The sequence below is a fragment of the Armigeres subalbatus genome, chromosome 3, assembly GCF_024139115.2.
Source record: "Armigeres subalbatus isolate Guangzhou_Male chromosome 3, GZ_Asu_2, whole genome shotgun sequence".
NCBI lineage: Eukaryota > Metazoa > Arthropoda > Insecta > Diptera > Culicidae > Armigeres > Armigeres subalbatus.
The window spans coordinates 56,730,920-57,884,352 of NC_085141.1; the positions used below are offsets into that span (position 1 = coordinate 56,730,920).

General features: G+C 40.8%; 10 protein-coding genes and 1 long non-coding RNA gene across 13 annotated transcripts; 5 read left to right on the plus strand and 6 right to left on the minus strand.

Annotated features, from left to right (window-relative positions):
- Positions 1–53,597: 53,597 nt before the first annotated feature.
- On the plus strand, positions 53,598–886,995 carry LOC134220065 (dipeptidase 1). 3 transcript variants are annotated; one of them, XM_062699016.1, is made up of 12 exons: positions 53,598–54,819; positions 179,641–179,792; positions 402,151–402,881; positions 744,408–744,673; positions 842,145–842,602; positions 842,678–842,834; positions 852,002–852,134; positions 852,209–852,606; positions 871,431–871,515; positions 885,349–885,424; positions 885,542–885,680; positions 886,056–886,995. In XM_062699016.1, exons 5-12 carry the CDS (start codon positions 842,448–842,450, stop codon positions 886,161–886,163), a joined length of 1,251 nt encoding a protein of 416 aa, XP_062555000.1. In that variant the 5' UTR covers positions 53,598–54,819; positions 179,641–179,792; positions 402,151–402,881; positions 744,408–744,673; positions 842,145–842,447; the 3' UTR covers positions 886,164–886,995. The 3 variants fall into 3 exon arrangements, with proteins under 3 accessions (XP_062555000.1, XP_062555001.1, XP_062555002.1); XM_062699017.1 differs by lacking the exon at positions 402,151–402,881; XM_062699018.1 differs by lacking the exons at positions 53,598–54,819; positions 179,641–179,792 and adding an exon at positions 180,172–180,604.
- On the minus strand, positions 126,793–130,457 carry LOC134221657 (uncharacterized). Its single transcript, XM_062700846.1, has 3 exons — positions 129,928–130,457; positions 126,915–129,783; positions 126,793–126,855 (listed from the first exon to the last, which is right to left on the minus strand). Exons 1-3 carry the CDS (start codon positions 130,455–130,457, stop codon positions 126,793–126,795), a joined length of 3,462 nt encoding a protein of 1,153 aa, XP_062556830.1.
- LOC134223814 (uncharacterized) lies at positions 253,710–286,329 on the minus strand. Its single transcript, XM_062703022.1, has 7 exons — positions 285,942–286,329; positions 272,451–272,631; positions 256,426–256,532; positions 254,845–254,930; positions 254,280–254,763; positions 254,130–254,219; positions 253,710–253,943 (listed from the first exon to the last, which is right to left on the minus strand). The coding sequence occupies exons 1-7, from the start codon at positions 286,155–286,157 to the stop codon at positions 253,818–253,820; spliced, it is 1,290 nt and encodes a 429-aa protein (XP_062559006.1). The 5' UTR covers positions 286,158–286,329; the 3' UTR covers positions 253,710–253,817.
- On the minus strand, positions 289,838–292,020 carry LOC134221658 (uncharacterized). Its single transcript, XM_062700847.1, has 3 exons — positions 291,953–292,020; positions 291,533–291,824; positions 289,838–291,382 (listed from the first exon to the last, which is right to left on the minus strand). Exons 1-3 carry the CDS (start codon positions 292,018–292,020, stop codon positions 289,838–289,840), a joined length of 1,905 nt encoding a protein of 634 aa, XP_062556831.1.
- LOC134221659 (uncharacterized) lies at positions 371,305–371,784 on the plus strand. The gene has a single exon (XM_062700848.1). The coding sequence runs from the start codon at positions 371,305–371,307 to the stop codon at positions 371,782–371,784; it is 480 nt and encodes a 159-aa protein (XP_062556832.1).
- LOC134226157 (uncharacterized) lies at positions 451,072–451,739 on the minus strand. Its single transcript, XM_062706746.1, has 3 exons — positions 451,604–451,739; positions 451,321–451,554; positions 451,072–451,193 (listed from the first exon to the last, which is right to left on the minus strand). Exons 1-3 carry the CDS (start codon positions 451,622–451,624, stop codon positions 451,134–451,136), a joined length of 315 nt encoding a protein of 104 aa, XP_062562730.1. The 5' UTR covers positions 451,625–451,739; the 3' UTR covers positions 451,072–451,133.
- On the minus strand, positions 772,758–773,295 carry LOC134219443 (telomerase reverse transcriptase-like). Its single transcript, XM_062698172.1, has 2 exons — positions 772,905–773,295; positions 772,758–772,834 (listed from the first exon to the last, which is right to left on the minus strand). Exons 1-2 carry the CDS (start codon positions 773,200–773,202, stop codon positions 772,815–772,817), a joined length of 318 nt encoding a protein of 105 aa, XP_062554156.1. The 5' UTR covers positions 773,203–773,295; the 3' UTR covers positions 772,758–772,814.
- Positions 822,329–823,141, plus strand: LOC134219296 (uncharacterized). The gene is made up of 3 exons (XR_009981529.1): positions 822,329–822,521; positions 822,587–822,669; positions 822,729–823,141. It is a non-coding gene; the product is annotated as an uncharacterized LOC134219296 (long non-coding RNA).
- LOC134221660 (armadillo repeat-containing X-linked protein 4-like) lies at positions 839,558–839,911 on the minus strand. The gene has a single exon (XM_062700849.1). The coding sequence runs from the start codon at positions 839,909–839,911 to the stop codon at positions 839,558–839,560; it is 354 nt and encodes a 117-aa protein (XP_062556833.1).
- A 68,623-nt stretch (positions 886,996–955,618) lies between the features above and the next one.
- LOC134221661 (probable basic-leucine zipper transcription factor Q) lies at positions 955,619–966,530 on the plus strand. Its single transcript, XM_062700850.1, has 4 exons — positions 955,619–955,750; positions 956,074–956,285; positions 956,563–956,758; positions 966,372–966,530. The coding sequence occupies exons 1-4, from the start codon at positions 955,619–955,621 to the stop codon at positions 966,528–966,530; spliced, it is 699 nt and encodes a 232-aa protein (XP_062556834.1).
- A 94,871-nt stretch (positions 966,531–1,061,401) lies between these two features.
- Positions 1,061,402–1,077,423, plus strand: LOC134219681 (zinc transporter ZIP2-like). Its single transcript, XM_062698500.1, has 2 exons — positions 1,061,402–1,061,904; positions 1,076,743–1,077,423. Exons 1-2 carry the CDS (start codon positions 1,061,507–1,061,509, stop codon positions 1,077,293–1,077,295), a joined length of 951 nt encoding a protein of 316 aa, XP_062554484.1. The 5' UTR covers positions 1,061,402–1,061,506; the 3' UTR covers positions 1,077,296–1,077,423.
- The last annotated feature ends 76,010 nt before the right edge of the window (positions 1,077,424–1,153,433 follow it).

Consider the following 1,153,433-nt stretch of genomic DNA (forward strand, 5'->3'; position numbering starts at 1 on the left):
ATCCCGGCAAAACGCGGCAGTCACCCTTCCTAGCAATCTGAAATGAAACCTTGATCCCCTGAAGGTTACTCAAAATCTCATTCCGGAAGCCAAAAAACTCGGCAACAGATACCACAATTGGCGGAATCCTTTGCTTTTTCGCATGAATCGAATCACCTGGGCTAGAGGTATATTCGATTTGCTCAATTTCATCATTAATCAAATCGAACTGATTGCTCAGTTCGATTGGAGAAGAATTATCTCCGATATTAGAGTTAGAAAGAATATCTGAATTCTCCAGCTTCCTTCTATTTTTCCGCGCTTTGGCAGGACGGTCTTGAAACCTTGTTTCTTTGAAGGAAGTGGAGAATTCAGAGACTCCCCCTTCCTCTTGTTTTTATTAATGCTCATGGCTGAGCGTGGAGACGTGACCTTCCAAGAGGTTTTTTTTTTTTTTTTCCAGAACGGTGTCCCTGCAGGATTACCACCGCTTGTCGGAATTTTACTTCCGCAAACGGGTCCAACGTAAAACGAAGGCACGGGTCCTTGCAAAGATCGTAACGGGATCAGTGGGTACAAATAGCGCTAAGAAGCACCGTTGAAATTAAAATAGCTTCGGGTAGTATTAAAAACTTCCTTCCTACTTATGTTTTCTTTATCATGGTCAACTTTATGAGACTGAAAAGTTTGTTTCTCCCCGATTCCCATTTCCAGACATCTCTGAAAAAATATTTAAATTTTTAGCTGTCATTCAAGAGCTATCTGTGTGCAGACTATTAAATAGTATATCGTGGATTATGAATAATTTATGTGAAATTGTATTATACTTAACTTTAAATTGATATATTAAACCTTTTTGCCTTTCTCTTATACTAAGTATAAGTAAAGACTATACTTTTTTTTCCAAAAACGAACTGTTATAGGGTGCCCGAAGACCCATAGTTTTAGATACCAGATGGTATATATTAACGAGTCGTGGCTCGATTTTATTCAAAAAAATATATTTATTTAAACACTTTTATACATCTTAACACTACGCGTACACGAACTGAACTGAATTTAATTAATAATTGTATAGACCTCGAAACCTCACAGCCTATTCTAAATCTGCTGACTCCAAAGGGTCCGAAGTTCGATGGTCGATGGTCATTCGATCCACTTGCTGACGCGGCATCCGTCCACTGGTTGCGTGGTGTAGGTTGTTGTCAAGCTTAAGTTCTGGGTCAGCACATTGGTAATTGGTGCCAACGTAACTCCTCCGGGGGGTGAAAAATTTGTGTCCTCACGCGTCCTGGTTCTGCGTGTTGTTTGTAGGTGATGGCATCTTGGCTTTCTTTTTCCTTGATAGTTTAGATAAGACTTTGAAAAGAGATTTCCTATAATTTAGAAAAGCAAAAATTGATATTGTAATGGTCAGTATCATTGATATGGAGATTCCTCCGAGAAGACTCCAATCCCATAATTTGTTACTGAATTGCATGAGATAGACGTGATCAATTTTCTTCCTGTTAGCTATCGTTAAATTGTTCATTGTTTCCAAGGCATCCTCTTCCGGATGTTGACTTAAGATCAGGTTATGCATAGCTCCTTGTATGATAGTTGTTTCCATCTCTCTGACTAAGCATATGCGGTATTTCGAAAAATTTCGTTTCAGGTGGTTCGAAACGAAATTCCGCGGAATTTCGCGGAATTTGAGCATGGCGAAATCAGATTTATTGATTTCGTTTCGTTTCGTAAAATTACCAAAATTTCGCTTGAAAAAACTAGCTCATAACGAAATTTAACGGAATTCCGCGGAATTTCGAGACAAATTTGGACTTAAACCATACTGTCTCGTAGGTCGTGAATTATCAAAAATTTTGGCTGCGCCGCTGAACAAAATCATAAAGCTGTTTTCAAAACTTAATGTTATACAAATTTTTCCATTAACGCCTACTACAAAATTCTATTCTGAGTCGACAAATACGTATTCAGTTTTCTTCTATAAAACGTCTTCGGTGTTTTGTTAGAAATGTTCATCTTTTTTTTTTCAAAAGGATCTGACTCAATATTCAAGACGTCAGGGTCAGAGTTTAAATGTAATCAGATCAGTACAACTTTGTCAAAGAGGCAAAGTCGTGGCGTGGATTCCCAAGGCCATTGTGAAGTATTTTTAGAGCGCCTCTTTTTTAGTAAAGGCCAACTTCTTCACCTTTTATGCCTCAAACCAGATTTTAGCGCATGACTAAGCACCGCTCAAGGGTTAGGAAGTCCCTAAGGAAAACCTTAAATGAAGCACATGATTTTGTGTTGGATTGATTTGAACCTGGGTGGTGCGAATAGAATCGATTTGGTTGTCAAACTGAAGCCAAAATTTTCTATTGTGCCGGAGCCAAACATTGGAGATTGTCATTAGCTTCGTTTCTGATCTAACGTTGAGAAGTATTGTTATTATTTGGGGAAAAAATAAAAATAAACTTTGTTTGAGTTTTGTATTCTTTGTAACAAACATTTTCACTTTATATTTCGAGTGGAAAATAAGTAGGAATGCAACTAAAAAGCATTCGTCACGAAATTTCACGAGATTCAGCAGCTGATTGGAGCAGGAATGTATGTAAACAATCGTAAAGTCATAGTAGAGTCTAGCGCATTTTTGCGCTCTCATGCAGCATGGAAAGAGAAATTCGAAGAGCGGGAAATGTTTGACAGCCAAGTAACTGCAAAATAATTTTGTTTATAGGAGTGATTTCAAAATAACCCTCTACTCGCTTGAGCGCAGAAAAGCGGCTCTATCCGCAGTGCCCAGATTTGAACCACGATTTTCGGCTTAGTGTTTTCAAAATAACAGTTCGTTTACAATAAATATTTAGTCGCTTATTAAGGTGGCTTCACATAAATTACCTTTTCAACAAACCAAAGATTCCTTTCCCGTGGCACTTACGGAGACACAGAACATTCCTCTTATAATATTATAATAATGAGTATCAAACTAATTCTCTTCTCCTAATCCTAAATTGACTGTAAGGGCGGAACCGGCTCATACTATTCGAGCAGCTGTTTCTTACTCAATTGAAGGGTTTCCGAGCCACTTATGAAAAGGTTGAATTTGGAAGGAAAAAGACAGGAACACCGTCTTCGACCAGAGGTCGTACAGACTGAACACTTAAACACCTAGACAACGGACAGGACACATAACACCCAGTGGACCGATGGAGAATTTTTCGATCATGAAAAGTTTCCTCCTTACCGGGGCGGGAATCGAACCCACACTCCATAGCCCATGCGTCTAAACGATTGACGTCGTAAATTTCTATTACCTGGCAACTGCTGCCGTAAAAACTTTGCGATCACATTTCTGAAATGCAATCTGAAAGACATAGGGTGAGTGCTAGTAATGGACCCCGTGCGTATAATGGACCCCCTGAACAAAAAAACGAGAGTTTACGCATGAATCTACAATTTCCTGCAAACTTCCATAGGATAAAGTTGCTTCACTTATCAGGGTAGTAATTCCATACAATTGTTTTGCACTGGGAGACTGAAATTTAGTTATATTAACTAATTTATTAATGTTAACGCGCTAGAGGGTCCATTACTAGCACAGAAGGGAGTCCATAATAGGCAACAGGAAAATGTGGAAATGGAACATGTAAATCAAATGGGGGACCATAATACGTATGTAAACAAACTCAATGTTGCGTATTATGGACCCGGGGGTGGCCATAATAGGCAACCTGGCTGCATAATTTTAAAATACATATTTTAGTAGTGAAATGAATTTTTTACCATGTGTTATGTACGAAACGCGATGCTGATACCTGTTGCTTGTCATCTAGTGCTGCAGAATGGCAATTTGTCATGAGTCTTACTCTAGCGAAGCGATTGAAGTAAGTTTCCATCGTTAAGGGGTCCATTACTAGCACTCACTCCTGTGCATTTTAAAAATGAGCAGAGGATTCGTGTAGCGAGCAAATGTATGCTATTAACAGTTCTCTATCTGCGCAGACTATAGGGACACGGCTGGTATTTCCGTCCATCGTCGTAGCAGAACGTTTCTCCTGAGCTTACGATTTGGTACGTATTAGTTTTACAAAAAAGCGTCTCTTTTATTGGTTTTCGAGACTATGACGAACAGACGAAAATACTTGCCGTGTCCCTATTCTTATATTCTGGTTTTGATTTAGCTCAATAGCATAAAACCACGCAGATAAATGAATATGAAGTAGGGGAAATGTTCCGATCTCAATCTCACTGTACATATATCCTTCTCATCGCTAAACAAACAAATACGGCACCAAATTCGTCGCTTCTTTTTGTCAACATGCGTGCTCACTGATGGAAAAAATCACAAAAATAATAAACATACCTAATTCCTTTCCATTGCTTTGTTTTCGATGGGATGGAAATAGGAGCTATGAGATGAAGTGGCGAACCGTTCCCCTATGATTCAGCATAATCACATAATTCTTGAATGAAATAAGGTTAAATAGAATTTAAATTAGAAAAAAATCCCACAACTCCTATATTTTTATATACGTACTTACTGATATAAAGCTGAACTGATATTAAATTGATCAGATTCGGGAGCACCCACTCCACCATGAATTCCTTTGAAAGCGGCACAAACGCTGGGGTATTACTTTATCGACAATGGTAAACGGGAAAACGGCATCACAGGCTGCTTCTTCTGTTACTATAATTCAATTGGTCGCAAAGCAGTTATTTGACTTTAAGAAAATGAGAGAATTGCGTACATAATGTAAAATCAATTCAATAAAAATTCCGCGGAAAAAAAATAAAATTTCGTTTCGTTTCGAAAAATTTCGAATTAAATAGATGTTGATTTCGTATCGTTTCGAAGTCTCGAAATAAAAAAAAATATTTCGTTTCGTTTTGTTTCGAAGCAATACAGACATTTTAAATTTCGTTTCGTTTCGTTTCGTTAGGAAAAAGTGTCTTATCGCATACCCTTATCTCTGACATTCGACGAAAATGTTTGGTTTCTCCAGTGGATAGTGCAGTTGAAAAATGTTATTACAATATTTCCAGTTAGGTTACGATCATCTGGACCACAGTCGGAATGTAACAAGTCATTTTTAGCGTTGTTGATGAGTAGCATATTATCCGTTACAAGTTGTATTTTTGGTAAAATAGATGGCTTTGTTGTACACTTGCTTGTTTTTCCTTCTATTAGAGGCTCTACGCAGTCATCTGAGAATGATGTAAGGTACGTGCTTTTTTGGATATATTCATGTGGTTGTGTTGTTGAAGAGGGCTTGGTAGTCATATGGCTACTGCTTCTGCCTCATACGCAGGAGGTCGTGGGTTCAATCCCAGGTCCGTTCCATTCTCCTACTTTGTATCTTTCTCTGTATTTCTCATGTTCTAGCAATCGCTAGAACTGGAAATAGACTTCCATACCGTTTCCATTACTATTCCTATACCTTCAACTTGAGTATTCTAACAGTAATCTGCTAGAATTGGAAATGAACTATGCAGCTCGTTTCCTTCATCCAATTAGAAATTCCATCAGTTACCTTCTCCTATCTATCACATTGGCAGCTCGTTAACCAAGACGGACCTCTGCCTCTCCAACCTAACCCAAAAATTCCAACAAATTCCGCATGAACTCGTGGCAAGTGCAGAGGTATATTCGGCTTGCAGTGGGCGAGTGATTGCATCATCATTTCCTCCCCCTTCCCAACATTGACTTGCATTCTGACGTGGCAGGCGCCAGTATGACCTATCAAATGAGATCACCAGTACTTGCACATTGAAGATGTGTACTAGTCCCAAGCAAACATCTGTTGGTTCCTTGTGCAAGAACAGCTGATCTGGTCATAATGGAGTAGCAACTACGAGCAGTCAATCAAGCTCAAGCAAGCTCAAGCTCAAGCTATATTCATGTGGTTGTGTTGTTGAAAACAGTTTTTTCTCTGATTTTATCAGAAAGTTTGGATATTCCGAAATAATTTGTCCTTTCTTTGATATTGGGATTAGCCGAAGAATTGAGGCTTCCGTTTGTTGCACTTGTGGTACTTTTATGATGTATAGAAGGCTTTTTCCGTTCACTGCTATACTTGGTTTCACTAAGTTGATCATTTCGTCAGGGAGGTCCATGATTATTCCCTGGTCTTCGAGAATGGTTTTGATGACGGATATCTCGTTCGGTGCAAGTATTTTTTTACTCAATAATGACATTTTTGATAGTGTGATAGCTTCTGCAATATGTTCTAGAAGTTTGTTGATAATGTCTATCTTCATGATGGTTGCTATAGTATCCATTTCGTCGAGTAAAATTTTGTTTTTGCTTTTATTTTCTATAATCTCGTTGATGGTTTTCGTGATTGCCTGTAATCGGTTGCCAATTTGCTCATTCACTCTGTATTCTCGGGAACTTTTTCAAATCGGCGTATGTAACATTTTGATCAAGCTGAGAAAATGAGCTTGAAAGTTTTTAGATTTCATTTTTATTCCTATTTAGAAACTAATCATTTTTATTGCAATTGAATACACCTCAACGATACATTATGAAAAGGTTCATCGTCACTGACCTTGAAATCTGCACTGCGTGTGAACATTTCAGTTATTTTGATAAAAATATATGTTACAACGTTCTGCAGCAGATAAATCACATACGTCGTTTTGATACGTCAGTATGACCGAGGTCATGCTACTTTCGTCGAAATGTTACGCTGCTCCGTACGCTGCATTGTTGATACGTCGAAATGTTGCGTCAAGTTGAAACGTTTCACGCACATGCGACAAAAAATTGCAACACTTACAACACGACGTAACAACATTTGCTGCAGTAAAACAACGTAAAATGTTTTTCTCAACGAAAATCAGAATATTCAAGCAATATGCTTAATTTTGAAATCAGTGATGAAAAAGAGCAAGCAGATGCACGTTTTAAACTATTTAGTTGATCGAAAAAACTTTATAAAATACATTTTCTGCCAAGCGGTGTATGTGCAATATTTTCAACAATGATGTTACACCGTATTGCAAAATATTGATTCACATTTTTAAAAACACATTTTCATGTAGCTTTGAAGATATACACATTTTTAGATGAATTTGATGCCATATGCTGTTGAAAACGGGTTTGTTTACAATTTGCGACATACGTCGTTTTGAAAAAGTACCCGAGTATTGTTGGTTATTGTTGATGATTAGCTCGTTCATCGTTTGGTTGATTATTCTGAGGTCGGTGGCGTCCGGGCTACCACCTATCCACTTCCATGCAGTGCCAATCGACTCGATACTTCTTCGTCCACGGTGATCCCTAGGCCTAATTTCTACTAGGTTGGAATAAAGTTCCTTAATTTTGTGTTTTGCAATTTGAGTTAGGTAATTATTAGTTTTTTGGTAAACTACATTAGTCAAAAGATTTACAGTAAGTTCAATATCGGTTATATTGATAGGATGAATTATGGTAATTGTACCTGTTTGTATCCTACATTTTCCTGCTAAAATGGTTAATAATGGTTGATCGTTTAAGTTTGATATTTCCAATTTTTGGCAATGTATATAATTCAATAGGAAGGTTGTTAAGATAATTTTCAAATACATTTTTCTTCTAAAGTTTTGACTTTCAGTTCGTGTTTTTACGAATTATGTTAATAGAATATGAGAATGTGATATGTAGTTCTCCTAATTGGTTTAGCTGGGGATGAAAAGAGCAGAGGGTTTTTGTATTAGAGGATTTTCAAAAAAAAAATTGTTGTTTTTATTATTATTAGTTGATAGGTATCCAAGAGTTTTCCGTGAAAGGGTTTTCCTGAAAAAAGAAAGGTAATAGATTAGTTTGTGCTTCTTATACGTTTCATTTTATTTTTATTTCTTTTAACATTCCTTGGGTTTATAAAAGTTCGTTCCATATTTTTCATACATTTTGTTTCTGAGAATCTCGGATCTAGCTTTTTTCTTGTATTTCGTTTTATGTAAACTTTACTATTTTCGTTCACTTGTGGAGGTTCCTCTTTAGATTGGTTATATTTTTGCATTTTGTTAGCGGCTTTTTGGAGGTTTTTTGACACTTTTTCAAAGATTCGATTTGTAACTACTGCAATTTCATCTGGGTTAATAGAGTTTCTCTGATTGAAGATAACTTCGTTAGGAGTGAAGGTTGTTGCAGAATGTATCGTGTCATTGTAAAGAGAAGTCATTATTTGGACAATTTCTGGGGAGGAAATTTCGTTGAATCTGTGTTTATTTGTATTGTACAATTCAATTATTGTGCTATGCGCTTTCTCTATCTGACCATTTGACTCTGAAGAGGATGCAAATTCGATGTTTGTACCAAAGTTGGCCAAAAAATCTCGAAGTTGGATACTAGTAAACGAAGCTTCATGATCGCAAATAATTTTCTTGGGTGATCTGAACGTTCTGAAATATTGTGAGAGTGCATTTTTAACGTCAGTTAGGTTCCTAGAATCAATTTGTATAAGCTGTAGGTGTTTCGAAAAGGCGCATATAAGAGACAAAAAGTAAAACTTGTTCATACTAAAGATATCCATGTGTACTCTATGGAATGGTCCATTCTCAATCGGACGGGGTGAAATCTTAATGTTATAGGGTTTGCGTTCATACTTATGTTGAGCGCAAATTGGACAAGAATTTATAAATTTTCGAATTTTCATTGCCATTCTGGGGAAAAAATACGAACGTTTAATTTGATTTTCTACTTCAGATATTCCACGATGAGCCTGTTCGTGTTCTATTTTAATGATCATATCTTGTCTTATTTCTAGGGCAACATCCTCTACCAAGTTTTGGGTAATTACGAAGTGACCTGCATCCGAAAAATTTTCTCTATAGACGTCCTGAATTAGTTGTAGCATATTCTCTGGAGCGAGAATTGCTGTCTGTTTTCCATTTGTATATGTTTTTAGGTTATTGGTTATGGATTCGAATGAATGTTGTGGGGAACAAATAGTTATTCTTCGGAAATTTTCGAAAGGGTGTTCGGTAAGAATACTATTAAAATTTGTTGTTCTAAATATAATTTGATTTCTATAATTATTTATCGATCTCTCTGTGAAGTGTATGAAAAAATCATCTGATGATACTGCTGAATGGACAGTATCGTCATCGGATTGATTGTTATCATGGGATGTATTGGCATGTACCTCCAGGTTGTTATCGTTATCTTCGGTTTTTCGACTTAAAGCATCAGCGACAACATTCGCTTTTCCAGGCTTATACGAAATATCGAAGTCGTATGTACCAATTTCGAGGCGCCAGCGAAGTACTTTTGAATTTTTGGTAGCTGTTTGTATAAATGTTAACGGTTTGTGGTCCGTTACCAATTGAAATTTGTTTCCATGTAGATAGGGTTTAAATTTATCCACTGCCCACATGATTGCAAGTGCTTCCTTTTCGGTTGTTGAATAATTTATTTCGGTTTTATTTAACGTCCGACTAGCAAAGGCTATTGGTTTCTCCACTTTGTCCTGTATTTGTGATAATACAGCACCGAGTGCATAGTTGCTTGCGTCTGTGGTGAGGATGAATGGTAATTCGAAATCGGGGTATGTTAAAATTTGATCTGACGCGATAATTTCTTTTAATTTTTTGAATGCGTTTTGATACTCTACATTTTCTATGTCAACCGTGCTTTCTAATTTAAGACACTTAGAAAGAGGTTTTGTTATTTTGGAGTAGTCTTTGATAAATCTCCTATAGTACCCGGTCAGTCCAAGGAACTGTTTGATTTCCTTTTGGTTTCTGGGGATAGGCCATTCCTGGATTTTTTTCACTTTCTCGGGGTTTGGTTTAACTCCCTCAGGTGTGATAATATGCCCAAGGAATTCCGTTTCTCGCTTGAGGAATTCGCACTTATCTAACTGAATCTTCAGATTAAATTCAGAAAGACGAGCTAATATTTTGGATAAATTTTCAAGATGATTTTGAAGATTGTATCCTATGACAATGATATCATCCAGGTATACGTAGCAAATGACTCCGATATAATCAGATAGTACATTGTTCATCACCCGCTGGAAGGTTGCGGGAGCATTCTTAAGGCCAAACGGCATACGGGTAAATTCGAAGTGACCCTGTGCTGTTGAGAATGCTGTTTTTTCCATATGGTCAGGATCCATCTCAATCTGGTGGAAACCTGATTTCAAATCAAGTGTTGTGAAATATGCAGATTTGCCAAGACTGTCCAATATTTCTTCGATTTGGGGAATCGGATACTTGTCGTCTATCGTTTTCTCATTGAGTTTACGATAGTCGATTACCACTCTTACTTTACGTTTTCCTGATGCGTCCATTTTCTTTGGGACAACCCAAACGGGGGAGTATGGACTGATGGAATTTTGAATTATGCCATGATCTAGCATTTCTGCGATCTGTTCTTCTACATCTTTTTTTTAGTGCATGAGGATATCTGTATGACTTTGAATAGACTGGCTGATTGTTATGAGTAAGGATTTTGTGTTTGATTGCTGTTGTAGAAGTAAGTTTTTCATCAGATTTCAACAAGGTCTGTTTGTGTTGTAAGATCAATTGAGTTAGTTGGTCTCTTTCAAACTTGGATAAATGATTGGTTCTAATGAGGTTATTAATGGTATCAACAGAGAGCGCTTCGTGTTTATTTGTAGGGATTGAGCTTAATGTTTCGAAATTGTTCACATGAAGTTTCAAATTCTTGGTTCCAAGGTTAGGAGTTTCGTTACTGTTCGTTGTTACTCGTACAGTAGTTTTATTATCCGAAGCTTTATAGAGACCTGGGCATATTGTGATACTGTCGGACAATTTTGAAAAATTTGGTACGAACCAATCTCCGTTATTTTGAGTGGGTAAGGTTATGACGTGGTAGAAATTTTGTATTTTGTTTGGGTAGTACTTTTTGAATAATGTTTCTATGCCTGAAATAGTTATAGTTCCTTTTTGATAATTTATTTCCGACTTTGTTTTGGCGAGAAATTCAGATCCCAATAATCCATCAAAAAGTCATGGAAATTAAGTTCGTAATAAGTTTGAGCTGGGATACCTAATCCAAGAAGATTGTATTTTCCTTTCTTATTGACTATATGACATCCTGTAACGTTCTTGATTCTTGTTTCAGAAGTTTCTTTGCGGTTTCTAAGAAGTCCTGGTTTGATTAGATTTTTATTAGCTCCCGTATCAATGAGTAGCCGGATTTTTTTCATATTTTCTTTGTTAAAACATTCTAAGTAGGGCAGAAAGTTCAGGTTACTTGTGGTTTTGATGTTACAAGTTGAAAATTTGTATCTATTTCAGATTCTGACTCGGGCTCTGATTCCTGTTGATCGTCTTCTGTATCTGGGTTCTTGTAAGTTTCATTGCTGTGGATTATACGTCTATTCAGAGTTAGTCTTGAGTTAGTTGATTTTGTGTCCATCGGTTCGACAGTATTTTCCGATTTCGGTTGATAGTTCTGATTGTTTTGTTTGTTCGAATAATGGGGTTTTTGTTGGAAGTGTTCATTTTCATGTCCTGTTTTTCGAGAAAAATTTGGTTCTGTTTTGAATTTTGGTTGTGTAGAAGGGTTTTGAGTCAAGCTCCTGTTGGACTCATTTGAGGAGAATTTACATAAGAAAGCGTAAGCGCTTTCTATGTTCTTAGGCTCCGCAGCCTGAACATATCCAAAATACGGTTTCTGTAGGCCGCTGACATAGGCCGCCAAGCAATACTCATCAATAAATTCATTGATGGCATCCCAATGATCATTATATTTAGCTTTTTGTTTGGCCAAGGCTTTTATACTTTGGACTAATTGCTTTGTGCGTTGGTAGTGTTTAGATATACTACCATCCATTTTGTTGTGCCAAAGCTGGCAATTATAAGTGGACAAGTCCTGTTTGTCCCCTAAGGCTGCTATCAATATCTCCTTGATATCTTTAAATGTGCTGGGATTGCCGTTGGTGCATAAAACATCCTTGGCATGTCCTTCAATTTTATTACTAACCGCAGTTAGATAGATTTGAAAAATTTCTGGTGAGACCAGAGGTTGGAAATTGTCAAGTGTTTTTCGGCGGTTTCCAACCACCAATTTAATTGCTTTTTATTACCGTTGAAAGAAGGAAGCATTTTTATGGGGTCAGGGATTCTAAACGGATCGCCTGACGCTGTTCTCGTATTACTAACGTTGGTGCTACGGCTAGTCGATGCACCGTCATTTAAATGTGATTCGTACATGGTTTGTTTTGCGGTGAGGTCCGTTATCGCCTGCATCATCGTTTGCATTTGCTGGGCGCGAATTTCTAAGTGGTTCACCTGTGTTTGATGGTGCTCATTCATGTTGAGGCTTTCGACGTTTAGTGAAAGATTATTAATTGGTACGTGAGAGTACTCGTTGGATAATTCACTATCGTCTGAATCGGAGCTGGATTCGTTCTCCAAACGTCCGAGTAACTTTTGTGTCTTTCTTAAAGCTTTGAATTTTGGCATGAATTTAACCAAATTCGCTTTGACACGACAGAGTATGTGGAATATGAAGATAAACGAACTCTATCTTGTAGTGGTCCGAATAAATTTCTCCGAGAACCGTCTATCTTGTAGTGCGGTGGTCGGTTGCAATGTGACACCTCTTGGATGTTTTTATCACAAACACTACTCGGAAGGTCTATCTAATAGTGCCTCTCGAGGACGTGGGTAAGAAAAAGATATAAAACATAAATTAATTACTCACGGTTTTGTAAGGTTCCTTTCGTCTAGAGTTTTCCAGTGAAGCGGCGGCGGTACCCACAAGTCGATCGGGCGTTGACTGCTTGTCCGATGATGATGTCTTCTAGGAAGCTTTTTCCTTATGAATAATCGGAGTACACTTTTATGGGAATTTTCACTTCTTCCCTGAGCACTGTTTGTTCACTTTAAACTTTTACACTAAACTCCGGACGGCTGCGCCATTAACGAGTCGTGGCTCGATTTAATTCAAAAAAATATATTTATTTAAACACTTTTATACATCTTAACACTACGCGTACACGAACTGAACTGAATTTAATTAATAATTGTATAGACCTCGAAACCTCACAGCCTATTCTAAATCTGCTGACTCCAAAGGGTCCGAAGTTCGATGGTCGATGGTCATTCGATCCACTTGCTGACGCGGCATCCGTCCACTGGTTGCGTGGTGTAGGTTGTTGTCAAGCTTAAGTTCTGGGTCAGCACATTGGTAATTGGTGCCAACGTAACTATATGTCTGTGCGTGTGTATGTGTGTGCGTATGTGCACAAAAAAACTCACTTATGTTTTAGGCACTTATACTTCTAGACCAACATTTGGAAAGGGCGTATCAACCAATATTGATTCCTTCTGATTCTTCGTCTACATATTTAGCTATAAATGTGGACAAAGAATCAGAAGGAATAAATTTTGGCTGTTACGCCAAATGTTGATCTAGACTTTACCGATTTGTTCGGAACAAGTTCGACGTGAAATCATATCCTTTTGTTTTCTAATAAAAATTGGCCAGATCGCACAATGGGCCTAAAAGTTATGGAAAAAATACTATTTTTTCATACGCACTAGAAAGGCATTAACATCGGTAGGTGGATTCATCAGGTGTATTTTCGGTTACTACTTTCGCAATAACATGCATCTTCCCACCACGCATCAAGAATATAAATTGAACGTTGTTTGTTGGATTTTTGCATATAATACGGAAATCGGCTCCGTAAAGTATGATAATGACTGAGCCTACCAAATAATTAAAAAATAGGCTGTTTAACCCGAAAAATACTAAAAGTACACCATTTTACCGAATAATTTGCGTAATTTATATTTATGACCGCCCTTCTATGGGAATGGAACCACTGTGGCGGCGGTTGCTGCAGAAGTCTCGTCGTCGGTGACTGATAGTGATAGCAAAGGCACACTTAGTCGATCCTTCTTCAGGACCATCATTTCATAAAAATTAGGATTTTGTTGCCATATTGGAAATTGTCGCACAAGTGAAATTTTCTCGCAAAATTCTCACATTAGATTTGCTGCTGTTAATGCTTGGAAAGGGGAATTGAGAGGATTTTTTCCCAGTGGCGGCCGTGAACGGGTTGTTGCTGCAGAAAATTATTTACAAATATGCCGTTAATTCCATTATATATTTGAATTCATAAAGATTTGACATTTTTAGGATACTTTAAACAAATTTATAGTTTTTTTTCCATATAAATTCCCATAGAAGCATAAATTGCATTTGCGCCACCCCTAAATAACTCCAAATAACCTTGAAATTTTGCCAGGACTCCTGAATCATCAAAAGAAGTTTATAGACATAAGGAGTACTCTAGACCTTATCAAGCAAGACTCTCATATAATGCATCCATCACGTCAACAGGATTATCGTTCGTTAGCATATAGATGCTTATCAGGCTTTAAATGAAGATTTTGTCATTCATTCATATTCACACTCGCTTCATCTGCTTCCCGAACACCATGAAGCCAACTTCTGCTCCATCACCGTTTTGGATCAGCTTATTTCCTAGATTGCTGCCACGGTCACGCAGACCTTCTGCAATCCACGAACCTGAAGCCTAATATTCATTCAAAGTTCTCACATTCCAATATCCGACATTTCAATCGGTGAACTTTATTCCATCCGGGAATGTTGAATCGTTGCCGTTGAATTCTGTTTGCTCTGCCGCTTGAATTTCTGAAACATATCTATTTTCTATGACACTTTAAAGTTTTCAAGTGTTCTGTTACTACATATAAAGCGAATTAAATTATACGAACTATTTAAAGCTCATAAGTGTAGCGATGTACTTTCAACGCGCTAATTGTTTGCTCTGATCAATTTTCTTGATCCAATAATCATCCACTTAATTATATTCTAATAACTATTAGTCGTCATCACTAAATGCAGCAGAAAATACAATTTTCCGCTCTGAACCTCGATTCCCAAAACCACGATAAACGCATTAACAATGAAGCTCGTAAATTGGTACCATCATATGCTCGAGTCACTTCCATAGCCCGTATCCGATAACCCTGATTCGATACCAATCATGTGGCAGTAAAATAATCACTCGAAATTACAACGCTTGGTTGAGCTTTGCTAATCTGTGGTCAGCCATGTAAATTGCCATCATCGTTCAAATTGTCTCCTACCTTTATATAGTCCCGCATATAATCCCGTTTACATCACACCAGGTCACCAACGATCGTTGATGAATGTCAAAAATAATTCCGGAATTGTTTGAGGTCTGCTTTTACGGTGGGGGGTATCACATCACATGCATTAATCTGAGTGATGAGTTTTGTCTGATGTTTAATTGGTGAGGCTTATGTTGCGCATAGTTGTGACAGTGGGCATTTAAAATGTCGTTTAAGAAACCTTCTATTATTATTGATTTAAAAAAATGGAACTGCTTCAATTGTGGGGCAATACTTTGCATAAAGAGAAGAACGCCGATCCGACAAGTAAGCACCCGGCATCACGCTAATTGGAAATACCTCAAACAGTTAAATTTGCAATCACCATTTGTAATTGCACGATAGCAATCCCAGATGGGCATGGAACTCACCGCACCGCAATTGTACATTGAATCGCAATTTGCTCAAACAATGACATTCAATCAATTTTAATAGCATTTTACAGACAGGTGAATAGAGAAACCAAATCAACACCCCCCCACCCTCCACAAATGGCACTACGGAGAAATTGAACTCACATAACAATGCCGTACGGGTACAAAATCCGTGCACCCAAGCATTTATAGAATGTTATGGCAAATAGAACATTTCCATGAAACTGTACGGTTTACAACAATTTCGTCCATCCATTCAATGTATACAGAACGTTGCCTGAAAGGTGTAAAAACATATATAAAAGGTTGTCGATATGAATGAAATTAGAACAGTGATTCATTTAAATTTAATATTGTAAATTGTTATCAATTTAAACAATTACAAGTGGTGTTGAATACGGACAGATTTAGGTGATTCTGTCCAGCAACTGCAGTTGTAAAACGTAACAATCAAACATTATCATCACCATCATCGTCATCTTTCTTCACCACCATAGAGCAAGGCCATTATAAACACCATTGCAACCGTCCGATCTCCACCTCCTGTTTCCAGCAATCAATGAGGGTGGATGTTCATGCAATAATATCATCGGCACCCTCCAACTACGACCAGCAGAGCAGTTGAACCCGAATCGGTCGGTCGTCGTCGCCTGCCGAGCAAAGGTCGACTGATTAATGAAATGTGATAAGATGATTAGTTTACACCTCTGCCATCGCATGGATATATCATTCTTAGGACTATGAACGAGGACAATTGCAATGTACCGAGAGTCCCGTTTGCCGTCAGCGTAGCTAGAAAAGAAGCTTCGGCCCCTTACATTTATTTGTGAAAGTTACTCCCACATATTTTAATGTGGAGTTGAAAACATAAAAATTGGAATTTGATTAGTTTCTTAAATTTCTTAATTGTTTTGTTTTATAGTTACTGGATTTATAACTATGTGGGTGATGTTTAAACCATGAGTGGAATTAGTAGGAAAGAAGGCAAGAAACATTAAGATTTTCCTCATGGAAAATTAAACAACTTATAGAGTCTTTACAAACATAAATCTGTGATGGTCCACGCACCTCCATATGCCTCCACGTACTGTCCATACCAAAAATAAATATTTTTTATTATGTTTTTAGTAAGGAGACTTTCAGCCCGAGGCTGGCTCGTCTCCAAAAAATAAATATCTTAGACGCGTATAGCATTGTCCCATTGCTACCAGCTTGAAATAGGACATAACTAAATGTTATTGCATTTGGATTGGATTGGATTTGGATTGGATTTGGATCGGATTTGGATTGGATTTGGATTTGATTTGGATTGAATTTGGATTGGATTTGGATTGGATTTGGATTTGGATTGGATTTGGATTGGATTGGGATTGGATTTGGATTTGGACCTGATTGGACTTGATTGATTTGACTGGATTTGGATTGACCTGACTGGATTTGACTGATCGGACTGATTTGACTGATCCTGACTGGATTGACTGGATCTGATTTGATTGATCTGGACTGACCTGGACTGATTTGATTGACTCTGGATTGATCTGGATTGATTTGGATTGACCTGACTGATTTGATCGACTGATTGATCTGGACTGATTTGGATCTTGACTGGATCTGACTGGATTTGGATTGATCTGACTGACGGATTTGGATTGACCTGGATCGATCTGGATCTGGATTGACTGACTGACTTGACTGGATCTTGACCTGACCTGGATTTGGACTGGATTTGGTCTGGGTTTGGACTGGATCTTGACCGATCTTGACTGATCTGACTGGATCTGGATTGATCTGACTGGATTTGACTCGATTCTGGACGATCTGGACCGGACTCGACTGATCTTGACTGACCTGACCTGATCTGACTGGATCTGACTGACCTGGACTGACTGACCTGGACTGACCTGACTGGATCTTGACTGACCTGGACTGGATCTGGACTGATCTGGACTGGATCTGGACTGATCTGACTGACTGGACCGACTCTGGACTGGATCTTGGACTGATCTGGACCTGGATCTGACTGACCTGGACTGGATCTGGACTGGATCTGGACTGGACCTTGGACTGACCTGACTGGATCTGGACTGGATCTGACTGGATCTGGACTGACTTGGACTGACTCTGACTGACCTGGACTGGATCTGGACTGACCTGACTGGATCTGGACTGACCTGACTGGATCTGGATCGATCGACCTGGACCGATCTGGACCTGACTGGATCTGGACTGACTGGATCTGACTGATCTGGACTGACCTGACTGACTGGATCTGACTGGATCTGGACTGGATCTGGACTGGACCTGACTGATCTGGACTGACCTGACTGGATCTTGACCTGATCTGGACTGGATCTGGACCGATCTGGACTGGATCTGGACTGACCTGACTGATCTGGACTGGACCTGGACTGATCTGACTGGATCTGACTGACCTGACTGACTGGACTGATCTGGACTGACCTGGACTGGACCTGGACTGGATCTGGACTGGATCTGGACTGACCTGGACTGGACCTGGACTGACCTGGACTGGATCTGGACCGACTGACTCGACTTGGACTGACCTGGACTGGACTGGACCTGACTGACCTGGACTGGATCTGGACTGACCTGGACTGGACCTGACTGACCTGGACCGACCTGGACTGGATCTGGACTGACCTGACTGGATCTGGACTGGACCTGGACTGGATCTGACCGATCTGACCGATCTGGACTGGACCTGGACTGACCTGGACTGGATCTGACCGACTGACCTGACCTGGACTGGATCTGACTGGATCTGACTGACCTGGACTGGATCTGGACTGGACCTGGACTGACCTGGACTGATCTGACTGGATCTGGACTGGATCTGACTGATCTGACTGGATCTGGACTGGATCTGACTGGACCTGGACTGATCTGACTGGATCTGGACTGGATCTGGACTGACCTGGACTGACCTGGACTGACCTGGACTGGATCTGACTGACCTGGACTGATCTGGACTGGACCTGACTGATCTGGACTGGACTTGACTGACTGGATCTGGACTGATCTGATCTGGACTGGATCTGGACTGATCTGGACTGACCGATCTGGACTGACCTGACTGGATCTGGACTGATCTGGACTGGATCTGGACTGGACTGGACTGATCTGACCGACTGGACTGATCTGACCTGGACTGACTGATCTGGACTGACCTGGACTGACCTGACTCTGATCGATCTGGACCGACTGGACTGGATCTTGACTGGATCTGGACTGACCTGGACTGACCTTGACTGATCTGGACTGATCTGGACTGATTTGACTGGATCTGGACTGACCTGACTGATCTGGACCTGACCTGACCGATCTGACCGGACTGATCTGACTGGATTTGACCGACTGACTGGACTGGATCTGACCTGATCTGGACTGACTGGATCGATTGACTGGACTGGATCGATCTGGACTGACCTGGACTGACCTGGACTGATCTGACTGATCTGGACTGGACCTTGGACTGGATCTGGACTGACCTGGACTGACCGACTTGACTGGATCTGACCGACCTGACTGATCTGGATCTGACTCTGACTGGATCTGACTGACTGGACTGACCTGGATCTGGACCGACCTGATCGACCTGGACTGACTGACCTGGACTGGATCTGGACTGACCGATCTGACTGGATCTGGACTGGATCTGACTGGACCTGGACCGATGACCTGGACTGACCTGACTGGACCTGGACTGACCTGACTGGATCTGGACTGACCTGGACTGACCTTGACTGGATCTGGACTGGACTGGACTGGACCTGACTGGATCTGGACTGGACCTGGACTGGATCTGATCGATTGGACTGGATCTGGACTGGATCTGGACTGGATCTGACTGGATCTGGACTGACCTGACTTGACCTGGACTGACCTGGACTGGACTGGACTGATCTGGATTTGACTGGATCTGGACTGACCTGGACTGATCTGGATCTGACCTGACCTGACTGGATCAATTGACTGACCTGGACTGATCTGGACGATCTGGACTGGATCTGGACCGACCGACTTGGACTGGACCTGACTGACCTGGACTGATCTGGACCGATCTGGACCGATCGACCTGGGATCTGACTGACCTGACCGACTCACCGACTGACTGACCTGGACTGGACCTGGACTGGATCGGACTGACCTGGACTGACCTGACCGATCTGGACTGACCTGGACTGACCTGACTGACTGGACTGGATCTGGACTGGACCTGGACCTGGATCTTGACCGACTGGACTGACCTGGACTGGATCTGGACCGACTCCGACCTGACCTGACTGACCTGACCTGACTGGACCGATCTGACTGGATCTGGACTGGACCTGGACTGACTTGGACTGGACTGACCTGACTGATCTGGACTGATCTGGACTTGACCTGACTGATCTGGACTGGACCTTGACTGACTGGACTTGACTGACCTGGACTGGATCTGGACTGACTTGACCTGACTGGATCGGGACTGGACCGACTGGACTGGACCTGGACCTGACCTTGACTGGACCTGGACTGGATCTGGACTGACTGACCGACTGACTGGACTGACCTGGACCTGGACCTGACCTGGACTGGATCTTGACTGGACTGACTGGATCTGGACTGACCTGACCGATCTGACTGGATCTGGACTGACCTGGACTGACTGACTGACCTGACTGACCTGGACTGGATCTGACTGGATCTGGACTGACTTGGACTGACCTGGACTGACCTGGACTGGACCTGGACTGGACCTGGACTGGATCTGACTGACCTGACTGGACTGACCTGACTGGATCTTGGACTGGATCTTGACTGGATCTGACTGATCTGGACTGACCTTGGACCTGACCTTGACTGGACCTCTGACTGGATCTGACTGGATCTGGACCGACCTGGACTGACTCGATCGGACTGACTTGGACCGACTTGGACTGGATCTGGACCTGACTGACCGACTGACTGGACTGGACCTGACCGATCTGGACTGGATCTGGACTGGACTGACCGGATCTGGACTGACCTGACTGACGACCTGACTGGACTCTGACTGACCTGGACTGGATCTGGACTGATCTGGACTGACCTGACTGGATCTGGACTGATCTGGACTGGATCTGACCGACTGGACTGACCTGGACTGATCTGGACTGGATCTGACCGACTGACTGGATCTGGACTGGATCTGACTGGATCTGGACTGGACCTGACTGGATCTGACTGACTTGACTGGATCTGGACTGATCTGACTGACCTGGACTGGATCTGGACTGATCTGGACTGATCTGGACTGGATCTGGACTGATCTGGACCGATCTGACTGGACTGACTGGATCTGGACTGGATCTGACCTGGATCTGACTGGATCTGGACTGACCTGGACTGACCTGACTGGATCTGGATCTGACTGATCTGGACTGGATCTGACCGATCTGGACTGGATCTGGACTGACCTGGACTGACTGACTGGACCTGACCTGGATCTGGACTGACCTGGACTGGATCTGGACTGACCTGGACTGGACCTGACCGACCTGGACTGACCTGGACTGGATCTGGACTGGATCTGGACTGGATCTGGACCGGATCTGGACTGACCTGGACTGGATCTGGACTGATCTGGACTGACCTGGACTGACCTGGACTGGATCTGGACTGGACCTGACTGGATCTGGACTGGATCTGGACTGACCTGACTGGATCTGGACTGGATCTGGACTGACCTGGACTGGATCTGGACTGGATCTGGACTGACCTGACCGACTTGACCGATCTGGACTGACTGGATCTGACTGGATCTGACCTGGATCGACCTGACTGACCTGACTGGATCTGACCGATCTGGACCTGGATCTGGACTGACCTGACCGATCTGGACTGGATCTGGACCGATCTGGACTGGACTGGACTTGGACTGATTTTGGACTGGATCTGGACTGACCTGACTGACCTGGACTGGATCTGGACTGACCTGACTGGACCTGGACTGGATCTGACTGGATCTGACTGACCTGGACTTGGACTGACCTGACTGGATCTGGACTGGATCTGGACTGACCTGGACTGATCTGGACTGACCTGACTGGATCTGACTGGACTGGACTGACCTGGACTGGATCTGGACCTGGACTGGATCTGGACTGGATCTGGACTGATCTGGACTGGATCTGACTGGACTGACTGGATCTGGACTGATCTGGACTGACTTGGACTGACCTGGACTGGATCTGACTGATCTGACTGGATCTGGACTGGACTGACTGACTGGATCTGGATCTGACTGACTGGACTGGATCTGACCGACTGACCTGACTGGATCTTGGACTGGATCGACTGGATCTGACTGACCTGGACTGGATCTGGACTGGATCTGGACTGACCTGGACTGGATCTGGACCGACCTGACCGACCTGGACTGGATCTGACTGACCTGGACTGATCTGGACTGATCTGGACTGGATCTGGACTGGATCTGACTGGATCTGGACTGGACTCCTGGACTGGACTGACTGACTGGATCTGGACTGACCTGGACTGGATCTGGACTGGATCTGGACTGACCTGGACTGGATCTGGACTGACCTGACTGGATCTGGACTGATCGACTGGACCTGGACTGGATCTGGACTGACTCCTGACTGATCTGGACTGGATCTGGACTGACCTGGACTGACCTGGACTGGATCTGACTGATCTGGACTGGATCTGGACTGGATCTGGACTGACCTGGACTGACCTGGACTGACCTGGACTGGATCTGGACTGGATCTGGACTGATCTGGACTGGATCTGGACTGGATCTGGACTGGATCTGGACTGACCTGACTGGATCTGACTGACCTGGACTGGATCTGGACTGGATCTGACTGACCTGGACTGATCTTGGACTGACCTGGACTGGATCTGGACTGACCTGGATCTGACTGACCTGACCTGACCTGACTGGATCTGGACTGACCTGACTGGATCTGGACTGACCTGGACTGGATCTGGACTGGATCTGACTGACCTGGATCTGACTGACCTGACTGGATCTGGACTGGATCTGGACTGGACTGACTGGACTGACCTGACCTGGATCTGGACTGACTGGATCTGGACTGACTGGACCTGACCGACCTGGACTGGACCTGACTGGATCTGACTGACCTGACCTGATCTGGATCTGACTGGATCTGGACTGGATCTGGACTGGATCTGGACTGACCTGATCTGGACTGGATCTTGGACCTGACTGGATCTGGACTGGACTGACTGATCTGACTGGACCTGGACTGACCTGGACTGGACCTGGACTGACCTGGACTGGATCTGGACTGGACTGACTGGATCTGGACTGACCTGGACCGATCTGGACTGACCTGGACTGACCTGGACTGGATCTTGACTGGATCTGGACTGGATCTGGACTGGACCTGGACTGACTCTGACTGGATCTGACTGACTGGATCTGACTTGACCTGGACTGACTGACTGGATCTGGACTGGATCTGGACTGACCTGGACTGGATCTGACTGACCTGACTGGACTGGACCTGACTGGATCTGACCGACCTGGACTGGACTGGACTGGATCTGGACTGATCTGGACTGATCTGGACTGACCTGGACTTGATCTGGACTGACCTGGACTGACCTGACTGGACCTGACTGATCTGGACTGACCTGACCTGGACTGACTGGATCTGGGACTGGATCTTGGACTGACCTGGACTGACCTGACTGACCTGGACTGGATCTTGGACTGACCTGGACTGGATCTGGACTGACCTGGACTGGATCTGACTGACTCTGACTGGATCTGGACTGGATCTTGACTGATCTGGACTGGATCTGGACTGGATCTGGACTGGATCTGGACTGATCTGGACTGGATCTGGACTGGACCTGGACTGGATCTGGACTGGATCTGGACTGATCTGGACTGACCTGACTGGATCTGGACTGGATCTTGGACTGGATCTGGACTGGATCTGACTGGATCTGGACTGACCTGGACTGATCTGACTGGACCTGGACTGACCTGATCTGACCGATCTGGACTGGATCTGGACTGACCTGGACTGGATCTGGACTGGATCTGACTGATCTTGACTGACCTGGACTGGATCTGACTGGACTGGACTGACTGACCTGACCGGACTGACCTGGACTGGATCTGGACCGGATCTGGACTGACCTGACTGATCTGGACTCGGATCTGGACTGGATCTGACTGGATCTGGACTGATCTGGACTGGACCTGGACTGACCTGGACTGATCTGACTGGATCTGACCTGACCTGACCTGGATCGACTGGACTGACTTGACTGGATCTGACTGACCTGGACTGGATCTGACTGGACCTGGACTGATCTGGACTGACCGACTGGATCTGACTGGATCTGGACTGGACTGACTGGATCTGACTTGACTGCACTGACTGGATCTGACCGACTTGACTGACCTGGACTGATCTGACTGACCTGACTGATCTGACTGGATCTGGACTGACTTGACTGGACCTGGACTGATCTGGATCGGATCTGACCGATCTGGACTGGACCTGACTGGATCTGACCTGACTCTGACTGGATCTGGACTGATCTGGACTGGATCTGGACTGGATCTGGACTGACCTGGACTGGATCTGGACTGGATCTGGACTGATCTGGACTGACTCTGGACTGACCTGGACTGGATCTGACTGACCTGGACTGGACCTGGACTGGATCTGGACTGGATCTGGACTGGATCTGGACTGACCTGGACTGGATCTGGACTGATCTGGACCTGGACTGACTGACTGACCTGACTGGATCTGACTGGACCTTGGACTGATCTGGACTGATCTGGACTGATCTGGATCTGACTTGACTCGACCTGGACTGACTGACTGGATCTGGACTGGATCGACTGATCTGGATCTGACCTGACTGACTGGACTGACCTGGACTGATCTGGACTGGATCTGGACTGACCTGACTGGATCTGACTGACCTGACTGACCTGGACTGGATCTGGACTGACCTGACTGGATCTGGACTGGACCTGACTGATCTGACTGATCTGGACTGACCTGGACTGACCTGACTGACCTGGACTGGATCTGGACTGACCTGGACTGATCTGGACTGGATCTGGACTGGACCTGACTGGACTGACTGACTTGACTGGACCTGGACTGGATCTGGACTGGATCTGACCGACTGACTGGACTGGACTCTGACTGGACTGGACTGACCTGACTTGACCTGATCGACCTGGACTGACCTGACTGGATCTGGACTGACCTGGACTGATCTGGACTGACCTGGACTGACCTGGACTGGATCTGGACTGGATCTGGACTGATCTGGACTGACCTGGACTGACCTGGACTGGATCGACCTGGACTGACTGACTGACTGACCGACTGACTGGACTGGACTGACCTGACCGACCTGGACTGGACCTGGACTGACCTGGACTGGATCTGACTGGATCTGGACTGACCTGGACTGACCTGACTGACTCGACTGGACTGACCTGACTGGATCTGGACTGGATCTGGACTGACCTGGACTGACCTGACTGGACCTGACCTGGATCTGGACTGACCTGGACTGACCTGACTGACTGGATCTGACTGACCTGGACTTGACCTGGACTGACCTGACTTCTGACCTGGACTGGACACTGGATCTGGACTGACCTGGACTGACCTGGACTGGACCTGGACTGGATCTGACTGACCTGGATCGACTGGACTGACCTGACTGACCTGGACTGGACTTGGACTGACTGACTGACTGGACTGGATCTGACTCTGACCTGACTGGATCTGGACTGATCTGACTGGATCTGGACTGATCTTGGACTGACTTGACTGGACCTGACTGACCTGGACCTGATCGACCTGGACTGGATCTGGACTGGATCTTGACTGGATCTGGACTGACTGACTGACTGACTGGATCTGACCTTGACTGGATCTGGACTGACCTGGACTGACCTGGACTGGATCTGACTGACCTGACTGACTCTGACTGGATCTGGACTGGACCTGGACTGACCTGGACTGGATCTGGACTGGATCTGACTGGATCTGGACCTGGATCTGGACTGACCTGACTGGATCTGACCTGGATCTGGACTGGATCTGGACTGGATCTGACTGGATCTGGACTGACCTGACTGGATCTGACTGGATCTGACTGACCGACTCCTGGACTGGATCTGGACTGGATCTGGACTGGACCTGGACTGGACTTGACTGATCTGGACTGACCTGGACTGGATCTGGACTGACCTGACTGACCTGACTGGATCTGGACTGGACTTGACTGACCTGGACTGGATCTGGACTGACCTGGATCGACCTGACTGATCTGGACTGACCTGACTGATCTGGACTGGATCTGGACTGACTTGGACTGGACTTGACTGGATCTGACTGATCTGGACTGGATCTGGACTGACTGACTGGATCTGGACTGGATCTTGACTGACCTGGACTGACCTGACTGGATCTGACTGACTTGGACTGACCTGACTGGATCGACCTGACCTGACCTGGATCTGGAACCGGACCTGGACTGGACCGACCTGACCGACTCTGACCTGACTGGACTGGATCTGGACTGACCTGGACTGATCTGACTGACCTGACTGGATCTGGACCGATCTGGACTGATCTGGACTGGATCTGACTGGATCTGACTGACCGACTGACTGGATCTGGACTGGACCTGGACTGGATCTGGACTGGATCTGGACTGATCTGACCGACCTGGATCTGACTTGACTGGATCTGGACTGGATCTGACTGATCTGGACTGGATCTGACTGACCGGACTTGGATCGACCTGGACTGACCTGGACTGATCTGGACTGGATCTTGGACTGGACCTGGACTGACCTGACTGGATCTGGACTGGATCTGGACTGGATCTGGACTGATCTGGACTGGATCTGACTGACTTGGACTGGATCTGGACTGACTTGGACTGGACTGGACCTGATCTGGATCTGACTCTGACTGACCTGGACTGGATCTGGACTGACCTGGACTGGATCTGGACTGGATCTGGACTGACCTGGACTGGACTTGGACTGACCTGACTGACCTGGACTGGATCTGGACTGGATCTGACTGACCTGGATCTGACTTGACTGGACTCTGGACTGATCTGACTGACCTGACTGGATCTGGACTGATCTGGACTGACCTGACCGATCTGGACTGGATCTGGACTGACCTGGACTGGATCGACTGGATCTGGACTGGATCTGATCGACTGGACTGGACTGGATTGGACTGACTGACTCTGGACTGACTGATCTGACTGGACTGACCTGGATCGATCTGGACTGGACCTGGACTGACCTGGACCGACTCCTGACTGGATCTGGACTGACCTGGACTGGACTGGACTGACCTGGACTGACCTGGATCCGACTGACTGGGACTGGACTTGGGACCTTGACTGGATCTGGACTGACCTGGACTGGATCTGGACTGACTCGACTGACTGACCGATCTGACTGGATCTGGACTGGATCTGGACCGACTGACTGACTTGGATCGATCTGGACTGACCTGACTGATCTGGACTGACTTGACTGGATCTGGACTGGACCTGGACTGACTTGGATCTGACTGACCTGGACTGGACCTGGACTGACTTGACTGACCTGGACTGGACTGATCTGACTGGATCTGGACTGGATCTGGACTGATCTGACTGATCTGGACTGATCTGGACTGGATCTGGACTGACTTGACTGGATCTGGACTGACCTGACTGATCTGGATTGGATTGACTGGATTGATCTTGACTGATTTGATTGATCTGGACTGGATCTGGATCGGGATTTGACTGACCTGGACTGACTTGGATTGATTTGGATCGATCGACTGACCTGGATTGACCTGATTGATTTGGATTGGATTTGGATTGGATTTGGATTGGATTTGGATCGGATTTGGATTGGATTTGGATTGGATTTGGATTGGATTTGGATTGGATTGGATCTGGATTGGATTTGGATTGGATTTTGTTTCTATTTGATTGTCGATAAGATAAGATTAAAATATTGTGATCTGGTTTATAACCAAAATGTATGTTGACGAATGTTTATGAAATTATCGAAACTAACCGTTATTATCTGAGGTTTTCATTTTTCCGATGTTTCTTTTTTACAATTTGTTGGCAATAGTCGTTAAATGTTTAACTAAAACAATGTCTAAGTACTATTTCATCAATATTCGACAAGGTGTTGAATCTGAAAATTAATCTTGAAACTTTCGCCCGAATGATTGTATTTTCCAGGATATTAAATCAAATTTCCACTACAAAAGTCAATTAAGTAGCCGTTTCATAATTGGGATCAGCTCCCGCCATGCGAACGCTTTGATGCTGTGAAAATACTGGCCCTGTTAACCAATTGGATCTGAAATGCTCGAAAACCTCAAAATGCAACGCAAACCCAATGAAGCTTTTTTCAACCTTTCGCTCCAATTTGATGCTCTGATTCCATCGTTGTCGACACATATTCTGCCACGGCAATCGATTGCCAAAAACCGAAGCGTACAATCAGAGAATCACAGATTGCGCTCAATTTACCACCGAACCTATAATTCACCACCGTTGCCATCTGGCCTGATCGACCGAAACGCCACCGCCGATTCAACTGCAACCAGCAGATATAGGTCTCGTCCGCGTCCTGTTCGGTTCGTATGTATCTATTGGCTCAATATCAGTGGTTACTGCTCAAATTCGGATTGATGATAGTATTCTGCCAGCGCGGCGCCGATGCCCTACCGCACCCCCTACCACGACAACCAGCTCAATGCGAATTTCGCATTCCAGACAAATTGTACGTATCCCGTTGAATTGTTGCTTTGGATGACAGTTGCGATGAACGTGGTCGGTGGATGATGTTTCCTTGTTCCAGTGTGTATGCAACTGCAAGCAAACCTGTACGGAATGGACGCCATTGTGCCGGTTTAGCTGCAGTGGCTGCCGAAAATATCTGGAACACATAGGCATAGGTATGTGAAACTTAACGAAAGGATCAACGGAACTCATCGAATCAGGTTCCCAATTTATAGGTCTTACATTTCCTCTTGGTGATTCTCCGTGTCAAGTATGGATGCCTAATGGAAATTCAAAACAAAGATCAAGATATTGGGAGCATAGATCTTCTAGTTGAATTTGTGTCTTAAATATAGATGAAAAAATGTAGAGCTTTGCTTTGCCGAAATATATGACATATACATTTTCAATTCTTGTAACACTAATTGTCCAAAAAACTAAAAGGATTAAAGGCAAAGTATATATTGTTCTACTTTTCTATTCGAAAATGTAACAAATTTGCAATTTACGTCAATTTCAATTCAAACAATCTGAAGTTCATCATACATACATGTAAAAGCTAAACTAACTTCTCACCACTTTCATCTCTTAATATGAAAGATTACCTTCCTTTGATACGGTATCTCATAATAAGATAATGATCATATAATGTGCAGAACACAAAAGTTCGTGTTCCCTGGGATAAGACTTGTTCACCGTATACGGAAAAAAGGATGTATTCAATATAAATAAACATTGCAGATATATTTTGGTGCTAGATATTCAAGCCAGTCATTTAGTGATAACTTTTAGTATGTACATTTGAGAAAACAGAAAGATTAATTTGATTACAGCTACTTGCGGTAATGGCAGCAAGTTGAGATTACTTTTCAGTGGAAAAGCTTTTATCAGCTTTTATTTTCTCATTAATGAATTACTCATCAGTAGCTACCCCATCCATACAAACCATACGGAACTATCAATTTCAAAAAGTCGACTCTTATGAAATGTCCTTCCTTGAACCGGTCTAACGTATGCGAGTATGATATTCTGTGTCTTATATGAATTTTTCATCACTTCCTAAGCTTGCCGTACGCCAGTCGACAGTCGACTTGACTGCAGCAAGTCACTCAGCCAGCTCCTGCATGCATGGCTAGTGAGCAATATTTTTCAATAAGATGAAGTGGGGTAGTTTGCTTTTCGTAACTTTTCGTCGAATGAATGTGTTCTGCTTTTTATCTCGCCGTCGTGCCAGAAGCAAATATGCAAAACATTTATTAATAAGGTGAAGTGCAGGAAAGTTGACAAATAAATACATCAGCTAAATTAATATATGATGGTAGCGGTTTGGGGTCTAACGTTTACTCCGTACGTCAGGAAAATATTTGAATAATTAAAAGCGTTTCTTGAGTAACTTTCGTTCATTTTTTGTTGGCACGTAAACCATGTTTGATTTCGAATTTAAGGAGCCTTTTCTATTTTTCTTATCTTCTTATCTTCTTATCTTCTTATCTTCTTATCTTCTTATCTTCTTATCTTCTTATCTTCTTATCTTCTTATCTTCTTATCTTCTTATCTTCTTATCTTCTTATCTTCTTATCTTCTTATCTTCTTATCTTCTTATCTTCTTATCTTCTTATCTTCTTATCTTCTTATCTTCTTATCTTCTTATCTTCTTATCTTCTTATCTTCTTATCTTCTTATCTTCTTATCTTCTTATCTTCTTATCTTCTTATCTTCTTATCTTCTTATCTTCTTATCTTCTTATCTTCTTATCTTCTTATCTTCTTATCTTCTTATCTTCTTATCTTCTTATCTTCTTATCTTCTTATCTTCTTATCTTCTTATCTTCTTATCTTCTTATCTTCTTATCTTCTTATCTTCTTATCTTCTTATCTTCTTATCTTCTTATCTTCTTATCTTCTTATCTTCTTATCTTCTTATCTTCTTATCTTCTTATCTTCTTATCTTCTTATCTTCTTATCTTCTTATCTTCTTATCTTCTTATCTTCTTATCTTCTTATCTTCTTATCTTCTTATCTTCTTGTACATTATATTTTTTCAACCTTCTGTCGACAATGCAGTACACCTGCATTGAATATCTGCAGTCAGCTTTGCATTCCACAGCAAAACTACCGGTTAAAGGTCATCCATATAGTGTCGTGTTTATCAGTTTCTCATCTACATCCAAATTGCTTCAATGTCACCCAAAGCCATAAAGTCAACGGAATTCGTTGCTGCATGCGGTGATGTCGGTGTTACTGGACAGAAGACCCATCTCTCGAATGCAACCCTCGCGTACCTGTGCTGGTCTCGTGGAGCTTTCGCCCACGGGGAGCTCCCTACGGTCAGTCGGTCGATTATATCCCCGGCGCGAAAAATAGTGATGTTTTGATGCGGATGTGATCATAAAAACCAACCGCCACGTACCAGTCCGAGCTCGGTGAGCCGACCAGTTCGCGAAGAACCACTTTGATATTCTGGTTAGTGAGTCCCATTGCCACTGTGCCACCAGCAGAACGGAACACCGTCAGATCGGTCAGTATGTCGGCTGGTTAGTTGTTTCTATTTTGCGGTGCCATGGAGTTAATTTACTGTCATGTTTCTGCTCGTCACCACCGCACTTGCTCTTATTTTCTCCCGACGGAACGTGGTTTCAGTCACACCGCGTCAAAGTCAAACTATACCTACCAATAGTCACGTGGTTGCTGTCGGTTGCCTTTCGGTGTTGACCGGAAGGAAGTGGATACATGAGCCATACAAAACTCATTTCCGCAAACAAGCAACGACGAATTACAATTCCGCCGACAAGGGTACTGCTCGATGCGGTAACTGAGGTATGTTTTGTTTTCTCCGCCACCTAAGGGTTGTGTTATCTATGGGATGAGAAACGGAATTATAAATTTAAATAAGTCCCAATAAGCTGAACTTGGGGCGGAAGCTTGAATAGTTCATCGCTTTTGTTGTGGTGATATATCGTGGCATTAGATTTGAACAACAAGCAGCCACATATTGGCATATTGGCGAATTCTGTCGTTGCTGGAATCCTTCGAAAGGGAACAGAAACATGATTAATTGCTTTGTGTTTGGTTTAGCAGGAACTATATAAAATTGAACTATATTCTATTTAGAGTGGTATCATAAGCCAACAGAGTGAGTTCAATATAGTTGAGAAAACGAATAAAGCTGTCTCACAACGGAACCATAATGTACTAACATTTGATAATAAAAGTGGGGTGCTGTTTAGAAACGTTCAAACCAGCCCAAACACATTTTCGGATGAGTTCACAAGCAAACCGATGTGACCTTTCGTTTGGCTCTTTATTCACAATATTTGACATTTAACTAGCTGGCACCCAGCTTATAGTTTCTACTTTGGAACTGTTTGGATTTCAGCGAGGCTACCCTGCAAATACTTGAGAAACAGGTCCAAGTTGGCCGTAAACCCTTCGGAACAGTAACACGGTCAAATGCGCCCTAATTAATTTGCATTTCAACCACACAATTATTTTTATACTCCGCGTTTTTCCCGCTCAAGCCACAGTATCAAGCTATAACACGATCGATCGCGCACTAATAATCAAAGCAGATTCTTGTTATTTTTTTACGTGTTAAACTGAATTTCCTACGATTTTGAATTTCCTTAATAATTTTTGTTGCCAGCATCAAATCGTTTCGAAATAAAGACGGTCTTCTTCTATGCCGAATTTACTATGTTGGTTATAGATTCGTATATTTTTAGAGCTTAATGGGTAATGTTGCGGTACGGTTCTTCAATCTTCAAACAGCTTGTGTTCAGCTAAATTACATCCAAATCCCATAAAAATTTCCAAGGGTTTTTAAAATAGAAAATCCATCGTTTGGGCATAAGAGGGCGGAAACGTCTAAATTTGAATCACACTGATGAACATAAGTATTCGACATATTTTCAAAGTGCTGTCTATGAGTACATGACGAATACTTTTGTTTATCAGTGTATGTCATATCAGTGAAAAAGACCTTTTGCGAAAGACCACAGTGAAATATGTTATAACTGAGCAAATGTCGCTGCATTTTTTTTAAATGTTACTATCTTCGTAATTTTTCTTTCTATGCGGTAGTAAACGAACATCTTAAAATGCGGAAAATTTGAAAAACTGAGTACTTCTAAAAAGTATACTCTAGTGATGTTCTGTTGCTTGTTGTCTCCCCGAGCAGCACACATGTTAAAAATTGATCACAGTAACTTATATATGACCAGATCCAGTCACAATTAAGTTGCTGCAACCAAATTCGCTTGACTTGTACTACTTGAGTCATGGAGTGGAGGCAAAACGCTTGTCATAATTTCAATTTTTTAGAACAACGTACTACGCGTCCGCTTTTCTCATGTGAAGTGTATGTCCGAAATGTACGTTCGAAACATTCGTTTTCACAAATGTATTGTCATGTATATATTTGGAGCATGCAAATAAGCGTAAAAATCAATCGATCTTAATGTTTTTTTATATCAAAATAAATTTAAATTGTTCTTGCTTGTAAAATCCAGTCAAACTTAATTAAATATCAAATGCAAATTAACACGTCGTTGAATTTTCAAAACTATTTGCAATGTTCTTCCAAGCAGCTCGGAAGTTTCCTATCAAGATACTCGAAAGCCCTATTTCAAGAGGTTCGAATGACTCCTTTCAGGAGGTTCGGAAGCCTTCTTTCAAGCGGGTTGTAAGCCTTTTACAACAGTTTAAAAATTACTTTTCAAGAGGCTCGGAAGCATTCAATCAAAAGGTTTGGGAGAATCCTTCTAAGATGCCCGGAAGCCTCCTTTCAAGATGCCCGAAAGCCTCCTTTCAAGAGCCCTGGAAGCCTTTTTTCAAGAGGCCCGTGTGGAGTTTGTTCCGTTCATATCCAAGCGGGAGTCTCCAGGAAAACCTTTTGCCTTCGATGGTGTGACACATGTCACTGACATCCACGTGCAACGACTGCTTCGATTATTGTTTATTTGATTGTTGGTATCAGGCCTGCTTCGATGGTTGCCGTTGAATATTTATTTATATAGTAAACGGCAAGTGCAATTTCACTGCCACACATTCCCCCCTTCTCAGGACTTTTAGATTTTTTTTATTATTACACTTGCCAAATATTATGAAAATGGCTTTATTCAAAGATTAATTTCCTTATTACTTGCTTCCCAATAAACATTGGAAGCTGATAGGCCGCTTATTCAACAAAAATTAGTCTTCTTCTGCTTGAAACTAACTTTTTTTTCAGCTTAAGTCGTTTGTTGGATTGCTGAATTTGACAATTATGAGACCATTCATCGAATAGAATCATGGAGCGGAAATGAGCTAAAAACATGCTAGACTAAAGACTGTTCTCCACCTAAAGTTTGGAAGGGAATATTGGTTACTTATGATTTCGAGTACTAAATATCACATTAGTATGCACTTTGCTACACAGCTTTGCTACACTCCATGTCGATTTATATTGTAAATATTGCAATTATATTATCAGATAGATCACTGCTTTTCACATGTTTTCCATTGATTACTTTATGCGAGCACCACTCGCGGTCATTACAAAAATTAGCAACACTAAGTTGAACTGAGCACTTTATGCGAGCACCACTCGCGCTCATTTAAAAAATAGCAACACTGAGCACTTTATGCGAGCACCACTCGCGCTCATTTAAAAATAGCAACACTGAGCACTTTATGCGAGCACCACTCGCGCTCATTTAAAAATTAGCAAAACTGAGCACTTTATGCGAGCACCACTCGCGCTCATTTAAACAAATAGCAAAACTGAGCGCTTTATGCGAGCACCACTCGCGCACATTTAATAGCAACACTGAGCACTTTATGCGAGAACCACTCGCGCTCATTTAAAAATTAGCAAAACTGAGCACTTTATGCGAGCACCACTCGCGCTCATTTCAAAAATAGCAACACTGAGCACTTTATGTGAACACCACTAAAAAATAGCAATAATAAGTTGAATAATGTATTCCACCAATGAAAATAGAGTACGAGACACTGAAGACGGCCTTACTGTTGAGGTCGAAATACGTATCTGTCAAAGGTACAATAAAGTAGTGGAATTGAATGGAATAGTAAAAACTTGTGACAAGAAAATAGATAGTATCTATTTTCATTGGTATTCCACCGATATTTTAGTTTTGGAAAAGTTTTGATTCAGCGGTCGTGATGTCTAGCCGAAATATAGGTCTGAAAATACCACTAAGTGAATGAAGGGTCTCTTCACAAATTAATCAAACCAAAAAGCAAAGCATGGCAAGCGTACGAATATTGCAAGCGCCCTCCGCACGTCAATGCAAGCAGAGAACACAATTGCCAAACTGAAAGGCAATTGTAAAGCTCTCACGGAAATATTTTAACAAATATGTACTCATCATTTATGTATTCTTAAATATACCTATTTCTTCATAACGGGAATTTCCAAAGGTACCTCCAGTCTCCCCCGATAATGATACTTTTTTTTCGAGCACTTCACTTTCACTTTTTTTTATCACCCGCGTAGTATAAAAGGAAGAATGCTACACGATACAATTTGTCCTTGGGCACTCCCGCTTGCTTAAAACCAGATTCTAAATAAATGTATTATTAATAATTTTAATCTGGCAGGATCGCCAAATGTGGAGTTTGTTTCGTTCATATCCAAGCGGGAGTCTCCAGGAAAACCTTTTGCCTTCGATGGTGTGGCACATGTCACTGGCATCCACGTGCAACGACTACTTCGATTATTTTTTATTTGATTGTTGGTATTAGGCCTGCTTCGATGGTTGCCATTGAATATTTATTTATATAGTAAACGGCAAGTGCAATTTCACTGCCACACAGCCCGGAAGCCTCCTTTCAAGAGGCCTGGAAGCCTCCTTTCAAGAGGCCTGGAAGCCTCCTTTCAAGAGGGCTGGAAGCCTCCTTTCAAGAGGGCTGGAAGCCTCCTTTCAAGAGGGCTGGAAGCCTCCTTTCAAGAGGCCTGGAAGCCTCCTTTCAAGAGGGCTGGAAGCCTCCTTTCAAGAGGCCTGGAAGCCTCCTTTCAAGAGGCCTGGAAGCCTCCTTTCAAGAGGCCTGGAAGCCTCCTTTCAAGAGGCCTGGAAGCCTCCTTTCAAGAGGCCTGGAAGCCTCCTTTCAAGAGGCCTGGAAGCCTCCTTTCAAGAGGCCTGGAAGCCTCCTTTCAAGAGGCCTGGAAGCCTCCTTTCAAGAGGCCTGGAAGCCTCCTTTCAAGAGGCCTGGAAGCCTCCTTTCAAGAGGCCTGGAAGCCTCCTTTCAAGAGGCCTGGAAGCCTCCTTTCAAGAGGCCTGGAAGCCTCCTTTCAAGAGGCCTGGAAGCCTCCTTTCAAGAGGCCTGGAAGCCTCCTTTCAAGAGGCCTGGAAGCCTCCTTTCAAGAGGCCTGGAAGCCTCCTTTCAAGAGGCCTGGAAGCCTCCTTTCAAGAGGCCTGGAAGCCTCCTTTCAAGAGGCCTGGAAGCCTCCTTTCAAGAGGCCTGGAAGCCTCCTTTCAAGAGGCCTGGAAGCCTCCTTTCAAGAGGCCTGGAAGCCTCCTTTCAAGAGGGCCTGGAAGCCTCCTTTCAAGAGGCCTGGAAGCCTCCTTTCAAGAGGCCTGGAAGCCTCCTTTCAAGAGGCCTGGAAGCCTCCTTTCAAGAGGCCTGGAAGCCTCCTTTCAAGAGGCCTGGAAGCCTCCTTTCAAGAGGCCTGGAAGCCTCCTTTCAAGAGGCCTGGAAGCCTCCTTTCAAGAGGCCTGGAAGCCTCCTTTCAAGAGGCCTGGAAACCTCCTTTCAAGAGGCCTGGAAGCCTCCTTTCAAGAGGCCTGGAAGCCTCCTTTCAAGAGGCCTGGAAGCCTCCTTTCAAGAGGCCCTGGAAACCTCCTTTCAAGAGGCCTGGAAGCCTCCTTTCAAGAGGCCTGGAAGCCTCCTTTCAAGAGGCCTGGAAGCCTCCTTTCAAGAGGCCTGGAAGCCTCCTTTCAAGAGGCCTGGAAGCCTCCTTTCAAGAGGCCTGGAAGCCTCCTTTCAAGAGGCCTGGAAGCCTCCTTTCAAGAGGCCTGGAAGCCTCCTTTCAAGAGGCCCGGAAACCTCCTTTCCAGAGGCCCGGAAACCTCCTTTCCAGAGGCCTGGAAGCCTCCTTTCAAGAGGCCTGGAAGCCTCCTTTCAAGAGGCCTGGAAGCCTCCTTTCAAGAGGCCTGGAAGCCTCCTTTCAAGAGGCCTGGAAGCCTCCTTTCAAGAGGCCTGGAAGCCTCCTTTCAAGAGGCCTGGAAGCCTCCTTTCAAGAGGCCTGGAAACCTCCTCACAACAGCCCTGGAAGCCTCCTTTCAAGAGGCCTGGAAGCCTCCTTTCAAGAGGCCTGGAAGCCTCCTTTCAAGAGGCCTGGAAGCCTCCTTTCAAGAGGCCTGGAAGCCTCCTTTCAAGAGGCCTGGAAGCCTCCTTTCAAGAGGCCTGGAAGCCTCCTTTCAAGAGGCCTGGAAGCTTCCTTTCAAGAGGCCTGGAAGCCTCCTTTCAAGAGGCCTGGAAGCCTCCTTTCAAGAGGCCTGGAAGCCTCCTTTCAAGAGGCTCGGAAGCATCCTTTCAAGAGGCTCGGAAGCATCCTTTCAAGAGGCCTGGAAGCCTCCTTTCAAGAGGCCTGGAAGCCTCCTTTCAAGAGGCCTGGAAGCCTCCTTTCAAGAGGCCTGGAAGCCTCCTTTCAAGAAGCCTGGAAGCCTCCTTTCAAGAGGCCTGGAAGCCTCCTTTCAAGAGGCCTGGAATCCTCCTTTCAAGAGGCCTGGAAGCCTCCTTCCAAGAGTCACGAAAAGGATTTATTATTAAAATATGAATTCTCAGCATCAGAAAAAAATAATGTTAATTTAAATAACATTTTGAAATCAGGTATTGATTTGTGTTGCTGGCTATTGACTATTTTGAATGTGCTGTTTAATGATCGGCAAACGTAGAATATTGCAATTCAATCCACTTAAGTCGATTTTTATAAGGGGCGATTCCTACCGTGTGAGTCAAAATCGCGTGAATCCAAAAATCCAAGTTTAAATTGTTTTTTTCATCCTTTTCATTAACAGATTGAACGAAAACCTTACAGGTCACAGGTGCTGAAATCGTGTTCTTAGCGGGTTTATTTAGTAGTTCCTTTATTAAACAATTTATTCAGCTTACTGCTCAATCTACTTTTAAGTGAGATGATTTTTTTTTCCACTTTACAACATAGGGTATTTGATCCGATAGTCGTGGTTATTCCTACAGTTGCGGTAGTGCAGTTTTTGCCAAATATACGCAATAAACGCAGCAACCTACATTGCATATCAATTAGTTGACCTGTCATTACACGGAAAAGACGAAAACAATTTGGAATTTCGAGAAAAATCGGTAAAGTATCACTGAAATACTTTAATTTATTCTCTACCTTGTACCAATAGTTGCGGTAGTGTTCCCATAGTTGCGAGTCCCGTATGAAAACAATGGGATTCGCAACTATAGGAACACAAATTAGAAAATATCGCAACTATTGGAACATTGCACCAATAATTGGAGGATTCATTTTAGGTAATAATGACGGGTGCTGATGATATTGGAACACTTTTTACTCAAAATAGAAATGATTAGCTCTCAAATGCACCTTTAAGGTAAGTGAATTGATGTATAGTTTGTGGGCAAGCGAATAAACAGTGGTGGAACGTGCTTAGTTCCTCCACTATTGGATCATTTACCCTATGAGGTTTGATTCTTCATAAAAGTTGTAGCAAAATTTTTACTGAAATATTTTGTGCAAGACACCAAGCTCGTAATTCCGTTTAGATTTTTGACGTTTTATGCTGACAACCCCTTAACAATGTTTTTTTTTTTCATCATTTCTTCTTCATTTTCATTTATACATTTTTTGCATGTTCAAGAAAGCTTAAAATAATAATAAAATTCGCCGTTTGGTGGCTATTGCGACCTAAAAACATGAAAAAAGTTATAGCAGTTTTATTGGATTTCTTAGGCTGTGAACCATTCCACCGATTCGTTTAACTTTTAGTTAAAATTTGATAGTTCGATGGTTATTTCGCCGGGGTTAAAAATAACCCTGCTCCGGAGCATGGTTAGATTTGACAGTTCGATAGTTAAACTTTGTTCGCGAGAAAATTGGCGACAAATCCATTTCGTTTCAAATAACTATAGAGACTATAGATTCCAAGCAATGGAGCGTGTGACGTCAAATTCGCGTGGTACACAGTGAAAAAACCCAGATTAATCCACCTAGCGGTGATGGTGCCTTTCTCGTTTCTTTCGAGTGAGTAATTTCTACGCACTTTTGGTGAAAAAAAAGTATTTTGACCATAACTTCTGAGCCTATAGTCCGATCCGGCCAATTTTCAACAGGAAACAATGGGACCGGATTCTGCATCGAATGCAACTTCTTGCGAGCAAATCGGCTGAGGGTACATATGTGACTAAAATGAGTGAGATTTTGAAAAATGTATTTTGGCCATAACTCCATAGTCCGATTCCGCCAATTTTCAATACGAAACAATGGGACAAGATTCCGCGTCGAATGCAACTTGTTGCGAGAAAATCCGTTAAAGATAAGTGCCTGATAAATGAGTGAGAATTTTGTACGTGTTTCTTATGAAAAAAAAAATTTTGGCCATAACTTCGAAACCCATAGTCCGATTGAGCCAATTTTCAATACGAAACAATTGGGCAAGATTCTACGTCGAATGAAACCTGTTGCGAGTAAATCAGCTAAGAGTAAGTGCCTAAAAAGTGAGTGAGAATTTTTCTTATAAAAAATATATTTTGGCCATAATTCCGAATCCCATAGTTCGATTCCGCCAATTTTCAATACGAAATAATGGGACAAGATTTCGCGTCGAATGCATTTTGTTGCGAGAAAATCAGTTAAAGTTAAGTGCCTGAAAATGAGTGAGAATTTTGTACGTGTTTCTTATGTAAAAAATAATTTTGGCCATAGCTTCGAAACCCATAGTCCGATTGGGCCAATTTTCAATACGAAACAATTGGACAATATTCTACGTCGAATGAAACTTGTTGCGAGTAAATCAGCTAAGAGTAAGTGCCTAAAAAGTGAGTGAGAATTTTTCTTATAAAAAATATATTTTGGCCATAATTCCGAATCCCATGGTTCGATTCCGCCAATTTTCAATACGAAATAATGGGACAAGATTTTGCGTCAAATGCAACTTGTTGCGAGAAAATCAGTAAAAGTTAAGTGCCCGAAAAATGAGTGAGAATTTTGTACGTGTTTCTTATGTAAAAAAAAAAATTTGGCCATAGCTTCGAAACCCATTGTCCGATTGGGCCAATTTTCAATACGAAACAATTGGACAATATTCTACGTCGAATGAAACTTGTTGCGAGTAAATCAGCTAAGAGTAAGTGCCTAAAAAGTGAGCGAGAATTTTTCTTATAAAAAATATATTTTGGCCATAACTCCGAATCCCATAGTCCGATTCCGCCAATTTTCGATAGGAAACAATGGGACAAGATTCTGCGTCGAATGCAACTTGTTGCGAGAAAATCCGTTAAAGATAAGTACCTGAACAATGAGTGAGAATTTTGTACGTGTTCTTATGTACAAAAATGAATTTTGGCCACAACTTCGAAACCCATAGTCCGATCGGGCCAATTTTCAATACGAAACAATTGGGCAAGATTCTACGTCGAATGAAACTTGTTGCGAGAAAGTCAGCTTAGAGTAAGTGCCTAAAAAGTGAGTGAGAATTTTTCTTATACATAAATATATTTTGGCCATAATTCCGAAGCCCATAGTCCGATTGGGCCAATTTTCAATACGAAACAATGGGACAAGATTCTACGTCGAATGCAACTTGTTGCGAGCAAATCGGTTAAGGATAAGTACCTGAAAAATGAGTGAGATTATTTTGCGCACACACATACACACACACATACACACACACATACACACACACATACACACACACATACGCACACACATACACACACACATACACACAGACATCACCTCAATTCGTCGAGCTGAGTCGATCGGTATATAACACTATGGGTCTCCGGGACTCCAATCAAAAGTTCGTTTTTGGAGCGAACATATAGCCTTTACGTATACTTTGTATACGAGAAAGGCAAAACGGAAAAAACACACTAAATCGAAATGACTCAGCCGTGTCTCCGCTCGTCTATGGAACCTAATAATGAACTTTAAGGCTTAAGACTCCATCACAATGTTTTGAAAATTGATGACTGTATCACTTGTTTGTAATAGTGATGCAATTTGTACGGAAAAGTGCAGCAGCAATATATAAAATGTTATGAAAACTCATATGTGAATATGTACGTTATGTGGAAGATATTGATTTGAAAAATGTATTGGAGGTAACCACTTTCCCTTCGATGGGACTCGAACCCATGACCCTACAGTACGCTAGACTGGTGCTTTAACCAACTAAGCTACGAAGGACCTCCGTCGGCCTTCGCAACCTAGGACGTGTACAATACACATGTGGAAGTATTGGCTTGATAAATGGATTGCGAGTGATTTGACTATGCGTCCAATTTGGGAATCTCGAGCTCGTTCAGTAGCCCCTAGGTTGCGAAGGCCGACGGAGGTCCTTCGTAGCTTAGTTGGTTAAAGCACCAGTCTAGCGTACTGTAGGGTCTTGGGTTCGAGTCCCATCGAAGGGAAAGTGGTTACCTCCAATACATTTTCAAATCAATATCTTCCACATAACGTACATATTCACATATGAGTTTTCATAACATTGTAAATTAACGTCCAAGTCGGGTGGTTTAATCCCCGGAAATAGGCAATTACCTTTGATTGAACTGAACTTGAGTTGCGTGCTTTTGCCTACGCAAGGCGGTCGGGTCTGAGCTTGACGACCGACTGGCAAATAGCTTACACAACCTCACTTGATCAGTACCGTTGCTGATGAAGAATGTGTATAGCCGCCAGACATTCTAAATACTCACGCTCCTCTAATGTGGACGTGTACAATACACATGTGGAAGTATTGGCTTGATAAATGGATTGCGAGTGATTTGACTATGCGTCCAATTTGGGAATCTCGAGCTCGTTCAGTAGCCCCTAGGTTGCGAAGGCCGACGGAGGTCCTTCGTAGCTTAGTTGGTTAAAGCACCAGTCTAGCGTACTGTAGGGTCATGGGTTCGAGTCCCATCGAAGGGAAAGTGGTTACCTCCAATACATTTTTCAAATCAATATCTTCCACATAACGTACATATTCACATATGAGTTTTCATAACATTGTAAATTAACGTCCAAGTCGGGTGGTTTAATCCCCGGAAATAGGCAATTACCTTTGATTGAACTATAAAATGTTGTTTACAACTGGGGTGGGTGGAAATGGGGTGGTAAAAATATGTCAGCTGATGCATAATGTTGCCAGACTTGACGAATTGTTTATTTTATATCATAAGACATGTTCATGGTGTATCAAATATATGGGTATTTATCGGTTTAATTTTTTTTATACACCACTTGGAATGTAATAGAAGCTTACGTAACATGTTTAAATATTTATTTTTGGTTTTATTGTTCAATCCGACAAACAGCAATGATTTTTTCCAATAAATAAATCTGGCAACGGCGAAGAGATGATTATTTTCTTGTGTATGCACATCTTTGTTTGCGTGTTGGCTGGCGTATACGTTGTCTTGTTCGAATTGAATGAAGTTGCATCGCATAGATTTTGTACTCACCATTTCACTTATTGCGCTAGTGAATTTGAGTCTTCCGCACTTTATTGCATTCACAATACGGTCGTCAAATTTGTCTCTCACTTCGATTTCTGCAAAGCAGTTTTCAACAGTTTTCGGGCATGAAGTAAATTAATTGGTAGTCAAGGTTGACGAAAAATGTGAAACTCAGTTAGTGAATATGTTTTAGGAGTGATAAAATCAAAGAAACACAGAAACAAATCAAGATCCAGTGAAAAATCAAGTGAGTGTGTATGTGTTCGATCCGAACGTTCTAACGTTAGTATGCGTTCGATGAACAAACGAATATCGACCTACAAAAAAGGCAGTTTTCAGCGTTTTTCCAGCAATTCCTCAGTAATTGCTGGTTTTGATAAGTGAAAAATTAATATGGAAATGCCATGAATATATTATGATAGAGGGTAAGTCCGTAAATAGCCCCAAAATATTGAATTTAGTTCAAAACTTTATTAGTATTAGTGCGGATTTGAATAAAATCATTGTCATTATCGGATTGATTACGGTTTATAGAGCCTTAAATTAATTCTTGCACTGTAGAGTTGAAGGCGAATGTAAGGATTGTTTAAAACCATTTCCTACTATGCAAAACAGAAATCAATCACCCATCACAAGGAGTTGATGAATCAATGCACAATGCGTCTCCATATGCTTGTATGCTTAACGTCGAACATGTTCAAAGCTTGTTGGCATAAAAACCAATAAATCTCAAAAAGAAATGAAATTACGAATATGGTGTCTTTGGCAAAGTTTTTCAGGAGTACTTTTGATACAACTCTCGCGAAGACATATATATGCATGTTTTAAAGTGGAAACAATAAATACGTTTTAACCATTTTAAATGCACGAAAAATGCATCATCACTGCAAGCTGGATTCATCGTGTTATTTTTTTCAATTCGTTGTCATTATGCCCAGGCTCGGTTTATACGTATCGACAGCTTTACACATAGGGCATTCACGGTATACAAATGCATGAAATGGCCCTTGTTTTAAAAACCTCCCCGTTGATAACTATGGAAGTACTACATAGATGATCATTAATCTGCTAGATAAATAATAATTTCATCACGCATTTTGTCGAGCACAACTGATTTGTTCAATGCATATGTCAGTGCTGTGAATGGGGAAGCAATGAGTTGCATTTTACGTTTGCAATGCACCTGGGATGTGCTCATACAATTGGCAACTCGAAAGGGTTTGTGTGAACTTCTCTCTCATCGTGTATGTTCTAACTTCAGAAGTGGTGCAGTTTCATAGAGCTTCGCCAAATAAAAACATTGCACTTCTTTCGATCTACAATGGTGTTCGATTGCCTACCTGCGCTTCTTTTATGCATGCTTTATCGTGTGCCTTGTTCCTCATATATGTACCAACCATTTAAGATAGAAAACTTAACCGACTACTTTTAACTATTTCTAAAGTCCAATCATATTTAAATTACTGCTGAAGTTCGCACATTAAAGTTGTTCCGCATTACCGCCACAGAAACATTGTTTCCTGGAGAAAATTGTACAACGACTAAACAAAAAGCCTCCCGGATAACAAATAGGAGTAGCAACTTTCTGGTCGCAAAGCACTTGCAGCAGGTGGCCGGAATTTCTCTTTTGTGCCACTAAATTCATGTTTCCCCTTGTTCAGCCGGCATTATTTCAGCGTTCCGGGGGAAAACGCATTGTCGTCGTGCTGCCCTACAATTGCCCCCAGGTCACAATCTAATTTGGTTTTCAAAATCCAGAGCAATCTGACCACGGCCTAAATATATTCGCTCGGGGCATAAAGTTGTGTGAACTTTCGGTAGAAGGCTTCCCCCAGCCAATACGGCCGTCCCATTATGTTGATGGTGATTTCCAACTTGCTCCATCAAATCAAGTTGAAGAGGGAGACAAAAACAAACAATATTCATTCATACACGATTTTCCTGCGGGATGGGGCCCCCACTTGGAAAGTGCGCTGGCTGTTTGGACGGAGTACTTCAAACCACATCCAGGATAGCGAACACACCTCAATGTTACCTCAGTCGGATTCGTGATCCCTTCGGACCTCGTGACACGTTCTCCCGTTTTTTTGGTACTCTCTTGTAATATTTCCAGTGAACAACCGATTGGAAACCATCAGCAAACGCTCTCAGAGCCCGAGAAAACTTCTTCCAGTGATGGAGAGTGAGTTCCGGAGAAACGCGATGAGGCGCATGTGCTTCAGCGGGAATTCTCTTGGACGCCGTTAACGATTTCGCTTTTGGTGTGTCTTGCTTCGAAGCGCTTACATCAATGATGCAACTGATGACCTACAAGATTGGCAAAATGTTTTGAATAAATAATAATGGGTAGCATGGGCGCTTTCGAAGAGTGCATTCCGGTAGATTGAGGTAGTACTAACTTGTTGTGGTAGGTATTCTCCAGCTAGAGGATGTGCATTGTGCAAGCATATGTCATTCATTTCATCGTCGTTTGTCTGTGTCTGATGGATCTCTTTATTATTAAAATGCAATCTATGTCGAGTTTTGTGATAATGATAAGATTAACAATGTCTGTATTTCTTTACTATGAAAGAAATGTATTTTCTTTCCAAAACGAAGTTTATTTTAGGTGTTTTTGATTTTTTTACGAGAAATGTTTCATGGATGGATTCAACCACAAGTATCTAGGTAGTTACTAACCTACCACACTTTATGTGTTGGAAAGTGGGACTCCTCTAGTCAGACTACCCACCTTTTTCTATTTAACTTCCATTGGCAACATTCAATGATATTTTTTTGAGATAGTGCCGCCTATTGTACTTTCACAGAAAAAAATCCCTTTCCGAATCTGCAATATTTCACTTCTACGGCCTTCTTCATTTTTGGGCAGTTTGACTCCTTTGTCCCAGTTAGCACCTGCAATTAGGTTGAGTTATTAGCTCCCGGATTGATTGCTGTCTACTCAGATATTCGGCGCCCCGCCATTCTAAATTTGTCACGTCGCTGATCTATAATGTTCCATGCCGATTCAAATTTGAAGAAGTCCGCAGAATTTTCTGTGGAAATTCCGAAGATTCAGTGAAATTTCCGTAGAATTTCCTTATTGATCCCTACAACATCACAATGAACCTCTAGAGGTTTTTTCGTGAGGATATGTACCAATGATTTTTTGTGGAAATTCTATACAATTTCTTATTGCAATTTTTCGAAATTCGTAAAAACTAAGAAAAAACTCGAGTAGGAATTGCGAAGGATTTCCCGTTAAAATTTAAAAAAATAGTTGAAATTGATTTTTTGAACGAAAAGGGGTCGTTCGACAGAAAGCCATTTGGCCGAAGACGACAAGGCTGAAAGTTGCTTTGATCGAATATATCGTTTGACTGAATAGACAAGCGGTTCTCAATCTGGGGTACATGTTCCCCTGGGGGTACCTTCGCTGGCCTCAGGGAGAACCTCGGACAAAAATGCGTGATAGCGGATGTATTACAATTCTAATAAACACTTTTTGGTGATGTATTGATGATTGTGTTATTTTTTATTCGAAAACTTTGTATTGTACATAATGTGCATGGTGATCAGAAAATCAAAACCTATTAAATCCTGCCACTACAGCCAGCACAGTGTATAAAGGGATGTGGGACAAAACGTAGAGTGATTGAAATCTAAAACGTAAAGGCTCGGAGACCTCTATTTGCCTTTTTCCGAGAAGCCAAGTAGCTCCGTTGCAAGAGACTTGGGAGTCTTCTTCCAAGCAGCTCGTAAGCTTCGTTTCAAGAGGCTTCGAAGATTCCTTTCAAGAGGCCCGGAAGCCTCCTTTCCAGAGGCCCGGAAACCTCCTTTCGAGAGGCCCGCAAACTTCCTTTCGAGAGGCCCGCAAACTTCCTTCCAAGAGGCCCGGAAGCCTTCTTTCAAGAGGCCCAAAATCCTCCTTTCAAGAGGCCCAGAAGCCTCCTTTCATAAGGCCCGGAAGCCTCCTTTCAAGAGGCCCGGAAGCCTCCTTTCAAGAGGCCCGGAAGCCTCCTTTCAAGAGGCCTGGAATCCTCCTTTCAAGAGGCCAGAAGCCTCCTTTCAAGAGGCCGGAAGCCTCCTTTCAAGAGGCCGGAAGCCTCCTTTCAAGAGGCCCAGAAGCCTCCTTTCAAGAGGCCCAGAGCCTCCTTTCAAGAGGCCAGAAGCCTCCTTTCAAGAGGCCCAGAAGCCTCCTTTCAAGAGGCCAGAAGCCTCCTTTCAAGAGGCCCAGAAGCCTCCTTTCAAGAGGCCAGGCCTCCTTTCAAGAGGCCAGGAAGCCTCCTTTCAAGAGGCCCGGAAGCCTCCTTTCAAGAGGCCCAGGCCTCCTTTCAAGAGGCCCAGAGCCTCCTTTCAAGAGGCCGGAAGCCTCCTTTCAAGAGGCCCAGAGCCTCCTTTCAAGAGGCCCGGAAGCCTCCTTTCAAGAGGCCCAGAGCCTCCTTTCAAGAGGCCAGAAGCCTCCTTTCAAGAGGCCAGAGCCTCCTTTCAAGAGGCCCGGAAGCCTCCTTTCAAGAGGCCCTGAAGCCTCCTTTCAAGAGGCCCGGAAGCCTCCTTTCAAGAGGCCAGAAGCCTCCTTTCAAGAGGCCCGAAGCCTCCTTTCAAGAGGCCCAGGCCTCCTTTCAAGAGGCCCGGAAGCCTCCTTTCAAGAGGCCAGAAGCCTCCTTTCAAGAGGCCCAGAAGCCTCCTTTCAAGAGGCCCAGAAGCCTCCTTTCAAGAGGCCAGGCCTCCTTTCAAGAGGCCAGGCCTCCTTTCAAGAGGCCCAGAAGCCTCCTTTCAAGAGGCCCAGAAGCCTCCTTTCAAGAGGCCCAGAAGACTCCCTTCAAGAAGCCCAAAAGCCTCCATCCAAGAGGCCCAGGAAGCCTCCTTTCAAGAGGCCAGAAGCCTCCTTTCAAGAGGCCAGAAGCCTCCTTTCAAGAGGCCCGGAAGCCTCCTTTCAAGAGGCCCAGGAAGCCTCCTTTCAAGAGGCCAGGCCTCCTTTCAAGAGGCCCGGAAGCCTCCTTTCAAGAGGCCCAGGCCTCCTTTCAAGAGGCCTGAAGCCTCCTTTCAAGAGGCCTGAAGCCCTCCTTTCAAGAGGCCAGAAGCCTCCTTTCAAGAGGCCAGAGCCTCCTTTCAAGAGGCCCGGAAGCCTCCTTTCAAGAGGCCCAGGCCTCCTTTCAAGAGGCCCAGGCCTCCTTTCAAGAGGCCCGAAGCCTCCTTTCAAGAGGCCCGGAAGCCTCCTTTCAAGAGGCCAGAAGCCTCCTTTCAAGAGGCCCGGAAGCCTCCTTTCAAGAGGCCCGAAGCCTCCTTTCAAGAGGCCCGGAAGCCTCCTTTCAAGAGGCCCGGAAGCCCTCCTTTCAAGAGGCCCAAGCCTCCTTTCAAGAGGCCAGAAGCCTCCTTTCAAGAGGCCAGAAGCCTCCTTTCAAGAGGCCCGGAAGCCTCCTTTCAAGAGGCCCAGGCCTCCTTTCAAGAGGCCAGAAGCCTCCTTTCAAGAGGCCCGGAAGCCTCCTTTCAAGAGGCCAGGAAGCCTCCTTTCAAGAGGCCCAGGCCTCCTTTCAAGAGGCCCAGAAGCCTCCTTTCAAGAGGCCCAGAAGCCTCCTTTCAAGAGGCCCGGAAGCCTCCTTTCAAGAGGCCCGGAAGCCTCCTTTCAAGAGGCCCAGAGCCTCCTTTCAAGAGGCCCAGGAAGCCTCCTTTCAAGAGGCCCGGAAGCCTCCTTTCAAGAGGCCCGAAGCCTCCTTTCAAGAGGCCCGGAAGCCTCCTTTCAAGAGGCCCAGGCCTCCTTTCAGAGGCCCAGGCCTCCTTTCAAGAGGCCCGAAGCCTCCTTTCAAGAGGCCAGAAGCCTCCTTTCAAGAGGCCAGAAGCCTCCTTTCAAGAGGCCCGGAAGCCTCCTTTCAAGAGGCCCAGGCCTCCTTTCAAGAGGCCCGGAAGCCTCCTTTCAAGAGGCCAGAGCCTCCTTTCAAGAGGCCCAGGCCTCCTTTCAAGAGGCCCAGGCCTCCTTTCAAGAGGCCCGGAAGCCTCCTTTCAAGAGGCCCGAAGCCTCCTTTCAAGAGGCCCAGAAGCCTCCTTTCAAGAGGCCCAGGCCTCCTTTCAAGAGGCCCGAAGCCTCCTTTCAAGAGGCCCAGGCCTCCTTTCAAGAGGCCCGGAAGCCTCCTTTCAAGAGGCCCAGAAGCCTCCTTTCAAGAGGCCCAGGCCTCCTTTCAAGAGGCCCGAAGCCTCCTTTCAAGAGGCCCGGAAGCCTCCTTTCAAGAGGCCCAAGCCTCCTTTCAAGAGGCCTGGAAGCCTCCTTTCAAGAGGCCCAGAAGCCTCCTTTCAAGAGGCCCAGAGCCTCCTTTCAAGAGGCCCGGAAGCCTCCTTTCAAGAGGCCCAAGCCTCCTTTCAAGAGGCCAGGCCTCCTTTCAAGAGGCCCGGAAGCCTCCTTTCAAGAGGCCCAGGCCTCCTTTCAAGAGGCCCGGAAGCCTCCTTTCAAGAGGCCCAGGCCTCCTTTCAAGAGGCCAGAAGCCTCCTTTCAAGAGGCCCGGAAGCCTCCTTTCAAGAGGCCCGGAAGCCTCCTTTCAAGAGGCCGGAAGCCTCCTTTCAAGAGGCCCAGGCCTCCTTTCAAGAGGCCCAGGCCTCCTTTCAAGAGGCCTGGAAGCCTCCTTTCAAGAGGCCCAGAAGCCTCCTTTCAAGAGGCCCAGAAGCCTCCTTTCAAGAGGCCCGGAAGCCTCCTTTCAAGAGGCCCAGGCCTCCTTTCAAGAGGCCCAGAAGCCTCCTTTCAAGAGGCCAGAAGCCTCCTTTCAAGAGGCCCGAAGCCTCCTTTCAAGAGGCCCGGAAGCCTCCTTTCAAGAGGCCCAGGCCTCCTTTCAAGAGGCCAGAAGCCTCCTTTCAAGAGGCCCGGAAGCCTCCTTTCAAGAGGCCCGGAAGCCTCCTTTCAAGAGGCCCGGAAGCCTCCTTTCAAGAGGCCCGAAGCCTCCTTTCAAGAGGCCCGGAAGCCTCCTTTCAAGAGGCCCGGAAGCCTCCTTTCAAGAGGCCCAAGCCTCCTTTCAAGAGGCCCGGAAGCCTCCTTTCAAGAGGCCCAGGCCTCCTTTCAAGAGGCCCAGAAGCCTCCTTTCAAGAGGCCCGGAACCCCCCTTTCAAGAGGCCCGGACGCCCCCTTTCAAGAGGCCCAGACGCCCCCTTTCAAGAGCCCCAGACGCCCCCTTTCAAGAGCCCGGAACCCCCCTTTCAAGAGGCCGGAAGCCTCCTTTCAAGAGGCCGGAAGCCTCCTTTCAAGAGGCCCGGAAGCCTACTTTCAAGAGGCCCAGGCCTCCTTTCAAGAGGCCCAGGCCTCCTTTCAAGAGGCCCAGGCCTCCTTTCAAGAGGCCCGGAAGCCTCCTTTCAAGAGGCCCGAAGCCTCCTTTCAAGAGGCCCGGAAGCCTCCTTTCAAGAGGCCAGAAGCCTCCTTTCAAGAGGCCCAGAAGCCTCCTTTCAAGAGGCCCAGGCCTCCTTTCAAGAGGCCCAGGCCTCCTTTCAAGAGGCCCAGAAGCCTCCTTTCAAGAGGCCCGGAAGCCTCCTTTCAAGAGGCCCAGGCCTCCTTTCAAGAGGCCCGGAAGCCTCCTTTCAAGAGGCCCAGAGCCTCCTTTCAAGAGGCCCAGAAGCCTCCTTTCAAGAGGCCCAGAGCCTCCTTTCAAGAGGCCCGGAAGCCTCCTTTCAAGAGGCCCAGAAGCCTCCTTTCAAGAGGCCCGGAAGCCTCCTTTCAAGAGGCCAGGCCTCCTTTCAAGAGGCCCAGAAGCCTCCTTTCAAGAGGCCCAGGCCTCCTTTCAAGAGGCCCGGAAGCCTCCTTTCAAGAGGCCTGGAAGCCTCCTTTCAAGAGGCCCAGGCCTCCTTTCAAGAGGCCCGGAAGCCTCCTTTCAAGAGGCCCAGGCCTCCTTTCAAGAGGCCAGAAGCCTCCTTTCAAGAGGCCCGGAAGCCTCCTTTCAAGAGGCCCAGGCCTCCTTTCAAGAGGCCCGGAAGCCTCCTTTCAAGAGGCCCAGGCCTCCTTTCAAGAGGCCAGGAAGCCTCCTTTCAAGAGGCCCAGGCCTCCTTTCAAGAGGCCCAGGCCTCCTTTCAAGAGGCCCGGAAGCCTCCTTTCAAGAGGCCAGGCCTCCTTTCAAGAGGCCCGGAAGCCTCCTTTCAAGAGGCCCGGAAGCCTCCTTTCAAGAGGCCCAGGCCTCCTTTCAAGAGGCCCAGAAGCCTCCTTTCAAGAGGCCAGGAAGCCTCCTTTCAAGAGGCCCGAAGCCTCCTTTCAAGAGGCCCAGGCCTCCTTTCAAGAGGCCAGGAAGCCTCCTTTCAAGAGGCCCAGGCCTCCTTTCAAGAGGCCCGAAGCCTCCTTTCAAGAGGCCCAAGCCTCCTTTCAAGAGGCCCGAAGCCTCCTTTCAAGAGGCCCGGAAGCCTCCTTTCAAGAGGCCTGAAGCCTCCTTTCAAGAGGCCCAGGCCTCCTTTCAAGAGGCCCAGAAGCCTCCTTTCAAGAGGCCCGGAAGCCTCCTTTCAAGAGGCCCGAAGCCTCCTTTCAAGAGGCCCGGAAGCCTCCTTTCAAGAGGCCAGAAGCCTCCTTTCAAGAGGCCCAAAGCCTCCTTTCAAGAGGCCCAGGCCTCCTTTCAAGAGGCCCGGAAGCCTCCTTTCAAGAGGCCCAGGCCTCCTTTCAAGAGGCCCGGAAGCCTCCTTTCAAGAGGCCAGGCCTCCTTTCAAGAGGCCCAGAAGCCTCCTTTCAAGAGGCCCGGAAGCCTCCTTTCAAGAGGCCCAGGCCTCCTTTCAAGAGGCCCGGAAGCCTCCTTTCAAGAGGCCAGAAGCCTCCTTTCAAGAGGCCAGAAGCCTCCTTTCAAGAGGCCCAGAGCCTCCTTTCAAGAGGCCCAGAAGCCTCCTTTCAAGAGGCCCAGGCCTCCTTTCAAGAGGCCCAGAAGCCTCCTTTCAAGAGGCCCGAAGCCTCCTTTCAAGAGGCCCAGAAGCCTCCTTTCAAGAGGCCCGAAGCCTCCTTTCAAGAGGCCCAGAAGCCTCCTTTCAAGAGGCCCAGAAGCCTCCTTTCAAGAGGCCCAGGCCTCCTTTCAAGAGGCCTGGAAGCCTCCTTCAAGAGGGCCAGAAGCCTCCTTTCAAGAGGCCCAGAGCCTCCTTTCAAGAGGCCCAGAAGCCTCCTTTCAAGAGGCCCGGAAGCCTCCTTTCAAGAGGCCCAGGCCTCCTTCAAGAGGCCCGGAAGCCTCCTTTCAAGAGGCCCAGGCCTCCTTTCAAGAGGCCCGGAAGCCTCCTTTCAAGAGGCCCAGAAGCCTCCTTTCAAGAGGCCCAGGCCTCCTTTCAAGAGGCCCAGAAGCCTCCTTTCAAGAGGCCCAGAAGCCTCCTTTCAAGAGGCCAGGCCTCCTTTCAAGAGGCCCGGAAGCCTCCTTTCAAGAGGCCCGGAAGCCTCCTTTCAAGAGGCCCAAGCCTCCTTTCAAGAGGCCCAGGCCTCCTTTCAAGAGGCCCGGAAGCCTCCTTTCAAGAGGCCCAGAGCCTCCTTTCAAGAGGCCCAGAAGCCTCCTTTCAAGAGGCCCAGAAGCCTCCTTTCAAGAGGCCCAGGCCTCCTTTCAAGAGGCCTGAAGCCTCCTTTCAAGAGGCCCAGGCCTCCTTTCAAGAGGCCCGGAAGCCTCCTTTCAAGAGGCCCAGGCCTCCTTTCAAGAGGCCTGGAAGCCTCCTTTCAAGAGGCCCAGAAGCCTCCTTTCAAGAGGCCCGGAAGCCTCCTTTCAAGAGGCCTGGAAGCCTCCTTTCAAGAGGCCCGGAAGCCTCCTTTCAAGAGGCCAGAAGCCTCCTTTCAAGAGGCCCGGAAGCCTCCTTTCAAGAGGCCCAGAAGCCTCCTTTCAAGAGGCCCGAAGCCTCCTTTCAAGAGGCCAGAAGCCTCCTTTCAAGAGGCCCAGGCCTCCTTTCAAGAGGCCCAGGCCTCCTTTCAAGAGGCCCGGAAGCCTCCTTTCAAGAGGCCCGGAAGCCTCCTTTCAAGAGGCCCAGGCTTCCTTTCAAGAGGCCCAGGCCTCCTTCCAAGAGGCCTGAAGCCTCCTTTCAAGAGGCCTGGAAGCCTCCTTTCAAGAGGCCCGGAAGCCTCCTTTCAAGAGGCCCGGAAGCCTGCTTTCAAGAGGCCCGGAAGCCTGCTTTCAAGAGGCCCGGAAGCCTCCTTTCAGGTCCTTTTTTCACTTTTTCGTTATGCTTATTTTGACTTACAGCGAAAATGATAGGGGTTGTCAGTTGACGTCAGATGCCATAGAAGTGGAGCTGATTGTGCAGCGCAATGCAGCTATCATCGATTCTGACATCATGTCGTCAATTTTTATTCGCACAATCGATTCTTTGGCTTATTCAAGATCAACTTTTCCAATGAACCCATATTTTTTAAGCTTCCAACTATTTTTAAAATCGAAATCAAAAACCGGAAAGTGCTGAACGTGTGAACCGGCATGAAAATGTTACCCGATGTTCGTTCAAAATCGGGTCAAACTAAAATAAAACAGCACTTTTTCGATTTTTGCTTTCGATTTTAAGGATAGTTAGAGACTTAAAAAAATATGGGTTCATTGGGAAAGTTGACCTTAAATGAGCCAGATAATCGACTGAGACAATAAAACGAGATACAATTTTTGACGGGAAAGGTCAATTAATGCAATTTGACTTGCAATTTGATGTTCTCCAAAACCGATATTTCACTAAACATTATATACCCACCGCTTTTGATTTTATTCCGATTGGAAGAGTGCCAAGGTTGGTCCTGAAATTCTGGTTGGAGCATGACGTCTGATTCACAATTCACCTGCTCTGAAATTACCCACAGATCTTCCTGTCTTTCTCCCAATTTGATCACGGTCTATAAAGTTCGAGACAGTGGATCTATCCTATCCTACTCCGACGTGCAGTTCTCCAGAGATGAAAGCAACTAACTGTGTCCACTGCTGAGATTTATCGACAGAGCCTATTTAGTTTGCACTAAATTTTATTATAAATTAATTTATTTTATATTTTTCTCTGCTCCTTCCTGCCTCTCACTACTTTCCCTGCACGACTTTATGTCGGTTGCTGTCGTCTCTACTGACATTTAGCATTTCATTACATTCATTTCGTTATTCGCTTTAATAGACAGATTGCTGGCCGGTAATCTCTCCATCTTCGACTGCCGTCGAACAGATTTTCCGGCTTGGCTGACTTGATTCATAATGATAAAAGTAATGATATTTAAAATGCTCACTCACTCACTGATCCTCAAAGACACATTTCTTTCATTACATTCCTAAAGTGTCAACATTTGCGGTCGCCACTGCTGTCAACGCATTCCTGAACAAACGTGGTGCCGGGAGCGACACTTTCCACATAACGGCTCTCGCACCTCCAAACAATAACAAACAGTAACTCACCGCTTGCAGACACTCTCTGCCTTGCAACTCTCACAACACCCCATCGTCTCCGGAGAAAAATGCTGAAAGCTCTCGCGGCTTTTCCCACCCCACGCCCCCCGACGGCTCCCAGCACGCACATGGTTTTTCGCAAATCACTTCCACAGTGTTTTTGTTATTTTCTCAAACACGACCCATCCCCGCCGTAATCGTCTGCGCGCCTTCGGAATTCCACTTTCCCACGGCCGACACGACGACGATGTACGGAACGGCACTGATGGTGCTCGTCGATCCTGGTGCTGGCGCCTGGAAGTAGGCCACCTCAGTTGCTCTCGAGCGGTGTTCCGAGATAACCGTGCTTTCTGGCGACCTACTGGGGGTACGAGTTGTGCCACAGTGGAAACGAGTATCGGGTGTGTTATTTCAGCTGTGTTGGGACTGTTTTCCACACGTTTAATGTGAGAAAAGGGGTCACACGTACAGCGGCTAATCGGCGGACCGACTGTGAATCCGGCATTTGGGCTTTCAGGGGCGCCTCGAATAATGCTGATGGCTTTGGGATTTTGATCAGATTTGGTCCCGTGTACCGCAGATGGATATTCGCGGTCCTCGCTAGGGTCGTTTGCACTATAAGTCCCGTAACGAGCCCGCGACGATAATCGATTGGCCCACGGTGGGGTCAAGCGGAAACGGAATGCGAAAGTGAAGCCTGACCGAGCGAGTGTCACAAAAGGGAGAGGTGGAGTGTGCGTTTTTTTTGGGGCACGTTGTGTTTTTGGCAAGTGTAGTGCTGGGGGGATGGAAATTGATTATTAATAGAGGGCAAGCTTTTACTGCCGTTCGGTTGCTCGTGAAGAAGAATGTCGGCAGTACGAGTGAAATTGGCAAGTGTGAAGGCTAGAAAAATGCGGTCTTTTTGCGGTAGAGGGTGATTTTTTGCTTGGTCCGAAGGAATGCACTGCGGTTCAGTCTGACGAGAGTATCATCACTAAAAAATATTTGTTTTCCTTGGCGGCGAAAGAAGTCTTTCGACATAAGCCCGATACCGTACGTGATCGGTGTATCTGACGAGCAGAGCGCTGTTGTGGGGAGTTCATATGGCAGCAGGCAGCACCGCACCAGGAGCAAACGAACCCACATATGTAAGGAAAGTTGATTCACAACCCTAAGCCGGTTTCCTTGACGAAATTTTCGACCCGTATCGGAAACGTGAGCGCAAATAAAGAAAATTGACCCGAAAAAATGTGTGATCGATTTTGCTCATCTTAACCGTTCGTGGAAAGAGTGTGTTTGAAATAAGGCAGTGAAAGTTACATGTTCTGTCAACAACACGAAAAAGATAAAAAATAAAGATTTTTTAAGTGACGGTTGTAAGCGTTCGCGAAAAAATTCGAATACAGTTTAAAAAGGTAGAAGTTAGTGTTCATTGAATATTGAGCTTGCAACAAGCAACCGTTATTAGAAGTTACTTTCTGGGATTATAAAGAAGGACTACTCCCAGAAATACACTGCACTGGAAAATTTACCAGGCTGATCATCTCATCTTAATACTGGTGGACTGCTCCAACAAAAGTAAGTCACCCTGCTCCGTCACTAGCGCAATAAGCTTCCTTTTATAAAGTATTTATTTAATATTTATAAACAATAATGCCAAAAATATTGACAACATGCTGAACACAACTTCATTTGGATCCAGCCAGCTGGCATTTTCCCCACCTTAATGTGCATTAAAAACTGTTTTCAGACGTGTCAATCATATGTTAGTTATCTTGTGTGTCATCAAAAACTCTTGGAAGCCTTTTTTGGACGTTATAGTCCTCAAATTGATCGTATGTTAAAATTTCATTCAAAAATCAGCATCTGTGCTTTATATAAGGTAAACGTTAATTGTTAAATTATTTTCACGTTTCAAAAATATAAACAATTAGGTAACCGTTCATAAATCCCGAAGTTTTTCATGATCAGTAATGCTACTTTCAACTTTCTTTTTTTAGAGTTGAGCTCTTATTCCGTTGAGCAATTAATAATGAAAATGCCTAAGGAAGTGAAAGCAGTCTAGTTTCTTTCTTAAATTTTTATTTTTTCAAATACATGTTTACGAAACTAATGTCGAACCATATCAAAAATTGATAGTGTTATAGTTTGCTTTTTTATGCAGGTAGTCCACTCCAAAAACAATATGATTATAGGATTATGATATGGTTTCATAATTACAGGAGAAGCTTGATCATTCGCCCCTGCTCGATGTATCGTCTGTCTGTTTATGTAATTGCGCACAAAAAATAATGTTTTTTAGCTGCATAAGCATAACGAGTTGCATTCAACTAAGAATAATAATCTGCAGTTATTGAGTTTTATCACAATCGAATTATGTGCTCATGAAGATCGGTACATTGAATAAATACGAGAAAATCAATATAGGGATAAATTTGGTTTTTCGAACTTGATTTTGAAAATAAAAAGTAAGTTAAAGTAGATCTTGAAATGAACCATGCGTCCCCATTCGACTGACCCTGTATACAAAACGTTGATGAAGTATACGAGGCACCACCTAGTATTTTGGCAGCACAAAAATTCATTCTCAGAGAATTTCCGAACATTCGGATGTTGCATAAACCTGCCTAGATTGGCTAGAAATGCAGTTGACATATGTGAAAGAACAGTTCCACAAAACATTGTATTGTACTTGAGCTAAAAGCTTAAAATAATTTTTCATATCATTGTATTGTGATTAATTTTTCGGTTGATTTATTAGGGTTGTCTACTTTGAGACTCATTGATTACCAGGAAAACTAGCGCATGTAAAGTGACCGGATCGTATTGGGTTTACTGTGGCTGATGCTCTGGACAAAATTTTATCCAATTCGGGATTCTGGACCAATTTTCGAAAAACATAGAAGGTCAAATACATTTCTTGAGAATCTTCGGAGAAATAATATATTATGGGAATTCATTAAGTAACTTTTGTAGGTATTTCCGAGAGGCTTCTTTGGTTAAATTTTTGTGGATTTCCCGAAGTATTTCTGCAAGAATGACCTTGAGAATTTAAAGAGGAATTTATAAACGAATTTCTAGGCGGATTCTTCTTCTTCATCTTCTTCCTCGTTAGCATTGCATCCTCCACTGAGACATTGATTTGTCGTCTGACATTTTATCTCATTTTGCTATCTTATCAACATTTAATATTTTTGAGCTATTTTCGTCTACTCGGGTACAGTTATTAACTGTGAGGTTTCTAAGCCAACCCGACCAGTTAGTCATAACAAAATTATATCACAATTATATCTATATGTGTTACAAATAACAAAACTTGCAATAATTTTGTTATAAATTCTCTGCCAAAGATGGAGGAAAGAAAGTTTCATGATCGTCATAACATGATTATAACATAATGTGTTATGTTCAGAGGCGACTCGTCCATACGTTCTACCTGTTCATGGAACAGATAACCATTTTTAGGTCAGAAGTAGGAAATTAATGTCTTGACTCTTGGTAATTAATTATTAGGGCAAATAATTTACTCAGTAAATTTTTTAAACAAAGTTTCACGTAATATTTCCAATGATTTTAACATCTAAACATCTAAAAAAAACAAAATATTTCGTAGGCAGATCTAGTTAACGCCACATGCTTGGCATACAGTCAAATTGCAGCTAAATGTGTGTTTCCCCGACACCCCACACCCCATCACAAAGAAAGCTTTTGCCAGTCGTACGATCCATAATGAAGAACCAACAGCAGCGCTGCCAAAAGACAAATTTTATGTTTTGCGCCATGACAAATGATTTGAAATAATTTCCTCCTTGGTATGCTCACTCGTTCTCCGCGCGCAGAGAACCAGCGTGAGCGTTGCCAGCTTTCTCCGTTTCCTTACATCATACTCTTTCGCATGCGAAGCAAGCACGTTTAGATGCAAGTTCTGCTATGCGCGCAGCAGGAATCGAACCCGTTCGACGCGCTGCGAGAACAATCAACGACGCGACGCACCTTCGGTTAGACTCGATCGTAGTGTCGACTGTGCTTGTGCTTTGCCGAAAGGCGCACCGCCGTACGCTTTCGTTCATACTTCGATGATTAGAAAAAGTTTGTTTTTCTTTTTTTCTCCTGATGAATATGCAATGCATCAAGAACAATATTAAATTAATGTTTGCGTTTTCAAAAGAGACATTAAATAATGTTTTTTTAAGAATACTTAAAATCAATCAACATAGAGAAAAAGGTATAGTTTTCACTAAATTTGAAGAATTAAATAACTGGAACACATTTCAGCTTCTAAATTTGACTAATTGGTCGTCACAATCTGGGGTCGCATCAAACAATAATTGTATACTAATTATATACTATAATTATTATACTAATAATGGTTAATAACATTTCTTTTATAGCAACAAAATATGTGAGAGTTTAAATATAAGCGGCGATGGGACCCGTGTACCCCGAATTGTGGAATGAGCCGATTTGAAAGATCTCTATTCTAAGCAATATCCAGTTATTGCCAACTGTTACCAAGTTAGATTTAAGACGATTTGCGAGAGTTTAAAATTTAAAGTGCATCTAAATTTAAAACATTTTTGTAACAAAAGAGATAAATAAGCTATTTATTGTTTTGTAAATCCTTTCTATTTAAATTAATTTTTTTTTTAATATTTGGTTAAGTTGTACAAGAAAAGGTTGTAATATTAGATTAAATGCACAACTTTCATTCGAAACCACTCAGCTTGATGAATATTTTTTATCAGCATGGTAGAACAGGTGTAGCAAAAGTCCACGAGACGCCCCTGGTTATGTTTATTTCTACCAAAAAAAAATTGCTCACATTTTTGGTAGATAGGAATTGGAAAAAAACGAAGGTACCACCTACAGTAGGTATAACTTGAATCTACATTCAAAGTTGAGCCAGCTGTACAAAGTTAATTGCCTACATTATGGATAATCAGAATTTTTTCAAGAACATAATTTGTTATAGTACAAGCTATTTTCACCACTTTTCATGTAACACAACGAGTTATATTTTTGTTAAATTAAAAACATATTCAGTAATGTTTTTGTTAAAACTAGAAGAAATTTTGTTACAAATTTTGTTATTTTAACTACTAATGGTACATGTTTTATAACAACTGCTGTTATGAAAAACTATTGTAACAGAATAATAAGGTCTGATATAAATCTGTTACTATCTATTGGTCGGGAAGTTACCATTTTGCAGAAAATTGCCTAGATCGGTACCGGGAATCGGACCCAGCCACCCTCAGCATGGTCTTGCTTTGTAGCCGCTCATCTTACCACACGGCTAAGGAGGGCTCTTCTGGAGGAATGATAGTACATTTTGAAAAGGAAATCTCTGATGCATTTGAAACGAAATGGTTTGAGCTTTCGACAATAAGCAGCTTAAGCACCACTCTCGTTTTGGAGAGGCTGCTGTTGCTGTTGGAGCACTAGGCTAGACACTCTTCACAAGGCGGATCCTGCAGGCATCCACGGTGGAATTCATGGAGGTATTTCTTGAATGTTTGTTTGTGGAGAACTAATCTGTGGAATTTATGGAAAAGTTTTTGTTGGAATACCGGGGAATGACTCAGAAGTGTAGAAATGTACACAGAATTTTAACGAGAAATTGTTAAAGCAATTCCGGAGAAATCTGTGACATAGCTTCCAAATGAATGTCTGTAGAAACCCATCGGGAAATATTTGAAAGAATTGTTGTAGGAATTCCTGGACCCTTTTCTGGAGGAATATTTTCAACAACAAAACAAAACAACAAAAAATCCTAGAATAATTGCTTCTGAGGTAGCTAGATACCAAATCTTTGAGAGGGAAAATGGCGAAACTACTGACTAGCTCAAAGCTTAATCGGAAACCGATTCCTGAGAAGATCGTTTTACGTTTTTCGGTACGAAAGCCGAATCCAAGATCGCGACCTATCTGAAGAAACTAAAGTTCTAACTCGTTCACTTTGTTTGACTCGTGGAAGAGGTAGGCATGTGAACTTTCGCGGTGTACATTGACCAATAATGGACCCCTAACGGGGAAAGGCCGTTTTGCCGAAAACCATTCGGCCGAATTTAACTGCAACTTGACAACGGGCAAATTATGGCAGTCAATCTCATACGCATAACAAAGTACTTTCGAATGATCGACTGTTTATTGTTACTTTAACTTAAAACGGCTACGCAGTCTTTAAAGATTAAAACAAGATTAAATCTTGTTTAAAGACTGCGTAGCCGTTTTAGGTTAAAATAACAAAGTACAAGTAATGAACTTTAAATTAATACTTGAACTGTAGAGTTTTAAGTAAATGTAAGGAATGTTTCATCAAAAAAACATTTCCTGCTATGCAAAGCAGATATCAATCATCCATCACAGGGAGTTGATCAACCAAAGCACCATGCGTCTCCATATGCTTGTATGTTTATACGTCAAACATGTTAAAAGCTTGTTGGCATAAAAAAACAATAAATCTCCAAAATTAATGAAATTACAGACTTGGTGTATGCGACAAAGTTATGCAGGAGAACTTTTGCTACAACTCTCGCGAAGGCTGAATATCTCAAAAGAAGTGCATCGACTTATTGATAAAATGTCTCAAAGACACGCTAAATCACATAATAAAGGTACTATGAAATAAACGCGCTAAAAACACGATTTTAGCCACCATGCACACCCAAGATTTACCGTACCAATAACGGTTAAGGTTAAGTGCCGGAAAAACAATTGTGATTTTTTGCACACATGCATACACATATAAACACACATACACACTCGCACGGTATGTACACATTTAGTTTTTATTTCTGCAGCTCGGCAAAAATCCGCACAGCCGTGCGCCAGCAAAATTACTGATTAAAAACTGATTTTTCGTCAAAAATTACGTTTGTTAGTTGATTTTCGGCAAAATATTTGCTGATTTTCAGTTATTTTGACAGAAATCTCGGCAAAAAACATGTTTGCTGTGGCACGGCTGTGCGAATCTCGGTAAAAGTTCAGCATTTTGCTGACATCTCGGTAAAAAAAAAATAGGTGTGTATATTATCCGTAGGAAGTTTTAATTTCAAATACTTTATTCAGTTGAATGCTACACGGAGAAACTTTATTTGCCCATTAATGGATACTTTAATATGCTATTTCTTTTTGTCTGCAGACAAATTTACCCATTTCCCATTTTACCCAAGCTCAGCGTCATACATAACTCATTAATGAGTTATGCCGTCGAACTTCACAAAATGGGTAAATTTTTCTGTAGAGAATACGATAGCACATATAAGTGGGTAAACGAAAATCTCTGTGTAGAAGACGTCTCGAGTATCAGGAAAACATTTCAACGCAAGTAAATTGAAGCATTGAATGCATGTGTCATCGGACATTGCGGATTTTTTTTAATCTTAATAAATTCTTTTGTCACATGTACCTTTCTCAGTGATACGCAATAGCTTATATTTATGTCCAGCATATTTTTCAAAGAATAACATATTCAAAATATGTGCAACCGTTATTTATTTTCCTCGTTCACGTTTGCCGAGTGAAAAAAATAAAACGAAGATGAGCTGCGTATTTTCTTTCCAGGTTCCATTCCAGTTGCACATTTTGCGCCCTCGTCAGCTTCCTACAGTTGAAAGTGTTTTCATCATTTAATAGCACAAGTGAACTTAATGATCAATATAATATAATGAACATTACCTACACAGCAAACGTTTGAACCAGAAGCAGCTGTAGGATGATACACATTGTCCATTCGAAACTGATGGCAATGGTCCTAAAATAGAAAATCCTTGGCGAGCTGTTTGGATCTGTATGCTGGATCAGTTTTGCCGAAGGCAAATCGACCGGCATCATACTGGGTGTTGTCGCGTTGGCTGAACCGCCACGCATTATTCCTGTAGAAGGCGAAGATACGCTTGAAGTGCAGAGAAGGAGGGGATAGTCGAATGCGGCATCAGAATCTATGTCAGGCTGCTGAGGGCGATGTGTTCTAGGCGTTGTTCTGTTCAATACCTACATTTCGTCAACAACAAGATCAGCACAAAGTGTTTATAAATATGTATTCATTGCTTATATTGTTTGCAAAATTCCTGGTTTACAATTCGTCTTCAACTAAATGGGTGCTTTGATGAACATTATGCAACACAAATGAGTTGCCTAATAGTAGTTTGGGCAAGAAGTTGCAAAAAGATGATTTTTTAGGGCGAGTTGTACGAGGCTTGCCGAGTTGGATAAATACTACGAGTGCTGAAACATAGAGTTTTGCAATGAAAACGAACTTTTTATATAAGTCTTGGAGACCCATAGTGTTATATACCAGTCGACTCATCTCCACGAGCTTATCAAATGTCTGTCTGTCCGTGTGCGTGTATGTGTGTGCACAAAAGGTAAGAGACAACTTTTCATATAGTAATTCTTAACCAACCGTCAAAGACGAATTAAGTACTCTCCATTTAATTCCACCAGTTAATTTTCGTTATCTTTGCAGATACGTATTTCGACCACAACTGTGTGGTCGTCTTCAGTGTCGAAATACGTATCTGCAAAGATAACGAAAATTAACTGGTGGAATTAAATGGAGAGTACTTAATACGTCTTAGACGGTTGAATACATTCCACTGAAAGAGCTAATATATTTTTCTGAATTCTTAACCGATTTTCTCGCAACAAGCAGACATCATGCACGCGTACAAAAAAGGATGAGATTGAGCAACGACTGCTACGGGCACATAAAATTTAGCGCACGCGAGTCTCATGAAGCTTGTGTACCTCACATTAACATTGGTGAGTCGCATTGAGACATCTCAATGCGATCAGCTCATGCGCTGTTTGCCATGGCAAACCTATGCAAACAACAGCGGAGGTGCGTAAAACAGCTTTGGCGGGAAATTTTCATTCAATAATATCGTCGCCTAAGGGTCTGTCTCATTTGAAGAATTAAACTGAAATTAAACTCAAAAGTGACATTTCAATAATTATCGATTAACCCTGCTGGCAGATCAAGATTACTTTTGACAGATATCGAATCATTTTTCATCGATGTCTTATTGGAATTGCTGGGTAGCACCAACCATTCTTATGGCGGGGTTATTTGTTAATTTTCGAACTGTCACTTTTAAGTTTAATTCTCCAAATGAGACAGACCCTAAGTAACACCAGCTATGCATTTGTAGCGCATGAGATGAGTCTCATGAGACGTACATTGAGACACGCTCACTCAGTTATTTTATGTGCGCGCTTGCTTCTCTCGTCGCACTGAATCCATGTTACGTGAGATTTTGTAGCTCATGGCACACTGTCTCATCCATGTCTTCTTCTTCTTCTTCTTCTTATTGGTATTACATCCCCACATTGGGGGACAGAGCCGCCTCGCAGCTTAGTGTTCATTAAGCACTTCCACAGTTATTAACTGCGAGGTTTCTAAGCCAAGTTACCATAAAGGCATAAAGGACACGTCCAGCGGTTGCATCTTGTTACTGCAATGCGGTGGTAAAACCAAAACGGTGACGAAATTAGCTCTGGCCTTCTCAGTAAATGCTAAGTTCTTCGTGTGGGAAGAATGTCCGTCTATGATGAGCAAGGCCGGTTTATCATCAGATGGCTGCACGTGTTCCAAGAAATGATCAAACCAGTCATTGAAGATGTCCACAGTCATATAACCCGAAGAATTGCATGCAAATTTGCTTCCACACGGTGCACCTTTTTTCAAAGCATCGTGCATCCGCATACGAGCAAAAATTAGAAACGGGGGAAGGTGTTGCCCTGCTGCTGACATGCACATTACTGCCGTTGTTGTTTCTCCACGTTCAGCGGACGTAATTCCACCGACCTGCTTCTTACCTTTTAAAGCTGCAATCTTCCGTTTCTTAGGTGGGACCTGTGAAGAATAGCTAAACTAATAGTTTGTTTTTCACAAAATACAAAATGCAGGTAAAAACGCACAGTACAGACACCTGTCTCATCTGCGTTGAAAATTCGATCCGCCGTGAATTTAGGGTTTGTGAACGCCACTTCCAACAAATCGTAGAATGCAAAAACTGAGACCTTATTGAAACCTCTGGCACGGGCAGCTGAGGTTGCTTCAGACAACTTAGGATTTCGCTTGAGGAAGTTGCTCAACCATGCGACACCAGCAAGTTTGGTGGACTTGTTGAATGGGTGCTGCAAACCATTTTTTTCTGCCAAGTCAAAAACCAGCTTTCGAACATCGATCATCGAAATCCCATAGAACCTCTTTTCTAAATCTAAAAGGTGTCGCACCAATTCCTCTTCTTGTTGTTGATTGAACACAGAAGCAAGAGGTCCAAGTCGTGGTAAGAGATAGGGTTTCGTGAAGTGCCTCATCAACGTCGTTCGAGGAACAGCATAATTTATGGCTACTTTTTTCACCGGTGTTTAATTCCTCACAGATTTCAATGCCTGTTCCATGGCTTCCGGTTGCTTCTGCGAACGTAATTTGTAGGCATCTGTTAACCAAAAATCGATAACATAAGGAAACGGATCAAATCCTCCTGTGTCTGTCTCTCCCTACGACAGAGTGTCCGTCTTTCCCACTTTAGTGCATGATATTTAAACCACCAGAATACAAAAAAAATAATTGCAATAATTACCGATCTTCTACCAGGCTTCTGCTTTGTAATCAAGACAACTCGTTCTCGTAGGAAATCTGCCGGAAATAAAAACACTGCAAGATGTAGAGCTTGATATCCGTAATAGCCAAATTACATCCACTAGCACGCGCACGAAGAAAATTTTTGTTTTGTTGACATAATTGACAGATTGCGTTTGTGATGTCAACAGTGGTTCTCAAATGTTTTGTTACGCGTTCAAATTTGATCCTACATTCTTGGAATATTTCAAAACAACTTTTAACCTTTAAATATGAAAAGTGCCCATCTTTACCACTGTGTCCGTCTTTACCTACTTTCCCCTATAGTAATTTTTAATTCAAACTAACTGAATTATTGAAAAGAGCCCAACATTTTTGGAAACATCACATTTGCTGTACACAACATGGACCAGCGAAATCAAAAAACTAAACTTTAACTGTAACGTATTTTCACAATTAAAGCATACTTGTCTTCAGTGACTTGGCCTTGGCGAAAAATCGGGCTTCAAACTAAAACAGCTCTAACTTGCCTTATAAGCAGCTGACAACATTCTATTAAACAAAACGCTAGATAAATGAAGATGCATATATTTGCTCAGTGAAGGTCGATTTAACGCCTGTACCTTCCTAAAACGCTCAAAGAGTTTCCCGATTGTTATTGGTAGACGCTACTCATTAGTTCTTTGAATTTCTAGTAAGAAAGGAATAGTGAATACATATTGTATTGAGCGGCGCAGCCGTTCTGAAATCTAAAATCTAAAAAAAATGTCTACAAATGGATATCACATTTCTTTGTCTTATTACGGACGCAGAATGCATTTTGAAAATTAAATTATATTTACTATTACATTGAAAACTGCAGCTCGTAACATCTCAGCTCGTAACGAAAGGATAATATTATTCCTACCCAAGTAAAAGCATGCTATCTGCGAAAGAATAATATTACTTTAATTCATACTAGATAGCTGTTTGCTTTTATTGAAGAAATAATATTTACAAATGTGAGGCCCTCCTTAGCCTAGCGGCAAGATGCGCGGCTACAAAGCGAGATCATGCTGAGGGTGGCCGGGTTCGATTTCCGGTGCCGGTCTAGACAATTTTCGGATTGGAAATTGTCTTGACTTCCCTGGGCATAAAAGTATCATAGTGTTAGCCTCATGATATACGAATGCAGAAATGGTAACTTGGCTTAGAAACCTCGCAGTTAATAACTGTGAAAGTGCTTAATGAACACTAAGCTGCGAGGCGGTAATGTCCCAGTGGGGGGTGTAATGCCAATTAAGAAAAAGAAGAAGAAGAATGAACTACAGTCACACGAAATTGTAAATAATGAATTGCAGTTGAATCATCAAGCTATCAAACGGTTGGCTTCTAAATCCCTCCCCGAAAGAAGCCTTTTAAACTTTTTTAACTTTTGAAGAAGGGATCCACCATTGCCTTAATCTGGGTTGGCGTCTACTTTTAATGAGGGAGCACATTCGTGTGCCTTAATCCGGAAACACGATTACTTTTAAGGGTGGCATCATATCGCCAATTGCCTTAATCCGGGCAAGCGCCTGCCTATACTCAGCTTAGGATTACGGATGACGTATTTTTAATTCTACTATTGACCGGTGTTATATTTGCAACTCCGAGTTTTTTTCCGACACCACTTAGTCAAACATACATATTAGGGTGGTTCAAAAAATTGATTTTGCTCCACAGCGCTCATCTGATTCTTTCCCATGTTTTGAGTGTCCTCTGAAAATTTGAGCTCATTTGGATTAAAACTGATTTAGCACAAGCCGTTTCAAGTTTGCATGCAAATTAGTATGGGGAAATTTTTTTTTTCATTATACTGCTAATGACGCTTCCCCATCAAGCGCAGGTTAAAAGAAAACCTACATAGCTAAAAGGAATACTCAACAGCTGTCACTCAGTGAAAACCGCATCTCAATTAATCGTTCCAATAATTAGTAATCGAATTTAATCTATACCGTGGTTTTCTGGAGCTAATTGGATAACTCATCAATAGGCAACATTGCTGCTCGTGACGCGAAAGATAGCACACACAAATTCAGGCTACTATGTTGCACTGCACATTTCAGTTATTGGGGCGATTAATCAACATGCGGTTTTCGTTGGGAGAAAGTATTTCTTTTAGCTATGAAGGTTTTCTTTTAACCTGCGCTCGATGGGGAAGCGTCATTAGCAGTAAAATGAAAAAATAAATTTCCCCATACTAATTTGCATGCAAACTTGAAACGGCTTGTGCTAAATCAGTTTTAATCCAAATGAGCTCAAATTTTCAGAGGACACTCAGAACATGGTAAAGAATCAGATGAGCGCTGTGGAACAAAATCGATTTTTTAACCCTAATACATATATGCCAAATGTATTAGCCTCCCTTTTGGCTCTGTTCATAAATATACTAAATGACCATTTTGCCAAATGACCTTTATGGCAAATGACCTTAAGCCTTATGGCTCCAAAAATAATCATATCCATTTTTCCTATTAAAGGCCTTTGCCCTCTTTAGTACGTGAAAAACCGAAAATGCAAGGAAATAAAAAAGACAAGGCAAAATACTATCTGGCGAATGTCATACAACCGACTAATCGTTTGCTTCCTGTGAAAATCGGATCGTTGCAGCCTGAATGCTTCTCCAATTCTTTTGGTGTACCACAAGGAAGTAATCTGGGACCTCTCTTATGAACAGCATAGAGGACTGTGAAGATCTAAAGCCACGTGTGAATAGAATGGCGAACTGATGTTATTCAAATATATTCGGCACTCAATATTCAAAAATGTAATTTTATTTCCTTTCATCGGAAACACAAGCCGATAGTTTTTGACTATTGTCTCTCTGGTACCATCCTCGGGCGAAGTGAATTGGATTGATGATTTGGAAGTCACAATGGATCAAGACATGACATTCGAACCGCCCTATAACGACATAATCGAAAAAGCTAATCGGCCACTCGGATTCGTTATAAGACCCGAAAAATGTGGCTTTTTTCGTCCCTATTCATATTATTTTGGTAAATTTGTTGATAGGGATTATATCATAACAAAAGATCATGGTAACTTTTGTCACGGGACGGAAATATTTTCGAACATCTTTGAGCAAACTTCCTGCATTTTTATTGAGTTAAGGTACACTGGGGCAATTTGAAACGGTTTTTTCAAAGTTGCAATTCGAAGTGCTGTGAAAATATCACCCTTTGATATATTTTGAATCCGTTTGCGGTGTTTGCTAGTTCAGGTCAAAGATTATATATAAATAAAAAATAAGCAACCTTAACAAACTTTTTTATAAATATTGTGTATACTTAAATTATTTTTTAATATGCATTGTTTCAACTTGCCCCGCGTATCGGGGCAAGTTGAAACACTGCGTTATATTCATACATAAGCTAGTTTTGCCGTAATAACAACAAATTGCATGTACTCAGTGATACTCAAGAAGCACGAGGTTGTAAGGGTGATTTTAATACTGCCAGGATTCGCATAAGAGTCCCATGTAAGTTTTTGACGGTATTGATTTTCTTTCAGAAATTAGTTTAAAATTGTCTCCTGTTTAAGAAAAACTGATGTAATATTAGGTTTTGTTCTAGAAATTTGCAAACAAAACCTCATCTTGATATTTACTTTCATAAAAATCTCAGTCCAGATTTTCATAGGTACTCTTTTATACAAAAAATAAACTTAAGTATGGTCCATTCAATTGTCCCACAGCAATAAATACAGATAAAGTCTATTATGTCAAATTTTTGGAAAGATATATTAGATTGTTTTTTGATTTATTAGATTTTTTTTGTATTTCTCCATGTAAAACAAGGTTGAAAAATTCAACGGCAATCACTCAAGTTGGAGAAAATGACTTGGAACTCTTATGCGAATAAGGACAGTGTACAACAAAGTCACAAGCGTATTTTCAGAGACCAAATTCTGGAGAACGCACTACGTTGAAAATTTATCAAATTGATTTCCTCCTACTGGTGACCACTCGGATTACTATTCAGGATGGTTCATTATTTGGTTCATTTGTATATACACCCGATTCTTTTTTTACACGGATTTTTTTCACACGTATTTTTTTACAAGTTTTTTGCCTTTCTCGTATACTGAGTAAAGGCTATATCAAGACAAAATTTTCAAAACGACTTATCTGCTTTTGTGAACAAAGATTCCAACGACGATTTGACGAATTTGATAGCTCTTCCACGTAAACCAACACCACCCATAGGTAGGTGAAGGTTTCCGCTACCTGTTGATGGTGTTGGTTTGCGTGGGAGAGCTATCAGATTCGTCAAATCGACGTTTGAATCTTTGTTTACAAAAGCAGATAAGTCGTTTTGAAAATTTTGTCTTGATATGATCACTCCAAAACCAAACTTTTGATAGAAGGCTCGGAGACCCATAGTGTTATATACCAATCGACTCAGCTCGACGAATTGAGGTGATGTCTGTTTGTGTGTATGTATGTATGTGTGTGTATGTGTGTATGTGTACAAAATTTTGTAGACACACTTTTTGGAACTTAGCATTGGCCGAATTACTCGCAACAAGTTCCATTCGACTGAAAATCCTGTCCCATTGTTTGCTATTGAAAATTGGCCAAATTGGACTATGGGATCAGAAGTTATGGTCAAAATACTATTTTCTATGCGCAAAACACGCTAAAAAACACTCACTCATATTTTTTAGTTTTTTTTGCACGAGAAAGGCACCAACACCGCTAGGTGGATTAATCAGGGTTTTTTTTTTACACGGTTTCTCCAAATAACACGGATTATTTTTACACGGATTTTTTTCACACGGCACGCAGCCCCCGTGTAAAAAAAGAATCGGGTGTAGTGCACTTGATTAATTCGGTTGTGGCTTCATCATAAATGCACATTAATTAACCAGCCAGCATATCTCTCATAAACTCTTCGATTGGAAAAATAGGCAACTGGGGAAGTGGAAGGTTGAGTTAACAAAATGTTTACATACTCTATGTTTTATTTTTCTGAAAGTCAGTGCTCAGTACATTAATAATCTCAAAACTGCAGTTTAAACATAACCACTTTTCATTCTAGTGGAGATTGTAGGAGGGTTGCATTCATGATGGAATGGGTGGAAATTTGTTAAATTTATTTGTAGAGGTTTGCATGTTTTTATAAATTTATGTTTTTTGAATGTATGTATTTAGGGACCATGTTGAATTATGAAAAAAAAATTACCTTTAATCAAGGATGTTATCGATCATTTAGTAATCGGCGTTCTATCATTTAGTAGTTTGTCAATATATCATTACAGAGGCCTAATTTCAAAATATGTTGTATGGTGGACTTCTAGTGCGAAAGTTCTTCTGCATCTCTGTCTTACAGGTCTATGTTCGAATTCCACTATTCAAGGAGTTAAGGCGCTAGTAGCAGTAACTCATACCAAATGATAACGAAATTTCAATCGTTTAGTATAAGCTACTGCTACTAGCGCAATAGCTCCGTTATTAGTGAAAATTAGGTAACGAACTGTTATGCAGAGTTGTAAATAAACCTTTACATTACAAGTCCAACATACAACACAATTTGAAATTTAGCCTCTGGAATGAGTTATTGACAAACTTCTAAATGATCGAACGCAGATTACTAAATGATCGATAACATCCTTGCCTTTAATTGCGAGGGTGACGTTTTGAATCGTTGTTTCAACCTGCCCCACACCACGCATTTCTATTTGCCCCGATGAGTTGATCATGCGGAGCAATATCAAACAACCAAAATACAAAAATTGAAACGGGTCTTTCATCGATTTTTCATAATCATTATGTTTACTCAGCATTGAATAATTACCTACCGTGAAAATTTGAGGAAAAAACTCTTCCAAACATCGTTTTTAGACCTGTTTCATTGGCATGTCTAATAGTTAGTTTGGATTTTGCGAAGGGCGAAAAATAAACAATGGCAGGGATTGCTTTTGAAAGCCGCAATCTTCCGGGAATGGCTGTCAGAAGCTGCGTTTGGGGGAGTAGTTTGTTGAAAAAATAATCAGAGCATTCGATCATTTCCTATCTAAATTACAGCTTCCGTTTCAACTTACCCCGCATTTCAACTTGCCCCGGTGTACCTTAGTTTTTTTTTAGTTATCATGTAGTGTAAGTTAGCTTTATATTCACAAATTTTCGTGGTTTAGGTAGAAATAAAATTAATAGAATAAGAGAATGGAATAGTAACAAATTTAATAAACAATTTCAACCATGTGCTTTCAGTTGATGTTTACGAATCATTCTAGCGGCCGATGATAGGTACAGATTTCTTAGATGAATAATATAGAGTGCGATGGACACGTGTTCCAAAAAAGGCCAAATGACCCTTTTGGGAACCCACTTCAAAAAGGCCAGTTGAATATTTTATTTTCACTCCATATAAGCAAAATGGATATCAAACTTCAGCATTTGGGGAAACAAAGTGAATCTTGGCTTCAAATCACGAATCTGGCCTTTGCAATATCCAAACTATGGCAATAACCCGTAACGCTATGTAGACTAGACACCTTGACGTGGTGTGTTACAGGGTAAGAAATGGCCAACAGGATAAGTTCAACCACAGTTACATTGCCAGCTACAAGCAAATCCTGACCCAACGAATACCTTTCTCATTTTCCAACTTCGTGGTACTTATGAGGGTGTCGCTAGGTCGGTGGCCTCTCGTTAAGTAAGTACCACATCAACACCAGACCAGGAGTAGTAATCCTCATACTTTTGTTATTTTGTTTAGGACTGGAATCAGGAACCACTCCCCTTCTTGATTTCTGATAGTATTCTAGATAAGGATCTCGAAAGTAAAACATGAGTATCACAAGTGTCTAATCTACGAATTACACCGTAACAATGCTAATGCTAAATGGTAATATCCAAACTATTGCAATAAGGTTATCAAACATCAAACATCAACATTCTGCATGTCAAGACAAATTATGACATCCAGAAATGATTTTGGGGATCAGTTCCGAATTGGCCAATATCCCCAGAATCATGATTAAAAGCCAAAATTCACTATGTTTCCACAAATGCAGAAGATTGATACTCGTATTTCTAACAAGTTGTGAATATATTGAACTGTTCTCTTTGGGACCGGTTCTCAAAGGGTCATTTCGAAGAAACCCTGATCCAATACCTGCCGTTTCTCTATGCTCTATGTGTGCTCTACGATCTACCAACTGTTTTCCACATTTTATACGTTTCTACTTAGGGTCTGTCTCATTTGGAGAATTTAACTCAAAAGTGACAGTTCAAAAATTAAAAATCCACCGGTCATAAGAATGGCTGGTGCTACCCAGCAATTCCAATAAAACATTAATGTAAAATGATTCGATATCTGTCAAAAGTAATCTTGCTCTGCGGGCAAGGTTATTCGATAATTCGATAATGTCACTTTGAAGTTTAATTTCAGTTTAATTCTTCAAATGAGACACACCCTTAGCCTCTGCCTCAATTCCAAAATGCTACCTCAAATCTATCTTAAAAGTGACCGTTCACTAATTTTCAAATAACCCAGAAGTAATCTCTTTTTGTAAATATCAAAAAGCTTTCGACAGATGTTTTTCTAATGTACTGAGTTTGATTTTAGTTCAATTGGGTAAAGAGACAGAGCCTAAAAATTAGAAACCTCCCGTGTCACTCAAAAGCATTTCAACAGATCATCTTCATCATTACAATTCCTCATCAATCTAGCACGTAGTTGAGGTAAATCTTTGACATTTATTCAGCACGGATGTATGAAATATTGTAAGCAAAGATTTAAAGCTCGTTTTCTCAAATCCGATAGCACATCCACGTACACCAACTCCATTAATTACTCTCTGTTGATAAATCGACGTTTGAACCTATCAGAGAAATTTCTGCTGTTGAAGAGTGACTCGTCCAAGAGGCAGTGATTTATCTCAACATATTGTCTTGGGTAACGGAAGGAAGTAGACTCTCATACAACGTTCTAAGCTTAATGTTCATACCAAATCTTTTCTCTACAAATTTTGGATTCAGCAACAAATTTTTCTCGCTCTATCCATGGTGCTAGTACATTTTATCCATCCTATTCTTCGCTTCGGATTTGGTTTTGTTCCGTAAGAATCACGTTCAGTGGCTCGCAGACACCTTCTCCTCGCATAGCGAACCGGGCGGAGCAACCGAGAGCAGCAGCGCAACGGAGGTGGACGATTCCGTTGCGGAAATTACTACCATCTCTGCTTCGCTGTCGCCTGCTTCCGATATCATTTCCATCCGCTACGGGTTACAAGTCCGACCACTACTGCCGTCGTCTGTAAACTGACCCCACCACCACCCCTCACACATCGGATTGGGGAGGGGGGAGGGCTCTGGTTTCAAGGCGCGGCGCCAGCCACTGTGTGTGTGTGAATATGATGGTTTGCTGCTGGAAGCGTTTTTGGATAGGTTCCAAATGGTTTGTTCTATTCTCAGGAAAATGTGCCGTCTTTGGCTATTATTGAATGAAATTGAGCAGTTTTCTTCACTATTAAGTTTTTGTTTGCTGCCTTTCTTGTGTGTATCAAAAGTGTGCCGAAAGTTAATGAATATTGTTTAGATATAAAAGTAATTGGATTGTAACGTTTTAGACAGAAACTTTGCAATCTTCAACAAAAATCAGTCGTCGATAAGTGCATTTATTAGAAACGATTATACGAACTACGAATGCAAAAAGATAAATAATGGAGAACTATTTAATTTAAATTGTTAGATTATTATCAAAAGAAAGAATTGAGCAACAATCTCGCTAGTCGTAAGACGAATTTGCACTGTCCAATTTAATTCCAGCACTCCAGTCCAATGGCAAGTGAAGGCATTCCTCTTAAAAAACATTCAATAATTTTCTTATTAACAATTTCGAAATGCAAATATGTTAGTTGGTGGTGGAAAAAAATAATTGCAAAAAGAAAAAGTTGATTTGCTTTGTCACTAAATCGTGTTAATTCGCAAATAAATATCATCCTGATTTAGATTTAGCAAATTTAGCAAATGGGTAGTCAGTCAATGAAAAATTGAGTTTACTGGGCGTATAAAAATGTGAGGCCATGAATCGAAAGAGGCGTCTACTGGTCCCCACTACCAGCATCCAATTCTTCACGCGGAAAGCACCTAAAAGATAACTACAAACAAAATATATAGCGGAAAGCATGTAACGTGAATTTCGTAAAAAGTACGAACTTTCATTGAAAAAATAGTTATGAGTCAGTTATGAAGGAAGAATGGTGGTACTTTGCTCTCAAATATTTCCCCATACTCATGCTGTGCTTACAGCGTCATGAACCGGAAGATGTCTAGTAGACAATTTGTAAAAACTGAATAAATTGAAGGAAATTATTATTCGATATGTTAGACAAATTGAACGAATTGAATGATTTGGAAAATTGGATAATTGATCAATTTGAATGAAACACAATTCAGCTTTTTGTACCTTGTAACCTTTCCTAGTTCCATGACCGCCTATTGTCGTTGTTTACCTATAGTACATACAGTTCAGTCGAGACTAAAATATATTTTCGAGACCGAATTGCATCAACCTCCTCGGAACATGCAATCTGTATACTTTTTGTTTGGAGAGTGCCCAACATCATCAAACCCGCTTTCTAACCAGTAAAACATGCCAATTGCATAAACATATTTAAACTGTCACGTGCACGATCCCACCATGAAACTAAAGCCGCACAGCAATATGCACAGGTTGCATGCCGACACGGTTCTGACCCGAGTCATCGGATCCTTGCACGCCACTTTCACCGAATCGGCTTGGAAGCCAGCCAGTCCCCGGCAGCTAGTTGATGCCTCTTGTTATCAGTTCGGCGTGCTGAGAAACGTTGAAGTAGGAGGGGGAGGGGAGTACTCCGAACCGACAAGAACTTTCGAAGCGCATCATAGCATCTAGCCAGTTATTATCGTTGACTGGCTGACTGATGCACACCACCACTTGACCCGACGGTAAGCAAGACTTAAACCTGAAGGTTTCCGGGGATTGGAGAAGGCTTCTGAGAAAACTGGAGCCAGAGGGAAGTAGTTTTCTGATGGAGTTATATTCACGAAGGAAGTAATAAAACTGTAATCTTTATATAGACGTGACCGTGAATCCAAACTAATCAAAATCTCGATGCACTAAGAGGCATCAATCTCAACAGAGAAGAGACGATTAACAGTCAATTGTTCGTGTTAACTTTGCTGAAACAAACATGAGCATTGTTCACTGAAAATTAAATGATTTCTTAAAAAATTGTTCGGTTCAAATGCATAACATCAAAACTTTTACTCGAAATTTAATTTGATTTTCTTGGTAGTGCTGATATTTGAATAGTAGGAGCAGTTATATGGATATGAAATATAAAACATTACCTTAATTTATGTGAAAAACTAATGTATGTTTTCTACAAAACCTTCTTGCCAAAATTTTCCGCAATTCGAGCATAGTGAGTTAATCAAACATGAAACGAGCGTTCATTAAGGTCAACATTAACTGTAAGATTCCGAAGCCGCACGGACAGAACTTCCCATTGAAATTAACCGGAACAGCTCCACGTTAACTTCCAGCATAATCATACAAAATTTTCCCACTGTTTCCTCCAAAGTTCTGCGTCTATGATGAAACCTCGTTTGGTACGCACATGGCATGCGGTAACGGTGGTTGTGTTTTGATTTCAGCAAAACTTGTTCAGGGAAAGTTGCGACTTCGCAGTATGCTCTTCCTACTGTGTATGTTGTTAGAGCTTGCAAATGACGAGGATCAAATCTGGGTTATGGAAACCATCAACGTGCAACGAACCTCGCCAGCGCGCAACCAACCAACGGTATGAGTTATTTGGATTGTCGTTCCGGCTTGCAGCAGAATTGAGCACGTGTTGCGGTGGAAACACTTCGTCCAGGCCGCAACAGTCGCTCGGTGCTTCAGATTCGCCCAAGTTGATGGAAAATCAATAATGTGCCATACTGGAAATATGGCACTGCACTGTTTTGTTTTTTAACTTTCTATGTTTTTAACTTTGAGGGTAGGTCAGTGTGGTCCTTTTTTTGCATTTAAAAGAAAACATTAATTTATATACTACAAATAATATGTACTCAAAAAAAATCAGAAGTGTTATGTACAAGACACAACCGCCCAACGTAAACTACGTAAGGCAGTTTTGTTCATTGAGGATTGTAGTGCCATCATGCATGAATATTTTTAGAAAATTCATTTGATTACTTATGTCACTGGTTTCGAACAGCGTATCTTAAGATATGAAAATTGTTGGATACGGCAATTGTTTAAAAAATTTACTATGAAAACCCAAATTTAGTCCTCAGTGGTAATGATGCCTTTCTTGGATCCGAATTGCCTACATTTGGGTTTTGAAGCATTTGATGAAATATTTCAATAGAAGAAGCCCTAGGGAAGCATTCTCTTTTCCGTTTGCAACATTTATTATTCAGAAACATTCCAATCATATGCATATCTTGTTTTTCGTGCATCACTAGAAATCATAAAATGTTAGGGGGCTTGGTAGTCATATGGCTACTGCTTCTGCCTCATACGCAGGAGGTCGTGGGTTCAATCCCAGGTCCGTTCCATTCTCCTACTTTGTATCTTTCTCTGTATTTCTCATGTTCTAGCAATCGCTAGAACTGGAAATGGACTTCCATACCGTTTCCATTACTATTCCTATACCTTCAACTTGAGTATTCTAACAGTAATCTGCTAGAATTGGAAATGAACTATGCAGCTCGTTTCCTACATCCAATTAGAAATTCCATCAGTTACCTTCTCCTATCTATCACATTGGCAGCTCGTTAACCAAGACGGACCTCTGCCTCTCCAACCTAACCCAAAAATTCCAACAAATTCCGCATGAACTCGTGGCAAGTGCAGAGGTATATTCGGCTTGCAGTGGGCGAGTGATTGCATCATCATTTCCTCCCCCTTCCCTACATTGACTTGCATTCTGACGTGGCAGGCGCCAGTATGACCTATCAAATGAGATCACCAGTACTTGCACATTGAAGATGTGTGCTAGTCCCAAGCAAACATCTGTTGGTTCCTTGTGCAAGAACAGCTGATCTGGTCATAATGGAGTAGCAACTACGAGCAGTCAATCAAGCTCAAGTAAGCTCAAGCTCAAGCTCATCACTAGAAATCATAAAATGTCAATCATGTACCAAAACCCAATTAATTTGGTTGTGGTGCGCGCGAGAAATAACGTTGCGGACGGGAAAAGATAGTGTGTGTGTTATTACATTCTAACTCCTACTGTCTGGCAGTGTTGGTAAAATCTCAAAATCTCAAATCTCATCGGCGATTCAAACCATGCGTGAGTCAAATCCCATCAGAATTATGACCGAGAGATTTGCTCATGGTTTGAATCGCAATTTGCACCATTGCATGATATTTACGTGTTCTTCATTGTTGAATGCATTGAATTAACTATTTTTCGTCTAAAACAATGGCTAATAATTATATATAAACAAAACATACGTCTCGTTTGCGTTTTGGCGCTTTTTAGAACGAAATCATTTTTCGGTGAGTGAGCGAAGCGATGCGATTCTGGCCGAGAAACTCAAGCGTGATGCTTCCCCTACAGAATCGCAGGCGAGTTAGCTCGTGCATGAAACCTCGATGATTCAGATTTGAGTATGATTCTACCAACACTGAGTGTCATTATGGATAAAATATTCGTGCAAACATTTTATTAATATCATTGCAAGATTTTTGAATCAGGGAGCAAGAAGGTAATAGCTCTATTGTATCTCATATAGCCTGTTTCAAGAACGTATGCGTTCCGAAGCCTTTGTCGTGTACAATAAGTACCGCATTATTGCACCCACGTATTATAAAAATATCTTAAGTGCATTCACACTTCCTGAATCAAAGTTAAATCCTTCTGATTCAGGCGCGCATTTAATTGGACAAAATATTATTAGGCCGACATAAATATTTTTTTTAAAAATGTCTCACCCACATTGTTATTTTGCTCAAAAATAACAACTTGAGGGGCAACAAAAAAAAATTCCGGTAAATTTTGAGAACTTTCAAAACATTCTTTAACAAATCCGAGGAGTTCTTTTTATTTTATTTTTTTTCCATTTTAATATTTATTTTTTACACGTCGAACTTTGCTTCGCCTAAAATTGATTTATTCTCTGATTAATTCTCGAGTTATGCAGAAATTTTTGGTTCATTTGTATGGGAGCCCCCCTTTCCAAAAGGGGGAGGCGTTGCAAACCACCACAGAAACATGTCTTCTCTTCCAAAACCTCCACACGCCAGATTTGTTTCCATTTGCTTGATCTCGAGTTATGATGAAATTGGTGTTTCATTTGTATATGAGCCAGGTTTCATAGAGGAGAGGGGTCTCTAACCATCTTACGAACCTTCCCCGGCCCCAAAAACCTCTGCATTCAAATTTTCATGCCGCTCGATTCAGTAGAAGAAGAAGAAGATTACCTCCTCCCCCTTGACTTTGCGGAGACCATAATTTTTAATAAATATGTATAACGGCCTTATTAGTTTTCAGTTTGCAAAAAAATGCATTTTCCAAAGTCGTTTTTTAATATAAATTGATTGCATTACTAGCAAGGGCATTGGCATTGATAACAATTGATCGTCTCATGCCTGCACAAACATGCCCCTATCCTGGATCACTTTTTATACACCATGCACTACATTACGCATTTTTGTTACATTTGTTCCGACCGCGGTCACTGGTCCGGCTCCATTGTTCTACTTTTTGTGCGAAACACCGCACAAAAAGGAGAGTCCAAAAGCCAACCGCACTGAACGGCGACGGCCGAAACGAGACTCTTGCGGACAAGAAAAGAGGGTGCTGCCAAAATGATCCGATACCCTATTTTAACATTCATAACCCTAAGTTTCAATATAATTGACAAATTGGTAGAGAATTTCCGAATCGATTGATATATAAATCTCAAAATCCATCGGAAGATAAAGGCGCTATTAAAGTTCAAAATCTTACATGATTTCGTGACGGTCTCGAATTTGGAAATTTTCATTTGTCACCCTGTATCCGAGTCTTCCCTTAGACGTAGTTTACGTCAAAAACAACTTGCCAAAGTTAGTTAGATTGGAAATTGAACTGGCAAGGATTTTTATTAAGTTGTTTTATTGCCTGAACCGAAATTTACAAAGGAGTGGAAACATAGCTTTCAGAAACTTTTGTATCGGTCTAATTGTACCAGTCACCAGTTTTAGTCGCTCAAATAATTTCAACCTTCTCAGAAGAATCAGCGGCAAACGTCAATAACATTAATGATAATGTTTTTTTTTTTTGAAAACAGTAAACACTCTCAGCAGTGCTGTAATATTCATGTAGATGAAAAAATATCGATTGCCTCAATCTCATTTCAAAAACAGAATATAAACAGGATGAATGGGGCCCTATAAGCAAATTGATCGATTTTCATCTGTGCTAAAAAGAAAAATAAGGTATATGGCCTAATATGCTGTAATTGTGCACATTTATCGTTGTAAATCTACATATATTAACCCTTAAATATGTAATGTTGTTTTAAAACAACAAACCGAAACAAACCGTTTACGTTTTTTTAAATACGTTAAAATAATTTCAATGGTTATTTACGTTAAAAATATTTTCAACGATTTCTAAAAAAAATCGACGTGGGCCTTTAAGGGTTTAAGACGGCCTTCTTACTTTTGGTTATTAAGTCCTGTAGTCCAAAACAACAATAATTGTGCATATTCTCTACTTTAAACCATCAAAAGTCTCGAGCGAAATGAACTTTATTTTCACAAACTTTCCTTATCTTTGCTCTGGTGGTGGATAAGCTGCTAAAAAACCGAGTCAAAATGATTATTTACCCAAGTTTATTGCGTTTATTAGTTGAAGAAGTGCATGAATCTAGCGTAATGTAACTAAAATATGCTTGATACAGTTTTTTTTTCAAGAAGCAGTGATAAATATCGCTCCACAGAACGATGTATTATCGCTGAATTATTGATTAATGAGCCAACGTTACATCGTAGGCTAAAATTATCTCACGTGAATCTACTTGAATCTCTATCTGCTAGTTTTGATGCAAGGTTGAATACTTTACAATTTCTGATTTTTGACCAGTTCATCGGTGACTTGGTGGTTTATTTATTTATTACCAGACTAAGGCCGGAGTGGCCAGTGCAATACATAAAAATATTCTCCATTCAGCTCGGTCCATGGCTGCACTTCGCCAACCACGCAGACTGCGGAGGGTCCGCAAATCGTCCTCCATCTGATCGATCCACCTTGCTCGCTGTTGAATAGCAGACACGAAAGACCATCACCTTGCCGTAAACCTTTGCGCGTTTCAAAGAAACTCGAGAATGCCCCTGAAACTCGACATACGCACATCACCCGATCCATCGTCGCTTTGATCAACCGTGTCAGTTTATCCGGAAATCCGTTTTCGTGCATTAGCTGCCATAGCTGGTCCCGATCGATTGTATCATATGCGGCTTTGAAGTTGATGATGTGTGGGCACACTGGGCATACCTGGCGTACGGCGAACACCTGGTCTGTGGTAGAGCGTTCACCCATAAATCCCGCCTGGTACTGCCCCACGAACTCTCTTGAAATTGGTGTTAGTCGGCGGCATAAAATTTGGGAGAGTACCTTGTAGGCGGCGTTCAGCAATGTAATTGCGCGGTAATTGCTACAATCCAGCTTATCGCCCTTTTTGTAGATGGGACACACGACACCTTCCATCCAACCTTGGTAATCACCCAGTGCAGCGCTCTAGCCAGTGCCTCACCACCGTGTTTAAACAGCTTTCCTGGTAGTTGGTCAACTCCAGGGGCTTTGCTGTTCTTCAGCCGGCCGATCTCCTCCTGGATTTCCTGTAAATTTGGAGCCGGAAGTCGCATGTCCTGCGCGTGTGCTCCTAGATTCATTACCATACCGTCACCGTTGTCTGCCATATCGCCATTCAGGTGCTCTTCGTTGTGCTGCCGCCACCTTTAGATCACCTCCCGCTCGTTTGTAAGAAGGTTCCCGTTTATGTCCTTACACATATCGGTCTGTGGCACGTGGCCCTTACGTGAACGGTTCAACTTCTCATAGAACTTGCGTGCGTTATTAGCGCGGTACAGTTCCTCCGTCTCTTCACGGTCTCGATCTTCCTGCTGGCACTTTTTCCTCCAAAAAATCGAGTTTTGTCTGTTCCGCACCCGTTTGTATCGTGCCTCGTTCGACCTCGTGCGGTGTTGCAGCAATCTCGCCCATGCTCTTCTCTTCCACTTACTGCTCACATTCGCCGTCATACCAGTCGTTTCTCTGATCCGGGGCCACCGTGCCTAGTGCAGCGGTTGCGGTGCTTCCAATTGCAGATCGAATATCTCTTCAGCCATCTTCAAGAGATGCTGCGTCTAGCTGCTCTTCCGTTGGGAGTGCCACTTCCAGCTGCTGCGAGTAGTCTTGCGCTAGTCTACCGTCTTGTAGCCGCCCAATGTTCAGCCGCGGCGGATGACGCCCAGACAACCAGAATGCATGCATAATAAAATTGTTTTTCTGCTATGCGATGCCAATGCGCACAAATTTCATCGCATACCAGTCGCGAAAACGCTTTTTACGGACAAAAGTGGAGGCGATATATGTGTACTTCTTATCCGACGTTGCACGGTAGAGTATGCGATATGCACGATTTTTATGCGAGTTCGTTCGTTATACATTGCGATGTAGTTTGTGATAACAAACTCTGTTTGACAGATAAACCGATTTCATTTGTGTTAGTTTGCAGGAATATGCGATGTCAACAAATGAAGCAGAAATAAACTCGTAAAATAGCCTACTGTGCGGGAAAATTTATAAGTAAACTGATGAGCTTTGCACCACAATGCGATTTTGATGAAATTTGGATCGGTAAGCGATTTTATTCGTGCACTCTTATGCGATGTGTGGTTGTCTGGGCGCCGACGCTCGTTGTACACCGTCGAGAGTTTTGAGCGCAGACATACTGCAACGAGGTAGTGGTCGGGTTCAATATTCGCACTGCGGTAAGTGCGTACGTTCGTGATGTCGGAGAAGAATTTCCCGTTGATCAGAACGTGGTCGATTTGGTTTTCCGCTACTTGATTAATTGATTTCCATGTGGCCTTGTGGATATTCTTGCGAAGGAAGAAAGCACTTCGGACTACCATTCCGCGGGAGGCTGCAAAGTTTATGCATCGTTGGCCGTTGTCGTTTGATACGGTATGCCGACTATCCGGTCTGATGACCGGTCTATACATTTCCTCCCTTCCTACCTGAGCGTTCATGTCACCGATGACGATTTTGACGTCCCGCAGTGGGCATCCATCCTATGTCTGCTCCAGCTGTGCATAGAACGCTTCTTTCTCGTCATCGGGTCTCCCTTCGTGTGGGCTATGCACGCGTTGGCGCATCTTTCCCAGCACTATGAAGCCTGTTCCCAGCTTGTTGGTGGCGCCACAGCTTTGGTAGAAGGTAGCCGCTCGATGCCCGCTTTTCCACACTTTCTGTCCTGTCCAGCAGAATTCCTGCAGCGCTACGACGTCGAAGTTGCGGGGATGTAATTCATCGTAGATTATCCTGTCGCAACCTGCGAAGCCTAGTGACTTGCAGTTCCATGTTCCAAGCTTCCAGTCGTCTAGGTCGTTGCCGATTATATCGAGTCGTATTATCTTCTATGTCGTTCGTAATGGTTGTTTTTAAAGGCGGCTTATTGGGCCTGCGCAAACCTCCTGTTTCGTCGAAGGACTGTTTAGCGTCCCACCTAACACCAGGATTTGGACATTCGTTAGGCCGTTACAAATATTTAATTTAAATTATGTCCTAATGGTCTCCGAAAGGTCAAGGGGGGGGGAATAAAAAATAAATATTAATATGGAAAAAATCAATAAAACTCCTCGGATTTGTTATAGAATGTACTGAAAATCCTCAAAATCATCCAAATTTTTTGCTGTTGCCCGCTCTAAATATAATTTTTGGGCAGAAAAATACAGGGGGGGAGACATAATTGTTTTTTAATACATATTTGTATCGGCCTTATCTGAGTCTAGAATAAAGTCAGCATCGCGTTGTTTAATGTCCCCATAGATGTGAACTTTTACCTCCGGTGGATGTTCTGATATTATTTGCTCAGCGCACTCGAAAAAAAGATTCATAGTTGTGCTTGCAAGCATGATTAGGTGGCTATATATGTTTTAACCCAGACATGCTCAAACTCTTTGAGTTTATGTGTTGTGATGATTTCTAAATTAAAGTTTGCTGAAATGGCTATCAGAACACCACCACCGGAATTTTTCTGAGACGTGAGAAAACTCCTGTCATTTCTGAATATTTTATTTTTTATTTTTTTATTAACGTGATTTTTTCATGTATGAAGTTCATCACTTTCATCTCTGAATACATTAAAGTTATTTCCAAAAATTTCTTCACTTTTAACGCTTTCATCCCAGCTTGTTGCAATTGCTTAATGAGCTTAATACATTTTTGAATATACCCTTCATTTTGGCTGGACTTTTCATTCGATTGTAATTCTGACAATAAATTAGAACTTTGGTCGAATATTTCGAAAACCTTCCGCTGTTAGCAATTTCCAACTATTTATAGTAAACCGAAATGTCACGCAGAAATAATTGTGTTAAGTTTTTGTTCACCGAGAAAAATCAACAAAACAACTCCATACTGAGTAACAGTGATTAAACCAATTAAATAATTTATTATTTTCGTTTATATACGAAAATGAATTTCGCGTCGAATCGGTCATTTCAAGTCGAACCCTACGGTCGGGAAGAGTGGTTGGTTTGGAGAGGCCAAAAGTGCAAATATCGGTGCAAATGGTGGTGTGCAAGTGGTGGTTACGGCTGATCCGGAGAATTCTCATCCCGGACGAACATGTCAGGTGTGTCGTGGACTGGATTCGGCCGAAATGGTGCAATGCGACGTGTGTTCCAAATGGCATCACTTCCAGTGTGTAGGAGTCACGCAGTAGATAGAGAATTTTCCCTGGAGTTGTGCCAAATGCGAGTCTGTGAGAAGTGTCCAGGAAACCAGTTCTACTGCGGATTTGCTTCTAGTAAGAGGTGGTCCATTGGGACAGTCATCCAAATCGTACCGGCAGCAGCTACAGCAACAACATCAGCCGCAACGACCCGAGATAACAGCTAATCAACTAGGCTTATCGCTGGCCGCGAACGAGACAAACCAGGAAGGCAGGGAGCAGATCAGGAACCGTTCGTCACTTCGTCTCAATGGATTGCGTCTCCATCTCGAAACGGATCTAAAGCGCCATCGGTGTCTTCATAAGTAAGTAAAGTAAGGTGTTTTCAAGTCGTTCTTCGCAAGCTCTTGCTAGGCTGAAGCTTCAAATGTTGGAGGATTTGCTGAACGCTGAACTGCTGATTTGCTGTGGAGCAGAGCGGCAACAAACAATCGCAGCGGATGAAGCAAAAAAGGAAAGGGCATTTCTGGAGCAGAAATATCAACTGCTGAAGCAAGCTATGAGCGAAAACGGATCGTCTAAGAATGGATCAATGAGCAGAACGCAGAACTGGATTGCATCTTCGAATGCGATCCGTGGTGTGCTCATCACTTCTAATGTCGAGAGCCAGGTCGAATCGACTATGCATGCAGGTAAAATGCAACTGTGGCACAAAGCAGTTGCACGGATTGGTAGCACTCGCTCATCGCTACCAGAGCCTAACCCCCCTGATCCATTCCCAGTAAGGGCCGATGCCCACGTAGCGTTTTTTCAAGCTGCGTGCACGCCGCGTCCACGCAAGGTACCCAGCATCAAATGTAGTCGTGCACACGTTTACGTGTGCATTGCTCCATTTAATGCTGGGTACCTTGCGTGAACGCGGCGTGCACGCAGCGTAAAAACCCGCTACGTGGACATCGGCCCTAAAGGTTCCATCAAACACACGCGACTGGAGACGTCGTAAAATCCCGATTAATCGATGAGTAACTAATCGATTACTCTTGATTCTTGTCGATACTAGAATCGATTAATCGTTGGATAGAAAACGATTCAAAATTAATCGATTATCACAACGATGCATCGATTAATCGAAGTAATCGATTAATTTGCGACATCTCTACACGCGACAAGTCCGTCGCTGAACGGCCGCGGTTCTGTCGTCGTTGGTATGCAAACGTTAACAGAACTTTGCATGCAACGACCCAGAGTCGCGGCGACAGTGGCAGTTGCACAGTTCTAACAAAACCTTTGAATCAACTTTCAAGTATGTCAGGTATGTCTGCAGTGTTTTCTTCCAAGATGTCAGACAACGTAAAATTATAGGCGACTTGCATGAAACGCAATGATGTTTGTTTACATTGATGTTGACAGCCATATTTCTCGTATACCAAAGTTATCGATAAAATCATGTAAAAATAATACATATTGAATTGAAATTAGGAGACTGTTGATCTTAGAAATAATCATCAAATCGTCAGAATAGAAAGATTATTGCTTTATGTGTGTATTGTAATAAAACGTTTCTATAAATAAAATAATTACTACGCCATGTTGAAACTCGTGTAATTCGGTTTATTCCGTGATTGGATATCCTATACTATTATTCTTGGAAGTTGCAACCTAATGTAGTGGTTCGGTCTTGCTCTGCCTTCCCCGCCTGCTCATTACGATTTCGCAGAACATTGCTTGTATCCACCCATTTGTCCTTGAGGCATGGTATGGTGGGCATCGTGAAACCTGATAACGGAATTGTATTCTTCACACCAATCATCACGTAACGTGTCTGCCCGTGTGTGTTTATGCGCACAATTAAGTGGTAACCGAAGCTTTCCGTCACGAGGAAAATAATACTCGACCAGATGCCCATCATTACCACTAATTCATCTTGGTGTCAAAATCCCCGAAGACAATGGCCCAACACAGGCTGCTTCCAGTCGGCAGATGCGGTTGGAAATGAGGATATGGCTATACAGTGCCGTATGTATCTGCTGGTGCCTGTGACAAAGAATTCAATGTTCCTCGCCGAGCCGTGCCCCGAGATGGGTACGGTGATGCTGTTGATGAGGATGATTAAGATTCGAAGACAAGACGGCAAGCAGAGAGCGCTCGGTAAACAGCAGAAGATAAATTAGGACAACGAATAATGGGTGCGAATGCTGGGGGGCTTGCTTAATTCAAGCTTCAGTGTTGGTGGGACATATTTACGAAATATAGCATCCCGAACAGGAAGAAGATGCTGAACGTCTTCGATGTTGGAGAGCAATGCATTTTTAAAACTATGAGTTTTGCCATACATAATTTCAATTCGTTATTTAAATAACAATCACCAATTTGCATGATCAACCACAATTTAAGCAATGTACAGGTATAAAAAATTTAAAATATTCTTTTAAATCCGTCATAAGGGGTTTAAACGATTTACAGTTAGAATTGCCTGTCATAAGACGAGTTTAAACAATCCCATTGAATTCCACCACTTAATTGTATCCTGACAGATACGTATTTCGACCTCAACAGTAAGGCCGTCTTCAGTGTCTTGTACTTGACTCGACTTAGATTAGAATTAGTCCGTTGGTCCGTTTCCAACCTCTATCGTTTTTGCTATAATAGTATTTTTATTATGCACTTCTTTATTTCGTCTTCTGCTCGGGGTATGTTGGCATGGTCATGACCTTCATGCACGATTTCGTTTCGGCTGTCTGATTGATTTCATCGTTATATACAGATAGTAAGCCATCCTTAATGTGATGTACAGAATTCAACAAAATTGACCTTCTATAATATACTCATTTGTACTCTTTAATATCATTAGGTTCATGATGGCGCCTAAAAATCATTCGTTAAACTTCAATGTTTAAATTGCAAAACGCCGAACAGGATACACCAGCTCGGGACAGTCAAACCAAATACCTGCTTGGCATCATGTTTGGGTCTTCAGCTAATGGATGCCGAAGATCAGCTGTACATTTTGGTTGATGAGCAACCTAAGATTTTGTTTGCTGACGGCTGGTTGAAATATTCAAACCGAGATTCGCACATTCGAGATTGGTGGATGAGATTGAGTGTGTAGCCAGCTTTGGAATTTGGTGTTTTTATAAAATGAAATTATCTCCCAACAAACTTATCTCGCTTCTGAGTGGCACTGATCGATTATTTAGATTAATAAATTGAGCTTCAGTTCTTTCTTTTCATACGAACTTTCGAATCTAAATATAATTTATTTCCTATGCCCACGAACCCAACGTAAATCGAAACCCCTTTACAAATGACCGATACAGATTCATCATTATTTCGCGATCAAAATAAAAAGCAAAACAATTTTTTCATTCGTGAAATACCAAAATGTGGAGTCGCTCCCACGGATTACCCTTCAAATTATGCAGAAGCAATCGGGTGAAATCCAGTCGAAATTTGTTTTTCAACACGTGGGAAAAATGGCACATTACTATCAGTCGATAATCGGTGCAATACCATCCAACATAATTGTGTATCTGTTGAACATTCTAAAGTTAACCGATGAAAACTTTTCGATTTGTGGAGTAGGTATGCGTTTAGGGTTGCTGCTGACATTTGATATTATTTCTCTTTCAAGCGCATGGGAGGATATGATGCTCAACATCAGGCCCAGGGTCGCTTTTTATGTAGCGTACACGCACTCAAACACAATGGATCAACATTGACTCCGCCCCAAGAATAGTAAACGAAGATATTTTGAAAGCAAGAAGATGAAAACTGTGTTTCAAATCAATCCAACGCAAGATCAATGTGCTTCGTTTAATAATCTTCTATAACACGATCGATTCCGCACTAAATAATTTTGTGCTCTTCGATGCAAACATTAGTTTTATCACTTCGCGTTCTCCCACACTAGCTGGCGTGATCAGCATCAACACGATCGATTGCACACTGGTTAAACAAATTTCCGCTACGCGAGGTAGATTTTTTTCACTACGCGTTTTCCCGGACTAGCTTGCGTCCCATGACCAGCAGCAACACGATGGATTCCGCATTCATATTGTGCAAATATTAAAAAAAAATATCACAAAATTTCAATCATGGAAACACTGAAGACGTTTTATAGAAGAAAACTGCTTACGTATTTGTCGACTAAGAATGAGGTTATGTAGAAAGCGTTAATATAAAAACCCAGATAAATCCACCTAGCGGTGATGGCGCCTTTCTCGCGTAAAAAGGTAATAAATGTAGTCTTTACGCTTACACCTCGATGATGTACAAGAAAGGCAAAACAGTTACACCGTCTAATGTTATGATAGAAAATTTACACTAGTAGACGACAGATGGCGCTGCCAAAAGTTTCTCGAATTTCCTATGTTCGAATTTTGACTTTCGGCCAATTTCATAGTACTGTGAAACTGAACGAAGAGCATACTTACGCCTAAATGCGTGCAACACGAGCATCTTTATAGTACGATGAAACTCTTAATGGGAGCAAGGCACGGATAAACTTTAAAAATATTCATAGATGCAAGGCATTTTTCATAACACATTACTGTTCTATGTGACTATGTCTCATCACTATTCTAATATTATCTATTTTTTGCAATTTGCAATTATTATGAAATTCAATAGTGATCAACAGCGTTTTAGTCTCTGTCGGATGCAACTTGTTGCAATAAAATCGGTTAAGAGTTTCTATGTGAAAATTTGGCTAATGTATTTTATGGCATTTTGTGCACACACACGCACACACGCACACACGGACAGACAGACATTTGTTCAGATCATCGAGCTGAGTCGAATGGTATATAACACTATGGGTCTCCGGGACTTCTATCAAAAGTTCGAATTTGGAGTGAAATGATAGCCTTTCGGTACAACTTTGTTGTACGAGAAAGGCAAAAATTGTATAACCTAAATTTTGATAGCAACTTAATGACTTTGTTCAATCAAAGTTAATTGCCTATTTCCGGGGAATAAACCACCCGACTTGGACGTTAATTTACGATGTTATGTAAACTCATATGTGAATATGTACGTTCGTCTTAGTTTGTTAAAGCACCAGTCTAGCGTACTGTAGGGTCATGGGTTCGAGTCCCATCGAAGGGAAACTTGTTACCTCCAATACATTTTCCAAATCAACATCTTCCACATAACGTACATATTCTCTTATGAGTTTAAATAACATTGTGAATTAATGATTTTGTTCAGCGGCGCAGCCAAAAATTTTTATAATATAAAGTATGGATTAGTTCAAATTTGTTTCGAAATTCTGCGGAATTCCGTTAAATTTTGTTAAAAGCTAGTTTTTTCTAGCGAAAGTTTTGTAATTTTACGAAACGAAACGAAATCAAGAAAACAGATTTCGCCATGCTTAAATTCCGCGAAATTCCGCGGAATTTCGTTTCGAACCACCTGAAACGATTTTTTTCGAAATACCGCATATGCTTACCGTAAGTCGATACTGAAGTTGAAGGGACTATCGACTCATGGAAATATCGAGATGTGGAATAGAAAATCATTGGAAAGCTGTTTGAAGGGACCATCACAGTAATCCAGAAAATATTTTTTAATATGGCATAATTTGCTTTCATTATTCGATACCGAGTTTGAGAACATAGACTCATGGAGGTTTGACTGTAGTGGAGTAATTTGAGAGTTCGTACCCAGCTGCCAATTTCTCTGTCAATCGAAAATGACCATCAATTCCTCTCATTAGACAGCCACCTTCGCCACGTTTTTCACGTCAGTACCTATTTCCATCGTTTGCGAGAGAGTATAATATGAAGCAGGCGGCTTTTTCACGTAACGTAGCTTTCAAATCTTCTGCGAGAACTTTTGCTCTTCACCGTGTTACGCGCAAACTAATGCTACTGAGGGAGGCTGTATCGTGCTGTATCCTTAAGACAGACGATATCAACAACAACCGAAATGCATTCCTTAACAAATTCTTCGTCCTGGAAAGATTTGTGTTGCCAAAATCTTACTACATAACAGCAAAACTGGCCCGTACTGCATTTTCTGATTTCGTATTTGCTCGGGTGGAGAGAGTTTGTTGCTTCTATAATCCACCAATAATTTGAGAGTTCAGTGCGTGATCTCTCTTGTTTCGGACAGCAGAACGATCGCGTGGTCGGCCGAATTATTGTGTTCTGCATTGCGCGGCCGGTAATAAAAATAATCAGTTCAGTGCGTGATCTCTCATGTTTCGGACAGCAGAACGATCGCGTGGTCGGACGAAATATTGTGTTCTGCATGGCCGGTAATAAAAATAATCAGTTCAGTGCATGATCTCTCTTGTTTCGGACAGCAGAACGATCGCGTGGTCGGACGAAATATTGTGTTCTGCATTACGCGGCCGGTAATAAAAATAATCAGTTCAGTGCGTGATCTCTCATGTTTCGGACAGCAGAACGATCGCGCGGTCGGCCGAATTATTGTGTTCTGCATTGCGCGGCCGGTAATAAAATTAATCAGTTCAGTGCGTGATCTCTCATGTTTCGGACAGCAGAACGATCGCGTGGTCGGACGAAATATTGTGTTCTGCATGGCCGGTAATAAAAATAATCAGTTCAGTGCATGATCTCTCTTGTTTCGGACAGCAGAACGATCGCGCGGTCGGCCGAATTATTGTGTTCTGCATTGCGCGGCCGGTAATAAAATTAATCAGTTCAGTGCGTGATCTCTCATGTTTCGGACAGCAGAAAGATCGCGCGGTCGGCCGAATTATTGTGTTCTGCATTGCGCGGCCGGTAATAAAAATAATCAGTTCAGTGCATGATCTCTCTTGTTTCGGACAGCAGAACGATCGCGTGGTCGGACGAATTATTGTGTTCTGCATGGCCGGTAATAAAAATAATCAGTTCAGTGCATGATCTCTCTTGTTTCGGACAGCAGAACGATCGCGTGGTCGGCCGAATTATTGTGTTCTGCATTGCGCGGCCGGTAATAAAAATAATCAGTTCAGTGCGTGATCTCTCATGTTTCGGACAGCAGAACGATCGCGCGGTCGGCCGAATTATTGTGTTCTGCATTGCGCGGCCGGTTATAAAATTAATCAGTTCAGTGCGTGATCTCTCATGTTTCGGACAGCAGAACGATCGCGCGGTCGGCCGAATTATTGTGTTCTGCATTGCGCGGGCGGTAATAAAAATAATCAGTTCAGTGCATGATCTCTCTTGTTTCGGACAGCAGAACGATCGCGTGGTCGGACGAAATATTGTGTTCTGCATTGCGCGGCCGGTAATAAAAATAATCAGTTCATTGCGTGATCTCTCATGTTTCGGACAGCAGAACGATCGCGCGGTCGACCGAATTATTGTGTTCTGCATTGCGCGGCCGGTAATAAAATTAATCAGTTCAGTGCGTGATCTCTCATGTTTCGGACAGCAGAACGATCGCGTGGTCGGACGAAATATTGTGTTCTGCATGGCCGGTAATAAAAATAATCAGTTCAGTGCATGATCTCTCTTGTTTCGGACAGCAGAACGATCGCGTGGTCGGACGAAATATTGTGTTCTGCATTGCGCGGCCGGTAATAAAATTAATCAGTTCAGTGCGTGGTCTCTCTTGTTTCGAAGCGGGCTTGGTAGTCATATGGCTACTGCTTCTGCCTCATACGCAGGAGGTCGTGAATTCAATCCCAGGTCCGTTCCATTCTCCTCCTACTTTGTATCTTTCTCTTTATTTCTCATGTTCTAGCAATCGCTAGAACTGGAAATGGTCTTCCATACCGTTTTCATTACTATTCCTATACCTTCAATTTGAGTATTCTAACAGTAATCTGCTAGAATTGGAAATGAACTTATTTATAGAGCTCGTTTCCTACATCCAATTAGAAATTCCATCTCCTATCTATCACATTGGCAGCTCGTTAACCAAGACGTACCTCTGCCTCTCCAACCTAACCCAGAAATTCCAACAAATTCCGCATGAACTCGTGGCAAGTGCAGAGGTATATTCGGCTTGCAGTGGGCGAGTGATTGCATCATCATTTCCTCCCCCTTCCCTACATTGACTTGCATTCTGACGTGGCAGGCGCCAGTATGACCTAACAAATGAGATCACCAGTACTTGTACATTGAAGATGTGTGCTAGTCCCAAGCAAACATCTGTTGGTTCCCTGTGCAAGAACAGCTGATCTGGTCATAATGGAGTAGCAACTACGAGCAGTCAATCAAGCTCAAGCTCTATAATCCACCAATAATTTGAATCAATGAGGAGGAGACAACTTTTATTACCTTCTTCTGTCTCCGTTCCCTTCAAAGTTTCGTACACATATTTTATTATTTGAGGGGGGATTCCAAAGTTTTACCTGACAAAGAATAACATATTGAGCTTTCATAGAAAACTCTTTCTGAAAACTAATAGTTTTTCGATTTTTTCAATTAATATTTCCCACTCCCTTTGTGATCGAAAGGCCAATGGGACAAAAGAATAAATAAGTAGGGGAACAGCTCCTGGAATACATCTCATGGCTTCGATCTCCATCCCATTAAAAACGAAGCAATGAAAGACAATTTGATTTGTTTCTTATTATTGTGATTTTTTTTTTCAGCAGTGAGCACGACTGTCGACAAAAAGAAGCGACGAACTTGTTGCTGTATTTCTTTGTTTCGTGATGAGATGAATATATGTTCAGTGAGATGAAGATCAGAACAGTTCCCCTATTTGTTCCGGCCTAAATAGAAATTTAATTCGATTGGGCGCCCTGCTTTTGAAGTACTTACAACCTAGGATAGGATGTGACAAGTAGTCAGTAAAAATCGTACCGATTTCCTGTCACAATCCACTATGGTCCAGGATACAGATTTACGCGGAAAGATGCATTTTACGCCAAAACTATATTTTTTAGAAAAAACTGTTGTTCTACAAAATTGTTCGCAATAGTAAGGCCATCATTATGGTTCTACAAAAAAATAGGGTGGCCCATCATATAAAAAAAATTGAAAAATATTTTTTTTATTTCTCAGAATATTGACATGTTATGTTCTACAAAGTTGTAGCGCAGCTTGTTCCAATAAATTTTGCCAAGAAAACGTTTTTCTGTAGCTCTTAAGTTGGCTGATTAAGAGCAATTTTACCTAATTGTATTAGGGTGTACCTCCAAAAACAGTATTTTTTATCTCCTTTTTTTGTTTTACATTTCTCGAAAAAGTCGTATTCAGGTGACTTTTAGAGCTAAAAAAAATGCAACTTTTGATGGGTAAATACGCTCAATTTTTTTTTTTTCGATCGAAAGTTAAAATCCTTTTCTGTCAAAATTACATTTTTTCCATAAGTTGATATATCCGGTTAGGGCAGACCAAAAAAATATATTCACACGGCATCTGAAAGACAAATTAATATTCTTTATTATGTCAAAAAATTGGGGATATGTTATTTTTTTATCTCAAGTTTTATCAATTTTACTAAAATCATGTTTTTTCAAATAAATTAATATAACTCGACAACGGAAGAAGATACAGACGATATTCTTATAGCAAAACACGCGTTTTAAAAAGCCTCAACAGTTTTCAGAAGCTTTTTTTTTTGGGCTTTTCAAAACGCGTGTTTTGCTATAAGAATATCGTCTGTGTCTTCTACCGTTGTCGAGTTATATTAATTTATTTGAAAAAACATGATTTTAGTAAAATTGATAAAACTTGAGATAAAAAATAACATATCCCCAATTTTTTGACATAATAAATAATATTAATTTTTCTTTCAAATGCCCTGTAAATATATTTTTTTGGTCTGCCCTAACCGGAGATATCAACTTATGAAAAAAATTTAATTTTGACAGAAAAACGATTATAACTTTTGATCGGAAAAAGATATTGAGCATATTTACCCATCAAAAGTTGCATTTTTTTGAGCTCTAAAAGTCACCTGAAGACGACTTTGTCGAGAAATGTAAAACAAAAAAAGTAGATCAAAAATACTTTTTTTTTGAGGTACACCCTAATCTAATTAGGTAAAATTGCTCTAAATCAGCCAACTTAAGAGCTACAGAAAAAGCTTTTTTTTGGCAAAATTGATTGGAATAAGCTACGCTACAACTTTGTAGAACACAATGTGTCAATAATCTGAGAAATAATAAAAACATTTTATTATTTTTTTTATATGATGGGCCACCCTATTTTTTGGTAGAACCATAATGATGGCCTTACTATTTCGAACAATTTTGTAGAACAACAGTTTTTTCTAAAAAATATAGTTTTGGCGTAAAATGCATCTTTCCGCGCAAATCTGTATCCTGGACCATAGTGATCGTACCGGTTGCAGATTGGTTGAAAATGACAATCGATTATTTCGATTGGTGGCGGCTCGTTTTTCGTAGTGCAGCATGTGCACGGAACCGCGAAACAACTCACTTTACGGTTCCTTTCACTCAAATCCGCCCTTGCGTGGAAGAAGCCAAAAATAAGTAAAATGCGAAAAAATCCGGTGAGTACTTTGCCTTTACTCCCGTGCTGAATTTTCACCCACTATGAAGTTTCACCAACTCAAATTTATGTTATTTTCACTCACTCGAGACTATGGTGAAAACAACTCAAATTTGGCTTCTTCCACGGAACAGCACACGTTGAGTCGATGCAGCTCTCTTTGTTTATAATATCATTTATGAGAGGGAGTGAGAAAACTACCTAATATTAAGTTAAAAATTTGAACTTCGTACTCAAAGTTATTATTATTATTATTATTATTTATTTTAACAAAAATTTAGGAAGAGGGAAAAGCCCCTTTGAGTGAATTCCTTTCGAATTCTTTCTCAAAAAGGCACAAAACCTCTTCATCTTTAAAAAAAAAACGTTATAATAATCATTACAATAAATAAAAATATATATATATATATATATATATATATATATATATATATATATATATATATATATATATATATATATATATATATATATATATATATATATATATATATATATATTGTTACAGGCTGGGCTGTTGTAGACAAAATGCAAAACGCAATGAAAACACATTTGCGGGATTTGACTGATGGACCAAAATCTTATAAGGAAACCTCGTCATATCTCGCAATGGGTAACAAATTGGACGTTTCTCTCGGGGCACAGAGAGATCGTCAGTTATTTTAATTTGTTGATTGTAGTGTTAATTATTTATTTTTGTATGTTCGTAAAACTTTTTATTGTAATATGGCTCCCCGACGAAAACCATGTAACTCAGGTGTTGAGGACAAGATTCTTCACTTACCTAGTTGTAAGTTAAGTAATTTTAAGTTCTGTCACCAAGTTTGGTGTTCTCTTCCTGTTTTCTGGCATCAATGTAAGTGATGCGTCAGGAACTATGTTTTGGTTACCGTCTTTTGTTATCGCTACCGTTACCGTTATGTTATCTTTTCTGTAACCTAAAGCAATGCTCGAAGTTCCATCATTGCATGGATTGATCTGTTTGAGATTGCATAGATTAAGTTAGATTAGGAAGTAATCGTCCTCCTCAACACCTTTCCTCCAATCAAATTGACGAAATTTTTGTGGATGTTTCTAGACCATCCACAAAAATTTCGTTCCCGTTGGTTGAAGGTTGTGTTACGGTTCATTTTATCTTTCTTGTAAGTGACAAATGTTTGAATGGATTTGTGTTTGTTCCATTCCTAAATGTTCTGTGTTTGGGCCTGAAGATAGGCAATTAAAATTATAAATAGAGGAATTCCCAGACACAGACTTTATATTGCTGATGCCACATGGCACAAATTAATTCGAGGTGCCCAAATAGGATCTGAATCCTACACCAAAATAGAGCTATGTATACAACGGGCTGTTGTAGACAAAATGCAAAACGCAATGAAAACACGTTTGCGGGATTTGACTGATGGACCAAAATCTTATAAGGAAACCTCGTCATATCTCGCAATGGGTAACAAATTGGACGTTTCTCTCGGGGCACAGAGAGATCGTCGTCGCGGGCAGCAGGGACCATGTCCAAGGGCTTGACGACCCCTCCCCAGCCGTCTGTGAGTCAGGGGGTTCTGCCTAGGAGGTGGTGGGGTTAACAGGGGGCGCTGTTAATTCCCTCCCAAAAACCACATATCCGCAAGCAAACCTTATCAAGCGACCGTGTGCCGCTTAAAGCATACAAGCCCCTAACCCCGAATCCCAAGGTGTCAGGCGACCCGTGCCGAAGGGATGAATGGCCTGGGGGGTGAAACAATTAGCCAGGTCGTTAACGGAGCCTGTGGAGGTTCCACAGAGTGAGGGCTGCTTCGGCGGCAAGCGGGTGGCAGTGGGTGGTACCCACACATCCCCAAGTGGTGCACATGTGGTGCAAGCGAACGGGAGTTGGGGGTATTACTCGTAATACCCCCACAGAGTGAGGGACCGAGTGTATGGGTGAGCACACAAGTAAGTCTCGCATGGTACGCATGGTCGGTAGTGTTAGAATGACTGAAGTCTGGTGAGGCCTGGCAGGAGTGTCGGGGCAGATACCTCTGCGGCACCTCAGAAGTAGGGGACACGAAAGTCTCGCTGCGTCTGGCAGGAGTGTCAGGGGTTGATGCTTCTGCGGCACCTCAGAAATCGGAGACATGTAAGGTAGTGGTGTGACCCCGTCCCAGGATGGGGAGACCACCACATTGGCTGAGGACTACCTGGGCTTCGAAACGTCAATGGGTGGGTGCTACCGGCATAGTACCTTACGGAGTCCTATTGACAGTGTCAAAGCCCGGGTAGGTGAGTGTTAGGCACGCTTGACGTGCCGGGTGTTCCACGCCCAAACGATGCACAGGAGGTGCACAGAGTGGATAAAATGGGAGATGGGGGTATTACAACCCCACTGAGTGAGTGACTGAATGTCAAAGAGAGTGGTGCACAAGTGGTGCAAGCGATTGGGACTGAATGTATGAGCGAGCACACAAGTTAGACTCGCATGGTACGTATGGTCAGAGTGGCTGCTTAGGCAGTAGTGTGATCCGGCTGTCAGGGACGGAATGAGTGAAGTCTCGCTAGGCCTGGCAGGAGTGTCGGGGGCAGATACCTCTGCGGCACCTCAGAAGTAGGGGACACGAAAGTCTCGCTATGACTGGTAGGAGTGTCGGGGGGCTGATGCCTCTGCGGCACCTCAGAAATAGGAGACATGAAAGGGTCTGCCTCGTAGCTGAGGTAGGAGCGGCATAGGAGCCACCAACCTAGGGTCGCCTCCGGCTTGGTAGACAAGTGGTGCCACCCTGTTGCAGGACGGGGTGAACACCACACTGAGTGAGGACTGTCTATGTTGTGAGATGGCGGCATGGGGTACCCCCTGCAGGGTACTTATAAATTGGTCCTTGCAGTCATTCAAGCGGCATAGGCAGGTGAGTGTTGGGGCACATGTGGTGCCAGTGTGTCTTGTGCAAATGTGTTGCATGGGGAGTGTCGAAGAGTTGAGGCGCATACGTGCACTTCTGTACGTCATGGAGGGGGCGCAATGCCCAATAGTCATCCCCCGAAGTATTGCTTAATTGCGGGCCGGGGGAATGACTGGAGAGGAAGGAGTTGGTTTTAGTGGGTCGGGAGTGGTGATCCCATCCCCACACTACCTGGGTTCGCCTCCCCAGGTGTCTGTTTGCAGATTTCCATTACCTTCGTTAAAAAAAAAAAAAAAAAAAAAAAAAAACAGAGAGATCGTCAGTTATTTTAATTTGTTGATTGTAGTGTTAATTATTTATTTTTGTATGTTCGTAAAACTATTTATTGTAATATGGCTCCCCGACGAAAACCTTGTAACTCAGGTGTTGAGGACAAGATTCTTCACTTACCTAGATGTAAGTTAAGTAATTTTAAGCTCTGTCACCTTGAATGGTGTTTTTTCCTGTTTTCTGGCATCTGTAAGTGATGCGTCAGGAACTATGTTTTGGTTACCGTCTTTTGTTATCGCTACCGTTACCGTTATGTTATCTTTTCTGTAACCTAAAGCAATGCTCGAAGTTCCATCATTGCATGGATTGATCTGTTTGAGATTGCATAGATTAAGTTAGATTAGGAAGTAATCGTCCTCCTCAACACCTTTCCTCCAATCAAATTGACGAAATTTTTGTGGATGTTTCTAGACCATCCACAAAAATTTCGTTCCCGTTGGTTGAAGGTTGTGTTACGGTTCATTTTATCTTTCTTGTAAGTGACAAATGTTTGAATGGATTTGTGTTTGTTCCATTCCTAAATGTTCTGTGTTTGGGCCTGAAGATAGGCAATTAAAATTATAAATAGAGGAATTCCCAGACACAGACTCTATATTGCTGGTGCCACATGGCACAAATTAATTCGAGGTGCCCAATTAGGATCTGAATCCTACACCAAAATAGAGCTATGTATACAACGGGCTGTTGTAGACAAAATGCAAAACACAATGAAAACACGTTTGCGGGATTTGACTGATGGACCAAAATCTTATAAGGAAACCTCGTCATATCTCGCAATGGGTAACAAATTGGACGTTTCTCTCGGGGCACAGAGAGCTCGTCAGTTATTTTAATTTGTTGATTGTAGTGTTAATTATTTATTTTTGTATGAACGTAAAACTTTATATTGTAATAATATATATATATACATATATATACATATATATATATATAATGAACGGCTCATCCGGAAGAAATCCATATCGGAGCCAAATCACACCAGGACGAGAAACGAAGGGGGTTCCTTTAGATCAAAAATCTGAAATAAAATAAGAACAAGGGATACAAAAGAGTATCAAATATTATAAAAATATCACTGAAAAAGACTAATATATGTTTCATTATCATTATATTTCTATGAGCAAGGACGTCGCGAATGGAAGTTGGAACAGAATAGCCTAAGTTAGTAATGTTATCAATGAATTTTTCCTAGGTAAAACATATCGGGAACAAACAAGAACTATGTGATCAATGTCTTCATATGCTATTCCACAATCACAAAGATTAGTGTCATTCATATTGATACGAAATACTCAAAGTTGAGTTCTTTAAACTTTTTTTTAGGTTCTTTATTTTTTCTGTGTGGTTAGTTTGGCCGTGTTGCAGGTTTGTAAAGTTGATATTAAGCAAATTACGTAAATGTTTCGAGTTTCAGTTTTTTGGTAAAAAATAAATTTATATTGAACTGCTAACGCTATATAAATTATTCTCAAGGGTTGTAAAGGTTTAAAACTGTCGATTTTAAGCATTATGATTCACCCTTCTGTCATTTTCGATCCCAAAAGTTACATTTACATTAGCGAAAACATCTCTCTGTTAGTCTTTCGCTTCTCTTACATAAATAATGGATGGAACGGAAATAAAAATATCAAGTTTTGATAGAGTTTTTGAAGATTTTGTACCAAATTACTTTGGCTGCACTGGCGACCATCAATTGAGTTGTCAAATCCTATCCTAGCTAACAACTTTTGTTTCCTAGCTTTGCCCTTTCAAATATCATATTTCATAGAATGCTTGGATTCAGATTTTATTCCTATAATATGTTAAAACTTTCCGTACAAATTAAGCAAACGGCCTTGCTTTTTTAACGTGAACATAAACTACTTTGACTAATCTTTATTGAAAACGCGATGTTGTCAATTCACCTTTTGTGGCTTGGGGTCGCTTAATGCAATCATTTCTAATTATATAAAATATTATTTTTTATTTCAAATTCAAATAAATTGCGTTGAAGCAAGAGTTCTGATTTAAAACATACATATTTAATAATGAATAACAAAAACGAACTTCTGGAGCCAGGTAGAAAAGCTGGCGGGCCGATTAAAAGGTTAATTTTCTAACATGCCGCGGACCACAAAAACGAAGCTGAGGGTCGCATCCAGCCCCGCGTGCCGTTCGTTAGGCAGCCTTGCTCTATGGTTCTGAGTGGCACCCCGGTTTTATTCATCTTTGACATTTGTTTGACACACGGTCGAGCATGTTTGACAAACATTGACTCCACCTCCAGGAGTTTGATGTTATGTTTGAGCGTGTCTAGAGCCATTCAGCCGGGTTTGCCAACTTGATTCATTGAGCAGCAGTACACACGGTCAAATGTTGCACCAACTTGTCTATTTTCCTGGGGGCGGAGTCAATGTTTAACGAACATGATTTACCGTGTGTATAGGGGTTATATTGAGCGTGTTGAGTGCAGACGAAGACGACGGTTGTGCAAGAAGGTGTGGCTTATGTCTAAAAGTCTTCAGTTTGCTGGCTCGCGAACTGAACAGATAAGGATCTTCTGCTTAACCTTGCAGACCGAGCCATGCTAACACCAATGTCACGCACAGCTGACTCCAACCCGTAATAACCTAGCTGTGTTGTCTCCTCTGCGTTGCGTGTGGCATTTCTCGACGCCCAGCCTAGTCTACTCCGATCACGAGCATAGAAACACCAATGACTCCCTATCTCAGTTAGGGGTCAGGATTAGCAAACGAGTTTAGCTGCAACACAATCTTATACTGTGTTCATGTGGATTCCTTTGAAGAAGTCGAAGGGAAATTATCTCTAAAAATCGGTTTATTTCAAGGAACTGTAAGGCATTCATCCTGCAACCATGCCACGTTTACTGTTAAGCCCGCCCCTCTTGTCGTACTTATAGGATTCCCGAAGAAAGCTGTTCTGCAACATCTAATGGTACCACTTTCCGCAATTCTCCACTATCCGGAGTTCTGTTGGGACTGATTGCATTTTTACCTCAGGTCTTTTTCGTATCCAACGGTGTGGCGTTTTATTGATTTATTACCAAGAAATAGTGCTCTGAACAGACGATTCGTAGCGCTCAGTACTATCTCCAAATTTAGATTATTTACGTATTAGTATTTTTTTCAACATTTCAAGTTGTGAACTGAATTTGAATTGAGCTCAGGTCCACGGGGGTAATAGCCAGATACGCTTACCACTCAACTACCGGCACCGTCATGATTTTCGAAACATCAAAATGTTATTTTGATTGGCATCTGACTGCATACGTAGTAGGGTCGACTTTTCGAATTTCAAAAACGGGTTGTGCTCAAAAGTTCCACCTACTTGAAAAAAGTCCTTATGCAAAATCTCAGCTCAATCGGATTTCATTGAGTGTTTGTCCAAAGCGGCCAAAGTTTGACTTTTTTGACACCTGAAAAATTTCCCAAAAGAGTGAGTGACATACGGGAAAATTTCGAAATCGATTTTTTTATACCAAATGTCATAGAAATGCATGAAACGTCGAGATCTGGTATTACCTAGAAAAACATTTTTTTTTTGAAAAAAATTGACTTTTTGGGACTTGGAAAATTTTTATTTGAAAAAAGAAATGGATTTTTGGAACTCAGAAATTTTTTCGAAATTTAAAATTTTGTTTTTGATACCTAATGTCTTAGAATTGCATGAAACGTCGAGATCTGGTGTTATATCTAAAACAATTTTTTTGAAAGGCACCTGGCGTAAAAAAATAGATTTTGAAAAATTTTCGTCCCAAAGTCCCAAAAATTCAATTATTTTAAAAACATTTTTTTCGCTATAACACCAGATCTCAACGTTTCATGTATTTTTCAGACATTCGGCATAAAAAATCTAATTCGAAAAAATGTCAAAGTTCCAATAAGTCAATTTCTTTGAATTTTTTTTTTTGAGCTGATCTTGACGTTTTATGCATTTCTAAGTATCAAATGTGGTATCAAATGTGAACTTTTCCCGTACCACTACCCTCCACCCACCCTCTTGAAATTTTTTTCGTGTTTCCAAACAGTGAAACTTTACGCGTTTTGTACTTAGCCACTTCGCTTTCTAGCACTACCAACCAGTCAAGGCGGTATCATCAAAACCAAGGTTCGAAGGAGCTATAGTACAGGCTTTGACGTCGGTGCATTTGACCTTTCTCGTCAAAAATTTCATCTCGTATTATTGTCTTAGTACATTCTTCGAATTTATTAAATTTCTTAAAGAACCCATATTTTTCAAAGTTTCCAACTATCAAAAAATTTAAAACAAAAACTTTTCACAGTGAGAAGTAAGACATGAGAAGTACAAAGTGAGAAGTGAGACGTCTCGAACGACCTTTCCCCGATTGTAATCATCCGAACATTGTATTGTGCTTGACGGCATCCCTACTTTGTACCATTATATATACAAAACGATCCTTTAAAAAATAAAAACCGAAATTAACACCACACTCTTCATTTTGATATTTGTAGTGGGGCGGTTTCTTACATTTGTCGTAAAATCATACTCAAATCTCAATCATTAAGCCTTCATGCGTGAGCCAACACGCTTACGGTTGTGCAAGAAAGCATCGCGCTCAGGCCTTTTTTGTGTGCAAAACCGCATAATTTTTACTTCCACCGATTGGCTGTACCTTTACAGATGCGTATTTCGCATTTCAACCTTGAAAGCAAGGTCGGGCGCGATTCTGTTAACGATGAGGAAATTCGAGTTTTCCCAACAATGCCTATCTTATTTCTGCAATACAAAAATGTCTATCTGCTGCCGAGGATTATGACCGAACTTGAACCTGAAAGCTATAATCGATTCTGACGAATCTTTGGCAATAATCGAACCATACAAGCACGTATAATTTGCATTGGGCATGTTTGACGAGAACATCGATTCCATTGAGTCAATTATTTGGATTATGATTCTGTTTCATCGTAAATTGATTTTTTTCGGTACAGTTGATCAAGTGATTATAACATAACTAACTAACTAAAAAAATTATTTCAATTTATACTTTTTTCATTGATAACATACAATTTTTGCCTTTCTCGTACAACAAAGTTGTACCAGAAAGGCTTTCATTTCACTCCCAAAACGTACTTTTTATAGAGCGCTTGTAGACCCATAGTATTATATACCATTCGATTCAGCTCGACAAACTGAGCAAATGTCTGTCTGTCCGTGTGTGTGTCCGTGTGTGTGTGTGTGCGTATGTGTGTGCACATTGAAACATTAGCCAATTTTTCTAGTACTGAACCTGAATCGATTTTGCTACAACAAGTTGCATTCGATGGGGAATGTTTTCTTCTTGTTCACTATTGAGTTTCATAATGATGGCACTTCTCAAAAATAGTAAATATTCAAAGAGTTATGAGACATCATTATTTCGTAACAAATAAGCTATCGATTTTCTAGGTTATGTTCTCCCAAGACACAATTTATTCGAAACCGGCACACTGACAGCATAGAATACACAGCTTACACGGAAGAAAAAACTTCACAAAGAAACATAGAAACCCATTAATGAGTAAAAAGTACCTATTTTAAGATTTCATGTATACACTGAAAATTCTCGTTTATTTTTTCAAAATGACCTAAGAAACATATTTTCATGAATGAATTTTAATATTGCGATCAACAGACCAATATGATAGCTTTTGATTGCAGTACACAAATTAATTCATGAATAAAAGGTGACATATGTTCTTTTAAAAGTTAAGCGTCATTTCTGCCATTTCTTTCCCCTATGGGCCGATGTGAGCAGTGAGAAGTGAAAAGTGAGACGTGAGAAGTGCGAAGTGAATTCAGGAGTGAAAAGTAAGAAGTAAGAAATGAAAAATGAGAAATGAAAAATCACCAGATGATCCGAAATGAAAACAAAAATGTTTTTCCAAATTTAATCTAGACTATCCTTTGAAAAGAGCTGAAATTTTTTTGCTAATATTTTCAAATGGATATAATAGAAAAACGACGCATCCCACAAAAAAGTGTTGTATGGGTGACCATCGCAAAATCAGTCAAACTTTCTAGTGAAAATATCGGAAACAATTCAAATTGAGCCCTACACTGAAAAAAATCAGTTTAAAAATTTTAAAGTCGATTTGCGAAAAAACGCCCTTTTTTATTTAAATGAAATTTTGTCTCAAGATAGGTGATTATGTTCCCTACCAACCGTCCATACATCGCAAGCTGGGCACTCTTAAGGAAACAAAGTTTTTCTAACAAAAACTTTTTCTTGTCGGAATTATTTTCAGTGTATTTTCATCTGAAATTAAACCAATGAAAGCTTTCGTTATAGAACCCCAAGCAAATCTATTTTTATGATGCATTGTCTAATTTAGTCACTAAATATAGTTTGTTTTAAATTAAGAGTAATATTAAGAAGGGTTTATATCTTCAAAAAATATTATATTCCATTATTAGCTTCTTTAGTTACGACCAGTTACGACCAAAACATTGTACTCTGCCTGACTGTACAGGAATACTTAATATGAGTATATTATGTATACATATGTTAAATCCACCCCTTAAAGACACTGAAAAAATCAATTCCGTCAAGAAAAAGTTATTGTTAGAAAATTTTTTCCCTTCAAAGTGCCCAGCTTGCGATGTATGGACGGCTGGTAGGGAACATAATCACCTATCTTGAGACAAAATTTCGTCCAAATCGAAAGGGGCGTTTTTTTGCAAATCGACTTTTAATTTTTTAAATCAATTTTTTTTAGTGTAGGGTTCAATTTTGAGTTTTTCAAAAAGTTTTATTAGAAAGTTTGACTGATTTTGCGATAGTCACCCATACAACACTTTTTTGTAGGAAGGGTCGTTTTTCGATTATATCCATTTGAAAAAATCAGTAAAAACAAGTTTGACCCTTTTCAAAAGATAGTCTGAATCAAATTTGAATAAACTAAGTATGCACTTTTCTTTTAACTGCACTTCTTAAATATTGACCAATAAATTTACAAAAGTCAACTTAAACAATCAGAACACTTGCAAGTTCCCAAAAGTTCTATTTTGGCTTTACGCATTTTATTACATTTCCTGCATAACTTTTCAAAAGGACCTAAGTAAATTTTTTTCATGAATTCTCGCTTAATTTTTCAAAAGACGTAAGTAACATTTTTTTCATGAATTAATTTGAATACTGCAATCAATATTGTGATTCTCGAGATATTATAGCATTTTGCTCATTCACCTCTGCCTCGCTTAGTTGTGCGCCGCTAAGGTATTGTGTCATATTATGGTACTTTACTCAATTTAAGTGTAGAATATTACATCACAAATTAAACATAATTGCACTACTAATATCCACTTAAACAATATCCCGAACGCAACACAGGCGAAAGAAAAGCAAAAAACTACTAAACCTCGAACAATTTCACTTAAAAATATCTTTTCGTAAAGGGACGACAATATGCTACATACCTTACAAGCGAATGTGGAAAAGCTTACTTAAAGCTCACATCTATTTGACATTGGTTTATTTACTTTTTGCATGGCGCACAACTCGGCGCATGGGACCCGGCGCGTAACTGGTGAGCCAGAATGCTAATTTTAGAAAAGAATCGCAATAGCTTTCATGTTGTTCTGTTGATTGCAGTACTCAAATTAATTCATGAAAAAAATGTTACTTAGGTCCTTTTGATAAATTATGCGAGATCTATAGTACAGCAGATAGTCCATTGCTGATAAACGTTCATTTCGAACAATACACCGCAGATTGCTGGTTAATTTTTTTTTGACATATACTCTGTCTCGCTCAAACCAACAGCGAATAATCTAGCGACTACTTTAACGAACTATTTAAGGAACAGCTACTTTAACCGACCGTGTCCATTTAGCAAGTACGGTGTTGAACATAATCTGGAGATTAAAATAACACTTAATTTTAAAAAAAACTTAGCAAGTAACCGCACAATATTGAGTAAAACAAATTAAGGGTGTAGCATTTCTGCATGCGGTGAACAAATTTCGCACCGTGTATATAACTGACAGCATGAATGTTTGTGTTGCTTCTTTCGTGCTTTATTGATGATGCTAACCTCTCAAGCAAAGTTTTCCAAAGCTTCAAATGTGGAACACGAAAACTAATGGACGAACACACACGCGCTAGAGACCCGAAGCCGATGACTTCAGCCGCTCGCCTCAACACAGCTGTAAAAGTTTCGTCGTCGCGTTTTCATACACCTCCTTATTTCCATATTATGCGGCTTTTTTTTCATTTATATTTATGTGAATTGTTGGTTTCATTTTCACAAATGTACTTGTACAATTATTACACAAAGGGATGCAAAATCAATGTATGACATACAACTATGTAGTATGATTGAACTTTAATATTACATTGGTGAAAAACACTACGTGGGAATCAGGAAAGTTGGAAACATATCGAATTTTAATCCATATGTATTTTTCAAAACGCGCCGTTGCGCTAATCATTGTATTTACTATCGCTAATCATTGTACTACCGCACGATCGCATATTTGTAACATATGCATTTTTTCCTTTCTCGTACAACAATGTTGTACCGAAAGGCTATATGATTGCTAAAAAAATCTTGATAGAAGGCCCGGAGACCCATAGTGTTATATACCGATCGACCCAGCTCGACAAACTGAGGTGACGTCTGTTTTGTGTGTATGTGTGTGTGTATGTGTACAAATTTTGTAGGCACACTTTTTAGAACTTAGAATTATCCGATTTACTCGCAACAAGTTGCATTCGACGGGAATTGTTTGCTATTGGAAATGGGCCCGATCATTGCTTTTCGGAATTATTGAAAAACATTGTTTTTCCCCAAAGGTCCCCTTGAAAATTCAAAGAACAATTTTTTTGAATGGTGGCAAGGCAAAAACATGCAAAATGATCGAGAAAATGTGATCTATACCCCTAAAGAGCCTTTTTGACCTTTCTAATGTGATTTTTTCAATATATTTTATAATGCACGAGAAAAGCATCATCACTGCTAGGTGGATTAATCTGGGTTTTTCTCAATATTTCCAGTTAATGTTTTGCAAAATATATTTTTTATCCTGAACATCAGCATGGCATTAGAGCAAAATGATAGCGCTTCCACGATATTGCTTGCTGCAATTTACTTTCTAATGATTTATACCATCTCTCATTTAAAACTTGTTGACCACATTCGAACGCAAGTTTTCCAATGACAAAATAAAATCGAACAATTCCTTCCGAATTGAATCGATTATCAAAGGATCTACTTTTAGCAAATCGCCCAACGCTTTCGGCACACATGCCGCGATTCGCTTCATCGCAAACCTTTCAAGTCATAATCATCGTTTTCGTCGTCGCATTTCCCTGAAAAGCTTTTTTTTTTCGCTCTCTTAAAAAATCCGTATCCCGGAACTCGTAGGACGGCGAGCACAAAAAGAGAAATCAACCTTTCACTCAAGCTGTCTAACGAAACGCCCATCCATCGACCCTCTTACCCTTGATGTTGTTGCGGATGATGGCTTACTGTTTTTATATCCAGGATTGGCGTGGCGCGGATGGCGTCCTGGCTGGTGCAGTGCCAGTGAGTGAGTGGCGGATGATGACTCGAGTCGCCGAGACTCTTATCTGCCGGCCATCCGTGGGTTTTCAAGGGTTATGTTGTTGGGTTTGGTTTTTCCCGTTTTACACGGGGTACAACATGATGGACGGCTGCACAAAGAGCTGCCATTTTTCGTGCTACATTTCACTTGGAATGGAATAAGGATACGACGCTATGATGGGGATTCTTTTATTTTTTTTTTCATTTTTTTTTTTTGCTAAGCCGATACCCCAAGATTGTTTCGGCTGAGTTTCAAACGACCACACCATCTTCCGCCCCATATCACCGCTTTTGGAGAGGACATGTTTGCTTGAGAGCTGACAGATGGATTAAATTGCCATCGGCCTTTCCGGTTGGACGAGCAGCGACGATGATGGCAGGAGAGCAACTGAGGGCCTTCACAGCTTCGGATGCTGTGCTTTAGCAAATTGTTTTGAGGATCAATCGAACACTCGTTAAGTTCCGGACGTTGAGTGTCAACTAGTGTAGAAAAGCTTTTTTATGTTCTCACAGTCCATTGATTTGACGTTCGTTTTTTTTCCATTTCCAAACCGAGTGAAGTGAATCCTCAAATGATTGTCGCGCGTTCATTCGAAGGGATATAAAGTGGGTGTATGTCTATTGTATTTTATTATTGTTGTTCAAATTGTGCCTGCCGTTGCGAACGAATTTCGTTGAATGTTGGTCGGCTTCAATTGCCCTCTCATATGTTTTGACTTTGTTGCGTTTTGTGTTGTTGAATCCATTTTCGTTTGTAAACTGGGTAGGCACTAAACTAGCTCAGATCTGGTGTGCTTTTTATAGTTATAAGGATCTTTATCTTTTTATGTATATATGTCAGATATTGAATGGAAGCAAATGTACCCATCGGTCTCTTCCTAAGTGAAATTGATTTTTCAAAGAATATACAAACCGCGCTTGATTCCTAACTAACGCATCTGTAGTTAATGAGTCAACATTCAATCATGGGCTTTTTCTTTCGTCCGCGACTAACACAGTCTATTATTGTCAACTGGCCTTGACATGGGCCCGGGGACGATCCCTATTGATATGCTTTGTTTCTTTGTTGAGGATTTGCTGCCACGAGAGTCTGCCTCTGCTGTGATTTCACGTCGGATACCAATCCTGCGCTTGCTTACAGATTTCCTATCCACTATTTCTATAATGTGGGCGACCTAAGTCATGCTTTTGATGTTTGGATTTTTGATTTTCTAAAATAATTAGGCCGTTACAAATATTTAATTAACATTTTGCGCTTATGGTCTCCGAAATGGTAAGGGGAGGGGGGGATAATAAAAAATAAATATTAAAATAAAAAAAATCAAAAAACTCCTCGGATGTGTTAAAAAGTGTTTTGAAAATCCTCAAAATTATCCGAATTTTATTTTGTTTCCCCCTCAAAAAAATAGTTTTTTTTGCCAAAAAATACGAGGGGTGGCTCCCACTCCACCCACATAATAGTTTTTAAATATTTGAATCGGAATCGGAAGAAGAAGAATCGGCCTTAAAAAAACAAATATGAAACAGAAAGTTGCCATACAACTATCAACAAGACACACGAATGGTGATAATGACGATTTGAGAGTAGTTTACGTTATAATTCTTGTTACAAAATGTCCAAAGTAGCTACCGATTTGTCGAAAGAAGACCCGTACGATGGTATTCATCGCTTAATATTTCCAACATACCTCAGTAAAAATAAAAACCCAGATTAATCTACCCAGCGGTGAAGATGCCTTTCTCTCTCATCAAAATTTTTTCGCAAAATGTAAGAGAGGTCAAAACAGCTAATAATTGGGATAGATCTTATTATTTCCATCAATAATACATTTCAGAGGCTAAATTTTAAAATGTTTTGTACGGTGAGCTTTGTAAGACTAAAAACTTGCTAAGGACACCTATTGTCTTGCGAATCAGGGTCGTATTACTATAGAAGGCTCCAGGAAGAATTAGAATTCGTTATTATTGAATGGCGGAAGGACTTCCCTTAAAACATCTTACAAACATTCTTACTTTAAATCATCTTCTTACTTTAATTCAGTTCAGGAGGGATTGAAGGAAAAATGATACATGCTCGTTACACACCTTTACAAATTCCTTAGTCGATCGTGGGCATCTGCATCGAAAGCCATGTTGCCACCGGACCAGCGATGGGAGCGTTCGGTCCTCTGAAAAGCATTCCCGTTCTTCAGATCTTGGTCGTTCTGCTCGGTCTCTGCGATCGTCCGTCTTACTCAGCTGACCCGGTCGGCTGCAGATCGTTCTCCGACTTGAAAGCGCACGAGGAGCGAGGGATGAAGGAGCACTGTTCCCGGGGCTCTTGTCGTCGTCGTATCGGGACTGGGGAGTCACCTCTGGTACCGGATATCGCAGCTGGCTTCTCCCACTTATATTGTTCCTTCCGGCAAGAATGGCGAGATCGGAGCCAGACACTTTCAGGACCACCAATTTCACTTGTCGACCCGTTGATACGATCACTTTTTAACAATGGCATTCACACTGCCAGTAAAAGAAAATAAGGTGAAAGATTAAAACTGCGCGACTTTAGGTGTTCGAAGTGTTCACCTATTAGAGACTGTCCGTCGCGATGACAGCCGCTTATAAAGGGGTTCCTCCTTCTTGGTACAGGAATTTTTGTTGACAATCATAGTCAACAGTGACGTTTGTAGGGAGCACGGGTAAACACTTGATTCCATTTCGAGGTACTGGTTGGAAGTGACATTCTTGTAAGTCAATAATTTCCAAGCCTCCTGAGTTTATTGCTTCTTGTAGTGATCAGCCATTTCCTTTGTAGTACACAAAACTCCACACCGTAACTTTTAAACGTTTTTATTTCTCCAAGCTCTACCAACAAACTGATTTCAAAATTGTTGCTCTGTATGAAGCGCCTACTGCGATCCGCTTTTTCGAATTTCCTTTGAGCGACGCACGTACTTGATTGCGCAATTTGAATTCATCTTACTTATCTATTTCTACTCTACCTCTCTATTTATTATTATTATTATTATTATTTGTTACATATATATATATACATTTTTAATAAGAATAATTAGCACTTCAAATTCATTTAATATTTTTTTTTTTTATAATTTCATTTTATATATATATATATATATATATATATATATAATTTTTTTTAAATTTCATTTTATAATTCTTCATGATCCCTACACTTCTTACAAGTATACTACATCTCTCCTTATCTTTACTTAATCAAATTAAAATATAACAATTATTCATTCGACTAATTGTATTTACGGAATAGGGTAGAATACGGCATTGGCAGGGTGCGACAGTTGTTGGCACCCTTAACAATATTTGCGTTTTTCAGCAAACATACACTATTTATGAACATAATTTTGATTCAATCACACAATTTCAAGTCTAAGCTTTCATTTGAATAAGTTGTTTGTGTAAAAGTAGCAAGATTTGATGTGTTAATCACCGAAACAAATTTGCACCTACGAAATCCTTGCCATTATTGCATTGCCAAAGAAAGCAGCGCACAAAAAGCAAACCGTTACTTACTTTTTTGGATCGCCTGTTTCTCCTCTTTATTGCGTATGACACGACAAATTAAGTACGTAAACTACTTTTTACACTAAATCACCACTTGATTATCACCACAAAGAGCAAATTTAAGTATGCAATATTTGCTCTATGTTTCACTAAATAAAATCGGGACTGTTCGTTTTCTTTGACAGCAGCACACTAGGGCGAGAGAATGTGTTTGTGAGCATATCAAACACACGCTAAAAAGATACCACGAACAATTCTATGTGAGTTGATTTTAGCAAAAATACGAACAAAATATCCGTCGATGGCATTTATTTAAAAAAAAGTGTTAAAATACAAATGCTTCAGATTTTTTACGCAGACCATGAATTATATCAAAAGTGATAGTAACATCGTAGTATTTTAACCCTTATGTGGCTGACAGGACCGCTTTCCTTTTGCAACTTCAATACTTTCCAAGCTCATCAAATAAATCATAACCATTCCACATTCCCGTTCCTACATAGCGCATTTCAACCATAAATAATTGCCTACTTTTAGGGTATTATCTATTATTCAACTGTGAAACGTAGTTTAAGAATGGGGTGGCTCCAACGGCTGGATAGGACAGTGCTGCCCATTATTCAACATATGAAGACTTACGAGGTGGAATATATTGTTAATATACTATACTACCAGAACCGACGAGCTTCGTTTTACCTGAAATTGATTAATTATATATTTTTTACATTATTTAAAAGACGGTTGAATAGACGAAATTTGCAGAATTAGATTCCATTTTTTAGATTAATTTTCGATTAAAGCAGAAATTTGTACTTTATTTGTATGGGAGTCCCCCTCCAGAAGAGGAGGGGTCTAATACCATCATAAGAATCTTTATCGTTCCCAAAAACCTCTACATACAAATGTTCATGCCGTTTCCTAATCTATAAGGGCAGACAGACAAAAATTCTTTCTTATGTGTATAGATTTGGTTTTACGTAGTTTACGTCGAGCGGTCGTGTCTTGTACACAACCACCATGATTTTTTTTGATGAAACAAACATATCATGTAAGGACCGCAAAGAGCAAGTTGTATATTTGAAACTGGTTGATAGATTTTTGCTCACGACTCTTATGGAACGTACACACCGTCAATCAGTTTGACCAACATGACCGCCAACTGTCAAATGGTTGTTCGAACAACTTCACACAAGTTCAAACAAAGCAGCAACCAAAGCGTTTTCCTCCAGGCGGAGTCAATGTTCGTCAAACTGCTTGACTGGTGTGTACGTTGCATAAGGCATTACAAAAGACAAAAGATGTAAATCTTAGCAGCGGACAAAAAGCATATAAGTTCCCTTCTCCAAAATCGCCAACATTATTCAAATAGGATGAAAATGGTAAAAGTTATGAAAATGTCAATATACACACTGAAATGTCAATATACACTAGTACCCTATCTGCCATTCACGTCTGTTTTTTGTTGGCCGCATAAGGGTTAAATTTGTTTTACAATGTGTTTAAATGCTTTTGCCTATCTGTCTACATGACATAAAATTGATGCCAAGGCTAAAAATTGATGGTTTGTTTTAAGGTTCCCCCAAACACACGCGACGCGACAGTCGCGACGCGATTCTATCGCTTGGCGACAGCGATTCTGTCGCCGTTGGTATGGAAGCGTAAATAGAACATTGCCAGCAGCGACCCAACGATAGAATCGCGGCGACTAGTTGTCGCCGCCGCGGCGATGGAATCGCTTAGGTCTGGGGAAGCCTTTAAGCCAGTTTTGATAATTAATAAAATTTGTTCCAAAATTGAGTGACGCGAAATGAGCGTGCGGCCGATTAATATGAATGAATTTTACTACTGGAGGATATAAACAACCAGCATTTGGCACCAATACATTACCAGTTTTCTACTTCCATGTCTAGTTGCTAAAGAGAGCAAACTCATTGCTGATAAAAGAAATTGCTATGCCAATAGAAGAAACGTTGACCTGTTACTTTATATTAAATTTACTGAGTTTGTAGTAAAAGCTGTTATATTTAGTGAACACCAATCATCAAAGAAAGAGCATACAAATGTATACCAGTTAAACTGTACCTGTGTTTTAGTGTAATTATTCATTATTTTTATCATTCAATTTGGCGAATGTCTTAGACTGCCAAGAATAGGTATTTTCCCCTAGTTAATTAAATAACTTGGTGAGCGTTGTTCATGTCTTGAATTTTAAATTGGTCCAAGAGTATCTTATTTCTTTTCTCGCTGAACTTCAAATGTCAAACTAACTTGTTTCAATGTTTTACAATCAGCTCAACTCAGAGCATCTTTGTCAATGACTGTGTCTACTTTAAACCAAAGACCCAATTCATGCTTTCTTGTGTCTCAAATATGTGTCGCTGTTTCATAGTTTTCTAAGCCGTTCATAACACCGAGTAAAGTATACTTCTAACTTCAACTTGTTGCACCTTGATGAATGTGCTGTACTTCCTGTGTTTTCGAAGAAATGGTTGCTAAGGCATTTGAAACTTGTCCTACGTGGCTTTGCTGCACGCTGATTGTTAGTATCCATACTGTTTAAGCCTCCAATCTCGTTGGTTTTCCCACAGCGGAACTGAGCTTTCACTAAATTATTTCAACAAATCACAGTCAAACACAGTTCGCCTCGAAATATTTCACTCGCCACTTGTCGTCGTTTTTTTTTTTTTAGCAGGGAAAACCATTTACATTGGAATTGTTGATGAATGACTACAAACAACAATCTGCATTTAACTATATTTTTACTAAATATTTTTTTCCATCGGTTATACCAGAAAGACATACCAGCTTAAAAGCCGCCTGAAGCGTCAATTGTTATTCGATAGCGATTATCCATTAGGTATTTTACCGTCCGGTAGAGACACATTTATGAGTAATTTTCCGAACATTTAGATCCCAAAGCAGAAACGTTGTTCAATAGATACTCGAAATGCACTATACTGATCTTTCCACATGTGTCATCGTGAGCTTTTCAGACAAACTTCATTTTCAACGAATTCAGTAATTGTTAAATTCAATTGATTTTCAAATATTCGATCCAGACAAAAGTATCTATTTACTTTTAATCCTGAGGCAGACTAGAAATGAATTCCCTTTGCCTACCTGATCAGACTGGATTTCCTCAAATCCCTGTGTATCAGGATTTTCCATGGACAGACTAGAAATTTCTGTTTCTCTTTGTCCTTGATCCTTACTCAGACAGACTAGAACAAACTTCTCTATGTCTGAGATTTTCTGGGCAGACTGGAAATAAATTTCCCTTTACCACAGTCTTACTCTTAGTTCAGCTGTTGGGCATATTTCACTCAACAGAAAAATGAAGGCCATTTCTTTTTTCTTAAAAAAATATTTACCGTAGGTATTTGCGATGTAGACTGGCTTGTTCTTATATACTTCCGAATTTACCGCCGATATCTCTTCGCCAACTTAACCTTATCTCCAAAATGTTTCGACGTTCTTCATCCTCGTCGCCAATTGTAGGGAGGACGGGTAAACACTTGATTCCATTTTGAGGTACTGATTTCAAGTGACATTCTTGTAAGTCAATAATTTCCAAGCCTCCTGAGTTTATTGCTTCTTACAAGTATACTACAACGTTATGGTGTAACGGCTTGTGGTATAGGGGTGTTCAATAGGATTGGGAATGGATTGTTTTCGATATTTTTAATTCATTTTTCCTTTATTTCTATTTCATTATTCTATCATCAGCTCATCGAATTCATAATTTAAATAGTAATAGCCAAAGCATTAATCATAGTAATAATAATAGAGATAATAAAAAGAGTAACAATAATAAATTTAAACAATAATAATAAATTTAACAGAAAAGAATAAACTATGTTCAAAATATTAACAAAATAAATGCAACCGAAATGAGAGGTTACAACTTCTAGTACGAAGGGTTTTCTACAACTCTACAATATTTTATTATCATTTTGTATGAGTTACTGCAATTGGTGCCTTAACTCCGTTAATAGTGGAAATCAAACATCGACCTGTTTGGCAGAGTTGTAAAAACCTTCGCACTAGAAGTTCACCAAAATTTACCCTCTGGAATGAGTTATTGACAAACTACTAAATGATCGAACGCAGATTACTAAATGATCGATTGAATCTGATTTTAAGTATTTTTTTTCGAACAAATAAATAATCAGATTTTTTTCAGTTTTGATAGAAGCCAGAAATAGAGCTTTGTCATTTGATTAAGATACTGCTTTCTTCGTGTCAAAGATCACTTATTATATTATCGTTTCATATTATATCTCGTTATAAAGCTCGTAATCTGAACCATTATTACCATCCACACATTTTTGAAAACTAAGAATGCTTAGATGAAAAGAGACAAGAACAGAACATTTTCTACCAAAAGAACCCCGTTTAATAGCATCAGCGTTGCATGTAAAAGAAATGTTTAAACAAACTACATCTGATTCAATTTTTTTTGACCTTCTGAAAAAAGTAATTGGGCGACTATATACTTTCAATTACCCTGGTTAAAGCAAAACTCGTCACCCTCAACCTCTCACCAAAATTTGTTTCTTGAAGGTCGAATAATAATCGCTTACACTTGCACTTCCAATTATTCAGTGACTGAGTCAAATTGCATTGCCATCTCTTTTATTCCCACGGAAATTTCACTCAGTTTTCGTCAAAAGTGGGACTACTCATAGCTATACGGTTCCATCAACTGAACTACTGAATATCTATGACCTTTATTATACTGTTCGGTGGCTGGTTAAAAAGGGCGAGAACAAGAAATCAATAGGTTCCAGATGCGTATGCAATAATCAAAATCAATAGAAATTGTTACAATAAGAATAACTCCAACGTTTTAGGTATGCCACAGAATTAAAATTCAACAAGAGTTACGGAGGGGCTTAATCAATTATAGTTTTTCGGTAAATTTAGTATACGAGCAGGCCCATAGTGCGATGGGGCCTATTTTTAATAGGACACAATAAGACAGAATTCTCCGTCGAATGCAATTTATCGCAAGCAAATCGGTTAGCTTAAGTGCCCAAAAAGTGAATTATGCGATCGGGCCGATTTTCAATAGGAAACAACGGTACAGATTTCCCCGTCGAATGAAACGTGTCGCGAGCAAATAGGTTAAGGTTAAGTGCCCGAAAAATAAAAACGGGGTTTGCGTGTAAAATATGTATTTTGGCCATAAGTTTTGAGCCCATAGTGCGATCCGACCGATTTTCAATAGAAAACAACGGAACAGGATTCCCCGTCGAATGCAACTTGTTGCGAGCAAATCGGTTAAGGATAAGTGTTCGAAAAACGAGTGAGTTTTTTTGTACATACATTCACACAGACATCACCTCAATCATCAACTGCCCTAGAACGTATTTTTCTAACTTTTTTTTGCGCCCCCGTGGATTTGAAAATATGTCCTCTGCAGGATCTCCCCCTTCTATACGAATTCCTCCATTTTGCGCCCCCGTAGATTTTGAAATATGTCCTCTGCAGGATCTCCGCCCTCCTATAAAAATTCATCCATTTTGCGCCCCGTAGGTTTTGAAATATGTCCTCTGTAGGATCTCCGCCCTCCTATACGTATTCCTTTAACTTTTCTGCGCCCCCTTAGATTTCAAAATATGTCCTCTACGGTATTTCCGCTCCCCTAGAACGTATTTTTCGAACTTTTTTGCGCCCCCGTGGATTTGAAAATATGTCCTCTGCAGGATCTCCCCCCTTCTAAACGAATTCCTCCATTTTGCGCCCCCGTAGATTTTGAAATATGCCCTCTGCAGGATCTCCGCCATCCTATAAAAATTCCTCCATTTTGCGCCCCCGTAGGTTTTGAAATATGTCCTCTGCAGGATCTCCGCCCTCCTATACGTATTCATCTAACTTTTTTGCGCCCCCTTAGATTTCAAAATATGTCCTCTACGGTATTTCCGCTCCCCTAGAACGTATTTTTCGAACTTTTTTTTGCGCCCCCGTAGATTTGAAAATATGTCCTCTGCAGGATCAAAACTCTATGCAGAGTTATCCTAGTCCGGATTCAGGAGAAGATACCGTGCCGGAAGATCCTGTGTGGACCATATTGTCACGCTCCGTATTATTCTGAAGCAGGTCAACGAATTCCAAGAGTCTCTTAACTTGGCATTCATTGACTACGAAAAATCTTTCGACCGTCTCAATCACGTGAATATGTCGGGCGCCTTGAGACGCAAGGGGGTTCCTGAGAAAATCATCGGCCTCATCGAGGCACAGTACGAGTGCTGCACAATGGGGTCTTGTCCGACCCTATCTGGGTCGTAGCTGGTGTGAGGCAAGGATGTATTCTATCACCGTTACTGATCCTCATCGTAATCGACGAGATTCTGGTAGATGCGATTGACCGTGAACCAAACCGCGGGCTGTTATTGCTGCCTATAACCATGGAGCAACTAAACGACTTCGAATTGGCTGATGACGTTGCACTCCTCGCTCAACGGCGCTCTGACATGCAGAGTAAGCTCAATGACTTTGCCGAGCGCTTCTCTTCGGCAGGTTTAGTCATAAACGTCAACAAAACCAAATCGTTAGATGTAAACACGGTGATCCCTTCCAGTTTCATAGTAGTCGGGCAACCAGTGGAGGAATGTTGAAAGCTTCCAATATCTTGATAGCCAAATGGCGTCAGGATCGACATAGTAGCACGGATCAAGAAAGCAAGGGCTGCCTTTGCGAGTTTAAGAAATATCTGGAAAAACAGGCAAATAAGTGAACGCATCAAAATACGAATTTTCAACTCTAACGTGAAATCTGTGCTGTTTTACGCTAGCGAAACATGGTGTGTATCAGTGGAGAACACTCAACGGCTGCAGATGTTCATCAACAGATGCCTACGGTATATAATTCAGGCCTGGTGGCCTCACAACTGGATCTCAAACAACGACTATTTCGGCCAAATGACCTATTCGGGCAAATGTTTTTTCGGCTATACACTAGTCTTTTCCTGTCACACGACCATTTCAGCCGAACGGCATTGTGGAATTTAAGATTTTCTCTACATTTTAAAAAATGCTAGTTTTTTTGTATGAGGAACATTTTGCTTTTGAAAAGTTGGACGTTTTATTCGGTTTTACAACACTTCTAGAACTGATAATTTTATTTTCCTCAAACAACTTTTACTGAAGATACTTTGTTGCTAAAATATCATCTTCGAAGTGAAAATATTTTATTTTTCTCTTGAACTCCCGGCGTGACCATTGTGCATGGTCCGAGCTGAATTTGGAGATGACTGTTATGTACTGCGCAGGCCACTCCAGTCACAGGGCACTGCACGAAAAAATCTCTTTTTCTTTTGTTCTTCACAAATTTTGACATTTTCTTTGCAGCAAAAAAGTAACAAAGCAGTCCGTGCAGTTGAATAAATAAAATAAAAAAAAAAAACATCGGAGATAAGCAGTTTGGTCGAATATACCATTTGGCCGAACAAACCATTATGTTGAATCCTATCTTGTCGAAAGACACTCGGTCGAACTGGTCATTTGGTCTAGAAAGTCGTTTGGCTGTACTGGTCATTTGGCCGAGAATTTCACTGCACAGCTTATTTGTTCGAAAGAGTCTCGCATATTCGGGAGCTTAGTTTTTCTAATTTTGATTCGAAATTTACCGTTGATTATGACAAGCCTTCAATTTTTACCTCTAATTTTCAAGTTTTTACCACAGATCACTGATTACTTACATTTGTTAAAATGGTTTCAAGTCTAAAAATCGTTCCCTGCATTGAAAACCCATGAAATACTTGTTGAGATGGTAAATAAAGTCGAATCACAATTGAAGTGTCCGGCTTTCGAAGCGTCCGGCAATCCGAAGCAAAACGGTCGCACAAGTTTACAATGTCGAAAAAAAACTCGAACAACCAACCACTACAACAAAACAAAGCCAGTGCCAACGACAAGTGAATCAATCAAGGATTTTTAATTAAAATCCGATCCATTCCTTTGTTCTTGGCTCAGGTTTCCCTTGGTGATGCAATTAATCTTCATTATATTGCAACGCACCTCAGTTAATCCGTTTGTTGATAGAATCCAACCGGAACGCGAAAGATAAAAAAGAACTTTCTCAGCCACCATATCCAATTAACGTTACTCAACGGAAACAAATTGAAATACCTGTAAAACGAGTTGCTGAAGCTTTTGCCGCACTTCAAAGAACCGCACAAGGCTTGGCGTAATTCTTTCATCGCCGTCGATTCAAGTTTGGAAGCCGCTCTTCGGAGATTAATATACCGAGATTGCACAACAGAATCACGGTGAAACTTGATCCATTCGGTCAACACGCTTAAAATCAATAACACAGAGATGTGTTTGCATCACACAAAACGGACCTAATGCGGAACATCCCCTAGATGAGCGATAGTTACACAGCCACAAAAATAGCTCGTGTGGTTTTATTGAAGCTTGGATTTCAATATTTTCAACAGTATTTGGTTCCTCATGAAACAAGGAATCTGTACAAACGTTTACATGTTGAAAAGGACCGTTATCACGACCGTACGAGGCATTTTTGTGCCTGTGTAACTGTCGCTCATCTAGGGGATGTTCCACATTAGGTCCGTTTTGTGTGATGCAAACACATCTCTGTGTTATTGATTTTAAGCGTGAAGAACATATGAGAGGGGCGGAGAGAGAGAGTTATTGCCGATATGGGGCATTCCCATCCTCTGATAGCGGTGGTCGTCAGTGAGATGGAAGACGGAAATCAAGAAAGTGCTGAGTCGGGCGGGTTGCTACTCCCGTGACTGGAGAAAAACAACTCGGTGTCCTTTTTTTCGTGTTGCTTTGTGTACCTTATTGCCTGTTGTACTGCGGAAAACTATGTTTATGGAGCACTGCAAGATAGACCTACGTGATGTCTTTTCGCTGTTTTGTTCCCCCCACCGCATATCCCTACGTTTCGGCTGGAGCTTGGTCCGCATGTAAACTTATTTCTCAAACTTAACATAGGCGTCACCTCAGGGAGAACTGTTTCACATAATCTAAGGTTTGAGTCAGATTTGCACTTCTGGACCTATTTTCAGTTTTTAACCAAACTTTTGGTAGAAGGGTCAGAGACTCATAATGTTAAATACCAATCGAGTCAGCTCGACGATTTCAACGGCATCAACTCCGCTAGGTGGATTAACCGGTATCTCTCCTTTAATTTACAGTTCGATAGAAGGAAAAATCGCATGAAAGAAACGAAACCCACGTTTCATCCGCTACGTCAACCTGAAATCCATCGGTATCTGTTTACAAAGACTGTCTTCCCTATGTACACCAGTGCCCGTTCCATTCCATTCAGTGGAAGCATTCTTCTGGTTATTGCAACATTTGTTGACCTATGTACGATGATACTGAAACATATTGGTACTCAACTAAATTGGCGTCGTACCAGTTCTTCCTTTACCGGTTTGATAATCAAGGAAAAAAGTTAGAACGTTTGAAATAAAAATAAATCAGGTGTACTCATGGCTACGGTACTTTGTATTTCTCTTAGATAGAGAGATCATCAAAAACATTTTGTGCCAACCTTTGGTATTTACTTTATTGGTTTGACCTTTTCGGTTTAAAAGGTATTGGCAACGAATGGTATAAGAAATGAAAGTGGCAAATCAAATTCATGTAGAAATTCTTTCAATTCAATTTGCAATTCAATTGCAATGGCAATTCTTTATTCATATAGGAATTGAGTTCTTTTAGTAGTAATCGGTCGTAATTCGCATTGTTTGCTAAATCAGTACATCAAATCAAAATCGAAAGCTTATCTAACATAACTTTAGATACAAATACACAGTACAGTAGGAATTAATTTTCAGAAAAATCAGAAGTACAATGCGCGATTATGGTTAGATTATGTTGTATAGCACCGGCTCCAGGATACTACCATGAGGGGCTCCGGCGGGAATATCTAAACGATCAAACGAAACTCCATGCAGGTGAACTCTAAATGACCTGTCTGAAAGGTAGCTTTGGAGAATTTTTACCAGGTATGGGGTTGTACACTAATTACGTAAGCACTTATGGGGGAGGGGGTCTGCCATTTTCTTACGCTCCATATGAATAAATAAAATGATTTGTATAGGAAGGTACTCTCCCAAATTTTATGCCGTCGACTAGCACCAACTGCAAGGGAGTTCGTGGGGCAGTACCAGGCGGGTTTTATGGGCGAACGCTCCACCACGGACCAGGTGTTCGCCATTCGCCAAGTACTCCAGAAATGCTGCGAATACAACGTGCCCACACATCATCTATTCATCGACTTCAAAGCCGCATATGATACAATCGATCGGGACCAGCTATGGCAGCTAATGCACGAACACGGTTTTCCGGATAAACTGATACGGTTGATCAAGGCGACGATGGATCGGGTGATGTGCGTAGTTCGAGTTTCAGGGGCATTCTCGAGTCCCTTCGAAACCCGCAGAGGGTTACGGCAAGGTGATGGTCTTTCGTGTTTGCTATTCAACATCGCTTTGGAAGGGGTAATACGAAGAGCAGGGATTAACACGAGTGGTACAATTTTCAATAAGTCCGTCCAGCTATTTGGTTTCGCCGACGACATAGATATTATGGCACGTAACTTTGAGAAGATGGAGGAAGCCTACATCAGACTGAAGAGGGAAGCTAAGCGGATCGGACTAGTCATCAACACGTCGAAGACGAAGTACATGATAGGAAGAGGTTCAAGAGAAGACAATGTGAGCCACCCACCGCGAGTTTTCATCGGTGGTGACGAAATCGAGGTGGTAGAAGAATTTGTGTACTTGGGCTCACTGGTGACTGCCGAAAATGACACCAGCAGAGAAATTCGGAGACGCATAGTGGCTGGAAATCGTACGTACTTTGAACTCCGCAACACGCTCCGATCGAATAGAGTTCGCCGCCGTACCAAACTGACAATCTACAAAACGCTCATTAGACCGGTAGTCCTCTACGGACACGAGACCTGGACGATGCTCGTGGAGGACCAACGCGCACTTGGAGTTTTCGAAAGGAAAGTGCTGCGTACCATCTATGGTGGGGTGCAGATGGCGGACATGAATGAGGCGAATGAACCACGAATTGCATCAGCTGTTGGGAGAACCATCCATCGTTCACACCGCGAAAATCGGACGACTGCGATGGGCCGGGCACGTAGCCAGAATGTCGGACAGTAACCCGGTGAAAATGGTTCTCGACAACGATCCGACGGGCACAAGAAGGCGAGGTGCGCAGCGGGCAAGGTGGATCGATCAGGTGGAAGATGACTTGCGGACCCTCCGTAGACTGCGTGGTTGGCGACGTGTAGCCATGGACCGAGCCGAATGGAGGAGACTCTTATATACCGCACAGGCCACTTCGGCCTTAGTCTGAATAAATAATAAATAATAATTGTATAGGAAAAATCTTACATGGGGGGATGGGGGTTGAAAAACCCTGAAAAAAATGCTTACGTAATAAGTGTACTACCCCTATGTTGGAAAATTGTAGCGATAATTGGAACTATTTTTGCCAGCTTCCAGCAGTTAGGATAGTACTGAAGATCCAAACATCTGTTCTGTTCATTTGTTTGAGAAACTACATTTGTGTACGTACTTTGATAGCAATTATGGAGTACTGCTTACAGTTTTCGCACTTTCGCACAGGGTGTTGAGTTTTGCCAAAGTCTATTGATCTGCATCAAAGAAATCGAAAGATTCGGTGCCAATTTGTTCAAAAAGGAAAAAAAAACCTAAGACGCTCGAAAATAATTATTAATTAATTATATAGCTTTGTTAAATTAATGGATTTTTGCCAATAAGAATGAGTGGATTTTTTGCAGTGTAAGAATATACGCAATAAACTTTGACAGAAGACGGAAAGCATGTGAGCTTCCATTTCTAAAACAGCCACTATTATCGATTGAAACTTGTTGAAGTTATCGACATCAATCTTCACCCAGGTTTGAATTTAAGAACATGGAGCAGCCATACTTGCAAAAAATAACCATTGCACTTGGTAAAGTCACAAAACCACACCCTCTTGGGGCAATCGTGATAATGTTCTGAAAGTGGTGATATAGCAATAAAAATTTCCATTCTGTTATTCGTACTTGCTGCCGTGTAGGTACGTCAGGAAAGATGCAAAGATCCACGTTAATAAACAACGTGGACAAGTCACTTGGGTGTAGTTGGAGACAAGTGTGGTGTACAATGAACCATCAAAACGTGAGCCAGAAACATGGTTATTTTTTCTTCTAAAACAAGTGTGGATTTTCTTCTCGTCGGAATCAACGCATTTACTGTATGGTACTGACAGTTATCCGTCGTCGCTGGAATGTTTTGTTAAGACTACATTGGATTCCTGCGGAAAGACAATTTCCCAGAAACACACTGGCAAAGAAGTTGAATTTTTGCACTGGATATTCAAAGCTAAATAATTGATACAGGATCCTCCATAAGTTGATGTTCTATGACTCATATCAAACAAATATTTCCGGGCTACTCACTGCGATTGGCCCTTTCGAACGGGTGTTCAAAGATGTTCTGCTCCTCATCTGGAAATTTGCATGATTCGATTCTCCCTAAATATCGAGTCTCAGCAAAATAGTAGGGGCACTCGTTTTAAATCACCTAATTTGTGTTGGAATCTCAGTACAATTCATTCCAATGGCAGTTGCTTATATTCACTAAATCGTTTACTAAGAATCAATTTTATATATGATGGTAAAGTGCAAAGAAGTACGCTACCAAACTTTGGCTCATATACAAAACGAAAAATGAACGAATCAAAGAAATGTTGAATGAACACATTCCAGAAAATGGTTTTCCGGGAAAGTTCTTTTGGGAAATTGTCACAGAACTTTTGAGTGCCACACAAAGTTTACGCTCATATGGATCAATATGGATCCAGTTTCAGCCTGGATTATTTTCACAAATGCTGTAAATGGTGGGATGAAATTGAATACAGCCTTTAACACATTTGTAAACTTTATTCGTCTCAAAGATGATCAACAAAGTTGGTGGATTTTTATTCATGCTTTTCATTTCGTTAAAATTAATACAGTAGTTTTCTCTTCGCCGTCAGCAAAGTCTCCAGTGAATCTTAATCTCCCCGAATAAACACCATTGCGTGGCAAAAAAAGTATAAACATGTGCAATCTTTTTCTCTAAAGCTCATAACTAGACACCTTTGAATAGTGGAAGAAAATATGATATCAAAACAAAGGAATAAGAACGCCACAACCGGGAGCAGGGAGTCAACATTGGAAACAGACCACTGCCATCAGCACACGACAAATGATGTACTTTTTATCCCGAAAAATAAACTCAATTTTCCAAGAGAACCATTGCCAAACCAGCAACGGTGGCTGTAGAGGGGCAGGTGAATGTACATTGCTACAAGTTTCATCAGCCAAACACTAGATGGGATGCGTCGAGACAAAGATGGCGTGAAGGACCCGGCTCAAGGAGAGAGGAACAACAGACGGCGCACAAAGGTCAGACCCAAATGATGGAACTTGAATACCATTTGGCTTCTGAGTTGGCTCTGTTCCAGTGAAACTTTAATGAGATCATTAAAGTTAGGATTCGGGAGAGCATGTCACACGGGAATATTTTTTCTTGGAAGTATACTTCCAGGGATTTGTTTTGCGAGAGCATACATGATTGAAGGTAAATTGGGATGGGATCCCAGTACTTATGGTGTTTGTTTCTTTGTATTGATTTTTCTCGCGTTTTTGCGTGGAAAACCTCCACTGGATTTTTATTCGAATTGACATAATAGTTGAGTTTTATGATACCAAAAAAGCTAAAGAGCTTAATAAGCAATACATATTATCAAAGCTCGATCAAAGCCACAATTTTTAGTCGTAATGTGGTCAAATGGAATATTTGCATTGCAAAAAGTTTATAACGGTGTAAAATGAGAGCAACATTTTTCTGCTCGGAATTCGTGATGGCCATATTGGAAAAGGAAAAAAAAAATCAAGTTGGTGAAATTTAGCGCTGAAATCCATAAATAAATGATATCTTCATCGCGTAAAACACTTTTCCTGCTAAATGATTGGAGTTGGGTGAAACATCAACAGATTAGGTAGATATTTATGGTGTTGAGTTGACGTATTAATTATTTTTAATTTAAAGCGTTGAACTCCAAAGAAAGTATACTGAAAAACAAACCTGATAAATACTATTTTCAATTTTCATCCTCCTTCCATTTTGTTATTATTTCTCCGCAATATTTTTTTTACCTTTTTAAAGGAAAATTGTTGGCAGTTGCAGCAACTAAATTCCCTTTTTTGCGGGTGGTTCAAAAAGGGCTTTCCAAATACTCTTGTAAGAGGTTAATAGAGAGGGCCAATTGGCCATATTTTACTCTTATAGTGGTCATCAGAAGATGGTCGTGTAGTACTGAGTTGTATTGTTAGTTCTTATGATTTGATCTTGAAAACCATTCCAAGAATGGAATAAAACTTGAATTGTCACTTGGGATCCCTGCTCGGTTGGCCATCATATTTCCGGTTGATTACCGGTGCACTATTCTTGCGCTTGCAGTTGATCGTTTTATAGAATTTTTGGGCGTCGTTTCTGGCACAGGTTCCATCTGTCTCCAAAAATACTTTTTCGTTATACCCCTTTTCTTCCCTGGTATAGTTTTTTTACCGCTTGCTGTTTTGTCGTGTATCTGCTACAACTTACGAGAAAGCGGCTCCTGGTCTGGTTGTTTACCATCTGTCGCCCTTAAGCACTCCACATCAAACCATACAGCCTCTCCCAGAAGCTACTGTAAAAATTTCAGCCAGGTCCGTCAAGTCTAAGTGGATGCTCAACGAGCATGAAGTTTATGTGTGAAAAATTGACCAAATATTTGGGAAAATGCATTCTTTCCAATTTTTTACTTCGATGTGGCGTTGTAGTGATTCAATCTCGCTGATTAGTAACATTTATAATCTTTACATTGTTACGAAGAGGCTCCCGAAAACTCAGAGTGATTTTGACAAAGTTATAGCTTGGCGAAAAAAGTTGATAAAAATAATTTACTCCCCCGAGGTGAAACGCTCCATCCAACAAATTTCCATACAAAGTCGATCGGAGAAGGTAGTAAGCCCAAATATCGTTAAATTCAGTCAATTTCAAAACTATTTTCGAATTTCGAACAAACCAAGTGAATTGAAGCAAATCGATGTGATCGATTTTGCATGTAGAATGACTGAGTGGCGCGTTTTTCCCTAGCTGAAAAAACAACTTTTTGTTATTCTTCACCTTTTGCGTATCTTTCGATTTGTTCGTCTAATTTATGAACGAATTGCTCCGCAATGACTTGGACTTACAGTTTTGTATGTTCAATGGACAGTGGACATGATCGATTTGAGAACACGTATCGCCATTTAGGGGATTCCAGGTGTGCTTTCGAATATTCATGCGTGCAAAATAAATGCTACTGATAGCCATTCCTCTACTGTGGCGAAATTGATTCGCCTCAGTGCGCTGTCGTTGGTAGTTGTGTTGAGGTTCTCGTTTCCAAAGGCCGGGCGAAAGAACATTTCCCTTCTGACCAGTGCATTTGCTTCATCGATGATGAGTTCACGAATTCGTTTGGATTTGTATGAACAGCGGAGCTTCCACCAACAGAATAAGTCTTCGCCAACAGGTCGCCATCTATAGATTCTTTTATTCCACCTGTTAACTTTCGGTGGCGAAGAAAAGTGGTCTTCCGAGATTTACAATATCAGTGTATATTTGTTGATATTTTAATATCGTTTAGTCAAACTTTGTCTTCTATGTCCGTCCTATGTCCAAGTCCCTTTCTGGTAGTTTGAGGTCTGAAGGTCAATTTTTCATGCACTCAGCGATTTAGGTTAGCATTAGGTAGATATATATTGCATGAAATCTTAGTTTAGAATAGTTTAAGCGAATAATATCAATATTTTAATAGGAATAATCAGTATAAAACAATATAATTCACTTTGTACTTCCTCGATGACTACACATGTCCACGTATGTTATTGTTATAATTCATATTGGTTATTAGTTGTCCATCTACCACTACTCGTCTATCATTTCTACGGTATAAGTATGATATACATATACACCCAGGTTTTTTTTTACACGGTTTGGTTTTAGTCGTTTAAGGCCTTCAGCATCAATGAAACAATGAGTTAACTCCACCAAAAAATTCACAAAAAATCAAAGAAAATTCGGGGGGTATTTAAAAAGCTGTGAAAGTTCGGGTTAACCGAGAAATTAATGAATTCCAACCGCGTAAAAAAAAACCTGGGTGTATTTGGATACAACCACGATCATTATAATAGCTAGGAGCGACACAACGCCGAGGGGTTGTAACACTCCCCCCCGGTATGCCAACTCCAAAGCTTGGCTTACATACTTTCGCTCAAATATCAAGAACTGCTAGTTTAACGGCAGGACGCTCATAAACACCTTTGCTAGTCTGTACCGTTGCGCTACGTACTTGCCTCCTTTTTCCACTATAGCTATAACCCGGCCTTTGGGCCAACAGTTTCGGGGCAGCTCTGGATCTACGATAACGACGACGTCGTCAACAGCTATAGGTTTAACCCTTTTGAACCATCTCGTTCTTCTTGTGATTTCAGGTAGATAGCTCCTAAGCCAACGCCTCCAGAACATGTTGGCCATTATCTGCGATGTCTGCCATCCTTTTCGCACCACGTGAACGCTGTCATCACATAGTGTTAGAGGTTTTGTTCCATCCGATGAACCTAATAAAAAATGGTTGGGTGTAAGGGCCACCTCCGATTCCTGATCCACAGGTACTTCAGTCAATGGGCGGCTGTTAAGCGTTGATTCTATCTGTACCAGTGTACTGCGCAATTCCTCGTCAGATGGTCGTTTGGTTTTGAGTACCTCAGTCAAATTTCGCTTGACCGATTGAATGAGCCGCTCCCAGCAACCACCCATGTGCGGACTAGCCGGTGGGTTAAAGTGCCAGGACATAGTAGGCGTCGTAAATTCCTTCGCAATTTCATGCTTATCCAACGCGCGCAGAGCGTCGCGAAGTTCTTTAGATGCACCCACAAAATTGGTCCCTCTATCGCTGTAAAAGCAAGTTGGAGTTTCTCGACGAGCGATAAAGTTGTTCAAAGCCATTATGCACGAGCTAGTGCTGAGGGAGTTGGCGACCTCAATATGAAGAGCCCGGACAGTAAGACACGTCATTAAGACCCCCAACGCTTTTCGACTCTTCGCCCCACTATGACTTCGATGGGTCCAAAATAGTCCACCCCTACATGAGAGAAGGGTCTGGAGAATGCGGCCATTCTTGCCAATGGAAGTTCAGCCATTTCTGGAGGAGCAGGAGTTGCATCACGGTTACGACACCACTGGCAGCTATTCCTGAAACTGCGTAGTGTTCGACGAAGTCTAGGGATGCAATAACGTCGGCGAACCTCGTTTATAACTGTCGCGTAATTTCGGTGGTGATATCTTTGGTGGAAATCAGCAAGAAGAAGACTTGTTACCGGGTGACTATCACGTAATATTACCGGATATTTTTCATCAGGATACAGGAATGTACATTTCGCGGCTCTGCTGTTCATCCTCAATACGTTATCCGCACCCAGAAACGGACTCATCTTATAAATTCTGCTGTTAGTTGATAGTCGTTTTTGGTGTCCATCTCCGTTGGCAACGGCGAGTATCTTCAACTCCTCGTTGTATACATTTTGTTGGGCTTGGCGAAAATGATACAACTGAGCCCACTGTAGTTCAGCTGATACCAAAGGTCCATGTTGCGAAGATTGTTGATGTTGTTTCGCTCGTATGTTGTCCACAAACCGCTTCACATAAGCCGTAACTTTCAGCAATCGTTTCCAATTTGAATATTTAGTTGCAATGACAACCGGTTCTTCAGCTTTGATGTGGGTGTTGACGAGTGCGGTTGATCGAAGTTCTTCGGTTGTTGTTTCTTGGTTAGAATGAATGATGGGCCATTTTGGCTCCGGCTGCTTTAGGAATTCAGGCCCTTTGAACCAGCGATCGCTACATCTCAGCTGTATATGTTTCGTCCATTTAGTGCCGTCATCAGCTACATTCTGCTCCAATTTAATCCAGTTGCAATCGTTGACTTCGGTAATGTCCAGGATTTCGCTCACTCTTGCAGCCACGTATTGGCTGTACCGCCGATGGTCGGAACGTAACCAACACAATACATTGCAGGAGTCACACCAGAAAAAACGTCGTAGTACATGAATGGACAATGATTTGATTATGCTATCGGCCAGCCTGGCACCGATTACGGCAGCTTGAATCTCTGATCGAGGTGTTGACAGATACTTCAGGGGAGCAACACGCGTTTTCGCCGCTACCAAAGCACATTCGATATGCCCGTCCTCCTCGAAACGTAGATATACAACGGCAGCCATTCCGTTTTCTCCTGCATCAACAAATGTGTGCAATTGAACCCGATTACGATCACCTATGGACGTAATTTGACGGTAACATCGGGGAATTTGCAGTTCCTCTAATTTCGGTAAACGTTCTGTCCATGTTTTCCAGCTGTCTAACTGCTTGCTCTCTATCTGATCATCCCACTTCAGTCCTATGCGCCATATATCTTGAAGCGTGACCTTCAGAGCCATCAGGAAATGGGAGATAAGTCCTAACGGGTCAAATATACTCATAAGGATACGGAGCAGCTCTCGTTTTGTTGGAGGTCTGCTTCCATCAAACAGCTTCGCGTCAAATCGAGTCCAGCAGATCTTATAAATGAAGCAATCGGTTGATGTATTCCACCACATCCCTAAAACCTTTTCAGTAGCGTACTCCGCCACTATATTGAGAGCCATCTCATTCATTGGCTTTTCACCTAGGGCTTTCAAAACCTCGGCAGAATTGGACACCCAGTTCCTAATATCAAACCCACCTTGCGCGTGGATGTATTTTACCGACTTTGCTAGTTCAATAGCTTCAGCTTCCGTCTCCGTGCTAGCGAGCATGTCGTCGACATAATGTTTGTTCTCCACGGCCTCAACTGCTAACGGAAACTCTTCACGGAACCTCTGAGCGTTTTTGTTCTTAACGAACTGAGCAGTGGTCGGTGACGAGCATGCTCCGAAGATCATTACGGGGACTATGAATGTGCTTGGCTCGCGTTCGCTGCTATCTTCGTTCCAAAAAAACAGTTGATAAAACTGATCCTCAGGCCGTATACCTATCTGGAGAAACATCTCGCGAATGTCTCCGCAAATACCAACACGATATTCACGAAATTTGTGCAAGACAGCAACCAACGAACTCAGCAAATCCGGACCTGTTAACAGCACCGAGTTCAGACTAACTCCACGTACGGTTGCAGCAGCGTCCCATACAATCCGAATCTTCCCTGGCTTATTGGGATTAATGACCGGAAACGTTGGTAGATACCATACCTGTCCCTTTCTCGCTGCTAGCTCTTCCGGCACTACTTTTTTAATATACCCTTTTTGTTCATATTCGGCTAGTTTTGCATTGTACGCAAGTCTTAAATCGTTGTCTTTTGCTAAACGTCTTTGGAGGCATCTCAGTCGTTGCAAAGCCATCGGTCGGCTGTCGGGTAAACGAATACTATCGAAACGCCAAAGAAGACCGGTCTCGTATTTGTTTTCGACGGTGCGCGTGAGCGAATTTAAAAGCGATAATGCTCGTTCGTCGTCTATAGAAACAGTTGTGTTTGTCGGTTTCATTATCCCCAAACTGTCTAGGCAGAAATACTGCTTGACTTCCTGATGCAGTTGACTTTCGTTTTGTAGACTACACTCGCAGATGTGATAGCTGTAGTTCCCGTCAACTTTCTCTGGATTCGACCGCCATCCGAAGATCGTCCAACCTAGGCGAGTCTTGACGGCGATTGGTTCCCCATCCTTGCCTTCACGACAGCGCCTCACCAACGAGATATTGGCATGTTTTACGCCTATCAAGATCCTCGGCCGTACACGATTGTACGACTTCACCGGAACTCCATCCAGATACGCATATTTCCGCTTCAGCAATTCAACATCCAAGCTCTGGAAAGGCAACTCGCGCGAAGCAACTGTTCGAACTCCATTCAAATCAAATCTTCGCCCGTTCAGACCGGAAATTCCAAGATTTACTTGCCTTGACGTGTCTGCAAAGCGATGAGTTCCTCCTGTCCACCTTAAACACAATGGCGTTGTGTCTCCAACCAGTTCCAGTTCTTTGGAAATCTGCTCGTCTAGTAACGTCAGTTCTGATCCATCATCAAGGAAAGCGAAACAGTCAACCTTCGTGTTAGGTCCGAACAACGTCACGGGTAAATATCGGAATAGCTCAACACCTGCTTCCACTTGATGAGTGTTGATGCTCCGCCCTTCGTTGGCTTTCCTTTGGCTGGAACAAGGAATTGGCTCCTCGGCACTGCAAGATTTTTATGAAGAAGAATTGTGTTTGAATGTGCACCCGTCAACTCCGCACGTTTTGCTGTTGCAGTTTCCTCCATGCTGTCGAAGACATCTACGGCAAATTCTGAATTCGCGAACTGCTGCCCATCTAGCTTCATACGAGAGATCAATGAAACGTTTACACTTCGCAACAGTGCGGCAGTTGCCCTTGCATGTAGGGCATACAGATGATTCACTCGTTGTGTTGCCACTCTCGGAGTATCGCACTCGATTTCCAGTTGTTAAACGTTGGCCAACAGTTTCCGAAGAAGAAGATGCGGCATGCGTGTTTATGAACGCCTTCCCTTGGCGTTTACCACGGTGGTCTTGGTCGAAATTGTAATATTTTCGTGGATTTGCTACGATGCTTGCATCTTCCGCGATAGAGAAGATCCAATCGGAAAATGTCATTAGGGTCACCCTTACAAGACTTTTGCTATGCCTCGCCCAGTCAAGTTTGATGGCAGAGGGAAGTTTACAAACAAGCTCCTGCATTAGCGTTACGTCCCGCATATACTCCTTACGTCCGCAAGCATCGATGACGGAACACAAGTTCTGCACCGCCAGTGCATAGTCTACTAGCTTTTCGATAGAATCAGCTCTTACTGGTGCCATGGAGAGAACTTTCTCCCGCAGAGAACTGATTATCATATGTGGCTGACCGAATCTGAGCTTCAAGACGCTAATCGCCTTTGAGACCATTGACGGATGCATGAGAAAGCTCCGAACGGCGGCAAACGCTTCATCTTTCAAACAATTCCGAAGTCGAATCATGTTCTCATTATCTCTATAACCGCACATCGAGGTTGTGCTTTGAAATGTTGATATGAACATCGGCCAATCTTCGGGATTCCCATTGAACTTTGGGAGGTCACATGGCACTGCTTGACGCGCAGCAATTTGTTCTCGCGAAAGAGTAGTGTTCATCCGCGAATCTCTCTGGTGTTTCGAAGCACCATGAACAGGGGTCGAACGTTCCTCGGAGCAAATTGTCCCTGCTGATCATCAACACTTCTCTCTTCTGTTACGTTATCAGTTGAGTCACTGACATCATCGTCATTACTGAGAGGACTCGTTCCAGAAGAGTCCTGTATGTCGTCTGCCGCATAATCGCAGCTTGAACTGGAGTCATCCTGTTCGCGTCCATCGCCATCATCAGCATCGTCCTCGGATACGCCATCGGATTTCTCCTGCCTTCGTAACCAACCTTTCACTTTAGCCAACGGATCGGTCACTCGGGCCCCAGGTACAGGGCAGCTTCGTACTTCTGCGACTTCCTCCATCAACTCGAATTTCTTCTTCATGAACTCCCTGCGCCGCTTCATCTCCTCCAGCATTAACGTTTCTTCGGCAAGCACCTGCTGCATCTGCAGTTTCAGCGACAGTGCTGATTTGCATGATGCACTTGACACCAACGACTTTGCTTTGACCGTAGCATTCACTTTCTTATCGATTTCCGCCAGCAACATAGCATCCAGATTTCCTAAATTGTCACGATTAGTAGATTCCGGAATTGGTCGCAGGTCCTTGGAGGTAGAACCCTTCACCGATTTAGGTTTCCCAGGGTTAAACTTTGTACTCGTTTTGGTCGGCTTTGTTTTCCCGCGCTGCGCTGTGGATTTTTAGACGTCTTCTGCTTGACCTGGTTTGCCTCCGCGGTTTCGCAATTCAGGCAAGACCATTCACAGTCTTCGATGTCCTCATTTACTCCTGCACAAATAGAATGGCACCAACACTTACAAGTAACACATTTGACCATCCGATTATCACCTACGGCACTGCACATAACACATTTTCTTCCCTTTGTTGAGGCTCGAATCCGGAAAGCTATCGGTGATTTATTATCAACTTCTCGCGATTCCGGCAGTTCACCGGCGACAGAAATCTTACTTTTGGGCTTTGAGTCGATGGGGGGGTCTTTATTGGGCTTATGCTTCTGAGAGGGACGTGTCTTTTCTGGTTTAAGCTTACCTTCAGCACCTCTACTGGTTGTTGGGGTATAATCTTTGTTCGGATTGGACATCTTCCACCTCTTCTAGTAAACGATATTAAAAGTTGTTAACTTTCGGTGGCGAAGAAAAGTGGTCTTCCGAGATTTACAATATCAGTGTATATTTGTTGATATTTTAATATCGTTTAGTCAAACTTTGTCTTCTATGTCCGGCCTATGTCCAAGTCCCTTTCTGGTAGTTTGAGGTCTGAAGGTCAATTTTTCATGCACTCAGCGATTTAGGTTAGCATTAGGTAGATATATATTGCATGAAATCTTAGTTTAGAATAGTTTAAGCGAATAATATCAATATTTTAATAGGAATAATCAGTATAAAACAATATAATTCACTTTGTACTTCCTCGATGACTACACATGTCCACGTATGTTATTGTTATAATTCATATTGGTTATTAGTTGTCCATCTACCACTACTCGTCTATCATTTCTACGGTATAAGTATGATATACATATATTTGGATACAACCACGATCATTATAATAGCTAGGAGCGACACAACGCCGAGGGGTTGTAACAACCTTTTATATTGAACCCTTCAACAATTACACACAGCCCTCGATGATTTTTCGCTAAGCCTCCACCATTTGGAATACATTTCAGCATTACCACTGCTATCCACGCCTTCGTGCTGCTGTGTCTGCTCCGCTGCATCAAACTTTGTCGAACCGCTCTTTGCGAAATCCCGACCAAAATGGATCGCGCGCGTAGTAGTAGTAATAAAATTCTTCTTTATTTAAACATTTTTTGTTCTACAATTATTTTTAACATTTACAGTGATCGGCCGGCTTGGCCCTCCAACTTTGTTTTTAAATTATTATTATTATTTTTATTATTATGTTGTTACTTAATTTTTAAAATATAATGTATCATGATGGCCTTCAAGAGGCGCTAGTGTGTTTTTTTTTTCGCTCGATTGCCTTTGGGCAATTCAATTGAGCGTGTGTGTGTGTGTTGCGACTCTATGGATCGCGCGCGCTAGAAATCAGCTTTCTTGTATTCAATAAATCAAGCCCGTTTGCCCCGCCCCTTTGTAGTAGTAGTAGTAAAATTCTTCTTTATTTAAACATTTTTTGTTCTACAATTATTTTTTAACATGCACAGCTTGGCCCACCAACTTCAATTTTAATTATTGTTATTATTATTATTATCATTATTATGTTTTTACTCAATTTTTAAAATATAATGTATCATGACGGCCTTCAGGAGGCGCTAGTGTGTTTTTTTTTAATTTTTTTTACAATAAAAATTTGATAACCTAGATTGGAACTAGCGCCCCAAGCGCTTCTTGGTCCGAGTGCAAGCAACGGACCCTAAACTTTTCTTTACACTCACCAAAGCGTTCATGTAAGGTTTTTATTCCGGCCAGACGGTGGACCTCGGATGTTCTTGTCCTGGGAGGGGTGTTGAGGATCATCCTCAGCAATTTGTTTTGGACCCGTTGAAGTTTGAGGTGGTGGGTTTTAGCGCAGCTCTCCCAGACCGGCATGCCATATTCGATCACAGGGAGGATGATTTGCTTGTAGACAGCAAGTTTATTTTTCAGGGACAATGACGACCGGCGGTTGATCAAAGGGTACAGTAGTTTCAACAAGACGTTACACTTTGTCACCGTTTTGTCAACCTGCTGCCTGAAAATAAGCTTGCTGTCGAGGGTCAAGCCAAGGTAGTCGGCCTCATTGGCCCATTCCACAGTCGTGCCATTGAGGATGATTTTACAGTCCCCAGGCGGAACAAGTTTAGGGGATTTGGAGCGGGGGAAAATGATGACCTGGGTCTTCGCCGCGTTGATACAGATCTTCCAGCTGGTGAGGTACTCTGTCAGGGCATCCAGGCCTCGTTGGAGTTTTGCCACTAGCGCTCTGATCACTCTACCGTTGTAGACGATGGAGGTGTCATCTGCGAACAGAGACAGAATCCCGCCTTCTGGAGGTTCTGGCATGTCGGAGGTGAACAGATTGAAAAGCAGGTCCCAAGGATACTGCCCTGGGGGACGCCTGCGACGATGTTGTGCGCATTGGAACTCGCTCCACTGATTGAGACCCGGAATGTCCTTGCCGACAGGTAATTGTTGATGATTTTCACCAGATAGCTGGGACGATTGTAGCGTTGTAGTTTGTACACCAGGCCATCATGCCATACATTGTCAGATGCCTTCTCGACATCGAGTAAGGTCATGGCGGATGTTTTTGAGACAAACTTGTTCCGTCTGAGGACGTTGGTAACTCGGGTCAGTTGGTGTACAGTTGACCGACCGCGTCGGAAACCAAACTGTTCCTCGAGCAAGATGTTCGGCAGACTCAAGTAACCGGTGATGAATAGCTTTTTCGAATAGCTTGGATAACCCTGAGAGAAGGCTGATGGGACGATAATTTCTGGGGGAGGAAGGATCCTTCCCAGGCTTCCGGATGGGGATGACTTTCGCTGACTTCCAGGACGATGGGAAGTAGCTGAGCCGGAGACAATGATTAAAGATCAGCGAGAGGTGCTCAAAGAATGGAGCACTCATGTGTTTGAGCTCGAGATTCAGGATGCTATCGAAGCCTGGGGCCTTCATGTTTTTCGATGATTTGATATAGGCCGTCAATTCGCCAGCTGAGATCTCCAACTCCTCCGAGAAGTCGTTGGGAATCAAATGGATGTTGTTAGCATGCTCGTTGACGGCTGCTTCGTGTGGACTGACGATGTTCTGCCCAAGATTGTGTGAGCTGACGAAGTGACGACCTATTTCAGCGACCTTCTCTGCAGGAGTTATCAAGCGATCCTTAGAGCCATTATTGTCTAGTGGGGTCAAAGGTGGAATGGGCCGAGGCTTGGATTTTAGTATTTTGGTAATTTTCCAGAACGGCTTTTCATAGTCTGGGAGATTGCGGATCTTATTTGAGAAATCGTCATTTTTGAGCTCCACCATTCTGGCCTTGATATGTTTTGTGATTCGATTGCAGCGTGCCTTAAGTTCAGGCAGCCCAGTACGCTGGAACTGCCTGCGAATGACATTCCGCAATCGAATCAAATCTTTGGTGAGTGTATCGATGTTTAAGGAGTTGCTTACCTGCCGAGTCGTCGGTACGTGTTGCTCTCGGGCCGCCGTGATCGCCTCCTCGATAGCGCAAAGCTGGCGGTCGATACTTTCCGGCGTCTCCGGACGCACCTCGTAATCGACGGTGTTATCGACGCACTGCTGGAATCGCTGCCAGTTCACTCGGTGGTAGTTTCGCCGTAACTGCTGGTGCCGATTAACCGAGGAGCCCAGTTCCGCCACCACCGGATAGTGATCCGAACTGAGCTCCTGGTAGACGACCGGCTGCGAGACGTGGTCACTCAGGTTTGTTATGTAGAGGTCGAGGGTTGCGTGGACACCGGACCGACTCAGCCGAGTGGGGGCTCCGGGCTCAAGATCGTGTAGTGGCCTTCCTCCATGTCGTTGCTCCAGATGGTGCCGTTTCGATTGCCGCGACTGTTGCCCCAGGCTTGATGTTTGGCATTGAGGTCGCCGGCAATGATAAACTGACCTTGCCTCCGCGTAAGCTTAACGATGTCCTCCGAAGGGCAGCCGATGATCCATCGCCGGCTTTGGCTTGCGTTGGACAGTATGCCGCGATGAGCGCGATTGTGCCGACCGAAGTGGTGATTTCGACACCGATCGCCTCGATGACACTGAGCTGGAAGCTTGGAAGCAGACGACAGTTGATGTTGTAGCGAAGAGCGATGGCCACACCGCCTCCCCTGGTCGGCCGGTCAAGTCGCACGATGCGGAAGTCCGGGATGTTGACGTTTACCTCCGGTTTTAGGTGCGTTTCGGTGATGAACGCCACGTCTATTTCCTTCTTCTCAAGGAAATCCTTCAGCTCAATTATTTTGCTCTTTAGCGAGCAAGCGTTCCAGTTGACCAGGCCCACCCTAGCAGCCATTTTCAATGATGAACATGCCAAGAGTGAAGACCTGGTCGAAGCGGGTTTTGCAGCCGCGCAGCCGAGTGGCGAGCTGCGCGAAGATCGGCATCAGTTGCTCCGGAGTGTACAGCGGGGCAGATTCTTCCGGTGGGACGGCTTCGTTCTCCGACTGCCGACGGAACCCAGGAGGAGGGAGCGGGGGCCATTCGCTTGTGCGGCTGTAGCGGTGGGAGTATTGGAATCACACGATGGGGAGCCGGGATGGCTGGAAAGTTCACCTCGTTGATTACAGGAAAACGGTTCTTCTTCGGAATGGTCCTGGTGGAAGCCTTCTTCTGGATTTCCAGGAATTCGGCTCGCTTTGGGCAGTCCTCTGTGGTGGCCCGATGTTTTTCGCCACGGTTGGCGCACTTGGGATCGGCCACCTCCATTTTGTCGCACTCGTCAGTCGGATGGGGTTCGCCACACTTGTTGCAGTGCGGCTTCATGCGGCAGTTCCTGGTGCCGTGCCCGAAATTGAAGCAGTTGGTGTATTGCGTGACATCGCGGTGCACTAGCCGATATAGCTCCCAGTCAACGACTGTGTAATTTCTAACGCCGACAAGCTTCAGGTCTTTCCAGGTAGTGGAGCTGTGCTCCAGATGGAGCACGTAAAGCTGGCCGCAATATCTCCTCGCCTTGTCGTGACGAGCGATCTTGTGCACGGCTACTGGCTTCAGTCCGCAATTTTCAAGCTCTGCTTGGAGCTCTTCCTCCTTCATGTCGTGAAGTCCTCGCAGCAAAGCCTTGAGCGGCTTCATGCCGGGGTGGTCATGAGTGTAGTACTCATACTTGTGGACCTCAAGGAACTCCACGACGGATTGATGATGGTCCTTGTTTGCCGGCATCACTTTTACGCCCTCGCTGCAGAGCCGAAAAGTACATTTCAGCCCCTTAGCGATCAGCTGGCGAATTTTTGGGCGTAAATCCAGCGGATCGCCCTTCACAAACACGGGCGGGCACTTCTCCTTCCGCTCCGGTTGCACCTGCGGCAGCTGCGATTGCTGCTTCTTCCTCTTTTTCGGCGGATTGCCGGCGTCATTAAGCGGCAACGGCGAGAACACGTTGCTCTGCAAAAGTTGCTTGGAGGGGTTACCCGCGCCTCCAATAGCAGTGCGCTTAGGCACTTTTCCAGCGACCGAATCGGCCACCGAGTCTCCCATGACGGGTCCGGGAGAAAATAACGCCAACGCGACGAAGCGAAAACGTAAACAGCGAACGAACAAGGAAAAACATTTGGAAAAAATGCGCGAGCAAAAAACACGTCCGTACGTGCTGCTGTCTCGAACTGGAATGCGTGTCTGCTAGCGGGATGAGCCAGCGATCGCCCCGATCAATGATGGGGCGGAGCTAATGGAATTACTTCATTAAATATAAGAAAGCTGCTTTTCGGCGCGTGCGAGCGATTTTGATCGTGATTCCGCAAACAACGGACCGTTCGTAAAATGACAAATTCTAAGAATCCTATGAAATTTTCACGCAAGATTCTGAATTTGGTTATCCGATGTTGTTTATCTAAGTTTCTTCATATTACCAAACATTATCTCTTGGCATTTGCCAGACCGAGCGACGTACACCGACCCGGGCAGAAGCCATGAACAGAATAACAAAACATGATATGGACTTGACTGACATAAGAGATAAAAGAACAGGCAACAATATCAAAAATTTGCACCGAAATATCATTTAAATATCAAGAATGCTATGGATAAGAACAAACTAATGGCACTTGATATCGATCACTTATTACAAATAACATATCTTGATATCCTTATGATATTTTAGTGCAAAATTTTGATATTGTCGTCTGATCTTATCCATATCTCATTTTGCTATCTTATCAGCATTTGATATTATTGAGCTATTTTCATCGACTCGGGGATGGGTGGTTGCTGTAAATAGCTTCCACTTAGGTGGCGTCTTCATTGATTTTATACCAAAGCCAACATTTTATACAAAAGAAGGTTGATCCGACTATCCGAAATAATCTTTCGCCAAAGAGCAAAACTCAATTGATTTTCGATGTCTGTGCTAGTGATGCATGCATGTTTACCTATTTCTATTTTTATCAATTATAGATAATAAATGGTTAAAATATAGTATTTACTAATAAATACAAAGAAGCGTTGACTCTTCCTGAATCGAAAGGTCCAAAAAAATTTGAAAATCAATCGAGAAACAGCTGATATATTAAAGTTTAAAGTCTATCATATTTTCGTGACGGTCCCCGATTTTTGCAGAAAAGACAGGCGTAGTCCTATGTCAAAAAAAAACTATTTCAATAAGATGGAGAAGAGAGGGAAACAATGAGAGGAAGCTCAAGTAAATACTTGCGTTCACACTGCTGTGTCGCCGGCTAACAGCTCTGGCAGCAAACACTGGCACTGGCTGGATCGACACTCGAATCACGCTGTTCTCGCTGCAGACAACACTGCAACTGGGTGGATGGATGGTGGCAGGATGGCACCGTATGTGTTGGTGGAGACGCACGATGGATGATGACTGTCGGCGTGGGCCTGCGTTGGCCTACGTCGTCCAGAGCATGATCAACAGATCCTGCATTCACCGAGTTGGTCAACATCTAACCGAGGTTTTTAACATGACTTTTGACGCATGTTCCACAAAGACAAATCATCCGAATTAGAGATGGGCGATCAGATCCGGAACCGTTAAAATGATCCGGATCTTCAATATGAGTGAATGATTCGTAGATCAGTTTTTAAAAGACCCGGTTCACCAGATCAGTAAATTACGTAAGCATTTACAGAGGAATGACAAAATTAAAGGTAAATTTAAGTACTTTTTACATGTTATATAGAGAGGGTAGAAGTATTGTATGATCGTGACAAAAGAGTGAGCCTGAATGACAGGCACTTCGCCATTTTGCATTGTCCTTATGTTTAGTTCAAAAGACCGATCCGGTTCAAAGATCCGGATCATTAAAGTGAATGACCCAGATCTGATCCGTTCAGCGAAGTGATCCGTTTTGCCCATCTCTAATCCGAATGAAGATTTTCAAAGTACAAAAAAATCATCCCCTCGACAGTCCTTGCTGTCGAAATCTGCATGTGTGCATCTTCATTATTGACCCTCCAGAAACTGCTCGACAGGCACTTTTTTAAAGATAAGCCGCGGGACTCCCGTTAATTCGAATTCCAAAATTAATTCCTCACGAATGTATTTGGGTTCAAGAGTTCACCTGATCTTCACATCCAGCGATCTATGCAGAAGTTTTGGGTGACTATAGAATACACGTGTTCATGACGGTACGTTAGTAGCAGGTAACAGTTTGCTCTTCTGTGTATTGTTTCTTTTGCGTATTTGCTGAGGCTTAGAAGGTTATAAGGTTCAAGTAGCCACTCGATTTTGCTAATTAATCCAGCTTTCTGGAAAACATTAGGCACTGTTCTTCTGATTCAAGCTTCAACGACCTTAAGAGTCGTTACCTTTAATCAGTCCAATTAATAATGATTACAATTCGCCGATAGAACAGCAGCCATTGAAGCAATCATCATTTCACCGTCGATGCGTTCCCATGAATAGCCTACCACAATCTTCATAATCCAAACAAAGCTTCACCATCACCATACTCCACTCATGAAACCGATGTCCGTGGTATCTGTTGAACCATCATTGTATCGTCTCCGACTCGAGAATCTCAAGGAGTGAAATTAAATTTACCTTGCAGGGCAACCAACCCCTTACCAACCGACCCGTCGCGTCGTCGTCGACCCCAACAAAGCAAAAATAATGCTTTTCAGCTAATTGCCTCACTGGGAACCGGTCGTCCTGTGCAAGGAAGGGAAAACGGAAAACAAAAACATCGCTAGTGAGCGGACATAGTACGGGCTGGGAGGGTGAGTGTTGATTAGTGATTAATTATGAAAAGCCTCCAAGATGCGGGTTTCTGAATTGGTGTTGTTGTTTTTTTAAGAAGGGGTCAGATGGCTTGAATTTAAACTTTGCGAGTTTCCGTTACAACATCGTTGGAAAGGTGAAAGCTCATTAGGGGAACGGCTCCGAGGCGAGGCGATGTTGGTTGAGTCTTTAAAATTCCCCAGTCATTATGAGACGACTGAGTGTGTCGACTGAAATCGGCAAGGGAGCCAGATACCGAGCGAAGGGGAAGTAATTTTCTGAGTGGAACGAGTTTTTCCCAGTTCTGGTCGATTAAACGATATAATGAAATGGATACCAACCCGAACACTGATTGGACAAGTTTGATAAGCTTTTGTATTTGCACGGATTGATGAGATAGACTACAGATAAACCATTTGTTAAGTTAATGGTTTTGTTGACATAATGTTTTACAATTTCATTGGGTATAAATCTCAAATTAGTTATATGGGGTGATCCATTAGATATGTCTTGCAAAATTTCACCGTGTCCGAATCACCGTGATCTCGTTATCGGTTTTACGTGGAACTTCTGTATTGTTGTTATAGGTTCTGAGTTTGATCCTACGCCATTCTATTTAATTATACTGTTCACATCTGTACAGATATGCTAAATTTCGACCGCATTTTTTTGGCAAACCATCGACCCTTTACATAACTTTTTAATTACTCCAAACTAGAAACATCAAACAAAGCTTCCTAATCTAATTTGATTGGTAAAGTTCACATGACCTAATTAATCAGATGTGAGATTCAGCGTTGAGCCAGTTTCCAATCAGAGTGCGTATCAGATTGTTTGTTTTTCGCAGAAGTCTCAATCGTAGAAAACATCGCCACTTCGGCGAAAGCGTATCTGAAATTTGGAAATCCAATTTCCAAATCAATTACGTGTGGATCAATTTCCTGAAACTTCTGAAGCTTCCGATCGTCTCCCAGCTCGAGGCCACAATCAGTTTGATTACTCGGTTCTAATCTGGAAAACGTGTTTTTTTTGGAGCTCGCTCCCGTGAGCTTTACCAAATGTTACGAGAATGAAATTGCACCCACGCACAGTTTTTCGGGCGTATAGACAAGAACCGACAACAATGGCAGAAAAACATCAACATCGCGACGAGTGAAGTAAAATTTAATCGAGCGTAACGTGTGTTTGCTCCTTGGTACCATGTGTAAGGCCGTCACCTCCCCAAAAAGTCGGAGGGCAGGATGCGTGTAGAAAAGTTCCCGAGTGAAACTTTGCTTTGTCTCATCGAGACGGTCGTGTGATGGTGGTGTTCCAAGGTTTTTGATACGGGAGAAGTAGCATTTCGGAGTTTAATGGAAGGGAGAGCAGCAGATATAGCAATGAGTTGCCGAATCTTTTCGCCCTCGAAGACACTGCAGACCCAGTCACAGAGCCATACGACGACGACAGGTGATATCGCTTAGTATTTGTAAATGCTTTTAGCACGGATACGGTTGGATGCGCGGGATGAAAATTGGTACGATTTCGAAAGTTTTCTTTTTGGCTTCTCCCCACTGACTGGATTAATGGATTGTACGGTAGAAGGTTCATGAATTATGAAACAACGATTAACCTGTCAACTCTTGTTATACCGTGGGACTGGGTGTCCTCCTCGGCACTGAATAAATCCATTTTTATATCGAAATAACAAATGGCGGGCTCAAAGGTATGGTAAAGCAGAAACTGCTTGAGGTCTGACGTTTGAGAAATGCTTGTCTACTGGTGCGTCGCACCTTAAAAATAATTATTGATTGATGAGCGATAGTGCCACCTGACGCCCTCAGGCTGTAGAAAATATCTACCACGTTTCGTGCTAGGTGATTTCGGTTGGAAGTATTTCAATCTTTTGGAAGTTCGTGAAAAATGGTTTTGTGCGCTATGGAAACTGTCTCAAGTGACTCCGAGAACAGCTACAGAATGTTCGACATTAAAATCTCATTTAAATATCTATTGCTGTCACGAGCGGAATCGTTATTGGCCACGACCCATGTCAGGGTCGTACCCTAAACAGCAAGCCATCCGTCAAAATATGATTGATGCCAACATCGCAAAGGTATAGGTTGTACCCGAGGTCCCCACCATCACCCCACGAAATCTAAATGCTTCCTATGCCGACATTATTTTTTGTCGTTACCATCATCCTCGTTGTTGTCGTGACCGTACCCAAATCGTAATTTCAATACCGCAGTGTTTTTTTTTTACGCACGTCGTAAGTAGTTGTTGTTGTTGTGCCTTTTTTCTGTTTCCCCAAGCGGAAAAGGTACCCACGTATCTGACTTCGCAATCCTGGTAGCTTTACATAACGCATCAATAGCTTCTCCGTAAATTTACTACTGCTAAACCATATTGCATGTAAATGTTTCCTGATATGACCTGCGTGACAAAATGGTATTCATTTAATAGGAAATAGAAATGTGTTACGATCATATAGTATTATCCACATTTTAGACCTGTCATAAGACGAGTTTATACAATCCCATTGAATTCCACCACTTAATTGTATCTTGACAGATACGTATTTCGACCTCAAAAGTAAGGCCGTCTTCAGTGTCTCGTACTTGACTCGACTAGTCGAGTGAAAACATTCCACTAAAAAGCTCAAAATAATTTTTTTATCACATTTCAGAATTGCATTCATGGTAACTATATGTGGGGTGAATCCCGTCAGAAACCAATTTCGAAATTACTTCAGGAAATTAGGAGCACAAATCAAAACAACAGCGAAAACATTTTCCATCTTTGAAGCATGCGTAACGCGAAGAACGATCCAGACTGGCCTTTTTTGATTCTGCAGCTTGCGTCCTTCAAACCCAGTGATGGTTATGCAGTTTAGAAAGGATTTCTGGAAACATGAATATTAAGTTATGCAAATAACTATTAATGTTTGTTCTACTCCTATTGAATTTCTCGATCACTATTTGCTCCTATGATTAATCAATTAATGACTATTGCAGGCTTCCGAGCCTCGTGAAAGCAGTTTTCCGAGCCGCTTAAAAGGCAGCTTTCGAGTCTCTAGAAAAGAACCTTCTGAGACTCTTGAAAGTAGGCTTCCGCACCTCTTGAAAAGAGGCTTCGGAGCCTCTTAATAGGAGACTTCGGAGCCTATTCAAGGGAATCCTCCGAGCCTCTTGAAAGGAAGCTTCCGAGCCTCTTGAAAAGAGACTTCCGAGCCTTTTGAAAAGAGCCTTTCGAGCATCTTGAAAGGAGGCTTCCGAACCTCTTGGATGGAGTTCTTCGAGCCTCGTGGAAGGAATCTTGTTTGAAACGTCTTGAAAAGTTTCTTGAATGGAGACTATCCTCTTGAAAAGAGGTTTCCGAGCCTCTTGAAAAAAAGGCTTCTGAGCTGCTTGGAAGGAGGCTTTCGAAAAGCGTAGAAGGATGCTTCCATTAAGCATATGCGGTATTTCGAAAAATTTCGTTTCAGGTGGTTCGAAACGAAATTCCGCGGAATTTCGCGGAATTTGAGCATGGCGAAATCTGATTTCTTGATTTCGTTTCGTTTCGTAAAATTACAAAAATTTCGCTAGAAAAACTAGCTTCTAACGAAATTTAACGGAATTTCGCGGAATTTCGAAACAAATTTAAACTTAAACCATACTTTATATTATCAAAAATTTTGGCTGCGCCGCTGAACAAAATCGTTAAGTTGTTTTCAAAACTTTAGGTTATACAATATTCCTATGAACGCTTACTACATAACCCCATTCTGAATCGACAAATTCGTATATGATACATTCCAGCGTAACGCGACACCGTGAGGAGCCGACTTTCAGCGAGAAATTAGGTCTGCATTCGAAAATTAGTTTCGGGGTCATATGATAAACAGGTGTAAAATTATCCTCACTAAATTTTCTTCCTGATAGAATATTCATTTTGAGATTCTTTTTTCTTTGAATATGATAAATATAACGCGCTGCATATCGTAACGCGACACCATCGCTGAATTGCACTTTTTCGCATTTTGAAATGCAAGTGCGTTTTTAGCTCTGGTATACGGTTTGGAGTCTCAATTTATTCTAAGAATTTCTCGTATACATCAACAAAAATAAGGCTGTGAATTAAAATCGCTGGAAAAAACGGGAAATTACTGAATTGATATCAATACCGCCGCGCTACGCTGATCGACAAACAGTGTTCTGCAAATGGTGTCGCGTTACGCAAACGTGTTTATCGTTGATCGAATACTTAATTTCAGCAAATTTCGATGCGATATGTTGTAGTCAACACAGGATATTGTCACATTATCTATCGTTGAATGTAGTTCGAGTTGGTGGTCACGATCTGGAGTTCCTATCCAATTCCATTCATATCACATATCTAGTTTTTAAAACGAAGTGCACCGGTTTTAGCCAACTTAGTGCCTAATTTGGCCAACCCTGGAAAATACATATTTTTCCAAAATAATCGATCAGTTGAAAGCAGCGTTGAACCCTGGGGGATATATATTTTGTTGGAACTAATAAAACCCTCGCGAATTGCTTTATTTTCGGAGTTATTCGAAAAATTGGCCAAATTAGGAACATGGCCAAAACCGGTACATTTCCCCCCCTAATGGGTTTTCCTATTTTTATATTAGCCGCACCCAAGTATGATTCGGATCGGTTTTTAAGTACGTGGTCAGACGATCGATCCCCCTAGAAGTGAGTTTTTTACACTGAAAAGTCCTATATTGCCTGTTTTCTGTGTTAACCATTTTGGTAGGTGATAATGGCTCAAGAAGCTCAGCATTGTTGAAGAGGAATCTTTCTGTCGTTTTTTACTGCACGTTTTTACTGGAATGTGGTCTGTTTTCAACTTCTTATTTATTCCTTAAGAGATTGATTTACGTCTCATGTCTCAACCAATGCTTATCACCAGAGCGAATACGTCGTGCACTGAGTGCATTACTTATATGGAAAAAATAGTGAAAATCATCAAATAAAATGCAGAATAAAAACACGTGTCTCTCGGCTTGTCGAAGCTAAAAATATGTTTGAGAATCAACATAAAACTTGTATTGAAAAACATGATTGCGGCTCCGTAATGCTTCACGTCAAATAAGCCTTTCAAATAAACGAACGATTGAAAAATAATTATAATGCATCCACAAACAAGTTTTACGATCCGTTACCGTATCCGATCCGTTACGTTTACTCAAATGAGTGCATGGTGATATTGAGCGCTGAGAGATAGGTTTGAAAAAGCCTTACAGTCCATTCGAATAAAAAAAAATAACTCAAGTTTCACGTGACTTATTAATGGATGACCCCAATGAGTACTACGCAACACCAAACATTTGTAATTTCCCACCACTTCGTAACATTTTGGTACGGGAACCCATTATTTGAGACACACTTTTTGGCACTCCGCATAATCCGATTTACTCGCAACAAGTTGCATTCAACGCGGAATTCTTCCTTATTTGAAAATTGGCCCATTCGGCCATTGCGTTCCGGAGAAAAATATTGATTTTTTTTACATTTTTCCCAAAAGTCCCCACCTCGGAAAAAAAAATTAAAATTCGAGTTTTTTTAGAAAGGTGCACAGTATTCTTCTAGTGAGCAAATGTATGCTATATATGTAGACGAAGAATAAGAAGGAATACATTTTGGCTGATACGCTCTTTTCAAATGTTGGTCTAGTAATATCAATTATACGCCTGGCAGATGTCGATACATAATTGAGTATCCCACTAGATACAAAAATAAATCTAAGCATTCATTTTCTAATTTTGTCTAAGTCAGTACTTAGTCCACGCTCACAAGACAATATGAAGTATGCTTCAGCATAATTACATAATTCTGAAGTGAACTAAGGTTTTAAACGAAATTTGAATTCGTATATGAAAAATCCCACAATTTCTTACTGATATAAAACTGATATAAAATTGATCAGATTCGGGAGCACACGTTCCACGATGAATTCCTTTGAAAGCGGCACAAATGCTGGGGTATTGTCTTATAGCCAATGGTATATGCGGCTAGAATGTGGCGATTTATTACAGATTGCCTTTCTGTTATGTAACTCTTTTGGTCGCAAAACACTTATTCGACTTCGAAAAAGTAAAATAAGAATTGCATACGTAATGTAACACCAATTAAATAAAAATTCCGCGGAAAAAAAAAATAAACTTCGTTTCGTTTCGAAAAATTTCGAATTAAATGAACCTTGATTTCGTATCGTTTCGAAGCCTCGAAAGAAATCTTTATTTCGTTTCGTTTCGTTCCGAATCAACATAGACATTTTAAATTTCGTTTCGTTTCGTTTCGTTAGGAAAAAGTGTGTTATCGCATACCCTTAGCTTCCATGTCACTTGCAACGAAGCAACTAAGGTTTTCGTAAAAAGACCTTCATGCCTCTCACATGGAGGCTTTCGAACCTTCGGACTCGAACCTTCGGAGTTTATTGAGAAGCATATTTCTAACATGTTATTCAACTTTTTTTAAATATTGAAATTTTTTTAAACTTGTTCATTAGACGTTTTGTCCTTTTGTACTTTTGTTGCACTGTCCATCATACACTGTGCTGGTTGTGGAGGACAGGATTCATTATGCTTTGATTTACTGATCGCCATGCATATTATCAAAGATTTTAAAGTACAAGATAGTCCACTCTTCAATTTTCCATACATGTCACTGGCGAACAACTTTTTAGTGAGGGCAGCGCCAACTTATGGTGAAAAGTCGGACTATTACAGTGAAAAAGATCAAGTCATCCCTGACATTTTAATGTTATTGAAATGTCATTGAATAAAGCACGCTACAATGTTCTTAGCGGTTGTTTTTTTGTAATGCTCTATTTTACACTTGTCCGAAATATATGAAATATGTCTGAGGTATGAGCTTATTGGTATTACGTCTATACTAGCTGTTGCTACACCACTATAGCAAAATAGTATCATCGATACAATGCCATACAAAAAATGAAGGAGTAGACGTAGTATAGTTTAAAACAGATGATGCGCTACATATAATGTTGGGTATTTTAATGTGTATGAAGAGAAAGAGAACACGATGAGCATTTTATAATCCATTGATTTATCTGCAATCACAGTGTTTGTATTGATATTTTTGGTTTAAATAATGATAGTGTCATTTGTATTTGTGACTCAAGATATACACATAAAAAATTATGATTATTCTAGAATAAAGCACAGTAAGGCGCAATATATTTATTATACTTTTATTTTGGAGGGAGGAATAAGGACCAGGGATCGTACCGTAGCTCCCCTGGCTCATAGGATTTGTGTTTATTGCTGAAGCACTAATTTAAAAGAGCGAATAGCGAACGCTTCCTTATTTACCGCTGCGGCACTAACTACTAATGACCGGTGCTTGATTGCAGAAACAATTTTGAGAAGGAGTTAATCCAACAAATAATTCAAAAAATTATCATTTAATCCAGCCTGCATGACATTTACCTACTGATACCTACTTCGATTTGTTCAGATTGTTATGGAAGTGACGATGCACCTTCACGCAATTCTACGATTGATTTAATCAAAATAACGCGTTTCTGTGATGAAATAGTTCGACCGCCATCCGTCGGAGCGCTGAGGTTGCGTTCGTCTATTTATTGCTAGAGTGGACTATATTGTTAATATATTATATTTGATATTATGTACAAGACAAAGTTTTGAAATAAAAACGTTACACAATTGTCAAAACTTTATCAATAACTTTTCATTGGATTTGTAATACATCCGCCATTACGCATTGTTGTCCGTGGTACCCCTGGGGCCAACGATAGTTTCTCCAGGATGTACATGTACCTCCTGGTATAGAACTGTCGCATCACTATCGATAACCATTATCAACAGGTTATTATCCGACATTCTGGCTATGTCCCCGGTTCACCATAGTCGCCCGATTTTCTAGGCGTGAACGAATGGATGGTTCTTCTAACAGCTGATGCAACTGAAACTCGTGCTTCATTCGCCTTCGCCATGTACCATGTATTTTCCATCTGCATCCCAACTTAAAGGCTCCCCCAAACCTAAGCGATTTGATCGCCGCGACGGCGACAACTAGCCGCCGCGATTCTATCGTTGGGTCGCTGCAGGCAATGTTCTATTTACGCTTCCATACCAATTGCGACAGAATCGCTGTCGCCAAGCGATAGAATCGCGTCGCGACTGTCGCGTCGCGTGTGTTTTGGGGAACCTTAAGGCTCCCCCAGACCAAAGCAATTTCATCGACGCGACGGCGACAACTAGTCGCCGCGATTCTATCGTTGGGTCGCTGCAGCCAATATTGTATTTAATCCATATCAACGGCCCGGCGACTGAATCGCTGTCGCCAAGTGATAGAATCGCGTCGCGTTTGTTTGGGGGATCCTTTAAATTTTACCTAATACTGTTCATTCGTATACTCCAAGTGCGTTGGTCTTTCACTAACATTGTTCGGGTCAATGAGTGGATTGTAGATATTCAGTATGAAACCGCAGTGATCCCTATTCGATCGAAGTGTTTTGCTAAGTCACAAGCTTGTGTATTTTCTTGCCACGATGCGTCACCAAATAGCTCTTCTTGTATAGTTTTCGGTAGTCACCAGTGAGCCCAATTAGAAGTGTGCACCACAGCGCCACGCCACCGCAGCCTGCAGTTTTTGGCATCACACCGCCACCGACAAACGTCGCGCTGCCGTTTTAAATTTGTCACGCCACTGATTCCGACTGAACCTTTCAACCATTTTGAAGTTTTGTTTGGAATCAGGAACACAAAGCTTTTTTCCAGTCATCCGGGAAAGTTTGCTTACCTCATCTTTGGTTGATTATGGTTAGAAATGTTGCTCTCCCCGGGATGGGAAGATGCTTTAACATAGGATATTCCACCTTATCTAGTGATCTAGGGATAGGGGAAGTGCACCGGTTTTGGCCAACTTAGTGCCTATTTTGGCCAACCCTGAAAAATACATATTTTTCCCAAATAATCGATCAGTTAAAAGCAGCGTTGAATCGTGAGGGATATATCTCTTGTTGGAACTAATAAAACCCTCCCGAATTGCTTTATTTTTGGAGTTATTCGCAAAATTGGCCAAATTAGGGGGCGAGTGATTGCATCATCATTTCCTCCCTATTCCCTACATTGACTTGCATTCTGACGTGGCAGGCGCCAGTATGACCTAACAAATGAGATCACCAGTACTTGTACATTGAAGATGCGTGCTAGTCCCAAGCAAACATCTGTTGGTTCCCTGTGCAAGAACAGCTGATCTGGTCATAATGGAGTAGCAACTACGAGCAGTCAATCAAGCTCAAGCTCAAGCTCAAGCTTATTCGCAAAATTGGCCAAATTAGGAACATGGCCAAAACCGGTACAGTTCCCCTATAGGTTTCCTGTGACAATCGACCTACTGAAGATCGGAAAGTAGTCATGTGGAAAAGCGATTCAAGACATTTCCCTAGGGCATCGGCTGTTTCGGGTAGACAGGTCCCATTCCAGGGTTGGGAGTTCAGATCAACTGGCGGCGGTAACATCAATGGATGTAGCTAAATGATCGTTAAAGATGTTAGAGAACCCATTGCAAAGGGTAACAAGCCAGTGGCGTAATCAAGGGGCGGGGTAAGAATTTTTTTTCGAACCCTCTCAAATCAAAAAAATGTTCAGAAAACCACCCTCCCCACCCCCCATTTTTTGGCTACGCCACTGTAATAAGGTATCCGATTTCAAAAGCTTCTTCAAGGACAACGCCGCGCGGCCTATCCGCCCACGCAGGATGAGCCGCGTTCGAATCTCCGAGGAAGAAGAGATAAGTCGAGAGGAACACGCACTGCTCTGATGACCCACCCTAAGCCAATTGAAACAAGCTTTGATACTTCTTACCTTGGCTTGGCGTTGAGCGATGGTCATCTCCCGGAAGGCGTTGCACTTGAAGACTGGATGGACTCCGATTCCGCAGAGCTCGCATGTACGTTCCTTGGTGGTGATATCACAGGTCTTCGATACATTATTTGGTTGTTGTCCGGGGCCCCTTATGGGCAACGATGTCTTCACTGTGGATGCTGGCTTGTGTAACGATTCTTCCCAACGTTCCAAAACTGCGCACCGTTTCCTCAGGAACTCGAATCCTTGTATGTAGGCAACTGCTTGTGGGGAATGGAAGCTCCCTACTGAAGTCACGTGTCCTTGTCAAAAGCAGCCGCTAATAGGTTGACGACGAACCGTTCAGAAAAACCTAACATGTCCTCCTTCATGAGGCTCCACCCATCGACGTGTTGGGTGACCTCGTCGATAAGCTCAACAAACCGTTGATATGGATGTTCACGATCACACGTGAACGCACGTTTGGCTTTGAAGCGTGGCCAGTTTTCGGGTTTTCCGACGAAGGAAGGGATTGGTGCCTTCAACGGTTGCTGCTGGACAATGATCCTTGGAGGATCCGGTTGTGGTTGTGGGGTCACATTTACCGGCGTGTTACTAGGAGCAGTGATAGACTGCATGATGGCTTCCAACAGCACGCAAGTTTCAGTGTGCTGTGCTTCGGCTTTGGCTTCTCGCCTTTCGCTGGTGTATGCTCTAGCGGCATCTTCACTCGCGCGCGATGGACAATAACGGGTACAAAATGTCGGACACACAGAAATTCGACTAAATTTCACTCGCGCACGTTTTACTTTGGTTTGCAGCAATCGGTTCACTCACTTTATCACTTACGCTCAATGGACAGCCAAGAAAACTATTTTAATCAACTCGTCGCTATCGTATCGGAACAGGAACACGACGATCGGCTGATCGTCAGCAGCAAACTAAACCTCGCCTTCTTGCGGGAACGGTGTCGCAATCGTCATATTGGCGACAGGGAACGGTGATGTGGGCTGGCCGCAATCGTCAGATTGACAGCACTCAGCCTGTTGCGGGTGCAACACACAGGATGCGGATCGCTCGTGGATCCGGTTCGATTGGACCAAATTGTCCGGTCACGGACGGTTAGCAGGGAACTGTCGGTATCTTAACCTGGACAGCGGCACCTTCCCTCTGAAGGATCCCTGGAATGAGTCACCCAGTTGGCTCGGTTATAATGTGGACTGTATCAACGCCCTTCGTCTGAAGGGCCTCAAAATCCGTACGATAACGAATAATGAAAATTATCCTTTAACTCTTGAAGCCTTGAGAAAGGCTGTTTGGTTTGGCTTGTCCAGAAATGAGAAAGCGGTTTCAATTTAAACCAATGATGTATTCTACGTGCTAATTCACAACAAACTGAATGCTCTTGATGATGATGATGGTTTGTTTTTGAGGGATATTAACTAAGGCGGTCATTCATCCCTAACGGTTGGTGTTTACAGTTGGTCGATCAAGTTGGTGTCCTTCAGGAATTCGATCAGTTTCTCTTCGTTTGGTGGCGATAAAATCTCCTCAGGCGTGCTATTCAAATTTAAAGCCAAGCGTTGCGTTGCATAAGCGGGTTACATTCTGATAGGATATGGGGGACAGTGAGGGGGATATTGCAAGTGGTACATATTGGGGGTTCGGTTTTATCGAGTATGTATCTATGGGTAAGGCGAGTATGGCCGATTCATTGACGGGAGAGAATGCGACGATATTTCGGGTTTTTGTTATCTGGCCAGGGTAAAGTGGATGGTTTGATTCTTCTCAAAGCAACGTCTCTGTTTGAGAACCATTTGGATTACCAATGTTCTCGAATTGTTCCCTTGACCCATCTTACAGTGTCCATGGAAGGGACAGAGACAGCCTCAGGGCTGGCTTCCCGACCGGCACCAGCCAAACGGTCGGCCTCCTCGTTGCCATGGATACTGGAGTGTCCGGGCAACCAGCAGAACGCGACGTTATTGGCCACAGCCAGTCTTTCTGCCTCCTGAAGCCAGGGATGCTTTGAGGAGGAGGATTTCATCTCTTGGAGACAGCTGGCAGAGTCGCTAAATATGATAGTGGGGGGGTCGGTAATGTGGGTGGTTAGGTTAGAGGCTATCATTAACGCATAAGCTTCAGCACTAAATATGGAACAGAGAGGGGGGAGGGATGAACTTATATTGGGGAGACACGGTATACAGAAAACAAGGTAGGCTCGTTAGCATGTTTTATCGCCACATGTTGGAGTACAAAAGTAAGCATGCTGCGACCGTAGAGCATCGTCTCGGTCCAGCTTGTGCGAAGATAGCAGTGACGTCACATGTTTACATTCAAACTGAATGTTTACATACGTGATGAGACTGCCTTGTTTTTTGTATGCCGTGTTGGGGAGAGTTGTTTTGCTGGAGATTCCATAGCCAACTTTGCCGTTGCACACTGAGCCGTCAGTGTAGATGTATTGGTGGTTGGGATATTTTTCGGTTCGGAGTTTGTGGAAATGCGATTGTATAATGGCAGGGGGGTCACCAGCTTTTACTTGTTTGAGAAGTGAGAGATCGATTTTGGGGGGAGACTGGTTCCATGGTCTATTTTTGGCTCTAGGGAGGATGGCTATTGGTGGGATTTCATTGTTTGTAAGGGATTTAAGTAGGTTATTTGCTCTATTGACTAACGGGATTTCCTGGCGACCACCAAGGCTGAGCCATCTGATGGCCCTCCTCACCACGCTGACCGTCAGGAAGTGCTCGAAAGGAAGTTGACCACATTCACATATAATGGCAGAGGTGGGACTGGTGATGAACACGCCAGAGGCATAGCGGAAGGCTTTGTTGTACAATGGACGAAGTATTTTGGTAATGAGATCACCGCCTCTACTAAAAAGTCCTACACCATAGAACATCTTGGGCAACAACCAGCCATTAATGATCCGAATGATGGTTGTCCTTTGTCCGCTTGGGATTCTATATCCGATCACTTTAATTAATTGCAAGCGCTTTTCGATTGACTTTCTAACGGTATCGGCGTGGTGACCAAAGCTCAGAGTGCGGTCCAGGTGTACACCAAGGATTTTGAGGGATGTTTGGGATTTTATAGGGCAGTTTTTCAGGCTGAGATCGGGTAACTTGCTAACTCCTTTTCTGTTCTTGCTGATGTGGAGCAGTTGGGATTTTTCAGGGGATATTGTGAAACCATGATTATCGGCCCATTCAGAGACAGTGTTGACGGCGGATTGGATTTTCTTTCTGGCCAGTGATTTGAAGTTATTGAAGGAAAGTATTATTATGTCATCTGCGTAAACAAGAATGTAGATATGGGGTGGGATGTTTTTGAATAGGGACTGCATACAGATCAGGAAAAGTGTGGGAGCTATCACCATTTTCCATTTTCTTGATTCCTCACCTCAGAGCGGGTGTTGCCGATCATGACCCTGAAACTCCTGCCATCAAGAAAGCTTTGTACGTAACGACCCATGCGACCTTTTTTTTTTTTTTACTAATTTTATTTGCTAATTATCTAATACATGCATTCATCTCTTAGACTAGGTGTTCCGTGTTTTCTTAACACTATCATCCTTATTTGCTATGTTACGCTTTTAGTTATTATTAATACATTTCAATTGCCTCTGGCAGTTAGAATTTTTCCTCTGGTGGAATTGAACCATGTAGGAATTACAATGTTTTTAACTTGAACTAATCTTAACCTATTTTATACTAAGGGTACAAGAGTTAATCGTTGCAATAGAAGATTGCAACGATTTTTGTCTAAAATTTGAAATTATTTTGTTGGACATTTGTTGCAATGTCTCAATATTAGAAATTCTATGAAGTTCATTGGTACTATACTACGGAGGCAACTTCAGAATCATTTTCAAAATTTTATTTTGAATCCTCTGAAGTGCCTTCTTTCTGGTATTGCAGCAACTAGTCCATATTGGCACAGCATACAACATGGCAGGTCTAAAAATTTGTTTGTAAATCAAAAGTTTGTTCTTAAGACAAAGTTTTGATTTTCTGTTTATAAGTGGATATAGACACTTAATATATTTGTTACATTTGGCTTGAAGGCCTTCAATGTGATTTTTAAAAGTTAATTTTTGATCTAGCAGAAGTCCTAAATATTTGGCTTCGCTAGACCAATTAATTGGAACCCCATTCATAGTTACAATATGTCTGCTAGAAGGTTTCAAATAAGAAGCTCTCGGCTTATGTGGAAAAAATATAAACTGAGTTTTGGAAGCATTCGGGGAATTTTTTCATTTTCGCAAGTAAGTAGAGAAAATATCCAAACTTTTTTGCAATCTACTACAAATGACACGAAGGCTTCGCCCTTTGGCTGAAAGGCCCGTGTCATCTGCAAACAAAGATTTTTGACACCCTGGTGGTAAATCAGGTAAGTCAGAAGTAAAATGTTATACAAAATGGGCCCCAGTATGCTGCTTTAGAACACTAGTTTTACAGGTAATCTATCAGGTTTGGAATTCTGATAGTTTACCTGCAGTGAGCGATCTGATAAATAATTTTGGATCAGTTTAATAATGTACAGAGGAAAATTAAAATTCATCAATTTTACAATCAAACCTTCATGCCAAACACTGTCAAATGCTTTCTCTATATCAAGAAGAGCAACTCCAGTCGAATATCCGTCAGATTTGTTGAGCCGAATTAAGTTCGTAACTCTTAATAACTGATGAGTGGTTGAATGCCCATGGCGAAAACCAAATTGCTCATCAGCAAAAATAGAATTGTCATTAATATGAACCATCATTCTATTTAAAATAATCTTTTCAAACAGTTTGCTTATTGAAGAAAGCAAACTGATTGGGCGATAACTAGAAGCCTCAGCTGGATTTTTGTTCGGCTTCAAAATTGGAACAACTTTGGCGTTTTTCCATTTATCTGGGAAGTATGCCAATTGAAAACATTTGTTAAATAAATTAACCAAAAAGGATAAAGAGCTCTCAGGAAGTTTTTTGATAAGTATGTAGAAAATACATCACCCGGGGCTTTCATATTTTTTAGTTTTATAGTAATAGATCTCACTTCATCCAAATTAGTTCCCAACAAAGGGTCAAAAACATTCTCTTGATTGAGAATGTTATCGAAGCTCCGTGTAACCTGATCCTCAATTGGACTAGTGAGACCTAGACTAAAATTATGGGCACTCTCGAACTGCTGAGCAAGTTTTTGAGCCTTTTCGCCATTTGTTAATAAAATTTTATTTCCCTCTTTAAGCGCTGGAATTGGCTTTTGAGGTTTTTTCAAGAATTTTCGTTAATTTCCAAAAGGGTTTCGAACTGGGATCCAACTTCGAGACATTATTCTCAAAGTTGGTATTTCTCAGAATAGCGAAACGTTTTTTAATTTCATTTTGCAAATCTCGCCAAATAACTTTCAACGCGGGATCGCGAGTTCTTTGGTATTGCCTTCGCCTCACATTTTTAAGACGGATCAGTAGCTGAAGATCGTCGTCAATAATAATGGAGTTGAATTCAATTTCACATTTAGGAATTGCAATGCCTCTGGCTTCGACAATTAAATTTGTCAAAGATACGAGCGCATTGTCAATATCACTTTTGGTATCCAAAGAAATATTAACATCAAAATTCCTATCGATATATAAATCCCAATCAGCTCTATGATTAAAAGTAGAGCTGATTGGATTATAAATGGCTTCTTGCGAGATTTCAAATGTCACAGGAAGGTGATCAGAGTCAAAGTCAGCATGAGTTACCAATTGGCCACACAGCTGACTTGAATCCGTTAAAACTAAATCAATTGTAGAAGGATTTCGACTGGAAGAAAAACAAGTATGGCCATTGGGATATTGAATAGTATAATATCCCGCAGAACAATCTTCAAATAAAATTTTGCCGTTGGAATTGCTTTGAGCATTATTCCATGAACGGTGTTTGGCATTGAAGTCACCAATTACGAAAAATTTTGATTTGTTGCGAGTCAGAATTTGAAGATCAGCTTTCAACAAATTATTTTGCTGCCCATTGCATTGAAAAGGCAAATAGGCTGCAATGAAGGAAAATTGGCCAAAATTTGTTTCAACAGAAACTCCCAAGGTTTCAAAAACTTTGGTTTCAAACGAAGAAAATAATTTATGTTTGATACGTCTATTAATGACAATGGCGACCCCACCACAGGCGCTGTCAAGACGATCATTTCTGTAGATAAAATAATTTGGATCTCTTTTAATGGAGAGTCCTGGTTTTAAATAAGTTTCTGTTATAATGGCAATATGCACATTACGAACTGTTAGGAAGTTGAATAATTCATCTTCCTTACCCTTTAGAGAGCGGGCATTCCAATTTAGAACTTTCACACAATTATTTAGATCCATTGAAACGGAGTCCGATAACATTTTTTTGTGTGTACTTTATACCAACCTGAACAGCTTCAGGAATGGTATTTGCTTTGCACATTGCATCAATCATGTGATGCAATTGTTCAGTTAAAAAATCAAAATCGGGAGCAGTCATGCTACCTGAATCAGCAACATGACCATTATTTTCCGTTGGGACATGGGTATAAACCTCATTTTGAGAAGAGAAATTTTGTCTACCAGCAGCGATGTTTGCATACGTAGGTACATTCGAAAAATTGGAATTTACTGAAGTGCTTGCTACCCGTTGACGAGCGGCAAAATTTGTTTGTGAATTATGGTGGGTATGAATTGCTCGACCGGTAACTGGTTTCGAAATTTGAGCGTTTGAAAAATTTCTACCCGTCGAATCTGGGATCCGATTGGAATTTCCCGTCATCAATTTTGCACGGGAATTCAAAACTTTTTTGCGTGAAGGGCATTCCCAGAAATTGGATTTATGATTGCCCCCACAATTTGCACATTTAAATTTATTGGAATCTTCTCTCACAGGACATGCGTCCTTGGCAAATCATGCATTTGACGAATTTCGCGCCAACTCGGCCAGCGGTTGGCAGCACCATCTCAGAATCGAATGAAACTTGGTGGGCATAAAGATATGGTATTTCTAAGCCACTCTGCATACTTAGTTTTTCAAAAATTGTCAAGAGTAACATTTAATGAGGGCATAATTTTGTTTCATGGATTTTTTATAAATCTATGTAACTCTAAAATGACAAGACCTACAAAAAGTGTTGTATGGCGGACTGTCGTGAAATTTAGAAGTTTTTGGAAAAATATCCAAAAAATAAAATACCGATTTCTACACTGAAAAAAATAGTTTTAAAAATTAAAATCGATATTACAAAAAACCTCATCTCAGAAATCGATGAAATTTTTTCTGCAGATAGGTATTTTAATTATCTAACTTTTCTGGGAATAATGTTCCTGTGACATATTTAAGGAAAAAAAGTTTTTCTAACAAAAACTTTTTTCATGTCCATATTGAGTGAAAATTTATCAGCGTGTTTTATGCCTACAGCGTCAATTATAAGTTCAGCAGCCTATCATCAACCAACGACACATTTTATAAAAAAAAGTATAAAAAAATTTTTAGGAAGCAATTTAGCATAATCTAACATTAATGTGGACCAACATTTGGAAAGAGCGTATATTTTCCTAGATTGCTTATATCAATGTTACACACAAATGACCAGATTTACAAAATTGTGATGTTTGATGGACTATTGTAAATTTGTCTGAACTATGAAGTCTGAAACATAAAAGAGCGTTTCGTTCACCGAGAAAATAAATTAATGAATGTAAAGATTAAAATTGGTTTAGCAAAAATAAAAATTGGAGGTCGATTTTTTTTTATCAAATAAACATTTTGATTCCAAACGATGAAGCTCGGTAGGTAATTTCATTAGGGGGATTTCCGGTGAACGCACATTTAAAGAATAATAAATTTTCCGCATTTTTTAAATTTCTTCTTCAATTTTATCTGTTTAATTTAATTTGTAAACTTAGTCGAACAATTTAAAGGCTTTTGGGTCTTCATCTGAGTTGGAATAATTTTAGCCAGCATTTTATTATGAGCGATTGGTATAAAAGAATGAAGCTTTTGTGTGCCAATTATAGTTTTTGCTTTTTTGAAAAGTTCATCAAACTTTTGTTGAGTACCGTCGTCGGGGGTGAGAATGGGTCACTGTTTCAACTACTTAGAATGCTTGTAGAATGGATGTATCTGAGGACAAGAAGACAAAAATATAAGAGACCTTTTTGAACGATTTTGCTCTACGCCCTCCATGCTCGCGTTGAGAGCGATGACCCATTCTCACCCCAGACTTATTGCCACCCCCGATGGCGGTATTGCTCATTCGTGATATAACAGAAATGTAATATAGTGATATTTTTGTTTGATTGAAAACGTGCCCATTCGCCCATTCGAACAACTCCCAGGGAGTCTTGATAGTATTTCCATAATCTTTGGCAAGAGCTGCTCGTTTTGCCATTCGTTTGAGAGTGCCACCAATAGCTTCGCAAAGGCCTTTTCCGTGCGATGTTGTAAAAAAGTGCCATTCTGCTTCTAAGCCATGTTTTGAATTTAAATTACACAGACTTGCAAAGTTCCTTTTATTTTTATAATGTGCTGCAGCTCACCCAGACACAAAAGTAATTTTTGTAAAATCGATCGACTGTTTCAAAAAGTCAATTAATTTTGAAATGAATAAGTGAACAGCTTTTGTGTCATGGGTCATTACTTCTGATTAATAAAACTAACGTTTTCTAATTAACCGTTTCTTTTGAAGTAAACTTCGAATGGATGTATTGTTGCCTGGGAATTATTCCAGCCTTGAGCAGCATTTTGGATAATGAATGGATAATTTTCAGATAAATCTAACAGTACAAGTGTATTGTTGTTTGCAAATAATGTCATAAGTTATAAGTTTATCAATTTTTTCAATAAAATACGATACAAAATCATCTACTATCATCTACAGGCTTTATAACGGTTTCTAAATTACACCGTTCAGTGGTTAGCCTTTGCTGAAAAACAACATCTTCTTTTCCACTATTACAATTAAATATCACTTCAGTTTTGTTTCGGCAACCCGGTTTTGCCCGTTTCCAAAGTAATTATTTTTTTGTAATTGTTTTTAGGATAATTCGATACAAAAAGTCAAATAAAACATAAACCCTTTTCAAATGTTGGTCCACAATTATGTTAGATTATGCTAAATTGCTTCCTAAAAAAAAATTTATACGTCCAAAATGTGTCGTTGGTTGATGATAGGCTGCTGAACCTATATTTGGCGCTGTAGGCATAAAACACGCTGATAAATTTTCACTCAATATGAACATGAAAAAAGTTTTTGTTAGAAAAACTTTTTTTCCTTAAATATGTCACAGGAACATTATACCCAGAAAAGTTAGATAATTAAAATACCTATCTGCAGAAAAAATTTTATCGATTTCTGAGATGAGGTTTTTTTGTAATATCGATTTTAATTTTTAAAACTAATTTTTTTCAGTGTAGAAATCGGTATTTTATTTTTTGGATATTTTTCCAAAAAACTTCTAGGAATTTCACGACAGTCCGCCATACAACACTTTTTTGTAGGTCTTGTCATTTTAGAGTTACATCGATTTATAAAAAATCCATGAAAAAAAATTAGGCCCTCATCAAATGTTACTCTTGACAATTTTTGAAAAACTAAGTATGCAGAGTGGCTTAGAAATACCATATCTTTATGCCCATAGAAGGGTTGGCGCGAAATTCGTCATTTAGCATCCATGTGACAATGTTTGGTTCCATGACCCCACTTTTGGCACTTACGGCACTGGGTGGGGTTTTGGAAATTTCCCCCAGGCCTGCGGAAATGTTTTCATGTAACACGGACATGGGACATAATACAGGCCTTTTCCAAACTTTTCATATTATTTAGTTCACTTTTGTTAAAATGAACTAAATAAAATTCTTGAGTAATGCCCCTCTGGGAAGTACCAGAGTGGGATTTCTTTTTCATCTTAATTACTTGGACTGGTGAAAATCCAAGTAATTGAGAAATTTCAATTTTAATCTCATCCAGTGATTTATCATCACTGGGGAGACCTTTCAAGACGACTTTGAACAATCGCTCAGTTTTGTCGTCGTATGTGAAGAATTTATGGCGCTTCTCAGTTAAATACTGAAGAAGACGTTTGCGATCGTCAAAGGATCCCGGCAAAACGCGGCAGTCACCCTTCCTAGCAATCTGAAATGAAACCTTGATCCCCTGTAGGTAACTCAAAATCTCATTCCGAAGCCAGAAAACTCGGCAATAGATACCACAATTAGCGGATTCTTTTGCTTTTTCGCATGAATCTAATCACCTGGGCTAGAGGTAAATTCGATTTGCTCAATTTCATCGGAATCAAATCGAACTGATTGCTCAGTTCGATTGGAGAAGAATTATTTCCGATATTAGAGTTAGAAGGAATATCTGAAGTCTCCAGCTTCCTTCTATTTTTTCCGCGCTTGGGCAGGACGGTCTTGAAACCTTGTTTCTTTGAAGGAAGTGGAGAATTCAGAGACTCCTTCTTCCTCTTGTTTTTATTAATGCTCATGGCTGAGCGTGGAGACGTGAGCTTCTAAGAGTTTTTTTTCCCAGAACGGTGTCTCTGCAGGATTACCACCGCTTGTCGGAATTTCACTTCCGCAAACGGGTCCAACGTAAAACAAAGGCACGGGTCCTTGCAAAGATCGTAACGGGATCAGTGGGTACAAATAGCGCTGAGAAGCACTGTTGAAATTAAAATAGCTTCGGGTAGTATTAAAAACTTCCTTTCGCAAAGAGAGAAAGAACCGCACAGCACGAAAGCACTCAAGAGACTTGAGGATGGGAAAACGCCACGCACGGTCGTATGCTTTCGACAGATCAAGAGAGACAACGTCACCGTGACAACCTCTCTCGAGGTTGGTATCAATGATATCCTCCAGCTCAGCAAGATAGTCGTCGGTGCTTTTGTGGGGACGGAAAGCAAACTGTCTGTTGTCCAGAAGTCCCTGCGATTCCAGGAGAGAGATGAGTCGCCTGTTGTCCATCTTTTCAAAAATCTTCCCGATACAGTTCAGCAGGGTTATGGGACGGTAACTATCGGCGCTATGTTTGTTTTTGTCGGGTTTTGGGATCGGGACAACTAAGCCTACTTTCCAGGATGGTGGGATTTCACCCTTGTTCCAAATGGTGTTAAACATGGAAAGGAGAATCGATTTGGCAATGGGTGGAAGATTTTTGAAAAGGGGATAGCCTACGTCGTCTGGGCCAGCAGATGACCCACTGACTCTCTGCCCATTCTAATTCTTCGCGGGAAAATTCGAAGTTGTAATCCGGGTTATTGTCAATATCGAAACAAGGAGGGGTGGATTCTTGGGAGGCTTTTAGGGTCAAAAACTGATTGGAATTGTTGGCTGATGAGGAAGAGAGGGAGAAGTGGTCAGCAAGGTTTTCGGAGATTAGTGATGGGTTATCGGTGATTTGATTATTGATCCGTATTTTGGTGGGTTGTTGTTTTTTATTCCCATTTAATTTATGGACCTTGTCCCACAGTTCCTTTGATGAGCTTTCTGGGTTGATGGAAAAGATGAATTCTCTCGATGCATTCCTGACAACTTGGAATTCCGAGATAGTTGGGAAGCAAGACTTGGGGAGCAAAGGGAGAGATCTAATGCTGATGATGCTCCACCTGGTGGATGAAGGTGTTACTGCCATCATTCAGAAGGTAGGCATTCCACGGGAGCATGTCAGTCGATCCTGAGCGACCATTTCGAAAATATTTGAAACTCTGCACAGTTTTTCAATTTCATCTAAATCGTCATTTTTCGATATCAAATCTTCATATTGAGTCACGACTAACTTTTCAAAAGGGTGTATGTGAAAATGGTTCAAAAATGCACAGCAGCTGCACAGCAAAAACGGAATGTTCGATTGTTATGATTTTTTCAGCAAAGTTAGACAACTAAATGGTGATTCTTAAGAAAATGTGCACAGTAAAAAAAAATTTTTTGCCTTTAAAAATATCATTTTTGTCACAAAAACTCAAATATCTCAAAACCCTATCTTTTTTCGAACGTAATTTTTTTAGGGAAAACGGTCCATTATATTAGCTATCTACCATAAAAATTTGGTGATGGTAAACTAATAAACAAAAAAGTTATGACATTTCAAACATTTCACAATTTTCACATTTAGTAAAAAAAATTTTTTCTGTGTAAGTTATTTCGAGAATTGCAGTTTGATGCAGATTTTATTGTTAAGGGACGTGATTTAAACAAGTTGTTTTCATGATATTTTGATTTAATTATTCATAGCATCTATAAGAAACTTAGACACGATCCAGTGTTGTGATCAAAAGTATTGATAGTGTCATAATTTTCATTGCACGTGACTGGCGAAAAATTCTTTTAATAGTGTTGAAACCTGTTGATAATAACGTTGATAGAAACATATCAGAAATGTTATTTTTAAGACAAAAGCTGCAAAATCAAAGATTTATATACACGTGTACGTCTATAGTTTACCTGCAAAAAATATACCTCTTAGAGAATAGAAACGGAGGAAACGGGTATCTTCAACAACAACAAATGCATGATAGGTACATACCATGACAATGCTCACGAAAAAAGCAAAAAATTACTACTACTAAGGTTGTTAAAGATCTTATAGTAATTTTTTCTTCAGTCAAGCAAATGACACCAAACTAGTCAGTAAAAACTTAAAAGTGATTTTGTTTATTGAAATATTACGAACAACATGAGTAGCCGCTTTCTCAACTGTTGTAGGCCGTTTGATGGAAAAAAGTGTTCAAAAGAGTTACGAAATCTCACCGAAAGCACCATAGATAAACTGAAAGCGACTGGTTATGCTCCAATGTCCACATTGAATACAAATTTACGCATTTGCACGTCCTGCCGTCTAAACGTTGACAAAAGAGCAATCTGTATATCATCGGTTGAGCAGAGCGCAGGAAGTTCGAAAACGACAGCAACTGAGGAATTGCCAGATGTATCGACAACAACTGAGGAATTACCAGAAGTATTAAGTGCTGAGAGCCTTGCCACCGTACCATCAGCGAAATCTGTTTCAACAAATCAATCGGAAGATGAGTGTATCCAAAAGGTCAACATCGAACGCTTTAACGAGGGCATAGCTGGGATAAAAGTGACCTGATTAAATGGAGTAAGATGGACTACGTTTATTACCCGGAGAAAAAATACCGTGAAATAAACGAAGCTGTACGAAGAAACCTCTTCAAATTAGGACCTGATGATGTGGAAAATACAGACTACGATGAGGTAATTATAAATATGAAGGAAAGGTTCTCGAATGCAGCCACGACAAGGAAAGAAAAATTATTGATTTTGTCGATGCTGCCAAGTTCGTGGTCTATTCAGGATGCCATTGATGAGTTCAAAACCAATAGAAATACAGTAAAAGAGGCAAAACAATTGAAGAATAACTGTCTTTCAACCAAAAATACTAGGTCTAGTACTGCATTAACAGATGAGACAAAAGAAATAGTAGTTCAATATTTTGAAGATGATGAAGTAAGTCGAGCTATGCCTGGTCAAAAAGATTATGTATCAGTAAAAAAGATGGAAAGCGTCAAGCAATCCAAAAACGATTAATGATGACGACTTTGAAAGAAGCGTACACACGCTTCAAGGAAATTCACGATAATATTAAAATAGGTTTTTCCTCATTTGCAAGCCTTCGGCCAAGGCAATGTAAGCTTCTTTCCAATTCAGGAACACATAATGTGTGTGTGCACAACCCATGAGAATATTAATCTTATTTTACATAGTTTGAAAAGAATCAATTTAACAAAGGATATTAAAATGTTAACTGGTAGTCTTTTGTGTGAAAATACAACATCAAATTGCTATCTACGATCTTGTTCGGATTGTCCAGATTCTTCATCATTGGAAAATACTTTATTCGCTGAGCTTGAAGAAAAATATATTGATCAGTTATCATTTGAGCAATGGGTGACCACGGATAGGTGTGACATAGAAACTATTGTAAAACCTGTAGATGAGTTTGTGTCATATTTTTGCTTGAAATTAAAAAGTTTAATCCCTCACGATTTCATTAAAACAGAACAATCCAGCTTTTTAAAAAATACGAAAAATACATTACAAAATGGTGAATTTTTAGTCATTTGGGATTTTTCTGAAAATTACAGCTTTGTATTGCAAGATGAAGTGCAGTCCCATCACTGGAACGTACAACAAGCTACAATTCATCCATTCGTTATTTATTTTAATGGAAGTACGCAAATTGAACACTTAAGTTTTATTATAATTTCCGAAGATTTAAGACACGATTCAGTATCCGTAAACTTGTTCATTGAAAAAATGATTAACTTTTGACGCGTTGATAAGCATAAAGAAGTCAAAAAGATATATTTCATGTCTGATGGAGCAGCGTCGCAGTACAAAAATCGTAAGAATTTTTCGAGCCTATGTCAATTTAAATCAATGTACGGAATTGATGCAGAATGGCATTTTTTAGCTACATCACATGGCAAAGGTCCTTGTGATGCTATTGGAGGAACAATAAAGCGCATGGCCACAAGAGCAAGTTTAGCCAAAGAACGTGAGCATCCAATTAAAACTGCGAAAGAACTTTTTGATTGGGCAAATCGTAGAAAAGAAAAAGATTTAACCAAATTATCATTTTGTTTTACTACTACTGAAGAGTACGAAATAAAGGCTTCAGAGCTCAGCGAGCAATTTAATAACGCGAAAACGATCCAAGGAACCCAAAAATTTCACTGTTTCATTCCATTGTCGGAAAATAAAATTAAAGCAAAACTATACTCAAACTGTGCTGATAATAATTCAAAAGTGTTCGATATTTTAAAAAATTTGAATAAAAATAAATAAAAATAAGTATTAATAAACTGTTTTCATGATATCATAACCCATACCAAAATTCAAACCCAAAACTCTTAGAGTTTCTATAACAACATTGTGTAACTGCCACATTTAATTTAATACTTAGGATAATATTAATTCATTTTTATTTATTTATACATATAATATTTATACATATAATATACATAATATCGATGAATACATAAATATGGAATATCATACAAACAACTTGTTTAACTCACGCAAGGCCCTTAACAATAAAATCAGCATCAAACTGCGATTCTTGAAAAAAAAATACACGGAATTTTTTTTTGTTTACTATATGTGAAAATTGTGAAATGTTTGAAATGTCTTAACTTTTTCGTTTATTAGTTTAACATCACCCTACTTTTATGGTAGATCGCTAATATGCTGGACCGTTTTCCTAAAAAAATACGTTCGAAAAAGATAGGGTTTTGAGATATTTGAGTTTTTGTGACAAAATGATATTTTTAAAGGCAAAAAATTTTTTTTTTTTACTGTGCACATTTTCTTAATAATCACCATTTAGTTGTCTAACTTTGCTGAAAAAATCATAACAATCGAACATTCCGTTTTGCTGTGCAGCTTTTTAAATATTTTTGAACCATTTTCACATACACCCTTTTGAAAAGTTAGCCGTGACTCAATATGAAGATTTGATATCGAAAAATGACGATTTAGATGAAATTGAAAAACTGTGCAAAGTTTCAACTTAATAGAAAATCATGAATTAAAAATTTTCTTAAATTTTGATGCTGTTGCTTGGAATCGCTCAAGGGTTAGATCATTTTCATCGATGAAACGCTCGATTTCGATTCCGCGGGCATTATTGGATGGGTTTCCCCATCGTGGAGAGTGTGCGTTAAGATCGACCATCAAAAGAACTGGGGAGGATATTTGGTCTATGATTCGGGAAAGACGGGACTTAATTGCCGGGCTGTGACCAGTCGTTGTTGGACCGATTGGTTGGGCCGTGTTCGCCTTGGCAATGAAGGCAGAAGGGAGTGGCGTTGCATTTGTCGACAAACTCGTGGGTTCCGGAGCAGTTCCTGCATTTAGCGGTGCCCTTGCACCGGAGCTTAGAGTGACCGTACGCGTAACACTTGTAACAGATCAGAGGGTCCGGGATGTACATTCTTGTTCTTACCCGTTGGGGTCCAACCTTGATGTATTCCGGTACCGATGTCCCGTTGAGTGTGATGATAATGGTTGGTGTTTTTACCGGGTGTCCATCTTGCATTCGAGTGATGCGTCTGACGGCAATCACTCCTTCCTTGGCCATTCCTTCTTTGAGCTCATCCTCCGTTTTGTTTAGAATCTCCCGACAGGAGATCACGCACTTCCGCTGGTTCAGAACTGGATGCATTTCATCTTTCACTGCCGTGCCGTCGAACAGAGTGGTCATGTTCAGCAGCTTTCTTGCTTGTCCTTGATCCCGGACCCGAAGAACGTACTTCGACTCCTTGGCTTCCGTCGTTGTGCCTTCAATTCCACCGACCAGTTGTTCCATCGTTTTGCCAACGATGAACGGACACAGCTGCTTTCCTTCCTCAACGGCGTACATCGAAAGGAACTGCAGCTGGCCGATGTGAACGCCACCCATTCATTCCGGCACTGTTAGTTTTCCGTCTACCGCTGTGGGGGGCAACCCAGAGTCCCACCCCGAGCTCGTCGCCATAGTCTCACTATTTCACTGGTACTCACTTCTTCTTCTTCTTCTTCTTCTTGGTTTGCCTTCAACCGAAAGAAAGAATCACTGCACTAGGCAAGTCACTCGCTCGTCGTCGACCGAAAAAACTCGCGTCGTCGTCGTCGTCCGAAAACACGCGCTAGAGAATATTCTCGATTCCACTCGGAAAAAACGTCGTTCGCGTGCCGTCGTTTGCGTTGTCGTGATGAGATGCCGAGATGTCGCGTCGTGATGTCCTGCGATTTTCCCGATTTTTTGAATGCTTTTGAGCGAATGCACATTTCTTTTATACATGATGTTGAATCCTATCTGCCTCCTGATTGGTCGGCCAATCAGCGTGCGTCATGTTGCCAAGTCGTCATTGCTGTCGGTGCTCTCGTCTTAGGCTTCTTCTTCTTCTTCCTTGCTGGTGGCGTCAACTTCATAAAGGAACCTTCTGCTAACGGGACTTGGCAAGCCAAGCATGCAAGCTATCAATTGCCGTTTGGATGAGGAGTGCGTGTTCATTCTCAAAACATGGTTGTTAGTAGGAAGGTGAAAGAAACACCCACGGTTGACTCGGAGTTAGTAGAATGGGATGTGGGATTTCGGGTGATTAACTTTAGGATTGGAAACTTAAGACAAACATTCAATCACGTTCGCTTTAAGCGCGTTTGATCTCCGGCTGTAGAGACAGAGTCGGATATTCGGCTTGGAGTCTGTTTGGTACTCTTAAGAATTGTAGCGAAGCCAGGTCGAATGCCCAATCTGTAATGTCATGCTAGGATGTAGGGAAGAACCCATTGCAGTAGTTAATGTACGTTGGAGGCTCCAGAGGATCTTGGAGAAGCCGATAGGAGTCAGAAACTGCAAGGGGTGTATAACCTGGATGACTTATATGTTCTGGAGGTAGGAAGAACAAACTAATTAGGGATCCCAGAGTGGAATCTCATTTGATTGAATAACGATTTTTTGTTTGTATCTCCAGCTCCCTATTAGAATGTACTAAATGTACACACATTTTCGTCTGCATCGATTTGACTTAAAAATGGATCTCAATATTTTTATCGTAGGTTAAATAAGACAGGATGGTCTTCTACCAAAGGTCACACAGGCTGAAAATGCTCCGTCATGAAGCTCTCAAGTGAAACATTTTTCGAGGAAGGTTCAAATCAGGTAGTCACCAATAAATCTAGAAAACGTATTCATTTTTCATTCTATTTTATTTTATAGAAATTCTTCTTCTTCTTCTTATTGGCATTACATCCCCACACTGGGACATGGCCGCCTCGCAGCTTAGTGTTCATTAAGCACTTCCACAGTTATTAACTGCGAGCTTTCTAAGCCAGGTTACCATTTTTGCATTCGTATATCATGAAAAATTATAGAAATTATTTAAATTAAATAATAGTATGCAAATTCTTCTAAGAAAGCTTTCAATGAATATTTCATTAAATTTTTTGTAGCAATATTTTTTACAATAAAATGAAAAATAAGATCAATTTCTCATGACCACAATTACGGTATGTTTGTTAGGAAGACAACTTGTACTCATAGACAAACATATAGCTTCAATGCTTTAAGGTCACTCCTGACGGAATCCAAGTTTCAAAGTGCTCGCATTTTCGGGGGCACACCACTCGATACGGAAGCAACGCACAACTGTCATTTTTTATTTTTCACGCATGCTGCAACGCAGCAAAACTAAATCCACAAAAATGACAGTTGTGCGTTGCTTCCGAATCGAGTGGTGTGCCCCAGAAAACGCGAGCACTTTGAAACTTGGATTCCGTCAGGAGTGACCTTAAGAACAATGATTGGAAAACCAAAGTAAGTGAATAAAAGAATTCAAATCAACTAAATAAATTTGGCTGTGTATTATTTTCATTCTCTAATACCCTGCTATGCTTGCGACAGGCATGGGATTCCTGTATCATGATTATTTAATTTTTATCGTGCACATTGACAGTAACGAACGGTACCGCGCTACAATAACACTTGTCTGTCCCCACAAAATTACCAAAAAAAACAAAATTCCATTAGGTAGTTTTTTTTCTGATCCCTTACCTGCTCAAGTGAAAAACACTTCATCACTCTTCCTTGAAATGCTTTCAAAGGCCCAGCAGCGCACAACATCAACCAAAACACATCAGCATGCAGAACACGTCCCCCGTCCCGTTTGGTCGTTTTTTGCCTTTCTCGCACAATAGAGTTGTACCGAAAGGCTATTATCTCACTCCAAAAACGAACTTTTCATAGAAGGCTCGGAGACCCATAGTGTTATATACCAATCGACTCAGCTCGACAAACTGAGAAAATGTCTGTCTGTCCGTGTGAATATATGTGTGTGTGCACTCGAGATAAGAAAAACATTTGTCAATTTTTCATATAGTAATCCTTAACCGCAACAAGTTGCATTCGATTGGGGGCAAAACCTATTTTATCACTTTTGAATTTGATGACGACGACAGGTCAATTATTTCAAAAGTTATGGAGAAAATGGTGGAACTTTCACTTAAGCTTCCGGGACTCGCATGGTCATGGATCACTCATGCAGTCTCGTCGCTCTTGTGAACGCCAAGCGTGCTTTTCTCAAAGGTGTTGTACTTTGTACAACGGTGCGAGTTAATTTCATATATAAAGCGTATGTAAACGCCGTAAGGTTTGTAAATATAACGCCAAGCAAAGTGTTATAATTATATCGAGTAAGGCATCATCACTGCTAGGTAGATGATTCTGGGTTTTTTATTTTTATCCTGGGTGTCTTACTCGCCCGATTGACTTGCGTCTGGGAACCGGCTAGCCTTTTTTTCGGGCCGAGATGATGATTTTCTTCGCATAATAATTTACGACCGTAGCGAGTGCCACTTTCGGAAGATGTTCCGCCTGATGTCGCCCCGCGACTGACACTTTTTTTTCTGGATTTCTCCTAGCCAACCACCTTCATCCCTCTGGGGGCGAACAAGAAACTGGACGACCGGCTGGCGTTGATGACGGGGATCAGCGTATCCCTGGGGTTTATTTGGATTGATAGATGGAGAGCATTTTAAGAATGGATTAGAGCTCCTCAAGGATGGTGTCCATTGGTTCGGCAGTAATCTGGTGGAAATTGAGTATCATTTTTAATGACAGCGGGTTCTTATTTTTTTTTGAGCAGGGTGACATTGACTGACCAATTATTTTCAGCCTTTGTTGGTTGAGTTATTTTAATTATAATCGACAGAATTGCTAGTGACGCAGCTGACCGCTCAAACTCATTTTCAATATAAATATAAATATCATTCAACCTATCGTGGTATAGAATCAATTTGCATGTTGAAAATATTGTGTAGTTGATCAATGAATTTGTCACTATTAGTGCCAATCAATCAATTTGCTAGATTGCATGCCACCGACCGTGTATTAAAGTGGTTTCAACATTCACGCCATGTATGAAATTCCTCTTTTTGTACACACACATGCATGTCGTGGCTATTAATCTAAACATGCGGAACTGTTTGATGGTGTTTTTTTTGTGGTTGGAAATTGTGGAAAAATATGAACCGGTTGGGTCGGTGCTATCAGTCTTTGTCACTCGATAGTGATGGTTTATTGTATGGGCTTTTATGTGAGCAGGCAAAAAAATGTGGCTTTGAATTAGAAACTAGAAACCACCGCACATGCCTATGAATTGTCGAGTACCCACGCATACGACATGGGGATATGTTAGGAAATTTATGATTCTAGCGTAATGTAACTAAAACATGCTCGATACGCTTTTTTAAAAAGGCAGTGATAAACATCTCTTTAAAAAGATTAGACTATCGCTGAATTATTCCTTAATTTGGGTGAAGAGCCAACGTTACATCCTAGTTTTATATTGACCCTATTGTTGTCAAATTTTAATGGTTCTGTGTTATGCGTAGATTTTCCAAATAATTTCAAAAATTTACATCTTCACAGCACACAAGTGAACCAAGTTGTTTGAACCCGTAAGATTCCCTTACATTAAACTCCCACTGGAATTTCAATTTCCCAAGTTAGATGCTACGCGCACCTGTAACAAATTGAAAATCTTCAATAACGTGTTGGATGAACCCCGCTACGACGATTACTCCACCAGATGTGCCGTTAATAGCTTCGTTGCAGCCCCGCCCATGCAAATCCAGGTCTAATCCCCGCCCTGCTCTGTCTGACGAGACAATAAATTACCTGCAAACGAGTGGAAGCTCCAGAAAGAAGGTGTAAATGGTGTTGCTCCCGGTGGAATTTTTTTTGCATCACTATGATTCTTCCGATTGCAAATTTGTTCGCCACGGAGAACGGTGGAAAAAATAAGCGCCCGGGAACCGATAATAAAATTCCAACACATTATTGACAAACAGGGTGATAAATTGCCGTTATCAAGCGTTTCCCGAATAGGGTCCCGAGCGGTGAGAAATATAGAAATGCGGATCAGGGGTTTTCGTAAATGGGCAGTCAGTATGTAAATCGCCTATCACACCAGATGAAGGTTTGAATTACATTTTCTCAATACCCTTAGTAAAATATAATAATGTTTCTGAAATTTAATTACGGAGTTTGTTTTTGCGTATCGTTCGGGTGATTTCTCGCTTTCCTTTCATTTTCTCATTGCACGATTGCATTACTGCAGAACGAATATCAATAAATCGAGGAAGAAATTTGCCAAAGAAAATGCTCCGACCCGAGAAATCGAGTGGTTTTGTGAGAAATCGGAAAGGAAAAAAAACTCACCCAGGTGGAAATAAATCATTCGCATCGAGCTGAGTGGAAACAACGCGAAGAAATAAAACAAAGCAACGCGAGCGTGGAGGAATATTTCTTTGCGGGTAGTTTACTTGGTTCGATAAACGATGGGAAAAAAATGCACGTTGAACTTTGCGGCACGTTGGATGGTTCCTGTTCTTTACTTATTTCATCGTTTCAGCTCACTTTTCCACGAAACCTGGAAGCATTAGAGCCAGGATGGATGGATTGCAAAAGTAAACAGAGTTCAATTATGCCCCGACCCGTTGTTGAAGCCGATGGTGAACTTTGCTGTTCAGCTTGTGTTCGAGGGTGTTTGTTGTTCTTCGTCTTAACCCGGAAAATTGGTTTCCACTTGATGGCTTGATGGGGTCAGTTTCGGCTGGAAATTATGCATCTGCATTGTTTTTGCTATCTAGTTGAGTTGGTGGTACAAAAGTGCTGAATATGTATTATTTACTCAACATGTAAATTATTAGAACAAGCTATCGACTCCATTCTTTATCTAAAATTATCGCTAGAATGTATTTGGCCGTACAGACCCATACCATAAACCTTCTTTCCGTAGAAAACATGGCAACCATTCTACTAAATCTATTGTGTATGAAAAACAAATAAGAAAAGAAAGGGGCCTTAAGGCGTCATTGCATCTGTCCCAGCATACAGTATAGATATGGATCTTTAACATTAATCCAGTTGGCGGAATGCAAATCTCAGTTCAAAATCTTTAAAATGATGAGGTTGATAAAGCAACCACTTACGCCACCCTCAAGCAAAGTCAACTCCACAAAGCATTCGTTAGCCAGCTTGTCTCACTGAACCGGAAGATATGCGATGATAAATTGCAACACCGGATAACATTTTATTCAAATGAGAGATGAGCTTTACATGATAAGCTTTTGAAGGTTTGTTGTTAGGGCTATTATCGATTTTAGTTATCCATATCTAATATCCTAAATATAAAAACATATTCGAATAGGAGTTCCTTCTAATGGGGAAGCTAAATTCTTAACGTCTCGCAGTAAATGATTATTTTTAAAGCAAAGCCCACTCATGGGGGACAAAAGCAAGCGTAAAACCATCTTATTAGTTATTCATTGGTCGAATTCCTGCCCAAGCCGAATACCTGTTGCCTTTCTATACTGGGTCTGCCTTTGCGATGTCCAGCGCTTGTTTGCTGATTTCATCTCCGCTCTTTCGTATTCTCTGGGTGACACATTCGGAAAAGCTAGCCACGTTTCTGCACATACTGATCGAATAAACCATTTGGCCGAACAAACCATTATGTCGAAACCCCTCTTTAGCTGAAAATGTCATTTCGCCACAAGCCCGAACATGTCGTTTAGTTAAACTTCTCGTTTGATTGAAGAAGTCGTTTGGCCGAAATGGTCGTTAGACAGAAAAGGCCATTTGGCCAGACAGGTCATTTGGCCGAACACATCATTTGACCGGACCGGTTATTTGGGCGAAAATGTCGTTTGGCCGAAGAAAAGTGAATGTAGAAGTGTGAAATGATCGATCTTAATTGCAAAGTGAGAAGAAGAAAGCAAGAAGTGACAAGAGGTGTGCGCCTCTCATTTAGAGGTGTGCGCCGGTCCGAAATTCGGCGGTGGTGGCGTGATTCGGCATAGCGTTTTTCAAACGTTTCTTCAAGACTTTTTTTGTGTATTTTTTCGGAATAGACATTACCAGAAAAATCTTTTGAATTTCACCAGATAAATCTGATGAACTTCCCCAAAAAATTCTTAAAGTTTTTCCAAAATATTCGGAAAGGTCCTGTTGAGTTGCTGTTGGATACTCTTTGAAAAAGAATATTTCGGCTGGTAGAAGGGATTTTTCAATGGAAAATTGTTAGGGATTTTAAAGGAATTTTCTCCGATTTCTACGGGAAATTGTTTGTCCATAAGAAATTTTCGGGAAACTCCAATGGCCAAAAGCGACATACAGTCGAACTAGTAGTTTGGCCGAAAAAAACGTTTTTTCTAACAGGTCGTTTTCATAATAGGTCATCAACCTGAAAATGCCATTCGGCTGAACTGATAGTTTTACAGAAGTTGCCATTTGGCCCAAAATGTAATGAAGGCCACCGACTTAGCGACACCCTCATAAGTGTGCAATTCGACATCGCACATATGAATCACCCATAATGCTTGCATTGCTTGCACTCGCCACTCACCTCGTGATGAAGGAGGCATTGACTGACTACGAAAGTGTCTCTTGCATGCGATGGCTGCCACGATCTGTCATGTGACTGAAGAACCGTATATTAGACTTGTTAATCGAAGAGCTGTAGCCCATCAAGTATCAAGTAAGTAATGTTTATAGGCCTTTCCAACGCCGCACATCTACCCTCTTCTCTAAAAAAACGGCTGGCATCTATGTTTAAAGAAAAAAACAAATTTACCAACATATTAATAATTCTGGGGTTACTCCCTCATTATGATAAAAAGGCCTCTTGAATCAAACGATTACTTCCGGCGCATCATTGTACAACGAGCGTCTAATATCGTAATCGAAAAACACTATGGATACACCATCATTATGGTTGCCCAACCTATACATGGAAAATCATTTTCAAGACATTCCCATGCAGAGGTAAGTCTCAATACAAACACCATTTTTAATAACCCTCTTTTGCTCCTAGTACAAATCATCAGTACTAATACTACCTTTACTTTCTTTGAGCACACGTCTGTTTCAATGTGTAACTATAAATGTCAAACAACCAGCAACAAAAACTTGAATCCGAACCGGAATAGTATCGAACAACTGTTCTTAACCGTGGGCGGATATCTTTTCTCAATGCAATCAATCGCCACGAACACCTTACGATTCCACGATAAAATCATAATTCTTGTGGGCGTTCTACCATTGTGGAGAAATAAAAATCTTGCCTGCCGACGTTCTCATCATTCCGGTCTGTAGTAATACTATTCTTCTTGCGGGCGTCCCACCAATGCAGAGGAGGAATCTACTGAATGCGGGCGTCCCACCACGCAGAATTGTGATCATTCTGATCCACAATAATAACATACTTCTTGCGGGTGTCCCACCAATGCAGAGGAAGAATCTATTGAATGCGAGCGTCCCACCACGCAGAATTGTGATCATTTCGATCCGCAATAACACTATTCTTCTTGCGGGCGTCCCACCAACGCAGAGGAAGAATCTATTGAATGCGAGCGTCCCACCCCGCAGAATTGTGATCATTCCTACCAATAATAAAACCATTCTTCTTGCGGGCGTCCCACCAACGCAGAGAAAGAATCTATTGAATATATTGTGATCATTCCGATCCGCAATAACACAGAACTTTTGATCCATTCTTAACTAAACCAATAAAACCAATTAAACTCCTCGCAGAACTCGCATCTATAAATTTTTCAACGGAAAGATCAACAACATTCAAAAAGTACTTTTCACGAATTTTTGGCAACACAGGCCATCAACAAAATTCACCCAATCGATATATTGCTACCAGTACAATACATCTAATGCGGTATTGTAGATATTTTCTGGGTAGTGCGAATAGAATCGATCTGGTTGTCAAACAGAAGCCAAACTTTTCTATTGTGCCGGAGCCAAACATTGAAGATTATGGTTATTTTCGTTTCAGATGCTATATTGAGAAGTATTGTTATTATTGGGAAAAAAAATTAAAATAAACTTAGTTTGGGTTTTGTATTCTTTGTACCAAATATTTTCACATTATATTTCGAGCGGAAAATTAGTAGCTCCAACCTCTTTTCGGCTTCCCGTGAAGTTCGTTCAAACTACTAAGCACACATCTATACTCACCGTGATGGGTGATTCCACAAGCAACGCCAGCACTCCTGGCAGGATCGCCAAATTTGCAACTCGACATCGCACATATGAATCACCCATCATGTTTTCATTGCTTGCACTCGCGACTCACCTCGTGATGAAGGAGGAATTGATTGACTGCGAATGTGTCTCTTGCATGCGATGGCCGGCACGATCTGTCATGTGACTGAGGAACAGTATATTAGACTTGTTCATGTTATAGGCCTGTCCAACGCCACACAATAAGTACTACGGAGTTGGATATTTCGGTATTCGTTGGGACAGGATTTTCCTGTAGCTGGCAATGCAACCGTGGCAGATCTTACCCCGTAGCACACCACGTAAAGGTGTCTACCCAACGTTGCGGGTTATACTTTTTAAGTCGATACGATAAGCCAAAAGTTATCTAGCCAAATTTCATTGAGCCAAAATGAACGTTTATCCGAAACTGTTATCAGGTCGAAAATGGTTTGACCATCAATTTGATTTGGCTGAAAATGAAAACAGCCAAAAGGGACATTCGGCCAAACTGGTATTTTGGCATAAAATGCCGTTTGAACGAAATGGATGTTTTGCAGCCAAAACATTTCCGGGCCAAATGGTTCTTTCTGCCAAAAGGTTATGCCTACCAAACGACATTCTCGGTTAAATGATCTATTTATTCAAATGATCTATTCATTCAAATCCAAACGACATTTTAAGCCAAATTAGCTGTTAAGGCAAACAATTTTTCAGCCAAATTACCAGTTCGGCGCAATATCTCTTTCGGCTTATGTCGCTGCCGGCCAAACCAAATTTTCAACCATATAACAGTTTCGGATAAACATTCAAGTCCGCCTAATGAAATTCGGCTAAATGGTTTTTGACAGTATCGACTTAAAAAGTAGAGAGCTTACGTAATTTTGTTCAATGATCATTCGACAATAAGGCTATTTCGCCAAAGAGTGGACATTTTGACCATATTACCTGTTAAGTAATGGACATTTGGCCGTATGACCCGGTGGTCCAAATGACATTTTCGAACGACTATTTCGACTATTAGACGAACTGTTATTACAAATGGCTTTTTCCGGGCAAATTATCTGTTCGGCCGTATTTCGCTTACGGCCAATGGAATTTTCTAAGAATTTATTAAGGACAATTTTAAGAATTTCCTGTAGAAATCCAAATAAATTTTTCAAAAACAATCACAACAATTTTCCATTGAAATCCAAAGAAGTTTTTGTTGAAATCTAACAATCTTCCGCGGAAATTCTGAAGCATTTTCCGTGGAAATTCAGGAGAATTTCTCATGAAACTCCAGTTGGCAGTGATATTAATTTTCAACATATAGCATAATGAATTACTGCAAAAGTTTGACGACAAAAGAGTTATCTCTCATATTCACCCTATCATATGAGTAAAAGACAAATGAACTTGTTTCTCATTTCTGAGAAAGATTCCTGTGTGGCAGTGAAATTGCACTTGGTGTTAATTATGCAAAATCAATATCTAATTGATTTGAAAGCTTCGAAGTAAGCTACATAGGAACATCAACGGAGAGCCACCATAATATCAATCAAAGCAATCGTGGTACTTCGCCAGCAGTCAAAGACATGTGGTCAACCATCACGGACTGGAGTGATAGTTTTCCAGCAGACTTCGCTTGCCTAGCAGCATGATAATCTCCACAATTCCCATCAGCATCCGAGAAGGATTCTCATCAGAATCCGAGAAGAATTCTCATTGGAATCGCTAAAGATTTTTTTCTAGTTAATTGAAGTATTCCAACCGGAATCCAGAAGATTTCACACAGGATTTTTTTCGGTATCGTAGTGGTATTCCCTTGGAAATCTGTGGGGGATATCCTTCATCATCCATGGAGAATTTGCTTCAGAATCTCTCGTTGATTTGTTTCGGAATCGTTCGGAGATTTGCTTCGGAATTCCTTGACAATTTGTTTCAGAATACTTCGACGATTTGCTTCAGGATCCCTTGGATGATTTGCTTCGGAATCCCTAGACGAATTGCTTTGGAATCATTCGACGATCCGCTTCGGAATATATCAATGGTTTGCTTTGAAATTCCTCGAAGATTCAATTCGGACTCCCTCGACGATTTACTTTGGAATCTCTTGACGAATTGCTTTGGAATCCTTCGAAGATTTGCTTCAACATCCCTGAAGGATTCCCTCCAAAATCACTGGAGGATTCTGTTCGGACTTTTCGGACTTTTCGGATTTGCTTCGAGATCCCTCGTTAGATTGTTTCGGATTCCTTCGATGATTTGCCTCTACATTCCTGGGAAATTGCCTACGTTAGAATTCTTGTAGCATTTCCGACAGAAACTCTGGAACATTTCCGTTGAAGCTTCTTGAACATTCCCGTCGGAATTCCTGGAATACTCCTGTCAGAATTCCTGGAGGATTTCATTCGGAATCTCTAGAAAATTCTCATTAGAATCCCTTAAACACTTCCATCGAGCCTCTGGAACATTCTCGTCGGATTTCCAGATGGATTTCCTTCAGAAACCCTGGAGGTTCCCTTCGGTATGCTTGGAGGATTACCGTCGTAATCCCTGGAGGAATAATGCATTTTCTTTTCATTTAAGAATGATACAATATTTATGAAATATGCAAAAATATTCACTGCCTACCGATGGAAACTTGACGGCTAATCGACATATATTGTCCTTTGAGTGTGCGGGATAGAGCTGAGCGTTACCACACTAAGATTCTATAGCCATACGCTATCAATTTGAGTCGTTGTATCAATCATCGGCTGTTAACAGAAAGCACATGCTTGAAAAAAAAAAAAATAAGGATGAGTGTGACTGATCCGCAATTGCCTTAAGTGGTTGGATAGAATTCCAAAAAGAATCAAAATTTCAAAGTGGCTTCCGTGGAAAATTCGATTTTTTTTTTCAAATGAATATTCTTTACTCTCTACAACCCAAATTTTTGTTTTCGCTCAAAATCACTATTTTGCTTTCTTAAATTGATCTTAACACGGTTTCACATTAAAAAAATTATCAGCGATTTTATCAATTTCACACTTTGATTTTATAGAATTTTGTTTTTCAACTTTTTTATCTAATATAATTGTTTCTTGAATCTATTGATCTTTTTTGATTTTTCAACATATTCAGAGTTTGAAAATTTCTAGCCAATGCTGACTTAGGCCGATACAAATATTTTAAAACTATTTTGCCCCCTCCCCCCCTTAGGATTTGCATATAGCTGTGAAGGAAATCAAAACAATTGTACTTAAATCAATGTAGAATGCGGTGGTGCAATATTTGACATTTGAAATGCAAAAGTGCAGATTTCGAGCAACACGGGATCCGGTTTTCTAGTGATTAGTTTCAACTGCGTAGTCCTACGTCATGATGAGTTGGGGTATGTAAGGCTAAAACGGTTCCATCCGGTCGCTAAGGACCTTTTTCTCCAACTTGTCAACTACCTCTGGTAAAACAGCACGTTTCCTAACGTTTGGAGGAAAAGTTTTGAGGTCCCAATCTATAAAAACAAAGCGGCAAATTGGAATGCCACCATGTTTAGACCTCATGTGTCTCGAAAACCGTGGAGTGTGATAGGTTCGGTCAACAACACGCTCTTCGCCCAGGGTATGACTCTAGCACATACTTCGCCAATCTGGGTAGCGTGCTCCAAGAAGCGTTGACATTTGACATTGCCAAAGCATTTAGTATGACATGGACACCTCTGGTCCTTCGTAAACTACAGGAATGGGGCATCACATGCTTGCCTTCATAAAACACTTTCTCACTGGACGACATACTATTAGTCGTGGTCGGCAGTACGCCTGGTCGGTCCGACTTCTTCGGAACTAGAACCCAGATGGTGGTGAGCGCCATTCATCTGTCGGTTTCATTATGAACGCAAGAAAATGTTTCCTTGGACACATCTTTTACAGCCGTCATCAGCTAGCGGCACCTGCTATAAAGCTGGGCACTGAAGCAGTCCCCAATCAAAAAATCCTCGGGGTAAACATAGACTGATAATTGACATTTTTACCACGCTTCCGGTCGGTAAAGGTGGCATGTAAAATCCGTATGATCCCCGTGAGGACCCTCGTGAAGAAGCACCGTACCAACAACAGGAACACCAGACGCATAATCGACCAAGCCATCATCGACAGCCAATTACTCTACGATCTCGAGCTAACCAGCTCCGCCTACCGAGACCTTATCAATGTACTCTCACCCATCCTCAACGGCTGCATCCGCTTAGCCTCCCGCCTGCTTCCAGCCACTCCCGTCGAAGCAGCATGCGTTGAAGCAGGCATCATTCCCTTTGGATATTGTAACACTGACGGTTCCGTATCCAATCCAGTCGAAGTCGAGGGGTCAGCATCGGCCAAAATCTAGGCAGGAATGACAGCCTAGCATCCTAGTGCAACATCTTTTCCGCAGCAGTTTTTGTAGCGGTCACGTTTCCGGCGAACAAACCCATTGTGGTTTTCACGGACTCCACTAGTGTGATTGCTGCCCTATAGAGTGAGGCTCCCAAATACCCCTGATATCGTGAAGAATAATCCGCCAATATTTTTGCACAAAGCAGCCAATATTATGAGACGCATTTAGAATATTCAGAGTTACATGTCTCTGGTCAGCCTTGCGAGCAAAGTATTTTCAACCCAGAGAATGCGAGTTCGATTGATGGTCAAGTTCAGGATGTTTCGGATGAAAACATTCTTGACTCCCTGGGCATAGTGCAGCCATTGTGACTGCCTCACAAGATACACATGCATGGAATGACAGGCATAGAAAGGCTTTCAATTTAATAACTGTGAAAATAATAATTGAACACTTAATCAAGCAAGGTTCCATATGAAATATAGAGGCATCGGAAAAAAGAAGAAAAACTGAGAAGCAAGGTCAAATTTTTATGTTTTTCCTTTCATCATCACCTTCCGGTAAAGCTTTTCAACCATCCGTGAAGCACCCAACAAATTGCACTAATATCGACACAAAACACGAGCGCCCTTAATCTCCGGGAATCCCGTTCGAATCCACCCCTGCCATAAGCCATTCATCAATTCTCACGCCGCGCTCGTCGGGCTGAGGCACCGAATCCGGCACCCCGTCAACCATCACCAGCGATTCATCATAATTTCATTCCCATTTTTTGTTGCCTTTCAACCTCACTCGACCGTTCCCTTTTTCCGTTTTTCTTCGCCAGGTGACTACCCGCCAAAGCACCCGAGGGAAATCGAACACCCGCCAATCGTTCATATACCTTCGTACGGCTGGGCTACGCTCCGGCAGTGGCCATGACTGACTAACTGATGATGCTGTGTGGCTGCAAGCGTGGCTCGTCGTGAGAAAAAAAAGGTAAGTGACTACTCCGGCGTGCTCTGGATTCCCATCATTTGTAGAAGAACTTTTCAGTTCGAAAATCCTACATAATTATTGACCAGTTTTTTTATGCATTCGGTATTGCATTTTGCATGCACATTGGTAAGAACATTAGACTAACATCTGAAAATTATCTTCAATCGAAAGGCATGTTGCTCCTTGATGGTTATGGTGCTTCCAATTGTGTGGCAGATAGTACACATAATTTTCATAATGTAACTAAATTCTTGGAAAATTATAATTAAAAACGTTGTATCAATGTATCTTAGAATATAATACATTTCCTAATTACAAGTGAGGTGGTTTCATGACTGGAGGGTCAATCTGTTATTGAAGTATGTTTAATGTGGCTTTTAAAGCACTCATTCAACAGACAACATGTTGAAAAATATGTCAAAAACTCTATTGGAATCGGAAAAGTCTGCTGGTGCTGCATTTTGCATTGAATCGCAAATACCTGGGGAACAACACCAATTGCTCTGTTCCAAAAAACGATTAAAAATAACAGTGTCGGAGAATAGAATAATAAGAATCTCTAGTGGCGAATGAGACGTAAAATCTGATTTTGTTTTCACAAAAGCTCAAACGAAAGGCCATTCCACATTTTCCAAATTGACTTGTTTTTTTTTCTTTCTTCCTTTTTTTAACGGCTTAACGATTGGGGAAATCAAGCACCCCGGAGCTTAGCATGCCAATCTGCTGCCCACCCCGTAGGTCGGTTGCTTTCTGTCGGTCGTAAACTGATGGGACGGAGAATGAAACGACCTGCTCGGAAAGGCTATAAAAAGGTAAATTTTCCGCTCCGCCCGGTGCTGTGTGGCTAAGCGTGCAAATCAAGCGTGGCTTCTGGGAAGATCGTAAGCCTAGAATGGATTTTTGCTTATTTTTAATGGAGTATTATGAAGAAATGCTAAAGATTGCTATGAATATCTTGGAACAGATCGATAGATAACTGATTTGCTTCTTATTGTAAAGCAAATAATACAACAATAGGTCGAATAAAATGCGAAACTTAGAGTAAACAGATAGAGATTTAAGACGTTTTTCAAAACCATGCTTGAAATGAGCTTGGGATTGACCGGCACCGAGATGAATACACAACAAGTCACTCCATTTGGCGGTTTTCAGGTGCCGGCCAGCCAGCCGACGACGTGGCAGTCTAGCATAAATGAAACGAAGCGCTGGCTGCTCGGGACATTCAGGTGATGCCGAGAATTATGGCCATCAAAACGGCTAGTAGCAGCAAGAAATTATGTGTGCGATGTTCTAACTTCCGGTGATATATTTTATTTTAAGCTGCGATTAAACGAAGAATGGTGGCTTTGTTGGGTGGAAAATTATGGAGAAATATGAAATGCTTTCGGGAAGTGCGCAGCTGTGGCTCAATTCCAGGTGGTCATTGACCCAACATTATTAGGCTGCAAATTGTAGCTTTTTGGTGCGATGATACTTCATTCCCACCTCCCACATTGATTGAACGAAGCAACAAAAAGTACCGAGTAATTGAAATGTATATGAAACTCGGATCTAAACCTCGGGGCTACTAAAAATATTTGAAATACGCTGGCATCATGACGAATTAGTGCCAGTTCCATAACATTTTTTAATCACGTTATCTTCGCGTAAGCTGTAACACGCAGATGATTAATAAATGATACGACTCTCGGCGGGAGCATCCATAATACATGCTGTTTTTGGTTGGTGTTACAGTTCGCGTTTGACGTAATCAATGTAGTAAGGGGTATGAGTTTGGGTATGCAAATGTACTCACGAAAAGCCAATTATTCTAGAAGGTTCACATTCGCTCACAACATATTAACAAAGCACTTTCAGATATATTAAATATATTCTACAATTATTTTATGTAGCTGAAACAGTGACCCCCAAAGCCTGCCTCAAATATAATAATTTCTGCCTCTGCCAGCACATTGATCGATGGTATGTGTTTTAACGAATTAGCACCGCTTAATATGGTGCCCAACCAAAATGGGCGTTATCTGGACTTAGTCTCTGTCAATGAACCTGCTCTCGTTTGTTGTGCAGTACGAGAATCTATCGATCCACTGGTAAATCTTGACGCCGATCACCCAGCGCTTGACTTATTACTGATGCTACCTACGCCAATTGAATATGATGAGTCGGGGTTGCTCCCACATTCAATTTCCGACGATATGACTTTGAAGCACTTTAGGTAGAGCTGTCCCAGATCGACTAGTCACCGATTGAGCATGAGCATGAGCATGATTGACCGCCCACGGTTGCTACTCCGTTATTGCCAGGCCAGCTGTACAATTACACAGAAAACCAATAGATGAAGTTTGGGACTAACATCATCTTCAATGTGTAAGACACTATCAATAGAATTTTTCAAACAAAAATGTGCCTCTGAAACGACCTGCACCTAAACCTCCATGGTCGAATTGTCGTCTACGCAGTCTAAAAAGGCTAAGGGCAGCAGCTTTAATACAATATTCTTATTATCGTAACGCCTACACGAAGCAACATTTCACCAGCTGCAGCAATGACTACCTACTGTACAATCGATTCTTGTACGGCAAATATGTTTTACGAATGCAACGAGACCTACAACAAAATCCGAAACGATTCTGGTCGTTTGTTGACTCGAAGAGGAAGGTCTTCCATCATTGATGCACTTGAAAGGACTTTGGGCTCAGTCATACGAGGATAAATGCGAATTGTTTGCATCTCAATTCAAGCGTTAAACAGCCATGTTGCTACTAATAGTCAAATCAAAAATGCCACCCGACAAACGCCAGAGAACGTTTTCGACTTCGCTGCTTCCGGATTAACGAACAATAAACAATAAACAATAAACAATAAACAATAAACAATAAACAATAAACAATAAACAATAAACAATAAACAATAAACAATAAACAATAAACAATAAACAATAAACAATAAACAATAAACAATAAACATGACAATTAATTGCATATTATTCGGCAACTCGGCCGTACGAAAACTATTTTTTTGTTAAATATCTTGGCTGTGCATATGCACAGCATATGCTTCGAAATGGACAAATTGATATGAAATTTGCGAAAAAGAATCCACGTGTCTTGGAGGGACTCGAACCCTCAACCTCCTACTCTCTAGATAGGCGTGATAACCCCTACACAACAAGACCACTTAAAGGTCACGTTTGCGGAAAAGCCATCAGAATCCGAGTACCAACCTCCACCGCGGCCAGCAAGCCTTTGGCACAGCAGAGTGCGATTGAATTCGCATTCTATACCGTCCCGCCCAGACAGTTCCTGGGGGGCATGGAGTGCGATCCTCTCATTTAATAAACAATGTGCACTCGCTTGGCTGTGGGTATACAATAGTAAAGCACATGTGGAGATTGGACAAATCAAGCATCCGAAAGATATTCAATTTGCAAAAAAGAGAGCTAACCGCGGTGGAGGTTGGTACTCGGATTCTGATGGCTTTTCCGCAAACGTGACCTTTAAGTGGTCTTGTTGTGTAGGGGTTATCACGCCTATCTAGAGAGTAGGAGGTTGAGGGTTCTGAGTCCCTCCAAGACACGTCGACTCTTTTTCGCAAATTTCATATCAATTTGTCCATTTCGAAGCATATGCTGTGCATATGCACAGCCAAGATATTTAACAAAAAATAGTTTTCGTACGGCCGAGTTGCCGAATAATATGCAATTAATTGTAATCAAGTGTCGGTCTTTCACCGTCATTAGTCGTCTGAGTACACGCGACCGCTTACGTTAAGGCAATCAAACTCATCAAATGCTTTAGCCAAGCAAGCCTTTGGCACAGCAGAGTGCGATTGAATTCGCATTCTATACCGTCCCGCCCAGACAGTTCCTGGGGGCATGGAGTGCGATCCTCTCGTTTAATAAACAATGTGCACTCGCTTGGCTGTGGGTATACAATAGTAAAGCACATGTGGAGATTGGACAAATCAAGCATCCGAAAGATATTCAATTTGCAAAAAAGAGAGCTAACCGCGGTGGAGGTTGGTACTCGGATTCTGATGGCTTTTCCGCAAACGTGACCTTTAAGTGGTCTTGTTGTGTAGTGGTTATCACGCCTATCTAGAGAGTAGGAGGTTGAGGGTTCGAGTCCCTCCAAGACACGTGGATTCTTTTTCGCAAATTTCATATCAATTTGTCCATTTCGAAGCATATGCTGTGCATATGCACAGCCAAGATATTTAACAAAAAAAAAAAAAAAAAAAAAACAATAAACAATAAACAATAAACAATAAAAAATAAACAATAAACAATAAACAATAAACAATAAACAATAAACAATAAACAATAAACAATAAACAATAAACAATAAACAATAAACAATAAACAATAAACAATAAACAATAAACAATAAACAATAAACAATAAACAATAAACAATAAACAATAAACAATAAACAATAAACAATAAACAATAAACAATAAACAATAAACAATAAACAATAAACAATAAACAATAAACAATAAACAATAAACAATAAACAATAAACAATAAACAATAAACAATAAACAATAAACAATAAACAATAAACAATAAACAATAAACAATAAACAATAAACAATAAACAATAAACAATAAACAATAAACAATAAACAATAAACAATAAACAATAAACAATAAACAATAAACAATAAACAATAAACAATAAACAATAAACAATAAACAATAAACGATAAACAATAAACAATAAACAATAAACAATAAACAATAAACAATAAACAATAAACAATAAACAATAAACAATAAACAATAAACAATAAACAATAAACAATAAACAATAAACAATAAACAATAAACAATAAACAATAAACAATAAACAATAAACAATTTCCTGTGGAAATTCGAATGAATTTCCTGTGGAAATTCGAATGAATTTCCTGTGGAAATTCGAATGAATTTCCTGTGGAAATTCGAATGAATTTCCTGTGGAAATTCGAATGAATTTCCTGTGGAAATTCGAATGAATGTCCTGTGGAAATTCGAATGAATTTTTGTGGTTATTCGAATGAATGTCATGTGGGAATTCGAATGAATTTCCTGTGGAAATTCCAATGAACTTTCTGTGGAAATTCGAATCAATTTTCTGTGGATATTCGAATGAATTTCCTGTGGTTATTCGAATGAATTTCCTGTGGAAATTCGAATGAATTTCCTGTGGAAATTCGAATGAATTTCCTGTGGAAATTCGAATGAATTTCCTGTGGAAATTCGAATGAATTTCCTGTGGAAATTCGAATGAATTTCCTGTGGAAATTCGAATGAATTTCCTGTGGAAATTCGAATTAATTTCCTGTGGAAATTCGAATTAATTTCCTGTGGAAATTCGAATGAATTTCCTGTGGAAATTCGAATGAATTTCCTGTGGAAATTCGAATGAATTTCCTGTGGAAATTCGAATGAATTTCCTGTGGAAATTCGAATGAATTTCCTGTGGAAATTGGAATGAATTTCCTGTGGAAATTCGAATGAATTTCCTGTGGAAATTCGAATGAATTTCCTGTGGAAATTCGAATGAATTTCCTGTGGAAATTCGAATGAATTTCCTGTGGAAATTCGAATGAATTTCCTGTGGAAATTCGAATGAATTTCCTGTGGAAATTCGAATAAAATTCCTGCGGAACTTCGAATGAAATTCCTGCGGAACTTCGAATGAAATTCCTGCGGAACTTCGAATGAATTTCCTGCGGAACTTCGAATGAATTTCCTGCGGAACTTCGAATGAATTTCCTGCGGAACTTCGAATGAAATTCCTGCGGAACTTCGAATGAAATTCCTGCGGAACTTCGAATGAATTTCCTGCGGAACTTCGAATGAATTTCCTGCGGAACTTCGAATGAATTTCCTGCGGAACTTCGAATGAATTTCCTGCGGAACTTCGAATGAATTTCCTGCGGAAATTCGAATGAATTTCCTGCGGAAATTCGAATGGATTTCCTGCGGAAATTCGAATGGATTTCCTGCGGAAATTCGAATGAATTTCCTGCGGAAATTCGAATGAATTTCCTGCGGAAATTCGAATGAATTTCCTGCGGAAATTCGAATGAATTTCCTGCGGAAATTCGAATGAATTTCCTGCGGAAATTCGAATGAATTTCCTGCGGAAATTCGAATGAATTTCCTGCGGAAATTCGAATGAATTTCCTGCGGAAATTCGAATGAATTTCCTGCGGAAATTCGAATGAATTTCCTGTGGAAATTCGAATGAATTTCCTGTGGAAATTCGAATGAATTTCTGCGAAATTTGAATTCGAATGAATTTCCTGCGGAAATTCGAATGAATTTCCTGTGGAAATTCGAATGAATTTCCTGTGGAAATTCGAATGAATTTCCTGTGGAAATTCGAATGAATTTCCTGTGGAAATTCGAATGAATTTCCTGTGGAAATTCGAATGAATTTCCTGTGGAAATTCGAATGAATTTCCTGTGGAAATTCGAATGAATTTCCTGTGGAAATTCGAATGAATTTCCTGTGGAAATTCAAATGAATTTCCTGTGGAAATTCGAATGAATTTCCTGTGGAAATTCGAATGAATTTCCTGTGGAAATTCGAATGAATTTCCTGTGGAAATTCGAATGAATTTCCTGTGGAAATTCGAATGAATTTCCTGTGGAAATTCGAATGAATTTCCTGTGGAAATTCGAATGAATTTTCTGTGGAAATTCGAATGAATTTTCTGTGGAAATTCGAATGAATTTTCTGTGGAAATTCGAATGAATTTTCTGTGGAAATTCGAATGAATTTTCTGTGGAAATTCGAATGAATTTCCTGTGGAAATTCGAATGAATTTCCTGTGGAAATTCGAATGAATTTCCTGTGGAAATTCGAATGAATTTCCTGTGGAAATTCGAATGAATTTCCTGTGGAAATTCGAATGAATTTCCTGTGGAAATTCGAATGAATTTCCTGTGGAAATTCGAATGAATTTCCTGTGGAAATTCGAATGAATTTCCTGTGGAAATTCGAATGAATTTCCTGTGGAAATTGAATGAATTTCCTGTGGAAATTCGAATGAATTTCCTGTGGAAATAGAATGAATTTCCTTTGGAAATTCGAATGAATCTCCTTTGGAAATTCGAATGAAAATTTCCTTTCGAAATTCGAATGAATTTCCTTTCGAAATTCGGATGAATTTCCTGTGGAAATTCGGATGAATTTCCTGTGGAAATTCGGATGAATTTCCTGTGGAAATTTGGATGAATTTCCTGTGGAAATTCGGATGAATTTCCTGTGGAAATTCGGATGAATTTCCTGTGGAAATTCGGATGAATTTCCTGTGGAAATTCGGATGAATTTCCTGTGGAAATTCGGATGAATTTCCTGTGGAAATTCGGATGAATTTCCTGTGGAAATTCGGATGAATTTCCTGTGGAAATTCGGATGAATTTCCTGTGGACTTTTTATTCGGATGAATTTCCTGTGGAAATTCGGATGAATTTCCTGTGGAAATTCGGATGTATTTCCTGTGGAAATGCGGATGATTTTCCTGTGAAAATTCGGTTGAATTTCCTGTGAAATTCGAATGAATTTTCTGTGGAAATTTGGATGAATTTCCTGTGGAAATTTGGATGAATTTCCTGTGGAAATTTGGATGAATCTCCTGTGGAAATTTGGATGAATCTCCTGTGGAAATTTGGATGAATTTCCAGTGGAAATTCGAATGAATTTCCTGTGGAATTCGGATGAATTTCCTGTGGAAATTCGGATGAATTTCCTGTGGAAATTCGGATGAATTTCCTGTGGAATTCGGATGAATTTCCTGTGGAAATTCGGATGAATTTCCTGTGGAAATTCGGATGAATTTCCTGTGGAAATTCGGATGAATTTCCTGTGGAAATCCGGATGAATTTCCTGTGGAAATTCGGATGAATTTCCTGTGGAATTCGGATGAATTTCCTGTGGAAATCGGATGAATTTCCTGTGGAAATTCGGATGAATTTCCTGTGGAAATTCGGATGAATTTCCTGTGGAAATTCGGATGAATTTCCTGTGGAAATTCGGATGAATTTCCTGTGGAAATTCGGATGAATTTCCTGTGGAAATTCGGATGAATTTCCTGTGGAGATTCGGATGAATTTCCTGTGGAAATTCGGATGAATTTCCTGTGGAAATTCGGATGAATTTCCTATAGAAATTCGGATGAATTTCCTGTGGAAATTCGGATGAATTTCCTGTGGAAATTCGGATGAATTTCCTGTGGAAAATCGGATGAATTTCCTGTGGAAATTCGGATGAATTTCCTGTGGAAATTCGGATGAATTTCCTGTGGAAATTCGGATGAATTTCCTGTGGAAATTCGGATGAATTTCCTGTGGAAATTCGGATGAATTTCCTGTGGAAATTCGGATGAATTTCCTGTGGAATTCGGATGAATTTCCTGTGGAATTTCGGATGAATTTTTTGTGGAAATCGGATGAATTTCCTGTGGAAATTGGATGAATTTCCTGTGGAATTCGGATGAATTTCCTGTGGAATTCGGATGAATTTCCTGTGGAAATCGGATGAATTTCCTGTGGAAATTCGGATGAATTTCCTGTGGAAATTCGGATGAATTTCCTGTGGAATTTGGATGAATTTCCTGAGGAAATTTGAACGAATTTTCTGCGGAAATTCGGATCGATTTCCTGTGGAAATTGGGATAAATTTCCTGTTAAACTCGGATGAATTTCCTGTGGAAATTCGGATGAATTTCCTGTGGTAATTCGGATGAATTTCCTGTGGAAATTCGGAGGAATTTCCTGTGGAAATTCGGAGGAATTTCCTGTGGAAATTCGGAGGAATTTCCTGTGGAAATTCGGAGGAATTTCCTGTGGAAATTCGGAGGAATTTCCTGTGGAAATTCGGATGAATTTCCTGTGGAAATTCGGATGAATTTCCTGTGGAAATTCGGATGAATTTCCTGTGGAATTCGGATGAATTTCCTGTGGAATTCGGATGAATTTCCTGTGGAAATTGGATGAATTTCCTGTGGAAATTCGGGGGAATTTCCTGAGGGAATTCGGAGGAATCTCCTGTGGAAATTCGGAGGAATCTCCTGAGGAAATCGGATGAATTTCCTGTGGAAATTCGATGAATTTCCTGTGGAAATCGGATGAATTTCCTGTGGAAATTCGGATGAATTTCCTGTGGAAATTCGGATGAATTTCCTGTGGAAATTCGGATGAATTTCCTGTGGAAATTCGGATGAATTTCCTGTGGAAATTCGGATGAATTTCCTGTGGAAATTCGGATGAATTTCCTGTGGAAATTCGGATGAATTTCCTGTGGAAATTCGGATGAATTTCCTGTGGAAATTCGGATGAATTTCCTATAAAAGAATTTTCTGTGAAAATTCGAATGAATTTCCTGTGGCAATTCAAATGAATTTTCTGTGGAATTTCGCTTGAATTCTCTGTGGAAATTCGAATTAAGTTCCGGTTGAAATTCGAATGAATTTCTGGTGAAAATTCTGATGAATTTCCGGTGGAAACTTGGATAAATTTCCTCTGGAAATTCGAATAGGTTTATTCAACAATTAATTCGAATTTCCACAGGAAATTCATTCGAAAGAATGTTTCGAGGATTCACCCCAGGGAATACCAAAGCGTTTCCCGAAGAAATTCAATAGTGTTTCCCAACCTAATTCGGAAGAGAATCGGATATATATGTCGTGGATTTTTCCTTCATGTCATTTTGCCACAATTTTCACAGGAAATTCTTTCATATTATCTTGGGGAAATGCTTCCGTACTTCCACGGGCAATGTTTCCGAGTTTCAACTGCAATGTATTTCGAATTACTGATTTTCTCTGCTTTTTTTTCCACAGTTCAACGTGTCAAAGCTTTTCAATACAAAAATTCAAATGCCATAACTTCAACACTGCTTCGTAAAATTTATATTCTACTTCAACAAGTTTGATGAATGCTCATCATTTAGATCTGCGGTTTTATGGCTTAGATAAGCCACCACTTAGTAGTCATCATGACCAACCAGAGCCAACTGTATGCGACCTAGTCTTAATTTCCAGACATGGACGCGCCATGAAAATATAAACTATAGGGTAAGCGTGCTTTTAGTGGAGAAAGTATCAATGGTATAATAAGTGATTTTCAAAACGCGATACTTCTGGTTGGTGAATTACGCATAAATATTAAAACTACTACCCTTTCACTCACAAACTTACTACTCTTGTCCTTGGAATACACTTAGCAAAATTAATAAAACCTATACTTCCACTACTGGCACGTTCAGCCTAGTTTGTCAGGAAAATATTTTGAATCTATCCATCAACACTTATCGCAGCCATCGTGGAATATGAATATTTTTCCCACCGAACGGAAGCAGTGACATCGTTTGCTTGATTGCCCGCCGGTTCTAGCCCCAAACACAAAAGCTCAGGAACCCGATCCGAATCACTTTGTTGGGAGACGAGGAGAGAGAAAAAAATAACCGCATAGATTGATGGGGTTCCATATTCTTCGGGCTACGGGGCCATACATAATGGCAAGGATAAATGGGTTTCTTCAGAAATTTTCCCACTTCGGCGCTTATCCTTGAGGTTTTTCGCTATTAATCTTCATTATTTTTCTGTCGAGTAAAAAAAACTGCTTTAGAATGAATGTTTGTTGAACGTTATCGATGATTTTGCATGAAAACACTTCGGACACCTTTTCATACTCTCGAAACCAGAAATTGACACACGAAAGAGAAAAGACAAATAAAACATCATTAGGGTAAAACGACCTATTATGGAGGGGTTAAGCACCGTGTCAAAACAAAATTGATTACGAAACTTCTTCAAAAATTACCTGTTGGTCGATTTCCACATTGTAGTAGTTGAATAGGATTCTCGTTAACTATAGTTTCGTAAATATTACGTCAATTGTGCTGAACTTATGTTGTTTTGCTTTTATCACAATAAAAACAAACTACCGCAATAATAGGACGCAGTTGCCTATCGTTGCGCTATTTTTTGAAGGTCAGTCCTATTGTTGCGGTATTGCATGTAATTCTTATGGAGAGCGATACCGCAACAATAGGACCTTAGCACTACCGCAATAATAGGCTCAAGGGATTCAAATTTTTAACGAAAAATGTTGATTTTTCATCATTTTGAACGGAATTTTGTCAAACAAAAGCTGTTCTGGTCGTTAATCCGAAGAGTTTTAGCGTACCCACAATTGTTTTCAATGGTATTATATCCAGTATGAACTACTTTAACACTACCGCAACATTAGGGCATACCACAACGATAGGACGTTTTACCCTACTGTACAAATTGTTTTTAGTATTCCCACCTTCCATTTTGAAACAGGCTCTATTAGGAAACCCATTCGAAAAACAGTTTGATGAATACATAAACAGGACGTGGTACTACTGGGGGAAAATGTTGCAATGTTGAGTCTGTTAGGATAGAGTGCCATCTAGTCATAAGTCATGTGAATTGGATGATGCACTATGGGGGATCCCCATACAAGCGAGCGGTCAAAAATAAAATTGGACTTTTCAAGTGATTTTCCACTTTGCTTTAGCTGTGTATGGTCGAAATAGCATGAATATATAATTTCTAACACCCCCTTTAGGGATCGTCTATGAATTACGTAATATTTTTTCATAAATTCGATTAACGTGACAAAGCAATCCAATTTAGGAAGTTTAATTTTATATGTTTTCTTGAGGAGAAGGAAGGGGTTGTACAAAACTAAGTACAGCAATTTATGGACATCATGAACCCTCCCCCTTCTCCATCCTCATTTGTGGACTGTCGTCTATATATTTTTGTATATTTTTTGCGGAAGGTAATCATTTTTTGTGGGAAGAAAGTAACAAAACGCCTCCCCTACCAATAAATCTAATAACTTTTCATTGCTCTAAATCTGAAGTTGGCGGCGAGAGAACCGAATTAATGTTAAAAGACATTAATTTCATGACATTCGGTGATATTTTTTGTTCTTACTCTCATGCCTCACAATTTGTATTTAGAACAATCTGTTTGACAAAGTACTAGGTTCTGAAGGATCCTAAAGCATTAAATGTTAATCAAAGAATCAGAAGTCAAGAACGAGTAAAGTACGAGACACTGAAGACGTCCTAACAGGTCGAAATACGTATATGTAGAACTAATACGAGTTGGTGGAATAAAATGGAATTTTACTAAACTCGTCTTATGACAGTGAAAACATTCCACTAAAAATAGTTAAACAATTTTCTTAAAGAATCAGAATTGGAAATAACTTTTGAAAAAGGGTATTAGCAAATTAGAAATCGCAATCCCATGACATTTGTACAAGTTATTCAAAAATAAATGAGAATAATATATTCTCAAAAATGTGAACATTCATTCATTCCACAATGCTCCATTGTTCCGAAAAGCAAATTTCTTTCAATTTGAATAACAACACTATTTAAATTATTTTGATTTGTTTTCATGATTTCTACAAGTTATATATAGCATCATTCTTTTCTGTGTGAAGGTTTAAATCTTTAATGATATTTTCTTCAATTCCATCAACGATGGAAGATGACATGAATTCATCTAAAGTATCAGAGGATAAAGAACTTTTAAAATCTTCAAATATTACAAAATTACGCATGGCATAAGAATAACTAAGTGAATTTTTTTCCAATGTCTCCTCGTTATCCAAATCGAGCTTAAAATAGATCTGATTCATGTAAGGCACGAAGAAAAATGTCAACATTTGCCTCTCTTGATCATTTTCTTGCATTATGAGTTCTAAATTTCTTCTTTTTTATATTGACTTTCCGCTGGTTGTTCAGCCAGTGAACCTCAAAGTGTAGATGAGTGAATAAATATTTCCCTACCTTTAGCCAGACATTCATGAACACTAGCAAGAATTTCATACTCTCCGTACTAACTAAGATATTGTTCGTCTTTACTTTTGCAATAAACATGTCGGGAATTATTGATTCCATGAGATTTATAAATATTTACATACTATGAAACCTCATATTTAGTTCTCCATCAGTAGCTAATGAATAGCTCAGAAAAATAGGTTTAGGGAAATGACTCAAACCACTCAAGCCCCAAACGCAATTCAGCGGAATGGCGACGGAACCAGTAAAATTTGACAGGAAATATATAAATTCCGTTACCGTTACCGTTGTGCTGCATTGTATTGGGGGTTTTATTCATTCACTCCTTTGAAAAGTTAAAAAATTGTTATAAATAAAGTCGAAGTTATTACCAATACATGTATTTTGACCATACCCTTTGAGCCCATAGTTCAGTCTGGCCCATTTTCAATAGGAAACGATGGGACTAGATTTCCCGTCGAATGAAACTTGTTGCGAGAAAATCGTACACAAATAAGCGTCTAAATGGCGATTTGCGCACATACATACAGACGCGCATGCACACACATACAGACATCACCTCAATTCTTCGAGCTGAGTTAGTTGATATATACCACTACGGATCTCCGGGCCTTCTATCAAACATTCGTTTTTGGAATGAGCATTAACCTTGGAGTACGAGAGGCAAAACACAGTAAAAAATAAATGAAAAAATCAAAGTGATTTAACTCTGTTAATTGCAAATACTGGCAAGAAATTATTTCGGGAAATTTTAGTCGAAGCTTCGTCCTTGATGTGCATCATAAAAGAACCTGGGATTTCTGAGGAAAAAAGTTCTTCACTATCAAAGTTGAAAATAGCGTCGTTTTTGGAAAAAATATTGTTTCCGCATTTTTTTCATTTTTTTTCACAATGTAACCATTAGTTTTGCATACCATTTTAAAGCTTATACAATTACCTTTGTAATGATGTATTAACATTAAAGAAAAACATTAAGAAAATATTTCAATAAATAGTTGAAAGTAAAATATTTTTCAGGAAATTTGTTAACTTTTTTACCCATTTCTGACTTTGACACCTTATATCTTTGGAACTAGTGCACCTAGAGACTTCAAATTCAGAATTTCTCTTAATTAGAGTATTGACAATGGAGAGAAAATATTTTAAAATAATTCGGAAGACATGACATTTTCGATTAATGACCGCCCGAAATCCTATAGTGTGATGGAGCGTTCATGACGAGTACACCATTTCTCGTGTTATTGCGTGCCAGGGTATTCTCAAGATGGAAGCGATGGGATTGATCTCCGACAGATCATTCGTGTGGAAATGTTATCGACATCGCTGTGATAAGGCTGTCAAGGTGTGTTTCCTTCCCCGAGCAGGAGCGACGACCTCGATAACAGAAATTGGTATGATTTAGCCTTGCATAAGAGGTAAAATACCAAAAAATAATACCAAAAATGTATATGCAGAATACGTTAGGCATACATGCTTAGGTATTTCAATACCAAACGAATAATAATTGGTTATGCATTTGGTATTGAAATTCAATGTAATAACTGAGTTTGTTATGGCTTAAGTATTGTACATATTAGTTTTTGGTATTATTCCTTTGGTATTTTACCTCTTATCCAGGGCTAGTTCATAACAGAGTAAGGTATCAATAACATAATTAAGTATTATTTAGCCAATTTCTCCTGCTCGGGTCCCGCCCAGGGCTCGGCTGCACGTCGCCAACCATGCAGCATAAAGGTTCGCAAATAATATTCCACCAGATCGATCGTTTTACAGAGTTATTGTCCTGCCGGTTATTGGCCGTTTTTTGCGATATGGAAGGAGGATGTTTCCCAACAACTGATTCACTTGCTTCTTCCAAGCACCGTCGTCTATCAGCACCCTACCATAGATGGTGCGCAGCACTTTTATTTCAAAAATTTCTAGTGCACGTTGGCCTTCCTTGAGCATTGTCCAGAATCTCGTACCCACAGAGAACTACCGGTCTAATGAGGGTTTTCTAGTATGACGGCGAAAATATTCAACCCATATGTCAAAAATATTTATGATTATGATTTATCATTTTCAATTAGGCCCTTCATATCACACTCTTCGTCTTCGTCGTGTTGACGAGTAGTCCGAGCCATTTAGCTTCCCGTCCCAGACTGATGTAGGCTTCCTCTATCTTCTACGACTGTCACAATGTCCGTCTAGGTACTTGGCTTCGAATTGATGTTAATGGTGCGAGGCGTTGCGAAGAAGTCGCTAAAATCATTTGGATATTATTTTAAAATCACACGTTCAAAGACACAGGTGCGTGAAACTAGAATACTGTTAGTTTACACAAGTGCCAATGCTCTGAACAAACCATGAAGAGAGTCATTATGAGGTATGGCAATCTGGGGTTGGTAGTTTGAAGTATCCTTCCATTGTTTTAATAACAATCACGAACAACACAGCACATTAATCGTGAATAGTAGAAATATTATTGTTCATGCTTTAGAAGGGCAATCTCTATACTCAACATTGACACAGACGGATTGCTCCATTACCAAAATGTCCCCCAATTCGTATATTTATTAATAATCGCGGGGTTTCTAATCATTCCGGTCCAATCTCATTAGCATAGGGGTGCAGAATCGCCTGTCTGTAGGCGTGCCTGTCGAATAAAAGTCTTAAATATTCATGCAAAAATGAACCCCTGTCCCGCAAGACAGCCAGACAAGAAAATAGGAGTGTATGAAACAAAAAAAAACTTTTCCCAGCGACATGACACTCCTAGCACATTAACAAGCACCAGCCAGCGCCATGATACCAACTGGTAGGATGGGGGAGTGTGAATCGAACCAACGACCGGGGGTTCTCCGTTCCATGATAGATGTGGGAAAATGGTCTCGAATAAATTATCCGTTCAGGAAAAGTTTGACGTCAATCAGTGGATCCATTAGTGCGTGCGATTGGTAACGTGGCTAAGCCACTGCGGTTGGCTGCCAAGAAAGCTGTCGGGATGGCTTCGCTGGCGTCGTTACCGGCCACCACGGCCAGGCAGAGGGTAAATGCCTCTGGTTTGCAAATAATTTAGCCGCAGATGTAATTAGCACGGACAGGGTGAGTAATTTGCTGTCGTAAAGATAAGAAGTTGGTTGCGTCACTAGGAAGATAGGTGAACTGGAGGTGGGTGATGTTGCGGTATCGGAAAGTTAGAAGAGAATTTATCATGGAAGAAATGTTCCCTGAATTATGGAGATCGTTTTATGTGGGAAAAATACTAATGCTAATGGTCAAATCTGTGTCGAATGTTATTTTGTTTTTTTAATACTTTATTTATAACACTAATTTACGTATGGTTTTAAGTTCAAGCTAATTGTCGACGTCACAAACATTCCTAACTATTTATCGATGAAACTCTACGAAAGCTATTTATTTTTATGGTTTCAGTTGCAGTTCAACACTTCACTTATGAATAATAAAATAAATTTCTTGCATCCAGCTTTTATCTCATACCATCTTTCCAAGAAAATGCAAAATAAAAGTAATCTGATACGTAATGTAGCTTCGCACAGCGACGGAATCCTTTTAAGAGCTTCTCAGTAGGAGTTTTTCCTGTTTTGCCGAACCGCGCAAAAAGATTGCTCAACAGAGCAGGTTGCAGCAGTCCGCAGTGTACGACAGCCTGCATCGTTTTCTCGGTAGTAGACCATGAGCATGTGCGCTGGTCTACAGACGATACTCTTCAACAACAAGTTGGCGTAATTTTTGGATATTAGGTTAAAACTTTTGGCCTTTCACTCGAGCTGAAACAAAAATTACCCAGCATCAGCATCCAGTACTCAGAATGCACATGTGCTGCCATAACATAGCGGCTGACTGTGGTGGTAACAAATTGGAGCACATAACTGTAGCGAAAAACAAGGTGAATGAGTAGGAAGTAACGCGATAGCTTTCGGCTACGAGTTTGCTGGAGGAAGCTGAATATGGAAATTGAAGAAACAATTTAATCGAGTGAGACCTGAAAACGCGCATCCATACGAGTCTAGCAGACGAGCTCGTACTATTACTTTTAATTTGACTGAGGCTGGGTTAACCACTTGATTGAAAGTCATATTTCGATCTCAATTGTTAGCCTTTATTCTCTTCCCTTTTGAACATTAATTGTTTTTGACAGTTAGCTTATATAGCTTCCAACTTAGTGTGCAAGATTCGCGTTGTAAACAGTTTATTTGTGATGACGTTACACAAAGTAGGGTTTTTTTTCAATATGTTCTATGTGTTGTCATGTAGTTTTAAATGTCCTTCTTAGCTCAATAGAAATAGAAACGGACTTGATGGAAGTAAGTCGTGGATTCAATCGCAGTCCCGTTTCGTTATCCTCCATATCGTTTTCATTTTCTATCTTATACATGGAATTGGACTATTCTATTTAGCAATAATCGTTAGAATTCAAAATGAGCAAAGCTCGTGTCAGCATTAAAATTAAACACCTATCTTCTTTCATTTATATTACATTGGCTACCTGTTACTAAGGCAAACCTCTGCTGTAGAACCTAACGCTCAGATTCCAATAAAATTCCACAAAAACTTGTGGCAGTTGTGGCAAGCGCAGAGGCTTGCAGTGGGCGAGGATTAAGTCCAGAAGGCAAAAAAGATTCCGTTTGGAAATCGAAAAAGATTCATCTCGGAAGCTCAAAAGATCTCTGTTCGAGGGACAAGAAGAAGTCTTTTCATGAGCCCTTTTGGACTTCCGAACGAAATTCTTCTGGGCTTCCTAACGGAATTCTGCTTAGAATCCAAAAGGAATTATTTGGGCTTCCGAACGGATTTTTCGGGACATCCAAACGGAATTATTTGGAGTTTCGAATGGAATTCTTTTTGGCTTCTGGACGGAATCTTTCTGGGCTTTCGAACGGAATTCTTTTCAACTTCCGAAAGGCATTCTTATCGACGGAAATCTTTCAGATTTTCCAACGGTGTCATTTTGGACTTTCGAACGGAATTCTTTTGTGATTTCTGTTTCCGAACATTGATTGTTGTTCAATGACCGACTAATGAGCAAGACAAATGACAAATGGTTTCTAAAACTCACAGTTGCCAATCCTGTGAGGTGGATTAGGTACCATATATTAAGAGATGTGCGAATACTTATCCAGACGATTTAGCAACGCTGTTACTTTCGTAAACAAACGCTGCCAGCACTTGCCGTGGCGCAAAATGTTGGAGCTCGAACATGACTTTGCGTATAATGGCATTCCCAGATTTCGTTATCTAACGTAAAACAGAGCATTATCACTTAAATAAAAGTGCAATACAAATGAACAAAGTACCATGCATGAACTAGACTACTTCAACTTGCCAATGAAAACAAATTGTTTATTCGACAAAACTTTTCGTAAAATCTTTTTCATTACAATCGCAATACCTTTCAATCCGCAACAATAAAAATGTTCTTTTGGCTCAGATTCTGACAGCTTTAAAAGCTCGATTGGCTCAAGATGGCCGCTTTCGCATATCTCTGAATGTAGGATCCCTAATGTGGATGGCATCCATGGTCGCGGCCGGTGTGAGGAGAAAATGTATCAGTGGGGGACGATGTGACGATCATTATTAAGCTTGTCTACTGTTACGGGTAGGAAAGGACCGTTTGGCCGAATACCGTTCGGCCGAAGGCCACTAGGCTGAAAGTTGGTTAATCAAATATACGAAACTATTTGGCCGAAAGGTCATTTTCCAGAATGGGTCTTTTGGTCGAATAGGTAATTTGGCCGAATAGGACTTTTTGCCGAAAAGAACATAACATTGGGCCGAACAGATAATTAAGCTGAATAGGTCGTTTGACCGAACATGTCATTTGGCCGTATAGGTCAGTTGGAAAGTTCTCACTGCTCTTTACTTATTTTCCACTTCTCACTGGGAACAGTGTGTTTTATTAGAAGACCATCCGGAAGCACTAATTTTGTAACCGCTGATGCTTTAGCTGGTGTGTTTTGGTGCAACTCTCCCAAATTGGAATGCCGCATTCTCATTGGTAGCAAGCTTATTAGTAGCATGGTCGACCGTCGGTTGATTAGAAGGTACAGTAACTTTAGTGGGATGGCGACTATTTTGTCCGACTTGTTGTCGAAATATTAACTTTCTGTCTAGCATTGAGGCTAGGTGATTGTCAGTCACAAAATACCGGGTTCTGGTGAGCTATTGTGTCAGAACATCGGGGTCACGGTTGAGCTTTGTAGCGAGCGATTTGACCATACCACACTTTTATATTAACACAGACACAGTACTTCCTTTGGGAAATACTGGTATATCGGAGGTGAAAATATGAAAAAGTAGGAAACAGAAGGTAGCGGTGTTTGATTGCACTGTTAACGCTTCTAGACCAAACCATTATGTCAACCATCGAAGGTCGTTTCGACGTTTATCAGGGCCATGACAAATGTTTTGGAAATTTGTTCGAGGATTTTTGTTACTCCAGTCAGTTGATTCACAGCCACTCGACCTTGTCGGAAATCAAACTATTTTTTGAGAAAAAATATGTATTGCTCGCGTATCTTATTGGCTGGATACCGACTTTTCAAATAGTTTTGATAAATAAGAGAATATACGGATGGATCGATAGCTTCTGGAAGATGGGATGTTCCTCAGGCTTCCGAATGAATATGACTTTAGCTGATTTCCAAGGAGAGGATGAGCAGTTACGTCAGTGGCACTGATTGAAATTGAAAATCTACAATGAACTGGACACTCAATTGCATAAGTTCAAAACCTCTGAGATTGATATAGTTCGAAAGTTCATCAGCCCAATACCTCCGACAATATTGTCTACTGGTCGCTGACAATGTTCTGTTCAGTATTGTTTGGGTTGTAAATTTATCTTGTCAGGTGGTATCAAGCGATCCATAGAGCCTGTTTAGCCGAATCAGCAGTGGGGTGGGTCTTTCCTTCGATTTTGAAATTCTCGTCGTCTTCCAGAATGGTTTAGCACAGTCTGAGGGAGTGCCGATTTTATTTCTGTAATAGTTTTACCCTTCTGGCGTTGATAGTTTGGGTTCTTCGGTTGAATTGTGTTTTAACGCATGCAAACTCATTCGGTAGGGTTTTTGCTCATTTGATTACAAAATGGAACATGTTGCTCCCAAGCAGTGGAGATTGCCTCCTCTACATGGTTAAATCCATCTGCTCATTCTTTCTTTCTTCTTCTTCATTGGCATTACATCCCCACACTGGGACATTGCCGCCTCGCAGCTTAGTGTTCATTAAGCACTTCCACAGTTATTAACTGCGAGGTTTCTAAGCCAGGATACCATTTCTGCATTCGTATATCATGAGGCTAACACGATGATACTTTTATGCCCAGGGTAGTCGAGACAATTTCCAATCCGAAAATTGCCTAGACCGGCACCGGGAATCGAACCCAGCCACCCTCAGCATGGTCTTGCTTTGTAGCCGCGCATCTTACCGCACGGCTAAGGAGGGCCCCCATCTGCTCATAATAAAGTTCAAATAACTCAAAACTAAGTTCAATTAATTTGAATTGGACAGGAAGTGGGAAGCGGGTGTAGACAATTTTGAGTGGGAAAGATTAAGGTTGTTTGCATTTGGTCGCGTATTGATTTTGAACCTAAATTGGCTTCCTCATTGAATTGCTGTCGTTAGATATGTACTTTCCTTTTTCTGTTTTCGATACCGACGGCGGAATAAGATGCCAGATCTATAGGAATAAAACGACTCAAAAATTAGGTTGTTTAATCTACCCATGTACGTAGCTTAGTTAACTCTATCCAGACTGCATGCCAAGACCAAATGATTCCTGATGTATAGCATTAGCAGTTGAATACAAGCTAATTCAACCACCTCCGAGTTGGTTGGTGTGTCTCTGCGAGGACGTTTGATTCTTGAGGATCAAATGGAAGAAACCCAATCTCTGAGTGGGTTGGTGCGTCTCTGAGTAGACGTTCGATCCGAGTGGATCACATGAAACAAAATCCACCCTACGAGTAGGTTGATGCGTCTATGTAAGGACGTTTAACAAGAATGGATTCTATCGAAGCTAGTTAAACCTCCGAGCAACAAAATCAATAAACACTGGTTTGTGTATAGAGTTAGAAAGTGCAAACTGAGTTGAACTGAGAATTTTGTTGATATTTTGATGCAAGATTTATTATCAAGAGCCTGTTAAGCTTTATTCTGGATGGCATGATTATATAGTTACAGTATTGTGTTAATAGTTATAATAGTGTTGAGAACGGATGGGTGTAGAAAGTGAAAAGAAAAATACAAGTTTGAAGAAAACTTCGGTTTCTATTACAATAAAAAAATATATAAAAATAATGTGATATTGAGTTTAGTGTTTTAGAATATATGAAATGAAAACCCGACAATTTGCTTCGTATCGGCTTAACAGAGTTTGATCGTCCGGGCCCAATATAATGCAGTGGCCTTTGTCCAAGTCTTGCTGAAGAATTATTTTGCTTCCGCAGAATCATTCCTTTCCAAAATGTCATGAAACTCGTAAAAAATGCTCCTCGGTTATTGAAAATTGAGTTAGAAGCAAAGGGATGTAAATGACATTTTGATCTGTTGATCACTGTAAAAAATGCTTTGGTTCTAGTGCTTTGTGGAAATATGTTAATAAAATTTGCACGATAGTTATAAAAAATGTGAAAATTCACAGAAAACTATTAACTTTTTGAACTTTCATACAATTTGTATGAAGCGAAAAAATATTGAAAAACTTTGCACCCATTTTTCTCAAAACTAACTTTTTGTCACTTACACCCTTTGCGTTTGATCCCCTCAATTGATGTCAGGGGCTTCAACAATTAAACTTAATAAGCGGTTTGCATAGCAGTCAACACAAAGTCGTATATCATGCAACTTAAGATGCTAAAGTGTAGGCGAAATACGTACATATTGTATGGGGAAGTACCTATATGGCCTCCACTTTAGCATCTTATGTGACATCCTATACGATCTTGTGTTGACTGGGTCACCCCTCAGCCACGTATTATAGCCCCTTTTCGAAATGATGAAGTCACACTATCGATTTTCTAATTAAAAATGGCCATTTTCATTGGCCCAATCTATACCATTTCGTCGAAAGACATTTCGATTGATCATCGTACATTTGGTCGAATGATGTTTGGTCGAAAGGTCAAAAGCGGATTTTCAAATGAATAATCTTGGTACATTTAATCGAATGACTTCTTTCCCCCGATTGGATATTAAAAAGAAAGGAACGTTAGTCCATATTTAATGATTTACTGTGATATTCTAAAAAGTTACAATATTGTCCAAAGAATAATGGGTTCATAAAAAGAATAAATAATAGAAAAACGGTGAATATTCCCGACAGGATGTTGACTTTGGCGAACCTCTCTAATAAACTATGATGAATCTATACCACTTTGTTCAAAAGATATTTGGTCGAATGATGTTTCGTCAAATGACACTTGATCGGAAAGAAATTCGAAGTGAATTTTATACTGAATTAATTATTGTATGAATATTGAGAGGAGAAAGAGTATCAATGAAAAGAATAAGAAATCCATTTCCATTCGACCGAATGTCCTTTCGACGAAAGGACATTTGACTAAATGTCAATCAGCGGAATGTTCTAAAGCCGACTACGAGAAGTATTGGCAAAATAATATTAATATCATTGATCATTGAGGGCCTCCTTAGCCGTGCGGTAAGACGCGCGGCTACAAAGCAAGACCATGCTGAGGATGGCTGGGTTCGATTCCCGGTGCCGGTCTAGGTAATTTTCGGTTTGGAAATTGTTTCGACTTCCCTGGGCATGAAAGTATCATCGTGTTAGCCTCATGATATACGAATGCAAAAATGGTAACTTGGCTTAGAAACCTCGCAGTTAATAACTGTAGAAGTGCTTAATGAACACTAAGCTGCGAGGCGGCTCTGTCCCAGTGTGGGGATGTAATGTCAATAAGAAGAAGAAGAAGATCATTGATTTTTGAGCTTGTGCAGAAAATAGTATAGAGGGTATTTTACCATCAGTACCTATTATTTTGCTATTTTTGTAGGTTCGCAGGTAAAAATCCTCATAAGCTTTCGTATTCGTTTCTTCTGCTGCTGATTGAACTTCCTAACGTCCACTGCATTCCTCTAATCAGTTCCTATTCAAATTAAACCAAAATTTATTGACGAATTATCCATTTAACTAATTTAACTATTATCGACTGAAATTCGCTTTCAACATTCAACTAAATTTCCATTCGGCCAAATGTCTTTTCGACTAAATGTCCATTCGTCTAAATGCCCATTCGACCAAATGTCCCTTCGACCAAATGTCCTTTCGACCAAATGTCCCTTCGACCAAATGTCCTTTCGACTAAATGTCAATCGACTAAACGTCATTCGACGAAATGTCATTCGTCGAACTGTCCCAAAGTCCTGAAGATCGCACTATGGGGGATCCCCATACAAGCGAGCGGTCAAAAATAAAATTGGACTTTTCAAGTGATTTTCCACTTTGCTTTAGCTGTGTATGGTCGAAATAGCATGAATATATAATTTCTAACACCCCCTTTAGGGATCGTCTATGAATTACGTAATATTTTTTTCATAAATTCGATTAACGTGACAAAGCAATCCAATTTAGGAAGTTTAATTTTATATGTTTTCTTGAGGAGAAGGAAGGGGTTGTACAAAAACTAAGTACAGCAATTTATGGACATCATGAACCCTCCCCCTTCTCCATCCTCATTTGTGGACTGTCGTCTATATATTTTTGTATATTTTTGCGGAAGGTAATCATTTTTGTGGGAAGAAAGTAACAAAACGCCTCCCCTACCAATAAATCTAATAACTTTTCATTGCTCTAAATCTGAAGTTGGCGGCAGAGAACCGAATTAATGTTAAAAGACATTAATTTCATGACATTCAGTGATATTTTTTTGTTCTTACTCTCATGCCTCACAATTTGTATTTAGAACAATCTGTTTGACAAAGTACTAGGTTCTGAAGGATCCTAAAGCATTAAATGTTAATCAAAGAATCAGAAGTCAAGAACGAGTAAAGTACGAGACACTGAAGACGTCCTAACAGGTCGAAATACGTATATGTAGAACTAATACGAGTTGGTGGAATAAAATGGAATTTTACTAAACTCGTCTTATGACAGTGAAAACATTCCACTAAAAAATAGTTAAACAATTTTCTTAAAGAATCAGAATTGGAAATAACTTTTGAAAAAGGGTATTAGCAAATTAGAAATCGCAATCCCATGACATTTGTACAAGTTATTCAAAAAATAAATGAGAATAATATATTCTCAAAACATGTGAACATTCATTCATTCCACAATGCTCCATTGTTCCGAAAAGCAAATTTCTTTCAATTTGAATAACAACACTATTTAAATTATTTTTGATTTGTTTTCATGATTTCTACAAGTTATATATAGCATCATTCTTTGTCTGTGTGAAGGTTTAAATCTTTAATGATATTTTCTTCAATTCCATCAACGATGGAAGATGACATGAATTCATCTAAAGTATCAGAGGATAAAGAACTTTTAAAAATCTTCAAATATTACAAAATTACGCATGGCATAAGAATAACTAAGTGAATTTTTTTTCCAATGTCTCCTCGTTATCCAAATCGAGCTTAAAATAGATCTGATTCATGTAAGGCACGAAGAAAAATGTCAACATTTGCCTCTCTTGATCATTTTCTTGCATTATGAGTTCTAAATTTCTTCTTTTTTATATTGACTTTCCGCTGGTTGTTCAGCCAGTGAACCTCAAAGTGTAGATGAGTGAATAAATATTTCCCTACCTTTAGCCAGACATTCATGAACACTAGCAAGAATTTCATACTCTCCGTACTAACTAAGATATTGTTCGTCTTTACTTTTGCAATAAACATGTCGGGAATTATTGATTCCATGAGATTTATAAATATTTACATACTATGAAACCTCATATTTAGTTCTCCATCAGTAGCTAATGAATAGCTCAGAAAAATAGGTTTAGAGAATGACTCAAACCACTCAAGCCCCAAACGCATTTCAGCGGAATGGCGACGGAACCAGTAAAATTTGACAGGAAATATATAAATTCCGTTACCGTTACCGTTGTGCTGCATTGTATTGGGGGTTTTATTCATTCACCCTTTGAAAAGTTAAAAAATTGTTATAAATAAAGTCGAAGTTATTACCAATACATGTATTTTGACCATACCCTTTGAGCCCATAGTTCAGTCTGGCCCATTTTCAATAGGAAACGATGGGACTAGATTTCCCGTCGAATGAAACTTGTTGCGAGAAAATCGTACACAAATAAGCGTCTAAATGGCGATTTGCGCACATACATACAGACGCGCATGCACACACATACAGACATCACCTCAATTCTTCGAGCTGAGTTAGTTGATATATACCACTACGGATCTCCGGGCCTTCTATCAAACATTCGTTTTGGAATGAGCATTAACCTTGGAGTACGAGAGAGGCAAAACACAGTAAAAAATAAATGAAAAAAATCAAAGTGATTTAACTCTGTTAATTGCAAATACTGGCAAGAAATTATTTCGGGAAATTTTAGTCGAAGCTTCGTCCTTGATGTGCATCATAAAAGAACCCGGGGATTTCTGAGGAAAAAAAGTTATCCACTATCAAAGTTGAAATTAGCGTTGTTTTTGAGAAACTATATTGTATCCGTATTTTTTTCATTTTTTTTCACATTGTAACCGTTAGTTTTTGCATACCATTTTAAAGCTTATACAATTACCTTTGTAATGATGTATTAACATTAAAGAAAAACATTAAGAAAATATTTCAATAAATAGTTGAAAGTAAAATATTTTTTCAGGAAATTTGTTAACTTTTTTACCCATTTCTGACTTTGACACCTTATATCTTTGGAACTAGTGCACCTAGAGACTTCAAATTCAGAATTTCTCTTAATTAGAGTATTGACAATGGAGAGAAAATATTTTAAAATAATTCGGAAGACATGACATTTTCGATTAATGACCGCCCGAAATCCTATAGTGGATCGGCTAAACAATAAACAATAACCAATGTAATCGATGCATTCCATTGTTTAACTTACTAATAGCAGTCATTTGGCTGAATAGGTCATTTGACAGAATAATTCATTTGGCCGAATAGGTAATTTGACCGAATAGGTAATTTGATCGAATAGGTCATTTGGCCGAGTAGGTCATTTGGCTGAATATGTAATTTGACGTCTCACTTCTCAATCACCATTTCGCACTGCGAAAATTGAGAAATAATGAACAAGAAGAGAGGCGTCTTTCTTCTTGCTTCGCTCTTCCCATTTTTTACAGTTTACAAACAATTTTCACTGTGAAAAGTGAGAAATGCAAAGCAAGTAGTGAGACGTCTAATTTCTATCAGTGAGAAGTGAGAAATTATTAGTGAAACTTCTCACTACGTAATTTTCAAAAACACAGACAATATATCGTCATCCGAGTCTTCATAAAGTTAAGGCGCCAAGATGGAGCTAACTTTTCATTTGTCAGCAATTTAGACTGTCGATTCATGCCACGAGCATGGAAACGTATGAAACTTTGCAAGGGGGTGGTTTAAAAAAAATGGAGGGGGGGGGGGCGGTCGTTGTGCCACGCTGCATGGTTTTTGATAATTTTCCGACAAGAATGCACCTGAGATACAAGAATAAAAGAAATTTCTTGGATTCTCTTTTGACTGCAAGTCTGGCGATGTGCGACAATGTACCGAAAGGTGAAGGGTCATTTGGCCAAAACTTATTTAGCCGAAAGCCATTTGGCCGAATTCCGAAAATTATACGGCCGAATAGGTCATTTGGACAAGTCTCGCTTAACTTTACAAAAGGACCTAAATAACATTTTTTCCATGATTTAATTTGAGTACTGTAATCAAAAGCTTTCATATTGGTCTGTTGATTGCAATATTCAAATTAAATCATGAAAAAAAATGTTACTTAGGTTCTTTTGAAAAGCTAAGCGAGAAGTCATTCTATTTATTTATTTGTCGTCAATCAAGCTTGTAGACCGTATTGTTACATTGAGAGCATATAATTCCAAACTACATGTTTTAGTTATAGATTGCAATATTGTGTTATATTAGTAATTGAACAATTAGATGTTTCTACTGTCGATGATTACAAAAATACTGTTTTAATTTTGATTTGGACATACTAAAGTCATTAGCATCTAAATGTTTATTATATATAGCCATAATTTGGTTCAAAGGGACAATACTTTGCGTAATTTGTTCGATGATAATCTGTTCAAAATATTTGTTGTTGACGTAACTGCCGCGATGGGGTGTAAAAATTTATTTTTGTGTAACTAAATTAGCATATTCACGCCTATTACATAAAGTTTAGATATTAATAAGCATACATCGAGCTTCGTATGATGGCAAAGGAAAATTAGTCCAACTTAGCTTTCGAAGTCCATATGATAAAAATTGTTTCTGGACTGACTCAATCCGGTTAAAATGTGTAATTAAAAATGGAGATCAAACAATGCTGCCAATGCAGCTGTTTAATGAATGTAAGCATACTATTAGCTCTGTTTATAATAGTGTTGTAATGGTCAACAAAAGTAAGTTTTGAGTCCAAGATTATTCCCAAATCCCTGTCATTTGACGTCTTTTTTCTTAGTTCTTACTTCTCACTTCCCACTATAAAAAGTGACTACAGTCAAACCATCCATGAGTCGATGTTCTATTACTCGGTATGGACTCATGGAAGCAAATTATGCCATATTAAAAAAATATTTCTGGGTTACTGTGATGGTCCCTTCAAACAGCTTTCCAAGGATTTTTTATTCCACTCCTAGATATTTCTATGAGTCGATGGTCCCTTCAATATTGACTCATGAAGGTTTAACTTTAGAGCGAATTAAGAAATGAGACGTCTTACTACTCACTTCGAACTTTTCACTTTTCAGAATGAGAACATACTAACAGCTCTGCATGTACATCATAGAAACTGCCGATGATTTCAAATTGGCGAAGACCAGGCTGGGGTCAATGAGGTATCCAGCTTTTTACGCTAGCCATAAATTTGATGAGGGGTGATTCAGTTATGACAGATGCTGTGTACAAGTTGTAAAGATATATCGAAGTAGCCTTTGCATATATACTTATTTTCTTATCTGTCAATAATTTGTACATGTTTAGGATACTAATTTTCGGTAAATTATTCGTTAAAATATTTTTATATTAATTTTCTACATTTTAGGATGTTCGTAATTCTTTTCATTCAACGCCACTAATAGAAATTCGCCAAACGACACAAGATCTTACGCAGATACACAACTTTTTCTAACGAACCTGGAGACTAGACTGGCCCAGGAAACAAAAAGTTGTCTAATTCCACGGGGCACCCTCCAGGATTATGTCTTTTGGTGAGAAAATCAATCTCTCAAAATTTCAGCTCAATCGCTTGTTGCATAAGCTGGCGCATTTTATTTTTAGTTTGTATTGAGATTTCAGTCACAATATATAAGAAAATACACTTCCGACACTCGTTCGATCAGGAAATTGGTTCTGATTGCTCGATTGAGCTCAGAATTGCAAAATGGGCTGTTGATATGTTACAGAACAATTCCACAAAACATTGTACGTTGATTAAATGTTCTGTAACATACCAACAGCCCATTTTGCAATTCTGAGCTCAATCGAGCAATCAGAACCAATTTCCAGATCGAATAAGTGACGGAAGTGTATTTTCTTATATATTTTGACTGAAATCCCCATACAAACTTCAAATCAAATGCGCCAGCTTATGCAACAAGCGATTGAGCTGAAATTATCAGAGATTGATTTTCTCACCAAAAAACACAATCCTGGAAGGTGCCTCGTAGAATTCGACAATATTTTTTTCTCCCCATACTAAGCTGGGCCAGTCTACTGGAGACTGCTTTCTAAAAGAACGGGTGGAGTAGCCTTGATTCAGACCAATGATAGCTCTTAGCGCGGATATGTATGCGAGACCAAACTAATATTAACCGATGAAATTTTGTTTCCAATAGAATACACTACGATAAGCACTACAAGGGTTTCCAAACTGTATCCAACGGGTGGCACACCAAATGGTGGTTGGCCCTGGGAACTTCGTTGATGGTTTCTCGTAGGACTAAGGACGCCCCTCGTCGTTGATGTCCGTGTCAAAATTGATTGTAATGTACATGGCATTATACTGTTCTGAAATTCCGCCATGAACTTTTCATAGATAGACTCGCAGTTCCATAATATAGATGATAAATCTGGATTTAGAGCCATATGGCTTTGAATTATTTCTATCGACTTAGAAGAGTTAAGCATAATTAATTGAAATTGGTATTGATACCCATCAATCAATGTGGTAAGCCTTGGCTTCGACACATCCAGAAGATTCAGGTTCTGCTTAAAATTGTGTTGTTCAGAATCCTTTGAGTTATTGAATTTTGCATAATTTGGCAGAATATCACAAGAAATTTTAAAAGTTTTAAACTTCCTGAGAATTTCATAACGACCCATAAGGACTATAGTGTTCCAAACAGGTTCCAAATGTCTCCACCAAGATCAATGGCAATGATGTGACAGACGAGCGCCCGCATAAATCCAAGCGATAGCCGAACCATTATTGGAACGGTATACGTTCCAGGTTGAACCATAATGATAATGGTACTGAATACCATAATGATTATGGTACTTAACCATAACCGTACTGTAGTCTGATAACGTTTTGACCATAGTGACTATGGTTTTCGTAGACCGGAATGTATGAGCTACGGGTTGTTAAGAACATTAACCGTAAAGAAAACGATTTTCTTCATACATTTTTGGAGGAAAGATAGTATCAGAACTATATTGATTATGGTTCGTAGACCGGAAACTTTATTTATTAAGGTTGAGATAATTGTTTTACCATAAATATGTATTGTTCGAAGAACTTAATGTTAATGGGTAACGATATCAACTATGTCCATGACATATTTGTAACTGTACGAAGAACGGTAAATTTGTATGCGGGCGTTCAAACATGTACTGCGAGTGCCGGAAGCTTAATAACAGAAAATCCATTTGAATTAGTTTCTTTTCAGTCATCACTTTAGATGCGTGTAACACTACATAACTACATATGTATTCGTTTGATTACCTAAAAATAAAATAAAGAAATACACTTCATTAGGAAATAATTTGTAGGAATATTGAACCATTCGCGAGCAGCAAAATTATGACAGATTTATGTTTTCACAGAAAATGAATCGACTGTTATGAGCGTGCTTACAGCGGCATAGTAAGAGTTAACTTTCTGAGATCAGTATGGCGAAAGGCATCTAAGGCTCGATTTCTAAAAAATTAAGCACTTTAATAGAAAAAATATTTGGTAGGCGTAGTAGCGGACACCATCCCTCATAACCGGTACCAAATAGTTTTTCATGAAAAGTTCCTAATTTTGAGAAAACCAGCGTTAGATGTCTTTCGCCATACAAATTTCTGGCGGTTAACTTTTGCTGGCTATTTTGTGCATATACTATAGCGCCTGGATGTGGCTGCGGTGAGTAGAAAATCAGCCACTGCCAATAATTCATTCTAACCAGTCACAGATTGCTAAGATTGATCCATAAACAAATTAAAGTGGACACAGCATATGTCAAAAGAGGCTATTCAAAGCATTATGGCAGCGTAGCGTAAAAAGCTGGATAAGCTTCATTAGCTTGACTTTAAACAGCAAGCGTATTATGAAGCAACAGGTTCACAAGGTTGTTGCGAAGGTCGTCATTGTTTCTAAAAAAACTAAACATGCTGTCTTCAATCAAGTATTCGACGCTGACCGGGTTAAGGCGTAATGAATCCAGTATTTGATGGTATTGATAAATTCCGCACTGAGACTTCTTGGTTGGATTAAAAAAAAATAACTCACGTTCAGATTGGTGCATTCCGTTGATCCGAACATAGATCCGGTTATATCAAAAACAAAAACTCGGATCGGATTGAAGCGTTCCGAAGTAAACGTTGACCTTCTTGGGGCTTCAAAAATCAAATTTTCATCGAATTAACGATTCCGTAGTGAATATAGATTCAGTTAGACAAAAATAGAACATTATTTAGAGCTTATTGTGAAATGTGGAAGTGGGAGTTTCCCATTAGCCTTGCGAGCAAAGGCGCCAATCTGGAGATGGCTAGTTCGATTCTCGGTCCGGTCTAGGATGTTTTTGAATGAGAAACATTATCGCAACATGGGCGTAGTTTATGCATTGTACTTGCCAGTATGTATCTTACTCATGCAATGGTGGGTATAGAAAAGCTTTCAATTAATAAATGAGGATATGCTAATAGAATACTGGATTGAAAAGCAGGACAAGTTCCAATGGGAATGTAGAGCCATAGCCATTGTCATAAAATGAGTTAGTACTAACTAGCACATGTCCCGGATCTACGATTACAATCGTAGATGCTGTTAAAAATTGAACTCTCGGTTGGTTTGGTTTGTTCCGAAGTAATCGTCGATCCAGTTAAGGCTTCAAAAATTAGAAAGTATTACGAGTTGGCAAATTTATAGTGAATGCTAATCTGGTTGGGGCTTCCAAAACCTAATTTTCAACGGATTCATGCGCTCCGTAGAGAATGTAGATCCTTTGGGTCCAAAATAAAAATCCATTTCTGGAGGTCGGGGCACCAAAAGCCCATGATGAGTTCCGTCGTAAGTTGGATTCAGAAGATTTCGTTCAGGAATCAATCGGTGCAAGACCGAAACTGTACGCAGATGTCCCTCAAAAAAGTGCTTAATTGAGTATTTTCAAATTTGAGCTACTACACGTCCATCCGATTAGAATGTAAAATTATTTAAACAATAGTTCAAACCTGATTTGCCAATATTGAAATATAGTTTGAACTTACATGAACATAAACGATGAGCTTCTTTGAACATTATTATTTATTCAGACTAAGGCCGAAGTGGCCTGTGCGGTATATAAGAGTCTTCTCCATTCGGCTCGGTTCATGGCTACACGTCGCCAGCCACGCAGTCTACGGAGGGTCCGCAAGTCATCTTCCACCTGATCGATCCACCTTGCCCGCTGCGCACCTCGCCTTCTTGTACCCGTCGGATCGTTGTCGAGAACCCTTTTTCACCGGGTTATTGTCCGACATTCTGGCTACGTGCCCGGCCCACCGTAGTCTTCCGATTTTCGCGGTGTGAACGATGGATGGTTCTCCCAACAGCTGATGCAACTCGTGGTTCATTCGCCTCCTCCACGTACCGTCCACCATCTGCACCCCACCATAGATGGTACGCAGTACTTTCCTTTCGAAAACTCCGAATGCACGTTGGTCCTCCACGAGCATCGTCCAGTTCTCGTGTCCGTAGAGAACTACCGGTCTTATATGCGTTTTGTAAATAGTCAGTTTGGTACGGCGGCGAACTCTATTCGATCGGAGCGTCTTACTGAGTCCAAAATACGTACGATTTCCAGCCACTATGCGCCTCCGAATTTCTCTGCTGGTATCATTTTCGGCAGTCACCAGTGAACCCAAGTACCCAAATTCTTCTACCATCTCGATTTCGTCACCACCGATGCATGTACTTCATGTACCTATCATGTACTTCGTCTTCGACGTGTTGAAGACTAGTCCGATCCGCTTGGCTTCCCTCTTCAGTCTGATGTAGGCTTCCTCCATCTTCTCGAAGTTACGTGCCATAATATCTATGTCGTCGGCGAAGCCAAATAGCTGGACGGACTTATTGAAAATTGTACCACTCGTGTTAATCCCTGCTCTTCGTATTACCCCTTCCAAAGCGATGTTGAATAGCAGACACGAAAGACAATCACCTTGCCGTAACCCTCTGCGGGTTTCGAAGGGACTCGAGAATGCCCCTGAAACTCGAACTACGCACATCACCCGATCCATCGTCGCTTTGATCAACCGTGTCAGTTTATCCGGAAAACCGTGTTCGTGCATTAGCTGCCATAGCTGGTCCCGATCGATTGTATCATATGCGGCTTCGAAGTCGATGAATAAATGATGTGTGGGCACGTTGTATTCGCGGCACTTCTGCAGTACTTGGCGAATGGCGAACACCTGGTCCGTGGTGGAGCGTTCGCCCATAAAACCCGCCTGGTACTGCCCCACGAACTCCCTTGCAATTGGTGCTAGTCGACGGCATAAAATTTGGGAGAGTACCTTGTAGGCGGCGTTCAGCAATGTGATTGCGCGGTAGTTGCTACAATCCAGCATATCGCCCTTTTTGTAGATGGGACACGCGACACCTTCCAACCACTCCTGCGGCAAAATTTCCTACTCCCAGATATTGGTAATGACCAAGTGCAGCGCTCTAGCCAGTGCCTCACCACCGTGTTTAAATAGCTTTCCTGGTAGTTGGTCAACCCCAGGGGCTTTGTTGTTCTTCAGCCGGCCAATCTCCTCCTGGATTTCTTGGAGATCCGGAACCGGTAGAATTATGTCCTGCGCGCGTTCCCCCAGGTCCATCACCATACCGCCATCTTCGTCTGCCACATCGCCATTCAGGTGCTCTTAGTAGTGCTGCCGCCACCTTTGGATCACCTCACGCTCGTTCGTGAGAAGGTTCCCGTTTATGTCCTCACACATATCAGGCTGTGGTACGTGGCCCTTACGTGAACGGTTTAACTTCTCATAGAACTTTCGTGTGTTATTAGCGCGGTACAGTTGCTCCGTTTCTTCACGGTCTCGATCTTCCTGCTGACGCTTTTTCCTCCGGAAAATCGAGTTTTGTCTGTTCCGCGCCTGTTTATATCGTGCCTCGTTCGCCCTCGTGCGGTGTTGCAACAATCTCGCCCATGCTGCATTCTTCTCTTCTACTAACTGCTCACATTCGCCGTCATACCAGTCGTTTCTCTGATCCGGGGGCACCGTGCCAAGTGCACGGTTGGTTGCGGTGCTACCAATGGCGGATCGAATATCTCTCCAGCCATCTTCAAGAGACGCTGCGCCTAGCTGCTCTTCCGTTGGGAGTGCCACTTCCAGCTGCTGCGCGTATTCTTGGGCTAGTCTACCGTCTTGTAGCCGCCCAATATTAAGCCGCGGCGTCCGACTTCGGCGCGTGTTGTACACCGTCGAGAGTTTTGAGCGCAGGCATACTGCATCGAGGTAGTGGTCGGATCCAATATTCGCACTGCGGTAAGTGCGTACGTTCGTGATGTCGGAGAAGAATTTACCGTCGATTAGAACGTGGTCGATTTGGTTTTCCGTTACTTGATTAGGTGATTTTAGGTGGCCTTGTGGATATTCTTGCGGGGAAAGAAAGTGTTTCGGACTACCATTCCGCGGGAGGCTGCAAAGTTTATGCATCGTTGGCCGTTGTCGTTCGATACGGTATGCAGACTATCCGGTCCGATGACCGGTCTATACATTTCCTCCCTTCCTACCTGAGCGTTCATGTCACCGATGACGATTTTGACGTCCCGCAGTGGGCATCCATCGTATGTCTGCTCCAGCTGCGCATAGAACGCTTCTTTCTCATCGTCGGGTCTCCCTTCGTGTGGGCAGTGCACGTTGGTGATGCTAAAGTTGAAGAAACGGCCTTTAATCCTCAGCTTGCACATCCTTGCGTTGATTGGCTGCCACCCAATCACGCGTTGGCGCATCTTACCCAGCACTATGAAGCCGGTTCCCAGCTCGTTGGTGGTGCCACAGCTTTGGTAGAAGGTAGCCGCCCGATGCCCGCTTTTCCACACCTTCTGTCCTGTCCAGCAAATCTCCTGCAGCGCCACGACGTCGAAGTTGCGGGGATGTAATTCATCGTAGATCATCCTGTCGCAACCTGCGAAACCTAGCGACTTGCAGTTCCATGTTCCAAGCTTCCAATCGTGATCCTTTATTCGTCGCCTAGGTCTTTGCCGATTATATCGAGTCGCATTATCTCTTATATTGTTCGTAATTATTTGTTTTCCAGGCGGCTTATTGGGCCTGCGCAAACCTCCTGTCTCGCCGGAGGGCCATCGTGTCAGGGCTGTTTAGCGTCCCACCTAACACCAGGACTTGGGCTTGTGCGCTTTGACCGGCACACGGTCGCTTTGGCGGAGCCTACTTGCGGATACATGCAGCTTTTTATAGAGGTTTAACAGGGCCCACTGTCAAACCCCACCACATCCTAGGCAGGCGCCACAACTCGCAGATGGCCTGGGGAGGGATCGTCAAGCCCTTGGACATAGTCCCTGCTGCCCCCCTTCTTTGAACATCTATCATTCGAAATCAAGTTCGCCCCAAATTCCTACGGAGCTTTAAAAACGTTTTGTGATATCACACCAAATTCAGGTGTTCGCCACTTCAATTTAAGTATCAAATTTTCTATTTTTAATAGCAACGTAAAGTCTGATTTGAATGTTACGAATAAATATCGGTATTGCGGGATTCCCTGCGACATATGATTTTTTTCTTTGCTGGGTGTTTTCGCTCAAGTTTTTTTTTTCGAATCCTCTATGTTTTCGATTTTATTTGCATCCTTCAGGCATGCGACTGTTGTGCATAAAAGTTTAAGAACTGTTCAAAAAACACAAAATACTTGCACCAGAACAATTTACATACTTCAACCTGATTCAGATGTTAACAATCATATTCACAAATAATTCGTCTATCGTACAAGGCCACCCAATCGCATAGTCACTGAAAACGGGCAGCGAGCTAAAGGCTCACTGAATAAATATTAATCATAAACATAAAACAAAACTATGTTAATTTCACTCGAGTGAACATCCAGCGTCAAGCACCATCCGAGTAGAGTAAGAGAGTTGAGCCTTTTCGTAGTAGTAGTACACGCTAGGAAATATTTTGCCTCATTATGGTTGGTATGTGCGGAAACGCTCAAGATTCTTACCGTTCCAGCAAAGTAATTTCGATTCTTCGAATTCAAGGCCGCTACGGTAATAGCATCGCCTTGACTTACTCACCGGAAGGCAAATAAATTTTTCTCAGAATCATCGGTCGTGCGAACCCTTTACACCCAACATTAGACAACGGACAGGAAATTTTAAATTTAGGTATATAGAAACAGTACTCTTCATATCCTTTCAATATTACAAGATTCTCCTTTTTCTTCTTCTCCTCTTCGAAAGAATAAAGAATGAACTGCCCATGAGCGAATTCAATGCAAATGATGACTGATTTCTCTCAGTGTACGGCATCCAACAAACGAAACATCTACCAGACGAATACAGAATAAAAGATACGAACTGAGCCAGCGATGATAGCGGATGATAAAACAATAAAACATTGCCCTCCTGGCACCTACCGTCGACGCCGTCTGCCTCTGCCCCAGCGAAGTATTTTAGAAGACCGCACTGATTTTTCTTATAGTTTCGCCCGACGGATGGAATGGTGGGCGGATCGAGTGGGCAGCCAGGCACGGAACGGGGTCTCCAATCCCGACAGTTTCATTGTTCAATTCGAGAAAGCAGAAATACCACCCAGCCTGCCAGAGACCACCGCACCACTACTGGCAAAGAAGGTCGACCCATCACAGTGCGGCAGAGGCTCCGGATAGGATTTTATATTCTGCTCTTCCGAATGAATAAAGCTTTCGAGTGAAGAGGAGAAGTTTCCACATCGAAGCCGGGTAAAAAGAAGGATAATACTGGTTCCGATTTGATAATTCAATCGTAAGCATTTTAGCATTGCTTTTATGTTTCGCCTGAGGATTGATGAAACGGTGGCGTTGGGAGAAGAAATTGGAGGGAGTTGGGCGGTCGGTGTGGGAACAATTATACATTTATAATTAATGGTGCTCAACACGAATGACAGACAGATTAGCAGCTTGCTGAGCTACTGAAATTTTCATTTAGTAAACTGGCGATTCACACTTTATTGCAATCTCTTGTGTATATGAACAAGGATTTCCAGATTGGGGTGATGACGCCAACGTAGAAACTGCTATCTGCTGTCAGGAATGCGAATATCTTAATTCAACTTAACTTTTTGTTGGAGCTTAGCATATTTTTATCTTAATGTAAGCTCAATAAAATTAAAGCTGAAGAACCTCGCGACTATGACAGAAAATAAATATAATGCGGACGGTCGGAATTTTGGAATGTAGCATCCTTGACGATTTCATAAAGCACAAAACGAATTTTATTTAAATATTCAACAGGAATTTCCCTAAGGTACCCAATCTTTATGAATTTAGAAGATAATTTTAAATATCAAAATTGACGATGTTGCAGTTATCCATTCGAACTTATTCGATTCAAAATTTGAAACAAGATTTTTCATTTTTCACTGGTATCTTCACACAAATATCCACGGGAAAATGATTCGTTTTTTTTTCCTTATATCAGTCTTACTGTCAGTGCGTGTCAACACATTCTACAACTGGGACTACGTCACTCTACAGCTAAGTTCTAAGCCAATGTGTTGTTAACAGTTTCAGCTATGTTTAAACATTTTTCGAAGTTTGAATTGAATTTGATGAAAATCCACTATTTGATGCTTTTATGTAAACGCCTTTCTTATTCAATATTTGAGGTAATTATGTTCAAAACCGTTAATATGCAATCATTTCTGACGAAAATCCTGTATTAAATTTCCTAAAATACATCTGAGCGGGAAACCGAGCCCAAGGAACGACCGACGACGTCAAACGGAAATCTTGGTATAGAGTTCACCGCCCATCCATTTCCCGTATAATGCAGACCCTGATTCCACTTCCAGCTGCTTCTTAGCTGGTCGCTCTCGCTTACTTGCCACTCGACTATTCTCGACGGAAATCCAACAGCCCGTAATCAGAGAGTGAAATGCGGCTGCCGGCTGTCATAGGGGTTGATTTAGGCAAGCGACTCCGAGTATTGTAGTGTCAAGAGGACGTACTTGGCTTGGCTCTGCCGCCATGCCGGTACTGCGACGAGTAAGGCCCTCCGGGGCAGCTGCCTGCCGCAACGGATATGCGAATTAAAACACGCCCTTTCCCGTCATACCGAGGCTTCTGGAATAGGGTTAGCCTTTTAGATGTACTTTTTTTCGACATGACAAAGTTTTAAAACATGACTAGGTACTTAAAATTCCGTGATAGTTAAACTACCAATTGCGAGGATAATCGAAACAAAATCAGAGAACTTTTTTTTGTTGCATTCACCACCCTGGAGACCTTTCAGCGACTGAAATAGAAAACGTTGATCCGAAATCTAATAGAAGTGGAGTACGAGCTCTTTTCCTCTTTTCCTGAGGCAAACGTGCGGTATTTGGCCGGAAACCAGCCGAAAGAAGAGTGGGTGGAACGGTGGAAACAAAATCGCGTTGGATCGGCTTCTCTCTGGGGGGAGCTATGAGTTTCGATAAGTTTCCAGGGAATGTCATGATTGTTATTACTTCTTGTCGTAGTGGAATGTGCATAAATCGTGCTGCGGTAGGTATTTCGTTTGAAAATTCTACGAAGCGTTTTGGTTTAAGATTAAAATTTGATGCTCCTAGTTATTAGGATTAGTAGGAATTCTAAATCTTCAGTTGCCTGCGTCGGTGGAATCAAATCCGGTCTCTTGCCTACAGAATTATTCTTTGTGTGCCAGTTTAGACAGTTTCTAGAAGCTCTGCCGCAAACTTCCAGTGGTCAGACTACTACTGATCAAGCTCCATAATAGTGGCTTATTGAAATAGGCTATCAGATTTGATCAAGTTGTGCGTATTTTTAAATATGAGATTTCAGATCAAAATTATGAATGACTTGGAATATACGGGTGAAGCAAATTTATTCGAGTATTTTTTTCACAATTCATCTAAAAAACGCCAAAACTTACAAATCAAACGAATTTCCCATGAGAACTCAGATGAATTTCCTGTGGGAATTTGGATGAATTTCCTGTGAAAACTCTGATGAATATCTTATGGAAATTCGGGTTAATTTCCTATGGAAGTTCGGATGAATTTCCTATGGAAATTCGGATTAAAGTTCAATGGAAATTCGGATGAATTTCCCATGGAAATTCGGATAAACTTTCCCCGGAAATTCGAAAGAATTTCTCCTGGAAACTTCACCTCAATTCGGATGAATTTCCACAGGAGATTCGGATGAATTTCCCCTGGAAATTCGGTCGAATTTCCCTTGGGAATTCGGATGAATTTCTCCTGAAAATTCGGATGATCTGCCCCTGGAAATTCGGATGAATTTCCCCTAGAAAGTCGGATGAATTTCCCCTGGAAATTAGGATGAATTTCCCCTAGAAACTTCCTTTAAAAATTCGTATTCGGATGAATTTCCCCTGGAAATTCGGATGAATTTCCCCTGGAAATTCGGATGAATTTCCCCTGGAAATTCGGATGAATTTCCCCTGGAAATTCGGATGAATTTCCCCTGGAAATTCGGATGAATTTCCTGGAAATTCGGATGAATTTCCTGGAAATCGGATGAATTTCCCTGGAAATTCGGATGAATTTCCCTGAAATTCGGATGAATTTCCTGGAAATTCGGATGAATTTCCTGGAAATCGGATGAATTTCCCTGGAAATTCGGATGAATTTCCTGGAAATCGGATGAATTTCCTGGAAATCGGATGAATTTCCTGGAAATCGGATGAATTTCCTGGAATTCGGATGAATTTCCTGGAAATCGGATGAATTTCCTGGAAATCGGATGAATTTCCCTGGAAATCGGATGAATTTCCCTGAAATCGGATGAATTTCCCTGGAAATTCGGATGAATTTTCCCTGGAAATTCGGATGAATTTCCCTTGGAAATTCAGAAGAATTTCCCCTGGAAATTCGGATGAATTTTCCCTGGAAATTCGGATGAATTTCCCTGAAGTCGGATGAATTTCCTGGAAATTCGGATGAATTTCCCTGGAAATTCGGATGAATTTCCTGAAATCGGATGAATTTCCCTGATAATTCGGATGAATTTCCTGGAAATTTGGATGAATTTCCTGGAAATTCGGATGAATTTCCTGAAATTCGGATGAATTTCCTGGAAATTCGGATGAATTTCCTGAAATTCGGATGAATTTCCTGGAAATTCGGATGAATTTCCCTGGAAATTCGGATGAATTTCCTGGAAATCGGATGAATTTCCCTGAAATCGGATGAATTTCCTGGAAATTCGGATGAATTTCCTGGAAATTCGGATGAATTTCCTGGAAATCGGATGAATTTCCCTGGAATTCGGATGAATTTCCTGGAAATTCGGATGAATTTCCCCTGGAAATTCGGATGAATTTCCTGGAAATTCGGATGAATTTCCCCTGGAAATTCGGATGAATTTCCTGGAAGTCGGATGAATTTCCTGGAAATCGGATGAATTTCCCTGGAAATTCGGATGAATTTCCTGGAAATTCGGATGAATTTCCTGGAAATTCGGATGAATTTTCCTGGAAATCGGATGAATTTCCTGAAATCGGATGAATTTCCTGGAAATTCGGATGAATTTCCTGAATTGGATGAATTTCCTGGAAATTCGGATGAATTTCCCTGGAAATTCGGATGAATTTCCTGAATTGGATGAATTTCCACAAATTCGGATGAATTTCCTGGAAATTCGGATGAATTTCCTGAATTCGGATGAATTTCCTGGAAATCGGATGAATTTCCTGGAAATCGGATGAATTTCCTGGAATTCGGATGAATTTCCTGGAAATCGGATGAATTTCCCTGGAAATTCGGATGAATTTCCCTGGAAATCGGATGAATTTCCTGGAAATCGGATGAATTTCCTGGAAATTCGGATGAATTTCCCTGGAAATCGGATGAATTTCCTGGAAGTCGGATGAATTTCCCTGGAAATCGGATGAATTTCCTGGAAATTCGGATGAATTTCCCTGGAATTCGGATGAATTTCCTGGAAATCGGATGAATTTCCCCTGGAAATCGGATGAATTTCCCTGAATTCGGATGAATTTCCTGGAAATTCGGATGAATTTCCCTGGAAATCGGATGAATTTCCTGGAAATCGGATGAATTTCCTGGAAATTCGGATGAATTTCCCTGGAAATCGGATGAATTTCCCTGAAATCGGATGAATTTCCCTGGAAATCGGATGAATTTCCTGGAAATCGGATGAATTTCCTGGAAATCGGATGAATTTCCTGGAAATCGGATGAATTTCCCTGGAAATCGGATGAATTTCCCTGGAAATCGGATGAATTTCCCTGGAAATTCGGATGAATTTCCTGGAAATCGGATGAATTTCCTGGAAATCGGATGAATTTCCTGGAAATTCGGATGAATTTCCCTGGAAATCGGATGAATTTCCTGGAAATCGGATGAATTTCCTGGAAATCGGATGAATTTCCTGAAATTCGGATGAATTTCCCTGGAAATCGGATGAATTTCCTGGAATTCGGATGAATTTCCTGGAAATCGGATGAATTTCCCTGGAAATTCGGATGAATTTCCTGGAAATCGGATGAATTTCCTGGAAATCGGATGAATTTCCCTGGAATTCGGATGAATTTCCCTGGAAATTCGGATGAATTTCCCTGGAAATTCGGATGAATTTCCCTGGAAATCGGATGAATTTCCCTGGAAATCGGATGAATTTCCTGAAATTCGGATGAATTTCCCTGGAAATCGGATGAATTTCCTGGAAATTCGGATGAATTTCCCTGGAAATTCGGATGAATTTCCCTGAATTCGGATGAATTTCCTGGAAATCGGATGAATTTCCCTGGAAATCGGATGAATTTCCTGGAAATCGGATGAATTTCCTGGAAATTCGGATGAATTTCCCTGGAAATTCGGATGAATTTCCTGGAAATCGGATGAATTTCCCTGGAAATTGGATGAATTTCCCTGGAAATTCGGATGAATTTCCCTGGAAATCGGATGAATTTCCTGGAAATCGGATGAATTTCCCTGGAAATTCGGATGAATTTCCTGGAAATTCGGATGAATTTTCCTGGAAATCGGATGAATTTCCCTGGAAATTGGATGAATTTCCTGGAAATACGGATGAATTTTCCTGGAAAATACGGATGAATTTTCCTGGAAAATACGAATGAATTTTCCTGGAAAATACGAATGAATTTTCCTGGAAAATTCGGATGATTTTTCCTTGGAAATTCGGTTGAATTTCCTTGGAAATTCGGTTGAATTTCCTGGAAATTCGGATGAATTTTCCTGGAAATCGGATGAATTTTCCTGGAAATTCGGATGAATTTTCCCTGGAAATCGGATGAATTTCCCTGGAAATTCGGATGAATTTCCTGGAAATTCGGATGAATTTTCCTGGAAATTCGGATGAATTTCCTGGAAATTCAGATGAATTTCCCTGGAAATCGGATGAATTTTCCTGGAAATTCGGATGAATTTTCCTGGAAATTCGGATGAATTTCCTGGAAATTCGGATGAATTTCCTGGAAATTCGGATGAATTTCCCTGGAAATTCGGATGAATTTCCTGGAAATTCGGATGAATTTCCTGGAAATTCGGATGAATTTCCTGGAAATTCGGATGAATTTCCCTGGAAATTCGGATGAATTTCCTGGAAATCGGATGAATTTTCCTGGAAATTCGGATGAATTTCCCCTGGAAATTCGGATGAATTTCCCCTGGAAATTCGGATGAATTTCCCCTGGAAATTCGGATGAATTTTTCCTGGAAATTCGGATGAATTTTCCCTGGAAATTCGGATGAATTTTTCCTGGAAATTCGGATGAATTTTCCCTGGAAATTCGGATGAATTTTCCCTGGAAATTCGGATGAATTTTCCCTGGAAATTTGGATGAATTTTCCCTGGAAATTCGGATGAATTTTCCCTGGAAATTCGGATGAATTTTCCCTGGAAATTCGGATGAATTTTCCCTGGAAATTCGGATGAATTTTCCCTGGAAATTCGGATGAATTTTCCCTGGAAATTCGGATGAATTTTCCCTGGAAATTCGGATGAATTTTCCCTGGAAATTCGGATGAATTTCCCCTGGAAATTCGGATGAATTTTCCCTGGAAATTCGGATGAATTTCCCTTGGAAATTCGGATGAATTTCCTCTGGAAATTCGGATGAATTTCCTCTGGAAATTCGGATGAATTTCCTCTGGAAATTCGGATGATTTTCCCCTGGAAATTCGGATGAATTTCCGATGGAAATTCGGATGAATTTCCTGGAAATTCGGATGAATTTCCTGGAAATCGGATGAATTTCCTGAAATTCGGATGAATTTCCTGGAAATTCGGATGAATTTCCCTGGAAATTCGGATGAATTTCCTGGAAATTCGGATGAATTTCCTGGAAATCGGATGAATTTCCCTGGAAATTCGGATGAATTTCCTGGAAATTCGGATGAATTTCCCTGGAAATCGGATGAATTTCCTGGAAATTCGGATGAATTTCCCTGGAAATCGGATGAATTTCCTGGAAATCGGATGAATTTCCCTGAAAATTCGGATGAATTTCCTCTGTAAATTCGGATGAATTTCCTCTGGAAATTCGGATGAATTTCCCTGGAAGTTCGGATGAATTTCCCTGGAAATTCGGATGAATTTCCCCAGGAAATTCGGATGAATTTTTTCCTGGAAATTCGGATGAATTTCCCCTGGAAATTCGGATGAATTTCCCCTGGAAATTCGGATGAATTTCCCCTGGAAATTCGGATGAATTTTCCCTGGAAATCGGATGAATTTCCTCTGGAAATCGGATGAATTTCCCTGGAAATTCGGATGAATCTCTTGGAAATTCGGATGAATTTCCTGGAAATCGGATGAATTTCCCTGGAAATTCGGATGAATTTCCTGGAAATCGGATGAATTTCCCTGGAAATCGGATGAATTTCCCTGGAAATTCGGATGAATTTCCCTGGAAATTCGGATGCATTTTCCCTGGAAATTCGGACGAATTTACCCTGGAAATTCGGATGAATTTCCCCTGGAAATTCGGATGAATTTCCCCTGGAAATTCGAATGAATTTCCTCTGGAAATCGGATGAATTTCCCTGGAAATTCGGATGAATTTCCCTGGAAATTCGGATGAATTTCCTGGAAATCGGATGAATTTCCCTGGAAATTCGGATGAATTTCCCTGGAAATTCGGATGAATTTCCTGGAAATCGGATGAATTTCCTGGAAATTCGGATGAATTTCCTCTGGAAATTCGGTTGAATTTCCTCTATAAATTCGGATGAATTTCCTCTGGAAATTCGGATGAATTTTTTTCTGGAAATTCGGATGAATTTCCTCTGAATGAACTTCCTCTGGAAATTCGGATTAATTTCCTCTGGAAATTTGGATGAATTTCCTCTGGAAATTCGGATGAATTTCCTCTGGAAATCTGGATGAATTTCCTCTGGAAATTCGAATGAATTTCCTCTGGAAACTCAGATGAATTTTCGCGGGAAATTCGAATGAATTTTCGCTGGACATTCGAATGAATTTTCTCGGGAAATTTGGATGAATTTCCTCTGTAAATTCGGATGAATTTCCTTTCCAATTCCGGATGAATTTCCTCTGCAAATTCGGATGAATTTCCTGGAAATCGGATGAATTTCCTGGAATTCGGATGAATTTCCTCTGAAATTCGGATGAATTTCCTCTGAAATTCGGATGAATTTCCTGAAATCGGATGAATTTCCTCTGGAAATTCGGATGAATTTCCCTGGAAATTCGGATGAATTTCCTGAATTCGGATGAATTTCCCTGGAAATCGGATGAATTTCCTGGAAATTCGGATGAATTTCCTCTGGAAATTCGGATGAATTTCCCTGGAAATCGGATGAATTTCCTCTGGAAATCGGATGAATTTCCCTGGAAATCGGATGAATTTCCTGGAAATCGGATGAATTTCCTCTGGAAATTCGGATGAATTTCCTCTGGAAATTCGGATGAATTTCCTCTGGAAATTCGGATGAATTTCCTCTGGAAATTCGGATGAATTTCCTCTGGAAATCGGATGAATTTCTCTGGAAATCGGATGAATTTCCTCTGGAAATTCGGATGAATTTCCTCTGGAAATCGGATGAATTTCCTCTGGAAATCGGATGAATTTCCTCTGGAAATTCGGATGAATTTCCTCTGGAAATTCGGATGAATTTCCTCTGGAAATTCGGATGAATTTCCTCTGGAAATTCGGATGAATTTCCTCTGGAAATCGGATGAATTTCCTCTGGAAATTCGGATGAATTTCCTCTGGAAATCGGATGAATTTCCTCTGGAAATTCGGATGAATTTCCTCTGGAAATTCGGATGAATTTCCTCTGGAAATCGGATGAATTTCCTCTGGAAATTCGGATGAATTTCCTCTGGAAATCGGATGAATTTCCTCTGGAAATCGGATGAATTTCCTCTGAAAATTTGGATGAATTTCCTCTGGAAATTCGGATGATTGTTTTCTTGAAATTCGGATGAATTTCCTCTGGAAATTCGGATGAATTTCCTCTGGAAATTCGGATGAATTTCCTCTGGAAATTCGGATGAATTTCCTCTGGAAATTCGGATGAATTTCCTCTGGAAATTCGGATGAATTTCCTCTGGAAATTCGGATGAATTTCCTCTGGAAATTCGGATGAATTTCCTCTGGAAATTCGGATGAATTTCCCCTGGAAATTCGGATGAATTTCCCCTGGAAATTCGGATGAATTTCCCCTGGAAATTCGGATGAATTTCCCCTGGAAATTCGGATGAATTTCCCCTGGAAATTCGGATGAATTTCCCCTGGAAATTCGGATGAATTTCCCCTGGAAATTCGGATGAATTTCCCCTGGAAATTCGGATGAATTTCCCCTGGAAATTCGGATGAATTTCCCCTGGAAATTCGGATGAATTTCCCCTGGAAATTCGGATGAATTTCCCCTGGAAATTCGGATGAATTTCCTCTGGAAATTCGGATGAATTTCCTCTGGAAATCGGATGAATGATGAATTTCCCTGGAATTCGGATGAATTTCCCTGGAAATTCGGATGAATTTCCCTGGAAATTCGGATGAATTTCCCTGGAAATCGGATGAATTTCCTGGAAATCGGATGAATTTCCTGGAAATCGGATGAATTTCCCCTGGAAATTCGGATGAATTTCCTGGAAATCGGATGAATTTCCTCTGGAAATTCGGATGAATTTCCTGAAATCGGATGAATTTCCTCTGGAAATTCGGATGAATTTCCTCTGGAAATTCGGATGAATTTCCTCTGGAAATCGGATGAATTTCCTCTGGAAATTGGATGAATTTCCTCTGGAAATCGGATGAATTTCCTCTGGAATTCGGATGAATTTCCTCTGGAAATCGGATGAATTTCCTCTGAAATCGGATGAATTTCCTCTGGAAATTCGGATGAATTTCCTCTGGAAATTCGGATGAATTTCCTCTGGAAATCGGATGAATTTCCTCTGGAAATTCGGATGAATTTCCTCTGGAAATTCGGATGAATTTCCTCTGGAAATTCGGATGAATTTCCTCTGGAAATTCGGATGAATTTCCTCTGGAAATTCGGATGAATTTCCTCTGGAAATTCGGATAATTTCCTCTTGGAAATCGGATGAATTTCCTCTGGAAATTCGGATGAATTTCCTCTGGAAATTCGGATGAATTTCCTCTGGAAATTCGGATGAATTTCCTCTGGAAATTCGGATGAATTTCCTCTGGAAATTCGGATGAATTTCCTCTGGAAATTCGGATGAATTTCCTCTGGAAATTCGGATGAATTTCCTCTGGAAATTCGGATGAATTTCTCCTGGAAATTCGGATGAATTTCCCCTGGAAATTCGGATGAATTTCCCCTGGAAATTCGGATGAATTTCCCCTGGAAATTCGGATGAATTTCCTCTGGAAATCCGGATGAATTTCCTCTTGCAATTCCGATGAATTTCCTCTGGAAATTCCAATGAATTTCCTTTGGAAACTCGAATGAATTTTCTTCGAAATTCGGATGAATTTCCTGGAAATTCGGATGAATTTCCCCTGAAATTCGGATGAATTTCCCTGGAAATTCGGATGAATTTCCTGGAAATTCGGATGAATTTCCCTGAAATTCGGATGAATTTCCTCTGGAAATCGGATGAATTTCCCCTGGAAATTCGGATGAATTTCCCTGGAAATTCGGATGAATTTCTGGAAATTCGGATGAATTTCCCTGGAAATTCGGATGAATTTCTTATGGAAATTCGGATGAATTTCCCTGGAAATTCGGATGAATTTCCTGGAAATTCGGATGAATTTCCCTGAAATTCGGATGAATTTCCCCTGGAAATCGGATGAATTTCCTGGAAATTCGGATGAATTTCTCCTGGAAATTCGGATGAATTTCCTCCTGGAAATTCAATCGGAATTCTGAAGTCGGATGAATTTCCTGAAATTCGGATGAATTTCCTGGAAATTCGGATGAATTTCCTCTGGAAATTCGGATGAATTTCCTGGAAATCGGATGAATTTCCTGGAAATTCGGATGAATTTCCTGGAACGGATGAATTTCCCTGGAAATTCGGATGAATTTCCTGGAAATTCGGATGAATTTCCCTGGAAATTCGGATGAATTTCCTCTGGAAATTCGGATGAATTTCCTGGAAATCGGATGAATTTCCTCTGGAAATCGGATGAATTTCCCTGGAAATTTGGATTGATTTCCCCTGGAAAATTCGGATGAATTTCCTGAAATTCGGATGAATTTCCTGGAAATTCGGATGAATTTCCTGGAAATTCGGATGAATTTCCTGGAAATCGGATGAATTTCCCTGGAAATTCGGATGAATTTCCTGGAAATTCGGATGAATTTCCCTGGAAATCGGATGAATTTCCCTGGAAATCGGATGAATTTCCTGGAAATCGGATGAATTTCCCTGGAAATCGGATGAATTTCCTGGAAATTCGGATGAATTTCCCTGGAAATTCGGATGAATTTCCTCTGGAAATCGGATGAATTTCCTCTGGAAATTCGGATGAATTTCCCTGGAAATCGGATGAATTTCCTTTGGAAATTCGGATGAATTTCCTCTGGAAATTCGGATGAATTTCCTCTGGAAATTCGGATGAATTTCCCCTGGAAATTCGGATGAATTTCCCCTGGAAATTCGGATGAATTTCCCCTGGAAATTCGGATGAATTTCCCCTGGAAATTCGGATGAATTTCCCCTGGAAATTCGGATGAATTTCCTCTGGAAATTCGGATGAATTTCCTCTGGAAATTCGGATGAATTTCCCCTGGAAATTCGGATGAATTTCCCCTGGAAATTCGGATGAATTTCCCCTGGAAATTCGGATGAATTTCCCCTGGAAATTCGGATGAATTTCCCCTGGAAATTCGGATGAATTTCCCCTGGAAATTCAGATGAATTTCCCCTGGAAATTCGGATGAATTTCCCTGGAAATTCGGATGAATTTCCCTGGAAATTCGGATGAATTTCCCTGGAAATTCGGATGAATTTCCCTGGAAATTCGGATGAATTTCCCTTGGAAATTCGGACGAATTTCCCCTGGAAATTCGGATGAATTTCCTGAAATTCGGATGAATTTCCCAAATTCGGATGAATTTCCTGGAAATTCGGATGAATTTCCTGGAAATTCGGATGAATTTCCCTGGAAATTCGGATGAATTTCCCTGGAAATTCGGATGAATTTCCTGGAAATCGGATGAATTTCCCTGGAAATTCGGATGAATTTCCTGGAATGATGAATTTCCCTGGAAATTCGGATGAATTTCCTGGAAAAATTCGGATGAATTTCCTGGAAATTGGATGAATTTCCTGGAATTCGGATGAATTTCCCTGAATTGGATGAATTTCCCTGGAAATTCGGATGAATTTCCTGGAAAGATGAATTTCCGATGAATCCTGGAAATTCGGATGAATTTCCCTGGAAATTCGGATGAATTTCCTGGAAATTCGGATGAATTTCCTGGAAATCGGATGAATTTCCTGGAAATTCGGATGAATTTCCTGGAAATTCGGATGAATTTCCCTGGAATTCGGATGAATTTCCTGAAATTCGGATGAATTTCCTGGAAATTCGGATGAATTTCCTGGAAATTCGGATGAATTTCCCTGGAAATCGGATGAATTTCCCTGGAAATCGGATGAATTTCCTGGAAATTCGGATGAATTTCCCTGAAATCGGATGAATTTCCTGGAAATTCGGATGAATTTCCTGGAAATTCGGATGAATTTCCTGGAAATCGGATGAATTTCCCTGGAAATCGGATGAATTTCCTCTGGAAATCGGATGAATTTCCCTGGAAATTCGGATGAATTTCCCTGGAAATTCGGATGAATTTCCTGGAAATTCGGATGAATTTCCCTGGAATGGATGAATTTCTGAAATTCGGATGAATTTCCCTGGAAATTCGGATGAATTTCCCTGGAAATCGGATGAATTTCCTGGAAATTCGGATGAATTTCCCAGTTCGATGAATTCCTGGAAATCGAAATTTCCCTGGAAATCGGATGAATTTCCCTGGAAATCGGATGAATTTCCCTGGAAATCGGATGAATTTCCCTGGAAATTCGGATGAATTTCCCTGGAAATTCGGATGAATTTCCTGAATCGGATGAATTTCCCTGAAATTGGATGAATTTCCTGAATCTCCCAGATGAATTTCTGAATGGATGAATTTCCCTGGAAATTCGGATGAATTTCCCCTGAAATCGGATGAATTTCCTGGAAATCGGATGAATTTCCTGGAAATTGGATGAATTTCCTGGAAGTCGGATGAATTTCCTGGAAATTCGGATGAATTTCCTGGAAATTCGGATGAATTTCCCGAAATTCGGATGAATTTCCCTGGAAATTCGGATGAATTTCCCTGGAAATTCGGATGAATTTCCCTGGAAATCGGATGAATTTCCCTGGAAATTCGGATGAATTTCCTGGAAATTCGGATGAATTTCCTGGAAATTCGGATGAATTTCCTCTGGAAATTCGGATGAATTTCCTGGAAATTCGGATGAATTTCCTGAAATTCGGATGAATTTCCCTGGAAATCGGATGAATTTCCTGGAAATCGGATGAATTTCCCTGGAAATTCGGATGAATTTCCCTGGAAATTCGGATGAATTTCCTGGAAATTCGGATGAATTTCCTGGAAATTCGGATGAATTTCCCTGGAAATTGGATGAATTTCCCCTGAATTGGATGAATTTCCTGGAAATTCGGATGACTGAATTTCCCTGAATTCGGATGAATTTCCTGAATTCGGATGAATTTCCCTGAAATCGGATGAATTTCCCTGAAAATGGATGAATTTCTGGATGAATTTCCTGGAAATTCGGATGAATTTCCTGAATTCAAATTCGATGAATTCCTGGATGAATTTCCTGAATTCGGATGAATTTCCCTGAATTGGATGAATTTCCCTGAAATTCGGATGAATTTCCTGGAAATTCGGATGAATTTCCCCTGGAAATCGGATGAATTTCCTGGAAATTCGGATGAATTTCCTGAAATCGGATGAATTTCCTGGAAGTCGGATGAATTTCCTGGAAATTGGATGAATTTCCCTGGAAATTCAGATGAATTCGGATGAATTTCAAATCGGATGAATTTCCTGAAATCAGATGAATTTCCTGGAAATCGGATGAATTTCCCCTGGAAATTCGGATGAATTTCCCCTGGAAATTTGGATGAATTTCCCCTGGAAATTCGGATGAATTTCCCCTGGAAATTCGGATAAATTTCCCCTGGAAATTCGAATGAATTTCCCCTGGAAATTCGGATGAATTTCCCCTGGAAATTCGGATGAATTTCCCCTGGAAATTCGGATGAATTTCCCCTGGAAATTCGGATGGATTTCCCCTGGAAATTCGGATGAATTAAGTTATAGGCGCAAGGCGATTTTTTATAAAATCGTCGGAAATATTTTTAACGTAAATAACCATCGAAATCATTAACATTAAACGTATTTTCAGTTTGTTTTTTTAAAACAACATTGCGCATTTAAGGGTTAAGTTTACCCAACGAAAAAACTCACCAAAAATTAGGTGGCATTTAAAATCTTGTGGACATTGAAATTGATGAAATCCAACCGCTTTAAAGACGACCATAGTGTACAGTTTCTATAAGGTACTTAAGCAGAACTGTATTAAAATCTGCCACCCGCTGGTTGAGTGTACCTGGAAGCTCTTTTCGGATTTTTAGGTTTTTGTTTGTCTTTGTTTGTCCGAATTTGTTTCTGGAAGCTCCACATTGCGCATAATGTTGGGTTAAGGTTTCAAACTCATGCTATGGAGAGTACTTCCAACACTTATGCCATAAATTAACAGTAGCTGGTACCGATGGTATTTTCGCTGTACACATTTCTTCCTTTGATTTGTGCACTGTTTTAGCCGCCTAAGCTTAGCCATCCGTGATGAAGAGCTATCCAAAGTATGATCTTGGGGTAAAGAGATTTATTTTAGATGTTAAATGTCAAATGTCAGAAACTGTATCCGGGGTTTGGTTATGGCATGAATCTTCATTTGTGGTTATTCCGGGCATCTAGAACAAACAAAAAGTAATTTTCTTTTATTATAACTTTCTCGGAACGTCTACTTAGTCCATTGATTTCCTATCTGGTGACGGGAGTTGGACTTTTAAAGTGAATATTAGACCCTTGACATTCTCAATCTAGTAATTAGAAGGAAACAAGTAGCAATTTTCATCGTTGTACTGTGACTACAAATTCTTTCCGAATTCTATCCCACGGCAATAAACTGATACCTTTTTCCAACCAATTTTTCTCTCTATAATCCCTCGCTGTTTCATGCCGTAGAAATTAGCGCAGCTATTCCGACGCATCCGCGTAAAATTCCTACATGAAAGCAACGCCAACGCCCTAAACCGGTATTTTGAGCACATTACCATCACCATTCCGTGATGTCATTGTCGTCATCGCCGTCGTTGAAGATATCGCGTTCCCCAGCTCCTGCGTGTCAACCTCACCAACACTGGCGCTGTCTTCCAGTATGATTTCGGTTTCTTTATTGCCCCCAGAAATTCACCCTGCAACCCACTTGGCTTGGGCCAGACAGCTCGCACGCCATCCCTTTTTAGCCGGCAGACAAACGAAAGTTAAGTCATGTAAAGTTTCCAAACTACTTTCCACCGCTTTTAACGGCTCTTTTCGTCGGTCTTCCATGGAAAACTTACACTTTTTGCCATGACTTCGCACACTCGAACGGAATTCACACACAGTTGCCCCGGCTGGTAGTGTGGTTTGTTGGAGTGGAATTTTGCGGTTCCGACGTGGAACGACGACGACGACGAGGACACAAAGAATGCGAACCACTATGTCTACATATGAAAGCTACGCCTTACATGGGGGAAAATCTGGCTGTTCCGAAAGGGCCCGAAGGAACGTTTGCTGGGGGAAACTTCATAAAATAATTAAAATTATTTGCACTAGTTGAGCGGAAGTTTGTGGTTGGTTGTTATGAACATGGGACGATTTAACCCAAGACTGAAAATCTTCGACAATAAACGGTAAATGATGAGATATGGCGCTGCTTCCGCTTAAAGAATAATCTTCCGGCTGAACAAGACTACATGATAAGACTTTTTAATAGTGCTGACTTGGGGTTCACATTACCATGAATCAAGAATAGATCTTTTTCTATTTGAGTCGGTCAATTAACGGTAGCGGTGTGTTATTTCACTTTTTCAACATTTGCAATATTTTTCATCAACATGTACTAAATTATCTCTGATTCGAATCCCGGGATGCCACTGGCATTTCACCAACATTTCGTACTCAGCATTGCGTGGACTACGATGACAGCGATAAAGCTAACATTTGGGAGATAAAAGATAGGGTGCTTTCTTTGATGGCAGTTTCACAAACAATAGCTGACAGGAAAAAAATGAAAACACTTCCTTAGCATAAATTCTCCAGGTTTAAATCAACTGGAAACACAATTCTGAAAAATAAACAGAGAAAGCAGTTACGACGTATTCAAAATCCTCGATTCTGTTCCATTATTTTGGAAGCTTTCAGAAATCTTCAGTGCGCTTTTATTTTTCCACGAAATCTGTGCCGGCCAAGTCGTTCTAAAACGATAACCCCTCGTCAAGATCAAAACATCCAACCGGAAACGATGCCCACCTTGGTTATGTAACTGGTAATTGAATCGCACCGACCGTAGTTAATTCGCATACTCAGCCCATTTCAATCTCCATTTTTTTGGAAAAAAGAACACCAAGCGATGTGGCATTTATTCGTTATCTTTTTTCCGGTGAAGTGACCTTCCCCTCGGTTCATTCCCTCCTAACTTCATGCAAGGTGGAGCCTTCCTTTTCGTCTTTTTTTCACTCTCTCCATCCGCCCAGTTCGTTTGTTCGCGTTCCGCATCCGCTGGTCGCCAAATTCCGAATTCACTTATTTTATGTAAATTAAATTTCGCTCAAGTGAAACCCCGCACCGCAAATGAAACCATTTCAAATTGGCGTGGATTATGCGGTTTAGAGTGCGGGTGCGCTTTTTTTCACCCTAAGTGCATGCGATTTGATTTTGGGAGTTGCTTTTTTTCTCTTCTGGTACGATATTGCAAACGTGACCCCAAAATCGTGCTCGACGGCAGGAGAAGGATGCGGGATGATTTCCGTGTTGAACGGTGGATGGATGAAAATCAACAGAGGGAGATTTCGAATTAGCAAGTTATTGGAATGTTTTGCTCCAGTGGAAACAGATTCTGATTCAGTACACGTAACACAACGTACCTTGAACATGCGGGATGTAAGCAGAGTACTCTAATCAATTCGGAGCACAATTTTTGAATATTTGCTTTACTTGTTTGAACTTGCTTCTTACAAACATATCTTAACCCAAGGTAAGGTTCCCAATAAAATGGGTTTTAAACATAGATCACGAAAAGGAAATTCTTAAATTGATTAATCCGGAAAATTTTTCTCAGTTTCTTTGGTGTCAAAAACTTGGATCTGTGGGAAACAAAGTTAGTCTGAAAAATCAATTCGAATCCTTTGGTTATATTGTTTCTTTAGGCAGAACATATTTTAATTGTATCATGAGAACACTAGTGAAAAATAAATTAATGATGCATATTTGTTTATGAAACAAAATAGCGAATTTGAAATCCAGCCATTCGGGAAGTCGAAGCTGAAGCGACATCTTGAAAATTACGGAGACGAGCCAGCCTCGGGCTGAAAGTCTCTTTAATAAAGACACAAAAAAAAAAAAAAAATATCTTGAAAAAGTTTAGTGTATTAGTGACGATGATGGAAATTTCACATGGAACATAAAAGAAATAATTTTAAAAATGAATTTCAAAAATGCTTATTTTAGTTATTTTAAATTTACTAAGTAAGAAGCAAACGAAAAATTGTCAAAATTCATTGAGTCAATTTGATGAACCCCTGAACAAGTCTATTGGTCGAAACGTGATTAGGAAGTAAACAAATAGATACCATTCGGTATTCGATTCTTCATGCGTGAACACGCTTTGACATGCTCGACTTCAGACTCTAATGTACCGTGGAAGAGTGAATTAAGTTAGAATTTGTTTAGCACAACAGGATTAAATCCCAATTCGAAAGAAGGAATCCACTTTGAATGAGTTAAACGACTACTGTTGGATTGGGGAAAGTATTTTCACTGAACTTATATTCCAGCAGGCAGCCGAAACCAATAAACCGTCTTCATTGATTATTTTTTGTTGCTAGCTCTGAGAAATCGTTCATCAATTATTGGCTACCAATCAGCAGACGGCCACTTATGATCGAACCAATTTTCTTTACATCCTAGAAAACGAATCTTCTCGAATAGTCCGAACGCACAGAAAGCCATTCAATTTTATCTATCACTCGAATTGAAAGCAGATGGCTTGCTATCACGGGATCGAACCAAACGCCAAATTTTTGGGCGTCTTCTCGCTTCTATGGGACGCTTTTCGTATGGGTTATTTGGGGACTTTTTTTTTCGCTTGAAACGATTGACAACAAAATGCTTGAAATCGTGACGAGCCTAACACACGATTAGGGGAAGCGCGGGAAAAAAACGTTCGTTAATAAGGAATGATTGCAGAGTTGAAAACGTTTGTCATTTTCTGGAGGCCTTGATTATAGAAATAGGAGAGGGCTGAAAGTCACTTAGTCGAAAGCCATTTGGCCGAATTGCACTTGGCAGAATAACACTTTAGATCGTATTCCATTTGGTCGAATCGTTTGGCTGAAACAGTTATTTGGCCGAATCCAGGGGGAGAAGGCGGAGCACTAAATCCCTACCCCAACATGTGCGACATCTGGATTTGGTTCTAAACTGTAAACAACAGTGTTAATTCTCTACCACCTCTTTGTTATGGCGAGGCAATTTTTATGCACACTTTTGTTTTCGATATTTTATTAAAATTAAACACTCAATCATGCAGCAATATAACGATATGGTATGCTTGAGATACCTGCTTGATTATAGGGACTCGAAAAAGAATTTATTTGCAGTAACTAACCGAATATGAAAATGTTCGTATTAACGATTGCGCCCTAACACCGGTTCTAAGCTTCGATGCAGAGTACACGAGCTTTGTTCGCCAGTGACAGGCGTATGAGGCCCTTGGCTGAATCTAGTTAGCGTAATATTTCGACCGGCCTAATTAGACGTTTGTCTCAACAAGTAACTCTACCAAACAAACTTTGTAGCCGTATAAGTCATATGACCTCAAATGTTATTTAATCAAAAGAGACAAACTTCTAAAAATGTCGTTCAGCTGAACTATATCGTTTGGTAGAATAAGTCATTCCTACCGGGTCTTCAGCTTCCCTTCTTGTTCATTAGCTTTACATCCACCACTGGGACATTTTTTTCATGTAATTGGTTTGTTTTTATCTTATCTAGATGTAAACGACCAAATTATTCTTTCGTTTTGCCAAACGACTTTTTTTTGTTCATGCACTTTCGGTAATTGACAATTTCGGCCATATAAGCCCTTCGGCTATGACATGACATTTTCAGTAAGTTGGCCTTTCTGTCAAACGACCACTTCGGTTGCACAACATTTTCTACCAAATGATCTGTTCGACCACAAGCAATACTTTTTGTCATATAAGCAGTTTGGCCCAACGAAGTTTTCGGCCGTATGCCCCTTTCGGCCAAATAATTTTCAGTCAGATGGGTTTCGGCCTAATGGTATGCTCGGCTTCAGTATATATTGAGATATATTGCCGTCAAGTAGGTTTCGGAAAAACGACCCTTCATCTTTTTGAGTATCTTGGTGAATACAGAAGAGCAGGATGTGATTAGAGGTCGTACATTTATTACTTAAGATTTTTTGGGTTTTTCGACCCCCTACACAATGTAAAAAATATTAAAACTACTGGAAAACCATATTTATTGACCAACTTCATCACAATAACTTGCATTTCATCCGGATGGATCCAAGTTTTTGATTCGGTTCCTAGTCAATCCACAGCACGGCTAATTTTTCCAGATCCCGCTGGGGTCAGTTGTCTTTGGAAAAGCAACCATTAACAAGTCAAAATAGGTCATGAGAAATCTCAAACTTCATAATTTCACAAAGCACGATATTTTACGGTTCCCTTGAATCCAATCCGGGCACATCAACCACAGTCCCCAGGCCAACGGAATGACTGGATGGAGGCTCGGAAGCCTCCTTTCAAGAGGCTCGGAAGCCTCCTTTCAAGAGGCTCGGAAGCCTCCTTTCAAGTGGCTCGGAAGCCTCCTTTCAAGTGGCTCAGAAGCCTCCTTTCAAGTGGCTCAGAAGCCTCCTTTCAAGAGGCTCGGAAGCCTCCTTTCAAGAGGCTCGGAAGCCTCCTTTCAAGAGGCTCGGAAGCCTAATTTCAAGAGGCTCGGAAGCCTCCTTTCAAGAGGCTCGGAAGCCTCCTTTCAAGAGGCTCGGAAGCCTCCTTTCAAGAGGCTCGGAAGCCTCCTTTCAAGAGGCTCGGAAGCCTCCTTTCAAGAGGCTCAGAATCCTTTTTTCAAGAGGCTCAGAAGCCTCCTCTCAAGAGGCTCGAAAGTTTTCTTTCAAGAGACTTGTAAGCCTCCTTTCAAGAGGCTTGGAAGGCTCTTTCCAAGAGGCTCAGAAGCCTCCTTTCAAGAGGCTCAGGCCTCCTTTCAAGAGGCTCAGAAGCCTCCTTTCAAGAGGCTCAGGCCTCCTTTCAAGAGGCTCAGAAGCCTCCTTTCAAGAGGCTCAGAAGCCTCCTTTCAAGAGGCTCCAGAGCCTCCTTTCAAGAGGCCTGGAAGCCTCCTTTCAAGAGGCTCAGAAGCCTCCTTTCAAGAGGCTCGGAAGCCTCCTTTCAAGAGGCTCAGTAGCCTCCTTTCAAGAGGCTCAGTAGCCTCCTTTCAAGAGGCTCAGAGCCTCCTCAAGAGGCTCAGAAGCCTCCTTTCAAGAGGCTCAGAAGCCTCCTTCAAGAGGCTCCAGAGCCTCCCTTTCAAGAGGCTCAGAGCCTCCTTTCAAGAGGCCTCAGAAGCCTCCTTTCAAGAGGCTCAGAGCCTCCCTTTCAAGAGGCTCAGAGCCTCCTTTCAAGAGGCTCAAGCCTCCTTCAAGAGGCTCAGAAGCCTCCTTTCAAGAGGCTCAGAAGCCTCCTTTCAAGAGGGCTCAGGAAGCCTCCTTTCAAGAGGCTCAGAAGCCTCCTTTCAAGAGGCTCAAGCCTCCTTTCAAGAGGCTCAGAAGCCTCCTTTCAAGAGGCCCAGAAGCCTCCCTTTCAAGAAGTGGCTCAGAGCCTCCTTTCAAGAGGCTCAGAAGCCTCCTTTCAAGAGGCCTCAGAAGCCTCCTTTCAAGAGGCTCAAGCCTCCTTTCAAGAGGCTCAGAAGCCTCCTTTCAAGAGGCCTCAAGCCTCCCTTTCAAGAGGCTCAGAGCCTCCTTTCAAGAGGCTCAGAAGCCTCCTTTCAAGAGGCTCAGAAGCCTCCTTTCCAAGAGGCTCAGAAGACTCCTTTCAAGAGGCTCAAGCCTCCTTTCAAGAGGCCTCAAGCCTCCCTTTCAAGAGGCTCAGAAGCCTCCTTTCAAGAGGCTCAAGCCTCCTTTCAAGAGGCTCAGAAGCCTCCTTTCAAGAGGCTCAGAAGCCTCCTTTCAAGAGGCTCAAGCCTCCTTTCAAGAGGCCTCAGAAGCCTCCTTTCAAGAGGCTCAGAAGCCTCCTTTCAAGAGGCTCAGCCTCCTTTCAAGAGGCTCAAGCCTCCTTTCAAGAGGCTCAGGAAGCCTCCCTTTCAAGAGCTCAGAGCCTCCTTTCAAGAGGCTCAAGCCTCCTTCAAAGAGGCTCAGAAGCCTCCTTTCCAAGAGGCTCAGCCCCTCCTTTCAAGAGGCTCCAGCCTCCTTTCAAAGAGGCCTCAGCCTCCTTTCAAGAGGCTCAGAAGCCTCCTTTCAAGAGGCCTCAAAGCCTCCTTCAAGAGGGCTCCAGGCCTCCTTTCAAGAGGCTCAGAGCCTCCTTTCAAGAGGCTCAGAAGCCTCCTTTCAAGAGGCTCAGGAAGCCTCCTTTCAGAGAGCTCAGAAGCCTCCTTTCAAGAGGCCTCAGAGCCTCCTTTCAAGAGGCTCAGAAGCCTCCTTTCAAGAGGCTCAGGAAGCCTCCTTTCAAGAGGCTCGGAAGCCTCCTTTCAAGAGGCTCAGGAAGCCTCCTTCAAGAGGCTCAGAAGCCTCCTTCAAGAGGCTCAAGCCTCCTTTCAAGAGGCTCAGAGCCTCCTTTCAAGAGGCTCCAGAAGCCTCCTTTCAAGAGGCTCAGGAAGCCTCCTTTCAAGAGGCTCAGGAAGCCTCCTTTCAAGAGGCTCAGAGCCTCCTTTCAAGAGGCTCAGAAGCCTCCTTTCAAGAGGCTCGAAGCCTCCTTTCAAGAGCTCAGAAGCCTCCTTTCAAGAGGCTCAGAAGCCTCCCTTTCAAGAGGCTCAGGAAGCCTCCTTTCAAGAGGCTCAGGCCTCCTTCAAGAGGCTCCAGCCTCCTTTCAAGAGGCTCAGAAGCCTCCTTTCAAGAGGCTCAGCCTCCTTTCAAGAGGCTCAGAAGCCTCCTTTCAAGAGGCTCAGAGCCTCCTTTCAAGAGGCTCAGAAGCCTCCTTTCAAGAGGCTCAGGAAGCCTCCTTTCAAGAGGCTCAGGAAGCCTCCCTTTCAAGAGGCTCAGGAAGCCTCCTTTCAAGAGGCTCAGAAGCCTCCTTTCAAGAGCTCAGAAGCCTCCTTTCAAGAGGCTCAGAAGCCTCCTTTCAAGAGGCTCAGGAAGCCTCCTTTCAAGAGGCTCCAGAAGCCTCCTTTCAAGAGGCCTCAGAAGCCTCCTTTCAAGAGGCTCAGGCCTCCCTTTCAAGAGGCTCAGAAGCCTCCTTTCAAGAGGCTCAAGCCTCCTTTCAAGAGGCTCAGAAGCCTCCTTTCAAGAGGCTCAGAAGCCTCCTTTCAAGAGGCTCAGAAGCCTCCTTTCAAGAGGCTCAGAGCCTCCCTTTCAAGAGGCTCAGAAGCCTCCTTTCAAGAGGCTCAGAAGCCTCCTTTCAAGAGGCTCAGAAGCCTCCTTTCAAGAGGCTCAGAAGCCTCCTTTCAAGAGGCTCAGGCCTCCTTTCAAGAGGCCTCAGGCCTCCTTTCAAGAGGCTCGAGCCTCCTTTCAAGAGGCTCAGAAGCCTCCTTTCAAGAGCTCAGAAGCCTCCTTTCAAGAGGCTCAGAGCCTCCTTTCAAGAGGCTCAAGCCTCCTTTCAAGAGGCTCAGGCCTCCTTTCAAGAGGCTCCAGCCTCCTTTCAAGAGGCTCAGAAGCCTCCTTTCAAGAGGCTCAGGAAGCCTCCTTTCAAGAGGCTCAGAAGCCTCCTTTCAAGAGGCTCAGAGCCTCCTTTCAAGAGGCTCAGAAGCCTCCTTTCAAGAGCTCAAGCCTCCTTTCAAGAGGCTCAGAGCCTCCTTTCAAGAGGCTCAGAAGCCTCCTTTCAAGAGGCTCGGAAGCCTCCTTCAAGAGGCTCAGAAGCCTCCTTTCAAGAGGCTGGAAGCCTCCTTTCAAGAGGCTCAGAAGCCTCCTTTCAAGAGGCTCAGAAGCCTCCTTTCCAAGAGGCTCAGAGCCTCCTTTCAAGAGGCTCAGGAAGCCTCCTTTCAAGAGGCTCAGAGCCTCCTTTCAAGAGGCTCAGAAGCCTCCTTTCAAGAGGCTCAAGCCTCCTTTCAAGAGGCTCAGAAGCCTCCTTTCAAGAGGCTCAGAGCCTCCTTTCAAGAGGCTCAGAAGCCTCCTTTCAAGAGAGGCTCAGAGCCTCCTTTCAAGAGGCTCAAGCCTCCTTTCAAGAGGCTCAGAAGCCTCCTTTCAAGAGCTCAGAAGCCTCCTTTCAAGAGGCTCAGAAGCCTCCTTTCAAGAGCTCAGAAGCCTCCTTTCAAGAGGCTCAGAAGCCTCCCTTTCAAGAGGCTCAAGCCTCCTTTCCAAGAGGCTCAAGCCTCCTTTCAAGAGGCTCAGAAGCCTCCCTTTCAAGAGAGCTCAGAGCCTCCTTTCAAGAGGCTCAAGCCTCCTTTCAAGAGGCTCAGAAGCCTCCTTTCAAGAGGAGCTCCAGAAGCCTCCTTTCAAGAGGCTCAGAAGCCTCCTTTCAAGAGGCTCAGAAGCCTCCTTTCAAGAGGCCTCAGAGCCTCCTTTCAAGAGCTCAGAAGCCTCCTTTCCAAGAGCTCAGAAGCCTCCTTTCAAGAGGCCAGAAGCCTCCCGTTCAAGAGGCTCAGAAGCCTCCTTTCAAGAGGCTCAGAAGCCTCCTTTCAAGAGGCTCAGAGCCTCCCTTTCAAGAGGCTCAGAAGCCTCCTTTCAAGAGGCTCAGAAGCCTCCTTTCAAGAGGCTCAGAAGCCTCCTTCAAGAGGCTCAGAAGCCTCCTTTCAAGAAGGCTCAGGAAGCCTCCTTTCAAGAGGCTCAGAAGCCTCCCTTCCAAGAGGCCTGGAAGCCTCCTTTCAAGTGGCTCAGGCCTCCTTTCAAGAGGCTCAGAGCCTCCTTTCAAGAGAGCTAGGAAGCCTCCTTTCAAGAGGCTCAGGCCTCCTTTCAAGAGGCTCAGGCCTCCTTTCAAGAGGCTCAGAAGCCTCCTTTCAAGAGGCTCAGGCCTCCTTTCAAGAGGCTCAGAAGCCTCCTTTCAAGAGGCTCAGAGCCTCCCTTTCAAGAGGCTCAGAAGCCTCCTTTCAAGAGGCTCAGAGCCTCCTTTCAAGAGGCTCAGGCCTCCTTTCAAGAGGCTCAGAAGCCTCCTTTCAAGAGGCTCAGAGCCTCCTTTCAAGAGGCTCAAGCCTCCTTTCAAGAGGCTCAGCCTCCTTTCAAGAGGCTCAGAGCCTCCTTTCAAGAGGCTCAGAAGCCTCCTTTCAAGAGGCTCAGGAAGCCTCCTTTCAGAGAGCTCAGAAGCCTCCTTTCAAGAGGCCTCAGAGCCTCCTTTCAAGAGGCCTGAAGCCTCCGTTCAAGAGGCTCAGAAGCCTCCTTTCAAGAGGCTCAGAAGTCTCCGTTCAAGAGGCTCAGAAGCCTCCTTTCAAGAGGCTCAGAAGCCTCCTTTCAAGAGGCTCAGAAGCCTCCTTTCAAGAGGCTCAGAAGCCTCCTTTCAAGAGGCTCAGAAGCCTCCTTTCAAGAGGCTCAGAAGCCTCCTTTCAAGAGGGCCTCAGAAGCCTCCCTTTCAAGAGGCTCAAGCCTCCTTTCAAGAGGCTCAGAGCCTCCCTTTCAAGAGGCTCAGAAGCCTCCTTTCAAGAGGCCTCAGAGCCTCCTTTCAAGAGGCTCAGAAGCCTCCTTTCAAGAGGCTCAGAAGCCTCCCTTTCAAGAGGCCTCAAAGCCTCCTTTCAAGAGGCTCAGAAGCCTCCTTTCAAGAGGCTCAGAAGCCTCCTTTCAAGAGGCTCAGAAGCCTCCTTTCAAGAGGCCTCAGCCTCCTTTCAAGAGGCTCAGAAGCCTCCTTTCAAGAGGCTCAAGCCTCCTTTCAAAGAGGCTCAGAAGCCTCCTTTCAAGAGGCTCAGAAGCCTCCTTTCAAGAGGCTCAGGAAGCCTCCTTCCAAGAGGTTCTGAAGCCTCCTTTCAAGTGGCTCAGAAGCCTCCTTTCAAGAGGCTCGGCAACCTCCTTTCAAGAGGCTCAGGGCCTCCTTCCAAGAGGCTCAGGCCTCCTTCCAAGAGGCTCGGAAGCCTCCTTCCAAGAGGCTCGGAAGCCTCCTTCCAAGAGGCTCGGAAGCCTCCTTCCAAGAGGCTCGGAAGCCTCCTTCCAAGAGGCTCGGAAGCCTCCTTCCAAGAGGCTCGGAAGCCACCTTTCAAGAGGCTCGAAACCCTTTTTCGTAGGATTGCCAAGAGTCTCGCATGCCTCCTTTCAAAGGCTCGGAAGCCTTCTTCCGAAAGGCTCAGAGGTCTTCTTCCAAATGGTCTAGAAGCCTCGAGAGGCTCGGAAGCGTTCTTCAAATTCTTGTAAGAAGCTTTATCAATAATTCTTATTTGAATTTAATACTTTCACGGAATAACGAAATAACGCCTATTTTCTCGGAATAATGATTGTTTTCATTAACGGTGATAAAAATAGGGGCTTCCTCAATGAATGCAAAAGTATGGATGTGTACCTCTCAAGAAAAAGATTAAGAACCGCTGTTCTAAGGAAATTCTTAATATTTTATCAAATTGAAAAATTCTATACGAATCTCTGAAAATTTTGTTGAAGAAATTCTAAAGAACTTCCAGATTAAAATTTCAAGATCTCCCGAGGATTTTTGCCAGAAATTTTTAAGAAAGTTTTTAGAGGTTTTCCGATGATTTTTTTTTTCAGATTCCTCAAATTATATTCAAACAATTTTTTGAGGTCGTTTTAGGAAATCCTACATTTTTTTGTATAAGAATCTAACAATTTCGCATATGCTCATTTCTGATACAGGTTTTGGTTGGTTCTTATACACAATTGTTAGAAAATCTAACAGTCGCTGGTTGGGTGCAGGTATGTAGAACGTGTGTAAGCAGAGCTCGGTCGACAAAAAGCAGAAAAATAACATGCTTTTCTACATTTACTCAGATTAACCCCAGGCTACCCTACAAAGGGAAGGGACAAAATGTTTTCGGTCCGCCCGATTCCAATGATTGAGAAAAAGGCTTCTATAATTGCCATCTATAAATGGAAAGCGTCAGCTGACGACCCCACTGTCCGGTTGAATTGTTCGGGTTTTTGACCGATTTCTCAGCAAAACATTTCAACAGCAATATTGATTTTTCGTGATTACAAAGCTTCGTTGATTAGATTCTTCAACTTTTGAAACTTGGCAAATTCACAAATTAAATATTATCAATTCACATATCAAACCATGAAACCAAGTGGACCGATCTATGTATCTGTCTCTCCTTGAGTTTCTATGATGAAGGGTCACGAGCTTGGGGCGATTTATTTTAGGCTCCTTTCCAATCGAATCTTTTCGATCCTGCTGGAAAATCTGCTACATTATTGGGCCTTGCCGCAAGCGCGTATCCAAGTTTCGTGTTGATTTGAAGTTTAGCAATTCAAACAAGATCAAAGCTTGAAACTTTGCCTCGATACATTTAATAGCCAGATTCAATGATTTCTAACATCTTGCTACCGAAGATTGTGTGCCTTTGTGATTGTTAGTGGTGCGAAGATTGACGATAAGGCAGCGATGTCACATCGCCGGAAGGAAAACAGTCCACCGGCACGTTGCGATGGTGTAGACGTTTTGAGGAGTGGATTAAAATGTCTGTCTATGTTTGATTTGTCTGTCTATGGTCGGCGCAGATTGCGATACGAATCGTTTGCGAAATGTGCGAAGCGTAACAGCTTTTCAATTTAGGTCTAGACAGAAAAAGAAATAAACAGCTACGCTTGTTTACCGGGGTTAGGTGGGAGCTCGCTCGTGGTTTGATTAGGCGTTCGACAGTGGGCGGTTCAATAATAACGTAAGGCTTTTTTGTTGGCTTTTTAAGTATCTTTATTCATGGAATGAATTGTAAATCTTTTTCTTATGAAGCTAGAGAAAATGCGGCATTATTTGCTCTCATTCGGAGCCTTTGCGTAACTCATTGAGGGAGTAAACAGAAGCAAAGGGTATAAGTGTTCATATTTAAATTGAGTTTTTCCATAAAACGAGTCGTGTTTTAAGCAGGGGTAAATCAAAATCATGTAAAAATTCTCGCTCTTTAAATAAAGAGAATTAAAAATTAAGAGATAAACATATTCACGGTCATTATAGATGCTGCCACAATCTACAATTAGGTATAGACGCGATTTTCTGCACACACCTGGCCACGTCCTTTCAAGGGTTTTTATGTTATAATTGTTCTATCATCTGCTTAAGAAAGCGCTGAAAACCGCGTTTGCCACACTATCTGCAATAACGCGTAAAAAACGATCCACGCCAATAAAACCGCGTGACAAGCGACCCCAATGTAAATAATTTGCTTCATTTATGTCCAACATTTTGATCAAGACGGGAAGGGAGTGCGTGATTTCCAGGCATTGCAATATCATCTGAGCACAGGATATCATCTTTGCTTTTGCAAAGATATTATCCCTAATCAAAGAGAACTCTGGAAAGATATTATCATTTGAGCATTTGATGATGATCCTGATTGCCAGCGCAGTTCGGGGTTTGTTCACGTTGCGAGGGCGTTGCGTTGAGCAGTGAAAAAACTTTTCTCCATGGTGAACATTGCACTTTGTTTACTGAGCAGATAGATAACTAAGATCTATATCCCTGCATATCATCAGTATCTTTGCTCAGAAGATCGAATGATGGGATAAATTGCAATGCCTGGATTTCTCTTGTTTCGGACAGCAGAAAGATCGCTCGATCGGCCGAAATATTGTGTTCTGCACTGCGCGGCCGGTAATAAAGCTAATCAGTTCAGTGCGTGATTTATCTTGTTTGTGCTCTGCATTGCGCGGCCGATAATAAGATTAGCCATCGAACAAGTAAGTGCAGTGCGTGTTTTAGTCGTCGGGAAAGAAATAAAATATCTATTTTGTGTTCGGTGGCACCTTCGTTTGTCGCGCGCGGTCGAAAAAAGCGCGTTCTTCAATAGTTTGCTGTAGCCATCGAGCAAGTGAGTACTGAGTGCTACGCTTCCGTGCGGTTGTCCAAAACGCGAATTTCCTCAGTTTTCATATGCCACCGGGCGTGCATGTTTTAACTTTTAACTCGTATAAGTGTTATTTGCTATCCCATAGATCGCATCGCTTACCAAAGTGAATCCAGATAAATTATCCTTTGTAACTAAAACGATATCGATAACGATATTGACTTTAAATATTTGAGCTCCCGAAACGTGTACATTGAGAATGGGTAGCTAATCCCAAGCCCCATTCATTGTGTTCTCTGTACAATTTCGCAAGTTCAGTCAATCACGGAGTAGCAACTACGAATTGTGCGGTCATAATGCTCATGCTCATGCTCAACATTTTGATCAAGACGCGAAGGTTGTTCGGAGCTAGTAGACCCGGTCTACTACAAAGGTCTTCAGCCTTCTTATGAGCTCGCGGGTTGGTAACCAACTAATCATACCCCTTGCATCATATTATTGATTAAAAAGCTGATTAACAAGCCTGGCCACAAAAAGTTGATGCAGTATTGCAGTCTGCGCCAGTTATACCACGATGCGTTATACTATATAATAAGCCGATAATTGGTAATTAGAATTTAGTGATGATGAAGGGACAGTCATCATTTTGTAAAGAAAAAACAATTCATATCCACGGATGGACTACAGCATTCCTGATCTGTGAATAGTTTAAAACCAAAAGGTGGTAGGGAATTTTAAGATTTCCTTTTGGATTGGGGATTTTGTAAATTCTGTTAACGGACCCACCCCTTGCGACCGGCTAATGTGCGTTTTTTGCGCAGAAAGGACGATTATCGATGTCGAACTTCATGCAACCACATTGCATTGTCGACAAAATTGGTGCTTAGGATCTCGGCATTTCTTTGGCATGGTGACTTTACTTTCTGGGCTACTGTGATGGTCCTTTCAACCAGCTTTTCAACGATTTTCTTGACATTTCTCGCTTAACTTTTCAAAAGAGCCTAAGTAACAATTTTTTTCATGATTTAATACTGCAATCAAAAGCTTTTATATTGACGAGCTCGGTGGTCTAGTGGCTACCGCTTCTGCCTTATAAGCAGGAGGTCGTGGGTTCAATTCCAGGCTCGTCCCTTTCCTACTTTGTATTTTTATCTTAGTTCTTCTGTGTTTCACGTTCTACCTAAACGATTCCTACTGTTATAACCTCCCACGCAATCCCAAAACCTCCCGTGGCACCTATGAGAGGTCGTAGAGTTCTCTGCATCTCTCTTAAGTAGGTGTCCAACTAACCATCCTTCCCCTTCCTCAGCATTCGCAAGGACGTGGCCAGGACAGCTCTCGACTATTGGAGAGTGCATTGCTTCCATCTAAGAGATAGTGATTAGTCCCAAATCAATATCTGTGGTAACGGATGAAAGTGATGCTACTCTCATACAATAGTCTTGGCTTGTACCACCTACGAATTTGTGCGAATTGCTCAATGCTAATGCTAATGCTAATGCAATCAAAAGCTTTCATATTGGTCTGTTGATTGCAATATTCAAATTAAATCATGAAAAAAATGTTACTTAGGTCCTTTTGAAAAGTTAAACGACATTTAGTCAAATAACGTTTGGTCGTATGGTCGAAAGGACACTTAGTTGAAGGGACAAAATTTTGGTCAAATAGACATTTAGTCGAAATTAAAGTGTAGCATAGGTTTTTACTATTTTTATTAATACTTTTTCTTTCACTTAATATTCACAGAATAATTAGTTCAGTACAGGGGTCTCGTAGCGTAGTTGACTACATGTGCGCCTTTAAGGCGGATGGTCATGGTTTCGATTCTCCAAAACACGCGTCAGATGCGCAGCACATGCGGTAGTGTATTGAGAGCTTACGGCTGCCTGATAACGACTGACAACTTGCTCTCTCGGGAGCATTCCTCCAACTTTACTCGAATAAATGGCAACCGAACAATGCAACGATCATTGGATGCACGACATAAACAAACGGGCACAATGGAGTTACGATGAGATGGATTGGCAACGACAGCAATAATGGGTAAGGGAAATCTAAAAATAGATTCTGTGTGGATTCTATACAGCAGAATATCACAATAGATCACGGCACAATAGCGGTTAAGTAGCACAGAGCAGGCATTGAAAGCGTGAGTGAGGCGGACGAGCATTGATCTAATTCAATCATAGCATCCTATGCCAATGAGTGAACTGCCTTGCTAAGATGGATACAAAACAACAATTATGAGCGATCGTTGCTGCGTAAACAACGAGCAACAGAGTTCGCCAATCCAAACTTTGTATGGTACCGTTTTGGCTCAAATCCCGAACATGACTCATATTCCGAATACTGGCGCACTAAAACTAAAACTTTCATTGGTTTGGCGCACTGAGGATCAAGATTACAAACGAATTCAATATGAGTCGTGTTCGGAATTTGAGTCAAAACGGTATCCACGGAAGCTGCAACTTGAGCATTTGTTCCACGCTTGCTTTACTAGAATAAATCTAAAACATCGAAACAAATCAGGTGTTCTGATTTATTCACTCTGCTATCAAGTTGTTGGGATGGAGGAAAAAATTTTCTAACAGCGTGTGGTAACAACACTCATTGTTAGGTTACCAAGTGATTTGCTTCACTCACTTGTCTCCCATTGATGAGCGATGAAGATCTTTAAACTTTGAATCAACGAACGCCATATTTCAACGATCTTGAAAGCTTAATCAATATGCCACAGTAGAGCATCAAGTTGACACGAAATTAGCCGATTTTTACTCATGATCTGATTTTTTTTCAATGCCTGGCACAGAGTGTTTGTAAAAAAAAGGAATAAAAAAATTAGCTCAGTATAATCTTCCACTTAGTTTTTATTTATTATTGACTAAAGTTTCTTTCTTTCAAATGTCCATTCAACGAAACGTCATTCGACCAAACGTTCCATGATTATAATGTCGAAAATCTAATAAATGTGGATTAGACGTAATGTCATTTGACCAAATGTTGTACGTCTCCAGTGAAATAAAAAAAATCTGTTGATAAGAAAATTATTTTGAGCTTTTTAGTGGAATGTTTTCACCTGTCATAGGACGAGTTTGAACAATCCCATTGAATTCCACCACTTAATTGTATCCTGACAGATACGTATTTCGACCTCAACAGTAAGGCCGTCTTCAGTGTCTTGTACTTGACTCGACTTCGTCGAGTCAAGTACAAGACACTGAAGACGGCCTTACTGTTGAGGTCGAAATACGTATCTGTCAGGATACAATTAAGTGGTGGAATTCAATGGGATTGTTCAAACTCGTCTTATGACAGGGGGAAAAATCTGTTATTGACTAAATATTCATTGGGCGAAATGAGTTTTCGACCAAATGTCATTCGACGAAATGTCTTGGGACGAAATGGTATAGATTGCAAAGGACAGAACATGAGAAGACAGAACGTGAGAACTTTGAAGGAACCCGCACGTGTTGGGCTTCTGGCTCGTGACCTGCAGAAGGTTGGCGTGAGTGTGAGAGCAATCCAGGAAATATGGTGGCCCAGAACTGGAGAACGTGAATTCCGGGCGGTGGATCAAATCGCGAACACTTCATTCAAGTACCTCATCTACTATAGCGACAGTGATAGAGCAGAACGAGGAGTTGACTTCATTGTGATCGGAAAGTAGATGAAGCGTGTTATCCGGCGGAAGCCGAAAGGCGACCGCATTTGCGTGTTGGGAATGAATGGCAAATTATTCAACTGTAGCCTGATCAGCATCTATGCACCAACGAACGATAAGCCAGATCACGTGAAGGATGCGTTCTATGAGAGCCTTGATAAGGCCTACAGAGAGTGCCCAATACATGATGTAAAGATTGTCATCGGGGATGCAAATGCACAGATCGGAGGATAAAGTTTCTTTGGCCCTTTGGCCCGGAAAACTTTCATTCCGCTACCAACGATAATGGTCTGCAACTTGTAACCTTTGCTGCTGCTAGAGGGATGGCAATCAGCAGTACCTACTTCGCACGTAAGAATATCCGCAAACACACCTGGCAACATCCGAGTGGAGACACTTGCTCACAGATAGACCACGTGCTGGTCGACGGACTACATTTCTCGGATGTCATAGCTGTAAGGTCCCTCAGAGGTTCGAACATTTACTCGGAATACTACTTTGTAGTTGCAAAAATTCGGGCAAGACTCTCCAGCGTCACGAATTCACGAAAGAACAGAACAATGCGTTTCAATATCCAACGCTTGTCAAAACCACCAGAAGCTGGACTAGCGGATAGGAGATGCCACCGGATCTGGTGACGTCAACAGATTGTGGGAAAATATCCACGAAGCTGTGACTACAACAGCGCAGAAAGTGTTGGGCACTGCACAGCGACGCCAACGAAATGGTTGGTTTGATGAGGAGTGCCAGCGAGTGACGGACGAGAAAAATGTTGCTAGGAGTCGAATGCTAGTGGCTCGTATCCGTTCCAACAGAGAGCGGTGCAGTGTAGCAAGGGCAGAAGAGAAACGAATCCACCACAGAAAAAAAGGCAACACGAAGAGAGTGTGATAGCTATATCGCAGGAAAACATGGATAGAAACGATTTGCGGAGGTTTTACGCAACTGTCAATGGCGCGCGACATAAGACTGCGCCAGTGCCTGCCATGTGCAATGACCGAGAGGGGGATTTGCTGACAGACAAGACTATGGAGGCAGCCAGGTGGAAGGAACACTTCGAAGATTTGTTGAACGGTGAAAATGAAGGTGTATTAAGGAGCAGGATAGACATAGTCGGTGACGGTCAAGCTGTGGAACCTCCAACGCTGGACGAGGTGAAGAAGGCGCTAAATGAGCTGACAAACAGTAAAGCTGCTGGGAAGGACGAGATTCCGGTCGAGCTTCTTAAACACGGAAGTGAGCAGCTGCATCAATCAATCCACCACATTATCCAGAAAATATGGGAGGATGAAGAACTACCTGCCGGCTGGTTGGATGGCCTCATATGTCCAATCTATAAGAAAGGGCACAAACTAGAGTGTGCTAATTACAGAGGGATCTCCCTTCGGCGTACAAAATCCTGTCGCGTACCCTGTTTAACTGACTGAGATCGCTTCAGGAGTCTTTCGTCGGCGAATACCAGGCAGATTTTCGTGAGGGCTGATCAATGACGGATCAGACGGATGTTTAGCCTGCGTATGATACTTGATAAATTCCGGGAGTTCAACTTGCACTCTCACCATCTGTTCATTGATTTCAAAGCAGCGTACGATTCAGTGAAAAGAAATGAGAGGAAAACCTAGTGGTGTTGGTGTTAAGGTTGATGGGGATGTGTTGGAAGTTGTTGAAGAATTTGTTTACCTTGGAACGCTTGTGACATGTGACAATGACGTTTCCCTTGAAGTTAAAAGACGTATTGCTGCTGCGAATAGGGCCTTTTAGGATTACGTAACTAGCTTAGGTCCCGCAACATGCAGACGGAAACGAAATTTGCTCTATACAAAACTCTGTTTCTACCAGTGGCCCTTCATAGATATGAAGGATGGACGTTAAAAGAGGTGGATCGGAGAGCTTTCGGGGGTTTTGAGCGAAAAGTGCTGCGTACAATACTCGGATATAAACTAGAAAATGGGGTGTGGTGCAGACGCATGATTCATGAGCTGTATCAAGTATACAAAAGGAAAATATTGTGAATCGTATAAAATACGACAGACTTCAATCACTTAATGAAAATGTCGAAAAAAGAATAGCGAAAACAATATTCAACAGAGAAGCAGATAAGGGTCGGCGACTTCGTGGAAGGCCACGAACACGCTGGCTGCATGCGGTGGAATCGGACATGGGGACCCTGATCGTTCGGGAAAACTGGAGGAACATCGCTTAAGACCGACGATTATGGAGATCTACAATACGCCGGGCATAGGTGTATCGACGCTGTAGCCAACCATGTGTCCAGGTAGATATTCCTCGTCTTAACAACATTTTCGGCCACATAACCCACTCGGGTAATGGCGTTTACGGTCACATGTCCCGTTAGACTAAACGATATTTTTGGCTGTAATACCCGTTCAGCCAAACATTTTCGGCCAAATGGCCCTTTTCGCCATACGCAATTTCGCCCAAATGTGCTATTCGACCGAACAACATTTTTGGCCAAACAACTTTTTATATCAAATGACCCTCTCTGTCAAACGACTATTTTGGCCAAACTGTTTTTTTTTTGCCAAACGATATTTTTGGCGAAATGACCCTTTCTGCGAAACGATTACTTCCATCGTATGTCTCTTTCGACTAAATCACATTATCGGTCAAATAATTTTCGGTCTGATAAGCTTTTCGGCCAAATGGAGTTCTGCTAGGATAAGTTTTGGCCAAGCGACCCTTCCTGACATTACACATCACCGTAGTGATGGATTTTGAACAGCATCTTGCTGATGTAGAAATGTCTGTTACGGCGTGATGCCAAAAACTGCAAGTGGCTGCGTGGAGTGGCATGGCACGACTGCACTAGCCAGTCCTTGTACGGAAGTTGGTGGCGTTTTTCTACTCCTTAGAGACTGCTTGCTTTATAGCTGTTTGTTAGATGTTACACAGAATCTTTGGTTCCAAGAAGAAGAAAAAACGGGGAAAAATATGCCCTGAGTGTCTGGGCTTGATAAGCCAGTACGGATATATTGATTTTAATTTTATACCATTTACGATCTTCAAAGGGCCAGATTAGTAAAAGTACTATGCTAGGACTCTTCGGGAAAGTTGATAGACTGATCACTCTGGGGAATAATTTGTGGTTAACTAGGACACGTTCAGAAAGATTCCATAGAAAAAGTCATGTTAAAGTGATAAACTTACCTCGGGTAGAAAACCAAAAAAAAGTAAACCGAAAAGTGTAATCTTTATCTGTATAAATAATAAATGAGCTTCTTTGGAAATCCATTCAGTTGCAGGATATGATCAGTCGTGATCAATTTTTATATTTCGAAGGTCTTTATCTTGTAAGTTAAATGGGAATATCGGCTTAAGATGTCGTTGTGCTGACCAGATTGGCAATAACTGGGGAATTTACAAATTAAAGCCTACCATTACGACTATTAGTCCAGTGATCAACCGTTCTGACATCCTATGCAATATTTGAAAACTAGTTGCACAACATGTGGATCATTTAATACGAAAAATACATTGGAGGCAATCACCAATCGTGGGTTCGAGATGAGTAAACTTGGGTTTTGCCTTTCTCGTATACAAAGTATACGTAAAGGCTATATGTTCGCTCCAAAAACAAACTTTTTATAGGAGGCTCGGAGACCCATAGTGTTATATACCGATCGACTCAGCTCGACGAATCGAGGTGATGTCTGTGTGTGTGTATGTGTGTGTGTGTGTATGTGTGTGTATGTGCGCAAAAAGTCTAGCCCACTTTTCAGGCACTTAGCCCTAACCGATTTGCTCGCAACAAGTTGCATTCGACGCAGAATCCTGTCCCATTGTTTCCTATTGACAATTGGCCGGATCGGACTATGGGCTCAGAAGTTATGGTCAAAATACTTTTTCCTTCGGCAACAACGAGTGTAAAAGTCTAGCCAACTTTTCAGGCACTTAGCCCTAACCGATTTCATCGCAACAAGTTGCATTTCGCAGAATCCTGTCCCATTGTTTCCTATTGACAATTGGCCGGATCGGACTATGGGCTCAGAAGTTATGGTCAAAATACTTTTTTAGGCAACAACGAGTGGAAAAGTCTAGCCAACTTTTCAGGAGCTTAGCCTTAACCGATTTGCTCGCAATAAGTTGCATTTGACGCAGAATCCTGTCCCATTGTTTCCTATTGACAATTGGCCGGATCGGACTATGAGCTCAGAAGTTATGGTCAAAATACTTTTCTTTAGGCAACAACGAGTGGAAAAGTCTAGCCCACTTTTCAGGCACTTAGCCCTAACCGATTTGATCGTAACAAGTTGCATTCGACGCAGAATCCTGTCCCATTGTTTCCTATTGACAATTGGCCGGATCGGACTATGGGCTCAGAAGTTATGGTCAAAATACTTTTCTTTAGGCAACAACGAGTGGAAAAGTCTACCCAACTTTTCAGGCACTTAGCCCCAACCGATTTGCTCGCAACAAGTTGCATTCGACGCAGAATCCTGTCCCATTGTTTCCTATTGACAATTGGCCAGATCGGACTATGGGCTCAGAAGTTATTGTCAAAATCAGGGTTCGTAATGCTTACCCAAGCAACCAGAAGTTCGGATAAGAAGGGCTATTTTGGCTTAATCAGCTCTAATTTTAAGTAATTTTTTGTATGGTGAGAGCGTAAAAGTAAACTTTAAAGTTCCGTTAAGGATGCTTGGAACTTGATGTGAACCATAGTGAACCAATTAGTTCGGTTAAGAGTAAATTTAAGTAAAATCTGAACTTCTGGTTGCTTGGGTACTCAATCTCAGGAGCACATGATTTTCCCTCACGCAAGTTTTCGGGGAGAAATCGCTTTTCGGGAAAGAAAAACAGCCTGGAAAGTGATAACAATTTTTTGCTCACTTCGATTGCCGCTAAACGTTGGTTTGCTCGTTTTCTTTCATTTTCGAGTCTTTTCGGGGCATCATCAAGGCAAATGGTAGTAGCTTATGTGGAACAAATAACTTAACGCTTTCATACAGATAACGTGGTGATGTGGCTAGAGTAAGCGCATCCCCACAGTTATTATTGTTACTATTCTGGGTTCGAATCCCGGCGCGGCCATACAATTTTATAATTATTCTGCGATAATTCTCGCGAAAAGTGAGCGAGAGGTAAAAGTAATGAAACGAAAAAGGATTTTCAACTAATAGGCAAGATTTTCGTTCATCTTCCAATGCTAATTCTAGAGAAAAGATTGATGGGTGAAAGATGATCCTCAACATAAACAACGAAACAAGAATTTCCCTTGGCCCGAAAAACGCTTGCTTTGGTCTCATTGAAACGAAAAGTCGAAACCCTGGTCAAAATACTTTTTTTAGGCAACAACGAGTGGAAAATTCTAGCCCACTTTTCAGGCACTTAGCCCTAACCGATTTGATCGCAACAAGTTGCATTCGACACAGAATCCTGTCCCATTGTTTCCTATTTACAATTGGCCGGATCGGACTATGGGCTCAGAAGTTATGGTCAAAATACTTTTTCTCATATAAAAGCGCGTAAAAATTTATAGCTCACTTTTTTAGCACTTACCCTCAACCAATTTCCTCGCATCAGGTTGCATTCGACGCAAAAACATGTCCCATTGTTTCCTATTCAAAATTGGCCAGATCGGACTATGGGCTCGATAGATATGCCCAAAATATGTTTTTCTTCATTCCAAAAGTGCGTAGAAATTACTCACTCGAAAAAAAAACGAGAAAGGCACCATCACCGCTAGGTGGATTAATCTGGGTTTTTGATTAAAAAGGTCACAATAAAGGTTTATTCCAAATGTTAACATAGTTTAATTGTAATAACATAATAATATTTGTTTTACCTTCCGTAGCGTATTTCAACATTTGATGTAATTTAGCCATGTAGAAATCATTTCAACCAGATGACGAGTATTGCACCTTGTCGATTCCTTCAGAGCCTATTTCTTCGCCGTTTGTTTGTTCTTCCGAAATTTTGAATTGGATTAGCACAATCAGGTACGTGGTGATTGATGCGGCAATCTGTTTGACGGTGTTAAGAATAAAGACAATAACTTGAATAAAAAGACGATACGAAAACTAGCATTTTTTCGTAGGTAAAAAAATCCTATTAAATTAATTACTTAAAATCATTTCAAAACTCAAGATCAAAAAAAAAATGTAGAAAATTGGGAATTTTATTAATTATGGATGAAATCGTTGACTTACCCCCGATACCACCGACAGATCAATCGGAAACAGTCCGTAAGCGTGAAACTCCAGTGGATTTGCATGCATGAATGAAATCAGATCGTCAGCCTAAAAATTAACCGAACATACATCATTTTCCCACAGCCCTTCCAAATGAAATCTGCTCACCCGGCAGCGAAATTCCTCGTCATTTGATTTGGACTTAATGAAGAATACATAGTTGATCAGATTTTTCCACTTGTATCGCGCATTTTCGCCGCTGGTGAACAGCGCCCAAAACTCCACTCCATGCAGGAAGAGCATACTGCATGCGGCCAGTGCATAAATCTCGGCCTGGCTTTGGCTGAAGCCGGTCTTGATGTGATTCAGCATGTAGTAAAGCTGCACGGTGACGCAGATGAAGGCCGACAGGAGCGAGAAGATGGCCTGCTTGCCGAAGCAGTCGTTAATCTTGGTGGCCAACTCCTGCAGGTACTCGACCACTTCCCGAGTATTCTGGACAGTTTCCGCCGGGCTGACGGGTCGTATCTTGATGTTGCCCACCGTGGTCACCCGGTTCAGCTTCTTGTCGGTCATCGAGCTTTGCTTGCCCAGCCCGACCAGGTTCAGCGGTTTAAACTGCTGCTCCAACCCGAAGCTATTAGGGAAAGTGCTGAAAATGGGATAATGGCAGGAAAGCTTTAATATGGTGGCGGGCAGACGGCGAGTGGGAGATTGGCACAATAACAATTACTTCATTCCCTTCAGCAGCAGAATCGATCGGTCGGACAGGAACATTATGCAACCAGCGAACTGGAAGTTGAACAGCAGCAGACCGAACTATGCGGGTGGGTGTGTATGTGTCCGAGCGAAATGTAAGGGAAAACAGTGATTCGGAAAATTAAACGGTTTTCATTCAGTTCATTTCCCATTTGGTGACCCAGAAGAGTGTATTGTGCTGGCAGTGGGTAGTTGATAAATTTAGTGCAAGTGGGTTTTTTCTCGCTAAATTGAATTAGATATACGAACTCTCATTCGTAGCATGAAAAGGGCCATTAGGATAATCAAACAGCATTTCGAAGAACGTTGCCATTTGTATATTTGGTGTTTTAGATGTGCGATAGCTTCAGCTCTAGTTAACAAGTCCATCTACAAATTACTTGTATAAGGAAGGGGATATTTCGAATGTTTTCTTTGTAGACGGTTTGCAGACGAAATTCCGTGGAACCTATACAAACGAAACATAGTCTATGTAAAATATGTGACATAATATATCACGTGTTAGTTATTTATATTCAGTACTTTTTATTGTCATTTTTGCGCTTCTCCCACTAAATCGTTACGTGTTATAACGCAGCATATTTATGTTTCACCTAACGAATGTCATTCCTACCGTGACTAAAAGAGACAGACACCATTTGCCCAATCTACACAGTTCTGAACAAAAAGACGACTCTTACTTAGAGAGTTTCCGGTGCTCATTAATCATTATCAATCACTCATTCACCCATCACATATGAGCATCCTTTTTTACTGGATTTGTACTTTTTTCATCATGTGCAAACCATTTTTGCCAGCTCGATGATATGTAATGACTAAAAATGTGTCTGCATAGAATCGGGAATCAAAACCATCTTCAGTTGGCTCTGAGGCCGTGCATCCTGACAACTGGCCTATGCAGCCGTAATCTGAAAAAGGGACGTATGCGCCATTTTACAACATACACGTTTTCCATTTTTCTGTTAAAGAGTACGATGAGTACTACTCGTTAACACCATTTTTGAAAAACGGCATATACGTCACTTTGCCAGATTACGGCAGTATGGAAGTTACTGAGGCTTTTGAATTACACCGAGCTTCCACTTTGCGCCTTTAGCCACTTTATGCGTTAGAGGTAGAAGGTCTCTTTGTAAGGTTATATATAAGCGATTTTTTAATATCAAGGTCGATTCAATAAACTAAACCGAAAAAAATCGAATCATTTGACAAAACTGCTCAACCACAGACTTTGTGGTTCAACTCTCAAACGAAGCTTTGGCTGTTTTCAAAATTTCGAAAACCAGCTTGGACGCGTTCACCATATTCAGGTGGTTTCTCTGTTTGCTTTGAAACCGAGCAAAAACTCACATCAACAATTGCGGTACTGCACCACAACAAAAAAAAAAGACTAAAATAAACAAAACGTGTTCGGCATGCGGCTCCAATTGTGGCCATCGATGTGAAAACGTGCAATTTTGAAAACAGTGGGGATTCAAGTGAGCTGCAGAAGTGCAAATTCGGGTGTACTTCAACACATTTACCTAGTCGCAAGCGCACGGAAATAGTCCCAACTTACCTTCGGTACAACGAACGCAAACCAATAGAACAGGGTCCAAATTTTGTTCAAATTTACGCCAATCATGAAATTCAAACCGCCGAGCGTTCCACCGCAGCTCAGCGTGACTGAGAGTTCCGCGCCATCCCGGTTCGGTTGCGTTGCATGCATGCAGAGGATATGGATGAAAAATGATGACCCATTTAGTGTTCAAGTGGAAAATAAACAAGTTGAAGTGTTCTGCTTGGCTGGCTGGCTGGCTGACTGGCTGCCGCCGGGTCCTGTATTATGGTTTCGCGAGGTGGTTCCAACTTGATGGTAAACAAACCCATAAATAACCACAATTCAGGCGGGGACATTTTTCAAGAGCCGATGTCCAACCTAACCGGCTCACTGCCATCACCCATGGCTGGATGGAGTGGTCGCAAATTGAGCGGTGCTTGATGAGAGTGGTATATGTTCCCGTAAAGTTATTTTTATGACGATATTAAGTTTTGCTTTATCATGTGATTTTATAGTATTGGTTTTTTCTTTCAAATACGCAATCTAGATGGTAATCAAACAATGTTAGATTATTCATTAAGAACGTTGGGATCTCAAGAAGTCTTGCGAGTAAAGGCGTAGATGGCGAGTTCGATTCTCGGTCCGTTCAAGGATGTTTTCGAGGATTGATATTATGGCACGTAGCTTTGATAAGAGATGGAACTGAAAAGAAAAGCAAAGCGAGAAGAGGCCAAGTCAACGTCAGACATCTACAATGAGTTTGCATCGATGGCGGCAAAATCGAGGTGGTTGATGAGTTTCTGTACTACAAAAACTATACCGGCAGAGGAATTCCAAGATGGCAGAAACTTGTACGTACTTTGGACTCCGCAAGATATTTCGATCGAATATAATTCGCCGTCATACCAAACTAACTAGCCCCAAATCGTTCATTGCGCACTTGAAGTCCATAGAACAAAGTGCTGCGTTTTGCTGGAGGAGTCGAATGTACGACGAATTTGATAAGCTGTAGGAGGAACCATTTATTGTCCATACCACAAAAGCTGGACGACTATGGTGGGCCGGATACGTAGCCTAAATTTCGGATTATATCACGGTGCAAATGGTTTTTGCTAGCGATTCGACTGGCACAAGAGGCCAAGGTGCGTAGCGAGTAAGGTGGACCGATCAAGTGGAAGACGGTTTGTGGACCGTCATTGATTTTTGTCTGTTTCCAACCATTAAAAAAACATTTTTGTCTGACTTGTTTTAGGAAACATTAGGAAAAACAAGCAACCCAACTACAGGATACCCAATATACAAAAATACATTTTTTTTATTCTACTTGAAATCTTTGCTGTTTATGCTAATGAAATCCTACTTTCCACGCTTGCCGCAATGGCGAACGCAATAACATTTTTGACATTAATTGTTTCCCTGACACCGACACAAATCTGAAAATGTTCGTCTAAGCAAGCATAGCCACCATAAAGTAATGAAAGAAGTGAACAAAATCTAACCAAGCATCAGATTAGGACGGTAGCGCGGGCACTCGCCCAGCAAAGAGATCTTTCGTATGGTATCGACAGGAGACTCGAAATCGATTCATCACATCAGAAAGCTCTTGCTTGAGCTTTTCGTGAATAAGGTCTTTTGATAAACAATCTTTTACGGTTTCTATGCCTCTATCGATCAACCCGTTAGATTGTGGATGGAAAAGCGGAGATTTTGAGACTTTTATTCTATTCACAACGAGATTTTTTTTAAACAACTCCGAATTAATAGGAGAATATACGTCACGACTTCCCCGACGGTTCTGAAGTAGGCAAAGAAGGAAAATTTGCTCAATGACACGTGAATGCTATTGCTTGACTTCAGTAATCGGATGCCACAGAGTTTTGTGGATGATCGACAATGATGGCGGAGAAGGGCCGTTTGGTCGAAAGCCATTTAGCAGAGGACCTCTAGGCCGAGAGTTGTTTGGACGAATATGTCTTTTGGATGAACAAACATTAGCCTTAAACCCATATGAGCGTAAGCCATTTGACCGAAAAGGTGCTTTGGACGAAAAGGTCTTTTGGCCGAAAATGTCATTTGACCGAAAACACCGTTTAGCCTAAAGGGCCGTTTGGCAGAAAGGGCCATTTGAAAAGGGAGAACTTTAGAGATAAAGAGTGAGAAGTGAGACGTCTTACATCTCACTTAGCTCATCTCACTTTTCACAGTGAGGTGTGAGAAATCCGGAGTAAGAAGTTAGAAGAAAGTTATCTCGGTTCTCACTGCGAATAGTAAAAAATGTGAAGTGAAAATAAGAAATGATAGTGAGAATTAAAAATGATACGTCTCACTTCTCGCTTCTTGTTTATCACTTCTTAATTCTCTTTGTAGAAAGTGAAAATAGTGATGTGAGGAGTAAGAAGTCTTAGTTCTCACTCTTCAATTCTTACTTCTCATTTCTCACTTCTCGCAATGAAAAGTGAGATATTTCACTTCTTACTTCTCACTTCTTATTTCTCACACTTCACTGTGAAAAGTAAGCTGAGCGAAGTAAGAAGTGAGTTTTCTCGCCGTTTGGCCTAAACATTCGATCGGCATACACTGTTTAGAACATTCTTTACTTAGTTTAAACTACACACTATGAATTCGTAAATTATCTTTATAATTATATGTACACACCCTGCATAATCGCAACCACACATATCACACAGACTCCATACGCTCTCTATTGCAAACCCAGCAACACAATTCCGACCGATTTGGTTACAGCAACTTCTATATGACTCGAATCGGTTGTATATGAGTTGCAGAAAGTCGTTTATGTCAAATGTGCTGCTCGGAAACCGCTCACACGATCGTCACAGCAGTTAGTTGAATACAGCACTCGAACCAAACCCACGCGTCTTTTGCTGTTATCCCGTCGATCGGTCAATCCAAATAAACCAGTACAATTGGTTTATAACGAGTCGGCCAGTCGCGTTTCCGGTTAATAATTGGGCAGCTTATGCGCCACTCCTGGGAGGAGACCGCCCAACAAGCTTTCGTTGCCCGGTTTGAGACCTCCTTAGGGGAAGGGTCAGTTTTCTTCGAAAGAAAGCTGACTGGCTACTCTAAATACGTCCGACGTACATCTCGTTTCCGAGCGGACGCCTCTAATTCCGAAAGATTTCCCAAATAAATTCTTCTCTTATCCGGCCTGAAACCAAAGTCATTCAGGCGGGGGTTTACCTCATCGGAGCAACCCAAAACTGTTACCCGTTCCACCTCGTCAAAGACTGCAAAGCTACCAAAAGTCAAATCGGGCTAACTACCCAGTAAATACAACAACAAAAAAAAACTAAATTCGAACACGAAACTGTTTAGCACTACTCCGGCCAGAACTCATGCCGACGGACGGCGTATTGCGTCGGTGTTGCTTTGGTCACTCACTCCGGTGCGCGGGCTAACGCATGGGCGCGTTACAAGCGTCCGATCATCCTTCTGGTGGCGCGCAGAAGAAATTTGTTGAGGCGCCGTCGGTAATTTGCTGACGATGAGGACGACAGCAACGGCGATCTGCTGCTATGCGGTTGAAGGACGTAGAAAACGATTGGATGATAGATGATATTTTGCTGTGATTTGGCTTCGCCTGCCAATGGTGCGAAAATGGTGGTACGCAACCTTCTCCGATCAAGTGTATCCCGGGAACCTTTGTAGCTGAGGCAAGGGGTCAAAAGCGATCGAAACGGTTAGGTGTAGTGTGTCGGCTTCGCCAACGCTGCCACCGACCTAATTAACATTTACAATACACAGCAAATAATTTTGAAAATTCAACGACGTGTAAAATTATAGCTAACCTTTTCGAACGAATTAACATTCGATATTCAATTAAATTTTATTGAACTTTACAAGCAAGCACAGTTTAAATTTATTTCGATTTAAAAGAAAAGTGAGATCGATTGAATGTTACGTTTATTTGCATGCTCCAAATATGTGCATGAAAATACATTTAAAATCACAACATATTTCTATCTGTGTAGCACATACGCACTAGATTTGACTCACACATAATTTATTCAAAAGTACACAAATTTACCTTTCTGAACACAAATCTACGCACACTGAATCTCACAGGATTAACGACACTGAGCTTTAACAAACTTATGCTCGACTAAAGGGAAAAAAAATATAGATTAGCTAACACCTAATATGAATCTATGTCACTTTTACCTTCAAAAACACATTACGGCACGGATCAAAATGGATCGCTTTTGCCTCTTCCACGGAACGGAACAATGTGAACGGGCTGGGAAAACCCTCAGATACCGCGAAATTTTAGACATTGTCTCCAGACTTTGCGAAATTCAAAGAAGTTGAAATTTGCGAACCCAAGCATCAAAAGAGTTTATCCACGAAATCCCCCAAAATCGTGCATCCCGATCAAGAATGCATAACAAAATTATAACAAGGGGAGTTATTTTTCAGAAAAATAATGTAACAAAATGTGTTATACAATTGACTGGTTAGTTGTTAAAATAACAAAAATTATATCAAAATTCCCTCTAGCCGTAACATAATTATATCAGAGGTTGTTACCTTCATTTCAACATTATAACAACCGTTGATATGGTTATGAGGTACAAAAATCTACTTTCATGGTAATTGCCTACATCACGTATAAAAATGTGGTACGCTACAACGCCGGATTTCCATCCATAATGTAGGCAATTAACTTTGTACTAGCTATTAACAACGAACATTGATTCAAGTTATACTGGAGGTGATTACCTCCGCTTTTTTCCAATAACAAAAAATGTAGGCAATTATTTTGTGTAAATATACATAACTAATGTTATTATAATTTTGATATGAAATAAAACTGGCCGAAGACACATTTTTATCGAATTATCAAATTATAACACACGTTGTTTTAAATAACAACCATTGATAGAAATGAGTTATAATTTTGTTATGTATTCCTGATCGGGTCTCATTCCCACAGACGATTCAAAATAGCTAGTAAGCTTGCTCGCTATGAATCGTCCCAAGCGTGGAATGCCGGACAAGCCAAAGGTTAACGCAACTTCAAGAGACCGGCGTGTGGGTCGTTGACCGCAAGCCACGCGCTACTTTTGGCGTCATGATGCGCTATATGCTGGCTAAACCGCATGAGTTGCTTTGGTAGCTGACTGTAGGGAACTCATAAGACTCAATTCTTAGCGTAGGTAACTCGATAGCGTACCTCTTCTAGACCATTTTTGCGGTGATCCAACAACGGTGATTTATTTCGAAAGACGCAACTGGACATGCAAAGTTTTATAATTTAAATAAATATAAAATAAATATATTTACCGAGATAAACTAAACATTGAAATAAATAAATAAATAAATATGACGTACTTGCTACAGGTTTTATCCCCGTCATCGTCGTCCTATATCAGTGGCTGTTAGCGCATTTGCTTGCCAATGATTTATGGGCAGTTTTTTTCCCTCGAATAATTTCACCGTGATCATATAACAGACAGTGAAATCAAATTAGTCACGAGTGAATCACTACACGCACTGCATTTTTGGAAAGACACTGTAACTGTAAAAAGTGAGAGATCACTGCGAAAAGTGAAAAATGAAAAATAAGAAATTATTATTGAGAAATAGTCACTGTCCATTTCGCACTTCTCACTTTACCCAAAAAAACCCAGATTAATCCACCTAGCGGTGATGGTGCCTTTCTCGTTGGTTCAAAAGGTTTGGAAAAATTTCAAATAACACCAATATATGGATTGGTCTTATTTTTCATATTTGTTTATATGCATAAAAAAAATTCTCGCCTAAACGCAATTTGTTGCAAACAAATCGGATGAGCATAAGAGCAAAAAATGGCATTTTATTTTGTAGTTTTAAAATTAGTATTTTCGCCATAACTTTTGACCCAATTGTACGATCCGGCCAAGTTTCTATAGGAAACAATGGGACAAGATTCTGCGTCGAATGCAATCTGTTACGACCTGAGAAGCACACATATTGAACATCAATCACAGTACCTTATATATTACCGGATTCAGTCACAATATGGTTACTGCAACCAGATTTGTTGACATTGTGTTGCTTGGGGAATAGATGAAGTCTAAGTGCTAAGAAAGTGAGCTAGACTTTTTTGAACTCTTTTTCATAATAAATAGTAATTTGACCATAACATCTAAGCCCATAGTCCGATCTGGCTAATTTTCAATAAGAAAATATGAGACATTCTGCGTCGAATGCAATTTAATGCGAGCAAATCGGTTGAGGAAAAGTGCCTGAAAAATGAGTGACATTTTTTTTAGCGATTTTTTCATAAAAAAATGGTATAATTTTCGATCCCATAGTCCGATATGGCCAATTTTCAATAGGAAACAACGGGACAGGATTCTACGTCGAATGCAACTTGTTGTGAGCAAATCGGTTGAGGAAAAGTGCCCGGAAAAAGACTGAAATTTTTTACGCAATTTTTCCGTATGAATTTGTATTTTGGCCATAACTTCTGATCCCATAGTTCGATCTGGCCAATTTCAAATAGGAAACAATGGGACAGGATTCTGCATCGAATGCAACTTGTTGCAAGCAAATCGGTTGAGAATAAGTTCCCGAAAAATGAGTGACATTTTTCACGCGATTTTTTCATATGAATTTGTATTTTGGCCATAACTTCTTATCCCATAGTCCGATCTGACCAATTTCAAATAGGAAACAATGGGACAGGATTCTGCGTCGAATGCAACTTGTTGCAAGCAAATCGGTTGAGAATAAGTGCCCGAAAATTGAGTGACATTTTTTACGCGATTTTTTCGAATGAATATGTATTTTGGCAAGAGCAGCTAGGCGCAGCATCTCTTGAAGATGGCTGGAGAGATATTCGATCCGCCATTGGAAGCACCGCAACCGCTGCACTAGGCACGGTGGCTCCGGATCAGAGAAACGACTGGTATGACGGCGAATGTGAGCAGTTAGTTGAGGAGAAGAATGCAGCATGGGCGAGATTGCTGCAACACCGCACGAGGGCGAACGAGGCACGATACAAACGGGCGCGGAACAGACAAAACTCGATTTTCCGGAGGAAAAAGCGCCAGCAGGAAGATCGAGACCGTGAAGAGACGGAGGAACTGTACCGCGCTAATAACGCACGAAAGTTCTATGAGAAGTTGAACCGTTCACGTAAGGGCCACGTGCCACAGCCCGATATGTGTAAGGACATAAACGGGAACCTTCTTACGAACGAGCGTGAGGTGATCCAAAGGTGGCGGCAGCACTACGAAGAGCACCTGAATGGCGATATGGCAGACAACGGTGGCGGTATGGTAATGAACCTAGGAGCACGCGCGCAGGACATGCGACTTCCGGCTCCGAATCTCCAGGAAATCCAGGAGGAGATCGGTCGCCTGAAAACCAACAAAGCCCCTGGAGTTGACCAACCACCAGGAGAGCTGTTTAAACACGGTGGTGAAGCACTGGCTAGAGCGCTGCACTGGGTGATTACCAAGGTTTGGGAGGATGAGGTTCTGCCGCAGGAGTGGATGGAAGGTGTCGTGTGTCCCATCTACCAAAGGGCGATAAGCTGGATTGTAGCAACTACCGCGCAATCACATTGCTGAACGCCGCCTACAAGGTACTCTCCCAAATTTTATGCCGTCGACTAACACCAATTGCAAGAGAGTTCGTGGGGCAGTACCAGGCGGGATTTATGGGTGAACGCTCTACTACAGACCAGGTGTTCGCCATACGTCAGGTATTGCAGAAATGCCGCGAATACAACGTGCCCACACATCATCTATTTATCGACTTCAAAGCCGCATATGATACAATCGATCGGGACCAGCTATGGCAGCTAATGCACGAAAACGGATTTCCGGATAAACTGATACGGTTGATCAAGGCGACGATGGATCGGGTGATGTGCGTAGTTCGAGTTTCAGGGGCATTCTCGAGTCCCTTCGAAACCCGTAGAGGGTTACGGTAAGGGGATGGTCTTTCGTGTCTGCTATTCAACATCGCTTTGGAGGGAGTAATACGAAGGGCAGGGATTGACACGAGTGGTACGATTTTCACGAAGTCCGTCCAGTTATTTGGTTTCGCCGACGACATTGATATCATGGCACGTAACTTTGAGAGGATGGAGGAAGCCTACATCAGACTGAAAAGCGAAGCTAAACGGATTGGACTAGTCATCAACACGTCGAAGACGAAGTACATGATAGGAAGAGGCTCAAGAGAGGTCAATGTGAGCCACCCACCACGAGTTTGTATCGGTGGTGACGAAATCGAGGTGGTTGAAGAATTCGTGTACTTGGGCTCACTGGTGACCGCCGATAACGATACCAGCAGAGAAATTCGGAGACGCATAGTGGCTGGAAATCGTACGTACTTTGGACTCCGCAAGACGCTCCGATCGAATAGAGTTCGCCGCCGTACCAAACTGACTATCTACAAAACGCTTATAAGACCGGTAGTTCTCTACGGACACGAGACCTGGACGATGCTAGTGGAGGACCAACGCGCACTGGGAGTTTTCGAAAGGAAAGTGTTGCGTACCATCTATGGTGGGTTGCAGATGGCGGACGGTACGTGGAGGAGGCGAATGAGCCACGAGTTGCATCAGCTGTTGGGAGAACCATCCATCGTTCACACCGCGAAAATCGGAAGACTGCGGTGGGCCGGGCACGTAGCCAGAATGTCGGACAGTAATCCGGTGAAAATGGTTCTCGACAACGATCCGACGGGAACAAGAAGGCGAGGTGCACAGCGGGCAAGGTGGATCGATCAGGTGGAGGACGACTTGCGGACCCTCCGCAGACTGCGTGGTTGGCGAAGTGTAGCCATGAACCGAGCTGAATGGAGAAGTCTTTTATGTGCAGCACAGGCCACTCCGGCCTTAGTCTGATGATAAATAAATAAAATTGTATTTTGGCCATAACTTCTTATCCCATAGTTCGATCTGACCAATGTCAAATAGGAAACAATGGGACAGGATTCTGCGTCGAATGCAACTTGTTGCAAGCAAATCGGTTGAGGATAAGTGCCCGAAAAATGAGTGACATTTTTTACGCGATTTTTTCGTATGAATTTGTATTTTGGCCATAACTTCTGATTCAAATAGCAAACAATGGGCCAGGGTTCTGCGTCGAATGCAACTTGTTGCGAGCAAATCGGTTGAGGATAAGTGTCCGGAAAATGAGTGACATTTTTTCGTATGATTTTGTATTTTGGCCATTACTTTCGATCCCATAATCCGATCTGGCCAGTTTCAAATAGGAAACAATGGGACAGGATTCTGCGTCGAATGCAACTTGTTGCGAGCAAATCGGTTGAGGATAAGTTCCCGAAAAATGAGTGACATTTTTTACGCGATTTTTTCGTATGATTTTGTATTTTGGCCATTACTTTCGATCCCATAATCCGATCTGGCCAGTTTCGAATAGGAAACAATGGGACAGGATTCTGCGTCAAATGCAACTTGTTGCGAGCAAATCAGTTGAGGATAAATGCCCGAAAAATGAGTGACATTTTTTGCGCGATTTTTTTGTATGAATTTGTATTTTGGCCATAACTTTCGATCCCATAGTCCGATCTAGCCAATTTCAAATAGGAAACAATGGGACAGGATTCTGCGTCGAATGCAACTTGTTGCGAGCAAATCGGTGGAGGATAAGTGCCCGAAAAATGAGTGACATTTTTTACGCGGTTTTTTTGTATGAATTTGTATTTTGGCCATAACTTTCGATCCCATAGTCCGATCTGGCCAATTTTAAATAGGAAACAATGGGACAGGATTCTGCGTCAAATGCAACTTGTTGCGAGCAAATCAGTTGAGGATAAGTGCCCGAAAATGAGTGACATTTTGAGTAGTTTTGCGCACACACACACACACACACACACACACACACACACACACACACACACACACACACACACACACACACACACACACACACACACACACACACACACACACACACACACACACACACACACACACACACACACACACAGACATCACCTCGATTCGTCGAACTGAGTCGATTGGTATATAACACTATGGGTCTCCGGGCCTTCTATAAAAAGTTTGTTTTTGGAGCGATCATATAGCCTTTACCGTATACTTAGTATACGAGAAAGGCAAAAAGTGTGAAATATTGAACGAAAAGTGATATGTTTCACTCCTTATTTTTCACTTCTCAAGTTCCACTGTAAAAATGGAAAGAGCGAAGTTAGAACTCTCAGTTTTCACTCATCATTTTCTTACTTCTCATTTCTCATTTTTTGCATTGAGAAGTGAGATGTCTTACTTCTTACTTCTCACCCTCATATCTCACACCTCACAGTAAAAAGTGAGATCAGCGAAGTGAAAAGTGATACGACTCGCCATTATACCTTGATGTTCGCTTGGCAGAAAATGCAACTGTAAAAAGTGGGAAGTCCGAAATGAGAAGTGAGACGTCACTTCTTTCTTGTCACTCCTCATTTCTTACTTCTCACTTTCCTGTAATTCCTAATTTCCTGTAATGAAAATATTCTTCGTTTTGGACAGTGTAACATATTTTAGATCTCCAAATGTACACATTTTGGACACCCCCAATTTAGTCTCTTCAATGTTGAATTTTTTTATTTACCCTGGTCAATCGAGCCGAAACAAAGTGTTATCTTTCGATTGGCATGCATCAATGAAAAGATTTCTGCGTTTAAAATTAACAATTTCGACAAAAACTTGTTGTGTGACTTCTAAGATTTTCAAGTATACATACATCCTTTAAAGCGTAACGCATTGTAACGCACGCCTTCATGAACAAACTAATTTCTTCGATATTTCACCTAAATATCGCTATTTTTGCACAGGAAACCAATAAAACAGATGCTGAACAATATTATTTTTCCGAAGCCAATGGGGGAATTAGCAGCGGCATTGATTTTAGTTCAGAAATCAAGAGAATGTCGCCTTGTGTAGGAGTCCAAATCAAGTTGGTTAGCCTATTAGGCAAAATGACCAAATGCAGAGCATCTTGTAATGGTCCTTGCTGATCAACTACTGCTGGTCACACAGTCATCTGCAATTTTCCATGAGACTTTCGTTAATGTATCTGACAAAAAAATTAAATAGAAACATGAGCCTTGGGAGCTAATTCGTGAAGTTGTCAAGTCATGATGAGAAAATATCATACGTTTCTCTGACAGCATTTTGTTCAAAATTGACACGAAAATCCATTCGCACGGAGCTTGTCGGACAAAAAAAACGCAAATTTAATTAAAAGCCCCCTTAGTGGTAAAAAATGCAAAGCCCATTTGCTCCTTATGAGAGAAGGTGAGTTGCATTTCTGAAGTAAGAAACGCAAGACAACCGGAAACCAAACCAGACTCAACCCATTTGTTTGAGGAGCATCTTCTCCAACAGCTCTCAAGAACACAATAGCATCGCGAGAGGACGATAGTAAATGCTATCAGAATCGGGCTTTCCAGGTTTTTGAATAAAATCTCGCACCTCTCTCCAAATGTCGGGAATAATATTCATCTCCAAGAATTGATTGAAAATGTTCAATATGCGCCTTTTCGCGACGTTTGGAAAGGTATTCAGTTAATTGAATTTGATTCCTTCCATCCCCTGGGCAGAATTATTACTTGGAAGACGAGCGAGTTAGAGTTCAACCATCGAAAAGGGCCGATCCGTGTCACCACTGCTGTCATCTGGGGTAACCTGAAGCATTCGCTCCACTGAAACGGAATCTGGACAGACTTTCGAATATCCACCGTGGTAAACTTTAACTATCTTCGTTAACCGACGACGCATTCTTCTCCCGACGAACCAAAGTGTCTTCATTGAGGTCTCGCGTGACAAACCCTGGACGAAGTACCTCCAGTAAACGTTTTTCAACCTAAACCAGTTTCTTGAACTGGTCTTCAAAGGCGATATACCGTACCGAAGTACGATGACCGAATGAGGTTCCGAAAATCCTTAAACTCTACGGATTTTTCGCGTAGAGTTGTGTACACTCGCCATTCCTACGAAACGAAACTCCTGGCACCGGTCGGCATATCTGCCCCAGTCAATATGCTTTGTGAGGTCATATGCGAAGTCGACCGGATGAGGCTGGTATATTTACATTGTACAGCCAGACTTATTGCAGCAGTAGGTAGTGAGCGATGTGGCCTAGTTCAGCTCATCGCCTTAGGTACATCCAGCCTAACAGACAGTTGCAGTTTACCCATCTTCACAAAATCAGGCAATGCATATCCAGAAAAGGTCAGGCAGAAAGAGTCAGAAGGCTAGTAGGACATTTGCTCCCTCTTCTGCGAGACCGAATGCATTTGCCTACAATCCAGTATTGGGGCAGGAGGAAGAGAACGGTTTTTGAATTGACTGAACCTATGAAGAATATCTTCGGTGGTTAAACTCCCTTCGGTGACCACGCCGGCGATCTCAATTGCCTGCCGTATTTTCTGCAGCCAAACACTGGTATCTGAAGTATGGCGATTCTTCTGGACTCTGATACCATGACACTTTTCTGACAACGATGACTAAATTTTAGGAACTTTTGATGCATGATCTTCCTTGACAGGGACATGCTTTCGGATTATGATGCCGTTTGCACCAAAAACAGGACTTTCACGATTTATGATGCTGGTGGTTGGGCTTTGACTGGTTACTGGACTTTCGTTTTTGACAATCGGTTGTACTGATCTCAGTCAGGATCCCAGTCAGCGGCTGCTCAGCTCCTGGTGAGTGAGTAAGCACTGCCAAATGTAAGTTATGCTTTTGTCATTAACCGCATCTGAAGACTGATCACGAAGAGCGTCAAGTTGAAAACTTCCGTAATTCCAGGGTTGCACGTTGCCTTTCAATTGATAATGAAATCAGGTTGTAAACTGAGACGAATGCGAACTGAGCTCGCATCTCCGGTACTTATGTCTTTTGCAACTACATTGGTTTTTGATACGAGATGCATTTTGAATAGATGTACCAAGACTTGTGTAACGGTATTTTGGCCTCGGATAGCCCAGTTCTCAAGAACGGAACAAAACGATACAACAAAAGATGCTGAAAACTTCACCAACTGCAATCCTTCAGCTAGAGCAAAAAAAAAATAACGGCCAAACTGAAGTATCCGGGGTCAAACTTGTTACGGTATTGTAACAGAGGAAGGCAGGTAATCTCCCACATCAGACCAAAGCGTACTCAACCAGACTGTACGGCTTACCTGATTTTCTTCCGTTGCGAATCGGCTTCGACCAGAACCCTAAACTGAATGGAAAAATAAATAACAAGTTCGCTTAAGCGCCAACACACTGTGAAGTGTGATGCGAAAATGCCTGTTGAAGCCTTCCCGGTTAGCTCGCTCAGGGCAGGTCTGACGAACGCGATTCACTCTCAAGAACTCTACCAAGGACTCTATGAGGAACTTCGAATAAGAATCAGAAAGACTAAACCAAGCAAATTGATTGACAATGGGATTTAATCTCGAGCATGGTACTAACAAATTTCTAATGTTTGCTACTTTTAGGAACTACTTGTGTGCGCACACTTCTCTACTAGTACTAGTGAATAATAAAAATACGAGATCTCTAACCTTGATGGCGACCTAGGTCACCTTACTGCTGGCTGGCTGATGCGTTCGCTGTAGCTAGCTGGATCGTCGACGCCGGACTGCAGCCATAGCGACGGAAACTGCGGACCATTTCACTGGTCTGACCAACGCCGACGTGGTTGTGCTCAGCTTGAACTCGGCGGATGCCGATTGCTTGCGGGATTGCGATTCTTGCTTGAGCTGTCAGACGAATCGGCTGTTGCCGATGGTGGACGGAAAGCAAACTATAGCAGTAGCTAGCTACGCTGCCGCGGTTTCGCAGGTCTCGGTGATAGACGGCGGCCGGCGGACACTAATAGTGCTTGGCGGTGTATCGACGATTGCCGACGACTGGCGGGCACTACCATTAAGCAATGGTATTTCGGCGGTTGTCAACGACTGGCGGGCAGGCACGTGTTAAGCTCTATTTCGGCGGTTGCCGACGACTGGCGAGCGTGGTGTTAACGGTATTTCGGCGGTTGCCGATGACTGGCGGGCGTGACCGTGCTTGGCGGTTGCCGGCGGCTGGCAGGCGTAACCGTCTCTCGGCGGTGGCCGATTGTTGGCGGAAATGTTTTTGCTGACGATTACCGGGCACTTCACTTGACCGATGGCCAACACACGCTTCACTTGGCTTCACGATGGCCGACAAACTCGAATCTACTGCGCCCCTGGCTTATGCCGACGGTAAGACCGGCTTTGTGCCGGCTGGCGTATCCTGAGGCTAAAACCTCGTCGGCGGCTGAGTGACGGCGTCGATACTCTACGGCAGATTCTTATATTTGGCACAAACGTTTTTTTTCTTGCACAAAAAAGTTGTCTATCAAAACTATCCAACGACTAACTTGCAAATGGCTTGGTCTTTCTATTTTTACTTTTTAAGGTCACTCCTGACAGAATCCAAGTTTCAAAGTGCTCGCGTTTTCGGGGGCACACCACTCAATACGGAAGCAACGCACAACTGTCATTTTTACTTTTTCACGCATGCTGCGACGCAGCACAGCTGAATCAACAAAAATGACAGTTGTCCGCCGCCTCCGTATCGAATGGTGTGCCCCGAAAACGCGAGCACTTTGAAACTTGGATTCTGTCTGGAGTGACCTTAAGAAACCTTCTGTCGAGAAGGCGGCCTTTTGTGGTCTATTGTCAGTCACTGATAAGGTGAATCAGTTGATTTTATGGTAATGAGGCGATGAGAGTTCCTAATTAGAATCAAATATAAACAAACGTTGCGCAAATCTGGTATTTAGCCAAGATTCTGACCAGATGAGCCACAGAGTAACACGTGTAGCTCCTGGCTTCATATTTTTCGATGATGCTGTGAGTTTTGCTGTCAGCATCTTTTTCTATCACAAAGTGTTACACTTGGTAGGACTAAATACGGGGATTCTCTGGTGCACATGGCCAGATGTACCTAACTGTTATACCTTTTGAGTATTAAAAAAAAAATCATCATTGCAACTGCAACGTGTTTAAAATAAATTTCCCCGCATGGTCATAGAACCACTATGGACGTGCATGTTCGTAGTTCACCATCTGGTAGATTGTGCAATTTTGATGTACTAATGCTTTTTTCAAAACGATGGGCCACTATGTGTAACCACTTATATTGTAAAAATATTTGTACAACAAAAACAATTAATAGATAAACATGAATTTGACTCAAAATACAATTTATACTATGCTAATTACATACCAAGTGCCAATGAGAATCAATTTCACTATCTTCTTCTTCTTCTTCTTTTTCTATATAATAAAAATGAAATGGTCTGTGTTCGTATTCGCATAACTCTAAAACGGCTGGATGGATTTGCTCCATTTCTTCGGCAAATATGTCCGTTATCGTTTCCAACGGGTTTATATGAAAAAGTCGAAAATTATTAGTTAAGTTGAGTAAATTGTGAAAAACTATAACTATAATTCGTATGGAAATTTCGCATGGGCAGTTTATAACACGCATTTTCGCCTACTATGCAGGACAACGTCTGCCGGGTCGACTAGTTCTCAATAATTTTGTAATTGGTAATACGAAAAGCTGTCAAAATAGATTTTTTTCGATTTATGATCTCCTTCGTAGTACCTTGTCGGTTAGGAACATGAAACCATTAAGCTAGCATTAAAAGAATTTCGGCACTTCTTCGTGAAAGACGGAATAGGATCAGTCCACTAATCTGTTTCCAAATCGGGGCCATAGAAACATCCCATTCCGTTACCAGTTCCCCCAAAATTCAAAAGATTTCGAATCAATTGCCCATCAGTCAAAGCCCAAAGACGTCACAAGTTAGAATTGGTTTGACGGTCATCTGTCCTTTCTTTTCTGATTCGTTCATCAAAGCCCACCACCGTAGTCGACGGTGTCGGGTCGACGTGATTAATGACCCCGGGTCCAACCCAATCTTCCACCTTTTTTTAAGGACGGACGAATGAACCTTGCCATCCGTTATCTTCGTGATGGCGACATCCAGCCAACGCAACACCCCCATGATAGCTACCAATACTTACCGACGCAGGCCAGCACCGCCACTCGTCTCATCTTGATGTTCGGGATGGTGTAGGAGATGCCGAACATGGAACGCATCTTTTCATCGCACAACGCAAAGGTGGACAGGATATCGCTCATGGCCATCCGGTGACGGATTGCGAAAATCAGCACGAAGATGTAGGCAAACGAGTTCGGGATGAACTGGAAAACGAAAAACGGAAAATGGCAGCGGTGATTTGTTACATTCTGGAAATTTATGGCTGGGTAGAAGTGGTTTTCAGTCAATCAGATTGTGATAAATAAGGGTTATAATAACCCTTCATCACACGACCACAGAAACGATTCGATGGTGTAGAACTGTATTCTACATTTTTTGGAATGACCAAACCTACTATCTTGTAGATGGTGTTTTGTGGTTCACGTCTTAGCCACAGCTTATGTTTCTACATCTACATAAATTCAATAACTGGTTTAATTCAATTAAAACTGCTTCACATTATGACCTCAATAAAGCAGAGTTTGCTTACGACCAAACATGTTCCGTTTCCCTATATCGTTCCAACTGAGCTCACACTGATAGTCGTCATTTTCACACGAAATCAAGAGCAGACCTAAATAAACAAATCAATCAGAAAACTCTTCCTCATAAAACAAACATACCTTCTTCCTGCTTAATAGCTAGTTAACAGATATTTATCTAATTATAGTGCGTCCTCTTGTCGACATGCGGCCCGGTAGTCTAACTATATTATGATTATCAGGATAATTATCATATTCCGCTTCTTCCGACACGCATGACACGACGTCAGAACACCAACAGCCGTAGTTTGACTTTCGACTTTTCACAGCCCACCCATTCTGATTGTTGCTGTAACATTTCCATTGTTTGGGGTTGGATATTTATCCAGCAGACAGTCAAATTGTAATAAGTGAGCAGACCATTTATCAAAATGCTATGAACCTGAAAATGTATTCGCTGTATTGTATTCCGATTTGCGATTCCGATTAGTTCAGTAAATGTTTCAATCAAGGTGAGGGTTTGATCTGCTTCTTGTTTCCTTTCTTGCGTACTTTCTACCATCACATACAAGGCGCTGCCTATTTGCTTAGATCATTCATCTATTTTAGGGCCTTTAGGCGTTAAACAGCCGACATAATGTTGTAATATAACTAGTTTTACAGACGTGCAGACCATTTTGGTTGGCGGTGAAATGAAGGCTTACCATCACTATCTTTTCATCACGCGCTTAACTCTTAAATATAGCTTGAACGTACAATTCACGTATTCATAAAATCACTAAAAAATGATAAATTCTGCACACATAAGACGAGTTTAGCACGTATTTCATCTCATCTGTAAGAGTAAGACCGTCATCAGTGCCTCGTACTTGAGTCGACTTTACTGAGGACGGACTTGCAGTTAAGGTCGAAATACGTATCTGTAAAGATTACAACGTGATAGAATTTAATAGAATAGAATAGACATTCCATTAAAAGAGCCCACCGGAAGAAGTGGTTACCTTCCTGTTCTTGGATACGAAAGGTTCTTGGATACAAAAGTGTCCCGATAGGCTCCGCTCCACTCCATGACAACATTTGAGTAGTGACACGAAGCTGGATCCGACCAGAAAATCGTCCGGCCCTCATGTTGCTTCAACAAAGGGAGCAGACGCTTCTGAGGTAGATCTCCCCGTTTACCTACCTGGATACCTGGTTGTCTACAGCTTCGCAACACCTATGCCTGGCGTATTGTAGAGCTTTCTGCTTTCTTACTTGTGCTGGGCGGCGAAGAACAGTAGCTCTAGAAGCTGCCGAAAGTCTGCCTTGACATATCGAATCTCATTCCATGATGAGACAATGAGGCTTCGTCAGCATCTGGGTGTGCAGTTTTCGGGCCCGTGACTTTGCCACCGTATTTTACCTTCCGTCATGATTTGGGGCCTTCTGCACTTTGCACAAAAACTGACAGTGATAAAAATACAGTGTAAACAATACACAGCAAAAATAGTGTTCCAAGAGGAAATACCCGAAGGATAATTTTTACATCATTCTTTTCGTAGACTGTTTCCACTTGATTTTGCTTGGTAATTGATAGTTGGTGATTTATTAAAAACGATAGCCTGCTAGTACTAGACTTTTGATCAGGTTGACAAGGTTGATCAGGCTTAGTCGACCATTGTGCAATGGGGAGACAGACACACTGTAGTTTTATGAATGAAACACCAAACCAGCGACTGTTAGATTTTCTAACAATTCTGTATAAGAACGTACCAGAACCTGTATAAGAACTGAGCATATGCGAAATTGCTAGAATCTTATACAATACATATTTCACAAACAAATATTTTGAGAAAAGCTTCCAAAATTGTAAGGATTGTAACGGTTTATTCCGGTGGAGTCATCATAAAATATTGAAAAAGAAAAACGAGATCAAATTCCCCCGAAAAATCTGGCTTTAGGGCCAATGTTCAGGAAAGGATTGCCAAGTTTCATTTGTTTGCCCCCTAGCTACTTGGCCACGTCGTCATCCGAAAACCGTTTATGCAGAATCTGTTCTTTTACTTTCAATTTACAAATCGAGCCACAATCACTTTATTTCTTCTTCAAAACTACTCCGATTCAAACTATCTCACAACATTTATTAACCAAATTGAGTCGACTTAGTAGTTCTTAAAAAACCGACCGCATTGCGCCGCGAATCAATAACATTTTTCAGATCGCATTTATATATTTTCACTTTAACTTACGTCGATTCCTGTTGTGCGTATGATACAACTCGCCCCTTTTAGCCACATCACGTGTCACAACCACATAAGATTGCTAATGGCGCTTCAAACCTTGTGATCGACAAGTTTTGTTCAAGACGGTACTTTATGTGTCATAATGTCCACGTCTTTCATCGGCCTCTCCATGGCCGATCGTCCCGACGGCAAACAGCAAGCGATGATGGCTTATACAGGTTTGAGTAGGTGCTTATACAGAATTGTTAGAAAATATAATAATCGCCGGTTGGGTGAATTAATGTTAATTAATTTCATTTTATCATTTTATCATTAGATGATGCCTAAAAGATCCTAAAACTTTGACGAACAGATCATTGTTCTAAATACAAAATATAAGCCATGTCAGCGAAATGAAAAAAATGTCACGGAATGTCATGACATTAATGTCAATTGACACTAATTCGGTCTCACGTCGCCAATATCAGATTTAGATAAATGACCTATTAGAAAAAGTTATAGGGTTCTTTGAGGGCTACATGTTTATATAGAAAACATAATGGTAAATAATGTGTGAAAAAAACATATATAAATTGAATGATTGGTTAGAACAATCATGATCCAAGTATTAGTATTATTGTAATTATTGTTGTTATACAAATGCTATAGCATACGAGTACAATTATTCAACTAACAAATGTGATGGAATTTACACAACATGTTAGTCACAAGAAGTTGTACTTATGCTCAAATATACCAAGCGTCTCCATATGCTTGCATGACGATGAACATATTAATTACATCCGTATCTACCGTACTAATACAATGGGAGGTTCCCTTGAAAAACACTAAAAACTTGGTATTCTTTCTTACCTATATGAGCATAAAACATAAAACATCTGTCCTCTTTGGGCCCTACTGGAACTGGTTCCAGGTTGGCCATCTGAAGGTGACCAAAATCACTTGACAGTATATGGCATTAGTTTAAATCCCCTTTAGGTTTCTGCCGTGATCGGTTCCAGGGTAGCCATCTGAAGGTGGGTGCTTGCCAGTATTCGGCATGAGTTTTGTTCTCTTCAGAAAGGCATATCACAGTATGCTCAATTCCGTTACCGTCCCCATTTGGTCCATACAGGAACCAGTTTCAAGTTGGCCAATTGAAGGTGATCAAAACCACTTGGAGGTGTGCAGTATGAACTTCATTCGACAGTAAATTCAAATAGTTTAGGTTTTCTGACTGCACCTATTTGTCTACTGTTGGAACCGATATCAAGCAGCCATGTGCCGAGAGCCAACAGCTTGGTTCTAAAGATCTCAAGTCATATAGGGGATATGTTCCGATCTCCATCTCACTGAATATACAGGGTCCGGTTATTGAAGTGCTACATTGATCAAATTGATCACAATAAAAATATTTCATATCAATTTCATTCAGTTTCCCAAGAAAACATATCACTTTTTGAAAGCTTACGGGTAAAGCTCATCTTTTTTGTTCTTGTGCTTAACCACTCGTCGCATACGATCGAGGAAGCCATTGTACCAGGCCCGCACGTGCTCTTGTGTTACTTTACCAAAGGACACCAGATGTCGCTTCAGGACTTGCACAAAAAACACAATATTTCAGAGCATACGCGGCCTTCAACATACTCCAGACAGTGAAATTCATAGTGTTCAGGTCCGGCGAACTAGCTGGCCGCTTTTAGCTTGAAATGACCCCTGAAAACCCTTAGTTGGGGTTTCTTCACTTTTTGAGCCGGCGTCTAATTCTGTCGTAAGATCCAACCCTAGTATCAAAATAACGACGTGCCCACTGTTCACGACGTTTTGTAGAACTAATTCCCAATACGTATTTTGTAGTACAGTCGACAGTAGTCGTTTTGTTGCCGTTTTTCATAGCAACGAGCTTTTTTGGATCCAGTATCCATTTAAATTTTCCTTCCATCCTTCAATATCGAGATGTGGAGAGGCGACTGTATATTATGTTTACTCACTTATGTAGCAGTAGCAGGACCCTGTATATTTATCTCATCGCAAAACAAAGAAATACGGCACCAATTTTGTTGCTTCTTTTTGTAAATATGCCTGCTCACTGCTGAAAAAAATAAGAAACAAATCAAGTACCTTTCCGTTCCTTTTTTTTTGATGATATGAATATCGAAGCCATGAGATAAAATCCAGGAGCAGTTCCCCTACATAAAAATGAATTTCTGTCTGTCTGACCCTAATAGACTCGGAAACTACTGGACCAATCGGCGTGAAAATTTGGATACATAGGTTTTTCGGGCTGAGGAAGGAACATAAGATGGTTTGAGAGCAGTCCCCCATTTGGAAAGGGGGGCTCCCGTACAATTGAAATACCAATTTCTTCATAACTCGAGCATTAATCAATCAAATGGTATGAAATCTGGCATGTGGATGTTTCAGAAGGAAAGATATGTTTCTGTGGTGGTTCGAAACCCCTCCCCGTTCTGGAAAGGGGGGCTCCCACGAAATAGAAATTTCTTCATAATTCGAGAACTAATCAAGCAAACCGAACCAAGGTTTTTGAAGACAGGAAAATTGCCAATGTAAAAAAAATCAGAGAATAAATATCCCCTACTATACCTACTAGACACAAGCACGGCGTACCCAGCAGCAGTTGCTTCCAAATGATATTTTTTGTGTAAATAGTAGTTAAGTAATCCAATTTTGAAACACGCCAGCCACGCCAGGAGGGCCAAGTCGGCCGAAAACTTTATATGTAAAAATATGTGTAGTACAAAAAATGATTAAATAAAGAAGAAATTTACTACATCTCGATGTTCTATATATCAGTATGTCATAGTTTTCACGGTCCCTTAAATCCACATACATTTTTGCTTTCTACATCTACCATAATCTCCCTATCTCGGTATCTCTCTATCTCGATGTGTTCTGTTCATACTTTGTTCCGGTGTCTCTCTCATTATGCCGATATATCCAATTTTCTAGGCTACTAGACCATCTTTGGGCAATAACATAGCCAACTAAAACAAGAAGTGACATTTGTTTTGTTGTCGTTTTTCATAGTAACGAGCATTTTTCGATCTAGTACTCATTTCAATGTTTCTTCCATTCTTCGATCTCTCCCTATCTCGATGGTCCCTTCGATATCGAGATGTAGAGAGCTTGGGGCCTCTTCCGAGTTTTCTACGAAATATTATCTTTGCTTAACTTTATTCTGATATACGAACAACACGCCCAGCCCACCGTAGTCTGCCGTGTTGTATAAGCTTAATAATATCCAGCCCTTTATACACCTGGTAAAACTCGTGATTCATGCGACGCCTCCAGAAACCGTTCTCCTGTTTACCGCCGAATATTGTCTGCAGTACCTTAGGTTCAAACACTCCGAAAGCTCTTCGATCAGCCTCCTTTAACGTCCATGTTTCATTGCCGTATAAAGCCACCGGAAGAATCAGAGTAGTATGCAGCGCTAATTTTGTCTTCGTTTGCAGACTACGTTACTTGAGGTCACTCCTGACGGAATCCAAGTTTCAAAGTGTTCGCGTTTTCAGGGGCACATCACTCGATACGGAGGCGGTGCACAACTGTCATTTTTATTGATTTAGCTTTGCTGCGTCGCAGCATGCGTGAAAAAATAAAAATGACAGTTGTACGTTGCTTCTGTGTCGAGTAGTGTGCCCCCGAAAACGCGAGCACTTTGAAACTTGGATTCCGTTGGGAGTGACCTTAAGCTGGTTACTAAGTCCGAAATAAGCCCTATTAGCAGAGGCAATACGCCTTTTCACCTCGCGTATAACATCATTATCGCACGTCACTAATGTTCCAAGATACACAAATTCTTCTACCACTTCAATTGTTTTACCATCCAGCACCATTTCACTACTACCACCACTAATGAACCCACGTTGATTGCCAGCGACCATGTTCTTCGTTTGCTGGTATTGATCGTGAGTCCAATCCTCGCTGTCTCCCTCTTAAAAGGCACAAACGCCTCTACCACGGCACGGCGATCAGTCCCGATAATATCGATATCGTCCGCAAAGCCCAGGATCATATGCGATCTTGTGATAATGGTACCGCTTTTTTACACAAGCTCTCTTAATCGCTCGCTCGAGCGCTATATTGAACAGTAGATTCGAGAGTACATCACCCTGCTTCAATCCATCTAATGTAACAAATGATGAAGATATTTCATCCGCAACCCTTATACTTGATTTCGTTCCGTCCAACGTTATACGAATCAGCCGTATCAGTTTCGCCGGAAAACCATGTTCAAGCATAATTTGCCATAATTCATTCCGTTTCACGTACGCTGCCTTGAAATCATTAAACAGATGATGTGTCTGCAAGTTGTACTTCAGGAATTTATCAAGGATTTGTCACAGGGTAAACCTGCCTGGTATTCACCGACGAAGGACTCTCCAAGCGGTTTCAATCTGTTGACAAGAATACCGCATATGATTTTTTACGCCGAAGTAAGGAGGGTTATTCCTCGGTAATTGGCACACTACAATCTGTGATCTTTCTTGAAGAGAGGGCAAATGTGGCCGTCCAACCAGCTGGCAGGCAGTTCCTCGTCTTCCCATATTCGTCGTCATAATATGGTGCAGAACTTCATAAAGCCATGTTTGAGAAGTTCAGCCGGGAGCTGGTGCTTCCCTGCAGCCTTATTGTTTTTCAGCTCTTTAATAGCTTTTTTAACCTAATCTAGTTAAGTGTAGGCGACTCCACAGCTTGTCCATCATCACTAATATTTATTCTGTTCACCGCAAGGATTGAATCCTAAAGAGAATGAGCAAGTCTCTCACTTATCATCTCTGTATACATATATGATATGTAGCATCCCGCGAAATACTTTTTTCGCAAGTTGTCCTGATGGAGAACTGATTCGGGAGGCTATACCCCTTGAAATTTTTCTTTTATGTCGTTTTCGTTTTTGCGGTGTAGCTGCACCGGGTGTACACTTTCTGCACTGAGATTGTTCGTTTTTGGTTTTCGCTCTACACTCAAACCCCACTTTTTCGTGCACCGTACGGAAAGTGTAGCACGCATAAAATCGAGAGTGTAGCTTGTTCGAATGGTGGTGTTACCAATACAGCCGCATGCCACGTGCTTGTTGCTGTCAAATTCTGTTTTGTTTTGGCTTCGGTTTTGATGTGCCGGGTGCGCGTTAGAGTTAGATTTTTTTTAATAAAGTGGGAATGGTAATTGCGCGTTTTAATTCTATTTATCTAATGCAAAATAAATAAAAATGTAGTTTTATGTATGTCATAAGAGAAGGATAATTAAAAACAGTGAAGAACATTTACTAATCGATTAGTTTATAAAAGTTAGGTGATGAATCAAGGTAAAAGAAATTGCTTACATTCAACCAGTTGTATTGTATACTAATTCATGTTCCTGCTATTAAATTTTATATTTTCGTTACCTTGAACATCGGTTTGAATATATTATTAGTCATGAAATTGTTCTAATAAACAAGTTTTTTTGTGGAACTTGAAAATAGTTCCAAAATTTTGAACCAATATCAGAACTTGCTCTTCGAAGTATCTTTTGAAAAAATCAACTAGCTTGAGGTGAAGAATCATTGCATAAACTCTTTTGAATTCCAAGTTTTTGGTATTTATTTGCAAAGGATTTTTACAACCTTTTCAGATTTTGAATATTCAGCTTTGATCTATTGAGATTTTGTTGATTTTTATTATCTTATAGAATCTAATGACTCAATAGCAATAATTACAGTCTTGCTTTGCTAGCTCACATTTTATTACATGGGCCACCTTTTAGTTGGGCCTTTGCTGGTTAATCCATGGAATTGAAAACGTAGTTGAGCATATTTAGCATAATTGAACATAATTTATGAATTGTAATGTTAAAGTCGCAGTACATATGTTCAAATGGCTGTCAGGTCACCTCTTAAAAATAAAATTCAATAGATGAGGCGATGTGTTATAGCCTATACAGATTACACAATTAATCCTTATAAATATCGTGTACAAGTGGAATTGAAAATTGAATGTATGTGGATGGGCATCAAGTTACTCTTTATCATATTTATTATAATAAATGGCGTAATTTTAAACGGCTATTAGCTCAAACAGCATATCACGAGTGTACATGTATAACAAGATTTGTTTAGAATCGAGTTTAGAATGTATAAACTGATTCGAGCTTTTTTAATTCGTTTAATAAATATCTTTGCAAAGCAATATTTTATAAAACTGGAAAACTTTGGAAACCAATTTCATTAATAACACATTCTACTCACACAAGCACTCACAAATTGAGTGGAAGAAAATGTATGTCTCTTACGAAACGAAGTTCGCCGCATTGTTATATAATAGCAAATTAAGGATTAGTGAAAACGTTTTCCTCAGAATCCAACATTCTTCTCAAAAACCTGAAATGGCCCAAGAATTCCCAATTAAAACCCAAAAATCAATCTACTTGTAGTTTTGTATTGTGATTAATTCAAGCCAAAATTTTCAAAACGACTTATCTGTTTTTGTAAACAAAGATTCAAACGACGATTTAACGAATCTGATTGCACTCCCACGCAAACCAGCACCACCAATAGGTAGATGAAGGTTTCCGCTACCTGTTGATGGTGTTGGTTTGCGCGGGAGAGCTATCAGATTCGTCAAATCGTCGTTTGAATCTTTGTTTACAAAAGCAGATAAGTCGTTTTGAAAATTTTGTCTTGAATTGGAATATGCTTTTGCATATTTAAATACTTCCATCAGAAACATTAAGAAGCTCTTAATGAATTATTGGCCGTGAAATTTTGCAATATTTGATTCGTTTTGAAATATCATGCAGCGTTTTCATGATCTGTCAGACAGTGAGTACTGTGTTCAGCTTTAGATAATCGATGCAATTAAACAGAAAGTAAAAGTAAAATGTCTATAAGAGTGACACTATTCAAACAATTTCAATTTAATCCCAACAAGAATGATTTCATATTTTCATATTTCAAAGCAGGCAGCAAGAACAAAAACAAATATGACAGAAGCATGGAAGATGACCGATGTCACACATACTTTCGCAATCTTATTGGGACTGCACTGAAAATGTTCGTTTATGTGGTGCAAAATTATGCACTTTCCGGTGTAGCTACACCACAAAACGAAAACGACATTAGAAACCTCCAAACGCGTGGAGCACTGGCTCTGATAATGCATTTCTACACAGCTGTGTAGTAACCAATACGAAATAAGCGAAAACAAAGCGAGAATCACCATGTTTCTGTGGGGGCTGCCTATCCGATTCTGTTTTATTGTACAATGTATTATACAAGTTTGATAAATTTGTTATCATGGCTTGTTATGATTCGGAACAGTTTTTGCCTCTCTTTTATTGTTGTTCGTTATCTATTGAGAACGATTTCTGCAAACCCTGGTTCACCATCACTTTCACTATTCAACAAAGTCTCGCAGTCTTGCTTCCACCTGGGAGCCACTTCGGTTTTATGTGTCAGCAAATACCCTTCTTGGTCGTTGCACAGCTACTACTACTATCGAAATGTAATTCAAACCAGCTTAAAAGGACTTATGTTGTTTTTTTTTAATGTTTATCGCATACAAACTTAATTTTTTCACCGATCTCGGCTGTGCAAATTTCGGTTAAAGTTTATTAGCTGAGATATCGGCTGAATCGATGTATGATTACAGCGGCACTCTTGAGTGCCGCAATAAACAAATTACTTTTTCAGCTGAGATATCAGCTAAAAGTCACGAACCGAGCGCTAGGATCTCGGTGAAAGAATCAACAAATGCCAAGCTGAAATAAGTGTGTAGGAACTAGTAACAATTTTATTATGAGGTAGAGAAAATACTAATAAACGTCTTTGTAGTGGCATACATTATAATGGGGCGTTTTGTCCAGGCCTTTGTTGAAGCCAATTTTTCATGACTTTTCATGAAGGCATGATTAAGTGTTTATTGTAATATTTTCATATGATAACTCACGGGTCTTGACGGCGTAACACAAAGTGTGCAGAAATTGTGTTGAAAAGAAATTGATAATTTATACTGGATACTTATACTTGCAAGGCTATTATTTTTGCACTATGAGTTGATCCTGGAACAAGGGAAGTAGTTAATTTAAATCCTCTCTGTCTTCCATGTGTTAACATTGCACTTGAACTTTTTCTAGCATTTACTTCGCCAAGTTTTCAATACATTCTCAATTTCATCAATCTAACGATATTATCATACAGTGTTTAATCATGGCTTCTTCAATTGAAAAATACGAATCTGTTGAGAAGGTTTCGCTCAGAATGTAATGATTGGATCATTAAGAAATTTTAGCACAAAACTTATTGCAGCTTTGTTATGATATTCAATGCAAGAAGTATCAGTTTATAAGAAAATATACATGGCTTCTTGAACTTTACTTCACAAGAAGTTCTTGTATGGATTCGGCATTCCACAGTCACCGTAGTGCTCGGAATACATAGGTAGAATCGGCGGAGCACGTAATATTTGCATGCTCATTGGCAAACAACTAAGCTGCAGCTTGGGTGGCGTTTGAACAGCACCAACAGCTGCAGTAGAAATTACTGTGAACATATGGACTGGACACTAAGATCACCCATGAAACAAACTAACCCGCGAATTAGCTGCGGGGGCTTCTGTATAGTCGTTAGGAGGTTATTTCGGCTCATGCGCGGCAGATGATGCCTGGGCGCACTTCTCCTATGTTAGTTAGCAACGGGTGATTTCGGGGCACCATGTGTTTTTTATGCCTTGTGCCTCTTACAGTATTGCTTTTATTGCGGTTGCAGAAACTGAGTTGTCTTCTCAGGTATCTGGTTGCACATTTAAGTCTGTCTTGCTCCATGAAAAATTACGAGACACTGAGTCACATCAAGTGGCAGCCAATACTCACTATTGGATTTTGAACACCCTTAGGAATACATATGGCCAACGTAGAAGATCTTCATTTTGTGCGACTGCTCGTTCTATCCTAGACTTGTGCTCAGGTCAGATTCCCATCAACTTTGTTTATTTCTTTAGGTTTCGCCCCCACTAGATCCTGGCTCTGTCTCTGCTGCGATGTCTTGCCGCTTGCTTTCAGATTTCGTTTTCGCTCTTTCGTGGTGTGTGACCGGCCCACCTAAATGTGCACTGTCGAGTTTTTGTTGATGTTTGTTTTCGATGGCATAGTCGATGGGGCTCAGCATCCGGGATTCAGTTGTGAGGCCACCGGGCTCGAATTATGAAACGTATAGACGTCAGTTTGAATACTTGCTATTTCTTCGTGATCTCTGCTGATTCACACCAAGCCTCACGGCGAATAACAAAAAAAGATTTCACAATAGTTGATTATTCGAGGTTTGGTGCATTGACTGAACAAGAGCTGAACTATATCGATCTTGGTTCCGTATTTTGACGCTGATTGGCTTCGAAAATGTTGATAGTTTTCGATCTTCTCCATTGCTTGCCCGGCTACCCTGAGCTTGAAGGGGTCGTTCGTGTTGACATCCAACGATTGGTCTTGTTAACATTGATAATAAGGGCGTTCGACCAGGTCACTCGTTTTGCATGGCAGAGCGTTAGTTGAGCAGTATTGTCGGCCAGATCGATGTAGTTCGGTTGCTCCATGGGCTTTCGGAGCGGCCCATGATTTCCTAGATTTCGATGGGGCACAGTAACAAAGATAGAATATATCCATCCTTGCCTCACTCCAGCGGCTACTCGGAAGCACGTGGAAGCTTCGTACTGTGCATTGAGGCCTACGAATTTTTCTGGAACTGCCTTGCATCCGAAAGGCCTTTTTTTTCTTGATCAAGTACCAAATAGATGGTCTCTTGGAATTCGTTGATCTGTGTATATCTTCCCCTTGTATTCGAATTTGCACAGATGTTTGAGAACAATTTACAGTAACATGATGCTCCACTAGTTGTCACACACAGTAAGATTGTCTTTATTGGAACTTTCACCAAGACTTATTGCATCCAACCAGGGGGCCTGGGGGCCTTTTCAAATTTCATGCTGCGGAAGGTTACTTCAAAATTTGAAGAAGTTGTAAAATATTTATGCAGAGAGAGATACAAGGTCATATTTTCATTAAAATGTCTTTTTGTAGCAAATTTGTGGTCTAGAAATGATATTTTCATGCCAAAATAATAAAGAGCGATGCATAATGTTCAAAGCTATTAAAAACAAAAATCGTTCAAAGACTTTTTTCACCTCTTCTATATTCTAAGGGGGGCGGGTCTACATAAAATTTGAACAAATTATTTTTTTTTTATAAATTATTTCTTATTGGGTTCTTATCATTAATACCTACCTTTCTTATTCTATTTATTAGCTCAAACTGTCTTCTTAATTTTTTTACTGTACTATGATCTGCTATAATTCAAACGTTATATTGTATATCGCGTTGATGTGAATCAACTTTATTGATTTATTACAGCGAACTTTGAACACAAGATTAATCACAAACATCTTTTTTTCCATTCCAGGTAAGCCAAACAAGAAGTATGAGCTTTTCGGTACACAGGTAAGGATCCTTGTAAGGATCTAATATTTGTGGGCTTCACGACCGTGTAGTTAGCGGCGTCAGTCGACTGGTCACATTTGCGTGCTGTGAAGTATGGGTTCGATGTGCACCCTAGTAAGAAAAAAACTTTTCGTAAAGTGGAAAATTCTCCACTGGTCCACTGGGTGTTGTGTATATGTCCTGTCCATTGTCCAAGTATTCTGTTTGTGCGACCACTGGTTGAAGACGGTGATCCAGTCTGTTTTTTTTTAATGTCATACATATTGAGAAACATATTTCAACACAAAAAAACTCACTTACTTGAATCCAGTTGGCAGCATTGGAGATGTCCGAGCTGTTTCCAGTTTGCCAGAAGATGCTCACCAGACAGAATGTGTAGAAAAGGAGCGCCAGATAAGTGGGTATCAGCTGTTTGATATGGTTCATGCGCACGTTTCCGGCGGTAATTGCATCCAGCGGAAACGGGCAGAGCCCAAACAGTTTCGAAAAGTAGTAGAACGATTTGATTGGTTGCATTGTAGTGAAGAGTAAAGTTTTTTTTTCGGTGGAATTTTGCCTCGGTCAGCTAACGGTAATTATGCCTCGAACAACAAACCGAAAAAGCGCACAACACAGCTTTGCACCCCCTTTTTACCGATTCACAGCCGTGGTGCCGCCGTTCGTCGGGGTGGAAAACTTTTCCCTGCTGATATTTAACGTATCACCAACTTTGTTGTAGCCGAGTTGCAACCGCACATCACGAGAGCACTGCACGGTGTAGTTGCGAGTGGAGAGCGTTTTCTGATATTTAATTGAAAAACTAGTTAGAATCTGTCCGGAGCAGTTTCGGAAATATCTACCGCGAACAGCATCGACCAGGCTGCGAACGATATGAGAAAACTCCGAGGGCAATCGAGGTAACGCGCACGGTTGACCACCTATACGTTATCGGTGTCCGAGGGCTGCGATGGAATTGATTCAATAATAAAACTTTTGTCCCGGTCCTGGTGGCGACGCTTGGAGTCGATTACCGAAAACGACACAATATGTTGCATAATTGTGCGGAGCGTAGGTGGGGGAAGAAGGGAAAACGAAATCCTTGTTGTTGAAGTCTTTTATGCCGCAGGCGATAACGGGCTATTGTTGCGAAAGTTCTGTGGATGACACAACTATTGACCGGACGTTAGAAACTATGGAAGGATGGCTCAATACGCTTTCTTAAAGCTTATCGAATCATTTCAAGGTGCAAGCCCAAAACTTTCAAGACTATCTACAAGTTATATTGATCCCCAACAGAAAATAAAAAGATTTTGGTGACTTTCTAAGCTGTCGCGCCACCTTGTACCACGGGTGCATTTTAGACCATTCTTCGCTAATGACATTGTTATTGTGCTTGACTAGATTGAGCAACTTGTTGGTTGGTGATTATTGAAGCAGTGTAGAATTAAACGTTTCTGTGAAGATAGTCAAGGACAAAGGACATGACACTATAAACATCAATGTGCATGGCTATGCCTTTCATGTTCAATGGACAACTAAAAGACATTCAAACTAGAATAATTGTTTCTATGTATTGTCAAAAGTGACCTTGTAGGGTAAAGGATGTATTTTGGACCACCCTTACGGAGGCTCTTATTCTGGACCACCAAGAGAAATTTGCACTCAGTGGTCCAAAATATAAGCCGTCGAACTGGTGGTCCAAAATACCTCCCTTACCCTAGTCGTTTTTGAGTTGCAGGCCGTTTTGTTCATAACAACCGCCATCTCTATGGCTGCATAATTGTTGTTAGTATGCAAAATGAGTAGAGTTAGGCTTTTTTACATGCTTGTCGTTAGACATTAGCAACGGAATTTTCCCATCTGATAATGAGTTTATTATTTGCCCGACTTAGCTTAAGTATAATGAGCGCAGCATACTAGGGATTTTAAAACGGTTCCAAAGCTAGATAACGAAATATTTAACAGAAGTAAAAGCTTCTGAGGTAAACTCAACGAAGGAGTAAAAGTGAACGTAGGTGTAACGTTAGTAGGTATCACTATAGCACATGAAAAGTGAACTCAAAACATTCGCGGGCATATGACTAACCACTAATAGCGAGTTAGGCCTTCGTCTGCGGGAAATAGTTTTTTTTTGGAGATTCTAGTTATGTTGAAAGGCTTCATTCCGCGATCAATTATTTTTAATAAAGCGCCATTTCAAACACTAAAGCAAGTGAACAAAATTTTCCACTAAGATGGCCTCTTCATCGATTTGGCTGTCATTATTGCCGGGAAGTGGAATTTTCTGGCAAAATTAATTGGGTTTTTTCCTATTAATTATTGGAAATGAAATCGATTTTTCCGGGCCACCATTTTATACAAAAGAAGGTCAATCGGAGATAAATGTTCTTCAAAGTGCAAAACTTAATCGTTTGGCGACGACATGGTTACCCTTCGGCAGTAGAATCACAAGCACTCCACGCGGAAGGGTCGTTTCGCCGAAACCTATTCGGCCGAAAGCCATTTGGCCGAATGCAACTGAGCCGAACACACCAGGCCGACACCAATGTGGCCGAAAGTCATTTGGTCGAAAGGGTCATTAGGCCGAAAGGGTCGTTTGACCGAAAGCGTCATTTGGCCGAAAAGGTCATAGTTCATTTGAAAAGTGAGAAATTAGGAGTGTGAAGAGATGTGTCTCAACTCTCATTTATCATTTCTTACTTCTTACTGTAAACAGTGAGAAGCGTGAAGTGAGTAGTGAGACGCCTCACTTCTCACTCCTTATTTCTCACTTCATCAACTCTACATCCCTTTTATTTATTTATTTCATCTTTGGTTCAAAACCACACAGACTACAGTATCTTAATCCTATTTTTGAAGACAAGCTTACTAACATTATAATCAAACATATCACATACATCGTTAAACAATCTACAACATCTGTCAAGTGGTTTATTGTAACCGTAAGCAGTGCGGTGCGCCGGGGTCCAAAGCAATTGGGGATTGCGTAATCGGCGGCTAGGTGCGTGGAAATTGATTTCCCGGAGCACGCTACTGCAGTCAATGTTATCACGGATCATGTCAAAAATGTAAAGTCGTTGTAAATACGTTCGGCGTTTGGAGAGTGTTTGCAAGTCAATGAGCGTACATCTGTGCTCATACGGTGGCAGGTTATCGGGATTGGTCAATGGCAGCTGTCGTAATGCGAATCTGACGAAACGTTTCTGGATGCTTTCTATGCGTGATGCATGAATCGCATGGTAAGGAGCCCATATTTGAACTCCGTACTCAAGAATGCTTCGGACCAATGAGCAGTATAATGTTTTCAGAGCATAAACATCATCGAATTGTGCAGAGTTGCGGCGCAGGAAGCCAAGCATAGTGTTGGCTTTGGAGATTGTCTTTGAGATGTGCTCGTTGAACCGAAGCTTACTGTCCAAGGTAAGGCCAAGATCCTTTATGGAGTTAACTCTCATAAGCGGTGACTGGTCCATCGAATAGTCAAATCTGATTGGTGAGTGAACACGGGAAAAAGTAATGATTCTGCATTTGGTGGCGTTGGCTTGCATTCCGTTTATCTGACACCACGATGATAAGCGCACAATGTCGGCTTGAAGTGCAATCTAAAGCTGACTTCACGACTCGGTAAATTTTCAGGTCATCCGCAAAAAGCAGCTTGCACGAGTGTAGCTGATCGCAAACGTCGTTGATAAATAGCGCAAAAATTAAAGGTCCTAGGTGACTCCCTTGTGGAACGCCAGACGGAATCTCGAATTCATCGGAACTGGCGTCACGAACCTTGACGAAGGCTTTTCTTGAAGTCAAGTACGAATGAATCCAGTTGACGATCCACGACGGTAGACCAAGACGGTTCAGTTTCAAAATAGCAAGATCATGCGGAACTTTATCAAATGCTTTCGAAAAGTCAATATACACAGCATCTACTTGTTGCCGCTTCTCGATGCATCCAATAACACTATTGGTGAAGCTCATCAAATTAGAGATCGTCGAACGTTTTTGCATGAATCCATGCTGGAATTCAGATATAACGGATTTAACGGCTGGATAAAGCTTGTCATGCAACAGTCTTTCTAGTACTTTGGCCAAACAGTTCAGGATCGAAATGGGTCGATAATTTTCCACGCTATGTATGTTGCCGGATTTGAAGATCGGTGTAATTGATGCGTGCTTCCAGGCATCAGGGAACACGCCATCCGCGAGTGATCGGTTGAAAATTGTCAGGGCTGGGACAGCCAGCGAGGCTGCACAGTTTTTATGAACGACGGTGGAATCTGATCTGGACCAGGTCCCTTCGAAACGTCAACTGCATTGAGAGCGTCAAAAACCGTTTCAATACTGAGGTTTAGCTGCGGTAGATGGATGTTGAAGCTTTGTAACTCATCCAAATATTGTTGTGGCGGTGAATGGTAGTCTGACTCAAACACACTGTGAAAGAACTCAGCAAACAGATTTGCAGAAGTGTTGTCGGCGGAAGAATTATGATTACCATAGAAGACGTTATTCGGAATACCAGCTGACCTTTTGCGAGTATTCACAAAAGACCAGAACGATGAAGGGTTCTTTTTGAGGTTCCGTTGCATTTGTTCAATATACTCACGGAAACGAACTTCATGCACGCTGTTGTACTCAGCTTCCGCAAGTTGAACAGCATACTTATTCTCAGTTGTCCAGGAACGAAAATAACGTTTACGGGCCTTGCGTAGACGGTTCCGTAGTCTGCGCAGCTGCGGGTTCCACCATGGTTGTTGGCATTTTGTAGACTTTCTTCGGGTTTTCAGCGGGACATTGTCACGAATTACTTGGTAAACATTGTCATAAAAAACAGTCACAGCATCATCCACCGTTTCGAGGTTTGATAAACACGTCCAGTCCAATGCAGCTAATCTAGCGTTGATTACATCAAAGTCACATCGTGCGAAGTTATATTCATTCCGTGCAGCTGAATTCGACTGCGGGAGTTGCAAGTCTTCAGAGGAGCATTCGAGCGTCAAAACAAATGGCTTGTGGTAAGGATCGACTTTCAAAATGGCAGCAGGTGATTCAAACAGTTCAATTCGATCAGAATCACTGACGAAAACTAAATCGAGAAGCCTACCGTTCGCATTAACCAAATCATTGATTTGCTGCAATCCTGTGGGTAGTAAAGACTCAACTACTGCAAGTTCTTGTTCCGACGAGGCGTTGAGAGGCAGAAACCCATGTACTTCATCATCGAATTCCCAGGCCAAATTAGGAAGGTTGTAATCGCCCATGACTATCATGGTATCACGAGGGTCAGCTAACTCGAGGAGACGCACAAGGGATTCACCGTGCTTAGCGTAAATATCGGCGGGACTGCGCGGTCTAATATAGATGCAACACAGACAGATGGACTCATGTGGTAGCATAACTTTCACAATAACTTGCTCAAGATCATCGCTGCCTTCAAGAAATACGGCTTTCGAATTCAGCTGGGCTCTCACTGCGATTAGGACACCTCCTCCACGCTGAAATACACTGGTGCGAGTGTTTCTATCGCATCGGTAGATGGTGTAGTTGCTTGACAGTTCGGAGTTCGAGATGTCGGAATAGAGCCATGTTTCTGTGAATACGATGACATCAAAATCACAGGACAGCAGTGAATTGAGTAGAGTGCTTGTTTTTGTCCTCAATCCACGGACGTTTTGGTAGTAGACGGTGAGCGGAAAACTAGTGGTAGCGGAATGAGGAAGAATAGATACGACAGTAGGAGAGACTTCACGAACGGAGGTAGCTTCTAAATGCTGATAACAGGGCCAGTATCCACGTTATAGACAGACGTTCCACAAAGTCTGAATGCGGGTATTATCGTCAATGAACTCGCGGAATTCGATCCCCTGTGGCCATGACAGAGGATCCATAGCTTTCGATTTCGATGCTAGACTGACTCCTACCTTGAAAGAGATGAATGACATCGTCGACACTTGTTTGCCTCTCGGTATCAGAGATTTCACAGTAGCTTCGTCCACATTCAAGCAATCCTTGGCAAGTTTCTCGACATCGGCTTCCGATACATCAGGTGAAATTTTCGAAAGATAGATCCAGAACTTGTCAGTTGATCGTGCTACAGAAGCTGATGATACGTTGGCGTTTGACGGTCCGGCTCCGCGAAGAATTTTGGCCGGTTGATCAAATGGTGCAGCTTCGTCATCACGGCTTCTTTTCGGCGTAATATTTTTACCGAACCTGAACCGTGGAACGGGAGATAGTACCGCAGGCGAAAGCTTGTTGAAACCTCCTTTGATCTCTTGCCTGATCTCAGCGATGAGGCTGTCCTTAATCTCACTCTTTATTTCTTCGACGATTTTTTATACGTATCCTTCAGTTCAACCGTGGCAGCATTCATAGATGCCAATGCGTTTTTAAATCGAGCATTGCTCATTATGTCGCGACATCCTGTACACATCCAGAAAATAGAAGATGTGCCGCATATTTCCTTGTACAGATCTTCCGAAATGCCCGCGCAGTTGTAATGAAAAGTTGCTTTGCAGAATGAAAATTCATATCACTATGAAAAGTGAGTAGTGCGATAGTGTCAGTGAGAAGTCTTACTTTTCATTGTGAGAATTGAGAAATTCGTAGTGAGAAGTGAGACGTCTCACTAGTCACTTCGCGTTTCTCACCTTTAACTATGTGAAGAGAAAAATGAAGAGTGAGAAGTGTGACGTCTCACTTATCTTTCCTAATTTATTTTTTGTTTGACTATTATCGGCTCTTTCAGTCTTAAGAAGCAGCTAAAACGTTATTGCGTCTATTTTCCGACGTTTCGGTGTATGTTTCACCTTCTTCAGTCGAAACGTCGGAAAATTGACGCAATAACGTTTTAGCTGCTTTTTAAGACTGAAAGAGCCGATAATAGTCAAACAAAATTGAGCACAACAGTCGAAAGCATCCCCTCAAATTTCCTAATTTCTCACTTTTCAAATGACCTATTCTTGACGATTATTGAATCGATTCATCGTTGAGTAATACTCGAATCAAAATTAATCGATTATCATAACGATGAATCGAATAATTGAAGTAATCGACATCTAATAGTTGTAAAATCCCGATTAATGTATTACTCTCGATTCTTGTCGATTATTGAATCGATTAATCGTTGGGAAGTAATCGATTAATCGATTATCACAACAAATAATCGATTAATCGAAGTAATCGATTAATTTGCGACATCTCTACCGATGCTGGGACCGCTCCAGTGGAGATATATCAGCTTCCACACTGATATTCTTCCCTCCCCCTTCATACGGGAGCTTGGCAGAAGGAAGGTCGTGCGATATGTGCCATCACAAATATTGCCCTCCGCTCGCTTTCAAATCGACTTCTATAAAAACATTCTTCATGCCTGCCGTATCCTAACGGAACTATCAATTCTATACTTTCGCCTCTAATGCTATCATGAACATGTACGTCCAAGTTTGGAAGATGATATTAGCATTTCCATATCAAACATCATATAATTGAGCTCAGAATCACGCTAGAATATTTCACTGAAAAATTTTCTAGTTCCTGGCGGTTGCACTATAGACAAATTATTTCAACTTAACCTTCCTCCCAAGCATAATGGTGGTTCTGAAAAGAATTGATTCATTGCCACTTATTTGCCTCACCAACAACAACTACTGGACTGCGCGACAGCCATCTGATGATTCGGCTTTACGCACGCCGTTAATTGGCAGATCCAAAAATGCTGGTTGTAACACGGATGTAAAGATGTATTGCTGTTGCTACGACTGCCACCACCATTGAACGAAAAATTTTCATCCGCACCACCACAGCCGTTGTCGCTGGGACCGCTTCTGGACGCATTGGTCCGCTTTCCGTGAAATCCAGAATGAAAATGACACGCGCATGTGAAACACGGGGCTTTTCATACACAGGAAAAACGAAGCAGTGGATCAAAAGGCCCGTACCTTATGCAATCTGATGTCCGTGTTGGGGATTTATGAACGGGATTGATTATTTCCGAATTTTTCACCCGATTTGAATAGTTTGCCTTTGATAATGAAAAGTTTTAATACAATCAGCAAATTGGTGGAAAGTTTCCGAATCTATTAATAAGAAAATCTCGAATATCCGTCGGAAGATAAAGTCGCCATTACCGTTTTAAATCTTACATGATTTCGTGACGGTCCCGAATTTGGAAATTTTCATTTTGCACCCTGTATCCGAGGCTTCCCCTTAGACGTAGTTTACGTCAAAAACACGTCCCCACGTGCTGCTGTCTTGAACTGGGGGAGCGTGAATACTGCCACGCGCGCCGGGTAGAGCAGTTTTCTTATAACCAATAAAGATGGCTTATTAGTCCCTCCTCTTTGTTGTCCGGTATGACTGCAAATATTGTGTAACCGTCAAACACTCACCAAAGGGGCGTGGCTACAGGTTCAACTTTATTGATTACAAGAAAGCAGCTCTTCCACGCGCGCGCGTGCCATTTCGTTCGAGATGTCGCGGAGACCAGACCATGGTACCACCTTCGGCATCGGCGGAGCTCTTACCGGAAATTTTATTCCCGGCGATGGTGTGGGTCGCGCGGTCGTCGTCGTCAGCATCAACAGCACTCAGATGGAATTTTCTTAGTGTCTACGATGGCGGCTATGGTGGTGTTTATTTCTGCAACGGTTGCGTCTGAAGTGTCATCAGTGAAAGCAGCTCTTTATTTGAGGCGAGACGAATTTTGATCAAAGTTCATATTAATCGCTTGGTGATGGCTGATAGTTTCCGTCGGTGGCGGAATCACGACCGTGCGTTAGGAACGCTACAAAAATTTATTCGCATGAATAGCATCAATACCAGTGAAATTTCCCCTCAAGATTATTATTTTAGTAGATAGACTGCTACTTGTTTCAGGTTTAATTTCCATCCATGCGAATACATTTTTGCAGCTTCTCCTTCTGACGCACGCTCTTCGTTCCCACCGATGGCGTAGGTAGCGCTCGTAACAGGATCGTTGCGACAGAGAATCCAACGATGGCAATCTGTTGCAGTGTAGCGGTAAAACCATAGAGCCAGCATCTGCATTTGAGTGAAATACTCTTGTGATATTCTGACTATCGAATGGTTGCTGTTGTGTTGGTGATTAGGAATCCGCATGATCTGAAATCTGTCCTTTTCAGGGCATTATTGGAGGAATTTGGCTTGACTCATGAGATTGTTGCAATAAATCGGCAGCAAAGTAACGTAAAAATTCATAAGATTCAATCCATCATTCGACTTCTGCAGAGTAAGTGATTAAAAATCCATCGAAAGATAAAGACGCTATTAGCGTTTGAAATCTATCCTAATTTCGCGACGGTCTCGAATTTGGAAATTTCCGTTTTACATCCTGTATCTGAGTCTTCCCCTTAGACGTAGTTTACGTCAAAAAAATATTTCAACTTAACCTTCCTCCCAAACATAATAGTGGTCCTGAAAAGAACCGATTCATTTCCACTAATGTGCCTCATCAACTGCACGACGTTGATTGCCAGATTCAACGATGCTGTTGGGAACACGGATGTAAAGATGTATTGCTGTTGCCACGACCGCCACCACCACCTGATGAAAAATTTCATCCGCATCATCACCCATAAATCCCAATCAACGAGCCCTCCCGTGCGAATGAAATCGTCCGTTCTCCGTGACAACGCGGGGCTTTTTATACACAGGGAAAACGAAGCAGTGGATCAAAAGGCCCGTACGTTACTGCAATCTGTTGTCCGTGTTGGGTCCGTGTCCGTGAACGGAATTGAATTTTTCACCCGGTTTGGAAAGAAATAATATTTTCAATAGTTTAACGTTGATAATCAATAGTATCAATAGAATTGGCAAATTGCTGGAGAATTTCCGTATCGATTAATAAGCAAATGTCGAAAATCCATCGAAAGATAAAGACGCTATTACCGTTTGAAATCTTACATAATTTCGTGACGGTCCCCAATTTGGAAATTTTCATTTTGCACCCTGTAACCGAGGCATCCCCTTAGACGTAGCTTACGTCAAACAGCGCGAGCAAAAAACACGTCCGTACGTGCTGCTGTCTCGAGCTGGAATGCGTGATGAGATCGTGAGCCTCGCGCGCGGGGGAAAGCAGTTTTCTAATAATCAATAAATATGGCTCAATAGTCCCGCTTCTTTGTTGTCCGGTATGTGTGCAAATATTGTGTAACCGTCTCACACTCACCAAAGGGGCGTGGCTACAGATTCAACTTTATTGATTACAAGAAAGCAGGGGTGACATTGCGCATCTCGAATCGAATCACTCGATTCGTACGTTTTTGCATTCGTTTCGTAAAAATTGCGGCATTATGTATTTCGTTCGACTTCATTCAGTCGAAGTACAAGATTTCGAATGGTGTTGTACTAGCTCAATCGAGTATGTTCTGTCAAACGAAATGTAAACAGAGAGAATAAGAGATAGCTGTCTCCGTGTTTATCATGCCGCCCGCTGGAGAGACAACCTTCAGCGCATTGCGAATGTGAGTAAACAAAGAGAATAAGAGTAATTTCATCTGCGTGTAGCATGTTGCCTGTTGGAAAGGCATCCTCCATGGCATGAATTGGCAGATAATTTATAAACAAGCAAATCGTGCTCAGTGACTATAAAAGCAATATTATTTATTGAGCAGGTGAAACCGATTAAAACATTATGCCGATACGACATGTTTAATAAATTGAGATATAGTTACGACACAAATTATAAGTTATAATAAATTATAAGCAATTCTCGGCCGTACGAAAACCATTTTGTTTTTGTTAAATGTCGCTCTAATGTAATCAAGTGTCAGTCTTCCACTGTCATTAGTCGTCTGAGTACATGCGACCGCATGCGTAGAGCAATCAAACTCATCAAATACTTTAGCATTTATTATATTTTTTCGAGTTTATGCCACATATCCAATTTTGAGCTAAATAATTTAAAGCTAAAAAAGGATTCGATAATAAACTGCCCATGATCGCATATTTGTAACACTCGCATTTTTGATCATTTTGTAAAAAGCATGTAAATCGTCCAAAAAAACGCAATTCACTGCATTTTATCCCACAACAGTAAAATAGGCTTTACTATCTTGCTTATCTGTGGTAAGCTGGAAATGATTGAGTTTGTGGGGAGGATTGTCAAACGATGTACAAAATCAACCAAAATGCAAATGTTACAAATATGCGAGCATGGGCAGTAAATTACTTTGATGTTTCCATGTGTTTTAGTTAGATGCACTTGGGTCATCTCTTGCGCGTTTTTTTTTTATTTAACTCAACTATTTTACGTAGATTTTGGAATATATACGTTTTTACGCAGATTTTCCCCATAGATTTTGCACGCGGTTTATCGAAATTTGTTAAGAAATACGTGAAAACTGCAAAAAAAACGATTTAAGTTGAAGTTCTTTTTACGAGGATTTCGGGATAATTAGATATTGCATATTGTCTGGAAACTATAAAAGTAGGTATACTAATGACATTCATTCCTTCATGATACAATAATGAAACATTTATACTCTTCCTGTAGAGAAATAATAACAAATATAATGAAAAACTTTCAGCAAGAAATGACTCTCGAACAACATTCGAAAGCTATAAAGGTGACGAGTGATTTTCATTCGACTTTAGTCGTTTTTCAGTGTGCTATCGAGTCTCCATAATGCCAAAACATCTCGTTATTCTTGTACCTCCTCGAGCATACTCGAACGATGAGTCGTTTTCGAGATCGAATCGAAACCCGTAATGCCAAACATGTTCGACTCGATAGAATTACGTTCGAATCGAGATGCACAATGCCACCCCAGCTCTTCTGCGCGCGCGAGCCATTTCGTTCGAGATGTCGCGAAAAGCAGATTGTGGTCCCACCATCGGCATCGGCGGAGCTCCTACCGGAAATCTTATTCCTACCGATGGCGTGGGTCGTGCGGCCGTCGTCATCAACATCAGCGCTCAAATTAAATTTTCTTGTCTGAAGTACTAACGATCGGCTACCATCAATAAAAGTGGCTCTTGGGAGCGTCCACAAATTACTTAACGCTTAGAGGGGGAAGGGGGGTTGGGCGAGTGTGACGACCCATACATAATTTTTGGATGTTTCATACAAAAAGTGTGACCTAGGGGGAAGCGGGGGTTGAAAATGCCCTATTTTTGCTTTTCATAATTATGGATCTTCCCAAGGTGACTCGGGGAGGCACTACACACCGTGTTATTTTTCCTATCTTTTGTCTCTTTCTAACATTGTCACCTCGTAATTTTGGAGTGGCGTATTTCGGTTTTCAGTAGCTTGATGTAGGGAAACGGTTCGCCACTTCATCTCATAGTTCCTTTTTTTTCATCCCATCAAAAACGAAGCAATGGAAAGGAATTCGGTTTGTTTATTATTTTTTGTGATTTTTTTCAGCAGTGAGCACGCATGTTGACAAAAAGAAGCGACGAATTTGGTGCCGTATTTCTTTGGTTTGCGATGAGATGGATATATGAACAGTGAGGTGGAGATCGGAACAGTTCCCCTAACTGTTCCCCTAAATGTAGATTGCGAGTATTAGCACGCGCCGGTGATACTTTTTGAAAATCATATTTGTTGTACAAAAAAATTAAGCATTAATGATAAGCATTAATGGTAATAGTATCAATAGAATTGGCGAATTGCTGAAGGATTTCCGAATCGATGAATAAGCAAATGTCGAAAATCCATAAAGACGCTATTAGCGTTTGAAATCTTAGACGTAGTTTACGTCCAAAAATCTGTAGCAAACATCAATACTGACGCCATACAATTTTCTTCAGTCATAATGCGAATCAATTGTTTGCATGGCCTCCTTCCGATACTTGCTTGGGATACTGCCACGTTGCGCTTTGAATAAAGTTCTTCCCGGAACCGATTTCTTTTTCATTGATCGGCAGGAAAAATACAAAATTAGAGTCTCGCGGGAAAATTTCATGTTGTGCCGACAACATCCAAATCGTTGCAAACGCCACATTAGTGAATAAATTCCTGTAGCAATCTTCCGATGACAGCCTATGCTCGGACCGGCACTAATGCTATGATTCCGCTACCGATGCCAAACAATTATGGTTTGTTCTATGAAGAAAGTTCGTCTAATATCAACATTCTCAATCACAAAAATCATATAACTCCGAATTACGCTAGAAAATTTCACCGAAATATTTTCCAGTGTCTAACGGTTGCACTTTAGGAAAATTATTTCAACTTAACCTTCCTCCCAAATATAATGATGGTCCTGAAAAGAACCGATTAATTGCCAATGTGCCTTATTAACAGCAGCCACTGGGCTGCGCGACCGCCATCCGATGATTCGGCTCAACGAACGCCGTCGATTGCCAGATCCGTCGAAGATGGGACACGGATGAAAATGGTGTGCTGCTGCTTTCACGACCGCCACCACCACCGACCGAAAAATTTCATCCGCACCACCACCGCTAAGACAGCCGTTGTCACTGGGACTGCTTCTGGACACCCTGGTCCGCTCGCCGTGACATCCAGAATGAAAATGACGCGCGCAAGTAGTAGTAGTAGTAAAATTCTTCTTTATTTAATCATTTTCTGTTCTACAATTATAATTTTTCTACATGTACAGTGCTCGGCCGGCTTGGCCCTCCAACTTCAATTTTAAATTTTTATGTTTACATTGTTATTTAAGTGTTAATATGATATATCATGACGGCCTTTAGGAGGCGCTGGTGTGTTTTTTAAAATTTGATAACCTAACTACTATGTACACTAATATTTACAATGACGCGCGCACGCGAAACACGGGGCTTTTTATACACAGGGAAAACGAAGCAGTGGATCAAAAGGCCCGTACCTTACTGCAATCTGATGTCCGTGTTGGGAATTTATGAACGGAATTGAATTTTTCACCCGGTTTGGAAAGAAATAACATTTTCAATAGTTTAACGTTGATAATCAATAGTATCAATAGAATTGGCAAATTGCTGGAGAGTTTCTGAATCGATTGATGAGCAAATGTCGAAAATCCATCGAAAGATAAAGACGCTATCAGCGTTTGAAATCTATCCTAATTTCGTGACGGTCTCGAATTTGGAAATTTCGGTTTTACACCCTGTATCTGAGTCTTCCCCTTAGACGTAGTTTACGTCAAAAAGATCAGAACGCTGAATATCAAGTTTAGAGCTCTGAAATTGATTAACAGCAGCATATTCGTTCTTGCATTACTGCGGTAAAAAACCAGGGAATTTATAACTATACTGATGAGGCGACAGTAATGGAATTGAGGAAGTGCAAGCCCCCTCCCAGCCAGCTGATCTTGTTGAAATCCGCGGTTTATGTTGCGAGGGACTTAGAACCCGGGTTGAGGTTCCCGGGCAGTCCGGTCACTGGAGGGGTGGGGACTAATAGCCTTGGGGTAATGCCCGGAAGCCTTGTGTTGTGGGAGCTTACTTCCAAGATTGACCTCAGGAAGCCCGTGAAATCGTCAAATTAGCTTGTATAGGCCCTGTGGTATTCTAGAATAATCGTGTAGATTGGGAATCGAGTAGTTTGAGGTAGGCGTGCATGAGAGTGTCAATGTGGAGTGAAATGAAGAGCAGTGTTTTGGTGAATAAATATAGAACCTGTAATTAAGAATGATATTGTGTTGTGTTCAAATATGGAATATCACATTGGCGATCCTAGCCATGAAATAATCAGCTGAAGCAATGGTAATTATGGTTATGCGAGCGGTAAATCGAAGTGTTTTGTTTTTGTCAAACGGTAAGTTTTGTTTTTTTGTCGCGCTGAAGGCATCATGATGCGATGATTGTGAGATTGTGACAGAAGAAAGGAGGCATAGTGAATTATTCTATATGCCCTGTTTGTTTTTGAAAATACACGGTTAAGTAAATCAAACCAAACATAAATATAAATAAAAGTTCGTTTAAGTTGAGAGTAAATATAAAATTACTCATAATGCAATTTGATCATTATACCTTTTGTTTTTTCCGTTGATTCTGTTGATGGGTTGCATTCCTTGCATGATTATTTAAGAAATTGGAAAATCTTTTATATAGAAAGAGCATTTCGCCGCAAAATTTCGCATGATAAGCTTCGATTTGCGAAGCATTATTGTGTATCCGGAATAAATTTATACCGCTTTTTATACCGAAGTTGGGTTTTCTCCAGATACAGGCAACTTTCATAACTTCGGAAGTAGTGCACTGGATTCGCCTAAAGAGGCGCTAAACAACGGATCAATTAATTTGACAAATAAAACTTCGGAAGAAAGTTCGGTTCGGAAGTCCTGACTTCCGAATTCTAACAATTGCTACGCCGACAATACAAACGTATTCAGTATTTCAGTATTTATAATTTGGCATGAAAAGATCTTTTGGGCTCGAAAGTAGCTTTTAAGAAGGATGTATTTGTTTTTGAAACTTCAACTCGGAAACTGTTTGTAAGGTAAATAAGTGACTGAGAAGGAATGGTAAGAAATCAATCTAGTTTTAATTAATAAAAATATAGTAAACAAAGGTTTTTTTTCATTGTGCATATCGCAATGCTCCAAACACTTAACACACATCCTATTGTTTCAAATACGAGGCTTAACATAAATTTCATCTGATTGGAGAGTGGAGAGTGGTTAGGTGTGCTATTATAGATTTTATTAGTTGAACTTATCGATTGTTAAAATGTATTAATTTATTACAGTGAAATGATTTAAATCTGGAAATATCTTTCTTCAAGAATTGATAGATAGCAAAAACTAAAGACGATGTATATTTTTTTTTCAATGATGATTAAATTAATAATTGAAGCTCAATCAACCATTGTATTTCAATGATTTTTTTCAAGTCCTGGTAGAAGGGTTGAGTGTTGTGTTGGGTGTTGTTGGAGATGAGTCGGGTTAGGCCCAAGGCCATCTAGTGTTCGTTGAATAGTTGAAAGAGATGAGTCGGGTTAAGCCCAAGGCCATCTGGTGTCGTTGTGTATATTGAAGAGATGAGTCGGGTTGAGCCCAAGGCCATCTGGTGTCGTTGTATATATTGAAGAGATGAGTCGGGTTGAGCCCAAGGCCATCTGTTATTTGTTTTCACTGCGGAGATAGATGAGTCGGGTTAAGCCCAAGGCCATCTAGTGCTGGTTGAATAGTTGAAAGAGATGAGTCGGGTTAAGCCCAAGGCCATCTGGTGTCGTTATGTATATTGAAAAGATGAGTCGGGTTGAGCCCAAGGCCATCTGGTGTCGTTGTATATATTGAAGAGATGAGTCGGGTTGAGCCCAAGGCCATCTGTTATTTGTTTTCACTGCGGAGATAGACGAGTCGGGTTAAGCCCAAGACCATCTGATGTTCGTTGAATAGTTGGGCTAATCCCAAGGCCATTTGGAGTTTGTTTTCGCGGAGATAGATGAGTCGGGTGAAGCCCAAGACCATGGTGTTAGTTGAACAGTTAAAAGAGATTAGTCGGGTAAAGCCCAAGTAGGTAAACTGGTGTTTGTAAAAAAGGTTGAGCCGAGCAAAGTCCAAAATTTGGAGTTTGTTACATCGTTGTGAGAAACTAAACCCAAGGCCAGTTTATTCCATCGATGGTGAGGACAAAGCCACCTGGTGTCCGTTTTAATGCTATCTTCTAAAATAGTCCTCAATTACTTTTTGGACATGCTATATTGTAAAATAGACGGAATTCTTAATGTGCGTTTAAACTTTGTTCACATCTGTGCGGATAAGGTAAATGGCAAGCGGTATAAAGTATTCATCCTGTCGAGAAAAGTTGTAAGCCGAAAGAGTAAATTGACTCTTACTAATTATAGTTCATTCCAAACAAAACTCAATTTCTTGAGTCATTCCAAATCTATCGAGGATTTCAATAAAAGAAAAGGTATGAATTATTTTACAATTGGCACTTGAATATATGCGAAGCAATCGACAAAATCTTTGAAATAATTAAAAAAAAAAAAGATTGGCGTAATGAAAATTTATTGTGAGAAAATAGTAACGGGTACGTAAAACATTGAGAGAAAATTTGCAGGTTCCAAGTAAAATAGCTTGAAATTTGAATTGTATCGAGTTTTCCGCTCCCTGTATTCGACATTGGAATTTAAAAAAAAAATTAGAGCTTGTTATTTAGCCGAATGAAACCCCTCATTGAAATACAATCATTCAAATAGGAGTATCATGAGATCATATGTAAATTTTAATTTTTGGCTTATAAAAAAAAAACAAAATATATTTAAAGTGTTTGTAATATGAAGCATAACAGAAGTAACATGCCACACACGATGAATATTTAAAACAAACGAATCTGGTTGAACCCAACATTGTCTTATATTTTTTCCGACAAGAGTAATTCAAATTTATGGCCATATGCGTCGCGATTACCTATTCCCCACTTCGAAGCTGGTATGGATGAAACAAAGAGTAAATAGACGTTCTCCACATGAACTTTCCAACTCTGTTTAGTATTGCGCTACAAGATACTTCTAACGCTAGAGTCTCATTTTTCGGAGATAGATTCAATCAAATTGTTGAAAAATATTGGAGAAAAAACTACATACAACTTGCAAAGATTTCTGTTAATCGAAAAAGTTAGTGCCTTGTTAGTGCCTCTGCAGTAGACAAATTATGCTGAAGGCTGTATGGCTTGTTTAGAAAAACGCTCCGAGCTAAAAAAAAACAGTAGGTGTGAGATATGATCTAAGAAACGTTGGGCACTGTTTACTAGTTTTGATAAAACATATTCAAATTCAATTCAGAAAAATATCGAAGCATCAAATAAAATGTTAGTGACCTACTCGTTTATTGAATAAAAAGGTGGAAATATATATGAGAATAAAATTTTTATGTTTAATAAAATCGATACTATTATTTTTTGTGTGAATGATTACTATAATATTTTGTTTATATTGGTATTTTATCATAAATAAAAGGAAACATTAGTGGTATATTCTATTCGCTTTTTAACAAGAATCGCTGTTGTGTTTTTTTGGTTATTGCTCCGGAATGTAATTATCAATCAGGTTGTAATTAGCATCATAATAAAAATGCTATGAGTTTTATACTAGAATAACTTCCTGACGACAAACAGATGTCATCACTCTAGTATATCTACTTATGCTTATAAAAATATTGTACCTTATCCATATATTTGTTTTGTTAATGTTATTTTTCAGCTAAGTTCTATATTCCTCAGCAAATATTTTCTAGGTTAACAGCGATCAATTAAAGTTTTGGTTGATATTCGACTTGGACTTTAAAGCAGCCTGCGACTCAGTGAAATGGAACGAACTGTGGCAGAGAATGCTAGAACATGACTTTCGATCATTGCTGATTAAATTGATTCTTGCGACGCTATATGGGTAAAAATCGAGCTTCGGAACAAACAGTGGAACATTCGATTCATTCATGACATTGGGGGAACTGAATCAGGGCGATACGCAAGTGCTGTTCAACTTAGCCTTTGAAGGTGTTTAGGAACGGAACAAGTTATACACACTAATTTTGGTTTGGCGGATGACATCGATATCATTTGCAGAGTAATGGGAAAAGCAAGTTTGAGCGGAAAAAAAGCGGCGCTCAATACTTGGAGGCGTGGTGCAAAATAAAGAAAGGCGCAGATGTATGAATCATGAGCTGTACTTAGTGAACAAGAATATAGAAATCGACAGGCCCATAAAATATGGCAAATTACAGGGACCTGAACATGTAGTTTTGTTTACCAGAGGAGAGAGCTGAAAATTGGCTGATGATTGGCAACCAAAGAACAAGCAACCTGGGAAATGGATTGTTTGATAAGTGGAAAGCTGCTAAGAATGCAAATGAAAACCAAATGCTGAAGGGCGGAAACCAAGCAGTTTGACAGATTGTGTTGATTTATTTCCATAATTTCAACAAATATAACATAATTATTTCCTTTTTTTCAGTTACTTTTTTCATTGTCACCGGAGGAAGATGAGGTTAAACGACATTACAATTGTATCTATGATAGCATGTCAACCGATAATCGTACTGAATGATTCGACCGGCCACAACACCTACAATGCGTCAACCGTACGGACTTAAGAACGAACTTCGTCTGCTGATTACACTTTTCTGTTACATTAATAATTTGGTACATTCTTATTTCTGTCAGGGGAGGATGTGGTATTCTAGAATAATCGTGTAGATTGGGAATCGAGTAGTTTGAGGTAGGCGTGCATGAGAGTGTCAATGTGGAGTGAAATGAAGAGCAGTGTTTTGGTGAATAAATATAGAACCTGTAATTAAGAATGATATTGTGTTGTGTTCAAATATGGAATATCACAGGCCCCCATCTTTTAAGAAAGAGATGAGGGCGGCGGTGCTGGCAACGTCGTCGGGTAATGCATCCCTGATGCGGAAGTTGCAAGCTATGGACCTGTTTATAGTGGCTGTTGAGGAGTGCCAGCTCCACGCTCCATGCCAGTGGACTCGCGCCGCTGAGGGGGAGACCGACGCCGGCCATCGTGTGCAGAATCCGGTCCCCTTCAGTGAGGAGAGGGATCCTAAACTCTCCGGAAGTGGCTGCGGCGAAAGAGACGACTTTGTGGCAGATGGCCGCCAGCGCACGGTGTCGAAAAGGCAAGATGCCTGCCTCGGTACAGGCAGACTCGGCTGGTGTTAAGGGTAACAGTCCTGAGGCAGCACGAACGTAGGAATTAAAAGTCGATACAGGTCAGTTCCAGGCCATAGAATAGGCGGCTATCATGATAGCCTCCCCGATCTTTAACCGGAGCCTCCTATTGTTGGTTCGATGAGGCTTAGGCACGTTGACTCTGGTCCTACAACTTACTTTGATTTCGTGGAAGTGCGGAAGAAACAAGAGGCTCCGGTCAATGGAGACTCCGATAATAGTCACATTTTTTTTTGTTCGGGATAAGCTGGTCAACCAACTTAAGGCTCGGTCCAGACAACTGATGTCTTCACTTAGAGACGTGTCCTCGCACGCATTTGCTGGCTATCATAGTAAAATCTACCAAGTTGGCCCAACGGAGGACGGCACTGGCAGCAGATTGTGCCTTGATCCCAGTACGCCCGGGCGTATCGCCAACGACAACCGACAGCATATACGTAGATATATATGTTGGCGGGGAGGGAACGAAACACCTCGTTCATAGTCACGAGGAACAACGTGACGGATAGAACGGATCTCTGTGGAACTCCTGTTTCCTCCGTGAAGGTCCTCGAACTTTGATTACCAATCACAACTTGAAAAGAGCGCCCTGTGAGGAAATTCCGAACGAATGCAAGGAGGTTGCAAAGAAACTAGATCCATGTGCTTGCCGTCGTTGTAGGCGTTCTGCAGCACATCTCCCAGGTAAGCAAAATATGCTCCCGTGCCGTAACCCAGGCGGAACGCGTGTTGACGGTAGCCGAACCTACCATCGGCTTCTAATTTGTCCCTCAGCCGACGATTCACTAATCTCTCCACGACCTTAGAGACACAAGAGGTTAGTGAGATAGGCCGGTACTTTGTGACATCTCGGGAGGAAATGTTATTCTTGGGGATGGGTACAACGAGGCTTTTCCGCCACCCGTCAGACCATGCTTGGTTGATCAACTCCAGAAACCGGATTTTGGCGCAGGGACGGAGGTTTTTGGTCATGCGATAACCGATCTCATCGGGACCTGATGATTTTTCGTTACACATTGAGAGGGCAAACGATAGCTCAGGAGTGGAAAACGGCGAATTAAAAGCAGCATTTCGTTAACCCTGTGGGACTCAAACGTTGGAGAGAAACGAAGATTTTTTTTATTCTTTATTAAAGTGATTTTCAAGTGTAGTACAAAGTTCATCACTTAAAAGAGACGAAGATCTGCTGGCAATAGTCGAAGGTCCTTTCTTCTCGCCTTAACCACAAGTCGCGTGTCGTCCGACCACCAACGGAGTGCCTTTCGTCTTGGCCGATTAATAATTTGTGGTATGCCAGCCACAGAGGTATCGAGAACGGTTTTTGTGAAGTCAGGAAGAGTTTGGGCGCATTACGATCAAATTTGCGTCTTGGCCTCTGGGTGATGTCCGGAGGCGAAGCGTGGACTGTGACCGAAATCGGATAGTGGTTGCTCCCGAATAGGTCGGTGGACACTTCCCATTTAAGAGATGGGAGTATGGACCGACTGGCTGCGGTCACGTCGATGGCGGTGGCCGAGTGGCCGTTAAAGAAAGTGGGAGAACCGTTGTTTAGGGTTCCTAAGTCCGCGTTCTCGAAAGAGTCGAAAAGAGCAATATCACGGGGATCAGACCTACGATCACCTCAGGCTGGATGATGCGCGTTCATATCCCCCATGAGGAAGAAAAGGACGGGGGAGCTGGTCATGATGTAGCTACCTTTCTTTCGATGCCCGGTTGAGGGCCACAGGGTAAGTAGAGATTTACCATGGTGACTTGATAACTACCGCGGAGACGGACTCCGACAGCTGGAAGGTCTTCGTCGAGCTGAAGTACATCGAACGGGATATCCCGAAGGAATCTATCTTGATGGTCCACTTGTTCTTCCCTCCAAGGGAACGGTCCATGGAGTCGAGTACGGGTTAGGGACAAAAGGTCGAAAGACATAAGGTCGAAAGGACAAAAAGTCGAAAGACAAAACGTCGAAAGACAAAAGGTCGAAGGGACAAATGGTCGAAAAGGACAGAAGGTCGAAAGGGACAAAATGTCGAAAGACAAAAGGTCGAACGGGACAAAAGGTTGAAAGGGACAAAAGGTCGAAAGGGAAAAAGGTCGAAAGAAACAAAAGATCAATAAGATCAAAATTACACAATTTTTAACAATTAATTAAAATTCATTCAGTGAGTACAACTAATAGATGGATGTTTGGGTTTTTTTAAATATCACATCACATCAATTTAAATATCACATCGATCTGTAAAAATGGCGCACGCCGCACATTAAATACATCAATGCGCGCGCCTGCGGCGTGCCCTATTTTGGCAGATCGAAGTGACAACCTTGATATCCATCTATTATTTGCACTCATTGAATGCATTTATTTAATTGTTAAAAATAGTGAATAATAAAAGGGCATTTTTTTGCCAACTGTATAGGACAACTCTGTCTCGCGCAATACAAGTTTTATTCATTTCCAAAATCAACAATCTGCTTTATTTCTAACAAAACTATCTAGACATTCATAATATTGTTTCATAGCAATTTCTCCTTCTTTAAAAATGGCTCATTCTTCAACTTAGATTATTGAGATGAGTGTGTTATTATTTCTGCTTGAAGTTAAATGCATAGCACAAACACCCAACTTGTTATCAACTTGTTCTTGATCGAAATTTTGTCTTTTGTCTTTTCGACCTTTTGTCCTTTTCGACATTTTGTACCTTTCGACCTTTTGTCCTTTCGACCTTCTGTCCCTTTCGACGTTTTGTCTTTTCGACCTTTTGTGCTTTCGACATTTTGTCTTTTCAACCTTTTGTCTTTCGACCTTTTGTCCTTTCGACCTTATGTCTTTCGACCTTTTGTCATAGATTCGTCGAGTACAACCCGATTGACCTCCTGAAGGCCAAAGATCTACGGCGGGTTGTCGCACGTGAGCAGTTCTAGGTTGGGAAGGTTGTTCCAGAAGCCGTTGATGCTCCACTAGAAACAAAGATTGACCTCCAGCGGAAGAGTGGTGGTCGGCAAGGGAAATGTGCTACCATGGTCCAAACCGGTAGAAGGTATCGGCGAATCGTTCGATGTACTTGTCGAGTTGTGCTGGTCAGAGGGGAGAAACCATGGGATGCGTTAGGTTGCTGTCCCCCGGAAGAAATCGGAGGGGTGCCATAATCAACGGGAGGCTCGTGCATGTTCAGATTTGTATGTTTTCTGGACCCAGGGAGAGGGTCGGAAGAAGGAGCTGGGTCAAACTTCTGGAAGTTCTAGGATTTATAACCCAGGTTGACGCTGGGTCTGTTGGGACTTATTTCCCGGGTTGGTGTCCCCGGGGTGCCCGAAAAGCATCCGAAAAGGATAGGACTTACCACCCAAGCAGCACAATCGAAGTAAATTTATCGAAATCGAAAAATAAAGATGCTTACAAAGATGTGCCTTGGTTATTCCATTTCTATAATCCATTTCTATTTTTATCGTAATATTCATCATTTTTGGGAAATTTCATCTATTGAGCGGTCAACTCATTAGTCCACTCTAATTTTTAAATGAAATTGAGATAATCTAATTTTTTAAAACATCTAAAAACGACGTCATAATAAACGATATCATGATGTAGTTGCAACTTCATAGTATTTACTATATTTTATTACTTAGACGATCTCAGTTAACCTTCGAAGTCAGTCTGAAGCAACAAATTAGCATTTCAGAGTGAACAGTACGTGGTATTTTGCATAGTATAACACGACTGATCCAATTTATTAAAATATTCTCATGAACTAGTGCAATAAGCTCAAGCTTGTCCATGGCATCATATATCACATGCACGGCATAGAATGTTGCTTCAACGTAATTCACATCATGATACAATAATATCTACTGCTCTTTAGGATGCCACTCACACAGTCACCCAGCTGCTTCGACCCCAACACTAATTGCATTCTCCACGACGACACATCGTTAGCGACGACAAGGAACATCACATGCCCAACCTAAACGCGCTCTTCGTCCTTTCAGCGAAACTCCGAAAACCAATAGAAACATGGATTACAGTGTGGGCGCACACAGCACACAAACATCACATCAATCAGTACCAGAGAGCAATTGCGTTCATAGTTCCAGCGTGGGCACCGCAGACATCGACCAACGTACCACTACTACACCTATAGCGACTACAGAGGACCGTTCTTCGAACTGATCCGGCTGGGCAGGATAACAAATTTTCCAGTAATGGGATATCGCGATTATCGAAATGCTATCAGATGCACATGGGTTGCCGTCTGTTCATCATCTGCATATCTGCCGATTTGCTTCTTTGGCGAAATTTGTGTGCAAATTGCAAACACCACGTTCCGAACTACGTCAACTCACAGAACGGCATCAGCCATCAGCGTTCGTTGGACCCGTTCGTATATGAGGGAGGAGTCTGCGAATGATAATCACTCTGATAAGCACTGTGGAACAAGCCAGACAGTCTCGTCAGTCGAGCAAGCTGCCAGTGAAGCATTTGCATCCAATTAAATTGTCCACAAACTTTTCCCTGTCTGCCTTTTAGTTTGTGTGTACGTGGCATAGTAAAGAGAGCACGCACCACTGGTCTCAAAACGAACCGCCCCCTCCCAAAACGGATGCTGAACAGGATAAACTTTCCCCGGAAGCTGGCCGCCGTCGTCGGTCGATGCGTTTTCTCCGGAGGCGCATCAAACTAACAAGTTCAGTTGCAAGTTGCGATGAACTCGTCGGATTCGAATAAACAACCAACGTAAATATTTTTCCAGGGTGGATCCGGCGTACCTATAGGAATGCGATGGATACTTCTGGCTAAAGAAACTGATACCTCAATTTCAATTATGGTCTTCACCTTCCACACGCCGTGCAGTCGAGCATGATGGAGCAGTAATGAAATTGGATGAGTGCCTTATAACTATTTGGATGGATGCTATGCTAATGAAATTTGATAACTAAAAGCTATCGTTTCGAATATTTGGAGCTGTAGCATCAGAAGTAAATTGCATCATATCACATCATCACATTGTATGCCCATACGCAGGAGGTTGTGTGTTCAATCCCAGGCTCGTCCCATTCATCCTACTTTGTATCTTTCCTTCCATTTCCATTTCCTTCCCCTTTCCTACAATGACTTGGAGTTTGACGTGGCAGGCGCCACTGTGGCCTAACAAATAAGATCACCAGTACTTGTACATAGAAGATGAGTGCTAGTCCCAAGCAAACATCTGTTGGTTCTCTGTGCAAGAACAGCTGATCTGATTCAATTAAGAGTTTCTTGAAAAAAAATCTGATTCTGGGGCAACGTCAAGCTATTTTTAAAACCGGTTCACACCCCAGCACACTCCACCCAGGAATAGAGAATAAAATAATGTTTGTTTGTCAAAAATAGAGCATAAAATATTCACCTTCACGAAGCAACTTCGACCCGAATTTTGACAAACGTTGCATGGCTATTCAAAACATAGAATGACATACTCAGTTCTCATCTTCACACATTTATTCCTGATTTATTCATTCGATTAGTACAGAGAATGGTCACTGTGTTCGAAGAAAACATAATTGACCTATAGATTATATTGATTTTTGGCGCTAAAATCGTCGCTCATTTGAATGCCGAGGTCAGATGTTGGTGGACAATTGCTTAAATCATCATATAAGTGTTCATTTTTACAGTAATTTATTAGTTTTCAAAATCTAAATAAATACTCACCGACTGATATTCGATCGTAAATCGTCAGTGTTCAGCCGAATATAAATATTTTACGAAGTGAGGGTGACAAAGAAGGCCGATGGACTTCACCAAATACATTCGATTATTTGAACGCTCAAGTCAAAAATAAAGGTTGTTTGGGGAAGTTGGCCATGATTAAGTCAAATCTATATAATAAAAATGAAATCTCGCTTAACTTTTCAAAAGGACCTAAGTAACATTTTTTTCATGAATTAATTTGAATAGCGCAATCAACAGAACAGCATGAAAGCTTTTGATTGCAATACTCAAATTAAATCATGAAAAAAATGTTACTTAGGTCCTTTTGAAAAGTTAAGCGAGAAATGGTCTGTGTTAGTATCCGCATAACGCGAAACCGGCTGGATGAATTTTCTCCCTTCCTTCAGCAGAAACGTACGTTATAGTTTCCGACGGGTTTATATGATATTTCCTTATTCGAAAATCAGGAGTTAAGTTGAGAAAATCATAAAAAAACTTAAATATAGATTCGTATGGAAATTTCGCATGGGAAGTTTACAGCGCTCTTTTTCGCCTACTATGCAGGACAACGTCTGCCGGGTCGACTAGTCTTCTTCTATCTATCTATATAATAAAAATGAAATGGTCTGTGTTCGTATCCGCATAACTCAAAAACAGCTGAACGGATTTTATTCATTACTTCAGCAGTTATGTTCATTATCGTTTCCGACGGGTTTATATGATATGTCCTAATGTAAAAATCACGAATAAGGTTTAGTAAATCGTGAAAAGCTAGAATTTAGATTTGTATGACAACTTCCCATGGGCAGTTCACAACGCGCATTTTCGCCTACTATGCAGGACAACCTCTTGCCGGGTCGACTAGTAGTCGATAAAACGATAAGATTTTTTGACGGTACAGGTTGATGAAAGTAAAACCTTAAAAATTCGTTAAAAAAATCAAGCATTTGAATAAGTTCAAGAATTGAAGTAAAATAATTATACATAACCAAGCTTATGTATTGTTTATCAGTCCCTGAAAATGTCATATCAATTTCGGACGAGCAGTTCTAGGTGATGCCATTGAACTGTAAACACTAGGGCAGCTCACATTTCAAAAAATTTCGAAAATTACAACACCCATATGTGTATTAGCATCATTTTGATAATTTAGGAGCCCTGGAAAAATTTCAGGCGATTCGGTGGCCATTTAGTCAAGTCATTTAGTTTGGCGCGAAGTCAATTTATGTTTATATGGAAATTTGTATGGGAAAACTTAAAATTTATGCAAATACCCCTACAATTCTTAAATGAATTTAAATAAACATCCCCAACCTCCATTTTTGAAATCTATTTGAGCTCAACCAGTGGGTTACTCATTAATTTTGATTTATATCTACACTGCTAAGTTGAGGCTAATTACACCATTTTAGCCATTTATCCCATATTCACACTGTCAATAGAACCGTTCAATCCACTCATAACAAATGTGTTATCCGGACGTCTCATTTATATAGATTCCAAAAATGGAGGTTGGGGATGTTTATTTGAATTCGTCACGATTTGACAGTTGTAGGGAGACTTGAATAAATTTCAAGTTTCTCCCATACAAATTTCCATATAAACATAAATTGACTTCGCGCCACCCCTAAATGGCCACCGAATTGCCTGAAATTTTGTCAGGGCTCCTATACCGTGCACGCACCCAACTTTGCGCAGCTCCTAACTTTGCGCATATTGCGGTTATTTTTTTAACAGAATGCGTTTAAACTGAATTTCGATATATAATTATAACTTGTCAGCACAATATACATGTTATCATAACAGTGCATGCATTTTTTCGCTGTTAAATGACACATTTTTCATTTTAATACTCGAAACTTGTACTGAAAACAGTGAAAATGACCAAAATGGCGTGTTCTTAGCACGAATGACAAGTGACGGTCTAACCAAAAAAACTGTATTTTTTGTAAATTTTTACATTCGCTGACAACTGATTACACATGGACCCAATAATTATAATATTGTTGAAGCCATCTCATGAGAATGTGGTCTGTTATTTACAATTTTTTGTTAAAATATATGATGCGCAATGTTAGGAACAATTTTTCAATACAGTGTACCTAATTTTGCGCACAACTCGTATTTCTTCGATATTTTCAACATTTATGATATACCTCGTCGGAATAGGGTTTACGCAAAAAAGAACTTTTGTTTGCTGTGGCCAATGTACATAAATGAGGCTGTACATACACCAACAGACGTGAAAACATACTAAGTATGTCGAATCATAAGAAAATAATGCTGGGCATCTCCATATTCTCAAACTTGCTCAAATATGCCTACAAATGGAATGAACATGAATTGTAATAGCTGTATTAGTTGAAAAATAAAATTTGGATGAAAAATTGTATGATAGACGCTTGCTTCGTGTTAGAAATTTTCTAAGTTATGTGCGCAAAGTTAGGCATATAATAAGGGGTCTGCTTTGAAGTTCAATTTACTATTTATTTTAAATTTTTGTACCAAATTTAGTTCTCAAACAATAATATGATAATAATACTACAGCATGAAAACTATTTCAGGCAAATAGCTACTTTCTGTATGTTGTACAAATTGATTCAATTTTGCATTTCCTTAACTGCGCAAAGTATGGTGCGTGCACGGTATTATCAAAATTATGCTAATAGGCATATGGGAGTTGGAATTTTCAAACATTTTTGAAATTTGAACTGCCCTAGTGAACACCCTTTATTTAAACCCACAAATTAAGAAGCCAAACAATCTTCTTCCCAAAAGAACGTATAGTTACAAATATTTTGTCAGCTCTGTCATTTGTTCCATGCTCAAACGTCCATTTTTCGTACGACCCTGACCCTCACCCACATCATTCCATTTCCAACGCCCCATAGACAGCTTATGAGTCAAGATTTTTGTTGTTGCGAAACACCCACCCACCAAAGTCCACTCCAACCGATACCGAATGCCGGTGAAAGCGATTCAGAGCAACCGATATAAAAATGCCGACCTATTTCGTTAATAGAATTCCCGAAAGCCATTCAACTTCCGCAGAAACCTCACCTGAAACAACATCCAAAATTTGCTAGACATGATTCGAAGAAAAATTCAATTCCACCTTTTGGCTCATATTAACCGAACGCCTGGCCTCCACACTCTCGCAGGATTTGCACAGTACCAGGGAACGCAAAAAGCCATTACTTCCACTGAAGCCTTCGTTCTCGATGGTTTCACGAGTGGTTGATTGTGGCGTGACGAAAATGAATTCATTAAGGTAGAAGGTGACGGCGGCGGCCAGCGCGTTCCCCGACAGTGCCCGAAAATGGGGACTATCGGGAGGAAAGAGGTACAAAGCCAAGAAAATTTTATATTTTCGTTTCGGTTTCGGAATTTAAAATTGAACCAATTACCCTTCGCCAAGAATGGCGAATCCAAATTGGAGTAAAGTGCTAAACGAAAAGAAATGTCTCTGCCTGTTGGGTTGGAATGGGATATTGGGACATTGAAGTATTTCTTCTTTTACAACGGTACGAATGGGTCTTTCACTTCGATTGGCATGGCAGGATGTTTTGATTCAATTCGGTATGGGGAAACAGCATGCTTTTTTATATCTTTCAATCGGCGAAGGGATTTTTTATTTCGCTGGAAATGGCATTTACATCTTCGAATGACGCAAACTGGATTTTCTGCTGAAGTGCGGTATTCAAGCTTACGTGGGGACAATTGCTCGCGGAAAGCAATCATCATTGCAAACGTGAACGATCACAGAGATAAATATAGAATGGAAGATTATGTGCAGGGTTGTATGCAAGTAAATGCACGTAACAGGACCTAATAACTTTGTTATAGATTAATATAGTCAACTAGCCATGATATAACCGAAACAATGTTAACTCATTGAAATGATTTTCAAGAAAGTGAATGCATATCACTATGAAGATACACTGGCAGAAATAAGCAGCATTTCATTTTTACAATATTTTCCACATTTATTTTCTAAAAGAATGCATAATCTGTAATCATTTTAATTTATGTCATGAAATGTTAACTGGCGCATTTTATGCCTACCATATCCTAATCTCTGTACCATCAGTACCGCAATAGTACCTTGTATGGAAAATGTGTTGCGCATAAATGATTGCAAGCTACAACTGGGCATCCTGACATGACTAGGTTTCCTATTTGAAAAACACTTATCGCAACTTATCCTTCACTAGAACCATTGTACCGATGATTATGCTGTCGCGCCTCCGAGTCCATCTAATTCGGATTTGTCTTATGTGCACGAGAAAATCGATCGGTGATGCAGACGCGACGAGATCCATCAGCAAAACCAGACAATCCTGTTAGATATGTCATTCGTCAGCCAAACTGTGAAAAAAATAACTATCGGTTGAACCAGCAAGCCAAGTCTCCGTTCAGGCCAAACTACCAAGCCCATCTACTGCCGCTAACCGCAAGTCGAGCACATCTGTATATGGGGCTCCATATACAGATGTGCTCGACTTGCGGTTAGCGGCAGTCTACGTCCAAGGTGGAAAATTCTGTGAGTTTCATCATCAGGCCTCCCGATTGGCTCTTTACTCACGCAATCGAACAGCGATTTGGTTTCGTCTGTCTGCTTTTGTCAGCAAAGATATTTACAGTGTTACTACTCACAGAGCGTCAACTACTGTTGGCTATAAAGCAGTAGTCTGCGGTTTAGAAAGGTTCCTCTTCTAGGTTCTATCGAACATTCTTCGAGGGCATAACAGAAACAATATCAAAATTGAATGTAAGAATTCTTAAGAAGTTCCTTTAGAAATTCCGACGAATTCACCGAGGAAAAACAAAAGAATTTCTTCAGGAAGTTCCGAAGTATTTCCCGAACGAGATCTGCAAAATTTCTTGAAAATATTCCGGTGAATTTCCCGAAGAAGTTTCGAAGAATTTTCCAAGGGATTTGTGTAGCAAATTTGAAAGAGTTTTCCGAGAAAATTCCAAAGAATCTCCCCAAACAAATTCTGAAGCTTGCAGCGAAGAAATTCCAAAAACATTTCCCCAAAAAAATCCAAAGCATTTCCTAAGGAAATTATGGAGAACTACTCGGAGAATCTTGAGGAAATTCCGAATAAAATTCTGAATGAAATAATCGAGTAAAATACGAAGAGTTTTTCGAAGAATTTCTCTAGAATATTTCGAAGAATTTCTCGAGGATATCCCAAAGAATTTTACAAAAAAATACAAAGAATTTCTTGCGGAAATTCCGAAAAAAAGCTAGTTAAGGTACACCGGGGCAATTTGAAACGTTTTTTTCAAAGTTGACATTCGAAGTGCGTAAAAAAAATCTTCCTTTGATATATTTTGAATCCGTTTGCGCTATTTGCTAGTTCTGGCCAGAGATTATACATAAAATATAGGCAACCTTGAAAAAATATTTATAAATATTTAGTATATTTAAATTATTTTTTTATATGCATCGCTTCAATTTGCCCCGCGTATTGGGGCAAGTTGAAACACTGCGTGATATACAGGCATACGCTAATTTTGCCGTAATTAATAACAAAATGTATGTACTTAGTGAGACTCAAGAACCACGAGGTTGTAAAGGTTACTATAATAATGCCAGGATTCACATAAGAGTCCTATGTAAGTTTTTGACGAATTTGATTTTCTTTCAGAAATTAGCATAAAATTGTCTCATGTTTAAGAAAAACTGATAAAACAGTAGGGTTTGTTCTAAAAATTCGAAAACATATCCCGATTTTTTCATTGTCTTTATTTATTAGGCTCAGCTGTTTAATTAAAACTCTACGGAGCCGTGAACAAAACAAATTATATTAATGTTATATTATATAAAACATATATTAAAATATAATTAATAATATGATCTACCACCGCATTACTTCTTCGGGTGTGTTGATGAACCGCTACTTGAACCAGAGCACGTCGCTGCGTCGCTGGTAGATGAGCGAAAGCTTCCTTTATGGCGATTGCCACCTCCTCCAAAGTAACATCGTCTTTCTTCCTTCGATTTTATCCCCGGATGTGTGTTTCCACGAATCACCGACTGCCTCTGGTTTTCTGATTTCGGATTTTCTTCTGGAACTTCGATGAAGTCCTCATCCGAGGTTTCTGACGATTCCTGCTTATTTTCATTCCAAGAAACAACGGCAGCGTATGAAGTACACTGTACTTCTTTTTCGGGCTTCTTCCGCTCTTGCTGAGGACAAGAATCCCTCCGATGACCTACTGCTTGACAAAGGAAGCATGTGTCCTTGAGTCCATCGTAAAATATTCTTCCTTTCAGACCTGCTACATCTATTGACGGCGGAATACTTTTTCCGACTTCCATGTATACACCACGGATTCCTGTGCATAGGTGCCCCAGACCCGATTCCAAGGGGAACTTTTCTACTTTCAACTTTCCTGATCAACTGATCAACTTTCCCAAACAATCCGAGAACCTGGGATAAACTTTCGTCTGTAACTTCCGGCGGCAGATCAAATACACGGACGTACCGCATATTGATTCCTGCGATTTGCATCCGAAGTTCAACCGACGTCCCACTTGAATAGACAAACTTCCTCGGCTCCGTGTTCTTATTCATTGACTCTGTATCCAGCTGCTTCAAAAAGCTGGTGATTTCAGCCTACGATGGCCGGGGACTACCCACTGGGAAATGGAACTGAACAGTATTAATAAACATTTTGTCACCCATTATGTTGATTTAATGCCTGTGCACCACCGACAAGCGAAAAGAATTCGTACGACCTAACAAAGGGAAGCGAACACGTGTGATTCTTTGCTATAATGAAATCCCGCTTTTGTTGTCTCATCTTGATATTTACTCGCATAAAAGTCATATTCCGGATTTCGATACTCTTTAACAAAAAAATAATCTATTCCATTTAATTGTCCCATAGCAGTATATACAGATAAAGAATATTATGTCATTTTTTGGAAAGATTGCAATTTTATTCAATTTATCAGATTTTTTTGGTATTTCTCCATGTAAAAAAAGTTAGAAAAATTCAACGGAAAATTACTCAAGTTGGAGAAAATGACATGGGGCTCTTATGCGAATAAGAGCAGTGTACAACGAAGTCACAAGCGTATTTTCAGAGACCAAATTCTGGAGAACACACTACGCTGAAAATTTATCAAATTGTTTTCCTCCTACTGGTGACCACTCGGATTACTATTCAGGATGGTTCACTATCTGATTCACTTGTATATTGTGCACTTGAATAATTCGATTGTGACTTCTTCATTAATGCACTTTAACTAACCAGCCAGCGTATCTCCCATAAACTCTTTGATTGGAGAATTAGGCAGCTGAAAAAGTGAAAGGTAGACGGTAAACGAAAGGTAACGAAATGTTTACTTACTCAATGTTTTATTTTTCTGAGAGTCAGTGCTCAGTAGATTAAGAATCTTAAAACTTCAGTTTAAACATGACCCTTTTTCATTCTAGTGGAGATTGTAGGAGAATCACATTCATGACGAAATGGGTGAATATTTGCATGTTTTAATAGAGGCATTCCACGGGGGCATGTCAGTCGATCCTGAGCGACCATTTCGAAAATATTTGAAACTCTGCACAGTTTTTCAATTTCATCTAAATCGTCATTTTTCGATATCAAATCTTCATATTGAGTCACGACTAACTTTTCAAAAGGGTGTATGTGAAAATGGTTCAAAAATATTTAAAAAGCTGCACAGCAAAAACGGAATGTTCGATTGTTATGATTTTTCAGCAAAGTTAGACAACTAAATGGTGATTCTTAAGAAAATGTGCACAGTAAAAAAATTTTTTTGCCTTTAAAAATATCATTTTGTCACAAAAACTCAAATATCTCAAAACCCTATCTTTTTTCGAACGTAATTTTTTTAGGGAAAACGGTCCATTATATTAGCTATCTACCATAAAAATTTGGTGATGGTAAACTAATAAACAAAAAAGTTATGATATTTCAAACATTTCACAATTTTCACATTTAGTAAAAAAAAATTTTTTTCTGTGTAAGTTATTTCGAGAATTGCAGTTTGATGCAGATTTTATTGTTAAGGGGCGTGATTTAAACAAGTTGTTTTCATGATATTTTGATTTAATTATTCATAGCATCTATAAGAAACTTAGACACGATCCAGTGTTGTGATCAAAAGTATTGATAGTGTCATAATTTTCATTGCACGTGACTGGCGAAAAATTCTTTTAATAGTGTTGAAACCTGTTGATAATAACGTTGATAGAAACATATCAGAAATGTTATTTTTAAGACAAAAGCTGCAAAATCAAAGATTTATATACACGTGTACGTCTATAGTTTACCTGCAAAAAATATACCTATTAGAGAATAGACTTTATGATCGGGAGGAAACGGGTATCTTCAACAACAACAAATGCATAATAGGTACATACCATGACAATTCTCACGAAAAAGCAAAAAAATTACTACTACTAAGGTTGTTAAAGATCTTATAGTAATTTTTTCTTCAGTCAAGCAAATGACACCAAACTAGTCAGTAAAAACTTAAAAGTGATTTTGTTTATTGAAATATTACGAACAACATGAGTAGCCGCTTTCTCAACTGTTGTAGGCCGTTTGATGGAAAAAAGTGTTCAAAAGAGTTACGAAATCTCACCGAAAGCACCATAGATAAACTGAAAGCGACTGGTTATGCTCCAATGTCCACATTGAATACAAATTTACGCATTTGCACGTCCTGCCGTCTAAACGTTGACAAAAGAGCAATCTGTATATCATCGGTTGAGCAGAGCGCAGGAAGTTCGAAAACGACAGCAACTGAGGAATTGCCAGATGTATCGACAACAACTGAGGAATTACCAGAAGTATTAAGTGCTGAGAGCCTTGCCACCGTACCATCAGCAAAATCTGTTTCAACAAATCAATCGGAAGATGAGTGTATCCAAAAGGTCAACATCGAACGCTTTAACGAGGGCATAGCTGGGATAAAAGTGACTCCGATTAAATGGAGTAAGATGGACTACGTTTATTACCCGGAGAAAAATACCGTGAAATAAACGAAGCTGTACGAAGAAACCTCTTCAAATTAGGGACCTGATGATGTGGAAAATACAGACTACGATGAGGTAATTATAAATATGAAGGAAAGGTTCTCGAATGCAGCCACGACAAGGAAAGAAAAATTATTGATTTTGTCGATGCTGCCAAGTTCGTGGTCTATTCAGGATGCCATTGATGAGTTCAAAACCAATAGAAATACAGTAAAAGAGGCAAAACAATTGAAGAATAACTGTCTTTCAACCAAAAATACTAGGTCTAGTACTGCATTAACAGATGAGACAAAAGAAATAGTAGTTCAATATTTTGAAGATGATGAAGTAAGTCGAGCTATGCCTGGTCAAAAAGATTATGTATCAGCAAAAAAAGATGGAAAGCGTCAAGCAATCAAAAAACGATTAATGATGACGACTTTGAAAGAAGCGTACACACGCTTCAAGGAAATTCACGATAATATTAAAATAGGTTTTTCCTCATTTGCAAGCCTTCGGCCAAGGCAATGTAAGCTTCTTTCCAATTCAGGAACACATAATGTGTGTGTGTGCACAACCCATGAGAATATAAATCTTATTTTACATAGTTTGAAAAGAATCAATTTAACAAAGGATATTAAAATGTTAACTGGTAGTCTTTTGTGTGAAAATACAACATCAAATTGCTATCTACGATCTTGTTCGGATTGTCCAGATTCTTCATCATTGGAAAATACTTTATTCGCTGAGTTTGAAGAAAATATATTGATCAGTTATCATTTGAGCAATGGGTGACCACGGATAGCTGTGACATAGAAACTATTGTAAAACCTGTAGATGAGTTTGTGTCATATTTTGCTTGAAATTAGAAAGTTTAATCCTCACGATTTCATTAAAACAGAACAATCCAGCTTTTTAAAAATACGAAAAATACATTACAAAATGGTGAATTTTTAGTCATTTGTGATTTTTCTGAAAATTACAGCTTTGTATTGCAAGATGAAGTGCAGTCCCATCACTGGAACGTACAACAAGCTACAATTCATCCATTCGTTATTTATTTTAATGGAAGTACGCAAATTGAACACTTAAGTTTTATTATAATTTCCGAAGATTTAAGACACGATTCAGTATCCGTAAACTTGTTCAATGAAAAAATGACGCGTAAAAACGTTGATAAGCATAAAGAAGTCAAAAAGATATATTTCATGTCTGATGGAGCAGCGTCGCAGTACAAAAATCGTAAGAATTTTTCGAGCCTATGTCAATTTAAATCAATGTACGGAATTGATGCAGAATGGCATTTTTTTGCTACATCACATGGCAAAGGTCCTTGTGATGCTATTGGAGGAACAATAAAGCGCATGGCCACAAGAGCAAGTTTAGCCAAAGAACGTGAGCATCCAATTAAAACTGCGAAAGAACTTTTTGATCGGGCAAATCGTAGAAAAGAAAAAATTTAACCAAATTATCATTTTGTTTTACTACTACTGAAGAGTACGAAATAAAGGCTTCAGAGCTCAGCGAGCAATTTAATAACGCGAAAACGATCCAAGGAACCCAAAAATTTCACTGTTTCATTCCATTGTCGGAAAATAAAATTAAAGCAAAACTATACTCAAACTGTGCTGTTAATAATTCAAAAGTGTTCGATATTTTAAAAAAATTGAATAAAAATAAATAAAAAATAAGTATTAATAAACTGTTTTCATGATATCATAACCCATACCAAAATTCAAACCCAAAACTCTTAGAGTTTCTATAACAACATTGTGTAACTGCCACATTTAATTTAATACTTAGGATAATATTAATTCATTTTTATTTATTTATACATATAATATTTATACATATAATATACATAATATCGATGAATACATAAATATGGTTTTTGCTGTGCAGCTTTTTAAATATTTTTGAACCATTTTCACATACACCCTTTTGAAAAGTTAGTCGTGACTCAATATGAAGATTTGATATCGAAAAATGACGATTTAGATGAAATTGAAAAACTGTGCAAAGTTTCAACTCAATAGAAAATCATGAATTAAAAATTTTCTTAAATTTTGATGCTGTTGCTTGGAATCGCTCAATACATTTATGTTTTCCGAATGTATGTATTTACGGACCATGTTGAATTCTGGAAAAAATATTACTTTTATTTACGAGGGTGACGTTTTGAATCGTTGTTTCAACTTGCCCCGCATCACGCATTCCTATTTGTTCCGATGAGTTGAACATGCGGACCAATATCAAACAACCAATATACAAATAACAAATGAGTCTGTCATCGATTTTTCATAATCATTATGCTTATTCCACATTGAACGATTACCTACCGTGAAATTTTGAGAAAAAAAACTCTTCCAAATATCGGTTTGAGACCTGTTTCATCGGTGCGTCAAATAGTTGGTTTGGATTTTGCAAAGGGCGAAAAATAAACAATGGCAGGGATTGCTTTTGAAAGCTGCAATCTTCCGGGAATGGCAGTCAGAAGGTGCGTTTAGGGGAGTACTTTGTTGAAAAAAATAATCAGAGCATTCGGTCATTACCTTTCTAAATTACAGCTTCCGTTTCAACTTACCTCGCATTTGAACTTTCCCCGGTGTACCTTAAAAAAAAATAAAAATATCGCGAAAAAAATTAAAGAAATTCCGAAGATTTTTTTCAATAAATTCCAAAATACTTTCCAAGAAAATTTCAAAGAAGTTAAAAAAATTCGAACCTGGAAGGAACCTGAGGAAATACCGAAGCGTTTTTCGAGGAAATCTCGAAGAATTTCCCAAATTAATTCAAAAGAAAATGTCCGAAGAAAATATGAAAAGTTTTCCGAAGAACTTCTGAACAAAATTACTATTGTGCATATGCACAACATGTGATAGATTTAGTTCGAAAAGGTATTGGTAACCGCTCTGTTCGGTGGGGTTCGATCCCACAAAACCAATACGCTAGACAGGCGCTTTCCCTACTAAGCTACGAAGGATCTCCTTCGTTCTCCGCAGCTTAGCGGGAAACCAAATTCCAAAATAAATTATTGTCTTGCTCTGAAACTGAGCAAATTTCGAAGAATTTGCAAAGTATTTCCTGAGGACCCTAAGCATTTTCTGAGAAAGTTCCGTGAAAATTCTGAAGGAAATTCCAATGCGATTTTCGAAGAATTGCCTGAAAAAGTTACGAAAAACCACCCGAGCGAATTCTGTAGAATTTTCCGAGAAAATTCCGAAGCAGTTTCCTAGCAAAAATCGAAGAAATTTTCGGGGAAGTTCCAAGGATTTCTCCGAAAAATTTCCAGGGGAAAATTCCAAGTATTTCCCCCTGTCATAAGACGAGCTTATACAATCCCATTGAATTCCACCACTTAATTGTATCTTGACAGATACGTATTTCGACCTCAAAAGTAAGGCCGTCTTCAGTGTCTCGTACTTGACTCGACTCGAGTCGACTTGAGTCGAGTCAAGTACGAGACACTGAAGACGGCCTTACTTTTGAGGTCGAAATACGTATCTGTCAAGATACAATTAAGTGGTGGAATTCAATGGGATTGTATAAGCTCGTCTTATGACAGGTGAAAACATTCCACTAAAAAGCTCAAAATAATTTTCTTATCTAAGTATTTGTTCAGGAAGTTCTGAAGATTCTTCCGAGCAAATTTCAAAGAATTTTCTGAGACAACTTCAAAGAATTCTTCAATTCCGAAGAATTTCTTAATGGAATTTCAAAATATTTCCCGAGAAAATTCCAAAGCATTTCCCGATTAAATTTCAGAGAATTTCAGCAATTTTGCAGAATTTCCCGAGTAAATTCTAAGAAATTTTTCCTTAGGAAATTCCTATATTTTTTTCTAGCAAATTACAATGAATTTTCAGAATAAGCTTCGAGACATTTCTCTTGGGAATACCTAACAATTTACCTAACAATGAGTTCCGGAAAAATTTTCGAATAATTTTCCGAGTATTTGACGAGGAAATTTCGAAGATTCTCTTGAAGAAATCCCAAATAATTTTGTGAAATAACTCTGAAGCATTTCCTGAGAAAATACCGGAGCGTTTCCCGAAAAAAATCAGAAAAAAAAACAGTTTCAGGAAATTTTTGAAGCATTTCGAAAAAGGAATGAGGAATTTCCGAAGCATTTCGAAAAAACAAAATCGAAAAATTTCCCGAATAAGTTTCGTAAAAATTGTTGAAGAAAATTTGACGAGTTTTCCGGCGAGAATCCAAAGCATTCCGCGAGGAAATTTAGAAGAATTGTTATTGTTGCGCATCGTTTCGGTCGTCCAAAACACGATTCCATACAGATTGCATATGCCGCCGGGCATGCATGGTGTTGAGTGCGCGTTTGATCGTGTTCATACTCGATGGTAGATAGTTAGTTAGAACTGCCTTGTGCGAGCGATTAATAGTTCGATGTGATAAAAGAGTGCGTGATCAAACATGTTGCGCAATCATGCTTGGTTTTGCTTGTACGGATGAGTAAATTACTTAGACATAATTTCGTACAAATTAACTTAATTTGTTTTACATCGTCATGTAAAAGTGTCCTCTCAATAAACTGAACAGTCCTTATTCCAATAAAATCTGCTAAAAATATTTTCTATCCAAGGATGTTATCGATCATTTAGTAATCTTCGTTCGATCATTTAGTAGTTTGTCAACAACTCATGCCAGATGCTAAATTTCAATATGTGTTGTATGGTGGACTTCTAGTGCAAAGGTTTATCTACAACTCTGCATAACAGTTCGTTGTATGAATATCACTATTAACGGAGTTATAGCTCCAGTAGCAGTGACTTATACTAAATAATTGAAATTTTATTATCGTTTAGTATAAGTTACTGCTACTAGCGCTTTAGCTACGATATAAGTTAAATTCAAACATCGACCTTTTAGGCAGAGTTGTAGAAAACCTTCGCACTGGAAGTCCACCATACAACACATTTTGAAATTTAGCCCCTGGAATGAGTTGTTTGTACTTAGTGATCGCACGTAGGTTACTAAATGATCGACAACATCCTCGTACTGTAGCTCTTCTTTTTCTTCTTCTTATTGGCATTACGTCCCCACAATGGGACAGAGCCGCCTCGCCGCTTAGTGTTCATTAAGCACTTCCACAGTTATTAACTGCGAGGTTTCTAAGCCAGGTTACCATTTTTGCATTCGTATATCATGAGGCTAACACGATGATACTTTTATGCCCAGGGAAGTCGAGACAATTTCCAATCCGAAAATTGCCTAGACCGGCACCGGGAATCGAACCCAGCCACCCTCAGCATGGTCTTGCTTCGTAGCCGCGCGTCTTACCGCACGGCTAAGGAGGGCCCCACTGTAGCTCTTAAGTTGGCTGATTCATAGCTGTTTTTCCTACTTGGATTAGGGTGTCCCAAAAACTAGTATTTTGATCAACTTTTTATGTTTTCGATTTTTCGGAAAAGTCGTCTCAAGTGACTTTCAGAGCTCAAAAAAATGCAACTTTTGATGGGTGAATATGCTCAGTATCTTTTGCCGATCAAAAGTTGTATTCGTTTTCTGCCAAAATTACGTTTTTTACGATTAGGACAGACTAAAAATTGTGTTTACACGGCATTTGAAAGAGCAACTCATATCCTTTATTCTGTAAGCTAAGAGCTACTTGTTGAGTTTTTTTTGGGAATAAACTGCGCTACAACTTTGTAGAACATTACAAATGTCAGTATTCCGAGAAACATAAAAAATATTTTTTGGATAGCACCTATTTTTTGATAGCACCATAATGATGGCCTTACTATGCAGCACAATTTCGTAGATCAACTTTTTTTTTCTAAAAAATACAGATTTCACCCCGTGTGGTGCAAAGGGCCGACTTGAAAAATCTTCATCCTGAGCGATGTCCAGCTATCGCTCAACCTGTTACCAGAATAGATTTTATCGCCATGAGCTTCTGGATCTGTATCTACTGCGATGTCCCGTTGGGTTCCAGTCTAATGCTTATTTACAGATTTCGTCTCCACCCCTACGTAAGCTGTGGCCGACCCAGCCCGAATTTCAGTTGGTCTCTGGTGACAACAACGACGACAAGTTTTTTGTTTGTGATTCAGCTGTGAGGCCATCAGGCACGGATTACGTACCGTAGGCATCTCCACTGACACACCATGTTTCACTGACGTTCACGTATCCGCTTGTTTTGCAGATATTTCTTAAACTCGCAAAGGTGGCCCTTGTTTTCTTGGTTCGTGTGCCAATGTCGATTTTGGGTCCCGCCGTCTGACGCCATATGACTACTAAGATATTAGAAGCTTTCAACACTCTCCGCTGATTGCCCGGATATTCTGAAACTGGAAGTGGTTCACGCGTTTACATCCAACGATTTGATTTTGTTGACGTTGATGAATGAACTTGCCGAAAAGGAGCGCTCGGCAAGTTCGTTCAGCTTACTCTGCATATAAGAGCGCCGTTGAGCGAGGAGTCCAACGTCATCAACCAATGCGAAGTCTCTTAGGTGCTCCATGCCTTAGCAGCCCGCAGTTTGGTTCACGGTCAATCGCACCTACCATAATCTCGTCGATTACAATGAGGAACAATTGCGGTAATAAAATACATCCTAGTCTCACACGGCACGCATAGGGTTGATCAAGACCCCATTTTTTTTTCTTTTTTTTTTTTTTTTTTTTTTTTAACTAATTTTATTTGCCAATTATCTAATACATGCATTCATCTCTTAGACTAGGTGTTCCGTGTTTTCTTAACACTATCATCCTTATTTGCTATGTTACGCTTTTAGTTATTATTAATACATTTCAATTGCCTCTGGCAGTTAGAATTTTTCCTCTGGTTGAATTGAACCATGTAGGAATTACAATGTTTCCAACTTAAACTAAACTTAACCTATTTTATACTAAGGGTACAAGGAGTTAATCGTTGCAATAGAAGATTGCAACGATTTTTGTCTAAAATTGGAAATTATTTTGTTGGACATTTGTTGCAATGTCTCAATATTAGAAATTCTATGAAGTTCATTGGTACTATACCACGGAGGCAACTTCAGAATCATTTTCAAAATTTTATTTTGAATCTTCTGAAGTGCCTTCTTTCTGGTATTGCAGCAACTAGTCCATATTGGCACAGCATACAACATGGCAGGTCTAAAAATTTGTTTGTAAATCAAAAGTTTGTTCTTAAGACAAAGTTTTGATTTTCTGTTTATAAGTGGATATAGACACTTAATATATTTGTTACATTTGGCATGAAGGCCTTCAATGTGATTTTAAAGTTAATTTTGATCTAGCAGAAGTCCTTAATATTTAGCTTCCCTAGACCAATTAACTGGAGCCCCATTCATAGTGACAATATGTCTGCTAGAAGGTTTCAAATAAGAAGCTCTCGGCTTATGTGGGAAAATTATAAGCTGAGTTTTGGAAGCATTCGGGAAATTTTCCATTTTGCAAGTAAGTGGAGAAAATATCCAAACTTTTTGCAATCTACTACAAATGACACGAAGGCTACGCCCTTTGGCTGAGAGACCTGTGTCATCTGCAAACAAAGATTTCTCACCCCCTGGTGGTAAATCAGGTAAGTCAGAAGTATAAATGTTATACAAAATGGGCCCCAGTATGCTGCCTTGGGGAACACCAGCTCTTACAGGTAATCTATCAGATTTAGTATTCTGATAGTTTACCTGTAGTGAGCGATCTGATAAATAATTTTGGATCAGTTTAATGATATACAGAGGAAAATTAAAATTCATCAATTTTACAATCAAACCTTCATGCCAAACACTGTCAAATGCTTTCTCTATATCAAGAAGAGCAACTCCAGTCGAATATCCTTCAGATTTGTTGAGCCGAATTAAGTTCGTAACTCTTAATAACTGATGAGTGGTTGAATGCCCATGGCGAAAACCAAATTGCTCATCAGCAAAAATAGAATTGTCATTAATATGAACCATCATTCTATTTAAAATAATCTTTTCAAACAGTTTGCTTATTGAAGAAAGCAAACTGATTAAGCGATAACTAGAAGCCTCAGCTGGATTTTGTCCGGCTTCAAAATTGGAACAACTTTGGCGTTTTTCCATTTATCTGGAAAGTATGCCAATTGAAAACATTTGTTAAATAAATTAACCAAAAGGATAAAGAGCTCTCAGGAAGTTTTTGATAAGTATGTAGAAAATACCATCATCACCCGGGGCTTTCATATTTTAAATTTTCTAGTAATAGATCTCACTTCATCCAAATTGGTTCCCAACGAAGGGTCAAAACATTATCTTGATTGAGAATGTCTTCGAAGCTTCGTGTAACCTGATCCTCAATTGGACTAGTGAGACCTAGACTAAAATTATGGGCACTCTCGAACTGCTGAGCAAGTTTTGAGCCTTTTCGCCATTTGTTAATAAAATTTTATTTCCCTCTTTAAGCGCTGGAATTGGCTTTTGAGGTTTTTTAAGAATTTTCGTTAATTTCCAAAAGGGTTTCGAACTGGGATCCAACTTCGAGACATTATTCTCAAAGTTGGTATTTCTCAGAATAGCGAAGCGTTTTTTAATTTCATTTTGCAAATCTCGCCAAATAACTTTCAACGCGGGATCGCGAGTTCTTTGGTATTGCCTTCTTCTCACATTTTTAAGACGGATCAGTAGCTGAAGATCGTCGTCAATAATAATGGAGTTGTATTTAATTTCACATTTAGGAATTGCAATGCCTCTGGCTTCGACAATTAAATTTGTCAAAGATACGAGAGCATTATCAATATCACTTTTGGTATCGAGAGGAATATCAACATCAAAATTCCTATCGATATACGTTTTTGAGAAATCCCAATCAGCTCTATGATAATTAAAAGTAGAGCTGATTGGATTATAAATGGCTTCTTGTGAGATTTCAAATGTCACAGGAAGGTGATCAGAGTCAAAGTCAGCATGAGTTACCAATTGGCCACACAGCTGACTTGAATCCGTTAAAACTAAATCAATTGTAGAAGGATTTCGACTGGAAGAAAAACAAGTTGGTCCATTGGGATATTGAATAGTATAATATCCCGCAGAACAATCTTCAAATAAAATTTTACCATTGGAATTGCTTTGAGCATTATTCCATGACCGGTGTTTGGCATTGAAGTCACCAATTACGAAGAATTTTGATTTGCTGCGTGTCAGAATTTGAAGATCAGCTTTCAACAAATTCTTTTGCTGCCCATTGCATTGAAAAGGCAAGTAGGCTGCAATGAAGGAAAATTGTCCAAAATTTGTTTCAACAGAAACTCCCAAGGTTTCAAAAACTTTGGTTTCAAACGAAGAAAATAATTTATGTTTGATACGTCTATTAATGACAATGGCGACCCCACCACAGGCGCTGTCAAGACGATCATTTCTGTAGATAAAATAGTTTGGATCTCTTTTAATGGAGAGTCCTGGTTTTAAATAGGTTTCAGTTATAATGGCAATATGCACATTATGAACTGAAAGGAAGTTGAATAATTCATCTTCCTTACCCTTTAGAGAGCGGGCATTCCAATTTAGAACTTTCACACAATTATTTGGATCCATTGAAACGGAGTCCGATAACAATTTTGTGTGTGCTTTATACCAACCTGAACAGCTTCAGGAATGGTATTTGCTTTGAACATTGCATCAATCATGTGATGCAATTGTTCAGTTAAAAATCAAAATCGAAGCAGTCATGCTACCTGAATCGGCAACATGACCGTTATTTTCCGTTGGGACATGGGTATAAACCTCATTTTGAGAAGAGAAATTTTGTCTACCAGCAGCGATGTTTGCATACGTAGGTACATTGGAAAATTGGAATTTACTGAAGTGCTTGCTACCCGTTGACGAGCGGCAAAATTTGTTTGTGGATTGTGGTGGGTATGAATAGCTCGACCGGTAACCGGTTTCGAAATTTGAGCGTTTGAAAATTTCTACCCGTCGAATCTGGGATCCGATTGGAATTTCCCGTCATCAATTTTGCACGGAATTCAAAACTTTTTGCGTGAAGGGCATTCCCAGAAATTGGATTTATGATTGCCCCCACAGTTTGCGCACTTAAATTTATTGGAATCTTCTCTCACAGGACATGCGTCCTTGGCGTGAGAGGTTCCACCACAAATCATGCATTTAGCATCCATGTGACAATGTTTGGTTCCATGACCCCACTTTTGGCACTTACGGCACTGGGTAGGGTTTTGAAATTTCCCCAGGCCTGCGGAAATGTTCCCATGTGACACAGACATGAGACATAATACAGGCCTTTTCCAAACTTTTCATATTATTTAGTTCACTTTTGTTAAAATGAACTAAATAAAATTCTTGAGAAATGCCCTCTGGGAAGTACCAGAATGGGATTTCTTTTTCATCTTAATTACTTGGACTGGTGAAAATCCAAGTAATTGAGAAATTTCAATTTTAATCTCATCCAGTGATTTGTCATCACTGGGAGACCTTCAAGACGACTTTGAACAATCGCTCAGTTTTGTCGTCGTATGTGAAGAATTTATGGCGCTTCTCAGTTAAATAGTGAAGAAGACGTTTGCGATCGTCAAAGGATCCCGGCAAAACGCGGCAGTCACCCTTCCTAGCAATCTGAAATGAAACCTTGATCCCCTGAAGGTTACTCAAAATCTCATTCCGGAAGCCAGAAAACTCGGCAACAGATACCACAATTGGCGGAATCCTTTGCTTTTCGCATGAATCGAATCACCTGGGCTAGAGGTAGATTCGATTTGCTCAATTTCATCATTAATCAAATCGAACTGATTGCTCAGTTCGATTGGAGAAGAATTATTTCCGATATTAGAGTTAGAAGGAATATCTGAATTCTCCAGCTTCCTTCTATTTTTTCCGCGCTTGGGCAGGACGGTCTTGAAACCTTGTTTCTTTGAAGGAAGTGGAGAATTCAAAGACTCCCCCTTCCTCTTGTTTTTATTAATACTCATTGCTGAGCGTGGAGACGTGACCTTCTAAGAGGCTTTTTCCCAGAACGGTGTCCCTGCAGGATTACCACCGCTTGTCGGAATTTTACTTCCGCAAACGGGTCCAACGTAAAACGAAGGCACGGGTCCTTGCAAAGATCGTAACGGGATCAGTGGGTACAAATAGCGCTAAGAAGCACCGTTGAAATTAAAATAGCTTCGGGTAGTATTAAAAACTTCCTTCCGCAAAGAGAGAAAGAACCGCACAGCACGAAAGCACGATGCGGTCTGGATCAAGACCCCATTGTGCAGCGCTCTACACAATGGGCTATCATCGAGATTTAGACGGTCAAAGGCTTTTTCGTAGTCAATGAATACCAAGTAAAGGGTCTCTTGGAATTTATTGACCTGCTCCAGAATCAAACGGAGCGTGACAATATGGTCCATACAGGGTTTTCCAGTGAGGAATCCAACCTGCTGCCGCTGGAGAGTCGCATCTATCTTCTCCTGAATCCTCGCTAGACTAACTTTGCACAGTACTTCGAGAACAGTACATAGCAACATAATGCCTTGCCAGTTATCGCAACTTCACTAAGATACCTTGCATCCAGTTTACCGGAAAATTTGCGTTGGCCCAGATATCAAATAAATGATGCAGCAGTTGAGCGGATGTCATGGGGTCAGCTTTAAGGCTGGGGCTTTGTTCGATTTCATGCTTTAGATGGCTGTTTAAATCTCTAGCAGTGATAGAGCTTCAGTATTGACGCGTGTTATACGTCGGATCCTATGCAGATCATGCCGAGGTTGTGGTGGCCTTTCTAGCACTTGAAAAAGTTGTTCGATGTGCTCGAGCCATCGTTTCAGCGGGTCAGTTGGGTTGATCAATAACTGATCATTCGCGTCTTTCACAGGCATCGTAGCTTTCATCTCGCCCCGCTTACGCGTCGTGAGATATCTTAAAGGAAGCGAATGTTCCCGGTTGCTACGGCTTTCTATTTTTCGTTGGCCAGAGAGTCCGCCTACGCTTGCTTGTCCCGTCAACATGAGCGTCTCACATCCTTCTTCAGAATCGAGTATCCGTTGACGGGCTAAGACTTGGGCTCCTCTCCCTAGCCGCACATGTCAGACCGATTTGGTTGCAGCAACTCAAATGTAACCAAATTCAATTGTATATAGGTTGCTGAGAACTCTATGCCACATGATGCGTTGATAATTCGAGTTTTCGGATCCGATCTTCGTATTGAAGTCGTCCATACAGATCAGAACTCAATCTACGAATTGAAGATTTTGTCCCGAAGGCATTCAGTGTTTTCCAAAGCTTGGCCAACGAACTTCACTCAGTTCAGAATCTCAAGCTTCATGTGGGGTGCGTCATTGGCATGTTGGCCAATTTACCCTGCTTGACCTGGGGTAAAACGTTCCATGTTCCTACTCGTGTCCGTTCCCGAGCAGGAGAAATTTGCTCAATAATACCTAATTCTGTTATTGATACTATACTCTGTTATGAACTAGCCCTGCATAAGAGGTAAAATACCAAAGGAATAAAACCAAAAACTATAATGCACAATATTTAAGCCATAACAAACTTAGTTATTAAATTGATTTTCAATACCAAATGCATAACCAATTATTATTCGTTTGGTATTGAAATACCTAAGTATTCTGCATATAAGTTGTTTTACCTCTTATGCAAGGCTAAATCATACCAATTTCTGCTATCGAGGTCGTCGCTTCTGCTCGGGTTGTTTCGCACTAAGAGTTGTTGCTGTAAAGCCAATCCATATTTTTTGTCGGATTCTTGAACAAATTGATATTTCGGAAACAGTAGGTTGTTGGCCCTAGGTTTCCTGTACATCGGAAAGGGGCTGCTATGTTAGATATAGCTTCCGTAGAAGGCTAACTGGCGGTCAATAGGCATTGGAAGACCCGTGGAAGCGTGAGTATGCCACTGAGGACCAGAGCTATGTTGGGCGCTCCCGAAATCCAAAACTAAATGCTTTCGCGTTTCAAGGGCACCCCATTCAAAACAGAACCACGGTATACAGAAAACAAGGTAGGCTCGTTAGAAAAATGACACTTCGAATGTGACGCATATTTTATCGCCACATGTTGGAGTACAAAAGTAAGCATGCTGCGACCGTAGAGCATCGTCTTGGCCCAGCTTGTGCGAAGATAGCAGTGACGTCACATGTATACATTCAATCTGAATGTTTACATACGTGATGAGCCTGCCTTGTTTTTTGTATGCCGTGAACGTCTTTTTTATTATTCCGCGCATGCTGCGACGCAGCAAAGCAGGAATACTAAGAATGACAGCTGTCCGTGGCTTTCGTTTTGAATGGAACGCCTCTGAAAACGCGAGTGCCCTTAGTTTTGGATTCCGGGAAGCTTGTTATTAATGAAACTTCAAAGCATGTACAGTAATAATAATTTTCTAATCCCAGAGGTTACTAAATTATTGAGCTGTGCATATTTGTTGTTTTTTGGCCAATCACTTCTAGCAACTACGAAGTGTACAGTCAATCAAGCTAAGCTATTCTTATCGGGTGGCCAATATTCGTAAAATAAGTAAGTTGTTTGAAAATTCTAATTTTAGTAATCTATTTTAACTTGTCTTCAGATTTGACTTTATTTTTATTTTATTTGCTTGACTTAATTTCTTTTATTTTTCTGAATTATAGTTTTGCCAGTTTTGCGACTTGGCTAAATACGGAATAAGTGGTATCGAGGCTGCTAAATTATTCAATTTCGAACGTTAACAATGAAGGAATGTATCCAAATCAAACAAACTCTGCTTGGGTACGGATATATAATTTCACAAATAGCAAAAATGCAAGGGTTTTTATAAATATGCGCCATTGTTTTATCCCCAAATATACTATGGTTGCATGAACAAATATTTTGAATTGGTTCTGAGAAGCAGACCCCCTTGATTTTCAATAAAATACGATTAGCAATATATTTTTGTTCCACAATCACGATCAATTATTCAATTGCAATCCGCTTACATTGTTTGCAGCCAGTATCAAATTTGCGCGAAAAATCATATACATTCTGCAATATGCTTTCTACTGAAGATTAAACCACACGCACAACGGCAAACAGTGAATCTGGAAATTGTGATGTTTACATAAATAATTTAACGCGGATCACTGAACTCATCCACCAGATTGGAAAAATATTAACTTTAAATTCAATATTTTATCGGCACCAGATGGAAAAAAATGCCAATACTCACAACCCATCACAACGTTTTGCTGCTTCATGAAACCAGAAAAAATCTCACCTTTCCTCCCTCCACACTTGACCAAGTGCTGTTAATTGGTTCGATAAAAGGGTTTCTGATTGCGGTCCCCGCGCTGGGAAAAGAAATTTCACTGCCAGAAGAGAGGACTCCAGGCTGGACTGACCGAAAGGGAAAACCTACACTTCCGTGGCTTGCAAAGCTGTCACCCAAGGAATCTTTCATATTTATCGGAAAACTTTTGTCCTTGAACAGAAAAGTGTCACCCGAACATTCTTGTAATCAAGTTGCGGGTCTTCTTGCCGGGGAACGCGCGGGAACATTGTCTCGCAAAAGCTATTACCATAAACGAACAAAGGTCACAATAAGAAATTGGATTTGGCGAATTCGACACTGAGGAAGAGATCAGCAGAGAGAGAGAGAGGGTTTCAAATCTGTAAATTGGTTTACAGGAGCAACAAATTCATCGGCCCAGATGCCGAAGAACTTTATCGACACCGAAAGATGGTGACGGCCATCAAATTAGGGCCCGAGAGGAAATGAGGTGGAAGGACATCACTCGGAGGCAACTGGGCAGAAAGAATGAACAAGTTTTCCCATTAGCATCGAGGAGCAAACTTTCCATTTCAAGCACAGGAAACATTCTTCCGATGGATGTTCGGTTTGGTTGCAAATTAAGAACTTTTCCAGCAGTCTCGTTTGTTTTATGTCGCAATTAGTGAATTCTTCTTGAAAAGTATATCTTAACTTGTCCTTAATGAATAAATTCAAAATGGAATCACAAAATTGACGATTTTTTCTATCTTCAGCTTTGTGAAATTTGATGGATTAAAAGGCAACCCTTCACTGCCAAATAAGTAATAAGTAAAAATATACTGAAACATGAAAAATGTCGAGTGGAAGAATGCTGACTGTGAAATTGTATGTTTTAGAGAATCATGAGATATTTTTCTTCTTGCTTCTTAAAGTTGATTTTCGGTTTCTGCAACCTTTTGACGTAAACTACGTCTAAGGGGAAGACTCGGATACAGGGTGACAAATGAAAATTTCCAAATTTGAGACCGTCAGAAATCATGTAAGATTTGTAACATTAATAAGTTCTTTAACTTTCAATGGATTTTAAACATTTAAATATCAATCGATTCGCAAACTCTCTACCAATTTGCCAGTAGTATTGAAACGTTTGATTATCAATGCTAAACTATTGAAAATTTTAGTTCTTCCATACATCATGCATCCCTTATACAGCATGTTCCAATCCTTGGTAATTGCCTACTGTTAGGGTATTATCAATTATTGAACTGGTGTGTACGAATTTGGTGGCCCAGCTGCTAGTCAGTGGGTCCCTACTCCCTCACAGAGTGGGAGATGCTGCTAAAGCTGGGTAGTGGTTTCGGTGGGATGGTTCCTTCTCTTCTATATAGAGAGGAATAACTGGTTCAGTGTACTATATTTGGTTTTACGTATTTTACGTCGAGCGGTCGTGTCTTGTATACAACCCCAACATTTTTTAGTTTAAATTTGTGGACGAGTTGAAATACACTCTTTTCCATGAAACTTATTGGCCTAAACAAGTTGTAACGGTTAAACATATCAAGTTATTATGTGTAAACTAGTATTTTCTTTCCGGCCACTAATTATCGTTCTTTCGATTACCTCTCCGATAGTCAGCAATTTAAACGCCTCCAACAACTTAGCTGAGATTTATAGAGTGTGCGCAACGAGAATAGAACGCTGGAAATAGCAATGATCAATAATGTTACTGACTGGATTTTCCGTCTCTAATGGTTTCACTCACCCACCCACATGCATTCACAGAAGTGTGATAGAGCTCGTTCTATAGCGACGTCGATAATGATAGTACATACGCCACTTTCCATAACGTCCTTTTTTAAACGTTTTATTAATGTCAGTAATTTTCCTGCCATAAGCACTATCGTTCTTTTGGAATGGGCTCATGACGGTACGTACGGAGACGGAAAATCCAACTACAAGCCAGAAGGGAACCAACGACTGTGCTTACGTATTCATTAAAATTATGATTCTTTTAATTTTCATGGACGATTAGATAGGGAATGGAAACGACGGCACTGTGACTATGACGATCCTAGCGTCCTCGGTGAATTTGGCCTGATGTTGGGTGGCGACAGGCAGTGTAGTTCAACAGTGTTGCTCAATTTGTAGTGCATGTACTTAGGAAAGATACGTCCTCGTTCAATTAGCATGCTCCTATGTATTTTTATTTATTACCAGACTAAGGCCGGAGTGGAGCCCTCCTTAGCCGTGCGGTAAGACGCGCGGCTACAAAGCAAGACCATGTTGAGGGTGGCTGGGTTTGATTCCCGGTGCCGGTCTAGGCAATTTTCGGCTTGGAAATTGTCTCGACTTCCCTAAGCATAAAAGTATCATTGTTAGCCTCATGATATACGAATGCAAAAATGGTAACTTGGCTTAGAAACCTCGCAGTTGATAACTGTGGAAGTGCTTAAGTGAACACTAAGCTGCGAGGCGGCTCTGTCCCAGTGTGGGGATGTAATGCCAATAAGAAGAAAAAGAAGAAGGCCGGAGTGGCCTGTGCTGCACATAAAAGTCTTCTCCATTCAGCTCGGTCCATGGCTGCACTTCGCCAACCACGTAGTCGGCGGAGGGTCCGCAAATCGTCCTCCACCTGATCGATCCACCTTGCCCGCTGTGCACCTCGCCTTCTTGTTCCCGTCGGATCGTTGTCGAGAACCATTTTCACCGGATTACTGTCCGACATTCTGGCTACGTGCCCGGCCCACCGCAGTCTTCTGATTTTCGCGGTGTGAGCGATGGATGGTTCTCCCAACAGCTGATGCAACTCATGGTTCATTCGCCTCCTCCACGTACCGTCCGCCATCTGCACCCCACCATAGATGGTACGCAACACTTTCCTTTCGAAAACTCCCAGTGTGCGTTGGTCCTCCACGAGCATCGTCCAGGTCTCGTGTCCGTAGAGAACTACCGGTCTTATGAGCGTGTTGTAGATAGTCAGTTTGGTACGGCGGCGAACTCTATTAGATCGGAGCGTCTTACGGAGTCCAAAGTACGTACGATTTCCAGCCACTATGCGCCTCCGAATTTCTCTGCTGGTATCGTTATCGGCGGTCACCAGTGAGCCCAAGTACACGATTTCTTCAACCACCTGGATTTCGTCACCACCGATAGAAACTCGTGGTGGGTGGCTTACATTGACCTCTCTTGAGCCTCTTCCTATCATGTACTTCGTCTTCGACGTGTTGATGACTAGTCCAATCCGTTTAGATTCGCTTTTCAGTCTGATGTAGGCTTTCTCCATCCTCTCAAAGTTACGTGCCATGATATCAATGTCGTCGGCGAAACCAAATAACTGGACGGACTTCGTGAAAATCGTACCACTCGTGTCAAACCCTGGCCTTCGTATTACTCCCTCCAAAGCGATGTTGAATAGCAGACACGAAAGACCATCACCTTGCCGTAACTCTCTACGCGTTTCAAAGGGACTCGAGAATGCCCCTGAAACTCGAACTACGCACATCACCCGATCCATCGTCGCCTTGATCAACCGTATCAGTTTATCCGAAAACCCGTTTTCGTGCATTAGCTGCCATAGCTGGTCCCGATCGATTGTATCATATGCGGCTTTGAAGTCGATAAATAGATGATGTGTGGGCACGTTGTATTCGCGGCATTTCTGCAATACCTGACGTATGACGAACACCTGGTCTGTGGTAGAGCGTTCACCCATAAATCCCGCCTGATACTGCCCCACGAACTCTCTTGCAATTGGTGTTAGTCGGTGGCATAAAATTTGGGAGAGTACCTTGTAGGCGGCGTTCAGTAATATGATTTCGCGGTAGTTGCTACAATCCAGCTTATCGCCCTTTTTAAAGATGGGACTTACGACACCTTCCATCCACTCCTGCGGCAGAACCTCATCCTCCCAAACCTTGGTAATCACCCAGTGCAGCGCTCTAGCTAGTGCCTCACCACCGTGTTTAAACAGCTCTCCTGGTAGTTGGTCAACTCCAGGGGCTTTGTTGTTTTTCAGCCGGCCGATCTCCTTCCGGATTTCCTGGAGATTCGGAGCCGGAAGTCGCATGTTCTGCGCGCGTGCTCCTAGGTTCATTACCATACCGCCACCGTTGTCTGCCATATCGCCATTCAGGTGCTCTTTGTAGTGCTGCCGCCACCTTTGGATCACCTCACGCTCGTTTGTAAGAAGGTTCCCGTTTATGTCCTTACACATATCGGGCTGTGGCACGTGGCCCTTACGTGAACGGTTCAACTTCTCATAGAACTTTCGTGCGTTATTAGCGCGGTACAGTTCCTCCGTCTCTTCACGGTCTCGATCTTCCTGCTGGCGGTTTTTCCTCCGGAAAATCGAGTTTTGTCTGTTCCGCGCCCGTTTGTATCGTGCATCGTTCGCCCTCGTGCGGTGTTGCAGCAATCTCGCCCATGCTGCATTCTTCTCCTCAACTAACTGCTTACTTTCGCTGTCATACCAGTCGTTCCTCTGATCCGGAGCCACCGTGCCAAGTGCAGCGGTTGCAGTGCTTCCAATGGCGAATCGAATATCTCTCCAGCCATCTTCAAGAGACGCTGCGCCTAGCTGCTCTTCCGTTGGGAGTGCCACTTCCAGCTGCTGCGCGTAGTCTTGGGCTAGTCTACCGTCTTGTAGCCGCCCAATGTTTAGCCGCGGCGGACGACTCCGACGCGTGTTGATCACCGTCGAGAGTTTTGAGCGCAGGCATACTGCAACGAGGTAGTGGTCGGATTCAATATTCGCACTGCGGTAAGTGCGTATGTTCGTGATGTTGGAAAGGATTTACCGTCGATTAGAACGTGGTCAATTTGGTTTTCCGTTACTTGATTAGGTGATTTCCATGTGGCCTTGTGGATATTCTTGAGTGGGAAGAAAGTGCTTCGAACTACCATTCCGCAGGAGGCTGCAAAGTTTATGCATCGTTGGCCGTTGTCATTCGTTACGGTATGCAGACTATCCGGTCCGATGTGGCCGGTCTATACATTTCCTCCCTTCCTACCTGAGCGTTCATGTCACCGATGACGATTTTGACGTCCCGCAGTGGGCATCCATCTTATGTCTGCTCCTGCTGCGCATGGAACACTTCTTTCTCGTCGTCGGATCTCCCTTCGTGTGGGCAATGCACGTTGATGATGCTATAGTTGAAGAAACGGCCTTTTATCACGCGTTGGCGCATCTTTCCCAGCACTATGAAGCCGGTTCCCAGCTCGTTGGTGGTGCCACAGCTTTAGTAGAAGGTGCCCGCTCGATGCCCGCTTTTCCACACTTTCTGTCCTGTTCAGCAGATTTCCTGCAGCGCTACGACATCGAAGTTGCGGGGATGTAATTCATCGTAGATTATCCTGTCGCAACCTGCGAAGCCTAGCGACTTGCAGTTCCATGTTCCAAGCTTCCAATCGTGATCCTTTATTCGTCGCCTAGGTCGTTGCCGATTGCATCGAGTCGTATTATCTTCTATGTCAGTGGTGCTCAGGTACACGCTTGCTGCGGGCCAAAATGAAATTTTGCTCCAATGCCACGGGCCGCAATGAGGTTTTTAAATTTATATAACAGCTTACGAGAACTCGTTACTAGTAGATGTTCCTGAAATGTTAAGCAATGCTTTTTCTTCCAAAATGAATCAAATATACAAACAACAAAATGTAGATTTATATCACATTAAATGTATTTGAAAATCAATAGACATAAAAACTTGTTGCATTTCAATACATAGTTCACTTACATTTTTCATGAGCAAGCTTATCAAGATCAGCCTTCAGGTTAGAGGTCGAAATACGCAAGGAATTGTCCAAATGTTCATCAGTTATCTTATTTCTAGCTTTTGACTTTACTTGCTTCATTACGGAAAACAGTTGTTCAAAAAAGTACTTGGATCCAAACAAAAAAGCTACGAAAAGAGCATGTTTTCGCAGCTCTGGGAAGCGCTTTTCCGGAATAAATTTGGCATAGAATTGAAGGAGAAGATCATGGCGATCAAATTTTTCTCGCAGTTCCGTATCGCACTGTTATTTGGATATTATCTGGAGCTTACTCGACATCAACACTGAAAGGAGCAGAGAAAAGTTTTAGAATTTTGTCATGCGCTTTGAAATCTCAAAATCTTCGAGCAAAATCATTTTTCATCGTTTGGGGTGCGTCAACGTATTTTTTTTGTTGACGACACGATGCAATTTCCGAGAGTAGGGAAATGGGAAATATTCAGAATTTCCATCTGTTTATCCCACAACAAGATCTTGTTTTCAAACGTACTGATTTTATTAAGCATGCTGTGCACCAATTTACCTTTACCCTGGAGATTTAAATTCAAATCGTTCAAGTCCGTTGTTATGTCAGTGAAGAAAGCCAGATCTGCCATTCACTCCGCATTATTAAAACACTTCGCTGGTTCACCTTTTCTCTCCATGAATTCGACAATTTCTTTCCGAAGATCAAATACGCGTCGTAACACCTTTCCCCTGCTCAGTCAACGTACCTAAATATAATATGGTAGGTCACCATATTCTGCATCCGTGTCTTCTAGAAGTGTCTGAAATTCTCGATGGTTCAATGCGTGTGATCGGATGAAATTAACTATTTTGATAACATCTTTGAATCCCACGTTTGTTTTTGGCGCAGAGGTTCTCCTGGTGCACGATGTAATGGAACTGGGAGAATCGCTCCGACACTTCTGGTAATTTTCAAAAATTGGCAATGGTACCTTCACGTTTTTTAAATAAAATGCTTCCGCGGGCCGCATTTGTCACCCCAGCGGGCCACATGCGGCCCGCGGGCCGCTAGATGAGCACCACTGTTCTATGTCGTTCGTAATAGTTGTTTTTGAAGGCGGCTTATTGGGCCTGCGCAAACCTCCTGTCTCGTCGGAGGGCCGTCGTGTCAGGGCTGTTTAGCGTCCCACCTAACACCAGGACTTGGGCTTGTGCGCTTTGAGCAGCACACGGTCGCTTTGGCGGAGCCTACTTGCGGATTCATGCAGCTTTTTATAGAGGTTTAACAGGGCCCACTGTCAAACCCCACCACATCCTAGGCAGGCGCCACAACTCGCAGATGGCCTGGGGAGGGATCGTCAAGCCCTTGGACATAGTCCCTGCTGCCCCCTATTCTTTTACATGTTAAATTGAATTTCCCACAAAGCAACCAAGCATCAAATACTTTCGTAGCAAGGACGATCTGTTCACTTGCAAAATTTCGTTTGTTGCCAATTACTCATATATTTTTAAAGCGCAATGAGAAACGTTGCGGAACGGTTTTCCACACAAATTACTATTTTCATAGCAATTTTCATACGAACTACCAACTGCTCGTGCTCAGTCAAATTGCTTCAGAATAAGTTAACATTTCAAGAGGATTATTGAAACAACAAATCTCGCTTAACTTTTCAAAAGAACCTAAGCAACATTTTTTTCATGAATTTATTTGAGTACTGCAATCAAAATCTTTCTTGTTGTTCTGTTGATTGCGCTATTCAAAAGTTAATCGAGAAATATCATCGTTTGAGCATATTGGGGCGAAAAAGTCAATATTTGAATCTATCGTATCATGACAAGTCCACTAATTTGCTAGAACTGTGAGATGTTGTACCTAAATTGTAGATTTCCTAAAAATTGTACTACCGTAACTGTAAGAATGTCCACGACTTTTGAACGTTTACCCTAACGTTTTAAATTTTTCTGTATACCTACAGTATTGTAACTTATTACAAACTGTAAAACTCATAATTGATTATATTGGATGGGAATAAAAATTTCCTGATTACCTAGTCGTTTTTCGCAAAATATTTATTGAGAGAGGAAAAGTAATACAACTTGGAATATTTTTTTGCCTTTTTTATTATTGTGATTTTTGGCTTGTTTGTGTAAATTTCGATTTCATTAGTATGTGAGCCCCCCCCCTCCTTGCAAACAGGGGAGGGCTCACGAACTATCACGGAAACATGTCTTGCCTATTATATCCACCACATGCCAAATTTGGTTACATTTTGCTTGATCAGTTTCCGAATTATGCTGACATTTATGTTTCATTTATATGAGAGCCCTCCCTTCCAGAAGGGGGGGATCACGAATCATTGCTTGACTTCAAAAACCTTGACATGCCAACTTTGGTTGCATTTGCTTGATTAGTCCTCGAGTTATGCTGGATTTTTTTTATTTATGTGGAAGCCCCCCCCCCATTCAGAAGGGGGAGGGGTCTCCAAGCATCATAAAAACCTTCTCGACTCCAAAAACCCCTGCATACTAGTTTTCGCGCCGAATGGTTCAGTAGTTTCCGAGTCTATAATGATCAGCCAGACAGACAGATATCCATTTGTATGTATATATTATATACGACTATTTTACCCCATATTCCCCTAAAACTAACATACTCTCCAGATAAAATACCACTGCGCTTACTCAACAATATTCTAATCATTCAGATTCAATCATGAATATGCCGTAAACTGCTTATAACGGCTGCATTCCGTTCATAATACTAAAGTTCTGGGGGAAGTTGGGGAAAAACGTCCAAAAAGTCCTATTAGGAATGGCGTGCTGTATCCGAAATTACCCTTATTCGATTCCTGGGAAAATTTTGTTTAAGAAAAGTTTATGGTCACAATTTTCGTTCAGCGGCCTTTTGAGTTATTGAATTTTGCCCGAAACATGCAACATTTTCCCCATTGTGGCGGTGTATGTATAATTTTATCGTTTTTCACAGTGAATTTAAATGAACTGAGCTATGATGTGAAGCACGCTTATTACGTGTCATGTAATGATGCATGCCAGCGGAAAAAAGTATAGAAAAAAAATTTAGTTTTAAAACAGTTTTAGAAAAAGTTTTGCTAACTTTCTGCAAAGGATTTCTCGAATCCTCATAATTGTTACATACGTCGTTATGAAAAATTATGTTTGAAATCTTAGTTTAACACATTGTATAGGGAAAACCTTTCATCATTGCATGCTCTGCATCCCAACCTCTCCTGCTGTCTTCGATTTTAGCTTAATCTAAACGCACGGACTCACGATTGTAGCCAGCTACCGATGCGTTCCCTCAGAAGCGGGCGACGAGAAGCCGCGACCTCACACAGCCAGCCAAGCCCGATGCGCTTCCGCTGATTTGCGCCACACTGATGACATGATTCGCTTACCCTTGTAAGGCTAGTTGTAAGGGGCTCCTTTATCCTGCTTACGGTGCAGTGATCCAAGTGGGCTTGATTCGTGCGATAGGCCGTTATCGATTCCGTTCGCGTCCTTGTCCCTCGCCATTGCGCACGGGCTGCACCACTGATCGTCAGCACGAATTATGTTTAGGATATCATGGCGCACCCGTTCTTCACTGTCTAGGTCGATCTGTGGTCAATATGGACCTTCTCCCGTTTCTCACAATAGAGGTGCCCGCTGATGCCAGGTGCATGGGTACTTATCCCGACAATGAGTGAACTGAGCAGTCTGAGTTTGAAGGATGGATGTGTAGGACGGGTTAAAAGTTCAACGGTGTTTTGTTTGCTCACCTGTAGGCCCCGTATCCTTCCAAGTATCAGGTTTGTTGGTACCAATTACCGATTTAGGCCACGTTTTTGCAATATAGTCCCCTATTAAACCCGGCATTTTACTTTGGCCACACAATCGTTGCTACGGTTCCGTAAAGCAGGACGCTTATACCTTTTTTGCACAGCTTCAACTATTGCTTGCGAATTAATCAGAGGAGCGACATCCAATTTTTTTACTATGAATTTTGACAGGTTTGTCTGTTCGCTCTTTTTTGGGGGATAAATTTATCCCCCAGTGTCACATGCACCATTGCCAGGCGAGCATCTTATTTTGAAGAAGGGATCACATCGATCATTTTCTTAATCCGGGCAAAGGCCTACTTTTACGGAAGCGATAACATGCATCATTGTCTTATTCGCGCCTAGCTACCATTGCCTTATTCCGAGTAAACGCCTACTTTTAAAGCAGGAATCACATCCACCATTGCATTAACCAGGACTAGCGCCTACTTTTAAAGAAGAGATCTCATCCATCATTGTCTTAACCCGAGCCAGCGCCTATATTTCAAAAAGGGATCACCTTATCCGGGCAAAGGCCTACTTTTAAAGTGTGAATCACATCCGCCGGATGTGGAATCAAATCATTTCGAGCAAACACCTACTTTAAAAGAAGGAATAACATCCGCCTTTGCTTAATTCCGGATAAGCGCCTACTTCGGAAGAAGGGATCACAAACTCTATTGCCTGAAAGCGCCTACTTTTCAAGAAGGGATCACACCCACCATTTCCTTAATTCTGGCAAGTGCCTACTTTTACAGAAGAGACAGAATATACCTATAACAGAATTGTTTTTCTGTTATGCGACGCCTATATGCGCTCAAATTTCATCACATACCAGTCGCGAAAACGCATTTTACGGACAAAAGTGGAGGCGATATATGTGCATTTCTTATCCGACGTTGTATGGTAGTGTATGCAATGTGCAGGTTTTTAAGCGATTTTGTTCGTTATACATTGCGATGTAGTTTGTAGACAGAGTTTGTTATCGCTCTGTTTGACAGATAAGCAAACAGATGAGTTAGTTTGCAGGAATATGCGATGTCAACAAATGAAACTGGAATAAACTGGTAAAATAGCCTATTATACGGGAAAATTTATAAGTAAACTGATGAGCTTTGCACCATAATGCGATTTTGATGTAATTTGGATCGGTAAACGATTTTAATAGTGCAAACGCCTACTTTTAAAGAAGGAATCACTTCCATCAATGACTCCGGGCAAGCGCCCACTTTTGAAGAAAGGATTACGGCCACCATTGTCATATTCTGAGCAAACGCTAAACTTTAAATGATGATTCACATACACCATTGCCTTAAAATAATAATCGCTTTTCACTGGTGTAACCATGAATTCAATGGTGGAATAACAATTATCATTGCCTCCTACTCGGCTAATGCAAGCTTTCTACGTAATGGTTATGTCTTTTTGATATTATTATCGACTGGTGTTATATTCACCATTCCGGTTTTTTCACCACTACTTAGTCAATCAACTAATTAAGTGAACATCAAAACAAATTATACCAAATGTCCGTTATGCCAAATGACCCTTACTTTTGACGCTGTTCACAATTATGCCAAATGACCTCATTTCAATGGCGTTATGCCAAATAACTTTATTCCAAAAGACACATACGCGCATTTCAAGTTTTCAAATATGGAGAAATTGTTATTTTCGAAAAAGTCCACAAAAGTCGATTAAAAATCTATGGAAATTAAGGAGGACTTTCGTTCTTTAGTGACTAATTATCTTCTACTAATAAGGCCGATACAAATATTTAAAATCTATTTTGTCTCCCCCCCCTCGGATTTTTTTTTGCCAAAAAATAATATTTTGAGGGGGCAACAAAATAAAATTCGGATAATTTTGAGGATTTTCAAAACATTCTTTAACAAATCCGAGGAGTTTTTTGATTTTTTTTCATTTTAATATTTATTTTTTATTATCCCCCCCTTGACCTTTCGGAGACCAGTAGGACAAAAAGTTAATTAAATATTTGTAACGGCCTAAGTAACGAATTAAAGGTGAAAAATTTAAAAGATATAGATTTCTGAATAGTTTACATAGCCGTGATTTCCGCACCCATGGTTCATAGGGTTCTTTTCATTTCTTAGGATGCATTAACATTTACACTTCACACTTTTCCCGGGCGAAGTCCAAAATTCCTAAGGACAAGCCACCCGTAATCCAAATTTAAATCTACACTCGTTTTCATGGGCACACTACTCAATACGGAAGCAACGCAAAACTATCAAAACTATCATTCCTTTATTTTAGCAACATGCGTGAAACGATAAAAATTACAGTTGAGCGTTGCTTCCGTGTTAAGTGGTGCGCCCCTTAAAACACGAATGAATTTAGTTTTAAATTCCGGGAGGCTTGTCCTCAAAGATTGAAACATTTTGCAATCTCTTCGAAGTTTGGCGACTTCCCGCATTATTCAAAACAGTGATTGTATCATAAAAGACACGGTTTACGTATCATAATGGAGTTGAACCATAACCGCACTGTAGTCTGTTAACGTTTCGTCCATAGTGACTACGGTTTTCGCGGTCCGGACTGTACGAGCGAAGGGGTGGTTAAAAATGTTCATCATTTGAAAAAGCTATATTTTTCATACATTTTTGGAGGAAGAATTTTATTAATACTATATTGATTATGGTGCGTAGATCGTTAATCTCATTGATTATGGTCAATGTAATAGTTTTACCATAAATACGTATTGTTCGAGGAACTTAGTTTTAATGGGTTACGATATGAACTATGTGCGCAGTAAATAGGCAAGTCACTAAGGTGAAATGTTCCTGGACTTGATTCAACTCTAATCAGTAATTGAAAGTTTTTCTATCACTACTGACCAATTTCCGCCCTGCTACACGACTCAAATAAGAATAAAGCTGAACGACATACAAACATAGGAACATGCTCGCGGACTGTAACTTTATGCATCAAGGAAGAAGTTGAACACATCAGCACAAGTTACACGACCTGAAATGAACAAGATATGAAACGAATCGCTCCTGCCAGCAAAAGCTTAGGAAACACTGTGGCACAGTGTATGTCCAGTAGGTACTCAGCAAAATCACGCTATCGGCGGTAGCTACCGAAGTTCAAGCAAAAGCTGACCCTTCCCTCGCTTTCTCTTGATGTACCGTGTCCGGTTGGAGCACCAAAGGAAGTACGTGTGAATGAACGACAACACGTCCCCAGGACGGTTCTCGAGCTATCGAAATCATCAAAAGGGATGTTTCGGGAGAACTTTTTATTGCGCGCTTCGTCGTTGCTCCCGGTGCTGTTTGGCCGCCACCCTTCGGTGCAGAAGCTACGAGGTTATTACACCTAGATTGGGTGTCGTTCTGGTTCCGAGCGCGCGCGCTCGTGAGACACGGTCGTCACCCGGGCAGTGGTGGCCATGTCCTCAGACACGGATAGACAGAGGGCTGGTATCATCATTAAAACTTTGTGCCATTGCACCACCCGAGTCAGGCTTGCCCTGGGAAGGGGCCAGTCCGGTAGCGTGACGGTGAGTTTAATGGCGTATTAGTAGATGTACGTTTGGTGGGAAAACATCATTCAACCAGCTTAGTTTCACCCATCTGATGCAGTCCATATACCGGAAATCGAGATCGCTCAGGCAATAGCGCGTGGATGCCTTAATCCCCATATTCGCGTTGCGTTCAGCCGAACGGACCATTCTGCTCAGGTGTGGTGACGATGCGGCAGAATGAAGTCCGGAAATAATGGCGAGTGTTGGTCAACCAGAGGTTACCTGACTGCCATAGCGGTTACATTGTTGTAATGCGATAATAATACGGTGGGGAAATGTTTAGTGCAAAGAGGGAGGGAATTGGGCAATAGCGTGCACGAGCCGGCCCTCAGTCGTTGATGCATGTTTGTATGGTTGGCGGTAATGCCCCACAGTAGCAGCTGGTTAGTGGTGATTCAATGTCCAAAAGGTGGTGCACCGTAGGTCATTGAATGAATTTTGACGACCAAAATTCGATGGGAAAATCATCGTAAATTACTCATGCTTGAAAGTCAGTACAGAGAAATTATTTAGTTTCCATTATTAGGATTAGATTAGGCAAAATTGGTTGTAATTGTTTTGGTTTATTTCATAGTGTCAGTGGTTTAGCAACATAATGGTGAATCAACCTATGCCACTCCCAATGTGCGGGGATGAGACGTAACTGCAATCGGAGCAATGGACAGGCAGTTTTGAACCGCAGCGGAAGGGGGAGGTGAATGAAGTTGTAAATTGATTGAATGTGTTTCTGATGCGTTTTAAATGAGGATGATTTTAGTTAGAGTAGTAAAATGCAGTTCTGTTTTGTGTCAATTAGCGGTAAGCACTGTTTTTGATGTGATGATTGTGCTGATTCTGATTAATTCGGTGCCTAGTGAATTTCAGTACATATTAACATTATAGACTCCCTGAATCAATTGCTGTATAGCAAAGGCACGCTCACCTTAAATAGCTCGCGCGGGTGTGGAACTTTTACACTTAAAATATAGGCAAAGCCACAGAAAATCACTATTGAATACTTTATTTGCTATTGGCCACTCCTTCCTGGTATACTTTTTTGACGTGGGACTACGTCTGTGTTTTCTATATTGTGGTACACTGATTGCGAAAAACCGAAAAATGGTTTGGATTTGTATATTTAATTTTCCGTAATTTTTGTAATTTTAAATTTCCGAACTTCAAATCAATACCAGCGACATTGTCAGTGACAAAACGAAGCTTGATTTTGTGACAGATAACACTGTGCAGTGGTGCATTTTTTTTCGTTTGAATCTCGCCGTGGCCTTGCTGCCAGTTCATCAGCGTCATGCAAACAGTTTCGGACTAAATGCTCAATATTATTATTTAAATATCGCATGATTTATTCACGCGACTTAAACAAAAATAAATGGCGATCGACCAGAGAACATACTGCGTCGAAAAAATATTGTTGCGCGTGAATTTGTGAAGTCTAACTATAAGAAAAATTGGTTTTTTGAAATTGGTTAAATATGCCAAAAAAGTTCTTGGCAGCAAGGATGTTAACGATCATTCATTAATTTGCATTCGATCATTTAGTAGTTTGTCAATAACACATTCTAGAAGCTGAATTTTAAAATATGTTGCATGGTTGACTTTTAGTGAGAAGGTTTTTCTACAACTACAACGTTATTAGAATTCAACAAATAACGGAGCTATAGCGCTAGTTGCAGTAACTTAAACTAATTGATTGGAATTTTGTTATCATTTAGTCTAAGTTACTGAAACTATAGCTATAACTCCGTTACTAGTGGAATTCAAACAACGAACCATTAGATAGAGCTGTAGAAAAACATTCGCATTAGAAGTCCACCATATAACATATTTTGAAATTCAGCTTCTGGAATGTGTTATTGACAAACTACTAAATGATCGGACGCAAATTACTGAATGATCGTTAACATCCCTGCTTGGCAGAGAAAGAATTTCTGAAGGAAAACGGGATTTTTTCAAATTCCTAATTACTTGGGAAACTTCATTCCTTGAGAATTTAGCATTGAGCAATTCGCACAAATTCGTTGGTGGTACAAACATAGTCTTTTGTAAAAGACTAATCACTATGTCTTAGTTGAAGCGAGGCACTCTTAAACAGGTGAGATCTGTTCTGACCACGTTCTTGCAAATGCTGGGGAAGAGGAAGGATTATTAGTTGGACTTCTTCTTCTTCTTCTTCTCTTCTTATTGGCATTACATCCCCCATCGTTTAGTTGGACATAAATAAAAAAAATGCAGAGAACACATAGGTGCCACGGGAGGTTTTGGAATTGTTAGTGTGGAATCGTTTGGTAGGAATCGTTTTGTTAGAACGTGAAATACAAAAAAAAATAAGATAGAAATCTTCTTCTTCTTATTCTTCTTATTGGCATTACATACTCACACTGCGACAGAGCCGTTTAAGCAATTCCACAGTTATTAACTGCGAGGTTTCTAAGCCAAGTTACCATTTTTGCATTCGTATATCATGAGGCTAACATGATGATACTTTTATGCCCAGGGAAGTCGAGACAATTTCCAATCCGAAAATTGCCTAGAACGGCACCGGGAATCGAACCCAGCCACCCTCAGTATGGTCTTGCTTTGGAGCCGTTCTCGGAAGATAGAAATACAAAGTAGGAAAGGGGCGAGCCTGGAATTGAACCCACGATCTCCTGCTTATAAGATAGAAGCAATAGCCACTAGACCACTGAGCTCGTCGTGGTAAAATCCTATGAGAATTTCTGCGGAAACTCATATAGGTATTCTTTCGAAAATCCATTCATGTTCTCATCAGTAAATGGGAAATTCTATAGTAAAATCATACAATATTCCTGCTGGAATTCATTCGGAAATTTATAAGGAAATGAAATAGTTTTTGATGGTATTCGTAAAAGAATTTCCAAAGGAATTCCGTGAAGATTTTTTGAAAGGATTCCTAATGGGCTTTCTGAGAGAATTCCTGATGTAATGCCCGAAAGAGTTTGTGAAAGCATTTCCGGCAAACTATTTGAAGGAATTTCCGGAAGACAGACATTTTCAAAAAAAAAATCCTAACAGAATTTCCAAATGCATCCCAAATGCAATTTTCAAAGAAATTTCCGAAATTTTTTAAAGGACTTTGAATGAATTTCTCGAAAAAAATCAAAAGTAATGAAGAATGTTGTAAAGGAATTCCTGAGGGAAATGGAAGGAATTTTTTGAAGATTTACAAGAGAATTTTCCAAGGAATTGCTTAAGGTTGTTCTGAAACAATTCTTATGGGAATTTCGGGAAAAATTGTCAAGAAGTTAAGGAACCCCTAGAGGAATTTCTAAGAAATTTCCGAAGTAATTTCCAAAGAAATTCGAAAGAATATTCTAAGCAAATTTTCAAATCCTAAAGGAATTTGCGAAGGAATTCGTGAATGAATTCTAATAGGAATTTTCGGGTAAATTTTGAAGGAATTCTTTTGCTAAGGAATAAGTTTTTCCAAAGGAATTTCCTAAAATAAATCCTAGTGAACTTGCTAGTGAAAGTTCTTAAAGGATTTCTGAGGGAAGATTTGAAATAGTTCTTAGAAAACCTTTTTTGAATTGTTAGAGGAATATCTTGTGAAATTTCAACATTTATTCAATTTCAAGATTTATTTCATAAAAATTTTTTTTAGAGATTTTCCGAAGAAATCCCTAGAGGCATTTCTGAACGAACTCTTGACGGAATGTCCAAATGAATTCTTGGAGAAATCTAAGATTGTCGGAAGTTCCTTCAGGAGTGGCTTTAAAAATTCGGATATTCTTTCATGAACTTGTTCAGGAATTCTTTAGGAATTTTTTTAGAATTTCTGAAGGTATGCTTTTTGGAGAATACCTTAACGATTTTCCCAAGGTTTTCGTATACAAATTTCTGAAGGAATACGTGAAAAAAATTCCGAATTAATTTCTGGGGAAAATTCCGAAAGAATTGCTAAAAGACTTTCTGGAATTCGTTCAGGCAATTTCCGAGGGAATTACCGGACGAATCTTCAAAGGAATTTCTGGAGGAAATTGCGAATAGATTACTGAAAAAAAATCCAAAGGAATTCCTGGAGAAATCTAGAAATTACTTCAGAAATGCCAGTAGGCACTATTAGGAATTTCTTCGTTAATGCCATTGAGAATTCCTCTGGAAATTCCTTTAAAAATTCCTCTAGAAATTTGTTTATGGATCCCTCTGGAAATTATTCAAGGAATATTTTGGGAAGTCTTTTAGAAATGCCTTCAAAAACTCTTTTAGCAGTTCTTTCAGGAATTATTTTCGAAAATCCTTTCAGGTTCTTTTTTGGAAATGCCTTCAAAAGTTAATTTGGAAATTCCTGTACAAAACCCTCCATGATTTTCTTCAAAAACTCCTCCAAAAATTCACTTGAGAACTCCTCCTTCATTAAATAATCTAAAAATTACTTCACAGCTATAATTTTTTGTAATAATAAACCCTAAAAGACTTTCAGAAAGAATTGTTGAAAAAAAATCAGAGTGAATTACTGAAAGATTTTCGGAAAGAACTCATGAAGGCATGTTCGAAGGAATTCCTGCAGGAAGTTCTGAAAGAATTCCCGGAAAATGTTTTTAAGGAATTGCTTGAAGTATTTCTGAAGAAATACCTTAGGGAAATTTCGAAGGAATTTCTTATTCAATATCTTGAAGAATTCATTTAAGGAATTCATGCAATAATTTCCAAAGAAATTACAAAAGGAGGAATTTCCGAAGAAGTTCTCAATGAATTTTCCAAAGGTATTGCTTTTGAAAAATGAAGGATTTTGTAAGCATTTTTTGGAGAAACTCTTTACGAAATTTCTCAAGGATTTTCCGGAGGAATTGCTAAATAAATTTCCAAAGGAATTCCTTAAGGAGTTTCCGAAGGAATTCTCAACGTAATTTTCGTAGAAATTCCTGCAATCATTTTCGTATGTATTTCTTGAAGAACTCCGAATAAAAATTTTCAAAGGATTTTCTGAAAAAATCTGAAGGAATCGTATGAAATTTCGTAAGGAATGTCCAAAGAAATATATAAAGCAATTTCCGGAAGAATTCCTGAATTAATTTTCTAAGGTTTTTTAAAGAAAACTTTTCGAAGGAATGTGTGGAGGATTTTCAAACGAAATTTTTTGATTAATTTCCGAAGCAACTTCTGGGATATTTTCCGAATGAATCTCTGGAAGAAATTCCGAAGGAAATCTTAAATGAATGTCGAAACGATACTTCTTCTATTATTCCCAGAAATTCCAGGAATTTGAAGTTTTTGAAGTAACTTTTCCTAGAGCTATCACAATAAACAATTAAACAATAAAATAAAATTTCGTAATGTTTGAAACTGCCTGACGTTTCAACTAAATATTTTTTCAAAATAATAAGTGAAGAGGCGACAACATCCCAGCACTGGGCTACAGTGACAGTTAGTAAGAAAAGAAGAATATACCAAGTGGTTTTGTCAAAAATATTTAAAAAATGATTTCAAAATACAAATTAGTTACACAGAACGAAAAATAATCAGAAAAGCATTTACAGTAGGGATTTAATTATTTTGCTAAATTTTTCCAAATAAGTCAACTGTTCTAATAACGCAAATCTAAAAACAAAGAAAACTGGTCTGGTTTTTTTTTTTAACTTTATTAATGTGTCTGGTCTGGTTGATTTTCATAAATAAAAAGAAAATATTGTCAAGATAATGAATGCACAGAAAAAAATAATGAAAACTTATCAGCGCGTAAGAAATACAGACGCGGAAAATTACACTATTCTGAGCATACATGAATCTTTTCCATCAAATTCACCCTAAATGTATGCAATTTGTATAGCATTATACCACTTAATCGAATAAATAGTGGCATAATGCTATACAAATTGCATACATCCAAGCGAAAATATCGTTTAAAATTACGCTCTTTTTGGCATTCCCTTTATGTGCATTACTTTCGTGTAAATTTCAACAACTTTTTCTATCTGTGTGTGCTACTGAACTTGATATTCCTGAACTGCAATGTATTGCCTACACTATTGTCAGATCCTATAAGAATGGGAGGGGGCGCTTTGAGCATTAGACTGGCACAGGAAACAAAAAGTTGACGAATTACATGGGGCACCCCCGAGATTGTGTCTTTTGGTGAGAAAATCAATCTCTCAAAATTTCAGCTCAATCGCTTGTTGCATAAGGTGGCGCAATTGATTTGAAGTTTGTATGGGGATTTAAGCCAAAGTATATAGGAAAATACACCTCGGTCACTCATTCGATCTGGAAATTGGTTCTGATTGCTCGATTGAGCTCAGAATTTCAAAAACGACAGGAACGATTAATTAAGATGCGGTTTTCACTGGGTGAAAACTCTTGAGTATTCCTTTTAGCTATGTAGGTTTTTTTAACCTGCGCTTAATGAGGAAACGTTATTATCGGTATAATGAAAAAATAAATTTACCCATACTAAATTGCATGCAAACTTGAAACGACTTGTGCTAAATCTGTTTTAATCCAACTGAGCTCAAATTTTCAGAGGACACTCAGAACATGACAAAGAATCAGATAAGCACTGTGGAGCAAAATCGATTTTTTGAACCACCCTAATCCCCATGCTAAGAAAAAAGAAGAAGAAGAAGTATTTAGGGAAACCGCTGTGCGTCATATTGTCATATTGTACCGTTTCGACTCAAATTCCGAACATGGCTCATATTCCGAACACTCGTTTTTAAATGGCCATTTTGGCTTTATTCGTGTAATTCTCTCCATAGGATCTTGAATTCATTTGTAATCTTGATCATCAGAACTGAAAACCGATGGAATTTTTAGTTTTAGGGTGCCAAAACGCCAGTGTTCGGAATATGAGTCATGTTCGGCATTTGAGTCAAAACGGTAGAAGGCAGCTTTTTGCTGATGATTTTTTTTTGGAATTAAACGAAACGTAACAGAATAATAAGTAATATTTCGCATCGCTAAAACTCTATGGCATCCCATGCAATTTACCGCACCATCTTGTTAGCCAAACGAACAAAACTTGTCGAAACCGTCACGAACAGCACATATGTTGTACATAGATCACAGTAAATAGCTTATGTGTGACCCGATTTAGTCACAATTAGGTTGCTGTTACCAGTTTCATTAGACTTGTGCTGCTTGGGATAATTCCTTCCATGTTATTACTAATCAGTTTCACCTCCAGTGATATGTGATAATCACATTACTTAATTATGTTCACTTCTTCAACATTAAACATCGCGAAAAATCAAACAAACGGTCTTCATACCTTCCTTGCTGATGACGGCAGCTGAGTGTCAATTTAGCTAAGGAACTTCCCACGTAACAAACCAGCAGAAATAGAAGAGCTTCAATAACCTAGGGTAAAATGCCCAATAGTGGACCCCTAACCAATAGTGGACCCTCCAGCCATTTTTGCATTATTACAGCACAATGTCAACATTTTCCTATGAAATTCCATCGGGAGAACCTACCTTACAGTCCTATGATTTGATTACATGCATTGGAAATGCTATGGAAAGTAAAATTAGATGATTTTTTACAATTATATAAAAAATAAACACGAGAGTGTCCATTACAGGAATATTTTGGAGGGTCCATAATAGGGAAGAAGAACGTCCCGAAACGGGACATGAAAATCAAATGAAGTGTCGACTATAGGGAAGCAATTTCCTATTATGGACCCCCAAGGGGTCTACTATAGGACGAATTCAGTTAGACTTTAAAATGATAATTTTGACGAATAACGTCGTGTATTTGGGTGTTTTATGTATGTATCGAGTAGAGGAGATGCAGAGCTTGTTGTTCGATATCAAGAAGAATTAATATGTTGAAAATTTCTACTCCTTATGACAGGAAAAGCAAAATTCCACTACTAGGGGGTCCACTATTGGGCATTTTACCCTAAATTGTCCGCAGTGCTTGCGCTCAACATGACCTGACGCGTTTTGATGAAAGCGAAAAAAAAGACTGTTGACCCTTTGTCTGTCACATTGGAACATTTTATTCTTTTTAGAAAAATCATATCTACTTTTTTGATTTAATTTAATTTAACAATCATCAAAACTAAAAACAAAAAGGCTTTGTCACAAGTCTAGCAATTGTGAAAAATGCGAAAGCATTTTTGGTATTATATATTAACACGTTAATTTTTCATTCTATTGCTATATGACTATAAGCACGTGGACTGCACATTAGGTTAAAATTTTAAGCGATTTTCATCCTCTTTGACATCAGCTTCGATCAATCTAAAGTGATCAGACGTGCCGGGAAAAATCAAGGCATTCGAATTGGTGTTTATTGTTCATTGAAAAAAGCAACTTGAAGAAGTCGAGTCAAGTACGAGAGGTCGAAATACGTATCTGTCAAGGTACAATCAAGTGATGGCATTGAATGGAATTGTTCGAACTCGTCGTATGAAGACATTCTACTAAAAGCTCAAAAAAATTTCTCATCAACCTGAAGAAGTTCAGAGTTAAGTTTAGAGTTGACAAAAATTTCAAATAAGTAGTTCTCATCTTACTGAGTAAAAATAATCTGATATCTAATGAAAGAGACAAAGCACATGCGTGCTGACTGCAGGGCAAAATTAGAAAATAGGAAACAAATAAAATTTCGTTGTATTCTTTCGATCAGAAAAGCTGTGAGCAGAATTTTGAGTAATCGATTATTTTTGGAGAAGCCTACAGGTTTCTAGGTTACCTTATTTTCTCGTAACATATTCATATTTGGCTGTGTACTGTGAACATCAGTGACCCAGTGGGTCTTTATTTGGATTTCGTAAATAAATAAATGTCTGTAAAACAGAACACATTTTTGATGGTTCAGAGATCTGATCTTATCCTTCGATAGAGAGGCACTTTTATTATTCTTTGTTATACGAACGTAGTGACCATTCAGACAAGATAAGACAAGAACGTAGTGATCATTCTCAATATCAATGAAACGAGTGAGTCTATGAAGAAAAACACTGAGTAACTATGTTTTAAACAATCACGCGACGTTTGTCAAAAGTCGGGCTGCGCTAGCTTCGTGAAGTTGAATATTTCATGCTCTGGCAGTAAACCAAAGTTTTTTTTTGAAAACTCGCTAACTAGACCATGTTGAACAATAAGGGGTGATTCAGAAATGGCGTCCACTACCTTTCGAGATTTTCATTTAACGAACGGCCCTTCTTCTTCTATGGCTCTGCATTCCAACTGAAACTGGGCCTGCTTTTCAACTTATTGTTATATTTGCATTCTCTCAGTTATTATCGAAAAAATATTTGGTAGGCGTAGTAGCGGATACCATCCTACATAACCGGTACCAAATAGTTTTTCATTAAAAGTTCCTAATCTTGAGAAAACCCGCGTTAGATTTCTTTCGACATACAAATTTCTGGCGGTTAACTCATGCTGGCTATTTTGTGCATATACTGTAGCGCCGGGATGTGGAAGCGACGGATAGAAAATCAGCCACTGCCAATAATTCATTGGCAATCCTGCGTCTTTGCTCGCAGGGCTAGTTGACGACCTCTAATGACCCCTAAGTGAAATATAAACTTAAAATTTGCCTCGACGAGATAAACTAGACGCGGGCTGAAAATCGCGAAAAAAAAGATTTGCTTCAATCTTGGAGTATATTCAAGCAAGGAATTTATTTTCGTTTTGTCCCATGCTGACTCAAAATGTATCTGATCACTAAACTAGTGATCAGTCAGTCTATAAACTAAGCGTATCAAAGCTATTTGATAAGTTCATTTTACCCACAATATCAGACGTTTAGAAATAATAAATATTTGCGAAAATCATTTTTTGCCTTGCTTTTTCTCGACACAGTCAGCGGGTGCATCATTTTATAGAAGTCCGTGCCTCAAACGAAAATGCGAACGAACGAACGAAAAGCCTTCACATAACCTCTGCCTACACTCTATACAGTCTATAGACTCGACCACATGGCACTGCTCAGCAGGTGGAAAAGCCCTGCTAGGGTTATGCGCTAATTCGTCCATGGCGCTAGCATTCGTCATATCAAATTCTAAATCACTAAATACTCGCGAATCGTAAACTAAAATAATGAACTAACCATCTGGCGAGATAGAAAAAAGTGTACACTACAATCTGCATTCATTTAAATTACATTCCGGTGTTACTTACTTGAAATACAGATAAATTTAACTTTGCGGCAGTGACTTTTTCACAATTTCCTACGTTACCCGTGCGACGAAGGAAAATCCAGTTCGTTCACTGCTGTAGAATACGCGCAACACCGTCACCAAAATCAACTTAATTCACTGCTTTTCATCGCACTTTTTCACATAAATTTCTCACTGCGCACTAAATAAAAGCAATGTTTATTGCTCAAGTGAAAAATAATTGAAAAATAACTACCGGAGGCGTTCAAATTATCTGTTTTTTCAAACTTTAGAGCGTTTGAAATTTATTTTCTTCGTCGCCTTGTTTATAGTCGAAAAACGTGTTGCCAAACTGGCGGTTTGAACTGAAATAATCTTATGTTACACATTTGATAATACATCATGCAGTCAATAAAAGTAGGTTTTTCAATTATTTTCCGCTAGTGTAATAAAGAAAAAGTCTTCCAAATAAATATTTTTCATACACACTCGTCATTCACACTAAAATTTTCCACTATTCCAAAAGTTTGAAACAGGAGAAATAATTTCATAACAGAAATCAGTTGGCAGCACTACCCACGTACATGTTAAGCATGTGTGTTAGTTGTTTGACAGACTGAGGCATTTAACTGAATGGCAGCACAATCGAAACCATTTTTATGCGGTCGAAATGGGATTGCAATAGGAAATTTTTGTTAACTGGAACCGAAATAAACTTTTAAGTTTGACTTTCAAAATTGACCGAAACGAACGTTATTCTGCATAAAGTCACAGATAAGTCGTCCAGTTATCCAAGAAATGGCTTGAGCTCAGGAACAAAGATTTGCAGTCCTGTTTTAAGTATGGTACATGCTCCATGTGGTACAGAGAAAGAATACGTAGATGATCAATTTTCCGGTTTCAAATATGGTACATGCTCTCTGTAGTACAAAGAACAGAATGCGTTCACTGCATATGTTCTTGGTCATCCAAGAAATCCCTGGAGTAAGGCCTTTCGATCTACACGCGTAACTGAAGATCAATTTTCCGGTTTCAAATATGGTACATGCTCTCTGTAGTACAAAGAACAGAATGTGTTCACTGCATATGTTCTTGGTCATCCAAGAAATCCCTGGAGTAAGGCCTTTCGATCTACACGTGTAACTGAAGATCAATTTTCCGGTTTCAAATATGGTACATGCTCTCTGTAGTACAAAGAACAGAATGCGTTCACTGCATATGTTCTTGGTCATCCAAGAAATCCCTGGAGTAAGGCCTTCCGATCTACACGAGTAACTGAAGATCAATTTTCCGGTTTCAAATATGGTACATGCTCTCTGTAGTACAAAGAACATAATGCGTTCATTGCATTTCTTAGTCATCCAAGAATTCCCTTGAGTAAGCCACCGAGATCTACACGAATAACTGAAGATAAATTTTCCGGTCTCAAATATGGTACATGCTCTCTGTAGTACAAAGAACATAATGCGTTCATTGCATATGTTCTTGGTCATCCAAGAAATCCCTGGAGTAAGGCCTTCCGATCTACACGAGTAACTGAAGATCAATTTTCCGGTTTCAAATATGGTACATGCTCTCTGTAGTACAAAGAACAGAATGCGTCCACTGCATATGTTCTTGGTCATCCAAGAAATCCCTGGAGTAAGGCCTGCCGATCTACACGAGTAACTGAAGATCAATTTTCCGGTTTCAAATATGGTACATGCTCTCTGTAGTACAAAGAACATAATGCGTTCATTGCATATGTTCTTGGTCATCCAAGAAATCCCTGGAGTAAGGCCTTCCGATCTACACGAGTAACTGAAGATCAATTTTCCGGTTTCAAATATGGTACATGCTCTCTGTAGTACAAAGAATATAATGCGTACACTTCATACGTTCTTGGTCATCCAAGATATCCCTGGGGTAAGGCCTTTCGATCTACACGTGTAACTGAAGATCAATTTTCCGGTTTCAAATATGGTACATGCTCTCTGTAGTACAAAGAACAGAATGCGTCCACTGCATATGTTCTTGGTCATCCAAGAAATCCCTGGAATAAGGCCTTCCGATCTACACGAGTAACTGAAGATCAATTTTCCGGATTCAAATATGGTACATGCTCTTTGTAGTACAAAGAACATAATGCGTTCATTGCATATGTTCTTGGTCATCCAAGAAATCCCTGGAGTAAGGCCTTCCGATCTACACGAGTAACTGAAGATCAATTTTCCGGTTTCAAATATGGTACATGCTCTCTGTAGTACAAAGAACAGAATGCGTTCACTGCATATGTTCTTGGTCATCCAAGAAATCCCTGAAGTAAGGCCTTTCGATCTACACGCGTAACTGAAGATCAATTTTCCGGTTTCAAATATGGTACATGCTCTCTGTAGTACAAAGAACATAATGCCTTCATTGCATATGTTCTTGGTCATCCAAGAAATCCCTGGAGTAAGGCCTTCCGATCTACACGAGTAACTGAAGATCAATTTTCCGGTTTCAAATATGGTACTTGCTCTCTGTAGTACAAAGAACAGAATGCGTCCACTGCATATGTTCGTGGTCATACAAGAAAACCCTGGAGTAAGGTCTTAAGATCTACACGCGTAATTAAAGATCAATTTTCCGGTTTCAAATATGGTACATGCTCTCTGTAGTACAAAGAACATAATGCGTTCATTGCATATGTTCTTGGTCATCCAAGAAATCCCTGGAGTAAGGCCTTCCGATCTACACGAGTAACTGAAGATCAATTTTCCGGTTTCAAATATGGTACATGCTCTCTGTAGTACAAAGAACAGAATGCGTCCACTGCATATGTTCTTGGTCATCCAAGAAATCCCTGGAGTAAGGCCTTCCGATCTACACGAGTAACTGAAGATCAATTTTCCGGTTTCAAATATGGTACATGCTCTCTGTAGTACAAAGAACATAATGCGTTCATTGCATATGTTCTTGGTCATCCAAGAAATCCCTGGAGTAAGGCCTTCCTATCTACACGAGTAACTGAAGATCAATTTTCCGGTTTCAAATATGGTACATGCTCTCTGTAGTACAAAGAACATAATGCGTTCATTGCATATGTTCTTGGTCATCCAAGAAATCCCTGGAGTAAGGCCTTCCGATCTACACGAGTAACTGAAGATCAATTTTCCGGTTTCAAATATGGTACATGCTCTCTGTAGTACAAAGAACAGAATGCGTCCACTGCATATGTTCTTGGTCATCCAAGAAATCCCTGAAGTAAGGCCTTTCGATCTACACGCGTAACTGAAGATCAATTTTCCGGTTTCAAATATGGTACATGCTCTCTGTAGTACAAAGAACAGAATACGTTCGCTGCATATGTTCTTGGTCATCCAAGAAATCCCTGGAGTAAGGCCTTTCGATCTACACGTGTAACTGAAGATCAATTTCCCGGTTTCAAATATGGTACATGCTCTCTGTAGTACAAAGAACAGAATGCGTTCACTGCATATGTTCTTGGTCATCCAAGAAATCCCTGGAGTAAGGCCTTCCGATCTACACGAGTAACTGAAGATCAATTTTCCGGTTTCAAATATGGTACATGCTCTCTGTAGTACAAAGAACAGAATGCGTTCACTGCATATGTTCTTGGTCATCCAAGAAATCCCTGGAGTAAGGCCTTTCGATCTACACGTGTAACTGAAGATCAATTTTCCGGTTTCAAATATGGTACATGCTCTCTGTAGTACAAAGAACAGAATGCGTTCACTGCATATGTTCTTGATCATCCAAGAAATCCCTGGAGTAAGGCCTTTCGATCTACACGCGTAGCTGATGATAAATTTTCCGGTTTCAAATAAGATACATGCTCTCTGTAGTACGAATAACGGAACGCCCTCACAGCATATGTTCTTGCTCATTCAAGACATCCCTGGAATAAGCAATTCGATCTTCACGCGTAGCTGAAGATCAATGTTCTGATTTTAAATATGGTTTATGCTCTCTTCATATTGAATACATTTGTGTTGAACTTGATGTTAAACTTAAAAAACACACAAATAAAGGGATGATTCAAATATGACGTCCACTATTTTTTTAGATTCCTAGACCCCCCTCTCTCCTCTGTCACGCTTTTTTGTATACCTTGTATATGCAGTGTCACAAAATCTTACAAACCCCTCCCCTCCTAAAACCTGTGACATCATTGTTGAACGACCTCAAAGAAAAAAAAACCCAACTTAGTTCACCGAATAGTGATACTGCATTTCTCGCATTTAGTCAAGACACCAACCTTATATGTCTCTTATATGGCTCGGTTTAATGTACCATTTTCGTAATAACTTTCAAACGCGATCAACTAGGCGTTGCCTTCTATCGAATTAAACTTGGTGCGAGAAAATCGGCTAAGGATAACTATATGAAAAGGTGTCTAATGTTTGGCTTAGCATTTGTGCACATACACACACATACACACATACACCACCGGAACTGTCGGACCACCTCTGCAACCCGAAGACGAAGACGGCGCAATGCGCGAAAGCGTCCCCTGCCATAGCCGCCGGCAGTTGGGGCACCATCAGTACGGAAGTTTCCGTCACCAGAACTGGTGGACCACCCTCGACGCCGGGGGAAGTCAGGAGGATTCGAGTGAGGAAATTTGCGGCACGATCGCCGAGGGATCGAGACAACGTAGCAGTGGATCTCAGCAAGCCAGTCGGCGAACTAGCCTAAGCTAGGGGCCGGAATTTTAGAAGAAGTGCAGGAGCACAGACCCCCCCCCCCCCCCCCCCCCGAAGTAGTCGCAGCATCCCGTGGTCCCGGGGGGATCGAGGCAAGGAGGATAAGGACCCGATTTATCCGGGAGGCACATTTTAGCAGGTCGGAGGAGCCCATCCCTGTTCACCTTCGAGCATAGTGTGGATGCTCGAGGTGTCTGTCGCGCAGATTTTGATGGCCTTTAACCCTTGTAAAAAAATTAAAAAATACACACACATACACACATGCATACAGTTCGTTGAGTCGAGTAGATTGGTATATCACACTATGGGTCTCCGGGCCTTCTATAAAAAGTTCGTTGATGATGATGATGATAGCCTTTCGGTACAACTTTGTTGTATGAGAAAGGTAAAAATAATGGATACATTATATATTCAAAACAGGCCTTTATATCGTTATTTACGCGTGTCGATCTGAAATGATCCACTTCAGGTATTTCTTGGATATCCGCGAACGGCTTTCATGCGCAGATTCTGTTACTGTGAAACCTCCATGAGTCGATATTAAAGGGACCTTACATTTACAAAACCATCTTGTAGATCATTGGTTATGCATGTAGATCTGAAGGCCTCCACTTCAGGTATTTCTTGGATAACCGCGAACGTCTTCCATACGCAGATTCTGTTATATGTACTACAATGGGTACATAACATTTAAAAAACAAGCCTGTAGATCATTGGTTAAGCGTGTAGATCTGAAGGCCTTCACTTCAGGTATTTTGTGGATAACCGTGAAGATCTTCCATACGCAGATTTTATTATATGTACCACAATGGGTATATTGCATTTACAAAACAGGCCTGTAGATCATTGGTTACGCGTGTAGATCTGAAGGCCTCCACTTCAGGTTTTTTTTGATAACCGTGAAGATCTTCCATACGCAGATTCTATCATAGGTACCACTATGGGTATATTGCATTTACAAAACAGACCTGTAGATCATTGGTTACGCGTGTAGATCTGAAGGCCTTCACTTCCGGTATTTCTTGGATAACCGCGAACGTCTTTCATACGCAGATTTTGTTATATGTACTACAATAGGTACATTACATTTACAAAGCAGCCCTGTAGATCATTGGTTACGCGTGTAGATCTGAAGACCTCCACTTCAGGTATTTCTTGGATAACCGCGATCGTCTTCGATACGCAGATTATATCATATGTACCACAATGGATAAGTTACATTTACAAAACAGGCCTGTAGATCATTGGTTACGCGTGTAGACCTGAAGGATAACCGTGAAGATCTTCCATGCGCAGATTCTGTTATATGTACCACAATGGGTATATTGCATTTACAAAACAGGCCTGTAGATCATTGGATACGCGTGTAGATCTGAAGACCTCCACTTCAGGTATTTCTTGGATAACCGCGAACGTCTTCGATACGCAGATTCTGTTATATGTACCACAATGGGTAAACTACATTTACAAAACAGGCCTGTAGATCATCGGTTACGCGTGTAGACCTGAAGGCCTTCACTTCAGGGATTTCTTGGATAACCGTGAATATCTTCCATACGCAGATGTTGTTATATGTACTATAATGGAAACATTACATTTATAAAACAGGCCTGTAGATCATTGGTTACGAGTGTAGATCTGAAGACCTCCACTTCAGGTATTTCTTGGATAGCCGCGAACATCCTCCGTACACATATTCTATTCAATGTTTCACAATGTACACATATCATATTCGAACGTCTTCGATACGCAGATTCTGTTATATGTACCACAATGGGTACATTACATTAACAAAATAGGCCTGTAGATCATTGGATACGCGTGTAGATCTGAAGACCTCCACTTCAGGTATTTCTTGGATAACCGCGAACGTCTTCGATACGCAGATTCTGTTATATGTACCACAATGGGTAAACTACATTTACAAAACAGGCCTGTAGATCATCGGTTACGCGTGTAGACCTGAAGGCCTTCACTTCAGGGATTTCTTGGATAACCGTGAAGATCTTCCATACGCAGATTCTGTTATATGTACCACAATGGATATATTACATTTACAAAACAGGCCTGTAGATCATTGGTTACGCGTGTAGACCTGAAGGCTTCCACTTCAGGGATTTCTTGGATAACCGTGAAGATCTTCCATACGCAGATTCTATCATATGTACCACAATGGATATATTACATTTATAAAACAGGCCTGTAGATCATTGGTTACGCGTGTAGACCTGAAGGCCTTCACTTCAGGAATTTCTTGGATAACCGTGAAGATCTTCCATACGCAGATTCTGTTATATGTACCACAATGGGTATATTACATTTACAAAACAGGTCTGTAGATCATTGGATACGCGTGTAGATCTGAAGACCTCCACTTCAGGTATTTCTTGGATAACCGCGAACGTCTTCTATACGCAGATTCTGTTACATGTACCACAATGGGTACATTACATTAACAAAATAGGCCTGTAGATCATTGGTTACGCGTGTAGATCTGAAGGCCTTCACTGCCGGTATTTCTTGGTTAACCGCGAACGTCTTCCATACGCAGATGCTGTTATATGTACTACTATGGGTACATTACATTTACAAAACAGGCCTGTAGATCATTGGTTACGCGTGTAGACCTGAAGGCCTTCACTTCAGGGATTTCTTGGATAACCGTGAAGATCTTCCATACGCAGATTCTATCATATGTACCACAATGGATATATTACATTTACAAAACAGGCCTGTAGATCATTGGTTACGCGTGTAGACCTGAAGGCCTTCACTTCAGGAATTTCTTGGATAACCGTGAAGATCTTTCATACGCAGATTCTGTTATATGTACCACAATGGGTATATTACATTTACAAAACAGGTCTGTAGATCATTGGATACGCGTGTAGATCTGAAGACCTCCACTTCAGGTTTTTCTTGGATAACCGCGAACGTCTTCGATACGCAGATTCTGTTATATGTACCACAATGAGTACATTACATTTACAAAATAGGCCTGTAGATCATTGGTTACGCGTGTAGATCTGAAGGCCTTCACTTCCGGTATTTCTCGGATAACCGCGAACGTCTTCCATACGCAGATTCTGTTATATATACTATAATGGAAACATTACATTTACAAAACAGGCCTGTAGATCATTGGTTACGCGTGTAGATCTGAAGACCTCCACTTCAGGTATTTCTTGGATAGCCGCGAACATCCTCCGTACACATATTCTATTTAATGTTTCACAATGTACACATATCATATTCAGAACAGGCCAATATTAATTGAATTTATGTTATTTTTATTTAACACGGTATGATACTGCATAAAAAACTAATTTGGTGTACTTGTAGAAATCGCACACCAATACCAACAGATTTATTTGACAGCAATCCATCGAGTTTTAGACTGGACGAATGAAAATTCTCATGGACGTAATCAGATTTTCATAAGACAAATTTGAAAAATTTGAAGGGTATTTTTGATTGCCGATTCTCAATAAACTATGATTTGTTCAATGCGCTAATAGTACACAATGAAAACTAGGAACTCTAAAATACGTGTTGCATACAACTTAGTTAGAGTAAGTAGTTGGGCTGGCGTATAAATTAGATTTGAAAACCAATGCACTACCTACTACGACGGGAATTAGCTCACTACCCTACCTATTTTTTTTTTCATCCCACAGCACCATGCCGATGCCAAGCAGACGGAATTCGGCTGATGGTAGTCACATTTGAGCACCTCGTTCCAGTCTGTTGGCATTATAAAGCAAGAAGGCGCAAAGTTAACAAGTTGGAAAAATTTTCAGCACTTCCAAGCGCTTAATGCAGACGCCATTAACGAGCAGCAGCGGGGTAGACTTACCCCGGGATCGGGCCGACCAAGATGGACTCGCAAAGGTGTAAAGTGAAAGTGGCCATGCTAGTCGATTTTCCTGATACAAGGTGCAAAGTCATGTTTTATCGGCATTGAAAAAAATTACGTTTATTACCAAGCGAGGGAGAAATTTGGTGGTGAAGTAAAAAAAAGCAAAAAAAAGTCGATAATTGATTGGATAATGTGGTTCGGGCTCACTGCTGGAGTAACAGCTGCAGTGACCTTTGGTTTTTAATAATGCGAAGATGCTCGTTGACCTACTTGCGAACAGCAGTTTTTTTTATTACACAATTGCTGTGTGAACTAAATCGCGAGCGAAAATGTCAGCTGGTTCTATTTTTAAAAGGAGGCTGCCATTTTTTAATCATCTACATTTGCTCTCTTGACGGATGAAGTAGGGTGCACAAAGAGGCTGACATTAAGTACATATGCTCACCAGCCAGTGTGCTTGCTTCTGTTGAACCTTGACGTACGTCAGCACATGCAGAAGCGGTAGACCGATCCAACTATTACTTGATAAAAGGAGATAGTTTATACCATGTACTGTTAAAAATTGGAAACTCAAGTTGGAACACTTGTTCTTTGAGTTACTTTTATGCCGATTGAAGCAAAAATTTGAAGATTGTTTTTTTCATATAACTGCACAGGTTTAAAGAGAAAGCCGCTGAGATTTCCTACTCGTGGTTCAGCCTAATACATCTCCATATGATGCCATTGGAAAAGCGACGCGGCGGCAGGGAGTAACGTTGAAAGTGCATTCATGTGTTGTTGTTGCTTGTGTTCATTTCATTGAAATAAGAAGCTGACAAGAGGAGGTGGCGCAAAAAACGGCCCCATTCCTAGCACTTGCAAGCTTTTTGTCGCTTTCTTCTGGAGGACTACGGGAAGCTGACTGGCAAGCTTGGTGAGTGTTTAGCATAGAAAAGGCCGCTTGAAAGCAGGTTTAAGTTACCCTGCCAGCACTGTGGCTTATTGAGGCTGGTCATTAGCGTGTGTTTGTGTGATGATGCTGTTTTGAAGGATCATAGTGCCGTTTTGTGAGTGGGTGGTTAACCGAAGGATATGTCTCACGATTATGAAGAACTCCAGCCACATTTCTCTGAGATTTTTAAATGTTTCGATGGAATTTTGAATTTATTTTTAATTTGCGATGGTGTATTACTCAAAATTTCATGATACAAGGGACAACCACGCCGTCATTCCAGTCGTTTGTCTGATCCTGGGACACAGTGCTTACTGCACCAGCTACGGTGCTTTCAATGAAGGATCGAATATCTCTCCAGCCATCTTCAAGAGAATCTGCATCTAGCTGCTCTTCCGTTGGGAGGGCCACTTCCTGCTGTTGTTTAGCCACGGCGCTCAGCTTCGACGAAAGTTGTACACCATTGCATTGAGAGCTTTGAGCGCAGGCATAGTGCAACGAAGTAGTGCTCGGACTCAATATTTGCACTGCGGTAAGTGCGGACGTTCGTGATGTCGGAGAAGAATTTGCCATCTGTTGGGACGTGGTAGACTTATATTAGGCAGTTGTTTCTGATTTGCACACAGTCTAGTCCATGTGAGAACCTCATACAATTTTGGTCTCACCTCAACTGGAAAGCTTCTCCGGCGATTTCTAATATATTTCTAATGTCATCAGAACAAATTGCAACCTGGAAGTAACAGACATAGTGAACTTTCAAGAAAGTAAAGGAGACATAAATCATGTGTTGCCAAAAACGGAAAGGACTGTACTGACTGGGTGCCGTTGTATTCTTGCTTTCCTAATCAGGGATCTTTGATCAATTTGCCATAGGCACGACATAGTTTTTTCGCTAGAATTTTTTTTTACTATTTCGGGATACTGACGGGCTTGGTGGTTATATGGCTACCGCTTCTGTCTCATACGCAGGAGGTCGTAGATTTAATCCAAGGCCCGTTCCATTATTCTACTTCGTATCTTCCTATTGCTAGACCTAGAAATGCAGTCCATACAGTTTCCATCTTCTACGTAGAATCAGCTACGAAATGTACCGTCATCAAGCTGAAGCTAAAGCTGAAATATTTATTTAATAGTATTTCGGGACACTATCGAAAGTTTAAAGTTTATTGTTGTTTATTATTTGATATACATTTATCTCACAAAATTTGTCTTAATGAATAAAATGTTATTAACTAATTCACATATATTAATTAATCCGCCGGATGAAACATACCAAGGGAAGGTTTACGTCGAATTCAGCGTACACAGTTTTTAAGGATGCAGCCACAGCCTTAGCACAGATCGGTTCGCAAAAGCCACACTGTGTATTGCGGGTTTCAAAAACGATAAAATTACCTGCTCTCATCATTCGTTTCGGTGCGTACAAATTGAACTAAAGCAGGAGTCTGGTCAATAATTTCGCAGTGAATATTTTTTGTGCACTTTTGCGTCGGTTTCCCAGAGTGTCAATTCCTACCGAACTTCAACGATTCACATACGGCGGCAGATTCATTGGATCGCGTAAAGGTAAGAGTAGAGAAACTCAACGAACGATTTTTTTGCATTTCAGTCAATGAAACAATACTCTAGTTGAGATCGTACAAGCGAAAAGTAGAGCAATTGTAAGCAAACCGTTTCTTGAAACTCATTCGCAATTTTGACCATGAATCTGAGCGTACGGCTGGCCTTCGTTTGGTCGAAAGGGTCATTTGGCCTAATGCCGTTTGGAAATAAGAAGGATGTAACAGTAAGGAAGAAGGAAGAGGGAAGAAGGAAGAAAGAAGAAGAAAGAAGGAATAAGGAAGAAGGAAGAAGGAAGAAGGAAGAAGGAAGAAGGAAGAAGGTAGAAGGAAGAAGGTAGAAGGAAGAAGGAAGAATGGAGAAGGAAGAAGGTAGAAGGAAGAAGGAAGAAGGAAGAGGGAAGAAGGTAGAAGGAAGAAGGAAGAAGGGAGAAGGAAGAAGGAAGAAGGAAGAAGGAAAAATGAAGAAGGAAGGAGGAAGACGGATGAACGAATAAGGAAGAAGAAAGAAGGAAGAAAAAAGAAGAAAGAAAGAAGAAGTAAGAAGGAAGAAGGGAAAGAGGGGAAGGAAGAAAGAAGAAGAAAGAAGAAAAGAAAAGAAAGTAGAAGGGAGAAGGAAGAAGGAAGAAAGAAGAGAAAAGAAGGAAGAAGAAGAAGGAGGAAGGCAGAAGAAAAAAGGATCAAGGAAGAAAGAAGAAGGAAGCATAAATAAGAAAGAAGGAAGAAAGAAGGGAAGGGAAAACGGAGAAGTAAGAAAGGAGAAGGAAGAAGAGAAAAGGGATAAGAGAGAAGGAAAATGGGAAGAAGGAGAAGAGAGAAGCAAGAAAGAAGAAGGACGAAAGAGGAAGTTCTCTGTTCTCAGTTCACAATTCTCTTTTCACTTCCTACTTCTCATTACTCATTATTCTGGTAATTTGAAGTCAAATTTACATACTTTTCAACCAATCGGGATTCTGCCAAACGACCCGTTCGGCCACACGGCATTCGGCCAAATGACGTTCGGCCAAACGGCATTTGGCCAAGCGACATTCGGCCAAATTTCCTATTCGGTGATATGTAATTACCATTTTTCAAGAGTTGGTTGCCCCTTGGAACACTAGGATAAAAAAGCAAGCCAATTTCCAGTTGGGATGTATAGCCATTGAAGAAGACGAAGAAGAATCCAATTTCACAAGCACCAGTAGTTCTATCGTGATTGTGAATTACTAAATGGCGTTTATCCATGAAATCACGGTTTCTAATCTTTGACCCCATTCCGACCATACCCATATCATATTGTACGCCTTTTGGGCTGGGAAATCCATTTGACCGAATGCCACTAGGCCGAACAAACCATAAGGCTAGAAGTCATTTGGGTAATTTGGCCGAACAGGTTATTTGACCGAATATGACATTTGGCCGAATAGGACATTTGGCCGAATAGGACATTTGACCGAATAGGACATTTGGCCGAATAGAACATTAGGCCGAATAGGATACTTTTGCTGAAAAGGTTATTTGTCTGAATAGATCAATGAATGCATCATTTGGCAGAGGTCATTTGACCGAATAACACATTTGATAGAATAGGACATTTGGCCGAATAGGACATTTGGCCGAATAGGACATTTGGCCGAATAGGACAATTGGCCGAAAGGTAATTTCTCCGCATTGGTCATTGGGCCGATCAGGTTATTTGGAAAGTGAGAAATGAGGTGTCAAAAGTGAGACGTCTCACCTCTCACTACTGATTTCCCTTATTTCCTGCTCACTACATATTTCTCACTGTGAAAGGTGGAATCAAAAATAGCTACAACTTCGATTGCAGTAGGTCATGGAATGTCACGAGTCAAGCTGCAGGACATCAAGCTGCCTTCCTTCAGTGACAACATAAAGGAGTGGGTGACTTTTAGAGACACGTTTCGCAGCCTGATCCACAATAATGTTCAGCTTACAGCCATTGATAAATTCACCTATCTGCGGTCATCTGTCTTCGGTGATGCACAGAAAGAGGTCAGTTCGGTAGATCTTTTTGGTGACAACTATGAGGTAGCACGGAAGGCTCTAGAAAAAAAAAATATGAAAATAAGGAGCTCATTGTCAAAGCTTTTGGATGCTATCTTTGCTGTGGAGCCTGTAAGACGAGAGAATTTCGACGCATTGAATTCGACAGGAATCTACAAATGTTGAATAAAATCGGAGAAAACACAGCGAATTGGTCAACGATTCTCGCTCATTTGCTCTGCTCTCGTCTAGATGTGACCACCCTTCGACTGTGGGAATCGCACCATAATTCCAAGGACGTGCCTAGATTTGACGAGCTAATCGAGTTCCTAAGAGACCACTGCCTTGTGCTGCAATCTATAGCGCCAAATAAATCGACTGATTCCACTCAGAGACGAGAAAGGGCCACAGTTATACACACATCCTCGGAGTCTACAAGAAAGTGTTTGTTTTGTGCAGAGCCGTACCATCTTCCGTTCAAGTGTAACAAATTCAAAGGCCTCTCGGTTGCTCAGCGTGTGGAAGAGACCAACCGGAAGCGCTTGTGTCGCAACTGCTTGGCCGCAGGACATTATGCCGAAGGATGTTCCAGAGGTTTCTGTACAAAGTGCAATAAAAAGCATCACACTTTGCTGCATTTTGAGAACCCACCATCCAGTTTCCGAGCGACTAAAACATCCGTTCCACAAACATAAGATCAATCCCGCGCATTAGGACAGGCACAGCCATACTCAAGCAAACTACATCAAAAAGTCAAGCACAAACACCCATTCAACCAGCCACACAAACCACAAGCTCCTATCCCGTGATCCAATCAAACTCTCAGCACATTCCCCCACACCCCACTACAAATTCACACGCCACTGTCACACTACAATCTATAAAGCAATCAGAAGTCATGCAAAGTTTCTCTCGACAAGTGCTAATGTCAATCGCAATTGTTTGAGTACAAGACCGATACCCTCCTGGACTCCTGTTCGGAATTCTGCTACGTTACGTCAAATTTCTCGAAAAAGCTCAAGCTTCGAGAAACGCCAGCGTACCTGAAGGTAAAAGGAATCGGATGCAGTAGCGTTACATCGTCAAGGATAATGACTGCGAGAATCCAGCCCAGAAGTGCAGCAATTTCAGCGTTCGAAGAAGATATACAGTTCTATGTTTTGCCGAAGATCACCCGTGAATTGCTGATAAGTCCAGTGAAAGTGAGCCGATTGAAGATCCCGACCGATATTGTGCTAGCAGATCCTAGTTTCGGTGAACCTGGTCCCATCGATATGATTATCGGAGCCGAGTTTGCTGCGGGAAGTATGAAGCTCTCGGATGATGGTCCAACCCTACAAGAAACAGTCTTTGGCTGGATCGTGTCCGGCCATACATCTCCAATTCCTGAGAATAACCCAGAAACATCAACATTCGTTTGTACAACGGTAGATCTACAAGAACTTCTAGCGAGATTCTGGGAACTAGAGACGTGTCACGTTAACAGCACATTGTCCATTGAGGAAACAGCGTGTGAAGAGTTGTTTAACAAAACGACGTCCAGAACGGTCCAGACGGTAGATTCGTGGTAGCATTGCCTAGGAAGGAACACTTTACAGAGAAACTGGGAGACTCCAAAAACATTGCCATCATGCGGTTCTTGAGTCTGGAACGACGGCTGGATCGCAACCCCGCGCTTAAGGCAATGTATACTGAATTCATCCTTGAATATTTGTTGATGGGGCACATGAAATAAGTTCAGGAGGAATGGTTCGAGAAACCAGTATATATACTACAAAACTTCGTGTAGTCTTCGATGCGTCATGCCGCACGTCGACAGGATTATCTCTAAATGATGCATTAATGGTGGGGCCGGTTGTTCAAGACTTCTGACTTCTGACTGACTATAGTCTTCTGACTATTCTGGTTAGATTCCGCCTCCATCGAATTGCAGCAGTTGCTGACGTCGCAAAAATGTACCGAATGGTACTTACTCAGCCATGTGACCACCCTCTCCACAAAATCGTGTGGAGAGATTCAAAGGAGGAGCCCATCAAAATCTTCAAACTCACCACAGTCACATACGGGCAGGGTTCATTCTCCTGCTGCTCCGCAGTATTCCGAAGAAAATGCGAGACGATCGTTCAGTGCTGGACCTCCAATCATCAAATACGACGGTGAAGACTTTGGGATTGCAATGGAATGTGACGGCCGACGAATTTCAATTCAGCTTTCCCCAATGGAAGTCGGATACTGCAAGTATCACCAAGCGAAGTATTCATTCCGATGCAGCTTGCCTTTTTGACCCTTTGGGATTGGTTGTCCTAGTTGTCGTGCAAGCAAAAATATTCATCCAGTAGCTTTGGCGGCTGAAATGCGGCTGGGACAATCCCTTGGACGAATGTGGAAAAAAATACCATCAGAACCTCATGGCGCTCGAAACTCTAACAGTTCCTCGTTGGATTGGACTCAGCAACGATTGCGCTTCTGTTCAACTCCATGGATTCAGCGATGCGTCTGCTGTCGCATACGGAGCCTGTCTCTATCTTCGATGCCTTGCTTCAGACGGTACTGTCACTGTGCGACTAATCACATCCAAGTCCCGGGTAGCTCCCCTAGAGTCTTCGGAGCAGAAAAAGAAGAAACTGACTATCCCTCGTCTCGAGCTGTCAGGCGCATTGCTACTTAGTCACTCTACGAAAAATTCAGTCAAGTGAAACCTGTACCTGCTGCATTCTTTTGGATAGATTCCACAATTGTGAAACACAGGGCCGGATTTATAGGGGGGCCGGGGGGGCCGTGGCCCCGGGCCCCCACAAATCTTATGAACCAAAACCAACCTTTTTTGTACATTTTGGGGCCCCCACATACCGTCGGCCCCGGGGCCCCCTTCCGGCTAAATCCGGTCCTGGTGAAACACTATCTAGGATCAGCTCACTCTCGTTGGCAAATTTTTGTTGCCAATCACAAGGTGGAATTTGGAATCACGTGGCTGGAATTGAAAACCCGGCCGATTTGATCTCTCGTGGGATGTCGCCAGTCCAACTTCAATACGAGAGGCGCTGGTTTGAAGGTCCTCAGTGGTTGTCTCAGGATCAAGGGTACTGGTCTCAATCAAATCAATCTTCTGCGGAGCCAGTTGATTCGATACTACTTGAAGAACGATCCACACAAGCTTTATCTACTCACAGAACCACGTCGAGTGAAGTTTTCGAACTACGATGGTCATACCAGGAGCTTCTGCGTATGGTGGCACTCTTGTTACGCTTCAGGTACAATCCTCAACCTTAAAATCGGGATTCGAGGAAAGCAGGTCCGTTGTCTTCGAAAGAACTAGAAGAAGCCATGATAACCATAGTGCGTCAATCGCAGCAGGACAGTTTTTCTGAGGATCTAGCCGATCTAAACAAAAACGGAGAGGTCAAATCCTCGTCTAGGATCAAGTCACTCCGTCCAGTACTGCTATCTGGTGTAATGTGTGTGGGTGGTAGGCTTGCCAATGCACCTGTTTCCGAACATAGAAAACATCCGTTCATCCTGGACCACCATCACCCGTTGGCGCTAGCCTTGGCAAGGTACTATCACCACAAGTTCTATCATGCTGGACAGCAACTACTCATTTCCATTCTACGTGAAAGATTCTGGCCAACCAACGCCAACAGTTTGGTAAGGAAGGTCATCCATGGATGCATTCCATGCTTTGAAAGGAAGCCGAAAGTCATAGAACAACTGATGGCAGATCTCCCTGCAAAGCGGGTTACACCAGCACCTCCATTCTTAAAGGTCGGCGTGGACTATTGCGGTCCTTTTTACATCAGTTACCCTAACCGGAGTGCCAAGCCGGTGAAATGTTATGTCGCAGTATTCGTCTGCCTTATACAGGTTTAATAACAGGACATTGCTCGGCGAAATATCATTTAAAACTAATGAAGAAGGTCGAAGATGATGTTTGTCGTTTTTGTAATGAGGACTGTGAGACCTCTGAGCATTTATTATGCAGTTGTGCTGCACTTATCAACAGAAGAATCAAGTTCTTTGATAAGGGTATCCTACAGCCATCTGAAATATGGTCTTTATCGCCATGTAAGGTGGTGCGGTTCATACGTCACATCTTTCCATGCTGGGATAATACCTAAAATCATGTGTTGAAAGTTACTTCTTATAGTACTCATCACCTTGAACAGGTAAATATTAAACGGTTGGTATATCACAATAGATCTAAAGAATGGTCGCAGTGATAATCACACAACAGGAAGAAAAAAAAATCGTCTGCCTATCAGTGAATGCAATACATCTGGAACTTGTGGCGGATCTTACAACACAAGCATTCATTGCGGCACTCAAGCGGTTCGTTTCGCAACGTGGCAGACCGCAACTCATCATGTGCGACAATGCTGCAACATTTGTCGGTGCAAACCGGGAGCTGAGGCAGCTCTGCAAGCAGCCTAACGAAAGAAAATTCCAAGATCCAGTAATCAAAGAAGCAGCAAACGATGGCATTACTTTCAAATTCATCCCCCGGGTACGCCTTTGGTGGGCTGTGGGAGGCCCAGGTGAAGTCATTTAAAACCCATCTCAAGAAGTCAGTTGGGCTCCGAACGCTAAAGAACGACGAAATGCTGACCGCTTTAGCACAAATTGAGGCGGTTTTAAACTCAAGACCAATGACGGCAATCAGCAGTGATCCATGCGACTACCAAGCCCTAACACCGGGGCATTTTTTGGTCCAGCGTCCGTTAACAGCTGTAGCTGACCAGAATTTCGACGATGTGTCTATCAGTCAGCTGAAAATGTGGAATCAAGCGCAAAGCCTCGTCCAGCAGCTTTGGAAAAAGTACCTGTCCGATCTACAAAATCGCGTGAAATGTACGAAATTGATGAACAATATCGCCGTAGGAACGATGGTCCTTCTCAAAGAAGAAAACGTACCTCCACTGAGGTGGCTACTTGGAAGGGTGGTGAAGGTTTTTCTCGGGAGCGACGGCAACATCCGAGTCGTTACGGTTCGCACCCAAAATGGATGCTTCGACAGAGGCATAACGAAGGTCTGTCCCCTGCCTATAAGGGACAACGAAAATTTGCAGCAAGATTCTAATTAAAAAGCACTTTTCAGGTGCACTCATTTTCAACCACGTATTGCCAAGATAATGATTTTTGATGAATCCGTCAGTCTACAAGTGGTAAAAGGTCAAGTCTCGTCGAGTATCGTTTGTATGTGTCTGTCCAAGTCCCTTGTCTTGGTAACGGTAAGACTGAAGCTCTTCAGTCCAGCTTGGGAGAAAGCGGTGAACAGATCAAGACGAAGCTATTGACCTCGAAATGCAGCTCTGGACCTTAAAAACTTAATTATACAGTCCACTAGTAGTGCAAGGTCCGTCTGCATCCTGTGGATCATGTGATGAAATGCTGCCCTGAGCGAAGAAGGAAAAACGAAGGAACTACAATACATCTTGGAAACAGCGAAGATCAACGGATACCAGGAGAGGACTATACGAGCGATCATCAACAAGAAGGAAAGGACCCTACGACGAAATGGACATACAACGCTGACACCGATAGAGGAGCCGCTGAAAAGAGTTTCGGTCCCATATGATAAACACATCACCAACCAGTAAGCATATGCGGTATTTCGAAAAATTTCGTTTCAGGTGGTTCGAAACGAAATTCCGCGGAATTTCGCGGAATTTGAGCATGGCGAAATCTGATTTCTTGATTTCGTTTCGTTTCGTAAAATTACAAAAATTTCGCTAGAAAAAACTAGCTTCTAACGAAATTTAACGGAATTCCGCGGAATTTCGAAACAAATTTAAACTTAAACCATTCTTTATTTTATCAAAAATTTTGGCTGCGCCGCTGAACAAAATCGTTAAATTGTTTTCAAAACTTAGGTTATACAGTTTATTCTATCAACGCTTACTACATAACCCCATTCTTAGTCGACAAATACGTATGTAGTTTGCTTCTGTAAAACTTCTTCAGTATTTCCAAGTTTCAAATTTATATTTTGTGATATTTTTTACTATTTGTACAATATTTATGCGGAATCGATCGTGTTGCTGCTGGTCATGGGACGGCAGCTAGTCCGGGAGAACGCGAAGTGAAAAAAATCTACCTCGCGTAGCAGAAATTTGTTTAACCAGTGTACAATCGATGTTGTAGATGCTGATCACGCCAGCTAGTGTGGGAGAACGCGAAGTGATAAAACTAGTGTCTGCATCAAAGAGCACAGAATTATTTAGTGCATAATCGATCGTATTGTAGAAGCTTATTAAACGAAGCACATTGAATTGTGTTGGATTGATTTGAAAAACAGTTTTCGTCTTCTTGTTTTCAAATAACTTTGTTTGCAATAAATATTCAGTCGCTTACCCAGAGGCTTCACATGAATTTTCTTCTCTACTAACCAACGATTCCTTTCCCGTAGCGCTCACGGAGATGCAGAGCATTCCTCGGTCTTTTATAACAGCGGTTCTCAACCTGGGGTACATGTACCCCTGAGGGTACTTTCGCCGGGCCCAGGGGGTACCTCGGACGAAATGCTTAATGGCGGATGAAATACATTTTTAATCCAAGCTTATTGATAAAGTTTTTTTTTCTAAACTTTGTCTTGGACATAATACTCAGTGGTCCAAAATATGAGCCGTCGAACTGGTGGTCCAAAATACCTCTTTTATCCTATGCATGGCGATCAGTAATTCATGGCCTATTGAATCCTGTCCTCCACAACCAGTACAATGGATGAAGAGATGTGGGACAAAAGATCAAAAGGCCAAAACCTCGAATGAACAAATTTAAAAAATCTTCTATGCAATCTACCGGGTAAAAACAGAATGTTTAATAATATGTTAAGAATATGGTTCGTAACTAAAATCTAGTGTCTACAGATTCGAAAGCCTCCATTTGAAAGACATGAAGACTTCTTCCCGAAAAGCTCAGTTGCTTCGTTGCAAGAGAATCGGAAGCATCCTTCTGCGCTTGTCGGAGGCCTCCTTCCAATCAGTTTGGAAGCCACCTTTCAAGTGACCCGTAAACATTATTATAAGATGTTCAAAAACTTCTTTTTAAGAGGCCCGGAAGCCAAGCTGTTTTTCTAGAAATTTCCTTTTATTTCTGCTTATTTTAAAAGCCTCTGATCTTTTCAGCCTCATTTCAAAAGGCTCGGAAGCCTACTCTCAAGAGGGTTGGAAGCCTCCTTTCTAGAGGCCCGGAAATCTTCTTTTGAGCTTTCTTCCTTAAACTTTCTTTTTTTTTCTTTTCTCCTTCTTTTAAAAGGCTAGGAAAGCTCTTTTCAAAAGGCTCGGAAGGCCTCTTACAAGAGGCTGGAAGCCCTCCCTTAAAGAGGGTCGGAGTTCTTCTTTCAAGATGCTTGGAACCTCGAACCTAATCTCGAAAGCCTCAGAAGCCTCCTTTCAAGAGGCTCGGAAGCCTCCTTTCAAGAGGCTCGGAAGCCTCCTTTCAAGAGGCTCGGAAGCCTCCTTTCAAGAGGCTCGGAAGCCTCCTTTCAAGAGGCTCGGAAGCCTCCTTTCAAGAGGCTCGGAAGCCTCCTTTCAAGAGGCTCAGAGCCTCCTTTCAGAAGCTCAGAAGCCTCCTTTCAAGAGGCTCAGAAGCCTCCTTTCAAGAGGCTCAGAGCCTCCTTTCAAGAGGCTCAGAGCCTCCTTTCAAGAGGCTCAGGAGCCTCCTTTCAAGAGGCTCCAGGAGCCTCCTTTCAAGAGGCTCAGAAGCCTCCTTTCAAGAGGCTCAGAAGCCTCCTTTCAAGATGCTCAGAAGCCTCCTTTCAAGAGGCTCAGGAAGCCTCCTTTCAAGAGGCTCAGAGCCTCCTTTCAAGAGGCTCAGAGCCTCCTTTCAAGAGGCTCAGGCCTCCTTTCAAGAGGCTCAGAGCCTCCTTTCAAGAGGCTCCAGAGCCTCCTTTCAAGAGGCTCAGAGCCTCCTTTCAAGAGGCTCAGAAGCCTCCTTTCAAGAGGCTCAAGCCTCCTTTCAAGAGGCTCAGAGCCTCCTTTCAAGAGGCTCAGAGCCTCCTTTCAAGAGGCTCAGAAGCCTCCTTTCAAGAGCTCAGAGCCTCCTTTCAAGAGGCTCAGAAGCCTCCTTTCAAGAGGCTCAGGCCTCATTTCAAGAGGCTCGGAAGCCTCCTTTCAAGAGGCTCAGAAGCCTCCTTTCAAAAGAGGCTCAGAAGCCTCCTTTCAAGAGGCTCAGAAGCCTCCTTTCAAGAGCTCAGAAGCCTCCTTTCAAGAGGCTCAGAAGCCTCCTTTCAAGAGGCCTCAGAAGCCTCCTTTCAAGAGGCTCAGAAGCCTCCTTTCAAGAGGCTCAGAGCCTCCTTTCAAGAGGCTCAGAAGCCTCCTTTCAAGAGGCTCAGCCTCCTTTCAAGAGGCTCAGAAGCCTCCTTTCAAGAGGCTCAGAGCCTCCTTTCAAGAGGCTCAGAAGCCTCCTTTCAAGAGGCTCAGAAGCCTCCTTTCAAGAGGCTCAAGCCTCCTTTCAAGAGCTCAGGAAGCCTCCTTTCAAGAAGCTCAAGCCTCATTTCAAGAAGCTCAGAAGCCTCCTTTCAAGAGGCTCAGAAGCCTCCTTTCAAGAGGCTCAGGCCTCCTTTCAAGAGGCTCAGGCCTCCTTTCAAGAGGCTCAGAAGCCTCCTTTCAAGAGGCTCAGGCCTCCTTTAAAGAGGCTCAGAGCCTCCTTTCAATAGTCTCAGAGCCTCCTTTCAAGAGGCTCAGAGCCTCCTTTCAAGAGGCTCAGAGCCTCCTTTCAAGAGGCTCAGAAGCCTCCTTTCAAGAGGCTCAGGGCCTCCTTTCAAGAGGCTCAGAAGCCTCCTTTAAAGAGGCTCAGAAGCCTCCTTTCAATAGGCTCAAGCCTCCTTTCAAGAGGCCTCAGAAGCCTCCTTTCAAGAGGCTCAGGCCTCCTTTCAAGAGGCTCAGAAGCCTCCTTTCAAGAGGCTCAGAAGCCTCCTTTCAAGAGGCTCAGGCCTCCTTTCAAGAGGCTCAGAAGCCTCCTTTCAAGAGGCTCAGAGCCTCCTTTCAAGAGGCTCAGAAGCCTCCTTTCAAGAGGCTCAGAAGCCTCCTTTCAAGAGCTCAGGAAGCCTCCTTTCAAGAGGCTCAGAGCCTCCTTTCAAGAGGCTCAGGCCTCCTTTCAAGAGGCTCAGGCCTCCTTTCAAGAGGCTCAGGCCTCCTTTCAAGAGGCCTCAGGCCTCCTTTCAAGAGGCTCAGGCCTCCTTTCAAGAGGCTCAGAGCCTCCTTTCAAGAGGCTCAGAAGCCTCCTTTCAAGAGGCTCAGAAGCCTCCTTTCAAGAGGCTCAGAAGCCTCCTTTCAAGAGGCTCAGAAGCCTCCTTTCAAGAGGCTCAGGCCTCCTTTCAAGAGGCTCAGAGCCTCCTTTCAAGAGGCTCAGAGCCTCCTTTCAAGAGGCTCAAGCCTCCTTTCAAGAGGCTCAGGCCTCCTTTCAAGAGGCTCAGAAGCCTCCTTTCAAGAGGCTCAAGCCTCCTTTCAAGAGGCTCAGAAGCCTCCTTTCAAGAGGCTCAGAAGCCTCCTTTCAAATGGCTCAGAAGCCTCTTTCAAGAGGCTCGGAAGCCTCCTTTCAAGAGGCTCGGAAGCCTCCTTTCAAGAGGCTCGGAAGCCTCCTTTCAAGAGGCTCGGAAGCCTCCTTTCAAGAGGCTCGGAAGCCTCCTTTCAAGAGGCTCGGAAGCCTCCTTTCAAGAGGCTCAGAAGCCTCCTTTCAAGAGACTCGAAAGCCTATTTTCAATACGCTCTGAAGCCTTCAATAGTCAAAACATTTCGTACAGTAAGTCCCTTGATGCAAGAATTTAATTTTAATTGGGAAGTTTAAAAAAAATGAAAATTTCAGAAAAGTTTAGGGAGAGCATACAATATTCCGTAAGATTTTAGGTCCATTTTTGATATACTTCAAGCGCTACGATTATTTTCATTTACAGCAAAAAAATCATATGGGGTACCTCAATTAATGCAATAGTTCGAAGGGTACCTCTCAAGAAAAAGGTTAAGAACCGCTGTTTTATAACAATGAGTGTTGAACTAATTTTTCTCTCCTAATCCTAAATTGACAAATTTAGGATTAGAAGATATTCTAATAAATCATTTGGATACTCCGAAGCAATTTTACAATAAGAATAACTTTTTTGTATCCCAAGAATATTATTTAATTGGTGAGCTGTGCATATTTGCTGTTTTTCGGACAATCATGATTAGCAATTACGATGTGTACAGTTCATCAAGCTAAGCTCTTCTTTGACTATTTCCACAATATGTAAGGAACATTGAAGATTTGTGGGCATTTCTAGATCTTCGCATGGAAATTGCAAAAATAAAAATCCAGAACGGGTTGAGAGATTATTAAAATTGCTGAAAGTTCTTTACTTATGATTGCTTTTAGCTCATACTGACCTCATGTGCCAAGAACACACATACAATAGCTGCGGCAAGAATTCGGTGATTTATCACAGACTGCCTTTTCTGTTATTATAACTCTTTTGGTCGTAAAACCGTTATTTGAAATTGAAATAGTGAAGTCAGAATTGCGTATATAATGTAAAACCAATTTAATCAAAATTCCGCGGAAAAAAAATTGAAATTTCGTTTCGTTTCGAAAAATTTCGAATCAAATGAACCTTGATTTCGTTTCGTTTCGAAGTTTCGAAAGTAAATCCATATTTCGTTTCGTTTCGATCCGAATCAACATAGACATTTTAAATTTCGTTTCGTTTCGTTTCGTTAGGAAAAAGTGTGTTATCGCATACCCTTACCAACCAGCTACGCCCTCGACTAAGCAAATTCGGCATCGATCTAGTATTCTCCAGTAGAAGCAACCAACTCAAGTCTCTATTGGGTTCAACGAAGGATAAAGTAGAAATGTTGAATAAGGCAGGCGTTTATAAGATAAGTTGTTCCCAATGTGAAAAAATCTATGTAGGCCAAACAAAAAGATCATTAGATATAAGGTTCAAGGAACATATGGCGGAAGTGAGTAAGGCGAAAGAGAAAACGATAAGGATTACATTACGAATTTAGATCTAAGGTAGCAGAGCATGTGTATAAGGAAAATCACCCAATTACGGCATCAAATATTAAAATCTTAAGAAATGTCTCTTCCCCATGGAAACTCGATGTAGCTGAGAGTTTGGAAATCCACCGACAGGTACAAACAGCGCTGTTGAATAAGGATCAGGGAAATGGCAGCTCTTGGCTCTTCAAGTTTCTACCTAAACAATAAATTAATTTACTGTATAGGTAAATAAAGTAGGCAAATAAGATTAGATTAGGTACCTAGCGTAGTATAAATAGTGTAAGTTGCGATTGTTTTCTTCAAGTCGAGTCAAGTACAAGACACTGAAGACGACCACACAGTTGTGGTCGAAATACGTATCTGCAAAGATAACGAAAATTAACTGGTGGAATTAAATGGACAGTACTTAATTCGTCTTAGACGGTTTAATTCATTCCACTAAAAGAGCTTAATATATTTTTATGAATTAAGGCATTTTTTTTAGAAAATTGCAAATAGTGGCTCGGTATCAGCGAGATTCACTCACGACCAGGGATCGTAATTCTCACTCATTCTCACGAGCAGATAATGCTCCCACACGCTGATTTTCGCCGAGAAATCGGATTGCGAGAAAAGAAAAAAAGGTGTGATGAGAGATAACCATTTCCCCTCACTACCAGTGCCGCGAAAAGTTCATTTGCTGGTTTTCTCACTCCTTTCTTCCTTTTCGTGCCTTCATCAATTGCAAAAAAATTACCTTTATTGAACAAACAACCTAATCCCTACAGTCGCTGTGGTGGTATGGCTTTAGTAACCACATCACATCGCCATTTTTGTTGATGTTCTAAGTTCTAATCCGGTTGCGGTCATAAAATTTTTGTAATTGCTTACCGAAAATTTTCGCGAAAAGTGATAAAGTGAAAGTCATGAAACGAAAAAAAAATGCTTATCTTCTAGGTTTGCTCTAGAGCAGCGGTTCTCAACCTGGGGTACATGTACCCCTGGGGGTACCTTCGCTGGCCCTAGGGGGTACCTTGGATAAAAATGCATAATGGTGGACGTGCTACAATTCTAATCGGAGCTTATTGATAAAGTTTTGATAATTGTGATTTTTTTATTTCAAAACTTTGTCTCTTCAACTAGAACAAAATACGAAGGGCTGCGGAACAATAGATCAAATGGATAAATGTTGAACGAGAAAATTTAAAAAATATTTAATGTGATCTATCTGATCTAAACAAAATGTTAAATAATATGTTAGAAACATGCTTTTGAACTAAAATCTAGAATCTAAAGGTTTGGAAGCCTCCGTTTGAGAGTCATGTAGGCTTTTTTTCAAAAAAGTTCAGTTGCATCGTTGCAAGAGGTTTAGAAGCATCTTTCTACGCTTGACGGAAGCCGTCTTCAAAGCAGCATGAATGCCTCGTTTCAAGATGTTCAGAAGCCTTCTTTCAAGAGGCTCGGAAGCCTCCTTTCAAGAGGCTTGGAGGCCTTCTTTCAAGAGGCTTGGAGGCCTTCTTTCAAGAGGCTCAGAAGCCTCCTTTCAAGAGGCTCGAAAGCCTCCTTTCAAGAGGCTCGGAAGCCTCCTTTCAAGAGGCTTGGAGGCCTTCTTTCAAGAGGCTTGGAAGCCTCCTTTCAAGAGGCTCGGAAACCTCCCTTCAAGAGGCTCGGAAGCCTCCTTTCAAGAGGCTTGGAGGCCTTCTTTATAGAGGCTTGGAAGCCTCCTTTCAAGAAACTCGGAAGCCTCCCTTCAAGAGGCTCGGAAGCCTCCCTTCAAGAAGCTCGGAAGCCTCCCTTCAAGAAGCTCGGAAGCCTCCCTCCATGAGGCTCGGATGCCTCCCTTCAAGAGGCTCGGAAGCCTCTCTTCAAGAGGCTCGGAAACCTCCTTTCAAGAGGCTCGGAAGCCTCCCTTCAAGAGGCTCGGAAGCCTCCCTTCAAGAGGCTCGGAAGCCTCCTTTCAAGAGGCTCGGAAACCTCCCTTCGAGAGGCTCGGAAGCCTCCCTTCAAGAGGCTCGGAAGCCTTTCTTCAAGAGGCTCGGAAGCCTCCCTTCAAGAGGCTCGGAAGCCTCCCTCCAAGAGGCTCGGAAGCCTCCTTTCAAGAGGCTCGGAAGCCTCCCTTCAAGAGGCTCGGAAGCCTCTCTTCAAGCTGCTCGGAAGCCTCCCTTCAAGAGGCTCGGAAGCCTCCCTTCAAGAGGCTCGGAAGCCTCCCTTCAAGAGGCTCGGAAGCCTCCCTTCAAGAGGCTCAGAAGTCTCCTCTCAAGAGGCCCGGACGCCTACTTTCAAGAGGCCCGGAAGCCTACTTCCAGGAGGATCGGAAGCCTCTTTTTAATAGGGCAAAAAGCCTTTTTTTTCAAAAAGCTAGGAAGGGTCCTTTTAAGAGTCTCGAAAGTCTACTTTCAAGTGAATCGAAAGCTTCCCTTCAAGAAGCTCGACTTCTTCCAAGAGGGTTGAAAGCATACTTTCAAAAGGTTCAGAAGCACCCTTTCAAGCTGCAAAGGAAGCCTCCTTTTAAGTGACTCAAAAGCTGCCATTCAAGAGACTTTTTTTTTTTTTTTTTTTTTTTTTTTTTTTTAACTAATTTTATTTGCTAATTATCTAATACATGCATTCATCTCTTAGACTAGGTGTTCCGTGTTTTCTTAACACTATCATCCTTATTTGCTATGTTACGCTTTTAGTTATTATTAATACATTTCAATTGCCTCTGGCAGTTAGAATTTTTCCTCTGGTTGAATTGAACCATGTAGGAATTACAATGTTTTCAACTTGAACTAAACTTAACCTATTTTATACTAAGGGTACAAGGAGTTAATCGTTGCAATAGAAGATTGCAACGATTTTTGTCTAAAATTGAAATTATTTTGTTGGACATTCGTTGCAATGTCTCAATATTAGAAACTCTATGAAGTTCGTTGGTACTATACCACGGAGGCAACTTCAGAATCATTTTCAAAATTTTATTTTGAATCCTCTGAAGTGCCTTCTTTCTGGTATTGCAGCAACTAGTCCATATTGGCACAGCATACAACATGGCAGGTCTAAAAATTTGTTTGTAAATCAAAAGTTTGTTCTTAAGACAAAGTTTTGATTTTCTGTTATAAATGGATATAGACACTTAATATATTTGTTACATTTGGCTTAAATGCCTTCAATGTGATTTTTAAAAGTTAATTTTGATCTAGCAGAAGTCCCTAATATTTAGCTTCACTAGACCAATTAATTGGAACCCCATTCATAGTGACAATATGTCTGCTAGAAGGTTTCAAATAAGAAGCTCTCGGCTTATGTGGGAAAATTATAAGCTGAGTTTTGGAAGCATTCGGGGAAATTTTCCATTTCGCAAGTAAGTGGAGAAAATATCCAAACTTTTTTGCAATCTACTACAAACGACACGAAGGCTTCGCCCTTTGGCTGAAAGGCCCGTGTCATCTGCAAAAAAAAGATTTTTGACACCCTGGTGGTAAATCAGGTAAGTCAGAAGTAAAAATGTTATACAATATGGGCCCCAGTATGCTGCCTTGGGGGACACCAGCCCTTACAGGTAATCTATCAGATTTAGTATTCTGATAGTTTACCTGCAGCGAACGATCTGATAAATAATTTTGGATCAGTTTAATGATGTACAGAGGAAAATTAAAATTCATCAATTTTACAATCAAACCTTCATGCCAAACACTGTCAAATGCTTTCTCTATATCAAGAAGAGCAACTCCAGTCGAATATCCTTCAGATTTGTTGAGCCGAATTAAATTCGTAACTCTTAATAACTGATGGGTGGTTGAATGCCCATGGCGAAAACCAAATTGCTCATCAGCAAAAATAGAATTGTCATTGATATGAACCATCATTCTATTTAAAATAATCTTTTCAAACAGTTTGCTTATTGAAGAAAGCAAACTGATTGCGCGATAACTAGAAGCCTCAGCTGGATTTTTGTCCGGCTTCAAAATTGGAACAATTTTGGCGTTTTCCATTTATCTGAGAAGTATGCCAATTGAAAACATTTGTTAAATAAATTAACCAAAACGGATAAAGAGCAGTTTTTGATAAGTATGTAGAAAATACCATCATCACCCAGGGCTTTCATATTTTTAAATTTTCTAGTAATAGATCTCACTTCATCCAAATTGGTTCCCAACGAAGGGTCAAAACATTCTCTTGATTGAGAATGTCTTCGAAGCTCCGTGTAACCTGATCCTCAATTGGACTAGTGAGACCTAGACTAAAATTATGGGCACTCTCGAACTGATGTGCAAGTTTTTGAGCCTTTTCGCCATTTGTTAATAAAATTTTATTTCCCTCTTTAAGCGCTGGAATTGGCTTTTGAGGTTTTTTAAGAATTTTTGTTAATTTCCAAAAGGGTTTCGAACTGGGATCCAACTTCGAGACATTATTCTCAAAGTTGGTATTTCTCAGAATAGCGAAACGTTTTTAATTTCATTTTGCAAATCTCGCCAAATAACTTTCAACGCGGGATCGCGAGTTCTTTGGTATTGCCTTCTTCTCACATTTTAAGACGGATTAGTAGCTGAAGATCGTCGTCAATAATAATGGAGTTGAATTTAACTTCACATTTCGGAATTGCAATGCCTCTGGCTTCGACAATTAAATTTGTCAAAGATACGAGAGCATTATCAATATCACTTTTGGTATCGAGAGGAATATCAACATCAAAATTCCTATCGATATACGTTTTGATAAATCCCAATCAGCTCTATGATAATTAAAAGTAGAGCTGATTGGATTATAAATATTCTTGTGAGATTTCAAATGTCACAGGAAGGTGATCAGAGTCAAAGTCAGCATGAGTTACCAATTGACCACACAGCTGACTTGAATCCGTTAAAACTAAATCAATTGTAGAAGGATTTCGACTGGAAGAAAAACAAGTTGGTCCATTGGGATATTGAATAGTATAATATCCCGCAGAACAATCTTCAAATAAAATTTTACCATTGGAATTGCTTTGAGCATTATTCCATGAACGGTGTTTGGCATTGAAGTCACCAATTACGAAGAATTTTGATTTGTTGCGAGTCAGAATTTGAAGATCAGCTTTCAACAAATTCTTTTGCTGCCCATTGCATTGAAAAGGCAAGTAGGCTGCAATGAAGGAACATTGTTCAAAATTTGTTTCAACAGAAACTCCCAAGGTTTCAAAACTGTGGTTTCAAACGAAGAAAATAATTTATGTTTGATACGTCTATTAATGCCAATGGCGACCCCACCACAGGCGCTGTCAAGACGATCATTTCTGTAGATAAAATAGTTTGGATCTCTTTTAATGGAGAGTCCTGGTTTTAAATACGTTTCAGTTATAATGGCAATATATGAACTGAAAGGAAGTTGAATAATTCATCTTCCTTACCCTTTAGAGAGCGGGCATTCCAATTTAGAACTTTCACACAATTATTTGGATCCATTGAAACGGAGTCCGATAACAATTTTTTGTGTGTACTTTATACCAACCTGAACAGCTTCAGGAATGGTATTTGCTTTGAACATTGCATCAATCATGTGATGCAATTGTTCAGTTAAAAAATCAAAATCAGGAAGCAGTCATGCTACCTGAATCAACAACATGACCGTTATTTTCCGTTGGGACATGGGTATAAACCTCATTTTCAGAAGAGAAATTTTGTCTACCAGCAGCGATGTTTGCATACGTAGGTACATTCGAAAAATTGGAATTTACTGAAGTGCTTGCTACCCGTTGACGAGCGGCAAAATTTGTTTGTGAATTGTGGTGGGTATGAATTGCTCGACCGGTAACCGGTTTCGAAATTTGAGCGTTTGAAAAATTTCTACCCGTCGAATCTGGGATCCGATTGGAATTTCCCGTCATTAATTTTGCAAGGGAATTCAAAACTTTTTTGCGTGAAGGGCATTCCCAGAAATTGGATTTATGATTGCCCCCACAGTTTGCGCACTTAAATTTATTGGAATCTTCTCTCACAGGACATGCGTCCTTGGCGTGAGAGGTTCCACCACAAATCATGCATTTAGCATCCATGTGACAATGTTTGGTTCCATGACCCCACTTTTGGCACTTACGGCACTGGGTAGGGTTTGGAAGTTTCCCCAGGCCTGCGGAAATGTTCCCATGTAACACGGACATGAGACATAATACAGGCCTTTTCCAAACTTTTCATATTATTTAGTTCACTTTTGTTAAAATGAACTAAATAAAATTCTTGAGAAATGCCCTCTGGGAAGTTCCAGAATGGGATTTCTTTTTCATCTTAATTACTTGGACTGGTGAAAATCCAAGTAATTGAGAAATTTCAATTTAATCTCATCCAGTGATTTGTCATCACTGGGAGACCTTCAAGACGACTTTGAACAATCGCTCAGTTTTGTCGTCGTATGTGAAGAATTTATGGCGCTTCTCAGTTAAATAGTGAAGAAGACGTTTGCGATCGTCAAAGGATCCCGGCAAAACGCGGCAGTCACCCTTCCTAGCAATCTGAAATGAAACCTTGATCCCCTGAAGGTTACTCAAAATCTCATTCCGGAAGCCAGAAAACTCGGCAACAGATACCACAATTGGCGGAATCCTTTGCTTTTTCGCATGAATCGAATCACCTGGGCTAGAGGTAGATTCGATTTGCTCTATTATCATTAATCAAATCGAACTGATTGCTCAGTTCGATTGGAAAAATTATTTCCGATATTAGAGTTAGAAGGAATATCTGAATTCTCCAGCTTCCTTCTATTTTTTCCGCGCTTGGGCAGGACGGTCTTGAAACCTTGTTTCTTTGAAGGAAGTGGAGAATTCAGAGACTCTTCCTCTTGTTTTGTTAATACTCATTGCTGAGCGTGGAGACGTGACCTTCTAAGAGGTTTTTCCCAGAACGGTGTCCCTGCAGGATTACCACCGCTTGTCGGAATTTTACTTCCGCAAACGGGTCCAACGTAAAACGAAGGCACGGGTCCTTGCAAAGATCGTAACGGGATCAGTGGGTACAATAGCGCTAAGAAGCACCGTTGAAATTAAAATAGCTTCGGGTAGTATTAAAAACTTCCTTCCGCAAAGAGAGAAAGAACCGCACAGCACGAAAGCACGATGCGGTCTGATTCAAGAGACTTGAAAGCCTCTCTACAAAAGGCTAAGAAGCCTCTTATCAAGAGCTGCGGAAGCCTACTTTCAAGAGATTCAGGAGCTCCTTCCAAGAGGCTCGGAAGCCTCCCTTGAAGAGCTCGGAATTATTATTTCAAGAGACTTGAAGCCTACTTTCAAGAGGGGGTACCTCAATTAATGAAAATGTTTGAAGGGGTACCTCTCAAGAAAAAGGTTGAGAACCGCTGCTCTAGAGAAAAGAGGGGTGGGAAAAAGATGTTTTTCACTACAAATTAAAAAAAAAAAAGATTTTCCTCCGACCCTAAAATCGCTTGATTGCGTCTCATCGAAACGAAAAGTACGAACCCTGCTCACGACAAACGCACTATTACCACTAGGTGTATTGATCAAGGCTTTTAAATCTGTATAAGGAAGATTTGCTTTAAATCGGTAGTTAGCTATTTGAAATGGATCTGAAATAGAGTAGAACCAAATACATCGAAAATTGAACTCCATCCTACTCTACATGTCGAGCGTACCTACTTCCTGAATTCGTGTGACAGAAGTTCACGATGTGCAAGCAACACTGTTAATTTCTACAGAGCAAAAAACATGACAATGACTATTTCTTCTTGTCTCATTTTGCTCACTTTAGTCGCACATTTGAATTGGAATGGATCCTTTCTGCAAAACAGCGTTGGAGAAAATCTTCGATTCAAAAACATGAATAGGTCAAATCACGAACTCAGTCATCTTAAACAGATTTTAAAGGGAACTTTTTTTTTGCATTGTCAGCTATAAGAATAAGCCTACTACTGACACTGCCAGTTGAGCATTTTTCATTTCACAAAAGTTCAGTGAATTTTTAAGAAGCCGAGTACGATGTGAAAGATAGTGCAAAGTGAATTCCGATTGAATCACCTAGCAGGGAGAATTTAGTGTTGTCCGTCGTTCTTGACCCTCTACAGACTAACCTCTGATTCAGAAATGGTTCTCGAGAAGTGAGTTGTGATTTTTTTATTCGCACTGAATTTACCTTATTCACGCTACATCAAAGAGTGAAAAGAATAGTCGAATCATAACTCCAGTACCCAGTCGGTGGGATGAAGGAAACATGCCAGAGAGTGTAGAAGCTCTAACGAATAGTTTTTTTTTTTGCAAGATGTAAACTGAAGCTGATATTCTCGTGTTGCCGGATTCAGTGTGCAGCCGAAAAGAAGGGAAGTGTTATTCTACCCCACTTTGTCAGAGTCGAGCCGAGATGCCAACCAAAGTTGCATCACAGCAACTGGCAGCAACCAACGCCGGCTAGATGTGCTTGTCCCAGAGCTATAGAGCAACATTCGCATTCAGCCGGTACGTGAGCGAGTGCAGGAAGCATGAAGCAAGCTCAAGTAAAATTCAACCTTGCATGAACAACGAAGACAGCAACTAAAAGGTTTACTCCGGATCGCCGTCTTAACTTGTAATCTGGGATTATTATTTTGATTCCTGCATACAGGACTCATGTTTAACGAATAACCGTTGGTGATTTGCAGATGATGGAAAATTGCATCAATTTGTAATTTAGGTTACTGATTGTGGAAATCGGTCGTAATAAAGGGATTTAAGAAAAATGAGATATGATGGCATTTTACTGGCATCAATTTGTTTCTTCTTCAAACTGATTTGATGAATAGTTCATGCAAATGTTTTTTTCCGCGTTGAAGACTTCTCGCAAAGGTTCAGCAGTAAGGTGCGTGACGAAAAGGTAAAGGATGCTGAGTTCAAATCAGTTAATGGGTTTGGTGGAATGTTTCTTCGCTTCCCTGGGCATTGCGCGTGTCGTGCTAGCCACAAGATTTACGAATGCATAAATAAAAGGGCTTAGAAATCTTGCAGTCATTAAGTGTGAAAGTGCTTGTTGAGCTAAAATAAAGGTTAATGGATGGACAAAATGTCAGTAGATGTGTCGAACATACTTCATCCAACCAGCCGATGCGGCAGACTTAAATACAGTTCTACATTAGATCCTTGCAAAATCTGCATTATATTTTGGCAAATTAAAAATATTTTGAAACAAAAAAAATATTCTTACAATTTCGTCTTATTTCAATACAGTATCTGTATAAAAAGCTTACATTTTTGTATTGAAACCATGCAGAATTGTAAGCCAAGATTTTATACAAAAACAGTTTTTCGAGTGAACCAACAGTAATCAAGTAATTATGGAAAAAGTAATTTGAATGCAAAAATGAACAATATACTAACAAATAATTCACCAAATCGGATCCATAATATTAGTGCGCTGCAAAAATCTGTGCTGTTGGTGACATGACTGTTATCATCAAGCGATTCCATAAAATAAATCGATTCTTATTGGTAATTAATCACGGTCTAAAATGGAAATATCTCTTCGAATAAAATTTCAATATTAACCTCCATCCAAATTCTTTAAGCGCACAGAAGCAGGAAGAAAATGAACCGATATATTCAAATTCCTGCTGCGGGATTAACCCCTCCCCGTCGTCTGAAATAAAGCTTAAAGAAATTTTCCTCTGCCTCGTCGGGACAAAGGGGTCCCCTCGTGGGAGGCCCCATCTCAAGGATAACGAACGGTTGCCACCCCGCAGCCGCCGCCGCCGACGACGACGACGACGTCCTTTGTCGCCATCGCGGTCGTTGTTAGTTAAATAGGATCCTTCATCATCCACGCTTCGGAGCAAATGGAATATCCAACTGAGCGGTATCTCAATCTGCCCACTTCGCTTCAGTTGTGCGTCCCAGCGGAGCACCCGGAGTCAGTCCCATCACGGTGATAAATGAGCACATCTTAATCCGAAATTCACCCTGGCGGAGCCATCCGGTCGCTGGCTCTTGGACGCTCCAATTGTAGATGATTTTAACGGGCTACAACTCTATTCAATATGATTTTTTGTCCTTCCGCCTGATGACAGACGGTAACTGCTGCGCTGCTTCTTTCGCCAACAAGCGCGAAAGGCGTGAGATTGGGCCGCCGCCGTCCGTTCCGGGTTGTTGCTAGATGGTGGCGTTTTGGGTGGCACTTAGAGTTTAAAATTTACTTTCGGCCTGATTTTTCCTTTGTTTTTTGCTATTGGATAAAGTTTTCTGAAAAGGTTTCCTAATGATGGAGAAAACCCAATTGAATTGCTTTTTTGCATCATGGGAAAAAGGATATCTATGCTTAGCCGTTGCGTTGGATGACAAGCAGAAAAAGGCATTATTAAGCTCGTTGGGTACCAACACCCCGAACATGTTGATGACCTCTAGTAAATAATGCAAGTATCCTCCGGAATTTGAAAAGCTTCAGGGTGGGTTGGATTATCATGGATATAATAGGGCATTATATGTCGCTCATGGTATTCCATTAGTTAGGCGATTATATGAAAAATAACTACTATCATACTTTTAGGTCGGCATCGAGGTTGAAAAAAATTCGAGAAATGTTTTGAGATTGTGCCAAATCTTTATGATGTTTACGGTTTGAAAACGTTTAGCATCGGAAGGTTTTTTCATTGATTCAAAAAACAAAATTTTTGCACCCTTTTATGTCTTGGATCTCTGCAAGCTTATTACTTATGGCAATTAGTGTAGGGTAGATAGTCCTTACCGGGAATCGAACCCGCCAGATGTGATTTGGTGATAGTCTGCCTTCACTAACTAGGCGGTCTGAAGTCTCTCTTTGGCACGCGACTATAAAACTCGTTAACTGTTCAAACAACTATGCACTTTGGCTAAAAACCTGCACGACTTGAGAACTTAGGGTGGACAATTCGATCGGTTTAAACGACGTAACACGCTATTACCGAAGCCTGGCAAACAGCCGGGGGATCCTTCGGCATACAGACCAATTTGCCTACTCGACACAGCTGGAAAGCTGCTAGAGAGGGTCATTCTGAATAGATTGTCGGCCTATACAGAGTGTGCTGGTGGCTTATCTAGCAACCAGTATGGCTTCCGTAAGGGCCGTTCTACCATTGAAGCAATTCAAGCGGTAACGGATACGGCCAAGATAGCGAGAGGTCTAAACAGAAGAGGTATTAGGTACTGCGCGTTGATTACACTCGATGTAAAAAACGCGTTCAACAATGCTAGCTGGGCAGCAATTGCTGACTCCCTGCACCGATTGAGAGTTCCGGATTACCTGTGTAGGATACTGAAAAGCTATTTTCAGAATAGGGTGCTGTTATACGACACTGATGCCGGTCAAAAGTCGATCGTAGTGTCCGCGGGTGTTCCACAGGGATCGATCCTCGGACCGGTTCTGTGGAATATTATGTACGATGGAGTATTACGCCTAAGTCTTCCGGCCGGAGTGAAGATAGAAGGCTTCGCGGATGACGTAATGCTAGAAGTAGCAGGTGACACTCTCGACGAAGTCGAACTGAAGGCTTCATACGCGATTGGCAGAGTGGAGGAATGGCTCAACTCGAGGCGGTTGTCCCTTGCACATCACAAGACAGAAGTCGTGGTAGTGCACAACCGTCATGGGCTGCAACAGGCGAGGATAAGAGTAGGGACCTGCACAGTTAACTCCGTGAGGTCTCTCAAGCATCTGGGCGTGATGATCGATGATAAGCTCAATTTTACGAGCCACGTCGATTATGCATGTCAGCGGGCTTCATTGGCGATAAAATCTTTATCACGAATGATGTTCAACAGATCGGCGGTGCATAGTCAAGTACGTAGGCTGATAGCTGGCGTAGCATTGTCTATCATCCGTTATGGCGTGCCGGCATGGGCCGTAGCACTAAAAGCCGAGTACAATGTAAAGAAATTGATCAGAGTACACCGGCTGATGTGTTTACGTGTCGCGAGCGCATATCGCACCATATCATATGAGGCGGTGTGCGTTATAGCTGGAATGATGCCGATCGACATACTCTTAGAGGAGGATGTGGAGTGCTACAACGAAAGGGACTCGGTGCAAGTGCGACGTGTCAAGGGAGCAGCTTCGTTGCTTAAATGGCAAAGAGCATGGGACACCGCAGTCAAAGGTCGTTGGACCCACTGATTCCAGACTGATTCCAGATGTGTCCAACTGGGTTGATAGGAAGCATGGTCAAGTCAACTTCCACCTAACACAGGTGTTGTCTGAACATGGCTGCTTTAAGAAATTCCTACACAGGTTTGGCTTCGCAGATTCTGCGGAGTGTCCTGAATGTGTAGGTGAGGTAGAATCGGCAGAGCATGTGATGTTCGCATGCCCGCGATTCGAGGTAGAACGCAATACCATGCTGCTTATTAGTGGTATGGATACAACCCCGGACAACCACGTCGAGAGGATGTGCCGGGAAGAAGATATATGGAATGCGGTGAACACAGCATCTCAACAGATTATGTCGAAACTGCAGCGGTGGTGGCGTCTTGAACAAAACCAACGAGTGCAGTAAGGGCACCTGTGATGCAGTGAACACTTTGCTCACCCCGACAACCAACATGTCGCGGGTGGGCTGCGGGACCTCAGTATGTAGATATAGAGGTCATTGCGGTTCGCGCGCGGTGGTTGTTGTCGGGGTGCTCGTCTCCAACGTGAGATTGTGATACGGACCGTTAGGTTACTATCATAGCTTGCGATCGACGGGTGGTGAGGTAGCCACCCTTGAAGTCGATGTTGTGTGTATTGACGTCAAGTGCGTTAGCATAGGCGTGAGCGTTCTCAATAGTCCCCCCCTGATGTATTGCCTAATTGCGGGCCGGGGGTACGGACTGGCGAAAGGGTTTTGGTTTTAGTGGGTCGGGTAAGAGTTGCATGATATACCCATCCCCACACTACCTGAGTACCTCCTCAGGTGTCTGGTTGCAGATTTCCGTTTACCCTTGCTGAAGAAAAAAAAAAAAAACACGATGTAACACGCGACGGAGCTTACCGTTCTGACTCATATTCCCAGCGTTCGTTTTAGCGCCCTAAAACTAAAGTTTTCATTGGTTTTCCATACTGAGGATCAAGATTGCAAAAGAATTCATGCTTATATGGAGAAAATTACATAAATAATAATTATACCTCGAGTTTTCAGAGACACCAATCTCGATAAACAAACGACAGATAACAGTAATGTTTTTATTTAGGCTTTGCTGCGTCGCAGCAAGCGTAGAACAAAAAGATAACAGCTGTTCGATGCTTCAGTATTGATAGTGGTGCCCAAGATGAATACACCACTAGGTGTTCCAATCTGCCAAATTCACGATTTAGCCATCTTGGATATTAGTATGGGAGAGCCAGCCGGTTTGTTTATGTTTTGCACCGAAAATGAATTTTTCACCCCGCCTTCTTCTCATCCATAAATTGGGCAGATTGAAACACCTAGCTGTGTATTCATCTTGGTGGTGACCTTGAAAACGCGAGGTGGAACAAAATTGGATTCTGAAAAGTTCGTCCTTAAGGCGAACCAAGCCATTGATTGTCGAGATGAAGCACAGAGAGCTTTCTGTTTCTGCTGATAGATGATTTATTTTAGAGCACCTCTGCCGTTATAAACATAACTGTCCCATGCATATAGGAAATCCCAGCAAACATGAGCCAAATATGCGTATGATGGCAGACCTCCTGTATCACTATGATCAAGCTTGTCAACGACTCGTTTCTATACCCTCTAAACGTTAAAGCAAAATCGCTAGCACAAAGCTACCAAAACAGTCTTCCTAAATTAGAGAATTTAGATAAAAAATAATCGTTCACCTCTTCTAAGCAGCATGAAGAAATGTCTTATCTTATACTTTCCTCCTCCTTTTGCCTCACGCCACACAAAGGTGTGTCTGGGTTGTGTTCAGTAATAACATATCTCTCCTGGAACCAAGCCTGAAACCCTTTGGTGAGACGCTGTGCTTTGCAAATTCGGTTGGATACAAACACCTTCTAATGGGGTCAGGAAGTTTTGCGGAATGTCATTCGGCCGAACGGGTCGTTTGGCCAAATGCTGTGTGGCCGAAAAGTTGAAAAATCCTCAAATTGCGTGTAGATAAAAATAAAACGTGAAGCATGAAGTAGAGATGAGACATTTCTCACACACCAAAGAAATAAGACGTGAGAAGTGGAAAGTGCATTGAGGAGTGAGAAGTAAAAATGTGAGAAGTACAAAGTGGTAAAGGAAAAGTGAGAAGTGAGAGAAAGAAGTTGAAAGTGAAAAGTCTGAAGTGAGAAGGGAGAAGTGGAGAGCGAGATATGAGACGTAAAAATTCGAAATTTAGAAATTCTTATTACTCCTCATTCTACTTCTTTCCTTCTTTCTCCTTATTTTTTCTTCTCATTCCTCTTCTTTCTTCTTACTTCTCTCTGGTTTCTTCCTTCTTCTCCTCTCTTCCTGCTTCCTTCTTTCTTCTTCCATTTTCCAGACAACTCTTCTTCTTTTTTCCTTATTTCTTTTCCTTCCTTCTTTCTTTGTATTTTCTGTTCTTCTCGATTTTTTTTGATTATTTCTTCGTCCTTATTATTTGCTTCTTTTTTCTTTCTTCTTCCTTTTGTCTCATGAATAGAACACTTCGCACTTCTTACTTCTTAATTTAGTTCGCTTTTCTCACTACTCACTTTGCACCTATTATTGCTCTCTTATCGCCACTCTTTTATCATTTGTTTCTGCCTACGTATTACTCAGCACTCACTTTTAATTTCTTACTTCTCACTACATATTCTCTATTCACTTCGAACATCTCAATTCTCAATTCACACACTAAACTTTTCACCAAACGGCATTTGACCAAATAATCCTAAGCCCTTCCTATCAGTCGGTGGTGTATGTCAATAATACTACAGTAGAATCCGTCCAAAATTAACTGATTCAATGAATTCCTATGCCGTTCATAGTTTTTAACCAGTTGGCTACCCACTACTGTCGCAGCGAACTATACCCGTGGTATTGACAATCCGCGTAAAGTTGCGTTTCAAGGTTTCGTAGTCAAGAGGTGACTGATGATTTGCTCGCTTGAATATGGACCCACAACATACAAACAACAAACGTGACTTCTTTCGGAGGCATCACGAAAACATAGTAGATGATATTTGCTGTCGGAGTTCGTCAAAAGCCAACGAGAAATGATAAAATCTCAAATTCTCAAATCTCATGGGTGATTCAAATCATGCGCGAGTCAAATCCCATCAGAAGCATGGCCTAGAGAATCGTTCATGATTTGAATCGTGATTTGCACCACTGCATGATTTTTACGTGCTCTCCATTGGGGAATGCATTGAATTAACTTTTCGCTTAAAGCAATAGCTAATAAATCCATATACAAACGAAACATACGCTTCGATTGCGTTTTGACGCTTTTTAGAGCGAAATCAGTTTTTGGTGAGTGAGCGAAGCGATGCGATTCTGTCCGAGAAAATCAAGCGTGATGCTCTCCCTACATAAACGCAAGCGTGTTACCTCGTGCGTGGATCCTCGATGATTGAGACTTGAGTATGATTCTACCAACGCTTGTAGTAGTTTTATCTAACTTCTAACCGTCGAACAACAAATTTCCTTTTTCGAAGCGTTTTCAGAAAAATCAAACAAATCTATGAGTTAAAATTCGATTACAATCTTAGGATATTTTATTGCATCAATATTGGGATACTCATTAGTCACTCATACGAAAATTTATCAAAAAAAAACAAGGAAATATTATTTGTGTTTTGGCCTCTAATTTTGTGTAGACTTTATAGATTTGTTGTAGGGTTGACTCGAAGAACAATTGCGTAGATATCGTAGAAAAGGAATTAAGTCTCCCTAAGTTCTAAGACTGCATCAAACTCCATAACAAAAATCGGTCATGAATATCCACAGTAAGTCGGAAAGTCTGTGTATTTTAGAGGACACATACTAAAAAAGTCAGAGAACATCTATCTACTTTTATCAAAGCACTTCCTCCTGAATATTTTTAATATCGATTTTTGACAGCACTCCAAAAAATGTGATTGATACACACTCTATACAAATCCGCTCAACCCGTTGCTGAGGGCATAGTGAACGAACTTTGGGGAAAAAAAAGAAAAACAAACTTTGTTTAAACTTTATATGATATTTGTTTATTATTTATTGAATTTTATTAATATATTCTAATTTTAACTAGTGTGCATGTTTTATATTTGTATTTTATTTATTTGTATATCATCAACAGGCATTTTTTAGGATCCCGTAGCTAGGGATGAAACGATACCACTGAGGTATCGATACTTTTACTTTGAAGTAGTATCGTATAAAAGTATCGATACCACTAAATATCGAATTAAAAGTATCGATACCTATTCGTATCATATGAGTACTCATATATTTGAAGTAAAATTGAAAATGATTGTTTCGTCATTGGCAAGTAGTTATTCATTGTTTATGTTGAATGGAACACTAAAGAATTAAGCACATTTCATTACCGTTTAGGCTCGAATTCCGAACATGACTCCCACACGAGCTAGAACTCGTTTGTAATCTTGAGCCCCAGTGCGGAAAATCAATGAAAGTTTAGTTTTAACGCGCTAAAATGCCATTTTTCGGAATTTGAGTCAGAACGGTACTATTTGTTCCTTGATACTTTAATTCTCTTATCTCGATAGTGTATTAAAAGCTGGTAAACATTATTTCACGTGAAACATTTAACATGTAAACCAATGGGATCTTTCGATCATTAAATGCATTTTTTCAGTATTTTTAATTCATGTTCCTTAAGATGCAAATCTCAATGGGATGGGACTTTTGCTACACAGCTGCAAATATTAGTTCAACCCGAGATTACCCCAGCTGTTTGAGTCATTTGTTATCGAGTTTGACGAAATTTTAAACCAACATAGAATTGAAGAAAGTGACCAGTTATTTCGTGTATCAATCCGGGACACTCTATGCATTATTTATTTTGAAAGCTGTTAATTAGCAACATTGTAATGAGTAATTTTTTTCAGAATTAATAGATTCTGTGTGGATTCTGTACAGCAGAGTACCACAGTAGATCACGGCACAGTAGCGGTTGAGAAACACAAAGTGCCTACCAAATAAAGTAAGGAATAAAAAAACAGGCATTTTTGCCCCAATGATTAGGCTGACCATACGTACCGTATTTAACGGGACAGTCCCGTTTTTTAGACCTTATTGTGTTATCCCGTCGTAATCAAAAAATCCGTAATTTGTCCCGTTTTTTCATTGATTCTTCCAAAGAGCCCCAAAATAATATTCAAACAAATTCAATATTTTAGGCAGGAATCTAAAATCAAATAATTTCGTGTCTATAATAAAGACAGTGGACGAAACACATACATATTAAATTTGAGATGTTGTGTTATTAGTGTTGCTTTTAATCCACTGTAAAAAAACACGGCATGAAAAAATAATTTATAAATAAACTGAACAAAATCAAGTTTAAGTCAGTTTCAAACCGAGGAAAAAGGCTAGGCTAGTTTACACATCAGGAGCTTGTCTGCAAATTTAGCTCCCATGTGTGTGGGCGGGAATAATGGGATTCCGTAATGAAAAATTTGCGATTCGGCCCGATTTAAAATACAGTCCGGCGGAGATCTTCGAGATTCCGAGCTGTAAAGCAGACTATAAATTGGCCAGGATTTTTTAACTTTTCGCGACGAAATTGCATGAGTCCCGCTTTATTTGGGAGCACATGGGAACCAATAGACAAAATTAAGTGTGAGGCTACTTTTAAATCTAAGGCTCAGGGGAGGCTAAGCGTCATTCAAATCAATTTCGACTATGGATTGAATTGATTAGATTTGACATTTATTTTCATGCGTCAATCATATTCATGGAAATAATTGAAATTACATTTTATTGTTGTTCTATTCCTATTTCCTATTCCTCTTTTCGCATTTGTCTTTTGCCATTTTTTTTCTTAAAACTATTTTTTTAGCCTTCTAATGCCCAAAACCGGCCTTAGGCAGGGTACTTTGACTATTTTTTGTTATTTTCAATTATTCAGAACTGGTGAATTGTTTGACATTAGTCAATAATAAAATTCTGAAAAAAAAAGATTAAAATAAAATTTAAAAATCCCAAAATTTTGTTTTTTTTTTAATATTGAAAAATGCGTAATTTTCTGTTCCTTCGTGTTTTTGTCAGCGTCCCTTTGAAGAGTGAAACATTGGTCGTTGCTTCAGTGTTGATAGTGATGCCCTTGAAAACGCGAGGTGGAACAAAACTGGATTGCAAAAGGTTCGATCTTAACTAGTTTAATATTTTTCCACAACTAACTTGATAAAACAGAAGGTTATGGTGGTGAATGATTCACTCTAAGGAGCCCCATACACGCTCCGACATGTTGTACAACTTTGACTCCGCCCCCAGGAAATTTGGTTCAGTCGGAGTGAAGTCGGATCGTCTGTGGGCAAGTTGTACTGTCCAACGGTCGAACAACTTGTCCACAGACGGTCCAACTTTACTCCTACCAAACCAGATTTCCTGGAGGCGGATTCAAAGTTATACAACATGTCGGAGAGTGTATAGGACCCCTAAAATATTTCTAATTTCTTACACGGAAAATTATTTTTTTTAAATTTCCACAGCTCTTGAATTTTATCATAAGGTTTTTTTTACATGTCCCGTAGTGCAAGCGAGTTTGCAATAGTGGTTGCACTTCTCACAGAGCATGTTTGAAACAATGGAGAATTGTGTTCGAGAATCGGAGAATAAATATTGCAAATATTAGTCGGCCACGTACGTTCACAATAACCTTTTCCTGGCAACAGTTCAGTTCGATGATAACGAAGTACAACTAACAACTTTTTCGTGTAAGTAAACGACAGTAAACATGCGTTTGGAGGATTAGAACGGAGCTCGACAGAACAACACCAACTGAAATTTTCTATTTTGCAACTAACATACCTTGTTGTCATTGCAATTCTGCACAACTTTGGTACGATTTACTCTTTTAGCTCACTGTTTCTTCGAAATTTCATCAAAAAACATTTACACAATTAATACGACTTTTCGGTTTCGTATGCAATAAAAGTTTTAATGTCACAATGCTAACGTTGAATATAGTTGAGAAGTATTTGTAAAATGTTCCTCTTGAAATTTAAAATGTTGGATAATAATTGATTTATCCATAAATGACAATGGATTTACTGAAAAAGCATGATCTATTGTAGAAAAAAAAATTACTTAAAAATGTAATTCTCGCGCTTAGTTTCATAGGGGCGTAACTGTATTCATCGATTTCTCTTAATCGATTTTATATTTTGTTAATAATTCAATTGTTTCAAAAGCTACAACCCTGATTATTGATTCTGGTGCAAGATACAATCATCCTTTATCACACCAAACCATTAAATCATCGACAAACTAGCGTAATTCGGTACAATAATGAAAAGAAAACATCGACGAAGAGAAATCGATCAATACAGTTACGCCCCTATGAAACTAAGCGCGAGAATTGGTTTCAATGGAATTTGTATTTAGTAATGTATATTTGGTCTTTTGACGGTCAACGATACAAACTTATCAACATAATAATAATTTTACATGATTAAACAAAACAAATAAATGTACTTTATATGGTCCACATCCACATTACACACACAATAACGTATACATTTTCCCCAACATGTTCCTATTTCTTAGAAAAATTTAAAAAAAACTAATGTGTGATAAATTACCCATTCAATCCGTACACAATCTTTGAACAGACAAAGCTTGAGATCTTTGAGGATCACACGGATTAATTTTAAAGATTTATATTTTAAAAGCTTACTGCACATACAAAATAGGCTACCTTGGCACTTCAGCTATAGGGTAACCGTACCCTTAGTGGAGGTAGTGGGGTTTTAATGAGATTTATCATATTTATAGACTTTACGATGGTTTCAGTTAATGCATCGTGCTTTGAATATCCTGTTAAATGCAACTTACCTTAAGATTTCGCTTGAAAAACTATTGAAAACAATGATTTTTCTTAACAAAATTGACTCCCTTGCACCTATAGTGGTGCAACTGTACCAATAGTGGCGAGTCTCATAAGAAACCAATGGATAGCACCACTATAGGAACTAAAATTAATTTTTACCGCCACTAAAGGAACAGTGTACCCATAGTGGTGCAAGCAATATTTGGTAATTTTTGATGTTAAATGACATCTATCTCATTTTTGTTAGCAAATTTATTAGTTTATCTATTGACTAAGATATCAAAGCTGTAAATTTCCCATAATTATCAATTTTTTACAAATATTTTCTTTTGTGGATCTACTAATACCTCCACTATTGGTACCGTTGCCCTACCTAGTTTTCATTAAACCGTAAACAAACAGAATAGTTATTATTTGATTGTGGTGAAACATGTCGTACTCATGATTTGAAACAAGCAAAAAGATCCAGTTTATGGAGTATCAACTATACTTTTTTTCCAGTGGCGCTCACGGAGATGCAGAGGATTTCTCAATCCTCAGTGAAAAACAAATGTTTCATTTCTCATCCTGAATTGACTTTGAAGGCGTTGTCAACATAGACACTACGTCAGTGTGTTATATGCCAGTGAAAATTATTTTGGGTAACAGAAAAACGCTCAACAGCTGTGGTTTATAACTCGTGCAAGATTGTACAACAAATGGGTATCCAATGTTGAGTCATCTACGACGTCAGATATAAGATACAAATCACTGAAATTAAATCACGTTTCTTGTAAGATCAGGATAGTTCAACAGAAATAAAATGTTAGTTTGAATATGTGTATCATACCCATAGATCTGTGGACTATTTCTACATACCACGAGAAAACAAGACCACCGAAAATATTCCATTAACACAACTTCATCGCTATTCAACCCGAAAAAACCACACCAACCGAACATAATTTTCTGACTCGATTTGGAACCACCCAGCCCCCTTCTCGAACCCGAGCAGGCACAAGTTCCACCGATCGAATGTGAAATACTACTCTTGAACTTGTTCCCTATTACTGTAATCTATATACCATTTTTCCTGACTGCTTTTTTTCTCCCTGTCCCCTTTTCACAGGTACTAACGACAGAACCATTTGGGGACTCGGTTCGGGTGAATCCAGCCTCTCCCAGAGGCAGTACCGACCGGCACACGCGATACAGGAAACAGGAAAGCAAAGGAGGACATAAATTAGAGCGACCGATAAATTTCAACCTCCCGCCACTTGGATTCCCATTTCCCTTTGGTTCGGTCTTTTAGGATGCGGACCTCGCCGAATCGGAGAAAACATGGTAACAACGAGTGAGAGAGAAAGACCGGACGAGTTGTGCCAGGTTGAGAGCGAAACGTGCAGCAAAAAAATCCATTAGAAGAAATAACGAAATCCAGCACCCTACCCAGAATGGGACTCACGGTTCGGGAGGGTGCTTACCGAGAATAAATATTTTCAAGATCAATTCACAGAAAAACGAAACAGAAGTTCTGCTGGCGAAAAGGTCATACTCAGGAATCCAAGTTAAGCTCATCAAGTGGGGGAGAAAAGAGCAGTGGGAGAAGTGTTTACGAGGAAAATATTTTTTGCTGCTCCAAGTCAAAACCAGTGAAAACGAAGTTGGTCGATTGCGATTGTGACAAATGCGCCATTGTTGTGACCCATTTCAAGAATCAAATTGCTATGATTTGAATAAAAGTGTGCGAGACAGGTGGAAAAGGGTCGATCGGGTGTTGTCGAGCAAAGCGATACCCAGGCTAAATCAAAAGGAAACAAGGATCTCATCAAAGTCAGTTGCGGTATTGTAGGAAAAAAGGTAAGATTGAATAAAGATATACCAATCAATTAGGGATTGTTGAAACAATGCAAATTGCTGCTGAACTGAAGGCTTGGTCCTATTTTGTTTGATGGAGGGCTTAACTTGGGAATGTTTACTCCACAATTACCTTTTATAATGATGACCTGGACCTGGTTTATCCTTCCATAAAATCATTAAATCATAATTCACTGTACCCGCTTCGTCCTAAGTACACGAGTAGAACAATAAAAGCTTAAATATAAATACCGCCGATCCATATTCGCATTGTTCGCAAAACATAACGCACAAATCACGCCAAATACCACCGACTTTCCGACGCTGCCGGGCTGGTTGCTGCCTAATGACCAATAAAGTATTCATAGATCTCTGTGGGCTCTAGTTTAGGTTCGCGTGCCACTGCCGCGGCGGTGCCAACAAACAAATGACTACGCGTCTTTTCCGCAATGTAATGTACGTTCCCCCGAAGGCCCCTTTGAAATGCGATGTTGTTGGCGGCGTCGATGGCGGTGCCAGTAGCAACATATCATAAAGTCACTCGTACGGTCTAGAACTGGTGGTGGCATAGTTCTTGAGCTCGTTGCCAGCCTATACATGTATTACGGATTGCGATTCTATTTCCGTCGTCTTGGGGAGCCTTCCTGCGTGGGATGAGCGTTGGGGGTATAATAAAGATATAAACATGCCATTACTTGGGGGAAGCATTCTTGTGGCAACTTATTTTTGTTGGCCCCAAAACGAGACTCCGAAGGTTGTTTGCCAGCAAGGACACCGCCATCAACCTGAGTAAACATGGGACTTTTCAGCAATAGACAGACGAGTGAAAAATAACACAGAGATTGTCGAGTAGGGCGATTCAAAGTTGATGTTTGCCAGGTTGTATATTCTTTAAAACTTGAAACTATGTCTCTGAATATATTTGTCCACCATGGTAGACTACAATCAAACAATCAAATAAAAAGCTTACAGTTTGTCCTTAATTTTTTTGGTCATAGTGATTTTTATTTCAACTTATCATACATCACAAATTCTAATTTCTCTGACATATTTCATTACCATGGCTCCTACTTTGTTATTGTTATCAAGTATATCTTCGAACTGTTGATAGAACTTGGGTCAATAACAAGGAAGTGATGCACGATTATGTTTTGAGACATGTGTCACATTGATCCGGGTCTCGTTTTTCTCGTCCTTCAGCTGAACAGTATTTATGGCCGAACATGTCATGTAGTCAAAAATCTAGTTAAGCCGTACGCGTACATGGCAGCAAATATCATTTAGTCAAAAATGCTAGAACAAAAACAAAATTTTTGAAAAAAGCTAGGACGCCTATTTTCGCGATAACCTACCTGCACACTTAATTTTTTTCACCGAGATCTGAGCATGTTTCGTTTATTTTCTCGAGGTGGGCACCGCCGAGTTTCAGCAAACATGATTTTTGCCGAAATCTCAGTAAAAGTGACGTTTCGGTTGCTGAGATATGGTAAATATGTTGCTGAAAATCAGTAATAAACGAAATTTTCCGCCGAGTTTCAGTTTTTAAATTTACTGAGCTACAGCGGTGCCCGATTTTGCCGAGCTCGAAAAAGAAAAAGTTAGTGTGTGGATACCTGGTTGGCTACAGCGTCGATACACCTATGCCTGGCGTATTGTAGAGCTCCATAATCGTCGGTCTTGGGCGATGTTCCTCCAGTTTCCCCGAACGTTCATGGTCCCCAGGTCCGATTCCACCGCGTGCAGCCAGCGTGTTCGTGGCCTTCCACGAAGTCGCCGGCCCCTATCTGGTTCTCTGTTGAATATTGTTTTCGCTATTCTTCTTCCGACATTCGCACTAAGTGACCAGCCCACTGAAGTCTGCCGTATTTTATACGATTCACAATATTTTCTTCTTTGTATACTTGATACAGCTCATAATTCATGCGTCTGCGCCATACACCATTTTCTTGTTTCCCTCCGAGTATTTTACGCAGCACTTTCGCTCGAAAACCTCGAAAGCTCTCCGGTCCACCTCTTTTTATGTCCATGCTTCATGACCATAAAGGGCCACTGGTAAAATCAGAGTTTTGTAAAGAGCAAATTTTGTTTCCGTCTGCATGTTGCGAGACCTAAGCTGGTTATTCGCAGCAGCAATACGTCTTTTCACGCAAAACTCCTTTTGAAATACGATTTTCGGAATGGTTTTTAGTCAAGAATAATATATAGCGTTGACTACACTGGATTCTGTTTTTACACAATTTACATTTTCTCAAATTTGCACTCATCTTGAATGTTTAACGCATATTAATTATCATGTGATTTCTCTTTGATTTATTCAGGAATATTTTAAATATGTTGCAAAGATTTTGGTGGTAAATTGAAGTCTCACGATCAAAAATAAAAGCGAAAAAAAAAATAATCATGTAAAACAGAATCATGTGTATTTTATTTCATCGCTGACATTTCAATCACGTGGAAATTTATAAAGTTTTCTCGTCATCACATATTTATAAAAATCCTAACGCAATAAAAAAGTATTGTGGGAACAAAGTTCTTTTGATGAAAACGAAGCAAATTTTCTCAGCAATATGAAAAAATATGAACTAAAAAAAATTACCGCGAGAATTTTCACCGTTATGAAAAAAAAAATCATAAAGCAATACTAGAAAAAATATGACCGAAATTGTGAAATAATTTCAGAAAAAAATATTTTTAGATTCAATTTCATGACCTTTAATCACAGGAATGAACGAGAAGTTCGATTCACAAACATAATGGATTGAATCTAATAAAATTGTCTTCCTAAAACTTGTAGATAGATAGTAGATAGTTTGTAGATAGATTGTAGATAGTTTCTACTGAGATGGCGTTTGCATTGATTTTATACAAAAGCCACCATTTTATACAAAAGAAGGTTGATCCGACTATCCGAAATAAACTTTCTTCAAAGTGCAAAACTCAATCGTAAATAGCGAACTTGATAGCGCGTCGAAAGGAGATGATGCAGTCAATTTGAATGGTTGGAATCACTAACAGCAACCAAGCTTCTACGCCAAACGCCGATGCCACCGAAACAGTCCATTTTCGCAATTAAACCTTTCTTTTCAGAAAATGCTGGTCCTGAGAAGAACCCATTTTCTTTCCCCAATGCGCCTTTCCAACTAACTGACACCACAATTTGAAACAAATTTTCAGTATCGGCACTGGCGGTGCGGGATCGCACCAGTACTATTTTTATAGTCAATCCTTTCTTCATATGAAATGCTGGTTCGTTGAGGTCGAATGATCTGCAGCAACACACCCAGCACCAAAACCAATACGATGAATTTCCGTTGAAAATGTTACCAGCGCCTCCGTGATGCTGTGTCCGCTCCGTTGTAATCGATTTGATGCATCCGCTCTGCGTGAAATCTTGTTCAAACTGAGGATTAGATCCAAACTCGCAAGTTATTGATTTTATATGTCTGTGCTAGTGACGCATGTACGTGATTGGTTGGTTTACCTATTTCTAAACTTTTTATCAATTATCGATAATGAATAGTTAAAAATCAGTATTTTCATATAAATACAAAAAAGCGTTGACTCATCCTTGATCGAATGGTCCAAAAAATTGAAAATCCATCGAGAAACGGTTGAGATATTAAAGTTTAAAGTCTATCATATTTTCGCAATCGTAAAGTGTACCCCAATATAGAAAAGACAGACGTAGTCCTACATCAAAAGAAGAAAGAAGAGCGAGAGAAAGGAGAGAGAAGTGAAAAATAAGAAGGGGGAAAAGAGAAAAGAGAAGTGAGAATAGAAAATAAAGAAGATATAAGAGATAAAAGCAAAAACAGAAGAGAGAGATGAAAGCAGAGAGAAGCGAGCAGAAATAAGAGGGAAGGAAGATGGAACATAGAAGAGTGAAGAGAGAAAAGAGAAAAAAGAAGAGAGAAGAGAGAAAATAGTAGATAGGAGAGACAAAGAAGTGAAAAGAGATAACAGAGAAAAGATAAGATAAAAACCAGAAGGGATAAGAGAGAAGAGAAAATAGATAAGAGAAAAAAAGTGAGAAGAGAGAAGAGAGCACAGAGAAGAGAGAAGAGACAGCAGAGTAGAGAGAATATGTACAAGAGAATAGAGGAGATAGAAAAGGAAAAAAAAGACAGAAAAGAGAAGGGAGAATAGAGAAGAGAGAAGATATAAGAAAGAAGAGAAAAGAGAATAGAGAGAAGAAAGATTAGATAAAGGAAAAGAGAGAAAAGAGAAGAGATAAGAGAAAATCCAGAAAAGAGAATAGAGAAGTGAGAAGAGATAATAGAGAAGAGAAATGAGAAGAGAGAAGAAAGAAGAGAGAAGAGAGAAGAGAGAAGAGAGAAGAGAGAAGAGAGAAGAGAGAAGAGATAAGAGATAAGATAGAAGCGGGAAGAGAGAAGAGAAAATAGAAAAAGGAGAAGATAATAAGGAAGTGAGAAGAGAAAATTGAGAAAAAAGAAGAGAGAAGAAAAAATATAGAGGAACGAAGAGAGAAGAGAGAAAAGATAAGAATGAACGGAAAAGAATGAAGAGAGAGACGAGAGAAGAGAGCAGAAATAATGAATAATAGAGAAGAGATAAGAGAGAATAAAGAAGAGAGAAAAGAGAATAGAGAAGTAAGAATGAGAAGGGGGAAAAGATAAAAAATAGAACTCATCCTTGATCGAATGGAAAAAAATAGAATATAGAAGGGAGAAGAGAGAAGACAAAAGTGAAAAGTTGGAATTAGGAAGTGAATCAGATTTTTATCACCATTGTTAGCATCTTAATTTGGGAGATTTGTGCCATCCCCTTCATGGAATTTTTTATCGCACACCTCGTCAGGTAATTTGAAAAGGAAGTGAACAAAAAGGAAAGGAATATTGATATGAGGAAAAAGGGGAGGTTTGGGAAAAGAGCATTCGATGAATAAGAGTAGAAGAGCTTACAGCTCCTCCTGTAGTAAGAGTTATGGACAACAGAATACTTTATAGGTTCAGGTTTCTGAAGTCAATTTCACTAAGTAAGTTTTTTCCAAATATTAGGAAACGTAATGTGCATAAATTGCCATCGAATATAAGAAGCAGATAAAGCGCGTGATGAGACAATAGACAAATGCTTTAACGCGCTGAATATTTGCCATGTGATAGTTGTATCGGCAGTGACCTGTCAGTGCCTTAACTAACACAGTGCAATTCGGTGTTGCATAATTTGTTTAGTAATGTCCTAACTTTATCTGCTCTGAACCAAATTGGGTAAACAACATGTTCGGCTTAATCGGAAATGGCCAATTCTGTCAAACGAACTGTTTGGTCGAATGTTTTCCTTGTTTACAATGGATCAATCGCCGCGAAATTGCTGGTGGGGATTCTCATCGATTTGTTTTCGCCGAAAACAAATCGATGAGAATCCCCACCAATATTTTCCTTGGTGATATCATTCGTTCGACCAAACTACGTTTGCGGCCATATGACCCTTTCAGCAAACGACATCCAATACCGTATGATCCCTTCTACCAAACAAAATTTCCAGCCGAACGAGCGTTTCAGTCAAACGACTTTTTCGGCCAAATGAGAATGGAGTTTGCATTATGTACAAAGCGTGATCTTCGACAATTTGCATATGCCACTGTTCATGCATGGTGTAGAGTACGTGTTTGATTATTCTCTTTTTCGATTCTTAGTCACTTTGCACGATCCTGAACCGATGTGCTTTGTTCATGATACAGTTTATTTTATCTTACTTGTAAGTGATAAATGTTTGAATGGAATTGTACATGTACCATAGGGGTGCTTCCTTCATCAGTGCTGCCACCTGGAAAAGTTTCGAGAAAAAGTAGAATCATGGAAATTTGGCATGGAGAGGAGTAGAAAATAAGGATTAAAATGCCTCTAGAATGTTATAAAAAAAATTAGTCGAACAATTTTTAGTTTGTGTTTTCAATAATCTTAAGCATTAACTGCTTATTCGAAAAAAAAACATTAAAATCGAGAAATCATGTCTATTTTATGTGCTTTAAAAATTCTAACCCCAAGCCATTTTTTTAAAGAAATTCCCAGACAGCCGAAAAGCAAATCAATATGTGCGCGTTTGGTCGTGTTCCTGCTCCGTGTGCAGGTATTTAGTTCGTTCTGTTTTATGTGCCGTAAGAAATATTCGGCCAACTATTGTCCGGCCTAATAACCGTTTCGGCCAAATGGAATTCGACTAGATGACTATCTGCTTAATGTCTTTTTAGATTCAAGTTCGCATTCGGCCGAATGTCCTTCGGCCAAACAACTCTACAAAAAATGTTTTTTCAAAACAAAGTACAAAAAGTGTTTTTCAATGATTTCTTCAAAAGCTGCGTAACGATTACTTTTCCAATATGGAAATCGTTTCCCGACACTTTTTGCAGGATGAACACGTTTTTTAACATGCGAAGCAGTTTCACGATGCTGGAAAAGAAGGTAGACAAATTTTATGGACCGACGGACGGACTCTAAAAAATATTCGGATATTTTGATTCTAGATGTTAAAATTTGTCTTTTCGCATAATCTCTGCTCCCTAAAGAAGCTTGGAAACGATAGTTGCTTCGCTACGGCTGAAGATTTACGGTCTGGTTTACTGGAGACTACTTTCGGCAGATATATCTTAGACAAAACTGTTATATGAGCATGAGCATGAGCATGATTGACCGCCCACGGTTGCTACTCCGTTATTGCCAGATCAGCTGTAATTACACAGAGAACCAACAGATGATGTTTGGGACTAGCATCATCTTCAATGTGTAAAAACTGGTGACCCAAAATAAAGCAATACCAGCGCCGGCCGTGTCCGAATGCAGGTCAATTAGGAAAAGGGTAGGAAATTGTTGACGTGATACTCGCTTTGATGGAAGCCGACGAGTCATCTGCACTCCCACGAGAAATCACTGGGATGTTGGATATATGGGGTAGGGAGTGTAGCAGGGTTCGTTTTGGTAAACGGTTTGCCGGGTGTAGCGTGTAGTTTGATTAAGGCTGAGCAAAAACACAATCGAACGCGCACTAATTAAATGGCTTACTGACCGCACAAAGCAGAACAAAGTATTTCGATGATCGTGCGATCGTTCTGCGTGGTCAACAAAACTCAATCGGACGCGCACTGATTTTTTTTCTAATCCCCCGCACAAAGCAGAACAAAGATCCGATGATCGCACGATCGTTCTGCATGTAGTCAACAAAACACGATAGTACACGCACTGATTTTTTGCTTATTAACACACGCACAAAGCAGCACAAAGATCCGATGATCGATGTTCGAACGAAGCATAACAAAAACACTATCGAACGGGCACCGAATAGTTTGCTTTACAACCAACTAAATAAGACAGAACAAAACAATCCGGACTCCACGAACATTCTTTGCGCATTACGGGAACACGACTGCGTAAACCGGAACAAAATAATTTGGACTCAAAATTCTCCGTTCTTTCAAAAATACGATTAAACGCGCACTCTATTATATAATTCACTATTTTATGAATTATAGAAACAAGTATGTTGAGTTATTTCCACTTCTAGTACATATGTTAAATTATACATTTTGAATATAAACAAAGTTTATACTACACTAGAAAAAAGACATAGAGAAAGAAATTTTGAGCGATAGATATAATATATGAAACATTTGTAGATAATGGGGTTATATGAGGTTTGAGTAGACACACAAAGGAATAAAAATCCTTAATTTCTAACACGTTGCAGAATTGTCTTTTCTTTACAATCAAAGTTATTGTGATATTGTGTTACTTAGAAAAGTACAATAAAAGAAACAGATTGTCATGAGAATTTAAAGTTAGTTAGTCGGAAACCAAAACTATTGAAAAACTAAATCAACATAGTTTAGGCTTACAGTAACAAAATGTATGATTATTATTTTCTCTACTAAGGATCGTCTATCTAAAGAAAAGAGTATGAACTATCAGTATTGAAATTTGAGATGTCGAAAATGCTGAGTGTGTAACCAAAATGTGCCATATAGAAAAATTCTCGAGAAGTAGAAAAATCTGAAAAAAGCAATAATTGACATGACAGTGTTAGGCAATAATCAATTCTATTTAATTAACTGACCTTTGACCTTTCCTATGTATTTTCCAACTACACTCAACCAGCATTTCAGGACCGATCCGCGACCCGGGCGCAACCCACCCTGCAAACAAACACTGTTTTGTGGATTCCGTTGAAAACTAACGTTTTCTTCCAAAACTGATTCCTTTACCTGATAGAGGTAAGCATATTCTGTCGGATACATATGGTTTTAACAGGAAACGCTCACTCTAGCTCACTTGTTTACAAAACAAGTCACGCTCAAATCACGGATCGGTCCCTATATGTCAGATTCTTCCACAATTTTGTATAGGAATACACGGAAATCCGTACAAATATTGTATAATGCCTTGCAATTTTACAAGCTTTTTTGCAATTTACTTATAAAAGCTTAGGTTCCTCCAGCAGATTTGCGAGCAAAGGCGTAGGAACGCCAATCCGGCGATGGTTCGAAGTTCGACTCTCTTTCCGGTCTAGGATGTTTTCGGGTTGGAAACCCTCTCGACACCCCGGGCATAGCGCATCCATTGCACCCACCACACAAGATGGGGGAAAAAAGCCTTCAATTAATAACTGAGGAAATGCTAATAGCAGCCAAGCTACAGTTGGAATGTAGAGCCATAGAAGAAGAAGCTTTCAATCTAAATCTCGCAATGTCGCACATGGAAGCTTTCACACAGATTCTGGCAGGCATACAGAACCAAAAAAATACTTCCGCTGTTTGGGTATACCTTCTATAATATACGAGGAAGGCATCGCCACTACTGTATGAATTAAATTGTATTTTGTGGCAAGTAAATGGATTTGGAACAGCTTTTCTTAGATTTGTTAAGTTGAGTTACATGATCAAAATATGAATTATTTAAATATAATTGAACGTGAAAAAGTTTGCCTTCACTGGAGTCATTCAACGTCATATGCTGTTTTAGAAGGTTGGCGCCAAACTTCCGAATTTATGCGCAATGTAGAAATAGCGGTAAAAATTAAACGACCTCATCACTACAGATTTGGAAATAGTTAGAACGTACCTGCATTCGACTAAAATCTTACCAAACTATGGATCCTGAGTCATTCACCGGAAGTAGAAGCGGAATGTTAAAACTTCGTAGTTTACCCGCAGCTAAATGGTTAAGGTCCAGGTCCAATGACATTAAATTCTTCGTTCTTCGGGTACATTTGAATCATTACTACAAACTTATATCGGGACCGATTTGCGATTTGAGCGTAACTTATCTTAGACAAAACTGTTATATGGTTACCGAAATATCTCGAGTCTCAGGAAAGGATTCTTGAGCTTGCTTGTCTTTTTAAGCAAATTGTTCTCCGCATTAGCCCTAGGCTCACTAGAGAATATGAGAAAATCGAAGGTCGGGGCCGGTACCCCACTTTGTCGAAGCGATAATTGGCTTCGTGCTGACCTAGATCTGCATATGTTCTGATTTCCGACGGATGATTTATTTGATAGATTTTCTGTCAGACAGGGATCAAATGCGGTGGTTACTCGTTGATGCAAAATGATGAGGGCACTTATTGCCTCATTGGCATTACCAAGATTTGGGAGGAGGAAGTTTTGCCGCAGAAGTGGATGGAAGGTGTCGTGTGTCCCATCTACAAAAAGGGCGATAAGCTGGATTGTAGCAACTACCGCGCAATCACATTGCTGAACGCCGCCTACAAGGTACTCTCCCAAATTTTATACCGTCGACTAGCACCGATTTCAAGGGAGTTCGTGGGGCAGTACCAGGCGGGTTTTATGAGCGAACGCTCCACCACAGACCAGGTGTTCGCCATTCGCCAAGTCCTGCAGATATTCCGTGAATACAACGTGCCCACACATCATCTATTCATCGACTACAATCGATACAATCGATCGATGCACGAACACGGATTTCCGGATAAACTGACACGGTTGATCAAAGCGACGATGGATCGGGTGATGTGCGTAGTTCGAGTTTCAGGGGCATTCTCGAGTCCCTTCAAAACCCGCAGAGGATTACGGCAAGGTGATGGTCTTTCGTGTCTGCTATTCAACATCGCTTTGGAAGTGGTAATATGGTAAGGGAGGTATTTTGGACCACCAGTTCGACGGCTCATATTTTGGACCACTTAGTGCAAATTCCTCTTGATGGTCCAAAATAAGAGCCCCGGTAAGGGTGGTCCAAAATACATCCTTTACCCTACGAAGAGCAGGGATTAACACGAGTGGTACGATTTTCAATAAGTCCCTCCAGCTATTTGGTTTCGCCGGCGGCATAGATATTATGGCACGTAACTTTGAGAAGATGGAAGCCTACATCAGATTGAAGAGGGAAGCCAAGCGGATCGGACTAGTCATCAACACGTCGAAGACAAAGTACATGATAGGAAGAGGCTCAAGAGAAGACAATGTGAGACATCCACCGCAAGTTTGCATCGGTGGTGACGAAATCGAGGTGGAAGAAGAATTTGTGTAGTTGGGCTCACTGGTGACTGCCGAAAATGATACCAGCAAAGAAATTCGGTTACGCATAGTGGCTGGAAATCGTACTTACTTTGGACTCCGCAAGACGCGATCGAATAGAGTTCGCCGCCGTACCAAACTGACAATATACAAAACGCTCATTAGACCGGTAGTTCTCTACGGACACGAGACCTGGACGATGGTCGTGGAGGACCAACGCGCACTTAGAGTTTTCGAAAGGAAAGTGCTGGGTACCATCTATGGTGGGGTGCAGATGGCGGACGGTACATGGAGGAGGCGAATTAACCACGAGTTGCATGAGCTGCTGGGAGAGCCATCCATCGTTCACACCGCGAAAATCGGACGACTGCGGTGGGCCGGGCACGTAGCCAGAATATTCAAATATTCCGCACCAAGAAATCCATTATTCAAAATCGAAAAACTAACGGAAATATTTTTCAATTTGCTTATAATCTTTTCATGACAAGGACCAAGGATAAATGCATCAGTGTGTTTTGGCGTACCCTATTCCGAATGTGATTGTGAAATGTTCCTCACCGGAAACCGGCGGTTATGACTATGGTGGTGGAATACGATCGTACCAGCAATATTTCACCTCATAATAATCTAGGCCTACAATAAGGAGCCAGAAGAGAGGGCCTCCGTGGGAAAGCACCGCACGAAACGAGAAAGCGTAGAAAAATGCCATATTTTTAGAGCGAAAACATCATCACTGCCTTCGTTATTTAGTTGATGCGATCCACGGGAAGTAACTCGAGTCAGGGCTGAAACAAGATTGTTGTTTACGGGAGGAGAAAGAAAACATGGATCATTTGTTTGCTAAATAACCCGTTTGCACTTTCGGCTTTCTTGTGCTCCAATGAGTTTTTGTTAGTCAACTACGAAAAGTTATGTGTATAAATGGGCCCAACAAAGGTCACTCAATTTATGACACTTCCTTTCAGCATTCTTTAGTGAGGTTGATTTCGTGGAATGGATTTTTGTCTTCTCGAGTTATAATCTGAAGTTGATATTGAATTTAAATGCTTGTTAACCCACAATTTCAAACAGATTTTTGTTTCTCTAATCACGGTATCAGAAATATAGCTGTTTCATGTTTAGTTATTTCATGTTTTTGATTACATTGTTCGAGAATAACAGCAGCGAGGTCAAGCTCATAACTAATAAATAAGCAAGGATTTTAAAATAATAAAAAAAAACTATACTTTTATCATAACGATGGATAAATCTGGTTACCGCGAAGATATTGGCACCATTTCAACCCTTCCGGATTTGACAAAGTCGTTCCCACCTGAATATATCTCAGACGGTGCGTGTTTCCTCCCATGAAAGATTAATAGGCCCCAGTAAAGCAATATTTTATTTCATCCTGCACACAAAACTTCAACCTCAACGCCACTTCGAAAGAGAACTATCGTCCCATCTTTCCCCAACCGTTTTCCACAACTTCCCATCGGTGTCCGCAACACGATGTCTTTTGTTGGTTCCGCAATATTGGCGGTCCTTCTCTAAAAGGCATGCCACACACAGCGATACATATCGTTCCGACGTTGAATAGACACAAAGTATAGGGTCGCTCAACCACTTGACATGAACAACCAATCCAAGATGGAAAGAGTTGCGTTCCATCACGCAAACCACACAGTGACATACCTTCCGGCGAACCAAGTCCCCCCCATCGTCGTCGTCATCGGTACAGTCCAAGTTGAGCCCGTTCCAGAGCTGACGGTGATAAATAATAAAATTTCAATAGCACGATCCTTGACTCTGCTTGGACCGGGGGCCCAGACATTTGGGGTCGTCGAACGACACCGCCCGGCTGGCTGGGAGCAGCACCTTCCCCGTCTGATCGTCCTGAATATATGTATTCGAATCGAGAAACGAAGCTCGACGGGCTGGTTCATTTTACCTTTTCCTCGTGTTGCGTTGCTGAAGTTGTTCTCTATAGTGCTTCGATTCACGTGTAGGAAAAACGTGCACTGATTTGAATGTTTCCGCACTGCTGGGGAAACTATCTGTTGAGCAGCGGAATCGAGATGGAGAAGAGTATAAAGATACATCATGATGGTGTGGTAGAATCTACAGTTATTTGTGGGAAAAGTGTTTTCACCCCAACATATCTTTAGGGTTAGCAACGACCTCTTAGAATAAAACGAAACCTTTTTTGGATTTTATTAACTCTTTCAAAATTATCATTGCTATGGTGATACATGGCACATTGGCAAGGAACTCCAATTAACTTAAAGTTTTGAGCTGCTTTGTGATGTTATTCGACTGTTGGAAAGAGTGCTTAAGTTGTTCTTCGCACGCAACCCAATATCGATTTCTATTTTTCATTTGTACCATATTATTGATTATTTATCTCATGTTAATAAATCCAAAACATGATCACTACATTAAAAATGAACAGTCGCTTTCATTTTAAACAATATTATCAAACTGTGTTTCAACTTTTTGACTATGTAAATCATCTTAAGGTTATTCTGGATATCATACTCATGTGCAACAATCATGCAACTTACGTAATTGAGAATGCATCTGGGAAATTGAAATTAATCTTTCGCAGTATCGATAAATCAATCTGCTACTCGCTGATTCGATCAAAAATATTGTTCCACTGTCTGGCTTCCATATTACCAGAATGAATCGAAGAAGATTGGATTTGCTCAACAAGGCCTCGTTTGTTTTGCTCCTTGATTGCTTCTATGGAAAGACTCTTCCCTGTTACCCACTTACAGCAGTCGATGCCAAATAATTAATCTCGAAACTGTACAGATGCGGAGGAACAATGCACATAGCACGATCCATTGATGGCTCAGCAATCGGCCAACTTGAACGCTTGGAATTCTGCGAAATAGCGGAGCACTGAGGATACCTTTTCAAAGAAATGATTACGGATAACAGGATGCGTTGATGGGTCTTAATCGAGCATTCAATAGAGTTGCACCAGCTTCAATTGTTTCCACTTGTTTCAATAGATAATTCGTTGTAATTTTATCAACCCCGAAATTTCCAAACCGGACGCATGGTTGAAGTATTCACAATCTATTTTGGATCGGGACGACCAACTGACAACAAACTCACAAAGCTCTACTTGCCCAGACAACCACAAGTCGTGAAAGGTGGCATGAGTTTCAGAACAACATTTCACATCACTATCGTAAAACAGCTCGGAAAAGCGGAACCTATAGCAGATTAAGTACTTCAACGATACAGACGGGAGTGAAACAGTTCGCGTAACGAAGTTAAAGGTTGAAGCCCGGAGACTGTTGTGCAACAGAATGATCAACCTCCCCATTTCGATGATATACCCGGAAATTAAAAATCCGGAATTTACGATGATTTGTGATGACTTCTCAATAATTTACAAAAAAAAGTTCATCGGAAAATATCCGTATGAATATTTAATCAAATATGCCTTATAAGATTGTAAGACAGTTATTTTCAGCTGGTAAAACTGATCTTGCCGCAGCTCTTCGGAACTAGTCTACGGAGTTCGATATTACTCAGACACCAGTTAAATCCCCAGTAGCTATCCTCGACACTTATTTGGATTTTAATCAGTCAAGAGATGCCCGCACTATTATGAAGACTCTTAAGAGCATTAAAATCGTAGATATGTCGGAAAATGGACGGTATTGGCACTAAGAAAGCGAGAATTGCTTGCGAAATGCACTGGTTCACAAAAACAGTACTGAGAATTTTTGGCCTATTCTTTGCAAGGTTTTTGAGTTCCCGGAAATTCCTCCCATGGCAGCAGGACTTTTTTATGGAACAAGTAAACCAAAAAGTGCTACTGATTTTTTCAGTCCGTTTATTGACGAACTGCTGCCTATGCTGGAGGATTAAAGGATTAAGGTCATAAATGGTCATCAGGTTGACGTTAGAGTCCGCTGTTGAAGATGAGACAGCCGTGAGCTGAAAATCTCTTTAATGAAGATAAAACAAAATCATAAGGGTTGTGTGCATGACACGACCGCCCGACGTAAACTACGTAAAACCGTTTGGTGAAATGAAGAACCTAGCAAGTCTCATCATTCATGAATATTACAAAGTTGTTCTGCTTGAATAACAAAACCGAATTAGAATTTCACTGCCACTGAAGCCATCTCCCTCCTATGCGCGCTCGTGATTCTGCTACGGACGGCAGGCAACTTTATGGCGTCGCCAAGCAGTTTATTCTCACTTTTTAAGAAAATTCGCCTCGCCTCAATCTTCCTTTGTGTAGAATGGTGGCCCTGAGAAGAACCGATTAATTTCAAATATATCGACGACGACCACATGATCCACGACACAAGTTGGAACTCGCTCGGCAACTCTGCCGATGCTGGAAATGAAATGAAATGCCTCGCGCGCGCGGGAGAGCAGTTTTCTTATAATCAATAAAGATGGCTCATTAGTCCCGCCTCTTTGTTGTCCGGTATAGCTGCAAATATTGTGTAACCGTCACACACTCACCAAAGGGGCGTGGCTACAGGTTCAACTTTATTGATTACAAGAAAGCAGCTCTTTCGCGCGCGCGAGCCATTTCGTTCGAGATGTCGCGAAGAGCAGACCGTGGTACCACCATTGGCATCGGCGGAGCACCTACCGGAAATTTTATTCCCGGCGATGGTGTGGGTCGCGCGTTCGTCGTCATTAACATTAGCAGCGCTCAGTTTAAATTTTCTTGTATTAAGTAGGGGGAATGACGGCTTTGGCAGGTTTTCTTTTATTATTGTCGACGGGGGTTTTTGTTGACCAAATTTTATGAAATTTGGCCACAATATTCTTTGATATGCTATGATATGATATGATATTTGATATGAAGTACTAACGATCGGCTACCATCAATGAATGTGGCTCTTGGGAGCGTCCACAAATTACTTAACGCTTAGGGGGTCGGGGGGGTTGGGCGAAGTGTGACGACCCATACATAATTTTTAGATGCTTCATACAAAAAGTGTGTCATAGGGGGGAGGGGGGTTGAAAATGCCAAATTTTTGCGTTACGTAATTAAAGGATCTTCCCTTAAGGTGACTCGGGGAGGTACTACACACCGTGTTATTTTTCCTATCTTTTGTCTCTTGTTAACATTGTCACCTCGCAATTTTGGAGTGGCGTATTTCGGTTTTCAGTTGTTTGATGTAAGGGGCCGTACACATATTACGTAAGCACTTATGGGGGGAGGGGGGTCGGTCAATATCTTACGCTCCATATAAATAAAAATTCCTTTGTATGGAAAAAATCTATCATGGTGGGAGGGGGGGTCGAAAAACCCAGAAAAATTGCTTACGTAATAAGTGTACGACCCCTAACTGTAAATGTATCAGCATGTAGATTGCAAGTAAGCACGCGCCGGTGATACTTTTTCAAAATCATATTTGTTGTAGAAAAAATTAAGCATTAATGATAATCAATAGTATCAATAGAATTGGCAAACTGCTGAAGGGTTTCTGAATCGATTGATAAGCAAAAGATAAAGACGCTGTTAGCGTTTGAAATCTGTCCTAATTTTTGCGACAGTCTCGAATTTGGAAATTTCCGTTTTAAACCTTGTATCTGAGGGTCCTTCCTTAGCCATGCGGTAAGACGCGCGGCTACAAAGCAAGACCATGCTGAGGGTGGCTGGGTTCGATTCCCGGTGCCGGTCTAGGCAGTTTTCGGATTGGAAAGTGTCTCGACTTCCCTGGGCGTAAAAGTATCATCATGTTAGCCTCATGATATACGAATGCACAAATGATAACCTGGCTTAGAAACCTCGCAGTTAATAACTGTGGAAGTGCTTAATGAACACTAAGCTGCGAGGCGGCTCTGTCCCAGTGTGGGGATGCAATGCCAATAAGAAGAAGAAGAAGATCTGAGTCTTCCCCTTAGACGTAGTTTACGTCAAAAAATCTGTAGCAAACATCAATACTGACGCCATACAATTTTATTCAGTCATAATGCGAATCAATTGTTTGCATGGTCTCCTTCCGATACTTGCTTGGGATTCTGCTACCGACGTTAGCGTTGCGCTTTGAATAAAGTTCATCTCGGAACCGATTTCTTTTTCAATCATCAACAGGAAAAATAAAAAATTAGAGTCTCGCGGGAAAATTTCATGTTGTGCCGACAACATCCAAGTCGTTGCAAACGCAACATTAGTGAATAAATTGCTGTAGCAATCTTCCGATGACAGCCTATGCTCGGACCGGCACTAATGCTATGATTCCGCTACCGATGCCAAACAATTATGCTTTGTTCTATGAAGAAAGTTCGTCTAATATCAACATTCTCAATCACTAAAATCATATAACTCCGAATTACGCTAGAAAATTTCACCGAAGAATTTTCCAGTTCCTAACGGTTGCACTTTAGGAAAATTATGTCAACTTAACCTTCCTCCCAAAAATAATGATGGTCCTGGAAAGAACCGATTAATTGCCACTTATGTGCCTTATTAGCAGCAGCCACTGGGCTGCGCGACCGCCATCCGATGATTCGGCTCAACGAACGCCGTCGATTGCCAGATCCGCCGAAGATGGGACACGGATGAAAATGATGTGCTGCTGCTTCCACGACCGCCACCACCACCGACCAAAAAAAATTCATTCTCACCACCACCGCTGAGACAGCCGTTGTCACTGGGACCGCTTCTGGACGCCCTGGTCCGCTTGCCGTGACATCCAGAATGAAAATGACGCGCGCACGCGAAACACGGGGCTTTTTATACACAGGGAAAACGAAACAGTGGATCAAAAAGCCCGTACCTTACTGCAATCTGATGTCCGTGTTGGGGATTTATGAACGGAATTGAATTTTTCACGCGGTTTGTGAAGAAACAACATTTTCAATAGTTTAACGTTGATAATCAATAGTATCAATATAATTGGCAAATTGCTGGAGAGTTTCTAAATCGATTGATAAGCAAATGTCGAAAATCCATCGAAAGATAAAGACGCTATTAGCGTTTGAAATCTATCCTAATTTCGTGACGGTCTCGAATTTGGAAATTTCGGTTTTACACGCTGTATCTGAGTCTTCCCCTTAGACGTAGTTTACGTCAAAATTCGCTACTACGCTGGTCTACCCGCAAATGGACGCACCAGTGGCGATTAATATGATTGAAGATGTCATAGTGTCCGATGCTCTACCACGCACGCACGAGAACAGGAACGACACTAGCGATCTACTTTTGAATCAACTGTGTGTAATGACGCAGATGGATTGAATGCACCCACAGCTTCTGCGGTTCGAAGGGTTTTATAATAACGGCTCGTTATGACCGGAATTCTCGAAACATCGTAGCTCCGTGAAATTCTGTCCCGTCCTTCCGCAGCTTGTCCAGCTATTCATTAGATAGAAGCTTTGGCCACATCAAAAGACCATCACGTACCCAAAAAACCGCCCCACATTTCGAATAAACTGTTCGGCCAAATTACCTGTTTGGCCAAATGACATGTTCGGTCAAATGACCCATTCAGCCTAATGACTGACCTACCTGGTTACCTGATTGGCTGCAGCGTCGATACACCTTTGCCTGGCGTATTGTAGAGCTCCATAATCGTCGGTCTTGGGCGATGTCCCCAGGGTCCGAGCAGCCAGCGTGTTTGTGGCCTTCCACGAAGTCGCCGGCCCCTATCTGGTTCTCTGTTGAATATTGTTTTCGCTATTCTTTCTTCCGACATTCGCACTAAGTGACCAGCCCACTGAAGTCTGCCGTATTTTATACGATTCACAATATTTTCTTCTTTGTATACTTGATACAGCTCATGATTCATGCGTCTGCGCCACACACCATTTTCCAGTTTCCCTTCGAGTATTGTACGTAGTACTTTCCGCTCGAAAGCCCCGAAAGCACTCCGGTCCGCCCCTTCTTATATTCATGCTTCATGTCCATAAAGGGCCACTGGTAGAATCAGAGTATTGTATACGGTGTTGAACTTAATCTGTAGATTAAAAAAACACTTTAATAAAGATTAAAACAGAAGAGTTTTGTATAGAGCAAATGTCGTTTCCATCTGCATGTTGCGGGATCTAAGCTGGTTACGTAATCCGTAAAAGGACCTATTCGCTTCGCAGCAGCAATACATCTTTTCACTTCACCGAAAACGTCATTGTCACATGTCACAAGCGTTTCAAGGTAAACAAATTCTTCAAAAACTTCAAACTCATCCCCATCCAGGACTACCACAGCACCAACACCACTAGGTCTTCCTCTATCTCTACCTACCATCATGTACTTTGTCTTGATAGAGTTAATGGTTAAGCCTATCCTCACCGTCTCCCTATTCAGTGGAACAAGAGCTTTCACTATTGCTCTGCGATCGGTTACAATGAGGTCGATGTCGTCCGCAAAGCCAAGGAGCAAATGCAACCGTGTGATGATAGTGCCGTTCCTCTGCACGTCAGATCTCCTAAAAGCGCCTTCGAGTACAATGTTGAACAATAAATTCGAAAGTGCATCACCCTGCTCCAATCTATCTAAGGTCACAAACGAGGTTGACACTTCGTCTGCAATCCGAATACTTGATTTCGAGCCATCCTGCGTTGCACGTATCAGCCTAATCAGTTTCGACGGAAAACCATGTTCGAACATTATCTGCCACAGCTCTTTTCTTTTTACTGAATCGTACGCTGCTTTAAAATCGATGAACAGATGATAAGTCTGCAAGTTGTACTCCCGGAATTTATCAACGATCATCCGCAGGCTAAACATCTGATCCGTCGTTGATCGGCTCTCACGAAAGCCTGCCTTTTATTCGCCGACGAAGGACTCCTCAAGCGGTCACAGTCTGTTGAACAGGATACGCGAGAGAATTTTGTACGTCGTGTTCAGCAGGGTGATCCCTCTGTAATTGGCACACTATAGACTGTGTCCTTTCTTACAGATTGGGCATATGAGGCCATCCAACCAGCTAGCAGGCAGTTCTTCATCCTCCCATATTTGTGATAATGTGGTGGATTGATTAATGTAGCTGCTCACTTCCGTGTTTGAGAAGCTCGACCGGGATCTCGTCCTGCCCAGCAGCTTTACTGTTTTTCAGCTCGTTAAGAGCCTTCTTAGTCTCGTCCAGCGTTGGTGGTTCCACCAACCGTCGCCGACTATGTCCATCCTGCTCCTTAATACACCTTCATTTTCACCGTTCAACAAATCTTCGAAGTGCTCCTTCCACCTGGCTGCCACCATTGTCTTGTCTGTCAGCAAATTCCCCTCTTGCCGCGCGCCATTGACAGTTGCGTAAAACCTCCGCATATCGTTTCTATCCATGTTCTCCTGCGCTTCAGCTATAACACTCTCTTCGTGTTGCCTTTTTTCTTCTGCGGTGGATTCGTTTCTCTTCTGCCCTTGCTACACTGTACCGCTCTCTGTTGGAACGGGTACGAGCCACTAGCATTCGACTCCTAGCAATAGTTTTCTCGTCAGTCACTCACTGGCACTCCTCATCAAACCAACCATTTCGTCGGCGTCGCTGTGCAGTGCCTGAATAACACTTCCTGCGCTGTTATAGTCACAGATTCGTGGATATTTTCCCACAATCTGTTAACGTCGCCAGAACCAGTGGCATCTCATATCAGCAACTCGTTCAACTGACAAGCGTTGGATATTGAAACGCATCGTTCTGTTGTTTCGTGAATTCGTGACGCTGGAAAGTCGCGCCCGAATTTTTGCAACTACAATATAGTGATCCGAGTCGATGTTCGGATATCTGAAGGACCTTACATCTATAACATCCGAGAAATGTCGTCCGTCGAACAGCACGTGGTCTATCCGTGAGCAAGTGTCTCCACTCGGATGTTGCCAGGTGAGTTTGCGGATATTCTTACGTGAGAAGTAGGTACTGCTGATTGTCATCCCTCTAGCAGCAGCAAAGCTTACAAGTTGCAGACCATTATCGTTGGTAGCGGAATGAAGGCTTTCCGTACCAATGACACTTACTTACTTACTGCGCATTTGCATCCCAGATGACAATCTTTATATCGTGTGTTGGGCACTCTCCGTAGGCCTTATCAAGGCTCTTATCGTTCGATGGGGCAAGGATGCTGATCAGGCTATAGTTGAAGAATTTGCCCTTCATTCTCAACACGCAAATGCGATCGCTCATAAAGTGTTTCTCGAAAGTAAATAAAGTTTACACAATAATCAATACTCACTCTCATACTTGTTGTCATTGTGTACTTCACACTGCTGTGGAAGCGTTGGTTCGAAAATTAGATTGTTAGTGCTACAACCATGCGTCCAGTCAGGGAATTTGTCCTCAATCACGTGTGTTCATCGTTCAAAGATTGGCTGTCATGTTTCTTCCGTCTAAACAGAAAGAAAACCTCCAGCCAAACTTGTCCCCTCCTTGGATCGAACCCAGCTGACCAAAACGAGCTTGATCGGGCGCATCTTCATGTACATTGGATTTATACTAAAACATCGGGAACAAGGATGTAAATGCCCTAACTGTGATGTCATGAACAAATGTTAAAATGTACTTTAGGTGGAGCTATTGTGTAGGAAGAACTGATTTGTATTCGAAGAATACTTTCAGTATTTCAACATTTGATACATTTTACGTGGCGCAGATTTCATCAACCGACCGTCAACAAACTTATTCAAATTTTCATGCAAAGATGAGTACCATGTTCTCGTGCTGTCTGCTTATTGAGACTAGGGCCAATCGTGAGGTAATTTTGAAATTGAAGTCAGAAGCGTTTCACCTTAAACAAGTCATTGTCTGGCACAGCAGACACATAAGTGATTCGCATTTCACATGTGACACGGCACCGGCAGCCAATAATTCCAAGAGAACCTAAAATCTAGATAGCGTGTCAGAGATCCGTTTTCTTACATTTTTATGCTCTGCCACATTTTGTTCTATCTTCCTGTGAAGAACCCGTCCCATCCTCACAAACGATTCCATTTCCGACGCTCTGTTATTGTTTATTCTTATTTCATTCCACTGCAACCTCGCAGAGCCATTCACACCTCCTATTGCTATCGTGTCCCACGACAGGCTTTCACGTGTCGACCTTTCCTGAATCTCTGCAGCAAAAACAACCTCCAACCAAAGCCAAGCGTCGAGCTTGATCACATGTATAAATATTACATGCAGGTTAACATGACGGGGGTTTTACTTGGCTTGACGTGAAAGGTGAAACACGGTGAAACTTAAATTTTCACTCTATTTGAGTTTCAACATAAACTGAGGATGGGGATAGAGACATTATTTAAAATTGGTCCGGAGTTTTTCGAAAAACACTAATGATCAAATGTATTCAATGCCAATTTCATGCCGTCCCAAAAGGAACGTAATGCCAAGTTAACATGCCGGTGGACTAGACAGGTATCCCCCGAATCGGGAGATGGTTGGTGGTAGGGCCGAAAAAGTGAGCCATAATCACAGCAGGACTGGCAACATTGAAGGTGAGCGAGAGAAAAATGAAAATAATGATAACTGCCATTTCCATTTTGCACCCAGAGGGTTATCACTTTCCTTGCATGCATGGCGTCGCCCGTCAGCAGCACCGGTTCAGGTTTCAGCGCTACCGAATCCGACTGGTACGCGGGAGCGAAAAAAAAAAAACAAAACTAATACAGGATGGGAATTAACCCTACTCCGGGTATCATACAAAATATGTGGTGTTTCATTCTTGTCTGGATGACCGAGCTTACTGTATGTGCCGTTCGTGTTACACGGAATAATCTCATAACTACAGCGAAGATTACTCCGACTTGCAATGTGGTATCGAAATTAGGGGTAATGCTCTGGTATTTTATGCGGTAGCTAAAAGGCTTTGGCTTTTGCTTCTTCACAGGCATTACATTTTTCATCGTCAGGTATGCATGTTGACAGACATTCAGTAACAGAATACAATTTGAGTGAAATGATTGAAGCTATGGACAGGAAGACCGTTTGAACAATACGTCGCTGGAGTTAGGTGATAATTAGGTGAGAAGACCGTGTGGACACTAATCCTGACCGTGAGGTCCATAACATAAAACAGTTGAACAATCTCTACGCTTTCTTCATAGTAGAAGTATTTAAACTAGTAAAGCATCCGTTATGTCAACCGTACCATCGCCCGGCGAATAACTACTCCTAAATAATTAGGAATGAATTTGAATATCGACGATATTTTTGCTACATTTCTAAGAAAAATCTTCTCAATTTCCACAGGAAGTTTTTTTACCGTACAACTTTCTGATTTTTTAGAGAAATTGTTTTGAATTTTCACGAGATGCGAAATTCTTCTGAATGTCCATGAAAAATTGATGAAAATTTCCACGGTAAGGAAATTATAACGAATTTTTACGAGACGAGGATTTTTTCTCTGAACTAAGGTGGATTCTTTTGAATTTTTAAAGGCTTTCGTATTTCCATTTGAAATTCTTCGGAATTTTCTTTATTTTTATATTAAATCTACAATAATATTTTTTTGTGGGAAATTTTGACTATCCTGGTTTTTTTGTACTAAAAACTAAAGACACTATAAACAAAGACAGGAAATGTTCCAATTGGAATTCCAAAGCCAGAGGCCTGTCATTCCAAAAAATCGCGCGTCACATTTGGTAAGGGCTATTTCAAAGACATGTTTTAATTATAATTTTGTTATTTTTTAATGATTTTGGGCTAATTGACATCAACAAATGGTTAAAAATGAACTTTACTTGCTTGTGAACGCGATACAAATTAATATTTTTAAATCATGAAAATTTTATATATATGGTCTATAGACCAATTTGAAAAGTTTATTCAGCATCAGCAGTGTTCTGCATTCGGGGTTGCCGATCGATTTGTTTGTCCAGGGAACAGATTTCGCGTCTTTGTTTATAGTGCCTTTACGCAAAACTATGAGTTTTGTTACTGTCTCGGCCCTCTCGTGTTGTTCTTTTGATCCCCATACATTTTTAATTGGCCATGATTTTGATTTTTCGTGTCGAAATTCCGTGAATCCTGCCGATTTTAAATAACACGGGAACCAAATTCGTGGGAAAGATTCCCGAGGTGTAAAGTTGCTTTTACAAATACTTTTCATCTTACTGGGGCGGGAATCACCTCACGTAAATGCGCATCCAGAGGACCGGCGGCGCTAACCATACGGCTACGAAGCTCATTTTCCACGATTGGTAACTGAAGAAATATAGTTTTTGATGACAAAGTACAGGTGCAGGACGCAACATAATTCTTGAATTGGTTTTGTGCCACCAACAAAGTGATAACGACGCTTTTACGTTACGAACATGTGCGAGTACTCACCAATTTCATCGAGAATTCATCAAGTAAATGAAACCAAATCTGGCATGTGGAGGTTTTGGAAGGGAAGAAATGTTTTTGTGATGGTTTGAAACCCCTCCCTTCTCTGGAAAGAGGAGCTCCCATACAAACAAACCAGAAATTTCTGCATAACTTGTGATCTTAACAGAGATTAAATCAAATTTGGGCGAAACTAAGTTAGTCGGGTCTGATAGTAATTAACATAAATCAGTTAGATCTCTTAAAAGTGATGACCTTCACCCAACGAAAAAATAAAGATATAATAAAGTTAGATTTCACCGAATTAATTTTTATCTTAAACATATGGCCTAGGTTCTGCCAAACCGCACCAAGCTTTTTTTTGACTGACTTGTGATATTTAATTCGTGAAAGGGAAACGGAAATTATTTCATATCAATAATACATCCGTACATTTGCTGTAGGATATCCTCAGTTATGGGGCCGAGGGTTATCCAATATGATTTGTAATCAATTAAATCTGATAGAAAAATGGGTCTTTTTTTGTTGGCACTTGGTGCGATTAGGTTGAACCCCGGACATATGTCGCTGACGTTTATAAACCGAACGAGCATCTTCTGCATGGCTTCCACTATGGTCCATGAGCAACTTGGAGAGTCTTGTCACATGCGGATATGTCTCCACTTCGCCGTCGCCGTCACAAAAAAATTTCAATGATTCATACAAAAAGTGTGACATAGAGGAGAAGGGGGGTTGAAAATGGCCAATTTCTGCGTTACGTAATTATTGGATCTCCCCTAAAGAGATTGCCGATTGCGATTTATAAAAGCAGCAGAAAACGTCATAAATTTCTGTGCCATTCAGACTTTGACTTATCCCAGTTCAGCCAGTCTTGCGCTACTTGCTTACACTTTTTCTCTCGCATAAATGATCACCACACACCCGTTACAATACCAACCTTTTGGCATTTTTTTTCACTGTTGCTTTCACTATCACTTCGCGGACGAAGGTCTATCGGAATTCAAATTCGGATGATTCATTGGCCGGTCGAATTAATACGTTTGATTTGGGAAATTGCAAACATATCACAACGAATGTCACTAGCGAGCAAATTTAAAAAGCAGCTGCCTCCACGCACTCCTACTCCTCTGGATAAGGGTATCCGGGGTTGTGTCCCGACCGCAAACCTCTAGCATAGCTCTTCTTTCGACGTCGAAACGAGGACATACGAACAGTATGTGCTCTGCAGTTTCGTTAACACCTTGGCAGTTAGAGCAGCTGTTAGGTATCAGCCGGTGGGTCCACCTACCTTTAGAAGAGTTATCCCACTCGCGCTGCCATCTGGCAACCGAAGTCACCCTGATGCGTTCGCGGGCTTCTCTGGTGCCACGTAGCTCGAAACACTACTCGTCTTCCCGGATGACCCGCCCGACTGGCATCATGCTCGCAATCACGCAAGCTGCATCGTGTGATATCGTGCCGTACGCAGATATCACTCTGAGACACATTAAACGGTACGTGCTCTCCAGCTTCCGCAGGTAACTGGTTACCCCCAGAGCTCTCGCCCAGGACGAGCCGCTGTACCCAAGAATAGATACGGCAACGCCTGCCAGTAGGTTACGTCTACTGGCACACACCTTGGAACTGTTGGACATCATCCTCGATAATGCCGCAACAGCAGTCGAAGCCCTCTTGCACGCATAGTCGACATGGCTGGCGAAGGTCAGCTTGTCGTCTATTACGACCCCAAGGAGCTTCAAACTCCGCTTTGATGCGATCGCGACTTCACCCACGTGAATCACTGCATGTTGAACCGACTTGCGGTTGTTGACGATAACCACCTCCGTCTTATGTTGATCGAGCTGCAGGCCTCTAGCGCTCATCCAATCCTCCACCATGCTGATCGCGTGTGCTGCGGTCAGTTCTACCTCGGGAATTGACTCCCCGTAGACCTCCAAGATTACGTCATCTGCGAAACCGACGATCTTAACACCAGGAGGGAACTTTAGCTTCAGAACCCCGTCATACATAAGGTTCCATAGTACCGGGTTCAGTTTTGAACCTTGCGGAACTCCTGCGGTAAAAGGTACGCTTCTCTGACCGGCATCGGTCTCGTATAATAGTACACGGTTTTGGAAATAGCTTTCTAAAATCCGGTACAGGCCCACCGGCAGGCTAAGCCGGTGTAACGAGAGCGCGATGGCATCTCAGCTTACACTGTTGAATGCGTTCTTCACATCAAGTGTCACTAACGCACAGTATCGAATACCTCGCCTTTTCTGTTGGATCGCTATCTCGGCGGTCTTTACCACCGAGTTAATAGCGTCCAACGTGGACTTACCCTTGCGAAAACCGAACTGGTTGCTAGACAGGCCTGAGTACGGGGTCAGCCTGTTGAGGATGATCCTCTCTAGCAATTTGCCCGTCGTGTCTATAAGGCAGATTGGTCTATGCGCCGATGGGTCGCCCGGTGGCTTCCCGGCCTTCGGCAACAACACCAGTTTCTGTCTTTTCCATCTTTTGGGGAATCTACACTCATCTAGGCATCTTTGCATAGCTAGCCTCAACATGTTCGGGTTCGCTATGATTGCTGCCATTAGAGCGCTGTTCGGAACTCCATTAGGCCCTGGAGCTTTGTTCGTTTGGATTTGGTCACCGCGAGTAACTTTTCGTTCGTCACCGGAACCACCATTTCGGCCGCACCCATATTGCCTTGTGGTGCATCAGCCCAGGGGCTTGTGGCTCGGGACGGGAATAGTACATCGATAATCCTCGCCAACCTATCCGGGGACCGTTCAGGGGGTGAAAAGCTCCCTTTGGTCTTGGCCATCACTATCCTGTAGGCGTCACCCCACGGATTCGCGTTGGCTCCTTCGCATAGGTTGTCGAAACACGCTCTCTTACTGCTCTTGATGGCCTTGTTAATGGCGTGGCATCGTGCTCGAGTTGAGATTCGTCAGAGAGTATCTTCCGGTGGCCAGAGCTCCATGGTAGACGGAACAATAAGATAGAGACATGGAAAAAAAAATCAGAAGGGTTATGTACAAGACACAACCGCCCAACGTAAACTACGTAAGGCAGTTTTGTTCATCGAGGATTGTAGTGCCCATGCATGAATATTTTCAGAAAATTCATTTGATTACTTATGTTACTGGTTTCGAACAAAACTAGCGTTAGATATGAAAATTGTTGGATACCCCAACAAACATTCACTAGTTGAACTAACATCAGTGTGATGATTTAATTCAGCGCTGTGTTGAATTATGTCTATACTATTTCTTATCACAACTTCTGTTCAAGCTTTGTTCACACAATTTTGGCGAAGTTATACAACTACATCATCTCATTTTGAAAAACAACTTTATTAACTGATTCGTTAAACCTTTAATAAGCATTTTACTAAGCCTCAATTCAGCTACATGTGAATTCCTCGAAAATAATAACGCATAGAAGCGCATAGAAGGTAACATCAGTAAGATCTTCAATGAACGTATTTTGAAGCAATTGCTATTTTCATATAATCATTTTAAAATTTTCCTAAATCGGGTCTCGAACTGCTGTCATTTGATCATCCGCCGGTAACGTTGTCATCCGCGCCATCCTTGATTTGTTAGATATGGCTCACTCAATGCATAACATAAATAATCTTATTGCTGAATATGAATCATAATTGAACTCTTATTCAATAAATCGATCTGTCAAACTACAGTTTGTTAATAACTGTACAATTTTTTATTTCAACCATTGTTCAACCAGTCATAACCATCGCACACTAGGAAAAATACGTAAAAATAATGTCGATAAACGATAAAATAAAATCCGTCCCCAATGCTATTTATGCATTTATGAAAATAAAATCAATCTATATTCGGCCTTCCTCAGAATCTCTTGATAATCGGTTGCGATATGATTGTCAAATGCTAAGATAATTTCAATTATTTCACCGCAATAAAGATCAACATCCATGCGATAATATAGGGATTCCACACATCAAAGATTCAATAATTTTCCGATGTTTTTCAACGGCGTTATGTCCAGCTTTTAGTAAATTTAGTTCCGCATGAATGCATGATTTTTTTTTATTGCTTCAGCAGTTTTGTTCGTTATAATCTCCGACAGTTTAATAAATCACGAAAATAAAAAGCATGTCTTGAAAATAAATCATTATTTTTCTATAAATCAAATTTCCCAGATCTAGAACCCAGATTTTCTCTCAAACTGAAAAAGCATGTTTTTTCCCACTGTGCGATAGATCAGATAAATTTGAAATCCAATGGTTAAGAAGGACAAAGGTTAAGAAGGATGTCTAATGCCTGCTTATTAACTTACTATTCAAACTCAATTCGACCACCCTTTCAGAGCATCACATCATAGTCGAACAGAGAACTTTAAAAATCATCAGTTCAGTACATTGTTAAACTTCCCCAATGTGCTGAAATGTGATAAAACGAAAACGTAAGTTCGACTTCAAATAAAGGTAGTAAACAAATAAATAGGCCATGTCGAATATTAGTTAGATTAAATGCTGAAATGAAATCTGTCTAGCAAATTATTCAGCATCCATTTTATTCAGCTACAAAGATCACAAATAAACAATAATTCAACCAAGATGCTTATTTGTAGCTTGTTGTTGTTTGTTGGGACGATTGTTTAAAAATTTTACTATGAAAACCCAAATTTATTCCTCAGTGGTAATGATGCCTTTTTTGGAACCGAATTGCCAACATTTGGGTTTTGAAGCATTTGAATTTTGAATGCTTGAATTTTGAGAACTTTCAAAACATTCTTTAACAAATCCGAGGACCTCACTTGTCATAAGACGAGTTTGTACAATCCCGTCGAGTCGAGTCAAGTACGAGACACTGAAGACGACCTTACTGTTGAGGTCGAAATACGTATCTGTCAAGGTACAATTAAGTGGCGTCTTATGACAAGTGAAGACATTCCACTAAAAAGCTCAAAATAATTTTCTTAACAAATCCGAGAAGTTTTTTTTAATTTTTTTTTTCCATTTTAATATTTATTTTTTACTAGCAGACCCGACGAACTTTGTTTTGCCTAAAATTGATTTATTCTCTGATTAGTTCTCGAGTTATGCAGAAATTTTTGGTTCATTTGTATAAGAGCCCCCTTTCCGTAAGGGGGGAGAGTTACAAACCACCACAGAAAGCTCCCTTCCAAAGCTCCACATGCCAGATATGGTGAGTTATGATGAAATTGGCAATTCATTTGTATAGGAGCCAGAGCCAGATTTCAAAGAGGAGAATCTTAAGAACCTTCCCCGGGTTTAAAAACTTCTGCATTCAAATTTCTACGCCGCTCGATTCAGTACAAGCAGAAGAAGATTACCCCCCCCCCCCCTTGACTTTGCGGAGACCAGTAGACCTTGACCTTGGGTAGACCATAATTTTTAATAAATATGTGTAACGGCCTTATTCAGTGGCGTAGCCACGGGGGTGGTTTTGGGCATAACCCCTCCCCCACAAGAGACAAAATTTTTATAAGAATTTTATTTTCAAAAAAAAATGTTCAGAAACCCCCCCCCCCAGACCAATTTTCTGGCTACGCCACTGGCTTTATTAGTTTTAAAGTTTGCAAAAAAAAGCTCAACATTTTTCCGTTTTCGTTTTTTAATATAAATATGTTTGTGCAATTACATTGCGATGATTGCATTACTAGCAAGGGCATTGGCATTGATAACAATTGATCGTCTCATGCCTGCACAAACATGCCCCTATCTGCATCACACCATGCACTACATTACGCATTTTTGTTACATTTGTTTCGACCGCGGTCACTGGTCTGGCTCCATTGTTCTACTTTTTGTGCGAAACACCGCACAAAAAGCAGAGTCCAAAAGCCAACCGCACTGAACGGCGACGGCCGAAACGAGACTCTTGCGGACAAGAAAAGAGGGTGCTGCCAAAATGATCCGATACCCTATTTTAACGTTCATAACCCAAAGTTTCAATATAACTGACAAATTGGTAGAGAATTTCCGAGTCGATTGATATATAAATCTGAAAAATCCATCGGAAGACAAAGGCGCTATTAAAGTTCGAAATCTTACATGATTTCGTGACGGTCTCGAATTTGGAAATTTTCATTTGTCACCCTGTATCCGAGTCTTCCCCTTAGACGTAGTTTACGTCAAAACTGAGAAGAAGAAAACAGAGCTATTAGACCTTGATGTCAGACGAGCAAAGAAAGGCATGGATAGCCTGCATATACACCACATCACGATCCCCCAAGACACCTCTTACTTCCCTGTAGGGTTGTTTACCTCGGGCTACAAGTGGCTACAAGGGGCAATAATGATTGGACATAAGCCTCGAAATCGTGCGAATCAAAAAAAAAAAGACAGTGTCACCGTCTTCGACCAGAGGTCGCACAGACTGAATACTTGACATCTAGCATGAGACAACAGACAGGTTATTTACACAACACCCAGTGGACCAGTGGAGAACTTTTCGCTTTACGAAAAGTTTCTCCTTACCGAGGCGAGAATCGAACCCACACTACACAGCACATGCATCTGGATGATTGACATCGCTTGTGGGGATAGTTACGAGGCCCACAAAAGCTATGGCTTAAGACCTCACTTCTGAACGATACTTGCGCAGAAACCAAAAAGAGCCACCGTCAAAGTTCATTGTGTGGCCAATTCATTTGCCAATTTTGAAGAGAACTCTCCTTCCTTCTCTCTTCTTCCCTTTCTTCTTTCTTCTTCCTTGCTCTTTCTTCTTTCTTCCTTCGTCCTTCACCCTTCTTCCTTCTTCTTTCTTTTTGCCTTTCTCGTATACTAAGTATACGTAAAGGCTATATGTTCGCTCCAAAAATGAACTTATTATTATTATTATTATTATGATATACCAATCGACTCAGTTCGACGAATTGAGGTGATGTCTGTGTGTGTGTCTGTGCGCAAAAAATGTCACTCATTTTTCAGGCACTTATCATTAACCGATTCTCCCAACAAATTGCATTCGACGCAGAATCCTGTCTCATTGTTTTCTATTGAAAATTGGCCAGATCGGACTATGGGCTCGGAAGTTATGGCCAAAATACATTTTTTTTAAATAGAAAAATCGCGAAAAAAGTGTCACTCATTTTTATGCACTTATCCTCAACCGATTTGCACGCAACAAATTGCATTCGACGCATTGTTCCATTGTTTCCTATTAGAAATTGGCCAGATCGGACTATGGGCTCAGAAGTTATGGCCAAAATACATTTTTGCAATCGCGAAAAAAGTGTCACTCATTTTTCAGGCACTTATCCTTAACCGATTCTCCCAACAAATTGCATTCGACGCAGAATCCTGTCTCATTGTTTTCTATTGAAAATTGGCCAGATCGGACTATGGGCTCGGAAGCTATGGCCGAAATACTATTTTTATAACACACGAGATAGGCTCCATCACCCGAGCAGGAGAAATTGCCTAAATAATACTTAATTCTGTTATTGATACCATACTCTGTTATGATCTAGCCCTGCATAAGAGGTAAAATACCAAAAATGTATATGCACAATACTTAAGCCATAACATATTCTGTTATTAAATTATATTTCAATACCGAATGCATAACCAATTATTATTCGTTTGGTATTGAAATACCTAAGCATGGTATGCCTCGAGTATTCGGCATATAAGTTTTTGGTATTATTTTTTTGGTATTTTACCTCTTATGCAAGGCTAAATCATACCAATTTCTGTTATCGAGGTTGTCGCTCCTGCTCGGGCACCGCTAGGTGGATTAATCTGGGTTTGCGTATCCATTCCTCATTCCTTTTTAATTTTTCCTTAACTGCTCCTTTCTCACTTCTCACATCTCACTTCTTAATTCTTACATCTGACTTATATCTTCTCACTTCTTACTTCTCATTTCTCACTTCTCACTGCTCACTCATGACCATTTAGCCTAATGACCATTTGGCCAAATGGCACTCAGCGTAAAAAACTTTGATTTAACGGCCTTCGGTCTAGTAGGTCAAAACCGAGTTTCTAAGTGACTCAATAGCCTTTATGTTGAAAGCTATATGAGAATCGTTGAACTTTTGGTGATTTTGGTGATTAGTTTCGAATCTAGTGAAATGTTAAATTAAACTTATGACAGATTCAATCACAGAAATATATCTGGCCGAAATATAACTGGCCGAATAGGTCATATGGCATATGGCCAAAAAGGTCATTTGGTGGAGAAGGTCATTTGACCGAACATGTCATTCGGCCGAACAGGTTATTTGGCCGAATAGGTCATTTGGTCGAATTGTTCATTGTGCCGAACAGGTCATTTGTCCGAATTGGTCGAAAAGGTCATTTGAAAAATGAGAGATGAGGTGTGAAAAATGAGAAATCTCACTTCTCAAAACTTATTTCCCACACATCTCACTTCTCACTTCTCACTTTTCACATTCAGAAGTGAGAAATGAGGAGTGAGAAGCGAAACATCTCACTTCTCACTCCTCATCTCTCACTCCTCAATGTGAAAAGTGAGTAGTGCGAAGGCAGATGTTGGATGTCTCACTACTCATTTCATACTACTCACTTTTCACAGTGAGAAGTATGAGATGAAGAGTGAGAAGAGAGACGTCTCACTTCTCACCCTTCATTTCTCACTTATCACTTCTCACAGTGTAAAGTGCGAAGAGCAAAGTGACCTATTTGCCGAATGACCTGTTCGGCCAAATGACATGATCGGCCAAATGACCCATTCGGAAAAATGACCTATTCGGCCATTTGACCTTTTTGGCCAAGGGACCTCATGTGACCTTAGGTCACATGACCAATTCGGCCAAATAACCTTTTTGGCGAAATAGTCAAATGACCTTTTCGACCAAACAACCTATTTGGCCAAATGCATTCGGCTGAACAATTTTCGGCCAAACGGCCCTTTCTTGTTTTACCTGTAGTGAAGATTTTAATAAAGCCTTTGAATAGTTTATCCGGGTTAATACAGTGTTAATCTCTAATTGGAGGACGTGGATTATTTTTGTCTTGGATACTCTTCCCTCCAAATCTAGACAATACAAATATCGTTATAGTTGAGTCTGCCCCTGGTAATAATTCCGTGCCGAATGAGTCAAACCCCGGATTAATGTTTGAAACTATCCTTGATTACGACGATTACAATGGGAGTTTGACTGAACGGGGTAATTATGCTACGTTTCGGCTATGCAGTCTTGGTAATCAAGATTATCGTTTCAATACCAAAACTGCATAGCCGAAACGTAGACATACTTGATTACGACCATACTTGTGATACGGGTGATACTTCAACAAACCATATTGAAGCTGGCGTTGAACGAACCTGGATTCAGTTTTTGAAATTTTTGTTAGCTGCATACTAAACGAATGAAAATATGCAACGCAACAACACGAACGTGAGAAAGAAAAACCTTTTGTGGCTTTTCAATGACAGATAAAGTGGAACAACTTCACAGAAATGGACTCCAATTATTCCATCAGCGTATCTCTTGTCATCGCAACTAACCAAATCCCCGTTGAGGCCACTAAGCACCGACCAAATTTGCATCCGTCAAAAGACTCAGCCGAGCGTATTCAAGACCATCAGCTGGCAGCAGTGAATTGTTCTCCAACGAATGCGACAGTTGGAAACGGCGATTACAATTACTGTTAGGAAATCAAAATGTCATCTCCGGCCACCACCAGCTCGAAATAGTTCGTTTGACCTTTGTCTAGCACTCGTATCCACCGGCGGAAAGAAATTTCTGTCCCAAACAGGAACTGGAAGCTACCCATCATGATATGACCAGTTCACTGCTGTTCCCGGAAGGACTTGAAGTCAGGATGGAGATCCTTGATGAATACCAACTAACCGACGCGACGCGATGCTGATGTGAGGCGCACATGTAGAAGCGTCGAGAACAATTTATGGAATAACATGAGCATGAAGGTACTGAACGCTGAACCGAATACAGTGGCGATTGCACTGATGCGTTAGGTGAAGACCTAATTGGCTTGCTTGTTTAATGATTTGTTTGATAAGGCAAGATTTGGTGCTAAGCAGCACACCCAACCAGCGGATGTTTGGTATACAAAAATGTAAATTTCTTATATGTATTGTGAAAAAAGGTAGAAAAATTATAATTTATAAAAATATTTAAATCAGTCTCACTATTACTACAACAAAAATATCCGTATCGTAATATTCGGGATTGTATGTAAACGTGCCAGCGAAAGGCCATAAAACGATCCGTAAATGCAAACCACCGCACAGTGTTGCTTTTTGTCGATTTCGTGCGCTTTTTTAATAGCATCGTTTCTGTTGATTTTTTCGCTGTAGTTTGTTTGGAGGAAACGTTAGATATCATAAAGGGCTTTTTTGAGAAAATCTGTGAAATGATTAATCCACCTAAAAGTGAGATAAAAATTTTACTTTTTCACCTAAACCGTATATGCGCCTAGTGTCTTCGAGAAAGTTGTAGCGGATGGTATTTTAGGCCACTTTGCCAAAAATCATGTATCTGTGACTTATACTTTACTAGATATGTGACATTTACCGTGGAAGGCCCCTAAAATCAGTTTTTTGAGCATAACTTTTTTTATATGTTTCAGGCACTTTTACACCCTTCTACAAAGTTGTTTGGCTAATAAAAATACACGTTTTTCTAGAACATTGCGAAGCTCTATCTCTTAAAATTGATAAGTTATATGAGAAAATATGTTTTTTCTAGGGGTATTTGAGAATCGTATAACTTGGTCCGGCGCAAAATGGCGCAGACAACTTTTTAGTTTTCTGAAGCTGCTGTATGTTGACTCTTGCCTAGCGATTGAAGCTTGTGTTTACACGAAATTACAAACGAGTTATATAGATTTTAAATTTTCTTGTTTTTGGCCTCACTCGTACACTAAGATTATGTATAGGCTATAGGATCGCACTAAAAACCAATATTTGATGGTGGCCCATAAGCCCATAGTTTTATATAGAAATTCGATAAACTGAGCTGATGTCTGTATGTGTGTATGAGTGTATGTGTGTATGTGTAGACATTTAAAAGACACCTTTTTTGCCTTTCTCGTACACTAAGTGCAAAACTAAAAGACTTTTTATTAAGACTAGATATACACATAGTGTCTTCGGGAAAGCTGTAGCGGATAGTATTTTGAGCCATATTGCCAAAGACACCCCATGTCTAACTATTATACTTTAAAAAATATGTGACTTTTTCAATGGAAGATCCCTAAAATCACATTTTTTATCATAACTTTTTTTCTATTTTTCCAAGACTTTTCCAACCTTCTACAAAGTTATTTGTCAAACAAAACTACACGTTTTTGTGGAACATTGCGAAGCGCTATCTCTTAAAGCTTAAAAGTTATAATGAAAAAGGTGTTTTTTCTAGGGGTGTTCAGAAATCAAATAGCCTGTTCCGGCGCAAAATGGCCCACAAAACTTTTTAGGATTCAGAAACTACTGTTCTTCTACTTTTCTCTAGTGATTGAAACTTATGTTTACACGAAATTACACGTGTGTTATATAGATTTCAAACTTCCTCTACAAATCACAGATTTTTTAAAGAAACTTCGCAATGTTTGTTATTTTATTTTTTTACATTTTTACATATTTTTTAAAGTATAATAGTTAGACATGGGGTGTCTTTGGCAATATGGCTCAAAATACTATCCGCTACAGCTTTCCCGAAGACACTATGTGTATATCTAGTCTTAATAAAAAAGTCTTTTAGTTTTGCACTTAGTGTACGAGAAAGGCAAAAAAGGTGTCTTTTAAATGTCTACACATACACACATACACTCATACACACATACAGACATCAGCTCAGTTTATCGAATTTCTATATAAAACTATGGGCTTATGGGCCACCATCAAATATTGGTTTTTAGTGCGATCCTATAGCCTATACATAATCTTAGTGTACGAGTAAGGCCAAAAACAAAAAAAAATAAAATCTATATAACTCGTTTGTAATTTCGTGTAAACACAAGCTTCAATCGCTAGGCAAGAGTCAACATACAGCAGCTTCAGAGAACTAAAAAGTTGTCTGCGCCATTTTGCGCCGGACCAAGTTATACGATTCTCAAATACCCCTAGAAAAAACATATTTTCTCAAATAACTTATCAATTTTAAGAGATAGAGCTTCGCAATGTTCTACAAAAACGTGTATTTTTATTAGCCAAACAACTTTGTAGAAGGGTGTAAAAGTGCCTGAAACATATAAAAAGTTATGCTCAAAAACTGATTTTAGGGCCTTCCACGGTAAATGTCACATATCTAGTAAAGTATAAGTCACAGATACATGATTTTGGCAAAGTGGCCTAAAATACCATCCGCTACAACTTTCTTGAAGACACTAGGCGCATATACGGTTTAGGTGAAAAAGTAAAATTTTTATCTCACTTTTAGGTGGATTAATCATTACACAGATTTTCTCAAAAAAAGCCCTTTATGATATCTAACGTTTCCTCCAAACAAACTACAGCGAAATAATCAACAGAAACGATGCTATTAAAAAAGCGCACGAAATCGACAAAAAGCAACACTGTGCACCGCAAGGGGACCCACTTTGGAAAGTGACATTTTTGTGTGATATGAGAAAAATGGTACTGCCAGCTTCTTTTGTGATAAGCTTGTACCATTTGGATTTTATCTCCCGGCGGAACGGTTAGGTTTTTCTGTTTTGTTTCATACTCGGCATTGAGATGCCCTGCGGACATTGGAACCGGACAACGACGAGGTCAAACTCACTGCAGACAGCAGTGTGCAGATGGGAGCAGTTCTTTGTGGCAGTGAACGGGATTCAGAACTTTTCCATGCAAAGCGTTGATAAGGATGCGGGATCCTGGACCCAAGCACGCTTGCACATTCACACACAAACAGAACGATTTCATCGGAAACAGATACAAACTGTGAAGGAAAACTAGCGTTGGCACTCCCGAGAAGGGCTTCAGACAGCTTAGCAGACGACCGAAATGGCTACAATCGAATGATTCCAAAGCTTTTGAATGGAAGGAGGAAACCCGAATGAAGAAAATATTTATCAAAAAGTTAGGCCTGTTTGGTGTCGGTCCGCCCTCACCCGGAACGAGACAAACATTTGCACAAACCGTCATTCGGTTGACACCTGAGAGTGATAAGCTATGTGTCAGCAGTGCCAGGCATCAAACGCTCCTGCTTACGTAGGCCCAAAGCACTACTTTGATAAATGGGCCGAGCTTAGTTGGGTTTATGACAATTTGACTTTCTGCTAAGCGGATGGATGGTGTCTGGCGCTGACGAATGGATGGACAAGTCGGACATGGAACCAACCAACGTGGGCGCTGGCCGGAAGGTCGAAAGTCAAACTCGGATATTGATCTCCTGGTGCTGTGTCGTGCGTGCCGTAATGGGAGAAATAATAATGATCCAGATAATCGTATCATAGTTGGTTTCGTTGGGGACTAACGGCTGGGCCGACACTATAATTATCTGTTAACACTCCTCCGACCGTGATAGGTTTTACTTACACGAACGACCATGCCTCGAAAGACACTATTTTCAAATCGCTATATCTCAGCCGTTAGTGAACCGATTTGAACAATTTTGGGACTCACAAATTTTCCCGTCCATCAAGATTTGTCTGAGATGTTGAGACCTCCGATCAGACCAAAAATGACCTCTGTGGACCTCCAAACGTCGGAGCAAGTCGTGATTTTCATACAAATTTCGTGGTTGGTGCTCACCAGCTTGATGTTCATGCTAATATTAGTAAGATACTTCGAAATCCGTGAGATTTAGAAAAATGCCGTCTTCTACAATTTTGTTCAGGAGGCCAAAACTAAACTGTCGCAGATCATGATATTTTGGAACTCGTCCGCTTGGCGGCGCTAGTGTATATGGGAATACTCGTTGGGTCAAATATTTCGGAATCCGAAAGATTTAGAAAGCCGCCGTCTTCTACAAATTTGTTCAGGAGGCCAAAACTAAACTGTCGCAGATCATGATATTTTGGAACTCGTCCGCTTGGCGGCGCTAGTGTATATGGGAATACTCGGTCGGTCAAATATTTCGGAATCCGAAAGATTTAGAAAGCCGCCGTCTTATACAAATTTGTCCAGGAGGCCAAAACCATACTGTCCTAGATCATATTATTTTGGAGCTTTTTCGCTTGGCAGCGCTAGTCTACATGGGAATACTCGTTGGGTCAAATATTTCGGAATCCGTAGGATTTAGAAAGCTGCCGTCTTCTACAAATTTGTTCAGGAGGCCATAACCATACTGTCGCAGATCATATTATTTTGGAACTCGTCCGCTTGGTGGCGCTAGTGTATATGGGAATACTCGGTCAGTCAAATATTTCGGAATCCGTAGGATTTAGAAAGCTGCCGTCTTCTACAAATTTGTTCAGGAGGTCCTAACCATACTGTCGCAGATTATATTATATTGGAACTCGTCCGCTTGGTGGCGCTAGTGTATATGGAAATACTCTTTGGGTCAAATATTTCGGAGTCCGTCGGATTTAAAAAGCTGCCGTCTTCTACAAATTTGTTCAGGAGGCCATAACCATACCGTCGCAGATCATATTATTTTGGAATTCGTCCGCTTGGCGGCGCTAGTGTATATGCAAATACTCCTAGGGTCGAATATTTCGGAATCCGAAAGATTTAGAAGGCTGCCGTCTTATACAAATTTGTTCAGGAGGCCAAAACCATACTGTCGCAGATCATATTATTTTGGAACTCCTCCGCTTGGTGGCGCTAGTGTATATGGGAATACTCGGTCGGTCAAATATTTCGGAATCCGTAGGATTTAGAAAGCTGCCGTCTTCTACAAATTTGTTCAGGAGGCCATAACCATACTGTCGCAGATCATATTATTTTGGAATTCGTCCGCTTGGCGGCGCTAGTGTATATGCAAATACTCCTAGGGTCGAATATTTCGGAATCCGAAAGATTTAGAAGGCTGCCGTCTTATACAAATTTGTTCAGGAGGCCAAAACCATACTGTCGCAGATCATATTATTTTGGAACTCCTCCGCTTGGTGGCGCTAGTGTATATGGGAATACTCGGTCGGTCAAATATTTCGGAATCCGAAAGATTTAGAAAGCCGCCGTCTTCTACAAATTTGTCCAGGAGGCCAAAACCATACTGTCCTAGATCATATTATTTTGGAACTCGTCCGCTTGGTGGCGCTAGTATATATGGAAATACTCGTTGGGTCAAATATTTCGGAGTCCGTAGGATTTAGAAAGCTGCCGTGTTCTACAATTTTGTTCCGGAGGTCAGATCCATACTATCGTGGATCATAATATTTCGGAACTCGTTCGCTTGGCGGCGCCAGAGTATATGAGAAAGCTAGTTGGGAAAAATATTTCGGAATTCGAAAATTTTAGAAAGCTTACAATTTTGTTTAGGAGGCCAAAAACATACTGTCGCAGATCATATTATTTTAAAACTCGTCCGCTTGGCGGCGCTAATGTATATGAAAAAGCTCGTTCAGTCAAATATTTCGGAATTCGAAAGATTAAGAAAGCTGCCGTCTTTAAAATTTTGTTCCGGATGTCAGATCCATACTATCGCAGATCATAATATTTTGGAACTCGTCCGCTTGGTGGCGCTAGAGTATGTGAGTTGGGTAAATATTTCGGAATTCGAAAATTTTAGAAAGCTTACAATTTTGTTTAGGAGGCCAAAAACATACTGTCGCAGATCATATTATTTTAAAACTCGTCCGCTTGGCGGCGCTAATGTATATAAGAAAGCTAGTTGGGTCAAACATTTCAGAATCCGTAAGATTTAGAAAGCTGCCACCTTTTATTTTTTTTTCTGGAGGCCAAAACCGTCCGCTTGGCGGCGCTAGTGTATATGAGAAAGCTCGTTGGGTCAAATTTTTCGGAATCCGAAAAAATTTGAAAGCTGCCGTCTTCTACAGTTTTGTTTAGGAGGCCAAAAACAATTCCTCCGGAAGTTCTTCCAGGAATTCCTCCGGAAGTTCTTCCAGGAATTCCTCCGGAAGTTCTTCCAGGAATTCCTCCGGAAGTTCCTCCAGGAGTTCCTCCAGGAGTTCCTCCGGAAGTTCCTCCAGGAATTCCTCCGGAAGTTCATCCAGGAATTCCTCCGGAAGTTCCTCCAGGATTTCCTCCGGAACTTCCTTCAGGAATTCCTCCGGAACTTCCTCCAGGAATTCCTCCGGAAGTTCCTCCAGGAATTCCTCCTGAAGTTCCTCCAGGAATTCCTGCGGAAGTTCTTCCAGGAATTCCTCCGGAACTTCCTCCAATAATTCCTCCGGAAGTTCCTCCAGGAATTCCTCCGGAAGTTCCTCCAGGAATTCCTCCGGAAGTTCCTCCAGGAATTCCTCCGGAAGTTCCTCCAGGAATTCCTCCGGAAGTTCCTCCAGGAATTCCTCCGGAAGTTCCTCCAGGAATTCCTCCGGAAGTTCCTCCAGGAATTCCTCCGGAAGTTCCTCCAGGAATTCCTCCGAAGTTCCTCCAGGAATTCCTCCGGAAGTTCCTCCAGGAATTCCTCCGGAAGTTCCTCCAGGAATTCCTCCGGAAGTTCCTCCAGGAATTCCTCCGGAAGTTCCTCCAGGAATTCCTCCGGAAGTTCCTCCAGGAATTCCTCCGGAAGTTCCTCCAGGAATTCCTCCGGAAGTTCCTCCAGGAATTCCTCCGGAAGTTCCTCCAGGAATTCCTCCGGAAGTTCCTCCAGGAATTCCTCCGGAAGTTCCTCCAGGAATTCCTCCGGAAGTTCCTCCAGGAATTCCTCCGGAAGTTCCTCCAGGAATTCCTCCGGAAGTTCCTCCAGGAATTCCTCCGGAAGTTCCTCCAGGAATTCCTCCGGAAGTTCCTCCAGGAATTCCTCCGGAAGTTCCTCCAATAATTCCTCCGGAAGTTCCTCCAGGAATTCCTCCGGAAGTTCCTCCAGGAATTCCTCCAGAAGTTCCTCAAGGAATTCCTCCGGATGTTCCTCCAGGAATTCCTCCGGAAGTTCCTCCAGGAATTCCTCCGGAAGTTGCTCCACGAATTCCTTCGGACGTTCCTCCAGGAATTCCTCCGGAAATTCCTTCAGAAATGCTCCGAAAATTCCTTCCGGAAGTTCCTCTGGGAATTTCTTTCGGAAATGCCCTTAGGAATTCCTACGGAAGTTCCTCCAGGAATTCCTCCTTCCTTCGGAAGTTCCTCCAGGCATTCCTATGGAAGTTGCTTCAGGAATTTCTCCGGAAGTTCCTCCAGGAATTGCTTTCAGGAATTCCTCTGAAAGTTTCTCAAGGAATTTCTTCGAAAGTTCCTTCAGGAGTTCCCGTGGAAGTTCCACCAGGAATTCTGCCGAAAGCTTCTCCGGAAATTGCTCCAAGAATTCTTCGTGATGTCCCTACAGGATTCCTTGGGGTGTTTCTACTGGCATTCCTCCGCAAGTTCCCCCAGGATTTTTTCTCGTAAGTTCCACCGGGAATTCTTTCTAAAGATCGTCCAGGAATTGCTTCAGAAGTTCCTCTAAAAAAAATTTCAGAAGTTTATCCAGAAATTCCTTTAAAAGTTCCTCTGTCGTATTGCCACTTGTGAATGAGCACTACAATCCAATGAAATGCGGCGTAGATATTTTGGTGACATAACAAAACAGTTCTCGCTATCGAAGCCAACGAAAAGATGGTGTTTTTTTACGGAGATCTCGAAATGATGCTACAAAACTCGTTCGTATTGTTTACAACGAAATTTCTAGCCTGGGAAAATAGAATTATGCGTCGTTATGAGTTATTTTTGAAAGACCTGGCGTTTCGTCTTGCTGAAAATCATGTGGGACAAAGGCTGAAGCTATTTCAAAGAGGAAGTATACACACGGAACTTCAAAACCGATATGCTGAAGTTCTTCGTGAAGGTTGAGAAATTGTAAAACGAAAATGTTCAACATGATCTTCTGAAGCAGACCTTAACGTTTATTCCAAATATGAGAATATCACATGTTCAATCTATTCATTCAAGCAAAAGCAATAAGCCGCCTGGAAAACCAATAATTACGAGCAATATAAGAGATAATGCGACTCGATATAATCGGCAAAGACCTAGACGACGAATAAAGGATCTTGATTGGAAGCTTGGAACATGGAACTGCAAGTCGCTAGGTTTCGCAGATTGCGACAGGATGATCTACGATGAATTACATCCCCGCAACTTCGACATCGTGGCGCTGCAGGAGATTTGCTGGACAGGACAGAAAGTGTGGAAAAGCGGGCATCGAGCGGCTACATTCTACCAAAGCTGTGGCACCACCAACGAGCTGGGAACCGGCTTCATAGTGCCGGGTAAGATGTGCCAACGCGTGATTGGGTGGCAGGCAATCAACGCAAGAATGTGCAAGCTAAAGATAAAAGGCAGTTTCTTCAACTATGGCATCATCAACGTGCACTGCTCACACGAAGGGACACCCGATGACGAGAAAGAAGCGTTCTACGCACAGTTGGAGCAGACATACGACCGATATACCACAGACCAGGTGTTCACCATTCGACAAGTACTGCAGAAATTCCGTGAATTAAACGTGCCCACACATCATCTATTCATCGACTTCGATTGGGTCCAGCTATGGCTATGCACGAACACGGATTTCCGGATAAACTGACTTGATCATAGCGACGATGGATCGGGTGATGTGCGTAGTTCGATTTTCAGGGGCATTCTCGAGACCGCGCGTATAGGGTTACGGCAAGGTGATGGTCTTTTGTGTCTGCTATTCAACATCTCTTTGGAAGGGGTAATACGAAGAGCAGGGATTAACACGATTGGTACAATTTTCAAAAAGTCCGTCCAGCTATTTGGCTTCGCCGACGACATAGATATTATGGCACGTAACTTTGAGAAGATGGAGGAAGCCTACGTCAGACTGAAGAGGAAAGCTACGTGGGTCGGACTAGTCATCAACACGTCGAAGACGAAGTACATGATAGGAAGAGGTTCACGAGAGGACAATGTGAGCCACCCACCGCGAGTTGGCATCGGTGGTGACGAAATCGAGGTGGTAGAAGAATTTGTGTACTTGGGCTCACTGGTGACTGCCGAAAATGATACCAGCAGATATAGGCGGAGACGTATAGTGGCTAACAATCATACGTACTTCGGACTCCGCAAGACAATCTGACAATCTACAAAACGCTCATTAGACCGGTAGTCCTCTACGGACACGAGACATGGACAATGCTCGTGGAGGACCAACGCGCACTTGGAGTTTTCGAAAGGATAGTGCTGCGTACCATCTATGGTGTGGTGCAGATAGCGGACGGTATGTGGAGAATGAACCACGAGTTGCATGAGCTGATGGGAGAACCATCCATCGTTCATACCGCGAAAATTGGAAGACTGCGGTGGGCCGGGCACGTAGCTAGAATGTCGGACAGTAACCCGGTTAAGATGGTTCTCGACAACGATCCAACGGGCACAAGAAGGCGAGGTGCGCAGCGGGCAAGGTTGATCGATCAGGTGGAAAATGACTTGCGGACCCTCCGTAAACTTCGTGGTTGGCGACATGTAGACCGAGCCGAGTGGAGAAGACTCTTATATACCGCACAGGCCACTTCGGCCTTTGTCTGAATAAATAATAAATAAGTGTGTCTTGGAGAACCGATTCCGCACAGGCAGCAGATAGGAGAGACCATCTGCAACTTCTGTACCAGATCAAAAAGAAAAAGTGTAGTGTGCTTTGAGCACAGAGTGAAGGATATTTTCAACTGTTGGCCAAACTGTGCAAAACGGGAGTGAAATAAGAATAATTTTGTTAAACCAGTTATGTTAAATATTCATTTTGACACTTTATAAGTTGATATTTTTTCTAAAAAAATAGTACTATTGAATGTATCATCAAGTGAAATAAAAACCTAACGTGCATGTCACTGAAACATATACCTAGTGGTTTATTGTTTCCGTATGTGCTAACTAACATTCATTCAAGCAGATGAATTCTGATCTTATAAAGTCTCGCATTCCGAAATATTTGACCCAACGAGTATTCCCATATATACTAGCGCCGCCAAGCGGACGAGTTCCACAATAATATGATCTGCGACAGTATAGTTTTGACCTTCTGAACAAAATTGTAGAAGACGGCAGCTTTCCAAATCCTACAGTTCCGAAATATTTGACCGACCGAGTATTCCCATATACACTAGCGCCACCAAGCGGAGGAGTTCCAAAATAATATGATCTGCGACAGTATGGTTTTGGCCTCCTGAACAAATTTGTATAAGACGGCAGCCTTCTAAATCTTTCGGATTCCGAAATATTCGACCCTAGGAGTATTTGCATATACACTAGCGCTGCCAAGCGGACGAGTTCCAATATAATATAATCTGCGACAGTATGGTTATGACCTCCTGAACAAATTTGTAGAAGACGGCAGCTTTCTAAATCCTACGGATTCCGAAATATTTGACTGACCGAGTATTCCCATATACACTAGCGCCACCAAGCGGACGAGTTCCAAAATAATATGATCTGCGACAGTATGGGTTTGGCCTCCTGAACAAATTTGTAGAAGACTGCAGCTTTCTAAATCTTTCGGATTCCGAAATATTTGACCCAACGAGTATTCCCATATACACTAGCGCCGCCAAGCGGACGAATTCCAAAATAATATGATCTGCGACAGTATGGTTATGGCCTCCTGAACAAATTTGTAGAAGACGGCAGCTTTCTAAATCCTACGGATTCCGAAATATTTGACCCAACGAGTACTCCCATATACACTAGCGCCACCAAGCGGACGAGTTCCAAAATAATATGATCTGCGACAGTATGGGTTTGGCCTCCTGAACAAATTTGTAGAAGACTGCAGCTTTCTAAATCTTTCGGATTCCGAAATATTTGACCCAACGAGTATTCCCATATACACTAGCGCCGCCAAGCGGACGAATTCCAAAATAATATGATCTGCGACAGTATGGTTATGGCCTCCTGAACAAATTTGTAGAAGACGGCAGCTTTCTAAATCCTACGGATTCCGAAATATTTGACCCAACGAGTATTCCCATATACACTAGCGCCACCAAGCGGACGAGTTCCAAAATAATATGATCTACGACAGTATGGGTTTGGCCTCCTGAACAAATGTGTAGAAGACTGCAGCTTTCTAAATCTTTCGGATTCCGAAATATTTGACCCAACGAGTATTCCCATATACACTAGCGCCGCCAAGCGGACGAATTCCAAAATAATATGATCTGCGACAGTATGGGTTTGGCCTCCTGAACAAATTTGTAGAAGACTGCAGCTTTCTAAATTTTTCGGATTCCGAAATATTTGACCCAACGAGTATTCCCATATACACTAGCGCTACCAAGCGGACGAGTTCCAAAATAATATGATCTGCGACAGTATGGGTTTGGCCTCCTGAACAAATTTGTAGAAGACGGCGGCTTTCTAAATCTTTCGGATTCCGAAATATTTGACCGACCGAATATTCCCATATACACTAGCGCCGCCAAGCGGACGAGTTCCAAAATATCATGATCTGCGACAGTTTAGTTTTGGCCTCCTGAACAAAATTGTAGAAGACGGCATTTTTCTAAATCTCACGGATTTCGAAGTATCTTACTAATATTAGCATGAACATCAAGCTGGTGAGCACCAACCACGAAATTTGTATGAAAATCACGACGAATTGACTGACCGAGTATTCCCATATACACTAGCGCCACCAAGCAGACGAGTTCCAAAATAATATGATCTTCGACAGTATGGGTTTGGCCTCCTGAACAAATGTGTAGAAGACTGCAGCTTTCTAAATCTTTCGGATTCCGAAATATTTGACCCAACGAGTATTCCCATATACACTAGCGCCGCCAAGCGGACGAATTCCAAAATAATATGATCTGCGACAGTATGGTTATGGCCTCCTGAACAAATTTGTAGAAGACGGCAGCTTTCTAAATCCTACGGATTCCGAAATATTTGACCCAACGAGTATTCCCATATACACTAGCGCCGCCAAGCGGACGAATTCCAAAATAATATGATCTGCGACAGTATGGTTATGGCCTCCTGAACAAATTTGTAGAAGACGGCAGCTTTCTAAATCCTACGGATTCCGAAATATTTGACCCAACGAGTACTCCCATATACACTAGCGCCACCAAGCGGACGAGTTCCAAAATAATATGATCTGCGACAGTATGGGTTTGGCCTCCTGAACAAATTTGTAGAAGACTGCAGCTTTCTAAATCTTTCGGATTCCGAAATATTTGACCCAACGAGTATTCCCATATACACTAGCGCCGCCAAGCGGACGAATTCCAAAATAATATGATCTGCGACAGTATGGTTATGGCCTCCTGAACAAATTTGTAGAAGACTGCAGCTTTCTAAATTTTTCGGATTCCGAAATATTTGACCCAACGATTTATTTTATTTATTCAGACTAAGGCCGAAGTGGCCTGTGCAGTATGTAAGAGTCTTCTCCATTCGGCTCGGTCCATGGCAACACGTCGCCAGCCACGCAGTCTACGGAGGGTCCGCAAGTCATCTTCCACCTGATCGATCCACCTTGCCCGCTGCGCACCTCGCCTTCTTGTGCCCGTCGGATCGTTGTCGAGAACCATTTTCACCGGGTTATTGTCCGACATTCTGGCTACGTGCCCGGCCCACCGCAGTCGTCCGATTTTCGCGGTGTGAACGATGGATGGTTCTCCCAACAGCTGATGATTTGACCCAACGAGTACTCCCATATACACTAGCGCCACCAAGCGGACGAGTTCCAAAATAATATGATCTGCGACAGTATGGGTTTGGCCTCCTGAACAAATTTGTAGAAGACTGCAGCTTTCTAAATCTTTCGGATTCCGAAATATTTGACCCAACGAGTATTCCCATATACACTAGCGCCGCCAAGCGGACGAATTCCAAAATAATATGATCTGCGACAGTATGGGTTTGGCCTCCTGAACAAATTTGTAGAAGACTGCAGCTTTCTAAATTTTTCGGATTCCGAAATATTTGACCCAACGAGTATTCCCATATACACTAGCGCTACCAAGCGGACGAGTTCCAAAATAATATGATCTGCGACAGTATGGGTTTGGCCTCCTGAACAAATTTGTAGAAGACGGCGGCTTTCTAAATCTTTCGGATTCCGAAATATTTGACCGACCGAATATTCCCATATACACTAGCGCCGCCAAGCGGACGAGTTCCAAAATATCATGATCTGCGACAGTTTAGTTTTGGCCTCCTGAACAAAATTGTAGAAGACGGCATTTTTCTAAATCTCACGGATTTCGAAGTATCTTACTAATATTAGCATGAACATCAAGCTGGTGAGCACCAACCACGAAATTTGTATGAAAATCACGACTTGCTCCGACGTTTGGAGGTCCACAGAGGTCATTTTTGTTCCGATCGGAGGTCTCAACATCTCAGACAAATCTTGATGGACGGGAAAATTTGTGAGTCCCAAAATTGTTCAAATCGGTTCACCAACGGCTGAGATATAGCGATTTGAAAATAGCGTTCCGACTGTTTGGGAGGCACGGTCGGAGGAGTGTTAAGCAGCTATTCAGTAGTGCCTATGTAGTAAGTTGTTTGTAGGGAAAGGGTTGACTGATTGATTCGTTTGTTTATTTGGGACCAGATATTGTGATGTTTTAACGAGGTTTACTTGTTGAGGCGAATCCTTCGAAATATGTCATATTTTTTCCAGAGGTGCTACATCATGGAGCTACTCTCCTACATTGAAGCTTGCTTTCAGATATTTTCTCGTCTAAGTGTGTGGGGAAATAATTTAATTTTGATGGTTAGAAACGAAACGAAGTTCCACGGAATTTGTTTTGACGAAATCTATTTTCATAAATTTCATTTCGCAATATTTCAAAAAAATCGAAAATGGAAAGCAATCAGAATTTCGTTTAATTTCGAACTGATTGTCAATCAAAAACAAAGTACTTGAATGTAAATCGCACGTTTATTGGCAGCGAAATAAAATTTCCATGGGGAAATTTTACTTACAAAATAAGAAATTTCATTGGCAAGAAATAAAGGTAGAGGCAATAAATATTGCTCTTTGTGAAAACCTTTTGACTTTTTATAGAGAAAAATATTTATGTTGTGGAAATTTCAGCGAACAACTGCTTCACCCAATCCTTTAGAGTGTGAAGAGAAGGGTGGACTACAATGCCTTTTCTCGTGATGATCTGCTCTCTATAGGTAACAAACCTTTCAACTTATTCCGAATGCCAACGAAGATGGTAGTCGCAATTAGTTCTCTTGATCAAACAATTACGTAAACGCACATTATCATATTTTCAGAGTGGCACTACTTCCAACACGTTTTATTTGACAGGTGGGTCTACTGTTTCGCTATGGAAAAATGGCAATAATGCATATAAATGAGAGTTGATGGAAACATTATCTCTTCGTAATGCAATTTCAACCTCTCTAATGTGTTTATTTAATTACATTTTATGGCGCACGAGAAAGACATCATCTCTAATAGATGAATTGATCTGGTTGTTTTTGTTCTCGAAAGGAATATAGAATTAAAGATTACTTTTACAACGACTGTTTATCTCTCCATTTGTCTGAAACGCTGCTTCCATTTTCGGCGATTATCTGTTATAGTATCTGAAAACTACACAAGCTGCACCGTGAACCGATTCGCAGCTTTCAGTTTGGGCGTGATCCGATAAAGCTGGAAAAACACATAAATATTTATAGTCAATTAAATTTCGTTTCCCTCATTTGCAAGATATTAAACTTTCCGCAGGAAATTGCTTTATCGCTTCCCTAGAAAACATTAAAATGCAAATAATGTGTACCTCGTTTGTCCAACATACACTTGCATGCTTTGTCGTGCTGTGTGTGGCCCGGGGGTAGCTTGATATCATATTCATTCCATTGAAACTTCCGATCCCGCGGCCCGGCTGCTGAATGTGGCCATAAATAAAATTATTCCAATGTTTATTTTCACGGGTTGCCAATGGATCCCGTCGAAGCGGCAATACATTTTGGCCATCGTAACCGAAAGGCAATGCGAGCACGAGTACCAAGACCTAGAAAATTATCGAAATTACATCGAAAAGCTGTATATCAGAATTTCACCAAGGCGACGCGTGAATCCATTGCTCCGAAAAATGGTGTCTGTTGCACTCCATGCGAAACATTTTATTCATTGCCAACCGGGGCCAAACGATGGCTGCTTCCCATGTACCTTATGTATATCTTGCTACAACAATTCCGACGACTACGACGACTACAACGACGATCCATTCTAGCGAAAGTGGTTCTTCGCTTGCTTGCTGCGTGCCATCAGCGGCTCCCGTCGTCGTCGCTGGCCACCATATACGGTGCTTCGTGGTCTGCTGTGCCGAGATAGTACCGAAACGATAGCACCGACGCTCGGGCGTAAACAAATTTCAGATAATGCTCTCGGCAAATTATGTAACATTAAAATAATATGAAATTTTATGAGTGCCTCCATTGTGAAATATCGGCGTGGTCGTCGTCGCCGTCGTCGTCCTTATAGTCAGGAAAAGTGTGTGGAGATTGTGTTGCTATTTATGGGCGCGTTGTTTTTGAAGGTTGCCTGCTAGACTGGTGCATACGCATGGAGTGTTAGCATTGTTCTTACAGACTGGTTTGTCGGTTTGCTGTAAGTCTGTGTCAAGATATTCGCAATATTCTTCCCCGTAACTTTCGGTTTCTAGACTCTTACCTTTCTTCTACTTCTAATATTTACAATGAATTTAGAAAAGTCGAAAACCAATATCTTCGACGCAATGGTTTTTCATACATTTTTACGAGCATTTCAAATCTTGATAATCTGTATAGTATAACACAATGTTGGCATTATCATTCGATAATGGAAAGATCGAATTATGCTTTGTTTGTTTACATAATTAATAGCAAAATAATGTGACAGAAAATTGATCAAATTTTGACGAGACAAAGTTCGTTGGGTCAGCTAGTTTTCAAAAATGCGCCTTTACAATCACTAACAGCCACAAAACTCAAACATCGGGAAAAAATCGTTTTACTGCTACTGACGCCAACGTGAGCCACAAGACATTTTGCCGATGAAACGCTATGGACGATTTCCACGCGACTAAATTTGTTTAGCGTCTCCCTCTGACGAGCGCTTAAAAAATTGCTGTTGACGGCAATTTTCCGCCGTCGTCGAGTGATTATGATTTGCATTTTAAAGAAAACTCGTTCCGGCTCAACCTTGTCTTGAATAAAATTGTGGTTCTGGAAAGAACCGATTTATTTTCAATAATGCGCCTTCCAATCGAAAATATCAACAAGATCCATAGTTCCAAATTAAACTATCAAATCATTTCTTATCATAACGTTTGCATAAAAAATGAACTTTTTTTGGATTGTGATACAAAACTCAGAAGGGCTATTTACAAGACACGACCGCAAGGTAGACGTTGGACAACGTAAGGATATTATTGTAACACAATACGCATTGTAGTTCATTATGGTATTTTTAAAGTTTTATTGTTTTGTTTGTTGAAATATGAGTATGGTATCTGAGACACATTTTGATCAAACATGTTGTAGATTGTGGAATCTTGAGAGAAAATTACTGTTCAATCAAAGGTAATTGCCTATTTCCGGGGATTAAACCACCCGACTTGGACGTTAATTTACAATGTTATGAAAACTCATATGTGAATATGTACGTTATGTGGAAGATTATTGATTTGGAAAATGTATTGGAGGTAACCACTTTCCCTTCGATGGGACTCGAACCCATGACCCTACAGTACGCTAGACTGGTGCTTTAACCAACTAAGCTACGAAGGACCTCCGTCGGCCTTCGCAACCTAGCGGCTACTGAACGAGCTCGAGATTCCCAAATTGGACGCATAGTCAAATCACTCGCAATCCATTTATCAAGCCAATACTTCCACATGTGTATAAAATTACTGTAGAAAATTACTACCTACCAAAATTACAATCTTGACGGGAAATTGCGCTTGACTGCTACTGCTACTATCCATGTGAATAATTTTCTGCAGCGTCTCTTTCTCTGACGCGCGCTCGTGCTGTCACCAAGCGATTATGATTTGCATTTCAAACAAAATTCGTCTCGGCTAAACCTTTTGCTTCCACAAAATTGTAAACTTTCAGATACCGCTCAACTTCTGAGACGAGACGATTGCGCTCTCCGAAAGTCAAGCGATTAATAACGGTGGTTTACTTTTCATCTGTCCGAGCCGCGTCGCGCGCTTATAGTATATCGCGATGAGGCGAGAAAACACTTTTCGAATCGATTATTCGCGCTTCCTTGTGAAGCGATCATTCGAGAAGGTGCATGGCTTTTGCCGCACAGTGCTAGGACTGAAGAAAGAAGAGTTAGGGCCGATGCCCACGTAGCGGTTTTTTACGCTGCGTGCACGCCGCGTTCACGCAAGGTACCCAGCATCAAATGGAGCAATGAACACGTAAACGTGTGCACGACTACATTTGATGCTGGGTACCTTGCGTGGACGCGGCGTGCACGCAGCTTGAAAAAACGCTACGTGGGCATCGGCCCTTAGAGAGACTCCAGTGCCATCGCGGTGAACAATGTGCGTTCGTCAAGGTCAAAGACCTGACGCTCGCACAGAAAATCGTGGACGATCACGATGAAAAACATGAAGTGGACATTGCGGGGAAGAAGCAGAAGCTGCGTATAACCATCTAAGATGGAAGTGCGGAAGTGAAAGTGCACGATTTGCCGGAAAACATTTCCGAAGAGAAGATAGTTAAATTCCTCAGTGCGTCCGGAGAAGTGATCTCGTTGCGCGAATTGACTTGTGGTGATGGTTTCGAGTTCGGTGGAATCCCACTCGACATATGGTCGGCCCGTATGCTTATACAACGAAACATCGAATCGTGGGTCACGATCGATGGCCAGCAGGCGTACATCGTCTACAAGGGGCAGATTTCCTCTTGCAAACACTGCAAAGAGCAGGCCCACACTGGCATTTCTTGTGTGCAAAACAAGAAACTAATGGTCCAGAAGAGCTACGCCAACGTGACGAAGCAAGCTGGACCACGACAACCACCGAAAAAGGCAGACGGTGCGAAAACCCCGATCGCTAAACCGGTCGGTCAGCGCTCTGTCGCTCCTCCACCAGCATCGCTAGAAGCCTTTCCCGAGCTACCGAAGCCGGCGAGTCAGACTGAACCATCTGGCTCAAAAAAATTACCAGCAAGTCAGCCAGCTACAGGCACCGCACGAACGGTACGAACGGTAGTGGGGGACTCACTGTTGCAAACACAACAGGCACGCAGCTCTTCATCGTCGTCGATGCGAACAACCACACAACAACAATGCGCCGAGGTGGTATTAGAGGATATTTTCAGGAAGCCTGTAAACGTGATTCGGACGCAAAGCCAAATAGCCGGCAACGAAACGGATGATTCGTCAACGAGGTCGTCCTCCCGGCAAGAAACAACGATTTGACGACGGAGACGACGAGCGGGACGAGAAATAAAAATCATAAATGGCTCTCACGTCCTGCAACTTCGCGTCGATAATCATCGGAACCATCACGAACCAAACGAAACTGAACGCACTTCAAACCTTCATCAGCAGCCAAAGTCTCGATATCGTGTGTCTGCAGGAAGTCGAGAACGAACAGCTTTCCTTGCCTGGCTTTGTCGTTTTCGCGAATGTAGACCACACGAGAAGAGGCACAGCTGTTGCGGTGAATGAGCACATCCAGGTCATTCACGTGGAGAAGAGTCTGGATAGCCGATTGATCGCACTGCGAGTGCATGACACGACCATATGCAACGTTTACGCTCCCTCCGGCACTGCGCAGCGAGCGGATAGCAGATACCAACGAGGACGGGTTTGTTTGCGAACGGGTTATTCCACCGGACGACCCACTGAACGAGAGATGCACAGAAGAGATCACGACGGCAGAAATATTATCTGCTATCAAAACAAGCGCAGCAAAACGATCGCCCGGTGCCGATGGGATCCCGCGAGAGTTCTACCTTCGCATGTTCAACGTAATCCATCGTGGGTTAAACCTGCTTCTCAACGAAGCACTCGTCGGCAATCTTCCCCATGCCTTCATGGAGGGCATCATCGTGCTGGTAAAGAAGAAAGGTGGAGACAACACGGCCCGAGCGTACCGACCCATATCGTTTCTCAACAGTGACTATAAACTTCTCTCCCGAATTTTGAAAAACCGGCTAGAGCGCGTCTTGCAAGCCCACTGTGTTTTAAGCGACGGACAGAAATGTTCGAACTCAGAGCATAAAATATTCCAACCCACTCTCGCTCAGTGTTGCCACATATACAGATTTTTCTGTAATGATACAGATTTTTGGGTCTATATTGAACCAAGAATCTGTAAATACAGATTACAGATTTTTCAGGAATCAACAGATTTCAAAAAGATTTTTAACATTACAGAACCAAATTTATTTCTCACAAAAATGTCTTCTTCTCTCTTAATTCAAATTGGAACTTGACTTGCTTTTCAACACAGTGTTCTATTAGCATTTTCACAGTTATCAATTGAAGGCGTATCTATGCTCGCCAAGTGCATGAATATGTATCTTGTGTGGCACATACAATTAAAACGCTATACATAGTGAGTCGAGCATGTTACTCGCCCAAAAACATACAAGACCGGACCCACGGCATACAAAAAACAAGGCAGGCTCATCACGTATGTAAACATTCAGATTGAATGTAAACATGTGACGTCACTGCTATCTTCGCACAAGCTGGACCGAGACGATGCTCTACGGTCGCAGCATGCTTACTTTTGTACTTCAACATGTGGCGATAAAACATGCGTCACATTCGAAGTGTCATTTTTCTAACGAGCCTACCTTGTTTTCTGTATACCGTGGCCGGACCGAGAATCAAATTCGCCATCTCCGAATTAGCAACCCTATGCTTTTCAAAGCATAGCATTCATACTGCAATTTTTCATTTATACCTTAATCATCAGCAGCTGAACAGCACATTTCATTGCACAACATTTTCAAACCCAAGGCAGGAACAATTTTAAACCCAAGAATCTAGCCACTTGAACTTTTTTTAAAACAATTTTGAAAACCAAATCTTACGTCAAGCGTTATAGAGGCTATTTTTTTTCATACAACTGAATCTGGAAGTTATACAATAACCATAACATAATAGAAGAAGAGATTGGTGTGATTGTTTGAAATCGGTAGAATTATAAATAATTTTATTTTTTAAATAACTAGACAAACCTGCCCGATCTTGCTCGGGTGTTTTTTTTCGACCTGTCAATCATTCCCAGCGTCGCACTCTAGATCGATTTCAGTTCAAGCTTGATAGCTTTCTTTAGAACTAATGAAACCGTTGCTTTTTGACATTTCCGAACTTTCCCCGTCAAATTGAACAAATCTTAGTACCGTGCAAATTCAAATTTCGGACGCTTAAGCACGTTTTGATATGGAATCAATCTGTTAACACACATTTTAAGTCTCACCGTTCTAATTACCATCGCAATCATAAAGCATATCGCTTATCTTTGTAATACTGGATTAACATGTACAAATTATTGTGTAGAATCCTTGTGATTAATAAAAATGTTCGGCTTCTGTTTTATTCAAACTCCGTACAGCAGCCTACATTGGATTCATATTTCGCACACAACGTTTCAAACTTTGGACATCAAATTACATAATATTGAGAAGAATATTTGAAAATAACTATTACTAGATAGCTCAGACTAACATTCAATGATTTCGTCGCATTGAATTGGCATGGTTTACTAGAATGAAACTATCCTAAATAAAGCTGAAACTATGAGCCCTTTCAATTCAGGTGGATGAAACATTTCAATGACATATTTCTGAAATCTTGCAAATCGGTCAACCCGTTCGTGAGATATATTGCCTCAAAGGAAATGCAAACTCATTTTAACATATAGAAGAAGAAGAAGAGAAGATAGAGGAGAAGAACAAGATGAAAAGCACATTTAAATACTGGGATATTTATCCGTCATTGAAAAATTCTATCATACAGATTTTACATACAGATTTTTTAATTATAATACAGATGAAAAAGTGGCAACACTGCTCTCGCTTTGAAAGATCGGATCGGCAGTCTCCGTCACCACTGACGCGCCGGTAAGCTCATTAGCTTTGATCTCGAGAACGCCTTCGATCGGGTGCGCCATTCATTCCTTTTCGACACCATGCGGTCGCTCGGGTTTAACGAGGAACTCATCGCTCTTCTCGCGCAGATTGCCAGTCGGTCCATCTCCTGGATGTTCGTCAATGGGCACCTCTCTCAGTCGTTCGGTGCGGCAAGGAGACCCACTGTCCATGCATCTCTTCGTTTATATCTCCACCCTCTCGTATGCCGGCTTCACGCTTAAAATGAATTACATATTTTTGTGTTCCGTTCACACAAAACGAGCCTCTCCTGGAACAACTCATATTATGAGTAACTACCATGTTACTCACTTTTGTCTAACCGATGGCCGACGATTTTCAATGAGTGCATTTCACACAGCGAGAGAGCAGTCGGAATCCGGACCTAACCTGAATTGTATGATTTCAAATTGATGTTAAAAGTAACCAACTTTTCCATACTTATTCGGAGGTTTCTCCAATCGTTTCGATCAACAAAACACAGTGCGATGATTGTATTCGCACATTTTGTTGTTTCGCCATCGAAGCAAAAGGAAAAACAACCGAAAAAGTACGAATCCTTGCGGTGCATTCTGCACACGTTCGCAATCATAGCGACCCGAAGGAACTTTGACAGTTCGAGGCAAACTCACTTACACATACCATGCGTATGTGAGACAGTACACAGCGACTGGTCGTGTTTCACACAAAATTTTCAATCATTGTGAGAGTCGGTCAAGGCGTCGCCGTGATGTGTGAAAGTTATCCATACGATGTGTTCTTGACTTCAAGCGTGTTGAGCAAGTGTGTGGGGAGGATTTGCTTGTTGCCTACGCCGATGACATCAGCGTAATAGTGACGTCACCGTGGCAGATCGAGGCGATGAGAGAAGTTTTTCGTTGTTTTGGTCTTGCCGCCGACGCGCAATTAAATTTGCGCAAAACCGTTGCGGTGAATGTAGGATTTGGCGAAGGAGATATTGTTGACACACAGTGGCTACAAAGTACTCATGTAGTAGAAATTCTGGGAATTTCCTTTGCCAACTCAATTCGTCTGACGACCACCGACCACCACGGTGGGGAAGTTCGCGCAACAAATTTGGCTCCAATCGCTGCGCAAACTGACCTTACACCAGAAAGTGATCATGCTGAATACGTTCGGCACGTCAAAGCTATGGTATCTATCGTCTGTGTTGCCACCTCTCGGTTTTCACTCGGCGAAGATCACCTCAACGATGGGTTCTTTTCTGTGGAGAAGAATAGCTGCTCGCGTACCGTGCGGGACCGAAATCCGTACAGCACCGAAATCCGTCCACCTCATGAGATATCAATAAATTAAAGGAGGTTAAAGGTAATTAATGTAGGAATAATTAATCTTATCCTGTTCAGATACTTGACAGTAAGCTTTTAGGGCATAAAATTGAAAAGAAGGCTTTGAAATTAAAACAACAAAAATTAAAAACAAATCTCCACCCACCAAACGCGGAGTTTGTGCCGCCATTTTGTTTTCGGGTAGAGCATAATTGCACCAAAAGTAACTGTGCTTTAATTGCTAATTGCAAATCATTACATAAGATAAGCGGAATACAAATCGAAGGGATCGCTTCTCTAGGTGCGTATCGAACTATTTAAAGTGGTAGTTTAGTCAATCAGACTGTTTCAATTTAAATACTTAGTTAAGAATTAGTTGTACGGATTATGATCCTTTGATTCGAAATCCGTCCACGGTGGACGGATTTCGAGTCAGGAGTAGTTAATTTAATTCATTATTTTATCATGTTTTTCGTAGTTTTTAATGAGTAAATGTGAAACACTTCAAAAGTAGAAGCCTTCATGCGCCTGTGTCAATGACAAACGTTTTATTCACATTCGATTCCTATTTTCTAATGACTTTTTCATATACTAAAGTGCTTAAGTGTACGGATTACGATGCCCCACGGTACCAATATTCCAGCTGGCTAGCGATAAGGACCATGGAGGCCTGAGCTTTCAGGTTCCGGGTTTAAAAAGCAAAAGCCTAGCCACAAACAGAGCACTAACTGAGATCGATTCCCATCCTTTAAATAAATCCCTCCTTCTCGCTAATCCCCGCCCAGCAATTTCAATAGATTAACCTGACATTAAAAACATCCTTTCATGCTTATCCCAAGTTCCCCACCAAATCCAACAAAACGCCTCCGCCGATCTGATCCACCGGCACTTCATCCAACAATCGGAGCCGCCTAAAGTGGAAGCAAACAGTCCAGCGCTCGACTGGCCACGCGCGTGTGAAATATTTCGGCAAAGCAGCTCACATCGGCTCAGCGATCAAAACTATACCTACTAGTCAACGGCAAAATTGAACACCGAAAACCGCCGAAATACAGAATGCCGCATTTTTTTCGAAACGAATTCAAAAACGTACGAATTGAGTGGTTCGATTTGAGATGCGCAATGCCACCCCTGTATTGGCTGGTATATGAAAAAGAATGCGAGTAGAAATACTAAGAATTTTTATAAATTACATCCACTTTCTTAACCAGTGTAACGATAGGATCGATGTAAATGCATTAGAATTCCACTTAGACCTAGACTTTTGAACTTGTAAATACTTTGTAAACCGTGAACAATTATTAGACTTAATAAACTGAATTTTAAACCACAAAAAAAAACGATTGATTTTCAATAATTCCCCTACCCAATCACAAACTGCAGAAAAAAAAAACAAATGCCATCTATGTGAATAAATATTTGTAGCGTCCGACGAGCGTTCGTAATTCTGCTACGGACGGCAACTTTCTGGCGTCGCCAAGCGATCAATTTGCAATCTGAATAAAATTCGTCTTGCCTCAATCTTCGCTTGTATAAAATGACGGTCCTGAGAAGAACCGATTAATTTCCAACAATGCACCCTTCGAAGCACTATCAGCCTACGACGACAACCACACAAACCACGCCATCGGCGGGAATACATCTGCTTCAGCAACTCCGCCGATGCTGAGATCGCTATCCGCTCTCCGCGACATTTCAAATGAAATGCCACGCGCGCGGGTGAAATTAGTTTGCTTATAATCAATAAAGAAAAGTCCCGCCTTTTTGTTGGTCGAAATGAGTGCATATATTGTGTAACCGCAACACTCACCTTTCTTCCTAATCCTTCCCTTCCATAAAATTGTGATACCTAAAGGACCGATTGTTTTTCAATTATTTGCCTTCCCAGTTACAAACAGTAACGAAACCAAATCAGAATCTTGAGAGAAAGTTTAATTTGGCTGCCATCCATGCGAATAAATATTTGTAGCATTTGTGATTCTGCTTCGGACGGAAACTTTCTGGCGCCCCAAACCGATTAATTTGCACATTGATCAAAATTCTTCACACAACAACCATACCTTGTACAAAATGGCGGTCCAGAAAAGAACCAATTTATTGGTCCTGCAACAAAACCAGATCCAGAACCATGCAAGAAAATTTTACTGGACTGCCGCTTACGCCGATGATAGCCACTCGATAGTTTGCTGCTAAGCCGTTACAGATGCAGAAACCACCGCCATCGATGCTAGAACCGCTACCAACGCCATCGTTCTGTGCGCTCTCCGTGGATCATCGTACAAAAATGATGCCCGAGCGCGAATCAAGGGCCTTTTTGTACCCGGATAAAATGAAACGGTGGGTCACAAGGCTCGTAACTTACATCATTCTGATGTCCGTGTTGGGAATGCATAAGCGGGATTGGTTGGTTCTGATATTTTTACTGGGTAGGACATAAATTTAAATTTTCAATAGTTTATCGTTAATAATCAAAAGCTTCAATGAAATTGATGAATTACTGGAGAGTTTCCTAGTGGATTGGTATATAAATCTCGAGAATCCATCGAAAGGTAAAGGCTTTATTAACGTTCAAAATCTTACATGATTTCGTGACGGTTCCCAATTTTAGATTCTGATTTTACCCCCAGTACCTTCGCCTAAGATGTTGTCCAACGTATAAAAACAGTGGCCGCGATGTCCGCTTCCTGTCATGTATGTTCATGTTCGCCAAGTACTTTTTCACGGTTTGGCCGGTTGCACCGATCTCCCGACCAAGCGAGATTTCCAACCACGTAGCGATGTAGCCCCTTTGCCCTCTATCTTCCTCTTCATCTTCCTTTGGAGCTTCTTGTCGCTCAGGATCGTCGGCCATCTGGGACCGGGTTTACTTTCGATGTTGTGTTGTCTAATAGTGCCAAGATGTTGTAGATTCCGGAACGAGCGTATCTTGCGTCCAAAAAGTGCCGCACGATGTTCGTTTATGACGCGGGAGGGTGCCGTTTTTAAAACGCGCACACTTCTAAACGGAGTTGCTTCACTGTTTTTGCCATCACGGTTAGAGGTTGTCTTAATTTTGTCTGTTGTCATGGGTTACTATGATTGATGCTGTATGGGCAGTTTCGTCCGTGCGGGTGAAGGTAAACCCATGAAAAATCGTCAATTTTTGTCCATTTTTTTTAAAATGCAAACGTTTAAAATGCTGGCAGGTCCGAAATGTGCAATGCACTGTTGTTCCAGTGTTAGGGACAAAAGATTGAAAAACAAAAAGTCGAAAGGACATAAGCAAAGTTTAAAAGACAGTAGGGCGAAGGGAAAAATGATTGAAAAGGACAGAAGGTCGAAAGGAACAAAAGGTCGAAAGGACAAAACGGCAAGACTTGTTATCAACTTGTTCTTGATCGACCTTCTGTTCCTTTCAACCTTTTGTTCTTTTCGACCTTTTGTCCCTATCGAGCTTTTGTCCATTTTGACCTTTTGTTCTTTCGACCTTCGGTCCCTTTCGACGTTTTGTCTTTTTTTGTCTTTGTCTTTTGAGCCTTTGTCGTGCTTTGTCATTCGACCTTTTATCCTTTCGACCTTTTGTCATAGATTCATTGTTCCTCCTATTGCAAACGCTACCTTTCCAATGCAAGCACATAGGGACACGGCAGGTATTTCCGTCCATCGTCGTAGGGTCTAAAGTCAATGAAAGCAACGTCCATTTGCCATAATTTCACTATAGCTGATCGTTTCTCCTGAGCTTACGATTTGGTACGGATGAGTTTAGCAAAAAAGTGTCTCTTCTATTGGTTTTTGAGACTATGACGAAAAGACGAAAATACCTGCCTTAACCCTACTACATAAGCTGTATCGGCTTGGCTGTACCGGTTTACTATCTCCATTGGAATGCGCAAAGTGAACGACCTTCACTTGACTGCAACTGACGCCAACTCGAGTGGCTATCAGCCACACAACAACTTGAGACGTCATCCATGCGAATATATTTTTGCACTGTCTCCCTCCGACGAGGGCTTACACTGTTACGAACGGAGAATTTATGCTGTCACTAAGCGATTATGATTTGCACTTTAAAAAATATTTGTCTCGGCTCAACATTAAAGCCAACGTGAGCCACTCGATGATTTACCGCTGAATCGCGGTAAACGCCATCCATGCGAATACATTTTCGTTGCATCTCCCTCCAACGAGCGCTTGCGCTGCTGCCGATACCAAGCATTTATTATTCGCACCTTGAAGAATATGCCTTGCTCTGGATTTGCACGGAACGAACGAAAGACGGTTCTAGCAAGCCGATCCCAATGGTAGCGGTCACGAAAGAATCTGCAGAACGTCCGGAATGAAGCACCGAACAACCAAACATAAAGGCATTGAAAGCCGGCTGTGGAAAAATAGCGAAAAAGCCGGCAACGAGAGTAGCGGCAGCATGGCTCAGAAAAACATAGTCAAGGGCGACAATCAACTGAAGCGGAAGCCACAGCAGCAGAATCAGAAGCGATCGAGTGTCGGAGCGAGACGCTGCAAACATTTATTCGCAAAAAGCTTCATCTTGAGAGGAAATTTCACTTGACTGTTATTGATGCCATTTATGCTTATTAATTTTTGCAGTCTATCTCTGACGTGTGCTCGTGATTCGAAGGCGATGAGCATCATGAACAGAGGGAACCAAAGCCGTCACCAAGTACACCAGCACCAAGTGAACGATAACGAGGACGTAGCTTCACCCAAAGCGGTCAGAAATTAGAAAGAAAGAAAATTTCACTTCACTGCTACTGACGCCAACATCAGCCACTCGATTATTTGATTCGTCATCCATGCGAATAATTTTGTCAAGTGGTTATTATTTGTACTCTTTCTGGCTCTACCCTCTCGTGTAAAATGGTGGATCTAAAAGGAACTGTTTTTCAATCCAAAAAGCCCGTTACCAATCACTCATAGCAACCAAACGTTAGTCCGGATGATTTAACGCGAAGTCGCCATTCATTTCCAGTGCAGACACTGATGTCCAGGGACCGCAACCGATACAATCAACCCTTTCTTTTCATAAAATGTTGCTCCTGAAAGAACCGATCTTATTTTCTTAATGTGCCACTAAAATAACCAAACGATGCTCCGAGCCGGGAGGCTGCCGTCAAAATCTTTGCAACCTATTTAATAAAGATTAACATAATAATAATTCAATGTGAGAAAGTCATAAGGTGTACATTGAACACTGAGAGGAAATTTTGCCAAGCAAAATATCCTGGAAAACAGATTCGATCAATTCCGTAGCTCCCAGGTCCGAACATTGCGTGGAATTTTCTCTTGACTGCTGCATCTGTTAGCGACAGCTTCTCGATGATTCGCTTTATGCTGGGACTGCTACCATCGACATCATCGTTGCGACAGTACTGTGCGGCCCTCGTGTCCGCTCTCCATGAAAACTCAATGGAACCGAAGATTAGCGCTCATCCCGTAGTTTGCACGTTTTTTTTTATTTCTGTGCTTGCGATGCACATACGGAATTGGTTGGCTTACCGATTTTAACAGTGAAATTTAATTTTCCAATAGATTAGCGCCTTTATCCCATTGTTTTTTATTGTTGGGCAAAACCATTGACGTAACTAGCCCCGATGCCTAGGGAGGGATAAAGCCTCCTAATATATTTTCTCTATTTTGAGCTCCTTTTCAAAAAATTTCGAACATTTTACCACCTCACTAAGCTATCTTAGTGATAATGTGATAAATACGGTCCAACCACCTCAATCATACTCATCCATATTCTCTTTTCTCAAGCACGTGCTTTCTGTTGTAGCCCACAGTATCGAAGTGTGTTTGTTTACTGTCACAACGACTCAAATTGAGAGCGTATGGCTTCTTCTTCTTCTTATTGGCATTACAACCCCCACTGGGACATTGACGCCTCGCTGCTTAGTATTCATTCCTTAAAGAATCCTCCAGCGATTCCGAAGGGAATCCTCACGGGATGTTGAAGCATATCGTTGAGAGAATCCAAATCAAATCGTCGATGATTCCGAAGTAAATTGTCAAGGGGGTTCGAACTAAATCTTTGAAGAATTCCGAAGCAAATCGTCGATGCATTCCGAAGCGAATCGTCTAATGATTCCGAAACAATTCGTCGAGGGATTCCTAGGCAAAACATCGAGAGACTTTGAATTAAATATTCAAGGGATTCTGAAGAAAATCGTCGAAGGATTCTGAAACTAATGGTGAAGGAATCCCGAAGCAAATCTCAGAACGATTTTGAAACAAATCTTCGAACGACTCTGGAATTGTGAAGCAAATTAACGAGAGATTCTAAAGCAAATCCTCCATGGATTATGAAGGGTATCACCCACAGATTCCCAAGGCTATCCCTCAACGATACCGAAAAGAATCCAGTGTGAATTCTTCTGGATTCCGGTTGGAATACTTCGATGATTCTGAAAGAAATTCTTTAAGAGATTCTAATGAGAACTCTTCTCGGATTCTGATGGAAGTTCCTCTCGGATTCTGATGAGATACCTTCTCGGAAGCTGATGGGAATTGTGGAGATTATCAAGCTGCTAGGCAAGCGGAAGTCTGCAGGAAAACTGTCACTCCAGTCCGTGATGGTTGACAACAAGTCTTTGACTGCTGACAAAGTATCATGATTGCTTTTATTGATATTTTGGTGGCTCTTCGTTGTTGTTCATATCAAGGTTACTTTGATGCTTTCAAATCAATTAAATAATATCTAATTAGATATTGCCTTTTCATAATTAACACCAAGTGCAATTTCACTGCCACACATGAATCTTTCTAAGAAATATCCAAAATCAGTTGAAAGATGACTTAGATATTACCCCATACTTCCTGACCACTTTTCGTGACGGTCTCAAATTCGAATCTCCAGAATGACCCCCTATCTTCCCGGAAGTTCTACATCAAAAAACATCACCTTCATCCAGTGCTGCCAAATATTTACAATCTTGTTACCAAGTCCTGAATGATATCTGTTTGCATCACTAGCATCGCAGCAGGTCCATCGAGCTGATAAGATCTCCAGACACCTTTTTGGTTCTCCAAATCATCCTGACGGTCAGAACATACGTTCTACCTGATCAACCAAGTCCTGAATGATATATCTGATATCTCGTGAAAGCAAATGATAATATGGCAGCATTGCAAAAATGTTTTATCGATAACACTGATGGTCCTTTCGCACAGTTTTCCAATGAAATTCTGTTCTATATCTCGATATATGCATGAGTTAAAGGTCCTTTCATTTGCGACTCATAAAACTTCGATTGTATTACAGACCCTTTTTGGTTCTAGGTTTTTCGATCTATTCAATTAATCATGGGTGATATGATAATCCAGTAGGTCTGATGGATTGATATGACTCCATTACTTTTACAAGCTACTACAGACCTTTTTGGTTCTCCAAAACGTCATGGAACACGTAATGATAGATCTACCCGAAATCCCTGAACGCAATTGTTCTACGCCCGAACAAATAAAGACCAGGACTACATTCGAATAGACATTGCTCGACACCAATACCTCCTTAGTCATTGTGGCTCTGATAGATACCTTGATCTTAATGTAAGATCAATCTGAACATCTGAACGTCTCATGTTTATGAAAATAAGGATAATTATGCTTATTGAACCAGATTGGCTGTAACCGACCACTCGATTTCTTACGATAAGTTTTCTAAACCGGTCTGCTCCCTTTTCTTCACATTAAACGCAAAAGCACGCTCGAACACTCCCGAATCCACCGTTGTCGATGGCGCTCTCAAAAATGGTCCTCATAAACATAATCATCATGAAGTACAACGTCGTCAACATCATGTTGTCATCCCCGGCGTGGGATCATTTGTTCCACCATCTGACGTTCGGCGCCGGAGTTTCCCGGCGCTGAAGAACGCATGCCGGGAGGCCGGCGGCATCGGCAGCCAGCGCAACGAAACGTAGTGTCGTCGTCGTCGTCGCTTCATTTACAAACAGCAGAAGCTTCCACTAAACTACCCCCGGACTAACGAGTCGATATTACGGACGGGGACACCGACGACAGGGCAGCGTCCGTCCGTTGGCGACGGAAAGAATGACAGTACACCATGTTCAACACCGTGTGCCGGTCGGTGCGTCCGCTCTGCAGGAAAGTGGGTTTATCCCGGAGGGGAAGACCATTTCGGAACTCATTTACCATACAACACATTTAATTTTCCAAATTTAGCAAAGGCAAATTAATTCTATAGACTCGGAGATTTTCCCGCTCCCTGGAACGGATAATTTCCGGAGGTCAGACCCGCAACGATGAAGTTGGTTGTTCGCTCAAAAGATGGCGACTAATCTCCGGGTGGAGTGTGTATTTATGGGGAGAAGTGCTGTGTAGCAGAGAGAGGCTTCGTGTGCTGGCGGCTCTGAAAAAGGATTGTACATTGGAAAATGGCGAAGGACTTCTCATTCCACAGAAAACATTCAGCGATCGTGATGTGGATTAGTATGTTTACATATTGTGATGTGGGATTTTTGAACAAGAGTAGCAACATGATGTTTTCGGGATGAAAGACCAAGTTGTTTTGTATTCTCGTCCACCCGGGGGATAAATTATGAAAGTTCCAATGGGGTGCGAATGGTTGCGTTTTAATGTCAGATGTAAGAGTAAACATTGCTGGCGTGTTTCGAATATTATTTGGCCTCAATGCCAGGGGGTTGAATGTGATTTTAGAACTGCCAAATTTTCTAAACAATTTAGTTGGTTTTAATCGTAAAAATGTCAATCTTGGAAACAATGTTATTTGGACAATTTATATTTACACAAAGGGTTATGCGGCTTGATATTGAGCATTTAGTTCAAACATGAATCACTGCAATTCACGAACAAACTCACACTTCAACATCGCTATCAATCAACACCAATGATTGGAGATGATATTGTAGAAGTTTTCGCATATTACAGTTAAATTTGGTCCGCGGGCTACAAGATTTTCACCTTGCTGGAGATTCAGCGACCCTTTTACGACTCCTTGGTATTTTTCTACCAGTCCGAGCACACTTTTACTTACAATAGGTCCCACCTGTTTAAGCTACCATTATCAGTTTGTTAATTTAAAATTAAAAAAAAAACACCTTAATAAAGTATAACGTTGCTACAAACTGGGTTTAGAAATTTAAATGCACTGCACTGATAGTATGGGAAGTTCTAGTGTCTTGCTAAATATTTCCGCACTGATGACTGCTCATTTCATTTATTCAATTACACAATGAGACAAAAAAAAACATCAGCATATTTTCACCCTTGGAATGCTGCATTCGGCTGAAGAAGGCCTATTTTGTTTCTTCAACGCGTGGGAGATAATGGCGAAGGAAAATTGACCTTCATTTAAAATTGAATATATTCATATTACCTTCTGTACCAATTTATACACATTTTATTGGCTTGAAGGCAATAATGCTTTGGCTGTGTGCCAAAAAGCATCTTGGTATCTAAGGAATTATGGCCAATTAATGTTTGGAGTGATCAATTCGACTCCGGATTACGGAGCATGCTTTATCAGTGTTTTATTCCGACTATGATTACAAAGTACATGTCCCAAAAGCTTGAAATTGCTGCACACAAAAACGACATCCTGCTATCACAAACATTCAACGTTTGAAGCTTGATCCCCAAACGTTAGCATTTACAGTACCTATTCGTTGGAATTTCCGACAACTTTTTCATCCGTCGAATTCAGGATAAAAAAACAGTTCCTTGCACATTGCCCTCCAGTCGCTGTCGGTAGTATCTGCTGTCACTATGGCAGCTGGGCAAAAATGCAGGAAAAAAAGCTTAAAAATGAAACACTTCTCAAACAGCTCCGGTGCTGCATCCGAAAGCAAACAAAAAACGTTGGCGCACATGCGATGTGTTTGGTTTTGAGCTTTTTTTCTCTCTCCCCGCCAGAACGCTTCCAGTGGTATTCGGATCCAAAGCTTCCTAGAAATGGACATTCCCAAATCGATTTGGACCGGTCACTGATTTGAGCTGTGGGTAATTTTTCGGAGTTATCTCCGTCGATTAATAATCCTAAAGGGTAAAATTTTAACCAACTTGACATTTATTATGCATTTTTTTACTGTAACAATAAAAATGTCTAATGCAAGCACTAAACCACACTGGGAATACTCTGCGAATCGGTTACATAGTTCGATAGTTGAGCAAAATAGAGTTTCATTCGTCACCGACTGTCGAAACTCTCGTTAAAAAAGACGATAATAATAATAAAGTTTCATTCAGTACAAGTTCAAGTTCAATGTCACAAAACTCGAAAGGTTGCTAGTTCTAGCCTCTTGAAAGGAGGCTTCCGAACCTCTTGAAAGTATGTTTCCGAGCCTCTTGAGAGGAGGCTTCCGAGCCTCTTGAGAGGAGGCTTCCGGGCCACTTGAGAGGAGGCTTCCGAGCCTCTTGAGAGGAGGCTTCCGAGCCTCTTGAAAGGAAGCTTCCGAGCCTCTTGAAAGGAGGCTTCCGAGCCTCTTGAAAGGAGGCTTCCAAACCTCTTGAAAGGAGGCTTCCGAGCCTCTTGAAAGGAGGCTTCTGAGCCTCTTGAAAGGAGGCTTCCGAGCCTCTTGAAAGGAGGCTTCCTGAGCCTCTTGAAGGAGGCTTCCGAGCCTCTTGAAAGGAGGCTCTGAGCCTCTTGAAAGGAGGCTTCTGAGCCTCTTGAAAGGAGGCTTCTGAGCCTCCTGAAAGGAGGCTTCTGAGCTCTTGAAATGAGGCTTCTGAGCCTCTTGAAAGGAGGCTCTGAGGCCTCTCTTGAAAGGAGGCTTCTGAGCCTCTTGAAAGGAGGCCTGAGCCTCTTGAAAGGAGGCTTCTGAGCTTCTTGAAAGGAGGCCTGAGCCTCTTGAAAGGAGGCTTCTGAGCCTCTTGAAAGGAGGCTTCCGAGCCTCTTGAAAGGAGGCCTGAGCCTCTTGAAAGGAGGCTTGAGCCTCTTGAAAGGAGGCTTCCAGGCCTCTTGAAAGGAGGCTTGAGCCTCTTGAAAGGAGGCTTTGAGCCTCTTGAAAGGAGGCTTCTGAGCCTCTTGAAAGGAGGCTTCCTGAGCCTCTTGAAAGGGAGGCTCTGGAGCCTCTTGAAAGGAGGCTTCTGAGCCTCTTGAAAGGAGGCTTCTGAGCCTCTTGAAAGGAGGCTTCCTGAGCCTCTTGAAAGGAGGCTCTGAGCCTCTTGAAAGGAGGCTCTGAGCTCTCTGAAAGGAGGCTTCTGAGCCTCTTGAAAGGAGGCTTCCTGAGCCTCTTGAAAGGAGGCTTCTGAGCCTCTTGAAAGGAGGCTTCCTGAGCCTCTTGAAAGGAGGCTTCCTGAGCCTCTTGAAAGGAGGCTTCCGAGCCTCTTGAAAGGAGGCCTGAGCCTCTTGAAAGGAGGCTTCTGAGCCTCTTGAAAGGAGGCTTCTGAGCCTCTTGAAAGGGAGGCTTCTGAGCCTCTTGAAAGGAGGCTCTGAGCCTCTTGAAAGGAGGCTTCCGAGCCTCTTGAAAGGAGGCTTCTGAGCCTCTTGAAAGGAGGCTCTGAGCCTCTTGAAAGGAGGCTTCTGAGCCTCTGAAAGGAGGCTTCTGAGCCTCTTGAAAGGAGGCTCTGAGCCTCTTGAAAGGAGGCTCTGAGCCTCTTGAAAGGAGGCTTCTGAGCCTCTTGAAAGGAGGCCTGAGCCTCTTGAAAGGAGGCTTCTGAGCCTCTTGAAAGGAGGCTCTGAGCCTCTTGAAAGGAGGCTTCCAGGCCTCTTGAAAGGAGGCTCTGAGCCTCTTGAAAGGAGGCCTGAGCCTCTTGAAAGGAGGCTTCTGAGCCTCTTGAAAGGAGGCTTCTGGAGCCTCTTGAAAGGAGGCTTCTGAGCCTCTTGAAAGGAGGCTTCCTGAGCCTCTTGAAAGGAGGCTTCTGAGCCTCTTGAAAGGAGGCTTCCGAGCCTCTTGAAAGGAGGCTTCTGAGCCTCTTGAAAGGAGGCCTGAGCCTCTTGAAAGGAGGCTTCTGAGCCTCTTGAAAGGAGGCTTCCGAGCCTCTTGAAAGGAGGCTTCTGAGCCTCTTGAAAGGAGGCCTGAGCCTCTTGAAAGGAGGCTTCCTGAGCCTCTTGAAAGGAGGCTGAGCCTCTTGAAAGGAGGCCTGAGCCTCTTGAAAGGAGGCCTGAGCCTCTTGAAAGGAGGCTCTGAGCCTCTTGAAAGGAGGCTTCTGAGCCTCTTGAAAGGAGGCTTCTGAGCCTCTTGAAAGGAGGCTTCTGAGCCTCTTGAAAGGAGGCTTCTGAGCCTCTTGAAAGGAGGCTTCTGAGTCTCTTGAAAGGAGTCTTCTGAGCCTCTTGAAAGGAGGCTTCTGAGCCTCTTGAATTGAGGCTTCTGAGCCTCTTGAAATGAGGCTTCTGAGCCTCTTGAAAGGAGGCTTTTGAGCCTTTTGAATGGAGGCTTCTGAGCCTCTTGAATGGAGGCTTCTGAGCCTCTTGAAAGGAGGCTTCTGAGCCTCTTGAAAGGAGGCTTCTGAGCCTCTTGAATGGAGGCTTCTGACCCTCTTGAAAGGAGGCTTCTGAGCCTCTTGAAAGGAGACTTCTTAGCCTCTTGAAAGGAGGCTTCCGAGTCACTCGAAAAGAGGCTTCCGAGCCTCTTGAAAGGAGGCTTCCGAGCCTCTTGAAAGGAGGCTTCCGAGCCTCTTGAAAGGAGGCTTCCGAGCCTCTTGAAAGGAAGCCTCCGAGCCTCTTGAAAGGAGGCTTCCGAGCCTCTTGAAAGGAGGCTTCCGAGCCTCTTGAAAGGAGGCTTCCGAGCCTCTTGAAAGGAGGCTTCCGAGCCTCTTGAAAGGAGGCTTCCGAGCCTCTTGAAAGGAGGCTTCCGATCGTTTCGTAATTGATTTTGAAGTATGTCGCAGTCTCCCGAAAGAATCCGTGTAACTTTTCAACAGGCAATATTAGGATCTCCGGGGGATATGATTTCCAATCTGGAGATGGCAATTATTGCTTGGTAAACACTAAAAACATACTGTTCCGACCGACGGCTTTCTGTTGCTTGCAAAAGTACCTTCGAAAATCAATTCTGTACATTCATTCGAAGCGATGTGAGACAAAAATAACTGGCTTATTTCAAAGGATCTAACAGATGATGGGTTGGACATTCACGTGAACAGCTAGAAATATCCTGTCAGAATTAAAGTAGTAAAAATGTATCCGGGTCTCCAGTAGCCTTGCAAGCAAATGCGTAGGATTGCCAATCCGGAGATGGCGAGTTCTATTCTCGGTCCGGTCTAGGATGTTTTTGGGTTGGAAACATTCTCGATTCCCTGGGCATAGTGTATCCATTGTACTTGCCACACAAGATACACATTCATGCAATGGGAGGGCATAGAAAACTTTCAATTATTTACTGAGGAAATGCTAATAGAATGCTAAGTTGAAAAGCAAGCCAAGTTCCAGTTGGAACGTAGAGCCATAGAAGAAGAAGAAGAAGAAGAAGAAGAAAAATGTATCCACACATCCCAACTTTTCAAATATATCAAAAGTATGATCTCAATTTTATTGATTTTGTTTTGTGTCTCTGTATAAAACCGACATCCAACAGAATAAACGAAAAGCCCATTGCAATCAATTAAACCGGTTTAGAACGTCTGGTTCAATAACACCATGGTTGGCCAATTTGACCACCTATTCCCCCTGCATAAGCCCGCCAGAAAATCGCAGAACTCAGTTCGGCTTGCACTGTTTTTGCTTCGTTTCGGAAAACTAGATACCAATCCTTCTATTGTCGGTCCAGGCCTGGTTACCGTTTGGTCCACCATCGCGATTGATCCGCGTTCGGACGTTTTTCGGTGCCGTACATCAAGCGAAATGGACCTTCCTTGGTAACACGTTCTTGCCGTTAGCACCGACGCGGCGCAATGTTTAAATTAATTAACTTTTTGTTTCGGCGCGTGCTTCCATAGCTCATATAGGTAAAACTGACAGAAGATTGGATGGAAAAGTTGTTTCGTGGAAGTCAGGGTGCCACATGCTGACTGGCGTTGGTATATTACCGTTCCAAAAATGACAAACTTTGCGCCAAAAAACCATCACGGCAAAGATTTACATTGTTTCACAATGTCACAGTAAATGTTTGCGTTAAGAGATGAAAACTTCGTTCACTCTAAACATTCTCATGGTTATCAACGAAAATGGTTTACAATTCATATCCCAGAGCATATGTGCAGTTTGTGATTAGATTCTTTGTTTATTCATACAGCTAAATGATTGAGAACTTTTTACAAAAATTACGCAGCATTTGTTCGTGGCGTGATTAACTTAAAGACAAAGTTCCAATTATTGTTCATTTTTTCGCACCCTGCTCTGCTCTTCGCTAGTTTGGTTCTGGTCTATTCCGTCGATAAAGCTGACACCTACGTACATGTACCTAGTCGATGTGGTTGCTTTCTCCAAGAGGATAAAAATTAAACACAAAGAACAGAGCATTCGCAGCCACGGACTTCGACAGCAACTGCCGACGGAATGAATCTGTTTGCACTGGAAATGAAATGTTTGGAGAAGGTTTTTCCACTTCTGTTGGAGTGTGATGTAGCAGCATTTTGGCACTGCAAACAAATGTCTCCCAGAAGTGTGAAGTTACGCACCCATATGTGGGATGATGTTTGGTTGTGAATTGAAAGAGCGTGATAAACTTACTGGGCGTAAATGTTTACACACGGCACCAAGAATTACTGTTCTATTCTGTTTACTTAATTTTTATAAACCTTTTGTTTAGCAAGAATCCAGAAATCTTGTTTAACAAGAAATCAGAAATCAAGCATTATGAGATCTACAATGATATGGAAATGCTAATATCCTCTTCCAAATTTAGACGTACATGTCTGGCTATCATGAGATCACAAATCAGAAATTATAACTCAGAAATCAGAAAATCAGAAAATCAGAAAATCAGAAAATCAGGAAATCAGAAAATCAGAAAATCAGAAAATCAGAAAACCAGAAAATCAGAAAATCAGAAAATCAGAAAATCAGAAAATCAGAAAATCAGAAAATCAGAAAATCAGAAAATCAGAAAATCAGAAAATCAGAAAATCAGAAAATCAGAAAATCAGAAAATCAGAAAATCAGAAAATCAGATAATCAAAAAATCAGAAAATCAGAAAATCAGAAAAGTAAATTTAAAAAAGTAGACATGTGAAAACGAAAGAAACATAAAAACAGTGAAGGAGAAAAAAGAAAGCTACACGGTAATGTTCCACCAATTCACCACTTATTTTGAAAACTTACTCTCTAAACAATGTGAGTACAATGGGATCGCTTTACACGCGATTTGTTTGTTTATAACACCAGCACTACTTTTTTCGGGCTCAAATAGAGCCTTTTAGGCGAGCTCAGGTGAACTCATGTGACATACCAGCACAGTTCGAAAAAAAATCTTCTTGTCACTGATTTGTTTGCTTAATCGCTTCTGTTGTCACCATATTAAAATAAATGGAAACAAATCGATTCAATTCGAGGTATCCACCCTCCCGCTGATGGAAGTGTACTTTTGCTACGAACAATCCAAGCTTGTTGACAATTTTTGTAGTGGCCCTCATCGATCATCGTCAACACTCGACACTCAACGCTTCAGAGTGAAGCTTCATTTTGAATCGTGTCCCAATCTTACCGGTGCCATAACAAACAACGAACGGCAAAGTGATGAAGGACCATAAAAAAAGTCAAGCTCAATGCCAATGTAGCTCGAAGGTAAAAACCGCGGGTGCAAAGGATTCTGTAATTGCAAGTTCAAATGCGGTTCACCGGAAAAGAAGTGTTTGCACGCGCTTCAAGTTGTTTGGATGTGAAAAAACGACTGCAATTGCGGTTTTGTGTACCAAGAGCAATTGTTGTGCTAAAGTACGAGATGAAAAGAATTCAAAGAGTTGGTTGAATGGATTTCAAAGTTGAATGGAAATCCAATTTCTGATATATTTGTTATTTCAAACTATTTTCAATTTACTGAAACTCTGTTAGGTTTGGCGGCTACATTGATTTTCCAAAAATAAAAGGTTTTCTACTTCCCCATAATGTATGGAAAAGTAATTCATCACTTTTCTTTTCGGGCGTACGTGCTTTTCCCATGCCTATCATTCCATCACCTCACGAAAACTCAATCAATCGAATCACGTCAATTCCGAGAAAAAAAACCTAACGGAAATCACAACTTCGTTTCGCGATGAAAACGCTTCCGATAAACAGCTCTTGTTCCGTTCCTTCTGCGAATCACAAAAACAAAACAAAAAATCCCCCCACACGAATCCATTAACTGCTTGCTGTCAGCGACACAGTTACACATGGCCGAGCATTTCTTTCGACTTCGCCGGGCGTGCCTCCGCCCATATGCGTGCTTTCGCAGAACAAACGGCTTCGACCGCACGCAGCGCTGCTGCGAGGTTTATTTCCAAGGGAAGCCGTGTGCCATCCTTATGCCTCCACCGGACGTCGCCGGTCCCGGCCTGGTGTGGGTGTGTTAATTTTCCTTGTACCCTTCGGAGAACCGAGAACAAAGCTGGTACCTTTCCGCCTACGGATATAAACCAATGAGCCAAACCCAATCTTCCACAATTCGGGCTGGGTAATGTGCCTGGGAAAGAATTTCAAATTTGCTTTGAAACAGGATGATGTTGCGTAATGTTTGCTTTGAAGTCATTGTGTAAAGCAAACGAGTCCACAATTTTGTTGTGTTACTATGGGATGTTTCCCAACGAATTAGAGTTGTGATTTACTTCACCAAACAAAAAATTAAAAACCCTGATTACGGCTATCAGCAGTAACGGTAATTTTTCGTTCATAGGGATAGGCTGTGGATATGGAATGCCTTAGCCAAACAAATACAGCTACAATCATTCATATTCTGTAATTATTTCAATGGTATTCTATGTCATTAATAATTAAAACATTATTTGATGCCATCACCGAATTGCCAAAAATCATTAATAATAATTATTTTCTGTTGCCAGCAAAATGTCTATTCGCTGGTATCTTGGGGAATAAAGCGCCAGTAGTTCGCTTTCCTCGTTTTGCCATTTAGCTGAACACGTAGGGAAGCATATGGAGGCGCGTGATACATTGTAGATTACAGCGTGTCTACAAATTATCAGTAGGTACTTACAACAAAATGAGGTTAAATATATAATACAGGGTATCGGTCAGCACCCTTCTAAAGCCCCAATTGCATCTTTAGATTCAATTTCAACAAGCATCGCAAATGCTCTAGTAAAAACAAACTATTACGAAGGAGTTTTGTTAAAATAAAGTTTCTATCTCCAGTTTTTATGCCTGTGCCGAGATGCCGGATGCTACCGTGATCCTATAGCCAAATTAAGAAACCTACATAATCTTTATGTAATTGTAATAAGTTTAACAAAGCTTACCTTATTTGATCATTTCATAATGTCTGCCCCGTAGATATACATGCCTTCAAACATTTCGGAAATTATATGTACACGATAGCATTACGTTCTCCTGTGGCCTTGTGAGCAAAGGCATAGGATGGCCAATCCAGAGATGGCGAGTTCGATTCTCGGTCCGGTCTAGGATGTTTTCGGGTTGGAAATTTTCTCCACACTGTGCATATGCGGCATTTCGGAAAATTTCGTTTCAGGTGGTTCGAAACGAAATTCCACGGAATTTCGCGGAATGTGAGCATGGTGAAACCTGATTTCTTGATTTCGTTTCATTTCGCTTACAAAAATTTCGCTAGGGAAAAAAATTGCCGCTAACGAAATTTAACGAAATTCCGCGGAATTTCGAAGAAAATCTAAACTTATACCATTCTTTATATTATCAAAAATTTCGGTTGCGCCACTGAACAAAATCATAAAGCTGTTTTCAAAATTTTATATTATACAAATTTGTCTATTAACGCCTACTGCAGAGCCTCATTCTGAGTCTACAAATTTAAAACGTCTTCAGTGTTCAGTCTTCAATGTAACTCAATTTTTGGGATATTCTACATTTAACAAAAGTGATCCGACTCAATACTTAAGAAGTCGGGCTTAGAGTGGTGACTCGATGTATGCTTACAATGTTTAAGGAGAACGGGACTTGGGATTCGGGAACAGGGAATTTCAGCTTCTCATCCGGGCATTTGGCGTCTGGGACAATGTGGCGTATCGTCGTGCTCGACGAATGATTCGACTGGGAGCATCTTCCGGATGGCAAGAACTATGGAGCTCTACGGAACAGAAAGGCAGGGACTAAGCAAGAAAAAATGAATAAATAAAAATAATAAAATATTGAATTTTGATGTCAGAAGTACAAATAAAACTTTAAATGGCCTACATATAGACAACATCACGATCGTCCAAAGAACCTTGAACTTTCCTGGAGGGTTATTTACCATCATCATTAACCATGCCAAATATTCCATTGGATTACAGTCAAGAGAGTTGAGAAGGAAACTCGGGAAAAGGTACTTTCAACGGCTAATTGTCTTTATTATCTCCTTTCATAAGGCCCGGAAGCGCCCTTTCAAGAGGCTCGGAAGCCTCCTTTCAAGAGGCTCGGAAGCCTCCTTTCAAGAGGCTCGGAAGCCTCCTTTCAAGAGGCTCGGAAGCCTCCTTTCAAGAGGCTCGGAAGCCTCATTTCAAGAGGCTCGGAAGCCTTCTTTCAAGAGGCTCAGAAGCCTCCTTTTAAGAGGCTTGGAAGCCTCCTTTCAAGAGGCTCGAAAGCCTCCTTTCAAGAGGCTCAGAAGCCTCCTTTCAAGAGGCTCGGAAGCCTCCTTTCAAGAGGCTCGGAAGCCTCCTTTCAAGAGGCTCGGAAGCCTCCTTTCAAGAGGCTCAGAAACCTCCTTTCAAGAGGCTCAGAAGCCTCCTTTCAAGAGGCTCAGAAGCCTCCTTTCAAGAGGCTCAAAAGCCTCCTTTCAAGAGGCTCAGAAGCCTCCTTTCAAGAGGCTCAGAAGCCTCCTTCAAGAGGCTCAGAAGCCTCCTTTCAAGAGGCTCAGAAGCCTCCTTTCAAGAGGCTCAGAAGCCTCCTTCAAGAGGCTCGAAGCCTCCTTTCAAGAGGCTCAGAAGCCTCCTTTCAAGAGGCTCAGAAGCCTCCTTCAAGAGGCTCAGAAGCCTCCTTTCAAGAGGCTCAGCCTCCTTCAAGAGGCTCAGAAGCCTCCTTCAAGAGGCTCAGAAGCCTCCTTCAAGAGGCTCAGAAGCCTCCTTTCAAGAGGCCCGGAAGCCTCCTTCAAGAGGCCTCAGAAGCCTCCTTTCAAGAGGCCTCAGAAGCCTCCTTTCAAGAGGCTCAGAAGCCTCCTTCAAGAGGCTCAGAAGCCTCCTTTCAAGAGGCCCAGAAGCCTCCTTCAAGAGGCTCAGAAGCCTCCTTTCAAGAGGCTCAGAAGCCTCCTTCAAGAGGCTCAGAAGCCTCCTTTCAAGAGGCTCAGAAGCCTCCTTTCAAGAGGCTCAGAAGCCTCCTTCAAGAGGCTCGAAGCCTCCTTTCAAGAGGCTCAGAAGCCTCCTTCAAGAGGCTCAGAAGCCTCCTTCAAGAGGCTCAGAAGCCTCCTTTCAAGAGGCCCAGAAGCCTCCTTTCAAGAGGCTCAGGCCTCCTTTCAAGAGGCTCAAGCCTCCTTTCAAGAGGCTCAAGCCTCCTTTCAAGAGGCCTCAGAAGCCTCCTTTCAAGAGGCCTGGAAGCCTCCTTCAAGAGGCCTCAGCAGCCTCCTTTCAAGAGGCCTCAAGCCTCCTTCAAGAGGCCTCAGGCCTCCTTTCAAGAGGCTCAGAAGCCTCCTTTCAAGAGGCCTCAAGCCTCCTTTCAAGAGGCTCGCCTCCTTTCAAGAGGCCTCAAGCCTCCTGTCAAGAGGCTTGGAAGCCTCCTTTCAAGAGGCTCAGAAGCCTCCTTCAAGAGGCTCGGAAGCCTCCTTTCAAGAGGCTCAGAAGCCTCCTTTCAAGAGGCCTCAGAAGCCTCCTTTCAAGAGGCTCAGAAGCCTCCTTTCAAGAGGCTCAGAAGCCTCCTTCAAGAGGCTCAGAAGCCTCCTTTCAAGAGGCTCAGAAGCCTCCTTTCAAGAGGCCTCAAGCCTCCTTCAAGAGGTCTGGAAGCCTCCTTCAAGAGGCTCAGAAGCCTCCTTCAAGAGGCTCAGGCCTCCTTTCAAGAGGCCTCAGAAGCCTCCTTTCAAGAGGCTCAGAAGCCTCCTTTCAAGAGGCCTCAGAAGCCTCCTTTCAAGAGGCTCAGGAAGCCTCCTTCAAGAGGCTCAGAAGCCTCCTTTCAAGAGGCTCGGAAGCCTCCTTTCAAGAGGCCTCAGAAGCCTCCTTCAAGAGGCTCAGAAGCCTCCTTTCAAGAGGCTCAGAAGCCTCCTTTCAAGAGGCCTGGAAGCCTCCTTTCAAGAGGCCTCAGAAGCCTCCTTTCAAGAGGCTCAGAAGCCTCCTTCAAGAGGCTCAGAAGCCTCCTTTCAAGAGGCTCAAGCCTCCTTTCAAGAGGCCTCAAGCCTCCTTTCAAGAGGCTCGGAAGCCTCCTTTCAAGAGGCCTCAGAAGCCTCCTTTCAAGAGGCTCAGAAGCCTCCTTTCAAGAGGCTCAGAAGCCTCCTTTCAAGAGGCTCAGAAGCCTCCTTTCAAGAGGCTCGGAAGCCTCCTTTCAAGAGGCTCGGAAGCCTCCTTTCAAGAGGCTCGGAAGCCTCCTTTCAAGAAATTGCGTTGAAAATTATTAATCTTCAATGTTGCCTTGAGGGAGCAGTTGCTTTTCTTGTTTACATAATTACAAGCTTTTAATAATGCTTGTTTATTTTATGGCTTTACAAGAACTTCAACTGTGATAGACAACCACTGTATCTGAGTCGATAATTTCATGAACCGAAAGTGACAATTTCGAAAGTGGACAGTCGAAACTTCAAAAAACAAGAAGCCCTTCCATGCACCACCTCGATCGAAACACCAATGTATAGACACGCTAAAATGTGCGAAGCCGGTGGGAGGTGCAATCTCATTACCGGTAATGGGTTCGGTACGTGCTCGGTCCGGAGTAAACGTTGGCGTTGTTGGCTGGCAGGAATGAAATATCGGCGATGTTCCCGTGCGGTCGAATGGCAGAGATGGAAGCACTTGATTATCCATTCATGCAAAAATGTGAATTTTCGAAATTTAATTGACCGTTCCGTCCAACGTTGAAAGGAAAACATGCACCGCCGAAAGGTGAAATTCAGTTCATTATCGTGGAAATGCTCGGTTCATTAGCGAGAACAAGAAAGCAGAGATCGACATGACGAGATCTGCTACAAATTAAATCGGAAATTAATCTGACAGTGAACAATTTCACTATTTTAATTGTATTTCCGATTTGTTTTTCATGGACCGAGGATGTTCGGTCAACGACGAGGTCGTTTAAACGATATTAGAGCCACAGAAAACAGACGTCCATCAAACATCGTTTTTTTTTTTTCGTGAAAAGTTTTAAAAGGATTCACAACAAAATTCATTAATTCAAATACTTTTGTTCATCGACAGGGTTCTTCTTTAGCTTTGAACACTAAGCTGTATTTCTGCCCAGAAAGAATACTTTATAAATAAAAATGTGAACAAACGCCGTAAAATTCTTGAAACCTTCCGAATCTACGGTCACTGTCTTTTCGCTAGGTCACAGTTTCATTTTTCAACGGCATCAGCAACAAAGCGTTCAAGAACCTCGTGTCATCTGCCATCTATCAAACGCCAGCACGTCCTCTTAGGTAATACCTCCCCAACGAACCGCAAACGTCTTTCAAAGGGAAACGGCTGCGGCCTGCGGGTAGCAGCGGCGATGGATGTGTCAAGAGCCGGAATTAGCCCACGGGTGGGCACGGCCGTCACTCCCCATCTGCCGCCTCTCCGGCGCGGACGACGAAACGATCCATCCGACCGCAGTAATCCATCATGGATGCGACAAAGAGGACGACGGAGCGCGAGATGAACCGAACCAAACCGTCCGGGCCGGGGGAATACGCAATTCACCACAGTCGTTCGCAATTGCCGCGTTTTTTCGCGTCCCTCGGCATGGAAAATTAAATCATTCGAGAGATGAAGAAGATGGAAGAAAAATGTTTGAACGCAGTTTCTAATTATCCCGGCAATTACTAACCTAATTTTCTAGTTCATTGAATATGAGCCACAATAAACCGGGCTATTAAAAAGGGATGCTTTTTCTCTCTCATTTAATTCAATTTTATTTTTCGTCGGACTTTATGAGTTAGCTATGGTTGAGTACGCTCGATTTCCAATTCCAACGATGTACAAACCGTGAACAGGTCAGTTGAGGCAGTAATTGACATGTTGGAATGTAGGAATAATTAGGAATAGGTCCAAATTGATTCATCCAATGATGGTGATGCTTTCTCGGGCGTTATAAACGCTTGCGAAATTTCTCATCTATTATCTGAAGTTCAGATCTAGGAGTCCGTAAATGGATCTAGCCTCGTGAAGATATTTTAGATTAATTTGTGTTCGTTTTCTAATATTGCTACCGAACTGAGCTATGAATTAAGGTGACCAGATATTTTATTGGCCAATGTCGCATCTACTGTCGCATACAGTGAGCAATAGTACACAAGCAAGTAGACAGTTTCATGGATAGCCCCAAAAAGACAACATGAAAATAAGCGTAACAGAAACAAGAGTTCATTCGCCAAATATTGACTACCAATAATGATGTGACATATGAAATTTTGTAGATTCCCGGATTCCAACCGAGGGAGTTGAAACTCTGCTAACACTGATTCGGTTCGGTATACATTGTTTCAGACAACGATGTTTAACAAAATCTGGCACAAAGCAAAGTTACGTTTACTGGAAAAACAACATCGTCATTCCTGTACCATAATAGCCATAATAGTATTCACACAAATCCAGGCTAACTGTTAATAAGCAAATGTTCTAGGTATCAAAATGAGGATAGTTGTTCTACGAATATCAGCTGAAGTTCCGCTGCGGTTATTCCTCTCCGTTTTGCCGTTTCTGCGTGAACTTTTGCAGGATATCGCCGTCGACTCTGAAGCTTATCTCAGTATAAAGCAGGTTGAGGATCACGTAAGTCTTAATTGCGGATCTCACCGATGATGCATGTACTGAATTCGCATAGCGATATTATGCAAAACCTGAAGTTGGACATTAAGGCCCAGATAAGCCTAGACGAACTTTGCCAAACTGTTTAACTCCTTCGCTCCAAAGTTTCTACGCGCAGCGACAACCCTTCCAAGTACAATAGACTGAAGGCTGTTTAGCACGACCAGTAGAACAACCTATTTCACAGTCTCCGTCGCGATTCGGAATGGGAAGCACTCCATTTCCGTCATGAAGAATCGCTACTGTTCCTTCACCCAACCGGCGGTTGTTAGATTTTCTAACAATTCTGTATAAGAATCTAACAAAACCTGTATAAGAACTTGGCATATGTGAAATTGTTAGATTCTTATACAAAAAATGTAAGCTCTCAAACAAATATTGTTAGGAAAGCTAACAAAATGGTTAGATTCTTATACAATACATGTATAAGTATCTAACAATTTCGCATATGCCCAGTTTTATACAGGTTTTGGTAGATTATTATACAGAATTGTTAGAAAATCTAACATCCGCCGGTTGGGTGTTCTACTCAACCCAATTGTTCACTGTTCACAGATCAAGTTTGCGCTCTCGTCATGAAACGCCTTACGTCAGATGATAAGGTAACGGGATGTAATGTTAGTCTAGGATGTAAAGTTGGCTCATCACGCAAACTAATCAATAATCCAGCGAAAGTACATCGTTATCACTGATTCTTAAGTGTATCAACCATAGTTTAGTTACATTACGCTAGATTCATTCACTTCTTCAACTGATAAACGCAATAAACCTGCGTGGAAAATCACTTTGACTCGGTTTTAAGCAGCCACTTAGGCAGACAGGCCATCTGCGAGTTGCGGTGCCTGCCTAGGATGTGGTGGTGTTTGACAGCTGCAGTTATCCGCAAGTAGGCTCTGCCAAAACGACCGTGTGCCGCTCAAAGCGCACAAGCTCAGGTCCTGGTGTTAGGTGGGACGCTAAACAGACCTGACACGATGGCCCTCCGACGAGACAGGAAGTTTGCGCAGGCCCAATAAGCCGCCTTTGAAAACAACCATTACGAAGATAATACGACTCGTCCACTCCGGCCTTAGTCTGGTCATAAATAAATAAGCAGACAGGCTGTGCAAGAGTTTTTTTTTTGTCTTTTGTCCAATATAGTAGATTTCTGAATGGACTAACCTATTCTCGCACATTTGATAACGGTCATACTATTTGAGCATTCATATTAAATTTAAAATGTCCATATAGCTTATGACACTAAATGGCCAGAATGAAATTGGATGGAAACAACTCTCCGTGGATGCGTGAGCACACCAAAGAGATCTGAAAAGAAGAGGTAGAGTCATGGCTTGCTGCTCGCCGATTGACACGCATAGGTGTGTAGGGAAGAACAGTGAATAACGATTTTTTTAGACTTTATTTTCGTTTTTTTTTATTAAGGTGTAAGTTCATCACATTACAGTGCATAACGCACCCACGGGGTAAAATGGCCTTACTCATACGAACACTTATATAATCTGTTGTAGGACATTTATAAACGATTATTACCATTACAACTCGATATTAGTTATTCATTATTGAGCTGCAGTGAAAAAAATGAGCAAAATCCTTTCATTTTTACTTGAATTTAACAATTTGTGAATCTTTCACCTTAACCGTAAAATTGTCGTTCAATCCATGAAGACAAAACAAACAACCATGCGTCCACCATTACTTTATAAGCAACTGAGTCCATCATTCGAGCCTTTTGTCCCAGGCCCATATTTGAAACATATTTTAAATGCATTAGAAAATCATAAAAACCTTGTTGTTTTGAATAGGAGATCATTGTGAAATGTAGCTGGTTTTGTAAATTTTGCATCTGTACGTTGAAATGGTTCAACGTTCGATACTCTTGTTTATATTGGTGAAAACATCGAAAAAGCTCAAGGGGTGCATTTTTGATCTATGAAACCACCCTGAACCTCGTTTACTCAAGCATCGACCATGTTCTACAAACCGTGACACGAACACTCAATTTATTCGACCTGCAATATCACACACGAACGACCGACGCGCTATCTTAAACACCAACCATAAAAAAATACTCGCTTAACTTTTAAAAAGGCCCTAAGTAACATTTTTTTCATGATTTAATTTGAGTACTGCAATCAATAGCTTTCATGTTGTTCTGTTGATTGCGCTATTCAAATTAATTCATGAAAAAAATGTTACTTAGGACCTTTTGAAAAGTTAAGCGAGAATATATGTGCAACTTCACTACAAACGCTCAAACATGTTCGGCGAACTTTGGCTTCGCCCCGACAGGTCAAACCAAAATCAAACCGCTTTGATTTTTCCAAGCGAACTGACAACTGTCATACGGTTGTTCGAACAGCTTCACACGCGTTCAAGCAAAGCAGCAACCAAAGCATTTTCTTGAGGGCGGGGTCAATGTTCGTCAAACTGCTTGACTGTTGTGTACGCTGCATTACACAAACTTTACAATAGCGACAAGATTAACTGAAACTTTTTAGAACAATATTAGGAGCACTTGTTGCCAAATTTCAGCATACGATTTTCATTTGAAGCAGCACATTATAATTGCCTACCTTACGGCTTTTACAAACGATTTATAGTGAATTATGCCATAGTGAATAATGCCATTTATAGTGAATAATGCACCAACCATTCATGGGTTGCAAAAGCATCCACCACCAGAGCTAAAAATGGAAATGTGCCGAACATAAAGTCCATTTCGCTAGAGACTTCTGATGGCTTAAATAAGAGATTGTGCACGATTATTGTTGTTTTGGCTACTTGTCATAATAACCAAAAGTAAGCAATCCGTCTGGTAGCATAATTTTATTAGAGCCATCTCTTTGAATCTGTAATTCAATTCTTAGTCGATTCCAATTATTTCAGCAACCATGTCAACCTTTAAGAAAAAATCTTCGAGCTGTGTTGCCATCATTTGTATTTCCAAATCATGCTATGTTCACTGTTCTCCTCTATGATTTGCAGCTCAGATGGCATAGGTATAGTTTCAAAACACCTCATGCGAATATGTTAAGATGACATCCAAAACTTGACTGATGCCTACTTTTCTTCTTTATGCTCCTCTGGCTTTTGAAAGTCATGGGAGCTGCGTGACACAAGTTGTTCTACATGGTAGAATAGGTATCCATTATCGCATTACACGTTTTCTTATCGATCATGGTTGGAAACAAAACCAAAAATGATAAATACAACATTTCCGTTCGACGTTAGGTAAATTCTGAGTTCATTAACTCTTCCATCTATTTCTCAATATGTGATACCTCCTCCTTTGTTGTTTGGTTGGTTTCTCGGATGAACCTAGCACGGATTGGACGACAAAATCTTGGGGAGAGCAGAGATGGATTCTGTCACAGAAGTTTTTGTTTCTTTTCTGAGTTTTCTATTGGCATCAAAGAGCTCATGAAAATGTTACCGTTTGATTCGTCAATATTTTCAAACTTCAGATCAACTCGTGCCAAGGTGGTGAACATATCATCAAGAAAAAGACACAGTCTCGTACAAGTATGACTGAACAAACCTTGTAGCTCAATCTCGAAGCCAAATCTGAGGCCGTACTGAACTTAGGCGAGATTTCAAACGCTTATAGCGCCTTTGTCTATGCAGATAGATTTTCGAAATTTCCTTATCAATGCATTCGGCAACTCTTCAGCAATTTTCCAATTCCATTGAGACTATTGATTCTCAACGTTAAACTATTGAGAATTTTTTGACGTAAACTACGTCTAAGGAAAAGACTCGGATACAGGGAGTAAAATGAAAATTTTAAAATGGGGACCTTCACGAAATCATGTAAAATATGTAACATTAATAGGTACTTCATCTTTCAATGGATTTTAAAGATTTATATATGTACCAATCAATTTGCTAACTCTCCACCAATTTGCTAGTAGTAGAAACTATTGATTATCAACTATTGAAAATTTTAGTTCTTTCATATATCATGCGTTCACGGCGTGTTCCAATCCTTGATAATAGCCTACCTTTATTGGGGTATTATCAATTATTAAACTGGAGTGTATGAATGAGGTGCTCCCGCTGCTAGACAGTGGGGTCTCTATTCCCTAACAGAGTGGGAGGGGCTGCTAAAGCTGGGTTGTAGTGTCGGTGGGATGGTTCCCAATCTGCTATATAGAACGGAATGATAGGTTCAGCGTACTATATTTGGTTTTACGTAGTTAACGTCGAGCGGTCGTGTCTTTTATACAACCCCATTTTTTTAAATTCAAGCTAACCCCAACCAGCGGATGGCAAAATTTAATACAGTTCTGCATTAATTTACAGAAACTGTATCAAATTTTGGCATACACAATTTCGGTAGAATTTATTACAACTATTGTATTAAGATCTCACAATTTAGTATTATTTTAATACAGCATCTGAGTGAAAGCCCAACATTTTTTTACAGATTTCATACAATAATTCAAGGGATTTGTTTCAAATGGGCGTAATTCGTCAACCAATGTGCCTAGCAGAAAGAATGGATTCCAATCTATCTGACAGTAACGTCAGTTGAACAAAATATGTTGAATAGAATAAGTATTACCCGTTTCAAATTTCAAGGTCAGATTCAATTACGCCCATTTGAAAAAAAAGTTTCTAGAATTGTGAAATTTTTGTTTTGGGAAGTCGACGAGCCACCAGTATCAGAGGTGAAAGGCGGTCGCGCCGGCTGCTACACTGAAGCGATTTTTTTTTCGCAAAATGTGGCGTCTTCAGAACCGAGTGGTAATCTTCAAGCAGTCATATTTTTTTTTTGCGGGATGGCAGTGGCCGCTCTTAGTAATTGGAGACACATTATTTAAAAAACAATTATTTTCAGGACTATCATTCGAGCAAGAGAGTTGATCCGAAACGATTTTTCCTCCAAGTGCAAAAAAAAAATCGCTTGGCGACGGCGAAAATTGCCGTCGGTAGCAGAATCACATGCGCGCGTATGAGAGAGACACTGCAATACGTTTTTTCGAATGGTGATATAAGAAATTTCGATGGCGCCAGTTTTGGTATGAGCGGCGGCTGGTTCCAAGCAAGTGGTTGCTGCTCTGGCAGTGTCTTAAATTTTAATCAAAATTGAAATTTCCCCGTGCGAAATTTTTAATTGTCATATCCAACTATTTTCATATTTTGAGTTTTGTCAGTTTTGTTCGAAACCAGCAACATTAGAAATTTATAAAATATCCTATAATGTTTATGCTGAAATAGTACAAAACTGTTTTACGTAGTTAACGTCGGGTGGTCGTGTCTTATACAGAACCCATAACCTGATAACCTCGTCACATGATCGTTTGCAAAGTTTTTTTTTGTCCCGTAGGAGTTATTCTGAACTCCACCACCATCCCATACGCTTCCTTTGAATACGTTTGCAAAGTTGGTTGTTCGAGCATATTATGTGGTATGTTAGGTATTATGAGGTAAGAGTTCGATTTCCGCTCCAGTCGTGGAAACTCTTCTGTAAGCGAAACATTCTTCACTGATCTACTGGGCATGACTTATGTTCAACCATTGTTTGAAGGTGGTAAAATTGTCTTTTTGAAACTTTGGCTGTCTCAGGCGTTTCTGCAGATTTTGATTTTGATCTTTGATTTTCATTTTGCAGATTTAATGGTGTTCCAGATTTGACACATTTTCTGATATTCCATTTGTTAACCGATCCGGGAGCTGACTCAGAGGTTTTTGATGCAGATCATTCATTGTCATAACCTACACCTAACGAGTGACTATTATATTTTCAAACAATTCTGTATTAGAACCTACCAAAACCTGTATAAGAACTAGGCATATGGGAAATTGTTAGATTCTTATACACAAAAGGTAAGCTCACAAACAAATATTGTAGGAAAGCCTCGCAAAATTGTTCGTTCTCATACAATATTTGTATAAGAATCTTACATTTTCGCTCAAGCCCATTTTTATACAGATTTTGGTAGGTTCTTATACAGAATTTTTAGAAAATTTAACAATCACCGGTAGTATAAGCTTTTAGACTATTTTCAGTATTATCAATTCCGTAGATTATATTAATGCTTAATATACTCACATTCTCTATATCCTCCATGTTAATCAAAAGATTCAGATTCCTTAAATTTTTGAGTTATTCCAAGCGTTATTCAGTGTCTGACAAATGTACCCAACGTTTGTTGATTTTTCGGACTTACATATTTCTTAAACATCACACTTCTTACGAGTCCTTTAGATTCTTCAGACTTTATAGATTCATCATGGAATACTGGACGCTTCCCGGGACGCCTAGCAATGCATGACAGGCTGAATCTGGGACTATCCCACATAATCCGGGACCACGGTGCGTCGATAGACCGTTATTATAAAATAAAAATGTCCATCAGAACCAAGTACAGGGCTCGATTCCTGTGGTTTGGTTTGGTTGGTTTGGTTCTTTATTATAGACCTTTTAACCGTATTGATTATTCGGGTCCGTTAAAAAAGAAAGGAGGAATACAGAGTTAATAATTCATTTTATCATTGTCACTGCTTTCTTTGCTTGCTGCATTGGCTGTTTCTCGATTGGCTTCGTCATGGTGATCCAGAATTGCGTCCTAACTATAATGATAATGAGTGTGGTCCGTTGGTATGCTGGTGTAAACTTCTAGCGTTTGGGTAATGGTGATAATCTGGTCTTCATTCACGGTTGTTTATTTTGGTTCGTTGATGTGGATACAGCGGTTAGTATAGAGTTCTCTATAAAGCTGGTGTGGCAGGTTTGCTTAGAGCAATTTCAGCAATTTTGCATCTTTTAAGAAGTTGATGGTTTTTTCTAACGTTCTGGCGTCGTCTCCTAGTAAAACGTGGAGTGAGGATCCAAGTTGGTGTTTTTGTCTTTCTTGTTCGTAGAGTCGGCAATCTATCAGAATGTGTTCAACTGTGATCCTGGTGCCGCAAGAAGCACACATGGGTGGATCTTCTTTCTTTGCTAAGTGACCGTGCGTGAGTTTAGTGTGCCCAATTCTTAGCCTTGTGATTACTCTACCGATGAATCTGTCGCTATTGTAGGAAGAAGGCCATTCAAAAGGTATGTTTTGATCTGCCTTAGTTTACTGGTGTTGTTGTGCCATGTATTGCACCATGCAGTTGTTATGCGTGCACTTGTTAGTCGTTTGAAATCTTCGAGTGGGGTTTTTATATCGATGGGAGTATTTCGAGATGCTCCTTGTTTGGCTAGCAGATCCGCTTTCTCATTTCCAGTTATATTTACATGAGCTGGTACCCAGCATAGCGTTGTGCTTCCATGCTTCTCTTGTAACATATTTGTGATTTTAGCTATCCATGGATGATGTGTGTTCTTATTTGCTACGGCCTCTATAACACTTCTTGAATCGCTGAATATGACGTTCAGTCCTATATTGCAGTAATCTAAAGCTGTTATAATGGCAAATGCTTCCGCGCTGAAAATTGATAGGTGTGAGGGTAGACATATGGATGTGTTTATGTTGTTGGAGTGAATTCCGCATCCGACGCCTTGTGTTGTTTTTTGATCCATCTGTGTATATGTGGTTGTGGTGTTGATATTCAGTGTTACAGAGTTCCTTAAATTGAATTTGTTTAGCTTTCGGCGGGAGTTTGTCTGGAATACCTGTGTTAACTAATTTTGGCTGTTCTTTTCCAGGCTAGTAGGTTTGAAGGATTTTCACTCTCACTTTCAATGTATGGTATGTAGTATTTGGTCATCATATTTCTTGTTTCTTCTACGATATGAAGCTCTGGAGTTAAAATTCCTCTGGCTAGCTGTCTTGTTGTATAGTTGATGATTTTTCAGTCGTTATGAGATGCAGTGGGAGGAGACCACTTTCTGAAAGAATACTGTCTATAGGACTGGAGTGGAAGGCGCCGGTAGCAAGGCGAATTCCTTGGTGATATAGGGGTTCCATTTTGCATACGTTGTTTTTATTAGCACGCGTTGTTATAGTAGCTCCGTATAATAATTTTGGTAAAATAACCATTTGTAGAATATGTAGAAGGCATTTTCTATCAGCCCCGAAACTGGTATTGCTGAGACATCTCATTATATTAAGTCGTTTTTGACCTCGTCCCGTGTCGTTTTAATGTGAAGATTATAGTTGAAATTTTTGTCGATCCAAACACCTAGTAACTTTTGATGATTAGTGAGTGGAATTTCTTCGTTATTCAAAGTTGGGCTGGGTTGGTTGTTTACTTTCCTTCTTCTTCCCGTATGCATCACAGCTGATTTGGGGGCTGATATTTCAAAACCAGTAGCGTCGATCCAGTTTTGTATGGAGTCTAGGATTTTTGGACTTTTGCGCGAGTCCATTTGGCTGATTTAGAGATAACTGCTATTGTTATGTCGTCTGCGTACATTTTTATGAATGTATCCTTTGGTAGAAAGTCTCTTACGCTGTCAACGGCGAGTAGGAAAAAGGTTACGGCCAGTACTGATCCTTGTGGAACGCCGTTCATTTGAGTTTTGATATCTGATAGTTGATCTTCATATCTCACTTGAAATTCTCTGCGTTCTAAAAAAAGTTTGCAGAATCTTGCCATATTACCGGATATCCCTGCTTTTGCTAGCTTTTGCAGGATTAGACGTCGCCAGGTTCTATCATATGCTTTGGATAAGTCCAAGAATATGATTTCTGCATGTTTTTTATTGTATATGCAATCTTATCGAAGTTATCGATGAGAGTGAGAACGTCTGTTGTCTGGTGTCCTTTTCGAAATCCATATTGTGAATTTCCAAATATTTTGATTGATTCTAGATGTTCCATTAGACGTTTGTTTACCATTCGCTCGAATAATTTGAGTATGCAACTCGATAGACATATTGGTCTGAGATTCTTTGCTGTGTTTGGACATTTTCCTGGCTTTGGTATTGGTATAAGAATCGATTTTCTCCATGATCCTGGAAAGATACCACAGGTCCATACGTTGTTGAATGCCGCGAGCAAAATCTTTTTAATGTAAAATGGCAATTGTTTTAACATTGCGTTGTGTATTTCGTCCGGGCCTGGTGAAGTACCTGTAAGTTTATCCAGCTGCACGAGAAGCTCATTCATCGAGTATGGTATGCATAGGCTTGAATTCTTGTTGCTTTTGAAGTGAATTGGATTTCTCTTCTTTCTGTTTTTCTGTATGAATTTTGCGGAGTATGTTTCATCGGAAGATTCTTTGTAAAAGTGGTCAGCTATGTGGTTTGCGATGTCAAGCGGCTTCGAAAGAACTTTATTGTCCGCAGCAATAGCCCATGTTCTTGATGGTGAGCCTTTCTTGGATATTGATCGGATGCGGTTCCAAATCTCTTTAGTTGGTGTGTTTTCGTTGATCGACGAGGCAAATCTTTCCCAAGTTTTCCGTTTTTCATCTTTAATGATTTTTTGCATTCATTTCTGGCCAGTATAAATTCGTCATGAATTAATTGGTATGTTGGATCATCTGGTTTAATTTTTGCTTCTTCCTTAAGGCTTTTCTCCTCTTCTTAACCGCGTCTGCAACGGTTGAGTTCCACCAGGGTACTGACTTTGGGTGGGCCTTCGTAGAAGATTTGGGTATAGATTTAGAGGCTGCTGTTTGTATCGCTTCTGTTATTTGTTCTATAGAGTAGTTTGTGTTTGGAAGAATGAGTTTCTCAATTTCAGCTTCATAAGTGCTCCAGTCAGCATTTTCAATTTTCCATCTAGCTGTGCGATTTCTGGTTTGTTTTTCGGTACCTATGATGATTGGAAAATGATCACTACCGTGCAGGTCGTTTGCTGTTGTCCAATTTAGTTTGTCGGCTATTTCGGTGGAGCAAATGGTAAGATCAATGCACGAAGTTGGGTTCGTGTTATTGTTATAGTTTGCTGAATGTATGAAAGTAGGGGTTTCATCATTCAAGATTGTTAGATTTCGATCGTTTACTGTAGATTCGACAATTTTCCTCTGGCATCATCTTTTCCTGATCCCCATCGGTTGTGGTGGGCATTGAAGTCACCAGATAGTATGAATGGTTTAGGTAGTGTGTCCAAAATAGTTTCCAATTCCTTTGTGAAAGATATATGCTACATACAGTCATCTTTCGCGGTATATTGACCTCCACTGCTACCGCTTCAAGAGTTGTGTTTAGTTGCACTGTTTTGTAATTGATCCCTGACTTGACTGCAATAGCTACTCCGCCTTGACCGGACGGTCGGTGGCGGTGTATTATTTCATACCCAGTGAGGTGAATGTTTCGTGTTGGGTTTGTTCGGGTTTCCTGTAGCGTAATGATGTTTGGATTATATTTGCTGATTAATAACAAAAGATCTTCAAATTGGCTTCCGATTCCGTTGCAGTTCCACTGCAGTACTTCTGTTATTAGTGATTCATCGTGTAGGTTATATTTATTTGGGGTCATTTGGCAATGATGTGGGAAAATTACTTTATGAGGATTCACAATCAGAGTCCGGGAGCACTGTGCGTGTATTTTCATGTGAATTACCTTGGCTATCTTTAGAGTTCTTTGTGTTAGGTGTCGTTGTAGTTTTAGCACATAGCTGTGCATCGTGTTGATCTGGTCTATTCTTTCTTCTTGGTGGGGATTGCTCGGTTGAATTTTGTTTTGGAACTTGTTCTCGAATGTGCCTATGTTTCTGAGATTGTGAGCACTCTGTTTCAACTTGCTTCAACAGCGATTCGTATTCTTGCTCGGCCCGTTTCCGAGCTGCTTTCTCTTCAGTTTAAAGCTTGTAACATTTCTCAAATTTTAGTTCCAGAGCATGAAATTTTTCGTGGATTTTTTGTTTCGTCCTCCTTATCTTTTCTCTTTTAATGCTGTCTTCTAGTGTATCTGCCAGGTTTTTGATTCGATCATCTCGCATTTTGATGTCTTGCTGGTGTTTTTCTTCTAGGCTTTTCGTTATGGCTTCAACAAAGTTCTGTTTTTATTGTCAATGACAATTTTCCGTGCTTCTTCGAACGAAATTTTCCGGTCTACTTTAACTTTGATTATGTTCGTTTCGTCGATCCATTGAGGGCATTTATTGCTTGTTGAGCAATGGTCGCTCGTATTGCAGTTGACACATTTTTCTGTTTTTCGCAATTGTTGTCGTGGTATGCCTCGCCGCACCTGAAACAGATTTGTTCGGCGGTACATGAAACGGCAATGTGACCGAATTTCAAGCACTTAAAACATCTTCGCGGTCGGGGATAATATGGCCTCGTAGGAACATTCATATACGCAATTTTGATACTTTCCGGCTCATTGGGACTGTTGATTGTCAACAATAGCGCGGCAGTTTTTCTCAAATCTCCGTTAACTTTTTCATAAGCCGACGTACACCAATTGCTCCCTGTGATTTGAGTTCTTCTTCGATTACTGTTTCTTCTTCATCAATAACTTCACGGCACGAAACGATTACGCGACACTTATTCAGGGAGAGATGTTCTGTCACAGCAACGGGTGTATTGTCACCGAGCTTGGTAAGCTTCATCAAGTTTTTCGCTTGTCTCTCATTTCTTGTGGGTACGATGACCTTTCCACCGCGGGTTTTTTTGCAAATTTCCACTTATCCATAGTAACTAGACACTGTTTTTTCAATTAAGAATGCGGAAACCTTTTCCAGGTTTTTCGATTCTGATGCACTTGCTATCACTAGAAATTTCCCATTTGTCGGAGGTTGGTGCCCCCCAACGAGGGGAAGCTGTTTATGCCGCCTGTCGGCGGCATTTTCTTAGTTTACACTAGTTCAAGTATAATATTTTGATAAACTTCTTCTTAGTATCGTAAATTTGACACAATTGAACGCACTTGTTTTGTGTAGATTTTTGCTGAATGGATACGGTTACGGTTTGTGTCACTGCACTTGAAATACGAAACCGATTGCAATAATTGAACAGCGATTCGCGAAAACGTCTTACCTCGGCAGGTGATCGAACGGTTCTGATTCCTGTGGTAGATCTGCACATCTGGACCAATTTTTGAAAAAAAAAACCCTTAGGAGAAATCTCGAGGAATTTTGATTTGAAATTTTTAGCTAAGAAATTTCAAAACAATCCTTATAATCCTAAAATATACCCAATAAACCACAAAAACGTCCAAAAAAGGTGTTCAAGTGGTTTTCAATCAGTTTGTATTTGTTGCCGTTTCATTTTATTTATTTAGTAACCATCTAACACTAAATCAATTTGAAGTCACAATACACGGTTCGAGGCCACATCTCTCCACCCTCGGTTGCGCTGTGCCGCACGCCCACACTCGTCAAGTCGTTCAACCTGGTCAACCTACCTCGCTCGTGCTCCACGCCTGCTCCACATTTTTGCAGGGCTGCTGTTCGACATTCTTGTAACAAGCCCTACCCATCGTATCCTTCCACCTTTAGCTACCTTCTGGGTACTGAGTTCGCCCTAAAGCTGGGCGAGCTCGTGGTTCATCCTTCGTCGCTGTCGTAACCTTCCGGACTACGATCAGACTCAATGTCCTCGCAACGAGGGCAGAGCTGACCTTTGCTCTCCATTGCAAATTGTATTTCGACTCCTTGTCGCAGCTAGAGAGAAATTAATTTATTATTTATTATAAAATGCCACTTTGTACCAATCCTCAAATCCTCTTTAAAATGCCGAACCACAACATATCAACACATAACATATAGGCATCTTTGCCGTGGAATGTGGTCCTTCCATGATTTTGGAACGCTAGCGAACCTAGCGGTGGAAGTCAAGCTTTACTGAACAACGCGCATTAGACAGAGCAGCATCGCATGCTTTGATTTCCCTTTCTTTCGCCTTGGATATACGGGAGTGCCATTCGTCGATTGTTGATACACAAAGAGCCTACTTTGAAATTTGCAGTTTGTTCTATGATGTCTATCTGTTTTGTGATATCAACCAACCATAGGTTGGTTACATGTTATGGAATGCGTACCGCCAGCGTCTCAGCTGAATGCTGTTAGATGCGCAGTAGGCCGGATATCATATTTGTTGATGCCACGAGGTTGCTGCACAAGCGTGCCATCCATCGTGGTAGGCGCCGTCCGCGTCGTTCGTTGAGGCGTTGTTATGGCGACCGCTGAATGCACGCCGTCTTGCGCGCGCCGTGAAATCGGGTTCGTCCGCTTGGTAGTTCATCGCTTGGTAGTGGGCAGGCAATCGTAGAAGTTCACCTCTCCGCAATGCTGTCCGTCGCCTGTCCAACCACCGCTGGTGAGTGATGGTTGCCAATGGCAACTGATGAGTCCGCGTTGGTTTCCTTCCCTGCTGGGATCGGTTGGCTGGGAAAGTACCTATATGGCCTCCACTTTAGCATCTTATGAGACATTATATACGATCTTCTGGTGACTGGTTTGGTTGATGAGCATTTTTAGCTTCTGCGTGATCTCTGCCTGATACACTGGCGTATATCGACGAGTTGGTGCAATACTGACGCTACTCAAATTGTTCGTTTTTGGCATTTTGATGACAAAGCACGGAAAACGGTATAAACTTTCGCCTGACAAATAACCAGGTTGAAATTCGTAAAACAGTAGCGGAGAGAGAACACATCTTTGCCTCACTCCATCATCTACCCGTATGGGGTCAGACTCCGTTATGTATGACTCTGCACCTAAAAGCTTCGAACTGCGTTTTGATGTGGCCGACGATTTTGTCTTGAACTACCATGCGTCTAAGAACTCCTCACAGATTTTCGTGGTTCAGACAATCTTTTCTGGTTTCTTCAACGGTTTGTTGTGTTATGGGAACATGTTCTCTACAAACCCGTTTCAAACCTTATTATTTTTCCTTTTCACTTATTTTTCACTTTCTTTTCCGTCAGATCAGGTAAAAAACCAGTGAAGGCGATGGCACAAATCTTTCAAATTGAGGGAAACGTGCCTCCTCTCATTCAGCCGCGATGGATGCCATACGCTGTTGGCTTCCCCCTGACCCTTAGTGGACAGATGCTGGATTAGTTGGGTCGGATCTGTTTAGAGCTCACCCCACACCAGAACTGGACTAGGACGCTTTGAGCAGTACAAGATCGCTTTGTTAGGGCCTGCTTGCCGATACTTCTGCGACGTTAGGTTTAAGGACGTTAAGCATAAAGTACGTCAGGCATAGAAGGCACAATCATGTCTAACGTGTGTTATGCCTATCTTCCGTTATGCTTAACGTACTTATGCCTAGCTGCCTTATGCCTAACGTCTTTATGCCTAACGGAATATATCCCGCCAAACTGGCTGTCGATTGTCATGAGTTGATTTTTGGAAACATAAGTTTTACAGCTCACCATTTCGTAGCCCCCGTATTTGATTCGAAAAAAATAAAATCTTTGCCTCTACTTTTGATGGAAAAAAGCAAGCTACCGTAGGGCATCGAAATCCGTAGACCTAAGCACCTTAGTATATGAAAAAGTCATTAGAAAAAAGGTATCGAATGTAAATAAAACGTTTTCCATTGACACAGGAGCATGAAGGCTTCTACTTTTGAAGTGTTTCTCATTTACTTTTTTTTTTTTTTGCATGACGACCGTGCATTTCGTAGTTGCTACTCCGTGATTGACCAGAACAATCGCAATTGCACAGGGAACCAATGGATGGAAGCATGGGATTTGCTCTCCAACCTCAATGTGCACAGTCCGAGAGCTCTAGTATTTTAAATGGTCGATAACGGCGCTGGCCACGTCCTCACGGTCATCGGGGATGGGAAGGAATCGTTGATGCAATCACTCGCCCACTGCAAGCCGAGAACACCTCTGCACTCGCCACGAGTTCATGCGGAATTTTATTGGAATCTGGGGGTTGGGTTCTATGGCAGAGGTTCGTCTTGGTTAACGGGTTGCCAATGTGATAGTAATGAAAGGGTGGTATATTCTAATTGGATGCCGAAACGAGCTTTTTCGCTCATTTCGAATTCTAACAGTTACCTGCTAGAACTATAGTCAAAGTTGTAGGTGAATGATAGAAAATGGAAACGGTATGCAAGCCCATTTCCAATTCTAGCGATTGCTAGAACATGAGAAATATATGGAAAGATACAAAGTAGAAGGAATGGAACGGGCCTGGGATTGAACCCATGACCTTCTGCGTATGAGGCAGAAGTGGTAGCCATATGACCACCAAGCCCGTTGACTGAAGTGTTTCTCATTTACTCATAAAAAACTACGAAAAACATGATAAAATAATGAAAAAATAAAATCAACTATTCCTGACTCGAAATCCGTCCACCGTGGACGGATTTCGAATCAAAGGATCAAAATCCGTACAGCTATTTTTAGACTAAATATTTAAATTGAAGCATTCTAATTGATTAAACTACCACTGTAATAAGGGTATGCGATAACACACTTTTTCCTAACGAAACGAAACGAAATTTAAAATGTCTATGTTGATTCGGATCGAAACGAAACGAAATATAAATTTACTTCCGAGACTTCGAAACGAAACGAAATTTAATTTTTTTTTTCCGCGGAATTTTGATTTCGCAATTTGCAATTCTGATTTCACTTTTTCGAAGTCAAATATCTATTTTTAGAGTTATAATAACAGAAGAGGCAGTCTCTGATAAATCGCCACATTCTTGCCTAATATAACATTGGCGATAAGGCAATAATACCCCAGCATTTGTGCCGCTTTCAAAGGAATTCATCGTGGATCGTATTCTCCTGAATCTGATCAATTTTATATTAGCAAGTACATAAAAATATAGAAATTGTGGGATTTTTCATATACGGACTAAAATTTCGTTTAAAACCTTAGTTCACTTAAGGTTATGTACATAATTATGCTGAAGCATACTTCATATTTAGAGGTGTGCGCCGCCGCAGCCGACAGTTTTTGGCACGCCGCCTCTGCCAAAATTTTTGCATCGGCGCGCCACCGTTTAAAATTTGTCACGCAGGTGGTCTATAATTTTCCACGCCGATTCAAAATTGAAGAAATCCGCACTGCCGTAATCTGGAAAAGTGACGTAACAGCCATTTTACAACATACATATTTTCCATTTTTCTGTTAAAGAGCTCGATGAGTAGTACTCGTTAACACCATTTCTGGAAAATGGCGGATACGTCACTTTTTCAGATAACGGCAGCGCAGAGTTTTCCGTGGAAAATCCGAAGATTCAATGAAATACCAATGATATCCTTAAAAATTCCATACATTTTTTTGTTGAAATTTCGGAAACTCCACCATGAAAAGTAAGATAAATTTCGAATGTAAATTTCAAAGGATTTCTTGTAGAAATCCAAAAAATTATCGTTGAAATTGATTTTTTGAACGGAGAAGAGTCGTTTGGCAGAAAACCATTTTGTCGAATGCAAGAATGCCCAACAAACATTGGAGGAGAATAAAGGCTCCCCCAAACCTAAGCGATTTCATCGCTGCGACGATGACAACTAGCCACCGCGATTCTATCATTGGGTCGCTGCAGCCAATATTCTGTTACCCTTTTATACCAACGGCGACAGAATCGCTGTCGCCAAGCGATAGAATCGCGTCACGACTGTCGCGTCGCGTGTGTTTGGGGGAACTTTAAAGCGCTTATGTGACTGTTATTGTTCAAAGATGGTCTAGTAGCCTAGAAGTTCGCACGAGATATTCGACATAGAGAGAGAAACTTGAACAAAAATGACCAGAACACATCGTGATAGGGGGCGCTCCTTAGCCTAGCGGTAAGACGCGCGGCTACAAAGTAAGACCATGCTGGGTTCGATTCCCGGTGGAAATTGTCTTGGTTTCCCTGTTCATAAAAGTATCATCGTGTTAGCCTAATGATGTACAAATGCAAAAATGGTACCTTGGCTTAGAAACCTCGCAGTTAATAACTGTGAAAGAGCTTAATGAACACTAAGCTGCGAGGCGTCAATGTCCAGTGGGGGATGTGATGCCAATAAGAAGAAGAAGACATCGAGATATGTAGGTTATCGAGATGTAGAAGGCCCGAATGTATGTAGTTTGGAGGGACCGAGAAAACTATCGACATAGGCAGAGATATCTATATAGAACATCGAGATGTAGAGAGTCGACTGTATAGCTAAAATTCAAGCTTTATATGGCAAGAAGGCGAATGTCGCAAGAGAGAATTCTTTTCGTTGACTACCCCTCTTTTAAATAAAAGTAACAAGCAGAAGTCGAGTCAAGTACGAGACATTGAAGACGGCCTTACTGTTGAGGTCGAAATACGTATCTGTCAAGATACAATTAAGTGGTGGAATTCAATGGGATTGTACAAACACGTCTTATGACAAGCAGAAGATTTGTTTGCGGTTTATAACCTCAGAATGCAAGTTCTCATTGTTTTCTAGTTTTCTGAGGTAATAAACTTCAAATAAATCCCTTGCTTGTCACTTTTATTCAAAAGAGGGGAAGTCGGTGAAAAGAATCCTCTCTTGTGACATTCGCCCTTATTCCAGCTAGAGCTTGAGTGGTTTGTTGGTAAGTCTGAAAGTTGGTTGGCCTAATATACTACATTTGGCTGAACATCTAGTCTAAAATTACTTTGCCAAAAATGTCATTTGGACGAACAGTTCCTCAGGCTGAAAAAAAAACAGATGACCGATGACCAAAATAAGCATTCGACCGAAAGTGTCGCTCGCCTGAATTGGTCATTTGACAGAAAATGCTGTTTGGCTGAAATGTTTGTTTTGCAGAAAGAACATTTTCGGGCCGAAGGATTTTTTCTGCCAAACGACCATTTTCACCAAATGACGTTTTCGGCCAAATGATCTAGTCGATCAAATGACTTTTTCGGACAAACTACCGTTTCGGCAAAATTACATTTTCAGCTAAAAAAACTGTTGGATATTTTTGACCATATTACCGTACAACAGTAAGCAACATTTTTGACCAAATGACCTTTTCTGTCAAACATCCATTTCGGCATAACGACATTTTCGGCCTTATAACCTATTCAGCCAAACGACCATATCAGCCAAATGACGTATTGGGGAAGAGTGCTTTGACCATATGAAATTTCTGGCCAAACTGGTTTTCGTTGTATAACCGTTTTGCCCGAACGTTCATTTCGATCAAATACAATTCTGCTGGATGATTTTTGACTTAACGTATTATTCGGCTAAATGGCTTTCGCAAATAATTTTCGGTCAAACGGCCCTTCTTTTTTTAAATTTTGTTTTGAATTTTTCCGACGAATTTCTACAATACAACAAATTTCCTGTAGAAATCCAAAGAAATTCCTTCAATAATCCGATTTTTTTCGTTGAAATACCAAACAGTTTTCCGTAAAAATTAAAAAAAAAAATCACGTTGGATCTCTGAATAATTATGGTTTAGATTCCATAAAATTCTCCTTGGAAATTCAGAAGAATTTTCCAAAGAAAATTTGAAAATAATCCCGTGCAAATTCCAATGATATTCTTATGAAAATTATGATCAATTCGCTGTTGAAATTTTGTTTTGTTGATGTCCACATTTTTAACAATCTCCAGCGGAAAATCTGAAGAATTTTCTGTGTATATTTTGAAGAATACTCAACAGAAACTTTCCGTGGATTTTCCGAACATTTTCCTGTGGCAACTCAAACAATTTTCCTTGGAAATTCCAAAGTGCTTCCTTGGAAATTCCGAAGAAATATCAAAACATCAAAGTTGTTGCCATGGAAAGTCCGAAAATAATTTTCAAATTACTATTTTGGAGAAGCTCAGATAATTTTCGAGAGAAATTCATCAGATTTTTCCGACGAAATGCAAAAGATTCTCCCGTTGAAGTCTTAAAAACATCCTGTAAAAATGCAAAAAAAAACTTAAAAAACAAACGTTAAAAACCTCCACGCCGATTCACGCCGCCGCCGCTGACCAAAATTCTGACAAACGCCGCCGCCGACGATTTTCGGACCGGCGCACACCTCTATTCATATTGTCTTGTCAGCCTGGTTTTAAAGTATCGTGCTCAAAATTAGGAAATTAATGCTTAGATTTATTTTTTTATTTAGTGGGATACTCAGTTATGTATCCACATCTGCCAAACGTATACGCATATAGAGAATGGATATTAATAGACCATCTTTTGAAAAGAGCGTAACAGTAATTTCCTTGTTATTCTTCGTCTACATATATATAGCACACATTTTTACCAATCTGTTTATTTATGAGGCTCGGATGTTAAATAATAAACTCTACGGAGCCGAAAACATAAGAAATAATAGAACTAATTATTCCGAAGAAGTTTCAGAAACATTTCTGCGTGAGGTCTTCTTTTGTGCGGATCGGTCCATTGATCCATCAGTGACCAAACGATCCCGTAGCTGACTCGTAGACTGCGCTAGTTGCTTTTTATCCTCTTCCTCCTAATTTTTCTGTAGGAGTCCGTGTAGCCCATGATTCCTTTCTTCACGAACCAGATCCGATCTGTATTATTCTTGAATGTCATAGTTTCTGCTAGTTTTTCGCGCTCCACCATTAAATCGGGAATTTCAAATGGTTTCATCCGTTCAGTTGAATCGGTATCCAATCCAATCACTTCTTCCTCAGCCATTTCAATTACGTCGTTCTGCGCTGCATCCGATGATGTTTGATGGGTTGCAGCATCAAATCCGATAACGACACCGGAACATGATTTTCGTTGCCATGTTCGCCTCTTTCTTTCCGCTTGATCGTCCCTTTTGATCGTTCATTTTTGTTCTTTATGGACACGCATCCTTCCGGTGACCTTCCGCTCGGCACATGAAACATTTGTTACGCAAATCCTGGTAGAATACCTTTCCTTTCCATATACATACACTTGCTCACTAGAAGAATCCTGTGCACCTTTCTAAAATGCATGAAGTTATGTATTTCAGAATGAATTTCACAGACCCATATCTAACGCAACATCAATGTACTTCGTTTAAGAAGCATCTACAACACGATCGATTCCGCACTAAATAATTTTGTGCTCTTCGGTGCAGACATTAGTTTTATCACTTCGCGTTCTCTCATACTAGCTGGCGTGATCAACGTCAACACGATAGATTGCACACTGGTTAAACAAATTTCTGCTACGCGAGGTAGATTTTTTCATTCACTGCATTTCCACGATCGATTACGCATTCATATTGTGCAAATAGTAAAAAAAAAATTACATAATTTGAATTTGAATCTTGGAAACACTGAAGACGTTTTATAGAAGAAAACTACATAGGGGAACTGTTCCGTTTTCAATCTCACTGTACATATATTCATCTGATCGCGAAACAAAGAAATACGGCACCAATTTCGTTCCTTCCTTTGCTAACATGCATGCTCACTTCTGAAAAAATCACAAAAATAATAAACAAATCAAATACCTTTTCGTTGCTTTATTTTTCGTAGGACCAATATCGGAGCTATGAGATGAAGTCCAGGATCAGTAACCCTACGTATTTGTCTACTAAGAATGGGGTTATGTAGTAAGCGTTAAAAGAAAAAAATGTGTAATCTTAATTTTTGAAAACAACTTTACGATATAGTTCAGCGGCGCAGCCAAAATTTTTGATAATATAAAGTATGGTTTAAGTTTAAATTTGTTTCGAAATTCCGCGGAATTCCGTTAAATTTCGTTTGAAGCTAGTTTTTTCTAGCGAAATTTTTGTAATTTTTCGAAACGAAACGAAATCAAGAAATCAGATTTCGCCATGCTCAAATTCCGCGGAATTTCGTTTCGAACCACCTGGAACGAAATTTTTCGAAATACCGCATATGCTTACACTGTAAATAGTTCGATACACACCTTGAGAATCGATCCCTTCGATTTGTATTCCGCTTATCTTATGTAATGGATCGCAATTAGCAATTGAAGCACAGGTACTTTTGGTGCAATTATACTCTACCCGGAAACAAAATGGCGGCAAAAACTCCGCGTTTGGTGGGTGGCGATTTGTTTTTGATTTTTGTTGTTTTAATTTCAAAACCTTCTTTCCATTTCTATGCCCTAAAAGCTTACTGCCAAGTATCTGAACAGGATAAGATAAATTATTTCTACATTAATTACCTTTAATTCCCTTTAATTTATTGATATCTTATGAGGTGGACGGATTTCGGTCCCGCACGGTACTAGGTTTTAACAATTGTTCATTTATTTTGTTTATATTGTCGCAAACCATCAAAGGTCAATCAAATCCATCATGGCCAGTGAACTCCTTGCATGTGATACGTAAGCCACCGGTTTAACAAAACCTCGACAGTAATAATAATATGATACGGATTCATAATATAATATTAAGCACATCAGAGCTTCTGCTTATGGGGAAGAAAGCATTTCACATATATGCAGCGTTAACAAGACAAATCTTATTTTAATTCAACCGATGTTACATGTTCTCTAATCTGAATGGCATTGTTGTTAAGCTCGCTGATAACGTCGGGTAAGTAGCGCAGCAGATAATGTGCCAGTTGACGGTCTACCAACAACAAATTATGTTGGTCTTTTCCAGACACCCCCTTCACCAGTCGTAATCCTGTGCAAATCTTATTCTCCGTGGGAGAAGTACACAAGTTGCTAGGGGCTTTTATTATAAAACAGATCCAAGCTTTGATGTCATCATTTCCTCCGCTGTGGGCCGCAACTTTATTTTGGAAAGGGATAAATGCTACCTATGAAGATGATTGATAGTTGATCAACAGAAAGAAGATTTCCAGACTTAAATTTCGTCGATATTTGCTGTTGAGAAATCTGCGAAATTTCCCAGAGGTATACTTTTTTATTTGTTCATTTCATTTGTATCATATGATTGGCCACACTTTCAAAAAAGGTTTTGTATCTAATTTATTTTGAACTGAGAAATCATTTCTATGTAATTTTAAACAATCATAAAGCATAATCGACCATAATATTATTTCTACAGTAATGTACCTTTTTCACTACATATATTATTTTTTATATTGGGGCCCTCCTTAGCCGTGCGGTAAGACGCGCGGCTACAAAGCAAGACCATGCTGAGGGTGGCTGGGTACGATTCTCGGTGCCGGTCTAGGCAATTTTCGGATTGGAAATTGTCTCGACTTCCCTGGGCATAAAAGTATCATCGTGCTAGCCTCATGATATACGAATGCAAAAATGGTAACTTGGCTTAGAAACCTTGCAGTTAATAACTGTGGAAGTGCTTAATGAACACTAAGCTGCGAGGCGGCTCTGTCCCAGTGTGGGGATGTAATGCCAATAAGAAGAAGAAGAAGAATTATTTTCATGATAGTTTTTAAATCCAGCCCATTGCTCCCTCCAAGCGACCAAATCTGCAGACCAAGCGTTACGACACTGTCGACGACACTGGATTTAACGAAAAAATACTCATAATAAAAAGTCGTCACGTTGCAACATTAACCCGGGTAGCGTAGCGAATGAAGAAAAGCAACCACACGGATCTTGCGTCCACGATGCCACTCGAGTACTTACCAGCGGAGTTAATCCGAAAACGTAAACAGAGCGCAAGGAACATTTTGTAGCATTTTGTATTCGCAATCGCTTTTCTTATACGGCGGGAGCTGAATTTGTCTTTCGACAGTTGACACACGTTTTTCCTAATGCGTTTTTCATTCTGTGAATGTTCCAAGTGAATAATAATCATATTTCTTATTTGATCATTATTCAAATTAATTAGTTAGTAAGCTGGTAGGTACAACCTTTAGTTGGATTATTCGAGATTTATTATCTGCCACCGGCGAGACGCCAGTAAGTTGATTCTTGAGCTCTCGAAAACGGGCTGACAGTTCAACTCCCAAACGGAGGGAGCACCACTTCACTTCACTTCATGGCTGGAAAGTCACAATCACTCGGATCCTGACGACGAATCAGATCAAAAGTTATGTCGGAAGCGATCCAGTTGGAAGTAAATCGTAAATCGAAAAAGGGGGAAAAGTTGAACGTAAATCTATTTGCATACAATTTATTTTTGCTCGATTGTTTGGAAACTGGAAGCCTTGGATTGTATACATGAAGTCATACAGGGAGCAAGAGGCTTCTTTTGGAAATACGTGCTGAGCTCTGAAATGTTGATGATTTTTGGCTTGTCGACGGAGCCTATGATTAGGTCTGTGAGCGTATCTGTCTCTCACCATAGTGGGCTCGGCTTGAATAATTTTGGATCGATCAATTTAATGCATAGAAGAAAATCGAGCTTCATCAGTGTTTGATCAAATATCCATGCTTCATATTACTAAGAGCAATACCAGTCACATATTCTGTAGATTTGGTTGGAAATACGTAAAGTTCAATTTATGATGAGTAGTTGAAAGCACATGGCAGAGTATGGACGCATTGCTTTATTCACGAAGTTAAATTGCAATAAAATCATAATTTATGAAAAGCCTTTTTGCTTTTGAGAATGTCACTCATAGGAACTTTTTAGGATCGAAAGGCTCATTCCTGTGGGTTAAACTTTGCTTATTTTCAAACTCACATACTGCAGACTACGTTCCACAAAAATGTGCAAGCATCATAGTCTTGCATCAACTCAATATACTCTGTCCAAAAGGCAACCTCCAGGGTTTCAATGAGCCAAGTGAACCGAGGCATCATGTTTCCATTTTTCAGGTGGTCAATTTGGTAATAGTTCTGGTCTAGCATCTTTTCGGCATCTTTCAAATTCATACAGTGTCAGGCACGCCACAAAAAGATGGGAAGATTAAACGCCATTTAAATTCAGAGACTGAGAATATGAACAAATAGGCATTTTAAATTCTATTATATAAATTTGTATCTTATAAGCTACAGTAGTTTTAATTCATTTCTATTTAAAATAACAGTAAGCGCGATTGAACATTTTGTTGATTTCCATGTTTCATGCCCATGACAATATACCAAAATACGCTTAACTGTGCATAGAAAGCCTTTGATCAGTAACCTTGATGAAAAATAATTAAAACAGTCCAAATTCTCATGCGAGCGTAAAACTATAAGGAAGAAAACAACCCGAAACTGAAGCCACAGAATCATGAATTATTGCAACCCATCTCGGTCAGGATTATGCTTCACACTTTGCTTGGTGTGCTTCTACCACTCAATGGACGGACAAAAATTCTGGATGACCGACTGCCAAGAACAAGCTGCTTTTTTGATTGTACAATGCCACGTAGTGGCTAGTTCCGTGCTAGATTCAACAGAAGAGAACGGCCGTGGCCCACTTCCCTTCGCCACTGCTGTAAGAGACAGACACCCGAGAACCGAGATAGACCGAAAGATTTTTGCCACTCCGTTGTCGCTGTGAAGACAAGCTAATAATTCATTTCGCCACTCGCCGCCATTAATGCTGGACCCCCATCATGAGAGTGCGACATATCCCGAAAATGGAAGCTGGGATCACAACGCTTTGCCATTTATTTTACACACAGAACAACGGCGGCGACGATGACGACGATTTCGACGAAAAAGCACTTTAACCCGAAAGAACCATAAGGATTCCGTCGGTAATCCGGCTTAAGACGGGGACGTGGTCCTGGATGCTGATGCGGGACAACCGCAGTAAATGGACTGAGAGGCGATAATTAAGACAGATAATGCTGGGGATGTGGTCCCTCCTTGATTGGGTATTGTTGGGCTGAGCGGTGACGACAGTTGGATGAGGGTTTTTACTCATTTCTTTGACAGTTGATTGGACGGAAAGTGATAAATCATAGAAATGATGATCTTACACTCTTATAATACGTGGTATGGATTAAAAATTATATGATGAGATAACATTGAATAATAATGCTTGAATGTCCTATGTTGCAATGAGAATTGTAGGACCTTCCGTAGATTACGTTTTTCGAAAGAACCTACTCGGTCCCCTTCAGAATGGCGTTAGTTTGCTGATAAAAAAAATCAGAAATAAACTTATTGTTATAGGGGTTGTCATCGAGATTAAAACAAATTATTCACGTGACAAATGAAAGTATGTTGAGAGTAATGCAATTTGTAGAATCGTACAGTATTTTATCATGAATGTTTTTATTATAATTTGTTTTATTACTTTTCCCAAAAATTGGATTTGAATTGTTTTAAAATATGTTTTAATGTGGGCATTTGCCATTTTTAGCAGTTGCTTATCGCACTCTCCATTGTTGTTGAATAAACAATCGAGAAGATAGAGTACAAGCAAAACCAGTATGGAAGAAGTGAACAAAGATATCCGAAAGCTAAAGAACTATAAGGACGTTGGCAAGGACGGTCGAACTTTCAAAAGTGGGGAGTGTCGGTCTGAACGAAAAACTCGAGGGAGAAGGATTTATTTCAAGTTGATTGGATGGCATTATCTTCTTCTTCTTCTTATTGGCATTACATCCCCACACTGGGACAGAGCCGCCTCGCAGCTTAGTTTTTCATTAAGCACTTCCACAGTTATTAACTGCGAGGTTTCTAAGCCAAGTTACCATTTTTGCATTCGTATATCATGAGGCTAACACGATGATACTTTTATGCCCAGGGAAGTCGAGGCAATTTCCAACCCGAAAGTTCCCTAGACCGGCACCGGGAATCGAACCCAGCCACCCTCAGCATGGTCTTGCTTTGTAGCCATTATATTATGGATGGCATTATATTATCTACAAAAAAAAAAGTCCACAGTCTCGATTGTGCCCACAATCAAGCTGTATATTATTACAATCACCGCCTAGATTGTACTCTCTCGAATGGAACGAGATGAACCGGCCTATGGTCAAAAATCTTGTAAATAAAGATAATTCAATTCAATACTCTCTCGAATTCTATTTAGTAAACAGCGCCCGTTGGCGAGAACTTAGTCGGTGAATACCAAAGATGTTTTCGAGCAGGACGATGACGAACTAGATACTTGCTCTGCTGTAAATCCTTGATCTTGAAAAACAACTAGCGGATTCATTATCTGTTTGTTGGCTAAGGCAGTCTTCAACTCAGTGCAACGGAACGAACTATGTCAGAAAATGCCAGCATATGGCTTTCCACTCAAATTAATTAGGTTGATTCGTGTGCGCTGGGATCAAGTGTCGATATTATGGCAATTATGTGAGACATCTAATTCCTTCGTGGGTGATTAACGCAGGACGTGTCATTCTCCGATCGGCTAGGGACCCGTTTTCCGTCCATCGTCGTAGAGACTGAATCCAACAAAATCAACGTTCATTTTCTTTAACTCCACTATAGCAGAACGTTTCTCCTGAGCTTACGATTTGGTACAGATGAGCTTGGCAAAAAAGGGTCTCTTCTATTGGTTTTCGAGACTATGACAAAAAGACGAAAACGCCTAACTAAGAACTAAAAAGGTGTTCCAATAGTTTTTTTTAGATATCTAGGGTCTTCCTTAGCCGTGCGGTAAGACGCTCGGCTACAAAGCTAGACACGATCAACCAACTCCTGAACGATGTATTCGTGCATCGCTAAACATCCCAGCAGGTTCTTCAAAACGCCCGGCAGGTTAAAAGATGCAATATTTCCGATCAACAATCTCCTGGACTATGTATTCAATATTCATGCATCTCTAAACATTCCAGCAGGTCAATTGAGTCGATAGGATTTCTCTCATTACTTTCACAAACTGCTTTAGGCCTTTCAGGTTCTCCAAAACGTTCTGGAGTTCATAACATGCGATCTACCCGATCAACCAAGTCATGAACGATGTGTCCGTGCAACACTGAACATCCCCGTAGGTTCATTGATCCAATAGAATTTTACTCATAATGGTTATTTGGTACTCAAGACCTTTTCGGTTTTTCGAAATGCCTGGGAGTTCAAAAGGTGTGATCTACCCCATCAACCAAGTCCAGAAAGATGTAAACGTACATCGCCAAACATCCCAGCAGGTCCATTTAGCCGATAGGACTTCACTTAACACTTTTACAAGCTACAACAAGCTTTTATAGTTCTTCAAATCGGCCTGGGGTTCAGATCTGCTTGATCAACCAAGTCTTGAATACGAGACGAGCCAGCCTCGAAAACCCCGCTAATTAAAACAAAAAATCTTGAACGATCTAGCGCTAAACATCACAGCAGGTTCATTGAGCCGATACGACTTCATTCATTAGTTTCACAAGCTACAATAGGCCTCCGGAATTTTCCCAGGAACTTCTATTCCACATCTTGATGTATGTTTTCACATCTCGATGTATGTTTTCACTAGCGACTCATAGAGGATCGGTTGTATTATAGACCCTTTTTGGAGCACGGATCATGTGATCTATCCAATGAACCAACTTATGAAAGTTGTATGATATGAAATACAAATAGGTTCATTGAGTAGATATGACTTCAAACATTATTCATATAAGCTACTGCAGACCTTCTAGGTTATCACAAGGTCCTCCTGAACACCGTAAGGATTGAACTATTTGATTATCCAAGTCCGAGTACGCAGAACAAATTGCAGATTGACCTTATTGTCATATTGCGTCTTTGATCAAGATTATTTTGAAGCACCTTGGACGTTGGATCTCATGTTCATTGAAATAAGGATCATATGCTTATTACACTGAAATGGGTAAATACCGATGATGAGGATATTGCGAATGTCTTGAATGATCTGGTAGATACTATGAACTAAACTCAAGAATATTTGGAGTACCTTGAAGATCCCGTATTCACGAAAATTGGGTTGGGGGTATACTGACGATGAGGATATTGCAAAAGTCTTGATTATTTCGATAGATACCGTTAGCCAAGCTCCAGAACGTATAGGAATACCATGAGCATATCGTATTCAAGAAAATAGGCTTTGCATGATACGTATATGATTATTGAACCGGATTGGGTATATATGTACTGACGATGAGGACATTGCCAAAGCCTTGAATGATCCGGTAAGTACCGTGGGTTGATCCTTGAGTACCAGTACCTTGAACATCTCGTATTCCTGAAAATTAATCACAGGTATAACATTCAGGATGGCTGTCTTGTCAAGAGACAGCAGAGTCTGCAAAATCGATCCAACCACGTTTATCGAGTTCAAAACTCGTACAAATTGACTGATTGTCAATATCTTGCTATTTTAATTGTTCATCCCTCGCGAGGATAAACAATTGATTGCTCAATGTGAGCGATCGTTCATTCAAATTTCAACTAAAGCACCATTATCAGGGTTTGCAGAAATCACTCTCAATAGATAACGAACAATGAAAAAAGAGAGGAAAAAACCTCTTCGAATCATAACAAGACATGAAAACAAAACTATCGCACTTGTATTCAAGTTGGAAAAAAACTGATTCGGATAAGCGGATCCACCGTGGGGGTTTAATAAAACGCTTTGTTCTCGCTCATTTTATTTTGGGGACCATATTTGTGAAGTAAGTTGAAATGCATCATCAGAATCGGTGCCCCCGCAATTGGGGCTTAATCAAAGAAATTTATCATTTATTTATTTTTTTTTTTTATATTTATCAAATAGGATTTATTACTCTGGTCGCTAGACAAGAACAAAGCAAGATACCAAATAATGATGTGCCTGGTTCTGATCACAAACCAAACATATGTACAAAATAGTTTTCAAAAATCGCATTTTATTGAACAACCCTATCAAATTTGATAAATTGCCTGAGTAATAGCAAAACCTTTCAAATCAAAATTACAAAATATTCTATCATTAATATTACAAATCATGATTTCAATACACAAATTTAGTACACGCAGAAAAAGCGTTCATGAATTCGTGAACTAACAAGTTCACGGTGTATTTTTTCGAGAACAACGTGACGGACTCGAGAACAACAGTCATATTTTCTGGAACGTTCTGGAAAACATGACTGGTGTTCCCGAATCCATGAATTAAATCACGGTGTATTTTTGCTGGTTCACGAATTCGGGAACGCTTTTTGTGTGTAAGATAGAGAATCAGTTTAAAAACAGTATAGAGCAGAAGTATACGTTAAGGCAATGAGAAAACATAATATTCGAGAATAATGCATAAACAACTTAGCTTATTATGTGCATGAAAAGTTATTCAAAATGGCTCCACTACTTTTTTTCGCATTTTATAATAATTTAAAATACTAAAATGTTGATCTACAAAGTTTCCATTAACTAAGCTGAATAATATAAATCCGAAGATACCTAAATTTTAACAGGATGTTATTTTATATTTCGTCCAGTCGACGTATGATCACGTATTCGAAATATGATAAGCTTTGTTAACAACTTTTTTTGACTATTAGGAGAGTTAGATTGCTAATGTCGTTTCTCTTCGCCTGACTATTATCGAGGTTACTTCGACCTGGCAGTCAAAGTACCGATACAACAAGTGTTAAAATTATGTTGGGGATGAAACCAAACATGCACTACATCATACTACGCTTAAATTATGACCAATTGAAGCTTGTTGAAGCATAATTTGGCAAAATAATTAAAATAATGACAGCGCCACTAGCGTTCTAGTACTTATGCTTTCACTATTAATGGTTAAGCAAACTTATTGAACCATTTTATTTATTTCAGAAACTAAAAAGCTATTATTCGACTCCCTTTGAATGGGTTATGTATTATTGTTACATGAATTACATGAGCTGTATGGAATATTTGAAATAGACATATACTCAAGGAGCCTTTCACAAATTTCGTAAAATTGCAGAGGGAGGGAGGGGGTCAGGCCGAATGTTACAATCCATACAAAAAAAAACTTTCCGTACAAAAAGCATTACGAAGGAGAGTGTCCAAAATCATCCAATTTAGCGTTACGTAATTTATGAATGAACCCCAATATACTGCTATCTTCGAGCAGAAGAAAATTCTGTCACTAATATACTACGTAACTGTTCAATTTTTCCAGACTCATGTCGGCATCTGTGCTGTTTGGCGTTGGAATCCAATACGTACTGTTCTCAATAGTAGTAATAATAGAAGCAACTTACCGGATGAGTATTACTTAAGAGATACTTCCCTTAAAACTTACGCTCTCTAATCATACGATCGATCAAGTCAAATCCAGCATCATCGACTTCTTGTCCAACAAAGGCCGGAGAACGTTGTTGGATGAGTTGGGTTTGAATTTGCTGGAAAATTATGATGTGAGGCGCAGCAAGGCGCTTTTGGGTTTTGGAATAGAATCAATTGCTTGATAAAAGTGCTGGAAAGTATCGCAACGTCCTTCAATTTTGAGTAGTTGTGGCGGGTGAATCGCTATCTTCGAATACCTTTTTAGTATATTAAAACACACTGAAATAAAAAAAAACTGTCAAGCTTGGATAAAACACTTCTTGCCTGACCAAAGCCTACTTGGCTCCTCCTTCAGTAAACTCCGTTGTTTTTTAATTGAGCATGAGCATGAGCATGATTGACCGCCCACGGGACGTTTGGGACTAACATCATCCTCAATGTGTAAAAACCGGTGACCCAATATAAAGCAATATCAGCGCCGGCCGTGTCCGAATGCAGGTCAATTAAGGAATGGGTAGGAAAATGTTAACGTGATACTCGCTTTGATAGAAGCCGACGAATCTGCACTTCCACGAGAAATCACTGGGATGTTGGATATATGGGGTAGGGCATGTAGCGGGGCTCGTCTTGGTAAACGGCATGCTGTGTATAACGTGTAGTTTGATGATCACGCACTAATTAGTTCAATTACTGACCGCACTAAGTAGAACAAAATTCCGTGATCTCGAGACCGTTCTGTTTTAAACAAACACGTCTGAACGCGCACTTAATTTGATTAACTTACCGCACAAAGCAGAACAAAGATCCGTGGCCTCGAGACCGTTCTACTTTCAAACGAACTCTAATTTAAAAGCTTCATGGTATCGCGACGAAGAAAAAAAAAACTAACACAATGCAGTTTCGGTGGCTTCTGCGTACTAAGGATCACGCTTCAAAGACAGAACTGAAGCGCACTAATAAACTTTTATTTATCACCCGGATTGTTCCGCAATTAAGAAAAAATCTCGCACAATGTAAGTTCGGTAACTTTGAATACCGAGAAACGTGTAACTTCAACCGAACCGACGCGCACTTTAACACGATCTTTCAAGTACTATTCCAATTATTGCCATGATTCACGGATGCAAATGGTAGAAATTGTTTATGCCATTCATTCCGCAATGCATTCAAAGAAATAGAATTTATATATGAAATAATGAGTATAATAAATGTACATGTAATGAATACAATTAAGAAAATGAAAATAGTAAGTTTTATCAATTTCGCATGAAGAAGGTAGAATGTAATAAATCCTATAGATCCTAGAACATCATAATTCACTATCACACATATTTCCTGTATAGTTCACATTTATTTTAACAAGTTCACCGACGGCAACATGCTTTTAAACATTTTCTGTAGCTTCATGCACCGTGTAGTATATGATTGTTCCATTTACTCCCATGTTACAGGCGATGTGTTTCATATGTTATTTCAACATTTTCATCATTTTTGGTAATGAAATATGAGTATGTCTTGTCTTGTCTTGTCTAAGCACATGCACAACCAATGTTGAAAAGCATCCTGAAAATGTCGATTATGCTTCCAAGCATTTTCTTGTCAGCATTAACATTTGCAGCATATCGTAAATAGGTTACAAACAATAAAACGGCCAGGCCCACCGTGCAGGCTTGATATTTGGAGATAACTTATAAACCGCCGGCAATAAGATTATTCAGTAATGAATAACATGATCAACGAAGAATTTTGAATTTACAAAAGAAGAAACGGAGACAGCCGTATGTCCCTCCTTGCTGATCGTACTTCCATGGATGGGACACAGGTATTTCTGCCATATGTCCTAAAGGCTAGGCTAAAGCGCCATTACTCACTCTCTGAAACGAGGTATAAGTAAATATCATAAAAGAACAGAATAAAACTAAATCATAAAAAGAATTTAGATTTACATACCTGGATTACATACTATTTCTAAATCAATCAGCAATAAAAATAAAATGTTTAAAAAAAATACAATAAAACTCAAGTTTCACATCTAAACACTGTTTTAAGTGACATACACATTGTATTTGGAAAATGGTTGTTTACGATATTGATTGAAACCCAAAAAACGCTAATCTAGACTTTAAATAAGCTTCAGTAGATCATTGTAACATCATGATTATTTATATAGCAAGTCATCTGCTCAATTTTTACATTGCTGTTCATGCGAGAGTTATATCGGAGTACTGTGATACTATTAGGTCACCTTCAACACGCATCGGAGCGCATCCATTAAATTTTGTATTATACGCTGAACAGATTTTTTTTTCTCTTATAGTATTGCTGCAGTAACATGGTTATATTTATAAATGCTATTGTTTCACACTGTATTATCTCGGTAGTTTTACTTCTATTGAAATTAAACTTGTCCATATCCACTACAACAGTTACGTAAGCGCTACGTAACAATACTGCCCATGATTTCCTAGTTGACGTAACAACCATTTGAAACTTCTGCGAATTTCACTTACTACGCATTGACTGAGGTAATTCAATTGCTGGAACATCGACACGTTGTATGTTTCAAACCTCATTTAAGTGTTTATGGGTTGAAATGTATTAAATTTTCGATGTTTGTGCTCAAATCATCCCGAATACATGCGGAAGTGCAATGGTTGTTACGTCAACTATGTAATCATGGGCAGAATAGGTCGAAATCATACAATTTGACTATACAATTGACTATTCAGAAAATGATGGCGTACTATCTGCACTTCAAAAAGATGAAATTGAATATGAATAGAAACGAAAATTTGGAAACATGTTCACCTTGAACCAAGATTACCTGGCGCGAGTATAAGACGTTTGGCAGCGCAGTATCATTACTTGACACTTTACCGGTCGCCAGTACAGAATACAGCAACCAGATTGAGAGCCGAAAACAATGACCGATATGGTAACGAGTGACGAGTGAAACTAAGGCCCGACGTCCACATAGCGTCTTTCCAACGCTGCGCGCACACGGCGTTAAAAGGACGCAGATGTGCATCGGGAAAATACGGCAACGCAGCGTCACCGCACCGATGCACATCTGCGTCCTTTCAACGCCACGTGCGCGCAGCGTTGAAAAAACGCTACGTGGGCATCGGCCCCAAAATGAAAGCGTTGCGCGGGTGATCAAAATGCTCGCGACCGATAAAGATGCTCTTAGTTAGTAGTTAAAGAATATATGTGATATTTGAAGTTCATTAATGCGTAGTCTGCAACTGACGTATCAAAAAATAATAAATTACAAACATATACCTACTTACCTGAATTTGTTGGCTAGGGATGAACAGATCACAGAACCACAGCATGGGTCTACCGGAAGCTAAATACTCACAGTATCATCTTCTCTAGGCTGTCATCATTGGTGTCCTCCACGATAATCTCCTCCGGTTTGGTATTTTCGGTAAAGGGCTTGGAACCGTATTTTCTTATTTTTTGATTTCGTCGTTCAAAAATTTCAAATTTTCTTGAAATCCCGTCTCCGTATATATTCTTTCACTGGGCTTCATGAGCGCAGACCAATGATTGCAGGCCCACCTCGACTATGAAGCTGACTGGTTGTGCACATACATATTCCATATTGTAATTAAAGCTGAATTTTGATATTTTTTTTTGGAAGCCTATCGTCCGAATGATAAGAAAAACTGTAGCGAGTTTAGAAAAATACGGAGCAGCCGTAAACTCCGTTGTTTTTTAATTGATCACAAACTACCAAGCACAAAACAAAGCAGATTATTTACACAGCAAACTAAATATGGCACGACGCAATCATCACAAAAATATATAGGAGAACTGTTCCGTTTTCCATCTCACTGAACATATATTCATATCCGCTGAAAAAAATCACTAAACAAACCAAATTCCTTTTTATTGCTTTGTTTTTAATGGGATGGAAATAGGAGCTATGGGATGAAGTGCCGAACCGTTCCCCTACTACCGCGCGTTAACTGTACGACAAAATATGGCAATTCATTTTTTGTGCGAGGTGTAGTGCACTGGAGTTCTTTCCAATCGTTCATAGTTTTAAGAGAAAATATAAAGAGCATTTTAAGTAGTTTTATTTGAAATTTATTTTTTATTTAAATGACGCTGTTTCTACTAGGAAATTACTTGATATATAGGTAGCATGAAAAAGACTGTTGTCTTAAGTTACAATAAATTGATCAATAAATAATAAAAAATAATAAATAGGGGAATTGTCCGATCTCCATCTCACTGAATAAATATTCATCTCATCGCGAAACAAAGAAAAACAGCACTAATTTTGTCGCTTAGTTTTGTCAACATGCGTGCTAACTGGTGAGAAAAAATCACAAAAATAGGAAACAAATCAAATTGATTTATATTGCTTGGGTATGATAGGATGAATATCGAAGCCATGATATGAATTCCAAGACCAGTTCCCCTTTTCCCGTGGAAATTCTGAACAATTTTCAGCGAAAATTCCGGTAGAAATCCTAAACAAAATTCCGTGGAAATGCTAAATAATTTCCCGTAAAAAGTCTTAGGAATTCTTAGAAACTCTTTAAAGTTTCCAGGGGAAATTCTAAAGAATTTCTTCTGGAAATTCTAAAGATTTTGCCTTGGAATTCACAAAGAATTTTCCGTTTTTATTTATTTAGAGGAAATAACGGCTTTGGCAGGTTTTGTTCTATTATTGTCAGGGAGGTTTTTTATGACTGATTATGCTCAAATTAGGCCTAAACATTCTTTGCATATCAAAGAATATTGTGGCCAAATTTCATGAAATTTCAACAAAAACCCCCCTGACAATAATAGAACAAATTTGCCAAAGCCGTCTTTTCCCCTATTTATTTATTTATTTATTTATTTATCTTCATCTTCAGTATTAACCGTACAGACTGGTTTAAAACTTATATGCTAACTTAAAATTTTCCGTAATCTAGTTTTGAATATCCTCTGCTACAATTAAAATCGAACCAATCAATGTCGTTGAGGAGGTTGAAGCAACGTTCAAGTTTGCCCAAACATTGTGGAGTGTCGGACAGACGGAAGAGCTGACGTTGGCGGGAGCGAAGGGCTGGGACATGAAAGTTAACTTGCTGCAAGAGCTCAGGGCAGTCCACATGGTTGTTTATAATGTCAAATGCAAAAACCCTCTGCAAATCTCCACGTCGTTGTCGAAGGGTTTCGAGTCGAATCAGTTGGCATCGCTCTTCGTAGTGCGGTAACCTCAAAGGATTATTCCACGGCAATCGTCTGAGGGCAAAACGAACGAAACTGCGTTGGACCCTTTCGATTCGCGTCATCTGGATTTTTCCACACCTACACCGCATATTCGAGTATGCTTCGCACGAGGCAGCAAAACAGGCTTTTCAGGGAGTAAACGTCATCAAAATCAGCAGCGCTCCGGCGCATGAAGCCTAGTACGGCGAAAGCCTCGGCAGTAGTCGTTGTAATATGCTCATTAACATTCAGCTTGCGGTCAAACGTAACTCCCAGGTCTTTTATGGAGCTCACACTTTTCAGTTCGTTTCCGCATGCCGAGTAACGAAAGTTTATCTGCGTTCTGCATTTGGAAAAACTTATATATTTATATTTATTCAGACTAAGGCCGAAGTGGCCTGTGCGGTATATAAGAGTCTTCTCCATTCGGCTCGGTCCATGGCTACACGTCGCCAGCCACGCAGTCTACGGAGGGTCCGCAAGTCATCTTCCACCTGATCGATCTACCTTGCCCGCTGCGCACCTCGCCTTCTTGTGCCCGTCGGATCGTTGTCGAGAACCACTTTCACCGGGTTACTGTCCGACATTCTGGCTACGTGCCCGGCCCACCGCACTCGTCCGATTTTCGCGGTGTGAACGATGGATGGTTCTCCCAACAGCTGATGCAACTCGTGGCTCATTCGCCTCCTCCACGTACCGTCCGCCATCTGCACCCCACCATAGATGGTACGCAGCACTTTCCTTTCGAAAACTCCGAGTGCGCGTTGGTCCTCCACGAGCATCGTCTAGGTCTCGTGTCTGTAGAGGACTACCGGTCTAATGAGCGTTTTGTAGATTGTCAGTTTGGTACGGCGGCGAACTCTATTCGATCGGAGCGTCTTGCGGAGTCCAAAGTATGTACGATTTCCAGCCACTATACGTTTCCGAATTTTTCTGCTGGTATCATTTTCGGCAGTCACCAGTGAGCCCAAGTACACAAATTCTTCTACCACCTCGATTTCGTCACCACCGATGCCAACTCGCGGTGGGTGGCTCACATTGTCTTCTCTTGAACCTCTTCCTATCATGTACTTCGTCTTCGACGTGTTGATGACTAGTCCGATCCGCTTGGCTTCCCTTTTCAGTCTGATGTAGGCTTCCTCCATCTTCTCAAAGTTACGTGCCATAAAATCTATGTCGTCGGCGAAGCCAAATAGTTGGACGGACTTATTGAAAATTGTACCACTCGTGTTAATCCCTGCTCTTCGTATTACCCCTCCCAAAGCGATGTTGAATAGCAGACACGAAAGACCATCACCTTGCCGTAACCCTCTGCGGGTTTCGAAGGGACTCGAGAATGCCCCTGAAATTCGAACTACGCACATCACCCGATCTATCGTCGCTTTGATCAACCGTGTCAGTTTATCCGGAAATCCGTTTTCGTGCATTAGCTGCCATAGCTGGTTCCGATCGATTGTATCATATGCGGCTTTGAAGTCGATGAATACATGATGTATGGGCACGTTGTATTCGCGGCACTTCTGCAGTACTTGGCGAATGGCGAACACATGGTCCGTGGTGGAGCGTTCGCCCATAAAACCCGCCTGGTACTGCCCCACGAACTCCCTTGCAATTGGTGCTAGTCGACGGCATAAAATTTGGGAGAGTACCTTGTAGGCGGCGTTCAGCAATGTGATTGCGCGGTAGTTGCTACAATCCAGCTTATCGCCCTTTTTGTAGATGGGACACACGACACCTTCCATCCACTCCTGCGGTAAAACTTCCTCCTCCCAAATCTTGGTAATGACCCAGTGCAGCGCTCTAGCCAGTGCCTCACCACTGTGTTTAAATAGCTCTCCTGGTAGATGGTCCCCAGGGGCTTTGTTGTTCTTCAGCCGGCTAATCTCCTCCTGGATTTCCTGGAGATCCGGGGCCGGTAGAATTATGTCCTGCGCGCGTTCCCCCAGGTCCATCACCATACCGCCATATTCGTCTGCCACATCGCCATTTAGGTGCTCTTCGTAGTGCTGCCACCACCTTTGGATCACCTCACGCTCGTTGGTAAGAAGGTTCCCGTTTATGTCCTTACACATATCAGGCTGTGGCACGTGGCCCTTACGTGAACGGTTCAACTTCTCATAGAACTTTCGTGTGTTATTAGTGTGGTACAGTTGCTCCGTCTCTTCACGGTCTCGATCTTCCTGCTAACGCTTTTTCCTCCGGAAAATCGAGTTTTGTCTGTTCCGCGCCTGTTTATATCGTGCCTCGTTCGCCCTCGTGCGGTGTTGCAGCAATCTCGCCCATGCTGCATTCTTCTCTTCTACTAACTGCTCACATTCGTCGTCATACCAGTCGTTTCTCTGATCCGGGGGCACCGTGCCAAGTGCAGCGGTTGCGGTGCTACCAATGGCGGATCGAATATCTCTCCAGCCATCTTCAAGAGACGCTGCGCCTAGCTGCTCTTCCGTTGGAAGTGCCACTTCCAGCTGCTGCGCGCAGGGTTGGGAAAAATCAAATTTTCGAAAAATCAAGAATGATCAAACTCACCCGCGATTTTACTTTCAAATTATCAAGTGATTAAAACTCGCCAGCGATTAAGAATCGTTTGAAAATCGAATCTTGATTTGAAGCATTTACCGTTACATTTCGAACTCTTTTTCCTTACTGGCATGAAGCTATAACGCCAAATAGAAGATAAAACGGGACTGTTGACAATTAGCTATTATTAGGGAAGAATAATGATTAAATGAAAATTCTGTGTTTATTATCGTTTGAGTACAAAATTTGAGAAGTTGTCGCCGGCGACAACTCGCCTACTGTTTTCACGTGAGAAGTTTTCACATGAAAATTGCAATCATGATCGTCTGATAATGATTAAGCACAACACTGGCTGCGCGTATTCTTGGGCTAGTCTACCGTCTTGTAGCCGCCCAATATTAAGCCGCGGCGTCCGACTTCGACGCGTGTTGTATACCGTCGAGAGTTTTGAGCGCAGGCATACTGCAACGAGGTAGTGGTCGGATTCAACATTTGCACTGCGGTAAGTGCGGACGTTCGTGATGTCAGAGAAGAATTTACCGTCGATTAGAACGTGGTCGATTTGGTAAAACTTATTGAATTGCATTTCGACGCATTTATCCCCATACCATTTAAACAACACCAGTTGGCTATGACATCTAAATCTTGTTGCAGCGCAAGACAATCGTCGACAAATATTTTCAAATCCTCGGCGTACATGAGACGATGAGATCGAAGTTTACAGCATAAGTCGTTCACGGAGATGATGAAAATCAGCGGCCCTAGGTGACTCCCTTGTGGCACTCCGGATGGCGTAGGATATGTATTGGATGAGACAGTGCCTAATTTAACCAATAAGGTAAGAACGCAGCCAAGTGACAATCCAGTCAGGAAATCCCAAACGTTATAATTTCTTAATTCGTGAGGAACTTTATTGGAGTAACTGCTGATATTTCCCACTCGTCTGGGAAAACTCCTAGCGCAAGCGACATGTTGAACAAAATGCAAACCGGCAATTCTAATACGTCAGCACATCGTTGAATGAAAACAGGAGGTAGTCTATCTGAACCTGGACCTTTAGATGGATCGATGGATCCGTTGAAGGTCCCGTAGAAAATCCAATGAGTTTCCCGTGAAAATTCCAAATAAGTCATCATGGAATTTTAAAGCATTTTGAGAAATGGGTGAGAAATCAAAAAAAATAATAAAATATCGAGTCAAGTACGAGACACTGAAGACGACCACACAGTAGTGGTCGAAATACGTATCTGCGAAGATATCGAAATAATTGGTGGAATTTAAATTATAATTACTTATAATTGGTTACTTAACTCGTCTTAGACGATTGAATACATTCCACTAATAAGAGCTTAAAATATTTTTTCTGAATGAACTATAAACAAAATGAGCTAAATAATATAAATTGAAATGTGGAAGCATGCAATATGTCAATATCTTTAGCAAAAAATCGCCAATTTTATATAGGGGGAATGAAGACTTTGGCAGATTTTGTTCTATTATTGTCAGGGGGATTTTTCATGACTGATTATGCTCAAATTTGGCCTAAGCATTCTTTGCATATCAAACAATATTGTGGCCAAATTTCATAAAATTTGGTCAACAAAAACCCCCTGACAATAATAGAACAAAACCTGCCAAAGCCGTCTTTTCCCCTACCTACATATTTCGTAAAAAGTCGTGACAATTCTACATGCTTCATATGTAGAGATCGAATCTAACAATGTTGTACATTTATCGTTATTATGGGATCCCGTGATTTTCAAATTTTGATAACAACACAGTCTGAACATTAATACGCGTACTCATTACTTCTCATTATTATTTTTTTCTTTCTAGGTAATAAACGAGCAGAGAAAATTCCAATTTATCGCTATTCTGGTAAGTCAGCAAATCATCCACATTTGGTGTCTATAGAAAACGTTCCAAAAACAAACCATTATCATCTTATCAATTTGCAATAATAACTTGGAAACAGTTTGTGTCCCTCCAATCCGCAGACCAAACATCATTAAATCATTTTAATGGGACATTATAAACGACTTTGTTGTCCACGCAATATGCCATTTGTTTAGAGACCAGAGCGGCACTGAACTAAGGTCTATAAATAAGGAAAATTTCTGGAATGTATGTATCGTATATCTGTCTGTTCGCAGTATTCAGCTACATTAATTATACTGTTACTCAGAAATGGGTAATTGTGTATCAATCAAGCTCGGTGCGATGGCAACTCCTCTGCTATCATTATCATTTGCCCCCCATTTGTCCAAGACCAAAAACGAATGGAATTTGTGCTCGTCTCCTTTTCACATGCTGCTTTCACCACCCGCTTAACTCGAGCTTGTGCTTTCTCGCTACATAGTTAATATCCTTGGAACCAATCACATAAAAATAAATTGGCCCCCAATAAACCTTGATGATTATTTCCACCACTTTGGTTTGCTATCTGTTGTTTTCCCCCCGGCAAAGGGACTCCAATCCAGGCAATCAATGCGAAGGATGGTGCCAGTCGGTGTAGCAAGCCCACGTGCCCGTTCACTGCGCATAGATCCGTTGATTAGATGGAAATTGTAACAACCATGGGGTAGCATGTGTCAACTACCTTTATCTGAAACGGAACACTCGCTCCGATCCAATTAGACTGCACAGGTCGATTGACCTTCAATGCGGCCATTAGATTCAACCTACACGGTTGGATCGGTTGGGCTGCAACGATGGCGAAATGCAAACACCCGTAACTAACTCAGTCAGGGCACCCACCTGGTTACTTATCAGCATCGGAAGTCGATAAATCAATCGAAGATGCTTCGACCAAGTAAAGTGTGATAGTCAAGCGGAAGCCTTAAAGATGGTGGGCTTCAGCAATGTAGGACGGCCATTCTTTGCCGGCTCCCTTATCACAAGAGCACTTCATGATCCAGAAATGGCCTCCGGCAAGTCATCCGGATCCGGAAGTAGGCATCTATTCCGGATGACTAATCTTTTGGGCCCTCATCTCGTCAGCCTCCGTCTCGCTTGACGCTAATTCACGTTATCGTCGGCAGCAAATGGAACAACCGGTTTATCCACTGGAGAGTGAACCGGATGTGTTCAATTAATTGAATTTATTATCTTCCCCGGAGATATAATGTTGTTCATCAACGTCAACAGCAACATCAAGCCCGATGAAATGGAGATGGCTCCATCCATAGGAGCGCACGCACATACCAAGAAAATACACATGCTGGGAAGCAGAGAAAAATGCTCCTGAGGCTCCCGTTTGGGACGACGGACGGCATTCCAGAGCGCTTTTGTGCTTTGAGTTTTGTATTCTGGTCTCCCGGTCGGTACATTGAATCAAAGTCATTATCCTTTTTCATAAATAATACAACAAAGGAGTGACGATGGAACCTGGCTGCTCTTCTGCGAGCCGTAACATTGCTTCGATGGAATGCGGCTGGAGGGGGGTGGTTTGCTTTTATGGCTCTCGCAGCACATCCCTACGAATTGTTGTTATCTTCTTACACTAGCAACTGTCAAGTTAGGGCTACGTGAGAGGGACCGGAGAAGACGGTGCGGTTGATATGATCATGGTCTTCCCTCGAACACAATGCATACGAAAACCGAGTGTATCACAACAACAATGTTGACGATGGCTGAGGGTTGATACAACAATGATTACCGAATACAAATATAAATGGGATTTTGCAATGGTGAACGTTAGAGTTAGATAAAGTAGTTGTTTCGGTCTTACATCACATGTTTTCATATTATTAAAAATCTAACAGTTGGAGATTATGCATTATCAAAATTCATTCATTGTTCTTTGATAGATGTTTTCAGATATGGAGCATCTTCACGCGAAACCTGCCATAAAATGTCGAAATTTGCAAAACTATTCAGTATTATATTGTTAATATATAGTTTTTGACATGGAGGAAAGATCGTTTGGACTTGAGAGTCACTTTTGAGAAGGCCGTATATGCTTTCGATATCAATGTCATTCAGATGCGCATCCACGTTCCGAGTCGTGGGTAGGACAAATAGGAAAAGTTGATTTGTCAAACAGTTCTGGTATTAGCATTAGCTTAAATCGACTCGCATCACTTCCATCCGTTTCCACAGAGAACTGCATCCGTTACCACTCTACGACTTCTCATAGGTGCCACGGGGGGTTTCTTTGCTGTTAGTGTGGGAAGTATGAATCGTTTTGTTATAACGTGACACACAGAAAGAGCTAAGACATACAAAATAGCCTGCGATCGAACCCACGACCTCCTGCTTATACGCAGAAGCGGTAGCCACTTTGTCACTGAGTTCGTTTACAAAATCGATGCACATTTTACTAATACTGCCGCTAAAAGCATAACAGTTACTGTCCCATGTCCATCTATATCAAAATGAGACAGATATGCTTGCGTTAGCAACTTGATCAATGCTAAAAATAATCCGGCTTGAAAAGATTTTTACGGACAGAATCAGCGATGGAGATCGGACGAACATGATCCGATTCGACGTTTATCCTAAACTGTACAGATCGCGATCTGTACAATTTACGAACAACATTGAGTTCCCATCTTTCACGATTGAGTGTTATTACCTTGGACACTCGCACATAACAAAATATTGCAAGATTGAGTCTTGCTCTGAGAAATGAGTTACTCTAGCCGTTCTACCTACGAACGAATCGTGACAACTATTTGCCCCTAGAGCGTGAGTGTCTTTCTGTTTTCTTTGCATGACTACACGCGGGACGTTGAGCGCGCTTGCTTAATTATGTGCACTGTAGATTGAAGCCCCTCAACTAATTATTTAACATTATGTGTACTTTGTTCCCATTTTATTTCTTATTGCAGCGAAATTTCCTGTAGTTTCGAAAACTTCGATAGTTAGATACTGTATAACATCTTCAAACTATCGACGTAGGAAGAAGCAATGTCTTTAAAATTTGAAAGCAACATTCTTACTGAGTAGCTTTCAATTTAAGTGCGAACTAGGTGCGATGCTAATTGGGATTTGGGATTTTGTTTTTAGCGAACAGCATGAAAAAGCAAAAAGGACACAAATGATGCCGAAATTGTTCTTTTGCGAATGCCATTATTATTATACGAGCATGTTTTTGGAAAAAAATCCTATAAGTCCGTAATATACTTCTGTTTCCAGCAAGTATTACCAGTAAGTCGCCATTGTTCTGTTTTCATGAAACCCTGTCTAGTATTCGCCAAAGATGGACTTTCCTAGCGCTCTTAATCTGTTGAACAGAATTCTGGACATAATTTTGTACGCCGAATTAAGGAGGGTTATTCCTCGGTAATTGCCGCACACCAGTATGTCTGTCTTAAAGAGAGGATCATTTTATAGCAACCTTCAAAATCAGTAAAAACGTTAAGAACGTAAAATCTGTGACCTTAATTTCTAAAGCAATGTGAAAAATATAATTTAATTCATCTACTTAAAGCAACAAGTTCGTTGATTTATTTAGGACGTTACAAAAATTATTTTTAACTTTTGTCCCTCCCTTTCGATTTTTTTATTCGAATTATCCGAGAATTGTTTTCTGATAGGTACCCGCATAATGAAAAACGACATACCATGCAGTCAAAATTACATATGCGTTATAAGATATATTGTCACTATTCACTTCATTGTTAGCATACAATTTTAACCTTGATTCACCATACCAACCCTACATCAACACTTACTGTTAATACATAATATGCTGTCGATGTGTAATTATATAGTTATTCAATTGTACATCTACCAACTGATGTATGGTACATCGAAAATTTTGTTCGAAAAAACGACCGGATTTAAATGTTAATTATACTTAACCGCCCATTACTCATATGGTCGTTTGTCCGTTTACCATCTGAGCTACTGTTGAAACAGTATATGAGACTGTCCATTTATGGTTAACTACTATTAGTGAGACCATCGCTACAATAACACTTAATCTCTTCAATTATAACAGATGCGGTCTACGTATGGTCTATGATTATGCGGGATGTTCTAGCAATTTTTTTCTTGTGTTTTTCAAATATTTTTACAAATTTTTGTAGGAAAAATAATGGTTTTGGCAGGTTTGGACCTATTATTGTTAAAAATGGGTTATTAAGATCAAGAGGGTAAGAGAGTTTCATAGCGTAATGAGCTCGAGCGGAATGGGCGCTTCGCTTAATTTACAATGCTTTGAAACTCAGATGTGAAAAGTACATTATGTGGAAGATTTTGATTTGAAAAATGTATATACACTTAACCAGCATTTCAATGTTCGGTATTTTGTATGTCGAGTTTCAACTAGAAAATTTCTTTTTTACTGAAATTCCAGTTTGTTAGTAGACCGACAACGTTTGTCAGTACTAAATTCCCGAGTTTCTGTTGATTATTTTGACTTTTATTTATTTTTGCTGAATGAATCATTAAATCCATAAAATGCTGAACGGCACAGAAAGTCGGTAGAAATCCGGTTAAAAAATAAAATTTGCCGACCAGCCTTTTGAAAATACTAAACGCGGTTGTAGAGCTTCTCGCTCTTGTTTTGTTGCTTATGTCTTACCCGTTGAGCTAAACATTATTTTGTAAATTGTGCTGCTTGGACCTGCGTTGGTGGGCTTCGTGACCGTGCGGCTAGCGACGTCAATCTCTAGACGCATGTGCTGTGGAGTGTGGGTTCGATTCCCGCCCCGGTAAGGAGAAAACTTTTCGTAAAGCGAAAAGCTCTCCACTGGTCCACTGGGTGTTGTGTAAATGTCCTGTCCGTTGTCTCATGCTAAATGTTAAGTGTTCAGTCTGTGCGACCTCTGGTCGAAGACGGTGATCCTGTCCCGCATAGATCTGGACCATATTTGGAACTTCACTTATATGGTTTACAACCATTTGTAACTGTTTATGTACATCTACACAAAACGTGTGTCGAAACCATAAATGGACATTACCTTGAATAGTTTTAACATTATGAGATAATGTTATTCGGCAATTAACAATATGGGTAAAGGGTTGTTAAGTTAGGTTACCATAAAAAACCGGCAATTTTCTCGAACAAATTTTTCGTCCCATTTTATATCAAAAGGTTAAAATACGTTCCACGTTTGGCGCGGTAGAACCTTATGACTTAATGGTAAGTGATAGTTGGAGGATATATCGCGTACGATCGAATGCACCCCGGTAATGACTAAAGAAAATTAAAACAAAAAAAAGAGAAAAACATCTTAATTCAAGTTGATAACAACATTAATGCTCTGACAAAATATTTTATTAGTCAAATAAATAGGAACATCAAATAAAAAAATATCACATCGTCTGGCCATCACGTCTGTGGTTAAGAACGGCAAAGTTTTCAATGGTTTTAGCCCGTATCAGATTACAGAAGAGCACGGACGGTAATGCCTCCACCAGTAGATTTTCTGTTCGGATATACATCATGTGCGCCCAGATATACATCATGTGAGAACTCGAATCTGTAGGCAAAACGTATCAATACATATTAGCTATACCATAATATTTACTGTGATTCATAATATTTGCGCATTATGTTTGCTTTATTATTTCGATGTAGATCTAAAATGATAAAATCATTATTTAATTAGTAAGTAAATACTTTAAAATGGATATAATCAGTGCCAATTACCTCTAAATCGACGGAAAGATGAACTGTTAATCGCACTTGAAGCTGTTTCTTTTCATCAGTATGACAAATCCTTCTGCAGAACATGTTTACACCCGCATAATAAAAAACAACATGTTATATGGTCAGAATCGTTATTACGCTGTAAGATATAGCTTCACAGTTTACGTTGCGGTTATCGAATACTTTTCGATCGATTCAACCATAACTGCTCGACATCATCACTAAATGTCAACATATAACATGTTGTCTCAAAAATGTTCTTTATTTCCTGCATTATATGTCAACATTTTATCATACTGTTGAGCGAAAATTTTGCACGCGAAAACAGACGATTTTTTATGGTGACATAACTTAACAACCCATTCAACATATTGTTATTTGTCAAATAACCGTACCACAAACTGTTAAAACTTTATATGAGATTGTTCATTTACAGTTGTCAACAGTAAAAGATACTGTTGTCGACCGCACGGGAAATTATCCATGTACAGTTTGTAATTATGCGGGCACATCTACAAAAGCACCATTACGGCAGAACTTTAATAGATAATGTGTCTTTAAATTTAAACTATAAATTTATTTGAATGTTTGTGTGATATGTGTGATCTCACTTTCGCTGTCAACAGTACGCAATCATGAATGGAACGTATAACATAACTTTAACATCATGAGAAATGTTCATTAAATATTTTGATACGATCTAACATCAAAATTCAATTTGATTGAAAACATATAGAAAAGTTTAATAACTTTATGTGGTACATTCAATGTATAAGATGAACTTAGATAGTTGTTATATAGAGTGCATGATGGGAAGGCATGAATAGTTCAATAATCAAATAACAATTACAGAAACATTGACCGTTCCATATGAATTTTATCAAAGGTTATAACATAACAACAAACAGTTTTTTACTATGCGGGGTCTTTTAAAAGTGAACTTTTTTGTGTTATGCAAAACTCAGCCACAGATCGCATAGCTGTGTAAAACAAGTAGAAATGCATCGATGCCCTCTGCCTTTGCAAATTTTCAAAAGAAATTATCATGGAGTATAGCCAAAGCTTCTTGAGTTATCAAGAAGCTTTGGCTATACTTCATTATCGTACTAAACATTTTTCATATTATGCTACATATCGTAAGTGATGATGATGATAAGTGAGAGATTTTTTTTCATTCAATCTCTATTAATCAAAAACTGCTTTATCTTTATACTTTATACTTTTATTTTATGCAAATGAACATTGATTGAATATACTGTCCAGTCAGTAAAATAGGTTTCCAAAAAACAAATCCTCATTTACTGACTAACTCAGTTATGTTCATATTTATTTGACGTTTTCGTTTATGCCGGTAATGACAATTTTGCTGTTGAAATTACTGGGTTCCGTAGTCCAAAAACTCAATAAAATTAATACTGGTGCTGAAAATAATCATCTTTTTGCACATAGAGGCGGCGACGGTGCACAGGTCTAATTTATGGAGGAACATCAATTTTCTAATTTCAGGAAAATATGTGGTGCAATCTCGATTTTTAGATTTTGAAGAAAAGATGGATACATTATCAATTGAAATGTCGCCTCTGCTTCAATCCTGGCAACGAAATTGGTAAAAACTTGAAGAGTGATATGAAAGCGATATGAAACCTAGAGAAAAAACTTATTTCTAAAGAAAGGCTATGAAAATATAAAGCAAAATTATGCTACCAAAAATGGATGTTAATATCCTTGAACAAATATATTCCTCATAAGACTTGTTGAATCGATTAAACAATTGCAACAAATTCAAATTTTTAAAGGGGAAGGCCTCGTAGTAACTTTTGAATGAAAACTGGGAATTGAATTATTTGACATTGCTGTATGCTGGTGTTGCGATTTGTGACATATAGTGTGATTCGTTTAAAGCACAATGCAAACTATTGTTAAGCAATATGTCACGAAAATAAAATTGCACCAAACTCACGAACATTCCAAATTGTTTTCAGCAACGAATTTTTGCTATTAAATAGATCCCTTATCAGGATTCAGTTTTGCTTTTTATAACAAAAAAAAATCCCGTGATTTCCCGGAACAAGCAGTATTTTTAACCTGAATTTAGGCTTATTTGGGAAGTATTTGGCTTCGCAGTCTTGGAGGGAATTGAAAACTATGTTTTTAATCTTTTTCCGGGATAAGAAAAGTATCGGGAAATGGACTCTCTATGTTTCACTATTTTAACAACTTTATAACCGTTATTCAGTTAATGCAACTAATAGAAGGATGTTTGAATTTTCTAAATGTCAGTTTAAGCTGTTAAAGACTATACGCAGGAATCACGCGGACACGCACCCTGAATTCCACGGGCGAGTATTTATGCCCGCGTATTTTCGACGCGCGCCTACGTGTTTCCTTTTATTTGTACCATAAAAAAAACATAAGAACATTCCGTTCTGCATGTGAACGGGCAGCCCCTAGCGAAAGCACATGTCCGATTTGAAAGGAAGAATCACGATCATTGCAGAAATGATCGTGATTCGATTTCATTTGATCGTAAGTTGTACATGTTCCGATTAACTTGATGTCTACAACTGTACATATTGAGATTAACGGCTTTTTGCGTGCTCTCGTAATAAATGTTGAATCGCGTGAGTTCCAAGCTGTGAGTGTAGACGACACCGATTTACGTGTATCTTGCTCTCTTGAGATCATGGTAACTCACTACCCGAAACGCTCCGCACGAATAAGGGTGGAGAGCGCAAAAGCATCGCTTACTGACGATGATGCTAATAGATCTCACATAAGCTGTGTACATGTTCGTTGGTCGCTAGAAGCGATTTTCTAACATCGCTGGACAGAATACTTACATAATTTGAAATTTTTTTTTCTGTTTTCAGGACAAATATTGCTTTCCCAAGAAGCATGACATACATCTTCGAATTCTTACGATTGTCGAACATTTTTACAAGCTTCCGGCAGAAGTCATGGATCACAGAAATTTGTATAAATATTCAAATGGGTTCAATCATCATTCAGAAATCGTTATGGATCTACCGCTTCAAAGTGAACATCCAAGAAATCGTATGATTGTCTAAGAATCTTCTGTTTGTGGTTCTTCAGTTTTCATTTAAACTTTTGAGGCTTCAAGTAAACTTTTTTCCGTGAGCTTTTAATCATCTATTTAAACATATTTTATTTATCATAATTTTTTTTTTAATTATTTGTTTTTGCTGATTTCAACAACTATTCTTTTACCTTAACTTCTAGTGCGGAAGTTTTCTACAACTCTGCTAGGTCGTTTTTTTGCACTAGCTGCAGCAACTAAAACTGAATGATTGATATTTTCTTATCATCTATTATCAGTTACTACAGCTAGCACTTTAACTTCGTTATTAGTGGAATTCAAAAAATCTCTTGTTAGGCGCAGTTGAAGAAAAACCTTTACGTTAAAAGTCCAGCGTACAGCTACTTCTTCTTTTTTTATTGGCATTACATCCCCACACTGGGACAGAGCCGCCTCGCAGCTTAGTGTTCATTAAGCACTTCCACAGTTATTAACTACGAGAATTCTAAGCCAAGTTACCATTTTTGCATCCGTATATCATGAGGCAAACATGATGATACTTCTTTGCCTAGACCGGCATCGGGAATCGAACCCAGGTCTTGCTTTGTAGCCGCGTGTCTTGCCACACGGAAAGCCCCTTACCAGCGTACAACACTTTTTGGAATTTACCCTGTGGAATGAGTTATTGACAATCTACTTAATGATCGAGCCCACATTACCAAATGATCAAAAACATCCTTGCGCTTTCGGGATTATAAACTGCCCATAGTCCTAAAGAACATTCAGTACTGTATTTCTTTAGGATCCCTGAAACGTCTGTAATTATTCTAAAGACCCTGATTAACTTTGAAATCCCCATTTGATAACACACAGATTCATGCCAGTCAATGAGTTCATATATTCTTACCGCAATTATGGGTAGGACAATGCTTTGACTGTCCCACCCAGGCAAATTCATGCGTAGGACATGTCCTACTTGTCCCACCCTCTCCCGGCGCGTCTGATGTCATTGAAAACTCAGACTCGGAAACCGTTCGTTATCCAGTTTTCCGCGAGCTGTAATGACCGCATGCTTGCCTACGGGTTAGTCTCTGATATGACGTTGGTGGAGGTGTCACACCTTGACGCTCATCGTTCCGAGTATTCTGACCAATGTGGCATATATAAAGGTGCTGATGTAGTGAGTTCAAACCTTCTTATATGCCACATTGATCAAAATGCTCGGAACGGTGGGTGTAGTAGTTGACCGCCACAAACGTCAGATCAGAGACTAATCCGCAGGTAAGCTGGCGGCCATTACCGCTCGCGTTAGGACAACATCATCCGCGAATCCGTAAATCTTTACACCTTTGGCAAGCATGTGGTCACGCATTGTGCGAAAACGTGGGCACACGAACAACATGTGTTCCGTAGTTTCCTTTAAATCTACGCACACCGGGCACTCGGGCGAGGCCGAGTGTCCGAATCGGTGTAGATACTGTCTGAAGCAACCATGGCCTGTAAGGACCTGGGTCAGGTGGAAAGTGATTTCCCCATGGCGCCTCTTGACCCACGTACCTATCTCCGGTATCAACCTATGTGTCCATCTACCCTTAATGGAACTGTCCCACGCACGCTGCCATTTGACCATTGAGGCCATCCTGACAGTCCTACGGATGCCTCTCGTGCCGCGCATTTCAAAGCACTCTATGTCTTCACCGATAACGATGTCAATAGGCATCATACCGGTGATGACGCAGAGTGCATCGTGCGACACGGTACGGTACGCGCTCGCAACTCTTAGGCACATGAGCCTATACGTACTTTCTAAATTCGTTCTGTAGCAGTTAATACGCAGGGCCGTGCCCCAAGCTGGCCCCCCATACCTCAGTATGGACAGAGCAACGCTAGCCAGAAGCTTGCGCTTGCTGGCATAAACCGCAGAGCTATTGGACATCATCCGGGACAATGCCACTATAGCTGTGGAGGCACGCTTGCAGGCGTAATTGACGTGGCTACCAAAGGTGAGCTTATCGTTGATCATTACCCCCAAGAGTCTGATGGAGCGTTCAGAGGTGACCGTGCAGTTGCCTGCCCTTATCACCGCTTGCTGCTCCGACTTTCGGTTGTTAACAACAACCAGCTCAGTCTTGTGGTGACCCAGTTCCAACTTCCTGGAACTCATCCACTCCTCCACAATTGCGATCGAGTGGGCTGCAGTCAACTCCACCTCTTTGATCGATTCGCCGTAGACCTCCAGCGTAATATCTTCAGCGAAGCCGACGATTACCACGCCCACCGGGAACTTCAACCTCAAGACACCATCGTACATGACGTTCCATAACACTGGACCCAGTATGGAACCTTGCGGAACCCCTGAGGTTATGTCAACGCACTTCCGACCCGCCTCCGTGTCGTATACCAGTACTCGATTCTGAAAGTAGCTTCCGAGAATCTTGTACAAGTACGCGGGAATTCCAAGACGCAGGAGCGCATCTGCAATAGCTGTCCAACTGGTACTATTGAAAGCATTCCTCAAATCGAGAGTCACTACTGCACAATAGCGAACTCCCCTCCTCTTCCGCTGGATAGCTATCTCCGCAGATTTGGTAACCGACAATATAGCGTCTACGGTCGATTTACCCTTTCGGAAGCCAAACTGGTTACTCGATAGACCATCCGCACCGTCCGCGCGTATCAACAACCTGTTGAGGATGATCTTCTCGAGCACCTTCCCCGCCGTATAAAGCAGGCATATTGGTCTATATGCCGACGGATCCCCCGATGGTTTTCCCGCCTTTGGCAATAGGACCAAGCTCTGCCTGCATGACAGATCTGAACATCTCGGGAGCCTCAACAATGGCCGCTTTGATGGCCAGGTTCAGAATACCATCCGGTCCTGGCGCCTTACCTACACTAAGGGACTGTGCAATCCCCGCAAGTTCCGCCACAGTTACCCTTCCTTCGTCGGCCACCCTGGCAGCTCCACAAAGAGAGGCAAGGGACTTGGGTCGTGACGTGGGAAGAGCCCCGCGATGATCCTCTCCAGCACCTCTGGAGACCGCTTTGTAGGGGCAATCGCCCCACGTGTCTTGGCCATTACGACCCTATAGGCGTCACCCCATGGATTCGCGTTGGCACTTTGACACAGGCCTTCGAAGCAGGCTTTCTTGCTTGATCTACTCTCAGTCTTCAGAGCGGCTCTAGCAGCCACGACACGAGAGACTACAGGGTCGACTTTGCACCTGCTTCCCTCTGCACGACTGGTATCAGGAATGATGATGCCGCGTGCACCCCAAATTGACCTCTCTGCGATAGAGTCTATTCGCCAACACACAGAGGGACTTGCCGACGCGGTGCCTACGCCTGCCCCAGCCTTGACGAGGACCCCTTTCCGTCCTCGGGCTCGGAACCCGCCCGGTTGACCGACGCCGCGAAAGCGACGATACCATGTTGCTCTTCGCGCGGCCACTTGTTCGATAAAAGGATGGAGTTCGACCACAGGGCATTACCACAGGTATGACCCATGAAGCCGACTCCGATCCCTTGGACCACCTCTTATTTGCGCCTGAACTAGCCATCCTTGAGTCCACGCGCCACCTTCTGTGTAGCTCCGAGTCGATTTTGACGATAGCCAATAAAACGGCGTTCCAGCCAACTTCATCTTTACACATCCTCCGAACTAGGTTGTCCAGGCTAGTGTCCAGACCACATGTGGCAAGCATGTGGTCACGCATTGCGCGAAAACGTGGGCACACGAACAACACGTGTTCCGCCGTTTCTTTCAAACCTGCGCACACCAAACACTCGGGCGAGGCCGAGCAAGCCAGCTGCGTTACCTACACTGTGATTTTGTAGCACGCTTAAACGCCGGGCACTTCGAACCCCCCATGGGCTGCTTGCTGTTCACAGCATTGTGCCTTATGTCCCTCCAATCCGCAGCGTCGGCAGAGATTGCTTCTGTCAGGCCTTTGCAGTCCCATTGCTTGTGCTCCGGTTCCAGTCACTTGAAGCAAACTTCGGGCAAACACAGGGCACACTGACCATCCCACCTTTACGCTCCCTAACTTGACTACCTTGGAGGCGTCCGCTGCAGATAGCCGAACCAATGCTACATGTGTCCCTGCCGGACCTTTCCGTAGCCGAATGGCTGCGGTGGGCGTCTCCACTTCACACTGTCGCCGCAGTGCCGTGACGAGCTATTCGACTTCGGTGATCTCGTCCAGGTATTTAACCCTTAGTTTCACCTCCATCATGAGTGCCCTCACCGTCTCGCCTAGGGCTTCCTTCGCCAACTTCTTGTAGGCGGCGCCCTATTGCGAGACGCCCCGCTTCAGCTCGAGGATCATCTCGCCCGTCCGCCGAGTTCACCGAGCTTGACGTCACTCCTTATCACCTTCAAGACGTCCGAGTACTTGGCCTAGTCCGTCTTTATGACTAGGGCATCGCCCCTGGAGCGATTGGCGCCTACCCTAGACTTCTTGCTATCCTCATTCGCCTGAGCTTTCTTTTCGGCCCTTGACGTCTTTGGTGTCCTCTTGTTCTTGACCAGGATCCAGGAGGCGTCATCCTCCTCTATTTTCCTGGTTGGGGGCCGCTGAGAGCTCTCAGCCTGCCGTAACCCCTTACCACCGTCCTTCCTGGGTGGACGGACCTTTCCAGGTCCTTCCTCTTCCGGTTTTGGAGGTACCTGGCCTGGGTTCAGCTTCCCAGCCCCACCAGCCTTGTTCGGGGTAGAAACCCTCCGCGTTTTGGAGCGGCCCCCAAGGAGCTCATCCCCTGGAGACTGTCTCCCCCGTTTTTGTGTCTGCTCCGTTGGAGCAGTCACCCCCGACGTGCCTGCAAATACTTGAGCCTCAGTCTGGGTAGACTTTGGCACCACCGTCTTCGCTGGCACGCCCTCGGTCGATTCGACCTTGCCCGAGTCCGCGATTCCTTGGGCCTCAGTCTGGGTAGACCTCGAATCCACATACTTCATGGGTATACACTTGGCCGTCCCGACCGCCTTCTCCAGCTTGGCGTCCAACATCGACTTTCGAAGTTTCAGCAAGCTTCCCTTGAGGTCCTTGCTGATATTATGCTTCGATGACGCAAAGTCGATAATGGCGTCCAGCTGTTCCGTCGCCACCTCGAAGGCCGAAAGCCCATCGCGTTTGCGGTTCATCGCCCTCACAAGCCATGGGACGTATATAACCTCTACCGGCGTTTTTTAGCCGAGATGAAGGTTAAGTGACCCACGCTGGCGCTGCGCACTGAGCTGCCGACTATTGCCTCTGGCCTCCTAGGCGGAGACCTGAACAACCCACCTCTTGCGAAGGGATTGTCGCCTACACTAATACCACTAGTTGAAGAATTGCCTTGGTTTTCCATTTTGGTCCCACGAGTTGCTCGGGAAAAGAGGTCCACCACGCCAGAGCCCAGCATGACGCGATAAGAGACAATTACTGTGGAGGGTGCTCAGGTACCCCACAGGCTCCATTAGAGGCCTAGCTCATTATTTCACCCCCCTGGCCATGCATCCCCTCGGCACGGGTCGCTTAACGCCTTGGGATTAGGGGTTAGGGACGATGGTCCCGGTCTAACTCGCAGTGGCCATGGGGAGGGGTCGTCAAGGTCGATATTTGTACGTGTGTATGTGTGTATGTGTACAAATTTTGTAGACACACTTTTTGGAACTTTGCATTGTCCGCAACGAATGCAACTAATCTAGTTTTTTTTAAATATATTCAAGATGTTTTTAAAATGTTAAACCAATGATACAAATTAAGTTTTTTGATCATAAAGAATGTAGGGAATACCATTCGAAAACAAAGAAATGGTGCGAAAATTATTTTAATTCTCATTTTTGTGATTTTTTCAGAAAAACACGAAACGATTATTATTATTTAATCAGACTAAGGCCGAAGTGGCCTGTGCGGTATATAAGAGTCTTCTCTATTCGGCTCGGTCCATGGCTACACGTCGCCAACCACGCAGTCTACGGAGGGTCTGCAAGTCATCTTCCACCTGATCGATCCACCTTGCCCGCTGCGCACCTCGCCTTCTTGTGCCCGTCGGATCGTTGTCGAGAACCATTTTCACCGGGTTACTGTCCGACATTCTGGCTACGTGCCCGGCCCATCGCAGTCGTCCGATTTTCGCGGTGTGAACGATGGATGGTTCTCCCAACAGCTGATGCAATTCGTGGTTCATTCGCCTCCTCCACGTACCGTCCGCCATCTGCACCCCACCATAGATGGTACGCAGCACTTTCCTTTCGAAAACTCCAAGTGCCCGTTGGTCCTCCACGAGCATCGTCCAGGTCTCGTGTCCGTAGAGGACTACCGGTCTAATTAGCGTTTTGTAGATCGTCAGTTTGGTACGGCGGCGAACTCTATTCGATCGGAGCGTCTTACGGAGTCCAAAGTACGTACGATTTCCAGCCACTATGCGTCTCCGAATTTCTCTGCTGGTGTCATTTTCGGCAGTCACCAGTGAGCCCAAGTACACAAATTCTTCTACCACCTCGATTTCGTCACCACCGATGCAAACTCGCGGTGGGTGGCTCACATTGTCTTCTCTTGAACCTCTTCCTATCATGTACTTCGTCTTCGACGTGTTGATGACTAGTCCGATCCGCTTAGCTTCCCTCTTCAGTCTGATGTAGGCTTCCTCCATCTTCTCAAAGTTACGTGCCATAATATCTATGTCGTCGGCGAAACCAAATAGCTGGACGGACGTATTGAAAATTGTACCACTCGTGTTAATCCCTGCTCTTAGTATTACCCCTTCCAAAGCGATGTTGAATAGCAAACACGAAAGACCATCACCTTGCCGTAACCCTCTGCGAGTTTCGAAGGGACTCGAGAATGCCCCTGAAACTCGAACTACGCACATCACCCGATCCATCGTCGCTTCGATCAACCGTGTCAGTTTATCCGGAAAACCGTGTTCGTGCATTAGCTGCCATAGCTGGTCCCGATCGATTGTATCATATGCGGCTTTGAAGTCGATGAATAGATGATGTGTGGGCACGTTGTATTCGCGGCATTTCTGCAGTACTTGGCGAATGGCGAACACCTCGTCCGTGGTGGAGCGTTCGTTGTTGTTCTTCAGCCGGCCGATCTCCTCCTGGATTTCCTGGAGATCCAGAGCCGTTAGAATTATGTCCTGCGCGCGTTCTCCCAGGTCCATCACCATACCGCCATCTTCGTCTGCCACATCGCCACATTCAGGTGTTCTTCATAGTGCTGCCGCCACCTTTAGATCACCTCACGCTCGTTCGTAAGAAGGCTCCCGTTTATGTCCTTACACATATCAGGCTGTGGCACGTGGCCCTTACGTGAACGGTTTAACTTCTCATAGAACTTTCGTGTGTTATTAGCGCGGTACAGTTTTTCCGTTTCTTCACGGTCTCGATCTTCCTGCTGGCGCTTTTTCCTCCGGAAAATCGAGTTTTGTCTGTTCCGCGCCTGTTTATATCGTGCCTCGTTCGCCCTCGTGCGGTGTTGCAGCAATCTCGCCCATGCTGCATTCTTCTCTTCCACTAACTGCTCACATTCGCCGTCATACCAGTCGTTTCTCTGATCCGGAGGCACCGTGCCAAGTGCAGCGGTTGCGGTGCTACCAATGGCGGATCGAATATCTCTCCAGCCATCTTCAAGAGACGCTGCGCCTAGCTGCTCTTCCGTTGGAAGTGCCACTTCCAGCTGCTGCGCGTATTCTTGGGCTAGTCTACCATCTTGTAGCCGCCCAATGTTAAGCCGCGGCGTCCGACTTCGACGCGTGTTGTACACCGTCGAGAGTTTTGAGCGCAGGCATACTGCAACGAGGTAGTGGTCGGATTCAATATTCGCACTGCGGTAAGTGCGGACGTTCGTGATGTCGGAGAAGAATTTACCGTCGATTAGAACGTGGTCGATTTGGTTTTCCGTTTCTTGGTTAGGTGATCTCCATGTGGCCTTGTGGATATTTTTGCGGGGAAAGAAGGTGCTTCGGACTACCATTCCGCGGGAGGCTGCGAAGTTTATGCATCGTTGGCCGTTGTCATTCGATACGGTGTGCAGACTATCCGGTCCGATGACCGGTCTATACATTTCCTCCCTTCCCAAGTAGCACACGCAACATCTTCCAAAAAGCACCTTGTTTCTATTCAGTTTCATTAAAGGTATTGGAAAAACATCAAAGCACGCAAAAGTTGCATCAAGATGTCAAACACGTTCGAATTGTGATCAATGTTTCATCAACATTGCAATACAGTACGCGTTTGGCATTTGGAAACAAACAATCAAAAAATTCTGCACTGCATGTTGCATACATGAAACAGAATCATTAAGTTGCATATTTTGTTACCACGTAACTTCGATGCGTCTTTTAAAATTAAATTATTTGTTTAAATTAAGTTACAGATAAGTTGAATGTGTCTTTATGTTTGATTTAGCTTTGTTAAACGTTTTGACAACTCACATTTTATTCCGGTCATGGTGCAATCAAGTACATAACTGGAAACCCGAGTACAAAACTTCATAATCGTATGGTTTTTATGGTGAGTCAGCATGCAGTCCCTTCGAAGTGTTGAATGGTGCTGAGGTAGAGTGAAGGACTATCAATCACAAGATCCATAAATCGAATCCAGTTTTATATTTTTATTTAATTTTTTTTCGGCTGTAGTATTTTGCAACATTATTGCAATTTTACTGCAATCGAATGATGTTTCCGTAGGCTCCACCCCTTGCGCTTTTTAGATTGCAAGAGAGTTATATTTGATGGCACATACGCAAAGATGGCTTCTTTCCGAATAGTTGCAACACAGTGAAATGTTCAATAGTGAAACAAATTGTGCTGCTTGGGTTCCTACCTGTGCGTTCATGTCACCGATGACGATTTTGACGTCCCGCAGTGGGCATCCATCGTATGTCTGCTCCAGCTGTGCGTAGAACGCTTCTTTCTCGTCGTCGGGTCTCCCTTCGTGTGGGCAGTGCACGTTGATGATGCTATAGTTGAAGAAACGGCCTTTAATCCTCAGCTTGCACATCCTTGCGTTGATTGGCTGCCACCCAATCACGCATTGGCGCATCTTACCCAGCACTATGAAGCCGGTTCCCAGCTCGTTGGTGGTGCCACAGCTTTGGTAGAAGGTAGCCGCTCGATGCCCGCTTTTCCATACTTTCTGTCCTGTCCAGCAAATCTCCTGCAGCGCCACGACGTCGAAGTTGCGGGGATGTAATTCATCGTAGATCATCCTGTCGCAACCTGCGAAACCTAGCGACTTGCAATTCCATGTTCCAAGCTTCCAATCGTGATCCTGTATTCGTCGCCTAGGTCTTTGCCGATTATATCGAGTCGCAATATCTCTTATATTGTTCGTAACGATTGGTTTTCGAGGTGGCTTATTGGGCCAGCGCAAACATCCTGTCTCGTCGGAGGGCCGTCGTGTCAGGGCTGTTTAGCGTCCCACCTAACACCAGGACTTGGGCTTGTGCGCTTTGAGTGGCACACGGTCGCTTTGGTGGGGCCTACTTGCGGATACATGCAGCTTTTTATAGAGGTTTAACAGGGCCCACTGTCAAACCCCACCACATCCTAGGCAAGCCCCACAACTCGCAGATGGCCTGGGGAGGGATCGTCAAGCCCTTGGACATAGTCCCTGCTGCCCACGAAACGAATTGAGCCTTAATTGGATAATTTGCAAATGTTATCGATATAGGAGCATGTTATTAATAATGGAACAGATCCCTATATGCAAAAATTCAAGAAAATCAAAAAATACAAAAATAAATCGTCCCTCGATTTCACAGAGAATTGCTCAGTAAAAGGTTGGGGCTGCCCTCTGGAAAACCATACTCGTAATGATTCAGTCCATCATTTTGACTGCGAGCTTGGACCACCGCAATACTCAATTTTCGGGCGGTATGAATTTCACATGCCCACGGTGCCGACGACATGGTCTGAATGTTCCGACGAATCGACTGACATTAACTGACCGGTAAATTCAAGATGAAAACCTTTCTACCGATCAACCGATTCTGTTTGCAATCCCTAACAACAATCAACGCTGCAAACGCTTGCTGTAGCCATTCTTTGGATGACAGTCGTAATTCATTCGCTCCATTATGAACCCACCCTCCGTTTCCGCTTCATGTCAAGCGTTGCGCGCTTTCCGTCCTCGCCCGGCGCATTACGGGGCTTGACGATGTAATTATCATCTGTCGGATGAATGTTTCTCGCGCTAAGGATTTTTTGTTTTTGCACCCCTTCCACCCCATTCCGCTGCCTTAATCCATACGCGGAGCCTCATGGCAAGGGGTCGGTGTGCTGCAGACGACGACGAAGTGACAACATTCGGTGGATGGAAATTACGCTCCGAAGCATGCATAAACATAAAGTGGCATTTGTAGTACTGTTTCCAGTGATCGCTGTATGCAAAATATGAACACAAAGTGGAGTACAACTTTGTTGCACAGCGTTGGAACATGGACGGAGAATGTTGAGCAGGAGGGATCGGAGACATTGTTGGGTTATGTGGGGTAAAATTCCAGCCATTTAGTAGAGCTATGAAACTGTTTTATATGGACAGATGATTTTCCGGAGGAATGATTGTCTCAATGAAATCCTCAATGATTCCAATGGACGAACCAAGGCAACCACCAGCTAGATTGATTTGAAAAAGAGTACAATGCTAAAAGAGCATCCTTATCCCAACAGAGTTTTTCTTCTGAAGGTAATATTAATTTAAGAGGTAGTACCAATAACTGGGAGGTGGAGATATGTGAATTTCACGGCGCCAGAACAGTGGATTTTACGGCATTCGGTACATTAATAAGGTATGTACTTGTTTAGAAGGTATGACTCAAACAAGTAACATTTTTGGTTTTAGGACAGCCATGAAGTCCAATATTTGCTCTAAAAGATTTCTATAAACCGTTATAAATAAAGCCCAAATGTTACTGAGGATATTTACTATTGCCCGAACGTCTACATTAGACCTGTTCAAATTTCAAAAAGTTTCTTAAAATCGACCGGTCAACTGGTATTCACAATTCTTATGCTAAGATAGACTTCTGGTGAAAATTTCAGCTCAATTGGTTGAAATTTAGGTGTGCTTCAAATCGATTTAGTGTTTTTGGCATAATTTTGCCCCTTAAAAAATCGTAACTCTGAGTGGGATGAACGAAATTCATTGCAACAACAACTAAATGAAAGCCATACCTATCCTCGAAAACTTTGTAGAACATTGTGTTATAATCGGAACAGATCTTCTACGCGTTTCAACAGATTTCGTCCTTCGAGATACTCATAAATCAACATTTTTCATTGATAAAAGGCCTATGAAATCGACATCCAGATATTTTCTTGGATTGAATTCGTCGGGAAGTTGCAGCTACACATTCATTTTAGTATAGCACGGTATTAAATCTTAAGCGGTTATCAAATCAAAATTGCAGAAAATTGAGGAGTGGATTCACATTTTAATTTGCTTAATTGATTGCCTTATTACAAAGACTTGCACGCTGGCAAGCATTTCCATCGAACAAGTTACCATTGCTTTTCAATGATCGTCATCAAATATTTTTGGTTGGGACCTGAAATGTTGATACAATGTAATCATTGGTGACTTGGTAGATTGTCATTCAATTTGAACATCATGCTGCAAAGGCAAGCGTATCTGGTACAGTTGGTAGTTCGGCTGATAATCACAGAGTCATGAATCGAATCGCACAGAAATTGAAAAAAAATTTGGTTTGTCTTATGCTCTTATTATCTTATGTCTTCTTATGCTAAAGAATTGTTAATGCTAGTTGACCGGTCGATTTTAAGAAACTTTTTGAAATTTGAACAGATCTACAAAGCGGAGAAAAATGACCGGAATTCGAAATCTACTAAGAGCACCTGTACTAAAAGCACTAAGTTGAAAAGCGGGCCAAGTGTTATTTAGAATGTAGAGCCATAGTAACTGACAATATGGACATCAACAGGTTCTCCGAGCCGAGGGTCATTTTCTGGCTCAAATCCAAAAACCAATGATAGCAATATTATTTTACTTTAATCTTGCCGAGAATAGTTGTCATATCTATACTGCCAAAACTCATACAATTTTAACAACGAGAAGGAAATTGTCCATATTGTAATACTTCATCACATGAAGTGTCGATTTGATTGGGTGTTGATTCCTGTCACGCGAAGCCATACGTCTACCAACAGCAAGATGGCATTTGGTCCCAGTTAACCTGAGAATGTGTTAACTAAAAGAGTGCACGACGATCAAAAACAAAGTATTTTACATAACACGATAAGAAACAGGTAGATGGGCGATGCTTCGGGTGAAGGACCGAATAAATTTTTGATAAAATTTATGATCGTGTTTACTCTTGCCTTGATGGCACCATTTCATTTTGCCCCTCAGGATGCCACCTACTCATATGCAAGAACGGAACCCAAACACCGTCTGTGCCAGCCGATGGTGAAGTAAAAATAAACTGTTCTTCTGCCGCTGCCCAACTGGTTAGACAGCGTATCGTTAGAGGGAAAAGTGTCGCCTTGTTGTTGCTGGTTTTGACGATGTCACTGATGCCACCGCCACCCGGTTGCAAGAGCTTTTCATTGCTCGTAATTACATCAGCGTGTCGGAAAAGTGCTTTCATCGCGTAAGCAGAATTTAATCAGTCCCGTCGGTAGCTAATAGATGATGGATGCGATGATATAACATGAGCGCGAAACAAACTTCGTTTCCATTTGCTGTACTCTGGTTAGCAGATTCAATTGAGTTTGAATGAAAATTAAATTAAAAGAAGGTTGGTACAACGAAGAGAATAATTTCCTTATGGTCTATGGTCAGACAACAACTTGATGAAATTTTACTTTTGTTTGCGTCTTTCATAGTTGATTTATCGATAAAATTTGAATGTTAAAATAATTGCGATTAGTTTTTTTCTTTTCAATTTTACCTCTGTGTATTTTAGCTTCTTGTTTTATGCCAAAATTGAAAGAAGGGCCTTTCTTTTGCGCTTAATGGCTAATATGCAATTCTCATGTACTGTGCAAATAGATAGGATAGGAACAGTCAAGAAATGATTTCGTTTTTGAAATTCCTTGAGCATTACGGAACTAGCAAGTAAAGCATATTTTGCAAGTTTCCGTGTAAGGTTCCAATAATTTGAACAACCGTTTAAATTTTATTGGGAATATGCAAAAATAAAAACTTGAGAAAGATTTGTTGTCGCAGTTTATAAAATTGATCTTAACGCATTTGCCATTAAAATCAATAATTCGTAACATCTGAGCTGATTCCCTTGATCTAGTTTCAATTCGGTATGACTGGATCACGTGCGCTAATTTATTTTGCACAACAGTGTTGAAAAAATCTCTCATCATGCACACAGTTGACACAGTATGAGCGGGAATTCGTTTATGATCCCGGAGCGCACGCTTGCCTGAAGGTTAGTACAGCACTTTCCGTATGCCAGTTGACAGTTTGAATACTCAATTTCAAGCTTTTGAGCATTTAACCATGACACGATTCTTTTATATCCACCCAGGGCTAAAAACAAACCTAAATAACCACTTTGCAATTTACCAACATGTTTGTTCATTTGTTAGACACACAAACAGAGAGCCAATTTTCCCATTGTGCACCTTCCGAATCGCTCGCTTCTATGCAATCTACACGAACCACAGAGTGCACCGTCGTCCACAGGACATTGATAGTGGTAGCAAGTCCCGGGCAGGGAAGCAGGGTGATAGAATTGCATCTGCCATTCATTTCCAAAAAATCACCGCAGATAGCAATCGTCATCGTCGTTGACGGCTGTCGCCCCACACTAACCCAAATTTCGACTCGCGCGCTCGCTCACATTAGAATGGCTACAGTGCTTGACGAAAATCAATTCACCTCGACCAAATAAATCAGGTGATTCGAATTTCACAGTTCACAGCAAGGGTGTGGCTCTAACAAAAATCGTGTGCGGGGAACACGCACTGTTGCATGACTTCACTTAGCAGCTTCCATTTTGGGTCACCGGCAGAGATTTCTTAATCTACATTTCATAACTGTCTGTCCTGGGTGTCCCTCGTGGGCTAGAACCAACATTCTACCCTGTGAAGCTGTTTTGATCTTCGCTTTACTAACCTTTTACAAATGATGATTTATTTTGAAATACCGAGTGCGCTTTTAGTATTTCTAACCTTCTAGTGGTTTTCATCACCTACATTTCTTCATCTTTATTCGTAATCTCGACGACTTCTGAATTATAAACCGCGGCCGTCGGCCATACCTCCTTCAACTTTATCGTATCGTCCACAATCGTAGGTAAAGTGGAGGTATCAATTCGACGACTTGTAGACTTCGGATTTTTATTTACATCACGTCAACGTGTGGTGCCATTATAGAGCGGATCGGCGATGTTTGTTGATCTTTTTTCATAGACAAAAATAAATTTGATTTATTCCATTCCAGAAGAACAAGTTGTCAGTCGTCATCAGGCAGCCATGACGATAAGGCGAGTCTCCCAATACGCTGCCGCATGGGCTGCGCATCCGGCAACTGACGAGGGTTTGGTGGAGGGGCTGGGAATCGAACCCATGACCATTCGCTTGTAAGGCGAACGTGTAGCCATCTACGCTACGGGACCCCCCTAACATGGCCACTAGATCTCTTTCTCTATTTAACACATTTTCGGCCAAACATAAAAATGCTTTTTTTCTGAAAATGTGGGAATTGTTCTTCAGGAAACTAAAGAATTGCTCCAAGAACGCCCCCTGAAATTCTTACTAGAATTTCTTTTGTATTTCAGTCTGAAATTATTTCAAAACTTTATTTGAAATTTGTTTGGACATTTATAAATATTTTTTTCTGAAAATTCCTTAGGAAATTCATTGAAAAAAACTTCTTATTTCAAAATTTACCCTAGATTTGTTTCAGATATTCTTCTTGATTTTTTTTCCGAGAACATCTCCAGGAAATCCTCCTGGGACACAAACTAGGAAATCCATCGCGAATTTCTTCAAGAATTACTTTAGGAAATTCTTCAGGAAATCCTTTCGGATACTTCTACGAAAATTCTTTCGGAAATTGTTCCTGAAAAAAAGAACTTCCCGGAGCAGTTCTTGTAGGAATTTTCTGCAGAATAGCTTGAGCAATTTCTGTGGGAATTCCGAAACGAATTCCCGAATAATTCATAAAATAACTTTTCGGGGGAACATTTAAAAGAATTTCTTGAGGAGTTCTTGAAGTAATTTCCGGGGAAATTCTTTGCGGGAGAATACATAGAGAAATTTTTGGAAAAAAAAATGGGAGAGTTCCTAGAAGAATTTCCGGGATTATTGATTTAAGATATGCTGCGAATTCCTGGAAAAAATTCTCGGAAAATCCTGAAGGCCATTTTTGATGATTTTTTGTAGAAATTTCTAGGGAAGTGACCGCACAAATTTTGAGAATTGCTGCAGAATCTTCTGGGAGAATTCCTTAAATAATTTTCAGAGGATTTCCATGGGGATTTTTTGTAGGTAATTCCGAAATAGTTTTGACGATTTTTTTGTAAGAATATCCGGAGAAATAGCCAGATGAACTTGCAGATGAATTTTGCAAGGAATTTCCGGGAGAATTGCTGAAGAAATAAATCCGGGAACAATTTTCCGGGAGAGTTCTTGGATAAATTTTCGGAAGAATTCCCGGGGCGTGAGTAGGAGGTGACTATCAAGGGCTTCCACGTGAGTTTCTGAAGAAATTCAAAGGGAATTTCTGGAAGAACCTCGAAGTAATTAATGAAGAGATCTTGATGGAATTTTTGGAGCTACTCCAGAGAGAATCTCAGGAGGAGTTTACACGGGAACTTCTGAATGATTTTCTGGTGGATGTTCTGGAATATGAAAATTAAGAAGAATTTCGGAAAAACTCGCGGAGAAGTTCCAACAGGAGTTTCCAAAAAAACTCCTGGAGGAACTTCCAGAGGATTTCCTGGAGAAACATTCGCAGGCATTCCTGGAGGAACATCCCGATAAATTCCGGAAGATTTGAAATACTCGAAATTGATTCGCGCTGACACACGCCGCCGCCAATCACCACCACAGGCTGAAATTGATCTATCACGCCTCACCGTCGATAAAATTTCAATCGGTGCACAGGTCTAGATAGAATATCAAGTGAAATCCTGTATGAAATTTCCGACCAAACTTCCAGGGTATCCCAGGAAGAACCCTCGTGAGAAAATACTGTTCCAGGATAAATTTCCTCGGAAATCCCAGTAAGTCGTCTTCGAGGAAATTTTCAACCAGATAAATTTATCATCATTTTAGTAACTCTGCTGATATGTTTCTCAAGAAAAGATTGTCACTGTCAAGTGGATAGAATGAAACTAAACTTACTGTTAACTAAATTAATGTCGAAAATTCAATTCTGTGAATCACCATTCCCATGATGGAATTAATTCACTCTTCGGGGAAATAATGTCTGGTCTATCAGGTGAATTAATGCTTGGGGAAGGCTGACTTCCTTGATAGATAGAATAATTCATAAACATAATAATTGTTCAATTAAGTGGATAGCTAATCGGTTTTCTGAGAAAATTATACTCATACAATTTCAATCATTGCTGATAATACTTTTAGGGAAGATCCATTAGTTACGTAACGCAAAAATTGGGAATTTTCAATCCACCTCCCCCCTATGTCACACTTTTTATGAAACATTTTAAAATTTTATATGTATTGTCACACTTCACACATTGCTCAACTCCCCCTCCCCCTCCCTCTAAGCGTTACGTAATTTGTGGATGCTCTCTATGCCGATGACATACTCACGCGTATGTGAACGCGTTCAAGACAAAAGAATTTCTCTTGCTGATATTCTGCTTAATGAGTGCTTTGACGCGCTCCTCATCGCTAAACGCATCAGTATGTTATCACGCTTAGAGTATGTAATCAGCTTTTTCAGAAGTTCCTTGAATTGCTTAAAATAATAGTATACTATGAATTACGTTAGACTGTCCAAAATTTATGACATCCCTGGCAGCACACATGTTCCACGAAGGTTACTGCAACTCATATGTGACCAGATTTAGTCACATTTAAGTTGCTGCAACCAATTTGGTTTGACTTGTGCTGCTCGGGATGCTGCTTTTTCAAAATTTTACTGCTGTTGATACAACATTTCACTACTAGATTCGTTATAAGCTCACCATGGCGTTTACATCAGATGTGAAATTATTACGTAGCATATGATGGATCCCACGCATGCACCATTTAAACTAACATCGTACAAAAAACGAGAAAAAAAATTTTGTTTTATGTACGTAGGGACACGGCAGGTATTTTCGTCTGTTCGTCATAGTCTTGAAAACCAAAAAAGAGACGCTTTTTTGTAAAACTCATACGTACCAAATCGTAAGCTCAGGAGAAACGTTCTGCTATAGTGGAGTTCTAGCAAATGTACGTTGGTTTTAGCCCCTACGACGATGGACGGAAATACCTGCCGTGTCCCTACTATCGAGGTAAAATGTACGTACAATCGAGGGTAGGTACGCACTATCGAGGTATGCTGTATTTTCATCAGTTGTATGCTTCCATTAAATTATAGAAAAAGTCTGAGATATAGATAGCTTAGTCCGAAAAGTAGTCGAATATAACAAAATAGACATTGGATTTTTTTCAATTTGATCCATCCGAATCAAACATCCACCCAGAGACGCATCAACCCAATCAGAGATTGGATTTAGCCAAGATGTAATTCCCAATATATCGTGTTTCGAAGGATTTAGTCAAAGATGTCAACTTAAAATATCACATAATTTACGAGATATCTTACACCAACAGTGTTTCCATATATACTAGCGCCACCATGTGGCAAAAATCAAAACCAAAATAATTTCCAATTAATCGTTTCGACCTTCAGAACATCTTCGTCACAAATGTGTTTCCATACACACTAGCGCCACCATTTGGCTGAAATCAATCCCAAACCAATCTCAAATACTACGTTTTCGACCTTCCAACCGCTTTTCTTATACATGTTAATTTTCAAAATATCGTAATTTCGGAGATATTGTACACAACATAAAAAAATCTTTTCAAAAAAATTCCCATGCAGATTGAACCCATCAAGAAGAGCAGCACAGGATGGAGATATGCTTGAATGTAGAATGTCCAGAGATGGCTTCTTATTTGCTACTGTTTGCCAAGCCAGATGGGGTTGATTGTAATCGCCGAAGATCAAAGCGAGATCATTTGGTGCAAGTCGGGACATCACACTTCCAATCGAATCAAATTTAATTCTCAATGCAATGTAAGTCACTCTTTCTGTCAGGTGGAAGATATAGAACTCCTAGGCTCAATGTTTCATTCTTTGCTTTTATCTTCACCCAGAGCTGCTCAAGCGAGGTACTAATTGGAGCAGAATCAATAGAGGAATTCAGACGTTTATTAACAGCAATCAACACACCACCTCCACGGCGTTTGGTGCTGTTGAGGAGATTGCGATCGTTTCGGAATACCGTATATTGACAGCCGAATAGTTGCGCTGAGTGAATCCGGTCGTCCAACCATGTTTCGGTTAAAACCAGGGTTGAAATATGTCAAAGTCAATGCAGTGAAATACGTGGATCTCAGCATATTCTACGGTCAATCTCATCGCCGCCGTCGTGAGTGCGACTATGGGGCAGTCAAAAAATCATTCCAGCACCAACCATTCAATTCACCATTCAACCCAACAGAAGTCGCTCTGACAGGCTGCTCAGTTCGTGCGTTACTGCATGAATGTGAGTGGCCCATATAAAAGCGTGGTGATTTTTTGTCATTTGCTGGGTGAATGTGTACATTTGACTGTGGTGAATTTCATATTCGTGGCGCACTGGGTGATGTGAGTTCTGTTGTTTACCTCTCTCCCTCTTCGGGAATGTGAGATCGATTTCAAGGAAGGAAGAAAATAAAAAAATGAAATAAAAAAACATCACCTTCATCGAGTGCTGCCGAATATTTGCAAGCCTGGTTAAAACTATAGCGTCATAGTCAGTCTCCAAGGTCGCCAGGAACATGTCAACAACCTTCGTGCATAGGCCATGAACATTTTGCTAGTAAATACTCAGATTTGTGTCTGATGAGGGTTGATGAATAGAGGGAAGTACACCAGACGACGAATCAGGAAAAGTAGTTTTGTTAAACTGGAAAAAGGGAGTACTACTGAGACTACGTGTAGTATCCCTCCCGGCTTCGGCGGGACATATACCACTGTTAAACTTACCTGGAGAAACAGGAAGTGTGGTAATGTGGCATGGCTCCGTAATCGCGAGTTCGCCGGAATAAAAAATCATTTGAATTGAATCGTCCATCTGGTGCCCTTGTGATGTAGCTGTAGGAGTTCGCTGATTGTTTGTTGCTGGCAAAATAGGAAGTGCAACCTTCGAGCTCACGATGTTGTTAGTAGTCTGCTGTGCTGCTTTTGAAACATTTTTGCTGATCTGTGAAATTTAAGCACACTTGGTTCAGTATCTCTCCCGGCTTCGGTGGCACATATCCCACTGTAAATCTTACCTGGAGAAACAGGCAGTTCGGCGGAGTGGTATGTGCGAATGTCGCAGATGTCATTGGTTGACGCTAGATTATCCAGAGGAAAGACGGATGGCGAGTAGCGCAGGTGTGTCGAAGCGTTGGCGTTGGCGTTGGCGAGTAGCACAGGTGTGTCGAAAAGATGGGTTTCGCGTTGGCGTTAGCGTTGGCGAGTAGCGCAGGTGTGTCGAAGAGATGGGTTTCGTTGTAGATGTATCATTAGGCAATTGATGGCGAGGAAATGACCCGTTTTTTGGGTTGGGCTCAAATTCCCTGACAGTAACAGTGTAACTGAGTAACACCATCTGGCCAGTTCCAGGAATCTCCGACGGCGCTAGAGACGGATTTGCAAATTGTCACTTTAAATGACACGAATGAAAGATACTCAGCGTTTTTGCCCCGCGGAACCAGTTTTGTTACATTCACTGACTTTGATAGCATGTGCTATTTGCACTGCGGATAAATTTTGAACATCTATGAGAGCCTTGGACAATGATCAAGAAAGTTGTCATTTTATTGCAAGGCACAATATTTTACCCAAACAAAATCGTATATTTCCAGGGATATCTTAATCAAACAGTGTATATACACTAACGCCACCAAGTGGCCAAAATCAAAATCAAACTAATCTCCTATTCATCGTTTTCGACCTTCAGAACAACTTTGTCATAAATGTCAACTTTCAAAACCTCATAATTTCCGAAATATCTCACCACAAACGTGTTTCAACACATACTAGCTGAATTCAAACCAAACCAATCTCAAATACAATGTTTTTGACCTTCCGAGCAACTTTGTCATAGGTGTCAGCTTTCAAAACCTCAAAATTTCCGAGATATCTTACCAAAATGGTGTTTCCATACACACTAGCGCCGCCAAATGGCAAAACCAAACCTATCTTCAATACAACGTTTTCGACCTTCAAAACAACTTTGTCAACTTTTAAAATGTCATAATATCCGAGATATCTTACTCAAATGGTGTTTCCTTAGACACTAGTGCCGTTAAGTTGGTGAATTCAAGACCAAACTAATCATCAATACAACGTTTTTGACCTTCTAAACAACTTTGTCATAAATGTCAACTTTCAATATGTTATAATTTCCGAGATATCTAACTAAAATTTTGTTTTTAGCGCCGCCAAGTGGCTGAATTCAATAATATGATTCAAATCTCCAAACAACTATTTCATAGGTGTCAAATTTCAAAATTTTATTATTTTCGGGATTCAATAATTCGACAATAACATTCTTCAACAGCCCTGTGCTGTGGTCATAATCTTTAACAAACCTCTATGCACATCAAAACCGCAGCACCAGCTCAAAGCAACCAATTGCCTCATCTCAAGCACAAACCAGTTAGAAAAGAGAACAAAGAAACTTACATGAAAAATGCGGCAACAGCCCTTAAATAATCCTAAAACTTTCTTTAAGGTCACTCCTGACGGAATCCAAGTTTCAAAGTGCTCGCGTTTTCATGGGCAAACCACTCGATACGGAAGCAACGCACAACTGTCATTTTTGTTGATTTAGTTTTGCTGCGTCGCAGCATGCGTGAAAAAATGTTGTCATTAATAGGTCATTACTCTATATCTGGCGGCTTGAGAGCCGACTTAGTATTAAATGACATTAATGTAATGACATTCTGTGACATTTTCAAAATGTTGTTCTCATGCCTCACACTCTTTTTTTTTTTTTTTTTTTAACGAAGGTGGAGATCTGCAAACAGACACCTGGGGAGGCGAACCCAGGTAGTGTGGGGGTGGGATCACCACTCCCGACCCACTAAAACCAACTCCTACCTCTCCAGTCATTCCCCGGCCCGCAATTAAGCAATACTTCGGGGATGACTATTCGGCATTGCGCCCCCCTCCATGACGTACACAAGTGCACGTATGCGCCTCAACTCTTCGACACTCCCCATGCAACACATTTGCACAAGACACACTGGCACCACATGTGCCCCAACACTCACCTGCCTATGCCGCTTGAATGACTGCAAGGGACAAACAGGTACCCTGCAGGGGGTACCCCATGCCGCCATCTCACAACATAAGCAGTCCTCACTCAGTGTGGTGTTCACCCCATCCTGCAACAGGGTGGCACCACTTGTCTACCAAGCCGGAGGCGACCCTAGGTTGGTGGCTCCTATGCCGCTCCTACCTCAGCTACGAGGCAGACCCTTTCATGTCTCCTATTTCTGAGGTGCCGCAGAGGCATCCATCCCCCGACACTCCTGCCAGTCATAGCGAGACTTTCGTGTCCCCTACTTCTGAGGTGCCGCAGAGGTATCTGCCCCCCGACACTCCTGCCAGGCCTAGCGAGACTTCACTCATTCCGTCCCTGACAGCCGGATCACACTACTGCCTAAGCAGCCACTCTGACCATACGTACCATGCGAGTCTAACTTGTTTGCTCGCTCATACATTCAGTCCCAATCGCTTGCACCACTTGTGCACCACTCTCTTTGACATTCAGTCACTCACTCAGTGGGAGTTGTAATACCCCATCTCCCATTTTTATCCACTCTGTGCACCTCCTGTGCATCGTTTGGGCGTGGAACACCCGGCACGTCAGACGTGCCTAACACTCACCTACCCAGGCTTTGCTACTGCCAATAGGTCACCGTTAGGTACTATGCCGGTAGCACCCACCCATTGACATTTCGAAGCCCAGGTAGTCCTCAGCCATTGCACACTGGGGATTTTCAAAAGCAAAAGGCTCGAAATTCAATTACTCCAGCTGACGCTGCAAAATTTCCAGAAAGTAGATGTTACCTGAAGGGAAAAAGTGCGATAAATCGATTGCGCGGGGTTTCGTGCTGGTCAGACCACTTTAAAGTGCCCATTTTGCCCAAATTCCCTTAAAAATCACACTATTTCTACTATGCCTTGAACTGACGCTGATATTTTTTCAATAATTATAAGTTTCCTGAACCGAAAAAGTGTGATAAATCGATTGTGAGGGGTTTCGTGCTGGTCAGACCTCTTTGAAGTGCCCATTTTGCCCAAATTCCCTTGATATCACAATATTTCTATTATGCCTCGAACTGACGCTGATATTTTTTCAATAATTATAAGTTTCCTGAAGCGAAAAAGTGTGATAAATCGATTGCGAGGGGTTTCGTGCTGGTCCGACCACTTTAAAGTGCCCATTTTGCCCATTTCCATTTGAATCACAATATTTCTACTATGCCTCGAACTGATGCTGATAGTTTTTCAATAATTATAAGTTTCATGGAGGGAAAAAGTTTGATAAATCAATTGCGAGGGGTTTCGTGCTGGTTAGACCATTTGAAGTGCCCATTTTGCCCCAATTCCCCTTGAAGCACAATATTTCTGCTACGCCTAAAACTGACGCTGATATTTCTTCAATAATTATAAGTTTCCTGAAGGGAAAACGTGTGATAAATCGATTGTGAAAAAGTACTATAAAAAGATTGCGCGGGATTTCGTGCTGGTCAGTCCATTTCAACATGCCCATTTTACCCCAATTCCTCTGAAATAACAATATTTCAGTTGTGCATAGAACTGACGCTGATGTATGGAACTCGGAGGGGCAGGCCAGAGTAAACGCGACGTGCGATGCGACGCGACAGTGCAATTTGACAGCCTGTTGATAATGATTGTTATTCTTGTACGTGAGTCGCGTCGCGTCGCATCGCTCGTCGCGTTTACTCTGGCTTGCCCCTGAGTCTTCATTCGAGACATGTGTTCTCTTCTAAGACAAGACTGATAAATGCTTAAAAGTAAGGAATGACAGAGAGGGGAAATGCATGTTTCATATCCTACCTTACCGTCAGCCGTAAAAATGCATTCTTCGGAAAAAGAGATCATATCTTCTCTTGCCTTAAACCGAGAAAATTTGAATTAAAAATGAGAATCATATTCTTTCTTGCCTTCCGCCAGGTAAATGCATCCCTCAAAGAAGGGATCATATATCCCCTTGCCTTAAACCGAGCGAATGACTGAATTCAAAGAAAAAAAAAACCAGATTGATCCACCTAGCAGGAAACATATATTTATTAAAGAAATATCAGCGTCAGTTCGAGGCATAGCAGAAATATCGATTTTTAAGGAAATGTCGGCAAAATGGGCACTTTAAAGAGGTCTGACCAGCACGATACCACCCGCAATCGATTTAGCGCACTTTTTCTCTTCAGGAAACTTATAATTATTGAAAAAATATCAGCGTCAGTTCGAGGCATAGTAAAAATATTGTGATTTTTAGGGGAATTTGGGCAAAATGGGCACTTCAAAGTGGTCTGACCAGCACGAAACCCCTCGCAATCGATTTATCACGCTTTTTCGCTTCAGGAAACTTATAATTATTTAAAGAATATCAGTGTCAGTTCGAGGAATAGTGGAAAAGTTGTGATTTTGAGGGGAATTTGGGCAAAATGGGCACTTTAAAGTGGTTTTACCAGCACGAAACCCCTTGCAATCGATTTATCACACTTTTTCGCTTCAGGAAACTTATAATTATTGAAAAAATATCAGCGTCAGTTCGAGGCATAATAGAAATATTGTGATATTAAGGGAATTTGGGCAAAATGGGCACTTCAAAGAGGTCTGACCAGCACGAAACCCCTCACAATCGATTTATCACACTTTTTCGGTTCAGGAAACTTATAATTATTGAAAAAATATCAGCGTCAGTTCAAGGCATAGTAGAAATAGTGTGATTTTTAAGGGAATTTGGGCAAAATGGGCACTTCAAAGTGGTCAGACCAGCACGAAACCCCTTGCAATCGATTTATCACGCTTTTTCGCTTCAGGAAACTTATAATTATTGAAAAAATGTCAGCGTCAGTTCGAGGCATAATAGAAATATTGTGATATCAAGGGAATTTGGGCAAAATGGGCACTTCAAAGAGGTCTGACCAGCACGAAACCCCTCACAATCGATTTATCACACTTTTTCGGTTCAGGAAACTTATAATTATTGAAAAAATATCAGCGTCAGTTCAAGGCATAGTAGAAATAGTGTGATTTTTAAGGGAATTTGGGCAAAATGGGCACTTCAAAGTGGTCAGACCAGCACGAAACCCCTTGCAATCGATTTATCACGCTTTTTCGCTTCAGGAAACTTATAATTATTGAAAAATCTCAGCGTCAGTTCGAGGCATAATAGAAATATTGTGATATCAAGGAATTTGGGCAAAATGGGCACTTCAAAGAGGTCTGACCAGCACGAAACCCCTCACAATCGATTTATCACACTTTTTCGGTTCAGGAAACTTATAATTATTGAAAAAATATCAGCGTCAGTTCAAGGCATAGTAGAAATAGTGTGATTTTTAAGGGAATTTGGGCAAAATGGGTACTTTAAAGTGGTCTGACCAGCACGAAACCCCGCGCAATCGATTTATCGCACTTTTTCCCTTCAGGAAACATCTACTTTCTGGAAATTTTGCAGCGTCAGCTGGAGTAATTGAATTTCGAGCCTTTTGCTTTTGAAAATCCCCAGTGTGCAATGTGGTGGTCTCCCCATCCTGGAACGGGGTCGCACCACTACCTTACATGTCTCCGATTTCTGAGGTGCCGCAGAAGCATCAACCCCCCGACACTCCTGCCAGACGCAGCGAGACTTTCGTGTCCCCTACTTCTGAGGTGCCGCAGAGGTATCTGTCCCCCGACACTCCTGCCAGGCCTCACCAGACTTCAGTCATTCTAACACTACCGACCATGCGTACCCTGCGAGACTTACTTGTGTGCTCACCCATACACTCGGTCCCTCATTCTGTGGGGGTATTACGAGTAATACCCCCAACTCCCATTCGCTTGCACCACATGTGCACCACTTGGGGGTGTGTGGGTACCACCCACTGCCACCCGCTTGCCGCCGAAGCAGCCCTCACTCTGTGGAACCTCCACAGGCTCCGTTAACGACCTGGCTAATTGTTTCACCCCCCCAGGCCATTCATCCCTTCGGCACGGGTCGCCTGACACCTTGGGATTCGGGGTTAGGGGCTTGTATGCTTTAAGCGGCACACGGTCGCTTGATAAGGTTTGCTTGCGGATATGTGGTTTTTGGGAGGGAATTAACAGCGCCCCCTGTTAACCCCACCACCTCCTAGGCAGAACCCCCTGACTCACAGACGGCTGGGGAGGGGTCGTCAAGCCCTTGGACATGGTCCCTGCTGCCCCCTGCCTCACACTCTGTATTTAGAACAATGATGTGTTTGAAAAAGTTCAAGGTACTTTAAGGTCACTTCTGACGGAATCCAAGTTTCAAAGTGCTCGCGTTTTCGGGGGCACACCACTCGATACGGAAGCAACACACACCTGTCATTTTTACTATTTCACGCATGCTGCGACGCAGCAAAGCTAAATAAACAAAAATGACAGTTGTGCGCCGCCTCTGAATCGAGTGGTATGCCCCCGAAAACGCGAACACTTTTAAACTTGGATTCCGTCAGGAGTGACCTTAAGAACTACATGTTAATTAACAAATCTGAATTGTAGATCACTTTTGAAAAAAGTTATTGGCAAATTATCCCATGACATTATTTTTCGATATTTCCCATCATTGATTTGGCGTGACATTTAGAAAGCTCAAACATCCATCTATCAGTTGTACTCACTGAATGGATTTTATTTAATTGTTAAGAACTGTGAAAAATAAAACAAAAGCTGTGCAGGACAACTCTGTTGCCAACCAAACGAAAATCTCCGGTAACTACCACTTGCTCAGTAAGCGAAATTCTCTGTCTTGATAACTTTTTTTTTTTTTTTTTTGTGTCTTTATTAAAGAGACTTTTAGCCCGAGGCTGGCTCGTCTCCGGGTCTTGATAACTCTTGATGCCCATTATTGTAAATGTCATCCAAACTATGCTCTTCTAGATGATGGGACTCAGGCGCTAGGTCCAAGTGACGGAAAAGTTGATCAATGTGTCTACCACGCACTTATGCCAACATGAAAATTGTTGGGTCCAATGTAACCACTTTTTCGTAAATGATCAAAGGTGTGTTGCCGTTCCGTAGTTTTGATACTCAATTGCGGCTTCTTCCATCTAGACCACCACTCACCAACCCAACCTTCCACACTCCCGGGGAAATAGACCTCTCAATATAAGTCAAGCCATTTTCTAGCTGCTTTTACCTAGTCAGTTGAAATTTTCCGCCGAAATTCCCATTCTCCAGAAAACACGCCTAGTGATGATAATAAAACAGAACCCAATCAGCAGCAGTGCCTAGCTGTTGTCCTTGAACCGGTCGTTAGTCGAATCTATGGGCAAGTTTTGGTCCCTAGACTTCGTCCCCTAAACAACAGTAAGCAACAGATGAGTAAACCGGATGACATTTTAGATTAGAAATTTCCAGAATGGAAACCAGGTTTGCTTTCAACACCCGTTGTTTTTCTTTTATTATCAATATAATATGTTTTACAATTTTCATAAAATGTGAAGTTACCGAAGTACGAATGCGACATTACCAGATGTAGGTATCAAACAAACTTAAATGGTAAGTAATAGTATGCTCTGAAATCTTGACAATCTTGTCAATACCGTTTACATCGATTATTGCGTTGCAGAGTTATTGACAAATCACTGTTTTGCCCAAGGTTTGCTCCTTGGAAAACATACATATTTCAAAATTGAAAAAAATATCTTTGAATAAGCGGTAAAATATTTAAATAAAAAGGAGAATGGTCGTTTGGCCGAGACCTATTCGGCCAAATGCCACTTGGCCGAACAAACCATTAGGTCGAAAGGGTCGTTTGGCTGAAATGGTCATTTGGTCGAGATGGTCATGTGGCCGAAAGGGTCATTTGACCGAATATGACATTTGGCCGATTACGACATTTGGCAGAATAGATTGTTTGAAAAGTAAGAAATGAGGAGTGAGAAGTTAGACGTATCACTACGCACACCTCATTTCTCACTTCTCGCTGTAAAAGGTCAGAAGCGAGATGTGAGTAGTATGACGTTTCACTACTTACTCACGTCTTCTCACTGCGAAAAGTTAGAAGCGCGAAGTGATTAGTGACACGTCTTATTACTCACTTCGTGCTTCTAACTTTTCACAGCGAGAAGTTAGAAATTAGGAGTAAGACGTCTCATTTCTCACTTCTCACTATGTGAAAAGTGAGTAGCGCGAAATGGGTGGCGAGACGTCTCACTAATCATCTCGCGATTCTCACTTTTTACAGTGAGAAGTGAGAAATGAGGAGTTAGAATGGAGACGTCTCACTTCTCACTCCTCATTTCTCTTTTCTCGCTGTTAAAAATAAGAAGCGCAAAATTAGTAGTGAGACGTCTCACTTTTAACAGTGAGAAGCGAGAAATGAGGAGTGAGTAGTGAGACGAATGGGTGCCTACCATACAAACGAAACACACATTTCTGCATAACTCGGGATCTAATCAAGCAAATGAAAAATGGAACCCAATTTGGCATGTGAAAATAAAAGTTTTGATGTTTGCTCTGCCAAATAAAATCGAGTCGCAGAGCAAACGATAAAACCTAAATCGTGAATACAAAATAATTGTTTGTGCTAACTAATTAATTTAGGACGAGACAAAGTTGGACGGGTCGGCTAGTTTTATAATAAATGATAAAGTCACTATCACCGACAGCTGTATTAATAAGAGTTTTTCAGAAACACTTTGTTCGGTTGGGTGGATCCCTATTTTATGTTCGATTGAGCTCAAATTTTGTATTAACTGATATACATATGAAGAATGACATTTTAGGAAATTTGAAAATGTCATTTCCGTAACATTGCAAATACAATGCTCACACAGCTTTCATCCGTTGATCACCTCGATTCATCGAATAATCACCTCGATTCATCGAACTGAATCGAATGACATATGAAACCTCAGACATTCATCTTTGAAGCAAAAGTAGGACAATCGTCACATTTACTATCTCACGGACACAAATTCATCTCATCGCGAAAGAAAGAATACCCACCCATAGTGCAACTTTTTTTTTCTGCACGTGAAAAGGCAAAACTTTCGCCCGCCACTATACGAGTCGGGGAGCCATTTTCACGCTTCGTTTGGCCGTTGGCTGGCGCCACCCTGCCAAAAACCGCGCAGATGTGTGTTTGTTCGCACGAATTCTGATGAATTGGATTGATGGAAGTTGCGACAAATCTGCGCCGCGGAGGCGAAACGCAAAAAAAAAAGAAAACATCAACCAGATAAAACATTTTTACCGGATTTGAATAAATGTTGCACACTCATCAGAAAGCATACATTTTATCATCCGTCATCCGTCTTTGTTGATGTTGTTGTTGTTGTGTAGTAGGAAGCAGCTATGGGGCACAGTTGTTCAGTTGCGAGAAGGGGTGTAAAAAGGGGTCTGCTGCTGTCGGATGATGTTTGAGATTTTTACCGGATGCGCTGCAAAACTCTGCAAAGCTGTTGCCGGTGGTGCGCAAAATATTCGGTATTCAAAGCTGTGCTTTTCGATGCGATGAGTGGCTCGTTGGTAGGAAGATAAAATGTCTGATTGGAAATTGTTTAAGCTCTGTTCTAAATAGTTCAGATTGATTAGTTTTGTTTAACTAAAATGTTTATGCTTCCGTTCGACTGATCAATTGCAATTTTTGGTGCCAATAGGCATTCGATTGATGTTTGCTGGAATCGTTTTAGCATTCAACAGTGGTGGTTTTTAGTTTAGGTTTCCATTGAACAAAATCGATGCTCAATATGGTGAACATGAGTGACCACATCCATCGAATCAGAATTACCGCAGACCGTGGCGATAAGAGAGCATGTTCATCGACCACTAAATTCCGTGGATATGATTTTTTCCCTAATTTACCCTTTTGAGACACTATTCTCTCTAGACTAGATTCTATGTTTATTCAATTTCACAGATTTATGTCATTGTGACTATTTGTTCTTAGACCTTTAGTGTAAATCTTTCGTTCTCCGATTTTTTGTCATACTCAGTATAGAAATGTTACAGCATGTATGATGTAACAAAAAGGTTTCATTCGATTTAATAAATTTTCCATCGCTTTTGAAAATTACAGGTTGTCTTTACTATGGAACTTGAATTCAAAATTTCGTACTAGAAAAAGTTGGATTTAAAATTGGAGGACAGAAATGCTCTGTTTCCACCAAATTTCAGTTTTCCAGTACCCTATCCTCTGTTTCAATCGAATTATTTGATGATGATTATTACGCAATCAATCTTCCATAATTTTCCCGTTTCGATACCATCGGCTGATCCCAATTTTCCACAATCAATTCAGCTCGAAGACAAATTTGATTAGCTCATATGCATAATTCATCCTGGGAAATCTTCTAGCACTCGATTATCATAAACGATCGCTTTTCTTTTCATTCTCCATATAATTTTGCCAGACCTCCGATTTCCTTGGTAGTGCAAGTCCTCCGTTTCGTACCTTATCCATTCTTCTCCCGTCGTCGGTGCAAATATTTCACCATACATGCCAACAGCCAGTGTTCATGTGGGGCACCAGGAAATATTTATGAAATTTCTCTTTTATTTTAGCTGCCTGCCGCAACTCTCAGCCATTCACCTTCTTCGGTCCTGGAATGCCCTCCATTTTTGTCGTGCCGAACTTTAACGTTGAAACAGCTCAAACGAATCTCAGTGTCTTACAGCATTGTCGTCCCGTGTCAGGCACACGTGCACTACAGCACTATGTACGTCGTTGTACGTACCCTCGGCCGCGCCCGCCAGCTCTGTGTGGAACACCCGTCGAAGTGCTTGTCGCCGTTTTCATTTTCCTATCAATGCTGTTGGCAGCCAACTGACGCACAAAAGACGTGAGACCGTTTAATAAAATATCTGAATTTGAATTTTTATTATTGAAAATTATGACACTGATTACGGTCTGATGGTTTGCAGCCTGTGTTTGGCCAGCTTCCAACTGTCGAGACTGATGCTAAAATAACTAGCGCGTACGCACGTGGGCTCAGCCGTTATCGTTATTCGAGCTCGACGTCGTTACATTACTTTCAAAATATTAATATTGCAGCTTCTCCTTCACCCAATTAAGGTCACTTTTCTGGGTTTTCAAATCGTAACAGCCATATTTTATACTTTCAAAAAGAAAAGCATGGATGCCATTAGAAAGGCTTGTTTCTTATATTTAGTAATATAGTATTGCGTCCTGAGTAAGCCAGCCTGTAGACAAAAAATTTTTTTGGCGGTTTGATGTTTTTAAGATGAGATGAATTGTGTCCAGCACTCAAGGATTTTCACTCAAGGCTAAATGTTGTGTGTCCAACAATGGTACTGTATAAGTTTATGTGTTTCCTAAAACCTACACATGGGCGTAGCCAGAGGGGGGGGGGGGCGTCGCCCCCCCCTAAATGGTGGAAAGATTGAACGGGTACTGAAATGAATTCGCTTAAACATGTGCACTTTACAATCCAATCATATTCAGAAATAGGTTTTTGAAATTCAAAAGATTCCCATAAAACTTATAAGGGTATTCAGGATCCATACTATATGAAATTTCAAAACAACTCGAAACATTTTGGGCTCAAGAATTCTCCTAGAAATCCTTCTAGAAGCTCCCCTGGGAACTTCTAAATTCCGGAAAATTATCCACAAATTCCTCTGAAAATCGTTTGAAAATCCTTCTCCTGTAATTATAATTTCTCCTTATCTAGAAACCCCCAACTAATTTTGTTTTAGGAAATTCATGTGGAAGTTTCTTGAAGATTTCTTTTCTTTCCTTCAAGTTTTACTTCTAGACATTTCTTCGGCTATTCTTCCAGGAAAATCTGCGACATTTCCTTCAGGAATGCATTCTATAGTTCCTCCAAGAATACATACGGAATTTCCTCCCAAAATTTCACTAGAAGTTTCTTCAGTAATTTATGGCGGAAATCCTCCGATTTCGCTCCATAATTTCATCTGTTAATCTATAAGAAACTGCTTCGGGCATTCCTCCAGGAACTCTTCCTTAAATTCCTCCGGGATAAAGGTAGCCTCACACTTCGAGAATTTGATCCGCGGATTTTTTCCCCATGTATTTTTGCATATGCGATGTTTTCGGGATTTGGGCACGGAAAATCAAAATCCCGGCCTCATTTAAAATGCACGGGGACCAAAATCCGGCGGAAAATTTTCCCGAGGTGTAAGGTAGCCTTAACTTCCAGAACTTTTTTCGGGAATACCTCTATAAATTCAATAGCGAAATCCTCTAGAATTACATTTTGGAATTCTTTCCGCAATTATTTCAGAATATCCTTCAAGAATTCCTCTAGAAATTTCTTTAGGAATTTCTCCAAGAATTCGTCCAAGTATTTCCCCGGAAATTTTTCTCTTCCTTCAGGAATTTCTCCAGATTTTTTCCGCGGAATTGTTCTAGAATTCTTTCCGGACTTCACTCGGAATTTACTCCAGAATTTCATTCGGAAATTAATGTTAGAGTTCCTCCAAGATATCTTCCAAGAGTTCTTCCAGGAATTTCTTCAGAACAATCAAAGAAAAGCAATTCAACTGGGAATACTTCTGGATTTCATCTGGTAATTTCTGAATTAATTCCTCCTGGTATTTTTTCGGGAATTCCTTCTGATATTTCTCCAGGAATTCCTTCATGAACTTCTCCAATAATTATTTCAGTACTACCTTGTGGGAATTCCTCTGGAAGTGCTTGTGGGAGTTCCTCCGGGAGCTCCCCCAGGAGTTTTTTCCAAAAGTTCCTCTAGTAATCTCTCCAGGAACTTTACAGGGGATTCTTTGAGGATATTTGGCAGAAATTTCAAGGGAAATGGGATTTCGGAAGTTCCTCTAGAAATTTAAATCCGGGTATTCCATCGGCTGATCCTTTGAAAATTTCTCCGGGAGTTCCACTAGTAGTTCCTCCGGAAATTCATTCAGACTTTCTTTCAGGAGTTCATTAAGGCTTTCTATAGGAATTTATCTACAAATTCCTTCAGAAGTTCCTCGGAAAATTTCTCTGGGAGCTCCTCCGGGAGGTCCTTTAAGAATTCTTGCAGGAGTTTTTCCTGGAATTTATCCAGAAGTTCTTTCGAGAGTTCCTCCAGGATATCCTCCGGAAATTCTTCCTGTAGTTCTTCAATGAATTCATCTAGAAGTTCCTCTGGCAGTTCTTCCGAAAATTCCTCTGATACTTTCTCCGGGAATTCCTACAGAAATTCCTCTGGGAGTTCCTTAGACCTGTGCGCCGGTCATATCATCGGCGGCGGCGGCGTGGTGGTCACTTTTGCCCCGGCGGCGGCGGCGTCACGGCGGCGCGCCGTTGACTTTTATCGGCGGCGGCGGCGGCGGCGGCGTGAACCGGCGTGGAAGAAAAAATCAATAACTGGAAAAATCAATTTTAATGCGTGTTTTTGGAATCATGCGGTTTTGATTCACACGGTAGGAATCGCCCGTATACAAATCGACTTCAGTGGATTAAAATTGCAATATTCTACGTTTGCCGATCATCAAGCAGCACACTAATCAATACCGGCGACACTAATCAATACCTGATTTTAAAATGTTATTTATGTTAAAATGTTATGATCAACAATAATAAAAATAAATACTAGCTGAGTAAGACTGAGGATGACCAACCAAATTTAATATTTTTCCTGCAATTTGGTTAAATATGCCAAAAAAGTTCTTGGTGTAGTCCCTGAAGGAATTTCTGGAGGAAACTAGATTTTTTTAAGGAAATTTCTACAGACATTTCTTATTAAAGTTCATAAGGAATTCCTTCGTAAAATTCTATGAGAATTCCTACAGAAATTTGGAAATTCCTTTAGTAGAGCTAGAGCTAATTTATTCAACAATGAACTAATTTCAGATGGAATTCCTAAAATAGTTTTCCAAAGGATTTCCTGAAGTAATGTCGGAACAAGTTGATGAAGGCAATCCGGCAACATTTTTGAAGAAATTTCCGAAAAAAAAACTTTGGGAACTGAAGGAGTTCCCAAAGAAAAATCAGTAGGAACCCTTCAGGAAAATTTCGAAGAAATCCTCACAGACATTTTCAAAGTAATTCCTAACAGAATTTCAAATAATTTTCCGAATAACTTTTTTAAGCAGCTTTGAATGAATATCTGAAGGGACCCTAAAAAACAAAAGAAATTGGAAAATGTCGTGATGTCGAATTCCTGAGGAAAATGTCCAATAATTTCATTCTAAATTTACCTATATCTATTCTGGTACATTCCGTGTTGTCCGGAGGAAAACCGTATTTAATTTCCTATTCCAGGTTGCTCGTTCTTGGGCCGCCAGTCGCCAGTCTCCCTGCAAACCGGCTGCACGAGCATCTTCCTCGATTGCGCACTGCCACTGAGTGCGGGGTCTACCCCGGAGCCAGAGTCCTCTTCCAGGCTCTTGGAAGGTCTGGTCTCTCTTCCAGCATACACAGTACATGCTCAGCCCACTGTAATCTGCCATATTTTGTCAGCCTGCCTTGGTCTGCATTTTTATAAACTTGGTACAATCGTGATTCATTCGTTCGTCTGCGCCATTTACTATTCTCCACCGCGCAGTATTTTCTGCTCAAATACTTCGAGAATTCGATAGGTAGTCTGCATCTTTTTGCCAATGTCGTTTGGCCGAAAGTTGTTTGGCCGAATATACCATTTTGCCGAACAGACCATTAGGCCGAAAGTCATTTGGACGAAAGGGTCGTTTGACTGAAAGGGTCTTTAGACCGAAAGGGTCATTTGGCCGAAAGGGTCTTTAGACCGAAAGGGTCATTTGGCCGAATGGGTTAATTGAAATGTGAGAAATAAGGAATGAGAAGAGAGACATTCTCATTCCTCATTTCTTGCTTCTCACAGTAAAAAATGAGAAGCATGAGGTGAAAAGTGAGACGTCTCTCTACCCACTTCGCACTACTAAGTTCTCACAGTGAGAAGTGAGACGTCTCACGTCTAACAATCTGCAGTGAGAAGAGAGAAATGGAGACCACTGTTCACTTTACTGGGAAAAGTGAGTTGTACGAAGTGGGTAGTGGGTTACAGCGAGGAAAGAAAAGAGACACGTCTCAATTCTCACTTTTTGCAGGGAACAGTGAGAAATTGAAGTGAGTAGTGAGACGTCTCACTTCTTTTTCTTGATTTTTCTCTTCTCACTGTAGAAATTGAGAGACGCGAAGTGAATAGTGAGACGTCTCACTACTCACTTCGCGCTACTCAATTTTTTAGTGTGAAGTGAGGCGTCTCTCTCTTCTCTCTTTTTACAGTGAGAAGTGGGAAATGAGGAATGAGAATCGAGACGTCTCTCTTCTCACTCCTAATTTCTCTCTTTTCAAAGGTTCTATTCGGTCAAATGTCCTATACGGCCGGCCAAATGCTCTATTCTGCCAAATGATCGTTTCGGCCATATGACCCTTTCGGCCAAATGACCCTTTCAGCCAAAAGACTCTTTCTACCAAATGACCCTTTACGCCAAACGAAAATCTCTAGAAATTGCTTAAGGAATATTTGAAAGAATCCCTAAGGTAGTTTCAGGAAAAATTGACAATGAGCTTGCTAAGAAACCCCTAGAGGAATTTAAAAAAAAATCCAAAAAGTATCTTTCTCAATTAATTTTTAAAGAAATTCCTAAGCAAATTTTCAAAACTTGATGAAATTTCCAAAGTAATTCGTAATTGAATTTCTGTAGGAGTTTTAAGAGAGTTTTTGGAGGAATTCTGAAACAATTTCCTCAACAACTCCTCAAACATTTTCCATAGATATTTCAAAAAGAATTTGTGAAGGATTTTCAGAAGGTGTATTCGTGTTTCTGAACGAAGTCTTGACGAAATGTCCAAAGGAATTTGCGGAGAAATCTAAGACTATCAGAAGTTCCTTCAGGAGCTACTTTGAAAAATCCTTCAGGAGTTTCTGGGATATTCTTTCTAGAACTTAGAATTCTTAAGGAAATTTTGTCCTAGAACTTTGCAAGGTATACCAAAGGAGTTCTTAGAAGAAAATAGAAATTTTCGGATGAATATTTCAACGATTTTCCCAAGGTTTTGCTTTACAAATTTCTGAAAGAATGCGTGGATGGATTTCAGAACTAATTCCTGAGGGAAATTCCAAGGAATATCCGAAAGAATCCGAAAGACTTTCTGGAATTCGTTTACGGAAGAGTTTTTGTAGGACTCCCTGAGGCAAATTCCCAGGGAAACTGCAAATCGATTTCTAAGAAAAAATCCAAAGGAATTTCTAGATTTATCTAGAAGTTATTTCAAACATACCAGTAGGCATTGCTTCTGAAATTCTGTTAGGAATATATTCATAAATTCCTTCAAAAACACCTTCAGACATTCCTTTATGGATTTCTCTGGAAATTCCTTTAAGAATTTTTTGGGGAAATCTTTTAGAAATATCTTCAAAACCTTTTTCAGCAGTTCCAACGGGAATTATTTTTGAAACCCGATTCAGGCTCTCTTTTAAAAATACCTTCAAAAATTCATTTGGAAACTCCTACACCCTCCAGGAATGTCATCAAAAAGAGAATGAAATAGTTTTCGATGGAGTTACTAATTGAATTTTCTAAAGAATAAAACAAAAAAATAAACAACAAACACTAAAAAATTGTTATGGAAACTCATATGTGAATATGTACGTTATGTGGAAGATATTGATTTGAAAAATGTATTGGAGGTAACCACTTTCCCTTCGATGGGACTCGAACCCATGACCCTACAGTACGCTAGACTGGTGCTTTAACCAACTAAGCTACGAAGGACCTCCGTCGGACTTCGCAACCTAGAGGCTACTGAACGAGCTCGAGATTCCCAAATTGGACGCATAGTCAAATCACTCGCAATCCATTTCTCAAGCCAATACTTCCACATGTGTATTGTACACGTCCACATTAGAGGAGCGTGAGTATTTAGAATGTCTGGCGGCTTTACACATTCTTCATCAGCAACTGTACTGATCAAGTGAGGTTGTGTAAGCATTTGCCAGTCGGTCGTCAAGCTCAGACCCGACCGCATTGCGTAGGCAAGAGCACGCAACTCAGGTTCAGTTCAATCAAAGTTAATTGCCTATTTCCGGGGATTAAACCACCCGACTTGGACGTTAATTTACAATGTTATGGAAACTCATATGTGAATATGTACGTTATGTGGAAGATATTGATTTGAAAAATGTATTGGAGGTAACCACTTTCCCTTCGATGGGACTCGAACCCATGACCCTACAGTACGCTAGACTGGTGCTTCGTAGGTCCTTCGTAGCTTAGTTGGTTAAAGCACCAGTCTAGCGTACTGTAGGGTCATGGGTTCGAGTCCCATCGAAGGGAAAGTGGTTACCTCCAATACATTTTTCAAATCAATATCTTCCACATAACGTACATATTCACATATGAGTTTCCATAACATTGTAAATTAACGTCCAAGTCGGGTGGTTTAATCCCCGGAAATAGGCAATTAACTTTGATTGAACTGAACCTGAGTTGCGTGCTCTTGCCTACGCAATGCGGTCGGGTCTGAGCTTGACGACCGACTGGCAAATGCTTACACAACCTCACTTGATCAGTACAGTTGCTGATGAAGAATGTAAAGCCGCCAGACATTCTAAATACTCACGCTCCTCTAATGTGGACGTGTACAATACACATGTGGAAGTATTGGCTTGAGAAATGGATTGCGAGTGATTTGACTATGCGTCCAATTTGGGAATCTCGAGCTCGTTCAGTAGCCTCTAGGTTGCGAAGTCCGACGGAGGTCCTTCGTAGCTTAGTTGGTTAAAGCACCAGTCTAGCGTACTGTAGGGTCATGGGTTCGAGTCCCATCGAAGGGAAAGTGGTTACCTCCAATACATTTTTTCAAATCAATATCTTCCACATAACGTACATATTCACATATGAGTTTCCATAACATTGTAAATTAACGTCCAAGTCGGGTGGTTTAATCCCCGGAAATAGGCAATTAACTTTGATTGAACTAAAAAATTACCAAGGTATTACTGAGAGAATCTCGGAATTAACTCGTGAAAGCATTTTCGGAGGAATTCCTGCAGGAAGTTCTGGAAGGATTCCCGAAGAATGTTTTAAAGGAATTGTTGGAAGAAGTTCTTTGAAAAAAATTCTGATTTAATGAATTCATGGAATTATTGCTGAAAAAAATCATAAGGAGGAATTTTCGAAGCAATTCTTAAAGAAATTTCCGAAGGAATTGCCTAAAAAAAGTGTTGTTAAACAATTTTCGAAGAAATTCTTTATAGAATTTCCAGAGGAATTCCTTTTTCGTAGGAATTCCTGAAACATTTTTTTCGTATACATTCCATAGGGAATTTCCTAAAGAAATTAGTAAAAGATGTTCTGAAAAAAATTCGTAATGGAAATTCTGAAGGAATTTTCGGAGAAAAAAGAGTTCCTAAAGTAATTTTCTTAGGTTTTTTTTAGAAAATTTTGGAGGAATGTACAAGGAAATATACCAAACGGTTTTGTCAATAATATTCAAACAATGATTTCAAAATAAATGATTATGTTTGACAAAAAGCTATAAAATCATTCACAGTAGGGATTTAATTATTTTGCTGAATTGGTTTCCCAAATAAGTCAACTGTGCTCATAACACAAATCAAAAAAGAAAAGAAAACTGATTAAATAAGTGGTCCGGTTGATTTTAATAAAAAAAAAATTGTCAAGATAATTAATGTACTTTATGTACTTACCTTGAAATTCCTGAACTGCAATAAATTACCTGCACAAATGCCAGATCCTGTAAGAATGGGGGTGCTTTGGGCATGTATCCAAGCCTTCACAAAAGCTAGAGTGCCACATCAAACATAATTTGCGACTTGTCATAAGACGAGTTTGTACAATCCCATTGAATTCCACCACTTAATTGTATCTTGACAGATACGTATTTCGACCTCAACAGAAAGGCCGTCTTCAGTGTCTCGAACTTGACTCGACTTAAGTCACAAGTGAAGACATTCCACAAAAAAGCTGAAAATAATTTTCCTAATAATTTGCGAGTCACCTACAGGTTTAGGTGCCCGACTGAATGCCAAATCCAAGGCCTGGCTTAGACGAATTCCAAAGATCAGTTAAACATTTTATGTGTTATTCTGCTTGGTAGACGAAATCCACTAGATAAAGCCGCATGCAAACATGCAAACATATTTCTTGATCTAGCAGACAATGTATTTCACCACACTGACTTAGAGACGCCATCTCGTAAGGTAGATTGGAAATTGAATTCTGACGATTTCCACCTTTTCACCATTTATGAACTATCATAAGACGAGTTTAGTACTATTCCAATTAATTCCACCACGTTATATTGCTTTACAGATACGTATTTCGTCTTCAACTGTAAGGCCATCTTCAGTGTCTTGTGCTTTACTCGACTCGACTTAAGTTAATTGATTTTTTTATTGCGATTAGTCATCGGCGTGGCTAAATTATGATCGGCGGCGCGCCGACCCAAAATCGTCGGCGGCGGCGGCGTGAGTAAAACCACCGGCGGCGGCGGCGCACAGGTCTAGAGTTCCTCCGGAAATTACTCCGGAAGTTCCTTCTCAAAGGAACTGCCGGTGAAACTCCCGGAGAAATGCTCATAAAAACTGCTGGTGGATCTCCTGGAGGAATTCACGTAAGAACTCCCGGAGGAATTTCACGAGAAACTCCTAGAAGAATTCCTAGAGGACCTCCCAGAGGAACTCCCAGAAAAACTATCGGAAGAACTTCGGGAGGAATTTCCAGCTAATTTTCTGAAGAAAGCCTAAATGATTTCCTGAAAAAAGCCTGAATGATCTCCTGGAAGAGCTACTGGTGGAATACCCGGAGGAATTTCTAAAGAAACTCCCGGGAGATTTTTTAAATGAACCTCCGGAGGAACTGCCAGTGAATCTACCAGAAGACTTCTCGGAAAAAATCTTGGAGAATTCATCTTATAGACAAATCTCATCTAGCTGAAACCTTTGTAGGGGTATGTAGCATCATCATAGGGGTATGTGTAGGGACCATCATCATCATCAGAGGACCTCCCGGAGAATTCCTTGAAGAGCTCCCAGAGAAATTCTCGGAGGAGCTTCTGGAGGGATTTCTGTATAATTCCCGGAGGAAATTCTGGAGAAATTCCCGGAAGAATTTTCAGAAAGCCCCCGTAGGAACTGCCGATAGAACTACCGGAATAATTCTCGGAGGAAATCCTGGAGGAATTCTTGGAGGATCTGCAAGTTGAACTCCTGGAACAATTCCCGGAGGAATTTTCGAAGGAACTCCTGCAGGATGTCCAGTGGAAATCTTGAAGTTTCCACCGGAATTCTTTCTGGATATCTTTGGGAATTAATCTAGGAACTCCTCCAAAAATTCCATTGTTGATTTTATTTTCGGTATAATTTCTGTATAAATTTTCGGTGGAATTCCTGGAGAAATTCTTTGAAATTTTCACAAGAAATTATTCGAAACTTTCACGGAAAAAAATATGGAATTTACACAGGAAGTTAGAAGATTTTTCGCAGAATTCTCAGGAATGTTTATTGGCAATTCTGCGGAATTTTCACGGAATATTCTTAGGAATTCCACGGTGCAATTTTTCAGATTTTTTTATGAGAAACAGCACGAAAGATTTATCTGAAGAATTCCCTGCAGAACTTATAAAAGAATTCGTGGAGGATTTCTTGGAGTAAATAATGGTGGAATTTTCGGTAAATTCCCGGCGAAATTGATGGTGGAATTCCTGAAGGCATTGCCGAAGAAATTTCTGGAGGCATTCCTGAAGAATCCGAGCGTGAATGCGTCACGTTTATTGGCATTACATTAAAGTACAAAACACTAACTTCAACGCTGACGTGCAACGCGTCTTCACTGTTGGTTGTGGATTTGGCTTCAAAGTGTTTGGAGCTTAGAAGGAAAAAGTACCAAGCACTAATATTCATGTGTTTTTATAAAACTACTATAAAACAACGATTCAGAAGACCTAAAAAATTTGGCTTGTACCATATTTATGATATGCTGCAAATATTAATGGAGACAAGAAAATGCTCGGAAATACAACCGACATTTCCAGGATGCTTTTCAATACTGGCTGTGCATGTGCTAAGACAAGACAAGACAAGACAAGACCTACACGAAGTAATTTTTGCTGTCGCGGAGTCGCTGCATGCAAGATTTCTTCGAAGCACGCTCCGCTAGAGTTGCAGTGTGGAAAAGCAAATGATAACAGTCACCAAGCGACATTTGAAAATCAGGCTGCGTAGATTTGGGGCTCTTTGTGTCTAAAGGTGTTTTTCAGGGGAACGTGAGCGTACAATGAGAATGTAGCGTACGGATTGTTCGTCGTCGAATGAACTTGCTATTAGATGGAGACGCATGGTGTTGATTTTTACTCTACTGTCGATGTAGTATCACAGTCGTTTGGCTCTGTCGTAATGGTCGTTTGACAACAAGGCTAATTTGACCGAACGAATCAAACGGTCAATAATGTCGCTTGACCGAACAGGTCATATGGCCGAAAATGTCGTTTGGTCCAAAATGCGGTATGGTCGATATGGTCGTTAGGCAGAAATTTGTTCGAAAATGCCATTAGGTCGAAGGGGGAGGGGTCATACGGCAGAAAATGTCGTTAGCCTGAGCAGGTCATAAGACTGAATACGTTGTTTGGGCGAAAGGATCATCTGGCCGAAAAGATCATTGAGCCTAAAGTGCCGCTCAGCCGAAATAATCGCCTAGCGGGAGGGGCCATTTTGCGATAAAAGATGTTTGTTCGAACTGGTCATATGGCACATAACATATGAGCATCTTTGCTGTGGAATGTGGTCCTTCCATGATTTTGGAACGCTAGCAAACCTTGCGGTGGATGTCAAGCTTTACTGAACAACGCGCATTAGACAGAGCAGCATCGCAAGCTTTGCTGTCTCTTTGTAGCAGTCAGGAATTTTGTTAATATTTTTTGTACATAAATTACTGTAAACAGTTCGCATAGGGAAGATTTTAAGAAAAGCAATCTATAAATCGCCAATAGTTCAGAATAACACATTCCTTAACCCGTATCGGCCTGAGTAAAGGAAAAAATTCAAATCACTGCCATTTCGTCATTTTTTGTTGCATTGGCCTGGTTATATCACTGTTCTGCTCGTACAGATTCCAGAATTCAGAATACATGTTGGGACTTGTGCTGTGGTCCTCCTATCCGGAGTTATTCCGGTGGGAGTTAATTTGACCACAACTTCCTTTTTTTGGCTCTATAAGTCCAACAAAATTTTCCTTTTTAGTCTCAATTCATATCATTTCGGTAGATTTGTATGTAGGGATTATGTCAGAACCAAAATTCATGGTGACACCTGTTCCAGAAATTGCCAACAACGGGGTTTCTTCGAACTGACCCTTCGGGAACCGGCACAAAATGGACCAAGCCAGCCAAACGGTACAAATCAGGATGATCATGCATATTTTCCTCCCACCAACTCAGGATATTGGTGTCCAAAGGAAGGCGTTCCATTACACAAAACTTCCGAAGCTGTTTTGTTATGGTCTCACAGCTGCTTATTGTTGTTGGTTTAACGTTGCGTCGGAACATCTGTTCAAGACGACTGACCTTGCCAGATAATTCCTTCGGACTAGATAGATTATCTGGAGGATTGTTGGTTGGATCGTTACTTTCCTCCATTCCAATCAATGTTTTCCACTTTTTAAGAAGATGTTCCTGTAAAAACACAATTTAAAAACAGCCAACATAAAAATAATTGATCCATACCATGCCACGTCGTTGCTGATCTTCCGACAAAAACGGAGTACCGTTGTAATTAATTCTTCGATCCAAGAAGGCTGCTGCCCAGAAGGCATCGTTATCAAAGCACTTAGGTTCTCGCTTTTCCATCGCTGCATCCAGTGGCTTCGCGAGATCATTAGAATCGAATCCAATTCAACAAGTAGCAACAACATATGAAGTGTCTTCCGGAATTTCATCTGAATCTATGTCCGCTTCTCTAGGTCCATCCATTGTGATTGAGTCTTCTGATCCAATCTGATCGAACTCCAATTCTTGCCCGCTGATCATCAGTTTAACGAACTTCAAAACATTACTTCCACAATCCGTTGTTGTTGAGTAGAGTTGTGTGATCTTGATAGAGAATTTTTCCATCAACTGTAATATTTCCTTTTCGATGTATGTATTTGGCAGTGTGGCGATCCGTTGTTTCTAACAAGCCAATAAGTGTTCGAGTAATCAACTCACCGTTGATAATTAGTTGCAGATTCACACCAATCATTGACCGCCCATGATTTGTCGCAAGATCGAGTTTTAATGACACCAACCTATCACACACTTCTTTTTTGATGAGATCAATGAAAATCTGCTCAACTGAGGCACACAGCTTAGCAACATTAGACGGTGTCAACGCAGGAATAGGAAGATTCGTGGCAATTGGATCTATGAGTCTACGGAAACACTTCTTTGCAAAAATATTGAAAGGGAAATGGCAAACCGTGACTATCTCTACGCAATTTCGAAGAAATTCCTGTTCATCGACCAAAACTACTAGTTTTAACCCTCTCCCGCCCATGGTGTCTGTGGTGCACCATCAAATTTTGCACCTTCTAACCTTCATCGAATTGTTTCAACAACAAAAAGGAATATTGGACACATCTTTATGGTTCCATTAGACTGGAAATATAATCAATTTTGAGTACAAATAGTGAAACTATTGAAAACAATCAATTAACTATTGATTTACAATCAAAAACTTTTTTTTTCGTTTTCCACTAATTTTGGCTATGCCAAATAACTTTTGTTCTAGCATTTTTCTCAAAGATGATTCCTTCCTATTGAAATCTTTGAAAAAAGTCGTGGGCGGGAAAGGGTTAATAACTTTTTGGGACATTCTACGATCAAACCTACTTCCTTTGCAACTTTCTGGTGCTTACCAATCAAATGCCTTTCCAAGTTGAATGCAGTCACGTAAGTTAACACGGCATTACTTTCCGGAATGCGGCATCTCATTTCGACTTAAGCACTGCTCGTATCTCTCACCCTGTCGAAATGTTCTGCTAGATTGCATGATTTCCTTTTCCTTGGCTTTCCGGCTTGCTGCGACAGTTCTGGGCCTGAGGGGGAACCTCCTGTGGAGCTTTAATAAAGGTATTTAAGTAAATAGTTGCATATAAACTTTGTATTATTCACTTACTTCATGATGTGCACTCAAGATTTTATAATTTGCCACAGTTGTTGAAGGACAAAAATTTGTTTGTTTTGATTTCTCAATTAGCAACTGAGTAGATGTTATTAAACGCTCACTTTAAAACTGATTGGAGTAGTGTCAATTTCTTCAACTGCTTACCGAAGAGTGTGGAGAGTGTGGACTTCACAGAGCAGCAAGGAATTGATCAAATCAACACAAACATTTTGGCACTTCTATGGAGAGAGGGTGTTACGCTCATTTTGAACGAGGGTTAGTTCATCCATCCATGTCATTCGATAGAGAAAAAATGAGTGTATTTTAAGAGCATGAAGAAAGCTTGCCTCCCGGGGCACAAAAATCGGCCAATTTCAAAATATCATAAACTATGGCAAAATGGGTATCAAACTTCAGCATTTTGAAAGACTAGTGGAATTATGACATCCAGATATGATTCTGGGGATATTGGCCACACTGGGGCTAGTTCCGATGCACTTTGGGAAGCCTCCAGGGGCACCAAAATCGGCCATTTCCCAAAATTTCACAAACTATGGCAACATGGATATCAAGCTTCAGCATTTTGGAAGACGAATGGAATGATAACATCCAGATATGATTCTGGGGAAATTGGGCACCCTGTTGTCCCGAAGCCCTTAGGGAAACCTATGGGGGAACCAAAATCGGCCTTTTCCAGCATCTGCAAATCAAAATTATTTTATTGCATGGAAAGACTTCAGTTATGTGCTAAGAGTGGAGAATATCTCCGTAATCCTTTCTAGATGTCATGCGGAGGAACGTTTTTTTGTGCAAGTCTTAGACTGAAGAGCCAGCGAATGTGCCATCAGACAGCCGCAACAATCTTTCGCGAAAGTCGTAGTCGAAAAATCCACCGACGACCGCGAGGGTGAAAATATTCGTGCGTCAGCCGTTTTTCGCCACCACCTAAATTCCCGTCAGATGCCAGGAGCGCAGACTTGATAGAAGCTCAGCGCCATCTAAATCCGTGACGTCACGTAGACATTAAGCACAGGACAAAAGAAAGAATAGAGAAGAGAGCTAGGGAAGAGAAACCGCACACAATTATAAGTAAATAGATAACTGTTATTCAAATAAAATGTTTCCCAGTCGTTCCCCTAGCCAAGCAAATTGATTAATTAATTGTATTTCACGTCTCAGCTCAATATTGTTTATAGTATTCGAGTCCCGTCCTCCATGCGTGTTGAGTTTAACTGTGGGTTGTTTATGTTGCTTCCAGCTCATTGATGGTTGTTGATGAGAGGAGAGAGTCTACCAAAGATGAGAGCACATTCCTACTTAAAGTGTATTATGTTCTGGTGGGTTCTCATCGACTCTTTGAGTGTATAAGATGACTGTACGGTATTGATGTGAAGATAGGGTGGACCCAATTTGGCACGTTTCGTTTGCTGGCTGGACCGATCCATAAATCCTTATCGGAAAAATTTAAATGGACTCGCCTTGAGAGAGTCTCATCTGGGCAAAATAAATTGGACTGTGGTCTCCTTAATGGAGTGCCGCTTAAGCCACGTGCTTTTGAAGGCGGATCGATCCGTGCCGGCTACATCTTTCTTTCGCCTTGGGTATACGAGAGAGACGTTCGTTTGCCGCAGTTTGTTCTATGATGCCTATATTTTTGTGCATATGGTCAAAAATGACGTTTGGCCGAATAGATCATATGATCCCAAATGTCGATGGACCGAGCAATTGTGAACGGAAAACACGTTGAGTGATTATTGAAAATTGAGAAGTGGTAAGTGAGAAGTAAAATGTGTGAAGTGCAAAGTGAGAAATCTCAATTCCCACTTCTCACATCTTATTGCTCACTTCGCACTTCTAACTTGTCACATTTTCCATAACTTCTAACTTTTCACAATGAGAATGTGAGAAATTTTGAATGAGAAATGAGAATTGAGGCATCTCACATCCTAATTCTCGCTCATCATTTCTTACTCACTCAGAAATGAGGAACAAGAAGCGAGACGTCTCATTTCTAATATCTCACTTTTTTCATATTAACCAATATTCGGCCAAACGACACTTATGGTCGTATGATCCGTTCGGCCAATGGACATGTATATTAGACTGGGGCGCAATTGTATGGAAAAATGAAATCTTCATCCAATCAACGGATATCAAGGTTTTTGACCCTTCCTTCGGAAGTGTCTATAATTTCACTTTGTATGCGTTACGCAGGCGTGTTATGTATTAATCTATCAATAAACCTCTTGAATTATCAAATAAAATGTATGGCAATTGAAACAAATTCACTTTGATATTGAAAATAGAATTTCAACAAGTGATATGATATGAAAATATGCTTATTTATCTGATTTGTTTCAAAGAAACAATTGATTTTAATTGAGGAACAGATAGAAGCATGTACCACAAAACCTTTTCAGAAAAGCAAAAACGTAAAAATTTGAAAGGATTTCAAAAATTTCTTCAGTGGAAGCTAGATAGCAAATGTGAGCATGTTTTGAGACACTAATAGACCACTTATATGCATGTATGTGTGCGTATGTGTGCAAATTCTGAAATTTACTACCATATAAATCTCACTCATTTTTAAGGTATTAAACAACATTAGTTTTACAAAATTAGGCAGCCATAAGGCAAAATATATGTTATTATTGAACGCTATTGAGTTTCGTTCAGATCAATGACTGATTTAGTTAGTTCTGGATTAATTAATATCAAGGTCTCTGGAAATTACGAGTATACATGCTGCCAGCGTAACGATAGTTACTAACCAACCACGTTACCACATGTTACAATAGCTATTCAATCCGACGAGCGCCTGATAGATAGGCAACCTGACGTACAGTGCGGAATCATTCGTTTTGTTGTCACTCAACCCATGGAATCCGCCTTTTGGTAGGCAATTAATTTGTCATTTGCACTTTCAATCGCCGTGGGAGGTTGAGTAGTTTTATCTCGTTTTAAATACTGGAGTCTGAAAATATTTCCTTTTGATTAAGGAAGGGTCAAAATCTCACTGTAGGTGGACATCAGCAGCCTAATATTGGTATTGGTAGTATTAGAGGTTCTTGATCCTCCAAGATCTCCAAGGGATTTCCAAGGAAGCTTTTGTTCCAAAATAGTCAAATAACTGTCTTTTTTTCTTAAATAGAATTGCGAACAGCAATTCCGATTGAAAGTGTTTTCTGACTTGTCTTGGGCCCAATCATCTATGAAAAAGATGGGTTCGATTGGTTGCTTCCCTGCTTTCCGGATCGCGTTTGCAATTTATATGAAAATTAGTATGGGAAAACGTTCTTTGTTTGTACTTTTGGGGAAGAGTCGTTTGGCCGAAACCAATTCGGTCGAAAGCCATTTGGCCGAAACACATTCGGTCGAAAGCCAAATGCCACTAAGCCGAACAAACCATTAGGCCGAAATCTATTTGGCCGAAAGGGTCATTTGACCGAATTGGTCATTTGGCCGAATAGGACATTTAACCGAATATGAAATTTGGCCGAATACGACATTTGGCAGAATAGATTATTTGAAAATTGAAAAATTAGGAGTGTTAAGTGAGGCGTCTCACTACTAACTTCGCGCTTCAAAATTTTCACAGTAAAAAGTGAAAAATGAGGAGTGAGAAGTGAGACGTCTCTCTTCTCACTCCTCATTTCTCACTTCTCGCTGTGAAAAGTTAGAAGCGCGAAGTGAGTAGATAGACGTCTCAAGTGAGGGTCATTTGGGCCAGTGAGTTGTGAGATGTCTCACTATTCACTTCGCGCTTCTCATTTTTTACAGTTCGAAATGAGAAATGAGTAGTGAGAAGTGGGACGTCTCACTTATCACTCCTCATTTCTCGCTGTAAAAATGAGTAGTGTGAAGTGGGTAGTGAGACTTCTCACCCTTAATTTCTCACTTCTCATTGTGAAAATTTTTCGAACTACTCACTTTTCACAGGAAGAGTTGAGAAATAAGAAGTGAGAAATGAGACGTTTCACTTTTCACACCTAATTTCTCATTTTTCAAATTACCTATTCGGCCAAATGTCCTATTCGGTCAAATGACCCTTTTGGCCAAATGGTATATTCGGCCAAACGGCCCTTCCCCGTTTGAACAATCAAGCTTCGAAGCGTTATAACTTTTTACGGACGTTTAAGCAACATATGTACCTTCTTCAGCAAAGTTCTTCGGAATTATTTGGATTATATTTTAACGCAATGTGCCACTTGGTTTACTATAAACTGAAACCTGTAGGAGTAAAAATGCAAAAACGTGTGTTTTTTCATATCAATTCCCATATAAACTTCGAACGCGAGGGCACAAATTCTGCACAATTGTTCGGGACCCCGAATGGTTTCGAAAAACCATTGATTTGAAAAAAATACCACGATGCCCCACGATGTTTGTATATGGTCATATTAGGTCAAACAACATTTTCGACCGTATTACAAGTTCAGCCAAATGTAATTTTCATAGAAATGTTTCTTTTTGCCAAACGACCATTTCGGACAAACGACTTTTTCGGCCCGCTGGGAGAACCGTCACGATGACCAAATAGCACTTTAGTTGAAACGACCATTTCTGTCAAACAACATTTTCGATCGAATGTCAGAAGAGGCCAATTCATCCAAATGACCTATTCAACCAAATGGTATGTTCGGCCAAATGACATTTCCAGCCGCATGAGCTGTTTATTAAGTTTATTTACGACCATTTGGTTGGTTTAGCCAAATGGTCAATTCGGCCAAACATCTTTTGGTCTAGTAAACCGAACAGCCCTACCCCGTTTCTGGTGATTTGTGGCCTTATAATTGATTCAAACATTAAGTTTACCCCACTAAAAATCCACATTAATTCAAAGAAAAATCAAGTGGAACATGATTCTGTGGCAATAACGACGTGGTGATTGAAGGATCGCTCTTTCCGCGTCAACGCGAAGTCTCGTGGGTCTTTCATATTAAGAATGAAGAAAAGTCTCTCTTCTCACTCTACATTTCTTACTTCTCAAATCTCACTTCTCACTTCGCTCTTCTCACTTTTCACAGTGAGAAGTGTAAAAGGACGTTAGGAATTCAGGAATTAAGGAATTAAGGAATTAAGGAATCAAGGAATTTAGGAATTAAATAATTAAGGAATTAAGGAATTGAGGAATTAAGGAATTGAGGAATTAGGGAATTAAGGAAATTAGGCATTAAGGAATTAAGGAATTAGGGATTAAGGATTTAAGGAATTAAGGATATAAGGAATTAAGGGATTAGGGAATTGAGGAATGTTTGCTTTTATGCTTTTATGTGACGTCACGTAAAAACTTGGAATAACAATCAATCATTTTGTTTTCCCTGTTGGGTATTTTAATCACTGCGACCATTTGTTAGATCTATTGTGATATATGCCCCATTTCATATAGCTTTGTCAAGTTGACGCATCATTGCTATGTAGAGCAATTGCATCACCTTGACTACCAGCGTCTTCCCAATACGGTATTATGGTTCTGATGAATCGCACTACCAAATTGGGACTTGTTCTCCAAACTTCAGAGGATTCTATCAGCCCCTGTTGAAGAACTGTAATCTTTTTCTAAAATTGCCGGACAATGGCATAACAGATGTTCCGAGTCTTCCACATGTATACCGCAGAAGCGACATACATCATCTTGAAGTTTTCTTAGCAGCTTCAAGTGATAACGGCTCGGGCAATGGCCTGCTATAAGACCTGTATATGTGATAAGTTCTTTTTTTTTTTTTGAAAGATCTAAGAGTTTGTGAGTGAAAAATACGTTTTGTGTGATGAAACGTTTAGACTGCCTCGCAATCAAGGTGTTCTTCCAAATGTCCTCTATTTTTGAATGTTCTCAAGATTTCAGTTCCATTCTAAGAGAACACGCAGATACACCACAAAAAGGTTCTGGACCTATGAATTGTCGAGATGAACCAAGTCTTGCCAGCATATCAGCTTGTTCATTGCCTTCAATGCCACAATGACCAGGAACCCAATATAGGTTCACTTTGTTACGACTACCCAAGGTTTGGAGTGACTGAACACATTCCCAAACGAGTTTAGATGTGCATCTTGCTGATTTCAGAGCATTCAATGCTGCTTGACTATCAGACATTATGCAAATATTTGAATGCCTGTAATTTCGACGTATGCATAAATTAGAGCATTCAAGAATAGCCTGAACTTCAGCTTGGAAAACAGATGGCCACTTTCCCATGGGAATCGAAATATTCGTCCCTGGGCCAGTCACGCCTGCTCCAACTTGATTGTTCAGTTTTGAACCATCGGTGTAAAACACAATCGATCCTGAACGAAGATTTGGTCCACCATTTGTCCACCAATCATACGGAGCTGCTGCGCGTTTTCAAGCAGACTTTGTATTGTTTTAAGCACTCTCTTCAAGTGATGTTTGAGTTGTCATTTTTGATACATTAAATGCAATGTTTCGATAAGACTCTCAGTGTTAAACATCCAATGCTGCGTCATATTTCGAGAAGCCTCCTTATGTCAATCAGCTTCTGTCACCGGTCAGCCCACAATATCCCCATCATTATTGCCGCACAAATTTTTCATTCCGTGTGTCAAATATTGCAAAAGTCGTGATTTAATTGTTGACCACATTTTTGCAGATGTTCTCGCAGCTACACAAAAATGTCCACTCATGCTTCCAAATCACGTACCCAGAAGTCAGCATATCTACGGTCATCGAAATATGCCATAAATGATCTCCGCACAAACACACGTGACTTCTCACATCGCTCATCAGCTCGCTCAGATAAAAGCTAACAATGAAATATGGATGCAACCGTGAGTGGTTGTCGTAGTCGTCGCCGTCGTCGTACCGGTCGCTCATCATCGCGGGACTGTCAGCCGTTTTCAAGTTCTCTAAGTACTGTCCGCACCGCCACGGTTGTTCGGCTGGGTTGCGGTTTGCGGAATGGGGGGGGGGATAGCTTTGGTCACATTTTGAAAACATAAATTCTGCAACCGTCATCATTCATTTTCGCAACCCGTACGGTTTCGCTGGATGCTGGGCATTGCGAATCAGGTGGCGAACGGTCGTTGTGGGTGAAAATTTTGTGGACAGCTCGATAATCAAATGACCGATGAGTCGTGACTGTGCGCACTGAGTGTAGGGGTTTCGGGTAATCGAGTGAGGATGAGGTCCTCATCTGCAGTATTTGTAGTACCTATATGGCACCATTTGAGCAGTAAAATGTATTCCGAATTGATCAAACATACCCAGAATTCAAATGTTTCGATGGAAACATCTAGGATATCTGATATAACAATTAAATATTTTCTTTCATGTTCATTGATATTGGCCGAAATGCAAAATTCAAACAACGAGAAAAGTAAAATGCTTTATGCCATTGTTGATCACCGTGCAGATGCGCACCTTCCGCCAAGCAAACATTAATTTAAAACCTCAATAATTCACATACCTGTCGATTAGTCGTGCCGGAGATTTTCATCGGAAACAATTGCGAGTGGTTATTTATTTCGGCATACCTACGTACCTAAGCCGATGTTGCGTTGGCTGTGCTATGCCTCAGCTCCAACCGGAACAAAACAATACGGTCCAATTTACGGAGCTTCCCTTTGGCAAGATCGAAACCTCGATGGTAGCAGGACGGGACGGCACCGCCGGTACGGCATAGAATGCACAATTTATTGGTTCAAAAATTTTCGGACTCTAAGCGAAGGAAGTAGGTGTATTGCCAGTGCGCTTCTATCGGGACTGCTGCGGCAATGTCGGTGGTTCTGACCACTTGACTGGTTTGGGAATGGATCGTTTCCGTACCGGAGATTGGTGATAGTGCTGAGCAAGTCGTTGTCGAATAGTGTCGGCGATGTACACGTGCGATGCAAATGCTGCCCGTCAGACGACGACGACGACAACGACAACGACTGGGTGAATCTCGGAAAATTGCAAATTGGATATGCTCAATTATTGAGCATGATATTGTCGGCTTCGTGCAATACTGGCACAACACAAAATCTGTTGATTTTCAGAGCCATCGTTTTTAAACTTCCGTATTGACAAGTGACAACGCTAATGAATACAGATCAGAGAAATTGTAATTTTTATGTCTAAGCCGGTGAGTGTAGGTGAAAACGGTAGATCAGTAAAATAATGTGCCTCCAGAGCGCTTAGCGTAAAGTGACCAGACGTTCAGGATTATGCGGGACAGCTCCGGATTCAGCCGACCTGCCCCTTATGGTCGGTCGTCCCGGAATACGTCCCGCATTGTATGATGACTCTGTAAAGTCTGGAGAATTTACTGAAACCGTAGAAAATGGAATGTCAAAACCAATCTGTTGAGCTTCCTTCGCAAACCAGCGGGACTGCGACGGAAACGACAGTATTTGACAGTTAACCCATATATTTTCTGTCAAATCTTGCCGTTTTCGTCAACGTTTTACTGAATTATGTTGGGGTAGAAACAACGGAAGAAGCGGGGGAACTTGAGTTGAATTGTCAGACTCTGGATAATGCAGAAATATGCCAATATTAGAGATTTGTATGATCTACGGAAACAAAAATATCTAAAGATATTCTGGAAAATTTGAGCCATGCCAATGATCTGAATATGAAAGACCTAACTTAGCTCAAGAATCTGAAAAATGGATATTTATAGGCATTACAAAAAAAGATAATTCGAAGCGCTTCCAATAAATATTGTCTTGGCAAATGATCAAAGGCAGCTGTTGCAAAATTTGCAATGTTTTGTTAATATTTGAACGGTTTGTTTGAGAAACTCCATATACGACATTTTTGGCCAAAATGAGATTTTTATATAATCTGAAAGCTCGTCCAAAAATACGTATGCTGGCGAAAAAAAAAACAAAAAAAAATTTGTTCAGGAACGTATGATTGTTTCCATAATTGCTTTTCAAAGTGCGTTCAAATATGTAGTTTCTCAACATATTTGAACGCACTTTGAAAAGCAATTATGGAATACTGCTTGCAGTTTTCGCATTGGAAGTGCTCCAGGGTGTCGAGTTTTGCCAATCGAAAGATTCGGTGCCAATTTGCTTATAACAAGTTTTTGTTGTTTTCTCGAAATCTTGAAAAATGCATATGCAGTTTATCATACAAATGATTCATTTATATTTATGACATTTCTATATTTTAATCGCCGGTGGGGAATGAACTATTTCTAAATATGCATGTTTTAAAAAATAGGCACATTTAAAAAACGATGCCTTGCCGAAGAAAGAGACAAATTCATTTGTATTTAAAGTTTGCGAGTTTTAGGGGTAGTAGGAACTATGTCCAAGGGCTTGACAAACCATCCTGTGTTCTGAATCCGCGAGTAAGCTCTACCAAAGAGTGCCGCTTAGGGTACATTAACCTAAGTCGGACACACGGCGAGAGGAGATAGGCCCAATAAACCACCTGTAAAACCAACCGTTAGGCACGCATTCTACGCACGCAATGATATTAAAGATTGTAAAGATTGAATTGCTTATGATCGCATATCAGTCCCATATTTGCTGAATTTTCTTCTCATATAGGCAGAAGTCGATCATAAGGAACATAATTGTGGTAAAATCGATTATAATGATGAGGTTTTTGTAATAAACTGGGGTAAAAACCGACTTCAGCGTACATCGGCACCTCAAGGTAAAAGTCCTATGCATTTTGGGTTATCGGGTTATTATATTTTTGTAGGTACACGCCATTCAAATTATTATGCTCCAGCTAATTTGTTTTTATGTTTCATTCACTTCATTCCTCTCTGCGGTATTTCCGCGAAGCTATCCAAATTCTTTTTCTGAGTAATATCAGTAAATGTGTAAAATCTGGAGCAAAGATCTAAATATCTAAAAAATCAGGAAAACGTACAATGCACAGAAGACCAGTATAACATGTTTTGTTTATTGAAAAAAACATAATTAGCCTTGATTATATTGACTTTTGGCGCCAACAGCGTCTTTCAGTTTAACATCGGGGACATAAAAACATCTTATAAGTGCTTAGTTGTACAGTAATTTATTAGTTATTCTCTTCTGGATGTTTCCAGTCCAAAATATATTCAAACGTCTAAAACAGTGGTTCTCAACCTTTCCCTTATACTGCCGCTAACTTCAAATCAATCCCCCTCGGTATGTGGATGTCATATACAGGTGAAACTGACTTGCAGTTGGCGGCAGTATACATTAAGCTTCCTAGAAGACTTTTGGAGGCTTCCGAGCCTCTTGAAAGGGGGCTTCCGAGCCTCTTGAAAGGAGGCTTCCGAGCCTCTTGAAAGGAGGCTTCCAAACCTCTTGAAAGGAGGCTTCCGAGCCTCTTGAAAGGAGGCTTCCGAGCCTCTTGAAAGGAGGCTTCCGAGCCTCTTGGAAGGAGGCTTGAGCCTCTTGAAAGGAGGCTTCTGAGCCTCTTGAAAGGAGGCTTGAGCCTCTTGAAAGGAGGCTTCCGAGCCTCTTGAAAGGAGGCTTCCAGGCCTCTTGAAAGGAGGCTTCTGAGCCTCTTGAAAGGAGGCTTCCGAGCCTCTTGAAAGGAGGCTCTGAGCCTCTTGAAAGGAGGCTTCCAGGCCTCTTGAAAGGAGGCTTCCGAGCCTCTTGAAAGGAGGCTTCGAGCCTCTTGAAAGGAGGCTTCCAGGCCTCTTGAAAGGAGGCTTGAGCCTCTTGAAAGGAGGCTTTGAGGCCTCTTGAAAGGAGGCTGAGCCTCTTGAAAGGAGGCTTCCGAGCCTCTTGAAAGGAGGCTTCCGAGCCTCTTGAAAGGAGGCTTCCAGGCCTCTTGAAAGGAGGCTTCTGAGCCTCTTGAAGGAGGCTTCTGAGCCTCTTGAAAGGAGGCTTCCTGAGCCTCTTGAAAGGAGGCTTCTGAGCCTCTTGAAAGGAGGCTTCCGAGCCTCTTGAAAGGAGGCTTGAGGCCTCTTGAAAGGAGGCTTCCAGGCCTCTTGAAAGGAGGCTTCCGAGCCTCTTGAAATAAAGCTCTTGAGCCTCTTGAAAGGAGGCTTCCAGAGCCTCTTGAAAGGAGGCTTCCAGGCCTCTTGAAAGGAGGCTTCCTGAGCCTCTTGAAAGGAGGCTTCCGGGCCTCTTGAAGGAGGCTTCTGAGCCTCTTGAAAGGAGGCTTCTGAGCCTCTTGAAAGGAGGCTTCCAGCCTCTTGAAAGGAGGCTTCCGAGCCTCTTGAAAGGAGGCTACTGAGCCTCTTGAAAGGAGGCTACTGAGCCTCTTGAAAGGAGGCTACTGAGGCCTCTTGAAAGGAGGCTACTGAGCCTCTTGAAAGGAGGCTACTGAGCCTCTTGAAAGGAGGCTACCGAGCCTCTTGAAAGGAGGCTACTGAGCCTCTTGAAAGGAGGCTACTGAGCCTCTTGAAAGGAGGCTACTGAGCCTCTTGAAAGGAGGCTACTGAGCCTCTTGAAAGGAGGCTACTGAGCTCTCTTGAAAGGAGGCTACTGAGCTCTTGAAAGGAGGCTACTGAGCCTCTTGAAAGGAGGCTACTGAGCCTCTTGAAAGGAGGCTACTGAGCCTCTTGAAAGGAGGCTACTGAGCTCTTGAAAGGAGGCTACTGAGCCTCTTGAAAGGAGGCTACTGAGCCTCTTGAAAGGAGGCTACTGAGCCTCTTGAAAGGAGGCTACTGAGCCTCTTGAAAGGAGGCTACTGAGCCTCTTGAAAGGAGGCTACTGAGCCTCTTGAAAGGAGGCTACTGAGCCTCTTGAAAGGAGGCTGAGCTCTTGAAAGGAGGCTACTGAGCCTCTTGAAAGGAGGCTACTGAGCCTCTTGAAAGGAGGCTACTGAGCCTCTTGAAAGGAGGCTACTGAGCCTCTTGAAAGGAGGCTACTGAGCCTCTTGAAAGGAGGCTACTGAGCCTCTTGAAAGGAGGCTTTGAGCCTCTTGAAAGGAGGCTTCCAGGCCTCTTGAAAGGAGGCTTCTGAGCCTCTTGAAAGGAGGCTTCCGAGCCTCTTGAAAGGAGGCTTCCTGAGCCTCTTGAAAGGAGGCTTCTGAGCCTCTTGAAAGGAGGCTTCCTGAGCCTCTTGAAAGGAGGCTTCTGAGCCTCTTGAAAGGAGGCTCTGAGCCTCTTGAAAGGAGGCTCCTGAGCTCTTGAAAGGAGGCTTCCAGCCTCTTGAAAGGAGGCTTCCTGAGCCTCTTGAAAGGAGGCTCTGAGCCTCTTGAAAGGAGGCTCTGAGCCTCTTGAAAGGAGGCTTCTGAGCCTCTTGAAAGGAGGCTTCCAGGCCTCTTGAAAGGAGGCTTCCGAGCCTCTTGAAAGGAGGCTCTGAGCCTCTTGAAAGGAGGCTTCCGAGCCTCTTGAAAGGAGGCTTCTGAGCCTCTTGAAAGGAGGCTTCGAGCTCTTGAAAGGAGGCTCTGAGCCTCTTGAAAGGAGGCTTCTGAGCCTCTTGAAAGGAGGCCTGAGCTCTTGAAAGGAGGCTTCTGAGCCTCTTGAAAGGAGGCTTCGAGCCTCTTGAAAGGAGGCTTGAGCCTCTTGAAAGGAGGCTTCCTGAGCCTCTTGAAAGGAGGCTTCTGAGCCTCTTGAAAGGAGGCTCTGAGCCTCTTGAAAGGAGGCTTCCTGAGCCTCTTGAAAGGAGGCTTCCTGAGCCTCTTGAAAGGAGGCCTGAGCCTCTTGAAAGGAGGCCTGAGCCTCTTGAAAGGAGGCTCTGAGCCTCTTGAAAGGAGGCTTCTGAGCCTCTTGAAAGGAGGCTTCTGAGCCTCTTGAAAGGAGGCTTCTGAGCCTCTTGAAAGGAGGCCTGAGCCTCTTGAAAGGAGGCTCTGAGCCTCTTGAAAGGAGGCTTCCTGAGCCTCTTGAAAGGAGGCTTCCTGAGCCTCTTGAAAGGAGGCCTGAGCCTCTTGAAAGGAGGCTTCCGAGTCTCTTGAAGGAGGCTTCCAGGCCTCTTGAAAGGAGGCTTCTGAGCCTCTTGAAAGGAGGCTTCCTGAGCCTCTTGAAAGGAGGCTTCCTGAGCCTCTTGAAAGGAGGCTCTGAGCCTCTTAAAAGGAGGCTTCTGAGCCTCTTGAAAGGAGGCTTCTGAGCCTCTTGAAAGGAGGCTTCCGAGCCTCTTGAAAGGAGGCTGAGCCTCTTGAAAGGAGGCTTCCTGAGCCTCTTGAAAGGAGGCTCTGAGCCTCTTGAAAGGAGGCTCTGAGCTGCTTGAAAGGAGGCTTCTGAGCCGCTTGAAAGGAGGCTTCTGGAGCTGCTTGAAAGGAGGCTTCTGAGCTGCTTGACAGGAGGCTTCTGAGCTCTTGAAAGGAGGCTTCCAGGCCTCTTGAAAGGAGGCTTCCTGGAGCCTTTGAAAGGAGGCTTCCTGAGTCTCTTGAAAGGAGGCTTCCGAGCCTCTTGAAAGGAGGCTTCCTGAGCCTCTTGAAAGGAGGCTCTGAGCCTCTTGAAAGGAGGCTTCTGAGCCTCTTGAGAAGAGGCTTTGAGCCTCTTGCAAGGAGGCTTCCGAGCCTCTTGAAAGGAGGCTTCCAGCCTCTTGAAAGGAGGCCTGAGTCTCTTGAAAGGAGGCTTCCGAGTCTCTTGAAAGGAGGCTCTGAGTCTCTTGAAAGGAGGCTTCCAGGCCTCTTGAAAGGAGGCTTCTGAGCCTCTTGAAAGGAGGCTTCCAGCCTCTTGAAAGTAGGCTTCTGAGCCTTTTGAAATAATCTTGAAAGGAGGCTTCCAGCCTCTTAAAAGGAGGCCTGAGCCTCTTGAAAGGAGGCTTCTGAGCCTCTTGAAAGGAGGCTTGAGGCCTCTTGAAAGGAGGCTTCCTGAGCCTCTTGAAAGGAGGCTTCCGAGCCTCTTGAAAGGATGCTTCCGAGCCTCTTGAAAGGAGGCTTCCGAGCCTCTTGAAAGGAGGCTTCCGAGCCTCTTGAAAGGAGGCCCTCCGAGCCGCTTGAAAGGAGGCTTCCGAGCTGCTTGAAAGGAGGCTACTGAGCCTCTTGAAAGGAGATTTCAGACCTACTTGAAAGGAGGCTTCCGAGCCTCTTGAAAGGAGGCTTCCGAGCCTCTTGAAAGGAGGCTTCCGAGCCTCTTGAAAGGGGCCTCCGAGCCTCTTGAAAGGAGGCTTCCGAGCCTCTTGAAAGGAGGCTTCCGAGCCTCTTGAAAGGAGGCTTCCGAGCCTCTTGAAAGGAGGCTTTCGAGCATCTTGAAAGGAGGCTTTCGAGCCTCTTGAAAGGAGGCTTTCGAGCCTCTTGAAAGGAGGCTTCCGAGCCTCTTGAAAGGAGGCTTCCGAGTCTCTTGAAAGGAGGCTTCCGACTCAGAATCCTGTCCCATTGTTTTCTATTGAAAATTGGACGGATCGGACCATGGGCTCAGAAGTTATGGCCAAAATACTTTTTTTTTCATACCAAAAGTGCGTAGAAATTACTCACTCGAAAAAAACGAGAAAGGCGCCATACCGCTAGGTGGATTAATCTGGGTACCCCCTGCGGCCAACGAAGGTACCCCCAGGGGTACATGCAACTCAGGTTGAGAACCGCTGGTCTACAACACTTCAAACTGTCTTTAACTTCAGATCTAAATATTCAAAAACAATCAACAACAAGATGTGCGATGTCCCCACCATTCCACAATGGGGAAATCCGATTTCAAAGGTGGAAAAAATTGATAACTTTCTCCACGAACAACTTACAGAAGAGATCAAGAGCTTATTCGAAAGGGAATTTTGCAAAGAATTCAGTGAGTGCTGTTTCATGGACGTGGAACGCTTCTGTATGTAACTATTGAGCTCGTTTTGCCCTAATGTCCCATATATTGCGAGTTTCCAAACTATTTGTCATTTTATCTTTAAGACATTGTTCTAAAATTGTGTTTACCTCTTCACTGTGGGTCCACAGATGGCCACTGAATATATTTTGTTGGCAAAAGTTGGAAATTTAAGGGATTTTGGGGTCAAATAAGCATCAAAGTGCATTTTATGTCCAATTCTCATGTATTCTGTAAAAAATAATAATATTTACAGATAAGTGTTGATATTATTGTCTCAAAGTGTTGAACAGATGTTGTCAAATGTTTGCCAAACAAAAATCAATGAAAGAAATCGTTTCACAAATGTTTTATTTGGTAATAATTAAAAGTAAAAAAACGATTTTTAAAAACTTTTGAATAGCACCGATGCCAAACATTTCCAAACCATACCCAATAGCACAACTAGACAAGAATAGTCATATGTTATGAGTCTTGATGTGATCATAGATAGGAGGTGATGGGAGATACTCTTTTTTCTTAGCTTTTTGCCCAAATTCCCCTATGAAATAATATAGCTCAATGGTTCTGAGGATGGAAAAGATGTAGTATTGTTAATTTAATTGATATTTTCCAATGATATAATGAAAATAACAAATAATCATGAAGTTCATTAAAAATATTGAATTATTGGAGATTTAGGGATCATACAGCTCATTTAATGTATTTTTTATTCAAAATAGGATAACATTTTTCACGGACGACGCACATAGAATATTAAGGGCTTATTCGAAAGGGAGTTTTCCAAGAAATTCAGTAAGAGATGTTTTATAGGCGTGAGACACTTCTGTATGAAGTTATTAAGCTCGTGTTGCCCCAATGTTCCATACATCACAGTTTATCATATTTTTCGTGCTTTCATCTTCCAAGTATTGTACTAAAGATGTGTTCCTCTTCATTATAGATCCATAGAAAAACACTATACATGCTTTGTTGATAAAAGTTGGAAATTTAAGGGATTTTGGGGTGAAATAAGTATTAAATTGCACTTTACGTGAATTTTTCATGTATTCTGTAAAAATTAATGAAAATATTATTATTCTCCCAAAATGTTCTACATACATTGATGTTTGAATGTTTGCGAAACAATTTCTAATGAAGTAAATCATTTCATAAATGTTTTGTTTTGTGATTTATTGGGTAAAACCCGATTTCAATGCTTCTGAAAAGTGCCGATGCCAATCATTCCCAAACCATGCCCGTTTGCACAACTAGATAAGAGTAAATATATTAGTCGATGGAAGGAATAGATAGGAAATATTCTTTCCTCATGACGTTTTACCCAAATCCCCCTTTTGAAATAATGTGGCTCAATGATTCTGGGTTAAGAAATGATGGAGTAACATTGATTCAATTAAAATTTGTCAATGATACTATAAAATTAACAAATATTCGTAGATTGCATTAAAAAAAAATCCAAGGGTTCAGGGCTCAGAACCATTTTTTTAATACATAATTAATGAATTTGTTCACTTATTTGTCCCAAAATGCCTTAAAAATCCATTTTTAATGTAATATATGGATATTTGTTTTTTTAAGGTATCAATTTCTGTTAAAAAAATATGACAATAATATCAACTATTATCTATAAATATCTGAATAATCAATAGGCTGTAGATTTCGTCAAAATTGACCATATGTAGAGATACATCAATGCTTACAAGTTACTAAATCACCGTATATTAACTCTAAATGATCATTCGACGTAATATAGCGCAAATGATTTCTTGCTTATTATTATTTTTTACAGAATACGTGAAAAATTAACATAGATGCAGTTTGATGATTATTTGACCCCAAAATCCCTTAAACTTCCAACTTTTTCCAACAAAATATGTATAGTGATATGTATGGATCTACAATGAAGAGGAAAACAGAATTTCAGTGTAATTTTTAAAAGGTAAAATTACCAAAATATGAAAAAAATTGTTGTATGGTACCTTGGGGCAAAACGAGCTCAATAATTACCTACAGAAGTGTCTCAAGTCTATGAAACATCGCTCACTCAATTTCCTGGAAAATTTGCTTTCGAATAAGTCCTTAACCTTATCTGTGAGTCGCTCGTGAGAAAAGCTATTTTGTATAAAAAGTTACATTAAATGAGCTGTATGACCCCTAAATCCCCTATGATTCAATATTTTCAATGAATTATATGATTATTTGTTATTTCCATTATATCATTGGAAAATATCAATTAAATTAACATTACTACATCATTTTCTTGTTCAGAATCATTGAGCTATATTATTTCATAGGGGAATTTGGGCAAAAAGCTAAGAAAAAAGAGTATCTCCCATCACCTCCTATCTATGATCACATCAAGACTCATAACATATGACTATTCTTGTCTAGTTGTGCTATCGGGTATGGTTTGGAAATGTTTGGCATCAGCGCTATTCAAAAGTTTTTAAAAATCGTTTTTTACTCAATAAATAAACAAATAAAACATTTGTGAAACGATTTCTTTCATTGATTTTTGTTTGGCAAACATTTGACAACATCTGTTCAACACTTTGAAACAATAATGTCAACACTTATCTGTAAATATTACTATTTTTTACAGAATACATTAAAATTGCACATGAAATGCACTTTGATGCTTATTTGACCCCAAAATCCCTTAAATTTCCACCTTTTTCCTACAAAATATATTTAGTTCCCTTCTGTGGATCCACAGTGAAGTGATAAACACAATTTTAGAATAATGTCTTAAAGATAAAATGACAAATAGTTTGGAAACTCGCGATATATGGGGCATTAGGGCAAAATGAGCTCAAAAACTACACACAGAAGCGTTCCACGTCCATGAACAGCACTCACTGAATTCTTTGCAAAATTCCCTTTCGAATAAGCTCTTGATCTCTTCTGTAAGTTGTTCGTGAAGAAAGTTATCAATTTTTTCCACCTTTGAAATCGGATTTCCCCATTGTGCATTCCTATTAGTTGGAATAGCTACTTGGCACATCATCATAAGTTGGATTATCTCCTAGGGATATTATCACTCCATTATGGATCATAAGTAGCACACGAAACATCTTCCAAAAAGCACCTTGTTTCTATTCAGTTTCATTGAAGGCATTGGAAAATCATCAAAGCACAAAAAATGTGCATTAAAATGTCAAAAACGTTCGAATTCTGATCAATGTTGCAATAACATTGTAATTCAGTATACGTTTGGCATTTGGAAACAAACAACCAAAGAATACTGCATTGCATTTTGCATATACGAAACAAAATCATTAAGTTGCATATTTTTTACCTTGTAACTTCAATGCGTCTTTCAAAATTTAATTGTTTGTTTAAATTAAGTTACAGATAAGTTGAGTGTATCTTCATGTTTGATTTAGCATCTTTCAATGTTTGACAACTATCAATTTATTCCGGTGATGGTGCAATCAAGTAACAAGAAACCCGAGTACAAAACTTCATAATCGTATGGTTTTTATGGTGAGTCACCATGCAGTCCCTTTGAAGTGTTGAATGGTACTGTGGGAGAGTGAAGGGCTATCAATCACAAGAACCATAAATCGAATCCAGTTTTAAAGGTTTATTTTATTTTTTTCCGCTATAGTATTTTGCAACATTATTAAAATTTTACTGCAATCGAAGGATGTTTCAGTAGCCTCCACCCCTTGTGCTTTTTAGATTGCAAGAGAGTTATATTTGATGGCACATACGCTCTCTTTGTTTCTTTCCGAATAGTTTCAATACAATGAAATGTTCAGTAGTGAAACAAGTTTTGCTGCTTGGGTTACTTTACAGTTTCCCAGAACAGACTTGATATTCTAAATAAACAATCAACAACAAGATGTGTAATGTCCACACCAAACTATAATCATGTTAAATCCCAAGGATTAGCAACTCACGAAAAGGTGAACACATCTCCTATCTTCTTGTTGATAGTTTAGAATATCCAAATCTGAGCTCGAGGACAGTTTGAAGTGTCGTGATGTTCCGATAATACTGCAATGTATCTGTAACGGAGTATTGATGCCTTGCCGATTTTTACAATCTACCGGCAATCAATTTGTGGTTTTAATAGAATTGTGGAGCCCAAAATTCATTTTTCAGGGTATGAGTTTAATTAGTTTTTTTCACAATTAATTGAGAAGATCAAGTTTTCCATGGAAGCTATCTAAAGTTATCACGTGAAAATTCTGGGAATTCTAGATAAAAGTTCTTGAAGACTTTTTTGATTTTCTCGTACACCAAATGCTTTTTTCTGTTTCTCATAATATACCAGAAAATACTAAAAATATGGGTAATGTAGTAAAAGAAAAGCTTGAATAACCCACCTTCAAAACATGATATTTTGCATTAGTAATTCACCTTATGACTTCCCCTCTCGAACGGACAAAAAAACATATCGACCACTTCAAAAGTGCGTCCTCAAGCCGCAGCCATCTTGGTAAGGAGCTTTCTTTCCGGGTTCAATGCTTTGTACTGAGAAGGACAGTATAGCAAGTTTCCAATTCTCTGATCCGAAGACAAGTTCAGCCAAAAAGGAAGGGCTGCTGCAGGATGTTCCATCGAACGAAATTGGACTCGACAAATCGGGAAGAGGAGCCCTGCAACAGGCGAAGTCATAAGCGGATTAAGCTGTAAACGAACGCACAAAACGACATCTAATACGTGAGTCGACGGGCATTTGTAAACTGTATCTAACCATTCAGACGTACTCGAGTGTGTTACCGAGATGTTTTGTGCCACTTTCTCCTAGCATGGTAGCTACTTGTGGACCAGCAACGGGGATTTAGTGCAGAAGTTATTATTTTCCAGTGATTGAAAGTGCCGATTATTGACTAGCAGTGCTGCTCAGATGGAAACAGTGGTTAGAGGTCACCAGTACACAATAACTGCGTCGTTAGCACGTGATTAATGTATTTCGATTGTGGGGAATGGTTACATAAAGCGGTGAAATATGTTTGCCACTGGCGAACCGTTTCAATCGAGTCGGTCCATTAAGCTTATTATGAGTGTCGTAAATTTGTAGTTTGTGGTCACTGTTTATGATTAACTGCATTTCATCTGTTAAACGCTTATTTTTCTTCTTCTCTTTTCAGGTGAATATTAAGCGTCCTGTGGAAGCATCGTTTTACAGCAACTCTTCTTCTTCATTGGCATTACATCCCCCACTGGGACATTGCCGCCTCGCAGCTTAGTGTTCATTCAGCACTTCCACAGTTATTACCTGCGAGGTTTCTAAGCCAAGTACCATTTCTGCATTCGTATATCATGAGGCTAACACGATGATACTTTTATGCCCAGGGAAGTCGAGACAATTTCCAATCCGAAAATTGTCTAGACCGGCACCGGGAATCGAACCCAGCCACCCTCAGCATGGTCTTGCTTTGTAGCCGCGCATCTTACCGCACGGCTAAGGAGGGCCCCATACATTACAGCAACTCAGCTAACAGGTTTTATTGCTGGCAAATTGAAAAGTGGTGAAATATGCTGCCGTGAGTATTGATACTCGATAGTTTTTTTCCGAACCCACTTGAACTCATTTCGATCTATGTAACAGCTTGTAACGGATAACCCCATTCAGGCGATGCAAGGAAAGAGGCAATCAATATATCGTTCTATCCTCATCTCGGATACGCTTGACATTGACTACGAGAGACAGTCACAAGTTACAGGTAATCATCAATTTTGAGAACACTTTCAAAAAGCGAATATTATGATTTGCACCTTGAAACTATCAAACTTTTCTGCAAAACCAGATCGTTCTAAAAAGTTGAACGTTTTCATAATTTCAAATTTCGATTATTCGTAATTGTGGCATCAGTGTTTCCTGATGAGTCTCGTTGTGGAAAGTGTTGAAACATGATACACAGTTCAAGTGGATCCTTACCTTTCTTCAGTAGATGTCGTAGGAAGCAGTTTCTCTCCTTGTATGTAGTGCTTAAGTGTGTGGTGTGCATTTAAGCTGGTCGTCTCATATGGCTGCAGCAGCCACATCCAGTGCCACGTTGATTGATGTCAAATTTCTGGAAGCTTTTAGCACGAAGGACGCAGCTGGGTCGTTTGTTGAGATGCTGAGCATCGGATGCAGCGCGCTATTTAATAGATGGGTGAGATATGCTCTGAGCTCGATGTGGGTGTATATTTATACAATATTAAATATTTGTTCACTTGGCCGTCGTTAGACGTCGAAATATACGAGAATAGTGAAAGGCAAGTTTGACATATTGAAATTGTTTGATCTTGATGTGTTATGTAAACTAGTAAATGTTTTGAAACTGTGAAGAGCTAAGTGGCTCGATTAGGTGTCTTACTGGGCTTTGAGAAGCTAAATATAGCTCAGCGACTCCTAATTTAGTAAGTTGCACTGGATTTGTACTTTCATTGGCAACTTAATACCAATAACCGGAGCTTTAAATAATCGATTTTTTCTGAAGCTCATCGGCCTTTGTCACTTTGCTTCTAAACATATTCATATTCGGCTCTGCACTATCAATTTTCGAATGAAAATGGGTCAGTGAGTATTTATTTATGTTTTTCCAATTGAACATTTTTTTTAACAATTTGAGCCTCTTGAAAGAAGGCTTCCGAGCCTCTTGAAAGGAGGCTTCCGAGCCTCTCGAAAAGAGGCTTCCGAGCCTCTCGAAAAGAGGCTTCCGAGCCTCTTGGCAGGAGGCTTCCGAGCCTCTTGGCAGGAGGCTTCCGAGCCTCTTGGCAGGAGGCTTCCGAGCCTCTTGGTATGAGATTTCCGAGCCTCTTGGCAGAAGGCTTCCGAGCCTCTTGACAGGAGGCTTCTGAGCCTCTTGGCAGGAAGCTTCCGACCCAAGCAGCACAAGTCGAGTGAAACTGGTTGCAGCAACCTAATTGTAACTTAATCTGGTCACTAATAAGTAATTACTGTAATCGACGTGCTACTTGTGTGCTGCTCGGGGAGCCTCTTGGCAGGAGGCTTCCGAGCCTCTTGAAAAAAGGCTTGCGAGCCTTTTGAAAGAAGGCTTCCGAGCCTTTTGAAAGCAGGATTCCAACCTTCTTGCTTCAAAGCTTCTGAGCTCTCCGGTAAAGGCCTTCATGTCTTTTAATTTCATTTATTTTTTTTCTTTTATTTCATTTCAACTCATTTCAACTCATTCATTTAATTTCATTTAATTCCATTTAGTTTCATTCATTCTCATTTAATTGCATTTAATTTCATTTATTCTCATTCAATTGCATTTAATTTCGTTTAGTCTTATTTAATTTAATTTAATTTAATTTGATTTAATTCCATCAGGCCGGAGACGAGCCAGCCTCGGGCTGAAAGTCTCCTTAATAAAGAAACAAACAAAAAATTCCATAAAATTTCATTTCATTTCATTTAGTTTCATTTAGTTTCATTGAGTTTCATTCAATTTCATTTCATTTCCTTCCTTTTATTTTATTTCATTTCATTTTATTTTATTTAATTTCATTTAATTTCATTTGATTTCATTTAATTTCATTTGATTTCATTTAATTTCATTTAATTTCATTTAATTTCATTTAATTTCATTTAATTTCATTTAATTTCATTTAATTTCATTTAATTTCATTTAATTTCATTTAATTTCATTTAATTTCATTTAATTTCATTTAATTTCATTTAATTTCATTTAATTTCATTTAATTTCATTTAATTTCATTTAATTTAATTTAATTTAATTTAATTTAATTTAATTTAATTTAATTTAATTTAATTTAATTTAATTTAATTTAATTTAATTTAATTTAATTTAATTTAATTTAATTTAATTTAATTTAATTTAATTTAATTTAATTTAATTTAATTTAATTTAATTTAATTTAATTTAATTTAATTTAATTTAATTTAATTTAATTTCATTTAATTTCATTTAATTTCATTTAATTTCATTTAATTTCATTTAATTTCATTTAATTTCATTTAATTTCATTTAATTTCATTTAATTTCATTTAATTTCATTTAATTTCATTTAATTTCATTTAATTTCATTTAATTTCATTTAATTTCATTTAATTTCATTTAATTTCATTTAATTTCATTTAATTTCATTTAATTTCATTTAATTTCATTTAATTTAATTTAATTTAATTTAATTTAATTTAATTTAATTTAATTTAATTTAATTTCATTTAATTTAATTTAATTTCATTTAATTTCATTTAATTTAATTTAATTTCATTTAATTTAATTTAATTTCATTTAATTTCATTTAATTTCATTTAATTTCATTTAATTTCATTTAATTTCATTTAATTTCATTTAATTTCATTTAATTTCATTTAATTTCATTTAATTTCATTTAAGGTCACTCCTGACGGAATCCAAGTTTCAAAGTGCTCGCGTTTTCGGGGCACACCACTGCGACGCAGCATGCATGAAATAATAAAAATTACAGTTGTGCGTTGCTACCGTATCGAGTGGTGTGCCCCGAAAACGCGAGCACTTTGAAACTTGGATTCCGTCAGGAGTGACCTTAATTTCAATTAATTTAATTTAATTTAATTTAATTTCATTTAATTTCATTTAATTTCATTCAATTTCTTATAATTTCATTTAATTTTATTTTATTTCATTTGATTCAATTCTAATTCAATCAATTCATTTAATTTCATTTACTTTCAATTCCTTTTATTTCCTTTAATTTCCTTTCATTTCATTTCCTTACATTTCCATTCATTTCATTATATTTTTTTAATTTTATTTGATCATATTTTAGAGATAGAGTATTTGTGCTACTGCCCTACAGCATGTTGGAAAATACAAGACGGGAATCAGGCAGGCCTGTGAAAACCGATTTCGTTGTAAAAAGCATTTTAGATTAAATTGAAAAATATTTTTATTTTGCCCAAATTGAATTTAAAATTAATCGAATAAGTCTGTATCCGTTTTCCGACATTTCGTAACGAGAGATCATAAATAAGGCAAAAAAAAATACTCGTCAGGTATAGATCAAACATTGTAAATAAAACTTTGAATGCTGTAAATGTCATTTAAGGGGAAGTGAAGGTTGGCAATAAATCCGTAATCTTTGAATGGGTGTTTGTGATATTGCCCGGTGTTGCATTAACACAATCACAATTTTCCGAAGGACGCAAAGAGACATACGGCACACCGCCCAAAAAAACTGAACGGCTATTTTTTGTCACATAACAACATTTGAACCGTTTGTTTGAGAAACTGCATATGTAACATTTTTGGCCAAAATGAGATTTTTTATATATTCTGAATCCTGGTCCAAAAATACGTATTCTGGCAAAAAATACGAAAAAAATGTTGTTCGGGAATGTATGAAATTTTTTTTGTTTGTTTGAGAAACTACATATGTCCACGTACTTTGAATAGCAATTGTGGAATACTGTTTAGATTTTTTGCACTGAAAATGCCCCAGGGTGTTGAGTTTTGCCAAAAACTATTGATCTGTATCGAAGAAATCGAAAGATTCTGTGCAAATTTGTTCAGAAAACAGTTTTTTGTTGTTTTCTCGAAATAGTGTAAAATGGACTTATGCAGTTTCTCGAACAAATGATTCATTGAGGAAGACGAAGATTTTTTTTTTTAATTTTGTTGGTTATTATTGCTTAGGTCATTCTCAAAAGTTAGGCTAAAGCGATAATAGAAAATCGATTATACAAATAATTAAGGGTATGCGATAACACACTTTTTCCTAACGAAACGAAACGAAATTTAAAATGTCTATGTTGATTCGAAACGAATCGAAACGAAATATAAATTTACTTTCGAGATTTCGAAACGATACGAAATCTAGATCCATTGAATTCGAAACTTTACGAAACGAAACGAAATTTGAATTTTTTTTTTCCGCGGAATTTTTTATTGGTTTTACATTTATGTACGCAATTCTAATTTAACTTTTTCGAAGTTAAATATCTGTTTTGCAACCAATAGAGCTATAATTACAAAAGAAGCAGTCTGGGATAAATTGCCGCGTTCCCGTTTATATACCATTGGCGATAAGGCGATACCCTTTAGCTTAGCTTGGTTAATTGTACACACCGTAGTTGCTAATCATGATCGACCGAGAACAGCGAATATGCACAGCTTACCAATTGAATAATCTTCATTGTATAAATTGGATACTCCGAAGCAAATCCAATTTATGACCAACAACGATGCTGGTCACGTTACAGTCAATTTAGGATTAGGAGAAGAAGATTAGTTTCATTATTTTGTTCATTATTTTTCATTACTTTTCATTTATCATTAAATATTATTTTTTTCAACTCGTGTTCTCCCGCACTATCCAGCATGACCAGCATCAACACGATTGATCGCACACTGATTAAAAAAAATCTGTTCGCGAGGGAGAATTTTTTCAGTTCGCGTTTCCTAGACCAGCTGTCGTCCCGTGACCAACAGCAAAACGATCGATTCTGCACTCATATTCTGCAAATAGACAAATGGGGGGTTGTATGTACATTTCTATGATTTTCCGAATGTTGACTGTTGTGTGGAGTACCTTCAATCCTCTGAACTTTTTATTCTTACTTTCAGGTAAGATTCTAATTGTTGCTTTATGTTTCCCTTAGGGTCTTCCTAACTCAAGCGCTCTAACCGGGTTTGAGGCGTAAGCGGAGGTGAAGAAATTGGCCTTTAATAAGAAAGAGGCGCTAAAAAAACTTCACAAGGGCCCTAGGAATCCACGCCACGACTTTGCCGCTTTAACAAAGTTATCTGATCTGATTCATATCTAATTAACTTACACTCTAAGCCTGACGTTTTAAATATTGAGTCGGATCACTTTTGTAAAACATAGGGTAGAATAGTTAAAGATACTTTTCGTTTTCTATTAGATATTTCTAACAAAACACTGAAGACGTTTCATAGAAGAAAACTAAACACGTATTTGTCGACTCATAATGGGATTATGGGATTATGTGAAGCGTTAATAGAAAAAGCTGTATAAAAATGTAAAATCATAAAGTTTATAAAGTGACCAGAACTTTCTTGGGCCATTCCGGGACACCACGACGCAATATAAGTTTTGAAAGCGTAACAAATCGTTTCAGAACGGATTATTCTCCTCTCAACCAAAACATTCATTAATTACTCGGTTTAATAGAAATCGTTTGCCGTTTGAAAAAGGGCCATTTGACCGAAAATTACAGTTGGTCAAACATGACATTTGGTCGAACAAGTCATTTGGCAGAAAAGGCCATTTGGTCGAAAATGTTGTTTTCCTTTCGTCCGTATGTTCTCTTTGGCCAAATGACATTTTCGGCTAAACCGTTTTGGCCTAATCTCCATTTCGGCCAAATGGAATTCAGCTAGATGATTTTCAGCTAAACGCGATATTCAACCAAGTGGTATTTGGACGAATGGCTTTTGGTTGAATGACTTTCGGCCAAACGACCCTTTCCGTTCATTTGATCAGTCCTATGAAAATCGTATCATTTAGTGAACATTTTTTTAATTTTCCTAATATTTCTGCGAAATACAGAGTCTGAGAAATCAACTGTGATTTGTTTATCCTTAAGAATCCCTAGATTATTTTATACTTACGGAAACTGGCTAGATTCCTTAAAATAATCAAAACTTTATTCTCCAGTTTGAGAAGACCCTCTTAAGATATTTTTTCCTTCTAATTGTTCGAATCTATAATAAATTTTCTAGATATCCTATTTTCTACGGATTTCAGAGATTTTCCAGACTTAACAGATTCATCAAAGAATCCGGGACGTTTTCCGGGACGCCTGACAATGCGGGACAGGTAAATTGAATCCGGGACTGTCCCGCATAATCCGGGACGTCTGGTCACTGTATCATAAAGCTGTTTTTTATGATTTTGTTCAGCGGCGCAGCCAAATTTTTTGATAAGTTCGAAACAATTTTAAATTTGTTTCGAAATTCCGCGAAATTCCGTTAAATTTCGTTAGAAGCTAGTTTTTTCTAGCGAAATTTTTGTAATTTTACGAAACGAAACGAAATCAAGAAATCAGATTTCGCCATGCTCAAATTCCGCGAAATTCCGCGGAATTTCGTTTCGAATCACCTGAAACGATTTTTTTTCGAAATACCGCATATGTTTACAAATAATGATTTTAATAATAAATAATTTATATGCAACAATTAGGCCTAATGAAAAATACAAATAACGAGCTTCGAAGTCACATAGAATCGGTAGCTTGAGGTGAGCCAGCCTAGGACTGAAAGCCCCTCTAATAAAGATACAAAAAAAATCGGTAGCTTTCCGTTTTTTCCGTAGATAGACGATGAAATGGTGCTTCATTATTTTGAGTGGCGACTTTTTTTTTCTTTTTCTTTGGACAATGTTGCTGACGATGCGACCAAATGGAACCGAAAGCCTGATCTCGAAAGCAACAGCAGATGGATTAGAGGACCGGATTTTCTTTGGAAAGACCCTGAAAGTTGGCCGAAAGAATCGTTTCACAACAATAGCACGAAAGAGGAATTGAGAGCCCATTTTAACTCTCACGCAGCTACAATAACTCAAGTAATTGATTTGAATTATTACGGAACGTGGAGAAAACTTCTTCGCGTCACAGCGATGGTATTTCGTTACATAAGTAATTTTCGGGAAACTGTCGCACAGCAGACACGAAACAACAATCCGCTATCCATGGCAGAAATACAAAGAGCATCAATTTATCTTTACAAACAAGTGCAAATCGAGGCGTATTCTGAGGAGATCGCGATTCTTGCAAGCGGTAAACGAGAAATAGCGAAAGCTAGTCCTATATTCAACTTCACACCATTCTTGGACGAGCTAGGAGTATTACGAATGCAAGGGAGAATTGGCAACTGTGAATATGCTTCAATGGATACAAAAAATCCTATCGTTCTGCCGAAGGATCACCACGTTACAAGACTCATTGTACTAGACTACCACGTCAAATATCATCATTGCAATAATGAAACGGTGGTCAACGAGTTACGTCAACTCTATCACATTCCAAAAATAAGAGTTCTGTGCAAAAGTGTAAGAGCAAGCTGTCAGCAGTGTAAAAACCGACGAGCAGTACCAAACCCTCCGTTGATGGGCAATCTTCCAGCAGCGAGACTTGCGGCTTTCGCTAGACCATTTTCGTATGTCGGGGTTGACTATTTTGGCCCGATTTCTGTGGCAGTTGGACGAAGACTCGAGAAGCGATGGGGGGCACTGATAACATGTCTAACAATACGAGCTATCCATGTGGAAATTGCGCATTCTCTAAATGCCGACTCGTGTATCATGGCTCTGAGGAATTTTATGGCTAGGCGAGGTGTACCAATACGTATTTTCAGCGATAGAGGCACGAATTTCGTAGCAAGGTAGTAAAGAACTCGAAGCAGCGTTGAAAAACATGGACCAAGACCAGGTGATACGGGAGATTGTAAGCCCTAACACTGATTGGAAATTTATTTCCCCTGCCTCTCCACACATGGGAGGGAGTTGGGAGCGATTAGTGCGGTTCGTCAAAGTCAACCTGCAGAAAATGAAACCTCAACGTAACCCGACAGATGAATCATTGCGCAACATACTAATACTGTCAATTCGCGTCCTCTGACGTTTGTTCCTGCCGAGGACTTCGATGCTCCTGTTCTCACTCCAAATCATTTTCTCATGGGATCGTCAAACGGACTGAAACCTGCAACACCTATCGACATGCTTCTCAAGCGGAGGCAAACCTTTTCTGGCGAAGATGGATACGCTACTACCTTCCGGAACTCAAAGCGCTCAAAGTGGTTCGGTAAGGTCAAACCAATAGGTGTGAACGACGTAGTCGTAATAGTAGACGCCTACCCAGAAACTGTTGGCCTATGGGGCGTGTTATTTCGGTGAAAGACAGCAAAGATGGCCAGGTAAGATCGGCAACCGTGCAGACCCGAACGGGAATCTATGAACGACCAGCCACAAAGACAGCTGTACTTGATGTTCGACGCGATGGATCAGTAAGCCAGGACATAGGCGTACGTGGGGGGAGTGTCACGACCCCTCGGTCGGCGCGTCGCTTCATCTGGGATTGACAATGGAACGTCAAGCGTGAAACGTCAAACACCGGGCTCTCGGACGGGATGACGGGACCACTTTACGCTAACAATAGTTTGGATGATAAACAAAGGAATTGGTATGCTGAAAACTATGAAATGTGCCTGCAACGAATGTGTAAAACTTAAAATTCAGTTTAAAACTAGTTTTTCTTTTCTTTATTTAAATAGTGTATAAGTAAATTATAATTCTCCTTGCTATTCTAATATTAGGGTAGAGCGAAGTGTATTACGAATATTGAATATGTGCCTAAATTACCTAAATATTTTTCCATTGTAGAAATTAACCTAAACTATACCTATACTTACACTATTCTGCTCAAAATCGGATAAAAGTTCGATATTAGGATTCACGGTGAGCCAAATTGATCATGCGTTAAATAACTAAATTAATTAATATATTCGGTCGATAGCTGAATTCGTTTTGTAGGATTTAAGCTAGTGAGCAGTGAGCACTGCTGATATTCGTAGTCTGAAGTGAGGGAGTAATATTTCAACCAGAGTAGGAGTTGAGGAATAGCATAGGAAAGAGTAAGAACCCTAAACAAAGTTTTTAATATACGTTTTATTAAAAACCTGGAATTCTTATTCTTCGTTGGCCGTACGCCAACATCTTATTTCTTTTTTTTTAGTTTGAACGATTTTAATGATATTTTAGATTAAGAGAACATAATTTCTAAACATCGAACACATTTGTCAAATAATTTAAATCTGCACAAGAATACATTACAATAACGTAGAACACGATAGCCAAATTTTCAATACACATTACTGAACGACCTTTGCTGCTAGGTACGTACACCTGATTTGCTTTCACAACACTCTTGTTTGGTTTATTGGATCCAGGACAATAAGAACAGAAGTTTACGATTTACATCGACCTACGGTGGCCAAACACACGGTTTTCATGTTTACTGTTGAATTCATTTATATGCATTAGTCTGTATGTGCTGCACAAAGTGATATTCTCGTTGTCGAATATGTATTTCCTAGCTTCAATCATTCCTAGCGATGTGTTTTCTCCACCGACGTACAGCAGATCACAATGGCTTTCTGATCTATCAATCCCCTTGCATCTCGCGGTGAGGATCTATAGATTCCAGCCACTTTGATGATCACCATTGTCCGTCGATAGGCTGCTGAATTTGTTGAATAAAATCAACGAAATTCTTTTTAGAAAAAAAAAATTCATTGACTTCAAGTCAAAGTATCATTGATGTGAAATAGAAGAAAACGTTATTTAAGAAAACGTTTTTTAGATGATCGTTCATGGACAAATAGGGGAAACCGCCAAATGTTGAACGGCCAAAATTATTGCCTATTGTTGAACGCCCATAAGAAATGCACGTGCGTTCAACAATAGACAGAGAAATTAGCCGTTCATCATTTGGCGAATTACCCTACTGAAATTTAAAGCCGTTCGGTTAAAATGCTCAGCAATTCTGCAACCAGCCAGTGAATGTTGATTTTTTTTTATATAATTCTGTATAAGAAAAAGAACCTATCAAAATGTTTGTAATAACTGGTCATAAGCAATATTGCTAAACCCTGACACAACAAATGTTGGTCTTTTACAGTTATTGTAAAAAAAAGCATGCGAAGTTGTAAGGTTCTGTACAATATTGGCATATAAAGTCTCGTAATTTTGCATACGCCCAGTTCTTATGCAAAGTTTTATATGATCTTATATTGAATTGTAAAAAAAAATCTTATTTTCGCTGATTTGGTGTTGCGTTGCAGATTCATATTGAAGCCGTCAGCAAATTTAAAATGTTCATAAGAATTAGAAATTTTCCATAAAGAATTAGGTAATTGCCAATGAAGAATCAGGGTGAAGCAACAAATGAGCATAAAGTATCCAAAAATAATGCCCATGAACAACAAAATTCCCATGAACAATTAAGAATTTTCAACAAAACAAAAAAAAAGGGTTTCTAAATGCAAAAATTGGAATTATAAAAAAATATTTTCCATAAAGAAATCAAAATGTTCCAATGAAAGAAAAAACACAAAATTTCAATAAATAAATCAATATTACATGTTTTCCACAAATTGAATATTTTTTTCGATAAAAAATTGAAAACTTTGCACAAAATAATCGATGAAGAGCAATAAAAAAATAAGTGAATTTCCATTAAAAAATACATCAAGCATGGAACTTTTTTATTTATTGCAATTTTTGCTTTTAAAAGTGCTAATTTGTTTTTGATTTGTGCAAAATTCTTAATTGTTCCTGAAAATTTTGCATCATTAAAGGAAATTTTAAATTTATTTATTCGTATATACCTACCCTGATTTCTTTATCAGCAATTTCAATTTTTTTATGGAAAAATTCTAATTTTTCAGGGGGAGTTTTTATTTTAGTCGAGAATGATATAAAAAAAAGCTCCCCTAAGTAAATAAAAATAAATTTATGCAATATCGAAGGGTAGCGTCGCAAGACCTCACAAGTGCTCTCCTTTATTCTGATGAACAATACTGTTGGAAATTCACAAGTCATCATCATCACACAATGGGGTTTTATTGACAATTCCTATAGAAACTCATTAAATTTTACTCTTTGGGAAATTGAATATCGATTTTCCGCCTGCACTGACGCTCCACCCTTTCCAAAAAGCATTTACGTTCCACTTTTGATGAGTTACCGAGGAAATGAGTTTGCATGAACCCCAAGGAACCCGTGTTTGAATAACCAAACACACACTGGCCGGAAATCGACTGCCATTGACGCTGCTACTGCTGCTGCTGCATTTCGCAAACACCTTCTATTCGTTGGGCACGTCTCTAAGTGAAATAAAAGCAATCACGTATTTCATTGCCCTCATTTTTTCCGCGTTGTTGTCGTTTGAGAGAAGCCACGCTCGACTCTATGTCTGACCGCTTAGTTTTCCGACTGGAGTGCTTTAGCAGCTGCCACTACTTTAGTCTCGGCGGTAAACTCGTAGATTTTTTATGGTTACCGTTTTATGTCCTTTGCCTTCCCACCACACCAGTAGTAGTGCCTGAGCTTTGGGTGCTCGCTCACATGTCCATGTGGATCATCACCATTGCCGTTCAGAATGAGTAACCAACATCTGCAGCGTCGCCGTCGTCGTCCCGTTCTACGTCGCACCCGAACGCGCCCTCCCCAGCACTAATGGACTGAGGATGGTAGTTAGCTTCATTTCGCGCTCGCTTAGTTCCCTGTGAAAATCACAGGCGTGCAACGACGACGAGGCGACGCAATGATGAAAGCTGTTCTCTGCACTGGAAACAGGCGACTCCTTTCGAAGCCACCGCCAACCACCGTAGTACTGTTCGGCTGATCGGGCTTCCGTTTTTGCGCATATATGAGGCCAATTAAAAGTACATAAATTCATTAAACGTTAGCCCGTTTATGTTGCACAGCCGGCGGGTCAGCCGGTCAGAATCAGTAGCAGCAGCAGCAGCATAGCGTTCCACATGATGGTACTGTGTACTGTGAAGGTTGTTGCTTTCTCTCCTTCTGGTATGGTCCACCACTTATGGATGGCCAACTAACTAGCGTTGGCTTCTTCGTTCGAATCTGAGGAGCAAGAGCAAATCCTTGATGAAAATGAAACGTTCCTCGGATAACAGGTGAGGGGCCATTAAATGAAGTGTGTGCCATTCGAAGCACGGATCGAAGGTTGAGTGGAGAAGGTGAGTTTGATTCGAGAGAGGTAATACATACACTGCAGTGAATGATGACAGGGGAGGGGGCTAATTTACTACGACAGATGTTGCGCATCGAAGAAGTGGGGGGCAATAAAGGGCAGTTTTTTCTCCATTGGAAGTGTAAATGAACTGGAAAATTTATTACGGGAGAGAACGTGAGGAAACCTGATGATATCGGACAAATTTCGCATTTAAGAATCAATTTCGGGTTTGAACACAAGCATTGAAAATATTGTATTTTTCGTTTGAAATTTTCTCATTTAAAGAAAGATTAATAATAACAGACTCTTCTGAATGATACTGCCATTCGGTACACATCGCAAAGGACGGAGTTTACGAAAAAGCCTCATCATCCTCGCCTTCCTGAACCCATTCGATCATGATCGAGAACCATTCTAATTGATTATTGGTCCGATTATTATTGCGGTCCGTTCGATTATTGCGGTATAAACAATGGTTACCTCATATATGTTGAGGATAGTCGATTTAATGAGAGTTTCTTAGAGTTGTGTGTTTTGCATAGTCAAAAGTAAATGGGATTCTCTGCAGCGGTGCATATTTAAATTTCAGTTGGTTGTGTTTCGGCGATTACGAGTAAACCCAAGTACACGGATTCATCGTCCATCTCGATTTCATCACTACACCAATACAAACTCGTAGGCACTGTCTTCTCTTGGGTGGTGAGCCACTTCTTGTCGAGTACTTCTGTTTCAGCGTTTGACGACTAGTCCGAAATACGTAGTTTCCTTCTTCAATCTGATGAAGTTTTCTATTATCTACCGTCTTGTAGCCACTCAAAGATTAGTCTCAGCACTCGTCTATGACACGTGTTGCTAGCCATCACAATCTACGAGTGCATAAATACGGCAACTAGGTAGTGAACAGATTCTATATTCAAACCCCAGTAAGTGCGGACGATCATGATGAAAACTTACTATCGCATCGGTTGAAACACAGTTGATTTGGTGTCCCGATTCCTTTCAACGGAATTTGTTTTTACCGGTACCGTTGGAGAAACTCTTATTTTGGACACTGTTTAGTATTTTCCGTTCTCCCGGATTCACACGCGATAACTTTTAGCAGAAACGAGCTTTGCAATTAAACTATTTTATTCACGGAACGAATTCGAAACGAAAGGTTCATGATAGCAAACTGTATTTGATGCTCTTGAATGCACGATCGGAGGCTAACTGAGCTGCCCTGAGTGTATAACACGATACACAGGGTCAGCGTGGTGAATATCTTGCACGGCTATAACCGATCGCGGACGATTGGTGCCAAGCTACATTAGCATCTCTAGGTAGGACTACGTATAATGATAGTGATAAGAACAAAGAGAGTAAGAATACTCCGACAATGTGGATTATGTTTGATTGCCAGTTCTACTGTATTACTTACTTCTGAACATGCCGGCCGCCTTGAAAACATAAGGATTTCAATCTAAAACTAGGCAAAATATTTCGATCGACACTGTTGTTAATACGCTGCTCAAATGCTATATGCTATTTACTGCTGGATTTGTTTTTACTTCGATATTTTCTGTACACCCGATTCTGTTTTTACATGGATTTTTTTACACGGTCGTGTAAAAAAAATCCCATACAAATTTTTTGCAAAGTTGCTCCATTTTGCATAATTTGTCGAGAAATCATAAAACTTTTTGACACGGATTTTCAAATTTTGAACTGAAAACTTTTTTTACACGGAACGCATCCCCGTGTAATAACAAAATCGGGTGTACTACTGAATTATTCACTTCACGTGCTTGACCTATTTAATGCTGGCTGTTATCCAGAAGGCAACGTTGGATGGGATATCGATCTCACGAAACGAACAAGACTCGCGCTTAGTTTCATAGGGGCGTAACTGTATTGATAGATTTCTCTTAATCGATTTTATATTTTCTTAATAATTCAATTGTTTCAAAACCTACAACCGTGATTATCTATTCTGATGCAAGATACAATCATCCTTTATCACACCAAACCATTAAATCATCGACAAACTAGCGCAATTCGGTACAATAATAAAAAGAAAACATCGACGAAGAGAAATCGATCAATACAGTTACGCCCCTATGAAACTAAGCGTGAGAAGTGTTTCTATAGTGGTGCATCACAGCGACGACTCTGATGCCAGCTTCGATGATAACTTTCTGGTGGTTTTAGTGGAGTGTTGCTTGCTGCTCTGGTACTTTATTCGAACCGCCCATTTTCTCGATACGATTGAACGGTGGCTTCTATCTGGGTGTTTCTGCGCTGTGCTGTCCATCTTCCGTTGTCTACAAAGGCAGAATGCCGAAACGTATCGCCACCGGGGTGGCTGCCATGAAATTATCGAGATCGTTCGTCCTCCTTTGCTGAATGCTGGGGTGGCATTGTGCATCTCGAATCGAATCACTCGATTCGTACGTTTTTGCATTCGTTTCGAAAAAATTGCGGCTTTAAGGCTTCCCCAGGCCTAAGCGATTTCATCGCCGCGACGGCGACAACTAGTCGCCACGATTCTATCGTTGGGTCACTGCAGGCAATGTTCTATTTACGCTTCTATACCAACGGCGACAGAATCGCTGTCGCCAAGCGATAGAATCGCGTCACGACTGTCGCGTCGTGTGTGTTTGGGGGAACCTTCATTCAGTCGCAGTACAAGATTTCGAATGGTGCGGTACTAGCTCAATCGAGTATGTTCTGTCTAACGAAATGTAAATAGAGAGAATAAGAGATAGCTGTCTCCGTGTTTAGTGTGCCGTACGCTGGAGAGACAACCTTCAGCGCATGGCGAATGTGAGTAAACAAAGAGGAAAAGAGTAATTCTAGGAACATTTTTCAAATGGGCCTAATTGATTCTGACCTTGATTTTTGGAACGGCGATTGTGCTCTTCATTCAAACTATTTCGGAGAACTTATGTGCCCAACAGGAAGAATAGATTCTGATCTATCTGGTAGTAACGTCAATTGTACCAAATATGCTGAATGTAGAGAGTATTAGCCGTTTTAAATTTCAAGGTCAAATACAGTTACGCCTATTTGAAAAAAGTTCCTAGAATTTCATCAGCGTGTAGCATGTTGCCTGGAAAGGCATCCTTCAGGGCATGAATTGGCAGTTAATTTATAAACAAGCAAATTGTCCTCAATGACTGCAAAAAGGAATATGATTTATTGAGCAGTTGCAACCGATTAAAACATTATGCCGATTCGATATGTTTTGTAAAATGAGATATTGTTACGACCCAAATTATAAGTTTTTTGTTTATTCGAGAGTATGCTACAGATCCAATTTTGAGCTAAATAATTTAAAGCTACAGGAGGATTCGATAATAAATTACTTTGATGTTTCCATGTGTTTTAGTTAAATGCACTTGGGTTATCTCTTGCGCGTTTTTTTTATTCAACTCAACTAATTTAACGCAGATTTTCTCAATACACTGTTAAAAATAACTATATATACTATATGTCGCGATTATACATTTTTGCAATAGCGCCGCCCTTATACAGTCACTCTCAAAATTGAGCGTACAGCAAGGATTAGATGAATATATTCGAAAATTCCAAAGGAAATTTAATTGTTGGCTCGGTTGTTTTTAATGCATTTCAATATTCATCCCTTCCTTCAATGTATGCGCACATAAAATGGTTGAAATTTTTTCTCTAAAGTTCATTTATTTGAAAATAATCTCAAAATACGCCTATTAGATGTGACAAAATTGAGCGTACAGCGAATGTTTTTCTATAAAATTTCTTATTATAAAAGCGATTAATGTCATTTAATGTTATTTTTTCATGATTATATTTATAATAATAAATATCCGCTACTTAAACATTCAATGTTTTTGAATGTATAAACAAAGCTATATATATACCAAAGTTTGCATTTTTTCGTTGTATTCGTGGCGTTTCATAACAACGTAAACGACAGGGAAACGTATGAGCCGATCACAAGCGATCCAACGAAGAGAACACTGAAGAGAATCAATGCAATCATTGATGTTTGGCATGAGAAGGGTTTCATTCAGTATTCGGAGAGGACAAAACTGAAGATTTTCAACTGCAACCCTCCCCGAATATACGGCCTGCCGAAAACCCATAAAGAAGGAAGACCTCTGCGCATCATTATTTCGACAATCGGAACAGCGACGTACAACATGGCAAAGTACTTGTCCGGAATACTTAACCATGTGACTGGCAAAACTGAGCACCACATTACAAACAGTTTTCAGTTTGCCGATGAAATGCGTGGACAACGAATAACAGATGATACTGTTTTGTTCTCCCTTGACGTAGTCTCTCTGTTTACGAATGTTCCAGTCGACTTTGCGTTGGAATCCGTTCGTTTACGATGGGGAGAAATACAAGAACACACATCGCTAGACGAGGCAAGCTTTTTCGAGATTCTGCAGATTGTACTGGAATCGACTTTTTCAGTACAATGGGAAATTTTACAAACAAAATTTGGCATCCCTGATGGGCTCTCCCTTTCCCTGTTGTAGCAAACATTGTATTGGAGAGAATCGAGAGAGCAGCTCTAGAAAAACTACACGACCGGGGAATCGTTCCATTGTTTTTCAAACGATATGTGGATGACTGCCTGCTAGGAGCGAAAGCGGAGAACGTGGAAACGGTCTTGAATGAATTCAACAGTTTTCATCAACGACTTCAGTTTACGGTAGAAAATGAATGCGATGGCAAACTGAAATTCCTTGATATGGTTTTGCGACGAGAGAATAATGTAATAACAACAGAGTGGTTCCCAAAAGATGTGAATGGTAGATATTTGGATTACGCATCGGTGAGCCCTTTCGTGCATAAAAAGAACAGCATCGTAGCTTTAGTTGATAGAGCATTAAAATTGACACACGCTAAGTACCGAGAAAACACGCTAAAAACTGTTAAGCAAATTTTCAAGAATAATAATTACCCGTGTTTTCTCGTGGAAAAAGTAATTAGGGAAAGGTTACACAATATGTATAATTCATTACAAAAGCAAAACAGAGAGAGCTCAACAAACAATTTTGTAACTATCCCATACATAAAAGGACTAGGAGAAAAACTATCGAGATATTTGAGACAACATGACTATAAAGTAGCTTACAAACCGGTTGACAAAATTAAAGATGTGTTATTTACGAAAACCAAAGACGTAATACCAAAAAACAAAAATACAAATTTAGTGTATGATATACCGTGCGGTGCATGTGAAAAATCGTACATCGGTGAAACAAGCCAGTTTTTATATAAACGTCTGGACCAGCATAAATACAATGTGAAAACAAAAAACATCTCCGGTACAGGTTTATCACAGCACACTATAGAAGAGGGACACATTTTTGACTTTGAAAAAACCAGAATACTTGACAAAATAAGCAAAAACAATACAAGACTGACTGCAGAAACATTTTACATTAAGATTAAAGGAGACGAAAATGTAGTAAATAAGCAAAAAGACTCAGCAAATTTTAAAAATGCGTACAACTCTATTATTAGCAAACTTAGAACTAATACCAATAGCAGTTAGAATGTAAAGATTGTACTTTGTTTGTGTGTGTCAATAGTTAGTAGTAATGGCTGTCTGTTAGAAAATAAGTGACTGGAAGATTGTATGTTTTATTTTGTAAAATTTAATGTGCTTTTTAACAATATATGTGATTTTTAGTGTCCGCAGAAGATGGTCGAAGGCCAGTAAATCGACCGAAACGTCCGGACAGTCTGGCAAAATATTGTTTTGTCTTTTTTCGCCGAAAACAAATCGATGAGAATCCCCACCAGCAATTTCGCGGCGATTGATCCTTTGTAAACAATAAGAAATTTTATAGAAAAAAATCAATTTTGTCACATTTAATAGGCGTATTTTGAAATTATTTTCAAATTAATGAACTTCAGAGAAAAAATTTCAACCATTTTATGCACGCATACATTAAAGGAAGGGATGAATATTGAAATGCATTAAAAAAAACCGAGCCAACAATTAAATTTCCTTTGGAATTTTCGAATATATTCATCTAATCCTTGTGTACGCTCAATTTTGAGAGTGACTGTATAATCGATATGGATCCACACAAAAATCAAATTATTGTTTATTCGTGACCACTAGGGCAGTTCAAATTAGAAAAATGTGTTCAAAATCAAGCTCCCATACCTTGGATGGAAAGATATTATAGTATATAGTACTCTGACAAAATTTCAGCTCATTTGGTTAAGGTTTAATGGTGGCGCGAAGACGATTAAGTTTTATATGCAAATTACTATGGAGAATTGGTTATCTACGTTCAATGTGCTGTATTTTTGGTTGATTAGATCCAATTCAAGTTGTCCCTACAGAAGTTGATGCTTAAACCTATCATGAACATTTTTCTAGAAGACATATAAGCATTTAAAATCAGTTTTCATACCGAAATTAATAAAACATATAAGACCTTGCTGTTGTTGGAACATTTTTGAAAAAGTGAGTTTTACCGATAGGGCATCTACGATGTTGTAATTACTGTTTCTTAGCAACTATTCTAAAGTTTCGTTTTGAGTACTATATAGTGACAGTACGCAAACAAGTTATTTGGACCAGAATATTTTCGTTTCCATCATCATTGCATATGAAATAAGAAATGTTTATTCACATAAAAGAATGTTGATAGTTTTCAGTACATATCCAGATGACGTTATTCATGGTAGGTTTTTTTTTCTATTAACCACTGCTATTTTTAATTCTTCGTTTATATGTTGACAATACAGAATAATCCGCCATGTAGCTGCTCTAGAAATGAAATTATTGGTTTATCGTCCCAAAGAATCTACTTACTATCCGCAGAACATACATCTCCCTTTGGATTTGGCGTACAAAACTAATGGAATTCAACTGCACCCTCACCAGTACATTTTTTAGATTACAGGTCACTCTCAAGTCGCAATTGTTGAAAGATTAATCCAAAATGTTCAATAAACCCAAAATTGAATCTTATAGCAGTGGATCTAGTAATTTGCCCTGGCACGAACCTTTGTAGCTGTACGCCAGTTTTTTGTTTAATTTTATAAACTTTTGAACATAATAAACGGTCATAAAAAAGATCAATAAATAAGCTTATTATAAACTTTGAAAAATATTAATATGTGTTTGAATAACAGAATAAATGGAATTATGTGTAACTCATTTACGAAGAGAAATGATTGAGTAGGTGTTGTATCAAATACGAACAGCGACTTATTTTAAAAAGACTGTTTAATACACCTAACAGCTAAGCGCCTTTCTAGTGCCTTCTGAGGGTTAATCACATGAGACTCTTGAAAATGGGACTTTACGGAGTAGAGGGAGTAGAAGTAAATCCAACGAATTAATGAATTTATTTTCAACGTATGAGTTTGGTGATATTTATTATAAATTCCTAGTATGGATGATAAATACATTCAGCTGTGTGTTTGATGTGTTTGAGTTCATAGTCCATAATTCTTTTACTTTCTGTAATTCACAGCTACACCCAACCAGCGACTGTCAGAATTTTTAATAATTCTGTATAAGAACCAACCAAAACCTGTATAACCTGTAAACCTGGAACAATGAATGGTTAATCAGGCCTTCTTATCGTTATCTTATTGCGTGGGTGTTTCTCGAATTATCGTGGGGCCAAAGGCCTCGCAAGTCAACGGAGCTAGTAACATAATATATTATGGTAAAACACATTATGGGTCTCCTTATATGTATCTTATTGTACGGAAAATACCTATAGAAACATAAAAGAGTGAAAGGCTAAATTAATAACACTTAAAAACAATGTATTTTATTTTTATGTTTTCCCTTTTATCTCCATCTCTCCATTTGTTTTTCCTCAAGGCGATTCATTCATCGTGGGCCTGCAACGATATCTTCAAGTGATAACTTTGTCGTTGAGTTTCAATATTATGCATCTCGAGAAAATATAGAATACTGCGGCGTCCTGCTGGCTGCTTCTCAGGTAATCGCAACAGTCACTAAACACGACAGAGTCAATAAAAATCTTACCCACCGTATGCACTTGTCATGATAAACACTCTTCATGTACTCAGTGACTCCGGTTGCCTCTCACTAATACAATCGAGTACTGCTGTCATTTGGCGAAAAGCACGTGGTTTTGTTTTGAGAGGGAAAATTTTCCCTATCTTTTAACCCGGCGACTATCTTGACGTCTACCTTCGCAGTCGAGCCTGCGAGAGTAAGACCGCCGCGAAAGTCTAGAAAAAGATAAGCGCGACAATACAAAAGGTTTTCCAAAGATCAGCGATCATGTTGTATGCCTGGCGTGCCGCGTATTCCTTCCACTCGTGCTATAATAAAAGAAAAGCTGCAATGCCACTTTATTGCTTGGAAGTTTTTATTCTCTAACTGCTGAAATTGGCCAGCAGACGGACTACACAAAGGCCTTCCCTAATTCCATCCTAGAAGTTTGAATTTGTCACCTTATTTCATTACACGCGATGACAGCTATCCAACTCAAAACAAAACCAGAAACAGTTACTAAGTAACAGTTATCACAACATCGTTGATGCCCTATCGGTGAAACTTACTTTTTCAAAAGTGTTCCAACAACAGCAAGGTCTTATATGTTTTATTAATTTCGTTGTGAAAGCTGATTTTAAATGCTTATATGTCTTCTAGAACAATGTTCATGATAGATTTAAGTATCAACTTCTGAAGAGAATGCTTGAATTGGATCTAATCAAGCAAAAATACAACACATTGAACGTAGATAACCCATTCTCCATATTAATTTGCATATAAAACTTAATCGTTTTCGCGCCACCATTAAACCTTAACCAAATGAGCTGAAATTTTGTCAGAGTACTATATACTATAATATCTTTCTATCCAAGGTATGGGAGCTTGATTTTGAACACATTTTTCTAATTTGAACTGCCCTAGTGACCACACATAAAGTTTATTTCTATATATATTTTATTAGCGGTTTGCGTGAAGAATGATTATGTATGATGCTTATATACATCATAACTTAAATCTATGGATTTTTGCCAATAAAAATGTGTGGATTTTTCACGCGGTTTATCGAAATTGTCAAGAAATACGTGAAATTTGCAAAAAAAAACTATTTTAGTTGAAGTCGTTTTTAAGCGGATTTCGAAATAATTAGAGATTGCATATTGTCTGGAAATTATAAAAGTAGGTATAATAATGATATTCTTTCCTTCGAGATACAATAATGAAACATTTATTCTTTTCCCGTAGAAAAATATTAACAAATATAATTAAAATCTTCCAGCAAGAAATGACTCTCGAACAACATTCGAAAGCTATAGAGGTGACGAGTGTTTTTCATTCGACTTGAGTCGTTTTTCAGTGTGCTATCGAGTTTCCATAATGCCAAAACATCTCGTTATTCTTGTACCTCCTCGAGGATGCTCGAACGATGAGTCGTTTTCGAGATCGAATCGAAAGCCGTAATGCCAAACATGATAGACTCGATAGAATTACGTTCGAATCGAGATGCACAATGCCGCCCCTGACATCAATCGCCGCTAGAAACGAGAGGGTGCTTTTTACCATGAAAATAAGAACTATAACAGAACTTGCCTGGAACGGAGGCCACTATGCCAGATGACCCCCGGAAGTGCCCTATACACTGATGACGATGATGGATTCATCGCCCCAATTGAACGGTCAGGCTGCAGGCTGTTGATCAGGCCCTGTGGATGACTCCTCAATTTCGTTTGTAGCGATGCCGAACAAGGGTACCAAATGCTCGGTGAGGATTTGTTGGAGCTGGATTGCTATGACCTTCGACGATAGTATATTTATTTCTTGACGGATCGAACGAATTGACGTCACAACGATTTTTTGATTGCAGGACGAACGACATGGACATCAGAAATGGAGCCTGCTTGACGATGACTTGAAGAACCCAGACACGATGATTGACGGAATGGAACAGCGTGGACCAGAGAATAGAACGTCGTTTTCCAAATGGCCGGAGTCCCCGAAGGGAACCGACGGACGGGTGGCTAGGGGGGATGAACATTCCATGAGCTTTTTGAAACATAATAAAATACAAACACTTACCTGAATAGCAGAGACCCTCAGTAAGAAGACCTCCGCGGTGCCGAGGCACCATCGATGGAAGAGTTTATTGCTCTTCGTCTGTGGTTGCGTTATCCTTAATTGGAAGAACGCAGATTTTGGGAATGGCTCTCTTGAACATCCCATCTTTGGTACGATACGAACGTCCACTACTCAGACGTTTTCATCCGCACCGGTGTAGATTTCTGCCCCACCTAATTTCCATCTTAGTGGAGGTAGGTTATCCTCCTTAACTAAAACCATAGTGTCGATCTTGATGTTGTTGCTCTTTTTGATCCATTTGGTCCTGTTGTGCAGCTTTTGCACGAAATCTTGTGATTGCTGCCAAGCGGACAAGCGATTCTCCGGTATCTCCTGAAGATCGGGTTCCGGAATTGCCGAGGAAGTGTCTTGGGATCAGTGCAGCGTAATCATTGGGGTCGCTAGAGAAAGGAGTTGGCGGGCGTGAATTCAAAATCGCCGCGACTTGCTGAACTATAGTGTGTAGCTCGTCGTAGCTTAGCTGCTGGTTCCCAACGACCTTACGAAAGTGGCATTTAAACAATTTTACCTTACCCTCCCATAATCCGCCAAAATTTGGCGAACGGGCCGGAATGAAGTCGAACTGAATTCCTTCATCCTCGGCTGTGCGGACTGCGGTATGCTGAAACTGCTGGTCTAGGAACTGAAGGCGCAACTCTTTCAATTCTCTGTTGGCCCCTACGAAATTGGTGGCATTGTCGCACATGAACACCTGCGGTTTATCACGAACCGCGACGAATCGCTTGAAAGTGGAGATGAAATCTTGCGTCGACAAATCCGCTACAACCTCCATGTGAACGGCTGACGGAAGCTACCAGTAGCTGCTGACCAGCGTGAAAAAGTTTACGGTGGTAGTGTTCCACGACTAACTTGGTGAACGGATGACGATGATGTAAAATCATCGGGTGTTTGCGACTCCCCGGGATAGGTGCATGAGCAAGCCGGTCGCCAACTCGAATCGTTTTGCCAACCATGAATCTTGGACGAAGTTTTTACTTCTCGACTGCGTGACAAAGCTGCTATTTCTTCGGGAAAGATATCCCCTGGGCTAGGCGAACTTATACTTCAGTCGCTTCGTTCAGCTCCTGCAGCTTGATTGTCCCTGAACGATTGCTGACGAGGTTGTCTGGTGAGCAGTTGTGAACGAATCGACGGATGTATGCAAGGGGCCATCCAGAAATCACGTGGTCATATTTTTGAAGATTTTCATCCCCCCCCCTCCCTCCATGTGGTTTATCGCGGTCAATTGGCATTTGGCAATTTTTCGGAATTTACACTGGAGATGTTTTGCTTTTTTTTCATTTTCAATTTGTAGCAAAATTTCCAAGCAAAATTTTTCAGAGAGAATTGTTCAAAAATCATTCTGAATGCCAGCACTTTATCAGGATTGTATGAAGTAATGTCAAAGTTTTTACAGGAAATTTCTTCACTGATTTTTTCCTGAATATCCACAAGAAATTCTTTTGAAGTTTTTTTTTTCTTAAGATTTTTTCTTGGATTATTGTAAAAACATGAACATTTTTCAAAATTGTAGCTACAGTCTGCTGATGCAAAAGTGTCGGCGGCGTGACGCCAAAAACCATCGGCGGCGGAATTTTTTAAAAATATTTTTTTAATTTTCCTTTTCATATTTTTTTTTGTGGAAATTGAGACTGAATCACAACCTGTTTTTTCGTTTATTTGTTATGGAAATAGGATCTAAGGCTAAGATGGTCAAATAACGCAGACATGCATCGGCGTTGCGACCGACGCGACGCTGCGTTACTGGTTTTTCTCGATGCACATTAACGTTTTTTTAACGCTGAGTTGAAAAGACGCTACGTGGGCATCGGCCCTAAGATGCACTTTGCGTTTAATGATTGAATCATTGAATTTTAATGATTTGTATTTTTTACACCGTTATTGTTATTCACCAAAAGTTTTTCGTGTAAAAAACCACGTGGTTCGAGAGCAACACCTCCCGCCATGTGGCTTATCGTGGTCATTTTCCAAACCCTAGTAAGTGAACGAAGATCGAAGAGCGAAAAATTCGCTTTGCGATTTCTCTCGAGCTGGCAGTGCAACCGTTGATCGTTCTTCTAAAAGTGAATGATCTACGTCTTATAGAGGGACTTTACAGCTGGGTCACATTGCACGATCCTGCCGCAACCAGAGTGGGCCTTCAAACCATAATGTTTCGTATTTTAATTGTGCCGCAGTCATTCCACGCGAGATAATATCTGCGGGATTATTTGCACCAGCAACATGGTTCCATACGCCGCTGCTAGTAATGTGCTGGATCTCCAAAACACGATTTGCAACGAAGATTTGCCAGCGAGATGGTGGAGAAGCCAGCCAATACTTAATGATGGTCGAGTCAGTCCAAAAGAACGGTTGGAACGTAATCTGAACGCTGTTGCGTATCTTCTCGTATATTTAAATCGCTCAATAAGAGAGCTGCGGAAAGTTCGAGGGTGTTAATAGGACCTTCTTTTCCGCTTCAGGTCTTCCAGTAGTGGTGCAACTCTTGACTTGGCGGTGATGAACCGAGCAGTTATTGTATCATCGCTAGTGATACATCGAAGATAGAAACAGGCACCATAAGCGGCATTTGATGCGTCACAGAACCCATGCAACTCTACCGTGGCAAGATCGTTGGAAAATGACACCCAACGGGGTACGGTGAGAGTGTCCAATGCCATGAGATTCCTTCGAAATTCGCTCCAGATTCTCTGTAGCTCCTCCGGTAGCGAATCGTTTCAGTCACATTTCTGCTTCTAGTTTGCAAGAAAATTTTGGCTATTACAACGACCGGACTAATCAACCCGAGTGGGTCGAAAATCTTTGCTAGCTCCGACAAGACGGTTCGTTTGGTAATACTTGCCTCCGATCCAAGGTTTGGTATGGTGAATCGGAAGATGTCGGCTGCTGGCTCCCAAATCAAACCAAGCGTTTTTTACTGTGGAAGTTGACGAACCCAGTTCGAAAGAAGTCCGCTCATCCTGAAGCTCAATAGGAACGTCAGAAAGTAACTCGTCGCCGCTGGAGCTCCATTTTCGCAAGATTAAGCCGGCTGAGTTTGTCAGATCTATTAAATCAGCTACAAGAGCCTTGCGTTCGTCCAGTTTATCTGTCCCGGTTAATAAGTCGTCGACGTAAAAGTCCTTCTTGGCAATCTTTGCGGCAACAGGATGTGTTGTTTCGCCTTCATTTCCTAAGCGTTGTAGGCACTTTGTGCGGTAAGGTGGTAAGGTAAGGTGCGGCGCTTAGTTCCATCCCAAGTAACAATTCTGTGACCGTTGGATTTTATATGAATTTTTATAAGGTTTTATTCTGGCAATAATTAAAGCCTATTGTTTTAAGGTGGTCATAAACAATGCTTACGAACAAAGGTTTTATATCACTCTTGAGATATCCATAAAACTCTTATAAAGCATGTTTTAAAACTAAACTTTTGTTAGCTTTGAAGTTTTAATAATAGTTTTATTATTGCTTTCAAATGCGTCATAAAACCAGTTTGGATCACTGCTTTAAAACTACTCAACGCGAATCGATCTATTCGCCATGTTGAATTTGGAAAGCAGTGTTGCTGTAAAACTTATAATTTAATAATTCAATAAGACGCATAATGAGGTTAGTAAATTTTTTTTTTGTGTTTCTGATAAACTTAAGATGCTTCTCATTTCCAAACTTAAAAAAAACTTAAAAACGACAAGTAAAAAATCCCCTGATCATACGAATCTCCGGTGCTATCCAATAATACCAATAAAGGTTTGTCAAAAACAATTCGATTTCTGTCAAAAGTAATTTTGTTCTATGAGCAGCGTTATTTGAAAATTATTGAACTGTAACTCTTATGTTGGTTTTGATTTTTATTTGGGAAATGAGACACATAAATTTGAAATGCTGTTAAATATATGCACTTAATTGAATTGTCGCTTTTCATGAAGAATCATTTTAATTCACGATTATTTCGAGTTTCTGGTTTCTAAAAACAGGGAAGGAGGAAATAATTTTTGCATTTTTCCCCATGCACATGTCCTTCTGATTAAAGAATTGCCCTTGTAACATACACGCATATTTAATTGCTACAAATTACACCGAAATTACGAATTGGTAATGTTCCACATTTTCGTAGGTTCACTAATTTCAGGATATAACTAGCATTCGTAGATTTCTTATACGGATCCGCAAATCTGCCGAGAGCTTTAATTTCCACAGATTTGGCATCGTTGCCCGTAGGATGAAAAAGTGCTTCCCGCATCAGCCACTAGGCTGCATGTTATCGAACCGAAGGCCATCTGTTGTGGGGAAGTGTAATCATGACAAAGTTTTATAACAAGTTTAAAACGGTCATGAAGTAACCAAGGAGAATTATTGAGGTTATCACAAAAGCCATTGAGCTATTTATCACCAGATTTTTTGTTTTCATAAAAAGGAATGTCGCCATGTTGAAATAATGATCAACGTCATAGCCGTGATTGAAAAAAATACATCAATTACCATCAAATAGACTATTCATTAGTGGAATTAAATTATTTCTGAGGTTTTTTGATAGAAGCACGGTTACTTTATAACAAACTATTTGAAATTGAAATATTTTGAGCAGTTTGGATAATTATTTAATTTCCTATTTTCATGTGATTATTCGATAATTCCGAGGCGCGTTGATTTTAAGCTTCTACAACCTCAATATTCACGATAAATTTGGTTGCGCATGTCATTCTGATGTATGAACTACTTAAAAATGCTTCATTTTCAACATCAACCATTTCAAGTGAAATCAGAAGCATAATTTTCCACACATCAACTTTACATAGGGGACATTGTTATCTAGTGAAAATAAAAACAAAGGCACTGGAACGACAATAAATATAATCCACAAATTGAAAAAGTTTTATTGTTACTCTTATGATGGTCATGACAACCTCTTATAGAGTACTAACAAATTCAATACAATGTTTTATTGCAGTTTTATTACTACTCTTAATAGGGTTTTAAAAACTTCTTCTAGATTGGTCCATTAGGCCGGAAGGCTATCTTAATGATGTTATGAAGAGGTTTTGGTGGAGTTATTAGTTTTATTAGCAACTGGTCATGAAAACCTCTTATAGAGCATGATAAATCTTAAAATGTTACTTGGGATAAGTGACTGTGGTCTACTTATACGATTTGACAGGATCATCAGGATACGATCTCCAGTGGATGTCCTGGAGTAACTGATCCGCACGGCAAACGCCCACCATTCTATACATTTTTTGCCACGTCTGCTATGAGTGCATGTCTCTAAAACCGGAAGCGTAAGGCAATGGCGTGCAGATCATCCTGGACAACTGGACCCACCATCAACCCATCAATTAAGAAGATTCTTGTTGTCGTGCGGCATGAAGCGTCGAGTATGACCCGGAGTTTTGTCTTGGTGCTTTCAGGCTTCAATATAGCGTGATGTGGCAAATAGTATACAGGTTCTTCTCCTTTTAGTACTTCTAGTATTTTATATGGGCCATATGGACCCATGGACTTGTATTCCTCGATGAAGTTGAAATACGCCTCCTTTAAAGCACTTTTGGTTGCAAACCGACCCTCTAGTCCATGAAATCGCTTCAAAGCATTGGCTTTGGAGTCACCCAATCTTTGAATGACAGCTTCCTTCTTTGCTACAGTGACTACAAATCTACCAACTTCACTGCGAATGGTAGTTCGTTCGAATATCTCTTCACATGCTGATTCTTCTACGAACAACGTGACTCCAGAGTGGTAATTTTGAGAGCAGATCGTTGAGATCAGGAGAAGTGATAGGGTGAGAATGGGTTCGTTGTGCTACTGGAGATGATCCAGGTACACGACCAGAGACAACACACCCAAACACGGTGTCATGAAGAGTGGGTCCTCCGTCGCTTAGTTTGATCTTACCTCCCGCCAGTGATTCGTAATAACACTCAGCGCCGATGATCATATCGATTAAGAACGTAGGATCCGCCAACATCAGGTCCTCTGGAATCGCCAAGTGCTGCACATTTACGTATTTGGGCGGCAAATCCGATGTCAGCTTGGGAAGGACATGTAGCTGTATGTGCACGGCATAGGAGGATATTTTCAGCGACCGCAGCATAAAGGTTGCGTTGCATAACGGTTGCGCTCACCGTCCTGTGACTATAGACAGGTGATCAGACAATCCTACTAGTTTAAGCTTCTGGCTAAGACTCCGAGGGATGAAGCAGTATTAGGAGCATGAGACGAGAAGCGCTCTTGCAAGCAGTATGTTTCCAAATTGGTCTGTTATGCGCACTAAAGGCGGTGGACAACAGAACTTGACGAGATGAAGTATTGATGCTCACCGGCAGTGAGTTAGTGTTATGAGAGGGAGTACGATCTGTGGTGAGTTGTGGGTGTGAAAGTGTGCTTGCGATTGAGAATAAACTTGTGTTGGGTCCTGTGCTTTGACTTGATGTGACATGATTCTGGGCGTTTGGATTTGTTTGTTGGTTTTTCGCTGTTTGTGTTCGTGTTTGTTCTTGTGGGAGGGAGGAACCGATCTGTGACGATGTAGCAGCTGCCCCGCCTTCTGTTGCACCGGAATGCAAAAGTGTATGGTGCTTTCGTTGACAGTGTCGGCAGATACCTTCCGTGCAGAAGCGAACTAGATGCGACGAAGAGAAACAGTTCAAGCAAAGACCACACTTTTTCATCTTCTCGTAGCGTTCAGGCACTTTCATTTTCAGGAACCGCAGGCATCTCCACAAAAAGGACATCGATTGGAAGACTGCATAGACGGATGACTCACAGTTGTTTTCCGTTTGCGGAATTCGGTGTGGGTGGAAGGTTTTTCTGGAGCAATTGACTGGAGCACAGAACATTGATTTCACAGAAATTCGATGAGTTCTTCGTACTTGGGAACCTCCTTGGAGCAATGATGCGACTGCCAATAGCGAAGCGTATGAACCAGGATGGTGCTCTAGATAGCGGTATACTCTCCGATTTTCTCCATCATTTGAAGGTTCCGATCAGTAGGTGATTCAGCGCTTCGTAGCTTTCACGCTTTATCGGCTCTACAGCAAACAGAGCGTCTAGATGGGCCTTCACTATGAGCTTCCGATTCTCGTAGCGTTTCTGCAGCAGAGCCCAGGCGATTGCGTAGGTTTCTGATGTCATCTCCAGCGCTGCAACTTCCTGCAATGCTTAACCCGCTAACAATGACCGTAAATAAATTTGAAAATTGAACACTAAATACGTACAGGGCATCGTTTGTTACTATCGCCGCGGATATTGTGGGAGTCCCAGGTATCTGGTTAAAGCTTCAGCTAGCAACGGTGGCGCTTCTTGACCTTCTATTCCCTGAGTAGTTAGTACGAATAAGGGCGTCCATGTGAAGTTTGTCTTATGAATAACTAGTACATCCCGTTCCCTACACATCCTGAAGAAACTTTTTGCTTCAGGGGTGAATCCTTTTTGTAGTACTAGTCTTCGTAACATAAAGGGCACTATTACGAAGCATGAGATATGATCAAATTATTCGTAGTACTACTTAACCAACACCCCCAGCTGTATGAGGGATAGAGGATGACACACACACATATCGGAAAACCAAATGGAATTCTATTTTTATCTGTAGAATAAGGCACCAGGTCGAGTAAAAAATACAAAGAACTCTGTGAGTCTGGATCCCTTGAACGTAAACAAAACTATCCATTCACTGGATTACCTCTTTCACTACTCTTCAAGTGGAAAAAGCCTATTCAGTTCAATGTTGGCCCCCAATTCTCTGAAATTCAATCCAGCACAGCGTAGCAAAACTCGCTACAAACCCCAATAAAATGCCTTTGGCAATTGGCATCTCCAATACATACCGAACCACTAGATCTTAATCAATTTTCCCGATCAGCCGCCAATTTGCTATCGCAAACTGCAACCCGTCAACTCTGTGACATCCTACTCGGTTATTGCTTTTTAATAATCGAATCACCGACTGCTGGCTGTACTGTTCTGCCGGATGCAATCACTGCGCTTCTGAGTCACGTCAATCTGATACAACCTAACAAACAGCAACAGCCCGAATTCAAACAACGAAACACCGTGCCAACCCAGACACAATGGCGGATCGTGGTGAATCTCCGGCATATGATTGAGAAAAAAAAACGCAGATTGATCCACCAAGCGTGAAGGTTGCTTTTCTCGGCTAAACAATTGTTTTGAAATTTTGATTAAATTTCGAAAATTTGGTTTAAATTTTAAACAATGGGAAAACATTATATGTCGAGTGTAATTGGTTACTATTTTTAATACCTTGATATCAGTAATTTATAATCATCAACCCTTCATTACAAATTGACGAAAGAGAAAAGAATTACACCAGACTTATTTTTAAAAAATCGCTGAAACGATTTTCTAAAACCACGATCAGTTGTTGTTTAATTTTAGATACAAATATATGTTTTAGATAAGCGCTGGAACTCTGCATATTAAAGCGTTTTGAAAGCTTTTAAGTTTATTGATTAATTTGCCGATTGTCCGATATTTGCGACAATTTCTTGACGAATTTGATTTTGCTGTTTTTCAAAGAAGATATAGCCTTCTGGTACACCTTAGTGTGTGGAAAAAGATAAAAATGATATCGAACAAGCACCACACGGATGACAAACATTCTGCCGGGATTCCGCTTCCAACCGGGTGAGGTGGATATGACACGGTTCCGGTGAATGGCAGCGAAGGAAGTGTCGAACTTTTCCGATGATGTTTCATTTCACACGAATAAACGACACAAATAATAAACCTTTCATAGGCCACATGTTGCAAACCCGACTATGCCAACTCCAGCAACGACGGTAGGCTGCAACCTGTTTTGGCTGTCGCTTGGCTGTCTGATATCGTGTGTTGTCAATGTGCAACACTGCGAAGTCGATGACGACAACGACGACACCAAACGGAAGTGGTACTTATTTTCCTTATCCCCGCTTTCAAGCGGTGGTGATATTCCTACTTTTTGGGATGTTTCCAGCGATAAGCTCGAGCGGTGCGGCTTAAAATGCTTCTTTTCGCATTACAGTCTCATGCAATTTTTCATTTTATTGGGCATTCAAAAGAATCCTTATTACTATGGCAATACGAAAAATAGAATCAAATCATTATAACTTAATTGATTCGTGAACATATTAATTGAAACTGATATGAGACTGTTATGAGAAGAAAAGGGGGGAAGGTGTACTTGAAGATAATTTTTATATTTTGGATATTTTTTTTCAGACAGAAGATCCAATGTTGGAGAATCTATAATGGGCTACATCAAATGCTTCCATCAACTAGGTTTTCAGTCCGTTATTGTGGGACCAAAGAGCTGCGAAGGGTTATGAGTATTTGGTAATTTTCAAATGTTATCTCAGTGGCACAAGATGTTCACAAAAACGGCATAGAAGAAAGAAAAAAAGTCTATACGACTTGTAAAGCCAGCATAACCGAGAGGTGAACAGACAGTTCAAACATATTACCGATTACCTATAATGAAATATGTGAATGTAATATAATAATAATTTCATCTAACTTCTACCAAAGTGCGATATGGATACTGCTTTTGAATTTCGGAACGATGGTTCTTAAAGCTAGTTTGAATTCCCAAGTTGCTAGATTAGATTGAAAAAGAATTAAATTCACAACTTTCTTATGAAGCGGAAAGCAACCATGAGGCAACCCAACTAAATTATTTTGAAAATTGTGTTTGTATGTCGTTAAAAAGTGATACATATCGAATGTTATTCATTTTGATTTTCAAATGTGGTTCTGCTATTATGAGATTCACCCATTTGATTCCAAAGAATCTTTCCATTTTCTTCTACGTATATTATCATGATAAACACATGCTAAAATCGATAATACAGAAACGTGTCATCTTCACACAAAATAATGGGTTGAGCGCATTTTTAATATACAAAAATCGAGTAAAAATATCGGTCAATCGACATCTATCCTTCGCCGATTTGCTCGTTAAAAGATGTTTTCGATGGAGAAATGTTTCTTATTGAAAATTGTTGTCAAGTGGTTTAATGAAAGATTGTTTTCCTTAATTCTAAAAGACTACACTATACATATTTGAAAATTTGAAATCAACAGACGCAAAGAAAGCTGCCCCCCGTTTCAAGTGTGTTTGCTTCTTCATCAAGCGATTCCTTATTTCAAGCTCTTTGATCACAACTCAATACTTCAAAATACAATCACATCGATGGCACAAGCAACGCATCATCAAAATCAATCCGGTTGATCAAAATCCCTCTTCAATTGTAATCATATTGCCACTACTGAAGCATCTAAAATCAACCTGCCAGCCCCATGTGCGCACGGGACCACCAATTCATGGTCTGAATACAAATATGTTCCGTGAGGGTGAGGGGACCCTCATGATGACGGGGCTGCGCCTCACTCCCACGGATCCAGCTGGTTACCTGTTTGCGATTGTCTGCTGCTCTGCTCTGTCACATAAACACGCAATCTGAACCGCATTGAACGTCGATGGTTGTGACAATCCTTCTCCCACGTAACTCGATGTTGTTGCTGTTGGCGTCGGTGGTGGGATCCTACTGGTGCACATGAAATATTCGATCCCATTTCAGCGCTACGTCTGTGTTTGTTATTTGCCATCTTCTTCAAAACGTTCGAATTCAAAGTGACAAGATGTGCGACAGCCGGGTATGGCTTTGTCGATAGAAATGCTTGGAAGACGGGTCGGGACATTTTGCATAAAGACGTTTCGCATAATTGTTTAGATGGAAGTTTGTCTTTACGTATAATTGATTTTGTTGATTCTATTGCAGTGAAATAATGTATTTATACGCTAATTCCTGAACGAATCGTAACACACGAGAACAACATTATATCTCTATACAAATCGTAGATCGAGATGTGGTTATGCCGTTTATTTTTATTCAAGATGAAGTTATATCGCTTGATATTTACGGCATTACAACTGCAGTGATGCAGCCTAAATTTCTAATATGTTCTAGGAAAGAGCGTTTTTATTTGCTTACAACAATTGATCATGGATCTCCTGTTCGGTTGAATTTTGGGGTATACAGTCCATATTTGAAGATTTTTTTAATCAATCTTGTTCTGGCACACCATATTTGCACACCATATTTGTCACCTAATATAAAATAGTCCAAATTTACTGCCCACGACGCCATGATAAAACAATCATCGAACATTATCGCCGCCTCCATAATGGCTCGTGCAGTTTTCGTACCATCCTACACATATTACATTGCAGTGTAGTTGTTTCTCAACTGATTCGACAGGAGCGATCGCCGGAATAAGGGAATGGTCGTTAAAAAGCGATGGGCCGTCTCACCTTCGTTTGATAGAGGTTATGGGTCTTGCGTAGTACGAGTACTACATCCATAATATCCCAGAAACAAACAAATTAAAAATATGCTCCTTTGATATTGACAACTCTAAACAATCATAATCACAGCTTCATAATCCCGGCATAACAGAAGTCAGAAGCAGCGGGACCAGCTGTACCTCGTGTATCTCGAACATGGATCTACCATGGTAATTACGTCAGCTTAAAGGATTGCGTCCCTGATAAAATTGAGATTTTTTTGGTGTGCATGAATGAGTTAAAAGCCGTCAATGTAATCAACAGCACTGTAGTAAAGTAGTACAGATACAAACCAATTCAATGCGATGTCAACCAGTTCTGCTATGGAACAGTCGTATGGCTTCATAGTGGAACATATCTTGAGCTAGTCAACCAAAAATAAACAGTGCGAAAGGTAGAGGCAAACCCCATGTTCGTGTGGAATACGTTGAGCAACTCGAGGGGTTGCCCTTGAAGAATGTAACAACAGGCAAGACTACACCATGAGCGAAACACGGTCGGAAACAGTTCCACTTCCGTTCCCTTCCAAACATAAATCTTCTTCCTTACCCAGCGAACGTACGTGTTAAACTCGATTCGATCAGATCCGTGTGGTTAGCGACGTCAATCGTATAGACGCATGTGCTCTGGAGTGTGGGTTCAATTCCCGCCTCGGCTAGAAGAAAACTTTTCGTGATACGAAAAACTCTCCTATGGTCCATTGGGTGTTGTGTGTCCTGTCCATTGTCTCAAGCTAGGTGTCATCTGTTCAGTCTGTACGACCACTGGATGAAGACGGTGATTCTGTCTTTCTTTTAGATCCTCCCTTAATATTTAAATATTCATAATTGAAAAGATTACTAGAATTAATCTTCTAAATTGAAACGCTTTTATTTAATTTATTGACGCTTGCTCAATTGCTTATAGTACTAAAAGCTCCAACTGTTGCACATTTGTTTATACACTCCCGGCCAAAAGTTTGAGTTCACCCTCGAAAAATATAGGCAAAAGTTTTTGGTCGTATTTTTACCGTCCTACATCCGATTTCAGGTATTGTTAACTTAGTACATAAATTTACATAAATTTATGAAAAATGTGTATTCTAAGGTGATATTGTAGAAGATAAAAAAAAAGATAATTGTTTGTTTCAAACACCTATGATGCAAGATCTACTCATAATCTATGTACTGAGCTAACAATACACGAAATCGGATGTAAGATGGCAAAATTACGGCCAAAAACTTTTGCCTATATTTTTTTAGGGTGAACCCAAACTTTTGATCGGTAGTGTAGATGTTAAGTGTACGAAGAACGGCAGACAGTTTTCCCTTGAAAAGACCCAATAAACGGACCGAAACGTCGGGCAATGCAAATGTGAACCCGTTTGAATATAAGAGAACTAAAAGAAAGTATTCACATTTCTGAAAAGTGGTGATATTTTGATGCCGGAAAACTCATGAGACAGAACACCTTTTATTACGATATTTTTTTCAACTTCGCAATACTTTGCTATAATTACAATTGCACCAGCCCTGAATATAGTTGTGCATGAGCCGATACGACAACACTAATTCTCCAAACTACTACGCTCTCACAAATGAGATAGTCCAATATAGCACACTAGAGCCAACCGCATCTACCTTTTGTTAGCTGCTGTCCTCCGAGGTGGTCACGATAAAGTGAAACTCCAGCAAAGTGCACGTGAGCGAAATAAGTTTCTAATAATCCCATCATTCCCACTGACGACGGAGTACCATCGACGGGAAAAGCATTAGAGGTCTAGTGTTCCACACGATCGGTGTGCGACACACCCAACGCCATTGCTGGACGTGCATCTTCCATCTAACATTCGAAGGGCTACAAAGGAGGCAGCAGCAACACTGGTAAAACGCGGAAAGTGATCGCCAATCGAAGGTGATCTAGTCATCTCGAACGACAAGAAGGGCTCTCAAAAGAGGGCCCTATTGTTGAGATTGCTGACTTCCACAACAGTCTGTCGCACGTGACCAACTCGGCTGGCACACAATTGTACATCGCATGGTCATTGGATGCGGCCATTCATCGCATCGGAGACAAATCTCGGCTCGTAGTGAGTGCGACCGAGCACACGGATCCTGCATACCGGCACCGGTGGAGACAGCTGTGAGGAGATTGCATGCTGCATTTGTGTTGTGGTGTGAAGAGCGTGGAAAGGGGACGGTCCGAGGAGTGATAACCCTATCGAGGTGTAGTTCTGTGTGGTGAAGACGGATCATCGTTTGCTTAAGCGTGTGTGAGAGAATGCAGTCGCAGCATTAAAGCAACGTCCGAGCAGACGGACCACCAAATCAAGAACGGAAACCGGCGAGGGGCGCGGGGCGTCGCCAGCTAGTGAGAGGAGATTCTAGAGAAAACAATATCAGGTATGGTAGTTCTAAGGCCTATGTGAGAAGAGCAATATAGCAATATGAAATGCAATTGAATAGTTGTTGTGCTTTTTTTGGCGAGTCGAGTCCATTGGGTTTACCGTCTCTAGTCGTGGCTTTGTAACGGCAATACTTTTTGCAAGCAGCTCCTATGGAACAACGCACCCCGCGTCGACGAATCAGAATTCAGGTATGGAAAGTGCGTTGAGACGCCTAGTACATTGTAGGTGAGTCCCACTAGGGCATTCTGCCAAAATGTAAGATAGGGGCCCTTCCCTACTTATTGGGGGTTTGATTGGTCACACAAACAGAAGATCGTTTTTTTCCAGAATTGACAAAAATACAGAAACCCATGCCACAGAGTCTAAGGTCAGACATCTAAGGTTTTGCGAATTGGATTAATTAACAACACCCTTTGAAGATTTGAGATGGTTGGTTTTGTCCAACTCTTCTAGACTCAAACACCGTAGACAGTAAGCTTGTTCTTTTGTGACAGAGGCGACATGCAATTGATCAAGGGCTAGAAAAGGATGTGACAAGTGCTGTATTGACTCAAATTCCGAACATGACTCATATTCCGAACACTCGCTTTTGAATTGCCGTTTTGGCTTTTTTCGTGTAATTTTCTCCATAGGATCTTGAATTCGTTTGTAATCTTGATCCTCAGTATGGAAAACCGATGAAAACTTCAGTTTAAAGGGGGCTAAAACGGCAGTGTTCGGAATATGAGCCATGTTCGGGAATTCAGTCAACTAAGTCATTAAAAATTGTACCGATTTTCTGTCACAATCGTACCTGTTGCTGATCGAGCGAAAATGACGATTGATTACTTCGATCGGCGGCGGCACGATTTCCGTAGGGCAGTTCGTTGTTAGCTTGGGCGTGTTTTTGATTTTATACACAAATGTTCAAGTTTATTGGCACAAAATTAATTTATATGGAATAGCAAATGACGTATCAATAATGTTCAAGGGTTGTGAAGATAGAAAATTGATTATTGTGACCATAATTAATAATTTTATTGTTATTTTTTAACTAATAGTGTCATGTTTTCTGCAGTAAAAACTTATTTGCTTTAGCCCTTCGATAAGAGAATTATAAATAATGAATAAACAAAGGAGAAAATATCAAGTTTTGACATAAATTTTTCTGGTAGCTCTGGCGACCACCTCGTCCAGAGCATCCGCTAAGAAAAACAACAAGGCAGTCACAATTGAATTGTCACAAGCCAAGGGGGGGGCGTCGCCCCCTCTAAATTGTGGAAAGATTGAACGGGTACTGAAATTAATTCCCTCAAACATGTGCACTTTACGATCCAATCATATACAGAAATAGGTGGTTGAAATTCAAAAGATTCCCAAAACTTATTAGGGCATCCAGGATCCATAATAAATGAAAGTTCAAAACAACTCGAAACATTTCGGACTCAAAAATTCTCCTTGAAATCCTTCTAGAAGCTCCCCTGGGAACTTCTGAATTCCTCCGGAAAGTTATCCACAAATTCCTCTGAAAATCGTTCGAAAATCCTTCTCATGTAATTGTAATTCCTCCTTATCTAGAAACCCCCCACTATTTTTTTTTGGAAAATTCACGCGGAAATTCCTTGAAGATTTCTTTTCTTCTCTCCAAGATTTACTTCTAGATATTTCTTCGGTTATTCTCTCTTCAGGAAAAATCCGGCATTTCCTTCAGGCATGCATTCGAGAGTTCCGGCAAGAATACATACTGAATTTCTTCCCAAAATTCTACCAGAAGTTTGTTCAATAATTATGACGGTAATCCTCCGATTTTGCTCCATAATTTCACTTGTTAATCCTTCGGTAATTCTTCTAGGAACTTCTCCGGGCATTCCTCTCGGAACTCTTCCTTTAATTCCTCCAAGATTACTTCCAGGAAATTTTCCGGGAATACCTCCAAACATTCAATAGCGAAATCATCTAGCATTCCAATCTGGAATTCTTTTCGCAATTACTTCAGAATATCCTTCAAGAAATCCTCTAGAAATATTTCTCCTGGAATTCGTCCAAGTATTTCCCCAGAAATTCTTTCAGGTATTTTTTCGGGAGTTTCTTCAGGTACTTTTCCAGAAATTCCTTCAGGAATTTCTCCGGGAGATTTTCCGCGGAAGTGTACTAGAATTTCTTCCAGACTTCACTCGGAATTCACTCGGATATCTGCCAAAGGTTCTTCCAGAAATTTCTTCGGAACAATCCGCAGGGATTTTCTTCAGCAATTCATCTGGGAATACTTTCAGGATTTCATCTGGGAATTTCTGCATTAATTTCTCCTGGTATTTTTCTGGGAATTCCTTCAGATATTTTTTCGGAAATTCCTAAGAATTATTTCAGGACTTCCATGTGGGAATTCCTCCGGAAGTGCTTGTGGGAGTTCCTCCGGGAGTTCTTCCAGGAGTTTTTTCCAAGAAATTCTCCGGTAATACCTCCAGGAACTTCACAGGGAATTCCTGGACTATTTGGCAAGAATTTAACGGGAAATGAGATTTCGGAAGTTCCTTCAGAAATGTTCCTCTGAAGTTCCACCAGTAGTTCCTTCGGGAATTCAATCAGGCTTTCTTCCAGGAATTCATTTAGCATTTCTTTAGGCATTTATCTACAAATTCCTCCAGAAGTTCCTCGGAGAATTTCTCTGGGAGTTCTTACGGGAATTCCTCCGGGAGGTTCTTTGAGGAATTTTTCCAGGAGTTCCTCCTGGAATTCTTACGGAAGTTCCTTTGATAGTTCATCCTAGAATTCTTACGAGAGTACCTCCAGGATTTCCTCCAGAAATTCTTCCTGAATTTCTTCAATAAATTCCTCCAGAAGTTCCACCGGCAGTTTCTCCGAGAATTCCTCTGATATTTTCTTCGGAAATTCCTATAGAAAATCCCCCGGGAGATCCTCCGGAAATTACTCTGGGAGTTCCTCCGGGAGTTCCTTTTCAGAGAAACACCCGGAGCAACTGCCGGTGAAACTCCCTTAGGGATTCTCGTAGAAACTGCTGGTGGATCTCCTGGAGGAATTCCCGAAAGAACTGCCGGAGGAGCTCCTGTAAGAATTCCTGGAGGAATTTCAGGAAGAATTCCTAGAGAACCTCCCGGATGAGCTCCCAGAGAAACTATCGGAAGAACTTCGGGAAGAACTTCCTGAAAAAAGCCTGAATGATTTCCTGGAATAGCTTCTGGTGGAACTCCCGGAGGAATTTCCGGAGAAACTCCCGGATGAATTGCTGGTGGAATTCCCGGAGGAACTCTCGAAGGAATTTTCTGGAAGAATTTCTGAAGAAACTTCCGGGAGAATTTTCAAAGGAACCCCGGAGAAACTACCAGACAAATCTCGTAGAAGAAACTAGACAAATCTCGTCTAGCTGAAACCTTTGTTGGGGTTTGTAGCTGGACCATCATTATCATCAAAGGACCTCCCGGAGAATTCCCTGAGGAGCTCGCAGAGAAATTCTCGGAAGAGCTTCTGGTGAAAAATCTATATAAATTCCTGAAGAAGCCTAAATAAATTCCATTTCTGCCGAAATTCCCGGAAGAATTTTCAGAGGAACTGCCGATAGAACTACCGGAATAATTCTCGAAGGAAATCCTAGAGAAATTCTTGGTGGAAATGCTGGTGGAACTCCTGGAAGAACTCCAGGAGGAATTTTCGGAGAAACTCCTGGAGGATCTCCCAGTGGAAATCTTGAAAATTCCACCGGAATTCTTTCAGTATTTCATTGCGAATTAATCTAAGAATTCCTCCAAAACTTTCATTGATAATTTCATTTTAGGTATAATTTCTGTATAAATTCCTGGAGTAATTCTCTGAAATTTTCATAAGAAAATATTCGAAACTTTCACAGACAATTTTATGGAATTTACACAAGAAATTCTAAGATGTTTCGTGAAATTCCCAGGAATGTTTACTGGCAGCTCTGCGGAATTTCCACGGAATATTCTTGTTCTTAAAAATTATGGGAAACAGCACGAAATTATTTGAATTATTGCAGGGAATTCTGCAGAACTTATAAAGAAGTTCGTGAAGATTTTCTTGGAGTAAATAATGGTGGAATTTTCGGATCAATTCCCGGCAAAATTTATGGTGGAATTCCTGAAGACACTGCCGAAGAAGTTGCTGGAGGCATTCCTAAAGAATCCCTGATAGAATTTCGGATAGAATGTCAGGAGCAATTGTCGAAGGAATTCCTGGAGAAAGCTTGCATATTGATTTTTCTGCCTATTTTATAATAAATATTATTTCAGAGAGGATTTGTTTAGAAATTCAGATGTATGGTTCTAGTTTTTTTAAACTTATGGAAGAATGCAGGATTTTTATAATAATTGTTATAGCCGATTTTATATTCTTTCTGAATACTAAGTTCGTTAATATTTTTCTCACTTTATTTTAAAATATCTGATGAGCAATAAATCACGCATTTTTAAATCCATTATTGTTTTAATCATTATTGTTTCGATTTGGTTTGGATTTGGTTTTATGTGTTAATATTCATGTGTTTTTATAAAACTACGATTTAGAAGACCAAAAAAGTTGCCCCCCCCCCTTCTCGACATCCTGGCTACGCCCATGGTCACATCCTATCCTAGATCAAGGGGTATTACAACTTTATTAAAACCACAAAACAGATAGAGATCATAGAACAAACAAGTTCCAAAATGAACTGTTTGTGTACCGTTTTGCTTCGAATTGCCGGACGCTTCGAAAGCCGGACACTTCAAATGTTATTCGACTTTATTTGCCATCTCAACAAGTATTTCTTGGGTTATCAATGCAGGGAGCGATTCTTGGACTTGAAACCATTTTAACAAATGTAAGTAATCCGTGATCTGTGGTAAAAACTTGAAAATTAGAGGTAAAAGTTGAAAGCATGTCATAATCAACAGTGAATTTCGTTTTTCTTGAATGCAGTTTAAGACTCAACATTAGAGAAACTAAGCTCATATTTTCTATATTCTATCATTTGCAAGGGGTATTAGTAATTCATTAACATAATATGATAGCACTCTTTCTCATGAATTAGATAAATTGCTTGGGAATTCATAGCTTTATAATTTTTATTACATTTTCTGTATGTCCGGACTTCGAGGCAAGTTTTTACAATTGCTTCGATTGCCGGACATGCTGAAATGATGTTAAATAACTGTTTATCAGTTAAGTTAATTGAAATCAAATGATTCGTAATAAGCAATCATAGTTACAATTTCATTAGATTTTAGTTGCTACACCCCAGAAGGAACATTGCTTGCTCTCAGCTTATCGATATTTACTTATACACATATTGTAAATGGTATATTTTTATTAATTGTACACAAGTAGCAAAAACTTCAGTTTCTAGTGAAAGGTTGTCTTCAAATGTAGTTTTTTAACCATCCACATTTTTGAAGAAAAAAAAAGTTCGTAAAACTAGCTTTTCAACAGAATTGTTGAACGTTGTGAACGACTCCCGTCAAATAAAAAAAACTCAACATTTCTCGGACACGCCCGGATTTATCAATCCGCATGAATTCATTATTTCAATCGCTCCTTTCAATCCTTGATTTCTAAAAGCAAACTAAAACGGATTTCAAAAGACACATAAATACCACTAATTGCAGCTTACCCACGTTGAATTTGAGAGGATTGAGTTTAAAGAAAATATTTCATTACCCACAGACACGTCAAATGTCAAAGAGGCGTTCTACCTTGAAAGGGGAGAGGGGGAGATTGTATGAAATTTTTAGATTCCCAATGTTTTATATTGCAGTTGAATGCTCCCGCTTGGTTTCAAATGCTGTTTAAATGCTGTTTTTTGGTAATCCTGGTCAATCTCGGAGCAGAAACTTCGGATGGTACACACAACCGGGGGATGCCAGATTTCCATACAAATGTGTATAGAAACCTTACCTCACGAATTTATATTAATCGAGAAATATGAATGCTATATCCTAGTTGTCTTTGAACGGATTAAATCGGCTATTTGAGAATCAACATAGCCAAACTTGAAGTGTCCGGAAATTCGAAGCATAATTGTCCGGTATTTGAAGCATCCCTTATACTGTGTCCGGATTTCGAAGCAAGCGATGTTCAATGTTTTCGATTATATTAGCTATTTCGTGCATACAAAATGTAATTTTCACTACACTACAGCAAATTTGATAAGTTAATCTTGACAGGGTGTGTTATCACTCAGTGTTAAGTACTTAATTCCGTTTGAAATATTGAACTAAAAATTCAGCAGTGCTTAAGTGTCCGGACTTCGAGTCAAAACGGTATCAAAAATCGACAAAAGGCCCTCTCGTATACTCAAAGCGAAAGAAAAAGACAGAAAAGCATGGATTGCTAATCTGGCTTATGTTTGTTCTTCAGTAAAGCTTGACTTTCACCGTTAGGTGCGTTAGCGTTTCTAGATCATGGAAGACCACATTCCACATCAAATATGCCCGAATGTTATGTGTTAAAACGATGCATTTGGTGACAGTTTTTTCTGACCTACTGCCTGAAGATCACCCTTGTGGGAGAATCTGGTCTCAGGATGTTGTAGTGTCCTTCGCCGAGATCTTACTGCAGAATTATGCAGAATTGATTACTTTGTGTAGTCTCCCAGGTTTGATGCTTTACGTTGAGGTCACCTCCGATGATTTATTGCGAAGACGGTTATCGTACCAACGGTAATTGCAATTTCAACTCTCACGGTCTTGATTGATTGAAGCTGACTGCTCGGTAGCAAACAGCATTTGATGTTTCATTATAGATAAATGGCCACTCCCGATCAGTTTCGATCAAATATCTAAAAGGAAGATATTTATCTCACGCCGCTAAAAGGAAGATATTTATGTCACGCCGCTGATGTATAACATCTGCCAAATGACCATTTCTGGAATTTTTGAGCAAACGACTTTTTGGCCAAACGGAAACTGCATTTTTTGCCCAATAGGACGATACCAGTGGCATTCTAGCTAAAATTCCGCTTGAGGCCCTTTCAAATCATTTCAACAACACTTGTACACCTGCTGGTATAAATTGGGATATTGACACTACCAAACGAGAGGTGGCGATGCTGCGTATTTATATCAATGTAAATTTGCATATACAGCAGTGACAACTGTTGTTGAAGCAGTGTTGGTGAAGTTTTGAATGTTACTTTTGTACACTCTAGGTGGAGAGCAGTCATAAAGAAATTTGTAGTAAACCGCTTGAGTTTAGTATGGAGCTGTAATCAGATCTCATTTATTATTTAAAGTTGCAAAATGCAATAAGGGCATAAACAATCAGAAAAAAATTGTAGCTTTTCTACCTATAGGTCACATATCGCTGTGATGCGTAGTTAGTGAGAACGGGTGATTTGTCCATACAAGAAAATTCATTTTACTACAAATGTTGTGGCGCCATCTCTTTCAACCAGCACCTTTGGCCCTGTCCTATTACCAGTTCGGTCAAACCATTTTCGACCTTATCATCGTTTTGCCCAACGGAATTCGGCCTGATGACTTTCGGCTTCACGTGTGATTCGACCAAATGGAACTCGAATTTTAGGCCGAAGCTCTTCTAGCCAAAAATGTAATTTGCTGAAAAGCCATTTGACTCAAAATGTCAATTGACAGAAAAGGACATACGGTCGAACTAGACCTTTCACTGGAAAAAAAATCGTTTGACGGAAATAGTCAGTACGCCGAAAGGCCCATTTGAACGAAAAGTTGTCTTACCGATCGTGTCGACCTGTTGGGACAAACCACTTTTCGGCTAACCTTCCCTTGTTCGGCAGAATGTCACTTTCGGCCAATCCGTTTTCGACCTAATAACCGTTTCAGCCAAAGGTTCAATTCTACCAAATGGAATTCGTCTAGATGACGCTCGGCTTAACATGCATTTGGCTACGAGTCATTCGGTGAAATGGCTTTCCGCTGAAAGACTTTCGGCCAAACTATCCTTACCCTTTTTGAATAATGTTGTAACAACCGACTAGCTCAGGGCTAGCTACTCTTAGGGCCGGCTACCACTTACTTTGGAAGAACTCACAACCACAACCGAAACAATGGGAGACCACGAAACACCAAGAATGGACCCTTCTTCCGTGAATAAAGACACTACAAAATATTCGTTACATAGGTTTATTCATTTTTTCATTCTTTGAGGGAAAGGAGGGGTTGGTAGGGATGTTCGTTGGGGCCCATGAGCATGCGAGAGAGAGAGGGAGGAATCATAAACGGTTACTTGCCAGTACTGGATCACCGGCGGAACGATGTACGAGGGTTCCGTTCTGCAGCATGGAGAATGTAGATGTCCGGAACGTAATTCACGGCTGATACCTGGACTGCACCCGTGCCGGGTGGTGCTAAATCACTTCTGCGTATTCGGGTTCTTGCCGGATCAGATCGATGCAACTAGTCGCTTCTGGATGGACACCCCATGGCTCGTGAATGGGGCAGCAACCATCGGATTTTGGGCTGTCTGCGAGCGGAGGTTATCGCACCGGACCTCACAGGAGCCCTCACCTCCAAAATGTCGGTTGCCACACACCCACCACGTGTGAAATGACAATATCGTAGGGCTTGCCGGTCACCAGCCTATGAGCTCGGCCTTTTTGCGCCTGTCCCCACTGGAGCTGACACCTGGAGCTGTTTTCTGGCCTTGGGTCCGACGAGATAGCAAGAAATTCCGTAGGGGCGAAAAACTTTACTTGCCGGGGTGACGTCCCCAGGCTCGTGGATGGGGCAGCAACAATCGGATTTAAGACTGTCCGTGAGCGGGGGTAATCCCACCGGACCTCACAGCAGTCCGCACCTCCAAAGCTGTAGTTGCCACACACCCACCACGAGTGGCTCGACAATATCGAAAAGGGCTGGTCGGCCACCAGCCTGTGAGCTCGCCACCGTCCACGTTTCTTGGTCTCAAAGCCACACGCACAGATCGGGTTCTTCACTTGTGATGCTGCTTTGAACGGCCTTCACCTTACTTTCCAGGGCACGAACAAGGGCTCTTATTTCCACGCCCCACAAATAGCGTCGCCAACGGCTACCACGATGGCTTCTCCAGACGTTTTTTTTTAACTTTTCTGGAACCCAGTCCAAAAAACCACCAAACTGTGTTTTCTATCTCCGAGATACACCTTTGCTTTCTCGCCGTTCACAATCGACTCCATTCCATTCCTCTTTTCCTACCCCCTCTCGCCTTCTTTAATCCCTCTCTCTTCTAATCGGATTAGTAATCAGAGATACCAACCTCTAGGAATGGATACAGATGAGAAGTGTGCTAGGAACGATGGACATCTTATTTATAGGACAGACGAATGAAAATTTGAATATTTGAACCAACTTAATTAATACTAGTCGTACACTTTTTATTTACTTCAAAGGTTCTATTTCTATCGGTAACATCTCACCCATATTGTATCCGTTGATGACGGTAACAATTTCTTGAGGCAATACAAAGAACTTACCGTTAAAAACCAAAGAAATTCTTCCAAATTTCCGAAATATGTATTTTCCATTGAAACTCCAAACAGTTTTCGGTGACTATTTTTAAATTTCGCCTGAAATTCTGAGGAATTTTAGTGGGAATTTCGGAAAATTCCCCGTGGAAATTCCGAAGAATTTTTCAGTGAAATTTGGAGATAATCTCGTAAAAACAATTTCCTGTGGAAATTTTGAAGAATTACCGGTGGAACTTCCGAAGAGTATTCTTTGGAAATTCTGAACAATTTCCTCTTGCAATCCATATTTTGAAAAGTTTGTCGCGTAATTTCCGAACAATTTTCATAGTGATCTCCAGCAAAATATCCGTTAGGGGAACTGTACCGGTTTTGGCCATGTTCCTAATTTGGCCAATTTTGCGAATAACTCCAAAAATAAAACAATTTACAAGGGTTTTCCACCAAGAGATATATCCCTCACGCTTCAACGCTGCTTTCAACTGATCGATTATTTTGGAAAACTATGTATTTTTCAGGGTTGGCCAAATTAGGCACTAAGTTGGCCAAAACCGGTGCACTTCCCCTATATATTCCAAAGAATATTCATTTAAAATTTCGAAGGAATTGCCATGGAATTGCTCAACAATGTCCCGTATAAATTTGGATAAAATTCACTAGGAAATCCTGAAAAAAGCCGGTTAGAAAATGCAAACATTTTCATTTAAAAATTCCTAACAATTTCCTTTGAAAGCTTCATAGATTTTTTTTGAAGTTCGGAGCAATTTTCCTCCTTTCCTGTGGAAAATCAAAAAACAAATGTACTCCGTGAAATCTATGTTCATAAAAATGAATTTCTGTCTGTCTGTCAGAGGTTTTTGAGGCCAAGGAAGGTTCTTAAGATGGTTCAAGACCCCTCCCCCTTTGGAAAGGGGGGCTCGTATACAAATGAAACAGAAATTCCTGCATAACTCGAGAACCCGGAAAATCTAGAATTTTAAGGAACGAACGCAATAATTCGGTGATTAGTTCAGTGCGTGTTGGCTCTTGTTTCGGACGGCAGAACGATCGCGCGATTTGCCGAAATTTTGTGTTTTGCATTGCGCGGCCGGTAATAAAGTTAATTAGTTCAGTGCGTGTTGGCTCTTGTTTCGTTGTCTTGTCTTGTTGTTTTGTTTTTCCCTTAGGACGGTTCGTAAGTAAATTGATGAATATATTTTATTATTTTTACAGCATATACTGTTATTGACAAACGCTCTATATTGTCGAATAGAGCTCCCTATTATTCACCTTTCCCACTAACACAAATTTTCCTTCCCGAGACATCTATGAAGGTAGTATGGGTTCCCTGCATCTTCACTAGTAGATGTTGAATTAACATTCCTTCCCTTCCTTCCGTGATTGTGAGGACGTGGCCAGGTGTACAACTGCTACTGTATAGGAAAAGGTACTAATCCCAAGTACCAATTTGCGAAAATATACAGTAGATTGCTCAATTCAAGCTCTATCTGGTGGGGGGCAGGTGTCGCGGGAGAGGTTCTCTTCGTCGACTTCCCCTCATTTGAATGAAGGTGACAGACAGGGAGTTTCTTTGCAGTTTATCACATCAGAATGCAAGTTCGCATTGTTTTCTTTCGTTCTGAAGTGATAAACCACAGAGAGATCTGCTGCTTGTCACTTTTGTTTAAGGGAGGGGGGGGTCGACGGGGAGAGTCTTCTCTTGCGACATTCGCCCTTATTCCAGATGGAGCTTGAATTGAGCATTGTATAGCCACCCACGATTTGTACAATCACATATGCTATGCTATGCTATGCTATGCTACGAACGCAATAATTCGGTGATTCACGACTGCTGCTCCGTGGTTGAAGCTACAGTTGACGCACACCGAACTCCGCTTTCTCGTCAATTTTGATGCAATCCTGAGTTGCATCGTGGCTAAGCATTTCGTGCCTTTGGCTTGTGCCCCGCTTCCACTCCACATGTCAGAAAGAGATTTTACCTCCCGCGTGTCCTCCGCCATGGTGACGAAACCCTTTTTCAGAATCAGATGGACCAAGAACAGGTGGTCACGGTGATTTCTTCCCTCAGCACACCTGGTTGGGCTCACATTCTGGATATTCTGCTTTGCTTCCAACTCGGCGACGATTTCCTCGACTGAGTACGACGGTCCCCCGCAAAATATTACTTTCAGGGTTTGCTGGGGGTCAAGACTTCAAGAGTGTAGGTAACATTTGTTGGAATATCAGGTAGTGTGCGACGCTTCGCTGTAGATCGAAGATGGATAAGAAGCGGGCGCCGGTTAGTTGTAGTTGCTCTTTGGTATAGATTAAGGAAGTTTGTTGTGGATTATTGTATATACCTATTGTTGAATAAAGAGAACTGCAGCTGTTGGCAGAAGTATCAGTCAGTAGCCTGCCGTGGTGTAGAGAGGGAACTCTAGTTATTCCCTTCTTATGGCCAACAATATTGACATCAACATCGTTCGATAATCTGCCCTCCACGATGGCAGTTTATTGAACGGTCGATGCTTTTGTGTCAGTCTTGTACAGTTTGAACAGAGGATGAATTTGTGTTTTCACCAGCTCGGCTTTGAGCATGACAATTTCTTCCGTGGCGACGAAGTGTGGAGAAACCTTAACTTTCCTTTCGGCAAGATCTTCGATGCCGCCAGAACAAGAAATTTATTACATGCTAGAAGAGCACCTTTCGGATCCGGGATGTTGTCATCTTCCCGTGGCCTCTTAAATCCGCATAGAAGCAGTGTTGTTAAATGTCACGAAAATGTCTTAGTTGATATTGCTAGTCCGATTGCTATTGCTAATTTGCGAATAAATGTCTTCAAAAGTTTTTCAAAAATTGTGATTTTCGGTGAACAATTAACATTGTCTTACAGGCCGTTATGTTGTTCCAAATATAAAGTGTAAAAAGAAAGACATGTAGTGATAATCTGCGCCGGAATAACGAAGAAAGCCTCCCTAAAGCCCCATTGTGAACATTCAAAGAGAAATGATTGGGCATAGTCCGAATGAAGTCTCGTCACATAATTAGCTTTTGAACCATGGTGACGAATTGAATGGAGCCATCAACCCATTTGTCCATTTCTGTTGCCTTGCGAGCTAGTTTGAAAAACTCATCGAAAGTTTCTCTTTGATCGGTACTCACCTTGACCAAAATGCAAAATTAAAGTTCTCGGAATATGAAGGATTTGATTAACACCTCATTGTTATTTGCCAACTATTATATTAGCTTCTCTCAAGGGTAAGGATAGGTAATTGATAATACGTCTGTGTGCTTAATGGATGAGTTTGTGTTCAAGTCCTGCCGAAAGCCGTTTTTTGCAACCTTCAATCAGTTCCATGGGAATCTCCTGATTTATAAAAGAAATCCATAACAACGCTATTTTTTTTACGAGATTTTTGATGTTGTTCTTGATTAGAAAGAGGTTCTTTCCCCCTATCTGATACAACATCGGGAAAATGTAATCCGTATCCTGTCAAAGCAGACCCATGACCATATTTCATGTGTGCTTATTCTTGTTGATTGACAACATACCTTCTGTTTTTCTGACCGCTCTATTAGCCGAAAAGTTTCTTATGCGAAATCAGCCATCACCGAACGGTCAGCTTCTCCGGTTGGAATGCAGCACTTAGTGACAGACATATCCCGGCTGGTATCAACTCTGTTTGCTTCTTACCCACCGTGTCGTCGCCGTACTGCCGTACCCTGACAAAGGAACGTACATATAACAAAGGGTATCACATATCACATAACTGTAACAAACAATAATTGTTATTCGGCATGCATATATGAACACGGACGGATTAACTGGTTTGAGGAACGCTCTTTCTGCCATGGTTGGGTAGCGTGGTGCAGCAATACGGACGGAAGTGGCAAGAAAACCGGCATTCCAAATATTAATCTTGATAAATTGTTTACTGTAGTGGGACATACGCACGCACACACTTACGGTCAGAATTCCAGAAGCTTATCTGCATCATGGCTGGGCAGCTGAGGGGCGGGCGGCGTGGCACGCGTTATAACCATTCCTGGGCCAACAATGTTGCGAATGTGAGTCGTCTTGGTATTTACGGGGAGGCAGTTGCTTCGGTTGGAGCGCGCTGTTGGGACATAAGCGTCGGAAGGCTTGTGAACTACGATGTTAATTATGATTACGTTGATCAATAAGCACAATGTTTCCAAGGTAATTTGGCGAATTAGGTTCGGTTTTGCGTTAAGACGTTGAGCAGTGTCGTCACCTCGTAACCCAAGGATTGCGCTCCAAGGCTTCACTGGTTTCCGTTCAAGGTTCTGTAAACAGCTCAGTTCCTTATGATTAACTCATTATATCCCAAGGTGTCTTACAATCGAATGTGTTCTTATTGAAGTAATTAGGAATAGTAGTTAATAGTAGAGTTGAGTAAGTAAAGTTAATAGTAATATTCCACTAAAATAGGATGTATTCCAACTAAAAAATGAGATTCTGTTTTGCCTAAGCATTGTATATTACCGCCTCATAACAAATAGCGGTATTCAAACTGCGCTGATCTGCACCCCAAAGATGTTATCGGCTAATAGTTGAATAAGGCTAATATGGGAGCTCGGATACTGGAGTCAGAGTTTGGTTATCACACATCCTAAACAATGATGACTGGATGAGGAGAAGATACAACTTTCATCGATGTTTTGATGTAATCAATCTTAAGTTAAGTATATGGACATATGGTGGACCAAATCTTCGCTCAGGATCAATTGTATTTTACATTTACACCGATGGCTGGCCAATTGTTTTTCAAGCTGAAGTTCAGGCTATTCAGGAAGATCCATTAATTACGTAACGCAAAATTCTAGACCACTAGATCCAGATATGGATTGTATAACATTTCACCGAAAACTATTTCGCGGAATTCATTTTCGCGGTTAAACATTTCGCGGAATAACATTTGGAGGTTTGTAACTTTCCGCGGTACGACATTTGGCGGTTTGTACCTTTTCGCCGAATGACTTTTGTCGGAATGTACCATTTCGCGGAATGCACCATTTCGCGGAATATTGATAATAATAGCTTAGTGTTCATTCAGTACGTCCACAATTATTACCTGCTTACTTTCTAAGCCGAGTTACATGCATAAGGAAGTCCTCCCAGAATATGTAGAAGTAGTTTTCAAAATTTCAATTGCCTCTTACAAATCTGTTATTACATCTGGTAGACGGACCAGACATAATGAAGGATTATCTCCTCTCTTTACTTTGTTACGGATAGACGTTTTTATGAATATTCATTTATTTCTTCCTTTCACTTAATACCGAAAAATGGTAGCGTCTGCCAGCTTTGAACTGGGCAGACGCTACCATTTAGAGAATGCATTACTTAGGTTTTTCAACTCCTTTCGTCTTATACTGAGCAGATTCACCCATTTAAAGAAGGCGTTACCCCTCCCTTTGCATTATACCGGCAGACGCGTTCTTTTGAAGAAAGCATTATCAACTCCTTTCGCCTTATAACGGACAGATGCATTCACTTAAAGAAAGCATTACCCCTCCTTTCGCCTTATACTGGGCAGACGCAACTATTCAAAGATAGCATTATCAACTCTTTTCACCTAATACTTGGCAGATGCATCCATTTAAAGAAGGCGTTACCCCTCCCTTCGCCTGACACTGGACAGACGCGTTCTTTTAAAGAAGGCATTACCCCTCCCTTCGCCTTATACCGGGTAGACGCATTCTTTTGAAGAAAGCATTATAAACTACTTTCCCCTTATACCGGGCAGATGCATCCATTTAAAGAAGGTGCTACCCCTCTTTTCGCCTTATACCGGGCAGATGCATCCATTTAAAGAAAGCATTACCGCTCCCTTCGCCTTATACCAAGCAGATGCATTCATTTGAAGTACAATATTGGGTTCGGGTCGGGTACGGGGTTAAGAAATAAAATACTGAATATTATTTTATTCAGTTTTGTTAATTGTTAAGCTTGTTCGTTGTTTCGGCTTACATTTTTTTTTCGATTTAAAAAGAACCAGTAAATATCGTGTTTGAATTTTCCGGGCAAAACTTTAGTGCGGGCTTAAATAATTAAATTATGTCGGGTTCGGGTTAAGCACAAGTTTACGAATACCAAAATTCTCGGGTACTCGAGTGAAAACTATTCCTGGTTCGGGTCGGGTCCGGGTTTGAAGGATATTTACAAATCGGGTTCGGGTTCGCAAAATGTGAAACCCGACTATCTCTAGGACAGACGCATCTATTCAAAGTAGGCATAATCTTTCCCCTTGCTGTATACTGGACAGATGCGTTAATCCATAAAAGGGACTACCTTCTTTCGTTTCTTTATACCGAGCAAACGTGTCCATTTCAAGAAGGCATTGCACAATGGTCCCAGAGTCAAATCTAGCAAGACAAAAATGTTTGCGCCAAAACTATTAGTTTTAGATATATAGTGTCTTTGGGAAAAAAATTTCATATTTTTTGACGATTTTTTTCCATGTAGTGAAATTAGGGTGGTACCTATATTTCAGAGGTTCTTAATATCAACTTTTTAATTTTTCGGTAAAGACTTGTGCAATGTTCCACAAAGTTGTAGAGCAATTAATTTTGAGCAACTTTGCCGAAGAAACCATTTTTCTATCACTTATGGTTCACAAGTTATGAGCTTTTTAATAAATACGTTAGGGCGGTCCCTAAAAATCGGTATTCTTCACATAACTTTTTATACATTCATTTCTCGCATAAACTTTGTTCCGAGCACTTTTAGGACTTTTGAAGACGCACATTTTTGTTAAAGAACCATGGAGCTATCTCTTATAACAAAAAAGTTATTCGAGTTTTTGTATGAAAAACAATTTTTTTTCATATGCGTATATTTCAAAATGGAGCAAACCGATTTCCAATCTATTGGTTCTATTCGAAAGCTCACACTTTTCTGCGTTTATGGTGGGAAAACTGAGAGAGCGTTTTTTGTTTAAAGCGTTTTATTTCATATTGAAAAAAATATGTTTTTAATCGAAAAACGGCTATAACTTGATAAATAAACGGAATAGGTCCATGGGTCTTCAACAAAAAGATGTGTCTTTGGAAGTTCTAAATGTGGTCCATACAAAGTATCCCTCAAAAATCAATACATAAAAATATATTTAAAAAAAACGGTTTACGTAAGGAAATTAACGTTAGATCGATCAAATGCATTGTTTTCTCACTTTGTGTTATATCGACCGGATGCGGTCATTTAAAGAAAGAATTATCATCTTTCATTATTTAAATCATAATTCAAAAGAATTGCATGTAATTAAGCAGAAATCTGTAAATATTTCAATGATGATTATTCTAACTGAATTCCGCCAAATGGCATTCCGCGAAATGACGTTCGGCGAAAAGGTACATTCCGCGAAATGTCTTTCAGAAAAAAGGTGCATTCCGCGAAATGGAAGCCTCCTTCCAAGAGGCTCGGAAGCCTCCTTCCAAGAGGCTCGGAAGCCTCCTTCCAAGAGGCTCGGAAGCCTCTTGGAAGAGGGTCTCAAGCCTCTTTCCAAGAGGCTCGGAAGCCTCCTTTCAAGAGGCTCGGAAGCCTCCTTTCAAGAGGCTCGGAAGCCTCCTTTCAAGAGGCTCGGAAGCCTCCTTCCAAGAGGCTCGGAAGCCTCCTTCCAAGAGACTCGGAAGCCTCCTTCCAAGAGGCTTTCCAAGAGACTCGAAAGCCTCCTTCCAAGAGGCTCAGGCCTCCTTCCAAGAGGCTCAGAAGCCTCCTTCCAAGAGGCTCAGAAGCCTCCTTCCAAGAGGCTCAGGCCTCCTTCCAAGAGGCTCAGAAGCCTCCTTCCAAGAGGCTCAGAAGCCTCCTTCAAGAGGCTCAGAAGCCTCCTTCCAAGAGGCTCAGGCCTCCTTCCAAGAGGCTCAGAAGCCTCCTTCCAAGAGGCTCAGAAGCCTCCTTCCAAGAGGCTCAGAAGCCTCCTTCCAAGAGGCCTCAAAGCCTCCTTCCAAGAGGCTCAGGCCTCCTTCCAAAAGGCTCAGAAGCCTCCTTCCAAGAGGCTCAGAAGCCTCCTTCCAAGAGGCTCAGCCTCCTTCCAAGAGGCTCAGAAGCCTCCTTCCAAGAGGCTCGAAGCCTCCTTCCAAGAGGCTCGGAAGCCTCCCTCCAAGAGGCTCGGCAGCCTCCTTCCAGGAGGCTCGGCAGCCTCCTTCCAAGAGGCTCAGAAGCCTCCTTCCAAGAGACTCAGAAGCCTCCTTCCAAGAGACTCAGAAGCCTCCTTCCAAGAGACTCAGAGCCTCCTTCCAAGAGGCTCAGAAGCCTCCTTCCAAGAGGCTCAGAGCCTCCTTCCAAGAGGCTCAGAAGCCTCCTTCCAAGAGGCTCAGAAGCCTCCTTCCAAGAGCTCAGAAGCCTCCTTCCAAGAGGCTCAGGCCTCCTTCCAAGAGGCTCAGAGCCTCCTTCCAAGAGGCTCAGGAAGCCTCCTTCCAAGAGGCTCAAGCCTCCTTCCAAGAGGCTCAGCGCCTCCTTCCAAGAGGCTCAAGCCTCCTTCCAAGAGGCTCAGGAAGCCTCCTTCCAAGAGGCTCAAGCCTCCTTCCAAGAGGCTCAGAAGCCTCCTTCCAAGAGGCCTCAGAAGCCTCCTTCCAAGAGGCTCAGAAGCCTCCTTCCAAGAGGCTCAGAAGCCTCCTTCCAAGAGGCTCAGAAGCCTCCTTCCAAGAGGCTCAAGCCTCCTTCCAAGAGGCTCAGAGCCTCCTTCCAAGAGGCTCAGAGCCTCCTTCCAAGAGGCTCAGAAGCCTCCTTCCAAGAGGCTCAGAAGCCTCCTTCCAAGAGGCTCAGAAGCCTCCTTCCAAGAGGCTCAGGCCTCCTTCCAAGAGGCTCAGAAGCCTCCTTCCAAGAGGCTCAGGAAGCCTCCTTCCAAGAGGCTCAGAGCCTCCTTCAAGAGGCTCAGAAGCCTCCTTCCAAGAGGCTCAGAAGCCTCCTTCCAAGAGGCTCAGAAGCCTCCTTCCAAGAGGCTCAGAAGCCTCCTTCCAAGAGGCTCAGAAGCCTCCTTCCAAGAGGCTCAAGCCTCCTTCCAAGACTCAGAAGCCTCCTTCCAAGAGGCTCAGAAGCCTCCTTCCAAGAGCTCAGAAGCCTCCTTCCAAGAGGCTCAAAGCCTCCTTCCAAGAGGCTCAGAAGCCTCCTTCCAAGAGGCTCAGAAGCCTCCTTCCAAGAGCTCAGAAGCCTCCTTCCAAGAGGCTCAGAAGCCTCCTTCCAAGAGGCTCGGAAGCCTCCTTCCAAGAGGCTCGGAAGCCTCCTTCCAAGAGGCTCGGAAGCCTCCTTCCAAGAGGCTCGGACGCCTCCTTCCAAGAGGCTCGGACGCCTCCTTCCAAGAGGCTCGGACATTATCAAAGCATTGCACACTGAGTGCTGGGCAGATATTTCCAAAGTTTTCAAGCCATACTCAACATAGCTACTGATATACCGATGTGAAGGCATACTATTGAGAGGTGATCGTGTTATTACTCCTAAGTATTACGTCAACGGGTTTTGGAGTTAGGTCAAGTCACAACTTGTTTGTAAAGGTGAATTATTTCAACTGATTTGTTAAGGTAGCTATCATGAATTAAATTAGGTTCAAATTGCCTCCACAAGCATTGCTAGAGAAATGTTGTACGAATGGCATTCCGGACTCAATAAAATCAGACAACGGACTCCAGTTCACGAGTGAATTGTTGAAGTTTTGTAAGAAGCATAGAATTGAACTTGGGAGAAACACGCCTTAATGGCCTCAAGCGAATGAGGAAGTAATGGACCAATCATGCATTGCATTGAAAAGGCGACTTCAGATAAGCCAGGAGCAGATTGGAAGAAGGCCTGGTACCTTAGAATACATCAGCACATGTATTGTATATTTATATGATAAGCTACCTCTAGTGTCCCAGTATGGCAATACATGGGTTGAATAAATTTAGGATTGCGTCTACGAGAAGCAAGAAAGGGAAGCCAATACGCCTATGCTTGTAGACATCATAAACCCAACTCAATTAAAGATTGTGATTGTAGCAGAAAAAATAATCGTGCTTGAGCACAGTGGGACATATTTTGAACTACTTAAAGCAAACTAGTTGAAAACGTCATGGTAATGTGTCTTAATCGAACTACATGCCAGCTGTACCAACCAACGGATCAGTTGTTGCCGAATTACTGCGAGTGCAAATGGAAAACAGATCCCGCTGTTGATTTCAGCAAACCTAGCATTGTCAAATGCACAAGAATTGACTACGAATCAATCAGCAACAGAAAGGCTTCGCTGGGGAAGGAAGCGACCAGGGTACTTTAACGATAATACTTTCGGGGCAGTTATGGGCTATCCGGAATGTGGCGAGTTGTTGAATACACGTATCAATACGTAGAGTGCAGTTGTATACTTCAGCATTATATAGTTGTAGACATATGTATAGAGTAAAGGAAGAAGAAAATGCAATAAACGACTTGGTTGATTGTGACCTAACATAATTTCGGGATGTGACACTACATGTTCCACTTTTCCGATCATTACTCATAAGTATTAGCAAGAATAATTAAGCTCTAGAGTACTTTGTAGTTGCCCTTACTCCATAAAACGTGGCCACGTTAAGCTGTCTACTCACTCAGCATTAAGGGCCAAGCAGAGTCTACTCGATCCACAATAGCTTGAACCCAAATTGATTCCGCTTTATGAAGTGAAACGATGTAATTTGATGGGAAGAAGTAAGGAGTGATGTTTCTCTTTGAAAATCGCAAACAAATTTGCTCGCGCGTTCACAAAAATAGACCGGGTTGGGAATAGAACCGATGCATGGCTCCGTAATACCGTGCCTTCACCAACTAGACACAGGTGGTGTGAGTACCCTTGGTATGTTAACCGAGCAAAACCTTTAAAAGTTTTTTAATCAAGTGTTACGGGTCTTTTAAAAAGCATTTCGTGTATTTTTGTTTTTCAATTTGTTTGTTCAGAAGTATACTGATAAAAAGTAAAAATAATTCGGACGCAATCGTTCGATACATTAAACAAATACAAGCTACCCATGCGGAAGTAAGATTAACTGGCACGTGTGTATTGCTTATTCAAAATTCATTGCCCCCGAGACTCATAACATACAGTGGAATGGCTATGGATATCGTGTTCTTCAAAATGTGCCAGCTAGTTGCCCGACAGCAGCGATGGGAAATCCATTTCTGCTACTACTAATGTTGGTGTCTCTCATCAACCATATCGATTCGAGTACATTTGCTGAAACTCTGGTTGAAATCATAAAACGACTACAGCACATCGACAAGTCGCTGATACAGGAGGATATTTGTATAGTAACTAGCAATTATCAACCAGATCTTCGATGGACGGACACAGCTTCCGAATTCGCTAAAGGAGTCTCTTCTCTTTTTAGTCCGATAGTTTATACAAACTTGAAAACGTTTTCATTACTATCTCGACGTTGTTCGTTTTATTTGATCCAATTGGACTTCAACAATTCTCACAAATTCGCGCAAGAAGCAACAACTAAGTTACCACACCTGGGTGGGTGGAATCGCTATGCTAAGTTTATATTTGTTTCATTCTACGTTGTTGACAGTGAGAACGCACTCCCTGTTTGGAAGACATACTCCAACATAGTATTGTATTTGGGAGTTCTAAATTCGATTTTTGTTTTGAGCAAAGAAGCTACAAACCGCACTACCATTTTCAATGTAAACTATTTTCGAAGATCTGGCCGCATATTACCCAAAGGAATAATGAATGTTATTACTGCTTTATCTGATAATCACTTCGACGACGTGCATGGAATATCGTTCAATGTAATCGCAGATTTGTACCCATCTCTCCTGTTTTACAAAGACGGTAAAATGGAAGGTGCGACATATGCAATGGTTGAAACGTTCTGCAAAAAAGTCAATGCAACCTGTGGGTGGGAGGATACTGCTAACATACAGAAGAGAATTGAATTGATCAGCAAAAACAAATTCAGCATGATTCTACACATTCTAGTTAACTGCCGTCATCTAGAACCAGTCATCTATCCACTTCACGATGGATATTGCTTGCTGGTTCCAGAACGTAAAATCACGTATGCATACCACCTTATGAAACCGTTTGATCTCAATTTATGGATTGGTTTGATACTATTTTGCGGACTTTGTGTGAATTTAAATGTCTGGTTACAGCGTGTTTACCCTCAAAACATATTGGAAATTGTGCTTTTCGGATCTCCATTCGCTGAACATCAGATGAGATTCGTTGAAAGAGTAACCTTTTGCGGTTCTTCCATACTTTTGTTAATTTTGTGCGAATCCTATATCGCCAAAATGTTTGCATCCATGGCTATCAACAAATATGAACCCCACTATGAAAGTGTTGATGAGTTCCTTCGATCCGGCAATCCACTTTTGATGCACAACAATAGTGTGAAATTTTGGTTGAAATGGAGACCGGCGCTTATTGAACCAGCTGTTGTAGATGGCGATTCACCACCGATAGATGATAGCCGTTACTTGAACTTTTCCAGAATAGTGCGTTGCTTGAGGGCCAAAACTTTCATCGGAAGCCCAAGAAACTATGACATTGACAGAAATCAGTATAAATATTACCAATTGGAGGAACAGCTACTCGATGATCATTATACGAACCTTATTTCGAAGCTGGATCCTTTTGGAGTAAAATTTCAAGAGATTCACAATAGATTGATTGAATGTGGCTTGTGGGGTTTCTGGTATCGATCATCGCTTTCCATGTACCAAATGAAATATATACTGGAATGTAATTACTTGTCATTCGAGGATGTTACCTGGCTGTGGTTAATTTTGCTGTACGGTTTCACTTTAAGTGTATTTGTGTTCTTTGGAGAGCGTGTTGTGTCCTTAATTAAGCGTAACTGTAAAAGAGAATTAGAGTAATGACATGTTTGAAAAGAATGGTTTAATAGTGAGATTTGTAAGTATGTCATTCTTTGAAAATTGTTACCTTTTTAACGTTAAGTCAATGTGTGAATTACAAAAATATTCTATGGAAATACATTCAAACTCCAAGGGTCCGATTCCGTCAAGACACTACTTATAATATCAAAAGCGAAATCCTTAATCTTACACTTCACTTATTCACACTCACAATCGATCAGTTCGCTTTTGACGACGTCAACGATGGACATAAAATGGTACAAATGGTATGCTATGCTCCGCTGCATTCCTGCCAAAAATGTCAACGACAAAAAAAATGATTGATTTACTGTCAGAGAACATTTCTTTTGCCATCGATGTATGCGTGCGAAATAGACTTCCAATCCTTTGGGCGACCGAATATCCATCATAAATCAAGTTCTGCTGGTGTGTATGTATCGTTTATGAGTCGTTCGAAAGGCCTCGTTTCGTGTAGCAAGATGCGTTTAAAAAATGAACATTTAACCTTTAAGATTTTTTTATTTTCAACATTCCAGTTTGTTTCAATAGGACGAAATCCCCCAATCACTGTTGCAGTAATCAATTACATTCTTTCGATGTCAACCAGTGAACTTTTATTAGTTGGAAAGTGGGGAGGGGGATTTTAAATCCAAAAATGTCCTCTCGTCCGGGCTGGGAAACCTACCGCTTGATAATGACAGAGTAAAATTGATGCATTCAGACGACATTTCTATGAGAAAGTCTGAAAAATCACAAATCTCGTTTGATGCACCTCTAAATCTCCATGAATTTGGCTGGAAATTGGTTGGTGTAGACTCCATTAAAGATACTCATTGAAATAGAGGGGTGACGCTTTGAATCTGGCATACTTATGAAAATGGTGAACAGGTCTTCAGAGTAGGGTATCAATAACAGAATTAGGTATTATTGAGTTAGTTTCTCCTGATCGAGTTAGGGTGTTCCTAAAAAAACAGTATTTTTGATATACTTTTTTTGTTTTCGATTTTTTGGAAGATATAATCATTTTTCTGTTAATATAAGTTTGTTTAAGTTTGATATCTTCGATTGGGGCAACACAAAAAAAGCATATTTACACGGCATTCTAGGGAGTATTAGTAATTAGTAAAAGAAGAAAATTTCTATAAATCATTAAAGATAAAATACAGACTATGTTTTTATAGTAAAACACGACATTTGTGGAGAATCAGAAATAAGAAATCTACAACTCATTAGTTTTGGCGTAAAATGCATCTTTCCGCGTCAATCCTGTATCGTGGACTGTAGTGCAATGTAGCCTTATGTAGAAGAACGGGCGACATAACGCTTTCAACTGATCCGTGTTCAGTTTATGTTGCTGAGCTGGCAGTAACTAACTTCGCTTTGGGGACAATTTCCGATCAGCCCATAAACCATTATTTCATCTTCTCGGATAGTCTTAGTTCTAACCAGTTAAGCACGCATCTTACTTTCTTACAACTATAAGAGATCAGATGCGTGATTTGGTCAAAAGATCATTAAAGATTACCTTTGTATGGGTCCCATCCCATTGCCTAATCTATGGCAATGAGAAGGCGAACTCGCCAGCAAAAGTGGGCGCACAGGAAGGCGAAGTTTATGATAGACACATTTCGAACAACAACAATGACATTGGACGGTGGCTATTTTCCATAGTTCCTAAAGTTTCAGCGCGAGCGTGGTTCAGAGGAAAGGACGCACGATGTCGAGACTTACCCTTTAGGGAAGAACGAGGTGTTATGGGAGATCGCGATGTGATCTACATGCAGGCCATCTATGCCTTTTTTTGCTTGGCTGGCGTAAAAAAATAATGCCCATATTTTTCTTTTTCTCAGTTTTTTTTAATTTGTTCGATTCTGTTTCTCTATACCGTGTACCACGAAGCTCTTGCCATCCGGAAGATGCTCCCTGGCGAACCAAAATCGAGTACGACGCCATGCAAAACTGTTTACAACGTCAAACGCACACATGAGCAGCTGAATTAACCGAAACGCAAATACCTACACCGTCCGTTCTTTTATTAATTAATTTTCAACCTTGAGTCGCCACGAGTATTATGGTATATGTTACCTCCAAACTAACTGTTAAGATAAAATGATATACATTGTAAAAAAATCATACTTGTGAATTGCGGCTCCATAAAGTGTCACACATGACTGAGCCTACCAAATAAATGAACTGTTTAAAAAATACGCTTTCAACTGTGATAGTGGAAAAGCACTTAAAAAATAAAGTTTTCAAAATTGACTTGAATCCGACTCATTTTCATTAAAAACGGGAATTTAAGTCAAAGATTACGTTACACGTCTTGTCGGGGGAGTTATCGCAAAACATTATAAAACAAAAAACACTGCTAAAGAATCGAACTTCTTTGCAAAACTTTGGCTTTCGCGCCAATCCCAAAGTTTGGTATTGCCAAATTTCAATTTTGGTTTGCCCGTTAACTCGTCGGGGAAGTCGCGTGTCCAATCGTTAATACAAAATCGATTATTGCACTCATCACACGAACTAAAACAAATTTCCATGTATTGAGAAGGGTTTGTATCAAACATTACACTCTTCAGAATTAGCTTTCAAAATCTTCCACTTGTTTCTTCGTGCACTTTTTCTCGCTTGGTCGGGATAGTCAACGGCCCTGGCATCCAAACTCTAACGAGCTCTCGGCCATACACGGTCCAGAAGATGCGGATAGCCATTCATTCCCCACACACAACTTGCAGAAATTATTTTAATTACCATTGTATTAAGCACTTCCGCAGTTATTTGGCATAATGTCGTTTGGCATAAAGCCATTTGGCGTAATGGCCGTTTGGCATAAGGTCATTTGGCATAATTGTTATTTGAGTTGTGTAATGGATAAGTAAGATTTATTGAGCCATTCAGTTACGTGGTTTCCTTCATATGGGCAATACATCAAGCTCTATCTGGTAAAAGGGCGAATGTCGCAAGAGAGAATTCTCTTCGTCGACTTCCCCTCTTTTAAATAAAAGTGACAAGCAGAGGATTTCTTTTTATTTTATCGCATAAGAATGCAAGTTCGCATTGTTTTCTATCGTGCTGAGGTGATAAACCACAAATAAATCCGCTGCTTGTCACTTTTAATAAAAAGAGGGGAAGTCGACGAAGACAATCCTCTCTTGCGACATTCGCCCTTATTCCAGAAAGAGCTTGACATGATAATTGGGAACAGAATTGTACGGCGTAACAAGTTAAGAATAAAGAAGCTTCCTGTCAAAACGGGACCATTTGAAATCTTGACGCACCTATCAGCAAGATTAGACTGGCCCAACTTAGTACCACCCAGGATTGTGTCTTTTGGTGAGAAAATCAATCTCTCAAAAGTTTAGCTCAATCGCTTGTTGCATAAGCTGGCGCATTCGATTTAAAGTTTGTATAGGGATTTCAGTCAAAATATATACAGCTCCGACACTCATTCGATCTGGAAATTGGTTCTTATTGCTCGATTGAGCTCAAAAATTGCAAAAAAGGCTGTTGGTGTGTTACAGAACAATTTCACAGAACATTGCACGATGATTAAATGTAGCCGCGCATCTTACCGCACGGCTTAGGAGGGCCCCTCATCAAACTCGAACTGTTTGAAAACAGTATAGAACGATTAGTTCTTGGTCCTAAAACTTCCATTACATATCATGTGCTACCTGGTGAGAATTTCGAGAAAAAATTTCAGCCCACGTCGACTGGGCTTGAGACGGCTCGCGATCCTGCATTTAAACAGAGTAAAGGGGTAGGAAAAGCCTGAAATTAGACCCGGGATAAACCTTACTGTGACAAGAAGGGCATGACGACAAGACCATAGAATGAGAAAATCTCTTCTGTTCTTCGAATATGCTTGTTCCTCTCATGACATGACGAGCATAATTTCGTTATACCTTGAAAACGCAATCATTTAAAGGAGGTGTTATCTCTGTTTGCCTTATATCGGCCAAATGCATTCATCTTAACAAAGCATTATCATCTCTGTACATATTAAACCGACAAATGCGTTTATTAAAAGAAGGTATAACCAACTATATCCGGCAAATGTGTTCATCTAAAGAAGGCATTACCATTACTCTTTTTTTACGCCTCATTACGCCTCAAACCGGGCAAACGTATTTATTTGAAGAAAGCGATATCAACTCTGTTCGCTTTATATCGGGCGTATTTGCCTTCAATAAAAGAAGACATTATCAACTCTGTTCGCCTTATATCGGGCAAATGCATTCATCTACAGAAGGCATTATCACTCGTGTTCGCCTTAAACCATTATCCTCTGTTTGCCTTATATTGGACAAATGCGTTCCTTAAAAGAAGGCATTATCATCTCCGTTCGCCTTAAACCGGGCAAATGCGTTCATTTGAAAAAGGCATTACCTCCTCTGTCTGCCTTCTATTGAACAAATGCATTCTTCTAAAGAAGGCATTATCTCCTATGTTTGCCTTATACTGGGAAAATGTATTCATTTTAAGAAGGGATTACTTCATGTGTTTGCCTTAAACCGTTACCGTTCATTTAAAGAAGGTATTTTTTCCACTGTATACCTATGTAAATAGGAATAAGGTGTTATCTCCTCACTTACACCATTTCGAAGGATAGAACTTTTCCAGATAGCGTAGAATGATTTTATAAAATTTAATAGAATTTAAATCAAAAATGTTTATTGAACATAAGCTTTATTGCGTTTATCCAAGTAACTGTAAGTAGTATATACTTTTATTCTAAACAAATTCTTTACAAAGATTGTCATTTTAAGATTCATTGGTATCTGTGGCTGTTAAAAATAGTAATAGCAGAAAATAGTAATAGCAGATTCGAAATGTATTCGGGCAAATGGACTTTCGGGGTAATTGATCTCGGGGTACCGTTCCATCCGGGGTAATGACTGAAAGAAGCGATCATATCTTCCCCCGCATTAAACCGAGCAAATGCCTGATTTGGAGGAAGCATATCATATTTCGCCATCTGCCGGGCAAATGTATCCTTTGAAAAATGGAACCATATCTTCTCTGATGTAACTGTCGGAAAGATGCATCCTTTGAAAGAAGGAATCATATGCTTCTTTGCCTTAAACCGAGCAAATGCCTTAATTGAACAAATGAATAAAATCTCCCTTTGCCTTCACCAAGAAAATGCATCCTTTGAAAGAAGGAGCTATATCTTCCCTTCCTAGAACTGAATATTGCATACATTGAGAATAGGAACCATACATATTCTCTCTTGTGTTATGCCTAAAAAATGTATTACTTTAATAAAAAGAAGCATATACTTTTTAGACTTATGAACGACACAGTATGCTTTTGCAGAGATTAATATATGTCATGCAGAAATAACTTCATTTGCTTTTCATTGCTCTTACAATTTTGCTATTTGACTTTCCGTATATTGTAGTATGTTTTAGTCAACGACGATCTTGCTGCTGACCCAGAGGTAAAAAGATTTTAAGTGAAATAGGCAGATAATAAAAAGCCTAATTAAAGTACCTTTAAGCGTGATTTGATAGAATCTGAACTTTAATTCAAAAAAATCAATTTAGAACATCTCTTTTATAATGTTAAAGTGACAATAATTATAAATAATTGAACATATTATGCATAAGTTTCGAAATTGATGATTACACAACAATTATGCCAAATGACCATTATGCCAAACGGCCGTTATGCCAAACGACATTATGCCAAACAACCTTTATGCCAAATGGCCTTATGCCAAACGGCGTTATGCCAAACGACTTTGTATGTAATGCCAATAAGAAGAAGAAGAAGAAGAAGGTGGTACAATGGTAGAATCATTTGCTTATTAATGCTGAACAATCGACTCAAATTTCAGCACTGCACGAAAATTTTTGCAAGATTTGGACCTTTGGAAATGGGAATAGAAAACACGTGGTGAATTTTAAATTCACAACGGGATTCATTGCATAACCACCTCAAGTGCGATGACAATCACATATGCCAAGCATATTATCGCACGATGATAGCTGGCTGCTGTGTTGAGTGGTGGGGAATATTGTCGCCTACTCGTTGTCGTTGCATTGCTGCCATGGAGATGGTTGCGACGATCCAAACGACGCGACGGCTTCATCACAGCACCGTCCAGTTAATCGCACACGCCACAGCCTATTGCGACGGCCAATCAATCCTCCTGGCGTGCTTGGCTGCTGCTGCTGGTGCCGGCTGATCGATGTTAGCCGATCGACATGTGGAAACTGATCTCGAGTCAGGCATACGGCAGCTCTATTTATATGTGCGTAGGTAGCAATTCTGAGCTCAACACTTTCCCATCGTAGCGAATGTGCGATTCAATGCATTTGAGTGTGTGAAAATTAGAAAAAAAAAACACCGCGGGTCGAAATTTGAAGCCAGGCATAAAAATATTACAAGATACTAACTCAATAAAAATGATGATTTCGTGAAAGTTAAGCATGGCCTTCCATCATTTTTTGATACCACAGATATGAAAAAAGTTCAGCTATCAATCTGAGTATATTTTACAGCAAACAGGTTCCTAGTTTCTGCGCAATAATCATTTTATTGAAGTTGTTGAGCCGAGTTGAGGCATGTAGAATTTCCGTCAAATATCGTTGACTGCAGTCTGATGACTCGTATGGTAGCATCTTTGATTAACATAAGATCCGTAACTGTGTGCGACGTGGCCCACGTATTTTAGCTTTTTCAATATAGCGATCCCAGACGTGAACTCGGCGTCCTGTACCTTCTCAAGAATACTCGCTTAACTTTTCAAAAGGACCCAAGTAACATTTTTTTCATGAATTAATTTGAATAGCGTAATCAACAGAACAACATGAAAGCTATTGATTGCACTATTCAAATTATTTCATGAAAAAATGTTACTTAGGACCTTTTGAAAAGTTAAGCGAGAATAGTCAGTTCTGCTTCATACAGTTTCATACTTTTGGCATTAGCGGACCAGTGACAATGAGTTTCTTCGCCAATCACTTGTTCAGGTTCATCGGATATCTTCGTACGTACGCCGGATATCTTCGTACGTACGCCGCATCTCAATCGAAACGGTGCAGGTTGTGCAAAGTGATTCAATATTCTCTTGCCTTCCACAGAACCCCAGGCCCAAAAAACCATCGGCTTTCAGGTGTTCTGAATTGCTGAAGGGATCAGAGTTCCAAGTTTCTATATACGACTTCGATGTAGGCATCATCCAAATTATACATACTAGTGAGTGATCGATCACCTCCGGGTGACCAAACATGATTCGTAGCGTGTTGATCACTCCTCTAAGTCTGACTGGGAACAAAAAGTGACTCCTTACCACCTCGATGGCCTTTACTTCCTAGTTCCGTTGAAACCAAAGTAAATTCTCGTCGCTGAAACCGCACATTCTGGTTGTGCTTTCATATGAAGCAATAAACAGGAGGCACTACGAGGGATTACTGGTGAAGATGGGAAGTTCCTTGAACATTGCTTGCTACGCATCAATTTGACTCCTGTTCAAGTTGTGTAAACCAGCCACTGATAGAAGGTCAGAACGATGAATCGGTTCAAATGGAACAGCACGTTCACGTTCAAGCCACTGGATTTCCGCTTGATTCCCGTTGAATCGGTGTCTCCATCGTGCTTGATCGTCTTCTAAGGTGCTTCGTCTCCAATTCATGCTTGTTCGCCATCTCTTGAAGATGCTTTTCGACTCGCTTGAATGCCTTACTCACATTCGTTGCTGGGTGGCTTACATATCCTAAAGTCTAAGATTTCGAACTAGAAGGAAACACAGCTGGCGGCGCTTTCAGTTCTATCCGATTTTTTTTTTGTCTGTCTTTTCCAACCGACGCTAAAATTGCCGACGTTGATCGTTCATGGTGTTTTTCATCTCTTTGTCCTTCTGTTTGAGCAGTTCCTCGTACGGTTGCTGCTGCTCCATGAAACTACGCTGCATCTGCTCCAACAGCTTCTTAAAGTTTTCGAGTTGTTTCATCTGCTACTCTTGGTCACTGCTGCTCGAAGTGTCCTGAGTCTTGATTCGCCCGATGTACAACTTCTGTCGGCTTCTTCAATCCGCTCATCGCCGCTAACTCACTTACCTTACATCCATCGTCCAGTTCATTGCACACACCCCCACTGACAATTGACGTTTCGATTGGGACTTCCCGTTGGAGTTTCAAATGATGGTTTTCAGCGTAGCTCTCTTAGACCACCATGCAGTATTCGCTAAGGGGAGGATGATTTGCTCCCTAACAGCAAGCTTATTTTTATGGACAATGACGTCTAACGATTAATCAACGAGTACAGTAGTTTCAACAAAACGTTACACTTTGTTACTGCTTTGTCAACTTGTTGCCGGACAATAAGCTTGTTGTAGAAGGTTTAGTCCAGTGTCGTGCCGTTTGGGGTGATTTTCTATCTTCAATCCCTGAGTTAGGGGTCTTCACTGTGTTGATGCCGATCTTCCAGATGGTAAGGTGCTCTGTCAGGGCATGCGTGCCTTGTTGGAGTTTTACTACGAGTGCTCTGATCGCGCGCTCTACTTTTCCAGATGAGGGAGGTGTTGTATGCGAACAGATACGATTGATGATTTGCTCTAGATAGCTGGGATGATTGTAGTTTGTACACCAGGCCCTCATGCAAATACATTGTTGAACGCCAACTCGACATCGAGTAAGGCCAAGACGGATGTTTGAGAGACAGACTTGTTCCGTCTAAGAACTCCCAGCTGAAAAAGTAGCCGGCTGTGAATTGCCTTTTCGAATAGTTTGGATAATCCTGATAAAAGGCTGATGGTACGATAGTTTTTCGGGGATGAAGCATCCTTCCCGAGCTTCCAGATGAGCATGACTAACGCTGACCACCAGGACGATGGGAAGTGGCTGAGTTGCTCGAAGAACAGAGCACTCACGTGTTTCAGTTCGAGATTCAGAGTGTTGTCGAAGCCTTCATGTTTTTCGAGGATTTGATAATCAATTCGCCAGCTGAGATTTCCAACTGCTATCGATCTATTTTGGCAACCTTCTCTGTAGGAAATATCAAGCGATCCCTAGATTCACCGTTATGTAATGAGATCAAAGGTGGATTATGGGTCGAGGCTTGAATTTCAGAATTTTGTTTATTCTGACGTAGGATTACGTCCTTCGGGAAGATAGGGGGGTCATTCAGCAGATTCAAATCTGAGACCGTCACGAAACGTGGACAGGAAGTATGGGCTAATAACTCAGCCGTCTTCCAACCAATTTTAAAGATTTTGGTATTAATCGATCGACGAACTCTTTAAGATTTTGCTCAACTATCGAAAAAATGCATTCAAGGTGCTAAACTATTGGAAAATTGAATTTTACCAGGCACTGTGAAAACTCGGTAAACCAACAAATCGCGTAAGTGCATCGCAAGCACAGACATCAAAATCGCGCAACTTACGGACTGGACTCTAATCCTCAGTTTTCTCGGAGAGCGGACACAACGATGACGCCCGTAGCAATAGTCTCAGCAGAAAGCAGATCATCGAGAGGCCGTCGCCAAAAGCAGCAATCTTCGGACTATCGTTTAGTTACTGTTAGTGCCGCATTGTAAAAGAAAATCAGTTCTTCTCAGGACCAAAATTTTATGAGAAGATAGGGTTGATTGCAAAAATGGTGTCGATAATGGACCCCGGATACTAGTGGACAAAATATTTTCTTCAAAGTGCAAATCATAACCGCTTGGCGACGGTAGAAAGTTGGAATAGGTAGCAGTAAAAGCGCGAGAAGTAAACGCTGCAAATTTATTTACAATGATGACGTCTCATATCACTGAGTTGCGTTAGCAGTCAAATGAAATTTTCCTAAGATTCTGATTTCGGTATTCTTGCTGTTTATTATTGGAAAGGTGCGTCATTGGAAACAGAATCATCATTTTACACGAAAGAAGGTTGAGCCGAGGCAAATATTTTATCAAAATGCAAATCATACTCATTTGGTGACGGGCGAAATTCTTTGTTGGTAGCAGCCCATGCGCTCCATGCAGGGAAACGCTGCAAAACAATGTATTAGAATCGATGATGTCTATCGTGTTCCAGCGGCAAATCATAAACTGGCTGACAGTGGCATCAGTAGCAGTGAAGTGGGAATTCATTTCAAAATTTTGATTTCCTGCGTGCGCGGTACGAAAACTCCTCTCCTCTTCGAGTGGGACTGGGGCCCTGAAAAGGGCCGTTTTAAGTGGAGCTACAATTGATGTCTGGTTTGGCGCTGCAATGCAATTGTCCTGCCGATTCTGCCGAGAAAACCAGACTTCGCCTGGTCAGAATACGTTTGCATGGAGACCGAGGCCCCGCCCCTTTGGGAGCCGTATCATTGCCACCGACTTGCTTGCTCCGCCTTTCGTTCGTTTGATCCCAGTCGTACATAACCAGGGCCAATGTATTTTCTTCTTCTTCTTCTTTTACTTCTTCAAAGTGCAAATTATTATCGCTTGGCGTCGGCAGAGCTCTTCGGAGGGAGATGCTGCGAAAATTTATTCAAATGGATGGTGTCTATCGCGTTTTAGCGGCAACTTATGGAATGGTTGACGTAAAGGTCAGTAGCAATGAAATGAAATTTTCTCTAGATTCTGCTTCGGTTTTGTCGCTGCTTGTGATTGGGAAGATGCATTACTGGAAACAAATGGGTTCTTTCCAGAATCATAATTTTACACGAGAGAATTTTCAATCGAATATCGTCTTTAATCCCAGCACCAGCTTAATCTTTAGTAATAACGTCTCATATTATTGAATAGCGTTAGTTGCAAATGAAATTTCCTCTAGATTCATATTCATATTCATAATTTCAAAATAAAATCTTTTACACTCCACGTAATCCTACGTCCAATTGGCGGTCGTGTCTCGGATACAACCTTCTACTTTTTTTCAAAAACGGCATAGCACAGTTTGGAAGAGCACGGATTCAATTGAAGAAATCATTATTTCTAAGGTCCAAGGACTTTGGTCTGGATGATTTTTGTCATGCAATTGTAATGTGTCTTAAGTACAGGTAGCCCAGTACGTTGGTTCTGACATGATATGACAGTTGGTGCGTGACATTTCGTAGACGCATCAAATATTTGGTGACTGTAACACTGGTCAGGATGTTGCTTACCTGCAGAGCCGTTGCTACATGATCTTAAGGTCACTCCTGACGGAATCCAATTTTCAAAGTACTCGCGTTTTCAAAGGCACACCATTCGATACGGAAGTAACGCACAACTGTCATTTTTATTTTTTCACGCATGCTGCGACGCAGCAAAGCTGAAAAAATAAAAATGACAGTTGTGCGTTGCCTCCGTATCGAATGGTGTGCCCTTGAAAACGCGAGGATTCCGTCAGGAGTGATTTTAACGGGCCAGAGAATGCACTGGTTGGATGGCGTGGAGCTGGTCTTCAGGTCTTCACGTGGCCGGATGCCGCTGGTAGTCGATTTCGTCGTCCAAGCACCTTTGGAACCGGTCCCAGTCGACTCGATGATAGTTTCGCCGGGTTGCCGGTGCCGATTAACCGAGGAGCCCACTTCCGCCATGGTCAATCATGTTTGTGATGTACAAGCCGATTGATAAATGGACTGCGGGCTTACTTATCTGAGTGGGGGAATCATCGTTGCTCCAGTTCGTTCCCCTTCGATTGCAGCGACTGTTTCCCCAGGCTTGATGCTTGGCATTCGGTTGCCTGCAATGATGTACTGACCTTACCTCCGCGTTACCACGTCGACGATGTCCATCCGAAGGGCAGCCGGTGAATCAACGCCGGCTTCGGCTTGATTAGGGAAGCACGCCGCGACTAGCGTGATTGTACCGACGGAGGTACATAGTAACTTCGACATCGATGCCCTCGATGGTACTCAGCTGGAAGATTGGCAGTAGGTGATAGTTGATGTAGTAGTGAATTGCGATGGATATAGGACACATCACCTCCCCTGAGTCGCACTATGCGAAAGTCCGGGATGTTGACGTTCACTTTGGTCTTGTCATGACAAGCGATTTTATGCACGGCCACTGGTTTTAGGCCGCAACTATCAGCCTTGAGCTCCTCTTCCTTCATGTCGTGGAGTCTTCGCAGCAAAGCCTTGAGCGGCTTCGTGCTTTGGTGGTCATGAGATTGCTGCTTCTTGCACTTCGTTTCCGGCGGATTGCAGGCGTCGTCTATTGAAAACGACGAGTAGATGTTGCTTGACATTAGATGCTTTGAGAGGTCTCCCTTACCTCCAAATGTGATGCGCTTAGGCACCTTGCCTGCGATCAGCGATACTGAGGCCAGGAGAGGAAAACGTCACCACGAAAACTGGAACTGCGAATACAGATGTCGCAAATTATTCGATTACTTCGAATCATCGATTCATCGTTGTGATAATCGATTAATTTGGAATCGATTATTTCCTAACGATTCAATAATCGAGAGCAACAGGATTCTACTACATCATAAGGATGTCGCAAATTAATTGATTACTTCGATTAATCGATCCATCGTTGTGATAATCGATTAATTTTAAATCGATTACTATCCAACGATAAATTGATTCAATAATCGACAAGAATCGAAAGTAATCGATTAGTTACTAATCGATTAACCGGGATTTTACGACATCTCTAACTGAGAACAAAAGCAACCAGTCGAAAAAAAAATCACGAAAACTTTTGTGTCGCTGTCTCGAACTTGCCGATCGCTCACGACCAATCAGCAGACTCTCAATTTTAATTCGTAACTTTGACAATTTATCAACAAAATAGGATGAGACATCAAACCAAATAATATGCGATGTGTTTTATTTTAACTAATTCATTACCAATAAACATGTTCACTGTTATGAAGCGAATAATCAGTTTATTTCCTTTATTTCTTTCATAACATTGTCTTTATTCTACAGTGACCAAAACGGAGCAATAGCAGTCCAATGCCAAGTCCCAAGAAGAGCTGGAGAACATGCTAACATTTGCATTCTATCGGCTGTATTCAGGGTTCTTGTCAACTGCCGTTAGGCCACCCGGCAAGGCATCGAAGTATTTTCCTAAAGGACTACATAAACAGAGGATTCGAGAACAAAATATTACATTAAGTTTTTTTTTCATCGCCAGGCGTAATGAATGCACTTTTATATATGCATTTTAAAAGTATATCGTTATTGTTATTATGTTCCCCATTCTATTTGTTCTGGATAATTAGTAATACCATCATTCAATACAACAATCGTTCAAATTGTACAAAGAAAACAATGTTAGTTGCCTATGTTGAACTTAAAATTTTAGGTGCGTATAAATTGATTATTTAAAATTCGTTGCCCACGGGATTAATTAAATATTGTGGAATCACTATCAATATGATGTTCTTCGAAATGAACCAGCTAGTTGCACGATGGGATGGGAAATCGTTGGGAAATTTCTTTCTGCTATTACTAATGTTGCTGTCTCTCATCAACCATATCGATTCGAGTACATTTGCTGAAACTCTGGTTGAAATCATAGAACGACTACAGCACATCGATAAGTCGCTGATACAGGAGGATATTTGTATAGTAACTAGCAATTATCAACCGGATCTGCGATGGACGGACACAGTTACCGAATTCGCCAGAGGAGCCGCTCATCGTTTCACCCCGATAGCTTATACGAATTTGCAAACATTCCCAGCACTGTCTCGGCGTTGTTCATTTTATTTGATACAATTGGACTTCAACGATTCTTACAAATTCGCCCAAGAGGCAACAACTAAGTTGCCATACCAGGACGGTTGGAATCGCTATGCTAAATTTATATTTGTTTCATTCTACGTTGCTGAGAATAAGAACACATCGGCTGTTTGGAAATCATATTCTTACATGGTAATGTATTTGGGAGTTCTAAATTCGATTCTTATTCTGAGAAAAGAAGCTACAAATCACACTACAATTTTCAGTGTGAATTATTTTCGAAGATCTGCCCGAATGTTGCTCGAAGGAATAAAGAATGTTATTGCTGTTTTATCTGATAATCACTTCGACGACGTGGGTGGAATATCTTTCAATGTAATCGCAGAATTGTACCCATCTCTCCTGTTTTACAAAGACGGTAAAATGGAAGGTGCAACATACGCAATGGTTGAAACGTTCTGCAAAAAAGTCAATGCATCCTGTACGTGGGAGGATATTTCTGACATACAGAAGAGAATTGAATTGGTCAGTAAAAACAAATTCAGCATGATTCTCCACGTTCTTGTTAGCTGCCGTCATTTAGAACCAGTCATCTATCCACTTCATGATGGATTTTGCTTGCTGATTCCAGAGCGTAAAATCGCATATTCGCACCATCTTATGAAACCGTTTGATCTCAACCTTTGGATTGGCTTGTTATTATTTTGCGGAGTTTGTGTGAATTTGAATGTCTGGTTACAGCGAGTTTACCCCCAAAACATATTGGAAATTGTGCTTTTCGGATCTCCATTCGCTGAACATCAGATGAGATTCATCGAAAGAGTAACCTTTTGTGTTTCGTCCATACTTCTGTTAATCTTATGCGAATCCTATATTGCAAAGATGTTTGCATTCATGGCTACCAACAAATATGAACCCCACTATGAAAGTGTTGATGAGTTCCTTCGATCCGGCAATCCACTTTTGATGCACAACAATAGTGTGAAATTCTGGTTGGAATGGAGACCGGCGCTTATTGAACCAGCTGTAGTAGATGACGATTCACCACCGATAGATGATAGCCGTTACCTGAAGTTTGCCAGAATATTGCATTGCATAAAGGCTAAAACTTTTATCGGAAGCTCAAGAAACTATGACATTGACAGAAATCAGTATAAATATTACCGATTGGAGGAACAGCTACTTGATGATCATTATACGAACTTAATTTCGAAGTTGGATCCTTTTGGAGTAAAATTTCAAGAGATTCACAATAGATTGATTGAATGTGGCTTGTGGGGTTTCTGGTATCGATCATCGCTTTCCATGTACCAAATGAAAGAGATGCTGGAATGTAAATACCTGTCGTTCGAGGATGTTATCTGGTTGTGGTTTATTTTGTTTTATGGTTTCACTGCAAGTACCGTAGTATTCTTTGGAGAGCTTATTGTTTCCTTGGTGTAGATAGCAAGAATAGTGTCAGTTGCTGAATAGAATTCACTCGTGCTTGCTCGATTCAAAATGAAGCTACTATTTTTGGAATGTTAACCTAACGTGTGATTATGGTCAATGAGTTAATGTTAAAAATTGTTGTAGCCTTCCTCGAACAGAAATCATTTCTTTATCATTCAGTAGGATTGTTTACTGAATCGTACTTCGTGTGAAGCTTTCGATGCCAAATAATGCATGCGTTTGATTATCATGTAGTGATCACAATGTTATTCTATATTTTCGAGAACAGGAATTTCCAATCCCGTGAATTCCCGCTTAATAATAATGTGCTTAGAACTGATAAAGTAATGAATAATGAAGTAATGAATCAATTGTCACACACCTTATGCAGAAAAAGGATAAAGCCGGAAGCATAATTTGCACTCATAACATGGTATTGCACAAATTTGAAACTTGTCACCTACAAGTTAAAGAAAATAATTTTTACTTATGTCGTTAAGAAATTTATTTGCCGCTGAGTGCAGTGCGAGTTGGCTCTTGTTTCGGACGGCGGAACGATCGCGCGATTTGCCGAAATTTTGAGTTTTGCATTGCGCGGCCGGTAATAAAGTTAATTAGTGCAGTGCGAGTTGGCTCTTGTTTCGGACGGCGGAACGATCGCGCGGTTTGCCGAAATTTTGTGTTTTGCATTGCGCGGCCGGTAATAAAGTTAATTAGTGCAGTGCGAGTTGGCTCTTGTTTCGGACGGCGGAACGATCGCGCGATTTGCCGAAATTTTGTGTTTTGTTTTTCCTTAGGACGGTTCGTAAGTAAATTGATGAATATATTTTATTATTTTTACAGCATATACTGTTATTGACAAACGCTCTATATTGTCGAATAGAGCTCCCTATTATTCACCTTTCCCACTAACACAAATTTTCCTTCCCGAGACATCTATGAAGGTAGTATGGGTTCCCTGCATCTTCACTAGTAGATGTTGAACTAACATTCCTTCCCTTCCTTCCGTGATTGTAAGGACGTGGCCAGGTATACAACTGCTACTGTATAGGAAAAGGTACTAATCCCAAGTACCAATTTGCGACAATATACAGTAGATTGCTCAATTGAGCATTGTATAGCCACCCACGATTTGTACAATCACATATGCTATGCTATGCTATGCTATGCTATGCTATGTCGTTAAGAAATTTATTTGCCGCTAATATGGATCAATAACGCAAGCAAGAAATTGTTAGGGTTATACGCAAAGAAGCGTTACCGTAAGTAAATATCAGGAATATCGATAGTTTTTAGCATCGGAAATACTGGTATGCAACACCGATGGGGTTCTCGTTGTACTGAAAAACGCAATAGAAAAAATATTGAAAGATCAAGGAAGTTAGAAGTGCAAAATGCCATCGAATTACAATGGTGACATAGTGCAATCAAATGTGAAGTTATTGTCAAGTCTATATTGAAGTGATACTTTGTTTCAAATCATTAACCACTACTCAATAACAAACTAAGAGAGCAGTATTGATTCAACCCGCATCGAAATGAGGGTAAACAACAATACAAAGATTTAATATTTAACTACAAGTAGATGATTTAAAAGCCAGACATGTAATCCTCTTGTGTAAACTATTCTGTCACCGATTCAATTATATTTGAATGAACAAGGATCCTATACACAGATGAGGCATTTTATTCTGAATTCGAGATCAATAAATTTAACTTTAGAACTGGATATTTCACTTTGTACTTTTTATACCGAAACACCCGTTAAGCATAAACGCTTACTTGTTGTCTTTGAAAGAAAAGTGCTTTTTACCCTCTATAGTTGTGGGGGGGGAGTGCTTGGAGGTGGTGTAAATGGAATGCACTGTATGAGGGAGACGAGTGATCCAATAATTGAATCAGCTGTTGAGTGTTGATGGAATCACCCATCGTTCGTATCTGGAAGATTGGACACTAATCCCAGTATAGTTTGGGCACATAGCAAGAATGCCAAACGATACCTGATAACAATGTTTCTTGATAAGGGTATGTAATAACACATTAAGTTTAGAAATAAAAGCCCCATTTGATTCGAAATTCTGAGTCCGTTTAGAAAAACCTTTCGAAATATTTGTGATTTTTTTTTTCTCAACAGCTGGATCCGGATCATAGTGGTTGTCTTCAATGGGAAGGACGGATATTTTGTTCATTGGACGTCGATAAGTTGAACCATCAGTGACCACATCGACCGGACAATATCGCTGACGCAAGGCGTTTATCAGACCTGTCTGACCGATGTGAACTGATTAGGTGCGCATTTCAAGAATCATTATTCGAAAAATATGATCCTTATCAGGCAATATGATTGGGTGACGGCCTTCGAAAGGCAGTTCAAAGCGATCCAGACGACCACCCACTCGAAGTGGCCCATAATCACGTTTTCTTCACGAAAAATACCTTTTGGCTATAGATTTCAATATTTGGGTGGAATTTTAAAGGATTAAGTGAAGATTTACGATATTGGTGTAATAATTATTTTACATTTATTGCCCAGAACTATATTATTTTGCGGGCGCGTGGTTTTCAATCTTAATTTTGCACTAGCTTTCACCATGTAATAGAAAGCGCACCTCATTTCCATTAAAGTACTTTGGAAAACAAACCTGAAAAAATATTAATTTGAATGCATCCTCATCATGATTTTCATCATTATTTATTTTGTTATTATTTTTCTACGCAGTTTTGTTTCTCTTTTTCAAAGCAACATTTTTGACAGCTGCCGCAAACAAATTCCCTTTTTTGCGGGCGGCTTGAAACGGATTTCTATATACTCTTTTAACAGGTTTAAGGCTCTTCCAGACCTAAGCGATTTCATCGCCGCGGCGGCGACAACTAGTCGCCGCGATCCTATCGTTGGGTCGCTGCAGGCAATGTTCTATTTACATTTCCATACCAACGGCGACAGAATCGCTGTCGCCAAGCGATAGAATCGCGTCATGATTGTCGCGTCGCGTGTATTTGGTGAAATCTTTATAGCAGCCACCTGGCACGACACCATGTTTTTGCAGCCAACATCTCAAAGTAAAATTTATGGTTGTATTTGTGCTGTTTACCAACATCTGATTTGATTCCCATTGGGATCCAGAAATGTCAGTGGGGACCAGTCGCGCAATGTCGGCTGCACAACAAGCCCATTGTGCGAGATATGGATGACACCCATCTGGGTTATGGTGGCAATCTAGAGAGGGCCATTTGGTAATATCTTACTCTTCAAGACAAAATTTTCAAAACGACTTATCTGCTTTTGTAAACAAAGATTTAAACGACGATTTGACGAATCTGATAGCTCTCCCACGCAAACCAATACCATTAGCAGGTAGCGGAATCCTTCATCTTGAATTTGGTGGATCTGCTGAACCCTCTGACTGATTAGAGCTCTGTGTAAAGGTGAGATTCAGAAATGCCAAAACGTAATGAAATCAGGTCTCTGTACAAAAACGAATTCGGAACTCATAAGAAGAAGCAAAAATATGTTTGAACTTCAGTACCGATGCATGACCAAAATCAGGCGCGCCTTTGAGAGTTGGTATAAGCCATTTCTCGAATGGTATAAATAGCGGCACCTTAATCTAAAGAGGCCTAATGTAAGGCCTTGCTTGAGAAAATATCTGAATAAAAAACGACTACTTAATTTCTTCTCAATAGAAATGAAGCAGAAAGGCATGCACTAAACAAATGACACGGGTCTACTACAAAAGTTCAATGAAATAGACGCAGTGGTTCACCCGAAAAAAAAAACAGTCTCGGCGTATCTCGAGAACCGTCAAGATGAGTCCGGTACTACGGTCATCCACATTCTGCGACAGTTATAAATCTCAAAACGTAGCCGACTTACTTACTTTACTTATGGCTCCTGTACACCTCCGTAGGTGCAAAGGGTTCGCTTGAAGGATCTCTATCCTGAGCGTTGTCCAGCTATAGGCGAATTCGCAAAGGATCCAGTGGTAGATTGCCCTGCGATAGTTTGGCAGAAAAGTCGTCAGAAGCGATTATTTACATGCAAAATCAAATTTTCTCCATAAAATTTACTTCACTTTTTGGTATATTGTCTCATGTTTTCCACTGTCAATGGCTTTTTACGGTCTTTAAGCAGCTTTTGAAGACGAATCCCACTCAAATAAGCCGCGAATTAAAAATCAGGGAATTCAAAACCAAGATTGTGCGGTGGAGGCACTGCAAGAGATGTGCTATTTAATCGAAAAAAAAACATATCCCACCGGAAGCTCATCCCAAAGAAAACAAAATTTTCTTCCAATTTGCGACTATTTCAGCTTTCATAAATGGTTGGATTAATCAGAAAACGCAAAAATCGTATTCCCTCCGTATACTGCCAATGCATTTTTTGGCCAACGACACTTTTTTCGTGGTTCTTGTGACGACCACCAGATGTCGGAATGATCGATGAGCTTTACTCAAATTCTCCTATTGCTTTCCGCAATGAGCCTCTCGGTCTGCCTCTGAAGCGATGTCCACATGGGTTCCGTTCTAATGCTTGCTTACAGATTCCGTTTCCGCCCCTACGTAGAGTGTGACCGACCCAGCCCCACCTCCGATCCCGAGTTTCTGTTGCTATCGGCCTCTGGTGACAACGACGATGGAGCTCGTTGTTTGACATCTAGATGTGAGGCCATTAGGCCCGAATTATATACCGCAGGCATCTGTTGATGAACACCTGCAGCCTTTGAGTGTTCTCCAGTGATACAAACCATGTTTCGCTAGCGTATAACAGCACAGATTTCACGTTAGAGTTGAAAACTCGTATTTTGGTGCGTTCACTTATCTACCTGGTTTTGCAGATATTTCTTAAACTCGCAAAGGCAGCTCTTGCTTTCTTGATCTGTGCGCCTGTGTCGATCTTTATACCGCCGTCCGACACCATCTGGCTACCAAGATATTGGAAGCTTTCAACATTCTCCACTGGTTGCCCGGATACTGTGAAACTGGAAGGGGTCACCGTGTTTACATCCAACGATTTGGTTTTGTTGACGTTGCTGACTAAGCCTGCCAAAGAGGAGCGCTTGGCAAGGTCGTTGAGCTTACTCTACATATCAGAGCGCCGTTGAGCGAGGAGTGCAACGTCATCAGCCAATTCGAAATTTTTTAGGTGCTCCATGGTTATAGGCTGCCATAACAGCCCGCGGTTTGGTTCACGGTCGATCGCATCTACCAGAATCTCGTCGATTACGATGAGGAACAGTAACGGTGATAGAATACATCCTTTACTCACACCAGCTACGACCCGGATACGGTTGGACAAGACCCCATTGTGCAGCACTCTATACGAAAAGGCCTCGTACTGTGCCTCGTTGAGGCCGATGATTTTCTCAGGAACTCCTTTGCATCTCACGGCGCACCACATATTTTCGTGATTGAGACGGTCGAAAGCTTTTTCGTAGTCAATGAATACCAAGTAAAGGGACTCTTGGAATTCGTTGACCTGCTCCAGAATGATACGGAGCGTGACAATATGGTCCACACAGAATCTTCCGGCACGGAATCCGGCCTGCTGCCGCCGGAGAGTCGCATCGATCTTCTCCTGAATCCGGCTAGGATAACTTTGCATAGAACTTTGAGAAAGGTACACAGCAACATAAAGCCTTGCCAGTTATCGCATTCAGTCACCCTTTTTGAGCTCCTTCACTAAGATACCTTGAATCAAGTCGACCGAGAAAGTTGCGGTGTCCCACGAATTAAACGATGTAGTAGTTGAGCGGATGTCATGGGGCTTTATTCGATTTCATGCTTTGGATGGCTTTTTGAATCTCTAGCAGTGATAGGGCTTCGGTATTGACGAGTGTTTTACGTCGAATCCTAAGCAGATCATGCCGAGGTGGTGGTGGCCTGGCTGGCGCTTGAAAAAGTTGTTCGAAGTGCACGAACCAGCATTTCAGCTGGTCAGTTGGGTCGGTCAATAACTGATCATTCGCGTCTTTCACAGGCATCGTTGCATTCATCTTCCCCCCGCTTAAGCGTCGTGAGATATCGTAGAGGAGGCGAATGTCCCCGGTTGCAGCGGCTCTCTCTCCTTCGTCGGCCAGAGAGTCTGCCCACGCTCGCTTGTCCCGTCGACATGAGCGTTTTACTTCCTTCTCAAGAGCCGCGTATCGTTGACGGGCTAAGACTTTGGCTCCTCTGGTTTTCGATCGCTCTATCGCGGCTTTGGCTTCTCTTCGCTCCTCTATCTTCCTCTAGGTCTCATCGGTGATCCATTGTTTTCTCTGGGTGCGCAGTTCGCCCAGATTGTTCTCGCTGGTGGCGATGAAGGCATTCTTGATGGCGGTCCATTGGTCTTCCACGCTGCCACCTTCCGGAATATCTGCAGCACGCGTCTCCAGTTCTTCAACGAAGGACCGTTTCACCGTGGCATCCAGTGGCTTCCAGTCGGCGTGTGTTGAATCGTCGTCCAACTCTTTCCTCCTGCCGACGTTTCAGCTGGTTAGTTGGGTCGTTCAATAACTACAAATTCGCATCTTTCACACGCATCGTTGCATTCGGCTTAAGCGTCGTAAGATATCGTAGAGGAGGCGAATGTCCCCGGTTGCAGCGGCTATCTCTCTCCTTCGTCGGGCAGAGAGTCTGACCACGCTCGCTTGTTCCGTCGACATGAGCGTTAGACTTCCTTCTCAAGAGCCGAGTATCGTTGCCTGGCTAAGACTTTGGCTCCTCTGGTTTTTGATCGCGTAGCCGACAATTCGTTGCAATTCTCGGAAGCTACGACTTAAACCTTGTGAAGGTACGATAATGCCTTTTTGAGTTCTTGCCATTATTGTGCACATAGTTCGTTTAATTAATCATCCCATCTATAGATGAGCGAAAGCATGGCTGAGTCGGTTTTTTTGACCGTGCACATGCGCATATGGCGTCACAGCCCTTAACATTTCCATTGAATTCCTGACGTCATGCTCGTTTGGAGACACGTTTGACAGTTCGTTTGGAGACAGAGGATTTAACTTCGCTCATCTATATATTCCACTATCTATAGTCCCATCCTACTTGGATTTACCACTGATACTGTGTGTGTAGCAAGGATGATGGTCGGGGCGAACAAACCTAAAGGATCATAAAATTTTGCGATTTCGGCATACATTACCCGTTTAGTAATCGGCACGATCGAAGTATGTTCGATCTGATTGGCGAGGAGTAATGTATCTGCATATGGATCCCAAAACAGATCCAGAACCTTAATGGCCTTGTCAACTTTTTATTCTGTTTTCGATACTAGGGTTTCCCGTTCTGATAAGAAAATTATTTTGAGCCTTTAGTGGAATGTGTTTACTTGTGATAAGACGAGTTTCTTCATTTGTCGTTGTGCTCCAATAACTTCCAATACCGCTTCGACACCCGTATTGGGTTTGCGAAGCGAAGCTTTATAGAGAATAATTTTCTTTGCATCACCGGACCTACGAAGAGAACGAAGTTGAGAGCCAGGTTGGATGGACAAGATTTAGAGCTGGCATCAAATACCTCTTGACCTTTTGTGCTTGAGCTCGATGGGTGTAAAGCAGCATTATGCGGTAGATAGTAATTCTGCTGGTTTGGTGGGTCATTCGATTCACTCACTTGATGGCAGGGATTGAGTTCTTCGTACTCTCTGATGAAATTCACGTACTGCGCCTGGAGAGATGGATTCCGCAGTAATCTTTCTTCTAGCATCAGAAATTTTTTTTCAAAACTAAAACTCGGCAGTCATTCAGTTGTGCGACGGTTGGTTTAAACGGCTGTTACACTACGAATCTGCCAGTCGAATTACGTTTGTTGGTTGAAAGGATGTGGGATTCACAGGCTACTTCTTCCCTGGATAGTTTGGGAATATCTGGCAGCTCCTCGATTTACCAGAAACGTTGCATTTCGGTTTCAACCATTTCTATGGATGTCACATTGTAGTACTGCATCAGCATGTTGGCACGTATGGCTCCTTGGACCTTGATGACACTTGCTACGATCCATCTCAGGTGGGTTTCTCGCAGCAGCGTTTTCTTGTCGGACAGGCTTAATGTCTTGGTTTCAGGATGTCGAAAAACAATTCTCCACAGATCATCATGTCCACCTTATCCGGTGTGTTGAACATTGGATCGGTTAGCACTACTCCTTCTGGAATACGCCATCTATTGAAGTTTATTTTCCTGGTTAGGAGTTTTCCAGTCACTTTTGATGTGACCAAACCCTCGAGACTGCAGAAGAAGTTGTCACCTTGTCCGGAGCGTGGCCAGTTGATGCCAGTGATTTGAAAAATTAGCTCGCTGCTTCTTGACACCCAAGCAGTTGGCCATTTACTCCGTTACAAAATTCACTTAGGAGCTACAATCAAGGAGGACGCGGTAGGAATGAGGTTGGCTATGCTTGTCAAGGGCATCTACTCCTGCGGTGAGCAGCAGTACGGTCTTCGCGCTGGTGTGGAAATAGCTGGCGCAGGATGTAGACACTTGGTGGTCTACAGGGTCATGTGTTCCCGGCACATCGATCGATGGGCTCTTAGTGGTGCAACATACTCATGTAGTATCGTATGGCAGCAGCGTTACATTTGCGACATTATTTTGAAGAAGAACAGCTTCTGGCAAGGTGTCTTTTCCGGAGGCGATTATAGCAAAGTCCAGCGGTTCGCAACTTTTTCTTCTCCTAGGATGTGGGTAAAGAGGTAAAAGTTGAGCACTGACTGGTAGTTGCGATGGGAACCACCGCAAAAGTCACAGGCTATCTCGATGGCTATCGGGTTGGCTGAGGCCGCATGAGTCTTCTGCACTAGTTTCGTCGTGTTAGTTGTTGGCCTTGGTTTGGTTGTTGACAAGGATTTATTTGGAATGCCATCTCACAGCTTTCCAGAGCTCTAGATGTCAAGAATATGATGGTCGGTTCGTTTTTCGGAAGTCCTCTTTTTCGTTGTGTAGGCTTCCATGCCTTTCGTGTGGATTTGTCAAGGACATTTGCGGTTAGAAAAACGACCATGTGTTCCGAAACTCCAGTCATCTCCTGCTTGAGATAGCGCAGGCCTTTCATATGGCGTTTTACCTCATTCAGTAGGGATCGTAGCTCATGCGATTCGGTCGTCATCCTCCTGAGCGACTGCAGACCCTGGAGGTGAGATTCCACAATCACTCGTTTGTTTTCAAATCGATCGGTGAGGATGTTCCAGGCTTGTTTATAATTTCCTTTGCCCAACATTTTGGCATCCAACATCCCTGGTATGCCGCGGTCAATTTGTGCTTAATCATTAAAGGCGCAAGGTGATTTTTCTAGAAATCGTCGGAAATATTTTTATTGAAATCAAGCAAGTTGCGTTGAATGCTGATAATGCATTGTTTCACTTGTTGTCGCTAGCGGAACACTCCGGTTAGTTCACATGACACTGGAGCTGAATGGTTGATCATTGAATCTGACCGAAACTCGATCATTTTCATTACTCTTTTTGTCACTTACGTTTTCGTTTCTTTCCAAATAACCGTAACCCGACATTATTGATCAATTTTTCACGCTTTTATCGACACACAAACACAAACGCGTCGAAAAAGATTCCGCTTTACCACGTTGTGCCCTGAGGCTCATCTACTTTGCTGCTGCGTGTTGATCGATTGGTAGTCGCGTAGAAACTGAAAACTAACCTCCAAACTAACGTGGTGTCGTGCTGCTCTATTTCCGCTGTCTCAAAGTGGCTGACTGTGGAACGTCATCATTATTCAGTGGCGTTCTAGTGTGTCTCCGCCTGTGGGGGAAACTCTACGGTGCGGCACCGAACAAAGTCGAATAGATATTGGTTTTGCTGCCAATAGCAGAGAAAAACGCCTCGTTTTCATATTTTTCCACTAGACGAGCTTAGCATCACATTCTAGAACGATTCCAGATCGAGCTTTATGATTTCCTTCTGCCTGCCCCATACAGTTTCAGGTTTCAGCTATCGCAATAAAATTTCCCACCTTTGTTGATCTCAAAACAAATCCACAAATGATAGAAATCAGATCTGAAAACTCTTTTGTTTGTTAAGTTGTGAAAAAGATCTGATACTGTTGATACGGATCTGAATTACGTACATTACGTGGGAGAATTTTTTGCGCTTTCCTTAAGGTGATTATACAATAAAACCAGAAATCGGCCATTTTGTAAACCACGTGCTTATCCAATATTTTTTTCAAGAGCACGAGATGAAAGAACCATAACGCGTATGGGGCTGAAATAATGGTAGATCGTTTACTTAGTTATGCTGAACCATCATAATTTGAGTTTCGGCACTGTACGAAAACTATAACGCCAGATTTGGGATTTTGGAAATGTATGTAGATAGACGTGTGGTGAATTTGAAATTCACCACGGGCTTCATTCTATAATCACCTTAACCGTGGGGCAACAAAGCAAGACCATGCTGAAGGTGACAAGGTTAGATTCCCGGTCTGGTCTATGAATTTGTTGGGTTGGAAATTGTCTCATGATGTACAAATAAAAATGGTAACTTGTCTTAAAAACCTCGGAGTTAATTGTAGAAGTACTTAATGAACACTAAGCTTCGAGGCGGTAATGTCCCATTGGGGCATGTAATGTCAAGAAGAAGAAGAAGAAGAAAAAGAAGAAAAAGAATAAGAAGACATGGGAGAATTCGCATTTCTTAAAATCTTCAATGCAATGCTTGATTTTTTTCAGAGGCGTAGCCGAGTTTTTTTAATTTATCTGTTTCCATTTAATTCCACTACGTTTGGAAGTGGAATTAAATGGAAAGTACTAAACTCGTCTTAGACGGTTGAATACATTCCACTAAAAAGAGCTTAACATATTTTTTTTTTCTTTTAAGAAAATTATGTTGAGTTTTTTTTTAGTGGAATGTCTTCACTTGTCATAAGACGAGTTTGTACAATCCCATTCAATTCCACCACTTAATTGTACCTTGACAGATACGTATTTCGACCTCAACAGTAAGGTCGTCTTCAGTGTCTCGTACTTGACTCGACTCAACTCGAGTCAAGTACGAGACACTGAAGACGACCTTACTGTTGAGGTCGAAATACGTATCTGTCAAGGTACAATCAAGTGGTGGCATTAAATGGGATTGTACAAACTCGTCTTATGCCAAGTTATATTTTTCTTTATTTGTTTATTTATTTTCGAATTCCGTGGAGTTCCATTTCATTTTATTGTTACGAAAACTAAAGAAATCAATTCAAATATCAAAATTCGCCATGTTCGAATTTCGCGAAATTTTGCTTCGAATCACCTTTAATAATTTGATGGATAAGAGAAGACAAAATTTGCACTGATCATAGATTTCTTGACGACGTGCTATTATAAACCGAGCGGATTGGAAAAGATGTTTGCATACGGCATTAATCAATTTAACCTTGGCCCAATGACAAACATGATTATAACGAATATTTGCAGTTTCTGCGACTTCTATACTGATACACACTTGATATACACTTGAAGTCAAGTCAAGTACGATACACTGAAATACGTATCTGTAAAACTTTACAACGTGGTGGAATTAAATGGAATAGTACATACTAAACTCGTCTTATGACAGAAGAAGTGAGTTGATCAAGTCGCTCGATATTGAACGTCTACGCATCTTCGTTTAATTCACATGTTCAACTTCCGGCAATTCAATTGAATTCAACTTGCCCTGTCAAAAAGTACCATTACTTGTCAAATGCAGTGATGATATAAATCACTTATATAAATAAATCAGATAAAAAAATACCAGGAATAAAAAGAAAGTGCTGTATTCAAGAAATGGGCCGAAAAACCTCTATTTTGTTTGTGAGACGGTGTAGCCTTGTGCATTGAAGCCGATTCGAAGAACAGAGTACTCGAGGGTGGTGGCGATGCTCGACTTCGCCGCCGTCGATGGCAGCGATGAACATTTCTTTCGTTTTCCCTTTGCACCAATAAACTCGACGTGAGTTTGTGAATAAGACGTGAAATGACTGGCGGGTCCAAGGAGCACTTTTTATTATTATTTAAGAGTTTTTTTTTTATTATTTTTGCTCCACCTGCTCTATAGAAGGCCATCTTCATAATTGTCGTCATCTTCGTCTATTGATGAATGCGCCATGGGTATGAAAGTTTAATTATTTTACTTTTGTGCAGTTTCTTTTTATGGTATGCCTTGCGGCATAATACGAGAGCTGTAAAAGTTATTGAAAGTTTTAGGTTGCACAGAGAATGGTTTCCCAAGAACTTCTTTTAACCAATTTGGTTAGGGTGAAAGACGATGAAGAGGGATCATAACTTAAAATGTATCATTTCACTTGTAACACCAATGGATTTATTATGGTTCTATAGCGTACTGCGGGGGAAACTAGACACACAATATGGATCCATGTTTTCTCGAAAACTGATAACATGTACAACTGATATGTGTAAACAGATCCGATAGACAAATTATTGAACTTGAGTTCCATTTGATATCAGTCCTACTTTATGTACGTGGATTTCAGAGAGGCTTTATTATTTTGTTGTACTAAAACATGTTTTGACGTAGGACTTCGTCTATGTTTTCTATACCGGGGTACACTTTGCGATTGCGAAAAATCTAAAAACGTCGCGAAAATATGATAGTAATATCTCAGCTGTTTTTTCTTATGGATTCTTAATTTTCTTGGACCGTTCGGTTTTGGTAAATCAACCAATTATATATGTGTATCGCAAGCATAAACGCCAAATTATTGTAACAACTGGTTAAGTTCTAATCTTTAGTTTGATCAATATTTCGAAACGAGCAAAAACGGCAGCGCAGCAACGTTTTCTGAAATTTGAGCCGTAATGATACCATTGGTAATACAGTCCCTTCCCGATTTTGGCAACACGACCGGATTTTAAAGTTGCCAAAATGGGGATGTTGCCAAAAACGGGAAAAAATTTCATACAAAATTTCATTTTTTTTTGTTTGCATGATTGAAGGTTAATACTTAGAATATGTACTACAAAGTATACGGAGTGTGTTTAAGTGATGCACGTGCATCATAATTGTCATTTTTGCTATATTATTCATAACTCGAAGTTTGATGCTAAAAAAAATTGAAACACACTCAAGAATGGTAATCAAACGATAATGTAACTATAGCCAATTTCATAATACAAATTTAATAATAAATAATATTCGAAACTAACAATAGCGTCGGCTATGTCCTTACAAAAAATTATAGTGATAAAAAAACGTTTATATAGTAGTCCATTGAGGTGCTGACTTCAATCTGACATCTCATATAAATTTTAGTCCACCGAAAATGCTTGTTTTTATCATAATTCACTATATAAATCAAATAGCCATCCGACGGATACAAGATGACTAAATGTGCTACAAATTTCGGATTCTTGTATAATGATTTTGATAGAGGCAAACTTTCTTGTGGTCGGTGTGATTGAGAATAAAGTTCTGTGCACAATTGTGCAGACATTATGGAAAAAAGAACGCAAGGCATAAGACGTTCCATTGTTTTAGAAAATGGTAACGGAAATCTGCATTCTGCACATTGGTCAAGCGTAGTGCGAGTATGGATTAACTACACTCTACTCACTAAAACCAAATCCTTTTGCACTAGTCGGTCTCCTAGCACTCAACCCAGGAATATTTCAGGCGGCAGTGATTGATCCATGAGCACTATGTGCACCTCGCACTACGATTGATAGTGTGGCCAAGTGGAAGCTGGAGGACCATTTGCGGCATGCCACCTCTGACACTCGATAGCAGTCAACCTACTGGTGCTCGCTGCAGGTCATCGCACTCCAGTTCTCCATGCACTACATGCACTACGAAAAGATGGAAGAATCCTACATCAGACTGAAGAGGGAAGCAAAGCAGATCGGACTCGTGATTAATTCTTTGAAGACGAAGTAGGCTCAAGAGAAGACAACGGCTATTCGACAAAATCAAGGTGGTTGAAGAATTCGTGTACTTGGGCTCAATTAACCTCCGATAACGATATCAGCAGAGAAATTCGGAGACGCAACATGGCAGGAAAGCGTAAGTACGAGATCTGGACTATGCTTGTGGAGGACCAACGCGCAATTGAAGTAAAAATGATTCTCTACAATGATCCGACAGGCACAAGAAGGCGAGGGGTGCAGCGAACAAGGTGGATCGATCAGGTGGAAGACGATTTACGGAGCCTCCGCAGACTGCGTGACTGGTAACGTACAACAGTGGACGGAGACGACTGTTATGTACCGTAGAGGCCACTCCGGCCTTAGGCTGAATAAATAATAATAAAACCACATTTGATGCAGCACTCGCCTATCGAAGCAGCTAGAATTACACCAGCGATCTCATGGGAACTTCACAGGAGCCACTTCTGATACTTCGCCATCACAAACAGAACACTCTAGAGCAGAAATTGGAAGTGTGAGTGAGCATTGTGAGCATTGATCTATTGCAATATATGCTACATCCATAGCCAATGAGTGAACTGCCTCACTCAGATGGATGCCAAACAACGAGTAGGAGCGATCGTTGCTGTGATAAACAATGAGCAACACCGTCTAACAAGCCAAGCCGTGGTGAGGTATCCATGTAAGCAACGATAAGATAGTCGAGAGAAAGTATCAACGCCTCCCATTCAGTGTACTAGAGTTCCAGACTCATAGAGGTCTTCATTTTAAGAATGCTTGAATGGCTTCTGCTATCAACGCACCGGAACGATGCTCATAGTTGTGTTACCAAGTGATTCGCTTCACTCATTAGGCTTCCATTGGTGAGTGTTAAAGATGATTAAACGGTAAATCATCTAACGTTCAATTTAAAAGATTTTAGGAAGCTCATAATTTGCCCTGCGGAAGAGCATCAAGTTGGCTTAGATTAACCCGATTTTTCTCATGATCTGATTTTTTTCAATGCCTGCTTGAGAGCCTTACGATTACATGTTACCAAACTCTTACCATTACTGTTGAACTGTTGCCAAGCATGCTGGAATCAAAAGGCTCGTTATGCAATTGACACATCAGAAAAATGGTAAAGCCAACAGTGTTCTGGTATTAATCGCTAGATAAATTTGTGTAAATTTTAAACAATAAGATTCTTTGAAATAAAATTGTTGCTTATTTTCTATATGGAAATTCAGCAGAAAGACGGATAAAATGAAGAAAGGTGACAAACTGGAGTGTGAGAACTTTCGAGCGATCACCATCCTTAATGCCGCCTACAAAGTGATATCCCAGATCATCTTCCGTCGTCTGTCACCATTAGTGAACGAGTTCGTGGGAAGTTATCAAGCCGGCTTCGTTGACGGCCGCTCGACAACGGACCAGATCTTTACTGTACGGCAGATCCTTCAAAATTCCGTGAATACCAGGTCCCAACGCACCACATGTTTATTGAATTTAAGGCGGCATACGACAGTATAGACCGTGTAGAGCTATGGAAAATTATGGACGAGAACAGCTTCCATGAGAGGCTTACCAGACTGATCAAAGCAACGGTGGATGGTGTTCAAAACTGTGTGAAGATCTCGGGCGAACACTCCAGTTCGTTCGAATCGCGCCGGGGACTAAGACAAGGTGATGGACTTTCGTGCCTGTTGTTCAACATTGCGCTAGAAGGTGTCATGCGGAGAGCCGGGTGTAACAGCCGGGGAACGATTTTCAACAGATCCAGTCAATTTATTTGCTTCGCGGATGACATGGACATTGTCGGCCGAACATTTGCAAAGGTGGTAGAACTGTACACCCGCCTGAAACGTGAAGCAACAAAAGTTGGACTGGTGGTGAATGCGTCAAAGACAAAGTACATGCTTGTGGGTGGAACCGAGCGCGACAGGGTCCGCCTGGGAAGCAGTGTTACGATAGACGGGGATACCTTCGAGGTGGTCGAGGAATTCGTCTACCTCGGATCCTTGCTAACGGCTGACAACAACGTTAGTCGTGAAATACGAAGGCGCATCATCTGTGGAAGTCGGGCCTACTACGGGCTCCAGAAGAAACTGCGGTCGAAAAAGATTCGCCACCGCACCAAATGTGTCATGTACAAGACGTTAATAAGACCGGTAGTCCTCTACGGACATGAAACATGGACAATGCTCGAGGAGGACTTGCAAGCACTCGGAGTATTCGAGAGACGGGTGCTTAGGACCATCTTTGGCGGTGTACAAGAAGACGGTGTGTGGCGGCGAAGAATGAACCATGAGCTCGCCCAGCTCTACGGCGAACCCAGTATCCAGAAGGTAGCTAAAGCCGGAAGGGTACGATGGGCAGGGCATGTTGCAAGAATGCCGGACAGCAACCCTGCAAAGATGGTGTTCGCTTCCGATCCGGCAGGTACGAGACGACGTGGAGCGCAGCGAGCGAGATGGGCAGACCAGGTGCAGAACGACTTGGCGAGCGTGGGGCGTATTCGAGGATGGAGAGATGCGGCCTCGAACCGTGTATTGTGGCGTCAAATTGTTGATTCAGTGTTATCTGTATAGATGTAGACTAAATAAATGAATGAAATGAACGGATAAAATGATAAAATGACAGTTTCTCGGCGCGTAATGAGCAAAACGACTAAACAGGCTAAACGCTGATGGCTAATGGCTAAACAGCGCATTTAGAAAATCGAATGTGACAATCACTAGCAATTAAACCTACTGGGATTGATTGTTCCTGGATCACTCATGCAGTATCGGTTGCATTATGATGTAAACAGCGGGCTTCGCTTAATAGATGTTGTACTATGTACAACGGTGTGAGTCAGCTTATCGACGACAAAATTAGTGAGATGCCAAAAAATACGACATTCTATGGTGGGCTGGTTTAGATTAGGGTAGTGTGAATAGGGAAAGTTTCAATAAACATTGTTTGCAATGAGCGGTAATACGAATGGTGGTTCATTAATTCAGTGGAAGTGCCCACTATTCGTACAGAGCCCATAATACGCATATAAATCCTAATGACATTCACTTTTGGTTTTGTTTATCCTATTAGATATTAATAAAAAGGTTTTAGCTCTAAAAAGTAATAAAAAAAATATTTTCGAGGTTGTTGCCAAAATCGGGAAGAAAATGTTGCCAAAAACAGATGTTGCCAAAATCGGGGTTAGACAAAAACGGGTGTTGCCAAAATCGGGATGGGACTGTAGTTCCATCGGATGCGGATTAATAGCTATTTTTCCTGAAAAACCACTAACAACGCCAAGCGAATTATATTTTGAAGAAATTTTATCTAGGACCAACATTTTCTTTTCTCGGATCAACTTTTCTCTTCTAAATAATACGCATTTTAAATCACTAACAGCACACAACCAAACTCAGGCTCTCGCTAGAAAATTACACTGAATCCTTTGAATTCGCTATCGGTTGCACTTTGGAAAAAAATCCAGCAACTTTCTTCCAAATATGATGGTGGTCTTGAAAAGAACCGATTTATTTTCAATAATCTATCAGCAACCACCCAATAACAAAAAATGACAAACAAAAACATGATTTTTGTACGGCCGAGTTGCCGAATAACATGCAACTAATTAAGCCACTCAACTGTTTGGATCTGGTGCGACAAATTTAGTACTGATGCAGTCCCAACCGTCAATGATTCACCGATCCACTAACGATAACCGCCACTGATGGCACTGCCCCTTCTTGATGGGATCGCTACCGGACGGTATCGTCCACTCTTTGTGAAATCTCGAACGGATATGACGCGCTCGCTTAAAACACAGAGAAATTAAATCGGTTGGCAAAAACCCCCGTAACTTATTTCAAATTGATGTCCGTGTTGCGGACGCATGGACGAGATTGATAGGTTCTGGGTTTTTTACTGGGTTTGGAGAGAATGGCAATTTTTCAGATCAACGTTCATTATAAAAAGTTTCAATAAAAGTTGGATATACCGAGATACGAGATACCGAGTTGATTGATGTATAAGTCTCAAAATCCATCGAAAGATAAAGGTGCTATTAACGTTCAAAATTTTACATAATTTCATGACGGTCCCCCATTTTGAAATTTTTATTTCACACCCTGTTTCCGAATCTTCCCGTTAGACGCAGTTTACGCAAAAAAAAACCATTTTTCATCCGCTTCTTATACTTATAAAATGTTTTTCAAATTAAATTATGTATTTTAATTTGTCAAGAAACTTTTGATTATGCCGAAAGCCTTGCATTATTTTATAGAACAAGTTTAACAAGTTTCTAATGCGAAAGACACCTAACGCGGATTATCTCAAAAGTAGAAACTTTTCCAATGCAAAATATTTGGTATCAGTTATGTAGGAAGGCACCCACTACCGCGCTTACCAAATACTTTTACGATAAAGGTTTTTTTACGAGATATTCAACCTCAGATGCATTTCACCATACTGATTTAAAAAAGTTAACTCCACTGTAAGCGTGCACAGCAAAGTCCTTTGCCAATCCGTGATGATAATGAGTTTGATTTTGTTGAAAATCGACTGTATAAAGGACATTCTGAAAATGTCGAATATAATTGTGCCTGGAATAAAAAAAACATAGTAAAGCTATAAATTGATGTGGACAATTTTGATCTCTCATATCAAAACCATATCACGTAACCAAACCCGTAGTGTAACTACATAATTCCATGAATTTAATGCTAAGAATATGATGAATTCGATAGATACGATAAAAACAATGAATATAGTTATTGTAACGTTCAGCTCGGAGATAGTTTTTTATTTATTATTTTATATTTTAATTTAACTGAAGTCATACGGGAGCTTGGCAAAAGGAAGGTCGTGAGGTTTATACCATCACAAATGTTGCCCTCCGCTCGCTTTCAAGTCGATTTCTATAAAACATTCTTCATGCCTGTCGTATCCTAACGGAACTATCAAAACTACCCAAGTAACATTTTAAGTTTTATAACGCACTTGAACTCCATTATTTACTCTACAAGAGTGTTATGAAACCAGCATAAAACCAAAATGTTACTAGGGTATACTTTTGCCTCTAATTCTATCATGAACATGTAAATATAATATAGAATGTGAATTAGTGATGAAATAAGATTAAGAATACTGGAATCTATTATTAATAGATATACCTACTTCGTAATTGCTTGTTGTGTATTACCTATTTATGATGCACGCACATTCGATTTATAAGCTGAAATTAAAATTCCTTACATGTATAATAATAATTTATCTATTGAACTTTTTTAGTATAACAGTGTTTTTCATACCTCGAAAAGATAAATAATGATTAATATCTATTAGTGTAACCAACATATGTTATCATCTTTGTAGACAGACATTTTGTGCTTATAGAAGTGGGTTGGCAGAGATTGTTTCCTATTCAATGATTGTTGTATGCTGGTCATTAAATGAACAAAAAGGAAACTGTTGAAAACATTCGTATGAACATAGTGAATGATAATTCAATGGGTATAATAAATATTAAAATATAAGAATTTAATAAAAGAATTGATACTTCGAGCATAAAATATACAGCGAAATAAGAGAACATAGTATGCTAACTAAAAACTTGAACAACATTGCTATGTAATGTCAAATATTTGCTCAACGTATATAGTTCCCGAGGAACACACTTGTCATGTGACTCACATAGGACTATTGCGAGAAAATAGAAAAATTCGAACGAGGGTCCGACGGTCGACCGTCGGAAAGTGGTTCCGCAAACGTCAAATCACTTGATGCACGGAAAATAATGTTGGTTGATTTTTTCGGTGTGAATGTTGGTTATTGAAATCAAAGAAAATATGTAACTTTAAACGAGAGTTACATGCCGCTATATATTTTAAATAAGTTTTATGGTACTTCCAAGACATTTCGGAATGTATTTATGCGATTTTGAAACATTTTAGACTTCTCGAATATTCTTGATATCAAGGAATATCAACACTTTTCGCACAGTACATGCCATTTGAAGTTTCCGACACTCAGTCTTCTTCTTCTTCTTTGCTCCGCAAAATTAGAAGTTTTCTCTGTTCTCGCAATAATTCCATTCATATAATAGTTGCTGCAACCAAATTGACCTAAATTGTGCTGCTACAGTTGACTTATCAATATTCGGAGAAAGGATTATCTTACACTAAAAAGCGTAAAAGTGATTGAGGAAACGCATTGACATTATAATTACCTAACATGTAGTACACCCTGTAGAGTCTGATCGTGTCATATGGGTCATATGTGACAAGTTCACGCAGTTATTTTTCATCCGCTTCTTATACTTATAAAATGTTTTTCAAATTAAATTATGTATTTTAATTTGTCTAAAATCTTTTGATTATGCCGAAAGCCCTTCATTATTATATAGAACAAGTTAAAAGAGTTTCTAATGCGAAAGACATCTAACGCGGATTCTCTCAAAAGTAGAAACTTTTTCAATGAAAAATATTTGGTATCAGTTATGTAGGAAAACACCTACTACTGCGCTTACCAAATACTTTTTCGATAAAGGTGTTTAATTTCGAGATATTCAACCTCAGATGCATTTCACCATACTGATTTCAAAAAGTTAACTCCACTTTAAGCGTGCACAGCGTGCTAAAAGCGGGTGATGCATTGTTTTCAAATAAAAATTTAACCCATTATTCTCCCTACTTCATTATTTGCGGCCCTGGATGAAAATTGTAATTCTGAATGGAAAACTTCTTCAATATGAATAATATGCTGAGTCAAAGTAAATCTTATTCAGATTCGTTCAGCATAAATCAACTGTAATGACTGCATCGCTTCAACTTTATACATTTACCTCCTTCTCACCCCCCGGTTCTCAACCCTCCAAACCCAGCCTGGTGACGGAATACACTTTATCATTCACCGTTGTAGAGCATCATCATTAAAAATAATTAAAATTCACCATAAAATAAACATAAACCATCACTGAGTGGGGTCGAACAAGGAAAAAAGAAAACTATACTCATTGAAAACTCTTGCTCCTTCTTCGTCCTTGAGAGCTGCCTGAAGCCGGGTGAGTTTCTAAGAGCGCCGGTGAAGATGAGCTCCTATTATGTTTGTTTGCGGAAAAGCGATTTTTTTTCAACCCTCTCTGAAAGACTGATTTACTCTACGACAACGATGACGAGGGCGACGTGTGCAGCATTTGTCCTATAAACTTTACCCCCCCATGATCTCAGTCATACACATAGTGTAGAAGGGATGGAGTACTTCGGAGATTGGACGAACAAGGACGTGGCCCCAAGAGCTTCCCGGCTTCCACCGACGGCTCCCTCCCGCCCAGATCATCAAGGGATGAGATTTTCTATACTGGGGAGCACAAAAAGAGACATAATTGAAGTTGGTAAGCTAAAGCTGCGCAAGATTGAGGCGGGAGATGATGAGGGTTAGATTTTGTTTGGGGCAACTTTGGCTGATGTGGAAAATTGCATTTTACTCCGCTGGCTGCCAGAAGGGAGACGGATTATGCCGTTTGGTTTTGATCTTCCGCGTTGCTGCTTTCCTGGGGAAAAATGATGATTTAGCAAGAAAGTTATCTTTCAGTGCTGTGACAATGTGATTTGTTTGAAGGTCAAGTTCTTTTTCCGCAAAACAAAGTATAAGTTGTCTAGCTTATAGAGACGGCTTCGGGGCAGTCTTATTTGGCAGAGTTATGGGTGTACTTCAGTGTACTATTTTGCTTTGTGTTATTATTTTTGAACCATGCCGAGTAATTGGAATTGTGATGAGCAGAATCCGCTTTGAGACTTAGTGTCTGTGCAACGTGAAAAAACATTTGAAATAATGTAAGGAGGAATGAAGTGCCCAATAACGTCTGCCTCACACGTTATGATGTTTGTTCTTCAAGTAGGAGTACAGATGAGATAAATTTGTTTCAGTGAGACGGAAACCTCTACTGTACTATAAATCCTTCAAAAATGCCGTGACAGCCGGGATATGATTTTCAACAGATCCAGCCAAAAAGGTACCAGTCAAAACGTCCAATGCAAGAGTTCGCGTTGATTCAGTGATAGTAAATTCAAAATTTCATAACCACAAAACTACTAAACAGTGCCAACTAAGTGAAGGAGATAATTTTTTAACCTCATACTACTTTCTTCTAAAACACTTTTCTACTCTATTAATCATTACTGTACTACACTACTCTATCACTACTTTCTTCTAAAATACCCCCATTTTCCATAAATTTGCGAAATACCTGATTTTTCCGTACATCGATTTCAAACTACCATTCTTCCATGAGCTCATGGTGAAAGTTTCAAAACATATATGTTACTCAGTAGAATCCTTCAAAAATGCCGTGAAAACCAGGTCCCAACGCACCATCTGTTCATTGATTTCAAGACAGCATACGACAGTATAGACCGCGTAGAGCTATGGAAAATTGTGGACGAGAACAGCTTCCCTGGGAAGCTTACCAGACTGATCAAAGCAACGGTGGATGGTGTGCAAAACTGTGTGAAGATTTCGGGTGAACACTCCAGTTCGTTCGAATCGCGCCGGGAACTAAGACAAGTTGATGGACTTTCGTGCCTGTTGTTCAACATTGCGCTACAAGGTGTAACAGCCGGGGTTCGATTTTCAACAGATCCAGTCAATTTATTTGTTTCGCGGATGAAATGGACATTGTCGGCTGAGCATTTACAAAGGTGGCAGAATTGTAAACCCGCCTGAAACGTGAAGCAACAAAAGTTGGACTGGTGGTGAATTCGTCAAACACAAAGTACATGCTTGTGGGCGGAACCGAGCACGACAGGGCGCGCCTGGGAAGCAGTGTTACGATAGACGGAGATACCTTCGAGGTGGTCGAGGAATTCGTCTACCTCGGATCCTTACTAACGGCTGATAACAATGTTAGTCGTGAAATACGAAGGCGCATCATCTGTGGAAGTCGGGCTCCAGAAGAAACTGCGGTCAAAAAAGATTCGGCACTGCACCAAATGTGCCATGTACAAGACGCTAATAAGACCGGTTGTTCTCTACGGACATGAAACATGGAGTGCAATGCTTGAGGAGGATTTGCAAGCACTCGGAGTATTCGAGAGACGGGTGCTTTGGACCATCTTTGGCGGTATGCAAGAAGACGGTGTGTGGCGGCGAAGAATGAACCATGAGCTCGCTCAGCTCTACGGCGAACCCAATATCCAGAAGGTAGCTAAAGCCGGAAGGGTATGATGGGCAGGGCATGTTGTAAAAATGCCGGACAGCAATCCTGCAAAGATGGTGTTCGCTTCCGATCCGGCAGGTACGAGACGACGTGGAGTGCAACGAGTGAGATTGGCAGACCAGGTGCAAGACGACTTGGCGAGCGTGGGGCGTATTCAAGGATGGAGAGATGCGGCCTCGAACCGTGTATGAACAAGGCCCACGGAACGTGAAGTTTTCCGAGTGCTCATGAGGATTATCGATTATTTCTGGAATGCATTCCGTGATGTATGTTGGATCGCCGTCGTTTCTCGCAATTTGTGGCACACAGAGTTATTGAAGTCCTGAAAACTACGGAAACATGTGAATGGTTTTGGGTACCGACAACAATGAATCCCACAGATGATGCCACTAGATGGGTGACACAACCTGATTTGTCCAATGGGAGTAGGTGGTTCAAGTAATCAACAATTCTAAGGCAACTAGTCCCTTATCGCTCCTGGTCTTGTCGGTCAAAACAAGAATGCGGAGTTGGAGACAGCCGAATGCGCCATAATTCGTTGCTACACCTTGAAAACATAAAATCAAGCGTACCCACATCATCACTGCCAGCGGAAAAACGTGTCGAACACCAGAACTATCATTCGACAACTTCCTGTGGATTGCTCCGATATCTTCCGGTAACACTGCACTGCAACGGCAAAAGCGTAGGCGTATACGCGTTCCTAGATAACGGATCTTTGTCAACAATGGTAGAGGCAGACGTTGCTAAACAGCTGGGCGCAAAGGGAATTAGTGATCCATTGCACCTAGGCTGGACTGGAAACATTATGGGGACCGAGAAAGAATCGCAGCACATCAAAATCGCTATATCCGGTTACGGTTTGGAAAGTGAATTTCCACTGCACGCTAGAACGGTCAGCCAGTTGAAACTACCTTTCCAAACGTTAGATTACGAAAGACGGTTTAGGGTCATTTGGCCGAATGCCGTTTGGCCGAATGTCGTTTGGCCGAATGCCATTTGGCCGAAAGGGTCATTTGGCCGAATAATTGAAATACGTTTCCTTATGAAGGGAGAAGGAAGAAGGAAAAATGAAGAAGGAAGAAGGAAGAAAGAAGAAAGAAAGAAGGAAGAAGGAAGAAGGAAGAAGGAAAAAGTAAGAAGGAAGAAGGAAGAAGGAAGAAGGAAGAAGGAAGAAGAAGAAGGAAGAAGGAAGAAAGAAGAAGGAAAAATAAAGAAGGAATAAGGAATAAGAAGAAGAAGGAAGGGAGCAGAAAGAAGGAGAAAGAAGGAAGAAGTAAAAAAGAAGAAGGAAAAAGGAAGTAGGAAAAGGGAAAAAGGAAAAGGGAAGAAGAAAGAAAGAAGCAGATAGATGAAAGAAGAAGGAAGAAGGAAAAAGGAAGAAGGAAGAAGAAAGAAGAAAGAAGGAAGAAGAAAGAAGAAAGAAGGAAGAAGGAAGAAGCAATAAAGAAGAAGGAAGAAGGAAGAAGAAAGAAGGAAGAAGGAAAAAGGAAGAAGGAAGTAGGAAGAAGAAAGAAGGAACCAGAAAGAAGGAAAAAGGAAGAAGGAAGAATGAAGAGGGAAGAAGGAAGAAGAAGAATGAAGAAGGAAAAATAAAGAAGAAAAAATAAAGAAGGAAGAAGGAATAAGGAATAAGAAGAAGGAAAAATAAAGAAGAAAGAAGGAAGAAGGAAGAAGTAAAAAGAAGAAGGAAGAAGGAAGTAGAAAAAGGGAAGAAGGAAGAAGGAAGAAAGAAGCAGGAAAAAGAAGAAAGAAGAAGGAAGAAGAAAAAAGGGAGAAGGAATAAAGAAAAATAAAGAAGGAAGAAAAATAAGGAAGAAGTAAGAAGAAAGTAGGAATAAGGAAGAAGGAAGAGGAAGAAGGAAGAAGGGAGAAGGAAGAAGGAAGAAGGAAGAAGGAAGAAGGAAGAAGGAAGAAGGAAGAAAGAAGAAGGAAGAAGGAAGAAGGAAGAAGGAAGAAAGAAGAAAGAAGAAAGAAGAAAGAAGAAAGAAGAAAGAAGAAAGAAGAAAGAAGAAAGAAGAAAGAAGAAAGAAGAAAGAAGAAAGAAGAAATAAGAAAGAAGAAAGTAGAAAGAAGAAAGAAGAAAGAAGAAAGAAGAAAGAAGAAAGAAGAAAGAAGAAAGAAGAAAGAAGAAAGTAGAAAGTAGAAAGAAGAAAGAAGAAAAAAGAAAAAAAGAAATAATAAAGAAGAAAAAAGAAAAAAAAAAAAAAAAAAAGGAAGGAAGAAGAAAGAAAGAAGAAAGAATAAAAAGAAAGAAGTAAGAAGAAAGAAAAAAGAAGAAAGAAGAAGGAAGAGAAAGAATAAAGAAGAATGAAGGAGTAAAGGAGAAGGACGAAGGAAGAAAGAAGAAAAAAGGAAGAAGAAAAAAGAAGGAAGAAGAAAGAATAAGAAAGAAAAAAGAAGAAGAAAGAAGAATGAAGGAATAAGGAAGAAGGAAGAAAGAAGAAAGAAGGAAGAAAGTAGAATGAAGATAGAGGATGGAAAAAAGAAGAAAGAAGAAGGAAGGAAGAAGGAGGCAGGAAGAAGGAAGAAAGAAAAAGAAAGTAAGGAAGAAGGACCACTCGTAAACTGAGGTCATTTTTTTTACTATTCGGCCAAACGACCCGTTCGGCCAAACGGCATTCGGCCAAATGGCGTTCAGCCAAACGGCATTCGGCCAAACGGCATTCGGCCAAATGGCCTGACACCCGAAAGACTTTGCGTGGACTACCCTTACTTAAGAAAGCTGCCGCTGTCGAGTTACACTATTGATTCACCTCTTGTTATAATCGCAGTTGACAATACTAGACTGATCAGTTCACTAAAGAGTCGCGAAAGCAAGTCCGGAGAACTTCCTTCCTCCCTTCCTATTGGCATTACATCCCCACACTGGGACAGAGCCACCTCGCAGCTTAGTGTTCATTGAGCACTTCCACAGCTATTAACTGCGAGGTTTCTAAGCCAGGTTACCATTTTTGCATTCTTATATCATGAGGCTAGCACTATGATACTTTTATGCCCAAGGAAGTCGAGACAACTTCCAATCCGAAAATTGCCTAGACCGGCACCGGGAATCGAACCCAGCTATCCTCAGCATGGTCTTGCTTTGTAGCCGCGCGTCTTACCGCACGGCTAAGGAGGGCCCCAGAGAGAACTAGTTGCAGTTAAAACTCGACTAGGATGTTGGCTATTCGGAAAACGCATAGCAGATAGTTGTACAATAGAGCACATGAACAACCACGTGAAGCTACGCGAGGGAGAAACGGAATTACACGATATGTTCAGGCAGTTTATGGCGGTGAAGCAATTGTCAGTCGCATTCCACAATCTGAGGAGGTTGGAAATTGGGCTATTGTGGCGAACTGATCATCCTTCTCTGCCAAACAGCTACAACATGGCTTATCATCGGATGGTTAGAGCAAAAGTTAATGATTCTTCTATCGTGAACAGCCGAGGCAGCCGCCACAGATATTCGTGATGGACGTTGCAACATTTGGCGCTTCATGCTCGCCTTGCATCGCGCAATATTTGAAAAACAAAAACGCGAGAGACCACGAGGATCAGTGTCCAGAAGCAGCTCGTGTATTCACTATGTAGATGATTATCTGGATAGTACAGAGACGGCAGAGGAAGGGGTCAAGCTGATAAAAGACGTGAAGCTCGTTCATGCTATGGCAGGAATGGCAATCCGGAATTTTGCATCAAATTCTCCCGAATTGCTAGACCGCATCGGGGAAGTCTGCAAAACCCAACAAAAGTCGATGAACCTGGAAGCGAAAGTAGAGCGAGTGCTTGGCATGGTATGGAAACCATCAGAGGATGTCTTTACGTTCGAGTTGAACTTGAAGGAGGAAATGCAGAACATTGTTGTGAACAAGGGTGTACCCACCAAGCGCCAAGTTTTGCGTATGAGCATGTCTTTGTTCGATCCGTTGTGACTGGTTGCGCACTTCGGAGTCCACGGACAGTTAATTATGCAACAAATCTGGTGGGCCGGTCTGGATTGGGATGAGGAGATCAATGGAGAAGTTCTGGTAGATTGGCGTGAGTGAACGTGCTAAGGTATTTCTACTCAGGTAGCGAAATCAGATACGAGAGTTCCCATATTCACATTTTTGTGGACGTTGCATTTGCAACGAGGTCCCGCGATGTAAGCGAATAACGGCCATTGTCGATCCAACGGTTGGAGTTGCAAGCGGCTCTTCTAGGGAGCCGTCTCTTGGACACCATCTGCAAGGCGTTGACTATTACAATCTCAGCACGATTCCTCTGGACAGATTCATCAACTGTTTTGGCGTGGCTGAAATCTGAGACGCGAAGGTATCACCAATTCGCTGGTTTCCGAGTGGGAGAGATCTTAATCACGACTACCATCAACGATTGGTGAATTGTTCAGTCCAAGCTGAATGTGGCTGATCAAGCGACGAAATGGAAAGAAGAGCCAAGCGGACTGGTGGTATACTGGACCCCCCTTCCTAGCCGATTCGGAGGCGAGCTGAATGAAAGATACGCATACGAAAGACATGCGAACATCATTTTTAGATCACCGCTGCCTATCTCCAATACACACCCTCGTAGAAGTGGAAAGATTCTCCAAATGGACGAGATTACGAATTCGGTTACAAGGTGGCTCTTCACCCCTCCACTTGCACCTCACACGGGAGGACCGTGGGAGCGCATGGTCAGGTCGGTAAAGATGGCAATGTTGGCGATCGCAGACCATCCACGTCACCCTAGCGACGAAGTCTTGGAGACGGTGGTACTGGAAGCGGAATCCGTGGTGAATTCAAGACCACTTACAGTCGAATCAAGAAGCTCTGACTCCAAACCACTTCCTGCTGTATGGAACCCAGGGCATAAATCAACCAACTCAAGCTTTGGAGCAGAAACATATTTTATTGCGAGACAGTTGGAGATTGGCGAAACACCTAGTTGACACTTTCTGGACTGGCTGGGTGCGCGAGTACCTTCCGACGCTAACGCGGCGTACCAAGTGGTTCCAGCCAGTGAGACCGTTGAAGCCCGGGAACTTGATTATCGTAATCGACGAGGTAAAGCGTAACGGCAATTCGCGGCAGAATTTCGGAAGTTGTTCCAGGGAAAGACGGACAAGTTCGCAGAGCTGTGGTACAAACAGTGCGTGGACTGATGACCCACCAAGTTGGCGCTGTTAGAGGTACGAGGCACAACGAAGGAGGAACAAATCCCTACGGAACATGGCGTAACGGAACTACACGGACGGGGGGATGTTGACGAGAACCCTCGTCTTTTTCGAACATAAGAAGTAGGTCCCGAGTACGCCCTTTATCGAAACCATCTATCATGCTTTGACGGCTACGAACCGTCATCTGAATAAGTAGGTGTCAACTGATTTAACACATGCAGTGAGGAAAAAGCAGAAGTTATTATCATCCCTGAAATTAAATGAAATTAATCTACTTAAATTAATAGTCTTAAAAGGTAATATTATATTCTATGCTTAAAATATGTTTATATTGGCTTATTATCTATATTATTACACCGTGCTAAATCTAGGAAAGGGAGAGTAAAAAATCGAAAGCATAGCTTAACCTAAACGGACAAAACACAAAGAAGACCAAATGTAAGTGCTAACATTTATTAAAATGGATTGGAAAAATAAATAATGAATTAAATAAACTAAATTTCAGCTTTGAAGCTGTGTCGAAAAGACCTGCTTGCAAGAGGTGTTTGCTCTTCGTCCGGAACGAAATTCCTCCCAACATCATGTAAGTGCATTTTAAAGTAATGTTCCAGTCATTCTTCAGGATATTCCACCTATATGAAAATGTGTGTTATGACACGCACAATTAAATATCCTTTGTATGGTGAGACCATTACAGCGAAAGTATACGGCAAGTCAATTTTATCTACTCTAAGTTTATAAAAGCATAGTTGCTTCCACTCCAAAGTATTAACAAATTTTATTTGTCCCTTTTCTGTAGTGCATAATAGAACCTAACGACCTAAAGGGTAAAACTTATAACGAAGTGGGTTTCTTGATTGGAATTTCCTGATCATACCATCCAACTCGACTCCTATAGCAGAGCTTTTGGTTCAACACCCTAAAACTCGTTGATACTTACTTGTTGTCTATTCGTTTCAATTTTCTTCTAACAATCCACTGCCAACATTGTACCTCACTAAATTATGTCATTCACATTTAGCAGTAAATTCTGTAATTGTTGTGTGCGGTTCGTGCCGGAATGCTCCAGCGCATGCAATTAAGCGACCGTTCCTGCCATCTGGAACTGCTGTATTCTCCTTCTTTTTGCCGTTTTCGTTTCAAAAAATGCACCGAAGTTGACAGGAAGTTTTTACCGACCAGGTACTCGAGAAGATAATCCGCTCAGCTTGTTGAAAGTTTTCCCGGGAAACATGAAAAAATATAGAGTAGTGACACAATGTACTCATGATGGGCAAACGGTTGCGATAACTGTCACTAAACTTTCCACTGCGGAGTCCGGGGAGCTGGAGGAGGAAAGCATTTCGCAAGAATTGAATCGCTCGTTTCGGTCCGACGATGGCTCCATTGTGCTGGATTACCATGTAATTTGAAATTAAATGTTGCAAACTTTTCGGGTGGACCAGCTGCGTCCAGCTCGTGCATTCGGATCCCAAATTGCACGGTCCAGAGTTCATCAAGCTGTGTTCACTTTGCAATTCAATGGCCCTGCTGGTGCAGTTTGGGAAAGTTGTGACTTAAACCGCTCTTTTATTTAGGAAGAGTTAGCATTATGTTCGTGTTTGACATGGTCCCGGAAAAAAGCGATAGGTAGGATCTGCAATCTACGTTTTGAGCAAGCATTTAGAAATGTATCCGTGAGAACGAGTAAATGTGGAAAAATGTTGGATTGATCGGATAATTAGATTTTCTCATTTAACGTACAGTTTTCACACACCAACATTGTATCAGAATACTTTAAGGACAAGGGGCCCTCCTTGGCCTAGCGGTAAAATGCGCGGCTATAAAGCAAGACCATGCTGAGGGTGGCTGGGTTCGATTCCCAGCACCGGTCTAGGCAATTTTTGGATTGGCATACAAATATCATCGTGTTAGCCTCATGATATACAAATGTAAAAATGGTAACTCGACTTTGAAACCTCGTGATTCATAACTGTGGAAGTGCTGAATGAACACTAAGTAGCGAGGCAGCAATGTCCCAGTGGGGGATGTAATGCCAATTAGAAGAAGAAGAGCTTCAAGATCAAAATTTTATGACACCTGAGTTTCAAATGCTATGTCCAACTATCATGTCAGCTTCAATCAATTGTATTAATAATGTCATAAATTACGTAATAGACTATGTGAAAATGGAACTGCACTTTGATTCGTGCGATGGATTGAAATCTTCTATAATAAAAGTGCTACGACAGGATGGGTGATGGAATAAGGAGTACCTAGTTTGGCGTAATACTACTTAAGCATGAGAAGATATCTTTGAGGAGTTTTTTTTAACATGCACAAAAAATACTGTCCACCGGTGGAAATCTCAGTCACAGCTCTCCAAACGCTGGACACTCTAGAAGCACAAATTGAACGAAATTGGTTGCAGCAACTTTTTTTTTTCAATTAAAACCAATGTAAATCTTACACGAGTTTGCCTGGCAGAGCGAATCGAGAAGATCGAAAGCTTCCTGGGGTGGCATTGGGCTCCTTGACTCGAAACTAGCAAATAATGCAAACTGCCATACGAAAGAGCTGTCTAAAGGAGACGCGCAATGAGGCCACTGATTTTTCTTTTTAGATCTTTCCTTTCTTTCGCATAACTTGACATCAGTAGCAGAAATGGCGATACTACTGACACTCTGAATAACTTCGTTTCCAAGGAATTCGCTGCTAACATATTGTGCACAATGTTCAGTCTTGGCCCTGAAAAGGAATATTTTCATTCTCATTTTCTTCATGTTGCTGTTATAAAATAAATGTAATAATGGCGCGGACTACTGTTACTCATCAATAACAATTCTTGACCAACATTTGAAAAGGGCGCAACAGTCAAACTTTATTCTTTCCTGTTCCGGTTCCGGTTCCGGTACATAGCTATATACATAGACAAATAACAGGAAAGATCTATAACTATTGTTAGTTGATAGATACAAATTGAAACGGTCCTTCATAGTGTAAAACTGAATAGGCAGCGACTTTGTATAACAATAATTATTAACGCCAGTACCCTTCAAAGGTCCACGGTGATAGTCTTTTTGCAATTGCTTGGCCGCACTCACCACAGGAAGAACTTTTCCACGATATAGAAGTAAGTTCTAACGGATAGAAATCCGTGATGAAATCAGTTTCCATTTACTGTATAAAAGCACTGCGCTGGTTTTTCCGCAACTAAGACGAAGAGGAAGTAAATCTTGTTATTTCCCAGCCATAACTCTCAGCTTTTTCGCTCATTCTCCGCCCCAGGGAAAACTACACCATTGAAACCACTTTCCCTAGTAAAATCTCATTCCACTCCAGCAACGCGCGCGCTGTCTCGCAACCCCCACACCAGTGCGGAAAATGGGAAAACACTTTAATGCATAATGCATGACGATGGAAATGAATGTCTCAAACTAGTTGGAATAAATTTGAGTTTTGTGTAATCTCACTCGCAGACCCACTACCCGATCCATCTGGATTAGCGTGGCGTTCCTCGTGAGAGAAATTCCGCTGTCAACCATTGAGTACCAACAAGTCCACTGCAAGCAGCCGTGAAAAACAATCCGGCAGCGAGCAGCGCTGAAGTTAGCTCGGCTAGAATATGTATTCCAAGTAATCACCACTGACTAAAACACAGCACAAGTTTCCGAAGCCGAGATCGAGGACGAGAGCCTTTGTCTTCGGAATTACCGACCGAATATGATACGAAACTACCCGGTGTCCTGTTGGACTTTCGGTTGTTGATGCTGTTCGAGCTTTCAAGCATCAAGCCGAGCCATGCTACTGCGGGTAAAGTTGAATGAGACTTTCCCCCACCCGGGCCCGGCTGGACAGAGTTAAACGTGTAGGTACATTGCCACGTAATAGGAGAATAATTGGATTTGAAATTGAAATTATTTTACTTTGTCGTGGTAGAATTGCACTGTACGGAAGATGTTAAGGAACGAGAGAAGCTCCGGTAGACTAGAGAATGAGAAGCGTATAGAGGTGGTGGCGCATACTGCTTAGAATGACTCTGGTTGTACCGCAAGTAGAATAAATTACAAAAGACTAAAGACATATCTAATTGCAGCGTTTATCATGCAGGTCACTCAGTGGGTTTCGTAACTCTTCTTACTTTTTTGCAACCGGTCGGTTCACTTCACACACAAGCCCAGGTTCGTCCCTCATTTTTACTTAATTTTACTTTACTCTCCATACCACAGGAAATTATTTTAGGAGTTTTCACTAAATGTATTTACTTATCTTATAGTGGGTACTTCTGTGTGTAATCCTCCTTAATGCAATTTAACAGGTACGTATTTCGACGTCAAGAGGAAGATCATATTCAGTACTGCTAACTTGACTCGACATAACTCAAGTTGAGTAAGTTGAATGAAGTACGAAACACTTTCATCTGCATTGTCATAGCTTACAGCCAACGGGAATGAAACGAGATTAGAGGTCTTTCCATAACCTCATACTTGCCACCGTTTATCCAGCACTGAAATCCGTCTACCTCATGTGGTATCAATAAAATAAAAAGTGTTTAAGATAATTAGGTAATGTATAAATAATTTGTCTTATCCTTTTCATATGCTTGACAATAAGCTTTCTGGTCATTAGAAGTAGGCTTTGAAATTAAAATAACAAAAATCGAAAACAAATCACTTTCCAGCAATCGTGAAGTTTCATATGCCGTTTGTTCGCATATTGACCTCAATTGCACCAAAAGTATCTGTGTTCAAATTCAAAAGCGTAATGAATAAAGTAAGATCAGCGGATTGTAAATTGAAGAGCTCGTTCCTCAAGGTGCGTATTGAACTATTTTCAATAGTAGGTTAGTAAATCGAGTTTTGGATTTGATCCATTTGCTTTATCAAATGTACTAGCTTTATGTACCCGGCCTTGCTCGGAATTGCCAGTTTGGTTTTCAGTTTTTTCATAATTAGAAAAAGATAAAAACCAATTGGTCAACAGAGTAATTATGTTAACTTATTGATACTTCATCATTTGATTAAAAGAAGGCTTTTGGAAACATTGACTGATCTTGAAAAAGGGGCCAATGAATAGGAATATTCCGGGCAAACGTCAATTGCTAAAGAAGGAAAAACCTTCACCGATGCTTTATCCCGGGCAAACGCCCATTTTTAAAGAAGGGATCACACTCACCATTGCCTTATTCCGGGCAAATGCCTACTTTTAAAGAAGCAATCACATCTACCATTCAGAAGGAAACACATTAATCATTGCTTTTCACTGGGCAAGCCATGATTCCGATGAAGGGTAACAATTATCATTGCTATATACCCAGCAAATGCATGCTTTCTATGAAAGATTTTTCTGATGCTGTTGATAATTATTCCAAATGCCCTTCATGTCGAATGACCTTAAGCCAAATAGTGTTATGTTAATGGCCTGCTTCATTCAGGGATATGTCATTTTCAGGGAAATGCCATATTCTGGAATATGTGTATCGGTAAAAATCATTTTTGGGAAATATCATTTCAGTTGAAGTCATTTTTGGGGAAATATTATTACCGGGAAAATGTTATGTTCGAGGATTTACTATTTTTGAGAATTTCGGGAAATTAGTTTTTGGATCATTGTACAATGTGAAAGAACCTCGAATGAACTAAATAGGAGGGATTTTAAATTAAGTCGTTTTCCAAACAATATCCAACCCCAATAACCTCCCGCATTCCAAAAGTTTCTCCCAGCCTCTCTATAATAGTTTTGGGCAGCGAATACGTGTTTACAAATTTGGTTTGAATTGACCCATGCGGTTAAAAGGTGTACTAAACTGTTCGTTTAATAAATATACCCTCTCTCTCATTCAGCTATGACACTCCTATCCAGTCTGATATAGTCTTCCTTAAACAGAAAATATGGGTTCCAAATTTGGTGGACATCGGTAAATGGGTTCAAAAGTTAGGCTGAATTGATCGATAACTAAACAATACCCCTTTCTCACACCATCCCCCTTTTAAAATGACCTACCCTCATGCACTAAAGTTGTTTCTTTAGGAACTACAATCTTTGATACAAATTTGATAGAAATCGGCCAAGGGGTTCAAAAGGTACACTGAGTTGATCAATAACTTAGCGATACCCCTCCCCCCACACCCTCCCCCTTTTTCCAAATAGCATCCCTAACATCCCTATCGTCGTTTCCTAAAGATGAAGAATGTGTGTTCCAAATTTGGTAGAAATCGGCCAAGGGGTTCAAAAGGTACTCTGTGTTGATCAATAACTTAGCAATACACCTCCCCCCATACCCTCCCCCTTTTTCCAAAGAGCATCCCTAACCGCCCTATCGTCGTCTCCTTAAGATGAAGAATGTGTGTTCCAAATTTGGTTGAAATCGGTCAATGGGTTCAGAAGTTATGCTGGAACATACATACAAACATACACACAAACATACAAACATTGAGTTTTATATATATAGATTAGGACACGTAGTATTTCGAAAAACTGTTTTTTTTTGTCTTTATTAAGGAGACTTTCAGCCCTAGGCTGGCTCGTCTTCACGAAAAACTTCGTTTCAGGTGTTTCGAAATGAAATTCCGTGGAATTTGAGCATGGCGAAATCAGATTTTTTGATTTTGTTTCGTTTCGTTAAATTCCAAAAATTCGGCCAGAAAAAAAACTAAGTTTTAACTAAATGCAACGGAATTCCACGGAATTTCGTTTGTTTGTCTTAACGGAAATCGAAAATGGCACTTCAAACATACCACCATATGGACGGATGGATGCAAGTACTGTATTGACTCAAATTCCGAACATGACTTATATTCCGAACAACTCAGTTTGCAAGTATCGGTCGTCGCGAACGGGTGTCTTTATTCCTTTGCTCGTGAAGACCAGCACTGGTTACTTTATTGAAACAATTTAGAAAGAAAAGGGGTCGTATACTAATTACGTAAGCACTTATGGGGGGAGGGGGGGTCGGTCAATTTCTTATGCTCCATATAAATAAAAATTGATTTGAATGGGAGAAATCTTACATGGGGGGAGAAGGGGTTGAAAAACCCGGAAAAAATGCTTACGTAATTAGTGTACGGCCCCAAAAGTGCTTTATCTCGAAAAGTGGAATCTGTCTAAATCTTTGAACGGCAGTATAGCATAGAGGTGAAAATGTGTGCATACAAAAGGGAGCGGACCATTTGGCATAAAGTCATTTGGTAAACGCCATTTGGCGTAAGGTCATTTGGCATAAAGGCCATTTGGAATAATGGTCATTAATTTCGCTAAATGGTGACTGACCACTAGGGCAGTTCACATTTCAAAAATGTTCGAAAATTCCAACTCCCATATGTCTATTAGCATCATTTTGATGATATAGAAGTCCTTGCAAAATTTCAGGCAATTCGGTGACCATTTAGGGGTGGCGCGAAGTCAATTTATGTTTATATGGAAATTTGTATGGGAAAAACTTTTAAAAAAATCAAATCCCACTACAAATTTTAAATCGTGATGAATTCAAATAAACATCCCCAACCTCCATTTTTGGAATCTATTTAAGCTCAAAGAGCGGATAACTCATTAATTTTGATTTATTTTTCCACTGCTGTTGAGGATAATTACACCATTTTAGCCATTTATCTCATATTCACACTGTCAATAGAACCGTTCAATTCACTCATAACTAATATGTTATCCGGAGTTCTCATTTATATAGATTCTTAAAAGGGAGGTTGGGGATGTTTATTTGAATTCATCACGATTTGACAGTTGTAGGGAGACTTGAATAAATTTTAAGTTTTTCCCATACAAATTTCCATATAAACATAAATTGACTTCGCGCCATTCCTAAATGGTCACCGAATTGCCTGAAATTTTGCCAGGACTCCTATATCATCAAAATGATGCTAATAGACATATGGGAGTTGAAATTTTCGAACATTTTTGAAATTTGAACTGCCCTACTGACCACCGATATAGTAAATATAACACCCGTCGATAAAAATATTAAAAAGACATTATCCTCTCGTGGAAAGAATGCATTTGTAATGCAGTGCAAAAGTAGGCGCATGCCCGGATTAGAGCAATGGTGGATGTAATCCCTTCTTTAAAAGTGGGCGTGACAATGAAGGATGTGATCCCTTCTTTAAATGTAGGTGCTTGCTCGGATTATGGCAATGGAGAATATGATCTCTTCTTTAAAAGTAGGCGCTCGCATGGATTATGGCAATGGAGGATGTGATCCCTTCTTTAAAAGTAGGCGCTTGCCCGGAGTGTGACAATGGTGGATATGATTCTTTCTATGAAAGAAGGCGCTTGCTCGGATTGAGGCAATGTGGATGTGATCCTTTCTTTAAAAGTAGGCGCATGCCCGGATCAAGACCATGGTGGATGCGATCCATTTTTTAAATGTAGACGCTTGCATGGATTATGGCAATGGAGGATGTGATCCCTTCTTTAAAAGTAGGCGCTTGCCCGGAGTATGACAATGGTGGATGTGATTCCTTCTATAAAAGAAAGCGCTTGCCCGGATTGAGGCAATGGTGGATGTGATCCCTTCTTTAAAAGTAGGCGTATGCCCGGATTAAGGCCACGGTGGATGCGATCTCTTTTTTAAATGTAAACGCTTGCATGGTTATGGCAATGGAGGATATTATCCCTGCTTTAAAAATCGGCGCTTCCCCGGATTATGACAATGGTGGGTGTGATTCCTTCTTTAAAAGAAAGCACTTGCCCGGATTGAGGCAATGGTGAATGTGATCCCTTCTTTAAAAATAGGCGCTTGCACGGATTATGGCAATGGAGGATTTGATTTGTTCTTTAAAAGTAGGTGCTTGCCCGGATTAGAGCAATGATGGATGTTATTTCTTCTTTAAAAGTAGGTGTGTGGCCCGAATTGTGGCAATGGTGGATGTGATCCTTTTTTAAAAGTAGGCCCTGCCCGGATTATGGTAATGGTGGATGTGACTCCTTCTTTAAAAGTAGGCGCTTGCCGGGAATAAATCAATGGTAGATGTGATCTCTTCCCCGAGTAGCACAGTTCAGATTGATTTGGCTGCAGTAACTCAAATGTGACTTGATTGGTTTTAATAAATCGTCTACGACAAGTGTATTGCTTGAGTTTTAAAGTTAGGCAATTGCCGGGTTTCGTACATGCTCGGATTGAAGCAATGCAATGGTGGAAGAAATCCCTACTTTAAACGTAGGCATGTTTCCGGAATAAGTCAATGATGGATGTGATCCCTCCCTCGGAAGTAATTCTACCGTTTTGTTATTTCGTTCTTCCGTAAAATAGGGAGCGGGACCAGGCAGCACCCCCCATTCCCGTCCACAACGTTAATAACTCGACCGCGTTCCAACCAACTGACTTGACTGTTTGTACATTACTAGATATCAACAGAAACTAACCATGTACCAAAAAACAAGTGATTCGTTTGTAATGCGTTCGAGTAATGAACGCTGCTGACGAGAATAGGGGGTGCCGCCCAAATGGTTTACTACCCTATCTACCATCAGTCAAAACTTATCAGAAAATAGCCTCGACCTACTTTTTCTACACTAAGCAATACATGAAATATCCCTTTATCTTTTACAGTTCGGAATTATGACAAATGTCCGTTATACCAAAGGCTATAGTTTAGTGGAACATTCACCAGTGTTACTCGTAAGGAGTGTCACGGACCACACGTAAAGTTCTCTAAGAGAAGGAGTGAAGGTGCGTGATCGGGATATAAAAGGTGGTAGTGTTTAGAAGAGCTTATAGAGCGTCTCGATAGTGCATTAAAACATTAGCGACAGTGCAACACTCCAATCCGCAAACTGCGTACCACGCAAACGCGAGTGAGAATAGCTTGATTCAAATCGAGTCCCTCTCGTATTTTCGGTACTGGACAAACGCGTAGAAACGTCGAGAGTGATTTCTCAGTGAACTGGGGTGGCATTGCGCATCTCGATTCAAACGAAATTCTATCGAGTCGAACATGTTTGGTATTACGGCTTTCGATTTGATCTCGAAAACGACTCATCGTTCGATTATGCTCAAAGTGGTGCAAGAATAACGAGATGTTTTGGCAGAATGAGGTCGAACGAAATGCAAAAACGTACGATTCGAGTAATTCAATTCGAGATGCGAAATGCCACCCCAGTTCTCCACCCGTTCTTGCAGCATGGCGCTGGCGAGCGGCCAACACATACGCCCAGGAGACCCTGAAGGTCCCGGTGGTGGAACAGACTGGATTATGGGGATTTTACTGCTTCACGCCTACCGGCGTATATGAACCCAGATGGTACCGCAGGATGGAGGCTCAATGCCACAGGATCCTTTTCTACTAAGGACTTCCGTTGAGAAATACCTGGGAACAAGCATCGACGGAGCCTTTAAGGAGAATCGTGTAATGAGCTACGTTCTGATAATCCGAAGCAAGCCCCAGTTTGACAAGCTATGTTGAATAAAAAAGCTAATCGGTGTACCGCATCCAACGTCGTAGGCCCGAAGGTAGTTTAGATAACACGGCCACGATTATCCTCACGATTGCTGGAACAGTGGAACACGATGTTGTGCTTCCACTCTGTTGGGAGTACGGGCATACCGGCAAGAGGTGCAGCCACCCATCCAGAGTGGACCGAGTGGTGGCTCTAGCACAAAACCAATCCACCACTCAGGAACTCATGCAGAACAACTTGACCGATCTCTCTGGTTCACTGAAAATTATGCAAAACCGACGAGCATGTCGATATACGAGAAAGAAGTTGCCATCCAGCATCTCCGAGTTGATCTCGGAATCTCGCATCTACAAGCTCGTCGGGAATATGACCACCGATTTGGGAGCATCAACCGTAACTGATTGCTTACGCCAGTAAAGTCACTAGCAGCAAAGACACCGAAATTGCGAACTGAATGCCTTGGTTGCACAGCTCCTTGTCGATTCCAGAGCTAAGGACAAAAGAATAGCTGAAATAGAGAAAGCACTCCAACACAAGAGCGTAGGCGACCGAATGAATGGAGTGAAGGACCACGGGACAACTTCAGACTGACCTAGTAAAAAGGGACGAACAGATAGTGAGAAAAGATGAGATGATCACGAAACTGATGAATCATTCAGCTCTCGAGTCCCTCACTGACGCTACACCGGACGATAGTTATCTCCAGTTTAACACACAATTCACCATTCCTTAAACACAGCAGCCCAGAGAAAGTGTCTAGGCCGCATCCGCCGTAAACGTAAACACATGAATCGAAAACTTCATGCTGAAGAAGGAAGAAACCACCACACAGATGAAAGGGAAAAAGAACAAAAAGAAGTCTCCAAAGAAGAATGTCTCTAACTGTGAACACTCCACTGATGATGAGATGTCATATCTACCTCTTCACAACAGAGCCGATCACGACTCTACCTGTTCTCCCAACGTGAAGCGAAAAGCGAAGGCAAAAAACTCCGCAGAGTCGAAAGGATTTTTCTTTATAGATCCGATCCAATCGCCGCTCAGTCATCCTAAACACATTACTGATTCAAGTAAGAGAAGCCACTTTTTCATCGTTCCCTTCAATCCTCCAGAGAAGCTGAGCACATCAATGGCGTAACAAACGACTGAGCAATTTGCACCTACTCCCATATATCCAACCGATGTGTCAAACTTTGAAGAAGAAAATGCCGCAGGTAGCCGAGGCGCCGGCCAACCACAAGTCATGGCCGGGTCGACCTCGACGCCTGCCGGACGAAGATGGAAAACAGCCGAATCCCAACAAGCCCCCTCAGTAGACTCGGCCCCCAGTGCGGAAGTCATTGCCTCACCGGAATACCCCTTGGCTCTCTGGGGAAGTTGGAAGCGGGACGCAAAAAGGATTTCACTCCCTATCCCCCGAAGGAAGACAAAAATTAGGATCTTCGAGATCGGACCATACACATTCATCTGGGCCCATCCCGTGTGAAGCTTGCCATTCCAACGAACGATGCTCGACTGACGTCAACAAGGGCGTACACGCCGTTCTCCACAATTCCATTGACGCATTCTCGCCTTTGCTAGGAAAACCCCAATAAGCTAGACTTTACTAAGGTGGCGCAGATCAGCGCTGCGTCTAGTTCTCTCCTTCACTCTCCTGCTGTTCTTATGCAACGCAAATAGTGACGTCACTATTTGAACACCCAAACCTTCGCCAGTACGAATCTAAGGAGAAATCCATACCGAAAGGGTGGCAAACAAGCAGTTATGGTACCGTCAACGTTCGTCTTTGCCACTCTCTCATCGTAAGAGGTTACAAATGCGGACATTAATGATGTCCTACATAAAGCTCACTGAATATGGACCAACCGCAGCGATCGTGTCAAGCGTTTCTAAAACCTGTACCAGAGATCCAGTTACCGCAGCTTCTCTACCAACTCATTTACCACAGACAGTTGAAGGCACACAACCTGGAACGGCGGATTCCCCCAAACAGGCTCCAAGCAGACACTCACGTCGGAACTGCCGCACACACCTGACACCGACACCCTCAGAGAACTCCTGTGTACCACCTTCGATGAAAGATACAACGGACGTAATCTCCCTCGAATATACAGCACTTGATTCTGAACCTGCGCCTACGCTTGATGACGGTCTGCTGGAGCCTGCTAATTGTGGGGTGCGCACCAGGTGAACATTCGCCATCCAATGAAATATGAACGACTTCTTTCACAACCTGGCGGATCTTGAAACGTAGGTGCAAAAATAACAACCAGCGGTACTCGCTCTTCAAGAGATACATAGGGCAATATTACCTACCATGAACAACACAAACGGTCGTGAATTCCGATGGTACACAGTCACCGGAGCGAACATATTCCAGTCGGCTGCCATCGGAATAGCTGTGGAGCTCTCAGCTCAACCAATCAATGTTAAATCAGACATCCCGATTATCGCCGTCCGGATGGCTTGGCCATTTGTGCTCTCGATAGTATCATGGTATCTGCCCAATGGAAAGCTGGATAACCTCCACAGCCGAATTACAACACTGCTGGATAACATCCCTCACCCAATACTTGTCCTTGGTGATGTTAACGGTCACCACAAAGCATGGGGTTGCAACGCAAGAGGTACCACTATTACCAGCATTGCCACAATACAATCATGTATGACGGTTCGCCCATGTTCTTCCGTGGGCAAGCCCACACGGCGATCGACGTCTCTCTTGGCACTGCATCCATCCCGAACCAATTTCTATGGTCCGTGGAAGACGATCCCATGGGAAACGACCATCTCTCTATACTAGACTGGCCCAGGAAACAAAAAGTTGTCTAATTCCACGGGGCACCCCCCAGGATTGTGTCTTTGGGTGAGAAAATCAATCCCTGAAAATTTCAGCTCAATCGCTTGTTGCATAAGCTGGCGCATTTGATTTGAAGTTTGTATGGGGATTTCAGCCAAAATGTATAGGAAAATACACCTCCGTCACTTATTCGATCTGGAAATTGGTTCTGATTGCTCGATTGACCTCAGAATTGCAAAAACGGCAGTTGGTATACTATAGAACAATTTCACAGAACATTGTATGATGATTTAATGAACTTTTATATAGGTTTCGGCTAATGCGATTCGATCAAAAAACCCAAAAATACACAAATCAGCTCCTAATAAATCAGCCGAAAAAGATGCCCCGTGGAATTAGACAACATTTTTTTCTCCCCATAGTAATCTGGGCCAGTCTACTCTATACGTTTGGAAATGGCCAACACAACCCTAAAACCACTCGCCGCCCCCGTTGGCGCTTCAATGAAGCTAACTGGCCAGAGTTCCAGGCTTTACTTGAAAAGGAACTTGATCACTAGCCACCCGTCTCAATCGAAGATCTCTCTACTAAATTACATATTGTTGCGTTGCACTATCCTCCCTTACATATTGTTACATCCCGTACATCCCTTACATATTGTTGCGTTGCACTAGACCTCCCTCAGTGCGGGCCGCCGAGCGCTGTACTGCTGGAGTGAAGAAACTCGAAATGCGGTAAAAGCCCGCAGGAAAGCTCTGAGGGCAAAAAAAAGGGCGAAAAAAATACTACCGGAAAGTTACCCGGATAGGATACAAACCCTGGATTCCTATCGTGCAATTCGTAACGCATGCCGCAAAACCATCCAGGATGCCAAGGATAAACGCTGGACAGATTTCCTTTGCGAGCTGAATACCGATCTCTCGTCTTCCGTCTGGAGAATAAAAAAATTGCCCACAGGTCAAAGGCGCATGCATGGGTTGGTCCAAAAATCAATGGTATCACCTATAGGGACCAAGTCTTTGTCGCCAACGCACTAGCTGACTATTTCCAAGAACTGTCATCATTCGGACGCTACTCCCCTCACTACTTGAGCCGGCACCCTGCACTTGAACAGGCAATTAAGAGCTTCTTAGTGCCCCCGGTACCACGAAAGTGTTTAATATACCCTTTTCTATGGAGAAGCCTTACAAAACGCGAAAGGGAAATTAGCGGTCCAGACGAATTGGGCTACCCAATGCTTAAAAAGCTTAAAAAATGGAAGCAGGCAGAGCACTGGGGTTCTTGGAGCGTATCTATAGAAGGGCAAGCTTGCTTCCTGCAGGTTGGAGCAAACTTTGCCCTCAACGCGGTGGCCAATTCTAGCCTTCCCCTGGTGGCTGAACTCCACCGAGTAGGTCCGCGAAGGTGGAACAATTGACTAGTTAATCAAGGCACAATTGCGGAAAGGTACCAACCCAACTCGAGCCCAGGCAGTCTTTGCCGAAAGGATTCGAAATAAATACCAAAACACTGAGATCCGGTACTCTGATGGATGTAATGCCAATGGCTTGGTTGGGGTCGGTGTCTTCGGCCCAGATCTGCAGGCGCCAGAATACATGGCAACGAGGAAGCAGATAAGCTGGCAAACCTGGGAAGGAGCAGTACAACTTATATTCCCGGAATCGACATGAAACGCGAAATAAAGAAGACCGTAAAAGTAGACAAATGGGAAATGGAGTGGTGGAGAAAGCGTTGATACTTCCTGCGGCGACTAAAAGGCGAGACCAGGGCATGGGAGGACAGAAAATGGACTGGAGGGAACAACGCGTATTATAAATCTTGATTGGGCTCGGCATCACTGTGTAGGGTCGTTTCACGTCCGGGTACCTCACTTGGTACGATTGTCGCAGAGACGGATTCAAAGTAATTGGCCAAGTGCTCTGCTATCAGGTTTTGGTCTTCGATGGTTTTATCTTTTACTGCAAGAACTTCGTTGCATTTTTTTCCGCAAAATGAGTTCACTCTTCTCCATAGCTCATTTGTGGGTGTGTCGGAGCAAAAACTAGCAACAAAAGCATTGCTAGATGCTTTTTTTGCATTTTTGACAACCTTTTTTGAAAAATTTCGAGCTAACTGGAACTCTTCTAAAGCCTTACGTTTTCGTGGATCTTCATCAGTCATTTTTTTAAGTTTTCTCAACTTTTTGCGCCTATTTCGAATAGCTGCATGAACTTCGTCCTTCCACCATGGGACTTATTTACTACCAAGTTTTCCAGATGTCCTTGGGATCGCTTGCTCTGCGGCGAAATAAATGCGATCACTCAGTTCTTCGACAGAGAAATTTTGATTGTGAGGAATTTGTTCCAGCAAGATACTTTCGTATTCGTCCCGATTTGCTTGCTCGTGTAGCCACCTTCCATTTATGTCCCACTGGATGGCAACGCACCGATTTTAGGTGCTTGACTTCTCGGTTCCATATAGTAACGTTTTCCGAGATTGTCGTTCATAATTAGGGACGCTACTTGGGTCGCTAATAAGAGGCATGCTGTTGTATGCCTGTCCTGATGGAGTGCGTTTGACGGATTGGTGTTCGATGCGGTTTTTTTGAGCGTGTGTTATTTGTCTCCCGTCCTTCATCGGTTGAAGCGGTCAGATTTGCTGAAAGATTCAATGCAGTTGCATCAAGCATTTCGTGGTTACTAGAAGAGTTACTTGCCTGTGAACACAGGCCCCCTGCACTTACTGCCACCGGAGTGGTGTCTACAAGTGCTCCGAACGGGATCATTGCAGGGACAGGCCTAGGGTTGTACAAACCCATAAAATCGCTTAAGTCCATATGTTGTGATTGCTGACGTGTGTTTCGCCAATTGTTCGAAATTTCGATATTTTCTTCAGAGTGTGATTGTCGATTACTCAGCTTAGGCGAGACTATTTCAGCTATGCTCCAGTCATTGTCGAATGAGATAGAGGTTTCATTAGACTGCGTAGGCTGTGTTGCTGGAAAGTTTAACGAGGCTGCGTCAAATGCTACGGGGATACTAAGAGAATTATTTGCCTGGTAGAGCAGGTCCCTTGCACACTGCCGCAGGAGGAGCATTGATAGAGTGCAGAATATCTCCGGGTAGGGCCGGTGCAGGAAAAGGCCTAGGGTTGTACATACCCATGAAATCAATGATGTCTAAATGCGGCGGAGTCTGATTACTGTTTCGAAGTTTGGGACACAAGAAGCCGTTATTCATGGTCTGTTGAAGATTGCTGGTAGATTCTAAGTCATCTTCGATGAACAGTCTTTGTGCATGGTGGTTTCCAATCGAAGATGGGCTAGTTTTGCGCCAGTCGTGGTTGAATATGATGGATGAATTGGACGACGGAGAGTCATTATGAAGTGAAGTCAGCTTTGAAGTTAACATATTTGCTGAAAAGTTTATCGAGGCTACGTCAAATGCTTCGGGAATTGAGCATGAGCATGATTGAACTTGGGCCCTCCTTAGCCGTGCGGTAAGACGCGCGGCTACAAAGCAAGACCATGCTGAGGGTGACTGGGTTCGATTCCCGGTGCCGGTCTAGGCAATTTTCGGATTGGAAATTGTCTCGACTTTCCTGGGCATAAAAGTATCATCGTGTTAGCCTCATGATATACGAATGCAAAAATGGTAACCTGGCTTAGAAACCTCGCAGTTAATAACTGTGGAAGTGCTTAATGAACACTAAGCTGCGAGGCGGCTCTGTCCCAGTGTTGGGGATGTAATGCCAATAAGAAGAAGAAGAAGAAGATGATTGACTGCCCACGGTTGCTACTTCGTTATTGACGTGTCAGACAGAGAACCAACCGATGATGTTAGGGACTAACATCATCTTCAGTAATGTACGAACTAGTGACCCAAAAATAAGCAATACCAGCGCCGGCCGTGTCAGAATGCAGGTCAATTAAGGAATGAGTAGGAAAATGTTGACGTGATACTCGCTTTGATAGAAGCCGACGTCATCTGCACTTCCACGAGAAATCACTGGGATGTTGGATATAAGGGGTAGGTATTGTGGCAGGGTTCGTTTTGGTAAACGGTATGCCGTGTATAGCGTGTAGTTTGATCAATTCAAAACATAATCGAACGAACATTAATTATTTTAATTACCGACCGCACTAAGCAGAACAAAATTGTCGATGACCACTAGCTGATCTCTCTGCTAACCGCACAAAGCAGAACAGCATTTTCGATGACCGGCCGATCGTTCTGCTTACTGACGCGAACCGAATCTTCACTTTCTAATTAATTCACTCACTCGCACGAAGCAGATCAACATTTCGATGATCGGGCGATCGTTCTGCTAATCGCACAAAGCAGAACAAATGATGTGATGACCGGCCGATCGTTCTGCCTACACCCAACCGGCGGTTGTTAGATTTTCTAACAATTCTGTATAAGAATCTAACAAAACCTGTATAAGAACTGGCCATATGCGAAATTGTTAGATTCTTATACAAAAAATGTAAGCTCTCAAACAAATATTGTTAGAAAAGCTTACAAAATTGTTAGATTCTTGTACAATACTTGTATAAGAATCTAACAATTTCGCATATGCCCAGTTCTTATACAGGTTTTGGCAGATTCTTATACAGAATTGTAAGAAAATGTAACATCCGCCGATTGGGTGTACCAAATAAATCACGACTGTACTTGACCTCTGAATGCTGAACATTTGTCTTTCATGCAACAAACAAACATGATCTACTTTTTTCACTCAATTCCGACAGAAATTTTGATACTCCTAAATAAAAGTCTCTGAGGCATGTTTTCAAGTACAGCAACAATGACGATGTAGGACAAGACACCCACAAACTTCTCCGACACCAGTCTCCGCTCAACAACCTCAAAATTCTCATCTCTCCAAAAAATAGTCGCCGAATAGAACTCAAGTTGAAGTATTTTCATAGTTGTTGAGGTTCAAGTGTTCTCTACTAGAGCACTTGAACTTCAACCGACTTCAATAGCTACCCCGGAGAAACGAAGACTCTAAAGTAGGTGGGCCGAAAACTGGGGAATTCGAGTTTTACAGTTAAGCCTCAAACAAGAGGAATTCGAGTCTTTCAACTGTCTGCAAGGTAACATTAATTAGGGGTAACCGCCAAATGTTGAACGGCTAAAATTCTTGCCTATTGTTGAACGCACATAAGAAATGCACGTGCGTTCAACAATAGACGAAGAAATTAGCCGTTCAACATTTGGCGAATTACCCTATGTTTTATTTCTGAGACTGCTGTTGGTAGCAGGGACTAAATATGATGAATCCTTAATTACCACAACTTATTGCCCTAGCTAGAAAAATGGATTAAGCTAGGGCTCTGTTTGGTAGATCTTACACCGCAACACACTACGTCAAAGTGATCTACCGTGTTACGGGAGAACTGAGTCTTACCTGGGATACCACGTAATTGAGATTATTTGTCATTTGTTCGGATTGAACAGTGCTCAAAAACAGAGATCTTCTTGTATAAAAATCATACTACTCACAATACCATCCGGATGACTGTCATCACTGCCGTCCACCACGGCAGCCCTTTTGTCTTTGACACTTCCCGTGACAGGAACGTTCCAGTTCGCGCTCAGCTTTCGAGTCAAGCACCGTTTTGCTTTCGCTTGACTACGAAAGTCGATCACGTGTGATTTATCACTTACGTTATTCAGTCGTCGAAATACTAAACTATCGCGTTTCCGCAACGAGACGTGAAATCGCCGCCGCGTGTTTCCGCGTATTGCGAAAATTCCCAAAAAGCCCTCATATGAGGATCGCCACTATTTTGTGGGAACAGTGCTCGGCATGAAACGTAAAGAAGTGCTACGTCTTCAATGCAGTAGATACCTCAATTGTGCTTTCGTGAAGGCAAGTAGCCTTGAGGTAGCTGAACGTGTCGTCCGCGAACATGACAATAAACACGAAATGGAAGTCGACAACAAAAAGTACCCTCTCCGCATGTGGATGGAAGATGGTGGTGTGGATGTTAAAATACACGATTTATCCGAGGATGTGAACGACGAAAACATTGCCCTGTTCATGCAGGAATACGGAGACATCCTCTCCATCCGGGAACTTTCTTGGGATACCAAGTTCACCTTCGGTGACATACCTACCGGTGTTCGCATCGTTCGCATGGTGGTCAAAAAAACATACCATCCATCGTAACCATAGATGGGGAAACCACGTGTATCTCGTATTCTGGGCAGTTGCACACGTGTCGGCACTGCAATGAACTGGCTCACAACGGAGTAAGTTGCATCCAGAACAAGAAGTTGCTTCTACAAAAGCTACAAGCGGAAAACATCTCGTACGCCGGTGTTACGAAGCAGTCTGACGCCACTTCTGCAATGGCAGCCAACAGGTCCCGCACCACCGTATCACCAACTGAGGTAGGACAAAAGCATAACAAACGTAGTTCGACAATAAATACCTCCAACACTAAACAAAACGATGCCATGCCGCCGCCACCCGTTCCCTCTCCGTCAACGTCATCTTTCCGTGATTCCGATTTCCCGACACTAACAAAACCATCCGCGCACCAGACAACAACTGGACAACAACGAACCGACGGCCACGAATCGGACAGTTCAACGACATCCAATCAAAGACTAAGGCCGGAGTGGCCTGTGCTGCACATAAAAGACTTCTCCATTCAGCTCGGTTCATGGCTGCACTTCGCCAACCACGCAGTCTGCGGAGGGTCCGCAAGTCGTCCTCCACCTGATCGATCCACCTTGCCCGCTGTGCACCTCGCCTTCTTGTTCCCGTCGGATCGTTGTCGAGAACCATTTTCACCGGATTACTGTCCGACATTCTGGCTACGTGCCCGGCCCACCGCAGTCTTCCGATTTTCGCGGTGTGAACGATGGATGGTTCTCCCAACAGCTGATGCAACTCGTGGTTCATTCGCCTCCTCCACGTACCGTCCGCCATCTGCAACCCACCATAGATGGTACGCAACACTTTCCTTTCGAAAACTCCCAGTGCGCGTTGGTCCTCCACGAGCATCGTCCAGGTCTCGTGTCCGTAGAGAACTACCGGTCTTATAAGCGTTTTGTAGATAGTCAGTTTGGTACGGCGGCGAACTCTATTCGATCGGATCGTCTTGCGGAGTCCAAAGTACGTACGATTTCCAGCCACTATGCGTCTCCGAATTTCTCTGCTGGTATCGTTATCGGCGGTCACCAGTGAGCCCAAGTACACGAATTCTTCAACCACCTCGATTTCGTCACCACCGATACAAACTCGTGGTGGGTGGCTCACATTGACCTCTCTTGAGCCTCTTCCTATCATGTACTTCGTCTTCGACGTGTTGATGACTAGTCCAATCCGTTTAGCTTCGCTTTTCAGTCTGATGTAGGCTTCCTCTCAAAGTTACGTGCCATGATATCAATGTCGTCGGCGAAACCAAATAACTGGACGGACTTCGTGAAAATCGTACCACTCGTGTCAATCCCTGCCCTTCGTATTACTCCCTCCAAAGCGATGTTGAATAGCAGACACGAAAGACCATCACCTTGCCGTAACCCTCTACGGGTTTCGAAGGGACTCGAGAATGCCCCTGAAACTCGAACTACGCACATCACCCGATCCATCGTCGCCTTGATCAACCGTATCAGTTTATCCGGAAATCCGTTTTCGTGCATTAGCTGCCATAGCTGGTCCCGATCGATTGTATCATATGCGGCTTTGAAGTCGATAAATAGATGATGTGTGGGCACGTTGTATTCGCGGCATTTCTGCAATACCTGACGTATGGCGAACACCTGGTCTGTGGTAGAGCGTTCACCCATAAATCCCGCGAACTCTCTTGCAATTGGTGTTAGTCGACGGCATAAAATTTGGGAGAGTACCTTGTAGGCGGCGTTCAGCAATGTGATTGCGCGGTAGTTGCTACAATCCAGCTTATCGCCCTTTTTGTAGATGGGACACACGACACCTTCCATCCACTCCTGCGGCAGAACCTCATCCTCCCAAACCTTGGTAATTACCCAGTGCAGCGCTCTAGCCACTGCCTCACCACCGTGTTTAAACAGCGCTCCTGATAGTTGGTCAACTCCAGGGGCTTTGTTGTTTCCCGATCTCCTCCTGGATTTCCTGGAGATTCGGAGCCGGAAGTCGCATGTCCTGCGCGCGTGCTCCTAGGTTCATTACCATACCGCCACCGTTGTCTGCCATATCACCATTCAGGTGCTCTTCGTAGTGCTGCCGCCACCTTTGGATCACCTCACGCTCGTTTGTAAGAAGGTTCCCGTTTATGTCCTTACACATATCGGGCTGTTGCACGTGGCCCTTACGTGAACGGTTTAACTTCTCATAGAACTTTCGTGCGTTATTAACGCGATACAGTTCCTCCGTCTCTTGACGGTCTCGATCTTCCTGCTGGCGCTTTTCCTCCGGAAAATCGAGTTTTGTCTGTTCCGCGCCCGTTTGTATCGTGCCTCGTTCGCCCTCGTGCGGTGTTGCAGCAATCTCGCCCATGCTGCATTCTTCTCCTCAACTAACTGCTCACATTCGCCGTCATACCAGTCGTTTCTCTGATCCGGAGCCACCGTGCCTAGTGCAGCGGTTGCGGTGCTTCAATGGCGGATCGAATATCTCTCCAGCCATCTTCAAGAGATGTTGCGCCTAGCTGCTCTTCCGTTGGGAGTGCCACTTCCAGCTGCTGCGCGTAGTCTTGGGCTAGTCTACCGTCTTGTAGCCGCCCAATGTTAAGCCGCGGCGGACGACTCCGACGCGTGTTGATCACCGTCGAGAGTTTTGAGCGCAGACATACTGCGACGAGGTAGTGGTCGGATTCAATATTCGCACTGCGGTAAGTGCGTACGTTCGTGATGTCGGAGAAGAATTTACCGTCGATTAGAACGTGGTCGATTTGGTTTTCCGTTACTTGGTTAGGTGATTTCCATGTGGCCTTGTGGATATTCTTACGTGGGAAGAAAGTGCTTCGGACTACCATTCCGCGGGAGGCTGTAAAGTTTATGCATCGTTGGCCGTTGTCGTTCGATACGGTATGCAGACTATCCGGTCCGATGACCGGTCTATACATTCCTCCCTTCCTACCTGAGCGTTCAAGTCACCGATGACGATTTTGACGTCCCGCAGTGGGCATCCATCGTATGTCTGCTCCAGCTGCGCATAGAACGCTTCTTTCTCGTCGTCGGATCTCCCTTCGTGTGGGCAGTGCACGTTGATGATGCTATAGTTGAAGAAACGGCCTTTTATCCTCAGCTTGCACATCCTTGCGTTGATTGGCTGCCACCCAATCACGCGTTGGCGCATCTTTCCCAGCACTATGAAGCCGGTTCCCAGCTCGTTGGTGGTGCCACAGCTTTGGTAGAAGGTAGCCGCTCGATGCCCGCTTTTCCACACTTTCTGTCCTGTCCAGCAGATTTCCTGCAGCGCTACGACATCGAAGTTGCGGGGATGTAATTCATCGTAGATTATCCTATCGCAACCTGCAAAGCCTAGTGACTTGCAGTTCCATGTTCCAAGCTTCCAATCGTGATCCTTTATTCGTCGCCTAAGTCGTTGCCGATTGTATCGAGTCGTATTATCTTCTATGTCGTTCGTAATAGTTGTTTTTAAAGGCGGCTTATTGGGCCTGCGCAAACCTCCTGTCTCGTCGGAGGGCCGTCGTGTCAGGGCTGTTTAGCGTCCCACCTAACACCAGGACTTGGGCTTGTGCGCTTTGAGCGGCACACGGTCGCTTTGGCGGAGCCTACTTGCGGATACATGCCGCTTTTTATAGAGGTTTAACAGGGCCCACTGTCAAACCCCACCACATCCTAGGCAGGCGCCACAACTCGCAGATGGCCTGGGGAGGGATCGTCAAGCCCTTGGACATAGTCCCTGCTGCCCCCAACTCAACAAACAACATCTAAAATGGAGCTAATCAGTTACAATATAGGCACAATCAACGTCAACACCATCACGAACGAAACTAAGCTAAATGCACTTCGTACTTTCATACGCACACATCAACTGGACATAGTCTTTCTCCAAGAAGTCGAGAATGAGCAACTTGTAATACCCGGCTTCAACGTAGTATGTAATGTTGACTATGCGAGGAGAGGTACAGCGATAGCACTCAAGCAACACATTAAATTCTCCCACGTTGAAAAAAGCCTCGACGGACGACTGATAGCGCTCCGGATAAACAACACAACTCTGTGCAACTGCTACGCGCACAGCGGAACAAACTATAAAGCGGAGAGAGAGCGCTTCTTCAATCACACTGTAGCATACTATCTCCGACACAATACACCCAACACGATACTCGCCGGAGATTTCAACGGTGTTATTCGACAATGTGACGCAACAGGGAACAACCACAGTCCAATGCTCCAACGAACAGTTCAGCAACTGCAACTAACCGATGTTTGGGAAGTACTGCAACCGCGATCCCCAGGCCACACACACATTACGCACAACTCATCGTCCAGGATAGATAGAATCTATGACAACTGGGTTCGACCGACGTACACGTCTGTTGCTTTTCCGACCATAAAGCCATCACAATGTGTATGTGTCTCCCAAACCTTGGAAGAGAGCCGGGACGGGGTTTCTGGTCCCTTCAACCCCACCTTCTAACGAACGAACACATAGACGAGTTTCGTGTCCAATGGCAGTATTGGACCCGTCAGAAACGAAACTATCCCTCTTGGATGGCATGGTGGATTCAATATGCGAAACCTAAAATCAAAAGTTTCTTTCGATGGAAGTCCAAGATTGACAACAGTGTTTTTCATCGCGAGTTTCAACGTCTGTATACAGAACTTCGGCAAGCCTACGATAGATACCTTCTCGATGCCTCCGCTCTCGCTACTATCAACCACGTCAAAGGAAAGATGCTCGCTTTATAGCGAAAACATACGCATACTTTTATGAGAATCAACGAGCCACACATAGCTGGCGAAGCCCTATCAGTATTCCACCTAGGACAACGAAGACGGAAACGAACTGTTATCACACGCATGCGTGGCGAACAAAACGAACTCTACGAGCCATCCAAAGCAATCGAAGAACACCTGCTTGAGTACTACCAAGGACTCTACAAGGAGAGTAAGGTACGTAACTCAAATGATGACATCTTCCGATGCGATCGGGCTGTTCCCGAAAACGATGGGACGAACAATGCATGTATGGATGACATAAGCACAGCTGAAATAAGTCTAGCAATCAAAACAACGGCTAGAAAAATAAACCCCAGGTAGTGATGGTTAACCGAACGAATTCTACTCGAGAACCTTCGACATTATCCATAGAGAGCTTTACTTGATTCTAAATGAAATGCTCTCACAAAACATCCCCCAAGAGTTCGTAAACGGCACCATAGTACTTGTCAAGAAAAAGGGAGGCGACGAATCTGCACGAGCCTACAGACCGATTTCTCAGCGATTATAAATTTTTTTCTCGCATCCTAAAATCTCGGCTGGAGAAAGTATCTCGTACTCACCATCTCCTGAGCAACACTCAGAAGTGCGCAAACCCTCCACAAAATATCTTCCAAGCTACTCTCTCCTTGAAGGACCGCATAGCCCAGCTAATCAAGCAAAAACAGAGAGCCAAACTAATAAGTTTCGATCTCGACCATGCGTTTGATCGTGTTCGACACTCTTTCCTACACAGGACCATGTGCTCGCTCGGGATCAATCGGAATTTTGTTGAGTTACTTGCTCGCATAAATCGCCTCTCCACATCACGCCTATTAGTGAATGGTCACCTGTCAGCTGCTTTCCCAATCGAACGCTCCGTTCGACAAGGCGATCCTATGTCCAGCTTGCTGTTCGCCATCTATCTACAACCGTTAATCAGCAAACTCGAAGGAATACGTGGTAACAATCTGGTAGTTGCTTACGCTGACGATATCAGTGTCATCACAACAGACATTCAAAGCATCAATGACACGGAAGCAACGTTCTCGAGCTTCGAGAGGGTATCCGGTGCAAAATTAAATCTAGCAAAAACACTGGCTATAGACATTGGTGATACTAGTGGCCCCAACAACTTCAACGTTAGGTGGCTGCAAACTGTAAACACCATCAAAATTTTAGGTATCATCTTCACAAATTCTATCCGACTAATGGTAAAGTTGAACTGGGAAAAGATGGTGAATAATTTTTCTAACATCATGTGGCTGCACTCGATACGATCACTTTCTCTTCATCTCACACTGCTGAACACATTTGCCACCTCTAGGATATGGTATCTTTCCTCGGTTCTACCTCCCGCCGCTATACATACCGCAAAGCTTACTAGTATTACTAGTATCCACCGATATCTTGTTGAGCAAACCGACGAGCCCAGAGTAGAAAGAGAGCACCCGAATCATCGCTGGAGCAGAATCTGGAAAAATATCGCTTCCCTCGCTTGACCACTCAACAAAAATCTGAGCTCTACATGATTACCAACAGGAAAGGAAACTATCGCAAACTTTACCACTCCATCGGACGAGCAGACAACGATCTATGCCTACACTGCAATCGTGCTGTAGAAACAATCGAACACAAATACAGAGACTGCCCTCGTGTAGCACATGCGTGGAACCACCTGCAACGTAGACTAACAGACATCATTCCTGGGAGACGTTGTCTATCCATTGAGGATCTGCTGCGTCCAGCATTGAACCAAATTCCGCACTTAAGGCGAGTCAAACTTCTGAAGCTGTTTATCGCCTACATCAATTTTGTTAATGATGCCAACGATAGAATAGATGTACAAGCGCTAGATTTCCGTCTCTCTTGTGAAATTTGAAAAACTATTATGTAATTATTTTAAACTCCTACGACTTAATAAACGTTTTAATAAAAAAAAATAAAAGATTTCCGTAGGGGTCGCCTGCAACGTCTCAGTCGAAATTCAACCGTTGACCGCATATTCTTCCGGATCCCTTCGTTTCCGATCTCAGACATCCCACCTTTTTATAAACTGCGTCGTCCCTTCGCCAGTCCATATTCTATCACTAGGGCTTTGCACCGCAGCTATGTGAATGATTGTGGAACACTACGTATTATATTGATTTTGATAAGAAGGACACAAAACAGGCTAAATTCAAAACTATCGCGGAATGCAAGGCGGAGTCAAGAAAATGCGAAGCAGAAAAATGTTTGAGCTGCCATTCCCGCGCACAGATTCGCTACGTCAGATGCTTCGGGAATACTATAATTACTACTTGCCTAGGAGGGCAGGCCCCCTGCACCTACTGGGGTCGGAGGGACATTGGGGTTATTCAGGACATCTCCAGGCGAGGTCGGTGCAGGGAAAGGCCAAGGGTTATGTAAACCCATAAAATTGTTGACATTTTGATGTTCTTGGTGTCTACTAGCGTCTGTTTGGATGTTCTGAATGAGGTGATTTGATAATTCTGTCTTCGAAGCGAGGTATTTTTGTTGGGAGATAGCACACGGCTGTAAGAGATTCATTGTCAACGGGCTAGGGCATTGCGTCCCGGACAAATCGTCTACTTAGAAGCGCTCCCATTTCTAGGAGTGGCGGGAGTACTGCAAAGTTAAACACTTATTCCTCACAACCAAGCCTGTTTTCGTCAGTTACGTTGGGAAATAAAGTGTCAAAGCAAGTGTCAGTGTTGAGGTCAGTAGCATGGTTCAACTTTGGATGTTTATGATTTTTTGTCGTATTCGGGTCCATGTGGGCATCGGGAGAAATTATGACTTCTGTTTTCACACAGGACGATACCGATATGGATATTTCCTCAACGATTTCTTTATGGTCAATGAGCTCATTTGTGTCTTCGTAGATTTACTTTATTGATAGTTGGTTCGTTGTCCGTTTTGGAGGTGCCATTGAATTCGGGTTACTTTCGTTTTGATGTAGTGATATCGTCGTCCTTTTATTGTTACGTTCATCGAGTTGTAACGCAAAGCTGGATTATCGGTTATTCTCACCTAGTCGTTCTTCAGGTTACCTTGCTGAATGATTCCGTTTAGGTAGGACTCCAACCTTTTCACTTTAAATGCAAGCTGGTCCACTTCGCTACTTTTTTGTTTTACACATTCCATTTACACATTACATTTTATTTTCTCATCTTTTCCTTCGAGGAGATTTTCTATTTTGGTATTGTCAATGAGACTGTGCTGTAACAGCAGCGTATGTTCCATTACCATTTTCGATACGCTTCCTAGTTAAACCGTATGATAAGTTGTGGTAATTTTAAGACGAATCACCTCGTTCTCTTTCTGGGAAATTGGACACTTTCTGTTGCTCGGTCGATGATCACCTTTAAGTCGCAAACTTTGCCTTCCTGAATTTCATGCACTCCGCCACACCTCTTAGGGCCCAAACACTTCTTGCCAACATGATCACATTGGAAGCACCCGAAGCATAAAGTCGGATTCGGGTGATAAGGACGGGTAGGGAAGCGTAGAAAGCCAACTTTCACGTGTTTTGGGTATGTCGTGGTTCCGAAGGTGAGAATGATCGCCGGAGTGTTCACGATGTTGCCGTCAGCTCGCCTAGTTATTCGTTTCATACTTCACGCCTTCAGTTCTCTTTCAGCTCATTTTCGTCGTAATCAATTAGGTCCAGCGTGGAAATGATACATTTGCAAGAGTTAAGCATTGGGTGATACCTTATAGTAATTTCGGTTCCATCAATGAGGCTCGTCAACTTCAGCAGTTTCTCGACTTGCGTTGGATTTCATATTCGTTGGATGTAGCGTGCATATTGTTCTTCTGTAGATGCCGATTCGATATGCCCAACAGATTTCTCGACACACGTCCCAATTAGAAAGTGATTGGTGGACAATGGAAGAAACTTATCGTCACCGATGCTATTTCCTAACATCTGCAGGATGAACAAGCGACCAAATTCGTTCCTCGCATCCATAAGTCCAGGAAGACGCCGTCGCACAGTGGGATGGTTTTGAAAAAAGTGGGACATTGGTATTATTGGCGAAACTATTGATTGGAGAATTTTGACGTGTTCTGGAGGGTGTCTTTATTTTTAGAGCACTTTATTTTAAGAATAAGAAAAACTGACCTAGAAGGGTGCACCCCGAGAAAAAAAAATATTTTTTTTTATTTTATTGATGAAATTGTTTATATTGTATGGAGACATTGTAGAAATGACAATTTCAAGACACTTTGTCGAAGACACCATCTTCTTATCTCTGAAGTGGAAAAGTTATAGGGGTGCGAAGTTTTTTTTTTTTTTTTTTTTTTTGTCTTTATTATAGAGGTTTTCAGCCCTTGGCTGGCTCACCTCTAAAATAGGCTTGTGATGCGGTCACTTTAGCCATACCACCACATTGACTGCAGGTGCGAAGTTAGTAACCCCTTAAAATTAATTTTTTAACTCTAACTTTTTTTATTTAAATTTTTACATTTTTACAATGTTCTACAAAGTTTTAAGCGCTTCAAAAAAAAAACATTTTGTCGTAGAAGAGTGCAAATCGCTATCTCTTCATTTTAAGGAGCTATATCAGATTTTATAGTTTTTTAACACTATTTTTAATCGGGTATACCTTTCAGGGTAGCAGGTTGTAGCAGCTGTTATTTATGTCATCAGCTTCAGTAGCTCTTACTCTTTTGATACATATATAAATTTTTAGTGGATCTAAGTGGATTCATAAAATATTCCGCAAAATGCACCTCAACTTTTGATCCATTATTTTGTTTCTCCGTGCATAATTTAGCTATCATTATTTTTTCCCCGTTATTTTTTCCCTGTACGCTGTCTGCTGGTCCAGGTGCTATGCTGCTGTTTGGAAAATTTGAATTGTGATTCAAAAACGAGCCTTTTGATGTGATCTAGAGCGTGTATTTATACCTTGAGTGCTTTATTTAACGAGAAAGAGAAACCTCATCAGCAAACTCTGGGACTTGTTAAGAAGTGTTTTGAAAACTCACAATTTTTATTCTGAAATGTTGTTGTTGCCCCTGAAGATTTTGTTTTCAAAATCTTAGCTGGGTGGGGAGAAGTTAGGCGTGGGGTGTAGTGGTAAACATATATCGCCCCGAAACATTTAAAACTCACTCACTCCTTTTAGATTTGATGATGTCGGCACACGGGAAAATGAAAAATAACCGATTGGCAATAGTCATCTATTACCTACCCCAACGTGAGTTAATTTCTTGCGCCGAATACGGATCGATTCGATAACAGTATAACTGTATCGTAGAAGTTCACTTTTTATTAACAACTGTTTCTATGGTTATCAACCCATACATGCGAAGATGGTTAAATGGGGAAACAAAAGCAACGCTTGATCACTATGAAATGTACCGTTTTTATGCACTATTACGCACTTTTCCGCATATTTTTACCGCAATGTAGTGCGGAAACTTTGTTCACTCCACTACATACCGCCAAAACGATTATTCGAATCGAAATTCGCGAATATTTACTCGAAATGGCATCAACCGTATCCCGAGTGCGATGTGGCTGGGAGCCACTGCCTTAACAAATAAAATTCAATTAAATTTCCAATAGCGTATTTTTTATTTTGGCGCCCCCTAGAGGTCAACCCGGCCAACCACACGCTACGGCGTTGATAAGGTGTCCCGGATTGGCCCAAGAAAAATCTGGTCACTTGATATATTGCGTTTATACGCATAACTTCACTATTCTGTTTATTTCCTTTCAATATTGACAAACTTAAAACTGAGTGAGATAAGTTATCCAAAAAGCAAGCTTTGCTTTGCCACTACCCAGAAATCACCTCCAAAACTTCTCCTCAACTCCCTAGTCAAACGTCGTAAAACATCAGAATCGTTGACAGTCATTAGAAGAAAAATTAAATTCTTCGTTCCTCCCACAGAATAGAGGAATTCATTACAGCATTCCTGTTAGTTGCTTTGTGGGCGAGACAACGTCGTACCGTAATCGTCGTAGTTTTCATATTTCTTTTTTTGCAGAAAACACTATCTAGCTTCGACTAGTGTTGCTCCTGCTGTTGTCGCCAATGTCCCGCAAAACCTTATGCAAAAACTCCATACCTTTTTTAAGTTTGTTTCAAAACTCGTTATAGTCCATGGTGGACGTTTTTTTTTTCGCAGCAGCCTTCCCCCAGTCTTGGGGTGAAATTTGCATAAAAGAAAAATTCACGAGCACCGTGACTCAAAAGCACCGAGGCAGCGACGACCCCGGTCGAGAATAAAAATGATACAAAGCGCCCGAATTCCTCCTGACTTTGTTAGTCATGGTCGTCAATGGACAATGGAATAACGAAATTACTTGAGCATGCCACACGGACATTCCGACATGCAACTTTTATCGTTCGGGGTTTCCCAAGGGAAATTTTTGAAGCCTTGGCCAGTGGCCAGACTGCAGAAGATCCGGGTATGACAAAGCGTCGGAACGCAATCGTTTGTTCGCGTTCACTGCAGCAGAAGGGTTACTCTTTCGCTTAGTTGATGCAAACCTAAGGTTCTCCAACTGCACCCCTTAGTCCACATTAATATTTATTAAAATATGTTATTCAACCGTGATGTTCTCCTTCTTTCGCTGCAGTGAAGCGAATCTGAAAAATAGTAGCCTAAGCAGTACCACATTATCCCGATCAAGGTATGAGAGTCATGTGTAAACAAATACGCACACAAATTTAAAAGACCACGTGTTCAAATTCAGTATTTAAATCGATTCGAAGGTAATTACAATTAGAATGATGAAACTATTAAAAAAGATTTATTCTAATTTATTAATCACGTATACCAATCAAAATGGACCACTCCGGTTCGGCAAGTCGCACATTGTTGGGGCCTTCTCTGGTATACAGCCCGTAAGCCGCAACTCGGTATACCTAAGCTACATAATACCATTCCGCTCTGGAGTAGACGTCGCCACAAAACTTGGTGATTGGCCGAGGGAAACGGTTCGAAAATTATGCAAATTTGGCATGCCCACACCGTACCAGTACCAGTAGTCGGGGACATTGAGGCAGGCCTGCTTGTTAGCTTGCGTTGTTGGCAGGCGACCACGTTCCAGTAGAAAGCTTCAAATCGAAATTGGTTCATGTGCGAAGCTAATCATTTGGGGGTCGGAATTTATGTGGTGAGCAATTCACGTGAATGGGACGCTCCTGGATGTGTCGTCTGAACGGGACGACAGAATGATGAATAGCGCTCGATTATAATTGAAAAGGTTTTTCTGTACGAGTTTTTGGAAAGGTGTTTTTTGCAATAAGTTTTCTTTCGTGAAACTTTGAATCTTGAATAATGCTTTTGGTGCTGCCAGACTATAAGTTAAACGTTGACACCATTCCTTAGGGCCGATGCCCACGTAGCGTTTTATCAAGCTGCGTGCATGCCGCGCCCACGCGAGGAACCCAGTATCAAATGGAGTAATGCACACGTATACGTGTTCACGACTACATTTGATGCTGGGTACCTTGCGTGGACGCGGCGTGCTCGCAGTTTGAAAAGACGCTACGTGGGCATCGGCCCAATATTTCCAGCCTGAATTCAAAGCCTATGTAAAACAAGGACATGTGGATTCGAACGATACGTCAGTGCTCGAAATAGTAATCACAAACAATCGTACAAATAAACAATTTTTCAAAGGTGCTCGTCCAATAGCAAAAGAGGAACCAATATACAGTTTGAACCTAATGCGTAATAAATCTATTAGGTTAGGGAAAGTTCAATTTCCCATTCATCTGGTTACCATTCCAAACGACTATACTTCCATCACCGGAATCGACCGGATCTTCCGATCAAAGATAAATCAATGTTCAATGTATGGTCCGTGCCGAAGCATATTACCAGTCAGAGCGCCACCCCGTATCGCCTTTCAGCAGGAGAAACAACCCCAGGATGCATATCTCAACCAACTTCGTTTGCTCGTTATCGAAACCGGAAACGGAATTCTGACGACGGGCCTGGGGCATCGTGAAAAGAGCCATCCCAAGAAAGGGTTCAGCAGGTGGGATACGACAAGATAGATTGTCCACAAGAAGAAGCATTCAGCAGTGGCTTCAACTCGAAAGGATATCCATTTGCCTAAATAATCATTCGATTTGTGCACTGTGAATTGAGCTTTTCGTTATTTGCCTCACTGTTTCCCCTTCAAGAGTTCGGGTCGCCCATCGCAAAACGGAACATACTTACGGATGGACGAAAAAGCAAACATTGTACCGAATAGATGATATCTCTTATTCGAGGCCCGTACGTTTGCAAAATTTCAAAACCACCCACTGAAACCAAGTATCCCAAAGGAATCGGATTTGTTGATCACGGAGGGCCCCGAGGGTCTGTCCTCGGCACGAACTCCCTTACCCGCTACTCAAAACTACTTATTTGCAGTCATTTGGTACCATCGATTCTGCGAAAGATTCGATTTTATCTGCGGCAAATTATCTAGGAGTACCGGATTATGCGTCACTCGAATCGAGAAAACGTGGTGGACATTCGTTCATGTGCGGACAAATGGACGAAAGGACCGTTGAGGGACCTAAACACTAACGATATTCGTACCTACGTGTGTGCATGAAAATATTGTCGGCATCGGAGGACTCACCCTCGCCTGATGCGGACCAAATGGGATAAGACCCTGCACCATTTCAGGTCGGCATTGGTGGGTTCGTAGGATGATTTCACAATGTGGAAACGCACAATTACTACGTCTGGTTGCCAACACAGATACGCAATGGACGGAACTGATAACGATTGAATTTGCTACCGCCTTGGTATGAGTGAAAAGGTTTCCCCTTGATGGGGCAAACTGAAATGAAAAGGTATGGGGCCGTATTATTGGAAAGAAATTGATTTGGCCTTTGATGGCAATGACTTGCAATTATGCTGATTAAAGGCCATTGATGCTCCTGCTGGGCGGATTGTGTAGCAGTTTGTTAGCAACATGACTAATGAGATCTGGGTGTGCTGGAGGAGAGTCACTGAAGATGAAATTATTTTTCTTTGCCTTTATTCGTCGAATTTAATGAATCATTTCAATTTCATATCAATAGCTAATCGGATTGGAAGAATGATATATTAGGTACAATGCGAATTGTTTGATCACGTTTAATTGTACTAAAGACCAGAGATAACAATGGAAAGTGCTCATAATTATCTGTGTTATTAACAGAACTTTTAATACAATAAATTTGACGTTTACTTAACTCGAAGATGAAAAGTAGTTTAAAAAGGAAATCACTTGATTTTTTTGCTCTTCTCGTTGGTGCTTGATGGCTTTCTTCAGATATCATGAAAACGTTGTATTTTGATTTTTTTTCCAAATTTTCCCGTCGAATTAACCAATTCTTAGTATATATAAACACAGCGGACCTCAAGACAAATCGATAAGTAAGAAAACCGCGCAAATCGGTCAATCCGTTCGTGAGTTATATTGCCTCAAAAGAAATGTAAACTCATTTTTATATATAGAAAGATAAGAAGAAAAAAGAGAAGATGGCATTACGGCCGTTTGGCATAATGTCCGTTTGGCATAATGGTCATTTGGCATAATAGTTGTGTAATCATCAATTTCGAAACTTATACATAATGTGTTCAATTATGTATAATGATTGTCAATTTAACATTATAAGAGAGATGTTTTAATTTTTTTTCGAATTAAAGTTCAGATTCTATCAAATCACTGCTTGAAGGTACTCTGATAGATTTTTTATTATATGCCTATTTCACTTAAAATCTTTTTATCTCTGGTCTAACAAACTACAAAATATGGAGAGTCAAATAGCAAAATTGTAAGTGCTCAAGATCAAAAACAATTTTACACAAAAAAGGCAATAAAAAGCAAATGAAGTTATTTCTGGATGATATTCATCTCTTTAAAAGCATACTTTGTCGTTCATAAGTTTAAAGTGTATATGCTTTTCAAATAATACATTTGTCAGGCATAACACAAGGGAGAATATGTATGGTTCCTATTCTCAATGTATGCAATATTCAGTTCTAGGAAAGGGAAGATATAATTCCTTCTTTCAAAGGATGCATTTTCTTTTTTCGTTTTGAGGCAAATGAGGATATGATATGATGGATATGATTCCTTCTTTCAAAGGATGCATCTTCCCGACAGTTACATCAGAGAAGATATGGTTCCATTTTCCAAAGGATACATTTGCCCGGTAGATGGCGAAATACGATATGCTTCCTTCTTCCAAATCAGGCATTTGCTCGGTTTAATGCGATGGAAGATATGATCCCTTTCTTTCAGAGGATGGCAGAAGGTCCAGTAGAAGGCAAAAGATGATATGGTTCCTTCCTGCATTTAAAGCATTTAGCCGGTTAGAGGCAAGGGAAGATGAGATTCATTCATTCAGAGGATGCATTTGCTCAGCAAAAGGTAAGAGACGACATTGTTCCTTTATTTAATTCAGGCGTTTGTTCGGTTTAAGGCAAAGGAATATATGATCCCTTCATTCAGAAAATGCATTCGCCCGGCAGAAGTCAATAGAGGAATTGGTGGCTCCACTCATGTACCCCGAAGACATTACCCCGAATGGGACACTACCCCGAGATCCATTACCCCGAAAATCCATTAGCCCGAATACATTTCAAATCTGTAGTTTTCTACTTACTATTACTATTTTTAACACCCACAGATACCGTTGAATCGTAAAATGACAATCTTTGAAAAGAATTTGTTTAGAACAAAATTATATACTACTAAGAGTCACCTAGAGAAACGCAATAAAGCTTCTATTTACTCTATTTACTAAACATTTTTGACTTAAATTATCATTCTACACCATTATTATATGGAAAAGTTCTATCCTACGAAATTGTGTAAGTGAGGAGATAACACCTTCTTTCTATTAACATAGGTGAACAGTGGAAATGATACCTCTTTGAATGAACGAATTTGTCCAGTATAAGGCAAACAGAGAAATGAATGCATTTGCCCGGTATAAGGTGAACGGAGATGATCTTCTTCTTCTTCTTCTCCAATGACATTACATCCCCCACTGGGACATTGCCGCCTCGCAGCTTAGTGTTCATTAATCACTTCCACAGTTATTCACTGCGAGTTTTCTAAGCCAAGTTACGATTTCTGCATTATAACACGATGATACTTATATGCCCAGGGAAGTCGAAACAATTTCCAAACCAAAAAATTACCTAGAACGGCACCGGGAATCGAACCCAGCATGGTCTTGCTTCGCATCCGCGCATTTAACCGCACGGCTAAGGAGGGCCCCGGATAATGCCTTCTTTTAATGAACGCATTTGTCCAATATAAATGCCAAACAGAGGATAATGGTTTAAGGCGAACACAGGTGATAATGCCTTCTTTAGATGAACGCATTTGCCCGATATAAGGCGAACAGAGTTGATAATGCCTTCTTCTAATGAACGCATTTTCCCAGTATAAGGGGAACATAGGAGATAACACCTTTAAATGCATGCGTTGGCCCGGTTTAAGGCGAAAAGAGTTGATAATGTCTTCTTTAATTGAACGCAAATACGCCTGATATAAAGCGAACAGAGTTGATAACGCTTTCTTCAAATGAAGCTTCTGTCTGTATGATTTATTTTCGAAGACGGTGTGTAATAAATGAATAAATAAATTGAACGCTTTTGCCCGATTAAGGCAAACATTTGGATGAACACATTTGCTGGTTGCGAACAGAGTTGGTAATACTTTCTTTTAATGAACGCATTTGCACGATTTAAGGCAAACACAGGAGATGATGCCTTCTTTTAATGAACGCATTTGTTCGGTTTAAAGCGAACAGAGTTGAAAATTCTTGCGTATGAAAAACGCGTTTGCCCAGTATGATGCGATCAAAAGAGATAACACCACCTTTAAATGATCGCGTTTGCAAGGTACAGTCGACTCTCTACATCTCGATGTTCTATGCCTCGATACCTCTCCCTTTCTAGACGGTTTTCTCGGACCCTTCTTCGGACCCTTCTTTTCTTCGGACCCTTGGGCTTTCTACATCTCGATAACCTCCCTATCTTGATATCTCTCTATCTCGATGTGTTCTGGTCATACATTGTTCGGGATTTTCTCTCCTTATGTCGATATAATCAATTTTCTAACAATAAATAACAAACATACCAACAACAAGAGATGACATTTGTTTTGTTGTCGTTAGCCACGAGATTTTTTTGATCTAGTGCCCACCTCAATTTTTCTTCACTTCCTCGATCTCCCCCTATCTCGATGGTCCCTTCAATATCGAGATGTGGAGAGGCGACTGTATAACGAAACTATGCCTGTTCCTTGCCATGGAAGGAATGAGCATATTCGACGAACAGAAGAGATTTTCTTATTCTAGGGTCTTGTCGTCGTGCTCTTCTTGTCACAGTAAGGTTTAGTGCCGACAAATTTCAGAAGCAACTTTTTCTACCCATTTATTCTATTTAAATACATGTTCGTGAGCCGTCTCAAGCCCAGTCACCGTGGGCTGAAATTTCCTCCAGCATGAGAACATGCTTCGAAATTCTCACCTCAGCTTAAACAGTCTTCAAAGATAGCACATGATATGTAATGAGAGTTTTGAGACCGAGAACTATTCGTTCTATACTGTTTTCAAACAGTTCGAGTTCGATGAAACGAATCGCGAGTCCAACACGGTGAACCTTGTAAAAGGATCGAAAAAAAAAAGGAAGGATCAACGATAAAAATTCTTGTAAAAATTGTGTTATTTTTTTGTGTGTCTTTATTAAGGAGACTTTCAGCCCGAGGCTGGCTCGTCTACGAAATTGTGTTATTTACTCAACTGGAGTCGCCCTGCTATTGAATAAGTCGTAAAACATGTAGTAATCATTCACATCAATAATAAATAAATTTCTATTGATTTTTTTTTTCACTGAAATAAACAATAAATTTAAAAAATCAGGACTACTTGACGTACTGGCTCATTTGGGGTAATGGCGTTCGGGGTAGTGGCCTTTGGGGTTCCTTCTTTGAATTCAGGAATTTGCTTGGTTTAAGACACGGGAAGATATTTCCATTATTTCAAAAGGTGCATTTGCCCGGCAGGCGGCAAAAGGCGATATGATTTCTTCCTTCAATTCAGGTATTCGCTCGACTTAAGGAAAAAGAAATAATGATCTCTTTTTTAAAAGGATGCATTTACCCAGCAGAAGCCAGAGAGGATATGACTCCATCTTTCAATTCAAGCATTTGGTTCGCTCGGTTCAATGTAAGGGGAGATATGGTCTTTTCTTAGAAACTGTTTGCTCAAGTTCTCTGGCTTGACCTTACGGAAAAAAAAATCCAATGTCAATTTAATTTAATGCTGATCTATCTTGTTGGTAGGTGCGTCAACATATCAAATGGTCCCGTTTTGACAGGAAGCTTCTTTATTCTCAATTTGTCACGCCGTACAACTCCGTTCCCAGTTATTGCTCATATGAAAGAAATCACGTAACTGAATGGCTCAACAAATCTTACTTATCCATTACACAGCTCAAATAACAATTATACCAAATGACCTTATGCCAAACGGCCATTATGCCAAACGACTTTATGCCAAACGACATTATGCCAAACGGAATTATGCCAAACGGGGTACAATCATCAAAATATCTTCTGCATTCCTCATTGCATCGTATGTCTTCTTCAATCAATTTTTCGGCTGGTACCGAACTTGTCGCTACAAAATGTCAAGTCCAAGAAATATAGATTTTTCATATCTTTAAAGCTAATCATTTTCATTGATTAATTGTTTGCAAAGCGTGGGCAGCAGGGACTATGCTGGCTTACTGATCCCTCTCCAGGCCATCTGCGAGTTGTGGTGCCCACCTAGGATGTGGTAGGGGTTGACACTGTTAAACCTCTATGGAAAGCTGCATGTATCCGCAAGTAGGCTTCGTCAAAGCGACCCCATGCCGCTCAAAGCGTACAAGCCCAAGTCCTTGTGTTAGGTAAGACACCAAACAGACCTGGCACGACGGCCCTTCGACGAGACATGAGGTTTAAAAACAACCATTACGAACGACATAGAAGATAATACGACTCAATGCAATCGGCAACGACCTAGGCAACGACCTAGGCAACGACCTAGGCAACGAATAGATGATCACGATTGGAAGCTTGGAACATGGAACTGCCAATCGCTAGGCTTCGCAGGTTGCGACAGGATAATCTACGATGAATTACATCCCCGCAACTTCGATGTCGTAGCGCTGCAGGAAATCTGCTGGACAGGACAGAAAGTGTGGAAAAGCGGGCATCGAGCGGCTACCTTCTAGCTGTGGCACCACCAACGAGCTGGGAATCGGCTTCATAGTGCTGGGAAAGATGCGCCAACGCGTGATTGGGTGGCAGCCAATCAACACAAGGATGTGCAAGCTGAGGATAAAAGGCCGATTCTTCAACTATAGCATCATCAACGTGCACAGCCCACACTAAGGGAGACCCGACAACGAGAAAGAAGCGTTCTATGCACAGCTGGAGCAGACATATGATGGATGCCCACTGCGGGACGTCAAAATCGTCATCGGCGACATGAACGCACAGGTAGGAAGGGAGGAAAAGTAAAGACCGGCCATCGGACCGAATAGCCTGCACACCGTATCGAATGAAAACGGCCAACGATGCATAAAATTTGCAGCCTCCCGCGGAATGGCAGTACGAAGCATCTTTTTTCCCCGCAAAAATATCCACAAGGCCACACGGAGATCACCTAACCAAGAAACGGAAAACCAAATCAACCACGTTCTAATCGACGGTAAACGAAAGTTAACGAACGTCCGCACTTACCGCAGTGCGAATATTGAATCCGACCACTACCTCGTTGCAGTATGCCTGTGCTCAAAATTCTCGACGGTGTAACACACGCGTCGAAGTCGGATGCCGCGGCTTAACATTGGGCGGCTACAAGACGGTAGACTAGCCCAAGAATACGCGCAGCAGCTGGAAGTGGCACTCCCAACGGAAGGGCAGCTATGCGCAGCATCTCTTGAAGATGGCTGGAGAGATATTCGATCCGCCATTGGAAGCACCGCTGCACGGTGCTCCGAATCAGAGAAACGACTGGTATGACGGCGAATGTGAGCAGTTAGTAGAAATGAAGAATGCAGCATGGGCGAGATTGCTGCAATACCGCACGAGGGCGAACGAGGCACGTTATAAACGGACGCGGAACAGGCAAAACTCGATTTCCGGAGGAAAAAGCGCCAGCAGGAAGATCGAGACCGTGAAGAGACGGAGCAACTGTACCGCGCTAATAACACACGAAAGTTCTATGAGAAGTTAAACCGTTCACGTAAGTGCCACGTGCCACAGCCTGGTATCTGTAAGGACATAAACGGGCTCCAGATCTCCAGGAAATCCAGGAGGAGAATGGCCGGCTGAAAAAGAACAAAGCCCCTGCGGTTGATCTACCAGGAGAACTATTTAAACACGGTGGTGAGGCACTGGCTAGAGCGCTGCAAAGGGTCATTACCAATATTTTGGAGGAGGAAGTTTTGCCGCAGGAATGGATGGAAGGTGTCGTGTGTCCCATCTACAAAAATAGCGATCAACTGGTTTGTAGCAACTACCGCGCAATCACATTGTTGAACGCCGCCTAAAAGGTACTCTCCCAAATTTTGTGCCGTCGACTAGCACCAATTGCAAGACAGTTCGTGGGACAGTACCAGGCGGGTTTTATGAGCGAACACTCCACCACGGACCAGGTGTTCGCTATTCGCCAAGTACTGCAGAAATGCCGCGAACACAACGTGCCCACACATCATCTATTCATCGACTTCAATGCCGCATATGATACAATCGTTTGGGACCAATCAAAGCGACGATGGATCGTGGTAATACGAAGGGGTTTGGAAGGGGTAATACGAAGAGCAGGGATTAACACGAGTAGTACAATTTTCAATAAGTCCGTCCAGCTATTTGGCTTCGCCGACGATATAGATATCAACACGTCGAAGACGAATTACATGATAAGAAGAGGTTCAAGGGAAGACAAAGTGAGCCACCCACCTCGAGTTTGCATCGGTGGTGACAAAATCGAGGTGGTAGAAGAATTTGTGTACTTGGGCTCACTGGTTACTGCCGAAAATGATACCAGCAGAGAAATTCGGAAACGCATAATGGCTTGAAATCGTACGTACTTTGGACTCCGCAAGACGCTCCGATCGAATAGAGTTCGCCGCCGTACCAAACTGACAATCTACAAAACGCTAATTAGACCGGTAGTTCTCTACGGACACGAGACCTGGACGATGCTCGTGGAGGACCAACGCGCACTTTGAGTTTTCGAAAGGAAAGTGCTGCGTACCATCTATGGTGGGGTGGAGATGGCGGACGGTACGTGGAAGAGGCGAATGAACCACGAATTGCATCAGCTGTTGGGAGAACCATCCATCGTTCACACCGCGAAAATCGGACGACTGCGATGGGCCGGGCACGTAGCCAGAATGTCGGACAGTAACCCGGTGAAAATGGTTCTCGACAACGATCCGACGGGCACAAGAAGGCGAGGTGCGCAGCGGGCAAGGTGGATCGATCAGGTGGAAGATGACTTGCGGACCCTCCGTAGACTGCGTGTTTGGCGAAGTGCAGCCATGAACCGAGCTGAATGGAGAAGTCTTTTATGTGTAGCACAGGCCACTCCGGCCTTAGTCTGATGATAAATAAATAAATAATAGCGTTGAATCGTAAAACGACAATCTTTGAAAAGAATTTGTTTAGAACAAAATTATATACTACTAAGAGTCACTCAGAGAAACGCAATAAAGCTTCTATTTATTCTATTTACTAAACATTTTTGACTTAAATTATCATTCTACACCATTATTATATGGAAAAGTTCTATCCTACGAAATGGTGTAAGTGAGGAGATAACACCTTCTTTCTATTAACATAGGTGTACAGTGGAAATGATACCTCTTTGAATGAACGAATTTGTCCAGTATAAGGCAAACAGAGAAGGTAATGCCTTTTTTCAAATGAATGCATTTGCCTAGTATAAGGTGAACGGAGATGATCTTCTTCTTCTTCTCCAATGACATTACATCCCCCACTGGGACATTGCCGCCTCGCAGTTCATTAATCACTTCCACAGTTATTCACTGCGAGGTTTCTAAGCCAAGTTACCATTTTTGCATTCTAACACGATGATACTTATATGCCCAGGGAAGTCGAAACAATTTCCAAACCAAAAAATTACCTAGAACGGCACCGGGAATCGAACCCAGCATGGTCTTGCTTTGCAGCCGCGCATCTTACCGCACGGCTTAGGAGGGCCCCGGAGATGACAATGTCTTCTTTTAATGAACGCATTTGTCCAATATAAACCAAACAGAGGATAATGGTTTAAGGCGAACACAGGTGATAATACCTTCTTTAGATGAACGCATTTGCCCGATATAAGGCGAACAGAGTTGATAATGCCTTCTTTTAATAAACGCATTTTCCCAGTATAAGGGGAACATAGGAGATAACACCTTTAAATGAATGCGTTGGCCCGGTTCAAGGCGAATAGAGTTGATAATGTCTTCTTTTAGTGAACGCCAATACGCCTGATATAGAGCGAACAGAGTTGATAACGCTTTCTTCCAATGAAGCTTTTGTCAGTACGATTTATTTTCGAAGACGGTGTGTAATAAATAAATAAATAAATTGAACGCTTTTGCCCGATTAAGGCAAACATTTGGATGAACACATTTGCTGGTTGCGAACAGAGTTGGTAATACTTTCTTTTAATGAACGCATTTGCACGATTTAAGGCAAACACAGGAGATGATGCCTTCTTTTAATGAACGCATTTGTTCGGTTTAAAGCGAACAGAGTTGAAAATTCTTGCGTATGAAAAACGCGTTTGCCCAGTATGAGGCGATCAAAAGAGATAACACCACCTTTAAATGATCGCGTTTGCAAGGTACAGTCGACTCTCTACATCTCGATGTTCTATGCCTCGATACCTCTCCCTTTGTAGACGGTTTTCTCGGACCCTTCAATCTACATCTCGATAACCTCCCTATCTTGATATCTCTCTATCTCGATGTGTTCTGGTCATACATTGTTCGGGATTTTCTCTCCTTATGTCGATATAATCAATTTTCTAACAATAAATAACAAACATACCAACAACAAGAGATGACATTTGTTTTGTTGTCGTTAGCCACGAGATTTTTTTGATCTAGTGCCCATCTCAATTTTTCTTCCATTCCTCGATCTCTCCCTATCTCGATGGTCCCTTCAATATCGAGATGTGGAGGAGCGACTGTATAACGAAACTATGCCTGTTCCTTGCCATGGAATGAGCATGGGCATATTCGACGAACAGAAGAGATTTTCTTATTCTAGGGTCTTGTCGTCATGCTCTTCTTGTCACAGTAAGGTTTATCGCCGACAAATTTCAGAAGCAACTTTTTCTACCCATTTATTCTATTTAAATTCATGTTCGTGAGCCGTCTCAAGCCCAGTCGCCGTGGGCTGAAATTTCCTCCAGCATGAGAACATGCTTCGAAATTCTCACCTCAACTTAAACAGTCTTCAAAGGTACATGATATGTAATGAGAGTTCATAGACCGAGAACTATTCGTTCTATACAGTTTTCATACAGTTCGAGTTCGATGAAACGAATCGCGAGTCCAACACGGTGAACCTTGTAAAAGGATCGAAAAAAAGGAAGGATGAACGATAAAAATTCTTGTAAAAATTGTGTTATTTTTTTGTGTGTCTTTATTAAGGAGGCTTTCAGCCCGAGGCTGGCTCGTCTACGAAATTGTGTTATTTACTCAACTGGAGTCGCCCTGCTATTGAATAAGTCGTAAAACATGTACCGTCAACTGGGGGGAAGATGATCATTTTTAAGACAAAACATGCAATAACAATGTGTGTTTACATTTGAATCATTTGTTTGAGAAACTGCATAAGTCCATTTTACACTATTTCGAGAAAACAACAAAAAACTGTTTTTGATCAAATTTGCACCGAATCTTTCGATTTCTTCGATACAGATCAATAGTTTTTGGCAAAACTCAACACCCTGAGGCACTTTCAGTGCAAAAAATGTAAGCAGTACTCCACAATTGCTCTTCAAAGTACGTGGACATATGTAGTTTCTCAAACAAACGAAAAAATTTTCATACATTCCTGAACAAAATTTTTTTTTTCGTATTTTTTGCCAGAATATGTACTTTTGGAAGAGGATTCCGAATATATAAAAATCTCATTTTGGCCAAAAATGTTACATATGCAGTTTCTCAAACAAACGGTTCATTTTAAATCGACACAAATATTTTCAAAACATGTACTGCTATACGTTGCAATAATCAACAACTTTAGTTTTCTGAAATGCGTTCGCATTTATTAAAATAAATTAAATTATCACATATTTTTTGAGTAATCTGGTTTGGGGTGAAGTTGATCAAGACAGCTCTACTAAAATCATTATAACCTAGTAGTCAAAATACACTAGGTTATTTGTATGAATGTTGATTTTACTACGTAAAGAAGTCTACGAAGTCAATATTTTAAACGAAAATAGCGTCATTTATGACTATCTCTCTCTTTCTTCCACAAAATACATTTTCATGATATAATCGAAAAACTCGGATTTCTACCTAGCGGTAACATTACTTGAACGGAGAATATTGTTGACTACCGTTTCATATAAAATATTGGCACTTTTGACTGACACATCAAATGATCATCTTCACCTCAATGATCATCTTCCCCCCAGTTGACGGTAGTAATCATTCACATCAATAATAAATAAATTTCTATTGATTATTTTTTTTTCACTGAAATTTAAAAAATCAGGACTACTTGACGTACTGGCTCATTTGGGGTAATGGCGTTCGGGGTAGTGGCCTTTGGGGTAATGGCATTATGGGTAATGGATATATGGGTAGTGTCATAGAGTCGAAAAGGTTCCTTCTTTGAATTCAGGAATTTGCTTGGTTTAAGACACGGGAAGATATTTCCATTATTTCAAAAGGTGCATTTGCCCGGCAGGTGGCAAAAGGCGATATGATTTCTTCCTTCAATTCAGGTATTCGCTCGACTTAAGGAAAAGGAAATAATGATCTCTTTTTTAAAAGGATGCATTTACCCAGCAGAAGCCAGAGAGGATATGACTCCTTCTTTCAATTCAAGCATTTGGTTCGCTCGGTTCAATGTAAGGGGAGATATGGTCCTTTCTTAGAAACTGTTTGCTCAAGTTCTCTGGCTTGCCCTTACGGAAAATAAAAATCCAATGTCAATTTAGTTTAATGCTGATCTATCTTGTTGGTAGGTGCGTCAACATATCAAATGGTTCCATTTTGACAGGAAGCTTCTTTATTCTCAATTTGTCACGCCGTACAACTTCATTCCCAATTATTGCTCATATGAAGGAAATCACGTAACTGAATGGCTCAACAAATCTTACTTATCCATTACACCGCTCAAATAACAATTATGCCAAATGACCTTATGCCAAACGGCCATTATGCCAAACGACTTTATGCCAAACAACATTATGCCAAACGGGGTACAATCACCAAAACATCTTCTGCATTCCTCATTGCATCGTATGTCTTCTTCAATCAATTTTTCGGCTGGTACCGAACTTGTCGCTATAAAATGTCAAGTCCAAGAAATATAGAGTTTTCATATCTTTGAAGCTAATCATTTTCATTGATTAATTGTTTGCAAAGCGTGGGCAGCAGGGACTATTCTGGCTTGCTGATCCCTCTCCAGGCCATCTGCGAAATGTGGTGCCCACCTAGGATGTGGTAGGGTTTGACACTGTTAAACCTCTTTGGAAAGCTGCATGTAACCGCAAGTAGGCTTCGCCAAAGCGACCCTGTGTCGCTCAAAGCGTACAAGCCCAAGTCCTTGTGTTAGGTAAGACACCAAACAGACCTGACACGACGGCCCTTCGACGAGACATGAGGTTTAAAAACAACCATTACGAACGACATAGAAGATAATACGACTCAATGCAATCGGCAACGACCTAGGCAACGAATAGATGATCACGATTGGAAGCTTGCAACATGGAATTGCAAGTCGCTAGGCTTCGCAGGTTGCGACAGGATAATCTACGATGAATTACATTCCCGCAACTTTGATGTCGTAGCGCTGCAGGAAATCTGCTGGAAAGGACAGAAAGTGTGGAAAAGCGGGCATCGAGCGGCTACCTTCTACCATAGCTGTGGCACTACCAACGAGCTGGGAATCGGCTTCATAGTGCTGGGAAAGATGCGCCAACGCGTGATTGGGTGGCAGCCAATCAACGCAAGGATGTGCAAGCTGAGGATAAAAGGCCGATTTTTCAACTATAGCATCATCAACGTGCACAGCCCACACTAAGGGAGACCCGACAACAAGAAAGAAGCGTTCTATGCACAGCTGGAGCAGACATACGGATAGTCTGCATACCGTATCGAATGACAACGGCCAACAATGCATAAACTTTGCAGTCTCCCGCGGAATGGTAGTCCGAAACACCTTCTTTCCCCGCAAAAATATCCACAAGGCCACACGGAGATCACCTAACCAAGAAACGGAAAACCAAATCGACCACGTTCTAATCGACGGTAAACGAACGGTACCGAACGTCCACATTTACCGCAGTGCGAATATTGAATCCGACCACTACCTCGTTGCAGTATGCCTGCACTCAAAACTCTCGACGGTGTACAACACACGTCGAAGTCGAACGCCGCGGCTTAACAGTGGGCGGCAACAAGACGGTAGACTAGTCCAGGTAGACGCGCAGCAGCTGGAAGTGGTACTCCCAACGGAAGGGCAGCTGGGCGACGCGTCTCCTGGAGATGGCTGGAGAGATATTCGATCTGCCATTGGAAGCACCGCAACCGCTGAACTAGGCACGGTGCCCTCGGATCAGAGAAACGCCTGGTATGACGGGGAATGTGAGCAGTTTGTGGAAGAGAAGAATGCAGCATGGGCAGGATTGCTACAACACCGCACGAAGGCGAACAAGGCACGATATAAATGGGCGCGGAATAGACAAAACTCGATTTTCCGGAGAAAAAAGCGCCAGCAGGAAGATCGAGACCGTGAAGAGGCGGAGCAACTGTATCGCGCTAATAACACACGAGAGTTCTATGAGAAGTTGAACCGTTTACGTAAGGGCCACGTGCCACAGCCTGATATGTGTAAGGACATAAACGGGAACCTTCTTACGAACGAGCGTGAGGTGATCCAAAGGTGGCGGCAGCACTACGAAGAACACCTGAATGGCGATGTGGCAGACGAAGATGGCGGTACGGCGATGGATCTGGGAGAACGCGCGCAGGACATAATTTTATCGGCTCCAGATCTCCAGGGGCCCTCCTCAGCCGTGTGGTAAGACGCGCGGCTACAAAGCAAGACTATGCTGAGGGTGGCTGGGTTCGATTCCCGGTGCCGGTCTAGACAATTTTCGGATTGGAAATTGTCTAGACTTCCCTGGGCATAAAAGTATCATCGTGCTAGCCTCATGATATACGAATGCAAAAATGGTAACCTGGCTTAGAAACCACGCAGTTAATAACTGTGGAAGTGCTTAATGAACACTAAGCTGCGAGGCGGCTCTGTCCCAGTGTGGGAATGTAATGCCAATAAGAAGAAGAAGATCTTCAGAAAATCCAGCAGGAGAATGGCCGGCTGAAGAAGAACAAAGCCCCTGGACCAGGAGAACTATTTAAACACGGTGGTGAGGCACTAGCTAGAGCGCTGCAAAGGGTCATTACCAAGATTTTGGAGGAGGAAGTTTTGCCGCAGTAGTACAATTTTCAATAAGTCTGTCCAGCTATTTGGCTTCGCCGACGATATAGATATCAACACGTCGAAGACGAATTACATGATAAGAAGAGGTTCAAGGGCTTGAGCTTGAGCTTAATTGACTGCTCGTAGTTGCTACTCCATTATGACCAGATCAGCTGTTCTTGCACAGGGAACCAACAGATGTTTGCTTGGGACTAGCACACATCTTCAATGTACAAGTACTGATGATCTCATTTGTTAGGTCATACTGGCGCCTGCCACGTCAGAATGCAAGTCAATGTAGGGAAGGGGAGGAAATGATGATGCAATCACTCGCCCACTGCAAGCCGAATATACCTCTGCACTTGCCACGAGTTCATGCGGAATTTGTTGGAATTTCTGGGTTAGGTTGGAGAGGCAGAGGTCCGTCTTGGTTAACGAGCTGCCAATGTGATAGATAGGAGAAGGTAACTGATGGAATTTCTAATTGGATGAAGGAAACGAGCTCTATAGTTCATTTCCAATTCTAGCAGATTACTGGTAGAATACTCAAGTTGAAGGTATAGGAATAGTAATGGAAACGGTATGGAAGTCCATTTCCAGTTCTAGCGATTGCTAGAACATGAGAAATAAAGAGAAAGATACAAAGTAGGAGAATGGAACGGACCTGGGATTGAACCCACGACCTCCTGCGTATGAGGCAGAAGCAGTAGTCATATGACTACCAAGCCCGCTTCAACATGATAAGAAGAGGTTCAAGGGAAGACAAAGTGAGCCACCCACCTCGAGTTTGCATCGGTGGTGACAAAATCGAGGTGGTAGAAGAATTTGTGTACTTGGGCTCACTGGTTACTGCCGAAAATGATACCAGCAGAGAAATTCGGAGACGCATAATGGCTTCAAATCGTACGTACTTTGGACTCTGAAAGACGCTCCGATCGAATAGAGTTCGCCGCCGTACCAAACTGACAATCTACAAAACGCTCATTAGACCGGTAGTCCTCTACGGACACGAGACCTGGACGATGCTCGTGGAGGACCAACGCGCACTTGGAGTTTTCGGAAGGAAAGTGTTGCGCACCATCGATGGTGGGGTGCAGATGGCGGACGGTACGTGGAGGAGACGAATGAACCACGAGTTGCATGAGCTGCTGGGAGAACCATCCATCGTTCACACCGCGAAAATCGGACGACTGCGGTGGGCCGGGCACGTAGCCAGAATGTCGGACAATAACCCGGTGAAAATGGTTCTCGACAATGATCCGACGGGTACAAGAAGGCGAGGTTCGCAGCGGGCAAGGTGGATCGATCAGGTGGAAGATGACATGCGGACCCTCCGTAGACTGCGTGGTTGGCGACTTGAAGCCATGGACCGAGCCGAATGGAGAAGACTCTTATATACCGCACAGGCCACTTCGGCCTTAGTCTGAATAAATAATAATAATAACATTGCTCCGTAATAAAAATGCTTTTATTTTTCAAAATAGGTTAGGTTTTAGTAAAACTAAACTGACACTTTGCAGGAGTTTTTATTTCCTGAAAACACGCTGATTATCAACTATGGATTCAGTTAAAAATACCATTCGAATTCTTTTCAGAATCGAAAAAAGCTTCTGTTCAGAACCTTCAAACGGATTATGTTCAGAATTTCAAACAAGATCCGAATCGGACTCTATTGAAAATTTCAAATGAATTCCGAAAGGATACTGCTCCGAATCTCGATCGGGTTTCTGTTCAGAATCACGAACGGATATTCTTCAAAATTCCAAACGGATTATGTTTGAAACTCCGAACGGATTTTGTTTAGAATTGCAAAAGAATCTTGTTCAGAATTTCAGGCGGATTGTGTTCAGAATATCGAACGAATTTTGCTCAGAATCTTAAGTGGATGCTGCCAAGAATCTCTTATGGTCCCATAAACATCAACTATATAAAACATAAGATCAAAATTACAGAATCGATAAAAAGCCAACTAAGGCGATAAAACCTGTAGAACCAAATGTCCATACAGGTACATATTTTGTTTGAAAAAGATTCACAGGAATGAAATATTCAGTTCAATATTTTTTAATATGCAATAAGAACTGAAGAACAAATGTTGCAAATGTACTGCGGCCTGCTTCAACAGTTCGAAATGTCTGTGCGGCCCTTGATAGTAAGCATGCTGGGGACCACTGATCTAGACCAATATTTGAAAAGGGCGTAACAGCCAAAACTTATTCCTTCCGATTCCCCGTCTACATATATAGCTGTTACGCCCTTTTCAAATGAGGGTTTAGATATGTATAACACAAAGTCTCCGGGCTTTCTATCAAAAGATCGGGTTTGAAGTGATTCTGTAGCCTTTCTACGTTCTTTGAATATACAAGAAGGGCAAAAATATAATCCTAAAATCAGTGTCTATATTTCATACACTCGAGTAGATTATGAATAAACACTTCATCCTTATTGCTCAATTCTCTTCGCCATAAATTCCTAAGTTTGTCAAACATCAACATTTTCCGAAAGTTACCAAACGCTCCGAAATCCGCAAAATCCCTTTGGAACCTACAATGGTATTCGGGGAACCCACTCCATAATTGAATCCCTTGGGCGTAATCCTTTAACCAAGTACTGACTGTTTCCCGTTCGTTTTATCTCTTCTCTCGTTCCAGACGCAAAGCTCCCTTCCCGGAAAGCCGAGACCTGTAGTGAATTGTGACCGTGATAGTGGCACCAGCCACAGCAGAGCTGCGCTTCCCATATTCCGCAATCAGGGTAGGGAATCAGCATATGTGCGGCAAGCCACGCTGGAAGCTGCCGCACGATTTATGAGCCAATGTAAGCACTCGGGGTATTAGGTTGGATTCAATTTCGCCACCTCGATGGAGGAGATAATCGTGCCGACGGAGAACAAACCGTGTAGCAGTTGAATGAATCGGTGAGTGCTGTTAATAAAAGCTTGCTCGTTAAATTTACTATGAGAGATGGTGGATGACTTAAATTTAGTATTCGCTGGAACGAAAACAGATTAACGTGAGCCGAGGTATGCATGTTAAAAGCTCATTAAACACGAAGTGAAAATGCTGCTACCGTGAACCACTTCGCATCGGAGCTTGTTCCAAGAGTGGCGGAATATCAAACAATATTAACATGCATTCTTGGTAGGGGCATTGTTTTCATCGCAAACACTTGTTTTTTTTTCGCCGAGACCTTAGCATTTTTTATTTATTTTTCCGAGGTGTGCACCGCCGAGTTTAAGCTGACTTGGTTTTTGCCTGAGATCTCGGTGAAAGTGAAAGTTTCAGACACAGTACTTTTTTTGCTGAGAATCTGTAATAAACAATATTTTTGCTGAACAATAGTTCTAAAATTTACTGAGTTACAGCGGTGCCCGATTTTGCCGAGTACGAAAATGAAAAACTTAGTTTGCAAATCTTCAAACCACTACTGAAAACAATGCCTCGATAATATTTCAAAATACACTTCTCATTTGAGAATGAGTAACAAATTCGTAAAACAACACTGTTAAAATGATTATTTATCCCTAACGACCTTATGTCTAGCGTCATGTACCCGCCTGCGCATGTCGTCAAATTTTCCAAAAAAAAAGTCGACGTCAGTGGTAAACCATAATCATAATGCCTGCCAACGTCACCATCGTTCGAATTAATTAGCTCTCTTGAGAGTTGTTAACAGAAAAAATACTGCTGGGGCTGTTGGATAACAGACAAACACAAAAAAAAATGACTTTTGTAGAATCCAGTAGATTACATTTAATCGTTCGTACTACTGCTCCACTACGTTAGGCTTTATTATATTACAAGAAACTAATAACATATCAAGTATTCTGAGATTATATTTCTAAGATATCGACGAATATAAAGATAAATTTGGAAAATTACGAAAAGACGAGGTTAAGCGTCCTTCCAACATAACATTCAACGACACCATCGTAGCTTACAGTTTCGTCTGATCCGCGACTGTCTACACTCGTGCTTAGCAAAAACATCCTCATATCTTCAGGAAAAAAAAAACAAAAAATAAATCCCATAGATCCCCAGTCTATACAGCCAAAAAAACGCAAATACCAAAAGTCACTTCGGCGGTTCCGTGCAGTTTTGACACAACTCATTTTTACCATTATTGGCATTAACTTGGAAAAACATATGGAACAAAGAAATGGTTTATTTCAATCACAATATTATAAAAGTTGTGACCATTTTATCGAAACTCATCAATTGGTATTTTTTACCATGCACCGAAATTCTAAAACATTGTATACAAAATTTTAGTTGTGTCTCTATTGCAGAAAACCGCCAACAACACGCTTTCGGAGGGCCGGGTACAACTCAACAGCTGGGGGAACGGTAGCGTGTGTTCTTGTCTGACGTACCCTCACTCAATACTCACAACAGATTATCATTATTCGGGAGTCTGAGCCGAAGGAGGATGATGATAATAAGCAGCGGCAACGGTTGCCAAAATCTCCGGCCGGGCCGAAGCAGACAGAAAGAACGGAGCTTGGTGAACAACAACTGCGGAAAAGGAAGCGGGCCTCTCGACTCGACTCTCTGTCTGGGGTCGGTTGGTCGTTTCGTTGGTTTCTGCTTTCCGAGGGGTAGAGTTTGACATAGGAGCTGAAAAGCCGAATCAGTAGGAGCGGAAAATAATTCTTTATTTACGTACGAGAGCACTACTTTGGATGTGGGGTCCCAATGGGGTTTCATTCAAATTTATTTACATTTGTTTTGCTGAAATGAGCAATTGTTGAGGGGAAACCTGGATGGTTTATGTGCACTTGAATTGTATAGGAAATGATCTTGAGACCAATCAGAATAAGATTACTGGGAAGAATAATTTATCTTCTGTTGTATTTGAGAGTTTATAGAATCCGTAGTTGTATACATATGATCACGTATTTTTACCGTCAACGTGGGTGACAATGGTCCTTGTTGGTCGGACAACTAATTCGGTTAAAGTTTTTTCGGAGTTTTCTTATCCTAAGATACTTTAATTTATTTATACAGATATTTATAAGTTATTAAAACAGTGGCCCATTATTGTCACCCCCCATGACGGTATCTGTTTTCAAAACTAATCAAAACTTGCCAATTATGTGAGTATTTACACGTGTTGTACGATTTCAACCAAAGGTGGTCAGCTATTTGACATTGTAATTCGATTCAAATAAAAACAGATAGTTTTCAGACATTATTCTTCTTCTCTTAGTATTCTCTAAGCACTTCCACAGTAATTAATTCGGAGGTTTCTAAGCCAAGTAATCATCTTTGCATTCGTATATCATAAGGCTAACACGATGATACTTTGGTAAGTCTATTTGATTATTGATTCGTGGACTCACAGCCATTATTTAGGAAGAAAAATTCGTCACTGCGTGATGGTTCTGAAGGTTGACAGCTTTGATAAACATCAACTGTTTAAAAATTAACTACAACGATGTAATAGCGCATGGTATCGGAAGTTCTTTGCAGCACACATATTCCATAAAGGTTTCTTTCCAGAATGTCTATCTAATTTTCTGGGGAATGGTCGTTTGGCCGAAAACCATTCGGCAGAAAGCCATTTGGCGGAATGCCACTAGGCCGAACAAACCATTAGGCCGAAACCTATCTGGCCGAAAGGATCATTTGGCCGCACGGGTCCATTAATCGAAAGAAGAGTATCGAAGGGAGGCTTCCGATTCCCTTGATGCTAGGCATGTGCATTTTTGAAGGACATTTCTGAGCCTCCTCTCTTGGAAGGAGGCTTCCGAGCCTCCTCTCTTGGAAGGAGGGTTGCGAGCCTCTTGGAAGGAGGCTTCCGAGCCTCTTGGTAGGAGGCTTCCGAGCCTCTTGGAAAGAGGCTTCCGAGCCTCTTGAAAGGAGGCTTCCGAGCCTCTTGGAAGGAGGCTTCCGAGCCTCTTGGAAGGAGGCTTCCGAGCCTCTTGGAAGGAGGCTTCCGAGCCTCTTGGAAGGAGGCTTCCGAGCCTCTTGGAAGGAGGCTTCCGAGCCTCTTGGAAGGAGGCTTCCGAGCCTCTTGGAAGGAGGCTTCCGAGCCTCTTGGAAGGAGGCTTCCGAGCCTCTTGGAAGGAGGCTTCCGAGCCTCTTGGAAGGAGGCTTCCGAGCCTCTTGGAAGGAGGCTTCCGAGCCTCTTGAAAGGAGGCTTCCGAGCCTCTTGAAAGGAGGCTTCCGAGCCTCTTGGAAGGAGGCTTCCGAGCCTCTTGAAAGGAGGCTTCCGAGCCTCTTGGAAGGAGGCTTCCGAGCCTCTTGAAAGGAGGCTTCCGAGCCTCTTGGAAGGAGGCTTCCGAGCCTCTTGAAAGGAGGCTTCCGAGCCTCTTGAAAGGAGGCTTCCAAGCCTCTTGAAAGGAGGCTTCCGAGCCTCTTGAAAGGAGGCTTCCGAGCCTCTTGAAAGGAGGCTTCCGAGCCTCTTGAAAGGAGGCTTCCGAGCCTCTTGAAAGGAGGCTTCCGAGCCTCTTGAAAGGAGGCTTCCGAGCCTCTTGAAAGGAGGCTTCCGAGCCTCTTGAAAGGAGGCTTCCGAGCCTCTTGAAAGGAGGCTTCCGAGCCTCTTGAAGGAGGCTTCTGAGCCTCTTGAAAGGAGGCTTCTGAGCCTCTTGGAAGGAGGCTTCCGAGCCTCTTGAAAGGAGGCTCCCCAGCCTCTTGCAAGGAGGCTTCCGAGCCTCTTGAAAGGAGGCTTCCGAGCCTCTTGAAAGGAGGCTTCCGGGCCTTTTGAAAGGAGGCTTCAGAACATATTGAAAGGACGTCTTTGAGCCTCTTGAAAGGAGGCTTCCGAGCCTTTTGAAAGGAAGCTTCCGAGCCTATTGAAAGGAGGTTTCCAAGCCTCTTCAAAAGAGGCTTCCGAGCCTCTTGAAAGGAGGCTTCGGAGTCTTCCGAGCCAACCAGCCCTCACCTTAAGGGAAGTTCTGGATGCCATCCAACATCGTAAGACCAATAAAGCAGCTGGTACGGATGGTATCAGAGCTGAACACAGCAAGGTGGGCCTGGGAAACCTGGCCACTTGCCTGCAAAAATTGGTTGTCAGAATTTAGGAAACTGAATAGCTACCGGACGAGTGGAAAGAAGGGGTCATATGCCCTATCTACAAGAAAGTCGATAAGCTGGAGTGTGAGATCTTTTGTGCGATTGCCAACCTTAATGCCGCCTACAAAGTGATATCCCAGATCATCTCCCGTCATTTGTCATCAATAGTAAATGAGTTCGTGGGAAGTTATCAAGCCGGCTTCGTTGATGGCCGCTCGATATCGGACCAGATCTTTACTGTACGGCAAATCCTCCAAAAATGCCGTTAATACCAGGTCACAACGCACCATCTGTTCATCGATTTCAAATCAGCATACGTTTTGGACGACAACAGCTTTCCTGGGAAGCTTACCAGACTTACCAACGGTGGATGGAGTGCAAAACTATTTGAAGATTTCAGACAAGCGCTCTAATTCATTTGAATCGCACCGGGGACTAAGATAAGGTGATGGACTTTCGTGCCTGTTGTTCAACATTACGCTAGAATGTAGCATGGGAAAAGCCAGATGTAACAGCCGGGATACGATTTTTAACAGATCCACTCAGTTTATTTGTTTCGCGGATGACATGGACATTGTCGGTCGAACATTTGCAACTGTGGCAGAAAGGTGGCTGATCAGATATTAAACTACTTGGCGAGCTTGGGGCGCAATCGAAAGTGGAGAGATGTGGCCTCTAACCATGCATTGTGGCGTCAAATAGTTGATTTTGTGTTATCTTGTACAGAAGTAAGCTAAATAATTGAAATAAATGTCATTTAACTAACTCTTCAAATTATTGAATAATTAACAATTACTTACGAAAAAATCAAAGTCTCCAATGATAATCTGAAATCGTTTGTGGATTATATGTATGTCCATCCATATGCAGAGTGTTTGCTGAGTATCAACAATGAACAACAGACTTTCAATCTATCCTTTTGATACCCGTGTTTCAATTCAAAATGAGATCTGAACCAATCAACCTTCGATAGAATTCACTTATGTTTTTTTTTTCTTTTCTCCGTAAATCCAATATGCCATAAATCTGCGAACGCGAGGCTATCGCTCTTTTTTACACCACGATGACGTTTTTTTGCCGCACCATCTCCCAAAGTGTCTGTCACGTTCCACCATCATCGGACAGCACGCGGTTTTGATTTCCATCGGGGGCACGCATTTTTGTCCTTCGTAGTCCGTTATCGGGTCTGGAACCCTCTGGAAAATGTACACACCCGTCGACCACTTCGGAAGCTTATTTTAGCACACCCCGTCGCGTCGTGTTTTCCCCAATCGCCGATAAATACATGCTGGATAAAGCCCTAAAGGCTGTTCGCGTTGTTCATTCGCTCGACGAATGGCGAAAAAAATGTCCATAAAACATCAATCGTCCCCGGTTGATCGGTGGCACGCATTGCGGGCATGGAAAAAGCACGATTCGAAAACATATAATTTATATGTAAATGATGATGACACACTAACGCGTGATCTAGCACTTGTTCGGACTTACTTTCGACCGTTCTCAAAATTGTGCGCTGAACGGTCATGCTTTTTCTCAAACCCATGAAACCATGAACAAAATTATGTCAGCTTCCTTAATAAAATTAATTTTGAAACATTTTGTATCTTTAACGAGCAATTTCTTGATCACGTAGAGTGTAATATGCGAGATAGAGGCATCATCACTAGAAGGGGGATTAATCTAGGGTTTCAAACAATACACTCGAATGACACGATGAGCCTCGAGAGTGAGAATATACATGTTTGCCATCGGATGTTATCCTACAATTCCATCGAGGCATGCACTACCCAATGCTGGCTTCTGGCGCAGCTCCCCAGGAGATTATTGCAATCTGAGTTCCCGAATTCTAATCAATAACTGATTTTTGCCTGGTTTATAAGTGCGAAATGAACGTTATTTTTTCCAATAATAAGGAAATATCTTAAAAAAATATAATTCCATACTTTCCCAGGAATCCTATTGTTGTAAGGAATTCCAAAATCATATAAAAAAAAATCAACACCTCCTCTCTTTTGTATTCATATTAACAAACATCGATGCAATATAATCAACTAGATATTAGAATAATAAATGTTACTCGATTGGTACTCGTAAATATGATCGGGTTATTTTTCATGGTATTTTCCCTTTTATGCAAGGATAGCTTACGCATTAATGTCGGATAGCGAATCTGGCATTATGGAGCGATCTCCCAACACTCGGGTAAGCCTCCTGGTACTCGCTTTAATAAAGCAAGCAACAATGAACATGTGCTAAATCCTCACTGTTTTCAGAAGCACAAATAACAAAGTGCGATTATGAATTAAATAGGTTCGAAATAATTTGTTATGATTATTATTGTAAACCAACGTGATTTTTCATAATCTATTATGATCAAAAAGCTTCGAGGGAAAACGGGACATGTATTTTATAGAATATAAAATCACTAGATGGGATAGTGGTTCTTCAAACCTTTAATATTTGCTTGCCTATCCAACTGTAGATTTTTGTTTTATAATGACTGAGCATTACGCAGTTGGTATTCGTTAATTCATTAAAAAAAGTATACGATGCTGGCTTTATTCATCTTTATGTTCATTGTGGTAGATCATTCAGTTCCATCAGATACATTATTTGCTATTCCACTCTCATAAGGAATATCCAGGGTTTGAACTAATTGTTTTGTGCCGGTAGAATTTTCCTGCTATTACAGGTTATGTGGTGTACATACAATGTTTGAACGTTCTTAGAAAAGCTACACTAACTTCCTTCTACCTATTTATTTTTGCTTGATTCTCAAGTTTGTAACTACTGTGTGGCGTTCTTGGTTGAACAGTTTAAGTGTGGTGTAACTTGGTGGATGTTCGTGTAACCGCGAAGTGGAATCAATGTTACTTTCTAAAACTTTGATAGTAAAATTGTGTTATTTTTGCATGGCCCGACAATTGAGAAATAAAATACATAGTAAATAGTTAAACCCGTGTGGTAACATCATCTAAGAACATTGGAAGCTACACAGTAAAACCATGTTATATCACGCATGGTATCTGAGCAGCAATAAGGTGGGTAGCCCCACTCAATTTCACACTACTGGTGGTGACGATATTAACGAAGGAGGAAGTGGCGGTGACTTGCTGTGGAACGGAATAACTAATTACTTTCAATAACGGTTAAAGCCGTTTCCGATGCGGTCACAGGCGCCGGTTCTACAGGGCCTACAGTGACTCAGTCAGTTCGGCAGGAGGGGATGAACAAACGATTTCACGTAGACAATGGCCCATGAACATGGCAAATGATAAAGACGACGACGACGACGATGTGGATGACGACAACCATCAGTGTCTGTACGGTGGTGGCGGGAGCTTGAACGCGATGTCACACAATTTGTTGGCAAAGTGCTTGTGGAGCTGTGCTCCTGTTGGTGTGTCAAACAGCGAACTCTTCGCGCTCGGTTGTCGGTAGATGTTCCGGACATTGTCAATCTGCCAAACATGCCAGAAGATTTGACTGCAGATAATGTGACAAGCTATTTCTGGTCTGAGACTTGTCCTAGATTCTCTATTCTGTCTGTGATGAAAACATTGTAGTTGGTGTATCGGCTCCTTCAACCCTCACGGTTTTAATTGATATTGGCAGAACGACCACAGTTTTATCAAGCTTGAATCGAATTACCAGCTATCAGTAAAACATGAGCTTGAAGCTTTGAGTCAGGTCCTATGTCTATAACAGCCAGCAATTAAGTTAATTGATATTTCCTCACGCTTTCAGATCGGTTATAATGCGAATTTTGAGTGCTCTAACATGATTTATGGTTCAAAGAATTAGTCGAATGACCTAAGCATGATTCAAGAGTTAAAACGGAGTCACAGTTCAATGATGCTTGAGTACATTATCTTAAAACAAAAGCAGCGAACTAGCAGTCTACTGATAAAATAATATAAAGTGGTCTGGTATGATTTCGAGCCAAGCAAAGTAGAATCATGAGTCGTTAGATTGAGAGTGACAATTAAGTAGTGGGAATGACACAAGAACGGATTGATTATCCCCTGTTGTACCCTGTCATAGCTTTTAATTGCGGCACTTGATTGTAACTTATCAACATTTATTGCGATCTCTACGTTGAGACCATCTCCAGTTTCTGGTATTTGACTGCACTGTGAAGAGTTGGCTATTTGTTTTTATAATAACATTACATTACATTTTGTTATTATAAAAGACATTTGACGACTTGGCCAGACAAAACACAAGGCTGAAAAATATTTGGCAGCAATGGATGAAGATGATGTAGGGCCCTCCTTAGCCGTGCGGTAAGACGCGCGGCTACAAAGCAAGACTATGCTGAGGGTGGCTGGGTTCGATTCCCGGTCTAGGCAGTTTTCGGATTGGAAATTGTCTCGACTTCCCTGGGCATAAAAGTATCATCGTGTTAGCCTCATGATATACGAATGCAAAAGTGGTAACCTGGCTTAGAAACCTCGCAGTTAATAACTGTGGAAGTGCTTAATGAACACTAAGCTGCGAGGCGGCTCTGTCCCAATGTGGGGATGTAATGCCAATAAGAAGAAGAGGAAGGATGAAGATGATGTTTTCAAAATATTTTTTTTATATTTTCTTAAGTTTTAGAAATTATCCTCACATTCCCGAAGAGGGAATAAAGTAAACAACAGAAGTCACATCCAATGATGGGAAATGTCAAAAAAATGTCATGGAATTGCTTTTACTAAATTGCTAATCACTTTCTTCAAAAGTTATTTACAGTCCGGGTTTTTTGTTCTACATGTAATTTTAGAAGGATCCGAGAACTTTGTCAAACAGATCATTGTTCTAAATACAAAGTGTGAGGCAAGAGAGCGAAATTTAAAAAAATGTCACGGAACAGAGACGTCCTACACACTTAATTTTTTTACCGGGATCTCAGCAAAATGTTGAACTTTTACCGAGATTCGCACAGCCGTGCCCCAGCAAACATGTTTTTTGCCGAGATTCCTGTCAAAATTGCTGAAAATCAGTGAATAATTTGCCGAAAATCAGCTAACAAACGTCATTTTTGCTGGAATATCAGTTTTTCATTTTGCTGGCGCACGGCTGTGCGGATTTTTGCCGAGCTGCAGAAATAAAAACTAAGTGTGTACACAGTTGGCAAAAAGTTAGTTGCACTCCCTGAATAAATTTTATTTGAACCACCCGACTTGGACGTTAATTTACAATGCTATGAAAACTCATATGTGAATATGTACGTTATGTGGAAGATATTGATTTGGAAAATGTATTGGAGGTAACCATTTTCCCTTCGATGGGACTCGAACTCATGACCCTACAGTACGCTAGACTGATGCTTTAACCAACTAAGCTACGAAGGATCTCCGTCGGCCTTCGCAACCTAGCGGCTACTGAACGTGCTCGATATTCCCAAATTGGACGCATATAGTCAAATCACTCGCAATCCCCGGAAATAGGCAATTAACTTTGATTGAACTGAACTTGAGTTGCGTGCTCTTGCCTACGCAATGCGGTCGGGTCTGAACTTGACGACCGACTGGCAAATAGCTTACACAACCTCACTTGATCAGTACAGTTGCTGATGAAGAATGTGTACAGCCGCCAGACATTCTAAATACTCACGCTCCTCTAATGTGGATGTGTACTTGTTGAAGTGTTGGCTTGAGAAATGGATTGCGAGTGATTTGACTATGTGTCCAATTTGGGAATCTCGAGCTCGTTCAGTAGCCGCTAGGTTGCGAAGGCAGACGGAGGTCCTTCGTAGCTTAGTTGGTTAAAGCACCAGTCTAGCGTACTGTACGGTCATGGGTTCGAGTCCCATCGAAGGGAAAGTGGTTACCTCCAATACCTGTTTCAAATCAATATCTTCCACATAACGTACATATTCACATATGAGTTTTTATAACATTGTAAATTAACGTCCAAGTTCGATCTACCAGGTCAACCAGATAACTGAAATCAACCATAGGATTTGCAAACCAGTTATACCGAAACAATATGTTCTAAGTACTTCAATCGGTCTACCAGGTCAACTGCGCTCGACACAAATCTGAAATCAACCAGTCCATACAAGTCCTTACCATCCATATGTATGATTTGCAGCTCAGTTTTGCTCATACCAGATGTTCTAGGCTTTCCTCCAAATTATGCTAAAGTTCAGATCAATTGAGCAACCCGTCATATCCATAAACTACCTAGAGCCTTTACGTATATTTTCCAATTCAATTAAACCTAACCAGATGTTCTTGGTTTCTCTCATCTGTTCTGGAATTCAGATAAATTGCTCTACCAGGTCAATTGCGCTCTATACAAATCCACCATTCAGTCATTTTTATACAACTCTTCAGATCTCACACATATGGTTTGCAACTCCGGGATTTTCTCCTGAAAGTTTAGCCAGAAATTACTCCGGAGGTTCCTTAATAAATTCTACTGAAAATATTTGAAGGATTTTTTTATTTTAAAATTAAGTTCATCACTGCTAAAGTTCTTTCATGAAATCGAAAAAAAGGATTTCCAGGAATTCATCTGAAAGTTCTTTCAAAAGATTCTCAAAAATTCCTCTGGAAGCTCTTCAAAAAATGTCTCCATCATTTGCTCCAGGAATTTTCCGAAAACTCCTTCGGATTTTTGTCTAGGAATTCCGCTGGAAGTTCCTCCAGGAATTCCCTCAGAAGTTTCCTCTAGAAGTTCCTCCAGAAATTCCTTCAAAAGTTCTTTCTTGAATGCCTCCTGAAGTTCCTTCTGGAATTCCGCTGAAAGTTCCTCCAAAAATTCCTTCAAAAGTCTTGCTTGAATGCCTCCTGAAGTTCCTTCTAGAATTCCTGCAAAAATTCCTTCTGGAACTCATCCATGAGTTCTTTCCGGAATTCCCACGGAAGTTCCTTCTGGAACTCCCACGGAAGTTCCTTCTGGAACTCCTACGGAAGTTCCTTCGGGAATTCATACGGAAGTTCCTTCTGCAATTTCTGCAGAAGTTCCTTCTGGAATTCCTGTCGAAGTGTCTTCAGGAATTTCTGCGGAAATTCCATCAGGAATTACTTCAGAATTTCTTCTGGAATTCTTGAAGGAACTTCCGGAGGAATTCCTGGAGGAACTTCCGGAGGAATTCCTGGAGGAACTTCCGGAGGAATTCCTGGAGGAACTTCCGGAGGAATTCCTGGAGGAACTTCCGGAGGAACTCCTGGAGGAACTTCCGGAGGAATTCCTGGAGGAACTTCCGGAGGAATTCCTGGAGGAACTTCCGGAGGAATTCCTGGAGGAACTCCCGGAAAATTTTTCGGATGAAGTGGAGTTTCTAGAGGAACATCCGAAGGAATTTTTGAATAATTCCTGGAGGAACTGGTGGATGAGCCCTCTTTGGCTTAGTGGTAAGTTGTGCGGCTATAAAGCAAGACTATGTTAAGAGCGGCTGGGTTCGAATCCCGGGGCCGGTCTAGGCATTGTTCGCTTTGGAAATTGTCTCGAATTCCGTTGGCATAAAAGTATCATCGTGTTAGCCTCATGATATACGAATGCAAACATGGTAACTTTGCTTAGAAACCTCGCGAGCAAGAACTGTGGATGTGCAGAATGAACATTAAGCAGCAAGGCGGCAATGTCCCAGTGAGCGATGTAATGCCAATAAGAAAAAGAAGAACTAGTGACCCACGTCTAGAGGTGTGCGCCGGTCCGATATTCGTCGGCGGCGGCGTTTGTCAGAATTTTGGTCGGCGGCGGCGGCGTTTTCGTCGTCACACCGAAAGCCATTTTAGCCGGCGACGGCGGCGGCGTGAATCGGCGTGGCGATTTTTTCATTACGTTTTTTTAAGATTTTTTTTGCATTTTTTCGGGATATTTTTTTCGTGGATTTTCGCATGGAAAATCTAATGAACTTCTCCGGAAAATTCTTTAAGTTCTTCCAAAATTTGGAAAATATTTTCGGATTTTCTACGGGAACTACTTTGAAGTTTCGAGAAATCTTTGGAATTCCTAAATAAAATTGTTTGGAATTTCAGCAGAAAATTTGTCGCAGTTTACATGAGAAACATCAGAATTTTCACCAAACAATATTTTTAACTTCTACAGAAAAAAACTTCGGAAATTTACGAAAAGTTCATATTGAGTTTCTGTTGAGTATTCTTCAAAATTTTCACAGAAAATCCTTGATAATTGTAGGAGAGTGTACAATGGGTGTTTTCCCGTTGGCGTTCTCCGTCTAGAATAATAAAGACGGCTAGTTTGGCATGGCCAACGATAAAACAGTGAATTCTCAAGAATTTTCGCGGGAGCCTCAAAGAGTTTTCAGGAGAAAAAAAAAATCTGGAATGTTCACGAGAAATCCTCCGTAAGTTTAACGGAAACTTCTTTAGAATTTCCGCGGAAGATTGTTCAAAATGTTTCAACGAAATTTTTGTTTCGAAATTATTGGATTTCTACGGGAAATTCTGTGTACAGTAGACGTTGGATAACTGAAAGTCATTTAACTGCAATGCTTTTAACTGCATTTCGATAGTTACATCAGTTTTGCAGTTATCGGACAGCTGAGCTTCAAAACGATGTCAAAGTCGATGATAGCTGCATAGCGCTGAACAATCAGGTGGACTTCTATTCACTCTGACATCACATCACTCTGACAATTGTTAGACGTTTAGAATACGTCGCAGTTATCGAACGGTATTCGCTTACTGAAACGAAAACATGTTGCAGTTATCGAACGACTAGTGTATAGTCCCTAAGAAATTCTTGGGAAATTCCATTAGCGAAAGCGATCTGGTAATTTTGCCTAAAAAGTCTTTTTGATCAGCCCAAAAATGCCGTTTGGCTGGAATGGTTGTTTGACAGAATGGGCCATTTATCCGAAAATATCGTTTAAGCCAACAGGTCATAATAATAATATAAATAACTGAACGGATAATTTAATACAAAACATCAATCCGTTTGGCTTAACGACATTTACGTTGGAAAGAAGCCTGTGACAAACGACATAGCCCGCTGTCATCATTAAAAAGCAATCCAGTATTTTGCGCTCCATAATGGTGGCGTTGGAACTCATCACGTTTGCCTTGATTGAGAGCCAAAAAAATTATTGAATTCTATCAATAAACAAACGTCATTTTGTTTTGCAAAATTGAACGGGTTTGTAATAGATTAAAAAGTTTTCATAAATAACGGTTCTTTTTATTTCAGAATTCAAAAATCAGGAAAGTATCCACGAGATATGTTGAAGTTCAACCGTTAAGGTCCTTACGATAAATAATTTTGTTTGAGATTTGGGTTGTGTAACCACGTAGTTGGTTGATTAGGTACTGCTCATAATGGCAGCATTTATTTTTCTAATTTAATGTTTATTAATAGCTTCCCGAATGTGGAAAAGATTTAAAATGAAACATACAATAAGCTGCATCTTTTAAACATACAATACGCATATCGCGACCATTGAAGCTTGGACATATAAAATATCAATAAAGTGTGTGGGTGTATCAATTTTGATGCAAAATTTGTACGAGCTATTAGATAATCTTGGCGGAATTAGGCTACCATATTCATGTATTTTCCCTCTTATCTATAATCAAAGAAAAAAAAATCGATTGTAGACCTAAATCTTGCTTATTTTATTGTTTGGAATTCGAAGATCGGAGTTTCTTTTGATGTTTTTTCTTCTATACAAACATTTCGTCGGCGCAAATTTCCCAAATTAAATCTTCTGATCTTTTAGACCGAAACTACGTTAAATACTATGGATTTTTTCTTCTGATTTTCGAACCCTGAAATTAGTATTAAAAACTAATTCCGTTTTGAAAATGAATGACGTTTGTTTGTTGATGGATTTTCGGCCTCTCAGTCAAGGCATACTTGATGAGTTCCAATGTTTTCTACCTCTTGAATGTCAAACGGGAGGTATCTCACGCCGCCATTATGGAGCGCAAAATACTGTATTTGAAAAAAATAGTGCCTGGGACATACTGGCTACGATCTGCTGATGGACTAAACAATATAATGTTAGTAGCCTGTTAAAAAGGCTTTTTGTCAAACTACCGTTAAACGAAATTTCGTAACTTTTAAGGTCGATACTGGCTTTTAAGCAAAAATCCGTCTAACCAAATCTCATTAAGCCGAATTGAACGTTTTTTCTTCTTGGCTGTACATTGCTTTCGGCCAAACTACATTTTCGGTCAAACCAGTTTCAATGAAACGTTTAGTTTTGCAAAATGATACCTGGGTAGATGTCTTTTGACCTAAAGGCCAGTATCGACTTAAAAATAGAGAGGCCACGGAATTTTGTTTAATGGTCAATTGACAAAAAGACCATTTCGCCAAACAAGTGGTCATTTCTGACCATGTTACCCCAGTACGAAGTTCAATCATTGAATTGGCTCATTCTGTCAAAAAACTATTCCTGTTAAATGGAATTTTTGGCCAACGATCGCTTCGACCAACCTTTCAAGGCAAACGGTTTTTTCGGTCAAATTACCAGTTCGCCCGTCTGTCGCTTTAAGCAATGGAACTTACCAATCGAAATTAGATAGAATTTTCTAAATAAATAAAAAAAAAATCTTTAAAAAATCCGAGAATTTTTCCGATGTTTCAAATTTGGCTATGCCAAATTAGCCGTTTAGTGATGAACTTCTCTCTGCAAAAAAAATACTCTAATAAAGGATTAAAAAACTAACAGTCTTAATTAACCTAAATCGGGGAAGTCAACATTAAAGCATCTCTTTTAGAAGTCACAATTTTCTATGTGAATTTCAAAGAATACTAAATACTACTAAGCATATGCGGTATTTCGAAAAATTTCGTTTTAGGGCATTCGAAACGAAATTCCGCGGAATTTCGCGGAATTTTAATATGGCGAAATCTGATTTTCTGATTTCGTTTCGTATCGATTAATTTCAAAAATTTCGACGAAAAAATCATGCTTTTAACGAAATTAAACGGAATTTCGCGGAATTTCGAAATGAATTTTTAATATTTCAAATTTTCCTATCGTAAAAAAAATTTGGCTGCGCCGCTGAATAAAGCCATTCAAACTCTATGTAAAATTTTATAAGGTACATCGCAAGTTGGGGCAAGTTGAAACGGGTTTTTCAAAGTTGAACTTTGTAGTGCTATAAAAAAAATCATTCTTTGATAAATTTTGAGTTCGATTGCGGCATTTGCTAGTTCGGGGCAAAGATTATACATAAAAAATTAGCAGCCTTACCAAACTTTTTTATAAATAGTTAGTATACTAAAATTATATTTTTATATGCATCGTTTCAACTTCCCCACGAATCGGGGCAAGTTGAAACACTACGCTATATACAGACATTAGCCAATTTTGCCGTATCAAAAACAAAATATAGTACTAAGTGAAACTCAAGATGCACAAGGTTGGTATGGTGATTGTACTGCCAGCACACTCATTAGCTCAGAATTGTCTCCTGTTAAGGAATAGTGATAAAATAGTAGGCTTTGTTCCAAAATTTTGAAAATCAAATCTTTCTTGTATTGTCCATCTCGATATTTACTCGGATTACTTTTCAAAATGGTTAATTATTTGGTTCACATGAATTGTGTGCTTGATCAATTTGTTATGTGTTTTAATTAACCAGCATATCTCTCACAAACCCCTCGATTGAAGAAATAGGGGACTAGGGACGTGAAAGGTGGAGTTAACAAAATGGTTACATGCTCTGTTTTATTTTATTGAAAGCCAGTGCTCACTACGAGGAAAAGTAGATTAAGAATCCCAAAACAAGACCATGCAGTTTGAACATTACCGTGGGGCATCGAAATCCGTACACTTAACCACCTTAGTATATGAAAAAGTCATCGGAAAATTGGAATCGAATGTAAATAAATCGTTTGTCATTAACACAGGCGCATGAAGGCTTCTACTTTTGAAGTGTTTCACATTTACTCATTAAAAACTAATAAAAACATGATAAAATAATGAATTAAATCAACTACTCCTGACTCGAAATCCGTCCACCGTGGACGGATTTCGAATCAAAGGATCAAAATCCGTACAGCTATTTCTTAACTAAATATTTAAATTGAAACAGTCTGATTGACTAAACTACCACTGTTAATAGTTCGATATGCACCTTAAGAAGCGACCCTTCGATTTGTATTCCGCTTATCTTATGTCATGATTTGCAATTAGCAATTAAAACACAGTTACTTTTGGTGCAATTATGCTCTACCCGAAAACAAAATGGCGGCACAAACTCCGCGTTTGGTGGGTGGAGATTTTTTTTGATTTTTGTTGTTTTAATTTCAAAGTCTTCTTTCCAATTCTATGCCCTAAAAGCTTACTGTCAAGTATCTGAACAGGATAAGATTAATTATTCCCACATTGATTACCTTTAACCTCCTTTAATTTATTGATATCTCATGAGGTGGACGGATTTCGGTGCTGTACGGATTTCGGTCCCGCACGGTACCCCTTTTAATTCTATTCTTGAGTGGAAATTGCAGGTGGGTTGCATTCATGACGGGATGGGCGAATATTTATTTTTTTTTTTTCAGAAGCTTGGACCTTCTTATTAATTTATATTATCCGAATGTATTTACGGACCAACGTGAATTCTGGAAAAAAAAATTCATTTTAAGTTGCGAGGGTGACGTTTTGAACCGTTGTTTCAACTTGCCCCGCACCACGAATTTCTATTTGCCCCGATGGGTTGAAAATGCGGAGCAATTTCAAGCGACAAAAATACGAAAATTTACCGGGTCTTTCATCGATTTTTTATAATCATTATGCTTATTCAACACTAGCAGACCCGACGAACTTCGTTTCGCCTAAAATTGATTTATTTTCTGAATAATTCTTGAGTTATTAAGAAATTGATGTTTCATTTGTATGGGAGCCTCCCTTTCTAAAGGAGGGAGGGATCTCGAACCAGCTTAGGAACCTTCCCTAGCCCCAAAAACCTCTGCATACAAATTTTAACGCCGATCCGTTCAGTAGTTTCGAAATCTATAAGGTTCAGACAGACAGAAATTCATTTTTATGTATATAGATTGGATGATTACCTACCGTGAAAATTTGATGAAAAAAAAACTCTTACAAACACCATTTTGAGACTTATTTCATTGGCACGCCAAAAACAACTACCATGATATGTGAAGCAACTTTATCCAATGGAAATTTGCAGGAAATCGTTGATTCTAGCGTTAACTTTTGGTTTTTGTTCAGGGGGTCCATTATACGCACGGGGTCCATAACTACCACTCTCCCCAATATTTAGCAATAAACGTAAATGTCTGCATTCTAGTTTGATGGCATAAAATTAGTTTACATTTAATAGCTAAAGGCTTATACATTGTTCTCAAGGTCTGAAAAGATTTATAACTGTTGATTTTAAGCATTATATTCATTTTTTTTTTCATCTAGCAGTTATATTTTTTCAAGTGAAATCTTTTGTGCTTGTAACTTTCGCTGCTCTTACATAAATAATGGATATTTCTATCGAGTTTAGATAGTTTCTATCGAGGAAGATAAACATCGATTTTTGAAACATATTGTATGGAAGGTTCTGTACCAAATTAATTTGGTTACACTGGCGACCACCTTATCAGAGCTACCGACTGAATAGTAACAAGGCAGACACGATTGAATTGTCACATCATGTCCTAGCTTTCAGCAAACACGTAGCTATGCCTTTTTTTATTGCTAAAACACAGCAAATAGTTTATTGGAAATCAGCAAATAACCGTATTTTGTACGGAAGTCTGTTCTTTCTTATGCTGAGCTGCAGAAATAAAAACTGATTGTGTATTTTTAATATTGCGAAAATTGTTTGGATACTCAAAATTACCTTCATCTTATAACTTCAGTAGACCCTCAAGACCCTCAACTCCAGTAGGTTCAAGTTCGCTATATTCTCTTAATTATTCAGATCTGTTATAGTTTTTTTTACATTCTATTTCCAATGGTTTGAATTTCCAGGCTTTACACATTTATCATGGAATGGAGAACGTTTTCCGGGGCGCTAGGCAATGTGAGGCAAGTAGGCTGAACCCGGAACTGTCCCGCATAATCCGGGACGTTTGTAACCTAATGCCTACATGCAGATAGCGTAATGGTGTTGCTAGAGTAAGAGCATCTCACAGCTATTATTGTTAAGGTCCGACTCCCATCAGTGCACCATAGAATTTTTCTAATCGATCTCACAAAAAGTGAGTGAGAGATGAAGTGATTGAACGAAAAAGGTTTTCGTCTAGCAGTCACGATTTTCGTTTATCTTCAAAGGCCGAGAAAAAATGATGGATGAAAAATGCCACTAACTATAACCAAAAAAAAAGCTCGCTTAATATTTCCATCAGACCTCAGTAAAAATTTAGAAAAGTCGAGTTTACATACTTAGTTTTTATTTCTGCAGCTCGGTAAAAATCCGCATAGCCGTGCGCCAGCAAAATAAATAACTGATATTCCGGCAAAAATGATTCGGCAATTTGGCAAATTATTTGCTGATTTCCAGCAATTTTGACAGAAATCTTGGCAAAAAACATGTTTGCTGGGGCACGGCTGTGCGAATCTCGGTAAAAGTTGACCATTTCTCTGACATCCCGGTAAAAAAATTAAGTGTGTACTACTGCAACCAACAGCAACAACTTTCACAGATTCAATAAATCTTCATGAATTTGGTTGGAAATTTGCCTGGAGACCTTATTCAAGATGTCGATTGAAATGGAAGGGTGACACTTTGAATCTGTAATACTTTTCAAAATGATGAACAGATCCAATAAATATGAAATCTGTTGATTGCAGTTAAAAAATCTACTTTAATTTATTTTTACTGAGGCCTGTTGGAAATATTAAGCGATGAATATTTTTACGTTGTTTATGGTAAAGAGGCATACTTTTGAAAATGGTAAACAGGTACAAAACTGATTTGTTACTTATGTCCTTTTGTAAAATTAAGCTAGATTCTACCTATGGAATTTGGGTAACAATATTTTTATTTAACAATATTAAACAAAATTAATTTTCTTTTATTCGTATTCCTTTTTTTTTACTTTTTTGCATCATGTATATAATGCAAAAAAAAAACTATTTAATAAAAATTCCGCGGATTTTTTTTAAATTTCGTTTCGTTTCGAAAAATTTCGAATCAAATGGACCTCAATTTCGTTTCGTTTCGATGTATCGGAAGTAAATCTGAATTTCGTTTCGTTTCGTTCCGAACCAACAATAGCATTTCAAATTTCGTTTCGTTTCGTTTCGTCAGGAAGAAATGTGTTATCGCATACCCTTAAATACTACAACTCCCCAACTACAGCTCTGAAGAGATTCTCATGTAAATCCCAAGCAATTTTCCTTGGTAATTCCAAAGAGTTCTCGAAACTGGAAAGCATTAAACAAATTTTCAAATGATGCGAAATGATTTTGAGGCGAAATTCAAAAGATTCTCCCGTTATTGTGTTGAAAATATCCAAAACTAGCTTTGCCCGGTTTTTGAAAATGTCACAATGAACTATTTGCAGCGCCGCACTCTAGATTAATTTACGTGCGTTTGTTTTGTTTTCCTCAACAGCGAACTTAAAATTGTATTCTAATGATTTTTTACATGTTTTTTAAATTCACCAAATCTTGCGGATCCCAAAACGAATTGATTAGGGAAAAATCTTGCAAATCGGTCAACCCGTTCGCGAGTTAAATCGTCAGGAAGGAAATCTCAACTCATTTTTATTATAGAGAAGATGACAAATTCAGCCAAGCGACACTTTCGACCGAATGTCCATTTCAGTTAAATGGTTCTTCCGTCTAAACGACTATTTTGGCCGAAGGATATATTCACGATTTTTTCAGCCAAAGGATCTGTTCTATTAAATGACATTCTCGGCCAAATTACTTTAGGCTAGATATCCTAGCAAAGTCAGAACACATTATGAGAGCATATAGAGAACATATTTTGATTTTGACATTAAATTGATTCATAATTTGTTACGTTTTGTTATGTGAAGGTCACTCCTGACGGAATTCAAGTTTCAATGTGCTCGCGTTTTCGGGGGCACACCACTCGATACGGAGGCGGTGCACAACTGTCATTTTTGTTGATTTAGCTCTGCGTCGCAGCATGCTTGAAAACGCGAGTACTTTGAAACTTGGATTCCGTCAGGAGTGACCTTAACCGTTAAAACGATCTAAAAGATATCAAATTAAGTAAACATAATCGATGATTTCATAACATTAAAACAAGTTTTTGCTCTTAAGATTTGCTCGGGAGAGCTTCTACCAAATCATCTTTTCGGCTAAACGACACATTCGGCCTAACAACATTCAGCCTTATGGCTTCCTGCTAAACGACTCTTTTCTGGTCAAAAATTCAATTTCGATTAGATTTTTTTTGGATTTCAACGGGAATTGCTTCGCAATTGTCACGCTTAGTTCTGAGAGTTCTTTGAAATTTTAACAAGATATTAAATGGAATTTTCATGGAAATGATCGGTATCTTCACGAGAAATTCACTGGAGTTTTATCGTGATGTTGTAGAGATCTATCAGACAATTATGTAGAAATTGCACTGAATCTTTGGAGTTTCCACTGAAAATTTGAATCGGCATGGAAAATTAAAGATCAGTGGCGTAAAAAAATTTTATCGGCGTCGCGCAAAAATGTCGGCGGCGGCGTCGTGCCAAAAACTGTCGGCGGCGGCGTGGCGTGGCGGCGCACACCTCTACCCATGTTACCTATAAGTTTGACATTGGTGTCAATGGCAGAAGATTAAGTCTTATTCAAACTGATATTATTTGTATTCCTTATGTGATTTTATTAGATTTCAGCAGCCGCCTGCTTGTGTTCATTCAGTGTAATTTAGTTTTGGAAGAACTATTAACTGTTAGCCTTTCCATTTACGAAACGAAGTGATTTACTATCAAAATTGGAACACTTCCTAAATTAATGGTCTAACTTAAGTAGTAGGCAGGTCTAAACAGCCATCTGGCTAAATTTGTCAACTATTGATTAAAGTTAAAACCGACTGAACTCGAGAATTAAATGGTTTCAACAATAAAGCCGTCTTCAGTGTCTCGTACTTGACTCGACTTACGACGTAGGAGACACTGAAGACGGCCTTACTATTGAGGTCGAAATACGTATCTGTCAAGATACAATTAAGTGGTGAAATTCAATGGGATTGTACAAACTCGTCTTGTGACAGTGAAGACATTCCAGTAAAAAGCTCAAAATAATTTTCTTAACATAAACGGTTTTGTTATCTAGCGGAATCGGTTAAGTTAAGCTCATGGAATTTGACAGTTGGCTGACAAACTTTGAAGAATAAGTGAATGAATTGTTTCCGAATAAGTGAACTGCATACCTAAATAGGCCCATATGATTAGTCCTCTGGCCTAATTGAATACCCAATTCAAAAATTCATTGGTTTAAAATAGAATTTACTGACAATGTCAACAAAACGAAAAAAAAATCCGACGTTGTAAAGATAACGTTATCTGTGGCTCCTTTATCAATATACAAAACTGTATGCGTTAGTTGGAGTGTTATCTATGAGAAAAAATATTAGGAAAAATTCCCAATTTTGATACAGAACACACAAAACATGAATTTGTGAAGGAGCAAAAAAACACCGCGATTCAAATCATGGCTTCTGGAACATCAGCCACATTTTCTGGATCATTTTGGAGAACGAGACTGGTGATCCCGAATCCTTGATTTAAAATGAATTTGAACGCCTTTGTAGTTAAAAAAAAAAATTGAACCGATACAAGATCAAGTCAAGAGATGAGCCAGTCTAGGGCAGCGAATCTCTTTTATACAGATAATAATAATAAATTGACCAAATAAGCGAACAGACTATTATTACTGTTGCCTCCAAATGAAAATTGTTCTAAAAAAAACTGATTTGACGCCAATTTCGATAAGACCTGGTGAAACTGTTGATAACAATTCATTTGAAAATTAAGAAATTCTTTCGGAAATTCATTTGGAAATATTTGCAGGATTTTTTTCGGAATTTCCTCTAGTAAATCCTTCAGGAATTCTTTCGGGAATTCCTCCAGGGATTTCCTTCTGGAGTATTTTAGAAAATTTCATCAGGAACTTTTTTAGGCATTCGTCCATAGATTCGTTCAGAAAATTATCCGAAAATTCCATTCTGCATTTCTCTAGAAATTCCTTCGAAAGTTTCTTCAAGAAATTCTTTAGTGAAACCATACAAAAATTCCTTGACCTTCCGGGACTAGCATGGTCCGCCTTTCTTGTGAACGACAAGCGAGCTTTTTTTTTCGAAGGTGTTGTACTTTTTCTAACGGTGCAAGTCCCGAAAGGCCGAAGGGACTCTTTCCAAAATTCCTGCAGGAGTTTGGAAAAAAAATCTCCGGAAATTTATTTTGAATTTTTACCGAAAAGTTTTTTTAAGAATCAAATAATTTCTGATGTAATTTCTAAAGGAATTTTCGAAGAAATTCCTTAGTAAAGGAAGGAGTTTCTAAGGAATTCCTGAAAGATTTTTCAAAAGAACTCATGGGGGATTTCTAAAAAAGACCTTATATAAAATAGGAAGGAATTTATGAAGGAAATGAAGAAAAAGGGTTGAAAAAAAATCCCAAAGAAATTTCTAAAGAAATAATGATGAATTCCAAATCGTATACCTTATAAAACTTCCAAAGGAATTCATAAACGAAATTCTGAAAAAGTTGCTCAACAAATTTTCGGAGGAAATATGAAATTCTGAAAGAATTTCCGGAGAACGTTTACAAGGAGTTCTTGAGAAAAATCTGAAGGGAACTTTCCTGAGGAAAATTTTGAAAGAATTCCAAGACTTCTTCCTAGAGTTTCCGATGAAATCACTAGAGAAATTTCTAACCGAATACCCGGAGGAATTTCTTTCATTAACAGCTGAAAAAACATCCAAACAAATTCCCGTTGGAGTTCTTCAATGAATTTCCGAAAGACTTCTTAGTAAATTGTTCGAAAAATTCTTTAAAAAATCGAAAGAATACCTGAAAGATTTTTTTAAAGGAGTGCTTGAAAAAATGAATGAATAAATTGATTTGATTGCCGGGAATCTCAAAATCATCGGCAGCGGCGCGGTGGCGCACAGCACTATGTAAAATCGAATTTCCACGGAAAATCCATTCCAACTTTCACGAGAAATTTATTCCACAATAAATTTGTTTCAAATTTCCAACAGAATATCATTCAAATTTCTTCGGGAAATTCATCCGAATTCCCACGGAAAATTCATTCGAGTTTTCACGGGAAATTTATTCTAATTTTCTGTGTTCATCCTTTCAATAACACATAGGCTACACTTCTTGCGCTTTATATCAAATCATTGTTCTACAAAAGTAACATTTCGAGGTGTCCAATCATGCGCCACGATACAGAACCTAAGGACAATTTCGCTGAATATAAACCAAAGTAAACAAAACATGTTTTCATGCAAGGTGGCACGTTCGCGCAATGTACACAAATCGGCTTCCTGCGAAATATTCCGGTCCTCGCTATTTCTTCTCTTTTATTCGCAGGAAACCAATACGCCGTCGAATGGTGGTGGGCTAGTGAGCAACCAGCAGGAAGTGGGTGGACTGCAACGCCCATCCATTGTGCTGTTCAGCGGATGTTCGTTTAAATTCCGATTTCAATCTTGATGGAAATCGCTGTTTGTTTTGTTCGTACACTTCCCGTGTTTTGTACTCCCCAGCTATGACAACCATTGGATTGCTGCAAGCGGGAACGTGGCAGGTAATTGAAAACACAACGAAAAGCGTAATGTTACACAGAGCAAGGGCTTCAGTTGTTTAATGTTGTTCATTTTTCCTCTTTTCAAGATGAGTAACTTCCTCCGAAATTGTTCAGGTGGAATTCTTATCTGACTGGCAGTGCTGTGTTGCCTTGCATCAATATCCCGAAATTGATTTGATTTTCCACATGGTTACGCATTGCGAAATCACAACTCTTGCGAGGAACATAGAAACAAGATGTCAAGTCACGCTTGGTATCGTGTCGTTCCCATTCTCGCTAACGGGGGTTCCGGATGCCACACGAAACTTCACGCGAACATCAAAAAGTTTCCGGCACCAGCAGCCGCCACATATTGGCACATGATCGTGAGTTGCTTCGCTCTCATTGTTTCACTCCCTTGCATAAGCATATAAGTGATTGTATCATAATTTTGCAAAGAAGCGAAACTCGTCGCGTGTGTCACGATGAAAAGGATCCTATTTTCCTTGCACGGTTTGATAGACGACATGTCTGGAAGAATGATGGACGAATCAGGCGGAAAAGTTTCTCCTTGAGACGCAACTTGTCAAGTTAGACGAGCACTTTTCGCTAGTGGAGCAAGTGGGACGACGTGTTCTTCTAATAATGAGTCGAAACATGTGCTAGCGAACATATCGGCAAATGATGGTAAATTGAGAAAATGTTTGCAATTATATTAAACTGCGTTTTCTAGCAGATGTATCATTAATTGTTATTGAAGCAGGGTGTTTTATTTTTAGAAATATAAGTGATTTGTGAACATTTATGGAGTGGGCTGATATTTATAGCAGGCAGTGGTCTCTGATACAGATCCACAAGTGAATATTCTTCAAAATTTTCCAGGAAAAAAAACCATTGACCTTATTAAAAAGTACAAAACATAATGAAATCAATCTGGTTTAAAATACTGTTGAAGTTGTTTGCCGTGAAGCACAAGACCTTTGAGAACAATGTACCAAGCGTCTGCTTATTTCTTCAGACTGTGTAGATGTCCACATCGATTATAGTACCGTCGTCGGGGTTGACAATGGGTATGGGGGGTGAGAACGGGTCAACGCCCTCACCGACAGCCTGGAGGTCGGATAACAAAATTATTATAATTAAGTTTCTTGTCCTCAGATATATTAAATCTATTCTACAGACATTTTATTTAGTTGAAACAGTGACCCATTCTCACCCCCATTTGACCCCCGACGACGATACCTACTTTATCGAAAGTGGATCCAAGTGTAAAAAAAAACTTCTTTTTAGATTAGATTTTGGAATGAAATTCTGCTGAGGTCTGATTCAGAATTCCTAATTGATACGACATAACGATGCAGCAATATTATATAAAAACTATGAATCTCCTCGGGCAAAAAGTGCAAGAATTTTTCTTACATTTTTTATAACACTTCTTATTGAAAATCGCAACGATCAACCTGAAGGTTACTCCAGAGATGAGCCAGCCAAGGGCGTTTATGCTTTCGATGCATGTCTTAACAATATTATAGCAATATTGCAACCCCTACCTTATCGCCCACCATGTCTACACCACTCTGCATCCGTTTCTGGATCTGGGCTCTACACTTCGTCACTTCGCTGTAGCTGCCACTGAATGCCGCCGGCGTTGACAAGACACGATTTGTATCCTTTCGTTTTCTCTTGAAGTCGGGTTCGTTAAATCTAATCATACGTAGCCGAAACTTTGTCTTTGTCCCGTTGCTGATTTGGATGCGCATCCATCGCTCCGTGCGTGTGCTGAAACAGTTGCAAACATAGCAGGGCTGATGATTTGGCCTTTCCTGCCTTTTCTTCCCAGCAGCCCAGCCGGGGTTTATGAACAATAGCGTCGGCGATGGCGCGGTGCGATGGCGTACGGCGCAATACCATTAATCATCAGATATTCTGAGAACGTTCGCACAACTGTCTGTGGTGTGTAAGTTCTGTAGCGCGCCGGTTTGCAATACACGAAAGGGAAAGTAGTCAGAACGACTGAGGTAGTCAAAATGAAGGGCAAAGGTACTCGTTGGACCTGAAAATTTGTGTTGACCTATTCCTTTGCTAAAAGTGCGAACTACACGATGGTTTCAAAATTCAAGTGAAACACAAAAAAAATCATTAAGGGGTGTATGATCCAAACCTTACGTGGACTATGTACTTATTGACAAAAAAGTAATTTTTTTTAGGGTACATTTCGCACCACACCCATCTCGACAAAAGTCTACACTTCAGGAACAGTCAGACGGGACGTGGATGTGTGTTTGGCAGGGGGAGGGACGTGAAAAATAATCGTGTGATTATGCGACAACAACATAAGCGCATCCTGTGAGAAGATTAGTCTTCGGTAGCGCGTGTGATGAAAAACGGTTTTTTTTTCTTTCGTAGGCGGTAAAAGTTGGAAAGTTTCGCGTGGCAACAAAGTAGTGAAGAATGGGCTCCGCGGATGATTTCTTTTGTTTGGCGAGCAGCAAAACGAGCTTTTTGTTCCATCGAGAAACAAGAGTTTGCATGCGCTACATGTTCGTATATATGCGTATGTTCTGGAAAAAGAATCGTATGCAGAAAGTTTTAATTAATTTGCCATCAATCTGAAGATGTGCAGTGGGAGATAACGAGCGATACGAGAGCTCTGCAACAGCTGAGCACAAGAACAAAGTTTCCTAATGATAGTTGTCAAGTGCAGTGACATAGGGACAACAAAAGAAGCATGTTTGAGTTTTAAATGTAAAGAGAAACTGCAAGGGAACTCCAATTCTGTTTGGTACGGATTTAGTTTAGTTTAAGTATTCTCAGAAAAGGTATGATTCTGCAAGTGAAAACCAGCGAAAAACTAAACAATCAAACAAACATATATCACAGAACGAATCAACGGCATGGATTTGCTACTTATTCAAAACCATAGGTTACCTAAACAACAAAATACTTAATTTCTTGCGCTTAGCATCATAAGGACATGAATCCATTGATCGATTTCTTTTTTTTAATCGAATTTAAAGTTACATGTTTGCATATTCCTTCTAAAAGCTGAGCAATTTGATAGAATTCTTTCAAAAATTTAGAATAATTTCCTCCGAAGAGTTTTCTTTTGGGAAGCTGGATGATTTTTCTTCAGAAAATTCGGAATATTCTTCTTCATCATCTTTTGTTTCTTCTTCTTCTCCCTCTTTTTCTTCTTTTTCTTCTTCTTCTTCATCTTCTTCTATGGCTCTACACACCTACTGGCTCTTGGTCTGCTATTCAACATAGCATTCTATTAGCATTTCCTCAGTTATTAATTAAAAGCTTTTCTATGCCCGGCTCCGGCATTGCATGAGTATGTATCTTATGTGGCAAGTACAATGAAAAACGTCTTAGACCGGACCGGACGAAAACGTCTTAGACCGGACCAAATATCAAACTCGCTATCTCCAGATTGGCAATTCTACGCCTTTGCTCACAAGGCTAACAGGAGACCCAGTTAGAATAAAATTAGAATTTTTCTTCTGAGAATTAGAAATAATTTCTTTCTGCAAATTTGAAAGGATTTTCTGCTGGAAATTCGGCAAAAATTCCTTCTGCAAATTCACAAAAAAAGAATGTTTTGGAAGCTCGGAAGATTTTCCTTGATAATATTCGAATAAAACTTAATTTTGGGTAGTCTAAAACAATTTCTTTTGCTTGTCATAAGACGAGTTAGTACAATCCCATTGAATTCCACCACTTAATTGTATCTTGACAGATACGTATTTCGACCTCAAATGTAAGGCCGTCTTCAGTGTCTCGTACTTGACTCGACTTGAAGAAAATGATCGCAGCTTACACTATTTATACTATGCGTAGGTATAATAATTTATCTAGGTACTTATCTAGTTACATTTACTACGGTGTTTACTTCTACTCGCTTGTTTCGCTTAATGCTTAGGTATAAACTTGAAGAGCCAGGAGCTACCATTTCCTTGATCTTTATTCAACAACCGCGTTTGTACCTGTCGGTAGATTTCCAAGCTCTCAGCAACATCAAGTTTCCACGGAGAAGAGACATTTCTTAAAATTTTAATGTTTGATGTCGTAATTGAATGATTTTCCTGATATACATGTTCAGCTACCTTAGACCTAAACTCATAATTTAACCCCTTATCAGTTTCCCTCTTAGCCTTACTTACTTCTGCAATATGTTCTTTGAACCTTATATCTAACGATCTTTTTGTTTGACCTACATATACTTTATCACACTATGAACAATTAATTTGATAAACCCCGGCCTTATTTAACATTTCTACTCTATCCTTTGTGGAGCTCCATCGTTTTTCCTTCTTCGCTCAGGGGAATCGTCTGCATCCTGTGGATCATGTGATGAAAAGCTGCCATTTTTTGCTGATACGAATGATTTGATGTGTATGGGATGACTCTCATGGTGTTGGTGGGCTTCCTGTAGATTTCGAAGTCTAATGTTGCATTTGTTCCCTTGATAACCAGTAGATCCAAGAAAGGTAATTTACCTTCCTTTTCCTCCTCGTGGGTGAATTTGATGTCTTTATGCACGTTGTTTATCGCTTCCAAAATCCTGGGTAGATCTTTCCGGTTGATAATGCTGAAAATGTCGTCCACGTATCTCCACCATTTCTCGGGTAGTACTCCTTGTTCCTCTAGGTTGTCCTCCAAATTTGCCATGAATAATTCGCACAAAAACGGTGATAGCGGATTTCCCATAGGTGCACCCTTCGTTTGTTTGTAGAAGCTTCCACGGAATGTAAAGTAGTTCTCATTCATGCATAATCTTGCAAGCTTGAGATACATCTTTACTTTTCCTCGCCATGCTGTATCCGTCCGTTGTTCTATTAGCCAATCCTCCAAAAGGTTCAGAGCATCCTTCACTGGAACGCTTGGGAATAATGCCGCTACGTCGAATGATACCATGATGTCCTCTTCTCCGATGTTTCCTGATTCCAATATCCTCTTGGTGAACTCCTGGGTGTTTACAACTGATCTGCTGGGGAACGGCTTCGGCATACTCTGGAACTCTTTGACTAACCACTTGGCCAAATTTTGTGTAAAACTGATGAAACTATTTCTCGCATCTCTGTACCTGGCTTATGTATCTTTGGTAGTCTTTTGATCCTTGGTAGCACAGGGTTCGTCATTTTAACCCTGGCTTCTCCGATGATCGTCTTGCATTCCTTTATCGTTTTATCCGTAAGTCGGATTAGTCCGGGTAGTGGGTCCACTCTCAAATGCCTGTATGGTCCTCCGTTGATTTTTGTCGTCATCTGTTCATCGTAGTCCTCTTTGTCCATTATCACCACTGCGTTCCCTTTGTCCGCCTTCATGTAGTAAACTGGTTTCTCCTTCAACTCCTTTAAAATCCTCCTCTCGTCTTTGTTCGATGTCCCATGATGTCCTACTTTGATGGCGTCTGCTACGATGTTTCTCACACTATTCTGGTCCCTGCTGATCAACATTTCGTGAAATCGCTGTCTCAGTATCCACGATTATCTGCTCTATGTCCGCTTTCTGGGTTGTCGCATACCCTAACCCCTTGTTGAGGTGTGCTAATTGTTCCTCCGTAAACTGCTGTGTAGAACGGTTAACAACGAATCCCTCGATCATTTGTACTGTGGGGTTGGTCGTTCTACCTTCCGTCGCTGATTTCCCTCGTAGAATGGTCAATTTCTTCTTGTGCAGTCTCCTCTTCCTGTCCGCTTCACACTCTTCGGCTCGCTGTACCTTCTTTAGGAATATGTCGAAAGAGTCTTGGTTCTCCTTTGCCAGCTTGAGGTGCAGGTTGTAGCACTCCAAGTTCAACCTCTCTAGCTTGGCATAGTGTCCCTTAATTGACAACTTCAACAAATCCGATTCCGCCCTCTTACTGATAGATTTTGGGATGTGAGCTCGCATCTTAATTCTATGGCCGACAGGAGTCAGCCTCTCCTTTGGCACTTCTTAAGGAAGGCCACGTCCTTAAGAATACCTGCGACCCTCCTCTTCAAATCTATAAAAGTACTACGCTCGTTCCGCTTGGATGCCATTTTATTAAGAAAATTATTTTGAGCTTTTTAGTGGAATGTCTTCACTTGTCATAAGACGAGTTAGTACAATCCCATTGAATTCCACCACTTAATTGTATCTTGACAGATACGTATTTCGACCTCAAATGTAAGGCCGTCTTCAGTGTCTCGTACTTGACTCGACTTGAAGAAAATGATCGCAGCTTACACTATTTATACTATGCGTAGGTATAATAATTTATCTAGGTACTTATCTAGTTACATTTACTACGGTGTTTACTTCTACTCGCTTGTTTCGCTTAATGCTTAGGTATAAACTTGAAGAGCCAGGAGCTACCATTTCCTTGATCTTTATTCAACAACCGCGTTTGTACCTGTCGGTAGATTTCCAAGCTCTCAGCAACATCAAGTTTCCACGGAGAAGAGACATTTCTTAAAATTTTAATGTTTGATGTCGTAATTGAATGATTTTCCTGATATACATGTTCAGCTACCTTAGACCTAAACTCATAATTTAACCCCTTATCAGTTTCCCTCTTAGCCTTACTTACTTCTGCAATATGTTCTTTGAACCTTATATCTAACGATCTTTTTGTTTGACCTACATATACTTTATCACACTATGAACAATCAAGTTCATAAAACCCGGCCTTATTTAACATTTCTACTCTATCCTTTGTGGAGCTCCATCGTTTTTCCTTCTTCGCTCAGGGGAATCGTCTGCATCCTGTGGATCATGTGATGAAAAGCTGCCATTTTTGCTGATACGAATGATTTGATGTGTATGGGATGACTCTCATGGTGTTGGTGGGCTTCCTGTAGATTTCGAAGTCTAATGTTGCATTTGTTCCTTGATAACCAGTAGATCCAAGAAAGGTAATTTACCTTCCTTTTCCTCCTCGTGGGTGAATTTGATGTCTTTATGCACGTTGTTTATCGCTTCCAAAATCCTGGGTAGATCTTTCCGGTTGATAATGCTGAAAATGTCGTCCACGTATCTCCACCATTTCTCGGGTAGTACTCCTTGTTCCTCTAGGTTGTCCTCCAAATTTGCCATGAATAATTCGCACAAAAACGGTGATAGCGGATTTCCCATAGGTGCACCCTTCGTTTGTTTGTAGAAGCTTCCACGGAATGTAAAGTAGTTCTCATTCATGCATAATCTTGCAAGCTTGAGATACATCTTTACTTTTCCTCGCCATGCTGTATCCGTCCGTTGTTCTATTAGCCAACCCCCCAAAGGGTTCAGAGCACCCTCCACGGGAACGCTGGGAAAAAATGCCGCTACGTGGAAGGATCCCATGATGCCCTCTTCTCCAATATTTCCTGATTCCATTATCCTCTTGGTGAACTCCTGGGTGTTTACAACTGATCTGCTGGGGAACGGCTGGCATACTCTGGAACTCCTTGACTAACCACTTGGCCAAATTTTGTGTAGGGATCCCACTGATGAAACTATTTCTCGCATCTCTGTACCTGGCTTATGTATCTTTGGTAGTCCTTTGATCCTTGGTAACACAGGGTTCGTCATTTTAACCAGGCTTCTCCGATGATCGTCTTGCATTCCTTTATCGTTTTATCCGTAAGTCGGATTAGTCCGGGTAGTGGGTCCACTCTCAAATGCCTGTATGGTCCTCCGTTGATTCTTGTCGTCATCTGTTCATCGTAGTCCTCTTTGTCCATTATCACCACTGCGTTCCCTTTGTCCGCCTTCATGTAGTAAACTGGTTTCTCCTTCAACTCCTTTAAAATCCTCCTCTCGTCTTTGTTCGATGTCCCATGATGTCCTACTTTGATGGCGTCTGCTACGATGTTTCTCACACTATTCTGGTCCCGCTGATCAACATTTCGTGAAATCGCTGTCTCAGTATCCACGATTATCTGCTCTATGTCCGCTTTCTGGGTTGTCGCATACCCTAACCCCTTGTTGAGGTGTGCTAATTGTTCCTCCGTAAACTGCTGTGTAGAACGGTTAACAACGAATCCCTCGATCATTTGTACTGTGGGGTTGGTCGTTCTACCTTCCGTCGCTGATTTCCCTCGTAGAATGGTCAATTTCTTCTTGTGCAGTCTCCTCTTCCTGTCCGCTTCACACTCTTCGGCTCGCTGTACCTTCTTTAGGAATATGTCGAAAGAGTCTTGGTTCTCCTTTGCCAGCTTGAGGTGCAGGTTGTAGCACTCCAAGTTCAACCTCTCTAGCTTGGCATAGTGTCCCTTGATTGACAACTTCAACAAATCCGATTCCGCCCTCTTACTGATAGATTTTGGGATGTGAGCTCCATCTTAATCCTATGGCTGACAGAGTCAGCCTCTCCTTCAGCACTTCTTAAGGAAGGCCACGTCCTTAGAATACCTGCGATCCTCCTCTTCAAATCTATAAAAGTACTACGCTCGTTCCGCTTGGATGCCATTTTGATAAGAAAATTATTTTGAGCTGGTGGAATGTCTTCACTTGTCATAAGACGAGTTAGTACAATCCCATTGAATTCCACCACTTAATTGTATCTTGACAGATACGTATTTCGACCTCAAATGTAAAGGCCGTCTTCAGTGTCTCGTACTTGACTCGACTGGTCAGTCAAGTACGGAACATGAACAAAAAAGAACAAAATGAAACTGAAGGAAAAGGATGAGATGAAAAAGTTTGAAAACAGACATGACGGAGGACGGGACCAACTGAAGGAAAGACCAGGACGAAGGATGGACAGTGCCAGGTGCAGAAGATGCAGCCAAGATGCAGGAGACACTGAAACGTTCGGACAGCAGCTCTGGAAACCAAACATGCAGTGAATGAATGGCTTGAACATCTGAGCGACATGAAAGAAACATTCGAAAAGAAGAACGAAAGCAACACATCTTAAAACAGCGAGGATCAACGGATACAAGGAAAGAACAATACAAGCAATCATCAACAAGAAGCAGAGGAACCTACGAAAAACGAACTGACAACACTGACACCGATCGATGAACCGCTGAAGAGGGTATCGGTCCCCTATGATCGACACATCACCCACCAGCTACGCCATCGACTGAGGAAATTCGGCATCGATTTAGTATTCTCCAGCAGAAGCAATCAACTGAAGACACTGTTGGGCTCCACAAAGGATAGAGTAGAAATGTTAAATAAGGCCAGGGTTTATCAAATTAATTGTTCACAGTGTGATAAAGTATATGTAGGTCAAACAAAAGATCGTTAGATATAAGGTTCAAAGAACATATTGCAGAAGTAAGTAAGGCTAAGAGGGAAACTGATAAGGGGTTAAATTATGAGTTTAGGTCTAAGGTAGCTGAACATGTATATCAGGAAAATCATTCAATTACGACATCAAACATTAACATTTTAAGAAATGTCTCTTCTCCGTGGAAACTTGATGTTGCTGAGAGCTTGGAAATCTACCGACAGGTACAAACGCGGTTGTTGAATAAAGATCAAGGAAATGGTAGCTCCTGGCGCTTCAAGTTTATACCTAAGCATTAAGCAGAAACAAGCGAGTAGAAGTAAACACCGTAGTAAATGTAACTAGATAAGTACCTAGATAAATTATTATACCTACGCATAGTATAAATAGTGTAAGCTGCGATCATTTTCTTCAAGTCGAGTCAAGTACGAGACACTGAAGACGGCCTTACATTTGAGGTCGAAATACGTATCTGTCAAGATACAATTAAGTGGTGGAATTCAATGGGATTGTACTAACTCGTCTTATGACAAGTGAAGACATTCCACTAAAAAGCTCAAAATAATTTTCTTATCAAAATTTCTTTTGGATATTGGGACAGATTTGGTTAAGAAAATTTTAAAAAAATCATTCAATGGAAGAGTTTATTTATGGAAAATCAGAAGAATTTCCATCTAAAAATTCGGAAAAGTTCCCTCTTGGAGATTTGGAGGAATTAACTTCTGGAAATTAGAAAAAAAATTCTGGGGGTTCAGGAAAATTTTCTTCTTGAATTTCTGGAGAATTTCCTTTTGGAAATTTGGAGAGTTTCTTTCCGGAAATTTGAGAGAATTTTCATCTTGAAAATCAAAAGAATTTCCTTCTAAATGTTCGGAAGAATTCCGTTCTGGAAGCTTGCAAGAATTTCCATGTGGAGATTCGAAAGAATTTATTTCTGGAAATTGTGAAAAATTTCCCTTTGGGAATCTTTCTGGAGATTTGCAAAACACAAATTTTGTAAATTCGGGTTAATAATTTCCTTCAAATTAACGAAAAAAAAAACAAAGAATTGCCTACAGCAAACTAAAAAAATCTTCTGGCAAATCTGATGTTTGCACATTTTACACAATATCGTTTATTAAAATCCAGGATCTGGACTTAAACGATTGTGATCACAGTCAATCCAGCATACACACCAAATTTATAAATATTATTTCAGCAAAATAAATAATAATCAGCGATTTTGAAGATTGCTGAAAATCAGTATGTTTTTGCAAATTACCGATAGCTCAGCATTTCTCATCGACTACTGGCAAATTTCAGATCAAAGCAATCTTTTTTTCTCGTCATAAGACAAGTTGGTACGAGTTGAGTAAGTAATTTATCGTAAGTATTGCAAATCGAATATATCGCTTAAGAATGTTCTTGTAAATTCAAATTGAAATGTTTTTCAGCAAAGGACATCGTGCAATTCTGGACATCTGCAGTTTCGAAAATAAAAAAAAATCAACTTTAGACAGATGAAGTTTGTCTCATATCATATGAGTATTTGTTTGCCATTTACATGCTAATGGCTTATTATTTTATACCTATATAAATATGCAAATAAATATACAAAAACATTGAAAAAACAAATTTTAGTCCGACAACAACTCATGCTTTATTAAATCACTGATATAATCAGCACTATGATTTATTTTGCTGAATTATATCAGCAAGATGCTGTCAAATCCCGCAATGACCGAACGTACTGAATGTTCAGCAAACTTTTCTAATTTGCTGATGATTCAGTAAACAGTAATCAAATGAAATGACAGTTCATCCTGCTGATATTTTCAGTAGTATTTTTCGCTGAAATGGTTGCTGGTCATTCAGCTCGGCAAAATTCAGCAAAATTTTGCTGATTTTCGGCGAAAAAAATTTAGTGTGTAAGGAGAGGCAAATTATTTCGAACGAGCAACCCTAGCAGCACGCATGTTTCACATAGGTTACTGCGATTCATATGAGACCAGATTTAGTTTAAATTTAGATTCAGAGACAATCATGTTGCTACAACTATTTTTGTCTGACTTGTGCTGCTCGGGAATTCTCTGCATCTCCAGGATTTCCGTTGAAAAATAATAGTGGTTTAGCAGGAATGATAATCAAATGTCTGATAAGCTTCACTCCAGTGGCTTGTAAAGAATCGCAATATTTTGACAGAAACGACGCGTACTACAAGTACAAGATCCGTCAAGCACTAATGATTCAACTTCACTATCTCGCGACTAGTTAAAAAAGTATCCAGCACATTGCTCGCCTGGTGGTTGTAAATTGGTAAGAAAACTGACCATGACGGAGAAAATCTGACGGATGTAGAAAATCTGAGGAATTATGAGCCATTATCAGGTATCAGAACTGTGCCTTTCCGTTTTATAAGGAATAATCCAACTGTGTGGTACTAGATGATGAACTTCAAGAACGCATGATATGCAGTAACCTTGATATGACTCTTGGGTTCATCATTAGTATTCATGTATCAGCTCATCGTAGCAACCTAGAAAACCTCGTCCTCTTTCAGCTTTAGTCATTCTGACAGGTAAGACGTGTTTACGCTAGTGGTCCCTTTTCCTAGCGTTATATTGGATTTCCACAATGGCGATCCTGCCAGGAGTTGCAAATTTTCATTATTGCAACGCTAAGAGGAACCTAATAAAACATGTTGGTGGAAAAGGGACCATTTAGAGTTTATTTATATTAGAGTTGCAACCAGAAGAAAACCAATCAAGCCAACCAGAAGAAAATGGGATAGTCGCTGCCCAGGTTAGTAGAGAAACAGTTGAAGCGAGGTGAAAACCATAAAGTAAAAGTGTGTGGCACTATAGTGCTTTAGGTGGAACTTGAAGATTGCGCAGAGCGGATCTGGTGGACCACGCAAGGCAGGTCAAATGGATCGCGCAGAGTTGGTGAAATGGATCACACAGAGCGGATCAAATGGACCGCGCAGAGCGGGTCAAATGGACCGCGCAGAGCGGGTCAAATGGACCGCGCAGAGCGGGTCAAATGGACCGCGCAGAGCGGGTCAAATGGACCGCGCAGAGCGGGTCAAATGGACCGCGCAGAGCGGGTCAAATGGACCGCGCAGAGCGGGTCAAATGGACCGCGCAAAGCGGGTCAAATGGACCGCGCAAAGCGGGTCAAATGGACCGCGCAAAGCGGGTCAAATGGACCGCGCAAAGCGGGTCAAATGGACCGCGCAAAGCGGGTCAAATGGACCGCGCAAAGCGGGTCAAATGGACCGCGCAGAGCGGGTCAAATGGACCTCGCAGAGCGGGTCAAATAGATCGCGCAGAGCGGGTCAAATGGATCGCGCAGAGCGGGTCAAATGGACCGCGCAGAGCGGGTCAAATAAACCACGCAGAGCGGGTCAAATGGACCGCGCAGAGCGGGTCAAATGGACCGCGCAGAGCGGGTCAAGTGGACCGCGCATAGCGGGTCAAGTGGACCGCGCAGAGCGGGTGAAATGGACCGCGCAGAGCGGGTGAAATGGACCACGCAGGGCGAGTCAAGTTGACTGCGTTGAACAAGTGAGAAGAGTTTTATAAAGTGGATACTGAATATCGCGCTAAGCTGGCCAAATCTACCACACTAAGCAGGTCGAGGGGGATCCTGCTGACAGAACAGAAAGTGCTTCAGTGAATTTTAAAATAACTTGAGAATAAGTACTCAGCGCCGTAGCGTGGGGTTGGTCCCCGCCAAGGGCGCCAGCCCTCAGGAGTCAGGGGGCGCCGGAATCAAGAACTACAGAATGGGAGACAGAACAATTTTATACGTTAAATGGCCAAATAATAACAAACCAACCACAAAGCCCAAAGGTCTATGGCGGAGATATTTCAAGAAATCTAATCTTTCTTCTATCTCAAATAAACAAGTCGAATGATTTGGTCTTAACTTTAACTGCCATTTCGGTTTCTCTGAGCCTTTCGGAAGGGGCTAAGAAAAAGTCTAGAAAACTCATATCCAAAAAGTTATTTGAAAGTTGTAGATCGGATTGTTACTATTTTCGGGCACAATTACTGCCATAGGTGTTGACCAAAATTGTAAAAGATCTTTTGCTCGAATGACTTATATCGGGTAGGGGTAAGGGTAAGGATGGTGTAGATTTAAGACAAATTTACTCATTTCATTCAGAAAAACTTCAATTAGTCCGAAAACTTATCATCATGGCCGCATTTGACCTGGCGGGATTACGGCAAGCAGTGATACTGTGCCTTGCTTAAATGACTACTTTGGTTATCATTTCTCAAAGCTCTCGTAGATTAGCAAAATTTATCCGCAATACATAGGGGAACGGTTCGGCACTTCATCTCATAGCTCCCATTTCCATCCCACCAAAAACAAAGCAATGAAAAGGAACTTGATTTGTTTTTTTTTAATTTTTGTGATTTTTTTTCAGCATTGAGCACGCATGTTAGCAAAAAGAAGCGACATGATTGATGCTGTATTTCTCTGTTTTGCGATGAGATGAATATATGTTCAGTGAGATGGAAAATGGAACAGTTTCCCTATAACATGTTCCAAGGCATGTGCTATCAAAGCATTCATAGCCTCACTTCACCCGATGTCGATTCCGACCACTTCAAAGTTGGATGTTATTGACCCAACAAAGTACTTCCAAACCACTGACAGACCCATTCTTATGTTGTATCTTTCTTGATCCGAAATCCGATAGCGATTTCGATCATCGACCGATCCACTTCAGGGTTGGATTGTCTTGTTCCAACCATTTGACATTTGTATATGATTTATCATGATTTTTAAATCTCTTTTCTCTGTGATGTACTTGCAAGTACGTCAGTTACTTCCATTAGGAGCAAGATTTAGCCGTTAGGACACTATGAGCTTAGCTTAGCTTGATTGGCTGTACCCATCGTAGTTGCTAGTCGTGATTGGCCGAGAAACAACAAATAATGCACAGCTCACCAATTGAATAGTTTTCTCGGGACTAGAAAGCATCTCCATGAGCGCACTGGAAATGAATACACCCAGGTTTTTTTTTACACGGTTGGAATTCATTAATTTCTCGGTTAACCTAAACTTTCACACCTTTCTAAATGCCCCCTGAATTTTCTTTGATTTTTTGTGAATTTTTTGGTGGGGTTAACTTATTGCTTTATTGGCGCTGAAGGTCTTAAACGACCAAAACCAAACCGTGTAAAAAAAAACCTGGGTGTAGTATGTTGGTTGGGAAGGAAATATATTGGATTGAAATAATAGAAAATAATGAACGTTCAACTGAATCTGAATTGCAGAGTACTGTAGATGGCATAAAGTTAAAAGGGTAGTACGGTTGATTCAAATAACATAGATGTTACATTCTTCGTCAGTGTCATTCGAACTGATCAATGGCACAGTATGCGATAACCGTGCATTTGATTATAAAGAAGAAAGCTAGTGTGAAGATTGCGATGAAGATCTGTCGTTAGTTTTCACTAACTTTGATTGCAGTCCTATTAAACGAGAAGTTCAATGGTTGCTTGTGCTATTGATTTACATATAGATGTAACAAAATCGATGTCAAACTGCTAAAAAAAATCAAACATTGATAGCTTTTTCTTTCGTCGTTCATCTACCAAGGAAATAAAATACAACAGCATCGGCAATAGCTATCACAACATCGGCGACATTCAGAGCTGCTCTAGACAATTTTCTTTGAACACGTTTCATGTTCTCGGACTTTAATTTCACAACGTATGATTGATTATTTGTGAAAAGCATTCATGTTACTATTTCTTTCTTAAATATCTTAATTAGGATTGATGATTCAGTGGCTTCGGCTAGCACACTATCATGCCTATGAGCCACAGGCATTGAACTGGATCTCATATTGTTTGCGCTGCGTATGAATAGAAACAATAAAAGTATTGTAATGGAACGATTGAACGAGGCTCACAAATAACAGCAAGCAAATTTACAGAAGAAGAATATTAGCCCTACACAACAGCCGAAGCCTTAAAATTTGGGCACCTATTTGTAATGGAAATAATATATGGAAACTAAATGTGTAATATTGTATTTATTGTTCCGGTTCGGAAGCGTATTATTGAATTAATGCATTATTTTAAATATGTTTATGTTTTTTATATATATTATATATTATTTATATTCCATTGTTATTGATATTGCATTTTTATTCTGGAGAGGAGGGAAGATGTGTGGTACTAGATGATGAACTTCAAGAACGCATGATATGCAGTAACCTTGATATGACTCTTGGGTTCATCATTAGTATTCATGTATCAGCTCATCGTAGCAACCTAGAAAACCTCGTCCTCTTTCAGCTTTAGTCATTCTGACAGGTAAGACGTGTTTACGCTAGTGGTCCCTTTTCCTAGCGTTATATTGGATTTCCACACCAACGCTGATGGTTTATCGTAAATGTCCAAAATGGCGACTTACCTGTTCGTGTGTTGCCGGAAACGATGTGGCTGCTCAACTGACGCTTGATCTTGCTTTCGCGCGTGTCGCCTTCGCGTTATGTCGACTTGACGCTGTGGCGTTTCAACCAAGGTTATTGAATGGAGAGGTACTACCATTCAGCACAATGTACATAGTCGCGTGTGGGCTATTAATAACTCTAATGCACATCACACAAGAACGTCGGCTCCAGGGGCACGTTCACCTCAATTTGGGAGATTTGTGCCATCGTCTTCACAGCCTTTTTCATCACACACCTGACGGAAAAGGAAGTGAACAAAAACGAAAGGAATGTGGATGGGAGAACAAAGGGAAAGTCGGAAAGGACCCTTGAAGAGGGCATATGTACAATTTTGTTTGATGACATGAATTCAGACGACTCCAATACCATTTGTGCTGAGTGACAACTCAAGAGTTGATCAAAAGCTTCACCCAGCACTTGGATATTGGAATAGCTGGCTCAGGACCAAAAAAGTCCAATAAGGACCAATAAAGTGATGCTCCATTATGAGCTAACTCATCAGCCAATTCGTTTCCAGCTATGGAAGAATGGCCAGGTACCCATATAAGGTGTAAAGTATTAACTGAATTCAGTTCCTCAATTTGAGTTCGACATGCGATTACTAACTTCGACCTTGAGTTGGCCGAATCGAAAGCTTCAATAGCTGCTCCACACATGATAGCAAATATTTCCGCTTGAAAAACAGTGCAGTGTTTACCCAGTAAGTGTGACTGTTCAAATCTCAGCTCACGTGAATAGACGCCTGCACCTGCTCTACCTTCGAAGAGGGAGCCGTCAGTATAACAAACAATGCTGTCCGACATACTTATCTCCAATTATCCAGATGTCCACTCATCCCACGAGGGGAATTGCGTTGAAAATGTCCTATAAGAAAAACTACTAACGTGTGTGAGATCATTTGGAGCAAGGAAAATTTTGTCAAAATTAACCATAAGCGGTAACAACGAAGTGTGTGTAGAACTGCGGTTTACAGGATTCTCTTCCATAAAACCGAGTACCCAGAGTCGGTTAGTTAAAGAAATGCTCTCTTTTTTGAAATGTATGTGTAGTGAAGCCAAGTCGAAGAGAACTTCGAGAGCAGCCGTGGGAGTTGAAGAGAACGCACCAGTCATTGCCATTAGGCACATCCTTTGAAGATGGCCTAATTTAGACTTAATTGTCCTCACTTCACCCTTTTGCCACCACACAAGATATCTATAAGCCAAAATTGGTCGTTCAACTGTTGCGTAAATCCATTTGATATATCTGGGTTTAAGATACCAAGTTTTGCAATGGTTCGTCGGCATTGGCCGAAAGCTATACACGATTCTGAACTCAATGTTAGGAGTCCAGGAAAGCTTTGAATCAAGAATTAGACCCACATACTTCACCTGATCAGTAGCATTGATTTTTTTTGTATCAAAAAGATGTAGTGGACGAATACCATTACGGTTACGTTTTTTCCGTGAAAAGAACAATAGAGCGGATTAACCGAAAGGCCATATTGGCGACACCAACTTTCAACTACCTGAAGAGCGTTTTGCATCAGGTCAAATAAGGTAGCAATGGACAAACCCACTATAAATGTTAGGCAAATCCAAAGGTGGGAAAATCGTCATTATTGAGTAATTTCAATAGCGTATCTGCAACAAGATTCCACAAAAGTGGAGATAATACTCCCCCTTGAAGGCATCTGCAGACACTTAATTTCCTAATCACTGCTTGACGTAAAGTCGAGTAGAGATGTCGGTTTTTAAGCATCTGGTGAATCCATTTGGTAGCCAGAAGAAATGAGGTCAGACTGATGGGTCTAAAACTCTTTGCTTCTTCATACAAAGTACGTCCTCCTTTTGGGATAAACTTTACAGTGACATCCCGCCAGGATATGGGAATATATCCAGTAGTAAAATTGCATACTAAAAGCTTTTTCAAAACATGTTTGATATGCTCAAAAGTGCTATATATTATATGCTCTGAAGTAGAACGGGATAAATCCCATTCTCCCCTGGAGATTTGCAGGGAGCAAAACTATTATTTAAGTGCCCATTAAATCGATTCAGTAGTTATGGTTCTACGTGCTTGAGCCCAAGACCCTTAGCTACAAGACATCAGGATCATCCGAAGATGTTATATCGAAACATCCAGGGAAGTGCGTGTCAAATAAGTACTCTAACGCTTCTTCATCAGAAGAAGTGTAGTCGCCATTTGGCATGCGAATTTCGCCAACTTGGAAATCCTTGAATCTCGCAAGAATTTTATCCAATCGACTTGCTTCACTTAAATTGGAAACATTTGCACAAAGGTTTTTCCAGTAAGCTTTGCGAGCCAACTTGAAAGAATCCATCCCTGCTAAATGGCGTCTGTTCCAACTCCTTCTACACTGCTTCCTGAGCTTAGCCAAATCAGAATTCCACCAAGGGGTTCCTCTTGAGGTTTTTACAGATCGCAAAAGCCAAGCTTCTTCGAAAGCTTCTACGATGTGAAACGTTGTAGTATCAACAGCATCATCCTAGTCGGTAAGAGTTTCTAAGGTAGATATCCATGAAATTTGGTAGAGATCAACTCTGTATAAAGATCCCAGTTTGTTGAACGAGGGTTTCTAAAAAGCAAGGTCTGCGAAGTAACATTCAAATTATCAAAGTAGATATAGCGATGGTCAGATATCGATTCCTCATCTGACACATGCCAATCAACTCAACTCGTGACTGATTCTATTGGGGCACCTCTGCTCTGTTAGATATCATAAAGGTTGGGCGATTGCCAATGTTAAGTAAACAAAGTTCGGTACTACTTAAGTATTCCATAAAACTGGAGCCCCGCAGACTGATATCCGAGCTACACCAAATGATGTAATGAGCATTAGCATCACTGCCGACAATGACAACTTGTTTGAAAGCATCCGTAGGGGATGGTTCATCATGTGGTAAATAAGCCGAACAATAGACGTATTTCCTGACGGGGGTTCCGCCAGTTGCATCAATTGTGACAGCACATACATCTCTGGTTGTTAGTTCAGAGAAAAGTGCAGCAACGATAGCGTTGTTAATAAGCACACATGCACGCGGCATTGATCGAGAGTTTGCCATTTCTTCACTGAAAGCAGCAAAAACCGGGTTCACTAGGTTTCCAAGGTAGAAAGCACCCTTTCGAAAATAGGGTTCCTGTACCAAAGCCACTTGGGATTTGCCAATTTGCGTAAATCTACAAAGATTATTTGTTGCTGTTCTTTTATGCTGAAGATTGATATGAGCTATCTTAACTGAAGCCATTTCGAATTAAGATAATGCACTCCACAACTTCAGCATTAATATGCACAGCAACGATAAAACCAAATTGGTATCTTATCAAGAACGTCAAAGACGAACCTTAGAGCACAATGTGTATAACGCATAAAGGGAATCCATATCGGTCACAATTTGATGGAAAACTAAATAAAAACATGCTCATAATCCCACCCTTATTTAACCTCGAGTTGAGATTGAATAAGAGTAGCCGATTATTTCGTAGAAGCAAAAAGTCAACTACGCCATAGCTCCGGTTAGTGCAGTAAGGACTCAATACTGTGAAGGGTGCCCTGGTGCCTCACTGGCTGGGGACAAACTGAAGGACAAAGCTTCATAGGAAATCCTAGCAACGCAACGTACGCTCTGCTAACTCAATATTATTTATGATTAAATACGCAATTGGTTGATGAACTAGTCCATAATTTTCCAAATTGTGCGCCGTGAGCCAGACGCATCCTTCAAACAACGTTATCGCGTCAAACTCCCCGAAAAAAAAATCAAGTGCGAAATAATAATGGACAGAAAATTGTTCCTAATTGCTGCCTGCCGTGAACACCGCCTTCCTCCCAGGGTACCATAAATTTCCGGACCTAAATTAAGCGTTATTTATGATTTTAAACTAAATTCCACTCCGGCACGATACAGGTACCGAACTACTGGAAAATTACGGTGTAAATCGTTTGAGAACCATGCACTCAGTTGGTAGACGGCGTATGCTTTCGGCTCAATTGCCTATTTTGAGTTTGAGGAGCTGGTTAGCTGAAGGCACAATTGAGCTGCTTCTTCCCTATCAATAGCAGTCGGTGCCGGTGGCGAGGTTTGGCGGAAGGACGCGTGATTTATCACACGATTATTGTAATTATAGGGGAACTTGTGAAGGAAGTAGTACTCGTAGCTTCGTAACTATACACAGTTTTGGGGGTACAGCAAGCTTGGCTTTCAAATCGTCGGAATTTTATAGCCGTCATTGTAGTACGACGCACATAGGGGTATTTTCGCAATCTAGCCGGAATAAATTATTTTATCTCTCAAACTGCTATATTTCACCTTATTTTATGATACTGTGATGATAATTTGGCTGAAATATCAGTTTTCTTAATTTTCACTTTTTGACCCATGTGCTTTACCCTTTAAAACCTGGAAAAACAATGGTAATTTCAATTAATTCATTCTCATCAACGCTTCTACCGAAATCAGCTCAACTCTATGTGTTTGCAAGGGGAAACATAGAGCTAAAAGATGGTGTCATGGAAATTGCTCTATGACTCTTCCTCTTTTCATAGGGAGGTTGAATGTATGATATAGGCCATAAATGCCTTAAATACAGTACCAAACTAAAAACATCCGCTTTCAAAATGGCGCAAATTTGCGCAAGATTTTTCTTCGGGATCCTAAAATATAGACATAAATGCGTCCTCTCTATACTGAAATATTACCGAATATCATCGAATAAGTGTTTTATGCTTATTGAAAATATGAGTAACATTATCTAGTTTCAGCTCGAAAATGGACTTCTAATTACTCTTTTGTATTTCTGTTCAGAACCATTCATTCTTGTCAAAAATATGTTTACATGATACTATTTTGTCTACTTTTTCATGGTATGTATTAATCTGTGGATTGCTGTGACAAATATTTGACCACAATAGAACATACCGAACGTAGTCAAATTCAACAGAGAAAATCATTAATTTCCTCAACGAAAAACCTCTAACTTTCTAGAAGTGTAGTGGTAAATCTTTAAATCTAAATAGAAAACCTAGTACTAGGAGTCGCTCGTCTACTATTCAGAGAAGTTTGAGGCATATTTGGACTGCTCTAGGACGATTTTGAAAATTTAATTTTATTCCGGCTAGAATGGTGAAATACCCCTATGTGCGACGGCTAACTCGGCTCTTAAGCGTGGGAAGGGGAAGAACATTGAGCTGTGCTGAAACAGCATACACCTACATAGTATTTATGATATTTTAATTTTTGTCATTTTATTTTGAGTAATACGTAGCAGCAAAATAGAGTGACGATCATGGCGATTAAACTTCCAATAGCTAGTGTAAGGAACCTGCACCTGGTTTGATTAAAACATTTAACAAATTGATACTAATATTATGAATTTTTAAATCGCACTAAATAAAGGCATGTTTTACGATTTTTTTAAGGATTCCGACTGGATTTCAAGCGGCTTTCAATCACATGACAATGTTGATTTTATATCATTGCCAACGTCTCAATGTATAGGAGTTTTGATCTTCATCAGAGCTCGAAATTAGTCAACCTGTCTAGTGAAGTATTGGTCACACGATTGATTGTTAGGTAGGTTGGGGTAAACAGAACTGACGTCGCTGTATTCAGGATGGTTCACAACTCCAGATATCAATGAAAACGTTCCTAGGAAGGAAATTTTGCTTCAACTACTGAAGTAAGTTTGACAGCTGATCAAGTATAGGAAAATGTCACTTTTGCTTGCCAGCTCCGTACTGCTCAAGAAATGTCAGTAGCGAAAGCATGACCATTTCTTGTCCTATCTTTTTGCACAGTACTTTTGAAGTCCATACTACCCATAAGTGAAACTGCCACTACAAAAAAAACTTATCCTATCTGCTAACAATACCCGAAGCACAATCCCGAAGCATGACACATTTTGACTACAACGTTAGATGTTGCGTATCGCCGGACGTTACCAATTAGGTTTGAAATAGAAAAAGCTATACTCATTGAGACTATCTAGCGCATCAGCAGTGTAAGTGACCTCGGAATAACTCTAAACATGGGCGTAGCCAGCATTTCGAGCAGGAGCAACTTTTTAAGATCTTCTGAATCGTAGTTTTGGCAAAAGCTTGTATTGGGATTATTGCATTGGAATTGGAATTGTATTGGAATTAGGTATTGCATATTTTGAACTTTTAAAAAAACTCATGAATATTAGTGCTTGGCACTGTTTCCTTCTAAGTTCGAAAAACTTTGAAACCAAATCCACAACCAACAGTTACTGAACAACTGAGGACAGAAGAAACTATCTGACATTCCCATGGTCGGCTAGCTATTGTGTTTCTCGCAACGCAAAAACAAACTCAAAACCGCTACGCGGACAGTCGTCGTGGGTGGTTCTGGACCGTATGGATCTACGTATTTCCTTCTTGGAATAATTGGCAGACCCTTGGCTGGTCGTGAGGGACCATTCTCCTTGGCGATTGAAACCAACGGCCAGCAGATTCGTCCGATAATGAACAACTGGATCCTTTATGGTTTAGAACTTGACGGCTTCGTGAACCGAACCGAGTACTAAACGGATAAGCAGTTCAAAAAGAAGAGATCATAAGGGACAGATCGTTGATAATATCGGGTTGCGATGCACTCCTTCTAGAATAAACTGAACGGTTCAATGTTCCATCTAGCTTCTGCTAGGAGAGAGTGTGAAGGATGAAGAGTGCATAGTTCGTTGCACTTGAAAGTCATGTCTTTCGCATACTTCGGCTGATAATCAGAAATGACTATATCGAGCACCGTTCCGCTTCTCAACCAATAATTATTGCACAAGAATCGTGAAGGTTTTGATAGACATTTTAAGATTTTAATAAGACAAAAATTAACAAATTGTCACCTGAAATTTTAGTCGAGCTTTTGATACAACATGAAATCAGCTTTGATTTTGCTACAATACTTTGTACTGGACCCATTAAAGAACTTATCGTCTCAGGATTTGAAATCCTACAAAGCAGTGTAGTAGAAATATTAATTTCAATGAAAGGTTTAGAGATAATACTCAACCCTCGACGACTAGCACCGTTGTATTATTATAATTCTTGTCTTTATTAAGGAAGTTTTCAGCCCTAGGCTTGTACAACACTAGCGAATAAAGCACGCTTGTCGCACATAACGGAGGCGAGACTGAATGAGTGATTCTGGACTAAGCGAGTTCCGAAAGGTTAAAAACCGATGAAAATGTCGATGATGATGAATTAAGATCAAATGACCATAGATTTAGAGTCCATAGATTTAGAAAATTATGCTGACTTTGTATTTTAAAGAATCCTCACATCAACACTTTTTTCCAAAGCTATCAGCATATTTGTTTGTTATTTTGCTGAAAATATTTTTTTTTGCTGAAATCACAGTATTAGATTTAGCTGAACGTGGTTTTATAGAACCATTGAAATATAAATAAAGTTTGGTAGAGAACACGAATATAGAAAAAAGATGTAATATCAAAAACTAATCTTTCATTTTCTAAGTTAATTCCAGGTTTCGGAATCCTAGACTAAATTTTTAAAGGCCATAAAGAACAATACATTCCGAGCATCATAAAAATTATCCTGAAGATTGGTTAATGATTTAAAAACTATATAAGGTACACTGGGGGAAGTGGAAAAGGAAAAATCGATAGTGCATGTTTGGATTAGTGTAAAACCAGTTTAAATGATTTAAATGCGTTCAATTAAAATGGGCTATCAAAAACAGTCAATTTTGCACCAACTGTGTGGTAATTCATACCATTTTGGTCACTTGAAGTTTATGGAAATAGATTTTAAAATTAGGAGTTGCTTTTCCACTTGCCCTAGTGGGATGGGGTAAGTGGAAAACCCATGTTACCTTGATCTTCAATAGTGATGAGTAGTTACATCCAACTAAAATCAATACGATAATTGCTCTGAGTATCTTTAGTGGAATAATTTCATTACCTCAACGGAATAGATCCTCAAGGAATTCTCGTAATAGCTAGGGGAGGGGTGGTTTTGCCTTCTCGAACACTAAGTGTACGTAAAGTCTATATGTTCGCCCCAAAGATGAACTTTTTAAAGGAAAACTGGGTATTACATGGTTATAAACTAATCAACTTGGTTTGACGAATTGAGATGATGTCTGTATGTGCGTATTTGTATGTATGTGTGTGCGCAAAGCACGTACAAAATTATCAGCTATTCTTAAGCACTTGTCCTTTACCAATTTATTCGCAAAAAAATTGCATTCAACGGCGAAACTTGTTATGAATAAAAATTAATGAGAATTATACAATATATTTACCTATAAGTGCTATTTTTACCTTTCTTATAAATTTTTTTCATATGTAAAACATGTGAAAGGCATCGATACCGATAGGTGGATTTATCAGGCATTTTCTCATTTATATGAGTCCAATCACCACTGGAATAACAATGAAAACAAAGAAGGAACATATTAAGATTCACGGCTATCGAAATGAACCCTGGAGGGAAGAAAAAAAATTGAGTAATTAGAACATTATCCACTTCCCCCGCAGTGTTTGATACCTGGGGTAAGTGTAAAATCTTTGAATTATTTGCTTTCTTGGTACAAACCACTACCAATTGAATGGGATTAGTTTAATTGTATTGTAATGGTCACCTGTGATATAAATTCACTTGAAAAAAGAACAATTGGTGCAAATAAGAATTGATTTTATGAATGCAAAAATCAACTTTTTGCGAAACCCAAAATTACAGTTTAAGCGTTAATCGTGTTAGTGTATGTATTATACAAATTTCAACATAGTATTAGTGTGAGCATCAAAGTATATTCTTGCATAATGTTATGATGTGGTAAAAATTGTAAAGTATGTACAATTCCAATTTTTCGAGTCGATTTTTACACTTACCCCCTTTTTCCACTTCCCCCAGTGTACCTTATTTTAGAAATGGTGAAAAATATTAAGTACGGTTAAAGAATCTTGTAACAAAAAAAATCCACAATACTTTATTCATGTTATTATTGAGTTTCACAATTGAGGGGGTCAAATGCAAAAAGATGTAAATGACAAAAACCTAGTTTCGAGAAAAATGGGTGCAACGTTTTTATATATTTTTTCTTTGCATACAATTGGAATGCAAGGTAAAAAAATACCATTTTTCGGTGAATTTTCACATTTTTTACAAACAACGTATAAACTATATCAACATATAGCCGCAAAGCTCTAAAACCAAAGCATTTTTGCTGTAGTCAACTCAAACTTGACCAAAATGTCACTTACATCCCTCTGCTTCTAACCCCCTCAATCAAATAAAGCGAATTCAAACAGATCAAACAGATTACAAACATTTCAAGGAGAGCTCTTGAGCCAGTAATGTTTCATATATTATAGGTCCTGGATTCCCCAATAAGTTTTAGGAAATCTCTTGAATTTCAACTACTTATTTCTGAAAATCGTAAAGTGCATTTGTTTAGGGGAATTCATTTCAGTACCCGTTCAATCTTTCTATCATTGAGGGGGGGGGAGATGTGGGCTACGAAATGGACAAATTGCGAAAAAGAATCCACGAGTCTTGAAAGGACTCGAGCCCTCAAACTCCTTCTCTCTAGAGAGGCGTGATTACTCCTACACAACAAGACCACTTAAAGGCCACGTCTGTGGAATAGCCATCAGAATCCGAGTACCAACCTCCACCGTGGTTAGCTCTTTTTTGCAAATTGAATATTTTTCGGATGCTTGATTTTTGAAATCTTCACATGTGCTTTACTAGGGACACGGCAGGTATTTTCGTCTGTTCGTCATAGTCTCGAAAACCAATAAAAAAAGACGCTTTTTTGTAAAACTCATACGTACCAAATCGTAAGCTCAGGAGAAACGTTCTGCTATAGTGGAGTTCTAGCAAATGTACGTTGCTTTCGTTAGTTTTAGCCCCTACGACGATGGACGGAAATACCTGCCGTGTCCCTATATATCCACAGTCAAGCGAGCCCACATTATTTATTATCGAGAACATCACACTCTATGCATTGTACAGCTGGGCGGATTTGTATAGAGTGTGAATCAATCACACTCTGCTGTGACAGAGGCTTGCTTGGCTAAAGCATTTGATGAGTGTGATTGTTCTACGCATGGGGTCGCGTGTGCCCAAACGACTAATGACGGTGGAAGACCGATACGTGATATTACAAACGCTGCCTGGTCTAGAAACCCTCGAAAAAAGAAGCAAACTATTGCTCAGACGATCTTTGTCGTAAAAATTTGAACAGACGAGATCGACTAGCCCGACATACTATATCAACTTAACTTCTACGCCCCAAAACGAACCTCCGGTTAGAGACCGTTTTCCAACTACAAATTAGAACACGGAAACAAGCCTGGGATTGAACTCATGACTTGCTGCGTAAGAGGCAGAAGTGCACCCAAAAAACAAATCTGACAATTATTGTATAAAATCTGGGCATATACAATTCTGTAAGCTTTTTATACAAATATTGTTTTTTTATTTTTAAATTTAAAATTAATTTTAAATTTATTTTAAATACAAATCTGTATTATTTTAACACAATATTTGTATAAAAAGCTTACAGAATTGTATATGCCCAATTATTATACAGTTTCTGTAAGGTTCTTATGCAGAACTGTATTAAAATCTGCCATCCCCTGGTTGGGTGTGGTAGCTATACTACCAAGACTACCAAGACTATAGACTATAGACTACCAAGACCGATCCAGGTATAATGAAGGAGTAAAATCGAACTATTATAATTTCCAAAACTGCGTCTATTTTACACTACACTTATTTGAAAAAAAAAAGCCAATTTGTCAAATTTCATTTGACATAAAGGCCGTTTAGCACAATTTTGATTTGCAACTAAAGAGTTGGCCATTTTACATAGCGGACATTTGGCTCAATTTGTAACTGTAAAAGTGAAATGTATTTTTTGAAATAAATAAAGTAGATCGAGGATATGATCTGATAAATTTTGTCTGATGGAAGGCGTTTTCAGAAAGGACGGACAAACGAAACAAACAAATCATTTGAATTGGTTTTCAATGAAAAAACATGAAAACTTTGTGGTTTTTTTTATGCCTATAAGAAATCAAAATATTAGCCCGATTACTATATGTGGCACATACTACATACATTACTTAACAACTGTGAGACGAAGGTGAATTCAGCTTGTCAAATTGTGTTGTTCTCCAGATATGAGATATTTAAATACAATGTTTACACTGACTAGATACCGCGAATATGCTATGCTAGGCGATCCGTCGAACTTCGTCTCTCCAAAAACCTTATTATTTAGCACAAACTTTTTTTTTGCACCACTCGCGCCTTTTACGAAGATTAGCAACACTAAGTTGCACTGAGCACTTTATGCGAGCACCACTAGCGCTCATTTAAAAAAAATCATTACAACAACTCGTACTGAGCACTTTATGCGAGCACCACTCGCGCTCTTTACGAAGATTAGCAACACTAAGTTGCACTGAACACTTTATGCGAGCACCACTCGCGCTCATTCAAAAATCCATAACAATAACTCGTACTGACGCACGCTTATACAAATATGCATAATACTAAGTCGTACTAAACACATTTTATTAATACTGATATCAAAAATGATACCACTACCAGAAAAAGTTTCGTTTGGTAGCCATGAACAACCCTATACGTGCCTTTTCTTTTTTTCTGAAAGTGCAAGTTTGTGGGTTTGATCGAAGAATTAATTCCGTACATTTATTTGCTTAAGTTGGTTTCAAAATAGGGGTCCAACCTAAGAAAAATGTCCATGCATTGGAGAATTGTAGCACCTGTAACAAAAACACTAATCTTTTTTTTTTAACTCACATTTCATAGTTTTCTATGCGAAAATAAAGATGTTCCGCAGCCTATGAAGAACAGTTTAATAACTGAAAAAAAAATTCACGTCTCATTCTTTCATCGTTTTAACTTTTTTTTTACAGCTCTCAAATGGACCAACGACTTCAAATCACTTTTAGAGTGAAATCAGTATTGATTCAGTCTCGTTACAAACCCTCGAACACCATTCTAGTTTGAATCTGAGGTAAAATAGAACAAACTCACGAGCTTCTCCAGCAGGATTTTATTCATGTTTGAAATTTGTTTTCTATTAAATGAAACTCTATGCTGCTGCTAAGAAAGGCGCCGCAACGCAAAATGGATTGATCCGTACATAAAATGACGCATTCATACACCAAAACAATTGAAAAATAATTGAATCTCGTGATTCCTCAGTGGTTCAAATCTGCAGAAAATAACAGGTCCAGTTTCAATTCATTTTCTTAAATTTACTCACCCAATGTCCAAGTACATATTCGACCACCTCACTTCCACTTGCACAAACAATTCAATTTCTTTATGGGTGCTCCCGCTTGCTCAATACTGATTTTTTTTAAATGCTGAAAATCCAGCAGGATCACCAAATATGGAGTTCATCCTGTCTGTTGGCAAGCGGGAGCCACTTGGAACATCTTATCGCACTGTTTGTTCATTGAATGTGTTGGACGACACATTCCCGAATGCTTTGATTGCTGATGATGTGACTCTAAGTTGTGGTTCGCATTAGGCCTACTTCGATAGTTTCAAACCAATTGAATATATGATTTATGTAGTAAACGGCAAGTACTGTTTCACTGCCACACAAACAGCAACGTTTTATTGCAGACAAACGCCTATTTATGAAAAAAAGGAATCTCATTCTCCTTTGGTAACGCCTACTTCTAAAGAAGTGGCCACATCTACCATTTCCTCACTCCATGAAAACGTATTCTTTAAAAGAAAAGACAACATTTCCCATCACCTTCTCACGGCCAAATACATATTTTTAAAAAAAGAACATCATTCACACTTTTTTTAAATTTGTTTACATAATTTTTATAATTGCCTAAAAAACCACTTAACAGTTTTTGAAGATTACGCAACTTTATAATATCTTCTAACATACCAAAATAGGTAACTTCATCCCAAAGTACTATAAAGAATTGAAGTAAATGCTCACATATCGTTTGAAAGCAACAAATTTCGTTTCGCAATGATGATTACTTTGTAATTTGTTCCAAATTTTGACGGCACGGGTGTCAAAAGAATTTCTCAAATTATTAGAAAGACCTCTGGTATGAACTATATATAGCTTGCTTCCTGCTTATCAACATTTTTATGTGAATGAAAGCCGAAAATCCTGAATGTTATCCCAGGAGATCCTCCAAAAATATATTCAGGAATTTAATAACTCATACGAAAATTCATCGTAAATTTCTTCAGTAATTTTATCAAAAGCTTCTCCAAAAATTCCTCCGAGAGTTCCTTCGGAAATTTCTCCAGTGATACCTGCAAAAGTTATTTTAAATAATCCTCCAGGATATTAACCGGAAAATCCTTCACAAATTCCTCCGAAAATTCCTCTAGAAGTTCGTTCGGGAATTTCTCCTGCAGTCTCACCGAAAATTTCTTAAGATGTTTTGGAAGCAATTTCCGCAGGAACTCCTGGTGGGCTTTCGTGAGGAACCACTAGAGGAATTACGGAAGGATTCTTTTATAAATGTTTGGAGTAATTTCTGGAGGAGCACCTGGAGAAATAACCGAACTCCTAGTAAAATTTCCGACAGTAGGGGGGTTCCCGTAGCGTAGTTGGCTACACGTTCGCCTTATAAGCGAATGATCATGGGTTCGATTCCCAGCCCCTCCACCAAAACCCTCGTCAGTCGCCGGATGCGCAGCCTATGCGGTGGTGTATTGGGGTGCACGCCTCACCGTCACGGCTGCCTGATGACGACTGACAACTTGTTCTTCTCGGAGGCATTCCTCCAACGTTACCCTGATAAATGGCAACCGGACAATGCAACGATCATTGGATACATGACATGGACAAAACGAACACAATGGACTCACGACGAGATGGACCAGCAACGACAACAACAATGAATAATGGAAAAATCTAAAAATAGATTCTGTGTGGTGTGTGGCAGAACACCACAGTAGATCTCGGCACAGTAGCGGTTAAGTAACACAGAGTGCCTATCAAATAAATAAAGGAATAAAAAAAAAATTCCGACGGTCCTCCCAGACAAATATCTGGAGGCACACCTAATGAAGTTTTCGAAGAAATTAGGAATATGCAGAAGCATTTCCGAATCAGTTCTGGAAGTAATTTCTGAAAGTACTCTTGGAGCAATTTCTGGAGGAATTCCTGGACTAATTACCGAAGAGACTTCTGCAGGAATTCTTCAGGAATTTTCTTGGAATTCTCCATGAATTCTTCAGGAACCCACCGGTTCCTCCACATGTTCCTCTCGAAATTCCTCCAGAAGATACTCTTAAAATTCCTTAGAAATTCCTTCGGAAATTTCTGCAGGAAGATTATTCTAATAAGACTTTCAGAGCTACCCCGGAAGAGCTACAGGAAGAATTTTCGAAGCAACTCCTGGAAGAATTTTGCGAGAAATGTCTAAAAAAACTCATGGGGCGGACTTTCAGTAGAAACTCTTGGGTAGATTTCAGGAAGAATTCCTGAATCCGAAGAAATTGGAGGAATTTCCGGTAAAACTCTTGGAGAAATCTCTGGAGAAATTTCTGAAGGAATTTTCGAAAGAAAAAAAAACGCCTGGAGGAATTCCTAGAAGAATACGAAATCATTTTCGAAAAAAAGTGGAATTAGTTTCAGAGGAATTTCGGGTGGAATTACTGAAGGAGCTCCTGACAGACTTTTCGTATGAACTTTTGTATGAATTTCCGGAGAAATTGCTAGGTGAATTTAGGAAGGATTTTTTGCAGGAACTCCTTATGGAAGTTTCGGTTAAACTCCTGGAGGAATTTCGAGAGATATTTCTGGAAGAACTTCTGGAGGAATTTACGAAAAAAAAAACTCCTGGAGGTACATCCGAAACAGTTTTTGTAGTAATTTCTGGAGGAACTCCTGTAAGAATTTTTGAGAGAACCTTCGGCAGACTTTCCGTATGAACTCTTGGAGGAATTTCCGGACTAAATGCTTGCTACATTTCCTCGTGAATTTCCGAAGGATATGTTGACGGATTTTCCGTAGGAGTTTTCAAAGTAACTTCTGGAAAAGATTCTCGAATAACTCCTGAGAGAATTTTAAGAATAACTCCTGGAGGAATTTCGAAATAAATATGTAGAAGAACTTCAGGCGAACTTTCTGCAGAAAGAGGACTGGGAATTCTTGAAGGAATTCCAGGATGTACTTCCGCACGATATCCTGGAGGATTCCCGAAGGAACTTCTTAAGATATTTCCGGAAGAACTCTTGGAGGAATCTCTGAAAGAACTCTTGATAGAATTCATGGAAGTATTTCGGGAGAAACTTCTGAAGTAATTTTCTAAGAAACTGCTGGAGGTATTTCGGAAGCAGCATTTGGAGTAGTTTCCGAAGGAGTTCCTGGAATATTCAAAGGAATTTTCAAAGTTTTCCAGAGAGGAATTTTCAGAGAAACTATTGGTGGACTTTTCTTAAGATCTCTCATAGACATATCTGGAGGAATTCCTGGAAGAATTTTCGCCAAAACTTCTAGAGAAATATTCGAAGAATCTCATGGAGGACTTTCCAGAGGAACTCGTGGAGAAATTTTGGGAGTAACTGCCGTAAAAATTGCCGGAGCAAGTTTCCGAAGGAATTTGTGGAAGATTTTCCAAAGGTGTTTTTAGGGGAATTTCTGGAGGAATTTTTCGTTGAGTACAGTACATCACAATATTGGCAAAAAAGGTTTCATGTACAAAATAAGTCCACGCGATCCACGCCGTCGGTGCCGACTAGGAATTATCTATCACGCCGTTTTCTACAACAAATATTGTTTTGACAATTAAATCTGATATTAATAGAAAAATATATATAGCTCTTTTGGTGGAATGTATTCAACCGTCTTAGACGAATTAAGTACTGTCCATTGTACAAATGGACAGTACTTAATTCGTCTTAGACGGCTGATATTAATGTTGCATCCATCAAGTTCAATAGGCTTATTTGTATTTGATGGTTTAAGTAAGGTTTTAGTAATAGACAAAGCATCTAACTTAGAACTCTCTTAGAAAGAATGATAGTTGTCTATGCTGCCCCCACTCGCATAACAGTCCCATTTGACTTTTCGTTACTTTTGAGTTAACTCACTGAATAGGGTTTATTTCAAATGTACTTCCATAAATAATAATAAAAATTCCGATTTAGTAAGCCCATCAGAAAAAAAAATACCAAGTCATGTGCGTCCCATATTGAAAGTACCCGCATAACAATCCCACCAAGAATTTACATGACCTGATTGCACAAAACTAAATCATGTTTCGATCCAACTAAATCGCTTTACGGTAATCTATCGAATGATGAACAACTCAGCAAAATTTGAGCAAGATACGATGATGTTTCAATTTATTAGATTTTTTTAAAGTTTCGTATGGAAGATGCTATTTGGAACTTCAATGGCTATTATCTCAGAATGCGAAAAAAACGGTATGGGACTGATATGCGAGTAGGGGCAGTATGTTACTTAATAAACACCTCACATTAGGGAGTCCAATTTTGATGAAGTTTCTAGACTGTCTCTCAAATGAGTTTCTTATGTGCATGTAATCAAAATATTGGAACCTAATTTTTTATTCGTAAATTGACATGTTCTAGCAATAATTCCGGCAAAAGAAGCGTTATGCAAGTTGATTTCGGTGCGTTTTGGCCATGGTTGTTGTAAAGATCTTCATTATCCAAGAAAACATCAAGCTCTCCTACGTCAACTACGTCAGATATAGCAGCACTTGAGCGAAGCCAATGATCGAGGTTGATATGATCGATGGTATTGTGGAACCCAGCCGCTCCGGGCATCGCAAACTGCTACAATCTTAAAGAAAAATTCGAACAACGCCTGACAATTGTAGAGATAGACACTAAACCATTAGGCGTCTTCGAATTTTCACCAAATTGACCAACTCGTAGGTCCATTGAATCCACGCGAAATAAAAGATCCTTCATAGTTTTCAAAATCACAACTTCTCGATCCATAACGCTGAGGTGGAAGTTAACTCTGGAGTTAACCAGAGTGGTCCAACGTTCGCCGCCCATGCTTGAAAGTTTGTAGCGTTCAAATCAACGCAGCCAGGATGAAAACCCCTTCCGCAAGACCAACTGCACGGAACACTTCTGTCAGACCGCGTTAAGTTCCTAGCGCACTCTTTATATGCATCCATGTTTCATTATTCTTGGGAGACATCTACTTTTTAAGAAGGAAAACATTTACCATGCATTATTCAAGGCAGATGTATTCTTTTTAAAGGAATCATATTCACCATCATTCAGGGAAAACGCATCATCAGTTTTTGAAGGATCACTTATACTTCTTCAGAAGGGTAGACCTTATACAGGACTGGAGTTTTATTTCTAAAATAGAATAATATTCACCAAAACGCTTCCAATCGCAGTAATTCCGAACCACGATTTTTGTTAAAGCACACGTACGCGCTTACATCAAAACATATCAAAAATAAATTGCAATTGGGCTTAGCTTTCTAGTTGTTGACTAAAACTATGACTAAGTATAGGACTGGACTGTAGGACTGAATACTATTGAAAGATTTTCATTTGATTATGTTCGGAATCTTCAGGAAACTCTTTTCGGAAGAATACAGTCGATTGCAATTATGTGTTTGCAAGAGAGACTTTATTTTCAGGGAATTGTTTCAATCGAGAAAATGAAACAATGGAGAATTGTTACATTCCTCTACTGTACTTTTATGCCCAGGCTAGTCGAGAAAACTGGGGACTGGGGAATCAAACCCAGCCACCTTCAGCATAGTCTTACTTCGCAGCAGCGCATTTTACCGCACGGCTAAAGAAGGCCTCTCTAGTAATATTATTAAATATTTTTTTTTTATTCTGCATTGTTTTTTTGTTTTGTAGTGTTGAATTACTTTAAGAAAAAAAATGAGAATTTTCTGCCAATTTATGCTTGACTGACAAAGTTAACTTAACAGGTTTTCTCAAAAAAATAAAACAGGTAATTAATCCATCTGGACCTTCGTTTACCTTATTTTTATACAGGTTTTGTAGGCTCTTATGCAGGATTGCTAGAAAATTTATCGTACGCTGATGGGCATAGGATGATCAATTTGAATCAGTAATTTTAATTCAATGTTTCAAACACTGAACCGATTACAAATTATATTCATGCAAACGAATCACAAATAAAACTCACCAGTCTGCGAAATTGGCAAACGATAAAAAAAAATGATAACGACCATTATAAACCACGATGAAGTACCCTGCAAACATCCCATTAGGTAAAATGATTTCGAACAGATCGAAGGAAACAACCAACTTTTAATCAGATTCTCGAGCTTCATCCCGTCGCCTGGCCGCCGCTGACGCGCAACACCTTCACAGTTCATTCTCGGCGAGCTTCCATTTCCTGTCCCTATTCTTGTCATTCCTGCACACTTTCCCAATTTAAAACTCGCTGCAAACAATGGAAACTCTTTCCACCGAGCCATAGTTGCACCTTATTCGATTAAGAAAGCGCCCAACGTTCTTCTGGTGCACAGAAATATGCTTCTCCGGTCGTTATCGAATGTCCCCAAAGACGAGTGTAGGTAGGTAAGAAAACTTTACCTTGGCACCTCCAGCTCTGCCGTTGAAACAGCTGGAAACGCTACAACTTTCCAACTTTTTCCCACCACCCAGAAGTACCCACACTTTTTCCTTCTTCTGGGCATTCTTTGTCATCGAAATTGCATCCCGCGAACGCGCTTTCGGTAACTAAATCAATAAGAGACTGTTTCCACCACGCTTGATTCGCTGCCTTCCCTTTTTTCGTCCCGAGCTGCAATTTGCCGTTCGATGGAACTCAGCCTCACTTCCAGATAGATCAACGGGCGCCGTGGGCAATGGCGGGAACAAAAGGGAGACGATCTCAAAATAAGGAACTTTCTTCGCTTCACCGACTACATATATTGCATTTGTATCCAATTGGATGAGCACCGACAAAAGGCGCCGGAAGTGTTTCTCTTTCGCCCTCTTCCCACCGTCATCGGTAGCCGGCGGCGCTTCCTCATTGATCATTCATCGAAGTTTGTTCTTCCAATAGTAGGTGGTAGGTGGATAGGAGACTTGTTGGACCTGTTCGTTTTCCAACGCTACGCAAGGGTTAGCGACTAGTTTTGGTCTTGGTAAGCTTAGTTGATAAGGAATCGGTCTCATAGTTGGGCTCAGCAATGATGAGTATCTTAGGAAATATGAAACAAAAAAAAACCCTAAAGGATTATATTTTTTCGGAACATTCTGCTGAGCTGACGGGCGGTATGGCAAAAGAATGTCGCGTTCGGTAATTTTTCAGCCCATGTAGAACATTTGACGCCGGAAGGAAATAGCTGGGAGGTGGAATGAGCACCGATATTTATGATTCTAATTTTCTTTATTATTCCAAGGCGTTGAAAATATGGACTGAAAATAGCGTGTAACCCGGTTTGATGGTGTGAGAACACCGCACCGGACCGATTGAAGACGGAAGCTCGACTAAGTGGCGATCGCCCTTCTGGTGGTGGTCGTCACTGCAAAAGCAGAGCTGTCGACGGTGGTGAACCGAATGGCATATGCTTTTGTTCGGCTAGGAGAGCTTCCGTTTTTTTTCTGACATGGTTTCCTGTTACTTGATGTCATTGTTGAACTTTTGTTACCCACCTACATTGTCGCTTGGAACGTGGAACAAGACAAGCGACCCCAGTAACCCTTTTGTCTTGATATTGCTGGGGCTTTGACAATTTATTGCCGTATGGTGGATGACATAATGAGAAGCGATTTTTTCTATAGTTTGAATTTGCGTGACCAAAGAGATTGCATAAATATTTTGACCGGTGCTATACTATATTGCGGCCTCTTATATTTGTCAAATGTGCGGCATGTATATATGATTCCCTTAGTTAAGGGTTTCTCTAGAGTTCTATTAATCAAAAAAGTTACAGCTCATTAAGGCTTGCGAAAGATCATCAGGCATACGCTGTCTAGATTTTACAATAATTCTGTACGAAAAAATATAAATTTTGAGCAATATTATTTATGTAATGTCTGTTTATGCGCAACTTTTATGCAAAATTTTGTATAAGACGGTGGCTATCCGAACATAGAAAATACTTGTAAAAATATGATTTAGTACTATTTAATTGAATTAAATTCCTCTGCTTGTGAAGTCGAGTGAAGTACGAGACACTGAAGACGATCTTATTGTCGAGGTCGAAATACATATCTGTAAAGTTACAATCAAGGGAAGGTATTAAATGGAAAATACGACTAATTCGTCTTATGACAAGTGAAGACATTCCACTTACAAGCTCTTAATAATTTTCCAATCATAGCAAAAGAGCTAAGAATTTGTCACTACATCAATTAATTTCAGAGCATGGACCAACTTCCCTGTAGAACGTGTTTTCTATAATAAGTTCGTAAAGAGACTCAAATAACGGGGAATTTATTTTACGAAGCGCTTCACATTCAAGCAAAAAAAATATAAAAAAAAGCCGCTGCTCACTCCCAACGATCATTAACCCAAAATTAGCTCCTGCTCCGAAACGATTTGCACCCGATCCAATTAGTTTTCCCTTTGCAATAAAGTAATTGCCTTCTCGTTGTGTATATAGGAGAACGGGTGATCAATTTCTTAATTTCATTCAGTTTAAAACACACTTTATTTGCCGCTTAAGGGTGTGATCCGATTTCGCAAACACACCAGCCCGAAATCGCTTCCGCCACTCTAGGAATCGTTCACGTGAGCAACATCGTCCGTTCGCCTTCCAGGACACTTCTGGGAAAAGAAACCGTCCTCCCCGTCGTCGTCGTCGTCGACCGAAGCGAACATCCGTCGGCATGCTACAGGAAGCCGGAAATTAGGAACCGTAATCGTTAAAGCTTATGATGATGATAATCTTATGATGCCTCTGAAATGGGTTTAACGGTGCGACGAACACGCTTCGTCTAACTCCAACTTTTTTTTTCGACTGAAAACATGGATTCGTCTTGTTCAGAAGGAAAGGAAGACGCCGAAAGCCGTCAAATTCGGTTCACGTCTTGGTTTTCGTCAACACTGAATCGCACGGCAGATTCCAGGAAAAAAATAGGGCGAAAGTGGTGTCCAAGTTCACGCATAATGAATAACGCGAGCGGGATTTCAGCAAACGTTGATTCTGATGTTAATTAGAATTATCAGTGAGCGCGAAAGCGAATGGCGTGCAAATAATAACCGTTATCGTAAAAGTATTTTCGCTTCGTTATTCTCTACAGCTAATGATAAATTTTATTGCGAAAATTGTGAGGAAATATGCTTTGCGTTAAAAGTTTAATAATGGAAAATGTAATCAGAATGGGGTCCAGCGAGCATGCTCGTGAAGAAGAGCCGGGACAGAATTATGGTAATGTTGAATTAGGTAGTAATGGGGTTGAGAGGTTCATTTTTAAGCTAAAGTTGAGAATCGAAACCGGCGGATAAATGCTAGTATCCCTACTATTGGGAGAGAAAATTGAATTAAATGGTTTTTAATTAGACGTCTGACTTTTGACATCTGATCATTTGCGGAACAAAATATGCTGTTATGTACATGGATCGAATTGTTGTTTTATAAAACAATAACTTTGTTTTTTCTTCTCTAAGATGCTGGAGAGCAAATTATGTAAGCCGTAAAAGACCTTATTTACGGCAGAAATGCGGCTTTTCACTCAAGCGATACAAGGTAAACAAATTCTTCATCAACTTTAAACTCATCAACTAATTAGCACTACCTCAGAACCAAAACTGCTAGGTCAACCTCTTTCTCTACCTGTAACCATGTATTTCGCATTTGTAGAGTAAATGGCTAAGACTAAAGCTCCGACTACCGTTCTGTGATCGATTCCAATGAGGTTGATGTTGTCCGCTAATGTCAGAAGGAGTGTCAAGTACGAGATACTGAAGACGGCCTTACAGTTGAGGTCAAAATACGTATCTGTAAAGATTACAACGTGGTATCAGGTAAACCAAAAGGAAAGGAATGTGGATGGGAGAGACATGAGATTTTGGGAAAGGGACCCTTGAAGAGGGCATTTAACGCAGAAGCGAACAAGAGATTATAGCTCCTTATTATAGATAGTGGAATATATAGATGAGCGAAGATAAATCCACTGTCTCCAAACGAACTGTGAAACGTGTCTCTAAACGAGCATGACGTCACGATTTCAACGAAAATATTAAGGAGTGTGGCTATGCGCAGCGTCTCTTGAAGATGGCTGGAGAGACATTCGATCCACCACTGGTAACATCGCAACCGCTGCACTTGGCACGGTGCCCCCGGATCAGAGAAACGGCTGGTATGACGGCGAATGTGAGCAGTTAGTGGAAGAGAAGAATGCAGCATGGGCGAGATTGCTGCAACACCGCACGAGGGCGAACGGGCGCGGAACAGACAAAACTCGATTTTCCGGAGGAAAAAGCGCCAGCAGGAAGATCGAGACCATGAAGAGACGGACGGCACGCAGGACATAATTTTACTGGCTCCAGATCTCCAGGAAATCCAGGAGGAGATTGGCCGGCTGAAAAACAACAAAGTCCCTGGAGTTGACCAACTACCAGGAGAGCTATTTAAACACGGTGGTGAGACACCAGCTAGAGCGCTGCACTGGGTCATTACTAAGATTTGGGAGGAGGAAGTTTTTCCACAGGAGTGAATGGAAGGTGTCGTGTGTCGTCCCATATACAAAAAGGACGATAAGCTGGATTGTAGCAACTACCGCGCAATCACATTGCTGAACGCCGCCTACAAGGTACTCTCTTAAATTTTATTCCTTCGACTAACACTAATTGCAAGGGAGTTCGTGGGCCAGTCAGGCGGGTTTTATGAGCGAACGCTCCACCACGGACCAGGTGTTCGCCATTCGCCAAGTACTGCAGAAATGCCGCGAATACAACGTACCCACACATCATCTATTTATCGACTTCAAAGCCGCATATGATACAATCGATCGGGACCAGCTATGGCAGCTAATGCACGAACACGGATTTCCGGATAAACTGACACGGTTAATCAAGGCGACGATGGATCGGGTGATGTGCGTAGTTCGAGTTTCAGGGGCATTCTCTAGTCCCTTCGAAACGCACAGAAGGTTACGGCAAGGTAATGGTCTTTCGTGTCTGCTATTCAACATCGCTTTAGAAGCGGTAATACGAAGAGCAGCAACTAATGCTTACGCTTCGTTCATCAGTGTCAACGGTGTGGATGACGCGACGCCTCCGGCGCGAAATTGGGCACTACTCAACGGGGTGTACAGCCGTCGTTGGCGTCGAGCTAGGCCGGAAGTCATTTGGCCGAAAGGGTCGTTTGGCCGAAAGAGTAATTTGGCCGAAAGAATCATTTGGCCGAAAGGGTCATTTGGCCGGAAGGGTCGTTTGGCCGAAAGGGTCGTTTGGCCGAAAGGGCCATTCGGCCAAAAGTGTCATTTGGAAAATATTTATTCAAAACATGTTTAATCTGGTGTTGTGATACAGTGTTGTCCCGATTTTGTCACTCCTCGATTTTGTTTTTTTATATTAACACAATTTCTACCCGATTTTGCCACCCCAAAAATTGCCAATTTCAACCTGGGGCTTGGCAAGATGAAACGTTATACTATATTTCGTGCTTTGCAATCAAAATTAGAACAAACGAAGAACTTTGAGCTGTGCCAGCATTACACGAAACCGTTGATATGAACACTTATGCACAATTAGACCTGTGCGCCGCCGACACTTATTGCCGTACGCCGACGCCGGTCAACGCCGGTTGACTCCACGCCGCCGAATTTCGTATTTCACGCCGATGATTGGCCAACACGAAAATCACAGTATGTAGTGCGTTTGCATCTGCCGAATCATGGCAATTTATCAGGCATTAATTCAATAGCTTTTATACCTTCAGCAGATTTGTTTCCTTTTAACTCTGACTCACTTTTCCGCATTGGCTTGTTAAATGTTAGGTCGTCTAATAACTTTTTGGCTACAGACCTCCAAATCAACGAGCGTATCGATGAACTTCTAATCTCAAATGTAACTTCATGTGGAATAACCTCATTCTGGTCACATTGGGTGGTTCATCATTTTTTAAAAGATTTGAATGTTACATATCTTGTTTGGTCTAGTGCTCATATAAGCGGTTACAAGTCAACACTATGAATGTTGGATTTGGATTCCCGTCTGGTAGGATTGTTTTAAAACTTCCTTGGGCATGGAGCAGATATCATGGAATGTTCAAAGCAATTATTTAAGAAATTTAAGAATGTTGGTAATTCCTATAGGAGCTCCTTTGGAAATTAAATCTGATATCTGAAAATTCGTCCTAGGATTTTGGAAGAAAATGGTGGAAGAAATTCCAAAGAAGTACTAGATGAACTTCCGAGGGAATGGAATGTTTTATGGAATACCTGGAAAAGTTTCAATGGAATTTGTTAAAATAATTTCCGAAGAAATTTTGTAGAATTTTTTAAAAGTATGTATATATGTCTGTAGTTATTCACCATCATGGCTTGAGTCTTGCTCTGCATACTGCTCCACTAGTCGAATATGATTACCATTCTGTTTTCAATGCACTGCTGTATGAAGGGCATAAAACGGAGGTGGCGCACCCGTAAGCAGAGACACTTACGCGAAGCCCACGGGATAGAGAGAATCTCCTTTCAACAGTGTAATCCAACAAACCAATAAATAGAGTCGCATTCCCTTTTGAGTTTTCCGAGAGATGGCTTCTTTGAGGAAGGTCGCGGCAAATCCATTACAACTGTGGAGAAGTGTACCCATCTACATAGGTAGAAATTTTTAAAAGTGTTCTAAAAAGAAGCTCTGAAGAAATTCCTGATGGAATTGTCAGAATTAATTTAAGAAGAATTTTTGAAGGAATTTCCAGAAGAATTCTTTAAGAAATTTCCTAAGGTCCTGAGAACTTCCAAGGCTATTCCCGAGGTTTCATTTGTGGAGGTTTTTTGAAGCAATTCCTGGAGAAATTCCTGATCGAATTTACTAGAATGAGTTTATTGCTGACTTACCGAATTAGTTCCGTAATATATTTCCTAGAGAATCATTTAAGGTATTTGCGGAAAAAAATCCGTAGAAAATTTCAAACGAACTCTTGCAGTAAATTCCCAAGGAATTCTTGAAAACATTCGAATATCTGCCATCGATAGTATGTGAGTTTTGCTTGTTTTTTTTTAAGATATTTTAACCGTTTGTCACAAATTTGTAATTTTTGTGGCTCCTCCACAACTTTCCTTCTCAAACGTCATCCCTGCCAGTGAAAACCTAATTCTATGGCCAACCCACCCACCACCCACCCACTTTGAATCCAGCTTTTCGCGCACGGTAATAGCGGCTCTGTTGATTTAGACGTGTATCCGTCCTCGTACTTCTTTGACATCTGACTTGGATTTGACATTTCGATTACCCTCTTCCCTCATCATGGAACAGGAGGAAAACGAAATGTCAAACCCAAGCCAGATGTCAAAGAAGTACATGGACGGATACACTTTTAAACCCACAGAACCGCCATTACCGTGCGCGAAAAGCTGGATTGCATTCGTGCCAAGCACTCACACTCACACGTATTTGCAGCGGTATGAGTTAACCCTCAAACTGCCGGGACGAATCTTGACAACTTGAAACAGCTCGTTCTCGGTCAATTTTTAACTAAATTGCAAGCGGTTTCAACTGTGATCAAGGGGAATAGCAGTTCCAGCATGTAGAGGGGTGAAATGCTCAGAATGACCCTCCCTCTTTTAGAGAAGGGAGTTTTGAAGTGTGGCATAAGTCATTTTTTGAGCAAATGTTTAGTATTTTGAAATTTTTAACGTCGTGACAGGTGTTTTAGTATACGTAATTAATGATAAATGTGAATGGTTGACAACAATGGTCAAATAGACATAAATTGACCTCCGGATGACTTTCGAATAGGTTCCGGAAACCCGGAATATCCGGTATAAAAGGCCAGCATAGAATCACCGAACATATCGGTCTTCCGACACCTCAAACTTCTCAGAATCTCATAGGTAACTTAGAAAACGCCATAGTTTCTTGGTAGGGTAAAACTGGCCATTTGATGGCCACGGAACAGGTTCCGGAAACCCGGAATTTCTGGTAAAAAATGGCCAACATAAAACAACAAAACAAATTAGGCTTCCGACACCTCAAACTTCTCAGAATCTCATAAGTAACTTAGAAAACATCATAGTTTTTCAGTAGGGTAGAACTGGCCATGCAATGGCCACGGAACAGGTTCCGGAAAACCGGAATTTCCGGTACAAAAGGCCAAGATAAAACTACATAACAAATTAGGCTTCCAATACCTCAAACTTCTCAGAATCTCATGAGTAATTTAGAAAATGCCTTAGTTTCTTGGAAGGGTAAAACTGGACATGCAATGGCCACGGAACAGGTTCCGGAAACCCGAAATTTCCGGTAAAAAATGGCCAACATAAAACTACAAAACAAATTAGGCTTCCGACACCTCAAACTTTTCAGAATCTCATGAGTAACTTAGAAAACATCATAGTGTTTCAGTAGGGTAGAACTGGCCATGCAATGGCCACGGAACAGGTTCCGGAAAACCGGAATTTCCGGTACAAAAGGCCAAGATAAAACTACATAACAAAATAGGCTTCCAATACCTCAAACTTCTCAGAATCTCATGAGTAATTTAGAAAATGCCTTAGTTTCTTGGAAGGGTAAAACTGGACATGCAATGGCCACGGAACAGGTTCCGGAAACCCGAAATTTCCGGTAAAAAATGGCCAACATAAAACTACAAAACAAATTAGGCTTCCGACACCTCAAACTTTTCAGAATCTCATGAGTAACTTAGAAAACATCATAGTGTTTCAGTAGGGTAGAACTGGCCATGCAATGGCCACGGAACAGGTTCCGGAAAACCGGAATTTTCAGAACAAAAGGCCGACATAAAACTACCCTCTCAAAATCTCATGAGTAATCTAGAAAACGCCTCAGTTTTTTGGTAGGGTAAAACTGGCCGTGCGATGGCCATTGAACAGGTTTCGGAAATCCAGAATTTCCGGTAAAAAATGGCAAACATAAAACTACAAAATAGATTAGGCTTCCGACACCTGAATTAAAATTCCGTTATATTTGAAACTGGCTGACTTTTTTTTTCAATTGACTGATTATTCCCTCAAATTGAAGTTCTTACTACTGACGCCAAATTATAAATGAACCTTCTTTCTTCTTCTTCTTCGTTTATCACGAGGCTAACACGATGATATTTTATTGCTCAGGGAAGTCGAGACAATTTTCAATCCAAAAATTGTCTAGACCGGCACCGGGAATCGAGCCCAGCCACCCTCAGCATGGTCTTGCTTTGTAGCCGTTCATCTTTCCGCACCGCTAAGGAGGGCCTCAATGAACCAAAAACGCTAAAAGGTTTCTTTTTACCCTCAAACTGCCGGGACGAATCTTGACAATTTGAAATAGCTCGTTCTCGGTCAATTTTCTACTAAAATGCAAGCGGTTGCAATTGTGGTCAAGGGGAATAGTAGTTCCAGAAAGTAGATGGGTAAAATGCTCAGGATGACTCTCCCTCTTTTAGAGGGGGAGTTTTGAATTGTCATTTTTAGAACAAATGTTTAGTATTCTGAAATCATCATCATAACGGATATTTTAGTATAAGTTATTAATGGTCAATGTGAAAGGTCGACAGCAATAGCCAAATAGTTATAAATTGACCTCCGGATGATCACCGAACAGGTTCCGGAAACCCGAGATATCCGGTATAAAAGGCCAACATTGAATCACGGAATATATCGGTCTTCCAACACCTCAAACTTCTCTGAATCGCACCAGTAACTTAGAAAACGCCATAGTTTCTTGGTAGGGTAAAACTGGCCATTTGAACAGGTTCCAGAAACCCGAAATTTCCGGTAAAAAAAACAATACGAAACAAATCAGGCTTCCGACACCTCAAATTTCTCAGATTCTCATGAGTAATCTAGAAAACGTCTTAGTTTCTTAGTAGGGCCACGGTATAGGTTCCGGAGACTCGAAATTCCCGGTACAAAAGGCAAACGTTGAACTACAAAACAAATCAGTCTTCCGATAACTTAAGCTTCTCAAAATCTCATGAGTAACTTAGAAAATGCCATAGTTTTTAGCATAGTTTTTTGTTAGGGTAGAACTGGCCATGAGATGACCATGGAAAATGTTTCGGAAACCCGGAATCATCGGTAAAAAAGGCCAACATAAAACTACAATACAAATAAGTCTTCTGACACCTCAAACTTCTCAGAACATCTTAAGTAATCCAGAAAATGTCTTAGTTCCTTGGTAGAGTAAAACTGGTCAAGTGATGACAACGGAATAGATTCCAGAAACCCGTAACAAGCAGTACAAAAAGCCATCATAGAACCACGAAATTAAGCGGTCTTCCGGCACTTTAAACTTCTCAGAATCTCATGAGTAATTTTTAAAACGCCATAGTTTCATGATAGGTTTCGGGAGCCCAAAATATCCATGGTACAAAAGGCCACGGGCTATCTAAATGGGCTTTCCAGGAACTCCGAATCTTGTTCTGTGGCTATAAAATTGCCAGTAAAAGAGCAATCTGGCATTTTCTGGATAACTCGTTAAATTCTCAGAAGTTCAAGGTGTCGGAAGACTGATTTATACAGATGTTCTATGTAGGTCTTTTTCACTGGAAATCCTGGATTTCTGGAACCTGTTCCGTGGCCATTTGAGGGGTCGATAGACTTATTTTGTAGTTCTATGTAGGCTTTTTCCTGTAACGTTGAATAGATCACTGTTACTTAGTGTCTTACGAAGTAAGATCTACCAAACCGAGCCCTAGCTAAATCCATTTTTCGAGCTAGGGCTATAAGTTGTTTTAGTTAAGGATTACGCTACCAATAACAGTATCTGAAGTATAACTAGCTTAACTTTTCGCTGCAGATGAAGGAAATTCTCATTGCAGGACAAATGTTTTAGATGGAAATGGTTTTGTACATATAGCTTAATCCCAGGTGTGGTGTCCTACTGGTGATATTGTAGAAGTAAGACGAATATGTGGCTAGGGCTCCGATACTTGGTAGAATAACAGTATTACTGTTCTATATTTTCAAGAAAGGATTGAATTCTTATTGATAAGGGGTGCACATTCAATGAGATTCCTCTCTGTAAAGGGTCCAAATAGGCTATCATGATCCTCTTGAGAGAAAAAAAAAACAAGAACTATATTGAAACCGATACTGCATTGCTTATCAATATTATTGGAGTTATTGGAGATGCACCTATACATTAAGAATACGGGGAATGCTGCGATAGATCTAATAGCTGGTCAAAGTGGTACATCCGAACATGAAAATGTTTGAAGAGTGATTTATTTTGTAGTTCTACGTTGGTCTTTAGTACCGGAGAAGTAAGGTGTAAGGTAAGATAAGGGTTTGGACCTGTTTTATTGTTCTATGTTGGCCTTTTGTACCGTGAATTCCGGGCTCCCAGAACCTGTTTCGTGATCATCACATGCCCAGCTTTACCCTACCAAAAAACTATGGCGTTATCTGGATTACTAATGAGATTCTGAGAGGATTGAGGTGTCGGAAGACCGATAAATTCCGTGATTCTATGCTGCCTTTTGAATAGGAATTTCCGGGTTTCCAGAACTTGTTCCGTGGCCATCGCATGGCCAGTTTTACCCCATCAAGAAACTAAGGCTTTTTTCTAAATTACTCATGATATTCTGAGAAGTTTGAGGCGTCGGAAACCTAATAGGTTTTGTACTTTTAGGTTGGTCATTTTTTACCTAAAGTTCCGGGTTTCCGGAACCTGGCCACCTCACGGCCAGTTTAATTCTAACAAAAAGCTAAGGCGTTTTCTAGATTACTCATGAGATTCTGAGAAGTTTGAGGTGTCGGAAGCCCAATTTGTTTTGAAGTTTTATGTGGGCCATTTTTTACCGGAAATTCCGAATTTCCGGAACCTGTTCCATGGCCATCGCACGGCCAGTTTTACCCTACCATGAAACTAAGGCGTTTTCCAGATTACTCATGAGATTCTGAGAAGTTTGAAGTGTCTGAAGCCTAATTTGTTATGTAGTTTTATGTCGGCCTTGTGTACCGGAAATTCCGGGTTTCCGGAACCTGTTCCGTGGCCATCGCATGGCCAGTTCTACCCTACTGAAAAACTATGGCGTTTTGTTATTTACATATGAGATGCTAAGAAGTTTGAGGTGTCGGAAGCCTAATTTGTTTTTTAGTTTCATGTGGGCCATTTTTTACCGAAAAATCCGGGTTTCCGGAACCTGTTCCATGGTCATCGCACCGCCAGTTTTACCCTACCAAGAAACTAAGGCGTCTTCTGGATAACTCATGAGATTCTAAGAGGATTGAGGTGTCGTAAGCCAAGTTTGTTATGTAGTTTTATGTTTGCCTTTTGTACCAGAAATTTCGGGTTTCCGGAACCTGTTCGGTAGCCATCGCATGGCAAGTTTTACCCTACCAAGAAACTAAGGCATTTTCTAAATTACTCATGAGATTCTGAGAAATTTGAGGTATTGAAAGCCTATTTTGTTATGTATTTTTATCTTGGCCTTTTGTACCGGAAATTCCGGGTTTCCGGAACCTGTTCCGTGGCCATTGCATGGCCAGTTCTACCCTACTGAAAAACTATGACGATTTCTATATTACTTATGAGATTCTGAGAAGTTTGAGGTGTCAGAAGCATAATTTGTGTTATAGTTTTATGTTGACCCTTTTTTTACCGGAAATTCCTGGTTTCCGGAACCTGTTCCGTGGCCACCAAATGGCCAGTTTTACCCTACCAAGAAACTATGACGTTTTCTAAGTTACCTATGAGATTCTGAGAAGTTTGAGGTGTCGGAAGACCGATATGTTCGGTGATTCTATGCTGGCCTTTTATACCGGATATTCCGGGTTTCCGGAACCTATTAGGAGGTCATCCGGAGGTCAATTTTTGTCTATTTGGCCATTGTTGTCAACCATTCACATTGACCATTATTTACTTATACTAAAATACCTGTTATGACGTTAAAAGTTTCAAAATACTAAACATTTGCTCAAAAAATGACTTATGCCACACTTCAAAACTCCCCCCTCTTAAAGAGGGAGGGTCATCCTGGCCATTTTACCCATCTACATGCTGGAACTGCTATTCCCCTTGATCACAGTTGAAACCGCTTGCATTTTAGTTAAAAATTGACCGAGAACGAGCTGTTGTAAGTTGTCAAGATTCGTCCCGGCAGTTTGAGGGTTAAGGTAGAGGTAACTCGAAGACTCAAAAGTTAACCTAAACCTTTTGTGGAAGTGTTGCCAAGCTTTGAGCCGAAGGGTTAACTAGTTGTCAAATTTCGTGTTGGAGGTTTTTTTTACCTACCGAAATAAATAACCACGATTTTTGGAGCGAGCTTTCTTTCTGTCCGCAGCTACTGCGCGTCGTGTTACTTAAAAGTATTGTTGGAAAAATATTTAAAGAAAAAAGTGTATATTATATTGTGTTTCTTCTTTTGTTACAGTTAAAACAAAAAAAAACGTATACAGCACAGATTAAAAAAGTTGTATTCTAAAAGTTATTAGTACGGCTTGTGTAAGAAAAATGTAAAGTTGGTAAATTAGCTAAACCTAACCATGTGCTTAATTTAATAGAAATTATAGGCCTTGAGAAAGTGAAATCAAAGTAAAACCATATAGAACAAGAAGGCAAACTACAAGAAAAGGTAATTCATTTATTTATAATAATAGAGGTGAATGTGTACTTGTGTGGTAAAAAGTAGTAGAGAGTGTGAAAAAAAATGACATAATTGGGGTACTAATTACTCTTTTGAAGGTTCATTGGGCCTTTTCTTTGTATTTCGACTGCTCGGATGTGTTCCGTTCTACGCAGAGCTCCACAGACCGCCATTTTTGGTGGCATTTAGGAACAGAAGGCAGCAATCTTGAAGGAGACATCAATCTTACGCCATCTTGGAAATATTTTCTGCTCGGACAGACACGTGGGCCGGATTGGAGACGACAATCAATCGCTATATCGCATCTTCGGTCACCTTAGTGGACTCGGAGGCATTACCAGCCGGAACGATAATCCGGAGCCAAGTTGTCCTTCTCGCATCGCTCAACCAGCAAACCCATACGTGGCCACTGCACTGACCAGCCGCCGGACACTCGAAGCCGCTCAAGGGAGCCAAGCCGTCCTTCTCGTACCAGACTCATCCAGCCAAACCACCCGTGGCCATTCCGGATCTTTTAGAGATCAATCGATCGCCGGGTAATCATCCGTCCATCGTCATACCGGCCAGCCGTCGGACGTCTAAAGCCGCTCTAGGGAGCCAAGACATTGGGAGCTTCGAGGCTCATCGAACACAGCCGTCGACTCGAACTACCGCCGAAGACCATCGACCAAACGAGGGCCCTCCAACGACGTCATCGAAAGCTAGCCAACGTGAACAGCATGAACCAAACCGCAAGTACACCTAAAATGTCATTCCACCTCTCTTTTGATTATTCCCCTGCGAGGGTTAATAAAATTAGGATGTAAGCAGTGTAATTGGTAGTTGGCCTTATTTGAATACTCACTTCATACATGGAATACACTTTTAACTATTTTTCTATTTTCGTACCTTAAACGAGGGATCCAGATCTTAAGCTATCTGGTCCGCTGTAAGAAAATAAGTTCCACCTTGATCATGTCCACTTTGGTTGCTGGAACTCAGCCTCAGAACTCGAAAGTCTAGACCAACATTTGAAAAGGGCGTAACATCAAAAATTTATTCCTCCTGATTCTTCGTCCACATATATAGCTATATATGTAGACGAAGAATCAGAAGGAATAAATTTTGGCTGTTACGCCCTTTTCAAATGTTGGTCTAGAAGTGACAACTGATTTACAAAATCCAACTTCTGACAGGTGAGTGGCAAAGGAGTGTTGCAAGGGTTTGTGACGTTGCAACTCAAAATAAGCGACCCCGTGCTCGAGGTTCCCAAACCACAATTTTCCAATTGAGCAGCCAGGGACTTACAATATATAGGAATTTATATTCATATTTCTATAGCTATTTGTTTGGAAAATCCATTGAAAATTCCTTCGTAAGCTCCTTTCAGAATTCTTCCGGATATTCCTTCAGAAATTCATATAAAAATTCTGTTCGCAAATCTTTTCACGTTCTCTTTCGGTTCTTCCTTCAAGAATTGAGTCAAAATTCTTCCATAAATTCCTTCGAAAATCTCTTTAGAAAATCCACCAGGAATTAATTTGGACATTCATCTAGGGATTCCTTCAGAAAACCCTCCGGGAAGGCCTTTTTTTCAGAAATTCCTTTGGAACTTCCTCCAGGAAGTTTTTAGGAAATACCTTCAGTAAACCGTATAAAATTCCTGCAGGAATAATTCCGGAACGAATTCTAATTTGGAGGAATTGTTAAAGGAATTTCCGAAGAAATTTCCAAAGTTATTTGAGTGTTAAACTTATATTCAAATAAAAAAACACTTAAACAACGGTTCCAAAAAATTGAAAGAATTTACAAACGAAATTTCCGAAGATTTGTCATGCTTCTTTGTTCGACAGAAGTCTAATTTTAGCATGATTCTGGCCTGAACAGTCGAATTTTTGATACATGAATAGGTCTAATGTACTGGAGTTTCTGGAAGAGTTACTAATTGAATTTCCGGAGGAATGTCCGAAGCAAATTCGGAAAGAATTCCTGGAGAAAGTTCTAAATAATCTTATGAAAATTATTTTGAGCTTTTTAGTGGAAGTCGAGTCAAGTACGAGACACTGAAGATGGGCCTTTCTGTTGAGGTCGAAATACGTAACTATCAAGATACAATTAAGTGGTGGAATTTCAATGGGATTGTACAAACTCGTCTTATGACAAGTGTTCAAAATAATCTCCACAGAGAAATTTCGAAAGAATGCCAAAAATATGTTTCTAGTGTTTCTGAAGAAAATCTTTGAGGAATTACTAAAAGATTTTTTTTAGTAATTCCTAGAAGAAATTCCTGAAAAAAAAAACCAAAAAAAATCCTAAGATTCTCTCCTAAAGGGATTGCCGAATGTATTTCTTAAACATTGTCCGTAGGTATTCCTATAGGAATTGCCGAATGTATTTCTTATACATTGTCGGTAGGTATTCCTATAGTTCCATGGGTATTTTCTAAGGAATGCTTGAAGGAATTTCCAAAGAAATCCCTAAAAAGTTTTCGAATTCCCGATTCCCAAAAGGTTTTGTAAAGGAATTTCCGAAGCAATCTCTAAAGTAATTTCTATGGACCTGAAGTAACATTTGGAGGAAATACTTAAATAAATTTTCAAGGGAATTCTTGGAGGAAGTTTTGAAGGAATTTATTAGGGAATTTTAAATTAATTATTATAATTTCTTTTTCGAAGTTTCTGAGGAATATCTTGAGGAATTTTCAAACGAATTTCTGGATTTATATCCGAATTACTTTCCAATAAACTTATGTGCTGTGACGCGGCAATGTCCTAGTGGGGGATATAACGTAAGATGGTGTTCGCTTCCGATCCGGCAGGTTCGAGACGGCGTGGAGTGCAGCGAACGATGTGGGCCGACCAGGTACAAAACGACGTGGCGAGCGTGGAGCGCTTTCGAGGGTGGAGAGATGCGGCCTCGAACCGTGTATTGTAGCGTCGAATTGTTGATTCAGTGTTATGTGTTCAGATGTAAACTAAATAAACGAATAAACCTCTTGAACAATATATGAAAGGGAGAGGCTCCTTCATCAGTGCTGCCACCTGGAAAAGTTTAGAGAAAAAGTAGAACCATGGAAATTTGACATGGCATGATATAGAAAATGAGAATTAAAATGTCTTTAGAACGTTATAGAACTTTTTTGTCAAACAATTTTTAGTTTTTGGGGTTAGAAATTCAACAATCTCAAGCATTAACTGCTAATTGCAAAAAAAAATATAAAAATCGAGATATCATGTCTATTTTGTGTGCTTTTAAAATTCTATACCCGTAAACCAAGATTTTTATGAAAACGTCCTTAATTTTTGTTTAATAACAAAAATATACTTCATTTCCTATACCACACCGTGTGAAATTTCAATGATTTTACTTTTTCTCTCGATGACAGCTGGCGGTCTTCTCCTCCCCTATACTGTATAATGTTTCATTGCAGTTGTAATACTACTTTTAATAGTAGTTTGTGCAACAAGTTGTGGTCATGTAACTACTGTTCTAATGTTGATTTTCCATTCTAGCAAACAAATGAGGATTATAATGGATTTAATTCAACTCATTTGAGTTGCATAATGGTCATCAAAGCACCCATTTCATTGATATGGAATAGGCCACTTTATAACTCAAGCATGAACTGTAAAAAAGGTATCGCCTCTCCACATCTCGATATTGAAGGGACCATCGAGATAAAGAGCGATCGAGCACGGTATACAGAATCAAGGTAGGCTCGTAAAGAAAATGACAGTTCGAAAGTGACGTGATTGCTATCGCAGTATGAACGAGTGCAAAAGAAGGCCTAACTCAATCGTAGAGCGTTGGCTTGCTTCGTCCCGAGCAGCGATAGCAGTGACGTCAATTGTTTACAGTGAAAACTGATGTTTACATACGTGTCGATAGTGTCTTGTTTTAGTATGCCGTGAGATCGAGGAATGGAAGAAAAATTGAAATACGTACTAGATTAAAAATGGCTCGTTGCTATGAAAAACGACAACAAAACAAATGTCACCTCTTGTTGTTCATGTCTTTGTTATTGTCCAAAAATGGTCTAGTAGCCTACACGTAAAAAAATTTAATGTTGTTTATTATTAATATTTCTAATACTTTTTTGCCAAAGCAGGCGCTTAATGAAATGTATAAGAAAAAACTTATACATCGCATTAGTCACATACATTCGGAAACTTATACTTTTCATTAACTTATGAATGTTATTAGCTTTTTGATACGGGCTCATTCATTGTGTGGCATAATGAAGAGTATAAGTATTTTCGAATGGTTTTTTGCCATAACATATAAGGTTATTTTTTTTACATAGAGAGAGATATCGAAATATAGAACATTGAGATGTGGGGAGTCGACTGTACTTACGATCCGGAATCGATATAGTTAGAGCACTTCCACAGGAGTCCCCATCTGGGTCCCTATCGCTATTTCCGGGCTCCTAATAGAGACCTACTTTTACACCGGAGGTATCTAAACGGGAATGTAAAATAAGAACGCAACTCAAAATTAGCCGTGAGTTTCCAATTTTAGCGCCCCATACTGGGTTGCTAAATTTCCATACAGGGTTGCTATTTTCTGAAACGAAACTTTAGTATTGATAATAAAAAATGCAGAAAATCTGTTTTTCTTTTTCAGAATAATTTCGACGTAAACTAAAAAACAATGGAAATATGTATTCAATTTTTTTAAACTACATAGTGCCCCAGTTCAACTCCGCGAAGAAATAATTACAGTAATGGATCACCTATAATGAGCAACGATGCGCACCGGCGCCCGCTAGAGCCCGAAATATTCATGGATTTTTCGCGAAAGAAAATTCCACTGTTTTATTTTGTTATTATAGTTATTCCAAGGGAAGGTCTTCCAGGAATGCCTCAGAAGGTTCTTTTAGTAATTGTTCAGTATGTTCTTCAAGTAGTTCCTCCAGAAAAGCTCCCGCAAGTTTATCTTTTCTGTCGTTCTTTTAAAAATAATTTGTTTTGGAAATTCATCTTGGATCCCTCCGGGAGCTCCCCAGCAATCTTTGTGTTTTTTAAGAATCTTTAGCAATTCTCCCAGAATAGTTTTAGGATTTCTTCCAGATTCTCCCGGGATTTTTTTTATTGGAAATGCCCTATAATTTTTTTGTGGTTTAATTTGAAAACTCTCCGGATTCTTTCGGATGTTGTTACAAATATTTTTCTCCGAGACATTCTCCAGAGAAAAAAAACTGTGGAAGCATTCCTGCTGGATTTTGTCAAGAGATTCTTGTGGGAAAACTGGAGGGAATTTCAGGAGGAATTTCTTCGACTGCAAGTATAAATCCCCGAAAGAAATTTCCAAGAGGAAGGAAGTCCAGAAGGAATAACGGTGAACAAATTTACTACGACGGGTCTCCAGCTAGCCTTGTGATCAAAAGCGTAGAATTGCCCTCCGGAGATGGCGAGTTCTATTCCCGATTCGGTCAAGGATGCTTTCGAGTAGGCTCCTTGGGCATACCCGAGCAGAGGAAAACAGCTCAATAATATCAAATCTTGATAAGATAACATAATGAGATATGGACATGATTGATATAAGAGATAAAAGATCAGGCGACAATATCAAAATTTTGCACTAAAATATCACGAGGAAATCATGTTATGTTATTTGTAAGAAGTGATCAATATCAAGTGCTATTGGCTTGTTCTTATCCATAGCACATTTTGATATTGAAATGATATTTCGTTGCAAATTTTTGATATTGTTGCTTGTTCTTTTATCTCTTATATCAATCAAGTCCACATCATGTTTTGTTATGCTGTTCATGGCTTCTGCCCGGGTAGTTGACAGTTGTCACACAAAATACATACGCATGCAATGGCGGGCATAGAAAAGCTTTAAATTAATAACTGATGAAATACTTGTAGAATACTACGTTCAGCAGTTAGCCAAGTTCCAGTTGAAATGTAGAGCCATTAAAGGAGATGATGACTACTTTTAGCAACGACCGGTGAGAACTCAATATGTTTACGAAGTCGCTATACCTAAAACAAAAACCACCGGTGGGAAGATGGGGCGCTATCCTAAAATAGCACTCAGGAGGGAGCGCTATAATGAGAATAGCGATGAGGACTCCCGTGGAGGTGCTCTTAAAGGAAACATACGAAACTGTCTGAAATGAAATTCATCAGTTTCTCGAATTGTCTTATCGTCTGTGAGACCCTCGGTATACATGGAGCAAACACACTCGCTTTATGTTATGATGATTCCGAATAGAAAAGGATTTCAGTTGATTCTACAAACGTTCCCACATTTCAAATCATTCTATGGAGTAATGGTAAGTTTATTTTTCATTTGATCTATTTGAAAATTGTAACCCTAAAATTGAATTCATGAAATTTAATTTGTGGAGTGTGAACACGCATTTATTCTCCATTCAATGAACAAGCTAAATGAAGCTCGTTTCCATATAACTATTTGAGCTACGTGTGATATTTAAGCACATCCAAGACCACAATCCGTCGATGCGCCATCTAGTGGTTAATCCGGTAGTAAAAACGAAATATTTCAAAATTTAAATCTTGAATCACAAATTGCGTCTTAGAGAGTTAAACAGATCCTACCTATTATTAAATTAAAACAAAGGTGTTTTATACCTTTAAACTCTCTTTAATCCACCAATCACAGAAAACTACGTGGCGATTTTTAGGCCTTATCTAATCTATCGGGCGTCTTTCTTTTCAAATCAGTGGAGTGCTTTTTAAAGAACAGTTGGTTTTTTCCAGAACAAAAAAAAAGAAAAGTGGAGTGATTTAAAACATTTATTCTTGCAATTCTAAGCTCGAAGTAAGTTATCGCGCGATTCTAATATAATTTGAATAAATGTTTAACAAGTTTTTTTTTCTTAATAGCAGCAAGATTTTTTCGAGAAAATTGTTTTCAAATAGAACTATATTATTTGGATCTCCTTCAAGTTTTGAAAGTAATAATTCAGGTAAGCCTAATTGTGTATAATTTATTGAGCAATTAGTGAGTTGAACCCGCGTTGAACAGGACCAGTGCCCAAGCAACGTGGGCGGTTAGTCCAGAGTGGATGCTGCGAGTCCGCAAAGGGTTGGTTCGATCAAATTCGAAGTTGGTCAAAGTGGCGTGGACTGGTCCGAGTCCCTCGAGCGATCTACTGTGATCTTCTGTATCGCTTTCCATCGTCGTAAATCATCGCCAGTATCTGCGCACGTCGATAAGTCGCCAGCGACGGCTGCACACTCCACGCATCTAGGGGACGTCTATACCCCGAAAAAGACGCCGGCGCGCGCATCGCGAGACGACGCCAAAGTAGCGTTAGAGCTCGAGTCCAAAGCTTCGAGAACGACCAACCGAATGCACGATATTTTGACAATCGTACCTGAATCCAAATCTCCATCCAGTTAAGTCACTGCGTGGGATTCCCAAGCGAGGACGCAGAAGAAAAGGTCAGATCTGATCGGTTATTTTTGCTCAATTGCTATAGCATTTCAAATCGTACAGTTCGTACAAACACGTGACGTCACATAGGGCATTAGGTTTATTTGAATTTTCTTACCGTTGCCTCACGAATAAATAAACAACTCGAAAAGTTTTGTTACTCTAGTTTCCGCGTTCGATATTTGAATTTTAAAACCAATTACTTCTAGTTTAGTAGAATCTCTCCCTTTTTTCGCGTGACGAAATAAAATGAAAATTATAGTAGATTAGCTTATGTTTATTGATTGTTTACTAGTCCTTTAATTGATGAATCATCGAGGGTATTTTTTCAAAACTAATTTGTTTGATTTGAATTTGTTTGATTGCCTTAAGACGTCGGGATTCAAGTGATCTTTCGCTTCTGAATATGCACAAAATTACCTGCCCTGAGAAGGCAGTCTTTGATCCGGGCAATACGATCTGAGAAACGGTCCTTCTGGAGAAGGTGGCGCTTAAGCCGTTTCTTCATAGAACGGAAGAGATCGTTACAAAATAACAACAGCAGTAATGTTAAATATCTTGACTGTCATGAACTTGATTAAATTTTCTTATATTTAGAAATTCATGATTTGGTGGAAGTCATATGTAGCAATGTCAGGTTTGACACGTGGCAATGAAAACGTTTATGAAGATAATATAAAATTATAAATTGAAAACGGAGAATCCCGCTGTTTCGACTTTAGTTCAATTCTATTCATCTTTTATTAAGATTTATTGTACTCAATTTGTCTTCCCTCGATCAATTCAACTTTTCAGTAACCAGTACTTGAACGAATCCAATGCAACAACTTGAAACCCAATTCAAACAGCGTCAGCTTCGAGAGCTCTGAGCAAATAACCTCCAACTCCCCAAGCCCACTTCTACACAACAATCCAACCGCCAAAAGGTAACATATTTGTAACTTTGTCACCTTTCTGCATTGTGCAGTAAGAAATTGTTGAACACCTTCGCAGTCACGGCCAGTCAGTAGTGATGTGGCACTGCATAATGCTGTTGGTCATTGTCGGTGTTGGGGTACAACACCTCGAATGAAGCAATCTGGTATAAATTTTACGACCTCTCATGGCTTGCGGGACTGCTACCATCGGGTCACAAGCGCCGGGCTCCGACCAACCAGTCCGGGACCGAGATTGGCCAAGATTCGTACGGTTGGCTTCTTCTTGCAACATCAATGGCAGCAGCAATAATGCACGCTCTGAATGGTGTGCCCCCTTCGTACCCTGTCAGCCAGCATCCCGGAAAACCTTCTGCTTCCAGCCAGCAGGACGATGAATGCAAGGACCACACCTTCACAAGTCGCGAACTATGAAAGCGAACAGAAATAAATCCGAATGACGACGAACGAATGCAAGTATCGGATAGCTGGAGGAAAAAAAAAATACTGCACCGTATAAACAGACATTGGGAAACAATTCGTGATAAATTACCATTTGTTATCATTGTCGTGGAGGAAATTTATTTGTTTGTTTTCTATTCAAGTGGGGGGGCTCCCTCCCGTTGCGCTTGACTGACTGTGCTGAAACTGATGCTGGGCTGCGCAGCCAGCGATGGAAATATTGCTTGTAATGGTCCGCTAGATGGGTCCGGAATGGTGGAATTGCAATTGTTTAAGGCTCTGTGCATTGGCAGCAGACTGGGGATAGGAACCAGCGAGCAAGAAGCAAGGAACCTGTGGTTTTTATTCTCTTTGTATTCTAACAAACGTTTACGTTCTTTTGAAATGCTTCAATTCCGTTGAAAATTGAGACTTTTTTCATTGAATATAACAAAAAGGTACAAGATAGGTTTTATTTCGAGAAATACTGTAAAATTACGTTTCTGTTCTTCTACCAAATATTTGTGTTTATTTGTAAAGCTTTGGTTGAATCTAGAACGAAGCTTAGATGAGCTTTGAGAAATGCTACAACAATTATATTGATTTGACCACTGGATATTATTGGTGAAACGATATTGATGCTCTCAAACCTGATTATGTTTCTAAACATATGGGTTTACAGTCTTCGGTTAAACTTCCATTTCCACACTGGTGAATCAAGTATCGTTTTGTCCAAATGTTTAAATAACTAATCGCATTAAATACCGAGCCTTTCAGACATGAAAAACAAATATTTTTATAGGTGTAATGCACACATAACTTTTCGAATACGAGATGCATTGAAAACATTGATCAATGAAAATGAATCTGTTTAAAGAATTATTTCAAACGTATGATATTTATTTGTTATGCAATTTGGTAACCCCTTTACAAGCTCTATTATCCACTTCTACATTCGAGCTTACAATCGATAAACCCCATCTACAATGGTAGCAGTTGGATTATATCAAGTCGCAATCCGTTTATTCACTATCTGCTATTCAATCACTGCGAATGTGGAAGCGATATGCGCTTTAGCAGATACATATGTTTTTCCTACTGTCATTGGTTTCGGCACCGAAAAGATTTTCCACATTCTTTAGCGAACGATTACTCTTCCTAATGGTAGGGGAAAGTGGACACACATGATCCTTTGTATCATTTTAGTCATGGAAGTCAGTCATTTAGTTCATGGAATTACACAAAATAAATCTCATCTTCAAACCACTTTCATGTGCTCATATTTTGAGCATAATGCCTCTAAGTCTCAGCAAAAAACTGAAAAGTCAGTTTTATCATCTATTTTTTATGAAATCAGTGACATCTGTGCTGTTTTCGCTAAAACATAAAAAATCAGCGTATTTTGTTGGTTGCCAGCGAAAAAAATCTTATTGTGTACGCACATTCAGTATAAAAATACAATCAAGTTTGTCCACCTTGTTCGCTTCTCCCTATGGTTCACAGTATACGATGCGACAGTAAATGTTCCTAGGAACGTTTTTCATTGTGGAAAATATGTTCCCACTCTTTATTGGTAGACCGGGTTGCCCTCGTTTCGAAGCATTTTCTTCGATTTTATTACAATTTCTTTTTTCAGTTCCCCCTTCCTTTACAAGTATCTAAGAGCTAACAGCCGATCAAACTGGAAGCGATGGAAACAATCCCTTATTCCGGCAGTGGCATTTCGGTCTGAAAACATGAAGAGGCTTCTCTCCGAAAGCAGTAAATTGTTTATGAAATTGAAAAAGGAAAACTTCCCGACATAAGCAGCTGATGCTGCCCCGGATCATAGCTATTTTGTCACTGTTCATGAAGGTTGAAGGAGGGTCGCCAACACTGAAAAACGGGCGTATGATTTCACTAGAGGGGTAAAAGATTTGAAACAAATCTAACAGGCTTTTTCTTGGATGAGGGAAGGGAATGATCTTGAGATTATGGAAGAAAATTTACATAAACATAGGATAACTGTGTTCATTTTTATCATGTGCCTATGTTCGTTTTTTTTATTTAGCGACATACCGGGATATCGAGTATATGGTTCAATGGATAAAAGTAGTTGGATTTGAATTCAATGTGTAGGCTTACCTTCTTTCATAAAGAATTTTCCTGACGAAGCTGAAAACGATTTACCAAGATATTTTCAAAATTGTGATGTAAATCTAATCCCCCGTAACATTTGGTTTTCAATACCGAACATATTATTTGGGTGCATGAACCATGCCTCTTGAAAAATTGGTTTCGAAATAAAATTACAACGTTTTGAGTATTCCCCCGTTGTACGAGACAGACAAGAAAATATACCGGACCATAAGGATGAACTCTTTTTCTTTATGATAAACTTTTGAAATTCCACACGATCGATTACGCACAGACCCTTCCTTCACTCAAAAGCTTTGGAGACGTGCTGCATTTGCAATATGTAGAAACATATTCGCACAGCCATCTGAAAAGCCTTCGCCTTCCAGGAATGGAAAGCGTCCCTTCCAGTCAAAAGCCCACAGAATATGAACACCAACAGCGACGATGGCACCTGCATATTTATGGAGCAAAATTGATATTTTTATCACCCATCTCTATCAAAACTCTATTTGGGGAAGTGATTCCATTTCCGGCGGGTGTGTTGGTGCGCCACAGGTAAGCCTTCGATATAGGCAGGTGGCACAAACCGGCAGCAATAGAGTCAAGTCGTGTGGCTCGGTACGTACGTGACATTTAGTGGATGTGCATTCAATGGATATGAATATGGGTGCATCGAAAAGAGGAAAAAATGGTTTCGGCGTTAGAAGTGAGGAATAAAAATGCAATGGAATCTGAGTGCGATCAAAGGTTAATCTAATACCCATATTTTTTACTGGGCTGGTTCTCTTTGCAATGGGTCTGATCGTTGAATTGCGTCGTAAATTTCTCACAGTAGTGGTACCGAGGACAATATTGTTGAGAAGCTCAATGCTTTCGTGAGTCCAAAATGTTCCAAATTTTAAAGTAAATTCAAATCAATTTCATTACGCCTGCACAAAAAAAACGATAGTTCACATCAGCATTCAATAAAAATGTTATTATCAGTTAAAACTGGCAAAAATAAATCAAATTTAAAATGTCTACATACAAGAAGCGAATCGCAGATTTCAATAAGATTCGGCATAAAAACTTTTCGTGGATTAGGTTCGACCAGCGCTTTCGTATTGGCGAAATGCTTACCCGAACAAAATGTGTCCGAGTGGCGTTGGGTTTCAACGAAAATGAACGTTGCTGATCAACTTACTAAGCACACGAAAGATCCTTAAATAACCTCTACCAGTAGCTGGTTCACCGGACCGGAGTTACTACATCTTTGCGTGGATGACTGGCCGGAATAAAATTGAACTCATTCAGATACAGAAGTGGAGATAATAGCACAGGCCTCTTGAAAAGAGACTTCTCGGCCTCTTGAAAGGAGATTTCTTGAAGGAGGCTTCCAGGCCTCTTGAAAGGAGGCTTCCAGGCCTCTTGAAAGGAGGCTTCCAGGCCTCTTGAAAGGAGGCTTCCAGGCCTCTTGAAAGGAGGCTTCCAGGCCTCTTGAAAGGAGGCTTCCAGGCCTCTTGAAAGGAGGCTTCCAGGCCTCTTGAAAGGAGGCTTCCAGGCCTCTTGAAAGGAGGCTTCCAGGCCTCTTGAAAGGAGGCTTCCAGGCCTCTTGAAAGGAGGCTTCCAGGCCTCTTGAAAGGAGGCTTCCAGGCCTCTTGAAAGGAGGCTTCCAGGCCTCTTGAAAGGAGGCTTCCAGGCCTCTTGAAAGGAGGCTTCCAGGCCTCTTGAAAGGAGGCTTCCAGGCCTCTTGAAAGGAGGCTTCCAGGCCTCTTGAAAGGAGGCTTCCAGGCCTCTTGAAAGGAGGCTTCCAGGCCTCTTGAAAGGAGGCTTCCAGGCCTCTTGAAAGGAGGCTTCCAGGCCTCTTGAAAGGAGGCTTCCAGGCCTCTTGAAAGGAGGCTTCCAGGCCTCTTGAAAGGAGGCTTCCAGGCCTCTTGAAAGGAGGCTTCCAGGCCTCTTGAAAGGAGGCTTCCAGGCCTCTTGAAAGGAGGCTTCCAGGCCTCTTGAAAGGAGGCTTCCAGGCCTCTTGAAAGGAGGCTTCCAGGCCTCTTGAAAGGAGGCTTCCAGGCCTCTTGAAAGGAGGCTTCCAGGCCTCTTGAAAGGAGGCTTCCAGGCCTCTTGAAAGGAGGCTTCCAGGCCTCTTGAAAGGAAACTTCCAGGCCTCTTGAAAGGAAACTTCCAGGCCTCTTGAAAGGAGGCTTCCAGGCCTCTTGAAAGGAGGCTTCCAGGCCTCTTGAAAGGAGGCTTCCAGGCCTCTTGAAAGGAGGCTTCCAGGCCTCTTGAAAGGAGGCTTCCAGGCCTCTTGAAAGGAGGCTTCCAGGACTCTTGAAAGGAGGCTTCCAGGCCTCTTGAAAGGAGGCTTCCAGGCCTCTTGAAAGGAAACTTCCAGGCCTCTTGAGAGGAAACTTCCAGGCCTCTTGAAAGGAAACTTCCAGGCCTCTTGAAAGGAAACTTCCAGGCCTCTTGAAAGGAGGCTTCCAGGCCTCTTGAAAGGAGGCTTCCAGGCCTCTTGAAAGGAGGCTTCCAGGCCTCTTGAAAGGAGGCTTCCAGGCCTCTTGAAAGGAGGCTTCCAGGCCTCTTGAAAGGAGGCTTCCAGGCCTCTTGAAAGGAGGCTTCCAGGCCTCTTGAAAGGAGGCTTCCAGGCCTCTTGAAAGGAGGCTTGCAGGCCTCTTGAAAGGAGGCTTCCAGGCCTCTTGAAAGGAGGCTTCCAGGCCTCTTGAAAGGAGGCTTCCAGGCCTCTTGAAAGGAGGCTTCCAGGCCTCTTGAAAGGAGGCTTCCAGGCCTCTTGAAAGGAGGCTTCCAGGCCTCTTGAAAGGAGGCTTCCAGGCCTCTTGAAAGGAGGCTTCCAGGCCTCTTGAAAGGAGGCTTCCAGGCCTCTTGAAAGGAGGCTTCCAGGCCTCTTGAAAGGAGGCTTCCAGGCCTCTTGAAAGGAGGCTTCCAGGCCTCTTGAAAGGAGGCTTCCAGGCCTCTTGAAAGGAGGCTTCCAGGCCTCTTGAAAGGAGGCTTCCAGGCCTCTTGAAAGGAGGCTTCCAGGCCTCTTGAAAGGAGGCTTCCAGGCCTCTTGAAAGGAGGCTTCCAGGCCTCTTGAAAGGAGGCTTCCAGGCCTCTTGAAAGGAGGCTTCCAGGCCTCTTGAAAGGAGGCTTCCAGGCCTCTTGAAAGGAGGCTTCCAGGCCTCTTGAAAGGAGGCTTCCATGCCTCTTGAAAGGAGGCTTCCATGCCTCTTGAAAGGAGGCTTCCATGCCTCTTGAAAGGAGGCTTCCAGGCCTCTTGAAAGGAGGCTTCCAGGCCTCTTGAAAGGAGGCTTCCAGGCCTCTTGAAAGGAGGCTTCCAGGCCTCTTGAAAGGAGGCTTCCAGGCCTCTTGAAAGGAGGCTTCCAGGCCTCTTGAAAGGAGGCTTCCAGGCCTCTTGAAAGGAGGCTTCCAGGCCTCTTGAAAGGAGGCTTCCAGGCCTCTTGAAAGGAGGCTTCCAGGCCTCTTGAAAGGAGGCTTCCAGGCCTCTTGAAAGGAGGCTTCCAGGCCTCTTGAAAGGAGGCTTCCAGGGCCTCTTGAAAGGAGGCTTCCAGGCCTCTTGAAAGGAGGCTTCCAGGCCTCTTGAAAGGAGGCTTCCAGGCCTCTTGAAAGGAGGCTTCCAGGCCTCTTGAAAGGAGGCTTCCAGGCCTCTTGAAAGGAGGCTTCCAGGCCTCTTGAAAGGAGGCTTGCAGGCCTCTTGAAAGGAGGCTTCCAGGCCTCTTGAAAGGAGGCTTCCAGGCCTCTTGAAAGGAGGCTTCCAGGCCTCTTGAAAGGAGGCTTCCAGGCCTCTTGAAAGGAGGCTTCCAGGCCTCTTGAAAGGAGGCTTCCAGGCCTCTTGAAAGGAGGCTTCCAGGCCTCTTGAAAGGAGGCTTCCAGGCCTCTTGAAAGGAGGCTTCCAGGCCTCTTGAAAGGAGGCTTCCAGGCCTCTTGAAAGGAGGCTTCCAGGCCTCTTGAAAGGAGGCTTCCAGGCCTCTTGAAAGGAGGCTTCCAGGCCTCTTGAAAGGAGGCTTCCAGGCCTCTTGAAAGGAGGCTTCCAGGCCTCTTGAAAGGAGGCTTCCAGGCCTCTTGAAAGGAGGCTTCCAGGCCTCTTGAAAGGAGGCTTCCAGGCCTCTTGAAAGGAGGCTTCCAGGCCTCTTGAAAGGAGGCTTCCAGGCCTCTTGAAAGGAGGCTTCCAGGCCTCTTGAAAGGAGGCTTCCAGGCCTCTTGAAAGGAGGCTTCCAGGCCTCTTGAAAGGAGGCTTCCAGGCCTCTTGAAAGGAGGCTTCCAGGCCTCTTGAAAGGAGGCTTCCAGGCCTCTTGAAAGGAGGCTTCCAGGCCTCTTGAAAGGAGGCTTCCAGGCCTCTTGAAAGGAGGCTTCCAGGCCTCTTGAAAGGAGGCTTCCAGGCCTCTTGAAAGGAGGCTTCCAGGCCTCTTGAAAGGTGGCTTCCAGGCCTCTTGAAAGGAGGCTTCCAGGCCTCTTGAAAGGAGGCTTCCAGGCCTCTTGAAAGGAGGCTTCCAGGCCTCTTGAAAGGAGGCTTCCAGGCCTCTTGAAAGGAGGCTTCCAGGCCTCTTGAAAGGAGGCTTCCAGGCCTCTTGAAAGGAGGCTTCCAGGCCTCTTGAAAGGAGGCTTCCAGGCCTCTTGAAAGGAGGCTTCCAGGCCTCTTGAAAGGAGGCTTCCAGGCCTCTTGAAAGGAGGCTTCCAGGCCTCTTGAAAGGAGGCTTCCAGGCCTCTTGAAAGGAGGCTTCCAGGCCTCTTGAAAGGAGGCTTCCAGGCCTCTTGAAAGGAGGCTTCCAGGCCTCTTGAAAGGAGGCTTCCAGGCCTCTTGAAAGGAGGCTTCCAGGCCTCTTGAAAGGAGGCTTCCAGGCCTCTTGAAAGGAGGCTTCCAGGCCTCTTGAAAGGAGGCTTCCAGGCCTCTTGAAAGGAGGCTTCCAGGCCTCTTGAAAGGAGGCTTCCAGGCCTCTTGAAAGGAGGCTTCCAGGCCTCTTGAAAGGAGGCTTCCAGGCCTCTTGAAAGGAGGCTTCCAGGCCTCTTGAAAGGAGGCTTCCAGGCCTCTTGAAAGGAGGCTTCCAGGCCTCTTGAAAGGAGGCTTCCAGGCCTCTTGAAAGGAGGCTTCCAGGCCTCTTGAAAGGAGGCTTCCAGGCCTCTTGAAAGGAGGCTTCCAGGCCTCTTGAAAGGAGGCTTCCAGGCCTCTTGAAAGGAGGCTTCCAGGCCTCTTGAAAGGCGGCTTCCAGGCCTCTTGAAAGGAGGCTTCCAGGCCTCTTGAAAGGAGGCTTTCGAAAAAACTTCTGAACATCTTAAAATAAGTCCTTCGAAACTCTTGTAAGGAGGCCTTCGAGCTTCTTGGAAAAAGGCTGTGCTGTTTGTGGAGGGCAGAATTCTATTGGATTTATTAATCGTCATACATATTATGTCCAAAACAAAGTTTTTGAATTAAAAAAATACATAATTATCAAAACTTTATCTATAAATTTCGATTGGAATTGTAATTCGTCCGCCATTACTAATTTTTGTTCGAGGTACCCCCTAGGGCCAGTGAAGGTACCCCCAGGGGTACATGTACCCCAGGTTGAGAACCGCTGCCTTACTAGATCTTTGCAAACAGAAGCCGTTGGTGTAAAATCGACAAAAATGGTGTATGGATCACTTTCGCTGGCACCGAGTCACGGTGTTGCTTAAAGTGCACAAGCCCAGAAGGAGTATCAATCGGCACATCGGATTAATGCCAGTGAGATCCGGATTATTGTATACTGGCCGCATGTTACTGGACTATGTTTCGAATATTGTAATACCATGAAGCTAGGGCTAGTAGTCTGCACATTCTTTCCTCTTAGGGTGACAAAGACCCGAAGCGGTGAATAGGCTAATGGCCAGGCTGTCATCCGTCCCATGAAACCGTGGTGGGCCTTGTAGCATGTGGTACAATCTTGTCATTCAGTTTGCCAACTGCGTGGGAGTACGCTCAGATGCTCTTTCCTGACGTGCGGTGATCTGACTCTGAACACGCATATGTCAACCCTTCAATTGTCCTTCGTGCATGCCGGAAAGCACGCATAGACAACCATGGGATCGTTAAGGCGACTACACCAGCTGGATTCGACAGCAGCCGCAAGGGGGACCCAATCGCAACGATCATTTCAAATAAATCAACAAGTTGACAGTGTTCAGCCTTCACACCGCGATAATCGGACGACCGCGATGGGCCGGGCACGCAGCCAGAATGTCGAACAGTAATCCGCTGAACATGGTTCTCGACAATGATCCGACGAACATAAGAAGGCGAGGTGCACAGCGTGCAAGGTGGATCGAACAGATGGAGGACGATTTCCGGGCCCTCCGTAGACGACGTTCAGCCATGGACCGAGCTGAATGGAGAAGAAGATTCTTACGTACTGCATAGGCTACTTCGACCTTAGTCTGAGCAAATAAATAATAAGTTAACGGTGAAGCGGCGTTTGACGATAAGGGGGCCCTTTCGCCAGACGAAGTGGCCTTAATCAGACACTCCAAAGGTCACCTGGCTAAGCTGAAAGTGGTGGGTCAGAGAAGGTGCCTGTCGAAGTAAAAATGGACGGCTCTACTCTAACCAAGGTTATAGAAACGGTGAAAGCGGAGGCCAGGAAATGGAGTGGGATGTAAATCATTCATAATGCTCTTTTCATCGCCCAACATTTCTTGAGCCTTAAATAAAATTATCATCAGTAAAATGCTGCGTTTCGAGGAGCGTAATAAAGAAGAGAACCAAACAAAGAGAGTAAGGAAGAGCTAAGCAAAACCACATGCGAGTGTGGCGTCGGGTGAAAGAGCATTCATAGGGGAGGAGAAGATCACCAGCTGTCATCGAGAGAAAAAGTAGAATCATTGAAATTTCACACGGTGTGGTATAAGAAATGAAGAATATTTTTGTTATAAAACTAAAATTTAGGACGTTTCTCAAAAAAATCTTGGTTTACGGGGTTAGAATTTTAAAAGCATACAAAATAGACATGATATATCGATTTTTATATTTTTTCGAATAAGCAGTTAATGCTTAAGATTGTTGAATTTCTAACCCCACAAACTAAAAATTGCTTGACAAAAAAAAATTATAACGTTCTAGAGACATTTTAATTCTCATTTTCTATATCATGCCATGTCAAAGCTATGCTTTATATGTAACAAGTCGACACTGTTGTTTCATAAGGGCGAATGTCACAAACGTAAACAATGCCTTTTCCTGCAAATTCCTCAACAACTAGGACCGATCCCAGCTTACCATCACTTGGAACTGGTGGCGCTTCGCGCCTTCTATTGAACGGAAGTGGAAAATAACGCCAGAAATCTCTAATCTTCCTGAAATTAGCAAAAGTCAATATTTACGTTTGCGACTTTCGCCCTTATGAAACAACAATGTCGTAATATCGTAAAGACTGTGTTTGAGTGTGAGTGACGCACCACAAGAAAAAGATGAACAACAAATTCGCTATTGTTTTGCGATGCACAAGCTCGGGTTTGATGATGCTCATTGTTGTGAGATCTGATGCAAATATCTAATCCTAAAAAAAAAAATCTGACTCTTGCTCATTTCCTACTAGGCAAGGAATTTATGGTAAGCCTGAGTTATGAGACACACACACGTGTCTTCTAATTTCAACTCTGTATTGATCGATTGGGCGTAACTGTATTGATCGACTTCTCTTCGTCGATGTTTTCTTGAACCGAATTGCGCTAGTTTGTCGATGATTTAATGGTTTGGTGTGATAAAGGATGATTGCATCTTGCAGCAGAATCAATAATCACGGTTCTAGCTTTTGGAACAATTGAGTTATTAGCAAAATATAAAATCGATTAAGAGAAATCGATCAATACAGTTACGCCCCTATGAAACTAAGCGCGAGAGATAAATCTTCAAATAAGTTTTTCAAGAATATTTATTAAATGACTGCTATTTTTTCAATATTTCCTCATTTGGCGGGACATTATCTTGAAATAAGTGAAACGCGGGACATTTCGCCGAACTGTCTGTCGAACTGCGGAACTGTCTGCGAAACGCGGGACGTCTGATCACTTTAGATCATGAGAATCTTATCAGTGGCAAGACTGACTGAATGTAACCCTCACTAAAAACATCCTCGTGTGTTCGCTTATGAGGGACGTGAGAAAACGGTACGGTTGATTGACCCGCACTTATATGAAAACAATGAAATTTTAGTTTTCGGGACTGAATTCGACGATTTTAACCACCAGAAGCCAACTACTGTACCAATTTGAACTAGATCTGTCATGTATAAGTGGGTGCTAAACGAGCTTGAAGCTTGAATGGGAAATATCGACTAAATAAATGGGAAAATGTAAGCCGCTCTATTGTTTACTGCAGGTTGCGTTGTAGTTCCTGGATGTTGATCATTAGCTACCAATCGCCAGCAAAATTCTACAGACGGTATTACCAAAAGTAACAGTTTGGGAGACTTCCACATCACGACCGACCACACAGGACGATATTAATGAGCGAAGACTGCAGACATTACTATGGATGGGAAAGCTCACGAAGTGCGGAAAAGTATGTAAGGATTCGATTGGCAAGAGATTGCCATAAGTGCGTTTTCTAATGTGCCTTGTTCAACATGTCAACTCATCCTGCAAGAACTTGAGCTCTTGGTCTTCGAATTTTGATTCAGATTGTGAACATGTTGTGCTTTATTTCGTTTCGATTATAAATCGCAAGTCATATCCATGGCACGCAAGCCATCTTCTCAAATCCAACCCATAACGATTCTCGTTTGCAACGGTCTATCAATTTTCTTTGAATACCTACCCATTGATTGCTATACAAAAGCCATCGGTAATGTTTATGGTACCATAACATGCACAAATATCTATTTTTATGTCGGTTCAAACCCAAAGTGCACGTTTGCTGTGCTATTTCTAATTCAAACCGAAGCATCCGTAACCAAAGGTTGTATCGCATAATCTTTGATCCTGTCACACGATTTTGCCTTCTCCACATCTGAACTTTCTTCGAAAACTCCCACACCAGCTTTGATCCGAAAGAAATATCGTCATCCGACGTGCGCCCAGAGAGGAAAAGTCGCACAGATGATAATCTGGTGGCACAAACTAGCGGACCCCTGGCCCCTACCGCAGTCCGCAATCGTTATCGTCCGCCAGCACTCGAGTTATACAACTTATGACTTATTCAAAGATGTGACCCGGTTTGCTTTGGGGGGAATTAATGGGTCGAAACAGTATATTTTTGAAACACGACCCCCTGGCACAACCAACAGCCCACGTTTCAACCAAGAAACAGCCAGCAAGTTCTGATTGGGTCGTGTCGACCAGTTGAATGAGATTCCTAGAAGAGGGTGGGGAACAACTTTACCCTTATTTATGGATTATGTAGAATGGCTTTTCTTTTGATCCTTATCAGCACGACCGCTTAAGAATCTCAAATGATTCCACTCCGGGACTGTTTATCCGGGTAGCAAAATTTCTAACGTCAATAATTCGTTTGTGCATAGGAAGGTGTATCCTAGGGGTCAAAGAATGCAGTTCGTTTTGTCCGAGTTGGCAGATCTTGCTCTTAATCGAACCGAGCGAGTTGAAAGAGCAGACAGAATGATCGGTATCCGATTCAGCATCAAAGCCATGGTGGGCTAATGTGAGTCGTTTTCCTGTGTGCTTTCTTGTGGAGTGGTAATCGATTCTCCTCACACAGCCAGCCGAACTGCTCCACGATGAAGGGGTTTTATGCTACCCGGAATCAAGATGAACTAGACGTTCCCAACTGTGGTGCTTGAAAAAAGCTAATGGGGCGGCGAATCACCTTTCAGTTGTTCTTCAGTTCATTGATTCAGCTTTCCTTCGATGAATCGAGAGCATTGGCTAAATTTGAAGCACTGGTAACTGGTAACTGAAACTGGTAACGTAATTCACCTGGGGTAAATTTTCTCAGAGATACAAAGTTTTTTTTGGATAGGCGATTTTTAGGAGCATGGCGTGAACTGCTTTGATTTATCATTTCTTTTGCAATGATTCAGTTTCGTTCCAACATTCCATGACTTTGCTCAAATATTGCTTCAGGCTCGATTTAGCTTCACTTTTCATACCGATTCGCAATTGCAGTCAGGTGCACACAGTTTGAAGTTCACTTAAGATAAATTGGAAACTTCTGGTACGTTCGGAGCGTTGTGAAAGTGATTCATTCGTTCGTACGTTCTTCTTCTGGATTCAGTTTACAGAAAAGGAATGATACAGATCTGCCCACACTTCAACTGGAAAGCATGTATCATTCCGTATCACGTTTGTTCATTGCTGCAGCTGCCAGAAGGTTATTTGTGGTGCCTGCAATAACACCAATATGTGTGCGAATCTCTATGCTTGCCATGCAGCAGTGTAAACATCTCGTCCTACGAGACGGATTTCAAATCCTGTTTTTGCAGTTTAGGGTTTTAAAGGATACAAGAAAGTGGTTCTATGATTCTGTTTTAATGCGCGTTTTGTCATGAGCTGTCTGAAAAAAAAAGAAATAAACGCTGAATTTGTTTCTTTTTAAAGTTAGGGACAGATATAAAGCTTTTATTTGTATTATGAAAAATTTACCGAATACATCCTTGAAGATAATAAACAAAAGTATATAGCTTTTAACATTACATTTTTTCCATGCTAATAAGGCAGTGATTTCAAAATTACCTCCATGCTATATATAATGCTGATGATTATGGTGATCCGAATTGGAAAATATGAATCAAAAAGCATTAATTTTGAATCGTACCTTTTGGAACATCACAATTCATCATAAATCAGCATTTTCATTACCAACGTTTTCCACCTGACTGCAAACCGTCATGAGCACAACCCGAAAACCAACGATGATCGTCGAATAATTTGCGAACACGAAATTGCAGCAATTTTTCGTCCCCTTAACCAAAGCTATTCTGGTATGCAAATCGTTCCGTCCCGGGAGTAATTCGCTCGCTTCACATGGTCCGCCACGCGGGAGCACTCAGAAAGCGAAAAGGTTACTATCCGATTTATTTGTGACCTTGTGGAAGCAGAACGACCACGTGTACGTCTTGTGAAATGTTCAGTTTGGCTGCCTTGGGAGACCGGATGTGATTTGCGAACAAAATATGCTCCGATGTGTTGAATAAGTTGTCAGCACAGCACATTGCTTCTAAGTTAGCTGAAAAAATTGACCAATTGATTGATGGACAGCATTGGTTTGGACAGGTTGTTCGACATTGCAAACCAATGTTGATTGATTGATTTTGATATGCAATTATTGATGTTGACTATTGGGTAAGTTTGACCGAAATCATATAAATTAAATGCGACGAGTACCTGCATCATAATACTATGTGACAAGAATTGGTCGCAAATGAGACAGTATGACAAGTCTGTTGGTCGGGACTCCATCCCATTCTCTTCCATTCTATTCCATTCTATTCCATTCTATTCCATTCTATTCCATTCTATTCCATTTTATTCCATTCTATTCCATTTTATTCCATTCTATTCCATTCTATTCCATTCTATTCCATTCTATTCCATTCTATTCCATTCTATTCCATTCAATTCAATTCAAAGAATCAGAAGAAATAAATTTTGGCTGTTACGCCCTTTTAAAATGTTGGTCTAGATATCCAACTCATTCCATTCCATTCCGCTCCATTCAAATCTATTCCATTCCACTCCATTCAAATTTATTCCACTCCATTCCATTCCATTCCAATCCATTCCATTCCACTCCACTCCATTCCATTCCATTCCATTCCATTCCATTCCATTCCATTCCACTCCATTCCATTCTATTCCACTCCATTCCATTCCATTCCACTCCATTCCACTCCATTCCACTCCATTCCATTCCATTCCACTCCATTCCATTCCATTCCACTCCATTCCATTCCATTCCATTCCACTCCATTCCATTCCATTCCATTCCACTCCATTCCATTCCATTCCATTCCACTCCATTCCATTCCATTCCATTCCATTCCATTCCACTCCATTCCATTCCATTCCACTCCATTCCATTCCATTCCATTCCACTCCATTCCATTCCATTCCACTCCATTCCATTCCATTCCACTCCATTCCATTCCATTCCATTCCATTCCATTCCATTCCATTCCATTCCATTCCATTCCATTCCATTCCATTCCATTCCATTCCATTCCATTCCATTCCATTCCATTCCATTCCATTCCATTCCATTCCATTCCATTCCATTCCATTCCATTCCATTCCATTCCATTCCATTCCATTCCATTCCATTCCATTCCATTCCATTCCATTCCATTCCATTCCATTCCATTCCATTCCATTCCATTCCATTCCATTCCATTCCATTCCATTCCATTCCATTCCATTCCATTCCATTCCATTCCATTCCATTCCATTCCATTCCATTCCATTCCATTCCATTCCATTCCATTCCATTCCATTCCATTCCATTCCATTCCATTCCATTCCATTCCATTCCATTCCATTCCATTCCACTCCATTCCACTCCATTCCACTCCATTCCACTCCATTCCACTCCATTCCACTCCATTCCACTCCATTCCACTCCATTCCACTCCATTCCACTCCATTCCACTCCATTCCACTCCATTCCACTCCATTCCACTCCATTCCACTCCATTCCACTCCATTCCACTCCATTCCACTCCATTCCACTCCATTCCACTCCATTCCACTCCATTCCACTCCATTCCACTCCATTCCATTCCATTCCATTCCATTCCACTCCATTCCATTCCATTCCATTCCATTCCACTCCATTCCATTCCATTCCACTCCATTCCATTCCATTCCACTCCATTCCATTCCATTCCACTCCATTCCATTCCATTCCACTCCATTCCATTCCATTCCACTCCATTCCATTCCATTCCACTCCATTCCATTCCATTCCATTCCATTCCACTCCATTCCATTCCATTCCACTCCATTCCATTCCATTCCACTCCATTCCATTCCATTCCACTTCATTCCACTTCATTCCACTCCATTCCACTCCATTCCATTCCACTCCATTCCACTCCATTCCACTCCATTCCACTCCATTCCACTCCATTCCACTCCATTCCACTCCATTCCACTCCATTCCACTCCATTCCACTCCATTCCACTCCATTCCACTCCATTCCACTCCATTCCACTCCATTCCACTCCATTCCACTCCATTCCACTCCATTCCACTCCATTCCACTCCATTCCACTCCATTCCACTCCAGTCCACTCCAGTCCACTCCAGTCCACTCCAGTCCACTCCATTCCACTCCACTCCACTCCATTCCACTCCATTCCACTCCATTCCACTCCATTCCACTCCACTCCATTCCATTCCATTCCACTCCATTCCATTCCATTCCACTCCATTCCAAATTCCATTCCATATTCCATTCCATATTCCATTCCATATTCCATTCCATATTCCATTCCATATTCCATTACATATTCGATCGATCAACTCAGTGTGACTTCTAAACCTCTTAGCCGATTTTAGCCAAATAGTAGTAGTAAAATTCTTCTTTATTTAATCATTTTCTGTTCTACAATTATTATTTTTCTACATGTACAGTGCTCGGCCGGCTTGGCCCTCCAACTTCAATTTTAAATTTTTATGTTTGCATTGTTATTTAAGTGTTAATATGATATATAATGACGGCCTTTAGGAGGCGCTGGTGTGTTTTTTTTTAATTTGATAACCTAACTACTATGTACACTAATATTTACAATAAAAAATTTGATAACCTAGATTGGAACTAGCGCCCTAATTGGAGCCTGATCCGAATGCAAGCAACGGACCCTAAACTTTTCTTTACACTCACCAAAGCGTTCATGTAAGGTTTTTATTCCGGCCAGACGGTGGACCTCGGATGTTCTTGTCCTGGGAGGGGTGTTGAGGATCATCCTCAGGAATTTGTTTTGGACCCGTTGAAGTTTGAGGTGGTGGGTTTTAGCGCAGCTCTCCCAGACCGGCATGCCATATTCGATCACAGGAGGATGATTTGCTTGTAGACAGCAAGCTTATTTTTCAGGGACAATGACGACCGGCGGTTGATCAAAGGGTACAGTAGTTTCAACAAGACGTTACACTTTGTCACCGTTTTGTCAACCTGTTGCCTGAAAATAAGCTTGCTGTCGAGGGTCAAGCCAAGGCAGCCGGCCTCATTGGCCCATTCCACAGTCGTGCCATTGAGGATGATTTTACAGTCCCCAGGCGGAACAAGTTTAGGGGATTTGGAGTGGGGGAAAATGATGACCTGGGTCTCCGCCGCGTGATACAGATCTTCCAGCTGGTGAGGTACTCTGTCAGGGCATCCAGGCCTCGTTGGAGTTTTGCCACTAGCGCTCTGATCACTCTACCGTTGTAGACGATGGAGGTGTCATCTGCGAACAGAGACAGAATGCCGCCTTCTGGAGGTTCTGGCATGTCGGAGGTGAACAGATTGAAAAGCAGGGGCCCGAGGATACTGCCCTGGGGAACGCCTGCGACGATGTTGTGCGCATTGGAACTCGCTCCACTGATTGAGACCCGGAATGTCCTTGCCGACAGGTAATTGTTGATGATTTTCACCAGGTAGCTGGGAAGATTGTAGCGTTGTAGTTTGTACACCAGGCCATCATGCCATACATTGTCAAATGCCTTCTCGACATCGAGTAAGGCCATGGCGGATGTTTTCGAGACAAACTTGTTCCGTCTGAGGACGTTGGTAACTCGGGTCAGTTGGTGTACAGTTGACCGACCGCGTCGGAAACCAAACTGTTCCTCGAGCAAGATGTTGACATTTTCGGCAGACTCAAGTAACCGATGATGAATAGCTTTTTCGAATAGCTTGGATAACCCTGAGAGAAGGTTTTAGCCAAATTTGGAACACTCATTATTTATCTTAATGGAACGACGATAGGTGGGTTAGGGTTGATATTTGGAAAACGGGGAAGTTTGTGGAGGAACTGGTACTGTTCATCTATAAATCACCTCAGTGTAACTTCTGATCTCTTCTTAGCTGATTTCAGCCAAATTTTGAACACACATTCTTGATATTAAGAAGATGACGATAGTGGGTTAAGTATGGATTCCGAATCCATAAAATGAATATTGAAACATTTTGAGGAAGAAGGGTCTCATTATTCACCAAATTGCAATTTCAACCACAACTAGCCTTTATATGAAAGAAATTGGATAAAACTCAATTTAATTTTAAACTGATTTGAATTTTTTGGTTGGTCAGATAACCTATAACCGAAAAAAAGCTTGAATATAACGCATTTGGTGCCAACAAAATTGAGAAGCAATCAACAGGAAGCAATCCGATATTAATCAGCAATCTCCCTCATCACTGTTCTATTCGACACACGATAGATGCAGATAATTTCCAATTTCATCTATCCTGCTCCAAAATGACTACCCCATATGTGAGTAAGCGATATCGTAAACCTGCATCCATGAATCGGATAATGAAGTTCAAACAAGATTACGTTTTGAATCCAATCCAAAAACGATCTCACATGCTCCTGCCTCTATACAAGCCCACCAATATTAAATTCATTCTCTCGTTCTCTGGTTTTACTTTTGCAGATTGGAACTGCAATCAGCACCCCATCAGAAGCAGCAGCAGCAGCATCATCATCACTTCGATTGTTACCGTTTGATTGGTGCAATCTGAAACTGTCATCATTTGCCACTTGGCCACACGAAAGCGACCGCACTGCACTGCCACCACGTTGTTGCCAACCGACATCACAACGAACTCCCTCCAGGTGTTCGACTTTGATTATTCCACAGCAGACACCGCGCGTGCCGCCCCCAGCTCCACCGCCTCCACCATCAGGGAGCCTCACCACCACCGGAAGACGGGGTGGGTGGCACCGGGTGGGGGCCATGCGTCGCCGGAAGCCGACCGAGGGCGTCCTTCTGTGCGGTCTCTTCTTCTGGACGCTGCTGGTACATCTGATCTCGACATGTTTGGCCATTCAACTGGAAGAACGGATGGAAATCGTGCGGAAAGTGCTGAAGGAAGTGCCTTTAATAGATGGGTGAGTACGACGGTTTGCCGTCGCTTGTTGGTGACATTACATGAGTGGAATCTAATTTTTCGTCACATTTGACAGCCACAACGACCTACCGTGGAACATACGGAAATTTCTGAAGAACCAACTGCGGGAGTTTCGCTTCGGCGAGGATCTGCGCGACATTACTCCATGGTCGACCAGTGCCTGGAGTCACACCGATTTGCGTCGGCTGAAGGAGGGCATGGTTGCGGCACAGGTGAGACTAATTGAATTGAGAATTTTCTGGTGAAGATTGAGCACTATTCGCGGAACCAATCATCTGACAGTATTCCAATAAATTAACTATTTGTATAACGTTGTTTCCATAATATATGTTAATTCGAAGAGTAGAATATTCCCAAACAAAGAATTGCAATACAATAATTTTAGAACATTGCAGAAGGATGAATGACAATTTAACAGATTCAGAAGTCACTTTGTGAAAAACGACCAAGACAAAAGTTTTGCTATCTCCGTGCTGTTGTATAACTGTATGTTACAAAAGATATTTTAGTTACAAGATAGAGATTGTCGCTGTCGTCGCTGTCCGGGACATCTTTTGCTGGCGAGGATAGGGTGCTAAATGTCAATGAAGGAAAAATACACACGATTTGACAGTTCGGTACCCAACATGTTTCGGACATCAGAATAAGAGAACCGAAGCGACAATCTTTATCTTGTAACTAAATTATCCTTTATGTAACTGACAAAGGCCCTCCTTAGCCGTGCGGTAAGATGCGCGGCTACAAAGCAAGACCATGCTGAGGGTGGCTGGGTTCGATTCCCGGTGCCGGCCTAGCCAATTTTCGGTTTGGAAATTGTCTCGACTTCCCTGGGCATAAAAGTTTCATCGTGTTAGCCTCATGATACATGCAGAAATGGTAACTTGGCTTAGAAACCTCGTAGTTAATAACTGTGGAAGTGCTAATTGAACACTAAGCTGCGAGGCGGCAATGTCCCAGTGGGGGATGTAATGCCAATGAAGAAGAAGAAGAAGAAGTAACCGACAAAGTGGACGGATCGGAGAGGATATTGTTTGGCTTTAAGATTTGGGCATGTGGATTGCAACAGCAGGTGGAAGGGGGCAGGGTTGGGATTTTATTTGGGGCAATGGCGCTCAACACTCAACCCGATTTGGAATAATGATATTCATTTATCCTACCTGATTAAACCTTGCAGTGAATACGATTGGCAGTCAGAAGTGGCTGTTGGTGGTAACTGGTGATGTCGGTTGAAGTACTTTCCAGTGGGGTTTGCATGGCGAACTCATTTGATAAGGAGACGACACAGCAAAAGATACGGTCTTATAAACGACAAGGTTGCCAAATTAAATTTCGTGGACGTTCAGCAAAACTTCCCGTGGAAACTACAAAGAAACTAATTGAAAATTTCGAAAAAAAATCTGTGGGAATTTCGAACAACTTCTGAAAATCTTCTATAACTTGTTTTGTATATTCCTAAAAAAATCCGAACATTTCACCCGGAATCACGAAAACATTTTTGAAGAATATCCCGAAGCAATTTCGTTGATTTTCCTCTATCTCTAGCACCTCTATCTCTACACGCAATAATGTACTTTGCCTTGGTAGAGGTAATAGAGCCAATCCTCGCAGGCTCCTTTTTCAGTGGGACAAAAGCCTCCAATACTGCTCCACTGCGATCGATTCTATTAGGGTCGATGTCGTCCGCAAATCCCAGGAGTATATGCGACCGTGTGATGGTAGTGGCGTTCCTCTGAACGCCGCAGCTGCTAATCGCGCCCTCAAGTGCAATGTTGAACAATAATTTCGAAAATGCATCACCCTGCTTTAATCCATCTATGGCACAAACGAGGTTGACACTTCGTCTGCAATCAGAATACTTGATTTCAAGCCATCAAGCGTTGCACGTACCAGCCTAATCACTTTCGCCGGAAAACCATGCTCAGACATTATCTGCCATAGCTAATTTTTCTTCTTCATTCTTCATCCGAAAATTGTCTAGACTGGCACCGGGAATCGAACCCAGCCACCCTCAGCATGGTCTTGCTTTGTAGCCGCGGATCTTACCGCACGGATAAGGAGGGCCCCAGCTAATTAATTTTCACTAAATTGTACCCTACTTTGAAATAAATTAACTTATGGTGAGTCTGCAAGTTGTACTCCCGGAATTAATCAAGGATCCCCCGCAGGCTATACATTTGATCCGTCGATGAATGGCGCTCACGAAAACCTGACAGGTATTCGCCGACGAAGGACTCCTCAAACGGTATCAGTTTGTTGAACAGAGTACATGATAGAATTGTGGACGACGAGTTCACAAGGGTAATCCCTAATTGACACGCTCTACCCGAGTAGCACAAGTCAGTCAAAAATGGTTGCAGGAACTTGATTGCAAATGAATTTGGTTTAATATAACTTGCAGTGACCCATGTGGAGGGGCCCTTTTTAGCCGTGCGGTACGACGCGCGGCTACAAAGCAAGACCATGCTGAGAATGGCTGGGTTCGATTCCCGGTGCCGGTCTAGGCAATTTTCGGATTGGAAATTGTCTCGACTTCCCTGGGCATAAAAGTATCATCGTGCTAGCTTTATGATATATTAATGCAAAGATGGTAACCTGGCTTATTAACCCCGCAGTTAATAACTGTGGAAGTGCTTAATGAACAATAAGCTGCGAGGCAGCTCTGTCCCAGTGGGGGATGTAATGCCAATAAGTACACTTTAATAAAGAGAAAAAAGAATGCCAATAAGATGAAGAAGAAGACCTATATGGAACATGTGTTCTGCTTGAGTAGTAGGAGCCCTTCCCTATAAATGTGGCATACATAAGGCCATTCAACCAACCGGTAGGCATCCGCCAAGTATTCCTCCAGGTATTCCACCGGAACTCCCTCAAAAAACTCCTACAGAACGTCCCCCAGAAATTCCTCCAGGAATTCCTCTGGAACTTCCTCCAGGAATTCATCCGGAAGTTCCTCCAGGAATTCCTCCGGAAGTTCCTCCAGGAATTCCTCCAGAAGTTCCTCCAGGAATTCCTCCAGAAGTTCCTCCAGAAGTTCCTCCGGAAGTTCCGCTAGGAATTCCTCCAGAAGTTCCTCCAGGAATTCCTCCTGAAGTTCCTCCAGGAATTCCTCCGGAAGTTCCTCCAGGAATTCAGACAAGTCAGAAGTCAGACAAAAATGGTTGCAGGAACTTGATTGCAACTGAATCTGGTTGAATATAACTTGCAGTGAATCATGTGGAACATGTGTTCTGCTTGAGTAGTAGGAGCCCTTCCCCATAGATTTGGCATACATAAGGCCATTCAACCAACCGGTAGCCGTCCGCCAAGTATTCCTTCGGAAGTTCCTCCAGGTATTCCTCCGGAACTCCTCCAAAGTTCCTCCAGGAATTCCTCCGGAAGTTCCTCCAGGAATTCCTCCGGAAGTTCCTCCAGGAATTCCTCCGGAAGTTCCTCCAGGAATTCCTCCGGAAGTTCCTCCAGGAATTCCTCCGGAAGTTCCTCCAGGAATTCCTCCGGAAGTTCCTTCAGGAATTCCTCCGGAAGTTCCTTCAGGAATTCCTCCGGAAGTTCCTCCAGGAATTCCTCCGGAAGTTCCTCCAGGAATTCCTCCGGAAGTTCCTCCAGGAATTCCTCCGGAAGATCCTCCAGGAATTCCTCCGGAAGTTCCTCCAGGAATTCCTCCGGAAGTTCCTCCAGGAATTCCTCCGGAAGTTCCTCCAGGAATTCCTCCGGAAGTTCCTCCAGGAATTCCTCCGGAAGTTCCTCCAGGAATTCCTCCGAAGTTCCTCCAGGAATTCCTCCGGAAGTTCCTCCAGGAATTCCTCCGGAAGTTCCTCCAGGAATTCCTCCGGAAGTTCCTCCAGGAATTCCTCCGGAAGTTCCTCCAGGAATTCCTCCGGAAGTTCCTCCAGGAATTCCTCCGGAAGTTCCTCCAGGAATTCCTCCGGAAGTTCCTCCAGGAATTCCTCCGGAAGTTCCTCCAGGAATTCCTCCGGAAGTTCCTCCAGGAATTCCTCCGGAAGTTCCTCCAGGAATTCCTCCGGAAGTTCCTCCAGGAATTCCTCCGGAAGTTCCTCCAGGAATTCCTCCGGAAGTTCCTCCAGGAATTCCTCCGGAAGTTCCTCCGGAAGTTCCTCCAGGAATTCCTCCGGAAGTTCCTCCAGGAATTCCTCCGGAAGTTCCTCCAGAAATTCCTCCATGAATTCCTCCGGAACTTTCTCCAGGAATTCCTCCGGAAGTTCCTCCAAGAATTCCTCCAGAAGTTCCTCCAGGAATTCCTCCGGAAGTTCCTCCAGGAATTCCTCCGGAAGTTCCTCCAGCAATTCCTCCGGAAGTTCCTCCAGGAATTCCTCCGGAAGTTCCTCCAGGAATTCCTCCGGAAGTTCCTCCAGGAGCTCCTCCGGAAGTTCCTCCAGGAACTCCTCCGGAAGTTCCTCTAGGAACTCCTCCGGAAGTTCCTCTAGGAACTCCTCCGGAAGTTCCTTCAGAAATTCCTCCGGAAGTTCCTCCAGAAATTCCTCCATGAATTCCTCCGGAAGTTCCTCCAGGAATTCCTCCGGAAGTTCCTCCAGGAATTCCTCCGGAAGTTCCTCCAGGAATTCCTCCGGAAGTTCCTCCAGGAATTCCTCCGGAAGTTCCTCCAGGAATTCCTCCGGAAGTTCCTCCAGGAATTCCTCCGGAAGTTCCTCCAGGAATTCCTCCGGAAGTTCCTCCAGGAATTCCTCCGGAAGTTCCTCCAGGAATTCCTCCGGAAGTTCCTCCAGGAATTCCTCCGGAAGTTCCTCCAGGAATTCCTCCGGAAGTTCCTCCAGGAATTCCTCCGGAAGTTCCTCCAGGAATTCCTCCGGAAGTTCCTCCAGGAATTCCTCCGGAAGTTCCTCCAGGAATTCCTCCGGAAGTTCCTCCAGGAATTCCTCCGAAGTTCCTCCAGGAATTCCTCCGGAAGTTCCTCCAGGAATTCCTCCGAAGTTCCTCCAGGAATTCCTCCGGAAGTTCCTCCAGGAATTCCTCCGGAAGTTCCTCCAGGAATTCCTCCGGAAGTTCCTCCAGGAATTCCTCCGGAAGTTCCTCCAGGAATTCCTCCGGAAGTTCCTCCAGGAATTCCTCCGAAGTTCCTCCAGGAATTCCTCCGGAAGTTCCTCCAGGAATTCCTCCGAAGTTCCTCCAGGAATTCCTCCGGAAGTTCCTCCAGGAATTCCTCCGGAAGTTCCTCCAGGAATTCCTCCGAAGTTCCTCCAGGAATTCCTCCGAAGTTCCTCCAGGAATTCCTCCGGAAGTTCCTCCAGGAATTCCTCCGGAAGTTCCTCCAGGAATTCCTCCGAAGTTCCTCCAGGAATTCCTCCGAAGTTCCTCCAGGAATTCCTCCGGAAGTTCCTCCAGGAATTCCTCCGAAGTTCCTCCAGGAATTCCTCCGAAGTTCCTCCAGGAATTCCTCCGGAAGTTCCTCCAGGAATTCCTCCGGAAGTTCCTCCAGGAATTCCTCCGGAAGTTCCTCCAGGAATTCCTCCGGAAGTTCCTCCAGGAATTCCTCCGGAGTTCCTCCCGGAATTCCTCCCGAAGTTCCTCCAGGAATTCCTCCGGAAGTTCCTCCAGGAGTTCCTCCGGAAGTTCCTCCAGGAGTTCCTCCGGAAGTTCCTCCAGGAGTTCCTCCGGAAGTTCCTCCAGGAATTCCTCCGAAGGTCCTCCAGGAATTCCTCCGAAGTTCCTCCAGGAATTCCTCCGGAAGTTCCTCCAGGAATTCCTCCGAAGTTCCTCCAGGAATTCCTCCGGATGTTCCTCCAGGATTCCTCCGGAAGTTCCTCCAGGAATTCCTCCGGAAGTTCCTCCAGCAATTCCTCCGAGAGTTCCTCCAGGAATTCCTCCGGAAGTTCCTCCAGGAATTCCTCCGGAAGTTCCTCCAGGAATTCCTCCGGAAGTTCCTCCAGGAATTCCTCCGGAAGTTCCTCCAGGAATTCCTTCGGAAGTTCCTCCAGGAATTCCTCCGGAAGTTCCTCCAGGAATTCCTCCGGAAGTTCCTCCAGGAATTCCTCCGGAAGTTCCTCCAGGAATTCCTCCGGAAGTTCCTCCAGGAATTCCTCCGGAAGTTCCTCCAGGAATTCCTCCGGAAGTTCCTCCAGGAACTCCTCCGGAAGTTCCTCCAGAAATTCCTCCATGAATTCCTCCGGAAGTTCCTCTAGGATTTCCTCCGGAAGTTCCTCCAGGAATTCCTCCAGGAATGTCTCCGGAAATTTCTACAGGAATTTCTCCGGAAGTTCCTCCACAAATTTCTCCGGAAGTTTCTCCAGAAATTCCTTCGGGAGTTCCACCAGATAGTCTTTCCGAAGTTTCTTCAGGAATTTATCTGAAAGTTACTAAATGAATTCCTACGAAAGTTTCTTGAGGAATTCCTCCGGAAATTATGTTAAGAATGTCTTTTTTGATAGTTCATCCCGAAATTCTTCCAACAGTTCGTTCACTAACTGCTCCAAAATATCCTCCGGGAAATCTTTCAAATTAGCTCCACCAGGAATTTCACTAGGAGCTACTTCAGAAATCCACATGAGAATTCCATTAGATTACATTACAGATACAAGAACTTTTTATAAATCATTTCGAGAACTCTCCTAAAATTTCCTTTAAACAGCCTCTTCCGGTTATTCCTTCAGAAATTATTACAAAAAATCATCCGAAAATATCTATGAAAACATCTCCGAAAATTCTTGCTGAGGACCGGAAATTTCTCTTGAAATTATTTAAATCCGGCTAATCGAAATGTCGGAGCAGAAAAACGTATTTGATACTTATTAAAACTGCTATCGCCGAAAGACTTGGGCTCAAACTCTGATAGAAACCCCAATCTTACTAAAACATTCTTCTTCTTCTTATTGGCATCACATCCCCCACATTGGACATTGCCGCCGCGCTGCTTAATGTGCGATCAGCACTTCCACGGTTATTAACTGCGAGGTTTCTAAGCCAAGTTACCATTTTTGCATTCGTATATCATGAGGCTAACACGACCAGTCAACATGCCCAGGGAAGTCGAGACAATTTCCAACCCGAAAATTTCCTAAACTTGACCGGAAATCAAACCTAGCCTCATGATATGGTCTTCCTTTGTAGCCACGCATCTTACCGCACGGCTAACGAAGGCCCAATGAAGAAATGTTTAATTGGAAACCCATGCCCAAATGCTCAAATTCCGCGGAATTTCGTATCGAATGACCTGAAACGAAATGTTTCGAAATACCGCACATGCTTAATCTGAATAAATAACACTGAATTAGCAATTTCACGCCAGGTATTTACGTTTGTCTAATCATACGATTCAAAGCCAACGTCAGCAACATCTGTTGGTTTACAATCGCATCAGAACTTTAGGTTATGGGTATTGCTTTTTTACGGCAGTTGTATCAATAAAATGAGAAATTATTCCAAATGTAATGCATTCAAATGACACTCTGACGCCCGAAAAAAAAAACGGCGTCGTAACTTAATTTAAGTTCTTCGCCCTAAAAAGCATATCCACAGGGAAAACCCATCGAATGCATTTACAAGAATCGCACTGGCAGCGCCAAATTACCCCGCCATTCCATTTCCGATGACCTTTTTTCAGCGAAGAAGTAAATATTTTTACGACCTCTTCGCACAACCTCAACGCCACCGTCCCCATCAGCAAATCTTGTTTTCCACATTATCTTTCAAGTTTACGTTCAAAATTTCACAAAAAAAAAGACCTCTCGAAAACCGAAAAGGATCCTCTTAGAGTGTTGAGTGCCGAAGAATGTACCTCCAACTCTCCACGAATGTGGCCGTCTTCTGCAAAGGTACTTAAACGCGGTATGCTTTCCTGCCTCCCCGAATTTCGCTACAGTTATGAAGAACATTCCTTTCGCTCTTGAAGCTTTTGCCTTGAGTGCGGCTGTATCTTACCGGCACGAGTACATCCTGTCACCACCCAAAACCCGGTGGAAAGCGTAAAAAGAATAAAAGTGAGAATGGATGTCCCACTGTTGCTTTGAGCACTGGCCGCCCAACCCTGACTGACTGGCCCTTCTTCAGCCGGTAGGAATTGAGACCAAACAAACTATCGTCATTCGGCTCTTAAATTCTACCTTCTTGTTTGTCCTATGTGGCTATAACAAAAAAAAAATTTGGATTAAACTGAAATCATCCTACACATATTCGTTATATCTAAAGGACAATTCAAGTCTGATATAAATAAATAAGCTCAATTTAAGATACAATCGAACATATATTCGGTGAAACATTCCTAATTTCGATTTGGGAAAATCTACAAGAATTTTGGTTGAAGTTAACATAGGTCAAGTATGTGTAAAATGACAAGCTATCTCCAAACCATATAAACGCGAAGAAAAAAGTTCCCTACTGTCCGGTGGAGAAATAATTCGTCAACATTCCACGCCCCGAGGGGCTGTTTTGCTGTGACTGACTTGTCAGTCTGCCGTCTTCATTAGTCGAGTAGATTCAGTTGCCGGATGCCGGTAGGTACTCAGCTGCTCCAGTGGCAGTCAGTGCGATCTTAGTCTCTTTTATTAAATTTTCCCTCATTGTCTTCATTGCCTTCAGGCTGCATCCTTTGCCACGGTGTTCGAATATGCGGTTGTTTGTTTAAGTAATTCTATTTCACATGTTTATTGTATACTGGATTATAGCTCGAAAGAAATCTGTTTAGTCATGGTGATATGTGAATTGCCAATTTTTAAAATGGTTTGCTATCTTGATAACTTAAATTCGTGAACAAATCTATCACTGTACATATCTTCATATCCAATAAGGCATTCATAATGGCACACAAACCTTTACATTTGATAAATCTTACAGTTTTGCAGTAACTAATATCAAAATTAAACTAGTCCTACTCATTTGAACGGGATATTCCAATTATATCCATGAACTTCCGCTCCGTCGAGCGCCTCTGAGTTGGGACATCCATCAGGAATAACGAAACCCGCGCACCTTACCGACTACGCAGCAACCTACGACCGACTAACGGTGGAGCTATGATGGGACGCACCGATCCACTTTGTTATTGCCACTTTATTTGTTTTATGATCCTCTTTGACTAACATTTTCCCAGCTGGAGGCCGACCGGCCACGTCATGTCGTTCGTCCTTGTGGTAACGCAGTCTCGCCATCGAAACTGTATCTGCGAGGATGCCTTGGAGAACAAGGCATCGAGCGTTGGACTGATGGCGCGTAAATCACACCATCATCTCTTTTATATTCAGCGGGGCCCTGTGTCGTCGTCCGGCCGCCCGGAGGGTATGAGGCCAAAGTTGCATTGCGGTATTTATGAGTCGTTCGTGATTTCAAAGCACCGCCGTTCGCCACCCACCAGCATATTTCTTGTCCTTATCGCACAACTCACTGTTTTCATTTCTCCACATTTTCATTCCAGTTTTGGTCAGCATATGCGCCTTGCTCGTCTCAGCATCTAGATGCGGTACAATTAACATTAGAACAGATAGACTTAATACGCAGATTAGTAAATCTCTACCCGCAGCACATGGCTCTGGTGACGACAGCAGACGGTGAGTTTTCCGAAATTTTAATTAAATTTTCTTTGCCCGATAACACAGATTTCAAACGAATCCGTTTCCCGCAGGCATCGAGGAGAGCCACCGTTCCGGCAAATTGGCCAGCTTAATCGGCATCGAGGGTGGCCACTCGATAGGAACCAGTCTGGGGGTGCTGCGGACCTTCTACCAGCTGGGTGCCCGCTATCTCACGCTAACGCACACCTGCAACACTCCGTGGGCCGACTGCTGCAAAGTTGATGAACCGGGCCAGGTCCCTCACATTGGGGGCCTGTCCCACTTCGGTACTCTGGTGGTCACTGAGATGAACCGACTGGGGATGATCGTCGATCTGTCGCACGTGTCCGTTCCGACGATGCTGGATGCGCTGGCCACCTCCAAGGCACCGGTCATCTTTTCGCACTCGTCGGCCCATGCCATCTGCAATAGCTCTCGGAACGTGCCGGATCACGTGCTGAAGCGACTGGTAAGTTTCGGAGGGGGAGCTTGATGTTAATATCAACTGGATGTGATAAATCATCACTCTGCTATGAAGAAGTGTTTATATTAATTTTCTATACTCGTAATTGTGCGACAGTTCAGTGATATTCCTACAAAACGACTCTTTGTTTAATATGTTTATTATATGCTTGGTACGTTGGTACGCTATAACCGAAGATCCCGATAGATTTGTACACTAATTTAATCGAAAGTCAACAACGATAGTGATAATAAAAGAAGTGGAAATGTCAAATTTGCTGGAAGTTGTTTGGCCTAATATGTCATTTGGCGAAACAAACAATTAGGCCATCTTACCAAAATGGACATACAATCGAAAATGCCGTTCGGCTGATCTGATAATTTGGCCGAAATTATCGTTTGGCAGAACTAGTCATTTGGCCAAAAAAGTCATTTGTCATAAGACGAGTTTGTACAATACCATTTAATTCCACCACTTAATTGTATCTTGACAGATACGTATTTCGACCTCAACAGTGGGATTGTACAAACTCGTCTTATGACAAGTGAAGACATTCCACTAAAAAGCTCAAAATAATTTTCTAAACAAAAAAGTCATGGCAAAAGGGCCATTTGGCCAAAAATGTCTTTTGCCTCAGTAATGGACACTCTTTTATATATTTTTTCCCTAGTTGGTGAGGTCAATGGGGCCCTCCTTAGCCGTGCGGTAAGATGCGCGGCTACAAAGCAAGACCATGATGAGGGTGGCTGGGTTCGATTCCCGGTGCAGGTCTAGACAATTTTCGAATTGGACCAATTTGACCAAAATGGACATCTGGTGGAGAATGTCTTTCGTCCGAACAAGTCATGTTGAGCTTGTTAATCATACATTTCGTAGTTGCTACTTCGTGATTGGTCATTCATTCATTTCATTTATTTAGTCTACATCTAAACAGATAACACTGAATCAACAATTTGACGCCACAATACACCGTTCGAGGCCGCATCTCTCCATCCTCGAATACGCCCCACGCTCGCCAAGTCGTTCTGCACCTGGTCTGCCCATCTCGCTCGCTGCGCTCCACGTCGTCTCGTACCTGCCGGATCGGAAGCGAACACCATATTTGCAGGGTTGCTGTCCGGCATTCTTGCAACATGCCCTGCCCATCGTACCCTTCCGGCTTTAGCTACCTTCTGGATACTGGGTTCGCCGTAGAGCTGGGCGAGCTCATGGTTCATTCTTCGCCGCCACACACCGTCTTCTTGCACACCGCCAAAGATGGTCCTAAGCACCCGTCTCTCGAATACTCCGAGTGCTTGCAAGTCCTCCTCGAGCATTGTCCATGTTTCATGTCCGTAGAGGACAACTGGTCTTATAAGCGTCTTGTACATGACACATTTGGTGCGGTGGCGAATCTTTTGCGACCGCAGTTTCTTCTGGAGCCCGTAGTAGGCCCGACTTCCACAGATGATGCGCCTTCGTATTTCACGACTAACGTTGTTGTCAGCCGTTAGCAAGGATCCGAGGTAGACGAATTCCTCGACCACCTCGAAGGTATCCACGTCTATCGTAACACTGCTTCCCAGGCGGACCCTGTCGCGCTCGGTTCCGCCCACAAGCATGTACTTTGTCTTTGACGCATTCACCACCAGTCCAACTTTTGTTGCTTCACGTTTCAGGCGGGTGTACAGTTCTGCCACCTTTGCAAATGTTCGGCCGACAATGTCCATGTTACACCCGGCTCTCCGCATGACACCTTTTAGCGCAATGTTGAACAACAGGCACGAAAGTCCATCACCTTGTCTTAGTCCCCGGAGTGGAGTGTTCGCCCGAAATCTTCACACATTTTTGCACACCATCCATCGTTGCTTTGATCAGCCTGGTAAGCTTCCCAGGGAAGCTGTTCTCGTCCATAATTTTCCATAGCTCTACGCGGTTCATACTGTCGTATGCCGCCTTGAAATCAACAAACAGATAGTGCGTTGGGACCTGCTTTTCAAGGCATTTTTGATGGATTTGCCGTACGGTAAAGATCTGGTCCGTTGCCAGGCGGCCGTCAACGAAGCCGGCTTGATAACTTCCCACGAACTCATTCGCTAATGGTGACAGACGACGAAAGATGATCTTGGATATCACTTTGTAGGCGGCATCACTTTGTAGGATGATGATCGCTCGAAAGTTCTCACACTCCAGCTTGTCGACTTTCTTATAGATGGGGCATATAACCCCTTCCTTCCACTCCTCCGGTAGCTGTTCAGTTTCCCAGATTCTGACTATCAATTTGTGCAGGCAAGTGGCTAGCTTTTCCGGGCCCATCTTGATGAGCTCAGCTCCGATACCATCCTTACCAGCTGCTTTATTGGTCTTTAGCTGTTGGATGGCATCCTTAACTTCCCTCAAGGTGGGTACTGGTTGGCTTCCATCGTCCGCTGAACTGACGTAGTCATCTCCTCCGCTGCCTTGACTTTCATTGCCTGTACTCTCAGCGCCATTCAGATGTTCCTCGTAGTGCTGCTTCCACCTTTCAATCACCACACGTTCGTCCGTCAAGATGCTCCCATCCTTATCCCGGCACATTTCGGCTCGCGGCACGAAGCCTTTGCGGGATGCGTTAAGCTTCTGGTAGAACTTGCGTGTTTCTTGAGAACGGCACAGCTGTTCCATCTCATCGCACTCCACTTCTTTCAGGCGGCGTTTCTTCTCCTGAAAAAGGCGGGTCTGCTGTCTCCGCTTCCGTCTATAACGTTCCACGTTCTGCCGGGTACCTTGCTGCAGCGCGACCGCCCGCGCTGCGTCCTTCTCCTCCAGAATCTGTCTGCACTCTTCGTCGAACCAATCGTTCCTTCGACTTCGTCCCATATACCCGACGTTGTTTTCCGCTGCGTCGTTAATGGCTGCTTTAACTGTATTCCAGCAGTCCTCAAGAGGGGCCCCATCGAGCTCACCCTCTTCCGGCAACGCTTCCTCGAGATGCTGCGCGTATGCAGTGGCAACATCAGGTTGCTACAGTCGCTCTAGGTCGTACCGCGGCGGTCGTCGGTACCGAACATTGTTGATGACGGATAGTTTTGGGCGCAGTTTAACCATCACCAGATAGTGGTCAGAGTCGATGTTAGCGCCACGATATGTCCTGACATCGATAATGTCGGAGAAGTGCCGTCCATCAATCAGAACGTGGTCGATTTGTGATTCTGTCTGCAGTGGTGATCTCCAGGTGTACCGATACGGGAGGCTGTGTTGGAAGTAGGTGCTGCGAATGGCCATATTCTTGGAGGCGGCGAAATCAATAAGTCGTAGACCGTTTTCGTTCGTCAGCCGGTGTGCGCTGAACTTCCCAATAGTCGGTCTAAACTCCTCCTCTTGGCCAACCTGAGCGTTCAAATCTCCTATGATGATTTTGACGTCGTGGCTTGGGCAGCTATCGTACTCACGTTCCAGCTGCGCGTAGAATGCGTCCTTATCATCATCAGTGCTTCCGGAGTGTGGGCTATGGACGTTGATTATGCTGAAGTTGAAGTACCGGCCTTTGATCCTCAACCTGCACATTCTCTCGTTGATCGGCCACCACCCGATCACGCGCCTTTGCATGTCGCCCATCACTATGAAAGCTGTTCCCAGCTCGTGTGTGTTGCCGCAGCTCTGCCCAGACAACCAGAATGCATGCATAATAGAATTATTTTTCTGTTATGCGATGCCTATGCGCACAATTTTCATCGCACACCAGTCGCGAAAACGCTTTTAACGTACAAAAGTGGAGGCGATATATGCGTATTTCTTATCCGACGTTGCACGGTAGTGTATGCGATGTGCACGAATTTTATGCGAGTTTGTTCGTCATACATTGCGATGTCATTTGTGATAACAAACTCTGTTTGACAGATAATCCGATTTCATTTGAGTTTGTTTGCAGGAATATGCGATGTCAACAAATTAAGCTTGAATAAACTCGTAAAATAGCCTACTGTGCGGGAAAATTTATAAATAAACTGATGAGCTTTGCATCACAATGCGATTTTGATGAAATTTGGATCGGTAAACGATTTTAATCGTGCATTCTTATGCGATGTGTGGTTGTCTGGGTGGTAGATGGTATGATTACCTCTAAACGTTCGCACCATTGATTCCTTCCCGTGTGTGCTCCCGACGAAGTTGAGAGATTTGCAGTTCCACGAACCGAGTTTCCAATCGCTAGTCCCTTTTCGTCGCAGTGGTCTTCGCCGTTGGTTCCGGTCCGCACTCTCTTGTTGATTGTTCGTTGCGTGAGTTTTTTTTTTTGGCTGGCTGGCAGGGCCTGACACCAAACCCCCTAAATTTCCGGAGGACCATGGTGCACAGTTTCACTTATGTCGTTTTCGGTTTTAGACCTGGGTCAGGTCCGACCCTGACTCTGAATAACCGAACGAAAAACGAATCGGGATCGAGTCAGTATGATGGTGTTAGTGAGAACGCAAGCCCTATCATCTGTTTTGTTTTTAGTTCGCACTTTTATCAGCTGGCAGAAATATAAATATTTTATCAGATTTTATACAGATTTTATCTTTTGAATTTTGTTATTAGTGTTATTTTGTTTCTTATTATATAAATTGAATGGGGAAGTCAGATTTTTCTTCTGTTAATTGTTTATTTTAAAAATGACAGTTAATCCATCAATAAATTTATGTGATTAGAAGCTGTGATGAATGGCGACGGCAATGTGGATTGCCGTGAAGGAATTTTGGCGCTCTGGAACATTTCCGTTAATTATGCCAATCCGTGTTTCCCGATAAACTGTTATACTGGTTCTATGTGGCGTTCTGGATAACAGTGATTCTGTTACATTTGAATTATCAATTATGCCATTCAAATGTAATAGAACAAGAAAATATGGAAACACTTTGTAAAAAATCCAATAGAAAATTTATTGAGATTTGGGGCCTTTTATTTTAAAACAAAGAATCAAATCGCACAAGAGTTGACTAACATTTTTGCATTTTCCTCCCAAGAGGGGAACCTTTGGGATAAACCGCGATTTCGCCAAAAACTGCTAAAACCAAATATTCAAGAAAGGCAAATAATTTTTCTCTACATAATTTTCCACTAAATAACAGGAGATTCAACATAATAAATATCAACGAGGTAAAATATGTCTTTGTCGTTTTTTTAACGAATTTCAACTAAAAATCTTTCTTCCACTCTAAAATTATGCTCAATTCGTATAAAACTGTTTCTAAATTTACATTTGAATTTATTTTCTGGCCAAGTATCATCTGGAGTGTTACTAAGTAGCAAATATACCCTCTACAAGGTGAATAATTAATAAAACTATTGTAAGGGTCTGTCTCATTTGGAGAATTAAACTTAAAAGTGACAGTTCGAAAATTAAGAAATCACCCCGTTATAAGAAAGCCTGGTGCTACCCAGCAATTCCAACAGGACATCGATGGAAAATGATTCGATATCTGTCAAAAGTAATCTTGCTCTGCGAGCAGGGTTATTTGATAATTATTGAAATGTCACTTTTAAGTTTATTTTCAGTTTAATTATCCAATTGAGACAGACCCTAAATAATTAGAAAAACGTATCATTTGTTGATGGCAATATAGTTATCACTGCCTTATAAAGGGTTAATACATTATGTTTATATTCTTTAAATCCGTAACCTTAAACAAATTATTCACAGAGCTGCAATAACGAATAAAATAATAGTATGAACATTTTGGTATAAATAATAATCCGATACTCCGGTACGCTATTTTCCCATTGAGAGAGCAATTATACTTAAAGCATATCATTGAATACACAACGTAATAGTGAATAAATAGCAGCTACAGCTAACTTCTCGTCACTGCATTTATCAATCACATTTTCATCAAAATTTTTAACCATCATTTTGTTTATAACGGAGCTACCGTCTGAAGTAATCAGCAAAAATATGTCGGTATCTGAATCCGTTTCACCATCAGAGAAACTTGAAGACAACACACAATTAAAATAACCATTTTACGTGGAAGATAGCAACAAAATTGATAAATTCAACAAATGAAATAAAAACGATTTAAAGTCAAATACCCATCCGCACCCTTCCGTGTCTTTCATGTTTTCATTTTCCTTTAGCGTAAACATAAACACCTGTTTGACAGTTTGTGTTCGAATGTATTGGTGAACCTAGGTTCGATCTCGATAAATCGGCAGAGCGAACCTCATTCGTTTTGGGTCGGAACTGGTGCGGATCGCGATCCAACCTGAACGAATAACCGAACGTTTTGACAGCTGTTAGAGCGGATCCGGGGCAGAACTAGGTTCGACCCAGCAATAACCGAAAACGACATTAGAGTCCGTCGCTGGCACTCGGAAAATGATTAGCCGGCCCTAACATGGAGAACAGACGCTGTTGTGAGCCGATCCTAACATGCAGAACAGACGCTCAATAAGATTTGCACCTCCGGAGAGAAGCAAACCCCCCCTTCCCTGTCAGCATACGACCATAGTTCCCATCGGGGTTGGTTACCCGATCTTCCCTAAGGTTGCTCGTATCCCGACCAGCACCACGGGGAGGTAGGGATAGGAGTTGTTGGTCTATTTTATTCCTTCAGGTACGCGAAGTACCAATGGTACGCTTTACCCAGCATTTTCGTGATTGGTCAGAACAATAGTTATTGCACAGCGAACCAATAATGGATAGAGCATTGGAATTGCTTTCCAACCTCAATGTGCACAGTACAAAAGCTCTGAAGGCTTCAGTAGTCAATTACGGCGCCAGCTACGTCCTCACGGGCATCGCGGATGGCGAAGAAATGATGATGCAATAACTCGCACTACGAGCCGAGTATACCTCTGCGCTTGCCACGGGATCATGCGGAAATTTATCTAACCCCCAAAGTTAGGTTCAATGGCAGAGGTTCGTCTTGGTTAATAGGTTTCCAATGTGGTGTCGAAAATGTCTTTTGTCCGAACTAGTCCTATTGCCGAAAAAGTCGTTTGGCTAAATTGGTTTTTTAGCATGAATGGACCTTTTGGCCGAAAATGTCATTTGGTCGAACTGGGTGACATTTTTGGATATGCAGCCCTTCAGCAAATTAAATTTTCAGTCATATGGCTTTCGCCTTTTGCCGGCTCTTTCCAAGAAATGATCATGTGTCTATAGGTATTTTCGGCCAAATGACCTATTTGGCGAAGAAACCTGTTAGGGTATACGGCTTTCCGGCCAAATTACCATTTCGCCCGTATGTCGCTGTCGACCAAGCCCTTTTTGACATACTTACCGTTCAGGCCAAACGTTCAATTCGATCAAATGGAACTTGGTTAAATGACTTTCGGCTCAACGTGCTATTCGGTCAAGTGGCATTCGGTCAAATGACTTTCCGCCGTTTAACTTTCAGCTTTACCACCCTTACCGTTTTTGAACAATTTCCAGTGTAATTTTCGAAAAGTTTCAGTTTCCATATTTAAACATTACACTTCAAAAATCTGAACAAATTTAGTGGGAATTCCGGACAATTCTTCTTATCTTCTTATTGGCGTTACATACCCCACTGGGACATTTCCGCCTTGCAGCTTAGTATTCATTAAGCATTTCCATAGTTGTTAACTGGGAGGTTTCTGAGCCGAGCTTCCAGTTTTTTTTCATACGTAAATCACGGTGATACAAAATTTCCAACCCGAAAATTCGCTAGAACTGAACCAGGAATTGAACCCAGCCACCATCAGCATGGTCCTACTTTGTAGCTGCGCATCTTATCGCAAAGCTAAGAAAGGCCCCCTTTCGGACAATTCCCTGTGGAAATTTAGGAAAAATTGCCATAGAAATTGCAAAATTTTTGAAAGATATTTTGGAAAAACTTTAAAGATAAAACTTTTTTTCTGGCAGATTTAAAAAGCATCTCTCATTTATAACTTCAATGTATCTCGAAAAAGCAATCTATGGATTTTAAAGAAACTAACGCAAGAAAAAACTGCCAAGCCAATTTACGCCGCCGCCAGACACAATGGCTTCCGGCGTGACGCCGAAAATGCCGCAGACACAGCCGATGATTTTCAAGCCGCACCTCAAGTCTAAACTGCTGCTTCGGCAAAACGTCTCTTTCGGCCAACTAGTTTTCGACGTAGTACCCATTTCGGCCCAAAGTTCAAGATGGCCAAATTGAATTCAGCTAGATGACTTTCGCCCTAATAATGCTAATCGGTCATGTGGAATTTTGCCAATTGGCTTTCGGTCGAATTGTTTTCTGCTAAACGACTCATCCCCCTTTAGAGGTGTGCGACGGTCCAAAAATCGGCATTTTTGGCGTCACGCCGGAAGCTATTTTAGACGGCGGCGGTGGCAGAGCAATTTCTTTAATACGTTCAACCGTCTAAGACGAGTTAGGTACTCTCTTTTTTATTCCACCAAATATTTCGATATCTTTGCAGATACGTAATTCGACCACACAGTTGTGGTCGAAATACGTATCTGCAAAGATATCGAAATAATTGGTGGAATTAAATGGAGAGTACTTAACTCGTCTTAGACGGTTGAATACATTTCACTAAAAAGAGCTTAAAATATTTTTTTCTTCAATACGTTACTCGTAAAGATTAGTTATGCATTTTTAGACCTATTTTCAAGACATTAACGAGAGAATTCTATGAATTTCGCTGGCAAAATCTGATGAACTCCTTAGCAAATTCTCTACTTTTTTCTCAAAATATTTATTATGAAATTATGGAAAATTGTTATAAATTTCTGTAAGAATATGTTTGGAATATCCACGAAAAGTTCCTGTTAAGTTTCTGTTGAGTATTTTTTAATGTTTACACAGAAAATCATCGAAATATCCACGGGAGACCTCAAAAAGTTTTCTCGGGAAACTATCTGGAATTTTCACGAGAAATTTTTTAGACTGTTGAAAATGCGAATGTCGACGAAAACTTGTTCGAAATTTCCATAAAAAAATCATCGAAATTTGCTTTGGATTTTTAAAATTTTCACGGAAAACTGTATTTGAACGGATTTTTTTCGGAGATTTAAAGGAAATTATTTGGATTTTTACGAAAATCTCTTTGTACTGTCCATAAGAAAATATTAGGAATTTCCATGGGAAATTATTTAAAAAAAAGAGACGTGTCGTTTGGCCGTAAATAATTCGACGGAAAGCCATTTGAGCGAATAATTCGTCAAGTCGAAAGTCATCTACCGAAATACATTTGCCCGAAAAGAACGTTCGGGAAAAACAAATATGGCGGATCGAAAACGGTTTGTCTGAAAATTTTATTCGGCCAAAGCGACATGGCCGTATGTCTGATAATTTGTTCGAAAAAACCGTTGGTCCCAACAGGCCTTTTGGTTGAATAAACCATCAGGTCGAAAATGCCGTTTTGCCGAAATCCCAAGCAGCACACATGTTATAGAGAAGTTAACGTAACTCGTATACAACCAAATTTGGTCACATTTGAGTTGCTGCAACCAAATCAGTGTGAATTGTGCTACTCGGGATGGTCGTTTGACAAAAAGGACCGTTTGGCCAAATGACATTTTCAGCCAAATAGCTTTTCTGTCAAACGACCATTCCGGTCAAATGACTTAGTTGGCCAAACGACTTTTGTGGACAAATGACCAGTTCGGCCGAACGACATTTTTGACCGTATGTCTATTTCGACTAAATGGTTTGTTCAACTAAATGCCATATTCGGTCAAACTCCTCCCAGCCCTTTCGTCGCTTGGCTAAAAGTCAATTAACGAAATGCCATTTTTTCGCCGAAAGTCATCAAGCAAAATTCCATTTGGCCGAATTGAACGCTTGTTCGAAACGGTTATTAAGTCGAAAGTGGTTGGACGGAAAAATTTCATTAAACTAGAAGCGACATACAGCCGAAAGGGATTGGTAATCAAGCCGGAAAACTTGTTATAAGACGAGTTCGTACAATTCCATTCATTAAAAGCTCAAAATAATTTACTTACCGGTTATTTGACTGAAAATGACGTTTGGCCGAATACATATGGTCGAAAATGCTATTTAGTGATATGGATGTTTTCCACAAAGAGCTATTTAGCTCAAAAATGTCCTTCCTGCCAAAAAAAAATCGGTCAAAAGGCATTATTTTTCAAATGACCTATTCGGGTAAACCTTGGGGTAAACCAATCCAGCCATCAAACCAATCCAATCCAAGGGAGCATCCATAAATTACGTAACGCTCAAAGGGGGAAGAGGGGTTGCCCGAAGTGTGACAATCCATACAAAAATTTTCAATGATTCATACAAAAAGTGTGACATAGGGGGGAGGGGGTTTGAAAATGGCAAATTTTTGCGTTACGTAATTAATGGATCTTCCCAACGACCATTTTGGGCAAAGGGCATTTTCGGTCAAGTGAGTTTTTCAGCTATCGATGCCGACCGCCAAACAACATATTCGGCTAATTAATCGTTTTCTGATGGACTGCCATCTTGGAACTTGCCAAAATAGTAAAAAATATTTACTAGCTAAATGTATGCCGTTTCTACACGCAAAAAAGTTGGAATTTTCAAGACAACCATTGGTATTTTTACGAGAAATTCTCTAGAGCTTCAACGTAATGTTGTGGGGATTAAAACTGTTTTCGATGAAATTTGGACACACAAAAAAGGTCACCAAAAATTTTCCTTGAGCCCGATTCTTTACAAACTTTCTGGAAATAAAGTACTACTAAATGGTAGAGTTTTGACATCATTGCTTTATAAAATTCCTTTCCCAACCCAAATGCCCGCACCTTCATTTTTCGGAGGTGAACTAGCCTTGGGCTAAAAACCTCTTTAATAAAGATAATAATAATAATAATAATAATAATAATAATAATAATAACCTGGTGGATGCCGACAGTTTCCGCGTCAACGAACAGGAGGAGATTCGAAACATGGTTGAAGGCGAAACGTACAAGTTCCTAGGTTTCCTGCAACTGAAAGGAATTCGCCATACAACGATCAAGAAAGAGCTGCAGGAAAAGTTCTTGCATCGTGTCAACGGTATTTTGAAGAGCCTCTTGTCGGCCGGCAACAAGGTGAAGGCGATAAACACGTTTGCTGTGCCCTTGTTGACATACAGTTTCGGGGTGGTGAAGTGGACCAAGACTGACTTGGAGGCGTTAGAACGAGCAGTACGAGTGGCGTTCACTAAGCATCGCATGCGCCATCCAAAATCGTCCATTGAGAGAGTCACCCTGCCACGTACAGTAGGAGGAAGAGGTGTCACCGATATACAAACACTATGTGTTTCCCAGATCCAGCAGTTGCGAAGATACTTCGTGGAAAGCCAGAACCGCCACGAAATCTATCGCGCTGTGTGTGAAGCTGACCACGGATTCAGTGCCCTGCATCTGGCGCAGGAGGACTATCAGCTGAATTGCGACATCAAATCTGTCGACGAGATGATCGCATCGTGGAAGCAGAAGGAGTTACATGGGACGCACCCCATCAACTGGAGCTGGAATATATCGACAAAGCGGCGTCGAATACGTGGCTGGTGCGGGGTGAACTCTTCTCGGAAACAGAAGGATTCATGGTAGCCATCCAGGACCGGGTAATTGCGACGAAGAACTATCGGCACTATATATTGCACGAAAACGTGGAGGACCGCTGCAGGAAGTGCAATTCAGTAGGAGAGACGATCGAACATATCGTGTCCGGGTGTTCAGCCTTAGCTGATTCAGCCTATCTCGGTCGTCATAACGAAGTAGCCAAGATTGTGCACCAACAGCTTGCTTTAAAGCACAACTTGGTTAACCAGTTTGTCGCCTACTACAAATATGTGCCTGTCCCGGTTCTGGAAAATAGTTTCGTGAAGCTGTACTGGGATCGCGAGATCATAACGGATGTCCTCATTCGTGCCAATCGGCCCGATATTGTGGTCTACGACAAAAGGATGAAGCGGGTAACCCTCATCGACATTGCTGTACCGCTAGACCATAATGTCCAAACAACATTCTCCAACAAGATAACGAAGTACCACGACTTGGCGGAGGAGTTGAAGCAGATGTGGCACCTGGAGGACGTGCGTATAATTCCGGTTGTTATCTCAGCAACCGGAATCGTCCTGAAATCTCTTCTGAGATCCTTAGGAGAGCTGGAACTATCTCATAACCTCCATAGCATCCAAAAGACAGTGGTTCTTGGAACTTGCAGCATCGTAAGAAGATTCCTGAACCACCATAACTAATACATCCGGTGCAAACGTTTATTATAGGATTTTAAGTCAACCGGCGAATGAGATCCACAGAGCCTAATCCCCTTTGGCATTCAGATTGCCCGGGGTAGGTGAAAATTCCCAGCACGCTTGCTGAGGAAGTGCCAAAACTCTATAATAATAATAATAGTAATAACCTTCATTAGATTTGGGCAATGATAGGACCGACTTGCTAACTTACTTTTAACCACACTTTCTTTAGTTCAAGTTCATTTTCTATCAGTTTTGGAGTTTTAACGAGCTTTGCCTTCATGATTGCCCAAAATTTTTCAATTGGGCGAAGTTCCGGAGTGTTTGGAGGGTTGACGTCTTTTGGTACCAGTCTAAGACGGGCCGGGCATAGTGGCAAGATGCCAAATCCGGCCAAAACAGTGTCGGGCCTTCATGAGATCTCAAGAAGGGCAGAAGTCGTTTTTGGAGGCATTCGTCCTTGTAGATTTGTCCGTTGACGGTCCCAGAGGTGATGAAGGGCTGACTCATTTTGCCACATCCGCAGATCGCTTGCCAGACAAGGATTTTTTTGGCGAATTTCGACAGTTTCTTCGACAGTCGAGTCAAGTACGAGACACTGAAGACGGCCTTACTATTGAGGTCGAAATACGTATCTGTCAAGATACAATTAAGTGGTGGAATTTGAATGGGATTGTACAAACTCGTCTTATGACAAGTGAGTTTCTTCTTCCGTACACTCTCCGGAACGGCCAACTTGGAGGTGGCAACGTAGTGTTCCTGTCCTGGCATTTGTTTGGTGTCGCCTCTAATGTAGGTTTTATCGTCCATCACAATGCAGAACGGCTTTGTGAGCCACTACATGTACAGTTTTCTTGCACCAGTTTTGGCCACCGAGTTCTGTTCATCGCTCTGGTTCGGTGCCTTCTGGACCTTGTACGCATGTAATCTAGAACTTTTCATTGTTTTCTGCACAAAACAAACTGAAACTTTCGCCTTTTTCGTAACATCGCCTTCTTCGGATTTGATGTGCCACTTTTTTGCCATTTTTCCGCTTGGTTGTCTTACGGTCCTTGAACGTTTTGATCACATGAGATACGGTTGAATGTGCGATTCCCAGCTGTTTTGCGATCCATCGTTGAGAAGCGTTTGGGTTTTCGAATTGAGTTCCCAAAATTTGTTGGCGCACTATTTCTTCATTCGAAGCCATCACTAAAATCACTCGACCAATTTCCACGAAACTCAGCCTATGTAAACATTACACAATGAAATACATTGTAATTGTAATTTATCAGCCTTCACCCTGGCAGACACTGTCCGCCCATCTACACTCAAGTTAGGTGAAGACCTACCAAGCCTTCACCGTTAGCATGCGCTAGACCGTATAGTACACCGGTTTCCAGCCACAAGCAGGCGCTGGGCTTAACCAGTCCCACAAGTGTCGGATACATTAAAGAAAAAAAAGTTGACAGGAAAGGGAAATATTAGTGGAGAAGAGTTGCGTTTGCTGAAACGAGACAAATGAATTATGATTAGTATGGTAATTGTGCACCACGGACGGATGCTAGTCCTTGGATCCCTAGATGTTCGATTCCACGCCTTTCTTTCAACCGATATCTGTAGCTAGGTCTATGTTTGGTGGGAGTATAATCTTTTTGTTCATATGGATGTTCATTTTCTTCAAATGCCGGTCGTCTGTAACAAAAATAATAAAAGGGCCTCCGCCATTTGACCCCGGAATATTAGTAATTGTCCAAATAATGTTCTTGTTGATACTAAAGCCACTCAAGAAACATTCCAAACACTGGACCTCTGCTCCAAAGATACGTTACATTTAAAACAAAATAAAATCAAATCAGTTTTTCGAAAATTATCACCCAATATAATATTACTCGTCACATAATTGACCCCCTTAACAAGTATAAACTTTTGTCATTCCTATTATTAGTATTATTAGTTTTCACTCAGTCTTATTCTATAGGGTTAATGCAAGCATTTTCGTCTTTTCGTCATAGTCTTGAAAACCAATATAAGAGACACCTTTTCCCAAACTCATCCGTACCAAATCATAAGCTCAGGAGAAACGTTCTGCTACAGTGGAGTTCCAGCAAATGAACGTTGCTTTCATTGGTTTTAGCACCTACGACGATGGACGGAAATACTTGCCGTGTCGCTACCAGATTATTTGCCTAAACATCACCAAAAACTGTCTATATTAAACACTTATGTTATATCCAAAGGATTCGACGTAATTTTATCAATTTTGACGAGAATTGAAACATATTTGAAGCAGCACATTCGTTTCTAAAAGAATCAGCTGTCATGTGAATGGAACGTTTCGGTAGTTCGTAAGGTATTTTAAAAGTACACTAGAGCATTTACGTGCACATGCTTTAATAAATCATGTTTACTTTAGTTATCCAAACTCGATCCCAACTACCCCGAAACAGCTATTACTGTAGTAATAACGCATCGAATCGGGGAATTCATGCAATGTAACGTAGAGTTTAAACCCTCTCTTGCGTTATGTAATATCCACTAAAACAAAGCTCCTAAGAAATTGATGCGTGAAAAATAAATAAAAGTTATCAGATTGCATAAGCAAAAGTTTATATTTTAAGTTGATCCGTTTAGTGTCAACCGGTGGATACCTGTTCTAAACACTCATTTGTTTTAAGTTCAATTTCACGCAAGCCCCCCACATTATATAATAATGAGTGCTGACAACTCATGATACTTAAGATCATGAGCAGAACGGAGGTAGGCATAACTTCTAGGGATCAACCACCACCATAACATTAAACATTAAACATTACACAATGAAATACATTCAGTAAAAACTTCAATAATTTGTACCCACACGTTAAAAAGTTACGAACAATTACGTGTGTCCAAATTTCTTCGAATATAGTCTTTAAATTCTATTGAATCTTCGGAATTTCGACGAAAAAGTCGACGGACTTGTAGGTTTACATCGGCTTAGAAAATTATAGATCAGTGTGACAAATTTTAAACGGCGGTGCATCGATACAAAAATGTCGTCGGCGGTGGCGTGACAGCGCATACCTCTATCCCCTTTTACTTAGCTGAAAGGCCAAACGCTAAATGATATTGTTTGAGTAAATTGACCAAATGGCAGAAGAACATTTATCCGAGACTCCGAGACTCAGCTCCAGTTCAATTTTTGCCTCTCTTATTCATGTTTGTCTTTTCCCAATTGCTTCTAATTTCTTCTGCACATATAGAACTTCTTACTTTGCATAAGCCATATATTCCTTCTTTTCCTAACCTTTCAGCATTCACTTCTCTATTCTCTTTTTTACTTCTCATTCCTCATTCCTCATCTCTCTCTCTATTCATTTTCTACTATGGAAAATTAATGATAAGCAGTGTGACGTGAAGAGTGTGAAGTGAGAAGTTAGAAGTGAAGAACTTCGCACTCTTCAACGCTTTATACTTCTCGCTTTAAACATCTCACTTCCCACAGTGAGGGTTATTGTTATTGCATGAAACCGTCAAAATGGTTTGGTAGGCCATTAATATGTTTTTCCAGAAATCAAAAATGGATTACTTGGACGAATGACTTACTTGACCACATGCCTTGTTAGTCAAAATAAGTTTTTCGGTTATTACACGGGAAAAAATCCGTTGCCAGATTTATGAAGAAAAGGTCATGAAATCATAAAACTTGTTGCTTCATGATATTATGACTACAATTCACGATCATGACCCAAACGACGATTATATTGAATTATAAATTAGGTTTTTCGTAATATGAGTGTCAGAGCATTATGACATGCATTCGCATTTTCATAAACAAATGTGGCTGAGTCGTGCAATCATGACTCAGAATTACGAAATTATGACTCAGATTTATGGAATCATGACTCAAGGTCATGAAAACATGACCCAAATATCCGAAATTATGTATCCAATTCAATAAATTTTCGTTACGTTACGCCAACTTGACAGCAACATTTCTTTTATCTCGGTCAAGGCCTCCTTTGCGAATGTTCTCGGTGGTATTTTTACGAGTGTCGCAAGTATAATTGTTATGGATTCGCGAGTGTCATCAGCATCTTCAGGAAGCAATATTTTTCTTTTAAATCTCTTACTTTTCAATTAAACAAATATAGTGAATGGTGTGAGTTGTGTTGCAATCCAGCAGCTCTACGGGATGTACCAGCTGTATCATGATGTACCAGAGATAGAAGTGTATGATAAAGCCAATCAAACGATTCTTTTTGGAACATAATCAAGTTGCGGATTCGCCAGATGAAGTGGAGCAAGCAGACGTCCAGACGTTTTCCAACCACCCAAGCATCTTACGGTGGAGCCATCGCCGTCAACATCGATGCTGCAGACAGCAGGACTTTCGTATGATTCCACAACTGCTGCTTGCAATTGCCTTTAATAGCAAAATATTTCCTATGCTGCTGGATTACCTGCTGAAATTGAATAGATTGCTTAGACTAGAGCTCATTCAGTGAACAATTTTGTGATGTGCACTAGAAGTTTTAATATTATTATGGACGACGAAAGTGTATTAGAATATTTACCTTTATTCAGCTGGACAATCGGACATATGTGTAAATTTTGTCAAAAGAACAAAATTGCAACATAATTCCTAGTGGTAGTGACAAATGCATCCACTATAAACGTTGATCTCTTTGAGTTTGGTAGGTAATTGTTCAGCTAAATACCACAGAATAACCTAATTGTTTTCTATTTATCAATCTAAAATTTATTTTGATCTTTTACTTTGAGATGACACCTTTGGATCATAAATGATAGCTACCAAATTCATGAATTATGATTCCACTAACATGATCTTAGTTCATGGTTCCAGTGTGCATGAGTCATGATATCATGACCTAAATTCCCATTTTCGCCAAATCAATCAGAATCATGAACGGTAGCTACCAGATTCATGAATTATGATTCTGTTTTCATGACTTGTTTTCATTGATCTGAAGTAAATGCTTCATGATATAATGACTCCGCTTGCTATTTTTCGTCATCAAATACCAAAAACGTAACGCCAAAGTCACGTTACGACAAAATAAGTCATGATATCATGACCATTTTTCATGGTGTATTTTCATAACATAAAAACACACCTTTTTCCCGAAATCATGACTCATTTAGCCACTTTTGAGTTCCGGATTTTTACCCGTGTACCTTTTGTTCGGACAAATGATTCGTTCGGCCAAACAGCTCTTCTCATACTCATACAAGATTTTCTCGAGAATTTTTTTTTCAAATTGATACAAATCAATCATTTTATTTACTATATTCTGAAAAATTAGATGTGAATATGTACACTGCCGTGAATCGCATATTTGTCCCATATAAATAGAAAACCATGCAAAGATAGGACAGATATGCGATTCACGGCAGTACATTATGTGAAAGATTTTTATTTAAAAAATGTATTGGAGGTAACCACTTTCCCCTCGAACCCACGACCCTCAGTACGCTAGACTGATCCCTTAACCAACTAAGCTACGAAGGACCTCCGTTGGCCTTCGTAACTTAACGGCTAATTTTTTTTTGATTCCCAAAAACATTCTTTGAAAATAAACGAAAGCATAATTTTTGCAACAGCCACTTATTCCAAAAATTCGTCTTGAAATTTTTCTTGCATCTTCGAAATAATGTTGCGTCATCAGCTATTTGGTGTCTGTCTTCTCGAAGAATTTAAATAAAATTTCTTCCAGTAAACCCCTCTGAAGCTAAGCAATACATCTCTCATAAATGCTCTTTCCCAATGAATTTCTATTGTTGCTCTTATGAAAAACTGTTTGAGTTTCTAAAAAGAAAAGACATCCCATGTATGTAGTTTTTTCATGATTATTTGTAACAACTCTCCAAAGCAAAATGCCTGAAACGTGTAAAGTTTCTCATATTACATAACAACTCTCATGCAGCATACTATTGTTCACTATACTTATTTTCAAACTAAACGCATCAAGCTATATGTTTCCATAATTAAGGTTCTTGTTTTGAATCATCTCCCATTCATCAGCTAATTTATATTCCATAAACAAGTTTCTGCTATTATAATTCCTCGATCATCGTGAGTAACGGGTATGGTCAAATAACCTCCGCCCTGCCCGCTATCGGACCCGATCCGGATTCCTGATAGAGTGTGCAGAATTAGCATAATTTGATGAAACTCTATGCTGCCCTCAGCTGCCAGGCGCACACCACTGACGGCAAGCTGCCGGCCCGATGCCGGATCCGAACCAAAGTTAGATGATTAAAGAAAAACAAGAAATTAATTAAAATCGGTTGAAACATTTTTTTCCCACCGCATAATGGGGCAGCTTTTGTGGGTGGGTTGCTGCTGGCTGCCTTGAAAGACATCCTCACTGACGATGATGGTGGTCTTTGATGGCCACTTCGAGAAAAGCCCTGGCCTTTCCGCAGCCGGTTTGTGGTTTACCGATGGAATTAATGCGCAACTTTTCCTATCTCGTTTCCCAACTCTGCATGCTAACGAACCTTGAACACAACAACAAAAACGACGATAACGCTTCCTACGTGGACCACGGCGACATCTTGTTCACAATGGCCTCGGATGTGCGATCCGTACGATGGACATCTACAAACAACACTCACCCGCATAAATGTGTGTTTCCTCGGGCTGCTGACTCCCGATGGCCGCCCGGTCGCACTGAACCACATCTGCAACGATGACCGACACTGCGACGATGCCAATACGACAGTCTGCCAACGGTGGCCTGGTGATGGTTGCATTCTATCCACATTTCGTTAGTTGTGGCGAGAAGGCAACCCTCAAGGATGTTGTCGGTAAGTTTAATTTATATTAAATTTTCTCCGGTTAGGTACCCCCAACTGCGCACTTCTTGTCGGGCTCGATTGTTCTCCTGCATCTGGGGCACTCTGGGATGAGCAAATGCTGATCGGTTGTGTCGGAGAACTAAGTTGGATGGATGCTGGTTGGTATAAAGGCAGTAACTTATGGTCGATGAAAATGTTCAAGTCATTGCCATCTTTGTACGAAGCATTGAATGGAACGAAAACTGAAGACACACGCTCACATGCTTCAGCACTAATGGCACAGAGTTACCTGTTCAAATGTCGCTAAGTTGCGATGACGACGGCATATATGAAGAATTGCGAAGCCAAACAAACCATCATGTGAAAACAATCAATCAAAATTGTTTTTATCTGTTCCCTGTATAGTTAAGTGTTCCACATTTGTATCAAAACAAAATCAAACTAAATCAAAAGAATTACTACCAGCTGAAAACAGTGACAAAATTGTGCGAAATTCGGCAATATTCTTGCTCAATATTGTAGCCGTTTTTCTAATAAAAATAATCGTTATAATCAGCATGCGATCAATATGATTTCGAATTTAAAAAGTAATGCTTATCCGAAATAAATGTTACTTATGGTTTTCAGAAGCGTTTCAAAACTTCAAGCCCAATGAATCGCCTGCTTTGAGCGTACTTACAGCGGCACACTAGGAGTTAACTTTCTGAAATCAGTATGGCGAAAAGCATCTAAGGCTCGATTTCTCAAAATTAAGCACCTTAATCGAAAAAATATTTGGTAGGCATAGTAGCGGACACCATCCACCATAACCGGTACCAAATAATTTTTTAATGAAAAGCTCATAATTTTGAGAAACCCCGCCTTAGATGTCTTTCTCCATACAAATTTCTGGTGGTTAACTCATGCCGACTATTTCACGCATAGCGCCTGGATGTGACAGCGGCGAGTAGGAAATCAGCCACTGCCAATTATTCATTGAGGAACGTTGCTAGCGACATTAATCCATAATACACCATGCGCCTCCACACGCGCTCATGCACTGACCCTAACAAAACGAAAGAAACAAAAACATTGCCGGCTAACAGACGTTTTGCCTTTATGAGTTTTCCAGCCGTATTTGACCTGGCAGACCAAATCTAATATTTTACGGCCCCAAAACGCCCCTTCCCATTAATAACGCTATTTGGAAATTTTCTCATATTTATCGTAATTGGGATGGCCGTAACAAAACTAGACCTAAAATTATGTGAGTTAGGCTCAAAAGGTGTCATAATATTAGATAGGAAGGAAGAAAAACCTGAAATTTTTCAAATTTTTATAAAACATCTAACATTTCGGAGAGGCAAAACGCCCTAGTGGGACAAACCTACAATGTACTACGCATCTCCATGCGCTGTCCATATCAAAATGCTGATTTACCGTCGCGTTTGGTGCGCTATTTCCTAAGGGCTGCTTGCTGAAAGACGTTTTGGCACATGAGTTTTCCGGCAACAAAATATCCCTACTTTTATTGATATGTGAATATAATCAATATGTTTTTATACAATTCTAAGATTGCATAAGCCAGCTATATTATTTAACTGTTGCATGATGTAAAATTACCCATGAAAATCTTTACACTAAGATATTATAGCAGTATTTGCTAAAATGGTTACAATTGGAAGATCACAGCAGCATTTTCTTATCTAGGGCATGTCGTCCTCTTACACTCTAACTCCTTTCATCTGCTTAGCGGCTGAGTAAAATTGTATTACCATCCGAAATATAGAAGGTAATACAATTTCACTCAGTCACTGAGTAGATGGAAGTAAGAGTTCACCCACAAAGAATGTTTAATGGCAAAATCACAATAACGAGAATCAACCATTTTATGAGGAATGAGTTCACGAAACTGGCAACTTCCGTTACTCTGAAATCAATGATGGAAAATCATCCCGTTCGCAGCCTGTAGGCGCAATGAAAGCGGCACACACCAGAAACGAGCACCGCATAAAATCGATTACTATCGTGACTTTGCAATTATCTGCTCGTCGATATTGCTACAGTGATCCTTTGGTAATTGGGGCAAGACGGCGCCCCAATTGCGAATGCTGTTCGCTTGTTGCGACATGTTGACAACCGTCAATTAATGTACGTTAACTTTTGCTTCAAACAATGGAAAATTGTAGCCGTCAAATACGAAAATAAAACATAAACGTAAATATCAGGTAACTAAAAATCGCCTCAACTGAATAAAACTCCATTAGCGAACGTGTGCTGTACCACAAACCATGGCATTGCATTCCACGACGAAACGCCAGTATGATGCTGCAATATCTCTTCGAAACCGTTGCTCTTGCTTTCTGGCAAGGGAAAATCCATAAAGTACGTCACGCAAAAATCGGCGATTTTCGACCCCCCCTCCCCCCTTCGTCACACTTTTTGTAATAAACCTCTAACATTTTTGTATGGATCGTCACGCTGCTCTGAACCCCCCCTCCCCCCTAGAGGCGTGACGTACTTTGTGGACGGCCCCCAAGGAGAAACCCCAGCCGCGTTTTCGAAAACCCAGTGCTACATATCTTGCACTGAGCAGCAATGACGATCAAACTTATCCTTTCGGTTGATTTTATATGCTATTGCTTGGTAAGTGACTCGGAATGATGGAACGTTTGTTAGACTAACGGTTGTATACCGTTTCTGTGGTTGTAACTATTTCGCGGAATGTACATTTTGCCGAGTCCATTGAAAAGTACAATTTTGTGAGATTTAGGTTTAAAAATAATGTAAGGCGGTAAAAGATATATAATGCAAATAAGAAAGAAATCAAACAATTTGATCCAAAATATTTGGATAATTCACGTCCAGTATATTCCCCACACAATGCACTCTCCAATAGTTCATATCTGTACTGTACGTCCTTGCGAATGCTAAGAAAGGGGAAGGATGGTTAGTTGGTCATCTACTAAAGAAGGATCCAGAGAACTCTACGACTCTTCATAGGTGCCACGAGAGGTTCCGGAATTGTTGGCGTGGGAGGTTAGAACAGTAGGAACGTGGAACACCGAGAGAACTATGATAGAAATACAAAGTAGGAAAGAGACGAGTCTGGAATTGAACACACGGCCTTATGAGCAAGACAGAAGCGGTAGCCACTAGACTACCGAGCTCGTCTCTCAGTCTAATAACAATCGAATGAGCTATAAATTTAGAAAGGTAATTCAAATCGCAAATGTCATCGTGATTTTTTTCAGAATACAAATAAACTTTGCCTCACATTTTCAGTGGCACCAATCTTAACAAAGAAGCAACGAATAACTGTTGCCTGAAAATAGCAGCTCACCCTGCTAAAAAAATCCAATTTGATTCTAATAAACTGCATAGCAGAGACCTGTTTTGGATGCAATTCGTCATTAAAAACCCAGATTAATCCACCTAGCGTTGGTGGTGCCTTTCTCGCATTTAGTTAAGACACCAACCTTATATAGGGGTTATATGGTTCGATGTACCATTTTCTTCATATCTTTTAAACGCAATGACCGATCGTTATCAAATTCAATAGGAATCAACAAGGCTTTGTCCTCTATCGAATGAAACTTGTTGCGAGAAAATCGGTTAAGGATTACTATACGAAAAGTTGTCTAATGTTTTTTAAAGCTTTTGTGCACCCACATACACACACACATACACACGGACAGAGAGGCATGTGCTCAGTTCGTCGAGCTGAGTCGATTGGTATATAACACTATGGGTCTCAGAGGCTTCTATAAAAAGTTTGTTTTCGGAGTGAAATGATAGCCTTTCGGTACAACTTCGTTGTACGAGAAAGGCAAAAAAATATGTGTAAAAATAAAATTCTGCGTCGACCCGATTTTGTCACTCCCTGATTTTGTCTACCCCCGATTTTGTCTACCCCCGATTTTATCACGTTTTCGACCCGATTTTATCACGTTTTCGACCTGATTTTGTCACCCCAAAACAATTTGCCATTCTTTTTAGTTTCGTAAATAATACCACAAACAACATGGATTTTCATGAGATAACTTACACCGACTTCTGAGTACCTGGGAAATATTCTGTAACAAAATTTTGACAAGAAATAACGGGTACTGTTCACACATTTTGCCTTTCCAAGGCATAGAATGATTCATTTTTGTAAAATGAATTTAAAAATTGGAAATATTTTTTTTCAATTTTGTCACATACCCTGTTTTATCATCGGGATATTACTGTATTCATCGGCTATAAATCTTGTTTTTTGTAGTCCTGGAAAAAAGTGTTATAACTTTCTGATCATATGGCATTTGTTTACCTTTGAAAATGATAGAACGATGTTCCCTTTCTTCATTATAACAGTTTTGGAACAACAAAAGGGGGTCAACTTTTAGATTAGATTTTGTTCGAAGATCCACTTATGTTAGGTGAAGCTATACAACTACAAAAGAAAAAACAGCTCCCAAGTAGCACATTTCTATCGAAAATGATTTTTATTTATTTATTCAGACTAAGGCCGAAGTGGCCTGTGCGGTATATAAGAGTCTTCTCCTATGAAAATGAAATGGGTATTTAATCGGAAGGATATAAAAACCAATATCAAAATTGCGCTTTAATGATTAGCTCGGAGATATTACGGAAGCTTTAGGTCAAACCGGTCTGAGCTCAAAAGGAAAGTCCGGAAAGACGAAGCTTTCGATTTGGAAATTTTCCAGAAATTTGTCAAACCCATCAATACTATTGATTATCAACGTTGAACTATTGAAAATGTCATTTCTTTCCAAACCCGGTAAAGAAATCCGAATAATCAATCCCGTTCATGCATCCTTAACACGGACATCAGGATAATGTATGGGCCTTTTGACGCACTGTTTCCTTTTCACTGTGTATACAAAGATCCCCGTTTCACGTGCGCGCGTCTTTTTCATTCAGGATTTAACGGAGAGTAAACAAAGGCGTCCAGAACCGGTCCCAGCGACAACTGCTGTCGCAGCGGTTCACAGTGGCTAAAATCATGGTTTGAGCGCGTTTATTTAATAGTACCTTTATTATGCAATTTAGCGTAATGGTGTCTTCGAGACATTCAATCAGTAAGTTAATGCGCTTTTTGGAGGTTTTCAGCTTATTGATCAATCCCCCTAAAAGTGAGAAGAATTTTTTTTTTTTTTCGTCCTCAACATATAAGGTTTGATTCTTCATAAAAGTTGTAGCAAAAGTTCTCCTGAAAAACTTTGTCGAAGACACTAACGTTTTATGCTGACAACCCCTTAAAAAATGGGTTTTTCTTCATATCTTTTTCATTTCTTTTTCTGCATTTTTTTGCATGTTCTATAAAGTTTCAGATAGTAATAAAATACGCCTTTAAGTCACAATACTTAAAAACTTTAAAAATAAAAAAGTTATAACAGTTTTTTGGATTTTTTTTAGTCATATTCGATTTAACTGCTACTTTATACCGAGCAAATTGTGGCAGTCAATCTCATGCGCATGACAAAGTACATGTAATGAACTTTGAATTAATACCTGAACTGTAGAGATGTAAGAGAATGTAACCCGAGTAGACGAAAATAGCTCAATAATATCAAATGTTGGTAAGATAGCAAAATGAGATATGGACAAGGAATGTAATTGTCGCTGAAAAATGCAAAAAACAAGCGACAAAAGAGAATAGCAATAACTCTTTGTCCCCATCAGCAGAGGATAAAGACATTGTTGCGTTCCATTTTATTTGCAACAAACATGGAGAGGTAATTGTTGTGAACTTTTCAAACTGCGATAACTTGTTTATTTCAGAAGTAAAACGCAAATCATGCTAACAGATGGTTAAGTTTATGTCTAATCTATGATAACTGGTACTAATTTAACCAAAAACATCATCGGAAACCGACTACTTCTCAAAATGCGTGGCAGGCGATAATTGTCCTATTCTGTTGCAGTTTGGGACAAACGCTTATTGCGAGTTGAGTTTGTCCCAACATTTACAAGAGAGGATAATGTCCTTTTCATTGGCAATGTTGTTATTTTACATTCCTTGGATATGGACATGATTGATATAAGAGATAAAAGATCAGACGAATCATGTTGTATTATTCTGTTCATGGCTTCTGCTCGGGAAGTAATGTTTCATCAAAAATCACTTCCTGCTTTGCGAGGTAGAAATCAATCACCCACCACAAGGAGTTGATGAGCAATGCACCATGCGTATCCACATGATTGTATGCTTATTGCTTATACATCGAACATGTTCAAAACTTGTTGGCATACAATGCAATAAATCTCCAAAAGTAATGAAATTGCGAAATTGGTGTCTTCGACAAAGTTTTTTATGAAAACTTTTGCTACAACTCTCGTGAAGACATATGAAATAGTTAAAAAGCGGAAATTTGCAGTTTGAAATTCAAGTTATGGGTAGGAAAACCTCAAACAATCAACAATTTCAGCATGGAAACCGGATAAAGCGTCTTTTTAATGCATATTTAAGAAAAGAATAATTCTTCAAAATACTTAATAAATTGCCAATTTGCTTCACTCAAAAATTAAGAAAGCTCTATCTTGTTGTTTGCGATGATTTTACATGCCACATTTCACGTTATTTCAAGTCAAGTTCTTTACAAATTTTTATTTATTCAACTTTTTTTTTAACAAATCATAGTAGTTCTATTGACTTGATATTGGAAAAAAAGCAACAAATGCTGGTTATTCCAAGCAGGTTATTCCAAAAATTGTTAATCGGAGGAGATCTATATGAGTACACAGTACAATTTGAAGTTCTCAATCAAGGTACCACATTATAGAAATTCATTGCTGTTGCTTTTGCTGCTAGACATTTCGAAGAATTTGTTTGGCAAATTCAACATAATTGAATGCGATTCATCATCACACATTTCATCAACTTGAATTTGATTGTAAACTGCTGCAAGCGTATTTCTATATGCATAATGTTATTATAACTAACTGTTAGCTAAGTTAATACCTTTCCCTCGGATATGTTACCTTGCCGCTGTGGGTTGGCTTACGCCATTAGCACTGAGATGGCAACTAAAGACATATCCTGTCGTGGTGATATCACATGTTGACTATTTTTATTTAATGCCGCGTCACAATCTGGCATTGATGCACTGATTTTACGGATATGATTCAACGGACATCGTGTCTTGGAACCTTGAACGGTAGTGCAGTTAAGCTGGCCTCTTTCCTCAGTGATAATGATGAGAGATCCCTTCTCGTCGGCAATACTTGTCTGAATGTTCTCTGATGGTGATGAGTCATAGCCACGCTTAATACAAGCTAGAATAGGTTTACTATAACTGAAACTGTGATCAAGTATATCGACATCAATAGGGAATTGACCGTTAGATTCACTGAGTAGTAGTTTCATCAAAATAGGAACGTGGCACCTGTTTTATTTCATTATGTCTCACTCCATGGGCGTAGCCAGGATTTCGTTTAGGGGAGGGGCAACTTGTTTAGGTCTTCTGAATCGTAGTTTTATAGTAGTTTTATAAAAACACATGAATATTAGTGCTTGGTACTTTTTCCTTCTAAGTTCCAAAAACTTTGAAATCAAAATCCTCAATCAACAGTAAAGGCTGGATCACAATAGCGCGTTGCTCGGCGCGTCACGCTGGGCATTGAAATCAGCGTTTTGGACTAAAACGCAACGCCAATAAACGTGATGCATTCACGCCCACAATGCAACAATATTGATTAAAACAATAATGGATTTAAAAGGGCATGATTTATTGCTCATCAGATATTTTTCAATAAAGTGAGAACATTATTAACGAACTTAGTATTCAAAAAGAATATAAAATCGACCATAACAATTATTATAAAAAACCTGCATTCTTCCATAAGTTTTTGAACCATACATCTGAATTTCTAAACAAATCTTATATGAAATAATATTTATTATAAAATATGCAAGCTTTCCCCAGGAATACCTTTGACAAATGCTCCAGGCATTCCATCAAGAATTCTATCAGGGATTCTTTAGGAATGCCTCTAGCAACTTCTTCGGCAACGTCTTCAAGAATTCCACCATCAATTTCGCCGGGAATTGATCCGAAAATTCCACCATTATTTACTCCAAAAAATCCTCCACGAGCTCCTTTATAAGTGTTGCAGGGAATTCTTCAGATAACTCTTTCGTTGCTCACAAACATTTCTGAAAAATTGCACCGTGAAATTCCTAAGAATATTCCGTGGAAACTCCGCAGAATTGCCAGTAAAGATTCCTGAGAATTTCGCGAAAAATCTTCGAATTTCTTGTGTAAATTCCATAAAAATTTTCGTGAAAGTTTCAAATATTTGTTATGAAAATTCCAAAGAATTTCTCCAGGAATTTCACCGGAAATTTGTATAGAAATTATACTGAAAATGAAATCAACAATGTAATTTTCGGATGAATTCCTAGATTAATTCCCGAAGAGATGGAAACTTCAATATCTCCACTGAGAGATCCTCCAGGTGTTTCTCTGAAAACTCCTCCGGGAATTCTTTCAGGAGTTCCACCGGCAATTCCTCCAAGAATTCTTCCAGAATTTCCTCAGAGAATTATTCCAGTAGTTCTATCGGCAGTTCCTACGGGGGTTCCTCTGAAAATTCTTCCAGGAATTTCTCCAGAATTTCCTCCGGGAATCACTTCAGGCTTTCTTTCTGGAATTCATTTAGACTTCTTCAGGAATTTAAATAGAAATTCCTCCAGAATCTCCTCACAGAATTTCTCTCGGAGCTCCTCAAGGAATTCTCCGGGAGGTCCACTGATGATGATGATGGTCTAGCTACATACCCATTCACAGGTTTCAACTAGACGAAATTTGTCTATGAGATGAATTCTCCAAGATTTTATCCGAAAATTCTTCTGGTAGTTTCTTCAGAAATTCCTCCAGAAGTTCCTTCGATAATTCCTCCGAGAGTCCTTCGGGGAATTCCACCGACACTTCATCCGGGAATTTCTCCGGGAATTCTTCCGGAAGTTCCACCAGGAAATCATTCGGGATTTTTCAAAAAAACCATTTAGGATTTCTTCAGAAATTCAGCAGGAAATTCCTCCCGAAGTTCTTACGATAGTTTCTCTGGGAGTTCCTCCGGGAGGTCCTCTAGGAATGCTTCCAGAAGTTCCTCATGAAATTCCTCCGGGAGTTTTTACGGGAGCTCCTCCTGCAGTTCCTACGGGAATTCCTCCGGGAGATACACCGGCAGTTCCTATGAGCATTCCTCTAAGAAGAAACTCCTGGAGTAATTTCCGGAGGAACTCTCGGGGGAATTTTTGGAGGAATTTCTTGAAGAACTTCGGAAAGAATTTCCGGAGGAAATCCTGGAGGAACTCTCGTAAGAACTCCTGGATGAAATCCCAAATGAACTTCCGTAAGAATTCCAGGAGGAACTCCTGGAAGAATTCTTAGAGGACCACCCGGAGGAAGTCCCAGAGAAATTATCCGAGGAACTTCTGGAGGAACTTGTAGATAATTCCCGGAGGAACTATTGGAAAAACTTCTGGAGGAGCTCCCGGAGGAACTCCCACAAGCACTTCTGGAGGAATTCTCACAAGGAAGTCCTGAAATAATTCTTGGAGAAGTTCATGAAGGAATTTCTGGAGAAATATCTGAAGGAATTCCCGGAAAAATACCAGGAGGAATCAATGATGAAATTCCTAGATGAAATCCTGAAAGTATTCCCAAATAATTGCTGAAGAAATTACCGGATGAATTCCCGGAGGTTTGTTCTGAAGAAATTCCTAGAAGAACTCTTGGAAGATATCCTGGAGGAACTCTCAAATTAGTTTCCGAATAAAATTCTGGAGTTAATTCCGAGTGAAGTCCGAAGAAGAATTCTAGGACAATTCCGCGGAAAAAATCCCTGGAAGAATTTCCGTGGAAATACTTGGACGAATTCCTGGAGAAATTTGTAAAGAAATTTCTAGAGGAATTCTTGAAGGATATTCTGAAGTAATTGCGGGAAAATTCCAGAATGAAATCCTAGAGGATTTCGCTATTGAGTTTATGAAGGCATTCCCGGAAAAAATATAGTGAGGGGTTTCTAGATAAGGAGGAATTACAGTTACATGAGAAGGATTTTAGGAGGAATTTTGGAGTTCCCAGGGGAGCTTCTAGAAATATTTCAAAGAGAATTCTGAAGCCCGAAATGTTTCGAGTTGTTTTGAATTTTCATATATTATGGATCCTGGATACCTAAATAAGTTTTTGGGAATTTCAACCACCTATTTCTGAATATGCTTGGATCGTAAAGTGCACATGTTTAAGGGAATTCACATCAGTACCCGTTCAATCTTTCCACTGCCCCCCTCTGGCTACGCCCTTGTCTCACTCAAAAGAGTCCTAAAAGAATCATAATTAAAAATACCACAAATTATAACAATGGTATGCCCTGGTCAAGGGCCGAAAACCTCATTAATAAAGACAATAAAAAAAAACAATGGTATGCATACAATCTTTCATTGGCTTCATCCTCGATATTTTTTTTAATTAGGGATTAGGCGTGATGAAGCTTTATTTTGCCACCGAAAAGTGAATCTCATAACTGACCACGACCCATACAATTATAGTTATGCTATGCCTTTAAGGCTTCAAGACGATTTAGGGACCATTTTATCATTTTCGCTCAACTCTTAAACTTGCTTACTTACGCTTTAATTAGATTTTTCGTTTAAGCGAAGAGGACCTTTAGCGAATGTTAGACAAATAAATGAACATAATGAACTGACAGCTAAACGCAACATAATCTGAAATGAGTAATAGACTTAAACTGAATAACGTAGGAAACATTAAATAACTAAGACAGACAAAGTGATAGGTGAATTGAATGCGGCAAGACGAAATGACACTTTACAAAACATCTGACATAATTAAGACTAATGAAATGCTGAGAAATGACCTAGGTTCTATCACAGACGTAAAGATCGACAGTAAGACTTCCCAAGCCCATTATAAAACTGTAATGTTTTTTGAAGCTCATGTAATGTTTTGAATCTTATTACCTGTTGATTCAAGGCGATTCTGATGCTGTTGAGGCCATCACAGGCACATAATGATAGTGTTCGGCGTTTTCTTGAAACGAGCTTCAGAATATTTAGCGGCTAAAACTGTAAGTTAAGAATTTTTGATGACTGTTTGGTGAACGGTTTTGAACTGTGGCCCGCTTTGGCCTTCTGATTCAGCTTCAGATGCTTTCACTAAATAATCTTCAAAATTCGAACTGATTGATATCAAAATCTAATGCGATATTATAATTCAGAATACGTTTCCATTAGAGTTTTTTACTCCATCAGCAGCATAATTATATTAAGACTGACTCTTGCGAATAGATCAGTTAAATTTTTGAACGAACTTTTTGATGGTATTGGAAATATAATTCAAACGCTACTAATGGGGAAACTATGAAGTTAAAAAAGTACTCCGGCATAAGACCTAACTACTTCACACAATGTTCAAGTGGCCATCATAGGGTAGTCCATTGTGGGTCTGTGTCCTAGTAGGGGGAACGTAGGCCTTGTCAAACTAAGCCACCAGGTAGCTCCATCTAAACACCCTCAAAAAAAAACTTACTGTTAGCTAAGATAATTTTATATTTTGATTAAAACTACTCATCAGAATATTTTACCGATAAATGACATAAACAATCTCAATAGAGATGTTTTACTTCATTCGGCTTTCCGACTTGCATGCTGTCATTACTGATATAGTGAAAAGCTTGAAAACATCAATCTACTGCCCCGCGATATCATGAGCAGTCTTGAAAAAATAACACATATGATTTAATTTTTACATTTCCTAATATACTTTATTTTGGCATAATTTCGAAAGCGTTCAAATTTTAGATCAGAACGTAGAGCTCAAGAGCCAAATGGAAATTTTGAAAAATTATCTAAGATTGCTGCGATGCTCTGATGGCTATCAAACTCTAGTGAGATTGTGCGCTTCATGGGTGAAGAAAAGACACCCAAAAGGATCTTAACAAAGGCTAAAAATTAGCGGCCAAAAAAGTGCTGCTAATGGCGGACGCTACGTGGAGATGGGGAATGAACCAAGAATTGCATCAACTGTTGGGAGAACCATCCATCTTTCATACCGCGAAAATTGGAAGACTGCTTTGGGCCAGGCACGTTGCAAGAATGTCGGACAATAAACCGGTGAAAATGGTTCTCGGCGGACGACGACGGCGACGGGCACAAGAAGGCGAGGTGCGCAGCAAGCAAGGTGAACCTATGAAGTGGAAGACGATTTACGGACCCTCTGTAGACTGCTAGACCGTAGACTGGCGACATCCAGCCATGAACTGTGTTGTATGGAGACGACTGTTATATACTGTAGAGGCCACTTAGGCTTTGTGTGGAATAAATAAATGAATAACTGCTACAAAAAGAATTGTAGAATTTTGTGGGACTAGTCTGTAAATTTCTGTGCCAATTCCATCTTCCATAAATTCCTTTGAGTATTTCTTCTGGAGATAGGAGCTTGTTCGGGTATTCATCTGATAATTACCCTGCGAGTTGTTAAAAAAAAATTCGGCCGGTTTCTCCGCAAGTACGCTAGAAATTTCCTTCTTATTTCTCTCAAAATTCTCTTGGTTTTCTTTTGTAGGGAAGCATCGGCTTAGGCCTAAAGCATGTTTGGCCGAAAAAATCATTTGAACATTTGAACTAGATTATCAATTGGCCGGAAAAGTAGTTTATCTGAAATTGACTGTTAATTTATTCTCAATATTGCTCTGGAATTTTATCCTCTTGGATTCAATATTAAGAATTCCAGTGGAATTTTTTTGCCGGACCATAATCATCATAATAATTTTTTCTGGAAATTTTAGGATTTTTACCTTTTCCACCGGAAATTCCTTTAGAAAATCGTCTACATTTTTTCTCAAAAATGTCTAGGGAATTTCTCTGCTAACTCCTTCGTAAGTTCCATTGTGAGATTCTGCAAGATTTTCTGTAATATTTTGGGAGACTTCTAGTAGACTTTTCGTGGAACTTCCAGGGGATTTTCCAAAGAAATTTTGGAATAGTAATGAGGAATATTCACAAAGAAATTTTCAAGGAGCCAAGTATAATTTGGAGTAGAATTTATCATGCAATTTCTGAAGGAGTTTCAGAGTAAATTTGCTGATGTATCCCCTAAATAATTTCCACAGAATGCTTCGAAGATAAACATTAGCCTAAAATAAGCTCAAAGAAATAATTTAAAACACTGTTTAAGTTTGAGGTTGTTGTATACAAATGTAGTCTTAGAAAGATAATGCGTTTCAATAAATATTGAATCGTACGAAATTCACAAATCGAGTTTCAGACATAGCAAATATTTTCCTCATTATTCTCGGCCTCTTGGGAAATTTTCACACTCAGTCATTTTAAAAAACGTATTTGTTTTGTGGAAAATAATGGAAGCCGGTCCCAAGACCGCTTAACGTATTTTACTCAAATAAATATATTAGCCAATGCATAGTGTATTGTTTGACATTAATGGGCTTCAGGACCCCTACATAACCTAAAAGTCGCCGCCCAGGACCATTGTCGTTTGTTCTCGTAAACCAGGGCAAAACTTTTAATTAGCATTTCGCTCTGTTGCCATCCAGACCAACCAGCTCAGCGCTCCTTCCGCCAATTTGCGGTGGCTGTTAATTTCCTCAATGTCCCGGCCGAAAATGGCCTCTTCGCACCTTCGACCGCCGCTCTAGTCCACCTAGATTGTTACATTATTAACAAATTTCCTTAATTAAGGACTCAATTTTTAATTAAATTACTCATTCTATCTTTTACACCCGCTCGTCGATTTACGATAACATTACCTGCTGTCCCTTTGCGGAAAAACAACATTTTCATCAACCTTTTGCGACCATTGTGACGCACCCCAGCGCACATCAATCACATCCGGGACGTAGCCGGAGTGGACCACGTGGGCATCGGTGCCGGCTACGACGGCGTTAATCTGTAAGTGAGCTGGAACTTGCACGAAGCCGCAAGTTTTCATTTTGATTCCATTAAATTACATGCGTTTCTTTGTTTATTTTTTTCTATACTTCCAACAAAACAACGTCAAAAAAACAGAGTGCCCCAAGGGCTGGAGGATGTCTCGCGGTATCCGTATCTGTTTGCCGAGCTGCTAGAGTCGGAAAAATGGACCGAGGAGGACATCGCTAAGCTGGCGGGGAGAAATTTAATTAGAGTTTTCAAACAAGTAGAGCAGGTAAGCCGGATTGTGGATCTATGTATGAACAAAGGTGGGATTAATTGCCCTCGGATGGGTTCCCGATGAAATGTTGTTGTGTGAAGAGGGCGCGGAAATAGATTTGATTTGCAATAAAATGCGTAATTAGGTTTGCATTATTAATTGACTATTGATTTCCGTTGCTCTCGTTTCAAGTTTAGTATATCGCTAGTTGTTGCAATACTGTCACAAGTAAAATGAACTCGAATTTTTATGACAAAAAAACGGTGAAATATAATCCATTTATGTTTCACAATATGGCGTATTGCTTTCAGATCCCGATTTCTAAGTACAGAAAAATATTTGCATGATGCTAATAATTTTACTTCGATTTACTTTAATTCTCTTCGTCAGGTGCGAGACCAACTGGAGGCCCAGGGCATGCTACCGATCGACCAATCGATCCCACCGGAGGACATCCTCGGGAGGTCCTACTGCCGCTACTCGGGGCCACGAACGTGACGCAAACGAAATCTTCCCGTAAGCTACTACCATAAGGTATTTCCCTGAACCAAAGGTCATTCTACGGTATGATTAATCTGTCGAACAGTACAATCGTATCAAGTTCAACTATCCAAATTAATGAAAGCGAAATCAAACATCTAGCACACACAAACAAAAACTCACTTTGTACACATTCACATCACCTATCAGTAGGGTATCAAATTTCACCATTGGAAATTTTTCGCTTCCGCTGATGGCGGAAAATATTTAAGATTTAGAGAACGGACTAAAACTGATCCCTTGAAAGGAAACGTGAAGGAAAACCAACTTCAACAAGCCAACAATCAAACAACCAACTCATACAAAAACGTTGTTTTTAAGAGAATAGAAAATAAAAGTTCGCATATCATACAGGAGCCCGAGCCTGGGGTGGCGGCTACAAAGTACAGACCGTAAAACGCAAACACTCATCACTACCGATTTTTTCCAAGGAAACCAAATTTTCGTATATTTTTCTAATGTAAAATAATAGTGCGAAGAGAACGTTATTATAATCCAAACCGAAAATAATACCCTGAACAGTGGGTGCGCAAAAAAAAAAAGAAAAAACGAGAAGTACGAAAAGTTCAAATCCTATTTAGAGCACTGGCGGGACTAACGATCGTAATTACGAAATTCGAATGTTGAGAGATGCGGATGCAAATAAATTCTAAATAAAAGAGAACATATTAGGCTAATTGTGTATAAAGAAAAATAAAATCAATGAACGAAACCAATGAAATTTAATCAAACAATAACTGTGTAGAAATTATTGACAAGTTACATAACGAATAAACACGAACAAATAACATTTTTTGGGTTTCTTTCATTAGCGTCCGAGGACGGAGACGGCTTGGAATAACGCTTGGCTTGATGACTATTCCTTTAAAGGTGATCGTTGCCAGTATTACCTGGCACACCGCAGTGTTTAAGTAGTGTTAACTTTGCCGACATTCCAACTTACTTAAAAATGCTACTTTTGAACATTTTTTGCGTTTTATGCCGACAACCCCTTCAAAATGGTTTTTTCATCATATCTTTTTCATTTTCATTTCTACAAATTTTGCATGTTTTAGAAAGTTTTAGATAATATTAGAATACGCCGCTTGGTGGCCGCTGCGATTAAAAAACTTCAAAATTAAAAAAAGTTATAACAGTTTTATTGGATTTTTAGTCAAATTTGATTTAAATGCAACTTGACAACGGGCAAATTGTGGCAGCGAATGTAAGAAATATTTCTTTAAAAACAATTTACTAATATGCTTCCGTGTCAAGCAAAGTTGTCCCATGTTGTTTTTACGATGCCGTTTCCATTAATCTGGCGGTGTCGCATTTGTCCAGACAAGTTATTTCTCTTTCAGTCATCATTGCTTTGCTTGCCGGCAATCCTTTCTAGTTCTTAAATCCATTGATGGATTCTTTTGTCGGGCACCAGGGCAGTAAGAAGGCCATCAACTAAAAACGACATGGGACGGCAGTATGCAAAGCAGAAATCTATCTCCATCACATGGACTAAGAAGTTGATGAACCAATGCACCATGCGTCTCCATATGCTTGTATGCTTATACATACGTCGAACATGTTCAAAGCTTGTTGGTATAAAAAGCAATAATTCTCCAAAAGTAATGAAATTCTGAACTTTTTGTCTTCGACAAAGTTTGTGAGGATCACTTTAGCTACAATTCTCGCGAAGAAATATACCTTGCATGTTGTAAAGTGAAAATAATTATTTTTTCATCTCACTGAGAATAAAGCTGAATACCTCCAAAGAAGCGCATGGACTTACTGATAAAATGTCTCAAACATGTCATTACGATAGATCACGTAATAAAGGTACTATCAAATAAATGCGCCTAAACACGATTTTGGCCACCGTGTGGCAACGTCATAGATCTTTTTTTTTGTCCAGCAGTGCGGCGTGGCGGCGTAATGCCGTTGGTAATCGGCGGCGTGGCTTCGTGATTCGGCGTGAAATAATTTCGAGAATCAGAATTTTTAAGGAAATTCTTCGGAATCTCTCATGAACTTCATCCACGAGTTCGTTGGGTGAAAGAAATGTCTCTGGACAGTTATCCAGGAGTTCCTCCAGGAATTCCTCCGGAAGTTCCTCCAGGAATTCCTCCGGAAGTTCCTCCAGGAATTCCTCTGGAAGTTCCTCCAGGAATTCCTCTGGAACTTCCTCCAGGAATTCCTCTGGAAATTCCTCCAGGAATTCCTCTGGAACTTCCTCCAGGAATTCCTCTGGAAGTTCCTCTGGAAGTTCCTCCAGGAATTCCTCCGGAAGTTCCTCCAGGAATTCCTCCGGAAGTTCCTCCAGGAATTCCTCCGGAAGTTTCTCCAGGAATTCCTTCGGAAGTTCCTCCAGGAATTCCTCCGGAAGTTCCTCCAGGAATTCCTCCGGAAGTTCCTCCGGGAATTCCTCCGGAAGTTCCTCCGGGAATTCCTCCGGAAGTTCCTCCAGGAATTCCTCCGGAAGTTCCTCCGGGAATTCCTCCGGAAGTTCCTCCGGGAATTCCTCCGGAAGTTCCTCCGGGAATTCCTCCGGAAGTTCCTCCGGGAATTCCTCCGGAAGTTCCTCCGAATTCCTCCGGAAGTTCCTCCGAATTCCTCCGGAAGTTCCTCCGGGAATTCCTCCGGAAGTTCCTCCGGGAATTCCTCCGGAAGTTCCTCCGAATTCCTCCGGAAGTTCCTCCAGGAATTCCTCCGGAAGTTCCTCCGAATTCCTCCGGAAGTTCCTCCGAATTCCTCCGGAAGTTCCTCCGGGAATTCCTCCGGAAGTTCCTCCGAATTCCTCCGGAAGTTCCTCCGGGAATTCCTCCGGAAGTTCCTCCGGGAATTCCTCCGGAAGTTCCTCCAGAATTCCTCCGGAAGTTCCTCCGAATTCCTCCGGAAGTTCCTCCAGAATTCCTCCGGAAGTTCCTCCGGGAATTCCTCCGGAAGTTCCTCCGGGAATTCCTCCGGAAGTTCCTCCAGGAATTCCTCCGGAAGTTCCTCCGGGAATTCCTCCGGAAGTTCCTCCAGGAATTCCTCCGGAAGTTCCTCCGGGAATTCCTCCGGAAGTTCCTCCGGGAATGCCTCCGGAAGTTCCTCCGGGAATGCCTCCGGAAGTTCCTCCGGAATTCCTCCGGAAGTTCCTCCGGGAATTCCTCCGGGAATTCCTCCGGAAGTTCCTCTGGGAATTCCTCCGGAAGTTCCTCCGGGAATTCCTCCGGAAGTTCCTCCGGGAATTCCTCCGGAAGTTCCTCCGGGAATTCCTCCGGAAGTTCCTCCGGGAATTCCTCCGGAAGTTCCTCCGTTCCTCCGGAAGTTCCTCCAGGAATTCCTCCGGAAGTTCCTCCGGGAATTCCTCCGGAAGTTCCTCCGGGAATTCCTCCGGAAGTTCCTCCGGGAATTCCTCCGGAAGTTCCTCCGGGAATTCCTCCGGAAGTTCCTCCGGGAATTCTTCCGGAAGTTCCTCCGAGAATTCCTCCGGAAGTTCCTCCGAAATTTCCTCCGGAAGTTACTCAAAAATTTCCTCCGGAAGTTCCTCCGGGAATTCCTCCGGAAGTTCCTCCGGGAATTCTTCCGGAAGTTCCTCCGGGAATTCCTCCGGAAGTTCCTCCGGGAATTCCTCCGGAAGTTCCTCCGGGAATTCCTCCGGAAGTTCCTCCGGGAATTCCTCCGGAAGTTCCTCCGGGAATTCCTCCGGAAGTTCCTCCGGGAATTCCTCCGGAAGTTCCTCCGGGAATTCCTCGGGAAGTTCCTCCGGAATTCCTCCGGAAGTTCCTCCAGAATTCCTCCGGAAGTTCCTCCGGGAATTCCTCCGGAAGTTCCTCCAGAATTCCTCCGGAAGTTCCTCCGGGAATTCCTCCGGAAGTTCCTCCAAATTCCTCCGGAAGTTCCTCCGGGAATTCCTCCGAAGTTCCTCCAGAATTCCTCCGGAAGTTCCTCCGGAATTCCTCCGGAAGTTCCTCCAGAATTCCTCCGGAAGTTCCTCCGGGAATTCCTCCGGAAGTTCCTCCAGGAATTCCTCCGAAGTTCCTCCGGGAATTCCTCCGGAAGTTCCTCCGGGAATTCCTCCGGAAGTTCCTCCAGGAATTCCTCCGGAAGTTCCTCCGGGAATTCCTCCGGAAGTTCCTCCAGGAATTCCTCCGGAAGTTCCTCCGAATTCCTCCGGAAGTTCCTCCGGAATTCCTCCGGAAGTTCCTCCAGGAATTCCTCCGGAAGTTCCTCCAGAACTTCCTCCGGAAGTTCCGCCGGGAATTCCTCCGGAAGTTCCTCCAGGAATTCCTCCGGAAGTTCCTCCGAATTCCTCCGGAAGTTCCTCCAGGAATTCCTCCGGGAATTCCTCCAGGAATTCCTCCGGAAGTTCCTCCGGGTATTCCTCCGGAAGTTCCTCCGGGAATTCCTCCGGAAGTTCCTTCAGCAATTCCTCCTTAAGTTCCTCCAGCAATTCTTCCGAAAGTTCCTCCAGGAATTCCTCCGGAAGTTCCTCCAGGAATTCCTCCGGAAGTTCCATCAGGCATTCCTCCGGAAGTTCCTCCAGGAATTCCTCCGGAAGTTCCTCCAGGAATTCCTCCGGAAGTTCCTCCAGGAATTCCTCCGGAAGTTCCTCCAGGAATTCCTCCGGAAGTTCCTCCAGGAATTCCTCCGGAAGTTCCTCCAGGAATTCCTCCGGAAGTTCCTCCAGGAATTCCTCCGGAAGTTCCTCCAGGAATTCCTCCGGAAGTTCCTCCAGGAATTCCTCCGGAAGTTCCTCCAGGAATTCCTCCGGAAGTTCCTCCAGGAATTCCTCCGGAAGTTCCTCCAGGAATTCCTCCGGAAGTTCCTCCAGAATTCCTCGGAAGTTCCTCCAGGAATTCCTCCGGAAGTTCCTCCAGGAATTCCTCCGAAGTTCCTCCAGGAATTCCTCCGGAAGTTCCTCCAGAATTCCTCGGAAGTTCCTCCAGGAATTCCTCCGGAAGTTCCTCCAGGAATTCCTCCGGAAGTTCCTCCAGGAATTCCTCCGAAGTTCCTCCAGGAATTCCTCCGGAAGTTCCTCCAGGAATTCCTCCGAAGTTCCTCCAGGAATTCCTCCGGAAGTTCCTCCAGGAATTCCTCCGGAAGTTCCTCCAGGAATTCCTCCGGAAGTTCCTCCAGGAATTCCTCCGGAAGTTCCTCCAGGAATTCCTCCGGAAGTTCCTCCAGGAATTCCTCGGAAGTTCCTCCAGGAATTCCTCCGGAAGTTCCTCCAGGAATTCCTCCGGAAGTTCCTCCAGGAATTCCTCCGGAAGTTCCTCCAGGAATTCCTCCGGAAGTTCCTCCAGGAATTCCTCCGGAAGTTCCTCCAGGAATTCCTCCGGAAGTTCCTCCAGGAATTCCTCCGGAAGTTCCTCCAGGAATTCCTCCGGAAGTTCCTCCAGGAATTCCTCCGGAAGTTCCTCCAGGAATTCCTCCGGAAGTTCCTCCAGGAATTCCTCCGGAAGTTCCTCCAGGAATTCCTCCGGAAGTTCCTCCAGGAATTCCTCCGGAAGTTCCTCCAGGAATTCCTCCGGAAGTTCCTCCAGGAATTCCTCCGGAAGTTCCTCCAGGAATTCCTCCGGAAGTTCCTCCAGGAATTCCTCCGGAAGTTCCTCCAGGAATTCCTCCGGAAGTTCCTCCAGGAATTCCTCCGGAAGTTCCTCCAGGAATTCCTCCGGAAGTTCCTCCAGGAATTCCTCCGGAAGTTCCTCCAGGAATTCCTCCGGAAGTTCCTCCAGGAATTCCTCCGGAAGTTCCTCCAGGAATTCCTCCGGAAGTTCCTCCAGGAATTCCTCCGGAAGTTCCTCCAGGAATTCCTCCGGAAGTTCCTCCAGGAATTCCTCCGGAAGTTCCTCCAGGAATTCCTCCGGAAGTTCCTCCAGGAATTCCTCCGGAAGTTCCTCCAGGAATTCCTCCGGAAGTTCCTCCAGGAATTCCTCCGGAAGTTCCTCCAGGAATTCCTCCGGAAGTTCCTCCAGGAATTCCTCCGGAAGTTCCTCAGGAATTCCTCCGGAAGTTCCTCCAGGAATTCCTTCGGAAGTTCCTCCAGGAATTCCTCCGGAAGTTCCTCAGGAATTCCTCCGGAAGTTCCTCCAGGAATTCCTCCGGAAGTTCCTCAGGAATTCCTCCGGAAGTTCCTCCAGGAATTCCTTCGGAAGTTCCTCCAGGAATTCCTCCGGAAGTTCCTCCAGGAATTCCTCCGGAAGTTCCTCCAGGAATTCCTCCGGAAGTTCCTCCAGGAATTCCTCCGGAAGTTCCTCCAGGAATTCCTCCGGAAGTTCCTCCAGGAATTCCTCCGAAGTTCCTCCAGGAATTCCTCCGGAAGTTCCTCCAGGAATTCCTCCGGAAGTTCCTCCAGGAATTCCTCGGAAGTTCCTCCAGGAATTCCTCCGGAAGTTCCTCCAGGAATTCCTCCGGAAGTTCCTCCAGGAATTCCTCCGGAAGTTCCTCCAGGAATTCCTCCGGAAGTTCCTCCAGGAATTCCTCGGAAGTTCCTCCAGGAATTCCTCCGAAGTTCCTCCAGGAATTCCTCCGGAAGTTCCTCCAGGAATTCCTCCGGAAGTTCCTCCAGGAATTCCTCCGGAAGTTCCTCCAGGAATTCCTCCGGAAGTTCCTCCAGGAATTCCTCCGGAAGTTCCTCCAGGAATTCCTCCGGAAGTTCCTCCAGGAATTCCTCCGAAGTTCCTCCAGGAATTCCTCCGGAAGTTCCTCCAGGAATTCCTCCGGAAGTTCCTCCAGGAATTCCTCCGAAGTTCCTCCAGGAATTCCTCCGAAGTTCCTCCAGGAATTCCTCCGAAGTTCCTCCAGGAATTCCTCCGGAAGTTCCTCCAGGAATTCCTCCGGAAGTTCCTCCAGGAATTCCTCGGAAGTTCCTCCAGGAATTCCTCCGAAGTTCCTCCAGGAATTCCTCCGGAAGTTCCTCCAGGAATTCCTCCGGAAGTTCCTCCAGGAATTCCTCCGGAAGTTCCTCCAGGAATTCCTCCGGAAGTTCCTCCAGGAATTCCTCCGGAAGTTCCTCCAGGAATTCCTCCGGAAGTTCCTCCAGGAATTCCTCCGAAGTTCCTCCAGGAATTCCTCCGGAAGTTCCTCCAGGAATTCCTCCGGAAGTTCCTCCAGGAATTCCTCCGGAAGTTCCTCCAGGAATTCCTCCGGAAGTTCCTCCAGGAATTCCTCCGGAAGTTCCTCCAGGAATTCCTCCGGAAGTTCCTCCAGGAATTCCTCCGGAAGTTCCTCCAGGAATTCCTCCGGAAGTTCCTCCAGAATTCCTCCGGAAGTTCCTCAGGAATTCCTCCGGAAGTTCCTCCAGGAATTCCTCCGGAAGTTCCTCCAGGAATTCCTCCGGAAGTTCCTCCAGGAATTCCTCGGAAGTTCCTCCAGGAATTCCTCGGAAGTTCCTCCAGGAATTCCTCCGGAAGTTCCTCCAGGAATTCCTCCGGAAGTTCCTCCAGGAATTCCTCCGGAAGTTCCTCCAGGAATTCCTCCGGAAGTTCCTCCAGGAATTCCTCCGGAAGTTCCTCCAGGAATTCCTCCGGAAGTTCCTCCAGGAATTCCTCCGGAAGTTCCTCAGGAATTCCTCGGAAGTTCCTCCAGGAATTCCTCCGGAAGTTCCTCCAGGAATTCCTCCGGAAGTTCCTCCAGGAATTCCTCCGGAAGTTCCTCCAGGAATTCCTCCGGAAGTTCCTCCAGGAATTCCTCCGGAAGTTCCTCCAGGAATTCCTCCGGAAGTTCCTCCAGGAATTCCTCCGGAAGTTCCTCCAGGAATTCCTCCGGAAGTTCCTCCAGGAATTCCTCCGGAAGTTCCTCCAGGAATTCCTCGGAAGTTCCTCCCAGGAATTCCTCCGGAAGTTCCTCCAGGAATTCCTCGGAAGTTCCTCCAGGAATTCCTCCGGAAGTTCCTCAGGAATTCCTCCGGAAGTTCCTCCAGGAATTCCTCCGGAAGTTCCTCCAGGAATTCCTCCGGAAGTTCCTCCAGGAATTCCTCCGGAAGTTCCTCCAGGAATTCCTCCGGAAGTTCCTCCAGGAATTCCTCCGGAAGTTCCTCCAGGAATTCCTCCGGAAGTTCCTCCAGGAATTCCTCGGAAGTTCCTCCAGGAATTCCTCCGGAAGTTCCTCCAGGAATTCCTCCGGAAGTTCCTCCAGGAATTCCTCCGGAAGTTCCTCCAGGAATTCCTCCGGAAGTTCCTCCAGGAATTCCTCCGGAAGTTCCTCCAGGAATTCCTCCGGAAGTTCCTCCAGGAATTCCTCCGGAAGTTCCTCCAGGAATTCCTCCGGAAGTTCCTCCAGGAATTCCTCCGGAAGTTCCTCCAGGAATTCCTCCGGAAGTTCCTCCAGGAATTCCTCCGGAAGTTCCTCCAGGAATTCTTCCGGAAGTTTCTCCAGGACTAAAAATATTCGGCGGAGTAGAAAACTTGCATGCAGAGGCACGCCGATTCATTTTTGAAGGTGGCGGCGTGACGGCGATGGCATAACGCGGCAGCGCACAGGTCTAATCGGAAAGAAGGAAAATGTAAATGGGGACTATATCGAAGAAAAGTTTGTTGCGATGAAAAACGACAACAGAACAATAATGTAATTTCTTGTTTTTGATGTGTTTGTTATTGTAATTTGAACATCTCGACATAGATAGAAAGAATCCGAAGGAAGAAGAATGAAAGAACAATGAAGAAGGATTAAGATAGAAGAAAGAAGGAAAAAAAGAAGTAAGGAATAAAGAAGATAGTAGAAAGAAGAAGGAAGAAGGAAAAATAAAGAAGAAATAAAAAAGACGGTAAAAGGACGAAGGAAAATAGGAATAAAAAGAAAGAACGAATAAGACAGAAGAAAAGGGAAAAGAAGGAAAGGGGAAGGAGGATGAAGGAAGAAATATGGAGAGAGAATGAAGGAAGAAATATTGATAAAGAATTAAGGAAGAAAGAAAGAGGAAGAGGGAAAAAGATGAAATAAAATAAAGACGAAGGAAAGATGAAGAAAGAGGAAGAAAGAAGAATTTTTTACCTATTTACTCTTTCAACTTTATGTTACCTTCGACCTTTTGTTTCCTTTTGTCTTTTTCGACCTTTTGTCCTTTTCGGCCTGTTGTACGTTTCGACGTTTTGCCCTTCCGACATTTTGTCCCTTTCAACCTTTTGTTTTATTCAACCTGCCTCCTTTTCTGCCGATCTACGCATAATTGTCCCATGTTACCTTTGTGGAAAAAATCCAAACTCGAGTCAATGTGTCCCACTAATTCCAGAATCAATTGAATCAATTGAATCGTTGGCTAAACTTTTCCAGGACATAAAACGAATCACTACTTATTTGAACGGTTTTCAGTCTCTATTATAATCAAGCAACAATTTCATTTTTTCAGTGGGACAAATTGACTCGAGTTTGTGATTTTTCATCAAAGGTAACATGGGACAATTATGAGTAGAGCGGCAGTTTTGTCTTTTGACCTTTTATCCCTAACCCTCCCAATCGACATTAGGGCAACTCAAATTAAAAAGACGTTCCACTGAAAAGCTTTACATAATTTTCTTGACCTGAGTCGTCAAAATTCAAATGTTATTCAATTAAGTGCTCAGTAAAACAGGAGAGGATTAAGTTCAATGTGTTCTTTTGAGCTATAGTTATAACTCAAGGAAAATATGTGCAATAATAATAATAATCTCAATCAGTGTTTGTTCTTGATTCAGCTTCCTTTAAAAATGTATGTCCTTACAAGAACGTAAATCAATACTGCTGAAGTAGCCCGAAGTGGAGCTTGAACAGGGTTCGTAGCAGACCGTAAACTCGTTTATGCCCTGTTACCAAGAGAGAACATCATAAACAACATTCTTTGATTGCGCTTCAAAATCAAAACCATAAAAATGTACACACGAAGCAGAAAAGCGATCGAAATCACTGTTTGAAGGACTATACCATTGAGTGCAATAAATCGTAATTACTGGCAAACAATAAATCATAATTGTATGGATCACGAGGCGACGGCTTACGTGAACAATAAAAAAAGCTCTCGCTTCCACGCTTCTCTTGTCGGAAATCGGCTGATGTAGGCAAATAACACCAGCTGGCGGCATTATACCGCAGCAACAACAACAACGAAACAGCTCTTACAAGCTAATTAAATCATGCCCTTGGAGTGTGTCGAGCATAAGATCCTTCCCGCTTGAAGTGTTTTGGGAGCATTTTTTTCGGAAGTAGAAAGAACAGACACATAGGCGTAACCCGCGGTGAAGCCCCATGGGCATTTGTTCTAAGTCCTAACAAGTGGAATTAGGCACCTTCGGTCGTACTTTCTGTTGTTGAACTGAATGTAGTAAAGTATTAAACTTTTAAACAGTTAAAAATGACAGCATTGGGACAAGTTGCCAATTGATGTTTACTACTAAGTTTTTTATCTGAGTCTTAAGTAGTACCTAAGGTGCAGCTTGAAAAACCTCCTGAAAATTATTTGCTAATAAAGTAGCATCTTTGAAACTTAGTATGAGTAATAAAATATTTAAAATCAGAATCTTTTTCGCGTTTCTAAATCTGTAAGCAAACGTTCTAAGGAAATCCAGAAATATAATGACAGAATGAGACAAATTCCGAAATCGAAGATTCATTACGTGCACCACTTAGCTCAAAAATCTGGAAACGCCCATGAGTAGACGGTGGGATGTGACGCCTATAAAGAAGAAATTGAAAGAACAGGCACCGTTCTAAGTTAAGCATCCATACTGATTAACATTGCGGCATTTTTATTCACTGGTTTATGCGTCTATTTTGAAGAGCTATGAATGCGAAAAATACGTCGGTTGCAAGTTATCGTAGGCAGCGGTTTTGGTCGTAAATATTTGTACCATGTTAAATTGTGTGAGAAAGATAGCAAAAATAAGCCCCGTCGAAAGGTCAAGGGGATCACGATGTTAATTAATTTGGAAATTAACCAACAAGCACATGGCAAATATTCACTTTGCCTTCAAATTTCCATAGCACCACCTACCTACGGTGGGGAATCCAGAATAAATAAATAATATGAATAAACATAAATAATAAAACAAACAACTTTGATTCATCGCGATAAATTATTGTCAAAGTGCTCGAGAAACACTAAGCTGCGAGGTGTTTATGATCCAGTTGGTTTTGCTTCGGTAGAACCACGTTCAAAGGCTTAATTTGCTCCAAATCCCCATAAATTCGATACAAATTCAAAGTTATGTTCCAGGCTACCTTTATTAACAACCAAACGAGGGTAATAATTGGGTTTGACCATTGAATTGGAAAAAATCGACCCGTGATTTAATTTTGTTCTGAGAATGTTCATAACATCCCTGACAATAATTATAATCTCGGTTTCATCTATTCCTTCGATCGGTCAAAACATTGAATAAATCAATAATTATTTGCCTAAAAATCATTTCTGGCAGTAGAGTGTAGAGGTTATAAAGCAAACTTATAAAATAGTATGTTATTGGTTTAAGTCCCATCGAGACACGAGAAGCCGAAAATTAACACTTCTGAGAAGGACCAAATATCAGAATAATTGAAACAGATTTTACGACCGAGATTGGGATGAATGATTTCTTTATCGATAAAGCCGATGATCAAATCATAACGTATTATGTAATCTGTTATGACGAGTTTGATACTATTCCATTTAATTCCACCACATTGTAATGTTTACAGATACGTATTTCGACCCCAACTGTAAGGTCGTCTATAGTGTCTCGTACTTGACTCGTTGATATGACATTGACACATTGCCATTCACTCAACCGGTGGAGCTCAAATGTAAGGAGCAATTTTCATCCATTAAAGCTGTGAGGGTGAAAAGTCAATATTTGAATCACTTCGGTTTCCATTGTTTGATTACCGCACATATCCGTCACACAATTATACGTTTTAAATCACACCACCACATCGGGCAGATGTTGATACACCATATTATTATTTTCAATCGCGCAGAAAATAATACCAACAGAACAATTTCCAGTCATCATCACTGTTTATTATTCGTCACATGGTTTCCAGATGCTTTATCGGGGCTTTTAACCGCTTGAGAATGGTTCAGCGGAAATTAAAAATCGATGATCGGATTGTTTTAACCCAGTACAAACGGATGATAGCGGAGTGGATCGAACTGTTGCGATGAAAACATGCGTTTCCATTATACCGAATTGCTTGAATCAGTGGATGTGCCTTGGACATAATGACAATGAAAGAGATCTCGACAATGACTTTTAGCCGAAGTGAAAATAATACATTTCAATAATGAGCATATTAACAGCGGCATATACACTCCAGGTCAAAAGTTTGGGTTCACCCTAAAAAAATTGAAAGTTTTTAAGTTTTTGCCTTTCTCGTATACTAAGTATACGTAAAGGCTATATGTTCGCTCCAAAAATGAACTTTTTATGGGAGGCCCGGAGACCCATAGTGTTATATACCAATCAACTCAGCTCGACGAATTGAGGTGATGTCTGTGTCTGTGCGTCTGTGTGTGTATGTGCGCACCAAAAGAGCAAAAAGTTTAGCTCACTTTTTTTGCACTTACCCTCAACCAATTTACTCGCAACAGGTTGCATTCGACGCAGTATACTGCCCCATTGTTCCCTATTGTAAATTGGCCGGATCGGACTGTGGGCTTGGAAGTTATGGCCAAAAAATTTTTTCTCATAAAAAAGCGCGTAAAAAAGTCTAGCTCACTTTTAATGCACTTACCCTAAACGGATTCCCTCACAACAGACTGCATTCGACGCAGTATCCTGTCCCATTGTTCCCTATTGAAAATTGGACGGATCGGACAATGGGCTTGGTAGTTATGGCCAAAATACTTTTTCTCATAAAAAAGCGCGTAAAAAAGTTTAGCTCATTTTTAATGCACTTACCCTAAACGGATTCCCTCACAACAGGCTGCATTCGACGCAGTATTCTGCCTCATTGTTTCCTATTGAAAATTGGACGGATCGGACAATGGGCTTGGTAGTTATGGCCAAAATACTTTTTCTCAGAAAAAAGCGCGTAAAAAAATCTAGCTCACTTTTAATGCACTTACCCTGAACCGATTTCCTCGCAACAAGTTGCATTCGACGCAGAATCTTGTCTCATTTTTTCCTATTGAAAATTGGCCCGATCAGACGATGGGCTCAGAAGTAATGCTCAAAATACTATTTTTTTACCGCACGAGAAAGGCATCATCACCGCTAGATGGATTAATCTGGGTTTTTATACATATTTCTAGACTAGGCCCTCCAGCAAAACGAGGCTGAGGGTGGCTGGATTCGATTCTAGTCAATTTTCGACAACGCAATTTCCGAATTGGAAATCGTCTACACCCAGGTTTTTTTTACGCGGTTGCAGTTTTTTTTTGGAAAAATTAATGTCTCGGTTAACCTGAACTTTCACAGCTTTTTAAATACCCCCTGAATTTTCTTTGATTTTTTGTGATTTTTTTTCGTAAGGGTTAGCTCATTGTCTTATTGACGCTTAAGGTCTTAAATTACAAAAACCAAACCGTGTAAAAAAAACCTGGGTGTAGATTTCCATGGGTATAAAAGTATCATCGTGTTAGCCCCATGATATACGCATGAGCATTAATGAGCATGAGCATTATGACCGCACAATTCGTAGTTGCTACTCCGTGATTGACTGAACTTGCGAAATTGTACAGAGAACACAATGAATGGGGCTTGGGATTAGCTACCCATTCTCAATGTACACGTTTCGGGAGCTCAAATATTTAAAGTCAATAACGGCGCCGGCCACGTCCTTACGGTCATATAGCAATGGAAGGATTGTTAGTCCGACTCTCGTTGCTACTAGAGACCGAGTATACCTCTGCATCTCCACGATTGTCTTGGGATAGGATATCGTCTTAGTTACAAAGGATAATTTATCTGGATTCACTTTGGTAAGCGATGCGATCTATGGGATGGAAATGACACTAATACGAGTTAAAAGTTAAAAAAACATGCACGCCCGGTGGCATATGAAAGCTAAGGAGATTCGCGTTTTGGACGACCGCACAGAAGCGCAGCACTCTGTACTCACTTGTTCGATGGCTACAGCAAACTATTGAAGAACTCGCTTTTTTTCGACCGCGCGCGACATGCGCATGAGCCACCGAACACAAGATAGATACTTTATTTCTTTCCCGACGACTAAAACAAGCACTGCACTTACTTGTTCGATAGCTACTCTTATTACCGGCCGCGCAATGCAGAACAAATATTTCGGCCGATCGCGTCATCGTTATGCAGTCCGAAACAAGAGAAATCACGCACTGAACTGATTTTCATTACCGGTCGCGCAATGCAGAACAAATATTTCGGCCGATCGCGTTATCGTTCTGCAGTCCGAAACAAGAGAAATCACGCACTGAACTGATTTTTATTACCGGTCGCGCAATGCAGAACAAATATTTCGGCCGATCGCGTCATCGTTAGCGTCATCGTGTTAGCCCCATGATATACGAATGCAAAAATGGTACCCTGGCATAGAAACTTCGCAGTTTTTTTTTTTGTCTATTGTGTTTATTTGACAGGCTCAGGCGTGTATAACACTTAACGCAGCCGAGACTCTTTATGATATTCACAATCTATTCCATTATTATCAACAGTTAATAAGGGCAAAGAAAAGAGACATAGACCAATATCACTCAAGGTTAGATTGCGTAATTTCAGGACGGCTCAGGTTTGGATTTAGGTTTGAGGTATTACAGCTGCTCATCCGGGATGGCCATAGCTTCGTGTTACATGGAACAATAAGACAAAGACAAGAAAACTGACAGAAACTTCGCAGTTAATAAATGTGAAAGTATTAAATGAAGCTGCGAGATGTCCCATTGTAAGATGTAATGCCAATAAGCAGAAGAAAATACATATTTCTTTATAGTCTTATGTCCGATTTGTGACCTTCACGGCTCATACGAAGGATAATGAATAAATCTTGAGCTTGACAGGTCACATTCCTTTTGGAAAGCATGTTAAAATTTGAACTAATAAATAAATATACATAAATTTGTAAACCTAAGTTCTTTGAAAATGAGCCGACAAAATTTCAAAGAAAGCGTGGGACAAACTTTATCCTATCAAGTGAGATCCATAACGCGTCCATATCGCGAATAGATTCAATATCTCGGTTCGGTGTGGGCGGATTTCGCTAAAATTTTGACACACGTCGTAGAACTTTCTGGGGAATAATGCAAAGGGTCCGAAATCTTCACATAGTTTTGCACACCATCCACCGTTGCTTTGATCAGCCTGGTAAGCTGCCCAGTGAAGCTGTTCTCGTCCATAATTTTCCATAGCTCTACGCGGTTCATACTGTCGTGTGCCGCCTTGAAATCAACAAACAGATAGTGCGTTGGGACTTGGTATTTTTGATGGATTTGTCGTACAGTAAAGATCTGGTCCATTGTCTAGCGGCCGGCTTGATAACTTCCCACGAACTCATTCACTAATGGTGACAGACGACGAAAGATGATCTGGGATATCACTTTGTAGGCGGCATTAAGGATGGCGATCGCTCGAAAGTTCTCACACTCCAGCTTGTCGCCTTTCTTGTAGATGGGGCATATAACCTCTTCCTTCCACTCCTCCGGTAGCTGTTCAGTTTCCCACATTCTGACTATCAATTTGTGCAGGCAAGTGGCTAGCTTTTCTGGGTCCATCTTGATGAGCTCAGCCCCGATACCATCCTTACCAGCTGCTTTATTGGTATTTAGCTGTTGTATGGCATCCTTAACTTCCCTCAAGGTGGGCTTGCATCGTTCGCTGAACTGACGTGGTCATCTCCTCCGCTGCCTGTACTCTCAGCGCCATTCAAATGTTCCTCGTAGTGCTGCTTCCACCTTTCGATGACCACATGTTCGTTCGTCAAGATACTCCTATCCTTATCCCGGCACACTCGGTTCGCGACACAAAGCCTTTGCGGGATGCGTTGAGCTTCTGAAAGAACTTGCGTGTTTCTTGAGAACGGCACAGCTGTTCCATCTCCTCGCACTACGCTTCTTGCAGGCGGCGTTTCTTCTCATGAAAAAGGCGGGTCTGCTGTCACCGCTTCCGTCTATAACGATCCACGTTCTTCCGGGTACCTTGCTGCAGCGCGACCGCCCGCGCTGCGTCCTTCTCCTCCGGAAATTGTCTGCATTCTTCGTCGAACCAATCGTTCCGTCCGGTACCGCGGCGATCGTCGGTACCGAACATTGTTGATGACGCATAGTTTTGGGTGCAGTTTAACCATCACCAGATAGTGGTCAGGGTCGATGTTAGCGTCACGATATGTCCTGACGTCGATAATGTCGGAGAAGTGCCGTCCATCAATCAGAACGCGGTCGATTTGTGATTCTGTCTGCTGTGGTGATCTCCAGGTGTACCGTTACGGGAGGTTGTGTTGGAAGTAGGTGCTGCAAATGGCCATATTCTTGAAGGCGGCGAAATCAATTAGTCGTAGGCCGTTTTCGTTCGTCAGCCGGTGAGCGCTGAGCTTCCCAATAGACGGTCTAAACTCCTCCTCTTGGCCAACCTGAGCGTTCAAGACTTCTATGATGATTTTGACATCGTCGCTTGGGCAGCTGTCGTACTCACGTTCCAGCTGCGCGTAGAATGCGTCCTTATCATCATCAGTGCTTCCGGAGTGTGGGCTATGGACGTTGATTATGCTGAAGTTGAAGAACCGGCCTTTGATCCTCAACCTGCACATTCTTTCATTGATCGGCCACCACCCGATCACGCGCCTTTGCATATCGTCCATCACTATGAAAGCTGTTCCCAGCTCGTGTGTGTTGCCGCAGCTCTGATAGATGGTATGATTACCTCTAAACGTTCGCATCTGTCGTTTTCTTATGCACCATATAAATAATTGTGTTTTCACCAATTTTTTGGGAAACGACTGTGGGGTTTAATCATAGATTATTAATTAACGGCTACGCAGTCTCATATGATTAAAACGAGTTTTTATTCGTCCGACGTTTCGACACTAATCTAATCCCGTGTCGAAACGTCGGACGAATAAAAACTCGTTTTAATCATATGAGACTGCGTAGCCATTAATTAATGATCGTATAAATAATATATATACTGTAAAACCTCTTTTTACGCTCCCTCCTTTTACGCTCCCTCCTTTTACGCTCCCTCTTTTTACGCTCAAAATTCCAAATAACGCTCCCTCTTTTTACGCTCCAAATTCGAAATAACGCTCCCTCTTTTTACGCCCTATAGGAGCGTAAAAAAAGTTTCAAGCATTTATATGAGGCAAATTTGGATTAGTTTCGGAGGTTGGTTTTAGATGATCTAAGTACTGCGGATGTTCTAGAAACAAAATATAGGCCTGCATGCGCAGAGGTATTAGCTGTTGTCATGATCCACGAACTCCACACAGTCAAGATCTGTTGATCAACCTTCGTAATGGAGACAGTTATTTAAGAATAAACAAGTTGTGTGACCCCTTCTTGGTATATGTTTGTATTCCAAGTAGTTCTTGTTGTTGTCGTGGGCTCCAGGTAGTCTACGAACTCCACAGAATCAAGGTCTGTGGATCAACCTCCGTAATGGAGGCAGTTATTGAAGAATAAACAAGTTGTGCGACTCCTTCTAGGTACATATTTGTGTTTCAAGTAGATCTTGATGTTGTCATTGATGCCAGGTAGTCTACGAACTCCATAGAGTCAAGGTCTGTGGATCAACCTCCGTAATGGAGGCAGTTATTGAAGAATAAACAAATTGTGCAACCCCTTCTAGGTACATATTTGTGATTCAAGTAGATCTTGATGTTATCATTGATGCCAGGTAGTCTACGAACTCCATAGAGTCAAGGTCTGTTGATCAACCTTCGTAATGGAGGCAGTTATTGAAGAATAAACAAGTTGTGTGACCGCTTCTGGGTATATGTTTGTATTCCTTGTAGTTCTTGTTGTTGTCGTGGGCTCCAGGAAGTTAACCAACTCCATAGAGTCAAGGTCTGTGGATCAACCTCCGTAACGGAGACACTTATTGGAGAATAAAAAAGTTCTGTAACCCCTTCTTGGTATATATATGTATTCCAAGTAGTTCTTGTTGTTGTTGTAGGTTCCAGATAGTTTACGAACTCCATAGAGTCAAAGTCTGTGGATCAACCTCCGTAATGGAGGCAGTTAGTGAAGAATAAACAAGTTGTGCGACCCCTTCTAGGTATATATTTGTATTTCAAGTAGATCTTGATGTTGTCATTGATGCCAGGTAGTCTACGTACTCCACAGAGTCAAGGTCTGTGGATCAACCTCCGTAATGGAGGCAGTTATTGAAGCATAAACAAGTTATGTGACCCCTTCTGAGTATATGTTTGTATTCCTTGTAGTTCTTGTTGTTGTCGTGGGTTCCAGGAAATTTACCAACTCTATAGAGTCAAGGTCTGTGGATCAACCTACGTAACGGAGACAGTCATTGGAGAATAAACAAGTTGTGTAACCCCTTCTTGGTATATGTTTGTATTCCAAGTAGTTCTTGTTGTTGTCGTAGGCTCCAGGTAGTCCACGAACTCCACAGAGTCAAGGTCTGTGGATCAACCTCCGTAATGGAGGCAGTTAGTGAAGAATAAACAAGTTGTGCGACCCCTTCTAGGTATATATTTGTATTTCAAGTAGATTTTGATGTTGTCATTGACGCCAGGTAGTCTACGAACTGGTCTGTGGATCAACCTCCGTATCGGAGACAGTTATTGGAGAATAAACAAGTTGTGTAACTCCTTCTTGGTATATGTTTGTATTCCAAGTAGTTCTCGTTGTTGTCGTAGGCTCCAGGTAGTCTACTAACTCCATAGAGTCAAGGTCTGTGGATTAACCTCAGTAATGGAGACAGTTATTAAAAAATAAAAAAAGTTGGGAGACCTCTTCTAGGCATATGCTCGTAATTCATGCAGTTCTTGTTATTGTCGTGAGTTACAGGTAGTCTACGAACTCCATAGAGTCGAATATTAGGGATCAACTTCCGTAATAGAGACAGTTATCGAAGAGTGCACAAGTTGTGTGACCCCTTCTTGTTATATGTTTGCATTCCAAGTAGCTCTTGTTGTTGTCATTGGTTCCAGGGAGTCTACGAACTCCATAGAGTCAAGGTATGTTGATCATCCTCAGTAATGGAGCCAGTTATTGAAGAATAAACAAGTTGTGTGGCCCCCTCCTAGGTATATGTTTGTATTCCAAATAGTTCTTTTTGCTGCTGTGGTATCCAGGAAGTCTACAAACTCCAAGAGTCAAGGTCTGTGGATCAACCTTCATAATGGAGACAGATATCAAAGAGTGCACAAGTTGTGTGACCCCTTCTTGGTATGTTTTTGTATTCCAAGTAGTTCTTGTTGTTGTCGTGACCTTCAGGTTGTCTACGAACTCCAAGGGTCAAGGTCTGTGGATCAACTTCCGAATTGGAGGCAGTTATTGAAGAATAAACAAGTTGTGTGACCCCTTCCTTATATATGTGTGTATTTAAAGTAGTTCTTGTTGTTGTCGTGACCTTCAGGTTGTCTACGAACATAGAGTCAAGGTCGGTGAATCAACCTCCTTAATGTGGGCAGTTATTTGAAAATAAACAAGTTGTGTGACCCCTTCTTGGTCTATGTTTGTCTTTAAAGTAATTCTTTTTGTGGTCGTGGGCTCCGTAATGGACGCAGTTATTGAGCGTTTAACACTTGTGGTGGCCTCTTCTTGGTACAGTAATATCCCGATTTTATCATTCCTAGTGAATTCTGGGTGATGAAATAGACAATGTGACAAAATTGGAACAATTTTTATTTTAAATTTTTTTTTTGTTTCTCTAATATGAATCAGTTTATGCCTTGGAAAGGCAAAATACGTGAACGGAACCCGTAATTTCTTGTCGAAGAGGCTTACAAAATTCTTGACAGGTTCTCTGAAATAATTCATAATAAACCACAGGCGGTGAAAGTTATTTCACGAAAATCATTGTTGTTTGCGGTATTATTTGAAAATAATAAAAACGACAAAAATGCGGGGTCGACAAAATCAGAGTAGGAGAGATGACAAAATCGGGTCAATACTGTATATAAGTGTTACGATAGACGAGGATACCTTCGAGGTGGTCGAGGAATTCGTCTACCTCAAATCATTGCTAACGGCTGATAACAATTTTAGTCGTGAAATACGAAGGCGCATCATCTGTGGAAGTCGGGCCTACTACGGGCTCCAGAAGAAACTGCGGTCAAAAAAGATTCGCAACCGCACCAAATGTGTCATGTACAAGACGCTAATAAGACCGGTTGTCCTTACGGACATGAAACATGGACAATGCTCGAGGAAGACTTACAAGCACTCGGAGTATTCGAGAGATGGGTGCTTAGGACCATCTTTGGCGGTGTGCAAGAAGACGGTGTGTGGCGGCAAAGAATGAAGCACGAGCTCGTTCAGCTCTACGGCGAACCCAGTATCCAGAAGGTAGCTAAAGCCGGAAGGGTACATTGGGCAGGACATGTTGCAAGAATGCCGAACAGCAACCCTGCAAAGATGGTGTTCGCTTTCGATCCGGCAGGTACGAGATTGCGTGGAGCGCAGCGAGCGAGTTGGGCAGATCAGGTGCAAAATGACTAGACGAGCGTGGGGCGTATTCGAGGATGGGGAGATGCGGCCTCGAACCGTGTATTGTGGCGTCAAATTGTTGGTTCAGTGTTATCTGTTAAGATGTAGACTAAATAAATTAAAATGAACTGTATTTTTTCGCATTCCATGTACTGCTTGTTATTGTCATGGGTTCGAAGTAATCTACGAACTCCGTAGAGTCAAGGTCTACTGGTTACCCTTCATGATGGAACCATTGATTGAAAAAAATAACAAGTTGCGCAACTCCATCTGTTGGAATGTGTGCATGCCAAGTAGTTAAAATTGTTGTCTTTAGCTTCAGGCAGTTATTGAAGAACAAACACGGTGTGTAACCTCATTTTGAAATATTTGCATTGCAAGTAGTTCTTGTTGTCAAGGGTTCCAGGTAGTATATAAAATTCATTCGTATCACGTAATTAACTGTTTATTCCTTGGAAATGCAAAATATGAATAAATTGGAACGAGACAACTTCACGCCGGAAACGTAAGGAAAAAAACTGACTAATATTGCATAGACCATGTACCGTATTTATATCAGGTTAAATACCAACTAGTTATTGGTGTAAGCCTGGAAGTATTACTCCATAAATTTCTAGGATGGCCATTAGCATATGCCATGGATACATTTTATTCTATGGACCACAAAGGGGTTGTACCACTTTTGAAACAAGCCGAAAGATTTCTGGTTACGCGTGTAGATCTTAAGGCCTTTTCAAGAGTTTTTTTGATGACCATGAACCTATGCAATGGACGCATTATATTTTATGTACCACAACGAGCTTGTACCACTTTTGAAACAAGGCGAAATATTTTTGGTTAAGCGTGTAGATTTTAAGGCCTTTTTCTAAGGGGTTGCACCACTTTCAAAACAAGCCGAAAGATTTTAGATTACGCGTGTAGATCTTAAGGCCCTTATCCAGGGTTTTCTTGGATGACCATGAACCTATGCAATGGGCGCATTCAATTCTATGTACCACAAGGGGGTTGTACCACTTTCAAAAAAAGCTTCTTGCATTACGCGTGTAGATCTTGAGGCCCTTTCCAAGGTTTTCTTGGATGACCATGAACCTACGCAATGGGCGCATTCGATTCTATGTACCACAAGGGGTTGTACCGCTTTTGAAACAAGCCGAAAGAGCACTGGTTACGCGTGTAGATCTTAAGGCCTATTCCAGGGTTTTCTTGCATGACCGTGAACCTATGCAATGGACGCATTCTATTCTTTGTACCACAAAGGGGTTGTACCATTTTTGAAACAAGGCGAAAGATTTCTAGTTACGCGTGTAGATCTTAAGGCCTATTCCAGAGTTTCTTGGATGACCGTGAACATATCCAATGGACGCAGTCTATTATATGCACCACAAAGGGGTTGTACCATTTTTGAAACAAGGCAAAAGATTTAAGGCCTATTCCAGGGTTTTCTTGGATGACCGTGAACATATCCAATGGATGCATTCTATTATATGTACCACAAAGGGGTTGTATCATTTTTGAAACAAGGCAAAATATTTCTGGTTACGCGTGTAGATCTTAAGGCCTATTCCAGGGTTTTCTTGGATGACCGTGAACATATCCAATGTACGCATTCTATTATATGTTCCACAAAGGGGTTGTACCATTTTTGAAACAAGGCGAAAGATTTCTGGTTACGCGTGTAGATCTTAAGGCCTATTCCAGGGTTTTCTTACATGACCGTGAACCTATGCAATGGACGCATTCTATTCTATGTACCACAAAGGGGTTGTACCATTTGTGAAACATGGCGAAAGATTTCTGGTTACGCGTGTATTTTTTTTTTTTTTATATCTTTATTAATGAGGTTTTCGGCCCTGGACCGGTTCGCCTCGTAGGGGTTACGCGTGTAGATCTTAAGGCCTATTCCAGGGTTTTCTTGGATGACCGTGAACCTATGCAATGGACGCATTATATTCTATGTACCACAAAGGGGCTGTACCATTTGTGAAACATGGCGAAAGATTTCTGGTTACGCGTGTAGATCTTAAGGCCTATTCCAGGGTTTTCTAGGATGTTCGTGAACCTATGCAATGGAAGCATTCTATTCTATGTACCACAAAGGGGTTAAACCATTTGTGAAACAAGGCGAAAGATTTCTGGTTACGCGTGTAGATCTTAAGGCCTATTCCAGGGTTTTCTTCGATGACCGTGAGCCTATGTAATGGACGCATTCTATTCTATGTACCACAAGGGGGTTGTACCGCTTTTGAAACAAGCCGAAAGAGCACTGGTTACGCGTGTAGATTTTAAGGCCTATCCCAGAGTTTTTTTGGATGACCATGAATCTATGCAATGGACGCATTCTATTCTATGTACCACAAAGGGGTTGTACCATTTTTGAAACAAGGCGAATGATTTCTGGTTACGCGTGTAGATCTTAAGGCCTATTCCAGGGTTTTCTTGGATGACCGTGAACCTATGCAACGGACGCATTCTATTTTATGTACCACAAAGGGGTTGTACCACTTTTGAAACAATGTGAATGATTTCTGGTTACGCGTGTAGATCTTAAGGCCTATTCCAGGGTTTTCTTGGATGACCGTGAACCTATGCAACGGACGCATTCTATTCTATGTACCACAAAGGGGTTGTACCATTTTTGAAACAAGGCGAAAGATTTCTGGTTACGCGTGTAGATTTTAAGGCCTATTCCAGGGTTTTCTTGGATGACCGTGAACCTACGCAACGGACGCATTCTATTCTATGTACCACAAAGGGGTTGTACCATTTTTGAAACAAGGCGAAAGATTTCTGGTTACGCGTGTAGATCTTAAGGCCTATTCCAGGGTTTTCTTGGATGATCGTGAACCTATGCAATGGACGCATTCTGTTCTTTGTACCACAAAGGGGTTGTACCATTTGTGAAACAAGGCGAAAGATTTCTGGTTACGCGTGTAGATCTTAAGGCCTATTCCAGGGTTTTCTTGGATGACCGTGAACCTATGCAATGGCCGCATCCTATTCTTTGTACCACAAAGAGGTTGTACCATTTTTGAAACAAGGCGAAAGATTTATAGTTACGCGTGTAGATCTTAAGGCCTATTCCAGAGTTTCTTGGATGACCGTGAACATATCCAATGGACGGAGTCTATTATATGCACCACAAAGGGGTTGTACCATTTTTGAAACAAGGCGAATGATTTCTGGTTACGCGTGTAGATTTTAAGGCCTATTCCAGGGTTTTCTTGGATGACCGTGAACCTACGCAACGGACGCATTCTATTCTATGTACCACAAAGGGGTTGTACCATTTTTGAAACAAGGCGAAAGATTTCTGGTTACGCGTGTAGATCTTAAGGCCTATTCCAGGGTTTTCTTGGATGACCGTGAACCTATGCAATGGACGCATTCTGTTCTTTGTACCACAAAGGGGTTGTACCATTTGTGAAACAAGGCGAAAGATTTCTGGTTACGCGTGTAGATCTTAAGGCCTATTCCAGGGTTTTCTTGGATGACCGTGAACCTATGCAATGGACGCATTCTATTCTTTGTACCACAAAGGGGTTGTACCATTTTTGAAACAAGGCGAAAGATTTCTAGTTACGCGTGTAGATCTTAAGGCCTATTCCAGAGTTTCTTGGATGACCGTGAACATATCCAATGGACGGAGTCTATTATATGCACCACAAAGGGGTTGTACCATTTTTGAAACAAGGCGAAAGATTTCTGGTTACGCGTGTAGATCTTAAGGCCTATTCCAGGGTTTTCTTGGATGACCGTGAACCTATGCAACGGACGCATTCTATTTTATGTACCACAAAGGGGTTGTACCACTTTTGAAACAATGCGAATGATTTCTGGTTACGCGTGTAGATCTTAAGGCATATTCCAGGGTTTTCTTGGATGGCCGTGAACCTATGCAATGGTTACGTTCTATCCAATGTATCACAAAACACAGGTCCAAGCTCCAGGAGGTTCTTGTAAAACTTTAAATACGTGAAAACGATGATGAACGTCTTACTGTGCGTTATCAAGGATCTGCACCACTCATGACTTCTTGATTTTTTGGCGTACCAAGAACATCTTAAGGCCTCAGCATTCAAACAATTGGACGACCATGATAACGGAAACAATTTGGACGACCCTAATACCAAAATTGGTAAAAGACACATCTTAAGACTAAAAGTGAGTTAAATATCAAATTTTGCTTACCTAAAAGATTGCAAACTTTTTTTACGCTCCAAATTCCAAATAGCGCTCCCTCCTTTTACGCTCAAAATTCCAAATAACGCTCCCTCTTTTTACGCCCTAAATTCGAAATAACGCTCCCTCTTTTTACGCTCTGATTCCATTTACGCTCCCCCGTTTTGGGCGCAAAAAGAGGTTTTGCAGTATAGGGTTACTGCTCCTGGACTTCATCTCATAGCTCCGATATTGGTCTCACGAAAAACAAAGCAATGAAAAGGTATTTGGCTTGTTTATTATTTTTGTGATTTTTTTCAGCAGTGAGCACGCATGTTAACAAAAAGAAGCGATGAAATTGGTGCCGTATTTCTTTGTTTCGCGATGAGATGAATATATGTTCAGTGAGATGGAAATCGGAACACTTCCCCTATAAGGTATTCCATCTCACTTAACATATATTCATATCATCGTAAAACAGAGATATACAGCCCCAATCCTGTCGCTTATTTTTGCTAGCTAGCATTTTGAAAAAATCACAAAAATAAATAAAAAATCAAATACATTTTATTGCATTGATTTTGATGGGATGGAAATGGGAGCTATGACATAAAGTGCCGAACCGTTCCCCTATTATATTAATAATAAATTTATAAAAAATCATTTGTATGAGAAAAATCTTAGGAGAGGGTGATTTGTATAAGAAAAATCTTAGGAGGGGGTGGTTTGAAAAACCCAGAAAAAATGCTTACGTAATATGTGTACGACTCCTAACGTGACAGAATTTTGAGCGTACATATATAAATAAAGGATGATGAAAAAGCTCGGACCTGTGCTTGAGACAGGTGAAGGGACCTTCCAACAACGTTTCTCAGGCAAGTACGATCTCAATACGACCAGTTCAACTCGTGTAAAAAATCCCGATTCCAGCCAAAATGCCGCAACGCTTCATCCAGCTGAAAATTGTTCCATCGTCATTGCTCGAAATGATGCGCAATTATTGTGCGTCGACTACCAGAATGTCAGGGGCCTACGCACGAAAACGACGGATTTGAAACTACGATTGTCGGCTTATGATTACGACATAGTAGTTTTAACCGAAACGTGGCTACGGTCTGATATATGCAATTCAGAACTCTCGTCGGACTACACGATATTTCTTTGTGATCGTAGTGAGTCCACCAGCAACCTTTGTAGAAGTGGGGGTGTGCTAATTACTGTGTGTGAAACATTAACTGAATTGTTTCGAGGTGACCCTCGATGGCAGCATCGAACTCGAGGAAGTCGTATTGTGCGTGAAACTTCCAAATCGATCCGTATATATCTCCGGAATTTACATGCGTCCAAAATCTGATCCAGTGCTCTACTCCGCCCATTTCTCCACCGTTCAATGAGTTTCAGACATGTCTTTGGACAACGATATCATTCTACTGCTAAGGGATTACAATCTCCCTTATATTCAGTGGCGTTTTGACGACGATATCAACGGCTTGCTTCCCGTAAATGCGTCTAGCGAGCAAGAAATTTCTCTAACCGAATCAATCTCCGGAAGCGGTCTGGTGCAAATCAACTTCATTTCGAATCGTAATAGTAGAGTGCTTGATCTTGTGTTCACGAGCTCGTCGGACATCTAAGAAGTTTCTCAGCCAGCCTTGCCCCTCCTACCAACAGATGATCATCACCCACCAGTGCTAATACAAATGGATGTTTGCAGTTTCGTACCCGCTCAAACTGAACGCGATCCAGATGCTGTAGATTTCGACTTCCGGTGATGCGATTGTCTCTATCTTAATTCTGAGCTTTCTACGATCAACTGGAATCAATATCTCCAGGCGCCTTCTATCGATGATAATGTTGTCTTGTTCTATGACAAACTGTATGAAGTTTTTCAATTGATGGTACCTCGTCGCCGAAGTAATAATCACGGTATTAGCAGAAAGCCCTGGTGGAATGCTGAACTTCGTAACCAGCGAAACAAATTGAGAAAAGCGCGCAAAAGATTCTTCGCCAACAAAACCGACGAGAACAGGAATGCACTCCGACTGGTGGAATCTTCCTACAACGAGCTTCTTGACTCCTGCTACCGTAGACACCTGGACAACTTCGAATTCAATTTAAAAAAAAAGTCGAATTTAAAAAAAAACCCTCCATGTTTTGGAAGTTTGTAAAATCTCAGAAGACAAGTAACCAAATTCCGAAGACTGTGAATTACGGTAACGCTACTGCAACTACATCTGACGAGGCTGCGAACCTTTTTGCCGCATTCTTTCAAAGCGTATTCAATGCAACATCTCTGCCCCCAGCCCACGCAGCAGGCTTCCAGAACGTCCCAGTCCATAAAATACGTCTTTCACGCTTTCAGTTCTCCCATCGTGAAGTGCTAAAGGCTCTTTGTGACCTTGACGTGTCCAAAGGTGCAGAAGTGGACGGCTTAACGCCCTATCTTCTGAAAAGCTGTGCTGAATCTTTTGCGACTCCAAAACGAAAACTGCAAAAATGATGCCTGTCCACAAATCAGGAAGTAGGCGCAATGTTGAAAACTACCGCGGTATATCGATACCATGTTGTCTTGGAAAACTCTTTGAATCTATGATCCACAAAATCATATTACACCCAATATATTTTTTACACGGTTGGTATTCTTTAATTTCCCGGATAACCTGATTTTTCACAGCTTTTTAAATACCACCTGAATTTTCTTTGATTTTTTGTGAATTTTTTCATGGGGTTAACTCATAGTTTCATCAATGCTAAAGGTCGTAATCAACTAAAACCCACCCGTGTAAAAAAAGAACCGGGTGTATCAGAAACTAAACATGTAATATCGGAACACCAGCATGATTTCGTTCCACGTCGCTCTACTACGACCAACCTGTTATGTGTTCTAATGTGCTGTTCCGTGAAATCGAACGGCGAAATCAGGTGAATTCGATTTACTTCGATTTTTCGAAAGCGTTCGACTGCAAACCACATCATAATGCCGTTAGTAAGTTGCGACACATGGGCTTTCCAGACTGGGTAGCGGACTGGATTTTATCCTATTTGACTGGCAGAAAAGCTTACGTTGAAACAAACTCTTCCCGATCCGAGGCCTTCAACATTCCTTCGGGTGTTCCGCAAGGCAGGGCCTTTAATTTTCGTTCTCTACATAAACGACCTAAGCCTTCGAATCTCATCTGCAAAACTACTGTTTGCTGACGATCTCAAAATCACCAGAGTGATCAAATCATTACTAGACTGCGTTGCTCTGCAAACAGACATTGATGAGCTTCTTCGTTGGTGCGATGAAAATGGGATGTCCGTTTACGTCAAGAAGTGGGTTATCACTTTCTGCCGAAGCCTATCTTCAACTACCTTCGCCTATACCACTGGAACTGGACCGTGTCGCTTCTATCCGAGACTTGGGAGTCGTAAAGGATTCTAGACTGCGTTTCAGTGAGTACATTTGTATAATTACTGCTAAGGCTTGAGTAGTTCTCGGATTCATTCGTCGTAATGCATCGCATTTTACAGACATACATGCATTGAAGTCACTGTACTGCGCCCTCGTGCGTAGCATTCTTGAGCATGCTGCCCCTGTTTGGGATCCTTACCACACTTCGCAAGTCATTCGTATTGAACGTATTCAAAAATTATTCATCCGTTTTGCACTTCGTCACTTACCGTGGAATAACCCTGCAAATTTACCAGACTATCCTGCTCGCTGTCAGCTGGTGGATCTTGAACTTTTGTCAAGAAGACGGTTGAAACTAAAAAGATTATTGGTCCACGACATCCTCAAAGGATACATAGATTGCTCGGATCTTCTCTCGGAGACCCAACTCATTGCTCCTAATCGTAGGTTACGGCACGCTTCACCCATCGCTGTCCCCATGCACTTGACAAATTATGGGTATAAGGGGCCATCCAGAAACCACGTGGTCATATTTTTGAAGATTTTCAACCCCCCTTTGACCACGTGTTTTTTTCTAAAGTACAAAAACTTAAAAAAACAACTTTATGTAACTAAAACATATGGTTAAACCGATCAATTTTGAAGATGGACAATTTCAACTGATTCAAAATCAAACTAAACCCAGCATGGAAATTATAAATTTTCATGAATTCGAACATTTTGATGATGTTATCATGTTGTAATGTGTATCGGGTATTAGGATATCTAGAACTCGTTCACCTTCGATACATCAGGAGGATACAAAAAAATGTGAACTCGCGAATATGTTATAAAAATTTCGAGGAAAAATTGTAATGGTTTAGAAATTTTCCAAAATATCCCTATATTATTAATTTTTTTTTAATTTTTTTACCAGGGATTTTTTTTTAAATAATTATAAAGTTCATCACTGAATATCCCTATAGATTCCTAAGAGTATTTGGGACCTTCCGTAGCTCTGGAGGTACTGGAAATTCTTAAGATATATCAACCTCAGCGAAGCATCTGAACTGAACTCTTACAACAAAAAGTTTATCAGAGAATCACAAAGTTAATATGTAATCTTAGAGATGCAAATAAAACCTCCTACTGTTGTTTCTTTTGAGTAGCATTCCTGTAGAAATTCCAGTTTTGCTTTCAGAATCATCAAATTAGTTTACATTCCAATATTAACAGGTATTAACAGGTTTCAGTATAAATTAGAAAAAAAAATCCAGCTTACTTTTTTACAGAATCTCTAAAGATTTTTTTCAAAATCCTGGGCAACTTTAATGAATCTTCAAAGGAAATTCTTCTAAATTTCCAATGGAATTTTTTTCGTTTTGCAAAAGAAATTCTTAGACATTTTCAGCAGTTTTTTTAATTTCCAAAACAAATTATTCGGAATATGCCAAAATATTTCCGATGGAAATTCCTAAGATTTTCTAGTATAAAATCGAAAAAAGTTCATCACCAATAATGAATTTTCCGAGAAAATTCCGATGTTTTTACAAGTGAAAATGACGAAAAAATTGTACTTTTGAAGGAATTCCTTAAAAAATCAAATCAAAATTTTAAAGATTTTCTGATGTGAAAATTCCTTAAAATTTCTTAATCATTTCCTGTGCATCTTTGCATGGTAAAGACTTAAAGCAATGTTTAGCTGAACCTACAAAGAAATCAAAATGACTTCCCGAAGAAGAATGAATTCCCTATGAAATTTTGGAAGAATTTATGGTACAAATTTGAAAAAACAAGAATCTCGAGAATTCTAAAGATTTATTTTTTGAAAATCCAAAGAATTTTTTGAAGATAATCCATAGACTCTTCCGTGGAAATTCTAAATAATGCCTCGAATAAAAAATACTTGGAAAATTTTAAAAATGTGATGGAATTCACAAAGAGCGTAAAAAAGTATTCCGAAAAAATTTCATTTCAAAATTCCAAATTTGAAAAAAAAATCCAAAAACAAAAAATCCACGGGAATATCAAAGTGTTTCATGTGGCATTGGCTGTTTAATATCTTTCGGAAATTCAGAAGAGTTTTTATTGAAAAATTTAGAAGTCTTCTACTTCTTCTATGGCTCCATATTCCAAGTGGAAGTTGGTCTGCTTTTCAACTTAGTATATTATATTAGCATTTCCTTAGTTATAAATTGAAAGCATTTATATGCCATCCATTGCAGACTGAACTGAACATTTTTAAGTGCACTCCTTGAAATGTTCGTAAAACTTCTTTTGGAAATAAAGAAGAATTTCTGGTGAAGATTCGAAAGAACTTGACGTAGAAAATTTCATTAGAATGTAAAAAAAATATGAAAATTTGAACATTTTTTTCCACCGAAAATTATATGTATTTCCCACGGGACTGTTTTGAATTTTCAGACAGAATTCACATGGAATTTTTTTCGGAGTTTTAAGGAAATTTTTTCGCAATTTACACTGGAGATGTTTTGTTTTTTTTTTCATTAACAATTTGTAGCAAAATTTCCAAACAAAATTTTTCAGAGAATATTGTTCAAAAATCATTCTGAATGCCAGCACTTTATCAGGATTATATGAAGTAATTTCAAAGTTTTTACAGGAAACTTCTCTACTTGATTTTTCCTGAATATCCACAAGAAATTCTTTTGAAGTTTTTTTCTTGGATTATTGTAAAAACATGAATATTTTTCAAATTTTTAGCTACAGTCCGCTGATGCAAAAGTGCTGGCAAGGATGTTATCGATCATTTAGTAATCTGCATTCGATCATTTAGTCGTTTTTTAATAACTCATTCCAGAGGCTAAATTTCAAAATGTGTTATATGGTGGACTTCTAGTGCAAAGGTTTATCTACTACTCTGCCTAACAGTTCGTTGTTTTAATTTCACTAATAACGGAACTATAGCGCTAGTAGCAGTAACTTAGACTAAATGATTGCATATTTTGTTATCATTTAGTTAAGAAAAATTATTTTGAGCTTTTTAGTGGAATGTCTTCACTTGTCATAAGACGAGTTTGTACAATCCCATTGAATTCCACCGCTTAAGTCGAGTCAAGTACGAGACACTGAAGACGGCCTTACTGTTGAGGTCGAAATACGTATCTGTCAAGATACAATTAAGTGGTGGATTTCAATGGGATTGTACAAACTCGTCTTATGACAAGTGAAGACATTCCACTAAAAAGCTCAAAATAATTTTTCTTAACTAAATGATAACAAAATATGCAATCATTTAGTCTAAGTTACTGCTACTAGCGCTATAGTTCCGTTATTAGTGAAGGGCCCTCCTTAGCCGTGCGGTAAGACGCGCGGCTACAAAGCAAGACCATGCTGAGGGTGGCTGGGTTCGATTCCCGGTGCCGGTCTAGGCAATTTTCGGGTTGGAAATTGTCTCGACTTCCCTGGGCATAAAAGTATCATCGTGTTAGCCTCATGATATACAAGTGCAAAAATGGTAACTTGGCTTAGAAACCTCGCAGTCAATAACTGTGGAAATGCTCAATGAACACTAAGCTGCTAGGCGGCTCTGTCCCAGTGTGGGGATGTAATGCCAAAAAGAAGAAGAAGAAGATTTCAATGGGATTGTACAAACTCGTCTTATGACAAGTTATCATTTAGTATAAGTATGGCAACTAGCACCGTAACTCCTTTAGCAGTGGAATTCAAACATCGACCTGTTAAGGAGAGTTGTAGAAAAACCTTAGCACTAAAAGTCCACCATACAACACATTTTTAAATTTAGCCTCTAGAATGAGTTTTTGACAAACTACTAAATGATCGAAAGCAGATTATTAAATGATCGATAACATCCTTGAGTGTCGGCGGCGTGATGCAAAAAACCATCTGCGGCGGTGGCGTGGCACGGCGGATTTTTTTTTATATTTTCCCATTTTTTCTTTACAAATTTTTCTTGCGGAAATTGAGACTGAATCGCAACCTGTTTTTTCGTTTATTTTTTTATGGAATAAGGATTTAAGGCTAAGATGGTCAAATAGCGCAGATATGCATCGGCGTTACGACCGACGCTGCGTTACTGGTTTTTCTCGATGCACACCTGCGTCTTTTTAACGCTGAGTTGAATCGGCCCTAAGATGCGCTTTGCGTTTAATGATTAAATCATTAAATTTTAATGATTTGTATTTTTTACACCGCTATTGTTATTCACCAAAAGTTTTTCGTGTAAAAAAACCACGTGGTTCGAGAGCAACACACCCCTCCCCCCATGTGGCTTATCGTGGTCATTTTCCAAACCCCCCTCCCCCCATATATGACCACGTGGTTTCTGGACGGCCCCTAACAGCCCTTTAAGTTCCTGTTTCAGAAATTTCAACGCTGTTTGTGATATGTTTGATTTTAATATTTCTAAGCATTGTTTCAAAACTAGGATTAATAATGTAGTTTAATTTTAGTCTGTACGATACCATCGAAGACGATTCAATAAATAAATAAAAAAAAGGCGATATTCATTTTACAAACGGGATAATGCTGAGATCAGTGACAGGGTTAGTCGTGCTTGATGAAGCACAGGGCACTGCACGCACGGATTGACGTTTATTGGCCTTGTTGTTTACGATTCGGACTTAAAGAAATTCAATCTAATTTTAATGAATATGTGATTGATTAACAGCAACATGTTACGCGCACTTTTAGCAAAACGCATAACAAAGCGCTCGTAGGTCCGAGGTCTTGTTGAAGCCTCTCATCCACGACGTTACTGGTACGAATCTGGTTTGAGCTGATTTTTTTTGAATTTGGAGACGATTTTCAACACTGCCGGCGCCAAAGTTCTGGTACCGTCAACGGGGGTGACAATCGATCAAATGCGGGTGAGATAACTAAATTACAAGAGACAATTTTCAATGATTTCATTATCCGACCTCCAGATTGTCGGTGAGAGATATGACCAATTCTCACTTGAAGGTACTAAATAGTTGAGCACCAGCTATTTTGGCGCAATCGATCTAGTGATAATATGGTGTCAGTTGCTAAAACTAGTTATTTGCGGGAGAAACGACCAATCAGTTTGAACAATGTCTTGACTCGACATTTAATCTCAAACATGAATGATTTGCTTCGGAAATTCCTCCAGAAACTCCATGGGATATTGCACCAGGAGTTCTTTTTTGGGAAATTCCGCTAGGTATTTCGTTTAGAATTATCCTTCCAATATTCATCGTGACTTCCTCCAGAAATTCATGAGGAATTTGCTCCAGAGTTGCTTATGAACTTCCTTAAGGAATTTCCTCGAAAATTTCTTCAGATTTTCTTTTGAAAGTTCCTAAAGTAGTTACTTCGGAAGTTGCCCCAAAAATCCTTTGAAAATTCCTACTCTCATTCCTACGAAATTTCCTTGGGAAATTCTACAGAAATTCATTTTAAAATCCTGCGGAAATTCCTTTAAGAATTTCTTCGGAAATTTCCCCATAAGTTGCTCATGAACTTACCTCAGGGATTGCTTCTGAAATTTCTTTAAGATTTTTCTCGAAAGTTTCTCAAGCAGTTAGTTCGGAAATTCCTAAAATTTCCACTTCCTTAAGAAGCTCATGCCTCAAAAAAGAAATAAAAGAAGTCGACCAAAATCTAACCTGGCAACAGGTTAAAGCGATAGCTGAACATCGCTCAGGATGGAGATCTTTCAAATCGGCCCTTTACACCGCCGGAGGTGTACAGGACCCATAAGTAAAATAGAAAACTCATTCATGGATTCCTTCCTAACGTCTTCCAGGAATTCCGTTGGGTATTTTTTCCCATTTGGAAAATTCCTCAATAATATCATCATAAATATTTCAAAATTTCTTCAGAAAATCTTTTGAAAAATCCTCCCAAAATTGCTGCGAAAATTCTTTCACGAATTCTTCCAAAAATTTCTCTAGAAGTTGCTTATGAGCTTCCATTAGGAATTGCTTTAGAAACTCCTCCAGGAATGCTATCGAAAGTTCTCCATAGAGTAATTTCGAAAATTTCATCAAAAGTTGATTTGGAAATTCCTCTGGAAATTACTTAAAGTATTCCTTGGGAAATTCTTCCATGGATTCCATCCATAATTCTTCCAGAACTTCCTTTGGAAATTCCTCCATGAATTCTTTTAAAATTCCATATTGTAGAATTTTCAAAGGAATTCCCAGAACATTTACCTTATAAAATCCCTTCGGATATTTTTTGGAAATTCTTTCAGGAGTTCCTTCAAAAAATCCTCCAAGTATTCCACAGAAAATTCCTCCAGATGTTGCTTATGAACTGCGCAAAAACTTTCCTTAAAATTTCCGGGGGAATTCCCTTCCAATTTCTTGAAAGATTTGCGAATTTTCCTCTGAATTCCCGGGGGAATTTACTTCTGAATTCCTGAATAAAATCCCTTCCAATTTCCCAGAGGAAATGCCCTACGAGTTCCCGGAAGTGTGCTCCCTGGAATTCCCGGAGGAATTCCTTTCTAAACTCCCAGACGAATAACCGTATTCCCGGATGAATTTCCCTCCAAATTGCTTCATCGAATTCTCAGAAGAACTTACCTCCGAATTCTTGGAGAAACTTACCCTCGAATTTTTGGAGGAAATTTCCTCCGAATTCCCGGATAATTCCCTTCTGAATACCCAAAAGAATTCCCCTCCGAATTCCCGCAGAACTTCCCTTCGAATTTCCGAAGGAGTTGTTGTCGAATTCCATGTAGTTTCTCCAATAATTCTCCGGTAGTTTCTTTGTGAACTCCTCCGGAAGCTCCTCCGGAAGTTCTTCCAGGAATTCCTCCAGAAGTTCCTTCGCAAAATTCCTCTGGATGATCCTCCAGGAATTGCTCCGGAAGTTCCTCCAGGAATTCCTCCGTGAGTTTCTCTGCCATCGGGTGACCATGGTGATTCGTTTCTTCAACATTATAGGGGACTGCACAGACTGCTTTGTCTCTTTTTCGCTGCAAAGAAATTAGAAAACAACAAGGCCAGTAAACGTCAAAATTTATGAAGAACGAAAGAGGAAGAGATTTTTCCGTGCAGTGCCCTATAGTTGAAAATGAAACACAGGTCGGGGAACTGCACGAAAAAATCTATTTCTCTTTCGTTCTTCATAAATTTTGACATTTACTGGCCTTGTTGTATTATCATTTCTTTGCAGTGAAAAAGAAACAAAGCAGTCTGTGCAGTCCCTATAGGGCACTGCACGGACTGCTTTGTCTCTTTCTCGCTGCAAAGAAATTAGAAAACAACAAGGCCAGTAAACGTCAAAATTAATGAGGAACGAAAGAGAAAAGGATATTTCCGTGCAGTTCCCTATAGGGCACTGCACGGACTACTATGTCTCGACAAATCTCTTTCTCTTTCTTTCTTCATGAATTTTGACTGGCCTTGTTGTTTTCTAATTTATTTGCAGCGAGAAAGAGACAAAGCAGCCCGTGCAGTCCTGGATTCCTGGAGGAACTCACAATATATTTGAATTTCGAGAGCAAAGCAGTTTCTCGCCGCGATAGCATGCGAAAGTCATTGAAGCTTTCAACCGATAAGAAAATTTCACCACTAGCATTCATGGGAAAGCAAATCTCTTACAAACGTTTAATAATAAAACACATTTTGAATGTTGCTATATCAGCCGTTTCTCGATGGGGTTTTCAAGTTTTTTGGACCAAGGAAGAGTCAACTCTTCTATATAGCCATCTGCAAATATTGATTTTTAAATTATGTATCATCAATAATTGTTTAAAAATTTGAAAATAGGTCAACCAATCCCTTGCGTGCACTGCAAGCACAGACATCAAAATCGAGCAGTTTGTGGGTTTGGCCACAATCCTTAGTTCGAACAAGATTTCATGGAGAGCGTATACGGCAGCATTGCAAAGAAGGCGCCGGTAGCGGTCACAACGGAATACCATCAATATCGGTGGTTGCTGCTAAGAATTTAAGCTCAACGATGCGATGGCGTCTGCTGCTTTCCAGCAGGATATCATCGTATGATCGGCCAGCAGCAACACTCAAGTGATTTTTTCATGTTTTTGACTGGTGCTGGTGTTGAGCCATCGAATATTTGTAAGTCATCATGCAAACAATGTTAATGCAGCTTCACCCTTCAACGCTTGTGGTTTCTCTATCGACGCCAACTATCTTCCGTCGCCAAGCGATCATGTTTTGCACTTTGATATTATATTTTCTGTCACTTAGAAGAAAATACATCTAAAATCAACTCTCTTCCGTTTAAAATAAAGGTTTATACTAGAACCGATTTACGCTTGATGCGTCTTTACAACCACTAACAGCAACCTGTCTTGCGAGAATACTCCACTTGCTGCCGAAAATAGTCACCAGATGATTTACCACAATTCTAAGAACATTTCACTTGGATGCAGATGATTCTGACGACGGCCACACCACAGACAAACTGCCGCCATCTGTTTCTTAATTTGCATAACACAGTGAAAACAACAGATATATTTGATGACTTAATGCTGAAAGTGTTATGCCTGTGTGTCTGTGGTAAGGTGTTCTAAGAAAAAAGATGGATAAGAAAAATCATTTTTTCAGAGAAAAAGCCTTCAAGCTGCATGTAAGACTCAAACCGTGGTTAAACCGTTCTGAGTTAATTGAAAGTAAAATTAATTCGGGAAAATCTCGAAGAAAACTTTTGTGAACAACAGCCCCGTCTTTATAAGAGCGAAAGCAAAGGTAACAAGAATGGAATTAATTAAGACACAATATTTAAACCTAGCGGCCTATCCCTAGTAAAAATTATAATGGAACATGTTAGAGCATATGTAAAAAGGAAAGCGATTGATTCTTCCAAAGTAATTAAATAGCAAGACATGCATCTTTCCAAGCAATAAGATTCGATTAGTCGATATTTTATCGAATAAATATATTCCAAATCAAACATTAAAAGACTTCTAAAGCAACATGTTGAACGAAATACTAAAGCGACAGATCGCTTTTAAATGCAATTATGAATAAACACGAAAGGAAGTCAGCTCCCACCCTCTTGAGTCTCATTAGATTCTTTTCACCTCCAAAATGGTTCCCTGTTTGTCGGGAAATTTGAAAGACGCTAACAATCCTTCAGCTTCATTATATTTTTGCCCTTCTGGCGACGACGCAACGTGGGAACTCCTTGCTTCCGATTCCCATATTACGTTGGGTTGAATCACAGCCCACAAGTAAACAAACACCCCTACCGCACAACACCAGTTGCGAGCTAACGTAAGGAGTGTGCTTTGGTGCCAAGGAGGTGGTGCCCATGAAAAGAAAACCGCATTTCATTCAACATAAACACGAAAAAATTTTAATGAGCGAATGTTCCAGACAGATTGCTTCCTTTTCTTACTGAATCTGAATTGTTCTTCAAACTTTCCAATCACAATAATGAAGGGTTATTCGAGAAACGAAGAAATCAACCCACCTTATAGCTGTGCGCACAAAACTAGTTCGCTTTAGTAATTTATTGTGGTAAGTTTAGTGAATAAAATGCATTCATTGGTATTAATTACCTTATCAGTATTCGGTATTAGAACAGCAACACAAATACAAAAGAATAGTACAATTCGACATTTTTTTTTCCAAACCTGTCTAAGCAGCAGAACGCTTATTTCCCAGATATGATGGATGGAAACCGGAACCGAAAACGTTTCGTTTTTGACTGACGACTGACTACGATGGCGCCTTTAATCCTGATCACATGAAGTACAAACAACGCAGACATCGTGGCCAAAACTAATTCAATGAATGTCAGTTTGGAAAGTAGTAAATTGTTCAAGCCAAAACTGCTTAAACATCTAGTTCAAACTAGTCCAGAAACGCATTACTTGATCTGGCACACATTTCATGGAAAATTATGGAACAGGATTATCCATCATACTACAGAAATCACTTCAATCCTCTGTACTGAACCCTGTTTCTCAAAAAAAAAAACTCAATAAGAGTTTCCTTATTGAATATTAGTTTTTTAGTGAAACACTTCAGTCCTTTTCTTCGGTAGAAATCACATCCATCTTGTTGTGTTTAGTGCAATATGTTCAAAACTGAATCAGATAAACAAATGCTGTACATACCTTGAAAGTAGAAATGTTCTTAAGATAAAACAGTCTTGATGACTTAGGATGCCAATAATACCTTTATATAAAAATGATCTTCTTGGGCTCTCGCCCTCAGTTATGCAAGTTATCCCTTTTGGCCAGCACTCGCCCTCAAATAATTCGCAGTGCACTGCTGCTTCGCCGTTTTCTCATTTCCGTTGACGAGTCGCTCCACGTCTCGCTCTCTCGCTTCGCCTCCATCATTAGTGGTAGAGCAATAAACACTTATTTTTCCTGAAGATTATTTCTTCCATGGGCGACGCCGCCCAAAGCGGTTGGAAAAATTGAATTTTGACTCGAACTTTCTGCACCACACACATGGATCATGAGGCTCGTAGGATGAAAATGTTTATGGATTTTATTTTCACAGGAAATCAGTGACTGGTACTGAGTAATGGCTTTAGGAGATGGAAAAGTTTGATGTGTGGAACTCAGACTGAGGGAAATTGCACTAATTTCGATATAATAGCATTGTGCCGGCGCTTCTATGGTGAAGGAAGCTTAACATGGATGTGAGTTAATGTTGTTCTGTGGAAGGTGTGGGTGAAGCAATGCGATGGATTTGTATGTTTCAAGGTTTTGTTTGAATAGTATAAGGATAGGTTGGCAAACTTGTTATATTTTGGGCGACTCCCACGTTGGCAGGGTGGAAGATAAATAACACGTTCTGCATTTCTTCCCAGTAGCTTTATAAAGATAGATTCGTATTTTCTTTTTCAACAAGACGTTTTTAGTGTTGCTTTAGCGTGCAATATATGAGGCATCACCTTTCAAGTTTTTTTTTTCATTCCGATTTAAACCGTATCATTTAATAGATTTCATGATTCAATTTACTTCCACTAAAATCACTTCGTATCAACAAATACGCATTTCGCTTTCTACTTGAAAACTTTTAAAACACTGAACTTGAAAACACAGTTCCTATCCCTACCTCCCCGTGAAACCAGCCAGGATACGAGCATCTTTGGGGATCTGGTAACCAAACTATGCGTGACGGACTAGAAAAATGCTGCTAGGAGTCGAATGATAGTGGCTCGTACTCGAGAGCAGTGTCATTTGCATTCGTTTGTATAATTTTCCCAGAACTTTTTTCAGAAGGTAGCTATCAATTCATGTTGTATGACGAACTTATAGCGGTTAAATGGGCCTACAACTTTGTCTAACGAGACTTTGCTGTAAATATGTAATCTGCGGCGTGGGAGGCAAAATGTCATTCAAATGACATTATGTCAAATGACACGTGACATTTTGGAGAGTTTTCACTCTCCAGCCTTTGATGTTATACTTAGAGCAATGTACCCTTGGACAAAAATATAACCCTACTCAAGCGTTATGAGTACATTCAAAATTATGGAAGAAATTTTGCTTCTAAAGAAAGTTATGAACAAATTAGTCAAATGACATGCAGATGACATTTTACAAGCCTGCTCGAGAGTGGTACAGTATAGCAAGGGCAGAAGAGAAACGCAGGGGATCATGGATAGAAGTGATATGTGGAGGTTTTACGCGAGTGTTAATGGCGCGCGGCATAAGACTGCGCCAGTGCCCGCCATGTGCAATGGCCAAGAGGAATTTGCTGACAGACAAGACTATGGTGGTAGCCAGGTAGAAGAAGCACTTAGAAGATTTGTAGAACGGTGAAAACGTAGGTGTATTAAGCTGCTATGAAAGACGAGATCCCGGTCGATCTTTGTTACGGTTTATAATTTAGAATCGTGAAAAAATGCCCGATCTATAAACAAGGGGGGAGGGCTGTTAAGCCAAAAGTCATTCTGCCGAAAACTATTTTAGTTTATTGATTCTCACCGTATTACAACTGTACTAAACATGCAAACTTTTATTGGATTTCTGCGGGCTTTTCGATGCACCTTTGCACGGCATACAGGTCTGAGGGGGAAGAGTCGTTTAGCTGAATCCCATTCGGCAGAAAGTCATTAAGCCGAATGACATTAGGCCGAAACCCATCTGGCCGAAAGTCGTTTGGCCGAATGAGTCATCCGACCGAATATGTCATTTGGCCGAATAGGTCGTTTGGCCTAATAAAGCCTGTCCACGTTAGATTTCGGACACTGAGACAATGTTCAACTGATTTGTAGCCATTTTATCTCTTTGGACAAGAAGGAAAACCTGCTGAAAGAATAACATAAAGCGGAGAGATTCAACTGTCGTGTAAATTGATCTCCTCAGTGGTTTGTGAAAATTTTAAAAAATCGCATTGGATGATGGGTGTCCGGAATTTAACGTGGACAGGCTTTAGGACATTTTGTCGAGTAAGATAATTGGCCGAATAGGACATTTGGTCAAATAGGAAATTTTTAGGAAGTGAGGCGTCTCACTACTCACTTCTGTGAAAAGTGAGAAATAGGGAGTGAGAAGTGAGACGTATCAATCCTCACTTCGCACTACTCACTTTCCTCAGTGAGAAATGCGGAATAAGTAGTGAGAAGTGAGACGTCTCACTTTTCACATCTCATTCTCGCTTTTTAAAGCGACTTATTCGGCCATATGACATTTATTTATTTATTTATTTATTTATTTATACCTCATCTGATAATTATCTCAATGAGGATGAAGGATGAGGAAAAGCCCTTTTGATGAGATAAAATCCCATCAAAAGTGCATAAAAACCCCATATCTTTTCTTAAATACAGTTTTACATAAATTGAGTAATCATAGTAAATAAAACATAATACAATATTTTGTCTTATGATTAAATAGTCAACTGATAAAAATAGCAACACGTATGAAGGGATGAATGATGACGTCACTTGATCCATTTTCAACTCACCGCAAACAAAAGAAAAGAACAGGGAGCAACTTTTTCACAGTTTATAGTAATTGGAATCAAACTCACCTTTCTATGTTGTCTAAAATAAGCTATGGTTGGAGATGAAGCTGTTTGAGCCGGTTCTTGAAGAGAGTTGCAGAGATGCTGTAGTCGAAAAGCGGGTAAACCTTGTTGAATTCTCGGCAAATAGCAGTGATAGGTTCATTTAGTCCGTAGTGAGTTCTCCTAAAGTCCAATCTCAAGGGGTTTCTTGGCCGTAAGGTGATTGTCGGTGCATTGATATTAATCTTTTCCAAAATTTGCGGCGCATCAATCGAACCTAACAGCAACTTTCCAGCAAAAACTGCCCTAAAAGCCTCTCTACGGCTACGTAGAGTTTCCATTCCAAGAAGCCGGCAGCGAATTTAATATCGAGGCATGTTAGCTATGTCATTCCATGGAAGTAGTCTGAGGGCAAATCTAGTGAACCTGGATTGAATGTTTTCAATACGCTTAATCCAGATTTCAGTGTATGGACACCAAGCCACACACGCAGATTCAAGCGAAGAGCGAACTAGTGAATAATAAAGCGATCGTAGGCTGAATGGTTCCAAGAACTCCCGAGTTGTCCGCATAATGAATCCGAGATTTCTGTTGGCTTTAGCAATTATGGCAGAGTAGTGATCACGGAAGGACATACTTGTATCCAGCAGTACTCCTAAGTCTTTCACAGTAGATACCCGGGGTAGTATTGTCCCGCATTTTTTGTAATTCCAAATTATAGTGTTTCCGGTAGAATGAAATGATAGAACATTTTTCAGCACTTATTACCATTTGATTTCTTGTGCACCAATCTTGAAACAAATTTATCATGCGCTGCAGCTCCAAACAATCTTCAATACTAGTAACAGCAATATAAATCTTCAAATCGTCAGCATAAACAATACGAAATCCAGTTGGTAGCAGACGGCAAACATCGTTTATGAATAAAGAAAACAGTAATGGCCCAAGGTTACTGCCCTGTGGTACTCCTGAATGGTTCGTAAAAGAGTCAGATTGCACTGCACCAATTTTCACAGATAGCCGCCTATTTGTCAAATAAGATTGAAGCCAGCGTGTGAAGGATATCGGAGCTCCCAGTCGATCTATTTTTGATAACAGAATAAAATGATCGACTCGATCAAATGCAGCCTTCAGGTCAGTGTAGACAGTATCGACTTATCGACAGTAACGGTTTCCTCCCTCGATGTTATTTATGCAGAACGATGAAAATTGGACGAGGTTGGTATCAATCGAACGCCCAGGATAAAAACCGTGCTGATCAGCAAAAATATATTGCTTTGTTGCAAAGAAAAGAACATCACCAACAAGAATTTCTAACAGCTTAGATACAGCGCAAAGTGAGGTGATGCCTCTATAGTTAACCACGTTTCGTTTATCACCCTTTTTATAAACCGGGAACATGAAGGACTCCTTCCATTGAGCAAGAAATGTGCATTCAGAAATTGATCTGTTGCAGATGATAGCGAGTGGAACGCAAAGCGATTTTTTAAGTACAATGGATGGTATACCGTCAGGACCAGCAGTTGATGTAGACTTCAGTTTGGTGAGTGCTTTCAAAACATCGCTATGTGAAAAGCGAAACTCTCCTATATCGAGGACATCACATGGAACGCCAGTCAAAGCGTTGTTAATAAGATGGGCAGGAACCTATTCTTCTCTGAAGACACTTGAGAACTGTTTAGCGAATAAGCTGCAAATTCCTTCACGCATATCAGCCGATTCTTCCTTTTGAAACACAGCATTCGGTAGACCAACTTCTTTCCTCTTTGTGTTCATGAATGACCAAAACTGCTTAGGGTTTCGTTTCAAGTTTATTTCAGTTCGACGGGCGTAACGTCTGTAGAGACATCTGTTGTAAATTCGATATCTATTGCTAGCAGTGTTGAAAATTCGCTTGGACTCCGGAGTTCTCATATTGGTGTACTTTCTTAATGCATTGGATCTACGGCGCTTCAAATAACGCAAGTGATTGTTGGACCATGGTGGTTTTCTTCTACGAATAGGGGCCGGAACATGGAAATGGAAAAGCTGATTAAGAGTGTCAGTGAAAAGTTCCACGGCACAGTCGATGTTTGGTGCGTTCGATAAAGCTGTCCAGTCAACTCCAGAAATGGCATGGTTCAGTGTCACGTAATTCGCCTTGTGAGAGTTAAACACATTAGAAGGTTCAGCTTCTTCAAATTCAACGAGATGTCCACAGGAAACCGATGCAACGAGAGCAGGGTGGTACGGATCATGTTCTACAAGTGATTCGACAGCTGCAAGTATCGAACACTTGGGAATGGCCTCCGAATTAACGAATATCAAGTCCAAGATTCGATCGCGATAGTGCTTAACGTAATTAATCTGCTTCATGTTGAGTAGGGCAATGCCATCCAAAAAACAACAGCTGGCTTGCGAAAAGCTGGAGTTCGATGGATCAGCAAAATAGTAATCAGACGAGGATTGGACCCAGTTCAAGTTGTTCTGATTAAAATCCCAAAATGAAAGATGACAATCTCCAGGTTTCAGGGAGCTAGTAACATTAGAAGCGGATTGAAGATGCTTTTCAATGACGGTAACGTTACTGGCAATCTCCGGTGACAAGTAAACAACACCAATAGAGATTAATGTTGACCCAAAGATGCTCTATGGTACTGTCTATATCGACAGAAGATAAAGCAGAATTCAATCGGTTTGATACAGCAATGAGGACACCACCGCCTCTCTTTCTTGTTGATGTTGCAGGATTTCGATCATGACGATAGACGGTGAACCGATCACCAAATAGCTGTGTATTGAAAATCTGGTCGTTAAGCCACGTTTCAGTATTAACGATTACGTCGTAGTTGGACTCAGATGCCGCTAGGAAATTTTTTTCCACTTTCGTGCGAAGCCCTCTAACGTTCTGGTAGTAGATGCTGATATGATTTTCGTCCGTTGTCTCCTGTTGGTGTGTTCGGTTTTCTGGGGAACCAAGGTCTTCGCTAGATGATAGAGTTGTCATGCGTCTCACGAAATCAGATTGAGAGGAGACTGAGGAGTTAGACTGAAACGTATTCTTCGTAAGGTTGTGTGTAGCATCTTCCCCTGCCTCGGCAGGACATATACTCAAATGTTTACCTGAGGAACCAAGGTCGTCGCTAGATGGTAGTGTTGTCATGCGTCTCACGAAATCAGATTTAAAGGAGACTGAGGAGTTAAACTGAAACGTATTCTTCATAAGGTTGTGTGTAGCATCTTCTCCTGCCTCGGCAGATGTATATTCCTCGACTTTATGACATTCAGCACATTTTGGACAGCAATAGGGCTTCGTACAGTTCGATGCAATATGTCCGAACTCAGAACAACGGAAACAACGTAGTACATCAATCCACTCGAAAACGGGGCAACGTTCCCAGTCTATGTAGACATGTTTCATGTTGAGCAATTGCTTAAATGTATCAGAATCCGATTCTAATATTACGGTCATTTCATTATCTTTGTCTTTTTCGGATTTGATAAATCGCACTATTCTGTCCTCTTAATTTAGTAAGGAACGAGTCTGGTTCAATATCACTGAATTTTAAGTCTAGGTCGCAATGCTTTTTGGATAGCAATGTCATACTTATCACCCATCGTGATCTTGGCTGATTCGAGCAATTTCTAAGCAGAAGCTGACGATTCGCAACGAATGGCAACATTGCCATTGACGTTGTTGTACACATTCTTAACAGCATGAGCACCTAGATCAAGATTACGTCTGATCTCCAATTTAGTGGCTTTTGCATCCTGAGATTGCTTAGGCTTAACTTTCTGTCTGTGCTCAAAAAAACTTACGTTGTCTGTGCTCTGGGGTCAAATTGACCCCAAATTGAAGTTGCTATAACTTTTTAAATGTTTGGATTTTGGATTTTTGGGGCTGTTTCGAAAGACAATTTAATCATCTTTCAGATCTTTACCAAAGATTGACTATTGGTGGGCGGGTACATCGCGGGGAGGGGTTTTAGTGAACAAGGGTACAAAAACAGTATTTTTTCATGATTATTTTGCTCATATCCGAAAATCCTACCCATTTTGAACTGCACCTTTCTTAAAAAGGTTATGCAGGAAGGCATGTGCTTTGGCATGAGGCGTTGCTAAATTTAGAACTCGGTCGCCAGGTGGTGGTATATTTGAATTCATTATTTTAGACTACTCAAGATATTCCGATATACATAGAACTCTTCTCAGTGTAAATATTCTTATCGCACAAATTTAAAAATTGGAAGAAGTGCTCATTATATTGAGCACCGCTTTGTAGTGCTAGACATCCTGAACAGTGTTGCCGAATACAACTTGGGTGTAGGTATGAGGGGTCTCAAGGTAAAGTAATATTTTCATATATGCAAGAATATTGCAAGTACACTAGCGAAGCCTATTTGTAAATTTTCTAATTATTTATTCCTTCACATGACAGTTCATTCCTACCAGACGAATTTTGTTAGAGACGTCATCTTTACAAATTTCAAATTTGTTTGATAAGAATATTTACAATGAAGGAAATTCCATATACATATCGGAATTACTTGAGTAGTCTAAAATAATGAATTCAAATATACCGCCACCTATCGACCAAGCTCTAAACTGATCAATGCCTCATGTCAAAGCACACGCCTTCCTGCACCTTTTTGAAAAGGTGCAGTTCAAAATGGGTAGGATTTTCAGATATAAGTAAAATAATCATAAAAAATCACTGTTTTGTACCCTTTTTCATAAAAACCCCTCCCCGCGATGTACCCGACCACCTACAGTCAATCTTTGATAACGACCTAAAATATGATTAAATTATCTTTCGAAACAGCCCCAAAAATTCAAAATTGGCCAAACATTAAAAAAGTTATAGCAATTTCAATTTGGGGTCAATTTGACCCCAGAGCATAGACAACGTAAGTTTTTTTGAAAAAAGTACACTGTAGTGCATATTTTCAAGATTTTTCAAGCAAATTTGCACCTAGGAGACAGATTTCGGCGAGTTTTACCAAACTACCAAAAATTAGGAGAATCGGTTGAAAACTAAAAAAATGGCAGCCACTCAAAGTGGCCTGGGGTCATATTGACCCCAGAGCACAGACAAAAGGTTAATCACTACAGTTTCATCCAATTTACGAGCGGAACCAGTCAAATTCGGAGTTCCCACAGCAGGAATAGCAGAGCTGACGGATGGATTCGACACAGTTGGAGTGCATACTCCACTCTCTTGTTTATTACGGGTTCTTTTTTTGCCATTGACCTTCATCTGGGGTAGGATCAGTTACATCACAGACAGTTTTCACCTTTTTTGCAGAATTTCCTGTCTCAGAATTTTCTACGACCTTGCGCTTGAAATTAAAAATTGGTAGTGTTGCAGGTGATTGCAATACTGCGGCATATGATGAACAGTTGGCGGATTTAGAATTTGTTAGGGCAGAATTAGCGAAGTCATGACGATCACGCATCACTTGTTCAAGACACTTACGAACAGCTATTTCGCAAGCATTTTAAATCAGGTCACCAATAGAGCGCTCTACTGAATTAATCTTCTCAACAGCACATTCTTGATTCATGCGCAGCTCGGTAACAGCTTCAGAAAGAGAATCACATTTCTTCAGAACATCGTTGAGCGAGAGTTGATGTTTTCGGCAGTTGAAACAAATGTATCGCAGTGCTTGATTCTCCCTTAGTGCATTTGCGCCAGACAAATTTATTTCGGCACATTTCGTGTGAAGAATTTGGTACTAACCGAAAAAACAATAAACCCGATCGCTTTCTGTTGTTATACAGCCAGGTTTTTGACGTAAACTACGTCTAAGGGGAAGACTCAGATACAGGGTGTAAAACCAAAATTTCCAAATTCGAGACCGTCACGAAATTAGGATAGATTTCAAACGCTAATAGCGTCTTTATCTTTCGATGGATTTTCGACATTTGCTTATCAATCGATTCAGAAACTCTCCAGCAATTTGCCAATTCTATTGATACTATTGATTATCAACGTTAAACTATTGAAAATGTCATTTCTTTCCAAACCGGGTGAAAAATTCAATTCCGTTCATAAATCCCCAACACGGACATCAGATTTCAGTAAGGTACGGGCCTTTTGATCCACTGCTTCGTTTTCCCTGTGTATAAAAAGCCCCGTGTTTCGCGTGCGCGCGTCATTTTCATTCTGGATGTCACGGCGAGCGGACCAGGGCGTCCAGAAGCGGTCCCAGTGACAACGGCTGTCTCAGCGGTGTGGTGGTGCGGATGAAATTTTTTCGGTCGGTGGTGGTGGCGGTCGTGGAAGCAGCAGCACATCATTTTCATCCGTGTCCCATCTTCGGCGGATCTGGCAATCGACGGCGTTCGTTGAGCCGAATCATCGGATGGCGGTCGCGCAGCCCAGTGGCTGCTGGTCATAAGGCACATAAGTGGAAATTAATCGGTTCTTTCCAGGACCATCATTATATTTGAGAGGAAGATTAAGTTGAAATAATTTTTCTAAAGTGCAACCGTTAGGATCTGGAAAATCCTTCGGTGAAATTTTCTAGCGTAATTCGGAGTTGTATGATTTTAGTGATTGAGAATGTTGATATTAGACGAACTTTCTTCATAGAACAAAGCATAATTGTTTGGCATCGGTAGCGGAATCATAGCATTAGTGCCGGTTCGAGCATAGGCTGTCATCGGAAAATTGCTACAGCAATTTATTCACTAATGTGGCGTTTGCAACGATTTGGATGTTGTCGGCACAACATGAAATTTTCCCGCGAGACTCTAATTTTGTATTTTTCCTGTTGATGATTGAAAAAGAAATCGGTTCCGAGATGAAAAATTAGGATAGATTTTAAACGCTAATAGCGTCTTTATCTTATTTTCGTCATTTGCTTATCAATCGATTCGGAAAACCTTCAGCAATTTGCCAATTCTATTGATACTATTGATTATCATTAATGCTTAGTTTTTCTACAACAAATAAAAGTATCACCGGCGCGTGCTTACTCGCAATCTACATGCTGATACATTTACAGTTACATCAAACAACTGAAAACCGAAATACGCCACTCCGAAATTACGAGGTGACAATGTTAGAAAGAGACAAAAGATAGGAAAAATAACACGGTGTGTAGTGCCTCCCCGAGTCACCTTAAGTGAAGATCCTTCAATTACGTAACGCAAAAATTGGGCATTTTCAACCCCCCCCTCCCCCCTATGTTACACTTTTTGTATGAAGCATCTAAAATTATGTATGGGTCGTCACACTTCGCCCAACCCCCCCTCACCACTCTAAGCGTTACGTAATTTGTGGACGCTCCCAAGAGCCACTTTCATTGATGGTAGCCGATCGTTAGTACTTCATATCAAACATCATATCATATCATAGCATATCAAAGAATATTGTGGCCAAATTTCATAAAATTTGGTCAACAAAAACCCCCCTGACAATAATAGAACAAAACCTGCCAAAGCCGTCATTCCTCCTACATCATACAAGAAAATTTAAACTGAGCGCTGCTAATGTTAATGACGACGACCGCGCGACCAACACCATCGCCGGGATTAAAATTTCCGCCGATGCCGAAGGTGGTACCACGGTCTGCTCTCTGCGACATCTCGAACGAAATGGCTCGCGCGCGGGGAAGAGCTGCTTTCTTGTAATCAATAAAGTTGAACCTGTAGCCACGCCCCTTTGGGGAGTGTGTGACGGTTACACAATATTTGCAGTCATATCGGACAACAAAGAGGCGGGACTAATGAGCCATCTTTATTGATTATAAGAAAACTGCTCTCCCGCGTGCTCGTGGCATTTCAGCACCTGAAAACTTATGGATGAGTTGAATCATCGTATGTTTTCTGTATGTATGTAGAATCACGAGCACGCGTAAAACAGAGAAGCTGCAAAAATGTATTCGCATGGATGACTATACTCTACCAAAATTATAAGTCTTTCTCTGAATCGTGCTCTCGTGATTCTTCTACCGACGGAAAACAATCTGCTATCACCAAGCAATTAGGTTTTACTTTGATCAAAGTTCATCTCGCCTCAAGTTGTGACTTAAGAGCTACTTTCATTGATGGTAGCCAATCGTTAGTAAGGGAAATTACGGCTTTGGCAGGTTTTGTTCTATTATTGTCAGGGGCTTTTCTGTAACTAATTATGCTCAAATTTGGCCTAAACATTTTTTGCATATCAAAGAATATTGTGGCCAAATTTCATAAAATTTGGTCAACAACCGTCCACTCCCCTCCACCCAGAAAACAATAGAACAAAACCTGCCAAAGCCGTCATTCTTCCTACATCATACAAGAAAATTTTAACTGAGCGCTGCTAATGTTAATGACGACGACCGCGCGACCCACACCCTCGCCGGGAATAAAATTTCCGGTAGGAGCTCCTCGAACGGTAGGAGCTCTCGAACGAAATGGCTCGCGCGCGCGGAAGAGCTTCTTTCTTGTAATCAATAAAGTTGAACCTGTAGCCACGCCCCTTTGGTGAGTGTGTGACGGTTACACAATATTTGCAGTCATACCGGACAACAAAGAGGCGGAACTAATGAGCCATCTTTATTGATTGTAAGAAAACTGCTCCCCCGCGCGCGCGTGGCCCATTCCAGTTCGAGACAGCAGCACGTACGGACGTGTTTTTTGTTCGCGCATTTTGACGTTAACTACGTCTAAGGGGAAGCCTCGGATACGGGGTGCAAAATGAAAATTTCCAAATTGGGGACCGTCACGAAATCATGTAAGATTTCAAACGGTAATGGCGACTTTATCTTTCGACGGATTTTCGAGATTTTGTTATTAACAGTTTCGGAAACTTTCCACCAATTTCCTAATTGTATTAAAACTATTCATTATCAACGGCAAACTATTGAAAATGTTATTTCTTTCCAAACCAGGTGAAAAATTCAAAAATAATCAATCCCGTTCTTAAATCCCTAACACGGACATCAGATTGCAGTAAGGTACGGGCTTTTTGATCCACTGCTTCTTTTTTCCTGTTTATAAAAAGCCTCGTGTTTCGCGTGCGCACGTCATTTTCATTCTGGATTTCATGGAAAGCGGACCAAGGCGTCCAGAAGCGGTCCTAGCGACAACAGCTGTGGTGATGCGGATGAAAATTTTTCGTTCGATAATGGTGGCGGTCGTGGCAACAGCAGTACATCTTTATATCCATGTTACAAGCAGCATTTTTGGATCTGGCAATTAACGGCGTGCGTAGAGCCGAATCATCAGATGGCTGTCGCGCAGTCCAGTAGTTGTTGTTGCTGCATCGGCGGAGTTGCTGAGCAAATTTTATTCCAAATACACATGGGATATTGGAAAAATCGGTTCTTCTCAGGACTTTCATTCTATACAAAGGAAGATTGAGGCGAGGCGAACTTTTTTAAAAGTGCAAATTAACCGCTTGGAGACGCCATAAAGTTGCCTGGTGTCCGTAGCAGAATCACGAGCGCGCGTCGGAGGGAGATGCTACAAATATGTATTCGCATGGATGGCTTCAGTGGCAGTCAAGTTTAACCCTTTTGTTACCGACAGGGTACCCGGGTACCTTTTTCGTTTTCAAGTGAAATTTGTTTAGGGTTCTAAACATCCCAGGAAATTGAAACTCCGTGACATCTTCAAACTCGGCAAAATTAAGGTTTGGGTGGTACTAAAATGAAAATCCAGTAAGGGGGGGCTTGGGGAGGGGCTTCTGAATATTTTTACCCCGTAACGTACCGACAGGGTACCCGGGTACCCACGTTTTGATATAACCATAACTTCGTCAGTTTTCAACCGATTTGGATTCCGTTTGCTATGGATTAAGAAATTCATCCTCTATCCGATCCATGTCACATAGGACCGATCCGGATTACCTGGTTACCGGAGTTCCGGATTTGCTAGACCATGTCTCAAAATTGGTGAAGTTGATCTTATAGAATACAAATGATGATTTCTTGTATCCTGAGTTACCAGTTTCGCAGAAAATTCGAGGATTATGACTTCCCAACGTATTAGGACCACGTGATCATATGGACTCGGAACGGACATCCCGGAATAGGTTCCCGTGGGCCCTATGGTGGCCGCAAATTCATTCCTGGCAATATGGGTATCAAAATTCTTGAAATTGTTCCGAGAACATGTTATTCATATAGTTGAAACCATAGGATGGATATAAACCGGAACGGTCATTCTGGAACAGGTTCCCGGAGGGTCTGTAGTGGCCAAAAACTCATTTAGAATAAACCCCAGCAATATGGGTATCAAAATTCTTGGAATTGTTCCGGAAACATGTTTTCCATATAGTTGAGACCATAGGATAGATATGAACCGGAACGGTCATTCTGGAACAGGTTCCCGGAGGGCTCGTAGGGGCCAAAAACTCATTTAAAATAAACCCTGGCAATATGGGTATTAAAACTCTTGGAATTGTTTCGGAAATATGTTATCCATAAAGTTGAAACCATAGGATGGATATCAGCCAGAACAGTCATCCTAGAACAAGTTCCCGAAAGGCCTTTAGTGGCCACAAACTCATTTAGAAGACACCCTGGCATCAAAATTCAAAATGAGTTTCTGGCCACTTTAGGCCCCACGGGAACCTGTTTCAGGATGACCGGTCCGTTGTCAAACCATCCAATGGTCCAATTACTTATCAGATCATGCTTCCGAAACAATTTCATGAAGATTAATTATTTTTAGAGCGTCTTAGGGGAAATGCTACAAGGTTAAAAGACTATTATTCTTCCATTTACTTCCACTATTAACTTTTTTATGTATCAACAAGCAGATACGCATTTCGTTTCCTACTTGGAAACTTCTTCAGTGTTTGTTATCGACTTAAGAAAAACATTGCTCATTAACTTTAAATATGGTGTGTAGGTAGAACTGTAGGTAAAAAATTAGGGCGGAAAGCTTAGAAATTTACAAACAAAAACAAATAAACTTACTTAACAAAGATCAAGGAAACGGATATACCTGGCTGTTTAGATTACTACCCACGGGACGACGACGAATCGGTTCAAGCGACATGCCCTAATTTTTTACCTACAGTTCTACCTACACACCATATTTAAAGTTAATGAGCAATGTTTTTCTTAAGTCGATAACAAACACTGAAGAAGTTTCCAAGTAGGAAACGAAATGCGTATCTGCTTGTTGATACATAAAAAGTTAATAGTGGAAGTAAATGGAAGAATAATAGTCTTTTAACCTAATTTCATGAATTTTGATACTCATATTGCCAGGGTTTCTTCAGAATAAGTTTGTGGCCACTTTAGGCCCCACGGGAACCTGTTTCAGGATGACCGGTCCGTTGTCAAACCATCCAATGATCCAATTACTTATCAGATCATGCTTCCGAAACAATTTCATGAATTTTGATACCCATATTGCCAGGGTTTCTTCAGACTAAGTTTGTGGCCACTTTAGGCCCCACGGGAACCTGTTTCAGGATGACCGGTCCGTTGTCAAACCATCCAAGGGTCCAATTACTTATCAGATCATGCTTCCGAAACAATTTCATGAATTTTGATACCCATATTGCCAGGGTTTCTTCAGAATAAGTTTGTGGCCACTTTAGGCCCCACGGGAACCTGTTTCAGGATGACTGGTCCGTTGTCAAACCATCCAATGGTCCAATTACTTATCAGATAATGCTTCCGAAACAATTTCATGAATTTTGATACCCTTATTGCCAGGGTTTCTTCAAAATTAGTTTCTGGCCACTTTAGGCCCCACGGGAACCTGTTCCAGGATGACCGGTTCGTTGTCAAACCATCCAATGGTCCAATTACTTATCAGATAATGCTTCCGAAACAATTTCATGAATTTTGATACCCATATTGCCAGGGTTTCTTCAGAATAAGTTTGTGGCCACTTTAGGCCCCACGGGAACCTGTTTCACGATGACCGGTCCGTTGTCAAACCATCCAATGGTCCAATTACTTATCAGATAATGCTTCCGAAACAATTTCATGAATTTTGATACCCATATTGCCAGGGTTTCTTCAAAATTAGTTTCTGGCCACTTTAGGCCCCACGGGAACCTGTTCCAGGATGACCGGTCCGTTGTCAAACCATCCAATGATCCAATTACTTATCAGATCATGCTTCCGAAATAATTTCATGAATTTTGATACCCATATTGCCAGGGTTTCTTCAGAATAAGTTTGTGGCCACTTTAGGCCCCACGGGAACCTGTTTCAGGATGACCGGTCCGTTGTCAAACCATCCAAGGGTCCAATTACTTTTCAGATCATGCTTCCGAAACAATTTCATGAATTTTGATACCCATATTGCCAGGGTTTCTTCAAAATTAGTTTCTGGCCACTTTAGGCCCCACGGGAACCTGTTCCAGGATGACCGGTCCGTTGTCAAACCATCCAATGATCCGATTACTTATCAGATCATGCTTCCGAAATAATTTCATGAATTTTGATACCCATATTGCCAGGGTTTCTTCAGAATAAGTTTGTGGCCACTTTAGGCCCCACGGGAACCTGTTTCCAGAATAACCGTTCCGGGATTTATTCATAAGATAGTCCTGTAACGTAGCTAAGTTATATTCTTTAAATTTCCAACGAAGTTTATTAGTCATAACGCAAAAAATCTTCATTTGGTTGAATATATATCTTCAATTTACACATACTTTGGGACTTGGCACAGTTAATCCGGAATTCCGGTCACCAGATAATCCGAATCGGTTCTCTGTAACATGTATCAAATAGCGGGTAAGTTCCTGCATCCGTAGCAACCAAAATCGTCAAAATCGGTGAAAAACTGACAATGTTATGATCATTTTAAGTCCGTGGGTACCCGGGTACCCTGTCGGTAACGTAAGGGTTTTTTTTGCCGGTAACAAAAGGGTTAATTCTTTCAAGATTCTTATTTGGTTTTGATATTCCAGCCTATGGCGTGGGTCGTGTGGTCGTTAGTGATTCGAAATATGCATTATTGGGAATTAATCGATTCTTCTCATGGACACCATTTTAAACATAGGAAGATTGAGGCGAGACGAATTTGTTCAAAGTACGACGTCGTAGCAGAATTACGTTGCCGTTCGTAGCAGAATAACGAGCGCGTATTGTTATTGTAGAGAGCTGCTGCAAATATGTATTCTTGCACTGGCACTAGATTCTTCATTTCACCAAACTGTTTTACGTAGTTTACGTCGGGCGGTCGTGTCTTGTACACAACCCTTATGATTTTTTTTACACGGTTTGGTTTTGGTCGGTTAAGACCTTCAGAGTCAATGAAGCAATGAGTTAACCCCATCAAAAAATTCACAAAAAATCAAATAAAATTCAGGGGGTATTTGAAAAGCTGTAAAAGTTCAGATTAACCGAGAAATTAATGAATTCCAACCGCGTAAAAAAAACGTGGGTGTATTCTGAGCGCAAGCACTACACAGCACAGAAGACATGGTGATAAGCAATTTGCTTCGGACCTATCTCCGTCATCGCCGCACAGGCGAATTACAATACACAAGCGTGGAAGGGTGATTGGAAATGAACTGTTTCACCGATTTAAAAAACTATCAATCACAGCTTGAAAATCTTATGATTGATTAATATTCGACACGGAGTAGAAACTACACAATTTTCGCAGTTTAACGATGCATCTTAACACACGAAACAAATAGTAATTTACTTTTTAATAACGGTTTGAAATAACAACGATAAAGACATAAACATTTAGTTACAAGTCAACAATCAAAAAAATGTACAGTCAAATGATCTGTTCGGCCAAATGTCCTGTTCGACCAAAAGTTCTATTCGGCCAAACGTCCTATTTTCGACCCAATGACCTACACGGCCAAATGTCCTATTCGGCCAAATGTCGTGTTCAGCCAAATGTCCTATTCGGCCAAAAGTCTTGTTCGGCCACATGCCCTATTCGGCCACATGTCCTATTCGGCAAAATGACCTATTCGGTCAAATGACATATTTGGCCAAATGACCTATTCAGCCGAATGACCTATTCGGCCAAATGTTCTATTCGGCCAAATGATTTTCGGTCTAATGGTCTGATCGGCCAAATTGTATATTCGGCCAAAACACTTTCGGCCAAATGTCATTCAGCCGAACTGTATTCAGCCAAACGGCCCTTCACTTTTGGCTGGATATTAACGTTCAAAGTCTAGCCAATATAGAAAAGACAGGCGTAGTCCACCGTCAAAATGATAAGTAAAAATTGAGACGTCTTACTTCTCACTTATCATCTCTCACTTCTCACTTTTCACTGAGAATTGTGAGAAGCGAAAAAAGAGAAGGAAGAGTGATAGGCGAAAACATTAGTGAGAAATCTCTCTATTTTCTTCTCGTCTCAGTTCTCGGTTCTTACTCATCATTTCTTACCTCTCATTTCTCACTCCTCCACTCCAGTTTTCATTGTAAAAATAGGAATGAGAAGTAAGACAGCTCACTTTCCACGTCTAACTCTATTTTTTCCATTTCTTACTTCTCACTGTGGAGTGCAAAATAAAAAGTAAAAAATTAAAGTCTCACTTCTTGTTTCTTACTTCTTATTGTGAAAAGTGAAACTGAGAAGTGAAAAATGAGAGGTAAGAAATGATGAGTGAGAACAGAGAAGTGAATCTTCTAATTTCGCACTTATTACTCATCATTTATTAATTCTGATTTCTTACTTCTCACTTTACACTTTCCATTTCACAGTGAGATGTCAGAAATAGAAATGAGAAGTGAGAAGTGAGAAGTTAAACGGAATTTGCGGCCAAATTACCTATTTGACCAAACGACGTTTTCAATCAAATGGCTTGTTAGGCCATATGATCCGTTTTTCCAAACTACATCCTCTACCAAATGTCCTGTTCGGCCAAATGGCCAATGCGACCAGACGACATTTTCGCTCGTACGATCCATTTCGCCGAATGACCTTTTCAGCCAAACGACCATTGCTATACAAAGTAGCATTTTGAAGAATTGTCGTTTTATCGAAGTTCGCTAATTAACCGGGCGAGTCAAACTGGTTCCAATATCATGTGTTCGACATTTTAGGCCATATTACCCCTTTTTTCGAAATTCGGCCAAATGTCGTATTCAACCAAATGGCCAATGCGACCAAGCTACATTTTCAGCAGTATGACCTGTTCGGCCAAATGACAATTTCCGCCAAATAATCTCATAGTCATAACTTTATATTCACATATTGAATAACAAAATATTTCTGGACAACCTGATTACATTACCACAGATTGTAATACATACTCACACCGATGTTCCCGTTCCCACACATCCTTCTTTGGCTGATACACACGCCATCATACTTTAATGCTCGCTACTTGCTCCACATGTATAGAACAGCATGCAGCATTAAATATTCCAATGATGTGTGCAGTGTTGGTAAAAACTCAAAATCTCAAAACTCATGGATGATTCAAATCAAGCGTGAGTTGAAACGCACCCAACTCAGCACCTAAAACTCATGGATGAGTTGAATCATCCATTTGAATCATCGTAGGTTTTCTTTTGTTCTCCTTCGTTAAAAACAGTGAATTGACGTTTGTCGCATAAAAATTAGACAATCTTTTATGTATAAGCAATAAACTGCCCTCAAATTAATTTCAAATGCGTTTTTAAACCAAAATGATTTTTTGCCAAATGAGTGAAATGATGCGTTTTAGCATGAAAAATTCAAGCGTGATGCATTCCTTTAAAATCGCAGACGATTTCGTTCGCACGGGAGCGCTCGTTGATTGAGATTTATGAGTGATTTTACCAACACTGGATGTGTGGTAACTTAGTAAAAGCTCTGGACACATAAAAGAGTCAGAAAAAGGGATCTATTTGAATTAGGTCAAGAAAATTTGAAGGCGTCTCTTACCCCTTCTTATCTTGCTGAAACTCCTATTCATTGTGACCAAAGTAAGCACCTGCTAGAGAAGCTACAGTATCTTTTGGAACCTTATAGTAGACGGATTGGATGAATTTTCGCATATTCCGCATATTCATAGACGAATTTCGCGCCAACCCTTCTATGGGGCTGGCAGCACCATCTTAGATTCGAATAAAACTTGGTGGGCATAAAGATATGGTATTTCTAAGCCACTCTGCATACTTAGTTTTTCAAAAATTGTCAAGACTAACATTTGATGAGGGCCTAATTTTTTTTCACTGTTTTTTTTTTAAATCGATGTGACTCTAAAATGACAAGACCTACAAAAAAGTGTTAAATGGCGGACTGTTGTGAAATTCCCTGATGTTTTTTGGAAAAATATCCGAAAAATAAAAATTCGATTTGCACACTGAAAAAAATTAGTTTTAAAAATTAAAATCGATATTACAAAAAAAAATCTCATCAATTTTTTTCTGCAGATAGGTATTTCAATTACTTAACTTTTCTGGGAATAATGTGTCTGTGACATATTTAAGGAAAAAAAGTTTTTCTAACAAAAACTTGTTCCATGTCCATATATTGAGTGAAAATTTAGGCAGCAAAATAAAATTTCCATTAAAAATTAGAAATTTTCCATAAACAATTAGGAAATTGTCAATAAAGAAATAAACATATGAGCAATAAATAAATATAAAATTTCCACAAATAAAACAAAATTTCCATAAACAATTAAGAATTTTTCACAAAACAAAAATAAATTAGCACTTTTAAAAGCAATTATAAAAGAAGAATTTTCCATAAAGAAAAGAAAATGTTCCACTAAAAAATACAAAATTTACATAAATAAATCAATATTAGCAATAAACAATTACAAAATTTTCCACAAAATAATTTTTTTTCCATAAAAAATTTAAAACTTTCCACAAAATAATCAATAAAGAGCAATAAAAAAATAAGAAACTTTCCATAAAAAAATACAAGAAAGCAATAAAGATGATGAAATTTTACATGAACTTTGAACGCTTTTAAAGAAGGGGTCATCTATGGAAAAAAAGGCATAGATTGATTGCTTTTTTATATTTCTTTATGGAAATTTTCCTTTTTTTTTGCTTTTTATTGCTTTTTATTGATCAATTTGTGGAAAATTTTGATTTTTTTTATGGAAAAAATATATTTATTTTGTTGAAAATCTTGTAATTTTTTACTGCTAATATTGATTTATTTATGGAAATTTTGTATTTTTTTCGTGGAACATTTTATTTTTTTTATGGAAAATTCTTCTTTTATAATTGCAATTTTTGCTTTTACAAGTGCTTATTTATTTTTGTTTTGTGGAAAAATTTTAATTGTTTAAGGAAATTTTGTTTTATTTGTGGAGATTTTATATTTATTTATTGCTCATACCCTGATTTCTTTATTGGCAATTTTCTATTTTTTTATGGGAATTTTCTAATTGTTTAGGGGGAGTATTTATTTTAGTCGAAAATAAATCAGCGTGTTTTATGCCTACAGCGCCAAATATAGATTCAGCAGCCTATCATAAACCAACGACAAATTTTGGACTGATAAAAATTTGTTCAGGTAGCGATTTAGCATAATCTAACATTAATGTAGACCAACATTTGGAAAGGGCGTATTTCTCATATCAATGTTACACACAAATGACCAGATTTACAAAATTGTGATGTTTGATGGACTATTGTAAAGTTGTCTGAACTGTAAAATCTGAAACATAAAAGAGCGTTTCGTTCTCCGAGATAATAAATCAAATAATGGAAGGTCATACGATATGTGCCATCACAAATATTGCCCTCCGCTCGCTTTCAAATCGACTTCTATAAAAACATTCTTCATGCCTGCCGTATCCTAACGGAACTATCAATTCTATACTTTCGCCTCTAATTCTATCATAAACATGTACGTCTAAGTTTGGAAGATGATATTAGCATTTCCATATCATTATTGTAAAAACTGGTTGAAAACTTTTATGCAAGCTAATATTTCCGTAGCCTAGTTTTAAAATGCGCTCTACTACAATTGAAATCGAAGCAAAGAAATTCACTAAGAGAAGCCAGCTTCAAGTGGGTGATTTTGAACAAACATGATGGAGTGCCGGACAGACTAGAAAAGCTGTCGTTGTTGCCGGGAGCGACGAGCTGGAACATGGAAGTTCATTTTCAACCAGGTAAGAACGCCGGCGCGAGACAATCCAGTCAGGAAATCGCAGGTGTCCTAATTTCTAACTAATTTAAACAAAAACTGCTATAACGCATCCACTCTATAATTGAACCGAACCATTTTGCAAAGCTAACAACTAATCTCATCGAAGGATTGAGTACGCCTTAGTGAATCAGCTAATTCTGATCCATTTGCATCAGTGACCCGTTCCATCATTTTCTATCCCAACCCAATTATACTCAGTTCAATCTTCCTTTTTCCATCAATAAAAATATCAGCGTGGCAGCCAACTGCACTAGTAGTGTGTCAGAGCTCATCACTTTTCTTTCTGTCTAAATTCAAATTGGCACTGTACACATAGTTACCGAATGGACGCCAGGTTTTTTTCCTGTACGGCCGTTAACTACAGAGCAAAAACTAGTTCCAACCGAGGTATGATGTTTTCATATGTCAAGTGTCGAACAATATCGTAGTCTCGTACTGTTTTACTTTTCTCGTAAATCCAACTTGTTCCGAAGGGCTACAATTTCACCTTAAAAGGTTGCTACTGAGCAAATGTTTTCAGGCCGCATACGTATATTTGTCCCGTATTTGCTGTGATTCCTATGCGTATAACGTGAAGAATTATCATCCAATATTTAGATCGATGAAGGTTGCCAGTAGAAAGGTTGCATCACTGAAAGGAGGATAAATTTCGGTTTTTATTTCAAAATTTCATTTATCGTCATTCGCTTACCTGAATGATAGCAAAAATAAAGGTATATACCAACTATACGAAGAACGGAGGATTGATCTGGAGCGAAACAGCTTTCAGTGAGCCTCCATCGAATCATACAAAATTTTCCTCTGGTGTGAGCTGCATGCGTTTTAATGGAATTGTCAATTCGGATCACTGTGGCTTACGAGGATCATATTCTGCGTGTAAGGATAGAAGCAGCAGAAACTGCCAGAATATCCCAAGTGACATTGCATGTCATGCGGAAAATGGAATGAATGAACGTACGGGGCGACGACGCGACGACACGCACAGGTAATTATCGGTGGAAAAATGCTCGCCAAAATTATTTTCTTCTGAAATATGATGCATTAATTATATTTTTCTTGTAACAGCTATGGTCTTGATCGCTCCCGCAAACACCCGGATTACTTGAAATTGGGCTTCTACAGAGAGCTTTTCTGATTGGAACAAACCATATTATGATTCATGGGCGTTAAATAATAACCGTAAAGAGCTCTTGAAAATTATTAACGTATTCCATAGAAACTGAGGAATTAATATTACCAGAACGTTTTCTTTTTGTCATTCTAGTTGTTATTGCTAACAATGGCAAAATGTGGGTTGTTTTATTCAAACGTGTTGAAAATATATTCCACTGTGAAAAAAGTATGCTGGCACTAGTGTTACTGAACTTTTCTACCAATATTACCACACCATCGTCTATCGTTAAACCACGTTTGCCACGCTTCCGAGTAAAATATACTTTAATTTGTTGATGAATCCAGCGCATCAAAGAAAATGGATCTTACCAGCAAATACTTTAGACGTTTCAGCTTCTTGACGCATATATCAAAATGTACGCAAGTCTAACGGGGGTTGGCTTGCAATGGCAATACGACTCCAAGCTTTCCGAATTTTTACCGCAAAACATTGGTTGGTAAACGAAGATACGCAAGCCGCTCACACTTCCCGGGGGAAGCGATGATGATGACGGGCAAAGCCTCGTCATAAATTTTCCCATCTGGTATCGTAAATTCTCTCATTTGCATCTAACCGTGGGGGCTTCGGCCGCCTAACGACTGCCTGCCGTGCCGCTCCGGAGCACGATGAGACGCAAAATCCTAAAAATTTCGCAAATAAGCTGCTGTAAGCTTAATTTGTCCAGAAGCTGTAATTGAGGCCTAAGGCGCCGGTACCGTTTGACACAGAGAGATCGATTTTTTCTCTTTCTCCTTTAGAAGCTCCATCGAGCTCATCAATCATTCGGTCTGCACGTATTGCGATTTCCTTCCCCCAGTGAGACGAGAAAAACCGTTAGTATAAACGGTACAGCTAGAGGTGGAAGATAAACACGTTACATTTACATCTTATTGCTTCACAAAAAAATACGGTTCCATAAGATATTGACCCCTTTATTTAATGTAATATTCACTAAGTTATTTTAAAACAACTATCAGTAATTTAATGAAATGCTTAAAAAACGATTGATTACGAATAATAATGGACTGACAAACTTAATACCGGAAGCTGCCCTCGATCTCGATATGTAGTCTTCGATTCTAGCTAATGCGCACAACATTTCCCCATTTATTTGCGAAACAAGAAAATCATATACTCGTTTCGGCACAGAAATATCGCAAGATTAGTTGCTTTTACGTGTGCCGTTTGATACGGTTCCGGTAATCACTCAAACAAATTGATCGTTTGCCCTGATGGGGAGGAAAGCAATGGTATTTCAGTGGGTTTTGCACCAACCAAAACCGATTTCAAAGATAATTGAACGGACAAATAAGTGGAGGGGATATACGTGATTGTATTTTTTCTTAAATCTGATACTTGACAAAAACAATTCTGTAGAAATTCTGTTTAGAATAACGTTTGTCAATATGCACATACGGGTGATTTAAATTTCGACTTTTTCGCACTCCCGCATGCTTAAACGATAACATTCATCATTTAAATAGTCGTCATACTCCATACACAATTTTGAGCAAATTCCGTTGCAACTTGTGAGTGCTCATGAGATTTTAAAAGTGTATGGAAATACCCGAGCCGGGGCGACGACCTCGATAACAGAAATTGGTATGCACTAGCCTTGCATTAGAGGTTTATATACCAAAAAATAATATGCAAAATGGATAATTTTTTTTTCTCATTTTCCCAATGCTGTTTTCAGCCCACTTGGGACAAGTGGCTGTTGATTTCGAATATGCGAAAGATAAAGATGGGTTGCTGTTGGTTGGTTGGTTGGTTGCAATTTTATTTACGTTGAACAAAGGCAGCATGCAAACGAAAGCAGAAAATCAAAATACCTGCTCTCGTGGAGCGATGCTCCCGAAGATATTTTTCCCAAAACGTGAACAATGAACCCACGGAGAAATTCAATTCAAGCCAAAATTTTCAAAACGACTTATCTGCTTTTGTAAACAAAGATTCAAACAACGATTTGACGAATCTGAGAGCTCTCCCACGCAAACCAACACCAACAATAGGTAGGTGAAGGTATCCGCTACCTGTTGATGGTGTTGGTTTGCGTGGGAGAGCTCTCAGATTCGTCAAATCGTCGTTTGAGTCTTTGTTTACAAAAGCAGATAAGTCGTTTTGAAAATTTTGTCTTGAATTGTAAACCTTATTCTAGACAAATACTTGCTCATTTTTTTGCAAAAACAGCTAGAACTCTGCCTCTTATCTGATATCTTTTCTTCTTTATTTCTGTGAATTTTGAAATTATTTCAGTTGTTCACTTGTCATGATATTTCCAAACGGACATCAATCACGGTCTTCCGCGGTGGGAGTCTCCATCGATAAACTTTGGTCAGGTGGCCAACTGTGGCTGCACGGATGTCCAAGAATCCAATTGTTGAGTCGCGCTGTTCTCCAGAGTTCAATCGCTGCAGCCAGATAGGAAACCCAACCTTAGCGCATATTATCGATCCATAAAACCGACCGAAAAAGGGGAAACTTTTCAAAGCAAAGGACTTCCGCAAAGAATTATTCGGAGCATGGGAGTAGGCATTGAAACTGTGGAGAGCGTGGGGACTTACAACCCTGGGAAGACCAGGGAGCCTCCTCCGTGAGTGGGATTTATGTCCGGGTTAAGGTGCCCGGTAAGTCCAAGCTGGATCTAGGTGTTACAGTTTCCTATCTTTGAGAAAGCAAATAAGGACAGATAAGGCATTTCATATGTTTGTCGGTATTCCGTAGCTGGAGCAAGGAATGTCAAACTTTGGACATCGGCAGATCACATGTTCCACTGAGTTTTGTACTCCGCAGATGTCACAAACGGTACGAAAACGCCTTCCGCCGATTTTATGTTAGAATCGGGTGTGGCCGGTGCTGAGGCGCAGCGATGACACTGGCGGAATCAGTCAGAACTAGGACCGGTTTTTCGGGGGGTGGTAGTAGCGGCAATCAACAGAGCTGCGGTTTCCACCGAGAAGACCCTGCATTGTACAGGAAGGCTATTCGAGACCGTTAGGTTGCTCCCAGTAACGCTTAAGCCGAATCCTCCTCTCGAAAGGGAACCGTCAGTATATCGATGCTCATGGTCCCTAAACTCAGTGTTTAGCATCTCGGCGATCGATCTTCGAAGACCTTCCGTGGCCTCTTGTAGAGTAAATTATGATCTTCAAGAGTGTTATAAAACTTGAAATGTTACTTGGGCTGCTTCGACGCAGGCAGCCTGGAAATGCGGAGGTATTGGTTGAAGACTGGGGAGAGTATGTTGACAAGCTCACAACGTGCTAAAGAATTCAGTTCCAGTTCGTACAGCAGTCAGCACTCAATCAGCGCTTGCCCGATACGATATCGAGTGGCTCCATTGTTCGTCCTATGCAGTCTTGAGAAAGTTTTAACAAGGTTGATCCTTGATTTGCAGCCGACTTTGACCGCTTGGAAATGAGGGACGAAGGCCAGTCCTCGGTCGATGGAGACTCCGGTGACCTTGACAAGTTTCTGGTTTGGGATCGGCTGCCCATTAATCTTGAGACTAGGGCCGGAGAGACGATGCTGACGATGCACACATGCCCGCGCCCCGCGGACGCTTTTTCCGGCCGACCTGGTGAAGCCAACCGACAAGGCGCACCGGGGAGGCCAAAGAAGACCCCATTCATGGCCACCAGAAACAGGGTTACTGGCAGAACAGACAGCTGTGGGACCCGGAAGGACCGGCGGATGAGGAAGTTTTACACAAAAGCTAGGATCCCAAGTAACAAATCCAAAACCATATGAGTTTATTCATAATTAGTAATGGTTTTAAGAAATTTTATGATTCTTAAAGTAGTGTTGGGAATCTCTTCAATTGAACAATAAAAACTATCATTGATCTAGCGCTGAAGCTCTCATGAATGTTTTTAAAACATTCTCCTAGCTGCATTAAAAGTTTGAACAATAAGTCTAAATGAATGTTTCTTATAGAGTTCTTTTGACACACTGGGATAAAATACAACTTTTCCATAAACTCACATTAAAACCACAATGAAACTTTTCAGTCTCAGTTAAATTTTTACGTTCTGGAATAAAACTAATTCATACCTGTCAAACATGGAACCCAATCGATGGAAAAAATCAAGTCAAGTCGATCTTTCAAATGAAAAGTACACGATAACGTATAAAATAGTAAATTAGATACAATTCCAAAAACCGTTAATTATTCGACAAGGAACACTAGAACAGTTGGAGGATGAGTTACTGCAAACAGGATACGAAAATGTCAACTGGAACGAAGATACGCTTGCAGACGCAGTACATCTTCCATTTATCGTCCGGCATCGATGACTCCAACTGACACAGCTTTCTCACCCGGTGTTTTTTTAGCCAACGGAGGCTTCGCTTCTCACCCACTGGGAATGACACTGAAGCAGATTTTTTTATCATCAATTCCTCCCGATGTATTGCTTAATCGATGGCCGGGAGGATTAAGGCTAGTGAAAATGGTTTTGGTTTCAGTACCTCGGGTGAACGCTTCCATGACACCCATCCCCAGACTACATGAGATGCAGATTTCCATTTTGCCCTTACTCAGAAAAAAAATTGTTTGAACCACCTTAAAAAGCATACTATAAATAGAGTTATGAGATACTTTATTTAATTCGGATTAGAAAACCATGATAAATACGTTTTGCATAGATCAGAATAGTTTTAAGAAATTCTTATTCTATTTCTTCACGACTTCTTGTAGAATGGGCCAAATTGAGCTTATAGATGATTTATGCTTAGTTTATCAAGGTGTTGAAAGAATTTTAGATTTATTTCTGGTTTTATCAAGTAGTACTTACACTCTACTTCAGATGTGCCTTAAAGCAATATTTGTTACTTGGGATGTTACCAGTGTAACCCCAGCTCACCAGCTGCCTGAGTTTTTAGAAACTAGAAACTAGATCGACGTGTTTCCCTTGGTCAAAGGCGATTTGGAGTACGTCTCCTAATCTGGCAAAGTACGAACTTGCCACATACCCTGGGCGAAAGACGTGTTGGCGAAAGTCGTCCGTCAGACTCAAGCTGTTCAAGTCAGCGAGATAGGCCGGTAATCAGCGGCGTCGTGGGAGGAGATAATAATAATAAGTATCGGAAAAACATGGCTCAGGCGCCACTCGTCGTGAAAAGTTTGATTGGTCCAGGCTTGATCTACCAGATCGAGGAATACTATTTTGGCGGTAGGGGGAAGGTTTTTCAGCATCGGATACCCTTTTCCATTCGGACCGCAAGACTTCCTTTTACTTCTGGCAAGAGCGAAGGAAAGCTCAGGGAACAAAAAGATCTGCAGTGTCAGAGCCCTAGTGGCTATGAGCCTTTGAAAATCGGCTGGGTAGCCGCTTAATGATGCAAAATACTCCCCAAGTGCATTGGCCACATCCGGCGGATAGGAAATAGTACGGTCTTGCAGATCGATATGGATGGGGAAACATCTACGCTTGCCACTTAGCGCAATGACTTTGGGGGCAGCAGGGACTTTGTCCAAGGGCTTGACGACCCCTCCCCATGGCCACTGCGAGTTAGACCGGGACCATCGTCCCTAACCCCCAATCCCAAGGCGTCAAGCGACCCGTGCCGAGGGGATGCATGGCCAGGGGAGGTGAAATAATAAGCTAGGCCTTTAACGGAGCCTGTGGGGTACCTGGGCACCCTTCACAGTAATTGTCCCTTACCGCGTCATGCTGGGCTCTGGCGTGGTGGACCTCTTTTCCCGAGCAACTCGTGGGACCAAAATGGAAAACCAAGTCAATTCTTCAATTAGTGGTAGTAGTGTAGGCGAAAACCCCTTCGCAAGAGGTGGGTTGTTCAGGTCTCCGCCTAGGAGGCCAGAGGCAATAGTCGGCAGCTCAGTGCGCAGCGCCAGCGTGGGTCACTCAACCTTCCTCTCGGCTAGAAAAACGCCGGTAGGGGTTATTGACGGCCCATGGCTTGTGGAGGCGATGAACCGCAAACGCGATGGGCTTTCGGCCTTCGAGGTGGCGACGGAACAGCTGGACGCCATCATCGACTTTGCGTCATCGAAGCATAATATCAGCAAGGACCTCAAGAGGAGCTTGCAGAAACTTCGAAAGTCGATGCTGGACGCCAAGCTGGAGAGGGCGGTCGGGACGGCCAAGTGTAAACCCGTGAAATCGGCGGAGTCGAGGTCTACCCAGACTGAGGCCCAAGGATTCGCGGTTTCGGGCAAGGTCGAATCGACCGAAGGCGTGCCAGCGAAGACGGTGGTGCCAAAGTCTACCCAGACTGAGGCTCAAGTATTTGCGGGTACGTCGGGGGTGACTGCTCCAACGGAGCAGACACAAAAACGGGGGAGACAGTCTCCAGGGGATGAGCTCCCTGGGGGTCGCTCCAAAACGCGGAGGGTTACTACTCCGAACAAGGGTAGTGGGGCTGGGAAGCTGAACCCCGGTCAGGTACCTCCAAAACCGGGGGAGGAAGGACCTGGAAAGGTCCGTCCACTCAGGAAAGACGATGGTCAGGGGTTACGGCAGGCTGGAAGTTCTCAGCCGCACCAGACCAGGGAAATAGAGGGGAATGACGCCTCCTGGACCGTGATCAAGAATAAGAGGAAACCGAAGACGTCAAGGGCCGAAAAGAAGGCCCAGGCGAATGAGGGTAGCAAGAAGTCCAGGGTAGGCGCCAATCGCTCCAGGGGCGATGCCCTAGTCATCACGGCGGACGAGGCTAAGTACTCGGATGTTTTGAAGGCGATGAGGAGTGACGTCAAGCTCGGTGAACTCGGCGCCGACGTACGTCGAATAAGACGTACCCGGATGGGCGAGATAATACTCGAGCTGAAGCGGGGCGTCTCGCAAAAGGGCGCCGCCTACAAGAAGTTGGCGGAGGAAATCCTAGGCGAGACGGTCAAGGTGAGGGCACTCACGACGGAGGTGAATCTAAGGGTTAAAGACCTGGACGAGATCACTGAAGTCGAAGAGCTCGTCACTTCACTGCGGCGACAGTGTGAAGTGGAGACGCCCACCGCAGCAGTTCGGCTACGGAAAGGTCCGGCAGGGGCGCAGGTAGCATTGGTTCGGCTATCTGCAGCGGACGCCTCCAAGGTAGTCAAGTTAGGGATCGTCAAGGTGGGATGGTCGGTATGCCCTGTGCGCATATACGAGCAACCCGAAGTTTGCTTCAAGTGCCTGGAACCGGGGCACAAGCAATGGGACTGCAAAGGCCCTGACAGAAGCAATCTCTGCCGACGCTGCGGATTGGAGGGACATAAGGCACAATGCTGCACGAACCCTCCCAATTGTTTGATTTGTTCCAGCAAAGCTGTGAACAGCAAGCACCCCATGGGGAGTTCGATGTGCCCGGCGTTTAAGCGTGCTGCAAAATCAAAGTGCAGGTAACGCAGCTGGCTTGCTCTGCCTCGCCCGAGTGTTTGGTGTGCGCAGATTTAGAGGAAACGGCGGAACACGTGTTGTTCGTGTGCTCACGCTTTCGCGCAATGCGTGACCACATGCTTGCCACATGTGGTCTGGACACTACCCCGGACAACCTAGTTCGGAGGATGTGTAAAGATGAAGTTGGCTGGAACGCCGTTTTATCGGCTATCGCCCAAATCGTCTCGGAGCTACACAGAAGGTGGCGCGTGGACTCAAGGATGGCTAGTTCAGGCGCAAATAAGAGGTGGTCCAAAGGATCGAAGTCGGCTTCATGGGTCATACCGGTGGTAATGCTCTGTGGTCGAACTCGATCCTTTTATCGAACATGTGGTCGCGTGAAGAACAACATGGTATCGTCGCTTTCGCGGCGTCGGTCAACCGGGCGGGTTCCGAGCCCGAGGACGGAAAGGGGTCCTCGTCAAGGCTGGGGCAGGCGTAGGCCTCGCGTCGGCAAGTCCCTCTGTGTGCTGGCGAATAGGCCCTATCGCAGAAAGGTCAATTTGGGGTGCACGCGGCATCATCATTCTTGATACCAGTCGTGCAGAGGGAAGCCGGCAACGCGCTGGCACGATACCATGGTGTTCTTCTAGAAAAGCGAGTTACGATGTTCGGTGCTGCAAGGACACGCAGCTAACCTCGAGGGTGCGTTGTGCACTGGCCCCCCTTTGAAGCATTACTTTCTGGTTGTACCGAAGGGACTATGGGCTTGGCGGCAATGGAAACGGTTTAGCGGGTCGGGGATGTAGTCCTGACTCCCTCGGTGATCCCTAACCCCGCACTTCCTGGTCAACCCAGGATGTCTGTTGAGCAGATTCCCCCTCCATTGTTTAGGAAGAAAAAAAAATGACTTTCCCCCATAGCTCGGCGGTGGATTGGGCCGAATTGATGGAGTCAAGGAAATCTTCCCACTGCTTCTTTTGTGCGTCTTGGATGACCGTTTGGCACTCATAGTGTTTTTGTTTATAGTTTTCCAATGCACTTACCTTTCTCGGGTGCCCAGGGGGAAGCCTCCTTAGTGCTCGGGGGGCTTTCCTTCTAACTTCAACAGCTCGACGCGTTTCGTCCGACCATCAACTAAGGGCTTTGCGTCATGGCCGAGAACTGGTGAACTATCGTTTGTCAACAGTTCCCGGTTGGGAAGGTTGTTCCAGAAGCCAAGAGGTCGGGAAAGAGGCAGAAGGAGCCCGAGGAGTCTAGGACGCTGGATCTATTGCGACTTATCTGATATTATTATGTCAAGATACATAATTAGAATGATGTTCGACACAACGTACATTGATGTTTTCAGTTGAGTAAGTTTAGTAGTTTAGTAAGTAAGTGATATCACTCCTGTCTCTATCGATCAGCTGTTGTGAATCCTCTCATCCTTTTCCATCACGAGTGGTTGACGAAGGCGGTTGTGTGTCGTTGCGCTCCGCAAGTATTTAATTTTATTTTTTTTTCTCGTCGTGTAGCCACTCGTATCGCGGCGTCTTAACAATTTTTAAACATTTAAACTTGACGTGTAAATATTTTTTATTTTACATACCCGCGCGTTCTCGTCGCGTTCAACTTTACCCCGCAGTGCTTATCTTTTAAATATTTTGACCTGACCCGCGCGCATTTCGCGTTTAATTGTGCCATGATGTGTGGAATAAGAAATTGTGCGCAAAGTGACAATCACTTTTTATGGCGCTGTTATGGATCCTGCAAACGCACCTTTCATGCAGCATGCATAGGCGTCCAAAGGAATCACGAAGAAGTGCTACGCACTTTTATGCTGCCTCTCTGTAATGATTGCCAAGAAAAGTTCGCGCAAGAACTCAATCTTAATAAATTATCAATGTCTCTGAAAAACATTTCTGAGAACATTGAACACACATTAGTGGCAAATCATAAAGTACTCACAAATTTTGAGACCTTAAACAACGCACACGATGAGGCGATTGCTCACGTCGAAACAATGCTTACCAACATTGAGCGGGGCGTCATCAATGTCACCAACAACAACAGAGCATACGCTACAGAAATTAAAAACAAGCTATCAGCATTTTTGGACACACCTCCTCCGGACGACCTCATAGTAGAAAAAGCGGTTAAATCAGCTACAGCAGCAGCAGTGGAGGCGATGGAAACAACAACAATTTCAATGGGCCTTATTCCACAACTAATAAATGACCTCAGAAGCGACCTGGTGCCATCGTCTCTAGTCCTCACTGAATCAAAAAATTGGATGAATTATTGGATGAAGTGAAACATGTTTCTGCTGCTGTTTCCAACTTAAGTAACAGTGCAGAAATAAATTCACCTCCTTTACACAACACTTTGGCAGACGAGCTATATGACCTTTCGACTACTGAGCTGTCTCCACAACAACAAGAACTGCATCAACACCAACAACATCAACAACAAGAACAGCAACAACAATCTTTCCAAGACTCCAATGAACGGCAAAAGGCATCAGAACATCTACAACAACAACAAAATCAACAATCCCAGCAAGACGTGACCAATAATGCAATCATGGACCTGTTTGCAGAGCGTCGAGCCAAATTCTCTAAATTGAGCAAGGAAGCGCAAGCGAAAAAGGACCGTTCTTCCGCTGGTTGGCGAATGCTGGGAAAGAAAGGGTATGGGAGGCCAGTCGGGTGGACATATGACAAGAAGCTGAATAGACAAAAGCTCCAAGAAAAAGCCGTTGATAAGGCTAGACGACGAAGGAAACGAAAAAACAACAATCCGTTCGTATCAGCAACAAAAACCTGCAACTTTCAAAGATCATACTCAAGGACACATGGGTAAAGACAAGGAACTACTTGCTATTGCTAAAGTTAAATTTGCCGGTCCACCCTCTATCACCGACCATCCTATCCCTGGTCTATCGGTCCCAAAACTGATTAATTTTAGAAAGGGTGAAACTATCAACCCATATCGAGCAGAACCACTTATTCAAAAAGTACAACATCAACCAGAAAACTATCAACAGTCACAAAGCCAACAACAACAACAACAACAGCCAGCACAACTTTCTTGCAGCAGTGAAAGCCGACTTCAAATGGATATCGAGCACCCTCCTCTGCTGGACCCAATGCGACCACCTATAGTAAGACTCACAGAGCAATCTGCTGCGTCTGGTGATCGACGTTTTTTAAAAGCACGACTACGGGACCCAAAATTATGGATATTGTGCGGATGGCCACCTACAGTATGCATTCGTGGAACCACCAAAACCAGCGCCACTGCAATGCTAGCATCTGAAGGACTACCAACAGACTTACAACTATTGCGTCAAATTTTCCTGGATGTACACGAGGATCTAGGAATATCTCGCAACGACGCCTTGGCAGACCTTCAATCACACCGTTCGTTCCTTTCCAGTGAACGCACTCAACAACTTCAACGCACTAGGGAGGCCGCATATAAATTCTACAGCCCACCAAATTTTCATCGGCAATGACGCACTCTCCGGAAGTAACATTAACAAGTGAAGATAACACGCTACATGAAACATCAGAAGAGGTAAATATTTCGTCGACCGTCATACTTCCAGAAACTTCTTCGCCGAAACAGAATTCGACTGAAGTTCTAATTTATTGTCAGAATTTCAATCGAATGAAAAGCCCAGCCAAAATGAAGGATATATTTAAAAATTTATTAAGCTCATCCTTTTCGATTATTCTGGCAACTGAAACAAGCTGGGATAAAAGCGTTAGGAGTGAAGAAATTTTTGGAAGTAACTTTAATGTATTTAGAGATGACAGGAGTTTTCTAACGTCTCAGAAAAAGTCCGGTGGTGGTGTTCTAATAGCTATTTCAGCAAACTTTAATTCAGAAATCATCACAACAAATAAATTCAATGAATTTGAGCATGTCTGGGTAAAAACCCATATAGCTGGAGAAATGCATATATTCGCATCGGTATATTTCCCACCTAATCATGCTTGTAAGCACAACTATGAATCTTTTTTTGAGTGCGCTGAACAAATACTATCAGAACATCCACCGGAGGTTAAAGTTCACATCTATGGGGACTTTAACCAACGCAATGCTGACTTTATTCTAGACTCAGAAAACGAATGTATCCTACTGCCAGTCGTTGGGGATAACGAAACTTTGCAATTAATTTTTGACAAGTCTGCAAGTTTAGGATTGAACCAAATTAATCATATAAAAACAATCAAAATTGCTATTTGGACCTCTTGCTGACAAATATCTATGAAGATTTCTGTGTAACAGAATCTATCAATCCATTGTGGAAAAATGAAGCGTTCCACACTGCAATCGAATACTCGTTATTCATTCATGAGCAACAAAGACCCAACGATTGTGAGTATGAGGATGTCTTTGAATATAATTTAGCGAACTATGAAAATATTCGAGATAGGTTAAGAAGTGTAAACTGGCAAATAGTTTTAAGAAATGAAGAAAATGTCGAAGCATCTGTTAACACTTTTACAGATTATTATCTGACATAATCTCACAAGAAACTCCACTAAAACGAAAACGACGTCATAACAATAATAAAGACCCAATTTGGTATAACCGGCAAATCAAGAATTTAAGAAATCGCAAGCAAAAAGCACACAAAATTTACAAAAGTCATAACAGTAATGAAAATTTAGTATATTACTTGGACGTATGCGATCAATTGAATTACGCTATCAGTAACGCATTGGAAGATTACAATTCAAAAACTGAGAGCGAAATAAAGTCCTGTCCTAAGAACTTCTTTAATTACGTGAAAACAAAACTGAAATCTAATAACTTTCCATCAATTATGCATCTTGACGAAAACGCGGGAGATAGCTCGGAAAAGAACTGTAATCTTTTTGCAGATTTTTCCAGAAAACCTATTCTACATTTTCTGAAAATGATCGTGACCGCGACTATTTTGCATTTTTCCCAGATTTTTCATATGATATGAGTGAATCAACTTCATGTCCAAGACATTTTGCAGGCCCTACGTAGTTTAGATGCTTCAAAAGGTCCTGGTCCTGATGGAATCCCTCCTATATTTATGAAAACCCTAGCAGTGGAACTAACCACTCCATTATTTTGGCTATTTAATATGTCACTAGAATCAGGAAAGTTCCCAAATATATGGAAAATCTCATTTTTGATACCCATTTTCAAATCTGGAAAAAATGCAGACATACGTAATTATCGAGGAATAGCCATTATCTCTTGCATTCCAAAACTTTTTGAGGCCATAGTAAACGAAAATTATTCAAACAAGTAAAAAACCGAATAACAGACGCACAGCATGGCTTCTTTAAAGGGCGTTCAAGCTCAACTAATCTTCTTGAATTTGTTGACTATACCCTGAATGCAATGGATAAAGGAAACCATGTAGAAGCTCTTTATACTGACTTCAGTAAAGCATTTGATCGCATAGATATACCCATGCTTCTATTCAAATTGAAAAAACTGGAATTGAGCCAGGACTACTCAAATGGCTTGAATCTTACTTAACTGATCGCCAATTGATTATAAAATTTAACAGCAATAGATCAAAACCCATTCAAGCCACTTCCGGTGTCCCCCAGGGCTCTCATTTAGGGCCTCTATTATTCATAATATATGTAAACGACATTTCCTTCATTCTTGACAAACTTAAAGTGTTAATCTATGCAGATGACATGAAGCTCTTTTTGGAAATAGGGAATAAAAATGACCTCAACATATTCCAGAACGAAATATGCACATTCTACGAATGGTGCAATAAAAGCCTATTGCAACTGAATGTAAAAAAATGTAACCTTATATCATTCAGCAGAAAAAGAACAGCATCAAATCTCTCAATTACATTAGGAAACCAGGTTGTAGAGAAATGCGATAGAGTTAGGGATTTAGGAATTATCTTAGACTCCAAACTAACGTTCATCGACCATTACAACACCATTATTCATAAAGCAAATAATATGATGGGTTTTATAAAACGTTTCTGCTATAACTTTCATGACCCATACACAATTAAAACATTATATATTGCTTATGTAAGGTCGATACTGGAATATTGCAGCATTGTATGGTCTCCATTTTCAATAGCACACGAAGAAAGATTAGAATCAGTACAAAAACAATTCCTATTATTTGCTCTTCGTAAATTAGGTTGGACAACATTCCCACTTCCATCATATGAGGCACGCTGCAAGCTTATAAACATTCAATCTTTGAAAGAGCGTCGTGAAACTGCAATGGTTTCATTTATTAACGATATAGTTTCGCAGCGTATTGATTCAACAAACATTTTATCGAAATTAAATTTCTACACACCATCTCGACAACTGCGTCATCGACATACATTTTTAATTAATCACTGCCGTACAAATTATGCAAAATTCGGACCTCTCAATCAGATGATGATGGCCATCTAAAATCAACACTGCGAAACTATTGACTTTACAATGTCTCGGCAGAACCTAAAAAAATATTTTGTCACAATTCGAAACCTACACATCTAAATTTACATTAAATCCCAAAATTAAACACTACTTAACCAAACTATTTTTATTTTTTTACACTATAATACCGTTTTTATAGCATTAAGAAAATAAAATAAAACATGTATATTGTATATGTACTAGTCTACGTCGGTTGACGAAATAAATAAAATAAATAAATAAATCTTTCACGTTTTGCAACTTCTCGAGTAAAAATAAGACGCTTTTCTCATACCATATTTTAGATGAAATACTTTTTGCTAGCGAATTTTCTGAATTATGATGAGAGAATTAGGCTAAAAACTATCTGCATGAAATGATCTCAAAAATTTAGAATAGAATAAGCGATCCTGATCCATTATATCGTCGGATTATTATATGAGCTCACATTGTTTATTATCGAGAACTCGTTTGACAGTGAATATAGAACAGTAAAGCACATGTGACCCATCGCATCGGAAAAACTAGGAAGAAATTCCTCAAATTCCTTCAAAATTTCTTTAAAAATTCACCCACCTTTAGATATTTCTTCAAGATTGTTTTTGCGAATTACTTCAAAATTTCTTCTAGGGATCATTCGAAAATTACTTTAAGAGATCTGTCGGAAATTTAATCTGGAAAAACGTTAGAAACTCTTCCGAAAATGCATTTAGTATTTCCTATTTCATTCTTAAATAAATTTTCTGGAAAAAATCTTTTAACAAAATTTCCGGAATAATTCCTAAAGAAATTTAATTTCTTTTTATTTTAATTTTAATTAAGCATTTTCTAAAAACAAATTGTCTAAAAAAAACTCCGAAGTATTTCCGTAAGATTTTCTAGGGAAATATCAGAAGGAAATTTCGAAAGATTTTTTGAAGAAATGTCTACAGAAATTCTAGGAGACAAGCTATGTGGCCTAGTGGCTACAGCTTTTGCCTTCTAAGCAGAAGGTCGTGAGTTCAATTTCAGGCTAGTCCCTTTTATACTTTGTATTTCTATCTTAGTGCTCTTACCTTCCACACAATCCCAAAACCTCCCGAGCAACACACATGTTGTAAATCAGTTGATGATGCTCATATATGACCAAATTTGGTCATATATGAGCTATTGCAACCAAATCAACGTGAATTGTGCTGCTAGGCCTCCCGTGGCACCTACAAGTCGTAGAGTTCTCTGCATCTTTCTTAAATAGGTGTCCAACTAACCATCCTTCTCAGTTGCTCGGCATCGGTCGTACACGACGTACGCAATTGTAGATGTGTTCTGCTGGAATTAGTTTTGCTTTTCAATTGTTTGCCTGTTATCTTTGTTTTGCACCAGTCAGTCGCACCGTCGGGTCATTTGCTTTTCTACTGTGCACATGCAAAAGTGAAACGGATCGTCATGAGTGAGGTGTTTATAAATACGGTCGAATTCCGTTTCTCGATCGATTCACCTCGACACTCGTGGATACAGATTGCTGAGTTCATAAATCAATTGGAATGCGATGTGTCGCATGTGGAAGCTATTTACAAGCTGACAGAAAACCGAAGCATTTGCATCAAATTTATTTTGGAGGCTGTTATGTTAGAATCTCTTCGAAAAAAAATGCGGAGCCTCGGAAATTTAAACACGTTAGTGATAAAACTGTGGAGGTGTGTATGATGGTAGCGGGAGGTAATACTCGTTACCTTCGAAAGTTTTAACTGCCACCGGAGGTATCAGATAACGCACTGTCAGCGCTTCTCAACCAGACGGAAAAAGTGCATCGTACGATGGAGAAATGGAGTGCCTCCGTCAATCGTAGTGAACTGCTGAAGCGTGAAAGTTTTCCATCACGGTTTAAAAAACACGTGCTCCTTATGCTAAGCACAGGACATCGTCAAAACATTTTCCCTACGAGGAAAAATCGGAACCCGGCACACGGAATGAGCATCGCACCTGAAAAAAGGCAGACACTGTTGATGTGTTGATGGATTTTGCGGAAAACGAAACCGTGGAACTTGAGGAAGAAATTATTAGAGATTATCAAGAAGAGGAAAAAAGTCAGAAGCAACAAGAGCTTTTCTGCAGAGACCGGATATCAATGACGAATGAATCCCAAGGACATTCGGAATTCCCAACTGTTCGCAGCTGGTACACGAATTCAAGCTAGTTATGAAGGAAAAGACAAGAAAGCTAGCGGCAAGCCAGCGTCGAGCTCAATTTTCTTCATCAAGATTTACCGAGCGTGCTCCGCCAAGATAGAGTTCATGCAAGATTAATAAATAATTTTATTTTTATTGTATTCGGCTCCGTAAAGTTTTAAGAAACGTCTGAGCCTTAATAAACAAATGATTAAAAAAAACAATCCTTCCCTTCCCACAGCATTCGCAAGGACGTGGCCAGGACAGATCTCGACTATTGGAGAGTGCATTGCTTCCATCTAAGAGATAGTGATTAGTCCCAAATCAATATATGTGGTAACGGATGAAAGTGATGCTACTCTCACACAATAGTCTTGACTTGTACCACCTACGAATTTGTGCGAATTGCTCAATGCTAATGCTAATGATAAATGTCCAAAGAAGTTCTAGGAGAAATTTGAGAGTGTCAAAAATTCCTTCAGGAGTTCTTTTGAAAAGTTCGTTGGAAATTTGTTCGAAAATCCCTAAAGAAATTCCTTATAATTTAAATTCTTGGAGGAAATTTCATAGGAACTACTGAAGAAATTCTCGAGGGAATTGAATTTCCGATGGTATCCGAAAGAATTCCTGAAATAATTTCCGAATGAGTGCCTGCAGCAAGTTCTGGAATCATTTTTGAAATTTTTTGGAAGTGTTTCCTAAAAATTATTTAAGATATTTACGAAAAAAATGACAGAAGTGAATTCCCATGATATTCTTAAGAACATCCGAAGAATTCTGAATAGTACTAAAACCTGGTTTTGACTCTAGGATTGCTGGCCTGAAAACCCCATAAAATGTCGCGATTACCCAGTTACACCCAGGTTTTTTACACGGTTCGGATTAAGTCGATTAACATCATTAGCGTTAATGCAGCAATGAATTAGCCTCACAAAAATCACAAAAAAATAGGTGGTAGGTAATTAAAAGCTGTGAGAGTTCAGGTCGGTTAATGAATTTCAACCGTAAAAAAAACCTGGATGTACTACCGCTAAACTATAAAAAAATCAACTACGCCAAACATTCTGGTGCCCCATCATTTACAGAACTCTGGCGCTGCAAGATTTCTATGTCAAGTTACCATTTTTGCATTCGAATTTCATGAAGCTATGTCCAGGGATATCAGACCCGAGAATTTCCTAGCCCATTCCAGTAATCGAACCTATTTAGTCACATTCAGCGTTGACTCTGTAGCTGAGCATGTAAATTCTATACAGTTCTGCAAAACTGCACTAGGTGAGGTCGCCCATGAATTGATCAATCAACACCTCGGTATCATACAATACTTTTGAAAAGACGCTTATTATTGATATCGATGTCGTTATTTTACGGGTTTAATTGAATTTCCAAAAATTCAGAGCTATCTCAATAACTCTCCTTGTGCGCATCAAAACGTTCGGCAAAGATGATGATAACCAATTGGTAGGTCACAGTACTCTACAGAGGTGGCAAAGGAATTGGACACCCAACGAACTTGGACGGTGAGCATTAAGCATATGCGGTATTTCGGAAAATTTCGTTTCAGGTGGTTCGAAACGAAATTCCGCGGAATTTCGCGGAATTTGGTCGTGGCGAAATCTGATTTATTGATTTCGTTTCGTTAATTTACATAAATTTCGCCATAAAAAAACTAGCTTTTAACGAAATTTAACGGAATTCCGCGAAATTTCTAAACCAAATTTAACTCATATCATACTTCAAACTACTCAAAATTTCGGCTGCGCAAAAGAAAAATCATAGGTTGTTTTTAAATGTTGTTACCTATACAATCTTGTCATAAGACGAGTTAGTTCTACAGTCACCCCTTCACATCTTGATATTGAAGGGACCATCGAGATAGGGAGAGATCGAGGAATGGAAGGAAAATTTGAAAGGGAACTAGGTAGATCCAAAAAACCTCGTTGCTATGAAAAACGACTACAAAACAAATGTCGTTTCCTGTTATTGATGTGTTTGTTATTGTCCAAAAATGGTCTAGTAGTCCAAAAATTTGATCAAATCGACATAAGGAGAGTGAATCCTGAACAAAATATGATCAAAACACATCGAGATAGAGACATATCGAGATAGGGAGGTTATCGAGATGTAGAAAGCCCAAATATATGTACACTGAAGGGACTGAGGATACCATCGACATAGAGATAGATTGAGATATAGAACATCGAGATGTAGAGAGTCGACTGTATTCCATTTAATTCCACTACTTTATTGTATCTTTGACAGAATGATCCTAAGCGAGAGATATTCAAATTTCAGATGGCTAGCCACCTCTGAAGTGGATCGGTCGATGATCGGATTCGCTATCGGACCTTTGATAGCTCGTGCTGATTGTATTGCGGATACATTTTGCTCCTCTATATGACGATATGGAGTATGCTTTAGCATAATCAATTAATTTTAAGGTAAAATAAGGGTTTCAACAGAATTATATCCGATAATTGCTCATCATGAGAAGAATTGTAAACTGATATAAAACTGATCATATTCGGGGGCATACGCTTTACGATAAATTTCTTTGAAACCGCTTCCATAACCTGCTTCTTGAATTACTACTTAAAACTTTATTTGTTGCATAACAGTTAGGCCAAAACAAATATTTAAAAACAATTATGTCTCCCCTCTCCTCGTATTTTTGCCCAAAAATAATATTTTGAGGGAGCAACAAAAAAAAAATCGAGTAATTTTGATGATTTTCAAAACATTCTTTAACAATTTTTCATTTTAACGGAATTTAACAGACCTAATTTAACAAATATCATACTTCAAATTACTCAAAATTTCGGCTACGCCGCAAATGTTTTTACCTATACAATCTTGTTATAAGATCGAGGAATGGAAGGAAAATTTAAATGGGAACTAGGTAGTTCCGAAAAAGCTCGTTGCTATGAAAAACGACAACAAAACAAATGTCGTTTCCTGTTATTGATGTGTTTATTATTGTCCAAAGATGGTCTAGTAGTCTAAAAATTTGAACATATCGACATAAGGAGAGTGAATCCTGAACAAAGTATGAACAAAACACATCGAGATAGAGACATATCGAGATAGGCGATTATCAAGATGTAGAAAGCCCAAAGGCCCAAATATATGTACATTAGGACAGTTCAAATTTCAAAAATGTTCGAAAATTTCAACTCCCATATGTCTATTAGCATCATTTTCATAATATGGGAGTCCTGGCAAAATTTCAGGCAATTCGGTGACCATTTAGGGGTGGCGCGAAGTTAATTTATGTTAATTTATGGAATTTTTTATGGGAAAAACTTAAAATTTCTTCACGTCTCCCTACAACTGTCTAATTGTGATGAATTCAAATAAACATCCCCAACCTCCCTTTTTAGAACCTATATAAATGAGACCTCCGGATAACACATTAGTTATGAGTGAATTAAACGGTTCTTTTGACAGTTTGAATATGAGATAAATGGCTAAAATGGTGTAATTAGCCTCAACGTAGCAGTGGAAATATAAATCAAAATTAATGAGTTATCCACTGGTTGAGCTCAAATAGATTCCAAAAATGGAGGTTGGGGATGTTTATTTGAATTCATCACGATTTAAGAGTTGTAGGGGGATTTGATTTTTTTTAAAGTTTTTCCCATACAAATTTCCATATAAATTGACTTCGCGCCACCCCTAAATGGTCACCGAATTGCCCGAAATTTTGCCAGGACTCCTATATTATCAAAATGATGCTAATAGACATATGGGAGTTGGAATTTTCGAACATTTTTGAAATGTGAACTGCCCTAATGTACATTGAAGGGACTGAGGATAACATCGACATAGAGAGAGATCGAGATATAGAACATCGAGATGTAAAAGTCGGCTGTATTCCATTTAGTTCCACTAATTCAAATGGACCCTGATTTCGTATCGTTTCGAGGTCTCGAAAATAAATTTTCATTTCGTTTCGTTTCGCTTCGAATCAACATAGACATTTTAAATTTGTTCCGTTTCGTTTCGCCAGGGAAAAGTGGGCATTTATTTTCTACAGTTTCCAAGGTTTATGCATGAACGTGGTCCAGAGGTGAGAACTTAAGTCAAGTCCCAATTCACGTGATGTAGAGGTTTCCTTTACTTTCATTACTACTCGTTTCCTTTTTTCGATTTTTTTTTGTTTTGTCTCTGCCATTTTGTTCCGTAGAGCTCCGTAGCTCAGATCATTCGGAAGCCACTTCCAGTGGAAACATACTGCGAGCACGACGGCACGCCACACCGTCCGCAAATCGCCATCCACTTTCTTGCACCCATCGGATCGTTATGGATAACGGCCCATTGCGGTCTTTCGATTTTGGTGGTGTGAACAATGGATGGTTCTCCCAACAGTTATTGCAATTCGTGGTTTGTTCAACTGACATTTTCGGCCTTACGACCCTTTCTGTCGCACGATCATTTTGGGTAAATGACCAGTTCGACCATGTGGGCCTTTCGGCCGTAAGTCGCTTTCGGCGAAATGGCATTTTCTTGGCTAGATTTGGAATTTACTAGACGACTTTTGACTAACATGTTACTCGGCCAAGTGGCATTGAGCCAAATGCCTTTTGAACAAATAACTTTCGGCCGAGTGGCTTTCAGCCAAACGATCCATCCGCCTGCAAAATACAAACCCTGTTACGCCAAATTTGATTGAAAAATGGTATTCTCTGTCGAAAAATTGTGCAAAAAGTGGTATTTGGGTCTGTTTAAATATTACGTAACGCAATAGGGGGTGGGGGGTTGTTTTATTTTTGTTACGATTTATTACGCAAAATATAAGGGGTGGGGGTCCTTCGAGAAATTGTTACGCGTAACAATTGAGAAAAAATATTTAAATTTTTCAAAAAATAGTTATTGTCGTCAAAATAGCATAAAATACACAAAAAATAATAATTTATTGTATCGTGGTTCAAATTCTACCAAAAACAAGATTTAAAAAAAATGTATTTGTTACGCGTTACGCATAGGGGTGGGGGTAGTTCTAAATTTTGTTACAGATTGTTACGAGGGGGTGGGGGGTTCCTAAAAACAACGTTTTTCGCGTTACGTAATATTTGAACAGACCCTTTTGTTTTTTTTAACGTGTCAGTGGTAGTTTATTTTCCGCTCAACAAATATAACTTTCTGGAGAATCACGACTCGAAACGGTACCACAAAGCTGTATTCCGGAGAATGCGATTAGACTTCTTGCTACGTATAATGGGAAGCTTAAAAATACAAAGTAACGAGGCACTGGGGATTAATCAATCTTGTATGCAAAACAACATCAACAGAGTATTTGAAAGTGGATTTGTTCGTAGCATCGGCTCCATAGTTTCAATAAAAACTGAGCAGTTACATAATCAATCAGCTTTTCCGTTGAGATTTACAATGGGTCATAGGTAGATAAATATTCTTCTACCCCCGACCAAATGAAGCACGACAAAATACCAACAAAACCAGACATGATCTGAAGCAAACAAACAAACGTATGTTTCATTCAAACAGTTAGGGGATGAGATCGAGAAAACTTTACTCACATCAATTCTATGTGAACAAAACCTCATTTATCTTGCTGTGGTAACCACTAGACGAGCCCTCGAGACGAACCATAGAGAGACGACAATTGTATCCTACTAAGCATCTCCTCCGATGCCAATCCATCCCAGTTCTCTTGTCTGCAGTGGGCGATGCATCATCATGCCACCTCTCCCCACCCCAACCCCTTTTCAGTTTTCTGTGTGCGATAACCAACTCCTGTCTTCACTACTCGAACTACATATTTCGGTGCAAGACGAAAATGGAACAATAAAACATAACAAAATTCCTTAGAAACGGCAGCAGCAACATGCAGCAGCGGGATAGCTGGGACGGAAGGAACTGAAATAAATGTGTACAAATAAAAATCCTTTATAAACTACTCACATTCTTCACAATCCAGGATTTCTGGGCCCCTGACAGCTCGGTGAAGGTGCCCGAACGAAACAGGCGCGACTCCTGCAAGTGATGGAATCCTGCAGCGTCCTATCAATTCGGCTCCCAACCGAACCCATTCCGCTTGTTGTTGTTTTATTCTTTCTCGAAGAAACTTAAACATCCAATGTTTGGTGTTGAAAACCAATAACACAACGCCCCGGCAGGGTGTTGGAAGCAACATAATAAAATTTATTTTCCTTCTTCCGGTCCGACACCCATCTGTTATTCCGAACCCAAACGAAGAATGTCAACTTTTCAGAAAACTACTCACTCACTCAGCCAGGGTGCTTTCAAAGTTTGAAATGAGTTTTAGTGTTCGTCGTTGCCCTTACCGAAAGTTTCGGCGAAATGAAATTTAGAATCACAAAATGAAAACGACTGAATAAACACTGAAGCAGATGAGACGATGCTTTCAAAATTTCTCACCTTTTAGCTAATTTAGAAAACTATTAGGATCTTCTGGGCCTTGTTTTCGGGATAGTTCTTCCAGTGCAAAGCAAATACAACCCCAACCATTCGGCACCGCCGTTAGGTCGCCTCTAATGGTGATGAGAAGGAAAATTACGGTTCGACGAGCAGCGCAGCAATATGCTTTTGCCAATCCGTACGTGTCTCCAATCTCTGTTTGCGGAAAGCATCTAATCCGAAGGGAATCAATTTCAAGATGTGACTATCCTTCTGCTTATGGAGCTACCTTCTTTGGGGACGGTTATACGTGGGGTCATGATGTCTCGGAACTATCGATGTTACGGCCCATATGCGGAGGGTTGGGTGATGTTGAGCTGCATCAGAGGAGGAAGATACAATCACAGAATAAGGTGGATTATCACAAGGGATTTCTGAGTGGCAGTCTGCGAAGTCAGTATTGGCAGATTTATTCGATGAATAGGCCTATTAGGTGTGGCTAAGACAGTTTAGAAAATTGTATTCCAATAGGCGTAACGTATTAGGGTAAATCGACTAGGACAAAGCAAATGATTTGAAACAGACCACGATTTTTAATTATATGCTTTTATTTATATGCATAGCAAAAAATTGTTGCCCATAAATAGTAAACATAATAGAAAATCATACCTATCTGGTTGGCTACAGCGTAGATACACCTATGCCTGGCGTATTGTAGAGCTCCATAATCGTCGGTCTTGGGCGATGTTCCTCCAGTTTTCCCGAACGTTCAGGGTCCCCAGGCCCGATTCTACCGCGTGAAGCCAGCGTGTTCGTGGCCTTCCACGAAGTCGACGGCCCCTATCTGGTTCTCTGTTGAATATTGTTTTCGCTATTCTTTCTTCCGACATTCACACTAAATGACCAGCCCACTGAAGTCTGTCGTATTTTATACGATTCACAATACTTTCTTCATTGTATACTTGATACAGCTCATGATTCATGCGTTTTCGGAGACGAGCCAGCCTCGGGCTGAAAGTCTCCTTAATAAAGACACAAAAAAAAAAAAAAAAAAAAATGATTCATGCGTCTGCGCCACACACAATTTTCTAGTTTCCCTCCGAGTATTGTACGCAGCACTTTTCACTCGAAAACCCCGAAAGCTCTCCCTCAGCACCAATACCACTAGATCTTCCTCTATATCTACTTGCCACCATGTACTTTGTCTTGATAGAGTAAATGGTTAAGCATATTCTCGCCGTCTCCCTCTTCAGTGGGACAAAAGCCTCAACTACTGCTCTGCGATCGATTCTAATAAGGTCGATGTCGTGCCGTTCCTCTGCACGCTAGATCTCCTAATAGCGCCTTCGAGTGCAATGTTGAACAATAAATTCGAAAGTGCATCACCCTGATGCAATCCGTCTAAGGTCACAAACGTGGTTGACACTTCGTTTGTAATCCGAATACTTGATTTCGAGCCATCCATTGTTTGGCCGAGTATACCACATGGCCGAACAAACCATTAGGCCGAAAGTCATTTGGCCGAGAGGGTTTTTGGCCGAGAAGGTCTTTGGCCGAAAGAGTAATTGAGCCGAAAGGGTCGTTTGGCCGAAAGGGTCATTTGATCGAAAGAGTCATTAGGCCGAAAGGGTCGTTTGGCCCAAAAGGTCGTTTGGCCGAAAGGGTCATTTGACCGAAAGGGTTATTTGGCCGAAAGGGTCGTTTGGCCGAAAGGGTCATTTGGCTGAAAAGGTCGTTTGGCCGATAGGGTCGTTTGGCAGAAAGGGTCGATTGGCCGAAAGGGTCATTTGGCCGAATAGGTCATCTGGCCGAAAGGATAATTTAGCTGAAAGGGTCATTTGGCCGACCCTTTCGGCTAAATGACCCTTTCAGCTAAATGATCCTTTCGGCAAAATGACCCTTTCGGCCAAATGACCCTTTCAGCTAAATGATCCTTCCGGCCAAATGACCCATCCCTAGTAACATTTTGGTTTTATGATGGTTTTATAACACCTTTGAAGTCTAAATTATGGTCTTCAAGAGCGTTATAAAGTTAAAAATGTTACTTGGGATTCGACCAAATGACCCTTTCGGCCTAATGGTCTGTTCGGCCCAGTGGCATTCGGCCAAATGGCTTTCGGCCGAATGGGTTTCGACCAAATGACCCATCCCCAAATGCTTCTAACGCCAATCCAAATCCAATCCAAATCCAATACAAATCCAATCCAAATCCAATCCAAATCCAATCCAAATCCAATCCAAATCCAAATCCAATCCAAATCCAATCCAAATCCAATCCAAATCCAATCCAAATCCAATCCAAATCCAATCCAAATCCAATCCAAATCCAATCCAAATCCAAATCCAATCCAAATCCAATCCAAATCCATCCAAATCAATCCAAATCAATCCAAATCAATCAAATCCAATCCAAATCAATCCAAATCCAATCAAATCAATCCAAATCAATCCAAATCAATCCAAATCCAATCCAAATCCAATCCAAATCCAATCCAGATCAATCCAAATCAATCCAAATCAATCCAAATCAATCAAAATCAATCAAATCAATCCAAATCAATCAAATCCAATCCAAATCAATCCAAATCCAATCCAAATCCAATCCAAATCAATCCAAATCCAATCCAAATCAATCCAAATCCAATCCAAATCAATCCAAATCAATCCAAATCAATCCAAATCAATCCAAATCCAATCAAATCAATCCAAATCCAATCCAAATCAATCCAAATCAATCCAAACCAATCCAAATCAATCCAAATCCAATCCAAATCCAAATCAATCCAAATCCAATCCAAATCAATCCAAATCAATCCAAATCAATCCAAACCAATCCAAATCAATCCAAATCCAATCCAAATCAATCCAAATCAATCCAAATCAATCCAAATCAATCCAAATCCAAATCCAATCCAAATCAATCCAAATCAATCCAAATCAATCAAATCAATCCAAATCAATCCAAATCAATCCAAATCAATCCAAATCCAATCCAAATCAATCCAAATCAATCCAAATCAATCAAATCAATCCAAATCAATCCAAATCAATCCAAATCCAATCCAAATCCAATCCAAATCCAATCCAAATCAATCCAAATCAATCCAAATCAATCCAAATCAATCCAAATCCAATCCAAATCCAATCCAAATCCAATCCAAATCCAATCCAAATCCAATCCAAATCCAATCCAAATCCAATCCAAATCCAATCCAAATCCAATCCAAATCCAATCCAAATCCAATCCAAATCCAATGAAGTTGGGGATGGCAAAGATGGTTTGTTTGGAAATTCAGTAGGCAATCAGCTTGAATAAAATTGGACATATCGACTATGTGACCATTTTTTGGGAATGGGAATTGGGAATTTAATGAATCAACTGCTTTAAGTTTCGATTTAAGGAAGAATTGTGTAAGATATTCACTCCACCAATAACATTAAAGAAGTTTATCAAAAAATAAATTATGCCTCCCATGTACCTGCTTTTGATTTAAAAAATGATGAAATATGAGTACGCAAGATGAGAAACGTAACGGCTCCACTATGTACTTAAGTTATAGGTCTAATGAACCAAATGAATAATATTTTCCCTACCGAGTCTCCGATTGCATTGCTTTAGATTTATTGCTTCAAATTTCGCCCAACCTTCCCAGTAATCTAACATCAATTGGCCACGAACTGGAATCATTTGTTACCGGGAAATCGTGTGCCACCCAGACATCTAGCTGTGATTCGGGACGCTCGAGCTTAAAATTGCTAGCGAAATAAATTACCAACACTTTATTACAACTGTAGCATGTCTCCAAGAAGGTGCGGCTACTGCTACAGTGACAGCGGAGTGGGGTACAGCACCCAAAACACTACCAACTGCTGGAAGGTCAAACAGAATATTATCTGTCATGCCACTTACGAAGTGCGACGCACGGTGGCGTAGTTTTTGTACATAATTGGCGTCAATGTTTTAAATATTCGTAAATTGGAAACATGAACAACAAAAAAATATCAACACACCTTTTCTTTGGGTTGAATAATGCTGGTAGTGGAAACTTGGAATGATTCCAATCCCGAATAAGATAAGGAAGTGAAGACAAAATACGTGCTACCACATAAAGCATCCTATGTAACACCATTTGCAATTTTGTATTCCCAGAGCAATAATTTTGAAATTTTAGAATTCCGCCAACCGGAGTGATCAGATCCCGGTCTGTGGCGACGAATGGACAACTGACTCATGGGAAATGATTACCGCGGTCGGCAGGCCAGAGGAGGGGAAACACATGTGCGACGTCTGTCGGGGACAAATCGGGTGCCATATTTTCTGTTACTTTCACGGACGACACTATAGGCAACTACCACGCCATCTGTTGCAGTGGCACTACGGTTCAACCCCTCTGTTCATAAAAAATATGGCTGCACAAGGAGTGTATGGAAAATTTGGCTCCGTTGGAGTTCAGTGGATTTTTTTGTGGGAGATACTATCGGTTAATGTAACACGTGCATATTACCCAAATATTCTACCGTTTAGCTTTGCTTATTAGATTGTCACCGGATAAGCTGGCAATAGGACCGTAATAATGTTGTCGTTCATGTAATATTGCTGGATTCGACATTGGATGTATATTTCGTTAAAAGAAAAAAAAACAAGTCGTAGTCGTAATGGTTCTTATCATGCAATTGCAAAGCCTTAGTCGTTGTTTCCAATGTTGTTGATTCCAATTGACAGCCATGATTTGGAAACAGAAGTCCTTTTGCCTCGTTTAATTTCACGCAACATTAAATCGAACCACCCATTGAACTCGGCAAACATGGTTTTCCCCGAAAAGCCAATATTTGCACACAATCATAAGCGTGTTAGGGTGTTCAGGTATTTTATGAAAACGGTGAGGTTTCCTGCATTTTCGCGCTATGAATACATAGCAGTGCGTTATCTTGGTAGGTAAAATGACTATTGCAGTACACTGTTGTGATACCTGGAAAAATGCGCATCCTAAAAAATCTGCAATTGTGATACGTGCTGATGGGTACGTACTTGAAGCTATTTGCTGGTATACCTGAATGTTATTTTATGTTATGGAAATATGATTTACATTCGAGTGATGATAGGTGAAGTGGGCCGAAAACATTATGCGATCGAAAACCACAAAGGATGCGTAAACGAATAATGTTGCTTCAGGTGTAGGTAGAATACAATACAGAAGGGGAACGGAAGGGCTAAAAAGTTATGAAGTCGTAACACTAGTCAACATAATAAAAACAAACATTGATTTTTTTTAGCGGGGAACAGAAAACCAACACTGGTACAAGTAACACTCAAGAGCTTTCACTCAAAGGTAACCATATCTCAATTAATCATTGATCAGCAATCAATTTGAATTTAAGTTGCGAACAGGGACGGGAATGGTTGACATTTTTTTTTTACCATTCATTCTTCCATGCAATAACAGAAAAACAAAACCACGGCAGCCGTAGCAGCCATGCCAAGCAGACGACAGGCCACCTTTTTCCTCAAATCGTACCATTTTGTCTTAAATCCTTAAAAATGACATATTCCAAACACTGCCAGCACCCCAAAAACTGAAATTTTCAAAAATAAAAATTAAAAGAATTACTCGAATAAAATTAAAATTACGATTTAATAGCGAATATTCGGAATGTGGATCATGCTAGGAGTTTGAGTCAAAACGGTAATACGATTCGATACAATCAACAACGACAAGAGAGAAGGATCACGATTGGAAGATTTAAACGTGGAACTGCAAGTCGCTCGACTTCACAGGTTGAGACATAATGATCTATGACGAATAATATTCCAACAACTTGGATGTCGTGGCGATGCAGAAAATTGACTGACCAGGAAACATGATTGGGTGGGAGCCAATTAGCAAGCTGAAAATCAAGACCCGTTTCTGCAACTACACACTTTACTTCACATCAAGAAACGGAAAACCAAATCGAGCACGTTCTAATCGACGGCAAATTCTTCTCTGACATCACGAACGTCCGCACTTACCGCAGCGCGAAAATTGAATCCGACCACTACCTAGTTGCAGTATGCCTGCGCCTGGAAACACTCTACGATGCACAACACGTGTTGAGCAGCTGGAAGTGGCACTCCCAACGGAAGAGCAGCTAGGCTCAGCGTCTCTTGAAGATGGCTGGAGAGATATTCGATCCACCATTGGAACTATCTCAACTGCTACACTATGCATGGTGCCCTCGGATCAAAGAAACTGGTATGACAGCGAATGTGAACCTTAAGTGGAAGAGAAGAACGCAGCATGGGCGAGATTGCTCCAACACCGCACGAGGGCATGGCACGATACAAATGGGTGCGTAACAGGCAAAACTCGAATTACCAAACAAGTACCAGCGGGAACAGCGGGGCAGTACCAGGCGGGATTTATGTGTGAACGCTCTACCACAAACCAGGTGTTCGCCATACGTCAGGTATTGCAGAAATGCCGCGAATACAACGTGCCCAAACATCTATTTATCGACTTCGAAGCCGCATATGATACAATCGATCGGGACCAGCTATGGCAGCTAATGCACGAAAACGGATTTCCGGATAAACTGATACGGTTGATCAAGGCGACGATGGATCGGGTGATGTGCGTAGTTCGAGTTTCAGGGGCATTCTCGAGCCCCTTCGAAACGCGTAGAGGGTTACGGCAAGGTGATGGTCTTTCGTGTCTGCTATTCAACATCGCTTTGGAGGGAGTAAAACTAAGGGCAGGGATTGACACGAGTGGTACGATTTTCACGAAGCTCGTGGAGGACCAACACGCACTGAGAGTTTCCGAAAGGAAAGTGCTGCGTACCATCTATGGTTGGGTGCAGATGGCGGACAGTACGCGGAGGAGGCGAATGATCCACGAGTTGCATCAGCTGTTGGGAGAACCATCCATCGAAGGCTGGGTGGTTGACGACGTGCAGCCATGGACTGAGTTGAATGAAGAAGCCCCTCCGGCCTTAGTTTGAGTAAATAATAAATAATTATTGATTTGTCATTTCATTTATTTAGTCTACATCTAAACAGATAACACTGAATCAACAATTTTACACCACAATACACGGTTCGAGGCCGCATCTCTCCATCCTCGAATACGCCCCACGCTCGCCAAGTCGTTTTGCACCTGGTCTGCCCATCTCGCTCGCTGCGCTCCACGTCGTCTCGTACCTGCCGGATCGGAAGCGAACCCCATTTTGGCAGGGTTGCTGTCCGGCATTCTTGCAACATGCCCTGCCCATCGTACCCTTCCGGCTTTAGCTATTCTCTGGAAACTGGGTTCGCCGTAGAGCTAGGCGAGCTTGTGGTTCATTCTTCGTTGCCACACACCGTCTTCTTGCACACCGCCAAATATGGTCCTATGCACCCGTCTCTCGAATACTCCGAGTGCTTGTAAGTCCTCCTCGAGCATTGTCCATGTTTCATGTCTGTATAGGACAACCGGTCTCATGTGTCATGTACAAGACGCTATGTACATGACACATTTGGTGCCGTGACCAATCTTTTTTGACCGCAGTTTCTTCTGGAGCCTGTAGTAGGCCCGACTTCCACAGATGATGCGCCTTCGTATTCCACGACTAACATTGTTATCAGCCGTTAGCAAGGATCCGAGGTAGACGAGTTCCTCGACCACCTCGAAGGTATCCCCGTCTATCGTAACACAGCTTCCCAGGCGAGCCCTGTCGCGCTCGGTTCCGCCCACAAGCATGTACTTTGTCTTTGGCGCATTCACCACCAGTCTAACTTTTGTTGCTTCACGTTTCAGGCGGGTGTACAGTTCTGCTACCTTTGCAAAATCGTACCCCGGCTGTTACACCCGGCTCTCCGCATGACACCTTCTAGCGCAATTTTGAACAACAGGCACGAAAGTCCATCACCTTATCTTAGTCCCCGGAGCGATTCGAACGAACTGGAGTGTTCGCCCGAAATCTTGACACAGTTTTGCACACCATCCGCCATTGCTTTGATCAGTCTTGTAAGCTTCCTAGGGAAGCTGTTCTCGTCCATAATTTCCCAAAGCTCAACGCGGTCTATAATGTCGTATGCCGCCCTGAAATCAACGAACAGATGATGCGTTGGGACCTGGTATTCACGGCATTTTTGGAGGATTTGCCGTACAGTAAAGATCTGGTCCGTTGTCGAGCGGCCATCAACGAAGCCAGTTTGATTACTTCCCACGAACTCATTCACTAATGGTGACAGACGACGGAAGATGATTTGGGATATTACTTCGTAGGCGGCATTAAGGATGGTGATCGCTCGAAAGTTCTTACACTCCAGCTCTTCGCCTTTCTTGTAGATGGGGCATATAACCTTTTCCTTCCGGAGGAGTGGTAGCTGATCAGTTTCACAGATTCTGACTATCAATTTGTGCTGGCAAGTGGCTAGCTTTTCCGGGACCATCGTGATGAGCTCAGTTCCGATACCATCCTTACCAGCTGCTTTATTGGCCTTTAGCTGTTGGATGGCATCCTTAACTTCCCTCAAGGCAAGGACTGGTTGGCTTCCATCGTGCGCTGAACTGACGTGGTCATCTTCTCCGCTGCCTTGACTTTCACTGCCTGTACTCTCCGCGCCATTCAAATGTTCCTCGTAGTACTGTTTCCACCTTGATTGATTTGTCTATCGACTTTATCGGTCGGTCCTACTCAAAGTATGAGGAAGTAGATAATTGAAAGTTATTTATTTGAATATCAACAGATTGAAAGCCGTTCGCTAGGGGGCGGACAAGTAAGAATCGACAGAGTGTGAAAGGGAGGCATGGAAACCATCTATTGAAAAGCATAACAATCGAAGCGTGAATCTTTTTGCCTATCGTCAAATTGATATAGACCAACATTTGAAACGGGCGTAACAGCCAAAATTTATTCCTTCTAATTCTTCGTCTGCATATATAGCTATATACGTGGATAAAGAATCAGAAGGAATAAATTTTGGCTGTTACGCCCTTTTCAAATATTGGTCTAGATGATGATCTCTGCCGTAATCTGAAAAATGACGTATACGCCATTTTCCAAAAATGGTGTTAACGAGTAATACTCATCGAGCTCTTTAACAGAAAAATGTAAAACATATGGGATACAATTTGGCGCATACGTCACTTTTTCAGATTATGGCTATAATGGTTTGTTTATAATAATATGAGAGAAGCAAAGCAAAATTTTGAACAGAATTAATGAATAAATTTGGGCGCATTGGTCATTCCACCATTTTTACTTTTTAATGTTTCTTTACGTCATGAAATAATAGCAAACGATATCACTTTTGTCGGAATTAATAATGTAGTACTTTGAAGATTCGAATCAAAATGGTGCTTCCGTTATTCATAAAACATATCAAATAAATTCCCAAGGATAATGTATATATTACTATGCCAATGCATTTGATTTATTTTCTATTGAACATGTTTAATCATCTGATTCAGCCGTTCCTTCATTTGTCAAAAGGCAGATCGGTTGATACAATGTGCTTCTCCTAGTTCATATTTGAACTACGTGTCACGTTTCGAAGACAAATCAGTCACGTCTCCTGGCAACAATAACAGTAAGGATTATGCTTTCCGATAGGATCTAACCCCTCTTTACAGGCCACCCTTAATGGACCATAAACGAATTGGGTTTGAGATATTGTTAAGGAAATTTACATTTCTCTAGCATCTGTGCTCCATTCCATGGGGGTAGTTACAACCCACGTCGGCTCGGAACCAGCAGTGTGTGCCAAGAGTGCGTGGCTTGGCTACAAGACTGGAATTGCGGCAAGCATTATTGACATCCATCTTTACGGAAATGTGATGTGACAACTGCCATGTTATACAACACGCTCGTGGGGGGTTTGAGCAGAGCGTTGATTTACTGCAATACATGCTGATGAGTTTGATTTATTGCGGGATGCTGTAGTAATTGGTATGCGAAATGATATCATCGATACGACAAAGCTATCGAGAGATTTAGTTAAACGAATTGGATGGAATCTAATTTCAAATTACTGAATGAACTTTGAAATATAATTTGCTATTTTAGAAACGGCCGTTAATTAAACGACTGGCATCAGGTTTCATGCTCGGTAGAGTTAACCGTTGTTTGAACTTGTAGATTGTTCACCTGAAGCCACATGAGTGATGAATTCCTACATAGCCAGCGATCCGGAATGGATACAGCAAACCATTTCGGTAGAATATGATATTCGAGCTGACCTTTTGCAAACCAATACGAGTGCAAGATAAATATTTCATCTGCATAAGGATGGAACGGATGGTGTGTTTATTGAGGATCAATTAATTACGTTACGCTACGCTATTTTCTATCCTTTGTCGCGTTTGTGGTAAACTGATATGCCATATTGCCATATTCGTCAGTCACTTTTTTATACTGTTCTTCTTTATTAATAATCACGTTTCTTGATCTTTCTTTTCCAAGACACAGGATGACATAATTTATGAATGTTCCCCATAACCTCAAACATGAGTACGATTAAATAGTTGTTCGAATGATGGCTCTTCAAACTGAACGTAATATCACGAACTTAAAATAAGTATAGTAAACGGCAATCTAGTTGGTTCCATGCAGAAGTGATAGATGTTGACGCTGTTCATTTTATGAATCTTTGATGATAATTTGCCCTTGCAATATTACCCATCCATCCTATCAACATGAGCATTCATGGAAATAAGAAATAGCCAGGGGAACAGTTCGGCACTTCATCCCATAGCTCCTATTTCCATCCCATCACAAACGAAGCAATAAAAAGGAATTTGGTTTGTTTCTTATTTTTGCGATTTTTTTCACCAGTGAACACGCTTATTAGCAAAAAGAAGCGACGAGATTGATGCTGTTTTTCTTTGTTTTTTTTGCGATGAGAGAAATTCATTTTTATGTATATAGATTTTTTTTTGTCTTTTTGTTTTTCGAGGTGGCATTGGGATGTTTTGGCGTAGAATTACGTAAGGGTATCCGATAACACACTTTTTCCTAACGAAACGAAACGAAACGAAATTTAAAATGTCTAAGTTGATTCGGATCGAAACGAAACGAAATATAGATTTCTGTCGAGACTTCGAAACGATACGAAATCAAGGTTCATTTAATTCGAAATTTTTCGGAACAAAACAAAATTTTGATTTTTTTTTCCACGGAATTTTTATTTAATTGGTTAAACATTATTTACACAATTCTGATTTCATTTTTTCGAAGTCGGATAACTGTTTTGCGACCAAAAGAGCTATAATAACTAAAGAGGCAATCTGTGATAAATCGTCACATTCTTGCCGCATATACCATTGTATTGCCTTATACCCCACCATTTGTGCCGTTTTCAAAGGAATTCATCGTGGAGCGTGTGCTCCCGAATCTGATCAATTTTATATCAGCTTTATATCAGTAAGTATATTAAAATAGAAAAGTTGTGTGATTTTTCATATACGGATTCAAATTTCATTTAAAACCATATTTCACCCAAGAATTACGTAATTATGCTGAAGCAAACTTCATATTAGCTGTGTTGTTAAATTCAACAATTGCCTTTGATGACTGATTTTGATGAGTAGCGCCGTCAATGTTTGTTTCGTGAAGTTCATCGGTGACAAAAATGATTCACTCTAGCGTCGCACAGCTCTTGTTGCTTTGATGTTCATTTTTGTTGACACCGGAAACGTCAAAAAGAAATTTACAAATTCGGTACGATAGTTACAAATGTAGGTTTTTATTTTCTGAATTGGTAATCAAATGATACCTTGGTATTTCTTTTAACAGCTTTTTTGTTTTTCAGGATATTGAAACTATTAGAAAACTATAAAAATAGCAAGAATTATAGGGCAATACTCAAGTGCCTCCAACGTTTCCAGCTTCAAGAAATTCCTTCAAAAGTTCTGAAATTTCTGTAGGAAAAATTAGAATTCCTTCGGAAATACCTTCATGACTTCCTCCCAGAGTTCGTCAAAAAATTCCTCCTGGACTATCTTCAGCAAATCCTCCAGAACTCCTTGCGCCAAACGTTCCGTCAACAAATCTTTCAGAGGAAAATAGTGATGCTCTAGGAATTCTGCCTCATGTTCTGTAACCAGTTTCTGCAGGGATAGTTCCGAAGAATCTCTAAGAATTCCTCTAATCCTCTCTTATTGTGATTCTCGAGATATTCTAGCATTTTGCTCATTCGCCTCTGCTTCGCTTAGTTGTGCGCCGCTAAGGTACTTTATCATATTGTGATACTGATGCACCATTCAAGTGTAGAATACTACATCACAAACACGATTGCACTACTAAGGTCAACTTGAACAAAATGCCAAACGCAACGTATGCGAAAGAAAGGCAAAAACTATTAAAACTTTAATAGTGATGAACTTATATTTCATATGAAAAATCACTCTAATAAAGATACAAAAAAAAAAAATTAAAACTCGAACAATTCCACCAAATAATATCTTTTCGTAAAGGGACGACAGTAGGCTGCATACCTTAGAAGCAAACGTGAAAAAGCTCACCGAAAGCTCGCATCTGTTTGACATTGGTTCATTTACTTTTTGTATGGCGCACAACTCGGCGCATGGGACCCGGCGCGTAACCGGTCAGCCAGTCTGCTAATTTTAAAAGAGAATCGCATTATATTCCTCTGGAAGCTACTCCAGGAGTTCCTTTAATAAAAACTGTGAAAGATTCATCCAAAAAAACAGAACGTTCGCAATTTTTCTTTGATATTCAGGAAATTTATCCAAGGGAATATGTCAAGCATTTTTTTTTCTGGAAATCCATCCAGGATATCTATTAAAAAAACTTTCATAAACAATTTTGGAAATACCTCCATTGGGAATTACTACTTGAATTCCTCCAGGAATAACTTAAAAGATACAAAGGAACGTCGGAAAATTCAACGAAAAGTCATCCAAGGAAGTTCCTCCAGGAATCCCTCAGGAAGTTCCTTCAGGAATTCCTTCGGAAGTTTCTCCAGGAATTCCTTCGTAAGTTCCTCCAGAAATTCCTTCGGAAGGTTCTCAAAAAATTCCTTCGAAAGTTCCTCCAGAAATTCCTTTGGAAGTTCCTCCAGAAAATCCTTCGGAAGTTCCTCCAGTAATTCCTTCGGAAGTTCCTCCAGGATTTTTTTCGTAAGTTCCTCCAGGAATTCCTTCGGAAGTTCCTCCAGGAATTCTTTCCGAAGTTCCTCCAGGAATTCCTTCGGAAGCTCCTCCAGGAATTCCTTCGGAAGCTCCTCCAGGAATTCCTTCGGAAGTTCCTCCAGGAATTCCTTCGGAAGTTCCTCCAGGAATTCCTTCGGAAGTTCCTCCAGGAATTCCTTCGGAAGTTCCTCCAGGAATTTCTTCGGAAGTTCCTCCAGGAATTTCTTCGGAAGTTCCTCCAGGCATTCCTTCGGAAGTTCCTCCAGGAATTCCTCCGGAAGTTCCTCCAGGAATTCCTTCGGAAGTTCCTCCAGCAATTCCTTCGGAAGTTCCTCCAGCAATTCCTTCGGAAGTTCCTCCAGCAATTCCTTCGGAAGTTCCTCCAGCAATTCCTTCGGAAGTTCCTCCAGGAATTCCTTCGGAAGTTCCTCCAGGAATTCCTTCGGAAGTTCCTCCAGGAATTCCTTCGGAAGTTCCTCCAGGAATTCCTTCGGAAGTTCCTCCAGGAATTCCTTCGGAAGTTCCTCCAGGAATTCCTTCGGAAGTTCCTCCAGGAATTCCTTCGGAAGTTCCTCCAGGAATTCCTTCGGAAGTTCCTCCAGGAATTCCTTCGGAAGTTCCTCCAGGAATTTCTTCGGAAGTTCCTCCAGGCATTCCTTCGGAAGTTCCTCCAGGAATTCCTGCGGAAGTTCCTCCAGGAATTCCTTCGGAAGTTCCTCCAGGAATTCCTTCGGAAGTTCCTCCAGGAATTCCTTCGGAAGTTCCTCCAGTAATTCCTTCGGAAGTTCCTCCAGGAATTCCTTCGGAAGTTCCTCCAGGAATTCCTTCGGAAGCGCCTCCAGGAATTCCTTCGGAAGTTCCTCCAGGAATTCCTTCGGAAGTTCCTCCAAGAATTCCTTCGGAAGTTCCTCCAGGAATTCCTTCGGAAGTTCCTCCAGGAATTTTTTCGTAAGTTCCTCCAGGAATTCCTTCGGAAGCTTTTCCAGGAATTCCTTCGGAAGTTCCTCCAGGAATTCCTTCGCAAGTTCCTCCAGGAATTCCTTCGAAATTTCCTCCAGGAATTCCTTCGCAAGTTCCTCCAGGAATTCCTTCGCAAGATCCTCCAGGAATTCCTTCGGAAGTTCCTCCAGGAATTCCTTCGAAAGTTCTTCCAGGAATTTCTTCGGAAGTTTCTACAGGAATTCCTTCGGAAGTTCCTCCAGGAATTCCTTCGGAAGTTCCTCAAGGAATTCCTACGGAAGTTCCTCCAGGAGCTCCTACGGAAGTTCCTCCAGGAACTCTTACGGAAGTTCCTCCAGGCATTCTTTCGGAAGTTCCTCCTGGAATTCCTTCGGAAGATCCTCCAGGAATTCCTTCGGAAGATCCTCCAGGAATTCCTTCGGAAGATCCTCCAGGAATTCCTTCGGAAGATCCTCCAGGAATTCCTTCGGAAGATCCTCCAGGAATTCCTTCGGAAGTTCCTCCAGGAATTCCTTCGGAAGTTCCTCCAGGAATTCCTTTGGAAGTTCCTCCAGGAATTCCTTCGGAAGTTCCTCCAGGAATTCCTTCGGAAGTTCCTCCAGGAATTATTTCGGAAGTTCCTCCAGGAATTCCTTCGGAAGTTTCTCCAGGAATTCCTTCGGAAGTTCCTCCAGGAATTCCTTCGGAAGTTCCTCCAGGAATTCCTTCGGAAGTTCCTCCAGGAATTCCTTCGGAAGTTCCTCCAGGAATTCCTTCGGAAGTTCCTCCAGGAATTCCTTCGGAAGTTCCTCCAGGAATTCCTTCGGAAGTTCCTCCAGGAATTCTTCCGGAAGTTCCTCCAGGAATTCCTTCGGAAGTTCCTCCAGGAATTCCTTCGGAAGTTCCTCCAGGAATTCCTTCGGAAGTTCCTCCAGGAATTCCTTCGGAAGTTCCTCCAGGAATTCCTTCGGAAGTTCCTCCAGGAATTCCTTCGGAAGTTTCTCCAGGAATTCCTTCGGAAGTTCCTCCAGGAATTCCTTCGGAAGTTCCTCCAGGAATTCCTTCGGAAGTTCCTCCAGGAATTCCTTCGGAAGTTCCTCCAGGAATTCCTTCGGAAGTTCCTCCAAGAATTCCTTCGGAAGTTCCTCCAGGAATTCCTTCGGAAGTTCCTCCAGGTACTCCTACGAAAGTTCCTCCAAGCATTCTTTCGGAAGTTCCTCCAGCAATTCTTTCGGAAGATCCTCCAGGAATTCCTTCCGAAGTTCCTCCAGGAATTCCTCCGGAAGTTCCTCCAGGAATTCCTTCGGAAGTTCCTTTAAGAATTCATCCGGATATTCTTCCAAGAATTCCTACAAGAATTACTCCAGGAATTTCTCCAAGAACTCCTTCGGGAATTCCTCCGGAAGTTCGTTCGGGCATTCCTCCGAAAATTCCTCCAGGAAATTCTCCGGGATTTTCTCCAGAAATTTCTCCGGAAAATCCTGCAAAAATTCCTCCAAATTTTTTTTCAAGAATTCTCCCATGGATTCCTGCAGGAATTGCTTCGAGAATTCCTCCGGGAATTTCACGAGCAGGGTTGTGTTGAATCATTCTCACACGATAATCATTGGAGTTATCATTTGATAACATCTCAGGTGTGAAAAGTAGGCGAGTTTTCCTTGGCGATAACTTTTCAAATTTTGGAATCAATTGATCTTCTTCTTCTTCTTATTGGCATTACATCCCCACACTGGGACAGAGCCGCCTCGCAGGTTTCTAAGCCAGGTTACCATTTTTGCATTCGTATATCATGAGGCTAGCACGATGATACTTTTATGCCCAGGGAAGTCGAGACAATTTCCAATCCGAAAATTGCATAGACCGGCACCGGGAATCGAACCCAGCCACCCTCAGCATGGTCTTGCTTTGTAGCCGCGCGTCTTACCGCACGGCTAAGGAGAGCCCCTATCAATTGATAATAAACACAAAATTATCAATTAAATTTAAACCTTCCCAATACAAATTTAATGTCAACAATGAAGGTCATTCTGATGCTTGGCATTGTGTTTTATTGTTATGTAGAGAAATAAGTTCAAAAAGTAATGGTAAGTGCCTAAATCAAGATACAATTGTTGAACGATTCTCACTTGCTAGCGAGTTTTTATCAATTGATAATTTGGATTTGTTATCGCATGAGAGTGTTGCTCATCCTCGATTATTTGAAAATTTGATTTTTCCCATGCCTGTTCACGAGAATTCCTTTGGGAAGACCCCGGCAATTCCTCCAGAAAGTCCTTCGAAAATACTTCCAGAAAAACTTACTCCATAAATTAAATCAAGATTTCTCCCAGGAATTCTTTAGGAAATTCTTCCATGAATTGCCTCGCGAATTCCAGAAAAAATCTCCAAGCATTCCTTCGAAAATTTCATCAGCATTTCCTCCGGGAATTCCTCCGGAAATTCGTCAAGAACTTCCTCTGGATATTACTCCGTGAATCCCTCCAAAATATTTACAGAAATTCCTCCGAAAATCCCTCCGGAAGTTTCTCCAGAAATTCCTCAGGAAATTCCGAAGGAATATTCGGACGAATTCCTGAAGGAATTTCCGAAGGAATTCCTCTGGAAATCGCTTCAGGAATTCCTCTGGAAATCGCTTCAAGAATTCCTCTGGAAATTCCTCCAGGAAATCCTATGGAAATTCCTCCAGGAATTCCTCTGGAAATTCCTCTAGAAATTCCTCCGCATATTCCTCCAGCTATTCCTCCGAATATTCCTTCAGCGATTCCTAAGGGAATTTTTCTATGAGATCCTATTGAAATTTCTCCAGGGATTCATCCGGGAATTCCTCCAGGAATTCATCCTGGTTACCTTGGTGGAATTTTCGTATTAATTCCTGGAGAAATTTCCGGAGAAATACCTGTAGGAGTTTCTGGAGTATTTCCTGGTGGAATTCTCGGAAGAATTCCCGAAGGAAGTCTAGGAGGAATTTCTAATGAAATTCCTGAGGAATTCGGAGGAAGAGAATTTCGGAGAAGAATTTCCGAAAAATTTCCAGGAGGAATGTCCGGAGGATTTTTTGAGGAAATTTTCGAAGGAATTCCTGCAGGAATTACCGGATGAAATTTTGGAATTCAGGAATTCATGTAGGAAGAATTCTGGGAAGAAATCCTGGAAAAATTCTCGGAAGAATTCCTTTGGGGGGGGGGGGAATCCTGGAGGAATTCTCGGGTCTTGGCAGTACGTAACAATAAGAATAGATGTAAACAACTAGTAGTAGTAATGGCCGTCTTAGAGTAAGGAAGCGGCAGCAAGATTGTGAGTAATAAGAGTGCGCAGAAGATGGTCGAAAGCCAGTGATTCGACCGAAACGTCCGGACAATCTGGCAAACATTTGTACTATTTATCGCCGAAAATAAATCGATTATCAACCGAAACATAAAATCGCGGCGATCGATCCATTGTCATCAACAAGCATTTTAAGTAGCTGAAACAGTGACGCATTCTCACCCCTATATGACCCATTGTCACCCCCGACACGACGCGACGGTACATCGAGATCGCCAGACTACTACCAATACCACAACCGTGATTATACCAGGATGGTGACTTCATACATCAATATGGTATTGTTACGCATAATCATATTTGTAGTGCGTGTTATTATTACACAAATGCGATTTCTCTCAAACGACTGACCAAAAGTGCTGAATGATCCTATTTAAAGCTTAATTTACACTCTTTTTTATTGAAAATAATGTTAAAGTGCATTTATTAAAACTAATCAAATCTAAGTATGTTCAACTACACTTTGTTCTGGTTAATGAAATAAGGCTATTGAGAAATTCAAATTGTCTGATTGACGAAATTAAAGATAAATTAAATTTATTTATACCTTTTAACTAGAAAAGGATTTTAACAGATCAATTAGTTACATACAATAAAATAATATGTGACGGTATACAGCAAACGCCTTAACATATGCAATATCGGGATCAAGTGTGTCCAAACTGTGGGGGATCAAGTGTGTCCATGTTGAGTATTTATCTTGTTTTGTTTTTTGTATTCAATGGAAAACAAGTAATAGTTATTTGAATGCATTTATTCAATTCTACAATAATGAAACTTTGTCCAGTAAAAATTTGGTACGTTTTGGTTGGACATATTCAAAGATATGAAACTTTTCTCCTTTGAAGAAAAAAAGGATTCAGAATGCTTCAATAATAAAACCTCTCTAAAACCCATATACATAAAGTAACTAATATCAAATGTTACTCAGATTCAATAATCTATCTAACGGATCCGTTTGCACATGTCACTGGTATAAAAATGTAATTAGTTTTCGAGAAAACAGAGGGGGGGATCATGTGTCCCCGGGGATCATGTGTGTCCAGTTTCCCCTAACTAACGAGGGGTTCATCTATCTGAAAAATTTAACTCGGATCCTTTATATACTCGCAGAAAGCCTTCGAATGAATATTAATTTAGGCATTTTTAAGTACCTCGTGCAAATAGTTGCCCGGTCTCAGTGAGAATTACTCAATACAGTCGGCTTTCCCCCATTCCAGCGTTCTTGCAGAATGCGCTGTAGGACATGTTGTTGATCTCTCAGGTAAAAACAGGTAAAAACTAAAATTTATAATCCTATGAACAATATTCCGTACTTCCTGGAAGGTTGGGGCTGCCGGTAAAATTGAATCTTTAGATTCCGGTAACAAATATGGAAGAAAAGTCGAAATATCGCCATCGTTGGTCCGATGATTCAATCGAATCGAGGATGTTGAAGCACGATAGGACTTCTTCTTTTTATGCCTCTTTTTTTTCTTCCTAAGCAATGGAGGGGGAATCTGCTCAACAGACATCCTGGGTTGTCCAGGAAGTGCGGGGTTAGGGATCACCTCCAACAGCAAACGACGGAGACAGGACTACATCCCCGATACGCTAAACCGTTTCCATTGCCGCCAAGCCCATAGTCCCTTCGGTACAACCAGAAAGTAATGCTTCAAAGGGGGCCAGTGCACAACGCACCCTCGAGGTTAGCTGCGTGTCCTTGCAGCACCGAACATCGTAACTCGCTTTTTTAGAAGAACACCATGGTATCGTGCCAGCGCGTTGCCGGCTTTCCACGTGGTCTTACCACGCCCTATGTCCTCAGATGGTGGGAAGGGTCGACTTCGCGCCTGCTTCCCTCTGCACGACTGGTACGACTGATGATGCCGCGTGCACCCCAAATTGACCTTTCTGCGATAGCGCCTATTCGCCAACACATAGAGGGACTTGCCGACGCAGTGTCTACGCCTGCCCAGCCTTGACGAGGACCCCTTTCCGTTCTCTGGCTCGGAACCCGCCCGGTTGACCGACGCCGCGAAAGCGACGATACCATGTTGTTCTTCGCGCGGCCACTTGTTCGATGAAAGGATCAAGTTCGACCACAGAGCATGACCACCGGTATGACCCATGAAGTCGACTCCGATTATTTGCGCCTGAACTAGCCATCCTTGAGTCCATGCGCCACCTTCTTTTTATACCTCTTTAAATAGCGAAATGTACAGTTGATGATGATGAAACTGATGTAAATTTTCGAAGAAGTTCTCTATTTCCGTTTCTTCGTATTCACCAATTCTTCTCTGCAATTCCTCTCTTACTTCAGCGAGTCTGTACTTCCACTTGGGATGAGAAGAACGATTAGCCCAAAAACAAACACTTTTTAATTCAGCGAATGCTCTGCGGCAACGTCGGTCCACTGGTATCAACGAAGGATTCGCCAGAACGGCTGCAGCAGAACTTTGTACTTTACTTTTAAGCTTCTTCCAGTTTGATCAACGCTGGTCTGAGAATCACATATCAAATCCTTCAAACTCAGTTGGTCTTGTCATTTCTTTTGAACCTCAGATATCAAATTCAACCTTCGTTCCGGCTTAGCCGCCACGGGAAGCTGCTTAGAAGTTTGTGGCCCTGAATGGTCTTCCACAACAGTACATAAAAGCAGTTTGTGATCGGTGGAGAGATTCTGTGGTCGCAAAGCTCGCAAACGCTTGTGGTACAATACCGAATTAAGATTAGTGAGGAAATGGCCTACCTGACTTTTCAAGTTTTCATTTGTCCAAGTCCACCTGAAAGCCTCATTGGAATTCACCTGAGTCGACCAAACAGCGACGTTGTTTAAGACCAGGAACATCCTCATCCTCATGCCCCCTCAACATTCATGCCCAGCGAATTTTCCAATTACTTTGATTCATCGTCTCTCAAGTTGAGGCACGACAAATGACTATTAAAATCTTCATTATAACAAGCATTTCCAGATCTGCCAAGAAACGATCTGCATTATGATTCGGACCATGAACATTTGCAGTGTCCAAAACGAAAGGAAATAATCGAAAATACATTTGGAAAATATTATGAGAAAGTTACGCAGAAAATCCGGAGGGAATTTTCGACTGGAATTTTCGAAGGAATCCCGGAAAAAAATTTCGAAGCATTTTGGAAGAAAATTTCCAAAGGAGTTCCAAGGAGTTCTCAGAGGAAATCCGGGGGAAAATTTTCGGAGGAATTCCAAAGAGAATTTGCGGACAAATTCTGGGGGCGATTTATTAAGGAGTTCCGTATTCAATAGCCGAAGGAACTTTGGGGAGAATTTCAGGGAATTTTACAGATTTTAGAGATTTCATGTTATCGTGCTTCATTGTGTGCTCGACAGACCATAAGGCGGTAAATAAACTTGCCGTTGGAGAATTTGATGTCATGTCCATCAAATTATTTCATTTATTACGTGATACAGAGAATACACTATTTGAACACTCACCCAAGCCAATTTAGCTAAATGTGGTCATGTAACTATTTATTTTATCACTCAAACGCCAACTGTAAACCAGGTTTTATGATCAGGAATTGCAAAATAGTAGTTTGTGCAACAAGTTGCAAAAAGATGATTTTTTCAGCACGAGTCGTACGTTTATCGAACGAGGCTTGCCGAGTGCTGAAAAAATCGAGCTTTGCAACGTGCACACGCTTTTTTTGCAATGACGAGAAATGGACTTTAATATGACAAATCTGTACCAAAATGATACTTGTACTTGTCTAATTCCTTCCAGAATTTACTCCACATGACCATTCTTGCCAATAAATTATGTTGCTGCAGAGATTCCATGTTACCGTGCTACATTCCATAGTACGATAAACCGTGAAGCGATAGATGTACTTGCTTTTGGAAATTTTTGATGTCATGTCCATCAAACTATTTAATTTATTACGCGACGCAGAGAATACACTATTTCAACACTTACCCAAGCTAATTCAGCAAAATGTAGTCATGTAACTACTGTTCTGATGTTGGTTTTTCATTATAGCACTCAAATGAGTGTTATAATGAATATTGTGCAACCCATTTGAGCTGCATAATGTTCATTAAAGCCCATTTCGTTGGTATGGAAAAGTAGACCGTTTTATGACTCAACGGCGAACTGTAAACCAGATATTATGATCAGGAATTGCAAAAATGTAATTTTCACAATGGGAACACTCAGGACTAAATTCATAAAATAATCAAACAAAAATATATTTCACGTTTTTGGCAATATGTATTGACCAGATAAAATATTTTTTGCAATTCCTGATCATAACATCTGGTTTACAGTTCGGCGTTGAGTCATAAAACGGCCTACTTTTCCATACCAACGAAATAGGTGCCTTATTGAACATTGTGCAACTCAAATGGGTTGCATAATATTCATTACAGCACTCATTTGGGTGCTATAATGAAAAACCAACATCAGAACAGTAGTTATATGACTATATTTTGCTGAATGAGCTTGGGTAAGTGTTCAAATAGTGTATTCTCTGCGTCGCGCAATAATTGAAATAGTTCGATGGACATGACATCAAAAATTTCCAAAGGCAAGCACATCTATCGCTTCACGGCTTATCAAACTATGCAATGTGGCACGGTAACATGGAATCTGATTGTTCTCTGCAGCAATATAATTTATTGGCAAGAATGATCATGTGTAGAAAATTAGACTGTAAATTTTTGGTACAAATTTATCAAATTAAAGTACATTTTTTGTCATTGCAAAAAATAGCGTGTGCAACTCGTTGCAAAACTCGATTTTTTCAGCACTCATAGTATTTATCCAACTCGGCAAGCCTCGTTGGATAAACGTACAACTCGTGCTGAAAAAATCATCTTTTTGCAACTTGTTGCACAAACTACTATTTTACCGTGAAAAATGCATTCAGATCAAACGTTTTGCATTGGACTTTAACAATTGAGCACTCAAAAACATCAAATTTGTATCAAATTAGAAAATTTTGGAATCCTAGCTTTTTTTCTCTGTTTAGTGGATAAAGTAAATCATTTATCCTTTGCAACGCGATTAACGATTGGGAAAAATAGTTATAGGTACCACGAAAATTCCTCGACTTGTGTGAAATTAAGCAGAACCGCTAATTTGCCATCGCAGACACCTAAAACTCAACTTTTTCCAATAGAGAAATGAGCATTAGATCTAAGATGCACAGCCGTTAAAACGAACATAGCTTCAGGAGCATCCAATTATGAGTCACTGTTGCTGCTCCTTCCCGGTAACAATCCAACAAATCGTTTTTAATAATTGAAACTGCTCGTCTTCCAGCATCAGCATTACCAGCTGTAGCTGTTTGCTCACCGTAAAATCCTATTTGTATGCGCTCCGATTCCCATCCCCGGCCCACAGGTGCCCAAGTTCTTGGAAGAACGATAACAGGAGGGCCCAACAACGCCGCCACCGCTACTGAAAAGCAATGCAATTACACGGTTCTGCTCCTCACTTCCGTCGGAATCGTCGTCGTCGTTTGCCAAGTTCCGTTTCAGGCTGTCGACCTGCCAGTGGCTCAAGAGGTGTGAATTTGTAGCGCAACTGCCTCCTCAGGATCAGCGCCGCCATCGGTCGTCTCTGCATGCGAGGGTTCATCCAACAGGATATCTGCAGCACTGCACAGGAACAACAGGTTCCTGTATGTACGAGCTCGACTGCGCGGATAAAAGATGCATGCAAAACTGCGAATGAGTTTTCCCCGCCAAGATGGATTCTGCAGATATGTGAAGCAACAGTGGCGAGTGAAAGCGGCATGTAGCTGCAAATCCGACCATCCGTGTCATTAAATTATGCAAATGAGTCGCAATAATTTTGCTTCGTCTTCAAACTAATTTGTGGTAGTGAGTTATCCTTACTGAGATATTTTACTGCAGTAGCAGCAGCAGTCTGCACCACGCTAATCTACGGAGCCATTAATTCTGAATGAGTGTTTTTCTAATGAATCGTTAATAATTTACCCGAGCGTGTCAGCGCATCAGCTAGGTCTTAAGTGTATCGGAAGTTCAAGATTTGGAATAACGTCTGTTCTCTACACAGTGGAGAGTATCTTTAATTTGATTAATTCATATTTGCTTTATTTTCTAGTAGTCCAGTGTTTGACTTCATCAAACGCTAACTTTTGCTACGATGTGGAGTGAAAAAGTTCGAAACGATGAACGATTACATTTTGCTGGATATGGGGATCTAACTCCTAGAGTGCCTGCAAATCATTCATCTAATCCCGAGCATGAGAAATTAACTCAATAATACCAGCTCGACGAACGGATAAGTGCAATCAACGTTAGCGACAACATCAACGATCTATGGGAGTCGATCCATGGAGCGGTGAGCACAACAGCACGAGAAGTGGTAGGCACTGCACAGAGGTGACCCAGGACGGGTTGGTTCGATGTGGAGTGTCAGAGAGTGACAGACGAGAAGAACGTTGCCAGAAGCCGGATGTTGGTGTCAGGTACCCGATCGAATAGAGATCGGTACAAGGAAGCAAGAGTAGCCGAAAAACGAACCCACCGCAGGAAGAAGAAAGAGTACGAAGAACAAGTTATTAGTGAGGCGCAGGAAAAATGGAGCAGAACGATATGCGGAGGTTTTATGAGTCTGTCAATGGCGTGCGGAGAAAGACAGCGCCATCTCCCGTCATGTGCAACGACCAACAAGGGAATTTGCTGACAGATAAAACTGAAGTGGCTGCCAGGTGGAAGCAACACTTCGAGACTTTGTTGAATGGAGGAAGTGACGGTGCATCGGTGAACAGAATAAATATTAGCGACGATGGACAAGCTGTGGAGTCACCTACACTAGATGAGGTTAAAAAAGCTGTTAAAGAGCTGAAAAACAATAAGGCTGCGGGGAAGGACCAGCTCCCGGCTGAACTTCTCAAACATGACAGTGAGCAGCTTTATGAAGTTCTGCACCATATTATGTCGAAAATATGGGAAGACGAGGAAATGCCTGCTAGCTGGTTGGACGGCCTCATTTGCCCTCTCTTTAAGAAAGGGCACAGACTGGAGTGCGCCAATTACCGAGGAATAACCCTCCTTAATTCGGCGTACAAAATTATGTCCCGTATTCTGTTCAACAGATTGAGACCGCTTGAAAAGTCCTTCGTCGGCGAATACCAAGCGGGTTTTCGTGAGGGCCGATCAACGACGGATCAAATGTTTACCCCGAGACAAATCCTTGATAAATTCCGGGAGTACAACGTGCAGACACATCATCTGTTTATTGATTTCAAGGCGGCGTACGATTCAGTGAAACGGAATGAATTATGGTAAATTATGCTTGAACATGGTTTTCCGGCGAAACTGAAACGGCTGATTCGTATAACGTTGGACGGATCGAAATCAAGTGTAAAGGTTGCGGATGAAATATCGACGTCATTTGTTACCTTAGATGGATTGAAGCAGGGTGATGCACTCTCGAACCTACTGTTCAATATAGCGCTCGAGGGAGCGATTAGGAGAGCTGGTGTGCAAAGAAGCGGTACCATTATCACAAAATCGCATATGCTCCTGGGATTTGCGGACGATATCGATATTATCGGAATTGATTGCCGTTCCGTGGAAGAGGCTTTTATGTCTTTTAAGAGGGAGACAGCAAATATTGGACTCACGATCAATACCAGCAAAACGAAGTAGATGGTCGCTGGCAATCAACGTGGGTTCATTAGTTGTGGTGGATGGTGAAAAATTTGAAGTGGTAGAAGAATTTGTGTATCTTGGAACATTAGTGACGTGCGATAATGATGTTACCCGCGAGGTGAAAAGGCGTATTGCAGCTGCAAATAGGGCTTATTACGGACTTCGTAGCCAGCTTAAGTCCCGTAGTCTGCAAACGAAAACAAAACTCGCGCTGTGTACTACTCTGATTCTTCCGGTTTTTTTATTTTTTTTTTATTTTTTTTAAGACACTTGGCTATATACGGCCATGAGACATGGACGTTAAAGGAGGCTGATCGGAGAGCTCTCGGAGTGTTTGAGCGTAAGGTGCTGCGGACAATACTCGGCGGTAAACAGGAGAACGGTATCTGGCGGCGTCGCATGAATCACGAATTGTACCAGGTGTATAAAGGGCTGGATATTATTAAGCTTATACAACACGGCAGACTACGGTGGGCTGGTCACGTTGTTCGTATGCCGGAAGAACGTCAAGCGAAGATAATAATTAGTAGAGAACCCGGAAGAGGCCGCAGGCTTCGTGGAAGGCCGCGTACACGATGGCCTTTTGCAGTTGAAGAGGACCTGAGGGCGCTCAATGTTCAGGGCGACTGGAAGCGATTGGCCCAGGATCAAGTCCAGTGGAGAAGGATACTCCATTCGGCGTAGGTTCATCGAAGAGCTGTAGCCCATCAAGTATCAAGTAAGTACCTCATTATGTTATTGATACCATACTCTGTTATGAACTAGCCTTGCATACGAGGTAAAATACCAAAAATTAATATGCACAATACTTTATGCATAACGCACACAAATCATGATTCGTTTGGTATTGAAATGCCTAATCATGTTATGCCTCAAGTATTTTGCATATTAATTTTTGGTATTATTTTTTGGTATTTTACCTCTTATGCAAGGCTACGCCTTTATACGCAAGACTAACTGGAGGCCCCAATCACCTTTATAAATTTTGTCCAAAAAGTAAAAATACAATGACATTTATTTGAATTATTGCTTGAGTTGCATTATGATTCCGTCACAAGAATGGTGCTTCTTTTCAATATTCAACAAAACGTCACGATTCATTCGAGTTTTGGTTCGGATGTTCGCTGCCGTTCTGGGTCGTCGCCAGGAAAACACGAGATTGGCTTTAAACCAGTTTACCGAATCGTAAGTTGCCACCATCAATGATTCAAACTGTCATAAGGCGTTAACTTTCCAGGGGAGTCATGTTTTCTCGCACTCGAACCAGATCGGCAACGCACAGAGGGGACACGGTCCGATGCACGTAGATTCTTATCCACTATCAACGATGCGATTCGCCAGTGTGGCGGTACGCGGAACGGGGTGTGACATCCAGTCTAATTAATTCCGTCCTGTCGGTTTGGTTCTCCGCAGTTTGGAAAACTTCGAACCCAGTGGGGTCCCAAATGGAGAGCAGCGTGTTCGTTGGGTCAGAACGTTGACAGGCTGGAAAGTTTGCCTTCGGTGCCGATCAAGGATAGAGACGATTCCGAAAGTGGCTTTGTGGCAACCGGATGGAAAACACATTTGCATAATAAATCAATTTGAAGTTAATATCTATAGCAAATAGATATGCTGAAATTGAGCCTAAACCCGGTCGGTCGGATGCTTACAGTGGATGGGAGGAAGTTTCGGGAAAGCGCTCAGTTCAAATGAATCCCGGTTTTGAGTAATGGATGTGGAAATTGTATCCCTAGTTTGCTTCTAACTTTATCCACTAGACATTGAAGAGTTCTCCTGTGGGGAAAGTGAACGACATCATCCATTACGGTCAATGCAAAGTTTCTTTTTCCTATCAAGCGTGAAATAAATTAAAATTCGGGTTTATTTTAGCTTCAGTTAGTTTAGAATGTAAGTATGCGGTATCATATGACCAAAGACATTGGAATTATTCCACAATAATTTCCATATTTTGAAGAGCTTAGTATTTAATATGAGCGACGAATCCATGGAAACAGCAAATTTTTATAATTTTGGCTTTTCTTGCATAGTAATTGTTTTTTTAGATTCAGCGTTCAACATAATGATGATTGTTCGACCATTGGCGTAACTTGGTTGTAAGTCTAGGAGGGGGGGGGGGGTTCTTAGGCCCCATTTTATTCCGATGTTCAGAATACACAAATTGTGAATAAAGTAAAAAATACATGAAAACTCATATGTGAATATGTACGTTATGTGGAAGATATTGATTTGGAAAATGTATTGGAGGTAACCACTTTCCCTTCGATGGGACTCGAACCCATGACCCTACAGTACGCTAGACTGGTGCTTTAACCAACTAATAGTATAGCCGCCAGACATTCTAAATACTCACGCTCTTCTAATGTGGACGTGTACTATACACATGTGGAAGTGTTGGCTTGAGAAATGGATTGCGAGTGATTTGACTATGCGTCCAATTTGGGAATCTCGAGCTCGTTCAGTAGCCGCTTGGTTGCGAAGGCCGATGGAGGTCCTTCGTAGCTTAGTTGGTTAAAGCACCAGTCTAGCGTACTGTAGGGTCACGGGTTCGAGTCCCATCGAAGGGAAAGTGGTTACCTCCAATACATTTTCCAAATCAATATCTTTCACATAACGTACATATTCACATATGAGTTTTCAAAACATTGTAAATTAACGTCCAAGTCGGGTGGTTTAATCCCCGGAAATAGGCAATTAACTTTGATTGAACTAAAAAATACAGCTTAGTGTTCATTCATCACTTCCACAGTTATCAAGGTTTCTAAGCCAAGTTACCATTTTTGCATTCGTTCTTTTATGATGATTGTTTTATGCCCAGGGAAGTCGAGACAATTTTCAAATCGAAAATTGCCTAGACCGGCATCGAGAATCGAACCCAGCCACCCTCCTCAGCATGAGCTTGCTTAATAGCCGCGCATTTTACCACTAGACTAAGGAGAGTAGCGTCCTTCTTTTTTTAAACCAGTTCATTGATTTGGTAGGCTCAGTCGTGTGTGACACTTTGCGTAGCCGAAATTCTCAAGTATGATATTTTTACATGGTATATCATCTTATCTTAACAGTAAGTTGGTAGGGGACATAGACCATAATACCCGTGGCGACTCAAGGTTAAAAATTACTTAATACAGGACGGACGGGGTACGGATTTGGGTTTAGGTTATTTCAGCTGCTCATCCGGGCGTTTGACGTTGATCGTTGAAAACGGTTTTGCGTGGCGTCGTGCTCGATTTTGGTTCGTCAGGGAGCATCTTCCGGATGGCCAGAGCTTCGTGGTACATGGTACAGAGAAACATAATCGGACAAGAAAAAAAAACTGAGAAAGAGAAGAATATAGGCATTAAACTTTGATGTCAGCCAAGCAAAGGAAGGCATAGATGGCCTGCACATATATCACATCTTCTTTTCTTCTTCATTGGCATTGACATTGCCGCCTCGCAGCTTAGTGTTCATTAAGGTCTGAGGGAAGGGTTTTCCGTTAAGAAAGCACGTGGTAGCACTCTCTGAGAGAGGAAATTGCCCAATTCAGCCCACCAGAATGACGCTGTCAGTGTCGCCAAAATTATTTCATCATTATACAGTTTACAATTGCTTGAGAATTTTCCGTAAACGGAGAACAAAAGAAATTGGCAACAATGGGGAAGAAATTTATCACTCATGCAGTGGTTCGGCGAGAGAACAGCAGCAGCGCCGACCAATCACGCAATGAGGAAATCAAAATAAACAAACTCCAGCTGGTTTTGGAAAATGAAAACATGAGCCGTTTCTAGAACAACATTAGAAAATATCGTGGGAGGATTTCTGTACAAGGTTTCCACACAAGCTTTGAAAAGTATTCAGGTGATAACAGTGGTGCTGCTGTAAATAAGACAAATACGACAAATAAGACAAATAAAACAAATAAGACAAATAAGACAAATAAGACAAATAAGACAAATAAGACAAATAAGACAAATAAGACAAATAAGACAAATAAGACAAATAAGACAAATAAGACAAATAAGACAAATAAGACAAATAAGACAAATAAGACAAATAAGACAAATAAGACAAATAAGACAAATAAGACAAATAAGACAAATAAGACAAATAAGACAAATAAGACAAATAAGACAAATAAGACAAATAAGACAAATAAGACAAATAAGACAAATAAGACAAATAAGACAAATAAGACAAATAAGACAAATAAGACAAATAAGACAAATAAGACAAATAAGACAAATAAGACAAATAAGACAAATAAGACAAATAAGACAAATAAGACAAATAAGACAAATAAAACAAATAAGACAAATAAAACAAATAAGACAAATAAAACAAATGAGACAAATAAGTTTTATTTCTTTTATTTTGCTTATTTGTTCTGTTTGTCTTATTTGTTTTATTTATTTCTGATTGTTTATTCCATCAAATTCCTATTTTTGATTTCATTTTATATATTTGGTATCCTTGTGTTCACAAATAGGAATACGCTTTTTTCTAGTGTCACGCTAGATACAAAGTTGACGGACTTTCTACCGCTCTCATCGCTCCTTTTCTGCGGTACGCCACAAGAAAATATGCTGTTGGCTGCTCTCCCGAAATGGTAACTTTTGCATGAAATTTAAAAAACTTGGTTGAAGTAAAAAGAGCTTCCTGCAAAATTTATTGCGGTGACATATACTCAAAATGATCGTTGGAAAAATTCAAAACTTTTGTCAGTTGGGTTTTGCGAAATTCGGTTCCTTTGTGCCTCAAATCATCGGAGAGAGGTACTGAGAAGCGAAAATTTCAGTTCTACAATAGTTCAGTATTTAGAGCTTAATTCAAATTTGGGAAATAGTAGGTCCATGAAATTTTGTAGGAACATTCCTTGATAAATTCCAAAGAGATTGTCAGTTGGGATAAGCGAAATTCGTTCCCAATTCCGAGTTATAGACATTTTAGTACGAAAATAGCGCTCTACCGCGAGAGAGCTTCCCTCAGACCTTAAGCACTTCCACAGTTATTAACTACGAGGTTTCTAAGCCAAGTTACCATTTCTGCATTCGTATATCCTGAGGCTAACACGATGATACTTTTATGCCCAGGGAAGTCGAGACAATTTCCAATCCAATCCAATCCAATTGCCTAGACCGGCACCGGGAATCGAACCCAGCCACCTTCAGCATGATCTTGCTTTGAAGCCGCTCATCTTACCGCACAGCTAAGGAGGACCCCTATATATATATATATATATATATATATATCACATCGCGTTCTTCCGAAACACTTCTTAAGGGTTGCGTCTTGTTTTTGGAAATAATTCGCCAGTATATTAATCGAAGACAAAATAAAATCCATAATAAACAAACATACTGCAAACTTTGCCTTTGCAAGTATGCCAATAGCGGTTAATGCGTCTTTATCTTGCATTTGCTTCTCTTCTTCCGACAGAATTTCATTTGTCGCCTCGAAGTTTTCAATCAAGCATCGGCAATTTTTATATCTGCAGTTTCACCTAGTGGTAATCAGGCTTTCTATTTGCTTTAGCTTATTGCCAAGAAATTTCTGAACTTGCACATATTTAGAATGACTATTTGGTTTATTAAAGTGGGTGTAGCTATATTCGAAGACGTTGGAAAATAAAACAGCCTTTGAAATTACACTACAAGCGTCCATAATAACAAGATTAACTTGATGAGCCATGCAGTGCTCATATTCAGCTTTCGGGAAATGGTGTTTTATTTTCATTTGGACTCCGTTATGCTTCCCACGCATTACGGAAGCACCATCATAAGATTGTGCGACAAGCAACAAATCAACAAACAATTCAAGCCAAATAAGCTAGTTTTTAGCTGAAGAAGGCGATCTTTTGCTATAAAAGTTTTTTGGGTAGGTCTTTCAAAACTAGGATGATCTCCGAAGCTAAACTCGTTGCATGTCTTATTTGAGAACAATCGATAAGTAGAACGAAAGAAGAAAAAAGGAAAAAGTAAGAAGGAATAAGGAAGAAGGAAGAAGGAAGAAGGAAGAAAAAAGAATGAAGAAGAAAGAAGAAATAAGAAAGAAAGAAGAAATAAGGTACCCCGGGGCAAGTGAAAATACGGGGTAAGTGGGTACTATAGCTGCCGATTAATCGGTGAACGTTTTTAATGGTAACAATGTTCTAGAAAGATGAAGCAGAATTATCAACGAATTCGCCTGACACAAAAAAAATTGGAATCAAAACCATTTGCGGCACCATACTAATGGTATTGTTTAATCATGACTTTAAACTACTGGCAAAATCTATTACTTTTATTTTAATTCAATGGATTTCCAACAAAATAGTCGTTTCTAAATTCATCATTGATGTGGAAAGTGAATATTTTGAGCAATTGAATAATTGTGTGACATCAAAAACGATTTAAAAGTTTTGATTAAAGCCAAAATCTGCAATTTTCACTTTCCCTTGATTTTTAACATACATGGGGAAAGTGGGACATATTTGAACAACATTTTCGATAGAGCCATTTTACCTGTTTTTAGATTGTTGTCTAGTTAAAAACAACTTCGACACTCATATATCATATGGATCTGAATAAAATGCAGTTGATATCGTTGGTTTAGTTGTTAAGAAGTAATGTGCAGTTGATTTACCAAATGTGTATTTTACTTTCTGAAAATTATCTCCCTTATGGAAAAGAGCAATGGTTATAACTATGCAAAATTTTCCGTTTACAGTGCAAACAATCTATTTATTCTACAATAGATCAACAGGTTTTGTCTTGTGTTATTTTTAAACTTCGCATCAGATTAACCGATTTTCAGATAAATAAAGTGCTTAAGACATAAATTGGCCATTTCGTTCTATTACAAATTTCCAACACCGCCTGAATAAAAACGTTCCTTTTGAAGTTCTAATTTATGTAATAATTTGTGTTAAACAGAGAAACATTCATTCGAAAAGTGAACAAAGATTTGCTTATCTCTTCCATCTTACACATTTGGTATTACTTCCTTACCAATGTAAAGCCAGACAACAGACAATTAAACAGTAAACCGGCTGTTGTCTTGTTTTTTTATCTGCTAACATTGTAATCCCTTTCTTTTGCCAAAAACAAAAGTCTGACAATCAATAAACCTCCATCCATGATCTGAAATACTACGACTCAGAAATTACATGAACATTATATCTACATTCTTCATATTAGTTTCGTTCGACAGTATAGAGCAGAATAGGTCCCACTTGCCCCGTTTGAAGGGGTAAGTGAATCCCACAGGCAAATTTATTTATGTCACTACCAATATTTTTATAACTGAATAAAAGGCTTACAAAACGTCTACACTTCAACAACGGAAGCATATAATGATGTATCCGTGGTTAATGTCCTGAAATACCCTGTTTTCTAAGTATGCGTTAGAGATTTTGCTGAACTAGCGTTTTTTTAGGTCCCACTTGCCCCGGGGTACCTTATGGAAGAAAACGAATGAAATAAGAAAGAAGAAAAAAAGGAAGAACAAAGAAGGTATAAGGAAGAGGGAAGAAGAAAGAAAGAAGAATGAAGAAGGAAGAAGAATGAGAGAAGAAGAAAGAAGGAAGGGGGGAGAAGGAAGATGGGAGAAAGAAAAAAGCAGAAAGAAAAAAGCAGAAAGAAGAAAGAAGAAGAAAAAAGGAAGAAGGCTGAGGGAAGGAGCAAGAAAGAAGAAAGAAGAAGGAAGAAGAAATGAATAAAAAGGAAAAAGGAAGGAGGATAGAATAAAGAAGAAGGAAGAAGGCAGAAGAAAAAAGGAAGAAGGCTGAGGAAAGGGGGAAGAAAAAGAAGAAAGAAGGAAGAAATAAGAAAGAAGAGGGAAGAAGGAAGGAGAATGAAGGAAGAAGGAATGAAGAATATGGAAGAAGGTAGAAGGGAGAAAAAAATCGAAGAAGGAAAAATGAAGAAGAAAAAAGGGTGAAGGTAGAAGGAAAAATTGAGAAGGAAGAAGAAAATAGGAAGAAATTGCAAAGTTCGACGGATATTTTGAATTAAATTTAAAAAAAATTCAAAGGCTTTAGACGTTTTTATCTGTTTAAGCAAAATCAATTGTAAATAAATTTTGAAATTAGTTTTATTATTTTAGTTCAATTAAACAAAATAATATTTAGATTGGATTTAAGCTTAATTATTGTAAATTAATTATTTTTGTTCTTTTCTGTATATATTTTATTTCATTTCAATTAATTTAGCTTTGGACGTTTTTATCTTTTTAAGCAAAATAATACTAGAATTCGTTAAGTCGGCTTGACGATTCAAAGTCCAAAGCGAGACCAAAATACAACCAGTCTTTGCCTGACTACTTGACTGTCTTGGGGTAATGAAATGTTTCGTGCGGTTTGCGTCTCGGCTGAGCAATGTGGTATACTGCTTCAGTGAGTGCAGCAATGGCTCCTGAAAGTATAGAGCTCTTTTTCAACCGTTTGCTTAAATCTAGGAAGGCGCCAAACTGCTATCGCCATTCGAAAATCGGTAAAGAATAAGCAATTGTCCTTCAAGGTTTCCTGAAGGATAGAACTCTTAAGCTCGTTCATTTTCGCTCGCACTAGAGGAGTAGAAGTATCGCGGTTTTTCAGTTCCGAGTTTGTGAATAATACTTTCAAAGTGAAACGTGTGCACCTTCAAAGTCTGTCGAAGGTAGAAAACTGAGAACAGTGGTTTTAAAAAAAGTGAAGTGTTGTAAAAAGAATCTTTTGATGTCTTCCAGATACAAAATACAATTATTTTCCGTCAGTGCACCTGACGATTAAGTGATTCTACTCCATTTGCCGGAGGAATTATTTGGAAAAAAGGTACTAATTCGTTTAAATCGTTTTTAATTAGTTTTGACGAACATTCGCCTTTCGCGTTGGACTTCCAGCGCATAGGCGCTTTTTTTTGTACGGGCTGGAAATTTGAAAGCGGCCAGCGGAGTCATTTTGGGGTTCCCGTCCGAATTTCGTTGTGGGTCGCAGAGCGACCATTCGAGCTCGTGTGTCCGCTAAGGCCCGTCTTTTGAGGTAGCTAAACGGAGAGCAGTGAAGTTCGCCAGTCAGTCGAGCGAAACTGACCCGACAGTCGCCAAAAACTGTCGTAGAACCACCCGTACGCTACAACCCCCGGTGGTCAGGTTCCGAGAGCACGGTCCCCGTACGTCGCTAATTATCGTACGCTGGACCGAACCTGAACCAAGAGTTAGTGGCTTCCTTTTAGTCCTCGCCCGGTGAATCGGAAAGGTACGTGAAGCCGGGTCGTAAGGGAAAGTGGGCTACTAGCTCGAGGGAACGGTATTCCGGACGCTCTCGAGGATCGTAAATCGGAAGTCTTCCGTCCAGCCACCACTCCCTCCGCACCTTTAATTCGGCCATTTGCGCACGAGCTCACACCGCCATCTAGTGGAGCAGAGAACGCCCACTGGCAAGCCGCCGGTAACTCGACGCTCCGGAGACACTGACGTCATCAGCACGGTCGAACGAGTCGTCATCGTCCTCGTCGGACAGTTCAGCGTCTTCGGCACCCCGCCGGAGAAACCTACGTCTTCGGCGCCCGCCGGAAAGTTCCCCATCTTCAGCACGTCGCCGGAAGAGTCAGCATCTTCGGCACCCCGCCGAAAAGCCATCCGTCTTCGGCACCCCGCCGGAAAGCCCTCGGTCTTCGGCACCCGCCGGAATCCCGCTATCGCTACGAAAATCCTGCGCAGGTACGTGGGAACATTGTAATCATGGCCATGAAGTTTCCCTTATAAATAGTAAGCCCACGACATGTTACGTCCAACCCGAATGAATTCCCTTGAGAATAAAATATGTTGAATTAGAAGATCTGGATGCCAATTGATTTTATTTGCAGCATTTCCGTTTAGAACACACTGTTCTCGTACGTTTATGTTATTCCGTTGGTAGATTGGCTATTTCAGACTTCTATTCCTCTTCGGTCAGTGAGTATTGGGTTGAGCGAGCTTAAGCGAGTACGAGGGGCAATAAGGGATAAGCAGAGCGAGTTTGGGTTTCCGTTGGTTTGGCAAGTGGTTTGGAGTATTCAGCCAGCAACCGTTCGAGGATTTCCCCTGAGGTATTGTCTCAAGAAAGTCGGGCAAAACAACAGACTGGTGGTCTCTCACACATGAGAGTAGCGCTAAAAGCCACAAAAGTAATCGAAAACCTCCAACAATTTTACGAACAGTTACAAAATAAAGAAGCGTTATAGAACGTTATATAGCGTTATAGACGGAAGCGGAGACAGCAGACCCGCCTTTTTCAGGACAAGAAACGCCGCCTGGAAGATGCGGAGTGCGAGGATATGGAACAGCTGTGTCGTTCTCAAGAAAGAGATTGGCGGCCGCTCGACAACGGACCAGATCTTTACTGTACGGCAAATCCTTCAAAAATGCCGTAAATACCAGGTCCCAACGCACCATCTGTTCGTTGAGAGCTATTGAAAATTATGGACAAGAACTGGGAAGCTTACCAGACTGATCAAAGGTGGATGATGTGCAAAACTGTGCGAAGATTTCGGGTGAACACTCCAGTTCGTTCAAATCGCGCCGGGGACTAAGACAAGGTGATGGACTTTTGTGCCTGTTGTTCAACATTACGCTAGAAGGTGTCATGCGGAATGCCGGGTACACCCGCCTGAAACGTGAAGCAACAAAAGTTGGACTGGTGGTGAATGCGTCAAAGACAAAGTACATGCTTGTTGGCGGATCCGAGCGCGACAGGGACCGCCTGGGAAGAAGTGTTACGATAGACGGGGATAACTTCGGGTTGATCGAGGAATTCGTCTACCTTGGATCCTTTCTAACGGCTGATAATAATGTTAGCATCATCTGTGGCAGTCGGGCCTACTACGGGCTCCAGAAGAAACTGCGGTCAAACATGATTCACCACCGCACCAAATGTGTCATGTACAAAACGCTCATGAGACCGGTCATCTTCTACAGACATGAAACTTGGACCATGCTCGAGGAGGACTTGCTAGCACTCGTAGTATTCGAGAGACGGGTGCTTAGGACCATCTTTGGCGGTGTGCAAGAAGACGGTGTGTGGCGGCGAAGAATGAACCACGAACTCGCCCAGCTCTACGGCGAATCCAGTATCCAGAAGGTAGCTAAAGCCGGAAGGGTACGATGGGCAGGACATGTTGCAAGAATGCCGGACAGCAACCCTGCAAAGATGGTGATCGGTTCCGATCCGGCAGGTACGAGACGGCGTGGAGCGCAGCGAGCGAAGTGGGCAGACCAGGTTCAAAACGACTTGGCGAGCGTGGGGCGCATTCGAGGATGGAGAGATGTGGCCTCGAACCGTGTATTGTGGCGTCAAATTGTTGATTCAGTCTTATCTGTTTAGATGTAAACTGAATAAATGAATGAAATCCTCGTATGTTTGAATGTGAATGCTTGAACCAACCTTATAGGCATTGTCGCAGATCAATACGAAAGATCAATGTAACTTACCATACCTTGATAGAAAAACATGGAATTCGAGTCTCTTATACTGTACAGCAGATAGTATTTACTCTGTTTTCTGTTATGCTTGATAAAAGTTTATAAACTATTGCTTATGTTCATAAGACTTGTTGAAACACTCTGATCTATGAAAATTGGGGTGATTGAAAAAATAGTAAGAACTCGGCTAGAATTGTTTAGACCCCTAAGGGTTTGAAACTTGATAGAGTGAAGGTATTGAATCTAACAAATGTTTCAAAATCCTAGTTGGGGCTAAAATTCCGTCTTACTGAAGATTATCAATATTCATTGTTATACCAACAATCGCTAGTTTGATTTACTCAAATCTAATTAATTGATGATCAATTCCAATAAAAGCATTCAGATGAGGGAGTCAAACGCAAAGGAATGTAAGTGACAAAAAGTTAGTTTTGAGAAAAATGAGTTCAAAGTTTTTCAATATTTTTTTGCTTCATACAAATTGTATGAAAGATCAAAAAATAATTATTTTCTGTAAATTTTTACATTTTTTGTGAACATCGTATAGACTATATCATCATAACCAAACCAAAGCATTTTTGCTGTAGTCAACTCAATTTTGACCAAAACGTCACTCACACCCCTCTGCTTCTAACCCCATCAGATAGAAATGCTGAGGTTGACAATACCAAAGGTCACTATTTCTCAAATGGAACACCCGGATGGCGGCCCGTTTAACAGCGCGGGGGATAGCAACTGCTGGTCTTCCGAGAAGTCGCTGAGGGTAAGGTTGATTACATGATTATTACGGCAGGTTCATGGTTTTCCGATGTTCACATGAGCTAATAAAGTTTCAGCCTCGACATCCTTCTCCTAAAGGCAATCAATCCGCAGAATCGATATTATCTTATCTTGTTTATATGTGTTTTGGAACAAAAGAAATTATCATTTTCCAATTACTCCTCTAATGTCCGTAAATTATTATTCCTAATATGCATAAAGATTTGGAAGTTTTGCTTGATTTAGCAATTCGAAAAGTTCAAGTAATGTAAATTAAATTCTAGCTAATAAAGTGGGTGTAATACAAAGTGTCGAGCAGGAGATTTGTTAAATGCGGCACAAGTCGGTACTTTTACTTACAGGACTCTACTAAATAGTTAAATTTTTCCACGTTGGTTGGATTGCAGCAATAATAACTTACTAATGTTTCAAACTTTATTCTTTATTTTTTTCCCCCTTTAACTCTTCTTTTACCTTGAGCTTTTTTTTCGCGCATATCGCACGCTCCATAAAATAAACCATACTTTAAGGGTGATCCCTCATCGCATTGAATAACCCACTGTACCTTGTTGTTCATGTTCGCTGAAATATAACCCTCGGCGAGACTATATGGAATAGAAACATGTTCGAACGTATATCTTTTGTAAACATGTCCAAATTTCTCCAAAGCCGACTACATTATTTTCCCATGCACGATGATCGACTACACACGTGAAATTGAATTATTCTCGTACGTACTAATAAATTGATTATTTCAATATTTGCCAACGTGATCTGCACGCACATGAGCTTTCGCCATTCCCTTCCGACTCACGGCTGACGCCGTAGGTTGTTCAGATGGATATGCGAAGTCCCGGCGTGATACGCACGCATCCGAATAACCACATTCCTATAACGAACGTTGATATATCTCCATGCTTTTGTGTTGTTTCACCGCGGGGCAAATGTGCACACCGATGAGCAAGCATGTCTCTGCATAAATGGTGGAAACCGAGGGGCACAAGCATTTTTAAAAAGGAAAGCTCCCACGCACGCACACATATACACTGGTAGACATTGTACGCGGCGACGATGAACACTGGGAAGCGACTGGCTACGACTGATCCTGATAGTAGGAGTAACGCACGTATGTGGGGCGGATGGCGAGTGAAAAAAAAACACACCCGCGTGAAAAGCTTACCCAAGCATAAAGCCAGGCACGTCCAAATGAATTATTCAGGTAGCGGTTGTAGTTTTCGCGGTGCATGATACAGTCGGTGGCCATAAAACAATCGTTGAGAGATGCGAAATGTCTGTTGATGGCTGCTGGCTACGATGCTCGACTTATGTTCGATTTAAAGGCTACCCCAAACCTGAGCGATATCATCGCCGCGACTCTATCGCTGGGTCGCTTCCATTTACGCTTCTACACCAACGGCGATAGATTCGCTGTCGCCAAGCGAAGGTGATATTCGCGTCGCTTGTATTTGGAGCCCTGGCCCAGCTTAGCCCTGGATACGAAATGCTATTCGTATCGCAACCCACCTCCGCCACATTGTTTGCAGCTTCTTAATGTTTCTCAAGTCCTTCAACAGTAATTATTCGCGTGGTTTATTAGGCCAACTTTACAGCTTTGAATGTTGTGTTATCACATGGCAAATGGATACCTTGATTTATTCAAATTCGGCCACACCTTACGAAGGGGCGGAAACGAAATTTGTAAGCAAGCACTAGACTGGAAACCAGCTAGACATCGCAGCAGAGGCAGACTGAGAGGTTCATGGCGGCGCAGCCTCAATAAAGAAATAAAAAAAAGTTGCCCAACATCTGACTTAGTAGCAGGTTAAGGCATAATAGCTGGACATCGCTCCGGATGGAGATCTTTCGAGTCGGCCCTTTGCACTTCCAGGGGTGTACAGGACCCATAAGTAAAAGTAAGAAGATATCAGTTTACTAATAGATTATGTGTGATATAAAGCAATAAGAGGTTGAAAAAGTATCATTACCAATAAAATAGAATACACCCAGGTGGTTTTTACGCGGATTGATTTCAGTCGAATGAGACCTTTAGTTTAACTATGAAACAATGGGTTGACTCCATGAAAAACTCTACAAAAAATCAATGGAAATTCAGGTGGTATTTGAAAAGCTGGTAAAGTTCAGGTTAACCAAGAAATTAACGAATACGAACCGCGTAAATCAAACCTGGCTGCATTGTCTGAGACTTTTCTACCTAGAAGAAAGCTTCGGACTTTAGAACGTTTTGAGCAATGTTCATCAAGCATCGAGCTGACAATATTTCTGAAGCAATGAGTTCATTAATTGGTCAAACTATTGGCCAAAACTTCTGCACCAAAGAGTCTTATGGAGTCGGCACTAAAGTATAAATAATCTTACTAGAAACTGTGGCTTATGTTTTCATCCCAATGACTGATATTTGATATTTCATGTTCCATTTATCCTCCCAAAGCCCCTCGACTTCGCTACTTTGGTACCATCGCTGTTCACCGAGCTGCCAAATCGGGAATTACTTTGAATATTTCAAAACAAAATTATAGTTCAATTTTTTAAATAAACATTTGGATGTCTTGTAGATAGTTCGATGGCAAATTTGATTTATGTTTTTATCTGTCGAGTCTCACATAATAAAAGCAACACGAACTGAATTTTTCTTGCATTATGTTTAGTGGATGGAGAATTCCACTGTTTGTGTTTAACTATTTGCAAGGATTCGGTTTTCAGTCTGAAGGTTTTAGATTTAGATTAACCAAAATGTATAATTTTAGAAATCTTTTTACACATGATCGAGCAAATGAATAAATAAACATTTGGTTAATGACATTGCATGATATCACTGACGATTCTTGCTGCTCCGCTATCCTCATAATCATCTGGAGTTTCCCACATCAGAACAGAATGCGAATTATCCCGTCTGCTCCACCACAAATACCTCGTTTTTTTCTGTGTAGATAAATATTCACAAATCTTTGAAGATACAAAAGGTATTATCACTCATTAGCGCTGAACCATTTCCCACAGTACCTACGCTTTATATGGCAATTAATTCCAACAAGCACTGAAGACCACAAGCGTTGAGAAATGCTACATACTACAACGATTAAGTCGCTTCACTTTTTCACCTGCAACAAATGGCGAATGGCACGCAGCAGCTGAGACTTGAGCACCTGTGCTTGATCAAATTGGATTGGGTGTGAATGTTCACCGCACCTTGGCATAAGACTACGATGGTCACATTTTCTTATACGTCGTATCGTCTCGAACCTTCTTGACTTGATTACTTGAAATTAATAAATCCACCAAGGGGGCGCATTGAGTAGAGAAAATAAAGTGTTCTACTAAACAAACCAAATTTTAATTTTATATTGAACAATGGCCGATGTCGAGTCAAACAGACAATAGTATGTTTTGCTACCTTATTACTTTCATTAGCTTTTCCTTATTGTGTGCAGAAGCAATCATAGACCAAACAAAAAAACATTATTCGAATCATGATCAAAATAATAGGCCTAACTAGTTTCCTCACAGATAAAGTTTGTTTTTATATTATTAGGGAATTTTGCAATAAATCCGTCAGGATGCATACAAATGCAACATCAGTAAAAACGTAGCCTTTCGTCGAAGTCAAAAAGATTTTCAACAAAACCAAAGGTTACTTACTCCGGCCAACATCCATTTCGTCTAGGCCAGAGACGCTGGTGCTCTTCGAGCAACTCCTGGCTTGTGAAACTTTGCTCAGCAACGAGGAAAAAAAAACACCGAAAACAGGCCGGCACAAGGCGAAACAAGATCGGAGATAATTGTTTGCAGAACAGGTGTAATTTATTATTTTTATGAACTGTTACTTTTATATCTTCCCCAAGGGAGCGCAGAGCAGGGAGGTGAACTGGGAAGTGCCGGCTCTCGGCGGTAAGTGATCCAGATAATGACAGCAGACACCGTCGTTGGTAGTGTTCTCTCGTGTATTCTGTCTCGCTTGGGAAGATGAACCAACGAAACAAAAAGGGATGTGATTAACAGCCGTGTTGTGGCAGAAAATGGAAAATCAGGGCTGAAACTTTCCACGAGCTGCCTGAAAAGAGTAAGGTGGAAGGAGAGTGACACTAGAAAATTATTCTTCGATGCTTCCTGGGTTATAAAGACGATGAGGTAAAAATTCGCAGTTGTACAGTTAATACAGTCACTGCAGCAAGTAAAAGCTATGTTACAATGTCATGGACAAACACGGACGATGAGACGCGACACACAGATTTGTATACATTTGCATAATTCCATAGAAATAAGTCCTAATTTATGCATCATATAGATAGGCAAGGGGCGTTCCAAAGCCGTGCGGTTACAAAGCAAGTCCATGGTGAGGGTTGCTGGGTTCGACTCCCGGTCCCATCTAGGAAACTTTCTCGACCTCTCTGGGCAACAAAAGCATCATCGTTGTGGCCTCATGATATACAAATCCAAAAATGGCAACTTGGCTTAGAAACCTCGCAGTTTACAACTGTTGAATTGCTTAACACTCCTCCGACCGTGCCTCCCAAACAGTCGGAACGCTATTTTCAAATCGCTATATCTCAGCCGTTGGTGAACCGATTTGAACAATTTTGGGACTCACAAATTTTCCCATCCATCAAGATTTGTCTGAGATGTTGAGACCCCCGATCGGACCAAAAATGACCTCTGTAGACCTCCAAACGTCGGAGCAAGTCGTGATTTTCATACAAATTTCGTGGTTGGTGCTCACCAGCTTGATGTTCATGCTAATATTAGTAAGATACTTCGAAATCCGTGAGATTTAGAAAGTTGCCGTCTTCTACAGTTTTGTTCAGGAGACCAAAACCATACTGTCGCAGATCATTTTATTTTGGAACTCATCCGCTTGGCGGCGCTAGTGTATATGGGAATCCTCGTTGGGTCAAATATTTCGGAATCCGAAAGATTTAGAAAGCTGCCGTCTTCTACAATTTTGTTCAGGAGGCCAAAACCATACTGTCGCAGATCATATTATTTTGGAACTCGTCCGCTTGGCGGCGCTAGTGTATATGGGAATACTCCTTGGGTCAAATATTTCGGAATCCAAAAGATTTAGAAAGCTGCCGTCTTCTACAATTTTGTTCAGGAGGCCAAAACCATACTGTCGCAGATCATATTATTTTGGAACTCGTCCGCTTGGCGGCGCTAGTGTATATGGGAATACTCCTTGGGTCAAATATTTCGGAATCCGAAAGATTTAGAAAGCTGCCGTCTTCTACAATTTTGTTCAGAAGGCCAAAACCATACTGTCGCAGATCATTTTATTTTGGAACTCGTCCGCTTGGCGGCGCTAGTGTATATGGGAATACTCGTTGGGTCAAATATTTCGGAATCCGAAAGATTTAGAAAGCTGCCGTCTTCTACAATTTTGTTCAGGAGGCCAAAACCATACTGTCGCAGATCATTTTATTTTGGAACTCGTCCGCTTGGCGGCGCTAGTGTATATGGGAATACTCGTTGGGTCAAATATTTCGGAATCCGAAAGATTTAGAAAGCTGCCGTCTTCTACAATTTTGTTCAGGAGGCCAAAACCATACTTTCGCAGATCATATTATTTTGGAACTCGTCCGCTTGGCGGCGCTAGTGTATATGGGAATACTCGTTGGGTCAAATATTTCGGAATCCGAAAGATTTAGAAAGCTGCCGTCTTCTACAATTTTGTTCAGGAGGCCAAAACCATACTGTCGCAGATCATATTATTTTGGAACTCGTCCGCTTGGCGGCGCGTTCCGTGTATATGAGAATACTCCGTCAGTCAAATATTTCGGAATCCGTAGGATTTAGAAAGCTGCCATCTTCTACAATTTTGTTCAGAAGACCAAAACTATACTGTCGCAGATCATTTTATTTTGAAACTCGTCCGCTTGGCGGCGCTAGTGTATATGAGAATACTCGTTGGGTCAAATATTTCGGAATCCGAAAGATTTAGAAACCTGCCATCTTCTACAATTTTGTTCAGGAGGCCAAAACCATACTGTCGCAGATCATTTTATTTTGGAACTCGTCCGCTTGGCGGCGCTAGTGTATATGGGAGTACTCCGTCAGTCAAATATTTCGGAATCCGTAGGATTTACAAAGTGGCTGTCTTCTACATATGTGTGGGTTATGCATAGTTGATACATTGTTTTGGAAACTGAATGACTTGGAAAAAAAGTCTATCTTCTAAAAACTTTTATGGGAACTCGAAGCCATTATGGTGAAGATCTGATAAGTTCTGAATTCATTCGCTTGGCGACGCTAATTCAAATGGGTTATACATAGTTCATACTTTATCTTGAAAATTGAAACTCTTGGGAAATAGCTATTTTCTACAGACTTTTATATCGCCAACCACGCAGTCTACGGAGGGTCCGCAAGTCATCTTCCACCTGATCGATCCACCTTACCCGCTGCGCACCTCGCCTTCTTGTGCCCGCTGGATCGTTGTCGAGAACCATTTTAACCGGGTTACTGTCCGACATTCTGGCTACGTGCCCGGACCACCGCAATCGTCCGATTTTCGCGGTATGAACGATGGATGGTTCTTTCAACAGCTCATGCAACTCGTGGTTTATTCGCTTCCTCCACGTACCGTCCGCCATCTGCACCCCACCATAGATGGTATGCAGCATTTTCCTTTCTAAAACTCCAAGTGCGCGTTGGTCCTCCACGAGCATCGTCCAGTTCTCGTGTCTGTAGAGGACTACCGGTCTAATGAGCCTTTTGTTGATTGTCAGTTTGGTACGGCGGTGAACTCTATTCGATCGGAGCATCTTGCGGAGTCCAAAGTACGTATGATTTCCAGCCACTATGCGTCTCCGAATTTCTCTGCTGGTATCATTTTCGACGTTCACCAGTGAGCCCAAGTACACAAATTCTTCTACCACCTCGAATTCGTCACCACCGATGCAAACTCGTGGTGGGTGGCTCAAATTGTCTTCTCTTGAACCTCTTCCTATCATGTTCTTCGTCTTTGACGTGTTGATGACTAATCCGATCCGCTTGGCTTCCCTCTTTAGCCTGATGTAGGCTTCCTCCATCTTCTCAAAGTTACATGCCATAATATCTATGTCGTCGGCGAAGCCAAAATTGTACCACTCGTGTTAATCCATGCTGTTCGTATTACCCCTTCCAAAGCGATGATGAATAGCAGACAGGAAAGACCATCATCTTGCCGTAACCCTCTGCGCGTTTCGAAGGGTCTCGAGAATGCCCCTCAAACTTGAATTACGCACATCACCCGATCCATCGTCGCTTTGATTAACCGTGTCAGTTTATCCGGAAATCCGTGTTCTTGCATTAGCTTCCACAGCTGGTCCCGATCGAATCGATGAATAGATGATGTATGGGCACGTTTAATTCGCGGAATTTCTGCAGTACTTGGCGAATGGCGAACACCTGGTTCGTTGTATGTCGGTCGTATGTCTGCTTCAGCTGTGCGTAGAACGCTTCTTTCTCGTCGTCGGGTGTCCCTTCGTGTGGGCAGTTCACGTTGATGATGCTATAGTTGAAGAGACTGCCTCTTATCTTCAGCTTGCATATCCTTGCGTCGATTGGCTGCCATCCAATCACACGTTGGCGCATCTTACCTAGCACTATGAAGCCTTTTCCCAGCTTGTTGGTAGTGCCACAGCTTTGGTAGAAGGTAGCCACACGATGCCCTCTTTCCACACTTTCTGTCCTGTCCAGCAAATCTCGTGCAGCGCCACGACGTCGAGGTTACGGGGATGTAATTAATCGTAAATCATCCTGTCCCAACCTGCGAAGCCTAGTGACTTGTAGTTCCATGTTCCAAGCTTCCAATCGTGATCCTTTATTCGTTGTCTAGATCTTTGCCGATTATATCGAGTCGTGCTATATCTTATATTGCTCGTAATTATTGGCTTTCCAGGCAGCTTATTGACACACACAATATGTGTATTGCTTTTGCTTGAATGAATGGATTGAACATGTGATATTCTCACATTTAGAACAAACGTTAAGGTCTGCTTCAGAAGAGCATGTTGAACATTTTCGTTTTTCAATTTCTCAACCTTCACGAGGAAATTCAGCATATCATTTTTGAGACTTGTGTGTATACCAACGCGCACTGGGAGTTTTCGAAAGGAAAGTGCTGCGTACCATCTATGGTGGGGTGCAGATGGCGGACGGTACGTGGAGGAGGCGAATGAACCACGAGTTGCATCAGCTGTTGGGAGAACCATCCATCGTTCACACCGCGAAAATCGGAAGACTGTGGTGGGCCGGGCACGTAGCCAGAATGTCGGACAGTAATCCGGTGAAAATGGTTCTCGACAACGATCCGACGGGAACAAGAAGGCGAGGTGCACAGCGGGCAAGGTGGATCAGGTGGAGGACGACTTGCGGACCCTCCGCAGACTGCGTGGTTGGCGAAGTGCAGCCATGAACCAAGCTGAATGGAGAAGTCTTTTATGTGCAGCACAGGCCACTCCGGCCTTAGTCTGATGATAAATAAATAAAATAGTGTATACTTCCGCTTTGAAATTGCTTCAGTCTTTGTCGCACATGATTTTCAGCCAGATGAAACGCCAGGTCTTTAAAAAATAACTCCTGGCGACGCATATTTCTCTTTTCCCAGGCTGGAAATTTCGTTGTAAACAATACGAACGAGTTTTGTAGCATCATTTCGAGATCTCCGTAAAAAACCACCATCTTTTCGTTGGCTTCGATAGCGAGAACTCTTTTGTTATCTCACCAAAATATTTACGCCGCATTTCTTTGAATTGTAGTGCTCGTTCACAAGTGGCAATATGCCGGAGGAACTTTTAGATTAATTTCTGGATGAACTTCTGGGAAAATTCTTAGAGGAACTTCTGAAGCAATTCCTGGGCGATCTTTATGAAGAATTCCTGGTGGAACTTTCACGGGAACTCCTAAAGAAACTTTCGAAGAAATTCCTTGAGGATCTATCGAAGGAATTCCTGAAGGCACTTCCGGAGGAATTCCTGGAAGAACTTCCGGACGAATTCCTGAAGGAACTTTCAAAGAAATTCCTGAAGGAACTTCCAAAGGGATTCCTGAAGGAACTTCTGGAAGTATCCCTGGAGGAACTTTCTGAGGATTTCCTGAAGGCACCTCCGGAGGAATTCCTGAAGGAACTTCCATAGGAATTTCTGAAGGAACTTCCAAAGGAATTCCTAGAGGAACTTCCAAAGGAATTCCTGAAGGAACTTGCGAAGGAATTCCTGGAGTAACTTCCGGAGGAATTTCTGGAGGCACTCCCGGAGGAATTCCTAGAGGAACTCCAGAAGGAATTCCTGGAGGAACTCTCGGAGGAATTCCTAGAAGATCTTCCGGAGAAGTTCCTGGAGGAACTTCCGGAGGAATTCCTGGAGGAACTTCAGGAGGTATTCCTGGATGAACTTCCGGAGGAATTCCTGGAGGAACTTCCGGAGGAATTCCTGGAGGAACTTCCGGAGGAATTCCTGGAGGAACTTCCGGAGGAACTTCCGGAGGAATTCCTGGAGGAACTTCCGGAGGAATTCCTGGAGGAACTTCCGGAGGAATTCCTGGAGGAACTTCCGGAGGAATTCCTGGAGGAACTTCCGGAGGAATTCCTGGAGGAACTTCCGGAGGAATTCCTGGAGGAACTTCCGGAGGAATTCCTGGAGGAACTTCCGGAGGAATTCCTGGAGGAACTTCCGGAGGAATTCCTGGAGGAACTTCCGGAGGAATTCCTGGAGGAACTTCCGGAGGAATTCCTGGAGGAACTTCCGGAGGAATTCCTGGAGGAACTTCGGAGGAATTCCTGGAGGAACTTCCGAGGAATTCCTGAGGAACTTCCGGAGGAATTCCTGGAGGAACTTCCGGAGGAATTCCTGGAGGAACTTCGGAGGAATTCCTGGAGGAACTTCGGAGGAATTCCTGGAGGAACTTCCGGAGGAATTCCTGGAGGAACTTCCGGAGGAATTCCTGGAGGAACTTCCGGAGGAATTCCTGGAGGAACTTCCGGAGGAATTCCTGGAGGAACTTCCGGAGGAATTCCTGGAGGAACTTCCGGAGGAATTCCTGGAGGAACTTCCGGAGAAATTCCTAGAGGAACTTCCGGAGGAATTTCTGAAGAAACTTTCGGAGGAATTCCTAGAGGAACTTCCGGAGAAATTCCTAGAGGAACTTCCGGAGGAATTTCTGAAGAAACTTTCGGAGGAATTTCTGGAGGAACTTCCGGAGGAATTCCTGATGGAGCTTTCGGAGGAATTCCTGGAGAAACTTCCGGAGGATTTTCTGGAGGAACTTCCGTAGGAATTCCTGATGGAGCTTTCGGAGGAATTCCTGGAGAAACTTCCGGAGGATTTTCTGGAGGAACTTCCGTAGGAATTCCTGGAGGAACTTTTGGAGGAATTCCTGGAGGAACTTCCGGGGAATTCCTGGAGGAACTTAAGGGGAGTTCGTAGAAGAACTTCCGGAGGTATTCCTGAAGGATTTTCCGGAGGAATTCCTGAAGGAACTTCCGGAGGAATTCCTGAAGGAACTTCCGGAGGAATTCTTGAAGGAACTTCAGGAGGAATTCCTGAAGGAACTTCAGGAGGAATTCCTGGTGGAACTTTCGGAGGAATTGTTTTTGGCGTCCTAAACAAAATTGTAGAATTCGGGTTCCGAAATATTTGACTCAACTAGCTTTCTTATATACACTAGCGCCGCCAAGCGGACGAGTTCCAAAATAATATGATCTGCGACAGTATGGTTTTGGCCTCCTGAACAAAATTGTAGAAGACGGCAACTTCCTAAATTTTTCGGATTCCGAAATATTTGACCCAACGAGCTTTCTCAAATACACTAGTGCCGCCAAGTGGACGGTTTTGGTCTCCTGAAAAAAACTGTAGATGACGGCAGCTTTCTAAATCTTTCGGATTCCGAAATATTTGACCCAACCAGTATTCCCATATACACTAGCGCCGCCAAGCGGACGAGTTCCAAAATAAAATGATCTGCGACAGTATGGTTTTGGCCTCCTGAACAAAATTGTAGAAGACGGCAGCTTTCTAAATCTTTCGGATTCTGAAATATTTGACCAAACGAGTATTCCCATATACACTAGCGCCGCCAAGCGGACGAGTTCCAAAATAATATGATCTGCGACAGTATGGTTTTGGCCTCCTGAACAAAATTGTAGAAGACGGCTGCTTTCTGAATCTTTCGGATTCCGAAATATTTGACCCAACGAGTATTCCCATATACACTAGCGCCGCCAAGCGGACGAGTTCCAAAATAAAATGATCTGCGACAGTATGGTTTTGGCCTCCTGAACAAAATTGTAGAAGACGGCAGCTTTCTAAATCTTTTGGATTCCGAAATATTTGACCCAACGAGTATTCCCATATACACTAGCGCCGCCAAGCGGACGAGTTCCAAAATAAAATGATCTGCGACAGTATGGTTTTGGCCTCCTGAACAAAATTGTAGAAGACGGCAGCTTTCTAAATCTCACGGATTCTGAAATATTTGACCAAACGAGTATTCCCATATACACTAGCGCCGCCAAGCGGACGAGTTCCAAAATAATATGATCTGCGACAGTATGGTTTTGGCCTCCTGAACAAAATTGTAGAAGACGGCAGCTTTCTAAATCTTTCGGATTCCGAAATATTTGACCCAACGAGTATTCCCATATACACTAGCGCCGCCAAGCGGACGAGTTCCAAAATAATATGATCCGCGACAGTATGGTTTTGGCCTCCTGAACAAAATTGTAGAAGACGGCAGCTTTCTAGATCTTTCGGATTCCGAAATATTTGACCCAACGAGTATTCCCATATACACTAGCGCCGCCAAGCGGACGAGTTCCAAAATAATATGATCCGCGACAGTATGGTTTTGCCTCCTGAACAAAATTGTAGAAGACGGCTGCTTTCTAAATCTTTCGGATTCCGAAATATTTGACCCAACGAGTATTCCCATATACACTAGCGCCGCCAAGCGGACGAGTTCCAAAATAAAATGATCTGCGACAGTATGGTTTTGGCCTCCTGAACAAAATTGTAGAAGACGGCAGCTTTCTAAATCTTTCGGATTCCGAAATATTTGACCCAACGGGTATTCCCATATACACTAGCGCCGCCAAGCGGACGAGTTCCAAAATAATATGATCTGCGACAGTATGGTTTTGGCCTCCTGAACAAAATTGTAGAAGACGGCTGCTTTCTAAATCTTTCGGATTCCGAAATATTTGACCCATCGAGTATTCCCATATACACTAGCGCCGCCAAGCGGACGAGTTCCAAAATAAAATGATCTGCGACAGTATGGTTTTGGCCTCCTGAACAAAATTGTAGAAGACGGCAGCTTTCTAAATCTTTCGGATTCCGAAATATTTGACCCAACGAGTATTCCCATATACACTAGCGCCGCCAAGCGGACGAGTTCCAAAATAAAATGATCTGCGAAAGTATGGTTTTGGCCTCCTGAACAAAATTGTAGAAGACGGCAGCTTTCTAAATCTTTCGGATTCCGAAATATTTGACCCAACGAGTATTCCCATATACACTAGCGCCGTCAAGCGGACGAGTTCCAAAATAAAATGATCTGCGAAAGTATGGTTTTGGCCTCCTGAACAAAATTGTAGAAGACGGCAGCTTTCTAAATCTTTCGGATTCCGAAATATTTGACCCAACGAGTATTCCCATATACACTAGCGCCGCCAAGCGGACGAGTTCCAAAATAATATGATCTGCGACAGTATGGTTTTGGCCTCCTGAACAAAATTGTAGAAGACGGCTGCTTTCTAAATCTTTCGGATTCCGAAATATTTGACCCATCGTGTATTCCCATATACTCTAGCGCCGCCAAGCGGACGAGTTCCAAAATAAAATGATCTGCGACAGTATGGTTTTGGCCTCTTGAACAAAATTGTAGAAGACGGCAGCTTTCTAAATCTTTCGGATTCCGAAATATTTGACCCATCGTGTATTCCCATATACACTAGTGCCGCCAAGCGGACGAGTTCCAAAATAAAAAGATCTGCGAAAGTATGGTTTTGGCCTCCTGAACAAAATTGTAGAAGACGGCAGCTTTCTAAGTCTTTCGGATTCCGGAATATTTGACCCAACGAGTATTCCCATATACACTAGCGCCGCCAAGCGGACGAGTTCCAAAATAAAATGATCTGCGAAAGTATGGTTTTGGCCTCCTGAACAAAATTGTAGAAGACGGCAGCTTTCTAAATCTTTCGGATTCCGAAATATTTGACCCAACGAGTATTCCCATATACACTAGCGCCGTCAAGCGGACGAGTTCCAAAATAATATGATCTGCGACAGTATGGTTTTGGCCTCCTGAACAAAATTGTAGAAGACGGCTGCTTTCTAAATCTTTCGGATTCCGAAATATTTGACCCAACGAGTATTCTCATATACCCTAGCGCCGCCAAGCGGACGAGTTCCAAAATAATATGATCTGCGACAGTATGGTTTTGGCCTCCTGAACAAAATTGTAGAAGACGGCTGCTTTCTAAATCTTTCGGATTCCGAAATATTTGACCCAACGAGTATTCTCATATACCCTAGCGCCGCCAAGCGGACGAGTTCCAAAATAATATGATCTGCGACAGTATGGTTTTGGCCTCCTGAACAAAATTGTAGAAGACGGCTGCTTTCTAAATTTTTCGGATTCCGAAATATTTGACCCAACGAGTATTCCCATATACACTAGCGCCGCCAAGCGGACGAGTTCCAAAATAATATGATCTGCGACAGTATGGTTTTGGCCTCCTGAACAAAATTGTAGAAGACGGCTGCTTTCTAAATCTTTCGGATTCCGAAATATTTGACCCAACGAGTATTCTCATATACCCTAGCGCCGCCAAGCGGACGAGTTCCAAAATAATATGATCTGCGACAGTATGGTTTTGGCCTCCTGAACAAAATTGTAGAAGACGGCTGCTTTCTAAATCTTTCGGATTCCGAAATATTTGACCCATCGTGTATTCCCATATACTCTAGCGCCGCCAAGCGGACGAGTTCCAAAATAAAATGATCTGCGACAGTATGGTTTTGGCCTCCTGAACAAAATTGTAGAAGACGGCAGCTTTCTAAATCTTTCGGATTCCGAAATATTTGACCCAACGAGTATTCCCATATACACTAGCGCCGCCAAGCGGACGAGTTCCAAAATAATATGATCCGCGACAGTATGGTTTTGGTCTCCTGAACAATATTGGAGAAGACGGCAACTTTCTAAACCTCACGGATTCCGAAATATTTGACCCAACGAGTATTCCTATATACACTAGTGCCGTCAAGCGGACGAGTTCCAAAATAATATGATCTGCGACAGTATGGTTTTGGCCTCCTGAACAAAATTGTAGAAGACGGCAGCTTTCTAAATCTTTCGGATTCCGAAATATTTGACCCAACGAGTATTCCCATATACACTAGCGCCGTCAAGCGGACGAGTTCCAAAATAATATGATCTGCGACAGTATGGTTTTGGCCTCCTGAACAAAATTGTAGAAGACGGCTGCTTTCTAAATCTTTCGGATTCCGAAATATTTGACCCAACGAGTATTCTCATATACCCTAGCGCCGCCAAGCGGACGAGTTCCAAAATAATATGATCTGCGACAGTATGGTTTTGGCCTCCTGAACAAAATTGTAGAAGACGGCTGCTTTCTAAATCTTTCGGATTCCGAAATATTTGACCCAACGAGTATTCTCATATACCCTAGCGCCGCCAAGCGGACGAGTTCCAAAATAATATGATCTGCGACAGTATGGTTTTGGCCTCCTGAACAAAATTGTAGAAGACGGCTGCTTTCTAAATCTTTCGGATTCCGAAATATTTGACCCATCGTGTATTCCCATATACTCTAGCGCCGCCAAGCGGACGAGTTCCAAAATAAAATGATCTGCGACAGTATGGTTTTGGCCTCCTGAACAAAATTGTAGAAGACGGCAGCTTTCTAAATCTTTCGGATTCCGAAATATTTGACCCAACGAGTATTCCCATATACACTAGCGCCGCCAAGCGGACGAGTTCCAAAATAATATGATCCGCGACAGTATGGTTTTGGTCTCCTGAACAATATTGGAGAAGACGGCAACTTTCTAAATCTCACGGATTCCGAAATATTTGACCCAACGAGTATTCCCATATACACTAGCGCCGTCAAGCGGACGAGTTCCAAAATAATATGATCTGCGACAGTATGGTTTTGGCCTCCTGAACAAAATTGTAGAAGACGGCTGCTTTCTAAATCTTTCGGATTCCGAAATATTTGACCCAACGAGTATTCTCATATACCCTAGCGCCGCCAAGCGGACGAGTTCCAAAATAATATGATCTGCGACAGTATGGTTTTGGCCTCCTGAACAAAATTGTAGAAGACGGCTGCTTTCTAAATCTTTCGGATTCCGAAATATTTGACCCAACGAGTATTCTCATATACCCTAGCGCCGCCAAGCGGACGAGTTCCAAAATAATATGATCTGCGACAGTATGGTTTTGGCCTCCTGAACAAAATTGTAGAAGACGGCAGCTTTCTAAATCTTTTGGATTCCGAAATATTTGACCCAAGGAGTATTCCCATATACACTAGCGCCGCCAAGCGGACGAGTTCCAAAATAATATGATCTGCGACAGTATGGTTTTGGCCTCCTGAACAAAATTGTAGAAGACGGCAGCTTTCTAAATCTTTCGGATTCCGAAATATTTGACCCAACGAGGATTCCCATATACACTAGCGCCGCCAAGCGGACGAGTTCCAAAATAAAATGATCTGCGACAGTATGGTTTTGGTCTCCTGAACAAAACTGTAGAAGACGGCAACTTTCTAAATCTCACGGATTTCGAAGTATCTTACTAATATTAGCATGAACATCGAGCTGGTGAGCACCAACCACGAAATTTGTATGAAAATCGCGACTTGCTCCGACGTTTGGAGGTCCACAGAGGTCATTTTTGGTCCGATCGGAGGTCTCAACATCTCAGACAAATCTTGATGGACGGGAAAATTTGTGAGTCCCAAAATTGTTCAAATCGGTTCACTAACGGCTGAGATATAGCGATTTGAAAATAGTGTCTTTCGAGGCATGGTTGTTCGTGTAAGTAAAACCTATCACGGTCGGAGGAGTGTTAATGAATTATTGTTCGTTCTAAATAGCAAGTAGGCAGAAAGTGTGCGTTTAGATTGTGTGTGCGACAGTAGACAGAGGGAACCTATAGCAAAGGTAAAGTTTCACTCTAAATGTGATAATGTGCTCGTGCTCAAGTGTTTGTTCGGCCAGATTGGCTTGATACCACCCGCAGCAAACTATCGCACCCAAGCGCGACGCCAAACCCCCTCCCCCCCCCTAACGGACGAAATATTCCTGGCGATCGTCACCTGCCAGAAGCGGACCGATCCGTCGCCATATCGGTCCGAGGGAAGGCCAGGTGACCTCCACGTGGACGAGATCCACCAGCCGGCAAGCAATCGCCATTCTGTTTCGTCGGCTTCATTAAGAAGCATCACCGCCGGCGTCAACAAGCCGGAAGTGTCGACCCCAGGCAGGTCATCGACTGGGTCAGTAAGCCCAAACAAACCGGTGAGTCATCAAACCCTTTTTTTGATTGGAGTGCGGCGTCCGAGGAGGGCGCCGCGGAGGAAAGTTTTTTGTGCCAGTCGTAGACTGATGACCCAAATGTGCTGCTAAAGCCAAACCATATTTCGCGAGTCGCAAAACCCACCGACTATCGCTTGGGTCCGCCATCACGGACCCGTGAAAACATGCGTGCGTGAGCCGTTTTCGCCACCACCAAAATACCGTCGAGTAGCAGGAGCGCAGACTAGTCAGCAGCTGCGCTGCGAGAAAGAGTGACGTCACATTAAGACATACAGCACAGAGCACAAACGAAAGAGAGAGCTAGGGAAGAGAAACCGCACACAAGTTAGGAGACAGAAATCATGAACGAACACAAACACTAAAACCGAAAAGCCGGAGGAAACTCTGTTGAACATGCCATCCTGTTAGTATTAAGACAATAAATGTGCCATTCGTTAATCATAAATAAAATGTTTCTCTGTAGTCCCCCTAGCCATTTGATTGACTAATAATTGTGTTTAACGTCACAGCGCGATATTGTTTATTAGTTTTCGAGTCTCGTCCTCCAAATATTGAGTTTGACTGTGGGTTGTTTATGTTTCTTCGTCTTCCAGCTCATTGATGGTTGTTGGTGAAAGGAGAGAGTCTGCCGATGATGAGAGGCGCACTCCAACTTAGAGTGTATTAGGTTCTGGTGGGCTCTCACCGACTCTTTGAGTGTATGGTGTGGCTGTACGGTATAGAGGGAAGATAGGGTGGACACGATTTGGCACTTTTCGTTGTTGCTGGCTGGACCGATCCATAAATCCTTACGGATCACAAAGAGATTGTTAATCTACGTAAACATTTTCATACCGATATTATATGTGATCACTAGACCTCTTCATGTTTTCAAAAAGTATTCAACTTGTCAACCCAAAATCAAAACTCTTATGCTAAAATAAGCCTCCTGTCAAATTTTCAGCAAATTCGGATAAATTTTAGGTGTGACTCTAGTCGATTTAGTGTTTTAGGCTATTTTCAATTTTGCAAAAAAAAAGCTAACAAGAGATATAAGCGCCGAAAACTATCGCAATAACCTCTATACGGAAGCTTTTGGTGTGCTCTACAAGTATTGTGAATATTGCGATTCGTTCCTTTCACGTTTTGACCATGTTAGGGTAAAACGTCCTATCGTTGTGGTATGTCCTAATGTTGCGGTAGTGTTTAAATATTCCATTCTGGATATAATAGCATCAAAAATAAATGTGGATCCGCTAAAACTCTTCGAATCAACCACTAGAACACCTTTTGTTTGACGAAATTCCGTTCAAAGCTATGAAACATCATCATTTATGATTAAAAAGTTGCGTCCATTAAGCCTGTTATTGCGGTAGTGCTAAGGTCCTTATTATGTGTTGTGGTACCGTTCTCCATAAGAAATGCATGCAATACCGCAACAATAGGACTGACCTTCAAAAAATATCGCAATGATAGGCAACAGCGTCCTATTATTGCGGTAGTTTGTTGCAATTTCATTTTATAATCTATCCTTGACAATACACATTTTTCACGCATGCCAATACAGATTTACGAAAAAATCATCTGACAGCCCTGGTGTATAATATAATTGAGATTCTCATACCGATGCACGATGCATCATATAGCACTCTCACCATCTATAACATCAAGGGGGATCCCAAGAGTATCTTCTTCGCATCAAAACGCCTATAATCACAATTGACAGAACGGTGTTCTCACCACTCACAATGTATGCATTCAACATTCAGCAAGGGACCCATATTTGTGAGTGTTTGCAAATGTCGCGGATGTGCACAGCCAGGCAATTTGAATATTAATTAGCCACTGACAAGCTGCTAATCACCGGCGGTCGCCCACACGGTGGAAACATTATCAAACATGACAAGTAATTTGTCAATAAGCTCATTATGGATATTCCACAAGCGCAGAGTGTGCGCGCGCGTTCATTTCTCAATTATGCACGAAGACCACACGTTGATAATGGCTCGGCCTTGTGGACGCCAAGACGAAGATACGGGATTTCTATGCGGAAACACTGGGCACGATGCCTGTTGTCTAAATTTACTCGCAATCAAGCCATATTCTATTTTAGGATCAAAGACTATGTCATGTTTATTTTTCACGGGACCTTCGAATTGGTCAATTCGCTTGAGCTAAAATCTATCTTGTGTCAATGGGATGAATAGCAATCATAATGAATAGACAATTGTTTTGCAGCAAACCACTGTTCATTTTATGGAGTGGCATGAAAATCAATAAATCTTGAAAGTCTTTAAATTTTTAAACCAGACAAAAGTAGATGATTTGTCCATGGGACATAAATCTTTCTTCTCCATTATTCACGTATTGAATCAGTAACAGCCAATATCTGCTATAGCCAACGCTTCGAACGGTCGAAAGAAAACTGAACACTAAAATGGAATCGAGTGAGTGTGGCCATAAAATTGAATTACGTAACACCCCAGCAGAGAGGCCACAAAACCTCAGAAACGTCCTTGTAAAATCCGGTAGATCCAAGACAATGGCTTTCGGTTAAGCAATCCGGGGTAGCCTACCTCAACCCTCAGCTTCTGAGCTGTTTTATCTTTTGCTTCGATCAACCACAATCACGCAAAAAACGTGATTTGACTGGCGAAATAAGAAAGTGCAGCCTTCCTGTTCTATAAGGGGAAACTTGTGTCGCAGTTGTTCTGTGGCACGGGTTACGGCGATGTAATTTACCAGCGGAAAAAGCGGATCCACAGTGCTGTTGCAGCCGCTCCTGCCAAGATTTGAACATGGTGGTATTTTAATATGGTGCTAGGATTTGTGTTTTTTTCGATTTTATCTTCTTTTCGGAATTGGTTTAACAAGTGTAGCAGGAAATCGTTAGACGGGCTGCATTATTGACACAGAAGAATTGATTCGAAATAAAGCTTGGTAGATTTTTTTGGTTGAATATGTATACACAAAACAATATACGTTCATTCCAAGAATAAAAATTGATTGATGGGATATATTACCATATCAATTCTGTTCCTTGAAACGAATTATTCGCAAAGAATTGTTCTCTAAGAGTTTTAGCTCATTCTGTTGTTACATAAGCCAACGCATATGATTTGAAATTGAACCATGCGGGAAATTGCATGAAAAAAAAGAGGCCAGAATGGCAGTAAATGCAGTCCAATATTTGCCATTTAAAAACAAGGCTCAGTCATACATGGCACTTTTCCAGAAGCGTCTAAAGACAATTTTCCAATTTTGAAACTAGGACTTAACAATAAAAAATCAATTTGATCTTTAGCAATGCCCAAAGCTGTTGTTATTCTCATCCTATCTTCTGTGATCAATTCTCGTCTCTCGTTTTCATCCGCGTTCCAGTCGATTCTGCACCTTTCCGCCCGAAGAGGACGGTAGATTTTTTTTGCGTTCCGCTTGCTGACGAGTCATCGTTATTTAATCTAGATTTGTAGCCTAACGACAACAGATATCGGCTGTCGAATTGTGTAGTTTTTCTTTACTGTTTTCTGTTTCAATTTTTCCACTTTATCTTCATTGCGGCCGGAGTCTGCTTTATTTACTCAGACGAGTATCATTGCTTGTTCATCCTTTGCAGTAGAATCAAGCGCTTCTATTGACTCTGATTGTTTTTTCGGTGATCTACAACAACCCGACAGGCCTTCTGAAGATGCGTGTCCGTTTTTAATTCAAAGTACCTACTTCAATTTTAGTCCATCATAATAGATTCGTGCTCTCATATTACGGAAATAAAGCTCCTCCGGAATTATATTTTCTATCTCCATGTAGAGACCACGAACTACGGTATTCGGTACACATATCCAGTTGATATTTGGCCGGGAACCGTTCCAATTTTCCGAACTATTCTATCACCGACAACAAATCGCTGTTAGATACCTATTTTCGGCGATAAAACGAAAACCCTGACATATACCGGTTCAAGAAAGCAACTGTTTTAGATTATAAGTACATTTGGAGAGAGTAAAAGTTCAATAGAATTACGTGTAAAACAAATAAGTAAATGAATACATAGTAGCAAAAGAACTAAAGAAAACTTGTCAAACTTAGGCTAGGTCCTTCATTGCGCTCTCGAATGAGGTTACTGCCAGATTTCGGTTTCGCTTCAAGCGGCAAGCCATTCCAGCAAGTGGCACCAAATTCCAACATGCTTTTGCTACTCGACGACGTGTGTCTACACACTTAATTTTTTTACCGGGATCTCAGCAAAATGTTGAACTTTTACCGAGAATCGCACAGCCGTGCCCCAGCAAACATGTTTTTTGCCGAGATTTCTGTCAAAATTGCTGATAATCAGCAAATAATTTGCCGAAAATCAGCTAACAAACGCTATTTTTGCCGGAATATCAGTTATTTATTTTGCTGGCGCACGGCTGTGCGGATTTTTGCCGAGCTGCAGAAATAAAAACTGAGTGTGTATGGATGATGAAGCAACGAATACGTTCTTGATGTCTACGTATCGGGGATGGCAAAAAGTAATCTGTCTTATGAATGTACAGATCCTTAGGTGATAATTCGCGGGCAGATCATCGTGACCAATAATCGAATTATTATGAAAAATGTTGGTATGATGACAAATTCTTACAAATCCAGGCATATGATAAGATTGGGGAACATATTTTTATCTAGTGCAAAAGGTGGCAAACGTCACGAACAGTAACGACACAAACAATTTTATTTTAGCATCAACTGCTGGAGCAGATGCTTCTAACACAACATACTCTAATTCCAATATGCCCCCTTTTCTTGAGTTATCCTGCTCCGGTACGATGAGATGCAGATACGGGATAAAAACAGCTTCTTTTTGGAACAGGACTTTCACATTACCATCACATGTGAAGCGATTTCCATGATCCCATAGTAAACGCGCCTCCTTATTGAGGCCGTACTTTTAGGAGAATGTTTCAATGCGCAGGGGTTTGTTTTTTTTTTCACGTACTGCTATATTGTTACTCAATTGGATTCGTTTATTGAACATCAACTTGGTAGGTGCTGCATTGTATTGAGTAAATATAAAAACGACCAAATTGTACGCGATGAGGGTTCATAAAAATTTAGTGAGAAATCGTTCTCCACCGAGTTAAGGTAGCGGTTCCAATTTATTTTCTTCAATAACTTCATAACCGTTTTATGAAGAACAATACCATCAAAAGGCACAACAAAGTTCCTTTCTTTTTGAGTTTATTGACAGTTTATCAATGTGACATTGATTTCATATTCCATGTTTAGAGATAAGAAAATAAGAAACGTATGAAATAAAATGGGGTACTTCCCCTATACGTGAGAGCCCTGTTGGTTATGGGGCGCTGAATAGTATTTGGAGAATGACAGCTTTTGCAAACTGTGTACATCATTAAATTTCGCTGTTTACGACACGTCTACCTTCTCCGAAAATCAAAAGTCAATTTCCGAAGAATGAATGAATCGTGACAATATGACGCTATTGAATGGAAAAGTAAAGGAAGGAGTATTCTTATTGTGTTTTGTCCACGTTTATATTTCGTTTTGGTCCCAGAGTTTGATCATATGATGGCAAATAATGCGCAGAAGTTCAAACAATATAGTATATAAACATCAGCACCATTTTGAAAAAGTACTAAGAAATTAGGATAAAGTAACCATCGTACGGCTACTACACCTTGAATTCATAACATGCACCCATATTAACAACAATCGTAAACCACGAATTGGAGCTCGAAATGCTTTGGTTTTGTGATGTTTTAGCAGTCGCATGATAGCAAGAAAACAGGTACGTCGTAAATAAAACTGAATTCGTCGCTTTCGTGAATATTATTGATAATTGACCAAATACCCTGTACATATAAGCTTTTCACTGACTATCGAATGTGTTCTGACTTCTGAATGCACAGTAACTGTAACAGAACTGTTCTTGATTGAGGGGATTAGGAGCAGAAGTGTATACGTGACAACAGTTGCGATTTTTTCCAACTTTAAATCGGCGTAGGGGTCATTTATAAAATACGTCACGCCCTTAGGGGGAGAGGGGGTTCCGTGACGATTCATATAAAAATTCTAGATGCTCCATATAAAACGAAGTAGGACGGGGTGGGTTGAAAATCGTCATTTTTTGCGTGCCGTACTTTGTGGATCTTCCCATTTTTTCCCTTGTTGGGTATTTTAATCACTGCGACCATTTATTGGATCTTCCCATTATAACACTTGTAAAGCAAGAAAAAAATGACCAATCTTCAAAAACAACTCAATTTTTTTTTATTACGTTAAAAACATATTGACATAGGAACTGTCGCATGTTCTAAAACGAAAAAAATCTTTCGCTAAATTTCGCGTCTAGTTAACTAACATTTTGCGTCTTACTTGATACTTAATGGGCTACCGCTCTTCACGATAAACCTACACTGAATTGAGTATTCTTCTCCACTGGACTCGACCTGGGCTGATTGGTCGAGTTTTGTTTTTGGAAGGTCTGTACTCATTCTGGTTAGACTTTCCGAAAAACGGTTTTCACTGTCATAAATATCCAAGTCGTGGGAAAATTTGCGACATATTTTCATTAAGGAAAACAAATTAAAGAAAAAGTTATAAACAAACAAATGTCACCGAAAAAAGTCCGACCAATCCCAGAGCTGGGTTAGGTTGTCCAACAGCCGAATTCCGAAGGTTCAAGAAAAAATTGTAAAATTTCTTTATAAATAGAGATGTATAAATTCTGTTTCTCCTTCAAAAATTTTTTTCTCTTCATACCGTATTCCGATAGACTAAAGAGAAAGAAAAAACTAAAATTTCTTGCGAAGAAAAATATTATTTCACATATTTTTCACTATATGTCTTTTGCCAACTATTTGCATACCGATTGTTCAAAACATCCTCATATCGAAAATAAAAATTGCTTTCGCTTATTGTTATCGTAATAATGAAGGGAAAAAATGAGTGATGAAAATATGCAGTAACAGCAACATTGTTGTGATTTCTAACTGTCTAAAAAAACCAATGCTCTAACTTCATTACCACGAAAATACCGATCCATTAGCATTTGACTCAGCTTTAGCTTAGCTTTAGCTTAGCTTTAGCTTAGCTTTAGCTTAGCTTTAGCTTAGCTTTAGCTTAGCTTTAGCTTAGCTTTAGCTTAGCTTTAGCTTAGCTTTAGCTTGAAGCTTAGCTTTAGCTTAGCTTTAGCTTAAGCTTTAGTAGCTTTAGCAGCTTTTAGCTAGCTTTAGTTTAAGCTTTTAGCAGTTTAGCTAGTTTTAAAAGCTTTAGCTAGCTTTTAGCTTAGTTTTTAAGCTAGCTTAGTTTTAGCTAGCTTTAGTTTAGCTAGTAGTTTTTAGCTTAAGCTTTTAGCTAGCTTTAGCTAGTTTTAGTTTAGCGAAGCTTTAGTTAGCTTTTAAACTGAAGCTTAGTTTAGCGAGTTTAGCTTAGCTTTTAGCTTGAAGTTAGCTAGCTTTAGCTTAGTTTAGCTTTTAGCTAGCTTAGTTTAGCTAGCTTTAGCTTAGCTTTAGCTTAGTTTTAGCTAGCTTTAGCTTCAGCTTAGCTTTAGCTTAGCTTTAGCTTAGCTTTAGCTTAGCTTTAGCTTAGCTTTAGCTTAGCTTTAGCTTAGCTTTAGCTTAGCTTTAGCTTAGCTTTAGCTTAGCTTTAGCTTAGCTTTAGCTTAGCTTTAGCTTAGCTTTAGCTTAGCTTTAGCTTAGCTTTAGCTTAGCTTTAGCTTAGCTTTAGCTTAGCTTTAGCTTAGCTTTAGCTTAGCTTTAGCTTAGCTTTAGCTTAGCTTTAGCTTAGCTTTTGAAATCTGCGTACTTTTTATTATGATAGTTGATTGTGCACATATGTATCATGATATTTAAATAATTCGGATGTTTTGGAATGTTTGCCTTGAATCAAATAATCAATCAAACACGATTCTTCTTCTTTCTCAATGGCTCTACATTCCATCTGGAACTTGGCCTGATTTTTAACTTAGCGTTCTATTAGCATTTCCACAGTTATTTATTGCAAGCTTTTCTATGCTTGCCATTGCCTGAGTATGTATCTTGAGTGGCAATTAAGTACAATGGATGAATGCCCAGGGAACCGAGAGCATTTTCCACATTATTTTACACTCATTATGGGAAGTAATACCGTCAAATTTCATCCCAGAAAAATCTCGTATCGAATTTCCCCCACAAAAATTTGGAAGAAATTTGAATTCTCGTTTTCTTTTTCATCTGTCAAAACAAATCTTCCACACTTTCATCGGAATTCCAAAATAAGATAATTTTGAAAATCTCTTCGAGAACTTCTTTTCTTACAAGAGATTTTTTAACCGGAATTCGGCTGCAGGTTTATTAAAATGCCGGCCCGTGCATCGTGACGTGACGCAGTGCTTCAGATGTTTCAACTTCCAACTTTCGGAAAATTTCAATACAATTGTTGTATTGAAATCTTACAGATACATAAAAGCTTAAAAGAATCGAAGTGTGCCGTGCTCGCGGGTGGACGTGTTATATTTTCACCATGTCATTTTTTTATTGTTTCGGCCGGCAAGTGAAATAAATGGCCGGAGATTTGTGTGTCAGAGTTCCCTTGGATTATTTTTATGTTCTTTTTCGAAATATGTATCTCGTGATTGTGATCTGGAAGTTAATTTTGTGCTGAAAAAAAAAGACGGCTCCTGGAAGGTGTTCGAACGAGGTTAACACTGCGTTACGCTCAAAATGAACACAGTTCGGTTTTCATTATGTGAGGTTTACGGATCTCTACGTCCACGTTACGCGTGTGTTCTGTTCTGAGCACTACCCCTGAAATAGTGCAATTTGGTGCAAAGAAATTCGTTATATCTTTCGATTTTAACGGCAAAGCCAGTGCATTTTGAAGAATCGGCATGCGAGTCTGCTGGAGGTTAAAATCAGTACCGATTACCACAGACATTCTCCGGATTATCTTCAATTTTTCTAATCCGCAATGAGTGAGACAGAACACCATCATCAGTGGCTCCTGGAGTGATTTAACCACACAGGTCGCGTTGCTGACTGAGGATCGCAGTGGGAAATGAATTCACGCGTTGGCGCATCTTCTATAGCGCTACGAAGCCGATTTCCAGATAGTTGCTGATGCTACAGATTTGGTGAGATTGTTTCAATTTACACTCCTATTTCATTGATTAAAAAACTAAATACGCGCTAGATTGGATAATCCGGAAGTTTGTTTATGGATCCGTTGTCCATTTTATAATGGTAGCATAAACAGGCGGGGTTATTGTAAGCAAAAGTGACCTCGCACTGGTCATAAAATACCGGGCAGTCTGAAATGGGTCTCTGGAGCTGCAATAGAGCTAGCACTTTTCAACTCCCTGATTAAATCTGACTATTTAAACATACGCTTTCTTCCATAACATCACTGCCAGACAATAATTGTCAGATTTGTTTTTTGGGTGTACGAATGGCTGCCCGAAACGCGTAGAGTTCCTGGAAAACCGAAAGAAAGCATCAACCAAGGCCCATCCGTAGAGGAACCGTGTTCCAGTGATCGACGAGGTGAACCTTCCTGTCATCCCGGTTCCCCGACGAGCGGTGCCAGCACTTCCACCGTTGTAGCCGTACAAGCGACTGGCCGCAGCTGCATCGATTCAATCCCCAGCACCACCAGTTCCATCCTCCAGCGAATGCCTCCCGCTTGCTTCTCCTTGGTTCCGTCGGCAGCCGGAGAATCAAACTGTCCCGTCGGAAGAATCTGCTCCGCTCTACACCCCGGAGCAGCTGATGCCAATCTTCTCCAAGCTCGTCACTCTTGGCATGTTCATCATTGAAATGGCTACTAGGGTGGGCCTGGTCAACTGGAACGCTTGTTCGCTAAAGAGCAAAACAATTGAGCTGAAGGATTTTCTTTGAGGAGAAAGAAATAGACGTGGCGTTCATCACCGAAACGCACCAAAAAACGGAGGTAAACGTCAACATCCCGGACTTTCGCATCGTGCGACTCGACCGGCCGACCAGGGGAGGTGGTGTCGCCATCGCACTTCGCTACAACATCAACTGTCGTCTGCTTCCAAGCTTCCAGCTCAGTGTCATCGTGGCCATCGGTGTCGAAATCACCACTTCATGTCGGCACAATCGCGCTCATCGCGGCGTACTGTCCAACGCAAGCCAAAGCCGGCGTTGGATCATCGGCTGCCCTTCATATCATTGCCGGCGACCTGAATGCCAAACATCAAGCCTGGGGCAACAGTCGCGGCAATCGAAACGACACCATCTGGAGCAACGACATGGAGGAAGGCCACTACACGATCTTGAGCTCGGATTCCCCCACTCGGCTGAGTCGGTCCGGTGTCCACGCGATCCTCGACCTAGACATAACCAACACGAACGACCACGTCTCGCAGCCGGTCGTCTACCAGGAGCTCAGTTCGGATCAGAGCTTAAAATATTTATCTTCATGAAGCAACTTAAGTCCGAATTTTGACAAACATCGCATGATTATTCAAAACATAGAATGACATAGTCAGACGACTACTCCACCAACTCATTCATTCGAATGTCACTGAGTGTACTTACTATGTGCAGAAAAAACATATTTAGCATTGTTTATATCGATGTTTACCGTTGAAAGTGTCTCGCGGATGAAAAACGGATTCAGTTCTATCTGATAAATTACTTTACTCATTTGAAACGCGTTCAGATTTCAGATAATTTATCAATTTGTAGTATGTGCATACATATGCAATGACTAATATTCAACCGAATATTGACAATCCTGAGCTAACTATGAATGTGTCTGGAAATGAGCTGACAGGTGAAGAATGGTGGACTTCACCAACAAATTTCGATTATTTTACACTTTGGTTCGGATCACTATCCGGTGGTGGCGGAAGTGGGCTCCTCGGTCAATCGGGTGCAGCAGTTACGGCGAAACTACCATCGAGTGAACTCGCAGCGGTTCCAGCAATGCGTCGACAACACCTTCGATTACGAGGTGCGTCCGGAGACGCCGGAAAGTATCGACCCTCAGCTGTGCGCCATCGAAGAGGCAATCTCGGTGACCAGAGAGCAGCATATCCCGACAGCTCGGCAGGTAAGCAACTCCTTAAACATCGATACACTCACCAAAGACTTGATTCGATTGCGGAATGTCACTCGCAGGCAGTTTCAGCGTACTGGACTGCATGAGCTTAAGGCATGCTGCAATCGAATCACAAAAATTATCAAGGCCAGAATGGTGGACCTCAAAAATAACGACTTCTCGAATAAGATCCGCACTCTCCCAGATTGTGCTAAGCCGTTCTGGAAAATTACCAAAATACTAAAATCCAAGCCTCGGCCCATTCCACCTTTGATCCCACTAGACAATAATGGCTCTAGGGATCGCTTGATAACTCTGTAGGGAAGGTTAGGGATTGGAATAAGAACTATATAAAAAACCCAGATTAATCCACCTAGCGGTGATGGTGTCTTTCTCGTTTCTTTCAAGTGAGTAATTTCTACGCACTTTTGGTGAAAAAAAAGTATTTTGACCATAACTTCTGAGCCTATAGTCCGATCCGGCCAATTTTCAACAGGAAACAATGGGACCGGATTCTGCATCGAATGCAACTTCTTGCGAGCAAATCGGCTGAGGGTACATATGCAAGGCTGGTAGCGACCGATGCCGCTCAAAATAGTGACTTTAGTGACCAAAGATGACGAAAAAAGGGACCAAATAGTGACTTTCAGTTTCAGTTGCAAGTTCGATGAGACGAAGTCAAGCGTTTTTGGATCGAAGAAGAATCTTTTTTTCAAATTATTTGTGACGGAAAACATCTTTCACTTGCCACTCTTTTCTCTTAGAACGAACTTAGAAGAGAATCAAAAATCGTACACGCTATTTTATCTACTCAGTGACTAAGTAAAATTGTATTGCCCTCTATTGCAAATCAAATTTTTAACGTAACTGGAAGTGAGCGAAACATGGTTATTACACCCAGGTTTTTTTTACGCGGTTGGAATTCATTAATTTCTCGGTTAACCTAAACTTTTACAGCTTTTCATATACCCCCTGAATTTTCTTTGATTTTTTATGAATTTTTTGGTGGGGTTAACTCATTGCTTCATTGACCCTGAAGGTCTTAAACGACCAAAACCAAACCGCGTAAAAAAAAACTGGGTGTACTTATAAGACCTGTTTTTCTTCCCCGAAAAATGATTTCTCGGCAAAAATCTGCGTGAAAGAGAATGAGTTAAAATAACGATCACTGGATTAGCTGAACACCTACTTAAGAAAGATGCAGAGAACTCTACGATTTGTCATAGGCAGGGAATCAATATTCGAGCAACGCCTAACAATATACCCTTTGTCGTCAACAGAGTTTGTCACTGACAAACGCACCTAACGACAAACCTTTGACTCATAGGTGCCACGGAAGAAAACATATTTTAGTTACTAGATAAAGATTGTCGCTGTCGTCGTTGTCCGGAACATCTTTTGCTGGCGAGGATAGTGGATCTAAATGTCAATGAAGGAAAAATACATACGATTTGACAGTTAAGTACCACACATGTTTCGGACAGCAGAACAAAGGGAACCGAAGCGACAATCTTTATCTGGTAACTAAAATATCTTTTCACGGAAGTATTTGGAATCTTTAATGTGAAAGGAACAACAGTACGGATCGTTTTGGTAGAAAACAAATAAAACATTATGAAGATTGTACAACAAGCCTGGGTTTGAATTGCTCAAAATGCCGGACTTGCTGTGCGCATTCATGAACGATTGGAATTCAACAGCGCATGCAATCTTCAAAATTGGAGATACCGTCAACTGGGGGGAAGATGATCATTGAGGTGAAGATGATCATTTGATGTGTCAGTCAAAAGTGCCATTTTTTTTATGAAACGGTAGTCAACAATATTCTCCGTTCAAGTAATGTTACCGCTAGGTAAAAATCCGAGTTTTTCGATTATAATCATGAAAATGTATTTTGTGGAAGAAAGAGAGAGATAGTCATAAATGACGCTATTTTCGTTTCAAATATTTACTTCGAAGACTTCTTTACGTAGTAAATTCAACATTCATACAAATAACCTAGTGTATTTTGACTACTAGGTCATAATGATTTTAGTAAAGCTGTCTTGATCAACTTCACCCCAAACCAGATTACTCAAAAAATGTGTGATAATTTAATTTATTTTAATAAATTCGAACGCATTTCAGAAAACTAAAGTTGTTGATTATTGCAACGTATAGCAGTACATGTTTTGAAAACATTTGTTTCGATTTAAAATGTAAACACACATTGTTATTGCATGTTTTGTCTTAAAAATGATCATCTTCCCCCCAGTTGACGGTACTTGATCTTCTTTCTATACTCACTAAATAATTTTTTTTCAGAGCAAATTTTTCATTACATCTGTCAAATCTACAAAAAAAATAGCCGCTTGAGATTTTTTTCATATGGATGACGGGATCAAGTCTCCTCATATTGAGGCAACAACTCAACATTCGAATTTCCTGAAATTGGAAATGGTGGCATTTCTATCAGTGAAGATCATTTAGCATATTTTTGGCATTGTGCTGTGAAAAAAATGATAGCATTTGGTCATTATTGGAAGAAGTTGTTCAAATTTTGCGTGGCCACTAAAAACATCTTTAGGAGGGACAAAACTCAGTAAATAATAGAGTAAATAAGGTTGTCAATAAAAGAATAGCTCGCCACATAATGATCATTTGTCTAGACTTTATACTCTAGAGGATCTTAATACGCTATAACAATACTACTTTAGTTTTCGGTAGAACTGGGGAGTATCAACTCTCCCAGGGGTCAAGTCTCTCCACCTTCCCTTACTATAAAGTTTGAGTTTTTATCGGCAAGTCTCCTGCTTGCATGACTGTATACCAATTATAAAATTTGTGACGTAGAATACCTTTAATTAGCTACTGACGAAATGCCAATAAGAGCAGCTAGTGAATGGGTGGCTTCCCCCCGTAAAGCTGGTAGATCACTTTTACGTATTGTTTTATTTACGGTGTAAGATCTACCAAACCGAACCCTAGCTTAAACCATTTTTCAAACTAGAGCAATAAGTTGTGGTATTTCAAGGATTTATCGTATTTAGTCCTCTCTACCAATTGCAGTTTTTAAATTAAAAAAAAATAACTTTACCCTCAGACTCAAATTCCTCTCGCTTGAGGCTAAATTGTATGCAGCGGAAACTGCTTTTCTAGCAATTAGTTATAAAACCAGGGCCCATCGACCTAGGCTGAACTAACTGCTGGAAAAAGTTCGAGTTAGGGTTCTATGGATGTACTAACTCTTCATGAACTGGTAAACAATAGTAGTTCGAGGAACACACGGAACTTCTTGTTACTGAACAACTTCTCTAGATTGAAATGGTCTTGTAGATAGAGCCAAATCCCGGGGTTGTAGCTTTATCGGTGATATTCTAGAAGCAAGACAAGGATGTGGCTAGGGCTCCGATGCAAGGCCAATTAACAGTATTACTGTTCTGTTTTCTCAAGGAAAGATTTGATAAGGGGCGCGCCTTCAATGAGTTTGCTCTCTGTGAAGGGACTAAATAGCGGGACCGTAATTTCATTTCCGCCATGAACAAAGCATCATCAGACGGATACATAAAGCTAAGTTTAAAAAATCTTAGTTAATAGTGACTAAAAAGTGACTCGCTACCAGGCCTGCATATGTGACTAAAATGAGTGAGATTTTTAAAAATGTATTTTGGCCATAACTTCGAAACCCATAGTCCAATTTTGGGCAAATTTTCAATACGAAACAATTGGACAATATTCTACGTCGAATGAAACTTGTTGCGAGTAAATCAGCTAAGAGTAAGTGCCTAAAAAGTGAGTGAGAATTTTTCTTATAAAAAAATATATTTTGGCCATAACTCCGAATCCCATACTCCGATTCCGCCAATTTTCAATACAAAACAATGGGACAAGATTCCGCGTCGTATGCAACTGCAATGCAACGAATGCAACAACTCCGCGTCGAATGCGAGAAAATCCGTTAAAGATAAGTGCCTGAAAAATAAGTAAGAACTTTGTACGTGTTTCTTATGTAAAAAATGAATTTTGGCCATAACTTCGAAACCCATAGTCCGATTGGGCCAATTTTCAATACGAAACAATTGGGCAAGATTCTACGTCGAATGAAACTTGTTGCGAGTAAATCAGCTTTTGAGCGAACATATAGCCTTTACGTATACTTTGTATACGAGAAAGGCAAAAAGGCAAAAAAATAAACTTTGGCCATATCTGTTTAATACCGACCTGTTTAATTTTCAATACGAAACAATGGAACAAGATTCTGCGTCGAATGCAACTTGTTGCAGGCAAATCGGCTAAAAGTAAGTGCCTAAAAAATGAGTGAGAATTTTTCTTGTCAATAAATGTATTTTGGCCATTACTTCGAATCCCATAGTTCGATTCGACCAATTTTCAATACGAAACAATGGGACAGGATTTTGCGTCGAAGGAAACTTGTTGCGAGTAATTCGGTTAAGGATAAGTGCCCGAAAAATGAGTGAGAATTTTTTACGTGTTTCTCATGTGAAAAAGTGGATTTTGGCAATAACTTCGAAACCCATAGTCCGATCTGCCAAATTTTCAATACGAAACAATGGGACATGATTCTGCGTTGAATGAAACTTGTTGCGAGTAAATCAACTAAGAGTAAGTGTCTAAAAAGTGAGTGAGAATTTTTGTTGTAAAAAAATATATTTTGGCCATAACTCCGAAGCCCATAGTCCGATTCGGCAAATTTTAAATACGAAACAATGGGACAAGATTCCGCGTCGAATGCAACTTGTTGCGAGCAAATCGGTTAATGATAAATGCCTAAAAAATGAGTGAGATTATTTTGCGCACACACATACACACACACATACACACAGACATCACTTCAATTCGTCGAGCTGAGTCGATCGGTATATAACACTATGGGTCTCCGGGACTCCTATAAAAAGTTCGTTTTTGGAGCGAACATATAGCCTTTACGTATACTTTGTATACGAGAAAGGCAAAAAATATATAACATTAGTAACTTTCGTAAAACAAAGAAAAAAAGGGTATGAATAAATTAAATTAAATAGATGCTAGTTAATGAATAGCAGATAACTAATATTATATAAAAAGAAAGCATTCATGAACGAATATGACGAATTGATCGCAGTGGACATGGCAAATATAAACGGGCATGCTAATTGAAATGGGTGGATTGCAGTAGGCGTGGAATAGTTGAAAATGTTTGAATAAATGGGTATGAAAAAAGGAACTCGAATCGCAGCAGGCGTAGGATATTTTTGAAAAACGGGATTTGAATAGGAATGCTCATGGGTAAAAAAATTGAATGATCGCAGCAGGCGTGGTGAATCGAATCAGTTTGTTGGAAAATTTCAAGTGGAATAAACGTGTTTTAAAGTAGTGCAAAAAAAGTGTAATTTTATTTGAAAATCCCACAGAAGACAATGGCGAGTCACGACAAACTCCTACAGAGAAGGTCGCTGAAATAGGTCGTCACTTCGTTAGCTCACACAATCTTGGGTAGAACATCGTCAGTCTACCCGAAGCAGCCGTCAACGAGCATGCTAACAACATCCATTTAATTCCCAACGACTTCTCGGAGGAATTGGAGATCTCAGCTGGCGAATTGACGGTTTTATATCAAATAAGAACATGAATAAGAACATGAAGGCTCCAGGCTTCGACAGCATCCTGAATCTCGAGTTCAAACACATGAGTGCTCCGTTCTTTGAGCACCTCTCGCTGATCTTTAATCAGTGTCTCCGGCTCAGCTACTTCCCATCGTCCTGAAAGTCAGCGAAAGTCATTCCCATCCGGAAGCCTGGGAAGGATCCTTTCTCCCCCAAAAGTTATCGTCCCTTCAGCCTTCTCTCGGAATTATCTAAGCTATTCGAAAAAGCTTGACAATGCCTGGTGTGCAATCTACATCGCTACAATCTTCCCAGCTACCTGGTGAACAATTACAAAAATAAGCTTGCTGTCTACAAGCGAATCATCCTCCCTGTGATCGAATACGGCATGCCGGTCTGGGAGAGCTGCGCTAAAACCCATCAACTCAAACTTCAACGGGTCCAAAACAAATTCCTGAGGATGATCCTGATGTTTTGGTTCTGATGTTTTGGTTGGTTGGGGTCTGATGTTTTGGTTGTGTTTTCGTAGTATAGATGCAGTCTCGTTTCTTCTGCTTGTCGCTTATGAAACTGTCAGTGTGGAACGCACCTATCTCTTTCTTTCCCACACACTTAGTTTTAATTTTTGCAGCTCGGCAAAAATCCGCACAGCCGTGCGTCAGCAAAATAAAAAACTGATATTACAGCAAAAATGACTTTTGTTAGCTGATTTTCGGCTAATTATTTGCTGATTTTCAGCAACTTTGACTCTCGGCAAAAAACATGTTTGCTGGGGCACGGCTGTGCGAATCTCGGTAAAAGTTCAACATTTTGCTGAGATCCCGGTAAAAAAATAAGTTTGTATGATTCTTCTTATGGTTGTCAGTGCGGAATTTTCAATGTTGACTACGAAACGAACTGTGGTGGAGGTATACAAGTGTCAGTCCCGTGCCTCAACACCCCTCCCAGGACAAGAACATCCGAGGTCCTTACATGAACGCTTTGGTGAGTGTAAAGAAAGTTTAGGATCCGTTATCAAATTTTAAAAACACACTAGCGCATCCGAAAGGCCGTCATGAAATATTATACCGTCGTGCGGGGCTTCTTTTGACTCCGAGGGCTACTTTGAATTTTTGATTTTCTAAAAAAAACTTAAAGAAAAAATGCCAAATTTAAAACAGAAAGTTGCCATCCAACTATCAACAAGACACCTGAATGGTGGTAATGGCAATTTGTGAGTAGTTTACGTTATAATTCTTGTTTCAAAATGTCCAAAGTAGCCCCCGATTTGTCAAAAGAAGCCCCGCATGACGGTATATTAAAACTCAAAATAACAATATATAAAAAAAATCTAATCGAAGTTGGAGGGCCAAGGCCTACTAGGCGCGCGAGCCATTTTGATCGGGATATACAGCGGTACAGAAGCATGGGAGTCTGGAAATTCAAAGCATCCTGTGAAATTTTCTCACAAGATGCTAAATTTGGTTATGAACTATTAATGATTCAAAATACGTTTTGTTGAAATGAGTAACAAAATAAATTTGACCCAAGACGAAATTTTCTTCATAGCAGAAAGCATAACCACTTGGTGTCTATCGGTCCAAGCAACGGTTTCTGTAGAAATTTTCCTCTAAGCTAGCGTCTTTATCGATTTGGCTGTCGTCGGCAGAAAGTGAACTTTTTGGCAAGATTATTTGGTTTTGTTTCTGTTTGTCATTGGAAATAAGCATGAGCATGAGCATGAGCATTATTGACCGCCCACGGTTGCTACTCCGTTATTGCCAGGCCAGCTGTAATTACACAGAGAACCAACAGATGATGCTTGGGACTAGCATTATCTTCAATGTGTAAGAACTGATGACCAAAAATTAAGCAATACCAGCGCCGGCCGTGTCCGAATGCAGGTCAATTTAAGGAATGGGTAGGAAAATGTTGACGTGATACTCGCTTGGATGGAAGCCGACGAGTCATCTGCACTTCCACGAGAAATCACTGGGATGTTGGATACATGGGGTAGGTAGTGTAGCAGGGTTCGTTTTGGTAAACGGTATGCCGTGTGTAGCGTGTAGTTTGATCGATGTTAAACAAAAACACACACGAACGCACACTAACTAATCGACTTACCGACCGCACAAAGCAGAACAAAATATACCGATGATCGCGCGATCGTTCTGCGTGCCAAAGGTAACACGAACAGATGTGCACCAAACTTTTACTTAGGGTCCATCTCATCTGGAGAATTAAACTTAAAAGTGACAGTTCGAAAATTAACAAATAACCCGGTCATAAGAATGGCTGATGGTGCTACCCAGCAATTCCAATAAGACATCGATGCAAAATGATTCGATATCTTTCAAAAGTAATCATCCTCTGCGAGCAGGGTTATTCGATAATTATTGAAAAAATGGACCTTTTCGAAATAACTGCTCATCAACAGGACTATGGGCTCCAGACATTCCGATCGGTTTTGACGATGTTTACCTTCTTCCAAGAATACCTATTCTATAGCATGATGTACTTCGCTGGTTAACAAAGAGTCCAGGTGAATGAGCAAAGTCTTAAGCATTTTGTTAGATTCGCGAGCTCCAGGTAGCATTTATGCTCCAGCCGTTTCACAACAGCATCCAATCAGTCAGCAAATCAAGTAGATCCATGAGGTTGAAGGATTCATTGTACTTGGAATCGGGTTCCATTCAGCTGCTCATCCATTAAAAAAATCAAAATGGGCTTTCTGACAAGCAACTTTTTCCACGTCCACACTCAGTCGCAGCTAACTTAGATCTCCTCTTTCTGTTTGTCATTGGAAATGAAATCGATTTTTTCCGGCCCGCCATTTTATACAAAAGAAGGTTCATCCGCGATTAATTTTCGCCAAAGTGCAAAACTTAATCGTTTGGCGACGATAGAAAGTTGCCCATTGGTAGCAGAATCACAAGCGTGCGTCCGAGGGAGATAATAAATTTGTTGGAATGGATGAAATCACTAACAACAACCAAGCTACCACGGCGATGCCACCGAAATAGGCCATTTTTGCAATCAACCCTTTCTGTCCAGAAATTGCTGGATCTTAGAAGATCCAACTTTCTTTCCCCAATGCGCTTTTTCAATAACAAGCTCGATGACTTTTCGATAAGATGCCACCATTTGGAATAAATTTTCAGCATCGTCACTGCATCACGCGGGATCGCAACAAACGTCATTTTTCGTAACCAACCCTTTCTTCACATAAAATGCTGGTTCGTTGAGGTTGAATGATGACCACCGATGCCGACGAGCACCATCAAGGCGATTGTTTTCCGGTGAATATACTACCAATGCCATCGTGCTACTGTTTCCGCTCCGCTGCATCCGCTCTAAATGGAATCTTGTTCTGAATGAGGATTAGATCCAAACCCGAAAGTTGCTTGATTTTGATGTCTGTGCTTGCGATGCATGTAAGGGATTGGTTGATTTAATATTTCTAAATTGTTTGCCAATTTTCAATAATAAATAGTTGAAAATCTGTATTATCAGAACAATACAATGAAGCGTTGACTCATCCTTGATCGAATGGGACAATATAATTGGAAATCCTTAAAGAAGCGCATGGAATATTAACGTTCAAAGTCTATCATATTTTCGTGACTGTCTCCGATTTTCGTAATCGCAAGGTGTACCCCAATATAGAAAAGACAGACGTAGTCCTACGTCAAAAAATCTTGAGCAATATGTCGCGTCTAATCAACTATCAATTTGCGTCATATTTGATACTTGGTGGGCTATGTATGGATACGGGTATACGTGTGCACGACTACATTTGATGCTGGGTACCTTGCGTGGACGCGGCATGCACGCATCTTGAAAAAAACACTACCGGGCATCGACCTCTAAAAGGGACTTTCAGACTGACGCACAGTGGGATGGTTTTGAAAATAGTGGGACATTGGTATTTTCGGCGAAACTATTGATTGCAGACCTATGATGTCTTCTAGAGTTTGGTTGTATTTTTTGAGCACTCTATTTTGGGAGAAATTTTTTTATTTTTAAATGGGTGCACCCCGAGAAAAAAAATTATTTTTTATTTTATTGCTAAAATTATTTATATTGTATGGAGGCATTGTAGAAAAGGCAATTTTAAGACACTTTGTCGAAGACACCAAATTTCTATCTCTCAAGCGAACGAAGTTATAGTGGTTCAAAGATAGTTTCCCCTTAAAATTCATTTTTTCGCTCTAACTTTTTTATTTAAATTTTCACATTTTTTCAATGTTCTACAAAGTTGTAGGTATCCTGAAAAAACATTTTGTTGTAGAAGAGAGTAAAGCGCTATCTTTTCATTTTATGGAGTTATATTAGTTTTTACAGCTTCTTAACGCTACTTTTAAACGGGTATACCTTTCAGGGTAGCAGGTTGTAGCAGCTGTTCTATATGACATTAGATTCAGCAACTCTCGCTCTTTTGTTACATATATGAACTTTAGGTGGATCTAAGTGGATTCATAGAAAGAATCCGTAAAATGCAACCTGACTTAAGGGGTGCATCCCGAGAAAAAAATATTTTTTTAAGTTTTATTGCTAAAATTATTTATATTGTATGGAGGCATTGTAGAAAAGGCAATTTTAAGACACTTTGTCGACGACACCAAATTTTTATCTCTCAAGCGAACGAAGTTATAGTGGTGCAAAGATAGTTTTCCCTGAAAATTCATGTTTTTAGCTATAACTTTTTTATTTAAATTTTCACATTTTTTCAATGTTCTACAAAGTTGTAGTTATCCTAAAACAACATTTTGTTGTAGAAGAGAGTAAAGCGCTATCTTTTCATTTTAAGGAGGTATTTTACAGTTATAAGTTTTTACAGTTTCTTAAAGCTACTTTTAAACGGTCTGTGGATTATGACATATGTTCTTTTTGTCATTTGATTCAACAACACCTAATCATTTGTTAATATATAAACAGAGATGATAACAAGTTTATTTCGCCTTTTTTAATTTCTTCATTACCAAGACTTCCAGCCGTGTGCTGCCCTAGCAGCACACATGTTTCACATATGTTACTGCAACTGATATGTGACCAGATTTAGTTACAATCAAGTTACCGCAACCATTTCTGTCTGATTTGTGCTGCTCGGGTGGCTCGTCTGGTAACATTTCACCGTTGATATTGCTTCAACTATGATAACAGCTCATCATTTTCCTTGCAATCTTCATTGTCTGATGAATAATGTTCCTCATTCAATGTAACATTCGGTTCTTTCAAAAATTTCAATGCCTCCGCTCTGAATGGAGTGCTTTTCCTTTTCGGGGCTTTGTGCATAGACGAAATCATTGGACCTGAAGACACTATCAGCCGGTTAAATACGTCTTGATTTGTAGCTACACTGTTATAGAAAGAAAAGATCATAAGATATATGTCTAAAAGTTGATAAATACTAAATTATTCAGATGTGTACCGTGAACACTTTCTTGCTCGGTGTTCTCGCTAATTTTTGATGTCCTTGTTGCGGCATTCTTGTGGTTCTTCAGATAGACTTCCGACTGGAACGATCGCGGCCTTTATTATGTCTGCGCCATAAATCAGCACACGGTGAACGCTTGATGGCATTTTGTACCAGCCGTACAGTTTCACATATTGCCGAGCCGTTTCAATGCAATATGTTTGAAACATTTCGGTGTTTACTTCAAACCCCGATGCAATCACTGACAAAATATTCGCAAATTTTTCAACAAGTTTTACATTCAATCCCGTAATTGATGCTGAAAGTGCTGGATCCTGGAAAAATCTTCTGGCAGTGTTCCCGTCATTTGACGTACCAGAACCTTGCTTAGGGACATCAATTATGAGGCCAGTTCGAGTTTTGAATTCTTCTTGGATGTATTTTTTGCGCTTCGCTGGCTCGTCTGTTATACAGCGACATGTACCCCACATTTTTTCATTCATTCAGTGCTCAAGTAAATCGGAAGCTCTCTACCCAGTACCCTATTTTAACTATATTGCCGCAATATCTGCTTCCACATTAAAACTCAGCGAAGCGCCACACCCACAGTTGCCATGCTTCTCGAAAGACATATCGTCAGTCAAACACGCCAAACTTTTGCTACCAACGGAACAAAGGAGATACACACGAAATACGGAAATAAAGGGGTTGCGGTGAGCGGAAAATCCCAGTAGGGGCGGGTATAGTTTCAAATTATGAGAAGTGGAAATCTTGTGACTACCGAACTTCTTCGGAAAGCACACACACCCTCGAAACTGTAGGATGAGGCATTTTAAGCACAGATTTATGTCCCGCTCGGTGTGAGTAAGTGTTCTCAGGCTGAAGCATGAATTATGCGACATGGTGTGATTTTATGGTGGCAACGAGCATGTGGAAATTATAATCCTGCCTGCCTAGGAAATCATGTTCTGTACTTAGGTGTGCTGAAGAAGGAGAAGGAATACTATATCTCTTACCAGGTCTCCCGGGATCAGTGGGAAAATCATTGATGCGCAGAACTTTATAAGATGCACATGAATGAAGCAAGCAGACTGGAACCACCCTTGGAGCGGAAGGATGTGGGTCTGTTGGGTGAGATAGTTTCTCATCCGGCATAGAACATAAATATTAAATTTGACAATCTTCTTTACACATAATTTCTCAAAGCAAAGTTTTCCACTCATACAGTGGATTGAGAACCAGTCGGACTCATCCCGGACCGGGAAAGTTGGTGTCCAACCAAAGAGACTTCACTTGTTCCAGATTTCGAAAGGAGTTCGTCGGACCAATGCGGTCAGTTTGATCACGAATCGGTATTGAAAGTTTTCACATCGATTTTTATTGGAATCTGGAAATGTGTTTGACATGTCATCAAAAAGTCGTTAGAAAGTGATTCAAAAGTAGAAATACGTGGGGTGGGTCAATCAATCTAGATATACCTTAAAATATTGTTTGATTAGGAAAATATTTAACGGCATCTGGGTGCTGTTAACATTTCATAGGAAATGCTTTCGTTCCTTCTTGTAAAAATGTTTGGAAACTGTGTTTGAATTCGTATTTTTATTTAAAATTATCCAATCCATGAAAGGAATGCATGCGTCCATTCGGCCACTATTTAGAAGAAAAAAACCGTTAAATCAATCAAATTGTCCTTAATAACGGAGACTATCCTAAGAATTGATGAGAAGGGCATTCAATAATGTAAGAACTGTTTTAGTGAAATGTCTTCACTTATGACAAAATGGAATTTAGTAGATTGAGAGTTCGACTGCTAATGTTTGAGTATTTTTGAGGTTTTGGCTTTTCAGTCTGTGGGTTTTTTAGAACAACCGTTTAAGATCTGTCCCAACGTTTCGGCAAATTGTTGTTGCCTTCATCAGGGGAACTGAGAGAAATAATGTATTTTTAAATTGTATCTAACAAGTATAATTTTTTTTTGTCTGTTGTACTTACAAATCATGAATGTAGTTCTACGTCTAACGTCTTTGCTAAGGAGATTGTCTTTTTTAAAGTTGGTAGATGGTTCGTGTACTAACAATGATATAAATTCAAGAGTGTAGATACGGATGTTGGGCTATTGACTTACATATCCATTAGGGCAGTTCAAATTTCAAAAATGTTCGAAAATTCCAACTCCCATATGTCTATTAGCATCATTTTGATAATATAGGAGTCCTGGCAAAATTTCAGGCAATTCGGTGGCCATTCAGGGGTGGCGCGAAGTCAATTTATGTTTATATGGAAATTTGTATGGGAAAAACTTAAAATTTATTCAAGTCTCCCTACAACTGTCAAATCGTGATGAATTTAAATAAACATCCCCAACCACCCTTTTTTAAATCTATATAAATGAGACCTCTGGATAACGCATTAGTTATGAGTGGATTGAACGGTTCTATTGACAGTGTGAATATGTGATAAATGGCTAAAATGGTGTAATTAGCCTCAACGTAGCAGTGGAAATATAAATCAAAATTAATGAGTTACCCACTGGTTGAGCTCAAATAGATTCCAAAAATAGAGGTTGGGGATGTTTATTTGAATTCATCACGATTTAAGAGTTGTAGGGGGATTTGAATTAATTTTAAGTTTTTCCCATACAAATTTCCATATAAACATAAATTGACTTCGCGCCACCCCTAAATGGCCACCGAATTGCCTGAAATTTTGCCAGGACTCCTATATTATCAAAATGATGCTAATAGACATATGGGAGTTGAAATTTTCGAACATTTTTGAAATTTGAACTGCCCTAATATCCATATATATAAAACTCAATGTTTGTATGTATGTTCCAGCATAACTTCTGAACCCATTGACCGATTTCAACCAAATTTGGAACACACATTCTTCATCTTAAGGAGACGACGATAGGGGGTTAGGGATGCTGTTTGGAAAAGGGGGAGGGTGTGGGGGGAGGAGTATCGCTAAGTTATTGATCATCTCAGTGTACCTTTTGAACCCTTTGGCCGATTTCTACCAAATTTGGAACACACATTCCTTATCTTAAGGAGCCGACGATACGGGATTAAGCATGCTCTTTGAAAAAGGGGGAGAGTGTAGGGGGGAGGGGTATTTATTAGCTATCGATCAACTCTGTGTGACTTCTGAGCTCCTTGGCCGATTCAACGAAAATTGGAACACACATTCCTTATCTTACGGAGACGACGACGAAAGAATTAGGGAATTTTTATGCAAAAGGGGGAGGGTGTGGGGGAGGGTGTGGGGGAGGGGCATTTCTTGATTATCGATCAACTCTGTGTAACTTCTGAGCCCCTTGGCCGATTCCAACCAAATTTGGAATATACATTCCTTATCATAAGGAGACGACGTTCGGGGGATAAGCATGCTCTTTGAAAAAGGGGGAGGGTGTGGGGGGAGGTGTAATGTTTAGTAATCGATCAACTCAGTGCAACTTCTGAGCCCCTTGGCCTTTTTCAACCAAATTTGGAACACACATTCCTTATCTTAAGGAGACGGCAATAAGAGGTTAAGCATGCTCTTTGAAAAAGGGGGAGGTGTATTGTTTGGTAATCGATCAATTCAGTGCAACTTCTGAACCCCTTGGCCGATTCCAACCACATTTGGAACACACATTATTTATCTTAAGGAGACGACTATACAGGGATTAAGCAAGCTTCTTGAAAAAAGGGGGTTGGTGTGGGGGTAGCGGTATTTCTCAGTAATCGATCAATTCAGTGCAACTTCTGAACCCCTTGGCCGATTTCAACCAAATTTGGAACACACATTATTTATCTTAAGGAGACGACGATAGGGGGTTAAGCATGCTCTTTGAAAAAGGGGGAAGGTGTGGGGTGAGGTTTAATGTTTAGTTATCGATCAACTCAGTGCAACTTCTGAACCCCTTGGCCGATTTCAACTAAATTTGAAACACATATTCTTATTTTAAGGAGATGCCGAAAGGGGGTTAAGCATGTTTTTTGAAAAAGGGAGGGTGTGGAGGGAGGTGTTTTGTTTAGTAAACGATCAATTTAGTGCAACTTCGGAACTCCTTGGCCGATTTCAACTAAATTTGAAACACATATTCTTATTTTAAGAAGACGACGATTGCCCGGATTCCTGAAAAACAAATTCTTGACAATAACATTTTCCCGGTAATGACATTTCAAAAAATAATGAAAATGATACTTCCTGATACACATATCCCAGAATATGACATATCCCTGAGTGAAGTAGGCCATTAACATAACACTATTTGGCCTAAGGTCATTCGACGTGAATGGCATTTGGGATAATTATGAACAGCATCAGAAAAATCTTTCATATGAAGCATGCATTTGCTGGGTATAAAGCAATGATAATTGTAACTCTTAATCAGAATCATGGTTTTCCCAGTGAAAAGCAATAATTAATGTTTTTCTTCTGGATGGTTGATGTGATTTCTTCTTTAAAAAAAAAGTATTTGCCTAGATTATGGCAAAGGTTGGTGTGATTCCTTCTTTTAAAATATACGTTTGCCCGGATTAAGGCATCGGTGGATGTTTTTCCATCTTAAGAAATAGACGTTTGCCAGGAATAAGGGTATTCAAACCCACGATCCCTTCTTCGAAATCAGTCAATGTTTCCAAAAGCTTTCTTTTAATCAAATGATGAAGTATCAATAAGTAAACACAATTACCCTGTTAACCAATTTGTTTTATCATTTTACGATTGTGAAAAAAAAACTGCAAACCCAACTGGCAATTCCGAGCAAGGCCGGGTACATAAAGCTAGTGTTTCATAAATTGAACTTGAATTCATATTCTAGAATTAATTTTGTTTTGCACTATTATGGATGGAGTTACTTTCAGCTGATGTTAAATTATTTTTGATGATCTTGGCTATGTGTGTGATTTGGGTCTTGGATATTTGCAGTTGGGCTATTGGGCATTGTTGTATGGCTATTATTATTTAGACGAGGTTTACATGTGTGTAATATGGCAGCGTATGCTGTATTGAGGTTTTGGACATCAACTCGTCTGTTCACTGTATTGAGTGTGTTGTAGATGTGACACATCTCTAGAAAGGGTAAAGTGTTGGTGTTGTTACTACTATCAACAATTTTAGTTTTTTCCAAGTCAAATGTATGTTTAAAATCTATGCTATGCTCCATTAATGCAGTTTTACCTCTTAAATCAATGATTTGTATGTCATGGTCGGTTTCGTTTTGTAGATAATCTTCCAATTTTCTCATTTGTGTTTTGTGTCCTGCATTTCTGTTGGTACTGCTGCCGAAGGCCGGGAAGCCTCCGGGCGACCCATCGGCGTACAGACCAATTTGCCTGATCGACACGACGGGTAAACTGCTCGAGAGGATCATCCTCAACAGGCTCACCCCGTACGCAGAGGGTACGGATGGCCTGTCGAGTAACCAGTTTGGTTTTCGGAAGGGTAAGTCCACGGTGGACGCTATCAACTCAGTGCTCAAGACTGCAGAGGTAGCGATCCAACGGAAAAGGCGAGGAATTCGATACTGTGCGTTGGTGACACTGGACGTGAAGAGCGCATTCAACAGCGCAAACTGGGATGCCATCGCGCTCTCGTTACACCGGCTTAGCCTGCCGGTGGGACTGTACCGGATCTTGGAAAGCTACTTCCAGAACCATGTGCTGCTATACGAGACCGATGCCGGTCAGAAAAGTGTTCCCATTACCGCAGGAGTCCCGCAAGGGTCAATCCTGGGCCCGGTACTATGGAACCTGATGTATGACGGGGTTCTGAAGCTAAAGTTCCCTCCTGGTGTGAAGATCGTCGGCTTTGCTGACGATGTAACCCTAGAGGTCTACGGGGAGTCAATCCCCGAAGTAGAACTAACCGCAGAACACGCGATCAGCACTGTGGCGGACTGGATGAGTGCGAGAGGCCTTGAGCTCGCTCAACATAAGACGGAGGTGGTTATCGTCAGTAACCGTAAGTCGGCACAACATGCAGTTGTTCACGTGGGAGACGTCACGATCACTTCAAAGCGAAATCTGAAGATTATTGGGGTCATCATAGACGACAAGCTTACCTTCGGTAGCCATGTCGAATATGCGTGCAAGAAGGCTTCGACTGCTGTGCGGCATTATCGAGGATGATGTCCAACAGCTCCAAGGTGTGCGCCAGTAGACGTAGGCTACTGGCAGGCGTTGCCGCATCTATCCTTAGGTACGGCGGCCCGTCCTGGGCAAAAGCACTGGGGGTAACCAGTTACCTGCAGAAACTGGAGAGCACCTACCGCTTGATGTGTCTCAGGGTGATATCGGTCTACCGCACGGTATCGCACGACGCATCCTGCGTGATAGCGAGTATGATGCCAGTCGGGCTGGTCATCCGGGAAGACGAGGAGTGTTTTGACCTACGTGGCACCAGAGGAGCCCGCGAGCGTACCAGGGTGACTTCGGTTGCCAGATGGCAGCGCGAGTGGGATAACTCCTCGAAAGGTAGGTGGACCCACCGGCTGATTCCTAACATATCAAGCTGGGTGGGGAGACCCCATGGGGAGGTTCACTTCCATCTGACACAATTCCTATCAGGCCATGGCTGTTTCCGACAGTACCACCACAGGTTTGGGCACGCGGAGGTCCCCGTCTGCCCTGACTGCCCAGGTGTTGACGAAACTGCAGAGCACATACTGTTCGTATGTCCTCGTTTCGACGTCGAAAGAAGAGCAATGCTAGACGTTTGCGGCCGGGACACAACTCCGGATAACCTTATCCAGAGGATGTGTCAAGCGGTGGAGAAGTGGAACGCAGTCTTGACTGCAACCACTCAGATTGCCTGCAGCTTGCAGAGAATCTGGTGCGCCGAGCAGCAATTGACATGCAGTACCAACTTTTTTTTTTTTTTTTTTCTTTATTTGAGTGATTTTTAAGGTTTACAAAGTTCATCACTTACAGTACTAACTTGGGATTGGTTAGTTAGAGCGAAAAGTGCCGAACGCGGAGAAGTGTGTGAATGGTCTGCCCATGCAGAGGTAATGGCGCAGCGGGTGGCAACCTCGAAGCATGGCAGAAGTGTGACTCATAGGAGCGTTAGCGTGAGTGCAAGCATGGAGTGCATGAGCGTGAATCAAGTGTTTGGGTGAGCATACAAGTCAGACTCACACGGTATGAGAAAGGTGGGCACACAAGTCAGACCCACACGGCATGATAGAGGTGCAACAGAGCATGTAGGGTGTGTTAGAGGGTGCGATAGAGTGAGCACCCAAGTAAGACTCGCATGGGACGGGTGCCTGTGTGAGCGAGAATGAGCGAGTACGTTAAGTACTGCCATCCCCCAGAAGTAGTACTGGGAGGTAGTTCCGGGGGGAAACGATGGCGGAGCCCAAGGGAGTATAGTCGGTATTACCGGTACGGTCGAGTCCGACACTCCAGTACACTTCCGTGTGGTAGTTTGGCAACTACAATGCACGTGTGCTGGGTTAGTGTGTAAATGCATTCTCCCTTGTAAAAAAAAAACCTCCTGTCTCGTCGGGAGCCGTCGTGTCAGGGCTGTTTGGCGTCCCACCTAACACCAGAACTTGGGCTTGTGCGCTTTGAGCGGCACACGGTCGCTTTGGCGGAGCCTACTTGCGGATACATGCAACTTTTTATAGAAATTTAACAGGGCCCACTGTCAAACCCCACCATATCCCACAGGCAGGCGCCACAACTCGCAGATGGCCTGGGGAGGGATCGTCAAGCCCTTGGACATAGTCCCTGCTGCCCGGAATAGTAATAAACGGGTATGATTTGCTTCGGCCAAAAGTTTGGGTGCAACACGGAATTGGAAACCATTATAGACTCCCTACCAAAACCCCTTATATTATCTGGTGACTTCAACGCACACCACAGCAGTTGGGGCTCAAAAAAAGAAGACCAAAGAGGAAAAATGATCGACTCAATAATAAACGAGAATAATCTAATTATTCTAAATGATGGATCTTCCACTTTCATACACTCAGCAAATACTAATAGGAACACCAACACACCATCATGCATCGACCCAACTTTGTGCTCTGCTGACCTAGCGGATAAGCTAAACTGGATTGTTGTAGACGACCAACACGGCAGCGATCATTTTCCAATCCTAATAGGATTCGAACAATTTGAACAAAGAAACCGCGCCGCTAGATGGAAAATAGACGCCGCAAACTAGAACATTTTCGAAGAGGAAATTGAAAAGCTTATTCCTTTAAACTCCAATCACTCGATAGAAGAACTAACGGAAGCCATCAAATCAGCAGCCTTACGATCAATACCAAAAACCTCAACCAAAGTACACTCGAAAGCGGCTCCATGGTGGAACCCAACAGTGGCAGAAGCCATCAAGCAAAGAAGGAAAGCTCTAAGAAAAAAGCAAAAATCAAACCCAGGCGATCCCCTGCACCAAGCAATTCACGACGAATTTATAAGCGCCAGAAATAAATGCCGGAAAATCATCAAAGAAGAGAAACAAAAATCATGGGAAAAGTTTGCTTCCTCCATCAACGAAAACACTCCAACTAAAGAAATATGGAACCGCATCCGTGCAATATCTAAAACAGGACAACCAGCATCAAGAACATGGGCAATTGCCACTGAAAACAAAATCATATAAAAACCCCTGGAAATTGTCAACCACTTAGCTTACCACTTCCAAAAAGAATCTTCAAATGTAGCATACTCCCACAAATTCAAAACCAAAATGCAAAAAGAGGAAAGCCAGCCTCTCAATTTCCTAAGCAGCCGTAACTCAAAATTATGCCAACCATATTCAATGAATGAGCTTCTACTCCAGCTGGACAGACTTACAGGAACCTCACCAGGCCCCGATGAAATTCAGCATTGCGTTGCTCAAACACCTACCGTTTTACGTCAAAAAGAAACTGCTAGAAGCCTACAATGAAATCTGGCTCAATGGAACCTTTCCAAAACCATGGAGAAAATCAATACTAGTACCGATACCCAAACCAGGAAAATGTCCAAACACAGCTAACAACCTAAGACCAATCTGTCTATCTAGCTGTGTGCTCAAACTATTTGAACGCATGGTAAATAAACGCCTGATGAACCACTTAGAAACCAACGGGGTTCTTGGGAAATCCCAATACGGCTTTCGCAAAGGACACCAAACAATTGACGTCATCTCCCAAATCGACAGCTTTGGCAGAGATGCCATAAAAAACCAAAAACAAGCAGAAATAATATTCCTGGACCTAACGAAGGCATATGACCGCACCTGGCGCAGACTAATATTAAAAAAAAAACTAGCAAAAGCGAAGATCTCCGGAAACATGGCCCAATTTTGCAAGCTTTTCTTAGAACGAAGAGAATTTCAAGTGCGGTACGAAGATCAACTATCCGACACAAAAACCCAAAAGAATGCCGTCCCACAAGGATCCGTTCTCGCAGTCATCTTTTTTCTACTAGCCGTCGACAGCATCAGAGACTACCTCCCAAAGGACACCTTTTTAAAAATGTACGCAGACGACATCACCATCGCTGTCATATCTAAATCCGCTAAATGGACGCGGGCAAAAATACAAAAAACTCTAGATTGCATACAGAAATGGAGCGACGCAACTGGATTCCAAATCTCTGCACAAAAATCGGGAATCATGCACATTGGAAAAAGGAAAAAACTCCAAAATCAACCACCGCCGAAGCTGGATAATGGAGAGTTAGCAGTCACAAACAACCAAAATCTTGTAGGAGTGTGGCTTGATCGCAACCTCAATTACAACTACCACACAAAACGACTAGAGACGAAGTCAAAAACGATTAAATATCATGAACTGCCTCAGCAAAACTAATTTCGGAGCCGACAGGAAAAACCTACTTCATATCCTACAGATGACTATTCTACCAAAATTACTATACGGAGCTCCCATAATAACCTGTGCAAACAGACAAAATATTCACCGGCTAGCACCATTGTATCACCAAGGTATACGCTTTGCCACAGGAGCCTTTCACTCCAGCCCTATAGAAAGCATACTCTCAGAAAGCGGACTCCCTCCACTACACCTCGCATCAATCAAGAAAACCATTGATTACTGCATTGATTACACATACTGATTAAACGTCATATTCAGCGATTCCAAAAGCGTCTTAGAAGCCGTCGCCAACAATAACTCTAGTCATCCATGGATAATCAAAATCAGGAAAATGCTACAAACAAAAAACGGCACCACAACACTGTGCTGGGTCCCAGCTCACGTTAATATAACCGGCAACGAAAAAGCAGACCAACTAGCAAAAGAGGGAGCACTCTTAGGAAACCCTACCGAGATAAAAACCCCGCATGAAGATTTCAAACGATTGGTCAACTCAAAGATATTATCCAGCTGGTGCGCCACATGGAACTGCAGCACCACCAAACTAAGAAGGATAAAAAACACCCCTTTCGAGTGGGCCTCATCTTATGCCAACGATAGATATGTTAACCGTGCAATCACCAGACTAAGAATCGGGCATACCAAGCTCACACACGGCTTCCTCGCAAAAAAGGAAGATCCACCTATGTGCCCATCCTGTGGAATAAGAATCACAGTAGAACACATTCTTATTGACTGCAGAATATACGACAAAGAAAGGCAAAAGTACCTACTGGGCACATCGCTACAAGAGATACTAGGTGATGACACCAGCAGTTTGCAAAAAACTGTCAACTTTTTAAAAGAAACAAAGCTGCAAACGCTGATTTAACAACAAAGCAAACTAACCACGAAACTGATGAACTCAACACCCGGCAAACAAAACTTAAGTCAGCATATCCAGCATATATATACAGACATCAACCTGAATCAATCATCATCAGTGTACCTCAACCAGTCGCCAGCTCGTCAACCTTTGCTGAACTCAACATGAGAAACAACGACTCCAAGGATACCACACAAAACGGAGATCACGACGTAACGATCATCCAAACCCAGGAAGTACACACCAGTATACTAGCAGACCACGACACGAAGCTGACTCTCCTGATCATCATGGTCGGGATTCAACTCCTCATCATGATAGCGACGATCATCAAAAAACAACTTAAACAACAGGCCATCAAGGCCGCCAGGGCCGTTACCATCCTCCCAGTATGATCCAGGAAGGAAGAGCACGTTACCACTAACCAGGACGACCTAGCCCGATGTCAACAACCACACATACACACTATACATTATACAAATTAAATTCAAACTCTGTAATCTTATATTTATTTATTTATCATCAGACTAAGGCCGGAGTGGCCTGTGCTGCACATAAAAGACTTCTCCATTCAGCTCGGTTCATGGCTGCACTTCGCCAACCACGCAGTCTGCGGAGGGTCCGCAAGTCGTCCACCTAATCGATCCACCTTGCCCGCTGTGCACCTCGCCTTCTTGTTCCCGTCGGATCGTTGTCGAAAACCATTTTCACCGGATTACTGTCCGACATTCTGGCTACGTGCCCGGCCCACCGCAGTCTTCCGATTTTCGCGGTGTGAACGATGGATGGTTCTCCCAACAGCTGATGCAACTCGTGGTTCATTCGCCTCCTCCACGTACCGTCCGCCATCTGCACCCCACCATAGATGGTACGCAACACTTTCCTTTCGAAAACTCCCAGTGCGCGTTGGTCCTCCACGAGCATCGTCCAGGTCTCGTGTCCGTAGAGAACTACCGGTCTTATAAGCGTTTTGTAGATAGTCAGTTTGGTACGGCGGCGAACTCTATTCGATCGAAGCGTCTTGCGGAGTCCAAAGTACGTACGATTTCCAGCCACTATGCGTCTCCGAATTTCTCTGCTGGTATCGTTATCGGCGGTCACCAGTGAGCCCAGGTACACGAATTCTTCAACCACCTCGATTTCGTCACCACCGATAGAAACTCGTGGTGGGTGGCTCACATTGACCTCTCTTGAGCCTCTTCCTATCATGTACTTCGTCTTCGACGTGTTGATGACTAGTCCAATCCGTTTAGCTTCGCTTTTCAGTCTGATGTAGGCTTCCTCCATCCTCTCAAAGTTACGTGCCATGATATCAATGTCGTCAGCGAAACCAAATAACTGGACGGACTTCGTGAAAATCGTACCACTCGTGTCAATCCCTGCCCTTCGTATTACTCCCTCCAAAGCGATGTTGAATAGCAGACACGAAAGACCATCACCTTGCCGTAACCCTCTACGGGTTTCGAAGGGACTCGAGAATGCCCCTGAAACTCGAACTACGCACATCACCCGATCCATCGTCGCCTTGATCAACCGTATCAGTTTATCCGGAAATCCGTTTTCGTGCATTAGCTGCCATAGTTGGTCCCGATCGATTGTATCATATGCGACTTTGAAGTCGATAAATAGACGTTGTATTCGCGGCATTTCTGCAATACCTGACGTATGGCGAACACCTGGTCTGTGGTAGAGCGTTCACCCATAAATCCCGCCTGGTACTGCCCCACGAACTCTCTTGCAATTGGTGTTAGTCGACGGCATAAAATTTGGGAGAGTACCTTGTAGGCGGCGTTCAGCAATGTGATTGCGCGGTAGTTGCTACAATCCAGCTTATCGCCCTTTTTGTAGATGGGACACACGACACCTTCCATCCACTCCTGCGGCAGAACCTCATCCTCCCAAACCTTGGTAATCACCCAGTGCAGCGCTCTAGCCAGTGCTTCACCACCGTGTTTAAACAGCTCTCCTGGTAGTTGGTCAACTCCAGGGGCATTGTTGTTTTTCAGCCGGCCGATCTCCTCCTGGATTTCCTGGAGATTCGGAGCCGGAAGTCGCATGTCCTGCGCGCGTGCTCCTAGGTTCATTACCATACCGCCACCGTTGTCTGCCATATCGCCATTCAGGTGCTCTTCGTAGTGCTGCCGCCACCTTTGGATCACCTCACGCTCGTTCGTAAGAAGGTTCCCGTTTATGTCCTTACACATATCGGGCTGTGGCACGTGGCCCTTACGTGAACGGTTCAACTTCTCATAGAACTTTCGTGCGTTATTAGCGCGGTACAGTTCCTCCGTCTCTTGACGGTCTCGATCTTCCTGCTGGCGCTTTTTCCTCCGGAAAATCGAGTTTTGTCTGTTCCGCGCCCGTTTGTATCGTGCCTCGTTCGCCCTCGTGCGGTGTTGCAGCAATCTTGCCCATGCTGCATTCTTCTCCTCAACTAACTGCTCACATTCGCCGTCATACCAGTCGTTTCTCTGATCCGGAGCCACCGTGCCTAGTGCAGCGGTTGCGATGCTTCCAATGGCGGATCGAATATCTCTCCAGCCATCTTCAAGAGATGCTGCGCCTAGCTGCTCTTCCGTTGGGAGTGCCACTTCCAGCTGCTGCGCGTAGTCTTGGGCTAGTCTACCGTCTTGTATCCGCCCAATGTTAAGCCGCGGCGGACGACTCCGACGCGTGTTGATCACCGTCGAGAGTTTTGAGCGCAGACATAATGCGACGAGGTAGTGGTCGGATTCAATATTCGCACTGCGGTAAGTGCGTACGTTCGTGATGTCGGAGAAGAATTTACCGTCGATTAGAACGTGGTCGATTTGGTTTTCCGTTACTTGATTAGGTGATTTCCATGTGGCCTTGTGGATATTCTTACGGGGGAAGAAAGTGCTTCGGACTACCATTCCGCGGGAGGCTGCAAAGTTTATGCATCGTTGGCCGTTGTCGTTCGATACGGTATGCAGACTATCCGGTCCGATGACCGGTCTATACATTTCCTCCCTTCCTACCTGAGCGTTCATGTCACCGATGACGATTTTGACGGCCCGCAGTGGGCATCCATCGTATGTCTGCTCCAGCTGCGCATAGAACGCTTCTTTCTCGTCGTCGGATCTCCCTTCGTGTGGGCAGTGCACGTTGATGATGCTTTAGTTGAAGAAACGGCCTTTTATCCTCAGCTTGCACATCCTTGCGTTGATTGGCTGCCACCCAATCACGCGTTGGCGCATCTTTCCCAGCACTATGAAGCCGGTTCCCAGCTCGTTGGTGGTGCCACAGCTTTGGTAGAAGGTAGCCGCTCGATGCCCGCTTTTCCACACTTTCTGTCCTGTCCAGCAGATTTCCTGCAGCGCTACGACATCGAAGTTGCGGGGATGTAATTATCCTGTCGCAACCTGCGAAGCCTAGCGACTTGCAGTTCCATGTTCCAAGCTTCCAATCGTGATCCTTTATTCGTCGCCTAGGTCGTTGCCGATTGTATCGAGTCGTATTATCTTCTATGTCGTTCGTAATAGTTGTTTTTAAAGGCGGCTTATTGGGCCTGCGCAAACCTCCTGTCTCGTCGGAGGGCCGTCGTGTCAGGGCTGTTTAGCGTCCCACCTAACACCACCGGCACACGGTCGCTTTGGCGGAGCCTACTTGCGGATACATGCAGCTTTTTATAGAGGTTTAACAGGGCCCACTGTCAAACCCCACCACATCCTAGGCAGGCGCCACAACTCGCAGATGGCCTGGGGAGGGATCGTCAAGCCCTTGGACATAGTCCCTGCTGTAATCTTATAATGCGACCTGAATAACCAATATGGTTAAAAGGTCCCAAATAACAACAACAACTCCTTATAGAGCCACGTTAAGCGATCAACAATGTCGTCTGTAATATTAATTTCTGTGAAAGGATTTGTAATATTAATTAGAGTAACGACAGGCCGGCGTTAAATTATTTCACCAGAACTTAGTAAATACACCCAATATTTTTTTCACACTGATGGAATTCATTAATTTCTCGATTAACCTGAACATTCACTGCTTTTGAAAAACCACCCGAATTTTCTTTGATTTTTTGTGAATTTTTTCGTAGGGTGAACTAATAGTTTCATTGACGCTAAAGGTCATAATCGAATAGAACCCAACCGTGTAAAAAATACTGGGTGTACTTCACCAGGCGGTTTAAAAGTGTGACCGAAGCACGTTAGCCTATCGAGAATACCTCACGTTCACTTTTTTGAGCCATCTTCATGAAGCTGTGGGCCCATCAAGTCATTGTTTCGATTTGTTTCAAAATAATTAAAACATATCGGCGATTTTCCAAATAGCAATGATTTTTTGTTTCAACGTAATGCTGATTATCCCTGCTTCCCAAACACACAGCATATTATTGTACATGTATACGTTAGTCGTCAGAACATCAGAAATATTCGAATCAACTGTATAATTGTTTAATTACATCACAAACAAACAGACGTAACAGCTAAAACAATTTCATTAAAAATCTATCGCTTAGTCTCTTTATCAGCAACTAAAATTTCCGGATTTGGGATTCTATCTTTGCTCGCAAGGCCTACTGCAGACCTCCGTAACTAGAATCAATAAATAAGTATTTAAAATGATTTGTTAACAAATAGAAATAAAATCTTTCGACGCAGCAAGCCATTGCGAATACTTTGCGTTAAGTTTGTGGGTATTTTCTTTTTATTTCAGATGGGTTTCCGAAGCACAACTTTGTATCAATATTGTATAATTGAAAAATTGAACACAAGACTGTTCGAAGCGCTGTAGCTTCCAGGTAAAAGTGAAACTCACAGACGATTACCAAGTTGTTTTGAAGCTTGAATTACATAACAACCATTTGTGTATTTTTTTTTTCAGACAGTTTATTATTTACCATAACGACACCATCCCAGCGTTTATAAGCTGATGACAAATCAGAACTGTTTCACAAAGCTTTGTGACAACGATTGTTAGTTAATTGGGCGATTGTGACAACTGATTATTTTTTGAATAAAAGTGTGTGGCATTATTGTGTATGTATATCAATTGAACACAATGCGCAACAGGGTATCGTTCTTTTCATTTCGTTCAGCAAAAAAAGAAGAGAATCTGCACATTATATGATTGCACATGTGGGTTGCAAACGATCAGTGTAGTGAAATCTAAAATTCATTTTAACTCTTTTTTTATCCAATGAAGCCGTGTTATTAGATTATCGCCAAATATTGAATGTCTAAAATAACATCATATCCTTGAACACCCCTAAAAGAAATGCCCGTGCTTTCGCCAATAGGCGAAGAAATCAGTAGTTCAACATTTGGCAAATTACCCTAATTATCCAAACTTATCAAACATCAGAATGCGGCATGGTAGATTTCTACGTGATAAGATTCATATTTTTTTGAGTTTACCAAAACTATAATAAATTTTCAAATACCACCAGATTTTTCTTTAATTTTGACTAGTTTTTTTTTTCAAAGCTTCATTGAAACCGAATTCGATGATTATCGTGGAAACCGGCCTTAGTGTATTCACAAGCTGCACCAATTCATGTTCGCGGTGAAAGGGAGAACAGTCCAATATGCACCTCTTAAGCTTTTTCGATGTTTTCACCCATCAAGAACACCGAATCATTTCAACGTCCAGGTGCAAAATTTAGAGAACTAGTTATATTTCACAACGATCTCTAATTAATACCAACAAGATTGTTGTGTGTTTCTAACGCATTTAAAATATGTTTTCACAATGTGCCTGGTGCAAAACGCCCCAAGGGTGGTTCAAAATGACTAGTTGCTTGATAAACAATGGTGAACGCATGGTTGTTTGTTAATCTTAGTGGATTAAGCGTAAATCTTACGGGCGAGATGAAAGAATCGCAAATCGTTAAAGTTGAGCGAAAATGGAGGGATTTAGCTCAATTTTTCATTGCAACTTGTTACTGAATAACTAATACTGAACTTAAAGATTACGCCACACAAAATCACACAAATCCGCTAATCGCGGAAAATAATCCGTACTTCCACGAACTGAATTGACATGCAATCGTATTCAAGAAGGCGATTTTGATCCTAATATTCAATTGTAATGGTAATATTGATTCGGAAATGTCCTACAAAATATTATCTGAGTTGTCCCATTTCGCCGTGGGTGCGTTTTGCACTGTTCTCCCCAATTCTCTCAAACATTCTCGCGGTGAGTAACAACACTCCAGTCAGCACAGTGGTGATCATGGATATATTCCCGGCTTATTTCCATGTGATAGATGCCTAATGTAGGAATAATCGTTTTGTCTCTTTTGGCTCTTCGTTCATCAAGAGTCGCGTCTGCTGTAGTCGTCGTGCATTTTGTTAGCCATCTAGTCTCTCATCTTCGCCTCCACGCCACGGCTACTCGATGCGGCGATGATGATGCTTGAGTGCTTTACGCCCAGTCTGGTTTTAGGTTTACGGTGATTATTGCGCGTGATAAAATGGACAGCGCAGCGCAGCCACTGAACCGCTGGCTGAAAACCGGAATCTCCCGCAACAGTCAGTGCGGTGAAGATCGCGAGAATGGTTGCTAGTAGTGAGGTGACAGTTCTGGCGAGTGAATCGAACGATGACGGAGCCAAACTGTTGGCGATTTTCATTCTCGGATTGGGCAGCTTGGTGTGCGGATTGATTCCCGTTTACTGGACCAAGCAGCAGAGCCGACCGACCCTGATCACTGTGCTGCTTTGCTTCGGCGCGGGTGTTCTGCTGGCCACCGCTCTGGTTCATATGCTACCCGAGGTACGGCTGCTACTGCCAAAGTACGCGGAGGTGATATTCTGTGTCGGGTATTTTCTGATCTATGCCGTGGACGAGTTTGTTCATCTCTGCCCTAGTGGAGGAGCAGGAGTCAGCAGCGCGATTGGATGGGGAAGATTGAACTGCTGCAGCGGAGAATCCGTTTCGCTAATTAACAGAAGGTATTTAGGCTAATGGATCAAGAATGTTTAACACAACCTGAGAATGAGCATAATGTTGAAACTGTGGTTAGGGTAAACGTACTCTTAAAAATGATAGCATCCAAAAAGATAGCTAGGGAGTCTTCAATGAAATTACTGACGTGCCATGTGATAATGACATGATTGCTTTTCGAAAACTATTGAATGATTTTACTTGATTTTTTAAAATTCTGGTTATATTGCACCTCAACAGAAATATTTTGCTGAACAAACAAATTCCTCTATGGGTTCAATAATACCTCTACTGTAGGTTTTCACCGTCATCCTTTTGACTTTTACTGCTTAGAAATTTAAAAAAAAATCTTTATTTTTTGCATACCATTGTCCTGCTGTTTGTACAGTTGAAATCTCAACCAATTTAATCATCTGGCATAGCACGAAGATCTTTCCTCGTCATCAGTGTTAATTCCTCGCATTAGATGCCTAATCAAACGAAATATACACAAGAATCTACCAACACCTGTATAAGAATTGGGAATATGCGAAATTGTTAGATTCTTATACAAAAAATGTAAGAAAAGCTTACAATATTGTTAAATTCTTATACAAAAAAAAAAAAATAATATCTAACAATTTTGCATATGCCCAATTCTTATACAGGTTTTGGTAGATTCTTATACAGAATTGTTAGAAAATCTAACAACCGCCGGTTGGGTGTACCAAAACCTGTCAAAGAAATGGGCATATGCGATAATGCTAGATTCTTATACAAATATTGTATCAGCCTTACAAATTTGCAAGCTTTTCTTACAATTATTATTATTATTAAAATCTTTATTAAAGAGGTTTTTAGCCCAAGGCTAGTTCACCTCCGTTCTTACAATACTTTATTGTGGTTTGGTAGGTTCTTATGAAGAATTGTTAAAAAATCTAACAGTCGCTGGTTGGGTGTAATGCCGCATTTTACGCGACCTTTTTTACGCCTATTTTGTGATTTACCCCTTTACTTTACTACCGCTAACCGCAAGTCGAGCACATCTGTATATGGAGCCCCATATACAGATGTGCTCGACATGCGGTTAGCAGCAGTTTAGTTCAGTGTACTAGATGTTTAGTACATGGTGACTATACGCATTCGAGTCATGTAGAAAAAGCCAAAACATTAGGTTGAGTAGAAAAGGTCGGATGGATAATCAGAAATTACGAAAATGAGAATCTAATGCAGCGAGTTCAGGATTAGCTGACAATTCCCAATTTACCTATTTTTAGTGAAACTTACATTTGAAAGAATAACGTTATGTCACTACTCAGTAGTAGTCCCAGCAGGATCGAATGGTGAGAAGTGATTCACTTTTATTTCCATTGTGGATGGTGCAGATGAGGGAAAGGTGGTTTTCCCTCATGGGTGCATTTTAGACCATTCGCCCCTACAGCAAAAATATTTGCATTGTTATGATCTTTAAAAACCATGAAGTTTGATACCCATACACTAATATTCTGATTTTATCACCCCCTGGTGAATTTCGAGGTGATAAAATAGGGAATGTGACAAAGTCGGAAAAAATATTTTCAATTTTTTCAATCTTTTCACAAATATGAATCGGTTTATGCTTTGGAATGGTAAAATGCGTGAACAGTACCCGTTATTTCTTTTTGAAAAGGTTTTAAAAATTGTTGACAGGTACGCAGAAATGATTTATAATAAACCACAGGCGGTGAAAGTTATTTCATAAATATCATTGTGTGTGACATTATTTGCAAACATAAAAGATCGTCTAAAGTTTTCATTTTTTAGGGTGACAAAATCGGGTCAAAAACGTGACATAATTGAAACGTGATAAAATCGAGTCGAAAATGTCATTAAATCAGTAGACAAAATCGGGAGTAAACAAAATAAGGGAAGAGACAAAATCCTGTCGACACTGTATTCGATAAAAGTATAACTATAGTCAGTTTGCATTGAACCGGTTTCACGGATTTCACGGAAACGGTTCAGGTTTTGACGACCGATTTTTTTTATTGCTTCATTAAAGTGATTTTTCCTGATTGGGAAGTTCATCACTTTGATTTGAGAAATGAATAAATCTTGTGTTGTGTGAACAGTTTTTTTGGCTATTTCGACCTTTTGTTCCTTGGTAGTCATATGACAACTGCTTCTCACTCATACACAGGTGGTCATGCGTTCAATATCAGGTCCGTTTCATTCTCCTGCTTTGTATCTTTCTCTATATTTCTCATGTTCTAGCAATCGCTAGAACTGGAAATGGACTTCCATACTTCCATAACTGTTCTAGTAGTTACTGCTTGAATTGAAAATGAACGAAAAGCTCGTTTCCTACATCGAACCAATAAGAAATTCTATCAGTTGCTTTCTCCTATCTGTCACATTAGCAGCTCGTTATCTAAGAAGAGCCTGTGCATCTCGAACCTTACCCAAAAATTCCAACAAATTCCGCATGTACTCGTGGCAAGTGCAGAGGTGTATTCGGCTTGCATTGGGTGAGTGATTGCATCATCATTTCCTCCCTCTTCCCTACATTGACTTATATTCTGACGCGGCAGGCGCAGGCTCATTGAAGATGAGTGCTAGTCCCAAGCAAATATCTGTTGCTTCTCTGTGCAAGAACAGCTGATCCGATCACAATGGAGTAGCAACTACGGGCAGTCAATCAAGCACAAGTAAGCACAAACACTTTTGTACCTTTTGACCCAATGTTCTTTTCGACCTTGTGTCTCTTTCGACCTTTTGTCCTTTCGACCTTTTGTATCGTTCGACGTTTTGTCCTTTCGACCTTTTGTTCTTTTCAACCATTTGTCCTGTAACTGCTAGTGACGTCCAGCCATCTATGCAGTGGACGTCCACACTGCCCAAACTAGCTTACCTTCAGGGTTCTCAGGGTTGCCTTTACCTGCTCAAGGGATACACGACGGAATAGCGAAGAGAGGTGGACAATACAACAAGAGTTCGACGCAATTGCATTTGACAATTGCGTTTGAAAATAACTAAGAATTTAAAGATTCATTTTTATCTATATTTTTATTTTTCCATTTTCTATTGTTGGGTTTAGGGATTAGTGGGAAGAAAGGAATGGTTGCGGCCGGTCATGATAGTTGGGGCCCATTGTCGACATGCTCACGGGCTGCACAGAAACGGTACCTAGTTCTCTATTTGTGGCTGGATATGCAGCCAGCGACGCGATAGTGTTGGACACGTGGACGGTAGCTAAATGGTTCGTCAGCCGGCAGCCGACGTTGCTGTAGTGTTGGACACGTTGAATGGGGGGTGGGGGTTAGCTCGAGGCTTCTTCCCGTCGTTTTTCCGGCGCGGCTGTAGTGTTGGACACGAAGGGGAGAACCTGTTTTTGGGATTTCTTCCGACTCGCTGGATAGGCACCCGCTAAGGCTGAAGTGTTCCGCTTGAGGATGGTAGCTTTATCAATCGTTGAAACTTGTTCCTCAGCTTCGCGGTCCACGCAATTCACACCAGGGTTTTTCCCTATGGAAATTATCCCTTTTGAAGGCTAGAATCTATGGACTATTCGGGGCCTTCACTCGCGCATACACACTTTTCACCAGACTGGGAATTTAACTTTTTTTTATCTTTCGGTAGGTCGGTAGATCTTAATACGACTCCTCGATAAGTCCACGATTTCTCCCTCAGCTCGCCCAATTTTCTCTTCTCCTCTTTCTTATTCGGCATTCGGCTTTTTCAGCGGAAATGGTGTTGCCTCCTTTCGTATTTATTTTGCTTCAAGGGCAGGAATTGGGAGAATGGATAGGATAGTTGATAGGACTTTGATTGTGAATGAGGCGAAATGCCTCAATATTGTTTCCTAAATATTTAAATATTACGCAAGTATGTCGATGGTTAGTTGGTTGTTACTATGTTCGGTAACAGTCCCTTCGACCTTCTGTCTTTCGACCATTTGTCTTTCGAGCTTTTGTCCTTTCAACCGTTCGTCTTTTCACCTTTTGTCCCTAACCCGTGGATAACATCATCAACCAAGGTCATCTTTCATACTTACCGCGATACTATATCTAATAAGAATAGAGATGGATTCTGCAAACGTACATAAGATGCATATCAACTACCTTACTATAAGTTCTTCGTTTGCTTCTCTATTTGCCCGGAGAGTTTATAATTGGGAAAGTATGTCGGAAGAAACATTGGTATTGTTACTCACAGTTGATTAATTTCAATTCTTGTACAGTAAGCAGATTATCCTCCGTAACGATGGGTAGATCACTTTTACGTAGTTTGTTAAGGTGTAAAGATGATCCAAATCACCAAATCCAGCCCTAGATTAATGCGCTTTTCGAGCTACGGCAATAAGCTGTGGTAATTAAGGATTCATCGTATTTACTCCTCCCTTCCAATAGCAGTGTTTTAAGTATAACGACATTAACTTTACCCTGCAGATGTTTAAAAGTTTCGAATTCACCCGAAAATTCTAGTTACCTACTTAACAAATTCTTCAGCTTGATATGATTTTGTAGATAGAGCAAAATATCTGATTTAGTGCTTTACTGGTGCTATTTTAAATGCAAGACAATGATGTGGCTTGAGTTTCGATGCATGACCAAATAATAGTATTTGTATTACTGTTCTGTTTTCTCAAGAAAGGATTGACTTCTATTTGATAAGAGGCACGTCTTAATTGGGATTGGTCTCTAGCGGGGCCTTGTCATGATGCTTTTGAGAAAACAAACCAAGAACTTTGTCGAACCCTAAACTACATTGCTTCTCAATAATAATGGAGTAATTCGACATGCACTTAGGATACGGGGATTGCTACAATATATTTGATTACTGATTATTATTTGATAACTGGTAGCAGTGGCTCACCCGAACTAAAGGAAAGCAAATTTTAACTGGTTTCTTCTCACCTGCTATAAGACGAGTTTAGTACTACACTCCGTCCCACACCCTAGAGGCCTGGATAGGAGAAATGCGGATACGAATGTGACGCCAATCTAACTGTAAAAAATAGCGACTAATCGAACAAGAGACCTGTTAAGCTGTCAATTTGTTGATTCAACTTCTAAAAACGGCTTAATACGTCATTCGCATAAACAAATTTTGAACGCATTTTACATTACAATAAATCAATGATAGATTTTATTGTTTTGCGATGTTATCATACTAAATAGCGGCTACACGCAAAAAAATATTGCAGTCGAAACTACCATTCCGAGGGTTATTTTAAGAATATGCACCGACGATTTTCAGCAGATAATAAACCCATTTGATTTTACCATGCGCGCGCGCAGTAAAAATCAACTGTGGCCCATGCGGAATGTTGTCACATTAACTGAAACAGTGGTGAATTTTTCTGACACCATGGTAAAATTTACTGAAATTTCATGGTTGTTTTAAAAGCACAGCGTAGTCTACAAAATAGTAGTTTTTACCACGGATTTTTTTTTCTGTGTTTGATAGATACTGCACCTTCTTCTTCTTATTGGCATTACATCCCCACACTGGGACAGAGCCGCCTCGCAGCTTAGTGTTCATTAAGCACTTCCACAGTTATTGACTGCGAGGTTTCTAAGCCAGGTTACCATTTTTGCATTCGTATATCATGAGGCTAGCACGATGATACTTTTATGCCCAGGGAAGTCGAGACAATTTCCAATCCGAAAATTGCCTAGACCGGCACCGGGAATCGAACCCAGCCACCCTCAGCATGGTCTTGCTTTGTAGCCGCGCGGCTAAGGAGGGCCCCAAGATACTGCACCTACCTTGTCCTTAATAATCAGAACAGTACATATTTTCTGGTAGTACCGCAACGTATCTCAAGCCCTTCAGTCAATGTTTTGGTACTGCAAACTTAACGATTCAACGATACACGCGAGTTAATCCACAAAAATGTGATTAGCGAAAGTAAAAACACATGTTCTGCCTAGTACAGTCAAACCTCCATGAGTCGATATTGAAGGGACCATCGACTCATGGAAATATCGAGATGTGGAATAGAAGATCCTTGGGAAGCTGTTTGAAGGGACCATCACAGTAGCCCAGAAAATATTTTTTAATATGGCATAATTTGCTTCCATGAGTCGATATCGAGTCATAGAACATCGACTCATGGAGGTTTAACTGTATCTATTAATGTGGGACAAAGTGTATGCCAATTTAATGTTTTCTTCTTCTTCTCCTTCTCCTTCAATCTTAGCATACTGCGAGATTTCTAAGCCATTTTCGAATTCGTACATCATGAGGCTAACACGATGATATCTTTATGCCCAGGGAAGTCGGGAAATTTTTATCTTGAAAATTTCCTTTACCGGACCAGTAATCGAACCCAGCCACCTTTAGCATTGTCTTGCTTCGTAGCCGCACATCTTACCGCACGACTAAAGAAGACCCCCAATTTAATTCCACCATGATTAACTCGTAACCACTTGACTCGATTAGTACGAGACGCTCAAGACGTCCTTACAGCTTGAAATACGTATCTGTAAAGATTACAACGCGCTGGAATTAAATAGAATAGTAATAAATTTGTCTCATTACAGGTGAAGACATTCCACTGAAAGAGCTTAATAATTTCCTACTTTTGACTGCTTTTTAATTAGACCGTGCCCCAATTAGTGAACCACCGTCCAAAGACAGCAGCTTCAGCATCAACTTTTAAATGACGTAGATACGTTACATTGAAAATGTCTTAATTTTGAATAAAAAAAAACCTGCAACTTAATTTAGATGTGTAGGTATGTTGATTAAACAATGAGTTGGTAATTTGACTTGCCTTCTTTTATTTTTATATATTTAACATTCAACCCACACTAGCTACAGTAACCAGTGTGATGCGAGTGGGAAGTGTCAATTTGTTTGCCTTGCTGAGTATAATTGGCGATCGTGGCAGTAGCATTCCAGGCCTCTAGCCATACACACATAACAACAGAACCCGGTGTATTTATTTTCAAGCAGTGGGAGCTGGTGCAGACAATATTCATTCGCATCTTATTATACAACATGATAGTATTCGAGCATAGATGATCATCTTCCATCGAGCAGAGCTTTTGTTTGACAGATTTGTGATTTTATGCTGAGTGGATAAGTAGAACATGTCCTACGCATGAATGTTCCTGGATGGAACAGTTAAAGGATTGTGCTACCCATGATTATGATAAGAACATATGAAGTCAAGGCTGACAAGAATCTGTGTGTTAGAAAAAGGGGATTCCAATGTTAATCAGAACTCAAACAATAATCATAGAGGTTATATCGTAGTTTGCCAATAACGGAGTTTTAGCGCTAGATGCAGTAACTTATTCTAAATGATTAAAATTTTGTTATAAGTTACTGCAACTAGCGTTTTTTCTTTGTTATTAACCGAATTCAAGCTGTTAATCAGAGTTGCATAAAAATCTTCGCACTAGAAGCCCACCATATAAAACATTTTGAAATTTAGCCTCTGGAATGAGTTATTGACAAACTACTAAATGGTCGAAAACATCCCTGACTCTAGAGAGTACTTTAAAGCATAGCATAGTTTTGGTGTACTTCGTAGATTGGACACTAGGGTTACTTATGTTGTTCTTTTGAAATCTCCATTCAAATTACTATATAGGACAAAACTCATAAAAGCATGAGAATTACATTACATGAGAATTACTACTCCTGGCCACGCTTATCTTCACTGATGTCCCCACTATTTGTATGAGTTGGAATAGCTCCACGGGACTTCGTTACACAAATATATTCACACTACAGAATTCATTCATTCATCTACGACACTCCCAACTGTCCTTGAGCTCAGATCTCAATATTCAAATCGATTAACATGGAGATCTTCGATGTCGAAACTATTTCTATGATCTGGTTTGAGCTAATCACCGTGGAATTCATTAATTGAAATTGATCAGCTTTTTTCGGTGACGATGAAATCAAAAAATAATTTTTCACGTTACGCGTTTCGGCCTACTATTCTTCAGCCATCATCAGACGTAATTCGCTAATGCGACCATTTCCCTTCCTCGGTCAAAGTAAACTTTAGTCAAACTTTGTTTTTTCTAATTTCATAATCACCGAAAAAAGCCAATCAACTTCAATTAACTATTTTCATGAATTGCAATAGCTCCACGGGATTTCGTTACAATTTAAGTTCTGATTGAGAATACTGTAATATGTATAGAATATACAATATGTATAATAAACATGAAGCAAGTAAGTATGCCAACGCCTTCGGGGTGCAACTTACTCTAATTCTGATCGATTATGGAGTAACAACAATTTACATGTACAGTCGGTGATCAAGGGACGCCGTGGTCCCCTTAGACCTATTGACGATAAAAGAAACGAAAAAATGTGGATGCGATGATTGTGATCATAATAACACTTTTTTGTCGTACGTACGTACTGTGTAATGATGTCCATTGGAGCAATTCCAACTAACAAGCAAGTTTGGGAATCTATGCATCACTCTGTTTCAGATTTCTGGAGTTCCGTAATTGTTCTGGGAATACTGTGATTTTTATATAATGGTGTATTGATGTTCCATGATGCTTCTCCAACTAATAAACAAGCTTCAGGACCTATAAATTTATCTGTTGGTCTTTTAGACCTCCAATATCTGAGCTCATGTATGGCACAGTAGATATTCTGGGATTGTTATGATTTGAATATACTGGTGTAATGATGTCCCATGGGGTTTCTCCAACTAACACACAAGCTCAGGAACCTATGAATCTTTCTGCTGGCCTTGTAGACCTCCAATATCTGAACCTAAAAATGGTTTGGAATACCGTAGCTATTCTGGGAATGTTAATTTTTTATTTTATTTATGTAATGATGTTCCATGTGGTTCCTACAATTAACACACATTCTTAGGAACCTATCAATCATTCTGTTGGTCTTGTAGACTTTCAAGATCTGAACTCAAGAACTGTTCGAAGTACCGTAGATGTTCTGGGAATGTTGTATTTTGTATATACTGGTGTAATGATGTCCCATTAGGCTTTACCAACTAACACACATGCTCGGAAATCTATGAATCACTCTGTTGGTCTCGAAGACCTCCAATATCTGAACTCAAGAATGATTTGGAGTACCGCAGGAACTCTGGGAATGTTGTGATTTATATATACTGATGTAATAATGTTCCATGGGGTTGCTCCAACTAACACACAAGCTCAGGACCCTATGAATCACTCTGTTGGTGTCGTAAACCTTCAATATCTGAACTCAAAAATGGTTTGGAGTACCGTAGCTATTCTGGGAATGTTAATATTTTATATACTTATGTAATGATGTCCCATGGGGTTTCTACAACCAACACACATGCTCAGGAACCTATTAATTACTCTGTTGGTATTGTAGACCTCCAAGATCTGAGCTCAATAACTGTTTTGAGTACCGTAGATGTTCTGGAAATGTTGTATTTTGTATATACTGGTGTAATGATGTCCCATAGGGCTTTCCCAACTAACACAAAAGCTCGGGATCTATGAATTACTCTGTTGATCTTGTAGACGTGCAAGATCTAAACGTTTTTTACAATCCAAACCATAGGTAAGTTCGTCCAGCAGGAACAATACTTGGTGTAAGAATTTATGTAGCAGATATTTAAAAGTATTCTTCCGGTTATCTGAACAAAGTGGGACAAATTTGCTGGATGTTAATGCGCTATCCACCCTCGTATACAGCATTCCACGAACCGAAAGTAAAAAAATGGAAGCAAAGATTATTATTATTATTTATTTTCTAAGATTAAGGCCGGAGTGGTATGTGCAATGCATAAAAATCTTCTCCACTCAGCTCGATCCATGGCTGCACGTCGCCAACCACGCAGTCTGTCGAGGGTCCGCAAATCGTCTTCCCCCTGATCGATCCACTTTGCTTGTTGCGCACCTCGCCTTCTTATGCCCGTCGGATCGTTGTCGAGAATCATTTTCACCAGGATATCAGACAAGTTGACGCTATGTTTGATCATGAGTAGCGTCGTTTGACAAACTCGTCACCTTTTTGCATAGTGGTTCATCGGAGCCCTATCAATAATTCCAATTATCGTTTACTTGTTGATCGTTTACTTGTTCGTCTGATGATATTTAAGATATGTTGGTAAATCCTTTACTCTTGAGAGCATAAACCTTCAATATTATTGCACACCTCACAGCCAGGTCATGCTTAGTCGACAACTAAGAAGCTTTGACCAGAGGCAAAATTTTATTTTCAATATATGTGGATGCGTGTGTGCATGTATGATCGAAAATAGTGTGCCATACAGCCGAACACCTTTACAGTCTTTACAACTTAACAGATTCGCCCTACCTGCGCCCAGGTGGTAAGCATATGCGGTATTTCGAAAAATTTCGTTTTAGGGCATTCGAAACGAAATTCCGCGGAATTTCGCGGAATTTTAGTATGGCGAAATCTGATTTTCTGATTTCGTTTCGTATCGATTAATTTCAAAAATTTCGACGGAAAAATCATGCTTTTTACGAAATTAAACGGAATTCCGCGGAATTTCGAAATAAAATTTTAATATTTCAAATTTTCATATCGTAAAAAAATTTGGCTGCGCCGCTGAATAAAGCCATTCAAACTCTATTTCAAATTTCATAAGGTATATCGGGACAAGTTGAAACGGTTTTTTCAAAGTTGAACTTGGTAGTGCTATAAAAAAAATCATTCTTTGATAAATTTTGAGTTCGTTTGCGGCATTTGCTAGTTCGGGGCAAAGATTATGCATAAAAAATTAGCAACCTTACAAAACTTTCTTATAAATAGTTAGTATACTTAAATTATATTTTTATATGCATCGTTTCAACTTCCCCACGTATCGGGGCAAGTTGAAACACTGCGCGACTATACAGAACATTAGCCAATTTTGCCGTATCAAAAACAAAATATAGTACTCAGTGAAACTCAAGATGCACAAGGTTGGTATGGTGACCGTACTGCCAGGACACTCATAAGATTCCCATGTAAATGTTGATGTAAACTTCTGATGATTTTGAATATCTGAATTTGAATATCGTCTGGTTAGCTCAAAATTGTCTCCTGTTAAGGAAAAGTGATAAAATAGTAGGCTTTGTTCTAGAATTTTGAAAATCAAATCCTTCTTGATATTTACTCGGATTACTTTTCAAGATGATTAATTATTTGGTTCGCTTGAATTGTGCGCTTGATCAATTCGTTTGTGGCTTCTTCGTAAATTCACATTAATTAACCAACATATCTCTCACAATATCCCCTCGATTGAAGAAATAGGGGACTAGGTGGGTAAAAGGGACTAGTGGGGAAAGGTGGAGTTAACAAAATGGTGACACGCTCTGTTTTTTTTTTTTTTTTTTTTGAAAGCCAGTGCTCACTACGAGGAAAAGTAGATTAAGAATCTCAGAACAAGACCATGCAGTTTGAACATGACCCCTTTTAATTCTATTCTTGAGTGGAAATTGCAAGTGGGTTGCATTCATGACGGGATGGGCGAAAATTTATTAAATTTATTTTCAGAAGCTTGGAGCTTTTTATAAATTTATATTATCCGAATGTATTTACGGACCAATGTGAATTCTGAAAAAAAAAATCATTTCAAATTGCGAGGGTGACGTTTTGAACCGTTGTTTCAACTTGGCCCGCACCACGCATTTCTATTTGCCCCGATGGGTTGAAAATGCGGAGCAATTTCAAACGACAAAAATACGAAAATTTACCGGGTCTTTCATTGATTTTTATAATCATTATGCTTATTCGACAGTAGCAGACCCGACGAACTTCGTTTCGCCTAAAATTGATATATTTTCTGAATGATTCTTGAGTTATGAAGAAATTGATGTTTCATTTGTATGGGAGCGCCCTTTCCAAAGGAGGGAGGGATCTCAAACCATCTTAGAAACCTTCCCGGCCCCAAAAACCTCTGCATACAAATTTTGACGCCGATCCGTTCAGTAGTTTCGAAATCTATAAGGTTCAGACAGACAGAAATTCATTTTTATGTTTATAGAAGAAGAAGAAGATGGATGATTACCTACCGTGAAAATTTTATGAAAAAAAAACTCTTACAAACACCATTTTGAGGCTTATTTCATTGGCACGCCAAAAACAATTACCATGATATTCGTGATGAACTTTATAATTTAAAAAAATCACGTTAATAAAGATTAAAAAAAAAATAAACTACCATGATATGTGAAGCAACTTTATCCAATGGAAATTAGCAGGAAATCGTTGATTCCAGCGTTAACTTTTGGTTTTTGTTCAGGGGGTCCATTGTACGCACGGGTCCATTACTAGCACTCTCCCTAATATTTAGCAATAAACGTAAATGTATGCGTTCTAGTTTGATGGCATAAAATTAGTTTACATTTAATAGCTAAAGGCTTATACATTGTTCTCAAGGTCTGAAAAGATTTATTATTGTTGATTTTAAGCATTACATTAATTTTTTTTTTCAATCTAGCAGTATAACTGCTAGATTAAAAAAAATGAATATGAAAAATGAAAATTTCAAGTGAAACCTTTTGTGCTTGTAACTTTCGCTTCTTATACATAAATAATGGATATTTCTATCGAGTTTAGATAGTTTCTATCGAGGAAGATAAACATCGATTATTGAAACATATTGTATAGAAGGTTCTGTACCAAATTTATTTGGTTACACTGGCGACCACCTCATCAGAGCTACCGACTGAATAGTAACAAGGCAGACACGATTGAATTATCACATCGTGTCCTATCTTTCAGCAAACACGTTTGCCTATTTTTTATTGCTAAAACACAGCAAATAGTTTATTGGAAATCAGCAAATAACCGTATTTTGTACGGAAGTCTGTTCTTTATTATGCTGAGCTGCAGAAATAAAAACTGATTGTGTATTTTTAATATTGCGAAAATTGTTTGGATACTCAAAATTACCTTCATCCTATAACTTCAGTAGACCCTCAAGACCCTCAACTTCAGTAGGTTCAAGTTCCCTATATTTTCTTAATTATTCAGATCTGTTATAGTTTTTTTTTTACATTCTATTTCCAATGATTTGAGTTTCCAGGCTTTACAGATTCATCATGGAATGGAGAACGTTTTCCGGGGCGCCAGGCAATGTGAGGCAAGTAGGCTGAACCCAGAACTGTCCCGCATAATTTGGGACGTTTGTAACCTAATGCCTACATGCAGATAGCGTAATGGTGTTGCTAGAGTAAGAGCATCTCACAGCTATTATTGTTAAGGTCCGACTCCCATCAGCGCACCATAGAATTTTTCTAATCGTTCTCACAAAAAGTGAGTGAGAGGTGAAGTGATTAAACGTTAGAGGTTAGAGGTTTTCGTCTAGCAGTCACGATTTTCGTTTATGGATGAAAAATGCCCCTCACCTTAACCAAAAAAAAAAAATGCTTGCTTAATATTTCCATCAGACCTCAGTAAAAATTTGGAAAAAGTCGAGTTTACACACTTAGTTTTTATTTCTGCAGCTCGGTAAAAATCCGTATAGCCGTGCGCCAGCAAAATAAATAACTGATATTCCGGCAAAAATGATGTTTGTTAGCTGATTTTCGGCAAATTATTTGCAAATGATTTTCAGCAATTTTGACAGAAATCTCGACAAAAAACATGTTTGCTGGGGCACGGCTGTGCGAATCTCGGTAAAAGTTGACCATTTTGCTGACATCCCGGTAAAAAAAAATTAAGTGTGTACCCGAGCAGGAGAAATTGGCTCAATAATACTTAATTCTGGTATTGATACTATACTCTGTTATGAACTAGCCTCAGATAACAGGTAAAATACCAAAGGAATAATACCACAAACTAATATGCACAATAATTAAGCCATAACAAACTTAGTTATTTAATTGAATTTCAATACCAAATGCATAACCAATTATTATTCGTTTGGTATTGAAATACCTAAGCATGGTATGCCTCAAGTATTCTGCATATAAGTTTTTGGTATTATTTTTTGGTATTTTAACTCTTATGCAAGGCTAAATCATACCAATTTCTGTTATCGAGGTCGTCGCTCCTGCTCGGGTACTACTGCAACCAACAGCTGTTTGGAAAGTCTCACAAATTCAACAAATCTTCATGAATTTGGTTGGAAATTAGCCTGGAGACTTTATTCAATATGTCGATTGAAATGGAAGGGTGGCACTTTGAATCTGTAATACTTTTCAAAATGATGAACAGATCTAATAAATCTGAAATCTGTTGATTGCAGTTAAAAAATCAGATTTAATTTATTTTTACTGATGCCTGTTGATATGAGGCGATGAATATTTTTACGTTGTTTATGGTAAAGAGGCATACTTTTGAAAATGGTAAACATGTACAAAAGTGATCTGTTACTTATGTCCTTTTGTAAAATTAAGCTAGATTCTACCTATGGAATTTGGGTAACAATATTTTTCTTTAACAATATTAAACAATATTAATTTGCTTTTATTCGTATTCTTTTTATTAGTTTTTTGCATTATATATATAATGCATAAAAAAACTATTCAATAAAAATTCCGCGGAATTTTTTCTTAATTTCGTTTCGTTTCGAAAAATTTCGAATCAAATGGACCTCAATTTCGTTTCGTTTCGAAGTATCGGAAGTAAATCGAAATTTCGATTCGTTTCTTTCCGAACCAACAATAGCATTTCAAATTTCGTTTCGTTTCGTTTCGTCAGGAAAAAACGTGTTATCGCATACCCTTACCAGGTGGGTCTCAGCTCCGCATTGGAAAGTATCTGATTGTTCCCGTAAAATCTCATTTTAATATCACGTGAAAACATATTTAATTTCGGAATACCTGCTTACATGGGTTACTGTGGAAAGTAAAATTTAAAAAATGAATCACTTTCATATTTTTATTTATCCCTTTAAACTATAATAATTCCAATTGATAAAATGTTTTACATTCTTTCCATTCTAGCAACTCAATAGCAGCGAGTCACACCGAAATTGAAAATGCGGAAGCTCCCACGGACAGTGGCTCGGATACGCCCGGTCCAACTGGCACATTCAGTCTTCTGTTGGCGCTCTGCGTCCATTCGTTGCTAGAAGGATTAGCAATCGGCGTTCAGAACTCCTCAGCCAAAGTGCTGCTCCTGTTGGGAGCCGTCAGTGCCCACAAATTTGTGGTTGCCTTCTGTCTGGGTGTAGAGGTGAGCTCTCACCAACTGCAGCATGGCGGTCGCCGCCAGTCGAGCATAGTGCAGATTGTGATCTTTTCGCTGGGGTCGGTTTGCGGTATCGCCATCGGGATGGCACTGGACGGGCTAGATGATACCTTCAACCGCGTGGTGATACCGGTGTTGCAGGCCGTAGCCGGCGGTACGCTACTCTACGTGACGGTCAGCGAGGTGCTACCGCGAGAGCGTGGCAAACGGAAACCCGGCGAAGTGGTGGGATCCTGGCAATTGCTTGCGGTGATCGCTGGGTTCATTGTGATGACTTTCCTGAGTATGGCTATATCGGAACAATAGTGGGGTTTTTGTTGAATAAAAATTTGTTTTGTAGTAAATTTTCAAAAATGTTCCGTACACTGTATATTTATTTTACAAATCATTTTTTTCTTTATCGTACATATTTTATTGACGTCACTATCAGGACACACATATAATTTAAAAAAAAAATCAGTCTGTTAAATCTCTCATACAGTGGCCTCTAGAGAAATATCCATTCAATAACTTCTCCGTTGTTAGTTATTTGCTGCAAATTCGACGAAATTATCATTTTCAAGCTGCAATTGAAGTTCCCTATTGTTGATCTTCCTACTGTATGGAAAAAATGAACCAAGTAATAATGACGTTATTCCCTCACGGTCATGTTGCACAGAAAATCATTGCATAAGCTAATTAATGCTATGCTCATAACATCACCGTAAATAATTAAGTAAAAGCATTTGCTGCTTTTTTCCCGCCCATAAATAAGCGTGCGAATACAACTTCGGAAAGACAGTCGTACCGCGGGAAGAACATCCTTCTGAGCAACGGATTTCTTCTCGCACGAAGCGCCCAGTTTGTTTTCCGTTCTACGAAGGATTGCCGTCAGACTTGCCGCCAGCACACGCGGCCCGGTTTCGTCCTATTGCATAATTAACTAATAAAACAAGCCCCTACCGGGCATAGGCGTAAATAAGGGGGGGCCGGGGGGGGCCTGGCCCCCTCCAGACCTACTTGTGGCCCCCCCCAGAAAATTTTGAAAAGTAATTCCAACTTAATCAGTTTTTATTTCATTTACATATTTCCTACGTATTTCTTAATTTTGATTATGAATTCTATAAACATATTTTTTGTTGCGTTATCACATCTATTACCATTTGTTCAGCAAAGCATCGAAATATTTAAGTTGGACCCCCGGGAACATTTTCTCGATTTTTAAGCTAAAATCCGCTTGAAATTCATGCCGCTTCAAATTCAGTTGCTAGCTTAAAATAATAAATTTGTTCTGTATTTGTTTGACTACCCAACAAACATTCACTAGTTTAACTAACATCAGTGTGATGATTCAATTCAGCACTGTGTTGAATAATGTCTGTATTATTTCTTATCGCAACTTCTGTTCAGGCTTTGTTCACACAATTTTGGAGAAGTTATATAGCTACAACATCTTATTTTGGAAAACAACTTTATTACCTGATTTGTTAAATCTTTAATAAGCATTTTACTTAGCCTTAATTCAGCTACATGTAAATATTTCGAAAATAATAACGTATTAAGTGTAATCATCATCAAGATCTTTATTGAACGTATGTTGATGAAATTTGCTATTTTCATATAATCATTTTAAAATTTTCCTAAATCGGGTCTCGAACTGCTGACATTTGATCATTCGCCGGTAACGTTGTCATCCGCGCCATCCTTGATTCGTAAGTTATGGCCTTCTCGACGCAAACATAAATAATCGTATGGCTGAATATAAATCATGATTGGACTCTTATTCAACAAGTCAATCTGTCAAACTACAGTTTGCTAATAACTGTAGAAGATTTTTATTTCAACCATTGTTCAGCCAGTCATAACCATCGAACACTGGGGGAAAATATATGAAAATAATGTCAAAAAAAATTTATGAGAATTTGATGGATTTATTTTCGACCTTGCTCGGAATCTCTGAATAACCGGTTGCGATATGATTGTGCCATCAATACCACACATGCAGCAATTAAATAACTACACATATCGAAATTTATTTACATATAGAAAAACAACTAGTACATATGGAATCTGTAACAAATATGCAATATGGTCGATTTTATTTGAATTTGTTTGTGTTCGTTTCCGCACATTTTTAATACAACTGCATAAATTTTCTTCGTTGCTCCAGTAATTTTGTTGGTTATAATTTCCAACACCTTCATAGATCAGGAATTTATTATGTATCACGAAATAATTATGAATTGCCCCACGAATATAAAAAGCCTGAGTGTTCTTGAAAATAAATCATTATTTTCCTTCCAAATATCATCAATTCCAGCCATCGCGATTTTCTTTCAAACGGAAAAAAGCATAACCTATTACCTATAATGTTTTCTTCCACTGTGCGATAGATCCGATAAAGGTGAAATCCAATGGTTAAGAAGGACAAAGGTTAAGAAGAATGTCTAATGCTTGCTTAATAATCTACTACTCAAACTCAATTCGACCACCCTTTTAGAGCATCACATCATAGTCGAACATTTATCTGTGAGAATTTAGAAAATCATTAGTTCAGCACATTGATAAACTTCTCCAATGTGCTGAAATGTGATAAAACTAAAACGTTAGTTCGACTTCAAATAAAGGTGGTAAATAAATAAATAGGCCAAGTCGAATATTAGTTGAATCAAATGCTGAAATGAAACCTGTCTAGCGAATTATTCAGGATCCATTTTATTCAACTATGAAGATCACAAATAAACATTAATTCAACTTAGATGCTTATTTGTAGCTTGTCGTTGTTTGTTGGGTAGTGTCCTGGTCGCAGAAACATAAAAACATAATTGTATTAAGATATAAATATTTCTGTTCTATTAAACTACCATCCGCTTCAAAAAGGCTGAAGCAACTACGTCAAAATGAGCACATGTACACAAATTCGGCCAATGAAATTTCGACCGATCATGCTTTCGAAAATCTTCGAGTAAATCGCAAGGTCTTCCGCAAAACAGTTGATCAAATTCCTATGGAGCTTTTTGCTCGCTATATAATTCTGGCACAGAAAGATATAAAATTATAATCTTTGTTGCAATGACAGAAAAATCAACAACGCATTCCATTGAAAGTATTAGGACAAAACCTAGGCAACCTTCGCACTCACAACAGAGATTGCATTAAAGAAATATTTTATAATCCTCAAAGATCTTGTTCCATTTAATTTTATTCTGGAAATGATTTATGATTCATAATTTTATGACTCATGGAATTTATGACTCATAAAAAAACACTTTAAGATTCCAAATTTGTGTTCATCGGTATTTAACTATTTCAGCACATAGCATACATTTTGGAATTGCATTATATTGATTATGACAAAATTTCGTGGAATTTATTCCACATCTAAAGAGTTTCAAAAATTTCAAATTTCAAAAAAATCGAGATCTTTATGCATTAAGTAATCATGGAAATGCTTGAAAACTTTCAGAAATATACTTATATCGAATTTCATTTATAGATAATTCGAAGAAGATTCTTGAATCTTAGATTACACACTTATTCACATTTAGTAACATGGAGAAGACAAGTTGACACAGACACAGCGTTTTGAAGCAATCACAGCATCATTGAAAATCAATTGTATTATTCGCGATTTTTTTTATGTTAGTTCTAGGACGTATGAGCGATAAACTTAGTCAAACAATTTCTATTGCAATCCATGCGCACAGTGCTTTAAATCGCCTTTGAAAATTACATCCCACCAGCTGGTGCCATGGCCCCCCCTAGACCGAGACTCTAGTTACGCCTATGCTAACGAGAGGGTAGTGGAACGGTGAAATGCATTCGGGCTCTCGGTGTCTCCATTCAGTCAGGGCTGTTGAAAAGCGTTCCGTGGCTGAAGATAGTTTGGTTCTGATGTGTTTTGAGTTGGATTAATACATTTAAAAATCGAAGAATTATTTTTAAAACATTTCTGATTCCCTCACAACAACGTATTTTAATATCTTTGAAGGGATACAGACGAATAACGGAAGGGATTTTAAGAAGATGAGGAAGCATGAGCATGAGCATTATGACCGCAGAATTCGCAGTTGCTACTAGGGATGAATCGATACTAGTAAATACGAGTAAATACTCGATACTTTTGATTCCATACCAAGTACTTTTGGAATCGATACATTGATATCCGATACCAAGGAAGTATCGAATTGAAGTACTTGAACCCGAGTACCCGATTTAGAGCATATTAGGGTAACCAACTTGATTTGGACCCCTACACATTTTGGACCCTCCTGGCGACAATTTATGAACTAAGAACAATGCCCCGTGCAGCACAAGTCAGGCAATAATGGTTGCAGCAATTTGATTGTGACCTAATCTGATCAAATATGAGTTGCAGTGATCTACGTGAAACATGTGTGCTGCTAGGGGCCGCTGCTAATTCCCACATTGGCTTCAGGAAATTACTATTGTTCAGCATCTGTTTCACTGGATTCCCGTGCAAAAAAGCGATATTTAGATGAAATTTCGAGGAAATTAGTTTGTTCAAGAAGGTGAGCGTTACAAAGCGTTACACTTAAAAGTATACATCACCTAAATCTATTAAACCTTAATAGAAACATATACATCACCTAAATCTATTAAACCTTAATAGAAACATTCGTATTTTCTTTGAAATAATCTTCTAAGTTTTAGTATTACCTCAATACTAAAGTGACTAGATGTATCGAATTATGCGGGACAGTCCCAGACAGTGAATTCTTGCGACTATGGAATTCGTATAAAATCCTAGGAACTAGGAACTCGTTATCTCCGGATTGGCAATCCTACGCCTTTGCTCGCAAGGCTACTAGGAATCTAAATGCATTTGAATAAGTTTAAGGGTTTGGAGAATGTGGGAATATTGAAAATTAGTTTGATGTATTTCCACGACTTGAACGGGAATCGAACCCTCAGCTCGAAATACATAACTTACATACACATTACACATACTTACTATACTATACGCTCAGACTACCGGTGCTGCAAACCGCACGGCCACGAGATCAAGATTGTAAAACATTTCTTTCAAAACTATCAAGAAACTCCAACGTAATTGTTTCTAAGAAATCGAGTAGTTAGCATCATACAGGGTGTTGAAGGTTGATACGATACAAAATTCGTTTGAAATGATTTGATCAAAAGTTTAATAAATCATTATTAATATGGAAATAATTGATAATGATATGGAAATGCTAATATCATCTTCCAAACTTGGACGTACAAGTTCATGATAGAATTAGAGGCGAAAGTATAGAATTGATAGTTCCGTTAGGATACGGCAGGCATAAAGAATGTTTTTATAGAAGTCGATTTGAAAGCGAGCGGAGGGCAATATTTGTGATGGCACATATCACACGACCTTCCTTCTGCCAAGCTCCCGTATGAAGGGGGGGGGAAGAATATCAGTGTGGAAGCTGATATATCTCCACTGGCAAAAGGAAGGTGGTTTGACTTGCTCATATGCCATCGCGTGCGGAAGGATTTGCTATCGACGAGTACTGTCTCCAAATTTCTAATATGACATCAGCATTTAGTCGAATAGGGTTTTTATTGCACAGTTCTGTTTTCTCATTGCGTGGAAATAATTACTCATAACATATAGCTTAATAAATAAAACTTTCGAAATAAATAATGCATAAAATGTCCCAGATTGATTCAAGAAAAACAGGTCACTCACTCAAATAGCTCAAATGGCTCAAAAATGTCAGGTAATCTCGGCTTTGTACTAATATTTGGCAATATTTGCAGCTGTGTTGCAAAATTCTCATCCCATTGAAGAAGCATCAGAGAGATTCGCATTTTAGGAACATGAATTAAAAATACCGAAAAAATACATTTATTGATGAAAAGATGCAATTGGTTCACATAATCAATGTTTTACGCGAAATAAAGTGAAGATAAGTGAATTAAAGTATCGAAGGACAAATAGTAATGGAATGTGCTTAGTGCTTAGTGTTCCATTCAACATGAATAATCAATAACTACTTGACAATGACAAAACAATCGTTTTTGAATTTTACTTCAAATATATAAGTACACCCGATTCTTTTTTTACACGGGGGATGCGTTCCGTGTAAAAAAATTTCAGTTCAAAATCTGAAAATCCGTGTAAAAAAAGTTTTATGATTTTTCGACGAATGGAGCAACTTTGAAAAAAAAAATGTATGGAATTTTTTTATAGGCCGTGTAAAAAAAATCCGTGTAAAAACAGAATCGGGTGTACTCATATGATAGGAGTAGGTATCGATACTTTTAATTCGATTTTTAGAGGTATCGATACTTTTACACGATACTACTTTAAAGTAAAAGTATCGATACCTCAGTGGTATCGTTTCATCCCTAGTTGCTACTCTGTGGCGGGGCCCTCCTTAGCCGTGCGGTGAGACGCGTGGCTATAAAGCAAGACCATGCTGAGGGTGGCTGGGTTCGATTTCCGGTGCCGGTCTAGGCAATTTTCGGATTGGAAATTGTCTCGACTTCCCTGGGCATAAAAGTATCATCGTGTTAGCCTCATGATATACGAATGCAAAAATGGTAACCTGGCTTAGAAATCTCGCAGTTAATAACTGTGGAAGTGCTTAATGAACACTAAGCTGCGAGGCGGTTCGGTTCCAGTGTGGGGATGTAATGCCAATAAGAAGAAGAAGACTCTGTGATTGACTGAATTTGCGAAATTGTACAGAGAACATAATGAATGGGGCTTGGGATTAGCTACCCATTCTCAATGTACACTTTTCGGGAGCTCAAATATTTAAAGTCAATAACGGCGCCGGCCACGTCCTTACGGTCATATAGGAATAAAAGGATTTTGAGTCCAACTCTCGATGCTACTAGAAACCGAGTATACCTCTGCATCTCCACGATTGTCTTGGGATATGATACCGTTTTAGTTATAAAGGATAATTTATCTGGATTCACTTTGGTAAGCAATGCGATCTATGGGATGGGAAATAACACTAATTCGAGTTAAAAGTTAAAACATGCACGCCCGGTGGCATATGAAAACTGAGGAGATTCCCGTTTTGGACGACCGCACCGAAGCGCAGCACTCTGTACTCATTAGCTCGACGGCTACAGCAAACTATTGAAGAACGCGCTTTTTCCGACTGCGCGCGACATGCGCATGAGCCACCGAGCAGTAGATAGATATTTTATTTCTTTCCCGACGACTAAAACACGCACTGCACTTACTTGTTCGATGGCTACTCTTATTACCGGCCGCGCAATGCAGAACACAATATTTCGGCCGATCGCGCGATCGTTCTGCTGTCCGAAACAAGAGAAACCACGCACTGAACTCAGGGATTTTAACCTTCTGTCTGTGCTCAAAAAAACTTACGTTGTCTGTGCTCTGGGGTCAAATTGACCCCAAATTGAAATTGCTAGAACTTTTTTATTGTTTGGCCGACTTTGGATTTTTGGGGCTGTTTCGAAAGATAATTTAATCATCTTTCAGGTCGTAACCAAAGATTGACTATTGGTGGGCGGGTACATCGCGGGGAGGGGTTTTAGTGAACAAGGGTACAAAAACTGATTTTTCATGGTTGTTTTTTTATATCCGAAAATCCTACCCATTTTGAACTGCTTGAACTGTTTTTTAAAAAGGTTATGCAGGAAAGCATGTGCTTTGGCATGAGTCGTTGATAAGTTTAGAACTTGGCCGCCAGGTGGTGGTATATTTGAATAATTCATTATTTTAGACTACTCAAGATATTCCGATATATAGAATTCTCCTCAGTGTAAATATTCTTATCGTACAAATTTAAAATTTGTTAAAATGGTGTCTTGATCAAAGGTCTTCTAGTGGGAATGGACTGTCTAGTGACGAAAGCAATAATTGGGAATTTTACAAATAGGCGGCAAATTCGCTAATCTTTGGTTACGCATGTAGACCCAGTTCCAGTTCCGCCTTAGTTCCAGGGTTTTCTTGGATGACCTAAAACATATTCTGTGAACACATTCTATTATTTGCAGCATCGCTGGAGCAGGTTGAATGCAAAGAAAACTTTTGATGAACTCTACCACAACATTCATGTTTGCCAAGAATGCTACAAACCAAAATACATCAGATCTCACATGCAACAATATACTTAAATATAACAGCTCACTAGCGCCGCATCTTGGAAGAAGTGCTCATTATATTGAGCACCGCTTTGTAGTCCTGGACATCCTGAACAATGTTGCCGAATACAACTTGGTTGTAGGTATGAGGGATCTCAAGCTAAAGCAATATTTCAAACATGCAAGAATATTGCAAGTACACTAGCGCCGCCTATTTGTAGATTTCCTAATTACTTATTCCGTCACATGACAGTCCATTCCCATCAGACAAACTTTGTTAAAGACGTCATCTTTACAAATTTCAAATGTGTGCGATAAGAATATTTACACTGAGGAGAATTCCATATATCGGAATTACTTGAGTAGTCTAAAATAACGAATTCAAATATACCGCCACCTAGCGACCAAGCTCTAAACTAATCAATGCCTCATGTCAAAGGACACGCCTTCCTGCATAACCTTTTTGAAAAGGTGCAGTTCAAAACGGGTAGGATTTTCAGATATAAGTAAAATAAGCATGAAAAATTACTGTTTTTGTACCCTTTTTTACAAAAACTCCTCCCCGCGATGTACCCGCCCACCTATAGTCAAAAATTGGCCAAACATTAAAAAAGTTATAGCAATTTCAATTTGGGGTCAATTTGACCCCAGAGCACAGACAACGTAAGTTTTTTGAAAAAATTACACTGTAGCGCAAATTTTCAAGATTTTTCAAGCAAATTTGCACCTAGGAGACAGATCTCGGCGAGTTTTACCAAACTACCAAAAATTAGGAGAATCGGTTGAAAACTAAAAAAATGGCAACCACTCAATGTGGCCTGGAGTCATATTGACCCCAGAGCACAGACAAAAGGTTAAGAATATGCGGAAGTTACAACAATTATACATTTCTTAAGATTTCAAATCACTTCCTTAGAAGTTTGAAAATTCCGAAAACTGAGAAGCTCTTCTAGGTTTTATGTTCGAGATTCGTCCAACGAAACTTTGCATGCACAGTTATTAATAGGTTTTTATTTAGTTTTTTTTTATGTATTTGCATACAAGTATTGGCAGCATGCAAATCAACACAATATTTGATTGAATTTTGTGTTGATTTAAATTGAAATAATTTTACCGAAGCTCTCGGTAATTTTACGCTTGTTGGCTTTATACTATACTGAACTTTGATGATTGTAGATATACTGTCCCCATATTTAAATATTGTAAATATGTTGTATCACCGATGGATATTTTGCTGAAACGCATTTTGTTTCTTTTTTGTTTAACCTTCAACCTGACGACTGCTTTTAAGGGCTTTGAAAAATTAAAAGTGCTATAAAGACCCCATTTCTTTACTGATTTTTCCGCAACAACTTGCATTCCATCCGGATGGTCAATCCTCAGAACGGTTCCAGAATTATTCCAGAATCCGTTGGGATAATTTGTCACCGGGAAACAGTGGCCATTTACAGATTTATGTGACGACAGGTCGTATGACACCTCATACTTCATGATTTCACAAAACAATGATAGGAATGATGTTTTTAGCGTTCTTGTGAAACTCATGTTCGTTCCGAAACTGGCACTCATGTTAACCCAGAACCAGCATGAATAGAAAATTGGGATCCATCCGGATGGAATGCAAACTTTTGCAAAGCAATCGTTCAAGAAATGTGTTTTTTACAGCAGTTTGAATTTTTTAAAGCCCTTAAAAACAGACGTCCGTCACGAAGAAGTTGAGCTGTTGTATACATCAGAATAGATTCCTTCCAGTAAGTTCCTATATATTGAGTTCAAGCAATCGATAAAAGTAAGTGATGCGTCTGGTGATACACTTCAATGATAATTTTCCTAGCTATTCAGATGTCAAAACAGCAATTAATGGGAATAAGGACTGTATCGAGAATAAGTTATCCACATTATTTTATTCGAATAAAATCGAATGGATTTTGAAAATTTATTGAGATTTGTCTAGCAATATATGTTAATTCTGTTTGTTAAGTTTTATGAAAAAATATAATACTGAATAAATATCGCACTATTCCAACATTTATTCAAGCATTTTTCTTCCTGGTCACAAATCGGCATAAAATTGCCTCGTTTTATAACATGATTACTTTCTGGTCCAAATTCCGGTCACTTGATTTTAATTTTCTTCCTTTTCCGACAGGTTAGCAAACGTGTAGTATTCCCCAAGCTTGTTGACCATGAATTTTTACCTTTGGGGTGGATAGCGCAACGCTTGGTCAAATTATCCATCTTGATGCCCTTCTTACGGAGCCATGTGTCCAAAACTCGAATCTCAATATCACTTTCAATTTGCGATACATCGGAAACAACAAATTTTCAACAATCAAACAAATTCTGATTTGAAACTAAACATATGAATACATCGAGTGCAGGGTAAAACAAACCAATACCTTCATGAGCTTCTGAGTAGTAGCACTTTGAAAGTGGATAACTTATTTTCGATACAGTCCTTAGATCCCGATTATTTCTATCATATTTGTTTGCATGCATTCATTTCATATATATAAATCATTTTTTAGCTTTGCGCTGAAAAATTTGGGGAAGGGTCGTTTGGTTGAAACCCATTAAATTGTTTGCCGATTTTTTCGGCAATGGTCCTTAAGGCCAAATGGCCATTTCGGCCAAATGACACTTTCAGCTAAAAGACCTTTTCAGCCAAACGACAATTTCGACCAACTGACCCTTTCGGCCTAATATCCCTTTAAAGTCGAGTAAAGTCGAGTCAAGTACGAGACACTGGAGATGACCTTACTGTTGAGGTCGAAATACGTGTCTGTCAAGGTACAATTAAGTGGTGGAATTGGATGGGATTGTACAAACTCCGTCGTATGTCTGCTCCAGCTGTGCGTAAAACACTTCTTTCTCGTCGTCGGGTCTCCCTTCGTGTGGGTAGTGTACGTTGATGATGCTATAGTTGAAGAATCGGCCTTTTATCCTCAGCTTGCACATCCTTGCGTTGATTGGTTGCCACCCAATCACACGTTGGCGCATCTTGCCCAGCACTATAAAGCTGGTTCCCAGCTCGTTGGTGGTGCCACAGCTTTGATAGGAGGTCGCCGTTCGATGCTTGCTTTTGCACACTTTCTGTCCTGTCGAGCAGATTTCCTGCAGCGCTATGACGTCGAAGTTGCGGGGATGTAATTCATCGTAGATTATCCTGTCGCAACCTGCGAAGCCTAGCGACTTGCAGCTTCTTTATGCTTTATTTGTCACCGTGATGCTTTATTTGTCACCTAGGTCGTTGCCGATTGTATCGAGTCGTAGCATCTTCTATGTAATTCATAATGGTTGTTTTTATAGGCGGCTTATTGGACCTGCGCAAACCTCCTGTCTTGTCGGAGGGCGTCTGGTCTGGTCGGAGGTTTGTTTAGCGTCCCACCTAACACCAGGACTTAGGCTTGTGCGCTTTGAGCGGCACACGATCGCTTTGGCAGAGCCTACTTGCGGATACATGCAGCTTTTTATTGAAGTTAAACAGAACCCACTGTCAAACTCCACCACATCCAGGTAGGCACCACAACTCGCAGATGGCCTGGGGAGGGATCGTTAAGCCCTTGGACATATACCCTGCTGCCCTACGCAGCGAAAAAACTACCCTAGCGTCCTCTACGGACACAAGACCTGGACAATGCTCATGAAGGATCAAAGTTTGGAGTTGGAGTTTTCGAAAGTGTTTATTATTCACACCACGAAAAACGGACGACTGCTATGGGTCGGGCACGTAGCCATAATGTCGGAAAGTAAAAAAAGAAAAAAAACGGTGGAAATGGTTCTCGACAACAATCTGACAGGCACACGTATGCGAGCTGCACTGCGAGCAAGGTGGAAAACAATTTGCGGACCCTCCGTAGCCTGCGTGGTTTGTGACCTGGTTGGACCGAGCTGAATGGAAACGACTTTTAGGTACTGAAGTCTGAATAAATAATAATGATATGGTACTCAGTGTTAATTTCCACAATATATGTAGATTACCCAGTGTGACTCATTTCATTCGATTCAGCATGTCTAATGTTGATGCACAGATATTAAAATCGTAGTAGAAAAGGATATGAGTTCGCGCCATTCGCCCTTTAGCAATGTCTTTAAATAACGAGGGAAGGAATTCCCAAATTCACTTAATTTATGTCTCCTTTGATCTCTATTTATGTCCTCATTACTACTGATGCAAAAAACAGAAAACTTTCTATCCAAATCGGGATGTTTGACGAAGTTTCAAGTCTTAAAACTTGTTCGAGAGCCGAGCTATACAAAATAGGAAATAGCACAAGCTTCACCAGCACGCGCCATGTACCGCTCGGAGCAAGTTATTTTTATCTCACTGATTTCGCAGATCAAGTGGATATGCCTCCTGGGGCATTATGATCCTAGCGAAACTATGAAAACTTTTTACAGTTGGAATGAACGTGTACTTCAGTGGTAGGTACTGCAGTAGTTTTCCGCGCAAATTTTTCAAGAACATGTTTCCCAGTTGTGTTTTTATTTGCATCTGTTTTGCTGTTTTTGCTGAAACTAAAATTGCTCTGGGCCATGAAAAAGTTTTGTGAAGCAGCTTTTTATAAACGATGAAAAGAGCACCATTCCATTCCGCGCAGCGAGGTGCAATTTTTCGAACGATTGAAAACTCTCGACAATTATTGAAATTGGCCCCTTTGAGTGACGTTCAGCATATAACTTCAAACCTTTTAGCGTTGACAAATACTCCGGTTCATTGCTCCCACAGCGCCAGCACCACTCACTTCCTTGATGTCGATAGTTTCCTCCAAGTTCCCAGTCAAGCATAACGAAAAAATACGAGAGGCAACCACCATCGAACCGGGCGGTATTCAGAGAGAACAACTATGATTTGGCGCGGAAATCGTTCACCGAGCGGGTGGAAATAATTTGCATTCGCGTTGCCGCGTCACCGAACTGGTTTGGTTGGGGCTCGCGAATTTCCCCCATTCGTTTCCGTACGAACGGAAAAGTTCTGAAAATCCTCTCCCCTGAAGAATAAAATAAGAAAGTTTTCGCCAAACCATCATTGTTTCTGCTCTTCCTGCACCTTCATATTCGGTTCCGGCTGATGAACACAGGGACAGATAGCAAGATAATATGTAGAATTATCTGTTGTTGGGAACTTAAAAAAAAAACTTTATTCAAACCAGGGTTCCGTTACATAGTATAAAAATGTTACAGCATATATGATGTAACAAAAAGGCTCCGTTCGATTCGACTCATGTTTCCATCACTTTTTAAAATTAAAGGTCGTCGTTACTATGGAGCTTGTATTCAATGTTGCGTACAACAAAAAGTTGGATGTAAAATTAGAGGATATTGAACACATAAATATGCGTTTAAATATTTCCATGGCGTGCAATTTTCAGAATTTTTAACTGTGTATTTGTACACCAAGGTTTGAATGTGTTTGATTCGTATTTTTTCATTCTTGATGCTTTAGGGCCGATTTTCTCGTCGATTCACCCTTCTATTCCTAGATTCATTCCACTGTGCGATGTTGCTTTCCATCCCCGTCCGAGGGAGGATATGTATTTTGCTGATTTTATTTGTCAAACTTTCTCATGGAAATTTTATTTATTCTATTGAATTTGTCTCCACGTGTCGTTCCCCCGTTTCCCTTTTCGACAATCGCAGTCTGTGGTTTTGCAAAAGAAAGCGCCTGTTTTGCATCTTGGAGTCGTTTCGAAGAATTTTCAGTGCGATCGATTGGAAGGCTATTTCCGGAATAGTGGATGATTAGGAATATTCTGAATGACAATCGTAACTTTTCCGATAGCAGCATCATGAATATTTCGGTTATGGTAATCATCGTTTGTTCGGATAACAATCAGCAAAGTTTTCGTAAATATCATTTTCTAATGGTAGACTTGTGGTGATTGACACTGCAGGATCAAACGGTTTAAATGTAGTTCTTGACTAATAGGACATTCACACCTAAATTATTTCGGCGACCCAAATAAGAAAAATTCACGGCAAAACAAACACTAAGACCTCCGTTTTCTTACCGAAATTCAGCAGAAGCGTTTTTTAGAAATTTCGGTAACGGATACCGATCGGATACGAAATCTCAGTAAAGCTTTTAACAAGATTTATCGAAAATTTTGCCAAGAACTCAGCTAGATTTTAGGTAATCGTGAAATTTCGAATTCTAAATGAAAGCTCAACGATTTTTTTTACTTTATTGAAGTTATTTTTTTAAATTATTGAAATTTTTCCGGGAATTCTTCCAGTAATTCCTTCAGGAAATCCTCCAGAAGTTACTCCGTGAAATGCTCCTGGAATTCCACCAGAAATTCCTCTCAAAATTCCTGTGTGAATTCCTTCGGAAATTTCTCAGAAAAATCTTCCGGGAATTCCTCAGAGAATTTCTCCGAGAATTCCTCTAAGAATTTCTTCGGGAATTCCTCCAGAAATTGCTCCGGGATTTTTTTTCCATAAATTACTCTGGAACATCCTCCAGGAGTTCTAACGGGAAATTCTTCAGGAATTTCTCCAGGTATTCCTACGAGTATTCCTCCAAGAACTCTTTCGAAAATTACTCCGGGAATTCCTCCAAGAATTCCTCAGGAGATCCTGCCAAGAATTTCTTCGGGAATTCCTTTAGGAGTTCCTCCGAGAATTCCTACAAGAACTCCTCCAGGAATTCCTCTAAGAATTCCTCCTAGAAATCCTCCAAGAATTCCCCAGGAAATTCTTCAAGGAATTTCTACAGGAATTCTTCCAACAACTCTTTCGAGAATTCCTCCAAGAATTTCTCCGGGAATTCCTCCAAGAATTCCTCCGGGATTTCCTCCATGAGTTCCTCCGTAAGTTCCTCCAGAAATTCCTCCAGGAATTCCTTCTGAAATTCTTCTAGGAATTTCTTCAAAAGTTTCTCCGGAAGCCCTTTGAAGAATTCCTCCAGAAATCCCTTCGCGAATTCCTCCTTAAATTCCTTCGATCTACTGTGAAATTCTGCTCTACAGAACCCACACAGAATCTATTTCTAGATTTTTCATTACTCATTATTGTTGTCGTTGCCAGTCTACATCATCGTGAGTCTATTATGCCCGTTTTTCCATGATTGGTACATTGTTCGGTTGCCAATTATCCGGGTAACGTTGGAGAAATGCATTCGAGAAAAACAAGTTGTCAGTCGTCATCAGGCAATCGTGATGGTGAGGCGCGGACCCTAAAACGCCACCGTATAGGCTGCGGATCCGGCAACTGACGAGGGTTTGGTGGAGGGGCTGGGAATCCAAACCATTACCATCCACTTGTAAGGCGAACGTGTAGTCAACTACGCTACGGGACCCCCCTCCCTTCTGGAAAAATTGCTGTAGATATTTCTGGGAAAAATCATGGAAGAATTTACAGAGGGATTCCTGGATGAATGTTCGGAGGAGTTCCTGGAGAAATGCCCGGACCAACACTCAGAGGAATTCTTGGAGGATTTTTCAAAGAAATTCTAAGAGAAACTTCCAAAGAAATTTCTGGAGGAATTTCCGATGGAATTTCTGGACGAATTTTCGAAAAAAAAATTCTGAGCGAATTTCCGGAGGAATTTCTGGAGAAAATCCTGTTGTTATTCCCTGAGGAGTTCCTGAAGGAAATCGTAAAGGAATTTACGGAGGAATTTTCTGAGGAATTCCTGGAGGAATTCCTGGAAGAATTCCCGGATGAATTCTGGGAAGAAATCATGCAGGAATTTCTAAAAGAAATCGTGGAGGAATGGCCGTAGAAATTTGTGGAGGAATTCATTGAAGATTTCCCGAAGGAATTTCCGGATGGATTTCCTGAAGCGTTTTCGGAAAACAAAAATGACGGAGAGTTTCTGGAAGTTCCTGGATGAATTCCCTGAGGAATCTTGAAGGAATTCCCTGAGAGAATTCCGGAAATTCTTCGAAATATACCCGGAAAAATCTTTAAAATTTCCTTTGAAAATTCTTCGAAGTTTTCTTCGCAAAATCGTTCTAATTTTTTTCAGCAAATTCTTCGGATTTTATTCGGCAAATTCTTTGAGATTTCATCGGGAAGCTTTTCCATATTTCCTCAGGAAAATATTAACGATTTAAACAGCAGGCATATTCTACGAAAGTGTCTATGATTTGGAACTTCGAATTAATACTCATCGGCCCATATTCATCTGAAAATTTACAGAGAAACGCCGAATATGAATATGTTTAGAAGTGAGGTGAAAAATGAACTCATTTACATTGATATGAAGATGCTAATCGCATTATGAGTCATAATTTTTAAAACTTTGTAAAGAATCAATAAATTTGTTCTCGATATATGTGGCTTAATCTTTTACGATTGTATAGGAACTTATGATATTGGGAGGTGAGGGTTAATCTAATTCATATGTTTACATTTATTTCTTCACTAGTCGACCCGGCAGACGTTGTCCTGCATAGTAGGCGAAAATGCGCGATTTGAACTGCCCATGCAAAATTTCCATACGAATCTTTATTTTAGTTTTTCAGGACTTACTCAATCCTGCTCGTGATTTTCGCATGAGGAAATATCATATAAACCCGTCGAAAACGATAACGAACATATCTGCTGAAGGAATGGAGAAAATCCATCTAGCCTTTTCCAAGGTATGCGGATACGAACACAGACCATTTCATTTTTATTATATAGATTTTTCTCCTTATTTGTTGTTTTCGTATTGATAACTTTCTGGAAAAGAGTGCACTAAATGTTCCAGCAGAAAAACATTACGAGCCAAATTGGATTGTCTTAAATTTGATTCCCCAAATGTGATTTTAATATAATGCAGCTGACTTCAATTACCGCACCCAATCAATTCTCATATTTAGCTACATATTCTATTTCGAAATAATTATTTACGCCAAAACCGGTCGAGCTCCAAAATTCCATCCAACATCATAAACATTAGTAGTTAATAGCTCAGATGCCTAATCCCCTTATCAAACATGCACCAATTTCCTCTACATAATAATCCCCAGGCACATCGTTAAGCCCAATAGCCATGATCAAACCATAAATCAAATTTGGCAAACCACAATTGCCCAAAACTAAACCACCCGGCCACATCCGTTCCGTTTGGGGAGGGGTTAATATTTGTAAATTTGTGTCATGCCATTTTGCGGTTTGGCTTAGGTGAACCGATTTCCAGAACTGGGCGGCGGCGATAGGTGGGTACATGGCGGCGATTGACTATAACTCGCGTGCTCGCCTACATTTTAATTAGCATTACTTCCAAGCGTGCTCGTGCGGCAGAAAGAGGAAGGCAACGCAACATCGGTTGCATCGAGAATGTATGCTGAAATTACACCCCCAACAATCGGTGACCAGGATCGAGGTTATCGGCCATCGGTGGGATGAGTGCGAATTCTGGCCCATGGTTATACGATGTTAACTATTGCAAGTCGGTAAAACGAGCGCATCTTCCATGAACACAATTGTGTGTGATCTAAGTATGATAACGATCCGGCAGATGTGAATGCAAGCTGAGAAGTTGTACCCGTTATATATGCGGCAGTGTAGTTAGTTTATCAACAACAGACCCATAAAAATACCGATTTAATAGCCAAACACATACATACGTCGAAAAAGTGAAGAACTGTTAGTATTCTATCAACATTTTAAAGTGCTTAAAACTGGTTTTGGAAGTACCCACCAACTTATGATTAGTTTTAGGTTGCAACTCGGAGAAAAGTATGCAGACATATTTACAATATAAATTTTTGGCATAAAACAAAGGGCACGAATTGAGAGATCGAAGCAAGATGAACACAGTACTAGGTGCTCCATTCTGCCAAATTTGTGGAAAAGAAAAAGGCGGGGGTGAAAAATTCATTTTCCGTGCAAAACCAAAACAAACCGGCTGGCTCTCCCATACTAAAATTCAAGATGGCTAAATCGTGAATTCGGCAGATTGGAACACCTAGTGGTCACTCATTTAAAAAAGTTTTGAGTTTAATTTAAATTAAGTTTAAGTTGAACAATCTGAATTTAAGCCTTTTCAAGAATTAGTTGAAGACTCTGGATTTAGTGGAAGCTGAACATTTGCCTAAAAACGAGAAGAACTGGACCGAATTTTGAAGCGGTAGAGTTACAACATGCTCCAGAGGTTTCAGCGGCGGTCGCAGCAAGAACCCAGGAGTTGCTGTGAGTTAACAGTGATGCTAAAACCATCAACGACGACAACATGAGCTGGAGCTGGCGTTAAAAATAGGATCAGAGCAAAAGTCATATCGCGAGGAGGAACGCAAAAGCTAGGAAGAGATGCTCACAAAAGTGACTCAGTCAAATTCAGACGATAGGTAAGCCTCAGTTAAAGGTAAGTGCCCCTGCGTAGGTGTCTGCAGTGTTGGTAAAATCACTCATAAATATCAATCAACGATACCTCCCATGCGAACGAAATCGTCGGCGATTTTAAAGGAATGCATCACGCTTGAGTTCGTCCAGTTATTTGGTTTCGCCGACGACATTGATATCATGGCACGTAACTTTGAGAGGATGGAGGAAGCCTACATCAGACTGAAAAGCGAAGCTAAACGGATTGGACTAGTCATCAACACGTCGAAGACGAAGTACATGATAGGAAGAGGCTCAAGAGAGATCAATGTGAGCCACCCACCACGAGTTTCTATCGGTGGTGACGAAATCGAGGTGAAGAATTCGTGTACTTGGGCTCACTGGTGACCGCCGATAACGATACCAGCAGAGAAATTCGGAGACGCATAGTGGCTGGAAATCGTACGTACTTTGGACTTCGCAAGACGCTCCGATCAAATAGAGTTCGCCGCCGTACCAAACTGACTATCTACAAAACGCTCATAAGACCGGTAGTTCTCTACGGGCACGAGACCTGGACGATGCTCGTGGAGGACCAACGCGCACTGGGAGTTTTCGAAAGGAAAGTGTTGCGTACCATCTATGGTGGGGTGCAGATGGCGGACGGTACGTGGAGGAGGCGAATGAACCACGAGTTGCATCAGCTGTTGGGAGAACCATCCATCGTTTACACCGCGAAAATCGGAAGAATGCGGTGGGCCGGGCACGTAGCCAGAATGTCGGACAGTAATCCGGTGAAAATGGTTCTCGACAACGATCCGACGGGAACAAGAAGGTGAGGTGCACAGCGGGCAAGGTGGATCGATCAGGTGGAGGACGACTTGCGGACCCTCCGCAGACTGCGTGGTTGGCGTAGTGCAGCCATGGACCGAGCTGAATGGAGAAGTCTTTTATGTGCAGCACAGGCCACTCCGGCCTTAGTCTGATGATAAATAAATAAATCACGCTTGAGTTTTTCATGCTAAAACGCATCATTTCACTCATTTGGCAAAAATCATTTCGGTTTAAAAACGCATTTGAAATCAATTTGGGGCAATTTATTGCTTATAGGGTAACCGTACCCTTAGTGGAGGTAGCACCAATAGTGGAGGTAGTGGGGTTTTAATGAGATTTATCATAAATATACCATTTACAATGGTTTCAGTTGATGCGTCGTGCATTAAATATCGTGTTAAATGCAACTTATCCTAAGATTTCGCTTGAGAAACTATTGAAAACAATGATTTTCCTTAACAAAATTGACTCCCTTGCACCTATAGTGGTGCAACTATACCAATAGTGGCGAGTCTCATAAGAAACCAATGGATAGCACCACTATGGGAACCAAAATTAATTTTTACCGCCACTAAAGGAACAATGTACCCATAGTGGTGCAAGCAATATTTGGTAATTGTTGATATTAAATGACATCTATCTCATTTTTGTTAGCAAATTTATTAGTTTATCCATTGATTAAGATATTGAAGCTATAAATTTCCCAAAAATATCAATTTTGAAAAAATATTTTCTTTTGTGGATCTACTAATACCTCCACTATTGGTACCGTTACCCTACATGAAAAGTGTCTAATATTTTATGCGACAAACGTCAATTCACTGTTTTTAACGAAGGAGAACAAAAGAAAACCTACGATGATTCAAATGGATGATTCAACTCATCCATGAGTTTTTATATGCTGAGCTGGGTGCGTTTCAACTCATGCTTGATTTGAATCGTCCATGAGTTTTGAGATTTTGAGTTTTTACCAACACTGGGTGTTTGAGGTAAGAAGTTTTATTTAATTCTCTTTAAGATTATTGACGTAGGACTTACGTCTCTCTTTACTATACCGGGTGTCATTTCAAAATATTCAAATCGACCGCGTTACGCTGTGTTGAAAGATTTTAAACGTTAATAGCGTTCGTCTCAGTGGACGAATTTCTGCGGTAAGCCCCTCAATCGACAGATTTCAAGTATGCCTTTCATGTCCATGCTTGATAAGACCCGAAAAACTTGATTCAATAGGCATGAAACTGTTTTCAATGAAAAACATTGAGATCAAGGGAACCTATAAATATGGGTACCGCATAATTCTTGCATCATTCCATTACTACGTTCTGATTGGTGCAGACACCAGCGAATGAGCAGCCGCTGGGTCTGCCGAAAAGCCATAAAATAGCGCAACGCGATTTTTTCCTTTCATTCTGACCGGGACAAGCGAAACAACCGCATCATCGATTGAACAGCACTCACACCTTTTAGCGGGGAATGAACTCATCGAAGCCACCATCATCAGCCGAAACCTAGCCAGTACAGCAGCAGTCCACCCTACAGACGGCAAAGCAGCAGAGTCGAGCCGAGTCCGGCCGGCATCGGTGATGAGCCGAGACAGGCTGAAGAAAAGCCGCACATGATGCAGCATGTATGTCCAAAAAACAAACGGTTCTTCAGAGAGCCAATGATAGAGATCAATATCAAAGCTTTCAATTCTCTTCGGGATAGAAATTGCAGGGTTGTTACGGAGATCCTGAAATATTTTCCGCGCCGACAAAAATCAAATCCACGCCATTTCTGCGCGACATGAAAATCCATTCTGCGCCAAATCCGCGCGACCCAAAACTAAATTCTAAGCAAATACACGTTAAATATCAATGCATTGATCAATGCAATATTGGCATTGATGAAAAAATATGCAGAAAAACATTGTTTGATACTGACCGCACACAAAGCGAACGTGACTGAATGATCGTTCCATGTTATGAATTCTAAATCTTATCACCCGAAATCCCATGTCCGGGTGTTTCCTTCCTTCTACTACTAACAATGTTGTCTCAGAAAAGAACACCCTACTTCCCACCTGAACTGCTGCTTGCCCGGCTTATTGGCCTGTGGCGAGCGAAAAGTCCCGTTAAGAAATAGACGCCAGCAGCGAGCAACAAGCGTAAAAAAAGAAGCCCTTCTCGAACGCATAGATGATGATGACGCTTTGGCTGACAAAGCAGCGGGATATAAGACACTAGCTGATTGGCCAACATTTGGGAAGCAGAGAAGATTCAAAATAAGGTATAAAAGAAAAGTGCATTCGCTCGCAGAGCATTCAGTCTTTTTTATACCATCACTAGAAATTCGCGGTTATTTGAAAAGATCGTTTTCTTAATGTATGCACTTAGCCGAAGCAAACAGCCTTTTTCAAGGCTCTAAGAGTTAAAAATAATGTTCTCCTTTAGTCGCTATCGGATTAGAAGGCTCTTCAGTGGAAGGGCTAGCCTCAGCTGAGATACAGTCTACATCCCTTGCTGAGCCAACTTGTGGTTTATTTCAGGCAGTCCTTCAGTGGGAAGGTTGCCAATGTCGAGGCTAATATTTCGTGACCGGACAGATACTTCCTGAATTTTTTTTGATGATTTTTGTTCGAGGTAGATTTGATTTCTGTGTCGGTTTGATGAGAAGATTTTGCCAAGGAATGGTATGCAACGCCGATTATTTATCCAAAATAGTTGATGTGAGAAATTTGGACATATTATGTATCTTAAAGGCATGGTCAAGTCAAGTCCTACGTCCACTTAGCGGTTATGTCACAGACATTACCCACTGTTCGTTTTGAGCTATAAGTTATACTTACACCCTTCACGATCCCAGGATTTTCATCTGTATCGGAAGTAGAGCAACCATAGTACAAAACATTGATGCTCTAGAATCAATGACCGAGAATCTATTATTGCATACTACTTTACCGATACAAATTAATGCCGTATATTAGCCGTTTGTTACTCCTACGCTTGGCTTATGAAAGAAGTTTTGTTTTTGAGCGCCTCCTACGTCTACGTCTACGTCTGGATCTTTTACAATTCAAAAACATTCGCAAGAACTAAATAAACAGGATGAGTGGATGAGTTCCACCGGTCGACTTAATCCTATATCGTATGGCAATTATGGTACATTGCTGCAAATTTCAAGCATTCCAGTGTACATTAAATAACCCTTATATCCAAAAACGAACAGTGGGTAATGTCTGTGACATAACCGCTAAGTGGACGTAGGACTTGACTTGACCATGCCTTTAAGATACATAATATGTCCAAATTTCTCACATCAACTATTGTGGATAAATAATCGGCGTTGCATACCATTCCTTGGCAAAATCTTCTCATCAAACCGACACAGAAATCAAATCTACCTCGAACAAAAATCATCAAAAAAAAATTCAGGAAGTATCTGTCCGGTCACGAAATATTAGCCTCGACATTGGCAACCTTCCCACTGAAGGACTGCCTGAAATAAACCACAAGTTGGCTCAGCAAGGGATGTAGACTGTATCTCAGCTGAGGCTAGCCCTTCCACTGAAGAGCCTTCTAATCCGATAGCGACTAAAGGAGAACATTATTTTTAACTCTTAGAGCCTTGAAAAAGGCTGTTTGCTTCGGCTAAGTGCATACATTAAGAAAACGATCTTTTCAAATAACCGCGAATTTCTAGTGATGGTATAAAAAAGACTGAATGCTCTGCGAGCGAATGCACTTTTCTTTTATACCTTATTTTGAGTCTTCTCTGCTTCCCAATTGTTGGCCAATCAGCTAGTGTCTTATATCCCGCTGCTTTGTCAGCCAAAGCGTCATCATCATCTATGCGTTCGAGAAGGGCTTCTTTTTTTACGCTTGTTGCTCGCTGCTGGCGTCTATTTCTTAACGGGACTTTTCGCTCGCCGCAGGCCAATAAGCCGGGCAAGCAGCAGTTCAGGTGGGAAGTAGGGTGTTCTTTTCTGAGACAACATTGTTAGTAGTAGAAGGAAGGAAACACCAGGACATGGGATTTCGGGTGATAAGATTTAGAATTCATAACATGGGACGATCATTCAGTCACGTTCGTTCGCTTTGTGTGCGGTCAGTATCAAACAATGTTTTTCTGCATATTTTTTCATCAATGCCAATATTGCATTGATCAATGCATTGATATTTAACGTGTATTTGCTTAGAATTTAGTTTTGGGTCGCGCGGATTTGGCGCAGAATGGATTTTCATGTCGCGCGGAAATGACGTGGATTTGATTTTTGTCGGCGCGGAAAATATTTCAGGATCTCCGTAACAACCCTGCAATTTCTATCCCGAAGAGAATTGAAAGCTTTGATATTGATCTCTATCATTGGCTCTCTGAAGAACCGTTTGTTTTTTGGACATACATGCTGCATCATGTGCGGCTTTTCTTCAGCCTGTCTCGGCTCATCACCGATGCCGGCCGGTCTCGGCTCGACTCTGCTGCTTTGTCGTCTGTAGAGTGGACTGCTGCTGTACTGGCTAGGTTTCGGCTGATGATGGTGGCTTCGATGAGTTCATTCCCCGCTAAAAGGTGTGAGTGCTGTTCAATCGATGATGCGGTTGTTTCGCTTGTCCCGGTCAGAATGAAAGGAAAAAATCGCGTTGCGCTATTTTATGGCTTCTCGGCAGACCCAGCGGCTGCTCATTCGCTGGTGTCTGCACCAATCAGAACGTAGTAATGGAATGATGCAAGAATTATGCGGTACCCATATTTATAGGTTCCCTTGATCTCAATGTTTTTCATTGAAAACAGTTTCATGCCTATTGAATCAAGTTTTTCGGGTCTTATCAAGCATGGACATGAAAGGCATACTTGAAATCTGTCGATTGAGGGGCTTACCGCAGAAATTCGTCCACTGAGACGAACGCTAGTAACGTTCAAAATCTTTCAACACAGCGTAACGCGGTCGATTTAAATATTTTGAAATGACACCCGGTATAGTAAAGAGAGACGTAAGTCCTACGTCAAAAAGATTCTATGTTCTCTTGAAAAACGACTTTTGATCCGAAGCTCGAAGAGTCGAGTGTTTATGCATCATGCAAAAATGTGATGGCATCACACTTTGCGTTATTTTGGAACTTGTGTACGTTTTTGTGTGTATAAAAATATGTTTGTCAATTTTGTAGTTTTGTTTCATAATACGTAGTACAGAAATTACGAAATTATTTTAATGTGATCGTATTTTCATCGCCTTGGGTATCTCTTTTTGTTTTGTTTTTTTTTTTGTTCCAGAGGGCGAGCAATGGCGCTTGAATCTAGACTTATATGAGGTGCCATTTACAAATCACGTAACGCGAATTTGGACAATGTTGGACTTCCTCCGTCCCTCTCGTAACACTTTTTGTATGAATTGTAACGCTTGATCCTACTCCCTCCCTCCCCTACAATGCTACGAAATTTGTGTCGGTACCTAAGCCAGGGCGCTAGACTAAAAACTATGTACATTATTCTTCTTAGCTAAGTCACTCCCAACGATTCGTCAATCATCTTTCCTCCTGAATGTAAAACGGTTGGTATGGCTGTCCCCGTTTCTTCCTTTCATTGATTCAAAACTCTTCGTCGATCATGTTATTAATTACGAAATAATCTGATTGCCGGGGAGTTATGAATTATATCCTAAATTCAAGCCTGCACGATGGGCCTGGCCGTATTAATACTTGTGTCATATTTATGATATGGTGCAAATATTAATGCAGATCACGGCATACAAAAAAAAACAAGGCAGGCTCAGGACGTATGTAAACATCACGTTTGAATGTAAACATGTGTCGTCACTATTATCTTCGCACAAGCTGAACCGAGACTATGCTCTACTGTCTCAGCATGCTTGCTTTTGTACTCTACATGTGGCGATAAAATATTCGTCACTCTTGATGTGTCATTTTTCTTACGAGCCTACCTTGTTGTTTGATGCCGACCGTGATGCCGACAAGAAAATGCTGGGAAATACAAACGATATTCAAAGGATGCTTTTCAATACCGGATGTGTATGTGCTAAGACAGTTGATTCAAAAGTATACCCAAGTAACATTTCAAGTTTTATTCCGCTCTAGGAATGGTTTTCAAGATCGAATAACAAGAACTTACAATAAAACTCAATACTACAGGACAACCTTTTGATGACCACTATAAGAGTAAGATATGGCCAAATGGCCCTCTTTAGATTACCACTATAAACCTATTATAAGAGTATATAAAAATCCGTTTCAAGCCGCCCGCAAAAAGGAAATTTGGCTGCGGCAGCCGTCAAAAATGTTGATTTGAAAAAAGAGATACAAAACTTTGCAAACAAATAATAACAAACTAAATTGTTGATGAAAATCATGATGAGGATGACTACAAAATAAAACGAGGTGCGCGTTCGATTTCATGATGAAAGCTAGTGATGAGAAGTTTCGTAAATCTTCCCTAAATATATTGATATTGTACCCAAATATATTTTTAGTTAAATCAATTACCAAAAATCAAGCTTGATCAAGCTTTGAAACTATATAACCATTATAACCGTAGAGCTGCTCACAAGACCAATCGGCATTTGACGTTTGAAGCTTTTTCAGCAGATTAATTAGAGGTTTATTGATAGCAATAAGATTACCAGTAAATCTGAGCAGCTAGCCATGGTAACTGCTGTCATAAATCCGCTATAAGAATTAAATAAATCCAACAAGCTTGGAAATTGTTACTTGGGTAAGATTGCTAATGTCGTTCCTATTCGCGTGACTAACATCTAGGTTACTTAGACCTGGCAGCTGAACTATCGGTACTACAAGTGTCAAACCGATATTGGTGATGAAACCAAACATGTAAATACTACAACATGATGCATAAATTATTGTCAATTGGCTCTTTATGGTCAATAAAGGCTCCCCCAAACACACGCGACGTGACAGTCGCGACTCGCGACGCGATTCTATCACTTGGCGACAGCGATTCTGTCGCCGTTGGTATGGAAGCATAGATAGAACATTGCCTGCAGCGACCCAACGATAGAATCGCGACGACTAGTTGTCGCCGTCGCGGCGATGAAATCGCTTCGGTCTGGGGGAGCCTTAATTTGGCCAAATAATTTAAACGACTACAGCGCAAAAAAAAAAAGTGAGATATATTAGAAAATGGATAATCCACTTCCAGCGTGCATTGATGACAGATATGACGGTTCGGTTGCCAACATTGACTAGTGAATAGCAAGCCATGACTTTGCCTTCCTTCCTCGTCGGGCAACGAACGGAGTGACACCAACAATCAATATGAAACTGGCGATTTTTTCGTGGTTCCAGTTTCGTATGTTATGGACGGACTTCGGTACCCAGACATGGAAGCGTCGCTTCAGTAAGTAATCTATTGATGCCCCGTTAGAATAAATTTTTAGCACTGTTGTCATAGCAACAATATGGTTGTTTTTCCATCAAACATAAACAAACTACAAAAAAGGAAGCGAGTGAAGGAATGAAACTTTTACATAGATGGTGTGGTGGCCAGTTTTTAGGGCAAAACTGGCAAAAAAAAACAGATGGACGAAAGGAAATGGTTTACTATGTATTATTATAGCGTTTATTATACGCATTGAGTAACATTAATTTGTTTATTTCCAGGTTCAGGCCGAAGTAACCTGAACAGTGCATAGAAGCTGTCTGACTGTTCACAGTGCATATTACACATTGACAACATACTACGGAAAATTTGACCAATCCGTCACATGTGTTGCGTCATCCTAGACAGATTTCTTTAGAAGCTCTGGAAATATTCTTTCGGGATTTTCGGCATTTGATCATTTCTTTGGGAACCCTCCTTCGTCTTTGAGAGATTTCATCGATCATAGATTGCATGAGAGACTACTAAATCACTGCTGGGTGCCGTCATTCACACCTAGTATAACAAAACCTACTGCATCGTCCAATCAGAATCAGATCATTTGTTTACTTTCAAATTCCCAAAGAGATTTCTCTCAGAATTTCAATAGGATTTCCATCCGAATCCTGAAAGGAAAAACTTCGAGATCCCAAAGAAATACCTTTGAAATCCAGAAAGTATTCTCTTTGGAATCTCAAGAGGAATCTTCCTAAAATCCCAAAAAACCATTTAGATCCCCCAAAAACTATCCCATCGGATTCTGAAAAGAATTCGCTTTGATATCCCACTTTCGGAAACCAAAGAGGATTCACTTCAGAAAATCAAAACGGTTTTTTCTGCTTCTTCAAAAGATTCCTAAAGAAAGTCCCTTCGACATCCCAAAAGGATACTTTTAAAAATCCTTAAACTTTTTTTTTGGATTCTTGGAAGGTTTTCTTCGAAATCTCAAAACGATTCTCTTCGGATTCCGTTTGGAATCCCAAAAAGGACTTCTTCTGTAAAAGGATTCATTCAGGAATCAGCCAAACAGTCATAAAACTCTCGAACACGAATCAAATTAGTTTTAATTCATGTTAATCTTACTTACATACTTACTTAATCAAACTTAAAATGATTTCCTTCCGAATAATAAGAGGATTTCTTCAAGAATCTAAGAAGGATTCGGCGTCCCAAAAAAAATCCCCATGGAATCCCAAAGAGACTCTCTTCGGAATCGAAAAGAGATTCTTTTCGAAATCATGAAACTGTCCCTTTCATAATCCCAAAAAAAGCCGCTTCGAATCTGAAAACGATTCCCATAGTAATTCCTGAATAATTTTAATTAGAATAAAGTGGGGAATCTAGAACGACTTTATTCGGAATCGAAGGATTCCAAACTGTTTTTTCGGTAGATTCTTATGTGATGTATAAGCAATCGGTAAGCAAATCAACCGCTGATCAAGATTTCGACTTCGATTTCGATGCAGACTAAACTCTGGATAATCGGGAGCCAGTAAAAGTTTGAAAGCATACATACTAAGTGCTGAGCTACTATCACTGTCTATATTAATCACCCGCCGTTCACGAAGCTGTAGTCTATCGGATCCTATTGAAATCCGTTCTTTTGATTACTCCAACAAAAAAAATTAGCAGTTTTCTTTTCTTGGGTTTTTTCTAACGGCATATAGGGTAACGGTACCAATAGTGGAGGTATTAGTAGATCCACTAAAGAATTCTGGGAAATTTAAAGCTTTAATATCTTTTTCAATAGAAAAACTAATAAATTTGCTAACAAAAATGAGATAGATGTCATTTAACATCCACAACTACCAAATATTGCTTGCACCACTAATGGGTACACTGTTCCTTTAGTGGCGGTAAAAATTAATTTTGGTTCCCATAGTGGTGCTATCCATTGGTTTCTTATGAGACTCGCCACTATTGGTACAGTTGCACCACTATATGTGCAAGGGAGTCAATTTTGATAAGAAAAATCATTGTTTTCAATAGTTTTTCAAGCGAAATCTTAAGATAAGTTGCATTTAACAGGATATATAAAGCACGACGCATCAACTGAAACCATTGTAACGTGTATAAATATGATAAATCTCATTAAAACCCCACTACCTCCACTATTGGTGCTATCTCCACTAAGGGTACGGTTACCCTACTAACGATCCGATCACTTCTAGCAAAGTCGATCTAAGATTATCGACGCGTTCGTTGTAGACGTGCTGGGTCACCAGGAAAACGGACCCAGTTTTCGGATGGGATGCAACACACTGCAGCAGAGACGTGTTTCGGGCATTTTCGGGTTGAGCATCTCGATGATCCATTTCAAATCACCAACACCGCTGTTGACCACCGGCTGTAGTTTGAAAGAGTTTTCCAGGAATTTCATGTTTCGCGGCCACCTCGTATCGCTTGGATGATGTTTCTTTAGCAAATGTGGGATTCTAGACGGTCCAACTCCAAGGCAGTGCAGGCCACAGATTACGAAGGATATTTAAATCGAGTCTGAAAAATACAGAGCTTTATTAAATCAGAACTGTTATTTCCTTGAAACTCTTAAGATTTATCAGAGAAATTCTCATAAATTTCCAAGTGGAATTTTCCTGAATTTTCAAATGAAATTGTTTTACAGTTCATTCTTCTAAGGTACACCGGGGCAAGTTGAAACGGTTTTCTCAAAGTTAAACTTTGAAGTGCTGTAAAAGAATCACCCTTTGATAAATTTTGAATCCGTTTGCGGTGTTTGCTAGTTCGGGCCAAAGATTATACATAAAAAATAAGCAACCTTACCAAATTTTTTTATAAATATTTTGCATACTTAAATTATTTTTTTATATGCTCCGTTTCAACTTGCCCCGCATATCGGGGTAAGTTGAAACACTGCGCCGTATACAGACATAAGCAAACTGTACAGTATCAAAAACAAAAGATATGTACTCAATGTAACTCAAGATACACGAGGTTCTAAAGGTGACTATACTGCCAAGATTCTCATAAGTATATTTTTGACGATTTTGATTATCTTTCAGAAATTAGCTTAAAATTGTAGCATTAGCATTAGCATTAGCATTGTTACGGTGTAATTCGTAGATTGGACACTAGTGATACTCATGTTTTACTTTTAAGATCCTTATCTAGAATGCTATCAGAAATCAAGAAGGGAGTGGTCCTTGATTCCAGTCTTAAACAAAAATAACAAAAGCATGAGGATTACTACTCCTGGCCACGCCCATCTTCACCGTAACTAGGGAGAGGAAGGAAGTGTTGATGTAGTACTTACTTAACGAGAGGCCACCGACTTAGCGACACCCTCATAAGTACCACGGAGTTGGATAATGAGGAAGGTATTCGTTGGGTCAGGATTTGCCTGTAGCTGGCAATGTAACCGTGGTAGATCTTACCCCGTAACACACCACGTAAAGGTGTCTACCCAGCATTACGGGTATTTCAGAAATTAGCTTAAAATTGTCTCCTAAAACCCTGATAAATTAGTAAGCTTTGTTCTAGAAATTTGAAAATCAAATCCCACTTGTCTCATCTTGATATTTACTTATACTCTTTTCTTTGAATTATACGCTTGATTAATTCGGCTGTGGCTTCTTCATAAATTCACATTAATTAACCAGCGTATCTCTCATAGACCCTCGATTGGAGAAAGGTGGAGTTAATGGAATGTTTACATGCTCTATGATTTATTTTTTGAGTGCCAGTGCTCTCAGCGAGGCAAAGTAGATTAAGAATCTTAAAACTAGACCGTGCAGCTTAAACATGGCCCCTTTTTATTCTATTCTTCAGTGGAGATTGTGGGAGGGATGCATTCACGACAGGGCAAAAATTAATTAAATTAATTTTCAGAGTTTTGGACCTTTCTATTAATTTTTGTTTTCCGAATGTACTTACGGGCCATATTGAATTCTGGAAACTTTAATTGCGAGAGTGACGTTTTGAATCGTTGATTCAACTTGCCCCGCACCACGCATTTCCATTTGCCCCGATGGATTGAAAATGCGGAGCAATATCAAACTACCAAAATACAAAAATTAAAACGTATCTTTCATCGATTTTTCATAATCATTATGTTTATTCAACATTGAATGATTACCTACCGTGAAAGTTTGATGAAAAACCCAGATTAATCCACCTAGCAGTGATGATGCCTTTCTCGTGCATTATAAAATATATTGAAAAAATCACTTTAAAAAGGTCAAAAAAGCTCTTTGGGTGAATAGATCACATTTTTTCGATCATTTTTAATATTTTTGCCTTGCCACCATTCATTCCAAGGGGGACCTGTGGGAAAAAACAATGATTTTTCAATAATTCCGAAAAGCAATGATCGGGCCCATTTTCAATAGCAAACAATTCCCTGTCGAATGCAACTTGTTGCGAGTAAATCGGATAATTCTAAGTTCTAAAACGTGTGTCTACAAAATTTGTACACATACACATACATACACAAAAAACAGACGTCACCTCAGTTTGTCGAGCTGAGTAGATCGGTATATAACACTATGGGTCTCCGGGCCTTCTATCAAAAGTTTTTTTGGAGCAATCATATAGCCTTTCGGTACAACTTTGTTGTACGAGAAAGGAAAAAATGCATATGTTACAAATATGCGATCGTGGGTAAATAGTACAATAATTAGCGCAGCGGCACGTTTTAAAAATACATTATAAAATACAATATGGATTAACTGTCCAGACAGCGCGTCTACAATTGTTTTAGGGCCGATTCCCACGTAGTGTTTTTTACCAATGTAATATTAAAGTTCAATAAAAATAGTTGTATGTCATACATTGATTTTGCATGCCTTTGTGTAATAATTGTACAAGTACATTTGTGAAAATTAACAACACAATTCACATGATTATCAATGGAAAAAAGCCGCATAATATGGAAATAATGAGGTGTATGAAAACGAACGTTATGTTCAAATCACCCAAATGCCCAAACTACACCATCATTCCACCCAAACCACCCAACCCAATAAGCAGTTAGCCTCAATGACACGCCTCTTCTTTCCTTCCAAAGCAGGAAAAAAATGGCAGCAAACGTAACGAGCGCACGAGAAAGCATGTACGAATGCGATTTTTATTTCCAACGATGAAATTTTTACAACTGTTTTGATGCGAGCGGATAAAGTCATCGGCTTCGGTCTCTATAGCGCGTGTGTTAGTTTTCGTGTTCCACATTTGAAGCTTTGGAAAGCTTTGCTTGGGAGGTTAGCATCATCAATAAAGCACGAAAGAAGCAACACAAACTTTAATGCTGTCAGTATACACGGTGCGAAATTTATTCATTGAATGTGGAAATGCTACACTTAATTTGTTTTACTCAATATTGTGCGGTTACTTGCTGAGTTTTTTTACTTTATTAAACTGTTTTTAATCTACAGATTATATTCCACACCATACTTGCTAAATGGACACGGTCGGTTAAAGTGGCTGGTCCTTATTGCCTGATTTTCTCAAAATTGCACGCGGCGAACCTTTCATGAAAGGTACCGCCGCGCTTTCTACCGTTTACTTGATTCTTATGGATGAATAGCATTGCGGTGTATCGTTTGTCGCGGCCGTACCTTTCGACAGTCATTCGCCGCGTGAAGTTTTGTGCAAGTACCCATTTGGGAACATTACAAACGCCGCGCAGTGTATCATATCCAGAAAATCTGACAATAAAGTGTTCGTGAAAGTAGTCGTTAGATTATTCGCTGTTGGTTTGAGCTAGACAGAGTATATGACAAAAAAATCAACCAGCAACTTGCGGTGTTTGGTTCGAAATGAACGTTTGTCAGCAATGGAATAATCCATCTAGATTTTCTACTAGATCTCTTTTTGCTGTACTATAAATCTCGCATAACTTTTCAAAAGGGCCTAAGTAACATTTTTTTAATGAATTAATTTGAGTACTGCAATCAACAGAACAACATGAAAACTATTGATTGCAGTATTCAAATTAATTCATGTAAAAATGTTACTTAGGTGCTGAAAAGTTAAGGAGAATTCATGAAAAATGTTACTTAGGTCCTTTTGACAAGTTATGCGAGAAATGTAATAGAAATGCATGAAGCCAAATAGTACTTTTTGGGAACTTGCAAGTGTTCTTATTGTTAAGTTGACTTTTTGTCAATTTATTGGTCAATACTTAAAAGGTGCTGTAAAAGAAAAGTGCATATTGTCAGATTTTTTGGATATGATACACTGCGCGGCGTTTGTAATGTTCCCAAATGGGTACTTGCACAAAACTTCACGCGGCGAATGACTGTCGAAAGGTACGGCCGCGCCAAACGATACACCGCAATGCTATTCACCCATAAGAATCAAGTAAACGGGGTGCAGAAAGCGCGGTGGTACCTTTCATGAAGGGTTCACCGCGTGCAATTTTGAGAAAATCAGGCAATACTTAGGTTTTCCAAATCTGATGCAGACTATCTTTTGAAAAGGGTCAAACTTGTTTTTACTGATTTTTTCAAATGGATATAATCGATAAACGACGCTTCCTACAAAAAGTGTTGTATGGGTGACTGTCGCAAAATCATTCAAACTTTCTAATAAAACTTTTTGAAAAACTCTAAATAGAACGCTACACTAAAAATCAATTTAAAAATAAAAGTCAATTTGCAAAAAACGCTCTTTTTGATTTGGAAGAAATTTTGTCTCAAGATAGGTGATTATATTCCTACCAACCGTCCATACATCGCAAGCTGGGCACTTTTAAGGGAGAAAAAAACTTTTTTTGTCGGAATTTTTTTCAGTGTATTTAAGGGGTGGATTTAACATATGTATACATAAATACTCATATTAATTATTCCTGTACAGTCAGGCAGAGTACAATGTTTTGGTCGTAACTGGTCGCAACTAAAGAAGCTAATAATGGAATATAATATTTTTTGAAGATATAAACCCTTTTTAATATTACTCTTAATTTAAAACAAACTATATTTAGAGACTAAATTAGACAATGTATCATAAAAATAGATTTGCTTGGGGTTCTATAACGATGGCTTTCATTGGTTTAGTTTCAGATGAAAATACACTGAAAATAATTCCGACAAGAAAAAGTTTTGTTAGAAAAACTTTTTTTCCTTAAGAGTGCCCAGCTTGCGATGTATGGACGGTTGGTAGGGAACATAATCACCTATCTTGAGACAAAATTTCATTTAACTAAAAAAGAGCATTTTTTCGCAAATCGACTTTAAAATTTTTAAACTGATTTTTTTCAGTGTAGGGCTCAATTTGGATTGTTTCCGATATTTTCACTAGAAATTTTGACTGATTTTGCGATGGTCACCCATACAACACTTTTTTGTGGGATGCGTCGTTTTTCTATTATATCCATTTGAAAATATTAACAAAAAAAATTTCAGCTCTTTTCAAAGGATAGTCTAGATTAAATTTGGAAAAACATTTTTGTTTTCATTTCGGATCATCTGGTGATTTTTCATTTCTCATTTTTCATTTCTTACTTCTTACTTTTCACTCCTCACTTCGCACTTCTCACGTCTCACTTTTCACTTCTCACTGCTCACATCGGCCCATAGGGGAAAGAAATGGCAGAAATGACGCTTAACTTTTAAAAAGAACATATGTCACCTTTGAATTAATGAATTAATTTGTGTACCGCAATCAAAAGCTATCATATTGGTCTGCTGATCGCAATATTAAAATTCATTCATGAAAATATGTTTCTTAGGTCATTTTGAAAAAATAAACTAGAATTTTCAGTGTATACATGAAATCTTAAAATAGGTACTTTTTAACTCATTAATGGGTTTCTATGTTTCTTTGTGAAGTTTTTTTCTTCCGTGTAAGCTGTGTATTCTATGCTGTCAGTGTGCCGGTTTCGAATCAATTGTGTCTTGGGAGAACATAACCTAGAAAATCGATAGCTTATTTGTTACGAAATAATGATGTCTCATAACTCTTTGAATATTTACTATTTTTTGAGACGTGCCATCATTATGAAATTCAATAGCGAACAAGAAGAAAACATTCCCCATCGAATGCAACTTGTTGTAGCAAAATCGATTCAGGTTTAGTACTAGAAAAATTGTCTAATATTTCAATGTGCACACACATACGCACACACACACACACGGACACACACACGGACAGACAGACATTTGCTCAGTTTGTCGAGCTGAATCGAATGGTATATAATACTATGGGTCTACAAGCGCTCTATAAAAAGTAAGTTTTGGGAGTGAAATGAAAGCCTTTCAGGTACAACTTTGTTGTACGAGAAAGGCAAAAACACTTCCAAACATCATTTTGGGACCTGTTTCATTGGCACGTCAAAAAGTTGGTTCGAATTTTGCAAAGGGTGAAAAATAAACAATGGCAGGGATTGCTTTTAGTAGCTGCAATCTTCCGGGAATGGCAGTCAGAAGGTGCGTTTAGAGGAGTAATTTGTTGAAAAAAATAATCAGGGCATTCGGTCATTGCTGATCTAAATTACAGCTTCCGTTTCAACTTACCCCGCATTTCAACTTGCCCCGGTGTACCTTATAAGAAAATAATAAATAAACAGCAAGAATGATTACCTTGACAACAGTGAAAAATTAGAACAACTCTAATTTATGTTAAAGCGTTGCTTTATTTTACTGGGTACCGAAATCTTAGAACATGGAACCAAAATGCTACGTACACACCAGTCAAGCAGTTTGACGAACATTGACTCCGCCCCCAAAGAAAACGCTTCGGTTGCTGCTTTGTTTGAACGTGTGTGAAGTTGTTCGAACAACCATTTGACAGTTGGCGGCTCGGTTGGAAAAAATTAAAACGGTTTGATTTTGGATTGAGTTGTCCGGGGTGGAGTCATGGTTCGCCGAACATGTTGGAGCATTTGAAGTGAAGTTGCACAAACCCCCATATATATTTTTTATGGTTGGTGCTCAAGTTGTCGCTTCGGTCGTTCGTGTGTGATATTGTTGGTCGAATAAATTGATTGTTCGTGCCGCTGTTGGTAAAACTCGATGGATGTTTGAATAAACGAGAGGTGGAGTCAATGTTGGTCAAACTGCTTGACCGTGTGTACGTTCCATAAAATGTGTACTAAATTGATCTAACTCCAACATCTTGATTATTATATCTATGGTGACACGCTCAATAAGACAGCACACTAGCGATCACACCAACGAATAGCTCGTTCGGCGAGATTGGGCCACACATTTGGCGATCCTGCCGGGTTGTTCCTGGTTGAAAATTTTTGTTTTGTAAGTACAGTATCCCCCCGCTTATCCGGACCTCACTAGTCCGACGACTCGTTAGTCCGGATCTCGCTAATTCGGAATTTTCCGGATTAAAAAGTATCAACACCCATTTAAACATATTATGCTGTCAGTTTTCAAATTTATGCTGTGATTTGGTTTTGGATCAGTTGTATGGATTTGACAGTCGGATTAACGAGAGAAACCCCGATAGTCCGGCCATACATTTGTCGGATCAGCCCCCCGCTGTATTCTTTGGGCGTGATTGGGACATTTTTTTCGGTTTCGTTATGATCTCGACTGTGAGGGAAAAGCGCAAAAAAAAAAATGATTTGTGGATTGAATGGTTTTCTCATCGGTTTTATTCTTTATTCTTTATTTATATTGAATCCAACTGACCTACACTGGTCTTATTGAACCTCTTAAAATTAAATTAACAATAAACATCAAGATTAATCGAAACAGGCTACATTAAATTACGCTACAATTCTTTTTGACTTGTGATGTCGAAGACGCTCTGGAAGAGCGTCGGATTAAATGATTTGGTCATCGGTGTCGACTTGTAACGTCGAAGGCTCTCTGGAAGAGCGACGGATTGAATAATTTGGTCATCAGTCATCGAAATTTTTGATCATCGAAATCAATGATCAACCAAATTGAATATTTTTCTCAAAAGTTGGTAAAATATGACAAAAAGGTTCTTGGTGGAGTTCCTGAAGGGACATCTGGAGTAAACTAAGATTTTTTTCTAAGTTTCATTAGAAATTCCTTTTTAAAACCCTATAAAAAATTCTGCGGAAACTCATATAGGCATTTTTAAAAAAACCATTAATGTTCTCGTTGGGAAATTCCTTTAGTAAAACCACAGGTAAAACCGTAGAATATTCTTCCAGGATTTCATTCGGAAATCTATTAAGGAATGAAACAGTTTCCGAAAGAATCCTAAAACATTTTCCTAAGAAACCGCTGAAAAAATCTTCGAAGGGGTTCAGAAAGGACTCTCCGAGGGAATAGCGAAAAAAGTTTAGAAAGACATTTCTGGCTAAATTATTGAAGGAATTTTCGAAAGAACTTAGTGTAAAATTTACTATTGATCCCACGACTCACTTCCCACAAATCATACCAAGGAAATACAAAACTTTGCTTAATGTGGGCTCGTTTATTCGTCATAAGGAACAAAGATTTGGGCACACAGGCCTTGCATATTATATGTATAGGTATTTTATAATTTTGCCTGGAAGCACCGACTTCAAAAATAGTTCACATTAGGGAACCGAAGGAATTTTCAGTAAATTTAAAAAAAAAATGTTCTAGGGAATTTTTAAAAGCATTTTAGCAGTTAATTTCTGAAGAGATTTCCGAAAAAATCAAAAGAAATGGAGAATATTGTGACGGAATTACTAAGGGAAATGTCCAAGAACTTCTTCCTAAAGTTACCAAAGAATTTTCAAAGGATTACCCGTAGAAATTCCCTAGGAATTGTTTAAAGTAGTTCTGAAAGTATTCCTATGGGAATTTCAGGAAAAGTTGTTTTGTTGGAAAAGGAATTTTTGGAGGAGTTCTAAAATATTTTCCGTCGATATTTCGAAAGGAATTTGCAAATGATTTTCGGAAGGAATATCTGAAAGAATTTCTAAGGGAATTACGAAAGAATTCCTAAAGGATTTTATGAAACAATTCCTAAAGCAATTTCCTAAGAAATTCTCAAAGGAATTTCCAAAAGAACGAACCTTAACGAATTTTCTAAGGTTCTCTTAAACAAAGGAATACGTGGAGGAAATTCTAACGTAATCCCTGAGGTGAAAATTAAGAAATATCCGAAAGAATTTCCGAAGAACTTTCTGGAATTCGTTTACGGAGGAGTTTTTGTAGAACGTAGGCAATTATCTAAGGAATTCCTGGACAAATCTTCAAAGGAATCTTTGGAGGAAATTACGAATAAATTACTGAGAAAAATTCCAAGCGAATTCTTGAAGAAACCTAGGAATTACATCAGAAAAACCAATAGGCATTTTCTCTGAATTTCTATTAGGATTTTTTTTCGTAATTTGCTTTGAAAATTCGTTTGGAAATTCCATCATAACATCCTTTAAAAATACCTTTATCGATTCCTCTGGAAATTCCTTTAGGAATTCTTTATGGAAGTATTTTACCTTCAAAAAATCTGTAAGAAGTTCCTTTAGGAATTATTTTCGAAAATCCATTCAGGTTCTTCTTCTTATATATAAAAATGAAATGGTCTGTGTTAGTATCCGCATAACTCGAAAACAGCTGGATGGATTTTTTTCATTTCATCAGCAGAAACATTCGTTAAAGTTTCCGACGGGTTTATATGATATTTCCTCATGCAAAAATTACAAGTATAGTTGAGTAAATCGTGAAAAACCAAAATTAGGATTCGTATGGAAACGCATAGGCAATTCACAACGCGCGTTTTCGCCTACTATGCAGAACAACGTCTGCCAGGTCGACTAGTCTTCTTATATATAAAAATGAAATGGTCTGTGTTCGTATCCGCATAACTCGAAAACGGCTGGATGGATTTTTTTCACTTCTTCAGCAGAAACATTCGCTATAGTTTCCGACGGGTTTATATGATATTTCCTAATGCGAAAATTACGAGTAAAGTGGAGCAAACCGTGAATAAATAAAATTGTGATTCCTATGCGAACTTTGCATGGGCAGTTCGGAACGCACATTCTCGCCTACTGTGCAGGACAACGTCTGCCGGGTCAACTAGTTATATTTAAAAATGAAATGGTCTGTGTTCGTATCCGCATAACTCGAAAACGGATTGAAGGATTTTGTTTATTTCTTCAGCAGACATGTTCGTTATAGTTTCCGACGGGTTTATATAATATCTCCCCATGCAAATATTATTAGTAAAGTTGATTAAATCGTGAAAAACTAAAATTAAGATTCGTATGAAGTTTCGCATGGGCAGTTTACAACGCGCATTTTCGCCTACTATGCAGGACAACGTCTGCCGGGTCAACTAGTAAATTAACGTCCAAGTCGGGTGGTTTAATCCCCGGAAATAGGCAATTAAGGGGTTGATTTGTATGGGAGAAATCTTACATGGGGGGAGGGGTTGAAAAACCCGGAAAAAATGCTTACGTAATTAGTGTACGGCCCCTAACTATGATTGAAAAGAAAAATGATTAAATAGGTTGATTCAAATAAATAAAAAAATATTGTCAAAATAACTAATGTGCAACTTGATTTGAAATTTCTTAACTGCTATAATTTTCCTGCACCAATGTCAGATCCTTTAAGAATGGGGACGTTTTAAGCATGTATCCAGGCCCCACAACAAACCCATTTTGCGAGTCACTTACAAGTTTAGGTGCACGATTAAATGAGGACTTGACTCAACGCATTCCAAAGATCAGTTTAGCAATTTATGTATTATTATACTAGATAAATCCTCATTCAAACCCTCAAACTAATCAACCAACTATTAATGAGGTAGATTTGAAATTGAATTTTGATGAGATTTCTTCACGGATACGTATTTCGACCTCAATTATTAGACCGTTTTCAATGTCTCGTGCTTGGCTCGACTCGACTTAAGTTAATTGTTTTTTTTTATTGCAATTAGTCACCGGCGTGGCAAAATTATGATCGGCGGCGCGCCGACCCAAAATCGTCGGCGGAGGCGGCGCGTTTGAAACCACCGGCGGCGGCGGCGCACATGTCTACAACAGATTGTGACCTTAGCTGTAAAATTGTCTACAATAGTACAACATCATCTATTAGGCTTGTAACAAGCCACTAAATGGCATCAATTGTCACATTTATTACAAACAAGCTTCTTCAGCACCACCTACTTGGTAGAACTTTTTATTTGTATATTTATCTTTATTTAAGGCAAATGCAACAAAGTGCATGTCATGCCAAACAATTCCGGATACATATGCTAATTGTAGCTCCCATTATAAATATGTTTTCATTCTACATTGATAAACGAGCCATTCATTTGTATTCCTGCATCAGAGCTAGTAAAAGCTTTTCTCTCCTAACGAGACCAATATTGACCGGCGGCACGAAAAGATATATTTTCATTTCGACAAACACTTCCAATAAAAACATTAATTTCAAACACTTTTCGTATAGTTGCAAACTCGAAACGAGTGCGCTCGAGGGGATTGCGAGGAAAGAGCCACTCAAAAGTCACATAATTTATGTAGTCCGAGAACACAAGCACATCTAATTTCATTTAGGTGCAGTTTTGCTTTGCCGGGTTTGTTTTGCCGCCATAGATGGCCAATGAAAAACCGGACCGGGAGCAGCACATCTTCATGCATAACCACAGTTATGTGTATTATTGCTGCATAATAATAATTTCGGTTTGGTCGGAGGAACGTGTATGAGCATTCATATTAATCCATGCGGAGAATAAAATATTTCAGATTTGTATTCATCTTTCTGGGCAATTAAATTCTGGACGAGATATTTTTTATCGAAATGAGCTGTATAAATTTTTAGGTGGTTCCAATATAACAGTGGGAAGACGCGGTTACAATATCATGGTAATGCTAGGTTCGAATTCGGTTCAAAAATGTTCGTTTGAAAAATATCCCGAGCACAATATCTGCCTTTAATGTATTGTGAATTACATCATTTCAAGGGTGAATGAAACATATAAAAATAGACGTTTGTCAAAACAATAGAAGTAATAAACCATAGAGGAAGATTGTCGCAGCGGTTGCCCATGTTCTCGTTCTTAAACATGTTGGGAACACAACTGTCGAAACGAACTAATTTTACCTTCGTTGACGCCCTATCCTTACCAGCCATTCGAAAGTTGGGGTGAGGTCGTTCACTGTAAAAGACAGGTAAAAATCAGTGATTGCCAACGCTAACAAGCTAGCAGAAAACTTTAAAAAATGCACAGTTTTGAATCAATGGTGAACTTTAATGTCATAATTTTCTTGTGATGCTGTGACCTGCCCGGAACTCCCTCCCAAGCATCCCACTATTTATTGGATACCGCTCTTGTTACTACATTGAAACTTTCGAAAGTTTCTCCCCGATAGGCACCCCGACACACTCATGTTCATGGGGGCAACAAACGGGTTATGAGCCGAAGGATATAAATTGTGGAGTGTGTTGCTGTGGCTGCTGATATCCATATAGTTTGTCTGTTGTCTCCAACCGAAACTTCTCAATGGAGCCGTGGCACGGTTTGGTGTTTTACCAACATGTAACACAAACATGTGCGAACTTTTTCCTCGGCAAAGTGCGGGTGGGTAGAGACGGTACAGCAAGTATGTGTTACATCCCCTCCGGTTCATGAACGTTGATTACGGTTTTTGTTGTTAGTGGTGTTGGTTCGCATGTGGGAAGCAGTCCTATACGTTTCCGGGACCGCTTGGCGACCGGATGGCGGCCGGTCAGCTCGATGCAACGAAAGTATGTAGCTTCCCATCTATTACACAATGGGTACTAGGGTGCATCAAATAATGAAATATCACTTGAAGCGATGAAGAAATTGATCAAAATCTGTGCTTCCTAACGTAACAAATTGGGAAATGACGGCTTTGGAAGATTTTGTTTCATTACAGGGATGCCGCCCTCGGCAATACTTCATAACTTCATAACTGGCCCGCATGCTTTTCAATCTGACTCGAGAAGCTGCTTTTTATTATCTATAGGGTAAAAGCCGTAATAGTGGAGGAACTAAGCACGTCACTACACTTGTTTCTCGATTCTATTTAATCTAAACTTCATTATACCTATTTCATTCAAAGAGTGTTGAAGTTTTATCAGGATTTGTCTTTGTTGCCTGAAATTAATTCTACAATTATTGATGGAGTGTTACAATAGCTGCGGCATTTTGTTATTCTTGTTCCTATAGTTGCGAATCCCATAGGTTTTATAAGAGATTCGCAACTATGGGAACACTACCGCAACTATTGATGCAAAGACGAGAAACAAATAAGATGTTTTCAAGCTACTTTACCAATTCAAAAGGAATTCCAAAATTTGTTTGTCTCTATCGTATTGACCGGTAAGGCGGGTTGCTGCGTTTGATTAGTAGAATTTCTGTAAACCGCACTACCACAACTATAGGAACACCCACGACTATCGGAACTTTGATCCTTTGTACTTATAGGCTCGACAACTACTGAACTGATCGGTGTGAAAATTTGTATGCAGGGGTTTTCGGAGCCGGGAAAGGTTCTTAAGAAGGTTCGAGACCCCTCTCCGTTCTAGAAGGGGGGCTCCCATACAAATGAAACACACATTTCTGCATAACTTGAGAACTTTTGAAAGGATGCTTTCGACTGTTGTGCTCAATTTTGTTTGACTATTATCGGCTCTTTCAATCTATAAAGCAGCTAAAACGTTATTGCATCTATTTTCCGACGTTTCGGTGTATATTTCACCAAATCCCTGAAGAAGGTGAAATATACACCGAAACGTCGGAAAATAGACGCAATAACGTTTTAGCTGCTTTATAAGACTGAAAGAGCCGATAATAGTCAAAAAAATAACGAGAACTAATCAAGCAAATGGAACCCAGTTTGTCATGTGAAAAAAAAAAGTTTTTCTTGCCCTGCTAAATAAAATCAAAACGCAGAGCAACGTTTGCTTAATTTGTGAGTATGAAATAATTTTTTGTGTTAACAAAAGTAAGTTGTGACTATGTAAAGACGTATTTTTCTGTCGTGTCAAATTTCATTGGAAGTTTGAAACAGTATTTGAAAAAAAAATCAAGAAGACAACTTCAAAGCTATTGAGTTTATTATGGACTTTAATTATCGTGTTCCATTCGAATTGTCTGAACAGACAAGTCCGGGCCTATTTTGGAAATTGATATTGAAAACTTCGCCTGTTGCTGTTATCGTTGACGTCATCAACAGATTGCTTTATTATGGCCAACTGCCGTATAAATTGATACCGTAAGTTAATTCAACCCCGCTTATATAGAAACAGAGGGTGAGTACTTTAGCTAAAAACTAGCAATGGGTAATGTTTTTAACATAACCGCGAGTAGACGTAGGACTTATATAAACGCAACGTATTTACATTTGACTTCTAACTTTTGGAGTTTGGAGTAACTATGGAGTTTGATTATAGGTATTGATATTGGAAACGACAACTTCTATGCTGTGTAGAATTATTAGCAATATGTTTATTCAAAGCTTCTAAAAATAAAACTAATAAAAAATCAAAACAATAATAAATAAGTAGAGGAGCAGTAACCCAACTAAAATAGAGGAGGTACTGCTAATACGTCAACGAAAAAGTATTTAATGTTTTGATTCCAAACTTCAAGTCTACGTCAAATTTAATAATATAATTTCTCAGAAAATAAAAAACAAAGAATAAGATTATGTTTATTTAAATATTCTTCTGGAAATCATTTTTTGCGGACTTTTTCAAAACATTTACATTTAATACAGCGAAATTTTCTAATCTAAAATGGATATTAACACTATTTCTGATTGTGCTTCTTTAATTGCTAATGCCTTCTGCGAATAAATGAAAGTAATTATTTTAATCCAATTTTTATTCTATTCTATTTATTTTTTGCTACGAAATCAGAACTGTTATAATATAACCATGTTTTAATGTACGTGTCGTTTAGTACCAAGCACAACTTAACATATGGTCCGTCATATGCCATGACTCGTACCCATCCCGGGATCATGTGGATTATGAAACCAATCACTTTTCGTGGATGAGCAGACCAAATCCCTCTAATTTTATTCTTCTTCATCCACCACCGCTGCCCTCGCTGCCTCAGCCATCATCGGCCACTAGCCATGAACTCCGAGCGATGCGATGGGCGATTGCATCCATCGCAACCGACACACACAGAATAACAAAAATAAAGAATAACAACCATCAAGCACAGAATAACAAAAAAAAATCCGCCCACTTCTTTCATGCATATTCGCAGACCCACTGGCAGTTCTACTGCTGGCGACTGCATGCTATGTAGGTAAACAAACACAGCGAACGAACAAAACGAACAATGCGCGAGCAAAAAACACGTCAGTACGCGTTGCTGTCACAAATTGTAATGACTCGCACACGGCAGACACTGCCTCTTTTATAAGGTACACTGGGGGAAGTGGAAAAAGGGGGTAAGTGTAAAAATCGACTCGAAAAATTGGAATTGTACATACTTTACAGTTTTTACCACATCATAGCATCATGCAATGTTAAACTTTGATGCTCACACTAATACTATGTAGAAATTTGTATAACACATACACTAACACGGTTAACGCTTGAACTGTAATTTGAGGTTTCGCGAAAAATTGATATTTGCATTCATAAAATCAATTCTTATTTGCATCAATTGTTCTTTTTACAAGTGAATTTATATCACAGGTGACCATTACAATACAATTAAACTAATCCCATTCAATTGGTAGTGGTTTGTAACAAGAAAGCAAATAATTCAAAGATTTTACACTTACCCCAGGTATCAAACACTGTGGGGGAATTGGATAATGTTCTGATCACGCAATTTTTTCTTCCCTCCAGGATTTATTTCGATAGCTATGAATCTTAATATGTTCCTTCTTTGTTATCATTGTGATTCCAGTGGTGATTGGACTCATATAAATGAGAAAATGCCTGATTAATCCACCTATCGGTACTGATGCCTTTCACATGTTTTCCATATGAAAAAAAATATAAGAAAGTTAAAAATAGCACTGATAGGTAAATATATTGTATAATTCACATTAATTTTTATTCATAACAAGTTTCGCCGTTGAATGCTATTTTTTTTGCGAACAAATCGGTTAAGGACAAGTGCTTAAGAATAGCTGATAATTTTGTATGTGCTTTGCGAACACACATACATACAAATACGCACATACAGACATCATCTCAATTCGTTAAACTAAGTTGATTAGTTTATAACCCTGTAAGTCCCATTTTTCCTTTAAAATGTTCATCTTTGGGGCGAACATATAGACTTTACGTACACTTAGTGTCCGAGATGGCAAAACCAGCCCTCCCCTAGCTATTACGAGAATTCCTTGAGGATCTATTCCGTTAAGGTAATGAAATTATTCCACAAAAGATACTCAGAGCAATTATCGCATTGATTTTAGTTATATGTAACTACTCATCACTATTGAAGGTCAAGGCAACATGGGTTTTCCACTTACCCCATCCCACTAGGGTAAGTGGAAAAACAACTCCTAATTTTAAAATCTATTTCCATAAATTTCAAGCGACCAAAATGGTATGAATTACCGCACAGTTGGTGCAAAATTGGCTGTTTTGATAGCCCATTTTGATTGAACGCATTTAAATCATTTAAACTGGTTTTACACTAATTCAAACATGCACTATCGATTTTTCCTTTTCCACTTCCCCCAGTGTACCTTATACGAAGAAAATATTCCGCTAGACCGAAGGCCCGTGACATACCGCATTCTGATGTCCGTGTTAGGAATGCACGGGATTGATTACATATGAAATTTTTGCTGGCTTTGACAAGAATTGAAATTTTCAATAGTCTATCGTTAAGAATCTTAAGTTTCAATGAAATAGGCAAATTGCTGGAGAGTGTCCGAGTCGATTGATATATAAATATTAAAAATTCATCGAAAGATAAAGGCGCTAGTATCCTTTGAAATCTTCCCTTCCAGCGTAACGCTCTCGATTTCCAAAAATCTAAATGACACCCAGTATAGTAAAGAAAGACGTAAGTCCTACGTCAAAAAGTGAGTATCCTGATCAATATTGTATTATTATTTAATAAATGGTTCCAATCAGGGTAACGTGAAGTATTATATATAAATAATTAATTTCATTTTTATATTATTTCTTGCATTTATGTACCCATGTTGGTCAATTTTAACTCTAGCTACGGTTGTTTCAACAAATTAAATTCTGTTATTTTCGAGGTTATTTTATTGATACTAAAACTAGTGCTCACAAACTACCCCACAATAAATCTCCAAATCTTGTTGTGGCAAGGAATGTATGTTTTGAGTGATGCCACAATAAGAGCCGTACCGTATTAGGGACGTTCTTGGGGAAAAGTGTACTTTTTTTTTAAATGCTTTTTTACCCCCAACTGTTATAACATTCATGCGTTGCATGTTTCAACACCCGCTTTAGTGTTCAAATTCGGTGAGACCTTTCCGATTATCCCTATTATACATTTGCTTTTAGTTCTCCATTACATTCCATATTTTTATTATTAGTTGACTTCAACCACACTAAGTTGTATATATTCCAATTTGAATGTCAGAAATGGTGGGATTTCTTTCTTTCTTGTAACAACATTAGTAGTTAGTAATTCGTTATGGGCTTAGATTTTGCTGCACGCTATTTTTTTTATTTGAAGCCTCGTTTCATATGAATTTAACTGAACGTCAAATATTGTTAATATAATTAGGCAATGGAATATAATAATAAATAGGCAATGGAATAAGACCATGTACATTAATTCACAGGAAAATTCTTATTGCCATAAACAAAACACTCAATGACTATTTTTTAACTATTGGTTCTTCGGAAATTATGTACACAACTGTTCATGAACTCAAATATTTTATATATCTCAATGTATTTACATATGTCTGGATTAGTTTCAAATATTCTCATAGATCTACATAAATTTTCATTTTCGTATATATTTTCATTCATTTTATATGGGTCTATTTACTGTCACATACATTCATATACTTTCATATATATTCAAGTAATTGCATTTATTGCCATGAACTACATCACATCTACAATCTACATACGTAATTATATTTAATCTAATCATTATATTGAATAATATTATCCGTAAGTAATTTGATGAATATTTTTATATTATTTACCTTTCAACGAATTTAAAATATTTTCAGGAATATTAATATAACGATACCTATATACGGCAATCCTGATACAAATAAAATTTTAATTTTCAGTTCTCTGATTTTCTGATTTGGAAAAAGATGACAGCAAATAATAATTTAGCAGATTAATCAAAAAGTTTACTTACAGCATTTTTTTTTAATGAAAATATCTTTTAGATACATCTTACAACACTATATATTATATTTAATATAAATGAATAATCTAAAATGTATTATATTACAACCATTCATCTTGAACCAGACACGTCACTATTTAGATAATCCAGCTCCAGAAAATATACTCTCATGGAGCCCGAATGCGATTATCTCATAGACATTTTTTGTATCATTGATAATTATTATTGTTATCATATTTATTATAATAGGTCTTAAATTTGTAGAAATGATTACTTTAATTGACAACCAAAATATTTCTATTCAAATATCTCCATTCTCACTGTCAAGGGAACAAGTCATGTCGGACGAAAAACTTTTATTAGAGACAGCAAAAGACTTTTTGCGATATTTTTATGAATTTAATCAATGGCCATCTTAGTGCTCGCAAAGCTATTGAATACATTATATTCTAAATATTTATTACTATTATTTTATACTCATCACATTGCTTCTTATCATGCATATATTTCATTTTAGTTATAATACATATGATGTATTATTTATTGTATAAATCTATAATTATCTTTTCAATTAATTAAAGACGGCTTATGCCGTCAGGGATAATTTTTCCTATGCAGGCCCGAGGTCCAGTGATTCTTCAACCAAAACAACACCGTATTAAGTTGTGCTTACAGGAAGTAGTTATTTATAGCCTTAAGTAAATTAACAATGAAATTGATGTTTCAGAGCAAGGTATTGGAGCACCGAGGCGTTAAAGGATTCTCTACCAGATCACCATTTAATATATTCTTTTCACATGCCTAAATTTACCTTACAATATTACTTAATTGTCTATAAATATATGAGATGGGGTTGGGAGGGTGCATCAGGGCATCAATGAAGTTACAACTGGAGAATGAAGTGGTAGCCAATCGGAGTCAGGGAAGGAAAGTATTAGTCGTTCACGTCTATTGTTTTTATCTCCAACAGTTGTTAACCAGTTGACGCGCCCTTCTTCAAACAAACCATCCCATGGAAAGCTTGACAAGTATTGCAAATTTCATTATTCTTTTGTTGGATCATTCTGCTGGAAGGAGATTCTCATTTTCCCGTGGGTTTCGTGTAAGTGTCTCTGCTTACAGGTCCACCGCCCCCATTTTTGGCCCTTCATACAGCAATATGTTGAATGCAAAATCATATTGAAATTTGACCTTACTGCCAAGCGGAACCGCATGCAGAGCAAGACTCTAGCCAGGATGGTGGCTAACTACATACATACATACACATACGAAATAAATTTTTGTGAGAACTAATTAATTTTGGGCGAGACGAAGTTCGACGGGTCAACTAATTTATAAGTACAGACCCCATTCGATTTTGGCAACACAATTTTTTAATTATTTATTATTTTTGATATTGCTTATAAACCACGTAAATATCGTTGTTGCGCACACCCTAAGCGTGACGCAGCACCTACATCGAAGCAGGGTTAATTGACATACCTACGGTGACAATTTGCACTCAACGGCCTGAAATTGACTGCGATTTGTTTTGATGGGAGCTGTCAACAGTAAAAGTTTTGTATACCAAACGGCGATTGTATAGAGCATTGTAAAATTGTAGACTAGTAATTTGTTATTCGTACCTATAAATTGTTAAGTTATTCTACTTAAAACTAAGTTGATACGGTAAGCTAGCAAAACACAAATAATTGGAACTTAAAAACTAAAATAAATACTATATACAGGGACGAACAAGTGAGTCAGTAAGCTGGTCCCACATGCTAAGGATCCAGCCAGTGATACCGCGTGATATTATGGGTAACTAGGTCTAATTAGTACGAAAAGATAACTAAAATTAATACGTGTACTTAAAATTAAAGACTTGTTCGCATAAACGGTTGTCGCTGGTAGATACATCCATACAAACCCACGGAAACCTACAAACGTGAGTTGTTATATTCCTAACCTAAATGTAAAACTAAATAGAAAAAAATGTATTTACAGAAAAATTTAATCGCGGTGCTAAATCGCGCAAATAAAGCCAGATTGAAATTTTTGGAAATTGTTTCCTTGTTGCAGCCGCAACAATCGTAATCCTCGTAAAAAAAATTGTTAGCCCAAACCGAATTTTTTCAAGATAAAACCGCGTAAATTTGTTTACGTTTAGATTTCAAAATTCGCGTAAAAAAGAGTCACAGTGTGTCTAGCGTCACAAAAAGTGAAGAAATGTTGAAGTATCATGAGAAAACAAAAACCATTCAATTTTAGCAACATAAATGTTCCAAACGTGTTGCCAAAATCGAATGGGGTCTGTAGTACGTTACTACGGATTAAAAAAAATTTTGGTAAGCACGAAGTCAGTACGGCCAGATTTGCTGTTATTGACATTTTGACAATACGGATAAATCTTTCTATGACGGAGAACTTGTTAGGAAATGCGTATCGGCTGTTGGTGATATCATTGTGCCATAGCCTCTTTCGGTAGTATCAATTTGACGAAAAGCACGATGTAGAGTTAAAGTTTTTTGCAGAAGATTCAAAAACTACGTTACGTCACAAACCATCTGCTTGTGATTTAACCTGCTCGCAATCGATGGAAATACTGAATGTAAAAAAAACAAGGCACATGTAGGTGTCTTGTTAAGTGAAATTGATGATCATCTTCAAACTACAGAGGAATTGTCAGCTTTGCTCCTAATGAAGAGAACGACAACCGGAAAGACCTGTATAAAAAAGCTTGGACTCCTTGAAAACACAAGGCCCAACAACTGATGGAGCTTCGGCAATGACGGTAACTGCATTTTTCACTCTGTTATTAAGACAAACAACTTTACTCCTATACGCGAATGAGCTCAACTACCACCAATCCCAAATTATGTCGATGGAAATGGAAGCAAAATACAAAGATTTGCTGTGTTATTGTGAAGTTCGTTGGCTAGCACGTGACACCTTGCTTGAGAGATTTTATTATCTTCGAAAGGAAATAACAAAAAAAAACGAGCAATGGGTAATGTTTTCAACATAACCGCGATTAGACGTAGGATTTGTATAAACGTAACGTATTTACATTTTACTTCTAACTTTTGAATCTATGGAGTTTGATCATAGGCATTAATATTGGTAACGACAACTTCCATGCTGTGTAGAATTATTAGCAATTTTTTTTATTTAAAGCTTCTGGAAATAAAATTAATAATTCAATACATAATTAGAATTGCTTTGTTTCTAACTAGCAAGCCCTTATTTACCTAAGCAAATGTAGGGCATTTATGTATTTCTTATTGATGATTTGAAGTTTAAAAATTCTATTTATAAAATTTTCAGACTTGGGCAAAATGTGCTATTTTATGGGATTTGTCCCGTTTTCCAAACAAAGAAATACAGCACCAATTTCGTTGCTTCTTTTTGCTAACATGCGTGCTTACTGCTGAAAAAATCACAACAATAAGAAACAAGTCAAGGAGCAGTAACCCTACTAAAATAGAGGAGGTACTGCTAATGCGTCAACGAAAAATTATTTAATGTTTTGTTTCCAAACTCCGAGTCTACGTCAAATTTAATAAAACAGTTTCTCAGAAAATGAAAAACAAAGAATAAGATAAAGTTTATTTAAATAATCTTCTGGAAATTATTTTTTGCGGACTTTTTTAAAACATTTACATGTAATACAGCGAAATTTTCTAATCTAAAATGGATATTAACACTATTGCTGATTGTGCATCTTTAATTGTTAATGCCTTCTGCAATAAATGAAAGTAACTATTTGAATCAAATTTTGTAGTTGTGTAGTGTAGTTTATTTTTTGCTGGGGAATCAGAACCATGTTTTAATTTGTTTTAGTAGCACAACTTAACATATGGTCAGTCATATGACATGACTCGTACTCGTACCCATCCCGGGATCATGTGGAATATGAAACCAATCACCTGGATGAGCAGCAGACCAAATCTCTCTAATGTTTATCTTCTTCATCCACTACCGCTGCCCTCGCTGCCTCAGCCATCATCGGCCTCTCCGAGCGATGCGATGGCCGGATCCATCGCAACCGACACCACTGCATCCGACCATCATCAAGCACAGAATGACAAAAAAATTCGCCCACTTCTTTCATGCATATTCGCAGACCCACCGGCAGTTCTACCGCTGGTGACTGCATGTTGTCGTTGTGTAGGTGAACACAGTGAACGAACGAACGAAACGAAAAATGCGCGAGCAAAAAGCACGTCGGTACGCGCTGCTGTCACAAATTGTAATGACTCGCACACGGCCGGCAGGCACTGCTTCTTTTATACACTAACAAAATCTTCCGGTAGACCCAAAGGCCCGTGACATACCGCATTCTGATGTCCGTGTTAGGAATGCACGTATTGGTTACATATGAAATTTTTACTGGCTTTGACAAGAATTGAAATTTTCAATAGCTTATCGTTAATAATCTTAAGTTTCAATGAAATAGGAAATATGGTGGAGAGTGTCCGAGTCGATTGATATATAAATCTTAAAAATCCATCGAAAGATAAAGGCGCTAGTAACGTTCAAAATCTTCCCTTCCAGCGTAACGCTTTCGATTTCCAAAAATCTAAATGACACCCAGTATAGTAAAGAAAGACGTAAGTCCTACGTCAAAATTTTCTTTATAAAGTCCTTAAAAACCTTTCTGGTCACTCCGGATTTATAAAATTCTAGCTTCAATCTACGAGCTGTCGTTCGCCCTCTCCAGCAACAATGGGAAATCATCCGGTCCCGACGTGATAGGGTATCCTATGCTCGAAAAGCTACTGCCTTCCTATTGGTGGGCTGACCAAACCTTCCCGGAAGAGTCCTCCCGAGATGTCACTAAGTATCGGCCAATTTTGCTGACCTCCTGTATGTCCAAGGTCGTCGGCGGCTGCGCGATAAACTAAAAGCGGAAGTTAGACTCGGGCTCTGGCAGCACGCATTCCGCCCTGGGTACGGTACGGGCACGAGCTTTGCAAACCTGGGTGACATTTTGCAGGATGCTTACAACGAGGACAAACACGCCGACCTGGTATCTCTGGATATCTTCAATGGCTTCAACATGCCTTGAATCCCGTTCGCCCTTCAACAGTTGAACGAGTGGGGATTTTCCGGCACATCCTTGCGTTTGTTCGGAATTTTCTTATAGGGTGCTCCTTTAAAATACTAATCGGTAACTAGGATTCGAGGACTTTCCTGGAGAAAACCAGGGTACCCCAGGTTACCGTTCTGGCAATGACGCTTGTCGCCATGAATGGCGTGTTTCGTTCACTTCCACAGAACATATACATCTTTGTCTATGCCGCACGCGGATAAGAACACAATCCGCCGTCAGGGTGGTCCTTCGCTGGTCCAGCTCTGTGAGCTTCATTATGACCCCCAGTAAGTGCGTCTACGGCTTGAAACTTACCTGCATCGCCCACCGTAACCTTATTGAAACTCTGTTGCCGATCTTGCGTTGCGTTGCGCGTTGCGTTGCGTTGTAACGGAGTATTTCGTAGATTGCATACTGATAGCTGTCATGTATATTCTTTAACTTTCTCACCCCAACTGCTTATGGATTACTATTTGGGAATTAATAGCAATCCAATTGGGGGTCTAAAATGATAAAGCATGAAAGCTACCATTGCTGGCCACGCCCATCTTCTCCGTTACTAGGGAAGGGAAGGAAATGTTGATATGACATCTACTTAACGAGAGGCCAGCGACTCACCGACGCCCTCATGGATGTCAAGGAGTTGGATGGTGGGTAGGGATATAGTTTAGGAATATCATTATAAGCAAATGATATAATAAGATTGAACGAACGTTGGAAGTGACCATGCTAAGAAATTTTGTGTCACTCCATTGATGATTTCCCTGGGATGGAGCAAAGCTATTAAACTTGCCCTGGCTAATTAGCCTAGGTTTAAGCGCCAATGCTCGCTCTCTGAAACGAGAAAGAAAAGAAAGTTTATTACACTCCCCTTCCCCTTATTTATTTCCTAATCAAGTTAAATTATTATGTTATAGTATCTATATCCTTCCGATAAATAGTTCACCAATTCCACAATACCTGTATTATTTGTTCTGATAACAACCTCGTTTTCTAACAAATATACTGCTCATAATCACATGTTTGTTCCTAATGAATAGGAAATTCAGCAAAGATGGGGCTATTATGTGTTTATAGGGGCTGTATGCTTTAATAAAATCACAACATTTTTTGGGGGAACAAAATACAACATTTATATAAATTTGTAAATCAAATTTTGCTTTGCGTACAAAGATGGAATATTTAAAGATTTTCCAATAATTGTATACCTTTAATTAATTTCTCCAAAGCAAAAGCAACGTCAAGAATCTATATACCCACTCAAAACGTTTATTTTTAGGATTCGAATTCACTCTTATTCGTTAGAGTCGAGCTAAAATACCGCCTACCCCATATCAAAATTAACCAATCTTTCAATCAATTAAAATTATTTGTAAGCATTTTCATTTCGGAAGCCTGTTTCAGTTTGAAATAATTATAAAGCCACGCCACTTGTATAACGCTCTAGAAATAAGTCTAATAAATAAGTGCTGGAAGAAGTGTACACTTATTGGGCAAAAGGAAATACAAATATTGAACTAAAATAATTCTAACGCCTCAAACGACGACGATACTAGAAGAATTTGACAAATACGGTTCTAGTAGGATTTGACAAATAATACATTGACATACTGTAAAACTCAGCTGCCGCCCATTTCCTATTCATCGTGCTCAGGGTTTGAAGAACGAATTGAGTGGTTTGAGCTAATAATAGTAATTGACAGTATAAATTATTTAGGTGCTTTAAGATGCGGTGAAAATTCGAGTAAAGTATAACAGTGTTACAAAAAAGTGAGTGAAACGTAAAAGTATTCAGCAAAGCAGAAGCATTGAAACTTATAGGAAAAATAGAAAACACATCCTTCCTTTTTAATAAATACAGTTAGTTTTCCATTCACTTTTCCATTCCATCCATTTTCCATTCACAAAATGAAAATGGTAAAATAATTTAAAGTAAAATTTAGTAAATTTAGTTTTAAATGGTACCCTTGAGAGAGAATCATGCAAAAGAATGAGAAATGACACTACACGATTTTATGTCTGTTAAAATTATTCAAACTTAAAACGTTTGTCAACGCAAAAATATAATGGTTTGATCTCACCGGAATAATTTTGAATGAATATTACTAAGGCCTCCTGATCTACATATGTGAAGACGGATGTGATCAAGTTTTTAATCTTCCGATGATCCGCCGCTCGATGCCAGTAAATACCAATCCTGCATTATGCTGAAGGCTTCGCTGGTCCGCCCTAATGTTCCATGTATAAAAGTCCAGGTGGAAGTCTCTTGCGTATTGGAAGATCTTCGAGCCCGAGCGTTTAATTGACATTCATTGGACGACTGGACCCAGCGTAGAAAAAATATATCAGACATTCAGCTATTTCCACCAATCATTATAGTACAATTCTTTTACTAAGAGTTCGTTCCCACACAATTTATGATTTTGTGATTTATTGAGCGGATTTTTCTTTAGGATTTTTTGACAATCTTTTTTTTAAAACTTTCTCCTATCACGGCATTATATTCAGTGATATAGCTAAAATAGTGAAATAGGTACTTACATTGGTCCCAAAATACATACCATCTCCTTCCGCAACCAATGCACGGAATCAAATTACCCTTAAAAATGTGCTCTTGATGGGACATGCTTGCATCGCGTTGGACATGTTCGGTTGGACATCAGGTGTGACGCTTGATGTAGGATGCACTTCAATCAAGATTTCGACTGCATACAAAACACGGCTCCCCTTTTTGCGATAATATTGTCATCCTCAGACCACAGGTTCAATGGATCCGGTTCGAGAGATATTTGCTGATACGCATCCTATACTCACCTGGAACATACCTGTATCGTGATGTCCGTGAAATTCATTTTCGCTATGTAGCATTAAAAATCGATTAGATAGAGCCTTTATAGACGTTGCTCGTAATACAGAGGGATTGCGATCAACAAAAACTATCCAATCATTAGGGAGCACTTGACCGGGAAACTTAATTTTTCATCAAATAAATTTTCTTTTTATAAATTTCCGATAAAAATGACGAGTCGTGAAAATCTACGTCTGTTCGCGGCCACAGCACACTACGTTTTTTCTATTGAAACTATGTCGCCGACCTTCAACTCAAACGTTTGAGCCACCGCATTCGCCGCCGTTACTTTCGGAGAATACAGGATCCCTCTCCTTATTGAAGGAGACCGGATTCTTCACGCGATGGCTGGCATCGGTCTCCCCAGTGGAGCGAGTCCACTGGCATGGAGCTAGGAGCAGGCACACCCAAAAAGCCTACATAACAGCTCCCTAGCTCATAACTTCCGAAGAAGACAACTCATTGGTTCTCAGAAGGTCAGTGACCAAGCTATTAAACAGAGAATTCAACAATTACGAACACAGGTATACGGATGGGTCCGTTTCAAAGCGTGAAGTTGGCTCCGGGGTCACTGGGACCAACATGACTATCTCGAATAGTCTCCCGGACATCTGTATCATCTTCTCGACCGAAGCAGAGCAGCTTTATTGCCGCCACATTCCCACCCAGGAAGTCCGTCCTCGTCCTATCCGACTCTGCTAGTATTATCACCGCACTTCAGAGTGAAACGCCTCAACACCCCTGGATCAAAGGCATCCTTGAAAACGTGCTCCCGAATACTACCTTTGCTTGGATCCCTGGACACTTCGGAGTGCCTGGCAACACCACGGTTGATTACCTTGCCTGAGTCGGATATCAAGGCCGGCATTTTGCGTCAACCGTCCCGGTGGAGACGTAAAAACCTAGATTAGAAAGACAGTGCTAGACAACTGGGGAATATCCTGGAGAGTTTCCACTACTGGACAGCTGTGGTAAATCAAGGAAATCACGTCGGCTCAGACGGACCTTAGCAATTTAAAGGACCAGAAAATCTTCTCTCGACTCTGAACCGGACATACGCGACTCTCGCATAATTTCCACTTCTGCATCGTTTCCCATAACCACAAGCGTACTCTTGGGTCCATTGTCTTTCTTCTTTATTCAACGATGTAAACGCAACAATTATTTTAGCATACGCTCTGAAGTAGATGCATAGTTTCTACTGATGGCAGAGTGGGCGCACAGTGGACACATGGCGTCAGTACTTTTGGAAATAAGCAGGGAACAGAAATCACACGCAGGTAAAAACTATTTTCACGAGTGGGAAACTTTTATTGAATTAAAGGATTAAAAAATACACTTGTACACACGTCGATGGTTGGTTTAATCATAATAAGTAAATATCAGTTCACATTTAACCGTTCGACGGTTAAGGCACGTGTACACAACTAGTTGGAGAACTGGCGAGGGGTGAGCCAAGAAGGGGTATGAAGATGTGCTTATTGTCTCTCAAGCTGAACACTCCTGCTCAGTGAGTTTCGGCTTCATCAGCTGTTCGTTAGTCCGAGCATTTGACAGAATTTGTCGTGCTTTTGCGGACCGAGGGGTTTTGTAAACACGTCCGCTATCATGAACTCCGTTGGGCATAACTTCATCTCGATCTCCTTTTTTTTTACACAGTTCATAGACGAAGCGTTCACGAGTCTTGATGTGCTTCGATCTACGATTGCACCTCTCCGTCCCCACGAAGGCCAGGCAACCTTGGTTGTCCTCATTTAGTAACGTAGGCAGAGCTTGCTTCTCGACGAAGTTGCTGAGCAGTTGCCTCAGCCTGATGGCCTCTTGACAAGTCTCGGCCAGAGCGACGAAATCGGCCTCCATAGACGATAGCGTTACACACGATTGACGACGACTCGCCCATGAGATGACACCGTCTCCGAATACAAATACAAACCCAGATGTACTCCTCCTGCTTTCAGGGTCGCCCGTCCAATCGGCATCCAAATGCCCAATCAACGGTTGATCTGCATCACTTCCTAGTCGTAGACACCAGTCCTTTGTTATTTTTTTGGTACTGCAACACACTTGTTAAGAAAATTATTTTGAGCTTTTTAGTGGAATGTCTTCACTTGTCATAAGACGAGTTTGTACAATCCCATTGAAATTCCACCACTTAATTGTATCTTGACAGATACGTATTTCGACCTCACGAGACACTGAAGACGGCCTTACTGTTGAGGTCGAAATACGTATCTGTCAAGATACAATTAAGTGGTGGAATTCCAATGGGATTGTACAAACTCGTCTTATGACAAGTGGACTGCAACACACGTTTAGCGGCAGTCCATTCGCTTTGGCTTGGTGGGATCCTCGAAGACATCTCATTTGCCGATCGTTTTCAGGAACATCGGATCCATTGGAGATTTTGCGATTTTCGCCTGATCCATGCCGTGCTTTTCCAGTAGCTTGCCAATGTAGTTGCGTAGATGGATCTTGAATACTCCTGCCTCCCGTGTTACTTCCATGCCTAGGAAGTGTCGTACTTCGCCTAACGCTGTCAACTCAAACTCCTCCTCCAATGCTCGCCGGATTTTCCCCATCTCTGCTTCCGTGGCAGCAGGGATTGAACTTATCATTTCATTATCATTTAGTATTCAGCCAGTGGCTCATTCCAGTGGCGGAATTCCGAATGTATGGCGGACTTATAGCGTTGATTCCCCTCTACAACTTTGTCTAAGGGTACATTGCCCTATGTTTGATATTCACAGCGTGAAACGCTAGGATCGCTCAATATACTAAATGATAATAAGTGTTATTATCATTTAGTATGTTAAATGATACTAGCGTTTCCCGCGGTGAATATTAGACATAGAGCAATGTACCCTTAGACAAAATTGTAGAGGGGAATCAGCGCTAGAAGTCCGCCATACAAAACTTTTCGGAATTCGGCTTCTGGAATGAGCTACTGGCTGAATACTAAATGATAATGAAATGATAAGTTCAATCCCTGCGTGGCAGCAATGGGAAAATCGTCCACATAAACTAACAGGAACGACTGGTTTTGTCCTGATCCCCGCACGAACATACATGGATCAGCGTTAGATGCTGTGAATCCCAGTTTCTTCAGTACTTGTGTTAACTTTTGATTCCAGCATCGGAGGACTGATTGACGGAGTCCGTAGATGCTTCGCTTAAGCTTACAAACAAGCTCCTCCTTTCAGCGTACCTCGAAGCCGGGTGGTTGCTTCATGAATACCTCTTCGTTAAGCACACAGTAGAGGTAAGCCTTCTCAATGTCAAAGTGGTGAACTGGCATGTCCCGCTTTGCAGCTACCACAAGAAAAGGCCGTAAAGTCACAGCAAAGCCAGAGACGCAAACACCTCTTCAAAGTTGACTCCCGATTTCTTGGTGTAGCCTTCCGCTACCACACGTGCGTTATGCTTCACTATCTCGTTCTTCTCGTTGCGTTTGACTTTCAGCACCCATTTAGAACAACCTTCCAGTTCATCGATCATTGCGCTCCGCCATTTCGACTCATTCACGGCTTCCATGTAGTTGCCCGGTTATTCGTTGGCACAGGTAGCAAATCCGACGACTTCTTCCAACACGTAGTCTTCAAGATAGCGCAGCGGATTGCCACGATGCTGCCTGCGCGATCGCCGAAGTATAATAATATTTGCTAGGATTTTGCAACGAATTGAGGATCGATACTTTGGAATTCATTTAATTCATTGTGTTAATTGACGTAAACTAAGAAAAGGCTCGAAGAGGCTAAGAAGAAGGCTCGGATACAGGTTTCAAAACGAAATTTCCAAATTCGCGACCGTCACGAAATAAGGCGAGATTTTAATGAGCCAGGAATGGTACATACTGAAAAGTTTTGCTATTCTGAAACATTCTGATTTCTTTAAAAAAAAAACCTTTTCTTATAATTGCAATTTTTGCTTTTAAAATTGCTGATTTATTTTTGTTTTCTCAAAATTCTCAATTGTTTATGGTAATTTTGCATTATTTGTGGAAATTTTGTATTTATTTATTGCTCATACCCTGATCTCTTGGCCCTTCTTAGCCGTGCGGTAAGATGCGCGGCTACAAAGCAAGACCATGCTGAGGGTGGCTGGGTTCGATTCTCGGTGCCGGTATAGAAAATTTTCGGATTGGAAATAGTCTCGACTTCCCTGGGCATAAAAGTATCATCGTGCTAGCCTCATGATATACGAATGCAGAAATGGTAACAGAAATGGCGTAGAAACCTCGCAGTTAATAACTGTGGAAGTGCTTAATGAACACTAAGCTGCGAGGCGGCTCTGTCCCAATGAGGGATGTAATGCCAACAAAGAAGAAGAAGAAGAAGAACCCTGATCTCTTTATTGGCAATTTTCTAATATTTTATGGGAAATTTCTAATTTTCAGGATGAGTTTTTATTTTAGTCGTATTAATGGTATACCTCTTCAGTGGTAGTACACTTTAATGAATGGCAATAATTAATTCCCTTTCATATTCCAACGAATTCCTCATCGAAATTACAAAGAATTTTCTGTGGAAAGTCTTAAGAATTTACATTCCTAATAAATATTCCACAAACATTTAAAAAAAAGTGTCACTTGAAATTTCAAATAATTTATCTTTGAATTCCATAGAATTATCCAAAGTAATGCCATTTGAAAATCCAAACAATTTTCGTATAGAAGCTTATTTAGCGAAAAAATAAGAATTATTACATAAAACGTGTGATGAGCATGGCTATGATTATTTTGTTTTTGTGAGCAACTTAGCTTGCATAAGATGAGTTTTCTTTAACCTCAACATTGAGACGTCTTGTAGAGATTCTCCCGCTACACCCTAGTGTGTGCCATCGCACACATCATATAATGTTCACAGCTGCTGCTGCTGCTATCACCAGCACCGCCAGCTTTCGGGTGGAAACTTTTCAGCCACACTGTTGTTGTTAACCGAAAATATAGTGGAGTAAAAACAACTCTAAAGGGAATTTGTGCTCCCGACATAGGGAATAGGTCATCGCTGATGATCACAGCTGACACTTTCCGACGACGGTCTGTATATTTTGTGAGCGGACTTTCGTCAAAAGGAAAACAAAACACTGGAACAACTTTCCAAAATACTCCTGTGTGGAGCTCAGGTTTTACCCAATTGAAAGTTGTTGGCTTTTTCAAACAGAATACCTCCTACGTATTACGATGAATTGTTTGAGTCAGTCTCGGATGAATATTCGTGTTTCCTCGATCAGTATGAATACTTATTATTTCACCGAACAAACACTGAAAATGTTTTATTTAATAAATTCATATACTATACATATATACTCGTTCCCGTGTTCAGATGCATCTCTGGTAAGAAGTAAGTAACGCTAGTTTTGAATGTTTTTGTTTTTCTGATGTATTAAATTAGTAGATAAGGGTTCTATGCAAAAATGGAATGGAAAAAGCTATGTTTGCTCTTTGTTAAGTGTGATGGGGGTTCTATGACGGTCAATTTGATTTTTGGTCGGTATGCATCTTATAGGTTTAATTACTTCCACAATATTTTGGCACGAATAAACAACAATATTTACACCGGTCGACAGTAAATGTGTATGCGCGATGCTCACGTGTTGCTATTGTAATTTTCTGAGATGGCTTTTCAGTCTTGACAAAATCAAAAGACTGTTATTTAATCTTGTCCATCTTGTCTTGTTATTTAATGGTTCAGCAGAATCACAGTTGAGGATAAACCTGTAAGAATTGAGTCCCTGCGGAAGGTCCCAAACGGACAGAAACGTTGGACAAGATTAAATAATAGTGTTTTGATGTCAAGACTGAAAAGTCATCTCCGAATCATTAAACTACAGTCGAAATTAATAGTTTATTGTAATTTTCGACCTCTAAAATCGACTGGTGACTGGCATTAATTGATTGATTGGGAAAATTCCGAGATTTTTTGGTGACAAAATAGGTCCTCCTTCATCGCTTTAACGGCGTTGAAGTTATTTTCATGTTTGCATGCATGCAATCATAGAATAGATATTCATATTCATAGAACATGCATAGAAGTTAAAATAATCAGTAATCACCAATCTACCAACTTCAACGTGTGGATTCAGAAGTATTTCATGACGGAAATCAACTCAGCATGTCAACACAAGTTCCTAGAGCGCTTGCGTATTATACGCAGCTCCACCAGCCGATTTTAAAGGCCGAAAACCACAATAGCAACACATGAGCATCGCGAATACAAGATTTTTTATACTGTTTTTGTCATCAAGTGCCGTCTATTACGGATATAAGCACTTATGTTGCGAGTGCCATCTTGTTACTATTGTCCTCATTCCAGTTTAAAGTTATACCAGTGGTGATCAGTTCAAGCTCTTGCTCTGCTAAATACGCTTTCAACTCTATGTGACCCATTATTAATCTAAAGACCCGTCTGGGTGATAAATAGAGCGTATCACACGTACTTGTCTTCGGTGGATGAGCATGCATAGTTGTACATATGTACATAGAACTTAACTAAGCTAAATCGTAAATGTCATCACGAGGACACTATAAACCCCCTATAAACATCTTCAGAAGCAGGACGCTTGCGCTATTGTAAATATACTTCATCAAATCCCAGTGGCGTAGAACCATCAATCGTGGAACCATCAACACCGATTTCTTCATTTATATTTAATCAGTTTGCAACCCCCAAGTAAAGAGAGAGAGAGTCAGCCATTAAAATCAATTTGCCGCTTAATTAAGTTTACTTTTGCAGTTTAGTCAGTGGGTGGTTTAGTCTAGCGAAGCTGCCATCTCATCACATCACTCGATCATCAATTACCAATCCCTGCCAGTGCTGCCCGGGTTGAAGGGTTAAGCAACAGCTTGTTGTGGTAATAATACTTGAGGGGGTAAAACTGGGGAAGACGACGGAGGGAATCCAGCTCGTAAAAGTAAATCTTCCTGATCAACTGGGAAAATAAATTTAAAACGGAAAATACGATTCCGAAGAAACAAACAACTGCCATCTAGCAATGTGACTGGTCTGCAAGAGATTCGCTTTTAAAACTGGGAAAGAGGCAAACACTGTCGAAGACTTCTGTTCCGCATCGATAGCCAGTGCCCGGAGTCAGAGCTGCGCCGCACACTGCTCTTCCACTTTGCAGTAAATCAGCTAATCCTGTTTATTGAATTTACCACTTCTGTCTGTGACATCAGTCTTGTTGATGCATTACTTCTTGCGTGCTGATCTCGGGATGTTGGTCCGCTTGGTTGCTCTGGTTTGTATCAAACATCATCTCCAGCTGTAGCTGTTTCTGTTTCAATTTTCTTTTATGTACTTACCAGCGCTGATGCTACCTTCCATGGACAAAAAAGTGCTCAATCAAACTGTTATTCAATTTTACTCAGAGCTATCTCCGTGAATAAATCACAGATTAATCCAATTGACAGGAGTAATACCGTTTTCATTTGTTACTCTACCTCTACTATTGAAAGTACCACCAATCTACAAGAGCAGGTCAGATTTATTTCGAGTTAGTTGAAAAGCAAATGTCAAACGTAAAGGTTATTGCAGTCATGGGATATTTGGTCATATTATTTGAACAAGATTCCATAATCACATTTATTTTACTAATTTCCTTTTGAGCGAATCTGATTAAATTAAGATTGGATGCAAAATTTTCCCTTCTTCGCACATCTTGTTCAATAGGATGAAACTATTCGTGTAGTTTTTCAACGGAAATGGAGCTCACCAAAAAAGCCCTACAAGTAGTCGTTCAACAATAACTTGTTGGCTTTTATTTAGGCCGATACAAATATTTAAAAACAATATACATATATTTTTTTCCAGAATAATAATTTGAGGGGGAAACAATAACATTTGTTAGTGTGGTTTTAATTTCTAGAATACATTATTTACCCGATTCAGTCACGTCCCGATTTTATCACGATTTATCACTTTTTTTTATTTTTATGAATAACTAGCAGACCCGACGAACTTCGTTTCGCCTAAAATAGATTTATTCTCTGATTAGTTCTCGAGTTATATAGAAATTTCTGTTTCATTTGTATGGGAGCCCCCCTTTCCAAAGGGGGGGGGGGGGGTCTCGTACCATCTCAAGAACCTCCCACGGCCCCAAAAACCTCTGCATACAAATTTTCACGCCGATTGGTTCAGTAGTTTCGGAGTCTATAAGGTTCAGACAGACAGAAATTCATTATTATGTATATAGATATCGCAAACGACAATGATTTTCTTGAACTTACTTTCAACGCCTGTGGTTTAATTTAAATAACTTCTGTGTATCTTTGTAAGCCTTCTCGACAAAATATTGCGGGTTCCGTTCTCGTATTTCGACTTTCCAAGGCATAAACTGATTCATATTTGGTCGGGGCTCAGCCAATCCGCACCAAGCGGCTGACTAACTTATAATGTTTTGTTCGTGAAAAGAAAACGGAAATCATTTCATATCAATTCTTTCGATCATTTGTTTAAGGGATATCCTCAGCTACGGGGATTAAGGGTATGCGATAACACACTTTTTCCTAACGAAACGAAACGAAACGAAATTTAAAATGTCTATGTTGATTCGGATCGAAACGAAACGAAATATAGATTTACTTTCGAGACTTCGAAACGATACGAAATCAAGCTTCATTTATTTCGAAATTTTTCGAAACGAAACGAAATTTTAATTTTTTTTCCGCGGAATTTTTATTAAAATGGTTTTACTTAATTCTGACTGCACCTTTTCGAAGTCAAATAACTATTTTTAGAGTTATAATAACAGAAGAGGTAGTCTGTGATAAATCGCCTCATATAACATTGGCGATAAGGCAATACCCCAGCATTTGTGCCGCTTTCAAAGGAATTCATCGTGAAGCGTGTGCTCCAGAATTTGATCAATTTCAAGTACATAAAGCCTGTCCACGTTAAATTTCGGACACTGAGACAATGTTCAACTGATTTGTATCTCTTTGGACAAGAAGGAAAACTCGCTTAAGAATAACATAAAGCGGAGAGATTCAACTGTCGTGTAAATTGATCTCCTCAGTGGTTTGCGAAAATTTTGAAAAATCGCGTTGGATGATGGGTGTCCGAAATTTAACGTGGACAGGCTTTAAATCAATCAGCAAGTACATAAAAATATAGAAATTGTGGGATTTGTCATATACGGATTCAAATTTCGAACTAAGGTTTTATTAGTTCACTTAAGGTTATGTACATTCTATCGTTGGGTTGCTGCAGCCAATATTCTGTTTACGCTCCCATACCAACGGCGACAGAATCGCTGTCGCCAAGCGATAGAATCGCGTCACGACTGTCGCGTGTGTTTGGGGGAACCTCAAAGCGCTTATGTGACTGTTATTGTTCAAAGATGGTCTAGTAGCCTAGAAATTCGCACGAGAAATTCGACATAGAATAGAACACATCGCGACAGGAGGCGCTCCTTAGCCTAGCGGTAAGACGCGCGGCTACAAAGTAAGATCATGCTGATGGTGGCTGGGTTCGATTCCCGGTGGAAATTGTCTTGATTTCCCTGGGCATAAAAGTATCATCGTGTTAGCCTAATTATATTCAAATGCAAAAATGGTACCTTGGCTTAGAAACCTCGCAGTTAATAACTGTGGAAGTGCTGAATGAACACTAAGCTACGAGGTGTCAATGTCCAGTGGGGGATGTAATGCCAATAGAAAGAAGAAGACATCGAGATATGTAGGTTATCGAGATGTAGAAGGCCCGAATGTATGTAGATTGGAGGGACCGAGAAAACTATCGACATAGGGAGAGATATCTATATATAGATCATCGAGATGTAGAGAGTCGACTGTATAGCTAAAATTCAAGCTCTATCTATCTATAACTATCTATAACGCGAATGTCGCAAGAGAGAATTCTTTTCGTCGACCACCCCTCTCTTAAGTAAAAGTAACAAGCAGAAGATTTATTTGCGGTTTATAACCTCAGAATGCAAGTTCCAATTGTTTTCTAGTTTTCTGATAAACTTTAAAGAAATACCCTGCTTGTCACTTTTATTCAATAGAGGGGAAGTCGGTGAAGAGAATTCTTCCTTGCGATATTCGCCCTTATTCCAGCTAAAGCTTGAGTGGTTTGTTGGTAAGTCCGAAAGTTGGTTCGTCTAATGTACTACATTTGGCTGAACATCTAGTACAATATTACTTTGTCGAAAATGTCATTTGGTCGAACAGTTTCTTTGTCTGAAAAAAATAGCTTAATTAGCCGAAAGGGTCATTTGGCCGAAATAAGCATTCGACTGAAAGTGTCGCTCGACTGAATTGGTCATTGGTCAGACAATGCTGTTTGGCTGAAATGTTTTTTTTGTTTTGCAGAAAGGACATTTTTGGGCCAAAGGATTTTTTCTGCCAAACGACCATTTCCACCAAATGACTTTTTCGGCCAAATGATCTAGTCGATCAAATGTATTTTTCGGACAAACTACCATTTCGGTAAAATGACATTTTCAGCTAAAAAAACTGTTGGATATTTTTGACCATATTACCGTACAGTAAGCAACATTTTTGACCAAATGACCTTTTATGTCAAACATCCATTTCGGCATAACGACATTTTCGGTCTTATAACCTATTCAGCAAAACGAGCGTATCAGCCAAATGACGTATTGGGGAAGAGTGCTTTGACCAAATGAAATTTTTGCCCAAACAGGTTTTCGTTGTATAACCGTTTTGCCCAAATGTTCATTTCGATCAAATACAATTCTGCTGGATGATTTTTCACTTAACGTATTATTCGGCTTAATGGCTTTCGCCAAATGATTTTCGGTCAAACAACCCTTCTTCCTTTTAATAATTTTGTTTTGAATTTTTCCGACGAATTTCTTATGTACAATACAATAAATTTCCAGTAGAAATCCAAAGAAATTCCTTCAAAAATCCGATTTTTTTCGTTGAAAACGGTTTCCCGTAAAAAAATTAAAAAATCACGTAGGAGCTCTGAATAATTTTGGTTTAGATTACATAGCATTCACCACGGAAATTGCGAAGAATTTTCCATAGAAAATTTGAAAATAATCCCGTGCAAATTCCAATAATATTCTTATGAAAATTATGATCAATTCGCTGTTGAAATCTAATTTTGTTTTGTTGATGTCCACATTTTTAACAATCTCCCGCGGAAAATCTGAAAAATGTTTACTCAGTTTTGTATCCACATCTGCCAAGCGTATACGCAGATAGAGAAAAGATATTCCTAGAACAACATTTGAAAAGAGCTTATTCTTCGTCTACATATATATAGCACCTGTGGCGTGGCCAGAAAATTGGTCTGGGGGGGGGGGGTTTTCTGAAAAAAAAAAAAATTTCTTCTGAAAATTTTGTCTTCTACGCCACTGTATAGCACACATTTTTACCAATCAGTTTGTTTATGAGGCTCGGATATATAATAATAAACTCTACGGAGCCAAAAACTAAGAAATTATAGAACTAATTATCCCGAAAATGTTTCAGAACCATTTCTGTGTGAGGTCTTCTTTTGTGGGGATCGATCCATTAATCCTTCAGTAACCAAACGATCCCGTCGCTGACTCGTAGACTGCGCTAATTGCTTTTTAACCTCTTCCTCTCTCATTTTTCTGTAGGAGTCCGTGTAGCCCATTATACCTTTCTTCACGAACCAGATCCGATCTGTATTATTCTTTGAATGTCATAGTTTCTGCTAGTCTTTCGCGTTCCACGATTAAATCGGGAATTTAAAATGGTCCCATCCGTTGAATCGGTATCCAATCCAATCACTTCTTCCTCAGCCACTTCTATTACGTCGTTCTGCGCTTCATTCGATGATGTTTGACGGGTTGCTGCATCAAATCCAATAACGACACCAGAATACGATTTCCGTTGCCGACCTTGCGTTGCCATATTCGCCTCTTTCTTTCCGATTGATCGTTTCTTTTGATCGATCATTTTTGTTCTTTATGGACACGCATCCTTCCGGTGACCTTCCGCTCGGCACATGAAACATTTGTTACGCAAATCCTGGTAGAATACCTTTTATTTCCATATAGCATACATTTGCTCACTAGAAGAATCATGTGCACCTTTCTAAAATGCATAAAGTTATGTATTTCAGAATGAATTTCACAGACCCATATCTAACGCAAGATCAATGTACTTCGTTTAATAAGCTTCTACAACACGATCGATTCCGCACTAAATAATTTTGTGCTCTTCGGTGCAGACATTAGTTTGATCACTTAGCGTTCTCCCACACTATCTGGCGTGATCAGCATCAACACGATAGATTGCACACTGGTTAAACAAATTTCTGCTACGCGAGGTAGATTTTTCTTCTCTCACTGCCGTCCCACGATCGATTCCGCATTCATATTGTGCAAATAGTAAAAAATATCACATAATTTGAATTTGAATCTTGGAAACACTGAAGACGTTTCATAGAAGAAAACTACATACGTATTTGTCTACTTACGTTGGTGTTATGTAGTAAGCGTTAATAGAAAAAAATGTATAACCTTAAGTTTTTTAAGCCAAAATTTTTGATAATTATAAAGTATGATTTAAGTTTAAATTTGTTTCGAAATTCCGCGGAATTCCGTTAAATTTCGTTTGAAGCTAGTTTTATCTAGCGAAATTTTTCTAATTTTACGAAACGAAACGAAATCAAGAAATCAGGTTTCGCCATGCTCGAATTCCGCGAAATTCCGCGGAATTTCGTTTCGAACCACCTGAAACGAAATTTTTCGAAATACCGCATATGCTTAACGGGGATGAGGGATACCTGATGCGATTTGTGATTAATTAAGTTTGATAAACAAAAGCTTGGACAGAAACATGGGGAATTTTTTGTTGGCGCTTCTTGGTGCTATTTGGCAGAGCCCCGGCCATTGCTGAAACAAATTTAAAAATTTAAAAAAAAAATCCGATTTTGTCACATGTTCTATTTTATCACCGCAAAATTTACCGGGGAGGGGGGGGGTCGATAAAATCGAGATATTATTGTAGTCTGTATTGTCAGATTCACTGCTACTAAGCAGCATGATCTTCTTCTTCTTCTTTTATGGCTCTACATTCCAACTGGAACTTGGCCTGCTTTTATTATTCTATTAGCATTTCCTCATTTAGCAATTGAAAGCTTTTCTATGCCCGCCATTGCATGAAGAAAGGAAAAACATCTTTCTTCCGTAACGGGGAGGGTCATAAAGGGTGCTCACTAGAGATGGGCGCTCCGCTCAGGAGCTGTTCCAAAGATTCGCTTCCTTACATTGAGCTGATGAGCCATGGATCTTTTTTAAAGAAGCCCAGCTCAGCAGCTCACTTTAAATTGATGAAATCATTGTCAAACACGCGCCTAGAGAAACTCCCTCAAGCGTACGCACTCGAGTACGCGCGCTGTTGTATTTTGTACAGCACAAACGAAAATACCACGCTCGCGGTACACAACACAAGCAAGCTTGTATGAGCATTCCAGTCCAGTACCGCGCACGTGCTGATCGTTTATTATTTGCACCTCAAGCACCATCAAGCCAAGCGACAGCACCATCTAGCCAAGCAACAGAAATCATTTCTGCTGCAGAGAGGAGTAAGAAATACACAAGCAAAAATAATCTAGCTTGCCGTCTATTTCTTAACCCATACCCACATATTGCGAGAAGATAGAAAAATTCGAACGAGGGTCCGACGGTCGACCGTCGGAAAGCTGTTCCGCAAACGTCAAATCACATGATGCACGGAAAATAATGTTGGTTGATTTTTTCGGTGTGAATGTTGATTATTGAAATCAAAGAAAATATGTAACTTTAAACGAGTGTTACATGCCGCTATATATTTTAAATAAGTTTTATGGTACTTTCAAGGCATTTCGGAACGTATTTATGCGATTTTGAAACATTTTAGACTTCTCGAATATTCTTGATATCAAGGAATATCAACACTTTTCGCACAGTGCATGTCATTTGAAGTTTCCGACACTCAGTCTTCTTCTTCTTCTTTGCTCCGCAAAATTAGAAGTTTTCTCTGTTCTCGCAATACTCGGCGCTACGAACGGATACACAAAAGATACCTAGTAGTGCGGTTCAACTCTCAGTTCCGCTCATGTCGTCGTCCAGCTCGAAATTGCTGCGACATGGAAGCGAGAGCTGCGCCACCAGCTCAGATCCGTGCGACACGGATCTCGATCCGGATCAGTCGCGACCGATTCTAGCGAGCGAACCGTGTGGTTCAAACGAACCGAACTGGGAGCTGTGTCTTGCACGGAGCGGATCTTTTACTTGCGACGGGTTTTCCCGCCAGCATACACTGCTACATGTGCACTCGGTTTGTTTGTAGCACCGTGCTCTGTTTTTTTACTCTCTTGTTTTTATTTCTCTCGCATTTCGGGAACCAATATAAATGAATGGGCTCGCTTGTATGAAAATGCCAACTACGCATGGTTAGAAGGGTTAGAAGTGCGCGCAAACGAGGCATTGATTTACTGCACCCAGTATGAAGAGAAAACTTGAAACACGTGATATGGTTCATATACATATGAATTATTCAAATTAACGATTTGAGAAACGTTATCAACAAAATGTAACTTAGAATTATGAATAGAAAATAATGTTGATTAAGTTTTTGTATATAAATAAATGTGATGGTTCTAAATGAATTCCTAGACTTCAAAACTAGACGGTCAGAAAAAGCGTAATAAATGTTATTAGTTTAAAATTGTCGGTTTTCAATAGAAGTTATTACCTCACTGTAGCTTAACTTTTTAAATTTTCAAAGTGAGGTAAATAGATGAATGATGAATGAATGAATAAATTAATGAATGACATAAATTTTTCAAATTTTTGAACAATAATTAAAATAATAATATTAACAATTATGTTTTAATATATGTAGCATTAAAGAACTGAAGAGCTGATCCAAGGAGCTGACTCTTTTCAACGAGCTGAACGGATCAGATCCGCTCACTGCAATGAGCTGTTTTGCCCATCTCTAGTGCTCACTGCTCATCATAAAACATTAAAAGCGTTGAACAATTTTCACATCTAACTCCTTTGCTCCTAAGCCCTTACTCCACTGTAAAGGGAAAGGATAACGAACTATTACGAGGTGTTCAGATTGCAGTGAGATAGTATCCTTTGACGTTTCTATATTTTCGGATTTGTGCGCTAATGCAGGATTAAATTCAACGAGAGTATATACTCCCTTGAGCTTGAGCTTGAGCTTGATTGACTGCTCGTAGTTGCTACTCCATTATGACCAGATCAGCTGTTCTTGCACAGGGAACCAACAGATGTTTGCTTGGGTCTAGCACACATCTTCAATGTACAAGTACTGGTGATCTCATTTGTTAGGTCATACTGGCGCCTGCCACGTCAGAATGCAAGTCAATGTAGGGAAGGGGGAGGAAATGATGATGCAATCACTCGCCCACTGCAAGCCGAATATACCTCTGGACTTGTCACGAGTTCATGCGGAATTTGTTAGAATTTCTGGGTTAGGTTGGAGAGGCAGAGGTCCGTCTTGGTTAACGAGCTGCCAATGTGATAGATAGGAGAAGGTAACTGATGGAATTTCTAATTGGATGTAGGAAACGAGCTCTATAGTTCATTTCCAATTCTAGCAGATTATTGTTAGAATACTCAAGTTGAAGGTATAGGAATAGTAATGGAAACGGTATGGAAGTCCATTTCCAGTTCCAGCGATTGCTAGAACTGGAAATGGACTTGGAATTGGACTTGCGAAATAAAGAGAAAGATACAAAGTAGGAGAATGGAACGGACCTGGGATTGAACCCACGACCTCCTGCGTATGAGGCAGAAGCAGTAGCCATATGACTACCAAGTCCGCTATTCAACGAGAGTATATACTCCCAAATCAAAAACTACTCGCAAGAACTGTATTGCATTAAAACTATTATCTTATATTATATGTAATATTATATAATACATGCAACGTTATATTTCCACCGCCAGTCCATACTGTATAAGATCACTTTTTTTGTTTTACTCAATACAGGAAAAACATTTGGTTATCAATCAAACATACATTAAACTATGAGATTTGTGTTTTCATTTGGTTGGGGCTCTCAGCCCAAAGTGTTCGTGATTGATTCACCTAGTTATGTCGTTTTCGGTTTTAAACCTGGGTCAGGTCCGACCCCGACTCTGAATAACCGAACGAAAAACGAATCGGGATCTAGTCAGTATGATGGTATTAGTGAGAACTCAATCCCTATCATCTGTTTTGTTTTCAATTCGCATTTTTATCAGCTGGCAGAAACAGACATAATTTTATCTATTGAATTTTGTTATTAGTGTTATTTTTTTCTTGTTTTATGAATTATGGGGGAAATCAGACGTTTCTTCTGTTAATTGTTTAATGACTAAAATGACATTTATTTCATCAATAAATTAATGTGATTAAGAGCTTGTGATGAATGACGACGGCATTGTGGATTGCCGTGAAAGAATTTATGCCAATCCGTGTTTCCCGATAAACTGTTATGCTGATTCTATATGGCTTTTTGGGTAACAGTGATTGTGTTACAGTAAATTTGAATTATCAATTATGTCATTGAAATGGAACAGAACAAGAAAATATGGAAATACTTTGTAAAAAATCCAATACAACATTTATTGAGATTTGGGGCCTTTTATTTTAAAATAAAGAATCAAATCGTACAAGAGTTGATCAGCATTATTTTTTGCTATTTGCATTTTTTTGCTATTTTTCTCCCAAGAAGAGGGGACCCTTTGGGATAAATTGCGATTTCGTCAAAACTGCAAAAACCAAATATACAAGAGAGGCAAATAATTTTTCACTACATAATCTAAACAGGAGATTCAACATAATCAATATCAATGGGATAAAATATGTCTTTGTCGGTTTTTTAACGAATTACAACTAAAAACCTTTCTTCCACTAAAAAAATATGCTCAATTCGTATAAAAACTGTTCCTAAATAAACATTTGAATTTATTTATAAATAATCATTTATAAATAAATACAATAAATTTGTTGATGGCAATATAGTTGCCAAAGTCTTATAAATGGTTAATGCCAGGGTTAATACATTATGTTTATATTCTTCAAATCCGTAACCTTGAACAAATTATGCACAGACTGCAATAATGAATAAAATAATGGTATGAACATTTTGGTATAGATAACTTCATAGCGGCAGATACTGTGGTACGCTATTTTCCCATTGATAGCGCAAATATACCTAAAGCATATGTTCGAATACACAACGTAATAGTGAATAAATAGCAGCTACCTTCTCGTCACTGCATTTTATAAATCACATTTTCAACCAAATTTTCAACCCTCATTTTGTTTATAGTGGAGCTATCATCTGAGGTAATCAGCGAAAAATATGTCGATCTGAATCCGATTCACCATCAGAGATACATGAAGACAGCACAAAATTAAAATAATCCATTTTTGCGTGGAAGAGCAACAAAATTGATAAATTTAACAAATGAAACAAACAAAATCAAATACCCATCCGTGTCTTTTACGTTTTCATTTTCCTTTAGCGTAAACATAAACACCAGTTTGACAGTTTGTGTTTGAATGTATTGGTGAACCTAGGTTGGATCTCGATAAATCGGCAGAGCGAACCTCATTCATTTTGGGTCGGATCTGGTGCGGATCGCGATCCAACCTGAACGAATAACCGAACGTTTTGACAGCTGTTAGAGCGGATCCGGTGCAGAACTAGGTTCGACCCAGCAATAACCGAAAACGACATTAGATTCTTCGCATTGCCCTACCGTGACGGGAACTTTAAAACACGCTTTCTCATGCTTCCGTATCCGATACACCGGCGCACAGTGGGACCAATTCCAAAAAAGACGGTCAAAAATGTTAGAAGTGAATAAAATGGTCTAGCAGGCCACATATTATGATATTTCATTGAATGGATGGTTCCTCTTCTCGACATCACCGACCCGTAAGCTAGAGATCCACTACCGGAACGAGAGGTGGGCACCAGTCGTCGCAAGCACGCTAACGTTCTCAAAGACAACGTGCTTGCACCAAGTGGTGCCTCATCAAATATCAATGGGTGGCGCCGGCAGTGTAGAGTTCTAGTTCTATGAGCACTTTCACAGGTATTCCTTTAATTACCAATTTCTGTCGTCGCTTCACTGCAGTGCTAACGAAAAAATGTATTCCATTATTAGAAATTGTAAACATATAGAATGGATTTTATTTCGTCCCTACACAAAGTAAAGCTGTAGAGGCCAAATCGTTTCTTGATATTACGGTTCATTTGAAAAACTCATGATCTTTTTACAGAGTAAGTATGGAAAATTAGACGTAGGGGTCAAATAAAATAGTCTCCCTGCATTGCGACTAAACATGACATGACTTAATAGTTTGTCCTACTTCCTTTAACAATATTTTCAAAATCTCAGAGCGCAAGTGCCTGTAAAAACTCATGATCACGTGGAATTTCCTTAATTAAAGTATGCGTGAGACAAGAACAAATGGTACTAGGGGCCGTACACATATTACGTATGCCCTGATGGGGGAGGGGAATCTGTCGTTTTACCTATAAATAAAAAAATCATTTGTATGTAAGAAATCTTACATGAAGGGAGGGATGTTGAAAAAACCAGAAATAGCGTAATAAAATAGAAAAAAATATTATATAAGATATAAAAAGAAATAATTACGTAATAAGTGTACGACCCCTAGACAATTTTCAGCTGATGTCGTACCATTGTATTGGGGCAAATGAGTAGTAGAAGGAGAAGAGAAAACATATTGTGCGTTGCTTTTTATCAAAATTGATTGGCAAGACCGAAACGACCACTGTCAGTAAAACCGAAATAACTGAGCGGGCGGAGGGTGGCGGAACCTAATTCCTGCAGGATTGCATTCCTGACAAAAAAAATGAAAGTACAGTGTGAATTTCATTGATGGGTACCGATGGGTACCTTTTTGAATTTCACAATGAATACAGCAAGAAGAAAATACAATAATAATTTTATACATAATAAGGACCGAGTACTTTCTGCGCGATCAAAAATAATTTATGAACGTATATGCGTGGCTTTATTAGTTTTTGGACTACACTTTGTGATGGTGCCAAATATAATAGGTTTGGGTGATGTATACGTCGTGGCCAACATAATGAAGCAGTAAGATAAATGTTACAATATTTAATAGAATTAAAAATCGACAACATGCTCAACTTGTATTGACTGTAAAGGTAAGATCCACCCGAATAAAATGACTCAAAACTATGTTAACATCATCGTCAAGTATTCTACTAACACCCCATGGCTCAAGTTATCAATTTGAATCATTTTGAAAAAATGGTTTTTGACCGTCTTTTTGAAGATTGGTCCTTCTGTGCGGCGGTTGTTAGATTTTCTAACAATTCTGTACAACAATCTACCTGTATAAGAATAGGGCATATGCGAAATTGTTAGATTCTTATACGAAAAATGTAAGAAAAGCTTACAATATTGTTAGATTCTTATACAATATTTGTATAAGAATCTAGCAATTTCGCATATGCCCAATTCTTATACAGGTTTTGATAGATTCTTATACATAATTGTTAGAAAAACTAACAACCGCCGGTTGGGTGTAGGTTTAGGGTTATTCGGCCGAACGCCATTTGGTCGAATGCCGATTAGCCGAATAGTTGAAATGTGTTTCCTGATTAGGCGTGTGTGAAGTGAGATGTTGGAAATGAGAAGTGATTACTGAGTAGCGAAAAGTAGCAATGAGAAGTGAGTAGTTAGATGTTCGACAGAATGCTCGAGGTAGAACTGAATAGTGAGAAGTGAGAAACAAAATGTTCAATGTTAGTAGTTACTAGGAAGTAAGAAGTAAGAAATTACAAGTGAGAAATGAGAAGTTATTGGTGAGAAGTCAGATGTGATAGGTGAGAAGTGAAGAGTGAGATACCAACTAGTAAAACATACGAATGAGTCGAGAAAAAAGAATGAATAAAGAAGAAAGGAAAAAGGAAGGAGGAAGAAGAAAGAAGGAAGTGGGAAGAAAGAAGAAGGATGGAGGAAGAAATAAGAAAAAAAAACTGAACCATCCACCTAGCGATGATAATGCCTTTCTCACTCATTATAACATGTATCGAGAAAAGTACTTTAGAGAGGTAATTCTTATTATTATTAAGACTTCCAAATTATTGAAATAATTCATAATAAGCAACAGCGATGAAAATCATTACTTGTTTTCAGTATTTTTTCTGAGAAAAAAATGTGGCAAAATTGGATCGTGAATAAATAATATCAAAACTGTCATATAATCGGGTGTTGATAAAATCAGGAGCAGACAATTTGAATATGTAAAAAATCGGGCCATCACATATTCATTTAAGGAATGATGCTATGGCAATTTCATTGCAAAGAGTTAAAAATAATCTTTTTTTTTTCATTGTCTTTATTAAGGAGACTTTCAGCCCTAGGCTGGCTCGTCTCCGGAAAAAATAATCTCACATGAAGTTTTTTTTTTTATTTTCTTTATTAATGAGGTTTTCGGCCCTTGACCGGTTCACCTCATAAATTATTTGAAGTTAAATTATAAACATATAATCAATCAGAAACCGCCTATTTTTGAATAAATAGAAACTAAAAATAGTGTGTATATATAAAAAAAATCAGTATCTTTTAAATATTGAGAATGCAGCTAACACTATTTTGACAGCCTATTCCGACTACAAGCTTTATCAGGAAAAAGCTATGATAAGGAGTATCTTGATGTTAAAGTTGTCATTTAACATTATATCAAGTTATATATCTCGTAATCCAAACAGTCTATAAGCACCATAATTGAATCATTTGTTTGAGAAAAACTTATGTTATTTTACGCAATTCCGAGAAATCAACAAAAAAACTGTCTTTGAACAAATTGGTACCAAATTTTTCAGTTTCTTCGACACAGATCAATAGTTTTTGGCAAAATTCAACACCCTGGGGCACTTCTCGTTTGAAAACTGTAAGAAGCACTCCATAATTGCTCTTTAAAGGGCGTTCCCATATGCAGTTTCTCAAACAAACGGTTCAATTACTTTTATTACTTTTTGAAAAACCAAGAATGTTTAAACGTATGTAGAAAGCAAATTTAACAAACAACATACTATTCAAATTACCAGGAATAGTAAACTTTACCTCAAAACCACAAATGCTTATTATTGGTGAAATTTATTCGTTTAACGATAGAGAAAACGTTTAACAGACAAAATTAGCTCAAATCCTATTAACGGTTGCGTATTAGAAACTAGAGACGGATAGAATGAATTACGCCGAAAACTAACTTTGATTTGCTCATTTTTATGAACATTGAAATTGCTCTGCCTCGCTTTAATGGAAAATTTCTGTGCGTGATTTGAAAAACCTTCAGGCTGTATTTGTATTGTTATATTATTGAGACTTCACTAGTTACGAATTCACATTTTCTAATATTCATGGAACAATACGTGACAGCAGAATAGCTATCGACAACGCGGCTATTTTTAATAGGAAACAATGAAACAAGATTACTCGACCTATACAACTTTTTGTGAGTCAATAATTTAAGACTTAGTGTCTTAAGCACAAGTAAGTTTTTGAAATACATTTTACGAATGAAAAATGATTCTCCGAGCCTCCTATAGTTGGCTTTTTTGTAAAAGTATATTGGCCAAAAGTTCCGAGCCCATAGAGTCCAATCAGCTTAATTTCCAATAGAAAACAATAGGATATACAGCCTTAACGTATACTTAGTATACGAAAAAGGCAAAAATAATATTTTGGCCATAACTTCCAAGCCTTTTATGCGATCCGGCCGATTTTCAATCGATTCAAGTCGATCCCAGTCCCATTCGCATCCCAGTCGAACGCTAATTTTCAATAGGAAACAATGGGACAGGATTCCCAACCGA

Excerpts from the sequence above, each read along its gene's own strand:
- LOC134219681 (XM_062698500.1), top strand. The coding sequence starts at position 1,061,507 with ATGGTTGCTAGTAGTGAGGTGACAGTTCTGGCGAGTGAATCGAACGAT. Across the intron at positions 1,061,905-1,076,742 it reads GTTTCGCTAATTAACAGAAG|CAACTCAATAGCAGCGAGTC; the intron begins GTATTTAGGCTA and ends TTTCCATTCTAG.
- LOC134220065 (XM_062699016.1), top strand. The coding sequence starts at position 842,448 with ATGCGTCGCCGGAAGCCGACCGAGGGCGTCCTTCTGTGCGGTCTCTTC. Across the intron at positions 852,607-871,430 it reads ATCACGTGCTGAAGCGACTG|TCTGCCAACGGTGGCCTGGT; the intron begins GTAAGTTTCGGA and ends CCAATACGACAG. Across the intron at positions 885,681-886,055 it reads TTTTCAAACAAGTAGAGCAG|GTGCGAGACCAACTGGAGGC; the intron begins GTAAGCCGGATT and ends TCTCTTCGTCAG.
- LOC134221660 (XM_062700849.1), bottom strand. The coding sequence starts at position 839,911 with ATGGAATGGAATGGAGTGGAGTGGAATGGAGTGGAATGGAGTGGAATG.
- LOC134221657 (XM_062700846.1), bottom strand. The coding sequence starts at position 130,457 with ATGATAATCAGTTCTCTGCGGGAGAAAGTTCTCTCCATGGCACCAGTA. Across the intron at positions 129,784-129,927 it reads AAACGTTTCATTGATCTCTC|TGCCGAGGAGCCAATTCCTT; the intron begins GTATGAAGCTAG and ends AAAATCTTGCAG. Across the intron at positions 126,856-126,914 it reads ATCCTGATGAAAAATATCCG|ATATCACCACCGAAATTACG; the intron begins GTAATATTACGT and ends TTTCCACCAAAG.
- LOC134221659 (XM_062700848.1), top strand. The coding sequence starts at position 371,305 with ATGACTGCGAGAATCCAGCCCAGAAGTGCAGCAATTTCAGCGTTCGAA.
- LOC134221658 (XM_062700847.1), bottom strand. The coding sequence starts at position 292,020 with ATGAGCAATGCTCGATTTAAAAACGCATTGGCATCTATGAATGCTGCC. Across the intron at positions 291,825-291,952 it reads ACGGTTGAACTGAAGGATAC|GTTCGGTAAAAATATTACGC; the intron begins GTATAAAAAATC and ends TCCACGGTTCAG. Across the intron at positions 291,383-291,532 it reads TGTCATTCATCTCTTTCAAG|CATTTAGAAGCTACCTCCGT; the intron begins GTAGGAGTCAGT and ends CCCTGTTATCAG.
- LOC134219443 (XM_062698172.1), bottom strand. The coding sequence starts at position 773,202 with ATGTATCTCAAGCTTGCAAGATTATGCATGAATGAGAACTACTTTACA. Across the intron at positions 772,835-772,904 it reads CCACGAGGAGGAAAAGGAAG|GAAGCCCACCAACACCATGA; the intron begins GTAAATTACCTT and ends CGAAATCTACAG.
- LOC134226157 (XM_062706746.1), bottom strand. The coding sequence starts at position 451,624 with ATGGATTCACGCGTCGCCTTG. Across the intron at positions 451,555-451,603 it reads TGGATTCACGCGTCGCCTTG|GTCTTGGTACTCGTGCTCGC; the intron begins GTGAAATTCTGA and ends ATAATTTTCTAG. Across the intron at positions 451,194-451,320 it reads GTGTATGTTGGACAAACGAG|CTTTATCGGATCACGCCCAA; the intron begins GTACACATTATT and ends GTGTTTTTCCAG.
- LOC134221661 (XM_062700850.1), top strand. The coding sequence starts at position 955,619 with ATGCTTACCAACATTGAGCGGGGCGTCATCAATGTCACCAACAACAAC. Across the intron at positions 955,751-956,073 it reads ACCTCATAGTAGAAAAAGCG|CAACAACAATCTTTCCAAGA; the intron begins GTTAAATCAGCT and ends CAACAAGAACAG. Across the intron at positions 956,759-966,371 it reads ACCCAATGCGACCACCTATA|AGCTCCGTAGCTCAGATCAT; the intron begins GTAAGACTCACA and ends TTTGTTCCGTAG.
- LOC134223814 (XM_062703022.1), bottom strand. The coding sequence starts at position 286,157 with ATGCAACCAATCAAATCGTTCTACTACTTTTCGAAACTGTTTGGGCTC. Across the intron at positions 254,764-254,844 it reads CTGCTGCTGAAGGGAATGAA|CACTTTCCCTAATAGCTTCG; the intron begins GTAATTGTTATT and ends TCCCATTTTCAG. Across the intron at positions 254,220-254,279 it reads ACGAGGAATTTCGCTGCCGG|GCTGACGATCTGATTTCATT; the intron begins GTGAGCAGATTT and ends GTTAATTTTTAG.